Source organism: Tursiops truncatus, chromosome X (genome assembly GCF_011762595.2).
Source record: "Tursiops truncatus isolate mTurTru1 chromosome X, mTurTru1.mat.Y, whole genome shotgun sequence".
NCBI classification, from domain to species: domain Eukaryota; kingdom Metazoa; phylum Chordata; class Mammalia; order Artiodactyla; family Delphinidae; genus Tursiops; species Tursiops truncatus.
In genome coordinates this window covers 124,617,603-125,771,035 of record NC_047055.1, presented here as the reverse complement: position 1 = coordinate 125,771,035, position 1,153,433 = coordinate 124,617,603, and the positions used below count along the sequence as shown (strand labels likewise).

Sequence of the window (1,153,433 nt, the reverse complement as noted above, 5' to 3'; positions counted from 1 at the left end):
AAAAAAAAACAAACTACAGTGAATTTCCACATTATATATGCTTTAAAGCAAACCAAAACATTTATCTTGGTGCCAGTAATGCTCTGGAACCCAGATCCCGGAGCCACATCTCAACCAGGATATCTGTGTTCCATGAAAGTTCATATTATATTCAGTGGTTACATTTTAAATAAGAACAGTAATAAGAAAGACATTGTTAAATTGTTTCTGAAGATTTAGGAGAAACATGGATAGCAGACAGTGCAAATAGAATAAAATAATGCCAGGTATACTTTAAATATTTGCTACACAGTCCAAGCTTTCTGTTGGTTCTGCACTAGATGGCAATGTGTTTTCCTTTAGATAAGGTGTGGTGATTCTCTCAAATCAGTAACCTGCCTCTTCTGCTGCTCGGTATTAAAAATAGGTCAGTAATGACCCTCCTTTACAGATAATTCTTTATCATTGAAAATAGCTCTTCTGATTCCAGGCTTTCCATGTTCAGATGAACATGGAAACGTGTTCATTTCCATGTTCAGATGCTTTAAAACGTGACTGTAAAGAGACACTGTTCTACACGCAGTGAGTTAGGCGTCATTAGAATCATGCACGTCACAGAACGTCTGCGGACGCCTTTATTCATCTAATTATGATATTACCTGGAAGAAAGGGGGGTGTGTGTGTGTGCGCATGTGTGTGTGTGCGCACACGCGCAAATAGGTAATGATATCCTTTATTTGAAGGATGCTGTTCTTCATTTTATTGAAGTATAGTTGATTCACAATGTTAATTTCTGCTCTACAGCAAAGTGATTCAGTTATACACATATATACATTGTCTTTCTGCATTCTTTTCCATATGGTTTATCACAGGATATTGAATATAATTCCTTGTGCTATACAGTAGGTCCTTGTTGATTATCTATTTTACATATATTAGTGTGTATATTTTAATCCCAAACTCCCAGTCCATCCCTCCCCCAGCCCCCTCCCCGATGGCAACCACAAGTCTGTTCTCTATGTCTGTGAGTCTCTTCCTGCTTGGTAGATAAGTTCATTTGTGTCGTATTTTATATTCCACATATAAATGATATCATATGATATTTGTCTTTCTCTGACTTCACTTAGCATGATAACCTCTAGGTCCATCCATGTTTCTGCAAATGGCATTATTTCATTCTTTTTCATGGCTGAGTAGTGAAAAAGGCTATTCTTTTTTTTTTTTTTTTTTTTGGTTGCCTTGGCTCTTCGTTGCTGTGTGCGGGCTTTCTCTAGTTGTGACGAGCGGGGGCTACTCTTTGTTGCGGTGCACGGGCTTCTCATTGCAGTGGCTTCTCTTGTTGCTGAGCATGGGCTCTAGGCATGTGGGCTTCAGTAGTTGTGGCTCGTGGGTTCTAGAGCACAGGCTCAGTCGTTGTGGTTCATGGGTTCTAGAGCACAGGCTCAGTAGTTGTGGCGCATGGGCTCAGTAGTTGTGGCTCATGGGCTCTAGAGCGCAGGCTCACTAGTTTTGGCTCGTGGGTTCTGGAGCGCAGGCTCAGTAGTTGTGGCTCGCGGGCTCTCGAGCGCAGGCTCAGTAGTTGTGGCTCGTGGGTTCTAGAGTGCAGGCTCAGTAGTTGTGGCGCATGGGCTCAGTAGTTGTGGCTTGCGGGTTCTAGAGCACAGGCTCAGTAGTTGTGACATATGGGCTTAGTTGCTCCACAGCTTATGGGACCTTCCCGGACCAGGGTTTGAACCCATGCCCCCTGCATTGGCAGGTGGATTCTTAACCACTGTGCCACCAGGGAAGCCCAAGAATGCTATTATTATACATGGATTGTACTGTCCTGCAGAGTGACCACAATAGGAATAGATATTGCTGGGGTGCAGGCAGGCCACCCCAAAATGTGTCTCCCTGGCATACTGATTATTTTGAATTAAAGTTACTTAAGAAACAGCCGATGCAGGAGGGACATTCTGACCCTCCTCTCGGTCTCCCTGAAGCAGGAAATAAATCTCCCCCGTGAAAGGTTCCCTCTCTGCCTCTGGACACAGAAGGACATCCTTACGGCCAGAGACAGGGAGTTCAGGCTGAGAAGCCTGTTCTTTCTTTAACTGACTGCCTCAAGCCCGAACTCTGATTAGATTCTTCATTAACGAAACACCGGTGTTCTTTTGTCCTGTTCATTCCTCACAAATGTATTGTTACTTTGTGTAAAAAGTATAAAAGCCACCTGCTTTGGCCACTTCTTAGGTCCCATTTCTAGGAGACCTCTGTGCACACAAATTAAAATGTGCTTCTTTTTCTCCTGCTCAGCTGTCTTGTGTTAATTTTATTATTAGTCCAGCCACAAGGACTCAAGAGGGGTAGAAGGGGAAATCCCCCCTCCCCTACAATATTATAAGAGATTAAAGATAATAGACAACCATTTTCCTCAAGTTGTCTATAAACACGTCTCATCACATGATATTGACAGTCAGAGTCATTTATTCAGCACAACAAATATGTATAAAAGTGCTCTGTTCTGAAACAGCAAATATTTGCCTAAGAAATTCTAAGACTTAATGGTCATACACATAAAGTATTTAATTTCATCTATGCTCCTGACACATGGTTTAGGACCTTATTACACTTAATGGAATGTGGTTTTTTTTCTAACTGAAATTATATTCATAAAAAGAAAATCATTGTTTCAATTCTATTCTATTTGGCATTACTGTGTTGCAGTCAAGTAGAATTTTTGAAAGCGAAAGGATATAAAAATCGTCTTAAGGCAAAAGCAACTGAGAAAAGTAAATAAAAGGTCTTCTCATAGATACTAACAATTTTATCACATAAATGCATTAGGCACTTTGTTTTATTGGTCACAGAAAAGCAAGTGTTCACACTCTACACACACACACACACACACACACACACACACACACACACACAGTCACACATGAAGGTATCGGTTTCATTTACAAATGTAAACATCTTGTTCTTTCTGTGTCTGAAGGCTCATGTCTCACAATGTAATCCACACCTCATTTTCTGTTCACGAACCGGGCTGTTAGAGACCCCTGAGGACGGATGCCATGGCAGATGCCCCGGGTTGTATCTGTGGCCGGGGGTCTCCCAGACAGCCCTGAAGTCGCTCAGGTTCACCCTCTGGGCTTCAGCTGTGACCACCCCTCTGTCATCACCGACTGTGACAGCTCATAGCTTTGTGATGTGTGACCATTGGGCTGCTGGTCATTTTACCCTAATCAGGAGTTCCCACCTGGGCTGACACAAGCCTCACTTAACTGTGATCATGGATTCTGCTGGGGGAGAACTTTGGAAAAGATGCAGTCAGGTGGCTTGTCTCTGCAATGGCTACGTAAACAGGTCAAGGATAGAACAGCAGAGGCTGGAGAGTCTATGTACAAGATGTGAGTCTATGTACTCGGATGCCCAGCTCCTGGAGTGGGCTAACTCAACCAGCACTTAGTCAACAGGGTTGACCAGAACACCAAGATGTGCCTTACCATGTACCTCGGGCTTCTCATGGGATGGAGGCTGGCTACCAAAGATGCAGCATCCCATAAACGTGCGGTCCTCACAGCCAGGCGGAAGCTGCAGGGTCTTATATGGCTACACAGCATTACTTCTGCCCTACATGATGGATCCAGAAAGACACAGCCGTCCCTGAGTCAAGGGGAGGGGACCTGGCACCCTCATATTTGATATGGTGGGTGGCAAAGAATTTGTGGGCACTTCTTAAAGTTGCCACACACAGCTACACCCACTGGATGGCCCCTCCGTGGTTTGCTATCACAGTAAATCAAAGTACGGGTCAGCACTGCTGTAAAAAAAAAAGATTTCACAGCACTTCTCAAGGATCTTGAGGAATTCAAGAAAGAACTGTGAAAATCCATGGGAATTCTGGAGCACAGGTATTATCGATTACTCTAGGATGGCCAACCTCAGGTTTCCTGTTACCCAGTCCCTTGGAATCACAGGCGGTTCAGCAATTATACGCAAGAAAGCAGATAACAGACCGTGAACTGTGGTAGGTTTTGTCTTTAAGAGGAAGTAAAATGAGAATAACCATTGGCTCATTCAACACAAGTGCTTATTGTTAACCCTGAAGATGCATACTTCTTAAAGGAACATTTAGGGACATCTCTAAAGACGGGACTTTTTGAAATGCCTATATTTCCAGGACTACACAGTGCTAAATGAGATTCTTAAGATTCTTCACTTTCAGAACACACTACATAGATTGTAGTACCTCTACGTAGATTCTTTATTTAAAATTTATTTCATTGAAGTATAGCTTATTTACAATGTTGTGTTCATTTCTGCTGTACAGCAAAGTGATTCAGTTATACATACATAGATTCTTTTTCATATTCTTTTCTGCTATGGTTTATCATAGGATACTGAATATAATTCCCTGTGCTCTACAGTAGGACTTTGTTGTTTAGCCATCCTATATGTAATAGTTTGCATCTACTAATCCCAAACTCCCAATCCATCCCTCCTCCAACTCCCTCCCCCTTGGCAACCACAAGTCTGTTTCTGTTTCACAGATAAGGTTCATTTGTGTCATATTTTAGATTCCACATATAAGTGATATCATATGGTATTTGTCTTTCTCTTTCTGACTTACTACACTTACTATGATCATCTCTAGGTCCATCCATGTTGCTGCAAATGGCATTATTTCATTCTTTTTTATGGCTGAGTAATATTCTACTGTATATATGTACCACATCTTGTTTATCCATCCCTCTGTTGATGGACACTTAGGTTGTTTCCATGTCTTAGCTATTATGAGTAGTGCTGCTATGAACGCTGCGGTGCATGTATCTTTTTGGATTAGACTTTTGTCTTTACATATGCCCAGGAGTGCATCCCACACTTTAAATAGGTTGAGTTTTTAATACTTTGTACTTTCTTCTATGACCCATGGACCAAGCAGACCTATTTTTCCTAAATTGCCAAGTAGTCAAGGACTTCCAAGGTAATTGCTTTCATTGATTTTAACTTAATTCTGTTTGATCGAAGAATATACTCGATAGAACTCCAGGCTTTGAAAATGTGTTATGGTTTCTTTTATGGCCCAGAGGATGGCCGATCCTTCTGGGTGTTTCATGCACACCTGAGGAGAGGATGTGTTCTACACTTGGCGGGGGGGGGGGGGGGGTGAATGTTCTGCAGAGGTCACTTATTTCAAAGTGTTTGAGGGGGCAGCTCACATCACCTTTACTCTTAGCGATATTCTACTTGTTACACCACTTACTGAGAGGGCAGGGTCGAACTCTGAATCTGTAACTGCGGATTTAACTATTTTCAACTTTAGATCTCTCAGAATGGTGTTGCCTCTATTTTGATTCTCTGTTACTTGTGTATACACATCTGTAATACGTTTATATTTTCCTGATGATCTAACCCTTATTGTTAGGAAATGTCCTTTCTTTTTTTAAAAATTTTCTTTATTTATTTGGTTGCATCAGGTCTTAGTTGCGGCTCCCGGGCTCCTTAGTTGCAGCATGGGAACTCTTAGTTGTGGCATGCATGAGGGATCTAGTTCCGTGACCAGGGATCAAACCCAGGCCCCCTGCATTGGGAGCGTGGAGTCTTATCCACTGCACCACCAGGGAAGTCCCAGCCTCACTTATTTAAAGTTTAAGTAAGTGATCATGGTCATGTAATATTGAAGATGGCTGTGGACACTTATTTCTCAGCATCTTCCTCATGATAGATCCAAAGTGACAAGAGTTACTTCTGAATGAGTTTCAGAAAAAATGGGCAGGATGAAGATTGGGTACACTGTGACACGACCCTTCTCAGTAACACACAACATCATTGCTAAGCTTCCTGACAAACCTACAGGAGCAGGGTCCTTGCAGGAACCAGCCAAGGAGGTTTTCTGTACGAAGATGGTCCCATGACACAGCAGTAGGCTTGTGTGTGGGCACCGGGAAGGTGGAGAGAAGCATGGGACAGAGCTGGGGACCTCTTAGAAACCACAGCTTGAGAGTGGACACATTACATGCCGTCCTTCTGCAAGTGTCTACTGGGCATTTTTATAAACGTTGGTATAAAGTATTGAGGAAGCTTAGAAGACCCTTCCTTCTCCTGGGGAGCTTCCCATTCGTCTGGGAAAAGCAGGCAAACAAGTAAATACATGGCTATTAGGTCAGATGTCGATGAGTCGTGGCGCGCAAAATAAAACGGAGAAAACAGCTGCGACAGACTACAGGTTTGAAGGAGGACGCCTTAACATAATCGAAGGAACATTGCGCCACACAGAAAGAAGGGCAAGGGCAGACACCTTGGGATGACCATGCTTCTGCCACTGGAAGATTAAGTGTGTGTCCCGGGTGGAGGGCTACAGAGCCTGTGAGGTCATGGAGGGTCTGAGGACCCGGTCAGCTGTGACCTTACAAGATTTACATGCACTTTGGGGGAGAAGTTTTCCCTGGGAAGACTTTGGAATTTTCTAGCTGGTGGCTAACATCACAATATTTGTACCTCTTCAGTGGTCACGATGCTTGCTTTGTTTGCAATAATTTTGCACAGCAAACAAGTTGAAACAGAAGTGCTTTGAAAACAATTCAAAAGTCTAGAAAAGATCAGGGTTGGAGCCTTTGCAATTTAGCCTGTGCCAAAGCTGTTCATTAATACTTTATGGAGGGGCTTCCGTGGTGGCGCAGTGGTTGAGAGTCCGCCTGCCGATGCAGGGGACGCGGGTTCGTGCCCCGGTCCGGGAAGATCCCACATGCCGCGGAGCGGCTGGGCCCATGAGCCATGGCCGCTGACCCTGTGCATCCGGAGGCTGTGCCCTGCAGCAGGAGATGCCACAACAGTGAGAGGCCCGCGTACAGGAAACAAAAAAAAACAAAAAAAAAAAACAAAAAAAAACTTTATGGAGAAGGCAGGGGAAAAATTATTTTGCACAAATTATTGAAACCTCTGAGATATTTATTTTAAAAATAACAGGTGATTTTTTATTTCTTTCTCCCTTGCAGAAAAATAAACAACACTGTTCAACCAACTGCTCCCTCCTTGGAAACAACTGTCTTGGCCACTTACCATCTCTTACTTAAAGTATATTATAAACAGAAAGCCAACATGACATTTTTTTTTAATATCTTTATTAGAGTATAATTGCTTTACAATGGTGTGTTAGTTTCTGCTCTATAACAAAGTGAATCAGTTATACATATACATATGTTCCCATAGCTCTTCCCTCTTGCGTCTCCCTCCCTCCCACCCTCCCTATCCCACCCCTCTAGGTGGTCACAAAGCACGGAGCTGATCTCCCTGTGCTATGCGGCTGCTTCCCACTAGCTATCTATTTTACGTTTGGTAGTGTATATATGTCCATGCCACTGTCTCACTTTGTCACAGCTTACCCTTCTGCCTCCCTGTGTCCTCAAGTCCATTCTCTACGTCTGCGTCTTTATTTCTGTCCTGCCCTTAGGTTCTTCAGAACCTTTTTTTTTTTTTTTAGATTCCATATATATGTGTTAGGATACAGTATTTGTTTTACTCTTTCTGACTTACTTCACTCTGTATGACAGACTCTAGGTCCATCCACCTCACTACAAATAACTCAATTTCATTTCTTTTTATGGCTGAGTAATATTCCATTGTATATATGTGCCACATCTTCTTTATCCATTCATCTGTTGATGGACATTTAGGTTGCTTCCATGTCCTGGCTACTGTAAAGAGAGCTGCAATGAACATTTTGGTACATGACTCTTTCTGAATTATGGTTTTCTCAGGGCATATGCCCAGTAGTGGGATTGCTGGGTCATATGGTAGTTCTATTTTTAGTTTTCTAAGGAACCTCCATACTGTTCTCCATAGTGGCTGTACCAATTCACATTCCCACCAGCAGTGCAAGAGTGTTCCCTTTTCTCCACACCCTCTCCAGCATTTATTGTTTGCAGATTTTTTGATAATGGCCATTCTGACTGGTGTGAGATGATATCTCATTGTAGTTTTGATTTGTATTTCTCTAATGATTAGTGATGTTGAGCATCCTTTCATGTGTTTGTTGGCATATACCTTCTTTGGAGAAATGTCTACTTAGGTCTTCTGCCCATTTTTGGATTGGGTTATTTTTTTTGATATTGAGATGCATGAGCTGCTTGTAAATTTTGGAGATTAATCCTTTGTCAGTTGCTTCATTTGCAAATATTTTCTCCCATTCTGAGGGTTGTCTTTTCATCTTGTTTATGGTTTCCTTTGCTGTGCAAAAGCTTTTAAGTTTCATTAGATCCCATTTGTTAATTTTTGTTTTTATTTCCATTTCTCTAGGAGGTAGGTCAAAAAGGATCTTGATGTGATTAATGTCATAGAGTGTTCTGCCTATGTTTTCCTCTAAGAGGTTTATAGTGTCTGGCCTTACATTTAGGTCTTTAATCCTTAATCTTTAATTTTGACTCAACTTACCACTGGAACTTATTTATCTTTTCCATATAGATCCCTAGTCCATAAATGATAAGAACTGCTATTATACAAAGAAACTGAACATAGTCCCTGCTTCCTGGTATTCAATATTTAAAATATTCATGATTTGGGGCTTCCCTGGTGGCACAGTGGTTGGGGGTCCACCTGCCGATGCAGGGGACACGGGTTTGTGCCCCGGTCCGAGAGGATCCCACATGCTGAGGAGGGGCTGGGCCCGTGAGCCATGGCCGCTGAGCCTGCGTGTCTGGAGCCTGTGCTCCGCAACGGGAGAGGCCACAGCAGTGAGAGGCCCATGTGCCGGAAAAAAAAAAAAAAAAAAAATGCAACCTCACATACAAAGAAAGTGGAAAATAGAAAGTGGAAATAGAAGGTGGAAAACCTTCTCAAGGAAAGAGGATTTGAGAGGCTATTTGAATTACAATAAAAAGAGGGTTTTAATTTTTTTTTTTTAAGGAATCAACAGTAAGCGCACACAAGCATTTGGTGTGTTTACAAAGAAGTCTTAAGTGGCTGAGGAAGATGTACTGAATGACGTTTGCAAAGCCAACTCTTTTGAAGAGAACATCTTGTCTTGGGAGTATGACTTCAAGCAGCTGCCTCTTCCTGTGAATTCTCTGGTGCTGGCATTTTAGGGAGGCGACTTCATTGAAGATGTTTCAATGAAGACGTTTCCTACAGATTACTGATATGATCTATAGGTTTCAGGGAAAACTTGAGAAATTATGAAGACTTAGCTTCGCTGCCTTCCCTCTATTGAGTGTGACGCCAAAGATATGGACATGATTGCCCAGAAGAAGGGCTCTTATTTTCATGTATAGACACACAGGGATGGAAATGGTGGAAGCACTTCCTGATTGTGCGGAACTTTAATACTAAGACCTGCTGAGCCACCGCAAAACACACTCACGTGACCCTAACGCCCAAGACAAAAGGAGCAGTTCTACAGGTTTTTTAATTTCTTTTTCTCCTCATCAAATAGACTCAGCTCTAGTCTTGCCTTCAAAGATGATTTCAATCCACACTTTTACATCCTGCTGTGTATGGAAGTTTGCTATTGAGTCAGCAGGCATGTGCTCAGAGAAGAAAAAACGTTACTCTAATGGGAAGAAGGGCAAGGAAATAGACCTCAATAGGCATTTAATGGATAAATGGAACATTTCACACCGAAGTGGGAAAGTATGCACTCGATAGGTGCACAGGAGAAAAATCCTTGTGTAGGTTGGAAGCCAACAATCTCATCTCAGCCAACGCATTCCTAGAGTCATTTGTTACATGTACAACTGGTCGACCCTTTAACCACCCTTCCTTCCCTACAATGTGTTCTCCTGCTGCCAGCTGCATTTACTTAGTTGATTTCCACTCAACCTCAGCTTAAATACCACCACCCGTTATTCACTCATTACTCACCCTTGATGATTCTGCAGTACCCCTTTATAACACTTTGCACAGTTTTCACTGTGGCGATCTACACTGTGGATTGCTGTGAAGATGGCAAGTTCTCGGTCACCGTATTCTTCACTACATCCCTAAATGCTGCCCAGAGATGCAAGATCTGGATGACAGTTGTTTACGATGGACGTGACAGTCCAATAAACACCTCACCTAGCCTACCAGGCCTTTTTTCAAACTCACAGCAATACAGGAAAATCAGCGTCTTGCAGTGTGATTTACTGTCCTGGAACTCTTGCACACAACTGGTGAAAATCAGATGTGTTTCCTTTAAGCTTCCAAAAATCTGTCCTTCCTCACATTTACAGACAGACGTGGGACGTGTAATTTCTCTGGTGTTTTTGTTTTGCTTTGCTCAACCATAAGATGTGAATAGGTGAGACCCTCAAAGGGTGGATTAGTGAGAGCTTTCATACCAGTAAGGAGACATTTAAAATTTTCACTGTTTCTCTATGCATGCAAAAATACTCTGCTTGGTTCAACTTAAATTTTATACATAATACTTATAATCAACATGTTTATGTTTAATATTAAAGTATATTAAATATTATATAAAAGTATATATTATATTATTATATATTATAAAAGTATATGTAATATAATATATATTAAATATTTTATATATTTATATTAGAGACGTTTATTATGTTTAATATATATTTACTATATATATCTTATATTCGTTCTGTTTCTCTGGAGAACCCTAATACAAGCTTCATGAGCAATTATTAAAGAATGCCTTTTAGATTTGCAAACAATATTATGGGGTTTGAGAAACATGTATTTGCTATATTTGATTGTTGCTCTCTCTTCTGAATCATTTATTTGTTATACTGTTGATACTTATTTATTCCTCAATTAAAAAAGTGACTTTAGCACCTATTCCTCTCCAAATATGCCACGCTTCTCTCTCCTTCTCTTGCCAAATTCTTCAAGAGAGTTGTCTAGACAAGAGTACCCCTATCTCTCCTTTTCATGTCTCTCTGGAACGCACCTCAAAGCCAAGGGGAGGGTGGGGCTTATGGATGTCATACGGACAGGAGCCGACATGATGAGTGACCGGGATGCACCCACATTTCAACCATCTCCACACCGTGAAGTACGACGGATCACGTCAAGTTCTGACCTAATGACATGCCACATGCCACCTCTGAGAAGGAACTTGCAATGTCATTGTGGGGTTCGGTGCAAACTCCTGTTTCTCTCTTTGCCCCGAGAAAGGGCACTTCCCACAGAAAGAGCTATTTCTCCTCTGGTGTCCTGGAATGAGGAAACATGGAGCAGAGCCTTCCACGAGCTGCCGCGTGCATGGCCGGGAGGCTGAAATAAACACTGACCCGTGTCGACTACCACTGACGCTGGGTGCTGGGGCCACCAGCCAAGCGGGCTGAGGAAGACGTCTGGTATGTTCTCACACATCACGTGTCCACATACAGACTCCACCACGTGCCCCGAAACGACCCAAGGTCCATCTTCTGAGTGTCAGAAGCCTGCAGGCAGACATCTACATCTCTGGCTGTTCCTCCTCTCTCCCGATCTGTGCTCAATCTGCAAGCACCTGACGGAGGCTCTATTTCAAAGTGTTTGCAGAAACCAAACCTAAGTCATTACTAATACCAGGACCACCAGGAACAAATACCACCCTCTCATCCATTGCTCTGATTTCCAACAAGACCCCTGAGTGGTCTCACCCGGCTCCGCCGCTGTTAAGAAGTGAAATACAGAATCTGATTAAAGTTAAGGTTACAGCATGACCTTTCTCCACTCAAAACTCACCGGGGGCTTTCTGTTTTGCTAAGCGTTAGAGACCACATTTCAAAAATGCTTCTGTGTCTCCACAATTCTCCTGTCTGTATGTGACTTGCGAGGTACAGAGGGAAGCCCTGAGAATTTATGACCAATTGTTATTTAAACAGCTTATGCATTACCTCAGTATATACGGTAATTTTATTTATGCCTTACCCCAAAGTAACACCTGTGTTGTCAAGTTCATCTGTAATGTAAGGATAATAAGGGCCCTTATTTCAGAGGGTGGCTAAAAGAATCCCAAGAGATATGCCAAAAACATTTAGATCAAAGCTTAATATATATCCTCCCAGTAAGTTCAAAATATTTTCAAATTTCCAATTATTTTTTCTTGGATCCACCTTTTTTAAAATAATTCTTTCTAAATTCCAAATATATACGCATGTTCCAGTTCTCTTTTTACTTATGCTGTACTAAATTCAATGTTAAATGCATAATAACCTGTATGATTTTACTGTTGTGTCATTTGTGAGACTCCCTCAAAGTTTCAGCAAATAGAAAATTCTGGTTTGCTTTTTTAAAGTTCAAGCATTCTCCCATTGTTCTCCGAAATGTTTTAGACAGAATAATTAGTTAAACTTGATGAATCTTGTTTTCCAAATGTTTTATATCTTTTGTGATCGTTTATTGAAATGTTCTCTCAGTCCTGAAAGAAGCGTGTTGAACTCTCCCTCTCTAATTTTGAAATCATAGTTCTGTCGATGTCTGCTCCGGTGATTTCAGGATTTAGTGTTCCTCATATGCTCTTTTAGGATTGTTACACCTTCCTGGTGTGTTTCATCTTTTACTCTTCTCCACTGCTCCCTTTTTCCCCCCTTTCTTGCATTTTTTGCTAATTCTGTCTGATATTACTACAGTCATAACAGCTTACTTAAACTCAGTGTTTGCTGGGTTTTTATTAATTTTATCCTGAACGTGCACACAAGGTGTCTTGGTTCAGAGGTGGATCTCCTGTGAAGAATCTCACAGGAAATAGTAAGTGCATTCCTGGGGTTTGCCCCAGTCCTCACCCAGGGGGGATGCAATGAGAAACAAGTCAATTGTTCAAAGGAAAGAGCCTAACGCCCTGGTGGGGGGGGGGGGGGCAGGAAAAATGAGTTTTCTTTGTGTGGACAAGTCAAAGGGGAAGCTGTCCTCTGAAGGCGTGGCTCCTTCCTCCAGCCTTTGGAACGTAAATGAAACCTCCCCAGGAGCCTGAGACACCTGCCTTTTTTATCCCTACCAATGGCCATAAGGTCATGGGATCATTCCTCCTTGAAGTGTAAATACCCCAAGTGAATACCAGTCTTCTAGGGGCCTTGGGGCTTAACCAAAAGATAAGTCTGAGTTCTAACCAGTTATCTTCGGGGGAAATAAGAGAAGTTTTATTATCCTGTTGGATCAGAACAAGTATTTCCTTCATTAGAGAAACAAATGGCTACACACCTAACCCTTATGGCATGTGAAAATGTTTCCAGGATAAGTGAAAGGTAACATTTCCTAATTTTATATCATATATACTTCAGTGTCCCACTGACTGAAGCGTTTTTGTTTTGTTTTGTTTTCTTTAAAGAAACACTGAAAAAGCCAGAAAAGTTTTCTTTCTCCAAAATGATTTTTTTAGGATTTTCATGGTATATTCCTTTCCAGTGTGTTTGCATCTTTATATCCAAGAAGTATATCTGGTAAAGAACATACATTGTACATTTTTCACAGAGTCTGATTCTCTTTGTATGTTATATGGAGATGACAGTAAATTTTAAATAAGTTTATTACTGTATATGTATGTGCAAACATAGATGACAGATAAATTTAGGTAAATTATATACTATAATATAACATTTAATAGGATCTACCTACCTAGCTGGCTATTTGTCTATCTACATACAATTTCATTCTATCGATTTCAAGTTCTGTGTATTTCACCAAAATTAACAATTAAAAGAAGAAAAGGTATTAGACTTAGTAGTTACTCTCTCGGCAATCTTTTCACTCAAGCGACTGTATGACTTGTTGTCTTCCACTCATCAGATCTCTGCCCGGGTGCCCTGTGTTATGCTTCTATATAACCCTCATCAATCTCCTACACTGTGCGTTTATTTCTGTGTTTCCTGTCTCCCCTCCCGGAACAGAAGCTCGGTGGATCTGTACCTGTGTGGACCGCTGTTTTCTCTGCTGCAAGCCTAGAACAATGGCTTCCCCCAGCCTGGGCTCAACAGAGACCTGCTGAACCCTCAGCATTGGCACCTGTGAAAATACCCACTTTCTGGACAGTGTGCATGGGGTAAGTGCCTACTCTGCTCTCTGCTGTACTTTTGGAAACTGGAGCATAGTTTTTACAATGTTGCGTGAGCTTCGAGTGTAGAGCTAAGTGATTCAGTTATATATACACACATACTATACACTCTTCATACACATACACTCTTCATACACATACACTCTTCATACACATACACTCTTCATACATACATTTTTAACAATTTTCATTGCAGTGCAGTGGCTTTACAATGTTGTGATAGTTTCTGCTGTACAGCAAAGTGAATCAGCTCTACGTACACATCTATCCCGTCTTTTTTGGATTCCCTTCCCATTTAGGTCACCACAGAGCACTGAGTAGAGTTCCCTGTGCTATACGGCAGGTTCTCATACATACATATTCTTTTCCATGATAGGTTATTCCAAGACACTGAACATCTGCTGTACTTTTTAATAGTTATTTTTTAAAAATCTGAGACACCCATTCATTCCACAGACACTGAATTTGTCTCCTAACACAGTCACCAGATGGCTACAATTTAGGAAAGTTCATTAAGTGCTGTCCTTGAGTGCAGGTAACCTGCTAGGCAGGATTTGAGAGGAAGCTCTCATACGTTTCCAGCGTGACTTATTTGTGCTGAGAGTGGCTTTTTCCTCAAAGGCGGGACTAGCTAATATGGAACTGTAACTCAGGGACGGGGAGGGGGAAGCAATTCCACAGTCCATGGACAGTAAACATGGTGACAAACAACGGAGCTCGGAGCCATGGCCCCACAAGAACGCCATACCCGCCACATGGCAAAATAAATACACACACCGAGACGAAAATAAAGAACAAACAGACACTATGCACGTTAAAAGCAGTGCACGGATAATGGGGGAGACAGTGGTCCCTGCCCTTCCAGAGGGAAGCTGCCCCTCTGACGTTTGTACAAACTACGGGACTGTCTCCTCTAGTTGGGTCAATGCCTATTTTCATGATTGAAACGGGCCACATGCGTATCTTGAAGTTAGCACAGACAGTGGAGGTGTGACCAGGGTTTGCATTTTTCCCCACCTGCATGGATGGATCTGTGGGATTCTGGATGGCCCGAGGGGCGCACAGGAGGCTTGGGGAGGAGAGATTTCTGGAGAGAAAACTGCGTGGCAAGATGAAGACCCTTGCTCCTGATATCCCCATTTGGAGACCCGAGCCCGGCCCTTTCTGAGCCTGAAAACTTCTCCCTAACAATGCTAAAGTTGAGACTAAAACATAATAATAGCAATAATAATAATAACTATTATTAGAATATGAAGCAACGAGTAGGGGCTGCTTTGGCTACACCAGCAAATGCCTGAGATCCCCTTGGAATGAAACAGTGCACTGTGGTATCCACGTAATCAATTATCGGGGCATTTTTCTAGGACATGCATTCTCAGTGGTGGCAATACTGCCCCTAAAAGGGGCCCAAAAGGGATTCCTTGTGGGTTAAAAAGAATCACATTCTTGTATCTACAAAGCCCAGACACAAACAGTGTATGTAACCAGACAGACAGTTATTTCTGCTACTAAGATTTCATGGAGGTGGGGCTGGCTGAAGAAGAAAGATCTCAAAAGGCTCCTTGGAAAAAGGGGGTGTGACGGCTGTTTTATGGATGTGGATGTGCGTGTGAGTGTGTGAGTGTGTGAGAGTGTGTGTGTGTGTGTGTGTGTGTGTGTGTGTGTGTGTGTCCCTTTTGGGGCTTTATATACGTGTATCCAAATTTATCTGCCCCAAAGCCTAGCCATCTCCTCCGACTCACAATTACTCCGTTACCTGGGTCCATATGCACGTCTACTGAACATGTCTTCCACGGTCTCTGTGTATTTATATTGTCTTTTAATTATATTGTCTTTTAATTGGGTCCTCGTCCATTTCTACTCTGCTTGTAAAAGAGAAGGTGAGCCAGCCAATTACCAGCTGCACTGCAGTTCCTGCATTTGATAACAGAGTGTAAGCTATTTCAGGAATATCTCCATTTCTTCCTTTACCACTGATTTGGGTAGTCACACAAGCTTATAAATCGTGCTTTGTTCAGTAAAGTTAGATAATTTGTGCTGATGTGCAAAAGAGAAAGGAAGCTCCTGAGGGATGATGTCAGACAAAATTAAAAGAGAGGAACTAAAATTTCTGCAGAGAATTTTGCTTTCACCTTTCAGGAGAATGGAAAACCCTTTACGTCGCATCCAATAACCCAGAGAAGACCAGTGAGAATGGGCCATTCAAGGTTTATATGCATAATATTCATCTTAATGATGAAAATGACAGAGCAGCCTTCAACTTTTTTGTCAAGTAGCAAAAATAACGTAGAAGGAAACCACATATAAATCCCGAAGCCTGAGGGAGGGTCTGGCTTGCACGTTTGCAGGGAATTATCAGGATTATGTCGAAAAGCATGACTCCCTGAGTTATGGGGCTGAGAACGGGCTCTGGAGTTGTGGGATCAGGTCCACTCTAGGCCTCCAGGGAATGTCCTGGAGCCTTTGCTTAGGGGGAGGAGTCCCAGAAGCTCCACTGGCATCAACTCATGACAGGAAAGAGGGACACAGCAGCGGGAAGAGGATCCTGCCCTCGACCCCGACAGTCCCACCCAGGGGCTTGAAATCCTTCATGCGTAATTGGTGAGCGATGGTTCCCACTGTGCCTCAGAAGCTGTGGGCAGGTAGAGGACACGCAGTGCGCTCTGCCCTGAAAGGCTTACACACAGCGATGTTCAATCGCGACTAAATTTATTAGAGCTCTCAGAGCCCCAAGTACTACCCATGGAATGCTGGCTACACTGCAGGTGGTTTACTAAGAACTCGAATAAGAGAAGATGAAGAAACACGCTTCTGACCTTCATTGGTGAAAGGAGAGTGAGGGATACAGATTCACATGCTAATAACAATACTGGACATGAAATTCTACAATAATGTTATGGATGAGGTGGAAAGACGGCACCAGGAAGCTGGAGAGGGTGGGAACACGGGGAGTCTTGTTGGGAGCCAAGTTTTCGCCATTAGAAGATGGCCGACACCCTGCTTCTCTTCCTGATTTATGAGATAGAAGTTCGCGCCTAAAATGAAAGCCCGCGCACGCAGCACCAATGATGATTAGCCAAGTACTTCCCTCATTCTGAATCCCGCCCCCCTTTCTCTGCAGTGTATAAATACAGCTACCGCAGCAATAAAAGTTTGAGGCTTGATCAGGATTTTGTCTTGCCTCCATTCTTTCGCGTCTCCTGCCCTTCCCCCTTTTTTCAACCCCCACAGGTTCCTCCTCGGACTCACAAGGATTTGTCCTGCTGGTCGGGACTCCCGGGGACGCCCGGGGCCGTACACAGAGTCTGAAACATTACATGAGGAATGTGATGCACACAGGATGCTTTGAAGGGGGACTGGGATTTCTAAACAAAGAGCTCGGAAGAGGGACAAATACGGCCATCCTCAGAGGCACCCATTCATTTAAAAACCCAGGAAATAGCAAATAGCATCAGGGAGCTGGGATAGTACGTGTGGAGGTCACTGTAAAAGCAGAGATTTAGAAAAGAAATATTAGACTTCGTTCTGAAGACTCTTATATGCCCAACGACTCTCAGTTTCAACTTCGCCACAACAGAAATGGGTATCTATTGAGTTATGCAGAAGCAGTCAAATTCCACTTCTTTCTGATTAGGCTTCTCCTACGAACTCATGAAATATAAAAGAAACAAGGTTTGGATTCTCAAATTTAATTCTGAAGTTTCAGCTTCACCATATAGATCAATGGCAATGCCTTAAACTAAAAAAGAAAATTTTAGGAATTGTAGATCTTGGTGTCTGTCCGTCTGTCTCTCTCTCTCTCACATTTAAATTTTATGTTAAATTAGTAATAAATGTAAACACATAATTTGATCATTTCACCCTCAAAAGAACAGTTATTCCCATGGTAACATTTAAGTTTAAGCAGAAGAATCCAAATGTAAAGAAATGAAGCAGGAGGAATTATTTCAATCAAAGAAATATAGGGTATCCAAAAACATCAAAGAGTGCCAAGACGTCTCTTGTCAATAGGATTAAAACATATATTTACGTTGTAGGTGTAACTCATGTTCATCTTTATTATCTGTCATTTAAACCCAGATATGATGGCATTCAGAAATACAGCTTAGTATTTCAAAAAACGGCAGTAAAAAGAAAGACGGAAAGTGCAAAGAAGAAGTCTAGGAGGAAACAGAAGATTTGAAGGAAATATTTCTATCAGTATTAACACCAGGGCAAATTTACTGTCCAAAATAATGTTGAGAATAAAGGGTTGGATCCACCAGAGGGCAGAGAGCAGAAGCAAGAAGAACAACAATCCTGTAGCCTGTGGGATGAAAACCACGTTCACAGAAAGAGAGACAAAATGAAAAGGCAGAGGACCATGTACCAGATCAAGGAACAAGATAAAACCCCAGAAAAACAACTAAATGAAGTGGAGATAGGCAACCTTCCAGAAAAAGAATTCAGAATAATGATAGTGAAGATGACCTGGCACCTTGGAAAAAGAATGGAAGCAAAGATCAAGAAGATGCAAGAAATTTTAACAAACACCTAGAAGAATTAAAGAACAAACAGAGATGAACAATACAATAACTGAAATGAAAAATACACTAGAAGGAATCAATAGCAGAATAACTGAGGCAGAAGAACGGATAAGTGACCTGCAAGACAGAATGGTGGAATTCACTGCTGCAGAACAGAATAAAGAAAAAAGAATGAAAATAAATGAAGACAGCCTAAGAGATCTCTGGGACAACATTACACACACCAACATTCGCATTATAGGGGTCCCAGAAGGAGAAGCGAGAGAGAAAAGACCCGAGAAAATATTTGAACAGATTATAGTCAAAAACATCGCTAACATGAGAAAGGAAATAGCCACCCAAGTTCAGGAAGCGCAGAGAGTCCCAGACAGGATAAATCCAAGGAGAAACACACCAAGACACATAGTAATCAAATTGACAAAAATTAAATCCAAAGAAAAATTATTAAAAGCAACAAGGGAATAATGACAAATAACATACAAGGGAACTCCCATAAGGTTAACGGCTGATTTCTCAGCAAAAACTCTACAAGCCAGGAGGGAGTGGAACGATGTATTTACAGTGATGAAACGGAATAACCTATAACCAAGATTACTCTACCCGGCAAAGATCTCATTTGGATTTGACGGAGAAGTCAAAAGCTTTACAGACAAGCAAAAGCTAAGAGAATTCAGCACCACCAAACCAGCTTTACAACAAATGCTAAAGGAACTTCTCTAAGTGGGAAACACAAGAGAATAAAAGGACTGACAAAAGCAAATCCAAAACAATTAAGAAAATGGTAATAGAAACATACATATTGATAATTACCTTAAATGTGAATGGATTAAATGCTCCAAACAAAAGACACAGGCTCACTGAATGGATACAAAACAAGACCCATATATATGTTGTCTACAAGCGAGCCACTTCAGATCTAGGGACACATACAGACTGAAAGTGAGGGGATGGAAAAAAGATATTCCATGCAAATGGAAATCAAAAGAAAGCTGGAGCAGCAATACTCATATTAGATAAAACAGACTTTAAAATAAAGAATGTTACAAGAGACAAGGAAGGATACTACATAATGATCAAGGGATCAATCCAAGAAGAAGATATAACAATTTTAAATATATATGCACCCAACATAGGAGCACCGCAATACATAAGGCAAATGCTAACAGCTATAAAAGAGGAAATCGACAGTAACACAATAGTCGGGGACTTCAACACCTCACTTACACAAATGGACAGATCATCCAGACAGAAAATTAATAAGGAAACACAAGCTTTAAATGACACAGGAGACCAGATAGATTTAATTGATATTTATAGGACATTCCATCCAAAACCAGCAGATTATACTTTCTTCTCAAGCGCGCACGGAACATTCTCCAGGATAGATCACATCTTGGGTCACAAATCAAGACTTGGTAAATTTAATAAAACTGAAATCATATCAATCATCTTTTCCAACCACAACACTATGAGATCAGAAATAAATTACAGGGAAAAAAACGTTAAAAACACAAACACATGTAGGTTAAACAATACGGTACTAAATAACCAAGAGATCACTGAAGAAATCGAAGAGGAAATCAAAAAATACCTAGAGACAAATGACAATGAAAACACGACGATCCAAAACCTAGGGGATGCAGCAAAAGGAGTTCTAAGAGGGAAGTTTATAGCAACACAAGCCTACCTCAAGAAACAAGAAAAATCTCAAATAAATAATCTAACCTTACACCTAAAGGAACTAGAGAAAGAAGAAGAAACAAAACCCAAAGTTAGTAGACAGAAATAAATCATAAAGATCAGAGCAGAAATAAATGAAATAGAAACAAAGAAAACAATAGCAAAGATCAATAAAACTAAAAGCTGGTTCTTTGAGAAGATAAACAAAATTGGTAAACCTTCAGACAGACACATCAAGAAAAAGAGGGAGAGGACTCAATAAAATTAGAAATGAAAAAGGAGGGGTTACAGTGGACACTGCAGAAATACAAAGCATCCTGAGAGACTACTACAAGCAACTCTATGCCAATAATATGGACAACCTGGAAGAAATGGACAAATTCTTGGGAGGTACAGAGGTCCCCGATTGAGAACCAATATCCTACAAGCAGTTTTAGAAAACCATCCCAGATCTGGTCAAACCAAAGCTCCTGGGTAGGAACAGAGACATCTACATAGGGAATCAATACCCTACTGGATACTTAAAACAGGACAAGCTTTGGGAAGTGTTTGGGGAAGACTTTGTCACTGAAAAGTATGGTTTGAGATGAGAACCAATGACATCTCCTGGGGTGTTTGTTAGAAATGCGGGGTTCCAGGCTCAATACTAAACATGCTCCATCAGAACCAGCAGCACCAATAAAATTCTTTGGGGGGGGGGGTCACTGAGCATGTTCCCATTTGAAATGCACTGTGTAGAGAATGTCACCAGGATCAGATCTCAGAAAGTGGGCTTGTGGTTAATTATATCAGGGTAGATTCTAAGTACATTGGAACCTTGGTCAGGAATCCTTGAGGGAACCAGGTGTGTTTAGGGGCGAGGTTCAAAAGCTTCCCTGCATTATTTAGATAGGAGTTGTGAAATCTAAGACGTGAAAACAATGATCATAGAGAAAACAGGAAAACAAGACAGAAATTTATAAACTGGAAAAAGGAGGCTTCACAGTTACAGAAACCTGGACAAATTTGAGAAGGAAACCCAATGTTCCTTGCAGTACTAGTTACAATAGCCACGACACGGAAGCAACCTAAATGACCATCGACAGAGGAATGGATAAAGATGTGGTACAGGGACTTCCCTGGTGGTGCAGTGGTTAAGAAACTGCCTGCCAATGCAGGGAACATGGGTTCGAGCCCTGGTCTGGGAAGATCCCACAAGCCATGGAGCAACTAAGCCCGTGCGCCACAACTACTGAGCCTGTGCTCTAGAGCCCGCGTGCCACAACTACTGAGCCTGTGAGCCACAAATACTGAGCCCACGTGCCTCAACTACTGAAGCCCATGTGTCTAGAGCCCATGCTCCACAACAAGAGAAGCCACCGCAATGAGAAGCCTGCGCACCGCAACAAAGGGTAGCTCCCACTCGCCGCAACTAGAGAAAGCCCACGCGCAGCAACAAAGACCCAACACAGCCAAAAACTAATAATAAATTAAATTTAAAAAAGAAGATGTGGTACATATATACAATGCAATACTACTCAGCTATAAAAAAGAATGAAATAATGTCATTTGCAGCAACATGGATGGACCTAGAGATGATCACACTAAGTGAAGTAAGTCAGAGAAAGACAAGTATTATATGATACCACTTATATGTTGAGTCTAAAAAATAATACACATGAACTTATCTATGAAACAGAAACAGACTCACAGACATAGAGAACAGACCTGTGGTTCCCAAAGTAGGGGGTGGCGGCGGAGGGGGGAGAGGAAAGGAAGGATGGGAGGCTGGAGTTAGCAAATGTAAGCTTTTATACATAGAATGGATGAACAACAAGGTCCTACTGTAGAGCACAGGGAACTATATTCAATATCCTGTGATAAACCATCATGGAAAAGAATATATTAAAAAAGAATTTATATATATATATACAACCGAATCACTTTGCTGTACAGCAATAATTAACACAACACTGTACATCAACTATACTTCAATTAAAAAAAGAAAAGAAAACCTCCTATTCTGTAGCTTTCACAGTAGGAGATTAGATAGGAAAATGCAAACAGGAATATGTGAAGGAAAGAGAAAAAAATGATAGTGGGACCAAAAGAAAAGAGAAAACAAAGTAAAGAAAGATAATATTATTTACGAAACAGTGATGTCCCTTCTGAGAATAAAGGCAAGTGGCCATTGAAGATGTAGGCTGAAGTCTCCTTTCAGCCAAGCTCTCCTCAAAGGTCAGACACCAAATGAAGGAGGATTCTGAGGCTCTGATGTGTCCCTGGAGTAGCAAATACTTGAGTCAGCCCTCCGGGTGTTTTCACTCAGCTGAACTGGAAATCATAAAAGTACCATTGTTTTTTCATTGCCATGGTAAGAACAAAATTAACAAAATATATCTCCATGTGATACGTTGCTAGGAAAGAAAATAACACACATGGAAATGTGAGAAAAAAACAAAAAAATCAAAAGAACAAGCTGTTTGGCTGTTTCAATGTCCTTGAAAATAACCAGCTGTACAGAGATAGGAGGGCTGGACTCAATGAATAGACAGGTGTGTTGAAGATTAGATTGTTAAAAAGCTGTTTAGAATGTGGAGCAATGAAAATAAAGTGTTCATTATACTTTTCTTTGACAAGGTTGTTGAGCATTTACATGGTAAGTCCTTTAAGTAAAAAGGATGGAAGTGCCTGCTTTGGGGAGGAAGGAGGGGATAAATGCTTTGTGCTGATACGGTCAGCACACCAGAGGAACAGGTGACTTGCCCGGGATCTCTTAGGAAATCTAAAAACTGAAGAAGTTTGTCTACTGTCACCAAAGGAAAATGCAATAGGAGTTATTCTAGGAGATGGTTGTGATGGGTCGGTCTTTGGAACTGAAGTCTTACGTTATTTGTAAAGGAAGTCATATGACAGTCACGTTCTGTCCTTAACACTGTCCAAAACACAAGTAAGGAATGTGGAAAAACAAGCCAAAACAAAACAAAACCTGCTCCTGGGGAACGGACAGGAATACATAGACAAATGGATTTCTGATAAAGATACAAAGGAGAGTCAGTGGAAAAGAATAATCTTATGGACAAAAAAGTTGATGGAAAAATTGGATATCCATATGCAAAAAACAAAACAAAACTTCAACCCATTCATTCATTGCCCCATGTTTTAGAACTAACATAGAGTGATTCACAGACCTATGTGTAAGACCTAAATCAAGGAAAGGTCTAGAAGTAAACATGGGTGAAAACTCTTGTGACAAAACACTACACACATATCGATTAGAAAATACAGCACGGCATGATTATTCAGTGAAAACAATACTTTCATAACATTGAACATAAAGATATTTGCGTCTTTGAGGGATACCCTTGAGGGAAGTAGAAGAGAAACCACCTACTGGGGAAAAATATTTGCAAATCTTCTATGTGAAAAAGGACTTGTATCCAGAATATATTTATTTATTTAAATAAATTATTTATTTATTTAAATTTATTTATTTGTTTATTTAGTTCGGGCTGCATTGGGTCTTCATTACTGTGCACGGGCTTTCTCTAGTTGTGGCAAGTGGGTGCTACTCTTCGTTGAGGTGCGCGGGCTTCTCATTGAGGTGGCTTCTCTTGCTGCAGAGCACAGGCTCTAGGCACTCGGGCTTCAGTAGCTGCAGCACATGGACTCAGTACTTGCAGTGCATGTGCTTCAGTAGCTGTGGCATGCAGGTTCAGTAGTTGTGGTGCATGGGCTTAGTTGCTCCATGGCATGTGGGATCTTCCTGGACCAGGGCTCAAACCCATGTCCCCTGCATTGGCAAGCAGATTCTTAACTACTGAGTCTCTATGGAAGTCCCCAGAATATATTTAAAACCTCCAAACTTCATTATAAAGAAACAAACAAACTGGGGCTTCCCTGGTGGTCCAGTGGTAAAGAATCTGCCTTCCAATGCAGGGGACGTGGGTTTGATCCCTGATCGGGGAACTAAGATCCCACATGCCATGGGGCAACAAAGCCTGCACACACCACAACTACTGAGCCCACATGCCCTGGAGCCCAAGGGCCACAACTAGTGAGAGAAAATCCACACGCCACAACTAGAGAGAAGTACATGTCCCACAAGGAAGAGTCATGCACCACAATGAAAATGATCCCACATGCCTAAACAAAGATCCCATGAGCCGCAAGTAAGACCTGACACAGCCAAAAAAAAAAAAGAAAATAAATATGAAATAAATAAAAATTAAGAAAACAGAAACAAACAGCCCGATCAGTAATGAACAATGATGTGGAGAGACACGTACCAAAGAAAATATACAAATGGCAAGTAAACACATGAAAAGGTGTTCCACCTCTTTATTCAGGAAATGTAAATTAGAACTGTAACTGGATACCATTACATACTACTTAGAATGTCTGAAATGACCACACCAAGTAGTGGCAAGGATTTGGAGCAACTGAAATTCTCATCTACTGCTGACAGGAGTGTAAAATTAGAAAGGCACTTTGATCCAGTAATTCTGCTCCCAAGTGTCTACCCAGGAGATAAGACAGCTGAGTTCCTTACAAAGGTTTGTCCGTAAATATGCACCCATCACCATGTCAGTGGATAAAACTGGGATATACCCATATAACACTATGCAGGAGTAAATGGAAATGCAGTCTACAAGAGCAATATAGATAATTATTACAATAAATATGCTAAGTGAAAGACGCCAGAAATGCGCACACGTGCTCACACACACACACACACACACACACACACTCACACACACATACACACACACACACACACAGGTTCAATTTTTGAAAAATTCTAAAGAATACCAACTAATTGTGTCAGAAAACTGAGGAGTGGGTTCCCAAGACACGGTGGGGGATGGCAGAGAAGGGGCAGGAGAAAGGATGACCCAGGAGCCCAAGGATCATTTTGAACATGACATATATGTTATCATACTGACTGGGGAAAAGTTTACACAGCTATATTCATCCAAAGCTTATCAACTGTATGCTTGAAATATGTGAACGTTTGTTCTAGATCATTTATATCTCAGCAAAGATTTTAAAAACTCATCTTTCAGTTCCATATAGAGTTCGTTTCAGTTACAGAGGTCTAGTTCAATTTCTATAGTTTTATATCTCTAATCACAATCCACCCATTTAATTTTTTATTATTAACATGATCATCAGAGGGCTGGTCTCATCCTAAGAGCAAACTGTCCAAATGAGTGTTATTTGGAGAGTGGTTGCCCATGGTTTCTTTAATCTAGTTGGCCTGATGTGTGGACAGTTCAGGAGGATGGTTGAAAGAACATGGGCCTTAGTGTCAGGAGCTACACACACATAAGGCAAAAATCCCATAAACTGTAGTGAGATTAGGTTATACACTCAGGACAAAATGAAATTGTAGAGATGAAGTTGGGAGGGATCCTTGAGTGGGGTAGGAGGTGAGAATTTGTTCTTGTTAGAAATATTTTGTTAAATTTAAACATAACGATATAAATATAAAGAAGATGTAGTACGTACACACACACACACACACACACACACACACACACACACACACACACACACAAAATGGAATACTATGCAACCATCAAAAAGCTGAAATTTTGCCATTTGCAGCAACATGGATGGACTTGGAGGGTATTATGCTAAGTGAAATAAGTCAGACAAAGACAAATACTATATGGTATCACTTATATGTGGAATCTAAAAAATACAACTAGTGAATATAAGAGAAAAGAAGCAGACTCACAGATATAGCGAGCAAACTAGTGGTTACCCATGTGGAGCGGGAAGAGGGAAGGGGCAAAATAGTGGTAGGGGATTAAGAGGTACAAACCATTAGGTATAAAATAAGTGAGGTACAAGGATATATTGCACAACATAGGGAATATAGCCAATATTTATTATAACTATAAGTGGAGTATAATCTATAAAAAATATGAACCACAAATTATGGTACACCTGTAACTTACATAATATTGTACAGCAACTATACTTCAAATAAAAGATAAAAAAATAAACACAGACTCCTGTGAGGAATGCCTTGATAGCCGATGCATGGTATAGATGCCACGTATTAAGCTTGTTAAACCAGCGAACAGGAACATCTTTAGTTTCAGAAAATAAGCTTCAACAGACCTCTTCAGTGTTAAAGAAATAATATAGGAGTTGGGCATATGTGTCTTGGACTGCTCATCCCATTTGGAAACTCAGCATATAAAAGAAAATAAACCTTACCGTCCTTGAAATACTTCATAGGGACTGTGATTTCTCACTACAGGCCAAATGTCCGGATCCACTTAGGCTTCTCTTAAAACTCATCTCTTTATAAAAACAACAGATTGCCAGAAAAGCTCAACGGCCAACCAGGATACTGTAAGATGATTTATACGTAACCAAGGTCTTGTGATGAACAACTGTTCATCATGTGTTATGACAAGAGACGTATACTATAAAGAGTGGCACAAACTCACATTCTCTCCAACAACTGGGACACCCTCAGCTTCTCCAGAAGCAGGATTATGAGAACCAACAAGATGAAGATTCTGCTGCTGAGTCTTGTCTTTGGTCTGGTGTGTGCTGACCAGGAACCTCCATCTGAGGAAGCTCTCTCAAAGGTACCCAAAAGGAGCTGATCTGGGAGGAGGTCTTGGTTGTGCATGTGTGTGACAGACTCATGTTTACATGTCTGATCAGATTACATATATATATCTCTTGGTCCATGTATCTACATGAGGATAAAACAACCCTTCTGTCTTTCAGCTCTTTATATTTTTTTCATCTTATTTGTCTGCAAATAGCAAGGAAAAATGATATGCTATCATTTACATAGCGATGAACTGGCATCATCTTTAATGGCATTGTTTTCGCTATTTCAAGAAACTCTGAATTCTACCCTTTATGCTTGAGTAGGAATCATTATTTCATTTCATATTATTCTGCAAGGTAGGGGGTAGAACCCTACTTTGCTCAATAAGATTGAATTTCTTTGTCTTCTGAGGTAAAGCAGAAGCAAAGGTTATGCTGGGTACTGGTGAGAAAACAGTAAAGAGATTGACTAACATTTCTTATAGAAACTTTCCTTTTTAGATTACAGGAGAATGGCACACCATTCACATAGCATCCGATGACGTGGACAAGACACATGAAAATGGCCCATTAAGGGGTCATATCCATAGGACTGAATGCAGCAACAACTGCGAAACAACCTACATTACTTTTTATACCAAGTAAGTGGAATTTGCCTAAACGTAAAGCAACAAAACTATTGACTTTTCTTTTTTTTCTACCAAATATTTTTTATTTTTATTTATTTTTTGGATGGGAAGAAATATTTTTTTAACATCTTTATTGGATTATAATTGCTTCACAACGTTGTATTAGTTTCTGCTGTACAACAAAGTGAATCAGATGTATGTATACATATATCCCCATATCCCCTCCCTCTTGTGTCTCCCTCCCCCCCTCCCTATCCCACCCCTCTAGGTCGTCACAAAGCACCGAGCTGATCATGAGGTCCAAGCTCAAATTTGCAGTGAAAGGTCTCTGGATGATGTTGTCGAATTTGAGCCTGTCAATTCTATTCATAGAAGAGCATTTTTGGTTTGGTGTCATATCCTTAGAGCTCATCACAAACCCCCTCCCTGCAGCTCTGCCTGTAGCCTCTTCTTAGAGGCCATACTGGTTGAGCAGCTCGGTTGGAATTACGTCATTAATAATTCAGATGAAGGCAGTAAGGAAAGACTTGTCCTGAATGCCTGAAAGTTATGGCAATAGGATTCCCATCCGTAGGATCTGTGTGTTTGATTCTTCAGGTTTTGCATATATTGGAAAGAGATTATATACAGTTGCTTTCATGGTATACTTCAGTGTGAAGGGTTATACCCAGAAGATTATTCACCTGGCATCTTAGCGACAAGTCTCCATCAATAAATTAATACTTTCACGCAGTAAATGAACATTTATGGAATGTTTACTCTATTGGAGGCATTGTGTACATGTGGGAACAAAAAATGACAAATTAAAAAATATGTCTCACCTTACAGTTCAAAACTGAATCAAGGTCACAGACATCCATGTGCAAAAAATAACAAAAAGACTCACTGATAAAGGTCATACTGAAGTATTGATAAGTGAACGATTGTGCCAGTCATGGGAGTAGGAAACGGTTTGCACGGGGTGGTGTGTGTGGCATTTATTCACTGAACACTAAATGGAAGTTTAAACCAAGAATCAGAGAAACAGAAGAAGTGTGCAGAGAGGCATCGCGAATTCAGGGGACGTTGGATTTTCAGTGCGGTCACGTCCTATGTGTATGAAGTGGATTCCAGAACACCAACTGGAAACAAACCTCAGACTTTGTTCTGGAGAGTTTCCTATATCAAAAGTATTAATTTTATGTTTACTATGTAGGAAATCAGCACGGATGTAGGTTTTAAAATAAGAGAATCATAAAATTCATTTTCTAAGTATTAGTCCTCCAGGAACTCACATGGTAGGGACTGTACTCAGTAAAATAATTTTGGAAAATTTGAGCAATGGAAGAAGTAGGTATCGGGGTGACTGAAATCAACATTTTAAGAAAAATTTAGAGTATCAACAGTTTATTTTTCGAATTAAATGCTCAAGTTTGAATTTGTCCATCTGTAAAAATGGTGATGCCATTAAACCAAAGGACAGACTAACATATACGGTGGAGAAAAACAACTGTGACAAAGAATTAATAATAATAAACGTGGCTGTGAGGTATAAGTTTGAGATGTGGTTAACGAATTTATACACAGCTGATCTGTGCATGGCGTGTAAATATATATTTCCATTTCTTTCTATGTCTGTGTGTGTCTATCTCTGTCTGTATGTCTATCATTCATTGATATTCTATTTGAAGCTTCTTACTTAAATAAGTACTACCTGAATTCACACAAGTTGAACAACTTGCTTCAGGAGAGAGAAGACTTCAGAGTCTGTAGGAGCACCAACATTTATGGCAGAGGGATAGACATGGTCTTTGGAATGGAGACATAGGACAGAGTGGGACTGTTTAAAGGAATGGACCAGCAATCCTAAATGTGGGGCGTGGCTCTGTCCTCCCTCCCCGGATGGTACGTGGCCATGTCCGGAGATATTTCTGGTTTCACGTGGGAGCTGCTGTAATCTCCTGGGTAGACACCAGGGATACTGCTCCACACCCCACTGTGATCAGGACAGTCTCCCTTCCCCCAACAAAGAATTATCCTGCCAAAATGTCAATGGTGCTGTGGGTGACGAACCCTGTAACAGAACAAATAAAGCACCAAGTAGTGCGGCTCAATTAAATGAGCCTAAGATTAAAAACATCTATGATTTTTAGCAATTAAAATGCATTGTAACTATTGCAGTTCCTCAAGTGTTGAGGAATGGATGGGGAATCAGAAACGTCTTCTCTGTTTGTTTCTAAGGATTAATGGGATATGCCAAGAACACACAGCAATGGGAACAGGAAGAGAAAAAGATATTTACGGAACAGACTGTGAATGCGTGACCTTTTCAGAGGGGTGCATCTTCTCAAAACCACAGAATGTGTTCAAATGTACAGTCTTAGCTCCATCCAAGACATCTAGACGTCTGGATCTGTAAACAATTTTTTCTACTAATTACAAATGCAACCCCGAAAAAGACATTTAATTTTCCAAGCATTCATTTTGTTACACAACGTCAGGATAAGGTCCAAGTTCGGAATGTTGCTACTGACAGTATCTGAGAAAAAGTCCCAGAGCATTGATTTCATATGTTCCTCAGGCATGCGGAAGTTTTTAAAGCTATTTAAAATTATACCATCTCTTTCAAAATTTTTTGTATCTTTTATTTGACCAACATGATCAAATATGCTCTAACTAAAAAATTTCTTAAATATTAAAAGTTCTGTATTAACATGTTTAAGAAGTATAACCTGATTAATTTAAATCCAAAAGATAAGTATGAGAATAGTTAAAATAACAGCAAAAATTTGAAACTAATTTTTACATAATTTAAAAGCAACGGGGACATTGGGACAGACTTCTCTCTCTATAGTTTAAAATAACTGGAAATGATTATCAAATATCAATACTGTAATATTAAGTGATCAAATGTCTACATATTTGATTTTCCTGGAGAAAAATGTACAATGTAGCCTTCTAATCTTGGTCTGATGCGTATTTTTTCATTTTAAATGTGGATATGCAGCAACAGGATCTACTTAGGAATCATTACAGAGAATATATTTCCAACATTTTGCAATACCTTCATTTATACCTCTTTTATTACCTCTTATACTAGGAAATAACTGTGGTTATGTTATGCATAACTGTGTTACGCATTAACTTTTATTTTAATATGATTCATTTAAGTTTATAGAATTACTTTTTAATAATGGCTGTACTTGACAATTCGGTCACAAAATTCCTGAGAATGTAACACAATCATGTGTTCTTGTATGAGAGGGCTGCAGTCCACCACCAATCATATATCTACAAATTCTGCAATAAGCAACTTTGCTACTGTGCACAGACTGTTCAGTCTCAAGGACTGGAAATCTTTACCATCTTCAGAAGAAGGGTTGTGGAAGAAGCTTGCCTACTTCAGTAGCTCTCATAACTCATTATTGACCAGGGGGTTTTTGCACAAACTAACGCCTGTGGCCAGCGATTTGTTATGTAAGTAAATACTGAAACGTCTCCGGTCCATCACATTCGGGGTAACAAAAGGCATATTAATACATCTCTGGTCAAAAGTGCGTTAACTGGTTCTAACAACACACTATGAGAAATATCGGTGAGACAGAGATCATCGTTGAAGGAAAGACTGACCACAGCGTGTGAAAAAGAAAGCATGTCAATTTGAAAATGAAAAAAGTTACCTGTATTGAGGTTGGAATTTTTTTTTCTATCACTGTCTCGGGTAGAAATTATTTCCAACTGATTATTGTATCAAAGAACATGCTGGTAATCTGTGCTGAAAGCATCGATGAAAACAAGACCACACACCTGACTGAAGTAGTCGGTACATATTGCAGCTTATTCTATGCAAACTAAATATTCATATTATCTGTATTTTTATATTAAGGACAGAAGTGCATGTATACCTTATTTTGTATTAAGTACGCTGGAGCAGCAAGGTGCACATGGGAATTCAGACTTCATGCTGGCTGAGTCAGGGATGCTGAGAGGTTGTCTACGAAAAAAATGAAATGCATCCACCAGGGATTCTATCAAGTGGCTTCTTAAAGTATGATACACGCTTACTCTGGAGATCCGATAAAATATTCCAGGATGGTCCATGAGTTTCTGGCCAAATATCACACACTGGAGTAGCCAGGGCCTGACACCTAAGCGAGCCGAGATTTAAACTCCGCGTTCAGCAGAGTCACCAGTCTCCAGGCATCACTGCCTTCCTCTCAACCACAAATGCTTTATTTTTACAATCGTTAAAATAATGGTTGGGACTTGAACCCAATATTCTGCAAATAACCACTGCATCATACTGAATCCTTCAGATGCAATGTTCTCAGTCAACTCAATCATTCCGCCCTCTGGCCAACCACACGGGGCCACTGATAGATCCCGCTCAGCCTTTCCGATATTATATCCTCACTGGAGGCGCGTGGGGGTTGCAGTTTGTCTTGGACAATGACGAAGCGTGAGTTTTCTCCCCGATTAGCATGTGTGATGGGGTTAGTATGCTTTGCTGAAAAGTCCAAAGCATTTTTTTTCTCATTCACTTGATTAGGGTTCAGGAAAGCCAGGAAACAAATTCCAGAATGTAGACAAAACTCAAAAGGAACAGAGTTCGGAGGAATTCTGAGCTCTCAGGCCCTGCCATTATGTCCTCTGATGTACCTTTAGAGACTGTATCCAATGTGGGGCTTCTTTAGCTCACAGGTGAGTGGTCTGTAATTTTCTCAGTAGTTGTAAGAACAGGAAAGTGATAAAGTGTTCAATATTTGGACACTACCACATGGTACCATCTGAAGACCTGATCCACCTCCCTTGAAAAATGACCTGGTGAGGAGCATGGCGGGGCTGGGGGATGCGGTGGTGGTGATGGTGAGATTTATTAGACAGTATTAGACAGTTATGACCCAGGTCATACTTTATAAACTATGGAGGGTTCTAACGGACATCTCTTCTGCCTTATTTGCTATGGAATCCCGCCAAAGGAAGTAGTCTCAGTGAAGAAGAATTCAACAAGTTCGAGGAACTGACCAAAGACAAACGTGTCCCAACGGAAAACACAGAAGATGTCATTGCAACAGGTAAAGTCCCAGAGGCCAACGTGTGTCTGAGATGAAAACACACCACTGGGATACTCGATTCAAATTTCCTATTCTCACAGTCGTCTTTTATAAAGTCTGTTATGAAATGATCCTTTGAAATAGAGGAACTTCAATGATCATTTCCCCCCCATTCATGCTCTTTCCCAGACAACTGTCCTAACTAAGAACTGAGAACATCAGTTGGGTGGGTAGAAACATGATACATACACCTCCTGAGTTTTTTAGTAGGTTAAGGCTTTTTTCCTGGGGCTTACTGCTTTAAGAATGGGATACATACACAATGGAATACTACTCAGCCATAAGAAGAATGAAATCATGCCATTTGCAGCAACATGGATGGACGCAGACATTACCATACTAAGTGAAGTAAGTCATATAGAGAAAGGCAAATATCATATGATATCACTTCTATGTGGAATCTAAAAAAAGAGCTCAAGTGAACTTATCTAGAAAACAGAAACAGACTCACAGACACCGAAAACAAACTTATGGTTACCAAAGGGAAAAGGTGGCAGGAGGGATAAATTAGGAGTTTGGGATTAACCGATACACACTACTATATATAAAATACATAAACAACAAGGACCTACTGTAGAGCACAGAGAACTCTACTCCATATCTTGTAATAACTTATAATGGACAAGAATCTAAAAAAGTATATATTTGTATTCATATATGTATCACTGAATCACTTTGCTGTACATCTGAAACCAACACAACATTGTAAATCAACTGTATTTCCATAAAAATTAATTTAAAAAAAAAGAACGGCATAACAAAACAGTCCAACTTGCAAGGTGGCAAAGGCCAGGACTTCGATAAGTGTTTGGATTTAAATATTCAAAAGAATCACACTGATCTAGACTCTACAGTGGGATGCTGTGAGGACAAAGGGGGGAAATTCTGCGAGGCACTAAACTGTGAGATATAATTAACCTAGTGAATCCCAGTGTGAACGAATCATCTTGCAGCCACAACACGTTTTATAATTATAAATAAGATTCAGAGAAGCTGTAAGCATCTCAGACTTACACCGTATGTAATTTTCTCTGTCTTGGAGCCGTGAACACGTAACTTAGAAGCTCTCAGCATAAGACCCGATACAGGATCACTCACAACTAATTGCAGCTGGTGGAAGCGTTCTCTCCAACCCCACACAGGCACATGCATAGACGGAGCTCTGTGAAATGAGTCCTGTTGGAGAATTTTTCCACTGTTTCCCCCAGCAATCGCTTGTATTTTTTTCTTTCATACTCTAGCCAATATCATATTAAACATAATCAGCTCAACCACATTTTTAATTTTTTTCATGTTTGTAGAAGACAACGACCTAAGGCTATAAGCAGCATTAGCATCGCTAATGCATCAGAATTACCCGTATGAAGATAAGAACAGCCTTTCCCTTCACATCATGATTTCTCCTTTCCCAGGAAGTCATGATCCTGGACTCACGGCTTTCCTTCTGTGAATCGCCTATGCCCTTGTTGATGTTACTGGATTCCTAAACGGTTAAATACATCGATCAATATACCTATGAAGAAAGGGAGCGTACTTGCAATGCACAGAAAACTTGCACACAGCTCGGCAGAAAACCGAGTAAGCAAAGAACCAGGAGAGAATTCTGTTTAGGATGTGTAGCGTAAATCCTGGAAGTGTCTTGGTGAGAAGAGAAAATACATCACAGATGCTGCTTTTATAATGGGATATAAATCTCCCACCAGATGAAGCTTGAGAGGCGGGACTGGTTAGTCAGACTACTTCAAGAAAGAGCCTGTGCTTTCCTCACTAGAACCAGAAAACACCTCAGTGATTACGGGGTTGAGCTGCATTCGTGTGCTATGGGGGTGTGCGTGTCCCTAAGGATTCAGCAGAACGCAGTATAATATGACCGACACTGTAATTTAGAGGAAGCACCAGTTGATACCCTCTCACCGCACCTCATGTGCTGGTAGCTCTTTCCCGAAATGAGATAACTTCATTTTTCCTTAGAGTGTGATGATTAGTCATCAAAGACGAGAAAGCAGCTAAAATCTGATGAGGTTAAGCCATAGGGAGAGCGTCTAGTTAAGATGCAAAGCAAAGCCCTTGCACATGTGATGCACAAAGCCCGATTATGATTAGATTATGATTAGTCCAATGCTCTACAGAACCCCTCATGATCAGGGGACCATAGTACCAGGATACCTACATACAGTCAGGGTCGCTTCTTAGGTAGACAGAATTCCCAGTGACCTACTAGCAATGAACAAAATGCTTAGCATGTAGGAGATCATCATTTTCTTAACCGAAATCCACCAATGGATTTCCACCAATCCACCCGTGGGCTACACAAGCAGCTTCAGGTGACAAAAGCCCAAAGGCTGGTACAGGACTTCTGGAAGACTGAATGAGGAGCTCATAGAATTCTCTCCTCCAACAAGATAACTGTGAAACTCACAAAACTATGAACTTATCACAGACAACTATGTCAGGGTTCTGGAAATTAGTTAAGGGTGTACAACAAATACGAAAAATATTTACTCAAGAAAAAGTACTGAATGTTGGTTAAAAAGAACAGGGTCTGTGGTGTCTGACTCAGGGCTGCTGCTGTCCCGCCTTCTCTCCAAAGACCAGCAGCCTTGCTGCTGATGGAGTGCGCTGACTGATTTGCAGCTGTGCATAAAAATCCTGTATCAGGGGTGTTTTCAAAATCAACAGCAATTGATTGGTGGGAAATGATGGGAAAAAGAGCCTCATGGCTACCCGAAATGATCAGAGTGCTGGACCGGGCAAGAGACTAGGTGAAAAACGTTAAGGGAAATGGGAAAGATGAGACAGTCCTGGACCACTCTGGAAACCTCTGGCATGTTCCCGGGGATTTGGAAGGCTGTATGCACATGCAGGGCTGCAGCAGCGCCAGGAAAGACACAATAGGCGTTGGTTACCTACTTGCCCAGCGCTCCCTGTAAACCGCGTGCACTTTGAATGCATGTTGCAACCCACACGCGGGTCTCCTAGGGCAAGATGTTTGTGCCTTGTTGACTCAAGTTGTTCAAAGAAAACGGAACAATCAGTGGTTGACGACTAAGCTAGGCTGACTCAGGGCTAACCCCTAAGAAGCCAGCCTTAAAAATAAAAACAAGAATTTAAAAGAAAGGGGTGGGGGGTGGGGGAACTCCCTGGTGGTCCAGTGGTTAGGACTCAGCGCCTTCAGTGCTTTGGCCCGGGTTCAATCCCTGGTTGGGGAACGAAGATCCTGCAAGCCATCTGGCACAGCCAAAAAGAGAAAACAAAAAAGAAAAGAAAAGGAAACAAACTGAGCAGAGACATCAGTGGTTTCACACTGCAGGGAACAGAGACTCTATAAAACTATTACAGGCAGGTCACTAAACAAAAAACAAAGTTTCCTGAGCCCCTCATTCAAAAAAATGACAACAGTAAAACAAAAAAATGGAAGCAACGGAAATCCCAGAGAAAGTCAGAATTCAAATTTGTTACTCTATAATGATCTAAAATGTCCAATTTTTCAACAAAAAATCTATTAGATATAAAAACAAAGAGGCAAGGATAGTCCATAAATAGAAAATAATCTAATGGAAAGGCCCAGATATTGTCCTAGGAGAAAAATACTTAAAATCAGCTATTACTAATATTTTCAAATAAGAAAAGAAAAAGCTTTTTAAATAATGAGTATAATGACAGTAACACACCTCCAAAAAAGGCTTCTGATAAAGAGATCAAACTTCCTTTTAAAAAAGAAAGAAACTGAAAATCTGGAGTTGAAAGTTATAAAATAAATGAAAATTTTACTAGCATGACTAAGCGGCAGATTTGACCTGAAAGAAGAATGCAATCAGTGAATCAGAAGCTAGGTCAGTAGTTATGATCATGCTGAGGAAGAATAAGAATAAAAAATGAGGAAAAATGAACAGAGCCTCACAGACTTATGGAATTCCATTAAGAATATCAGCATATATCTAATGGAGTCGCAGAAAGGAAAGAGAGAGAAAAAGCACAAATTTAATTAGAAAATGTATTGGGTGAACACTTCCCAAATTCAATGAGAAAACAAACAACAAAAAACTAATCTCTACTCCCAAATGCTCAAGAAACTCCAAGTAGAACAAACATAAGGACATTCACATCTGGATACATCATAGGAAATTTTCCAAAAGCCAAAGATAAAGGGAACATCTTGAAATTGGCAAGAGAAAAATGACCCACCAAGTAAAGGAACCTCAAAATGACTGACAGCTTAGTGTTTATCAGATGTGATGGGGTCTAGAGAACAGTGGGATGGCATATTCAAAGTGCTAAAAGAGAGAAAAAAAGGCTACCCAGCAAAAACCCTGTATCCAACAGAACTATTCTTCAAACAAGGAGGCCAAATGAATGCCTTCAGAGATGAAGGCGTAGAGAATTGATGACTAGCATACTTACCTCAGAAGGTAGACTAAAAGAAGTCTACAGCTGAGCATGAACAAATAAAGACATACAGACTAGTCATAAAGGTTTCTATATAGGTAAGTATAAGAGAGAGAGTAAGTATGTATTATACAGACCTGTATCCAGGAGGAAATTAGTGTTATGTGTTGAAATATGTCCCCTCCCAAATTTCCTATGTTGAAGCCCTAATGCCCAATACACCAGAATGTGACCATATTTGGAGATGCAGTCTTTGAAGAGGTCATTAGGTATAATGAGGCCATTGGATGGGTCCTACTCCATCTTATAAGTGGTGTCCTTATAAGAGGAGGAAATTTAGATACACAAAGAGACACCAGGGATTCATGAGGACAGAGGAGAGGCCATGTAAGGACAGAGAGAGAAGGTCAAGCCAAAGAGAGACGCCTCGGAGGAAACCAGCCCTGCCAACACCTGGATCTTGGACTTAGAGCTTCCAGGACAGTGAGAAAATACTTTGTCATTTAAGTTGCCCAGTCGGTGGTAATTGTTATGGCAGCCCTAGCAAACTCATTCAATTTCCTATAATCATCTCAATACAGAAAGAAAAAGTAACTGGCAAAATTTAATATATTAATCATAAAAATTATTGGGAGGGCTTCCCTGGTGGCGCAGTGGTTGAGAGTCCGCCTGCCGATGCAGGGGACACGGGTTCATGCCCCAGTCCGGGAAGATCCCACATGCCGCGGAGCGTCTGGGCCCGTGAGCCATGGACACTGAGCCTGCGCGTCTGGAGCCTGTGCTCCCCAACGGGAGAAGCCACAACAGTGAGAGACCCACGTACCACAAAAAAAAAAAAAAATTCTCATAACTATAGATGCAAATACCCTCAGCATAATAATTACAAAAATTATATATCTGTGTGTATATATGTGTATTGATAGATTTATACATCATGACCAAAGAGGATGTATTTCAGGGATGCGAGGGTGATTAACATCCAAAATTCAATCAAAATAACCCATCAGATCAGCAGGCAGAAGAAAGTCATATAATCATATCACTGATGCAGAAAAAAAGGACTTAAAAAAAGTAAAAATTCATGAAAAAAACCCAGTAAACTATTAACAGAGGGGGAATTTTCAACTTGATAGTAACCATCTTTAAAATGTCTACATCTAACATCATATTCAATATTGAGAAAGTGCATGATTTTAGCCTAAGATCAGGAACAGGGCAAGGGTGTCCTATTCAACATCGTGCCAGAAACCTACCTAGAACAATATAATAAATCAAGGAAATAAAATGTTCACAATTTGAAAAGAAAGAAAGAAAGCTGTCCCTGTGTGCAGATGACATCACTGTTTAACTAGAAAATCCCAAAGACTTGACAAAATATTTGTAGAGCTAATAAAGGACTGCAGTCAGGTTGCAGGATATAAAATCCACATAAACAGCTCCCACGTGGGGGTGGGGTCAGCTAACTGAAGTCTGGAGAGGGAAATGTGAACCCAGCAGAACAAGCTACCATTCACGAATGCATCCAGCTCATTACAAACGCTGTTATCTTACAGCAAGAATTAAGACCGTGTCTGCAACGTGAACATGTGGCTCTGCCCATGAACCAGAACCAGACCATGCGCTGTCTGGTGAGGCCCCCTTTCTGGATCACAGACCTCTCCGCCTGTGTCCTCACACGGGGGAGGGGCTGGGGGCTCTCCGGGGGCTCATTTTAAGGGCACTAATCCCACTTATGGGGGGCACCCTCATGACTTCATCACCTCCCAAAGGCCCCCAACAGCATCACACTGGACTTGAGGATCCAACATGAGTTTTGGGGGGACGCAGACATTCAGACCATAGCAGAATGACCCCAGTAACCCAGCTCCAGGTTTTGTGCTGATGACAGGCCCGGGGCTCAGACCTCACTCAAGGGAGGAAGCGGGGTGAAGACTCTGATCAGTTATCGAGGGTGGTCTGATGTTGAGCCTGGGGAGCTGTCGTTCAACTGACTCAGCAGGAATCTTGCTAAAATCGGAAAATGAAAAGACAGACGCTGCAGCCCAGAGTCAGCGCCTGGAGCCCGACTAGAGTTTGGTCCGGGAGAGACTGTGACCCTCCTCTGCTCCAGCCCACTTGTCACACTGGTACAGGCTGTCCCTTCTCCACAGTGCTGGGCGGGTTGGGGGGGGGGCCCTCAGTGATCCTGGACACCCATTCCTGCCCCCAGAACTCCACAGGATCCCGTCGGGGGCGTGAGACAGGCAGACTTCGCAGAGATCTTGGGTTCACGTCTGTCACAATCACTCCATCACAATAACGCGAGTCACACGAATTGTTTGCCGTCCTCGTGCATACAGAGGTTGCCGACACTATGCTTCAGTCTGTTATGGGTATAGACTGATGTCCAAACAATGTACACACCTTAATACTTTATTGCTAAAACTTGCGAACCAGCACCTGAACTTTCTGCAACTCAGAGTAGTGAGACCACTCACCACAGATCAAATAATGAAAGTCTGAAATATGCCAAGAATGACTACCAGGTGAGAAAGTAAGGCAATGCCGTGGGAAAATGGGCACCAGAATTGCTCGACGCGTCGATCTGTGAAAAATGCAGTATCTGCAAAGCACAATACCGAGGTCACCCTCAACAAGCACTGACCAGGGGGTGCGCGCCCACCTGCCCAGCAGTGAGCACCAGGTCAGGTCAGGTCCAGCCGTCCTGACCCTAGAGCCTGGGGGCACCCCCCTCCTCAGCTGTCCCGGGACACTGCAGAGAACCCTATGCTCTGGGAGGATGGGGTCTACTTCTCTTCCTGGAAAAAAAAAATTCTTTCCCCAAAGGAGGCTTTCCTGGGGTGAGACCTCCCTGCCCCCGCCTTTCCACCTCTGGCTCGGGGGTCAGGAAACAAGGCACCGGGATCGGCCAGGAGGTGACAATGCAGGGCCCTGGACAGAGTCTGAGTGTCAGATGTGTCACCTGCATTTTCATTAGGATTAAGAAAAACAGGCTCCTTTGCGTTCCCTGCTGGATCCTAACTTCACACCTCACTGGCACTGATTTATTCTGATGTGATAACATCAGAGGCTGTACATCAAGTATTTCAGCCCATTTTTCTTCCCGTTTACAAAATAAATCTAGTTGCAAAGTTGTACTATAACTGAAGGGTCTATATTCAGGCATTTTTGCTCTGGAGCCTAAAGGGTAGTGTGGCCATGCAGTGTTAAGAAAAAGGAAGGAAGGGAGGGAGGAAGGGAGGGAGGGAGGGAGGGAGGGAGGGAGGGAGGGAGGGAGGGAGGGAGGAGGGAGAAAAAACAATCCTTTCCTTTCCTATAGATTCATGACTCAAAGTCACCCAGTTTTGGAAGGTGCAGCCTAAAGGGAATCACAAGAGGAAGGTGATTTCGCATCTCCCATTCTAAAGGGGCTTTGCTTCCAAGTGGTCACAGCAATGAAATCTAAGGGTCCTCGCTGCGGTCACCAAAAACCTCAGTCCTCAGTAGCTTGTTCTTAACAACACAACCAGATATAAGGATCAGGGACAAATGAGACCAAAACAAGACCAAAAAGCAGAGCCTGGCCTCTGCCCCAGCAACGAGGACCTCAGCAGCTGAAACCTTTTCTCTCATCTCCAAAACCCCGCCCGCTGGGCCGCCAGCCACGACCTGCATAGAACTGCAAAACAATCTAGAGCCAGGTGCGTTGGTGTAACAAGAATACTCACCCGAAGGCGTCTTCCTACACAAACCCGAAAGCCGCTTCTTCCTGGGAGACCAAGGCAAGCTCTGGCGCTCGGTGGCCCGTGGAGGGATCCGGGGCCGGTGCTGGAACCAAGGGACCCGCGGCCACCGCTGCTCACGCAGCAGCTCTCAGTGCCCCCCGGGGGCCACGACCCTCGGGCAAAGGTCCCTCTGGATTCCCTCCCGCTGGCTTCCCAATGGGTCACCAAACCAAGTTTGTTTGGCCCGACGCACAGCAAGCAGAGATGCTGCCCGTGTAAGCGAGGAGAGGGTCCCTTCGGGAGGCACCAGGCGAGGAGCGGGGAGGACAGGCATGCAGTGCGCCTGCGGGAAGGCTGGCCCGGAGGTTGATGGGTCAGGACGACGCCGCGGCGTGGCGTGAGCGCGGGCGGCGCACGCAGGGCGGGCACACGTGACGGGGGTCAGGCGCGGGAAGGCCCTCCTGCGCAGGCGGGACGAGGCTCCAGGCCCGGCACGTTCACGAGGCTCCGGCGGACATGCGCGCAGGCCCAGGGGCGGGGCCCTCGGTCCCATCCAGTCTCGCCCAGATAGACGCGGCTGAGACTAAAGAGTTCCCGGAAAGGAACTCCTGCAAACTGCGCCCTGTTGAGGTTCCGTGACTTTGATTAAAGAAGAAGGTTTTTAAAGCCATAATAAATAAATACATAAAATAAAGACTTATTAGTCCGCAGTGTGGATGGACGGCATTTTGTTTATCCGTTCATCCTTTGATGGGCTTTGGGGTTGTTTTAACCTTTTAGATACTGTAACCGGTGCCGCTGTGAAGGGTCGTGTGCAAGTACCTGTCTCAACACCTGTTTCAATTCCCTTGGATGTGTGCACAGGACTGGGCTTGGCTGCCATGGGTCTGGAAGGGGGAAATTTCGAGAATGCTTAATGTGACTTTTCTGGGGGAGAATGACGAAATGCCTTGGAACTTGAGGGAGGTGATAAGTGTAGAACATTGTGAATGTACAAAAAGGCACTGAATTTTACACATTAAAGTGATTAAAATTATGAAAAATAAATCCTTAAACAAGGTGTTATGTCTGGTTGCTGCTCCTAAATTAGACAAAACTTTTTTTTTTTTTTTTTGCGGTACACGGGCCTCTCTCTGTTGTGGCCTCTCCCGTTGCGGAGCACAGGCTCCGGACGCGCAGGCTCAGCGGCCATGGCTCACGGGCCCAGCCGCTCCGCGGTACGTGGGATCTCCCCGGACCGGGGCACGAACCTGTGTCCCCTACATCGGCAGGCGGACTCTCAACCACTGCGCCACCAGGGAAGCCCAAAACTCTTCATTTTAATAGGGGTTTAAGATCTAGTATAATATCTAGGCCAAAGATGATCAACAAATCCTGCGGGAAATATTGGGTGTATTTTCTATGCTCCAAACCATGGCATTGGTTTATGCTATTTATAGATGCTGTGTAACAGGGTAGGTATTTTATTTCGTGTACCAAGTTCACTGAGACTGGCTCTGAGAAGAGTTTGCCAATAGAGGCACTTGGAAAGACAGCTCATGTGTCCCTTCCTCGGTGTTTCTCCTGATAGAGCCTACAGAGTTCTGAAAAGGGAGGCTGCTCAGCTGTCAGGCCCTGCGGGTGCGGATGTAAACCAGTTCAGCCACTTTGGCAAATTCCTTCCTTCTTCTGTTAAATATCTAAGCGCCTCTCTTAACTCAGCAGTTGCCCTCCTAGGTATTTACCCAAGATGATTCAAGCCACTGTCCACAAACACACTTGTTCTTGAATGCCAGCTGCGGCCTCATCCGCCACAGCCCCAAACTGGAAATATCCCCGTACAGAGGATGGATCAGAAAGTGATGGTCTATTTGCACAATGGCGTTCTACTAAGCAATGAAATAGAGCAACCTACCCACAACTTCCTAAGACCCCTCGGAAAGAGAGTCTGTGCAGCAAAAGATGCCATGCGCTGCTATTAGAATACATGGAGCTGAGTCTCCCTTTTTAAATCCAAAATGTCCATTTCTGCCTTCTAATTTATCAGAGTGTTGAGTTCATTTATTTATTTATTTATTTATTTATTTATTTATTTATTTATTTTGCGGTACACAGGCCTCTCACTGCTGTGGCCTCTCCCTTTGCTGATAACAGGCTCCAGACGCGCAGGCTCAGCGGCCATGGCTCACGGGCCCAGCCGCTCCGCGGCATGTGGGATCTTCCCGCACCGGGACACGAACCCGCGTCCCCTGCATCAGCAGGCGGATGCTCAACCACTGCGCCACCAGGGAAGCCCAAGTTCGTTTATTTTTAATGAAGTTAATTGCATGGGTGGGTTTGAGTCTGGCGTTTTTCAGGTTTCTATTGGCCTGTTGATTCAGTTCTTCTGTCCCTTGGACTTCATTACCCTGTAGACACCAACCTCACCTGTATCAGGTTAGTCAAGTAATGTTTAAGGTTTTATTTTAATGTGTCTACTGTTGTTTATCTGTAGCTTTTAAAATGATGTTTGTGGTTGCAAATACACGTGTAATTTACCCAGTGTGTTCCCTTATTTCAAGAGACAATACCTGGCCAGACTTGGTGTGCTTTTGTTCATTCCTCAGTCACTTCAAAGAGTTGACTGTGTTTTGTTTACAGCTCTTATAGGTTGAATGAAACGTCTGATACGAGCTAAACTATCATCGCCACTTGAAAGATTGATTCCCCTTTAAAAAGCATTCAACGAGAGTCACTGAGAGGGAAAATGAAGACATGGTCATTTCTATGAACTGAGAAATCAATGATAAAATTCAACAGACATTTATGATTTTTTTTAAAACATGACTTTTAGCCAAGTAGTGATGGAAGAAACTTTCATTAATCTAATAAAGACTGTTGGCAAAAAATGTATTTTTTTAAATCACTGAAAAAGGATGGGGCCATATGCTATACATATGTATTGGAAAGGAAGATAAACACCCACATTTGTGCCTGAGGACAGACTACCCATCCTTTCATGTTTAATCCAAATACTTTCTTCTTCTTTATTTTTTGGTTCTTCGTGATGTGTTCATCCTTTGTATTCTTTATCTCCCTTAAAATATTTTATAATATAATTTTCTAGTTTCTTTTGTAAATAGGCTACACGCCCCTTGAGGTGAGTATGGTACTGCAGAATTCTTTGCTTAATAAAGTATTTCTCAGATAGAACAAATATTTCAAAACACATTATTTTGCGCAAGAAAAACAAGAACATTTTCAGTCATTAATTGGGGCAGAATAGAATTTGTCTTCTGTGTCACCTGTCATCACCATTGCTGCTGTCTCCTCATTAATCATATGGGGCTCCACCCCTGAATTCCCTTTTCTGAACCTATACCTATTGCCTGAACATCATTCTTTCAATTGCTCTGCTCTTAAAGTGGAAATCCGTAAAAACATTTTGAAATTTAGCATTCTGAACTATTTCATTGTTTGCTCCACATCAAATGCAAACTACTTAAAAAAAAAAATCCGGAGTTTCATTTAGGTGTCTATGTGCTATCTTATTCCCCAAATATATTTTGCCAGTAAAGTCTATGGGAACATGTGTCTCTTGTACTCTCCACAACTCTGAGCTCTCAGTGAATTTGTTTGCACCCAACGAAAATGACATCAAGAGCCGATGAAGGATAGGAGGCAATAGGTCACAGGAGAAATGCAGCCAAAAACAACAACACTTACTAAAGACAATGAAGCTCTGCTGATTTAAGTAGATACTATTGTGTGGACAAACGCTGATTCATGTGTTAATTATACAACCCCTTTTCCCTTGGGGTATAAGGGTGATGGGAAGAGACACTATTCAAAGTATTTGCAATATAAATGGACTTCTTATTGAATGAAAGCAAGGTTTCTACAGTTGTATTAAATATAATGATGACAGGGACTTCCCTGGTGGCGCAGTGGTTAAGAAACCGCCTGCCAATGCAGGGGACATGGGTTTGAGCCCTGGTCCAGGAAGATCCCACATGCTGCGGAGCAACTAAGCCCATGCGCCACAACTACTGAGCCTGCGCTCTAGAGCCTGCGAGCCACAGCTACTGAAGCCCACGTGCCACAACTGCTGAAGCCCGTGGGCCTAGAGCCCGTGCTCCACCACAAGAGAAGCCACCGCAGTGAGAAGCCCGTGCACCGTAATGAAGAGTAGCCCCCGCTCGCTGCAGCTAGAGAAAGCCGGTGTGCAGAAACCAAGACCCGAGCCAGCCAAAAAGAAACTAATTAATTAATTAATTTAAAAAATATATAGAATGATAGATACAGTGGTTATAAGAAGTTTGACCAGTGAGACAGACCATCAAAATAGTTTTAAGAATTTTAAGTGAAACGGTTGCAGTTCGAATAATGGAAGCAACCTTAGGCACCAGGGAGGAAATATGAACCATTAAAAAAAAAGTTGTCTTTAAAACCATTTTCAAGGATCTTTCTCGAGTTGACAATATATCAAATCCTGGAGAAGAGGTATCTACTGCAACTGGATTGAGCTTATATCAATGTGGATCAATGAACTCTCCCGGGTTACAGGGAGTTAAGAAGCTGTCAGGAAGGATTAGTCAAAGACTAAATGGTACTTCCTGTTTTAATAAGAAACAAGTGAATTAACATCTCCTCGCATAGTTACCGTGTATGCACGCGCGCGCGCGCGCGTGTGTGTGTGTGTGTGTGTATGAGATAAGAACACCTAACATCTACGCTCTAAACAAATGACAAGTATATGTGCAGTACTATTAATGATAGTCACCATGCTGTTCATTACGTCTTTCTTTAAATCATAGAAGCTGTTCTGGTAATTATAACTTTAAACAAAACTAGGCATCATTTTAATTTATGTCAGTTAAAGCTCTGAAACTGAATATTTGCTTATGTTGAGGAGTCAGCAAGTCCCAGGCATTTCCTTAACGATTGTTTGTCAGAACCTGTCATGTTGTTTCATGTACTGTGTCTTGACAACATGGGAGCCTACAGAATGAGTGTTCATGCAAAGATGATGACAGTTCATACAACAGTCTTAAAAGGGCTCCACAGAAGTCTCTTTGTGATCTGGGGGTGGGGTGGGAGGGTCTCTCAGTCTTGGAAACAAAGGGTTGGTAAGAGAATGACCTTGGATCGGGGTCCAAGACTGAGCAAAAATAATGTCTTATTGTTTCAGATAGCCCATTGGGAAGATCAGTAGAAATATATGATACTGTAATTATCTATAAATGCATGAGCAATTCTATTTTCACACGTTTATGAACTGTTTATGCTTTTGACACCCATGTGTTGAAGGATAGTCTTTGCATGTCTCAGGAAATTCATATTATCTCCTTAAACATTTGTGCTGAAGAAATATTTTCTGGTATGAGGCGAAGTGACCCATTTTGAAGTCAAGCTCCAGGAGACATTAGCCCTCTACAACAAATGAAAGGCATTTAATTACAAACTCTCCCCTTTAAACGTGTTCGGCTGTCTATTAGCAAATGTCTCCCTTTAGCTTCACTTTTTTCTTTTTTAAACCCCAGCCATTAACTGCTTGTCCAGTTGGAGAGCAGATGAGAGTCTGTCCAAATTCATTTGGCTGTCTCCTACAATTCAGGACCTTCTGTTAACTGTTCTGTAGGTGGCCTACTGGGAAAGCACTTCGACAATGAAATTAATAAAAGCTCCAACTCTATCATTCTTAGAGCAGCCACACTGACTCAGACCCCTTCAATGACCAGAATAAAAGAAATGGACAGGCTCTGTTTTTGATAATTTATTAGCTCCAGGGTGAACAATTTCTTTCCAGGGCCCTAAGAAAGAGAAAACCAACCAACCAACCAACCAACCAAGAACTAAAAAGAGAATAACCTAATATTTCAAATGTAAGCATTCTTGCTTTTTTTTTTTTCATGGAATCTAATTTTTAGTTATGTCTTAGTGTAGAAGCCATTCAGACATTATCTTTAAAGATTATCAAAAACAGAAGGAAACAAACATGTGTTAAACAAACTTCACTGAAACATACAAAATTGGCTTTTATGAGTGCCCTTTGCCTCTCTCTTATTCTCTTTGTAAGTGAATGCTGTTTCTTACGGCAGCTTCAAGTGTGAAAAATCAAACTTGTCTTTTTAATTAACTAAAATTTCCCTTTTCCTTCACTTTCTTTCTAAAATAAATCGAGACAATAGGTGAGAAAAATAAAGTCCATACTGAGTGAGTCAACTGCCAACTACAGAAGCCTAGTAAGTCTTTGTGCTAACTTTCAGCTGACTGGTACCTATTTGCAAATGTCATAATTTCCAGGAAAACATCATGGTCTACAAACCCCCGCTTCCTGGAATGAAAAAGAAAGTGGTATGAGGGAAGTTATTTTTGGATGACTGTCGGAACATTTTCTGCTTAAACGATTGAGTTAATAGTCTCCTATTTAAATACTCATTTTTCTGATAATCTAAGTGAAATGTTGAGAACGTATGAGAATGGCTCTCTCCATCATTTGTGTGGCTGGTGACCACACGGAGGAAAATTAAAAGGAAAAAATGACGTGTGTCTGCAGATATGCAAAATATACAATGCATACGTTCCTGTGTGGACATACATAGGTTATACACATAAGAATGTACATAAAACAACAACATACACAATGATATATATGATTACATACATATAAATGGGTGTCTGTACATATATACACATATATGTGTATATACACAAAGAAGTATACATACAACATATATGCACATATATATATCCCTGTCCAAAAGGATAAGAATTATAGGGTATATATAGTTTTTCATGAGTTTTATGTACGCATGTAAAACAGATTTAACATTTAAGGGTTTTTCTGATAACGATTATTTAAACATGTACCAAGATCTTCTTTATTTATTACTTCTCTATTCAGTCATTCAAGAAACATGTATTTATCAAATACTCTAAAAAAAAAAATGCCGTTTTCAAGGACAGTACCACAAAAGTGTGGTTTCTATATAAATGTATAACAGTTCTTGCATGGAGTCATCTAATTTTAAAATAAATGTTAAAATCCTGGAATTAAAGAAAAATTAATATGTTAAATATGTCCGTAGTGAATTAAGACATACAGTGCAATTCCAAATCCACAGAAAATTACTAAGCTGAGCTTAGAGTGGGAAATGTCAAATTTTGGATTCACTTGAGAGTAGAGTGGCTTCAGATGTAGCCATGAAGAGACATATTGGCTCCTGGTTAGTGCAGATGAGAGAAACCATGTTTGATAACTCTCCTGCATCCTAGTGTGTTTTCAAACACGCTAGCAGCTGGTTAACAAGCATAACCAGAATATATAAGAATTTGTTATCCTGTGATAAACCGTAATGGAAAAGAATAGGGAAAAGAATGTGTATATATATATGTACAACTGAATCGCATTGCTGTACAGCAGAAATTAACACAACATTGTAAATTAACTCTATCTGAGTAAAATGAATTTTTAAAAAAGAATCTATTATAAGCTGGAAAAATCTGGTTACATAGCTTAAGCTAGAACGTAGCCCAAACATGAGATTTGCTGTCCAAGCAGACTTCCAAAGTTTTCAACAATTTGAAATCATAGAGCATAACGGCCGTTTTAATTTTTTCTTCTGGGAATTAAATGTGTCCAGTAATAGACTCTCGTGTATGAACTGAGAAAAAGCAGAGGGAAGAATGCTAGCAGGACCAGACATGAGGAGATGTTGTCACTAGGTCAAAGGACAAGGGATGCCGTTTCCATGATGTTACTTATTTACATGCCATAAACGCTGCTAAAAGGTGACTAGAAGAACAGATACTATTAAAATTGTGTAGAGGGAGAGGGAAGGAAGGGTCACATATGCAAACAACATGTTCATCAACCATAGCAGGAAGGCATTACATTGTCCTTTTTGCTTTTAATGGTGACAAAACCGTATTAGTATTACTGAGACAAAGACCAGAAAAGCCGTGTGATTATGGAAACGATTCCATTTAGTTAGCCAGGAGGTTGGTGCAGAATGAACCTTTGTAAATAAATCTTTTACTTTACTGCTTTTAGCCGTGCCCAAGTTTTTTTTTTTTTTCTTTTCTTTAAATCACCTTTACCAAAACTGAACTAATTGAGTTTTAAGAATTTTAGCAAAGAGAAGGAAAGGGAGAGAGAGAGGAACTCAAGACTGTCAAATGAATTGCTGTACTGCTTTATAAATAGTACCTTGTAAGGGACGGTGCAAAGGAAGCGACCAGAAAGGAACAATTGGAACATAAAAATTGCAGTCAATTCTGATCCCAAAGACAGAGCACGGCCCCTATATCCTACTCTTGGCCAACCATGAATAATTAGATCATGTATCAAAAATTCTTAAAATCACATACAATAATGCAATAATCATGAATATGATTATGATTCATTTACTATAGTTAGGGAATGAAAGTGACCCAAGGATATTGTATTCTTATTGTATAAAAGAGTAAAACTGTGTATGGTTGGGTTTAAAATTTTAAATTGTTTGGATTTATCCATCAAGATCGATATATAAATAAACACTGCTCTAGATGTTTTTCAGTTCCTAAAAAAAAGAAATCATGCTTTTGAATGCAAATATATTTTTCTTATTTCCTGGAAATAAAGCCACAACATTGGGTTGTAAACTTCTACCAATATTCCTCGTACATATGAAGTCCTCATTTCTTACTCCCAATTCTTGGTTTAAAGTTAAGAGAGCCTATTCACAAAATGGCTAGAGACCATGCCTTATTTCCAGAGCACTAAAACAGAAGTTATTTTATATATCTTATGGGGAATCACTACTATAGCATCAATATCACATTTTAAATGGAATTTTTCCCTTTCCTCTCTTATGCATTCCAAAATAATATATACCTTTTTGACATAAACATAAAACTCAGGCAATTACAAAGAAAAAAAAGAAAAGTCTTTCCCAACTATAACATTTACAACCACCTGTAAAGACTTTGGTTATTTATCATCTCATTGCAGATACAGATTAGATAGATATGGATAGACATAGATGCAAACATAGATGGCGATAGTGATAGATACCTCAATTAAGGTTTCTACAGATACAGATTTGATGATCACAGTTTTACTCATGGAAACACACGCAGTGTAGACACACACAAAGATAAGTTATGGTAAGAAATTTATCTAATGATGACTTTGTCAGAAAGCGGTGTGGTAAAGAGCTTATTGAAAAAATATGTGAATGGCAGTCTCTATGACCTTGAGAACTGTAGTGGGTTTGAAAGTGGAAAAAACTGAAATTTGAGAGTCTATCAAGACCATCAGGGCTTCCCTGGTGGCACAGTGGTTGAGAGTCCGCCTGCCGATGCAGGGGACACGGGTTCGTGCCCCGGTCCGGGAAGATCCCACATGCCGCGGAGCGGCTGGGCCCGTGAGCTATGGTCGCTGAGACTGCACGTCTGGAGCCTGTGCTCCGCCATGGGAGAGGCCACAGCAGTGAAAGGCCCGCGTACCACACACACACACACACACACACACACACAAAAAGACCATCAGTGAAGCAGAGGATAAATGAAATATTAATCAATATTGGTCTTGACTATATAACAAACCTATAAGCCATAAATACATAAAGTTACGAAGTAATATTTTTTCAGTAATCTTAACAGAAATAGATCAACTTAATATTAAACTACAAAAATGGTAGTATTCTAATCCAGCTTGAAGTTGCCCTTGAGGAAACCTTAGCTGTCCCTACAATAGACTCTACCACTTACAAAGAGGCAAGTTTCTGCTTATGCATCTATATGCTCACATTAAATATGGGTTGAATAATTTCAGAACATATCTTAACGTCATGCTCTTTAAAAATCTTGGGAGGAAAAAAGAAAAAAAAAATATGGGGAGGTAGTTTCTTGAGAAGAATTTGTCCCACAAAGCTCTGAGCACCTAGATTGATTGCTTGTGGCTTAAAAGATTCTGGAAAACCAAGTTTTCGCAACAAACCAAAATTAGATACTCAGTACCATTGTAATATTATTTGCTTCTCAGTGACCAAGAAGTGGAAATGATTTCGTGTTTGAGAATTAATGGGACACAGATGAAAACAAAACTTAATTCAAGGAGGCGAGTCCTTTCACGATTTAATGGTATTCTTTAAATACCACTTTTAAAAAAGATACGCCTAGTATCATTAGAAGATTTTTTATTACCCTTTTCTAAATGTGAACATGACAAATTTTCTCCAGCCCAACTACTCTAAACTTGAGACATGATACACAAGACAAAAGACAAAATTAGAGATTGGTTTCCTGACTTGCATAAGCAAGGAAGCTATTAATAGATTTAAAGCTAAAGTACATTTAGAAATGTGACTGCAAAATGTGGTTACATGTTATGTTTCTGTTCTTTCATTTTTAATTCTCTACTGTCCTGCCTATTCTTTAGGAAGAATCATCTTCTCGTTGACTCTACAAAATTTGTCACCTATGGCAGATGTAAAAATGAAACATACTCATAATGAAAAGGAAAATAACTGTCCATTGACAGTTCTACATGGGGAAGTAGATAGCCATGAAATTTATCTCTGAAAAAAGCATCAAGTATACACTGGTAATATTTATAGGGACATAAACTGTTACAGATGTCTCACTTTGATTACCTTATCAGTATGCAAGCGGGGAGATGATTATGTTTGAAATTACAAGATAAGGCATTTATATTTGCTATACCAAGATGATGAGGCCAATTTCAGTGATAGAAGTTCAGGTTAATCAGAGGAAGGAAGGAGGCATGTTTAGCAGTCTTCAGTAAAAATCTAAATTTATCCTCACAAAGCAAGTATAATGTGAGTGGTTTCCAGTACATCAATTATGTACGCTTATTCCAATTCAGGTCCTGATCAGTACAAATGAGATAAATTTCTGTTACACGTATTTGATTTTTTCCTTCGCGTTATGCTGCAAAATTGGTGTGTATTCTTGGCTACCCTGTTGGCTAATTGTGGAATGTGGGCTGGATTCCGCATCCCCAAATAAGCTTTAAGTCCTGAGCTGAAGGCCGCATGGATTTCATTTCCTGTTTGATGCCCTGTTATTTCAGGGAACAGGGTAAACAGTGACCTTTCTGCTCCTTGATCAGCGTTCCATTCTGCCTGGATCAAGAGGACAGGAGGGCTTCCCTGGTGGCGCAGTGGTTGGGAGCCCGCCTGCCGATGCAGGGGACGCGGGTTCGTGCCCAGGTCCGGGAGGATCCCACGTGCCGTGGAGCGGCTGGGCCCGTGAGCCATGGCCGCTGAGCCTGCGCATCCGGAGCCTGTGCTCGGCAACGGGAGAGGCCACACCAGTGAGAGGCTCGCGTTTTTTAAAAAAAAAAAAAAAAAAAAAAAACAGGGCAGGAAACAGGGCTGCAGTGCCCATCTCTAGGGCAAGCAGGTGTGCACACAGTTGGGGAAGATGCTCCCTGGCAAGAGGTGAAGCATAGTCTCAGAAGGAGGGAGTACGTGTGTCCTGCAGCCACGTACGGAAGAGTTTTGCTGAGGACGTGAGTGTGTTGGTCCTGTCACCTCTCTTGGGTTCTTACACACAAGGCGCTTTCATCTTCCACATGTGCACCCCTGTGTGATCCAACAAGGCATCGACGAGCCGGTACACCGCGAGGAGTAAAGAAAAGCCACAGTGCAAAGCTTTCCAAACGGGGCTCCACGGAACCTGGTCTCCGAAGGTACATTGTGGGGAAAAGACGCTGCGGAAACGACATTCCCTATCTCACCCATGAAGAGTCACGCGGGGCAATGGATCTGGACGCCTGAGAGGAAATAACCAAGTCTCATAGGTTCCCAGACCTAGTTAATCGCAAAACACTGATTTGTTTTTCTAGTTACGCCTAGGAGCACCTGAAAACATTTTGAGAAACATGGCTTTAATATATTAAATTTTCAAAACTTGGAGTCCCTCACCGAAAACAGTGAGACAATTATGTAAATAACTTGACATATGTATACAACATTGTTTTGTATAAAAATAGATGTATATACAATTATTCAATCTGTGTTAACCTATTCATAGCGCAGGGAACTCTACTCAATACTCTGTCGTAACCTATATGGGAAAAGAATCTAAAAAAGAGTGGGTATATGTATGTATAACTGATTCACTTTGCTGTGAAACGGCAGAAAGTAACACAACATCGTACGTCAACCACGTGCTAATAACAATTAATTTTAAAAAGTCTGTGTTTATTTTTAATAGCAATACGTTCCTATGCAAAATAACTGCAGAACATCCGTAACGGCTGACAGAGTTTATGTGTCTGAGACAGCGGACGTTATAAAATATAGATATTTTATCAGCCGCTTTCTAACTACGTGGTGGATAAACGGAGTGAAGCAGGAACACTGAACACAAGATGCGTGCCACTTTAGAAATGCCTTCTCTTGATAATTGGAATGAAAATCTTTGAAGAGTAGACGGAGAGAGCAAAGATGAAATTGTTCCACTACGTTGTTAAAAGTGAATCAGAGGGACTTCCCTGCTGGTCCAGTGATTAAGACTCTGCGCTTCCACTGCCAGGGGCGCAGGTTTGATCCCTGGTCGGGGAACTGAGATCCCGCATGCCGCACGGTGAGGCCAAAAAAAAAAAAAAAGTGAAAAGTCAGTCAAATGCGATGCTCCTGTGCCTGAGACAGTAAGCTACTGTTTTATCACTAAAGACAGCACCCTCAGAACAACGTTTATTCTGTGTAGCCGTTCCAGGAGCTCTGCACCCTTCCCTGAGCATCCTCTACATGCCTCCACGCAGATGTTTTCTCACCACCGTAACCTGACGAAGACCCCGATAGAACCTTCAGCATGTTACAGGTAAACCCTTCACAACAGATACTTGGCATTTCCAGATGGTTACAGGTTACACTGCACAAGCTAACCACCCGTTTTTATATTCCAGCAGTCTGTCTCTGAGTGTTTTTATTATGTCAGAAATAATTTTTAGGAGATGGTTGAGTGGCCCGCATGTGAGGTCCGCATGGGTCACTGACTCATTCCTGAGTCCTTTACGCTGGCAAGAGATCACAGCTACGAGAAGTTGATGCCAGGGCGAGAGAACCCATATTAATTATCCTTCCTAAAGATCAATGGTTGTTTGGGGGTTTTTTTGCTGTTACATTTATTTGTTTGTTTGTTTATTTATTTATTGGCTGCGTTGGGTCTTCGTAGCTGTGTGCAGGCTTTCTCTAGTTGCGGCGAGCGGGGGCTACTCTTCCTTGCAGTGCGCGGGCTTCTCATTGCGGTGGCTTCTCTTGTTGCGGAGCACGGACTCTAGGCGCACGGGCTTCTGTAGTTGTGGCACGTGGGCTCAGCATTGGTGGCTCACGGGCTCTAGAGTGCAGGCTTGGTAGTTGTGGTGCACGGGCTTAGTTGCTCCACGGCATGTGGGATCTTCCCGGCCCAGGGCTCGAACCCCTGTCCCCTGCATTGGCAGGCGGATTCTTAAACACTGCGCCACCAGGGAAGTCCCAGATCAATAGTTTTCAGTTTATTAAGAAATGTAATCAGATTACGGTAACCACCGACAAGCAATTCGTTCCAAACATTGAGTTTTCAGCATGTAGGATGAACATAGGCAGGGACATTTTTAATATTTAATGCAGCATATGCTCATGGTTCTTCAGTTCATAATGTTTATGCAGACACTTGCACATGTAAATCGAGTATTTGCATGTTTTTAAAAATGTATGCCTATTAGTGAAAGTGATTGGCTTGGTCACCTATGTTTTCCTATGGCTGTTTGAATCATTCATCGAAATTTGTGAATTTAATCAATTGATATACTTTGTTTAGTGTCTACTCTATGCTTTGCATTAAGTAAAGGGGAGCAAGCTATGGCCATTTGGACTTAGTACATGGAAATATTAGCAAAAGTTTTCCCAGTTTTACTGTAGGAATTTGTATTCCCAAACTTCAAATCTGTAGCTGGTGGATTCCAAAGGACATGACCCTTTTCTCTCTCCCTCTCTCTCTTCCTCTCCCTCTGTCTCTCTCTCCTTTTTGTTTTGGTTTTGTTTTGCTTTGCATCTATTAGCTATTCATGTTACACAAACGTAAAGAGAAATGATCTTTTGATGTGCAGCATCTTCATTTCTTTCCGTTCTCCTTCACTTTTTTTGTTCCAACCTAGCTCGAAGGAAACACTTGAAGTGGTATCAGGAGAAAATAAAAGAAAATTGAGGGAGCAGAGAGACGTGGTGAAAAAATGGAGAATAGAAGCGAAGATACGTATTCCCTCTTTGCTATGGATTTTAGAGTTTGTGGATTTTAGAACTGCGTACTAAAGAGCTGTCTGAAATAGTAAACAGTATGCATTTCACTCCTTTATGGCTTGCTCCTATCAGCACCTTTATCCTTCAAGGTTGCCTTGTCATCGGAGTTTGACAAGCACATGGGGAGACCATGTTGCCATCACAGAGGCTGGGAGGTGATGGAGCAGAAATCCCTCCGAGCTAAAGAGTGCCCTGATGTCAGAGTGTCGGAGATGTCGGTCATTCTCTTGACGGGAGAATGTGGGAGCTCTGATTTGGATGTGAATATATGTATTTTGTGAAAAGTAAACATTTTATAAATGTAAGAAACAAAGGGATCTGGAGAGATGATAGTGCAGGTTTATGTTCCTGGACGCCTACTTTTTGCAGAGGAACTCGATGACTAAAGAGAGAGAGAGAGAGACAGAGAGAGACACACACACAGGAGACAAAGAGTGAGTCAGTCGGTCTGTGGACGACAGCTTGATCCGTGCCCATGAGCTGCAGCCTGTCAGCTGAGTTTCTGTTTGTGAAAAGCTGTCTATGGTTTTTAGACTGAGGACGTCACCACATTCACCTGAGACAACTGCTTGTATACTATATTATAGTATATCTAAGATATATTTTATACATAGATAATATAAATGTATTGCAATTATTGTAACTGTATTACATTAATACATTATGTATTACCTATTTATATATCTTTACTGTTTCTGCTCATCTGGTTGAACCCTGATGGATATATCCACCAATATTTCTCTCTATATCTATGCTGCATTTATCAATACATATATGATTGATATATTTACGTCCATTATATATACATCTCCCTATATATGCAGCATACACATAGAAAATACTAACACTAAAATATTAATCAATTGTGTGCAATAATGGAATAAGTTAAATAATAAATGTATAGCAATAAAATGTACCTGTTTCTTAAATGAGCTTATTCCAGTCTAAAATCTTATGAATGCATTATCATACAAGAAACTCTCTCCATTCATTTATTCTGACACTTTTTCATCAAGAACGCATGCCTGCCTAGTGTCTACAGCACTTTCAGAGACTCGACTGCAGCTACAATGAAGAAAATATTGACAATGTCCTCCACCATCATAAATGTATGTATAAAGAGGACCACGACGAGACAGTTATGAAAGACGCTGTAAGAACGTCAGAAAGACACATTTAAGGAAGCACAATAGTTAGATCAATTGATTCCAACTGAGATCATTGAAAAACGCGACCATCTTCACGGGCAATCACAATCTAAATGTTAAGGGAGAAAAGTCATAAAGGATACTTAAAAGATACTGCTATTAACTAACACTTGTCCTTTAAATGCCAAGTACCATGGTCTATTTCTCGTGAATAGTTCACTCTTATAAAAGTCACTATGATTCTCACGTTTGCAGGTAATGTCATAAAAGCCTAAGAAATTCACATAGTAGATAGCAGAGCCGAAGGTCATCTATGATGGGTGAGATTTATCGCCCACGCTCCTACGTTCACTCGCCCAGTAATTATGTCTGATTGTCCACTTTGCATGACGCCATATTTTCCTGCTCCAAGGGTGTGTGTGGGGAGCATCTGAGTGCGGCCCCAAATGGTAAAGACTAGTGTGTTGAGATTTTGCAGCACCAGTAGATCTGGGACAAATCACAGAGATCCCTGCATTTCACCGCCCAAGTGATTTGACTGCACTTGATTCTCTAAGGGGCGTCAAGCTGCCCGGACTCCATGTTTTTGTCAAGTGGAGTCATTAAAATCTCCCGGTTACGTGAGCCTCTTCTAAGGTTAGAAGAGGACCATTCTGAAGGAACAACCACACCGTTATTCTAATGGATGGCTTTCTGGAGAAGTAGCGATTATCAAGTCTGATTTGAGAAGAATTAGAACACTTAGTACAGTCACTGACACGGATAAAATACAGCAATATAATCTTAGGACAGCAGGTGAAAATGGATTTGAAGGTGAATTCCACAAAACCATCCAGGAAGAGATGATCACCATATTATATGCAATACATGCTGCAGACAGAGGGGTGTGTGTGCAATTTCCCAATGCGTTCATGAGCCTTCTGTAGGCTACAAAACGACAGCGTGTGACCAACCACCTCTTGTGAGGGAAAAGATTAGGAGGGGCAAGTTTTTTCTTAAAGAGTTTGTTTTCTCTAGGAAGATGCAGAAAAATAAGGTGGCTGTGAACATTAGAAATGGGCCTCTGAAACACGTTTCTTGTGTTCTGACATGGAATAGAAGAGAGCATAATTATTTGCTGATGAGAAAAATATATATACAGATGGGCTCATGATGAAAAAGAGATAAGAGGTCATCTTCATGGTGGAGAACAGAGAAGGCTATCAGGGAAGAAGTCCACTACCAAGTGGATGTGGGAAGTTTTGATAGAAGTGGTACACGTGGTCCATTATAACAGCAAGGGGTAAAGTCTGAGTGAAGATTGATGGAACTGGGACCACGAGAGGTCCCTTCCAAAGAGTTTCATTTTCTGAGTGCGGCACAAGGCGGTATCTTTAGGGACAGCACAGAGGGTAGAAAGGGTTTGAAGGGAGAGTAAGAGTCTTCATCTCAGAATGAGCTTGTTCACTCAAAAAGCATCCATGGACATTTCCAAAGCATGCGTTTGAGATCTGTGTTCCTGCCTTGGAGGTTAGATTCCCCTTCAATTGTGTGTTTTCTCTAGCGATGTTGACACATTCTGGGCAGGTCAAGGATTGGTTGAACGGCTGGCTGAACCAGAGATATGGTTTATTCAGGCCAGTCCTATAGAATAGGAAAGCCCTGCTCATGAGGGAGTGACTTTAATGGAGGACCTTCGCTTTTAGGCTAAGAAGGCAAACATAAATGAGCTGAAAAGAGAGAACCATTTGTAACAGCAAAGGATAGAGGTATCGGTAATATGTGGAAACGGTAATACATGGAAACGCTGCACCAAGTGCAGGGGAGTCGAACATCAAAATTCAACTTAAGAGCTGAATGTTGGGCTTCTCTGGTGGCGCAGTGGTTAAGAATCCACCTGCCAATGCAGAGGACAAGGGTTCAAGCCCTGGTCTGGGAAGATCCCACATGCCGCGGAGCAACTAAGCGCGTACGCCACAGCTACTGAGCCTGCGCTCTAGAGTCCATGAGCCACAACTACTGAGCCCGTGAGCCACAACTACTGAAGCCCACGTGCCTAGAGCCCGTGCTCTGCAACAAGAGAAGCCACCACAATGAGAAGCCCGTGCACCGCAACGAAGAGTAGCCCCTGCTCGTCGCAACTAGAGAAAGCCCGCATGCAGCAACGAAGACCCAACGCAACAACAACAAAAAAATTTAATTAATTAATTAATTAATTTTAGAAAAGAGCTGAATGGTGACCATACTTGTGAGTTGCAGAGCATTTCTTTTTCCCTTGCTTCACACACAGTAACATTAATCCTCATTTTGGGGTCTACCATTGCCTTTATTTATTTTTTAAAAAATATTTATTTAGTTTATTTTTTTTGGCTGTGTCGAGTGTTAGTTGTGGCACACGGTGTTTTCACTGCGGATCTTTCGTTCCGGCATGCGGGCTGTTCGTTGCGGCGCACAGGCTTCTCTCCAGTTGTGGTGTGCGGGTTTTCTCTCTCTAGTTGTGACGGGCAGGCTCCAGGGCACGTGGACTCTGTAGTTTGCAGCACGCGGGCTCTCTCGTTGAGGCGCGAGAGCTCAGTACTTGTGGTGCGAGGGCTCAGTTGCCCCGCGGCAGCACGTGAGATCTTAGTTCCCCGACCAGGGATCGAACCCACGTTCCCTGCATTGGGTTGCAGATTCTTTACCACTGGACCGCCAGGGAAGTCCCTTACCGTGGCCTTGAAGTGCAATTTTGCACCTCTAGTTATTTACAGCTATTTTGTGGGAAGTGTAGAAGAGCAGGAGACAGTAAATATACATTTTGAATATGTTAATATTCACTGTAAATCTTAATGTTCTTTCTACACAGAGGTGAAGGCAAGATGCTTTCTCTTTGGTGTCATGCTTGCAACGGTATTTTTCAATACGAAGTTGGCCCTTGAACTGCACGGTCTACTTGTCTGTGGGCTTTTTTTGGTTTGTTTTTCATTAAATGAGGACTGCATGACCCACAGTTGGTTGAATACAGGGATGCAGAACCAAAGATACAGAAGGCTGACTGTAAAGTTAAACGCGGATTTTCCACTGTGTAGAGGGTCCGAGTTTGTAACCCCCGTGTTGTTCAAGGGTCAACTTGAACTTGTTTGATTAGATATTTAGAAGCAATTTAAGAAATATTATGATCCCTGATAGAATATATAAATAGTAATGTCCACAGTTTAGAACTTTTCTCATGTTACAACATTCTATTTCTATTTCTATATACCCTACAGTATACTCACCAACAAAACTTTACTTTTCATCCATCACCATATAGGAGAACTCTTCAATAACCTTTAGATCAGGATACAACTGGACTCTAAAGAGTGGTGTTGACAAATTTCAAGAGTTTGGAAGGATAGATGTGGGGCAGAGGGGAGGGAATGTGCACAGCCTTGTTAAATAAATAAAAATTTCGTATTCAGTTTATTTTCTAGAAGCCAGAGAGGTTAGAGGGTGAGACACTGCTCCCATGGGAGAATGACATGAAATTTAAAAAAGGGCATCAAGACGTCAGCCAGATGGATTCGATAGAAGCGATGAGGCTGAGAGCTGTGGAGCAAAAGGCAGGGAGACCTACGGGGTGACAGTCAGGGGACCCATCATTAAATGTTTCCATAGAGATACAGAAGAAAGGGGAGGTGGGTCCTGGAGCAGGGTAGGGTCCCCACCTTGACCCACGGTGATGGAGAGAGGGCAAAAGCAAGGGGACCTGTGCACCTGGGATGGCCACGTGTGACTCCAGGAGCCTGAGTCCTCTGCATCCGTGATGATGGGGAGGTCGCATTTTAAGCGCCACATCCTATTTATTACTTTTTCTAATGAATCAGCGACTTTCCTCACTGGATGACATGACATAAAACCTGCACATGTACTCATTTTTATAAGAAACCAACAAGAATGACAACAATTTCTTATTCTTTTAAGCATTTCTTTTTTTCTTCTTCCAGTTTTATTGAGATGTAATTGCCACCCAGCACTGTGTAAGTGTCAGGTGCACAATGATTTGATTTACATGCAACATGAAACAATGACCACAATACGTTTAGTGAACATGTGTCCTCTCGTACAGACACAACATTAAAGAAATAAAAAAAAAGGTTTTTCCTCGTGATGAGAACCCTTAGGATATACTCGCTTAACTTTCATACACAACACACAGCAGTGTTAATTATATTCACCAAGCTGTACAGTCCGTCCCTAATCCTTATTTATCATATAATTGCGAGTTTGTATCTCTTGACCCACCTTCATCCACTTCCGCCTTCTCCCACCCTTCCCTGTGATCGCAAATCTGACCTCTTTTTCTATGAGTTTGTTTGCTTTTCAAGTATAATTGACCCACAACACTGCGTTCGTTCCTGTTACACAACACAATGATTTGATACTTCCATACATTTCAAAATGATCGCCACTGTACGTCTAGTTACCATCTGTCACCATACAAATATATTACATAATTATGGACTATGTTCCCCACGCTGTACATTTCATGCCCAAGACTCCTCTTTAATGAGTTTTTGTAGAGGACAAAGGGCTTCCAATTTATTTCACACAAGGGATTGTTTCCATAGTCTTGATACTTAAAAAACAACTATAAGCATTCTTTTTTCCCTTAAGCTCTTGTTTTTGCTTCAAGGTTATAATATTCATTTGAATCCTGAAAACATTAAATGAACATGTTATTGTGTATTTAAGATATTTCCAACGAGGCCAAATACAGTTGAAGCCACTACTTACAATTTGCATTTGCTCTGAATTTTAAATGCTAATTCATTCAGAAAAAGGTAGATCATTGAAATTCTCACAGTGTGTTTCTGTGTATGTTATCGACTGAGCTATGTGTTAGTTTGGGAACACACAGGGGCATGTGCACCCTACTTGTTTTTAAAGAGCCTTTTTGTGTAGGAATCGTGAGCAGTTTGCGGGCGTCTTGGGAGTGTCCTAACCCTTCTCTTGAGATTTATGTGTTTACGTAGTGCAAACCCTTATCTAGACGTCTCTGATATGACTAAAGGATGAGTGTACACAGTTTAACTTCCTTTACAGGATAATGGGGAGCCGTTCATAATCTCCGTGACAGTGGTATTTTGTCCACTCTGAGTCCCGATGTCTACACTGAGAATAATTCATCCGTGAAAGGACTGGATACAATGGGACGTACGAACACACCCTTGCTCTGACAGAAGCTTAGTCCATCTCCGTGCTTCCACGTGCCACCGCCCCTCACCCCCGTTTCCTACGGTGCTGATCTACTACCCTGGGGGAGTCTAATTGCTAGATGGGTTTCCAGGGGACAAACTATTAGCAATTTTCTGTATATTTCCCTCTCTCTATTTCTCTCTCTCTGTCTTTCACTCTCTCTATCTCACTATGCACTTAATCTCATACCTAGAGAAAAGAAATCATCTTTACGCTTTCTGATTCATTTCAAAATATTACAAACGTACGTTAACTTGCTTTTATCTCTCTTGCAGCGTGGAGGCTGATAGAATCATATATAAGATTCCTCTATTGAATCTGACATAGGAGCACAAGACCTAAAATTTTTCCTTCTCCAAACCTACATCAGTTCATCCACGACCAACTTTATTGATTTTTTTAGCACTTTCTGACGAAAAAGGAAAATGGCGCAGTCCTAGATTTCACTCTTTTTTTTGAGACAAAACACAAACTTTCTCAAAGAAAGTTCTCTAAATTGTAAAAGACAGATGTATCGTCTCTGAGCCTACTTATTAAATGAACCGACACGTCTGACACCCCACACCTGCCCCAGAAAAACAAGACTTAGTTCTGTGGCGTTTCCAGATAAGTTACTGGGCAATTTAAAAAGCTATCAGGCCAAACGCTTTTATCATAATTAATTGCAAATGAGAGAAGCCATCCATTTTTAAACCTTAGCTCATTTCCATACAGATCATATGCATATGCATGCAGAATATGTATTCTTTCTTTCCACTTCAAATTCTGTTCACTTATAGCAGAATATTTCTTCACTAAGCTAGAGTTTTTTCCTCAAAGTTGAGAATGATTCAATTAAAAATATGCTCTAGTCTTTACTAGAATAAGCTTTTGGAAAGCATCCTAAAATCATTCCTCCTTCTGCTAGGAAGGTAAAAAAATATGAAGCCAACACACACACACACACACACACACACACACACACCAAATCTAACAAGAAAAATGCTTTGGAAGAAACAAGTATTTTTATTACTTTTAACATTAGATTCAGTTTCTCTCCTTAGAAGTCATAAAAATTTTTTTTTCTTTTCAAATTGATTTTGCTTTAGAAAAGTATGGACTTCTGCATTTTCATGCCAAAAGAAAAAATCCTTGGTGAGTTCAGAATGGCATATGATACAAAATAATTATCTTGGACTTGGATTTGGAGAGAAAATGATGTTTCTATAAATACGATAATCCCCAACCCTGTAAATTGAGCACATTGAAGGTACCACCCCACTAGCTTCAGACATCCAATTTTGATTTGAGGAACTAAACTGCTAAAATAATTGTCACTTATTTCAATGAAAAATATTTGGTAGCTTTACAATTTTATTATTTTAATTTTCTGCTTACTTTTTCATGTTTGAGCTTCCAACTTAGACATTCTTCTTCTATTCTTGAGGACAATAATGCTTTAAAAAGTGCATTTTTCCTCCAAAATTCAAGTTGTTTTTGGCAGAAAGTTGGGTCTAAATAAACTATTAGACCATATCATGGAATAAAAACTCACTATATGGGGATCTTAGCTCTACCTAGTCAATATGAAGGATTATTATTTTCCAGACACCATGAAAAATAACTAATTCTCCAATACACTTTAGCTTTAAAATTATATATTCCATTAATGACTTGATGTGTTAACATAATTTGCTTCATAATAGCATCTTGGCCAAAGAAACTGATTTCAGAGCCATTTTTCTTTAAACATATGGAGAGATGTGTGCTGACTGCTTTCTCCAGGAAGCTTAAAATGAACTACTTTTCTTAACTGTGAGCATCAGAGTCTGATACCCAGTTTCAGCCAATAGTCATCTATTTATCACGGATATTACACTTACAGACGGAGATTAAATAAAAATAGTGTATGTTCCTGGTACACATTTTAAATAAATATTTTATTATGGCAAAGGAAAAGAGAAATATAAATTTGTGTTATATGTTTAACAAAAAAAATGTTCACCCAAATTACCATAGGTGAAAAAGAATGATTCGTTTTTATTTCATGAAATTAAATAGTGAATAATATAGTGGGAAGAAAATAAATATGTAAAGGTATGCATACACATTCGTCTTACATACACTGCAATATAATATATGACATTATAAATTGTACATATTTTAAAATATATATAATTTATAAATAACTGTAACTTATAATTTATTATATTTTATTTATATTATTAATTATATTAGATAATAACAGATATAATTATATATGCATTATTAGATTATATGTTGTATATGTTACAAATCAAATACGTGTTACATATAGTCTTATGTTATACATGCAATATATATATCTGAATATTATAACATATATAACATATATTTGTTAGAGATAATTTTTGTCTAGTCCTGCTGTTCATCCTTTTTATACAAAATTGATTGGTAACTAATAAAATAATAAAGCTGCAATTCAAAGAGCACAGTGAATTTACAGGATAGTAATTACTGAGGAGCATAAGCAACTGCTTTCTCTATTCATTTGTTACTAACATTAAAAATGATAACTGTAACCTTTGTACGGTCTACCTGCTCTTTCTGCCTGGAACACTGGCCCCATGGTTTTCTGCTTGGTCTCTTTATTCACTGATAATTCCCAGGTTCCTAGAATACTGTTCAGTATAGTAGCTGCTCAATAAATAGCCATTGAATGGATATATGTCAAAACGCCATTTTCCAAAATTGTGCTTGTGAATAAAGTAGAATAGAGAGCTTTTAAATCCACTCCACTGATGTTAAATTCAGTGAACTGAAGAAAAAGTCAAGTGGAAGAATCACCTGACTCTAGGTATTTCTCATTGTATTTCATCTGTGATGCATAAGGAGAGTGCCAACTTCTTCCTATTTTCCATGTGATTATCCATGTTATTTTGGTTACCCATTTAATAATAATATGTGTAGGATTTGCCTGTGTGTTGATTTATTAAACTTCACTTAATCCTGTGAGCACACTGATGGCCTCTGGTGTAGGTAAAATTGTGTAGTGATTCCATGTACAGGAAGCACCCACCCTGCTTCTGGATATGTAGACTGGTGTCTCACATTTTGAGGTTGCTGTCTTGCCTTTACTAACTAATCAGATATTTCTGTGTGAGCACAAACTACCTCTATGAAGAGTAAAATTAATTAAAGTGTATACAATATACTAATATACAGTGTAACACAATGTAATCTATATAACAACCCTCATTTCTAGGGCTCACTATTTGGTTCATTTTCAAAAGTTTTTATCGGGCTTCCCTGGTGGCGGAGTGGTTGAGAGTCCGCCTGCCGATGCAGGGCACACGGGTTCGTACCCCGGTCCGGGAAGATCCCACATGCCGCGGAGCGGCTGGGCCCGTGAGCCACGGCCGCTGAGCCTGCGCGTCCGGAGCCTGTGCTCCGCGACGGGAGAGGCCACAACAGTGAGAGGGTACGGCAAAAAAAAAAAAAAAAAAAAGTTTTTATCAATTCCCCCCAAATAAAATTCATACCTAGATTAAAAACAGTAAGATCTCATATAATGCTGTTTTCTGAGGAAGATTTATTTCCCAGGTCTAGAACTTTATAGAAAAGGTATTTATCCAATGAGTAAAGGAGGTCACATGTTACAAACTTCCAGTTATAAGATAAACACTGGGGATGTAACGTACAGCATGGTGACTGTAGTTAATAATACTGTATTGTATATGTGAAATTACTAACAGAGTAGATTTTATTGATAAAAGTTCTCATCACAACAAAATAGTTCGAAACTATGTGTGGTGGTGGATGTTAACTAGATTTATTCTGGTGATCAAATCACATTGTATACAAATATTGAAATCATAATATTATACACCTGAAATTAATATATTGTGATTGCCAACCATACCTCCATTAAAAATATATTTTAAAGAGTACTTATCTGAGAAAACTCCAAAGTACTAAGTGATATAACATGAACTATGAAATCACCTCCCTACCTCTTGGCTCACAAACCCCTAACCCATTTTTGCTGTGGAGATTCACTCTTTAAAGTTATTTTTTTGAAATGGTTCTGAAGAACCTAGGGGCAGGACGGGAATAAAGACGCAGATGTAGAGAATGGACTTGAGGACGCGGGGAGGGGGAAGGGTAAGCTGGGACGAAGTGAGAGAGTGGCATGGACATAGATACAGTACCCTGAGCAATCCTGACTCTGCCATTGCTATCGAGTTCTTGGGAATAATTCCGTGAATGTTTAAATACTTGATAGCAGACAGTCCCTGAGAGCATAGTATTCCCAAAAAAAGGGTGATATCGTCTCTGCCTGTCATCCACCTGAGGATGGAACTAGCATATGCAAATCAATCTCACACCGGGGATGAAACGGTGCTAGTATGAAGAGAAGCCTGTGGTGTTAGCGAGGAGACGGCAGTGAGCCCCTCTGCTTCAAGGAATTGCAATTAATTACATTTCACTATTTCCATGCCAACGCCGGGAAATTATGTAGCTCAACACGACGCCGAGTCCTTGAAATAATATTCTTTCCCTGGTAATGTTATTTTGGAAAAGAAAGTGAGATTTTGAGTTATTTTTAAAGGTAAGGATTACAGGAAAGTATTACAGGTTCATTTGTGTATATATATATTTATATATGTGTATGTGTATATTACACTCTGTAATACTTATTTTGAGACCATTTATTTTAACTGACACAGATGAACTTCATGAAACACAGGATGGACAGTCCCTACATAACTAAACATAACATGAAATTTCTGCAGGGATTCAACTTCTTACATTGCAGAATAAATATTTCATCCTTGATGTACAGGATACGTAAGCAGTTTTACTTAAATAGTACCCATTGCCAGGATAATAGAACAACAGGTCCTTACAGATTTCCTGGTAGGTGTGTGTCACTGTGTAACACAGTGATTACTGCCTGCTTGCAGAAAAAATAGCTATTGCTATTGTGTGACAAAACCCTTTGGTCAACTAAACCGTGTCTTCCTTCCCCTTGTACAGATCATGATGAATGCCTTGGGGTACAAACACATTCAACAATAGCATGTCTTTTGTGTGTCTGTACATGGTAAAGAAGCGAAAATTGCTACTACGTCTAAGAAGGAAGCATCCCTTCAGAGGATGGGACGTGTAAAAGCCTTTTCCCACCTGAACCTTATTAATGGGCACTGGTGAGAATGTTGCCGGTGCCGAGAGGTTCAACCCTGGAGTTCCTTCTCAGCTTAGGTGCCCCTCTACTGTCAGTGAACAAGCATGACCCCTCGGCGGCTGAGCTACGAGCCTGCCCACGAATAGCAGACAGTACAGACATACTGGTTCTGTCCACAGCTGGTTAAAAAACGCAGGTGTGCCAGTGACAGAGGCAGCGTCAGCCATCCAGAGAGAGTTAGGAAGCAAAGTCGCAACTTTCAACTCTCAAGTCTACCCTGTGACATTTACTGGACACTACTGAGAACATCCGTTTCCGTGTCATCTATTCGTCAAGGAGCGGCACATCCCACCATCTTAGATGAGCCAGGAGCAGGCAATGTGGAGTATTTTATTCCCCTCCTCTCCTCCCTCCCTCCCTCCCCTCCTATCTCTTCCTCCTTCCTTCCCTCCCTCCTTTCCTTCTTTATTTCTGACAGTGAGCTCACTGAATTGAACTGTCCAGCAGCTGATAGCAGAAGATCTAAAATCACTGTTAGATTACATCAAAATATGGGTTGGAGAAACGGAAATGGCTCATCTGGGGAGCTGCAGAAAATGAAAGAAACATAGAATTTTTTGGTGTTAACGTGATGCCAAAATATTACAGCAAGAACGAAAAGCACTCTTGTGATGGATCTTGCTGTGTCTTCTTGGTCTGCTATGTTTTAATTTCATGTGCTAGTGGATTTTATTTTCTTTATTAAAACACATCTAGGATTTGCTTTACAGCATTTCATGAAAATTAATCTAAGAGTGAACATTTGCATGCATTAATCTGGTTGCTTTAAATCATTTAATTTTAATTAGAAATTAAAACTGAAAAATTTATACTTCTTAACTCATTTACACGTAACAATAAAAACTCATGACATTTTTTCATTTATGACATATTGTTATGGAAATAACGACATTTTCTAAATTAAGAAAAAGTAGTAATAATATTGATATTATAGTTCACCTTGCAAATCTCTGTAATGTCTATCTTAATAGAAGGCAGTTAGATTCTTACCTCTGCTTCTGTGTTCAATCTATTGTAATGTCACATGGAACACAGCTTCTGGAAAACTCCAGTGACGGAATGAGGTCGCAAATGAAAAATAACATCTTTGTATAATTAAGAAAATAGAACTGAACACACAGCTGTCCTAGAAGTATCTGCGGGTGACCCAGGGCTCCCCAGAGCAAACAACTCACTTTGAGAATTACTGATCCACCTATCTATGTATCTATGTATGTATCTATCTATCTATCTATCATCTCAAAACCTAGCTATCTAGCTATCCATCTATCCTTCTGTTTACCCATCTATCTGTTCATCCATCCATCTACCTACATATTGATCTACCTATCTAGATCTATGTGGTTATTCAACTATCTATCCAAATCTAACGATCTATCAATCTGTCCATCTATCTGTCTACAAATCCAGCAATCTAGCCATCCAACCATTCATCCATCTGTCCATCCATCCATCCATCCATCCACCTGCATGCTGATATACCTATGTAGATCTACGTAGTTATCTAAGCATCTATCCTGACTTTTATATTTACATTTATGTTTATATTTAAATGTGTATTGACCCTAAAATTGAAAGGAACTTTTAGAAAATGAAATTCCAAAGGAATAATATAGAAAACCAGTATTAAACACATGGGCAAAATGATGCCTTTTATCACCAGAGTATGTTCTCAGAATTCTCTCCTCACCCTTATATATTTCTCTTGTAATCAGGAAGTTTCTGCAAAAGGTGGTGAGGAGATTTTCCTCAATTATCTCGACACTATTTTGGAGTTTTCTCTGAACATTCTGCTTACTTATAATGGGACAGCCTGTCTCTTCAGTGTAGACATGTCAAGTAAACAATTCCGTGTGCACATTAACCAGTCTAATTCTGAGCCCAGGAGGAAATGAGCATTGTGAATCTATTCCAGATTTATCTCCCTCAAAGTACGCATGTTACATTTCTTCTGTTATTTGCTCCTTCATCCTTTTGCCCCTAATTGTTCAGACCACTGTATTTTCCTTATAAATTTGGAGGAATTTCTTATATATCTAGGTATTATTTCCTTGGCTGTGAGATTAAACATAGTGAAAATGTTACACCCATTGATCAACACTTTTTAAAATATTTACCCATATTAATCCTATATTTTGATGGTAAAAATACTCACCAATTTTCTTATCTAATACTTTGCATTAAAAAAAATGCTCTACAACCCTAAACCAGTTAGATATTTTCCTGTATTTTCTTCTATTAATGTATAACCTTTATGTTTCACCTGTAGGTTTATCCATCTACAATCCGACATTGAATATGGACCCAGAGAAAGGTGCACTGTTATTTCTTACACAGAACTAGTTTCCAGTGTCATATACGGAATGCGCTGTCTTTTTTCATTGATCCATGACACCAACTGAACTGTATATTAAGTTTCCAAACAGTCATAGTTCTGCCAATTTCTGGACTGCTCTGTTAGTCTATTTCCAATCTTGGGAGCATCAACAAATTGTTTTTAATACTATACATGGCTTTGCAAATATTTACCTGGTAAGACAGCTCTGTTCATCCTTATTTTTCCATTTTGACTTAGCTATGTTGTTTTTTCTATCCTCCACATAAACTTTTGGGTACGTTAACGGAGCTTCTAAAGAACCAGTGGGAATTCTGACTGGTATTTCTCTGAGAGCATGATCAAATCTGGAGGAGAATTTATATTATTATATTTGTCATGCTTTCCGAGATCTTGATGATCATTTGTATGAGTCTGTTTTCCTTTGTTGAACTGTACGTGTTTAGATAAGTTAATTCTCAGATTTTTAATCCTTTTACAATTGATATTGCAATAAATATAATTTGCATTATACTTAGCCCTTCATTATTGAGGAGCAGAAAAACAGTATAAAATTTTTAAAGTTGATTTTGTAAATTAATCCTTTGTGTAGTATTCTTGCTGGGTTCTCGTTAAATTTGAGTCGTAGAGATACAGTATAATTTTTTGTCTTGTAGGAGATCACATCTTCTCTAATGGCCATTTTAACTCTTCCCTGACAATCTTTACTCAGCTAGTTTATTTTTCTTTCTTTCTACTGTTCACTAGGATTGGTAATATTATAATATACAGTAATAATTTTATATATGTGTGTATGGTAAGATAAGAATAGATACGAAATGTGTATGATGAATTACACATATATAAAACCCTCACACAGTGAATGCTCTTAACCATAAAAGCTATACTCATGCATATTTATGTCTTCATATGAACAAACCAGATCAGAATATAATTAATAATAATATGTAGGTAATCATATATATATATATATATATATATATATTTTTTTTTGGCAGTATGCGGGCCTCTCACTGTTGTGGCCTCTCTCGTTGCGCAGCACAGGCTCCGGACGCTCAGGCTCAGCGGCCATGGCTCACGGGCCCAGCCTCTCCGCGGCATGTGGGATCTTCCCGGACCGGGGCACGAACCCGCGTCCCCTGCATCGGCAGGCGGACTCCCAACCACTGCACCACCAGGGAAGCCCCGGTGATCATATTTTGATAGAGGCCTTGACACTCAAAGGAGAAATACCAGGAACCAAATATTATCTTTATCATCATAAAGATATATTTTTATTATTATAAAGAAAATAACTGATTCATATAACTACGTAAAAACCAATTTAAACACGTCTCCATGTCAAAAGACCCCAAATTAAACACAACACCAAATATGACAGTGTTGGGAATTTTTTCTGTTAAGGGCCAGGTGGTGCATATTTTAGAATTTGGGGGCCACATGTTTTCTTTAGCAACCAAACTCTGTGGTTATAGCTTATAAACAGTGGGAAGAGCGGTGTTCCAATGAAACATTTTACCAAAAAATGGGCCATAGTTACCCGCCCTTCACATAGAATGAAAAGCTTGTAATAAATACAATGACAATTCTGGGAAAATTTACAAGTGGGTCCACTATGAAAGTTGCAGAGGATACGATGGAAGTATATATGCATGCTCTTTGTACATGAATATTCTGTTCTTTGATAGAATAAATTCTATTTCTTTTATTCACAGGAATAACGAATTCACAGAACAATATTCATTTTCGCTTCCCAATATTTGGGGTGAGTGTTAGGGAACATGCACCTAGAGCTCTTATGTCACACACTCATTTTTTTTCCCCTTTTCCTGCCCTTTGCTTTTGGTTAGTGTTTAATTACCCTGATATGATCTGCCTAGGTTACCAAAAGCTAATCTGTTTAGTTTAGAGGGGTACTTTCAGCTTGGACATCAGAAAATCAGCGTCTCTATCATGGAAGCCGATTCAGCTTTTAATTGGTGTGCAGGCCCCAACGTGTAGGGTGAACGGAACTTCTTTTATGGAGACCAAGCTGAGGGGACTTCCATCCAAGATTTGCTACAAATTACAGGTGAGATGAAGGACCTGGGATTCAGACGAGCTCCTCGGAATGCGACTCTGGCCTGGATCACCACAGCCATGGAGTTTTGTAGGTTGGGTCTTTGCTACAACATTTCTTTTCCTCCACTTGTCTTTCTTTGACCTAAACTTCTGTTCACATGGTAAATCTGGCATTTGGTTACTACAAAATGAACATGTGAAGTGATAGTTTTACATAATCGTGAAGGAAGTGTTTTGTGATATCCCCTATATAAACCTGAATTCTGAGCCATTCAGCCCTGGCTGATGCCGCATCATTGGCCCGTGCTGTTTCTCCGTATATAGGGAGGGTCTCCCTGTAATATAAGCAGAGAGATTCCCATTACAAGAAATCACGAGAAAAGAGAAACCAGCACTTAGCTGACAGACACTGTCAAACTCTTTTCCCTCCAGACTTTAATCTGGTCTTTTAATATATATTTCACCAGGCTGGCGGGAGGTTAATCATATTTTCTTTGTTCTCTTTTAGAATAAAGTTAGGAAAACAAAGGAAGAGAAAGAAAAAAAGAATCAGAAGGTCTATCATTATTATCAGGATGTCTGATCCTGAAAAACGCAGGCAGCCGTACAGTTCCTTTTTTAAAGCTACAAGTATAGTAATTACTTCCAATCATTAATCAAACGGCATGATAGTAATTAGCATGATGTGAAAACTCAGCCCTTCCGTTTAACATTTATTTACTCTGCTTTTGGTGGTGGATGATTTAATTCCAACACGCTGCTCTCTGCTTATTACAGAATCCAATGTTTACCCCAAACTGTTATTTTCACAGAGATGGAAATGTTGCTCCACTCTGCACACTGATTTTTAATAAGGAAAATCTAAAGAGACCAGAGGGAAAGAAGAGAGGAAGGAAGGAAGGAAGGAAGGAAGGGAGGAAGGAAGGAAAAAAGGAAGGAAGGGAGGAAGAGAGGAAGGAAGGAAGGAGGGAAGGAAGGAGGGAAGGAAGGAAGGAAGAAAAAAGGAAGGAAGGGAGGAAGGGAGGAAGGAAGGAAGGAAGGAAGGAAAAAAGGAAGGAAGGGAGGAAGGAAGGAAGGAGGGAAGGAAGGAGGGAGGGAGGGAAAAATAGATAAGGTTTCAACTTGTTTTTAGAGAAAACAAATAGAAAAAAACAAAACAAAATTTCACCAAGGAGATTAGAAAAGATCCAAGAAGGTGGAAATGTGAAAAGTGCGCGGAATGGGAGACGCAAGATTTCTCTTCCCCTGTGCACCGTATTTATTTTCATGATCTGCATCTCGTCTATAACCCGACGGATCTGCATCTCGTCTATAACCCGAAACCCCACGGTTGTGATTTGCACATTTCACAGGACGTTGTCAGAGTATGTAGCACTGTAGTGCTTATCTCACCTAAAAAGAGGCACTTCTGCAATGTTGGACACACATACCTCATAAAGAGTGGCTTCAGCTGTTATCCCCAAAGACAGCTGTGAATCGTAGCAGGGCAAGAGGGTCAGATGTGCGACGGTCACTTGCAGACATTATTTGTTTTATTTTATTTTTCTGGCTGCTTTGGGTCTTCAGTGCTGCGTGCAGGCTTTCTGTAGTTGTGGTGAGCGGGGGCTACTCTAGTGATGGATCTAGAAATTGTTTTAGGCCCAGATGAAGAGCTGTAGCAAACTTTCTACCCTGATTTTCTTTCCAAGTCATAAACTTGTATGTAAACATAAAATGGCACATTGGATTAATTTTTAAAACAATGTGACATGAAGAATATTGGCAAGACTTAAAAACTATCAAAATTTGATGGAAAGAATTTACTAGTTAGAATTCTACCAGACTAAAAAAGTGGTTCCAGTCGCTGTTTCAAAAAAAATTATCCGGACAAGTTTATTCTTCCTGAAAGGGTTCAATACAGTAGAATATAAGGCAGGTAAAATTCATTAGTGGATAGGAATTGTCTGAAATATTTTACTTAAAAAAAAATCATCCAACTATTTAGACCAATAAACCTATGAAGACTGTATCTAGTTATACTAACTTTTTTTTTCTCCTTTATATCAGAGATAAAGAAGACGTGTTAAAAACATCATACAACGATATAAATATAATGAAGTTGCTTTCTTCCTTAATAATAACTGCTGTTTGGAGTAATCTTTGCCAAAGAAAGCCTAGCTACTAGATTCATGGTCGTTACTTCATAATTTAAAAAAATAATAAATTTTTATGGTTAAGGAATGGTTAAAAAAGATGTGATATATATACACAGTGGAATATTACTCGGCTATAAGAAAGAATGAAATTTTCCCATTGGCAACAACATGGATGGACTTGGAGGGTATCAGGCTGAGTGAAATAAGTCAGACAGAGAAAGACAAATACTCTATGATATCACTTACGTGTGGAATCTAAAAAATAACACAAACTAGCGAATATAACGGAGAAGAAACAGACTCACAGAGATGGAGAACAAACTAGTGGTTCCCAGTGGGGAGAGGGAAGGGGGGAGGGGCAAGATGGAGTACGGGATTAAGAGGCACAAACTGGGCTTCCCTGGTGGCACAGTGGTTAAGAGTCCGCCTGCCGATGCAGGGGACACGGGTTCGTGCCCCGGTCCGGGAAGATCCCACATGCTGCGGAGCGGCTGGGCCCGTGAGCCATGGCCGCTGAGCCTGCGTGTCCGGAGCCTGTGCTCCGCAACGGGAGAGGCCACAGCAGTGAGAGGCCCGCGTACAGCAAAAAAAAAAAAAAAAAGAGGCACAAACTATTATGTATAAAATAAGCTACAAGGATATATTGTACAACACAGGAAATGCAGCCAACATTTTATAATAACTACAAACCGAGTATAACCTATAAAAACATTGAACCACTATGTTGTACTCCTGCAACTTATATAATATTGTACATAAACTCTACATCAGTAAAAAGATGAAAAGTAATAATAATTTGTTCACTTCATTCTACCAGCAGGGCTGGATCTCTGAAGAAGATATATGGCGGATATCTAGTCTGTCCACTAAGGGGCAGAGATCTTTTATAGAGACGTTTTATAAACTTTTCAAGAAGCTGCATGATGTTCAGAGACAGAAAAGGTATGTGTTAGTTCTTCCTCACGAGAATATTTCTAACTCACTGACACTCAAGCTGTTATTAAGTAGGACGACCCTGCTGGCTTCCTCTGCCGGGGAAGAACTCACACAGACTGAGTGTTTAAAGCAAACGGCACAGAAGCAACACACACTTTCTTCTTTCCAGGGACGCGGGACGGGGTCGGGGAGATGAGGGAAGATGCTCAATGCCTTCAAAATCAATGGCACGAGGGAGACTGTGGGTTTTCTTAGGCCTCCATCCTCCTTGGCTTCCAGGATAAACTGAGAGGAGGGCTTCCGTCCCTCTCTTCTACCCATTCATCACTCAACGCCATTGAGAGCCAGACACCTGCTGAAGTAGATGACAGCGGCCAGGGCTTGGGGAGGATGGGATATGTGGTTTCCCTTTGATGGAGTCTGCGTGTGCGTGTCTGTGTGTCTGTGTGTGTGTTCATGGGCGCCGTCTCCTGCTGTTTGTGGGAAAACCATGACGAGGCTAAGATTGGATGCAGGCCATAGGGGATCAGCTGAAGAAAGCCTCTGTGCCTGTTTATATCTCAGCTCACTGCTCACGTCGGACCCAATACACCCACCAGGGTAGCAACGTTCACAGAATTTCGGTAACGAATTGACCATTTTCCAAATGGTCTTCAGTTCCGTTGACATAAGTTATGAGGCTATCAAGTCACAGATGATTGAATGTTTTATTTTGTATAATTAACAATTCTAATTTTTCTACAGTATGTCCAACAGTCTAGGTGGCTTCAAAAACAGCAAGAGTGACAACACAATTATGGCCAATTGGCTCTTTCAGATTTTAAGGGTCAGTATGTAATGGCCATCTGCCACTTCATTTTAGGCGTCCTGAACAAATATCTTACAGAAAGGAGCTTTGCTGACTGAGTAATGAATAAGCTTAATTATTTCGGGTATTAAGGGTATACTGAGCGCTTTTGTCAACTAAAAAATTAGCTGTCTGTGCACTGGCCTTATAAAATGGATTTCTGCTTGTACTGAATTAATTTAGACATTTAAGTGCTTAGCAAAAGGTACTAGTTTATTGAATGAGCTAAAGTCAGACCACGTTAAATAGGGCAGACAGTGGACATCTGTATACATTTGTGGAGAAAAATAAGTAATATCGAAAACATAATTTATTTTCAAACTTTATTTCTTAAAGTAGAAACTTATCTAAGAGCAATCAGCAAGTAATTGGGCATATACTTGAGTCAGAGCATAGCAAATAAAATTGATTAAGTATGGTTTGTCACTTGCTTAGTAATTTAAAGTGTATACCCTTCAATGATTCAATGAAGAGTAAATTTTAAAATGAACACTCAGGGGGTTTAAACATTATTAAAAGAAGTAGTTTTAAGTTGCATTTGTTTAAAATGTCTCTTACATTTCTCAGCAGCTGTGCAAATCCCATTATTATCATTACTTATAGCAGACTTATTTTGTACAATCAGGATATAAAAATGATTGGCCTTCTGCTCATTCAGACTGAAGTATTTCAGTCATGATCCAACTAAAACTCATTAATCTTTGCCAAGCACCACTATTTTCCTCCAACTATAGGATACGGGTGGGGAATGAAATGACTTCTAAGGCAACTTCCGTTTCCAGAATTCCTTGTTCTGCTAAAGCACAGGGGCATTCCTGTGCTTCAGGAAATGGATTTTCCCAATGCTGAGGTGACCTTGACTTAGATATTAAAATGCAGTGAAGACAGTCATCGATGTATTTATTCACTGTGTGAAAATGTGAATTGAAAGTACTTACTTAATCTAAACTGAACCACCTTAATGAATCAGAATTAAGTAAGGAGTATCCCTCGCAACGAAGCACATCGTCCTGTTTGTTCTTTTTCATCTGCTACCCAGCTTTCCTCCTTCCATCCACCGTGGCAAGTCTGCACAGCATGAGTTGCCGTCCCCATCGACTCAGGATGGTACCTGCTAGGTTTGGGGCAAGGAAACAGAAGCTGCTCTAGGTACTCCTAGGAAGAAGGGTTTCCCTGCGCTGAAACAGAAGCTTACACCCCTCACAAGGGAAGAGAGAAGCTCTTGATGAATAAAAACATGTGCAAAAACTAAATGAGATTCCAAAGGAAAACGTTCTAATAATCTGGACACAGGCTAGCTTAGAAGGCCCTGTGGTGAGAAAGCTTTGTTTCTCAGGGAGGAGGATGCTGTTGAAAATCTCTAGGTGTGGCTGCCCAGGCACCCAAGTTATTCTCTATGTGGGTTTGCAGTGTAATCATAGGATCATAAATGATTGCTATTCTGAATGGGAAGGACAGATAAACGCAGAAGTTTGATAGAAGATCTACCACATGTAATTAAAAAGCAGAACGAAATGTAAACAGGGAGTTTCAGAAGGCATAGGAAGAAGTTTGATTCTCAACCCACGCTGGTTATGGAAAAAAGCTATAAGTTATTATTATTATTTTTGTTGTTGTTGTTTGTTTGTTTTTGCGGGCCTCTCGCTGTTGTGGCCTCTCCCGTTGCGGAGCACAGGCTCCGGACGCGCAGGCCCAGCAGCCATGGCTCACGGGCCCAGCCGCTCCGCGGCACGCGGGATCCTCCCGGACTGGGGCACGAACCCACGCCCCCTGCATCGACAGGCGGACTCCCAACCACTGCGCCACCAGGGAAGCCCTGTAAGTTATCTTTTTAAAAACATGTTTTGTTCCTAAATCACATTGCCTGTGGAATAATATGAACATTTCTGAATAGAACAGCTAATTTTCACACATTAATTTTCCTTCCTTCCTCCCTCCCTTCCTTTTAAGAGAGCACGTGTTCTCACTAGGATCAAATCTGTTGAAGAAATCTGGGTGGGAAAAGCTATAAATGGAATCACCCAACTGGGAACAAACAAACAAACAAAAAACCATTGTCTAACACCAAACTGACTTAGGAATGTAACTCCACATACAGAAATAGCTGGGGGCTGTGGGTGTCTGAGCTTGGTTGAATCTCTGAGTAAAACTGAACTCCAAATATGGAAAGGTCAACCATGGTGCTAGAAAAAAATGATATAAATGTCTCTTTTTTGAACCACAAGGGCACATTTCTAAAACCGGCAGCTCCTTCACCAGAATGATAAATACATCTGAACATTGGCTTCAATGCCAGGAAAGAAAAGACAGTGATTTACTAATTTTCACCATCCTTGCTGTACTCAAACTTAATCACCTTTCTTCCACATTAAAAAAAAAAAAAATTCTTAGGGTCATCTCAGAATTTCAGTTCACTTTGGGAAAAGAGATTCTTGTGTGTGAAGCTGTAAGATATTAGTGCTGTAATATCACAAAGATATTAGTGCTGTAAAAATGAGTGGTTCTTTAAGGTCCAGGGCCAAAACTGCTGGCAAAGCTCCCTCTGTCTTCTTGGGTTCAAAAAAGCAAATCTTTGATACCTGCACCCCAAAGTTTGTTGCCGCACTATTTACAATAGCCAAGACATGGAAACAACCTAAATGTCCATTGACAGATGAATGGATAAAGAAGATGTGGTACATGGAATATTACGCAGCCATGAAAAAGACTGAAATAAAGCCATTTGCAGCAACATGGATGGACCTAGAAATGATCGTGCTCAGTGAAGTAAGTCAGACAGAGAAAGACAAATACCATACAATATCACTTATGTGTGGAATCTAACAAACATAACAAACTAGTGAATATAAGAAGAAAGAAGCAGACTCAGAGATAGGGAACAAACTAGTGGTACCGGAGGGGAGAGGGAAGCACGGAGGGTCAACGTAGGGGTAGGGGCGTAAGAGGTACAAATTATTTGGTATAAGTAAGCTACAAGGATGTATTGTACAGCACAAGGAATAGAGCCAATATTTTATAACTATCCCTGGAGTATAATTTTGAAAAACTGCGAACCACTATGTTGCACACCTGGAACTTATATAATATTGTACAGCAACCATACTGCAATGTTTAAAATAAATAAAAGATAAAAATTAGAAAAATAACTAAAAATTTAAAATGAAAAAAATTGTTTTTAAAAGCACATCTTTCATTGGAGGAGATCCACATGGCAGGAGAGAGCAGGGACAGTCCCTGCCGTCCCCAGGGTCTGACACCTTAACGGGCTGACGACGGGCTTGCCACCTGCTGCAAGCCAAGGAGACTTCTCTTCCATGAGGAACAAGGTGATTCTTCCCTGCAGTGTGAGCACTGATGACCCTTTTACGTTCCGAAAACTGCCTCTAAGCAGGTCTGGGAGAAATTGGTCAGGAGCCTAAGGTGGGCATTCTTCAAGGTCTGTGGTCTCACCGAGAAACGGTTTCCCTTGTAACAGAGACTGGTTTCCACTGGGGCTGCGTCTTTGCTTGGGATGCTCCTGCAGTGGGACGTGCCGGGTGCTGGCGATGAGACTGCATCTTGACTACTCAAGGCCGTTCGCAAGTCGTGGTGAATAAGAATGAAGTAGGGAAGACGCGCTGAGGAAGGTGACTTATATTACTCTTTACACAGCATCTCGGAAGCGAGACCCCCGGTGTGAGGGAAGTGGGAACACAGATGGCTAGAATGCCAATTTTTCCCCAAAGGCAAGTGGACGGGGGTCACGAGTGAGCCTTGGATGCCTAGGGGGTCCAGGCTGCATAGAGATGTCCTGCAACAACAATTCACTTCCGGTGAACTAGGCTTGTCCGCACGTTAAACGTTCTCTGCGTGGACAACACAGCCTTGTAGTCAAAGAAATCAAGCATTCCTAAAGGGTGAGTCCCTTTTCATTGCCTCAATTTAGGGAGGAGGATGAACGCTGCTCTGATACGGTTGGACAGTATGCCTAATGTAGTTTTAGGAATGGAAGCTTTTGATTCATGTGTTTGTCAGACAGCCAGAAAAAGCATTGCTGTATTCCTGTACCCTCCCAAAAAGCAAAACCAAGCAAAAAATCGTTGTTAGGAGGGCTTCACTGGTGGCGGAGGGTTAAGAACCTGCCTGCCAATGCAGGGGACACGGGTTCGAGCCCTGGTCCGGGAAGATCCCACATGCCATGGAGCAACTAAGCATGTGCGCCACAACTGCTGAGCCTGTGCTGTCGAGCCCGCCCATGGGCCACATCTACTGAGCCTGTGAATCACAACTACTGAGCCCGCGAGCCACAACTACTGAAGCCCATGCTCCTAGAGCCCGTGCTCCGCAACAAGAGAAACCACAGCAATGAGAAGCCCGCGTACCGCAATGAAGAACAGACCCCACTCACCGCAACTAGAGAAAGCCCGCGTGCAGCAACGAAGACCCAACACAGCCAAAAATAAGTAAATAAATAAATTAATGAAAAAAAAACTTTTTTAAAATCGTTGTTAGGAAATTTTGGACATGTGGCCTTTTCCATGCAAAAACTATCTAAATATCATATAATATCATTTGTATGTGGAATCTAAAAAAAAAAAATTTTACACAAATGAACCTATTTACAAAAGAGAAACAGGCTCACAGACAGAAAACAAACTTATGGTTAGCAAAGGGGAAAGGGGGCGGGGAGGGATAAATTAGGTGTTTGGGATTAACATACACACACTACCATATATAAAATAGATAACCAACAAGGACCTACTGCATAGCACAGGGAACTCTACTCAATATTCTGTAATAACATATATGGGAAAAAAATCTGAAAAGGAATAGATACATGTGTATGTATAAACGAATCACGGTGCTGTACACCCGAAACTAACACAACATTGTAAATCAACTATATTCCAATATAAACTAAAAACTTTTTAAGTAATAATAATAAAATAAAAATTTAAAAAGTAAATAAATAAGAAGTCAAACGAACCAAAAAGCCCATCTCCTCCTTCATGATAGATCATATGCATTTTATTTTAAACCTGAATGGAGAGAGTCATATCTCAAAAATACGGTAAAAGATACCCAGGTAAAAGTTAGTTCTGTGTGCCTACCCTTCACTACTCACACAGAACACTTCACTTCCGACACTTCTGGTCACCAGATGTGTGTGGGGGTGGGTTTCTCCCACTAAGCAGTTCTCCACCACAGCAGCTGGGTGTCCTGTAGTTCAAGGATGACGCTAGCCGGGGTTGGTGCGGAACCCACCGGTGACGGGCTCCGTCCCACAAGACAGCTGTCACCAGGGGCCAAACGCAAGACCCAGGTTGTCACCTGTGCTTCTGGTCGACCAGCTATAAATCGGAGTTCCCACCACTCCCTGCGTGGGTTTGATCATTTGCTAGAACAGCCTACAGGACTCAGGGAAACAGTTGCTTAGGTTTACAAGTTTATTACACAATAAGGGGTTTCATAAAGGATCCAGATGAACGGCCAGAGGAAGGGGTACCCAGGGTGAGGTGAGGAAGTGTCCCGAGTACAGGAACTTCTGTCCGCGAGGAGCTGGGGTGCACCACCCTCCCGACGTGTGGACCCGGTCACAAGCCTGGAAGCTCTCTGAACCCACTACTATCGGGATTTTTGTGAAGGTTTCACCAAGTTTCGAGTCAAAACTCAACCTCCAGCCCCTCCACCCTCTCTGGAGGTGGGGAGTTCCAAGCTTCTAATCTAGCCGTGGTCTCTCTGGTGACCAGTCCCCACGCAGGAGCCCACTGAGAGGCACCTCAATAGAACAAAAGACGTTTCTATCACCCAGGAAATTCCAAGGGATTTAGGAGGCTTGAGTCTGGGAAGGGAGCAAAAACCGGATATTAGAACAAAAGATGCTCCTAAGATATGACATAAATGAACTTATCTACGACACAGAAACAGACTCACAAGCATAGAGAATAGACCTGTGGTTGCCAAGGTGCGGGGTGGCAGCGGGGAGGGATGGATTGGGAGTTAGGATTAGCAGTTGCACACTATTATATATATAGGATGGATAAACAACAAGGTCCTACTGTAGAGCACAGAGAACTATATTCAATATCCTGGGATAAACCATAACAGAGGGGAATATAAAAAGGAAGCACGTCTCTATGTGTATAACTGGGTCACTTTGCTGTACAGCAGAGATAGGCACAGCATTGTAAATCAACTATCCTTCAATTAAAAAAAAATAAAAGAACCTCCTAGGAGCTTGTGCCGGGAACCTGGGGTGAGACCAATAAAATGTTTTCTATTATTTCACATGAGATATCTGAAGTCTTCTAAACTTTTTTTATACTCACTTAAGATTTTAAAATCCAGATGGAATAGTAATACCTTCAACACTCCCATTCAACTATGACACTAACCGCAGTTCGTGCATAACTACCTAATCATTCTCTTCCCAGGTTAAATAATAGCATTATGGACACGTGGTTTTCAAGTCACCAGAAGCTCCTACATTCTTATTTGTAACAGCACAAAGAACGTCTCTCTCTCTTAGATTGTCATTTCATTCATCCTAAAATCATATTTGAGGGAAAATACTAAGGCTGCGTGTAAATACTCCAAAGCAATTTGTAAGAAGTTACTACATCAGGGAAACAACCCTCATCACCAATACAAGAGCAGCAGAACTCTCCTTACTGCTTAATTGACTCAACTCCTAACCAAGTCAATATCGTCAAACCAATTATGCATAAGTACATAGATTGAAATAAAGTCATACGCCATATTGCTCGGATATAACCAATATTAGGTACATAATCTTCTAGGCTACCTCCAAATACCTAAATGATTAATGTTAGTCAACACTGCATGATGTGTAGTCCAGAGCTGCCTACCCACCACACACACACACACACACACACACACACACACACACTCATGATATTTATTAATACCTGCCACTTATATATATTTCAGAATTAAAAAAAAATCCTGCGTGCAAAGAGTCAGACATCAATTGCGCTTTGGTCTATAAAATAAAAAGTCATTTTTAAAAGTCAGTGAAAATATCAAATAATATTTTGGCGACACAAAGTGGAGTTTTGGCACACACAAACAGAGTAAACCGTTGAACAAAGACTGGAAATCACAGACAGAAGAATGACTCATCGTTTTTAAGAACAGCTGCTATTCACTTTCCTGCAACACCCAGGTTAATTAGAGTGCTCACCCATTTACATCAGGGATTCTCCGGCAACACTGTACATATATTACTACTCTAATTCTGAAGTTCTCACAATCTGTGAGACTGTGTTGACTGTGAGTATGTCTGTCTATAATGTACCAATCACTGACCATTATTCCAGGCACTCGAGAGCCATAACTGGAAATGATCATGGCAAACAGGGACTGGCTCAACACAAGCGGGGGGGGCCTCACACTTCACGAGTTAATCTAAGTGAAAAACTGGCTTGGCAGTTCTCTTTACAGCTTTTCTGACTATCATATCGAACACTCAAATGACTTAAATTATCGGTCTCAGCAGCACGTATACCCCTCAGCTTTTCCAGCGTGGGTTCACATGGCCTCTCTTCAGATGACTGGAGGGTGGAGACAACAATGAACAAAAGACCATGAACCTCCCCCCTAGTATTCCTGATTCTTATAATCTCTCTGCAAAACGCAAAGAGCAAGAAAGTAAATGCGGACTGTAAGACCAAAAAAAACCATAGCAACACCATTTTGGATTGAATTGCTGTCATCCTCCTCCCAACAAAAAAAAATCACGTGTTGAACCCCTAACTCCCAAGACCTCAGAATGGGACTGTATTAGCAGATGGGGTCTTTAAAAAGGTGATAAATGTAAGATGAAGTCATTAGGGTGGGTCCTGATCCCATAGGAGTGGGGTTCTTATAAGAAGAGGAGATTAGGACACAGACACACACAGAGGGACGACCACGGGAGGACACAGGGAGGAGACGGCCGTCTACATGCCCAGGAGAGAGGCCTCGGGAGGAACCAGCCCTGCCCACAGCTGGATCTCATAGTTCCTGCCTCCAAGACTGGGAGAAATAATGTCTGCTCTTTAAGCTGCCCTGTGTGTGGCGTTTTGTTATTGCAGCCCAAGGGCACTAATACACACACTATGAAGGAAAGCATTACTTTTATAACCATTTACAGTCAGTTCTCATTATTCATGGTTGTGATGCTCTATAAAGTTGCCCCAAATTAGTGAATACTGGACCACTGGTTCCAGGGGAACTCCAGGGTTAGGTTCCTGTGAACTTCTGGTCACCACATTTTCATCAATGAGTACCTAACCTTGTTTTACGTGTGTTTCTGTTTAAAGACACCTCAGTGAATCGGTATTGTTAATTCGACCACACCGAACTCACGGCCTATAACTCACACCTGAACAAAGCTTCTCTCTCACTCACGTATTTTCTCTGTGAAGCACATCACAGCCTTCTTGTGCTTAAGACAGTAGACAGCACCTCAGCCCTACGGTGGGGAGGGGCGCACTGTAAACAGGAAAATCACCACTCAAAAGCACAGGAACAGGAAATGCATGGCATTCAACAGACCACGAAAAGAACACTTTACAGGAAGAGGATTGACATGAGAAGACAGAGTAACTTTGTTCCACGTCACTTGGAAACTTGCATGACAAGTGACAAATTTCTCCCCGCTCAGCGAATGCCTAAGAATGACCTCAAAAGTCCAAGCACTGATTTCAGGTTACAGATAAATTTTAGCGAGCTGGTGAGTTTGCAACTATGGGTTCAGCAAATAATAAGGATTGAGCATAGATAGATAGGTATATATAAGAGGATGGACAGATGGATATAAATACAGAGGATGGATGGATGGATAGATAGATATGATAGATGATACACAGATGATATAGTTAGATAGATAGATAGGTATAAACAAGAGGATGGATGGACAGATAGACAGATAGATGGATATATAGATGATAGGTGATACATAGATGATAAAGATAGAGAGATAGACATAGATGATAAATAGATGGTAGATAGATGATAATCATGATAGATATACATATATAAAGAGTACACAGAGAAAATATATGTATAGAGGATACATATCTATGTCTCTATCTATCTGTATCTACATGTCTATACTGTAACTATAGCTATAGCTAAAATCTATCTCCATTGTTAAATAATTCTGAGGCCCAGTGATTAAAAAATGTGATACTAGATATTTAACTCCCTCTGAATATGGGAAATCACAACTTTGAAACTTTTGATTTCCAATTTTACCAAAATGACCCTGGATTTATTTTCACAATTTTCAGTTGAAATTTGGCTATTTTGGGTACAAATGGCTGGAAGAATGCACCTGGTAAAGACCTCCATTTGTGTGGAAAAGACAACCATAAAGGTAGTTTTGATTTGGGCGCGTTCTCACTACCTCGGCACACGTATGGGAGATTTGAGGATTTATTTTTTTTTTCTCCAGGATGCATTTCCATCAGCTAAATAGAATAATATTGCTATTTTGTGCATAAATGCCCAATCCAGAGAGTGACTTTATTGCACCTTAAGATGCAGTGATGCCCCTTTCAGCAACCATTCTCCCCCAATTCTCTGCAGAGGATAAATGCATGCATTAGCTGGGCACGCATTAGCTGGAGGACACTGTCATACGTAGAGAGGACTGCAGAGAGGAACCAGCACCCACTGGGGACTGGACAAACTAAATACATTCACATTAGCATGCACAGCCTTTCTCTCTCTGTCCATCATTCCCCGTTTGAACTGCATCACCACATCTGATTCACAATAATGCTCTGAGTTATTCTACTCCTGCCACAGAAGCTAATTGGGGAATTCCAAAATCCCTTGCCCTATTCATGTTTCCTTGCTTGCCACTGACCAACTTCCAAACGTTACTCTTTCCATAGAATTTTCACTCACTAAAAAAATGGACCTAGAGGGGTGGGATAGGGAGAATGAGACGGAGGCTCAAGGGGATACGGGGACATTCACTTTGTTGTGCAACAGAAACAGACACGGTATTGTGAAGCAATTATACTGCAATAAAGATCTATTAAAAAATGGAGAATCGGGAACTGATTACTCCATGTAATTTTCCAGATTCTGAGCAAAGGAGTTCAAAAGTAAGAGTTAGTCATGGTGGACAGCTGGCAGCTCTTAAAACCCTCTTTCATGAATATACAGGTGGCCATCAAATGGCAGCATCATTTAAGAAAAGAAAGGGGGACTTCCCTTGTGGTGCAGTGGCTAAGACTCCACGCTCCCAGCTCAGGGGGGCCCAGGTTCAATCCCCGGTCAGGGAACTAGATCCCTCATGCATGCTGCAACTAAGACTTCACATGCCGCAACTAAGGAGCCCACGAGCCACAACTAAGGAGCCCATGTGCCACAATTAGGGAGCCCACCTGCTGTAACTAAGACCCAGTGCAACCAAATAAATATGTTTTGAAAAAAGAAAAGAAAGGAAGGGAAGGGAAGGAAGGGAAAAGGAGGGGAGGGGAGGGGAGGGGAAAAAGGAAAGGAAAGGCAAATTTTTCAATAGCCCCAAACGATAAAAGATAGCTTTATATATTAGGTGAGCTAATCATGAAAACAGCAGAGTTTATTTCAGTAGCATAACTCAGAGAACTAAGTTTTGAAAAACCAGTCAGTAGTTTAAAAGCCATTTCCCAAATCCTAATATTTTACAAGTGGGCTTGTGCCCTAGTTTTTAATTGAAATGAAATTTTACTTGAGGCATTTATTATTCATTAGATTTCAGTCCTCATTCTAAATCACTGTAATGAGGAGGCAGGAGGGAACAGATATTTCCTATTATGTACTTTCATAGGACACGTTTAAACACCTTTCCCTTTACATTATTTAAAATATAGTAGCAAGAGCAATTTTGAAACACAATCCACCTGTTCTAGCAGCTACGCCACTGACATTTAAATTCGTTCAGGTTCTGCTGAAAGCGGGGCAGGAAAAGAATGAATCATGCCGTTCAGACTGTTCATTAGGGGCTGTCTGGCTGATGGGAAGGAGTGGATGGAAAATTGAGCCAATTCATCACAAGGGACAGTCGTGATACAACAGCAGAGGAGCAGAGGAGAACCCTCTAGTCCTGCATATGCTCGTGGGAAATGACCAAATGAGTTTGAGGAATCCTCAAGGCAAATGTGAATTCGGAAACTCATGGGAAAGCTGGAATAAGAGAAAATTAAACGAACAAATTGTCTTGGATTAGTGAAGGGGGTCAAAGGAGGAAAACTCGATATCTTAGGAGTTGGGGATTAACAGACACATACACATTACTAGATATAAACTAGATAAGCAACAAAGACCTACTGTAGAGCACAGGGAACTCTATTCAATATCTTGTAATAACCTATAATGGAAAAGAATCTGAAAATTATATATACAGGAGTATATATATATGTGTATATATACATATATATATAAAAAACTGAATCAGTTTGCTGTACACCTGAAACTAAGACTACATTGTAAATCAACTATAGTTCAATTAAAAGAAAAAAGAAAAAAAAAATTTGAGTGATGTTGCAGATAATACTGGGAATGTCCTCAGAATTTCTCAGCCTTGGCACTACTGCTATTTGCGGCCAGCTGCAACTTGGTCGCAGGGGGCTGTCCTGTGTATCGTGGGAAATTCATAGAAGCATGCGTGTCCTCCACATGCTAGATGTCAGAAGCTCCCCCTGCCCCAGTTATGACAGCCAAAAGCAACTCCAGGGGCTTCCCTGGTGGCGCAGTGGTTGAGAGTCCGCCTACCGATGCAGGGGACGCGGGTTCGTGCCCCGGTCCGGGAAGATCCCACATGCCGCGAAGCGGCTGGGCCCGCGAGCCATGACCGTTGAGTCTGAGCGTCCGGAGCCTGTGTTCCGCAACGGGAGAGGCCACAGCAGTGAGAGGCCCGCGTACTGCAGAAAAAAAAAACCCCAAAAACCAAAATAACCCCAACAACTCCAGCTCTCTCCTCAGGGGTAAAATTACCCAACTTGAGAACCACCATCAATTGAAAGATAAAGCACGGAGCTTGCAATCTATAGGATAGAAGACAATTCATAACTCTAGGTCACCAACAGTCTACTGTTCTATCTACACTACATATTCTGTGGGTCTATAGCCAGCATTATATATACTTGACAGTCCATGTGTATACAAATCTAATAGCATATTTCTTAATACAGCTAATCTAGAAGGAATTCCTGGTTATTTCCTTTGATATTCAAAGTCTTAAAGGATTGTCATTTCTGATGCAATGTTTATTCAATGCTTACCCAATTTTGTCTTCCTAATTTGTAGAGTATTCCATTAAAATGTGTCAAGAGGTCACCCATTTCTGCCCCCTGCCTCATATATTTTTACATATATATTGAGGCAATTTTTAAGTTTGTGGGCGAGAATATGGATATTTTTATCACAATACTCAATATTTGAGAAAAACTCTTGGTGACTTCTGAAGTGAGACCCGACATGGTCTATCCATTTTTATGGACGGAATTGTGTATTCTCCCCTTCCCCCAAATTGTTGAAGTTCTACCCCTCAGGACTTCAGAATGAGACTGTGATGGAAGTTGGGGGTCTGTAAAGAGGGGATGAAGGTAAAATGAGTTCATTAGGGTGGGTCGTGATCCCATAGGACTGGTGTCCTTATAAGAAGAGGAGATTAGGACACAGACACACACAGAGGGGCGACCACGTGAGGACACAGGGAGGAGATGGCCGTCTACACGCCCAGGAGAGAGGCCTCAGGAGGAACCGGCGCTGCCCATACCTGGATCTCAGATTCCAGCCTCTGGGACTGGGAGAGATATATGTCTGTTGTTTAAGCCATCCAATCTGTGGTATTTTGGTCTGGCCACCCAAGCAGACTAATAGACTAATATACTCATGTCCTGCATGACCAATGCTTTTTGATAAACTTGGCTTAAATTGGAATAAAACAAAAAACAGAATAGGACACTTTTTAACTGAAATATCTATTTCTTCACTCTCAATGATGCTTAAGGAATGAATAAAACACGAATAAAAATGATTATTGCTCAAGTTATGTTAAATTTAAATTTTTATATACATGAATTCATGATCCCAGTAGATACTTCAAAACACTTTTTATTCACAATCACAACTGTAATAGTATTCCCTCAGGTGATTATTGTATTTTTAAAGTAAAGTTGTTGCTGTTTCCTTAACACCCTTTATTAATCATATTTAGATTTGGTTCCTGTCTTTAGTTACTTTAGAATCCCGCTGACAGAATGCCAGACAATCATATTTCAACACTTTAATAAAAAAAGACTTAAGCTTGGGACTTCTCTGGTGGCACAGTGGTTAAGAATCTGCCTGCCAATGCAGGGGACACGGGTTCGAGCCCTGGTCCGGGAAGATCCCACATGCTGCGGAGCAATTAAGCCCCTGCGCTACAACTACTAAGTCTGCGCTCTAGAGCCCGCGAGCCACAACTACTGAGCCCACGCGCCACAACAACTGAGCCCGCGTGCCTAGAGCCCGTGCTCCGCAACAAGAGAAGCCACCACAATGAGAAGCCCACACACCGCAACGAAGAGTAGCCCCCGTTCACTGCAACTAGAGAAAGCCGGCACGCAGCAACAAAGACCCAACGCAGCCAAAAAAATCTTTTTTCAATTAAACAAAAAGGCTTTGACTAAATATTGAAATAAAACCTCCACTGACTTCAGCTCTTTCTGTGTTTATAAATTCTTCCCATAACCGGTTTAGAAAACAAATGTCTATAGGTGTTGTGCATTTCATTTATACACATCACTTGTTTGTCAAGGTCAGTAGATGAGTTTTCACCTTGAAACATGGAAATAAGTGTCCATTTAGACTTTGCTAGAGAAAGACGCTTACAGGCCCAGGAAAATAGGAAGATTTAAAGGGACTTAAAGGAATTCCCTGGTGATCCAGTGGTTACGACTCAGCACTTTCACTGCAGGGGGCACGGTTTCAATCCCTGATCGTGGAACTAAGATCCCACAAGCTGTGCAGTGTGGCCATTGGGTATGCATTTCTTTTTTTTTTTGCGGTACACAGGCCTCTCACTGTTGTGGCCTCTCCCGTTGCGGAGCACAGGCTCCAGACGCGCAGGCTCAGTGGCCATGGCTCCATGGCAGGTGGGATCTTCCCGGACCGGGGCACGAACCCGCGCCCCCTGCATCGGCACGCAGACCCTCAACCGCTGCGCCACCAGGGAAGCCCTGGCCTACCTTTAATACCTTCTCCACAATAACCTCTGATGAGCAATGTTTGGATGGTCACCTACTGTGGGCCAGCATTACAGTAAGCTCCTAAAACTTATTGTTGAACTTGAGTCGTCTTCACGCACCCTGGACCCTCAGGTAGCCTCTCATCCAAGCCCACATCATGGCCAAAAGCATGAAGAAATCTTCTTCTGGTTTGTTGACAGAGTCCAAAAGGCCCCGTGCAACAGCTACCCCAAGAAGCAGCAAATGTGTGATGTACACAGAGACTCCGGGTTCCTGCAGAATCATGGTACACTTCACATTATCAGTGGGAAAGTCACCCAACACAGGTTTGTAAAGTCATATCAGTGGGGATAAGGAAGTTGGAAAAGTAGTGATTGGTAAGGTGGAGAGTCACAATTAGTCTCAGGTGAGAGCAGTTCCGTGTATGGGCCGCTACACCGTCCATCAGTTCTTTACAAGGTGCATGAAAGTCACCTGGGCCTCTTGTTCCAACGTGGTTTTTTAACTCAGAACAGCTGAGGTGGAGCCTGCCTTTCTATCAAGCTCCCCTAGCATGCTGAAAGCCACCAGTCCTCAGACTACACTCTGCATAGCAAGCCCCTCGACCTCCTTGACGCAGGTTTCAAAAGGAAAGAAAGGAGTTGGCTTACTTGGATGTAATCATGCATGTAGGTGGCTCTAGAACCTTCCAACTAAGCTGCACGATCTTACCAGAAAAGTAATCATTCACAGAGGAAGGAAACCACACCAGCACTGAGTCTCAGAGCTTGAGGGAGATGGAGCCTGGGGGTGAGGGGTCTGGAAACACACACAGAAATCCAGAGAGGGAAAGAATGGGCGGCCGTCATAGAAACAGCAACAACTGTTCAACTGAGTAAACGATCCGTGTTTCCAGAGCAGAGAAGAAGGGAGCCGGGGGTCTGTGAAGTGGGGCCCAGACACGCCCGAACCACACAGCAGACTCACCGGCGCAGAAAAGGCAAACTTCCAAGTCTTAACAACAAGCAACGGCAAGAAATCGGCACAGGCAAACCAAAGACGCTAGAGTGAGCGCAGGGTCACACGTGACCAGAAGGCCACCCGGTGAATTCCCAGATGTGGGAAGTGAACTTACCTGCTTGTCTATAGCTTCCAGAAGGAGCGGAGCGAGGGAAATCCAGGCGTCCTAGTCTCAGAGGAAATGGCCGGTCCAGCGGGGAATCCAGGAAGGGATGAAGGACAGGAGATGGAAAACTCAGCCAAGGCTCAGGTCTGCTACGAACGCCAAAGCTGCCGTAAAGTGAGGACGTAAAATTGGGCGGTACTGACCCGCGTCCCCTGAATCGGCAGGCGGACTGTCAACCACTGCGCCGCCAGGGAAGCCCTCACAGGCAGCTCTTACAGGAATAGAGGAGGGACTTCCCTGGCGGTCCAGTGGTTAGGGCTCGGTGCTTTCACTGCTGAGGGTCCAGGTTCAGTCCGTGGTAGGGAACTAAGATCCCGCAAGCCAGGAAGCTTGGCCAAACAAACAAACAAACAAAAAAAGAAAAAAGAAAAAGAAACAATTATTCAAAAAAAAGGACAGAGGAACACTGACTACCACCGAATACATTGCATTAAAAATCACTATATTAGGCAGATAAGCGTCTAGACATATAAAAGAAGACTAAAAGCATGCTGTGTTTTATGTTGATAAATGAATTATAGATACTGTTACTACTTGAAATGTAAGACAGACCTTATGACGTGGAGAGCCTTAAATGGTCTCTCGTGTGTAAAAAGAATGAAACTGATTGCCATTTGTTGCTAGGGCCCCTACCCCACTGGGTCCTGCTGCATGAGTGGTTCTGAGCTTGCTTGTAGCCTAGGTGTTGCCACATCCCTTAGAACTGCGTAATTTCTGCATTCCTGGGCTTTATGTCCTAGTCCGTCACTTGAGTTGTGGCCATACTTTCCTTAGTTTCCTTATTGATCTGGCCAGCCTCCTTCCTGGCCCTCTCTTCAATCCATTCCCCATTTGAGCGAGACAGAGTGGTCCTTCTGAAGGTTGCGTCCCTTCCTGGTCCTCTGTGGCTCACCTGCGTTACCAGGATGACACCCAGGGCCACCATGAGCTGCCCACTTGTTCTCTGGCCTCGTCCCCTCTCCCCCCAGCCATTCCAAGCTTCCAGCATTTCCCAGAAGGCATTTTGCGCCTTCACATCTTCCCACAGCGCACTTCCTCTGCTAGGATGTTGTTCTCTTTTGTTCTTCAGAGTCAAAGTAAACATTAATCCCTTTTGAGAAGAGTTCTCTGATGCTTTCTGGAGAAACTCTAGGCTCCTGTAGCTCCTTAGGCGAACTTCTAGTATAGCTCTGTCAACTCAATGTATTGTCATGTTGTCTGCCCCACACTTATCGCTACACTGCAAGTATTTTGAAAGACGTTATGTTTTATTTGCGTCTTCAGTGTCTGAATAGAGCAGATGTCTAGCTCGTACTGGCTGAATTAATCTGTACACAGGCAGACTTTGGAGACGCTGCAGGTGTGGTTCCACAGCACTACAGTAAAGCAAATATGGCAATAAAGCGAGTCACAGGAACGTTTTGGTTTCACAGAGCCTATAAAAGTTATGTGTACCCTAGACTGTAGTCTATTGAGTGTACAATAGCATTATGTCTAAAAAAAGAATGCACACACCTGAATGAAAACTTACTTTATTGCTGAAAAATGCTCACCAACATCTAAACCTTCAGAGAGTGGCAATCTTTTGGCAGTGGTAGCATGAAAGACAACGGATCACTATATCAGATAGAATCCTAATAGAAAAGCTTGAAATACTGCGAGAATTGCCAAAACGAGACAGAGACACAAAGGGAGCAAATGCTCTTGGAAAATGGAGCCAATACACTCGTTCGATGCAGGGTTGCCCCAAACGTTCAATGTGTACAAAATGCCGTATCTGTGAAGAGTAATAAAGCAAACACAGCGAGAAAAGGTGCGCCTGTAATGAAAGCCGTCGCGTGTTGTTTTTGCTTTTTTTTTTTGTCTTACACTTGTGTTTATACTTAAAATAAAAGTTCTCAATATTTCTGTCAAACACATCACATTACACCACCACGTTAGTTTTCCTCAAGTTTGTTTCCCCCTCCGAGAAGATCTCTTTACAAGCCTGGGCAACAGATAGCACTTCCTTTCAGTGGGTCTCTTAAAAATACATCATGAGATGAACGGATAAAAGAATGGCACTGCGCAACTTCGTGGATCACTGAGGCTGTTTTACTAATTATGATCTTACATGATGTATCCTGGGGTTTCTTCTTCCTGTAAACAGGCTTTGCTGTTCACTAGCTCTTTAAAATGCCATCATCAAGCCCACTTATAACGACCGTCCTTTGCCACACCTGGCCTTGCGTCTCCCCCATGCTGCCAGCGGACTCTGCTGCAGTGAGCCTGCATCAGAATCAGCTGGAGGGCGTGCAGAACCACAGGCTGCAGGGCGCCAGCCCCGCAGTGTCTGACGGGTCGCTTAGGAGCAGGGCGGAGATCTTACGTTTCCTAACAGGTTCCCAGGTGACACAGATGCAGCTGTTATGGGACCTCCTTTGAGACGGGGCTCCACCAGCGTGCCTCGGGCTGCGTGCTGTTTGCCGGTTTTCACAGCTAGAGCCACTTAGCTCAGGCGCGTTGATCCTGCCCCATGCAGTTAGGAAGGAATACAGGCCTTTCATTGGGTCAGCACCGCCCAACTTTACGTCCTCACTTTACGGCAGCTTTGGCGTTCGTAGCAGACCTGAGCCTTGGCCGAGTTTTCCGTCTCCCGTCCTTCATCCCTGCCTGCATTCCTCGCTGGGCCCGCCATTTCCTCTGAGACTAGGACGCCTGGATTTCCCTCGCTCCGCTCCTTCTGGAAGCTGAAGACAAGCAGGTAAGTTCACGTCCCACATCTGGGAATTCACCGGGTGGCCTTCTGGTCACGTGTGACCCTGCGCTCACTCTAGCGTCTTTGGTTTGCCTGTGCCGATTTCTTGCCGTTGCTTGTTGTTAAGACTTGGAAGTTTGCCTTTTCTGCGCCGGTGAGTCTGCTGTGTGGTTCGGGCGTGTCTGGGCCCCACTTCACATACCCCCGGCTCCTTTCTTTTCTGCTCTTGAAACACGGATCGTTTACTCAGTTGAACAACAGTTGTTGCTGTTTCTATGACGGCCGCCCATTCTCTCCCTCTCTGGATTTCTGTGTGTGTTTCCAGACCCCTCACCCCCAGGCTCCATCTCCCTCAAGCTCTGAGACTCAGTGCTGGTGTGGTTTCCTTCCTCTGTGAATGATTACTTTTCTGGTAAGATCGTGCAGCTTAGGTGGAAGGTTCTAGAGCTACCTACATGCATGACTTACATCTAAGTAAGCCAACTCCATTCTTTCCTTTTGAAACCTGCGTCAAGGAGGTCGATGGGCTTGCTATGCAGAGTGTAGTCTGAGGACTGGTGGCTTTCAGCATGCTAGGGGAGCTTGATAGAAAGGCAGGCTCCACCTCAGCTGTTCTGAGTTAAAAAAGCACGTTGGAACAAGAGGCCCAGGTGACTTTCATGCACGTTGTAAAGAACTGATGGACGGTGTAGCGGCCCATACACGGAACTGCTCTCACCTGAGACTAATTGTGACTCTCCACCTTACCAATCACTACTTTTCCAACTTCCTTATCCCCACTGATATGACTTTACAAACCTGTGTTGGGTGACTTTCCCACTGATAATGTGAAGTGTACCATGATTCTGCAGGAACCCGGGGTCTCTGTGTACATCACACATTTGCTGCTTCTTGGGGTAGCTGTTGCACGGGGCCTTTTGGACTCTGTCAACAAACCAGAAGAAGATTTCTTCATGCTTTTGGCCATGATGTGGGCTTGGATGAGAGGCTACCTGAGGGTCCAGGGTGCGTGAAGACGACTCAAGCTCAACAATAAGTTTTAGGAGCTTACTGTAATGCTGGCCCACAGTAGGTGACCATCCAAACATTGCTCATCAGAAGTTATTGTGGAGAAGGTATTAAAGGTAGGCCAGGGCTTCCCTGGTGGCGCAGTGGTTGAGGGTCCGCCTGCTGATGCAGGGGGCATGGGTTCGTGCCCCGGTCCGGGAAGATCCCACATGCCGCGGAGCGGGTGGGCCCGTGAGCCATGGCCGCTGAACCTGTGCGTCTGGAGCCTGTGCTCCGCAGCGGGAGAGGCCACAACAGGGAGAGGCCTGCGTATCGCAAAAAAAAAAAAAAAAGGTAGGTCAGGCTGGGTGAACTAACTCCACCCCAGAGCTTCTGGTCTGGACAGTGAATGGCCTTGTTGCCAGAAACCCATCCCTGAAGAAGCAGTGCTGCAGGCAGTGCCTGAGTCCACAAGTCAGGTCCAACAATTGCAGGCAGGGGGTTCGTAAGACATATATGGCCTATGTCAGAGCCTCAGGCAAGGCTGCCCACGCTCAGGATAGGGCGACAACGCCCCGGAGCAGGAAACTTCCGTATAACCCTGGAAACCCGGGTGGACAGCAGTGCCATAGCAAAAACATGGGTTCTAGAATCCAAGCTGGGTTTGCATGACCCCGAGTAACCTTATCCTCCGATGGTCTCTTCCTAGGCGAAAGAAAACGCATGTCCACGGTCTAATAGAGAGCTCACGTAGTACGTGCTTAATTCAGTGGTGGTTACTCTTATGTTTGTTGTAGAGGGAATCATATTCTTATCGGAGCCTCTGGACCTCAGGGCTGCTCCAGGGTCTTTGAATTCTGACCCAGTTAGTTGGAGGGCTGGGTAGCTAGTGTAGTACCTCGTTTAGCGTCTGAGCAAAAGGAAGCATGCATGCTCAAAGCACACGTGCTTGGCAGGTATAGTGTTCACCGCGGTCAGAGTGTTTTCACGCCGACTGCGCAGCACTGAAATATCACTGGGAGGAGTGTGATCTTTCACTGATAGTCAGGAAGCCTGGACTCTACGCGTAGGCTGCTGTTGAGGTCTGTGGCTTGGGGCAAGTAGGGCTCTTACTCTGGACCTCAGCCTCTTCATCTGCATCTAGCAGAACTGAACTAGATGCCCCTGGCGACCACGGGCAATGCACATCCTGCCAAGTGATCTTCCTGATATGGAATGTAGTGGGATTTGTGTGTGTTGCCAGACGGAGCAGTGTAACCTTGGTGATTGTGTGTAGCCTCTGTAAGTGTGGCTGTTCAGACGTACATAAAATTCAAGGGCAGCCCACCTTAATACCCTTAGGGCTCTAGGCAATCAGTGACGTGGCGCTGTGGTGATGAGTGAGACGGACTGAGGTTGAAAGTCAGAGTTGAGTCTCATGCCTGCTTTCAACCTCCTGAAATTCTGGAACCGGTCCCTAAGATGTTAGTAGCAACTGGACTGAAAGGGACCTTGACTGTTTTTGAACAGAAATCATACAGATGAAAGTTAAATCTGAAAGCAGACTGAAGTGTTCGGTCTTTTTTATCATTACTTCTTAGATGTATAACAACATCCTTCTTTATGATTACTGAAGTATAGTTAGTTTACAGTGTTGGTTAGTTTCAACAAAGTGATTCAGTTCTACATATATATATATAATCTTTTTCAGATTCTTTTCCATTATAGGTTATTACAAGACGTTAAATATAGTTCCCTGTGCTCTACAGTAGGTCATTGTTGGTTATCGATTTTATATATAGTCGTGTGTATCTGCTAATCCCAAATTCCTAATTTATCTCTCCCTCCTCTTCCACTTTGATAAACATAAGTTTGTTTTCTATGTCTATGAGTCTATTTGAGGTTTGTAAGTAAGTTCATTTGTATTATTTTTTAGAATCCACATATAAGCGATACCATATGATATTTGTGTTTCTCTGGCTTACTTCACTTGGTAACGGATAATCTATAGGTCCATCCATGTTATTGCAAATGGCATTATTTCATTCTTTTTATGGCTGAGTAATATTCCATTATATATATATGTACCACATTTTCTTTATTCATCTGTCGATGGACACTTGTTTCCAATGAGAATAGTGCTGCTATGAAAACTGGGGTGCATGTATCTTTTTGAATTATAGTTTGGTCTGCATATATGCCCAGGACTGGGATTGCTGGATCATATGGTAATTCTGTTTTTAGTTTTTTAAAGAACCTCCATATTGTTCTCCATAGTGGCTGCACCAACTTACATTCCCCCCAACAGTGTAGGAGGGTTCCCTTGTCTCCACACCCTCTCCAGCATTTATTGTTTGTAGACTTTTTTTTTTACATCTTTATTGGAGTATAATTGCTTTACAATGGTGTATTAGTTTCTGCTTTATAACAAACTGAATCAGTTATACATATACATATGTTCCCATATCTCTTCTCACTTGTGTCTCCCTCCCTCCCACCCTCCCTATCCCACCCATCTAGGTGGTCACAGAGCACCGAGCTGATCTCCCTGTGCTATGCGGCTGCTTCCCACTAGCTATCTATTTTAGGTTTGGTAGTGTATGTATGTCCATGCCACTCTCTTGCTTTGTCACAGCTTACCCTTCCCCCTCCCCATATCCTTAAGTCCATTCTCTAGTAGGTCTGTGTCTTTATTCCTGTCTTACCCTTAGGTTCTTCATGACATTTTTTTTCCCCTTAAATTCCATATATATGTGTTAGCATACGGTATTTGTCTTTCTCTTTCTGACTTACTTCACTCTGTATGACAGACTCTAGGTCCATCCACCTCATTACAAATAGCTCAATTTCGTTTCTTTTTATGGTTGAGTAATACTCCATTGTATATATGTGCCACATCTTCTTTATCCATTCATCCGATGATGGACACTTAGGTTGTTTCCATCTCCGGGCTATTGTAAATAGAGCTGCAATGAACATTGTGGTACATGAGTCTTTTTGAATTATGGTTTTCTCAGGGTATATGCCCAGTAGTGGGATTGCTGGGTTATATGCTAGTTCTATTTGTAGTTTTTTAAGGACCCTCCATACTGTTCTCCATAGTGGCTGTATCAATTCACATTCCCACCAGCAGTGCAACAGTGTTCCCTTCTCTCCACACCCTCTCTAGTATTTATTGTTTCTAGATTTTTTAATGATGGCCATTATGACTGGTGTGACATGATATCTCATTGTAGTTTTGATTTGCAATTCTCTAATGATTAACGATGTTGAGTATTCTCTCATGTGTTTGTTGGCAGTCTGTATATCTTCTTTGGAGAACTGTCTATTTAGGTCTTCTGCCCATTTTTGGATTGGGTTGTTTGTTTTTTTGTTACTGAGCTGCATGAGCTGCTTGTAAATTTTGGAGATTAATCCTTTGTCAGTTGCTTCATTTGCAAATATTTTCTCCCATTCTGAGGGTTCTCTTTTGGTTTTGTTTAAGGTTTCCATTGCTGTGCAAAAGCTTTGAAGTTTCATTAGGTCCCATTTGTTTATTGTTGTTTTTATTTCCATTTCTCTAGGAGGTGGGCCAAAAAGGATTGTGCTGTGATTTATGTCGTAGAGTGTTCTGCCTATGTTTTCCTCTAAGAGTTTGATAGTGTCTGGCCTTACATTTAGGTCTTCAATCCGTTTTGAGCTTATTTTTGTGTATGGTGTTTGGGAGTGATCTAATCTCATACTTTTACATGTACCTGTCCAGTTTTCCCAGCACCACCTATTGAAGAGGCTGTCCTTTCTCCACTGTACATTCCTGCCTCCATTATCAAAGATCAGGTGACGATATGTGTATGGGTTTATCTCTGGGATTTCGCCCTGTTCCATTGATCTATCTTTCTGTGTTTGTGCCAGTACCATACTGTCTTGATTACTGTAGCTTTGTAGTGTAGTCTGAAGTCAGGGAGCCTGACTCCTCCAGCTACGTTTTTCTTTCTCAGGATTGCTTTGGCTATTCGGGGTCTTCTGTGTTTCCATACAAATTGTGAAATTTTTTGTTCTAGTTCTGTGAAAAATGCCAGTGGTAGTTTGATAGGGATTGCATTGAATCTGTAGATTGTTTTAGGTAGTAGAGTCATTTTAACAATGTTGATTCTTCTAATCCAATAACATGGTATGTCTCTCCATCTATTTGTATCATCTTTAATTTCTTTCATCAGCGTCTTATAATTTTCTTCATACAGGTCTTGTCTCCTTAGGTACGTTTATTCCTAGGTATTTTATTCTGTTTGTTGCAGTGGTAAATGGGAGTGTTTTCTTGATTTCACTTTCAGATTTTTCATCATTAGTGTATAGGAATGCCAGAGATTTCTGTGCATTAATTTTGTAACCTGCTAGTTTACCAACTTCATTGATTAGCTCTAGTAGTTTTCTGGTAGCATCTTTAGGATTCTCTATGTATAGTATCATGTCATCTGCAAACAGTGACAGCTTTACTTCTTTTCCGATTTGGATTCCTTTTATTTCCTTTTCTTCTCAGATTGCTGTGGCCAAAACTTCCAAAACTATGTTGAATAAGAGTGGTGAGAGTGGGCAACCTTGTCTTGTTCCTGATCTTAGTGGAAATGCTTTCAGTTTTTCACCATTGAGGACGATGTTGGCTGTGGGTTTGTCATATATGGCCGTTATTATGTTGAGGAAAGTTCCCTCTATGCCTACTTTCTGCAGGGTTTTTATCATAAGTGGGTGTTGAATTTTGTCAAAAGCTTTCTCTGCATCTATTGAGATGAACATATGGTTTTTCTCCTTCAATTTGTTAATATGGTGTATCACATTGATTGATTTACGTATATTGAAGAATCCTTGCATTCCTGGAATAAACCCAATTTGATCATGGTGTATGATCCTTTTAATGGGCTGTTGGATTCTGTTTGCTAGTATTTTGTTGAGGATTTTTGCATCTATGTTAATCAGTGATATTGGCCTGTAGTTTTCTTTCTTTGTGACATCCTTGTCTGGTTTTGGTATCAGGGTGATGGTGGCCTCATAGAATGAGTTTGGAAGTGTTCCTACCTCTGCTGTATTGTGGAAGAGTTTGAGAAGGATAGGTGTTAGCTCTTCTCTAAATGTTTGATAGAATTCGCCTGTGAAGCCATCTGGTCCTGGGCTTTTGTTTGTTGGAAGATTTATAATCACAGTTTCAATTTCAGTGCTTGTGATTGGTCTGTTCATATTTTCTGTTTCTTCCTGATTCAGTCTGGCAGGTTGTGCTTTTCTAAGAATTTGTCCATTTCTTCCAGGTTGTCCATTTTATTGGCATAGAGCTGCTTGTAGTAATCTCTCATGATCTTTTGTATTTCTGCAGTGTCAGTTGTTCTCCTTTTTCATTTCTAATTCTATTGATTTGAGTCTTCTCCCTTTTTTTCTTGATGAGTCTGGCTAATGGTTTATCAATTTTGTTTATCTTCTCAAAGAACCAGCTTTTAGTTTTATTGATCTTAGCTGTCGTTTCCTTCATTTCTTTTTCATTTATTTCTGATCTGTTTCTTATGATTTTTTTCCTTCTGCTAACTTTGGGCTCTTTTTGTTCTTCTTTCACTGATTGCTTTAGGTTCAAGATTAGGTTGTTTATTCGAGATGTTTCCTGTTTCTTAAGGTGGGCTTGTATTGTTATAAACTTCCCTCTTAGGACTGCTTTTGCTGCATCCCATAGGTTTTGGGTCATCGTGTCTCCATTGTCATTTGTTTCTAGCTATGTTTTCATTTCCTATTTGATTTCTTCAGTGATCACTTCGTTATTAAGTAGTGTATTGTTTAGCCTCCATGTATTTGTATTTTTTACAGATCTTTTCCTGTAATTGATATCTAGTCTCATGGCGTTGTGTTCAGAAAAGATACTTGATACAATTTCAGTTTTCTTAAATTTACCAAGGCTTGGTTTGTGACCCAAGATATGATCTATCCTGGAGAATGTTCCATGAGCACTTGAGAAAAGTGTGTATTCTGTTGTTTTTGGATGGAGTGTCCTATAAATATCAATAAAGTCCATCTTGTTTAATGTATCATTTAAAGCTTGTGTTTCCTTATTTATTTTCATTTTGGACGATCTGTCCATGGGTGAAAGTGGGGTGTTAAAGTCCCCTACTATGATTGTGTTACTGTCGATTTCCCCTTTTATGGCTGTTAGTATTTGTCTTATGTATTGAGGTGCTCCTATGTTGGGTGCATAAATATTTACATTTGTTATATCTTCTTCTTGGATCAATCCCTTGATCATTATGTAGTGTCCTTCTTTGTCTCTTCTAATAGTCTTTATTTTAAAGTCTATTTTGTCTTATATGAGAATTGCTACTCTGGCTTTCTTTTGGTTTCCATTTTCATGGAATATCTTTCTCCATCCCCTTACTTTCAGTCTGTATGTTTCTCTAGGTCTGAAGTGGGTCTCTTGTAGATAGCATATATATGGGTCTTGTTTTTATATCCATTCAGCCAGTCTGTGTCTTTTGGTGGGAGCATTTAGTCCATTTACATTTAAGGTAATTATCGATATGTATGTTCCTATTCCCATTTTCTTAATTGTTTTGGGTTTGTTATTTTAGGTCTTTTCTTTCTCTTGCTTTTCTTGCCTAGGGAACTTCCTTTAGCATTTGTTGTAAAGCTGGTTTGGTGGTGCTGAACGCTCTCAGCTTTTGCTTGTCTGTAAAGGTTTTAATTTCCCCATCAAATCTGAATGAGATCCTTGCTGGGTAGAGTAATCTTGGTTGCAGGTTTTTCTCCTTCATCACTTTAAATATGTCCTGCCACTCCCTTCTGGCTTGCAGAGTTTCTGCTGGAAGATCAGCTGTTAACCTTATAGGGATTCCCTTGTGTGTTATTTGTTGTTTTTCCCTTGCTGCTTTTAATATGTTTTCTTTGTATTTAATTTTTGACAGTTTGATTAATATGTGTCTTGGTGTATTTCTCCTTGGATTTATCCTGTATGGGACTCTCTGTGCTTCCTGGACTTGATTAAGTATTTCCTTTCCCATATTAGGGAAGTTTTCAACTATAATCTCTTCAAATATTTTCTCCGTCCCTTTCTTTTTCTCTTCTTCTTCTGGAACCCCTATAATTCGAATGTTGGTGCGTTTAATGTTGTCCCAGAGGTCTCTGAGACTATCCTCAGTTCTTTTCATTCTTTTTTCTTTATTCTGCTCTGTGGCAGTTATTTCCACTATTATATCTTCCAGGTCAGTTATCCGTTCTTCTGCCTCAGTTATTCTGCCATTGATCCCTTCTAGAGTATTTTTATTTTCATTTATTGTGTTGTTCATCGTTGCTTGTTTCCTCTTTAGTTCTTCTTGGTCCTTGTTAAATGTTTCTTGCATTTTCTCTATTCTATTTCCAAGATTTTGGATCATCTTTACTATCATTCTGAATTCTTTTTCAGGTAGACTGTCTATTTCCTCTTCATTTGTGAGGTCTGGTGGGTTTTTATCTTGCTCCTTCACCTGCTGTTTGTTTTTCTGTCTTCTCATTTTGCTTATCTTACTGTGTTTGGGGTCTCCTCTTTGCAGGCTGCAGGTTTGTAGTTCCCGGTGTTTCTGGTGTCTGTCCCCAGTGGCTAAAGTTGGTTCAGTGGGTTGTGTAGGCTTCCTGGTGGAGGGGACTAGTGCCTGTGTTCTGGTGGATGAGGCTGGATCTTGTCTTTTTGGTGGGCAGGTCCACGTCTGGTGGTGTCTGTGGACTTATTATGATTTTAGGCCGCCTCTGTGCTAATGGGTGGGGTTGTGTTCCTGTCTTGCTAGTTGTTTGGCATAGGGTGTCCAGCACTGTAGCTTGCTGGTCATTGCGTGAGGCTGGGTGTTGGTGTTGAGATGGAGATCTCTGGGCGATTTTCGCCGTTTGATATTATGTGGAGCTGGGAGGTCTCTTTTGGACCAGTGTCCTGAAGTTGGCTCTCCCACATCAAAGGCACAGCCCTGACTCCTGGCTGGAGCACCAAGACCCTTTCTCCCACACAGCTCAGAATAAAAGGGAGAAAAAGAAGAAAGAAAGGAAGGAAGGAAGGAGGGAGCGAGGGAGGGAAAGAAAGAAAGAAGATAAATTAAGTCATTAAAATAAAAAAACAATTATTAAGAAAAAAAATTTTTTTAAAGAAAAAAACAAAAATGGATGGATAGAACCCTAGGACAAATGGTGGAAGCAAAGCTATACAGACAAAATCTCACACAGAAGCATACACATACACACTCACAAAAAGAGGAAAAGGGGAAAAAATCCTAAATCTTGCTCTCATAGTCCACCTCCTCAATTTGGGATGATTCGTTGCCTATTCATGTATTCCACAGATGCAGGTACATCAGGTTGATTGTGGAGCTTTAATCCGCTGCTCCTGAGGCTGCTGGGAGAGATTTCCCTTTCTCTTCTTTGTTGTCACAGCTCCGGGGGCTCAGCTTTGGATTTGGCCCCGCCTCTGCGTGTAGGTCGCCAGAGGGTGTCTGTTCTTCGCTGAGACAGGACGGGTTAAAGCAGCCGCTGATTCAGGGGCTCTGGCTCACTCAGGCGGGGGGGGGAGGGAGGGGCACGGAGTATGGGGCGGGCCTGCGGCGGCAGAGGCCGGCAGGACGTTGCACCAGCCTGGGGCGCACCGTGCGTTCTCCCGGGGAAGTTGTCTCTGGATCCCAGGACCCTGGCAGTGGCGGGCTGCACAGGCTGCCCAGAAGGGGGGTGTGGAGAGTGACCTGTGCTCGCACACAGGCTTCTTGGTGGCGGCAGCAGCAGCCTTAGTGTCTCCCGCCCGTCTCTGGGGTCCGCGCTGTTAGCCTCGGCTCGCGCCTGTCTCTGGAGCTCCTTTAAGGGGCGCTCTTAATCCCCTCTCGTCGTGCACCAGGAAACAGAGGGAAGAAAAAGTCTCTTGCCTCTTCGGCAGGTCCAGACTTTTCCTGGACTCCCTCCCGGCCAGCCGTGGCGCACTAACCCTCTGCAGGCTGTGTTCACGCTGACAGCCGCAGTCCTCTCCCTGCGCTCCGACCGAAGCCCGAGCCTCAGCTCCCAGCCCCGCCCGCCCCGGCGGGGGAGCAGACAAGCCTCTCAGGCTGGTGAGTGCCGGTCGGCACCGATCCTCTGTGCGGGAATCTCCCCGCTTTGCCCTCCGCACTCCTGTTGCTGTGCTCTCCTCTGCGGCCCCGAAGCTCCCCTCCCCTCCGGCACCTGCAGTCTCCGCCCACGATGGGGCTTCTAGTGTGTGCACACCTTTCGTCCTTCAGGGCTCCTTCCCACTGGTCCAGGTACCATACCTATTCTTTCGTCTCTGTTTATTCTTTTTTCTTTTGCCCTACCCATGTACGTGGGGGGGTTGTTGCCTTTTGGGAGGTCTGAGGTCTTCTCCCAGCGTTCAGTAAGTGTTCTGTAGGAGTTGTTCCACGTGTAGATGTATTTCTGGTGTATCTGTGGAGAGGAAGGTGATCTCCGCGTCTTACTCTTCCGCCATCTTCCCCTCGTCCCCCCGCCCCCCCGTTTGTAGACTTTTTGGTGATGGCCATTCTGACTGGTGTGAGGTGATTGCTGATTGTAGTTTTGATTTGCATTTCGGTAATAATTATTGATGTTGACCATGTTTTCATTTGCCTGTTGGTCATCTGTATGTCTTCTTTGGAGAAATATGTTTAGGTCTTCTGCCTACTTTTTGATTGGGCTCTTTGGCTTTTTTTTTTTTTTTTTTTTGATATTGAGCTGTATGAGCTGTTTGTATATTTTGGAAATTAAGCCCTGGTCAGTTCCATAGTTTGCAAATACTTTCTCCCACTCTGTATGCTGTCTCTTTATGATTTCCTTTACTATGCAAAAGCTTTTAAGTTTAATTAGGTCTCATTTGTTTATTTTTGCTTTTTTTCCATTACTCTAGGAGATGGATCCAAATAAATACTGCTGCAATTTATGTCAAATACCTTATAGTTTTTGCAATACAGGTTGTTTGCCTCCTTAGGTAGATTTATTCCTAGGTACTTTATTCTTTTTTATGTGAATGGTAAATGGGATTGTTTCCTTAATTTTTCTCTCTGTTAGTTCATTCTTAGTGTACAGAAATGCTACAGATTTCTACATATTAATTTTGTATCCTGCAATTTTAATGAATTCATTTATGAGCTCTAGTAGTTTTTTGGTAGCATCTTTAGGAGATATAGATAGATAGATATAGATATAGATATTGTCTTGCTACTGAACTTGCCTTGCCTATGTGAGTAGCAGAATCCTATACCAAGGAAAGAAAACCAAATGTCGCCCAAGGACCAGGTGGAGGCCCTTCCATCCTCCTGAATTCCTGTGTTTTACCATGGATGCTACAGAGATGTTTTAATTTTTTCATTGAAGTATAGTTGATACACAATGTTGTGCTAATTTCTGCTGTACAGCAAAGTGACTCAGTTATATGCATATATACATTCTTTTTTATATTCTTTTCCACTGTGGTTTATCTCAGGAGACTGGATATAGTTCCCTGTGCTCTACAGTAGGACCTTGTTGTGTATCCATTCTAAATGTTATAGTTTGTATCTACTAACCCCAATCTCCCAGTCCATCCCTCTCTCTCCCCTGCTCCCCCTTGGTTACCACAAGTCTGTTCTCTATGTTCATGATTCTGTTTCTGTTTCATAGATAGGTTCATTTGTGCCATATTTTAGGTTCCACATATAAGTGATATCATATGATACTTGTCTTTCTCTTTCTGACTTACTTCAGTTAGTATGATAATCTCTAGTTGCATCCATGTTACTGCAAATGGCATTCTTTCATTCTTTTTTATGACTGAATTGTATTTCATTGTATATACATACCACATCTTCTTTATCCATTCATCTGTTGAGGGACATTAAGGTTGTTTCCATGGCTTGGCTATTGTGAATAGTGCTACTATGAACATTGAGGTGCATGTATCTTTTTGAATCATAGTTTTCTCTGAATATCTGCCCAGGAGTGGGATTGCTGAATCATATGGTAATTCTGTTTTTAGTTTGAGGAATCTCCATACTGTTCTCCATAGTGACTGCACCAACTTACATTCCGACCAACAGTGTAGGAGGGTTCCCTTTTCTCCACACCCTCTCCAGCATGTATTGTTTGTAGTCTTTTTAATGATGGTTAATCTGACCAGTGTAAGGTGGTACCTGATTGTAGTTTTGATTTGTATCTCTCTAATAATTAGTGATATTGAGCATCTTTTCATGTGCCTACTGGCCATCTGTCTTCTTTGGAGAAATGTCTGTTTAGGTCTTCTGCCCATTTTTCAATTGTGTTTATTTTTTGTTGTTGTTGAGTTATATGAGCTGTTTGTATAATTTGGAGATTAAACCCTTGTTAGTCACGTCATTTGCAAATACTTTCTTCGATTCGGTAGGTTGTCTTTTCATTTTTTGTGTGTTTGTTCATTTGTTTATGGTTTTCTTTGCTGTACAGAAGCTTGTAAGTTTGATTAGGTCCCATTTGTTTATTTTTGTTTTTAGTTCTATTGCCTTGGGAGAATGACCTAAGAAAATATTGGTATGATTTATGTTAGAGAATGTTTTGCCTGTGTTCTCTTCTAGGAGTTTTATGGTGTCATGTCTTATGTTTAAGTCTTTAATCCATTTTGAGTTTATTTTTGTGCATGTTGTGAGGGTGTGTTCTAACTTCATTGATTTACACGCAGCCGTCCAACTTTCCCAGTATCACTTGCTGAAGGGATTTTCTTTTTCCCATTGTATGTTCTTGCCTTCTTTGTCAAAGATTAGTTGACTGTAGGTGTGTGGGTTTATTTCTGGGCTCTCTGTTCTGTTCCATTGATCCGTATGTTTGTTTTTGTACCAAAACCACACTGTTTTGATTACTGTAACTTTGTAGTATTGCCTGAAGTCTGGGAGAGTTAGGTAGGCCTCCTGCTTTTTTTCCTCCTCAGGATCACTTTGGCAATTCTGGGTCTTTTATGTTTCTGTATAAATTTTGGATTATTTTAGTTCTGTGAAAGGGGACTTCCCTGGTGGAGCAGTGAATAAGACTCTGCGCTCCCAATGCAGGGGGCCCAGGTTCCATCCCTGGTCAGGGAACTAGATCCCACATGCATGCTGCAACTGAGAGTTTGCATGTCACAACTAAGGAGGCCGTGTGTCACAACTAAGGAGCCATGAGCCGCAACTAAGGAGCCTGCAGGCCGCAACTAAGCTGATAAGCCACAACTAAGGAGCCTGCCTGCGGCAATTAAGACCCGGTGCAACCTAAATAAATAAATATTTTTAAAAAATATCATGGGTAATTTGATAGGGATCTCAGTAACTCACTATAGAGATGTTTTGAGTGCTTCTCATGCTTGAGGTTGTGCATAGGAATCACCTTGATGGTGGAGTGCTTCCTCAACTTACCCCCTGGGCCCCATCCTCAGATTTTGTGCCCTGGGGTAAGGCCTGAGAATGTGCATTTCCAACAAGCTCCCAGGAGATTCAGATCTTGGCCTGTGGACCCAGTTTGAGTGCCACAGCAGTAGGCCGTTTGCAGTGTGTCGTTTTCTGTCGTCTAGTTCTCCAGCTTACGGTGGTATGACTGGGTTGTGGGTGGAGGGTGCACACAACCTAAGAGCTGAGAGCTGTGTTGTATTCGGGGCCCTTACTGAGGACTGGAGTTCAGGAGACAGCCTCTCAGATAGCTCTGAGGTTCTGTGCCAAGAAGGTAAGAAAGGAGCGGAGATATACAGAAGTTTTTGCTGGGGGCTGGGGGAGCACATGTAGTTTAACATCAGAAGGTTACTGCTAATCACACAAAGAAACAGACATCTCAAGTTAATGATTTTCGTGCTTCTCTATGTATGTGAAGATGCAAGAGTCTGGTTCACTGAAGTCATTCCTTTGATTTGTACCTCAGCTCTCTGGGGCCAGCATCCTGTTTTCTCCATCCTGAATCCCCTCGGGGGCACAGTCAGTGGGGCGGCTGAGGGCTTAATGGCTCCAACATCCTTTGTTTACTAAAGTGGCAGGTGACATTCTTTGTCCGCAGCGGCATCCTCTGTTTGTCAGTCAAAATACGTCTTCCTCTTCCTTCTCCTCCTAAGGTGAGGGAAGAAATGGCTAAGGTGACCCTCCTGCCAGCCTGGAGTGGGTTTATCCCTTACTCTGAAGGCCCCCTGGCCTGGATGCGCTTCTGGGTGAGGCAGTTTTGATCATGGAAAATAAAAAGGTTTCTTTATGCAGAGGTTGATCCTCTCGTCATACCCTGGAGGCTGGCTGAGAGCATCAACAGGCAACCCAGTCACCAGATGTTTGTTCGACGTGTGGTTCCCTTCCTCAGTCCTTTGGTTAGATCCCAAAGTCGAACATAAAAACTAAAGTGACAAATGTCAAACTTCACTGTCTTCCAGCCTGTTCTTACGGCTGGCTTCTTAACCCTGCTGGGCGCTGGTTCTGCCCTAGCGAGAGCTCCCGTGTAGCCTGGGAGGGAAGAGTATGGAATACTCCCTGGTGACGAACGTGCTCTTAAAGATTAAACCATGAATCCACGAAGCAGCCGCGCTAGAGACGCCTAGTGTTTATTCTAGAAGATTCCTCACTGTCACTTGGTCCTCCGAGCAGATTCCCAAAGCAGAACTTCTGGGTCTTAGACCAGGCGCCGCCTTGAATATGTTGACCTGGACTGCTTTCTTTCTCTTCCTGGCCCCTTTTTCTCTGCACATCAGGGTCCAATTCTCAGCCTGCGAGTTAGACTGCTTGTCTAAACCAAACAGATAGGAGATACTTGCTCCAGCTGACGTGGTAAAAGAAGGGGTGCAGGGTGATCTGCGCACAGGCTGTCCTGTAACTCTTGTCTAGCCTCATTGCCTTGGTCACAGGCCGATAGGGGCTAAGGGTCCCCATGCATAGGAGCAGCAGAAACCTCGAGGCCCTGTCTGCCTAGGACAGTGCATGACTAATTCAGATACCTACAGTGGCAAGTGATATAAAAAAGGGAAGTGGGCCAGGGGTGCCAGTAGGGAGGAGTGAGGACTGTAGTGAATGACAGAGCAGGTGGCTTGTCTCAAGGGGACGGCAGCTAAGGAGATCCAGCTGACTGTCACCATGGAAGCGCCTCACCTAGTGCTGATGGATCTTCTGACTTTTCAGAAGCCAGAACTCTAAGGGATTCGTCCTCACCCTGCGTGAGATAACAGATACCTTGAAAAGTGGTCAGATGTTTCCGATACCTCCTTAGGTTGAATTTGGCTCAAAATACCCTGTTCTGGCGTCTAGACTACAGCAAACTGGGCAAGGAATTCAGCTTTTTGGCTACTGATAACCATTTATCAACATAGATATATCTTGTATCGGTGGCTTTTGAACTTCCTCCCCAGACTGAGTTTATTTACGCATGAGGTAACAGATTCAACAACAGATATCTTAATGTTCACTAAAATAGGACTTGGGGTTCTGTTCCAAGTTTGGTGCAGAATTGGATTTAGATGTGTGTATTCTATACTAGGTTTTGTCCTTTCCTGCTTTTTTCCCTTTCCAACAATTACCTTAAAGACTTTAACCCAATGGTATGAATGGCATATGATATTAATACAAATCTGACATTTCTAATTTGAGGACTGAGAAATGAAGAGTGAACACCACTGGTCAAACAGCAATGAGTAAATCTAGTGAAGTGCTGTGACTCGACATTTTAGATGCTAATTTTCTCCCAAGATCATGTTGCAGCATTCTCCCAAAACACTTAGAGCAGAAGAATAAGGTAAGCACATGGCAAAAGACAGACATCAGTGGGATAGAAGACATATTTAAAAAAGGAAATCAGGGCTTCCCAGGTGGCGTAATGGTTGAGGGTCCGCCTGCCGATGCAGGACACACGGGTTCGTGCCCCGGTCCGGGAAGACCCCACGTGCCACGGAGCGGCTGGGCCCGTGAGCCATGCCCGCTGGGCCTGCGCATCTGGAGCCTGTGCTACGCAACGGGAGAGGCCACAGCAGTGAGAGGCCCGCGTACCGCAAAAAAAAAAAAAAAAACAAATGGAAATCATGCCCTCTCCACCCCGTTCCCACTGCTGTGGAACTCTGTAGTCTGGAGAGGAAAGAAGATAAGCACGTAGGTACATGCACAGGTGAAAACACTCAACGTGGAAGTCTCCAGGTTCCGCAGTAAAGTCGAGATAAAGCCAAATAAAGCCAGCAAGAAGCACAAGCAGGCTGGGGCCACCTGGATCTGTACGTTCTGACTGTCCCGATGCCATGTAAGCTGGGTGTTAAGGGATATACAGGATTGCCTATCTGATCTGGAAAGATAGCTGGTGGCCCTGAGCCTGCCTTGTCCTAGAATATTCCATAACTACATGTGACAGCTATACACTTCCGAAAGGCATCCTCACTCAACCACAGCCTTCTTTGAGCGTTTACCACTTCCCTAGACATCCGAGCTAGTGTATCCTTGCACTGGGGCACAGTAAGTCCCTGACACACGAACCTTCACGTTGCGACCTTTCAAAGCTGTGAATGTGCGTTCCCATACCCAGTCACGTAAGTTAGTTCACGTGCCTGGCGTGCACTGTCACGTGCATGCATCGTCTGCAAGTACTTGTGGTTTTGTGTACTTTACTGCATAGAATACAGTAGTACAGTATCTTTATAGATAGAATTGAATCCAGCAAGGAACCAGACCCTGTGCCATCAGCATCAGGGGTGAGTGAAACTGCAGCTCGCCCTCCATCTCCCACTGCTGACGACCCTTCAGCCCTACCATCTCCCACCTCCTCTCCCTCCTGAAAACAGTAACTCTCCTTGCCTGTTCCCTCGATGCCAGCCCCTGGATGCCCGCTGTTGGACTGGACTGCTGTGCTTTTCCAGGGACTGTAGTGTAAGCTTAAAAATGTTTTCTTTATTTTTTGTGCGTGTTTGTCTTTCATGTGTTATTTCTGTGAAAAGTATTACAAACCTATTACAGTACAGTTCTCTATAGCCGACTGTTAATGGGGTACCTAGGCTAACTTCGTTGGACTTACGAACAACATGCACTTAAAAGCACGCTCTCTGAGTGGAACTCGTCCGTGTGTAGGGGGACTTACTGTATCGGATTCCCCTTACTATCACAGCTCATCAGGCACTCGGTAGAGACTAATACTTTCTCTAAGATTGTATACTTTATCCTGTGCCGTGGCATCCTTTAACTGTCAGGTCCGTCATTCTTGTCTTCCAATTATTTTGGTTCTAAGGGCTTTTTAAACATGTCTTTCCTAACTAAAATCACCTGTCCCTTGTCATGCTAGAAGGTTCTATATCCTGTTCAAACAAATGTATATCACTTGCAGCTGGCTGGTCAGATGCAATGAATTCGTTGAAGACTAAAATATCCCTGCTGCTTTGCTAATCAGACTAACTGGAGTTTTTCTCTACAACCAAGCCATAGGTTTTGACTAGTATCATTTGGCAACATCAGTGTCGATCCATGGTCTGACGTTTAGCTACCTGTCTGCGTTCCTTGCTGCTCATTTACCCACGGCCCATCCCTCAGGGGGCAGAGCCCATCTGGTCAGATGTTGTTGGAGCCCCAGTATCTGAGAGCACAGCATCGTTGCCCAGCACTGCCATCTATTCCTTCTCTGTGTTGCTGGCCGTGCTGTCATACTCGTGACTGGGGTAGCTACCTTCCACCCTAGACAGTGGATCCAATAACTATTACATAAATGCTGTTTGATGTCCACAGCACCCTGTAGGCTACCACAGGATGGAGGGCAGATATCTGCCTCACACTTATAACCTCATGGTGGCCCCTCTTCTCGGCTGTTCTGTGACGACCAGGACCATCCTGGGGGACAGGAGTAAAGGGAAGTTAGAGCTATCTTATGCTCTCAAAATAACTATAAATTATTGTTCCTTAAAATTGGAAGAAGTCTTTGGCAGGTAGATGTGGGGCTTCAATTAAGCCTCCTATATATTTTCAGAACAAGTGGGAATATAAGCTAGAACAACATATGCGGAAAGTAATTTGGCAATCATCCTATTTAGTGATGTCTTTTTCAGGAATTTTTCCTAAGGGAAATGATGCTCGTATGAACGGAGGTATCCGGACATGACTGATTTTATTTGTACAGAGCATAGTAAGATGCAACAACCAAATAATTGTTTCTTGCGAGCCCGGAAGGAAGAAGTTAGGTCTCCTGACGCTCAGTTCTTGACAATTCTCATGCTTCTGCTGAACTGAAATACTCTTGGAAGGTCCATGTGGAAGCAGCATCAGACTCAACAGGAGAAGTGGAGATGGGTTGTGGCTGTATCACGAGATGTGCCGTGGACCTTCATCTTTCCCAACCCTCCTTCTCTGCCAGGAAGCTGACCTGGATTTATCAATGGGATCCTGTGACTTGTGGGTTCCCTGGGGGTTCAGCAGAGGAGATCGGACAGGCGTTCAAAGGGTGAAGGGAGTTTGAAGTTAGCGATTTGGTTCACTGGCTCCCTGCTTGCAAGATCAGGCTGGGCCAGCAGGGTCCTTCAACCGCTGGCCCTCTCAAGGGGGCGTTCTCTCCATAGTCCATTCTTTGTAGGTTGTTGGTAGACGATTCCTCTCTTGTCACTCATCTGTTTGGATGTCTCACAAGCAGGTAATAACGGCTCTTCTGTTCGGCTCTATCTTTTCAAGGATATTTGTATAGTTAACTACCGTTTGACAGCACGAAATGCTGGCGAGGATGTTGAAGCATAGGACCTCATTGGTGGGAGTGCAAAATGGTACAGCCCCTCTGGGGGACAACTGGGCAGTTTCGAAGTAAGCGTACTCTTACCATACGATCCGGCAGTAATACTCCTTGGTATTTCCCCAAAGGAGTTGAAAACTTCTGTGCACACAGAAGCTTGCATGTGGGTGTTTCTGGCATCTTATAATCATAAGTGCCCAAACTTGCAGGCAGCCAAGATGTCCTTCAGTAGGTGAACTGATTAATAAAATGCGGTACACCCAGATAACGGACTATTATTTGTCACTAAAAAAAAAGAAAAGAAAAAGAACCATCAAGCCGTGAAAGGATGTGGGAGAAACATAAACGCATTTTACTCAGTGAAAGAAGCTAGTATGAAAGAGCTACACTCTGTGTGATTCCAACTAGGCGAAATTCTGAAAAGGGGAAAACGATGGAGACGGAAAAAAGATCAGCCGTTGCCTGGGGTGGGAGAGGGATAAATAGATGAAGCGTAGGATTTTTCGTAGTGAAACTGCTGATACGCTGGGGGGTGCATGTCATTACATATTCAAACCCATAGGACGTAAAACACCAAAAGTGAACCCTAATGTAAACTGTGGACTTTGGGTGATGGTGATGTGTCCATGTAGGTCCATCAGTTTAACAAACGTACGACCCTGGGGGGGGACGGGTGTGGATAATGGGGCAAGCTGTGCATATGTAGGGGCAGTGGGTGTCTGGGAAATCTCTCCACCTTCTTCTCAATTATGCTGTGAACCTAAAACAGTTATGAAAGTCTTTAAACTCCACAAATATCTCTCATAACTTAATTATATCACATTTAAATACTGTCTTAAAAAGAACACACTGTGTCTTTAAGCCCAAAGTCTGGGCAAAGTGACCTACCTTATGACCTTTCCTCAAAAATTCAGCGTCTTCCTATAATCCAGCAATTTCCCTCCAAGTATTTACCCAAACTACGTGCAGTCGGAGACCTAGCAGGTATTTGTACACAAATGTTCATAGCATGATACACAGTAGCTAGAAGGGGGCAACACTGTAACTGTCCGTCCATGGATGAATGGAGAAAGAGCGTGTGTCGGTACTGTGCAATATGACCCAGCCTTAAAAAGGAAAAACTCTCACACGGGCTACAATATGAATGAGCCTTGAGGACATGGTGCTCAGGGATACAAACCAGACACAGAGGAACATTGTATGATACCATGTATACCATCTGCCTAGAGCAGGTAAATACGTGAGCGGAGTCGGGGCGGGGCGGGGGGAGGTGGAATGGGCAGAGTATCTAATGAGTATAGGGTTTCAGTTGTGCCTGATGAGCTCTGGGGATGGATGGTGGTGACGGTTGCCCAACAGTGTGAATGTACTTAAGGCCAGGGAGCTACTCTTCAAACAGTTTAAAGTGATAAAAAAAACATATATATTTTTTTACCACAATTAAAAAAAACCAGTGAGCTGCCCCTTGGGATCCAGAAGCCCGAGGGGTTGTCGCGGCTGCGTGTATTAGAAATAGCTACACTGCAAATGAAACACCCCCAGAAGGTGTGGGAGACATAGTGAGACTTAAAAATAGGTACCCAGGAAAGAAAAGGATGTATTTTCACATTGAAGTTTATCTAAAAAAAGAATTTCTATTAAAAAACAAAAGCTTCCTGCTTCGCTCTCCGTTAGGTGCTAAAAAGGTCACACTTAAAAGGAAAATGCCTCTTTAGCATTTTACTCCTTATCTGCCGGTTATAATTGCTGCTGCACCATTGCTTTTGCGCAGTTATTTATATGCCTGTGTATACAAGCGTATGTTATTATATGCGTATTTAATCTTATATGTTATTGAAGATTGTCTCACTTGCTGAAGTTTCACCAAACCTGTGGCCACTGACATAAAAAAACATGGCTTACTTTGCTAGTTATCCGAAAACAAATGTTACGGACACTCTGCATTTCTTTTTGTATTATAACACAAAGAAGGAAAGCCCGTTAGTTGAGTGCTGTAATGGTTAAGCTTCGGTGTTTGGGCAGATGCAGAGTTTCGTGGGTTGCCTGCTTCTCCATTGGGAGATTTTACCGGGGGAAGAAGGAGCCCATGAAGCCTCTTGAAAAGCCACCGTAACTACGGAGGTAGGTCTAGTATGTCTTAGTTTCCTGGGGATGCTGCAGGAAGTACCATAGGCCGAACATATTTAAAACCACACACGTGTCATCTCCCCGTTCTGGAGGCTGGAAATCTAAAATCAAGGTGCTGACAGGCCACCCTGCCTTCTGAAGTCTGAAAAGGAGACACCATCTTTGCCTCTTCGAGCTTTAGCTGGTTGTCAGTGTCCCCTGGAGTCCTGGCTTTCGTGCACACGTCACTGCAACCTCTGCCTTCCACTCACAAGGCAGTCGTCCCCCTGCGTCTTTGCATGGTCTTCCCTCTGCGTCCTTTTTTCCTTTTTTTCCCCACCGCGCCGCTTGCAAGCTCTTAGTTCCACAACGAGGAATCGAACCCAGGCCCTCGGCGGACACCGGTTACAGTGGATTAGGGTCCACCTTAGCGAGCTCATCTCACATTGATCTTACGCCCCCCAACCCCCCGTTCACCTCTGTTCATGACGATTACATCTGCTCAATAAGATGACATCCGTTTGGAAAGACCCTATTTCGAAAAAAGCTCACATTCCTAGATACCAGGGGGATTTGGACCCTCACATATCTTTTTGCAGGATGCGATTCAAGCCATAACACCACCCACTTGAGTTTGGATGGCAATGAATATAAAGGATTCAGGATCCCACTGTCTTAGAAGCAGTGACTGGATTCGGCCGTGGTGTGATGTTAATCCTGGCTGATCCCTGGGGGCATCACCTCACCATCACTCAGACCATCACCCACACAAGGAGTAGCACCGAAGGATAGCACGAAGCAGGTGCTCCCGCAGCTGCATGACCTGTCCGTGTGTCCTCACTCCAACCCCAGCCCTGTCAAACCCTGTCCTCATTTACAGATTTGATATTTTGCTCATCGTGGATTTCTTGGCACTCACTTTGCTCTCCACAAACATTGCCTTAAAATGTTATTCTGACTACTGAGTTTTCAGAAGCCCTTAAATTGTCCACCCCAAATAAGACCCCTATCCCCTCACCCTAGTCCTAGCCCCTACAAATGACTGTCCCATGTGTCCCCAGATATAAAATTCTAGCTCCCCCAATGCAGTAAAGTTCCCTGCGTGTCCGATTCTCCTAAAGCCATGCATCCTCTCAAGGCTCACATCTGTAGGCTGTTTCATACCCTCGGCAATTTATAACCTGCTTCCACACAAGCTGTATTATTTCAAATAGATATTAAAATAGGCATTTCAATAATTTAAGTGAGTATCTCAATAATTCATTGAGAGCCAGATCACTGATGCGGGGCAAAGTGGGAACTCAGACTTGGGTCCTCACATTCCGAGTTCATTTCTTTTCAGCTCAGCATATCCAGATTCTGCTACAACAAGAGGCGGGGATTTGGAGGTCAGCCAGGAGGGTATTTTGCTGTGCCTACCGGGGTTGGGTACTTGGCATTTCATCTTTAAGACTTGTATTCTTTCTCTCACGTTGATTACATGGGCTCACTTGATCACATCAGACTTGGGTCCTCACATTCTGAATTCATTTCTTTCCAGCTCAGCATCTCTAGCTGTCAACACAATTGAAAAGAGAGATAATGGATACTAATAGGCAACATGATGTAAAAGTTTGCTATGTGTCTGACAGATGCATCATCACAATTAGCTAATGAGAGAGAAACTTTCAGTTGTATGCTTTTTTACATGTTAGTTTTATTAAGGTATAGCTGATGTATTAGTTCCAGATGTACAATATAAGGGTTTGATATTTGTATGCACTGCAAAATGATCACGACAGTAAGTCTAGTTAACATTTGTCGCCATACGTGGTTCCAAAAAATTTTTTTAGTGAGAAATTTTAGCATCTCCTTTCCTAGCAATTTTCAAATATGCAGTACAGTATTAACAGTAGTGCCCATGCTGTGCATTGTACCCCCGTGACATTTCATAACCAAAAGCTTGCACCTTTTCACCCCCTTCATCCATTTCACCCTACCCCCAATCCCCTGCCTTTGACCACCATCAGTCTGTTCTCTGTATCTATAACCTTGGGGGTTTTTTGTCGTGTGTGTTTATTTGTTTTCTTTAGATTCCACAGAGTGAGATCATATAGTATCAATGTTTCTCTTTCTTTGACTTATTTTATTTAGCATAATTCTTTCATTCATGTTGTCACAAATGGCAAGATTTCATTATTTTTTATGACTAAATAATATTTCCCACCCCCATACACACACACACACACACACACACACACACCCCACATTTTCTGTATCCGTTCACCCACAGATGAACATTTAGGTTGCTTCCATATCTTGGCTATGGTAAATAATGCTGCAATGAACATAGAGGTGTGTATACCTTTTGAAGTGACTGTTTTTGTTTTCTTTGGATAAATAACCCAAAAGTGAAATTTTGATCAAAAGCTAGTTCTGTTTTTAAATTTTTGAGGAACCTCCTGTTTTCCATAGTGTCTGGACCAATTTACACTCGCACCAAGAGTGCACAAGGATTCCCATTTCTCTACATCCTGGAAAACACTTGTGACTTGTTGTCGTTTTGCTGACAGCCATTCTGACGGGAATGAGGTGATAACTCACTGTGGTTTTTATTTGCATATTCTTGATGATTATTGATTTTGAGCATCTTTTCAATGTACCTGTTGGCCATCTCTATGTCCTCTTTAAGAAAAACATCTATAAGATTCTCTGGCCAGTTTTAAATTGAATTATTTCTTTTTTCTTTCATGAATTCTTTATGTATTCTAGACATTAACCCATTATCAGCTATATAACTGGTAATGCATACTTTTCCTATTCATTAGATTGCCTTTTTGTTAATGGTTTCCTTTGCCGTGCAGAACATTTTTAGTTTAATGTCATCCCACTTGTTTTTATTTGTCTCTGTTGCCTTCGCTTTTGGTGTCAGATCAAAAAATCAAGATCAAGGCCTATGTCAGAAAGCTTACTGCCTATGTTTTCTTCTAGGGGTTTTATGGCTTCAGGTCTTATATTCAGATCTTTGATCCATGTTGACTTAAGTTTTGTGAGCGGTGTAAGATCGGGATCCAGCTTCATTCTTTTGCATGTGGCTGTCCAGATTTCCCACCACCATTTATTGAAGACACAGTGCTTTCCCCATTGTATATTCTTGGCATCTTTGTCATAAATTGACCATATATGTGTAGATTTCTGGCCTCTCTACTCTCTGCCATTGATCTATGTGTGTGTTTTTATACCAACAGCATATTATTTTCATTACTATCGCTTTGTAATGTAGTTTGAAATCAGGAAGCATGATGCCTCTTTTTTGTCAAGGTTGCATTGGCTACTCTGGTCTCTTGTGGTTCATAGAAATCTTACAGTTCTTGGTTCCATTTCTGTGGAAAAATGCCATTTGAATTTTGACGGAGACTGCATTGAATCTGTAGAGAGTTTTGGGTAGTAGAGACATTTTTGTAAACTAAATTTTTATAGTTGATTTACAATGTTATGTTAGTTTCAGATGTACAGCAAAGTGATTCAGATATACATATATATATACTCTTTTTCAGACTTTTTTTCCCCATATAGGTTATTTCAGAATACTGAGTAGAGTTCTCTGTTCTATACAGTAAGTCCTTGTTGATTATCTATTTTATAGATAGAAGTGTGTAAATGTGAATCCCAAACTCCTAATTTATCCCTCCCCCACTTTTCCCCTTTCATAACCATGTTTGTTTTTGAAGTCTGTGAGTCTGTTTCTGCTTCGTAAGTCCATTTGTATCATTTTTTTTTTTAGATTCCACGTATCAGTCATAACATATATTTGTCTTTCTCTATGTGACATACTTCAACTTAGTATGATAATCTCTAGGTCCATCCATGTTTCTGGAAATGGCATTCATTCTTTTTTGTCACTGAATAATATTCCAGTGTATATATGTGCCACATCTTCTTTATCCATTCATCTGTGGATGGACACTAAGGTTGCTTCCATATCCTGGCTATTGTAAATAGTGCTGCAATGAACATTGGGGTGCATGTATCTTTTAATTTTATTTTTTAACATCTTTATTGGAGTGTAATTGCTTTACACTGTTGTGTTAGTTGCTGCTGTATAACAAAGTGAATCACCTATATGTATACATATATCCCCATATCCCCTCCCTCTTGCGTCTCCCTCCCACCCTCCCTATCCCACCCCTCTAGGTGGTCACAAAGCACCAAGCTGATCTCCCTGTGCTATGCGGCTGCTTCCCACTAGCTATCTGTTTTACATTTGGTAGTGTATATATGTCCATGCTACTCTCTCACTTTGTCCCAGCTTACCCTTCCCCCTCCCCGTGTCCTCAAGTCCATTCTCTACGTCTGCGTCTTTATTCCTGTCCTGCCCCTGGTTCTTCAGAACCATTTTTTTTCTTTTTCTTAGATTCCATGTATATGTGTTAGCATACGGTACTTGTTTTTCTCTTTCTGACTTACTTCACTCTGTATGACAGACTCTAGGTCCCGCCACCTCACTACAAATAACTCAGTTTTGTTTCTTTCTATGGCTGAGTAATATTCCATTGTATATATGTGCCACATCTTCTTTATCCATTCATCTGTCGATGGACACTTAGGTTGTTTCCACGTTTGGCTATTGTAAATAGAGCTGCAGTGAACATTGTGGTACATGACTTTTTTGGAATTATGGTTTTCTAAGGGTATATGCCCAGTAGTGGGATTGCTGGGTCATATGGTAATTCTATTTTTAGTTTTTAAGGAACCTCCATACTGTTCTGTATAGTGGCTGTATCAACTTACATTCCCACCAACAGTGCAAGAGTGTTCCCTTTTCTCCACACCCTCTCCAGCATTTATTGTTTCTAGATTTTTTGATGATGGTCATTCTGACTGGTGTGAGGTGATACCACATTGTAGTTTTGATTTGCATTTCTCTAATGATGAGTGATGTTGAGCATCCTTTCATGTGTTTGTTGGCAATCTGTATATATTCTTTGGAGAAATATCTATTTAGGTCTTCTGCCCATTTTTGGATTGGGTTGTTTGATTTTGATATTGAGCTGCATGAGCTGCTTGTATATTTTGGAGATTAATCCTTGGCCAGTTGCTTCGTTTGCAAATGTTTTCTCCCATTCTGAGGGTTGTCTTTTCATCATGCAATTCTGATTTGCCCTTCTCTAATAATTAGCAACTTTGAGCACCTTTTCATGTGCTTTTTGGCCATCTGTATTTCTTCTTTGGAGGAATGTCTATGTAGATCTTCGGCTTTTTGATGGGGGTGTTTCTTTTTTTGATATTGAGCTGTATGAGCTGTGTGCATATTTTGGAGATTAATCTCTTGTCACTCACATCATTTGCAAATATTTTCTCCCATTCTGTGGGTTGGCTTTTCCTTTTGTCTATGGTTTCCTTTGCTGTGCAAAAGCTTTTAAGTTTAATTAGGTCCCGTTTGTTTGTTTTTGTTTTTATTTTCATTACTCTAGGAGGTGGATCCAAAAAGATTACAGCGGTTTATGCCAAAGAGTCTTCTGCCTATGTTTTCCACTAAGAGTTTTATAGTATCTGGTATTACATTTAGGTCTTTATTCCATTTTGAGTTTATTTTTATATATGGTGTTAGAGAATGCTGTAATTTTATTCTTTTACATGTAGCTGTCCAGTTTTCCCAGCACCCACTTACTGAAGAGACTGTCTTTTCTCCATGGTATATTCTTGCCTCCTGTGTTGTAGATTAATTGAACAGAGGTGCATGGGTTAATTTCCAGGTTTTGTATCCTGTGCCATTGATCTATATTTCTGTTTTTGTGCTAGTACCATACTGTCTTGATGACTATATCTTTGTAGTATAGTCTGAAGACAGGAAGCCTGATTCCTCCAGCTCCAGTTTTCTTTCTCAGGATTGCTTTGGCTTTTCAGGGTCTTTTGAGTTTCCAGTCATGTTTTAAATCTTTTTGTTTGAGTTCTGTGAAAAATGCCATTGGTAATTTGTTAGGGATTACAATGAATCTTTAGACTGTCTTGGGTAGTATAGTCACTTTAAGAATATTGATTCTTCCAGTCCAAGAACACGGTATATTTTTCCAACTCTTTGTGTCATCTTCAATTTCTTTCATCAGTGTCTTATACTTTTTGGAGTACAAGTCCTTTGCCTCCTTAAGTAGGTTTATTCCTAGGTATTTATATTCTTTTTAATGTGATGGTAAACGGGATTGCTTCTTTAATTCCTCTTTCTGATCTTTCTTTATTAGTGTAGAGAAATACAAGAGATTTCTGTGTATTAATTTTGTATCCTGAAATATTACCAAATTCATTGATGAGCTCTAGTACTTTCCTAATAGCGTCTTTAGGATTTTCTATGTATAGCATCATATCGTCTGCAAACAGTGACAGTTTTACTTCTTCTTTAACATTTTAGGTTCCTTTCATTTCTTTTCATTCTCTGATTGCCACAGGCTAGGATTTCCAAAATTATGTTGAATAAAAGTGTTGAGAGTGGATGCCCTCGTCTTGCTCCTGATCTTAGAGGGAATGCTGATAGCTTTTCACTGATGAGTATGATGCTGGCTGTGGGTTTGTCCTATATGGCCTTTATTATGTTGAGCTAGGTTCCCTCCATGTCCACTTTCTGGAGAGTTTTTATCATCACTGGGTGTTGAATTTTGTCAGAAGCTTTTTCTGCATCAATTGAGAAGATCATGGTTTTTATTCTTCAGTTTGTTAATGTGGTGTATCACACAGATTGATTTGCGGATATTGAAAAATCCTTGCATCCCTGGGATAAATCCCACTTGATCATGGTGTATGATCCTATTAATTTACTGTTAGATACGGTTTGCTAGTATTTTGTTGAGGATTTTTGAGTCTACGTTTATCCATGATATTGGCCCATAATTTTCTTTTTGTGTGGTATTGTTGTCTGGTTTTGGTATCAGGGTGATGGTGGCCTCATAAAATGAGTTAAGTTTATCTCGTCTAATGTGTCACTCAAGGCCTGTGCTTCCCTACTGATCTTCTGTCTGGATGATCTGTCCATTGATGTAAGTGGGCTGTTTAAGTCCCCACTGTTACTGTGATACTGTTGACTTCTCCATTTATGGCTGTTAGCATTTGCCTTATATACTGAGGTGCTCCTCTGCTGGGTGCGTATGTATTTATAATTGTTATAGCTTCTTCTTGGATTGGTCCCTTGATCATTCTGTGGTGTCCTTCTTTGTCTCATATAACAGTATTTTAAAGTCTGTTTTGTCTGATGTGAGTATTGATACTCTGGCTTTCTTTTGATTTCCATTTTTATGGAAAACCTTTTTCCATCCCCTCACTTTTAGTCTGTATGTGTCCCTAGGTCTGAAGTGGGTCTCTTGTAGACAGCATATATATGGGTCTTGTTTTTATATCCATTCAGCCAGTCTGTGTCTTTTGGTTGGAGCATTTAATCCATTTATGTTTAAGGTAATTATTGATACGTATGTCCTTACTGCCATTCTATTAATTGTTTTGGATTTGTTTTTGTAAGTCTTTTTTCTTCCCCTCCTCTTTACTTCCCTTGTGATTTGATGTCTATCTTTAGTGTTGTGTTTGGCTTGCTTTTGTGTTTGTGTGTGTGTGTGTGTGTGTGTGTGTGCGCGTGTGTGTATCACAGATTTTTGGTTTGCGGTTATTATGAGATTTTGACATAGCAGTCTATACATAAACAAGATTGTAGTAAGTTGCTGGTCTTTTAATTTCAAATGCATTTCCAATTCCCTGCACTTGTACTCTCCTCATGATTGCTGGATTTGATATCATATTTGTGTGTGGATGATATCTTACCTTTACTGTAAGTTTGCCTTTACCAGTGAGCTTTCCCATTTGTGATTTTCTTGTTTCTAGTTGTGGCCTTTTCTTTTCCACTTAGAGAAATTCCTTTAGCGTTTGTTGTAAAGTTGGTTTGGTGGTGCTGAATTCTCTTAGCTTTTGCTTGTCTATAAATCTTTCGATTCCTCCATCAAATCTGAACAAGAGCCTTGCTCGGTAAAGTATTCTTGGTTATAGATTTTCCCCTTTCATCACTTTAAATATATCATTCCACTCCCTTCTGAGGGAGAAACTCCCTGCAGAGTTTCTGCTGAAAAATCAGCTTATAACCTTATGGGGATTCCCTTGTACGTTATTTGTTGCTTTTCCCTTGTTGCTCTTAATATTTTCTCTATGTCTTTAAATTTTTGTCATTTTGATTAATATGCGTCCTGGTGTGTTCTTCCTTGGGTTTTACCCTGTATGGGACTCTCTGCACTTTCTGAACTTGAGTGAGTGCTTCCTTTCCCATGTTATAAAAGTTTTTGGCTATTATCTCTTCAAATATTTTTTCAGGCCCATTCTCTCTCTCTCTCTCTCATCTCCTTCTGGGACCCCTATAATGTGAATGTTGGTGCATGTTATGTTGTCCCAAAGGTCTCAGAGTGTCCTCACTTCTTTTCACTTCTGTTTCTTCATTCTGTTCTGCAGCAGTGATTTCCACCAATCTGTCTTCCAGCTCCCTTATCCGTTTTTCTGCCTCAGTAATTCTGCTATTGATCCCTTCTAGTGTATTTTTCATTTCACTTATTGCATTTTTCATCTGTGTCTCTTCTTCAAAGCTTATAGCTCTTTACTAAACATTTCTTGTATCCTCTTGGTCTTTGCCTGCAATTCTTTTTCCGAGATCTTGGATCATCTTTACTATCCTTACTCTGAATTCGTTTTCAGGAAGATTGCCTATCTCCACTTCACTTACTTGTTTTTCTTGGGTTTTATCTTGTTCCTTTCTCTGGGACATAGTTATCTGCCAACTCATGTTGTCTCACTTGCTGTGTTGGCAGTCTCCATTCCACAGGCAGCAGGATTGTAGTTCTTCTTGCTTCTGGTGTCTGCCCTCTGGTGGGTGAGGCTGGTCCAGGGGCTTGTGTAGGCTTCCTGGTAGGATGGACTGGTACCTGCACTCTGGTGGGTGGAGCTGGGTCTTGTCCCTCTGGTGGGCAGGGCTGTGTCAAGTGGTGTGTTTATAGGTGGCTATGGGGTCAGGATGACTCTAGGCAGCCTATCTGCTGATGGGTGGGGCTGTGTCCCCACCCTGTTGGTTGTTTAGCCTGAGGCATCCCAGCACTGGAGCCTGTAGGCTGTTCGATGAGGCCAGGTCTCAGTGCCAAAATGGTGACCTCTGGGAGAGGTCACGTCAAGGAATATCTCCTGGGGCCTCTGCTGCTAGTGACCTTGCCCCTACAGTGAGCCACAGCTGACCTCCGCCTCCCCAGGAGACCCTCTGAGACCCACAGGTAGGTCTAGCCCAGCCTCCTATGAAATCATTAATTTTCCCTGGGTCCCAGTGCACATGAAACCTTGTGTGCACCCTTTAAGAGTGGAGACTCTGTTTCCCCCAGTCCTGTGGAGCTCCTATAATCAAGCGCTGCTTGCCTTCAAAGCCAAATGCTCTGGGGGTTCCTACTCCTGATGCCAGAGCCCCAGGCTGGGGTGCCTGATGTGGGACTCAGAACTCTCCCTCCTGTGGGAGAACCTGTGCAATATAATGATTTTCCAGGTGGTGGACCACCCACCCATCAGGGATGGGATTTAATTATATCCCCAAAGTGCCCTTCCTACCGTCTCATTATGGCTTCTTCTTTGTCTTTGTATGTAGAATATCTTTCTCAGTAGTTTTTTTTTTTTTTTTTTGCGGTACACGGGCCTCTCACTGCTGTGGCCTCTCCCGTTGCGGAGCACAGGCTCCGGACGCGCAGGCTCAGCGGCCATGGCTCACGGGCCCAGCTGCTCCGCGGCATGTGGGATCTTCCCGGACCGGGGCACGAACCCGCGTCCCCTGCATCAGCAGGCGTACTCTCAGCCACTGCGCCACCAGGGGAGCCCTCGGTAGTCTTTTTTGTTGATGGTTGTTCAGCACTTAGTTGTGATTTTGCTGTTTTCATGACAGGAGGTGAGCTCAACTCCTACTCTGCCATCTTCTTTTTTCTTTCTTTGTGCTTTCTAGTTTCACTTGCTCACAGGGTACTGTGGGCAGTGGCCCTGCACCTGGCTCTGCAGACCAGTGTCCATAGTGTGAAATCTAAACATTTAAACACTATTGTTTCAATCCTTGGGCACAAAATATCCTTCCATTTATTTGGTATCTTCAGTTTCTTTCATCAGTGTCTCAGTTTTCAGCATACAAGTTTTTCACCTCCTTGGTTAAATGTATTCCTAGGTCTTTTGTTCTGTTTGATGCAATTGTGAATGGTATTGTTCTCTTAATTTCTCCTATAGCTTGTCATTAGTGTACAGAAACACAACATATTTTTGTATATTGATTTTGTATCCTGCAACTTCACTGAATTTGTTATAGTAGTTCTAACAGTTTTTTGGTGGAGTCTTTAGGGTTTTCTATATATAATATCATGTCATCTGCAAATAGTGACAGATGTCTTTTAGTTCTTTTTCTGGTCTGATTGCTGTGGCTAGGATTTATAATACTATACTAAATAAAAGTGAGAGTGGGCTTCCTTGTCTTTTCTTGATCTTAGGGGAAATGCTTTTAGCTTTTCACCACGGAGTATGATGTTACTTGTGGGCTTGTCATGTGCCCTTATTTATGTTGAGAGCTTTTATACCCACTTCGATACCCACTTTGTTGAGAGCTTTTATCCTAAATGGACACTGACAATTGAAAATTTTTTTCTCCACCTATTAAAATGATCATATGATTTTTATGCTTCATTTTGTTAATGTGCTATATCAAATTGATATGCAGATGTTGAACCATCCTTGCATCCTTGGAATAAATCCCACTTGATCATGATGTATGATCCTTTTAATGTATTCTTGAACCCAACTGGCTAATATTTTGTGGAGGATTTTTTTTAACAGTTATCATTTTTTAAATTGCTTTACAGTGTTGTTAGTTTGTGCTGTACAGTGAAGTGAATCAGCTATATATCTCTATCTCTATCTGTCTGTCTACATATATCTCCCCCCCTTGGACCTCCCTCAGCATCCCCCCCATCTAGGTCACCACAGAGCACTGAGCTGAGCTCCCTGTGCTATACAGCAGGTTCCCACTAGCTATTTTACACACGGTAATGTATTTATATCAAATCTAATCTCCCAAATCATCCTACCCTTCCCTTGCCCCCCCATGTCCACATGTCCACTCTCTACATCTGCATTTCTATGGCTGCCCTGCATATAGGTTCATCTGTACCGTTTTTCTAGGTACCACATACATGTGTTAATATACAATATTTGTTTTTCTCTTTCTGACTTACTTCACTCTCTATGACAAACTCTAGGTCCATCCACATCTCTACAAATGACCCAATTTCATTCCTTTTTTTGGCTGAGTAATATTCCATTATATATATGTACCACACCTTCTTTATCCATTCATCTGTTGATGGACATTTAGTTTGCTTCCACGTCCTGGCTATTGTAAATAGGGCTGCAGTGAACATTAGGGTGCATGTGTCTTTTTGAATTATGGTTTTCTCAGGGTATGTCCCATTAGTGGGATTGCTGGGTCATATGGTAATTCTATTTTTAGTTTTTAAGGAACCTCCATACTGTTCTGCATAGTGGCTGTATCAATTTACATTCCCATCAACAGTGCAAAAGGTTCCCTTTTCTCTACACCCTCTCCAGCATTCATTGATTGTAGACTTTTTGATGATGGCCATTCTGACCAGTATGAGATGATACCTCAATGTAGTTTTGATTTACATTTTTCTAATAATTAGTGATGTTGAACATCTTTTCATGTGCCTCTTGGCCATCTGTATGTCTTCTTTGGAGAAATGTGTATTTAGGTCTTCCACCCAGTTTTTTTTTTTTTTTTTTTTTTTGAGGTACGCGGGCCTCTCACCGCTGTGGCCCCGCCTGCCATGGAGCACAGGCTCCAGATGCACAGGCCCAGAGGCCATGGCTTACGGGCCCAGCCGCTCTGCGGCACGTGGGATCCCCCGGACCGGGTCATGAACCCGCGCCCCCTAGAATCGGCAGGCAGACTCCCAACCACTGCGCCACCAGGGAAGCCCCCACCCGTTTTTTCATTAGGTTTTTTTTTTTCCATATTGAGCTGCATAAGCTGTTTCTATATTTTGGAGATTAATCCTTTGCCCATTGCTTCATTTACAAATATTTTCTCCCATTCTGTGTGTTGTCTTTTTGTCTTGTTTATGGTTTCCTTTGCTGTGCAAAAGCTTTTAAGTATAATTAGGTCCCATTTGCTTATTTTTGTTTTTATTTTCATTACTCTAGGAGGTGGGTCATAAAAGATCTTGCTGTGATTTATGTCACAGTGTTTTTCCTATGTTTTTCTCTAAGAGTTTTATAGTGTCTGGCCTTACATTTAGGTCTTTAATCCATTTTGAGTTTATTTTGGTGTATGGTGTTAAGGAGTGTTCTAATTTCATTCTTTTACATGTACCTGTCCAGTTTTCCCAGCACCATTTATTGAAGAGGCTGTCTTTTCTCCATTGTATATTCTTGCCTCCTTTGTCATAGATTAGGTGACCGTAGGTGCATGGGTTTATCTCTGGACTTTCTCTCCTGTTCCATTGATCTATATTTCTGTTTTTCTGCCAGTACCATACTGTCTTGACTACTGTAGCTTTGTAGTATAGTCTGAAGTCAGGGAGCCTGATTTCTCCTGCTCCGTTTTTCTTTCTCAAGGTGGCTTTGGCTATTTGGGGTCTTTTGTGTTTCCATAAAAATTGTGAAATTTTTTTCCCAGTTCTTTGAAAATTGCCATTGGTAGTTTGGTAAGGATTGCATTGAATCTGTAGATTGCTTTGGATTGTATAGTCATTTTCACAGTATTGATTCTTCCAATCCAGGAGCATTTATATCTCTCCATCTCTTTGTGTCATCTTTGATTTCTTTCATCAGTACTTTATAGTTTCCCAAGTGCAGGTCTTTTGCCTCCTCATATAGGTTTATTCCTAGGTATTTTATTCTTTTTTGTTGCAATGGTAAATGGGATTGTTTCAGTAATTTCTCTTTCTGATCTTTCATTGTTTTTGTAAAATAATGGAAGAGATTTCTGTGCATTAGTTTTGTATCCTGCAAATTTACCAACTTCATTGATTAGTTCTAGTAGTTTTCTGGTGGCATCTTTAGGATTTTCTATGTATAGTATCATGTCATCTGCAAACAGTGACAGTTTTATTTCTTCTTTTCCAATTTGGATTTCTTTTATTTCTTTTTCTTCTCTGATTGCCATGGCTAGAACTTCCAAAAACATGTTGAATAATAGTGGCGAGAGTGGACATCCTTGTCTTGTTCCTGATCTTAGAGGAAATGCTTTCAGTTTTTCACCATTGAGAATGATGTTTGCTGTGGGATTGTCTTATATGACCTTTATTATGTTGAGGTAGGTTCCCTCCATGTCCACTTTCTGGAGAGTTTTTATCATAAATGGGTGTTGAATTTTGTCAAACGATTTTTCTGCATCTATTGAGTTGATATTATGGTTTTAATTCTTTAATTTGTTAATATGGTGTATCACATGGTTTGCTTTGTGCATACCGAAGAATCTTGGCATCCCTGGGATAAATCCCACTTGATCATGGTGTATGATCTTTTAATGTGTTGCTGGATTCTGTTGCTAGAATTTTGTTGAGGATTTTTGTGTCTATGTTCATCAGTGATATTGGTCTCTAATTTTCTTTTTTGTGTGTGTGATACCTTTGTCTCATTTTGGTATCAGGTGATGGTGGCCTAGTAGAATGAGTTTGGGATTGTTCCGCCCTTTGAAATGTTTTGGAAGAGTTTGAGAAGAATAGATGTTAACACTTCCCTGTTTAATAGTGTTTGGTTTTGAAGCCATCTGGTCCTGGACTTTTGTTTGTTGGAAGATTATTAATTACAGTTTCAATTTCATTACTTATGATTGGTCTGTTCATATTTTTTATTTCTTCCTGGTTCAGTCTTGGAATGTTATACCTTTCCAAGAATTTGTCCATTTCTTCCAAGCTGTCTATTTTATTGGCATATAGTTGCTTGTAGTAGTCTCTTATGATCCTTTGTATTTCTGTGATGTCAGTTGTAATTTCTCCTTCTTCATCTCTAATTTTATTGATTTGTGGCCTCTCCCTTTTTTTCTTGATGACTCAAGGTAAAGTTTTATCAATTTTGTTTATCTTCACAAAGAACCAACTTTTAGTTTTATTGATCTTTGCTATTGTTTTCTTCATTTCTATTTCATTTACTTCTGCTCTGATCTTTATGATTTCTTTCCTTCTACTAACTTCGGGTTTTCTTTGTTCTTCTTTTTTTTAGTTGCTTTAGGTGTAAGGTTAGATTGTTTGAGATTTTTCTTGTTTCTCGAGGTGAGCTTGATTGCTATACGCTTCCCTCTTAGAACTGCTTTTGCTACATCCCATAGGTTTTGGGTGGTTGTGTTCTCGTTGTCGTTTGTTTCTAGGTATTCTTTAAATTTCTTCTTTGATTTCTTCACTGATCTCTTGCTTATTCAGCAGCATACTCTTTAGCCTCCATGTGTTTTTGTTTTATAGTTTTTTTCCTGTAATTGATTTCTACTCTCATAGCATTATGTTCAGAAAAGATGCTTGATATGATTTCAATTTTCTTAAATTTTCCAAGGCTTGATTTGTGACCCAAGATGTGATATACCCTGGAGAAGTTTCCATGTGCACTTGAGATGAAAGTGTATTCTTCCACTTTCAGGTGGAATGTCCTGTAAATATGAATTAAATCTATCTTGTCTATTGTGTCATTTAAAGCTTGTGTTTCCTTATTTATTTTCTGTCTGGGTGATCTGTCCATTGCTGTAAGTTGGGTGTTAAAGTCCCCCACTATTATTGTGGGGGACCGTTGATATCCCCTTTTATGGCTCTTAGCATTTGTCTTATATATTGAGGTGCTCTTATTTTGGGTGAATAAATATTTATAAGTGTTATGTATTCTTCTTAGATTGATCCCTTGATCATTATGTAGTGTCCTTCCTTATCGATTGTGACAGTCTTTACTTTAAAGTCTGTTTTATCTGATATGAGTATTGCTACTCCAGCTTTCTTGTGATTTCTACCTTCATGAAATATCTTTTTCCATCCTCTGACTTTCAGTCTGTATGTGTCCCTAGGTCTGAAGTGAGTCTCTTGTAGACAGCGTGTATATGGGTCTTGGTTTTGTATCCATTTTGTGTCTTTTGGTTGGAACATTTAATCCATTTACATTCAAGGTGATTATCGATATGTATGTTCCCATTACCATTTTCTTAATTGTTTTGGGTTTGTTTTTGTGAGTCTTTTTCTTCTCTTGCATTTCCCACCTAGAGAAGTTCCTTTAGCATTTGTTGTAAAGCTGGTTTGGTGGTGCTGAATTCTCTTCGCTTTTGCGTGTCTGTAAAGCTTTTGATTTCTCCACTGAATCTGAATGAGATCCTTGCTGGGTAGAGTAATCTTGGTTGTAGGTTTTTCCCTTTCATCACTTTAAATATATCCTGCCAATATTACTCAGCCATAAACAGGAACAAACCTGAGTTACTTGTAATGAGGTGGATGGACCTAGAGTCTGTCATACAGAGTGAAGGAAGTCAGAAAGAGAAAAACAAATACTGTATGCTAACACATATAAATGGAATATTTAAAAAATGGTTCTGAAGAACTTAGGGGCAGCACAGGAATAAAGACACAGACGTAGAGAATGGACTTGAGGATATGGGGAGGGGGAAGGGTAAGCTGGGACAAAGTGAGAGAGTAACATTGACATATATACACTACCAAATGTAAAATAGCTAGTGGGAAGCAGCCGCATAGCACAGGGAAATCAGCTGGGTGCTTTGTGACCACCTAGAGTGGTGGGATAGGGAGCGTGGGAGGGAGATGCAAGAGGGAGGGGATATGGGGATATATGTATACATATAGCTGATTCAGTTTGTTGTACAGCAGAAACTAACACAACATTGTAAAGAAATTATACTCCAATAAAGATAATAAATAAATAAATACACACACACACACACACACACACACACACACACACATTTTTTTTTTTTTGCCAATCCCTTCTGGCCTGCAGAGTTTCTGCTGAAAAATCAGCTGATAACCTTATGGGGATTCCCTTGCATATTATTTGTTTCCTTTCCCTTTCTGCTTTTAATATTATCTCTTCGAATTTAGTTTTTGTTAGTTTGATTAATATGTATATTGGTGTGTTTCTCCTTGGGTTTATCCTGTATGGGACTCTCTGCACTTCCTGGACTTGGGTGACTATTTCCTTTCCCATGTTAGGGAAGTTTTCAACTATAATGTCTTCAGATATTTTCTCAGACCCTTTGTCTTTCTCTTCTTGTTCTGGGACCCATATAATTCGAGTGTTGGTGCGTTTGATGTTTTCCCAGAGGCCTCTGAGACTGTGCTCAGTTCTTTTCATTCGTTTTCCTTTATTCTGCTCCTTGGCAGTTATTTCCACCATTTTATCTTCCAGCTCACTTATCTGTTCTTATGCCTCGGTTATTCTGCTATTGATTCCTTCTAGTGTGTTTTTCATTCCAGTTATTGTGTTGTTCATCTCTGTTTGTTCTTTAGTTCTTCTAGATCTTCATTAAACATTTCTTGTATTTTCTTGATCCGTGCATCCATTCTATTTCCGAGATTTTGGATCATCTTTACTATCGTTACTCTGAATTCTTTTTCAGGTAGGTTGCCTATTCCCTCTTCATTTATTTGGTCTTGCAGGTTTTTGCCTTGCTCTTTCATCTGTAACATATTCTTTTGTCGTCTCATTTTTTTTGATGGGTTGAGATGTATTCCTGTCTTACTGGTTGTTTGGCCTGAGGCTTCCAGCAGTGGAGTTTGCAGGCAGTAGGAGAGAGCCGGGTTTTGGTGCCGAGATGAGGACCTCCGGGAGACCTCACTCTACTTAATAGACCCTGGGGTCTGAGGTTCTCTGTTATTCCAGCGGTTTGGACTTGGAGCTCTCACCACAGGAGCTCAGGCCCGACCCTCAGCCTGGGAACCAAGATCCTGCAAGCCACGCAGCATGGCAAAAGAAAAGAGGAAAGGGGGGCGGAGGGAATGAGCCAAAAGGAGCAGAACAATAACAAAGTATAAAGTACAGAATAAAATTAATAAAAGATTTATTAGAAATAAAATATAAATGAAACAACAAGGTAAAACAGAACCACAACCTAAAAAAGAAAGAAAAAAAAAAGCTGGAAAAGGCCTTGGCTATGGTGGTAGAGCTTAGGCTGGGGCGGAGCTTAGGCTGGGGCGGAGCTTAGGCTCCAGACACCCTGTGGCTGGGAAACAGAGCAGAGTGCAGAGTTCAGAGGTTAGGCCTTGGGCGGGGGTGCAGGGGCAGGGCTTAGGCTCAGCACAGCCAGAGGGTGGAGGATCAGGCCCGGGACCTCAGCAGGCTCCACGGGGCCCAAGTGGGCAGGGGAAACCCTGGCCACGTTCCCTTCTGATCCTCTGCTTTCCTGAGCATCTGGACCCTGTCCCCTTTGATCCCCTAATTGTGGGTGGGCCCCTCTGGGCTTGGGAACCCCTCCCCTCCCCGAGCCACCCCTCCAGGGCACTGGTCCCATCCCACCTCCATTTCCCCCCACCACACGTCCTACCCGGTCGCTGGGGGTTCCTCCTGTCCCCTTAGGTGTCTGTGGTCCCCCACTCGTGCCTGGTAGGTGCCCTAGTTGTGCGCAGACCCGAATTCCCCGTCCTCTTAGTCCGTCATCTTGACTCCACCCCCGCTTGTGGAGGATTTTTGTATCTAAATTCATCAGGGACATTGGCCCATAGTTTTATTTTCTTGTGGTGTCATGTCTGGTTTTGGTATCGGGGTAATACTGGCCTTGTAAGATGAGTTTGGAAGTGTTCCCTCCTCTTAAAGTTTTTGGAAGAGTTTTAGTAGGACTGGTATTAGTTCTTTGAATGTTTGGCAAATTAGCCAGGGAGCTATCTGGTCCTGAACTTTTCTTGGGAAGTTTTTGATTACTGATTCAATCAGGGAGAAACTTATATTCAGCTCAACCTATAAATGACAAAATGAAATGGAGAGTTTGTGACAGGTCAGACCTCACCCAGGTAACAAGGGGGCTCAGCTGGGTATAGACCTCAGTATTTAGGTTTCACCACCCACCTGAATGATCTGTTACCACACTGCCTGTTAACTGGATATTAAATCCATGAACAGCTTTCCCAGGTAAGAGAATTAGGAGGTGATGACATCACAGAGTTTGGTTTTGGCAAAGAAAACTAGGCTAGACAGAGAAAGTAGGGACAAAACAGATATAACCAAGTTAACCACCATTTTGCCTAGACCCAACCCATTTCCCATGCACTGAATCACTCCAAGAATGTCAGCATGTGATAGGCCTACAAGATCATGTTTTCGCTATTTTGGGCACTGTTTTCTTTGGCTTCTGTCTGTGTACCGTTACATATTTATGTCTTCCTTTTTCTACAGTAAGAACTGTGGCTTCCACAATTATTAATCTAATTAATTATCTGAATACTACAAAACCGTCAAATGAGTTTCCAAATGGGATTCTTGGTCCACGGTTTTTCCCAACAATTTTATATTTTTGATAAGCAAGCTATTGGTCTGCAAATTGTTTTAAACTTTTGCCCATATGGCAGACAGCATCAGCAATATTTTTTTTTCTTGGCCAAATGTTGATGCTGTTTCTATGTTAGGCAAATGCATCCTATGTGAAAAAGACAGTCTTATTAAATGCCATGTTCAATGCTTATTTCTTCCTTATGTGTTTTCATTATGAAAACGTCACTGACCAGTATTCTTCCTGAGATAACATTTCATACCTCATTCTGTTTCACAGAGATTGATCTCTGAGTTTAATATAAGGATTGGCGATAGGCTGCTAAGGCAAAGATAACATTGGAATGTAGAAATTTCTTCCAGGTAGGTTTTACTTGTGGCTACATAAAAATATATAATAAATTAAAAAAAAAAATCTTGGGTAGGGCCAAGATTTCTATCCTGTCCTTTACTGGAATAAATTTTTCTAGAATAGGAAAAATTACCACTATTTCATAGCTTTAGGGTTTATCTATTCATGCATTGTTTTGTGTGTGTGTGAACAAAACAATGTGAGGGTATAACAAAAGGGTATCTGAATATTTAAATCACTCGCATGTCTCAAGGGAACTAAGTTTTCAAAACTCCACACACATACACCCTGTGACCAACTGTATTTGTTCAGAATGTCCACAGCCATTTCTCCCATCCCCCGGCCCCTTCACAGAATGTGACTTTACCACTTGAAGCCTCCTCCCAGATAGAAGAGGGTCTATAATCCTCATCTTGAATCTGGGCAGAGTTATGAACAGAGAGGAAGTGATACTTTGTAATGCTGAGGCTGGATCCTAAAGGGTTGTACAATGCTACCCTGCTTTCCTTAGGTGGTTTGTTCTTGAGAAGCAGTTGCCATGCAGTGGGGAAGCCCAAGCAGCTACGTGGAGGTGCCATGTAGAGCTATTCTCAGAGCTCCAGAGAGGTCCTAGCTGACAGCATTCAGGGACAGACAAGGGCTAGAAAGAGACTAGCCTTCACTTCATTCTAGCTCCCAGCCTTTATAAATTCCCAGTTAAGGTCCCAAACATCATGAGCAGAGACCAGCCATGTTCAATAAATGCTCTCCGAATTCCTGACCCACAGAATCCATTCACATAATAAAATGATTGCTGTTTTACAAGATTAAATGAGGGGTTGTTAGTTACACAGCAATAGAACAGGAAAATACACCCCAAGGGAAAATTCAAGTGAAAACTGAGAAGATGAAATAAGGTAGCAAAAGTATTTCTTACTAGTATGTTAAAAACTGTTTTTTTGTTCTTAGCATATGCATTTTCATATACATAATTGTACCTAAACATTCCTAGACAGCATTTATATTTATAGGATAAATGGGAAAATCAGTTTTTTAAAGGGAGAGAAGATTTTAAAATATATATAAATAATTTCCATTTATGATATTCAAGTAGTATGGTTGGTGAGTAAAATGGCATTTCTCATTTCTAAAGCTTTTCCTCCTGTGATGTGAATATTCAGTATAACACTGAGTCACCTACCCTGTAACAAATTTTAAACATTATAAATGACATTTTCTAACCAGGAATGTTTCAAGCATAAGAAACTTTTTTTTTTTTTTAATGAGAACTACTAGGGAACTTATGTTTAAAAGTAGGTACTATCGTATGTCACCATTCAACAAAGCAAAAAGAAATTTTTCAGCTCTTGTTCCCACATTTTTACAAAACTATTTCTTCTGTAAATCAAGCTGCATGCCTACTGGCATAAGAACGTTTAATTAGAAAATAATGTATATTGCTGTCAAGTTTTGATTCAGTCACTACATTTTAACAACCCGCTAAATTAAGGTGGGTGACAGGAACAGTTGCTTCTTGGTCTTCAAACAAGCTAGCAAAATAGAACAAGCCTGAATTTCCACTAGTGAGGAAAATCTGAATGATCAATAAACATGAGGAGTCTAATTTACTAGTAATGAAATAAAACATTAAAATAGAATTTCACGGCCATTAAGTTAGCAAACATTTAAATATCTACTGGATGCAGTGTTGAGAAATTGTAGCAATGGGAACTTTATACACAGTTTTTGAGGAGCAATTTGGTATCGTTTAATAAAATGTAAAACCTCTTTTGTATGTTACTCAGCAAAATCTTTCAGTGAGAAAGCAAGAAATATTTAATCCCTGGGGGATTTTTTTTTTTTGACAGAGTCTGAGTTGGATCCCAAATTTTCTGCCTGCTGGCCATGTGATTTGAAAATGGAAATGACTTAGACGGAGCAAGTGGTGTACATAAGTAAATTCCAGTGTGTACTCTACTGCAGTGTCAAAGAATTGGCTAGATCTATGTGCAGAACAAAGAATAAAAAAAAATTGCAAAATATGCATCCATGAATGTACTTCTAATACATAATTTTAAAATATCCATATGTATTTTTCATATTTTCAGGGGCAATAGAAAAGTGTAGATTGGAAGACTCCGTGAGGATTTCATAAAGCAGTTAGACGACCACTATCTCTGCAGATAGAGGAAGCTGAATAGCATGGAGCCAACTTCAGATTTATCGATACTAATTTGACTTAATGGACAGAACCAAGCTACATTTGATCTTTTAAAAACTGTGAATGGTAGGCATATGGGTTTTTGAAAAACAATACAGTAGCAGTGCACAACTTACAAACATTTTCTGAATTAAAAACATCAAATGCACTATATAAAAACTTTGTTCTAACTGCTTTGATTTCCAGGATGTTCAGCTGCAAAATGAAATATTTCTAAATAAGTTGAAGAAACACTGTAAGGAAGCTGCTATCCTTGGGGACAAATGCAGTACTTGTATATCAATCAGTAATTTAAAAGTGTAGTATAAGTCCCTTTGAAATCTCAGATTCAGAAAATGTGTGTGTTGCTGCTGGTTTAGAAACTACCAAAACAGGACTGCCTACATACCAATATCATCACTGGTCAGAGCACTGCACTCACTTTCTGTAACTGTAAAACCTAAATGAGGTTTTGGTGGCTTCAGACACTGAAAGAGAGACGTGCGAAGTTAACATGAAAAGAGAATGAAAACTGCACCACAACCAATCTTACTCAATACAGTTATGTACGGGGCTTCCCTGGTGGCGCAGTGGTTGAGAGTCCGCCTGCCGATGCAGGGGACGCGGGTTCGTGCCCCGGTCCAGGAGGATCCCACATGCCGTGGAGCGGCTGGGCCCGTGAGCCATGGCCGCTGAGCCTGCGCGTCCGGAGCCTGTGCTCCGCAACGGGAGAGGCCGCAGCAGTGAGAGGCCCGCGTACTGCAAAAAAAAAAAAAAAAAAAAATTATGTACAAAGACAGAGATAAAATCTAAACCTGGCTGCATGCCATATTTAACATATTTGTATATATGGATCATGTGTTGATGTTTATTTCAGGCCTTAATTCATGTCACTTTTTTAAAATTTATTTTATTGAAGTATAGTTGACTTACAGTAGTGCCAATTTCTGCTGTACAACAAAGTGATTCGGATACACACACACACACACACACACACACACACATACATTCTTTTCATTATGGTTTACTATAGGATATTGAATGTAGTTCCCTGTGCTATACAGTAGGACCTTGTTGTTTATGCATTTTATATATAATAGTTTGCATCTGCTAATCTCAAACTCCCAATTCTTCCCTCCCCCACCCTCTCCCCGTTGGCAACCACGCGTTTATTCTCTATGTATATGAGGCTGTTTTGTAGATAAGTTCATTTAGGTCATGTATTAGATTCCCCATATAAGTGACATCATAGGGTATTTGTCTTTCTCTGTCTGATTTACTTCACTTAGTATGATAATCTCTAGGTCCATCCACGTTGCTGCAAATGGCATGATTTCATTCTTTTTTATGGCTGAGTAGTATTCCATTGTGTATATGTACCACATCTTCTTTATCCATTCATCTGTCAATAGACATTTAGGTTGTTTCCATGTCCTGGTTATTGTAAATAGTGCTGCTATGAACACTGGGGTGCATGTGTCTTTTCGAATTAGAGTTCTGTCCAGATATATGTCCAGGACTGGGATTACAGGATCATATAACAACTCTACTTCTAGTTTTTGGAGGAACCTCCATACTGTTTTCCATAGTGGGTGCACCAATTTACATTCCCACCAACAGTGTAGGGGGGTTTCCTTTTCTCCACACCCTCACCAGCATTTATTGTTTGTAGACTTTTTAATGATGGCCATTCTGACCTGTGTGAGGTGGTACCTCATTGTAGTTTTGATTTGCGTTTCTCTGATAATTAGTGATGATGAGCGTCTTTTCATGGGCCTGTTGGCCATCTGTGTGTCTTCTTTGGAGAAATATCTATTTAGGTCTTCTGCCCATGTTTTGATTGAGTTTTTTGTTTTTCTGATACTGAGTTATATGAGCTGTTTGTATATTTTGGAAATTAAGCCTTGTCAGTCACATCATTTGCAAATATTTTCTCCCAGTCCATAGGTCATCTTTTGGTTTTGTTTATGGTTTCCTTTGCTGTGCAAAACCTTATAAGTTTGATTAGGTCCCATTTGTTTACTTTTGCTTTTCTTTCTATTGGCTTGGGAGACTGACCTAAGAACACATTGGTACTATTTATGTCAGAGAATGTTTTGCATATGTTCTTTCCTAGGAGTTTTATGGTGTCATGTCATATTTAAGTCTTTAAGCTATTTGGAGTTTATTTTTGTGTATGGGATGAGGGTGTATTCTAACTTCATTGATTTCCATGAGGCTGTTTAACTTTCCCAAAACTGCTTGCTGAAGAGACTGTCTTTTCCACATTGTATATTCTTGCCTCTGTTGTCGAAGGTTAACTGACCGTAGGTCTGTGGGTTTATTTATGGGCTCCCTATCCTGTTTTATTGATCCACATGTCTGCTTTTGTGACAATTCCAAGCTGTTTTGCTTATGGTAGCTTTGTAGTATAATCTGAAGTCTGGGAGGGTTATGCCTCCTGCTTTGTTCTTTTTCCTCAGTATTGCTTTGGTAATTCTGGTTCCATATAAATTTTAGGATTTTTCTAGTTCTGTGAAAAATGTCACGGGTAATTTGATAGGGATCACATTAAATCTGTACATTACTTTGGGTAATATGGCCATTTTAACAAATATTAATTCTTCCAATCCAAGAGCATGGGATATCTTTCCATTTCTTCGAATCATCTTCAACTTCCTTTATTAATGTTTTATAGTTCTCAGCATGTAAGTCTTTCACCTCCTTGGTCAGGTTTATTCCTCAGTAATTTTTCTTTTTTTTTTTTTTTTTGGATGTGAGTTTAAAAGGGATTGGTTTTTAAAATTACATTTCTGATATTTCATTGCTAGTGTAAACAAATGCAACTGATTTCTGTATGTTAACCTTGTATCGTGCTACCTTGCTGAATTCATTTATCACTTACTGTAGTTTTTGTGTGGAGTCTTTAGGGTTTTCTATATAGACTATCATATCATCTGCATATAATGACAATTTTACCTCTTCCTTTTCAGTTTGGATACCATTTATTTCTTTTTCTGGTCTGATTGCTGTGGCTAGGACTTCCAATACTATGTTGAATAGAAGTGGTGAGAGTGGGCATTCTTCACTTGTTCCCGATTATAGTTAGAAGGGTTTCCTCTTTTCATCATTGAGTATTATGTTGGATGTGGGTTTATCAAAAATAGCTTTTATTATGCTGAGTTATGTTCCCTCTATACCCATTTTGGTAAGTTTTATTATGAATGGATGTTGAGTTTTATCAAATGCTTTTTCTGCATCTATTGAGAAGATCATGTGTGTTTTGTCTTTTCTTTTATTGATGTGGTGTATCACATTGATTTGCGTATGTTGAACCATCCTTGTGACCCTGGGATGACTCTAACTTGGTAATGGTGTATGATCTTTTTATATGTTGTGGGATTCAGTTTGATAATATTTTGTTGAGAATTTTTGCACCTATATTCATTAGAGATATTGGCCTGTAATTTTCTTTCTTGGTGATGTCTTTGGTTTTCATATCAGGGTGATGGTGGCTTCTTAGAATGTCTTTGAAAGTATTCCCTCCTCTTCAGTCTTTTGGAAGCATTTGAGAAGGATTGGTATAAATTCTTTGTATGTTTGGTAGAATTTGTCTGTGAACCTTCTGCTCCTGGACTTTTGTTTGTAGGGAGTTGTTTTTTGTTTGTTTTGTTTTCTTTTTTTCAGATTCTATTTCACTTCTAGTGGTCCATGTGTTCAAATATCTTTATCTTCTTGATTCAGTTTTGGTGGGCTGCAGTGTTTCTAGGGCTTGTCCATTTCTTCTAGGTTGTCCAATTTGTTCATAGTATTCTCTTATGGTTTTTGTATTTCTGTGGTATCCGTTGTGATTTCTGCTCTTCCATTTCTTACTTTGTTTTTTTGAATCCTCTCTCTTCTTGGAGAGCCTGGCCAGAAGTTTGTCAATTTTGTTTACCCTTTTAAAGAAGCAGTTCTTGATTTTATTCTATTGTTTTATTAATCTCTATTTATTTCCTCTCTGATCTTTATTTCCTTTCTTCTCCTATTTGTCCTTCTTTTTCTTATTCTTTTAGGTGGGAGGTTAGGTTGTTTGAGATTTTTCTTGTTTCTTGAAGAAGGCCTGTATCACTCTGAACTTCCCTCTAAGAACTGCTTTTGTTGCATCCCACAGATTTTGTATGGTTGTGTTTTCATTGTTATTTGTCTCAAGGTATTTTTAAATTTCCTCTTCGATTTCATTATTGACGCACTGGTTTTTTTAGTAGCATGTTGTTTAGTTTCCATGTAATCTTTTTTTTTCTCATTTCTTTTTCTGTGGTTGATTTCTAGTTCCATGCCTTTGTGGTCATAAAAGATGCTTGAAATAATTTCTATACTCTTAAATTTGTTGAGGCTTGTTTTGTGCCATAATATGTGGTCAGTCCTAGAGAATGTTCTACGTGCACTTGAAAAGAATGTGTATTCTGCTTTTTCTTTGGTGGGAGGGAATGTAACCTCCTGAAAATGTTAATTCTAACTGTTCCATTGTATCCTTTACGATCTCTGTTGCCTTACTGTTTTTCTGTCTAAATGTGTCCATTGATGTGAGTGGGGTATTAAAGTCTCCTACTACTATTGTATTCCTGTCAATTTCTCCCTTTATGTCTGTTAGTATTTATTTTATGTATTTGGGTGCTTCTATATTGGGTGCATATATGCTGAGAAGTGTAAAATCCTCTTCTTGTGGTGATCCTTTTATCATTATATAGCGTCCTTCTTTGTCTTTCTTTGTGGCCTTGGTTTTGAAGTCTATTTTGCCTGCTGTAAGTATTGATACCCCTGCTTTCTTGTCATTTCTGTTTGCATGAAATATCTTTTTCCATCCCCTCACTTTCAATCTTTGTGTGTCTTTTAACCTAAAGTGGGTCTCTTGTAGGCAGCATCTTGTAGGCTCTTATTTTTTATCCAATCTGCCACTCTGTGTCTTTTTATTGGAGCATTTGGTCCATTGACATTTAAGGTAATTATTGATAGATATGTATTTATTGCTGTTTTTAACCTTGTTTTCCCATTGAGTTTGTATTTCTTCTTTGTTCCTTTCTTTTTTCTTTTCTGGTTTGTTGATCTTCTTTTCTGTTATGCTTGTGTTCTCTTTTCGGTTTCTGTGAATCTATTGTATGTTTTTGATTTGTGGTTTCCCTGATTTTCAAGTGTGTTAACACCTTCCTATCCGCTTGCTTTAGACTGAGAGTCATATAGGCTCAAACACATTCTGGAAAAGAAAAATCTACATCTCTTACTCTCCTCCCCCACAGTTTATATGATTTTGATGTCCTCTTTTACATCTTCACATTCATCCTTTTGCTGTTCATGGTGGTTATCATTGCTTTCAGTGAAAAAAAAAAATTTTTTTTAATCCGTGCACTGGCTTATTTAAATGATTTACTTTCCCATTGTGATTTTCTCTTTCCTATAGCTTCTTGCTTTTTTTGTATTTAGAAAAAAACCTTTTAATATTTATTTGAGGATAGGTTTAGTATTGCTGTATTCTAGTTTTTGCTGGCCTGAGAAATTCTTTCTCTCTCCTTCTATTCTAAATGATAATCCTGGCTGGGTAGAGAATCCTAGGCTGCAGATTTTTCCCTTTCAGGATTTTGAATATATCTTACCATTCCTTCTGGCCTGCAGCATTTCTGTAGAGAAATCGGTTGATAGCCTCATGGGGGTTCCCTTGTAATGAACTCTGTTTTTCTCCTGCTGCCTTAAGAATACTCTGCCTTTAACTTTTGCCATTTTAATTACAGTATGTCTAAGTGTGTGTCTGTTTGGGTTCCTCTTGTTTGGGACCCTATGTACTTCTTAGACCTGGATATCTGTTTCCCTTTTTAGGTTTGGGAAATTTTCAGCCATAGTTTCTTCAAATACATTTTTTTTTTTTTTTTTTTTTTGCAGTACGCGGGCCTCTCACTGTTGTGGCCTCTCCCGTTGCAGAGCACAGGCTCCGGACGCGGAGGCTCAGCGGCCGTGGCTCACAGGCCCAGCCGCTCCGCGGCATGTGGGATCCTCCCGGACCGGGGCACGAACCTGTGTCCCCTGCATCGGCAGGCGGATCCTCAACCACTGCGCCACCAGGGAAGCCCCCAAATACATTTTTGATGCCCTTTTCTCTTTCTCCTCCTTCTGGAATTGGCACATTTTATATTACCCTATGGGTCTCTTATGTTGGTTTCTTTTTTTTTTTTTTCCCCCCTCATTTCACTGTCTGCTGTTCTGATTGGGTGATTTCCATTATTTTATCTTCCAGATCACTTGTTTGTTCTGCATCCTTCATTTTGCTATTTATTGCCTTTAGCTCAGCTTTCATCTCAGTAAATGTGTTTTCTGATTTTTCTTGGTTCCTCTCTAGTGTCTAGTTCCTTTTTACAGTAATTTGCATTTCTATCGATCGTTTCTTAATTCCTTCAGTATTTTCATTATCTGCTTTTTGCACTTGGTGTCTATTAGACGGAAGAAGTCTATTTCATCGTATGTTCTTTCAGGGGAATTCTCTTGATCTTTTAATTGGGAGTGCTTCCTCTTATCCTTCATTTTACTTATTTCTTCCACTCTATGAGTTTAGGAGAAACGAATATCTACTGTGGTCTTGGAGGGCTATTTTCATGTGGGAGCATCCCTGCGTTGCTTGCATGGGTTTAATATTTGGGTGCAAGGGCTATTTTCAGTCTGGATGCCTGACGCATCTTTTCTCACTGTGTGCTGGCCATTATCCCCTCGATAGGGGGTGTGAGTGGTGTTGTGGTGACCAGAGCCTGCACCAGATGTTGAGCAGGACCTCCTCTTTGTTCTGTGCTTGTCACTGCCCTGTTGGGGGTAGGGTCTGCTCACGAGGTGTTGGAGTAGAAGCCCCCAGATCTGTTTCTGAGCTGCAGTGTGAGGCAGGTGGGACTGGAGCATTTCCACTGGTAGAGGAGCCACTGAGTATTCCCCCACAGAGCTGTCCACCCACCAGGGAGTGTGCTCTGTGGTGTCACCCGTCACCCACTGTGTGGGCTCACAAAGTACACTATTGTTGGCACTGCCCTCAGCCCCGCCTCAATTGTGGGAATGCCAGCAATCGTCCCTGGTTTCCTCAGGTGTTGTGTTCACAAAGCCACCAGTACAGACCCATAGGCACAGATCCACTGAAGTGACGTACCAGGACCGCAGTAGTCGCACACCTGGACCCGCCGTGGGAGCTAAAGAAGCAGCCCAGACCCTGGCCCAGCCTCCATGCATCCACAAAGCCCACAGCTGCTAAGGCTGGACCTGTCCCAGCCAGGGGAGCATGCAGAGAGGTAGCACAGACCTTCTGTGCTGGTCCCGCCTGCTGCGAGCTGCCTGCTGCACTCTCCTCCGAGTCTCTGAAGCTCCCTTTCTTTCCCAGATGATCTCCGTGCCGGTGAAGGGGCTTCCCAGGATGAGGGAAGCTTTCCTCTTTCACAGCTCCCTCCTAGGGAGGCAGGTCCTGTCCTGGTTCCTTTTGTCCTACCCAGTTACATGGTGATCTTTCTTGCAACTTCGGTTATGTGAGATCTCCTGCCAGTCGTCAGTAGCTATTCTGTCAGAGCTCTTCCACATGGAGATGTGTCTTTGATGTATTTATCGGAGGAGGTGATCTCCACACCCTTCTGTTAAGCCATCTTGATTCATGTGTTGACATTTAAAATTTACATTTTAAAATTGGAGAATATTAACAGAACTGACGTTCGTATACATTTCTATGTTATTGATCTTATTCACGTCACAGGGTCTTTGCACAGAAAACGCACGCCTCGTCTACCCATCACATGGTATATTAAAAGCTGATTTATGGGCACTTTGGCGATTTCAATGTCTTTTTCTAACATTTTACTGAGTGTTGGAATTCTTGTTCTGCTCCAGGTTTTCCAATTTCTAGAATGGTCCTCCATCACATCCCCTTTCCCGTGATCAGCTCAGCTTATTTCTTAGTAAGCTGTCCCACCAGCCTCTCTTGAAAGAGATGGATACTCCTTAGAAATTCCTGGCTAACCTAGAAACTTCCTTGGAGAACCAGAAAACTAATTGGCAGGTACTGTCAAAAGAAATGTTCTGTAATCCTGCAGGGAATCAGAACATAATTCCTGTACTGACACTCATCAGGTCTGAACTCCTAAAGGAAAGAAAAAAAGTTGATGCCCCCTACGGACTGAGTTTTACACATCCATATGTTTTACCCTCGTCTGAAGCAAGAGGGAGATGCTGCAGTTGGCATAGAGATATATTACCCTGAATGCTCCTCTCTGCATCAAGGATTCATAGAACACTGCAGTATTTCTACTGAGCCAAAGTGACAAAAGTAGCAAGTGGCCAGATTCTGCAGTTGGAGGGCATGAAACATTCGTGTCCCTGGCAGTAACAATGGGTGGCTTTCTCAGGCCTGTTTTAAGGATAACAATTCTTGGAGAGTAGAGCCTGGAGCTATCAGAAACAGAAGTGACACATCACGACAGGTTTGGCGTTTTTCCCAATGAGGGAATTATTGGTCCAATGAGGACCATGAAGGTAGACGGATCCACAGTGGAGCTACCCGAGAACACCTCTTCATCGGGAACCCGCAGATTCAGAAAACACTGGCCTAAGGGTTATATCTGAAATTATTGTCAAACATTGTGGAAATACTTAGGAACCAGGAAGCTTTGAGAAATGTTTAAAACATGCTAAGTTCTTTTCGTGTACTTGGAATTGATAAGTACTCTTGATAGTGGATTCTCTACCTAAGCATATCCATGGGATAACTAGGGTCCAGGGGCCAAATCACATGTTTTTGTCAGTAAAGTTTTATTGGAACACAATCACACCCATTCATTTCTTTGTACCTTTTTCTTTAAAAGAGTCCACATATAAGTGATATCATGATATTTGTCTCTGGTTTACTTCTCTTAATATGATATTCTTTAAGTCCATCCATGTTGCTGCAAATGGCATTATTTCATTCTTTTTCATGTTTGAGTAATGTCCCATTGTATATATGCACCACATCTTCTTTATCCATCCATCTGTTGATGAACATTTAGATAGTTTACACATCTTAGCTATTGTAAATAGTGCTGCTGTGAACATCTGGGGTGCAGGTACTTTTTGAATTAGTTTTTAATTGAAATATAAACATTGATTGACAATCTGTCAGGTGTACACCAAGTGATTCAGTTTATATATATTGGGTTGGCCAAAAAGTGCCTTTGGTTTTTAAGTAAAAATAAAAGACACATTTTTCGTTTTCACCAAGAACTTTATTGAACATTGTATTCACCTTTTTGTTCCACTACCTTCTGCCATTTTTTAGGCAACTTCGTAATTCCATCTTCCCAAAACTTTTTGAGCAAAGAAGTGTTGCAGGTGCCTTTTACAGTCTCCCAGGAAATAGAAATATTTTCCATGAAGAGAATTTTGTAAAGACCGAAATAAATGGAAATCCGAAGATGCAATGTCTGGTGAATACGGTGGATGAATCAGAACTTCACAGCCAAGCTGTAACAGTTTTTGCCTCGTCATCAAAGAAACATGCGGTCTTGCGTTATCCTGATGGAAGATTATTATGCATTTTCTGTTGACTAATTCTGTATGCTTTTCATTGAGTGCTGCTTTCAGTTGGCCTAATTGGGAGCAGTACTTGTTGGAATTAATCGTTTGGTTTTCTGGGAGAAGCTCATAATAGAGGACTCCCTTCCAGTCCCACCATATATACAACATCACCTTCTTTGGATGAAGACCGGCCTTTGGTGTGGTTGGCGGTGGTTCATTTCACTTGCCCCACGATCTCTTCTGTTCCACATTATCATACAGTATCCACTTTTCATCCCCCATCACAATTTGTTTTAAAAATGGAACGTTTTCATTATGTTTAAGTAGAGAATTGCATGCGGAAATATGGTCAAGAAGGTTTTTTTCCACTTAACTTATGTGGAACCCAAACATCAACGCGATTCACACAACCAAGCTGGTGCAAATGACTTTCAGTGTTTGACTTGGATATTTTGAGTATGTCAGCTATCTTCCACGTGGTATAACGTTGACTGTTGTCAATCAATGTCTCGATTTGATCTCTATCAACTTCAACTGGTCTACCTGACCATGGAGCACCATTCAGTGAGAAATCGCCAAACTTCACAAACCACTCTTGACACGTTCCATCAGTCACAGCATCTTCTCCATACACTACAGAAATCTTTTTTTTTGCGTTTCAGTTGCGTTTTTACCTTGCTTAAAATAATAAAGCATAATTGGCTGAAAATGTTGCTTTTTCCCTTCCATTTTCAATATTAAGATGGCTACACAAAAATTCGCCCACTCTGATAAATCTTTTTTTAAATGCACGCTCATACAATTGATACAATTGTAGCTGTCACATACAATCTAACAAAATTGTTTCGAATGAGGTTAAAGACAACTAAGTGGTACTAGAGCCAGCTTACAGAGAAAAACGAATGAACGTCTTGGCCAACCCAGTATATACTGATATTCTGTTTCAGGTTCTTTTCCCCTAAAGGTTATTACAAGATATTGAATATAGTTCTCTGTGCTATAAAGTAGGTCCTGTTGTTTATTTTGTATATAGTAGTTTGGATCAGTTAATGTCAAACTCCTGATTTATCCCTCCCCCACCCCCTTCCCCCTTTGGTAACCGTAAGTTTGTTTTCTATGTCGGTGAGTCTGTTTCTGTTTCATAGGTAAATTCACTTGTGTCATATTTTAGATTCCACATATATTCCGAATCATGATATTTGTCTTTGTCTGGCTTACTTCACTTTGTATGATAATCTCTAGGTCCATCCATGTTGCTGCAAATGACATTATTTCATTTTTTGTAACGGCTGGGTAATATTCCATTGTATATATGTGCCACATCTTTATCCATTCATCTGTTGATGGACATTTAGGTTGCTTTCATATCTTGGCTATTGTGAATAGTGCTGCTATGAACGTTGGGGTGCATGTATCCTTTCAGACCATGCTTTTCTGTGGATAAATGCCCAGGAGTGGGATTGCTGGATCATATGGTAACTCTATTTTTAGTTTTTTAAGGAACCTCCATACTATTCTCCATAGTGGCTGCACCAATTTACTTTTCCACCAACAGTGTAGGAGGTTCCCTTTTCTCCTCACCTCTCCAGCATTTGTTCTTTGTAGAGTTTTTAATGATGGCCATTCTGAGTCGTGCGAGGTTGTATCTCATTGTAGTTTTGAGTTGCATTTCTCTAACAGTTATTGATGTTGAGCATCTTTTCATGTGCCTCTTGGCCATCTGTATGTCGTCTTTGGAGAAATATCTATTTAGGTCTTCTACCCATTTTTCAATTAGGTTTTTTTTTTTGGAAATTAATCCCTCATCTGTTGCATTGTTTGCAAATATTTTCTCCCATTTTGTAGGTTGTCGCTTTGTTTTGTTTACGGCACCCATTCATTTCTGTATTGGCTGCTTTTGTGCTGCAATGAGAGTTAATTGCAACATGATCTTTATGACTCAAAGCTGGAAATACTATTTGATCTTTTCCAGGAAAAATTTGACAGTCCTTTTCTCACTGTTAACAGTACTAAAATATAAATTTTTTTCCATCCTCTCTCAACTTGCCATAGCTTTAAAAATTCTGTTATTTAATGTTCTAATTAAAGAAATAAAATAGTCATTGGTATACTTTTACTTTTATATTGTGCCATGCTAGTTTTAAATTTGAATATCAGAGTATTTAGCTTGTATTGAGAGTCACTGGAATTACACAATTCAGATTTTTTGGGAGGTACCCTAAGACGTCGTTATGAGAACAGCGGAGCCACTGTATATTACTCAGTGGAGTTTATTTCACTTCTTGACATGCACGTGTTTGCTGTAGCAACACTCTCTAACTTCAGCTTACTGAGGAGTAAGGAAGGATGAAATGGAAACGAATTATGGGTTGCCTACTTCTTTCCTATGCCATCTCTCTTTTTTTTTTTTTTTTTGCGGTACGCGGGCCTCTCACTGTTGCGGCCCCTCCCGCCGCGGAGCACAGGCTCCGGACGCGCAGGCTCAGCGGCCATCGGCTCACGGGCCCAGCCGCTCCGCAGCCTGCACGATCTTCCCGGACCGGGGCATGAACCCGTGTCCCCTGCATCGGCAGGCGGACTCCCAACCACTGCGCCACCAGGGAAGCCCAAGGCATGAAATCTTACAAGACATACCACCCCCCTTCATTTCTGCCTTGAAGAGCTCCTTGGCTGCTCACACCACTATTTTTTCTATACAAATTTAAGAAACAGCTTATTGTATTCCACAAAACATGCTTTTCACAGTTTTATTTGAATTTAACTGAATCAGTGGGTTAAATAGGAGAGAACTGACATCTTTGACTCTTATACATATTTATGCCAACAAAATTGTTGCTGACACCATCAATGATATGCTTATCCCACATTTTCTCAGTGATTATTACTGTTGCAGCAAAGGAAATTGACGTTTGTAAGTTGATACTATATCTAACACCACCATTAAAATGCTCATATTGATTTGACCAGCTATCTGAAGGCTTCTGTGGGTTTTCTCTGTCTATTATCACATCACTGACATATGATACCTTTTCCTAGGCAGCACAGTGTGGAATAGAGGTGGTAACAGAAGACATCAGGGTACTTTTCCCATCCTAAACATCATATGAACATCATTTTCTGCAGATTTTCATAATGCCCTATCCCTTGTTAAGAGAGCTTCTTTGAATTCCAGTTTCATAAGAGATTTCGTCATAAATGTTTGTAGGATTTAGTTTTTTCCCCCTCTGTTGTTAAAAGCATCAATTCAGATGAGCATTTACCAATTGTGAGTGAATTACTATATTTTAACAAATATTCCAGCATTAAGGGGGATAGTGCGCTTTCCCGAAATGGGCATTGATCGATTATAATGCAAATTATTTTTATACAATCAACGTGTGTGTTAATTTTACATCTACCCTGATGAGTGAGAGTGGTCTGGAAGAAGCCATCTGATCACACTCTTCCCAAGTGATCCTGAATTTCACAGATTTTTGTCTCAATCCAGCATTGCAAAAACTCTCAGAACTCATAGCTGGGACAGACGTTAAAAAGCAACTCCCACCCTAAGGACCAGTGTCAAAGAATAAATAATTTCTAATAATTTCCCTCACCTTAAGTTTCCCTGATTCTTGATATATTTTTAAATTCAAATGGATGCGTGGTTATTATCATTATTGAATTAATGTATAATTTTGAAAAATCCATTTTGATGCCAAACATTTAACAGTGCAGGTTGGTTAACTTCAGTTATACTTCAAAGAACCCTTTAGATTATTTGTTTAAAGATACAGTACACAGGTAGGCTGTTGGTCAATGTTCAGCTAAACTTACAAGATTTTCTATTAAAAAATATTGTGTATCGTTTTGTTAACCTTTACTTCAGTGATTCCTTCTTGAAGAGTTAATATGTACTGTTTTAATCCTTACAGAGTCTGGAAGGATAGATGCAAGTGGTTTATCTTGTAGTTGGTAGGGTAGTTTTAGGCAAAGTATAGACTCCATATAATCTTTTTGAACTGCATTGAACAGAAAACGTTTCTTTTTTTTTAATGCCATTTTTCTAAAATTGAGGTATAGCTGTTTTACAATGTTGTGTTAGTTTCTACTATATGGCAAAGTGAAGTAGAGTTCCCTGTGCTATACAGCATGCTCTCATTAGTTACCTATTTCATACCCAGTAGTGTATAATGTCAATCCCAATCTCCCAATTTATCCCACCCCCTCCTTTCCCCCCTTGGTGTCCATATGTTTGTTCTCTATGTCTCAGTCTCTATTTCTGCCTTGCAAACTGGTTCATCTGTACCACTTTTTCTAGATTCCATATATATGCATTAATATATGATATTTGTTTTTCCCCTTCTGACTTACTTCACTCTGTATGACAGTCTCTAGGTCCATCCTCGTCTCTACAAATCACCCAATTTCATTCTTTTTTATGGCTGAATAATATTCCATTGTATATATGTGCCACATCTTCTTTATCCATTCATCTATCAATTGACATTTAGGTTGCTTCCATGCCCTGGCTATTGTAAACAGTGCTGCAGTGAACATTGGGGTGCATGTGTCTTTTTGAATTATGGTTTTCTCTGGGTATATGCCCAGTAGTAGGATTGCTGGATCATATGGTAATTCTATTTTTAGTTGTTTAAGGAACCTCCATAATGTTCTCCATAGTGCCTTTATCAATTTACTTTCCCACCAACAGTGCAAGAGCGTTCCCTTTTCTCCACACCCTCTCCAGCATTTGTTGTTTGTAGATTTTCTGATGATGTCCATTCTAACTGGTGTGATGTGATACCTCATTGTAGTTCTGATATGCATTTCTCTAATAATTAGTGATGTCGAGCAGCTTTTCATGTGCTTCTTGGCCATCTGTATGTCTTTTTTGGAGACATGTCTATTTAGGTCTTCTGCCCATTTTTTGATTGGGTTGTTTGTTTTTTGATATTGAGCTGCATGAGCTGTTTATATATTTTGGAGATTAATCCTTTGTCCATTGATTCATTTGCAGATATTTGCTCCCATCCTGAGGGAGCATTTCTGTGTGTGATTTGATACTGAACTCTGGGTCTTTCCAAATTAATGAGACTGCATGACTGTATATTACTTATGCTCCAGATAGTTTCTTATTTTCATCAGCAGTAGATATACAAAGATTGATTAATTGCTGTCTGTCACAGCGTTACATGGAGGGGAAAATGTGTATTTACGCACTCAAGCAAACCTACATTCTCCCATTTTCCTTCCTGTGCTTGGGCATGGTTCTTCCTCACACTGAAGTTTCTGGCAACTAATATTAATTCTTATGACCCACTGCTCACCTAGAGTAAACCGTGCCATTTAATTAAGGAAACTAAAATAATACTTACGAGAAAGTCATCAGGATGTAGAGAGAGAATATTTTAAAACCTTTCACTAAATTACAGAATTAACGGACTACACACACAATAATTCATTATCCATGTGAAGGTGGCAGAGCCCAGAGCAACGTAACATACTGAAATTAAATTTTTGGTGGAGTGAGTCAGAAATCTCATAGCTTTCATTTATGTAAGAAGACGTGTACACATATATAAATATAAACTTTATGTTTACATGTGTATGTAGATTTTCCTCGTAATTTGGTGATTCTGGTTTATTTTGTAGTCACAACAGCAATTTGTTTCCTTACGTCAGATACTTAAATGGTTTAAAATGTGTTCTTTTCAATTCCCTAGCAATTTTGAATAGTGAAAACAAACACGCAAACCTGAAACATGGGCTTTACGAAATAATTAGTCCAATGGGAAACCACAGAATACATTCTCAAGTCTTAATTACCTGTCACCTCTGGGATGTTTCAATTTAGTAAAGGTGTTAAATCACTAGATCTCAGTTTCCTCAATCACTACACAGATAAAATCACCAACCATACAAGGTTGTTTTTAGGATAAAAAGTGTAAGTGTTCTTTAAAAACTGACGTGAAGTATGAACCTCACTTTGGATATATATCACACAGTTTGATATTTAAGTGACGTGAACAGGAGATGGTAAATAGACAAGTATTTGCAATAGTGGTGAAAATCTATGGGACTGCAAAATTGTAGAAGTGCATCACTTCGCTACTTGCATAGTGACAGTAGAGCTTAATGCACAGAAATGTGGGCCGATCTCTGTAAGGACAGAATCACTGGACTCTAAGGTGACCTTGCCAGCATGGTCCGCTCTACCTGAGTAAGTGAAGGGAAACAGTCCATGCCTCACATTCGCAGACCTCACAGCAATGCATTAAAATGTTGGCAGTGGGGCTTCCCTGGTGGCGCAGTGGCTGAGAGTCCCCCTGCCGATGCAGGGGACGCGGGTTCGTGCCCCAGTTCGGGAAGATCCCACATGCCGCGGAGCGGCTGGGCCCGTGAGACTTGGCTGCTGATCCTGCGCATCCGGAGCCTATGCTCTGCAACGGGAGAGGCCACAACAGTGAGAGGCCCGTGTACCGCAAAAAAAAAAAAAAAAAAAAAAGTTGGCAGTGAAGTGCCTTTTCCTGCACAGAATCTATAATTTTGGGGCCCCAATAGCGCTGCAAAGCCATTTCCAAGAGGCGTTTTCAGGGTGAAAAGGAATAACGAGCCATCTAGGCAAATAAAGAGGGAGGAAAAATAATTCTCAGGCCTTGACATATCTCACTAAAATTTCTGGACACCACTCAAACACAAAATCCTATGTTTTTGGTGAAAAACATAGGTTTTTTTTTTTGAAACCTATGTATTTCGGGAAATAATACTATGATTACCAAGACTATCATCATGGCAGCATACCTACCTAAAACACTTAAAAGTATTAAATATTAGAGTTCTGTTGAGAATCAGCTGAGACAGATTATGATTCAAATTCATTAAAAAAATGGTGAAATCATGAAAGGATGCTCAACATCACTAATCATTAGAGAAATGTAAATCAAAACTACAGTGAGGTATCACCTCACACCAGTCAGAATGGCCATCATCAAAAAATCTACAAAAGAAAAAAAAAAAAGAAAAATCTACCAACAATAAATGCTGGAGAGGGTGTGGAGAAAAGGGAACCCTCTTGCACTGTTGGTGGGAATGTAAATTGATACAGCCACTATGGAGAACCGTATGGAGGTTCCTTAAAAAACTAAAGATACAGCTGCCATGTGACCCAGCAATCCCACTACTGGGCACATACCCTGAGAAAACCATAATTCAGAAAGACACAGGTAGCCCAATGTTCATTGCAGCACTATTTACAACAGCCAGGACATGGAAGCAACCTAAATGTCCATCGACAGATGAATGGATAAAGAAGATGTGGTACATATATACAATGGAATACTACTCAGCCATGCTAAGGAACTAAATTGAGATATTTGTAGTGAGGTGGATGGACCTAGAGTCTGTCATACAGAGTGAAGTAAGTCACAAAGAGAAAAATACTGTATGCTAATGCATATATATGGAATCTAAAGGAAAAAAAAGCTTCTGAAGAATGTAGGGGAAGGACAGGAATAAAGATACAGATGTAGAGAATGGACTTGAGGACATGGGGAGGGGGAAGGGTAAGCTGGGACGAAGTGAGAGTGGCATGGACATATACACACTACCAAATGTAAAACAGACAGCTAGTGGGAAGCAGCCGGATAGCACAAGAAGATCAGCTCAGTGCTTTGTGACCACCTGGAGGGGTGGGATAGGGAGGGTGGGAGAGAGATGCAAGAGGGAGGGGATATGGGGATATATGTATACGTATAGTTGATTCAGTTTGTTGTACAGCAGCAACTAACACAACAATGTAAAGCAATTATATTCCAATAAAGATGTTTTAAAAAAATCGTGAAAGTTCAATAGCTAGCATTATACAGGAACCTTGATACTTTTTTCCTTGAAGGTGAAAGAAAACAGTGCAACCTAGTACTTTGAACATGGACCAACTCAATTATCCTAACTGTTTAAATCTCTTGAGGATGTTCACTGACAAAAGAGTCTAAAAGTGATGGAATGTAGGGGAATATGAGTGTTTCAAAAGGTAATGAACAATAAATCTTACATAATGTTGTTAAACTAAATGTGCAAGGACAGAATAAATGGAACTTTCATAAAGGCCTAGAGAGGTAAAGAAGAGATTGGACAAGGAAACTATTTAGAGGTGGTACTTGTACAGTACATCTTATGCATTAAGAGGTGAATTGAGAAAGAATTGATAAACCACAATAAGGAACACAAATTTGAGGGCTGTGAATTCCCTATAGGACAAATTTTCATACTTGTTAATTATTTATTAAAAAAATTTATTTTATATTGGAATATAGTTGACTAATAATGTGTTAGTTTCAGTTGTACAGCAAAGTGATTCAGGTATATATATATCATTTCTTTTTCAGATTCTTTCCCCATTTAGTTTATTACAAAATATTGAGTATAGTTCCCTGTGCTATATACAGTAGGTCCTTCTTGTTTATTTTATATATAGTAGTGTGTATATGTTAATCACAAACTCCTAATTTATCCTTCTCCCCACCTTTTCCGTTTGGTAACCATAAGTTTGTCTTCTATGTCTGTGAATCTGTTTCTGTTTTGTAAACAAGTTCATTTTTTTAAGATTCCACATACAAGTGATATCATACGATGTTTTGTCTTTCTCTGACTTACTTCACTTAGTATGATAATCTCTAGGTCCAACCATGTTGCTGCAAATGGCATTACTTCATTCTTTTTTATGGCTGAGTAGTATTCTATTGTGTATATGTACCATTTTTTTTGATGCTTACTAACATTTTTTAAATTAATTTTTGAATGGAGTATTATTGATTTTGTAGATTAATCCTGTCAGTTGTATTGTTTGCAAATATTTTCTCCCATTCTGTGTGTTGTCTTTGCATTTTGTTGATGGTTTCCTTTGCTGTGCAAAAGCTTTTAAGTTTAATTAGGTCCCATTTGTTTATTTTTGTTTTTATTTTCATTACTCTAGGAAGTGGATCCAAAAAGATATTACTGCAGTTTATGTCAAAATGTGTTCTATGTTTTCCTCTAAAAGTTCTATAGTCTCTGGTCTTACATTTAGGTCTTTGATACATTTTGAGTTTATTTTTGTACATGGTGTTAGAGAATGTTCTAATTTCTTTTACATGTAGCTGTCCAGTTTTCCCAGCACCCCTTGTTGAAGAGACTGTCTTTTCTCCATTGTATATTCTTGTCTCCTTTGTCATAGATTAACTGATCATATGTGCATGGGTTTATCTCTGGACTTCCTATCCTGTTCCATTGATCTATATTTCTGTTTTTGTGCCAGTACCATACAGTCTTGATTACTGTGGCTTTGTAGTATAGTCTGAAGGCAGGGAGCCTGATTCCTCAAGCTCCTTTTTTTTTTTTTCTCAAGATTGCTTTGGCTATTTGGGGTCTTTTGTGTTTCCATACAAACTGTAAAACTTTTTGTTCTAGTTCTGTAAACAAAAAACAAACAAAAAAAATGCCACTGGCAATTTGATAGGGATTCCATTGAATCTGTAGATTGCCTTGGGTAGTATAGTCATTTTGACAATATTGTGTCTTCCAATTCAGGGACATGATATATCTTTCCATCTGTTAGTGTCATCTTCGATTTCTTTCATCACCGTCTTACAGTTTTCAGAATACAGGTCTTTTGCCTCCTTAGGTAGCTTTATTCCTAGGTATTTTATTCTTTTTGATTTGATGGTAAATGGGATTGTTTCCTTAATTTTTTTCCTGATCTTCCATTGTTCGGGATAGAAATACAAGAGATTCCTGTGTATTAATTTTGTCTTGCAACTTTACCAAATTCATTGATGAGCTCGAGTAGTTTTCTGGTAGCACCTTTAGGATTTTCTATGTGTAGTATCATGTCATCTGCAAACAGTGACAGTTTTACTTCTTTTCCAGTTTGAATTTTCTTTTTCTCCTCTAATTGCCATGGCTAGGAGTTCCAAAACTATGTTGAATAATAGTGGTGAGACGGGACATACTTGTCTTGATCCTGATCTTAGAGCAAATGCTTTCAGTGTTTCACCTTTGAGAATGATGTTTGCTGTGGGTTAGTCCTATATGGCCCTTATTATGTTGAGGTAGGTTCCATCCATGCCCATTTTCTGGAGAGCTTTTATCATAAATGGGTGTTGAATTTTGTCAAAAGCTTTCTCTGCATCTGTGGAGATGATCATATGATTTTTATTCTTCATTTTGTTATTGTGATGTATCACACTGATTGACTTGCAGACTGAAAAATCTCTGCATCCCTGGGATAAACCCACTTGATCATGGTGTATAATCCTTTTAATGTATTGCTGGATTTGGTTTGCTAGTATTTATTTATTTATTTATTTCTTGAGCAGAGAAATGTTTATTGCAAAACCATGAAAGGAGACAGGTGGCTCATGCCCTAAAAAAAGCCCAAGCTCCCTGACAGGGGTTTGTTTTTTTTTTCTTGATAGAGAAATGGTTTATTTATTTATTTATTTTTACAATGGTGTGTTAGTTTCTGCTTTCTAACAAAGTGAATCAGTTATACATATACATATGTTCCCATATCTCTTCCCTCTTGCGTCTCCCTCCCTCCCACCCTCCCTATCCCACCCCTCCAGGCGGTCACAAAGCACTGAGCTGATCTCCTTGTGCTATGGGGCTGCTTCCCACTAGCTAGCTACCTTACGTTTGGTAACGTATATATGTCCGTGCCTCTCTCTCGCTTTGTCACAGCTTACCCTTTCCCCTCCCCATATCCTCAAGTCCATTCTCTACTAGGTCTGTGTTTTTATTCCTGTCGTACCCCTAGGTTCTTCATGACATTTTTTCCCTTAAATTCCATATTATATGTGTTAGCATGCGGTATTTGTTTTTCTCTTTCTGACTTACTTCACTCTGTATGACAGACTCTAGGTCTATCCACCTCATTACAAACAGCTCAATTTCGTTTCTTTTTATGGCTGAGTAATATTCCATTGTATATATGTGCCACATCTTCTTTATCCATTTATCCAATGATGGACACTTAGGTTGTTTTCATCTCCTGGCTATTGTAAATAGAGCTGCAATGAACATTTTCGTACATGACTCTTTTTGAATTATGGTTTTCTCAGGGTATATGCCCAGTAGTGGGATTGCTGGGTCATATGGTAGCTCTATTTGTAGTTTTTTAAGGAACCTCCATAATGTTCTCCATAGCGGCTGTACCAATTCACATTCCCACCAGCAGTGCAAGAGTGTTCCCTTTTCTCCACACTCTCTCCAGCATTTATTGTTTCTAGATTTTTTGATGATGGCCATTCTGACTGGTGTGAGATGATACCTCATGGTAGTTTTGATTTACATTTCTCTAATGATTAATGATGTTGAGCATTCTTTCATGTGTTTGTTGGCAGCCTATATATCTTCTTTGGAGAAATGTCTATTCAGATCTTCTGCCCATTTTGGATTGGGTTGTTTTTTTGTTATTGAGCTGCATGAGCTGCTTATAAATTTTGGAGATTAATCCTTTGTCAGTTGCTTCATTTGCAAATATTTTCTCCCATTCTGAGGGTTGTGTTTTGGTCTTGTTTATGGTTTCCTTTGCTGTGCAAAAGCTTTGCAGTTTCATTAGGTCCCATTTGTTTATTTTTGTTTTTATTTCCATTTCTCCAGGAGGTGGGTCAAAAAGGATCTTGCTGTGATTTATGTCATAGAGTGTTCTGCCTATGTTTTCCTCTAAGAGTTTGATAGTTTCTGGCCTTACATTTAGGTCTTTAATCATTTTGAGCTTATTTTTGTGTATGGTGTTAGGGAGTGATCTAATCTCATACTTTTACATGTACCTGTCCAGTTTTCCCAGCACCACTTATTGAAGAGGCTGTCTTTTCTCAAGAATTGTATATTCTTGCCTCCTTTATCAAAAATAAGGTGACTATATCTGCATAGGTACATCTCTGGGCTTTCTATCCTGTTCCATTGATCTATCTTTCTGTTTTTGTGCCAGTACCATACTGTCTTGATTACTGTAGCTTTGTAGTATAGTCTGAAGTCAGGGAGTCTGATTCCTCCAGCTCCGTTTTTCATTCTCAAGATTGCTTTGGCTATTCGTGGTCTTTTGTGTTTCCATACAAATTGTGAAATGTTTTGTTCTAGTTCTGTGAAAAATGCCAGTGGTAGTTTGTCAGGGATTGCATTGAATCTGTAGATTGCTTTGAGTAGTAGAGTCATTTTCACAATGTTGATTCTTCCAATCCAAGAACACAGTACATCTCTCCATCTATTTGTATCATCTTTAATTTCTTTCATCAGTGTCTTATAATTTTCTGCATACAGGTCTTTTGTCTCCTCAGGTAGGTTTATTCCTAGATATTTTATTCTTTTTGTTGCAATAGTAAATGGGAGTGTTTTCTTGATTTCACTTTCAGATTTTTCATCATTAGTGTATAGGAATGCCAGAGATTTCTGTGCATTAATTTTGTATCCTGCTACTTTACCAAATTCATTGATTAGCTCTAGTAGTTTTCTGGTAGCATATTTAGGATTCTCTATGTGTATCATGTCATCTGCAAACAGTGACAGCTTTACTTCTGTTTTTCCAATTTGGATTCCTTTTATTTCCTTTTCTTCTCTGATTGCTGTGGCTAAAACTTCCAGAACTACGTTGAATAAGAGTGGTGAGAGTGGGCAACCTTGTCTTGTTCCTGATCTTAGTGGGAATGCTTTCAGTTTTTCACCATGGAGGATGATGTTGGCTGTGGGTTTGTCATATATGGACTTTATTATGTTGAGGGAAGTTCCCTCTATGCCTACTTTCTGCAGGGTTTTTATCATAAATGGGTGTTGAATTTTGTTGAAAGCTTTCTCTGCATCTATTGAGATGAACATATGGTTTTTCCCCTTCAATTTGTTAATATGGTGTATCATATTGATTGATTTGCAAATATTGAAGAATCCTTGCATTCCGGGAATAAACCCCACTTGATCATGGTGTATGATCCTTTTAATGTGCTGTTGGATTCTGTTTGCTAGTATTTTGTTGAGGAATTTTGCATCTACGTTCATCAGTGATATTGGCCTGTAGTTTTCTTTCTTTGTGCCATCCTTGTCTGATTTTGGTATGAAGGTGGTGGTGGCCTCATAGAATGAGTTTGGAAGTGTTCCTCCCTCTGCTATATTTTGGAAGAGTTTGAGAAGGAGAGGTATTAGCTCTTCTCTAAATGTTTGATAGAATTCACCTGTGAAGCCATCTGGTCCTGGGCTTTTGTTTGTTGGAAGATTTTTTTTTTTTTTGTGGTACGCAGGCCTCTCACTGTTGTGGCCTCTCCTGTTGTGGAGCAAAGGCTCCAGATGCGCAGTCTCAGCGGCCATGGCTCACAGGCCTAGCTGCTGCGGCATGTGGCATCTTCCCAGACCAGGGCACGAACCCATGTCCCCTGCATCGGCAGGCGGACACTCAACCACTGCGCCACCAGGGAAGCCCTGTTGGAAGATTTTTAATCACAGTTTCAATTTCAGTGCTTGTGATTGGTCTGTTCATATTTTCTATTTCTTCCTGATTCAGTCGTGGCAGGTTGTGCATTTCTAAGAATTTGTCCATTTCTTCCAGGTTGTCCATTTTATTGGCATAGAGTTGTTTGTAGTAATCTCTCATGATCTTTTGTATTTCTGCAGTGTCAGTTGTTACTTCTTCTTTTTCATTTCTAGTTCTATTGATTTGCGTTTTCTCCCTTTTTTTCTTCATGTGTCTGGCTAATGGTTTATCAATTTTGTGTATCTTCTCAAAGGACCAGCTTTTAGTTTTATTGATCGTTGCTATCATTTCCTTCATTTCTTTTTCATTTATTTCTGATCTGGTTTTTATGATTTGTTTCCTTCTGCTAACTTGGGTTTTTTTGTTGTTGTTGTTCTTCTTTCTCTAATTGCTTAAGGTGCAAGGTTGGGTATTTTATTCGAGATGTTTCTTGTTTCTTAAGGTAGGATTGTATTGCTATAAACTTCCCTCTTAGAACTGCTTTTGCTGCATCCCATAGGTTTTGGGTCATCATAGTCATTTGTTTCTAGGGTTTTTTTTTGATTTCCTCTTTATTTCTTCAGTGATCACTTCGTTATTATGTAGTGTATTGTTTAGCCTCCATGCATTGTATTTTTTACAGATCTTTTCCTGTAATTGATATCTAGTCTCATAGCGTTGTGGTCGGGAAAGATACTTGATACAATTTCAATTTTCTTAAATTTACCAAGGATTGATTGGTGACCCAAGATATGATCTGTCCTGGAGAATGTTCCATGAGCACTTGAGAAAAATGTGTATTCTATTGTTTTTGGATGGAATGTCCTATAAATAGCAATTTAAGTCCATCTTGTTTAATGTATCTTTTAAAGCTTGTGTTTCCTTATTTATTTTCATTTTGGATGATTTGTCCATTGGTGAAAGTGGGGTGTTAATGTCCCCTACTATGTATGTGTTACTGTTGATATCCCCTTTTATGGCTGTTAGTATTTTTCTTATGTACTGATGTGCTCCTATGTTGGGTGCATAAATATTTACAATTGTTATATCTTCTTCTTGGATAGATCTCTTGATTATTATGTATTGTCCTTCTTTGTCTCTTCTAATAGTCTTTATTTTAAAGTCTATTTTGTCTGATATGAGAATTGCTACTCAAGCATTCGTTTGGTTTCCATTTCCGTCAAATATCTTTTCCATCCCCTTACTTTCAGTCTGTATGTGTCTCTAGGTCTGAAGTGGGTCTCTTGTAGACAGCATATATATGGATCTTGTTTTTCTATCCATTCAGCCAGTCTGTGTCTTTTGGTGGGAGAATTTAGTCCATTTACATTTAAGGTAATTATTGATATGTATGTTCCTATTTCCATTTTCTAAATTGTTTTGGGTTTGTTATTGTAGGTCTTTTCCTTCTCTTGTGTTTCTTGCCTAGAGAAGTTCCTTTAGCATTTGTTGTAAAGCTGGTTTGGTGGTGCTGAACTCTCTCAGCTTTTGCTTGTCTGTAAAGGTTTTAATTTCTCCATCAAATCTGAATGAGATCCTTGCTGGGTAGAGTAATCTTGGTTGTAGGTTTTTCTCCTTCATCACTTTAAATATGTCCTGCCAGTCCTTTCTGGCTTGCAGAGTTTCTGCTGAAAGATCAGCTGTTAACCTTATGGGGATTCCCTTGTGTGTCATTTGTTGTTTTTCTCTTGCTGCTTTTAATATGCTTTCTTTGTATTTAGTTCTTGACAGTTTGATTAACATGTGTCTTGGCATATTGGATTTATCTTGATCGGACTCTCTGTGCTTCCTGGACTTCATTAACTATTTCCTTTCCCATATTAGGGAAGTTTTCAACTATAATCACTTCAAATATTTTCTCAGTCCCTTTCTTTTTCTCTTCTTCTGGGACCCCTATAATTCGAATGTTGGTGCGTTTAATGTTGTCCCAGAGGTCTCTGAGACTGTCCTCAGTTCTTTTCATTCTTTTTTTTTATTCTGCTCTGCAGTAGTTATTTCCACTATTTTATATTCCAGGTCACTTATCTGTTCTTCTGCCTCAGTTATTCTGCTACTGATTCCATCTAGAGTATTTTTCATTACATTTATTGTGTTGTTCATCATTGCTTGTTTCATCTTTATTTCTTCTAGGTCCTTGGTAAATGTTTCTTGCATTTTCTCTATTCTATTTCCAAGATTTTGGATCATCTTTACTGTCATAATTCTGAATTCTTTTTCAGGTAGACTGCCCATTTCCTCTTCATTTGTTAGGTCTGGTGGGTTTTTATCTTGCTTCTTCATCTGCTGTGTGTTTTCTGTCTGTCTTCTCATTTTGCTTAACTTACTGTGTTTGGGGTTTCCTTTTCGCAGGCTGCAGGTTCGTAGTTCCCGTTGTTTTTGATTCTGTCCCCAGTGGCTAAGTTTGGTTCAGTGGGTTTTGGAGGCTTCCTGGTGGAGGGGACTAGTGCCTGTGTTCTGGTGGATGAGGCTGGATCTTGTCTCTCTGGTGGGCAGGTCCACGTCTGGTTGTGTGTTTTGGGGTGTCTGGGGACTTATGATTTTAGACAGCCTCTCTGCTAATGGGTGGGGTTGTGTTCCTGTCCTGCTAGTTGTTTGGCATAGGATGTCCAGCACTGTAGCTTGCTGGTCATTGAGTGAAGCTGGGTGCTGGTGTTGAGATGGAGATCTCTGGGAGATTTTCGCCGGTTGATATTGTGTGGAGCTGGGAGGTCTCTTGTGGACCAGCGTCCTGAAGTTGGCTCTCCCATGTCAGAGGCACAGCACTGACTCCTGGCTGCAGCACCAAGAGCCTTTCATCCACATGGCTCAGAGTATAAGGGAGAAAAAGTAGAAAGAAAGAATTAGTAGAAATAGAAAGAAAGAAAAGAAAGGGAGGAAGGAAGGAAAGATGAAGTAAAATAAAATAAAGATAAAATATAATAGTTATTAAAATAAAAAATAATTTTTAAGCAAAAAATTAAAACAAAAAAACGGACGGAGAGAAACCCTAGGACAAATGATGGAAGCAAAGCTATACAGACAAACTCTCACACAGAAGCATACACACTCACAAAAAGAGGAAAAAATAATAAATCTTGCTCTCAAAGTCCACCTCCTCAATTTGGGATGATTCGTTGTCTATTCATGTATTCCACAGATGCAGGTACATCAAGTTGATTGTGGAGCTTTAATCCGCTGCTTCTGAGGCTGCTGGGAGAGATTTCCCTTTCTCTTCTTTGTTCTCACAGCTCCTGGGGTTCAGCTTTGGATTTGGCCACGCCTCTGCGTGTAGGTCGCCGGAGGGCATCTGTTCTTCGCTCAGACAGGAGGGGGTTAAAGGAGCTGCTGATTCGGGGGCTCCAGCTCACTCAGGCCGGGGGGAGGGAGGGGCACGGAGTGTGGGGCAAGCCTGCAGTGGCAGAGGCCGGCATGACTTTGCACCAGCCTGAGGCCCGCCGTGCGTTCTCCCAGGGAAGTTGTCCCTGGATCCCGGGACCCTGGCAGTGGCGGGCTGCACAGTCTCTCGGAAGAGGGTGTGGAGAGTGGCCTGTGCTCGCACACAGGCTTCTTGGTGGCGGCAGCAGCAGCCTTAGCGTCTCACGCCCGTCTCTGGAGCTTCTTTAAGCAGCGCTCTTAATCCCCTCTCCTCCTGCAACAAGAAACAAAGAGGGAAGAAAAGGTCTCTTGCCTCTTTGTTATCTCCAGACTTTCCCTGGACTCCCTCCTGGCTAGCCGCGGTGCACTAACCCCCTGCAGGCTGTGTTCACGCCGCCAACCCCAGTCCTCTCCCTGCGCTTCCACCGAAGCCCAAGCCTCAGCTCCCAGCCCCGCCCACCCCTGCGGGTGAGCAGACAAGCCTCTCCGGCTGGTGAGTGCCAGTCGGCACCGATCCTCTGGTGCGGGAATCTCCCTGCTTTGCCCTCTGTACCCATGTTGTTGCGCTCTCCTCCGCAGCCCAGAAGCTCCCCTGCTCTGCCACCCGCAGTCTCCGCCCGCGAAGGGGCTTCCAGTGTGTGGAAACCTTTCCTCCTTCACAGCTCCCTCCCACTGGTGCAGGTACCGTCCCTGTTCTTTTTTCTCTGTTTATTCTTTTTTCTTTTGCCCTACCCAAGTACATGGGGGGTTTCTTGCCTTTTGGGAGGTCTGAGGTCTTCTTCCACCATTCAGTAGGTGTTCTGTATGAGTTGTTCCACGTATAGATGTATTTCTGGTGTATCTGTGGGGAGGAAGGTGATATCCGCATCTTACTCTTCTGCCATCTTCCTCTATTGTCTCTCGGTTTGCTAGTATTTTGTTGAGGATTTTTGTGTCTGTGTTCAGTGATATTGGCCTGTGATTTTCTTTTTTGTGTGCCGTCATCTTTGTCTGGTTTTGGTATCAGGGTGATAGTAACCTCGTAGAATGAGCTTGGGAGTGTTCCTTCCTCTGTAATTTTTGGGAAGAGTTTCAGAAGGATAGATGTTAACTCTTCTCTAAATATTTGATAGAATTTGCCTGTGAAGCCATCTGATCCTGGACTTTTGTTTGTTGGGAGTTTTTAAATCGTAGTTTCAATTTCAGTACTTGTGATTGGTCTGTTCATATTTTCTATTTCGTCCTGGCTTAGTCGTGGAAGGTTGTACCTTTCTAAGAATTTGTCCATTTCTTCTAGGTTGTCCATTTCACTGGCATATAGTTTCTTGTAGTAGTCCCTTATGAGACTTTATATTTCTGTGCTGGTGTCTGTGGTAACTTGTTTTTCATGTCTAATTTTGTTGATTTGAGGCCTCTCCCTTTTTTTCTTGATGAGTCTGGCTAAAGATTTATCAATTTTATTTGTTTATCTTTTCCAAGAACCAGGTTTTGGTTTCATTGATCTTTTCTATTGTTTTCTTCATGTCTATTTCTGCTCTGATCTTTATGATTTCTTTCCTTCTATTAAGTTTGGGTTTCGTTTGTTCTTTCTCTAGTTCCTTTAGGTTTAGGTTGTTTCAGATGTTTCTTGGTTCCTGAGGTGGGACTATTGTTGTAAACTTTCCTCTTAGATCAGCTTTTACTGTCTCCCATAGGTTTTGTGCTGCATCCAGTAGGTTTTGGATCTTCGTGTTTTCGTTGTCATTTGTCTCTAGGTATTTTCTGATTTCCTCTTGGATTTCTGCAGTGATCCATTGGTTATTTAGTAGCATAATGTTTAGCCTCCAGGTGATTATTTTACCATTTTCTGCCAAGTATTACAGCTTGCTCCCTGGGTGGAGGAGGAAGACAGGCTTGCAAACAGAAGACTCTCAGAGTTAACAGTTCCCTAAAGCAAAATTATTAGGAAAATGCCAAAAAGAAAATTTCTACTATATGCTATTTAAAAAGAAATCCTCAAACAATGCATTTATCAAGAGAGATTATGTAAGAGACCCTGCTTTGCTAGGGATCTTTCCAGTTACTTTTCTTTTTTCCCCTTTCCTCTTACAGTCCCTGGTGGCAACCCCTCGATTCCTGGATCAGGTCCTCACATCTTCCCAGGGCTGCAGCCAGGCCCAGTCACCTACTGCAGCATTTGCTCCTAGACTTCCTGAAGGTTGCCAGGCTCCAAAGGTATGAAGGTAGTAATGATGCAAGAACAGAGGTCTTTAAATAAATGGATGATGGATGCTGAATGCTGCATTACAGAAAGTAACAAAGTACAATCTAAAGGTATTTCAAATGCATACAGACTTTGACTCCATCTTATTTAATTAAATGAGGTAACTCTTATTTAATGAGGTAACAATAAGAAAGTGTGTGTTTGTACAGATGTGTGTAAATCTATGCTTGTTTGTGGATGTATGTAGAGAGAAGGAAAGAAGTTTATACCTCTTTTAAGTATCTTGTATTATCGTCTATATCATTCGTGTATCTTGTCATCCATCCATCTCAACTTTTTTCATATATATTTCCATTTAACCATCATTTTTCTGTATCTCTTTCTTTCTTTTCTATCATCTGTCTTTCCTCCCTTCCATCCATCCATCTAACATTTACACACCCATATTCACTCACATACACACAATCTCTGAATGTTCAGAGATTGGGGATTTCCAGGTGAAAGGGGAGGAGAAAGAGTGAAAATCCAACGTCTTGGACGAGGGGAAGACGGCAGAACAGTAAGACGCGGAGATCACCTTCCTCCCCACAGATACACCAGAAATACATCTACACGTGGAACAACTCCTACAGAACACCTACTGAACGCTGGCAGAAGACCTCCCAAAAAGGCAAGAAATTTCCCACGTACCTGGATAGGGCAAAAGAAAAAAGAATAAACAGAGACAAAAGAATAGGGACGGGACCTGCACCAGTGGGAGGGAGCCATGAAGGAGAAAAGGTTTCCACACACTAGGAGCCCCTTCGCGGGCAGAGACTGCAGAGGGGTAGCTTCGGAGCAGCGGAGGAGAGCCCAGAAATGGGTGCGGGGGGCAAAGTGGAGACATTCCCGCATAGAGGATTGGTGCCGGCCAGCACTCAACAGCCCGAGAGGCTTGTCTGCTCACCCGCTGGGGCGGGTGGGGCTGGGAGCTGAGGCTCGGGCTTCAGTCGGAGCGCAGGGAGAGGACTGGTCTTGGCCGCGTGAACACAGCCTGCAGGGGGTTAGTGCGCCACGGCTGGCCAGGAGAGAGTCTGGGAAAAGTCTGGACCTGCCGAAGAGGCAAGAGACTTTTTCTTCCCTCTTTGAGGGGATTAAGAGCGCTGCTTAAACGAGCTCCAGAGACGGGCGTGGGCCGCGGCTAAAAGCGCAGACCCCAGAGACGGGCATGAGACGCTAAGGTTGCTGCTGCCGCCGCCACCAAGAAGCCTGTGTGCGAGCACAGGTCACTATCCACACCCCCCTTCCGGGGAGCCTGTGCAGCCCGCCAGGGTCCCGGGATCCAGGGACAACTCCCCCGGGAGAACGCATGGCGCACATCACGCTGCTGCAACGTCTCGCCGGCCTCTGCCGCCGCAGGCCTGCCTCTCCGTGCCCCCCCCGCCCCCCCGGCCTGAGTGAGCCAGAGGCCCCGAATCACTGGCTCCTTAACCCCATCCAGTCTGAGTGAAGAACAGACGCCCTCCGGCGACCTACACGCAGCGGCGGGGCCAAATCCAAAGCGGAGCCCCTGGGAGCTGTGCAAACAAAGAAGAGAAAGGGAAATCTCTCCCAGCAGCCTCAGAAGCAGCGGATTAAAGCTCCACAATCAACTTGATGTACTCGACATCTGTGGAATACATGAATAGACAACGAATCCCAAATTGAGGAAGTGGACTTTGAGAGCAAGATTTACGATTTTTTCCCCCTTTCCTCTTTTGCAGTGTGGATGATAGGCTCTTGGTGCTGCAGCCAGGAGTCAGTGCTGTGCCTCTGACATGGGAGAGCCAACTTCAGGACACTGGTCCACAAGAGACCTCCCAGCTCCACATAATATCAAACGGCGAAAAACTCCCAGAGATCTCCATCTCAACGCCAGCACCCAGCTTTACTCAACGACCAGCAAGCTACAGTGCTGGACATCCTATGCCAAACAACTAGCAAGACAGGAACACAACCCCACCCATTAGCAGAGAGGCTGCCTAAAATCATAAGTCCACAGGAACCCCATAACACACCACCAGACGTGGACCTGCCCACCAGACAGACAAGATCCAGCCTCATCCACCAGAAAGCCTACACAACCCACTGAACCAACCTTAGCCACTGGGGACAGACACCAAAAACAATGGGAACTACCAACCTGCAGGCTGCAAAAAGGAGACCCCAAACACAGTAAGATAAGCAAAATGAGATGACAGAAAAACACACAGCAGATGAAGGAGGAAGGTAAAAACCCACCAGACCTAACAAATGAAGAGGAAATAGGCAGTCTACCTGAAAAAGAATTCAGAATAATGATAGTAAAGATGATCCAAAATCTTGGAAATAAAATAGACAAAATGCAAGAAACATTGAACAAGGACCTAGCAGAACTAAAGATGAAACAAACTGATGAACAACACTAAAATACCCTAGATGGGATCAATAGCAGAATAACTGCCGCAGAAGAACAGATAAGTGACCTGGAAGATAAAATAGTGGAAATAACTACTGCAGAACAGAATAAAGAGAAAAGAATGAAAAGAACAGAGGACAGTCTCAGAGACTTCTGGGACAACATTAAACGCACCAACGTTCGAATTATAGAGGTTCCAGAAGAAGAAGAGAAAAAGAAAGGGACTGAAAATATTTGAAGAGATTAGAGTTGAAAACTTCCCTATTATGGGAAAGGAAATAGTTAGTTAATCAAGTCTAGGAAGCACAGAGAGTCCCATACAGGATAAATCCAAGGAGAAATACGCCAAGACACACATTAATCAAACTGTCAAAAATTAAATACAAAGAAAACATATTAAAAGCAGCAAGGGAAAAACAACAAATAACACAGAAGGGAATTCCCATAAGGTAAACAGCTGATCTTTCAGCAGAAATTCTGCAAGCCAGAAGGGACTGGCAGGACATATTCAAAGTGATGAAGGAGAAAAGCCTGCAACCAAGATTACTCTACCTAGTAAGGATCTCATTCAGATTTGTTAGAGAAATTAAAACCTTTACAGACAAGCGAAAGCTGAGCAAGTTCAGCACCACCAAACCAGCTTTACAACAAATGCTAAAGAAACTTCTCTAGGCAAAAAACACAAGAGAAGGAAAAGACCTACAATAACGAACCGAAAACAATTTAGCAAATGGGAATAGGAACATACATATCGATAATTACCTTAAATGTAAATGGACTAAATGCTCCCACCAAAAGACACAGATTGGCTGAATGGATACAAAAACAAGACCCATATATATGCTGTCTACAAGAGGCCCACTTCAGACCTAGAGACACATACAGACTGAAAGTGGGGGGATGGAAAAAGATATCCCATGCAAATGGAAACCAAAAGAAAGCTGGAGTAGTAATTCTCATATCAGAAGAGACAAAGAAGGACACTACATAATGATCAAGGGATCAATCCAAGAAAAAGATATAAAAATTGTAAATATTTATGCATCCAACATAGGAGCACCTCAATACATAAGGAAATTACTAACAGCCATTAAAGGGGAAATCAACAGTAACACATTCACAGTAGGGGACTTTCACCAATGGACAGATGATCCAAAATGAAAATAAATAAGGAAACACAAGCTTTAAATGATACACTAAACAAGATGGACTTGATATTTATAGAACACTCCATCCAAAAACAACAGAATACACTTTTTTCTCAAGTGCTCATGGAACATTCTCCAGGATAGATCATATCTTGGGTCACAAATCAAGCCTTGGCAAATTTAAGAAAATTGAAATTGTATCAAGTATCTTTTCCGACCACAATGCTATCAGACTAGCTATCAATTACAGGAAAATATCTGTAACAAATGCAAACACATGGAGGCTAAACAATACACTACTTAATAACGAAGTGATCACTGAAGAAATCAAAGAGGAAATCAAAAAATACCTAGAAACAAATGACAATGGAGATACGACGACCCAAATCCTATGGGATGCAGCAAAAGCAGTTCTAAGAGGAAAGTTTATAGCAATACAAGCCCACCTTAAGAAACAGGAAACATCTCGAATAAACAACCTAACCTTGCACCTAAAGCAATTAGAGAAAGAAGAACAAAAGCCCCCAAAGTTAGCAGAAGAAAAGAAATCATAAAAATGAGATCGAAATAAATGAAGGAAATGATAGCTAAGATCAATGAAACTAAAAGCTGGTTCTTTGAGAAGATAAAATTGATAAACCATTAGCCAGACTCATCAAGAAAAAAAGGGAGAAGACTCACATCACTAGAATTAGAAATGAAAAAGGAGAAGTAACAACTGACACTGCAGAAATACAAAAGATCATGAGAGATTACTACAAGCAACTCTATGCCAATAAAATGGACAACCTGGAAGAAATGGACAAATTCTTAGAAATGCACAGCCTGCCAAGATTGAATCAGGAAGAAATAGAAAATATGAACAGACCAATCACAAGCACTGAAATTGAAACTGTGATTAAAAATCTTCCAACAAACAAAAGCCCAGGACCAGATGGCTTCACAGGCGAATTCTATCAAACATTTAGAGAACAGCTAACACCTTTCCTTCTCAAACTCTTCCAAAATATAGCAGAGGGAGGAACACTCCCAAACTCATTCTACGAGGCCACCATCACCTGATATCAAAACCGGACAAGGATGGCACAAAGAAAGAAAACTACAGGCCAATATCACTGATGAACGTAGATGCAAAAATCCTCAACAAAATACTAGCAAACAGAATCCAACAGCACATTAAAAGGATCATACACCATGATCAAGTGCAGTTTATTCCAGGAATGCAAGGATTCTTCAGTATATGCAAATCAATCAATGTGATAAACCATATTAACAAATTGAAGGAGAAAAACCATATGATCATCTCAATAAATGCAGAGAAAGCTTTCGACAAAATTCAACACCCATTTATGATAAAAACCCTGCAGAAGGTAGGCAAAGAGGGAACTTTCCTCAACATAATAAAGGCCATATATGACAAACCCACAGCCAACATCGTCCTCAATGGTGAAAAACTGAAAGCATTTCCACTAAGATCAGGAACAAGACAAGGTTGCCCACTCTCACTACTCTTATTCAATGTAGTTTTGGAAGTTTCAGCCACAGCAATCTGAGAAGAAAAGGAAATAAAACGAATCCAAATCAGAAAAGAAGAAGTAAAGCTGTCACTGTTTGCAGATGACATGATACTATACATAGAGAATCCTAAAGATGCTACCAGAAGACTACTAGATCTAATCAATGAATTTGGTAAAGTAGCAGGATACAAAATTAATGCACAGAAATCACTGGCATTCCTATACACTAATGATGAAAAATCTGAAAGTGAAATCAAGAAAACACTCCCATTTACCATTGCAACAAAAAGAATAAAATATCGAGGAATAATCCTACCTAAGGAGATAAAAGACCTGTAAGCCAAAAATTATAAGACACTGATGAAAGAAATTAAAGATGATACAAATAGATGCAGAGATATACCATGTTCTTGGATTGGAAGAATCAACATTGTGAAAATGACTCTACTACCGAAAGCAATCTACAAATTCAATGCAATCCCTATCAGACTACCACTGGCATTTTTCACAGAACTGGAACAAAAAATTTCACAATTTGTATGGAAACACAAAAGACTCCGAATAGGTAAAGCAATCTTGAGAAAGAAAAACGGAGCTGGAGGAATCAGGCTCCCTGACTTCAGACTATACTACAAAGCTACAGTAATCAAGACAGTATGGTACTGGCACAAAAACAGAAATATAGATCAGTGGAACAGGATAGAAAGTCCAGGGGTAAACCCACACACATATGGTTACCTTATTTTTGATAAAGGAGGCAGGAATGTACAGTGGAGAAAGGACAGCCTCTTCAATAAATGGTGCTCGGAAAACTGGACAGGTACATGTAAAAGTATGAGATTAGACCACTCCCTAACACCATACACAAAACTAAGCTCAAAATGGATTAAGTACCTAAATATAAGGCCAGAAACTATCAAACTCTTAGAGGAAAACATAGGCGGAACACTCTAGGACATAAATCACAGCAAGATCCTTTTTGACCCACCTCCTAGAGAAATGGAAATAAAAAGAAGAATAAACAAATGGGACCTAATGAAACTTCAAAGCTTTTGCACAGCAAAGGAAACCATAAACAAGACCAAAAGAAAACCCTCAGAATGGGAGAAAATATTTGCAAATGAAGCAACTGACAAAGGATTAATCTCCAAAATTTATAAGCAGCTCATGCAGCTCAATAACAAATAAACAACCCAATCCAAAAATGGGCAGAAGACCTAAGTAGACATTTCTCCAAAGAAGATATAGAGACTGCCAAAAAACACATGAAAGAATGCTCAATATCATTAATCATTAGAGAAATGCAAATCAAAACTACAATGAGATGTCATCTCACACTAGTCAGAATGGCCATCATCAAAAAATCTAGAAACAGTAAATGCTGGAGAGGGTGTGGAGAAAAGGGAACCCTCTTGCACTGCTGGTGGGAATGTGAATTGGTTCAGCCACTATGGAGAACAGTATGGAGGTTCCTTAAAAAACTACAAATAGAACTACCATATGACCCAGCAATCCCACTACTGGGCATATACCCTGAGAAAACCATAATTCAAAAAGAGTCATGTACCAAAATGTTCATTGCAGCTCTATTTACAATAGCCAAGAGCCAACCTAAGTGCCCATCATCCGATGAATGGATAAAGAAGATGTGGCACATATATACAATGGAATATTAGTCATAGAAAGTAACGAAACTGAGCTATTTGTAATGAGGTGGATAGACCTATAGTCTGTCATACAGAGTGAAGTAAGTCAGAAAGAGAAAGACAAATACCGTATGCTAACACATATATATGGAATTTAAGAAATAAAAAATGTCAGGAAGAACCTAGGGGTAAGACAGGAATAAAGACACATACCTACTAGAGAATGGACTTGAGGATATATGGGGAGGGGGAAGGGTGACCTGTGACAAAGTGAGAGAGTGGCATGGACATATACACACTACCAATTGTAAAATAGATAGCTAGTGGGAAGCAGCCGCATAGCACAGGGACATCAGCTCGGTGCTTTGTGACTGCCTGGAGGGGTGGGATAGGGAGGGTGCGAGGGAGGGAGATGCAAGAGGGAAGAGATATGGGGACATATGTATATGTATAACTGATTCACTTTGTTATAAACCAGAAACTAACACACCATTGTAAAGCAATTATACCCCAATAAAGATGTTAAAAAAAAAACTTCCAAGGTCTTTTTCCTAGAAACTCCATCCCCAATACCTCTAGTTATATGTCTTTAAACATAACTGGGTGACATGGCTCTATGAGTCAGGGCAGATTGAGTGTTTGCTGTGGTTTGTTTTGTAAAGAAAGGGAAAAGTGGTGGGAAATATATTTTGTACAGCTATGCTTGCCAGATACTAATTTAGCTTATATAATTTTATTTACCCAGTTCCATCCAATATATCTACTACCACGTATTATTCAGGGTTTTTAAAAAATTATTTTCAAGTGGTCATAATGCTTACAGAAGTGCAGCCCTATGCCTTTACTGAAGGTTCTGTAATATCCCTCCTCCACTGAATTTCTAAAGCAAAGAGTTGGCTTTTTTTAGCGTAAGTCTAGGCTATATATTACAGAGCAATTTTCAGTAATTTTACTAATTTTCTGAAAGAAGCATGAGGCAAATGAACACATGCCTTCATTACCCAACCATTATTTCAGAGTATAAAGATTGTTTTCTTTAAAGATAAAATTATTGTAATTCTGAGACATGATGGAAAAACCCAGATGAAACCTATTTTCTGAACATAAAAAAGTCAAAACACTCAGAAAACTGAATTACTGAAGTGAAGGTAGTTTGATATTTTAGGTCAATAAAATGATGCCAACATCTTAATACATGAATTGATGAAAGCTGAAAGTACACTGAATTTTATAATGCACTGCATTACAAAACCCACGCTTAAATAATTGGGCCTTGGTCATTTTTTTTTTCTACTGAACGACTGCTTTCACTTCAATCTGTGCCTTTGTAAGAATTAATTTGATCTCTGGCTCAATAAAGCCATACGTTTTCAACACCTATCTTCAAACTTCAACTGCCAAGCTTTGTGTTTAGTGCATTGAGAAACACAGGAACAGTTACATCCCTGTATTTTAATGAGATTTTCTCCCCCTCCCCTATTTTTGGAGAATCACTTGCACAAGAGAAGAATTTTGTAGGAAAATATTCTACATAAACATGGACACAGGAGGCCAAAGATCACTGACTGGTGATCTTTGGTGATGGCTCTGGTAGACTTGACTACATTGGAATAACCAGTCAGGTTTTAATTTTCATTTCTTGTGAAAAGAAGGTGCCAGAAATAGATGGCTACATTTATTTGGCAACTCAAAGGATGTTCTTTTTCTGGTGTCCCAAATGTCTATGGCTTACTGACTCCAACATGGAAAGCTACAGATTGTAAATAAGCTTATATTTAATCCGTAGCAGGCGATCGCTGAGCAACTGTTGTCTTGACATTTTAAGATTAGTCAGTACTGAGGATTCCAATGATGGGTCCTTAGAGAGGAAATTAGGATAGAGAAATGGCCTTCAGTAAAGTTTTGTTGTTTTTGTAACCCCATTAAATTATCAACATCAACAGAGTACTATACAGGTTTACCCTATTGAACAAAATTCAAAAGTCATCATTCCTTGGATGGCTGACATATGGAAATGCTATGTCAACCTAAAATGTACAGCCACCTCTAGAAATGAACGAAGCTGAATTTCCCCCAAGCCCTGTTACCCGGGAAAGCAGTAGCGATTAAGAAATAGCTCACCCGTTTGTGTTCTGGGAAACTCCTTCCTCACGTGACTTGGTAAGACTACCCCCCGCCTTGTCTACCTATGTGACAGGGCCAGACACAGACTCTCCAGTTTCCTATCTGTCTGTCTCATAAACAATGCACTGAATTGTCCACACTTGCTGATCAAAACAAAATGCTTGTTAAAGTTTCAGTGTTTCTCCTTTCCGCCTCACCTTTAAAGAAAAAAAAAATTTTAATTCACGTTTATTGGAGTATAATTGCTTCATAATGCTGTCTTAGTGTCTGCTGTACGACAAAGTGAATCAACCATACACATACATACGTCCCCATAGACACAGGTCTTGTGGTTAGAGTTGTACCTACTGCAACAGTCTCTGTCCCACAGTTCAACATCCCCTCGCCTTTCAATAATTCCCAGGGAAAGAGTCCATCTCCTCCAATACGGCTCACTCAGCTGCACAGGAGAGTTTTCTCCACATCAGCTCTTTACCTAGCCCTCATGTGCACACACCATTTGGGCCTGAAGGGTTTAGAAGACGCCCAGCAGAATTCCAACTGCTTTATCACTTTCTTCTGATACCCAGACTATCTGTGCTTCGGCCTTAACGTGAAATTATAGGAACCTGATTTACCCACTACCGGAAACAACGCGACCAACAATAGCAGACAAAAAAATCTATGAAACCCTGCATCGCAAGACACAAAAAATCCCCTGAAAGCAAGAAAACAAGATTCTGCCTCGAGAGAACTTCAGGACAAGGAATGACAAGAGTGATAACTAGGCCATTGAATGATATAGACAACCTCTCTGCAGTGAGTGTAATACATAAGATAAAATTATAGCGAAAAATACATTGTTAGAAAAAGAGTAAAACAGCACATTGTTTTAAAGTTATTTAGGAAAAGAAGGGATGGGAAAAAAACAAAAGGAGGTTATGAGTGCAGGATTAGCCTGTGATGAAACAAATATGAAAATTTAATAACAATCGAAACAAACCAAGGGATTTTTCCAAAGTACAGATATAAGATGGTACATTATTTCTCAAGAAAAAAATAAAGCTCAATCTCAGTCACCATTAAGCACTAAACATATCTCAGAGATATATGCGTATATCCACATATACAACTGGTATACATACATATACACACGCCAGATGCTAAACCTATCTTAGTGATATATATTTTTATATAATCTATAAATTCTATATATATTTGTATATATGTGATATATAAATTCTATATATTCTATAATATATAAAATATATATCTGAATGTGTATATCTATATATAAATCATATATATAAATATACCTTAGTGACATGTGGTTCACCATCCCTTTTTAAATCTAGTTAAAACACAGAGAAGCCGACAGGAAAAATAATTCGTCAAAAAGAGCCAATAGCAAAAGCAAATTAAATCTCAACTGATGAAAATATGTCCATAAAAGATCCTATGACTTTGAATTACTTGAAATAGATAACGAGACAATTTTTAAACTTCACTTCCAAAACAAAGCACATATGGTGCACCTTAATTACATAATTTATTGGAAAATTAATTACACAATTTTGGCGTGTGACTAGAAGAAGGAAGAGGGATTTTAAAGGTGCTAATTTGTATTTTATTTTTTTTCAGCTGGTGTACAACAGAGTCTATCTCCAATGGTGAAAAAACAACCGACGGTATTTCGGCATACAGTAACCCCACGGAGGGTATTATTTAGACACCACTGTGTATTAAAATCGTGTGAGTTGCTCACGAGAAAGATTCCAAAGCCCTTCCTTCCAAGAGAGTCTGGAAAGAGGGTCTCCTGAAATGGAAATGGTGGTGTTCAAACACCTCAGATGGTTTTGATGGACTGGTCCTTTGCCTCATTTTGAGAAATATTGAAACAGTTGAACCAAAACCTTAATCACCAATTCAGTCATAGAAAGAGAAACAAATATGGGCACATGCCACCACCACCACTCACACACCAAAAGAGTATGTCGAGTAGAGCCGGCCAATAAAATAAGGCAGGTACCGTCCACTGAAAAACACAGATGAGGACAAGAGGAGATCATAAGATCAAGACTGTATTGGGCTTCCCGGGTGGTGCAGTGGTTGAGAGTCCACCTGCCGATGCAGGGGACACGGGTTCGTGCCCCGGTCCGGGAGGATCCCACATGCCGCGGAGCGGCTAGGCCCGTGAGCCAAAGACTGTATTAAAGCTTTCCACAGCATCACCAAACCAACTCTGTAACAAATCAACTCTTATGTACTCAATAGACACATGTAAGCTGAATCAGAAGAGTTGCTAAAGAAAGGGCAAAGACCATGGAAATATACACGTAAACAAAATTAGAACAAGCCCGGCAATGCTAATGGCAGGCACATTGGCATCGAAGACTTGTATCATTAGATAGACATTGTATGGATTATATTACTCAGCCATTAAACGAATGGGACAGTGCCATTTGCAGCAACGTGGATGGACCTAAAGAATATTATGCTTCGTGAAATGAGTCAGACAGAGAAAGGCAAACACTGTAGGATATCACTTATATGTGGAATCTGAAAACTACAAATCAATGTACATGCAAAACAAAAACAGACTCACAAATATAGAAAACAAACTAGTGGTTACCAGGGGGGAGAGGGAAGAGAAGCGTGGGGATAAATTAGGGGTATGGGATTAAGAGATACAAACTACCATACGTAAAACAGATAAGCAACAAGGATTCATTGTACAGCACAGGGAATGATACCCATTACCTTGTAATCACTATAATGGAAGATAATCTTCAAAAATACTGAATCACTTTGCTGGACACCTGAAAGTAGCACAATATTGTAAATCAACTCTACTTCAATAAAAAATTAAAATAAACGAAAGTGCAAAGCCATGAGTAGGCCATGTCTGGGTTAAATAAACACCAAACTACATAGAGCAAACCTTCCAAGGGACCCCATTATGGGTCACTCCTTTCATTCAAGTGATAACAGGTCACTCCTTTCATTACTATGATACCAGGTCCCCGTGTCTTAGAACACAGTGTCTGTCTGTACCTGCAGCAGAATAATTTGCTGAGCTATTTCCTGCTGCTTGTGTGTTTCCCCGATGGGCTTTCTGTCTTTTTCTCTGGTTTCTGGGGTCTTTATGCTGCCCTGAGAAGACACTTCCCGTTAGGATTTTGCCATCCTGAAGCCTGAACTCATCGGTAAAATGATGGGTAGTGAAGGGCACACGGGGAATGCGCAAGCACTTTTACAAGCCAAAGGGATTAAAAAGGTCTGGTGGTAAGACACAGCGGCCAAGTCCAGATGGTGGCCAAGCCATACCTTATAGGATAAGACCTAGAGGAAGCATGAGGCCCAGCGGAGATTCCTCTTCTCTAACCCTAACACCGACACAAAGAATCGGGAGAAATCGGGGGTGCCTGGAGAACAAGAGGCACGAGCTGCAATGGGAGCCTGGTGCCACTGTCCTGCAAAGCGTGCAGAAGTCCACAGCATGGAACAGTGACCGCAGAACGTGCCTTCCTCTGGAAAGTAGGATTGGGACGTTACAGGGAAGGCATTTTCTTTCTTCACTGATTAACTGATTATAACTTTGTAAAAAATATCAGGAGTGACGCTACCATTTCAATAAAAAGTAAAAAACAAAAAAATTAAAAAGGCTTTAAGTAAGTGCATTTCTACGTTGCTGCGTACATATCTGCGTACAGTTGCAAAGAATCCACGATGAAATTGTCGGAAATATAATTTGCTTGGTCAAGCCCTTAGGGAATTTGCCATGGTAACCCTCTCAGCATTAGGCTTTTTTTTTTTTTTTTTTTTAAACCAAAGCAACAATCCTTGAAGCAGGGCATTCTGAACATGATAAATGTTGTTCACCAGAGGTCAAGGATGTGATCACATCTAAAGACAAGAAAACAGTTACGCAGCTGCTGGCCCTTCACCCACCGAGGGGCAAAGGCTAAGTTCTCTCCGTTATTCCGAGAGACCTCACCAAAAGGGCAGCGACTGTCCATTTTTATTACATGTCATCAGGGCCTCTGTGGTCCAGGACAGAAGCACCGATTAAGAAGATGACTCTGGCTTCTCTGCAAGGGTGCCTTTTTGGGATCCGGCCAGCAGCCAACTGGGAGGGCCCAAGGAGGGTGTCTTTTGTAGACTGTGAACAACGTACCCCAAGCCTCCACACACATGAGTGCGTGTGAGCCTCACAACCGCAGACGTTACATTATCTCCTTTTTCATGTAAGAATACAGAGGCTGGAAAATCTTATGCCAACTTGCTGAAACCTTATAAATTCCAGGGATGAACGTGTGTCACAGGCAGAATGATCCCCACCCACTCCATTTCCCAAAGATGTCGCCATTCTCACCCTGGACTCTGTGGACACCCTACCTGACAGGACAAAATGGGTCCGGCAGATGTGATGAGGTTAAAGGCTTGAGATGGTGAAACTATGCTGGATGACCCAGGTGGACCGAGTGTCATCACAAGGGTCCTGTACAGTGTGGAGAAGCAGGAAGGCAGGTGAGTCAGACCATGAGATACAGCTTTGTGACAAAGACTTGACCAGCCATGGATGGCTTCAGAGACGGACGGGGGCCAAGGGACAGCTTGCACCGAGCCCAGTGAGACCCACGTGACACTTCTGACCGCCAGGGGAGTGAGAGTATCAGTGTGTTGTTTCAGCCCCTAGGATGGTAATACTTCGTTACAGCAGCCATAGGGAACTCATACAACTGGAAAAACAGGTGCACAGCCCATGCCAACTAATCAGAACATGGTGTCTCCAAGTGATAAACAGAGTAGAATGAAGCAATGCCTGAGGCGCCCTATGGGTCTGGGTAGGCAGGCGACTCTCAGTGTTTCTGCAGGACAGCGTCAAGGACCTCAGAACTGCCCAGAGAATGGAGCCATCACCACATCAAGCACGATCCCGGAATCCATACAACCGAGAACGGAGCCGTCCCCGTGCCAACTACGGTCTCGGAATCCATAGAACACCCTAATGCTAGACTAGGGTTTCTTTTCCACACTGGGAGTCCTGATGAAGGATTCTAGGGCAGGGTTGAGGTGGACCGGCAAACATCACTTGCTGAGAACCACGCCACTGTGATGGGATGTAGTCCCACTCCAGCGTTGTCAATTTGGTGGATTTTACTGTTAAAGTGAGAAGATGACTCCATGAAGCCATTTACTCCACCAAAGAAATGGTGGTCAGGCACACAACGGGATCCTGTTCAGTGACCAGACAAGGCAAGGACATTTAAAAAGGAAACTTACGTGCATACTACTAAGTGAAAGAAGGCATTCTAAATAATGGAAAAGAATCTGAAAAAGAATATACGTGGTTGCATATACTTATATATCTGTATATATGTCTATAAACACACACACATACATATTACTGAATCACTTTGCTGTACACCTGAAACATTGTGAATCAACCATACTTCAATTAGAAAAAAGGCAGTCTGAAAAGACTATACATTGTATGAGTCCATTTATATGACATCCTGGAATAGGCAGAACTAGAGAGAAGGTAAACAGGTCCGTGTTAACCAGGGTTTTGGGGCGGAGGAGTTTTGAATAGGTGAAGCATGGGGGATACTTTGAGGGTGGTGAAACTATTCTGTATGATACAGTAGTGGCAGATACGCGACCCTAGCCATTTGTCAAAAGTCACAGAACTGTAGAGCACAGAGACCGAAACTAAGGTACGCAAATTAAAACAATAACAAAAATATTGAGAATTTTACGGGCTCCCAGGATGAAACACGTATGCTGTGTCAAGAGAATTTAATGGTGTTACCAATGGGTGAAGTAACCTTCAGTGAGGTGTGTGGTTAGGGGCCGGTGCTCACCTAATATTTCTTTACGTATTGGTGGATCTGTAAGATGAAAGACAAAAGGACTTGCAGATAAGCAGTGAACTCTGCTTGACAAAACTGTTTCCCACAGGGGCATGGCTTAACAATTCTGATAGTGCCCTGCATGTACACTGGGGTTGACCCATCGGTATATGGACTGCAGGAGCCAGGTAGCAGATGAGCAATGAAGGAGGTGACAGTGGTCCACGTGGTGATGGATCAGAGCTGTGGACACTGCCATGCACTCGGGTTCTGCTTAATATACAAACCCATCCTCGCATAGAGCAATACTGAGAGACACGTGCAGAAACATGAGTCAGCACGCACACACACAGTCAGCCCTCCGTATCCGAGAGTTCATATCCTCAGATTCAACCAGCCATGGATCAAAGGTATTTGGGGGGTGAAAAAAATTCCAGAAAGTTCCAAAAAGCAAAATCTGAATGTGCCATAAGCCAGCAGCGACTTACATTGCATTTACAATTATTTACATGGTACTAGGTATTATAAGTAAGCTAGAGATGTCTTAAGGTATAGAAGAGGTTGTGCGTACACTATATGCAAACACTAAACTATTTTATATAAGGGCTTGAACATCCATGAATGTTCGTATCCCTGGGGGTCCTGCAACCAGTCCCCCACAGAGACCGAGGGAACCCCGCATATTTCCTTGCTCTGTCAGCTGACAAGTTCCTGGAGAAATGACACTCTAGGAGCAACAGGCCCATCTGCTGCCCAGAACTTGACTTCTAACCCCACCCTCCAGTAAAGGAACCAGGGCTCCTGGGAGAGACGGATGACTCTGGGAGTGGGACAAGAAATAGACAGGATGCCTGTAGCAACGTGTAGTTCAGGAAGAGTGCACACCCGCACACACCAAAAACACAAGGATGGTTATGTGAAAATTAGTACCACTACTCAGGAAAGCAATTTGGAAATAGCAAAGTTTCAGGCAAGAACACCCTATGACACAGAAATTCCATCTTAGGTATAATCACCAGATAAACATGCCTGTATAAGGAGGATGCTTGGGGATCATCATCTTTGTACTGTTTTTAAGAGAAAACGTTGCAGAAGAAGTAAGGTACTTTTACGAAGGATTGTGTAAATTACTGCTCTTAGTATCACGCAATGCTTTACAACAGTTGACGACACTGAAGCAGACCCATGTGTATCAGTGTAGTTGAGTGCACAATGTAAAATAATGCTGATCAGAATTCTATCATGACGGGTGATGCAGGTTTACTCAGTATATGAAAATACAGATGAATATATAGTAACTGCCAGCAAGCGCTTACCTCTGGGAACGATGGAAAACATGCAAAGGAAGGGTATTTGATTTATGTTTTGTTTCTCAAAGAAATGCTTTGAAAAATTTATAACAAAGCATCTCATTATCTAGTTGCTGGTCAGAGGAGCACTTTTACATTATTTTTAATTTTTTATATGGTTAAAATATTTTCTATGTTCCTTTGCAATTTTAAATGAATGAAAGAAACAAAATGAGCATAGGGTAAAGAGTGTATGGTGATGAATCAGAGGATAGGGCAGAGCTCTCAGTAAATACGTCTGCAAGAAGGGAAGCACAACAGTTGAGATTGGGTTTATTCTGCTTTAGGAGGTCGTGATTTGTAAATTGTCTGAAAGACTAGAAGGGTGAGTGAGTGAAAACAGATGCACGGAAGTTTGGGGCAAAGGTTCCATGCAGATAACTGTGAGGACAAGAAATTTGAGACAGGAGCTGATATGGATTGCTGCAAATACTGAAAGTGATCATGGAAAGCAGCATATCTGATGGTGTCTCCTGTGACCGTTGAGCTCATGGAATGCTTGCTGTACTTTAAAAATTTTATTTATTTTTGGCTGCGTTAGGTCTTCATTGCTCTGTGCGGGCTTTCTCTAGTTGTGGCGAGCGGGGGCTACTCTTCTTTGTGGTGCACAGGCTTCTCATTGCGGTGGCTTCTCTTGTTGCAGAGCACAGGCTCTAGGTGCAGGGGCTTCAGTAGTTGTGGCAGAAGGGCTCAGCAGTTGTGGCTCATGGGCTCTAGAGCGCTGGCTCGGTAGTTGTGGCACACAGGCTTAGTTGCTCCAGGGCATGTGGGATCTTCCCGGACCAGGGCTTGAACCCGTGTCCCCTGTATTGGCAGGCAGATTCTTCACCACTGCGCCAACAGGGAAGTCCCGAATGCTTGCAATATTAATGAGAGGTATGTTATCTAGTTTTTTCTTACAATGCAATACTCTGATTTTTTTTTTTTTTGTTAAAGGTTTTCTGTAAGAGTTTATGGGGAGAAACCATTTAAAGATGCTTAGAGCAGGTGATAAACTAAAGAGATGTGCTGTGAGAAAGGAGGGAAGAAGGAAGAAGGGCCACAGTTGAGTTTAAGAGTGTTCTGCTGACTAAGGACAAATCTGATGTGAGTTCATTTTGAGATTTGAATGAAGATCGTAGTGTAAGGTGGTGGCTGAACTCAAGCTGTGTTAAACTGCCTGAATGCCCTGCTTTATTGTTTGTGACTAGAGATACATCAGAAATATATCTACACGTGGAACAGCTCTTACAGAACAACTACTGAACGCTGGCAGAAGACCTCAGACCTCCCAAAAGGCAAGAAACCTCCCAAGTACCTGGGTAGGGCAAAAGAGAAAAGGAAAAAACAGAGACAAAAGAATAGGGATGGGACCTGCACCAGTGGGACGGAACCATGGAGGAGGAAAGGTATCCACACACTAGGAGCCCCTTCGCGGGCGGAGACTGCGGGAGGCGGAGTGGGGAGCTTCGGAGCCATGGAAGAGAGGGCAGCCACAGGGGTGCAGAGGGCAAAGCGGGGAGATTCCCGCACAGAGGATCGGTGCCGACCGGCACTCACCAGCCCGAGAGGCTTATCTGCTCACCCGCCAGGGCGGGCGGGGCTGGGAGCTGAGGCTCGGGCTTTGGTCAGAGCCCAGGGAGAGGACTGTGGTTGGTGGCGTGAACACAGCCTGAAGGCGGCTAGTGCGCCACGGCTGGCCGGGAGGGAGTCCGGGGAAAAATCTGGACGTGCCGAAGGGCAAGAGATTTTTTCTTCCCTCTTTGTTTCCTGGTGCGCGAGGAGAGGAGATTCAGAGCGCTGCTTAAAGGAGCTCCAGAGACGGGCACAAGCCGCAGCTAAAAGCGCGGTCCCCAGAGACGGGCATGAGAAGCTAAGGCTGCTGCTGCCGCCACCAAGAAGCCTGTGTGCGAGCACAGGTCACTATCCACACCCCTTTTCCGGGAGCCTGTGCAGCCCGCCACTGCCAGGGTCCCGGGATCCAGGGACAGCTTCCCCGGGAGAACGCACGGCGGGCCTCAGGCTGTTGCAAGTCATGCCGGCCTCTGTCGCCGCAGGCCCGCCCCGCACTCTGTGCCCCTCCCTCCCCCCCGGCCTGAGTGAGGCAGAGCCCCCGAATCAGCGGCTCTTTTAACCCTGTCCTGTCTGAGCGAAGAACAGACAACCTCCGGCGACCTAGACGCAGAGGCAGGGCCAAATCCAAAGCTGACCCCAGGAGCTGTGACAACCAAGAAGAGAGGGAAATCTCTCCCAGCAGCCTCAGGAGCAGCGGATTAAAGCTCCACAATCAACTTGATGCACCTGCAACTGTGGAATACCTGAATAGACAACGAATCATCCCAAATTGAGGAGGTGGACTTCGAGAGCAAGATTTATGATTTGTTTCCCCCTTTTCCTCTTTTTGTGAGTGTGTATGTGTATGCATCCGTGTGAGATTTTGTCTGTATAGCTTTGCTTCCACCATTTGTCCTAGGGTTCTATCCGTCCGTGTTTTTTTTTTTTTTTACTTAAAAATGTTTTTCTTATTTTTTTATTTTAATAACTTTATTTTATTTTACCTTACTTTATTTTCTTTTCTTTTATCCTCTTTATTTATTTCTTTCTACTTTTTCTCCCTATTATTCTGATCCGTGTGGATGAAAGGCTCTTGGTGCTGTGCCTCTGAGGTGGGAGAGCCAACTTCAGGACACTGGTCCACAAGAGACCTCCCAGCTCCACGTAATATCAAACGGCAAAAATCGCCCAGAGATCTCCATCTCAACACCAACACCCAGCTTCACTCAACAACCAGCAAGCTACAGTGCTGGACACCCTATGCCAAACAACTAGCAAGACAGGAACACAACCCCACCCATTAGCAGAGAGGCTGCCTAAAATCATAATAAGTCCACAGACACCCCGAAACATACCACCAGACGTGAACCTGCCCACTAGAGAGACAAGATCCAGCCTCATCCACCACAACACAGGCACTAGTCCCCTCCACCAGGAAGCCTACACAACCCACTGAACCCACCTTAGCCACTGGGGACAGACACCAAAAACAACGGGAACTATGAACCTGCAGCCTGCAAAAAGGAGACCCCAAACACAGTAAGATAAGCAAAATGAGAAGACGGAAAAACACACAGCAGGTGAGGGAGCAAGATAAAAACCCACCAGACCTAACAAATGAAGAGGAAGTAGGCAGTCTACCTGAAAAAGAATTCAGAGTAATGATAGTAAAGATGATCCAAAATCTTGAAAACAGAATGTAGAAAATACAAGAAATGTTTAACAAGGACCTAGAAGAACTAAAGATGAAACAAGCAATGATGAACAACACAATAAGTGAAATGAAAAATACTCTAGATGGGATCAATAGCAGAATAACTGAGGCAGAGGAACAGATAACTGACCTGGAAGATAAAATAGTGGAAATAACTACTGCAGAGCAGAATAAAAAAAAAGAATGAAAAGAACTGAGGACAGTCTCAGAGACCTCTGGGACAATATTAAACGCACCAACGTTCAAATTATAGGGGTTCCAGAAGAAGAAGAGAAAAAGAAAGGGACTGAGAAAATATTTGAAGAGATTATTGTTGAAAACTTCCCTAATATGGGAAAGGAAATAGTTAATCAAGTCCAGGAAGCACAGAGAGTCCCATACAGGATAAATCCAAGGAGAAACACGCCAAGACACATATTAAACTGTCAAAAATTAAACACAAAGAAAACATATTAAAAGCAGCAAGGGAAAAACAACAAATAACACAGAAGGGAATCCCCATAAGGTTAACAGCTGATCTTTCAGCAGAACCTCTGCAAGCCAGAAGGGACTGGCAGGACATATTTAAAGTGATGAAGGAGAAAAACCTACAACCAAGATTACTCTACCCAGCAAGGATCTCATTCAGATTTGATGGAGAAATTAAAACCTTTACAGACAAGCAAAAGCTGAGAGCGTTCAGCACCACCAAACCAGCTTTACAACAAATGCTGAAGGATCTTCTCTAGGCAAGAAACACAAGAGGAGGAAAAGACCTACAATAACAAACCCAAAACAATTTAGAAAATGGGAATAGACACATACATATCAATAATTACCTTAAATGTAAATGGATTAAATGCTCCAACCAAAAGACACAGACTGGCTGAATGGATACAAAAACAAGACCCATATATATGCTGTCTACAAGAGACCCATTTCAGACCTAGAGACACATGCAGACTGAAAGTGAGGGGATAGAAAAAGATATTCCATGCAAATGGAAACCAAAAGAAAGCTGGAGTAGTAATTCTCACATCAGACAAAATAGACTTTAAAATAAAGACTATTAGAAGAGACAAAGAAGGACACTACATAATGATCAAGGGATCAATCCAAGAAGAAGATATAACAATTGTAAATATTTATGCACCCAACATAGGAGCACCTCAATACATAAGGCAAATACTAACAGCCATAAAAGGGAAAATCGACAGTGACACATAGTAGGGGACTTTAACACCCCACTTTCACCAATGGACAGATTATCCAAAATGAAAATAAATAAGGAAACACAAGCTTTAAATGATACATTAAACAAGATGGACTTACTATTTATAGGACATTCCACCCAAAAACAACAGAATACACATTTTTTTCAACTGCTCATGGAACATTCTCCAGGATAGATCATATCTTGGGTCACAAACCAAGCCTTGGTAAATTTAAGAAAATTGAAATTGTATCGAGTATCTTTTCTGACCACAATGCTATGAGAGTAGATATCAATTACAGGAAAAGATCTGTAAAAACTACAAACACATGGAGGCTGAACAATACACTACTTAATAATGAACTGATCACTGAAGAAATCAAAGAGGAAATCAAAAAAAACCTAGAAACAAATGACAATGGAGACACGACAACCCAAAACCTATGGGATGCAGCAAAAGCAGTTCTAAGAGGGAAGTTTATAGCAATACAAGCCCACCCTAAGAAACAGGAAACATCTAGAATTAACAACCTAACCTTGCACCTAAACCAATTAGAGAAAGAAGAACAAAAAACCCCAAAGTTAGCAGAAGGAAAGAAATCGTAAAGATCAGATCAGAAATAAATGAAAAAGAAATGAGGGAAACGATAGCAAAGATCAATAACACTAAAAGCTGGTTCCTTGAGAAGGTAGACAAAATTGATAAACCATTAGCCAGACTCATCAAGAAAAAAAAGGGAGAAGACTCAAATCAATAGAATTAGAAATGAAAAAGGAGAAGTAACAATTGACACTGCAGAAATACAAAAGATCATGAGAGATTACTACAAGCAACTCTATGCCAATAAAATGGACAACCTGGAAGAAATGGACAAATTCTTAGAAATGCACAGCCTGCCAAGATTGAATCAGGAAGAAATAGAAAATATGAACAGACCAAACACAAGCACTGAAATTGAAACTGTGATTAAAAATCTTCCAACAAACAAAAGCCCAGGACCAGATGGCTTCACAGGCGAATTCTAACAAACATTTAGAACAGCTAACACCTTTCCTTCTCAAACTCTTCCAAAATATAGCAGAGGGAGGAACACTCCCAAACTCATTCTACGAGGCCACCATTACCCTGATACCAAAACCAGACAAGGATGTCACAAAGAAAGAAAACTACAGGCCAATATCACTGATGAACATAGATGCAAAAATCCTCAACAAAATACTAGCAAACAGAATCCAACAGCACATTAAAAGGATCATACACCATAATCAAGTGGGGTTTATTCCAAGAATGCAAGGATTCTTCAATATACGCAAATCAATCAATGTAATACACCATATTAACAAATTGAAGGAGAAAAACCATATGTTCATCTCAATAAATGCAGAGAAAGCTTTTGACGAAATTCAACACCCATTTTGATAAAACCCCTGCAGAAAGCAGGCATAGAGGGAACTTTCCTCAACATAATAAAGGCCATATATGACAAACCCACAGCCAACATCGTCCTCTATGGTGAAAAACTGAAAGCATTTCACTAAGATCAGGAAGAAGACAAGGTTGCCCACTCTCACCACTCTTATTCAACATAGTTTTGGAAGTTTTAGCCACAGCAATCAGAGAAGAAAAGGAAATAAAAGGAATCCAAATCGGAAAAGAAGAAGTAAAGCTGTCACTGTTTGCAGATGACATGATACTATACATAGACAATCCTAAAGATGCTACCAGAAAACTACTATAACTAATCAATGAAGTTGGTAAAGTAGCAGGATACAAAATTAATGCACAGAAATCTCTGGCATTCCTATATACTAATGATGAAAAATCTGAACGTGAAATCAAGAAAACACTCCCATTTACCACTGCAACAAAAAGAACAAAATATCTAGGAATAAACCTACCTAAGGAGACAAAAGACCTGTATGCAGAAAATTATAAGACACTGATGAAAGAAATTAAGGATGATACAAATAGATGGAGAGACATACCATGTTCTTGGTAGGGAAGAATCAACATTGTGAAAATGACTCTACTACCCAAAGCAGTCTACAGATTCAATGCAATCCCTATCAAACTACCACTGGCATTTTTCACACAACTAGAACAAAAAACTTCACAATTTGTATGGAAACACAAAAGACCCCGAATAGCCAAAGCAATCTTGAGAACTAAATACGTGGCTGGAGGAATCAGGCTCCCTGTCTTCAGACTATACTACAAAGCTACAGTACTTAAGACAGTATGGTAGTGGCACAAAAACAGAAAGATAGATCAATGGAATAGGATAGAAAGCCCAGAGATGTACCTATGCAGATATGGTCACCTTATCTTTGATGAAGGAGGCAGGAATGTACAGTGGGGAAAGGATAGCCTCTTCAATAAGTGGTGCTGGGAAAACTGGACAGGTAAAAGTATGAGATTAGATCACTCCCTAACACCATACACAAAAATAAGCTCAAAATGGATTAAAGACCTAAATGTAAGGCCAGAAACTATCAAACTCTTAGAGGAAAACATAGGCAGAACACTCTATGACATAAATCACAGCAAGATCCTTTTTGACCCACCTCCTAGAGAAATGGAAAGAAAAACAAAAATAAACAAATGGGAATTAATGAAACCGCAAAGCTTTTGCACAGCAAAGGAAACCATAAACAAGACCAAAAGAAAACCCTCAGAATGGGAGAAAATATTTGCAAATGAAGCAACTGACAAAGGATTAATCTCCAAAATTTACAAGCAGCTCATGCAGCTCAATAACAAAAAAACAAACAACTCAATCCAAAAATGGGCAGAAGACTGAAATAGACATTTCTCCAAAGAAGATATACAGACTGCCAACAAACACATGAAAGGATGCTCAACATCATTAATCATTAGAGAAATGCAAATGAAAACTACAATGAGATATCATCTCACACCAGTCAGAATGGCCATCATCAAAAAATCTAGAAACAGTAAATGCTGGAGAGGGTGTGGAGAAAAGGGAACCCTCTTGCACTGCTGGTGGGAATGTGAATTGGTTCAGCCACTATGGAGAACAGTATGGAGGTTCCTTAAAAAACTACAAATAGAACTACCATATGACCCAGCAATCCCACTACTGGGCATATACCCTGAGAAAACCATAATTCAAAAAGAGTCATATACCACAATGTTCATTGCAGCTCCTTTACAATAGCCAGGACATGGAAGCAACCTACGTGTCCATCGACAGATGAATGGATAAAGAAGATGTGGCACATATATACAATGGAATATTACTCAGCCATAAAAAGAAACAAAATTGAGTTATTTGTAATGAGGTGAATGGACCTAGAGTCTGTCATACAGAGTAAAGTCAGTCAGAAAGAGAAAGACAAATACCGTATGCTAACACATATATATTGAATTTAAGGGGAAAAAAATGTCATGAAGAACCTAGGGGTAAGACAGGAATAAAGACACAGACCTACTAGAGAATGGACTTGAGGATATGGAGAGGGGGAAGGGTAAGCTGTGACAAAGCGAGAGAGTGGCTTGGACATATATACACTACCAAACGTAAAATAGATAGCTAGTGGGAAGCAGCCACATAGCACAGGGAGATCAGCTCGGTGCTTTGTGACCACCTGGATGGGTGGGATAGGGAGGGTGGGAGGGAGGGAGACACAAGAGGGAAGAGATATGGGAACATATGTATATGTATAACTATTCACTTTCTTATAAAGCAGAAACTAACACTCCATTGTAAAGCAATTATTCTCCAATAAAGATGTAAAAAAAAAGTTTATGGGGAAATCTCAAAGAAATTAATTGCAGAAATTTTATCAGTTTTTTTTTTTAAACATGATGGTATAAAAATAAATTGTTATTGTGGGCAGAAGGGGGTAGTAATCATCTTTCAGCATCTTATACAATTATGTGTTCTCTGTTGTTTATTTTTAAGCAATACTTAAAATTTTCAACGTCTCTCGCAATAACGTCAATTTAAAGTTGTATGACGAATTGGCTTCCTCTATTTTCTGTATATTATGAGAGACGTATTGAATGCAATAGAGAAAATAATTAGCCCACAGCAAAATCTCACATGGGATTAGCTTTCATGAACTTGACAAAAATAACATATATTATCACTTAGATATCTCTTAATTAAATGGACTAATCTATTCTCCTCATGTACACTAGTAGATGCAATCTGTTCCAGTGGGCAAGAAAATTTATTTTTGTTATTATTGTTGCTATTTTTAAAAGCACATGTCTTAGACCTAGCATTGTTTCAAAGTATTAACTTGCTATTATACAGGGTAGTCCTCTACCCTGATATTAATAAGGTAAGATAGACATGAATGGTGATTACCAAGGACCAATGATTATCCTAAGGTCTTTACAATTATTACACTGTTTCATCATCAGAATAACCGTTCTGGAACCAGTATATTAAGAAAGAGTGGAATCTTTTCTTCACAAATGGAAAGTAGCTCAATATTAAATCTTCTTTAAGCCCCAGTTTTTACTCCTAGTTTCACTCTGGCCCAGGAAATCACTAAATATTTAACAATAAGTAATGTTTTTTCATCACTCAAAGCCTCAATTTCCTCATCTGTGAAATGGGGTAACAATGACACCTAGCTTAATGGGTTAATATGAGAAGTAGACAAGAATGCTGAGAGAATGCTCAGAACAATGAATTCGGTAAGGAGCCAAAGGGTAGCATCTACTAATTTTTTTTACCATTAATAATAATTTGTGGCTTAGTGAAATATTTTCAGTAGATGTATTTTCTATTTCTCTCTTTGTATAGGTTGGATGCGGTATTTGTTTTATCATCAAGGGTCAGAATCACTGGATGACTGCTTTCTGCATCTACTGTCATCCCAGGAGGAGTGGTCCATGATGATGCATGCTTGGAGCTGTCCATAGTAGGTGAGGATGTTGCAAAGTATCTATTTCCCTGTCATTCACCACACTTCAGCATTATTCTACACATTCTCCTTATATTAAATCACAAACTGTATTATAGGTTCACTGGCATACAACGATTTAATAAAGCCAACACACAAGAAAGCCGTAACAGTATCTGGGAAAACACAACAAAGCCAACCTACAAATACATAATGAAGCATTCTGTGCTTGGATTGCTGAACATTGTAATAAACCAATTTAAAAACTTCAGACTGGGGCTTCCCTGGTGGCGCAGTGGTTAAGAATCTGCCTGCCAATGTAGGGGACACGGGTTTGCGCCCTGGTCTGGGAAGATCCCACATGCTGCGGAGCAACTAAGCCTGTGTGCCACAACTACTGAGCCTGCGCTCTAGAGCCTGTGCGCCACAACTACTGAGCCCGCGTGCCACAACTACTGAAGCCTGCGCACCTAGAGCCCATGCTCCGCAACAAGAGAAGCCACCGCAATGAGAAGCCCACGCATCGCAACGAAGAGTAGCCCCCGCTCGCCACAACTAGAGAAAGCCCGCATGCAGCAATGAAGACCCAACACAGCCAAAAATAAAACAAAACAAAAAAACCTTCAGATTTGTCATGAGAAAGTTATCTGACTTCCCCATAAGCCATGGGTCACCTTTCAATCTACTTACCAATTATCTCAACAAAATTAAAACGAAGCAAGCTATATAATACTGTTAGAAATATTCCTATTTATATGTGTGTATGCATCATTAAAATTGTATGCACTTACATTTATATTTTTGCCTCGATCCAACTAGAAAGTCTACCATACACTTAGCTGTCAAATTATGGCATTTTCATAAAGGAAAACTATTATTGTAAAGACCCGTGGGACAAAACTGGTTATATTATCTTTATAATACTTGGTAATTTACTGTGACAGCAGGGATAGTAATAAAACTATATGATAGAGTGGAAAAGTCAGTCTAATAATGTACTGCCTTATAAGAAAATATAAAAAGGAGATGCGTGAGGTTCATGATTAAACTTGTTGGCGTGTCTATATGCAGTACCATGTTACTGTGTTTCTTTCACTAGATTATCATTAATTATTTGTAACACTGTGTAGTCCTTGTCTAGAATGAGGATGGTTAATATTATCATACATACAAAGACATGTTTCAGCATATTTTTTACTTGAGTCCTTCTCTCCTGTGTCCTGAATGGTTAGTATTTGGTTATGCTAATTGTTGACAATAACAATATTTAACTGCATATCTCAGCAGCAGTAATAAAAGAATATTTTAACGGACAGTGGTATGGATGGATCTGGTAACTGTATTAAATTTACAATGGAATCAAGACCTACAGTAACCATCTTTAGAAAAACCCCAAACTAGAACACATGTGTGAGTTTTACTACAGACCTAACCTAGCAAAATGTGAAAGCTTTACCTAAGTGTAACCCACAGACAATCTTTATTTTCACGTCTGCCCTGTGTCTAATGCACAGAAATATAATTAAATGCCGCAAATAATTTGATAAAAAATATTCTCAGACCATGAGAAAATGTCGGGGAAATCTGCAAACTGAGGTCTTTAGTGGGACCTACTTTTATTGCATCATTTCTTCTTTCTGTTTTAAATCTTTTCTTCTGAGGAGGTGGAGAATTTTGTAAATCTAAGTGTAAATGATAAGATATGTGAATTGTAAATTACAAGTAAGTGTAAATTATATCTGTATACGTGTGTGTATATATACAGACAGACAGACATATACATTAATATGTGTATATATACACGCACACTCACACACACACACGTACGCATATATACATCATATGTGTACGTATGCAAATGGCATAAGACATACCATCCTCTCTTAATCTGCCTTCTTGGTTGGTAATAAAAATGGTAATTATACTATTTATAGAATCAGACTGTGTGTCTCTGGTATGTAGCACCATAGACTCTTGACCTAACATCCCAGGAGTCCTTTTAACACCCATCGCAGTGATTTCGACAAGGACCACAGGAGGGAACAGATGTGTTGGGGCCAAGGGGACAAAGGTGAGCCAGCCCGATGAGCTTCAGACTGCTCTCCGCTAGCAGCTCCCGGGACAGTTTCTGGAAGCCTTTTGGAGCAAAATCAGCAGCTCCTGGTGCCAGCCGGTGGCAATTCACCTCTACGCAACATTTCTGAGGGATAGTGTTTCGGGCCAGTTTTGTCCCACAGAGAGCGGGTTCTGTGTTCTGCTCGAGAACATCACCAACGTGTCTTGAGTTTTTACCCATCATCTTGGTATTCAGTTCTGCTGCAAGATGAGGAAATCAGCTTACGGAATACCAAATTCCATGCAGTACAGGATTTAACTTTCCCTTCAACACGTATAGAAACAGGGAGGCTTCACTTTCCACGCCACTCTACGTATACTTCGCATCTTTGCCTATAAAACTATTCTGCTTCTTTTTTTTTTTTTTTTTACTTGGCTGTGTGGTGTATCTACTTATATGTAGAAGTAAACTGGATGGGTTTTCAGAAATAGATTCACAGACCTAGAAAACAAACTTTCGGCTAGCAGGAGAGGTGGTAGGAGAAAGAGGAATTAGGAGTTTGGGATTAGCATAGACCCACTACTATATATAAACTAGATAATCAACCAGGTCCTACTGTACAGCACAGGGAACCCTACTCAATATTCCATAATAACCCATATGGGAAAAGAAATCTGAAAAAGAATATATATATATACTGAATCACTGCTGTACACCTGAAACTAACACAATATTGTAAATTAACGATACCTCAATAAAAAAATAATAAATTGGATGGTTTTTGAAACACAAAGATAAAACTATATTGACATCTTTTATTAAAGTCTTGTGAATCCTAAAGTTAAAAAAAAAATGGGAAGAGATTTGATACGTGCCAAGGAAAAAAATCAGGCAGTTCTTGTATTCCAACCAAATCTGAGGGATCTATAATCATTCAGGGCTATGGGGAGGTCCTGAGAACAAAAACAACACAAGTTACTGGAGAAAATCTTCAGTGGACTTGAAGCAGTAAGACCCCGCTATAGCAGTAACTCCGTGAATTCAAAGTGGGGAATGCTGGTTATTTTTGTTTGCCTTGGCTGTACTGTGTTTCCAGGAGATTCTTAACTGCCATCCACGGACGCTTAGAATAATACAGAGATGCAAACAGGAGCAATTTTAGAGATTTAAGGACAATCAGAGCCACGTAACCATCCCGAGCTGAGGTGCTGGAGAGGACATTGCATTTTCCCATGCCCCCTGGGTCTGTCGGTGCGGGTGACAAAGGGACCTCAGACACCCAGCCCTCCTTAGTCAGCAGCACGCAATCGCGATTCTGCTCACGGCCCGAATTTTCCATATCCTGGTGTCTCAGCTGGTGCAGGAGCCTGACCTCAGGCTGGCCCCCCCAGTCACCTGCAAGCCGGTTCCCTGAAATATTCGGTGTCTGCCCTGTTGCCATGGCCACTCTCAGCCCATCCTCCAGCTTCAAAGCCCACGTCATCCGATTACCTCACTTTTGTGGGGAAGGAGGGCATTTTTCTCTACCCTTCTAGGTTCTTAAGATTAAAATCTAAGAATTAAATTGACATGGGACAGATGAACAGGCGAAAATCAAACCAAAGTTGAAAAACATGTATCCACAGGAGAGACCTGGAGACCCTGAGTCACGTGCCAAAATGATCAAAACCCGCACCTTAAATATCATCTTCAGCTATAGACAAAAAAAAAGAGGCTCTTGGGGTATTGGTTTGGGACCTCAAAGGGGAGGAGGGCGTTCCCATGGAGACGGAGAAGCCCACGTTTGTAAACAAGTGTTTGCTGGGCCTGCAGAGACAGTGGGACACGGAGTGGACTCATCTCCAGGCCCTGCTGAGTTTCCCCACCCCGCATGGTCCACATTCTTTGCAGACATGTCTGGTGATGCCCCATTCCAGGAACAAGCCCTCTATCTAAATTCTTTAGGCAACTAAGGGGAGGTAAAAAGAAAGACTTCCTGAATCTTCTGCTTTTTAAAATAATCATTCTAAAATAATCCTCACGTCAGACACACATTTTGGGGTGGACAATTTTGTTCCCATACACTTACATGCTCTTATCATCCATTTCATCATATTATTCTCTTTTCCTGACACCCAAATCCGTCCCTCTCGTTTCTCAACATTCTGCCTCTTGCTTTATTGTCATGGGCTCCAATTCTGCGGAGCTAATTCTTAATATTTATATATACATTCACCTGATCCTTTCACTACCCTTGCCCTTAGGTTCTCTGAAATCTTAACCTGCAATGATGCCTTTCCTCCACCTAACCTAAGTCCCTACACACGATGGTTTCCAATAAGCACCCGTCCTCCGTAAGTTCAAGGCTACAACTGCTTTCTCATCTTGAATCTCAACTGTTCCCGCTCACCACTAACTCCCCAATCCATTTCCAAAAACCATTCACTTCACCGGCTTCACCAATCCATCGAAGCTACTACATTTTCACTGAAACTCACCTTTCTTGACCCCGTTTCCCCACTAAAATCCAGTGGTAAGACACCGTCATCACTCCTAAACTTACTCCCTGAATCCCTGGCCTCTCTCTCATTTTATTACACTAGCTTCTACCCCCAGGTCTGATTAAATACAACTCCATCTACACCCCACTGGCCACCATGAACATAACCACCCCAACCACTGTGACTTTACATTTGTGATGGTAAATGCCATGTGGGGTGTCCAGGTTCCTCCAGTTTACTTCCGCAGTCTAGTAATCCTCCAACTGCCTCTGATAGATAATTTTGTACTTTCCTCTCCTAGAATCCTAAGACTTACCCCCTAAGACTTACCCCCTCAATCAGCTGAAGATTTTGCTTTGCGTTTCTTCAAGAACCTGGAAGCAGTGAGACCAAAGCATCCATGGGCTTCTACCTGCATCGCCACCGAGGTACCCACATCTGAAACCACATACTCTGAACGGTGACGGATGCTAGCCACCCTCCTCCTTTCCAAACACAACCCCTCCATCTGAGCAAGGATTCCCTCCCTCCTCGTGCTCTGAAGGATACAAATTCTGCACCAATTCCCAAGTGGGTTCCTCCCATCCACAAAAAAGCTGCCAGATTTCCCATCTTAGAAAAATATCTTGATCCCACTTCCCTGACCAACTCACATCCGCTCCTTCTTGCTGCCACGCACTGCGAAATTCCTCCAAAGGAATTGTTTCTACTCACACGCCTGGGACACCTGCACCAGCCCCTTCTGTCCTAAAGACAATCCAGGCAGGGTTTTGCAGCTTCCACTGTCTAGAAGTTATTCGTGTAAACCTCACTAATAACGTCATGGAGCTGAATCCAATTTTCAATTCTCAGTCTCCATCTCGCAAGAGTTCACCTCGTTTGCAACTTGGCCTTCGGGACGACGATGTCTTTATTCTCGTGTGACAGCTGCACTGGTTGCTTTTGATTTTTTCTCCCATGCCCACTGCTATTTCTCAGTGTCTTTTGTGATTTCCTTCTCTGTTCCCTGACCTCTTAATATTGTCAGGATCTAAGTCTCAGACTTCCGACATCTCTCTCTCTCTGGCAATCCCTCCTTGGGTGATCTCATACAGTGTCACGCCACGGAGTGCCATCTGTACACCACAGATTCAGTTTTTGTTTCCTCGGCTACAAACGTCTCTTCCAAAGCCCAGTCTCACATAACTAATAAATCTTGGGTTGCCCAAAAAGTGCGTTCGGGTTTGTCCGTAAGATCTTACGGAAAAACCGGATCGAACTTTTTAGCCAACCTAATAGTATTTTAAAACGATTACCTTCGGCGCTGTTTTCACTACCTCTGAAAAAATTCGCTATGTTGCATTTTCATCCTTTTTCAGTTCAAATATTTTCTAATGTCCACGTTTATTCACTGCTGGATAAATTAGTTAATGCGAATTTTCTCCATACCAAGTATGTAGGATGTTTTAGCTGTGCATGTGTGTGTTCAGAGAAAACAACTCTGCATGATTTTATTCCTTTGAAAGTTACTGAATCTTGCTTGATAATCCCGAATATGGTCTATTTTGGTGACTACGTCGTGCGCCTTCTAAAGGACGTGTATTCTAGAATTGTGGATGTAAGGCTTTAGAAAGGAGAATTACAAGTATTTGGTTAATAGGCTTTTACAATCGTACCTATTTATAACCTACTGATTTCACGTCTCTCCTTTACCGAGAGAGGGTTGTTAAGATCTCCAGCCGTGTTCACGAATTCCTCTCTGCTTTGTGTCTCTGCAGCTGAATTTCAAAGTGCACTTGTTAATTCAGAACTTGAGTAACGTCTGCTGTTGAGGAATAAAGAATGCTGCAGGTTCTGATATTTGAAAGAAGGGCAGTGGGGTGAGAAGAAAGAAAGGAGATTCTTTCTCCGCGGGGCTGGGGGGAAAGGGCCGCCCCCAAGCGAGCCTGCTTAGTGATGTCACCCGTCTTGCACAACTGATGTGTTATCAATGAATGTGTGTAAAATTGATGGCAACAAGCATGGCACGGTGTACACAGTCATTAAAAGTTACCTGCAACTATCTTCATACAGAGACTGCAAGGCCTGGGGTTCATTACATTCGGTGAACTTTTCCTCTGAATAGCCCTGAAAAGATTCAGAATTGTAACCAGGTCTTCCTTGAAATTCCTCCCATCTCAGGCTTCTGTAGATGTGTACCACCAAGTTTCTTCTCCTATATTTCTGTGCAGTCAGTTTCTCCAACCTTTGCCTTGTACTCCTCCAGCGAACGTGCCCTTTAAACACCGCCCCCCCATCTTTTCTGGAATCCCCATCACTAGGGTAACTGCTCTACTTAAATACATGGCTTCAGATTAAGTGTACAATTCTCTAAACCCAATCTTCTTTACGGTCATTTTTCTACATCTATCTGTTTAAGCACATCCAAAATACATTTCCTTGTCTAATAACTATATGTTTTTACAAGTGCTTGTATTTGTACTTGTATAGCAACAAGTACTATTATCCTTGTTGTTATTACATTTTGTGCAACCTCTTATAACTTGAATAACGTTTAAACTCCGGAGGGCAGAAGCCAGGGTTTCTCGTATACATGAGTCCCAGCATAGCGTGAGGGGCAGTTAGGGGTGAAATATTTTGGAGAAGCCCATGTATACAGAGCATGGTTCCCCTGAGGAACTTCCCTCAGGAGCAGTGCCTCGCTTCAGTAAACATTTTAGTGAGCATCTACAGCACATCTGCTGCTTCCCCACTTGCTGGGGGAAAGTGGTACTTGTAATCCGTTGGCAATCAGCCGACAAAATCAGTCTTTCTGTGACAACGCTCTAAGGAAGGCAAACCCCGTCACAGGGATGGAGAGAATGGAGAGGCCATTATTACTACTCATGGGGAGGGCAGAGAGTGCCTGGGGCAACGGGATGCTTGAGTTGGCGGCCACTCACTAAGGGATGGGTTTTTATTACGTCACCCTAACCTGTGACTAATTCGTCTAAGGGTGGTTCATGATATGAGCAGAAGCATACACGTGGGGAAGCCTAGTGGATCTGATGTACAAAGAGAAGCTGAAGAATGTGAAAAAGGCTGCCTTGCTTATTTTAGGATATTTGGTCCTGTCCAAAAGTTCCCTAAGACATTTGGTCCACACCAAAACGTCCTTGATATCTGGTCATATTTGGTCCCATCCAAAAGGTCCCTAAGACATTGGAGCCACACGAAAATGTCCTGATACCTCGTCATATTTCGTCCTGTCCAAAAGTTCCCTAAGACATTTGGTCCACACCAAAACGTCCTTGACGTTTGGTCCTGTCTAAAACCATTTGGCATGGACCAAATACGCTCATGGATGTTTTGGACAGGACCAAATATCAAGAATCGTTTAGAGTGAAACAAATGTCTTATGGACATTTTGGAAAGGAACAAACATCTGGTAACCGCCTTGGTTCCTGACCTTTTCCAGATCCCATTCCAATAATATGTATTTTCACTATGTGTGTTCACGTGTGTGTGTACACGTGTGTGTGTACACACATATATCCGTCACACATACTATCAATTAAGCACTGGATAGGTGTTGGCAAAGTAGTTCTGTAAACAAAAGGAATATATATATTATACACAATAAATTTTGAAATGTATAAATATATAATAAAAATGTGTGTGTGTGTGAACATACATCTATGTCCATGTACGTATCTTGTATGAGTTTCCTGTGGCTACTACAACATATTATCACAAAGTTGGTGGCTTAAAATTAGAGAAATGTCTAAAACAACAGAGATGTATTCCCTCATGGTTCTGGAGGACAGAGGTCAGAAATCAAGGTGTGGGCAGGGCCATGCTCCCGGCAGAGGCTCTGAGGGATGGTCCTTCCTGCCTCTTCCAGCTTCCGGGGGCTCCAGGCATCCCTGGGCTTCTGGTCGCCTCCCTCCCGTCTCTGCCTCTTCACAGGGCCCCTCTGTGTCTCTGTATCTACCGCTTCTCTCCCTTCTCTTTTAAGGATGCCGGTCAATGGATAGAGCCCCCTTTGACCCAGGGTCACTTCCTCTTACTTGTACCTGCCCACCACGTATCTATAAATGGACGCATACACATCCATCCCAATATTATGCATTAACCACTTGGACAGCTATTGGAGAAACCAGGCAATCCTAGAATGGATGCTGCAGCGGTTCAGAGCAATGAAATACGGAGGCAGAGGACGGAACACAGGTGTACAGAAAGGAGAAACAACTCTTTCCTGGAGAAGCAGCTCCTCCTGGGGAGGGGCCCACAGCTGGGGTTTCCCCACAATCGAGGTTGACTCTCCAACGGAGAGGGCTATCGTAAGCCAGAGAAAAAGCGTGGATTTTTGCCGCTGCCTATAGCTTCTGTGATGATGAATGGCTGCACCTTGTTCACTGAAGCAGAAATATTTGAGGCTGGTAACTACCAGCATTGACAGATCGTTCTGTAAATAATAGTGTCATATGAAATCATGGGCATGTGTTGGCATGCGTGTGTCCTGTATGTTGCGTGAAGTCCATACTCACATTCGATACCGTATTTATGGGAAGTGTGTGTGTGTGCGTTCTCTGTGCAGAAAAATGTGGCAATTTTTATCTACCTAAATCCCCAGAGTCTTATACTTCATGCTCTTGAAGCAGGGATAACTTGTTTATGCCGATAACTCTGTCTACATCTCAATTACTCAGGAACCCGTGCGGGGAGAGGGCAGCCAGTAAGAGGCTGCATCCAGCTAGAATCAGGTACTTTGTGACGACAGACTGCTCTCTATGTTAGTTATGATACCATGTAGCAAGCCTTCTGGACAGAGAAGTCTTATTATTTTTAATAATGAAACACCAAACCTCATCTCAGATGTCTCGGAGCCCGAGGGTTGCCATTTCTCCAGCAAGGCGCTATCAGAGTCGCAGAGCTGGAAACCAAGAAAACGTGCAGAAATTTGTAATAAAGAAAAGGCAGAAACAAAAATCACCAGAATTCTGATCTTGCTTTCACCTAACAAAATAGCAAAGCTCTCTCCCTCCCTCTCCCCGCCACACACACGACACAGCCAAAAGTAAACAGAAAAACTGGCAAATCCAAAATCTGCCTTAGATTTAAATAAATCTTTCTCTGAAGAGGTTTGACAAGCAGAAAAGTATTTAGAAAAGAGATGCAGATACAACTTAGAATGTGAAAAGGACGGTACTGATGTGCTTTTCCAGAACACTGCATACCCGGAACAATGTGCAAACTTACTGCACTAACCAGTACACACACTCTAACGCACAGCAACAAAATAAATATAAAATGATAACAAAACACCAGGGAAAAACAGATCATATGCTTGCATCATGAAACACACGCTTCTGAACGATTCAGGGGGTCCAAAGAAAAATATCATAGAAGTTGGAAAATATGCAGAATCCAAAGACACCGACAACATCATATACCAAGGCACATGAAGTGTGAGTAAAGGGGACTCATTTTAATTATTTAATTTCGCTATGACTCATTTTAACGAGGAAATATAAAAGACAAAAATAATTATAAGTTGGAAACCCCACATTAAATAGAAAGAAGGACTGAGAAGTAAACGCAGAGAAGAAAATAATCACACGGTCTGCAGTGGAATGCTAGAGAAAATCAACAGTATAGCAAATAAAATTTAAAATATTGGCATATGGGAACAGTAATATGGGAAAAGCACTGACAAGGCTGGTCAGGAAGAGAGAAAGAAAAGGAGAAACAGCCAACAGTATATTGAAACATGGGATAACATCTCAGACAGAGATTGAAGAAAATGATAATGGAATAAAATGTGTCATTTTACAGCCCACAGACTATTCATATAAATAATGAAACAGCCCAATACAGGCAAGAAGACACTAGTCCTGAAACTCTACTCATTAATGGCCCTCAATAATTAGCTACAATGTGTGACACTTTCCAGGGTGGTGACAGGAGAGGGGAGGGTAGTTGAAACACGCTGGTTCTAAATTGATAATAACTGAAGTTCAGCGGTGAGTATATTCATTATACTCTTCTGTCTACTTTGGTAAATGCTTAAACATCCACCTACTCCCCAAACGAACACCAGTCCCTGATTAATTTACAGGAACGTTTTTACCAGACTAACGCTATGAGGGGGCTTCTTTTTTTTTTTTTTTGCGGTACGCGGGCCCCTCGCTGCTGTGGCCTCTCCCGTTGCGGAGCACAGGCTCCGGACGCGCAGGCTCAGAGGCCATGGCTCACGGGCCCAGCCACTCCGCGGCACGTGGGATCCTCCCGGACCGGGGCACGAACCCGCGTCCCTTGCATCGGCAGGCGGACTCTCAACCACTGCACCACCACGGAAGCCCGAGGGGGCTTCTTTTACTTCATAAAGGATTAACTTCTCAACGTTCCGCAGGAATCAGAAGCATTCAGAGAAAAAGATAACCCTGCATCTATTCAATATTATATTTGAGAATGTACCTCCCGCCCAGAAAAGACTACAAAGTTCTGAGAGTTTTTAGAAAAAAAAAATGATTAATAGGTGACAGACTTACGACAGTCAACAAGCCAGAGAATCCACAAAATACTAAAATTAGGGGGAATGCTGCGTAGTACACAAACATGTCTCTGCCATCTACAAGAGGGAAAACGAATTTAATAACTCGTTATACTTACCATGTAAAATAGCACTGAAAATACTAAGTTACCAGGGATAAAGTCCATGCATGTGAGTCCAGAGTACCACTATTTATAATTGTTCCAAACTGGAAACAACCCAAATAGCTAGTGATTCTATTAATAGAAGGAATCAGTACATTGTAGGACATGAAGCCAATGAAGTATTATAGAGCCATGAAACCAGTCATGCAGAGCTGGAACCAACAGCATGAATAATCTTGAGAAATATTGAGTAAAAGGAGCCACAAAAAGCAAAGCTAACTGTATTGCTCCACTTTTATGAGGTCTGAGAACAGGCAGCGTTTACTGCAGGCAATTACGTGTGTAGAGGGTGAAGTGGGTAGTGACGACAGAGGCGTGTGAAAGACGTTTCTGCCGTCCTGTTCAAATTCTACCTACTGACCTGGAAGGTTACTACATGGGTGTGTTCTCTTTATGTTAACCTATCCAGTTGGTCACTTGGTTTTCATACTTTTCAGTATTTAGGTTATATGTCCATAAAAAGCTAAAGGCCACTTGGTCATATATTTATGAATGTCTGTTAACTATTCTACCTGCATATGAAAATTAATATTCGGGCTTCCCTGGTGGCGCAGAGGTTGAGAGTCCCCCTGCCGATGCAGGGGACGCGGGTTCATGCCCCGGTCCGGGAAGATCCCATGTGCTGCGGAGTGGCTGGCCGCTGAGCCTGCACGTCCGGAGCCTGTGCTCTGCAATGGGAGAGGCCACAACAGTGAGAAGCCCGCGTACCACCAAAAAAAAAAAAAAAAAAAAAAAAAAATTTTTCATTGAGCAAATTTTAAATGGTTATTAACAAATGGAAAAGAGTCATTGTAAATTAAGGTCTTGCCTGTCCTGCTGCTTCTCTGATTGGTAAAGATCTACTGGATTTGTAAATATGAAGAAGAAAAAAAAGAGAGAGAAAGCAAACTGCATTAAATGTTGACTAGCTGACCACTGCAGGGGTGGGCAAATGCAACTCCAGACAGATACAGATTTGATATAAGAAATCAATGACAGAGCTAAGACTGAAATACTACCATATTCATGTCAATGTGTCCATGGGTCATCAGCTGACAAATAACATAGGTGACAGACAGCATAGTGATTTTTGCAAGTAATGAAAAGGAACCATCAGGATCTGAATTTCTCAAGTGGGCAACAAGTTAAGATGACTTAAAAAGTATTAAATTTATATATTGTATGGCAGACTTTAGGAGGAAGAACCAAGAAAAAAATATATATATACATGTAGAACATTACCATAGATGTCCTTTGGATTTAGAGAGAGATGCTTGGGAAATTTTTTTTAAAAAAATTACAAATTCTCTCAAGACCATCAGTACTTCAAAGGTCAATATTTTGTTTAAACTTAAAATATCAGTATTTTCAGATATTTTCTTATCTAAATGAGATAAAATGCTACAGTCTTAGACTGTGCCTCATTCTCTTTAGCTATAAATTAGAAACTCCTACAATGAACTGAATTACATTTTCGAAACTGCACCAATTCTTAAAATGTGCAGAAAAGCGTACATCTACTCATCTGCTAATACTAGATTTAAAAGTTGAGTGTGTCGGTTCTTTAAGCATTGCCTGTGCTAAACGTTTATTGGCATTCTTTCTAAAGTCTTGGAATGAAACTTTGGACATATTTTCTTTCTCGAAGATAGATACCGCTTTTGCACGTTTATGATTTGAGAGAATAACTGGAAAGAGGGTCTGCTGCCCTCACGTGGGCTGTGATTACAGACGCCCACTGTCCCCATACGCAAGGACGCTCTTCCCAACTGGAACAAAAGCTGAACCATGTTTCATCCTTAGCTCCACAGCACACATTCGCCCCGCAGAGGCGGCGTAATTGGAGATATTCATCCCCAGGAAGTACCCTGGCTCAACACGTTGCCTTCACCTTCATACTCTCTCTCTCACACACACACACAGACACAGACACACACACACACACACACACAGACGTGTACCTATAACCCCCCCCCCCCCACACACACACACATTGCCATTAACAAATTGTGGGCACCCCTCTTTGGATGTGGTTATTCCTCTCTGAAGCTAAATTCACTTTTGTGTTTCTCTTCTAACCCAAATCTTCACTTGTCCTTTCTTTTCTCCTTCTTAAAAATAAACACGAGTTAAGTACTACTTACTAGAAAATTAAAGGAAGCTTCTTACAGGTTATTGTCATTATTATATGTAACTATTATACGACTTAGGGCATAGATCTTATTTCTGATTAAAAATATCTTTAAAAGTTCAATAAGGTCCCAACATGTGCAACGCACATGGCCTGACGCTATGAAGTCTATAAACATTCAAGCCAGATTCTATCAAGGGTAGTTCAATTTCAATACTTAAGGCAGGTGTACACATACGAAATATTTGGGGCAATAATTATTTCATAAGAACTAGACATCAACGTTGTAATAGATTTTTTTCTATTAGTAAGCGTTGGAGAAATATCAACTACTACATTAGACTCGGAGGAATGGAAGAGCGATACGTTTGCAATTGAGTTTTGTTGCCTGTGTGCTACTCTCTAAGATGGTTTCCAATTCTGTGGGAAAGGACTTCTTGATTTCTCTTCTCTCTTTGGTAGCTACAAGGTTTTAAAAGATGTGGTTACATTGGATCTCTAAGAAAAGACTGTCATCCAATAATCCTATTCAGCTCTAAACACTCTTACTTAAAATATCGTTTGTTTTGATTGCTACATGCTTTTTTCTTTCCAAATGGTTCATGTATTGTCTTTATTCTCATATTTTTACATTTTAGATTCAGGAGCTGTCTTATTTTTGTTGTTGTATTTCCACAATGCTTCATAGACTGTAAATACTCAATGAACGCTTTATCAAATATTTAATATTGATGATTAAAAGGAGAGATAAGAACTAGACATGGGAATATTGGGAAATCATTGTTTTTTAATGTAATAATCTATCAACTTTAACTAAATTGCATTTTAGCCCAGTCCACTGGGTTAGAGAGATTTCAATACCCTGAAATCACCCTTTTTACTACTACTGCTACTGCTACAAAAACATACACACACAGACACATCACATAAGAGCAGGGGTTTTGTATTCATTCCTGACTTTTCAAAGTCATTTAATAAAGCATAAACCAACTAATTACAGTTACTCATCACTTTAGTGAGTTCAACAAGAAAAAAAAAAAAACTAAAGCTTATAATAGATAAGACATAAAATTCCATTAGTCTCTACCCCAGAGGAACCAGGTAAAAAACACGCATAAAATAATTAGACACAATAATATCTAATTTCACCAATGGAAGTATTGGAAGGTATAACTGCCAAAATAAATGACACTCAAAAAGGTAAACTGATATCATCAAGGTATCAGAAGTGTGAAATGAATTAGCAATGTCTTGCTACTAAGAGTGTATCTGTCTAAAATTTAAACCGTCTGAAATTACCTTCAGAGGATACTGCTAAAGTGGTCTTGTGAGATGAAGTCTTTGGGTAGAAAACTGGCATTTCACCACCATTATTGAATTCACTAAGTTCCTAAATGCTGGAGCTCCAGTCCTGTGAGGGACTGTTGGACAGTATCCCTGAATATTTCTACTGAAGGCTGAGGTGTGTGTCTGGTTTTTGCAGGTGAGCTGCAGAGTACGTATTGACTTATCAGGGTGGCAAACATCACAGAGCAAAGTGGCCAGTTCTACAAAGGACACCTCAGCATGGCGTAGATGATCTTTTCATTTCCTTTTGCCTTAAATGCAACGTACAGCCAGGAGAAATGTGATGGGCGGGACATCGAAACTCCCATAGGAGGCATGGGATGACTGCCTGCTTCAGAATGATGCTGTCCGTGTGTTTTTATAAAGGGAATTTCAAGAGCCTTGCTAAAATAAGATGCCTGGGGACTTCCCTGGTGGTCCAGTGGTAAAGAATCCATCTTCCAATGCAGGGGTCACGGGTTCGTTCCCTGGTCAGGGAACTAAGATCCCACATGCCACGGGGCAACTAAGCCTGTGCGCCACAACTACTGAGCTCGCACACCTCAACTAGAGAGTCCGCCTCCCACAAATTACAGAGCCCACGCGCCCTGGAGCCCACGCGTCACAACTAGAAAGAAGCCCGTGCACCGCAACGAAAAGCCTGTGCCGTGAAGAAAGATCTCACATGCCTCAACAAAGACCCCACATGCCGTAACTAAGACCCGAGGCAGCCAGAAAAACAAATAAAATAAAATAAAAAAATAAAATAAATAAAAAATAAAATAAGATGCCTGTAGTGAGCTACACCATCTACTAAGTCAGAGATCCAAATGTGGATTAGCCCTTGCAGCTCAACCGATACTCACAAGTGAGGAATTCAATTGCCCCTCAGGACACAGTGACCCTCAAAATATCCTACACATCGTTGGAAACTTGGGGTGCCTGCCGTATCATGAAGCAAAACATGTCCTATGACTAATTTATCCGATTAAAAGCAGCACATTTACTTAATTCACAGCACTGAAACTTAACTTAGTGGAAGAAAGTCTAATTTTAAACTGCATTGACCTTTTTATTGTTTTCACCGTATTAAACAATTGGTTATTTCATCTAGCTGGGTCATCAAGCTATTTAAAAGTCTGCCATGTTGAAGCTAGAAAAAAGACACGAAAGTTGATGCCATCTCATCCAGCTGTGTCTTGAGTGGAGAAACTCTAGTGGATACAGTATCTTATCTTTATTCTCATTTGTGTTGGCATCACACACTAAGGACCTTCTGCATGTTTATTTCCATATTGTCTGGGTCCTAATCTCCTACCCCAAACCCTTCCCTCCCATCTTGTCTTCTTTCACAAGCCCCTGGGCTGTACTCAGGGAACTGCTCTCCCATGAGGAGCAGATTTCCCTGCACACGCTCCTTTTTCAAATAGATCTTCCATTGTTCTCCAATGTGTCTTACAACCCCTGCTCTCCCTCCTTCTTACTGAGGCAGAGAAAATGACAAATACAAAGCAATACAGAAGCCCTGTTTCCTTAGCATTCACATCTCTGCAAGTTTCATGGAGACCATCAGGTCTGGGACCACCTGCCATCTTCAAGCCATACCCATGGCCATGTGGTCAACTCACGGCAAACGGTGTCTTCTCAATTCCATGAACCCTGCACCTTTTCCTTCATTGCCTATGCAGGCTCCCCGTGAGCGTTTCAGAGAAATTGCCTTCTTTTCAAGAGTGGAAGGTTCATGCTAAGCAAAATATATCCTATCTTTTTCTAAGTACTTGTTTTCTATTTCTATTCTTTCCATGTGGTCTACTTTGCTGTTTGATATTTGGATTATTTTTTCTTTTCCCATTTTTCCTGTTATCTGTTCTGTATCACAGATGATCCTATAGCTTTTTTTTTTTTTTTTTTTTTTTTGGCCAAACATGCTTTAATTGAGGTCTGAATGTAAACAACAGACTTCCCCTTTTGCTAGACATCACAAGGATCTTAGAATTGTAAAATGCAGACATTCTCTTTCCAACGTATAAGCTGGTGCTGTCGTATACATTTAGGTAGATCTTGTACTTTCATTTCCGTAAGACATTCTTATTTTCAACTCATAACGACAGCGTTTGTTTCAATGTAGCTCCACATTTTACCCCTCTCAATAGTCTTCATTTCTCCTTGCGTCTCAGCCCTTTAATCTAAGATTATGCTCCTTCCTCTTGAGATTTGCCACTGTTATTAAATAACACTAAAAGCCTCATTGAGACCTTGCTGTCATCGTTAACGTAAATTCTAAGGCCATCTCTTTGACTTAAAATATCTTTATTTTGTCCTTGCTATTGAAGGATATATTTTCCAAATTTAGAAATCTAGGTTGACATTACTGCTCAGAAATCTGATGTCAGACTAATCATTATTCCTATGTTCATTTTTTTCTTAATCTTTTCCTACTTTTTAGGTCTTTTCTTTGCCTTGGTATTCTGAATTTAAAATCTGTAGTTTCTAGATCTCGGTTAGTTTCTACTTACCATGGTTGCATTTGTTCAGGCTTTTCAACTAAAAATTGGTGTCCTTAATCAATCTGGCAAAATCCTTAGCTGACATCTTTACAAAGATAGCTTCATCCCCCTCCCCATTGTTTCTCACTTTATCTCCTTGAGTAGGTAAGGTATATTTTAGATCTTTTCATTCCATTCTCCATATTCTGTAACCTCACTTTCTAGTTTTCCATCCTTTGTCATAACCAGGGTAACTTTTGAAATACCCAAGTATTTTCATGTCCTCCTTCTTTCATTTCTTTAAATATATTGAGCATAATTCTATTTTGCATATGATCCATATGAAACTCATGATAAAAGTAGATGACGGACACCAGCTAGCACCCCAGGAATCCGATGATAATAATAGCTAAGGACTTAACTATTTTAACCTGAATGCCAGCACATATTTGAACAAGGCAGAGAGAGTGAATTCGGGCTGCCAAGGCTCTTGTGCATTTGGCATCGTTCTGTTGCCAGAAATTAAAGTATCAGAATATATGCATGAAGACGAAGTCCTTCCACCTGCGTAACTATGGTCTGAACATGTAGCCAGCACACAGTGGTGGCTCTGCAGACACCTGTGTGATGAACATAAATAGCGGGGATTCCAGAGTGGAAGGTCAAACCTGAAGCCAACTCCTTCTACCTTTTCACTGTAACACGAGACCAATGGATGTCTGGAGACTCGGTCCAGCTCTCAGCTAAAGAAAATGGTGTATCCTTTGCTTGTTAGGAACAGAGAGTCCTTTCTGAAATGAGTGTGCATTTATATCCTGCTCACGCTGGCTCTGTTGACTCTAGGAGAAAGTGGATGAAGACAAATACCTTGGCAGAAGACAGAAGGATGCGTTTGCAGAAAAGAGGAACTCCAGGGGCTCAGTGCTTTTCCATTAGGCAGTCAATTACTGTGAGCACGCTGCACTGGTCCAGAGCCTTCCAAGTGTGTGCTGTGCTGAAGGGATCTGAGATCAGGGACCCAACTGCCCTCAGAGAAGTTTTTGATCTATTCTGAGCCACTTCAGACAAGCATGCCAAAAAAACAAAAACAAAAACCCACATCCATAATTTAGTACCATTTTAGGTGAATTCCACTATGCTGGGTTTTGAAAGTCGAAACTGCAGAATGGACGTATTTGGAATTGTGGAATACAATTCTTAGAAATGTGGGTTCACATGTGGTATAAATTTCTATTGCACATTTAAAAATTTAGTGGTGCTCCTTTTCAGAGATAAATATGCCATCTTGCAAGTGTGTTTAGTGCAGAGGTATACAGATGTAAAAATCAATGAAAATTAAATTTTAAAAGAAGAAATATCTTTTAGGCATATAAAGTGCTTTAAATCCACCTGTGTATGGCCAGTTAATTTATGACAAAGGGGTCAAGAACATACAATAAGGAAGGGACCCTCTATTCCATAATCAGTGTTGAGAAAACTGGTCAACCACATGCAAAAGAATGAAACTGGACCCCTATCTTACACCATACACAAACATTAACTCAGATGGATTAAAGATCTGAAACCACAAAACTCCCAGAGGAAAACATACACGGGAAGCTCCTTGACTTCAGACTTGGTGACAATTCTTCTGGATCTGACTCCAAAAGTAAAGGAAACCAAAGCAAAAAATAAATAACTGGGACTACATCAAACTAAAAATTTTCTGCACAGTAAAGGGCACAATCAACAAAATGAAAGGGTAACCTAATGAATGGCAGAAAATATATGCAAATCAAACATTTCATAATGGGTTACTATCCAAAACATATAAAGAACTCATATAACTCAATAGCAAAACCCAAACAATCCAATTAAAACACGGGCAGAGGATCTGAATGGACCTTTTTCCTAAGGAGATATACAGATGGCCTACAGGTACATGAAAAGATGTTCAACATCACTAATCATCAGGGAAATGTAAATCAAACCACAATTAGATAACACCGCATACCTGTCAGAATGGCCATCATCATTAAGTCTACAAACAATAAATGCTGGAGAGGGTGCAGAGAAAAGAAAACCCTCCTACACTGTTGCTGGGAAGGTACATTGGTGCAGCCACTAAGGAGAACAGTATGGAAGTTCCTTCAAAAACTGAAAAGAGAGCTACCATATGACCCAGCAATCCCACTCCTGGGCATATATCTAGAGAAAAAGCTAATTCAAAAAGACACATGCACCCCAATGTTCACTGCAGCACTATTGACAATAGCCAAGGTATGGAAGCAACTGAAATATCCATCAGCAGATGAATGGATACAGGAGATGTGGTTCATACATCCAATGGAAAAAAGAATGAAATGATGTCATTTGCAGCAACACGGATGGACCTAGAGATCATCATACTAAGTAAAGTAAGTCAGACAGAGAAAGACAAATATCATATGCTATCACTTCTATGTGGAATCTAAAATATGACACAAATGAACCTATTTACAAAAGAGAAACAGACTCACAGACATAGAAAACACACTTGTTACCAAAGGGGAAAGGTGGGAGGGATAAATTAGGAGTTTGGGATTAACAGATACACACTACTATATACAAAATAGATAATCAACAAGGACCTCCTGTATAGCACAGGGAACTCTCCTCAATAGTCTGTAGTAACCTATACGGGAAAAGAATCTGAAAAAGAATAGATATATGTATACATATAACTGAATCACTTTGCTGTATATCTGAAACTAACACAACATTGTAAATCAACTCTACTCCAATATAAAATAAAAAGTAAATTAAAAAATAATGATAAAGGTAAAAAAAACACCTCATAGATACAGAGAACACATTAGTGGTTGCCAGAGGTGGAGTCTGGGAGGGGGATGAATTGGTTGAAGGGGGTCAAAAGGTCCAAATTTCTAGTTACAAAATAAATAAGTCATGGGGATGTAATGTACAGCATGGCAACTATAGTTAATAATACTGTTAGCATATGTGAAAGCTGCTAAGAGAGGAGTTCTTAAAATTCCTCATCACCAGAAAAAAAAATGTGTAACTATGTATGCGGATGGATGTTAACTCTACTTACTGTGGTGATCATTTTGAAAAATATAGACTCATTATGTTGTACACCTGAAACTAATATACTGTCAATTATACCTCAATAAAATCTGCAAAAAAAGCAGTTTACATATATATATGTAAATTTACTTGGTGACAGAGCAAGAAACACATACATACACAGGATGAGAGTGAAGAAGACACATCAGGAGGAAACTTTCCTCACAGTCTTGAGAAAACAACAAACACATTAGACACAATATTTGTGGCTTTTTTTTTCTTGCAAAAGAAAATAACCAATTCCACAACTTCCCAGTGGGAAATACAGTCATCTGTTAGGAACTTAGGTTCATACCAGAACAAGTGATCAAATGATTAGATACAGCATATTGGGATCTTTTGAGTGTTCGAGCCCTAATAAAGTTAGACACCAGAAGTATGTAAATCACTTCACTAACAGATGCAGGATGATTTATTTTGTATTGTATATGCTTGGAGCTGAGTGCCTAATCATTCCATGATTAATAATCACCATGATTTTTGCAGGTGAAGTCATCAAGCACAATATATATTCTCAAATGGAACTATAGTCAATTGTCGACAGTCCATAAAAAGTGGACACCTATATAAACATTATCTTGAGGAATGTCCTTTGATGTTGCACTCTTCTGATTACTTACCATACAAGAGAGCATTTTACTTGCACAGTTTCTAGTTGTTCTGAGAAAGTATTTTCAGTCTAGGTGATGTGTATTCATTACTAATATGCTATGCAAACCAAGGGTCAAGACCAAGATGACCGAGCAGGGCTGCTGTGCGGCTCCAACACTGTGTTTTCCCTCGGCTATGATGCTGACTGCTCTGAAAGCACACCCCCAAGTCTCTTCTAAAATGGGTCACGGACGACTTATCAATTTTACCATCTACAGAGAAACATTCAATCATTTCATTTCTTGAGGTTTCTATAGCATGTTCTACCTTTGACAATCTCTGGATCCTTGAATCACCGTGATGCCTCTGCAGCGATCACTATCATATCCTCCTGTCCGCCCTTCTCGATTCTTCGCAATTCTGTATCCTCATGTCTCCATCCTCCTCTGCCTATGTAGCCATCACGCTCATTTTCTCCTGTCCGTCCTTCTTGATTCTTCAGAATTCTATATCCTTATGTCACCATTCTCCTCTGCCTCTGCCCACAACATCAGTAGATGTTGACGCTCAACCTTCCACTGCTCTATCTTATGTACCAGGTTTATGTTTCTCTAGGGAAAGTTCTTTCCCTCCATGGTTTCCATGGGCATTTCTATGCTGAAGTTCAGCCCTACCTGGGTCTATGTGCCCACCTGCCCAGCAGACATCCATCACCATCTGATAAACCAAAGTCAGCTCCAAATCCATCCACGTGTCTGCATTCAACTTTTCTTCTTCCACAGGTAATGTGTCACCTTTAATGAGTCTCCACTCAGGGAACAATGAAAAAGATTACCTCCTAAATCCTCAGGAAGTGAATGCATCCTCCAATATTTTACAGTGTCCTGTCAGCTTCCTTTATGAATCTCTCTCAAGTTCACCCTTTCAGTCCCATCACAAGGTACCTCTTAGTCAAGGCCGCCATCATTATTTTTGAGGATTCCTGAGATCATCTTGTTATTGGTTTCCCCACCTCCAGACTCTCTCATAAAGAACTAAACATGATCAACTGTTCAAAACTCTTCTATGTTGCCTGGTTTCCCTAAGAAAATAATCCACATGATTGAACACAGGGTTTATCGAACGCTACGTGTTTCCAACCACAATTTTCTAGACTCGTGGATTAATTTCCTACTTGCTGCTATAACAAGTCACCACGGTCCTGGTATCTTAACACCAGTGTATTATCTTAGAGTGATGCAGTTTGGCCATCTGACAGGCCTCACTGGGCTCAAAAGGAGGGATTTGCCAGAACTCAAATAGATTGCTTTCTGGAGTTACCACGACAGTATGTTTTCTTGGCTTTTGCAGCATCTAGAAGCCACCCCCATGCCTGAGTGTGTGCCCCCTTCAGCTTTCATGCCTGGGATTACACTCTACTCCCTGGATAATCCAGGGTAGTCTTTCCATCTCAAGTCAGCTGATCATCAACCCTAATTCCACCTGCAACCGTGTTTCTCCTTTGCCCTGTGACACGGCATAGCCACGGTTCTAGAGACGAGGATGTGTACGAGGGGTTGTTTCTGCCTGGTACACATCATGGTCTTTACCCCAGTAAAAGCAAACCCCTGACAACTGACCACTTTCTCCCCACCTCAGATGTGCTCACATCTGTTCTCTTTTCACCATGCCCCTTCCTGGCTACACACACATCTTACAATGATGCTTATTAACTCTGGTTCATTCGTCAGATCCCACTCAAGGTGTCAAGGTTTTGAAGTTCCCTCCCCTGTGATCACTTCTCTATGGTCATCCTTTAGAGTCGTCTTGGGTTCCCATTTGGGGGAATGTTTCTTACCGGGGGAGATCCTGAGGCAAATTCCTAATAACGGTCTCAAGGCTCCTGAGAGCACCACCTAAGCCATTTCATGCTATATGCAGCTGATGAGACTCTGTGACTGTCGTTCTACAAACAAGGTGATAGACAGTGTATGTGCAGAAAGGAGAACAGGTAAGGTATACAAACCTCACCTGAAAAGCATCTTTGTTTTTGTTTACATGTCTGCTACAGTGCAGGTACAAACCTGCCCCTCAGTGTCTCAAAGGCAGTAAGATAATTACGGTCAGACACCAGCATGGTCCCACTAGGACCTCCCAGAGAAGAGCGGTGTAACGCCTAAGAACACCTCTCCCGTGGTATATTAAACTAGTTGGCACACACGAAGGACAATTTTCTTTTGTCTACTTTCATGACCTATCAGACACTTGAGGTCTGGGGTCTGGAGTGATTTGAAAGTTTAGAATACCCTTCTCTAGCCATCGAGTGGAGAAGTGTCAAGATCTGGTGAATACCGGCAATGCATTTCATAGGCTAACTGAAGTGCTGTTTCAAAGTGGATGCTACTAAACATGAGAGTGCGTCTGGGAGAACAGGGAAAAGTTCCCATTTTGGTAGAGCCTGAAGCAAGCATTTTGTTCAGTAGCTTATTATTAATGTTAATATCTTCAGAACTTTCCCCTGAAGGCTTAAGCTTCTAGCCTGTATTCTGGGCACCGTTTTATCCCCAGAAATTGCACAGTTTTTGCTTTGCAGGAGGCATAAAAATATTTGTGGAAAGAAGGAAGGGGGGTGCGGAGAGAGGGATAAAAGAAGGGCGGTAAGGTTGAAGAGAGAAATACATACATCTGGGGCAAAGAGAAAAGAAGGACTCTGACCCAATCTATTCTGCCCAAACGTGAAAAATGGATTTTGAAAATGCACTGTTTTAAAACACAAGAGTGCTTGGATGAACAGGGTGGGTTCTCAGCTGGGGGCACTGCACTCTTGCTTGTCTACCCAGGTCATTTGGCAATGCCTGGGAACGTTTTTCACCGTCACCACGGGGGATGGGGGGACTGCCCCCAGCATCCAATGGGTAGAGGCCAAGGATGCTTTTTACCATCCTACAGTGCAAAGAACAGCCCTCCACAGAGAATGATCTCGTCCCAAGTGTCAACAGGGTCAATACTGGGAAACCCTGGAGTCATAACAAATTTTTGGTGAAAGCCGAACCGTTTTCTTTGGTGATTTGAGGCTTAAAGTGTATATTTAAAGCACATTTTAGACATCAGGCTTGATCCAAATACTATCAGCTGCTTCTTGCAGTATAGCTGTTTTCATTTCTGCAAAGTGTCAATGAGACAGAATATTTAGTTACTAGGAAGGCATGTATCATGTTTCTACAGCGTGAGCTGAGTTTTGTTATTGCTGTAGCTATTTAAACAAGATGTCAATGAGACATAATACTGAGTTTCTAGGTATAAGCGAATACTTAGCTTCCAGTAATGAATGGGCTAAGTGTGTTTCATAGAGAATAAACATAAATGTAAAAATCTTGAGGCTATGTGGCAGAAGGCTGCTTTTAAAATATTTCCATTTGTCTCTCCTCCCTACACGCAGCCTAATAAAACTCATTCTGAGAAAGAACCAGATTGTATGAGACACCACCTGTGAATGTGCGAGGCAACTCCCTGATTTGGTTGGCTAAACCCGCTTTTGTTCATTTAAACATTGGCGAGTAAGGCAGAACTTTCAGGACCCAAAGGAAACATGAGTAAGTCCACTTGTCCATCAAACGTGTGGTTGCTTCTCTCTTTCCTGTGTCCAACTGTGCTGCATTCTTGCTGTGTCAATGTTGCCACACCACCTTCCGCCCTTAGCTTGTGCGATTTCCTCCTTCTTCCTGTGTCCAAACAGGAGGAAACCTCCCAGCATGTGTGGACGTGGCCCAGAGTTTCCATTTTGCCTGTTTGTCTTCACTTCATTTTGTTTTGTTTGTCTGACCTTTTCAAGGCAGCTGAGAATGGCAGCGGTCTCGATGTCCGGTCCCCGCACCTCTTCAGGTAGATATGATCCTCTGGCTTGTCTCTGTTCCTTGGAATCAACACCAAGGAAGCATCTGCCCCAGGTCCCTGACGAGCCATTGTTGCAACAGGGGGATTTTTTTTTCCTGATAAAATAATGTTTACGTATGTTGATATGTCTAACTTGAGAATAATAGTTTTTTGTTTGTTTGTTTGTTTTGTGGTACGTGGGCCTCCCACCGCTGTGGCCTCTCCCGTTGCAGAGCACACGCTCTGGACGCGCAGGCTCAGCGGCCATGGCCCACGGGCCCAGCCGCTCCGCGGCATGTGGGATCCTCCCAGACCGGGGCACGAACCCACGTCCCCTGCATCGGCAGGCGGACTCTCAACCACTGCACCACCAGGGAAGCCTGAGAATAATAGTTTTTTTCTTTAATTTCCTACTTTATTATTTTTTTCCAAGTGAACATAATTAAATATATGCTGAGATTTGGTCTATGATGCTTCAGGTCTACAGTGAGGAACTCAACTGACTTTTTCCATGAACAGGGCTCCTGACTTGGCATGATGAAAGCTGCCATTGTTTCTATTTGTTTGAAATTTAGGCCCCTCCTTCACTTTTCTGTTCTTCTTTTTGTGGTCTGCTTTCCAAGGAATACACCAAAAATAAATGGGTCCAGATAATCAAATCAACGACAGAAAAAAAAAAAAAGGCTCTTGGAAACAATGCATGCGTATTTCTTCAAATTACAGCCAAGCAGTGTTCACGTTAAGGATGATTTGGGTAGGGAGACATTACTTTATATTTAAGTTTCTATACAGAATTGGACACACTGGGAAGGAGGCAGTCCTAATTTTCTTTAATCTCATTAGATGCCGCTCCTTCCTTACTGGAATAGTAAGAACATGAGGGGGGTCATCTCGTATCAATAGAACATGAACACACAAGTCAGAAGTGATTAACAAGGTAAGCTTTGTATCAGTGTTTGGGTTAAAAGAAGACACAGGGACATGAGTAAGACACAACTGGGATTTAGAAGATCATCAAGCCTTGAGGGGGCGCCTATGCCCCCCCCGAAACTGAACACCACCTGTCCCATTTCCAAACGTGCACTTTGCTATGTGCTTGGAAGAAGGAGTCGGTTGACCAAGGGACTTGGAACAGCGTTATTAAGGAAGAGAAAGACAGAGGCTAGATCCCACAGGGCGAAGTCGAAATTAACTTTAGAGTCGAGAAGAGGAAGAATAGCCAGGACGTGGAAGCAACCTAGGTGTCCATCGACAGACGAATGGAGAAAGAAGATGTGGTTCACATACACAATGGAATACTACTCAGCCCTAAAAAAGAATGAACTAATGCCATTTGCAGCAACATGGATGGACCCAGAGATGATCACACTACGTGAAGTCAGTCAGACAGAGAAAGACAAATACCATGTGATGTCACTTCTATGTGGCATCTAAAATATGGCACAAATGATCTATGTATGAAACAGAAACAGACTCACAGACATAGAGAACAGACTTGTGGTTGCCAAGGGGGAGGGGAGAGGGATGGACTGGGAGTTTGGGGTTAGTAGACGCATTTCCATTTAGGATGGATAAACAACAAGGTCCTACTGTAGAGCACAGGGAACTATATCCCGTCTCCTGGGATAAACCATAATGGAAAAGAATATGAAAAAGAATGCATATATGTGTATAAATGAGTCACTTTGCTGTACAGAAGAAATCAGGAAAACACTGTAAATCAACTATACTTCAGTTAAAAAAAAGAAAAGAAGATGAGGAAGAATGTTTCCGGCAACGGAACAGCTTCTGCAAAGGCTATGTTGTGAAGTCAGACTGCATTATCAGGGGATGATAAGAATTGCATGTCGTGATGAAAATGCAAATCTCCATTTGAAAGTGTACATTCGTTTGTATGTTAAACACTTTGCAAATGTCAGCGCTAAAGATTTCTCCAATGCAGACAAACTCTGAGGTATGGTCTTAGCGTCAATTTAAGGTAATTGGAGCAAAATAAATCACACGGGGTTTAGTGTTGCCTTACAAGTTTATGTCCTCAGGGGTTTCCGAATTTCTGTGGACTGTAGTCAGGTTATTTACCAAGAAACCAAGTAAACAACATGATACAGATGCTAGAAAATCCAAGAATCAAAATCATGACGCACATGCCTGATGACTATTGCCTTCCTCGATCTTTCCTACTTGTTTGCAATCTCTTTCTTTTTTCTCTTTAGCTCCTGTGACAGATTAATTAGGATGTTGTTGTCTTTACTCATAAAGCTTGTGAGTAGCACGGGCAAAAAAAAAAAATCAGGAAAGAAGTACAGACTTCCGGTTGCAAAATAAATGCATCACCGCGACATGAAATGCACAGTGTGGGGAATATAGCCAATAATTACATAATAGCTTTGCGTAGTGACAGAGTGTAACTAGACTTACAGTGATACAAAAAGAGGTATTATCTTGAGTGTTTTTACAGATACAACAAAATGGTGACAAATCAACTCAAGTCGTGATGTTCACCAATACAAAAGATGCGCAAGCTAGGATGCTGTGTAAGTCAGAAATATGAACGTGGAAGAATAAAGGGTATTAGCTTCCTCAACTATGGGGTGAAAGAATCTACCTAAAGTTAGGATGATTTCAGTTCTGAGCAACATTCATGCAAAGACTGGTATAAAAGGACTTCTGGGCTTCCCTGGTGGCGCAGTGGTTGAGAGTCCGGCTGCCGAGGCAGGGGACACGGGTTCGTGCCCCGGTCCGGGAAGATCCCACACGCCGCGGAGCGGCTGGGCCCGTGAGCCATGGCCGCTGAGCCTGCGCGTCTGGAGCCTGTGCTCCGCAGCGGGAGAGGCCACAGCAGTGAGAGGCCCGCGTACGGCAAAAACAAAACAAAACAAAAAAGGACTTCTTTAAGTCTACTACAATAAATAGATTTGGATCAATTCTACTTAAACACCCCTTCTTACAACAAAATGTTGGCTATACCTCACCCTTGATGTTTATATACCTAATGTGTGTGTATCTGTATACAACCCCATGTGTAACTACTTGCATGTTTGTTTTTATTAATAAGGGGAACTAATGATTAATTTTAATTTTTAGGGTTATCTGTATCCAAGAACATCACCATAGCTTTTCAGTGTTTTTGTCCCTTATATCTGTTTCAAGGGGCACCAAATGAACCACAGAATTGCTATACTTGTTCCTGAATTAATTAGCAGATGCAAATCTGTGACTTCCTGTTACCAAATCAACGCAAGAAAGAGTCTATTTTACGGGGCTCTTCCTGCCATACATACTGAAGCTTAAGGCAACCAGAGCTTTTGCTAAAAGAGCCCTAAAACCCCACATTATTTAGGGTACGTGTGAGGGTCAGGGTCTTATCGTGATTACAACTAGACTTTGTAAAACACATATGAAAAGTGTGTTTGTAACACATGCATAACTTTATTACAACTGCTTCTTGTTGGCCGATTAGCCACCCTAAAGCAACAAGTCTAAAAGCAAAATGTTACAACTCAGATGATTCCGTGTTATAAAACTGAAGTCTACGCAATGTACACATTTGAAATATTTGTCTTTCAATATTGGGTTCAACAGAAAAAAGGGGATGCTTAAACAACAACAAAAAAGGATGTTTCCCTGAAAGATACTTTAACACAGGGTTAAATCGAAAAATAACATTGATTTCATGGGAAACATCATTGCTATAGTTGATACCACTTTCTTGGTATTTCACAATGCTAACAAACCCACTGGATTCACTGAACAGTACCTTTTTTTCCTCTCTCAAATCCTAGTTATAAAGGTATTTAGTACACCCTACGCTGACTTCTCGTATGAAACATTAAGGAACTGACAGCTAATCATTGGTAAAGAATTTTATATTTCACTTCAAATCCAAAAGAGTGCTTGATACCAATTATGGAAGACAGCATAGATATTAAACAAGATATTAATAAAAACTAGGCATTAATGAAATGCGTGGTTAAATATTATCCCAAAGTATGGATCAAAATTTCAAAACATTCAACTGCAGTATACTTTAACTCTGCGTCCACCGCAAATATAGTCACATTTTGCAGTTCGGCATCTTAAAATCACTGGATTACACTCCAAGGAGTAAACTACATATTACAAACTAGAGTAAGGAATTTGGTGTGTGAATTCACAATACCTTAAGGAGTAAATACGTACGTCAGCATCTCATGGTGCACGTTCGTGTACATTAGAATGTTGTGAAAACCATGATGCAAAGACAAGCCAACACATTCAAAATGAGCCGTTACCAATAAGACGTGATAAACCTGGAAAAGAATCAGACTCTCCTTTACATGACCTGATGATTCAGGCTTGAAAAAATCTCAACGTGGCGGTTCTCAGGCGCCAACATTTTCATTTAGTCTCTCGAGGAGATGATGTTCAAAGGGGCCATGTTAAGAGATCACCTCGGGTGAGCATTTTGAGTTAATTCAGTTTTCAGGTTTCTTCATTTCCACACTTCAAGATGGAAGTCCTCCCCCAAAGAACTAATAGAAATGACGAAGTCCCACTCACTCGACTGATGGCCACTCCAAAGCAGAGTCGTTTCTCTTCGGCACAAGACCGTGCAGGGTGCTCCAGGGGCCCCAGGTTCAAGGGGAATTTATGGGACTCCCGTGGCTATCCTGATTGGAGCTGTAATTAATATAGAAATGCAGTGATAACTATTCCACACGGGCCCCGCATCGTTTCATTCTTACAGTCTGCCTGTGTTCTGAGCCTCTGAACGTCAAACTTTTGCTTTTCCTCAGTGCCTGAAGGGAGAGGGAGCAGGGTGGAGGAGGGCATCGTACTGATGCATAAAGCCGGCAGCACCTAAGGCCATGGCACGTGATCCTGCCTGCCAAGATGGAATTCATTTTCCTTCAGAGCTGGATCCAAAGTTCCGGGGTTCATACCCATTCACCCTCATCCTGTTTTATCAGCAGACCCTGTTTGGGGGAAACATGGATGTCAAAGAGAACCGCGTTTTTTGGCCTCACCCTGAGCCAATCTTTCCACATTACAGCATCCTGAAAGATGAGTTAATTGAAGTGCTGAATTCCCCACTGGGTTTGAGACTTCTCGCTTTTTTGTTGTTGTTGAACGTGATTTTGTTTTGAGGTCTATGGGTTACTGAGGTTTGGATGAGATTTGACAAGTCCCTTTGAAAACTTGCCCTGGATTTACACGTGGTAGGGAACACCTACAATGTGTGAAAGTTTTATACAACTGAAAGTGAGAATCATACTATATCTAAAGTTAACTCATCATGGCCATGAATACATGGGTGCTGACCACGAGCAACATGCTGGCCAGGAGTCTGGTTGTCCCACCCTCCTCCTGGGCGTGTTTCTAGCCCAGTTTATGATATCCGTAGCCCTGACAGAAGAGCCATTCTTGATATCTGGGCATCAGGACCTCAGCACACTCATTATTCCAAGCAAACACATCAAAGACACCGTGTCTGGCTGAAGGCAACCTTCCCTGGTTCATCTACGTCACTCAGATGAGGAATCACTTGCCCGTCTTGGGAATCTGCTTTCACGCTCTGTGTGCACATCCTGTTGACCTGAACAGGGAAAAGGTCCGCACTCCAATCCTACCCGCAATGCTCATTCTTCACGGGAGCCGGGTCTGCTCTTCCTCCTGCAGCTGCCTCCTTAACGGGAAATTCCGATTTATCGCAACAGCAACTCTTTCACAGGTTGCTTTGAGAATTACAGGCTCTACCGGTGAAGGACTTACAATGGTGGGTGGAATGTAGTAAGTATACAATGAACACTGGCAGTTACCATGGGATACAATCGTCCTGAAGTTGTAATTAATATTCATGAATTCCTGATATTAGTCATATAATCTGTTCTCATATAATCGTAAGTCATATGTTCATAAGAATATGTAATCATATACTCCTAAGAATATATAATCTTTTAAAAAAATTGTATTCATTTATTTATTTTTGGCTGTGTTGGGTCTTCGTTGCTGTGTGCGGGCTTTCTCTAGTTGCGGAGAGCAGGGGCTACTCTTTGTTGTGGTGCGCGGGCTTCTCATTGCGGTGGCTTCTCTTGTTGTGGCGCATGGGCTCTAGGCGCGCGGGCTCAGTAGTTGTGGCTCACGGGCTCTAGAGCGCAGGTTCAGTAGCTGTGGCGCACGGGCTTAGTTGCTCCGCGGCATGTGGGATCTTCCCAGACCAGGGCTCGAACCTGTGTCCCCTGCATTGGCGGGCGGATTCTTAACCAGTGTGCCAACAGGGAAGTCCCTACATAATCTTATATAATCATATAATCTCAGTATAAAACATCCCATATAAAATATTTCAGTCATATATTCATAAGAATATATAGTCATATTCATAAGAATATGTAACCATGCATTCATAAGAATATATAATCTTATGTAATCACATAATCTCAGTATAAACCATTTCCATATAAAATTTTCCAAAAGATGCTTAGCAACTACACCCCAATGAAAACGATTTATTTTAATTCCCCCCCCAAAAAATACTACCAACAAATATTACGTTTAATGATTTGAGAAGTCAAAATGCAGTGGTGAATATTTTTAAATACATACATATGTTAAGAAAGAAGAAAAAAAGAAGGTGCTTAGGAATTTCAGGATTCGAAAACGTTTAAAAGTGCCTTCTTTACATCCAGCATTCAGTACCCACTGTTCTGTGCTGTGTTCTGTTCTGTTCCTTACTGATGATTTGGTGTCTTTGCTGAAGGGGTGAGTAAATGATGGATAAATGATATAATTCTATCACCAAGCCCTATGGGAAGACTTCTTTCAACCCCAGGAAGAAGCTCTGAGTACCTCATGACACGGGCTACCTTCTACACCCTTCCCTTATTATGTATATTGTTTTATCATTGCAGGAAGTGGGGAGGGAAAGAACCTAATCTCCTTAATGTATACTAAAAAAAAAAAAAAAAAAAAACCTTTTAGAAAAGGAGGAGAAGTTCCCGGTTTCTTACCTATTAGCATATAAACAGACACCTCATTGAGTGAGATTGGAGATAATTTTTACAACCCAGTGTTCTATCTCTGTGTAGACAAGAGTTAACCAGGGCAGTTCTGAGACTGCTGGCCTTAGAAAGTTCTACAGTCAAGGCTGGTCCTTGGCTGCTACCTGGGAACTTGAGTTTCAGGTGGGTTCCCACGATCCCTTAACTGGTAAAGGTGGCTCACTTTGCCTAATGCTTTGTACAACAACATGGGCTCAAAGCCAGCTTTCCTTCTGGGAGTCTGCTGTTTGGTACATACTAAGCAGAGGGTACTTATGTGACCAGCCCCCAATAAAAACCTCAGGCACTGATTTCTAATGAGCTTCCCTGTTGGACAGTCATGTGTGCGCTCTCAAAATTTGATACTGGAGGGATTAAGCATGGCCACTGGGAGCGGACTCTAGGAAACGTGCACCTGGTGTTCTCTGGACTTCAGGAACGTCTTTTCCCTTTGCTGATTTTGCTTTGCATCCTTTTGCTGTGATAAATCATAGACTATATATGCTGAATCTTCCTAGTACATGATCCGACCAAGGGGCGGTCTTGGAGACCCCTGCCACAATTCCCCTTTGATTTATGAACTCACATTTTGAGGCAGGGACATCTCTCCCCTATGGTCACTGTATATGCGTCATCTCTTCACTTCTAAAGCTTCTCCCATAACACAAGTTCCAGTAAACTTTGCCCAGAAAGTCCTAATCAAGTTGAAACATGGATATTCTCTACAGTCTAATATTTGTTTTATGTGTACTTGAAATGATGTGTATTTTCTAACTGATGGGCATAGGTTTCTATTGGGTTGGCCAAAAAGACCGTTCGGGTTTTTCCATAAGATGTTACAGAAAACCCAAACGAACTTTTGGGCCAACCCAATATATATATATACCCATTAAATCAAACGCATTGTTTCTTTCAAAGCCTAAATTGATGTCTTTACTCCTTTTTTAAATTATTGATCGGAAATGACAAAAAGAGGTGCACTAAATCTAAAAATATGACTTTAATTTTTCCAGGTCTTCATACTAATTTTGCCGATTCCTGCGTCATCTATTTTAAGGTCCTTCAACATGAGATGGTTCGATTCATAGACTGTGTGAGAGAAAGCTGCGTGAGAAAATGCACCCTCACTTCCCTGGTTCCCTGACATGCGGGGTTATAGCAGCTTGCCTCTACAAAGGTGGCAAAAAACAATGAGACTCCAGGAAAACAAACATGCAAATCTGACGCTTGAAAAATTCTCCTACTCGTTCACGTGTAATCGTGTGCGAGCTACCCTGTCTACGTTTCCCCTACCCGCCTTTCCTGTCATCTTCTCGTTGGAATCAGGGCCCTAGTTTCAGTCCACATACCAGGAGAGGGGGTGACAGAAAGACATGAACTTCAGGAGGTAGGAACCCTGGATTGGGGGCTAGGAACAATGTGGATTCTGACTGCATATAAAGGTACCTGTTATCATTATTGGCAAGTTAGCTAGGTATAAAAATCATTTCATTATAACAGTGATTTTATAAAACAGAACGACAATTACCATAGTCAGTAAGACAAAAAAGGTGAAAAATAGATGCTAAAAAAGTATGTTGGGCAACTGTTAAAATTCAACTTCAGTAACTGCAGTGTTTTATCACAGAATAAGATCTACTAAGTCCAGTTTTTTGTCTTGGGTAAAAACACAGGCATGTCTCTCTCTTGGAACGAGCTTGCTGGTTTTTGGTTATTTCCCCCCCGCCAACAAAATTAACAGTATTTCTTCTACTTATTTCCTATTCACATCTAAGAAATCATCAATCCACTTTGAGTCAATTCTACACTCTGACTTATGCTCAAGTTTCCAGATTCTCGACATTTATAATACACATCATGGTGTTATTCATGCTGTGTGAATTTAAAAATAACAACAACAACACTGTTTCAATACATGTCACACACGAAAAAGAAAACTGTGAAGTGTTGATTACAGAATAGATTGAATCCAAAATAGGGTTTAATGAGTCAAAAACTTCAAACAACCCATTTGAAAGTTAATTATGGTGCCAAAAGCCCGTCTTCAGGCTCCTTTTATTAAATCTGTTTTTTGCTTTTTTTTTTTTTTTTTTTTTTTTTTTGCGGTACGCGGGTCTCTCACCGTTGTGGCCTCTCCCATTGCGGAGCACAGGCTCCGGACGCGCAGGCCCAGCGGCCATGGCTCACGGGCCCAGCCGCTCCGCGGCATGTGGGATCCTCCCGGACCGGGGCACGAACCCGCGTCCCCCGCATCGGCAGGCGGACTCTCAACCACTGCGCCACCAGGAAAGCCCTGTGTTTTGCTTTATGATGGAAAAATACAGGGCCCTTGAGGCATTCTTTGCAAAGTAATTACTTCTAAAGGGAAAAACTTCAACAATGTTGCAGTGACACGATTTGAATATCATACACATGCTTTGACCCTACATTGCTTTCCCTTTGACATTTTTATCATATAGGAAAGGAAAATGGATTTATCGGACTAGTGGAAACAAGCAGACTCAGATTATCAAAAAAAATTGTTGATGGCAGCTTTTCTAGAATTGTGAGAAGTGATAAACCCCTATTTCCTGCAACAACGAGGATATATCTGTAAAAAGTTGCTACTTCTCTATCGGGCTGAAGTGAGATCCGACCAAGATGTTGATAGCTACGTACTGCCTGTAGATGAGAGAGGGAGGTAAGTAAGGAATGTAATGGTTTGTAAGTAAGGAAGTAGGAATGTTACGGTTTGGAGAATCGGGTCAACAATCTTTCCTTCACGTGTGATAATTCTAGCAAGGCAAGGGTTCCGTGGGTGATACAGAGCAGACCTCGAAAAAGAGTTAGCTAGTTCATTCATCTTGTAGGAGCTGTACGATATAACTAGTGTCAACACTGACCAAGATTCCGTATGATAATCCCTAAGCTCCTCGTGTTCTGTACCTGTCTCAGCCCATATACGAGACATTTTCTCCAAAGTTTTCATTTAAAAAGTATAGTTCTGTTCCCAAAGCAACTGCTGAACCGGATCATCTTACCTAGCCGGTCTTGGGTGCCCCAAATCTCTGCCCTACATATAAATAGGAATCCAGGTAGGGGTGATGTATGCCCTTGCTTCAATACAGGCAGGAAGATTTAACTTAGGAACCCCCAACTAACTTGTAAACAAATGTAAGAGTAGGATTTCATGAGCTGTGCCGGGATGGATGGAGTCTGGAACTCCGCGTGTAGGAAAGAGAGTGGGTAGGGGGTGTCTGCAAGAGGGAACACAGTGCAAGAACGAAGGTGAAGCTTGGGAAATTCATGAAAACAGAGGGAGAGAGAGAGAGAGAGAGAGATCGCTCAATCGATCACTGGGGCGAGTGAAGTACTCCCTACTCAGAGTTATGCAGTGATCTAAGTCAAGCTTTAACCAATGCAACCGCATTTTGTATGATCAGGTGTGATATTTCTCCTACTATTAGTTACGACATCTCCTCCCACGATGGGTAGCGTCTTAAGGCCAGTGGCCAATTGGGGCACATGTGTAAATCTATCTCTATACACACTTCAATTTATTATGCTGAGAATGAGCTGTGAAGTAGAAAATCATTGCAGCGTTGCAGTTACGAACACTAGGCGATGCCCCCCGCCACCCCAAGTGCTGAACCGCAATGGATGGTCCAAGAGCGGCCTGGCCTAGGCCTGCTGTTTAGACAACGCGCGGAAACATACAGGGGCAGATGGGAAATGTCCTCCAAGGTATTTTGTTAAGGGGAAAGTAAGTTGCAGGGCAATAGGTACAGTGGGAAGAGATGAGAGTGGACTATGCAGATGAGATAGAAGGAGGACTTTTACTCTTCTGGTTTAAACGTGTTACAGGCAGGACACTGTTTGGTACTGGTTTTCAATAAAGAAGCATGCTGGGGAACCAGGTGACAGTGTGACATACTGTCTAGAGTTTTTCAGGGAAACCACTGGGTAGCAGCACAAACAAAGACCAGATTTACAGATCAGGAAAGTAAGCCAGGATCTGCACGCTAAGGGCTAAGCAGCATGATTACCTGTGAAAACAGGAGACTCTGAATCCCATTGGAATCTTCTAACACGACACCAAAATGTCCAGGATGCAATGTAACAGTCGCTTGCTACAGCAATAACCTGGAAACCACAGCTGGAAGGAGGGAAAGACGATCATGAGACACCAACACTGAGAGGGAATCGTCAGACAAGAATTTTAAAGCACCAAACATAAAAATTCTTCAGCAAGCAATTATATTCTACCAACAAATTAAAATATATATATATATATATAAAATTTAAGCAAAAATCAGAAAGTATTTAAGAAAGAACCAGATGTAAATTACAGAAACGAAAAATACAATAGCTGAAATAAAAGAAGGGAGGATGAACTAAAGGCTTTATCGTAGAGAAGAAAACCTAAAGACATTTGCTCCAGTAAAGGGAGATGACAGACTATGGAATTTCAGTCTCTACAAAGGAAGAGAGAGCAGTGACAGTGACAACTGTGTAAAAATAAAGATTCCTTCTTAGAACTTTTAAAAGCAATGATAACAGCAATGTATTGTGGTATTTATAACATGCAGCAGTAAAATTTACGGTAGCGATAATCGAAGGCGAGGACGGAAATGCCATGATATTGTGTGTGATCTTTTCTAGTACATGTAAGCGGTACACATCGCTTCAGGAGGGAAGGTTTACATTCAACCCTATAAATGATCCCAGTGAATGTAAAGGAGCTCAAGGCTGCCAACTAAAGGACAGATATTGTCACATTGCATAAAACATTCAGATTCAATTATATACTTCCTAAAGAAACCCGTGTGAAGTATGCAAGCATTAATAGGTTAAAAGGCGAAGGAAATACATAAACCCTGATCAGGTTAACAAAAGAAATATATAATGGATAAATCAATGTCAAAGTAAGTTTGATGCCAAAGAAAATTATCCTGAATAAAGAAGGTCATTCCATAATGACATACAGGTCCTTTCCTCAATAGCGTAGAACAATCCTCAAAATGTATACACTTAATTACAGGGCTTCACAGTACTTGAAGGAAAAGCTTAAAGAACTACAGGGAGAGACAGACAAATCCATAAACACAGTGGAAGTATTAATCCCCTTCCATCAATAGCTGATAGAACAAGGGGACAGAAGAGGAAAAATTTAAACAAACAAAAGGGCAGAAAGCACAGACTCCACCAAACGGACCTCATCTACCTTTAGAGAAGAGTCACCCAAAAAGAGCAGGACGTAGAGTTCATTCTGGGGAACTCAGCATTTGCCAATGTTGACTGTATCCTGCGCCCAAAGTATTTAAGTCATGAATAGGACGTTCTCGGACCACAGTAGAATCAATTTTGAAATCATGAACAGAAAGCCATCTGGAAAATCCCAAACCACTTGAAAATGAATAACACCCTCCTATGAGTCCACGAAAAAATCAAAAAGGAAACACATGTGTTTTGAACTGAGTGCCTTTAACAGCACACCATCCACCAATGCGTGAGATGCACAGAGAGCAGTTACCAGAGGCAAGCACCGAATTCCTGGACTGGAAAAGAAGAAAAATCTCAAATCAGTGCCCTCAGCTTCCAACGTGAAAAGATGAAAGAAAGGAACAAAGGAAGCAGGGGGAGAATAATAAAGGTCAAAGTGGAAGTCAATGAAACAGAAAACAGAAACGAAACACAAAACACATGAAACCAAAAGCTGGTTCTCTGAAAGTAACAGTAAAACTGGTAAACTTCTGGCAACAGTAATTACGACAGAAGACTCACTATGCTGATATTAGAAACAGAACGGCAATATCACGGCAACTGCTGCAGATGTTAAAAGCAAAATAAAGAAACACTAAAAAAACAAAACAAAAAAACAACTTTATGGCCCTAGCTTATCAGGGAAAATTTAGTCTTTACAATGAAATACGATTCTAACTTTAGGTCCTTAGATACCCTTCATCATGTTGAAATATTATATTACATACATATAGTACTACATACATATAATACACAGTGCTTACATATTTATAGTATGGGTTCCCTTGGACAATATTTTTTGAAGAATTTTGCAATTATGATTAGGAGAGATATTTTTCTGTAGTTTTTTTTTTCCCCCCAATTATACTACGTTTATACTACGGTCTGTTTTTGGTATTAGGGTATGTTTAGCCTTATAGAATGAGATTTAAAATGCTCCTTTTTCTTTCAGCTTATGAGACAATTTGTGTAGAATTAGTATTTTTTTTAATCTATTAAAAAATTTAGGGGACTTCCCTGGTGGCGTAGTGGTTAAGAATCCACCTGCCAATGCAGGGGACACGGGTTCGAGCCCTGGTCTGGGAAAATCCCACATGCTGTGGAGCAACTAAGCCCTTGCGCCACAACTACTGAGCCTGCGCTTTAGAGCCTGCGAGCCACAACTACTGAGCCCATGTGCCACCACTACTGAAGGCTGCATGCCTAGAGCCCGTGCTCTGCAACAAGAGAAGCCACCGCAATGAGAAGCCCGCGCACTGCAACAGAGTAGCCCCCGCTCACCGCAATTAGAGAAAGCCCGCACACAGCAATGAAGACACAATGCAGCCAAAATAAATAAATAAAATTAAAAAAAAAAAAGAAATTGATGTAAAGGAATAGCTATTTTTCTATGGACTTGTGTCTTTCCTTTAAAGGGATATGGACACATATTCTTTATAACAAACAGAATTCCATAGCAACTGCAAAAACTGGTAAGAATAATTTCATATAAGCATGTAATAAAGGAAAGATGTAATAATCACTTTATAATTACAATGCTATAAATGTTGCGACTTCTACTTACAGATAGGAGATGAAGCTGAATTATTAAAAAATACCTGTGTGTATGTATATTTGTATATATATATGTAACAGTTTATCATTTTTTCAAAACAAAGAAGAATACAAGCTGTATTTCTTTTCTGATTAATTAAATGATACTGTTACTGTGGAAAACTTGGAATATATAGGGTAAATATCAATGTAATTAACACAGTCATCTATTTCTTTTTGTAATATTCTAACAAAAATATTTTTCCTAAATAGAATAAGTATCTCTACTTGGAGCAAAACTACTGATCTTCACCAATATTTTGTTAAGTTATAATTTTGATTGAAATATGCTTGTAATCTTATTTGAAGTCAAAATTTCTGATTTAAAAATACAGGTTTTAAAAAATTAATTCATGTTTTGATCTTTGAAAATAACTTTCTAGTTTAGACTTCATCAAGGTCAATAATATATGTCAAACAAAGCAAAGAAAATAAAATTTATTCTAAAAGTTAACCAAAATCAAATTTACATATTTTAACAGAGATCATTTTTTGATTACATTTTAAAAGAAAAATAAAAGAGACGTGTATATTGGAACTAGTCAAAGTTCTGAAAATGTAGTCTGATTAATGTGGACTTGTTCTGTCTTTTTCTTCTTTTCCCCCTTAAAGAAAAAATATACACTAGCAAGGTATGTCCTTGGGAATCCCTGACAATTCATCTGTATTCTGTTCACAAAAACTTTAAGATCTGCTTCCAAAACTGAAAGCCTGTCAACAGGTTATGATTGTAAAAAATAGAAAACAAATATTTTTCAGAAATGTCTCAGACTTCCCTGGTGGTGCAGAGGTTAAGGATCCGCCTGCCAATGCTGGGGACACGGGTTCAAGCCCTGGTCTGGGAAGATCCCACGTGCCATGGAGCAACTAAGCCTGTGTGCCACAACTAGTGAGCCTGTGCTCTAGAGCCAGCGAGCCACAACTACTGAGCTCATGTGCCACAACTACTGAAGCCCACGCGCCTAGAGCCCGTGCTCTGCAACAAGAGAAGCCACCGCAATGAGAAGCCCGTGCACTGCAACGAAGAGTAGCCCCCACTCACCGCAACTAGAGAAAGCCTGCGTGCAGCAACAAAGACCCAGCACAGCCAAAAATAAATAAGTAGAAGACATGAAAAAAAAAAAGTCTCAAAATACATTACTATGAATTTGTGTGTTCAGGTAGAGCATAACAGTCAAAATACAAAAGAAAAAAAAAAAAAAAAAAGGACAACCACCTTTTTAGGTGCCCATTTTATTGGGTTGGCCAAAAAAGCTCGTTTGGGTTTTTCCATTAAGATGTTAACGGAAAATATATGCAAAACAAAAATAAATTAAATCGTGATTGCAAAACATGTGCCTAAAATCAAAAGGAAAAGAAAAAGATAAACTAATCTCAACTTTACTTGAAATCAATTGCAGTGCCTAAATAATACTCATTTCCCCCACTCATTATCCTTAGAGGAAATGAAATGCTGAGATGAGTTAAAACCTTAGGGACTCGAACAGAACTTACAAGTTTTCTAACACATGTCCTCTACCCAGGACGATGGCAGCTGCTGGGTGGCTGCTGCGTGTAACCCGGTCAAGGCTCACGGAAAGTCAAAAATAAAGCAAAATTCAACATGGAGCTTAGTGAACGCTCAGATGCAATATCGTTTACCAACCTTTCTGCATTTCATAAACAACCCAGACTATTTAAGCAATGCAGAAAAAGTAGACTTACAGGGCAATATGTGTAACACTCACTTCTATCAATTTGGCTTCTTTATATATATTTCCAAATAGTCCTAAACGAATGTGAACCCCGTCAACACTCTCCTTTCTTCCTTCCCTTCCCTTGTTACGTACATCAGGGTCATCAGTACCTACTCAGCTAAATACAAGTTGCGTGGAAGGGGCTTATTGATATGAGACCTGGAGGGAAACTGAAGGGTGGGAAAGGTTTCCTTCTTACTCTGGTCTCATCCTCCCTTAACGATCACACATCATCCTTTTGAGGAAGCCCCAACAGTTCTGAAGAACTTGTGTGTGAGCTGGAAAACAAGGATCTGTGTTCTAATTCTAGAGCAGGGTGTGGACAGATTAGCAAACAGGGGAAAGCTATAGATTTCAACCAAGCACTCCTGGCTGAAATAACAAAGTCCTCAACAGACAGGCAGCCCTGCCCTCAGGCTCTCTCCTGTATAATCTGGGGTCCACAGGAATCTTCCAGCACACTAGGACCAAGCAGGGTCACGGGACTCCAGAACAGAGGCAAAGGAGGGCTGCTAGATCAGATGAATGGAAGAGAGACCCTTGGAGTTGGCCACCATAATGGTACCCACGGCCAAGGTGCGTCAGACAGAAAAGACAATCAACGGCACCAGCTAGAATCACGAATTAAGGACAGTAGCAGAGCAAGGAGTTCCCAGATGGACGAAGGGTAATGCCAATGACCAGAAGGGCCCAACATGGTGCCCAGCGAACCCTCTCTCCCCTGCATCCAGGATTCCAAAGATGTCCTTCCTCCACATCTTTGGGGGAGAAGCAGAGGCTAGAAGGCTGAGAGTTTTGAGATTTCTTTCCGAGAAATTCTATCTAATAATAAGAAAAACTATTCAAATTATAGAGTGGAACTAAGATGTTAAACTGTGTCAAAGAGGTAGTTGATTTTCTTTTGTTTTTCTATTAACTAGCAGGTTGGGATTTGAAGAAAGGACAGATGATTCCAGACTAAATAAATGTCATTTTCCCTGTCCATCCAAGTGGCAGCGTAAATGAAATTTTTGAGCATATTATTATATTCTGTAGTGGAGATTATACATCGAAGCATTCACTCAAATGGACGGTCAAACATCCATGAGAGGAACTGTCTCATCTTTGCCGATCTTTTTTATATGTTGATGTGGGAATTACTATTCGAACAACGGAGCCGTGAATACTTGATTGTGGCAACGCAGGGAGAAAAGACCCCCAGAAGGTTGGGGTTGGTGGGATCATTCCAATGCCACAGCTTTATTCAGAAGAGGTGACCTTCCCCATCAACTGGGAGGAGTCACCATGGAGTACGATAGTATCCTGAGTCCTCCTGGGCCTTTCCAATACTGCTTCTCGCAATGCATGAGAAGTTTGTGTGACAACTAACTTCAATGCACAGGACCTTCGGTCCCACAGGGGGTTCATTTGCTAAAGGATCTGTATCCGACAGGGCCAACGAATTAAATGGTTCCCGCTGGCATTGATGAAGCACCCTGTGTGGGCGTTGTTAGTTTACTGGCAAAAAGAGAAGGAGCATCTAAATAAGAGAGAGGGTGTCTTGCTATCTCCATCAGCAAGGGACAGTGACCCCAGAAGAATCAAATTTTGCCATCGACGGATTGAAGGCATTGAGTCTTCTTCTTCTCTCTCTCTCTCTCCTTCAATGCTGAACCACATCTTTAGAGACACTCAATACCATACTCTGAGAACCTGTAGGTTATGGAAGTTCGTGAAGTATACTCGAAGGAGACAGAAAAAAAAAATTGCATCTCCAAGAATAACTTTATTCCAAGACACATAGTTCAAAATGTCATTCTTACACGAAACAGTTATATTATGATCAAAAGAAATGGATATGGATTTTACTGACACAAAGATAGGATGTCGAAGAGCTTTGCTTAAGGAGCAAAGCTTTGGGATACGGCTACTGGCTTTCCTTCCATTTTTCACCCTAATGTCTACTGTGCCCATAATTGTGAGATGCATCTGCTTGTTTGCAATTTATTGAGATAAAAATTATACACTGTGGGGCTTCCCTGGTGGCGCAGTGGTTGAAAGTCCGCCTGCCGATGCAGAGGATGCGGGTTCATGCCCCGGTACGGGAAGATCCCACATGCCGCAGAGCAGCTGAGCCCGTGAGCCTGCACGTCCGGAGCCTGTGCTCCGCAATGGGAGAGGCCACAAAAGGGAGAGGCCATAACAGTGAGAGGCCCGCGTACCACAAAAAAAAAAAAAAGAAAATTGCACACTGAAATGCACAGATGGGAAACAGGTGCTTAGATATTCTGATAATTCCATGAATTGGCCACCTTAAGGTGGAGAGTATTTTTATCACTAGAAAAAATTCTCCCATGTTCCTTTCAGGATTGAGGACCATGGCTCTGTGCTGTATTAACCACGGTTTGTTTTTTCTGCTTGGTGTTGAACTTCATACAAACCTAAGTTCAACACACAAATGTGCACTGATTTGTACCTGATTTCTTTCAGTCAACCTAATGTCAATAAGCGCCACCCACACTATTAACACATCAGTATTTGATTTTTCTTTTTTTTTTTTCCCCAGTGCGTAATATCCCATGGTATGAATACACTGCAATTTGCTTATTCATTCTCCTGGTGAGTTCTGTGTTTTTTTCAATATGTTTTCTGATCTCCTAAGTTGATTATACGGTTTCTCTTCTTCATTCTGGTAACGGAATTACAGAGACAAACATGGATTCATTTTCACGTGTTAAACCCACCTGACGTTTCTGGACACAAGGCACTTAGTCATGATGTTCTGTTCTTTTTGCATATGGCTGGATGTGATTTGTAAACTGGGCACCTGACTCAAGGCAATTCTCCCTGGGAACCTCGCTTTTAATTATTTCCAAGCAGCAGAGTACAGGTTAAACATAATCTAAAACTGACTTTACAAAAAGAAAGAAAGCGCATATTAGACAATGAAACTGAGTACGGAGGATGTAATTGTGTTATGAAACTATTCTTCACTACAAGAGCTCATTAATGTATCTTTAGCTCACGTACCTGATATTTTCTTGGTAAACTTCTTACGGGCTAAGGAATGAAATAAACAGCAGGAGACTTACCCTGAATCTTGAATTTAATGTGTGTCTACCCCTGTGCTCCAATCCATCTCATGTGAATCCCTTCTCTGTCCCTTACAGATATCCATAATATCTTGGGTCCAATATGCCAATTTGGGGTAACACCTCCGCCATGATTTATAATTACAATCTTACTCTACTTCTAAAGTTATCCAACAGCGTGAGCACCAAGAGGTAAGCATGTCGAGTCTACACTTCAGCTTTTTATTGGAAAGCTTTGTCCGAATATGTATGACTTGGTTCCTTCCCGTTCCGAACAGGTCCTGCCTAGCAACGACTCCCCATTTTTAGAAATATCTTCTTTGCAAAATCTCTCTACAGCTTTGACATACAGACAACCCAGCACTTTTGCATCTAAGAGTCAAATGTATGCAGGATCCTTCAACTCCTCTCTTCTCTGTAGTTTTTGAGTGTGTTGCCAAGAATCCTTCACACACAGATGATGTCTCAAGCGGTGACATGAATAATGGTTAAGTTCTGTTGAATGTGAAAATACATGATTTTGGCAATAAATTCAAGACTATTAATGCTTGGTCTATCTTCCCTCCCCTGCAAACTCTCTTTCTCCCTCTCTCTCTCTCTCTCTCACACACACACACACACACACACACACACACACACACACACACACACACACACACACACAATCCCCAAATTGACTAAACGTAGTGCAGAAGTACCATGACTGTACAGAACAGACCCTGAAAAGAGAAACTCCCAGGAACATGGAACCAAGCTCTTACCTAACTTTCATATAATGAGGATTTAGAATGAAACACATTTCCAAAATCAAGAGAGAAGAGCCGGTTGCCCCTGGGTGGGATGCATGATATTTCCTTATCCCCTTCTTTCTACACTGGATAGAATGTTTCGTTTCATTGAAGTCAAATGTTCTAAAGAGTGAGGTTGGCAGACTGAAGAGGGTGATGACAAAGTTCAGGGTGGAGGCACTCCTCAGTCCCTGAGGGTGACATTCAAAATAATATTGCTGTTCTGAGACTTCCTGGCGGTCCAGTGGTTAAGACTCTGTGCTTACACTGCAAGGGCCGTGGATTCAATCCCTAGTCAGGGAACTAAGATCCCACATGCCGTGCGGCATGGCCAAAAAATAGTAATAATAATAAATATTGCCGTTCTGTAAATTCTGTGGTCTCTTACCTTATTACTACACATGAGTGAGGGCTGTGAATCTCATGTTAGAACATTGGTTATGATGCTCCAACCGTAAACACATACATTTTAAATACCTACACTCATTCTAAAGTCACAGTGACTCAACTATAAGTATTCAAAATGTCCAAGTGCTAGCTACCAGTAAGAGCAACAGTATTAAAGGACTGATTCATCGAAAGTTGGCTATTTCTGATGTATCTTTCAGGATAGCCATTATCTGCCCTCTTTTTTCTAGATGTGTTTTTTCTTTGATAGGAAAATAATTTAAATGACACAAAAATAGCTTAATTGGCTCCAAGAGACAAAGCAAATGTGAATCAAAAGGACAAAAACACTGAAGTAAATTTTGCATTTCGTATTACATAGATCAAAGTCCACTGCCTGCGAGGACACGGGAAGGCTGAAGGGTAAGCTGGGACGAAGTGAGAGAGTGGCATGGACATATATACACTACCAAATGTAAAATAGATAGCTAGTGGGAAGCAGCCGCATAGCACAGGGAGATCAGCTCGGTGCTTTGTGATCGCCTGGAGGGGTGGGATAGGGAGGGTGGGAGGGAGGGAGGGAGACGCAAGAGGGAGGAGATGTGGGAATATATGCATACGTATAACTGATTCACTTTGTTATAAAGAGAAACTAACACACCATTGTAAAGCAATTATACTCCAATAAAGATGTTTAAAAAAAGGAAGAAAGAAATGCTTTATCACAGTGGTCTAGATGGCATTCAGAATGACATTGTGTTTAAAAGTATGGACATGAAGCCCATGAGTTAAAAAGATTTTCAGAAATTGGTCCTTTGAAGGTCAGAGTTTTAGGAAAGCCTTAACCAACTTAATTTGTTTATATTGCCTTTTTAAAGTATATGCAAGAGTCTTATATGGTAACTACATATTTAATTAAGTTGAAAAAAGCTCTTTCAGAACCTCAAATAATATGTGATAAAAGAGATTGTCTCATAGTTTAGTTGGCAGGATTTTTTTCTTTGTTCAGTTGCTTGTAAAATAGGATTGGTCATTAAAATGAATGATTAGATTAGAGGCAATAAAATATACAAATTATAATTAAAGAAAAAAAAACACAAGTCCGCTGCCTGTTATGGTTTTCATCTTTTAAAATAGATTTAAATAGCTCTACAAAACCTAAAGTGGTAAGTCTAAATCTAACAAGCATGCCATTCTAAATAAAATAACAACAATAGCAATAGTAGGAAGAAAGAAGGAGGAGGAAAAGAAGGAGAAAGTTCTAGCATGATATCAGGGAAAACAACAGGAACTCAAGTGGATTCTGCCAGGTTTGACGGTTAAGAGGATCTTTTATTATAAAGAATAAGAGAGGGAACTATGTTTGCGCCCCATGGCTGGAGTAATACCCTTCAGCAATTAAAGTTCATCTCTGTAATTAAATCAACAGGAGTAAGAATTGCCTCTTTGTGGAAAGGTCATACATCACTGCAAAAGGCGGAAATCTCAAGCTTACAGAAGAAATGCTAATTAATTGCCAAACCATTAGGTAGTTCTAACACTCTGCAGGCACACCTAAGAACTTAGAAAGATTCCGGCTAAGATTTTGAAGCCAACATTGACAGAACATAAGGGAACGTTATTTATCAATGAGAGGATTTGTTCTTTTTTTTTTTTTTTTTTTTTTTTGCGGTACGCGGGCCTCTCACTGTTGTGGCCCCTCCCTTTGCAGAGCACAGGCTCTGGACGCGCAGGCCCAGCGGCCATGGCTCATGGGCCCAGCCGCTCCGCGGCATGTGGGATCTTCCCGGACCGGGGCACGAACCCGCGTCCCCTGCATCAGCAGGCGGACTCAACCACAGCGCCACCAGGGAAGCCCCCGAAATCCTATACTCTTAATGTAAAATAGTTTATGGTGGGACTTCCCTGGCGGCGCAGTGGTTAAGAATCCACCTGCCAATGCAGGGAACACGGGTTCGAGCCCTGGGATGGGAAGATCCCACATGCTGCAGAGCAACTAAGCCCGTGTGCCACAACTACTGAGCCTGCGCTCTAGAGCCCACAAGCCGCAGCTACTGAGCCCACGCGCCACAACTACTGAAGCCCGCGCGCCTAGAGCCCGTGCTCTGAAACAAGAGAAGCCACCGCAATGAGAAGCCCACACACTGCAATGAAGAGTAGCCCCCGCTCGCCTCAGTTAGGCAAAGCCTGCGCAGCAATGAAGACCCAACGCAGCCAAAAATAAATAAATAAATTTAAAAAATAGATTATGGTAATAAGTTGTCAGTGTTACCTTTATTAGAAAATATTTCTGGTTATATATATTTTAACCCATCACCTAGGAAAAAATGGAAAGAAAAAACATAGTTTTCATCCTGAGACAAAGTTCCAGTGCACATTAGCCAAAATGCTACAACTGTTGAGATGTCTCAAGGTCAGTTGAAGAAATGAAGGATGTCAGCTTCAGGATATTAATAACATGAAATTATTTTAAAATGTGTACATCACTGTATGTTTTTAAAAAGAAAATATTTCCAAGTCAAGAATTAGGAACCTAACTATTGACGAGGAAGCTCCTACAGATGATTTAGGAAAGGTAAGAATAAAACAAAACCCTTCTTCCTTAGACACGGACAGATTCTCAGCTAAATGCTACACAAACAGAATGACAGCGAATGGCCGACTGTTTCATATCTACATATTCATATATATATGAATATATATATTTTTTTACATGAATTACAGGACTAAGTGGTTTTCCAAAGTAGGTACTCAGAATGTGGATTCCAGATGCTGCACAGGAGTATCTGCCCTTACAGAACTAATATCCGTGAAATTAAAGTGCTTATATTTTTATTTTCATTCCCAACCAAAGATTCACTCTTTTTCCACTGCACTGTAATGTCATAGTTTCTTTTTGTCGGTTATGTACTCACGACGAGGAATAAGCCAGTTAAGAGATCTTTAGGACGTTAATAAAAACAGTCCTCGGAATAACACAATTTTAACTCTGCTGATCTAAATTACTGAATTAAGTGGGAATAAAAAGTTAACTTAGTTTTTGGTGGCACTGCATTCAACCACGTGTGGCCCAGCTAAAGATGGACTTAGAATGTAATACAGGGTTACTGGGAGAGCAAAATATTTCTGGATGGCTTCCAAGCTCGACCTTCATGCTTTTTCACAGACCTCAATTCTGTCTTCCCTTTTCCTTTTCCACTTAGATGACTACACTCCAGCTATTAATTTCCTGGCAACACTGTGACCAAGCATTTCCTTTTGTATTCATCGCCCACATCAGGGCAAAGTACTTTTTTAGACGCCTATGGCCAACTTCCCTGCCCCCTGATTTCTCATCTATTTTCCTGGGATTTTGGAGGTAGGTTTTTATTTGCCGACACAGTTTTTATTCAGTTAGAAGCAATGAATCTTACAGAATAAAGAGCTTCTATACTAGCAACAAAGAATTACAATGTGTGATTTTAAAAAGACAGTTTGTATTAATTTTTCAAAAGACATACTTTAGTATCAAATATAGACCTTAGGTATGACATATACTTATGAATCAATATACGTAACTTCACACACAGTGTATGCGTGTGGCTATACCCGTATGTGCACGTGTATATATGAACATATGCATATGTATTTTATATGTGTATAAAGCATAGCTAACACATGACAAAATAGTTTTAAAAAATACGACATTGTACTGTACAATACTGAAAAAATTAAATATGCCAATAATTACACAATTGGCGTGTGTAAGAAGACCCTCCGTCATTAACATCTTTCTAAGCTCCACACGGGTGCAAATTCCCCACTGTTTTCTTTGTGAAGCTCAAAGGGAAATGCGTCTCAGACAGGGAACACTGGCTCCTTCCTAGACACTGTGTACATGTCCCTGTGTTTTTAAAAATGCCCATATCTACATGTTTCTTCCTTTAGTAGTTGAGGTGTATCCTGAAGCTTCTATAGAAGACCAACAGGCCAAGAACAGAAAACGACCTTCTGAGGAGGAATGAGACCAGAACTTGCCCTACTGTGTGCCAGGTGTCATAAAAGGTTCTAGGAAGAAAGACTATGGTAAGGAAACAGGGATTAAATACTGATTAATCACATGGGGAGATATGGAGTGAATCCACAAATCAATGTGATTCTTGTCTTCGCACAGTATGGGTATTTCAAAAAGCGGTGTAAGATGATTCCAATCCCTGGAGGCCTGTGCACTGGACCCCTGCGCCTACAGGCTCTTGCTCATGGGACTTTCTTCTCTGCAAGTGCTTTATGACTTTGGGCAAGTGCGTCAACCACCTGTCTTGCAATTGTTTTTTATGGGATTGTGGCGATGTCAGTCATGAACGGAGATTCTACCAGAGAACACATGCGTTTGTACCTGTCAGGTATGGGGGAACACACCAACTGGGGGATCGCCTTACAGTAATTTATATCTCAAAGTTCTAGAAACACAGTGCAAGTATCTGTTCTGGCTAACCATGCACTGCCTGGTGATTCAGAGTTTTCTAGGGTCCATCATCTTCGCCACTATTTGGGGCCGAGATTAGAGATAAACAACTTACTCTGCTATCTTTGGGTAGATGATACATTTCCAATTCACCCTCCCCACACAGTGCAACCCTTTATAAGCTCAAGTTGATGGGACTTTTGTATTAGAAACCCTTCATTGACTAAGCTTGGGATTTCATCATCTCTCCCTTGAACTTTCAACGGATGAAAAAAGCTCAGTTCTCCAGATCTGGGGACTGCACTTTAGTTGAATGTGAATGGAATGCTTAATTCTTGTGTTTTCTACTTTGAAATATTTAGCATGATTTTTTTTTTCTCTTTGGACCTGTGGGTTGAGAATTCATTATTCATTCCACAATCTGTGTTTGTTTTCAGCAGGCTGATGTATCAAGCACCAGGGTTTCTACTCAAGTCAATCTTTAAAAGTCAACAGAATGAAATCAAGATTTGACCCCCAATCTGGTTGCACTGAAACAACCGCCATGTATTCTACCACCTTCTAAATGTAACCATTTGTAACAGCATTATTGAGGTATCACTGCTATACAAAGAACTGCACACGTGTAATGTGTACAATTCAATGAGTTTGTACATAGACGCCTGTGGTACCATCGCCACCATCCGGGTAACAGACACATCTAACACATCGCAAAGTTTCCTTGTGCCCCTTTGGTTTAGTTTTGTGGTAAGAACACTCCCCATGAGATGTACATTTGTAAGAAATGCTGATGTGCACACCACCATCTTGTTAACTAGAGGTGTGTGCTGTACCCAAGATCTGTGGGACGTATTCATCCGGCGTAACTGAAGCTCTGCACCCTTTGAACGACCACCCCTCAAGCCCGCAGCCCCCAGACGTGGGCAACCACTACTGGACTCTCTGCTTCTGTGGGTGACCCTTTTAGAGTCCACGTATAAAGGAGATCGTGCGGCACCTGTGCTTCTCTTATCAGCGTATTTCACTGGGCATAATGTCTTCCAGCAACATTCATGTTGTCGCATATGGCAGGAGTTCCTTCTTTTTTGAGGCTGGATAGAATTTAAAACGTGTAATCCGTGTGAGTGTGTGTGTACGCGCACATGCTGGTCATTTGCCTCTTTGCTCTGAGAGCTGTCCTCACCCTCAGCTGGCTCCGTCTGCAGGCGCCAGGCTCTCCTGCCAACTGGCATCTTATTATCACCAACAGGAGGCTGAGATAGGGCACGGGAAGGAGAAAGGAGGTGAGAACCCAGATACTGCTTTGCATCTGCTCTTCAAGAAGCTATGCCATCTGCAGCTCTGTCCCCTGCACAGTCCCAACGCCTGGCACTTAGGTCCAGTACCCAGACTCCCTTGGGCGGCTCATGCCTGGAAAGGCTCCCCAACCCCAGTGGAGCTTTCCAGCTCTCTCAATCCATTGGCAAACAGCTTCCAACATGTAATTCTCCTCTTCAGCTAGCTGGTGTAGGTCCTGTTTTTCTGACTGGGTCATGAATGACATACTCTGTACTCTGAATTGCTATTTTAATTCATGTAACTTTACAGAGCTGCTCAGCCACTGGTAGAAATTCCTATTAGCCCCGGAATTAATTAGGCATAGAATGAAAAGGACCCATGGTATTCTGAGATTCTTCACCTCTTACCCATGATAACCATTTGTCCAGATCAATGACCTGTCAGTTTAGTAACTTCCCAGAGACAGTAGATCCTTTTGTGTAAATACTGAGCAACGTTAGTATCGCAAACTTATAACATCTGTATGTCTAGAACCGTTTCTCCCTAGGTTCAAGTCTCCACGCAACCAAACAGAAAAATTACAGTAACTTAAAAGCAATCCATTTTCATGCAAAAATGTGTATTACTGGCAGTTTAAGAACTACAAATTTTATTTAGGTGATCGTTTAACATGAGGGCTACTGTATTACCAAATATTAAGTAATGTTTTAAAACGTTCTAATTTTCTAGTTAATTCGTCATTTAAAGATGACGGCATTTAAAGAAAGATGGATTAAACTCATAGCTTAAGAACTGAAGTTTGATTAGATAATGAAAGTCAATTTCCCAACAATCATGAATTAATATCCTTAAGGAACTTATGCCAATACACAAAACAGAGTAGCATTTCAGGATGCCAAGTCCTATCTGCTGAACACTGCCACTTGTTTGTCAGTGAGAAAAGTAATCACATCTTTCTCTTTAGAGCGTCACAGATATTCAAGGGATGCTCTCAACTCCCTCTCACTTGGTTTTCTCTCTGTAGATGTCAGCAATGCTGATTTTTATGTCACGGAGCTTATCCCACTGCCTTGTACAAAGATCTTTTCTAATAACACCCGTTTAATAACACCCGTAAAAACCCTAGACCACAACGGGGAAGTCGCGTTGTTTAGTTTTTACACATGAATTCCATGAATTCTTCCAAAACGTGTATTTTGAATACACGTAATTGGCGTCATCGTCAGAGAGTTCTATTTTAAATGTTTAAGTGTTGAGGAATTCGTTTTGGTTCTGCAACTCCAGAGTGGTATTTAACACTATCATAAAAAAACCAAATCGCAACATAAATTTAGAGGATCGTGTTTCGTACACACGTCTCTGTCACATGCCTTACGGTTTACACACGAAGAGCATTAAAGCCGTTCGCAATAAATTTGCCTATGGGTTTTACGTCCCTCACGAGCTTGCAAAATATTTGTGAGCACATCCAATCTTAGTCACCTCTATGGAGCAAGAAAACTCGGCATCTAACCTTGTTCCATCCAAAGTTTCAGAGAGGAGCCCTGATGAACATGCAAAGAAGAGACAGACCTGGAAAATGAAGTATTCTGAGGGGGAGAACCCAGAAAGCTCATTCAGAAGAAATGTATCAGTCTGGAAGAAAGAAAATGCAACAGGTGTCATTCCTCAAAAATGTAATGCTAATGCTAAAACACTGGCTTTCGTAAGATAACACAATTTTGGATTCTAGCTGACATTTCTGGACAGTCCTTCTTGGGCCCCACTGTAGGATGCTCTCCCTGTGCCAGCTCTTAAACTTTCATTTTTTTCCTAGAACCGGTTTCTTTAAACCCACTCACTGGGCAGTTCAATTCAATCCTTTCAAGTATCGTCTAAAAATGGACAGCTCTCCTTTCTGGAAATCTTATGTGCTACACACCAGACACATAACTCTCTCCTTAAATCTATTATCTAGAATACTTAATAGATCTGCATCTTGCAGAGACAGCAAAAAGCTGGTCTGACAACGTCTCTCTTAATAAGTGATTCTACCCCATGGATATTTATTGTTATAAGTGATATGTTAGATTGGTTTCGCCACATTTTTTTTTGCTTTCAAGGGTTCGTCTCTGTTTTAATGAAGTCTTTTTTTCTTCTGAGTTGTGTGAACTAAACTCTTTTCCCTCTTCTGTCCCTCCTTCCCTTTAGACCAGTGGTCCCCATCCTTTTTGGCACCAGGGACCGGTTCTGTGGAAGACAATTTTTCCATGGACTGGTGAGGGGGGACGGTTTCAGGATGATTCAAGCACATGACATTTATTGTTCACTTTATTTCTATTATCATTACATAGTAATAGATAATGAAATAACTATACAAGTCACCATAATGCAGAATCACTGGGAGCCCTGAGCTTGTTTTCACTTGCCACTCACTGATAGGGTTTTGAGGTGAGTCTGCAAGCAACTGATTTATTATGGTCTCTGTGCAGTCAAACCTCTCTGCTAATGAGAATCTGTATTTGCAGCCGATCCCCAGCGCTAGCATCACTGCCTCAGCTCCACCTCAGATCACCAGGCATTAGATTCTCCTTGGGAGCGCGTTACCTAGATCCGTCTCATGGGCAGGTCACAGTAGGGTTTGTGCTCCTATGTTATATCCTTATGCTCTTTATCTGTCTCTTTCTCCTCTTTTCTGTTTTCTTTAATTTTATTTGCTTTGTTAAATTATCAGGTTGAGTCTCTTTCAGCTCACTTAGTAGTTAGTTTATAGATTCAAAACTGTACTCAATTTGTTGAAATGAAAAATAAAATAGCATCTCTTTCCTACTTCTTCTGAAGAATAAAGAAATTAACTTTTTTTATTGGAAAGTCTCATTTTAAACACTTTTCACATAAGTCTGCCTTTTTTTTTTTACATTATGTTATTTTTCTTTGGAGACAAAACAAATAAATCCCTTACTATACAGCTATAGCCTATAATAATTTAGTTTTAGGAAGCACTTCTATTATTTTATAATTGTAACATTAACTGACTGGGATATTAGTGTATTACCAAGATACACCAATATAGAGGTAACTCAAATTATTTAGGTTTTCAGGAAAAATAAACTGAAGACTTGCTTAAATGAGATTATGATGAGATCAAAATATGGCCAATAACAATTTATAAAACAGAATCATTACATATAACTAATTTTTACAAAAATGATCTGGGTAAATATATTATGTGAACTTTTACTTCTATAATAATTCACACTAAGTATTTTTAAAAAGAGAAAAATATTGAAGTACCATTTTCAGTTGTTTCTTATAAGCTACTAGCCAAGACCATTAAGCAAACTTATATTTGAATCATTTTTCTTTGTGACTTACAGGTTCACTCAGAAAACAAAGAATGAAATAACACAGTATGTGTATATATATGCATACATACTTGTTAAAAAGCCAAAACACTTAAAGTGTAAGGAATAAAATGTCTCTTCTAGAAATCTGAATTTTTCTTGTTTGCATATATATAAGCGTTGGTTAATCTCTTTAAGCCAATCAGAATAGGTGCTCAATTAAATTTTAAGGAAACCTATAATCTAATTCATTAGTTACCTTCTAAATTATTCAAAGTATAGCATTCTTTTTCTCAAAGAAGATTTCAAGGTAGTAAAGTGGAAAACTTTCTATCCAATTCCAAAGGAAGCTAGGATAACTCATTTTGATAAAAGAGCAGGTATCTATGAGAAAGGTTAATCAGTTAAAGAAACAAATACACGTAATTCAGCACCAATAAAAGTTCCTTTATGATTACTTTCTAAAGCTGCCATGTCAGTCTCTTCACCATTATAATAATGGCATTTATTTTCATGAGTTTTTATAAAGGGCTTAATGAACTTAAGATTTGAGGAATTATAAATATTGGTTTAATTGGCTATTAGAGACCCCTATTTTGAAAATTGTAATTTGAAAATTGTAACTGTATGTAATTTCTAAAGACATATGTTTCTCTTCTCTGATTTCTTTGGCCTCATTTCAAAAGTCTTGGCATGATCTTCATTTATAATTACTGAATTGTTTACTCACTGTCCTCGTCAAAGATCATTCCACTCCCGGGTATATATCCAAAAAAACCCAAACCACTATTTTGAAAAGATACATATACCCCTATGTTCATAGCAGTACTATTTACAATAGCCAAGACATGGAAGTAACCTAAGTGCCCATCAACAGGTGAATGGATAAAGAAGATGTGGTACCTATATACCATGGAATATTACTCAGCCATGAAAAAAAATGAAATAATGCCATTTGCAGCACTACAGATGGACTTGGAGGACATTATGCTTAGTGAAATAAGTCAGGCAGAGAAAGACAAATACTGTATGATAGCACTTATCCGTGGAATCTAAAAATCACAACAAACTAATGAATATAACAAAAAAGAAGCAGAATCATAAATACAGAGAACAACCTAGTGGTTACCAGCAGGGAGAGGGGAGGGGGGAGGGGTAATATAGGGGTAGGGGATTAAGAGGTACAAACCATTAGGTATAAAATAAGCTACAAGGATATACTGTACAACCCAGAGAACATAGCCAGTATTTTATAATAACTATAAATGAAGTATAACCTTTAAAGACTATGTAACACTATACTATATATATGTAACTTATATAATACTGTACAACAACTATACTTCAATTAAAATAAATAAAAATAATAGCTCGGTGGTGTTGGACTGAAAACAAAACAACAACAATAAAAAGATCATTCACTGAGGGCTTCCCTGGTGGTGCAGTGGTTGAGAGTCCGCCTGCCGATGCAGGGGACACGGGGTCGTGCCCCGGTCCGGGAAGATCCCACGTGCCAAGGAGCGGTTGGGCCCGTGAGCCATGGCCACTGGGCCTCTGCGCCCGGAGCCTGTGCTCCACAGCGGGAGAGGCCACAACAGTGAGAGGCCCGCATACCACACACACACACACAAAAGATCATTCACTGAATGTTCGACTTCGTTTTTCTTCTGTTCTAAGGATCCCCCGCCATGTGTAGGAACAGGTTTTTAGGGCCTAAAGGTTCTTCTGGATTGATTGCAAATCAAGATCATTCCATTTTGTAGACATTGATAATAATTAAAACCACAATGCGTAAACATGAAAACGAAGGCTTGCAGGGAAGTTGCAGGCTCTGAGGCTTTTAGGGTTGCAGAAACTTACGTTGGTGCGTGAGTGTGAATGCAGAGGTGGGGTTTTTTCAGTCTGCACACTTCATCCTTGCTGACTGCCCTATGTACCCCTGGTGTCTAAAAGCATTGCACCCTGTGAGCAACAGGAGTTCTAGGGACTCTATTCCGTGAAGACACCCAAGCGTGTTGTTCAACGTCTTCACTGCTGAGAAGTGTCTGGCTTGGAATTAAATACACAACAGAGGTTCAAAGCGGGGGGGTGTCAGTGTCTCTAAATGGTTAAGGTTGTACACAATGCTTGCGGTTATTGTTATTGAATGCCCTCCATAAGCATAATATTTTTCAAAATTTTGGTGGCTCTGAGTTAAACTTTACGATCAACAACGAGAAGCTGGAGGTCGTCGTGGATAAAAGTGCTCGCCGATGTCAACATCTATCTCATCGGTCCTTGTTCTCGGTCTTGGACTAGACCTTGTCTGAAAGGCTGAGTCCCTCAAGAGGAAACTGAGTGACTCTGTGACCTCACGGGTCAGACGTGGTGCCATCTACTGAGACATATGATGAGTGAATAAACGGTAGAAATGGGGTCATTAGGATAAAAAAGAGAAATAGGTGTGTGGTCCTAGGAAGAGAAAAGGAAGAAGGGAGCATTTGCTTGAACACAGGACGAAATGTGTTCCAGTAATGGTGATGAATAACAGCATGGTTTTGTTTTCTTCATTTGTTTTGTTTTTAGTGTGAAGATGCCTGTTTTATTGTTTTGTTATTAAGGTATAACTGATTTATAATGTTTCAGGTGTCCAGCAAAGTGATTCCGTTATATATACACATATATATTCTTTTTCAGATTCTTTTCCATTATAGGTTATTACAAGATATTGAAAATAGTTCCCTGTGCTCTACAGTAGGTACTTGTTGCTTATCTATTTTATATATAGGAGTATTTGCTAACCCCAAACTCCTAATTTATCCCTCCCCCATCATCCCCTTTGGTAACCATAAGTTTGTTTTTATGCCTGTGAATCTGCTTCTGTTTTGTAAATAAGTTCATTTGCATTATTTTTGTTTTCAGATTCCACATAGAAGAGATATCACATTATATTTTTCTTTCTCTGTCTGACTTACTTCACTTAGCATGATCATCTCTAGCACCATCCATGTTGCTGTAAATGGCATTGCTTCATTCTTTTCTATGGCTGCGTAATATTCCATTGTATATATGTACCACATCTTCTTTATCCATTCATCTGTCGATGGACATTTAGGTTACTTCTGTGTCCTGGCTATTGTAAATAGTGCTATAATGAACATTGGGGGTAAATGTATCTTTTTGAATCATGGTTTTCTCTGGATATATGCCCAGGAACAGGATTGCTAGATCATATGGTAGCTCTGTTTTTAGTTTCTTAAGCAATCTCTATACTGTTTTCCACAGTGGCTGCACCAACTTACATTCCCTCCAGCAGTGTAGGAGGGTTCCCTTTTCTCCACACCCTCTCCAGCATTTATTTTTTGTAGACTTTTTAAAGATGGCCATCCTGACTAGTGTGAGGTGGTACCTCACTGTAGTTTTGATTTGCATTTCTCTAATAATTAGTTATGTTGAGCATCTTTTCATGTGCCTCTTGGCCATCTGTGTGTCTTCTTTGGAGAAATGTCTATTTAAGTCTTCTGCCTATTTTTTTGATTGAGTTGTTTTTTGGTTACTGAGTTGTATGAGTTGTTTCTATATTTTGGAAATTAAACCCTTGTTGGTCACATCATTTGCAAATATTTTCTCCCAGTACATAAGTTGTCTTTATTTTGTTTACAGTTTCCTTTGCTGTGCAAAAGCTTGTAAGTTTGATTAGGTCCCATTTGTTTATTTGTGCTTTTAAGGAAATGTGCTTTTCAATCTTCCATAACTACCTTTAAGTTCACGAACTCCCTCTATTTCCTTTCATTACAACTGTCATCCTGAATGCTACTCACTTTTAATTAATGCTCCACACACTGAAAAGAATTCCAGGGTCCCTAATCTCTCAAAGTATAAAGTCTCCAGGTTTGCATTCATGACAAGTAAATGAACAGCTGGCTCTAGTGGGATGAAAGGCCCAGGAGGAGTGAATTGTAATAATAGCCTTATCTTTTGTGACTCTCTGAAAGTAGCATATTCAAGACTTGTGGAAAATATGATCAGACTACACAAGAATCTAAACTGGATTCTCCAATAGTCAATATTGCTCAAAGACCTTCGGGAATTTTTAAAAATTAGTTGCAGTTTTTTTTTTTTTTTCCCCCAGCAGAGAAGATCATTTTGGAGATAGTGAAAAAAGAAAACCATGTGACTTCCCTGGTGGCACAGTGGTTAAGAATCTGCCTGCCAATGCAGGGGACACGGGTTCGAGCCCTGGTCCGGGAAGATCCCACCTGCCGCAGAGCAACTAAGCCTGTGCACCACAACTACTGAGCCTGCGCTCTAGAGCCCGTGAGCCACAGCTACTGAAGCCCATGCACCTAGAGTCCATGCTCTGCAACAACAGAAGCCTCCGCAATGAGAAGCCCGCGCACCGCAACGAAGAGTAGCCCCCGCTCACCGCAACTAGACAAAGGCCATGCAGAGCAACAAAGACCCAATGCAGCCAAAAATTAATTAAAAAGCAAAACATTTTCAAGCTCCAAGCCCCGGTAAATTTATCTAGTATACGTGCATTAATTTTGTTACACTTATGGACAAAAGAAGGGAATCAAAATGAGTTTTTCATTGGAGTGCAGGGAGGACACACACACACGCACGCACACACACACACACACACACACACACAATTAAACAGCTTGGATCACCAAAGAGAGAGATATTTAAGCTCATCTCTGGAGCAACCCCAAAGCAGAAGTATCACTTCCACTGAAGGTTTTGAGTTTATTTTTTTTCTTACATTTTCAAGAAACCTTGAGGATGTGCTTCCCTGGCTTCACTTTCTGCTCTAGAGAGGTTCTCACCTCTAAGAATAAAGCTATTTAAATGTTCAAGATTCTCAGCAAGTTGCAATTGTTTGGACGCAGTGACTTTAAAGTTTACAAAAGGAGGAAATGTGAAAATGTCTTTTGCTAACTTGTGTCGACGACACCAACTTGAAAGCTAGTAACTCTGTTTTGTTTCCTGAACACAAAGTCCTGGGCTCCATGTTGTTCTTTAGGTCAAGATGAGAGTCGTCTTAACTTCAAATATTTCCCTCTCCTTCCTTTTCTTCTCAGAGATTCCAATGTTTGGTCCTCACTCCCCTTTCACCTTCTCATGACTTATTCATTCTTTTCTATGTGAATCTTTTATATTGTCCACACCTCCATCACCCACTGTATATTCCTCACTGGAAAACAGTATGCAGGCGCCTCAAAAAAATTAAAAATAGAACTACTGGGACTTCCCTGGTGGTCCAGTGGTAAAGAATCCACCTTCCAATGCAGAGGATGCAGGTTCCATCCCTGGTCAGGGAACTAAAATCCTACATGCCACAGGGCAACTAAGCCCGTGCGCCACAGCTATTGAGCTCACGCACCTCAACGAGAGAGCCCGCAAGCTGCAAAGTACAGAGCCCACGTGCCACAACTAGAGAGAAGCCTGCATGCCGGAACTAGAGAGAAACCTGAGCAGACCGCGTGCCACCATGAAAAGATCCCACACGTCTCAACAAAGATCCTGTGTGCCGCAACTAAGACCTGACACCGCCAAAGAAGAAAGAAGGGAAAAATAAATAAATATAAAAGAAATAGAGCTACCGAACAACACAGCAGTTTACTTCTGGGTATTTATCTGAAGGAAACAAAATTATCATGTCCAAGAGAATCTACATCCCTATGTTCATTGCAGCACTGCTCACAATAGCCAAGACGTGGAAACAACATACGTTTCCACCTACAGATGCATGGATAAAGAAAAAATTGGAATATTACTCAACCATTGAAACTAAGTGAACCTTGCCATTCATGAAAACATGGATTTACCTTGAGGGTCTTATGCTAAAGTGACGTAAGTTAGAGACAGACAAATACTGTAGGGTCGCACTTACCCATGGAATCAAAAAGCAAACAAACTCATGGAAAAAGACATCAGATTTATGGTTAGCAGAGACAGGGTGGGTGGTTGGCGAATTGAAGAAAGGTGGTGAAAAGATACAAAGTTTCAGTTATAAGATAAATAAGCAATGGAGAAATAATGTACAACATGATGACTATGACAAAGCTGTATGGCCTATTGGAGAGTTGCTAAGAGTAAATCCTAAAAGTTCTCATCACAAGGAAAAAACCATGTTTTTCTTTTTCTTTTCTTGTATCTCTGTGAGATGATGGATGTTCACGAAACTTACTGCAGTGATTTTTTCACAATATGTGTATCACTACACTGTACACCTTAAACTCGTACAGGACTCTATGTCAGTTATCGCTCACTAAAACTGGAAGAAAAGAAATTCATGCCATGTCCTGTAGCTTTCTTATTATCATACAGATAATATAACTAAAAATTCCAAGTTCTCTCTTACGCTGAGAGGACATATGCTGCATCTAATTTTTCCTATTTGTTTGTTTTTTAAATTTTCAAGTGACTGAGAAAAATCTCTTACTTGCTGGTTGAAAATAAAGACGATGGGTGGGATAAAAAAGCATATGCAGGAGCATGTCTGCAAACATATATCATCGAAACTGTGGTTTCAAATCCTCACATAAGCAGAAACATTCAAACATCTAACATTTCAAGTTGTAGAAAGTTTATGGCATGAAACCAAAACAAACAAGTCAAAAAATTGAAGGTTGGCTAAACAGTAATAAACACAGTAATTATGTACATTTTATATTGCATAATGCCAACCATTAATCTTTTTAAATCTTTTATAAGCTTTGATAAAGGAAATGAAATAATTCACAAAACTATTCAAATATAGAGAACACATTGCAATTCATTCTGATGTTGAAAGCAAAGATATCTGCATCTAATCTGTCCTACCACGACTATATTCTGTAACGTGGTCATGAAATAGTTTGATATTCTATCCAACCTACAGGAAGAAGTCCATAGACTTACCTATGGCTGGGGACATTTTTTAAGTCACTTTCACATAAATTAGTGATTCCTCAAATATTTTGTTGTTTCTAGATTTTTGGTTGTGCCACTCTTTGCCTTTCCCTCTGTGACCAACTTTTCTGTAAACAGATTCACCCAGTTGTAAACACAAAGTTACATGTATGTCTGAGAGACAGAGGGAATTAAAGAGAAATGAGTGATGAAATAAAAGTTGTTAGAAATCTATGGGGATGTTTACAGCTGAGAACATTTGTGCACAATGTCTTTCTCTTTATCGAATCCAATTAGCTCAGGATTCAAAATGTGTAACTTAATTACTGAATTTTGCAGGGGAGAAGTAAGCTTAAAGTATTTATGTTCAAAATTTAAATGAATTGAAAATACACTTGAGGGGACTTCTCTGGTGGTCCAGTGGATAAGGCTCTGCATTCCCAATGCAAGGGGCCTGGGTTCAATACCTGGTTGGGGAACTAGATCCTGCAGGCATGCTGCAACTAATAAGCCCATATGCTGCAACTAAAGATCCCACATGCCGCAACTAAGACCCAGTGCAGCCAAAATAAATAATTTTTTTTTTTAAAAAAAGAAAGAAAATACACCTGAGTCCAAAAAATTGAATATAATCATGTTGATAACTTCTGGTCATTATAATGGATTGAGATGATAGGGAGTATTCTGTTCTCATTTCAAACACAAACAAATACCGAAAAAAATATAACAAAATATATAGGTCATGAACTCAATATCAAGGAAGGAAATTCTGTAGTTGTTAGACATTCTGACAACTCCAAGACAGATGTGTAACAGTGTGCTGAAGCCAAGAGACCCATGGAAGAAATGGACAATTATTAGGTGTTAACAGGTAGAAGGTGAGACCTCACCACTACATGCAGAGTGAGTATAGCCAACCTGTCCCATGAGCATGGGAATGTTTGAATTCTTATTTGTTATTAGCATTGTTATTTTGCATTAAGTCTTGAGGTGTGAGAATTTTCCCTATTGATCAACCACAAGAAGACAGAAATTTTCAAAGACGTCTATTTGAAAGTAGCTGAGAGGTACCAAGACGGTCAGGATTTGAGTGACCAGTAGAGGTTAACTCATCCTCTGACACAAATTCAACCCTCAAGGTATTAATGACTCATCAATGGCATTGAAATAAGCACTGTCTGAGTCTGAGGACCAGAGGATAGCCAGTGACATTTACTGTGTAGCTGGAGGACAAAAACTGGACAGGAGAGCCTGCCTTGGAGCAGGGATCTGGTAAAAAAAAAAAAAAAAAGAAAAACAAAAAGAAAATCCCAAGCTTCATTCTGGGACCCTGATGAGCTGTATCATAAGACTAGAGATGAACCAAAAATAGATTAAAAAGTGGGTCTTGGTAAGGAATGAAAACTAGCCTTAAATCTGTCCATACGATGCAATTAGATCAAGCAAAAATAAACCCTCTTTGAAGGAAGATCACACCATCCCAAGGCGAATTCTGTTTCTGAAAATTATTTTAAACAATGCCAACATGAAAACAATGTACCAGAGATACAAGGGAACACTAACAAATGGCTGAAAACCAAGATAAATGTGGAGAGACAAAAAACAAAAAGAACAAAAAACTGCAACCAATCCAGGTATTATACATATCAGAATAGGAGTTTTAAATACCTGTGATTACCACTTTCACTAAGGTCAGTATCACCAGTAATAATACGTATCAAAATGATGAATCCCGTGATAGGACAGGCTGAAGATATAGCATCATTTCTGGAGTATTTTTGTCCAAAATGCATACCTGCAGTCTGTACAATCATAAGAAAACATCAGACAAACCAAAATTGAGGGAGATTTGACAAAATAACTGATCGATATTACTCAAAATGGTTAAGGTCATAAAAAACAAGGAAAGACTGGAGATTATTACAGACTGTAGGAGACTGAAAAGAAGGAAAAATTAAATGCATTTTGGGATCTTGTTTAGGAGTCTGGAATAGAAAAAGGACATGAGTGGAAAAATTGGTGAAATACAAATACATTTTGCAATTTAGTTAATAGTGTTGTACAAGGTTAATTTCTTGTGCTTGATAATTGTACTAAAGTTACCTAAAAAATTAAGAGAAGTGGGATGAGAGATGGAAACTCTATATTTTATAACTTTTCTTTTTTGTATTTCTATAAAGCTAAAACTGGTTTCTAATTGAAAAATTTAAACTAAAAAGCCTAACACCTTGGTCAAAAAAGTAAATATGACATTACATATCAAAAATAATCTGTGATTAGTATGTTCAAAAAACTCAGATGGTTAGTAATATCAACAGAGCAAAGGAAAACATAAAATATGGGTTAGAAATTCTAGAACTGAAAACAAAACTAATGAATAAAATTGACAGGACATCAGTTACAGCAGAAGACAGAAAGACAAAAGAAAGGAAACTTGAGGGAAAAAGAATGACATACAAGACACAGAAAAGTGATGCCACACACATGCAACTGGAGGTCCAGGATGGAAGAAAAACAAGAGGGGAGAATCAATATTTGAAAAGATAACCTCTAAGAACTTTTCCACACTGTTTCCTGGAATTAAGTGGAACTTAAGTCCAAGTCCAGGAAGCCATATGAACCCCAGGGAAGTTCAATATACATTAAAAAACACACAATAAAAAACAGGTTTAAAACAAAGACAAAGAACACCTAAAAGATATCACAGAAACAAATGACACCTTTAAAAGAAAATAATGACTTACATTAATTTATCCATAAGACTGTGAATTTCTGACTCAAAGATAGGAAGAAGAAAATGAAAAATATCTATAGATAAGTAACGCATGATGGAGTTTGGACCACAGATCCTAAGGAAAGCATGGGGTGGCATAAATAGTAGAGGAGATTTGAGTACCTCCACAGAAACAAACAAGCAAAAACCAACCACTTCATCTCACACCAAAAAAGGAATTGATCTGAATTTCTTTTAACATTTTATAACTTTTATGTTCAGTTGTAATGTCCTTTTTTATTTTTATTTTATATTCGAGTATAGTTGATTTACAGTGTCAGTTTCAGGCGTACAGCAAAGTGATTCAGTTGTACATAGACAAGTACCTATTCTTTTTCAAATTCTTTTCCCATTTAGGTTATTATAGAAGATTAAGCAGAGTTCCCTGTGCTCTACAGTAGGTCCTTGTGGGTTATCAATTTTAAACACGGTAGTGATCTGAATTTTAGATGTACACAGGAAAGCTTAACAATGATAACTTGGATGATATATTCTTGAAAAAGGATGTTATTTTCTTCAAAAAGGATTAAAGTTTTTTTTTTTTTTTAAGGAACACACTCAAGAAAGCTTTTTGCTATTCAAATGAGTAAGTTCATCGGGCGAGATGAAAAAAAAGTTATAGACATCTGCTTTATAACATGGTGCTTGTAGTTAAGAATACTGAACTTAAAATTTTGTGACGAGGGCAGATCTCATGTTTTTTGTTTTATTATTATTTTTTAACACACAACTTTACAGAAAAGGAAAGGAGTGATAAACTGAACCACTACTTTCAACATTTAAAATATCTGATCTTCCTCTAATTCGAAAAGATACACATATACGAAAAGGAAAGGAGTGATAAACTGAACCACTACTTTCAACATTTAAAATATCTGATCTTCCTCTAATTCGAAAAGATACACATATACCTGTGTTCCAAGCAGCACTGTGTACAATAGAAAAGACATGGAAGCAACCTAAATGTCCATCGACCGATGAATGGATAAGGAAGATGTGGTACATGTGTACAATGGAATATTACTCAGACTTAAAAAAGAACGGACATAATGCCATTTGCAGCCACATGGATGGACCTGGAGATGATCATACTAAGTGAAGTAAGAGACAGAGAAAGACAAATATCATATGATACCACTTATAAGTGGAATCAAAAAATTTATACAAATGAACTGATTTACAAAACAGAACCAGACTCACAGACACAGAAAACAAACTTATTGTTACCAAAGGGGAATGGAGGAGGGATAAATTAGCAGTTTGGAATACGCAGATACAAACTGTTATGTATAAAATAGGTAAACAACAAGGACCTACTGTATAGCACATGGAACTATATTCAATATCCTGTAATAAACCATAATGGGAAAGAATCTGAAAAATATATATACAATGAGTATATATATATATACAAATATATATATATATATAAAACTGAATCACTTTGCTGTACACCACAAACTAACACAACATTGTAAATCATGTATATTTCAATTTTCCAAAAAGAAAAAGGAAAAAAATGTTTGGTTTTCAATCCACACCATTAAATCATGAAAGTACCAGCTACTAAAAAGAGATATTTGCAATCATATTTAATATTAGATATTCCCAACAAAGTGCTCATATCCAGCATTTGTAAAACATTGTTTTGTACAAATTATAAAAAAGACAGACTACTTAATAAAAAATAAAATAGGCACTTCACTTAGTAAGATATTAAAATGCCATTCTTAGTCATCTGTGTAACATACATGAAAACCATATACAGGCTTCATCTCCCAGAGTAACTGAAATGAAAAAGACTGACCATCTCGGGCTTCCCTGGTGGTGCAGTGGTTGGGAGTCCGCCTGCCGATGCAGGGGACACGGGTTCGTGCCCGGGTCCGGGAAGATCCCACATGCCGTGGAGCGGCTGGGCCCGTGAGCCATGGCCTCTGAGCCTGCGCGTCCGGAGCCTGTGCTCCGCAACGGGAGAGGCCACAACAGTGAGAGGCCCGCGTACCGCAAAAAAAAAAAAAAACAGACTGACCATCTCAAGCACTGGCGATAATGATACGGAATAAATGGAATCTCTCCCATGCTGATGCTTTATATTGCAATTGGAAGAGTCACCTACAACTCTTTTAGCAGCATCAACAAAGTTGAAAATAAGCATATCCTATGACTCAGACATTCTATTCTTACACAGATAAAATTATAATAGTATAGGCAGATAGCTGTATATTATTCCTTTATGTTAGGATATTAAGTTGTCTATGTTTTATAGGTAAATATGTAAAACACATGCACATGTACAAACTTACTAGGATTGAAACTGCACTCATATTCTTTTTAAAGAAACATATCCTTTCCATAAAATCTACCTCCAGGTTAGCCAACAAAGAAATAATACCTTACAGAAAAATTATCTGACTTCCATGTCATTTAATTAGCATTGACCAATAATACAATAATGGTGAGAACTAACAAATTCAAACACATTTTCTCCCAGAGCTTCAAGGGGGGTACACCGGGGGGAAAGACAAAATAATTACAATTTAACTCCGAATGTACAATATATACAAATTTAGATCAAGCAGTGATTAAAAGGAAAAAATTGAAACATATGAATAGCTAAAGGGCAACAGTAATTTAAACAGGTGGAGAGCAGCATGTCCATTTCATAAATTACATCATTTAATAAAATTACTTCAAATTTATTTTATTATAATTGGATAGACGTAGCCTCACATTCTTAAAGGACACCCGCATGGGACAGGAGATGAAAAACACGATCTTTCAAAAATTCTATTTTCTTTAATCGTTAGAATATTAATAGAGCTGTTTGAAGACTGCAACTCTCATTTGAAACAGACCACATTAGACATTCATTCAACATTTCGAAGAACGTGTAAACAGATTAAGTAATGTCCACATTATAAGTGCAAAGATAATAACTCTAGTGTTCTAATGGTCACTGCTAAATCAAACACATGGCCCTTTGCCCCGAAAAGAGATGAAATGTTTAGTTATCAAGTTGGCAATGACTGTATTCAAGGGAATAGCAAATGACTTCTTTCTATGTAGCAACATTTTGCAATTTAGTTTTCAGGGATATTGGGTTTGCTTTATAATGCTCACCTTAGCAAGCGGCAATTATGTAAATGTCTGTGCTCGATGACTGTGCTCCTTCCATCACCCTTATTCTAAACAGAAATGACCAATAAAAGAAAAGCAAACATTTGAACCATTTCACTGACTCCAAGATGACTACTCTAGGGGCCAGTGGAGATGAGGAAAAGGCGATTAAGTTAACTATATACCCTGAGAAGTCATTTTAATATAAGCTTTCTCTGAAGAAATTAAGTTCACAGCATGAATTTGTAGATTCAATCCCCTGTCACCCACCTCCATTGTTTGGGGTCCTTTTCAGAATTTCCATAAAGGATGCTCTGCTGTAACACAGAGGCTCTAAGATTCTGTGGGTCAGACAGGATGGAGAGCCGTTGGTCTTTGATTTAACGACTTGGATTCTGAAATGGGCTTGCAGGGCAGGCTGAGAAGCGGCTCTCTAAAGGAGGTATTCCACCGCGCTGGCTTTTCCCATGTTGGTTTCTGACCACAAAGAAGAGTCAGCTTAACCACACTTTGAATGTTTCACATTCTTCTTACATTTCACCCACCTGAGATCTTTGTCTGCTGTGAAAAGTATGGAAATCAGCACCAAACTCGGGTTGAGGATGAAGCCATAGGAACCCTCGCTTATTGCTGCTGGGGATCCAAAATGGTGCAGTCACTTTGGAAGACAGTTAACCAGTTTCTTACCAAACTACACCTATTCTTACCATAAAGCCAATCAGTTGCACTGCTTCGTACGTATGCGAGAAGAGTTGAAAACGTAATGTCCTCACCAAACACCTGCACGCGGCTGTTGACAGCAGCTTTAGTCATAACGGCCAAACTCTGGAAGCAACCAAGACCTCTTTCAGGAGGTGATGGATAAATGAATGGTGGTCTATCCAAACAATGGAAAATTATTCAGCTCTAAAAAGAGACACGGTATCAAGCCAGGAAAAGATACGGAGGAACCTTAACTGCGTATTAGTAAGTGAAAGAAGCCAACCTAAAAAGGCTGCCTCCTGTGGGATTCCAACTCTACGACATCCTGGAAAAGACAAAACTATGGAGACAGTAAAAGGATGCCAAGACCTGGGGGAGGGAGGGATGTGCAGGCAGAGCACAGAGGACTTATAGGGCAGTGAAACTACTCTGTACGACATCATAATGATGGATACATGTCACTATACGCTTGTCCAAACCCATGGAATGTACAACACCAAGAGTGAACCCTAATGTAAACTGTGGCTTTGGGTGACGATGCTGTGCCCGTGTAGGTTCATCGATTGTGACAGATGCGCCACCTGGTGGCGATGTGGATCATGGGGGAGGCTGTCCACATGTGGGAGCAGGGTGTGCGTGGGAAATCTCTGCACCTTCCTCTCAATGTTGCTGTGAATCTAAAACTACTCTAAAAAATAAAGCCTGTTAATTAAAAATTTTTTCATGGGTAAATACTGATACAATCCTATCTGGTGCCCAGAGGGACAAATGAAATGAAACATGAGGAGCCCTAATATCTTTCGCTAGATGCTCACTCAATTACTTTGTGTTACAAAAAAACAAAAAGAAAAATCAACAACAACAACACCCCACACTTCTTGAGAAGGACACATTTGGCTGAAATAACCACCATACCCGTTATCAAATGAGCCATTTTACATTAAAAGACTAATGGAGAAATCCGAGTTGGTGGAACTCCCTGGAAAAGGGGGCCCGTCACCCCCTCCAGGTGTGCAGCTGCATGGCCTGTGGTGGAAGTTACGAAAACTTGAAATCAACAGAGTCCAAACTCAGCCTTAGAATCACCTGGAGAATTAAAACAAACACAAAACAAAACGACTCGGTTCACACAGCTGAGAGATACTGACTATGTCCCAGTTAGGGGCCTTTTCCAGGTGATCAGATGTGCTTTGGTGGAACCAGGTTAGGGCTTTGGGGGTCCCGGCTTGTGGCCCTTTTCTGGTCCAACAACTCTTCTGGGTTCAAGGCCCAGCACTTGACCTGGCAAGCCTTAGCGCAAGTGCAGAGTGTGGGCTTTGGGGAGGGTGCTGAGCCCCAGAACTAGGACTGCTCTCCGGCGAGCAGGACGCATCCGCATCTCCTGTGCTCCTGTCACCAGGGCCCGAGCCTTCCCACCATCTGGAAGGAGCCCAGGTCTCTCAGCAGAGAACCAGGACCTGTATGGAGCTCCCCTCTCTTCAGTTTGCAAACTGCAAACAATGACAGTTTTACTTCTTCTTTTCCGATTTGGATTCCTTTTATTTCTTTTTCTTCTCTGATTGCTGTGGGTAAAACTTACAAAACTATGTTGAATAAGAGTGGTGAGAGTGGGCAACCTTGTCTTCTTCCTGATCTTAGTGGAAATGCTTTCAGCTTTTCACCATTGAGAACGATGTTGGCTGTGGGTCTGTCATATACAGCCTTTATTATGTTGAGGAAAGTTCCCTCTATGCCTACTTTCTGGAGGGTTTTTAACATAAATGGTGTTGAATTTTGCCCAAAGCTTTCTGTGCATCTATTGAGATGACCATATGGTTTTTCTCCTTCAATTTGTTAATATGGTGTATCACATTGATTGATTTGCGTATATTGAAGAATCCTTGCATTCCTGGAATAAACCCCACTTGATCATGGTGTATGATCCTTTTAATGTGCTGTTGGATTCTGTTTGCTAGTATTTTGTTGAGAATTTTTGCATCTATCTTCATCAGTGATATTGGCCTGTAGTTTTCTTTTGTTGTGACATCCTTGTCTGGTTTTGGTATCAGGGTAATGGTGGCCTCGTAGAATGAGTTTGGGAGTGTTCCTCCCTCTGCTATATTTTGGAAGAGTTTGAGAAGGATAGGTGTTAGCTCTTCTCTAAATGTTTGATAGAATTCTCCTGTGAAGCCATCTGGTCCTGGGCTTTTGTTTGTTGGAAGATTTTTAGTCACAGTTTCAATTTCAGTGCTTGTGTTTGGTCTGTTCATATTTTCTATTTCTTCCTGATTCAATCTTGGCAGGCTGTGCATTTCTAAGAATTTGTCCATTTCTTCCAGGTTGTCCATTTTATTGGCATAGAGCTGCTTGTAGTAATCTCTCATGATCTTTTGTATTTCTGCAGTGTCAATTGTTACTTCTCCTTTTTCATTTCTAATTCTATTGATTTGAGTCTTCTCCCTTTTTTTCTTGATGAGTCTGGCTAATGGTTTATCAATTTTGTTTATCTTTTCAAAGAACGAGCTTTTAGTTTCATTGATCTTTTCTACTACTTTCTTCGTCTCTATTTCATTTATTTCTGCTCTGATCTTTATGATTTCTTTCCTTCTGACTTTGGGTTTTTTTGCTGTTGTTCTTTCTCTTTCTCTAATTGCTTTAGGTGTAAGGTTAGGTTGTTTATTTCAGATTTTTCTTGTGTCTTGAGGTAGGATTGTATTGCTATAAACTTCCCTCTTAGAACTGTTTTTGCTGCATCCCATAGGTTGTGGGTTTTTGTATTTTCATTGTCATTTCTCTCTAGGTATATTTTGATTTTTTCTTTGATTTCTTCAGTGATTTCTTGGTTATTTAGTAGTGTATTGTTTAGCCTCCATTTTTTGGGTATTTTTTACAGATTTTTTCCTGTAATTGCTATCTAGTCTCATAGCGCTGTAGTCGGAAAAGATACTTGATACAATTTCAATTTTCTTAAATTTACCAAGGCTTGATCTCTGATCCAAGATATGATCTATCCTGGAGAACGTGTAGTGGGGTTGGTGGGTCATATGGTAAGTTCAATATCAAAAAAACAAACAACCCAATCAAAAAATGGGTAGAAGACGTAAATAGACATTTCTCCAAAGAAGACATACAGATGGCCAAGAGGCACATGGAAAGATGCTCAACATCACTAATAATTAGAGCAATGCAAATCAAAACTTACAATGAGGTATCAGAATGGCCATCGTCAAAAAATCTACAAATAATAAATGCTGGAGAGGGTGTGGAGAAAAGGGAACCGTCTTGCACTGTTGGTGGGAATGTAATTGGTACAGCCACTATGGAGAACAATATGGAGGTTCCTTAAAAAATCTACATAGGGATGCTATTCCATCCCTTCAGAAAAGGAAGAGCATGGACCCATCTCTGATGGCTGACTTGCACTGACAGTGACTCAATGTAATTTCACAAATAATTGCAGCCACCTGAAAGAGAGAAGTGACTTTGTACTGTCATAATCTTGTCTCTTCCAGGTGCCAATCTCAGATATATTTAGCCCATCCTCAGAGATTCTACACAATGTTTTCATACACATACCAAGGTAGAGGAACGGTTCCATGGGGATTACAGGTTGCCATGCTTTTTTGTCCTAGTAGATTATAACCTCACTCATGGCAAGTAGCATGTCTTATCTATCTTGGTTTCCTCTTGTTTAGCTGAGTACCTGGCACCTATTAGAACACCCAACAAATGTTTACTAAGTAAATAATCAATTATGATCATATAAACCACAGGAATAGAGCCCAATGAGGAAATAGAAAGTAATCGATATTTAAATGTGGCTATAGGCCCTTTAGGTCTCATTTAATATTTTTTTATGTTCTACCATCATGATGTTTGTTACAGAAGATTAAACGTCCATCAACAGATGAATGGATAAAGAAGATGTGGTACATATATACAATGGAATACTATTCAGCCATAAAAAGGAATGAAATAATGCCATTTGCAGCAACATGGAGAGACCTAGAGATGATCATACTAAGTGAAATAAGTCAGAAAGAGAAAGACAAACATCATATGATATCAGTTATATGTGGGATCTAAAATACAACTCAAATGAACTTATTTACAAAACAGAAACAGACTCAGAGACACAGAAAATGAACTTATGGTTACCAAAGGGGAAATGGGGACAGAGCTAAATTAGGAATTTGGGATTAAGAGATCCCACACTACTAGATACAAAACAGATAAACAATAAGGTCCTATTGAATAACACAGGGAACTATACTCAATATCTTGTACTAATCTATAATGGAAAAGAATCTGTAAAAGAATATATATATACGTACATACATATATAGGTATATATAAACTGAATCACTTTTCTCTATACCTGAAACACTGTAAATCAACTATACTTCAATTTAAAAAATAGGATAATTAAGTTAAAACTTTTAAAATAAAGATAAAAATAAATGTGGCTACACATCCTTTTGGTCTCATTTAATATTTTTGTATTCTAACATCAAGATGTTTGCTACAGAAAATTATACAATGTGTTTCATCTTGTTCATTATATTTTCCTTCTCTGAAGCAATATGGATTCTTAGTCTGAGAAAAAAGTTCAAGGTTGATAACATTTTAGGTGGCAACAGTCATTAACATGGTGGTCAAATGCGTGACTTGCTTTTTATGGCGTGACCCATTGTGTCTCATCGGTTTTCTGAAAACATAGTAAATAACTGAATCTATTCAGAAATGACTTCTTTTCAGAGGGAGAGAATGTTTAAACAAAACTACTCCTGTCCTTTCAAAATCTATTTTTAAAGGAATTGTGCTGTACATAGATTTGAGAAATCCAGAAATATGTCATAAAGGGAAATAAATTTGGGGCTTGGTGATACAAGAAACTGTCCAGATACTTATCTGAATGCATTTCCAGCTTTTGAAATTTAGTCCAGGGACTTCCCTGGTGGGGCAGTGGTTAAGAATCCGCCTGCCAATGCAGGGGACACGGGTTCGATCCGTGGTTCGGGAAGATCCCACATGCCGCAGAGCAACTAAGCCTGTGCGCCGCAACTACTGAGCCTGAGCTCTACAGCCCGTGAGCCACAACTACTGAGCCTATGTGCCACAACTACTGAGGCTCGCACACCTAGAGCCTGTGCTTAGCAAAAAGAGAAGCCACTGCAATGAGAAGCCCGCGCACCGCAACAAAGAGCAGCCCCCGCTCGCCACAACTAGAGAAAGCCTGTGCTCAGCAAAAGACCCAACACAGCCAAAAATAAATTAATTAAAAAAAATTTTTAACGAAAAGAAATTTAGTCCAGATAAGTGTGAACAGTCTATTTATACTGTGAACAATGTTTTGTTTTGTCAGTGATACTTCATCCTGGACTGAGCTGCTCACTAGAAATTTGGGGACATCTATTATTAGTTTTGTACACCAATATCCTCCAGAAACAACTCTGGATTATTCTGTCCAGAACAATATCTTGAATATTGTTTTGGCTAGATGGCATTCACAGTGTGCATTTAGTATATTTATATATGCCTGTGGCAATTTAATGTTCATGAAATGTTTCATTGGTCTTCACATCCATATATATCCTGTGAAATAAGCAGAATGAGATATTCTTCAGATGTCCTTTTTTTTCAAATTTCTCATGTAATATACAGAATTGGATATTCACTGGTGGGTGATCATTATTAGGTAAGCTACTCCCTTTCTATTCTCCACTAATTATCCTTTTACAGTTAATGTTACCTGGAAAATACTGAAGGAATTTAGTACAAGTTGCTCCTCATTATCTTAGTATAACTGGTAACAATCAAAGACCACTCAATCTGCACCCTTTGAGAATATTAGCCTACTAACTACAAGTAAAATGTTTTTAAAAATGGAGAATTTCCCTGCAAAAATAAAAAACAAACTTATGGTTACCGGGGGGGGGGCGATAAATTAGGAGATTAGGATTCACATATATATCTATATCTATCTATCTATCTATATAACTAATAAGAACCTATTGTATAGCACAGGGAACTCTACTCAATACTCTGTAATGACCTATATGGGAAAAGAATCTTAAAAAGAGTGGATCTATGTATATGTATAACTGATACATTTTGCTGTACAGCAGAATCTAGCACAACATTGTAGATCAACGACACTCCAATAAAAATTTGTAGATCAACGACACTCCAATAACAGTTTAGATCAACTACACTCCAATAAAAATTTAAACCAAAAAAAATAAAAGGATGGATGAAAACAAATGTGTTTATCCTCATAACTGACATCATTTAAGTCACGTTAACTGTGTGTACATAGGCTTACCTGAGAGACGGCATTGTTGGCAGTTCCCCTGGTGTAAATGTCATTTAGAATGGTGAAACACGCTGCCGTTTACGCTCGAATTTGCAAAGCAACAGGAGAGTCTGTTTGGTGGAAACACAAAATGAAAATGATTTTCCAATGGTCTTCCCAGCATCTCTCTTAACCCTTTGACATTCATTCTTTCGATGTGAATTTCCAACATTAGATCACATTTCTAGTTCCTATCATTAACTGGTAATGAGAACTGCCAGGCGTCTCATTTTTTGATGATTTTGCACAGGATTCAAATAATTATCTAGTATCATTTTTAACATCTTAATAAAATTCTATTTTTTTGGCAAGACTTGAGATTGATTTATAATATGATATCGATGTTTAGAAACCTATCAGTCCTACAGAAGCCACTTGATAGAAACAGTTAAACGGATGGTCTGAGAGAGTTGATGTAATAAAGAAATATGATTAATTTCAGTAGGAAAAAATATTTCTCAGCAGCCAGTACACTAGGGAATTACTGAACAAAATGAGAAATCTCACATAACACGTAAACGCATACTTTTCATTCAAATTCCCAATAACACTATATACTAGTAATTACGATTCCAAATCAAAGTCTGAATGACAGATATATCTGAAAATCAGCTTTTGTGGACTTACTAGTTCCAATTCCAAGTAAAAATGGAATACTTATTTCAAATTTCAATTCCAATTTCAAAATCTGAGTAACCCAGTAATCAAGCAGTGATACACTTATTCACCCCAATTCTAAATAACACCAGTGCACTTACTGGATCAAATAACAATGCTAATTAAATATTCCAAATAATACTAGTGTGTTTATTTCAATTTCCAATTCAAATTTCAAAATCCAAATAACACAGAGAATCAATATGGGTACAGTTATTATTTTCAATTCCAAATAGCACTAGTGTACTTATTAACTTATATTCTGACCCTAATTTCTATTTCTATCTTAATTTATCCATAACAAACATTAATGCATTTGTCAGCATAAATTGAAAATAGTATTTCAGGTCTTGTTAATTCAAGTTCCAATTCAAGTTCTGAAATATAAATTGTACTGGTATCAAGCACTGCAACTATTATTAGTTCCAATTTTAAATAATAGTGGTATAATTATTACTTCTTATTTCAATTAAACTCTAGAGTCTAATATCTCATAACACGTACCATTGTACTTATTAGCTCAAATTCAAAATGACACTGATAAATGACTATGTTTCCTTTCATCTCTATTTCTAGTATTTCAATATCTCCTATAACAATCACTGGTACACATATTATTTCAAATAACTAGTAAGACGGTGGTCTTGTAATTCATCCAAATTTCAAAAAACACGTGCTTACATATTTAAATTACAAAAGTTTACTTCTGAGTTCAAATTCCAAATGAGACCGATTTACTTATTAATTCATATCTCAATTCCAATTCTAAAATGCAAATAAAACTGATAACAAGCTTCAATGCGCTTATCTCTTCAAATTTCAAATAACACTGATGTATTTATTCAACCCTATGTCCATATGCTAGTAACTTCCGTAATAACCTGAGGTTCACTTTGAACAGAAAGGCCATTTCCATAACAACCTGAGGTTCACTTTACACAGAAATGCCGTTTCAACTCCAAAGGGTAAATAAATTTGACCACAAGCATAGGTGCACTGATCAGGTTCAAATTTCAATTAACACTGGTGTGCTTATTAATTCATCTTCCAGTTGGAGTACCCAAATATCTCTAATGCCAAGCAAAGGCATACTTATTGGCTCAAATGGTAAATAACTTGAGAGGTCTTATAAATTCAAATTCCAATTCACTATCCCAAACCCAGGTCACAGTGATAACAATTATTGGTAAACTGATTTGTTCTAATTCCAAATAACCCCGGTATCAGTCCAAATTCCAATTAAAATTCCCAAATAAATAGATAACAAGTACTGGTGGACTTTTAGCTAATATTTTGAATAACACTGGTGTACCTAATAATATAAATTTTAACTTTTGGTTTAATTTTCATTTAGAATTCCAAATTTCAGAAATCTCAGACAATAATAACTAATATGCTTAGTAGTATAAAATTCCTCATAATATCATTTGTCTTATCAAATCAAATTCCAATTTAAATTCCCAAATTCAAATGATACCCATGACAAGAAGAGACACACTTTTGAGGTCCAATAGCAAGTAACACTGCTGTAATTATCAGTTCACATTTCAAGTAAAATTCCAATATACAAATTTCTCCAATAAGAAGCATTATTCCACCTATCTCTTCAAATTCCAAATAACATTAGTGTATAAATATTCAAATTTCAGATAACATTAGTTTACTTGTTAGATCAAGTTCAAAACGACAGTGGTTTATTTATTAATTTTGATAAATGTACTACTGCATTAATTAGCTAAAATTAAAAACGGCTATGCTTTATTTCAAATTCTAAATCAAATTCCACAAACCAAAAATTAAAAGGAATTAAAATAAAAAACACCAATGCACTTATTAGCTCAAATTCCAAATAACTTTGCTTTACTTATTGGTTCCAATTCCACACACAATTTTAAAATCTAAAAACATTTGACAACAAGCACTCGCTGTTGCACCTATTATTTCAAATTCTAATTAACACTGGCGCAAATTTCCTTGAACTTGCAACTGATATCCCAAAGACCTATAACCTAAGGTATACTTTTTCGCATTATTTACAAATAACACTGGCATATTTGTTGATTCGATTATCATGTCCATTTTAAATTTCAGATAATAGTCTGAAACTTCCAACTGAAATTTTCAGTTGAAATTTTCAAATCCAAGTCGTACCGTTAACAGGTACCAGTCCACTAATTATTTCTAAATGCAAATAACACTGGTGAATTATTCGCTCAAATTTAAATTCAAATTCCATGATCCAAATAAATCTGATAGCACATACTTGGCATTGACTGGCTCAAATTCTAAATAACACTGGTATACTTCGTGATTTAAATTCAGTCCGAATCAAATGTAAATTCACATTTCTAAATAACACTAGGACATCCATTCACTGAATTCCTAATTAAAATTCAAAAATTCAGATAAGACCATAACAAAGATCAGTACATGTATTAATTCCAATCCCAAACAACACCGGTTGGCTCATTAGCTTATACTTCAAATCAAGTTCCGCTATACAGATATCTCTGGTAAAAAGTTCTACTGCACTTATTAACTTGAATCCCAAATAACACTGATAAACTCCCTCAAATTTTCAAATAGCAATATTTTACCTTTCAATTCTAATCCTAAATAACACTGACGTACATATTAACTCAAATTATAATTCACTTTCCAAAACCCAAATAACTTTGATAGCAAATACTGGTAAACTTATTATTTGAAATTCTAATTATTTTTATTGGTTCAAAATTTTAAAACTAAATATCTCAAAATGTAATAAGTATACAAGTACTGGTACACTTAATAGCTGGAATGCCAGATTACAATGATTTACTTACTGATTGAAATTAAAAGGCACATTTACACTTCCAGATAATACCCATGCTCTTCTTTGATTAATTTCCAACAAACACAAATGTACTTCTTTCCAATACCAATTCAAGTAGAATACCACTCGTATGACAAGCTCTGGTGCATTTAGCTCAAATAACTCCTGTGTATTTATTTGTTCAAATTCAGATTCCAAAATATCTCCAGATAAGCACTGGGGCATTTACTAGTCTCAACAGCCATAACACTGACATACTTATGGTTAATAGACCCATTTACATTAGAAAATATATATAATGCTATTAATAGATATGGGTGTGTTTGTATGGCCATATTCAAAATAATAATGTTATAATTTCTATTCAAAATTTCTTTCAAATTTCTATGTCTAAACAACTCTGAAAATGAACACTGGTGTACTTATTAATTTCAATGCCAAATTTATAAACTCTATTGAATGTTAAAATATACTAAAATGTATAAAAAGATCTAAAAAGTTTGTACTTACTAATATTGTAATAATTATATTATTAATGATTGTACTTATCCCTTCTGACTCAATTCCAAATTCCAAATAACTCCAATAATAAATATTCCTGAACTTATGATTTGAATCCAAATTTCACATGCAGCACTTTGGCTGTATTATCTGTTCAACATTTTTATCCTTAAAATGTGTTTAATATTGCCTACTTCAACGGTATCTCTCCTGATTTCACACCAAGAGAAGGAAAAAATCAATTAGACTATGATCAGGACAACACATTCAGATTATTTTACTCTTGGGACTTCCCTGGGGGCACAGTGGTTAAGAATCCGCCTGCCAATGCAGGGAACACGGGTTCGAGCCCTGGTCCGGGAAGATCCCACGTGCCACGGAGCAACTAAGCCTGTGCACCACAACTACTGAGCCCACGCGCCACAACTACTGAAGCCCAGGCACCTAGAGCCCGTGCTCCGCAACAACGAGAAGCCACTGCAATGAGGAGTCCGCACACCATTCACTGCAACTAGAGAAGGCCCGCGTGAAGCAACAAAGACTCAATGCAGCCAAAAATAAATAAATAAAATGAATTTATTTTAAAAATTTATTTTACTCTAATGTTTGTTTTTTAATGAAATTCCAGCAATTCCACTCATAGGTATATATCTAGAAAAAATGAAAACACTAATTCAAAAAGATACATGAACCCCAATGTTCATAGCAGCACTACTTACAATAGCCAAGATATGGTAACCACCCAAGTGTCCATCAACAGAGGATTGGTAAAGAAGACATGGTATATATATACAATGGAATATCACTCAAACATAAAAAAAAAAAAAAGAAATTCTGTTATTTCTAGCAATGTGGATGGACCTAGAGATTATCGTATTAAGTGAAGTAAGTCAGACAGAGGAATACAACATGATATCACTTATATGTGGAATCTAAAATATGATACAAATGGACTTATTTACAAAACAGAAACAGACTCACAGACATAGAAAACAAACTAATGGTAACCAAAAGGGAAGGGGGGAGGGTGGGATAAATTAGGACTATGGGATGAACAGATACACACTACCATATATAAAGTAGATAAACAACAAGGATATATTGTACAGCACAGGGAATTGTAGCCATTATCTTGTAAGAACTTTTAATGGAGTAAAATCTGTAAAAATACTGAATCACTATGCTACACACCAGCAACTATTATAATAATGCGATTCATCTATAGTTCAATAGAAAAAGAAAGAAAAAAATCATTTTTTTACCTTATAGAAATTAAATGGTATTGCATTTATGCATAGCATTCATTATTATATATTGAATGGTTTTATTTATTAAAATATTAAGCACTGGCATTTATAACTCAATAATTAAATATTATCATTGATATTCAACACAATTAATATGTTAAATATATTAAATAATCAAACGTTACCCATGGGGTGGGATTATAGGGAAGAGTGTATTCCCAGGCCCGTCACTTTTCTGCATGATAATGTATGATGCCATTGAGCAAGGGCTCCGGTTTGCCGGGAAACAGTAACACAAAACACATCGCAAGGTGCAGATGCGATACACGTGACTTAGGGGATTTAGTGTTCCAGCACGACTTTGGAAAGGGCACAGCGTGATCTTTTCTTCCTAACTTCAATTTTCTCAGCACTGACCTGTCGCTAATCTTCCTCACACAGTGCTGCATCCCAGCTTTATTCGAATGACACATCGCTGAAAAAAGATAATTACTACGATAATGTTTTACAAGTAAGTACCACTTGAAAAAATTAGGTAACCGCTGTGTAGAGCTTGGTCGTCATCCCCCCCTTATATTCTTCTTCATAGTGAACACTTAGCTGATACTTTTAAGTTAAAGAAAAATGTGTGAAATACAGGTTGGATTACTCAGGGGGTGGTGAGGGTTAGAAAGAGCCAGAGCATGACTGGGTGACTTGAGAACACTCCTTCCTAAATGTAATTTTCTACTCCACTCTGCTGCTGGGAGGTTGGGTGAGTTCAAGCATGGACGCAAAGTCGTCTTGCTCTTGATTTCTTAGTGATGATATGGGAATAACTGTGACACTCACCTCCTGAAGTTGTGGTGTTTAAATGAATTAACATACACAAGACTTCAGTGAAATATGTGGAGAAGGTGTGGAGAAAAGGGAACCCTCCTGCACTGTTGGTGGGAATGTAAATTGATACAGCCACTATGGAGAACACTATGGAAGTTCCTTAACATACTAAAAATAGAAATACCATATGATCCAGCAATCCCACTAGTGGGCACATATCTGGAGAAAACTATACTTCGAAGAGATACATACACCCCAGTGTTCATTGCAGCACTATTTACAATAGCCAGGACATGGAAGCAACCTAAGCGTCCATCGACAGATGAATGGATAAAGAAAATGTGACACATATATACAATGGAATACTACTCAGCAATAAAAAAGAGTGAAATAATGCCATTTGGGGCAACACGGATGGACCTGGAGATGATCATACTAAGTGAAGTAAGTCAGACATAGAAAGACAAATATCATATGATATTACTTATATGTGGAATCTTTAAAAAATAACACAAATGAACTTACTTACATAACAGAAACACTCACAGGCTTAGAGAATGAACTTATGGTTACCAGGGGGAAAGGCTGGGGTGGAAAGGATAAATTAGGAGTTTGTGATTAACATATACACACTACTATATATAAAATAGATAACTAATAAGGACCTACTGTAGAGCATGGGGAAATCTAGTCAGTATTCTGTGATAACCTAAATGGGAAAAGAATTTGAAAAAAGAATAGATACATACATGTATATGGATAACTGAATCACTTTGCTGGACACTTGAAATTAGCACAACATTGTAAATCAACTAGACTCCAATATAAAATATTTTTTTTTTAAATATGACACCAAGTGAGGACACAACCAATGAAAGCTACCATATGAATTCTTAATAAAAACATTATATACAGATTACAGTGTTTATCTGTATATTATTTCCTGTGGCAGAAAGGTGCCTCATTAAAAAATGTTCTTCTGCATTGTTTCATTACAGTGAATAATGACCCCTCTTTGATTGGTTTCACATAAATACAGTTAGTACGCAAAATTCCTTCAAAATTAAATCCCTAATTATTCAATAATGGGAGCATCACGATCAAAACAACATAACACATACTTAGATCTTAAAACATAATTATTAAACTAATAAATTTTTGTGAATGTGTTTCTTAAGGATAAAATGATTTTAAGTGCTTACTGAAAAGGAAAGCAACTAAAAATAAGCTATTTCAGCAGCAAGAATTTTGCTTCTCTTAAGAAGTACGAAATACCAAAAATCTATGTGAAAAGATGAGAATCGACTTTAAGTATTTTATGACATAACAGATCATAGTTGGAGTTCTTATTTTAGTCCCACTCAACAGTAAAAGACATATACATATATTTTCCCCTCTAAGTTTCCTGAATTCATGTTCACACTGTGTGCAACACTTTAGATTACTGTCATCCTATAAAACTACTTTAACTTGCTCAACCTTATGTTTTATCACTGAAACCTCACAGAAGATCTTTCACTAATTCAAGGAAAAATGCTCTAAAAAAGTACACAACACTGTTAACTGTAGGCTCTATGAGGTACAGTAGATCTTTGGAACTTAGACATCTTGCATAACTCAAAGTTTGTACCCCCTTGACTGATATCTCCCTGTCCGCAACTCCCTTCCCCCAGCCCCTGGAAAACACAATTCTACTCTCAGCTTCTATGAGTTTGAGTATTCTAGATTCCTCATAAAACTGGTATCATGCACTGTGTGTCCTTCTTTGTCTGGCTTATTTCAGTAAATTGCTAAGGCAATAGATCCTATGTTAATTGTTCTTATCATAAAATAATAATAAAAATAGTAATAGTAATAATAATAATGCTGAGAGGAAACTTATGTAAGTGATGGAAATATTCATGGCGTAGATTGTGGGGGTAGTTTCGCAGGTATATACTTATCTACCAAGTCATCAAGTGATATATATTGAATACATACAGCTGTAGGTCAATCACATGTCAATAAAATGGTTCAAAAAAGTACTAAAGAAACTCCAAAGTGCTAAACAGGTATGTTTTAAACAAACACAAACCTCTCAATTATTTCTAATATTTCACCTTCATTCCTTAATTCTTTAAGTTTTCTTGTATAGACTGAAAAAAAGATATTGATAAAAACATACTGTGTTGCAGCTAGAGATGATCACACTAAATGAAGTCAGAAAGACACAGACAAATACCATATGCTATCACTTATACATGGAATCTAAAATATGACACAAATGAACCTATCTATGAAACAGAAACAAATTTGAGGGACACAGAGGACAGATCGGTGGTTGCCAAGGGGAGGTGGGTGGGAGAGGGTTGGATTGGGAGTCTGGGATTAGAAGAGGCAAACTGGCATATATAGGATGGATAAACAACAAGGTCCTACTGTAGAGCACAGGGAACTATATACAAACCATCATGGAAAAGAATACGAAAAAGAATGTGTACATATATATATATATATATATATATATATAACTGAGTCACTTTGCCATACAGCAGTAATTAACACAACATTGTAATTCAACTATACGTCAATAAAAAATAGATTAAAAAAACCCAAAAAGCATATTGTGTATATAAAGAAAAAAATCTTCACTAAAATATGAGAAAGTAACATTCGTCATTCTGTGTAGTTGCTCTACATATATACTATGCTATACATGCAGCATAAATACCTGCAGGTTTATTCCTATTTAGATACATTCAATCAGGAAAATATTACCCAAATATAATTGTAAGATTAAAATATTTCTATGCAGAGTTGAAAATTTAATCTAATTTGAAAAACAGGGATATTTCTTCCAGGTAAGATCATGAGTTATAGTCTCTTGAGTGGCAGTTTGGGCTAAAATTTAAAAATGAATTTAAAAAAGTACTGAATCTATGTTTGGAACTTCTCTGGGAAACAAACAAACAAAAAAAGTTTAAAATCATGGTAAATGAAATTATGTATCTAATTAGAGAAATTTTGACATCTTATTTGAAAGTCAATCACGGGTACTTGTAGAGAACAAACTAATCTAGAGGACAATTTTATTTATATGTATTTCTAATATGTTTTAAGTGTTCCCAGTTGCTTCCTTTTAACTTCTGTGATAACAACACACTCATATTGTATATAATTACTTAGAGTTAATTCCCTTCTATTTATAAGCAAATGAAGCTAATTTAAATTTAAAATACCACTTATAAGCTTTTCACTTGATTTAAATTAATAAAAATAATTGACCTGAAGGTTTATGAGATTATTATATCTGAAGCATTTCCTACTGAGGATCCCTACAGACATGATTTAACTACCATCGAGGACAGAGTGCTTCCAGGACTTCCCTGGCAGTCCAGTGGGTGAGACTCCCTGCTTCCAATGCAGGGGGCACAGGTTCGATCCCTGGCTGGAGAACTAAGATCTCACATGCCGTGAGGCATGGCAAAATAAATAAATAAATACTTATTAAATTATATTATATTAAAAAATAAAAAGCATGCATAGGACACAATGGTTCCAAGCAGATTAGGAAACTGAAATACTTCCATAAAGGATGCCTATTTACTGCTTGTTTTTCTTCTTCTTCTTTCGGTGAGGTTGCTCACTGGCTTATCAGAGTTGACGGGAACATCACACCACGATGTTTTCTTTTGTTCCCCTAGCAACTGAGCCATGCCTGCGACTCAGCAGAACCTCTATAAAGAGTTCCCTTACAAATGTTCCTGTTGCTTTCTTACATATCATGCTACAATACAAAAGCGGAATTAGACAACTCAGGAAGTAGTCAGGTTTTTGGCCAATATCCTCCTTTTTAAAAAAAGACAACAGTTTTGTGGATTCATTAAAAGCTTAATTTTAGCAGTTATTTATATTTTATTGATGAATTTAAAAAATCAATACTTTTGGGGGGTGGGGAGAGATAAATTAGGAGTATGGGATTAACACATACACACTACTATATATAAAATACAACAAAGGAACACTACTCAATATCTTTAATAAGCTAAATGGAAAAGAATATGAAAAAGAATAGGTACATGTACATGTATAACTGAATCACTTTGCTGTACACTTGAAACTAACACAACATTGTAAATTAACTATACTTCAATTTAAAAAATATTTTTGAAAACTCAGTACATATTTTAAAATAAAAGGCTGCTTTCTCTACAGCTGGCCATCGGATCCCGGATTTTCTGGATCCCATGATGCAGAGATCATGGGTCTTTACTGCATTAGGACTCACTCACAGAGGGGCAGTCACTTGAATGTTACGTAGGTTAAAATTTAGCTTAACTGTTTTTAGCCACAAATCCATTTCTTCACCTGTACTATAATCGTTGGCTTCCTTATTGCACGAGTTATAAAAAGATAAATAATTCCTTTATTGGAGAAATTAATTTTATATATGTCTATCTGTTATATCTATTATTTATCTATACAACCTAGTTATCTATTATCTATTCATATATTATCTAATCTATCATATAGCTATCCATTCTCTATTTATCTATCTATCTATCATCTATTAGCATTTACCAGATACGTATTTGGCTTTGGAGGAAAAGATACATGTTGCAAACCAACACCAAGAAATGGAGTTAAAAAGTGGTCCTTCTCACTGTGAAATCATCCCAATCGTACTGTTGCTGTTTTGGACTTGGGATTGGGTTCCTGCCTTTCTTGTCCATGGTCCATTCTTCTGCCTCAACTTCCATTCCCAGCAATGATGGTGGGGTTATTTCTCGCGTGTTCCTGTGCAGTCTTGCCTGTACACTGGCCAGATGGACACCGTCCCTACCTCCCTTGCATATCTGTCTCCTTCCCTGATGCCTCCACTTCTGCCTACTCTCAAAGCCCCGAGACAGTCACATGTTCCCTTTTAATGGAAAAATGTAGGCTTCCATATTCCACCTAAATTACCCTGCCTCATACTGTGTGTAGACATTGCTCCTGAACACTACACCTGTATCTTTATTAAAATTAAAATTAAAGCCTGAATTTACTCTAGTCTTCCACTCGGTCCGTCCTTCTTCATAATCGCTTTCCTTCCTTCATTTCTCTAACCAAACACTCAAATGTCTAATGACCAACTTAGAACTACTTCAGAGAACTCCCCCCAAAATGAAAATGGACATTCCTTTCTTTCTAAGGCTTCAATTTCCTTCTAGCACAGAGCTGCTTTAGGAAAAAAAAAAATGTAGTGATGTTTAATAAGAAGGATATATTAGAAAGGAAAAACAAATCAATACTTTTCCGACCTTATTAATTAAACACACACAAAAATACCAGCTGGCCCTCCTAAGAACATTTAATCTGAGACAACTGTCAGGACATCTTAGGGACCAACCAGTTCTGTATCTCTATAGAGACTCATGTAGCCTTGACACATTATAAATGAATCCCAGTCAGCATAAAGGGTCTTCAAGCTAACAAGTTTGTCTGGGAGCTACAAGGTTACCATTCAAAGCCCAGGAATTTAAAGTCCTTACAATTAATACCATCTTAAGATTTTTGGAGGGTTAACGTTTTTGCTGGTCAGTTCATAATTTAGGTCAAAGCTTGGCTATTACGTAAACCCTCTAAGGAGAGAACCGCATTGACCAAACAGCCATGAATAACACTGGCAGAGCGGTGATGAATGCTTCCCTTGCCAATTTCTACTTCCAGGGTTCCTTTGCTTTCCTAAGAAGAATAATAAAACATGTCATCCAACTTCACTAATTGGTATCATTGCTCCCAGCACTGTGATTCATGTCTGACTTTGAAAAGCTAGTGAAGTAAGGGGAGCTGGACTTGGGATTGAATTGTCAAAGAATTACCCACAAAAGCTTTCCAAACTCTTGCTGTTGTGAATTGCAGCATGTTTTATTAAACCTTCATTCAGACAAACCATTTCACACATTGTCTATATGTTCTACTCAATTTCTCTGCAACAATAACCATAAAAAGGTAAAAATAAAAAACACTTTCTTTAATACTTGAGGAGTATTGTCTTGGTTTGGAAAGGAGACAGAATGATGAATTGCTCATACTGACAAATGTCCGGCACTTGGTTGAAACTTTGCTATACGGCGAATATGACTAAGAACCATTTGTTTGGGGGGGATAACAGCTAGCTTTTGTTCAAAATAGCTTAGATCAGTGCAATCAAATGATGAAAGGTCTCTTCTTTATTATTTATTGTACATCTTTATTGGAGTACAATTGCTTTGCAATGTTGTGTTACTTTCTGCTGTATAACAAAGTGAATCAGCTATATGTGTACATATATCCCCATATCTCTTCCCTCTTGCATCTCCCTCCCTCCCACCCTCCCTATCCCACCCCTCTAGATGGTCACAAAGCACTGAGCTGATCTTCCTGTGCTATGCGGCTGCTTCCCACTAGCTATCTGTTTTACATTTGGTAGTGTATATATGTCCATGCCACTCCCTCACTTCGTCCCAGCTTACCCTTCCCCCTCCCCATGTGCTCAAGTCCATTCTCTATGCCTGCGTCTTTATTCCTGTCCTGCCACTAGGTTCATCAGAACGATTTTCTTTTTTAGATTCCATATATATGTGTTAGCATAGGCTATTTGTTTTCCTCTTTCTGACTTACTTCACTGGGTCTCTTCTTTATAACCCAACTATTTATTTATTCAGCACTGGGGTGGTGACAGAAACAAAATGTGTGTGTGTGTGTTTGTGTGTGTGTGCACATTCTGTTTTGTTTCACCTCCAACATAAAGAAGAAGGGATTAGATCCTGCATGGGTGACTAAACCAGAAAGGCTAAGAGATTTCTGAGTGGGTCCCAGATAAAGCAAAGGTATTCAATTCCAACTACAAGTGTTTGGATGGAAACAGTTAATCTTTCAGTATTTCCGCAGAATGAACTTACAATTTATTGTACATACCAGAACACGTGTGAGAGAGAAAGAATGTCTCTTACCTCTTTACTGAAATAGCCAGTATAAACCAGAGTTTTCCCATGGACATGGGACATGTGGGTACCCAAGCTTTGTATCCAGATTCTCAATTGTTAGAAGGTCATTTTGAGAACAGGAAGGGCAGCACTGGTCTATCTTCAAGAATGACGGATGAGTGAATGAATAAAGGCAAAAATGAAGGGAATGAAAACCAGTGTATTCTAATTATACATCTTAGGAGATAAAGTTCCACATGGTTTCATGGAAGACATGAATATCACAGATACGACGTTTATTCAGTTTGCAAATATATTCTACCCATGCTGGGTTCCATGTTCCTCCTCCTGGTATCTTTTCTGAGTGCATGTATTTCCCTGCTGAGGTCTGTCAGTGTAAACATGTGCTTATGCAGTCCACACTTTGAAATACATACTTCAGGGGTTACGGATTTCTCTACTGACAGGCAATCTCTTGCATCCCTTGGATTTTGTGGCTCCTTTGTGTGACCAGTGGAAACCTCGCTATTCGTCTACTTGCTATTCCTCTGTATGTGATCTGCTTTTCTCTCTCTGCTTGAAGTTGGGTTTCGTTGGGCTCAAGAAACCACACTGCCCTGTGCTTCTCAACAGCCATTCTGTCCCTACAAAGTGTGAAGCATCATCTCCTCCCTCAAGCATCACTTTGGAGTCCTAACAGGTTCAAGAGACCATAGCGGTAACACGTACCCAGATGGTTTCAGCATGTCTTATACTGTCCAATGTCAATCACAAACAAGCATGGCTTTACTTTGTCACCTGACCATAGGTTTCCTTCCATGAGGCCATGATGTGTGTTGAGGCCATGATGTGTGTTGAGGCCATGATGTGTGTTGAGGCCATGCAGGAGAGCACACCTTGGTATATGAATGATTTGCTCCTGCAAAACATGTGAGCCTGTAGCACCTGCTTGCTCTGAACTCCACACAGCCACTTCTCCTTGATGATGGAATGTTCTGGGCTCATTCCTTCATTGGGTTGCTGAATATCTAGTTTATTTTTAAAAAAATTTTATTGGAGTGCAGTTGATTTACAATGTTGTGTTAGTTTCAAGTGTACAGCAGTGATTCAGTTATATATATTCTTTTTCAGATTCTTTTCCATTATAAGTTATTATAGGGTATTGAGTAGAGTTCCCTGTGCTATACAGTAGGCCCTTGTTGTTTATCTGTTTTACACATCGTAGTGTGTATCTGTTAACCCCAAACTCCTAATTTATCCCTCCCGCCTCTCCACTTTGGTAACCGTAAGTGTTTTCCATGTCTGTGAGTCTGTTTCTGTTTTGTAAATAAGTTCATCTGTATGACTGTTTTAGATTCCACATATAAGCTATATCATGTATTTGTCTTTCTCTTTCTGAATTAAAGAATATCTACTTACTGATAGATATCATTCAAGATGCAAGATCACTGGACTCCAAGGGTAAGGGACACATTTTCTACGAGTTCTGTAAAAAGCAAGCAGCTTGATCCAAAATGGCAAGAGTTTGCAAGACGGCATGGCATTCCCTGTAGGAAATCTTGGGATTTCACTATAATTAGCTAGGCGGGGCTTTCCACGAATTCTATCAGCACCAAGACCTGTTACATACACTTCACGCAACAATCAATGTACTGGGTGACAAAATTTTCAGGAAAATGTTGTTAGCAGGTGAACCAGATGGGAAACCCTCACTTCTCCACTCACCACTCAAAGACAGCCAGCAGGTGGAGTATAGGTATTTATTTCAGTTCATTCTCATATCTAGGCACAATGAAGAATACGCTCTATTGTCATGGATAAGGCGATATTCCAGAGAGGATTCAGATCCCTGTTGTTTCAGGGGCAGTTATGAACTAAACTGTCTCCCCCCACCCCCCAAATTCATATGTTGAAGCCCTAACACCCAGTATCTTAAAATGTGATTGTGTTTGGAGATAGGACCTTTAAACATGTCATTAAGGTTAATGAGGTCTTTAGGGTGGGTCCTAATCCAATAGGACTGGTGTCCTTATAAGAAGAGGTGACGACACAGACACACGCACAGGGATCACCATCTGAGGACACAGGGAGGAGACGGCCATCTCCACGCCAAGGAGAAAGGCCTCAGGAGGAATCAGCTCTGCGGACACCTTCACCTCAGATTCCAGCCTCCACGACTGGGAGGAGAAAATGTCTGTTGCTAAGGCTCCTGGTCCATGGCCCTTTCTTATGTCAGCTCTAGCAACTAATACATAGATGGTATCACCCATGGCAAGCATTGGTCTTACATAAATCTGGAATACCGCTACATCTTAAGTTTCAGTTTCCCTTTGCATCAATGACGAAGACAAGGGTTATGAAATCGTGGGACAGTGAGAAAATCAAAATTGTAGAGATCTACCCTGAGGCACAGGAAGCTGTCAAGATGATAAAGATGTAAGTTGGCTCTGTTACCTGAGAGTCAGTGTCTCGAAGACCTCGTTGCTTATTGAGAGAGACAATAAACAAAAGGAAGAGAGGAAACAAATACATTTGGCAACACAATAGCTGTATTCTGTGGGCCAGGTGCCTGCATTTGGTTAATTTGTTTCTGAAGAGAGATAAGGAGAATGCATTGGAATGGCAGTAGCAATTGAAGGCACCCCCAGCTGAATTCCAGTCTAGATCACTGTCGCCTTTTACAAGCACCTGGATTCTGCAGAGATAAATACACACGTTAACAAACAAAAAGGGGCTTCCCTGGTGGTGCAGTGGTTAAGAGTCCGCCTGCCAATGCAGAGGACGCAGGTTCAAGCCCTGGTCCGGGAAGAGCCCACATGCCGCAGAGCAACAAAGCCCCGTGCGCCAGGCTCTGAGCCTGCGCTCTAGAGCCCGCGAGCCACAACTACTGAGCCCGACTGCCACAACTACTGAAGCCTGCGCGCCTAGAGCCCGTGCTCTGCAACAAAAGAAGCCACCGCAAAGAGAAGCCCGCGCACCACAACGAAGAGTAGCCCCGGCTCGCCGCAAGTAGAGAAAGCCTGCGCACAGCAACGAAGATCCCAACACAGCCAAAAATAAAATATAAAAAAAAAAAGTAAAAAGAACCACCACCTGTGGCTGAAAGTGTGGGCTGCCTCTCAAAACACTTATTATCTTCTTCCAGTTTCGTTTCCTGACGGAAAGACCAGAAAGTGACATCTGCATTTTTCTGGACAATCTTCCATGCAGTTCTTTCAATTCAATGCACTTGCATGAGTTATGAAAGCAGAGCTGACACAGGTGATAAGAGAGGCAGGTGTGAGGCTTCAATTGAACTGATTCAGATCGTAGCAGATGTGGTATGATTTGAACCCAGCATCGTGTAAAGTGTAGCAGGCAGATTCTTGACAACAGAAAGAATATCAGCTTCCTTGATAACCCCCATCTATCAAGTAATGTGGGGATCAACCCTGGGAGATCAATGATCCATTTCTTCAGCTCTCCTGATGATTATTTAAGCCATTAAATGCTCTTGTGAAGTCACTTTTGGACAACATGCATTCTTTCCTCTGCCGCTGAATGCTGACCAATGCAAGCATTAGTACCCATAGAGGTCGAAGGTAGGAGCCCATCAGAGAAAGGTGAGTATGGGATGGTTTATCACCCCAGGTGCGTTTCAAGGCAGTAGGCATCTCTCTACCACAACAGCATGGGACGCTGGAAACCCACAATACAAAATACACATTGAACTCAAGACCACAGGACTGCTTTGGTGGAATCTTTGGTGGGAAAGACAGCAAGATGGACAGACAGATTGGACTGCATGACAGAGCTAATGAGTGACAACTGAGGTCAAAGTTTAAGTCTTATCTCAGGGCATGGTGAGAGGAAGGGGGCACCTACTTCCAAAGAATCGCTCTTCTATTGAAGACACAGGCTGATTTAGGACAAAACGAAGAAGACTCGAGGCTGAAGCTTACTGAAATGGAATCTGGATTGACTTCCCGGCATCACACATCTTTTACGAACATTTTCCCAAACATTAGAAAATATCAGGATTTAGCACTGGAATGTGGACCTTCAGGTGGGACCAGAGGACTCTGGACACCCCCAAACTCCTCTGAGCCAGCAAATGACACCCCATCTCTGAAGCTGATGAAGTGGTTGTTTCTTTTCCTGAAGACCCTACAGTTTTCTCATCCAAAGTAGGTACCTGTTAGTAAGTTGCCACTTTTCCTTACTCTTTACACCTGAAAATGTACATTGCTTCCAATCTATAAGGAGCTCAGAAACACCCTGGACCATGCTGGCAAATACAGATCTCACTCAGAGGAGACACTCACGGCAAACAGATCACGTGTGTATCAAGAGACCATTCTGGAAAATGATACGTGGGGATGGACCTGGAGGTTGCTAGAAAATATTGACTTTTCATGACAGTGTACTCACGGATATGAGAGAATTATCCAGAGATGCTGGCTTCTAGCTTCTTCCTGGAGCAAAGGGGACTGTTTCTAACTGTTTAGTAAATCATTTGTGTAAAGTGCATTTAATTTTAGTGAATATCTAAATACACTCATGTAACATGAGAGAGCTGCATCATTTCCCATACAACTTGGGTTTCAAGATACCAGCCATGGAACACTACTCTTTGGATTAAGACACCTGGAAAGGTTGACTTTTTGGAGACGTCTAGATGTTTGCACATGGGAAGGACAAATTTTATTATAACTGTGGAAGGAGAAATCCAGGAAAAGTCATTAGTGCAAGCCTTGATGAAAATATTTCAACAGAAGAGCAGTGTGGTGACTTTTCTGATGAGTGAGGCGCTTGAGCATAGTATAGGGCTGATGGAGGAATTTCTTCTCATTATTCTTCACTGATCCAATTCTAAGAAGGTAGGAGAAGCTATGGCTGTTTGGGGCCCCCTTAAGGAAATAGAGGCTGCGTGAGTGGAGCTGTGGTTTATCTAAGTTTGGCTGGACGATTTGTGTCTAGCCAGAAAAGCCAGGATGGGTCACTAGGGGCAAAGTTCCTGCAAAGGTTATATGGTACGTAATTTTGGTCTCTCAGGGTCTCATATTGCAGAACTTGCAACAGATAAAGTGGAAAGTAAACCTAAAAATGGAAGAAGTTTCCCTGAATTGCAAAGTGATCATTAAACCATACAAAAGGCATCTTCCCACATAAGTGGTTGGAAATGGTATCACTTGAAATTCTACTTATATGAATTTTTGAAATTCCGGATGTAGCCTGTAGAAATCTAAATAGGCACGGTCTTCACTTTGAAAAGAACGATAAGTGAGCAACCCAGGTCCTTAAAATAAACCACAATACTGGCTTGCATGAAATCATGTTTTAAAGTGCAAAATGAAAACACATTAATTTTTCTCTTGCTTCCACGACTATTATAATTAATCTAAACATTTTTATACCAAATGAGTTCAGAAAGGTATAGATTCAATTCACATTTGATATTTCTAGCAATGTACAGGGAGGAATATTGTTTGCCTGAATCTGACCTTTTGTAGAATTGATTTTGCTTTAACAATTTATATTTACTAATATATCAGATTTAAAACATACTATTTGACTAATATAGGTGACCTGACAAGTTATTAATCTTCAGCAAACAACTGAATAATAATAATGGAAAACATATTGACACAGAGATCTTAAATGTGTATATGTTCTTGGTCTAGAACAGTCATATCTCAGTTAAAGAATACCACATCCAGGCAAAAGTTGGAAAAAAAAAATAAGATGATGCTGTATAATTTGGGGGTATGTGGGTGTAAATGATAAAATCTTCTTGCCCTTAGTAGAAAATTTTACAGATTGCCTGTGCTACAAAAACAGATTGGAAGACTAATTTTTTTTTTTTTTTGCGGTACGCGGGCCTCTCACTGCTGTGGCCTCTCCCGTTGCGGAGCACAGGCTCCGGACGCGCAGGCTCAGCGTCCATGGCTCATGGGACCAGCCGCTCCGCAGCATGTGGGATCTTCCCGGACCGGAGCACGAACCCGTGTCCCCTGCATCAGCAGGCGGACTCTCAACCACTGCGCCACCAGGGAAGCCCGGAAGACTCATTTTTAACTCTGTCATTTTCCTGTTCATCTTTACCTAATTTTCACAGTAATGCAGGGAAATAATATCCTCTAGTAAATAGGTCCTCTTTTCCTTCCATTTTTGATGCTGGTATTTATCTATATTCTACCACTGACAAAAGGATCCATTACCACAACATGAAAATAGGACACCATGAGATGATTTTCTCTTCATGAAGTTGATGGAAAAATAAAATATTGCTAATTATATAGACAGCATATACTTTTAGTATGAAATGAAACCAAAAATTACAGCTTATCATCCAGTTAATGAAAATCCAAAGGGGGGAAAAATGCTGAAAGTGATGCCTTGTAAATTTCAATCATTACCCAGTTGCTACCCTTCATTAGTAATGGCCTTTGACATGTGAGCAGAAAACCTTCTTTCATGCAATTTTAAATTGAGTTCTCCAGTAAAATGAATCCTGTATGTCACACATTACCATCAAATTAAAGCAACCTTCTTTTTTCTCGTGGTTCACACAAATCTGTTTGTCACTGGGTTGCCTTCGATGCTGAATTTGATATTATTGACATTTATTTCCCCAAATAAAGTAAACTCTCGTTATATAGTCACTTTAGGTAATGTTTAATTAAAAATCCTACTTATTTCAAATCATTTAAGATATTTAAGGTTTTAAAGTTAAGATGGGGTGAAGCCTATGTCAACTAGTTATTATGTGTTTTTAAGAAATGATAATTTTCTTACAAATAATAAATGCTGGAGGGAGTGTGAGGAAAAGGGAACCCACCAACACTGTTGGTGGGAATGTAAATTGGTGTAGTCACCATGGAGAACAGCATGGAGGTTCCTTAAAAAACTAAAAATAGAGCTACTATATGATCCTGAAATCCCACTCCTGGGCATGTATCTGGAGAAAACCATAATTTGAAAAGGTACATGCACTCCTATGTTCATAGCAGCACTATTCACAATAGCCCAGTCATGGACGCAACCTAAATGTCCACTGACAGATGAATGGATAAAGAAGATGTGGTACATATACACAATAGAATACTACTCAGCCATAAAAAGGAACGAAACTGGGTTATTTGTAGAGACGTGGATGGACCTACAGACTGTCATACAGAGTGAAGTAAGTCAGAAAGAGAAAAAGAAATACTGTATATTGATGCATATATGTGGAATCTAGAAAAATGGTATAGGTGATCTTATTTGCAAAGCAGAAATAGGGACACAGACGCAGAGAACAAATGTATGGATACCAAGGGGGGAAAAGGGGGTAGGTGGGATGAATTGGGAGATTGGGATTGACATATATACACTATTGATACTATGTATAAAATAGATAACTAATGAGAACCTACTGTATAGCACAGTAAACTCTACTCAGTGCTCTGTGGTGACCTAAATGGGAAGGAAATCCAAAAAAGAGGTAATATATGTATATGTATAGCTGAGTCACTTTGCTGTACAGTAGAAACTAACACAACATTGTAAAACAACTATACTCCAATAAAAATTAATTAAAAGAATAAAATGAAATAAAAATTGGGGGGAGATGGGTTTGTCAGTAGAACCTCCTCAAAGTATTTTCAGACCTCCAGAGAGCCCAACGTTCCATATAAATAGCTATATTCTTGCGCTGGGCAAGGTGGAGACCTTGGACCACCTCAGTCATCCTCACCTGGGAGCTTGCTGGCAATGCAGAATCAGCATAGGGCTGTCAAATCAGAATTTGCATTGTAACAGGATCCGCAGGGCATGTCTGTGTGCATTAGATCAGGGGTCCCCGTTCCCTGGCCCTTGGACCAGTACCAGCCTGTGTGGCCTGTTAGGAACTGGGCCACACAACAGGAGGTGAACGGCAGGTGAGCAAACGAAGCTTCATGTGTATTTGCAGCCGCTCCCCTAGGAGCGCGAACCCCACTGTGAACTGCACACGCGAGGGATCTAGATTGTGCGCTCCTTGTGAGAATCTAATGCCTGGTGATCTGAGGTGGAGCTGAGGCGGTGATGCTAGCGCTGGGGAGCGGCTGCAAATACAGATTCTCCTTAGCAGAGAGGTCTGACTGCACAGAGACCATAATAAATCAATGGCTTGCAGACTCATCTCAAAACCCTATCAGTGAGTGGCAAGTGAAAACAAGCTCGGGGCTCCCAGTGATGCTGCATTACTGTGAGCTGTATACTTATTTCATTGTCTATTACAATGTAACGATAATAGAAATAAAGTACACAATAAATGTAATGTGCTTGAATCATCCTGAAACCATCCCCCCTCACCAGTCCGTGGAAAAAGTGTCTTCTACAAAACTGGTCCGTGGCACCAAAAAGGTTGGGGACCACTGCATTAGATGTTGAGAAACTCTATTTCATACTACAATCCTTAAGTACCCACCTGATTAGCTGAATCACCTCTTCCTTCCAATGGAAGAGCTGGTTTATGCCTGGAGTAAAGTTGGATTACCAGAATAATTGCCTCTCTCTTCAACCTGAGTGGTATAAATCCTGCGGAGGTGCTCTGATTGGCTCAGGTGGGTTCAGGGGCTTCAGGTAGGAACACGAAATGTATTGATGTGCGATGAGTGGGGGCTGAGTGAAGTATCCAATCTTTCTCCTGGAGGGTGTTATAGAGTGAATTGTGTCCCAACTGAAAATTACATGTTGCAGTCCTGACACTCAGGAACTCAGAAGGGGCTGTAGTTGGAGATGGGGTCTTTAAAGAGGTAATTAAGGTAAAATGAGGTCATAGGGGTGGGTCCTAATCCAACTGGACTGGTGTCCTTATAAGAAGAGATTAGGACACAGAGGGACGACCCTGTGAGGACACAGGGAGGAGATGGCCATCTACACGCCCAGGAGAGAGGCCTCAGGAAGAACCAACCTGCCGAGACCCTGATCTCAGACTTTCAGCCCCAGGCTTTCTCTTTCCAGGACAGAGAGAATTTCTGTTATTTCAGCTGTCCAGTCTATGGTATTTTGTTATGGCAGTCCTCGCTGACTAATATAGAAGTAAAAATTAATAGAAATACGGGTCAGTTTCTATTCATGAGAGCAGTAATAACAAACTATCAGGTGCCTTTAGTGTGACCATGATTCTGAAAAGTATATTTACACGTGAGACATTATGTATCACTATAGAAAAACCACATACTAGCATACCGTTTTAACATTTTTAATGCTTTCGGGCTATCAGCAAGCTGTTTTGTGGTTTGCCAACATTACAATTGATGGCATATTCTGGTTTGAAAGCAATTATACTCCAATAAAGATGTTAAAAAAAAATAAAATAAATAGGATCTCTGTTACAAAAAAAAAAAAACACAAGAGCAAACTATTATCTACAACCTTATTATTACGGAAGCCATGTAGAGAAGGGCAGGGCTTTCGGCGGTGAGTGCAAATTTTATGGTGCTAAACTCCCATTTTTAGGTATTTAATTAGAGAGAAATGTATTGATGTATATTAATAAAAATGTAATTGGGGAGAGCTTGTAGAATGGTACGAAAAATACATCGTCCCACAAAAATAGCTGGTCACAGTGGAAAAGTTTGTAGAACTTTTATTTGGTCTCTTTGGGTATTTGTGGCCCCCCCGAATCCCCTAGAAAATAAAAGTAAATAAATAAGTATAACCCAAAGGTCTCACCTAGATAAGCTGAGTGATTTTATTCAATGGTGTGACTGTTCGTGCTTGAAATAATGATCAGGGAGACTATATTGCTGAGAGGCAAACATGCCCCTGCTCCTTCTCTTGCTGCTGGGTGTTAGAAGCAAATTATGTCTCCGCCTGGCAATGTCTTGTCTTACATGACTGCCAACTGGATTGAAGCCACATTTCTGACATATCCTCCGAGACAAACAGTTTCCCCAAACTGTGAAGGTCATGAGGTCAAACTCTGTTGTTAAAATTGCTAAGAGAGAAACAAGGAGGTCTTCTTCCAACCCCAGTTGGTGGGACAATTGGGGTAACACTGGATGTAAGCTCTCCGTGCCATGTTTTGAGAGATTAAAGATCCCTTGTGAGAAGACATACAGGTGGCCCATAGGCCATGAAAAGATGCTCAACAGCACTAATTATTAGAGACACGCGAATCAAAACTACGATGAGGTATCACCTTGCACTGGTCACAATGGCCATCATCAAAACGCCTACAAATAACAAATGCTGGAGAGGGTGTGGAGGAAAGGGACCCTCCTGCACTACTGGCGGGAATGTAAATTGGTGCAGCCACTATGGAGAACGGTATGGAGGTTCCTTTAAAAACTAAAAATATAGCTATCATATGATCCAGCAGTCCCACTCCTGGACATATATCCAGAGAAAACTGTAATTCAAAAAGACACAAGCACCCCTATGATTACAGCACCATTAGTTACAATAGCGCAGACACAGAAGCAACCTAAGCGTCCATTGAGAGATGAATGGATAAAGAAGATATGATAGGACTTCCCTGGTGGTGCAGTGGTTAAGAATCCGCCTGCCAATGCAGGGCACACGGGTTTGAGCCCAGGTCCGGGAAGATCCCACATGCTGAAGAGCAACTAAGCACATGCACCACAACTGCTGAGCCCGTGTGCCACAACTACTGAAGCCCATGCACCTAGAGCCCATGCTCTGCAACAAGAGAAGCCACTGCCATGAGAAGCCCGTGCACTGCAATGAAGAATAGCCCTCACTCGCCGCAACTAGAGAAAGCCCGTGCAAAGCAACGAAGACCCAACACAGCCAATAAATAAATAACTAATAATTAAAAAGAGAAGATATGATATATATACAATGGAATTGTACTCATCCATCAAAAAGAATGAAATAATGACATTCACAGCAACCTGGATGGATCTAGAGATTGTCATAGTGAGTGAAGTCAGAAAGAGAAAAACAAATACCACATGATATCACTTATATGTGGAATTTAATATATGACATCAATGAACTTACCTATGAAACAGAAACGACTCCCAGACACAGAGGACAGAATTGTGGTTGCCAAGGGGGAGAAGGGTTGGGGAAGGGATGGATTGGGAATTTGGGATTAACAGATGCAAACTATTATATATAAGATGGATAAACAACACGGTCCTACTGTAGAGCACAAGGAACTATATTCAGTATCCTGTAATAAACCATCATGAAAAAGAATATAAAAAATATATATGTATAACTGAATCTGTTTGTTGTAGAGCAGAAATTAACATAACATGGTAAATCTACTATTTTTCAATAAAAAAATATAAAAATATATTAAAAAATATAAAAAACTATTCCTTTGTGGAATAGTTTCCTGTTTGAAGGTGGATTTGAACCTGCACTGTTTCTCTTTAGGTGAAAACACAGTTTTGCAAGGGCACACATGGGATTCAGACTTCGCAACTGGAGAAGTCCAGGATGGACCGAGTGTGAGGTGTATCTTTACGGAAGTTGAGTGAGTGACGGCAGAAGAGTGCACTAGTACGTGAGGGGTAAGCCCATGTATCCTGTCGGGTTCCCATGGATCCAGTAACCCTTCCAGGAACATGGCTGCAGCCCCAGCTGATGCTTCTCCTCGTTTTCTTGGCAACACTTTTACTAACTGTTTGTCCTTGAGATAGGGGGTTGGGGAGCCCTTGTGGAGGGCTTTACAGGGTGGAAAATGACTGCTAATTACTATCTGTTTAGCCCAAGGCTGCAGGAAGACAGTTGGTCATCTTAACATTCCATGCATCTTTGTGGTTCTATTATAATTGCAGAAACTTTGTAACATGCAATTCTATAAAGCATCTACTATTCTATAGACTGGCGGGAGTTCAGTGGAAACAATGTTGAATTTACATTTGTTTATGTGATATGGCCACAGAGAAGAGAGCCGATGCATTCCATTCTTTAATATCTTCAAACAAGAATATAGTCTGAATTCTTAGCTACTACTGAAGCAAGTCTTGACTGACCGTGGGAGCAGGGCTCTTTGAAAGTGTATATAACTACTGACACTGTATTATTGTTTCTTATAGTTACTATTCTTTTTGTAAAAAACTTACTTTGTTGAAGTATAGTTGATTTACAATGTTGTATTGTTTCTGCTGTACATCAAAGTGGTTCACATATATGTGTGTGTGTGCCTGTGTGTGTGTGTGTGTGTGTATATATATATATATATATATATATATATTCTTTTCCATTATGGTTTATCATAGGGTATTGAATATAGTTCCCTGTGCTCTACAGTAGGACCTTGTTGTTTATCCAACCTATATATAATAGTTTGCATCTGCTAACCCCAAACTCCCAGTGGATCACTCCCTCACCTCCCCTTCCCCTTGGCTATCACAAGTCTGTTCTGTGTGACTATTTTTATGTCTGTTCTATGTCTGTGGTGACTATTTCTTTAGAAAATGACATCTCTGTGTCTCCTTTCCACATGGATTAAAGTAGATTTATGTTTGGGAGGGAAGACTGACAAAGACTTGAGATAATAATCACAGACATGCAATTTTAATTTATGCCATTGCCTGAAATATTCAATTCACTACGGGGTCAAGTTTCTTTCCCCGCCTTTGCCCCCGACTCCATATCATTTGGTTTGTCTTATTTTACAAAGGTAAGCATTTAAATTTAGCCCAAGAAATATTATTTGAATGTGTACTCTGTGTCTTCATTCATAGCCACAAAATGCAATGAAACATCTACATCTGTTTAGAGCATAAATTAATAACAATCATACCACTTCAAGTGACTTAGATATTTAACCTGATTTTTGTTCTACAAATCTGAGAGTCAATATTTATACCATTATTTAAACACATCCTGTCCAGCTTTACTCTACAAGAAAAATGGAGAGAAAGGGATTCAATGCATCTTACCAAAGCATACATTTTGATAGGTTAGAGTTTTAGTGTTTTATGTGTACAAAAATTAAGCGGCTTATTAGTGGTTTTGGTATCTGCCAATTATACGCACTCTTTACTGATAGTGTGTTATGTTTCCCAAGCATCCAGAGACACACCAGAATATGCTAAAGTTCAGGTAACCAAAAATCTTATTAATTCAAAATAAATGAAATGTACTTTGTTATAATTTCCTTACTTCTCAGATTTGCAAACTTTACCAAAGTGATATTTTTACGTAGGAAGTACAGTACAGTTTTGGAAAGGGCTTGGTAGAGCCATTATATTATAACATTATATTAGCTGGTAGATGGTGTTGTCTTAGCGGTGGTTATGCAGAGATCAACCCTTTACAGCAAAATAAAATTAAACTAGGCTTTCTCTTTCCATAAATGAATTCAGAATGCTTCTGTAACTATTTTCCATGAATTCCGTACACCAAAGTTAAAGGGATTAAAAAATCAAGTTAAACAGCTATGATCTGTATGGTTTAGAAGAGGATGTTAGTTAGTGATATTCTTTAAATACTAGACCAAAAAAATAATGCACATGAGATCAAATGAAGAACTCTGGGCTCCTACAGCTCACTTTGCAAGATCTTTAGTTTCCCTTGACACAGCACAGCAGGATAGCACTGGGAAGGTATGTTAATTTCAAACAAACACAACAACTACACTCTCCAGCCCATTGAGCACAAGGCCATTCAAGAGAGAATGCTTTGTATTCTTTTAGCAATTTAGAAAGGTTCTTTGCTCCTTGTTAAAACTCTCCTGAAAATGCTCTTGCAATATTTTTACTTCTTTTCAGCCACCCTGAACAAAACCTGAAAAGCTAGCATTTTTTTTTGCTAATTTTATGAACTTGATTTTAATTCTGGAATGTAAGGCATCTCCCGCATCCTTAGCCATCCTTAGCCCAACAGCATAACCTCATCACTTTTTCTAAGCCCAAGAATATACATAAGCATTAAGAAATGACCACTGATTAAAAAATTAAACATTATCAACCCATCAACAGCTGTTTCAGTAAGCATACATAACTGTTCACCAGCTGAAAACAAGTCCCCCTAAAACCAAGTTCCACTGCTGAGTTTATGATTAACCTCTCTATGCAATTTTTTTTTTTTTTTCTGTATGCGGGCCTCTCACTGTTGCGGCCTCTCCCGTTGCGGAGCACAGGCTCCGGACGAGCAGGCTCAGCGGCCATGGCTCACGGGCCCAGCCGCTCTGCGGCATGTGGGATCTTCCCGGACGGGGGCACGAACCCGCGTCCCCTGCATCGGCAGGCGGACTCCCAACCACTGAGCCACCAGGGAAGCCCCAAAATTTTATTCTCTCTCTTATCCCTCCCCACCCTGGATTGAGGAATATCAAAGAAAAGGGGGTACTGAAACCGAGCAGGGTCAGTACCGAGCAGGTACAGAGACCCTGCAGGGTCTTCCCTTGTACAGAAGCCCCTCTGTGTCCCCTGTTTCTTGTTTGTAGAAAAAGCCTTTAGTCCCTTAGGCCTCCCCTGAGTTCCAAAGAGATTCAGTCAGTTACTAAAGTGAGGGAATGCAGAAAGAAAGGAAAAGCAGTTAAACACAATAGCTTGAACAACAGTTAATCAGTAAGACAGAGTCCTAGTTCCTCCTTGAAGGATCTACAAAACAATCAGACACATATATTTTTTTAATTATCTGTATCCTTAATTATTTATGTTTTGCATGCTTGGGGAATTGTGTGAACATTCTCCATCATGGTAGAATATTTGTTTATTTCCCTTTGTAGTCCTGCCGTTTATTTTTTTTAAAATGAGCTTGTGCTCCTAGGTACGTACATTCTCTGGCATTCTGTAAAACATTTTACAACTGTATTATATAGTGGTATGTATACACAATGGAATATTATTCAGCCTTAAAAAAGAAGGAAATTCTGCTATAGGCTACAACATGGCTCAATGTGGAGGGCATTATGCTAACTGAAATAAGTCAGTCACTGAAGGCCAACCACTGCATGATTCCAACTTGAGCTGTTAGTCTGAAACTAAGACACCACCATCACCTCCCCCCACAAACCCAAGTGGAGGATGGTGACCACATCCTGACCACAAGCACAAAGAACCCAGACTGGTTGAAAACAAAAGGTTGACGATTAAGGTTCCTGAAACATCACCCTGTCACCTCACCACCCACCAATCAGAAGAAAGTCATGCTCCCTGAACCCCTCATCCCTAATTCGCCTTTGAAAACCCTTCCCTGAAAGCCTTTGAGGAGTTTGGGTCTTTTGAGCTTGAGCTGCCCATTCACCTTGCTTGGCCCCATGTTGGGAGCCTTGCAAATAAATGCTGGACTTTCCTTCACTACAAGCCTGAGTCAGTACATGGCTTTGCTGCACGCGGGTGAATGGACCCAAGTTTGGTTCCGTGACACAACCCATCATATTGTGGATGTCAAAAGATAAAGCCTTTGGGAAATCTTATACTTCATTACAGTAGAGCAGCAGGAAGTACATATGGCTGTGAAACAGGAGGGAAGGGGGCAGGGCACAACCTTTAAAACATGACACGGCCCGAGGACACGATGTAAATGGTTTGAACCAAATAGGTCCAAGATGGCGGACAAGTCAACTTCCACTAGACCTTGAGCCTCAGTATACCCTCACTGTAACACATCAGCACGCTAAATGACATGCCCACAGGTGCCATGACAGTTCCAAGGCCGACCATAAAATGTCAACAAGTGGGCGGTGGCCCAATTCCTGGAAATCCCCACCCTTTCTCCAAAGTAGCTAGAATACTCTTCCCACTCATTAGCCTATGAAATTACCCACTCCTATACAAACTGACAACCCCCATACCCTGGTGCCATTCTCGCCTTCTGAGATGGCCCACACTTCTTTCTGTGGAGTGTGTTTCTCTCTAAGTAAATCCACTTATCACCTATCACTTTTTCTCTCACAGAAGTCTTTCTGTGATGAGACGTCAAGAACCTGAGCTTCATTAAGTTCTGAGACCAGCTGTCTGATCTCAGTTAAAAGACCACAGCTTCAAGTCTCAATCTGGGTTTTGGCGAAGTTCAAGTCCTAGCCCGCGGGGCCAAGTCCCAATCTGAGTTGCACGGTTTCAGTTGTGTTGCAAAGTCAGTACAGGAATAAAGGATTTTGTACAAGATGGAGACTTGAAAGAAGGAAACGGTAGAAAAAGGTTACATGGATAAGCGAGCAGTCTCAGCTGGGTTTTGGAAAATCATGACCGTTTCAGCTGGAAGAGTGGAGGTGAAGTGAATCTAGGTGAGGCAGCCCTATGGAGCTGATTTGATCATTTTTGCAGAACATGAATGATGAGAGTCTATAATATGCGATTATGAGTGGAATGGAAGGCTTTCTTCCTTGGGAGCCATGAAAATTTTAACGAATCCACATATAAGAGAAAGGACATTTAGAGTAGCTCAGACAGTTATAATAAAATGAATTAGGTTTTATAGTCAAAATACCTAAAAAGTATTAAATTCTAATGGGTTTCCTGAAATCCTGATATGTTTTATGTGTATCACCTCAGTAGGATTTCATTTAAAACACAACTCTTTGCATTAGGAAATACTGAAACCAAGCAGGACCCTGTGGGGCTCCTGGGCACAAAAACCTTTCCGTGTCCCCAGTTTCTTATTTTCAGGATAAAGGCTTCAGCCTCCTAGACCTTCCCTGAGTTCCAAAGGGCAGATTCAAACAGGTGCTCATCAGGGAAGAGAGGGGATGCAGAGACAAGGGAGGAACAGTCAAGACACAATAGTGCAGGCTTGGGGCAGGGTCCTGGTTCTGCCTCAAGGGATATAAATAATGATATCTCTGAGTTCTTCTGCTGGAACCATGGCCCCCACCTGGGAGGGTGGAGGGGAGGATGGTAACTTCAGGCTGAGCTCAAGATTCCTGGAGAACCACCCTCACCAGCAACCAATCAGAAGAAGGTCACACACCCTGCAGCCCTCACCCCAAATTTTGCCTTTAAAAACTCCTCCCTGAGAAACATCAGAGAGTTCAGGGTTTTTGAGCACAAGCTTCCCATTCTCCTTGCTCGGCCCTGCTCCGAAGTCTGCCATTCCGGTATTGTTTGGCCTCACTGTGCGTAGGGCACACAAACTTCTATTCAGTAACAGTATTATTATGCCTATTTACCCAAGATTTTTAGTTCAGTAGCACAAGGGACGCTGTTCAACTGGATTTCAAAGTCCATTTCTGTTCATGTAGGAGTTGGAACACTTTACCACTGTCCTATATTTTCATCTGTCCAGCAAAACTTTGGCTTTGAAGATTCTCTGATCAGAGGGAAAATGGATTCAGCCCTAACAGAGGGTCTTGTGCTAATCCACAAGATAAATAGGAAAAGGAGATAGCAGTGGTATTGGACTAGAAAAAGTGGATATTAACCTTTCCAATGGGGGAAGACGAATTGGCCACTGACTAGATGCAGATATAAAAATCTCTCAGAGATAACTGAGTATTTCCTCCCACCTGTATGTATCCCATCTCATATAAATAGAAATCATATTCAACATTTGAATGTCACAGGATTACCCTTAAATCAAGATTAGATGTGAAAATAAAATCCACAGTAAAGAGACAGCTGTAAATTTTCTTCCAATGTGTCAGTGGTAGAAAGCTGATGGACACTGATAATTGAAAATATTTATATTTCATGAAGTAGAGAAGAGGAAATGACATTCTTTCGAGCTCTGACTTTTATTTTTATGTGTTTTATGTCTTTGTCTCTCTGGCTGCTCTCTTGGGAAACACCACAAAATGAACATTAAACACAGCGCATGGAATTTACACGTGAGACGCATATAAATGTGGGCTGTTGTGTCTAGAGAAGAGGGGATTTTTCTCAGGATGGTTCAGTGACTTGTGAAAGAAGAAAAGTGAGAATTGTACATTTCTAAAGACTACCGCATCAGTCCTATGAAGATAATTATTCTGCGAGTTAAATCTCAACCTACTAATCCTACTTCTTAGAGGTCAATGAATAAAAAGGAAATCAACGTATGAGTTGTTTGCCATGTGTCAGAAAATTATTATTACTACTAATAATTCTACTTCTGTAGAATCAAGCTAAGCATTTTGTTTTCACACTAGAAGTCGAAAAGTCAACCAGGAGGCTGGAAGTTCAAGGACAAGGTATGGTCAGAGCTGGTTCCTCCTGAGACCTCTTTACTGCCCATGTCAGTGGCTGTCTTCTCCCTGTGTCCTCACGTGGTCATCCCTCTGTGTGTCTGTGTCTTAATCTCCTCTTCTTATAAGGACATTAGTCTTATTGAGTTAGGACCCACCCACATGATCTCATTTTATCCCAATTACCCCTCTAAAGACCCCATCTCCAAGTAGAGTCAGATTCTGAGGTCCTGGGGGTTAGAACTTCAACACAGAAATTCTTGGGGGAGGGCGGATAATTCAGCCCATAACAGATACCTTGCTCTATTTTGCAAATCAGAAATGAATTTGGAAAACCTAAATGTCTTTTCCAGAATTGCACAAGAGGAAAATTAACATAGGATTATTCACTGCAGATCTATCATCCAAAGTCCCTGTTATTTCAATTTTCTGTGCTTAGTCATTTAGACACTTCGTAAATGTCACAAGGCTGTGTAACACCATAATATAATCAATGGTTTGACGGCAAAACAGACTGATGCATTTAAACTAAATTAGGAGGAAATATCACTAAAGACTTATTTCAGCGATTGCGGTATGCGGGCCTCTCACCGTTGTGGCCTCTCCCGTTCTGGAGCACAGGCTCCGGACACGCAGGCTCAGCGGCCATGGCTCACAGGCCCAGCCGCTCCGCGGCATGTGGGATCTTCCCGGACCGGGGCACGAACCCGTGTCCCCTGCGTCGGCAGGCGGACTCTCAACCACTGTGCCACCAGGGAAGCCCCAAAAAGTACAGTTTTAAAGCTGTCTAAATATGGTTGATATTCATCAAGGGTCTTCAAAAAATAATCTCTTGATACATGCTGATGCTTTAAACTTGAGCATGTAATTGTGCACACATGAACATACATTTTCTCTTGTGAATTATTCTATTGATGTACATAACAGAAGTAGAGAATTATCTTTGTAGATAATACTTTCAGAGAAACTGAGCAGTCTGTAGATACGTACAAGTTACATAGAAACAGATACAAACATACCTGATAGAACTGGGCCCCTTATTCAGAATAATAAGATAAATAAAACAGTGCCTTCATATAAGCCATTCAAACACATTGGTTAATAATATGTGAACGTTGATTAATAATTTTAAAATAATATAGCACTTTTTGAAATATAGGTCTTTTTTCCCCACTTTACATGAATGGAAGCTAATTATACATATTGTTTGACACCTTATTTGGGTAGAAAAAGACGTTCCATGTCAACTGATACAAATCTATCCCATTGTTTTGCCTTTCAAGTATCTCACTTCCTGATACACATTTATTTAATTAGGCAAGCTTACAGTGATGGGTAATTAAGTGGTTTCCAGTTTAGTGCAAATATTTATTTTTTTATTTGAAAAAATATTATAATATCATTGTACATACACATTTATGCCCATATAACCATCTATATACACAACCTTGGCATTATAACTGCTGATTTCAGGTTATATAAAACCAAATAAATTTAGTTTATTTTAGAGTTTTCTAAATTTCTTTCAAAAATTTTTATGAGCTAAGGTTCTTTCCAAGTCTATATGTGAATCCCTGACTTCCAGTCTCCTCCAAACTCGTGTTGACTTTGTATTATCATCAGGCTTATAAAACTGACCAAACTAAAAGAAGAAAATTTGTGTTTGTTTTAATTTTTGTTTAACTAAGAGAAAGGTTAATCAGTCATGTATATGTAACTAAACCCAAGTATAACTGGGTTTTGTTTGAAAGTATTCTCAGCTAAATATATAAATATGCATAGAAATATATGTTATATAATTTCTTTATACAGATGGAGATCAAGATTATTTATATATTACCAGCATACATTAAATATGCTTGGGCATTTTAGGGTTAAAATAGGACTAAGATTCAGCTAGGAAAACAATGTGATCAACAAAAATCAGATGGTGACATCTGTGAAAAGACAAAGGATGTGGAATTTCTTTAATCTCATCCTTCTTCAGAGCAGCAATTCCATAGAGTACTCAAAGTACAGGGTTCCGTGAAATATAACTATCTACGTACACAAGTTAGGACGATAGAATCCTTCAAGGCAGAATATATTCATCTTACCAACAATGTAAGACATCTAATCTTATCTATTGACACACACACACAAAATGTTATCCAAAGGAAAAAGCAAAATCCAAAGGGACTCAAATGATGGAGACAAAAGAATGGGCAAAATCCAATAACAGTGGCAAAAAAGAAAAAAAAACCCAACCAAAACCCACTTCTGTTGTCAATCTAGAGAGAAGGTTAATTTAGTGAAAAAATAAAACAAAACACTATCAAAAGAGAAAACAATGGGGGCTTCACTGGTGGCACAGTGGTTAAGAATCCGCCTGCCAATGCAGGGGACACGGGTTCGAGTCCTGGTCCAGGAAGATCCCACGTGCGGCGGAGTAACTAAGCCCGTGCACCATAACTACTGAGCCTGTGCTCTAGAGCCTGTGAACCACGACTACTGAGTCCGTGTGCCACAACTACTGAAGCCTGCGCACCTAGAGTCCGTGCTCCGCAACAAGAGAAGCCACTGCAATGAGAAGCCCGCACACCGCAACGAAGAGTAGCCTCCACTCGCCGCAACTAGAGAAAGCCCGTGCACAGCAACGAAGACCCAATGCAGCCAATAATGAATTTTAAAATAATTTAAAAAGAGAGAAAAGAATGACACTGCTAATTACCAAGAATACACTCCACCACGAAGCTTTAATTGTGCATGTTTCGGCACACAAATACCATAGCATGAGCTTCTATAAAACAAACACTACCGAAGATAAAAGAGAGTGGCAAATACTCTGTGATAACTGATCTCTGTCATCAACTGATATCACAGGTCTCTGGGATAACTGAGCATCCCTTGAAATATGACACAAATCATCAGCATAGGGATTCAAGCTTCTCTTTGTTCCCTGAAGTGTTTAAAAAAAATATGTATGAATAAAATGTGTTCTACTCAATCTATGATATATAAAGTCATCCAAATTAAAAAAGAAATAAAGACAATGGTTTATAAAATCTAAAAGGACCATATCTCTGCAATAACTGAATATCCCTTGAAATATGGTACACATCACCTGCATAGAGATCCACTTTTCTCTTTGTTCCATGAAAAGTTTAAAAAAAATTATATATGAATAAAATGTGCTCCTTTTTTGTGTTCTACTCAGTCTATAACATAAAAAGTAGACTAAATTTTTAAAAATTTACAGACAATGATTTATAAAACCTAAAAGGACCATATTCTACAATAACTGAACAGCCCTTGAAATACCATACAAATCATCAGTATAGAGATCCCAGTTTCTCTTTGCTCCATAAAAAGTTTTTAAAATTATATGAATAAAATGTTACTTTCTAAATATTTTAACTTTATACAAATTTGCTTTTGCTGTGTTTACCAAAATGCCTCTTTCATATTCCTGTGTTTTCCAAACTATCTTTTCTACAGCGGGATGTTTCTTATGTCTTTAGTCTATTTACCTGTTTTAAGTATCTTTCCAGGAAGCTCACTTTTTAATTCATGTATTTGTCTTTTCCTTCCCGCTGCTCCAAGGATCACATGTTATACTTATTTTAATACCGTGTTAGTTTTAACTGTGGTGTTTCTTCCTATAATATTTTTTTCCTAGGGTGTTTTCTTCATCTGATTTTTAACTTTTCTATATTTCTCTTCTCTTTGGGGATAGGAATTGACTGGGTTTCTGACACCAGACACTGTTAATCCTAGTCAGAAAACACTATGTCACGTAGACATGAAAGCTACATATTTCTACTTTTGAAGAATTTCACATTCTACTCAAGAGATGTCAGAATTGTGTCTCCTGGTGATCTTGTATCTGGGTTACTCTCCCAAAGCTCTCGTTGGCTGTTACGGCTACATCCTACAATCTTCTCATTCTTTCCTGTGTTTGGTTGTATTCATTGCTTTTCACGTTACTGCTTTCAGAGATAGCAATTATATATTAAATCCCACTGTTCCATTATAAAAGGTTCAGTTTCACTGCTGAAAGTGTCCTATCCAACTACTCCTGAGTAGTAGCTGCAAGGCTTTCTCTATTTTTTTTCCCTGTAGTATTTCCACCGTTTATACCATCGTCTCTTTTGTTACGTAGTGATCTTGCAATAGATTGTCATTACAGTCTGTCTCTTGTCATATTATTTTAGGTTCTCTGGAGCTCTCCTGTCAGCTGACAAAAGTTCTGGCTGCCACAGTGACGTGCCCTCACTACGGAATGGCCTTACTTTCATATTTCGAAGCAGGTGCTGATCATCATCTCAGTAAAGCATGGTAGGCTATTGATAGGCATTCGATCACCTGTATGTTTATACTAAAGCTCCTGAAAAAAATAGGGACATTATTCTTCCCCTAAAAATACATTGACAGGGCTTCCCGGGTGGTGCAGTGGTTGAGACTCCGCCTGCCAATGCAGGGGACACGGGTTCGAGCCCTGGTCTGGGAAATCCCACACGCCGCGGAGTAACTAAGGCCGTGTGCCACAACTACTGAGCCTGCGCTCGAGAGCCCACGAGCCACAACTACTGAGCCCATGTGCCACAACCACTGAAGCCCACACGGCTAGAGCCCATGCTCCGCATCAAGAGAAGCCACCGTAATGAGAAGCCCGTGCACCACAATGAAGAGTAGCCCCCACTCGCCGCAACTAGAGAAAGCCTGCACGCAGCAACGAAGACCCAACGCAGCCATAAATAAATTAATTAATTAATTAAAAAATAATACAATAAAATTTAAAATTCCTGAAATTCCTATAAATGACTATGGTTCCTGGTTTTTGTTCATTTCCCCATGCACAGAGAAAGTTATATTAGAGAACAAGATGATTAGTTATCTTCATCGACTTTCATCATTGATTTGGGTTGGAATTTTGGAGGAGTAAGGTTTCTGACTCTTTTCGCCTTTCGTATTCCAAATTTTCTAAAATGAAAGTACATCTCCTTCCAAAGGAAAAAGGGAGAGATTTATCAAGCAGAATTTTAGCAAACATTTCAACATTATTTTCTATTTCCAATCTTGCTTTATTCTTGCTATCTTTTGTAATATGTATATAGTTGGGGTGTTTTTGTTTTTGTTTTTTTTCTGATTCAAACATTGTCATTCCTTCATTAAAGCTAAGGAATAGAGAAAAACAGTGTTTGAGTTTAATCTCTACTTCTTTAAGGCTATCACAAGGGCTTTCCTATTTAATTAGTGTGATGATTTTGAAAATTTGATAGTATCTTCTTTTTATAGATGTGGACACAGGCTGCAAGATATTAATCTGGGTGCCCTACTGTATAGTGTTGGAGCTTGTATATATATTCATACCTGTCCAGGTACCAAGCTTGTATTATCTGATACATCCATACATGACACAATTTATTTGACTTCCTCTTGTCCTGAAAAGGGTAGAAATATTCCCAAATAGTCTCAGAATACTTGCAAATAACTTGAGGGGAAACTGCCATGAGAACAAAGTGTTCTAAGTATTTCTACAGGCTATAAAACACACAGCCTACACATATATCCCAAGAACTAGTACAATATTATATAAATTAGAGGTGTGCAATATAGCGACTCACAATTTTTAAACAGTAAACTCCATTTACAGTTATTATAAAATATTGGTTATATTCCCTGTGTTGTACAGTATATTTTTGTAGCTTATTTTACACCTAATAGTTTGTTGAAACAATTCTTAATGTTTTAGGCAAAGGATATTTTTGTCCTTTTGTCCTTCCTTCCGTGTTTCACTGATGAAGGTACTGTTGTGGGTTTGAAGAGCTTACCTTTAGAGGTCTGGACGGATAAGCTACCTTCCCTGTTTCACTGATGAAGGTACTGTTGTGGGTTTGAAGAGCTTACCTTTAGAGGTCTGGACGGATAAGCTAAGGTAGCTTTCACATACTCACCTAATTGTCCATGGACAAACTGAATGATAACTTAGATATACAAGTCTTGGGTTCACGATCAAGGCACATACTGCTAATTTGGCAACCCTTGACATTCTCTAATTTCTTTAAATTACATCATACAAAGGTAAAGGTGGGTAGTACTAAGGCTAGAGGAAACTGATATTTAAAATAATTTAGGTAGATGGGGCTATTAACAGCCATTCATAAAGAAGCAGGCTTTGTGACAAAAGGAACTTTAGTAACCCCATGACTATTCAATTTTGGGGAATGGTTTTTAAAGGAAAATTATATTAAAATTATATTTTGGTATATCTTTATAACTTAATAACCATTCACTTGAAATATCTCAAAACTCAGAAATACGGTACTATACTAGATCTCTCAACAAGAATTTAAATACTTAAAATATCATTGAGGGACTTCCCTGGCAGTCCAGGGGTTAAGACTCCACGCTTCCAATGCACGGGGTGCGGGATCTGGGTTTGATCCCTGCTTGGGGAACTAAGATCCCACGTGCCACACCACACGGCCCAAAATGAAAAGAAATAAGAATAAAATAAAATAAGATAATATAAAATATTATTGATAACAGAGGGGATGGAAAATTGCTTTTCAATTCTATTTTTTTTAGTAATATTTTGCTTTAAAAAAAAAATATCTCAGAATCTCTTTTAACCAGTTTCACAATGGTCATTAATGAACTTTTTCTTACTAAAACCTGAAGTCCATCCCTTACTGGCTTGATTCATCTGCAATTATTTACAAAGGTGGTTTCTACCTACTCTTAAATTCTCTCTTCCTGTGACTTCTGTGATATTTGCCCCCAGTATCTTCCTACCACTGTTTTTAAGGAAATATTTTTATTATTTTCAGTTTTGAATAATTTTAGATTTACTAAAAATAGTACAGATAAGCCCAATCTACCCTATACCCAGCTTCTGCTATTGTTAGTATCTTACATTAATCTGGGACATTTGTCAGAACGAACGAGCCACCTCTCGTGCTTTTTGCCTGTCTAATTCCTGTATTCTGTAAGGCCACCAAGATGCCCTTTCTAAAATCCAACGGGCATTATTGTAGTCTGATTTAAAAGCCTTCACTGACTCATCTATCACATCTTCTTTTTTTGTTTTTAATTGAAGTATTGTTGATTTACAATGTTATGTTAGGTTCAGGGTACAGCAAAGTGATTCAGATACACAGTTTTTTTTCAAAAGTTAAATAAGCATCTAAAAGGGATATTGTAATCAATGGAGTAACTACCGAAAAAAATAGAAATGTCTAAAAACAACAAACAGTTAAAGTACCAACAGTATACTAAAACACAGAAGAATGTGGAAAAGTAACAGAGAAAAAAAGAACAGATGGACCAAACAGAAAATAAATGTCAAAGCTGGCCCACTGAAATGCAACCGCATCAAACATTACATTGTATGAAAATAGACTAAATGCTCCAGTTAAAAGACAGATTGTCAGGCTGATAAAACAGCAAGACCCTGCTGTACGCTGTTTATTTTTAAATGCATTTAAGTCTAAAGACACAGATGGAAAAGCACTAAGGTGAAAACATGATCATACCAACAGATCGTAAGTGGCTCTTCCAATCTCCTACAAAGTTCATGTGAACACAAGGACTACTGTCAGAGATGAAGACGGTTCTTCTGGGGGGAAGAAAGGTGAGATGGGTGATCAGGGAGGCATTACGATTTTATATGTATATGGACCTGTTTACAGAGCTTCAAATTATATGAAGCAAAAAGGATACAACTGAAGGGAGGGAAAGAAGGAAAGAGAGAGAGAGAGAGATTCACACCCCACTTGGGATTTTAAGACCGCACTGTCAGAAACTGATAAAACAAGTCAAATTTCACAGGTGAGTTTCTGTTAAATGTTTGTGTGTGTGCTGTGTGTCCGGGTCCATTTACACTCACTCCATAAAATTCCAAGGTTCTCCTTTTCAGGGTTCTAACACTGTCTAAAAAAAAATCACTGGAATAAATATTTTCTTTGAAAGCTTGGTGTACTTTTTCCTGTAAAATCGTCTGGATAAGCTACTTCTTTTGAGTTGTTGGAAGTTCTTTTTTGTTTAAAGCCATTTTTTAAACCCTTTTTTATATTATTCCAAGAAAAGCAGTTACAGATTTTATGTCATTTTGGATCATTTTAACCAGTTTTCTTATCCCATAATAGGTATTTCTTGTAAATGTGCTGTTTGCTTACTACTGAACATGTTACTAAATTCGTTACATCTCTGTTTTCCCACTTGTCATTTCTTAAACTTCACTTGCGGCATTTTCCTTTTTTGTGTGTATGTAGTTTAATGAGAACATCTATCTTTTCTCCAAAAATCATGTTTGAGATTTACTAGGTCTGCATTATCTTTTCGATACCATTCCCCCCACCAACCCCGTTTTTATCTTTATGTTTTCTTCAGGGTTGGTTTGACTGTGATAATTTCATTATCAATTCACTACTTGTTATTCTTTGATCTCAAGGGTTGGAAGTACAGGAAAAAGCACAAAAAGTTTTTTAAAGTCTGGAAATTTCTCTGGAGGGAGCGTAGCAGAGGCAAAGGGCTATGGTTTCCACGTAGTGTTTGCTACTTGTTTTCTGGATTGAGGCTGTTCTCTCTGTGTTAGTAGTGTATCACTATGAACACCTGCATATCTGCTGAATACAGGGAACTCTCTTACACTGTGGGTGGCGATGTAAATTGGTGCAGCCACTATGGAAACAGTATGGAGGGTCCTTAAAAAACTAAAAATAGAACCACCATGTGACCCAGCAATCTCACTCCTGGGCATATATCCAGAGGAAATCATACTAAGAAAAGACACACGTACCCCAATGTTCACAGCAGCACTATTTATGAGAGTCAGGACATGGAAGCAACCTAAGTGCCCATAGGAAGATGAATGGATAAAGAAGATGTGGTACATATATACAATGGAATATTACTCAGCCCTAAAAAAGAATGAAATAATGCCATTGGCAGCAACATGGATAGACTCAGAGATTATCATACTAAGTGAAGTAAGTCAGAGAAAGACCAATATCATATGATATCACTTATATGTGGAACCTACGAAAATGATACAAATGAACTTATTTACAAAACAGAAACAGGCTCATGGACATAGAAAACAAACTTGTGGTTACCAAAGGGGAAAGAGTGAGGGATACATTGGAAGTTTGGGATTAACAGATACACACTACTGTATATAAAATAGATAACCAACAAGGACCTACTGCATAGCACAGGGAACTATATTCAGTACCTTGTAATAACCTATAAGAGAAAATAATCTGAAAAAAATATATATGTGTATAAATGAATCACTTCATTGTACACCTGAAACACAACGTTGTTAATCAACTATACTTCAATAAAACACAGCAAACAAACAAAACTAAAACTCAAGGTTCCTGCATTTGGTGCAAGAACTTTCAGCTCTGGAAGGATGTCCTATATCGGCATGGAAAAGTAGAAGCGACTTCAAGCCAGTTTAGTGTTCTAGGATACAGTGGTCCAGAATATACATCTCCTGACACAGAGAGAGGAAAATTATTATTCCCCCAAATAATACCACAAATGCAATCTAAGGGCTCCGAGGTCCCCACCCATGTTGGCTGTGAGGTCAGACGCGCCAATCGCAAGCTGCCATCTCATGGGGCTCATTTCCTCCCAAATGTCACATGACCAAACTGCCCATCTGGTGGAGACAATGGCTGGACCACTAGCATGGATCCCTAACCAGTCTGCAAGGCAAGCCAAGTCCACCAGCCACCTCGAAACATCTCTGCTCCATCACAACAGGAGGTACCTGCAGCTCCAGCAAACAACAGATAACCCTCGCCCCAACGCACGAGAAAACAGAAGCAGCAGTGATGGAGCGAATCCTAGCTTCCCAGGCAGTGGATACGGTGACAGAGTCAGCAAGTCCCTGACAATGTCGTATGAGAGCCATGAACCTCCAGCCCCAAAGCCTCTTGTAACAGCTTACGGCAGAAACCCCAGAAGGCAAGCAACCCTACAATTCAGATCCGTATGTGTATCTGGTGACTGTTCCTGTTATAGGAAGAAAACAAGGGACATCTCAGTAAGGAACTCTCTGCTCTCAAAGGCTGCAGATATGGGAAGCCCCAAGGTATCTTAATATCTGAAGGAGAAGACTATGTAATAAACCTAGTAGAATCCCCCATTTGGAATAAGTACTCAAGAAAGAGGTGAAGACGTAAAGGCAAGGCTGCTCAGAAGGTAGAGGGCTACCTAACCCTTAAAGAGTAGGGGAGCCGGGGGCTTCCCTGGTGGTGCAGTGGTTGAGAATCCGCCTGCCAACTCAGGGGTCATGGGTTCGATCCCTGGTCCGGGAAGATCCCACATGCCGCGGAGCAACTAAGCCCATGCGCCACAACTACTGAGCCTGCACTCTAGAGCCCGTGAGCCACAACTACTGAAGCCCGCGTGCCACAACTACTAGAGCCCGTGCCTAGAGCCCATGCTCTGCAACAAGAGAAGCCACCGTAGTGAGAAGCCCGGGCAGCACAATGAAGAGGAGCACCCGCTCACTGCAACTAGAGAAAGCCCGCGTGCAGCAACAAAGACCCAACGCAGACAAAAATAAAATAAATTAATTTAAAAAAAGTAAAAAAAGAGTAGGGGACCCAGACTAAAAGCTCCATGACGGGGCTGACATTTTATTTAGTTATTTATATATATATATTTTTACAAATACATATCTTTTTCTTACCACTGTTATCCCAGTGCTCTAAATGGTAGTGGCTTACCACAATGACTATTTGTTAAAAGACTGAATATTGTGTAAGTGAATAAAGAGCCTTCACTTACTCACAGACTCATAAAACCGTGGCGCTCATCCTTCAAACCTTAGCTGTCACGTCCCTCAAAATACTTGAAGACAATCCATTCACAGGAGACTCCCATTTCCTTTTCTGTCAAAATGAGTCTGAGTCATTGCTTGGTAATAGGTCTGACCTACACATTATGGTGGCCCATGATGATCTCAGATGTGTTGGGATTTCCTCAGAATATGACTATGAAGATACCTGATGCTGTATTCTGCCCATTCCTCTTGAATCTCTTCAGAGCTGGTTCATACACTCAAGTGATGACTCACACTCCATGCTTGACCCAGAGGTGGAGGGCAGAGGTCCTTTGTGTATTTTGTTGTCATTCTTAAAGAAGCTGATTTTTTTTGAGGGTTGTCAAAGAACATCCCTCTTACTCAAAGTAAATTTGCTTTCCTTTGACTCTGTTTTTCCCTTCCGTATGATGGGCATGCAGCTTCATCCTTGTAGATGATAACCCCCCATCAGACAACTGCAGGGACACACAATGGAAAACCCTGGCTGATCCTGACCACTCCTACCCACCCTGTTATGGACAGGACAAACTTCTCTCACATTTGAGCCATTCATGTCGGTTGTGTGTCTCTCTTTGTAATAGCCATTTCCCCTCTCTGCAAAGTGATGCTTCGACTCTCTACTCTCTACAGGATTTATTCCAATATCCTTAAAATAGCATACAAACACATTTCTAATCAAGAATATCCTATAGCATTTTCAATCTGCTCCATGCATCTTCTTCGGCCAATAATGTTTGAGCAGAGGGTCCTACTTGAGTTACAACCAGAAGCTTTGGACCTGCTGTGGGTCTTAGCCAGTTTCATGATCCTTCCGTCAGAAATAAGAAAGGCACGTTCCAGGTGGTGTTTGCTTCACATACCCTACCACAGAACGTGAGTAAAGTATAGCCCATCATTGACTAAGTCCCTAAAATTTGAGCATTAGGTGTTACTGCACCATTTTCTAGCAAAACTCATGTAAATGACTGAAAACAAAACAAGGTGAAATAACACCAAATAATGCTTCAATAATCAATCAGGAAGACATTTGTATTTTTCTTTTGAATTACATGACTGTCAGCTGTGGGCAGATACTTAGGATTTTCTTCTGCTTAGAAAATGACTTAATTTGTTCAAGTTCTCCAAAAGCATATCCCGAGGCCAAGACTCCTGGGCAAATGACTTGTTCAGGAAGTATTCCAAGCATAGAGAAGAAAGAGGAAGAAGCTGAGAGACAGGAAATTATAGACATTGTCTCATGGAACCTCTGGGCATATCCAGGTGTTCTCCATGTTTCTAACTGCTCTATAAAGAGAAGATATACACAGGAAGCAATTGCAAGAAGGGAATACAAACCAACCCTTGGCTTTTTATTTGACCTTGGGATTCAGAGACCAGTCGATAAGCTAGAAGTCAAGACAATCTGAGGGATGATGTCTCTCTGGTCCCCGGGTTACTCATGCCCCTTCGTTCACATCTCATATTGGGATGTGTGGAGAAGTTTGCAGAATTCTGAGAGGGCATCACCAGTGATTTCCTTCATTGTCTACCTGTTTCCCATGTTTAATAATCATTCAAAATGTTCCATTTGAAGTTGTGAGACGATGACTTAGGTTTTTCTAGTCAGATACTAACTTGAATCATAAAATACAGATGGTATTTTTTATTATAATTTTTAAGTTGATATGTTGTATTTTCATTTTTATTCAGTTGAAGAATTTTTTTTTCTTTTTTTTGACCGCTCGGCATATGGGATGTTAGTTCCCCAACCAGGGATTGAACCCGCACCTCCTGCAGCGGAAGCACAGAGTCTCAACCACTGGACAGCCAGGGAAACCCCCAGATGGTATTTTTGAACAACATCGTACGTTTCATTGCCCTGGGTGTCTTTCTTCTAAATATGGTGTGATATTGTCTTTCAAACGTAATATCGCTTTCACTCTGTGAAGGAATACCTAGTCCACGTTGACCACAGCACTCTCTGGAATGTTTACTGGTGTATCCTGAAAATCTATCACAACTAACAGATTGAATGGATGCAATAAACAGTATTATTCTCACAGGACTCTCTTCCTCAGAGTTATCTGAAATTCATGAGACTGATGTCTGCAGAATTTTGGTGGGTGCCCCCTTGCACAACTTAAAACTGAGTCAGTTTTTTCCATTATTAATTGAATGCCAGTGTATATAAAAAGAATCATTCTGGTTATTAGAATTCATTAGTATGAATGCTGTATAAAGCGCCAGAAACAGCTGGGTGAGAATTGCGTGTAGCCTTACCCTTGGAGTTGAAATGACTACATCTTGATTTGCTCAAATTGGTAATGAAAAACAAGCATATAATTGCCACAAAGGAACAGATTTCCTGTTTCCACAGTTTCATAGAAATATATGACTGACAGTTCTGAATTTAACTTTATGTATCCCAGCATTTGGAAGCATTGAAACTGAAAGCAATTTTCTACCCTCTCTTCCTTATTATTTTAATCAAATTACCTAAGCAATTCAGACAAAATATAATTCAGGGTTTGGAGTTATTCAAACCATCGTGCCAATGTTCCAAATTTAAGGGATTGCAAAGACAATTCGAACTTGAGAGTAAAACACTGATAAATTCTTAGGAGAGTCAAATAATGAATTGGATAGCGAAAATGTATGTATTATAGGTTGAGATCAATCAATGTATCTTTCTTTCTAGCTACACATGTAAACACTCACGCATGAACTTCCCAGTCCATAGTGCTCTGCTGTGTGTGCCTGTGTGTGCTTGCATGTGCATGAGACGACTGCTTGTGCATAAATCTTGGGAAGAAGGAATGTTTACGAAATTACAGAAATGGAAATCAGCATTTAAGTAACATCACTTCATCTAAACAACTAAAGCAAGCACCTGATTAGTCTAACTCAAAAGCACTCTCCTTTCTTTTGTGATTCTTTCTTATAAATATTATATGACACCGTCTAGGGATAAACAGAAATCAATTTAAAAGGGAAGAATAAACAACTGTCACATGTGAGTAACAGCCATAAGGATTCGGTTTCATCTCCTGGGTGATGCGTTCTTGGTTCTGTAGTTTGCTTTTCCTGCATGTTATGTCTCCGTGGGGAATACAATGGCCCCTGCCTATGTCAGTCACAGAAGGAAATAGAAATTATAATCCACTTATCTGCACAATGTCTTTAAAGTTTACCTGCAGTATTCTTTTCCAGCAACTTAATTCTATGAAAAGAACTTTGCGTGCAAAATCAAATTGACAAGTGATTCTCATTAGTATATATACTTATTCATGCTCTTGTGGTTGCTTTCACGATAAGGTTTTGGAACAAAAGGCACACACACAGAGTAAGCCTCCATAGGTAGACTGAAAGAAAGAACCATCATGGCGCTTAGCATCTTAAGGATTTTTTTAAATGCTCCAGTCACTTACATAGCTCATAAAAGAAATACAATATGTCTTCTTCAGGTGAAGTTTGGCTTATTTTCTCCTTGATGTTTTGTCAGAATGAACTAATTGTGATTTGCAACAAATATTCTTGATTTCTTTTGCAAATTCCAGAACGTGGCACGTGGAAGTTTCTCATACACATGTATGCAAATATATATGTATATCTTTGAATAGATCTCTACATACCTATACCACATATATCTATATGTACATGTAAATATACGTGGGTATAGAGGCATGTGCATAACTGGTAATGAACATATATGGAATACTGAATGCCACTTTGGCAAATAGCATTACGCCATTGGGGTGTATATAACGAGACTATTTCCGTGTCTGAGCATATGCTTATAGAAGCAGTGTTTGTTTATATGGTGATAAGAAATTCTACTGTCTGCAAAACTTCTTTATAGCAGATGATACTTTTCTGTTTGATCGCTTTAGGTATCCATCCTCTTGAGGGAGGGAATTTTAAAAACCTAGTAATTGCTATAAGAGGGAAATTGGATCCCTAAGGCGAACAGTATAATCGGACAACTTTGACGTAAAAATGCTTTGGTGTTTGGGGGTTTTATTTGGCCAGGGGTTGGTGGTGGGGGGACAGAGAAGCAAGTCCTGGGAGGTTCTTAATGACGTCAAGACAACACAGAGATGAAAAAGGTGAGATTAAAATGACCTTCTGCTTTTAGGCGCCAAGATCTAAACTACACGAAATTAAATTAAAACGCAGTAGTCCGCAGCTGGGCATTAGACCTTGGTTAAGTGGTTCTGAATAAAATGTATCAAAAAGATTGTACTTGACATCATTCTCTTTGGCATTCTTTCATTCTGACCAACCCAAGTACTCTTCTTTCTGCCCTTCCCTCTGTCCTCACACGTCTTCTAATTCTGTCTCCACTGCTTTATACACATACACATATCCAAATGCATTTATACATCCGTATGGGGCCATTTTCCAGTAAGTGTTTTAAATAAGAAAAGACAAGTTTTAGAAGCGTGTTCTTAGAGATACTGTTTGCTTAACACACATCAGCTTTCATTTTTATTATCATGGTGAAACGATTCACGACAGATAAAAATGTCTACTGTTTCTGGCAGAACATGGATGGTAAGAACCTTGTGGGAGGGGTAATTATTTTTCTGTGTTGCCTACTGAAAACCTAGTTTTAAAAATTTTTAAGAAATTCGGTTTTGCAAAGAATGTATATTGCCTTGAACTGCAGAGACCAATTTTCACGCCTAGCTATAGATTCAGCTACGTGTACATTATATATACATGTCAAAAAAAAGACACCACAACACACTTAGCCTATTATTTTAATTGATGTAACCCAAAATTTCAATCATGTTTTTTTATGTCATGAATTTTTTTTGAAATACATGTTTTTCAACGTCTCCAGCTAAATGCTAAGCTTATGTGCTTTGCGTTACAGCTCTTGTTGGCCGTTTTGATTCTGACATCCTGAACTTTCCTTGATACTGAATTCTTGTTCCTAATCGTATTTAATTAAGGTCTCCTGCCTGGCATTCTAATGAGATTCACCAACTTGACAAGCCTTTCCTGACATCGACATTCATTACATGACGGTGTTTAGTGAAGTCCTCTCTTCCATGCTTCCTCTTCAAAAAAAAAAAAGATAAAGAAGTCATAAAAGTAATGAAGAAAAGGAACATTAACCAGGGTCAACAGTGTTCTTTTTTTTTTTTTTCTTTTTTCTTTAAAATGTTACCATGACTTCACCAAAGGAGCCAGAGTGAAAATACAGCCAAAGGGCATCGTGTCTTTCAGGAACAAGAAGCTAATTGGTTATGACTCCAATTAAGCAGCCTCCAGTGCCCAGTTGAGGCTTTTCTCGTTGGAGAACAAACATAATAAAAACTTGTAACATTACAGCTTACACAAATGGTGAAGGTAAGTTCGTAGGATGGTTTCATTTTATAGAACAAGAAAAATCCTCAATTGAGACCCAGAGGAACTGAAAAACTGATTCAAGATCACTGAGCAAACAATTAGTTAACCGCAGGAATGCAATCAAAATTATTAATCTTGTTCTAATGCTTTTCTCCTCCCTCGCATTCCTTTTGACACAATGGTAGGACAGATTAGATTACCTGGAGTAATAATAATGACAATAAGTCCCACACAGTAATTGCTTCCTGGGTCAAGTTCTGCCCTCTGTTTGACATACTTTATTTTATTTACATTTCTTCAACAGTTCTGAGGCTGATATGATTATTCCCATTTGACAGAAGCAAACTGAGTTGGATAAAGATTAATGATTATCCCACAAACCTAGAGCTAGAAACTTTTAGGGGATGCAATAAGTAGAGGACTATTTCATTTAAAAGTGAGTATTTTTCCTAGTCATATATCCAGAAAAGATGAAAACTACAATTTGAAAAGATACATGAACCCCAATGTCCATTGCAGCACTATTTACAATAGCCAAGACATGGAAGCAACCTAAGCGTCCATCAACAGATGAAAGGATAAAGAAGATGCGGTACATATATACAATGGAATATTACTCAGCCATAGAAAAAGAACAAAATAATGCCATTTGCAGCAACATGGATGGACCTAGAGATGATCATACTAAGTGAAATAAGCCAGACAGAGAAAGACAAATACCACATGCTATAGCTTATATGTGGAATCTAAAATATGACACAAATGAACTTATCTACGAAACAGAAACAGACTCAGACATAGAAACAAACTTTGCTGTGCAACTTATGGTTACCAAAGAGGAAGGGGGAGGGATAAATTAGGAGTTTGGGATTAACAGATACACACAACTATATACAAAATAGACAAACAACAAGGACCTACTATATAGCACAGGGAATATACTCAATATTTTGTCATAACCTATAAGGGAAAAAAATCGGAGAAAAATAGATGTATATACGTATAACTGTATATGTATGTATATATGCATGTATATGTATGCATATACATAGATGTATATGTATGTATAACTTTGCTGTACAGCAGAAACTAACACAACATTGCAAATCAACTATACTCCAATGTTTTAAAGTATTTCATTTTTATAAATTCTAGCTAAAAAGTCCATAAAATACTCTGCAGACTTTCCGGAGGCAGATATTTTCTGTTGCCATTCTCTTTCATGGTAAGAGTTCCCACTTCCATCATCCTGTTGTTATTTTTACCCTTATGCACAAAAAATGATTCATTCTGGCCCTCAATCTGTTAACTAAATCCTAATGGAATTTTTTTTTCCCCTCCAAGTAACGTGTAAATCTTCATGTGCATATGTTAAAGACTCTTGGCTACTGAATACATCACGATATTCACGCTGGTAAACCTATCATCTCTTCAAAAATTAATGTAAATATAATATGGATAAACAATACTGTAGAGCACAGGGAGCTCTATTCAATATCCTGTGACAAACCATCACGGAAAAGAATATGAAAAAGAATGTATATATACGTATAACTGAGCCACTTTGCTGTACAGCAGAAATTAACACAACTTTGTCATTCAATTCTACTTCAATAAAATTTAGAAATAAAAATATGCAAAAAAAATTAATTTAAAGATACTGGATGAACTGGCTGACACGCATGCAGAACATGTTCATAGGGTAACTATTATATTCCAGTTTTGGATTCTACAGGGTGGATGGGAAGTCTGTTACGATGTAGGCTTATGGCTGCCAGGACTATGCTACTCACCATATCCTTATTGCCTGAAACTCATGTGTGAAAACAGGACTTTAAAATAGGACTTTTCGGCTATTTATTTTTACAGCTCCCTCCCTAAAGCCCAGTAACATATTTCTCTACAGTTTTAGACATAAGAATAAGGTGAAGTCATCTCAACAAAAAGATGTCCATCTAAGTGGGCAGTTTCTAGAGAAGGGCACTCACTGCACAGAGATGTGGACTGGGTCCACATTCCAGCACGTCAGGGGTCTGTAAAAATGATTCAATCTGTGCATATGATGTGAGACTTCACCCTGCCATTTGCCATTAGGGGTTCTGATATATGTTTGCAGATGCCTGCTTCAGGCTTGACGGTGGGTGGTTTCCCTCACTGTCACTTTGTTTTGATCACACAAAGCTGCAGGAACATGCACTGTTGAAGGATTAATGCCCATTGCAAGATTAACGCATTACAGATGCATTCACCTACGGACTTCTCTTGTGTTTCCCTTGGAAGGCAATAACATTATTTAAACATCTGCCGGAACATTACTTCCCCTGTGAACTGAGTGTTTTGCCCTAAAGTCTATTATTATGACCCTCGTTTTAAGGTAAATACATCATGGTGAATAGTTACCTGTACCCACAAGCCAAATCATGAATTATTACCTCAAATTTTATGCATTCGAATTTTTAAGTGAAAGCCCCTGGAAAAAGAAAAGTTTTTTCAGGATAGGAAAACTTCACCTCATTGACAAATAAACGGAATCTAAAAGCAATCAACTTTATATATAGTTTTAAAGTGAGTTCAGACAAATCAATTAACGTTGTTGATGCCTGCAGTTTATTTTTAATATTTTATGTAGTTACAATGAGAGAGATTAAAATGGACTTAATGTATTGGAGTTGGTTTAGATATAAAATGTATTTGAGGAAAAATGAGAACTTTCTAAATTGAGGGAAGATAAAGAAGACTGATTATAAAAAAAAAAAAGACTGGAATTCTATCATTTGCAGCAACGTGGATGGACCTAGAGAATATCATGCTTAGTGAAATAATTCAGAAAGACAAATACCGTATAATATCACTTATATGTGGAATCTGAAAAATAAACTGAATGTATATGCAAAACAGAAACAGATTCACAGATATAGAGGACAAACTAGTAGTTACCAGTGGGGAGAGGGAAGGAGAGGGGGCAAGATAGGGGGAGGGAATTAAGAGGTACAAACTACTACGTATAAAATAAATAAGCACTACACTGCATTGGGAATACAGTGCATACAACCAAAGACTTTCGTTGGCAGAACAGGACTCAGAGCTGTCACTAAACTAAGCTGTTCTGGTGGCACAACTTCAAAACACTTTATTAGACAATGCTGTCAAAAATCCCCTGGTTTTATTTGCTATCTCATTGCAACTCTTTTTCCTTAAAACTTTAATAGTTATAAAGTGACACATGTAGTTTAGAAAACTTTAAAAATTGTAAAACGTAAAGTACACATACACTCCCAGAGATACCTTTAACATTGTGCTGAATCTACTTTTTTTTTTTCCAGATGTGCAAAGCCACACACACACACACACAGACACACACACACAGAGTTGGTTTATTTTTCTTTTAGATAATTGAAATCAAAGCGTCATATGTTTTAATAAGATGTATATTAAAGAATATAATTTATATGCGAGGAAATGCACAAAACGTATGTTCTCCATGAGTTTATCGGATATGACTACCACCAAATCAAGGAACAGAACCTTAGCAGGACTTCAGAAGCCTACTTCCTGCTGAGTCCCCATAGAGATGTCTACGCTCTTCCAAAAGGCAACTTTTTTTTTTTTTCTGAGATTTAACACCAAAGGACTGATTCCTCAAGTTCTCTTTAACTGTGGCTTCCTCTGCTCAGCCTTTAGTTGGCGACACTCAGCTGTGATGTAGATCTATGTGTCGCAAGAGGTTATTCAATTTCATCCTTCAGACATTCCCTGACAGGAAGAGTCTCCATGTATTTACACATTCCGCTGTTAATGGACGTCTGGACTGTTCTGAGTTTTTTTTGTTTTGTTTTTTTTTGCGGGCGGACTCCCAACCGCTGCGCCACCAGGGAAGCCCCTGTTTCGAGTTTTTAACAATTACACATGCTATTAAAGATTCTTCAGCTCACACAACTCAACAACAAAAAAAACAAACAACCCAATCAAAAAACGGGCAGAAGACCTACATAGACATTTCTCCAAAGAAGACATACAGATGGCCAACAGGCACATGAAAAGATGCTCAACATCACCGATTATTAGAGAAATGCAAATCAAAACTACAATGAGGTATCACCTCACACCAGTCAGAACGGCCATCATTAAAAAGTCTACAAATAACAAATGCTAGAGAGGGTGTGGAGATAGAGGAACCCTCCTACACGGTTGGTAGGAATGTAAATTGGTACAGCCACTATGGAGAACACTATGGAGGTTCCTTAAAAAACTACAAATAGAGCTACCTATGATCCAGCAATCTCACTCCTGGCCATATTCCAGACAAAACTACAATTCGAAAAGATACACGCACCCCAATGTTCATAGAAGGACTATTTACAATAGCTAAGACATGGAACCAACCTAAGTGTCCATCAACGGATGACTGGATAAAGAAGAGGTAGTACATATACACAATGGAATACTACCCAGCCATAAAAGAGTGAAATAATGCCATCTGCAGCAACATGGACGCACCTAGAGACAATCACACTAAGTGAAGTAAGTCAGAGAATGACAAATATCATATAATAGCACTTATATGTAGAATCTAAAATATGACACACATGAACTTATCTATGAAACAAAAACAGACTCAGAGACATAGAGAACAGACTTGTGGTTGCCAAGGGGGATAGTGAGGGGGATGGGGGAGATAAATGAGACCGTTATTTTTCAAGAGTAATGTCTATGAAGTGTGGAACTCATTTATTTCTTTATTGCGCTCTGTAGGACATGAGACCCTGTCACATCACGAAGCACAGAACAGGGACTGGTCTTAGACTGGAGTCTTCTAGGATGAAGAGGAAGCTGTGGGGGTCACTATAAGGTGTAAACAGATCACCCCTCTTGGATACCTTTACTGTGCATTTAAACCCCTACTTTGATGTGTGTGTAAATCATGAATCAATACTTTGCTGCATCATTGATGGTAGAGTTAATATATTCCTATTAACCCAAGGTTGAAATATTTTAATACAAATCTGACTCTGTTCCTGTCATTATAAACACTAGTTTGACATTTCCAAATGCAGATCAAATATCTCTACCTCCATGACACTGCATCGCGTTTTGTTTTTCTCTCCCCAACGAAGGAATGCAGTCTGAATATTTAGCTCTTTAATTGGATTTATGTAACCTGGAAGTCTTTGAGTCCCAAACAATTCTGTTTTATCATACACCAATGATGTGTAGAGAAATACTGTGAACTCATCTAAAAGATATATGAAACACTGTATTCATCTCTGTTTATTTGCTGGGTGTAATCTGTTCAAAATTCACTCCGCATACAAATTCCCATAGTAACGTAATATTTTTTTAAGATGCACTGACCCATCAACTTGCAGGTTCTCAGTCATAAGCTGGCAGCTGTCCTTGAGGGAGCTAAAAATAAACCCCACATTCATGCAAAACATCTCCAAAGAAGCATATTCTGCTTTCACAAAATGTGTTTTTGAAACAGATGTTTCAATAATATCCTTCTTATCAAAATGCTTAACATTTGTCTTCATATGTTGGGTGCAGAGTAATTTTATGATACCAAACAGTATTGAAATTTCAAAGATTTTGTTGCTCTCATTCTGATATTGACCAACGTCAGTTTCCATTTTCTGTAGTGTATAGGGTCAATTTCAGAGACATTGTGAGACCATTCACGTTTGTCACTTTTGTTTCCCTAATTCCAATTTAGTTTCCTAATTCCAGCTAAGATACTGGGAATAAGATTTCAGTAGAACTACCCTTTGTAAGACCATCTCCATTTCAATAGATGAATACTTGACTGTAAGTAAGTTTCAAATTCCTAAACAGTAGGTCTCTAAAGGAAACATTTTGAGAATGTTGACTAGCTTGTCCTGGAGATATTGAGAAATAAACATTCTATGCAACCAGTTGTATCCTCTGATTATGTCATTGACATAATTGCCTGTCATCAGCTAGGGGATTAAAAGAAAACCACCCACAATGAAACAAAACCCTGAGGTCATTCTCATAGATCAGCCATCTGATAGAGGATCTATTGGTAGTTCAGGAAGCCTTTGAATAGAACTGACACCCAAGATGTTCTGAATGGATGCCTGTCACTCCATGGAAGTATCGTCTCAGCTAGAAAAACTCTGCCATGCTCCTTGCAAACTGGCTTAAAATCATAGGGGTGATCCCCTTTGGCAACCATAAGTTTGTTTTCTACATCTGTAGTTGGTGCGGGGTTGGGGGAGGAGAGATAAATTGGGAGTTTGGGATTAACGGGTACACTAATACATATAAAATAGATAGCCAGCAAGGTCTTACTTGTTGATAAGTAACACAGGGAACACAGGGAACTCTACTCAATGTTTTGTAATAACCTATAAGGGAAAAGAATATGAAAAAAATATGGATAACTGAATCACTTTGCTGTGTACACTTGAAACTAACACAACACTGTAAATGAACTATACTTCAATTTAAAAATGTTAACGTGGCCAAAAAAAGAAAAAAAAAAAAAACCCACACGGTCAAGAGTCCTATGGAGAAGCACAGTGTGGTTATTTTCTGGACTCTCCTGGGTACCTCAAATCCCCAGCGGGTGTGAACTTTCCATCTGCACAGGTGTAGAGCTGAATGACCGAACTCTGGAATGAGAAATGTTCCGTAACTTTATGTATGTAGTCATTTCATGAAAGTAAACTCACCTCCAGATTCTAGTGCAGAATTCTAAGAAAACCAGTGATGGACAGCGCTGGCATCTGAATGTAAACTGCTAGCCCCAAAGGTTGGGAGGGAAAGTACCGGGCTGTTATTCAGTCTCAAGTATTTGGGGGGGACCCTCCAGGAACTCATCTACTATGTCTCACCCAGAGAGGTGGCTATGACATAAATGAGTGTTTCTTTGCGGGGTGAGAGGAGGAGATGAGATGGTGGCATTGGGTACCCCAGGGGAGATTTGACAAGAACTGGGGACATTTTTAGTTATGGGAGCACTACTGACAGCTGGTAGGTAGAACCAGAGGTGTCCCCAGAAGTCCCAAAGTGCACAGGGCATCCCATAGCCACCACAAAGTGCCCTGCGCCAAATACCAATAGTGTCAAGGTTGAGAGTGTCTGCTCCGCACCCGTGTGTTCTTTCATATGGGAAGACTCTGTGCTTTCTATACCTCCCTCTAGTCTCGAAGACCATATGCCTTCATGCCAGGCTCCCCTGATTGAAAAACTGCCTTTCCACTTGGGATCCTGCCACCTCCCCTGGCGCCTTTGATCAATCTGTCAAATTACCATCGATTTCATGAGCATTTATAAAATTTTCCAACTTCACATGGTTCTTTAGCTCCTCTCATCCAACCTTTGCTCCCTTGGCTGGCTCCTGGGGAAACATTTAGACCCTAACAAAATGTCTTCCCTCCCTTCTGTTTCCTGCACGCCCATGTATTCCAAAGTGTTTCTCATCTATCCACCAGAACAAAATCCTTCACTGGAACCATGGACACATCTCTTTGACTACGAAGTCTACTCTGTAAAACAATTTTCTGAGGAAGACTGTACAACAACAAAGTACGGAGAGCAGTTTGCATTACAGTTAGTGGTACCACTCATCATTTTATTCTCTGATGGACAGTTTTCTATGTTTCATAAAGGTTTCATTGCAAATATTTGATATTTTGAAATAAACATATACCTAATTCCTTGTTCTCCCCTAAGCAATATTTCCTATCTGCATGGTACAAAATTCCCGATTAATCCTCCTACCTAGCTCATGTGAACACACAGTACTTTTTATTAATGATATTTCGGTAATAATATATGTATATTTTTACAACATAGTATCCAATAGGAACCTATGTACATTCATATTATGTTTGGCTGGCGTTATGAAAACCAGCAAGACTTTCAGTATCACTCTTATAACTGTATTTGCTGCCTCTATTCCTAGTGTGATTTATAATATGAGCATATATTTCTCCTAATCATTAGCTGTATGGATGTTCAGATGCGTGTCTTCCATTTCTCCAAAGAAGAAATACAAATGGTCAATAGGCACATGAAAAGATGCTCAATATCGCTAATTATTACAGAAATGCAAATCAAAATTCCAATGAGGTACCACCTCACATTGGTCAAAATGGCCATCATTAAACGTCTAGGGACTTCCCTGGTGGCGCAGTGGTTAAGGATGCACCTGCCAATGCAGGGGACACGGGTTCAAGCCCTGGTCCAGGAAGATCCCACATGCCACGGAGCAACTGAGCCCGTGTACCACAACTACGGAGCCTGCGCTCTACAGCCCTCAAGCCACAACTACTGAGCTCACATGCCACAACTACTGAAGCCCATGCACCTAGAGCCCATGCTCTGCAACAAGAGAAGCCACTGCAATCAGAAGCCCACGCACCGCAATGACGAGTAGCCCCCGCTCGCCGCAACTAAAGAAAGCCCACGTGCAGCAATGAAGACACAACGCAGACAAAAATAGATAAATAAAAGAAATAAATTTACAAAAAAAAGAAAGTGAAAAGCCAAGCCACATAGTTGGAGAAGAAAAACAGATAGCTAGCTGTCTGTTTATAGACAGACAGATATAGACAGATGACAAATTGGGATAAATGATAGATTAGATTATAGATAATAGATGATAGATTGATAAATGATTTAGAGAGACATGATAGATACAGATGATACGTGAGATAAAAGGTAGGTAGGTAGGTAGGTAAGTAGATAGATAGATACATAGATATAGATAGACAGATAAGCAGCTAAGAAAGTACATGTATGTACAAACTTCCGTTATTGGGGAAAGATGATATTCTTTGCTGTGGACCATATAATTGCCCCAAAAGTTTGCTTCTTCATAATGTTCAAAGGAATGATTCATTTATAAGGGTGTGCACCATTAATGATCTATTTAAGTACTTTCAAACTTTTTAAAGTATATCATGTATGCAGGAAACCACACAAAACGTATCACTATTGCTCATTTATTTATTTAAAAAAAAAACAAACCAAAGAGCCATGTAACCACAGCCTACGTCACGGAAGTGCACCCTTCTGGGAACCTCAAAGTTCACTCTGAGCCATTTCCCACGTAATCTTAGGCATTGGATTCCTTCTGCTCAATATCATGTTTGTGAGATTAATCCATGTTGGTGCCTATAACATTGGTTTGTGCATTTTCATTGCTGTCTTGAATTACACAGAACACAATTGATTCATCTATTCTATGGTGGTTGGACCATCCTCTCATTTGGGAGTGGCTATAGATAACACTGCACCATGCATTTAAAAAGTATCTCTTCCAGTACATGTATGCAAGCATTTTGGTGGATATATAACCATGCATAGAATTTCTAGATCCCATGATGTGGTAGACAGCAAAATGCATCCCGAAGATGTCCACATCCTAATCGCAAACGCCTGTGAATATGCTCTCCTACAAGTCACATCTCCTCTTTGACCCGGATCCCCCAGCCTTCCTCTTGTAAGGACACTGTGATTATATTGGCGTTCCCAGATAATTCAGGATCATTCAAGATGGAAAAAAACTAAAGCTCTTAACCAGCCTTTAAAATGTTTGCTCCAACCTACCCACAAATAACTACAGAAAAGCTATCTGTAGCCTATTTATACATCACTGGACTAATTAAGGGAAAGACTCAATTGTTAATTTTTTTTTTTTTGGACCCAGGTTTTATGAGTACTGAGTCTGTAACAAAATAAGTAAGGCAGGCATTCTTCTTCCAACAGTAGCTGCTTTCTAAAGTGGCCACTGCGCTGTACTCGACAGAAATTAGCTCTGTGCACTCAGCGTTCTGGCAGCATCCTCGGCTCTGAGGACCTCAGCAGACAAGTGGATATTTTCTTAATAATGCTTTGGGGAGCAGCAGATGTGGTTTTACAACCAGAGGGATGCAGATGTTTGCAAACACACTTCAGAAGAGGTTCTTCTTCTATCTAATTGCTAAAAACTAAGGGTGCCCCTACACTACTATAGACCCAGAAATATTTGAAAATACAATGTGTATCTATTATTTGAGTTCTAATAAAAGTGTTTACTTTTTACACTTGGTAAAGCCATGAGAATGTCTATGTTTATTTTCATTTTCTCAAACTGAAATCTGGGATGGGAAAATCACTCTTATTTCAAGGAGCAATGAATATAAACATCCAAGTATGGAATTCTCAGAAGGAAAAGCAAATTGTAAAGATTTCCCATTTGAATGGCTTATCACGTGGATCTATTGGTTTAGTAAGTTTATGACTTAGAAAGATTTGCAATGAATGTAACTATATATCATTTCACTATAAAAATCTGTTATATGACATTCCTTTCATACTGAGTGAATGTAAAAATGATTTAATATGATTATAACTTTAATACGCTAATTAATATCCTAGTATCTAAAAATACCTGGAAGTTTTTCTTCTACCCTTGTTGATATTCGTTCAGGAAAATGGCTGCAGGTCCCTTTTGGGGAAGAATAGGGGTAGTTTTGAGTTTTATCATATACTCATGAATTAGTTATAGGGTCTCTGCTCAAGAATATTCCTTCCTCAGCTAAACAGTTCTGCAGTGATGAATTGCTATGAGTCTGAACAGTAGATAAGGCTTTGTGATTCCTTATGATATTGATTTATGTTTTTACCAGGCAGATCCAGAAAATCCCCTCCCTCCTGTATATCACGCAGCCTCTATTAGGCTATTTCATTTTCTGAGGTCCAGTGATCAATTAGCCATTGTTAGAAACTCTGAATTCCAACATACCGTATCATGCTATCCTGCGGTACAGTTTACCCATTGTATCAGAAGATTAACTGCCCTCTATATTCCACCCATCCAGGATTCCTTGACTCAGACTAAGATCAAACACTGAACACAGCTCTGATCTTTCCAGAAAAAAATCCTAAAAGCAAAATCTGGCAAGAACAAACTGTTTTCAAGTAACTTAACTATGCCCGAGAACAACGTTCAAAACTATTTACAACTGAAACAAAAAGCAAACAAAACACGGTCAACCTAGAAATCTATACCAAGCAAAAATACTTTTTGCTTTCGAAAAATTTAAAAAATATACTTTTTTGGACGTACAAAATTTGAAGTATTTTGTCCCAAGCAGACCTACAGTATAAGAAATTTCAGGCAGAAAGGAAATTATACCAGATGGAAATATGGATTTAATCAAAGTAATTAAGAACTACAGTGAAAAGTACATGGGTAAATATAGTAGGTTATTTCATTTAATCTCTTTAACGGATCATTGGATATTTAAACAAAAATTAAAATGTAGTTTGTGGTTTACAGCATATGTAAACCTGAAATATATGAAAATATGGCACAAAAATCAGGAGAGGTGAAATTGAAGTTAATCATTCTGAGGAAAGAAAAGTAAATTTTTCCAAAGTTCCTATATTGTTTATGAAATAACGTAATAGCACTTGAAAGTAAATTGTGACAAGTTAAACCCTCACATTGTAAACACTAAATTAATGATTAACATGACAAAGAATTATAGCTAATATGATGACAAATGAGACACACGGGAATGAAAAAAATTTTTCAGCCAATCCAAAAGAATGAGGAAAAGGAGGGAACACTGAACAAAGAACAAATGGACAAACAGAAAACAAATACAGTGATCGTACATCTACTCCTGACCATGTAAAAAGCGTATTAGATGTAAATGATCTAAATACTCCCATTAGGGCTTCTCTGGTGGCGCAGTGGTTGAGAGTCCGCCTGCCGATGCGGGGGACACGGGTTCGTGCCCCGGTCCGGGAGGACCCCACATGCCGCAGAGCGGCTGGGCCCGTGAGCCATGGCCGCTGAGCCTGCGCGTCCGGAGCCTGTGCTCCGCAACGGGAGAGGCCGCAGCAGTGAGAGGCCCGCGTACCGCAAAAAACAAACAAACAAAAAAAACCTCCCATTAAAAGACATACAGAAAGCAAGACCTAACTTTATTCTGTCTACGACAAGCACATTAAATATACAGACACAAGGGTTAAGAGTAAAATGATGAAAAAATATATAACACACTGACATTAATCAAAATTGTGCTAACCTATCAATATTAGTATGAGATAAAATAGGTTTTAGAGCAACGGCTATTGCCCTAGATAAAGAAGGTCATTTTATAATAATAAAGAGTTCAATTCATGAAGAGAACATAAGATCCCTAAATGTTTATGCATCTAATAAGAGAACTTTAAAATACATGAAGAAAAAACTAATAGAATTGCAAAGAATTAGGGATTTCAATATCCCTCTTTAATAACTGATAAAATAGCTAGAAAATTAGTACATAGGTACAAGTAAACATATGGAAATTGTGAACACTGAAACCACTGTCATATATTTTTAGTTTATTTTAATGATAAAGCTGCCATTTCTGAGACATATTAATTAAACATTAAACTGTACATATTTAAAGCATATCATTTGATGTTTTGACATATGTATACACAGTGCAGCCAAACCCCCAAATTTTCGTAGGCCCCTCGGTAATTCCTCTTTTATGCCCTACCCACCCCCTTTCTAAATGACCTGTGATTCAAAGAGGTCATCACAAGGAAAACCACACACTACTGCAAACTGAACGGTAAAATAATGAAAGCATAATATTCACTTTGGAGGGACACAGGTAAGAAATTATTAGAAGTACATTTATATCTCTACATGCTCTTACTAGAAAAAATAGTTTAGTGTTCTCTATGCGACTTTCCATCTTATGAAGGTAGTAAAGTAAAAATATGTTGCATTAGAAAAAAAGGAAAGCATTAATAAAGAGGGAATTGACTATTCATTGTTCCTTGAGTCTTGGCAAAATATGACAAGGAAATGCAATGTATGTGGCAGGGTATCTGCTTATAATTATGTGGCAGAATTAAGGCAAAAATACAATACACACACACTAAAATATTTGCATTCCAACTATAGAGTCCTATCATTCTAAGTGACGAAAAATGATTCATCGAAGAAAGGACAGTGAACGAGTTCCCCCCAAAAGACTGAACAGTTGATATGTGTTTTGAAAGCCACAAGGAGATGGAAAAATAAGTAAATAAAAATAACTAGATAAAGCAGAAGGAAAGGGACTTTTGGAACATGAACCCGCCTCATTGGTTTTCGTTACTTTCGGGCTATAAGTGGCAGCCACAGGTTGCGAACTCTCTAAAATGGACACCAACAAATACCCAAAGATACGTGTCTACTTTCCTCATTTCCAAACCAACACACGTTCACATCTATATAACATTTAGCATCATCTAGCACTAGGAGGCATACTTTATTTTTCAGATAAGTTTAGAGTTGAAAAGTAGTTAAATCAGTTAAACACACACACACACACACACACACACACATTAGAATCTGCTTAATGGAACTGCCCATAAAATACGTGAAGCACATAAGCATGTTATTATTTTTTTAACTCATGTTTATTCCATTAGAGGCTTAAAGTATTTCTTTAGATGCCCGAGAAGGTGTACAAATACTCACCCTATTTCAACTCTATTACAGGCATAACAATACCATCTCCAATTATTTATATTACATCGACTTCTACATGTAACTACTGAAATGCACATACTGTAATCCCACAAAAACCTGAGACCTTAAGATGCTTTAAGGATAACGGTGGAAAAGAAATGTACTTCCCATTTTATCTTGTTTCACTCGTTTTCTCTCCCTAATCTCTAGGCTTTGAGTAAGGCTGCTTCATCTAGTTATTCAATCTTTATCAAACTGAGTTGTGCTCATAACAAAATTCACTTTGAGAATCCTGTTTCATTCGTGGTCTGGGGGCAGGCGGTGATTGGACTGAGGATCTGGGAGCTTTTCATCCGTTACAGTGACAGCTTGCTAGCTCTGTGCACAAATCCCTTTCTGTCAGAGCAAATCTATTCCCAGAGAACTGTGAACAGGAGGAGTCTGACTGCATATTTGTAACCTATTTCTTGAGGCACTTCTGACAACTTCAGCTTCATTCGAGAGGACCGCTGTCCATCCAAAATGAAGTTCCTTTATCATTTCTTACATGACAGACAGGGCTTCAATTTTCTTGGCCATTTTCCTTCAATGGCACATTTTGGAAGCTGAGATTTCAGTGATAATATTGACTGGTAAGAAATCATGCAATTTCTTTCTTTGTGGCATCTTTGTCTGGTTTGGGTATCAGGGTGATGGTGGCCTCGTAGAATGAGTTTGGGGGTGTTCCTCCCTCTGCTATATTTTGGAAGAGTCTGAGAAGGATAGGTGTTAGCTCTTCTCTAAATGTTTGATAGAATTTGCCTGTGAAGCCATCTGGTCCTGGGCTTTTGTTTGTTGGAAGATTTTTAATCACAGTCTCAATTTCAGTGCTTGTGATTGGTCTGTTCATATTTTCTATTTCTTCCTGGTTCAGCCTCGGAAGGTTGTGCTTTTCTAAGAGTTTGTCCATTTCTTCCAGGTTGTCCATTTTACTGGCATAGTTGCTTGTAGTAATCCGTAATACAGAGTGAAGTCAGTCAGAAAGAGAAAAACAAATACCGTATGCTAACACATATATATGGAATCTAAAAAAAAAGGTTCTGAAGAACCTAGGGGCAGGGCAGGAATAAAGACGCAGATGTAGAGAATGGACTTGAGGACACAGGGAGGGGGAAGGGGAAGCTGGGATGAAGTGAGAGTGGCATGGACATAGATACACTACCAAATGTAAAATAGCTAGTGGGAAGCAGCCGCATGGCACAGGGAGGTCAGCTCGGTGCTTTGTGACCACCTAGAGGGGTGGGACAGGGAGGGTGGGAGGGAGACGCAAGAGGGAGGAGATATGGGGATATACGTATATGTATAGCCGACTCACTTTGTTATACAGCAGAAACTAACACACCGTTGTAAAGCAATTATACTCCAATAAAGGTGTAAAAAAAAAAAAGAAAACATGCAAAAAGATCCTTCCAAATATAAAAAGAAAAACATTAAAGGATGTACTATGTCCCAAATACCACATGTTTTGACTTCTCTTACCATAAAAGGCATATCTGATGAGGGCAAAAATTTTCATTAAAAAGGGACAACCACACAGTGACAAGTCAAGTCATTCATTGCCCCAAAACATTCCTCCTCCTGTTCCTAGAGGTAAATACTTAATAAACTGTTCTCATCTGTCCTTCCATGAACACTGATAAATGAGCAACTCTGCGTGTTCACTAAGGAAAGTCTGCAATGCACAAGGAGATGCTAACTGGTGGTTCTACTCTGGGTAGGACGCTCAAGGTCTCCAAGGTTTGATTCTGCTCGCACCTTTTCTTTCCCTGCATCACCAGCCTTCCAGCGTGTCTTGTTCTCTGCCTGTACCATCTCAGCCACAGAGAGACACTCAAGCAGAGCACCCCTCCAGATTTGGGGCTGCCTGATTGTACAGCTCCCTCATGAGGTTCTAAGAAATCAGACCAGTGCCTTCTCGGCTTAGAAGAACCACCTTACTATTCTAAGCCACTAGTTCACCTGCCAGCAATTTGTACTCAGGCAAAAAGGTAGTCTCACCCCACGAATTCCCTGTTTGCTTAGAGACCATTATCTTGTCTGCCTGTTGGTCAATATCAGGAAACAGTTGTCTTGTGTATCTTGTCAATTTTAGAGTGGTTTACGGAAGAAGGGTCCCTCCACCATAGTTGAAAACCTGTTCTAGCTAATGTCTATTCCATTTTAAGGTTGGTGAACAGGAAGTATGAGTCTTCTGTTTCCAGAAATACTGCAATTGAGTTTCTTGGTGCAAACATGCAGGTTCAAAACACCTAAAATATTGCATACACCATGTATCAAATACATTGAAATGTATGTCTAAGAAGACAGAAATGTAAGGGAAATCCCTGAGGGGGAGAAAACCAGTAAGTATAAATTCAAATACGCAACCATGGGGAGACGTTTAATGCATCTAATGTTCCTGGCATAGTATCAATATTTGCTTCATGTTCTTTTTTGGTACGAGCTTGCTGTACATGAAATTGAATAACGGTCATGTCCTCAATGTTCATCATAGCGCTAATTTAGTTATATGGGGTCTTTAGTGTCTTATTTAAAGTTGCTAGACCTAAGTGTACTCCCAAATAAAGTTAATATCATGGTCTGCACTTTCACTTTCTAGGCATACAACTGATAATTGGCCATTTCCTTTATTTTCATCCCTTGTTTATAGATATCGTGTACTCAACAGATAGTCTTTTGATTTGTGTCATGTGTGTTTTCCTCTTAACCCAAGGTAAGACCCTTATGAATTATGACAAGATCCCAACAGCCGCGTGATGTCTTGGAAGTTCTCAGTCACTTGTAAGGACTTACCAAAGGACATTCTTCATTAGAAATCCTAGCTACATGCAGTTTTGTCCATTTAATCAGTATCTTAAGAACTAAAATATGCCATATTTTTAGGAGATACGTATTAGTTACGTGGCAAAATTTCCAAGATACCGTATTTCGGGGGCGGGGGGGGAATTTGGAGCTACACAGTGATAAACATGCTTCTGTGGAAAACATTTTAAAATCTATAACATGCTAATAATATTACTTTATGGAACACATCAAACTTTTTTGACCATAATACTGGTTTTGTTCTAATCTTTCAGAAGTATTTATAACAAAGGAATTGGAGGACACTTGATTATGCGTTGATGCCAGAACAATGAACCCAATATTTCTGAATTATTAAGTATTATCATATGATTAATTATATATCATATTCTATAATATAATAGTCATATTTTATATATTAATTATATCATATATAATTAATATTGATATATTACATATAATTATATACTCTATTATGTATAAAATTTTATATACTTGTATAATACATAATTATAAATTTATATATATAATTGTTATAATTTATATTAATATGTTATAATTATCAGTAATACAATAACTATATATTTTAATTGTTAATAACGAACAGAATTAACGTCTTCAGTCTCATTTCTCCCAGACTTAGAAATATTCCAATTCCTATAACTTTCAGGTGGGTGATATTTTCTAATTTTCTAATCTAAAAGAATGTAGAGGCCCTGGGCTTGATAATTATTATTTTTATTATTTCTTTAGTAACTTTTTTTCAAGTCTGTGAGAAAAGCTGTGCCCCTTTCCTGTCAGACCTGTCAATACATCAATCCTATATGCCATGCGTCATTTGTATTAAGTACTTTTAAATATTAAATATGCTATGAGACACAGCCCTCTATTTTTCTATTCATCTAAGTTCAATTCAAGGCCAAGTTCAATTCTATCTGGGACTCTCTCACCATGATTCTTTCCCTTCTTGGCAAACAGCGCATCATTCCTTCCCCTTACCTTGTAGTTCTCTTCACACCTAAAATAATCACCTGCAAACTCCATAATTTCCTGACTGTGTAGTTCAGAAGATAGAGGGGAATCACTTCAGGGAAACAAAAGAACACAGATTCAAGTGACTCTGAAATTGTCTTATACGCTCTCGGATGGAGACTTGCTTGCTCATCCAAGAGCTTAAGAACTCCAACGAAAGGGTCTTTAGAGAAACGCCATCCATGTTGCTAATTAGCCAGCGATCAAAGGATTCAACTCAAGCCATTTCAGATCATTTCTCTTCTGCCCGAAGGCACTGTAAACCAAGTTAGTTTTGAAAATAGAGCAAGTGGTTTTATTCTTAGCATGAAGTCAGATCTTTCTATAACCCATGATGTGTCGAGAGGAGACTAGAGCACAGGTGGCAGCTGTTTAGAAATACACCAGAGCGCTGATGAAAGGATGAAGCCCTGGAAGGTGATGGTCACTGCCTTTTATATGAGAGGGTAGGTCTCACGGAATGCCTTTATTGCAGGAAACCCTGCAGAGAGTGTCTGTGCTCTTTAAACACTTGGCAATCAATTAGGCTGGGCAGGATCCCTTCCTGGGCAAGCCTTCCTTTTTGCCAGCTTGCTTTGCAATTCTTTATCACAAGCTAAGCTCCCAGCATCCACGGAAAACACCGTTTCAAGCACAGCGGGCAACGTTGCTCTGATTTCCCCAACAGTGGCACCCGCCATTCATCCTAAATGAAATGCTTCTTTCTCTCTTTCATCAAATGTCACCAAATAAAATATCACATTTAAAAGTCATTCGTTCTAGAAAGGTACAAAATATTTTATTCCTATGAACCGTTGAAAGGGTGGAAAAGGCACTTTTTTTTTTTATTGGAATGCACGCAGGACCTTCTGACTTTTAAATCAGTTCAGAATGGCTCAAAATAGTAGCTAAATTGATCGTCTTCACAGCTCCTGGGCTCTGGGGGAAAATAAAAGAGGCTACGCATCAGCTAGGAATCAGAGAGTTTCGAATTTCCTGGTGGAGCACTGGTTGAGAATCCACATGCCAATGCAGGGGACATGGGTTCGAGCCCTGATCCGGGAAGGTCCCACATGACGCAGAGCAACTAAGCCTGTGCGCCACAACTACTGAGCCTGTGCTCTGGAGCCCACGAGCCACAACTACTGAGCCCACGTGACACAACTACTGAAGCCTGCGCGCCTAGAGCCCGTGCTCCGCAACAAGAGAAGCCACCGCAATGAGAAGCCCGTGCACCGCAATGAAGAGTAGCCCCTGCTCGCGGCAACAAGAGAAACACCGTGTGCAGCAACGAAGGCCCAACGCAGCCAAAAATAACTAAAAATGTATTTCAAAAATTAAAAAAAAAAAAGAAATAAGAGAGTTTATAAATTCATTACTAAGTTAACTCTGGCAGTTATGACGCTGTTGAGGAGTAAAGATACTGAAGACATCAGTAAGTTCTTTAGGAAATCTCTTCCTTGTCATCAGGCACCAGCCAGGCTTGAAAAGTCACCATCCGTAACTAATGGATTTGCTTGGCATGGTTGCTATTAGCGATCCTTGGAGATCGAGGGTAGAAGAGACAAACTGAATACTATTTCTAACTGGTAAAAATAAAAACGATTAAAAAAATAAAAATCGGGCTTCCCTGGTGGCACAGTGGTTGGGAGTCCGCCTGTCGATGCAGGGGACACGGGTTCGTGCCCCGGTCCGGGAGGATCCCACATGCCGCGGAGCGGCTGGGCCCGTGAGCCATGGCCGCTGGGCCTGCGCGTCCGGAGCCTGTGCTCCGCAACGGGAGAGGCCACAGCGGTGAGAGGCCCGTGTACCGCAAAAATAAATAAATAAAATAAACAAAAATCATGTCAAGTTGTATGTGTATTTACAATTGTCAATGCTTGCCCATTAAAGGAACCATGAATAACTGTGAACTTTTTTGAAACAACATGCCCAGCCTATGCTTCAGAAGGAGAAGAAATATTCTGTTCCTTTCAATCATTTTGGGGGAAAATGGAGAGTTTTCATTTTATTATAACATCCATCATACTCATTCTACCACACCTGAAATTTTACTTAACTTTGACACCTAATGAGTTACCAAAAATATTCACGGAGCTTGTCACTGACTAATTTGCTGCACAATCATAAATATGAGTATAGTTACTTGAACTTTAAAGAAAACTTCAATGACTATGTAAAAGAATGTTGTACCTTAAGGCAGAGAAACTATACAAGAAAACTGATGGATTCAGTTAGAGTTAATGACACACTAGAATCAAATTAGGAGTTTGGGACTAACGTATACACACTACTATATATAAAAGAGATAACCAACAAAGACCTACTGTAGACCACAGGGAACTCTACTCAATACTCTATAATAACCTATATGGGAAAAGAATCTGAAAAAGAACAGATACATGTATATGTATAACTGAATCACTCTGCGGTACACCTGCAACGAATACAACATTATACGTCAACTAAACTCCAATGTAAAAAAGAATCAGAAGAAGAATTCGTTTATAACTTTTTGTACCAAATAGCAAAAAGGCTCAATTTCATTTCTTGATATTAACAGAACACATACGAAACAGCATGGATCTAGGAATAAATGATAAATACGACAAGCTCTTGCCCATGAAAGTTCATTCAGTCACCACCTGCCATTCAAGATCACCTACTGTCCCTGTAAAACACATCTGATTACTTCCTGGCCACTTCAAAGTGCTGTCTGTGTAATAACTGTCATTTTCCTCCTTCCTTGTTTTACCATGAGATACATGTCAAATAGTACCTGCCTCTTTGAATCTCTTATAGACTCACCACCATGACTCACTTTGATGTGTTAGGGCAGCTGGTGTTTATCGAGTCTTTACTTATGGTACGTGTCCTTTTTCTCCACTCATGGGAGTTTCACTAGCAATGACGGGGGAAACTAAGTCCACCTTTCCTCAAGATACTTTCAACCAAGGAAGGGTAAGTATTCAACAACAGGACACAAATCCCAAGGCAACTTAACAGATGTTTGTGTGGACAGGTGCCATGTCCCCGGGGACTCAGAACATTTTTAAGCATTTCAGTGCAATTACTTAATGTTTGTGCACCTTAGACATTCGACATTATGTGACATCAATAATGTCTATTCTGAAGGCAACAGAGCATGTCTGATGATTTGCAAGGCTATTTTATCCAAAGATTTTATGTTACTGGGCATTTATTGACTTAACTGAAATTTCAGCTTGAAAGTACAGCGGTCCCTCAGTATCTGCAAGGGGGCTTGGTCCCAGGACCTCCAGCGATACCAAAAATCTCAGGACGCTCAAGTGCCTTATATAAAATGATGTAGTCTTTGCACATAACCTATGCATCCTATGCACATCCTCCTGTATACTTTAAATCATCTCTAAATTATTATACCACCTAATACAATGTAAATACTACGTAAATCATTGTAAATACAATGTCAACGCTCTCTACATTGTTGCCAGCACACTGCAAATTCTAGTTTGGCTTTTGGGAATTTTCTGGAATTTTTAAAAAATATTTTTAATCTACAGTTGGTTGACTCTGAGGCAACGAGCCCCAGGAGACAGAGGGCCGCTTGCATAAAGCTGTTAGAACAGTAGGTAAATGTCAGGTGCTCAGCGGAGCTGCACGGAGATGAACTACCAGTTATTGGAGTAGCCCACTGAGACCAAAAGGCACCAGTGAAATTAACAGTCGGACATTTAATCTCTTGCTGCGGTAGCAAAAGCAAGAGGCTAATTTGGAGAGACTGCCAGACTCCATATTCCATTTTTCCCCATGGAACGGCGCTGGGTGAGGGTCAGGTCGATCAGTATAGACCTGGGGTCTTGGGAGGTGGTCTCGCTACCCAGGCAGCCCCAAGCTCAGGGCTTCTGCTGTTTTATGGGCTCAGGTCTAGGGGGAGGGAAGGGCAGGGGAGCCATGATGGAAGAGGGCTGGGTGCTCAGTCAGAGTAGAGGAAGGGTCTTGGAGGACTCCGCTTCCTTCCAGAAGGGGGTCTCAGCAGAGGCACCCGGGAAAACCTCCACCAAGGTCCCCCAATGAGGAGGCCTTCAAAGGGGGTACCTGGGCCAGGAATGCAGCTATGCGTGAGGGTGCATGACAGCATGGCCCATCAGGGGGCTGAGTCCTTAACTATAACCCTTCAAAGACTGCCATGCACTGCCAGGCACCCAATCTGCTGTGCGGAGGGCAGTTTCCCCACCTGAGGGCTGCTAGGCAGAGCCTTCGTCACTGCCTACCATAGGGCCTGAAAAGCCACACATGGTTTATTAGCCAAGAGCCGGATTCCTGAGTCAGAGCACCTCACAGATCAGAAAAGAAACGTGGCTGCAGTGTCACAAGCAAGATGGAATATGTTGTGAGACTGAGGGCGGTCAGAGCACACTGAAGAAACCCGGGCAGATGGAAGAATAAAGCATAAGGAGGAACGCATACGCGCCGCATTATAGGGGCCCTTAACTTACATGACTTCAACTGTACTTGCCGGTCAGAGAGTGAACAACAAAGTAGAAAGATAAATAACTGCAAATATTTTCTCCAGTGGTGCAGATGAACTTATCTGCAAAGCAGAGACACAGACGTAGAGGACAAATGTACGGATACCAAGCGGGAAGCGGGGGGGATGAATGGGGAGACTGGGATTGACAGGTATACACTACTATGTATAAAATAGATAATTAATGAGAACCTACTGTAGAGCACAGGGAACTCTACTCAATGCTCTGTGGTGACCTAAATGGGAAGGAAATTCGAAAAAGAGTGGATATATGTATATGTATAACGGATTCACTTTGCTGCACAGGAGAAACGAACACAACATTGTAAAGCAACTCTACTCCAAGAGATTTTTTAAAAAAGATAAATAATTGAAAAGAGCTCCAACAGAAATTCCCCAAAGAAAGATGGCAGCTGTCTCCTCAGCTGACCTCAATTCCAGAAAGTCTTGGACACCATGAGACTCTCAAGACATAGAGTGAGACTGTCACGGTTGAAGCCATATGTGTTTCATAGAACATGGCACCGTGGAAAAAGAACTCTGCTTCCAGTGGACTGAAGGACAGATAGAAATTTTATGTTCACGTGGCGTTTCCTACTACAGGATTGTTCCACATCAGGGAAGATCCTGAAAGCGTTTTCAAGCACGTACGTGTCCATACACACTTTTCACATTGTTCCTTAGCTTGAGAAAAGCAACAGCTGCACACATACAGACTGCTGAAGAACAAGTTACAACAAGTATAGATGAATATCACTTTGGATCTGCGTGTAGAAATGATGCACTATACCATGAATTTGGAGTACGTCCACGTATCTGTTTGTCTTACTCACCCGTTACAGTTCTTTAATTTTCAACAGATGGTCATACGTTTCATATGATGTCATCTAAAAATTGAAAATGGATGCAATGTAGTTTCTTTCTGTGATCAATATTTCCTACTAGAAAATTAGATCCTTCTCTGGCAAGAATTGAAGTCTGCACTCCAAGTCTTGTATTTGAAAAGGAAAATACTGTAAATTGCATTTGAGGTGTACTCTATGGGTAAGTGGATATATTCTGTCATATTTTATTCCAACCCATTAAGGTATGATGAAACAATTTATTCTGGTAACAGGTATTTATATAAAGCAAATGGGACAGATGAGATGTATAATAAATTGTCATTATTTTTATTATTTCCTGATGGTGGTGATTCTTTCCTCAGACTTCATGTTTAACTCCCATGTGAATCATTTGAGGAGCGTATCCCTGTAAGAACCCCCTTCTTTGCTGGATCGACCTAACAGCCACATTTTCCCTCACTGAACCTATTTTTCAACTTGCTGGTTACTGGTATTCATGCCACTCTCCCCAGTCCAAACTGATAGCAAATCTCCTCAAAAGAAGAACTAAGGGACTTCCCTGGTGGCGCAGTGGTTAAGAACCCGCATGCCAATGCAGGGGATGCAGGTTCGAGCCCTGGTGTGGGAAGATCCCACATGCTGCGGAGCAACTAAGCCCATGAGCCACAACTACTGAGCCTGTGTGCCACAACTACTGAGCCCGCGTGCTGCAACTGCTGAAGCCTGCGCACCTAGAGCCAGGGCTCCACAACAAGAGAAGCCCGTGCACCGCAACGAAGAGTAGCCCCTACTTGTTGCAACTACAGAAAGCCCATGCACAGCAACGAAGACCCAACGCAGACAAAAATAAATTAATTAATTAAATAAAATTACTTAAAAAAAAAAGACGAACTAACCAGGAAGTGTAAAGAGATTCATGTAAGGAGACTGAAATGCATGTGCAGTACTACCTTAGGCCCAGCTGAAATGCATGTGCAGTATTACCTTAGGCCCAGCTCAAAACTCTCAGCATTCCCATTCATTATTTCATTCCCCCAAACCTGCCATTCCCAACCTTTTCTCTGGATTCTGTGTCTGATTACAATAGGCATCAGGTTTTAGATGGTTCTGAATCATTTTTAACTACAGCAATTTTGAAGATATTCATGGGAAATATAATGGCATCATATCTAATCACCTTTGACCAAAAGATATTACAGCACAGAGCTGGGTAAAGCCATTGAAAATAACCACTACGGAAGTTTCCATTGGGTTTCATATCAAATAATTTATTTCTATGAAGTTAAAACTTGAATAGATTTAGAATAAAAGTATTTCCCCTAAGAGAGGTTAATGATAAACAGGCTCAAAATGTTCAAAATATCGATACTATCTGATAAAATAAATCATAAGATATGCTAAAGTTCTGGTATGTTTTCTTTAAAAAAATTGTCAATAGCCATAAATTGTTTATCATTTTTCAAATAACAATATTCAGTAGATGCTGAATTTGCTTCAATAATTTATGTTTTAATTTTCCATAACTATTATGTTCTTCAAAATAAAATAGAAAACAGCATGCAAAAGAGATAGCAATTAAATTGTGCTAATTATTAATTACTTCTAAATAACTGCAAGCAATTCACTCTTGGGGGTATAAATACATTTGTGACCGTACACAATAAACTGTCAAAATATCTTGAAAAAAAGTCAGTTAGTGAATTATGTGTGAAATCCTTACTGTGCGCAATCTGAAATAAAGGTTATTGATTTAATGTTTTCTTAACCCACGTGGAAAAGTTTGGGATTTCCATCTTCATAAAAATCCCAGTAGACAATTCTACCAACTTTGCTCAGAAATGCAAATTAGTGTTCATTTCACTGAATATACACAGTTAAGACAATTTGTGAAACGTAAATAATATTTTTCCAGTTAACACCTGTCTTTTTTGGAATTAACATACATTGTTGAAAATACACTTCCAATAAGAATAGTCAATAGACTTAGATAATTTGAATCCTAAATATCAACAGCCTTAGATTTAATAATCTATTAAAAGGAGCTTTAAGACGGCGGAAGAGTAAGACGCGGAGATCACCTTCCTCTCCACAGATACACCAGAAATACATCTACACGTGGAACAACTCCTACAGAACACCTACTGAACGCTGACAGAAGACCGCAGGCCTCCCAAAAGGCAAGAACCCCCGCCACGTACCTGGGTTGGGCAAAAGAAAAAAGAATAAACAGAGACAAAAGAACAGGGATGGGACCTACACCAGTGGGAGGGGGCTGTGAAGGAGGAAAGATTTCCACACACTGGAAGCCCCTTCGCGGGCGGAGACTGCGGGAGGCGAAGGGGGAAAAGCTTCGGAGCCGCGGAGGAGAGCGCAGTCACAGGGGTGCGGAGGGCAAAGCAGGGAGATTCCCGCACAGAGGATCAGGGCCGACCGGCACTCACCAGCCCGAGAGGCTTGTCTGCTCACCCGCCGGGACGGGCGAGGCTGGGATTTGACGCTCGGGCTTCGGTCGGAGCGCAGGGAGAGGACAGGGGTTGGCGGCGTGAACACAGCCTGCAGGGGGTTAGTGCACCACGGCTGGCCGGGAGGGAGTCCACGGAAAAGTCTGGAGCTGCCGAAGAGGCAAGAGACTTTTTCTTCCCTCTTTGTTTCCTGGTGCGTGAGGAGAGGGGATTGAGAGCGCTGCTTAAAGGAGCTCCAGAGACGGGCGCGAGCCGCGGCTAAAAGTGCGGACCCCAGAGACGGGCACGAGATGCTAAGGCTGCTGCTGCCGCCACGAAGAAGCCTGTGTAAGAGCACAGGTCACTGTCCACACCCCCTTCCGGGGAGCCTGTGCAGCCCGCCACTGCCAGGGTCCCGGGATCCAGGGACAACTTCCCCGGGAGAACGCACGGTGTGCCTCAGGCTGGTGCAACGTCACGCCGCCCTCTGCCGCCGCAGGCTCGCCCCGCACTCCGTGCCCCTCCCTCCCCCCGGCCTGAGTGAGCCACAGCCCCCGAATCAGCGGCTCCTTTAACCCCGTCCTGTCTGAGCGAAGAACAGACGCCCTCACGCGACCTACACGCAGAGGCAGGGCCAAATCCAAAGCTGAACCCCGGGATTTGTGTGAACACAGAAGAGAAAGGGAAATCCCTCCCAGGAGCCTCAGGAGCAGCGGATTAAAGCTCCACAATCAACTTGATGTACCTGCATCTGTGGGAAACTTGAATAGACAAGGAATTATGCGAAAATTGAGGCCCTGGACTTTGGGAGCAACAATATATATATTTTTTTCACTTTTTCTTTTTTTATGAGGGTGTATCTGTATGCTTCTGTGTGTGATTTTTGTCTGTATAGTTTTGCTTTTACCATTTGCCCTAGGGTTCTGTCTGTCCCCTTTTTTTTTTAGTATAGTTTTTAGAACTTGTTATCATTGGTGGATTTGTTTTTTGGTTTGGTTGCTATCTTCTTTCTTTTTTTTATTATTTAAAAATTTTTTTTTAATAATTATTTTTTATTTTAATAACTTTATTTTATTTTATTTTACCTTCTTTCTTTCTTTCTTTTCTCCCTTTTATTCTGAGCTGTGTGGAGGACAGCCTTTGGTGCTCCAGCCAGTCGTCAGGGCTGTGCCTCTGACATGGGAGAGCCAAGTTCAGGACATCGGAGAGCCAAGTTCAGGACACTGGTCCACAAGAGACCTCCCAGCTCCACGTAATATCAAATGGTGAAAATCACCCAGAGATCTCCATCTCAACGCCAAGACCCAGCTCTACTCAATGACCAGTAAGCTATAGTGCTGGACACCCTATGCCAAACAACTAGCAAGACAGGAATACAACCCCATCCATTAGCACAGAGCTGCCTAAAATCAAAATAAGGCCACAGACACCCTAAAACACACCACCAGACATGGACCTGCCCACCAGAAAGACAAGATCCAGCCTCACCCACCAGAACACAGGTACTAGTCCCATCCACCAGGAAGCCTACACAACCCACTGAACCAACCTTAGCCAGTGGGGGCAGACACCAAAAACAAGAGGAAATACGAACCTGCAGCCTGCGAAAAGGAGACCCCAAACACAGTAAGTTAAGCAAAATGAGAAGACAGAGAAACACACAGCAGATAAAGGAGCAAGATAAAAACCCACCAGACCTAACAAGTGAAGAGGAAATAGGAAGTCTACCTGAAAAAGAATTCAGAGTAATGATAGTAAAGATGAGCCAAAATCTTGGAAATAAAATGGAGAACATAAAAGAAACGTTTTACAAGGACCTAGAAGAACTAAAGAGCAAACAAACAGTGATGAACAACACAATAAATGAAATTGAAAATTCTCTAGATGGGATCAGTAGCAGAATAACTGAGGCAGAAGAACAGATAAGTGACCTGGAAGATAAAATAGTGGAAATAACTACTGCAGAGCAGAATAAAGAAAAAAGAATGAAAAGAATTGAGGACAGTCTCAGAGACCTCTGGAACAACATTAAATGCACAAACATTCGAATTATAGGCATCCCAGGAGAAGAAAAAGAAAGGTACTGAGAAAATATTTGAAGATATTATAGTTGAAAAGTTCCCTAATATGGGAAAGGAAGTAGTTAATCAAGTCCAGGAAGCACATAGAGTCCCATACAGGATAATTCCAAGGACAAACATGCCAAGACACATATTAATCAAACAATCAAAAATTAAAAACAAAGAAAACATATTAAAAGCAGCAAGGGAAAAACAACAAATAACACACAAGGGAATCCCCATAAGGTTAACAGCTTTCAGCAGAAACTCTGCAAGCCAGAAGGGACTGGCAGGACATATTTAAAGTGATGAAAGGGAAAAAGCTACAACCAAGATTACTCTACCCAGCAAGGATCTCTATCAGATTTGATGGAGAAATTAAAACCTTTACAGACAAGCAAAAGCTAAGAGAAATCAGCACCACCAAACTAGCTTTACAACAAATGCTAAAGGAACTTCCCTAGGCAGGAAACACAAGAGAAGGAAAAGACCTACAATAACAAACCCAAAACAATTAAGAAAATGGTAATAGGAACATACATAACGATAATTACCTTAAATGTAAATGGATTAAATGCTCCAACCAAACGACATAGAATGGCTGAATGGATAAAAAAAACATGACCCATATATATGCTGTCTACAAGAGACCCACTTCAGACCTAGGGACACACACAGACTGAAAGTGAGGGGATGGAAAAGATATTCCATGCAAATGGACATCAAAAGAAAGCTGGAGCAGCAATTCTCATATCAGACAAAATAAACTTTAAAACAAAGATTATTACAAGAGACAAAGAAGGATACTACATAATGATCAAGGGATCGATCCAAGAAGAAGATATAACAATTGTAAATATTTATGCACCCAACATAGGAGCACCTCAGTACATAAGGCAAACACTAACAGCCATAAAAGGGGAAATCGACAGTAACACATTCATAGTAGGGGACTTTGACACCCCACTTTCACCAATGGACAGATCATCCAAAATGAAAATAAATAAGGAAACACAAGCTTTAAATGATACATTAAACAAGATGGACTTAATTGATATTTATAGGACATTCCATCCAAAAACAACAGAAGACACTTTCTTCTCAAGTGCTCATGGAACGTTCTCCAGGATAGATCATATCTTGGGTCACAAATCAGCCTTGGTAAATTTAAGAAAACTGAAATTGTATCAAGTATCTTTTCCGACCACAATGCTACGAGACTAGGTATCAATTACAGGAAGAAATCTGTAAAAAAATACAAACACATGGAGGTTAAACGATACACTACTTAATAACCAAGAGATCACTGAAGAAATCAAAGAGGAAATCAAAAAATACCTAGAAACAAATGACAATGAAAACACAACGACGCAAAACCTATGGGAGGCAGCAAAAGCAGTTCTAAGAGGGAAGTTTATACCAATACAATCCCACCTTAAGAAACAAGAAACATCTCAAATAAACATGCTAACCTTACACCTAAAGCAATTAGAGAAAAAGTAACAAAGAAACCCCAAAGATAGCAGAAGGAAATAAATCATAAAGATCAGATCAGCAATCAATGAAAAGGAAATGAAGGAAATGATAGCAGAGATTAATAAAACTAAAAGCTGGTTCTTTGAGAAGATAAACAACATTGATAAACCATTAGCCAGACTCATCAGGAAAAAAAGGGAGAAGACTCAAATCAATAGAATTAGAAATGAAAAAGGAGAGGTAAAAACTGACACTGCAGAAATACAAAGGATCATGGGAGATTACTACAAGCAACTCTACGCCAATAAAATGGACAACCTGGAGGAAATGGACAAATTCTTAGAAATGCAAAATCTTCTGAGACTGAACCAAGAAGAAATAGAAAATAGGAACAGACTGAACACAAGCAATGATATTGAAACTGTGATTAAAAATCTTCCAACAAACAAAAGCCCAGGACCAGATGGCTTCACAGGCGAATTCTATCAAACATTTGGAGAACAGCTAACACCTTTCCTTCTCAAACTCTTCCAAAATATAGCAGAGGGAGGAACAGTCCCAAACTCATTCTATGAGGCCACCTTCACCCTGATACGAAAACCAGACAAAGAGGTCACAAAGAAAGAAAACTACAGGCCAATATCACTGATGACCACAGATGCAGAAGTCCTCAACAAAATACTAGCAAACAGAATCCAACAGCACATTAAAAGGACCATACACCGTGATCAAGTGCAGTTTATCCCAGGAATGCAAGGATTCTTCAACATACGCAAATCAATCAATGTGATACACCATATCAACAAACTGAAGGAGAAAAACCATATGGTCATCTCAATAGATGCCGAGAAAGCTCTCGACAAAATTCAACACCCATTTTGATAAAACCCTGCAGAAAGTAGGCATAGAGGGAACTTACCTCAACATAATAAAGGCCATGGATGACAAACCCACAGCCAACATCGTCCTCAATGGTGAAACACTGAAAGCATTTCCACTAAGATCAGGAACAAGACAAGGTTGCCCACTCTCACCACTCTTATTCAACATAGTTTCGGAAGTTTTAGTCACAGCAATCAGAGAAGAAAAGGAATCCAAATCGGAAAAGAAGTAAAGCTGTCACTGTTTGCAGATTACATGATACTATACATAGAGAATCCTAAAGATGCTACCAGAAAACTACTAGAGCTAATCAATGGATTTTGTAAAGTAGCAGGATACAAAAGTAATGCACAGGAATCTCTTGCATTCCTATACACTGATGATGAAAAATCTGAAAGTGAAATTAAGAAAACACTCCCATTTGCCATTGCAACAAAAAGAATAAAATATCTAGGAATAAACCTACCTAAGGAGACAAAAGACCTGTATGCAGAAAATTATAAGACACTGATGAAAGATATTAAAGATGAAACAAACACATGGCGAGATATACCATGTTCTTGGATTGGAAGAATCAACATTGTGAAAATGACTATACTACCCAAAGCAATGTACAGATTCAATGCAATCCCTGTCAAACTACTACTGGCATTTTTCATAGAACTAGAACAAAAAATTGCACAATTTGTATGGAAACACAAAAGACCCCAAATAGCCAAAGCAATCTTAAGAAAAGCAGAGCTGGAGGAATCAGGCTCCCTGACTTCAGACTATATTACAGAGCTACAGTAATCAACATAGTATGGTACCGGCACAAAAACAGAAAGATAGACCAATGGAACAGGATAGAAAGCCCAGAGATAAGCCCATGCACATATGGTCACCTGATCTTTGACAAAGGAGGCAAGAATATAAAACCAATGCACATATGGTCACCTGATCCTTTACAAAGGAGGCAAGAATATACAGTGGAGAAAAGACAGCTTCTTCAATAAGTGGTGCTGAAAAAACTGGACAGCTACATGTAAAAGAATGAAATTAGAACACTCCCTAACACCATACACAAAAATAAACTCCAAATGGATCAAAGACCTAAATGTAAGGCCAGACACTATCAAACTCTTAGAGGAAAACATAGGCAGAACACTCTATGACATAAATCACAGCAAGATCCTTTTTGACCCACCTACTACAGAAATGGAAATAAAAACAAAAATAAACAAATGGGACCTAATGAAACTTCAAAGCTTTTGCACAGCAAAGGAAACCATAAACAAGATGAAAAGACAACCCTCAGAATGGGAGAAAATATTTGCAAATGAAGCAACTGACAAAGGATTAACCTCCAAAATTTGCAAACAGCTCATGAAGCTCAATAACAAACAAAAAACCCAATCCAAAAATGGGCAGAAGACCTAAATAGACATTTCTCCAAAGAAGATATACAGATTGCCAACAAACACATGAAAGAGTACTCAACATCATTAATCATTAGAGAAATGCAAATCAAAGCTACAATGAGATATCATCTCACACCAGTCAGAATGGCCCTCAACAAAAAATCTACAAACAATAAATGCTGGAGACCTTACGGAGAAAAGGAAATCCTCTTCCACTGTTGGTGGGAATGTAAATTGATACAGCCACTATGCAGAACAGTATGGAGGTTCCTTAAAAAACGAAAAATAGGACTACCATATGACCCAGCAATCTCTCTACTGGGCATATACCCTGAGAAAACAATAATTCAAAAAGAATCATGTACCACAATGTTCATTGCAGCTCCATTTACAATAGCCAGGACATGGAAGCAACCTAAGTGTCCATCAACAGATGAATGGATATAGAAGATGTGGCACATATATATATACAATGGAATATTACTCAGCCATAAAAGGAAACGAAATTGAGTTATTTGTAGTGAGGTGGATGGACCTAGAGTCTGTCATACGGAGTGCAGTAAGTCAGAAAGAGAAAACAAATACCGTATGCTAACACATATATATGGAATCTAAAAAGCAAACAAACAAAAATGTTCATGAAGAACCTAGGGGCAAGACGGAAATAAGGATCTACTAGAGAATGGACTTGAGGATACGGGGAGGGAGAAGGGTAAGCTGGGACAAAGTGAGACAGTGGCATGGACATATATACACTACCAAACGTAAAATAGATAGCTAGTGGGAAGCAGCTGCATAGCACAGGGAGATCAGCTCCGTGCTTTGTGACCACCTAGAAGGGTGGGATAGGGAGGGTGGGAGAGAGGGAGATGCAAGAGGGAGGAGATATGGGGATATATGTATATGTATATGTATAGCTGATTCACTTTGTTATAAAGCAGAAACTAACACACCATTGTAAAGCAATTATACTCCAATAAAGATGTGAAATAATAATAATAATCTTTAAAAAATCTGACTTTCCTCCTCCCCCCATTTCTTTTAATTTAGGGAGATAAAGTGATTTGTAAATTATTTTATGTTATTTCAATTCTCTGTAAACATTTATATGACTTTAATATGACTTTAATCTTTGGATCAATTTCAAATAAGTTTAATTATTTTAATATTTCATTTGTCCATGAAAATATACTGATATGTTAACTGAATATGGACTACTATTTTATAATTTGGCAATGTATAAATTTATACTTATAAAGATTTACCTTATGAAAGTACCATACACATATAAACTACATATTTATATTATTTTAATTTGCTAACTGCAGCATTATCCTCCTTTTTAAACCATATTAGGGACTTCCCTGGTGGCACAGTGGTTAAGAATCCGCCTGCCAATACAGGGGACATGGGTTCAAGCCCTGGTCCGGGAAGATCCCACATGCCATGGAGCAACGAAGCCCGTGCGCCACAACTACTGAGCCTGCGCTCTAGAGCCCACAAGCCACAACTACTGAGCTCACGTGCCTAGAACCCAGGCTCCGCAATAAGAGAAGCCATCGCAATAAGCCTGCACACCGCAACGAAGAGTAGTCCCTGCTCGCTACAACTAGAGAAAGGCTGCACGCAGCAACGAAGACCCAACGCAGACAAAAATTAATTAATTAATTTTTAAAAAATGAAAGCTGTAGAGTACATCTGAATGGTTTCTCAGATAAGTTAAGTATCTGGAACACTAATTAAAATACCTGCCTGGAAATGTGAGTTTGGTGCTTCCTGCTCGTTCCACCAAGAGACTGATTAAAAGTAAACTCATAGGAAGGTTGTGAGTTTTTTTAAGTGCTTGATGTTTCTGAGGATACCTGATGTCTCTAAATATACCTGGCGTGTGAATCTCAATGAGATGGCATGACTCCGCTGTCAGTGTGCTACTACCACGACTTTCTTTGTTTTTAAATATTTTTTTGTTAACCTCATAATCAGAATTATATTGTGGATATCAGAGTATATCTCAATGAAATGCGAAGGTCAACGTCATGATCCTAGCTGTGTTACTGTATAGCTAAGAGATTAAAAGATGGGGCGGGGGTGGGATGAATTGGGAGATTGGGATGGACATATATACACTACTATGTATGCAATAGGTACCTAATGAGAACCTGCTGTATAGCACAGGGAACTCTACTTCACTTCGCTGTACAGTAGAAACTAATACAGCATTGTAAAGCAACTATACCCCAATTAAAAAAAAGAGGATGTGTGGAAAAGGGTGGAAACAAAAAGAATCAGAATTCTGTGCTACGTGACAGGCTACCATCAAGTCCCATGTGATAGCTGAGGATGCTCTCACACGTTTCTGTGTTAAACATTCTCCTAATTTTTGTGACTCATATGCGTGAAGTATATGCACGACTACTTGTAGACCGTCTACAGCAAATCTGATCACATTCTGTCCCATAGTCAAGCTAATTAAAAGCCGACTATTTTATTCTATTTTAATCAATTATACTATTATACTTTCCACTCCCAGCAGCTACTCTATAGTTGTTGCTCTTTTATGCAAAGTTGTGTTTAGGTCATGGAATAACTTTCTGAAAGGTCTTAAGCTGATTGTATGTCTAGACATTTTTATTTGTGTAATTCTTATTAATTTCCCACATCCTAAAAGAAAAGCAAGAAATAGTTTTGACGAAACTATTTGAAGAAATCGTTTTCCACTTAATTGGAGCATTCTCAATAATGACCGAATACGTCTTGTGTATGCATGTGTCTATTTTTTGAGCAAGAAATGGATTCTTTGAAGGCTAAAATGCTGAGTCAACATGGTTATTCCTAAATTTGGTGAAAATAGTTAAAACACAAATGGGTGCACTGGAACAATTAAGACGCCCAAAGGTACTGAATATACAGATAGGCAGGTGTTGGAAAGACTTGAATCTATGATCATCACAGACTAGAAAGTAAATAGAAATTCAGTAATTACCTGACAGTGAAAAGTAGTGCTGTATGTGGCACGAAAAAGGGAAGATGTTAACAGACATTCTACTGTTACATAGCCCAAGGTTGAGATGGGTGATACTATCCTTTCAAAGTTGTTAGTTGAGAACAAATTGAAACTGCAGAGAATCTAAGCATAAGAGAGAATACAGAGTTCAGTTCGGCCAACCATTCCTCGAGAAAATTGATACTTTCAAGAAAATTCTCCCAAATGACTCAGCAACTTTTTCTCAAACAGCTTCTGGGAGGGAATTCTTACAACTTCCAGAGGTAAGCTCTCCATCACCGGGTAAGTCTGAACCTGGTCTGTGCAATTATCTCCTTCCTCTTACTTTCCCAGGAGATACGACTGCTAGAGAAATAATCTAATCATTTATGTGTAAACATGACTCAACTATTGGAAAACAGGGTACCATATCCCCACTTCACCAGACTGAATATCTCTACCTCAGACTATCTCACATATGAAATGACTTAGCTTCCTTGCTTTTTCCCATCTGATGGTCTGAACATTTGACCCAAACCCTTCTTCAACAATGGAACCCAGAACTAATGGCAATAATCCCGCTGTCATGTGACCAACCCTTGAAGGGCAAAGCTACAGGGGCAAAACACCGACCCGCCCCATTGTTCCTGGAGGTATAGCATGAACTAAGGAGGATTATTCTCAAGCCTTAAGGTCTAAGGGAATTTGCCCTGTTGGATTTCAGACTTGCTGGGGATTTGTCACTCCTCCCTTCTTTCCTATTTCTCCCTTTTGAAATGGGAATACCTACCTTATGTCTGTCCCACCACTGTAATTTGAAAGCTCGTAAAGTTAAATTTCACAGATTCACAGCTGGCAAGGAATTTGCCTCAGGGTGAATCCTAAATGTCATCTAAATCAGATGTAGATGGGACTTCAATTGAGTGGATGACATGTGAAAAGGACATAAATTTCGGGGATCCAGGGGTTGCATGCTTTCACCTGTAGGTCCCCACAAAACCCTTATGTTGAGACCTAACCGCCTCAGTGTGATGGTATTAGGAGGACGGGCCTTTGGGAGGTGATGAGGTCGTGAGTGTGGAGCCCTCATGGATGGGATTACTGTCTTTATAAAAGAGACCCCAGAGAGCCCCCTCCTATCTTCCCCCATGTGCAGACACGGCGAGAAGACACCTTCTATGAACCACGAGGCAGGTTCTACCAGACCCTGAACCTGCCACCGTCTTGATGGCGGACTTCCAGTCTCTAGAACTAAATTAAATTGCTGTTGTTTATGCAACAGCCCGTGGCATCTTGTTGTAGCAGCCTCAAGGAACTTAAAGGGTTATCCACATGTTCTGGTCCTCTGCACTCATTAACTGGAACACTGATCAATGCGCTTGTCCTCTGTTCACTATACACTCATGACCGACTCGAGGACCAAGACGCCCGACAGTCAACCTAAGACTTCAAGTCCTCTCTCACCCACACAGAAGCGTACACTTGTCTGAAGACATTTTGGGGAATGGAGAGCTTCTGGTTAGAAATGGAACCTACACACTTGGAGTTTACACTGCTCATTTTTAGCTTTCTACAAAGTGGTAGAAAGTGGTGGTTGTTTTTATAGATTTTTAACAGTTTTTAAGGGTATATAAGGTACCAAATAATGAATCACACACCACCTTGAATTTGGAGGTATTGGTATTTCTAAGGAAATTGTGCCTATTACAATGAGAAAAGCTATGTTCATTTTTAATAGTGATAAATGGTGATTTCTTTATATCTTGAATTTATAAATGCAATTAGATACTTTTAAGTTTTTAAGTTCATTTAACAGTAAGTTGGAGAAGACCTGTATAAAATACATAAAGGCTTCAGTGTGTTTTGTTTCAAGATGGAAATATATACTCTATAATCCTTAAGTAACTTGAATCTCAATGGGCATGAATGATGTGAGTCTATATTCGATCTTCCAAGCACCATAAATTATGTAAAGTTTTACAGAGAGTTTATTATAAGACAGTAAACCACTTAACACATGTTTCTTTCTTTGGAACAACTTATTTTTTTTAAATATCAAAAAAGAAAAAATTCCACCCATGGAAGGCCTGCAACGGTCTGTCATTTACAGCATGTCAAATCAATCAGAGCACAAGTGCTGTGCATATGAAAATGTTTCTAGAATCTGGTTCTAAAGTAAAATCTTTAGATGAAAATTCACATCCTGTAGAACTGCTGGCACCCTTATGAATTACAGTTATTGAATCCCACAGTCGTTCTTATAATTAAATCCCCATAATCAGTGTTGACTGAATGTCACTGCCCATATGTTAAGGTACAATTTTACTACATTAGTGAAACCGTCACAAAAATGTGAGAAAAATGTAAAACTTCCTAAACAGAAAACTTTCTACTCTTCCTAATAATGTGTAATACTTCATAACATGGAATTCCTCGTATTAAAACATGTTGTGGCGTTTTTCTGGCTCTAGAGAAAACTATGATATTGTTGGAGGCTTCCCTCCTATAAGGACAATGGTTTCGAATTTAACTCTGTATGTAATTTTGTAAAAATGCATTTTAAACATGTTGGGTTGAACCGGTATTACACAACGGAAACACTGTTTATTGCAGATTCAGCGAGAGCACTGAATTTACGTTCATTAAATGCAAATGGAATTCTGTGAGTATCCGTCAAAACCACCATGTTTCTGGAGGTGGATCAAGGTGGCGGAGTAGGAGGACCTAGGGCTCACCTTCCCCCACAAACACATTAAAAATACAAAAATACATCTACATGTGGAACAATTCTCACAGAAAACAAACTGGAAACTGGCAGAAGATCTCTTACACAACTATAGCTGCAAGAAAGATCCCACATGACTGGGTAGGATGAAGAAAAGGCATCAGGATGGGACTGGCGCCTTGGGAGGGATCTGTGAAGAAGGGATGGTCTTCATGGGTAAGCCCTTGCCCTGTGAAGCCCCTTGCTTGCTGGGAAGTCAACTGGGACAGATAGAGGGGCTGCAGGAGCCTGGACACTGCTTATGAGGAATGCACGCATGCTGGCTTGCTGGCCATCAGGGCAGAGAGAGAGACGGATGCTGACAGCTGTCTCACTGCCCTGCACTTCCCAGACCAAAATGCGCCATGTGGGGCTGCTAGTACACGCAGCAGCTAGGCACTGATACTCAGGAGTCTGGGTCCTGCGAGAGGACTCTGTCTAGCTGCATGGAGACGGCCTGGGCGGCCTGGGGTGGGGTCTGGCCCCCCTTGGACCCCAGTATCAGTGTTTGCACAGTGGGCAGCCAGCAGATTTTGTGAGCATGTGCACAGCAGGGGTGAGGCTGACCTCAGAGCCTACTATCAGTCCCTGCTGAGCAGGGGAGCCGCCCAGGGGTGGGTCCAGCAGCAGTGGACTTTGTTGGCATGTGCTCACCATGTGGCAGGTGGCACCAGGGAATCTCACGCGTCCAGCTGTCAGCCCCTGGGGAGGAGTACACAGCGATTCCTTTCCCGGTGGGAGCAGTCCGGTTCCACGCACGCGTACTGTAGCTTGCAGCCTGATCTGGGACAGACAGGTCCTGGGACAGCCCGACCACAGAGGCAGCCCAGGTCGTAGCTGGCACACCAATCACCTTGATTCCTGCAGCCTGATGCCTCAGCCCCCCAGCCCAGCCCAGCACCATAACTGGAATGCACACAAGGGAGAAATGGACATGACCTCGGGCTACTTTTGGACAGAACTGCAGATGCCTGCCCCGGGCAGTGGATAGGTTGCGGTGACCACACGGGCCTCACGGGCTTCTGTGCTCACCTCTTTGGGGACAGAGCACGCACTTAAGGGTAATGCATCCATTTTTTTGTCTTTGCTTTTTTTGTTTTCTTACTAGACTAAAATTGCTTTACAGTGTTGTGTTAGTCTCTGCTATACAATGAAGTGCATCAGCTCTATGTATACCTATATCCCCTCCCTCTTGGACCTCCCTCCCACCCCCCCATCCCACCGAGCTAGGTCGTCACAGAGCACTGAGCTGAGCTCCCTGTGCTCTACAGCAGGTGCCCACTAGCTACCTATGTTACACACGGTAGCGTATGTACGGGAAACCTAATCTCCCAATTTGTCCCACCCTCCCCTTACCCCCATGTCCACATGTCCATTCTCTATGTCTACGTCTCTATTCTTGCCCTACAAATAGGTTCATCTGTACCATTTTTCTAGATTCCACATATATGCATTAATATATATTTGTTTTTCTCTTTCTGACTTACTTCACTCTGTATGACATTCTCTAGGTCCATCTCTACAAATCTCTACAAATGACCCAATTTCATTCCCTTTTATGGCTCAGTAATACTCCATTGTACATATGTACCACATCTTTATCCACTCCTCTGTCGATGGGCACTTAGGTTGCTTCCATGACCTGGTTATTGTAATTAGTGCTGCAATGAACACTGGGGTGTATGTGTCTTTGGGAATTACGGTTTTCTCAGGGTATACGCCCAGTAGTGGGCTTGCTGGGTCATATGGTAATTCCATTTTGAGTTTTTTAAGGAACCCCCATACTGTTCTCTGTAGTGGCTCTATCAATTTACATTCCCACCAACGGTGAAGGGTAATGCAGCCTTATCAAACTTGACCTTCATGGCTTCTACTCCAAAAAGTAGGGATCATACTCCACCTGCGACAGGAAGGTAACAGCTACGGAGCACAGAGGCGGCCCCACCTAACATCCAGTGCAGGTTCTGGATATCACAACACCATCCACACTGCCTATCAAGGGGATAATGGGTAGCATACTCCGAGGAAAGATGTGGCTGTCATTCAGACCAAAAGCAGCCTTTGCACCAAAAGTATTGGACATAGTCTACACAGGAATGCTCGCACATAAAAACAGCCCTTCAAGACCACAGTAGATAATGGTTTTTCCTAGATTCATGGTGACAGAGAAAGTCAAGTAAAATGAAGGTGAAAAAGAGTAAGAGGAACCATTCCCAATTAAAATGAGAAATTCTCTGAAAGAACAAAAAGGAAACAGACTTCACCAGTATAAGCTCTGAGTTCAAAAAGGAGGTAATACAAATTTGAAAGGAATTAAGAAAGATTATCAATGGAAATGCACATCACTGTAACAAGGAACTAAACACTATAAAGAAGAACCAATCAAAATTAGACAACTCGATTGCCAAGGTAAAAGCCAATCTAGAAGCAATGAATAACAGACTGAATAATGCAGAAGAGTGAATAATTAATTTGGAAGATAGAATAATGGAAATCACCCAATCAGAGCAGCAGGCAGAAGATGAATAAAAAAAAAAAGTGAAAGCAAGAGATGAGATCTATGGGATAATATAAAGTGTGCCTACCTATGCATAATACAGGATCCAGAAGGAGGAGAAAGAGAGAAGGGGGTCAAAGATGTACTTGAAGAAACTGTGGCTGAAGACTTTCCAAAACTAAAGAAGGGAATAGATAACCATGTACAGGAAGCACAGAGGGTCCCAAACAAGAAGAACCCAAGCAGATCCACCTCAAGACATAGCATAATTAAAATGGCAAAAGTTAAACAGATTCTAAAGGCAGCAAGAGAAAAACAAAGAGTCAGTTACAAGGGAAACCCCTTAAAGCTGATTTCTCAGCTTTACAGAAACATTGCAGGCCAGAAGGGAGTGGCAAGACATACTCAGAACACTAAAAGGGAAAAACCTGCAACACAGGATACTTTACCCAGCAATATCATCATTTAGGATAGACGGAGTCTTGATAAAGAACTTCTCAGGCAAACAAAAACTAAAAGGATACAGCAATACTAAACCCAACCTAAAAGAAATATTGAAAGGTCATCTTAAATAGAAAAGCAGCAAGAATCTATAAGAAAGGGAAAAAAAACAATAGGAAAGGCAAATATATAAAAGAATTGAAGATCATTTAAATAAACTAGCACATAGATTAAAAACCAGTAAAAAATTTTGTAGAAGTGATTATAACAATTAACAGCAAAAGGATAAACATGAAGATGTAAAATAGGACATCAAAATCACAAAATGTGGGGAAGGGGAGTAAAAACCTGTAGATCTTTTAGAATATGTTTGAACTGATGACTATCTAAAGGAGGTAGGTAGAGTTACGAGTTAATGTCCTTGAAAACCAGGGTAACCACAAATCAAAAACACACAAGATTCACAAAAACCATAAAGACAGGAACTCAAGCATAATACAAAAGAAAACCATCAAACTACAAAAGGAAAAACAAAAAGAAGGGACAAAACTACAAAATCAACTAGAAAACAAGATTTAAAAATGGCAATAAATATATACTTATCAATAATTACTTTAAAGGTCAATGGACTAAATGCTCCAATCAAAATACAGAGAGGCAGATTGGATTAAGAAAGAACCCACAATATCCTTCCTAAAAGAGAATCCCTTTAGGGTGAAAGACACACATAGATTGAAAGTGAGGGAATGGAAAAGATATTTCATACAAACGGAAATGACAAGGAAGCGGGGGTCTCAATACTCATATTAAACAAAATAGACTTTAAAACAAAGTCTATAAAGAGAGACATGGACATTATATATAATGATAGGGATCAATACAAGAGAGGATATTACACTTGTTAACATATATGCAGCTAATACAGGAGCAAAAAATATATAAAAAATACTGACAGACATAAAGGGAGAAATCGACAGGAATACAGTAATAGGAGATTTTAACACCCCACTGACATCAATGGACAGATCTTCCAGACAGAAAAATCAGTAAGATGACAAAGAACCTAAATGACACAATAGACCAGTTGGTCTATTAACTGATTCCTACAGGACACTACATCCAAAAAACCCAGAATACACATTCTTTTCAAGCACACATGGAATATCCTCTAGGACAGACCACATACTTGGACACAAAACAAGCCTCAGCAAATTTAAGAGGATAGAAATTATTTCAAGCATCTTTTCTGACCACAGTGGTATGAAACTACTAATCAACCACAGAAAGATAAATAGGGAGGATAAAAAAACCAAAACAATCACATACAGACTAAACATGCTACTAAAAAACCAATGGGTCAATGATGAAATCAAAGAGGAAGTCGGAAAATACCTCAAGACAAACGACAACAAACACACTACCTTACAATATCTATGGGATGCAGCAAGAGCAGCTCCACCAGGAAAGCTCTTAGCAATACAGGCCTTCCTCAAGAGACAAGAAAAATCTCAAACAACTTAAACTACCACCTAAAAGAATTAGAAAAATGAACAAACAAAACCCCAAAATCAGTGGAAGGAAGGAAATAAATATCAGAGAGGAAAAAAAGGGATTAAAAAATAGGAAAGATCAATGAAACCAAGAGCTGTGGAGTATTTTTTTTTTTTTTTAAGATAGACAAGATGGACAAACCTCTAGCCAGGCTCAACAAGAAGGAGAGGACCCAAATAAAATAAGAAATGAATGAGGAGAAATAACAACTGATAGTACAGAAATACAAAAAATCATAAGAGAATACTATGAACGGTTTATATGCCAACTAATTAGAAACCTAGAAGAAACAGATAAATTTCTAGACACATACAGCCTGCCAAAGTCGACTAAAGAAGAAACAGATAATTTGAACAGACCAATCACTAGAAATGAAAAGGAATCAATAATAATAATAATAAAAACTGCCTGCAAACAAAAGCCCAGGACCAGATGGCTTCACGGGGAATTCTACCAAACATACAAAGAAGAACTTATATCTATCCTTTTCAAACTGTTCCAGAAGATTGAAGAGGAGGGTACGCTCTTAAAATCATTCTATGAAGCCACCATAATCCTAATACCAAAACCAGAAAAAGACACTACAGAAAAAAGTACAGGTCACAATCTTTGATGAATATAGATATAAAAATCTTCAACAAATACTGGCAAACCAAATCCAACGATACATAAAAAGTATCATACACCATGATCAAGTTGGACTCATTCCAGTGTTACAATGGTTCAACATATGCAAATCAACCACATGAACAAAAAAAGAGACAAAAATCGCATGATCATCTCAATAGATGTAGAAAAGGCATTTATAAAATTCAACACTCAACATTTGATAAAATTCAACATCCATTCATGAATACACACAAACAATCAAAAAAAACTTCTCACCAAAGTGGGAATAGAAGGAACATATCTCAACATAATACAAGTTATTTACAACAAACCCACAGCCAACATTATACTCAATGGTGAAAAGCTGAAAGCCTTCCCACTGTATTCAGGAACAACACAAGGATACCCACCCTCACCACTTCTGTTCAAGATAGTACTGGAAGTCCTAGACACAGTAATCAGACAAGAAAAAGAAATGAAGGGTATCCAAATTGGAAGGGAAGAGGTAAAACTGTCATTATGTGCAAATGACATGATACTCTACATAGAGAACCCTGAAGACTCCACACAAAAACTATTAGAATAAATGAATTCTGGAGGTAGAAGGATACAAGATTAATATACAGAAATCTGATTCATTTCTTTACACTAACAATAAAATAAAGAGAAAGTAAAAAACCCAATCCTGTTACAACTGTGTCAAAAAAATAAAAAATAAAAAAACCTAGGAATGAACTTAGGACATTAAAGACCCATATGCTGAAAACTACAGAACAGTGATATAGGAAACTGAAGATGATGCAAAGAAATGAAAAAATATTCCATGCTCTTTTATGGTAAGAGTACTGTTAAAATGGCCATACTACCTAAAGCAAACTACAGATTTGATGCAAGCCCTATCAAATTACCCAGGGCATTTTTCACAGAAATAAAACAAAAAATCCTAAAATTTATATGGAACCACAAAAGACCTAAAATTGCCAAAGCAATCGTGAAGAATAACAACAAAGCTGGAGGCATAACCCTCCCAGACTTTAGACAATACAACAAAGCTACAGTAATCAAAAGAGTGTGGTATTCGCACAAAAAAAGATGTATGGATCAATGAAACAGAATAGGGATCCAAGAAATAAAGACACACACCTACAGTCAAGTCATCTTCAAAAAAGGAGATAAGAATAGACAAAGGAGAAAAGACAGTCTCTTCAGCAAGTAGTGCAGGGAAAGCTAGACAGCTTCATTTAAATCAATGAAATTAGAACACTCCCTGACACCATGTACAAAAATAGACTCAAAAAGGTTTAAAGACCTAAATATAAGACATGACACCATAAAACTCACAGAAGAACATAGGTAAAACATTCTCTGACATAAAAATCGTAGCAGCATTTTCTTAGGTCAGTCTCTCAAGGCAAAAGAAATAAAAATAAACAAAGGAGATCTAATAAAACTTAAAAGCTTTTGCACAGCAAAGGAAATGATCAACAAAAAGACAACCTACAGAATGGGAGAAAATGTTTGCAAATGACACGACTGAAAAGGGGCTCATTTCCAAAATATACAAACAGCTCTTAAAACTCGGTACTGAAAAAAAAAAAAATGGGCCGAAGACCTAAATAGACATCTCTCCAAAGAGGACATACAGATGGCCAACAGGCACATGAAAAGGTGCTCAAAATTGCTAATTATTAGAGAAATGCAGATCAAAACTACAACGAGGTGTCACCTCACACATGTCAGAATAGCCATCATCAAAAAAGTCTACAATCAATGTTGGAGAGGATGTGGAGAAAAGGGAACCCTCCTACACTGTTGGTGGGAACGTAAATTGATACTGCCACTATGGAAACAGTATGGAGGTTCCTTAAAAAACTAAACATAGAACTACCATATGACCCAGCAATCCCACTACTGGGCATTTAACCAGCAAAGATGAAAACTGTAATTTGAAAGGATACATGCACCCCAATGTGCATAGCAGCACCGTTCACAATAGCCAAGACATGGAAACTAACCAAGTGAACATCAATAGATGAATAGATAAAGAAGATGTGGTACATATATACAATGGAATATTATGCAGCCATAAAAAAGAATAAAATATTGTCATTTGCAGCACCATGGGTGGACCTAGAGAATATCATACTAAGTGAAGTCAGACAGAGAAAGACAGATATTTTATGTTATCATTTATAGATAGAATCTAAAAAATAATACAAATGAGTCTGTATACAAAACCAAAATAGACTTACAGACATAGAAAACAAACTTATGGTTACCAGTGGGGAAATGGCAGGGGAGGGATAAATTAGGAGTTTGGGATTAACATAGACACACAATGATACCTAAAATAGATAATCAACAAAGACCTACTGTAGAGCACAGAGAATTATACTCAATGTCTTATAATAAACTATAATGGAAAAGAATCTGAGAAAATATGTAACTGAATCACTTTGCTGTACACCAGAATCAATACTGCAAATCAATTATAACTGAAAAAGAAAAAACAAGGAAAGTATGAACATCTAAGTGCATAAAACATTAAGAATAATGTCAACTTTATACCTAAAGTTTCTCTGTTTTGCATGTTCCAAAATATATATTGCATTTCCACATTATCCTAACTTAGGGAAGAGAATTTTATACCCAGTATGAATCACTAAATCACTTGTGACTCTTCGACTGAGTTAACAATATTCTAGTATTGCCAGGAGAATAATATAATAACACAGAAAATCCAATACCAGCATTGCAAAACCCCAGATAAAAACATGCAGTGTCAACCTTGCAAACTACAAACACGAGCTTGCCAAAAAAAAAAAAAAAAAAAAGCCAAGGTTTGCACAGTGGATAACTGAGGAGAACTGTATGTTATACCCATCCAATTAAAAAGCACAATACTACAAAGACAAAGTAACATTAAAAGCACATATTCTTGAACATCTGTGAAGAGATTAAAGTTATGGTGCTTATAACACTGGCATTGATAAAAATTTTAGTTAGGTGCTCACATGGTGTTGCTATGTTTAAAGTCTGAGATGAATTAGCTATATGTGGAGCTCCATCAAGTTACATGAAGTAATTTCTTTGTCTTAGCCCTCACCTTTGGAGGCAACTTAATTGTGAAACCAAAAGAAATCAAATATTATAGCTGTACATATACTGTATGTAATATAAATATATATACTATATTAACAATGTAAACAAGTTTTTAGATAATGTGAAATAATGGTTTCTTTTTGTATTTAGAGATACTTGTTTATTTATAATTTTTATTGGACTATAGTTGATGTACAATGTTGTGTTAGTTTCTGTTGTATAGCAAAGTGAATCAGTTATACATATATCCACTCTTTTTCAGATCCTATTCCCATATAGGTCATTACAGAGTACTGAGTAGAGTTCCCTGTGCTACACAGTAGGTCCTTATTAGTTATCTATTTTATATATAGTAGTGTGTATATGTCAATCCCAATCTCCCAATTTATCACTTCCCTCGCCCATGGTTTAGTAAGTGTTTAATTTTAGGTAAAAGAAGATTAACAAAATTTTAATATTTTACTAATGTCGTAATTATTGGGAAAACAGGAGTTTAATACACAGGCACAGTACATGATATTTGGATGATCTGATGAAAAAGCCTTTTGTGGCATGAGTTTCTGGATTCTTCAAGTCTTTTAAGAAGTAAATGCTTAAAATCTTGCCCATAGCTCTCCTAGAAAGGTTATCCTACCCATTCACTTTTCCTAAAAGCATTGTAAATCTTCTTTTACGTGAGTAACCTTGGGAGAAAAGGGTATGGGGAGATTAAGAGAGATACTTATGTGCAGAGGCATATATAGACTGCAATGTGAATACTGTTAGGATAAATTTTGAGGATTGTTAATGCTATGTACTTTGTGATTAGCGCACACCCTTCAATATAGATGTTTTAAAAGCAAACTATGAATTAAAGTTCAAGTGGCATCTGGAGAAATTCTCTGTAGTAACAGAAAGCCGCACATCAAGGTGCACCTAGAAGACAGAGTAAGGAAGAGAATTTCATGGGAGAGTTTTTGTGTTGTTGTTGTTTTTTTTACTTTAATTGAAGTATAGTTGATTTACAATGCTGTGCCAGTCTCTGCTGTACAAAAGTGATTCAGTTACACACACAGAGACATTCTTTTTTTATATTCTTTTCTATTATGGTTTATCAAAGGATATTGAATATAGTTCCCTGTGCTCTTACAGTAGGACCTTGTTGTGTATCCATTCTAAATGTAATAGTTTGCATCTACTAACCCCAAGCTCCCAGTGCATCCCTCTCTCCCCTGCTCCCCCTTGGTAACCACAAGTCTCTTCTCTACGTCTATGAGTCTGTTTCTGTTTCATAGATAGGTTCATTTGTGCCACATTTTAGATTCCATATATAAGTGATATCATATGGTGTTTGTCTTTCTCTTTCTGACTTACTTCACTCAGTATGACACTCTCTAGTTGCATCCACGTTGCTGCAAATGGCATTATTTCATTCTTTTTATGGCTGAGTAATATTCCATTGTGTATATGTACCACATCTTCTTTCTCCATCTGGCGATGGACACTTAGGTTGCTTCCATGTCTTGGCTATTGTGAATAGTGCTGCTATGAACATAGGGGTGCATGTGTCTTTTTGAATGAGAGGTTTATGATCTAGCAATTCCACTCCTGGGAATATACCTGGACCAAACTATACTTCATGGGAGAGTTTTGGGTGAGAAAGTTGAGCAACTTTCAGTGGCCCAGGGACATAGACGAAACTTTGTCTCAGGCAACCGCAGGTCAACAAAGTACTAAGGGATGCTTCTTGGAGGATGTTCTTGCAGTCCCCACATGTGGAAATAATATACCCTGGATGTTAGGAGCACAAGCTCCAAGATGGAATAATGGCTCTACCGCTGAGGAACTTTATCATCTTGGCCAAGCTATCAGTTTCTTATTGACCTTGTCTTTTTATCTGTAAATCTGGAATCTCAGATATGACCTCGTGGCTAGTATGGTGGCCTAGAGGAGATAATACAGGTAATATTCTGGGTGAAGATATATAAGATTTCCTTTGCAAATCTAAGTATATGTAGAGCTCTCTTTTCCTCCTACCTGGTCTGCATAGAGTCAGAGGAAGAAGGAGCAACACAGCATTTTTGGGTACTACCTTGTTCTTTAACTGTATTATTTTGCTTGGTTTGTTCAAAACTCACCACCATATAAAAGCTTCCACCACCCTTGTAGAGCTGCTGTGTAGACGCATCACATCCACGCTTTCTAAAGCAAAACAAGGAAATCAATGGCTGCATCTTCCTCAGCAGGAAGAGTCTACTGTCCCTGGAGGAATTTCACGAGGGGCTCATCCAAAATATTCAGTCCCACCAATGTACACCATGCATGAGGCACCGTATTGGATGTTGGGATGCAAAAGTGTATATGACATGAAGCACTGGGGGAAGGGTAGAAGTGACTTCTCTCTCAAGCTTCCTCTCCTTATGGATTTCCAGGCTTCTAAATGGTGATCAAATGCAATGGTAAGGAAGCCTACCTTGTAATTAACCCCCTGAGGAAAAGCGAGACCAGAGAAGGCATTAAAAGAATAAGAAGGCTCTGCTTTCACATTTGGTGAAGATAGAGTGTCCCTCTGATGCACATAACCAGAAAAAGCCAACGACAATGAGAAAAATCGTTCTGTCGAGTCGACCAGAGAGCGGAAGACAAAACTTGTATGACGGCGGACATGGATATTTACCAATAAATGAAAGTCTCTAGACGTAAGTATTAGGTTTTCATGAAGCAAAACAAATGACTATACATGTATCAGCTTTAAACAATTATCTTTCTGTCTCTGTGGTATAGAAGTTTGAGCACGTCACACCTGGGTCATAAGTAAGACTACAGTCTGGGGGTTGGTCAGGGCTGCCTTCTCTTTTGAAGGTTCTGCTGGGGAAGAACCCACTTCTGTAATACACTCAGTTTGTTGGAAGAACTCATTTCCTTATAGGTCTAGAACTTATGGCAGCTTGCTTCTTTAAAGCTAGCAACGGAGAGAGAGAGAAAGAAAAAGACAGGAAAGGAGGAGGGGGAGAGAGGAGACGAGAGACACGCTAACTAAAGTTTTAATAAGCCTGACACTTATAATCAATAAAACATGCAAAATGTAAGGGAATGTGACTATTTCTTAGAAGCAAGCTTCAAATTTAAGCAGATAAAAAAGGTAAATAGAAGGAACCGACTGGTGAATTGATTCCAATCACTTTGATAAAATCTTAATAGATGTAAATGATCCAATTTTTCCAACTGAAAAGCAGATGTTATCAGATTGGATTTAAAAATTGACATGCGCTGTCTACAAGGACTCCATATTAAATATGAACACCCATAATGGTTCACAGTTTAAAAACACGGGAAAATATTTTATCATGCAAACACAAAAACCAAGCTGCACGGGCTATATGGCAATCAGAACATGTGCACTTCAGAGCAAGAAAGAAGGCCAGGGATAAAGAAGGGTATTATGGGATGATAAAAGCATCAACTCACCAAAAATATAAAAATCCTTAAATTTTTATGCATCTCGCAACTGGGATTCTAATGCCTACAGCAAAATCTAACAGGTTGGAAAGAAGAAGTAAACAAATCCAAAATTATAATTGGAGATTTTAATACCACACTCTTCGAACTAGTCAGATAAAACAGACAAAATCTCAGTATTAATATGGCAGACCTAAATACCGTGAACCAGTATGACACAATTAGCATGTACAGACACAACATCCAACACAAGAATACATTGTTTCTGAGTAGAAATAAAATACTCAAATATAATTGATATTCTGGACTATAAAGCATCAGTAGATTTAAAGGATGGAATAACTGATATTCTGGATCATAAGACATCAGTAGATTTAAAGGATGGAAGATCATACAAGTATGTTTCCTGATGTAGGGATGTGAAAATTTTCCCTTTTTCCTTCTAGGTTTGTTGGCTGGTCTAAGAATTCAATTGCATAAGAGGGGCTTCCCTGGTGGTGCAGTGGTTGAGAGTCCGCCTGCCGACACAGGGGACACGGGCTCGTGCCCTGGTCCGGGAGGATCCCACATGCCGCGGAGCGGCTGGGCCCATGAGCCATGGCCGCTGAGCCTGCGCATCCGGAGCCTGTGCTCCGCAACGGGAGAGGCCACTACAGTGAGAGGCCCGCGTACCGCAAAAAATAAAATAAATTGCATAAGATAGGTTAATGGGAGAAAAACATTTAATTCTGTACATACAAGAGTCCCACAAAGACAGAAGACCCCACCCCCCCACACACACACCCAGGAAAAGTCGGTCAATTGAGGCATTATGTTACCCTGAGCTAAGAAACGGGATAGTGACTTGGGTCTTCAAAGGGGATGGTAACTCACAGCATAAGAAAAACAGATGTTTGGTTAAATAGAAGTTTGATCTGCCATGAAGAGAGATGTTTCAGATTAAAAGTTCTGTCTGGTACTGTCTGGTACAGATCTTTTTCTGGGAAAGGTTCCCTGCCTAAATTATTTTAGGCAGGTAAGGGACAGAGCAAAGTTCTTCCTGAGTTTTCTGGGTCTTAATTGCCTTCCGCTCGAAACAATCCACATGCCAAACTGGCACATTTAGAGTGGCATATTCTGCTCCCCTTCACTGACTACAATAGGACTTAATTAGAATAAAGCTGGAAACAAAATTTAACTGGAAACTAAAAAAAAAAATCTGGAAAAATTCTAATTACTTAGACATGAAGTAGCACATTTCAAAATAACCTACAAGTCAAGGATGAGTTGAGGAGGTAGTCACAATGGAAGCTAGAAGATGTTTATAATTGAATGAGAATGAAAACAAAATACATAAAAATTTGTGGGATGCAGCTAAGGCAGTGCTTGCAGGGAAATTCAAAGCATTAAAATGCTTACATTAGGAAACAATAAAGATTATGGATTGATAATTAAAACTTCCATCAAAACAAGAGAAGACTGAAATAAAGGGCAGAAACCAATGCACTTGAAGGGAAAAATAGAAAAAAAAATCATTAAAATGAAAAGCTGTGTTGCTGGAATAAACCACTAATTTAAATCTCCAGTCAGAGAGAGAAACAGACAAACAGAACAGAAATAACCACTAACAAAAATTAACCAATGGACATCACTAAAGATAGCATGCCATGGTATTAAGGAATGTTATGATCAACATTATACCAATATAGTAGATAACTTTGATGAAATTATCCAATACATACACCACCAATACTCACTCAAGAAGGAAAACATAACATAAATATCCCATATTTATTAGAGAAACTGAATTCATAGTTAAAATCACTCTAATAAAGAGAACTCCAGGCCCAGTTTGCTTTACTGGTACATTCTATCAAATATTTAATGACAAAGCATTGCAGTGCTACATTAGGAAAGAAGTAGAAAAGGAGGAATATTTTTCAGGTTATTCTAGGGAAGTCTAGATTGACATGGAAACAGAATGAGACAGAGATATCCTAAGAAAACAAATCCACACACCAATATGTCTCATGACCACAGATAGAAAAATTGTTCATGTATTACTAACTATAAATCCAGCCATACACACAAATGTCAATCCATCATGATTAAATGAAATTTATGCCAGGCATGTGAGAATAGCTCAACTTTGAAAATAGTAATAAAAAAACCTATTTGGGATTAACAGATACTATTATATATAAAACAGATAAGCAACAAGGACCTACTGTATGGCACAGGGAACTATGTTCAATATCTTGTAATAACTTATGGAAAAGAATCTGAAACAGTATATATATTCATATATATATATATAACTGAATCACTTTGCTGTATACCTGAAACATTGTAAATAAACTATACTTTAATTTTTAAAAGTTTACCTAAATTGGGAAGAAGGGGGGAAAGAAACCTAAAAAAGTATGATCATTTATAGAGAATCAGAGAAGGCATTTCAGAAAATACAACATCCAATCTTGATAAATATTCTCAAACTGGGAACATAAGAGGCCTTACTCAACCAAGAAAGAGTATCTAAGAAAAATCTATAGCCATATATGTATCTCACTGGTGAATGAATGACTGGATCCCTCCCCCGACCCCAATATCAGAAAACAAGCAAGGATACATTCTCTTATCAGAGATATTAGGGGTTTGGTTCCAGACCACTGCAATAATGTGAATATTGCAACAAACTGAGTTATATGCATTTTTTTGTTTCCCAGTGCATGTAAAAGTGACATTTACACTATACTGTAGTCTATTACGTGTACAATAGCATTATGTTGGGAAAATAAAAACACCTTCATTAAAAAATACTTTATTGCTAGAAAACGTTAACCATCATCTGACAATGCGGGGTTTCCACAAACTTTCAATGTGTAAAAACTACAGTATCTGCAGGGCTTCCCTGGTGGCGCAGTGTTAAGAATCTGCCTGCCAATTCAGGGGACATGGGTTTGAGCCCTGGTCTGGGAAGATCCCACATGCCATGGAGCAACAAAGCCCATGAGCCACAACTACTGAGCCTGTGCTCTAGAGCCCCCGTGCCGCAACTACTGAGCCTGCGTGCCGCAACTACTGAAGCCTGTGCACTTAGAGTCTGCGCTCCACAGCAAGAGAAGCCACCACAATGAGAAGCCCATACACTGCAATGACGAGTACCGCCCGCTCACCGTAACTACAGAAAGCCTATATGCAGCAATGAAGACCCAACGCAGCCAAAAATAAATAAAATAAATAAATTTATTTTAAAAATACAGTATCTGCAAAGCACAATAAAGTGAGACACAAAAAAAATGAGGTGTGCCTGTTTTGCAAGTTCTACCCAGTGCACTGAGCAAGAAAAAATGAAATAAAAAGGCATACAGAGAGATTGAAAGGAAGAACCATATCTGCCTTGCTTTGCAGATGACATTATTGCCTGCGAAGACAAGGCTAACTGACCTCAAATAAAATCTTCGAAAACTAATGAGTTTATCAATTAAACTGGCTAAATCTTTTGTGTGTGTGTGTGGTACGTGGGCCTCTCACTGTTGTGGCCTCTCCCGTTGCGGAGCACAGGCTCCGGACGCGCAGGCTCAGCGGCCACGGCTCACGGGCCCAGCCGCTCTGCGGCATGTGGGATCTTCCCGGACCGGGGCACGAACCCGCGTCCCCTGAATCGGCAGGCGGACTCTCAACCACTGCACCACCAGGGAAGCCCTGGCTACATCTTCATGTCTAAAATTCAGTTGTCTTTGTAGGGGAGGAACACTTTCTTTTCCTTCTAGGGTCTTTGGGTGGCATAATTAAATTGACATAAGACAGATTAACAGGAGAAAAGCAAATTTGATTTTGTACATCCAGGAGCTCATAAAAATATAAGACAAGTAACCAAGCAAAGCAGGAAGCTTTTATCTCTCTTAGACAAAGAAACAATAAATCTGTGAGGAAGTGGTAAGAGAAAGGAGTTTGGGCTTGAGGTAGTAAGTTAGTTTAAAAAAAAAAAAAAAGTAACAAGGTTTGTTTATACAGACTCCTTGTTCCTGAATTCTCTGTCTCTGGTGATAAGAATGTCTCTTTCTCCTGGTACAGGGAATGCACCTTTCACACAGGAGATTTATTTCCTGCTTTCAAGAGGACAAATGAGGGTCAGAGTATCCTTCTTGCACTGGCTGTTTCTTAAGTAACTTTAAAGTAAACAGTATGTCAAAATGGCATATTTGGAGGCAGCCTGCCCTGAACCCCATTACGTTTAAATATATTAACAATGAATGCCTGGAAATTAAAATTTAAGGAAAGCATTGATAATAGCACAAAGCCATAAGTGATTCAAGCATACAGCTAACAAAATGTGTGCAAGAGTGGTATGCTGAGAACAAAATATTGATGAGAGAAATCAGAGAGGAATATTGGTCAGACGACAGTTCTCTTCAAATTGATCTCTGATTTAACACAATCCCCAACAATTCACAGCAAAGGTTTTGGAGGAACTCACAGCTGTTCCTAAAATTCATAGGTGGAAGCAGTGAACCTAGACTCATCAGAAAAATTGGAACACAAAAGCTGGAAAACTCATACTACCTGATTTCATGACTTACTTTAAAAGTTTGGTATTCAAGAGAGTGGAGTATTGGCAAAAGCATAGGCACAGGTTTTTGAAACAGATTTGAGCATCAAGAAATAGATTCATATAGATTAATTATTTTTGATATGTGTCAAGGTAATAAATTACTTTTGATACCAGCATCGAGGGCATCAGGCTAATTCAAAAGAGATGACAGTTTTTCAACAATTGGTACTGGAATAATTGTACATCCATGTGCAAAAAAAAATACCCCTCCAAACATAATGCATTTCTCAGACCATACTAACATTTAACTTCATGTGTATTAGATTAAAATGGAAACCTTAAAAGGAACATTTTAGAAGGAAACTCAGGAGAAAATTGCTATGCTAACTAAGCAAACATCTTTTTTTAGAACACACACAAAATGATGAATTGTAAAAGATAAAAATGGAAATGTATCCAAAATGATCAGCTTTTTAAAGGACGCTGTAAATAAAAAGGCAAAGAAAAGTCACAGGCTGGGAGCAACTATTTGCAAAATATGTAGCTAATAAAGGACTTAAATACACAGTATAGAAACAATTCTCACAATACAATAATAAGGAAACATACAATTCCCCCCACATCTAATAACATATTGGAACAGACCCCACACCTAGAAGTTATTTGCACAGTCAATAAACAAAAGAAAAGAAATGCAGCATTAGAGATTTACAAGTTAAAACCCCATTAGCTTCCAAAGCACATCTTTTAGAATGTGAAGGAGGGTGAAAAATCCTGACAATGCCAAGTGTTGCTGAGGACAGGGTTGCAAACTGTAAGAGCCACTTGAAAAAGCAATTCGACAATTTCTTACATCATTTAACTTACGTTCACCATAGAACCAGCCATCCCACTGCAGAAATGCAACCGTGAGAAAAGAAACCATCTGTACACAGAGACCTGGACGTAGATGTTTCCATCAACTTTATTTATGATCAGAAAAATCTGGAAACAATCCAGAAGTCCATCAATGTATAAAAGGATAATCAGAATCTGGTGAAGGGGAGCAGAACATGCCACCCCAAAATATTCCTTGTTGGCGGAAGGGTTATCTTGAGCTGGTTATTTCTGAGAAACAGAAGACACAGGAGGAGCTTTGAAAACTGAGGAGAAGTTGCTCTATTGTAAGGACATTGACAAGAGGAATCTCCATGTGTAAGAGTGTTTCCTTCTCTGTACCAGGAAGACAAGGACGGCTCTAGATCTCTAGAAATTCTTATCACTAGAGACGGGAGAATTTAAATCTGTGTGAAAACCATATACCCTTCTTTTCTGTGCTTTTCCCCTGAACTGACTTCGCTCCCCCAACATCTTTCTTTAGTCTTTAGCTGAAGATGGTATTTAAGGTGATGCCTTGGACCATTTTGGAGAATTTTACTCAGTTTGCCTGGGTATGTCCCATGTATATATTTGAGATATACATGTTATTAAACTTCTGTTTTTCTCCTGGTAATTTGTCTTTTATTACGGGGTGAGGGTGTCTCAGCCAAGACCCTAGAAGGGTAGAGGGAAAGTTATTTGTTTTGCCTACAGGAATATATCCGTTCCATGAAATATTCTTGAGCAATATAGGAGCATACTACTGATTGGGTAACAACATAGATTAGTCTTAAAAGATTACGCTAAGTAAAAGAGGTTTTAAAAGCAAATATTGTATTATTTCTTTTATGTGACATTCTGGAGAAGGCAAAACTCTGGAAAGGAGAGAAAACATTAATGGTTGCCAGGGGCTGGGGTTGGAGGATTGGGTAATGATAATAGTTTTGACTGTAGTGGTGATTATGTGACCGTATACATTAAAATTCTTAGAAAAGCTCCATTAAAATGGGTGAATTTTACTGTACGTGTACAGTAAAATTTTACTTGAATAAATCTGTATGGAAAACCTATGAGATGCCTCAGGATGCCTCGGAAGCATTCCAAAGTTAGCTAGAAGTCAAAAGAACTTCAGTTAGAATTTGTCATTTGATGTCCATCGACAGATGAATGGATAAAGAAGATAGGGTACATGTATACAATGGAATATTACTCAGCCATCAAAAGAATGAAATAATGCCATTTGCAGCAACTTGGATGGACCCAGAGGTGATCATACTGTGTGAAGGAGGTCAGACAGAAAAAGACAAATATCATATGTTATCGCTTATATGTCGAATCTAAAAAATATGGTACAAATGAACTATTGACAAAACAGAAATAGACTCACAGATGTAGAAAACAAATTTACGGTTACCAAGGGGGAATGGTGGGGGAGGAATAAATTGGGAGAATGGGATTAACATACACACACTACTATATATAAAATAGATAACTAGTAAGAACCCACTGTATAGCACAAGGAACTTTACTCAGTACTCTGTAATGACCTCTATAGGAAAGGAATCTAAAAAAGACTGGATACATGTATATGTATAACTGATTCACTTTGTTGTACACCTGAAACTAACACAGCATTGTAAACCAACTATACTCCAATAAAAATTAATTTAAAAACGAATTTGTTATTTGGAAAGTTTGTCAAAAATACCAAAAATGTTTCAAAACACTTGGTCAAACAGGACCACATGTCACTGTGAAACAGTACTTACTCAATCAAAGTGACCATAAAAGATTTTGAAAGCAAGCACAGATTACTTAAAGGCCAAGAAACTCATACAATCTGTTGTCAAAAGCAGATCAACATTCTAAGAAAACTTTGTTCTCTTAACAGAGAAATCCAGTCCTGCACGAGCCTACTCTTAACAAAATCCATTTACCTAATTAAATTTAATCTAATCTTAGCCAATCCTTTTTCACAAACTTTCTACAACTTTCTGTATCCATATTATTTATCCACATTATTTTGTCCATTATTTTCTTTTCCACTCATGGCACAACCAGCTCTAGGTCAAAACTAGCCTTTTTATTTTTCCTTTAACAAAATGCATTCCCAGATCATATGAACCTGAAATTCATTCTGGCCAGTTTCTTTTATATTTCTGAGAATGTATATAAGCACTTAATTTCCTTTAAGCCAATTAAATAGAGTTCATTTACAACTTAATTCTGACAATACCACCCAGAGGTAAAGACATATCTATAATGAACACAGACATCCATCCATTCATACAGAGATCTCATAGTTTTCCTGCTAGAGTTCCTTCAGTCTCAAGAATCACAGATCATTAGATACAAGTTCCTGAGAACCCAGATAGATAATTTACATCTCAAAGGCACAGGGAGAGAAATGCAAGTTCCTCCTAGAAAACTAGCTTCCTTAAACTGCACATGCAAAGATCAGTTTTAGAATGTCCAGTTCCATCTCAGCTATTTTCAGGGCAAGACTTCCTTCAGTTCAGTTAGAATCAACAGCAATGATAGACAATGATACATATCGCTCATGTTCACATGCCTCACTTCTGGAGGAAAGTAAATCAGCATTCAAGTCAGGACACCCTAAGGAGGGTCAAAACCAGGAAGAGAGAACAGGATACGGACGCATGTACCAAGACACACACAACTACTGAGATAAATGCCACACCAATTCCAAAAGGTTCACTTTGACACAAGAGCATAAAAGCCTGTACATAAGGAAGTTCATACCATTTCTCTTCCCTTTTACAAAACAGTTGTAGTTGAAAGATGGTGTTATAATTTAGAGCCATTGTTCTACAGATCCAAGGAATACTAAGGCTATGCAGTGTTACAACAAAATATTTTCTTTCACTCATGGGAGCATAGCTGACAGTCTCCCAGTTTTGCAAAATACATCTTAGGGGAGTACAAGATGGAACAGAGCTCTGATTACCCATACTTAATTATTCACAGCAGGTGTTATCATATATCAAGTAAACAACAAACCAATTCAATGCAGAACAGTCTCTCAGGGTCACGGTTCCTTAGCCCCAGAAAGGGAGATTCCCAGCCAATGCCCTGTCGGTCAGAGATGGAGTGCTATGACCAAATTTGGGTTTAAGGCAGAGAGCCCTGAGCCATGCCCCAACAGAGATGAAGCCAAATGGCCAGGACTTAGTCCAAAAGGGAAAATCCCAACCAATGCTCTGCCACAGGCTACACCAACACGATAGGGAAGAAGACCCTGGCATCATCACACGTGAGCTATTACTTACCAAAGATACCTCAACCAGCTAAGGCAAGGACTGATGCATTCACAAAGATACACAAACACGGCCCCACAAACAACAGATCAGACCAGGTGTAGTCCAAAACTTCCATTCCCAGTCCCAGCTGGAGGCCGCCAAACAGATTGGCCCAGCTCTGGAAAGAGAATGGGTCCACAGCAGAGGAATTTCCAGTCTGCCCATGCTGGAGTGAGTCACCCCAGAATAAAACCGAAGGTGGACCATGGTCCAGTTTCTTCCCTACAGATAAGCCCATGCCGAGTGTAGCCAGCACCATCAGGGAGAGGCCCTCCAACTTCCTGGGAGCAAAATGAGCTCTGGTAGCTGCTGGAGATCCAGGGAAAGGACTGCCCCACGACTAGGGTCAACAGGTCATGGGCACGGACTCCCGGCTGGCTTGGCAAAATTGTTGTTGAACCCAAGCCTGTGTGCCTCACACACCGTGAGGCCAAACACCCTGAAATGTCAGAGTTTGGAGCCGAGAAAAGTTCATTGCAAGGGTTAAGCAAAGAGAACACGCAGCTTGTGCTCAAAAAGCCCGAACTCCCTGGTGGTTTTCAGGTTAGAGTTTTTATAAGCAACATTTGGGGGAAGGTCTAAAGGGTAAGTGACCTTTCACTGGGTGGTGGTGAGGTAACAGGGTGGTGTTCCAGGAAATCTCATCAGCCTTCTGCTTCCAATCAGTCTGGGGTCCAGGCTGATGTGGTTTTGCTCAGCCTGAATTTACCATCCCCGACCTGGCGGTGGGGTGGGGGGTTTAGTTCCTACAGAAGAGCTCAGGGATATACTTTTATGTATAATCCCTTGAGAAGGAACCAGGACCCTGCTTCACCCCTGTACTATTGTTTCCTGACTGCTCCTCCCTTGTCTCTGCATCCCCTCCCTTCCCTAATGAGTAGCTGGTTTGCATGTGCCCTTTGGAACTCAGGGAAGGTCTAGGAGACTGAAGCCTTTTTCCTACAAACAAGAAACAGGGGGCATGGGAAGGCTTTTGTACCCAGGAGGGCCCCCACAGGCTCCTCCTTAATTTCACTACAATGACTATACTTTTGATTTGATTAGTCCTAGCAATATAGACCTAGAGTCTGTCATACAGAGTGAAGTAAGTCACAAAGAGAAAGACAAATACCGTATGCTAACACATATATATGGAATTTAAGAAAAACAAATGTCATGAAAAACCTAGGGGTAAGACAGGAATAAAGACAGAGACCTACTAGCGAATGGGCTTGAGGATATGCTGAGGGGGAACGGTGAGCTGTGACAAAGCGAGAGAGTGGCATGGACATATATACACTACCAAACGTAAGGTAGATAGCTAGTGGGAAGCAGCCGCATAGCACAGGGAGATCTTCTCGGTGCTTTGTGACCTCCTGGAGGGGTGGGATAGGGAGGGTGGGAGGGAGGGAGACGCAAGAGGGAAGAGATATGGGAACATATGTATATGTACAACTGATTCACTTTGTTATAAAGCAGAAACTAACACTCCATTGTAAAGCAATTATACCCCAATAAAGATGTTAAAAAATATATATATATATACATATACATATATATATATTTTTACAGGAAGGGGACTTTTAAAAATTTTTTTAATTTTTTATTTATTTATTTTTTGGCCACATGGCATGTGGGATCTCAGTTCCCCAACTGGGGATCAAACTCATGCTCCCAGCAGTAAAAGCATGGAGTCTTAACCACTGGCCCGCCAGGGAAGTCCCCAGTCTTAGCAATACTGCCTATGGCTTCTTTATTATTTTGGTGCACTATGTTAATGGATGCAAAATATCTTTAATTTACTGTAACCTCTTATGTTCAAAATGAAGACTCTTATATTTGTATAGTATCTTACATCTGTTCTGTAAGGTGGGTAATTGCTTTGCTGCACCCTGCACACCTGCAAGCCCTGCACTTGCCCGGCCTTGAGACCAAACAAAGAGCCCAGGGTCAGCAACAGAGACGTCAGTGGTTTAAGAGATGGGGGAACTTTCGTGTCTGAAGCAAGGTCCTTGAGTGACACCCTCCTGTGTGCAGCAGACGACAAGCAGGACACGGCCATAATCTCGGCTACTTGGGGGAGAAGGAGGCTACCATATATAGAGGGAATTGACATCAGGTGGGCTCATCTGTTACCAGGGAAACCAGCGGGGGGGGGGGGGCAGGGGGCAGGGGGCAGGCAGGTAGGCAGTCACTAATTCAGCCCTATCATTAAGAACACTGGGTAGTCCTGTGAGTGAAGCAGGTGCTAGTCAAGCAGGGGGAGGTACAGAGAGCAAGACAACAGCCCTCTGGAACGGCCTGAGCATACAGTAGTGTTTATCATTTTACTATGATGGGAAAACTGAAATCCAAAGAAAGCAATCTGTGCCCACTCCGAGCTTCCAATAAATTAAAGCTACAACCACCTCCAAGTTATCTTATGAGCTGCGTTCTTTCCAACACACCACAGATCATTCATCCTTTGCATCTCTGAAAAGGCAGGTGCATCACGCGGTTAGACGACACACCTGTATTTTCAGGCAGGACCCAGAGGTGACGGTTCTGTCCATGATTGCTGACTGTGATTTTCTTGGAGGAAGCTAATGATGGAAGCTAATACTAATCAGAGCCATTTCCTCAAGATGAGAAATTAATCAACTAGACTCGCGCAAACAGGGAGGTGTTCAGTGGTGGTTATGTGGAGAAGGACGTGAAGCTTCTCGAGGGACATTAAAAATACACCCCAGGAGCTGCAGAAATGGGATGTGCCTTTTTCTCCCTTTCCTGCTTATCTTTGCAGAGCTCTGATGCATTTATACAACTCATTACGCTAAAGGCACTGAATTGCAATGATTTACATATGAAAGTGGAAGAGGCTGTATCAGGTACAATTGACTGTTTTCATATAAAAAGGTAAGCAGCAGACTGTGTTTATTCAATTCAATATATTTCCCCTGAAGAAATATGGAAGCAAACAGCCTACAGTGAACAGAATGAACACAGCTGCATAACCTGTTGTGAATACGAAGAAGATCCTGCTGAAATCAGTGACAGGCCAGCGCAAAATTCGTAAAACAAAGGACATTGCAAATGCTAGAATAAAGCTGAAAACTACTGAGTGTCACGCATTGCAATTATCTATGCAAGTTTCTCCATTGAGTGTAGATTCCTTGATGGAAGGTCTTTATTTTTTTCAACCCCAAGGCTCATGCACAGTAGATCTTTCATTAAACTGGTAAGAAAGCAAGAATGAATGAAGAACGAAAAGGAGAGAGGAAATAAAAGAAAGCAAGTTTAGAAGGACATCTGAGAGGACATCTGGCATTAATTAGGAGTTGAAGGGGCTGTGAAGGAGTCTTAGCAAAGAAGCATTTGCATTCTCGCTCGAAACACCAGTTGACTTGGTATTGGAGTGGGGAGGGTGGAGAAAGGAGCTGGAAATCAGTTGATCTCTCAGGAGGAGAGACACTATTTGACCTGATTTTGAATGAAAGAAAAATACCCTAACCCATGGTTGCAAGGGGTGGGTTTCAAACCCCCGGTCCTGGCATTTTTGCAGCAATTGGACATTGATAATTACAAGCAAGGTCAGAGGAGAATAACTACATTTTTCAGACTTGGACCAGTTTGGAGGATGGAGTGGGGTGGGAGAGATTTTAGGAAGAAAGACAAATCAGGAGTCCATTGCCCAAGGTCAATTTTGGCATCCTTGACATGTGTAGTTTTCATTTATGGAGATCCCAACTAAGGCAAGGTTTCCACGCAGCCCCATTTCCTAGCTCTAGAAACCCTCTGGGGTCTGGTCATTACCTTAAGTCTGCTCCATCCTTTCTGAAGCTCTGGGTCCATAGAGTTGAGACGCCTCAAAGAAGACTGCTGAGAGCAGCCATCATCCCAGCCTCCTAAGTCTCCCAGAAGGCAAACCTGAGATGGGGACCCTTGTGCAAAGACTGCCTGAGGAAGAACTCGCAGGAGAAGATGCTCAGGGAAGCCGGGCAGGGCAGGAGGAATCTGAAGCAAAGAGGTACTCCCACCTGTAGATGATCCCTTACCTGTTGCCACAGTTCTGAAACAAAGCTTGCCGGCCCCAACTGCAGAGTTTCTGATTCATTGGATATTCCTTGCCCAGGGGGTCTGCACATCGAAAACGACCACGTTGGAGTTTCAATTACATCATCAAATGAGTCCCACCCGGAGGGAACTCAGCGACGGATTCTATTCTGTGGGCTGTATTCATCAATCCCTGGGGCTCTATCCCATTCTTTTCTACAGATCCATGGTATCTTTGTAGGTCTGGTATGGCAGATAGGTCTATGGGGGCTTTGGGGGTTGAGTAAAATATTCTCTTCCTCTTTTTTTTTTAGACTTTTTATTTTATATTGGAGTATACTTGATTAACAATGTTGTTAGTTTCAGGTGTACATCAAAGTGATTCAGTTACACATAATCCAAAGGGATTATTTTGATTGTGGAGGGCCTTCTATATTTTAAGAAGAGTACAGGAATGTGGATATTATCATTGAGACAAAACTATACATTTTTGATTGAAAAGTGTTCTACACTTCAGGCAAATCAATTTGAACTTTAATTTTTTGGTCCCAACGTCCATTTGTGTTCAAACAAAATCTCAAATTATATAACCACTGAATTCTCCCATGATGAAGAAAACTTAAGGTGTTGATTTCAAGCACATAGAGGTAGGTGTTTTTTTTAGCCAGAATTAAATGTTTTAAGTCCTTGCATTGAGTACTGCCTCAGAGCAAGGGTTCGGATAGATAAAGCCTAGGGTTTATATCAAGATGGACATGAAAGGGCTTCGCTGGTGGTCCAGCAACTAATGCTCTGCCCTCCCAATGCAGGGGGCCCAGGTTCGATCCCTGGTCGGGGAACTAGATCCTGCATGCCTCAATGAAGACCCCACACGCCACAACTAAGACCCGGTGCAGCCAACTATATAAATAAGTATTTAAAAAAACAAAAGATGGACAGGCAGAGTCATTATCTCCAGGAGCTCAGAAGCCAGAGAGAAAATCACTTGCATTTCCAAATAAAGCAAGTCTAGGATGACTTCATCTTTGTGATCTGTGTTTTTCTTTCCCTTTCCAATCTCTCTGCTCCCTTCCCCCACCTACAACAGAAATATGACAACATACAAGAAACTGCATCTCCTGCATGCCATCTGCCACCAACCCAATACACACGTTAAATTCCTTGTGGAAGGTATTAATATCTAGATAGAGAGAATTTTGAGCTCTGCTGTTTCCCTAGGCAACTCTCCACACATCAGCGGTCCAGATATTTATCCGTAAGAGATACGCAGCACATCCACAGAAAATGTCTGATCAGCCCGCAAAGCGGCCAGTCCATTAACGACTCTGGCGCCGTGTTAATTGCTGCAGCGGTGTTTGCTGGGTTTCAACCAACCCCTTGGGAAATTTTCTAAGAACCAGACGAAAAAAGTAGGATTGGTTTTATCCACAGCCAATGTTTATGGACACGATTCAACTTTGCACCATCTTGTACCCCCTGAAGGGGTGCATGGTGCTTTTTCCACCTGGAGAGCTCTCCCCACGACTGCACAGAAAAAGATTGGGATTGCTTTTATTCACAGCCAATGTTTACAGACACGATTTAACCTTGAACCATCTTGTATCCCTGAAGGGATGCCTGGCACCTACAGAGTTCTCCCCCAAGACTGCAGAGATGGCCATAAGGGAGGTGCCAAGGCAAGGGAAAACGTATTTGGTGATGCTGCCCTAGCGGCGTGGTTATTGCAACATCACGCTTCAGTGGTTTGCTTTCCTTGCAACTGGCTCAAGATCTTCTGTGAGAAGAACCTTCAAGGCCGAGATGGTAAAGAGAGATAAGGAGTGTTTGCGTCATTTTTTTAAGAAAGACATGCTTTGGGGAGAAGTTGCATGGACTTGGACTATTAGCTCCTGTTGGGGATCAGGGAGGGTCACGCCCAAATATGCCTTCATGGCATACTGCTTATTTTGAATTAAAGTGCCTTATGAAATGGCCAATGTAAGACGGACACTCTGACCCTCCTCTCAGTCTCCCTAAAAGCAGGAAACACGGCTCCCCTGTGAAAGGTATCCTCCCTGCATCTACAGGTAAAAAGACACCCTTATCCCCAGAGACAGGGAGTTTGGGGTAAGAACCTTGTATAAAGAAACCCTGTTCTTTCTTTAACTGGCCCCCCCCCAAGCCCAAACTCGATTTAGATTCTCCACTATCTACGCACCCAAAACCCAAATTTCTTTGTCCTATCAATTCAAATTTATTTATTAATTATCCAATTTATTTCTTTGTGTAAAAAACTACCTGCTTTGGCCACTTCTTACGTCCCATTTCTAGGAGACCTCTGTGCGCATGCATTGAAACGTGTTTCTTTTGCTCCTGTTACTCTATCTTGGGTCATTTTTATTTTTAGTCCAGCCACAATAACTCACAAGGGGTAAAGGGAAATTTTCCCCTCCCTGACTCTCCTTTTAAATGTTATGTTGTTAGCTGTCTATTGAAAGGTTTGGACGTTTCATGCAATTATATTGTTCAAAAATTTCAGTATTCATCATTCTCATCACTTCTTCACTTTCAGAAAACTTCACTACGGCCCCATGGTCCACAGACACAACCTAAGGGAAGCATCAATATTCCTGTGCAAGAGGGACCTGAATCTTCATCACTCACCGCTGAGACATCTAGGACCTGAAGAAGCAAATTTGCTTATTGAGGAACTATTATTGCAGATTCTGGAAACCAAAGAGATCTCCTATAATTGGCTATTCCTCTGATGACTTCTTGAGTTTGAACAATTCCAGAATATTCTTGATGCTACAGGAAGCAGCACATCCATGGCACCACAGAGGCAATCCACAAAGGAAACAAACTATATTCCACCAGAGAAGCAGGTGGAAGATGTGAATGGCTCATTCAATCACTGCCCATACGTCAGTAATAGGAAATAAACGGCCTCAAAGTGCACACTTATGCAACAAGCCACAGGGCGAGGGATGCCCACAGAAGCTGGAGAAAGCAAGGACCAGATTTTCCCCTGGAGCATCCTGAAGGAACAAAACCCTGCCGACACCTTGACTGTAGCTCAGTGATACCCTTTATGGGCGTCTGGCATCCAGGACTGTAAGGGAATACGTTTCTTTTGTTTTAAAGTAAAAGAAAAGAAGACACGGGGGTAAGGGGAAGCTGGGACGAAGTGAGAGAGTGGCATGGACATATATACACTACCAAATGTAAAATGGATGGCTAGTGGGAAGCAGCTGCATAGCACAGGGAGATCAGCTTTGTGATGACCTAGAGGGGTGGGATAGGGAGACACAAGAGGGAGGAGATATGGGGATATATGTATGCATATAGCTGATTCACTTTGTTATACAGCAGCAACTAACACAACATTGTAAAGCAATTATACTCCAATAAAGATGGAAAAAAAAACCCCAAAACAAACTAACAGAATCACTTTGCTGTACACCTGAAATTAACACAACATCCTAAATCAACTACAGTCCAATACAAAATTAAATTTTTTAAAACAAGAACATACGGGGACTTCCCTGGTGGCGCAGTGGTTAAGAATCCGCCTGCCAACGCAGGGGACACAGGTTCGAGCCCTGGTCTGGGAAGATCTCACATGCCGTGGAGCAACTAAGCCCGTGCGCCACAACTACTGAGCCTGCGCTCTACAGCACACGAGCCACAACTACTGAGCCCGTGAGCCACAACTACTGAAGCCCGCACACCTAGAGCCCATGCTCCACAGCAAGAGAAGTCACCGCAATGAGAAGCCCACGCACGGCAATGAAGAGTAGCCCTCGCTCGCCGCAACTAGAGAAAGCCCGTGCGCAGCCACGAAGACCCAAGGCAGCCAAAAATAAAATAAATTGAAAAGAAAAGAAAGAAAAGAATAAAGCAATGCAAAGCAATTATACTCCAACAGATATGAAAAAGATAGGAGTCGATGCCATTTTCCTTACTCACTTTGAAGATTGTAAGGGTACGGGTGTGGCATGCTTGGTTTAACAATTTTCACAGTGATGGACAGGTCACTTGCTTGAAATTTTTAGCTGTAACAAGCAGTAAAAATAAAATCTGTATGTAATGTCAATCAAAGCAATTGCAATCCAACAGAAGTGGAATGTTAGCCATATATATAAGGTCAAACTTTCAAACAGCCGCATGAAAGAAAAAGAAAAGAATGGGAAAAATTAATTTTTAAAATATATTCGATTGAACCCAATATATATGATATAGTGGAATATGCAATCACTATAAGACATTGCGAATGAGATATTTTATGTTCTTTCTTTCCTACCAAGTCTCTGACATTCAGCGTGTTTTATTTATTTATTTTTATTGATTGTTAGTGGAGTATAGCTACTTCACATTGCTGTGTTAGTTTCTGCTGTACAGCAAAGTGAATCGGTCATACATATACATAGATCCCCTCTTTTTTGGATTTCCTTCCCATTTGGTCACCTCAGAGCACTGAGTAGAGTTCCCTGTGCTATACAGTAGTTTCTCATCAGTTATCTATTTTATATATAGTAATGTATATATGTATATAGCGTATATATGTACATATGTCAAACCCAATCTAAATTCTAGATTTTAGATTCAGAGCATGGCTGTGTTTGGAACGGACACATTTGCAGTGTTCATGGAAATACGTGCTCATAGGCTACTTTATTGCACCTTGCAGCTCTGTACTCCTCTGTGTGAACGTATATTCTATACACATACTGTGTACCCTCTGTTCACCGTAGAACACCTCTATCCCAGACGACAGAGTCTTAAAAATGGAAACTGAGAATCCCAGGGCAGGTATACTTTTAACACCGATATAACCCAGTGACTCTTAACATCCAGACACAGGCTAAGCACCCTGTAATCTTAGTGCTCATGGTATGTCCAGCTCATTTAAACACTCCAGAAACATAGGGTAGTATCTTTTGGGGGATAACTTTGGAGAAAGAATACTGCTGACTGTGATGAATAAGAATCCCCAGGTATAGAAGCACAGACCCAGTTCAGCACTTCATCTGAGACATGGGCTATTTGCTACGGCCAAAGGCTCTTAACAGCTTTTGCGTTCACTGTTAACTTAGGCATTAATAAATTGGTCATTAAGATGTTATTAAAAATTTACAAGGAGAGAATATCCCGTGGTTACAGACTCAGAGGAATCCTCAATCTCTACCACCAACCCCATGGCCAAGCTTTCCTCAGGTCTCCCGTGACCTTCAAGTAGTTTATAATTAATACTGGACAAGTCTTTCAGGTCACAGAATATCCCAGCTCACTTCAATCCAGGAAAGAGAAATGACCCGCCAACATGCTTCCTTATGGGCAGATATTAAAAGTGACTGGACTTCCCCTGACTGGAGAAAGTAAAATTAAGCCCTCCGGCTTCAAATGAGCAGAACTAATTATTTCACTGCAAGGGACATGAGAACATCCCAGAACCCTCATAAAAAGTCCACCCTATTTCACGTCTGCAAATGATGGCACGATTCTGCTAAAGAGGATGTTAAGGCTGATACTAAGTTCACTGAGCCACACTTTTCCTAAGAGTAGACACGATAGGACTGGATAATAGACTAGGCAAGCCCCGCAACTTATCAAACTTGAGGCAAACAGCAAAACACCTCTGATGGAGAGGATGCGTATCTGCAAGTATTGATACCAAGGCAAGGATGAAGCAATGTGTTCAAGGCGGTTCTCTTCCCAAACATCTGCATACCTGTGGGGAAGCTTTCTCGCTTTATTTTAATTTACCAATGAATATGCGTGTCCTGGTAGAAACTGCAAAACAGGAATGTGTCACTTAAAGAAGACAAGTTATCGACATAAGTCGGCAATTCTTGGTAGTAAAGACTGGTCCTTGGGAGACATGAAAATAGGGTTAATTGTGGAGGGAAGGTCAATATCCCTGTTGTATCAGTTTAAAGGGCAAAAAAATAGTGAGGGGGACCTTTGTGGGCTTGGGGACAGGAAGGGATTTGTTTGTGACAAAGGACTTCCTCCGTGGGGTTTCCTATGCAGATTTGCCTTGTCAAAGGTGAAACGTTGGAAACTTAAATCATTTGACGCATTTTTTATTTTTGTAAAAAAGTTACTGAGGAATAATTGACAAATGTAATTGTGTACAGTTAAAGTGTGTAATGTGATGGTTTGATACACATGTATATTGTGGAGTTATTACCAAGATCAAGATAATTAACATATCCATTACCTCACATAGTTAACGTTATACATTTTTTTATTTTTGGTGCTGAAAACAGTTAAGATCTACTCTCAGCTACTTTCAAGAGTAAATTCTGAGGACTGAACGCACAGCATGGTGACTATAGTTAATAACGAGGGATTATATACTTAATCATTTATTTGTTAAAAAAAAAAAGGGAATATCTCATAAAATACTTATAAATGCACTCTGAAAAGGAAAATAATACTTTTATACCAGAAAAAAAAAAAAAAAAAAACAGCCTTGCAAGGACAAGGGTGTAAATGTCCAAAAATTAAAAGAATATTTTAGTAAAGAAAATGAAAACTAAAAATGCATATGCTTCAAGCATCAAAAAAGCATTACACACGTTCACACACCAGTGTCACAAAGCTGAAGAGCTTGTTAAGAGAAATAATGAGAAAATGAGATAGCAGACTTTTACTCTTTTTCTTAGCTCTAGCAGATGCCTGTGATTTAAAAAAATTAAAAGCTGGATTGTTGCTTTAAAAAAATCAAAGATGGGGACTTCCCTGGTGGCACAGTGGTTAAGAATCTGCCTGCCAATGCAGGGGACACGGGTTTGATCCCTGGTCCGGGAAGATCCCACATGCTGCGGAGCAGCTAAGCCCATTAGCCACAACTACTGAGCCTGCGCTCTGGAGCCCAACGAGCCACAACTACTGAAGCCCACGTGCCCTAGAGCCCGTGTGCTGCAACTACTGAGCCTGTGTGCTGCAACTACTGAGGCCACAAGCCACAACTACTGAGCCTGTGTGCCACAACTACTGAGCCCACATGCCTAGAACCTGTGCTCCACAACAGGAGAAGCCGGCCACCACAATGAGAAGCCTGTGCACCGCAACAAAGAGTAGCCCCTGCCCGCTGCAACTAGAGAAAGCCTGCGTGCAGTAACGAAGACCCAACACAGCCAAAAATAAACAAATAAAAAATAAATTAATTTAAAAAATCAAAGATGGAAAGCCACATCTCAGTTCAAATAAGCCTTGAGCCACCGAAAATATGACGTCTGCACATCATTCACTCATTAGTACTATCTAAGCCAAACAACTAGTTAACTTAGATTTAATCAATGACACATTTGGAAAAATTTAAAGAGGATTTGGGCTGATGGTTATACAGTTTTTTTCAACAAATTGCTTGAAAATTAATAACGTGAGTTAAGAAGAAGAGTTAAACTATCTTACGAACAGTAAGAACCAAAGAAAGCTTAACTCAATCTCAAGGGCTGACTGGTCCGTTAATATTAAATTGTCTTTTACTTTCATAAACTGCCTTCTCAGTGAACCTCCTAAGAAATCTTCTAATGGTCTATACCTGTTACTTTCTGCTCTTGGAAGTAAACTGATAACAAGGAAATTCTTTATATTTCAGGTATCTTAATGTGTAATGTTCTCTTCCACACTGTCCAGATAAATTTGACTGTTTTAAGTCCCAGCGTTGATGTATTTTAAATTTTTATAGAGCACAACTCCTGTAACAGTAGATGATTTACGTAGCTTTCACACACAGTGGCCTTTTTTGAAACGTTGGGATAAGGAGAAAGTCATGTTTGAACCGCAGGGGAAACAAGCAAGAGTTTTCCCTCCCTTTTACACCTTGAGATTACAGGCTGGCATTTTTTAATTACCAATATAAGTGCGAATGATGTATTTTACAGTAATGTGTCTGGCAGGCTTTAGAAAAAGGAATTATTTAAACTAGATCATGGCCCCAATTTTGCATGTCCAGAGCTACACAATTTTCTCCTTCACAGAGGCTGTGTTTTAAATGTTTCCAGCTGAGTTTTCGCAGCTTGTGTTGCAGGATGAATTGTGCCTGGGTTCCGTTTATCAGAAGGTGTTAAAGAATGAGGAGAGAAAAAAAAAGTCACACAATCTCGGTCAGCTTCGTGTCCTACACACAGCAGAGACAGAACAGAAAGGCAGGTTGTTTTTTAAAAACAGGACGTGATTCTCCTATACATACTTATACTATGCTGCACTCTAAGTTCTCAAGAGTAAACACATGTGAACGTTTAGGAGTTGACTAGAAAGGCACTGTATGAATCTACCTAAAATCTTGGCCATTTTTACCTTTTGTACAGCAAGGGAGGTTTTAATTCCATTTGACTTCTGTTAGGCTGCACCCCGCCCGCCTGCAAGCCCTATACTTGCCTGGCCTGGAAACGGAAGAAAGAGCCTGGGGTCAGCAACAGAGACATCAGTGGTGTAACAGATGGTGGAACTTACGCATCTGAAGCAAGGTCCTGGAGTGACAACGGACCGTGTGTGGCAGATGACGGACAGGACATGGAAACAATCTTTGCTCCTCAGGGGGGGAAGGAGGCAACCATTTACAGGGGGATTGGAAAACTGGCTCAACAGTTACCAAGGAAACCAGCGGCTGGGGCAGGGGGCAAGCACAGAGGCAGTTACAGATTAAGCCCTATCATGAAAAGGATGTCAGTGAAGCAGCGTCTGGTCAAGCAGGGGATGGACAGAAAGATGACAACAGCCATCGCAAATGGGTTGACCATACACCCTCCCTTCTCAAATGGAAAAATGGGTTAAACTACATGGTTTGAGTCTCCTACCATGTACTCAATCAAACTAGATTATTAAGCATCAATCAACAGGAAATATGTATATTTAAGATCATATATACGTATCTATCTATCCGTCCTTCTATCTATCCATCCATCTCTCTACCTACCCATCTATCATTTATCTATGATCTATCATCTATCTATCGAGAGAGAGCATTGTGCTCATGAAATAATTTATTTATCTATCTATTGAGATACAGTTAACATACCACACTGTATTAGTTTCAAGTGTACAGCATCATGATCTGATCCAAGTATAGAAGCAAAATGATCGTCACAATGTGTTTCGTTAACATAAACCACTGCACATCGTTCTTCCCAGTGATGAGAACTTTTAAGATTTACTGTCTTAGCAACTTTTAAATATAAAAAAGTGTCGCTCCCACTTACACTGATGGACAGATCATCCAGACAGAAAATTAATAAGGAAACAGAAGCATTAAATGATACATTAGACCAGAGAGACTTAATTGATATTGATAGCACATTCTATCTGAAAGCAGCAAAATACACTTCTCAAATGCACACGGAACATTCTCCAAGACAGATCACATCTTGGGTCACAAATCAAGCCTTGGTAAATTTAAGAAAATTGAAATCATAGCAAGCATCTTTTCTGACCACAGTGATATAAGATTAGAAATCAATTACAGGAAAAAAACTGTAAAACACACAAACACATGGAGGCTAAACAATATGCTACTAAATAACCAAGAGATCACTGAAGAAATCAAAGAGGAAATCAAAAAATACCTAGAAACAAATGACAATGAAAACACGATGGGGCCTTCCCTGGTAGCACAGTGGTTAAGAATCCACCTGTCAATGCAGGGGACACGGGTTCGAGCCCTGGTCTGGGAAGATCCCACATGCTGTGGAACAACTGAGCCCATGTGCCACAACTACTGAGCCTGCCCTCTAGAGCCCGTGTGCCTAGAGCCCATGCTCTGCAACAAGAGAAGCCACTGCAATGAGAAGGCCACACACCACAACGAAGAGTAGGCCCCCCTCGCTGCAACTAGAGAAAGCCCACACACAGCAGCAAAGACCCAACACAGCCATAAATAAATAAATAAATTTATTTTTAAAAAAAGAAAACACAATGACCCAAAACCTATGGGATGCAGCAAAAGCAGTTCTAAGAGGGAAATGTATAGCAATTCAATCTCACCTCAAGAAACAAAAATCTCAAATAAACAATCTAACCTGACACCTAAAGCAACAAGAAAAAGAACAACAATAACAACAAAAAACCAAAACCCAAAGTTAGTAGAAGGAAAGAAATAAATATCAGAGCAGAAATAAATGAAATAGAAATGAAGAAAACAACAGCAAAGATCAATGAAACTAAAAGCTGGTTCTTTGAGAAGATAAACAAAATTGATAAACCTTTAGCCAGACTCATCAGGAAAAAAATGGAGAGGACTCAAATCAATAAGATTAGAAATGAAAAAGGAAAAGTTACAACTGACACCACAGAAATACAAAGGATGATAAGAGATGACTATAAGTAACTATATGCCAATAAAATGGACAACCTGGAAAAAATGGACAAGTTCTTAGAAATGTACAACCTTCCAAGACTGAAACAGGAAGAAATAGAAGATATGAACTGACCAATTATAAGTACTGAGATTCAATCTGTGATTTTAAATACTCCCAACAAACAAAAGTCCAGGACCAGATGGCTTCACAGGTGAATTCTATCAAACATTTAGAGAAATCTCTTGCATTCCTATACACTAACAACAAAAGATCAGAAAGAGAAATTCAGGGAAAAATCCCATTTACAATTGCAACTAAAAGAATAAAATACCTAGGAATAAATCTGCCTATGGAGGCAAAAGAACTGTACTCAGAAAACTGTAAGATGCTGATGAAAGAAATTAAAGATACAAATAGACGGAGAGATATATTATGTTCTCAGATTAGAAGAATCAATATTGTAAAAATTACTATACTACCCAAAGCAATCTACAGATTAAATGCAATGTCTATCAAATCACCCAGGGTATTTTTCAGAGAACTAGAACAGAAAATTTTACAATTTGTATGGAAACACAAAAGACCCCAAATAGCCAAAGCAATCTTGAGAAAGCAAAACGGAGCTGGAGGAATCAAGCTCTCTGACTTCAGAATATACTACAAAGCTATACTAATCAAGACAGTATGGTACTGGCACAAAACCAGAAATACACACCAATAGAAAAGGATAGAAAGCCCAGAGATAAAGCCATGCACATATGGTGACCTTATCTTTGATAAAGGAGGCAAGAATATACAATGGAGAAAAGACAGCCTCTTCAATAAATGGTGCTGGCAAAACTGGACAGCTACATATAAAAGAATGAAATTAAAACACTCCCTAACACCATACACAAAAATAAACTCCAAATGGATTAAAGACCTAAATTTAAAGCCAAAAGCTATAAAACTCTTAGAGGAAAACATAGGCAGAACACTCTAGGACATAATGCACACCAAGATCTTTTTTTGACCCACCTCCTAGACTAATGAAAATAAAAACAAAAATGGAACCTAATGAAACTTAAAAGCTTTTGCACAGCAAAGGAAACCATAAACAAGATGAAAAGACAACTCTCAGAATGAGAGAAAATATTTGCAAACGAAGCTACTGACAAAGGATTAATCTCCAAAATATAGAAGCAGCTCATGCAGCTCAATACCAAAAAAAACAAACAACCCAATCAAAAGATGGGTGGAAGACCTAAATAGACATTTCTCCAAAGAAGACATACAGATGGCCAACAAACGCATGAAAAGATGCTCAACATGACTAATTATTAGAGAAATGCAAATCAAAACTACAATGAGGTATCACCTCACACCTGTCATAATGACCATCATAAAAAATCTATAAACAGTAAATGCTGGAGAGGGTGTGGAGAAAAGGGAACCCTCTTGCACTGTTGGTAGGAATGTAAATTGATACAGCCACTATGGAGCACAGTATGGAGATTCCTTAAAAAACTAAAAATAGAATTACCATATGACCCAGCAATCCCACTACTGGGCATATACCCAGAGAAAACCATAATTCAAAAAGACACAGGTAGCCCAATGTTCATTGCAGCACTATTTACAACAGCCAGGACATGGAAGCAAACTAACTGTCCATCAACAGAGGAACAGATAAAGTAGATGTGGTATATATATACAATGGAATACTACTCAGCCATTAAAAGGAACAAAACTGGGTCATTTATAGAGACGTGGATGGACCTAGAGACTGTCATACAGAGTGAAGTAAGTCAGAAAGAGAAAAACAAATATCGTATATTAACGCATATATGTGGAATCTAGAAAAATGGTAAAGATGATCTTACTTGCAAAACAGAAATAGAGACACAGACATAGAGAACAATCGTATGTACACCAACGGGGGAAAAGGAGGGGGTGGGATGAACTGGGAGATTGGGATTGACATATATACACTATTGATACTATGTATAAAACAGATAACTCATGAGTACCTACTGAATAGCACAGGGAACTCAGTGCTCTGTGGTGACCTAAACGGGAAAGAAATCCAAAAAAGAGGGGATGTGTGTATACGTATAGCTGATTCACTTTGATGTAAGTAGAAAGTAACACAACATTGCAAAGCAACTATACTCCAATAAAAATTAATTATAAAAAATAAATTAAACAGTGTCATTAACTATAGTCACCATGCTGTACATTACACTCCAGGACTTATTTATAACTGGAAGTTTGTACCCTTGGGTCCCCTTCCCCGATTTTGCCTATCCCCCAACTCTGGCAACCACCAATCCCTTCTCTATATCTATGAGATGGATTTTTTGTTTGTTTGCTGGTTTGTTTTATAGATTTTACACATAGAACTGAAATCATAAAGTATTTTTCTTTTTCTGACTTATTTCCCTAAATGTAATGCCCTCAAGGTCCATCCATGTTGTTGAAAATAGCAGGATGTCCTTTTTTTTAATGGAAGAATAATATTCCAGTGTATACATACACCACATATTCCTTATCCATTCATCTGTCAAATGGATACTTTGATTGTTTCCGTATCTTGGGTATTGTAGATAATGCTGCAATGAACACAGGGGTTTAGATGTCTTTTTGAGATAGTGATTTTGTTTTTTTCAGATAACTACCCAGGAGTAGAATTGCTGGATCATATACTAGTTCTATTTTTAGTTTTTTGAGGAACCTCCACACTGTTTTCCATAGTAAAACATCTCATTTTAATTGATGTCTTACCTTGTAACCAACAGTCTAATCAGAGACTGACATGCATTACTTCGTTCAATCCTCGTACCATTCTGTGATGACACCGTTATCCCCATTTTATAGATAAGAAATTCAAGGGTCAGACAGCTGGGTGACTCTCTCTCCAAAGTGTCACAGTCCAGACCCTCTCCCCTTGAGTCCTCTGGGTTTAACTTCTGCACCACGCTTCCGAAAAGAAACATAAAATAAAAACAAGAGTCACCCACTGAGTGAAAAAGCTCTACCTCACACCTTAAGAAGTTGGTATGCTTCCCTGCTGTGACATTTTTGAAATGACAAAGTTATAGAGATGAAGAAGAGATGCATGGTCGTCAGAGGTGGGAGATCGTGGGAGCCTGAGAATGTGAAAGGGTAACACTAGGTAGATCTTTGTAGTGAGGGAATCATTCTGTATCTTTTTGTTTCAATTGAAGCAGAGTTGATTTATAGTATTGTGTTAGTTTCAGGTGTACAGAAAAGTGATGCAGATACGTATTTATATACATATCTATACACACACAGTTTTTTTCCAGATTGTTTTCTATTATAGGTTGTTACACGATATTGAATAGAGTTCCCTGTGCTCTGCAGTAGGGCCTTGTTGTCGATCTTTTTGATATATGGTTGCGTGTGTCTGTGTATCCCACATGCCTGTTCTGTAGAGGAGCTCGTTTCTGTCATTTTTTTAGATTCCACATGTAAGTGATATGCCTCCCTTCACTTCTGGCTTCTTGATCCATTTTCAAGTCCAGCAGCGCAGCACCTTTGAATCTCCCTTTTTGACTTCTTTGTGAGTCCTCACATCTTCTCTAGGACTGGAGCCCCCTGCCTCCCTTTCAAAAGGACCCTCGTGATGACTTTGGGCCCAGCTGGACCCCCGGGCGTCATCTCCCCACTTCTAGATCCTCAAGATAACGGGCATCATCTCCCCACTTCTAGATCCTCAAGATAACCACATCTGCAAAGTCCCTTTGACCATGTAAAGTAATGTATTCACAAGTTTGAAACGTTAGGGCATGGACATGTTGGGGGTGGGGGAGCATAATTCAGCTCCCTGGAGTAGTCAGACAAGATAGTACTAAAGAAATGAACTTGCTGTCACCTTGAATAATAAGAATTATGAAAGAAGCATGGCAGAGAAGGATGCCAGCCCCTGCCATGTAGTTATAGCTACAATGACAGGGGTGGGTACAGATCTCCATTTTCTGCTGCTTTATAACTTTTCAAAATATGTTTGTATCTTTCAATGTCGATACAATTTAGTCTCTATAGAATCCTACTGTGGATTCCCATGGAAAAGGAAGTATCAAGTGTCTGATACAGAAAATGGAGCAACCATACGTGGTCGCTTGTTTCAGAGTATTCTTGACTCGATTTGGAAACAGCTTTCCAAGTGCAACTGTATGCAAGTTCCCGGGCAGACAGGCAGCTTGCCAGCTAAAGGCAGAGACCCAGGTGTTGAAGCTGACACCTCAGCGTTAATAGCCTTTCAGGTAAGCTGTGTGGGACGCTGTGGTTTTCACGGAGCATGGAGGGATTCAGAAGACATCAGCTGCTGTCTTTTGCTTTTTTTTTTTTTTTTTAACAACCACTAAATAAAATGTGGCATTTATTTCAATTCAGTATATTGTTTAGCTCCCCATGCAGGCAGTCTCAAATGCATTTTCCACACTCAAAAACCTCCCACCTGCAGCCCGAGAGGCAGACATCCAAACACACCACCATAATTCAGTGAGAAGATTGAGGCATACGTAATAAACGACAGACATAAAGCCAGACAGGATAAATATTCAAGGCTGGCAGACCTCACGAGCCGTCCTCTCATCCTGAAGAATTATGTAATGCATTCAACTTTGCAGAGTGTTAGATTGATTTAGTTGACTATCAACTCCCACCAGGACACACCTTGGTTCTGTGACTTTGGCCTTAGGTTGTCTTCTATTTCACCTACTATTTTCCCGAATATGCTGGGTGACGACTCCTGCATGTTTGTGACCTAGAGCTGACTTACACACAAGGTAACGGTGCCTCTCAAACATAATGCGCACCCAGATCACTGATGAAATGCAGATTCTGATTTTATAGATCTGGGGCGGGGTCTCTTTCTACCCTGCTCCTGAGTGATCATAAAACTCATGCCATGGAGTAGCAAGTGGCTAGACAAACTGAAAAGAGACAACCATTTAAAACTGTGAAGCCAGATTTCTCTATAAGATTACGTGGAGAGGCGTTCTATGATGGAAATATGTATTCAAACATTCTGACTCTACAAAGTAGAAAACCTGGGATTTCAGATTCCTCCAAGGGTCCTAATGGTCGTAATGATATATAACAAATCCACTGTGAGAAAAAAGAAAAATCAAATTGTCTATCTCTCTTGCTCACGATCCATCCTTCCATCCAATCCTCAATCCTTCCATCTATCCAGCCATACGATCATTTATTCATCCATCCGTCTATCCAAAAATCCATCCATCTTATTATCCATCTATCCATCCATCCAGCCAGCCAATCATCAATCTTTCTATGCATCCATCCTTCCATCCAATCCTCAATCCTTCCACCTATCCATCCATACAATCATTTATTCATCCAACTATCAATCTATATATATGTGCATAAATGTTCAGTTGACCCTTGAACAAAGTGGGTTTCAACTGTGCGAATCCACTTATATGCAGATTATTTTCAATAGTAAATACGACAGTACTACATAATTTGCAATTTGTTGACTCCATGGATGTGGAACTGTGGATACAGAGAGCCAGCTACACATTATACGTGCATTTCTGACTGCACAGATGGTTGGCGCCCGTAACCCCCCATGTTGTGATATTCAAGGGTCAACCGTATTTATGAACACACACAAACAAGCCAGAGCAATGGCCCATAAATTATGATCTAAAGAAAAAAGTTACTTTCACCAAAGGACTGAGAGTGGGAAATGGAAGTAAACACAGTGACAGCGAAGGTTTTGTTAAAGAAAACATTAAGTGTGTATTTTAAATAGGGCTAGACAAACTGAAAAGAGACACTGCTGAAAACTGTGAGGCGAGATTTCTCTGTAAGAGTTCACGGAGAGGCATTCTAGGATGGGAATGTGTATTCAAACATTCTGACTCTACAGTGTGGAAAACTTGGGCTTTGAGATTCCTCCAAGGGTTGTATTGTGAATGGTAACAGATCCACTATGAGAAAAGAGGAAAATACAATCTCTCTCTCTCATCCATGCATTGAATCATCCATCCATCAACCCATCCATCCATCCGTCCGTCCGTCCATCCATCCAATCATGCATCTATTCATCTATCTATCCATCCATCTATCTACATATATATGCATACACGTACTTATGTATACACACACAAGCCAAAGCAACAGCCCATAAATTATATCCTAAGGACAAAAGTTAATTTTGTCAAGGGGTTGAGAATGAAAAATGCAAGTAAGATACCATAAGAGCAAAGGTTTTGTTAGAGAAAACTATTGGTGCTTGCACCAAAAATGTGTTTTAAACACAAGCTGGATAGCCCTTCACACTCAAAACACACACATGCCTCCCCCCTCACCAGTCCTAAAAGAAAGTTCGAGAAAATAGATGGCCTTTCGGGACTGGCCCTGGACACCTGTGAGATGCTTAGCCTTGGATTCTCAACAAGGAAGGGAGCTTAGAAACGGAAGTCCACATGGTTTGTGGCAACGCTTCTCCAAAGCAATTTCTCTGAATGCACAGAAAGCCAGACCTCTTGCAGGTTCCCACAGCCCACACAGAGGTCCCCAGTACTGCCTGGTATGGGAAGCAAATGCCTGCACTGTCAAATCCCAGCTCTATTTTCCCCCACGCTTGCTAATAACCATGGCAAGAAAGTACTCCTGGTGCCCTTCTTTTCATAATCTCATCTTTTATCTCTGGACATCTTCCCTTTGAATTCCTCGAGTCTTCTCCACTTTTCACATGTGTCTCGTTTCGGTATCAGAAATTTAAATGGTCTGTCAAACTTTATTTCTGTTACAGACATAACTTTAAAATAAGCTGGATGACACAAGTGGCCAAAATTCTTTTACCAACACTTCCTGAAAAAAATTAAACTGGGACTTTCCTGGCGATCCAGTGGTTAAGACTCCGTGCTTTCACTGCAGGGGGCACGGGGAAGTGAGATCCCGCATGCCACGTGGCATGGCAAAAAAAAAGAAAAGAAAAAAAAAAAAGAAAGAAAAAAATTAACCTGGTGAGATCAATATCCAGTTAACTGATCTCATACAAAACCTGACTTAGGGGGCTTCCCTGGTGGCGCAGTGGTTGAGAGTCCGCCTGCCGATGCAGGGGACACGGGTTCGTGCCCCGGTCCGGGAAGATCCCACACGCCGCGGAGCGGCTGGGCCCGTGAGCCATGGCCGCTGAGCCTGCGTGTCCGGAGCCTGTTGCTCCGCAACGGGAGAGGCCACAACAGTGAAAGGCCCGCGTACCGCAAAAAAAGACAAAGACAAAAACAAAACCTGACTTAGTGTTGCTCTTTCTACTAAAGTGTTTGAAATATAGAAAGCTCTGACAAAGTCTAGGAGGCATCGATCTAAATGCATCTCACTTTATGGAAAATGTGCAGTTGGTTTCCTAGATGCTTTACGGCAGTTACTGTAAACATGAAGCGCTGGGGCCCTGATCCCCAGCAGGTTTTGTGGATGGGTCTGCAGGGGCTAGATTCTAGGTGAGCAATCATCTCTGTTGCAAACAAATGTTCCCACCTGAAAAGGTTGAGACATATTTTTAGACATTTATTTAAAATTTCACATTATCACTCCATGTGTTCCCCAAGAGTATCTGAGTCTTCTGTCCATGGTATATTCAAATGTTGGCTCCAGTGGTGATCTTTGGTTATCAGGCTTATTTCCAAAGATTTTAAAAAAAATTAATTGAGGGTCAGATTGGACTATGGTATATTTTTGACATTCTAAATGCCCTACCTAATATCAAAGAAGAAAAAAAAAATCATACATATGTTAGAAAATGAAAGAGTACCCAAAAGATGTTTCTGACATTTTCCTCACTCAAAACATTGAAACACCTGATGTGTGTTTTCTAATCATAAACAAGTCATTTCCTTAGCATTCTCAGAACAGTCGATGTCTTCCTTTGCGTAAGAGTTTGAAGATTAATGTAAGCCTTTGAAATATAGCTGATGCTTAAACAGAGCTTAATTTAAAGAAGGCTTTTAAAAGATGGGAATTATTTTAGGGAATGGGGAGAAACGGAGACGTTCATGCCAGCCTTTGCTTAATAAGATGGGAGGGAATCTCCCGAGTCCTGTTGGTACCACTGGTAGGAACATGCTTTGTGAAGAGTGGTTTCACCAAGTCATTACTACTAACCCTACAGCTGCCAACGCCAGGACTACAGGTCTGGTATTAGCACTGCTTGTACTGAAAAGGGACTATCCTTTATACCAGGTGGCATCCTAACAATTTCTTTAGTCCTTACAACTATGCTATATTGTAGGTATTATTACGTCCCAATATAATGGATGAGTTGACCCCTTCTGGTGCTGCTGTAATGTGCGAATGTGTGCTCGTGGGTTTCTGTTTGCTCTATTTCTCTCCACTTGACATTTATCTGTTTCTTCTTCTTCTGTCTGTAGACTTCAAAAGCCAAAGTCAGATATTAAAAATGACAGCCTTATAGGGTGTGTTAACCCACTCTCAGCACTGTGTAAAGAGGCATCCCTGGGTCTGCTTCCCTGATTGCACCCAGACTGACACACTACCTCAGTTGCCAAAACTATGGTCCATGCCTTGGAGGGACTCATTTGTAGCTATTAAAATCATGGAATGGAAGAATTGTTAGTGACATGATAAAATTAGTGTGATATTTTAATTAAAAAATGCAGACTGTACATCTAAACGGAAATAAAATCCTTATTTTGAAAAGCAATAAAAACAGTAAGCATGTATTTGAAGATAAGAATAGTTTCCTAGGGATTTCCCTGGAGGCTCAGTGGTTAAGAATCTGAGTGTCAATGCAGGGGACACGGGTTTGAGCCCTGGTCCGGGAAGATCTCACATGACGCAGAGCAACTAAGCCCGGGCGCCACAACTACTGAGCCCACGCGCCACAACTACTGAATCCTGCCCGCCTACAGCCCGTGCTCCGCAACAAGAGAAGGCACCGCAATGAAAAGCTCGTGCACCGCAACGAAGAGTAGCCCCCGCTCGCCGCAACTACGGAAAGCCTGCGCACAGTAACAAAGACCCAATGCAGCCAAAAATAAATAAGTAAATAAATAAACATATATAAAAAATAAGTTTCCTAGTCTATGAGTTTTTCAAATTCCCTGAATATTTGACAACAAATATATTTTATGTTTATCACCTCCATATACTTGAACTTACGGATATTTCTTTTCATTGTATTGTTTTGTGTCTGATTTTCACTATCTGTTGTTGCGGGCAGAGGAATAAAATTACCAACTTCCCAAATTTCTCCATTTTAAATCACATAAATGAGTTAAAAATTTCTAATTTATCAAAAGATTTTTCAATATATTTATTTTTCAATGGTGCTTAGAAAGTCTGAGTTCCCTTTAAAAAGTATATCCATGAACAAGAAAATGAATGAATAAAGAATGTAAAAGGTAAAAGAAAGTATAAGAGTATCTTATTTGCTGGCTAAAGCAATCCCTTAATAACTGAGTGGTTCCTGAAAAAAATGAGTTATTCTTCAAAAATAGGACTGAAAACTGGTCTCTTGTGTCTATACAGCTTAGGTCTAATATCACTATCCATGAAAACAGTTTTCTTTACCTTCTTTATAAGCAATGTTTGAAACTTCACACTTCTTAGATGATTTTGCTAGAACTAAGTGATTTTGAAATTATGGTAGTTTTCAACTCGGATATCTAAATGAATTCCACTGGGAAATTTTCATTATACTTTTTTTTTTCTGCCTTTCTCATACATGACTACTTATTCCATGTGTTGCCACCAACAACTGAGTCCATTAACTTTAATGAAAAGGTTAATGAGTGCCCAAAGAGTATTATTAAAATTGTCCTTGTATTTATTCAGCCATGTCTATATATTAAATACATAAATCAGTATATTCTCAACTCAAAGTTTTTTTCTTGTCCTTCACACAAATTTTAGTATATTTTGACGAGTAATATGAAAAAGTAAGAGCAAACTGAGCCATATTTTTGGCATAATATGAGATATTCAAACTCAAATGGTTTATTTAGTTGGCTCTCATGATTTTTTTTTTTGATGCAGATAATAACTTTTTTTTTTTTTTTGGCGGTACGCGGGCCTCTCACTGCCGCGGCCTCTCCCGTTGCGGAGCACAGGCTCCGAACGCGCAGGCTCAGCGGCCACGGCTCACGGGCCCAGCCGCTCCGCGGCATGTGGGATCCTCCCGGACCGGGGCACGAACCCGTGTTCCCTGCATCGGCAGGCGGACTCCCAACCACTGCGCCACCAGGGAAGCCCAGATAATAACTTTTAAGAGTAGGAAAACCGTTTATCCCAAGCTGTCAATGTGCTGAACATTCTTGGGAAATGTTTGCATTGCTTATATCTATGAACATTATTATCTGATGGAATACTATAAATTTAGAAACATGCCCCTGCTACATGTTTAATATACAATTTAATATATTTTAATACATTTGTATCAATAATACATTTTAAATATGTTTTCAAGTTCTTACAGGACAGTGCATATTCAGGGGACACTTAATTTTGATATTACAAAGAGATCCCCGTTTCTATCTTTGACCTATTGCTATGAATCCACGCTCCTCTTTCCTGCAAATACTTTCCAATACTGATGATTGTATGTTAAAGCCTCCTTAGAATAAAAAAATGATGAAGGGTCAATAGAATTTTCTCGTTTTTGTCTTTGTTTGTTTTGTTTTCTTTTGGCTGCATTAGGTCTTCATTGCTGTGCGTGGGCTTTCTCTAGTTGTGGTGAGCGGGGGCTACTCTTCATTGCAGTGCACAGGCCTCTCACTGCAGTGGCTTCTCTTGTTGCGGAGCACGGGCTCTAGGCACATGGGCTTCAGAGTTGTGGCGTGCAGGCTCAGTAGCTGTGGCATGCAGGCTCTAGAGCACAGGCTCAGTAGTTGTGGCACACGGGCTTAGTTGCCCCGCGGCATGTGGGATCTTCCCGGACCAGGGCTTGAACTCGCATCCCCTGCATTGGCAGGCGGATTCTTAGCCACTGAGTCACCAGGGAAGTCCCCTCTCAGTTGTTTTTGTTTGCATTATCCAGATGAATTATTTTCAGTATGCCCATATTGACATGCGTTTGGTTAACATTATTTCAAAGTTACCAGGGAACAGTCTTTTTATAAAAATACGCATTTCATCTACGCGCATTGTTTCTTTTAACTAACAGTTTTTAATCTAATTTTATGTTGTTGTTGCTGGTTTTGGCTGGCCTATTATTACTCAGTAGTTTTGTAATATATTTTTGCCTTCATTTTCTTACTTCCCTAAGTTCTTTCATCTGTAACTGAAATAATTAAAGAACATGCAATGCTAGACATTTTCTTGATATACTTTTAAATAGGAATTGTAGATGTAAAAAAAAGGAAAGCAACACAGGAATTAATATTAACGATTTTCAGAGCAATGCATCTTCATATTTTCAAGCATTAGTAAACAGCCCATTTGCCGCTGAACTACCAGAAATACATATTTCAATTTCTCTTGAGAACCTCTCACTAGTTCTGTTGCAATTTAATTAAATAGCAATGTAGCACTGATTTCATGAATCTGTATATCAAAGCTCTCTAGAATATACTTGGAAGAGGATTTTTAAAGTAACTGTAACCCTGAAATGCTGGGGCGAATACGTCAGTATGCTTTCAAGTGAAACACATTTCTTGGAAGTGAATAACACAAAATTTCAATGACACCTATGATTCAGCCACTGACATTTTACAACAGTAATATCTCTTCCTGTTTCAAAACTGTGGATTTCAAAGCAATCCCCACCCAGAGGGTTATACAAGTGTGGGCTTTGACTTTAGCTGTGAGCTCCTGAAACTGTGCATAGTGCATAGGTTCCTAAAACCATAGACATCTTTCTGTCTACACTCTCTCATATTCTACATCTAATCTGTTAGATGAATCCTTTTGGCTAAACCTCTGAAATACTCTGAGGATCAGATACCACTGCTGACCAAACTCAACGGCATCGCCCTGAGGGCTGAGCCGCCATTTTTTCCCCCCAGGGATTTCTGCATCCTTGGTCTCCACCACTCGGGCACAAGTCCGAGACGCTTCCCAACACAGGTAAGCAGACGATAACCACCTTGCTCAATGCTTTGCAATAGCTCTCCAAGGTAGTCAGCGAAACAGACTTAAATATCTGGTACCCTGTCGCACTGAGTCTTCATCTTGTATTTCTCCTACCCTCCCTGCCTTCAAGTCAGAGGTTACCTGGGAGACACCTGCTCACTCCTGCCTTGGGGTCTCTGCATTGTTTGGTCCCCACATCTGTGTAGCTCCCTCCCTCACTCCTTCCAACTCTTCCTTCAAGAACCGTCATGGCCGTTTTGCTTTCCCTTTCTGCCTTTAGACCTTAGTGAAAATTTCAGCCCACAACTCCACACTTCTGCTCCGCAGCCTGCCTGCTCTACGTCAACTGTTTCAATAGCACTAGCTATTCTATTTTTCTAAAATAATTTTTAGTTTATTTACTATATTCTTCATTGACTCTTTTACTGATTGTAAGACCCCCAAGGGTAAGGATTTTTGTTTTGTTCATCACCGAAATATCTTCAGCGTCCTGTCTGGGACAACTCTGTATCAGAAAACAGATATGGACCATAGGATATCACTTATAGGTGGAATCTAAAATATGACACAAGTGAACCTACCTATGAAACAGAAACAGACTCACAGACAGAGAGAACAGACTGGTGGTTGCCAAGGGGGAGGGGGTTGGGGGAGGGATGGAGTGGGAGTTCGAGGTTAGCTAATGTTAACTATTATATATAGAATGGAAAAACAACAAGGTGCTGCTGCAGAGCACAGGGAACTATATTCAATAGCCTATGATACTCCATAGTGGAAAAGAATGTATGTTTGTATAACTGAATCACTTTGCTGTACAACAGAAATTAACACAACATTGTAAATCAACTACACTGCAGTTAAAAATTATAAATAAAAGAAAACAGGTATTAAATAAATAAAGCAGCAGCCCACCTGGACATTTCTTTATCAATAAATAAATGAAAATATGAACACAATTTCTACAATTTCTCTTTAAACTAACTTAATTCAATAGGGCATAGTACCCATAAGGGTGAACTGCAAAGTCTGTTTATTTTATCTCTCGGCATGCCACCTGATTACTAAAATAGTTATCGCCATTGATTGCATCCCTTGGCACCATTTTCTATCCTTATGAAAGAGTTTCGGGCATTGACTCTGGTAGAGCCTTTCTAGGGACCCCAGTTATTGAGTATGATGAATGCATTCCATGAAAACAAAAGATTGGGGCAAATGCAGAAACTCACCAGGACTTAGAGAAAGGCATAAAAACAAACAAGAGAATACGCTACAAAATGAGTGTTCATTTGAAAATGTATTAAAAAAAAAATCTGCCCATCAATATCTTGTAATAACCTATAATGGAAAAGAATCTGGAAAAGAATGATATATATACATATATATGCCTGTACACCTGAAACTAACACAACATTGTGGATTAACTATAGTTCAATCTAAAAAATGGTTTAAAAAATCTGCCCACAATCATTTTTATAAATTAAACGATTACGGGAAAAAAAGTTTCATGTGTCAGGAAAGATTCAATAAAAACCATCAGGCTTACTCATATCTTCAATATTTATTGAGCACCTACCGCACAGGTGTATGCAGTAGCCTAGGTGTAGTGAATAAAACAGGCATGCAACCCTCTTTGTTCCTCTTAAACATCCTTGACAGGGAACAACAGCACAGCAGGAGCTCGGAAATACTTCTGTGTCTTTGCTGCAAGCGTTTGCATCCTTCGGTTTGATAAAAGTTTGTGGATGCCTGTTATTTGCAGAGTACCAAGGCAGCCAACAAAGGTGGAAGGATAAATGACACATGATTTAGCCCCTGTTTACTAAGAGCCCTCCGTCTAATAAATGCACAAAGATTTGGAAGAAGGTAGGGACTTCTTTGGCAATTGGGTCGTGGTTATTGTTTTGTTATCTCTCTCTCTGCTCCCCGAGATAGTTTTATATTTCAGAGTTCACAGACATTACTGGAATCCACTATACCTCAGGCATATCTGTGTCTTTAGGGGTAGGAATGTAACCCACCCAGAAATGGGACATGGTGTGGAGGACGGTTATGATATAGACACAGGGTACCATTGGCATATAAGGAAAAATCTGGTAACTTCTTTTATAATTTTTACAATTTTTTATAACTTAAAGAATTATTTTGTTATTGACTTTAGGTAAATGCTCAGGTCATTAACTCTTTGGCAATACATTTGTAAGCAATATTATTTGCAAAGAAATTAACAGTGCAAATTACCTCTATGATAAACAAATTTGTGTGTATCCCCTTTATGTTATGGACCCTAGGATACTAATTCCCATTTGTGTCACTAAATTAAAATAATAACCGAGCTGACAAAGAAGGGTCAATGTTCACAGACTGGGTGGATGACTGCTAAATCAATTATGGAAAAATCTAAATGTAAACAAAAATAAATATCCAATGTGTAATAGCTACCTAAAGGTACCCACAGAAATGAGTAAGGAAGCAGAAGAAGGAGAGTTTTAAAGTGGAGACCATTTAAAGAAAAAAAATAATGACTTAAGATGGAACAAAATTACACTAGATGAAGGTGATATTTGGAACTTAAAATTTTCTGATTTTAGTTGACTTTTTTTTTTTTTGAGGAACAGCCAAGCTTGTAACCACAGGATGGAAATCCACAGGGCCAAATGCACAAGAGGAAACACCACGAAGAATTCACAGAAGCAGAAGTGAGACAGTCCTTGCACAAGGCTCACGCACGCAGGGATTCCAAAGCATGTTGGCCATTTTCTATCACATTCTTTCTGTCCTTTTTAATTGTTCTGTCATTGTTTGTAAGTGGAAAAATCACTTTTCCAAGAGTTCCAAGGGAATTCAAAAACTGGACAGTCATGTCCACGTATATGTGGAATCTAATACACAACAAACTAGTGAATAAAATAAAAAGAGAAGCAGACTCACAGATACAGAGAACAAACTAGTGGTGGCCAGGGGTGGGACGTGGGTATGGGGTGAGGGAGTGGGAGTTACAAACTACTGGGTGTAAGACAGGCTACAAGGATGGATTTTACAACATGGGGAATATAGCAAATATCTTGTAATAACTGTAGATGGAGGGCAACCTTCTAAAATTATATCAAAGATTAAAAAAATTTTTAAGGCTTCCCTGGTGGTGCAGTGGTTGAGAGTCCGCCTGCCGATGCAGGGGACACGGGTTCATGCCCTGGTCCAGGAAGATCCCACGTGCTGCGGAGCGGCTGGGCCCGTGAGCCATGGCTGCTGAGCCTGCGCATCTGGAGCCTGTGCTCCGCAATGGGAGAGGCCATAACAGTGAGAGGCCCGTGTACCGCAAAAAAAAAAAAAAAATTTTTTTTTTAAATAGGAACAAAAGAATTAATTCTAAATGTTAAGAGTCAATACTTAAACTATCTAGAACTCTTGGGAAATTTTTAAAAAATCAAAATTCTTATATTGGGTCTTATAATAAAATAGCTACCAGGCTACTCGTGGTCCTCAATGAAAATCCTCTACATTCATCTGTATGTTAATAAAATGAAGTACCTATGATGTACAAGGAAACTTCCTCTCGTGCTGTTTGATCTTAACAACTCGATCTAGTAAACAGCTCATAGAGACTCATCGGTAGGAATAGTATTATTGATCCTAGTTTTCTGCTGGGGATAATTAGATTAGCAAATCCAATTAAGTAGCTCCCATCAGAACTGCCAGCCTGGAAGAAAATCCGAACTCAGTTGTCCCGATTCTTACTCACCTGCATTGTGTTGAATATGACTTCACCCCCACAGCCAGTGTCACATAGGTTGCCAACAAATACTGGTCCTATGTAATGTTTGTAAATTAAGCGGGAAAATGTATAAACTTGAAGTTATTAGCACAATAATAACCTATTTCAAATAATTTCAAATATGAGGTGGCAAAGGTTTATCCCACATAAATTCTATGCCAAGTCAGTACCAAAAGTATTTTCATCATAAAGGCTTTTCTCTCCTTTCTGTGACATATAAAAGCATCATTGAGGGACAAGAAACGAGAAATTAGTCCGCAAGAGGAATGTTTTGCCAAAGCTACAACATCCATTGTAGGACAGATGTGTGACTGCCTCATGTAACATGATCAGAGTCACTCCTCTTAGTCCTAAATCCGCCGCATTCTAAAAATACATTACAAAACAGGCTGTCCTATTGAGGCCACATTCTTTGTTTCCTTTTGGATTGAATATTCTCCTTGTCTGTCGGCCACACAGGAAAAGCTGTATTCACAAAGCAAACAAGGATTCAACACAGTTATGTCAAAAGCATGGGTCAAGAAATGGTTTCCTTCTGCCTGTTTCCCCCTTAATAATGTTTAATTAATGTAACTGATCGTATTACTTATACATTAGATAAATATGTAATTAATTAGACTTGAATGACCCATGCTATAACACAGTTCTTATCTTTCATGATGCTGATGTAGACATAAAGATAACAGGTATACATTGCACAGGAATGGAGGCTAAATCGATCCCCGGGATTTTTTCTTGGGGTCTCAGTGCAAGGACAGTGCCCTACATTTGTAGGGGCTGCATTGAGCCAACGGTAGCTACTGATCTCACCACACACCTTCGATGGGGACAGATCCAGTGATACTTGCAACCAGGATCCACTGCCTGCCAGCAGGGATTTGTTTGATCACACGGAGCATGGCAGGCAAATCTGATCTCAGGTCCTCAAGTTTCCACTAATCCAGGCAGACGTCTGTGTTTTTTTTTTTCAATAAACTTTTGGTTTCAGACTCATTTTTAGATTTGCAGAAAAGGTACCATGACAGTGCAGTGTTCCCACGTATCACCTTCACCCAGCTTCCCCTAATATTAACATCTTGCATAAACATGGTTCTTCGGTCAAAGACTTAAATATAGGTAGCACACCATTAATAAGACTCCAGTTTTAATGGGTTCATGATATTTTCTTAAATATATAAAGATGTGCCAGGCACGTGTGATAGGCCAGGGAGGTGCTTTGTGTGTGTTTCCTTTTTTTAAAAATTTTTATTTTATTTAAGTATCGTTGATTTACAATATGTCATTTTCAGGTGTACAGCACAGTGATTCAGTTTTTTATACATATATATACATATATATGTGTGTGTGTGTGTATATATATATATATATATATATATATTTTTTTTTTTTGGATTCCTTTCCCTTATAGGTCATTACAAGATACTGAGTAGAGTTCCCTGTGCTCTACAGTAGGTCCTTGCTGATTATCTATTTTATACATAGTAGTGTGTATATGTTCATCCCAAACTCCTAGTTTATCCCCCCTCCTTTCCCCTCTCGTAACCATAAGTTTGTTTTCCAAGTCTGTGAGTCTGTGTTTTGTAAACAAGTTCATTTGTATCATTTTTTAAGATGCCACATACGAGTGATATCATATGGTATTTGTCTTTCTCTGTCTGACTTACGTCACTTAGTATGATCATCTCTAGGTCCATCCATGTTGCTGCAAATGGCATTATTTCATTCTTCTGTTTATGACTGAGTAGAATTCCACTGCATATATGAACCACATCTTCTTTATCCATTCCTGTCAGTGGACACTTGGGTTGCTTCCTTGTCTTGGCTGTTGTCAATATGTATTTTCTAAAGAAGTCCTCACAGTAACATATGCATATGCTGAATCTAAGATGCATAGGGTTAAGTTGTCTCAACACTGGGTGCCTTGCAATTGACCCCCAGGATTGTAAAGGAAGGACCATTTGATCAGAAGGATAAGTGAGTTTCATTCCTCTGCTGTACTGACCTTTTTGTGAGCAAAATATGTTTGCTGCTGAATCTATCCCTTGATCACTCTCATTCTGATTCAAGCTAATTATAGATTTCAGCCCTAAATAACTAACAAAAGTGCTTCATCCACCAAACCTCTCAAAATCGAGCAGTTGGATTTTAACAGTCCAGGCAAGAATACTTTCTAGGTAAACTTTAAAAGACAGAATGACTGAAATAATGCAACAATTTAAACCATCTCTTTAGGATCTGAATGCTTTAGTGTAAATAAATACCAACTCAAAGTAATTCTTAGTAAATGTAAGGTAGATGTTGACGGCTGTGCTTGGCAGTTGTATTATGAGTAGTGACAGGTTTCTTCAGGGAATTTTATAAATCCTAAACACACCACAAAAACAGCATTCACGGATTATCTATTGATAAAAATTTTTTTTAAAATGTCTATTTTATTGAACTCTATTTTGTAAAGGTGATGTTTCCCTTGGATAATAATTCAAGTTCAGAAGACAACGCTATTTATTTTTATGTATAAATACTACTTTTCTTATAACCAATTTGTGTAGATGCTTAACACAACACAAGAAGGCAGCTTTCTAAATGTCACTGGACAGTGACTGCATAGGAGTTTATTTGAGGGCAAATCTGTGGACCAACTCCTAAAACTGATAATTTTTAAACTACCAGATTTGCTTTCTTAAATCCCATCCACCAACTATTGGTTTAAACTTAAAAATTCATCATTTTAGGGACTCCCCTAGTGGCGCAGTGCTTAAGAATCCTCCTGCCAATGCAGGGCACACGGGTTCAAGCCCTGGTCCAGGAAGATCCACATGTGTGGAGCAACTAAGCCCGTGCACCACAACTACTGAGCCTGTACTCTAGAGCCCGTGAGCCACAACTACTGAGCCCACGTGCCACAACTACTGAAGCCCATGCACCACAACTACTGAAGCCCACACACCTAGAGCCTGTGCTCCACAACAAGAGAAGCCACAACAATGAGAAGCCTGCGCACCACAACAAAAAGTAGCCCCTGCTCACTGCAACTAGAGAAAGCCCGTGCGCAGCAACAAAGACCCAACACAGCCAAAAATAAATAAATGTAAATTTTCAAATATATAAATAAAATGTATATTTAAAAAAATCCTTCCCAAATGCAATCACACTTCATTATTCCTTGTTGTCAAAATGCACCTAAAATATCTCACGATTTGTCAGCCTGCCACTGCAGAGAAGTGACACATTTTGATAACCACACTGCGTGTGACAAGCACATGTTAAGATATTAGGTCTTCCTGTTCTTTCTTTCAGCCATTTCTCTTTTCAATAGGAGTTAATTTTCCGGTTCAGGTCGTGATGCCAGATTCTGGTTTGGTCCCCACGAGAAGTCTTTGGTCACATACAGAGAGCCACAAGTGGGCAACAGGCAAGGGACACAGTTTCTACCCACCTTAATAAGTGGAAAACCATGTCCCAGTTGCAGAAAACATACCTGGAGTTGTGGAGGTCCACAGACAGCAAGCATTTAGACCATCAGCGTTCTTTAGATTCGTAAAAACTAATAATAATAATAATGATTTTATCATAAACAAGCCTAGATCATCCTGGTTGCAACAGAGTTAGAAAATTTTTCTCTACCAATTGTTATACAAGGTTCTCATTTTTAAAAAGCTGTGCAACTAGGGAGATCAGCTCGATGCTTTGTGAAAACCTAGATGGGTGGGACAGGGAGGGTGGGACGGAGGCTCAAGATGGAGTGGATATGGGGATATAGGTATACATATAGCTGATTCACTCTGTTGTACAGCAGAAACTAATACAATATTGTAAAGCAATTATACTCCAATAAAGATATTTTTAAAAGATGTGCAATGTCATTAAATGATACATTTCAAAAATTGTCAGGGTCATTAAGAAAAATCAAATTGTTCAAGCACTGGTTTAAATATACCCAACAGGACAAGCTTCCAATTATAAGATAAATAAGTCCTGGGGATGTAATGCACAGCATGCATGGTAACTGTAGTTAATAATACTGTATTACATCTTTAAAAGTTGCTAAGAAAGTAGATCTTAAAAGTTCTCAGCACAAGAAAGATGAGACTGTAACTACAGGTGGTGATGGATGTTAACTAGACTTACTGTGGTGATCATTTCACAATACATACAAATACAGAACCATCATGTTGTACACCTGAAACTAATACAATGTTAATATGTCAAGTATATCTCAATAAAAATAAATAAAAAGTAAAAGAAATCTATTTCTCACTCTACTCATCTAATTCATTATTAATTTGGAAAATTTGATGTCCATACAAGATTATTAAGGCATGGTTATTGAGTTTATTAAAATATTCCTAAAAGGGTTAGAGTTATGTTTTAGAAATTTTACTACAGAAGGTAAGTATGACAAAATCAAATTCAAATTCAAGGGGAAATAAATGACTTGGGAATATAAAATGACTTTAAACAACAGATTAAACAATATAAGCAATCATCATTGTTAGTTAACAATTAAGCACTTTTGAATCAATACTTTGTTTTAAAGTGGATGCATGAATGTGAAAAAGAGTGGAAACGGGGCTTCTCAGTGGTTGAGAATCTGCTTGCTAATGCAGGGGACATGGGTTCGAGCCCTGGTCTGGGAAGATCCCACATGCCGCGGAGCAATTAGGCCTGTGAGCCACAACTACTGAGCCCGCGCGTCTGGAGCCTGTGCTCCACAACAAGAGGCCGCGATAGTGAGAGGCCCGCGCACCGCGATTCAGAGTGGCCCCCGCGTGCCACAACTAGAGAAAACCCACACACAGAAATGAAGACCCAACACAGCCAAAAATAAATAAGTAAATAAATAAAAAGCCAAGCATTTGAAGCCCTTAAAAAAAAAAAAGACTGGAAATGGAAAGCAGTAAAATTATTCATTTGTATTAAATGCCTTTTGAAGGAAGATTAAAGATGTCTCCTTGATTTTTTCCTTTATAAGAAGTTTCACTCTTTCACTTGTGATAATTAATCACAAATGTTAGTCATCTCCAATCCCCACGCTGTTATCCAGTCTCTGTCAAGTTTTTCTCACATTTGGAAATGAATTCTTTTTGTTGGGGCTTGTAATGAAGATCAATAGTTTAGATGCTGCTTAAATAGCTTTTAAAAATTCAAAGAACAAAGGACTATTTTTAAAACTTCAAAATTTTCATCATATTCTCTCTTGAGCCAACATCACGACCGTATTTCTTGCTTTCATGTCAACATCTAAATATTGTAAGGGAACTCACAATGACTCAGCATATTTTACTGGGTAAAAGCAAGGCTGAGACAGTTTGATTAAAAGCTTATAAGTGAAAACACCAACTATCTAGTTCTCATTGAGGATGACCTAGTTGGACTAATAACTAGACTTGAGTGTAGAACAAGTGATCTGGTTGGCTCTATAGGTTCTAAAGAATCCTAGACAAATGCCATCCAAGAATCATCAGCTCTAAAACATCCATGTATGATTAAACATTCCCCATAAAGTGGCATAGAGGGAGCATACCTCCACATGATGAAGGCCATATATGACAAACTCACAGCTAACATCATACTCAATGGTGAAAAACTGAAAGCACTTCCTTTCAGATCAGAAACTAGACAAGGATGCCCACTCTCAACATTTTTATTCAACATAGTTTTGGAAGTCCTAGCCACAGCAATCAGAGAAAAAGAAAAGGAATCCAGATTGGAAAGGAAGAAGTAAAACTGTCACTGTTTGCAGATGACATGATACTATACCTAGAAAATCCTAAAGATGTCACAAGAAAACTACTAGAGCTCATCAATGAATTAGGTAAAATTTCAGGATATGAAATTAATACACAAAAATCTGTTGCATTTCTATACCCTAACAAACTATCAGAAAGAGAAATGCAGGAAACCCATTTACCATCACATCAAAAAGAATAAAATACCTAGGAATAAACCTACCTAAGGAGGCAAAAGAGCTATACTTGGAAAACTATAAGACACTGATGAAATAAACTGAAGACAATACAAATGGAAAGATTTACTGTGTCTTTTAGGATTGGAAGAATCAATATTGGTAAAATGACTGTACTACTAAGGAAATATACAGGTTCAGTGTAATCCCTATCAAATTACCAATGGCATTTTTCATAGAACTAGAACAAATAATTTTAAAATTTGTATGGAAACACAAAGACCCTGAATAGCAAAAAACAGTCTTGAGAAAGAACGGAGATAGGGGAATCATACGCTCTAACTTTAGACTATACTTCAAAGCTACAGTAATGAAAACAGTATGGTACTGGTGCAAAAAACAGACACACAGATCAATGCAATAGTATAGAAAGTCCAGAAATGAACCCAAGAACTTATGGTCAATTAATCTACAACAAAGGAGGCAAGACTATACAATGGAGAAAAGACAGTTTCTTCAATAAGTGGTGCTGGGAAAACTGGACAGCTACATGTAAAAGAATGACATTAGGGCATTCTCTAATACCATATACAAAAACTAAAAATGGATTAAAGACCTATATATAAGATTGGATACTATAAAACTCCTAAAGGAAAATGTAGAATGCTCTTTGACATAAATCACAGCAATGTTGTTTTGATCCATCTGCAAAAGCACACAAAAGCAAAAATAAACAAATGGGGGCTTCCCTGATGGCGCAGTGGTTGAGAGACCGCCTGCCAATGCAGGGGATATGGGTTCGTGCCCCGGTCCGGGAAGATCCCACATGCCGCGGAGCGGCTGGGCCTGTGAGCCATGGCCGCTGAACCTGCGCGTCCGGAGCCTGTGCTCCGCAACGGGAGAGGGCACAACAGTGAGAGGCCCGCGTACTGCAAAATAAATAAATAAATAAAAATAAACAAATGGGACCTAATTAAACTTAAAAGGTTTTGCACAGCAAAGGAAATGATCAACAAAATGAAAACACAATCTACTGAATGGGAGAAAATATTTGCAAAGGATATGACCAATAAGGGATTAATATCCAACATATATAAACAGCACATACAACTCAACATCAAAAACAAAAAACCAAACCTGATTAAAAAATGGGCAGAAGAACTCAACAGACATTTTTCCGAAGGAGACATACAGACAGCCAACAGTTACATGAAAAGATGCTCAACATTGCTAATCATCAGGGAAGTATAACTCAAAACCACAATAAGATATCACATCACACCTGTCAATGGCCATCATCAAAAAGAACACAAATAACAAATGTTGGCAACGATGTGGAGAAAAAGGGAACCTCCTACACTATGGGTGGGAATGTAAATTGGTGCAGCCACTATGGAGAACACTATGGAGATTCCTCAAAAAACTAACAAAAGAACTACCATATGACCCAGAAATTCCACTCCTGGGTATATATGCAAAAAACCCAAAAACTCTAAGATACATGCACCCCAATGTTCGTAGCAGCATTATTTACAATATCCAAGATATAGAAGAAATCTAAGTGTCCATCCACAGAGGAATGCATAAAGAAGATATGGTATGTATTTGTGTATATACATATGTGTGTGTGTGTGTGTGTGTGTGTGTGTGTGTATAGTGTAATACTACTCAGCCATAAAAAAGAGTGAAACCTTGCCATTTGTAGCAACATGGATGGACTTGGAAGGCATTATGCTAAGTGACATAAGTCAGACAGAGACAGGCAAATACTGTATGCTATCACTTATAGGTGGAATCTGAAAAATACAAGAAACTAATGAATAAAACTAAAAAGAAACAGATACAGAGAACAAACTAGTGGTTACGAGTGGGGAGAGGTAAGTGGGGAGGGGCAACACAAGGGTCGGGGATTAAGACGTACAAACCATTAGGTAGAAAACAAGCTGTAAGAATATACTGTACAATACAGGGAATATAACCAATATTTTATAATAACTATAAATGGAATACAACCATTAAAAATTGTGAATCACTATATTGTACACCTGTAACATATAATATTGCACAGCAATTATACTTCAATTAAAAAATTGAGAAGCTTAGCACTGTGCTAGGTCCTAGCTATTTGGAAACAAATCATAATGTCTCAACACTGGCCAGCTTGAGGGTCCTTTCGAGGCCTTTGAGAATCCTCAATCATAGCATATGGGATCTGAAAAAATGAGAAATCGGATGTGGGTGGAATAAAAAAGATGAGGGCCAAACATCACCCTTATTGAAGATAAAAGCCCAGTTGTATTGTTCTGTTCTATTCCGTTCTGCTCCATACCATTCCATCCTAGTCTATCCCATTTTACCCTATCCTATTTTATTCTATATCTATGGACCAATGGGCTTTCCCATCCTGAACCCCATGACTACATGTACATATATACCTAGTTATATGTAACACAGCCAGGTTGAGTGGACACTGCCCTCCCCACCCGAGATGCCCATGCATGTAAAACATGTAGCAGAAAGGAGTATTGGGAAGGAGGCTGCATGACCCCTGATGGCCTTTGCAGAGGGTGGAGAGGGAGAGAGACAGAGACAGAGACAGAGACAGAAAGAGAGACAAGGTCAGGTTTTCAGCATCCAGCTACAATTCTCTAGAGAAAGCCCGCATGCAGCAACGAAGACCCAACACAGCCAATAAATAAATAAATAAAAATAAAGACCTTTAAAAAAAAGAAAAAAAGACTACCATACCCTATATCCTGATCCTACACTTACTAGTAGAATATTTTCCCTTAGAATTTTTGTCCGGTCTGTGCATTTCCATGAACACCTTCATGAAGACTGACAGTTACTTATGCTGTCCTACACACAGGCTCCTGGTATCCTCGTTGAATCCTAAAGACATGATTTTCATTCATAAATGTAGTAAACATCATAAACCTAGCATATCGATACGTGAGACAAATTATTCTTTACAACTGTATTAACTCACTTTATCATTCTTTCAATAATAAAACTCATTCATCACATCTCGTCCTGTTCACATATTTAATACATTTTGTTAGAAAACAACGTATCCGTTGTCAAAAGGCCATGCACATACTTTGAACAGGCACACACCCCAGGTATTTTGGGGTGTGAATGATAAGGCAGAGGTAATGAGGATTACTTTGAAGGGGCTTCCTTCTTGGTGTTCACTAGCGTGCCTCACTTAACTTTTCTTCTCATCGTTCTCTTAGCAGTCACTTAAGGGAGAATCCTGTCACGTGGTTTATCATCTTTCTTTAAAGCAGAGATCATTCTAAGATGCTCCATAAATCAGATCTCCGCAGAAAAACTGGAAGAGTAAAGGAAAAGACGTCCTTCTTTCCGTCAGCACGGGTTTCATGAACTCCTACTACATGGCCCTGCATTACAGCAATGGACCAAACGAAGCGACTGCATAGCAGTGTATCTCTGAATGGAACAGGACAGGCGATCACAGATAGACACCCGTGACGTGGTAGTTGCCAACGGCAAGAATAGAAAGGACTGGAACGCGCGTTCAGGGGGCTCATTTAGGTGCTCACTTAGGTTGTTCCAGTATTTCTGTCAACCACAGCGAAGTGTGAACTGTACTTCAGAGACGGAGGACCGTGGCTTGAATTTAAGATCTACCGATTTTCTTTTTTCTTTTCCTTGTGTGTGTGGAGGTGCGGGCGTGGGGAGAAACTGGCTACTTCAAACACGCCGTCAGTACCTGCTAAATGCCAAGACTCTGCTCAGTATCTGACGCATACTATTTAATCCTCATTACGACCATACTGCGTTACGCTGCATCGTGTCGAGAGTTCTGTGTTGAGTTGTGACCTCGTGCTGCGTTATTGGCATGGACGGAAGAGTGTCCCCAACCCCCACATTCATGTGCTGAAGCCCTAACCCCCACCGTGACTCCGTTTGGACATAAAGTCTTCGAGGACGTGATTATGGTAAAGTGAGGAGAGGCCACATGAGATCACAGCAAGACGTCCACCTGCGAGCTGAGCTGAGAAGCCTCACCAGAAACCAGCCCTGTGCACACACCATGATCTGAGATGTCTAGTTTCTGGAACTGGGAGAAAATTAATTTCTGTTCTTCAAGCCACCCATTCTGTGGTGTTTTGTTATGGCAGCCCTAGTAAGACCAATACGTTATGTTATCTTGCTGTGCTATACTATGGAATGGAATGTTACGCTTGCCACGTTGCCAGCGCAGAAACTGAAGTGCAGAGAGACTCAGGGATTCACCTTGAGGCACAGGGCAACGAAGAGTCAGGGTGGAAATGCCACCCGCAACAATCTAAAGACAAGGCAATCCTGTGCACACTCTCTCCTGCGGGCGTTACCACCCTGCGCAAAACACCTAACCTCTTAGAGTCACAGATCCATTATCAGCCAATGAGGGCTCTGATGTAGGTTACAGCCCTTTGGTCTGTGGTAGACATAACTCACTAGAGTCATGAGGGTATAATAATTACATTACTGTCTTTCAAAGACAACAATATTTAGGGTCATATAAAGAGCTCATTGGCACTTATGGAAACCACCCCAGTCTGTTCCTCTTGGGAAAGCCCTTCGTGTCTAGATGTTTACCCTCAATTGCTCAGCGTTGGGTCAAGATAAACCATGTTTTTGGAGCTAGGGTGTGCGGACACAGTCTGCGCGTCCAAAGTCTTGTCTATTACTCCCAGTACTCAAATGAATGGCATTGTGATTCTCGATCTACCTTGTTCCCAGTCAAAGGAAAGGAAAGTCAGACTATCTTTTTTTTTTTTTTCTTTTTTTTTTTGCGGTACGTGGGCCTCTCACTGCTGTGGCCTCTCCCGTTGCGGAGCACAGGCTCCGGACGCGCAGGCTCAGCAGCCATGGCTCACGGGCCCAGGCGCTCCGTGGCATGGGGAATCTTCCCGGACCGGGGCACGAACCTGTATCCCCTGCATCGGCAGGCGGACTCTCAACCACTGCGCCACCAGGGAAGCCCAGTCAGACTATCTTTGATGACTACTTCAAATTTCCTAATTATGTAAACCCTCACTGAAGACCAGACGTACTTATGTGGAATCAAATTTAAGAACTCATTAATCAATGTAAACTTTCAATCTCCTCTCCCCTTTTTCATGTTCTGCCTAAATCCAACCGCTGGAAGTGGAGAAACTTCCAAACCACTGACCATAAATAATAAAAACTGACAAAAGAGCATGAGCCCAAATACCTCTAAAGCTGTGTTAAATGAAGGCGAGCGAGTTCACGGACTGTCAGCTGATGTGTACATAAAAAGATGTGACGCTCTGAGGAAAAGGTGCTAAACAGAAAATGATATTTTGATTCAGGAATGGAATTCAAGGCTCATACTTTAAGATATACAATTTTTAAGTTACTTTAGGGGACTTCCCTGGTGGTGCAGTGGTTAAGAACCCACATGCCAATGCAGGGGACACGGGTTCGAGCCCTGGTCCAGGAAGATCCCACATGCCGCGGAGCAACCAAACCCATGCGCTGCAACTACTGAGCCCACGAGCCGCAACTACTGAGCCCATGTGCCACAACTACTGAGCCTGTGCTCTAGAGCCCGCGAGCCACAACTACTGGGCCCGCGTGCCACAACTACTGAAGCCTGCATGCCTAGAGCCTGTGCTCCACAACAAGAGAAGCCACCGCAATGAGAAGACCGTGCACCCCAACAAAGAGTAGCCCCCGCTCGCTGAAACTAGAGAAAGCCCGCGTGCAGCAATGAAGACCCAATGCAGCCAAAAATAAATAAATAAGTTACTTTAGATAAACATTAAGTGTGCTCAGAGATCCTTTTCAGGAGTGAAAACTCCCTAAGCTCTTCAACTACTTCTACTCTGGAGTACGAGTGATTTTTTTAATCACCACTGACACATTTTACGTATAGAATTTTTGCCGTTAAATATATATGCATATGTATATGTCATCATGTTGTTTTTTTTTTCTTTGCACTGCAACTGTCAGTGTTTCCTGGTGATCCTTCTTCTGCAGAGGCTACAACTTGACTCAGTGAGATTCTGGCTCTTTGCCAAAGGTTTTCAACACGGGTGCACCCACGGTCTGACAGCAAACAATTCATTTAGATGGAAATTTTCTCCATCCTTGCATCACAAGTGTCATGCGTTAAATTTTAGGTGACAAATGCAAAAACAGGTGCTTTAGAGTGTGACTTCCTAACAAGGGACCAGTTAAGAAGGATGCATGAAAAAAGTACATTACAGGTGAATTGGAAAATACTGGACTAATGTAACTATGGGCAAATCGTGTGCTTTGGTAGTTGATCGTTACTTTGGGAAATGTTGGAAAAACCAAGTCATTAATTACACTAAGGAAGAGACAGTTGGTGCAACCTTTCCCTGGCACCCAAGTCAAAAACAGGCTCAGCCAGAATGACGGCTCAAGAGGAATTCTCACTCACCCTCAGGGGAATCACGGCAATGTTTTGTGGTTACAACTAGGAAACCTATTCCAGGTCACCAGCAGCAAGAGTTTTCTCTGGAATAAAAACTGGTGGGTCTAACAATTGAGAAAGGTTAGGCCAGTCCCAACAGCATGATGGGGCTGCCTTTGTATCCTCATGTTTGTGATGCAAAAGCCACTCAACAGCCTTGCAGCCTCCAAGATAAATGTTTGCATTAAAAATTAGTCCCCAGGGAGCTTGTATGTCTCCTCCAATAATTCGGACTTGATTTTGCAGGTAATGCAATGTGACAAGGTAACGACCTGCCAAAACGAATCAAATCCAGTCAAAACTTGAAAGACAGTGTTTTCTAAGCCTGTTTGGGGAAAAAAAAAAAACCAAAACATACATCTCTTTACGGACTACCAGCATTGGCTATTAATGTTCTTGTGATAGATCTGAAATAAAAACCTAAAAATTATATAAATATCCAAGCAGTTCAGTAATATATACTAAATCTCTATTTTTTAATAGATATTATGTATTACTAAATCTCTCCATGTTATCTCTCTATATATTAGTGCTATATAAATATACCTCTATATATTACTAATACAGTAATAGTATATATTAGTGATGTAGTAAATTAGTAATATATTAATAAATATTACTATTAATTAGAATATAGTTACCATGTTATTAAATTTAATAGATTTAACATATTGTTACATTTAATATATTTAATGTATTATTAAAATATATTAATAATATTACTAAATTAGTAATATATTACTAAATCTCTCTCTACATAGAGATTTTGTAATATACAGAAATATACTTGAGAGAGAGGGAGAGAACTAGTGGGAGAAAAGAATTTCTAAACTGCACAAACATATATACATGAGTATATATATATATGATTATACATACGAGTATAAACATGCATGCACATATGTATACATAAAACAGTAGATAGGTAAGACACCTATATTATATATGACTCATATGGCAATATTAGGGTTCCCAGCTGTAACCCAAAAGAATTTGTTGCTTCCAGGACAGAAAGATAAAGGGAAGGAAGAATATATATACATTAAGGATGGGGGCCAAACATCACCCTTACTGAAGATAAAAGCCACGTTGTACCGTTCTTACTATAATAACAATACACACACATGACACATGTGTATATATGTGTGTCTGTAACACCCATGTATATATTTGTAATAAAAGTGTAGAACAGAAGTCAGGACGCAGATACAGACACGCATTAGAATACATAACGCAGTGTATCAGAGCAGAACTGGAAGACGTGGTTTTCTCCATTTTTAGAGGAGGGATTGGAAATGTAGCTTTTTAAACGTGCGACAAGTTGTTACAAAAACCGACAAGAATATAGCAAACACTTGTTTGTGGACCCCAAAACCCAGGATCTGTGCCAAAGAGCCCTTAATGCCCCCACCCCCGAAACCCCATATATATTTCAAGCACTTTTACTTTTAAAATTCTACATAGGAAATTCCCTTGTAAAAAACGGCACACCCTTCAAGGATGTCACAAATGGCAACTGGCCCTCAAGGCTGAGTTACGGCATCTTCCTAGACAGAGTCAGGGTAAATCCTGAGGCCATCAATACACTACACACTAACATGGGAAGTCTCCTGGATTACACAATGAAAAGCAGTAATCCATGCCGCCCTGTTTATCCAGCCTTCTCATCTACCTTGCTCAAGCACCTCTAATACTTTCCGACTTCACTTCAGGAGGAAACACGTTTTTCCTGCACCAGGAAAAACGGCAGTGAAGCTACGGAGGGAAAGGACCCGAGTACAGTTAAAGTTATCCATGCGAACAGAAACAAATACTTAAACTTTTCCCACGGACTGTCCGCGATCTGAAGAATTTTAGACGTGTTGGTACTGCTGCCTTGCTTCACAAGGCATTTACGAGCCATCACAATGGGCTGCAGATCACGATGGTTAGTGATGGCTTTAAAAATGTATGCTTGTTAAATACTCTATGTTACTACTTAAATGTGGAATCTAAAAATAAAACGGTGACTATAAGAAGACAGAAGCAGACTCACAGGTATAGAGAACAAATTAGCGGTGACCAGTCGGGAGAGGGAAAATAGGAGGGGCGGGATAGGGGGAGGGGATTAAGAGATACAAACTACCACGTTTAAAATAGGCTACAAGGATGTAGCGTACAACACAGGGAATACAGATGATACTTTACAGTAAATTTAAATGGAGTACAATCTACAAAAATTTTGAATCACTATGTTTTGCAACATTATGTAGGTTTCAGGTATATATAACTATCCTTTAATTTTAAAAAAATGTGGGTTTAGCCGAGTCACACCCATGCAATAAGGCAGGCAGACTGAGAAGCGAAAATGCTAACTTCAAACTCTAAATTATGTAGCAAGAGTATATTTTCTAGAAGTTACCACAAATCGAAAGTTGTTTGAAGAAAGGAGTGTCTGAAAACAAAACCCAAAAGGTTTAATGTATTGCTTGCGGAGCAAAAACGTAGCTGGGTCGGGGCTTCCCTGGTGGCGCAGTGGTTGAGAGTCCGCCTACCGATGCAGGGGGCGCGGGTTCGTGCCCCGGTCCGGGAGGATCCCGCGTGCCGCGGAGCGGCTGGGCCCGTGGGCCATGGCCGCTGGGCCTGCGCGTCCGGAGCTTGTGCTCCGCGGCGGGGAGGCGGCGGGGGGCGCAGCAGTGAGAGGCCCGCGTGCCGCAAAAAAAAAAAAAAAAACGTAGCCGGGTCTATAGAGTCAAGTGTGATTGAAGCTAGCGATCAGCTGCTCTTATCCTATATTTGGAAAGTTCTGGCAAACTTTCAACACGGCATTTTCATGGGATGATTAATGGAAACATGGTTTCTGGTGGGAGGCTGGTGGCTGATGGGCTTGCTTTCCAAAGTACAAGGCTCTGTGGTTTGGCAGGTTTCAGACGCATCATTCCTGATGCATAGGTGACACTGATGGATTGGGTCACTCGGAAACCAGTTCTGGTGTTTTATGTGGCTATGGAGGGGGAATAAGTCTTATTTTTTTTCCCCTTGAATTTGGAGCGTAAGACCTGTGCATCCTCATGCATGTCTCGTGCATGGCTGGGTACACTCTTATGTACTTTGTCTATTTTATCTGCCTCTCCTCTACCCACCATGTTTGTCAATTGTCTATGTTCTTTGATTGTCTACTACTTTTAGTTTGACCTCCACGCCTCAATCAAACCTGTGTGGTTCTGCTTTCAAAACTTTTCAAAGCCTGCCTTCTCCTTAGGAGCAATTTTCTTCACAAGGATTTCCAGGGGTCCCATGGTCCTCTGCATAACATTCAAAAGGTAATAGTCACAGAGACCTCTACCAAGGAAGGCAGATATCTGGTAACAGGAATAATACTGTCCAGACTCCTTACATGCGATAACTGATCACCTTCCTCTCTAGAAAATGTTTTGTTTGCCACTTTAAGATATGTAGGTTAAGATGCTCATGGTGTGAACAGATGCGAATTATAAGGAGCACTGTCATGTCTCCCAAAATCATATTCATTCTTACCTTTTCTGATCTCAGTTCTTACAATGGATGTGGGGAAAAAAAATCAACATGTTGGGATAAAACTTCTAAAAGGATACACAAGTACTTTTCAAACCTTGCATTAGGAAGATGAGAGTCATATGTTGATGTTTATAATCTGTACAGATTCATGAGAAGCTTGTGGTTTTCCATGTAGAAAACCAAACAAAAAAATGCCTTCAATCCTACACCAGAGACGGCTAGATTTTCCCCGATACCCATTTCACTTTTCCTCTTCAGTTAATGAACTGTGGTCTTTGTTCAGCCCTGGTCAGTAGGGCACAGACTGTATTTTTCAGCCCCTCTTGGGATTGGGTGTGTCCATGAGACCACACTGTGCACAACTGGATGTAAAGATGCGTTGTCTGAATAACGTCCAGGAAACTTTAAGGCAGAGAGGTGAGCACTTTACACTAGCCATTCCTTTCCTAACGGGAGGTTAAGAATTTACATTAAATCATGAAAAGACTCTGGACCTGCAACAAGGCAGAAAACCCCCTGATTTCTAATACCATCAATCACCATGCGAGTCCCAGAGCAATTATCTTCAAGCTACTTAAAGACTGACAGTCACTGTTCTTGGATGTTCAAGCCACTAAATTCATGGGATTTTGTTTTACACTACCAGTCCAAAACCTACGTGAAACTGAGCAGGGCCCTGTGGAGCTCCTGGGGACAAAAGCCTTCCTGTGTCCCCCGTTTCTTGATTACAGGAAATAGGCTTCATTCAGCCTCCACGACCTTCCCTGAATTCCAACGGGCAGATTCAAGCAGTTGCTAATCAGGGAAGGGAGGGGATGCAGAGACCAGGGAGGAACAGTCAAAAGAAACAATGGTGCAGCCTGGGGGCAGGTCCTGGTTTCCCCTCAAAGGATACATGTAACAATATATTTGAGCCGTTTTGCAGATACTGAAACCTCCACCAGGCAGGAGAAGGTAACTGCATGCTGCCCACCAGCACACAGACCTCAGACCGGTTGGAACCAGAAGGTTGATGATGCTGACTCCCGATGACCTCACCACCAACCAATCAGAAGAGTGTCCACGAGCTGATCGGCCGCCCTTTGAACCATGACTATAAAACTCCTCCCTAACGCCCTCCGGGTCAGGACACAAAGTTTTTGAGGGCATTAGCCCACTGTGGCCCCCTTTGCCTGGCAAATCAAGAAAGCTATTCTCTTCTACTTTACCCAAAACTCCTCTGAGATTTAATTCAATGTCGGGATACAGAGGCTGGATTCGGCATCATAAGCAACCCAAATCTTCTTTTAAATACAGTTTCTATCTTACAGTGGGGAAATGAATTCTGCCGTGTATCTCTCTTACAAATAAATTGATTCCGGCTTAGTCTTCAACATGGGATGTCCACATTGCATGATATAATAAACATAAGGCCTATTTATGTAAAGACCATCTTTAAAATTTTTTGGAATCTGAACATTTCATTATGGGAAGTGTTATTCTGAGAAATGAATGCAGAGGAGACACGTTTTATTTTCAGACACAAAATTTCAATTGTATGTACACTTTAACTTCTTGCTTCTGTAATTGATATTGGCTACGTCAACTCTTCAACTATTTGTCTATGACAGGTAGGTAAATGTTTTGGGATTTCATGCCAGTGTACAGTGAGGTATGCACAAAGAGATTTTCTTAATAAAAATGTGTTGTTGATGCAGTGCTAATCTAGTATATATTACGCTTTCTTACACATTCAAAAATGTTGCTTTTTGCCTGTTGGGTTTAACAATTTATCAATATAGATCACCTGGATTTAAATAGCAGCTTAAGATAGTGACATATACTTGAGGTACTTTAACAGATTCCAGGAAGCTTGAGATGTGTACAGCCCTTTATCAGAGGCCAGTAGGTGGGCACACAAATGATACCCAACTTTACAAACGTTTACAGCTAGTGGTAAGAATGCAGTAGCAAAGGAATGTCATCTGTGTGGCTTCAGAGAGAAGGTGATACATAAGCAGGTCTGGAAGCGTGAGTCCACAGTTGCCCAGCATTGAACTTCTCCAGCCAACTCTCTCTCTTGCAAGTGCTGACTACTACCTACTCTGATTCAAGTCCTTACTGACACGACCTCAATTGTGCTTATTTCTCCCTTTGTGTTTTGTTCTCTTGTTCATGAAGGGTAAGGAATGGGCCTCCCCAGGAAAGGGAAGAGAATGAAAAGATACAAAGAAGGACAGATACGGGGTGTCACTGAATGGGTGGTTAGTGCCTTTAGTGCCGATTCATGGAGTGTAAGACTATGTTAATTAACCAATGATGCAAGTGGTTGATGGTAAATGTTCCATTGTTGCTCAAGCAGGGGCTACTTCAAGGCATAACAAAGAGACTAAATGTGAGGGAATTTGCAGATGCCTCGTTCAACACAGCAAACTGAACTCTTTTTGTCCCCATAAACTCACCAGGCGGATTAAAGGAAAGTATGCATAAGAAGCAAAAATTCACAAGGAGGAGAGCAAATGACAGCATATTCAAGATTTCAGCAAAATAATGCAAACTGGAAGTCAGATGGGTACATGCAATGTGTCCAGATTAAGAGAAAGGGAGTAAAACCAGGAAATAGGACAAGTCTTGGCCCCAAACGCCAGGAATGCTAGTAATTGGTGGTGTAAGAGGTCTCTGAAGGTGGAATGCCAGGTGGGGATAAAGCAGGACTTGCTTGAAAAACTCAGTCTCCCAATCCCCATATTCCATCCCACAGAGCTAGAAAAATCACCTCCTACTGGACCTGGCAGTTGACCCACTGGAGATCATTTCTCTCCATGGGGCTCCATCCTTCCAACCACCAGCCATGGCTAGTGGGCAGCGGGTGAGTTTATACAGAAAACAAGGGAATTAAGGTAAAGTCTATACATCAAATGTTGAGATGCTCATCCCACTCTCCAGTGGATTCTAAAAATTGCTAATAGCACGGGTTACAACATTTCTCTCCAGGAAAACAGAGAGGAGAAAACAGAAGCGATACCGGCATTTACATGTCCCTGTTGTCCCCCATTTAAGGGTGAGCCCCACGTGTCGGCAAAACCTGTCCAGACACAGAGCTTCCATCTTTGTTTTAGTGCCTCCCTTGTACCTGTGAGAGGGCCGCTGAGGGTCACCCGGCATTCGAAGTGATACTCGATGCAGTGCAAGATAGACAAACAGAGGGAACTCGGGACAGTGGTTCTCAAAGTGTCCAAGTGTGGACCGGGGACATCTGGGGGTCCGCAAGGTCACGAGTCTTAATACTACGAGCTGATTTACTGCTGGCAGCTCTCTTTCTGAGAGTGTACATACGGTGGTGTTTACCACACGCTACACAGATTTACACCTCACGACACGCTAAATGCAGAGGGGACAGGAGACGCCGGCTGGGTCTAGTCTGGTTCGCTAGTCACGCAATAGAACTGCAAGAACCTCAGGTATTCCCTCTATTCTCACTGCGCTTTGGAAAACATCCTCCTTGAAAAAAGATGCGTCATCTTTTCTTTTTTAATGGCATTTGTTAGTTTAATGGCATTTGCGCTTTGGAAAACATCCTCCTTGAAAAAAGATGCGTCATCTTTTCTTTTTTAATGGCATTTGTTAGTTTAATGGCATTTGCTCTTTGGAAAACATCCTCCTTGAAAAAAGATGCGTCATCTTTTCTTTTTTAATGGCATTTGTTAGTTTAAACTGGATAAAAAAACATCTAAAGAAATTCTTATTTCTAATTTCTAATGTAACCCTCCTGCAAAAAAAAACCAAACACCTGTGTTTTTGTGCCCATAATTTCACACATGGATCAGAAAGGTGGACTGGCTCTGCAGCTGCCTGTTTCTGTTCCTCTAGGCTTGGTTTTTACATCCTTCCATTTTCTGGGGACAGGAGTTTTTTCCCACCTGATAGGGTGTGTTGTAAGAGACTGCCCTTACCTTATATTTAGTAATTTCCTGTGTGTGTTCACACATATATCCACATATACACACCATATATGTCATATATGGATATGTATACATATATCTACAGATATCGACAGATAAATAGATGAGAGGGAGGTGACTTATAGATAACAGTGTTGGGTTGAACCCCGCAGACCTGCGAGCCTTGTAATTGCCCAGCATGGGGACCGAGGAAAGAGCCCAGAGATGAGGACAGAGGCAGGGGATCTTAAGCAAAAGGTCTTGGGGCAACACCTCCACCATGTCCAGCAGACGACAAAGAGGACACGGCAATAACCTTTGCTACTCGGGGGAGAAGGAGGCTACCATTTATAGGGGAACTGACATCAGGTTGGCTCCTCTGTTACCAGGGAAACCAGCACCTGGATGAGGGGGCAATCACGTAGGCAGTTAGCAATTAAGTCCTATAATTTAGAGGACTGGTTAGTCCTGTGAACAAAGCAGTGACTGGTCCAGAGAGCAAGAGAGCAGCCGCCTTGAGCGGCCTGACCATAACCGCTCCCGCCACATACCCTGCACAACCCTTGCAATCTCGGTCCGCCTCTCTTCCGAGGTATCCCTGGGGTCAGGGGTGCAGAGGGGCACTGCAACCAAATACTGCAATTGCAACGCAGATGCCGGCAACTAGAGAGTATCAAGATTAAGCCAACTTCTCATGGGTCCAATTTTTCAGGAAAGTGCACAGCAGGACAACCAGGGCATCTCCCTGTAAACCCAGGGTCCAGACTCATTTCCCAGTGGGGCCATCACTGCCACACAGTCCGCCAACAGATTTCCTCTGCTCAGGCAAAGGACAAAATATAAGACATTTAACAGGCACAACACAGGGAGAATCATGACCATTAAGCAGATACAAGCAAGGACAGCCTTCTGAGATAACGCCAACTCCGCCTGTGTTTTTTGTCCCGTCCCGCAGTACCCGTCCACCCTCCATCCACATAGCTGGTGCCGAATACTAGAGAGATGGTCTAAGACACCACAGGGTTAACAGAAGGTTGCCTTTCTCCACTAGGGAACCTGGATTAATGACATTAGGAGTCCTCCATGGGGCTGGGTAAAGACAGGTGAAATCTCTAAGTCACGTTCTATCCTGTTTCCCACGGGGGGCGGCCACCCCAAACCACCGGGGACTTACCTGCCACGTCCAGGGCCATTTTGCAATGTACTCCCCCAGGGTAGGTCCACCGGCAAGGGCGAATGCGAGTTGCTGTGCTCACCGATAGTTGCAGCAGCGTTTCAGTCCTTTGGTGGTCAACAGTTGAACTCGGATGGTGTTGACTAGTTAGTTGTCTCTGGGTTAACATGGCGTAAGCACTGGGTCAATGGTCCCTGGGATGTATCCGCATGTTTGAGAGCAAGGTTTCCCATCTCATTGAAGTCATCCCTCCGTAGCCGGGCAGCCGCGGGATTTTAAGGAGGATAGAAAGGCAGGGGTTTGTCCTTTGTACCGGCCCATTCTTGACCTTTATGGCTACGAAAGTGGGTTGCTGTATCCCCACCCGTGTCCGTGGGGGTCCCATAGGTCACGCACAACTGTTGCGGAACCCAAAGAGTGGGGTTTTGCATTGCTAAATGAAGTGCGCCGGCCTTTTTTAATGTCTCCCACCCGATGCAATGCACTGTAGACAGCATACAGCTGGGCTCACATCCCGCCATCACCTTGCTCTGCCCGCTTCCACGGCTGGGACCAGCAGCCCAACAGTACTCTGGTTACTTGGCCATTGCCACAAGCGCCAACTTTCTGGGTAACCAGCCACATCCAAATCACAAGCCTGTCCCTGCGGGGATACCCCTAAAGCTTGTGTGGGATATCGTGAGCCAGGAGCACAGGGCTGCTACCTTCAAACTCCAGAGAGACTCTGAGGTTAAGACGGCGTCCTCAATATAGTGGGAAAGGTTCTTCTCATGGGGGTCAGCTGCCACAGGGCTACACAAGCTAGCAGGCGGCCTCGTTGGGATCACCCCCGTAATTTTCCATTCTCCGTCCTTATTTCCCGATGTCTCAGCACCTACCGGGGTTTCCTCCGCCTCCTGGCTGGCTCGTGAACTCGGGGGCTGCAGCCAGCAGGTTTGCAAAGCTTGTAGTTGCCCAGCCTGAAGACCAAAGAAAGAGCTGGGAGTCAGCAACAGAGACTCGATGGTTTAAGAGATGGGGGACCTTACACGTCTGAAGCAGGGTCCTAGAGCAACACGCGGCCATGCGCAGCAGTCTACAGACGAGCCACAACGCCATCTTCACTACCCAGGGGGCGGAGAAAGCTACCATTTATAGGGGGAGATATACGTCAGCTTGTCTCATCAGTTACCAGGGAAACCAGCGGCTGGGGCTGGGGGCAAGCCTGTAGGCAGTTACTAATTAAGCCCTATAATTAAGAGGATTGGAGAGTCCTGCGAGTGAAGCACTGACTGGTCAAGTGGGGGATGGACAGAAAGCAATGAGAACCGCCATCTGGAATGGTCTGACCACGCAGATAGACGTAAAATTTCCAGGCGGTCCAGTGGTTAGGACTTGGTGCTTTCACTGCAGGGGGCCCCGGTCCATTTCCTGGTCAGGGAACTAAGATCCCACAGGCCACGTAGTGTGGCCAAAAAAGAAAGAAAAGCAGAGAGACAAATAGGTAGATAGATAAATATATGATGGGTATGATTACCATCAGATTCTGTTTTCTCCCCCAAAACTTCTAGATAATTTGACACAAATGACTGTATTATAAGAATAATATAGTATGCCTTACAGCCTTTTTCCCCCCCAAATTGTCTCATGGATTACCTCATTTGAACCATCTGCTATTTTCTCCTTAACCAGTGACCTGCCTTCTATTGGGTGTCATCCATAACATTTGCAGGAACAGTGGTGCGAACGTAAATTAGACCAGCATCTTTCGGTCTGAAAGCACCACGTGTTCATTGTTTCCGAAGAGATGCATGTTAGGTCTCCACGTTGGAAAGAGTTCCCTCCACCTCAGAACTCGTCAGAACCTTTGTTTTCAAGTCATCTTTCCCCAGTGCTGTGTAATGTTTCAAAACCCAATCCTTTGACTCAAACCATGAGTTACCCTCCACCCCTACCTTTTTTTGTTTACGGTAGGTAATTTTCTCTCTAGCTCCCTGCAGGTGAATTCAGACCAGGAAGGAAATACGTTTTCAAGTTAGAAAGCACCATGTAATTTGAAACGTAGAATGGAGCAAATTCCAAGACGGAGACATTTGCCCAAAGGCACAAAGTAATTATTTTCCAGAGAGTGTGTCTGCTAACCCACAACTGCCAGATACATGGTGCTTTAATAAGACGTGCAATCGGGAAGGAAAACTAATACAAATACTTCTTTGTGCCGATTAACTCCAGCTGGGGTTGGCGGCCACACAACGCGACGTTCTACAAACGTAATGTAAACTCTTTTCAAAAAAGCAGGGCCCAGCGTCCTTCAACCTATTCTAATTCAGCCATGTGTTGCTTCCCCTCCGTGCTAAGGTTCTGTCTGTTTATGTTCAAGTTGATGGCAAAGCTGTGAACCACAGCTGGGAATCGGAATGTGACGCACTTTGCACAAAAGAGACTACAGACAAATAATGCAGTGGAGTTGACGGGAAGATAAACAGAGCAGGGGAAATTACATCCTTCTGTCATCTCGTAACAGAGCAGGACCTTATGGGGCCTTCCCAGGACAGAACCACCCCGACACAGGGCCTCCACCTGCCTCTTGTTTGTAGAAAAACTTTGGCCAAAGAACAAGTTCAATCAGAGAAGAAAAAGCAGAAGCAAAGGAAAGCAGTCAAACAAGGCGAAATAATAATACTTGAGCCATTACACGAAGTCAAGGACATTTAGCTCCTCCTCAAGGGCGACAGATCATATTCTGAGCCGTGAGCTGTTCTGTAGATACAGAAACCCCCAGCAGGTGGAAGACGTTAACTACATGATGACCATACTGTAGCCAGGGCATAAGCTGCCACATTTCCAAGAACTGGCCTCAAGGAGGTGGGAACAAACCGACCCTGGAACTGAAGATTAACTGTGCTTAAAGCAATCAAGATTACCCTGATCAGACCACAGCAGGGCCAATTTCAAGATGATGGTTGGAGTTGACGGCTCTGTTTCTGCCTGGAGCCCCTCCTCCAACATTGTTCTGTGTCCGCGTTTATTTCACGCTTTTCCTTTGATTCCTGATGTGACGCACCCTTTGTCATATGTTCTTGAACGTTTACATTTTTTTCCATGGATACATCCTTTCATATTTTAAAATTATTCTAGGAGTCTGAGTGTTCTATTAATTTTTCTTACAGACTTGAAGCACTTGGTTTTTAATTGAAGTATACTTGACTTACAAGGTTTCAGGTGAGTCACTTTGTATAATTGTATATATACAATTATATATATATATAATTTTTCAGATTCTTTTCCATTATAGGTTATTACAAGATATTGAATGTTGTTCCCTGCACCATTCAGTAGGTCCTTGTTGTTTATCTATTTTATATATAGTAGTGCGTGTATGTTAATCCCAAACTCCTAATTTATCACTCCTCTCCTTTCCCCTTTGGTAACCATAAACTTGTTTTCTATGTCTGTAAGTCTATTTCATAAATAAGTTCATTTGTATTATTTTTTAGATTCCTCATGTAAGGGATATCATATGATATTTGTTTTTCTCTGCCTGACTTACTTCATTTACTATGACCATCTCTAGTGGCATCCATGTTGCTGCAAATAGCATTATTTCATTCTTTTTTATGGCTGAGTAATATTCCATTGTGTGTGTGTGTGTGTGTGTGTGTGTGTGTGTGTGTGTATGTGTGTGTGTGTGTATTACATCTTCTTTAGCCATTCATGTGTCGATGGACATTTGGGTGAAGTACTCTTTCTTAAAATACTGAAATTGGTCCATCCCTCCTCCTATGTGTTGAAATGATAGAAGAGATAAGACCACCATTTCAGTTTTTGTTACTTTGCTTCCTTATGGCTTCTATATGATCAATAGAATCTTTGGTATCCAATATCATGATTTTATGATTCTCTGCTGTCATGTGAAATTTAGGAAGACCGTCCCACCGCCAAATCTAGAACATATTATCCCTCTTTTCTCCTAATAATTTTTTTTTGTTTTGGTTTTATTTCAGATTTGTAAGACTTTTTAAATCTTATTTGTGCAGGCGGGAATCTATCTTTATCACCGTCTCCCTCTTACATAGGCAAATATCCTAACACCAGTTAGGCAGATGACTCATTGATTTGATATAATCTTCTAATATACGATAAATGCCTTATACTCTTGGATCTGCCTTAGATTTAAAATAAGGTTTCTTAACGCTATATTTTTTTCTTTCTGTGTTTCAGTTATCTACTGTTTCTATTACAGTAGTAGAGAAGGATGCATTCATAGCTGGGGAAGGACTGTTTTCCCCCTTACTATCTCTTTCTCAAAATCTTTTTCTTAATCATCATAGCATATTTCTCAACCCCAAAATGTGAGACTTACTTTGGTAAATTATGCCCAAACTCCTGTCCTTTTGATGGACCCACATCCCGCTTTTAGAGTAATTTAAGATAGATGGGTATCTTTAGCACAGCATTTCTAAGTTATAAGAAAAGAATGCATTGGTTTGAAACAGTAAATAGCCCTAAAGCATGTGATAAGAGAACCTTATTTATACACCCAATATAAGGTTCTCGGGACCATGGTGTTTTCCTGAATTATCTGGAAGCCATGGAAGCCACAGGGTATTCTGATGATACATGGAAGCCGGATTTTGCATGAGCTGGTTTATCTCCGACCTAAACCTGTTAAGATTTAGTAACTGATCTTGCAAGGAAAGAACATTATGCATTAATTGACTTCTGAAGGCTTTTCATCTCAGTTCCCTCAGTTGAAAACAGCTGGTGTAGCAGGTGGCCGCGACGGTACACGCACGCAATGGTGGAAGTTATCAACTCAAAGTTTTCCGAAATAAAACAAATAACAGTAGATGCGACAGATCCTAACTACCGTGGTGTAGAGAAACCACTAAACATTATTAACAAGGCGTGCTGTAATGTAATTCCTTGGCTTTCTAAAAGTGACTTTGTCTTGGCGTCAGCGTCAGATTCACAATTAATCATTTTCTCTTCCACGTACCTAAGTAAACAAAACCACACTAATGCAGAACTATATGTAGAAAGCATGAATGATTTTAAGTTGCACGTGGCTGAAAACCAGGTTTCTGGATGTTTTCTCTGATCTAGTGCACTTTCACTCTCACTGGAAACAAAAAAAGTGTGCGTTGAATGATTAAACAACACATTTAGGCAATGGTGTGGTGTTCATCTAAAGCAAGGACTTCATTCATTCCTAGAAACTGCTCGATTTGGCGAGGTAATTACCTCTGGTCCCACATAGAAACATATTTCTCTGAAGTCAACACACACACACACACACACACACACACACACACACACACACGCACACACACACACACACACACGAGGAAAAAGCTCACAATTACATTGACAGTCTTCCAAAATGAACTTTCCTAATTGAATATTTCACTTTTGGGGATTAATAATATTGTCAATTATTCAGCCTCATTTTGATAAAGCGATGGTTAATGAATAGCCTACGTTTGCTTTATTGGCCAAAGCCTGTTTTCCAGAGGTCGAATTAAAGAAGGTCAGGAGACAGGAAACTCGATTTGTGGATAGTTTTAAAATATATTATAGTAAAAGTTGAGCAGAAGTTAACTTGTAATAACTTCTAAAGACCCTCAAAGAATGTAGGAACATGATCTTCCGTGCTCCGATCACTGAGGTCAGACTGATTCCAGGGACCATGTAGCTGGTCTCTTCTTTTTTTTAACATTTTTATCAGAGTATAATTGCTTTACGATGGTCTGTTTGTTTTTGCTTTATAACAAAATGAATCAGCTATACGTATACATATATCCCCATATCTCCTCCCTCTTGCATCTCCCTCCCACCCTCCCTATCCCACCCCTCTAGGTGGTCACAGAGCACCGAGCTGATCTCCCTGTGCTATGCGGCTGCTTCCCACTAGCTATCTATGTTACATTTGGTAGTGTATATATGTCCATGCCACTCTCTCACTTCGTCCCAGCTTACCCTTCCCCCCCATCCCGTGTCCTCAAGTCCATGCTCTAGTAGGTCTGTGTCTTTATTCCCGTCTTACCCCTAGGTTCTTCATGACCTTTTTTTTTTTTTTTAGATTCCATACATATGTGTTAGCATATGGTATTTGTTTTTCTCTTTCTGACTTACTTCACTCTGTATGACAGACTCTGTCTCTAAGGATATCCCTGTCATATCCCCCCTGATATCACCAGGTACTCATATGCTTGTCATCCACATGTTCACCTTCCAGACCCAATAAGTCCAAGGGTGCTTTCTGTCAACTAAAATAAGACACTCAACAACCAATGACAGTGATGAGCTTGGTCTTGGTCCTTTGTCTAGGGAACAATGATGCTATATCCGTCCCTCTCTAAGCACCCTCACAAACCTCTGTCACCTTCCCTTTCTAGTCTCTCATTCCCATTGTGTACTCCGTTGTACCTACAGGTCCTATTTTGGGATGGTAACATTAATTTTATTCTCTAGGCTTTTCTTTGTTTGTTTTCAAACTTGACCCAAATCTAATCTAAATTGAGGGATTCTCTCTAATAATTAGGACTGGCATGCTTTTTGTAAATTCTGGAATCATTATAGAATACAGTAGGGGAAATCACTGGGCTAGGTGAACAAGTGATTCTATCCAAACACAAGATGAAATGGTCTGGAAGGAAATGAAGTGGCCTCCTTTCTCCAGATCCATTTCAGAAACAGTCTAAACTGCACTCAGAGGAAACACCTGCAATGAAACCTTCCTAAAAGCCTCGGCCATCTCCTCCCACTGCCCTGGACTCCCGCCCGCCCCGGGCTGTGAATTCCCCCTCCACGGGCTAGGACAGCTGCCGCAGAGAAAGAAAGTCCATCTTCATCAAAACAGGCTTTGAAGCCCTTCTGCAGATAAACAGTCTTCATTTATGAACGACTTAATACTTTGATAAAAGAACACTTTGTTAAGTGGCTTGGCTTTTGAAAACAGCCCACACGGATATTTGCATGAGTCCTTCAAAGACTATCAGACAACATGAGGTGGCTAAAAATATTGTCCCAGGCTTCTGGTAAACCTACACAATCTATCCCTGCCAGGGATGGGAAAAGATTACCAAACCCTTTGGCTTGACTTAGCTTGTGTCAAAATAGAATTCTTCCTTTGCGAACCATCTGAATTTCATGTGTGTGACTGTATTCTTCATCCTTTAATAACTTATCCACATGAAGGCTCTTTTTGAAATTTTCAGTCGAAACTAGGAGACGAGTGAGAATGGGTAACTAGAAGAGTCAGTAACAGTAAACTATAAACTGAACTGGGTCCCTAAAACATTGTTTCCCCAGAAATGGTGGCTCTGGTGTATTCTTGTTTCAGAAAGGCAGTGAACATAAAGCACACCAGGAATAGTGTGTGAAAATCTCATTTGCACTTACAATGCCTGTGGGTCTTTTAAGCCTAAGCGATGGAACGAATAGCATCGATATTTTAGTGTATTGCACACATTATGTCAAATAGGAGGGGTGTTGCTTACTGTGTATCTGTAGGGGGTGGGGAATTTGTGAAATGCCACAGTGATTTTCAAGTTAAAAGAGAATTCACATCCAATGACCTAGTTCTTTCTTTTCTTCGGGAAATCCCAAGACACAAGCAATAACATACACATTAAAATGCAATCAGACATGAAGCAAAACAGGAACATTAAAAAAACCTAAGAGAAATAAGAAAACTATTAAGAGAAGTGGGCAAAAAAGTGAACATATCAATATCTATATCAATATCTATAAGTCTGATGTCACAACAATGAGGAGATGGAAATCAATCACATTCAAAATATAAAAATGAATGTTTTTAAATTCTCTTTATAGAACAGATTTGTGGCTGCCAATGGGGGAGGGGGGTGGGGGAGGGATAGATTGGGAGTCTGGGATTAGCAGACACAAACTAGTATATATAGGACAGATAAGCAACAAGGTCCTACCATATAGCACAGGGAAGTATAGTCAATATCCTGTGATAAACCATACTGGAAAAGAATATGAAAAAGAATATATATAACTGACACACTTTGCTCTACAACAGAAATTAACACAACACTGTAAATCAACTATACTTCAATCAAATTTTAAAACTAAAAATAGGGACTTCCCCAGCAGTCCAGTGGTTAAGACTGCGCTTCCAATGCACGGGATGCAGGTTCGAATCCTGGCTGGGGAACTAAGATCCCATGTGTCACGTGGCCAAAATAAATAAATAAAATAATTTTTAAAAAAATTCTCTTTATAAATATACATAGAAAAATGGGAGTGCTATAGAAAACTCCCATGTTTTAAATGAAAAGTCAGGAGTAAGAGGTGATATGACGCATCAATCATTGGCCAAAATGGACTAAGGAGGACCTTACACAATAGAATAGAAGACAGCTCTCAAGGAAGTAGCTATCAAGACACAGAGAATAGTGATCTTTGAGAGACTCAAGATGAACCAGTTGAAACCCTCAATTGCCTGGGCTTATTGTGTTCAGTGTTTCCAAGCCATGATCTAGGAAGGGGAATCTAGGCAGACCCCAGAAAACTTCTCTGAATCTTAGGAGACCAAGGCAGGTAGGTTCTCAGGACAGAGTACCAGGAAAGTGACGGTTTCACCCAGACAGAAGAAAGGAGATCTGCAAAGAATCCTCCCCATGTTGTCAGCTGAGTAAATATCAGTGCGTATATATAAGGAAACAATTACTCAAGCTTCTCAAAGCTGGGGAAAAACAAAAACCTAAAATTTCCCACAGATCACCCAGGACCAGGATCAGTTCCTGTTCCAACCATCCATCCTGGAAAACCTCATGAAGGTTGCATGGGATATTGGATAAGATGCCCATTAAGGGATAATTAGCTTCCACCTGACAACCAGTCTGGTCCAATCTAACAAATATTAACAGCAAGATGTAAAAATGTCAAGCTGTGTCCACATGATTTAAGTGTGTCCCGGAACAAATGTCAAAGATATCTATAAGAATACAAAAATATCCAGCATCCAACAAGGTCAAATGCACAATGGCCAGCATCCAATCAAAAATACTGCATAAGATACAATCACGTACAGAAACCAATTGTGTTTCCATACACTGGCTAAAGGAATCAAATCCAAAAAACCCTTTATCAAAAAACGAATACCTTTGACCATGGCATCAAAAATACAGAATATGTAGGGGCAAACTGAACAAAAGATTTTAAAGACCTGTACACTGTCAACCAAAAAAAGTGTTCCTGAGAAATGTACAGTGTTAAGAGTCAGAAAAATCAGTACTGTTAAGATGTCAACTATCTTCAGACTGATCTATATATTCAATTAAATGTCAATCAAGTCCCCAGCAGGCTTTTGGGTGGAAAATGACAAGCTGAATTTGAGATGCATATGGAAATGCAAAGGATGTAGCCTGATCACAATGACTTTGAAGAAAAAGAATGAAGTTGGAGAACACACATTACACGTATTACCTTATTTTAAAGCTACCATAATCAAGACGGTATGCCATCACCAACAACATAGACAAATAAACCAGTGGAACAGAATACAGTGTCCAGAAATACACACACATATGAACAACTGATTTCTGAAAAATTGTTCTAAGGTAATTCGGTGGAGAGAGGACGGTTTTTTAAACAAATAATACTGGAGCAGATATCCATATGCCAATCCTCCCCCCACCAAAAAACACCTGAGTGTATACCTTGCATTAAAAAATTAACTCAAAATGAAACATGGCTTGAATTTAAATTTGGATTTAAAACCTAAATCTATATAAGAGAAAGAAATGTGACCTAGGGTTAGCCAATGATTTCTTAGATATGACACCAAAATCACAATCCTTAAAAAAATTATAAACAGAACTTTAAAATTAATAGTACCTGCTCTTCAAAAGACACTGTTAAGAGAATCACAGTACAGCTTGGCCTGGCACCCTCACGGTGCGGCTTTTTACAGTCTGAACTCTGGGTCAGTCATGTGGCTGACAGGGTCTTGGTGCTCCGGCAGGGTGTCAGGCCTGTGCCTCTGAGGTGGGAGAGCCGAGTTCAGGACATGGGTCCACCAGAGACCTCCTGGCTCCACGGAATATCAAACGGCGAAAGCTCTCCCAGAGATCTCCATCCCAACATTACGACCCAGCTCCACTCAACAACCAGCAAGTTCCAGTGCTGGACACCCCATGCCAAACAACTAGCAAGGCGAGAACACAATCCCACCCATTAGCAGACAGACTGCCTAAAATCATAATAAGGTCACAGACACCCCAAAACACACCACCAGACGCGGTCTTGCACACCAGAAAGACAAGATCCAGCCTCATCCACCAGAACACAGGCAACAGCCCCCTCCACCAGGAAGCCTACACAACCTACTGAACCAACCTTACCCAGTGGGAGCAGACACCAAAAACAACAGGAACTACAAACCTGCAGCCTGTGAAAAGGAAACTTCAAAAACAGTAAGTTAAGCAAAATGAGAAGACAGAGAAACACATGGCAGATGAAGGAGCAAGCTAAAAACCCACTGGACCAAACACATGAAGAGGAAACAGGCAGTCTACCTGAAAAAGAATTCAGAGTAATGATAGTAAAGATGATCCAAAATCTTGGAAATAGAATGGAGAAAATACAAGAAACATTTAGCGAGGACCTAGAAGAACGAATGAGCAAATAAACAATGATGAACAACACAATAAATGAAATTAAAATTTCTCTAGAAGGAATCAAAAGCAAATAACTGAGGCAGAAGAATGGATAGCTGACCAGGAAGATAAAATACTGGAAATAACTACTGCAGAGCAGAATAAAGCAAAAAGAATGAAAAGAATCGAGGACACTCTCAGACACCTCTGGAACAACATTAAATGCACCAACATTCGAATTATAGGGGTCCCAGAAGAAGAAGAGAAAAAGAAAGGGACGGGGAAAATATTTGAAGAGATTATGGTTGAAAACTTCCCTAATATGGGAAAGGAAACAGTCAAGTCCAGGAAGTGCAGAGAGTCCCATACAGGATAAATCCAAGGACAAACACGTTGAGACACATATTAATCAAACTATCAAAAATTAAATATAAAGAAAAAATATTAAAAGCAGCAAGGGAAAAACAACAAATAACACACAAGGGAATCCCCATAAGGGTAACAGCTGATCTTTCAGCAGAAACTCTGCAAGTCAGAAGGGAGTGGCGAGAAATATTTAAAGTGATGAAAGGGAAAAACCTACAACCAGGACTACTCTACCCAGCAAGGATCTCATTCAGATTCAAAGGAGAAATTAAAACCTTTATAGACAAGCAAAAGCTAAGAGAATTCAGCACCACCAAACCAGCTTTACAACAAAAGCTAAAGGAACTTCTCTAGGCAGGAAACACAAGGGAAGGAAAAGACCAACAAAAACAAACCCAAAACAATTAGGAAAATGGTAACAGGAACATACATATTGATAATTACCTTAAATGTAAATGGATTAAATGCTCCAACCAAAAGACACAGACTGGCTGAATGGATAACAAAACAAGACCTGTATATATGCTGTCTACAAGACACCCACTTCAAAACTAGGGACACATACAGACTGAAAGTGAGGGATGGAAAAAGATATTCCATGCAAATGGAAATCAAAAGAAAGGTGGAACAGCAATTCTCACATCAGACAAAATAGACTTTAAAATAAAGACTATTACAAGAGACAAAGAAGGACACTGCATAATGATCAAGGGATCAGTAAAAGAAGAAGATAGAAGAATTGTAAATATTTATGCATGCAACATAGGAGCACCTCAATACATAAGGTAAATGCTAACAGCCATAAAAGGGGAAATCAACAGTAACACAATCATAATAGGGGACTTTCATTTTCACAAACGGACAGATCATCTAAAATGAAAATAAATAAGGAAACACAAGCTTTAAATGACATATTAAATAAGATGGACTTAACTGATATTTATAGGACATTCCATCCAAAAACAACAGAATACACTTTCTTCTCAAGTGCTCATGGAACATTCTCCAGGGTAGATCATATCTTGGGTCACAAATCAAGCCTTGGTAAATTTAAGAAAATTGAAATCGTATCAAGTATCTTTTCCAACCACAGCACGATGAGACTAGATATCAATTATAGGAAAAAACCTGTAAAAAATACAAAAAAAATTGGACGCCAAACAACACACTACTAAATAACCAAGAGATCACTGAAGAAATCAAAGATGAAATCAAAAAATACCTAGAGACAAATGACAATGAAAATACAAAAACCCAAAACCTACGGGATGCAGCAAAAGCTGTTCTTAGAGGGAAGTTTATAGCAATACAATCCTACTTCAAGAAACAAGAAAAATATGAAATAAACAACCTAACCTTTCACCTCAAGCAATTAGTGAAAGAAGAACAAAAAAACCCCAAAGTCATCAGAAGGAAAGAAATCATAAAGATCAGATCAGAAATAAATAAAAAAGAAATGAAGGAAATGATAGCAAAAATCAATAAAACTAAAAGCTGGTTCTTTGAGAAGATAAACAACATTGATAAACCATTAGCCAGACTCATCAAGAAAAAATGGGAGAAGACTCAAATCAATAGAATTAGAAATGAAAAAGGAGAAGTAACAACTGACACTGCAGAAATACAAAGGATAATGAGAGATTACTACAAGCAACTATATGCCAATAAAATGGACAACCTGGAAGAAATGGACAAACTCTTAGAAAAGCACTACCTTCCGAGACTGAACCTGGAAGAAATAGAAAATATAAAAATACCAATCACAAGCACTGAAATTGAGACTGTGATTAAAAATCTTCCAACAAACAAAAGCCCAGCACCAGATGGCTTCACAGGTGAATTCTATCAAATATTTAGAAAAGAGCTAATACCCATCCTTCTCAAACTCCTCCAAAATATAGCAGAGGGAGGAACACTCCCAAACTCATTCTACGAGGCCACCATCATCCTGACACCAAAACCAGACCAAGGTGTCACAAAGAAAGAAAACTACAGGCCAATATCACTGATGAACATAGATGCAAAAATCCTCAACAAAATACTAGCAAACAGAATCCAACAGCACATTAAAAGGATCATACACCATGATCAAGTGGGGTTTATCCCAGGAATGCAAGGACTCTGTAATATATGCAAATCAATCAATGTGATACACCATCTTAACAAATTGAAGGAGAAAAACCATATGATTATCTCAATAGATGCAGAAAAAGCTTTCAACAAAATTCAACACCCATTTACAATAAAAACCCTCCAGAAAGTAGGCATAGAGGGAGCTTACCTCAACATAATAAAGGCCATATAGGACAAACCAACAGGCAACATCATTCTCAGTGGTGAAAAACTGAAACCATTTCCTCTAAGATCAGGACCAAAACAAGGTTGCCCACTCTCACCACTGTTATTCAACATAGTTTTGGAAGTTTTAGCCACAGCAATCAGAGAAGAAAAAGAAATAAAAGGAATACAAATTGGAAAAGAAGAAGTAAAGCTGTCACTGTTTGCAAATGACATGATACTATACATAGAGAATCCTAAAGATGCTACCAGAAAACTACTGGAGCTAATCAATGAATTTGGTAAAGTAGCAGGATACAAAATTAATGCACAGAAATCTCTTGCATTCTTATACCATAATGATGAAAAGTCCGAAAGAGAAATTAAGGAAACACTCCCATTTACCACTGCAACAAAAAGAATAAAATATCTATGAATACCTATGAATAAACCTAGGTATGAGGAGGCAAAAGACCTGTATGCAGAAAACTATAAGACACTGATGAAAGAAATTAAAGATGATACAAACAGATGGAGAAATATACCATGTTCTTGGATTTGAAGAATCAACATTGTGAAAATGACTATACTACCCAAAGCAATCTACGGATTCAATGCAATCCCTATCACACAACCAATGACATTTTTCACAGAACTAGAACAAAAACTTTCACAATTTGTATGGAAACACAAAAGACCCCGAATAGCCAAAGCAATCTTGAGAAAGAAAAACGGAGCTGGAGGAATCAAGCTCCCAGATTTCAGACTATACTACGAAGCTACAGTAATCAAGACATTATGGAACTGGCACAAAAACAGAAATACAGATCAATGGAAAAGGATAGAAAGCCCAGAGATAAACCCACACACATATGGTCACCTTATTTATAATAAAGGAGGCAAGAATATACAATGAAGAAAACATATCCTCTTCAATAAATGGTGCTGGGAAAACTGGACAGGTACATGTAAAAGAATGAAATTAGAACACTCCCTAACACCATACACAAAAATAAACTCAAAATGGATTAAAGACCTAAATGTAAGACCCAACGCTACAAAACTCTTAGAGGAAAACACTCTAGGAGGCAGAACACTCTAGGACATAAATCACAGCAAGATCCTTTTTTGACCCACCTCCTAGACAAATGGAAATAAAAACAAAAATAACCTTATGAAACTTAAAAACTTTTGCACAGTAAAGGAAACCATAAACAAAATGAAAAGACAACCCTCAGAATGGGAGAAAATATTTGTAAATGAAGCAACTGACAAAGGATTAATCTCCAGAATTTACAAGCAGCTGATGCAGCTCAACATCAAAGAAAACAAACAAATTTCTTGGCAGAAGACCTAAATAGACATTTCTCCAAAGAAGATATACAGATTGCCAACAAACAGATGAAAGAATGCTCAACATCACTAATCATTAGAAAGATGCAAATCAAAACTACAATGAGATATCATCTCACACCGGTCAGAATGGCCACCATCAAAAAATCTAGAAACAATAAATGCTGGAGAGGGTGTGGAGAAAAGGGAACACTCTTGCACTGCTGGTGGGAATGTGAATTGGTAGAGCCACTATGGAGAACAGTATGGAGGTTCCTTAAAAAACTAAAAATAGAACTACCATATGACCCAGCAATCCCACTACTGGGCATATATCCAGAGGAAACCATAATTCAAGAAGATATATGCAGGGACTTCCCTGGTGGCGCAGTGAAGAATCTGCCTGTCAGTGCAGGGGGCATGGGTTCCATCCCTGGTCCAGGAAGATCCCACACGTCACGGAGCAACTAAGCCTGCGCACCGCAACTACTGAAGCCCACGTGCTCTAGGGCCCATGTGCTGCAATTACTGAGCCCGCGTTCTGCAACTACTGAAGCCCACGTGCCTAGAGCCCGAGCTCTGCAACAAGAGAAGCCACCGCAATGAGAAGCCTGCGCACCGCTTCAATTAAAAAAAAAGGCAAATGGAAACTGAAAAAAAGCCAAAAAAAGAAATACATAAAATGAATATTTAGTAAACTTATTTTTAAATTTTCTATTACAATATTATATTATTTTTATCACTGAAGTGAACATATACAAACAAACATCTTAAAAAACCACTGGACATGGAAATAAACAAAATATAAACTAAATCCCAGAATGTGTCTTTAAAGAGGCAAACTGCACTTAGAAGAGATGTGAAATTATGAGGAAATGAAGCCAAATAAACCGGATCAATATTTCCCCTGAGAAACATTGATTTTTAAGAAATGACAACCAGAGTGTTTTTCCTGACGACTTCAACAAATGAGCTTAAGTCACACCTGTTCTGGAAGGAGCCATCCAGGTGTGAAAAATTATTCCCACAGCTGATTTTGTGCGTGTACATATTCATTAGGCAGCTACTAATTTCTATATTGCACTGGGAATGAAGGAAGGAAGGAAGGAAGGAAGGGAGGAAGGGAGGAAGGAAGAAAAAAAAGTAATATGGGTTTTCATATTTTGAGGGTGCAGGTCCTGAACTTTGAATTGTATGGGCCTTGGAAGCAAAGGCTGATAAATGGCAAGATTAGACAGTGTCTGTGCACGAGTGTGTGTGTGTGTGTGTGTGTGTGTGTGTGTGTGTGTGTGTGTAGGAAGGAGGGGGTGTGGGTGAAGGTGGGAGTTGATTAGGAAAAGTGATAGTGGAGATTCTGCATCTGAGTTGAAAACAGTATCCACAAATTCCATTTTCAAAAAGAAAACCCCTTCTCTTGCTCTTATGTTAGTCTTTATGTTAAGCGTCTTTGTCTCTTTGGTTTGGCAGGCAGTCCTCATGAGGGGACGTAAAAATCCCAATGGCTTAGGGATTTTCCTCACAGTTGCCCCATGCCAACCAAAGGCAATAGACGAATCAGGAATAGGGTCACGGAATAGCAGAGAACGGAATCCGTCATTGTGACACCGTGCCAATTCTGTCCCTGCTCCCTGGGGGACGGCATCTGGGTCTGCAGCTCTAATTTTCACTTCTGCAGCAGATGTCTTGGCTATTAGGTAAACACAACACAAATCTATGATCTCTCTCACACGTCCGCCATGATTTCAGCTTTAGGCTCGTGGCATGCCCATAATGTGTTGGAAAAGCAGCGTAGGCTATGCAGCTCAGGATTCACATTGCTTTCCTAGCCGCACAGAGCCTGGTGACTGCAGCTTTGAAACTGCCGTGCTTCCTGCTGCCCTAGCTCCCCCACTACCTCCGGCAACAGCCCACGTCCCCGTGGATGCTCCCTGAATCTAGAAATGTCCCATCAGCGCCGTCTAGTCCAGAGGTTTGTGTTTTACTTGGATGAAATTCATCCACACCTGGAAGGACAGACAATGTCGCTCCTCTCCTCAACCCTCCCAAAATACTGTATCCACCCCAAGTATCTTTCATCAGTTGGCTTTCACATACTGATGAGTAATATTTGGACATTTTGAGCTTTCTCTTGCATCCCATGACAGTAAAACCCATAATCTAAGTGTGCCATTCTAGGAAGGGGGAATAAGAAAGCATTGGTGGCATGGGATGGAGACAAAATTCCTTTCTCCCACCAGACTAACGAGTCTGAAGTCTGGTGACATTTTTCAAAAAACAGCAGTTAATAAAGGACTGAGGTGAGGGAGTACAGTAAGTCCCCTACGTACGAGCCTTCAAGTTGCGAACTTTCCAAGATGCAGACGTGTCCCTGTGTGCCAGCTGTTGTGTGTACAACTATAATTTTCAAGGTACTGTACTGTAAGAATTAAAATATTTTCTTTATTTTTTGTGCTTGTATTTTATGTAGTATTTGTGTGAAAAGTGTTATAAACCTATTACAGAACAGTAGCTACACAGACCAGGGTGTTAGCTGGGTACTTAGGCTACCTTTGTCGGACTTACAAACAAACTGCACTTACGAACGCGCTCTCAGATCAGAACTCATTCATATGGAGGGGACTTACTGTAGTCATTTACTGAGTCCATAGGTCTTAAGTGTTCCTTAAAATAGTAATATCTCAACAACTGGAACACCTGTGCGATAGCCAGGCTGAGTGTACCAGAAAAACCTAGATTTTTCCTTCCAAAGATTCAGAACGGATCCACTGGTTTTAAATCTGGTGCCCAGTAGCGGGAACATAGCCAAAGTCAATTCACATACTGCCTTCCTTTGGTAAATCTCAATGTGAAATATTCTCTCCCCACTAGGATTTGAACATATCAGAGCTACTGTCCCCAATTTTTTCCGTCGTGATCTTTAAATCTACTGAGGTATTTCTTTCTTAAGATATCGTTTCTCCCAACATGGCTTCCTAAGTCCTCTGGGTAACATGTATCATGGACCCATTTATCTCACTGGCAAACCCTTGTACTTGTGTTAAAAACTCCTGAGCAAATCGCCATAAGGACACAGATGAGTCCCATAGGTAGATGGTAACTTGTGGGAAGAAATGATTTATTGTAATACATGCCTACTGATACATACAGGTATTTTCTTTTTCTTTTTTCAGACGGGTATTTTCTAATTATGTAAGTCAAAAGATTGTTATATATGCTTGCACTTCAAAAAAAGAGAAAAGATCTAGGAAAAGATAACTGTGTTCAAGCTATATGATCAACAAGATTAAACCCAAGGGAAACAAAAATCCACAATGTATGGTATCACAAGGAGCGAATCATTTTCATGCATATACAATGGGGCAAAGTTATACTAAACATATGCATTGCTTACTTACATTAAAGCTGCATCCCTTCTTACGAGCGAAGTAAATAAATCAATAAAGTATTTTTATACTAGATGCCACCTCAAGCAATTAATTTAGTGAGGTGATTGGATTGGCATAATTAGCGTACTGAGTTGAGTTACTGCTTTGTGTGACACCATCCTATCAACTAATAACCAAGGATTGGGAGAATGCTAATTTTCATATACAGACGGTAATAAGTTGGCCACTGAACTAAGATTAGAGTACCAGCTGCATCAGACCTTGAGAGGACAGAAATAAAGGAGACAGTATTGGCTTAAATTGAAAAAAAAAATCACTAGCTATGTAATGTCTCTCAGAGATAAGGGCTCAGGAGCTAACCAACATAAACGAGAGGAAAGTGGCCGAAGGAAACTTACCTGGTGAGTGATTGATTCCCATCGGTTCCTTGAGAGAGTGGAACAGATTTCCAGATTTCTCAGATTTCAGTGTCACATAATCCCTCTGGAAAGGTTCTTTAAATTGTAGTTTCTGGTGGCTCAAAAGCCATCGTTTTCAGCGATGGTTCTCAGGAACGTGGGCAAGCCACGTGGCTCGTGGACAGTATTTCTGAAGACTATTCGTAAGAGACAGAGAAAGAGAAAGAATGAAGGAGAAAATGATGGATTGATTCACAGTTGTATTTTAACATTTCATCAATTATAACTAATGAGAACCTGCTGTATAGACCAGGGAACTCTATTCAATGCGCTGCGGTGACCTAAATGGGAAGGAAATCCAAAAAAAGAGGGGATATATGGATACGTAGAGCTGATTCACTTCACTGTGCAGCAGAAACTAACACAACATTGTCAAGCAACTATACCCCAATTAAAGAAAAAAGATTATAACACAACTAAATTTTTGGACCAACTGCTTTTCTAAAAAATATTTAACTAAAAAGCTAGCAGATAAAAATTCTGAGTGGTTACTGATCTACTACATGGAAGACATGGTGAATTACATCTATTAGAGACCCAAAGGGGATTATACCGTATGCCCAGAAAATCTCCAATTGACCAGTTAGAATATTAAAGAGAAATAAGGTGAAAAATTTTTAAAGTGGTTTGCTAAAAATGTGATGTCATAAATATTTCCATAAGCTATAGACTTTTATACAAATGTTTGGAAACCATTTCTTGAAAACAGACTTCATTTTGAGTAATATTATAATAATTGGTAGTATTGGCTGGAACAAGAGGTTCTTTATATAATCAACTCAATGATTTAACCAAAAGGCATTTCTTAGAGGGACGTCGCTATCTTCTCTCAGAATAATTTTTTTTTATTATTATTTTTTCGGTACGCGGGCCTCTCACTGCTGTGGCCTCTCCCACTGCAGAGCAACAGGCTCCGGATGCGCAGGCTCAGCGGCCATGGCTCACGGGCCCAGCCGCTCCACGGCATGTGGGATCTTCCCAGACCGGGGCACGAACCCGTGTCCCCTGCATCGGCAGGCGGACCGTCAACCACTGCGCCACCAGGGAAGCTCCTCTCGGAATAATTTTTAATCATTGTTTTCTTCCTAATTTTTGTCTCCTCCCTTATTCCCAAGGAGACAGAGCTTGCATAACGGAAAGGCAGTTAAAATTTGTTTGAAAGACTCTACCGGATGAGTAAGTGAAGAGCAGGTTTCTAGGAAAAATAAATGAGTAGGGGGTGAGGAAAGAAAGGTCATTTCCATTCTATTTCATTCTCAAGTGATGCTGACAACAATTCGTGAACCACTCAGTCTATCGTCTTTGATCTTGAAGCAGTTTGTTGATTTTTAGATGACTAACACTTATTTGAAATGCATGAAAAATGGCCACTTATCTCTGAAAGATGTCTCCACTTTTTGTGTGTGAAATGTGATACTGTCCCTTGAAAATCAAGTCCATGGAACACACAAATTAAGTTATTTCTGAAATATGAAGCTAGACCCCAGAAACCAATAACCAGGCTATTGACTGCCCCAGCACCACGCCTTATAGAGACTTAATAAATGCCTTCCGGGGTCCACATAATAACACTTTATTGAATTTCAGGGGGGAAAAAAGATAGCCACCATTTTTCACTCTGCATTAAGCTGATGAATATGGAAATAATAAAACATATGATAATGCCACCACATTTAACTTTTCTTGCATGAAAAGGTCATCTTCTGAGCCTTTTTTTTTTTTTTTGCTAGATTCAAATAAAGTCTCTAGACATGCAAGATGGATATTTCAAAACTGACTATGAAAAAAAAACAAAGGGTACCCTCTCTAAGATAAAGGAAATCTTGCTGTTAGTCCAGCTGTGCTCCCATATATATTTTATAAATTGTCGTAATTCTTCAAATATCACCAGAGAGTGGCATTTGAAAAATGCATTATAAAGTAAGCATTTTCACTTTAGAAAAGATGTTGCAATATTTAGAATTATGAATGATCTGCCTTTTAAAAACAGAATTCATTCTATTTTTTGGAGCCATACTTTCCAGTGGAACTCTCTGCAGTGATGAAAATGTTCTATATCTGAGCTGTACAATATGGTAACCACCAGCCCTTCGTGGTTATAAATGGTCAGTGCCTACACTTACGTAGGAGAGTTAGTTTCAAAGAACGAGTTCCATACATGACATTCCACACATTTCATATAACCACGTGCAAATCCAGTTCTTAAAACATCCTTTAAAAGCATCTCTACACATTTCAATGTGTACTGCAAGAATTATACCTACATACTGGATTATTTCCAGAATTATATGAACACATGGGAGTTTTTCTTTTGCTCTCTTTGGTCATAATTCTGAGGGTTTTGTATCTCATTTCAACCATAGCGCTTTTGGACAGCATACGCTCTTTCATGATAAAATATCTGAAGAAAGAGTTTAAGGCTCCAATGATACAATAGCACTTCTCTTTGATGCTCGACCCCGAACTACAATGTTGCCTGAGATTAAAGAGTACATTATTGCTATTACTCTGATTATGATCACTGCGCTTTTTTTCTTGTCTTCTAAAGAAAAAAATAAAAGCATATATAGTGTTCAGTCTCAATATGTAAAACAGCTACTGTGTGTTCCCTCAGCACGTTTCTTTTTTCCCCAGTTTTACTGAGAAATAATTCATATATATATCACCGTAAGTTTAGGGCATATACCATGACGGGTCAAGTTTATGTATAGTGTCAAGTGATGACCACAGTAGGCTCCGCTAACACAGCTAATATAATAAGCGCATCGTTTTTTAACACACACGCTCTCTGCCTGGATCTAGAACAGGGTGGGAAAACTTTTTCTTTGTAAAACATCCAAATAATAATTATTCTAGGCTTTGCAGACCATAAGGGCTGTGCTGGAACTACTCAATTCTACTCCTTTAGTTCCCATACAGCCATAGAAATGAATCGTGGTTATTTTCTGATAAAGATTATTTTATAAATTAGTTGTTAGGTTGGACCTGATCCATGGCCATGGTTCACCCACACCTGATTCAACGTATCAAATTCAAACAAACTCAATGCTTCTGTGTCATTTTCTCATGGCCAGTATGGAATGTTGACCTCTTATTTTAAGGCATGTATTGAAACACAGGCACGTCCTCTTTCTTACTAATAACTATTTTCCCCAAACTCAAGCATGCAAGCAGTCAGCAGGCTTGCCGGCCTTGATGGACAAGGTCACCTCGCTTAGAACAAAGTGTTTAGGCGTCAGTCAAACTCCTGGAAGACCTCAGAGTTCTCTTCGAACTCTCCAAGGACAGTTTTGCAATATTCAACGATACTGCAGTTAATGTTGCTATAATTATCTGAGAATCTATCTGACTGGATCTTGCATGGGAGTAACTGCATTAAAACAGCACCTCCGTGTTTAGAAAAGAGAAGAATGGATTTATCTGTCGAAGCCTGAAGGAAATAATGATTCATTTCCGTTGAGCATTTAGAAGATGACAGTAGAAAACCTGCTACAGCCTACATCTGCTGGCACTATGTAGACTTCAAGGTTAGTGCAGTGCTGAGAGAGAGAGAGACAGAGACAGAGAGAGAGAGGGAGAAATATTCAAATAACCATGTCTTTATTTTCTGTAGTCTGATGCTTTGACATTTGGGGTTTTGCTGTCCATAAGGGACCTCATCTCCCAGGGCTAGTGACTTCCTAGAGACAGTAACTAGCCCCCAAGTGCATTTTTCAAATACAAACCAATCAGTCTAGGACCCACACCCCAATCTCCTCTATGGGGCTCCCATAATCTGGACCACCATCCACCTGCCCTCATCCCCCCCAGAGCAGGTACCAGACACCCAGGGACAGCCCCTGGGGTGCCAAGTCCTAACCACTGGACCACCAGGGAATTCCCACAAATTTTCCGTTAATACACTGCATTTCAAAACTATACACAAATTGGGCCTTCCCTGGTGGCGCAGTGGTTGAGAGTCCGCCTGCCGATGCAGGGGACACGGGTTCGTGCCCCGGTCCAGGAAGATCCCACAGCTGGCGGAGCAGCTGGGCCCGTGAGCCATGGTCGCTGAGTCTGCGCTTCCGAAGCCTGTGCTCCGCAGTGGGAGAGGCCACAACGGTGAGAGGCCCGCGTAACGCAAAAAACAAACAAACAAAAAAACTATACACAAATTATACAATATGTTATACATTATATTATGTATATTAGGTATATTTATATAATAGATACTATATAGTGTAAATACATGCGTGTTATAGATACATATAAAATACCATTAACATGTGTATATGCATTAATATATAGTATTTTATATGTATCTATAATACACGTATGTATTTATACTATACAGCATACATATACAATTATATATATTATATATTTATATACGATAGTATATATTTTTATATATTGGGATAGTGTATTATTTAAAACCAAAATTTATATATATATAACATATATACACACACGTATTTGTACACATATATATAGGGATAGTCTCTTATTTAAACCAAAATTTAAACGTATATAACATATATATGCACATATATAGGGACAGTATATATATTATTTAAACCAAAATTTATATATTATATATATATACATATGTGTATACATATATATAGGGCTAGTGTATTATTTAAACCAAAATTTATATATATAACATACACATATACACATAAATTTGTGTATATATATATATATATATATATATATATATATATATATATATATATAAACAAGTTAATGAATGCCAGACCTTCATTCAATAAATATTCATGGGCAACCAATTTGAACTAGACTCTGAATTTACTAACAGTCCTCTGTTCTTTGACATTTGTGACAATTAGTGAGACTGACTTTTTCACCATAAAGATTTCTGTTCCATGATAACCATATTGGTGGCCGTCAGATCCATCATTTCGAAATGAAATAGAAACAAAGATAATTATGGAGAATATTCAGAAGAAGTAACAAATGACACCGTTGACCCTGGTGGCCGTGCTGGAGCAGGTCTAAGTGTTTTGAGCTGTTGTGAAAACCCAAGTTATGTGGAAAATGGCTTTAATCTCCACAGGGATTTGCGATAGCAGCTTCTGCCTACAGAAGGATATCTCACACCCAAGAAAGGACCCCTGACGGTCCAACCTGTGCAGACATCAGTGAGTTACATTTTCAGAAGTAATTCCTACAGATGTGTTTTCCTTATTTTGACCCTTTCATTGTCCCTTTGTGCATAAATGTTACAGTACATACATATTTTCTTATCTTAGATAAAACTGAATTTCCCAAAGTAAGCATGATCCTTTGTAGGTTCTCACTTCCCTTCAACGGGACCTCCAAGCTTTTAAATCGAAGAGTCGTCTCAGCTGAGACCAGAAACAAAAGATCGAAATGATAATGCTTATTAAAAAGGCTTTGTCTCTGTTTATTATGCTGCTACCTTTGCTATGTTTTTAGTCCATGTTGTGTATTTTACTTATACTTTTTATTGCCCTATCTTCCATATTTTCAACAAGATCTCCCAATGAGATAAGCTTCTGGGTTTGACGTAATATCTGGAAACTTACACAGCCTTGTATGAACTGGGAAGAAAATGGACCAGCTTATTTGAAATATGGACCAAATAGAGTCTCTATAATAAGGTCTATATTTCCCTCTTAGCTCTGTCTATCGACTCAGAATATTATTCAGGTCTCATCAGGCTAAAGAAAATGACATGACACTTTTCTTCATATATTCAGCTTATCGGGATAATGTTATAATCTAAAACCAAGTTCAACATCTCCATCTTTGAGGGTTGTGCCACCACCTTGTTTCCAAGTGTCCCCAGGAGATGAAAATGCATCCATGTAAGGCTCAGAGGCACTATGAGGGGGAGGAAAATCACGGTCATAATTTGCACAATGCTATAATATGTTCACAGAAATGTATTCTGAACTTTAGAGGAGATAGGACAGGGAAACAGCTCGGTGAGACATCGCATGACTAGCAAGGACAGGAAAATAATTTTCCAACCTATTCATGAATGGGCATTGAGACACAGAAGATTTTAAGTACATTTGCACATGCAAAATTAAACTTTTATATTGGTTTATAGACAGACATATGAAAATCAGGAACATATATACATTCATTAATTCCACATGGCAAATGGAAATCTCTGCATCTGTTTCATTACTTTAGAATGACCTTGTCTTTTATCAATTAGGATGTGTTTTCTCAGAAATTATCCATGGTGTTTCCACAACAACCAAGCACGGTAGGGATGAATGGGATTTTTGACATTTGAGGCAAACGAGGAATGAAAACCCCAGGGCTCTGTAGCCCTGATCCACGCTCTTTCCTCCGTCCCATGTTGACTCTCTGTCTTGCCAGTTAAGGGGTAAATGGAGAGAAGAACTCAGAGATGGGAAAAGCAAAACAGCGAGACAGGCAGTAGATCACAGAAAGGAAATGCAAGACAAAGGTGTAACCGCAAGACATAGAGATACGGGAACAGACAGACACTGAAAGAGGGCGACGTGAGAGAGAAACATAAAAATAGACTCTGTTCCTCTCCTGTGGTTGCGACAGAACAAACTATCACAAACTGGGTGGCTCACAACCACGGAAATTCATTCTCTCACGGGTCTGGAGTTGAAGTCTGAACTCCAGGTGTCCTTGGGGCTGTGTTCTCACAGTATGGATGGAATCCTTCTGCCCCTGCCTACCAGCAGCCTCTGACCTTCCTTGGCTTGTAGCCGCCTTACTGCACTCTCTGGCTCTGTCATCACATGAATTTCACTGTGTGTCCCTCTTCCTACCTGGAAGTCTCCCCTCTGTGCATGTTAGTTTCTGTATTTCTTCTCTTCTTATAAAGACACCAGGCATATTGATTATGAGCTCACCCTATGCCCATATGACCTCATCTTAACTTACATCTTAATTACATCTGCAAAGACTATTTCCAAATAAGATCACAGTCACAGGGGGGAAAAAAACCCTAAAAATAGAGCTACGGTATGATCTGCAATCCCACTCCTGGGCATATATCCAGGGAAAACCATAATTCAAAACAATACATGCATCCCAATGTTCACAGCAGCACTCTACAATAGCCAAGACATGGAAGCAACCTAAATGTCCATCAACAGAGGAATGGATAAAGAAGATGTGGTACATGTATGCAAAGGAATATTACTCAGCCATAAAAAAGAATGAAATAATGCCATTTGTAGCAACCTGGGTGGACCTAGAGATTGTCATACTGAGTGAAATAAGTCAGAGAAAGACAAATATCATATGACATCGCTTATATGTGGAATCTAAAAAAATGGTACAAATGAACTTATTTACAAAACAGAAACGGAGTCACAGATGTAGAAAACAAATTTATGGTTACCAGGGGATGGGGGGGAGGGATAAATTAGGAGACTGGGATTGACATATACATACTACTATATATAAAATAGATAACTAGGGCTTCCCTGGTGGTGCAGCGGTTGAGAGTCCGCCTGCCGATGCAGGGGACACGGGTTCGTGCCCCGGTCCGGGAAGATCCCACATGCCGCGGAGTGGCTGGGCCCGTGAGCCATGGCCGCTGAGCCTGCGCGTCCGGAGCCTGTGCTCCGCAACGGGAGAGGCCACAACAGTGAGAGGCCCGCGTACCGCCGGAAAAAAAAAAAAAAAAAAAGAAAGATAGCTAATAAGAACCTGCTGTATAGCACAGGGAACTCTACTCAATACTCTGTAATGACCTATATGGGAAAAGAATCTAAAAAAGAGTGGATATATGTGTACGTGTAACTGATTCACTTTGCTGTACACCTGAAATTAACACAACATTGTAAATCAACTATACTCCAATATAAAGTAAAAAGTTTAAAAAAAAAGTCACAGTCACAGGTGCCAGTGTTGAGGACACCAACTTTATGGCGGCTGGAGGGGGGGGAACGACAATTCCACAGACAACATAGACGATGATTTTTAAAAGCTGTAGAAAGAGCAAGAGAAACAGATGCGAAAACCTGAGATGTTTGCATATAGTAAGCATGCAGAAAGTTCCACCCCCACTGGAAAGTTTGCAGGACAGCTCTGAAATCAAACATAATCAACGTCAAACAAAAAAAGAAAGACCATTCTCTCTACCTTGATGGTTAAAGTTGCTCGTGAAATGATCGTGTTATTTATTTTACTAAAACATTTAAAATGACATTGGTTTCTCTTCACCACACTTCTTCCCCTCTCTCTCTACCGTGGCTTATGTCAATTTAAATTGAGGGCCACTTTCCCACTCAAGACAAGGTATCCACTCTGCTGTTTGCTGCTTCTCGTCAACTGTGAACAGTGATTTTGCACACTTGATGCTGGATGGAGAGAGACATTCCTGCTAGCATTTCAAGAGCTCTGCAATATAGCTCAGGAATAATAGTTACACTCATTAGTAAGTTACACTGTCTATGATCAAGAAGGCAGGCATTTTAATTTTACCCCCCAGCACTTAGGAGAAAGGTAAATTTAGAACTTAGCACCGTATAAAATACACAATAAATGTGGGCACAAATAGGATCTGTGTGCACATCTCTTAAATTCAAGGATGTAGGAAATGAGTAAATTAAGGGAGAGGTTGGCGACCTGTATTTTTCTTTGAAGAGCTGAGAAAATATGCAAAAGGTGTAAACCAATGAATCCCAAATACGAAGAATCTTGACAAAAACCTCACAACTTTGGGGAAGTGTCTCTCGGCTCCCTAGAGCTGTAAGTCAGAGAAACTAGATGTTTCTACACATCAGAGGGATTTTTTTTTTTTTTTAAGTAGCGAGACCCCAGCAATGACAGCTTGACAATTGCAACAGCGGTTGGTGGTCAAGCATCGCCCCACAATCCCACCCACTCTCATAAGCCCTTCTGTGAGGACGGTCTGCTAACCCTCTGTATTGAACGGTTTTAAAATTTCCACTTCACCACCAGCAGAACAGATAAGCCGTTGGAGGGTGAATCAATTCTGATGACATAAAAACACTCGCTGCAGTCCTCAAATCCTTACCTACTTCTCAATGATAACTGCTGACCCCTAAAATGCATGGCAGGTCCAGGTCTCCGGTAAAAAACCAAATGCAGCAGAGAGAGAAGGGAAAAAATGCCAGAAGGCTGATGAAACCACCTGTTCATGTAGTAATGGAAGTCAAATTTCATATGGAATAAAGGGAGTGATGTTTGGGAGACGGACCTCAAATGAGTCCAGCAAAGAAACAAACAATATTCTAATTTTAATGCATACTTCCGTGTGTAATAATTATTTTATACTGTATTATAGCTATGTCTTTTTCTTGTACGGATTTCTTCTTGCACGAAGTGAGACGAAGGAGGTAAGTCATGAAGTGGAGGAAAAAAGAGTGACCTGTATTAGAGAAGGAAACTAGGGTGGTATTGTGGAAATGACTATCTTGATAGGGAAAAGAGATCTAGAATCTGCAATTAGATTCTAGGTGTATTTACGCGACACAACCCCAAATTTGGAAATCAGCAAAAACATCGGGCTACGCTGGCCACTGGAGGATCTTCCAAAGAACTGAAAGGAAATCTAGAAAATGGTTTCTTTTCAAACAATCCCTATGGGGAAAAAATATGCCACACTGAAATTTCCTTCCAGTATCTGTTTTGCCTCAGAGTCTAAATGTTACAATTACATATTCCGTTGCAGTTTGCCTATTTTAACAAGAGTATCTATCAAATGGCAAATTTCTGACAGAGTTTAGATATCACTACACAAACACCATCAAAAATGAAAGCACTCACTCAAATTCAAAACATGGAAAAACAATTTTTACAGGTTTACATGTCTTGGAAATCAATATGTTTTTCATAATTTGATTTTGTGGGCTATCAGCTAGGGAAGGTAGCCGCAGAGGGCAACAACCAACAACGTGCAAATTCCAAAGATGATGGATGCTTTGTTCCTACAACAGAACTTTTAAAAAATGTGGTTCCTGGAAAAGAAAATTGTAAAACATATTAAATAAAACGAAAAGGTCAGTTCTCCATAAATGAGTGGTGAGCAGTTTTATGGCTTCGGACATTTAATTTGACACCGCAATAATGTTCTATGAACTGAGGTTCTATACATTATGAGTCTTAAAGATGGTAAGATACTAGCAGACATCTATATTTGGGGTGCATCAAATGATTTCAGGTAAATGAACCCTCAACAGATCAAGTTTCTATTTATTCTCACAGAGTTTAAACCTTCCAATACAGGTGTGCCCACCTGCGTCCATCGTAAGGCTGAATTCTACAAGAATGTGATGTCAGAACTCTGGTCATGATGGTTGGATAACTGTCAAGGTTCTACTGAATTGGTCATTTCACAGAACGCCTTTCACACAAAAGTCCAGCTTGCGCATTTATAGTCAAGATGGAGGTCAAAAGTACTATAGCAAACTCTTCCATTTCTCATTAAGGAAAAAGAAATCTGATGATTTTTAGTATCAGAATTTATTTCAGGAAGAAGGAAACTGCCCTTTACAGGAAGGACTGCTTTATTTGAGCTTCTAAGGGAAGCATAAAAATATCGATAAGTAATACCACCTTTCATGTTTATAATGCTGTAGAACTTACGTAGAGCTTCCCATGCATTTTCTCTTTTTATTCTTGCAGTGAAAACAAAATTGAGAGGAGGATAAGCATTACTAACTAAATCAGTTTTATAGAGAAGGAAGTGTAGCCCCAAATCATTAAGTGACTTGTACAATATCTACCATCTAGAAAGCAGTAAATAGAATTAGAACTCAACTTTTCTTTTTCTTAATAAATTTATTTTTTATTTTATTTATTTTTGGCTGTGTTGGGTCTTTGTTGCTGCGCACAGGATTTCTCTAGTTGCAGCGAGTGGGGGCTACTCTTTGTTGCAGTGAGCGAGCGGGCTTCTCATTGCGGTGGCTTCTCTTGTTGTGGAGCATGGGCTCTCGGTGTGTGGGATTCAGTAGTTGTGGCACGCGGGCTCAGTAGTTGTGGCTCACGGACTCTAGAGCGCAGGCTCAGTAGTTGTGGCGCACGGGCTTAGTTGCTCCGCGGCATGTGGGATCCTCTCGGACCTGGGCTCCAACCCGTGTCCCCTGCACTGGCGGGCGGATTCTTAACCACTGCACCACCAGGGAAGCCCCTCAAGTTTTCTTAAACATTGGTTTTTTTCCTACTAATCTTTGGCCCCATGAATAAAACAAATTCTCAGGTGTATCTCCCATGTTGCACTAACTTTTTAGGCAGAAGTTCTGGATTTAAACCCCTGATCTGTCACCTACTATATGATGTTGGGTGGACATTTCCACCGGCAAGAGTTTATAACTTTGTGATGGTGCCATGGAGCTGCTGGAATCCTACATGTGGGCAAAATTGTCCTGGTGTATAAGACTAGGATGTGCCTCGCAGAATTTTGCTGGGACACAGAAATATATTCTGGTTCATGGCTGTTCCTTCTCCCCCAGACCACTGCTGTGCCTTGGATCTCCCAGAACCTCTAAGTGTGTGGATTGACAATAGTCATAGTATGAGACAATCACAACCACTGAAAGGACTGAGGAATGACTTGTGCCCTGAAGACTTGGATTTTCTACCTCAGGACTTTCCAAGTCTTGAAATAATGAAAGTTCTAACCATAAAGGTTGCATGTGAGACTCAGTAACTTGTAAGTATTATCACCCAAGTCTTTGTACCATTAACCGTTAGTCCCAGGAGCTTTTTCTAGGAGAGGAATCTCTCCTTTAGAATCAGGGGTGAGTTCCTTAATCAACTGAAGACGTTTGTCAAGCCACAGGACACACTTGCGTGGCTCCTTTTTCCCATCTGAGGGTGTGTCAGGGGGGCAGCATAGAAGAAATTTCACTGGGGAGGAGAAATTGGGGTACTTAAAAGAAATACCCAAGCCACCCAGTTCTCCTTCTTTTCTTCTGAGTGTGTAAGAGTAACTCCTGGTACTGATTGATCCCCACCAATGGATATTCTTTTAGAAGAGGGGTGACACAAGTTTTAGATGAATAGGTGTAACCCACCCAGGTTTGTTTGCCCAACGCACAGCAAGACAAACGCTGAGATGCTGGGTTTGCAGCAGAGAAAGCGTTTATTCACAAGACAGCCAAGCAAGGAGATGGGAGAACAAATCTCAGATCCACCTCCCTGAAGGGGAGGGGCTTGAGATATTTACAAGATGAAGAAGCAGGGTGGTCTTAGGTATGGGGAAAGGTGATTGGAGGTTAGGAAAAAGGTGAGGTAATTGGTGTTCTGTGCAGGACTATCTGAGTTACGTGTTTCTCATGGGATGCACGTTCAAAAATGGAGGCATTTTGGGGCTTCCCTGGTGGCGCAGTGGTTAAGAATGCATCTGCCAATGCAGGGGACATGGGTTCGAGCCCTGGTCCGGGAAGATCCCACATGCCATGGAGCAACCAAGCCCCTGCGCCACAACTACTGAGCCTGCGCTCTAGAGCCCGCGAGCCACAGCTACTGAGCCCATGCGCCACAACTACTGAAGCCCGCATGCCTAGAGCCCATGCTCTGCAACAAGAGAAGCCGCCGCAATGAGAAGCCCACGCACCGCAACGAAGAGTTGCCCCCGCTCGCTGCAACTAGAGAAAGCCCGCGCGCAGCAACGAAAACACAATGCAGCCCCCCCCAAAATGGAGGCATTTAGCTATACTACCCAAAAGCAATCTACAGACTTAATGTGCTTCTGATCAAATTACCCATGACATTTTTCAAAGAACTAGAACAAATAATCCTAAAATTTTTGTGGAACCATAAAAGATCCAGAATGGGCAAAGCAGTTCTGAAGAAAAAGAACAAAGCAGAAGGCAGAACCCCCCTGACTTCAGACAATACTACAAAGGTACAGGAATCAAAACAGCATGGTACTGGCACAAAAACAGACATACGGATACAAAGAGCAGAATATAGAGCCCAGAAACAAACCCACACACCTACAGTCAATTAATCTTCAACAACGGAGGCAAGAATACACAATGGGAAGAAGAGAGTCTCTTCAGCAAGTGGTGCTGGGAAAGTTGGACACCTGAATGTAAATCATACTAAGTGAAGTAAGTCTGAAAGAGGAAGACAAATACAATATGGTATCACTTATATGTGGAATCTAAAATATGACACAAATGAACTTATTTACAAAACAGACTCACAGACATAGAGAACAGACTTGTGGTTGCCAAGGGGGAGGAGTGTGGGAGGGATGGAGTGGGAGGTTGGGATGAGCAGATGCAAAGTATTATACAAAGGATGGATAAACAACAAGGTCCTACTGTAGAGCACAGGGAACTATATTCAATACCCTATGATAAACCATAATGGAAAAGAATATTTAAAAAAAAGAATGTTATATGAACCTATTTATTCTCTTCTTGTTTTCTCCCCCTCTCTGATTAACGAGCACGATCTATGCAGGTTGATTTCAGGTTTGTCTTAAAGCAGAATATAGGAATAGCTTCTTAAAAACAAAGACGATAGAACAATAGTAATAACACGGTTTCATTCCCTAGCTGTTTAAAAATGCAGTCACGTCCCAAAGAGCTCTTCTTTTCCTATTATTCCTTTTTTGCACTGACAGTCTCTTGGCCATTTTTCTACTTATTAGCACTTCCATCAGAAGGGAGAAAAGGGATGTGAAACCAAGATGTGTCAGTTTGAGACACAGAGTCTTATATTAGGCCCATCACTACCTCGGAATGCCTAGACAATTCCTGCTCCCCTGGGAGTGTTCAAAGCCACCAGCCCTACAAAATCCATGTCCCTACAAAACAGCAAAGCATTTCAGCATACAGGTCGCATCCTTCTTATTTTTCTGTGTGATTGTTGCATTGTGCACTTCACCCAAATAGAGGCGATGAGAGAATTATAACAGGTGGGTTAGATGCCAGAGTACTAGAAACCATTATTTGCTAATATGAAAATGGCCTTAAGAACACTAAGAAAATACACTGGTTTACTTCAAAGCCTAAATTTGAATATTAAGTAAACTTGTGGTTATTTTTCTTTCTTTTAGCTAATACTGACTGAAAATTCCAAAAGACACAATTCATATAAGCCAGGGTGAACTGATTCTTGCTTTGGATAACTTGTGCCGCTTTGATAGCCATTTCACGCCCTACTGAGTTAAATTATTAAAGAATCCCACACATGCCAGAACTTATAGTCTACCTAGAACTATCACACCTTAAAACTGACATCTAATATATGGTCAACTCATATTGGACAAGAGAGCCAAGAATACTCAATGGGGAAAAGACAGTCTCTTCTGTAAATTTTTCTGAAGAAACTGGGTATCCACATGAAAATGATGCAACTGGACCCCCATCTTACACCACCACTCACAAAAAAGTAACTTCACACAGGTTAAAACTTAAATGAAAGACCTGAAACCATATAACTCCTAGAACAAAACACAGGGGAGACACCCCTTGACATTGGTCTTGGCAATGATTTTTCTGGATGTGAAACCAAAAGCAACAAAATGAAAAATAAACAAGTGGGACTAAACCAAACTATCAACAGACCCACGGAAAGGTGAGGGACATCACTACATGCAAACATCAGGGAATGGACGCCACTAAATGGACATCAGGGAAATGCACACCAAAACCACATGAGATACCACATCACACCTGTTAGAATGGCCATGGTCAAAAAGACAAGCAATAACAAATGCTGGCAGGGATGCGGAGAAAAGGGAACCCTTGTATATTGTTGGTCAGAATGTAAATTGCTACAAGCATTATGGAAAACAGTATGGACTTTGCTCAGAAAACTAAATATATAATTACCATATAATGCAGCAGTATCAGTTCTGGGTATATAGCCAAAGGAAAAGGTTATACATATATTTACATTAGCCAAGATATATATTATATATGTATATGTGTACACATATATGTATATTGTATATGTGTATGTAATATATATGTTTATATAGAATATATATCTTGGCTACTATAAATAATATATATATATAAGTTAAAAAGAAGGAGTTCTTACCTTTTGTGACAACATGGGCTGAACTTGAGGGCATTATGCTAAGTGAAATAAGTCAGGCAGAGAAAGACAAATTCCGTATGATCTCACTTGTATGTGGAATCTGAAAAAACAACAAGAACAAACTCATAGTAACAGAGAGGAGAACGGTGGTTACCAGGGGCTGGGGGGGTGGAGAAAACGAGGAGATGTCAGTCAAAGGGTACAAACATTCAGTTACAAGATGAGTAAGTTCTCGGGTCTAATGTACAGCATGGTTACGTATAAATCCAGTAAACATACAGTTAACAATACTGTATCATCTACTTGAAAGTTGCTAAGAGAGCAGATTTTAAAAGTTCTCACCACACTTATTGTTATTATCATTTCACAGTATAAACAAATCATCAGACTGCACACCTTAAATGTACTCAACGTTATAAGTCAATTATATCTCAATAAAGCTGGAAAAAAAAAACAATAAAATAAAATGATAATTTAAAACAGGCATCTAATGTTTTTGTCCTAAATTCTTTTCTTACCCAAATTTGAATGTGATGTCTTAGAGTAGCTAATAAATGCATAAAGCCCAACTTTAAGAATCCTTGCTGTGAAAAGAGTCGATGTAGGGATTTTCTTTCAATCAGTTTATTTTACAAGTTTTTGTTAAATAACAAAGTAAGACGGTGATAAAATTCCAAGGAGCACGTAATTTCCTAAGGGCACCGCCTCAAACCCCAGTGCTTAGCCCTGTTCCAGGACACCCGGTGCATGTTTATTGAAAACGACCTGGCATGGAGACATTTTCCATTAGTGCTAATATGGGTAATCACACTTCTTCAGTAGAAAGTATTTTATACAGATATTGTGAAACAGTTGAAGGTCTCTATCATACTAGAAACCCAACCTATAAGTGGCCAAATTTACAACTGAGCTTGTCAGGAAAAAAAAAAAGAAAAAAAGCTGGATAGCAGCACCAAAACATTTGACTCAAATAGATGGTTTGCATTAATGGAATGAACCATTTCTACTTCATGTTCAACAAAAAAAGCTATATTTGAAACACTCTGGTATTCTTATAATTGTGCATATGGTTGGAAATTCCTGTCTAGGTCAAATACTGAGTAATTCAAACCTAGTAGGAGAAAGAGGAAAGAAATCAGAAGAAGTAACGTATTAGCATTTTACATTCAATAGGGTTCTGCTGGTGGAAAAACTTTCAAATTTAATGTTTTCCACTAAGTATCCCTGCTTCCTTCACACTTTTGGAAAACAATACTGGGCTTAAATTCCCAAAGTATACTTAAATTCCTCTGGTGTAGTTGCTAACAGAAATTCAGGCTATTTCCTCATACTCGTGTTGGGTATCCTTTGTGATATGGTCTATGCCTAGTGGGCATGAAATTTTAAATAGTAATGTTTCTGAATGCTGCAGCCAGGAGTGTTGGAACCATAAAGTTACTTTGAGTAACAGAGTTATATTATTCCAGAAACCAGTTCATCATGCTGAACAGTGCTGATGCTTGAAGGAAGCTTTCTAACCACACCTTGCATTTGCCAAGCAAAATCCAAAAGACAACAACAGCCCAAAGTACATAGATGCTGCAGGAATTACAGAGGAATTAATAGAGGGTAAAATTTTTAAAAGATACATGAGGATAGAGACTTCCCTGGCGGCACAGTGGTTAAGAATCCACCTGCCAATGCAGGGGACGTAGGTTCGAGCCCTGGTCCGGGAAGATCCCACATGACGCGGAGCAACTAAGCCCGTGCGCCACAACTACTGAGCCTGCACTCTGGAGCCCACGAGCCACAACTACTGAGCCCTCACGCACCACAGCTACTGAAGCCCATGCGCCCTAGAGCCCGTGATCCCCAACAAGAGAAGCCACTGCAATAAGAAGCCCGTGTAACACAACAAAGAGTACCCCCGCTCGCCACAACTAGAGAAAGCCCACACGCAGCAACGAAGACCCAACGTAGCCAAAAATAAATAAATATATATATCTTTAAAAAAAAGATACACGAGGATAAAAGTTAACAAAACTTCCTAGTATGGGTTCTTTGGTAAAGAAAAAATATGACAGATAAACTGTTCAACACGATCATCGTAAAAAAGGGCAGGGAGTCCAAATGTATAATGTAGGAAATGTGGAGACGAAATCTTAGCTATGAAGGAGGTCAAGGAATCAAAATCAACTTGTGTGGTCCAGTCCGTGCAAATGCGTTTGAAAACTTGAGTAAAATGGATGCCTCGCTGTACATCCATTTTTCTCCCCCCAGAAGAAACAGAAACTGGAAACTGACTAATTATATAATCCCAGAGAGGCCCAACTTCACTCCCTGTCTCGCCCATTCTCCCCCTCCAAGACGGCATTTCCAGATGGCTTCAGAAATTTCTTGTTTGAAAATAAGATTTACTTGCTAATATTTACCTTGCTTTAGGACACAGAAAAGGCGAAGCAGTTCCACGTTTGATTATGAAGCTAGCAAAGTACTGACAAAATCCAAGCGATATCAGACAAACGTTTTAAACAACTAGATACGTTTTAAACAACTAGCAAATAGAATCCAGCTGGTGTTTAAAGAAACATTCACTGTGATGACCTGAGGTTTATTTCAAGAAAAAAGGTAAATTCTTGTGTTAATTTATTAAACGTACAACTATCATCACCATGTATATGTAATTGCTATAAGTGATGAAAGGCGTTGACTAAATGTCACTAATTTTTCATTTAAAGAAAACCCCCAGCAAAATCGTAATAGCCATATCATATATAATGTTTATACTGATATATATACAACGTGAAGATATCTATCTTATTCATATACTTATTATGTATGGGATGGATGTTAGTTAATTGTACCTGCCACTTACTAACCTCAGTTTTCCTGTAATGTCCACATTTTGGTGGACATTACATAGAGTGAAATGTTCGTCAGAGCGAACCCAACTTTGTCAAATTTACATTTTTATGTCTCCAGCTCTACATAAGGGGCATGGAGTAATGGTAAAGGCAATAATAAATGAACTAAAAAATCAAAGTAATGGTAAAGGCAATAATAAACACGGATATTTCTACAATTGTGTGGACGTCAAGTACATCATCTGGACTTACGCTGGAAATACAGACACCATATTTATGATGGAAGTCTTTGACACCACATTATTTTAAATACGGAAAATGTGTCCTGCTTTCCTTCTAGGCCTCCAGAAATGTGGGTGATGGAGAGTTGGTTTTCTTCTCTCCCTCTGGGATTTTTCACCACGCATCCTCAAAAGGCAGCAAGGAGGAAACGCATTAATTAATACCATAGGGAAGTGCTCTCCCCTGCTCAGTAAACTGTGCAGTATTCTAGAAAAATGCATCTTAAGAGAGTTCCCAATTAAGATGGAACTTTTTTGACCCAAAGAAATGAAACAGAAATTATAAAGCCAGTGCAAGTTTGATTTATGGTACTCGGGGTTTAAGACCATTGACTCTGAGCCTCTGTGAATTTACTGCTATGGGGTAAAACGACCAGAACTGAATTTGCAAGAGAAAAAAAAGAAACAAATGTACTTTACTTTTTGTAGGAGTGAAATACACGACAGAAACATGAACAGAGACATTAATGTGCAAGTGACAGATACACTTCATTACTGCCCATACTTACCTATTTTATAAATGATGTGTTCTCAGTTGAAAAAGTGCAGTCGTACATAAAACAATTCTAAAGACTAAATAATGCTCCTGGTTCAAATTGATCTATGTTTCTGTCCAAGAATTCCATTAGAGAAAGATTAAGGGATTTTTCCACATAAAGTAGAAAATAAGAAATTAAAGTCTAAATAATTTCAGGGGAAAAAAAAATCAAACCTTCATATTAAGACACGATTCTGAATGAAATATGAACGAAACACATCTGTTTAGGTCTCTGCAAATGGCAAAAATAGCTCAGGAAGGCAAGATAAAGTCAACCTTTTACTGAGAAAGGATGAGGTGCAGAACCGGAAAAACTCCTGTATGGTTTCCAAAAACTCAATTCACAGCGACTCCTTTTTCATAGTTTCGCTGAAATCATTAAAAACAAAATAGGAAGAGCGATGTCTCTCGGCAACTGCCTTTCTTCATAGCTATGCCTTTAACACGAAGATCTCCGATTGAAAAGTAAAAACAGGCAAAGCCTTGTCAGTTCACATAATTGCTGACTTTTGCCTACATTTTAGAAAAAATACAGAGGAAAACCCACAGACACATTATTAACGGGGTGAATTGCTTTGGACATACATATTTTACATCCTGAAGTGTCTCAAATTGACCTCATTTGAAGAGGAATAAAGAACAAAAATAAAATACCTTCTTTCTCCTTTGCATTTAATTTTTTTGGTCTAACACATTTTGTTTTCACAGAAATGGATATGATAGGATTAACAAAAAGCAGTAGAGACAGCTGGTGATGCTGAGGTGGATTTTTTTTTAAAGAAAAAATTGTAAAACGCATGACAGAAAATAGAACAGAGTTCACTTTGAACCGTTGTGCCCTTACCCAGATACCTTATTATTCAGGAAACGTTCCCTCTTATATCCCGGCTACCCCTTGATATATTTGGACATGCTGAATATACTTATACTATCTGACTTATTTAACAGGATTGTGGGGTCATAGGACATTTTGAATGTTATTTTCTGAGATCTACTGGACCCCCGCAAAATCACGTTACTGAAATAATAGTTCCATAAAATTCTTTTGACTTTGACTAAAAACAGAACTACCATATGACCAGCAATCCCACTACTGGGCATAAACCCCGAGAAAACCATAATTCAAAAAGACACAGGTACGCCAATGTCCATTGAAGCACTATTTACAATAGCCAGGACATGGAAGCAAGCTAAATGTCCATCAGCAGAGGAATGGATAAAGAAGATGTGGCACATATATATATACCATGGAATATTACTCAGCCATAAAAAAGAATAAAATAATGCCATTTGCAGCAACATGGATGGACCTAGATTATCATATTAAGTGAAGTAAGTCAAAGACAAATACCATATGATATCACTTACATGTGGAATCTAAAATATGACACAAATGAAGTTATTTACAAATAACTATTTGTAAATAGTTTTTTATTTACAAATAGTTACATATTTACAAAATATGACACAAATGAAGTTATTTACAAAACAGAAACAGACTCACAGACATAGAAAACAAACTTATGGTTACCAAAGGGGAAAGTGATGGGGGATAAATTAGGAGTTTGGGATTAACATATACACACTACTATATATAAAATAGATCAACAACAAGGACCTACTGTATAGCATAGGGAACTATATTCAATATCTTGTAACAATCTATAATGGAAAAGGATCTGAATTTATATATGTGTGTGTGTGTGCGCATGTGTGTGTATCTGAATCACTTTGCTGTACACCTGAAACTAAAACATTGTAAATCAACTATACCTCAATAGGAAAGAAAGACAAGGAAAGGAAGGAAGGAAGGAAGTTCTTCCTTAAAGTGTCCAAGTAGGCACAGAATATACCGTATTGATAGCCAATTGAAAATTGTACTCAACAAGTTTTTCTCTGAGTCATTCTGATAATTTTTTTCCAAATTTGTTGCCTTTTGCTGACTATAAATTTGTCCTGCCTGGAGCTCTAGAACCTTATTACTATAAATATATTAATTTATATTAATCATTTATATATAATTCATTTATTCATATAAATAAAATTCCAATATAGAGAATTTTATTTATCTGCCTTGTTTTCACAAATGTTGTATTTTTGTTGGTGGCGTTGTTTGATCATTCTGGCATTTTGGTCTTTCATTATGTTAGCTTCTTACACATCCACTTTTTACACAAATAAAAGGAAATACTTTGAGTTTCAACCTGTGTAACCCACAAGATGAAGGACATTTATTACTATCAAGAGAAAGGGCATTTCCATCACCTCAGATTCTACAAGACAAAAGATAGGATAGTTATGGTTTCCATATCATTCAATCCAAGATATTTACAACTTCCCCTGTGATTCCTTATTTGACCCATGGATAATTCTGGATGGTCAATGACAACAACAACAAAAGATGTTACATCCCATTCATATTTTCATTCACTACATCCTGAAACATGTCACATTATATAAAATATATTCTTAAAATTTATTTCACCCATTTCAGTTTACTTTTTGAATGATGGCTGCAGGTAGAATATTTAAAATTATACACGTAACTCAGAGTTTTGGCTCACTTTACATTTCTCTTGAAATAGTCCTGGAAGAGGCCATTTACTTTAACGCAATTATAAATACTATAAAAATATGTCTACCATCTTGTTACTTGTTTTCAACTTGTCATACATTTTACTCTTCAGATTGGACCTATTTTAGCATTTCATTTTAGCTCCATTATTGGCTTTTTGTGCCTCTTTGTTTATTGATTTAGTTGTTATTTAATGGTTTACAATATTTTAACTTATTACCGGCAAATAATTTAATGGTTTACAATATTTTAACTTATTACCGGCAAATTTCAAATAATTTAATGGTTTACAATATTTTAACTTATTACCGGCAAATTTCAAATAATTTGTACCGCTTTATATATAATGTAAGAACCTCAAATTTTAAACATCCATATTCCCCTTTTAATTTGTACTATTTTTGTCTCACATTTTCCTTTTACATGTATTATATAACAGAATATTTTATACTATTTTGCTTTACATGATAAATTATGATTTACTGAATGAAAAGAGATAAAATTATTCTATATTTACCTGTATAATTACCATTTCTAACTGTCTTCATTCCTTATGTAGATATGTTTCTATCTGGTTTTACTTCTCTTCAAGATAAACTACAAGAAATCCTAATGAAGTTTCATTGCCTGCTGAGCTCTGAATTTTCTCAGCTTTTATTCATCTAAAAATATTTTCATTTTTCCTTTAGTTTTGAAGTATAATTTACAGATCTATTCCTATTTTCTATTTCTTCTTTCATCAGTTTTGGTAGTTTGTGTTTTCTAGGAATTTGCCCGTTTCATCTATGTGATGTAACATTTGGCATATAATTGTTCATAGCATTATCTTATAATCCATTTCATTTAGGTAAGTTTTCATGTCTGATTTTAGTAATTTGACTGCTATTTTTTCTTGGTCTGTCTAGGTAAAGATCTGTCAATTTTGTTGATCTTCTCAAAGAAACAACTCTTGGGTTCATTAATTCTCTGTATTGATTTTTGATCTTCTCTGTCATTTTTCTTTATTATTTCCTTCTGAAGGCTATTTTTACTAAATATTTAATTCTAGATAGATAGGCGCTTTTTCCTTTGAAGACATGGTTTCATTCCTAAGATCGCGAGTAAGAAAGGTTTGAGATTTCACACACCATGTTGGAGAATTGCAAAGCTCTGAAAGAATATTGCTAATGAAGACGTAGTGCTTAAACTCAACAATTACATACGCCGAAAGAAATAATTTTCTGAAGTTTATCCTAAGGTGCAATTCCTTGGTAACAACATCCCAGGGTATCCCACCACGAGACACGGATAGCAGGGGACACCCAGAAGAGGCTCAGTAGATCTTAGACAATTAGGAGAAAGTCATGACTGATGGGGCAAAGCACCATCTGCTTCCTCAGCTGCAAGTGAGTTACAGAATTTTCGCGATTCCTGAATAGTTAGTTGTAAAAAGGATTTTTAAAATCAGAAACTTAATTTCGAGTCTATCCCTTAGATATTATCTTATAAAGCTCTATTTCAAATTGGCTGGTCAATAGAATCTATGGTGCTTTTTAAACATCTTTATTGTTATCATTTACAAAGATTGAAATTCATCCGTTTTTTTTGTTTGTTTGTTTTTGCGGTACGCAGGCCTCTCACTGTTGTCGCCTCTCCCTTTGTGGGGCACAGGCTCCGGATGCGCAGGCTCAGCGAACATGGCTCACGGGCCCAGCCGCTCTGCGGCATGTGGGATCCTCCCGGACTGGGGCACGAACCCGTGTCCCCTGCATTGGCAGGCGGACTCTCAACCACTGCACCACAGGGGCCCCATCCATTTTAAGTGTATGTTTCAATGACTTTTAGCACACACAGGAACTGTGATAATTTAACTATTTAAAACGAATCCTTTATATAGCCATTATAAAGTTCTTTCCAAAAAAACTTCCCAAATTTTTTCATCAGTAGGTCTCTATATAGCGCAGGCTTCCTAAAATGTTGCACAAATGTTGATATGCAACATAGAAACGACAATTGCGTAGTCTTAGTATAAGGATAAGGATTAGTATAATAATTGGATATATTTTCTTCCAGGAGCAAACGAAAACGTAAAATGAAAACAGTATAAAATAACCCGTGCTAGCAGACATTTATGGAATGCTGCTTTTAGGGGAGCATGGTCTCACGAGCTCACAGGAGTGATTCTGTAATTACCCCCTCTCCGAAGGAGAGGACAGAGAAAGAGGAGACATAGAGAGAGATATCAGGAGAGGAAAAAGGACAAAGGGGAGAAGGAAAGCTTTGCCTGAATGAGGGTCCTGAGCCCCTCAGGGTGACAAAGGCAGACTTACCAAATGGCGATGCTGAAACAAGAGGTTTTGGTGGTCGCTTGGCACCCACGGACCAGGAAGCTGCATTTGGTGGTCCCGAAGGTGCCTGGATCCTCTCCTGGGGAAAAGACCCCATGGACATCCCATCTGGGGTGCCACAAAGTATGATACTGACCTGGGTCTTCAGTCTCTTAAATCCATAAAAACTGATGAGGTCACATAAGCATTTCAGGCAAGGCTTTACTGGGACTCGTGCTACAGCAGGAAGGAGTGAAAACAAGTAACAGGTGCCCTTGTACGCTCCCCGAGGTCGGCGGGCTGGTTCCTTAAATGGGGTGAGGACGGACTGATGGGTCGGGCCAGAGCGGTGGCTCAGGTGGACTGCCCACCCCCCTGGGTGGTGCTGTGTGCAGGGCTCATGCACAGGACCCCGCTTTTGCTTCCGGCCCCTGAGAAGAGGCAGTTGGTTTTAGCCCTTCTGTATCTTATTATTCCTGATTTGCCCCAGCTGTGCATGAAAGTAGTTATTTTTAGTTCCTCTTAGTTTCTTTGTATCTGTTGCTTGCAGAGACGTTTGCCCAGGTGCAAAGCACTGCAGCAAAGGCTCCCAGGGCCCAGTCCGTCTCACTTCGTGCTCATTTCCCCCATTTAATCCTCAAAGCAATCCTATGATGTAGGGATCCTACCTGCCCTCTCTACACCCCAGAAATAAAAGCTCTGGAAAGTCAGCTTCAGTGATTAATAAGCTCCTACCTAAAAACCTTAACACAATGAGTTCCTTGCTAATTCCAGGTTCATATAATCACATATTTGTGTAATGAGGACAAAAAAAGAGCTGTTTTCAAGTTGCTCGCTTTCATATTCAGAACGCTGAATTATTAGCATTTTAAGGTCCGTAATGAACATAATGTGTGCATCCGTATTTCAGAACATAATGTTACGTTCTCTGAAAACTTAGTTTTCAGAGAACGTAACATACAGTGATCACAATGCAACAAACTTTTATGAATTAAACACTGTGTCTCACGTGTGTGATTTCTGCTTTCAACATGTGTAATGCGTAGGGTTTGAACTTTTGCAAAAAACAACGTAATGATCGCTATCTATTGAATTAAAGTACACCGTCTTATGGCAAGCATGCGAGATGCCTCAGATATACCCAAATAGAATAAACTAAGGCGAAGGAATGAAAAGAGCAACACAGAGTATATATTGCTGTTCTCGTTTGCTTGACGTTAGGAAAAGTTGGTAACAGTGAATACTGTGTTTCACAGACACGTGAAGGTATCTTGCGCTCCCCGAAGTGTATGAAGGCATCATTCTGCTGTATGCACTTCACAGAGGCCATGATTGCAAAAGTCTTTGGGGATACAGGTGGGAAAGGCACCCCATAGTGTAGCCAAAGGAGTTAGCCAAATACCCTCAAAGTATTGTAATCCCCCTTCGCTGCCAAGTGGAGCTGTTGATGGTACCTCTCGGACTGGGTGTCAATTATTCTACCAAAGAAAACTGTAATAATGACTTTGGATTCCTGGGTAACTAAGAGTAGAAAGAAAAGGGGAGACAGTGGACAGATTCTAATCACATTTTCATGAGCCTAAGGTCAATACTCACTGTTTGGTGGAACAGAAAGCTACCCATTCTGAACGTGGTGCTGGCATCATTTACTAGGAAAACTTGGGTATCCCGGGCAAGAAGCCGTGCCCTAGTACGCAACGACCAAATACAAAGGATAAGGTGCAGTGCTCAGTTATCCCTGAATGCCCACCTCTCAGCCACCCCTTGCTCTACAAGTATGGAGCACATTGCTTTGGAGCTGCAACTCTAGAAAAATCTGCTGTGGTCTGGGGACACATTGGGAAACAAAGTTGCATAGTTGGTTAAACGTACTGAACCTCAGATGTCTCAGTGGTTTAAGCAGGAGGAATTGGTTTCGATTTCTAAACTATGATATGTGTCATATGTGCAACTTTCAATTTTTTGTTGATTTCTGCTCAGAAATTACATAAACTCTGGAGGTCACTTCCTAGAGTTCAGATTCACTGCTTTGCTTGGGTCAAAAGGGCGATCCTATATTCTGCAAATACACAAGAGTCTCTTAGTTATAATATTCACGAGTATCTTTGTTTCCTCTTGTCCCAAAGAAGACATATATCTAGAACAGTTCAAACGTTCATTGTTTGCACATGCCCCTTAAAAGAGTTTATTACAAACACACTATATCAGAGTTCATTTTCATGGTTAATCTTAATACTTATCAACACATTATATGGATTTGTTAGTACTGAAGACCTGATTGTACGATAAAATTAAAACTCAATGACAGGACTTTAAGATGATCTTTTCTAAAACTGCACGATTAAAACATCTCATTTTAATAAATGCAGGATTTTCATAACCACATTTGTAATAGGTACACATGTGGATATCAAACATTCAAACATAACTGAAAGATATTTTGAGCACAGGAAGGAACATTTTGGCTGATAATTTTTAAGATCTTTTTTTTTTCTGCAAAGGATTTAAAAACACCTAGTTCTAACCACACTTCTACGTTTAACACGCTAAAAAGCACACGGCGACCTTCAAAGAAGCTATTTGTAGTCGCATCCGAAGTATAGCAGAGAGTACAAAATTAAAATGTGAGATGTGAAAATATTGAGTAATTTGTCTCCCATGGTCCATCCTCTGAGGCATCAGGCTTCCTCATCACAGTTCTAAATTAGTGTCTTTATGTAACCAAGTCTGCATAGGAGGAAGGAGTAATTTAGTAACATACAAGAAATTCATCACTTCTCTCAGATAGCTTAGATCCAGTTATTAATTACCTCTCCTTCAGGGCATCCATTAGCATCAGGAAAGTGTGGAAAAGGTAACGCAGAGAAAAACAGTGAAAAATCTCTACCTGATAGATCCCAAATCAAGGTGTTTATCTAGGAAGGTCAGATACAGGTTCTTGGACAAAAGAGACGGAAATAAACCTTGGCTCTAATTGCTTCAGCCTCATGAGCTACATCCATCCAGCACAAAAGACGCAAGACAGGTTGCCCTAATGTCAAATCTAATGTAAGTTCAGCTGAGTTCAGTAAGCCCTCCTGGGACATCCAGTCTCAGTAAGGAAGCATATCTCACACTCTATCTTACGTATGAATCCCGGGGTTTCTCCAAACCGAACAGATGATGGTTCACAGATCTCGGATGGTGGGGCATAAGAACTCCATAAATTCATATCCAGTGCCACATTCTACCCAGGACACAAAATACCCCATTTATCTTTTGGGAAAAAGAGAGGAAAGAAGAAAACATGCACGTGGGACTTCCCTCGTGGTCCAGCAGTTAAGACTTCGCGTTCCCAATATAGGGGGCCTGGGTTCAACCCCTGGTCGGGGAACTAGATCCCACATGCCGCAACTAAAAGATCCCACACGCAGCAACGAAGATCCCGCGTGCCGAAACTAAGAGCCGGTACAACCAAATAAATAAATATTTTTAGAAAGCATGCACGTGTATTTACTGGGTCATCCTAGATGAGCTATTTCCGTCTCCCGAATTAAGTGCCTCTGTTTGATACTTTCTCTTAGATTTTTGTGTGTGTGTTGTTTGCATTTGTGTTTGCACGGTGACATACGAAGTTGTGTGTGACTCTGGGGCTGTTTACCTTTATATCTAATACAGATGTGAGTAGCTATTTTCCATTCACGTTATCCTATGTATTGACAGAGATTGGGTTTGTTGTATGCATGGCTGGATGTGACCACCCCTCAACATGGGATGTTTTCCAAATTGGCGTTTCTCACTAAGATGGTCCTACAAACCTAAACTGGATCTTAATTCAAACAAACCAAGTATAGAAAAGTCATTTAGGGAGATCAGGGAAATTTGGATATGAACAAGTGTTAGATGACTTTCAGAAACTATTCAGTGCTGGATAAGTTTCCTAGAGAAGGCTGTATTAATTCGCACACTCTGGGTGGCTGAAAAGGAGGAAAATATATCCTCTCACAGTCTGGAGGCCAGAGGTCTGAAGTTAAGGTGTCAGCAGGATTGGTTCCCCCTAGGGATGCTGAAGGAGGATGGGCCCCGTGCCTCTCTCCTAGCTTCTGGTGGTTTCCGGCAATTCTTGGTCTCCTTGTCTTGTGGCTTCATCACTCCAATCTCTGCCTCTGTCTTCACACTTTCTGCTCTGTGTGTCTTTTTTTCTCCTCTTTTTCTGTCTCTTAAAAGGACACTTGTCATTGGGTTTAGGACCCACTTGTCAATCCAGGAACATCTCATCTCGAGATACTTAACTTTATCACTTCTGCAAAGACCCTTTTCCCAAATAAGGTCACATTCATGACATGAGTTCCAGGTGGACACTATGGAAACAAGTCCAGATGTGATAGTGGCATCGTGTTTATTTATAACCTTCATATCTGTCAAAGCTGAGTGTTAAAGGGGTGACAGGTAAGAGTGTGCTCTCTGGAACTGGGTATAACAGACTTTCTTTATTTTTGGCCGTGCCGTGACACATGTGGGACCCCAGTTCCCTGACCAAGGATCGAACCCATGCCCCTTGCAGTGGAAGTGTGGAGTCTCAACCACTGGACCTCCAGGGAAGTCCCCAAAACAGACTTTTAACAAAGACAAACGTATAAAGCAGAAGCAGGGGAATGAATAACAAAGGTTGGCAAATATTTATATCGGCACATCCATGGTAAATATTAATATGGGACATCCAGGATAAGTCTGCAGGAATTCACTCTCTTCTTGGGCATGTGTTTGAGAGTTTCCATAATAAAAAAAGTTAGCATAAAAGTATTAAAGAGTAAGTCAGTTTCTCTGGGTCTCTCCTATGTATACATGTTATTAAACTTTGTTAGATTTTCTCCTGTTCAAAAAGAGCTTTAAAGAAAAGAATGGCATTAGCTTTTTTCAGGACCACCATGTCAAGATAAACCAAGGTAGGCGGAATGATTTGCTTTTATTCCTATGTGACAATATAATGTTAAACACACACACACACACACACACACACACACACACACACTCCAGTGGCATAATGAGGAGAGACCACTTAAGGGGAATGGGATGCCCCTTGGGGATGATGAAAATGCTTTGGAAGTAGCTAGTGGTAATAGTTGCAAGACATTGTGAATGTACCAATGCCACTGAATTGTATACTCTAAAATAGTTAATAGTTTGCTTTTATGTTATCTGAATTTTACTGCACTAAAAAAGAAAACATCCACCTCTATTTCAACAGTTAAAACACAGTAGCCTATACCATTTCCCCTACTAGCCCACCCCAAACCTGTCTACATGTATTCCATTTCTATTGCTTTTAGAGGTAGAGTGCAAGAGCATCTTAAATTTTTTAGATTTACACACACTCAATGAGCTGCATTAAAAGAAGAGTGTAATCAATATTTCATTCAAACAGCAACCAATGCAGTTCTTTTCCATCTCTGCCTGGTGACCTGCCACTGGCATTGCCAAGTTCTGAGCGCACCTGCAAATTTTTATGAGGCAAACGATGTATTGGAAGTGATTAGAGAAAACGTTCTTAAAAATCAGGTGTTCTCTCTACTTCAGGGAGTAAGGATGTCATAAAAATAAGCATGTTTCTGCTACCTCAGTGACTAGTGGGTACAAACAGAAGTGTAAGAAAACAATAATAAGCTAAATCCCATTTTGTTTTGCCTCCACCAGTTAAAGTTGGGCTGTTGGCAGATGGACAGAAACATGAAGACTGGTGATGGAGAAAAGTAGGTATCATCGCCAATCGGGTCTTCTTACCATGGTCAGAGAAGCAGACTGAAGCCTGTGTTACTTGTTTCTCCCTTTATACTCTCTTTTACCTTTTTTATTCCAAACAAACAACTTTTTATTGGAGTATCGTTGATTTACAATGTTGTGTTAGTTTCAGGTGGACAGCAAAGCGATTTAGTTACGTGTATATATTTGCAGCAACACGGATGGACCTAGAGATTATCATACTATGCGAAGTAAGACAAAGACAGACATCATACGATATCACTTATATGTGGAATCTAAAAAAATGATACAAATGAAGTTATTTACACGTCCTTTTATCTTTGATGTCAAGGACAGGGTGATGGCTGACATTTAAGGTTATGGGTAGACTGTGAACAGATTGGTATCCACCCCCAATGATTTGGAGGTTGATGGAATATTGAGGTCAGGATATTGTCCCAGATAAAGTGTGTGCATGCATGTTGAGGGGCATGGAGGGTGAATGATGTTGGGAATCTTCTATTCACACAGGCAGATATGCTTGTCACCCTCACCCTGCTGCCTGTCCAGAGAGGTCGAGTGGTATAGATTCCATCAATAGGGTCCCTGACTGTATGGTCTTGCTTGGCTTTGGCCAATGGGGAGCTCTGCCAAGGAGATCAGAGAGTGGGGTGAAGGGAACACGACTAGAGGGTATTTATTCTCCTGGCTTTCTCCCTATGGTGCTTCTTAGGATGGCAGGGTCTCTCAAGCAAAGGCAATTCTTCTCATGATCCTTTCTCCATGGGACCATCTCCTTTAGGTTCTGGTAACCTCCTTCCCCTTCTCCCAGTGGGCTTCTGAGCAGTAAAGATCTCCAGTATTATGATTACTTGCTGCTTCTTTGCAGTTCCCCTGTAACACAGCCGCTCTTTTGTACGGAGTCCTGGTGCATGGTAACTGGCATAATGGACCCCCAAAGATGTCACTTTCTAACCCCAGAGCCTGTGAATATGTTATGTTCCATTGCAAATATAAACTTTGATGATGTGACTAAAATTCTGGACCATAAAGTAGGAGGATTTTAATCACAAAGGCCCTTATAAGAGAGAGGCAGGAAGATAAGAGTCAAAGAGAAGATGGAAAGATGGAAAAAGAGGTGACGGAATGCCCGGCTTTGAAGACGGATGAACGGCCACATACCAGGTATGCAGGCCCCTCCAGAAGCTGGAAGAGGAAAGGAAATGGATTCTCCGCCAGAGCCTCCAGATGGAATGCAGCCCTGCCTAAAACTTGATTTTAGCTCAGAAAATTCCATTTCTGACCTCCAGAAGGACCACTTCTGACTGTAAGATAATAAATTTGTGTTATTTCAAGCCATCAACATTGTGTTCACTTTTTATAGGGAATGAATACACTGTGTAAATATCTTTTTTTAATTAATTAATTTATCTATTTATCTTTGGCTGCGTTGGGTCTTCGTTGCTGTGCATGGGCTTTCTCCAGTTGTGGCGAGTGGGGGCTACTCTGTTGCAGTGCGCGGGCTTCTCATTGTGGTGACTTCTCTTGGTGCGGAGCAGGGGCTCTAGGTGCGCGGGCTTCAGCAGGTGTGGCATGTGGGCTCAGTAGTTGTGGCCTGCAGGCTCTAGAGTGCAGTCTCAGTAGTTGTGGCACATGGGCTTAGTTGCTCCACATCACGTGGGATCTTCCCAGACCAGGGATCAAACTCGTGTCCCTACATTGTCAGGTGGATTCTTAACCATTGTGCCACCAGGGAAGTCCCTGTAAATATCTCTTTTAAATTATCCTAATTTGAGTGTCATCTGTTCTGAATTAGGACCCTGAACTGACTAGTAACTCATTGATAAAACCAGATAACATGGAAAGACAGGAATTTATTTTTTCCACTACTAGAAGCCTACCATGTACAGTGTCTGTAAATCATAAGAATCACCTCATTTAATGTTTGCTCTTTGCCCCCAAATTCATCATCCTGTGAGATGATGGGTGCCTTTGTGACAGTGTCATGACATGGTCATTGTCACATGCTGAACTGTTACCAAGGAGATGCTGAGATGGAGGTTGAGTAAGGTATTTGGGGGTCAAGGCAGAGGAAGCAGGACTCAGAAAGAGTCCTCCCAAGGGAGCTTGGGAAATGGTTTAACAAGGTGTCAGCCAATCCAGGTGAGCTCTGGGGTCTCTGAGATCTTGTGGAGAGGACTTGGGGAGGGGGGCCAGGATGATGAGACTCTTATGCCCCTGACATGGAAGGAGCATAACTTTCTGAGGTTACTCTCTGCAGAGGAGTCAACCATGAAGTTGCTGAAGCTGCAGAGTGTTGATAGCTCAGAAACAATAGTACTTCCCTAAAAAGGGCATCTAAACATTACCCATACCTGCTTAAAAAAGAAAGGACTCCCCCATACTAAAACTGCAATCCTAGCATAATAATGGTGATAATCAAAATGACTAATGCTCATATATAGCTCTTACTATGTGTTAAAGAAGAGGTGGGTAGGATCATTATCCTTAATTTTTACAGATGAGGAAACTGAGGCCCATAGACATTGAATCATGTGTCCAAGATCACAGAGCGAGTGACAAACTCAGGAAGGCTGACTCTAGACTCAATGGGCTTGACCACTACGCTATCCTGTCTCCGGGATGGAGTTCCCTTTGCTCTGTTGACACACCCAAGGGGAGGTGTCTTCATTTCATCCCATTGGTTTTATCTCTTCCAAATATGGTTCCAAACAAGAGTAGTCAAGATCATTATCTCTGGAGTCTGTCCTTGTCCCTCTTTTCTCTTTCCTTCCCTCTAAATTCTCGCCTGGGATCATGACACTCATTCTTACGACTTGAAAGGGACCAATATCCTGATGAGGCTCCCAAAATGTGTCTCTAAGCACATCAACTCTCCAGGGTACCAAACATATACAGCTCCTGTTCCTTCAGGGGCTGCCGACACCTAGAAATGTCGATGTCTGAAAATGAAATTTCTACAATCTCCTTGAAGTTGGTCCTCGTGAACTGCCTTATCCCTGGTGAATGGCCCCACTGTCCACAAAGCTGCTCAGTATCACTATGGGTCATCATTGATTCTTCCTTCTCCATCTTCCTACATTCAGATGACCATCGTTTCTCATGGAACCAACCTTTTGTTCCCCTATATTTTGAATCTCATGGCTCGTTTCCATCCCTGCTGCTTTGATGCAGGTTCTCATTACTCCACCCTGCATCCCTGGATGGTCTTAAATGTATCCCTCTGTCCAGTTTTTATCCCATCAGTTCTTCTCCACAGCAGCCACACAAACTCAAAAGGCAACTCTGATCATGGTACCCACATGATGGTAACTATCTCAGGGTCCCAGCCCCCGAAAATCTTCAGCAAGATGCTCTTTCAGGATTTGTCCCTTCCCTTCCTCTTCATCTCGTTTTCCTGCCAATTCTGCCAAGTCTCTTGTTGTACCACCTCTCAAACTGCGACTGTACTAAATTATTTGCATATCTTAGAGTGGGACATGTTGTATCTTGCCTTATACCCATGCTATTATTGTACATACAAAACACATGGGGGTCTTGAAAAAAATGTGGATTCTGACTCAAGAGGTCTGGCATAGAGTTGGGGCATCTGATTTCTAATGATCTCCTGAGGGATGCTGATGCTTGGTGTAGTGAGTCGAACAGTGTCCCCCCAAAAGATGTGTTGAAGTCCTAACCTTAGTGAATATGACCTTATTTGGAAATAGTGTCTTTGCACATGTAATCAAGTTAAGAAGAGGTTATACTGGGTCACAATGGGCCCTATATCCAATGACTAGTGTCCTTCTAAGGAGGGGAGATTTGGACACAGAAACACAGAGGGAAGAAGGCCAGGTGGAGATCAGGGTGATGTGTCTATAAGCCAAGGAATGCCAAAGATGCTGGAAATCACTAGACAATGGAAGAGGCAAGTAAGGAGTCCTCCTTAGAGACTTTGGAGGAGCTACGCAGTGCCAACATTTGGATTTCAGACTTCTGGACTCCAGAATGGCAAGAGAATACATTTCTGTTATTTTAAGGTCCCCAGTTTGTGATAATTTGTTACAGCAGCCTAGGGGACTTATGCACTGCTGGTCCTCTGGCCATACTGTGAGTATCAAGAATGTATACCTTGCTACGAAGAAGCTGGACTAAGGTTTTCCTTTAAACCCTCCACATCTGTGCCCTGGTTCCCAGGACACACCTGAGTGTTGGTTCCAGGAAAGACACACACTCTAGGAAATGTTTCCAGACACACTCCTGATGGCTTTCAGGAAAGCTTAGCAGCTGTCCGATTACTTCTGAGTATTTCCTATATGCAAGACTCTTGAAGTCAATGTCCTAGACATTCCCATCTTTTCGTGCACTGTCCTTAGCACAGGGCGTGACACACCATAGGCTCCCCAAGCCTTTCTGAATAAATTTATGTGTCTAGAAGCTCAATAAGAGGCACAGTTGATTTCTACAACTAAGGAAGAGTAAACCCTTTTCTCTCATGCACTGAAATGGTTAAAGAATCAGGGGGAAAAAAAGTACTACTAAATTTATGAAATCATTAGATGTCAGAGTATTTTGAATAGCGCTCCAATTATGGGATTTTAAATCGCATTCTAACCCTCTTCTTCCTGCAATAGTGTTAAAATCGTCCTTTGAGGTTGAGCGATATGGCTTTGTTATTTCTAAAATTCATCAGGCACTTAGGAACGTATTTATAAATACAGATTGCATCGTAGGATACTTACTGCATACAATAAGTAAGATGTCATCCACTTTCCATGCCTGGAGAGCTGAATGATCACTTGTGAAAGCAATCGCCCTTTGCATATTGCTTCTAGTAATCCCACCCATCAATCATTTTTTTTTCTTACTTCATCCGTACACCATGTTAAATGCAAATACAGATCACCTTCCCAATATCTATGAAAATTAAATCCCAACACGAATGAAAATTTACAGCCCCAGCTTATATAGAGCAATATTCCTGATAGTTAAAGCATTCCAACACAGTTAAATAAAGTTAAGTGAGAAGTCTAACTGGCTGCTTTAGTTCCGCCGTGCAGTCTTTATGGCTCTTACTCACTGTGTGAAGTAACAGTCACCAGGTGCCTGCCTTGGCTGTCTATGTATTTTGAGCTCAGAACTGGGAATGGCAGACAAAACCCTAATTCAGAAAGACACATGCACCCCTATGTTCATAGCAGCAGTATTTACAATAGCCAGCACACGGGAACAACGTAAGTGTCCATCGACAGATGAATGGATAAAGAAGATGTGGTAACTATGTACAATGGAATATTACTCAGCCATAAAAAAGGATGTAATGTTGCCATTTGCAGCAGCAGGGAAGGACCTAGAGATGATCATACTAAGTGAAGTAGGCCACACAGAAAGACAAATATCATATGATACCTCTTATATGTGGAATCTAAAATATGACACAAATGAACTCATCTACGAAACAGAAACAGACTCACAGACAGAGAGAACAGGCTTGTGGTTGCCAAGGGGGAGGGGAGGGGAGTGGAGGAGGGATGGATTGGGAGTTTGGGGTTAGCAGATGCAAGCTATTATATATAGAATGGATAAACAACAAGGTCCTATTGTAGAGCCCAGGGAACAATACTCAATATCCTGTGATAAAACATAATGGGAAAGAATCTGAAAAAGAATAGATATATGTATATATAACTGAATCACTTTGCTGTACAGCAGAAATTAACACAACATTGTAAATCAATTATACTTCAATAAAATAAATTAAACAAAAAAAGAACTGAGAATGGACCTGTAGGGGGAAAATAACAACCCTCAAAAACGTGCACATCCTAATGCGTGGAACCTGTGAATGGGTTACCTTACTGGGCAGAAGGGATTCTGCAGATGTGATTAAGGACCTTGAGATGCTGAGATGGTGCTGGATTATCCAGGTGGGTCCAATGTCATCACAAGGGTCTTTCTAAGAGGGAAGCAGAAGGGTCAGAGTCACAGAAGGACCTGCAAAGACAGAAGCCGAGGGAAGAGTGATGTGCTCTGAAGTTGAAAGCGGGGTCGGGAGCCACGGATTACAGGCACCTCTAGGATTACAGGCACCTCTAGAAGCCGCACAAGGTAAGAATATGGATTGTCCCCTAAAGCCTCCAGGAGGAATGCAGTTCTGTGGACACCTATATTTTAGCTTAGGGAGACCCCATTTTGCTTTGCTTTGTATTTTTGAAAGATTTTTATTTTTTTGGATGTGGACTATTTTTAAAGTCTTTATTGGACTTGTTACACTATTGCTTTTGTTTTATGTTTTGGTTTTTTTGGCTGCGAGGCATATGGGATCCTAGCTCCCTGGCCAGGGATCGAACCCACACCCCTGCATTGGGAGGCAAAATCTTAACCACTGGACCACCAGGGAAGTCCCCAGGGAGATCCCAGTTTGGACTTCTGACCTCCATGACAACATGATAAATTAGTGTTGTTTCAAGGTGCTACATTTGTAGCGATTTCTTACAGCAGCCCTGGGAAACTCAGGCAGACCAAACCCCAGATTGCCTTCATTTTGGTGGTTTTAATCTCCAGTGCAGATGTCAAGGATGACTTGGATGGCATGCATCACTCATCAGATGATACGAGAACATGCAAGAAAACAGTGAAATCTAACTGTCCCTTTAGTTTTGCAGTCATGTCTCTCTACACGGACTGAAAACCCCATCATCAGTGGGTAGGATGATGTGGAACCCAATTACTGTGTAAGGAAAAAGAAACACAGAGCATGAGAGAAAGGAAAGACCATTGCACGGTTCTGTCCAGATCTGAAGTCTCATGCAAGGAGAGATTCCCCTTTACCCTGTTGCCCATCATCCACTGACAAGCATCCTCTCATGCTGGAGAGACTGAGGTTGATTTGTGTCTTTCTCCTCAGAACGTGTTTGCAGAAGGCAGCATGAAGATTGATATCCCTTTATTTTAACCCAAGCAGCATAATCACAGCTTGACGACGTAGCCCCACCTAATCCTTTTCCTAACGCTTCTGTGCACCCCAAGGCAATTCAGCCCCTTGGCCACCTGCTTCGTTGTAATTATAGCTTTGATGAAGATAAAGCATGTTTGGATCTTTCTATTGAACAAGATATCATTATCCAGCCATGAAAGTATCACTCTCCCCAGAGCCAAAGGTCAGTGTACCTTGGGAGTGACGGATCTCTACTCCGCTCACTGTAGATGCTCACTCGGCCAATATTAAATATCTAGGAACCTTCTCGCTGACAATGGATGGTTTCTAATGGCAGGTGGATTGTCTCCTGAGAATAATGTGCAAGGTAGAAAAAGCACAGAGGTTGATTTTCTGCGCTCCAAAGTAACATACAGCAGGGGAAGGGATTATTCAGAAATTATCTAGCTCCACAAAATATGTACTTTTTCAATTACCGATGATAAATTCTTATATTTACAATGTCATCTCATAGCTCCTTTCACAACTGTCTGTGGGAAAGAAGCATTGCACTCAAGTTAAATAGCCTAACAATAAATCATGGTTTTAAATGATATGACCAAATATGACCATTATGTTCAGTAAGCAACATCTTGTTCTTTTCCTTAAAAGGGTAAACTGTATAAAAATAATGCGATTCTAAAAATATGAAGGCTGTACAATAAAGCACACTTATAAAATAATGTACCTTTTTGGTGATTTTTCTTTCTTTTTCTTTTTTTTTTTTTTTGCGGTACGCGGGCCTCTCACTGCTGTGGCCTCTCCCGTTGTGGAGCGCAGGCTCCGGACGCGCAGGCTCAGCGGCCATGGCTCACGGGCCCAGCCGCTCCGCGGCATGTGGGATCTTCCCGGACCAGGGCACGAACCCATGTGCCCTGCATCGTCAGGCGGACTCTCAACAACTGCATCACCAGGGAAGCCCGTGATTTTTCTTTTTTTAAAGGAGGGCATTGGGAAGAGGAAATCGGATTTTTGTTATGGAATTGGTGTAAGGTCACTGCATGACCCTGGCCACGTCAACAACTAGAGAAAAGATTCTCAGCTCTAAAATTCTAATATTCTCATTTGCAAAACAATGGCTTTGAAATTAAAATTGAAAAGTTCTGCTGTTTATGCAGAACTCAGTGGACCCACACACTGGACTGAAAAATATATATATTGTGTGAATACATTATACGTATATATACATATTTATAATGCCATTTTATATATAATACACATGTATTTATTTACGTATTTTCTGCACTCCAAAATAACATACAGCAGGGGGAGGGATTTTACATATTTACATATGTAAAATATTCAATCTATGCATGCATATTTATATCAAATATTAGCTTATTAATATATTATGTTAAAATTACATTCCTATTATATAGAGCAATATACAGTGCAACTTTATATTGCATATAGATATATACATATATATTCTTTAATTTCATTTGATTCTAATATTCATACAAGGCATTGTCATAGTGTCTTCCCATTTTGTAGATAAGGAACCTGAGGCCCAGAGAGTTGGGTGAACTTTCCATTGAGATGGAACTGAAAAGGCCAGAACTGGAATATAAATATGAGATAGCTGGGCTTCCCTGGTGGCGCAGTGGTTGAGAGTCCGCCTGCCGATGCAGGGGACACGGGTTTGTGCCCCGGTCCGGGAAGATCCCACATGCCGCGGAGCGGCTGGGCCCGTGAGCCATGGGCGCTAAGCCTGCGCGTCCGGAGCCTGTGCTCCGCAACGAGAGAGGCCACAACAGTGAGAGATCTGCGTACCGCAAAAAAAACCCCAAAAAACGAGATGGTAGCAGAGCAGCATCCTCTTTGATCAACCTGTCTCACTCATGTACAGGTGTCTTAATCTCACTCCAGACCTACAGAATCAGACTCCTGGGCAGGGCTGGGATCTATAATTTTAATGCATTTTACAAGTAATTCCTAAGTATCCCCCCAATCTGAGAATCGCTACTTTCCCAGTTAAATTGGTTACAAAGCCATTTTATGTTCTAAGGACTTTAGATGTTCAGTGACAATTTTGCAATGATATTTGCAGATCTTTTGGCTAATTATACACTATATTTTTCATAGAGAGATTTACAAAATGTGACTGTTAATCCTCTTAAAATCTCCACAGGGAAGATAAATGATGAGAAGTATATCACAGATTTGCCTTAATATATTTTTAAGGAAAGATAAAAACAGGAAAAGACATTGAAATTCTATATCAATTTGTATACAGGGAAGAACTTATTCTTAATCTGATGCAAAATTACTTGTTATTATATAGATCCAACATTTGCAGCAACATGGATGGACCTGGAGATTATCATACTAAGTGAAGTAAGCCAGACAGAGAAAGACAAATACCATATGATATCACTTATATGTGGAATCTAAAATATGATACAAATGAATTTATGGTTACCAAAGGGGAAAGTGACTTGTGGTTACGAAAGAGGAAAGTGAGGGGGGATAAATTAGGAGTTTGGGATTAACATATGCACACCACTACATATAAAATAGATAAACAACGAGGTCCTACTGTATAGCACAGGGAACTATATTCAATATCTGGTAATAATCTATAATGGAAAAGAATCTGAAATATATATATAACTGAATCACTGCTGTATATCTGAAACTAACACAACAATATAAATTAATTATACTTCAATAAAAAGTTGTTTGGGGGACCTATATTCAATATCCTGTAATAAACCATAATGGAAAAGACTATGAAAAAGGATCTATGTACATATAACTAAATCACTTTGCTGTACAGCAGTAATTAACACAACATTGTAATTCAACTATACTTCAATAAAAAATAAATTTTTAAAAAGTTGTTTGTTTGGGAAAAAACGTAACTGTGTTAGTTTCCTAGGGCTGCTTTAGCAACGTGCCACACACTGGGTGGCCAAAAAAAAAAAAAAAGAGAGAGAGAGAGAGAGAGAGAGAAAATACGACATATTCCCTCACAGTCCTGAAGACCCGAAGTCTGCAGTCAAGGTGCGGACGGGAAAGCACCCCCTCCAGAAGCTGTAAGGGGAGACCTTTCCTTGCTCCTCCGGCTTCGGAGGGTCCCTGGTAATCCTTGGCATTGTAGCTGCATCACCCCAATCTCTGCCTTCACATTTACATGGCTGTCTTCCCTCTGCAGGTCCACATTCAAATTCCCACTCCTCCTAAGGACATCAGCCATTGGAGTAGGGTCCACCCTGAGGCGATATAACCTCATCTTAACTCGATGCCATGTGCAAAGACCCTCTTTCCAAATAAGGTTGTGGAGGACCATGAACTTGGGGAGACATTGATCAATCCAACAGGTCGACCTTCAAGGTGAAAAATAATTACAGAACTTTTGCATCGTTGTAGAAAAGTTTGGGAAAATGGATGGTGGTACTTATTCTGTAGAGGTGACTGTTTTAGAAAACAGAGCTCCCCAGTTCTAGAGATACGCAGTAGAGCAGTCCCTGCAGTGAACAATGTTTTATTACACGCTGAAAATTTTGTTCAGAGTCGAAATCGAGTTAAATGATCTTATCATAAAAACGGGCAGGAGGAAACTTTTGGAGGTGATGGATGTTCATGGCCTTGGTTGTGCTAATGACTTCATGGGTCCCTACATATGTTCAAACCTATCAAATTGTATATACGTATTCAATATGTGCAGTTTTGGGTATATCAATGAGAACTCAATAAAGTGTTACAAAAAAAAAAAAAGAAAAGAAAACCAAGAAGAAAATGCATATGCTCATAGGTCAGAGGTGAAGCTATGATGGCATAGGTCAGGAACAGGGGTCCATGTGTGTACACTGGATTCCTATGAAGGTGGATGGAATGTGTTTTGGGGTTCATTTTCTGATTCTATGAACGGTTTTCTGGGTGTTCCACTGACCTTTCCATAAATCCGTTATTCTTCTCACATTCCTCTCCGCAGACGTTTTATTTTTTTTGATGGTATTTCTAGAAGGAAGGCACAGAAATCTATTACATCTTCCTTCCTGTAATCTTTTACGTAAGTGATCTTTTTCCTTCCTTTCTGCAGTGTGATAGCATCCTTCCTCTAAGTACAAACCGTGAAAGCATGTCACGGCCAAGTCACTTCCTTGAAGGTTTATTACATAACCAGTTGTACTGAAGTTGCGTAACTCTGCTAATCAACATACACCCCTGAAACAGGACTTAAGAGTAGAGCTACATCTTCCTGCTTACTATTTTCCTTTGCACACATTTGATCCGCCCGTCTAGATATATTCGGTGTAATTTGTTTTATCACGGTAACTAATTTGTTGTTCCCTAAGCCAGATGCACCCTGCCCTTACTGTCTACCTCACAAACTGATTCCCTTAAGTGTGAAATGGCAACGTCACATGAACAGCAAACTTTCACCAACGGCTCGGCATACCTTCTGATGGATGCTCTACACCCACCTCCAAGTCCAGCTTCTTCTGCTTCACTGACAGTAAGATTACCAGTGATTCACTTCTGAATACGGCAAACACTACCCTTCTCTATTTTCTACGAGAAAATTAATCCTACACAAAGTAAGCCTATCTGTCATGTGGCAAAGTGCTATTTCAATTTTGAACCAGAATTTTGTTTCAAAATGTAGTCCTTTGGAATCATGCTTTTTTCCCCTGATGGGAGGAAGAGACCACTGTAAGTGTTGATGGGAACGACTGCATGCAATGGTGCCAAGGAGGATGGTCTATAACATGGGACATCCTACATGCTTATCTGGTCCCATGTGTACAGCCCTGAGTTCAACTCCACAGGGATGAGTAGCCTGCAAGTGAGATCAGGTCAAAAATACCTCCCACTGCAGGTCTACGAGTATTAGATTTGCTCCAGAGGCTTAATCCGGCTCAGCAAGGACATTCATGCTCCAAGGACGATTGGGCAGATCACGCAAAGCCTGAAACCCTATTATCACCATCAGGAAATGTCAACATTTGCAGAGTTGGTAAGGACTCCAGGTGGAATATACACCCTTATCTACAAAAAGAAGGTGACATCCTGGAAAGACCGTGGGCTTCTGAAGGCTTATGACCTCCAGGGGCAGCCAGTTTCTTGGCTTAAAAAAAAGATACAGAATAATTTTTACTTCTTAAATCTATATCTTAGGTAATCACATCTGTATCAATGGTAATACATGCCTATTAAATGCACTATCATTTTTTAAATTCTTTTTTTTAAATTGAAGTATAGTTGATTTACTACATTGTGTTAGTTTCAGGTGTACAGCAGAGTGATTGTCATATATATATATATATATATATACTTTTTCAGATTCTTTTCCATTATGGTTTATTACGAGAATTTGAACATAGTTCCCCGTGCTATACAGTAGGTCCTTGTTTTTTTTGGTTTTTTTTACCTATTTTATGCATAGCAGTTTATATCTGCTAATCCCAAACTCTTAATTTATCCCTCTCCATCCCTTTGCCCTTTGGTAACCATGAGGTTATTTTCTATGTCTGTGAGTCTGTTTCTGTTTTGTAAATAAGTTCATTTGTATTATTTTTTTAGATACCACATATAACTAATATCATATGACATTTGTCTTTCTCTGTCTGACTTACTTCACTCAGTATGATAATCTCTAGGTCTATCCATGTTGCTGCAAATGGCATTATTTCATTCTTTGTATGGCTGAGTAATATTCCATTGTATACATGTACCACATCTTCTTTATCGATTCATCTGTCGATGGACACGTAGATTGCTTCCATGTCTTGGCAATTGTACATAGTGCTGCTGTGAACATTGGGTTACATGTATCTTTTCAAATTAGAGTCAAATACATGATCTTATGTTGTTAAACTATGTAGTGATCTAAGAGCAAAAGAAATGGATAGGTTTCCATCTCAACCATTCTGTTGACTATCCTCCTGACTTTGAACAATTTAATTTTTCTCTGCCTCAATTTCCTCACATATTAAAAGGGGAAGATGATTGGACATTTCTTACCATGTGACAAATAAATGGCATAATATGTATTGAATGCATTGAATCGTGTCTGCCATATTTTAAGCACACACATAACTTGTTTATTAATTTTACAGAGGAAACCTTAATGGTGACACCTTCCATCATTTGTCAGTTTTCTCAGGAAAAAAAAATAAAGGCTGCAGGGAAGGAGAGTACATTTTTGCTGTGGAGTCCCAGAGGATACCTTTGAGATCTTCAAAGGCAGATAAAAGAGAAAATATAGAACGCAATCAAATCACACTTGTTATCAATGGTTGTACTTGGAGGATGCAACTGGAGTCCCTGTTATGATCAAATAATGCAAACCCTTTTTATCATTAAATTTTTATTATGGATATAGTTCTCCCAAAGGGAAAAAATATCATTACAGAAGAAAGTATTACCATTTAATTATAAGATAAAAATCTAAATACATGATTTGGCAATAAGCTCACAGCAGTTGTTAAACATTAAAATGAAAATTTAAAAAAAGCACTGTTTCCAAATAATGATTATTTCCAAAGTATAGTTTTTTAGTTTGGGTGGTTTTTTTTTTTAATTGTCCTTTTGAGAGAATGATTAAACTGAATCATGTTCAATACTTTGCAATGTTTCAATAAGCAAATAGAATTTCCCCAAAGGGCACTTCTGGGACTAAATTGTTTGTTTATAATTTGTCCTCAAAATGTTTTTACAAAGGAAAGATACGTCCTATTTAATTTCCTATTTAAATGATTCTTGAATTCTTATGAAAATCGCATTATCCTGAATTTTTATTCTGGTATTCAGATGTGTACAGGCACAGGTATGCATACACAAACACTGGCCACTAAGTTAATTTTTAAACTATATTTGACTTTTATTTTAAACATCCTTTCACCGTTGGCTTTGAAGTTTCTTCGATACTCCCTCTCTTGTATGTCCATGTGGAGCAATCGTGCTACTTAAAATATTAATCATTTAGCAAATGGGAAAGAGACAAGGCATCAGAAAGTTAAGTTGTATAGTTAACACTAGTTATTTCTGTGGTGGTAGGATAATGCTGATTTTTTTTTCCTTTGTATGTTTTCTGCATTTCAAAAGTGTTCCTCCTTTAATTTACCTTTTAAAATAAAAGATCTATTTTTTTTCCCCTACAAGCTCTTTGTCTTCATCCGGTAGTTACAGGATTTCTGTCATATTATGATCATTTGGCATTAATGTACTTTTCCCCTTGAATTCTTTACAATATTAACTTATACTTCCACACACACAAAAAAAAATCAAGGGCAGTTTTTGAGCTAATGATTGAATATCCTGTATCAATTTACACAACTTTATTTTACATGTATCTAACAACCTGTTTTACCTAGAGTCTTGTTTGTCACAGTTCCATTCCATTTTTTTATGTTTATGGCATTTGATTTTATTTTTTTAACTTTTTATTTTGTATTGGAGTATACGTGATGAAGTGTTGTGTTAGTTGCAGGTGTACAGCAAAGTGATTCAGTTATCCATACACATGTATCTCTTCTTTTTCAAATTCTTTTCCCATTTAGGTTGTTACATAATTTTGACCAGAGTTCCCTATACAGTAGGTCCTCGTTGTCCATTACATTTTGTGAAATGCCCTCTCTCTTGCTTTTTCTAGAGTGTGCTTGGAGATATCTAACATAGAGTATAAACCGTCTTACCATGAAATTACAAGTCTTAATTAAAAGAAAAAAGTTTCTCTCACATACACCCTTTATTCAGGATATAGCTCTTCTGCTAGCATCACGGAGCCTTTGTCTCTTCCAACTTTATACTGGGAAGGTAGACAGAGAGAAAGAGAGAAAAGTGTCACTAAACGTTATAAATACGACAGAGAACCCGGTGCGAACACATCTGGGGAGAATTCAGAACAGGAAGCAAAACAAATGAGAAAATCGACACGGTTTTTGCTCACAGCAAACCCCAGCTTCATCTTGCAACTTAGAAGAAGGATTGCCATATTTTTCTCCAAGGGGACAGATTATCAGTGTTTTTGGCTCTGGGGGCCAGGTGATCACCTCTGAACTGGTAAGATAAAAGCAGACCTTGGCCACAGGCAACAGAATGGGGGTATCTGGGTTCCAGTAAAACTTTACAGAAACAGGTCCCAGGGCCTGAGTGCTGCGCATAGCTGCTCAACCTCTGCTATGGACGCCACCTAAGAAGAAGAGAAAACAGGCTTCTCACCATTCATGCAAAGCTGAGGCTTACATTAAAAACCACCACACAAAAAAAACAAACTGTGCAAAACTTCTCCAACCCTCCAGAGCAGGACACGGGGTGGTTCTTTACCCAGAGTATCTGCCACCCGTTTCTGCTTCTGCTTCTCTACGTACAGGGAGAGGGTGCAGATTCCGGGATGCTCGGTGCACAAGGGTGCAGAAAGCGATCAGCGGCACGGGGTAGAAGAATTTCACTCTGAATAGAACGATGCAAGTGCAGGCAGAGAAAAAGAACCCTGGGGGCCATGCATGCTGTGAATCTGGGAGTAGCTTTAAAAGAGTGTACTAAGTTCATCTCAGAAAACCACGGAAACAGAGTGAGCAGTAAGGAGGATAATGAACCAGCCCAGGAAGTCATTCGGGGAGTGGCGTTTGGAACAGCGAGGATGTGAGACTGTCCATGGCTACTCCCACGGTTAGAGCAGCTGTGAAGCCCTGAGGCTCAGGCACTGCCCTTCTCCAGCCTGTTCACGGCTATCACCTTACCCAAGATGAGTAAGGGAAAAGCACACACACAAATACAGAATAAGAGAATGGGAACTACACACAGGGCATGCACTCCAAGAACGTAAATCTAAAAATAGCCCATCCCATCAGAATAGGAAAAAGGAATCAAAAAAATGCATTAGAATCAGGATTTCACATGTCTAAATTAAACCCCAAATGTGGAGAATAAAATAGGACATTTCATTACTTTATTCAATAACTCTTTGGCAGCATCCACCGGGTGCCGCTTTACGTCCATGAGGGACCGGGAAGACAGTATATCAAATGAGGTACCCCACCCCTCCTGGGAGGGTGGGGGGCTTCCCGCCTAGTAAGGGAAGCACACAGGTAAGCAACTGGTCATGACCCAGGATTCTAAGGGAGCAGACAGATGAGGGAGACGAAGGGAGATTTCATTGGGGGGATAAAATGCTTTTGCTGAGACTTGACAGATGACACATCAGACAAAGCCAATCTCTGGGCAAGCAGAGAGTTTGTCGGGTCAAGGGTCCAATGATGGGGAACGTGATATGGATCCAGTTACCGGACTTTGTTGGCAAAATGAAGACTGTAAGAAATGAAGAAGAATCCATGTCATCAGATTTGGAGGTCCATGAAAGATAGTGTAACCTGATGGTGAAAGCCACGGTTAAAGCTGCGGCATGTTCAACAGCTGGTCCAGATAAGCGTCAATGAACTCTTCGATAAGCATCATTGACCTCTTGGATAAGGGTCCATGACTTCCTGGATAAGGGTCCATGACCTCCTGGATAAGGGTCCACGATCTCCTGGATAAGGGTCCATTTCTTCCTGGACCATGGTCCATGATCACCCGAAGTAAAGAGGATAAATGGTGAAGACTGAAATCCGTGTAGCCTGATAAATCAATTCATTGATATACATTGGAATACGTTCATTGGATACATCTTAGAAACATTTAACCATTTTTTACTCTGTTGAGCAATTGTGTACGTTGCAATTCTTATCCCATATAAATAGCATGTTTTAAATACTGTTATTCAATAGAAATGACTATACTTCCTAATTATCCAGATAGCAGCTCATTTCCTGTGGAATCCACCTCCAAGGTGTATTATTCGAAGAGAGCCTGTAACTAAGCAAGTGGGATGAAAGAAATCACAGAAACAGGTCAGGTTTTAAAAATTAAATTTTATCCTATGGTTTCAGGGAAGCTAAACTAGCAGAAAATGAAATCCCAGACCAAAAAAAAAAGAATTGGAAAATGAAGTTTTAGCCTCAGGGGAAATATCAGAAAATGACTAATGGGATGAAAAAAACACAGCTCAGATCGAGAGGGTGGGAAAAAATAAAGGAATGGAAATCACTGATCAAAAATGTATGACCGGGCTTCCCTGGTGGCGCAGTGGTTGAGAATCCGCCTGCCGACGCAGGGGACGCGGGTTCGTGCCCCGGTCCGGGAAGATCCCACATGCCGCGGAGCGGCTGGGTCCGTGAGCCATGGCCGCTGAGCCTGTGCTCCGCAACGAGAGAGGCCACAGCAGTGAGAGGCCCGCATACCACAAAAAAAAAAAAAAAAGAAAAAATGTATGACCTAGTCTTCAATAATGTATGATGTGTAAACACTAAACTCATGTGACCTGTGCATATGGTGGGGTTTTTTTTTTAAAAAAAAGAAAAGTCATGAAGGGTAAGAGGAAATAGGTAGTACAAAAGAAGTGATTGCATTTGCCAAGGAAGGTGATATGTTGGCTACATAGGTCAGACAAGGATAGTTCCTTTTATCACTGGGCTTCTGTCAGATGGTTCTGTTACTTGTGATTGAAGATGCTCTTTCCCCTAAGACTACTGGTCTCAACAAGGAACATATACATCCCCTTTCTCCTTAGAACTGCCTTGTTATCCCACCTGAGAACTGTTCAGGTTTCTTGGAACCTGGATTTCCGCAAGAAAATTTCGGTAAGAGTACCATAAACTCAGCCAAGTTATGGGTAGCTTTGGTCAAAGACAGCTAGAGCTTCCTGTGTCTTGATTTTCCTGGTGACTTCGTTGAATGTTTTGTATTCTTCAGACAACCAGGTGGGAAACATTTGGGAAAACTCTTCTAGTCATTAGGGCTAACCCTTCAAACAGCCCAGGGTGGGTTAGAAAGACTTGTGAACTACTGAATCTGATTGTTTTGGGTACAGTTTTGCATAGACCACTCATATTTCCTATCAGCTCTTCATATATTGCTACTCCTTCTTTGAGAGCCCAAATAGATATATTTCATACCATCTGTATTCATCTATTTTGCTTCTAACCTTCTGCTTGATGGTTGGACTATTTTTGTCTCTGTCCTCCATTCTCTGCAAATTCCTTCATGATAAGTTTCATGTTCTTCTCTTCTTTTCTTTTTTTACCATTCTATTCCAATTTCCTGAATCTTTCTTAGACACTTCTACACTATGTTTAATTCTCATTATCGAAGTATATATTTTAAAAATAAGATTTCTCGTTTTTCTTTCCAACATATCTGTTTGGCTCACTTTCAGATATATCATCTCGGTTTAATTCTGCCTTCTTCTGTATCTGTCTTTTTTTTAGATGAGCCTAAAATATTTTTAGCAATAAATCACTGTAATTATAGTAGTGACGATCACCTTGTATTTCGGAATAAGGGTACGTGATTACTCCAGTAAAGATCTTTCAAGAACTTCACTCAGCTCTGATTTTGTACCCCAAGCATAAAGCATGATTTCAAGTTGTGTGTGCAACATTTTTATTTTAGTGTCTGATGCTTTGGCTCATGGTTTATCACAGACTAGAATCTCTTTGTCTCATTTCTCTTCAAATCTTCATTTGCCTCTACTTTTCAGATGAAATGCTCACATCCCTAAGAATCTATACCCACCTCTTCCAAGGTTTAGTCGCTTCTTTTTTCCTTTTGTATATGTGGTATAAAATGTCTATCTTTTATAGACTTTATTTTTTTAATTATTATTTTAGTATTTATTTGGTTGCATTGAGTCTTAGCTGTGGCAGGCAGGCTCCTTAGTTGCAGCTTGCTGGATCCCCAGTTGTGGCACACAGGCTCCTTAGTTGTGGCATGTGAACACTTAGTTGTAGCATGCATGTGGGATCTAGTTCTCTGACCATGGATTGAACCCAGGCCCCCTGCACTGAGATCATGACGTCTTAACCACTGTGCCACCAGGGAAGTCCCAAAATGTCTATTTTTATAATTGATTTTAACTCATCACTTATATATGCCATCATCAATGTACATCAACCAATCAGGGGCAGGAACTACACAGGGGTTTTCTCCACTTGTCTTATAACACAGAACTTTCCACACAGTAGATACTCAAATGTTAGATGAATTGAATTGTAAGTTACATAAATTCTTTTTGAAAATGTTTATATATAATCTTAATCTTAGAGGATCTCAATATTTTGAGTCATAATAGGAAACAAAACAAAAAGAACACTATTTTTTGAGAGAAATCTAAATATTTCTTCATGTAAATACATAATTAAAACAGATTTAATTATATATATTCTGAAATTTTCATGTGGCAGAGACAAAGCTAGTACTTTCTGAGAAATTACAGGAAGGAAAAGTGGGAAATGAAGACTATAAAGTGAAAATAATTATTTCATGGAACGAAATGAATTCATTTCAAGAAACTAAACAACTGTATTGGACTTTTTAACACTTTATTCCGTCCTCACTTTATCTGACAGGATTGCCAGCAATGTGGGTTTTAAAACAAAGGTAGTTTTACTTAGAAATAAATATCACCTTGTGCCAAAAGAGAAAATGTGCATGACAGAAACAAAAGCAAAAATAAACAAGCGGGACCTAATCAAACTTCAAAGCTTTCGCACAGCAGAGGAAACCACCAACAAAACAAAGAGACAACCTACAGACTGGGAGAAAATATTTGCAAATGAAGCAACTGACAAAGGATTTATCTCCAACATATACTTGCAGGTCGTGCAGCTCAATATCAAAAAACCAAAAAACCCAATCCAAAAATGGGCAGAAGATCTAAATAGACATTTCTCCAAAGAAGACATACGGATGGCCAATAGGCACGTGAAAAGATGCCCAACATCACCAATTTTTTGAAAAAGGCAAATCAAAACCAAAATGAGGTATCACCTCATACCTGTTAGAATGGCCATCATCAAAAAGTCTACAAACAATAAATGCTGGAGAGGGTGTGGAGAAAAGGGAGCCCTCCTGCACTGTTGGTGGGAATGTAAATTGGTGCAGCCACTGTGGAGAACAGTATGGTGGCTTCTTAAAAAAACTACAAATACAGTTACCATATGATCCAGCAATTCCACTCCTGGGCATATACCCGGAGAAAACTAATTCAAAAACATGTGTGCACCCCAATGTTCATAGCAGCACTACTTACAGTAACCAGGACATGGAAGCAACCTAAGTGTCCATTGACACATGAGTAGATAAAGAAGATGTACATTTATACAGTGGAATATTACTCAGCCATAAAAAAGAATGAATTATTGCCATTGGCAGAAACATGAATGGACCTAGAGATTATCATACTGAGTGAAGTAAGTCACATAAAGATAAATATTATATGATACCACTTATATGTGGAATTTTAAAAATAATACAAATGAACTTATCTACCAAACAGAAACAGACTCACAGACATAGAAAACAAACTCTTGGTTACCAAAGGGGAAAGAAAGGGGGAGAAAAATTAGGAGTATGGGATTAACAGATACATACCACTATATATAAAATAAACAGTAAGGATTTACCATATAGCATAGGGAACTATATTCAATACCTTGTAATAACTTATTATGGAAAAGAATCTGAAATATATGTATATATATATATATATATAACTGAATCACTTTGCTGTACACCTAAAACTAACACAATATTGTAAATCAACTATACTTCAATTAAAAAAAAAGAGTGAACAAAAGGTACAGGGAATGGATATTATTCAAATTCAATCAAATACAGTTTCTAAATTATAAGGCAAGTACAATAAAGGACTAAAACTTAGCTGGCTATAATTAAAAGGCACATACTCTTCTAGGCACCATGAAAATATCCCCTTGAATCTACACATCAAATATGAGAGGGAGAGATTATTTTCTTCCATTTACTGTTGAACAACTGAGACAAAAACATACTGCATAGCACAGGGAGGTCAGCTCGGTGCTTTGCGACGACCTAGAGGGGTGGGATAGGGAGGGTGGGAGGGAGGCTCAAGAGGGAGGGGATATGGGGATGTATGTCTGCATGTGGCTGATTCACTTTGTTGTGTGACAAGGCTAGCACAGTACTGTGAAGCGGTTATACTCCAATAAAGATTAAAAAAAAAAAAAGGTACCCGGTAATTGCCCCAATCACACAACCAGTAAAGCGCAGAGCTTCTGCAAAAATCCAAGTCTTGCAAGCTATTATATATATAGGATGGATAAACAACAAAGTTGTACTGTACAGCAAAGGAACTATATTCAATACCTGGTGATAAACCATAACGGAAAAGAATACGAAAAAGAATATGTATGTATAACTGAATCATTTTGCTGTGCAGCAGAAATTAACACAACATTGTAAATCAACTCTACTTCAATAAATAAATTTTTAAAAAATCCAAGTCTTTTCCATATACTACACTGCACTCCCCCACCCTCCATCATCCCAAATTCTTTTTTTTTTAATTTTAGAATTTTATCTATTTTTTTATACAGCAGGTTCTTATTAGTTATCCATCTTATACATATTAGTGTATATATGTCAAGACTTGCCTCACGCACTGCATTGCTCTGGAGTTCTGATGTAGGGAGAAGTAATAAGACATAAAATTATTGGTTTCTGTTCATCTACTCTCTTTGTTTTCTTCTTTCCTCCCTTCCCTCTTTCCTTTCAACTTCCATAGTAATTGTTGATCCATAAGTCGCAATTCGAATTAATCCTACAGAGGATTAATATGTCAAGTATCTTCGTGATGATGCATCTCTTTTAATAGCAGAAAATACTTTCTTTCAAAATATACAAATATTACATAAGATATGTCCTCAAGAAACATCAGGGTTTTCTTTTTTTCAGGAAAGAAACAAAATACTACTTCCAATATGCATTTCTTATCATTGTTTATTCTGAATAAATAAATGTATATGTGTGTGCTTTTATAAATAAAAATGCTTTTATAAAACCAGATAGATAAGATATAATGTGCTTAAGGTCTAGAACATCAGGATGGTCCACACACACATATAAATTCTTGTTGTTGACATGAACTGAAAAACAAACAAAAATATGTAGCTATATAGGCTCCTTTTCTTGCACAGATAAAGTGGATTTTTCCAAAAACACCATCAAATCCGTTGTCTTAGGATGCCAAGCGGTTGCAGGACAAAAGGTTCTATTACTCCTTCTCTGCCTCTCTAATTTCATACCCCGTGTCATGATGTATTTATGTACAAATTGTCTAATTGTCACTAGATCATCTTCATACTTCAGTATGTAAATCTCCACGACAGAGTTCAAGGGAGGCCTTTCTGCCACAGACATGTGCTTTAGAGGTACTGCTTTCTACCCCGTCTCAAATATACTTTCCTTTTGTTCATAAAATGCTCACGAATTTCAAGGGCAGAAAATGACATTCAACTGTGTCAGGCAGAAAGGGCCCCAGCAAAGATGATTCTTTGCTCTTTGTGTTCATTTATGGCGTTTTAGGACATTGATCATGTAAATGTGTGCTTGCGGAATTTTAAGGTCTGATGTATCCTGTTGGAGGGGGAACGGAAAAATTTACTAATCAGACTCAGGTCATTACCTGCCTAACTTAAACTTGGATGATCATTTTTTTTTTTTTTAAATAATTGAAAGCTGATAGAGATCAGTGAAGGGAGATTTATAATAGGACACAGGGCTTCCCTGGTGGCGCAGTGGTTGGGAGTCCGCCTGCCGATGCAGGGGACGCGGGTTCGTGCCCCGGTCCGGGAAGATCCCACATGCCGCGGAGCGGCTAGGCCCCTGAGCCATGGCCGCTGAGCCTGTGCGTCCGAAGCCTGTGCTCCGCAACGGGAGAGACCACAACAGTGAGAGGCCCGAGTACCGCAAAAAAAAAAAAAAAAAAAAAGATATATAATAGGACACAAACTTCATTTTTAAGCCTCTGTCTGAGGGCACTGATAGAATCAAATACTTTTGCATTCTTTGAAGAACATAAATTGTTTCATAGCTGGCCGTTCCCTGGGACTTGGTTATTCACTGTCGGGGATCAAAGATAAGGACTGGGGTGTTCAGCTGAAATGAGAGGTGTGTACAGTGTTGATAAAAATCAGAGGCCCTTCTGATACTAATGGGCCCATCAAACAGCTCCCCAATACAAATAGCTTTCCCAGCTCTTTGGAATCAAGCAACTTCACTTTCTTAGAGGCGAAGGAATTGTCCTACCTGTCCTGCCTTCCAAGATGGGGCCAGCCTTCGGGGTATTATGCAGCTAGCTTTTCTGGGGCACAGGGGAGCTTTCCTTCAATACATCCCCTGGAAACAGCAAAGACTTTTAGGATTCCACTTTGGAATTCTGCCATCAGGTACTGCTCAGACCAGGGGAAAACTAAAGGAAACTCTTAATCTTTCATGCTTCTTCCCAATCTAGCATTTGTAATAGATATGAGTTTCAGGTGAAGTGGACGGGTATGGATTCCATACCCGATTCTAAATCGGTTTTGCTCACAGTAACATGTTCAGATTTGATTAATAATGAGATGACTTGAGTAGAGCACAGAGAACTCTTCTCAATATTATGTAACAACCTAAATGGGAAAAGAATTTGGAAAAGAATAGATACATGTATATGTATAACTGAATCACTTTGCTGTACATCTGAAACTATCACAACATTGTTAATCAGCTATACTCCAATATAAAATAAAAAGTTAAAAATATATATATATATATATATATATATATAAATTAATGAGATGACTTGTAAGGGAACATTGTTACATGTGGTCCACTCTGGCCCACAGTGCCCTTTACTAATCAACCCCGAGTATTTGGGAAAATGTTGGCATGTCCCTCCTAAAGAGTTATTAGCAAGTTTCCTTAGCATTCGTCCTAGTTACCCTAAGTCCTATGGAAATATTTGCTTTTGTTCTATATTTATTTTTCTGACTCAGACAATATATTAGCATTCCTCTGCTAAAATGAAAGATGGTATTCTTTGGGGAGTCTTGTAGCAACTTGAGAATAGATACAGATTTAGATGTCCATATACAAATATTAGGCTACACACACAGAGCTGCACACAAAACCTGGTATAAACCACTCAAAGCAAACCACAAACATTTACCCCCCACTCCGTCTCCATCAAAAGTCTCAACTCCTGTGCTTCCATCAACCACTCAACCCCATAGAAACAGGCCCACATCACTTACCTAAGGCAGAATCAGCACTATTTGCTTTGCTTCAGGACCTCAGCCTTGTCAACACGGACGGTTCACACATGTGGAGCTGGGGGGCCAGGAGCAATACAGCTGGAATCTGTGAGTTCCTGTAATTAGTCTTCATCCCTCAGAGGACAGTGGAGGAAATTACAGTAAGTGAGGTTTCCTAATTTTTCCAAAGTTGCAGAGTTCATCCCATTAATAAGAGGGCAAACTGAGACAGTGTACACCTACAATGAATATAATGTGATATGTCAGTTATCTCTCAAGTAAACCAAAAAAGAGCAAAGGTATTAAAATCTAGTTCTTAGCCTTCCAGCTCTCTCTCTCCACTCAGAAAAAAACTGACTGAGTTTCTCATGTGTGTGAGGTCTTTAGCTGAGTTCCATTGATGAATTAGGTGACTAAAATAGAACCAGTCCCTTTCCCAATGGTATTTGGGGAGACAGATGGTAAACAAGAAATTAAAAGGTCGTTTAAGTTCCATGGTAGGAAAAACACTGATTTCAGAGAGGGCTACATGCCCCTGTATGGCTTGAATGGATTGTAGGAGAAATTATAATGCATGACCACATATATTTATTCTAATCAGGGCACTAATCCTGTGTGAGGACCCCACCCTCATGAACTCATCTAAATCTAATCAGCTCCCCATGTCCAAACACCATCATAAGGGGGGTTAGCACCTCAGAATATGAATTTGGGGAAACACAGATATTCATCCAGATCATGTATGTAATGTACGTCTGTTCCTCAGAAAACTAAAAACAGAATTACCATATGACCCAACAATCCCACTCCTGGCCGTATATTGAGACAAATCTATAAACTGAAAAGATACACGCATCCCTACGTTCACTGCAGCACTATTTACAATAGCCCAAACATGAAAACCACCTAGGTGTCCATCGAGAGATGGATGGATAAAGAAGATGTGGTACATATATACAATGGAATACTACTCGGCCATAAAAAAGAATGAAATAATGCCATTTGCAGCAACATGGATGGACTTAGAGATGATCATATTAAGTGAAGTCAGTCAAAGAAATATATCATCTGATATCATTTATAGGTGGAATCTAAAATATGGCACAAATGAACTTATCTACAAAACAGAAACAGACTCACAGATGGCGAGAACAGGTTTGCGGTTGTCAAGGCGTGGCGGGGGGAGGGAGGGATGGATTGGGAGTCCGGGATTAGCAGACGTAAACTAGTATATATAGGATGGATAAACAATGAGGTCCTGCTATATAGCACAGGGAACTATATTCAATATCCTATGATAGGGGCTTCCCTGGTGGCACAGGGGTTAAGAATCCGCCTGCCAATGCAGGGGACACGGGTTCGAGCCCTGGTCCGGGAAGATCCCACATGCCGTGGAGCAACGAAGCCCGCGCGCCACAACTACTGAGCCTGCGCTCTAGAGCCCGTGAGTCACAACTACTGAGCCGCACACCTAGAACCCGTGCTCCGCAACAAAAGAAGCCACCGCCATGAGAAGCCCATGCACTACAACAAAGAGTAGCCCCTGCTCGCCACAACTAGAGAAAGCCCGCGTGCAGCGACGAAGACTCAACAGAGGCAAAAATAACTAACTAAATAAAATTTTTCTTTTAATTAAAAACAAGAAAAAAGAATGTCTCTGTGTGTATAACTGAGTCACTTTGCTGTACAGCAGAGACTGGCACAAGATTGTAAATCAATTAGACTTCAATAAAAAAATGTATGTCTAGATACATTGGATATATTTATTTATCATAAATATAACTATTTTATGCATAATATGCATTTATACTTAATACAAATATTTGTGTTTTATTTATATACATAAGTATATATGTATATGCAATACGTATAGATATACACATTGTATAAAACATATATGCACACATCACATACATATGTGTACCCTTGCACGTGTGCCATAATGAATCAAGCTTCATGCTCGCATGGGGCCACCTGGAATGCAGCTTTCTGAATTAGATGAGACAATTCCATTCTAACCCGATATACTGAGCATTTCCATCCTGCCCAAATGCATCAGACAGAAAGATGAAAAGAGCACTTTTGCTGATCCCGATGTGTTCACAATCTCCTGGGCAGAAAGAGCTTGTTCTGTATTGCCTGGACGTGCACATGGATGGACTTCTAGCAGAAAAAGGATGTCTGAGGTTAGGGACTGGGGCGGACCCAAAGTGCCCAGTTAAAATAAACCAGTATTTATTTACGAAGGCCCTGCTATGTACCAAGTGTTTTCTATGTTTCACCGCATTCTATAGTTTTTGTAGTCTTGGAGATATTACTATCCTGGTTTTAGTGGAAAGGAAAACACAGCACAGAGAATTGACGTAAAGTTGGGACTGGAGAACTGGTAAGTCGGGGCCTGATTAGAACGCAGCTGTGCTTGCCACCCACTGCCATCAGCTTCCCTCCACCAGTGGTTTGCAGCCTGTGCTCCTCTGAGCCTTGAGATTCCACAGAGGAGGGAGACCCAGGGACCGGGGAACAAAGCCCTTGATTTTTCTGTCACGTGCTTTTGGCTCAGCATGCAATCCAATTGGGAGAAGATCCCACTGCTACGTCTGCATTTGGAATCCACGTGGCTGCACCATATTAAGGTCTGAGAGGCACATCCCATACCCATCTGTACCCCGGCTTTCTGTGTCCTTTTAGAATCACTGGATCCATGCTATCTGTATAATCCAGCATTCTAGGTTTCATTTTATGAGGGTCCTTCTAATCTTCAGGGTCCCTGCTCAATGATTTATTATCGGTCGATAAGATGTGCTTTTGTTTCGAAACAAAATCAGGGACATAGAGAACAGACCTGAGGTTGCCAAGGGGGAGTCGGAGTAGTGGCAGGATAGACTGGAGGGATGGGTTGGGGGTCTGGGGTTAGCAGCTGCAAACTAGTACAGATAGGATGGATAAACAAGGTCCTATTGCAGAGCCCAGGGAATGATATTCAATATCCTGTGACAAACCATCATGGAAAAGAATATGTATATGTGTATATATCTATATTATCTATCTATCTATATATATATATACACACACACACACATATATATATCATGTATAACTGAGTCACATCGTAATTCAACTATACTTCAATAAAAAAATTTTTAAAAAGAAGGTATACTTGTCTCCCTTTTTCCTATAAAAACTAAGGCATGGTCCCAACTTAATGATCCAGGGGAAAAGATACATAAAAACAACTTAACCAAAGAACAGAACTGACACGAAGGGTCCTGCTGATGTGATGCGCTCTCGGTAACTGTCAGAGCCAGGCTAACCACCGGCCTCTGAATTTGTCTTAGCTGGTGGTTATCAGTAAGCACTGGACAGGTCTCCAAGGAAACCATGGTGTCTCCCCACAGCCACAGCATTCTCTTTCCCTACCCTCGCTTTGGAGGGTCTATTTTATAAACTCCGTATCTTCCATCCCCTCAAGGTAAGTGAAAGGCATCACTGATCTGTTTCATGTTCTAAAGCAGAAAGTTCTCCTGGGGTCAGGGGGCAGGACAGAAGACACTAAGATTTTCTTTCTTAATGATATATTTATGCAGCTCAGCTGTAAGAGCAGTATTTTTAAAACAGTCCTCATTTTCCCTAGCCAAGGGGTGTGATGTTGACTAAATCCAGTGGACCGGTGGCTTTTGAGGAGTGCCTCTGTCAACATCACTACCTAAAAATATCCTTTTCCTCCTTTATAAACTATTTTAGTCCTATTTCCACGACTCCTGCCCCCTGAACGCCAGTCTGGAAATCCTAGTGGCAGTGTGGCTAAGAACGTCGCCTGCCATACCAGCGAGCAAAGATGTTGCAGCCACCAAGCCCTCAGTCACTGCAGCCGCCCCCCTGAGGGCATTCAGGATGGAGAAAAACAGGATATTGGCCCCAGAGAACTAAGGTGCATATCAAAGGAATGATTTCAACGAGACCAGACTCTCGCATCTTCCCATACACAGAAATGCGCTCCATTCATGAACTTGAGATGTCTGCTTCTCTCTAGTTAATTTAACAGTGAACTTTTGATGTTGGCAGAAACCCCTACATATCCAGGCTCCTCCCCTACCTTTTTGGAGCAGTCCCTCAGAGCTATCTGAGACACTGCTTGCTGGGCTTAAGTCCTCAGAAACTCCGCCAAATACAACATAATTCTCAACTTTCAGGTTGTGCTTTTTTTTTATTTTTTCAGTTGAGAGCAGCAACTGTCTACATGGGGATCAGAAATGATTCCATGGACAAATGCATTTGAAATGTTTGCTAATCAGACTATGCTGATGGATTTTAGTTGTTTTTTTAAAAAGTTTTTTGGAGTATAGTTGATTTACGATGTTGTGTTAGTTTCAGGTGTACAGCAAAGTGAATCAGTTATACATATACATATATCCACTCTTTTTTTAGATTCTTTTCCCATATAGGCCATTACAGAGTATTGAGTAGAGTTCCCTGTGCTATACAGTAGGTCCTTATTAGTTATCTATTATATATATAGTAGTGTGTATACGTCAATCCCAATCTTCCAGTTTATCCCTCCCACCCCTTACCCCTTGGTAACCGTAAGTTTGTTTTCTACATCTGTAACTCTATTTCCATTTGTAGATAAGTTCATTTGTACCCTTACCATATGATCCAGCAATCTCACTCCTGGGCATATATCCGGAGGAAACCATAATTTGAAAAGGTACATGCACCCCAATGTTCATAGCAGCACTATTTACAATAGGCAAGACATGAAAGCAACTTAAATGTCGATCGACAGATGAATGGATAAAGAAGATGTGGTACATATGTACAATGGAATATTAACCATAAAAAAGAAAGAAAGAATGCCATTTGCAGTAACATGGATGGACCTAGAGATGATCATACTACGTGAAATCAGTCAAAGACAAATATCACATGATAGGACTCACATGTGGAATCTAAAAATTGGATTTTCGTTTTATAGAAAAAAGGTATGTACACATTTCCTTAGTTGTTCACTGTCGTGTATGAGGTAGGTTTTGAACACTGCATTTAATATCACTGATACACCTCCTTAGAAGAACTGTTTGCATGAATTAGAATCCATTCCCACCAGCTCCCCAGCGTGGAAAAACACGAACGTGAACGTGACAGCTACTAAAACAAACTGAAACAAAATGAAGGACAATGGATTTTTTTTCTTTAAAAATAATTTAACAGGGCTTCCCTGGTGGCGCAGTGGTTGAGAGTCCGCCTGCCGATGCAGGGGACGCGGGTTCGTGTCCCGGTCCGGGAGGATCCCACATGCCGCGGAGCGGCTGGGCCCATGAGCCACGGCCGCTGAGCCTGCGCGTCCGGAGCCTGTGCTCCGCAACGGGAGAGGCCACAACAGTGAGAGGCCTGCATACCGCAAAAAAATAAATTAAATAAATAAATAAATAATTTAACAGGATAATTCACTTTTACAGTCTTATTTGAATGGATTATCGAAATTCTCCCACCGAAGGCTGCTTGAATTGAACATGAATACGAGCAGTGTGTTTAGTGCTCTCTGCAAAGTGTACTGATTCAGTATGTGGGCAAATAAGTCCTCCTGTTCATGACCACAATCAAAGGATCATCAAAGTGTCTCCCTAGCATTATGTTTTGTTAGCTAGTACACAGAAGTACATGGTGTAATTAAAAGTCCCCTTTTTTTCTAGGACAGGAAGAGGAAGGAAGGGGAGAAAAAAACATGAGAGGCAGGAGGTAGGAAGTCAGGAGGGAAAACAAGAAAAATCTCTGGGAAGATATTTTTAATAACGGGAGAGAAACAAAAACAAAAACAGACATACCTGCACATTTGTGTCCAGATGTGGCATGATTCATTGGCCCTGGCTTTGGAAATGAGTTTCTGAGATGCGCTGACTGTTGTAATGGTCCCTTCCCTTGGGGCTACCGTGGACTCCACACTCCTAAGTCCACCTGCCCACAGGGAAGTGATTTCTTCTGTGTCTGCAAGTCTGAAAAACCACATACGGTTATCTTTAAAAAACACCTGAAATCGTTTTGTTGAATGAAGGGCAAGTTTTAAATTTACTCCAAATAATAATTCTATGATTAATTAATTCTAGCTAATTTCATGGCTTTTTGATCTTTAACTGATATTCCAAAATTATAACACTTATCAGTAGTAAACTTAAGTATGTTATATTTAACTATAAACATTTAACTATATACGTAATTATATATATAATCTATCAGTCATCTATCTATACGTCCATCTTATGTATCCATCCATCCATCTTATCTATCTTGTTTCTATCTATATATATATATCCATCTATCATCTATCAATCCATCTAATAATCTATCTATCCATCCATCATATCTATCTATCTATCTATATGCATACACATCAGCTATATAAAGAAAATTCACTCTCGAAATGACTGCCTATTTCTTCAGCATGCACGTGTCCCAGGAAAGATTTCCCCAAAATCTGCAGAGTGTTTGAAATATTCTGACCAAAACTACAGGGGATGTGGCACACCAGAAGCCATTTGGGGCACTCTGAGGGCCCCTCGAAGAACCCAACTGCCTTTGCAACCTGCATTGACATGGAGAGAGAGTCCCCTTCTGGTCAGGAGAGATGTGCTCATTTTAAGCCTCTCTGGGCAGAGAAAACCATCCAGGAGTTCTTCTAGGGGCCCTGAATCACAGGGTCTTACCAGGGAATAAGCTCTGAATTGCAGCTGCTGGTGACTGAGCTGATTCCTCTCCATCCCCTCCCTGCATCGAGGCTGCCTTAGGGAAAGCAGCAGCTGGATGTGTTTACGAGGCATCTGTAAATGATTCTCCCGGGCTAACACTAGCATGGCCCGCTATTCAGTAAATAAAATGCAATCTCTCCAGGCTGCGCCGGTTGCCTCGCAGGACTGATATCTACCTGGAGGCTAGCAGAGCTCTATCCAATTTTGACCATGAGGAATTATATTCCAGATTTGATTTGAAGCTGGAATACCATACTCTTGAAATAATGGCCTGGATGACCATAGTTTATGTTGTAACTCTATCTCCCGTTGTTAGAAATAAAATCTTTTTCTCAAAATAAAGATACAGTGGTATCAGATCAAATGTGGCAGAGAACAAAGAGAAATACGCTGGTCCAGGGACAGCGTCGAATGAGCACAGGAGGCCATGTAGAATCTAGAAATACAAAGAGCTTTCTCGCCGCAGAAATGTAGCAAGTCAGTTACTCTGGTTGTTTGTGGATCTTACAGAGGGAGATGACCCTGGATATTAAAACATGAACCAAGATGACTTCAACCCTCATTTACCTTCCCATTCAAGAGAGATCACTTCTGCATGGTGAATTAAATCAGGGGGCTGGGAGCTCAAATGTAATCATGTTTTGTGGACCTCAAGACCTCTTGCATAGAATCACAGCAAACAAAGGGTTCAGTTCAGACCCTGAAACTAATTACTGGACAGTCTCTCTGCAAAAACACCACCCTGCAGTTTCTGAATGTGAAAAAATGGGCACAGACTTCAGACCTGTGGATATTCATATGTTTTCACGTGCAACCATATGCTCCTTGCTGAGGTTTTCAATCCATTTTATGAGAGCACGCACACACACACATGCACACACACACATACACACACACTCACACACACATACACACACACACACACACACACACACACACACACACACGGTAATGAATGTCTCATATATTTCCTCCAATGAATTCTCGTTCTGTCCTGAAACAGGTACTTGTCTTTAGAAATAATCTTTGTATACCACTAGAATCTAAATAGGAAGAGATGATCAAGATAGTTATTTGTGGGAAATACTGTGTGTAATTCATTTTTAACTAAATATGTGCCCGTTGTCAGGTAGCAAAATGAACAGCTAATGAGTAGGGTGCTTTAGAATTTGCACAGTCCTTTGGCAGTGCTTATGTCCAGAATTAGTTTTCAAATGTGGATCCAAGTCACCTCCTATGTGTTACGAATCAGCCGTAAGTCCATGGGCGAGTTTCTTCCTCCTTCTAATGTCCCCTGTTCTAAGGTACAGACATGCTATGTAGATAAGAATTAACATGTGTAGAATATGTGATGTAAAATCTGGTGATGGAGCCTATTTGGATGATGAGGAGATGAGAAGGAAGAAGATACTGAAATACATTTGCTCTCTTGGGCAGAATTCCTGTGAGGCAGCACCTGATGCATGTGACTTATTCATAAAAGATTGTAAGCAAGACATTGCCAGGAGATTGATTCAATATGGCGGAGTAGAAGGACGTGCTCTCACTCCCTCTTGTGAGAGCACCGGAAACACAACTAACTACTGAACAGTCATCAACAGGAAGACACTGGAACTCACCAAAAAGATACCCCACAACCGAAGGCAAAGGAGAAGCCACAATGAGATGGTACGAGGGGTGCAATCACAGTAAAATCAAATCCCATAACTGCTGGGTGGGTGACTCACACACTGGAGAACACTTATACCACAGAAGTCCACCCACTGGAGTGAAGATTCTGAGCCCCACATCAGCCTTCCCAACCTGGGGGTCTGGCAACAGGAGGAGGAATTCCTAGAGAATCAGACTTTGAAGGCTAGTGGGAATTGATTGCAGGAATTTGACAGGACTGAGGGAAATAGAGACTCCACTCTTGGAGGGCACACACAAAGTAGTGTCTGCATCAGGACCCAGGGGAAGGAGCAATGACCCCAGGGGAGACTGAACCAGACCTACCTGCTAGTGGTGCAGGGTTTCCCGCAGAAGCAGGCGTGGGGACAAGGACACTGGCAGCAGAAGGACACTGGCAGCAGAAGGACACTGGCAGCAGAAGTTCTGGGAAGTACTCCTTGGCATGAGCCCTCCCAGAGTCCACCATTAGCCCCACTAAAGAGCTGGGGTAGGCTCCAGTGTTGGGTTTCCTCAGGCCAAACAACCAACAGGGACAGAACGCAGCCCCACCCATCAGCAGACAAGCAGATTAAAGTTTTACTGAGCTCTGCCCAGCAGAGCAACACCCAGCTCTACCCACCACCAGTCCCTCCCATCAGTAAACTTTGCACAAGCCTCTTAGATACCCTCATAAACCAGAGGGCAGACAGCAGAAGCAAGAAGAACTACAATCCTGCAGCCTGTGGAACAAAAACCACATTCACAGAAAGACAGACAAAATGAAAAGGCAGAGGGCTATGTAACAGATGAAGGAACAAGATAAAACCCCAGAAAAACAACTAAATGGACTGGAGATAGGCAACCTTCCAGAAAAAGAATTCAGAATAATGATAGTGAAGATGATCCAGGACCTCAGAAAAAGAATGGAGGCAAAGATTGAGAAGACGCAAGAAACGTTTAAGAAAGACCTAGAAGAAAAAACACTTAGAAGAATTAAAGAACAAACAGAGATGAACAATACAATAACTGAAATGAAAAATACACTAGAAGGAATCAATAGCAGAATAACTTAGGCAGAAGAATGGATAAGTGACCTGGAAGACAGAATGGTGGAATGCACTGCTGCAGGACACAATAAATAAAAAAGAATGAAAAGAAATGAAGACAGCCTAAGAGACCTCTGGGACAACATTAAATGCAACAACATTGGTATTATAGGGGTCGCAGAAGGAGAAGAGAGAGAGAAAGGACCTGAACAAATATTTGAATAGATTATAGTCGAAAACTTCCCTAACAAGGGAAAGGAAATAGCCACCCAAGTCGAGGAAGCACAGAGAGACCTAGGCAGGATAAACCCAAGGAGAAACATGCCAAGACACATAGTAATCAAACTGACAAAAATTAAAGACAAAGAAAAATTATTGAAAGCAGCAAGGGAAAAATGACAAATAACATACAAGGGAACTCCCATAAGGTTAACAGCTGATTTCTCAGCAGAAACTCAACAAGCCAGAAGGGAGTAGCATGACATATTTAAAGTGATGAAAGGGAAGAACCTACAACCAAGATTACTCTACCCAGCAAGTATCTCATTCAGATTCGATGGAGAAATCAAAAGCTTTACAGACAAGCAAAAGCTAAGAGAATTCAACACCACCAAACCAGCTCTACAAAAAAAGCTAAAGGGTCGTCTCTAAGTGGGAAACACAAGAGACGAAAAGGACCTACAAAAACAAACCCAAAACAATTAAGAAAATGGGCATAGGAACATACATATGGATAATTACCTTAAACTTGAATGGATTAAATGCTCCAACCAAAAGACACAGGCTTGCTGAATGGATACAAAAACAAGACCCATATGTATGCTGTCTGCAAGAGACCCACTTCAGACCTAGGGACACATACAGACTGAAAGTGAGGGGATGGAAAAAGATATTCCATGCAAATGGAAATCAAAAGAAAGCTGGAGTCGCAACACTCATATAAAATAAAATAGACTTTAAAATAAAGAATGTTACAAGGGACAAGGAAAAACACTACATAATGATCAAGGGATCGATCCAAGAAGAAGATATAACAATCATAAATATATAATGCACCCAACATAGGAGCACAACAATACATAAGGCAAATGCTAACAGCTATAAAAGAGGAAATCGACAGTAGCACAATAATAGTCAGGGACTTTAACACCTCACTTACACAAATGGACAGATCATCCAGACAGAAAATTAATTAAGGAAACACAAGCTTTAAATGACACAAGAGACCAGATAGATTTAATTGATATTTACAGGACATTCCATCCGAAACAGCAGATTACACTTTCTTCTCAAGAGCACATGGAACATTCTCCAGGATAGATCACATCTTGGGTCACAAATCAAGCCTCAGTAAATTTAAGAAAATTGAAACCATATCAAGCATCATTTCTGACCACAATGCTATGAGACAGGAATCAATTACAGGGAAAAAAACGTAAAAAACACAAACACATGGAGGCTAAACCAGACGTTACTAAATAACCAAAAGATCACTGAAGAAATCAAAGAGGAAATCAAAAAATACCTAGAGACAAATTACAAGGAAAACACGATGATCCATAACCTATGGGGTGCAGCAAAAGCAGTTCTAAGAGGGAAGTTTATAGCAATACAAGCCTACCTCAAGAAACAAGAAAAATCTCAAATAAACAATCTAACTTTACACCTAAAGGAACTAGAGAAAGAAGAACAAACAAAACCCAAAGTTAGTAGAAGGAAAGAAATCATAAAGATCAGAGCAGAAATAAATGAAAAGGAAATGAAGGACACATTAGCAAAGATCAATAAAACTAAAAGCTGGTTCTTTGAGAAGATAAACAAAATTGATAAACCATTAGCCACACGCATCAAGAAAAAGAGGGAGAGGACTCAAATCAATAAAATTAGAAATGAAAAAGGAGAAGTTACAACAGACACCGCAGAAATACAAAGCATCCTAAGAGACTACTACAAGCAACTCTATGCCAATAAAATGGACAACCTGGAAGAAATGGACAAAGTTTTAGAAAGGTATAACCTTCCAAGACTGAACTGGGAAGAAACAGAAAATATGAACAGACCAATCACAAGTAATGAAGTTGAAACTGTGATTAAAAATCTTCCAACAAACAAAAGTCCAGGACCAGACGGCTTCACAGGAGAATTCTAGCAAACATTTAGAGAAGAGCTAACACTCATCCTTCTCAAACTCTTCCAAAAACCTGCAGAGGAAGGAACACTCCCAAACTCATTCTATGGGGTGACCATCACCCTGTTACCAAAATCAGTTAAAGATACTACAAAAAAAGAAAATTACAGACCAATATCACCGATGGATATAGATGCAAAAATCCTCAACAAAATACTAGCAAACAGAATCCAACAACACACTGAAAGGATCATACACTATGATCAAATGGGATTTATCCCAGGGATGCAAGCATTTTTCAGTATACACAAGTCAATCAGTGTGGTACACCTTATTAACAAATTGAAGGAGAAAAACCACATGATCATCTCAATAGATGCAGAAAAAGCATTTGACAAAATTCAACATGCATTTATGATAAAAACTCCCCAGAAAGTGGGCATAGAGGGAACTTACCTCAACATAATAAAGGCCATATATGACAAACCCACAGCAAACATCATTCTCAATGGTGAAAAACTGAAAGCATTTCTTCTAAGATCAGGAAAAAGACAAGGATGTCCACTCTCGCCACTATTATTCAACATACCTTTGGAAGCTCCAGCCATGGCAATCAGAGAAGAAAAAGAAATAAAAGGAATACAAATTGGAAAAGAAGAAGTTAAACTGTCATGGTTTGCAGATGACATGATACTATACATAGAGAATCCTAAAGATGCCACCAGAGAACTACTAAAGCTAATCAACGAATTTGGTAAAGTTGCAGGATACAAAATTAATGCACAGAAATCTCTGGCATTCCTATACACGAAGGATGAAAAATCTGAAAGAGAAATTAAGGAAGCACTCCCATTTACCATTGCAACGAAAAGGATAAAATACCTAGGAATAAACCTACCTAGGGAGACAAAAGACCTGTCTGCAGAAAACTATAAGATACTGATGAAAGAAATTAAAGATGATACAAACAGATGGAGAGATATACCATGTTCTTGGATTGGAAGAATCAACATTGTGAAAATGACTATACTACCCAAAGCAATCTACAGATTCAATGCAATCCCTATCAAATTACCAATGGCATTTTTTACAGAACTAGAACAAAAAATCTTAAAATTTGTATGGAGACACAGAAGACCCCAAATAGCCAAAGTAGGCTTGAGGGGAAAAAACAGAGCTGGAGGAATCAGGCTCCCTGACTTCAGACTATACTACAAAGCTACAGTAATCAAGACAATATGATACTGGCACAAACACAGAAATATAGATGAATGGAACAGGATAGAAAGCCCAGAGATAAACCCATGCACTTATAGTCAACTAATCTATGACAAAGAAGGCAAGGATATATAATGGAGAAAAGACAGTCTCTTCAATAAGTGGTGCTAGGAAAACTGGACAGCTACATGTAAAGGAATGAAATTAGAACACTCCCTAACACCATACACAAAAATAAACTCAAAATGGATTAAAGACCTAAATGTAAGACCAGACACTATAAAACTCTTAGAGAAAAACATGGGAACAACACTCTTTGACATAAATCACAGCAAGATCTTTTTTGATCCACCTCCTAGAGTAATGGAAATAAAAACAAAAATAAATGGGACCTAATGAAATGTAAAAGCTTTTGCAAAGCAAAGGAAACTACAAAGAAGATGAAAAGACAACCCTGAGAACGGGAGAAAATATTTGCAAATGAAGCAACGGACCAAGGATTAATCTCCAAAATATATAAACAGCTCATGCAGCTCAATATTAGAAAAACAAAGAATCCAATCAAAAAATGGGCAGAAGACCTAAACAGACATTTCTCCAAGGAAGACATACAGATGGCCAAGAAGCACATGTAAAGTTGCTCAACATCACTAATTATTAGAGAAGTGAAAATCAAAACTACAATGAGGTATCACCTCACACCAGTTAGAATGGGCATCATCAGAAAATCTACAAACAACAAATGCTGGAGAGGGTGTGGAGAAAAGGGAACCCTCTTGCTCTGTTGGTGGGATGTAAATTGATACAGCCACTATGGAGAACAGTATGGAGGTTCCTTAAATAACTAAAAATAGAATTATCATATGACCCAGCAATCCCACTACTGGGCATATACCCAGAGAAAAGCATAATTCAAAAAGACATATGCACCCCAATGTTCATTGCAGCACTGTTTACAATAGCCAGGAGATGGAAGCAACCTAAGTGTCCATCAACAGATGAATGGATAAAGAAGATGTGGTACATATATACAATGGAATATTACTCAGCCATAAGAAGGAATGAAATTGAGTCATTTGTAGAGACATGGATGGATCTAGAGACTGTCATAGCAAGTGAAGTAAATCAGGAAAAGAAAAACAAATATCATATATTAACGCATAGATGTGGAACCTAGAAAATGGTACAGATGAACTGGTTTGCAGGGCAGAGACACAGATGTAGAGAACAAACGTATGGACACCAAGGGGGGAAAGTGGCGGGGGCGGGGGGATGGTGGTGGGATGAATTGGGAGATTGGGATTGACATGTATATACAAATATGTATAAAATGGTTAAGTAATAAGAACCTGCTGTAGAAAAAAATAAATAAAATGAAATTTTCAAAAAAAAAAAGACATTGCAGGGTAAGAAGTTAAGGCACACTGTAGCTTCAGCTGGAGTTCAGCTCCACCCTGATCCTACAGGGAGCTCTGGAGTGTGAAGAATGGGGATGCTCGTCAACAACCTATAATTCACTAAGCAGCCCCCAGAACCACGAATGATGCAGCCTCAGGTGCCAATAGCACCAAAGCTGGAACACTCTCGAAGGACATTTTTCTGGAGAAGAATGATGTTGTGTGTGATCAGCACACCGGGCAGCTGGTGATTACGTACAATGACCCCGTGAAGGGAATCCGGAGGGGTGACAGAAGTAGTGTCCACTAGCGTTGGTCTGTCTGTATTGGGCAACTATTTCAGAAGGGGAACCATTTTTACAATAGTTTCCAATAAATCTCAAGGTTGCAATTCTTTCAAAGTAATGAACTTACGTTCACACTCCATGAATGGCTTCTGAAGAGAGACAGTAAGGTGATGGTAACCCAGCATAGCCGGAAACTTCGTTTTGCCAAGGACTTGACCCCAACTGCAAAATTAATGGAAGTGCTGCAGGGAAGTTCGGAAGGAGCTGATGTACCTTGAGGAAGCAGTGACAAGTCACTGCTGTGAGGGGGTTTCTTTGCAGAGTCCGGATGGTTGTTCCCCTAGGGATTCCATTAACATAATTGAAGGGAGGATTTATTGTGTTCTGGTTAAGTGGAATGAAAGGGGCTAATTAGAAGCTGCCCTTCTTGGGACATTAATTTAATCTTGAAATTCTTAAGAGCAGAGAGGGGACAGGCTTAAATGTTATACACAATATACGTCTCCAGTTCTCTTGAAGAGAGGGACCGTGGCTTCAGTCCATCTGAATTAGTCATGAGTCCGTAGTATATTTTTATGCATTTAAGTAGTGAGACTATTTTCCGTTTTTCTCCATGATTGATACATCAGAAACATGACAAAACAAAGCAAAGAGTACCTATTTGGGAAATACGTGGATTTTCCAGAATGATATAACGTCTTGGTCTTTCTTCTGTGACTTTGAGAATACACAGTAGAATGTGCAGTAACACATTTTTCATATTAAAGGGTGTTCAGGTTAATCCCCCCGATCATTTGTGATTTCATTCATTTCTAAGCCAACATGTTAATTTTAAAAATATATGTATTAGGGGCTTCCCTGGTGGCGCAGTGGTTGAGAGTCCGGCTGCCGATGCAGGGGACGCGGGCTCATGCCCCGGTCCGGGAAGATCCCACATGCCGCGGAGCGGCTGGGCCTGTGAGCCATGGCCACTGAGCCTGCGCGTCCGGAGCCTGTGCTCCGCAATGGGAGAGGCCACAGCAGTGAGAGGCCCGTGTACCGCCAAAAAAAAAAAAAAAAAAAAATATATATATATATATATATATGTATTAAATATCTAATATAAAGTATATTAAAATTAAAAATATATTGATGGAGAAATCAAAAGCTTTACAGGCAAGCAAAAGCTAAGGGAATTCAGCACCACCACACCAGCTCTAAAACAAATGCTAAAGGAACTTCTCTAAGTGGAAAAGAAAAGGCTACAACTAGAAATAAGAAAATTATGAGTGGGAAAGTTCCCTGGTAAAAAATGATACAAATGAACTTATTCATAGAACAGAAACAGACTCAGACTTCAAAAACAAACTTACGGTTACCAAAGGGGAAATATGGGTGGGAGAGATAAATTGGGAGCTTGGGCCTAACATATACACACTACTATATATAAAATAGATAAACAACAGGGACCTGCTGTACAGCACAGGGAACTCTACTCAATATTCTGCAATAACCTATATGGCTAAAGAATCTGAAAAAGCATGAGTATATATAAATATATATATATGTATATATATCTGAATCACTTTGCTGTATACCCGAAACTAACACATTGTAAATCAACTATACTCCAATAAAATAAATTTTTAAAAAATGTACATAAAAGCTAAATTGTCCCCTGCTTCTTAAAAGGAAATATTTTTGCAGAAACACATCCACTTTATTAAACAAATAAAATCGGAACTAGTCTTCTTGACTCACGTTCAAGAGGAAAAAAGAAAGAAATCAGCATTAGATAGCATACCCAGCAAGAGGGAGACTCTTCTAGAAAAGTATTGATGCAAACCAAGAAAAAAATTGCTTCCAATTTTATCATTTTCTGAAATGATAAGAATCAGATTGCTTGTGTCTCTACACAGATGACCCGGCTTCTCTCAGAAGTCTAGCTATAATATGTTGAGTTATGCTATCTTCTTGCTAGGATGGGCTACTTTAGAAAAATTTCAGAGCAGCAGGGATGCACAAAAAGTGATGTCATAGGGTTGCAGAAAAAATAATAATTTAGAAGAACTAACAGGAAAAGGATCAGACATAGGTGATGCTGAAAGATGTACGTTGAGGGGAAGTTCTGTGAAAAGAAGGAGTGAAAAAAACACCTAAGGAATGAATTGTTAAAGTATTAAGTCTTCCTGAGATAAGCAACATTTTGATTTTAACAGGTGAATTTTAACTCCCTAGTAGCTGAAAATAACCTATGTTCTTGACTCAGGTTTCGATGTAATCATATTTCTGCGTTTGTACTTAAGAAGTGTTATCGAGTGTGACCGGCGTTTAGGGTAGCATATAAATAAAGTAAATAAATGGTCATGCTACCTTCGGGGATGGGTTTGGGCCCTGGCTCCCGGATGGCAGGCCTAAAAAGATGACCTCATCAGTCAATCAGCTGCACTTTATCAGGTATGGGGGTGAGAGGGAGGGAGCTTTGGGACGCAAACACCGTAAGGAAATTCAGCGGAGACCTCCACATCCAACAGAGCATGCTTGCCGTGAACTTTCCTGGTCTTCAGAATTGCTGTAGAGTTTAAATGGTCATCACACCTGTGATTGAAGAGAATAAGATCAAAACGAAAGGAGTTAGCACAGACATAGAGAGCAGACTGGTGATTGCCAAGGGGGAGAGAGTTGGGGGAGGGACAGAGTGGGAGTCTGGGATTAGCAGATGCAAACTAGTATATGTAGGATGGATAAACAACAAGGTCCTGCTGCAGAGCACAGGGAGCTGTATCCAGTCTCCTGGGATAAACCGTCATAGAAAAGAATATTTTAAAAAATGTATATATGTGTATAAATGAGTCACTTTGCTTCAATAAAGAAAAAAATGTATGTATCTGTCATGTATCTCTATGCTCAGTTAGGGGCAGTGCTTAAAATTTGGTTTTTTTAAAAATATTTTTTAAAATTTATTTCTTCTTTTTTTTTTTTTTTGGCTGCGTTGGGTCTTCATTGCTGCACACGGTCTTTCTCTAGTTGTGGCGAGCGGGGGCTACTCTGTTGCGGTGCGCGGGCTTCTCATTGCAGTGGCTTCTCTTGTTGCAGAGCACAGGCTGTAGGCACGTGGGCTCCAGCAGTTGTGGCATGTGGGCTCAGTAGTTGTGGCTGGCAGGCTCTAGAGTGCAGGCTCAGTGGTTGTGGTGCACAGGCTTAGTTGCTCCGTGGCATTTGGGATCTTCCCGGACCAGGGATAGAGCCCTTGTCCCCTGCATTGGCACCACCAGGGAAGCCCCTAAAATTTGTTATATAAATGTGTGAACAAGTAAATGAATGGTTAAAAGAGTATACAGCAGCGGAGGGCACTTTAAAAAGCTCTGTTCAGGGATGCATTTTCAAATCTTTGCCAGTCCGGTGCCTTGGCCACAGAGTAATAGCTACACTTTACTGAAGAGCTACATTGTAGCAAGCATTTTAGCTTCATTAAGTCAAATTCTCACAACAGCCCCCCAAAATTGGTGGAGTTTAGTCCATTGGCCAAGAACCCACAGCTAGTAAGTGTCAGCATTCGACTTGGAACCCAAGACTAACAGGCTGTTAAATGTGGGGGATTATAATTCATCCCTGTTTCTTTGGGGAGATAACCCAGAAAAGAATTTATATAAAAATAGATTCCTACATCCTCAAATCATCATCTCCACATATGAGGAAACCCTAAGTCAGCTCTAAGGAATCGATGGGCATTTTTCTTTTCTTCCAATCCCAGCACCTCTTCTGACCGACATTTTTATGACCTTGTTATTACAGGTTACCTTTTGTGCGATAAAACTAGATGGGTATTTAAAAGTATAGGCGTTTAAAGGTCCAACTCTCTTTTCTCAACAGTAAACAGTAATGCCTTTCATGACAGTAGCGACAAGGAGATTAATTAGCCTGCATTTGTAAAATACTTTGTGCTTCCGGCGCCGGATTCATTTCCTTTGGTGTGTTTCCAGTGGAGAGCAGAAAAAATGATGAACTCTGGGAACAATGCCTGGAATATTATTAAATTACCCTTGTCCTGTGCACTGATTTGCAACCTGTGGGACTTCAGACCTTCAGAGCATTTGTGTTCCAGTGATATTCCCAAACTTCCACCATTGTATCTGTTTCCCTCCGATTTAAAATGTCCATTGGTGTTAAAGTAAAAGGTTTCTTTAAAATATGGCATGAGCTGTAATCACCGTGATGGCTCCGTGTGCTTCTGAGTAAATTCAGGAACTCACACAGGACATAATAAATGAAGCTGGAAGTTAAAATTATGATATCTGAAGTTATTCCATTTGTATTTTTAAGAGGGTGGTTATCATTTATTTCACATTTACCTAATTTTGTCATTATTCATTGGATTCTTTCATCTCACCCTTATTTTGTTGGACTTTATTTCCTATTAGAGGCACTGGAATCATGAAATAATTCACACCACAGGTAATAATGAGAAGTTAATATGCTCCAAAAAACTATATTTCTTCGGAAGTTATACCCAAAGATATATACTATGTGCCACCAGCCAACAAAGTAGGAAAACTATTTTCCTCCAGACACACAAAACACAACTTTGACTAGCTATTGGAGTTTCATGGTAAAACAAAACAAAACAAACAAAACAAAAACAGCCCAGTGGGTTCCATACCACTGTTAAAATGCACCATGGTTGCTCCGGTTTTTAGGGTGTTTTCTTTTTCTCATCTTATTTCACTGTGAGCACATTACACTAACATGAATAATTTAATATGTGGTTAACAGATTTATATAGGAAACTGAAGATCTCTGTTTACACACGAAGTATCTCAGAGGGATTCAATGAAAACCTGAATAATTGAAGTTTTTAAAATTAAAATTCCATTGATCGGTCTGAGCTTGAGTTCTTATAGAAAAAGTAGGATACATGCTTGTTTCTTTACCTTTATTTCTTTACCTTTATTTCAAAGTCATGAGTGGATTCTCAAGTATTTTCTAAAAATGATCAGTGTGGCTATTTTTAGCATTATCATGAACTCATACATGCAATAAAATTTGTATTTTAATACATTAAAACTGCTATCCTTACTAATGGTCAGAGTGTGTCATCTTTAGCCAGTGGGAGCCCATTCAAGTTGGCTCTAGGATCCTTCTGACACCGTCCTAGAAGTCTTAGACAGTTTTGCTTTCTAGTGACTGCGCAATTCGTGAAGGAAATTCTCCTTTATAGATCAATTCCAAGTGAAAAGTTAAGAAAGATGGGCATAAGGAAAGTATCCTTATTTTTCAGCCCCTTATGAACAAAGGGATCTCGGCAATGATCATCAAGGTCTTGCAACATCCCCCCAAAGAGAGACGACCATGCCTTTTGTTGATCCTGGTGGAAGAACTCAGTACCATTAATGAAGCAGTCTTGCCAAATTCAAGCTAGTCTTGAAACTGATCAACATTCTAGACCCTGCCATGTAGTTGCAACATGGGTTCAGCCTACCTGATGGGAAGCTCTGGGGCTAGAATGGCCAATCAGAGTTCTCCCAAATTGAAGTAAGTGGCTACCTGCTTTTATCCCTACACCAACCAATCATGGATCAAGGTCCACCCCTTGGGGAGAGGTACAGATTGGAGGGTAGGCAATGCCTTGCAGTCTAGGGTAGTTCTCAGGAAGGGAGTCTAGGAGCCGCCAGCAGCCAAAATTTCCAGCAAAGAAGGATGAGTATGCCACTCTGAAGACGGGATGCGTCAGGAGCAGAGCATGGCCTCTCCCACCAGTCCAGAGTAAGTTCTCCATATCGAGCTCTCCCAAGTCTTTGAGATTTTCCTTGATAAATCTCATTGCCAATCACTCCCTGGCAACCATTCCAGGCCAATTTAAGGATATTCTGAAAGCCACATGTATAGTGTGTAAGAGGAGAAGTCCAAGGGAATATCAATGAAAGCAAAGAAAACGTGAGCTTGCGGAGTGGTTTTTCAGGTTCATAGGCTTTGCAGTAGAGTCTAAGTTAATAGTTACCTCTTCTCTTGTGTATCTCCAGTCTGATACGACTCTGATTTTTCTTTCTTACCTTTAATCTGGACGGTTTTCAACTGTGCACCATCTTTTGCCCTTCATCACCCTCCAGGTATCCGTGACCAGGAAGGCAAAGTTGACTGTGAAAATACTAAAGAAAAAGTGAATATTATTGTCATTGTATGTTAAGTTACAATATACAACCTTATGTTTCTAGACCCACGATCCTGTAACTGTACTCTAAGCTGTTCAAAATAGTGGCAATATACGTTTCCAAAAACATATTTTTAATGGAATTTCATTCTTTTGTTAATATAAACATAGACATTGTCAAAAAATCCATATTGCACCAAAAAGCCCAAAGGAAAAAAAATAACCTGCCTACCTAAAGATAACTACTCTTTTTTTTAAAAAGAGATATCTATTCTTAACATTTTGTTTTATATACTGCCAATCATTCTCTGCAGGTAGAAATACATACTATAGGATGTTTTACCATAATATTTACATGCTGTACACATTTTTTGAAATAAGCATTTTTTCAATTGGTACTATAAACAATTTCCCCTTTGCTATGAAAGATTTTTCTGTCCAACCATAGTAATTGATGGAATATATATATATGGATATATTACAAATAATTTATCCAGCAATCTATTGCTATCTATTTAGAAAGTTGAAGTATCCTTTTTATAAGCTATAAAAGGTGGTGGGGTTGGTGGTGAATATTCTCATTAAAAACCTTCACACTCTCTCCATTTCCTAAAGGAAATTCCTAAAATCAATATATCATCCCTTTTTTTTTAAATTTTTTAATTTTTTGTTTTTTTCCTTTTTTTTTTAAATGAAAAAATTACGTTGATAATTCTTCCAGAAAGGGCAACAACAAATCTCACCAAACCTGAACTGGGATAGAGAGCTCTCATCTACAAGTCTTAGGGAAATAGATGCTTAAAAAATTGTGAGGTATTAGCAAACGCACCAGATTTTGATTATTTTGAATGACAGCAATAGATATTATTTTCTTTTATTATTTCATGGATGTTTGGAGAAAATTAATATGTAAAAATGGATGTAAGGCGTTCACAGTCTAATTTTCCTGTGAACGTCTAAAAGGTTAAAGACCACTTACTATGTACGAGTTTGTCTGTAACAGGAAATTAACTACTCGTACAATTAAGGCCTCTGCTTGGAGTTCTCCATCTGACTTTGAAGCGCTAATAAGACAAAATTACCCAAATCCAGGAAAGGAATTAAGAAATGTAAAATGTTAATTAAATGCAGAAACAGAATTAATAAGAAAACCAATGTGAAATGGAAATTAAACAAGGGGAAATAAATACATATATATCTGTTTAGACAGCAGGAAAAAAGAATCCAAGAGAAGTACAGAATTAAAAATAGATCTTTAAAAGGTCTCCGAGTGATTTGCCCACCTTTAATAGATTCAGTGATGGTTTCTGAGAAAGTAAATAAGTGTCCAATTTCAATAATCTGTGGATGTTTCCTTCACAAAACCAAAGTCCCATGATCACATCTAATTGAAACAGAAAATCAATTTATTTTAAGATGTCATTGAAATGTCTTTTTTGGACGGAATTTGGTAGCTAGGATTATGGAATAATCCTTAACTTCCTTTCCAAGAAGGGGAATCATAATTCAAATTAAACAGAAGAAGAGTGGCAAGTTCTATTATAGAGGCAAGATCTACTACATTAACTTCTCAAGGAAATCTAATCCCTGATAACAGTTCCATAAACTCTCCAGGCAATTTGGGTTTTGACAAAAATTCAGTGGTTTAGGGATCCTTCCAAATTGGCAATGGGCACTGCAGAGAAATGGCACTTACTGAGGGTTTCCTGATAATTATCTTGTGTTACCACCTTTACTCCTTTTAACCCAAATCTGTTTTTAACATTCTGGGTTGTTCTTTTTTTTTTATTATTAGTGCTTTTAACACATGGTGAGCAGGAAGAAAATGCAATTACATTTTCCTACTACCATATATTTCTGATGAAAAATGTTATTGAAGAGGACGATGGATTATGTTTTTTATATTGAACATTTGATAATGTTACTAAGATCCAACCCGGGATGACAGAGCTGTATCAATATTTCTTAATAAACGTTGTGTCTTTTCAATATGTACTTGTTTTAATTTTTACTTTGATTTTGTTTTAATTTTTACTTTGATTTACTACGTTTTGACTTTTAATACTTAAGTGTTTGTTAACACTTTAAATATGATTTCCTGATGAAAAAATCATATGTCAGGAAATCATATTTAAAGTATGAAATTTTGCTGTTTCCCTTGTTCTTCGAGGTCATTGGATATGTGTGTGAGACAGCTGCCTCACCTCAAGAATTTGTGTTCTCTGTTTATTTTGTCCTATTTTTTCTTCTTTCCCTTTGAGATGCCAGTTACAGGTGTGGTTACTGCTTCACAGGTAATGGTACTGTAAGCACACCTAGTAATCAAAGTGGAAAAGGATTATAATTAATGAGATTGATGAAGCTGGGTTCAAGAAAATATTTCAGAAAAAAAAAGAGATTTAGAGAGTCAGTGGTATAAACCTTGTGTTTTTTTGGATGCATCTGAGTAACTATATCCCAGACACAAGCTCTATAGCCCAGATGAGTAGAGGGTGAGTGGACAATTCAGATACATATAAGTAAATACATATTTATATTTATATATAAACATTATATGTAATACATATAGCAATAGCAATGGGATATCTATATAGATATGGTGTCTATGTAGCAGTGATATCTATCTATCTTAGAGCAATTATATATACATATATGTTATATGTATACATGTACAAATATATACAAATATATGTGTATATTTATTTATTATTATTTTTAAAAATAAATAAATAAATAATTTTTCGCTGTGTTGGTCTTCGTTGCTGCGTGCAGACTTTCTCTAGTTGCAGCGAGCGGGGGCTACTCTTCCTTGTGGTGCATGGGCTTCTCACTGCAGTGGCTTCTCTTGTTGTGGAGCACAGGCTCTAGGCACGCGGGCTTCAGTAGTTGTGGCGCGCGGGCTCAGCAGTTGTGGCGTGCAGGTTCAGTAGCTGTGGCACACGGGCTTAGTTGTTCCACGGCATGTGGGATCTTCCCAGACCAGGGCTCGACCCGTGTCCCCTGCACTGGCAGGCAGATTCTTAACCACTGCACCACCACGGAAATCCCTATCTGTATATTTATAATGTATATTTGTATATGTGTGTGTATGTATATATATATATTTCATCATGACATCATGATGTGTTTCCTTCAGAAAGTATAAATATATAAGTATAATCCATTTTTTATTCTCAAATGGTATATATATATTCCTTTTCCTATTGAATCCATCCATTTGAAGCCCTCTCAGTGAGCGTAGGAATACTCTATCTTCTTAAGGATCATGAACAGATCTGTCCATCTGAGACAGAAAAGAGGTGTAGTCTGAAGGATGTCCTGTGGATTCATCATCTTGGGCCATTCGGGGACATAGCCTGGAGAGGTGGGAATAATATGGGTTCATTGGAAGCTGTCACTCTCTAGGGAAGGTCGTGATGGAGTCAGGGTATAGTGTACATCCACGCTTTCTAAAGTGTATTATGACTCAGAACACTCATGTAATGAGATTCTCTGGGGGAAGAAGGTGAGCGTAGGTTCTGGGGTCAAATAAGATTTACAGATTTGCAGTATACATTAGAATATTAAAATCTCCTGAATATCCTGCAATGAAAGATCCTGCTTTTCCAGCACCCACACACTTATGTAAATTGAATTTTCTCCTCCCTACTAAAAATGGGCATAACTTTTGGAGAAATACAGTTAGAAAATGAAAAAACTACTGAACAGTAATTATTTTTATTATTGAGAATAAAAATACAACACAACCTTTGTCTTCAGTGTTCTCATCTGTACATTAAGTCGGCTGGATAAAACAGTTTCTAAGATTCCTTTCACATTGGAAGATTTATATCTGATGACAATAATTACCTGATTTGACTCTAATTATTTTTTCTGCAACATAACAGTCCTTTGCCTCACTTTATCTTTTTTCCATTATGCAGATTTGTTTTTGATAATAGGATGTGTTATCTGGAAATACCTGTATATTATATACAATATATCCTTTTTCCATATGGCCTTACCATCCTCCAATTTAGTAAGAACACAATGAAACGCATCCTTTAGAATATCTTCAGTTGAATTTTGAAATCTATCCATTAATGCTAATTTTTCCAGCTGCAATTCATACATCATGAACACACTCATATATAGAGGGGTCTTGAAAAGATGCAAGACTTTGAAATCTCCCATCCTTCTGGAAGTTGCCAAAAGAACATTGTCTTTAGTTTCAAATTTGCTTCTCTCCTGGAAAAAGAAAACTGCTGACAAAATGAAAGTCTAATTAACTCTCAGGTTTGTAGGAGACATGTGTGAAATTTTAAAAAATGTGAAAGGTGGCACTTTTCTGTCTTCATTTATAACATGTCCTGTCATCCACCTGCAAGGTTAGTCATTTCTAAACGTCTCACCTGGAAAATGCACGTCGGCTGTCACAAAAGTAGGCAATGATGCTCAAGGTCATTGTAAGTGGAAGGAGTGGATGAAGTTGAAAATGCTTCTTACAAAAATGCAGAAAACAACTGGTTCTACCACATTCTTTAGTCCATTGCAAGCAACTTCATTTAGATTGGTGTAATATGCAGCTGAACTCCAAAGCAATCTAGCAATCGCAGTGTTTCTAAAAGGTTTGGACAAACATTTAAGGAAAGATATCAGAGGCAGCTATCCATTACAGGAAAGCATTAATATCCCAGATCTATATGCAAGTGGTGTATCGTCTGATCTAGCAAGATTGACGGTTTAATACCAAGGGGTGAAGAAGGAGTGGTGATGAGATCAGGATCTCAAAGGGGTACCTGCATTACCAAGTTCATCACAGCCCTATTCACAATAGCCAAGACGTGGAAACAACCGAAGTGTCTGTGGATGGATGGATGGATAAAGCAAAGATGAGATAGATACGTTGATTGATAGGTAGATACAAAGATAGATAAGATAGATAGTAGATAGATAGATAAGATAGACACTTAGAAACATAGATAGATATAGATGATAGACAGATAATAGATAGACACACACACAATGGAATATTATTGGGTCTTTAAAAATAAGTAAATCCTGACATTTCTGACAACATTGAGGGACCATGAGAACATTATGCTAAGTGAAATAAGCCAGATACAGAAAAACAAATACTGCATGATCTCACTTACATGTGGAATCTAAAAAAAAATTGAGCCACAGAGAGAAGCAGAAAGTATAATGGTGGTTTCCAGGGGCTGGGGGCTGGTAGAAATGGGAAGATACTGGTCAAGGGATAAAAAGTTCCAGTTATGCAAGAGAAATATGTTCTAGCAATCTCATGTACAGCATGGTGGCTGTAATTAATAATACTTCACTGTGTACTTGAAATTTACCAAAAGAGTAGATCTCCAGGGTTTTACCACACATGAAAACATCGTAACTAAGTGAGGTGATGGATACATTAATTAGCTTGATTGTGGTAATCATTTCAAATGGATACGTATCTCAGATCATCATGTTGTACACATTAAACACATAGAATTTTTATTTGTCAGTTATACCTCCATGAAGCTAGAAAAACAAAAGAAATGGTAAATTGCACCAGACTATACTAGCAGGATATGTTTGTCACAGAGTTACATCCAAATCAATACAGTGGGAGATTAATGACAAAGTACTCACACTCTGTCTTTTTTTTTTTTTTTAAATATATTTATTTATTTATGGCTGCGTTGGGTCTTCGTTGCTGTGCGCGGGCTTTCTCTAGTTGCGGCGAGCGGGGGCTACTCTTCGTTGTGGTGCGTGGGCTTCTCATTGCGGTGGCTTCTCTTGTTGCACAGCACAGGCTCTAGGCGCGCGGGCTTCAGTAGTTGTGGCGCGCAGGCTTAGTTGCTCCGCAGCATGTGGGATCTTCCTGGACCAGCGCTCGAACCCACGTCCCCTGCATTGGCAAGATCCTTAACCACTGCGTCACCACGGAAGTCCCCACACTCTGTCTTAAAAGTTGTATAAAGAAAAGTCCTGGCAAGCAGAACACATGGTATTTTCTAGAATTATCCGGAGTTCCAGGTGTGATCGTTTGCCTTCTTTAAAGGCATCAGGAAGCATCAGTTCCATAGTTTGGATGTTCCATTAACTTCCAGAATGACGTCAGCAAACTCATGAAGCTCTAGGGGTCTCAGTATCGTAAGTATAATTTACCAGTTCCTCCATCAAACTGTGAGTCCTGCTTTAGAGTACGTAAACCCTAGAGCGTCATCTCACCCAGATTTACTATTCTCGTGGACATCTGATATGAAAAACACTGAGTCCCAGTGGAATTATTTGATGAAAGCAGACCTAGTATCCCAACGTTCATCTTCCAACTTTGAATCCTAGGCTCCTTCTGAAACGGCATTCTACCTCTGAGCTTCCATATTTTGTGTAATACATCCTTCTCTTGTAGAAATCCCCCTTTCCCTTTCCATCAGTTCACGTGTTCATGTTTAGATCCATGGAAGGGTTGGGTCAATGCCCCTGCCTTGGACTTTTCTCTGTCTCATGCTTGACTCAGAACCGTTCACTCAGTGACTTCAACCTAATCCTCTGTGATGTCCCCTTATCCATCCATCTCTCAGAACGTAAGTGTATGTTTGACTCTCGTTGATCAGCGAATATTTTATCATCCAAGTTACATGAGAAAGTGCTTATGGAAGATTCCATGATCTGTTCCATTTTTTCCACTTCCTTGCCATGAATTGTATATCTACAACCTTGTCATGTAAGGGTGAAAAAAAGGCCAGCACTGGTAGAATTATCCTTGAGTTCCAGTGGTATGCCACTGCCACCTCTCGCCTGGGCTCCAGGAGGAATACAGAAAGGACATACTGGAAACAAACTACAAACTTGACCCTAGTTACAGGCTGGAGCAGAGTGGATCAGACTAGCCCATGTCGACCATCCTTTTCAGAATTCAGAAGTGAGGTCAGGTTGAAAAACTGATAGCAAAGGTGACAAATAGAGTGGCCATAAATGTTTTTGGAAGTAATTTACACATATTTTCAAGGAGTGGCCTTTACTCTTAGTACCTTGCATAGAATATCAACCTGCACTTTTGCCCTAACAAGTGGCCACTTCAAGGCAAGAGAGCACATCAGTGACCAGGATCTACAAGTGCGTTTCCAGGAAATCTTACGAGCGAAATTAATGCATGTGTAATCTATCTCAAGTCTTCTTAATGCGCCAGTGTGTGTCAACCATTTTAGCTTTGGCCTTTATAAAAATCAGGTCTTAGAAAAGAGAAAAGGCTTATGCATTCTCCGTGTCACAGGCAGTAAATTGATGTAAGTAGCTTACCTAATGGGAATACTTTTCATGATTTCAGAATTGGGGCCAGCAATGGCTGTCATACTAATGTTCCATTTTCCTTCTATTACTTGCCAGCTGTTGCTTTTAAGTTCTTAAAGAAAACATTACTAGGTAGTCTGAAACATTACCTGAGAAAGCAAGTATTAGACTATAGCATCCCCTCCTCAATTTTCCTTGGACTTAATCCCCTTTTCCAAAAGACTGCTCTTAAGACAGAGGCTAATCTCTCCCTGGATCCACCGTCCATGTAAGTCCATCTTTAATTAGGCAAAGTCTTCCAGTCAATGACTCAGTCCTTTAATCTACTTCGGAAGGCGAGATCTGTCAATGTGAGAAAGAAAAATAGGATTTCTCCAAACGTATCAAAGGAATATCTAATTTAACTCATTGACCATTTAAATCATCCAAACCATGCATTTCTGAATGGCATGAGCTTCTCTTTTTCAAGAGGATATGAAAACGGTCCTTGAAAAATCTGCAAAAGAATGATTTACCAACCTGCATTCCAAGGATGTTTGGATAGCTATGTCACAACTTTAAGAAATATTCTCCTCAGACAGAAAGAAGGCACCTATCCCAGGACCAGCAAGAAGTTAGCGATGTATAATGTTCAGTTGAACATCAACCTGGGCATACAATGCTTCAGCTACTAGTCTATGAATAAGACCAAAATGGGCACCAAAGTCCAGCTTGATTTCTCTATTACATGGGTACTACTCAGAATCCACTGAAAATCATACTTCACTGTTAACTTACTACTTGCTAACAACTGAAAGAGTAATTAGGGCATAAAGCAGACCAGCTCATGTGTGAGAGCTAAGGGTCATTTTTGAGGACCAACTGTCAGCTCTTCAACAGATTTAAATTATCCACCTGAATGATTTCACTCTAAATCATGTATTAACTACAAGGACAACATCACTGATAAGATTGCCCTTTGAATGGAAACTTGCAAACCAAAAAATCGTATTTGGGGACTAGTAGGGATATACGTTTCACACCAGGGAGAGGTTAGAATAAACAGGGAAATCTGGGATGAACCAGAGCATGGAAATGAGGTAGGGAGTACAGAAGTGAAAGGTATGAGTTGGTCAAGAATACCAGCTGGTCTAAGGGGGTACACAGCCTGGTAGATTGATTATAATCTTGGTCATGCTTTTTCATCCTTTTCTGTATCCGTGTCCTTTCAATATATATTCCTTCTATAAGGAGGTGGAGTCTATTTCCCCTTCTATCTCCTGAATCTTTGCTGTTCCTTGTTCCATCCAGGCCATCGTACATAAGGAATCCCTCAAGCAACTGCGAGCCAGCCTCCAGGAGGAAAGTGTCTGATGTGGACTGGCCAAAGCCAGGAGGCAACTCAGCCCAGCCTAGAACTGGAAGAACCAGGAAGATGAACGCTCCCTGAAGGAATCACTCAAAGAAAGGGCAAACTAAATGATAATCGTTGATGTTTTAACAGCAGCAGGTTAAGAAACACCACCGATGGACGTTTGGCTAGGCAAATTTCATCAAACAAGGAAGAGTATTAGGCAATGGTTGTGTTAAAATAAAAGTATAAAGTATCGAGAATTCAGTTAGGAATGTCAGAAAGTGGGCGACTGCATGGAGGAGACATCAGTTCAACCTCCGGTCTTGGGAAAATGTCTTTTTCACTTTCACAGTGTCTGAGCCAGGAGGGCACTGTTTCTACCTGCTCCTCAATAGAAAGGATCGTAGACACTGTAATTCCCAAGAGATTCTTCTTCAAGAGAAAATTCTTAATACCTTTATCTTCACTCTACACATGCATCCTTCAATTTATAAAGTCAAATATGCCACCTGCCATCACTGTAAAAATATAATTGTTTGGACATTTTAATAACGTGAGGTTACAAAGGACTGAATGCTTTCCTAAGATAGGAATTTTGAATAAAACCTATTAATGTAACTTTATAGAGACTTGAATGAGCAGGGATGACAAAATAGTCTGGGAAATGGAAGGGTCTATGGTGGGAAACTTGAGCCTCTTTCTTCTGTATTGCTCAGTCATATAATACTACAAACGAAGGGAAAGGTTTCCATTATTGGACCTTCAATATCCATTTGTTGGACCTTACCTAATGTCGTAAATATAAAAGACTTCACGGTACATTCACAGGTATGAATTTATGTATAAGTACATAACCATGTGTGTGAGTGTGCCCCAAAGGGACTGTGCATTTCCCACTAACTCCTTTTTTTTAATTAATTTTTTTGGAGTATAGTTGTTTTACAATGTTGTGTTAGTTTCTGCTGTACAGTAAAGTGAATCACTTATCCGTATACATGTATCCCTTCTTTTTTAGAATTCTTTCCCATTTAGGTCACCACCGAGCATTGAGTAGAGTTCCCTGTGCTATACAGAAGGTTCTCATTAGTGACCTATTTTATACACAGTAGTGTATATATGTCAATCCCAATCTCCCAGTTCACCCCACCCCCCTTCCCCCCTTGGTAACCATAAGTTTGCTCTCTACACCTGTGACTCTATGACTGCTTTGCAGATAAGTTCATCTGTACCATTTTTCTAGATTCCACATATAAACAATATTATACGATATTTGTTTTTCTCTTTCTGACGTACTTCACTCTGTATGACAGTCTCTAGGTCTATCCACGTCTCCCCACTAACTTTTTTTTTAAGTTCTTAATTTTATTTATTTATTTATTTATTTTTGGCTGCATTGGGTCTTCGTTGCTGTGCGTGGGCTTTCTCTAGTTGCGGCGAGCGGGGCCTACGCCTCATTGCGGTGTGCGGGGTTCTCACTGCGGTGGCTTCTTGCTGCAGAGCACAGGCTCTAGGCTCACGGGCCTCAGTAGCTGTGGCACACAGGCTCAGTAGTTGTGGATCACGGGCTGTAGAGCGCAGGCTCAGTAGTTGTGGCACACGGGCTTAGTTGCTCCACGGCACGTGGGATCTTCCCGGACCAGGGCTCAAACCCGTGTCCCCTGCGTTGGCAGCTGGATTCTTAACCACTGCGCCACCAGCGAAATCCTTCCCCGCTAACTCCTAACAGCAGGTTTTTGCTACACATACTTATCTGGGGCAGAGCAAGAGAGTTGCTATATATCCTCTACGAGGCATTCAGGCTCACGCAGGTACTATGTAGCCACATTCCAAAGGCAGGAGTATGGGATGAAACCTAACAGAAATTCTCCGAAGCATCCCTGGTCTTCACACACTGTGAAGCAACTGTCCTCTAAAGGCTGTAGGAAGAGTCTCAGTACAGAGAGAGGTCTCTCCAAAACAGAAATATAGGGGAAGGACTAGGAAACAAAGGGAAAGGAAACAAAGGGGAAACCCTTAGCAAACCGAAAAGCTGGCTGATGCTGGGCCGTAAACAAGAGAGACCACCCATGGAATGAAATCATGCCAGTGCTCCGCTGTAATTGACACTGAAAAGAAAGCCTGGAGCATGCTTTCAAAATGCTTGAAGCCATTAGTAAATTAAATCCAACCAAAGCTTCAAAAAGCATAAATTTAGCTAAACTAGAGGTCAAATTGGCATGGCCCCATACTCCAAGGGATTGATAGAAAGAAAAAAAAAAAAGGTGTGTTTTTTCCCTGGAGTAAAAGATTATGTATTTCACACTCTACTATTCTTTTATACAAAATAACTGATATGCAAAATAAAGATCACGAGACATCCAAAGAAATAAAAATGGGTAACTTGTGCTGAAAAGAGAAAATAGTCAATGAAAACAGACACACTGATGGTCCAGATGTTAAAGTTATCAGACAGGGTATTTAAAATAGCTAAGATAGAAAGAGAGAGAAAGAGAGGTAGGGGGAGATGATAGATGGATGGATGGATAGATAGATAGATAGACAGATAGATAGATGGAACTAATATAGAAGACAAACAGAAGAATGAAAATAGACAAGCAGGAAAATAAACAAATAGGGCCTAATCAAATTTAAAAGCTTTTGCACAGCAAAGGAAACCACAAATAAAAAGAAATGACAATCTATCATTTGGGAGAAAAAATTTGCAAACAATGAGACCAAGAAGGGCTTAATTTTGAAAATATACAAACAATTCATACAGCTCAATATCAAAAAACCCAAACAACCCAATCCAAAAATGGGCAGAAGACCTAAATAGACATTTCTCCAAAGAAGACATACAGATGGCCAAAAGGGTAATGAAATGAGGCTCAACACTGCTAACCATTAGAGAAATGCAAATTAAAACTACAATGAGTTACCACATCACACCAGTCAGAGTGGCCATCATCAAAAAATCTACAAATAATAAATGCTGGAGAGGGTGTGGAGAAAAGGGAACCCTCTTGCACTGTTGGTGGGCATGTAAATTGATACAGCCACTATGGAGAACAGTATGAAGCTTCCTCAAAAAAGTAAAAATAAGCCTTCCCTGGTGGTGCAGTGGTTAAGAAACCGCCTGCCAATGCAGGGGACACGGGTTTGAGCCCTGGTCTGGGAAGATCCCACATGCCATGGAGCAACGAAGCCCGTGCGCCACAACTACTGAGCCTGTACTCTAGAGCCCACAAGCCACAACTACTGAGCCCGCACACCTAGAGCCCACGCTCCGCAACAAGAGAAGCCACCGCAATGAGAAGCCTGCACACTGCTACAAAGAGTAGCCCCCGCTCGCCGCAACTAGAGAAAGCCTGCGCGCAGCAACGAAGACCCAATGCAGCCATAAATAAATTAATTAAGTAAAAAAAAAAACTAAACTAAAAATTTAGTTATTAAAACTAAAGTTACCATATGATACAGCAATTCCACTCCTGGACATATACCTGGAAAAGATGAAAACATTAATTTGAAAAGATACATGCACCCCTATGTTCATAGCAGCACTATTTACAACAGCCAAGACATGAAAGCAACCTAAATGTCCATTGACATATGAATGCATAAAGAAGACGTGGTGTGTGTGTGTGTGTGTGTGTGTGTGTGTGTGTGTGTGTGTGTGTGTGTATATAATGGAATACTACTCAGCCATAAAAAAGAATGAAATAATGACATTTGCAGCAACATGGATGGACCTGGAGATTACCATATTAAGTGAAATAAGTCAGACAGAGAAAGACAAGTATTATATGATATCACTTATATGTGGACTCTAAAAAAAGGATACAAATGAACTTATTTGCAAAACAGAAATAGACTCACAGACATAGAACACAAACTTATGGTTACCAAAGGGCAAGAGTGGGGAGGGATAAATTAGGAGTTTGAATTAGCAGATACACACCACTATATATAAAATAGATAAACAAGGGAATTCTCTTGTGGTCCAGTGGTTAGGACATGGTGCTTTCACTGCTGAGGGCCCAGGTTCAATACTTAGTCAGGGAACTAAGATTCCAGAAGCTGCATGGCATGGGCAAAACAAAAAAAATAAAGAGAAACAATAAGGATTTACCATATAGCACAGGGAACTATGTTCAATATCTTATAATAACCTATAATGAAAAAAGAATCTGAAAATGGATGTATATACATATAGTAAATCAACTATATTTCAGTTTTTTAAAAAAGTAGGTATTTTGGTAAAGATTTGGAAATTATAAAAAGGCACCAAAAAGAAATACTGGAAATTAAAAACTATGGTATGGAAGATGACATATTCACTGGATTCACTCCACAGGAGACTGGAATAGCAAAAGAAAAAGTATATGTACCTTTGACATAGACCAGAAAAGTATCCAAACTGGTCAACAAAAACTTTAAATAAAAGAGTGGAAAACAAACCAAATAGAGCATCTGACATCTGATGGACAACATCGAATGCTAAAACATATGTATAATTGGTATTTCAGAAAGAGACGAGACATGAGAAGGGGCAGAATAAATACTTGAAAGCAAAATGGCCAAAAAATTTCTAAAGTTGATAAAATACATCACCCAAATAAGGCAAGAAGCTTGACAATCACCAAGCAGAATAAATTACATAGAAAACTATACTGGCTACTGCATAGTCACACTGTTGAAAATCAAAGATAAACCTCAAAGCAGCCAGAGAATAAAGACACATTATATTCAGGGAAACAATGAGAACAATGCAATGTAACAATTCCATTTATACAAGGGAGCCTGGAAGACAAAAGAATAAAAACTATAAATTGCTCTCTTACAGACTTGCAATAAAAAAGATGTTAATGATGGAGGTTTGAAATGTAGGAAATGCTGTTCTAAATGGAAAAAAAGGAAAAATGCTGTTCTAAATGGAAAAAAAGGAAAAAAGAAATTCACATTTAGTAGCACAGACCAAACAAATATTCAGTAAAAATATGGAGGATTTGAACTATGTGATCAATAAAATATAACTAATTGACATTCTTGTAACAGTACATCCAGGAACTTTATTTTTTTCTTAAACATCTTTATTGGAGTATAATTGCTTTACAATGTTGTGTCAGTTGCTGCTGTATAACAAAGTAAATCAGCTATATGTATACATATATTCCCATATCCCCTCCCTCTTGCATCTCCCTCCCACTCTCCCTATCCCACCCCTCTAAGGTGGTCACAAAGCACCGAGGTGATCTCCCTGTGCCATGCAGCTGCTTCCCACTAGCTATCTATTTTACATTTGGTAGTGTATATATGTCCATGCCTCTCTCTCACTTCGTCCCAGCTTACCCTTCCCCCTCCCCGTGTCCTCAAGTCCATTCTCTACGTCTGCGTCTTTTTCCTGTCCTGCCCCTAGTTTCCACAGAACTATTGTTTTTTTTTAGATTCCATATATATGTGTTAGTATACGGTATTTATTTTTCTCTTTCTGACTTACTTCACTCTGTATGACAGACTCTAGGTCCATCCACCTCACTACAAATAACTCAGTTTCGTTTCTTTTTATGGCTGAGTAATATTCCATTGTATATATGTGCCACATCTTCTTTATCCATTCATCTGTTGATGGACACTTAAGTTGCTTCCATGTCCTGGCTATTGTAGATAGAGCTGCAATGAACATTGTGGTACATGACTCTTTTGAATTACGGTTTTCTCAGGGTATATGTCCAGTAGTGGGATTCCTGGGTCGTATGGTAGTTCTATTTTTAGTTTTTTGAGGAACCTCCATAGTGGCTGTATCAATTTACATTCCCACCAACAGTGCAAGAGGGTTCCCTTTTCTCCACACCGTCTCCAGCATTTATTGTTTGTAGATTTTTTGATGATTCCATTCTGACTGCTGTGAGGTGATACCTCATTGTAGTTTTGATTTGCATTTCTTAATGATTAGTGATGTTGAGCATCCTTTCATGTGTTTGTTGGCCACCTGTATATCTTCTTTGGAGAAATGTTTATTTAGGTCTTCTGCTCACTTTTTGGATTGGGTTGTTTGTTTTTTTGATATTAAGCTGCATGCCCTGCTTGTATATTTTGGAGATTAATCCTTTGTCACATGCTTTCCTTGCAAATATTTTCTCCCATTCTGAGGGTTGTCTTTTCGATGGTTTAGAATATATATTGCTTTTCAAGGGCACCTGGGCATTTGCTAGCATGATGTTCTATGCCTTACTATAAACCTCAAAAACCATTAAAGGGTTGCAATCATATTAAGTATTTTTGCTGACTAAAAGGATATTACATTTTATATCAGTTGCAATTAAATATGTAGAAAATGTCCAAGGCACTTTAACAAAGCAAGAGGTATCTCTGTGTATTTTGTCTCTGTGTGTGTGAGAGAGAGAGACAAAGAGAAACAGAGAAAGTTCATATATTAGGAACTTAAGACAATATTTTTTAAAACCCAGAGAATGAATACAAAATGACAAGAAAGTTAGAAAATGTTGACATCTGAAGATGAAAAGACCACATATCAATATGTGTGTGATGGAGCTAAACTGTACTTGGACTTAAAGAAAAGCATAAAACCAGTAAAGTAAGATTTGACATTAACAAACTAAAAAAGAAGAGCATGCAAAAATAAATAAATAAAATAAAATAAAATAAAATAAAAAAGAAGAGCAAAATGAAGCCAAAGTTGAAGAAACTAAATAATACAAACAAATGTAGAAATTAATATTTTAGAAAACATGCAATATAGAGATATCAAGATCATTAAATGTTTTCTTCTGAAAATTTAATACAATTGATAAATGTTTATGAAGAGTGATCAGGAAAAACACAGAAAACACATATTACTAATGCCAGAAATGGTAAAGAGATAAAAGATGTGAAAATGATGATTAGGGCACACCATGAATAACTTTATGGTAATGAATGCAAAAACTTAGATAAAAATAAACATTTCCTAAAAATATCACCATTTATCAAAACTGACATAAGGAGAAATAAAATTCAAACAGATGTATAACTACCAAATTAGTCTGAAACATAATAATTTTAAAATACCATAAAAAACTTCCTTCAAGCCAATAGAGTTACTGGTAAATTCTCTAAAATATTTAAAGGAGATATGACACTAATACCACATAAACACTTTTGAAAAATAACATGAACACTTTTCCTCTTGTTCTAAACGTCAGCATTACCTTGATACCAAACCTGATAAAATGAATAACTAGCAACAATACAGAACAGTAAGTTCATGAATCTGTTGGCAAGAATGCCCAATAAAATCTTAGGCAGTTGAATCCAGCAACATTTTAAAAATTTGTTATATTAGGACATTGAAAAATGAGAACAAAGGGAAGATTTACACCGTCTGACATCAAGAGATACTATAATATTACTTTCAGTATAGTAACACTGTAATAGTGAGATGGATAAGTATACCACAGGAAGAAATAGAATATTTAGGAACAGACTCAAGCATATATAAACATTTTCAATAAACGATATTGGAAAAGAGAACCTAGATTTCTACCTCACAACAGCTAATAATTAATTCTAGATGTGATATATACCTGAATTTAAAAGAAAGACTCTGGAAGAGAATACAGAAGAATTTCACTTTACCCATAGTGTAGCAAGATTTCTTGGACAGGACAGAAAAACAACCAACCATAAAAGACCAAACGGAAAAATTATATTCGATCAAATTGATCATTTCTTCTTACCACAGAGACCACTGTGAAAATACTTAGGCTAACCATAGACTGATAAAAATTAGACATAATATATATAAAATATTATATATATATAATATAAACTCCTACAAACAAGCAATAAAGGGTAAAAAATGCAATAAAATGGTTAAGGACTAAAACGTGTAATTCACAATTCAATACAGAAAAATTACCAATAACCATATGAAAATTTACTCAACATTAAATTCAAACCATATCTACCAGAATAGTCTAAATTATGAAGACTGATGATTCCATGTTGGTGACTACTGTGGAGCAACTGGAATTTTCTTGCTTTGCTGAAGGAGTACAAAATTAGACAACCTCTTTGGAAAACTATTATTTTTTTACAAAGTTAAAAGTGTGTCAATCCTACAACTCAACAAGTCCCAGTAACATGAAGAAATATGTCCATGCAAAGATATGTGCACGGATGTTTCTAGAACGTATATTTGTAACAGCCCAAACCTGGAAACAACCCACATGTCCAACATTTGGAGAAAAGTTAAACAGTCTATTTGTCCAAGCCAGTACTAACGTGCAATAAAAATGCATGATCTGTTGATACACACAACACCATGATGAATCTCAGAAATGTTGTATTGAGTTTAAAATAAATGACAAAACATATAATGTTATCTAATTAATAAAAAGTATAAGAATGGGGAAAACTTTTCCAGAGCGACAGAAGCTAGGTTCTGGTGGGGAGTAAATTGATGGGGAATGGTCGTATACAGGGACTTTCTAGAATTATAGAAATATTCTGTGCATATATCAGGTGATTATGATATAAACACATAAATTGACAAAAAGTCCAACTGAGCACTGAAAATCAGTGCATTTTCTGGGTGTCAAAAGGCATCTCAATAAAAATGCGTTTTTGAATCCAACATTCAATACCTTTTATGGTTTTTAATTTAATATTTTTAAATTATTATTATTATTATTTTTTGGCCACGCCTTGCATCTGGTGGGATCTTAGGTCCCAGGCCAGGGCTCGAAACCCGGGACCACGGCAGTGAAAGCACCGAGTCCTAACCACTGGACCACCAGGGAAGTCCCCTAACGTTCAATACCTTTTGATAAAACCTGAAAGCAAATTACCTCTTTCAAACACAAGGCAATGAAAGAAAAAAGGTTTAATACCTAGTACAAATTCTATTTAAGAACCAAAGGTAAATGGAGTGTAACTACTGTGATGTATCTGAGATTTCAGAATGAGAAATAGCTCGCAAATAGGAAAAAAAAAAAAAAAAAAAAATCCAGTCGGAATCCTACCAATATCTTTGGGGAAGTTTCCATGCTTCATTGGTTTATATTTTTCTTCAAATGATTCATAAAACACACTCTTTTACCTATTGGCATGATCTGCTGTGTTTTAGGAGTTAAAAAAAAACAATAAAGATGACTACGGTCTTTATGGGTCAACCCACAGCCAAAAGATGGATGGAATTACTGGGAATTGGTGGGAAGGAGTTTAGCTCCAGAATTCAAATTCTATTAGATTATATCGCACTTTTATTCAAGCAATGTCAGCCTCGTATATTTCATTTGATTCTAATTTGATGCTAAAAGAAGCCACAGGACTTAAATTGTTTCTTGTTGAATTTGTGACGACAACTATGATATCACTAATGACTTCTGAGTAAGCTGGGTGTTTAGACTCCAGGGAGAATGGATCCCTGACCTCTTTCCAAGTGCAGGCTGTAGCTGGTATAAATAACAGACCTATGTACCTGCGGCAGACAAAAATGGAACTGCAGTCCTAGTTACAAACGTCAGAGAAAAATCTATTGAGACAAGCGGCAGGGGGCAACACAAAGATCATTAAGTTAAAAGGGTATGTCACACTCCTCACCCCACATGGCTTTGCTGAGAATGTGTCGCAAAGCATTTTGGTCTCATTTGGAAGCCTTGAAGGTTTCCGATTTAGCATGTACTGAGAGTTTAAGGGGAAAAAAATCCACCTCCATGAATTTTCATGCAATGAGTAGGCTTAAAAACTGAACCCCTACAGATTTAACCCATCATATCACAGAATCCTCCAATTTAAGATGCTTTCAGGAGACCCACAATGTTATGTAATAGTTTCTAAGGAGTTGAAAGTTTCACGTTTTTCTCCCCCAATAATTACACAATTAAGATATCTACAAAATGGAAAGATAGTATTTTTCTAGGCTCTCACGACGTTGTAGGTATGGACAGAAAATTGTCCCCTGTCATATAAGTAAACAAAGGATGTTGCAGCCACCAAGCCCTCAGCCACTGCAGCCGCCCCCAGCTGTGCACCCTGAGGGGATTCAGGATGGAGAAAAGCAGGGTACTGGCCCTCAATAGGTAAGGTGCGTATCAAAGGAATGATTTCAACGAGACCACACTCTTGCATCTTCCCATACATAGAAAGTGCTAAATTCATTAGCTTGAGATGTCTGGTTTTTCTTTAAATAACAGTAATCTTTTCAAACTCTCAAGGTAATAGGCTCTACACTGTTTCTTGTCTCCCAATCAGCTTCACGCAAAGGCAGAAGTGAACTGCCTGCCTCTTTTGCCCATGGTCAAAGGAAAGTAAGGAAGAGAATATGACATCTCTCTTTGGTTGTGAGTTTTCTTGCGTATACTCTCTATATGTCTGTCCTCACTGCTTTTCAATTAAGTACCATTATTGTGCTTGTTGCAAAAATAAAAATGCTTGCACTAAAAAAACAAGACAAAAAAAAAAAAACAAAAACACCCCCCAAAACAGTACTCTTTTAATGTTCCAAGTACCTAGTTGCAAAAATTCCTATATATCCTGGTTCCTCCCAGGTTTAAGTCCTCAGGATGCCTGCCTAATAAAACATAATTCTCAACTTTTAGGTTGTGCATTTTCTTCAGGCGACATAGGTAAGATATTCAAATTAGATTAGCAATTGAGTCATGCCATGCATTTCGATATGTATGAGGCACTCTATGACATTTCATTATGTCATACATTTCCAGGTGTATCGTTACTGGTGTCCATGTCAAGAATCGGCAAATCACCTCTTCCTGTGCCAGAGCGCGTGCAGTTCTCAGTGAATTTTAAGAGAGAAAAATAGATTTTTGTAGCATCATTAAGAAAATAAACCACCAGATTTTTTTATACCAGTCTATTATATATGTCCTGTTAAGTTAGTGGATGAAGCAAATAAAGACATTTTGTACCACCGTTTGATCAGTTCTGTTCACTGAGATTTACTTTAAGAATGAGTTTTGGGCTTCCCTGGTGGCGCAGTGGTTGAGAGTCCGCCTGCCAATGCAGGGGACACGGGTTCGTCCCCCGGTCCGGGAAGATCTCACATGCCACGGAGCGAGCCATGGCCGCTGAGCCTGTGCACCCGGAGCCTGTGCTCCGCAGTGGGAGAGGCCACAGCAGTGAGAGGCCCACGTACCGCAAAAAAAAAAAAAAAAAAAAGAATGAGTTTTATAGTTCAAACAGTAAAATTTAAAATCTCTCCTCCATCTTTCTGCAGGAATGTGTCATTTTTAATCGTTCATCACTGAACCCTTCCACCCAAGCCAGTTTTCCAAAATCTAACCATTGTGAAGGGAAACACTTCTTAAAAACTAGGTTATAATTTAATATCTTCTTTAAATACTCAGAGCCATTTAAATGAGTGTTTCCCAAATTGTATTGTCGGGCACACTAATCCCACTGGGTGTGATTTGATACCTGAAATATCTTGCATAACACCTATTAAAACCCTGTGGAATTGCTGCTTCCATAGATACATTTTAGCAGATGCTAACTTATTATCTTTAAAAAATAATGGAATTTCAAGAAGATACAATATATGCACAATAGAACGCATACATCTTAAGTATGCAGCTTCATGAATTAGGACAAACAGATGTATCCATGGACGCATCAACAGAATAAAATATAAAATATTTCCATCATCCCAGGAAGGTTCTTCCTGGCCACTTCCAAAAAATTTTATATCTCAAGATAAGCATGGCTTAGTCTCACCTGATCTTGAACTTTGTAGAATCACCCAGTAGGTATTCTTTTATATCTGCCTTCTTTCATGGAACAAAATGTTTCTGATGGACGTTTAGGCTTCCTTCCAGTTTAATTTCATGTATTCTTGATAACTCGGCATCACAATCATGGAGATCATTGACCGTATGGTGTGCTGGTCAACTCTAAGAAGGATACATTTAAGTATTGCTTTTGTACCATCATGCTAATCCAACTAACTGAAACTGAATTATCTAACTGTATCTGATTTTAATACGGTGAGAAGCTATAATACAAAGCAACTCAAGGAAGTGGACACAATATCAAAACGGTCCAAAGTAAAGTGGAACCCAGTTAAAACTACTTACAATAGACATGTTATCTATTGGTTCAATACTCTTAAACAGAACTTGGTAGACAGTCTAAAATGCAACATCAACACGACAAAAAGACAGCCCATCACTCTGGTACCCACCAGGAACCAAAGAAAGAATCCACTGGTATCAGATTCTACCTAAGATTTCTACCTAAGAAACATCCAGCTTTAGAAAATTCTGTTTGAGCATTCAGAATTGTACATTATTCTTATAACAACTTCATGACAACTAAGGTCATGAAAACTTCTTATGCCTGGAAATCATTTTCCTTAAAGCACAGGGATTCAGTAAATGCTGGTAAGATGTCATTTCCATTGTGAATCTTTGCTGGTAGTTTTCCCTTTAAGTTCTTCTTTCTCTCAAATTAAGAAAGGCAGCTTGGGGCTTCCCTGGTGGCACAGTGGTTGAGAATCTGCCTGCTAATGCAAGGGACACGGGTTCGAGCCCTGGTCTGGGAAGATCCCACATGCTGCGGAGCAACTAGGCCCGTGAGCCACAACTACTGAGCCTGCGGGTCTGGAGCCTGTGCTCCTCAACAAGAGAGGCCGCAACAGTGAGAGGCCCGCGCACCGCGATGAAGAGTGGTCCCCGCTCACCGCAACCAGAGAAAGCCCTCGCACAGAAACGAAGACCCAACACAGCCAAAACTGAATAAATAAATAAATTTATTTAAAAAAAAAAGAAAGGCAGCTTGTTCCTCTGAGGATAATTCACTTTCTGAAGGAGGCATTCTTAACCACCGATCCATATATGAGTTGAAAATCCCGGAAATTGTGTTATGTGCAAAGGCACATATGCGCATTTTTCTGGTCAAGGTCAATCATTTTGATCAGATACTCGTAGGTGTTTGTGACTCAAAGGACGCTAATAATTGCTGCTTAAATAATGATATCTTATCTAACCTTGCCGATACCTTCAGAAATGTCAGAAAAAAATAATTGCTTATAATTCGGGGAACCACGAAGTTCTTAAATTAAAGAACGGTGATTCCTGTTTTCAAATGGCAGCAAAAATTTTTGTAAAAGCAAAGTTTTCATCTTCTGATAAATCCTTTCAAGGTTCAGACTGTTCAAAAACTAAGTAGAAAAATTAAAGAAAACAAAAAACGCTTGCCAATTTTTGAATCCATGCAATTGCACAACTGTGGTTTCATACTTTCTAATCACAAAGATGTACAAAGTGCATTCATATGTGATTTACATCGGGACAGAGTAGAAAAGTTGTACTCATAGATGTCCTTTTAGGAAAGCATAGAATAGTTTCATTAATATTATAGTATCATACTTGGCAGGGGGTATTAAAATATTTTTCAGTTTAATTTTATTTCTAAGAGCTGGTTTACTCTGTCAGTCCACTGACTTAGGATGAAGATGGTTACATTTCTATCTGGTCTTTGCAAAAATAACAAGTGAGAACATTTGGGATTACAGATCTTATTTAAAGAACTGTATCACTTGAAGCTGAAATTAAATATGTTAATGGTTTATTTTACACAAATCAAAGTTGCATAAATAATTCCATATTAACATATGTACAAGTAATTTGCTCTTATTGACCCTGACGGGCTTATCAACTCTCATAAATGTTGAACCACTTATTGGACACATACACAGTTTTTTTTTTTAAATCATGAAAGCGTAAGAAGTCTTTGATTGAATTCAATCTGGGGTGAAGGAAACCACAATATTAAAATTGCATTTTAAAATTTCCTGACTAGAAAAAAAAATAATTTGAAAACAGGGATAACCCTGAATCCTTTGGTCACACAAGCCCCAGGGCCAAAATAATGGGTTGATTTCGCTAGAACAAACGGTACTTATTTAGATGCTCCTGAAGCATTCCAAATGTTTAAGAAACTACATGCAACATGTACTTCGGAGGAGCCAAGTCTCATTTGTAACCAAAAGCGGGGGAAAAGAAAGGATAAGCCATCTCATTCTGGAGTAACAAGCTTCTTCTGATATGACCACGCTTATGTCTGTAGCCTTACCTAGCTCCCTTCTGGAGCAACTAACTTCTGTCTCAGCCATGCCAGTAGGCCAAGGCACACAACTTCATTCTTGAAAAGAATGTCATACGGATGGGCTCCCTTCTCCTTGTGAATTCACTGTCATTCTTCAAAACACACTTCAGGTTTCTTTCTTTTTTTTTTTTTTTTTTGCGGTACGCGGGCCTCTCACTGTTGTGGCCTCTCCCGTTGCGGAGCACAGGCTCCAGACGCGCAGGCTCAGCGGCCACGGCGCACGGGCTTAGCTGCTCCGCGGCATGTGGCATCTTCCCGGACCGGGGCACGAACCCGTGTGCCCTGCATCGGCAGGCGGACTCCTAACCACTGCGCCACCAGGGAAGCCCCACTTTAGGTTTCTCACTCCATTAGCTGTGCCCTGATCCCCTCTACTATCCCACTCCAAGCTTGGTTAGACGACATTTCTGTGTAGTCCATTCACACCCAGATGCACATAAATGACAGTATTTTCTATTTTGTATTTCAACTCTTTGTTGGCTCCTAACCTTTACATCGTATATGGCTTGAAGGCGGTCCCTGTGTTTTTCATCCTTACATACATGGTGCTCAACACAATGTCTGGCCATATACTGTTTTCCACCATGAGTTTAGAAAATGAACAATAACTTCATTGATATCTTCCTTTTATAGTTTAAGAACATTGAGGATACTTAATTTCTTTGAAATTTATTTTGTTTTTGGAAAAGCTGTTTCTGTTAATCAAATCCATATTTATTGACTGTGAGAATTTTACCTGCATTAATAATCCTTGAAATAAAATGACCCTAAGCTGAATGGGTTTTTTTGAAATATTGATAATTTGAGTTGTAACAATATCTGAATTATAAATTAGATGCTTTCTTAAAAATATATTAAGAAATTGAATTGTTTTAAGGAAAGACCTAATTGTGGACAATTTTTTAAAACTTTTTCTTCCTTTCTTTGCTCCTACCCCACTCACTCTGTCTTGTGGTTTCTTATATTCAAGTGAATTTACCCCATTGTCTTATTTTCCATTCCATAGATTTGCATCCTCTATCAGGTTCTTGATACTTGAATTTCCAATTATTGCATAAATGCTTTCACTTATCTCTCTGCATTTTGTCTCACTTTCCTTTAGTTCATCTCAAAATATGTATTCCTTTCTACGCAACACTCCAATGTTTAAGAGCTTCAATTAGTCCTCATTATAAAATTCCTTCCTTTCAAGACTCCCAGCAATCTGGACTCCAGGAACTTGTCTCAACTTACAACCCAGATTACACATAACTCCATTAATGGAACTTGTACAGACTGCAGTGCCTTTGGCTGAAACAAAAATTACCAGTTCAAATTGGCTCTGAGTATTAGAACTATATATTATCTCGCAAAGTGTTACATGTCAAATCAGGGGAGCTCCCGAGTGACAAATCCAGAGACCCAACGATATTTGCAAAGATTCACACTCCTTCCATCTTTCCATTCTGTCAGCTCGATCCTCAAGCTAGTTTCTTTCTTTTCTCAAGATGACGGTCGCAATCTTACACATCATACCACATACCATAGAAGAATACAACACATCCACAGTACACACAATAATGTCCGGTGGCAGAAGAGAGGCTATTTCCTCATACTTTTCCCCCAAACCCCCAATACAAGTTATTCAAACTTTTCACTGGTTTCACTCCCTAACTCATTTCAAGAGAGAGTAATGAGACCTCTGAAAATGGCTCACACCAAGAATAATGACCCTTGGATCCAAGGATAGGGTCATGAATTTTTGAGACACTTCAGGTTGGGTTCATAGTTAAGAAATACCAGAATTATGAAAAATATCTTTCACCTGCCTGTTCAGAGTCATTGCTTATTCTTCCCTCTCCCTTGAGGCTAAACTGTGTGGATAAAATCACTAGCCTCCTGTGAAAGCTAGAAGACAGGTTGGTAATTCCAATGGGATTCTTGATTCTGAATCCCTCAAGTGGCCTTAGCATGGTTTTTCAGAAGGTCACATCACAGCTTGACCCACCCAATGAATAACTTCTCTCTTTCTTTAACTCCTTGGGCTGAGAGATGCTGACAGCTCCACCACTGCTAGCCCTGGGTTCCTGCACTAATTTCTATATCTCTGAATATAATTCAGTTTAATGACCCAGTTACTTACTATTTAAATGAATCTTCTGAGCTGCTTACATCACTACCTATAACTTAGATATGGCATTTGGCTAGGTGTTACAGAAAGAAATATTGCTGTCCATATAAGGAAAATGTTAAAAAGCATTAAGAGATTCTAACATTCAATAAAAAATACCCATTAGAACCTAAAATGTAGAGCAAATGGAACTAGAAATAAATAAAGGGTAATAATTATGCTAGGGTAAATTCCCAGTCAAATAAGTCAAGTTGTAATGCTACAGTTAGGAAATTAAAAATGCAGACAACCCTATTCGGTGAGTAAATTAAGATTAACTTTAGGGATTTAAAAAGACACCAAGTGTATACACTGTACATTTACAACCCATACAACGAAATCTGAATACTACTGTCAAGGGAAAACTTATAAAATGTAGCCAAACAATTGATTTCAAGGCTTAAACTAATGTAAACTAACATGTTCATATAGCCAAAACTTGAGTAGTTTTTGGATCAAAAGGTCTAAGAGCACTGATAGGATATAAATACTGGCTGAGGGGGTTAGTGGTAAGTGATTTGGGAGGGTTTGAGAGAAAAATCACTTTTTAAGGGCAAAGGCATGAGGAATGATTTCGAGGATATGTCTTGTTCTTTTCTCTATTTTTACAATATTTTAGAGACTAGCTTAATGGTTGTACTTGACTTGATTGGACCCAGCTGTGGTTATACATATGGACAAATAGTAGAAAACAGCTGGAATTTATGTAACATGATAAATCTGAACTATTTCCAGGGCCATTAAATGCTGTGTTAATCAGATGAATGTGAAAGGGGTCTTTGAGACATTGTGTTGTGTTTAGGTAAAACTTAAATCTTCCTTTCTTCAATGTAACTTCTGAAATTCTGGGTTCAAAAAAAAAATCACTCTGTCCAATAAATTAAATTATTAATTTCTCAAGACTTTGTCCCTCAGAGCAAAATTCTGTTAGACCAAAAATTACCACCACGTTTTGGACTACAGCATTTGACAAGCACCAATCAAAGTAAAACACTGGAAATGCGTGTTATCTGGAGAGCAACTGGCAATCTTTTTTTTTTCTTTCTTTTTTAATGGTGAGATAGTAAATGTTTTTGGATTTACGTGCAAACTACTCAACTTTGCCATCTTTGTGAGAAGGTGGCCATAAATAATATGTAACCAGATGGGTATAGCTGAGTTCTGATAAAACTTTATTTATAAAAACAGTTGGTAGATTGGATTTGGCCCATGGGTCTTAGTTTGCATACCCCCCCCCAACTAAAAGAGATGTAAAAAATTACAATCCCAACATCATTTTGTTTTTATAACTTCTGAAGGTGGAACAGGGATTGATTGCTTTGTTGATAAAAAGTGTGGGAACGCCAGTCCTACTGACTAGAAAAGAGTGTAAAGTATTTCAAAGGAAGCTTTAATATTTTCATCAACGTCCAGATAGTCTATGCTGACTCTTCCTAATTTCTAAAAAAACAAAAGAAAACCGTTCAATTCTCACTAAATTGCATTCCAAAATCATCAGGGGTTAAGACTTAACTTGGAATTCCATTTGAAGACATTCCAGTGATGAGTTTCAAGGGTGCATAACAAAGTTGATGTTATTTTACATACCAGAGAATGTTTTTTCTTTTTCTTTCTGGAACCATCCCTCCACCCTTTGGGATTCTACTGGCTTCTATCTAGTTACAATATTTAATTAGGAATCTTTTCCCCCTTCTCACCAAGGGTTGAGCAAATGACCTGGCTGGGTCAAGAGACTGATGCCTAACATGTTTCATCCATTAAATAGGTGATTGATTAGGCATGCCTGAGCACAGACTGACTTAATTCCACCAACCAAAGAGGAGCAAACTCAGAAACACGTGTGACAACAGCACTAATCATTAGATAAATGCAAATCAATGAGGTATCACCTCACACCAGTCAGAATGGCCATCATCAAAAAATCTACAAACAATAAATGCTGGAGAGGGTGTGGAGAAAAGGGAACCCTCTTGCACTGTTGGAGGGAATGTAAATTGATACAGCCACTTTGGAGAACAGTATGGAGGTTCCTTAAAAAACTAAGAATAGAACTACCATACGACCCAGCAATCCCACTCCTGGGCATATACCCTGAGAAAACCATAATTCAAAAAGAGTCATGTACCACAATGTTCACTGCAGCTCTATTTACAATAGCCAGGACATGGAAGCAACCTAAGTGTCCATCGACAGATGAATGGATAAAGAAGATGTGGCACATGTATACAATGGAATATTACTCAGCCATAAAAAGAAACGAAATTGAGTTATTTGTAGTGAGGTGGATGGACCTAGAGTCTGTCATACAGAGTGAAGTAAGTCAGAAACAGAAAAACAAATACCGCATGCTGACACATATATATGGAATCTACAAAAAAGAAAAGTTCTTAGGAACCTAGGGGCAGGACAGGAATAAAGATGCAGACGTAGAGAATGGACTTGAGGACGGGGGAGGGGGAAGGGTAAGCTGGGACGAAGTGAGAGAGTGGCATGGACATAAGTACACTACCAAATGTAAAATAGGTAGCTAGTGGGAAGCAGCCGCATAGCACAGGGAGATCAGCTCGGTGCTCTGTGTCCACCTAGAGGGGTGAGATAGGGAGGGTGGGAGGGAGATGCAAGAGGGAGGGGATATGGGAATATGTGTATACGTATAGCTGATTCACTTTGTTATACTGCAGAAACTAACACAACATTGTAAAGTAATCATACTCCAATAAAGATGTTTTAAAAAAAAGAAAAAAAGAAAAGTGTGAGCTGCAGGTCAAGCAGTTCAGGGCTCCCCTGAACGCCTTCCACAGGAGGTAAATTGACATTGCATGTGGGGAAAAGGGCTGTTACTAGGGTAGACACAGGAGAGATGAGTGCAACTTCCATTGAAGTTAAAGAGTTTGATTTTATACAAATTTGAGGTAACATCAAAGCATTCACATGGCAATGTATTTTAGGCAGTAGGATGGGCACAGGACTGAAATTCGAGAGGATGCTGAACATTTCAGATGGAATCTTAGGCACCTGCTGTTTTGTAAAGTGAGTAGAGCTGAGTCATGTTGGAGACATTCCTGGGGATGTTATTGCATCTGAGGTAGTGAATGCCTGTGATAGATTGTCAAAACCAAGGCCAAAACAAAGGACACCCCACAGTCGGGGCCTTTTCTTGCATAATAAAACTATTAAAATTATAGAGAACTTCTGTTTTTCCATGAAAACGTATGGATGCAACACATAATTTGAAGGACAAATGAAAACTCGCATCTATTTTTGAGATTGTCCTCATTCCTTTGCTTTAAAAAAATAATCTTGATTCAGGCTTGGATGTTAGTCCAGGTACGTGGAGAAGCAGACAGGACAGAGTTCAATGTGCAAAAGATGTATTAGAAGGATGCTTCTGAGAGAACACGGGGAGGGAGTCAGGAGGGACTGGGGGAACCGGTTCTCTACTTGAGAACCTAAGAGACTATTAGCCTAGAGCTGCAGTAAAACATTGATAATGGCAACTAGAGATTATCATACCAAGTGAAGTAAGTCAAAAAGAGAAAGACAAATACCATATGATATCACATATATGGAATCTAAAATATGAAACAAATGAACTTATCTACGGAACTGAAACAGACTCACAGACATAGAGAACAGACTTGTGGTTGCCAAGGGGGAGAGGGAAGGGGAGGGATAGACTGGGAGTTTGGGGTTAGTAGATGTAAACTATTATATATAGGATGGATAAACAACAAGGTCCTACTGTAGAGCACAGGGAGCTATATTCAATATCCTGTGATAAACCACAATGGAAAAGAATATAAAAAGGTATACATGCATATAACTGAGTCACTTTGCTGTACAGCAGAGATTAACACAACATTGTAAATCAAACATACTTCAATAAAAAATATTTATATTGATATACAGATTTGTGAGGTGAATAGGTTTAAATGACCCCCACTATCTTAGTCCATTCAGGATGCTATAACAGAATACCCTAGACTGAGTAGCTTATAAGCAACAGAAATTTCTTTCTTATAGTTCTGGGGACTGGAAACCCAAGACCAGGCCTCCAACAGATTTTGTGTCTGGTGAGGCCCCTCTCCCTCTTTCATGGATACCATCTTCTCGCTGTGTCCTCACACAGTAGAAGGTATGAGGGGGCTCTCTGGGATGTCTTTTACAAGGGCACTAATCCCATCATGAGGGTGCCACCTTCATGACCTCATCACCTTCCAAAGAACCTACGTCCTTTGCCATTCATTCTATGGCATCCAAGGAGCATCCTCATTGATAGTGTTGTAATAATTTCATTATATATCAACACTGTATATAATATCCCCTTTGGCAAGAAGGAGTGACATCCTTATAACCTAAATCGTGAATATGTCCAAAGAAATTGCTTCTTTCTCTGGCGATGATTTCCTCAGACTTTGAGCTGTTCATTTGATGCCTGTTGTATTTTTCAGCATGAATATATGATAGGACAGCAACATTCTAAGTCACTGAGGCTTTTTCATGCTTGGATCAACACTGACTATTTCTCTGTCTAGCTAAAGAGAAACTTTATTTATTTATTTATGGCTGCATTGGGTCTTCATTGCTGCACACGGGCTTTCCCTAGTTGCAGTGAGCAGGGGCAACTCTTCATTGAGGTGTGTGGGCCCCTCACTGCAGTGGCCTCTCTTGTTGCGAAGCACAGGTTCTAGGCATGTGGGCTTCAGTAGTTGTGGCTCACAGGCTCAGAAGTTGTGGCTCATGGGCTCCAGAACGCAGGCTCTGCTGTTGTGGCGCACGGGCTTAGCTGCTCCGTGGCATGTGGGATCTTCCCGGACCAGGGCCCGAACCCATGTCCGCTGCATTGGCAGGCGGAGTGCCAACCAGTGCACCACCAGGGAAGCCCCGAGAAACTTTTTTGATTTGTCATTTAATCTGAAATTTATACTTGAACTGAAATTGGCATAATTCATAGTTATCTTCTAACTGTGGATTTTGTGGTATGTACCATTTCTGGTTACTCCCGTATCCTATAAATATAATTCTGGAATTTAAAAAATCTGCCATAATTTAAGATTAGTTGTTAGTATAATAAAGACAATATTAAGGTCGTATTAGGTATTAAGAGGGTATTAAGTAAATGAACAGATCTGAACAGATCTGTTCCCAACTCAGCCTTTGCATATATATATAAACTCTTAGTTTGCTGTTTCATCATTGGGAAGAAAAGGAGGTTTAAGTCACTCTAAATTCTGGTATTCGAATGAATATTCAACACAGATGTGAATGCAGTATTGTCCATAGGACTCAAAATATACTCATTAAGGTCATCCACCTTGAAGCCTGAAACAATAACTAAGTAATAAGGAAATGAATTACCACTGTAAATAGAGCAACAATTTTGAGGTGCCGTAGATGTGAATATCAATCTCAAATTGGTCCTATAACTTTAGGACACAGACCATCTCTCTGAATATTTATGATCTCAGATGTATGAAAAAGTTAATAATCCCAATATGATAAGATAGTGAGGACTAGATATAAAACAGAAGGAAAGTTTCAGGCATGTAATCGATGCCTGTTAAGATGCTTTTCTTGTTTTTATTGAGAAGATGAAATCATGACCTCATCATGACTCTGGTTTACTTGAGTGGAATTGTGGACTTCAAAGGAAAATACGGCATTATCATAAACATCTTTTCAACATGTGAAGGAACTGAACGGTTCTGGAGGGCATGCACAGCATCAATGATTCCTTGAGGCTGTTCCTTAGAAATATAAATGAAAACCAATTTGTTCACTGAAAACCATGGACAGATACTGATAATAATGACTGTATTTCCTCAACATGTTGAAGAAAGAATGTGATATTTCCCAGACTGTTATGTCATTGCACTTGGACTTTGTGCATGTTAGATTGTATCATTATACACTCATAAGCCTCCATCCACAAGTAACAAGAGTGGAAAATACATCTTCTTACTTTTATTTTTCATTGCAGATGCTTCTGGTTAGCCCCATAGATGAAGAAGAGTCTAGCGTGGCCCAGGCTGGGCAAGGCATTGGGACAAGACATGGTACACGAGGCACCTGAACTCTTAGAGAACCAGACAGAATAGTTAGAGTTGATTTGCAAGTCAGTGGTAACCTCTCTGATAACCCAACAGACTTCCTTTACATTTCATTATATAAATATGAAAATAATCTACAGAAAAACAACACCACCCTTCAGTTTTCTGTGGACAAACCTCAGCTCATGAGCATCTGCACAACCATAAAACCCTTTTGATGGTAATGAAGAACATAGAAGATGACATATATTATCCCCAGCTGATAGGCACTCTTCATTATATGATTTGGTAGAAATGTAACCTTCTAAATAGAAATTTTAAAACTTTGACATTTCAGTAGACTGCAACGAACTATATACATGGTCAAGATGGAATGATGTTCATATTCACTATGTAGGAACATAGAAGTGGCACTGAGATAGCTGCATGGCTAAAACTGACATGAAATTTACATTAATTAAAAGAGTGAATAATCACTTTAATAAAATGCGTAAGAAAAGTGTGCCACAGAATAATCACAGGACACGGATGTTAGAGAAAGTGTCACTCTAACACTTATTTTTAACGTGAATTATCTCAGAACTGGGATGTCTGGTTATAGTCTTACAAAGGACTGAAACGTCACTGAAAATTTTACATGAAGAAGGATAAACAATGTTCCTTTCAAGAACATTGTGGTTAAGTAGCATTTCTCATTTTCTTGCAGTGATTTGTAAATGTTTTTCTATCTTCATTACCATAGGTATTCTCTTCTACGTTTTTAGTAACTGTTAAAAATGGGAGGGCTTTGGGACTTCCCTGGCGGTCCAGTGGTTAAGACTCTGTGCTTCCACTGCAGGGGGTGCAGCTTCCATCCCTGGTCAGGAAGCTTAGCTCCCACATGCCGCACAGCGCAACCAAAAAAAGAAAAAGAAAAACGGGAGGGCGTTGTTTGCATTGGTATTATTAATAGTAAATTTCACAAAGTGTTAAATATTTTGAAACAATCGCAAAGATTTTATCTGGAGAGGATGATATTCACATCTACGGCACCTCAAAATTGTTGCTCTATTTACAGTGGTAATTCATTTCCTTATTACTTAGTTATTGTTTCAGGCTTCAAGGTGGATGACCTTAATGAGTATATTTTGAGTCCTATGGAAAATACTGCATTCACATCTGTGTTGAATATTCATTCGAATACCAGAATTTAGAGTGACTTAAGCCTCCTTTTCTTCCCAATGATGAAACAGCAAACTAAGAGTTTATATATATATGCAAAGGCTGAGTTGGGAACAGATCTGTTCAGATCTGTTCATTTACTTAATACCCTCTTAATACCTAATATGTACGACCTTAATATTGTCTTTATTATACTAACAACTAATCTTAAATTATGGCAGATTTTTTTAAATTCCAGAATTATATTTATAAGATACGGGAGTAACCAGAAATGGTACATACCACAAAATCCACAGTTAGAAGATAACTATGAATTATGCCAATTTCAGTTCAAGCTTATAAATTTACCATCTTTCATAGCATTTTATATAGAGGTATGGTTACCAGTCTTCCGATTCTGAATTATATACGTGTGGTTTGGACTCCATCATTTTCATATGCTCTTTGGTTACCTTCTTGGCTTCTGGAGCTACTCCCATAGTAGATGCCAGGCTAAGAAGCAGATGAAAACTGGGAACATCTTTCATCTCTTGTTCAATTACAAACCTCAGCCAGATAGTATCGAGCTGGCGGGTCGAGGAAGTTCCCCATGGGAGACTCATTCTAAAAGAGTGCCTGATGGAAGTAGAGTCACTGATGTAGAAAACAATCTTATGGTTACCAGGAGATAAGGGCAGGGGGAGATTGGGATTGACATATACATGCTACTATATATATAAAATAGATAACTAATAATAACCTGTTGTATAGCACAGGGAACTCTACTCAATAGTCTGTAATGACCTATATGGGAAGAGAACCTTAAAAAAAAGAGTGGATATATGTATATGTATAACTGATTCTCTTTGCTGTACACCTGAAACTAACATTACATTGTAAATCAACTATACTCCAATAAAAATTAAAAAAAAAAAAAAAAAAGAGTCCCTGATGATCCCCAAGTATTGGTGTTCACATCTTTGTGAACATTAAGTGTTGAATGTGCCATTGATTTCCCAGTAATAGGATGTCACTTTTGTGATTAATGCATAAAAGATCTGACTTCTATCTTGTGTGACTCTATCACCTTCTTGACTTATAGGCATTGATGAAATATGCAGCTATGTTTGAGGAGGTCCAAGTGACAAGGAAATTAGGGTGGCCTCTGGCCAACTGTTATGGATTGAATGTCTGTGTCCCCTCCAAAATTCATACGTTGAAGCCGTAAGCCCTAATGTGATGGTATTTGAGGTGGAGCCTTTGGGAAATAATTAGGTCTAAACCTAATATGAGGTTGAGGCCACCATGATGGGTTATTACCCTTATAAGAAGAGAGACCCAAAGCACTCTCTCTCTCTCCCCGCCACCCCCTCTCTCAATGCACACAAAGAAGAGATCATGAGAGCACACAGAGAAATGGTAACCAGCTGCATGTCAAGATAAGAGGACAAAGAATGAAACCTTACTTTGATGACACCTTGACCTTGGGCTTCCCAGTCTCCAGAACAGTGAGAAATAAGTGTCTATTGTTTAAGCCCCTCAGGTCTACGGTATTTTGTTAAGGTAGACTGAGTAGTCTATGACACCAGTTGAGACCCTCCATCCAACAGCTCATGAGCAACTGAATTCTTCCCATAGCTTGACTGAGCTTGACAATGGACCCTTCCCCAGTCAACCCTTCAGAGGAGACCTCAGTCATGGCCACCACTCTGATGGCAGTCTCGTGAGGGACCCTAAGACAGGTGACCCAGCTAAGCCATCCCTGGACTCCTAACTCACAGAAACTGTGGGATAATACTTGTGCTGTCTTTTGTCACACATATGTTGCAATTTGTGATACAGCAAGAGATAACAACTCACAAGGATGCACGAGAGCAGAGAGAATCATGGGTTTCGGGTAGAAGGATGATAGTGGCAGGTGTTTTGGGAAAATAAAGTCTATCAGGTAACTATCCAAGGTGGTAAATCAGAAGTGGGGAATGGGTTCCAAGAATCAAAAACATGTCTCATCATTGGCTCCAACATCTGAGTCTCGACCATTTTCTCTTGCATCTCTCTCTTACTTGGTTCATTATCCACAATCCTGACACAAGCAAACCCCCGAATTCAAAGTATCTTGTATGCCAGTGCAGCCTTGCTGAATTCCTGTAGTCACTCGCGTCATTCCCTTGAACCTTTGGTTCTGGAGCTCCTTTCCAAAGTTGGGGGGGGAAATCAAGATAGTTTTGGTGCTGGAAAAAAACACTGGGTCCCTACCCCTGGGTTTGGAAGATAGGTCACATCAAGGAAGCAGCTAGAGCGGGCTAGGTTGGCGTAACTGCTACTATTGCTGGAAAAGAACTTCTCTAGAGTTCAAATCAATCAATCACAATCTTCATCTGATAAAATTATTGTTAATTAGGTCTTTTCAATCAACAAGAGGCATCATTCATTTGCGAGGCTGTGAATACATTCTGGAACAAACTTATGCAAACAGTGATTTTGTTCCTTGAATCAGACGTACTCTGGTCGGGGATAGCACTAAATAAAACATTAGATATCTTCCTTCCTTCCTTTGATGTTGTAAGTCTCTTGTTCATCATTGCAATAACAAGCTCAAAGCACTCACTACATGAAAATCATATAGAACTCAATTACAACAAGCAGGCGTAACTCGGTTTAGCCCAGCAAATAGCAAGGGAGACACTGTTCTCATTTATATTTCAGTGGCATCTATCTGTGGAGACTACAAATGTCATCGCTGGCATTTAGCATGAGGATAAGAAGAGATATTAAGGGTGTAGAAGAGAGCGGTTTCTTTCAGCTATGGCAAAAGGCAGAATGAGGAAGGTTGGTCTTACATTTCAACACAAATTAGTTAAGCTGGATTTCATTGAAAACTTAGCATTCGGAAGGGTGGCCACGTTCTAGGAATCTTCATACGGCAGAGACAACTATAACTCTTTCCTTTCCAATTCTACACCAATAAAAACAATGAAAGAGGCATCATTCATGACTCATTAATATAAATAGATGTTGAGCGATAAGTTAACTTCTCTAGCACAGGGTTCCAGATTGCAGAGTGTAAACCTAGCGTAGCAGAAACAAAAGTCAGCTTACATTGCGAACAGTTAGTTGAGTGAAATTGCTAAATGGGTCAAGTCGATACACGTGACAGAAAGATGATGGGGAGTTAGAAAACAATAGGAGAAATTAATTCATATGAGAATTTTTTCCCGGTAATTCTGCAACTTAGCAGAGGGCTAATAAGGAGGCAGTTTCTCATAAAAGGATGATTTGTTAATGACATAAGGTCAGACTTATGGGTCTTGTCCATCAGTGCAGGGGGTTGGGGAAATGGTTTCTTTGGAGTTACACCCTAGCAGCAAACAATGAGATAAAAAATACTGTTCTACAAACGTATGGACACCAAGGGGGGGAAAGCGGTGGGGGGGTGGGGATGGTGGTGGGATGAATTGGGCGATTGGGATTGACATGGATACACTGATGTGTATAAAATTGATGACTAATAAGAACCTGCTGTATAAAAAAAATTAAATAAAATTCAAGACTTAAAAAAAAAAATACTGTTCTAAAGTTACTAAGTTAAAGGAATCAGCCCATGGCCGTGATAATACAATAAAAGCATTTTAGAATACATTATTTTCTTGCGAGCATGCATTATTCTATGGTAAAATCACAGCTTGCACTGTTGGGTTCTCTCCAAGCCAAAACTACATCAAACTATGGCATGTATTGATAACTCTGCTTTCCAGTCCACCCATGATCCAAAAGTCAGGCCAGTGTCCAACTTAAAAAAAAAACAAACGTATTTGATTTACGAATGAACGTAGTAGTCAGGATTGGAGATGGCTATCCAGCTATATTTTACAAACATCTTTCAGGTGTTCATATTTTATCACCATGCCCATTGCTTTATCTTTATTCCATCCACTCCAATCAGTTTGTTCTCCCACCAAAACTACCTTTAAAGTAGTTAAAGGTACCTTTAAAGTAGTTAAAGTTACCTTTAAAGTAGTTAAAGACTTTAAACTTTAAAGGTAGATTCATTCAGCAATCAAAAGACAAATAGCCCAATTTTTAAAGAAAATAAAGGAATCGAATAGATTTTGCTCTAAAGGAGAGATAAAAATGGCTACTAAACATATAACAAGATGCTCAATGTCATTAGGAAAATGCATTGAAATGAGATATCACTTCAAACCCACAGTGGCTAAAATTTATTTTTTAAAAAAGATGATGTGTTGAGAGGATGTAGAGGAATCAGAAAACCCTGATAACAGTGCTGGTGGGAATGTAAAATGGGGTAGAGCTGCTGCAGAAAGCAATTCGGCAACTTCCTCAGAACGTTAAATCCTCCTTCTTCCCCTCCTAACTGAACACTGTGCTTCTTTAGAAATGACTTCTAGATGGCCAAAAAGCACATGAAAAGATGCTCAACATCGCTGACTATTAGAGAAATGCAAATCAAAACTGCAGTGAGGGGCTTCCCTGGTGGCGCAGTGGTTGAGAGTCCGCCTGCGGATGCAGGGGACATGGGTTCGAGCCCCGGTCCGGGAAGATCCCACATGCCGCGGAGCGGCTGGGCCCGTGAGCCATGGCCGCTGACCCTCGCGTCCGGAGCCTGTGCTCCGCAACGGGAGAGGCCACAACAGTGAGAGGCCCGCGTACCTCAAAAAAAAAAAAAAAAATAACTGCAGTGAGGTAGCACCTCATACCGGTCAGAACGGCCATCATCAAAAAGTCTACAAAACAATAAATGCTGGAGAGGGTGTGGAGAAAAGGGAACCCTCTTGCACTGGTGGTGGGAATGTAAGTTGGTACAGCCACTATGGAGAACAGGATGGAGTTTCCTCAAAAACTAAAAGTAGAGCTACCATATGACCCAGCAATCCCACTTCCGGGCGTATATCCAGACAAAACTATAATCCGAAAAGATCCATGCACCCCTGCATTCGTGGCAGCACTATTTACAATAGCCAAGACACGGATCCTAAATGCCCATCAGCAGATGAATGGATAAAGAAGATGTGGTACATATATACAATGGAATATACTCAGCCATAAAAAGAATGAAATAATGCCATTTGCAGCAACAAGGATGGACCTAGAGACTGTCATAGTGAGTAAACTAAGTCAGACAGAGAAAGACAAATACCATAAGATATCACTTATTTGTGCATCTAAAAACTGATACAAATGAACTTATTTACAAAACAGAAACAGACTCACAGACATAGAAAACAAACTTACGGTTACAAAAGGGGAGGGGGGACGGATAAATTAGGAGTTTGGGATTAACATATACACACTACTATATATAAAAGAGATAACCAACAAGGACCTACTGTATAGCACAGGGAACTGTACTCAATACTCTACAATAACCTATATGGGAAAAGAATCTGAAAAAGAATAGATACATGTATATGTATAACTGAATCACTTTGCTGTACATCTGCAACTAATACAACATTATACGTCAACTATAGTCCAATGTAAATAAAATAAAAATTTAATTTAAAAAATTTAATAAAGCAGAAATGATTTCTAGGCACCTCTGTCTTGGGTATAAGCATCTATTCCCAGATTAGATACCATATACTGTTGACATCTGCCAATTTCACCTCTTCGCTGAGCTCTGGTGTCAAACCCTTGATGTAGGTCCTCAAATATCTCATGGGTTCTCGTATTTTTCATGTCCAGAAAAGGCATTTTGATTTCTTCCCTGGAGTTCTTTCCTCCTTTCCTAATGACAAGAAGTCATACTCAGTTTTTTTTTTTTCCAATGAGTAGACTTTTGGCTTCTTCCATATCTGCCCTTGCCTATCCAAGGGCAAGCCCATGGGCTCCTATGCCCACAACAAACACAGAAGCCATCGTTTCTCTTCTGTATTATTTCATGTAAGCCACCTCTTTTCCCCCTCCCCTCCTTGGCTTGAAACGGATCTCAAAACCCGCCTTGGCCTCCCCACTCCGCGTCCGGCCTCTGCCAAGTTTCATGGAGTTCTGTTGATGTAAGCTTCATGTCACTGTTCTGCTAAAACCAGTCATTTCCCTGTGAATTGCCAGCAATCTACCCATCTCTCACCAGAACCACAGGTCATAGATTTCACTCCCACTCACATTTCCAGCCTCACCTTTTAACCCAGCTATTCCAGCCCTCCAAATCTTCCAGCCCTCCAAATCTTCCAAATCTTCCTTCAGTCCTTATAAAGGTTCTGACCTGTCAATCTATCCCCTTCTATCTACACCTCCAAATCTTCCAGCCCTCCAAATCTTCCTTCAGTCCTTATAAAGGTTCTGACCTGTCAATCTATCCCCTTCTATCTACACCTTTCCTCCCTCCTATCCCTAAACATTTGCACGATGGGGTCTTTCTCATCCTGCAGGATTCAGCTCTGATCAGGCTATCTCTCTTTCCAGGCATCTCCTGTCTGAGGATGCACCCCACACACCTATTTTATTCCATCATCAGGTCCTGTACAATTCAGATCACAGTTTGAAACCCAATCCAGAAATGGGCAGGAGACCTAAATAGACATTTCTCCAAAGAAGACATACAGATTGCCAACAAACACATGAAAGGATGCTCAACATCATTAATCATTAGAGAAATGCAAATCAAAACTACAATGAGGTATCACCTCACAGCAGTCAGAATGGCCATCATCAAAAAATCTACAAACAATAAATGCTGGAGAGGGTGTGGAGAAAAGGGAACCCTCTTGCACTGTTGGTGGGAATGTAAATTGATACAGCCACTATGGAGAACAGTATGGAGGTTCCTCAAAAAACTACAAATAGAACTACCATAAGACCCAGCAATCCCACTACTGGGCATATACCCCGAGAAAACCGTAATTCAAAAAGAGTCATGTACCACAATGTTCACTGCAGCTCTATTTACAATAGCCAGGACATGGAAGCAACCTAAGTGTCCATCGACAGATGAATGGATAAAGAAGATGTGGCAAATATATATAATGGAATATTACTCAGCCATAAAAAGAAACGAAATTGAGCTATTTGTAGTGAGGTGGATGGACCTAGAGTCTGTCATACAGAGTGAAGTAAGTCAGAAAGAGAAAAACAAATACTGTATGCCAACACATATATATGGAATCTAAAAAAAAAAAAAAATAGTTCTGAAGAACCAAGGGGCAGGACAGGAATAAAGATGCAGACGTAGAGAATGGACTTGAGGACACGGGGAGGGGGAAGGGTAAGCTGGCGTGAAGTGAGAGAATGGCATGGACATATATACACTACCAAATGTAAAATAGATAGCTAGTGGGAAGCAGCCGCATAGCACAGGGAGATCAGCTCGGTGCTTTGTGACCACCTAGAGGGGTGGGATAGGGAGGGTGGGAGGGAGATGCAAGAGGGAGGAGATATGGGGATATATGTATATGTATAGCCGACTCACTTTGTTATACAGCAGAAACTAACACACCATTGTAAAGCAATTATACTCCAATAAAGATGTTAAAAAAAAAATAACAAAACACAGTTTGAAACTTCAGCTGTTTCCTGATTCATATTATTTATCTTCTCAGCTAAACTGTAAGCTCTGCTTCTACTTGAAACCGAGTGTGTCCCAGAAGCATGCAGGAAATCAGACACATAAAAATCACTCAGTAAAGATCCCTGGAATAGACCAATTTTAAGAAAGAGCTTTTGGACTCAAATCACTTAGCACTTTGGGACATAAGTTCTCCTCACCTGTGCAAATAAGAACATCTCCTAAGGGATACTGAGTGTCAATATATTCTAATACAGAACAGAATTATTTTAGTAGCGCCATGCAATAAACTTCATGATAAAATATAATTTCAAATGAAATTTCCAATGAGAAACGTAGAAACTAGGCATTAGAGCTTTTACAGAATATGACCTGTATGATGCAAAGCCCACACGTCCCAACTGAGGGAGTTACATCACATAATTCACTTCTTTCAAGAACCATAGTTGAGAATGATATATTTGTGTGTATTCCTCTGCCCATCCTTTTGAAATGATTACCATCTTTTCCTAGATCCGATTTTACAAGAACCAAATACAATAATAATTCTCCAATTTGTATCTGAAGCAGTGGAAATTTCTCCAACTGAGATGTCACAAATTCCCACTGTAGTATTTTGGAGATTTTTTTTTTTTTAATTTTCAGACGATGTAGCGTGAATCCAAGGATATTAACTCAATAGATGTTCATAGACGCTTGTCGAAAGCTCTAGTTCGCTGCTGATTGATAGTGAAGTCTAGGTTGGGATTTTGCTTCTGTTTCTTCTGGGAGATTGAGTGAAAAAAGTGGTCATTGAGCTGGAAGGGAGTCTACAAGACCAGAGGATCTTCCTCTTTCAAATAAGTTTGACTGTCATGAGGCTACATAGGAAGGATGGTGATGAGTGCTTTAACAGAGGTTTTGGGAACACTGGTGGGGAGCCTGGTCCCCTGGGTTGCATTTCAGGTCAACAGGGCACTGCCTATGTCACACCATTGACCGTCCTTCCCTGACTTTTTCTCAAGATTTTGCTGTCAGTCCTGACACAGAGCAGATGGCGCCACCTACTGGGCTACTCTTGTGGTTTCGTGGACCACGTTTCATTTCATCTGTGTTTTTCTCTCTGTTAAAATGTATAGTTTTTCTGATGATACTGCTCCTACACATGCACTGGAAAAAGAAGGAAACCTAAAGATATTTATAATATTCCTATGATTTATATGTCATGATTTACCATAGGAAGGAAGAAATGGAGAATATACGTCAGGTATCCAAGGTTAAACAGCTAGTCAGTGTGGGAACTGGGATGGGAATCAGTGTGGTTTGAGACCAAGTTCTCTCACTTCTCACAAAATATTGTGTTACAAGGAGAGGAGAAGGTAATGGATGAGAAAATCCTGTCTAATGTTCTTCTAGTGACACCTTTGCAAACGACCCTGGTCAGCTTCATAGAAAGAACTTTTAATGGCTTAGTAAAACATATGGATGGATAGATAGAAAGATAGATAGATAGATAAAGATAGATTGACAAATAGATATAAAGATGATAGGTAGATGATAGATCGATAGATGATTGATACAGGACTTTATTAGAGAATAAAGATAGGTAAGATAGGGCTTCCCTGGTGGCGCAGTGGTTGAGAGTCCGCCTGCCGATGCAGGGGACACGGGTTCGTGCCCCGGTCCGGGAAGATCCCACATGCCGCGGAGCGGCTGGGCCCATGAGCCATGGCCGCTGGGCCTGCGCGTCCGGAGCCTGTGCTCCGCAACGGGAGAGGCCACAACAGTGAGAGGCCCGCATACCACAAAAAAAAAAAAAGATAAGATAGAGATGGATACATGATAGATTAGATAGATATTGATAGATATAGAGATATAAAATTTAGATTTATAAATATATAATATACATTTATTTATATTTACATATTTCCATACATACAAACATAAATAGTATATATTTACCATCTACCGTATATATTTTACACACACACACGTCCTTAGCCCTACATCATATAGTGTGTGTGTTTGAGTACCTCCTTAAAATCTAGTAAAAATATTTTCTAAAGCCGGAAGCAGAAGCTGGCCTCCAAAAGACATATCAATCCAACTGGATTGAGGAAAAGCGACCTCGGTACTATCACCTTTTTACATTTGCAAGTAATGGCTTTTCTGTTGCTGGGACAATAACGTGCTTATGAAGGCTTTGCCCCATTGGGTGTCGACTTACGCCTAAGCTGGTGCTGTCTGTCTTTCACAGAGGCATATAGCGACATTATCAAGACCCCTAGTGCCCACACGATGCTCACATGAAAAGACCAAGCTCACGTCCCAACAATCTTCTTTTGTCTTAGGACTGCCGGTTTAAATGACGCTGAAATGAACGATACAGATTGTGCTTATCTAAAGATCATTCATCAACTAGTCCAAGAAAAGTAAAGATTTATGTTCAAGTATTGGACGGAGCATTTAGAAGAGTAAATCTGAAAAAGTATATAATTGGTGTGTTTCAAAAGAAAAGGTTGAATCCACTATACCCCAATAAAAGTGAAAAAAACGTCTCTAGGCCCTATAGACATTTTTTCCCCACCAACAGTTGAGTGTGTGTATATATATATATGCTGCACATATGTATGTAATACATGTAATATTTATTATATACTACATCTTTATATATAGGATATATTATATATGCACATAGTATATATTATATATATTTTTGTATTATATATATAGCCATCACAGATAATAAAATTATATATATATTTTTAATAGCTAGTATAATACTAGAATATATACACCTATATATGTGCATATATACACATCTTTTATAATGTCTCACAAAAGTCTCTTGATGAAAGAAGTGAAGGTGCGTATATAAATTATAAGTGTATCATACATATTACACTTACTACTACACATGGATATATATTAAGACTTCCTACTGATCAAGAAACATGAGGAACATTTTCCAATAACTTTTTGTTCCGTAAAAATCTTGGAAGATTGCCAAGGTCAACGTCATCCCTTCTCTTTAACCACCCCTCACACACCAAAGAGACTGTTAGCATTTACACATCCTAACATAGTGTGTGTGTAGAGATGTGTGATAACCATGGGCGGACGTGTGAGTGCTTTCTTTTTACCATTCACATCTGCTTCCTTTAAGATCAGAAGCATCATGTCTGAGACACACCCCGCCTACTAAATATACCTTTCCCTTCATTTTCTCTCCTCCCGTAAATACCAGTTGAGTATTATTTTCAAAATATTCTCTTTTGCCTTATGCTGTGTCTGCACCGTCTCCTAAGAGATAAACAAAGCATGTTCTTTTCTTTCTCATGTATCCCCCCAGGACCTAGTTGTGTCTGAGCTGTAACGATGCCAGATGGATAAAGAGAAAACAAAACACGAATGATGCCAGGTTGTTAAGCAGAGTTCCTAGAAGTCAGCAGGATAGAGTGGCATCTTTCTCCGACTATTCCCTGGGAACAAACTTGAAAGAGAATTAGATTACCCAGGACCCTTTGAGATTTGTATGCATTTATAACGAATTCTCAAATCTGCCATCTTGTTTTATCTTTAACTGGACCCTGAGGTGCAAACCCTGTCCCTTTGTAGCAGATAAACACATAGAAATTAAGTAACCTGTCTAAGGGAGCTTGACCTTCACTTGGCCAGTGAGGACAAAGCTCTAGCCCCTCTGATTTTGGTCCCTGGCTCCTGGGTGCTTCCCTATTATTTTGACGCATGCCTTGCAGGTTAACATAACAGAATTCCTTAGCAGGAAGCTCCACGTCTTTCCCTTGGGAGGTTGAATGCAGACTGTTTATACAGGAAGATGGGTTTTATTTTACTCGTCAATGTATCTCCTGTGATCATTCACTGAAAATTAAAAAAAATGTATGTTCTCACATAGAGAACAGACTTGTGGTTGCCAAAGGGGACGGGGGTAGGGAGAGGGGTGGATTGGGAGTTCGGGGTTAGTAGATGCCAACTATTACATTTAGAATGGATAAACAACAAGGTCCTGCTGTAGAGCACAGGGAACTATATTCCATATCCTGTGATAAACTATAATGGAAAAGAATATAAAACAAGAATGTCTCTATGTGCATAACTGAGTCACTTTGCTGTGCAGCAGAGGTTGGCGCCATATGGTAAAACAGGTATACTTCAATAAAAAAAGGAAAAAAAAAGGGAAAAAAATGTCCTCAAATTGCTTCCTGTATTTGCGATTCTGCAAGAATGTGCCTGGCCACTGACTTTTCTGCACACATATCTTAAGAAACTCAGATGAGACCACTGTTGGCATCATCATCTATTCCCACGAAGATGAGCGCAGCCTTTGGGCTCATCTCAGGCTGGAAAGTAGTTTCCACCAATAGCTTGATGCTAACTACGGCGTCAATAAGAGGCTGCAGTGAACTACATTTTTCTCTCTTTTTTTCCCTGGTTGGCTCATTAGAGATCATACTGTCCTCACCATCTCTGCAAAGGAGACAGGCTAGCAGCTGGCTTTAGAATGAAAAGGGGCATCACGGAAAGAGACATTCTGCATATATTCTACGGAGAAACTTATATTATTTCAACACCTGACCCTTGGTACTATATCTTCTTTGCAATAGGCTAGCCACAAATACGTGGTTTTTGAAAATTAAAATACAAGAGGGGTCCGTTCAGGTCACAAAATGCATTCGATTGTCTCTTGGACACACTTCTTTTCACAGTGCTGTGGACAGACGTCCTTTTCTATAAATTAAGGGTCCTTTCCAATCTGATTCACCTGGCTGGGAGAAGCAGCCTTGCCACCCCAAGCTGGACTTGCTATTGGAAACTGCAGGCAGGAGCCACCTTGCTTCCGTGTCACTTTGACGCACCATTGGTCTGATGCAGCCATCATTAAAATTTTAGGCTAACACAGAATAGGGTTCACGACAAATTTACAAGTACGCCTCCTGGAAAACTCCCTTCGGAAGCGATCCTGTTATGGTGGCACAAAAGAAAATAAAAAGGAAGATACTATCTAAATAGGATGTCTTGCACGACGGAAAAAAATGCTGGAAAGCACAGAGACTAGAAATACAGGTTTGGGTTTTGTGGAACTAGAATATTCAGTGAGAAAAAAATCCCCTTAAGATATTCAAAAGAAAGAGTGCCACATTCATTGAAAAGACAAAGGACCACTGTTATCCACTTATTTCTGATTTCCTCTCTTAGATATCCATCATCGGAACTCATGATATCCTTAATAAAGTGCTTAAACATCATGCAACAGGGATAAAGTCTATAGGTAAGGGAGGAGTTGGGAAATCTATGAACATCAAAAACAAAGAATTTTTGTCTGTATAAGGATGGTGTATCTTTGGTTTGTGACATTATTACAAGGAAAAGAGACCCGTCCGATTAGGGTTGTCATAGATACGCAAACTGCAGCTGAAGGGGACATTTCAATCAGAAATGCTCTCTCTTCAGAATCTTCTCTCTCTGCTTTGCCCCAGCTTTTCCTCCCTGGGTTACCAGTTTTCTAGCACATCTTGCACTGGCTTGATCTGGCAATGGTCCTAATGTAACACGGCTGAATCTCTTTGCCTTCCTGTATTTCAAACACGCCCACTCTGTGTTCCGTGTATGTCCTTCTTGTGAGAGGCTCTCTGTGATCTGGTCATCATCTTTGTTGTTATTATTAATCATTCTTATTTTGTAATGGAGACGTTGAGCTTTGCTTACTGAGAAAGTCACAGGCTATACCAATGAAGGGAGAGGAAATGGGGGTAAAGAAATTAACATTTTATAGTCATTAAAGCTGAGAAAACAAGCACCCTGCACACACACACACACACACACACACACACACACACACACACACACAATGCATGATCTGCCTCTCTATTAAAGGAAATAAGAGAAGTAACTTAAAACATGCATGAAATTGAACTGCTGTCCTAAATTATATTGAATTCAAGACAGTTGATATAGCATGTAACTGTAGGGAATTCAGTAAGGGGTCCGCCCATCTAGGATGAAGAAAGGTAGCACAGCTCAAATCATACACTATTTGCTACAGGATTACCGTGGTCTTTATATTAATCATATGGTGTATTATATAATGAAAGTCAATTTCTGGTGCTTCTTCATAGAAATATTGCATTATGTGGTTCCAACATTTCTCTCAATGTAAGTGAGCAATAAAGCATGTTATGGTAAATGAAAGAATTAAATATAGGGTACCCCAAATGTAAAACTGATAGCTAGTGGGAAGCAGCCGCATAGCACAGGGAGATCAGCTCGGTGATTTGTGACCACCTAGAGGGGTGGGATAGGGAGGGTGGGAGGGAGATGCAAGAGGGAGGAGATATGGGGATATATGTACACGTATAGCTGATTCACTTTGTTATACAGCAGCAACTAACACACCATTGTAAAGCAATTATACGCCAATAAAGATGCTAAACAGGTATACAAGGTACCCCATGACTTTTTGGTATAGACAAGAAACCATCCATTTTAGGAATCTTGGCCCCCAAGTGGACACTCTTTCTACTAAATTATTTTTGCTATAAATCTAGGAGCTCAAAGCTCCTATGACGAGAAAGGTACATGCAACATTTGATTTTCATGCCCCATGGCTGAACGTGACATTTCCTCCGATTGCGGACACTAAACACCCATAAAGATGGCATAATTTTGAAGTTGCACGCCATTGCTTCAGCATCGGAGGAGTCAAAACTGTCCATTTCTCTCATTAGCCTAATGGTGGAATAATATTTCCGGGGACTATTTTGCACAATAACTGTCATCCGCCACATTTTTTTATAAAGGGAATTTTCATGTGTTTTGCTAGCACCCGCAGATCAGTCAATGCTCACATACTTTTGCATATCATCTCTGCAGACATGATATAAATTGTTATTTTCCCTGGTCAGCCTGAAAATTAATTCAAAAGATAGAACTTTAGCTCTCCACATTACATAATATCTTATAGAAGCCCCCAAACTGACAAAGAGACACATCCTAAAACGTCAGTGTGTGCCTTATTTCTGCCGGTATGTAGAATACATTTAAATGTGATCGAAGAGCAATTTGGAAAAACAGGGTGAAATCTTTATTTGATGGGTAGCATTTAGGTCTATAATAAAAATGGGGCTCAAGGTTGTCAAAGGTGACCATAGGTCCTGTTAAATTCTTTTTCTATTAGAAACATGACAGCTCATAGAAACATGAGTTGCAGATGTAGGGTGGGAAAAACACTGCATAAAAATAGAGGAGAGATATTAAAGGTGGCATTATACTTCCTAAATGACAACATTAAACAAAAGTAGGCTTTTTGTGTGTTTGTTTGTTTAATTTTTACAGAACCTGGGGTCTGCTCTCTCTTGGGGTCTGCATGCTCTTCCAAAGATGTGAAGACCACCGAAGGAGTTTTGCAACAGAACCGTGGGACTGGAGACTGCAGCCGCATCAGATAACGAAGATTTCTGACACTGTGTAAGTCTGGGGAAATGGGTTCCTCCTGCGATCCCATGTGGATGGGTCAGTGCATTGGGACTCATGAGGTTATCATAACAGACACTTCACAAAGCACATGCTGAGGCCACATGGGCAGGTGGCCGGCCCACGAACGTCTTGGGCTGTGAACAGGTTTCTCCCTGCTTTCACATCTTTCCAAAGCTGTTTGTTTTTTGCGGTACGCGGGCCCCTCACTGCTGTGGCCCCTTCGTTGCGGAGCACAGGCTCCGGACGCGCAGGCTCGGCGGCCATGGCTCACGGGCCCAGCCGCTCCGAGGCATGTGGGATCTTCCCGGACCGGGGCACGAACCCGTGTCCCCTGCATCGGTAGGCGGACTCTCAACCACCACGCCACCAGGGTGTCCCCAAAGCTGGTTTTATAAGGCATTTGGCCAACATGTTGCAGCCAGCACGCCTTCCTCTCCTATGTTATAAATTATTTACACTGTTTCCCCATGTAACTCTATCTCCGTAGATTTTCTAACCTTCCTATGCCGAGTTTCACGTTCTATATTTACCCACTGAGGTGAGAGGAAGGCACCGCTGGCGTTTTAAAATGTTATTTCAGCAAAAAGGAGATTCCAAATGTTTAACGACCCCAAATCGTAACTAAAACAGTAGGTGAAATCGATAAATTGTGCTTTTAAATCAACCGACGTTCTAGAAAATTCGATCAGCGCACTGAAGGTGCCCAGAGTGCGTGTACCAGTGTGGGTGACCGGTGGGGTGGGTGTGCGACCGTAGGTGTACCTTAAAAGCATTTTAAAATTCAAGGCTATCCGTTTTCTCGAGGCATAGAAAGATGAGAGTGATTTTTTTTCCCCTTCTTTTAGATTTTTCAGAATCCTTACACGAGACATATCTTTTTCTGTACTGACGAGGAACAGAGCAAAGCTACCTGGTGTCAGACCCTGGTTATTTTATTTCCTTACTGCGACTTTGAGGAAGTCTTTGAACCTCCTGGGTTTCACTGCTCCCTTTGGTAACATGAAAGCCTCTACTCTAGGAGGGTGGTATAAAGATGAAGTGACTTAGTACATCTAACTTACTTAGAACAGCACGTTTTGATTATCATTTGAAAGTTTTAAAATTCAAAACAAGTATGGGTAGATCTTGAAGATACTGTGGATAGGGTCCCAGACCACCGCAGTAAGGCAAGTATCAAAATAAAGCGAGTTACAAGAGTTTTTCTGGGTTTCCCAGTGCATGTAAAAGTGATGTTTACACTATACTCTAGTCTATTAAGTGTGCAATAGCATTACGTCTAAAAAAATATATATATATATACAGGCCTTAAATTTAAAATATTGCTAAAAACTTCTCACCATCCTCTGAGCCTTCAGCAAGTCATAGCAGTAACACCAAAGATCACTGATCACACACACCATCGCAAATATAATAATGAAGACGTTTGAAATATTTCGAGAGTTATCAAAATGTGACACAGACCCCAAGGGAGCAAATGCAGTTGGAAAAACGACACTGATAGAGTTACAGACTGTCTATAGACTCATAGACAGTGATAGGCAGGGTCGCCGCAAACCCTCAATTTGTGCAATAAAATGAGGTCTGCCTGTAATTGCTCTTTAAACCGTTGACCCAATAATTTAAAACATCTCTAAGCACTTTCGCTGTAAGAGTTTCTCTGTAAGTGGTGCATATCCTCCGGAAGTGTTAAATATTTTGGCTGTCATTATAATTTGGAAAAAGTAATTTCAACATTGTCTATGTAACAGCTAAAATAATACCTAAACAACCCCTAAGATAAACCCTGACAATACCTAAAATTCAATAATACGGAATGCCTTGAGATATCTGTTTTCAAGCTGTGTTCATAAACAAATCGTAAAGATTTGACAGATGTTACCACTGAAGGGTAATAATGCTTCTAATATTTGGAATGAGGCACCATCTAAATTCCCAGTTTTATGGGACATTTTTTAGGGCTGTATTTCGGGGCTCCAGAAATTCATCTCCCCATTTCCCTCCTACATCAGTGGAAACACCCAAGTGCACAGTTCTCTAGTGGTCCCTGGGACGAAGCGCTTAGAATAATTTTCCTTTCTGGGCTTCTCCCGGCTGAACCCCGTGGACATTCTCCTGTTCCCAGCAGCTCTCAGTCCCATCCTATTAGAAGCTAATGACCTTAGGAACTAGTCTGAAGACCTCCCTTTCAGCTAAATGTGGAAGAGCCCTCAATCTCCCCTGCTTTCCCTAAAGCTCTTGCCTTGAGAAAACACAGTTATTTGTGGGTTTTGCAAGTATTTGGGCTGATAGTCACCTTATAGAAAGGTAGACATGTAAAAGACTGTTCTCTATATATCCATTTCTTTTTAAAAAATTTATTTACTTATTTAGTTTTGGCTGCGTTGGGTCTTCGTTGCTACATGCGGGGTTTCTCTAGTTGCGGCGAGCGGGGGCTGCTCTTCGTTGTGGAGCACGGGCTCTAGGCGCACGGGCTTCAGTAGTTGTGGCATATGGGCTCAGTAGTTGTGGCTCGTGGGCTCTAGAGCGCAGCCTCAGTAGTTGCGGCACATGGGCTTAGTCGCTCCGCGGCATGTGGGATCTTCCCGGACCAGGGCTCGAACCCGTGTTCCCTGCATTGGCAGGTGGATTCTTAACCGCTGCACTACCAGGGGAGCCCCTATATATCCATTTCTTTAAATAAGATAATAAGAACCTGCAGAGAAAGTACCACTTTCCTCCCTTAGCAGAATCTAATTTTTAATTTTTTTTCTAATCAGGCAGCCCAGAAAAGGGGAGGTGATGAATACATTTGGAGGAAGTTGTGGGAAAGAAAAAACACCTCTGCCATCTGACTGCTAGTAACTAGCCTGATAATGGCTAAGTGGGGTGGGCCCCACTGCATAAAAATAATTTGAGGTACCAGGAGATAAAAGTCGTCCGCAAGCATGTGGGGATAAGATGGAAACAAGGACAGTGCGCAACCACGAAAAATGACCCAGATGACTCACCACCCTTGCGTGTAAGTTACTCAACTCCACCAAGATGGGCTTGGTCATCTCTGATGGTGGTGCTTTATCACTTCTGGAACATGCAACTCTAAAACTATTCCATCTATCTATCCATCTATCTATCTATCTATCTACCTACCTACCTACCTACCAATCCCATCTTTCTTCCTCTCTCTTCCTTCCTTCCTTCCCTTCCACCCCTCCCTCCTTCTTTCTTTCCATCTATCTATCCATCTACCTATCATCTATCTCAACTATCATCTATTTATATCTACCTACCTACCTACTCACATCTATCATCTCTACCAGCTATCTGTGTGTTATGTATCCACCCATCCATATCTGTCTCTATCATAAACCATTATCCATCTAGCATTCATCTATCTGTTTATCTATCTACAATCTCTGTATCTGTATCCATCCGTTCATCCAACTGTTCATCCTTTATATCTGTCCATCAATCATCTATTCAATCTATCTATCTATCTATCTATCTATCTATCTATCTATCTATCTATCTATCTATCTATCTGCTTTTTGGGTTTATCATTCCTACTGTGTCCCCACCTCCCCTGACAGGATGATAGTAATTCATTTATCAAACAGGCTGCTCTATCTGCTTTCTCAGCTGCTTTCACCGCACCCAGCGCCATCCCACCACATTCACACCATCCCCACAACTGCTTCTGGAGGGAACACTCTCGAATCTTGCTCCCCAAAAGAGTTGGGGATAACTGGGAACCAGAAACACTGGCATCATTCTGCAGGCTTGTTGGAGATGCAGAGACTCCAGCCCACGCAATCCCTGCTGGATCAGAACCCGCCCTGTAGCCTGATGTCAGCACATCCTTGGAACAACGTTTGAGAAGCACTGATAAAAATCGCAAATATGGGCTTCCCTGGTGGCGCAGTGGTTGAGAGTCCGCCTGCCGATGCAGGGGACGCGGGTTCGTGCCCCAGTCCGGGAAGATCCCACATGCCGCGGAGCGGCTGGGCCCGTGAGCCATGGCCGCTGAGCCTGCGCGTCCGGAACCTGTGCTCCGCAACGGGAGAGACTGCAACAGTGAGAGGCCCGCGTACCACAAAAAACAAACAAACAAAAAAACGCAAATATGCTCACACCACTTTGGCGCCATCTTTTACCGTCTGCTGCTTGAATTCAGGACAAGGTGCACACGGCATGCCTTGTGACTTGAGGCATGTTATCAGCTGGATGCTACTCCCCTCCTTCCCCACACCTTTCCCGGTGACACCTTCTATTTTTCAGCTAGGACAGAAAAAAGCCATAGTTCCCCAAACTCGCCGAGTCTTCTCACTTTGAGGGTGTGAGTTCTGCCCTCCCGAAGCATCCGCCATCATTGGTTTGTCTCCGTGGATGCCCACATACTTGGAGGGATGTGGTTTGGGGTAGCTTCCTACAGAGCACTGCCCACCCCTTGCAGACGAGGTTAAGGGTCTGTGTCTAGACTCCCACTGGCACCCTGGGTACCATCTCCAGCACCTCCTGCTGCTTCCTAGCTGTACTTCCCTGCTCTCCGCTTGGAGTCCTAGGATGGAGAGAGCTTCTTCTTTCATTTTTAACAGAAGCCCCAGCACAAAGCTGGGGTGATGGAGAAGCTTGGTAAACATTTGCAGAAAGAATAGATGAATGAATGAATGCATACGTTTTTACCATTCGTTGAGTTATTCAGAATGGCCATTCAGAATGCATCAAATGGTGAAAAAAGGAATGACTCCCCTATTTCAAAAACTGGCCAGAGATCTAATTTTAAATCCACGAAAATGGCTTTTCCATTAAATAGATATGACATATGTTTATGTATTCATGAAATATTATTTACATATTTATAAAATAGTTACTTATTTACTTATATGTAAACACATATTTTGTATTAGATAATATAACTGGTATACACTAGAGTTATAATACGTATATATAACATGATATATATACATATCTGCAATATACGTGTAATATAAAATGTATGTTTTAAATATATAAAATATATTACATATTATATCACACATATGGTATGATATTATATTATTTTATATACAAATGTATGTTTCATATAGTATAGCTATTATATATGTATATAAATATAAAAATATAATTATACTTTATAAATATATTTGTTTATTAAAATTCAATTGTAAATACACAATATATTAAAATATTTATTTGTATGTAATATATAAATGTGTATGTATATGTGTATATATGTGTGTGTATATATATCCTGTGTACGTCACATTCAGCAAACGACCTCAGCCCAACATGTAAAAAAAAATTCAGAGTTCGAATACAGCAGTCACAGTCTTTGCTGTTTTCCTTTACCTGAAAATTAGCTAATATTATCATGACATTCATGAACTTGAGTTAGAAATTTTTGCTGCATCCTTCATTGGCGAAGAGTTTGGGCTCTGAACACACGATCTTCCTTTGAATCTGAGTTCTGCTGCTGCCTTGTAGCTTAATGTTTCTGATTCTCAACATCTTCAGTTCTAAAATAGAAGTAATACAGGTGCCTGCCCCTTAGGGCTATCGTGACTGTTAAGATAAGGAATGACCAGGTGCATGTGAGGACTGGACAAGTTAGGTCGCATCAGCATGGTAGTAATTTTCTGCCTCTCCAGTTGTATTCAAATGAATTTCTTGCTGTCAGAGATTTACTCAAATAAGGCTACTAGAAAGATTTAAGGCATGACAACAAACACAACTCAAAACCCAGCAACATAAGAAGCAGCAGTGGCTTCCATTTCAGGAAACATCCTCTTGTTATGAGTTTCACCAACCAGAGTGCCTTTCTCCAATGTCAGGCCAGAAGAAAATCCCTAGCGGGGACACAAAACCTGTTCATGAGGACGAACCACAAGAAACTGATCTATTACCAACTGAGTGTGCCGTTTATCATCTACGTCAGATGTATCGCTTAGTTTTTAAAGTGAAAAAGACATCTAAAGAAGGAAAAATAAATAAATAGGATAGGCCACCTACAAAAAAAGAATGGACGCGTAATTATTTGCACAAAGCATTAGAAAATACTGTGATATTTTATTATTAAAAATGCTGCTGAAAAGTTTATACATATGTGTCCAGCCATATATATCTTCTATCATTACTTAAGGCAAAATCAAAAACAAAATCGCAAAATAATAATCCAAGAAACCATTAAACCCTGCGTGCCAGTGAAGGTCAAGAATAAAAGCCTAGGAAAGTTTTTTTCTAACTTATGTCTTTTTTTTCTTTTTTTTCCTCTTTTTTATAGATAGCAAGTATATTTTATTCTCATAGAACTCTATGAAGATTCTATAACTTCTTTCCATGTAGAAATATCATTTAAGGTGTATTAAATTGCTTTTGATCATAATCCTTTGTAAAAGCTAAAGTTATTCACTTAACAAGAACTCTTTTTTTTTTTTTTCCTTATCCAAATGTCACAAGCCTGATACATTACTGTGCATATTGCTAGCAGAAGACAATTGGAAATACTACACAAATACTGGAATTCACATTACAAACATACCGGACCCACATCGGTGCCAAGCATCACGTCCTTTGTAGTTTCCTGGAGAGCCTATTCGTCGTAGCTTAGCTGGGGTAATACACAGCTTGCAGAAATGGCCTGACAATAGCTTTCAAAAATGATGAACAAAAATCGTACCCATGACACCTCTCGCTGCAGGAGTGATGTTTCACTCTTTGCGAAGTTGGGGTTATATTTCACATATGTATACACAGAGAATCACTCTTAAATTTAAACCAAGATGAACAACAGAATTTATTGGACGATCTGTATGCATTCTTAAAAGAACTCTCTTTTTCTAGGGGGGGCCATTTTCAAACACTTTGATAGACATTGCTACAGATTTAGTTCAGGGGTTCAATAATTAAAGATTATACAAAGAGACAAGGAATTTGGACTATCTTTGTGGAGAATGTCCACCTTGGCAAAGACGTATAGTGCTGGGTTTCCATGAGAACCATGCCCAGAGACATCTTCAAATATCTTTGGCTACTATTTCCTGGTGTCGCAATAACTTTTGAAAGACAAAACATAAAGTCACCATGGTTACTATTCTTTTTCCTTCCACTTTAGGACACTTGCAAAAGATTCCTTAAGGAAAATTAAAAGGACGATGAGAAAATGACAAAGTGTCAGAGGGACAAACTTCTCATCCCTGTCTCGCCAATTTAAAATGACTGAATATTTCTGTGTGTTATCTTGACAGTGAAGCCATCCTAACTTCCCGGAAAACCCATGCAAAACACTTTGAATGTTCTATCCTTTTGTTTGTTTTCTCTCTGTAATACTCCTGGATCAGTGACTGATACACAAATCCACAAATGGTAATAGTTTCAGACAAGCATATGTTTTATCCCATAAATGATATAAAAAATAAAAATCCCTGCTTACTGATAAATAAGGGACTTACTGCTTAAACAGAAAGGAAAGACACATGCCCTCTTTCAATCTGATTAGCTAAGCTGAGCAGGTATTTCATCAGCCAAACCCTTCTGCAGCTGCTCGGGAGTACAGAGCTGTATTGACTCAGCAGAGCTTGGCCCTACCAAAGACAAGCTTTCTTTTCCTTTTTGGCAGGACCCTGGGATGGGAAGCAACTCTTCCTCAACAGATTCAAAGAACCAGAACTACAGAACGAGACTTGTATTCTGTTTCTCCCCCGCGGTCACTCTGCATGTGCGTGCGTGTTTCGAATTCAACAAGCTTTAAATAGGCTCCACGCTGGGGATCCATCCTGGGGTTGCAACTTCATGAAGCCTTAACACACAAAAATAAAAGTCTTCCTAAAAATAACGGTCTCCTAAGAATGCTGTCGCATGCACTTTCCAGCCCAAGAAGGGGAGAGAGAGCCTAGTCGAACAGACGGTCTAGGTCCGCTGTGTGACAATCACATCCTCCTACAAATGAAACACGTTAGAAAACCCCATGTCTGTTGGCCACAAGGAATTAAGAAGAAAATCCTCCTTTGTCCTGGAGGAGACAGAGGTGATATGACTAATGTATATATCGATTTATATACATACAGACCACAATGGAAAGCACAATCTTGCTAAAAGCTCTTTCAAACTGAAAACACCAATAAAAGCTTTTTTTGTTGTTGTTTTTGTTTCTGTTTTTCTCTCGGTGTGTGTTTGTTTAAACGCACGGCTATATACATTTTTTTATTTTTATTTTTACAAAGTTTCTTAAATAGAGTTCAGGCTGGCAAAACATCTCTTTGCACAGAACTCTACGTATGTAACTGCATAGTCAGTTCTTTTATTTTAATAATAAAATTCTACTTTTCCTTCTCTCTGGATTACACCTCCATATGCTGGGTAAAAGCCCATAGATTCTTTCTTCACTTAAGTAGAGCCATCTGTCGTATGGCACAAAAAGAACTTTTATTTATTTATTTCAATTGTAATTAAAAAAAAAAAGTGTCCTCGGCCGAGTTTCAGAAGTTTCAGCTTCTGTGGTCACACTGGAAACATCCAGGTCCTTGAAACTTCGATGTCCTAGTTGCACTAAAGTTTGCCGGATGGTGGAGATCTTAAAGCAGTATTGTAACAGCAATGTATACGTTTCACATTTCGTAGGGTCAGAAGTTGATCTCATTGTACTGGGAGATGCCAATGGAAAGGGTCTGCAAGGACACAGTGGCTGCCCTTTTGCTTTTTGTTTTGTTTTGTTTTGTCTTAAGCCAAACATTCCCTGTTTGCAGATGTTGCTTCTTTCTTTCTCTCTTCGATGTGGCTGAGGGGAGGCGCAAAGGGAGGGGAAGAAGACGGCAAAGCTATACTCTAGTGGTTGAATGCCCGTGGGGTAAATTTGTACTGTTTTGTCCTCCACTGAAGGTATTGAACGTGTGCAAAGGCTGCATCCCCGTCAGTGTGTTGGGAATCATAGTGATGGTATTTGGTGTCATAAGTGGGATGTCATCGGGGGACCTGCGCAGCGTGAGGGTGTAGTCTGGAGGGCAGGTGAGCCTCAGCGTGTCGTGAGCCTGCAGGGACTCACACTCGTGATCATGCTCCAGCTGTTTCATCTGCAGGGACATGATCTCTTCGTTCTGGATGTGAGCGATGTCATTTGTGGTATTTCTCTGGGGACTGGGGCGCCTGTGTGTCTCATGGCGCCTCTTGTCCTTCTTATAGTACAGCGCTGCGAACGCCAAGATGTTAAGGAAGAGTAAGGATGCCCCCACGGCAATGGTGACGCTCAACTCAGTGGAATAATCCCGTTTGGTTTCGATGAGGACGGTGGTGTCCTCAGGCCCCGTTTTATGAGGGTCCTTGGAGTGTTTGGGGTTGTTGGCGGGAGTGATCGCCGGGCGTTTGGTCGTGGGCCATATCTTGGCAGGAGATCGCCGAGTTCCGTAGGGAAAGGAGGTCATGTCCGGAGGAGGAACCTTTGTGGTTGTGGACACATACTGGAATATCTCATTCAGGTTGTGCAAGTGAGGCACGAGTTCCAACCAGAAAGCCACTTTTGTGGCTCGGTAATGGTCCCTCACTCTGGGTTTCAAGCCAATATGCAGATAGAGCTGGTCTTTGGGGTTATACTTGGACCAGGCCACTTCCTCAAAGCGATTGGGTTTTGTGTGAATGAACTTGGTGTCCTGAGGAACGGGCTGATTAGGATCACTGGGGACAGAAGGGAGAAAAAAAGAGAAAGGTCACACTCTTCCACATTTCCCAAGTAAATTTTAATCACATACAATGAAATTACAACCAGATAATCTCATGTGTTTATTGATATGCACAAAGTACTCAAGTAGCAACAAATACATGGTGTTTCAATCCCGACGCGCTACCATCTTGCCTTTTCTTTAAAATCCCCTTACCTTCATTTTAAAATAATTCCTGATGGCAGTATGATAGCATTTTCATAACACTCCTACATTTTTTAAATGCATCCAATCATCTTCCATGATAAAGAAGGAAACCAAAAATGTGTCTTGCATTTCAAGTTTAACTACTTTTGAGTCAGAAATCTCAACCAGGGTGATTTGCCCCCAAGAGGGCATCTGGTAACATCTGGAGATGTTTTCCTGTTGTTATTAGTGAAGGGTGGTGCCATGAATGGGTAGATGCCAGGGTGACTGTTAAATATGCTCCAGGGCACAGGACAGCCCCTCCACAGCAGACAAGTACCTGGTCCCAGGTGTCAGTAGCATTGAGGCTGAGAAATCCTGAGTTAGAGGCTATGGTCCAAGATTTGTGCCATTCTCTTTCTTCCTCCAGAATTGCTTCTTAGGTAAATGAATAGATACTGTGGTTACAACTAAAATGCATGTTAAAAATCAAATAAAAACTGGCTTTTGTAATTACAAGATGTTAATAAATAGAATTATGCATCAATTGTTCGCTCTCTCTCAGAAGGAGAAATATGTATGTACTTGGAAACCTTCTGAAGACTGAGTCACGTAAAGATCACACAACATTCCGTTGATTTAAGAAGTTTGGTCAGACGGTGCTTTTAGATATGCAGAGTTAAGGATTTCAGGAAAAGTACCACACGATGCAAGAAATTGAGGGTTTTTTTAATAGATTTCAAGTGTGCATGGCAACTATGAACCTAAGAAGTCTCCTATGATTTACATAAGTGGACACAGGCAGAAGGAGAATCACCAAAATGGAAAGATTCTCCACAAAACATGGTACTTGAAACATCTTTGCAACTAACTCTTTTAAGATAACAGACAACCTCCCCCCGCCCCGCAAAGATATCATATTCTCATTTCTTCCATTTGTTTTAGGCTTGGTAAAGTGAGCTGTAAAACAGGTTTCATCTTAATGTGTACTGGTTTGGAAAATTTGAGATCATGCATGATATCATGCCACCTAGTTGACATTGAACATTCAGACATGATGTGCAGACCCAGTTTGCTTAGATCTATTACTCCAGGTGCTCTAGCTTCCATTTTCCACCTAACACTTTTATGAAGCTGCCTTCAGCCACTGCCTGTTTGCTCATGTATCAGAAGGCTGGGGAACCAGAAGGTCCCACTGGAAGACCTAAAGGCTACAGACATTCCCAAGTAGCGTGCAGGATGCGAACGATGCACTTGACCAACAGATGCATCTGCCAAAGGAAGGACTTTAGCCCTCAGCCTGAGGCTGTCAAAATCATTTCCATACATCAAGTTCTGCATCTCTCCCTCTTTACAAGCTGTGAAATCTTGAGCAAATCCTTAAGCCTCTCTTAGCCTCATCTTCCTCATCTATAAAGTGGATAAGAATACTGGGATGGAAAGGAAGTGAGAAAGGTTAAATAATAACTACAATATTCCTGGCATGTAGTAAGAGCTCAATAAATAGTATCCCTCTGCAATGCATAAATTAGAATACCTACAAATTGCTAGCGACAGAGGACTATAAATAACATCCTGTATACAGCCACAGAATATACCTAATACTATACATTCTACTTAGTATATGCTACATAAACGTATACTGTATACCAGTATACATGGTACACTAATATACTAGATACAGTGTATGCTGCATAACAATATACTGTATATATGGTACACTGTTAATTATATATAGTATATACTGTCTGTGTACATCATAGCATACATGGTACAGTATATACTGTATATAGTATATGCTATATCAAAGTATACTACACACTGTGTATAGTATATACCACTGTGTACCACAGTATACATGGTACACTGTATACTGTATATAGTATACATTGTATAAAAGTATACTATGTATTTCATAGCATATATGGTACACTATATACTGTACGTAGTATATGCTGTATCAAAGTATACTGTATACCAGTATACATGGTACACTAATATAGTGTATGCTGCATGACAATATACTGTGTATATGGTACACTGTTAATTATATATAGTATATACTGTTTAAAAGTATACTGTGTACATCATAGCATACATGGTACAGTATATACTGTATATAGTATATGCTCTATCAAAGTATACTATACACTGTGTATAGTATATACCACTGTATACCACAGTATATATGGTACACTGTATACTGTATATAGTATACATTGTATAAAAGTGTACTATGTATATCATAGCATATATGGTACACTATATACTGTATATAGTATATGCTGTATCAAAGTATACTGTATACCGCAGTGCATACGTTATATTATACACTGGGTACAGTATATACTGTATAAAAGTATACTGTATACAACAGTACATACTGCATACTATATACACACACAGACATATATATATATATATATATATATAGATGCATAGGTATATATATGATCGTAGATATGATTACATATGTGGTATGCAGGACAAAGAAATTTTACCACATAACTGAGTACACACTGACTGCTGTGCTCTTATTAGTGAGATGATAAAATATAAAAAATTGTAGGTCTTAATACTATGAGCTTTCTTATTTATGTGTTCATTTATAAACATTTATATACTTTAAAATAATCTGCTTTTAATTCATTTTTATATTCTTACATGTTTTCAAAAACTGTTGGATTTAATATAGCACCTCATGTTTTTTTATTTGAGTCTTCTGAAATACATTGTTGGAAAATTCCTATTTAACTGGAATCTGTCATGGAGAAATTTGTCATCGATTTTTATCGTTCTAAAAGCAACGAAAGGGAGCGAGGATTCCTACTATGTTCGCATTGATCTGATTTCACGGAATTGGTTCTTTTAGTTGTACTGACCTTTTACTGAAGAGAGGGCATCCAGGAAAGAGAGTGTCTTTTCATGTAGGATATTTGTCGATTTTTTTATGGAATTCGGTGTACATTTGAAAGGTAAGGAAACACATTTATTTTGTTCTCAGAGAATAGAGGATTTTGAAAATCCGGTAAGTATGCTTTAGGCCGATACAACCTATCAAAGTTCTGGGAGATGCACAGTCAGAAGCCTGAAACCAAGATAAACTCACGGCGCTTATGAAGGCTCATCATTTCCCCTTGTCAAACACCCCAAAGACAGTAAGATCTCTATGTGGGATACCACTGCCTTGTTGTTTAGACTTTGCTTCAGCACATGGCGTCTTCTAATTCCAATGAGTAAAGTTCAAGATGATAATGATTAAGGAGAGAATGAAACAGACACACCTTCTTTCTCTAGTAAAAACCTCAACACCTACCCATACTCCTCGTCACCTAAACATACATTTTCACCTGTCATATTTCGTTTGCGATATCATCTTAGAAGTGGAGGCTAAATGCGTCTTCAAGGTCTTGTGGTTCATCTTATTTGTGAGAGATGGGCAACACGATTCCTTTAAAAATATCAGTGAACCCTCTGATATGCTCCTTTGGATGGTATAAGGTTTTCCTTACCCCTAAAACAATGCCATGGTTGACCATTTGTCCCTAGACCTCTAAGACGAAAACTACCCCCTGCACCAAGAAGTATGTGTTCAGTCCGTCCTATACAACCGGTAGAGGTGTTCCTTCACTGAGCTTAAAATACTTTGGGGCAATAAACGTCACTTTCAAAACCAGGCTTTGACTGCAACTCTATCTAGCCCATCTTTCCTGTCTGTTTCCTGATTTTTTGCAAAGATTGAGCAAAAGTTGAAATATAAATCAATCACAAGATATGAGCAAAATCAAAAGTAGAGATGGAATCTGAAAACCAATGAAAAATACGTCGTCCCACCCACTCGACCTATACAACTGTATTTCGACATATTGGAATATATATGTTGCTCTTCTTACATAATATATATTGGCTTATCGGCCAACAGCCTTCCCATCTCTGAATTCCAAGAGCCTCCGAGGCCTTCCATACAGAATGGTAAAGGTACTGTTCACAGCCATATCTTCTGTAGAGACCCTAATTCAACCCATTTTATCCACCTCTCCTCACACAGAACCCAAATTGCATTGGTCCTTGATCAATGGGCACCTGATTTCTACTGAGTGGCCAGGACCAACGCCTTCCCACCTATTCCCAAAGAGGTTGGATGTGACAAAGAGTTTAAATCTGTGTAATCATTCATAAACTTTGGGATTAGTTTTAATTTTTCCCAGACATAACTTCTCATTTATCAAAACTCTCCAAGTAGCCTTATTTCTAGCCTAATACTTAATGTCCTGGCTTCACTGTCCTTTCCCAGCGCTGTTTTGGGTTAGTCTTCTCACCTGGATTATTGAAACAGTCTCCTAGCAACGTCCTTCCATCCTTCTATCCTTCCTTCCTTCCTTCCATGCCTACCACACACACCATCCCCACATTATGTTTTCTCTGCTTAACAACAACAAAAACTTTGCATACCAGATATATCTACACTTAAGCCTACATGTAAGGTCAGAACGGTTAGCTTTGGTCATACAAAAGAAGCCCCAGTGTTCACCTCATCTCAGCAAACGTATGAATAGTCAGGATCATCGGGGAGGGGCAGCAGATGTGAAGTTCCACCCAGCGATCACGGCAAAGCGTGTTCTGACACAACATAATCCTTTCTTCTCAGCCATGTGTTGTGATTAGACGTACGACAGGATACTCTTATAACCAAACTCCTGTCTCTGTAGTGCTTACAGGGAGCAGTGGATGGCGCTCAAGTGTATTCCATCATATTCTGTGGGTCACTGCCTGAGTATGGGTTCTGGAGAACAGAGTCAAGCATCTCACCTCACACTGTGACATCAGGGATGGTTTATCCTATGCTCTTCCCTTGCTGGCATCAAATAAGGTATGAGACCCTTGATGACATGAGAGATGGTTTACTCCCATGCTGTTCCATTACTGGCACCATACTGCCTCATTCTCCTCAGCTGGACCACTTTGGCAGCCCCCTAGGGACAAAGAAATCCTCCACCACACAGGGCTGATCATGCCACTACCCTGTTTAAAATCAATCAATGAATAACTAGCAACCACCTCATGAGCCATATCATCTATTGGCGAACACCTAAATCACTAGACTTTGCTCAATCCCCCATTTTCTGTTAAACCACAAGCTACTGAAATGTGATCCTCCTGACTTACATTTGAAATGGCACACTGCATTGCAGGTTAGGGGAGGTTCTGAGTAACTTCCTTAGAAGATGATTTGAGGGTTTCCCTGGTGGCGCAGTCTTTAAGAATCCGCCTGCCAATGCAGGGGACACGGGTTCGAGCCCTGGTCTGGGAAGATCCCACATGCCACGGAGCAACTAAACCCGTGAGCCACAACTACTGAGCCCGCGCACTAGAACCCGCGAGCCACAACTACTGAGCCCACGTGCCACAATTACCAAAGCCCATGCGCCTAGAGCCCGTGCTCTGCAACAAGAGAAGCCACTGCAATGAGAAGCCCGTGCACTGCAACGAAGAGTAGCCCCTGCTCGCCGCAACTAGAGAAAGCCCGCGTGGAGCAACAAAGACCTAACATGGCCAAAAATAAATAAAATTAATTAAAAAAAAAGAAAAAAGAAGATTTGAGTCATTCCAACGACCTTTCTAATGTGTTGTGAAAACTCATTGCATTAATATCCCCAAGTACGATTTCAGCTATGCTCCACATGGACCACAGAAATAAAAATAGCTCCTGCTTGGATAAAATCCAGATTTTTCAGACTGACATCCGAGGCCATCCATTAGCGATATCCTGTTCCCACAGTGAGATCTCTACCTGGACTCTGGTCAGATGACGGCTATTCCTCCAAGCCAAGTCCTTATTCCTTCCCCATCCGCTACTTTAGCATCTTTATGAAATCCAAAAGTATCCTAAACACGCACCACTAGTGGCCACAGGAGTATACTGGGCCAGGGATTAAGCCCAGGCTATCTGACATCTCCACCACTGTGTTCCCCAAATGAGGGGCGTGAACCACAGGCAGTAAGCGAAGTGATTTTAGGAATATAGAGTTATGGAATTAAAAAGCACTCAACATCTTAAAAACCATTTTAAAGAACACTCAACATTTTCAATCCTCACTTAGTCGTTGACAGGTCCTGGTGACCTATAGGTTTGGTGCTAGCATTTCTCTACCATCTCATGACATTAATTTCCTTTAATTTTTCTTTGTTTTTTTTTTTAACAACAAGAGAAAATCCATCTCAGAGCCTTTGGCAGGCAAGCACAGCTAATGAGAATTTAATGGCTTTATTTGGATTTTGTAGTTTTCTTTAATGGTTCAATTAAATTGATGATGAATGATCCTAGCTTTCCATTTAAGAAAATCATATAAAATTGATTCCCAAAACACGTGAGATAAAAAGAAAGTAGATGGCTTTAACAAAAGTAAGTCATGATCTGTGTTTAGATGTTATGGAATTAATGATGGGTTTGGATGGTGATGTAGTCGATAGGCATGGCCATGGTGTGGGAAACGCTCCTGTGAGTGTTTTTGCTTCAAAAGAAGGCAACACTTTGCAAGGGCAGGCATTACCTGTCTGAGTTCTATGACACAATTGGGCATTGGTCCTGCCTTTAAAAGGGGTTATGCATTGAACTGTTTCCCTCTCAAATTAATATACACTGAAGTCCTAACACCCAGGACCTCACAGTGTGATCTTATTGGAAATAGGGTCATTGCAGATGTAGTCAGTCAAGTTAAGATGAGGTTGTAGTGGAATTCCCTGGTGGTCCAGTGGTTAGGACTCTGTGCTTCCACTGCAGGGGGCACTGGTTCGATCCCTGGTTGGGGAACTAAGATCCCGCAAGCCGCACGGCCCGGCCAAAAAATAAAAATTAAAAAAAAAAGATGAGGTCATACTGGAGCAGGATGGACTCTTAAACCAATATGATTGGTGCCCTTATAAGAGGATGGTCAAAATAAAAAAGAACAAAATAATGCCATTTGCAGCAACATGGATGCAACTAGAGATTATCATACTAGGTAGAATAAGTCAGAAAGAGAAAGACAAATACCATATGATATCACTTATGTGTAGAACCTAAAATATGATACAAATGAACTTACCTACGAAACAGAAACAGAGTCACAGACAGAGAGAACAGACTTGTAGTTGCCACGGGGGAGGGGAGTGAGGGAGGGATGGATCGGGAGTTTGGGATTAGCAGATGCAAACTACTATACATAGGATGGATAAACAATAAGGACCTACTGTACAGCACAGGGAGCTATACTCAATAGCCTGTGATAAACCGTTATGGAAAAGAATATGAAAAAGAATGTATATGTGTCTATAACTGAATCACTTCACTGTAGAGCAGAAATTAACACAAGATTGTAAATGAACTATACTTCAATAAAGATAAAAAAGAAGAAGATGGCCATATAAAGACAGACGTGTTGGGAGAGTGCCACGGTATGACAGACACAGAGCTTGGAGAGATGCAGCTACAAGTCAGGCAACACCAAACACTGCCAGCAAAGCACCAGGAGCTATGAAGCAGCATGGAAACATTCCCCTATGGGTGTCAGAGAGAACTCAGCCCTGCGGACACCTGCATGGTGGACTTCTAGCCTCCACAACTGTGAAATACACTTCTGTTGTTTTAAGCTACATCATTTTTGGTACTTTGTGGCAGCAGCCCTAGGAATCTAATAAACAGGGGTTACTTAAAAACACTTGCTGACTTAACCTCAATCACCTCCTTGTCGAAAAAAGAACCTTTTGGGGACAGACAAGCATCTCTCCCCGGCACGGCTGTACCGTCTCCGTTTCCCACTGTTTTTCTTAGGTCAAACTTGTAAGATGGGACAGTCCAAAGTGGGTATTGGTACAACATGTTTTCCACTCAAGAAATGTGCCACACTTTTCCTAAGACTGCAAAACCATGAAACCACTTCCCACCAGAGTATCTGGAATCATTGTAAAGAATGATACCTGCTGACCCCCTACACATCCCCGGCATCCCCACTTCCTCTCATGAGAGCTACAAGAGGCTCAGGCACTGCAGGGCTGCTGCAGTATGGGGGGGCCTAATTCCACCCCCCAGCGGCCCACAGGAAGATTCTCCATCCTCCAGAGCCGGGAGGACCTTCACTGTAAATTCGGTACGAGAAGCTCAAGGTTAATGACAGAAGCGCAGGCAGGCAGAACAGAATGCTACCTCATTAATTTCCGCAATTAGGTTATTCGACAAGAGCAAATGAAAAGATGCTCTGATATGTGTAGCTCCTTAAGATGCTGGGGAGTCTTTTCTTTCGTTGTCTGCAGAGAATCTGCTCGGTGGAATACGGGTGGACCCTGTTATATATGTAACGCCTGTATACTTCCTACTTTATTTAGCCAATGAGATTTCTATATGTGTCTATAGATGGATATACAGCTAAATATACACACATGTATGAAATGTATATTAATGAAATAAACACGTGTCAATATTTATATATAAACAAAATAAATATATTTTGTGTGCATATGCATATATAGAAAATAAATCTCACAACAATGGAGAAATCCTATGCACGTACATAGATACACACGCACACATATATCTAACATACACACACACGGGATTTCTCTACAGTTATGAGATTAGGAGTTATTACATGTGCATATACATATAGAATATATATACTATATACACATACAGTATTCCTATATATTTATTATGAGATTTATTTCATTCCTTGCTATGCATTCCATCTGGCACATGTATTTTGATAACCCTATTATCGACCAGACAAGACAAGGTCCTACCTAGATTTGAAACTCCAGATCAGTTGCCCATAGAATAGGCAAATATATCGACATCTGACCCCAGTAGCAAGTGTAGAATTTTCAATATGCATCTAGCGCCTTAGCGAAAATCTGACTTGATAGAAAACAATTCAGGGGTAGAGAAAAAATGAGGTCTCCCTAGATGTTGGGGGGAAAAATGACTACTTCTGTTACTGTGTGTGGATGCCTGCACGCCGCAGTCTAGCCAGTCGTGGGAACCACACTTACGCGGAGGAACCAGACAAACAATACCCTGATGGGGAGAAGAACATACCCGGTTTTGGCGAAGTTCGTCCAGTATGTCATGACCACCGCGCTGAGCATGACATCATTCTTGGAGAAGTTGCAGCTGAAGAGCTCGGTAGGGCCAATCATGGGGATCCCAAAGACATAGGGGACTTCGTCGCCGTGGGCTGAGTCCGCCCAGCTGGGCTTCATCTCGCTTTGGCAGTGGTGGTAGAAGGCGTAGAAGTAGGTGGGTGAGCCGTACTGTGCGTGCAGGTCCGCGGTGGCCACGGCGGGGGCCACCCACTGGTGGTCGGTGAACAGAGCCACCAAGGTTTTCCGCCGCGTCTCGGGGTTCTCCTTATCTGCCCAGTCCGTGTACATGAACTTGATGGTCTCCCGCAAGGTGTCCTTCCCCTCCGGGTAGCCGTAAAGGTTGTCCACGAAGTTGGACACCAAGAAGTCAAAATCGTTGGGCGTCACACCATCCTCGTTATCCACGACGCCGTCCACGAACTTCAGCCCCTCCCCCTGGTTGACCCCGAGCATGATGTCATAGTTAAGGAATTCCCCCTGCTCCATCAGGATCTGAGGGTCGTCGGGGATGACATCCCCGTCAATGACAGGCCCGAAGGAGATGTGGTACGTGGCTGGGGTGATGGTCTGCTGAATGAGCTCTTTGTAGTTCTTATTCCGAAGGCATTCCACCATATCCGTGGTATCCAGCATGTTGCAGCCGACTTTATCTGCCAATATCCGAGTGTACTTGGCAGGCTGGTAGTTCACGGCCCAGCTGGACAGGGCGGTCCCGCTCTGGATGATGGCCTTCTGGAAGAGACCTGCAGGTGCAAAATTGTGGACATGCAAATGAAAACCCGCAGGACAGAAAAGCAGCTTTTACTCGGCAAAGAAGGCTCTGATTGTCTCTCGGGCATGTGAATTTCTGGATACTGCAGCATTCAGCGCACTCGGCATCTCTTCCTCTCATTTCTATCTCGTCTTCCCCCTCCCCCACCTGCTGGACAGTGGTCTTATAGGATGCTCTCAGACACACACACGCGCACACACACACACACACACACACACACACACACAGAGTTTAGAAAACGAAACTGCGTTTACACTTTAGCTGCAGTGCTAAAAACACAACCTCTTTCTCCTTCCCCAATTTTGTGTAATATTAGTGTCTCCACCCCCAGAATGCGTAAATGAAGAGTCTCAGAGTCATCACAACCCCCCAGCCTCTAAAAATAGGCTTTGTGGCCATAAGAGGTCAAAGGCTGTTTCCCCTTACTGGCAAAACCAGGTACCACTTTATTAGAGGGGGAAGAGCCACTGAAATTGGTTTCAGAGTATAAATTCTGGAATGCATTTTTATTTCCACGCTCCATAGACCGAAGGTGCTAAAAACATGCAATTAAAATGAATTCATTAAATTAGCTATTCCTAAAGAAATCTCCCCTTGCATGCCCCGCTAAAATGTATCTTTTTTTCCCCCAAAAATCATTAATTTCAAAGTTGCATCCACTCAGAGCCCAGACTTTTGTACAATTCGTTCTGCCACATTTTAAACGTGTCTGCTTGGTGAGAAACTGGGAAAATCTTGGGCTGTTTCATGAGTAAAATTCTGTGTAGCTTAAAATTTCCTATCTGATCAGTCTAGTATGTGGATGTCCAGAAGTAAATAAGTCTATTTTTTTTTTTTTTTTTTGCGGTAAGCGGGCCTCTCACTGTTGTGGCCTTTCCCGTTGCGGAGCTCAGGCTCAGCGGCCATGGCTCATGGGCCCAGCCGCTCCGCAGCATGTGGGATCTTCCGGGACCGGGGCACAAACCCGTGTCCCCTGCATCGGCAGGCGGACTCTCAACCACTGCGCCACCAGGGAAGCCCCAAAAGTCTATTTTTAACTGCTCCAGTATGAGACGGAAGGCCATAAGATCATGGTGTTCTATTCCTTATCTCTTCCTGCCGCTTCCTTGAACTCCAGCATGATCTAGCTCTGACGCCTCGTAAGTCACTGGGAGAATAAAAGCATTCAGCGGGGAGTCCAGAAATCCGTGCCCTGTCGATGTTTAAGGCCATACAAGCAATCAGGGATGAAGGAAACATGACTGCAATCAGGAGGATGGGATTCTAAAGACTAGAGGATTGCCTGCCGATGACACACAAGAATGAGCTGCTTAAAACGATCTGGCTTTGCCCGACACACGTCATCTAGCTCCCTTGGGGCCAATTTCCCAACGTTTACCATTCCGTTGGAAATGTACTGACTTGTGTGTCTGGCTCTCAAGGTGAATGTTTTAAAGCACCTTAAGGAAATGATGTCCATATTGGATCTATTAAAAGATTCATAAATGAAGACAACCAGAATTAGAAAAATGTTGCTGGAAGTTACACATTTTCTCTCTGTGTCATAACTGTTGGCCGTGACTGAGGTAGCCATGTATATGTATGTGTATATGTGTGTGTGTGTGTGTGTGTGTGTGTGTGTGTGCATGCGTGTGTGTGTGTGTATGTATGTTTTGGTAGGCAAGTAATACAACCTGGGATAAAACTTGAAAAATTAAAGAAAAAGTCACCTATAATTCATACTATAAAATAGGAGATGCTTTAATATTTTTAGTATCATTCCTTCCTGGTGCTTTCCCTCCCTTTGGTCTGTTGTGTATAACTGTGTCCCATATCTGCATAGTATACTGATGTCATAATTAAGGAACTCCCCCCTGCTCCATCAGGATCTGAGAGTTGCTTGGAATGGCATCCCTGTCCATGACGGGGTCAAAAGGGAATGTGGTACCCGGCCAAGGTGATGGTTTGCTGAATGAGCTCTTCATATCATGCCTCCCAGGTTAATGCATATCTTAAGCACAATTCTTAAAACAAATTATTGTTCCTTCGAGTAAATGCACGTGTCACTCACAATGTTCTTGCCTTTCTGGTCTTGTAGCTTTTCCTTTCATTCTTTGCTATGAGAATGCTGTGGTAAAAAACTCCATGAAAACACCTTTTTCCCCATGTGTATGTTGACTTCATTAAGTTATATCACGACAAGTGAAATTCCTAAGGCCAACAGTCTGGGTGTGTTCATTAATTCTTGATTCTATTGCTGGGTTGATTTTAGAGAGCTACTTTGCAGAAATGATGCAAAGCATCGCCATATTCATTTCTGATCTATTGATCTAAGGAATTAACACTCTTCCCCCATTAGTTTTGGCTGACATGTGCTTGATTACTGCTAGAGTTGGTCCTGACTATTGTAAAGGGAGAATCATGATTATATCCATCGAGAAATGGGAAAATACAGGTATTTTCTAAAACGCTATAGGAATCGTTATCACTAATGATCTAATTTACTCACTTTTTCCTTTTTTAATAAAGGGTTAATACAAACATAAGCTTTTCATTCTACCTCTCCTCAGCCATTACGAAATAAAGAATCAAGAAATTCAGACTTCACACGACTTAAAAATCATCGTCAATCATATCTTGCTAATGAAGCAATCAGAAAGAGTCAGCAACTTGTCCATGATAGTGTAGGAAGAGAGGAAAAAAATGGGATGCTGTCATACGGCACGATGATACTTCCTTTTTTTTTTTTTTAACATGTTTAGGGTACTTTAAAGAAAGATAATATAAGACTCTTTAAAGAAAAATAATTCCTTTAAAGTTTCAGGTGCTTTTCATAAAAATGGTTCAAATAGATGTGGTAAATCCTTAAACCAACCAATGACACAGAAGGGAACATAACACGACCTTGACGATTTAGACTGTTATTATGAATATTCACTTGTACTTGCCAAAGTGCCCCAGGGCTGCATTTTCTTGTTTTGTTTTTATTTTTGTTCCATTTTTGAAGGCAGAGCCAGGAAGTTATTAAGGTGCCTCCAGGCCCACTGCCCCCAATTTCTGTTGATTTTTCTTTTAAAAATCTCTCATCTGATATTGCTGGGAACTTCCATCACCAATGGACCAGAGGGCATCAACCTGAATTAGTTTGCATCAAAGACGTGACTTTATAACCATATGGCTACAAGCTTTGTTGATCACGAAATCTAAAAATCTGTAACCACCGTCCACATACTGATTCCCTTTCCTATTTCTTCTCCCAAGATGAAAATTGTAGTTAATAAAATTTAAAGTTGTCCAAATAAACTCAGACAGGCAAAAGCAGGGTGTAGGCATTTCTAAAGAAGTCATTTGCCTCCAATTATTGTAAGCAACACTCTTTGCCAGAAGTCTAAGTGAGAAAAGTACATCGTTAAGATAGTTAATGATACTGTATTGCGTACTTAAAAGTGGCTAGGAGAGGAGATCTTAAAATTCTCATCAGAAGGAAAAAAATTTGTAACTAAATGGTGACAGGTGTTCACTGGACTTCCCGTGGTGATCGTTTTGCACTGTATACCAATAGCGAACGGTTATGTTGTACACCTGAAACTGGTCTAATGGTGTATGTCAATCATACCTCAATTTAAAAACATCAGAAAGCAAGCTGAGTTAAGAGAAGAGCATGAGCACGCATGTCATTTGGGGGATTTTCTGTGGAGGTTTCAATAGAGACTATGGCCACCCTGTATGCGCCTTGAATAAGAATTCAATATGGGTTCATTTCTGGGTCCCAGGGTTCCCTGCGCACTGTGGGGATGCTTTTCTTACCTTCTGAATAGTGAGACAAGGTCAAGAGGCTGACACAAGAAGCACCCGCGCCGGAGCCGAAGATGGTCACTCTCTTGGGATCCCCACCGAAGGTCCCGACATTCTCCTCAATCCAACGTAATGCTTGGATCTGATCCAGGAGCCCGTAGTTGCCTTTGGCCGCCTGGTCGCCGGTACTTAAAAACCCTGCGAAAGAACACAGGATATTTGGGGTTGTCACCTACAAAATATATGTCAACATCACTGCTATTGGAAAGACATTCCATGGTTTACTTTGTTCATTCTTTACTTTTCCTTCCTATAAATGAGAAGCAACAGTGTAGCACCTTTTCCACGGCAGAAAGGAGTATATTATGTAAATAAGAGTTACAATGGTTTTTGTTTCTTCTGACACTATAATAAAGTGTCTCATCTGGGGGTTTGTATGGGGTTAACATATAAGGCGAAATGAATCTAAAATATTTACAATACACGACAATATCAGAAACCTATACACTTTACTAGATTTAAGTTATCACTCCTGTGTCTATGTTGGTTTTCCTTGGGAAAACAAAAAAGACTCCTAAAAGAAGTTTTTCAGGGCAAAACAGTGTGTGTGTTGGCATCTGTGTATAAGACTGTGTGCACTGTATATAAAACCAGTATAGGTTTGCTTTTCTCCATTGAATTCCTCAATAATATTTTCATTTAACTCCTTTTAATGCTTAAATTTCAAAGTAAATTATACCCATCATGTCATGCCACACTTAAATCGTTTAGGATGCATCTCTATTTTTCTATATAAGGAAGATATCACAGTTACATGCAGAAACTTATAATTCTTTAATTTCAGCCAAAAGCCAGTGCATATTCAAATCTCCCCAACTGTCCCCGAAATAGCATGGGCTGGTACATTTCATTTTAAAAAATAGGAGGATTCTGTAAATTAAGCAATTAGATCTCACTCAAGGCATCAGATTCTAAATTCTTCCTTTTTCAAAAGCTGCAAATAAGGCAATACGGGCATTTAATTGTGGCAAAGTGATCAGTTTTCGAAATCTATCTCATTCCCTGTTCCTCTCACACTGCAAAAAGATCTTGACCTGGAAATTCTGTCTTCCTCTGATGTTTGAAGGCATTTGTGTGGAAGAGACACTCTCCCACTCAGATTCAAAACTATGAATATTTTATAAAGCATCCTCCAAGCTTAAATACCTGCACAAACTTTAACCCAACTTTATGTCCAAATCTGTCTTGAATAAGCCTTCTGGGGAAAAAAAAAAAGTCATAAAAAGTTTTTTTTTTTCCCCCACTTCCCATTCCTACGTGCCCCTACACCAGATCCCCAATTATGATATTTTCCCTTTCTGCATCATGTCTTTATTCCAAGGGTCATGACGTTCACCCGTTTCAACGAATGCTTATTCAATCACCATGGAAAGCAGCCGTGGTGTTTCTATGAAGACAGACTGATCCAAGCCCTAAAATAACAGAAATGAGAACCGATGCCTTCAAACACATCCCTGAGCAAAGCTGACAGCAATTCAAGCGGCCCTCGGAGTACCAGCTTCCCAAAACCTAAAACAAAATCATAAAGGATGAGATCTTACACCTACTGCGGAGAATGAGGCTTCCCTTCCAGAGCCTGCCTGAGTACCTGTGGGAAACGGGGGATGGGAGCCAGGAGGGGAGTAGAAATGGTCTGGTTCAAAAGAAAGCGGCCAGAAGAGTGATTGTTGCTGTTATGCTAAAATCACAATAATCGGGACTCACGGTGGCCTAGCCCTACAGGTAGATGCAAGATGACAACTGCCAGGTTGTACACTTAGGGCACATCGCACAAACCCACTCCCCTCCTAGGTTCCTGGGGATGGATGTGAGATTAGCTATGATGAGAGGCGGTGTTCAGATGTTTCCAGGCCCTCCTTGTTTAATGAGCAATTACTAATTAGTGTTTCATGCCCGTGAATGTTATGCGGCCTCCACATTCATCCCTCTTATGTTTTACATTCTTTCTCATAAAATGAATCATGCCCTGCTTGGGAGAAAAGCCTCTTTCACCCAACTTTATGGACGGAACGGGCTTATAATGGCAGCCTGGGTGCCGTGTAAGAACCGTAAGACAAGCCTCTCTTCCCGCATTCAGGAAAGAGGTGGTTCATTTCTAAAGGCTCCAGGAATTTTCTGGCAGAACTGTTCTGTTTTTAACTCATCCCTCCTCTGCCCACCTCCCTCCTACTCTCTGCTCTCACGGAATGACCTAGTCGGTTACTGTTTATGGGGAGGATTTACAACAGATGGTAAGTCGCGAGGCTTTATGAAATCAGAGCCCCTCCGTCCCCAGGAATACATGACTTGTAAAACCTCTCCAACGGCGGGCTCATTAATCTTCCGTACCCTGGCAAATCTGACTTCTCCTAAGAGCAGCCCATGGAAAGCCTTGATCTTGGCAATTCTGCTCGCCTTTCAAAAGTCCTGAGGGAAACAGCTCTCCATGTGTCTCTGAACTTGAGCAAAGGAACGTGCGTTTTTTGGAAGCTGGTGTTTCCATAGCGTCTGCCGTGGAATCTTCATTTATTGCAACATCCAGGGATTGCTTTTTTTTTTTTTTTTTTTTTTTGGTTCTTTTTAAAAATTGAAATGACAAGCAGGTCAGAGTCCCCACTGCAGGGACAGAATGAATGCAAGTCATTTTATGTTCCCTATGACAGCATATTCCTTTCCATTTCTGACTGTCAAAACACGGTGTTCGATATAACCCAGACAGAGGATGTGTGTGGGTTTCCTAGCGTGGGACTGTATGAACAACAACATGATAGCAGCGCATCAACTGGGAAACAAACACACACATTACCAAACATCGAGCATCCGCAGAAGTCAGTTTCCCAGATGAGCAGATAACTTTCTTTGACTGGCTGACGCCAGTGATTTTAAACAAACAGCTCCTTTCATGGACAAACATTCTTGGACCCCAAATCCTCTCAGCATTTCAGCTGACGAAACATTGGTTTTTGAGATTTACTGTCTCTGAACTGAAGCTTGTAAAGCAGTAAGCCGTTACCACTCCCCACACACAACTGAACAACGAAAGAGACGCACAAAGGAGACCATTTGAATTCACACAGATTAATGACGAGATTGATGCTGAGTTTCATTCAAAGTAGTGGAAGGAACAAAATCACACACAAATACACGGGATGTGCTGAGTGGCTGTGCGGTTATTTTAAAACTTGGTTCATGGAAAAGATGCTTAAAAACCCCAAATCCCATTTCCCACCTGCAGGTTGAATGAAATGAATATAACGTACGCTGTATTTGGTCTTAATATTGCTCTAGAATAGAAAGTTTCAGGGTTTTAACATAGCTAAACATGATCTAAATGGTTCTCGTTCATCTGAATTGCAGGGGATTAGGGGAATGATTCCGGGCCACGTGGTTTTCCGTCCACTTCAGGTCAACAGTGAGAAACCCAGAGGGGTCAGATGTGCCTGGATTTTGGTTCGTTTTAACATGACTTTAACGCCACAAAGGACTTTATCTCTTAGGAAATAATTCATTACATAAGCACAGTAGGCATTTTTTGGATGACCATTACACAGACAATAATTACTAAGTGAATACAGAAAAATATCTTTTATGTTTTCAGGGTATGTATTCACCTGTAAGTCGCAGAATTAATCTAGGGTCTCAACTATATTTCTAAAAGAATTCTATGTATGCGTGCATATATATGTATACGTTTGCATAATGACCTATTTTGATTATTTGGTTCCTTTGCAGTAGCAGGAGCATTTGCAAAATACAGCAAATCACTAGCCTTTATTATATCAGAATCCCTCCCTCATATTTGTATATATATGTGTGCAGATATATATATATATATACACACACACACATACACACAAATATATATACATACACACATATATGTGTGTGTGTATTTGAGTGTGCGTGTGTCTTTGAGAGAGTGTGTGTGTGTATTCGTACACACAATATTTAATTTAATGGAGTAAAAGCAAATGTTTAAATGAAATTGTTTCAATGAGAAGAGACAGGATTTACTTTAGGTCACACAAATGAGCCCAAACAGAAACCTGTGTCATGAGAATTACAGCAGAGGTAGAAATGTGAAAAACAGGCCAATAAATGCACATCTATACTCTTGGATGTTTACAGGAAATTACCCCCTGGGTACGTTTATTACAAGGTGAAAGGGAAGTTTTCTTATTGGAAAACCATTTATGACTTAACAAAAGGGCACAGATTCTAAAGGATAGGATGAGAGGGAAGGGGGGGTATACATTCAAACTCTGCAGGCGTGGTAGGCAAAGCTAATTGAAATCGTGTCTGTTTTTAGTTTTCATTCTACTTAAAAATGACACGAGTCATAACTGATGCTGCTTCTATGGTATCTCATCATCAGCTCAGTATCACACAGAGCTATCTCCAACGTCAGCAGAATAAATCGAACACGCTTATGAAGGACCCATGATTTCTACAGCACAGGTTTCCAAACCTGGGGCCCATGATGTTATTAGTGGGATTCCCTGTGCTGTTTTCATAAAGTATATTCTATCCCCACAGAATGATTTAGAATGAGGCTGCACAGAGGTCTTAAAGTACTTTAGTTGAAATTATATGGATTCATAAAACTAAAACCAGTTATATTCTGGAAACAAAATACAAAGTGATAAACAGTCTGTTTATTACACAACGCCAATGAAAAGGTGAAGATAATTGGTAAACGTGTTTCATGATGATGAAAATTTGGCAACAGCCAGTCTGGAACCAAACCCCCTTTGAACCAACTTTAGATTCTTTTTGGTTCAAAACCTCATCCTTGGGGCTTCCCTGGTGGCGCAGTGGTTGAGAGTCCGCCTGCCGATGCAGGGGACATGGGTTCGTGCCCCGGTCCGGGAAGATCCCACATGCCGCGGAGCGGCTGGGCCCGTGGGTCATGGCCGCTGAGCCTGCGCGTCCGGAGCCTGTGCTCCGCAACGGGAGAGGCCACAACAGTGAGAGGCCCGTGTACCACAAAAAAACAAAATAATGATAATAAAAAAATAACCTGATCCTTGATCATTTCTCCAGATTTGTTGATGACTCAAGCTCTACTGGCTCCCAGATCCTTTTGGTCTGATTTCTTGAATAGCTCACATACCTCCTCACTCCTGGGATTCTGCACCTGCAGTGTCCGAGATAAGAGCTCCAGTTCATTGCCTCAACCTTGCTGCTTCCAGTGCACTTCTACAGTATCAATCTAATCATGGCGCTCCCCAACGCATACAAATTGACAAAACTCATGAAAATGGAAATCTGAACCCCTTTGACCCACCAGTTCTATTTCCATAAATGCTTTTTCTATAAAACATCTCTATCTGGAGGTACAGAAATAAGTCATGCAGGGATCTACAAAAAGAAATAGTCATGTAGGAATCCAATCAATTCTTATTGATTATAATTTTGAAAATAAGGATGACAGGAATCTCAACGTCCATGAATAGGAGATCTGTTGCAGGAATTCTGTTGGCTGAATCCATATCATGGGAGGCTCTTTGTGTGTATAACATGATACAGAGTATTTAAATGTGTAAACACAGAACCACATCCGAGTTCTCTTCACAGAAAACCGTGAGGTGCTGAATACTGGGTCTTATGATCCGATTTTTATGAACATCATCAAATGGGTGTGTGAACTACAAACTCCGAAAGGAAATCAAGCAGTTCATAGCATTTCTCTATAGGAAGGCAGCTTCAGGGGATTTTCACACTTAATTTTAAATGTGTGTGCTTTTTCTTCCAACTTGTAACTGCTTTTTTAGCAATCACACACACACACACACACAGCAAGCTCGTTTTAAAGTCAAATGCATTAGTGGGATATCCAGGGCCATTCCCTGCGGTCCCATCTCTACATCTCTGGACATGCTGTACACACGCCCTTTAGCCTACAAATCTACCACATTACACGTAACTGCCCCCTGGGATATGCCCGGCCTTTCTATCTCTCTTTGTCTTTGTATATTCACTCTTCTCCATCTCTTCCTAGGATGTTCTTTACAGGACTGCTGGGATCCTGAAAGATGTCTTCCTCCTGTAGATGTGGCTTCACATCCAACCCCACTATTTGCCCATGGGGTACAGTGCCACCCGGAGAGCAGCTCTGTCACCTCCCTGGTCCAACCCCTTAGGCAGGAATCACCTGCAGATACAGGCACTGCCATTTTCTCTCTTTCCCTCCACCAATGCGGGTCCCTTTTCAACATTTTCCTAAGGGTCTCAATTCTCTCAAGTCAGTAAATTGCTTTAAGTGAGCTTCTATGATAGAACTGACCACTCTATAGGAAGGGTATCTGCCCGCAGGTCCGTAGCCCGGTTATTGCTTGTACTGGAATCAGTCAAGTCAGCCTCGGATTTGAGTCTACAGGAAAGCCTCGGGCATATTACGCAAGATTTCAGAGCCCTTTTCATTTTGCTTATGGTTTCCTTTACCGTGCAAAAACTTGCAAGTTTGATAACTTACAGAATGGGAGAAAATATTGGCAAATGATGTGACTGACAAGGAGCTTAATTTCCAAGGTAAACAAACAGCTCATACAACTCAACAACAACAAAAAACAAACACCCAGTCAAAAAATGGGCAGCAGACCTAAACAGACATTTGTCCAAAGAAGACATACAGATGGCCAAGAAGCACATGAAAAGGTGTTCAACATCACTAATCATTAGAGAAATACAAATCAAAACTACAATGAGGTATCACCTCACACCAGTCAGAATGGCCATCATCAAAAAGTCTAAAACAATAAATGCTGGAGAGGGTGTGGAGAAAAGGGAACCCTCCTGCACTGTTGGCGGGAATGTAAGTTGGTGCAGCCACTGTGGAAAACAGTATGGACGTTCCTCAGAAAACTAAAGACAGAGCTACCATATGATCCAGCAATCCCACTCCTGGACATATATCCAGACAAAACCATAATTCAAAAAGATACATGCACCCCAATGTTCACTGCAGCACTATTTACAATAGCCAAGAGATGGAAGCAACCTAAGTGTCCATCGACAGATGAATGGATAAAGAAGATGAGGTACATGTATACAACGGGATACTACTACTCAGCCATAAAGAAGAAGGAAATAATGCCATTTGAAACATCATGGACGGACCTAGAGATGATCATACTAAGTGAAGTAAGTCAGACAGAGAAAGACAAATACCATATGATATCATTTATTTGTGGAATCTAAAATATGACACAAATGAATATATTTACAAAACAGAAACAGACTCACAGACACAGAGAACAGACTTGTGGTTGCCAAGGGGGAGGGGGTGGGGGAGGGATGGATTGGGAGTTTGGGGTTAGCAGATGCAAACTAGTATATATAGGATGGATAAACAACAAGGTCCTACTGTACAGCACAGGGAACTATATTCAATACCCTGTGATAAACCATCATGGAAAAGAATATGAAAAAGAATGTCTATGTGTGTATAACTGAATCGTTTTGCTGTGCAGCAGAAATTAACACACTGTAAATCAACTATTCTTCAATAAAAAATATTGAAAAAAAAATAAAAGATCTCAAAGCTTCATTCTTCTCAGCTGTGGAATGGAGAAGAGCAAGTGTCCAGCACATAACATAGCTTGGGGAACTAACTGCACTGTGTCTGATGGACAGTGTGTGTTTAAAAATGGTCACCAGCTAGGCTGATTTCCTTGATACGAGAAACACTGCCATTTATTTCTGTTTCACCTACATATAGCAAGTGAGGAGAGGCGTCTGTTGATAGATAAAATGGGTCCGTAGGGAACATGGATTACTGGTCTACTTAGACTTTGTCTTTAAGATTATGCAGATGATCAACCTCACGTGCTCTCTGACTGCAAATGTGGCTGGTGAATAATTGTGCGTGAAGGTGACAGATATTTCTTTACAGTCTGTTTATTGAGTTTTAATGAGGTGCTTAAAGTCTAAAGAGAAAGGCAATGCAAAATATATATCGCGGGTTTATTCATGCTGGGAAAATTATGGAGTTGCTTATTCAAACAACATTTATGATATACCACAATGACCCAAGTAATGTGCTGAAAGCTGAGGGACGATGATACACTAGAGTGGATTTCCATACATACTTTAAAAACTTACACAAAATCTTTTTTTCCATTTGTGAGCTTCCATTTGTTTTTAATAAGAATATTTTAAAACCTATTAGGATTGAAAGTCATACTTTCTGCCAACACAATATATTTATGAAACATACATAAGATATATATTTCGTACCTATATGGTATTCAGGGCACTGTAAATTGCATTTAAGAAAAAGAAGATGACATACACCTCTATGGGACAAATGTGAAACATGATTTGGATAATTCCTCTTAAAGTGAACAAATTTAAAGTAGGCTCTTCTGTTCTATCCTCAATTGCAAAACAAGCATGATGGTAGTGGGGTTTCCTAGTATTTACTGTTGGATATCGTCTGTGGGCAGACAAGAATTAACCAGATTTGTTCTCATTTATCCATAACATGATCACAACAACTGAATGTAATAAGAAACCACACATTCATTTTCATCTCTAACAAACGTCAGCGATGTCTACTAACTCACATAACGTTTTCTGTGTCCAGAAATATTCCCAAGCTTTCCAACGCTGGTTTTCTCTGGGAAACTTGGAAGATGATTAAGAAGACTGTTTGTTGATGGTTTCCTTTGCTGGGCAAAAGTCTGCTTAGGTCCCATTTGTTTACTTTTGTTTTTATTTCTATTGCCTTGGGAGAATGGATAAAGAAGATGTGGTATAGATATACAATGGAATACTACTCACCCATATAAAAGAATGAAATAATGCCACTTAAAGCAACATGGATGGACCTAGAGATGATCATACTGAGTGAAATAAGTCAGACAAAGACAAATATCATATGATATCACTTATATGTGGAATGTAGAAAAACGGATACAAAAGCATTTATTTACAAAACAGAAATAAACTCACAAACATACATGACAAACTTATAGTTACCAAAGGGGAAAGGGGGGTGGAGATAAATTAGGGGTTTGGGATTAACATACACACACTATTATATATAAAATAGATAAACAACAGGTCCTACTGTATAGCACAGGGAACTCTACTCAATGCCTTGTAATAACCTATAATGGAAAAGAATACGAAAAACATGTATGTGACTGAATCACTTTGCTGTACACCTGAAACTAATACAACATTGTAGAAAAAAAAAGAAGACTGTTTTAATTAAGAAAACCACTGGGACGATCTTAGAGGATATAACACATTAGCAACAAGTGAATAGAATGACCTATAAAAGAGCTAAAATCCCAATAGAATGTTTAGTTTCAGTTCGGAAAGGTTATTGAAGAAAGAAGATGATATTTCCCAGCGATGAGTGTGTATCTACCATCCATGTATCACACACGAAAACTGTCCCTTTAGTTGAATGCTTTGACCATGCTCTTTGCCTTGTTCTCAGTTACTATATATTATAACTCTCCTAATATCAGTGTTTTGGGGACATTTCTGCTATTTTTCTTTCCAAGGATGGCTGGGTCACATGCCCATGACTCTCAAACTCCTGTTGTCCTTGACCACAATGCATACTTGGGACGCCTCTTCTAAGCCCCATTAAAGTACCTTTTCTTCTTACAAGACCCCAAACGGTAGCTAATTTTGAAACGGAATGCTTTCAAATTGGAAGAGGATTTCACCAAGTGCTTGAGATGAGATTTTGCAATTCTGTGTCCACGAAACAGGACAGACTTTCGATTTGTGAGCAGTTACAAAATCCCACTGTCTCTCTTACTGTACGAATATTTATTGTTATAACTGCCATTGTCATTTTTGATAACTCCTTCCTAGGGGCACACGGAGATGCAGGCAAGGCTTTACTGAGAAATTTGGATGTTAGGAATTAAGCCTCCTCCCTGAAAGAAGTAACATAACAAAAAACACTAAATGGGTCACAGAACAACACCGATATGGGCAAATTCATCTCAAGAAGAAGATAACTCTCTGTTCTTACAGATTAGATGTTAAACAACTCTAACTGTGCCACTTTTCTATTTAAGAACTTTTTATACCTCACAAACTTGTGCTTCAACAAAGCAGTTCTCCAGAGTCAAAAACGTCAACTCTCTCATACACAGAAGGCACAAAGAGCCACCTTTGGTCCATTAAATATTGACCATGACCCTTGGGTTCAACAAATGATCATTTACCTTGCAGTGGCCGAAAAGCAGAACCAGAACTGGAGTCGACAGTGGGAAAAGTACAGATTTTAAGATAATGAAAATGTAATAAAGATTAAATATTAACAAGCACATGGGGTTAACTGACAGTTCATTCAACAGAACTTCATGGGTGTCTGGAATATTCCAGGCACTGCTTGGCCTTATGGTGAAGAGAAAGCCACCATTTATGAAGGGGATAAAACTAGATCTTTGACCACCTGAAACTCATATTCTACTGTGTGTAGATAGAACATAAATAAAAACTAAATAATGTGTGTAGTATGAGTCTCCTATTGCTGCTGTAACAAATTGCCACCAACCTAGTGGTTTAATACACACACGTCTTTTTTTATTATCTTCTTTCTTAAATTTATTTTTCATTTTAAAATATGATTTTTAATTATTTTTTGGCCGCGCCACGTGGGATCTTAGTTCCCCGACCAGGGATCAAACCTGTGCCCCCTGCAGTGGAAGCGTGCAGTCTTAACTGCTGGACCATCAGGGAACTCCCTACACACATATTTCTTATCTTACAGTTTTGGAGGTCAGAAGTCTAAAATGCTTCTGGAGGGATATTTTCTCGCTGAAGCTTAATGGAGAAAATGTTTCCTCTCCTTTCGTTTTTTCTAGATTCAAGAGTGTTGGCAGTCACAATATAAGGGGCAGAGTCTCTGGTCAGGGAGGTCACTGCAGACTTTGGAATGTTATTTTTAATGTCACCTGTGAACCTGCCAGCCTCGGCAAGAAAAAAGGGCATGGAACCTTCCCTCACCGCCTCCTCTTTTATCAGCAACCCTATAACTGCTCTTCATGAAGAGGCAGGAAGAAAAGGGAAAAGTTCTCTCTACCCAGACACAAAAATCCTGGAACCGAGCATGTCTCTCTCTCTTTCCTTTTTGCTTCATCTGCCAGAAGTTGTGACCAATTTTATGCTCAACTCAAGTACCAGGAAGTCTCTGTTCCTTTTGCGTCTCTAGATGGAATCTGGACTCTCATTTTTGGGAAAAAAATGCATGGGGTACTATATTCTGATGTTGCCTCCTCAAACAGTCCTTAAATTGAGTGAAATCAAGTGAACATACACACATATGTGTGTGTGTATCCCTATACATTTTGATGTTCTAATCATTTCTAAGTGTACAATTCAATGGGATTAATTACATTCACAATGATGTTCAACCACCACCACTGCCTTTCTGCAAAACTTTTCATCATCCCAAAGAGAAACTCTCTAACTATGAGGCAGTAGGTCCCACGGAGTCACGTGTCCATAAGATGTGTTACCTACACAGTGGGCTAAGGCTGCTTCAGTAGGTGTGATATCTCTATTAATGACCAATGCCACCCCCTACCATTCCCACCTGCAATGATGGAATGGATCTTTTTGTTCCCCTCAAATTCATATGTTGAAATCTTAACCCCCAATATGATGGTATTAAGTGGTAGGGTCTTTGGGAGATGATGGTCGTGAGGTTGGAGCCCCCATGAATGGGATTTACGCCCTTATAAAAGACACCCCAGAGAACTAGCCATGCGAGGATACGACTTCAAGAAGTCGGCAGTCTGCACCCGGATAGAGGGTCCTCCCTCGCCCCCAGAACTCAACCACTCTGGAATCCACATTTTCCGGCCTCCAGAACTATGGGAAATACATGTCTCTTGTTTATAAGTCACCCAGTCTGTGGTATTTTATTATAGCAGCAAATCAGTCTGAGACACCACTACCGGCTGAAACCCAGCAGGACCTTGTGGGACCTGCCCAGGGACAGATCCCTCCCTGATATCCCCTGCCTCTTATTTGCAAAAAAGCGTTAGCCTCCTAGGCCTTCAAAGAGCAACTTTAATCAGAGAAGTGAGAAAATATAGAAACAAAGGAAAACAGTCAAGCAAGACAAAAAAATAATAATAGTTTAGCCATTACACAAAGTCAAGGACCTTTGGTTCCTCAAGGACTACAGATCATATTCTGAGCCACGTCCTTTGAGCTGTTTTGCAGATACTGAAACCTCCACCAGGCGGAAGAAGTTAACTGCATGATGCCACCAGCACGCAGACCCCAGACCCGCTGGAACCAGAGGGTTGACGATTGAGATTTCTGAAACATCACCCTGTTACCTCACTGTCAACCAATCAGAGAATTGTGCACAAGCTGATCACATACTCTGCAACCCACACTTCTAATGCTGCCTTTAAAAAGCCTTCTCTATTTACAATAGCCAGGACATGGAAGCAACCTAAATGTCCATCAGCGGAGGAGTGGATAAAGAAGATGTGGTGCATACATACAATGGAATATTACTCAGTCATAAAAAGGAACGAAATAGTGTCATTGGCGGAGACGTGGACGGACCTAGAGACTGTTATACAGAGTGAAGTAAGTCAGAAAGAGAAAAACAAATATCGTATAATATTGCTTATATGTGGAACCTAGAAAAATGGTACAGACCAACTTATCTGCAAAGCAGAAATAGAGACAGAGACGTAGGGAACAAACTTATGGATACTAAGGGAGGGGGGAAGGGGGGCAGGATGAATTGGGAGATTGGACTGATTCTATATACACTACTATGTATAAAACAGATAACTAATGAGAACCTACTGTAGAGCACAGGGAGCTCTACTCAATGCTCTGTGGTGACCTCAATGGGAAGGGAATCTAAAAAGGAGGGGCTATATGTATATGTACAGCTGATTCACTTTGCTATACAGTAGAAACTAACATAACATTGTAAAGCAACTATACTCCAGTAAAAATTGATAAAAAGAAAGCCTTGTCTAAAATCCACCAGGGAGTTCAGGTCTTTTGAGCATGAGATGCCCATCCTTGCTTGGCACCTGCAACAAACAATGTACTTTCCTTCACCGCAACCTGGTGTCAGTAGACGGGCTTTACTGCATGTCAGGCAAGTGGACTCAATTTTGGTTCCGTAACACGCCCTTGCTGGCTAAGAGATCTGAACATCCATTTCTCCAATGAAGAGTCCTTCAAAACGTCCACCGTAGCACTCAACTTGTCCGACCCCTTCACATTATTTTGTTGTTACTGTGGACGTTGTTTTGTAATCTACATTTACGTAAGTCAAGCAACTGTGAAATGCGTTTACTTTAAGAGAGAAAACAGCAAATGATGGAAAACGGAATACTTTTCGTCTAATTATCCAAGATTGGTTTAAAAAGCAACTACTATTCCCCAACCTAGTGAGGTCTTGGGTCAGCCAAGATGCTTCTCTATCCACAGCAATTTGCTGAATGTGGAATCATGGCGGCTAATTTTCAAAAGCATGACACTGAAATGTGGCACAATGTTCAGTTTCCAAGAAAGATCCCATTATGTCGATCCCATTACATTTTTTTCCCATAGCTACATTCTACACTCTTACACACTGAAATGCTTTCAAGGGAAGGAATAAAATCGAAAAAAAAATTTAATTGACCATCACGTTTAAATAGAAACTTCAAATAACGCCTAACATTTTTACCCAAAACACCTTATAATTAACAAATTCATTTTATTTGTGTTTCTTTCAATTACCAATATTTCTGGCTTCTTGAGTTAGGTCTGTGGGTAAACCCTCATATTATTTTAAAAGCCTAGGGTAACACCAAACAGTTGATTAATAATGAGTTATTTTTATAAGAAAACTAGCTGATTCTCATCTAGATTTTCTGTAATCACCCTCCTTGCCCTGGCTCCGTATTGGGTACCTGGTAAACTGGGTTAAATGATTTTTCTTCTCTACCCTCCCTGCCCGTGTTAAACATCTAGAGATCTTTTAAGAAATGCTCGTGCCTAATCCCCAGTGGTAGAGATTTTTTAAAATTAATTTTTATTGGAGTGTAGTTGCTTTACAATGTTGTGTTAGTTTCTACTGTACAGCACAATGAATCAGCTCTATGTATACATACATCCCCTCTTTTTGGATTTCCTTCCCATTTAGGTCACCACAGAGCACTGAGTAGAGTTCCCTGTGCTCTACAGTAGGTTCTTATTAGTTATCTATTTTATACATAGTATCAATAGTGTATACGTGTCAATCCCAATCTCCCAATTCATCCCACCCCCTTCCTTGGTATCTATACATTTGTTCTCTGTGTCTGTATTTCTGTTTTGCAAATAAGATCACCTGTACCATTCTTCTAGATTCCACATATATGCGTTAATAGACGATAACCGTTCTTCTCTTTCTGACTTACTTCACTCTGTATGACAGTCTCTAGGGCCATCCACGTCTCTACAAATAACCCAGCTTCGCTCCTTTTTATGGGTGAGTAATATTCCGTTATGTATATGTACCACATCCTCTTAATCCATTCCTCTGCTGATGGACATTTAGGTTGGTTTCAGGTCCTGGCTATTGTAAATACTGCTGCTATGTCTGACTGACTACACTTAGCATGATCATCTCTAGGTCCACCCATGTTGCTGCAAATGGCATGATTTCATTCTTTTTTATGGCTGAATAGTATTCCACTGTATATATGTAGCACATCTTCTTTGTCCATTCATCTGTCGATGGACACTTAGGTTGCTTCCACGTCTAGCCAAGACCAATGGCCTTATTTTTTAATTACCTTAAGGGTTCTTGACGATTGCTGGTGACTAATGCCAACTTTTATTTAAAAAATATCTACTGAGTTTTTCAAGTGATATTTTACAACCCCTTGGTGACGATCTTCTAGATCTGTGACTTCATTTGGGGTTTCACAAACTGGTGATTGCCTCTTGCCCTGATTTCCTCTGCATTCATTATCTGGAAATCCGGGCTCACTCATCGATTTCTGCAGCTACTCTGAAATTCAGGAGGTATAGGGAGAGTGGAGGGCGCAGCGCGCTTCTGTGTGTACATTTACTGGTGTTCAGAGAAAGTGGTTGTGCTCTGGCAATACGAACGAGTTGTTCTGTTTGGAAGACTATTTTTTTAGAGCACTTTTATGTTCACCGCAAAACTGAGAGGAAGGTACAGAGATTTTTTCAGATACCCTCTGCCCTTCCCCCAGCCTCCCTCTTTGTCAATATCCCCACTAAATGATGCATTTGTTACAATCGATGAACCTCTGTGGACATGTCATTATCACCCAGATCCCATGGTTTACATTAGGGGTCAGTCTCTGTGTTGTACATTCTATGGGTGTGACAAATGTATAAAGACAGGGATCTGCCATTACAGTATCGTACAATGCAGTCTCAGCGCCCTAAAAATCCTCTGTGCTCTGCCTGTTCACTGCTCCTTCCCCCCAACCCTTGTCAACTACTGTTCTTTTTACTGTCTCTATAGTTTTTCCTTTTCCAGAAGTCCACAGAATTACAAATCTACAATATGCATCCTTATCAGAACTGGCTCTTTCACTTGGTCACAGGCATTTAAGGTCCCTCCATGTCTTTGCATGGCTTGGTAGTTCATTTCTTTTTATTGCTGAGTAATAGTCCATTGTCCGGATGGACCAGTTTCTTTATCCATTCACCTACTGAAGAGCATTTTGTTTGCTTCCGAGTTTTGGCAATTATGAATCAATCTGCTAGAAACATTCCTCAGAAGGTTTTTGGATGACATATCTTCATCTCCTTTGGGTAAATACCAAAGAGCATGATTGCTAGACCTCTTATACCATTAGTTTTATAAGAAACCACAAAATGGTCTTCCAAAGTGGCTGCACCATGATGCCTTCCAATCAGCAATGAATCAAAGTTCCTGCTGATCCAAAATCTTGGAAATAGAACAGACAAAATGCAAGAAACATTTAACAAGGACCTAGAAGAACTAAAGATGAAACAAACAACGATGAACACCACAATAAATGAAATTAAAAATATTCTAGATGGGATTAATAGCAGAATAACTGAGGCAGAAGAACAGATAAGCGACCTGGAAGATAAAACAGTGGAAATAACTACTGCAGAGCAGAATAAAGAAAAAAGAATGAAAAGAACTGAGGAGAGTCTCAGAGACCTCTGGGACAACATTAAACGCACCAACATTTGAATTATAGGGGTTCCAGAAGAAGAAGAGAAAAAGAAAGGGACTGGGAAAATATTTGAAGAGATTATAGTTGAAAACTTCCCTAATATGGGAAAAGAAATAGGTAATCAAGTCCAGGAAGCAGAGAGTCCCATAAAGGATAAATCCAAGGAGAAACACGCCAAGACACATATTAATCAAACTGTCAAAAATTAAATACAAAGAAAACATATTCAAAGCAGCAAGGGAAAAACAACAAATAACACACAAGGGAATCCCCATAAGGTTAACAGCTGATCTTTCAGCAGAAACTCTGCAAGCCAGAAGGGACTGGCAGGACATATTTAAAGTGATGAAGGAGAAAAACCTACAACCAAGATTACTCTACCCAGCAAGGATCTCATTCAGATTTGATGGAGAAATTAAAACCTTTACAGACAAGCAAAAGCTGAGAGAGTTCAGCACCACCAAACCAGCTTTACAACAAATGCTAAAGGAACTTCTCTAGGCAAGAAACACAAGAGAAGGAAAAGACCTACAATAACGAACCCAAAACAATTTAGCAAATGGGAATAGGAACATACATATCGATAATTACCTTAAATGTAAATGGACTAAATGTTCCCACCAAAAGACACAGATTGGCTGACTGGATACAAAAACAAGACCCATATATTTGCTGTCTACAAGAGACCCATTTCAGACCTAGAGACACATACAGACTGAAAGTAAGGGGATGGAAAATGATATTTCATGCAAATGGAAACCAAAAGAAAGCTGGAGTAGCAATTCGCATATCAGACAAAATAGACTTTAAAATAAAGAATATTAGAAGAGACAAAGAAGGACACTACATAATGATCATGGGATCAATCCAAGAAGAAGATATAACAATTGTAAATATTTATACACCCAACATAGGAGCACCTCAATACATAAGGCAAATACTAACAGCCATAAAAGGGGAAATCGACAGTAACACATTCATAGTAGGGGACTTTGACACCCCACTTTCACCAATGGACAGATCATCCAAAATGAAAATAAATAAGGAAACACAAGCTTTAAATGATACATTAAACAAGATGTACTTAATTGATATTTATAGGACATTCCATCCAAAAACAACAGAATACACATTTTTCTCAAGTGCTCATGGAACATTCTCCAGGATAGATCATATCTTGGGTCACAAATCAAACCTTGGTAAATTTAAGAAAATGGAAATTGTATCAATTATCTTTTCTGACCACAATGCTATGAGACTAGATATCAATTATACGAAAAGATCTGCAAAAAATACAAACACATGGAGGCTAAACAGTACACTACTTAATAACGAAGTGATCACGGAAGAAATCAAAGAGGAAATTAAAAAATACCTAGAAACTAATGACAATGGAGACACGACGACCCAAAACCTACGGGACGCAGCAAAAGCAGTTCTAAGAGGGAAGTTTATAGCAGTACAATTCTACCTTAAGAAACAGGAAACACCTCGAATAAACAACCTAACCTTGCACCTAAAGCAATTAGAGAAAGAAAAAAAACACCCCAAAGTTAGCAGAAGGAAAGAAATCATAAAGATCAGATCAGAAATAAATGACAAAGAAATGAAGGAAACAATAGCAAAGATCAATAAAACTAAAAGCTGGTTCTTTGAGAATATAAACAAAATTGATAAACCATTAGCCAGACTCATCAAGAAAAAAAGGGAGAAGACTCAAATCAATAGAATTAGAAATGAAAAAGGAGAAGTAACAACTAACGCTGCAGAAATACAAAAGACCATGAGAGATTACTACAAGCAACTCTATGCCAATAAAATGGAAAACCTGCAAGAAATGGACAAATTCTTAGAAATGAACAACCTGCCAAGACTGAATCAGGAAGAAATAGAAAATATGAACAGACCAATCACAAACACCGAAATTGAAACTGTGATATAAAATCTTCCAACAAACAAAAGCCCAGGACCAGATGGCTTCACAGGCGAATTCTATCAAACATTTAGAGAAGAGCTAACACCTATCCTTCTCAAACTCTTCCAAAATATAGCAGAGGGAGGAACACTCCCAAACTCATTCTACAAGGCCACCATCACCCTGATACCAAAACCAGACAAGGATGTCACAAAGAAAGAAGACTACAGGCCAATATCACTGATGAACACAGATGCAAAAATCCTCAACAAAATACTAGCAAACAGAATCCAACAGCACATTAAAAGGATCATATACCATGATCAAGTGGGGTTTATTCCAGGAATGCAAGGATTCTTCAACATATGCAAATCAATCAATGTGATACACCATATCAACAAACTGAAGGAGAAAAACCATATGGTCATCTCAATAGACGCAGAGAAAGCTTTCGACAAAATTCAACACCCATTTATGATAAAAACCCTGCAGAAAGTAGGCATAGAGGGAACTTTCCTCAACATGATAAAGGCCATATATGACAAACCCACAGCCAACATCGTCCTCAATGGTGAAACACTGAAAGCATTTCCACTAAGATCAGGAACAAGACAAGGTTGCCCACTCTCACCACTCTTATTCAACATAGTTTTCGAAGTTTAAGCCACAGCAATCAGAGAAGAAAAGGAAATAAAAGGAATCCAAATTGGAAAAGAAGAAGTAAAGCTGTCACTGTTTGCAGATGACATGATACTATACATAGAGAATCCTAAAGATGCTACCAGAAAACTACTAGAGCTAATCAATGAATTTGGTAAAGTAGCAGGATACAAAATTAATGCACAGAAATCTCTGGCATGCCTATACACTAATGATGAAAAATATGAAAGTGAAATCAAGAAAACACTCCCATTTACCACTGCAACAAAAAGAATAAAATATCTAGGAATAAACCTACCTAAGGAGACAAAAGACCTGTATGCAGAAAATTATAAGACACTGATGAAAGACATTAAAGATGATACAAATAGATGGAGAGATATACCATGTTCTTGGATTGGAAGAATCAACATTGTGAAAATCACTCTACTACCCAAAGCAATCTATAGATTCAATGCAATCCCTATCAAACTACCACTGGCATTTTTCATAGAACTGGAACAAAAAACTTCACAATTTGTATGGAAACATAAAAGACCCCGAAATGCCAAAGCAATCTTGAGAACGAAAGAAGGAACTGGAGGAATCAGGCTCCCTGACTTCAGACTATACTACAAAGCTACAGTAATCAAGACAGTATGGTACTGGCACAAAAACAGAAAGATGGATCAATGGAACAGGATAGAAATCCCAGAGATAAACCCACGCACATATGGTCACCTTATCTTTGATAAAGGAGGCAGGAATGTACAGTGGAGAAAGGACAGCCTCTTCAATAAGTGGTGCTGGGAAAACTGGGCAGGTACATGTAAAAGCATGAGATTAGAACACTCCCTAACACCATACACAAAAATAAGCTCAAAATGGATTAAAGACCTAAATGTAAGGCCAGAAACTATCAAACTCTTAGAGGAAAACATAGGCAGAACACCCTATGACATAAATCACAGCAAGATCCTTTTTGACCCACCTCCTAGAGAAATGGAAATAAAAACAAAAATAAACAAATGGGACCTAATGAAACTTCAAAGCTTTTGCACAGCAAAGGAAACCATAATCAAGACCAAAAGACAACCCTCAGAATGGGAGAAAATATTTGCAAATGAAGCAACTGACAAAGGATTAATTTCCAAAATTTACAAGCAGCTCATGCAGCTCAATAACAAAAATACAAACAACCCAATACAAAAATGGGCAGAAGACCTAAACAGATATTTCTCCAAAGAAGATATACAGACTGCCAACAAACACATGAAAGAATGCTCAACATCATTAATCATTAGAGAAATGCAAATCAAAACTACAATGAGATATCATCACCAGTCAGAATGGCCATCATCAAAAAATCTAGAAACAATAAATGCTGGAGAGGGTGTGGAGAAAAGGGAACACTCTTGCACTGCTGGTGGGAATGTGAATTGGTTCAGCCACTATGGAGAACAGTATGGAGGTTCCTTAAAAAACTACAAATAGAAGTACCATATGACCCAGCAATCCCACTACTGGGCATATACCCTGAAAAAACCATAATTCAAAAAGACTCATGTACGAAAATGTTCACTGCAGCTCTATTTACAATAGCCAGGAGATGGAAACAACCTAAGTGTCCATCATTGGATGAATGGATAAAGAAGATGTGGCACATATATACAATGGAATATTACTCAGCTATAAAAAGAAACGAAATTGAGTTATTTGTAGTGAGGTGGGTGGTCCTAGAGTCTGTCATACAGAGTGAAGTAAGTCAGAAAGAGAAAGACAAATACTGTACGCTAACACATATATATGGAATCTAAGGAAAAAAAAATGTCATGAAGAACCTAGGGGTAAGACGGGAATAAAGACACAGACCACTAGAGAATGAACTTGAGGATGTGGGGAGGGGGAAGGGTAAGCTGTGACGAAGTGAGAGAGTGGCATGGACATATATACACTACCAAATGTAAAATAGATAGCTAGTCGGAAGCAGCCGCATAGCACAGGGAGATCAGCTCGGGGCTTTGTGACCACTTGGATGGGTGGGTTAGGGAGGATGGGAGGGAGGAAGACGCAGAGGGAGGAGATATGGGAACATATGTGTATGTATAACTGATGCACTTTTTTATAAAGCATAAACTAAGACACCATTGTAAAGCAATTATACTCCAATAAAGATGTAAAAAAAAAAAGAACGTATATATGTGTATAACTGAGTCACTTTGCTATATAGGAGAAATTAGCACAACACTGTACATCAACTACACTTCAATTTAAAAAAATATTACCAGAAAACTACTAGAGCTAATCAATGAATTTGGCAAAGTAGCAGGATACAAAATTAATGCCCTCCTCCAGATGATACCATCTGAATCTGACATTTGTCTTTGGGAGTCTACGTCTAGACACTTGTATGAGGTCTATGGGATCGAGCTGTGAAGGAACCACCTCTGTAAAGAAGAAATATTCGACAATCCAGGAATACTGGTTTCATCTAGATGGCAAGATAAAAAGAATTTGCTGCAAACATACTGGTCACCTTTTCAATTGCCCTACCGCCTCCTTTGCTGTATTTTCTGATGTATTCCAAGGTCCTTGGTCCTACTGTTTTACCTTTTCCTTTTCCTATTTTGGCAAATTTCTTCAAACTTCCAGCTCAATGACCTACCCATCATGAGGGGCTACACACTCATTTCAGGAAATGCTCCATCATTCCAATCCAAACTCAAGGGATGTTATATTTTTTTGCCCTTTCATATGGAAAGAAGTTACATATTTCCCCACAAACCAATGGTTTCCTATAGTTGTTATTTTTTTTGGGGGGGTGGCAAGCAGGGAAGGAGACAGAACGGGACAAGTATGCCCTCTAGAGTTCAGCACAAGCCGTTTGTTAAAAAAATCATGGCATTTTGCTAAGTGAAATAAGTCAGACAAAGACAAGTACTGTATGGTATCACTTATATACGGAATCTAAAAAATACAACAAACTAGTGAATATAACAAATAAGAAGCAAACACAGATATAGAGAACAAGCTAGCGATTACCAGGGGGGAGAGGGAAGGGGAGAGGGTTAAGGTAGGGGTAGGGAATTAAGAGGTACAGACTATTAGGGATAAAATAAGCTGTAAGGATGTACTGTACAGCATGGGGACCACAGGCAATATTTCACAATAACTATAAATGGAGAAAAACTATTAAAATTGTGAATCACTATATTGCACACCTGTAACACACAACATTGCAGAACAACTATACTTCAGTAAAGAAAAATCATAGGGCCATCAAAAATATACCAGCTGATTTTAACATAGGCTCCCTTGATTGTCAAAACTGCATAACTGTCATTACAAATAAATAAACAGGTTTGTATCTGTACTCATAGCTATGATATGTGAAATTCTAGACCTGAGCATTTAGAAACCATCCATGGCATGGTGGGATTCCTTTGAGAAACAGATCAAAGCCCTCTAGGAAGTTTTTGACAAGTGAATAAATAATAAGGATGCACAGTTCACTTTCTGGGTAATCTTCTACGCTATGTGTATTAACTAACTGCAACCCATTAGGTCTACAGGCATGAAAGGAGCTCCCTGCCAGGGAAACATTTCATCATGTTTCACTCCATGCTACTCAAAACTCCTTGGGGAGAAGGGTGCAGATTTGTTTGGAGGGTTTTGGCTCCTTCCTTTAATAGACACAAGACAGGAAAAATCATGATAAAATAAGAAGACATTTCTCCTCCTTGTGAGATATTGAATAGCATGGGATGATGCTTTCTCCCCAAAAGTCTACTTTTGAGGAGTGACAGAAGTTAAGACAAAGCATGAATTGGCTGAAAGAGTAATACAATAACAACAAAGTCAGCAACGTGTAAGCCACCCTGGAGAGAAAAGAGGTTGGTGATACCCTATGAATGGCGGGTGGGATTGGGTGCAATTTCTGGCAGAGAGAAGACACTGTAACAGAAAGAGGTCAGGTGGGAGGAAGGTCTGAGGCTGACTCCTGTCTCGCCCCATCGATGCTGTGAGCTAACCCCTGTCTAATTCCTCGTCCCTTCTCCTCTTCCCCACATGACAAAGAAACCTTGAACAGCAATCAGGTAGTGGGACCCTGTGAGGACAGAGAAAAGCTGGGCTGGATTGAGAAACTTATTAAAAACAGGAAGGTCCACCAGCCACTTACGGCCACGTGTGGGTGTGTCCTCTTTTACGTCCTACCCATCTGCACTCCCAGGGCTGGTGGAAAGCAAGCAACTGAAGCTGCCTTTTCCCGGCACTGCTTTTCCCAGAGAGTTTAAAGCTAAATTTTGAATGAGAAGCTCTCCCCAATAGGTATTTACTTCACCAAAGGGATCATCAATCATTTATTGTATGTTAAACTCTTTAAAGAAACACACAAAATAGATAACTAATATGAACCTGCACAGGGAACTCCACTCAATACTCTGTTAGGGCCTATACAGGAAAAGAATCTAAAAAAAAGAGTGGATATACATATATTTATAACTGATTCACTTTGCTGTACACCTGAAACGAATCTCACATTGTAAATCAACTCTACTCCAGTAAAAATTAAAAAAAAAAAAAGAAACACGCAGACTTGGACCTGGCCTCAGGTCTCAGCAAATCTACAATTACAGCATGCAGTAATGGTTGGGTTTATTCCCCTAAAGGGAATTTAATGTTAAAGGCAAAAATATAACTATAAACACGAATATTGAAGCAGTTACCAAACACAGACACTCACACACACACACACACACACACACACACACACACACACACACGGTCTACAGAGAAATGTCTTCTACATGAGACATAATTATAGGAACAGACCAATGTAGAAATCTCAGTAGACTAAATAAATACATTCGGTTATATTACTGCGTTATGATTACTGCATGAACAGGTTAAAGAGAAAGCAAAGATAATCTTAAGAGATGAAGAAAATGCCTCAGTGAAACAGATTTATGAATTTACAAACATCTTATCAAATTAAGAAAGAGAAATAAACATTGCTTAATCTGAAAAAGGTCACTGATCAATATCCTACTCCAAATACTGCACATAATGATACAACATTAGAAGCTTTTCCCCAAAAGACAGAAGTCAAAGATACCCAGTCTCATTTCTATTCAACCTTATATTCAGATGCCCTAGTCAGCTCTGTAAGAAAAACAAACAAGAAGTGTGATACAAAATGAAGATTCTCTATATTATTACAATATTATAGAGATATAATGTTCTCTAATACATATGAAGTGCAACAATTTAAAAATTATTAAGACTGATGATAACATATGACAATGTATCTAGAGTATTAACATACGAAAGCCAATATTATTTTTATGTATCACTAACAGAGTTTCGGGGAAAAATATTATTTTAAGATGTCATTGCCAAAGTTAGAAAATATTGATATAAAAGAAACTATACAGCTTTGGAAGCTCTAAATGGAGAAACTATAAAACTACTTGTTAAAATTTTTGGTCGAAAAACTTTATTTAAAAATTGTCCAAGGGCTTCCCTGGTGGTGCAGTGGTTGAGAGTCCGCCTGCCGATGCAAGGGATACGGGTTCGTGCCCCGGTCCGGGAAGATCCCACATGCCGCGGAGCAGCTGGGCCTGTGAGCCATGGCCGCTGAGCCTGCGCGTCCAGAGCCTGTGCTCTGCAGCGGGAGAGGCCACGGCAGTGAGAGGCCCGCGTACCGCAAAAAAAAAAAAAAATTGTCCAAAATTTTTCAAAGCTCATGGAAATGTACACTGAAAAATCAGTGGATTTTGTATGGAAATGAAACCTTGAAAAAGATACAGAAGTTTACAGTCACAAGATTAGAAAAGCAAAATAAAACTTAGACAATACCTAGTCTACTGAAGATAAAGAACAATGGAAACTCATATACTGTTCTTGGGTGGACAAATGTGCCCAACAATTTAAAGAGTTTTTGACATTTAAAATATGCAAATATAATACAGCACATACAGTAAATCGATTTCTCCATAAAGACATTTCTACAGTATTTCAACAAGAGGTATGCACGAAATATTATAGTTGCCCTGTTTACAAAAGTACAATCTGGAATAAATTTCCGGTTTCAGAAAACGAGTGAAATATATGAGGAGGTAAGTCTATGAGGGAATTCTGTGTCATCAGTGAGCATAAGTGAGCAACAGCTTCAACCATCACCCTGGCTGAACACCAGAAACATGGCATTCCATGAAAAATGCCAGGTGAAGACTAATATACAATGATCCAATTTATCAAAAACAGTCTACACTTTGCAGATGAATAGGGTCATGCTGGTAGTGACGATTTTGTGTAAGTAAAACGTAGCAATAGAAGGAAATGATAAACAAGATTCAGACAGGTTATTACTCTCCTAGTAGGGCCAAAGGGATACAGTTTAGAAGGGGAAAGGGAGGTATCCAAAAATCTTCACTGAGTTCTAAGTTTATTTTAGGTGGTGTGTACAAAGATGTTTGTTTAATTATTCATGCCCATGGATGAAACCTTCTCTAATAATAGAAAAGAAAAAAAAAGATTAAAATTGTCTTCAAAAGCTGGTTCCAGGACTCCATGAAGCAGCTAGAGGTATTTAAAAAAAAAAAAAAGATAAATCCTTTTTGTATTGCAGGTCAAATTCAGCAGTGCAACAATCAGTATAATCACCAACCTTAAATTTTCTCATCCAGAGAAGCCAGTGGCTTTAAGTTTAAACAATGGTTTATCTGGAATGAAGAAAATGATGTTCTAATTCTTCCCTGTCTTCTGGCAAATGCTGTCTCTCAGTAACTAGAAAAAGGGAATCTTCATTAAGTCTCAATTAGTATTTATGAAGGCATTCAGTACAACTTTTTAGAAAAACTAATGTTCTACCATTCTCAGTTGACACGTCTGGAGAATTTATTACTTATTATAAATTTTACCAGCGGTTTCCAGACACAGCTGAACACCTGGGATGTTTGTGCAAGAAAGTCCCAGACTAAACCTCCTGGAGATTCTGACCTATTGACTGGGCTCCTGGAATTGGCAAATAAGAAGTATTCAGATGGCAAGAATAGTTAAGACAGATGATACACCTTCTAAGAGGATTCTGTTGTGTATGCAGAACTATCTTAATAAAGGCATAACTTTATTATTATTTTGATGCAGAGAAGCAAAACTCATCTTAGGGAGAGAAGGGACTTAACACTGTATTCTTGCCTAAATCATGGTGGCAGAGGGTGACTTCCAAAAGAAGAATAGATCATATATATGCTTCAGCAAATCGGCCAGTTTGATGAGTTGAAACATCCAGAAAAAAATCTCCCGTGGTAGGATGCCCGAAAGGTAGTTATCAAAAGGGCCAGGAGATATTCCACCTGAAAGGTTTATCTTCCCATTATTATGATAAAATGTTCTCAGTTTCTCCTCAAATCCTAAGTTAAACCTAATAAATACCAAGTGACACACACACACAGATGAGTGGATTTCTGTATAAACTGAGAAGTAGTTGAGTTTTTCATGCGGGTACCCAAAGTGGAAAATAAACCATCCATATATAGAAGTAGAGAAAATTGGCTCCAGAAATAAACATGTTATTTCTGGAGCCCCCATCCATGCTCTGTAAGAAATTGGCAGAAATGTCTGGTCAGGGGTTCAGACTTCAATGTAGAGTGAAGCTTGGATTTGAGTGAGTGTTAACTATGTCCACTACAAAAATGTCCATTCTGCTGGGCCAGGCATCTCGGTCACTTGTGCTCCTGGCTGTATCCAGGTCGTACCTCTGGGACTCAATAAATATTTGTTGAAAGAATGGATTTTCAGGGATGTGAACATCCACAACTATCTCTCCATCACACAATTACACAAGTATGTAATTGGGAAGATCACAGGTGAAGCCATGTCGATTTCACCTTGAATTCTGTACCAACAGAGGTTGACCATGAACCTTTGTTTTTTTTTGTTTTTTTTTTTTTTGCGGTACGCGGGCCTCTCACTGTTGTGGCCTCTCCCGTTGCGGAGCACAGGCTCCAGACGCGCAGACTCAGCGGCCATGGCTCACGGGCCCAGCCACTCCACGGCATGGGGGATCCTCCCGGACTGGGGCATGAACCCGTGTCCCCTGCATCAGCAGGCGGACTCCCAACCACTGTGCCACGAGGGAAGCCCCGACCATGAACATTTAACACCTGGTTCTCTAGTGGTTGAACCTTTTTCCAAAACTGCACGTGAGAGTCTGTCCGAGTCTGTGGTATCTGTAGGGCTGCAAGTCTGCAAATCCCATATCCACCCTCCAGGACCCAGACACTCATCTGCCCATGTCAGGGTTAGGGATGGGTTCGGGGTTCAGATGTGTGGTTTTTGGGTCAGGGTTGGGGTTCAAGTTTGGGTTTGGGTTAAGATTCAGGTGAGAAGAAGGTTTTCAGAACAGGTTTGGATTTCTGTACAGGTTAATGGTTCAAAGTCAAGAGTCAAGGGGGAGAAGGTAAAGGGTTGAATATCAAATGTCCAGGCTTAGGATATGTTTTGAATATGGATTCAGGTTCAGATTAGGGCAAGGCTAGATCTGTGTTTGGATGATGAGTTAGGGTCAGAGGTCAGTGTTAATATCAAAGAATGGTCTTTTGCGTTCCGGGCAGAGGTTAAAGGTCATGACTAGGATCAAAGGCCATGGGGTCAGTCTCTCTTTGAAGGTTGGGTTTGGTGTTTGACTCAAAGGTCAGTTGTCAAGGGTTTTGGCCATGGGTCAAGGGTCAATTCAAAGGTTTACATTAAAGTTAGGGGTTTGGTTTGGTTTTGGGTTTTTGTGCAGGTTTGGATTCATGATCAAGTCTGGGTAGAATCAGGATTCATAATCAGCTTCCATTTAGGGTTTGGCTGAGGGCTTAGCTTTAGGTCCACATTCACTGTTTGGGGTCATGGGTCAACTCAAAGGTCAGGAATCAAGGGTTCAATGTCCTGAGCTGGTGAGGGTTGGTGTTAGGTTTCAAGTTCAGATGTGGGTTCTGGTCAAGTTTCAGTGTTCAGATCAGGGGTCAAGAGTCAAAGGTCAAATTTCCAATGGGAGGAGTTAGAGTTAAGTGTCAAAGGTTAGAGGTCGGGTCAATAACCTGCATTTAGTTTAGGGGGAGTTTTCACATATGAGTTTGGATTTTTGCAGATGCAAATTCAAACTCAGTATATTTTTTATTGTGGTAAAATATCTATAGCAGAAAATCTGCCATTTTAACCGTTTTAAAGGTACAATTCAGTGGCAGTAAATACTTTCACAATGTTGGGCACTATCACCCCTAACTACTTCTAGAACTTTCCATCACCCTCAACACAAACTCAATATATTTTACCTTTCTGCATGTCTATGTAATGGCACGTGTGCCTACATTCTGTCTAGATATATAAACAAGATGTACAAGTGAGTATATGTGAGTATCGATACATATGTACAGGCACACATGCATACACAACTGATTTGTTCACTCAGTCGTTTGTTCATTTACGGACAGGATGCAATGCTAATAAATGACCTTTTCTGTACTCAAAGACATCATTTGGGTTTCAAGTGCTCTGCTAACATAAACTGGTCATAGGTCAATGGGAAGAGAAATTTATAATTCATAAATTTATAAATGCATTTTCAGTGTCCTGGTATCAGGATTTATCTGAAAATATGTAGAAGGATGTTTCTAAGTGCCTTTTAGGTCCTTTGCTAAAGACCGCCTCGTTCGGCCCTTATTTCTAGCGGGCAGGATGTTTCCAAACCTCTGAAGTCCTCCCAGGAAACTTCTGTTCCGGGATTCCAGGGGTGTCACAACGTAAATGTTCCAGCTTGGTTTAGTGCTACAGCACATGCAGGAAGGCAGCAGCAACGGGAGCGGGCAGGTCAAGGAACTCCGGGGAGCTGCAGGACTTGAGAGGAAATTTGCAAAACACTGCACCCAGAGGAAGGGAAAGTTCGGAAATACTTTATGTAAGTGTGTAAATATGTGGAAGGAATAGTGCCAAAATATTTACAATAGGAATATTGTGAAAAATCTGACCACCGCGATGGGTTATTCATGCGTGTGCGTGTGCACGCACACACACACACACACTCACACACACAATCTCTGTAGCTCCCAATGGCCTGGTCTAGGAAGAGGCTCAATCTGCTCTTAGCTACAAATAGGTCAGAACATCCTTATGTCATCAAGTCAACTGGCTAAATTACTATATTTACAGAACATCCCTTTCCTGATACCGCTTCTGCTCCAAAAATAAACCAAAAAAACCTTACTTTTAAAAATAACCTTTCCCCTACCATGCTTAATTATCATATGCTTGATCTCTTTCCATATTTCAGGCTCATACAAATATGCATCGGTTGTTAAGTTTTCCCCTTTTCCGTGCTAATTAGGATTTTCAGTCATAATGATGCAAGTGATAAGGATGCCCTGTGGTCTGCTCAGTTCCCAGTGACGTTCCAAAATTAAAATAACACGAGGAAAAAAAAAAATGTCAGAAGAAACATCTAAAATAGTTGGCTTGACTTAGCAACACGAAGCATATAGGATGTGGTATATCGGCAAAGCCCTCCTATTTTTAAGTACCTGGAGGCTCTCTCTGCTTAGATGCTGACTTTTTCAAGTCTTCCCTGGACACCTGCATTTGCTGCCCTGGTAAGATAGCTCTGAAGGCCACAGATGGAAGAGAACGAGCCAGTATGTGGGGAAAAAATCCAAAATGTCACCTCATCACTTTCCCTGGCTCAGCCAGCTGCAGGGCGCCGAGACCACACTGCTGCAGTGTTAAATGCACCAAAATACGTTGTTTCTCATACATTTCTTCTATTCCAGGCTGCATTTCGTGTAAGAAAAATAACTTTTTCTTATACTCATTTGTGGAAATGAAGTCATACTTTTCAGGGATTCAATCAGCCCCTATAACTTTATTTTAAATTTATTTGACTCTCTTATACCAGGGGCAGATTTAAAAGTCACTTCCATATCTTATAACCACATTTTTATTAAAATGTCTATTTTAGGCTAATTCTTTTTTTGGGGGGAGGGTATAATTGCTTTACAATGGTGTGTTAGTTTCTGCTTTATAACAAAGTGAATCAGTTATACATATACATATGTTCCCATATCTCTTAATTGAACCGCAATTTGAGAGGACTGAGGGCTAAATAGATGAGTCAAACCCTTTCTTAGAGTTTGTCTTCAATTTACTGTCTTGTAAGAAGCTAATTTTGTTGCCTTTAGTAAAATGGCTTCACAGCTCTTGTACTGTTAATAAACGGGACGAAATGGTAGAATCATATCCTTGTGAAGATTTGGTGCTGCAGAGTTTTTCCATTAACGTTCAAGAGACGACGAGGAATATATAACACAGTGGCAGTGCTTGGTTCTATGTTCTAGGAAAAACAATTTTTTGTAGAGCTGAGCAAAATGAGATCTGCAATCAGAAATTACTTTAAAGTACCTTTCTTCCGTGACTCCATTATAAGCTACCCTGGCCCTGGAGAAGCTGTTAAAACGTAAGGACTAGATCTCTAAATCGACAAAGCCAGGCTCTTACTTGCAAAGTCTGAGATGGCACAAGGCGATGGAAATCTCAGATCCAAAGATAAAATGTTGGTCTGGATGTTACGCTAACATGTATTATTAGTCATGAGAGGTGAAGAAAGACCATTTCCCACCCAGAGCTCCATTTCCTAAGAAATTGCATCAAATGTACCAGAATAACCTAAGAACCCAAACCGGCAGAGGAAATATAAGGAAAAACAAATATCAGAGAACTTGGGTAGGTCGGATAGAATTTTACAATTAGCTGTCCTTACAGAGCTGTCTCAGGTTGCAAAATGACTGTGAATAAAATAGGTAAGTGTACAGATGCAAGATAACGGGGCACTGACTCTGAGTTGCAGCGAGGAAACACGGTAAATATTAACAGCACAGACATCTGGGGCAGAGACTGAGAAAAAAGGCAGTGCCACTGTCTTCCTAAGAACAGACGACTTCCAAAGAACAGAGTGATCTCCCAAGGGCTTGCCTTGTTCTTTGATGTGACTGCAAGCTGATTAAAAATGCAAAGGTTACCAAATGGCTGACTGATGAAAATGTAGCCACCTTTGGATTCACTGCTGAGAACTGATGAGGGAGAAGCTGTAACCTGGGATGACCCAAAGGAAAAGAGGAAACAAGGTGGGAATTCAAGGACCCTCCGTTACCAAGTCGCTTCAAGATGAGGTGAAAAGCGTCCCCTAAACAGAAATATTTAAATCATCACCACCATATCGTTGGAGTCAGTTGATTTCAGGGAGCAGAATTTTGAGAAAAAGACAGTAAAGAGACCACAAAGTTAAGGGGTGAAAAGGATTTTTGAGTCTTTTAAATAAGAAGGCAGAAACAATTGGGATGGTGTCCAGTCACAACAGAAAAGCATGGAGAACAACTGTCCCGTGACTGTAGGCAGTGCCCCCTGAGAATTATTATTTCGACTGGGTCAATGCATAAAAATATGGCGGTACTTTCCTCAGTTGGGCTCTTCTCGGAGATCCCTCAGAGTGAGAAGCGTCTAGGCTAGTCTGGTGGGTGCCCTAAGTCAGGGCCAAGGGCATTTCAAGCAATGTCAACATTTGTTTATATAGGGGAACGTGGTAAGCAGAACCGTAAAGACGCCCTCCCAAGACTCTTGCCCTCCTCCCCCGGTTATTCAATCAAACATGAATCTAGGGGCTGTTGTGAAGGGTCTCTGCAAATGTGATTAAGGGCACTAGGCAGTTGATAAGCAAACTACCCTGGCATATCTAAGTGGGTCCAATGCAATTACATGACTTTTAAAAGCAGGAGACAGAGGTAGGACCATCCGTCAGAGTGATGCCAGGGAAGATGGGCAAGGACAGAAGAGGCAGAAGGGCCGTCAGAGTGATTCAAACCATTCGATGCCGCCATTGTGGCTTCGGAGAAAGAGGAAGGGGTCCAGGATGTAGGAAATGGTGAGGTCCTCAAGAAACTGAGAAAGACCCTCGGCCAGAAGCCGTCAAGGAAATGCGCGTCTTAACCACAGGAAACGGAATTCAGCCAACAAGCCAGATGTTCCTGGAAGTCGATTTGTCCCACAGCGTCACAAGTAAGGAACCCAGCCCAGGGCACACACTGATTTAAGCTTGGTGGCGCTTAACGTAGAGAAACCAGCCAACCACTGGTGCTTCTGGTCTACAGAACTGGGAGATAACAAATGCTTGTTGTTTGAAGCCATGGAGTGTGGGGCTCTTTGTCACAGCAGCCCTAGGAAATGGATACAGGGAGATGCAAGCAGAGTTGAGCCCAAAGATGACCTTGAAGTTGCAAAGGATGGGATTTGGAGAAACAAATGTGGAAATGCTCAGAAATATATATCCATGGAGTCTGAGACTCTCAGTACCCAGTGGGTGATGACTTTTCCTTCAAAGGTAGAGAATTTAAACATATAGGATTATCAATTCTTACTAAGTCACTATGCCTTCCCAGTCAGATATAACACGAATATTGGCAGCTTGCCATAATTGTTGAGGGATAGAACTGTCTCATTACCAGATGCCTAACTGGTAATCCCCAGATAATACCCACAGGGACTCAAACAGGACAGGGGGATTTGAGAAGAAAATGCATTTGTAGGCAACTTCTCTGACAATAAAGGTTATAAACGCATTGATTCCTTATCTTCTCTACTTGACGGAGGTGACCCAGAAGTTCAATGAGGAAACCCACCTAGTTTGAGGGCACCCCACCTTCAACATCACCCCCCTAGTCTTGAGTGAACAAGAGGAGTTCAGACCATCTGATTTGCCTGTGAAATCTGTTTTGTTCCAAGCCCAAGAGTCATTCGTTGTCAGTCTAACCGAGAGAGGAGGCTTCCCTAACTTCTGCAGAATGCTCAGAGGGATAACGTTCCGAAACCCTTGAGACAATTAGATATTCTTTGCTGTGAACGAACCAGTGGGCTGCTTCATGTTCTCATTTTGCAGCTGACCTCACCCCGCCACCCAAGAGGACCCTGACGGTGCCCCGTTCACGTCAAGACACAAAGGAGCAAAGCACATCCGTTAGAAAGAGACTCACATCAATGGATCACCCCAACCTTGAACCCCCTCTGGTCTGAAAGAAGAAAGGGACCAAAGGAGAAACGCTACTGGAGCTCTATTTGAGGGTTATTTTTAGTAGGATTAGAGCAAAGAGCACGCAAAGCACAATCAATTTGGAGCCAGAAGACAGATGTCAGATCCTTAGTTTTGTTGATTCCCAGGTGAGAATTCCTGGCAGGTTATGAAACGTTCTTTTGTCACATGAAATACGAAGGTAATAATAATACCTTTATGTGGAGGAATAGTTGAGGGAACCAATAAGACAGCAATGTTGGAATATGAACCAAACTGGTACAAACACTCATGTTCCATTCTAAATGTAGGAGGACTAATTATTTTGGAAAACCGGGTTGAAGGCGATGCTAATCGCACATCAAGCATTTGATGTGATCGGCAAAATCCCTATTAGAGGCAGATTTGAGTAACTACCGGGCATCTCTTTTCACTGTCCAACATGCAGGAGTCAGAGTAAGTAACGATAAATGCCACGTCGAGGGCAAAGGGAAACTCATAAAGAGCGTGGCAATGCGGTGAGAAGACCAGTGTAGCAGTCAACGGTTTATAGACAAGACTGGAGGCGGCAGTGAGACCGATGGGTTAGGTCAGCAAGAATCCTTACAAGAAACCACTCTGAGGAAGGACCACTACGAAGGCGCTGGAAACAGCAGATGCACGGCGTGACTCAAGCTCCCAGAATAAAAGAGAAGGGCATCTGCTTCGGAAAGGGAAAGAGCCGTATGATTCATTTTGCCAAAGGTCTCAGCAGAAGGAGGTAGGCTGCCCGAATGCCTTGTTGCTCTGCCTGGAGCGAGCCGGTTTGGAAGGGAGTTCTGAGAGGGTGAAGAGGTATTTAACGTTACCACGCAAGAGCATACACACAGAAATGTACGGTTGCAGGGTCATGGCACTCTTGATGAATCAGGAAAGCTGTGTCCTCAGGGAATTTCGTGGAAGATTCTGGAAAGTACCTCACCCCATATCCAGCTCTGTGCTCCAAAGAGAAACTGCAGGAGCACATGGGCAAAATATTACTTGTGAATAACATACAACCAAAGGTTCATTTCTTCCCATGATCATTTTTTAAATTGGGCATGAACCACGTAAGGTAAAAATCAGTTCCTAGCTGTACTCTGTACTCATCCATATTGTCCTCCATCATCAATCCTCAACCTTGCCATCACTGACCTTTGGAGATGGGCAATTTCTTGTCAAGGGGGGCTGTCTTGGGCAATATACGATGTTTAGTTGCATCCCTGGCCTCTATCCTCGAAATGTCAGTAAGTATCTCCTCTTCCATCTATAGCTGTGGCAACCTGTAATGTCTGCAGATACTGACACACTTCCCTGGTTGGGAACCACTGCCTAGACAATTAGACACCTGTTTATCTACTTTAATCCTTTTAAATTATTTTTCAAAAATGTACTCATCCTTTTTGTAAGCACTGAATACCATGAGATAACCCCGATTTTTTTTTTACAGTATCTGAGCATGTCCTAAAATAAAACTAAGAGATCATGACAGTATTGTGTATAGAGGATTAAATCAGTAAGTAGAGCTTCTATGGTTGATAAAGAATTCAACCAGGACCAGGAAGCACAGCAACGCAGTAAGACATGAGGAGACAGAAAGACTGAGTGACTTGTAAGCATGAAAAAAAATCATTTGAAATTTAGGAGAGTATCTCTAAGGCTAAACGAAAGCATATATATATATATATATATATATATATATATATATATATATATATATATATATCTCATTCAGGATTAGGCAAGGATTCAGAGGGATACGGGAAAGATTCCAAAGTGTTCCAGGTCTGAGGTACATGAAAATTCTTAAATACTTGTTAGGCAGAGAGAGACCAAAAAGAATTTGAAGAGTCTTTTTCAACTTTACAAGAACATCAGGAATAGTTGGGAATGAATTGAACAAAAGAGTTAAGTACACAGATGCATGCAAACTCATGAAAAACTTGAAGACAGGAAACTTGAAATCCTTTAGAGAAACAGAAGGAGCTTCAAGTGATTGTTAGACCCTGGGGATGGCTTGATATTTGGGACAGAGGATGTGTTCCTTGTGGGGGAAGAAGATACATTATGTGGATATAATGACATTTTGATGGAGTAATTATTTTGCAGAAGTTAACAGTATTTCATATATATCTATGTATATATACACACACATATATATAATACAAATTCCATATCATTTACAAACACACGTGTGTATGTGCTTGAGATGGTCAAATAGGAAAGTAATACACATTTATGAAAAGAAATACACTTTCTGCAAGAAGACATAGATGCCCTTTCTTTACATATGTCTCATCCTTCAAATGCAGATGTTTTTCTAGACTAATTTAAGCCGGAAAATGGAAATACGTATCTGTAAGTAGACAATGAGATAAATATGTAACTTAAATACTTGTTAGGCAGGGGGAGACCAAAAAGAATTTGAAGAGTATTTTTCAACTTTACCAGAACATTCAGAAATAGTTGGGAATGAATAGAACAAAAGAGTAAGTAGACAGACACACAGTAATAAAAATGAAGGAAAACTAGTTGGAAATTCACTTTGAACTGAAAGACGGCTAGAACCTGCATATTCTATAAATTGTTACTTTCTGTGGGAATATGTTTTGCAAAATTCATAATGTAAAAATCAATCTCTATATGACTCAAACAATGGAAAAGGCATGGATTATAAGTCAAAATAAAAATGGTGTTGGGACTTCCCTGGTGGTGCAGTGGGTAAACATCCGTGTTCCCAATGCAGGGGGCCCAGGTTCGATCCCTGCTCGGGGAACTGGATCCCCCTTGCGTGCGGCAACTGCGAGTTCTCGTGCCGCAGCTAACATGCGGAACGGCCTAAATAAATAAATATTTTTTAAAAAAACTGGTGTTGACAATTTACATGTAAGCATAAGAAAAAGAAGTAAAAAGCATCTATTATTATAATTGCATCCCTGACCTTTTGCTATACAATGGAAATTATATTAGACTGAGGTTATAAATAACATATACCTCTGAAATTCATGTTCACTACTATGGTCCTTAGGAACGATTAATGATAAATATGTTCATTGGGAAGCCATCTTTCTATTTTAAAAGACAAATATTTTATGTGACATGGTAAGATGCTAAAAGCTTTTTTTTTTTTCCTGTAGGAGTCTGAATAAGTGAGTCTTTCATAGGGTTCTTTTGATTCAACCCACTTTGCCAGTCTCCAATTCCCCTCCCTTCCCTTCAAGCCCTTTACCTTTGCGGCTTCTATCAACCATCCAGTCCCAAAGCCGACACCATATGTTTTTGTTTTATGTGTTTGTTACAAGAGCTTCTCACTTCTGGTCTCCTCTTTTTTTTTTTTTTTCTGGTTTAGCTCATGCTGTGTAAAAAACCAGCCCAAAATGGGAAGGTTAAAACAATAGCTTGTGATTTCTCTCTCACGATTCTGTGGATTGACTGGGCCAAACTGGAAAGTTCTCTCTTGAGATCTCTTGGGTTCTAGTCAGCTAGAAGTTAGGGATGGAATCCTTTAGGGGCTCAGTAGGTGGCTTGCCCGTGACGGTGCAGTTGCATGGTGGGCAACTGACGTTGGCTGTCAACTGAGCATGCAAGCTGAGGTTACTGACAGGGGTAAGTATTCTGGTGTCAGGGTTCCAAGAAGGTTGGTCCCAAGAGCCAGTGTGCCAAGTGGTCTGAGCAGAAACCACACGGCTTCTTACGACCCAGCCCTGGAAGTCTCAGCACTTTGCTACAAGAACCTTCTATTGGTGAATAAAGCCACTGAGGCCAGCAGAAGATGCAAAGACTCCATCTCTAAGATGGAAAAACAGCTGAGTATGAGTATTTTTGTCAATTTCTATCTATCACACCCAGTGTGTGAAATCCGTTTAATCCCATGGGGTGTTGCCAATTGATGGTTAGTAGGGGCTATAAGCAGAGTGCCACCTCGAGAAGAATTCGCCTCTTGACTCAGATAAACTAAATGCTACGATCAAACAGAGATCTCTGCCGGGAGCAAGAAGGACCAGTGTATCCACTGAAGACCCCGAATTATTCTAAAGTCATCCCTTTATACACAGGAAACTTGAGGTTTAGCACAGATGAGTGTCTGGCCTTCCAACTGCCCAAAGGCATACATTACACATCAAATCATACCTAGGGTGCCGATCAAGAATAAAACTCAAGCTCCATCAAGTAAATCATGTGTGTTCCAACCTATTCACTAGCCATAAAGTTCAGCCACATCGCTGTTTAAATATTGTAGATTCATTTCTATAGCAGTAATGAGGATATAGATGGAATTTGACATTCGTTCATCGTTTTTAAAAATATAGAGACAACAACAGTATACATTTGCACCCTCTGTTTCACCTGCAGATGTCATTTTTCATATACAAATTCAACACCGTTGAGGGAGTATTGGATCTGCTATGTTTTGAGCCCCCTTCTAGGCGTGGCAGTTGGCTGGGTAGTGAACAGCGCAGGCACAGCGCACATTAACATGGAGCTCACAACCAAGAACGGAAGCCAGATACACACTAGAGACCAAAAGCATCACCGTAGACGTGAAGTCAAAGTACAGGGCAGTGGAGATTTAGTCTAGAAAACCTAGAGTGAAGAGAAGGAAGGGGCAATGGTGTGGGAAGAGACAAAACAGCTGAGCGAGGAGGAGACCGTTTTGAGTCTTCAAAACCACGTGGAGGAATGAGTGTCCAATTGTAGCACTGATCTAAAGATACAGATGAGTTTTGATCACGCACTGCTTGAGACGTTACGTGGTGTTTCTAGGAGGCAATGGACGTGATGGGGCAGCAGTGGAGGGCTAATAACCATTCGGGATTGTGTGTGGCTGACCGTTAAAGGAGAAGGGATGATTAATGATGGCGGAAATGTTCCGACTCTCCTTCTGTGATTTCGGAGATGGCAGCCGTAACCACGTGTGGCTATGGAGTCCTTGCAATGTGGCTTGCACAAATTGGCATGCACTGTAAAATACACACTGGATACCACATGCAAACTATCTCATTAATAGTTTTGTCTCTACTACATGTTAAGTTACCATTTTGGAACCTCTGGGATAAACTAAAGGAAGTCTTAAAATTAATCCTACTGGTTTCTTTTTACTCTCTTTAATGTTGCTACTGGAAAATGTAAAATGATGCATGTAGTTCATAGGACATATCTATGGGACATTGCTACTCCAGAGAAAATTTGTGTTTCTGAGATGTCTTGGTTTTCTAAGGCTTGCATAGAACGTAGACCTACAGGGTGCTGGAGTGAACCATGAACCATGGAAGTGACTGGTATGTGTTCTGACCTGCCTTCGCTCTAGCAAAACGCTTCTTTCATTCTCAGATAGGAGGATGGAGAAAGGACAGCCCCACCCAAGGTGAGTGTAAGAAGGTTCAGACTGAGAGTGGTCCTTATACGTCCTTTTCCTTGTGTTTCTATTCACTGCACATCAGAATAATCTCTGAGAATCATAATTAACCTTCAGTAATTAGCATTCCCCTATGTCCAAAATAATATGTTTATTTCTTCCTTGATTGTGAATGTTACAATGACTCACAGTGTTTTGCACTAATTATTCTTTCACAAGAAGACGCTCTCTCACTTCATAGGGGTACCAGCTGCCCCAAATTCTTCGGCACCAGGAATGTTATATTTATTTACAGCTCAATAAAACAAGAACGTCCAAAGGGGGGGGAAAAAAAAAAGATGTGAGAGCGTAAGTGACATCCACAGAAACAAACAAAACACAAGAACTTCCAGTCCAAAACTGCACCAGAATCTGACCCCTTTCCTCTCCTTTTTCTATTCCAGAATCCCAAAGAAGCTATTTGATTCATTTTTCTAACATTTGAGCAATCTGGCAACTGATTAGAAGGACCATGACAATTAGAAACAGAAAGCATCTTATCTGTCCTACCTTGTAGGCAGAAAGGCATTGAACTTAGGACAAACTAAGCCCCACCCTCCTTAGTCTGTCTGTTGGGAGAATAGGGTGTGAGGAACACATGATTCGAGGTGTTTGTGGAATCCTCCATTCCTTCCCAGCATTTCCTGCAACAAAGTCCAACCTCGCTACTTCTCCAAATGCTTCAAGATGGGGCTCCTCAAGCGCTGTCCGTGGAGTGGGATGAAGCTTGAGGGTTAACTTCTGGATTTAGCAAGTGAAAGCCCAACGGTGGACTTGGCCAGAGGAATTGGATGGAGTGGTGGGGTATATATACTAATTGGAGTGGATTCAAGAGAGGATAGGAGAGGACTTGAGATAGTGAACGGGGAGAACTCTTCCAGGAGACTGACGCTACAGGCACAAAGATATGGGGCCACAGCAGGAGACCAAAGTGTGGTTAAGTATTTGCAAATGGGATGAATATGAGAATGCTTATGTGTTGCCAGGTATGTCTGGTAGGATAGGAAGAAGGAGAAGATGTAGGCACGGTGGAGGCATAGTGGCAGCAAGGTTCTTGAGTGGGTATAAGAAGGATGGCGTTTCCAACATAAGATGGTCTATGTCTGGGTCTCTTTTCCTCTATGCATTGTCTATTTTTATACTGGGTTGTTGTTAGATCTCTTTTTGAGTTGACCTGTGCATTTGTATGATCATATATGCCAGACAATGAGTTATACTTTACTGTAAGTCATTCCAAGTTCTCTGAAAAGTATAAAATACACGTGGTAACAAGGTGTATCAAAGATCTCTGTTAAGTGCATTGGCCTCTATTGGTGAAGTTGATTAAAGCCATCTATTTTAAGGAATGGGCTCCTGCCCCTGAGTGGGGTGGCAGGCTGGAAACTCAGGCAGGAGTTGCTACTATAGATTTGAGGCAGAATTCCTTCTCTTCTGGGAAACCTCAGGTTTTGTAATTAAGGCTTCAACTGATTAGATGAGGCTCACCCACATTATGGCAGGTGACCTGCTTTACTGAAATCAACTGCTTTTAGATATTAACCACACCCACAAGATGATCTACACAGCAACACCTACATGACTGTTTGATTAAATAACTAGGTACTGTAGTCTAACCGAGGTGTCCCATACAATTAATTGAGCATCCCGTACAGGGGACAAATTAAAATTCTGTTATTGGAACTTCCCTGGTGGTTCAGTGGTTAAGAATCCATCTTGCGACGCAGGGGACGCCGGTTCGATCCCTGGTCAGGGAACTAAGATCCCACATGCCGCGGGGCAACTGAAACCACGTGTCACAACTAGAGAGCCCGCCAGCTGCAACGACAGAGCTCACGTGCAATGGAGCCCGTGCGCCACAACTAGACAGGAGACCACGCTTCTCTCAACAAATTGGGCTGTGGAGAGTTTCTGGTGGATCCTGGCCACACGTGCTCAGCTGAATGAAGTCATAATTTATGCCTGTATCCCAGAGCTCGAAGAAGAGGACACCACTGGCGTTTTGATTCCAGGCAATGCAGACAGCTGTTGTGAAAACCCAAATTCTGAACTCCATTTCCCCTCAATTATCTGGGAGGTTTAGAGAGAAAAAATCGATACTTAGGAAGACCGCGGGATATTTGGGGGAATAGAAAGGGCTGAAGAATCAGCCCATGGTATAGGCAATTCCCAGCTAAATTCCTCCCCTCTACCCATTACCATTCTCCTCAATTGAGAGTGGATTTGTAAAAGAAATAGCAGCTGTCTGTGCCTAACTCAGAATCCAGCACTTCAAAGGGCCTTGGGATCATTTGTGTCCTCTCCTTTATCTCTTCTCCTGTTTTTAATTTTTTCACTTCTCAACACTTGTAAAGATCACAACGAGAGATCCAGCTTCAAAGAACATTACCACAGCTAGTATCTTCAGATCCCCACCAGAAGTCGGTCGCGCTGTTTCTTAGGTATCTTGTCAGTGATTGTTTTGAGCATGAAAACGCAGGAACGTAAGATAAGTCACAGACGCTGTCATCAATTTTGATAAACTGATTAATTCAATCCAGTACTCGAAAAACATAAAACTGTCCTGAAACAAAGTCTACAGACTTGCAAAGGTGCACTGGGCTTTGCAGCATCTGAAGGGCACCCTACCACGATCGGCTTCTCATCACGCAAACCTTATCACCCAGCAGCACCTCAGGGTTTCACTCAAAGTAACTGGATTGTGGGAAAACAATCCACTTTATTGTCCTTTATTTTTTTTTATCAGTAATTGATAGAGGCATTGTTCACTGATTTTAGCCACAGCCAGGTTACAGAATCAACGAATCCGGTCACCAGTGAAAATTTCAAACCCCCATCTTGTACAAATGGATATTGAAAGCTTCAGTTTCAGCTAAGACATATCTAATCACAAAAGGAAATATATTCTTTAGGAAGTAAAGTATTTGCTGAGCCAGTAGAAAAGGATGGTAATTTCTAGGCACAAAGGGAAGAAAAAAAAAATTTAGGCTTGGGCTTAATATCTCAGAGGAAACAGGGGTCTCCGTAACCAGTCCAGTCAAATAAAAAAAGTCCCCGGGGGAAGAACCAAAAAAGCGTTCTGAAATAATAATGTAACCTAATGTGATAGAGAATAGCCAAAGAGTGACAGAAAGATATTCCATCAGAACATTTAAAAATGTTTTGAAAGTATTGTTCTTTCAGAAATGCATGTTATGACATTAACGTGCCAAAAATAACTCTCGTTCCCAGTAAGACCAAATTTAAAAAGTTGAAGTATTTCAGTATTTCTTAAATTAAAGCAAAAAGGAATATAAAGTAAAACGACGGGGTCGGGGGGGTGGGGAGAGACGGGGAGAGAGAGAGGGGAGAGGGGGGCAGGTGGATAGAGAGGAAAACATACAGAGAGAGTAACAGAGGCAGACAGAGATGGAGACAAAACAGAGAGAAATCATTCATTTCTAAGGGACGTCTCGGGACCGGTTTCTCAAACCTCCACAAGCATCCTTCCAGAACCCTGGTGTTTAACAAAGGCCACTTAATGATAAAAGTCCAACACAGTCTATAACCGCCTGCCTTTGAATGTGCACATAAGTAAAATATTAACATGTGCTAATTTATGAGTCCCTCTGTTTGGAATGGACCCTGCTTTCAAGTGTTGCTTCCAATGTCCATTTTTAGCATCATAATTGCAGGGAGAAACCGACGGTTCTGGATTTATTTATTTTTTCACACAACAAGGGTTCAGTCACTCTCACATTTAACATATATGATGTGAGGATATCGCCCTGGCATTGACACGATCGGGACCAAAGCCCTCCCAGTAAATGTTTATTTATTTAGGAAGAAAATGAGTCATGATGTGAAGTATTCATTCAAACACCCTTAATTCCACCCCTCACCCCCGTTACCTCCCACGTATATATCCAAACAGCCATGGGTCAGCGCTGCCTGATTTCCAGGTCCCGTGAGTGAACCAAACAGAGCAAGGTAGTGGCGAGGTACAATCGAAGATATTGCAAAGATTTCAGGATTCTGTGAATTTCACTGGAGCCCTGGGATCACCAGGGGAGCTGATGACAAACAGAGACGTGGATGGGTCACAAGTCACATCTGAAAAACAACCCGTGTCCACTCCAGTGATCAAACAGCACTGGTCCCTCTGTGTTGTCTAAGAGTTTTCACATAGTTTCATGAGTAACTTAACTTTTCCCAAAGAGGAGACGGGGCTTAATTCCATGGAGTTTCATCTTCCCAAGAGCATTTAAGACCAACTTTTCCCCCATGTTGGAGGGAAATAAAATATTGGTCCTTTTTTTTTTTTAAGTGAGTTTCTTTTAAATGGTCTTTTCCTGGTATTTACTAGCATTGGGTGATAACTGTTTCATACATTTAATATAATAACACTTTTTTCCTTCTCTCCCACAAGGAAAAGCTTCTATCAAACCAGTCTTGTATACGACATCTCATGAATGTGTGAAATGCAGTCAGATGATAACTGCTGAGAAACCCCCTCAAACTCAGGGTCTGCTGATAGTGGAGGGTACAGAGCAGTGAGGGCAAAAGTTGAAAGTTTCTACAAGAGGATAAATGCATTTGATTTATCAATCAGATGGGTAATAATAATTCCAGAACTTTTACAGACTTCTGGACAAAAGACTACACTATTAATTGTATTAGAATGAGTTTAAATAGGTTTTATCTTCCCTAAAATCAGTGTTATTGTCTATCTGTCTACCCCCTCATCCATCATCCATCCATCCATCCAACCATCCAGTCATCAATCCTTTCATCCATCTACACAACCACCCAATTCATCCATCCACCCACCCATCCACCCACCCATCCCCCATCCACCTACACACTCACACCTCCCCATTCATCCATCCATCCACCCACCCATCCACCCACACATCCATCCACTCATCCTTTCATCCATCCATCCTTCCATCCATCCATCTAGCCACCTACCCACCCTCCTATTCACCTACCCATCCATCCATCTATCCACCCACCCACCCACGCATTCATCCACTCATCCACCCATCCATCTACCCATATTTCTTTCCATCTATCATTAAATAGAGGCAGTAGAGATTCAGGAAGAAAATGCAGAATGACTAGAGCTACGGAATGATTAACATTGCACCCTCCCGTCCTCCTGTTTCAGCGTCATTAAGTGGTTAAAGAGGTATTTTTTGCTACCTGGGGTCTAAGGAGCAATGCTAAGACCATGGACTCTATACGGCTCTGACAGGTGATACCGAACGCGTGACACCTCGTTAGCACAGTCTTACACATGGTTTTCCAACGTAATGAGGCCTCCTAAATTTGTAATGGAACAAAAGTATTTGTATCATTTGGCCTCACATCGAATACTCCTGTCTTATCTGTTCCCTACATTATCCCTCCCCATAATTTTATCACCCATCTCACTCCCTCATGATTTATTTAAGATTTGCCTGCAGCAAATGCATGCACCGTTTCCCTATACAGAAAGAGATTGTGGAAAGTCAAGAAGCACAGTATAGTGCAATTTTATGGAGCCTGGCTGAGTTTCATGCTGTTTAGCTCCTGGGACAGCCCCGGGTCAAACCGTAAAGTCAAAGATGCAAAAAGCTCCCTAAGCGAATTTGTTTTATGCAAATTCCTAGATTCATTTTGATAGGTAACGGGAACTCCCCCAAACGAAGGAGGTGATGGTAAGTTATTCTTCCCCTCCTGTAAGTCTTGAACCCAAATCAGTCATACATACAGTCATTTAGTAGATGCTGTAGCAGAGACACAGAACAGTTGATGTGAATTGGCCTATGAACCTTCAAGAGGTCCAACCTCTACCTTGTAGCTCCTTTAACTCCCACCTCTCTGAGGACAGCCCAAGGGGTGGTCCTTTAACTCTACAGGCATCAGGAAATGAGGAATTTTCCTTAGTCAGTGGATTTGCACAGCACTAGTGGGGCTTCAAGCCATGGGTGCAGGACCATGTCAAAGCTGCAGACAGCTCTGGATTTATATACCTTGATCATGCAAGTGGGGAGATGGTCTCTAAAATATTTCAGCCAATCCATCTACCTTGCATATTTTTAATCCCACCAGTGAGAGTGCATCCGTACATTTATCCCGACTTAACAAGCAATTCATTTCACGAATACAATGCATTTCTGATAAGCTGATTACAAGCAGTAGAGCTGAAGAACTAGGGTGTGAATTTTCTTTCTTTTTTTTTTTTTTTGTGGTACGCGGGCCTCTCACTGTTGCAGCCTCTCCCACTGCGGAGCACAGGCTCCGGACGTGCAGGCTCAGTGGCCATGGCTCACGGGCCCAGCCGCTCCGCGGCGCGTGGGATCTTCTCGGACCGGGGCACGAACCTGCATCCCCCGCATCGGCAGGCGGACTCTCAACCACTGCGCCACCAGGGAAGCCCTGGGGTGTGAATTTTCTGATGCAGGGCTAGCTGATCACCCCTGGAGTGTGGACATGCCATTAAAATAACTGTACCCTCCTTAAAATAATTAGCACACGGATAAAACCGTACTGTCTATGCTGTTTTTTGTTTTATTACCTCAACTTTCCTTTCAACTGTAACAGATACCCTGAGTTTCACATCATACAAACTACAAGGCATAAGGCAAGGCTGTAAAAACAAAATGGTCAGATCCCCTTTGAAAGCCTAAATATGAAATATTTTAGGGGTTTGGGGCTCAAGACCCTCAAGGAATGTTTTTGTTAGTTTCTCCGTGGTTTGCTTCTTTCATTATGATTTACGTGGCTACTCCAGGCACTGCCAACCTTGCATGAGAAAGATTAGTCTACATTTTATCAGTAACGAAAAGCGTTACCTATGGAGACCTGAGTTAATGGGCCCTGTATGTCCAATTTATTCCAGCGATGTTGTAACGTGTCACTGACACTGTGAGAGGGTTAGGTCTAAATCAGATTATTTACAGAATTCTCACGAAGTACCAAAGTATAAAGGGAGGGGTTTCATTGCAACGTTGTCCATAAATGCCCTCACACAAGGGATCAAACAAGGTGTTAAAAACAAGACAACAGGTCCAAAATGGAGTCACTGATGCTCGCCAGGTCACCCAATCAAGACTGAATTACAGTCTTGGCTCTGCCAGCAATGGAATCTTAAACCATTCAATCAGCACTAGTTAGGGAATTCGCCTGACAGACTCCTAACATATTTTAAAGGCAAGTAACCTTGCAGTAACCAACCCACTTCGTTGCCCAGTGTAACTTCCTTGCTCCGCTGCTTCTGGACATAAAAGCCGTTTCTTTTCTATAGCTTCTCAGAGCTCCTTTCTGTCTGCGTGATTGGATGTTGCCCGATGTGTACCAGTTTTTGCTCAAATGAACTCAGAATGTTAATATGACTCAGTCTATCTCTTAATACAGACAAGCAGTTAAATAAACGATACATTCAGTTCAATGTTTCTGCAGTGGTTTAAAAATGATTTATTTCTGTAAACTTCCATAAGATGTGGATTTTAGCGAATAAAGCACGTGGCACGGTAGTATGAATAATATGATCCCAATTTTGTGAAAAGACACTAAAAGCAAAGCTGGGTATAAATGCAGCTCTGTGTGTGTGTGTGTGTGTGTGTGTGTGTGAGAGAGAGAGAGAGAGAGAGAGTGTGTGTGTGTGTGAGACAGAGAGAGAGAGTGTGTGTGTGTGTGTGTGTGTGTGTGTGTGGTGGTACAACAGTTGTGTCAAGAAAGAAGTGGATATATATACAGAAAGTACTGGTGGAGGAATTTCACTGTGTACATTACAGTGATGGAGGAATTTCACTGTGTACCTTTCTGTATTGTTTAAACATGCTTAGGACTGAATATATTTTAAAGGGATATTTTAAAGAACATCACCAAACAATGCCATAATGGAAGTGAGAAATAATGAGCTACGGGGAAGGCCAAAGGATGCCTCGTTTGGATGGAGAAGGGAGAATTTATCTTGATTGTGCTGTTGTCTCTTATACATCATAGTAAAGTAATGTAAACTACGTGTGACAGGCTTAAGTTACTATCTCTTCTATGGCGCACATTAATCAGTAACCTTGCAAAGACATGATTTTTAAAGTAACGACAAAATCGAGGGGGATTTCAGGTAAAAGAGTCTCTCAGGTGGGGAAGTTTTTGGAAATCAGTGCATATTCATTGCAAAAAAAAAAAAAAAAAGATGTCATTTCTTGTCCTCTCTAGCCAGCATGCCATCTGAGCCTGGTCATAGGGTCCAACCATTAGTTCATAATGACTATAAATGTTCTACCCGGTTAGTTGAATTTACATTTGACTGCGGCGTTTTCCATAACTTACAATATCATTTTAAAACTATTTTCTTCTGAAAATGCTTACTATTTTCACACTGATAACAGACTTTAGACTTCAGGAGGGCGATTTTATGGTACAAATGTACAGTAACACGGTAGAGTCTTCTTTGCGAAAATAAGTTAAATTTTTGGATAATGATTTTTGTAACGAGATGTTAGGTTTCAGAATCTCACAAATGCTTTGGTAGCCATGTAGTAATGTAACGCAATAATGGCAAGGAAAAGCTTCTGGAGCTCTCCGTCGAAACCCATTGTTACTCCGTTAATAGAATCTTTTGACTTTTAAAGCAGTTCTTATTACGGTAAATTATGTAATGCCTTCAGAATTTCACCTTTGTTCTCAATAGGGATAGACATGCCTTCATACCTGCTAAATTCTTGAAGTTGATATTCGCATGCACAGAAAACCTAGCAGAGGCTAGATGGTTATCAACATCTATATTTTAATACCATATCCCTTTAAGCTGTAAAAATGAGGAGGTTAGCTTGTTTTATACTAGGTTCCATGACATTTTCTAGAATATTCAATGCCATAAAAGTCAGCACAGCCATTTATATAAGACACGGGAGTTGAAACAGAAAAAGCTAATTCTGATTTACTAAAATGTCAACGTCAATTTGAAATCCTGTGAAGCTTGGGAAAGAAGTTCTTTGCCATGGATACCGGAAACCGTGAGTCATGTCACACTTTAACCACGTTTCTACATTTTTGTGAACCTCTGAGGTACCCTGAGGCGGATTTGTCACCTGAACGTCTTACAACATAAAATAGGCGTTGAACCGCTCAAAGGAGGTGTTTAAGGATAGGCTTATGTCAACTACGGATACGTGAGCAGGCATGCGTCACCTCTCTAAGACATGGGATACGCCAAACAAAGAGGAACTTGGAAGATCCAGCCTCATTTTACTCAGCGCCACCTTCTCCTGCTTCCCCTTCTGCTCCACGTCAAGTTTCTCCGTTTCCATGTTCATGTGAATCAAAAACTCAATTTATCTTGAGTTCTTAGGGGGAGGGGCCTCCAAACAATGAGATGAATAGAGACTGCTTCTCCAAATCGGCCAATAAAATAATCCGTACTATTTCACATCAATATTTATATATTCTATGTTTCCACAGAAAGAGGAAACGGAGATTCAAATGGATTATAATAACGCCTAATACTGGGATTCTCTACTCAGAGATATGCAAATTGGATGGGTCATTCCATGTTATCACCTTATAAGGCAGGTAGGACCAGAGTCACTGCACTTGAGAAGGGGCAGAATGGGCCACCCCCAAGATGTGTTCTGGGGCATATGGATTGCTTTGAGCTGATTATTTTGAGAAACAGGAGATGCTGAAGGTCTGAAAACAGAGTAGAAGTTACTCTTTTGTAAGAGACGTTTACATTTATAAGGGAAACCTCGATTTGTAAGGGTGTTTCCCCCTCTGTACCAAGAAGGGAAGGATGCTTCTAGATCACAAGAAACTCTCATCAGTGAGGAAGGCACTTGAATCTGCTTAACCTTACACTTACTCACTTTAATTTTCCTGGTCACCTCCCCCAAACTGGCCTCTCCCAGCATCTGCCTTTTGCTGAAGATGGTATTTAAGCCTCAATTCTAAGCCACCTCCACAGAGTTACTCACTTCTCGTGAGCATCTTCCATGTAAACATAAGGCACACGTGTTCAACACCTTCTGGTTGATTTTCTCCTATTAATATGTATTTGGTTACAAGGGTCCCAGCCAAGAACCTAGAAGGTTAGAGGAAATACGTTCTTTCCACACTCATTTTAAGACTCAAGAGACCAAGTTCTGATATATTGGGTGACTTTCCCAAGCTCACATAAAGTCAGAGATGAGACTTCCAGAGAAGTCAAAGCCACACGTTGCCCAATACATTGTAACATAATTAAATATGACTCCATACATTCCTTTTCTGAATAAAGGATAACATAGCAAAAGTAAAAGTGGTCGAACCAAAAGCATACTTGAGTGCATTTTAATAAAAACAGTAGAAGAGTGAATGGATTTCCATAGCTTCCTTATGACATCTCCTTAGCTCTATAATAAATATCTCAAAGACAAAAATAAGATAAATGTTATCTTAAGAGCAATACAAGTAAGTGCCTTTAATAGAGTGTTCAGGAAATACCATCTACACTGGCAGAGGTGGGCAGCGTACCCAGTTCTGAATAACTTGTCAACGATGCAAAAATAAATGAGAGGAAATCCCTTCCCTGGAGGAATGCTTGATTTAGACGGCTGTTAGCACATTTGGGTGATGGACTTATCCAACATAAATCATTCAAATATAATGCAAAGTTACTAACGTAAGTCATTATACGGGATGCAGAGAATGGCATAATTTAGTCTTAGGTAGTCTAAAAGGATTACGAATAAAATAAGAATGGGCTGCCGTCCAAAGAGTGACAGAAGGAGAAAGGGAAGCAAGCTTGAACTGGCAAATTAATTTCTCCAAAGAACACAGTCCAGCCACTGGATTTCGTTTTAGATGTGGGTCTTTCGTACGAAAACGTAAGTTAACACGTGTAGCTACATTAATTCTATGCAACTTCAAAAAGAAGACAGGATTCTCTAGATAAGACTTGCCATAATAATAGCTAAATTTGACAAAAATGTGAGAATTTCCCCATTACCCTTATGAAATGATCTAATATACACAGAACATCAAATAGGTCTCAATCAATTACAGGCAGCTACGTTATATGGACCATAAGGGTACGACATACATATGCTGAACTGAAGCAAGAGCTGGGCAGGGATTAGTTGAAATGCCTTCTAACAACATCCTATGTAATTGCCACAGACTGAACGTTTGTGTCCCACGTAAAATTCATATACCAAAACCTACTCCCCCGAGGGAGGGCAGAATATATGACTCCAAGATACACCACTTTGGCATATGAATTATTTTGAGGTGAACACAATCAAGGACCAGCAGAATCAGGAGAAAGAGAAGCTTATCTTCCCTTTAACTGCCTAAAAGAATTTGGACAGGGCAGGAGCCCTATACCAGGACAGTGATATTAGCAGAGGTCTTTTATGTTTGTTTTAAACTGGCTTGCCCAGGCAGAAGGCTCTTATTTTATTTATTCATTATTATTGGAGCATAGTTGCTTTACAATGTTTAGTTTCTGCTGTACAGCAAAGTGAATCAGTTATACGTATACATATACCACTCCTTTTTAGATTTCCTTCCCATTTAGGTCACAGAGGTAACTTTTATATCAGAACGGCTTATTGGCACGGCATGGCAAACATCTGTTCAGCAAACGTTTGTCCTTCTCACCTTCCTGTGAATTGCATTCCTCCCCTCTGAAGCCCCCTTCTGCTTCCCCCTTTCTTCTTAGCTCAGGATGGCATAGAAGGCCCAGTTACCTGACTGCCTTTGGGTCTCCTGTCTTTAGGGCTTCCATATGTACATAATTTTTCTCCTGTTAATCTGTCTTATGTCAATATAATTATTAGATCAGCCGAAGAACCTAGAGGAAGGGAGGAAACAGTTTTCCTTTCCTATTCCACCAATCTGTTAGGATCAGGAAGTGAGGTCTTTGGGAGGTAATCAGGTCATGATGGTGGAGACCGAAGGATGGGGTTAGTGCCCTTATAAAAGAGGCCCCAGAGAGCTCCTTCATGTCTTCCACCATGAGGACACAGGGAGAACCAGGAAGTGGTCCTCACCAAACACCAAGTCTGTGGGCACCTTGAACTTGGTTTTCCAGCCTCCAGGACCATGTGAAATAAATTTGTGTTGTTCATAAGTCACCCAGTCTGTGGTATTATTATAGCAGGCTGAGCAGACTAAAACACTAATTGAATGGTTTATGAGAGAGAAAAAGGAATGAGAACAGTGCTGGGCAAACTTGATGATTCATACTCATCATAGGACAAGACCACGCAAGCATCACACGTCAAACTTCTAACCTCTACGTCTACCTTGTCTTATTTTTTTAATATATATTATTTTTAAATTATTTATTACTTTTGGCTGCGTCAGGTCTGAGTTGCGGCACGTGGGATCTCCGTTGAGGCACGTGGGATCTTTTGTTGTGGGGTACAGGCTCTTCGCTGTGGTCTGCAGGCTTCTCTCTAGTTGAGGCACGCGGGTCTTCTCTTCTCTAGTTGTGGTGCGCAGGCTCCAGGGCACATGGGCTCTCGAGTTGTGGCATGCCGGCTCCAGAGCACGTGGGCTCTGTAGTTGGCAGCACGAAGGCTCTCTAGTTGAGGGACGCGAGCTCAGTAGTTGTGGCACATGGGCTCAGTTGACCCGTGGCATGTGGGATCTTAGTTCCCTGACCAGGGATCGAACCCATGTCCCCTGCATTGTAAGGCGGATTCTGTACCATTGGACCACCAGGGAAGTCCCTACCTTGTCTTATCGAAGGTTACCCTAAAAGCAGCATGTGAGAAAAGCACCAGAGTGCAAGTGGTTTATTTGGTTGGGGTTAAAGTCCGTAAAAGGAGCACGCATGAGTGTGCTTCCAATGTGGCCAACTGGAGCTCAGTTCCTGTGGAGAACCTCTGAGGAGCTCTGTAGAACACACCTCAGAACCGTCCCACTAGGGACTTCCCTGGCCGTCCAGTGGTTAAGACTCTGCACTTTCACTGCAGTGGGCCTGGGCTCAGTCCCTGCTCAGGGAACCAAGATCCCACATGCCATGTGGTGTGGCCAAAAAAAAAAAAAAGGTAAAAAGGAAAAAAAGAATCGTCCCACTCTCTGACAGGAGACTGAGTGAGGCATTTCTCTACCCGAGCCACCCCTCAACCCTGCTGGCATTATTTCAGCTGCATTGCTGGGTTGTTCCTGCATGTGCTGTGGTCCTCAACAGCTTCACAGCAAGCACTGCAAAGAAAACCACCAAGGGCCCCCCCTTTTTTGGCGGGGGGGCGGTGGGGACAGAATGATAATGAAATGCAGTGTTTGGAACTGTCCACTGGCTGGTGCCGAAATCAGGGCAGCAGGAGATGAGTGATACAACATCACGCTTGCCAGCCACACTGCTTCTCTGATCGGGATATTTGCATTACGAAAGTGACAACAAGGACACAAGGACAAGGTAAGCCACTGACCCAATGTGGAACTTTTCGTGAAGAAACCTCATTTCAAACGAAATGTTCTACAACTCCATGTAGCAATGACCCTCGCTAAACAAACCTGTATTTTTGATGACTTAGACGTTTTACAGTGTCACTCAATTTGAATGACAGGAAAAATTACGTGTGTGTCGCCCAAACCCCACAAAAAATCCAAGAAGCAGGTCTGAGTACCAGTATCGCTAGGCCAGATTTACCATCTTTTTCAGTTAATAAAATGTAATGCCTCATGGGCGGCAAGGGGCCCTGGGGGGGGATGTGTCCCAGGCTAAAGAAAAACAAGCCACATGCTGGGATCCTTCCAAATGTTACTGATCCTTGATCCGCCTCTCCAGAGAAACTGAAAAGGTACGGCTTTGCCATCTTCTTCGTAGTGGTTAAACGACAACAGCAACAAGGCGTCTGGCGCCATGTGCTCACTGGCGTTCTCGAAAGGGTAAATTGTGGTGTACTGTTATTGCTCTTTTAATATGCTGTCACATAAAATACTACAGGCAGTTGGGAAAGTAAAGAAGCAGATTTGAGCACGGGTAAGAGGCTGAGTCATGCATCAGCCTAACTTAAATATTAGGAAACACTTAGAAAATTAATCATTTCGATTTTCTACTGATGCGGCTTAACGTGTCGCGGCATCCTTGGTGGCTTCTTTACAAAGCTGATCTATTCCTGTGCCTCACAGGTCATGAAAACTCACGGAGAGAGTATGCTCTGTTGGACAATGTGTAAATGCTGTGCTTAGAGCCTAAGTGGAATAGCCAATAAGGACTCTATACTTTAGAATCCTGAATAGGGGTGATGCGCCACATACCCCAATGGTCAGTTATCATTAACAAACAAATACACTTCAGACCAAATAGATACAGCCAAACGTCCACAGGCTTTTATGTCCTATTCAAATATACTCTGCAAAGATGCTTTCGTGTGATGTCCAAGAAGATACAAGTAGGACAGCAATATATAAAATGTTAAGTTTGAAATGACCCCTTTAAGATGGCTTCAGCGGCTAGAGCAGAAGGTCCAGCATTTAGTAAAATGCCAAGGTGCCACTGAATTCCCAGAATGCAAATTCAGGTCATTCGGGAAATTAGCCATGGCACAAAACTGGAAATCAGAAGGGCTTGCTGGGAAACTTGATGCCCTAAAACTTGCAGGGAGAAGGGAACCATGTAATGAAAGCTACACCTGAAACTGGATGAAAACTCTGCGGGATCATTTCCATTTTTACTATTCCCATAAAACACAGTGCCACTACACATTTCTTGTCATAACCCTAAACACGGTAGGCTGATGGCTGCAAAGGCAATAAAGATCCCTACCAAACCGGGGCGAAATTCAGTCTGCTGCATAAGAAAAAATTCAAGACGACTTCAGCTGACAGAATGAGGCCACTTTGTCACGGGGGAGAAAGTACTGGGTATTCACCACTGACGTAGGGTAAGCTGGATGCCATAGGGGGCCATGCATTTATTACTTCTAGTGGCTTGATCCAAGATGAAATATGAATTTCTATGGCAAAATGTATTGAGGATTTATTTTAAAATATTATAAATATTATAAAATAATAAAATATTATTTTATTATTATAATATAATAATATATAATATAATATAATAATTTATTATTATAAAATTAAAAATTATAAATATTATAAAACGGATGACTCTCAGGAGAACGTTTTCGAAACATTCCCTGCCCAGTTCATTTTGAAAAGACCACCTATCTAAAAGCACTACCGTGCTTCATCGGGGAAGCCCTGGGTAACGTAGGATAGAAGAAAGATGTTGGTTTTCCCTCTGCGTCCCGGTCCCTGTCTGGATTTTCCTGTATTTGTTTCTGTAGCAGCACATGAGAGCGCCCTGATAAAATCAAGAGACCTAGAGCTACAGAAAGCTCAAGGAATTCAGAACATAAAATAAAATACAAACCGAGTCACTCCGCTTCCTTTCGCCTTCTGGGCAGGAAGCCTCCTTGTCACTCAGTGTTGCTCAAGGGAGTTGAATCTCAGGAGCTGGGAAATCAGTTCTAAGAAAGGGTTATTTTTATCTGCAGCAGCAGCACGGTGCCTGACACACCTGGGGGAGAAGCAGACCAGACGGGCTCTCTGTTCTGCAAACCTCAGAAACACTCAAAGAAAAGCACGTGGTGGACACCCAGGAAAGATGGTACCCTAACCTCTGTACCCGTCAGCCCCGAAGCATCAAGCCCCTCCTACTTCCTCCGATTCCCCGGGGAGTGAATGACGTGTGATTTGCTAATGAGTCAACCCTGCATCCATCATACCACGTCGCCTTTCCCCTCTTTATGGACTTAACTCCTAGAAGTCCTGAAATTGACGGCCCTGAAAACTGATTTCCAACCTGGGTTGGACGTCAAGGAGTATTTCATCCCGTGCTTGCCTCCCGAGTGCAAAAGAATCCATTTACGGATACGCCTCCACATCTGACTGTGACCTGAGTCTTTGAGAGGAGAAGCCACAAGCTAAGCGGCTGATCAATAGATATATTGTTTTCAATGAAGGAATCAATGAATCATGCTAAAAGGAAACAGCAAAATCCCTCAGGCGGTATTTTTATTCCGACTCTCAGTTCACTGCGCCCTACCGTCCCAGACATTTCATTCTTTTCTGAAAGGGACCGGAATGGGAACTGACACTCTAAATGGACGTTTGGATAGAAAATAAGCTTAGTGGGAAATTTATCTTTCTCCCCACTTCCTCCATCAAAGCACATGCTTTGAACGTGGCTTTGCGTATTTGCAACCTTCTTCCACATCCTGTTATCTGCTCTGTCTTGTTTGTACCAGCTGGATCTGGGAGTGTCATCTTTGATTGCGATGACGTTCAGGACACGATACCCCCAGGCATGGTACCTCTGTACAGTGAATATTTTAAGGTGAAGAGTTTGAGAAAAACACAGAAGCAGGAAGGTCACTCAGACCTCCCCCTTTTTCCCTGAAACAGGTCATAACACCCTCACGGGAGAGGGGCCTTCCCTGTACCAGGAGGAAGAAGCATCCTTATCTCCAAGACAAGGGGACACGAGAAGCAGCCTAACAGGCCTTGCTAAGTTTCCGCCAGTTTCCCTCACTCGCCTCACACTCCTTAACCTACCATATCCCACCACGACGGTCCATTCTTCATCAAACCTGGCATGAAGTCCTCAGGTCTGTTTCTCTGGTTCCTCATTTCCTTAAGAAGGCTCCCGGGTCATGTAAAACACATACTAACTCGATCGTATGCTTTTCTACTTTTATTCTTGTCTTCGGCAGTTTAATTTTCAGACCCCAGGCAATCAAGGAAAACTTCTTCCTACGACTTTGAGGATGTGTAAATACAGCTTATCTAAAATTTCAACTTATCTGAAAGAGAATAAACTCAGATGAATGCATTGAAGCTTCTGACTAATCAAAATCATTCCCAAAGAGCTAATTAAATCTGAGTTCCAAACCTCCAACAGAACGGTTTGTGAGGTTTTTTTTTTAAAGGTGCATTTTTCAATCTATTATATATAGAATGGATAAACAACAAGGATGTATTGTATCACACAGAGAACTATATTCAATATTGATATAGTTGAATATGATATATTCAACTATATCAAGTTGAATATAGTTGAATATGATAAACCATAATGGAAAAGAGTATGAAAAAGAATACACACACACACACACACACACATATACACACAACTGAATCACTTTGCTATACAGCAGAAATTAACACACTGTAAATAAACTGTATTTCAAAAAAAAAAAGGTGAAAGCTCTATTCATACTAAACACACAAACACAAATAAAAGTGCATTTTAAAAAAAATTGGCCAGACACTGTAAAACTCTTAGAGGAAAACATAGGCAGAACACCCTATGACATAAATCACAGCAAGATCCTTTTTGACCCACCTCCTAGAGAAATGGAAATAAAAACAAAAATAAACAAACGGGACCTAATGAAACTTAAAAGCTTTTGCACAGCAAAGGAAACCATAAACAAGAAGAAAAGACAACCCGCAGGATGGGAGAAAATTATTTGCAAATGAAGCAACCGACAAAGGATTAATCTACAAAATATACAAGCAGCTCATGCAGATCAATATCAAAAAAACAAACAGCCCAATCCAAAAATGGGCAGAAGAACTAAATAGACATTTTTCCAAAGAAGATATACAGATTGCCAGCAAACACATGAAAGAATGCTCAACATCGTTAATCATTAGAGAAATGCAAATCAAAAGTACAATGAGGTATCACCTCACATCGGTCAGAATGGCCATCATCAAAAAATCTACAAACAATAAATGCTGGAGACAGTGTGGAGAAAAGGGAACACTCTTCCACTGCTGGTGGGAATGTGAATTGACACAGCCACTATGGAGAACAGTATGGAGGTTCCTTAAAAAACTAAGAATAGAACTACCATACGACCCAGCAATCCCACTACTGGGCATATACCCTGAGAAAACCAGAATTCAAAAAGAGTCATGTACCACAATGTTCATTGCAGCTCTATTTACAGTAGCCAGGACATGGAAGCAACCTAAGTGTCCATCGACAGATGAATGGATAAAGAAGATGTGGCACATATATACAATGGAATGTTACTCAGACATAAAAAGAAACGAAATTGAGTTATTTGTAGTGAGGTGGATGGTCCTAGAGTCTGTCATACAGAGTGAAGTAAGTCAGAAAGAGAAAAACAAATACCGTATGCTAACACATATATATGGAATCTAAAAAAAAATCGTTCTGAAGAACCTAGGGGCAGGACAGGAATAAAGATGCAGACGTAGAGAATGGACTTGGTGACAGGGGGAGGGGGAAGGGTAAGCTGGGACGAAGTGAGAGAGTGGCATGGACATATATACACTACCAAATGTAAAACAGATAGCCAGTGGGAAGCAGCCGCATAGCACAGGGAGATCAGCTCGGTGCTTTTTGACCACCTAGACGGGTGGGATAGGGAGGGTGGGAGGGAGACGCAAGAGGCAGGAGATATGGGGAGGTATGTATATGTATAGCTGATTCACTTTGTTATAAAGTAGAAACTAACACACCATCGTAAAGCAATTACACTCCAATAAAGATATTTTAAATTTTTTATTTATTTATTTTTATTTTTGGATGCGTTGGATCTCTGTTGCTGTGCGCGGGCTTTCTCTAGTTGTGGCAGGTGGGGGCTACTCTTCGTTGCGCTGCGCGGACTTCTCATTGCGGTGGTTTCTCTTGTTGCGGAGCACAGGCTCTAGGCACGCGGGCTCAGTAGTTGTGGCGCAAGGGCTTCGTTGCTCCGCGGCATGTGGGATCTTCCTGGACCAGGTCTCGAATCCGTGTCCCCTGCACGGGCAGGCGGATTCTTAACCTCTGCACCACCAGGGAAGTCCCCAAAGGTGCATTTTTAATGGTAAGTTTTCTGGCCCTTTTATGATCCAGCCCCTCAGATTCAGAGGGACTTAGAGGACACACAGGAACTGCCATTTCTGATGCAGCAGGATCACCACCTGGGGCCGTGCCAATAGGATCCTCATCCGTTTAACCCCCAGTGCTGTCCAAGCCTTCATGGACTTTTCCTCTCAACAAGCTCTACCCACCTCTTCCTTCCAGAACTAGCATGGACCCTGGTACCAGCTCAGTGGAAACACAGAGTGCTTACAATGATTAGAATGACTGAGGAAGGAAATGAACAGCTATCGTGAAGTCCTAGCCAGGTAACAATAACTAAACTCTAGAAGCTTTACTTCCTACTGGTCACAAGCACAGTCTTTCTCCAGGAGCCAAAGCATTTCCCGTGAGAGCCTCCACCACGTTCGTTCCTGGTTTCCTACGAGGTCTTTTACCTACAGTGCCTTATTATCGATACCCATCTTATTATGCGCCTCAAGCAGTTCATTAAAATCCTGTCTCTTCTTTAGATATTTCTTTCTTCTCCTCTGGCTCTAAGAAGGAACACTCCTTCAGCTCTACCTTAAGAAATGCACTCTTCTTTACCGACCACATTGAAGTACTCTGAGTGACATATTTACATGGAATAATGTGTGTCTCTTACCTACCCAGAAGCCTCTGCTTTCCACTGCAGCTTTTCACCTTTAGAAGGCAGGACCATACCTTAAGTCAATTTTTAATCGATATAATTGGCAATAATGAGGAACCATGATGACGGGGACTTAAAGAATCTTAGAAGGCCAAAGAACCACAGACCTAGTGCAATTCGAACCTTCTTCCAAAATGAGAATCTGCTTTGCACCATCTTGGCCACTGTGTCCTTCTCTGTGTCCTGGGTAAGCCCATCCCATGGCTAGAGAGCTGAATTATAAGAAAATAATTGATAGTTATTAGAAATAACTAATAATTACTGGAAACAAAGTCATTATTAGAAATAAAATTTCTATTACTAGAAATAATCATGGGAGACCCCGCAGGCCAGGCAGAGGTTTAGTTTAACCTTCCAAGTAACGGGCAAACCATTCATCATTCTGTCTCTCACCAAGTGCCCCAAATCACCGGTGCCGAGACATTCTGACCCCATCAGGCGCCAGATCAGAGCTCCTCAGCAGATCAATGCTACAGTTTTTCGGGTGAATAATTCCAGGGCTGGAGAACTGCATCTTCTTCCTAGGCACCCTGCACGGGACCAGCCCCAGGACAGGTCTCTACCCCACACCCCAACAGTGCCTGTTTCCACGCTTGGTAGACCAGCTGCTGAGGTTCCCCCCGTGTTTCGGGCGCTCAGAAAAACCACGATTCCTGTGCACTGAGTCTTAACGAAAGCCTTGAAGATGTGCTTGCCGTGACCAGCAACGATTTTCTTTAGCTACAGGAAGCCTGCAGTCCTGGATGTGAATCATCTCCTCCTCTCTGACTTTGAAACTGTTCCTAACACAAGGGTCAAGTCATGACGGATCCGAGGATGATGGACTTAATTTCTCCTTCCCAGAAATGCTTTCGGAAGATAGATGCTCATTCAGCCAAGAAGAAGGGCGTGGGCAGTGATGTCAACCCTTGAGTCCTATCAGTCACAATTGCTTCAATGACACTCTCCTTTTTGCAACGGGATGACACACTTCTGTAATCAACTTCAGCTCAGCTGCCCGAATCATGTGGGTGTGATTCACACAGCAACAGAGACAATGGACTCTGGGGAAATTACGTTTGACAGAATTGGGATTTAAATGCAGCCGCCCTGCTATGCTGCTTCCTCAGTATTTCCTGTCCCGCGTCAGAGAGGTGAAACTATTAGCTGAATCATAAACTGTGTCCTGAAAGCAAAGACCATTCTTCGTAGGAAGAAAAAGGGAAGCAGGACATGACTTTAAGAGTGCAACTTTAACGTTGTTTTATTTCCATGTTCATCTTTCTGGCCAGATGCATGAACATTCTTAAAGGCAATGAATTGATTTTTGCTCTGAGAGCAATTTGAAACATCTTTTAGGGAATGGTAATCTGGTAATCTATAGCACTGTGCTGTCTCAATAAACACTATCTAGTGAATGATAAAACTGTTTAGTACACAGAAGTAATATAAAATTTAACACCCCAGACTCAGATTGGTGTGTGTGTGTGTGTGTGTGTGTGTGTGTGTGTGGACAGGGGACAGGGGTATGGGTGTGTCCACAATGTCTCATCCCATTGACTTGATTCACTACAAAGTCCTCAGACTTGAAACGCAAATGCAAGCCAGCAAGCCAGGAGAAAATAACTTGGAACGTGTACCCCACTTATCATATTGATTTAACTAAGGAAAACAACCCCCCAATCTAGTTACTCTGTGCCTTCCCACACTCCTTCTGGAGTTTTGCATTTACTCATGAAAATTGGTATTTTGAGAATGATTCCTTAGGGTTATATCCTTCTTATACTAAGAAAGAAAAGATTTGTCACTAAAATCCAAAAAAAAAAAAAGTCTACTACGCATCTAAACAATAATCCCTTACTAAACATATGAAAGGACCATACCAAAGTATTAAAATGAATGTAACATTAATAACTACTGTAGGAGTTAGTCAACTGTATCCACGACCTGTTCTGGGAAAACGTGAATACATGACCCATGTCAATTAAGAGATCGACATACACATGAAAGGATGTTGTACCAAATAGAAATGGAAGGACCGAAGGAAACCTTGGTCGGCGTAGGTAGTAACACCCACGGTTGGCTGTCCCAGGGGAATGGTGAGAAACCTAGAAAGCCTCACTTCTGTGTGGGAGAGTGCTGTGTTATCTCGCCTCAGGTAACCGTATCAACAAGTGTTTCCAAATCCCTGCTGTTATTTGTGTCAGCATCCATGTACTGTCTGTCACCGTCACTGCCACATAGGAGGAAAGGTAAGTGGAGGAAAAGAAAACTCTGCCAGAAGGGAAGGGTCTTGAAGAGGACACGTGGCTGGGGAGTGACCTTGCGAAGAAGACAGGATTTGTGCAGGGTTGTACCGACACGTGACAAGAGGGACGGTTTTAATCCCTACGGCAACCAGCAGCTATAGCTGGGAGAAACAAGGAGTAAGAGAAACCTACACGTGAAGTCCAAAATTGAGTTGTAGCCTCAGTGCTATGCTTGTAACTGATAATGTTGCTCAGATTATCAAACTAAATATTTCTGAACCTCAGTTTCCGTCTCTAAAATTAGAACACATCTCAAAGGAATATGACAAGGAGCACATCAAACACTGTTGGTTGAAAACCCTTAGAAAAGTGTAAAACTGAACACCAATATGAGGCACAAATTTTTTATGTCCCACATACCAAAGGGACATAAAATGATTTTTACTTAGTTCTATGTAAAATAGGAATTTATAGGAAAGCCAGCTATAGGAAAGCCAATACCTGAGACAACAGATCATTACAATTCAAACATGATAAGGTTTCAAATATATAAAGAGCTCTCACAAACCAATAAGAGAAAATTCACTTACAATATGGAAAATAAGCAAAGGTATAGATAGTGAACAGATAATGATACCTAAATGTAGCTTGAACACATGGACAGATTCTCAGATTATCATGCTAAGTAAAATAAGTCAGACAGAGAGAGAAAAATATGATATCACTTGTATGGGGAATCTAAAAAAAAACATGATACAAATGAACTTATTTACAAATAGAGACAGACTCACAGACACAGAAAACAAACATATGGTTACCAAAGGGGATAGCATGGGGCAGGGATAAATTAGGAGTTTGGGATTAGCAGATACAAACTACTGTATGTAAAACAGGAAAACAACAAGGACCTACTGTATAGCCCAGGGAACTATATTCAATATCCTGTAATAACCTATAAGGGAAAATAATCTGGAAAACTATATATATATACACACACACACACACACACACACACACACACACACACAAATATTCTGAATCAGTTTGCTGTAACCTAAACCTAATACAACACTGTAAATCAACTATACTTCAATAAAAAGTTGTTTGTTTTGAAAAAAAAATTATTATTGTTCTATTGGATAGACCAGGGGTTGGTAACTACAGTCCACAACCCAAATATGGCTTGCCACCTGCTTTTGTAAATAAAGATATATTTGAACAGAGGCATATGTGTTCACTGACAAGTCATCTATGATGTTATCACACCATAATGGCAGGGTAGTTATGACAGGAACCATATAGCTCACATGTCTAAAATATTTACTATATGGCCTTTTACCTGAAGTGTGCTGACCTGCTATGGACACAAATTACATGTTTTATAATACTCCCTCGGCAAGAACTTGGTTGAGATGTATTTTCATAGACCATGGTTAGAAGCTACATTGGTTAAACCTCTTAAATTCAATATTCCAGTATGTGTATAAATTTAAAATAGATACGAAATCCAAATCCTACTCAAAGATGCATGAATTCTGTTTCTATCGCACCATGACTTAGAGCACCAAGAGTTTGGAGAGAACCTAAAAGTCTAACCATGGCAGGCTGGTCTGTGAATTACCCTATGCCCATATACTGGGCAGTCATGGAACATTTCTGAAAATGAGGCAGGTTCTTATGTGTCAAAATAGGCAAACTCAATTTTACGCTACTCAGCGGAAAAGGCAAAATGTAAAGGATGGTGTAGTGCACTGGCATTTAAGTGCTATTTATGCAGACTTATCTTGGGAAGGAGATCCTCTGGACAAAAAAACAGTGGTGTTTTCTCTGAGAACTGCATGAAAGATGTGCTGGAGGGCTGGCAGATCCAGGCGTATCTCATTTTATTGCTCTTTGCTTTATTGTGCCGTGCAGATACTGCATTTTTTTAAAAAACAAATTGAAGGTTTGGGGCGACCTTGCATCGAGAAAGTCTACCGGCACCACTTTTCCAACAGCGCTGGCTCACTTCCTGTCTTGGCGTCACATATTGGTAATTCTTGCAATATTTCAAATTTTGTCATTTTTTTTTTTATAATGAAAAACCTTTATTTTATGTGATTACCTAACTCACCAGAAAGTGTTTTGTACACAGTGTTTATGTATTTTGGGGTAAAATTACTTTCTAATTTTCTTGCTTATTCTATCCTTTATCACCTTTAAATGACACTAAATTTGAAGCTGGATATTAGATTTTTAAATTTTTATTGAGGTACAGTTGCTGTACAATATTATATAAGTTTCAGCTGTACAACACAGTGATTTGGAATTTTTAAAGGTTATACTCCAGTTATAGTTAGTAAAAACTACTGGCTATATTCCCCATGTTGTACAATATATCCTTGTAGCTTGTTTTATACCCAATAGTTTGTGCTTCCTACTCCCCTACTCCTGTCTTGCCCCTCCGCCCTTCCCTCTACTCACTGGTGGTTACCTTTAGTTACCATTAGTTTGTTCTCTGTATCTGTGAGTCTGCTTCTTCTGCTACATTCACTAGTTTGTTTTATTTTTTAAATTCCACACACACGTAGAATATTCTTTCAATATTTGAAACGCTGTCATTATTACTGTATTTGTTATGGTGTCTGTGATCAGTGATTTGTGATGTTACTGCTATGACTCTCTGAAGGCTCAGGTGATGGTTTACATTTCTTGGCAATTAAGTATTTTCAAATTAACGTACAAACATTATTTTTTTAGACATTATGCTATTGCACACTTAACAGACTGTAGTATGATGTAAACACTACTTTTATATGCACTAAGAAACCAAAAACTTCAAGTGACACGCTTTACTGCAGTCTGAATATGCATTAGCTCCTAGGTGTGCCTGTGTTTCCCTGTATGCCTTCTGTTATATTGGATTTTTAACCACAGGTACAACGAACTTTTCAGAAATAAAAACAAACACCTGGTGCACTGGATGAAAAGTCGTTCAGTTTTGGATTTCTGAAGCACATTTGTGGATGCAATGGAAGAAATGGTCCATAAAAAGAAAGACAAGTGAGGGTTGCATCTTAAGTCCTGAAATGAGTAACGGGAGGAGACATAAGAGCCAGTGAGGATTCAGGGAAAGCAGGAAAGGGGGAAAGAGGAAATTTAAAGAGAAAATGAACCCATGAGTTTCATTTCATACTGACTGACTTAATGATAAATTAAAAATTCTTCTGCAGGATTATCAAGGATCAAGAATTAAAGCAATTAAGTTGTGCAGGTACCAATTCAAATTCACCAAAGTAGAAAAGGTGTGTGTTTGGGGAGAACACCACCCTTCCAACTAAATCCCTTGAAATATAGCAAGGATATTGTACAAAGAAGACTTACTATAGTTTAATAAAACATGCAGGTGCAACTGTCCTTCTACATGGCCATCTTGGGCAGAATTCATATTCCACAATTGTTCAGAGAGACTATCATATAACTTGCTTGACAAAAGAGTGTTGTATGTTAAAAGACAAAGCCTGCTAGTTTCTATTCCTTAGCTGAAACTTCGTATTTTGTATCTCATTTTTTATTTTAGGACAAGGCTCTAAGGGAAGCGACAACGGCCTCCCAGCCGCAGAATCCCTCCCTCTTTATTGACCCCGTAACTGAAATGTTCCTTTTGGGAAGGTCTGTTGGCCAAGAAAGGAGGCATTGTCAATTGAAAACTTCGGTAAACAGAAAGCAACATCTATGGATTACCATGGCATTTCAAAGCAAGGGCATCTTCTTGTAGATATCCACCCTGAGTTAGTAATGACAATGTTTCCAAGAAACATACAGTCTACTTTTAGGATGTTACATTTGAAACTGCAAACACATGACTGTATCCCTTAGGTAGACACAAAGTGACTTTATGTTGCCTAATTACCAAAGGGCACCATATTGAGTCTGGAAGATCAAACCTGTAAAGGCAGAGGTAGGGACCTTCTAGCAAAATGAGAAAACACAAGAAAAATACAAAGGTTCTTCATGCTTCCCATCCTGTGAAAACATATGCCAGAGAAAACACATGTGGTAATGGAACCTCTCATTACAAGTATGCTTCTCTCCTGCTGTGAAATTACGCATTTTGGGAGAAGGAGTAATATACACTGATGATTTTTACCCTTTGGTTAATGTGTCTTGTTTTTTTTTTTTGGCTGAGTTGGGTTTTCATTGCTGCATGCGGGCTTTCTCTACTTGCAGTGTGTGGGCTTCTCATTGCGGTGGCTTCTCTTGTTGCAGAGCACAGGCTCTAGGCACGTGGCCTTCAGTAGTTGTGGCTCGCAGGCTTCAGTAGTTGTGGCTCATGGGCTCTAGAGCGCAGGCTCAGTAGTTGTGGCGCATGGGCTTAGTTGTTCCACGGCATGTGGGATCTTCCCAGACCAGGGCTTGAGCCTGTGTCCCCTGCATTGGCAGGCATATTCTTAACCATTGTGCCACTGGGGAAGCCCCCGGCTAATGTGTTTTTCTGCTCTCTTGTTGCTCAGAAAAGAAACCAATCCCCTTTCATGGCTTAGCTGCTTATATCGTTGCATTTGAAAGTGAACAGAGCACTTCCAACCCCAACATTCTTTACTTTGGACCTCACAAATGGTTTTGCTTCTGAAGATCTCTGCATTAGTATGTTGAAAGTACTTCATTCTAAGTCTCCATCGCCTTTTCAGAAAGATAAAGAGTACAATCTGTCTATGCCCCTTGGTTCTCAGCTTTATCTATAGAAACATGCCCTATGATAGCAGGTTCTGATCATGTGTTTTTCTCAGGATGATAAAAGAAAGATGAACAATTTCATAGAATTATTGAAATTTTCCCATCTGCCTGTGGCATTCAAATGTTCTTTTTTAATGTGTCCAAGAGCACTGCCTCACATCTTTCTTGTGAATATGAATGTTAGTAAACACATTTTAAGGCAGATCCACATTTCTTTTCTCAAAATTAGTCTCATGTAGGGGAACATTAAATTCACATGAACGTACGAACTAAAGAGAAAGGCCCAACACTTTTCCATAGATCCATTTCTGTTCCAATATGCAACATAAGTAGGGAAGCAAAATTGCCTTTTATAAGGTAAATAATTTAATTTATTCTCTGCTTAATTACATAGATTATACAGAAAAGAATGAGATGAAAATAAAATTGTCTCACTATTGATTAATTTCTAGACATTCCAGACTTCATGGTGAGAGTGACGATCAGGGAGAAATAAAGAAATATTGGCCAATTTTATACCTCAATAAAGCTGAAGAAAAAAAGAAAAACTGGCAGAGATACAAAAATGTATCCACTACATATTAGGTAGGATTTTTTTTTTTTTGCGGTACGCGGGCCTCTCACTGTTGTGGCCTCTCCCGTTGCGGAGCACAGGCTCCGGACGCACAGGCTCAGCGGCCATGGCTCACGGGCCCAGCCGCTCCGCGGCATGTGGGATCTTCCCGGACCGGGGCACGAACCCGTGTCCGCTGCATTGGCAGGCGGACTCTCAACCACTGCGCCACCAGGGAAGCCCTAGGTAGGATTTTTAACTGAAAAATTTAACAAATATTCCTAGATAAATAAATAATTTCAAAATAATCTAGATGCCCCTGAACTAAGAAACATTTTGTAAGAGATTCCTGAAAATCACCTGCTTTGTGCCATATTTTTATCCTTCAAAGATTTTAAACTGTTCAACTTCTGAATCTATTTCACTTAAACCATTCTCAGTAAACACTTGCAACTGGACTTTTCAAAAGAAATTCAATAAAAAAAGTCATATGATCAAGTATACTAGCAACATTATGCTATATTTTAATTTTTTGCATGATTTAAAGATGGTACTAAAATATAAAATTTAAAGCTAAAAATTAACTGCATTATTCAGATTTAGTATTTAAAATGTTTATCTACATTTTAGTAGACTCTCTTTATGTTATTTTAATAGTTCACATTATACAATTTTAGGATAGAAATAACCATTCAACTCGTTCATTCAGTTTTCAATGCACTGACCTTGCACGTATTTTGCCAGATTTATCACTATATAGTTTGCATATTCATATAACAAATTACCTTTCTGTGATGGGTTGGAAATAAAAAAACAACCAAAAACAAAACAAAAAAAGACTTATCCATCACAGATAGTTGAAAACTGTTATGCTATGAAATTTTCTTGAGAAATAGTAACATTTTGAAATGTCTCCATTTCTAAAGTATTTGTTAACATTCTGATAACATCTTATGTTGCTCTTGTTTCTGCTTTTCGTTGAAAACCTGATAAAAGTTCAACCCTTGCTCCCCTGAGCTAGTTTACAAGTTTCATGTTTCACATGTTGGTGTGTGTTCATTTGCTGTGTGTGTTTCACTAATTTGAATTGAAATTCACTGCTATTAAAACATACTCCATCAACAGATCAATGGATAAAGAAGATGTGATACATATATACAATGGAATACTACTCAGCCATAAAAAAGAATGAAATAATGTCATTTGCAGCAATGTGGATGGATCTAGAGACTATCATATTAAGTGAACAGAGACACATATCCTATGCTATCACTTATATGTGGAATCTAAAAATAATACAAATGAATTTATTTACAAAACAGAAACAGACTCACAGACATAGAAAACAAACTTATGGTTACCAAAGGGGAAAAGACAGGGGGTGGGATAAATTAGGAGTTTGAGATTAACAGATACTCTAAGGTAACAGATACCTTAACTACTATATAGAAAATGATAAGCTACAAGGACTTACTCTATAGCACAAGGAACTATATTCAAATCCCTTAATAAACCATAATAGAAAAGAATCTGAAAAAGGATGGATATATATGTATAACTGAATCACTCTGATGTACACCTGAAACGGACACAATATTGTAAATCAACTATACTTCAATTAAAAAAATTTTTTTTAAACCCTCAATACTGAAAAATTTGGAAGTTGTTCTGCATTCCAAATAAGGCAACTAAATTGTGAAAGGATTCCCAGCAGAGTCAAATATTGAAAATCATCAAGATAAAAGCCTAATTTGCATTCCTCGAAAAATATATTATTGTTAATATCCCGATAAATTTTAATTTTTGGCATAAAATACACCCTTATTCTTTTATACTGTGCCTGGATTTCAAACATAAATTCACTGCTATGGGACTGATCAGTAGATCTACAATCACAAAACCATTATTTGTTGATTATTTAATATATACAAGGAAGCTTGCTAGGTCCTGGGATATACATTGTCTCACTATTTCTCATACTAACTCTGCAAATTAGCTCTTGTTATTGCCATATGACAGATTTAATACACACACACTCACGAACAGCTGGTAATTACTCTGCCATTAATCTTTAAGGTCAATGATCTTACATAAAATTATGCAAATATGAATGAGAGCGTTTTGATGGGAAAAATTTAAATACCTGAATTTTAAATGAAACACTGGCTTCAGTAATTTCTATTTAAAACACCCATGACTTTATATCTAAAATGGCTCTTCATCACGCATTTTAAAAGATCAAACACTCTCAAATAAACCAACGGAGTCAAACTCTTAGTTCCCAGGAAACACTCAAATATTGACTGAAAAGTAGAAAGAAACTTGTGAAAAACTCAGAGTATGACTCAGTGTTTCACGGAGAGACGTTAATGAAAATATCCTCTCATGCATAACTCTAGCAGTAACATAAATCCTGATTAAAATCCAACGTGCATGCGCTGTCTTGTTAAATGATGATTAACTGTCTGAAATTTCTTCGAAGTTTGAGTTGTTAGGAATGAGACTGGCTATTCAATGCCTGTAAAATAAAGTAGTCATACTCTGAATTCTGAACTACTCAAGAGAATATAGCTCTAATACAGTGTTTTGCATTGTCTCTATAAATTGGTATCTCCTACCTTCTCATTTATGTTAAAATTAGAATAAATCAGACATCTACATTAAGTAGCAACAGACTTGGGAATTCAAACCAACCCCCCTTTTGAGAGCAAATTAGAATGTGCATGATCAAAAAAATATTTTGAGAAATTTCAAAGCTAAAATCGTACTTGGAGATTTATAGCACCAACAGTGATGAGAAAGTGACGATCCAGGTAGGTAGACCAGTAGGACAGCCCACACACAAAGCAGCTTTGCCCTAAAGAATTCTCCATTCTGGAAGAAAACATTGTGTAAGGGGGCAAGGGTCAAAGCCCAGCCTCTGTAGAAAGTGTGCAATCTGATAAACTCCTCCCTAATATCCTCCTCCCTCAAGTATGAGACAAATGCAAACTCAGAATTGCAGGGGCTTGCAACCCACCTCCACAACATCTAGAAAATTGAGAGAACAGCAGGTCTTCATGGATGAAAGATCCTAGAATTTTAATGTCCACAGGTCATCTGCCCTGGAGGAAGAAACCACTAACCTATATCAATTGATCACTATTAACATTCTCTTTTCAAATACCATGTCAAGTTCACAAAGATGACCAAGCACATAAAGAAAGAAAGAAGCAGAAGTAACAGTCACTAAAATGACGACTCTCTGCAAATAATTAAGATAGTGTAATTATCAGGCTTATATGATAATCCAGTTTTTAAAAACAATGTTTACAGAACTAAAAAACTCTGCAGGGAGTGAGAAATGATTCAAAAGTTGGGTAAAAGGTATCTTAAAAGACCAAGTGGACTTTGCTGGTGGCCCAGTGGTTAAGAATCCGCCTGCTAATGCAGGGGACACGGGTTCAATCCCTGGTCCGGGAAGATGCCACATGCCGCGGAGCAACTAAGCCCATGCGCCACAACTACTGAGCCTGTGCTCTAGATCCTGTGAGCCACAAATACTGAGCCCGTGTGCCACAATTACTGAAGCCCACGCACCACAACTACTGAAGCCCACGCACCTAGAGCCCACGCTCCGCAACCAGAGAAGCCACCACAATGAGAGGCCTATGCACCACAATGAAGAGTAGCCCCTGTTCGCTGCAACTTTAGAGAAAGCCTGCGTGCAGCAACGAAGACCCGATGCAGCCAAAAATAAATAAATAAATAAATTAAAAAAATAATAAGACCAAGTGGAAATTCTAGATCAGAGTATCAGAAGAATGAAAAAAAATTTAAGAACTAATGGATCAGCTTAAGAGAAGATCAGCTAAAGCTGAAGAGAAAATGAGTGAACTTGAGGAAAGGTGAGAAGAAATTATCCAGAATGTGTCACAGAAAGATTTTCAAAAGATACAGAATATAGAAAAGACAGTTAGAAACAGGGAAAGCAAAATGAGAATTTCTAAGATACTCAAAATCACAATACTTTGCACATGAAGGTATCAGACAGTGAGATCGACAACCAAGAAAGAGAAACAGACCCAGGAGCAATTGAGATAAAGGAAATATGACATGCCGAATTTAAGATAACTAGGAAAATACACTCAAGAAAATATAAAATTGAGAACTTCAAAAACGTGGAAATTAGAAGGAGGAATCAAATTCTAGAAGGGAAAAAATACGTAACAAAATTATAAATTTGGTGCACTGGTTGGACGACACATTAGATACAGAATGAAAGACAATTAGTGAAATAAAGGTCTGGAGAACAAGTAATGCAGAATGAAGCTTGAAACTAAAATCAGATGACAAACAAACGAAGGATAAAAATGGAGTCACAGAGATAAAGTCTAAGAGATGTGCAATTAGATTACCAATAGGAGAAAAGAAAAAAAAAACATAGCAGCAATATTTGAAGAGGTAATGACCAAGAATTCTCAGAACTTGAGTAAAACACCACTCCAAAAGCTGAGATGATTAACGAATTCTAATTAGATAAATTAAAAGAATACCATACCTAGCTGCATCATAGTAAACCTGCAGAAACTCGAAGGCAGACGTTCCTGAGACTTAGATCTAGAGAATGTATCATTTTTAAAGGAGTAACTTTTAAACTAACAGCTAAATTCTCTATAGCAACAATGGAACCCAGAGACTAGCTGAATGATTTTTCTGATGGCCAAAAGGGCATAATTGCAAATTAAAATTCAGCAAGGATATTCTTCAAGAAGAGGGTATGAAAAAGATATTTTTAAGCAAGCTAACTGAGATTTTCAACAGCTCCCATGCCCTGAAAACCTATTTTACATCATCATTATATGTTTTTAAAGAGAATGCTCACAGATCAAGTTAGCGGCACAAGAGGTAATGAAGAACAAAGTGATATAACTGGGGAAATCAAAATTAATGTTGACTAAATTAAACACATGTCCTATAAGATTCCTAAAAAACTCACAAAATCAAATGGGAGTTATAACAGGTAAATTAGATGAATATGGCATTAAAATATAGTAATTGTGTAGTATTTTCAGAGCAGTAACAATTGTATTAATTCAAGTTAGTGATTATATTAAGGATCCATGCTGTAATTTCTAACATTCTCCACTAAAAGGAAACAGGAAAAGTATATTTTATCTCCCCACAGAGTGGGGAAGGCAGGGAGCAAGAAAATGGAATAATTAAAAAGGAATAAAAACCAAGTAATTTACAAGAAAGCAAGACAGGAGAAAAAAAGTGTCCTAGTAAAAGCAGAAATTTGGGACAGAAGATTTAAACACAAATATATCGAAAGTTAAATGTGAATATAAGTGGATCTACGGTTAGGCACAAAATAAAAGTCTGTAAAATAGATTAGAAAATCCATACCATCCTGGGAAAACTTGATGAGCTTATTCTAGTAACTGATGGAACACGCAAATTATCAATAAAATTACAGTATATGTTGACAAAATAAACAACTTGAGTCATTATGTATGTAGACTACTGCAAATCACTCCTGCAAAATAAACACCTTCCTCAAGGATACAAAACACATTCCCAAGAAATAAAATCTCAAAATGTACCTTGAGAAAAATACATATATTTGGAAATTAAAGAATTCTCTCAGAAAATTCCTAGGTCAAAGGAAAATCAATGAGAGAAATTACAAAATATTTTATGTGAACGAAAAAATATCACTTACTTAATTTGTAAGTGTAAGAAATGCTAAATGGCTAGTGCATTTCTTGAGCCAAGTTTAAGGTACATATGAACAGATTAGAAATTGAGGATATTTGAAAATTAATAAAATAGGCTCCTATTTCAAGAAGATAATAAAACAACAGTACGATTAATGAGATGGAAATAATAAAGATAAGAACAGTAATTAATGAGTTAAATCAACATACAGTAGACTGAAGAAAAAACAGAAGTTGGTTCATTGGAGAGTGTAATGAAAGAGCTAAACTGATGAGTTATACCAATAAAGTGGGAAGGCATGCATATTTTGGGAATAAAAAAAGAATACAACACCACTATATGGTTGCAGACACAAAAAGATAAAATTATTAACTTATGTATTTTGATAACTTTGAAAACTTAAAAGAAATGGAAAAACTTCTAGAAAACATATCACACAGAGTAATCTACAGATTTAATGTGATACCTATCAAATTACCCATGACATTTTTCACAGAACTAGAATAATCCTAAAATTTATATGGGACCATAAAAGACCCAGAATTACCAAAGGAATCCTGAGGAAAAAGAACAAAGCTGGAGGCATAACCCTCCAAGACTTCAGACTATACTACAAAGCTACAGTAAACAAAACAGCATGGAATTGGCACAAAAGCAGACACATAGATCAATGGGACAGAACAGAAAGCCCAGAAATAAACCCACACACTTATGGTCAATTAATCTATGACAAAGGAGGCAAGAATATACAATGGAGAAAAGACAGTCTCTTCAGTAAGTGGTGCTGGGAGAACCGGACGGCTACATGTAAAAGGATGAAATTAGAACATTCTTTAATACCACACACAAAAGTAAATTCAAAATGGATTAAAGACATAAATGTAACACCTGATACTCTAAAATTCCTAGAGGAAAACATAAGCAGAACACTCTTTGATATAAATCACAGCAACAATTTTTTTGAATCCATCTCCTAGAGAAATGGAAATAAAACAAAAATAAACAAATGGGACCTAATTAAACTTAAAAGCTTTTACACAGCAAAGGGAACCATAAACAATGAAAAAACCTACGGACTGGGAGAAAATATTTGCAAATGATGCAACCGATAAGGGATTAATTTCCAAAATGTACAAATAACTCATACAGCTTAATATCAAAAAAAAAAAAAGAAAAAACACCAACCCAATCAAAAAATAGGCAGAAGACCTAAACAGACATTTCTCCAAAGAAGACATCCAGAAGGCCAACAGGCACATGAAAAGATGCCCAACATCGCAAATTATTAGAGAAATGCAAATCAAAACTACAACGAGGTATCACCTCACACTAGTCAGAATGGCCATCATTAAAAAGTCTACAAATAATAAATGCTGGAGAAGGTGTGGAGAAAAGAGAACCCTCCTGCACTGTTGGTGGGAATATAAGTTGTACAGCCACTATGGAGAACAGTATGGAAGTTCCTTAAAAAAACTGAAAAATAGAGTTACCATAGGATCCAGCAATCCCACTCCTGGACATCCATCCAGAAACTCTAATTTGAAAAGATTCATGCACCCCAAGGTTCACAGCAGCACTATTTACAACAGCCAAGACATGGAAGCAACTTAAGTGTCCATCAACAGATGAATGGATACAGAAGGTGTGTGTACACACACACACACACACACACACAATGGAATACTGCTCAGCCATAAAAAAGAATGAAATAATGCCATTTGTAGCAACATGGATGGACCTAGAGATGATCACACTAAGTGAAGTAAGTTAAAGACAAAATATCATATGGTATCACCCAAATGTGGAATCGAATTAAAATGACATAAACTTATTTACAAAATAGAAACAGACTCACAGTTTTCGAAAACAAACTTATGGTTACCAAAGGGGAAACGCGGAGGGGAGGGATAAATTTGCAGCTTGGGATGAAAATATACACACTACCATATATGAAATAGATAATTAACAAGGACCTACTGTATAGCACAGGGAACTATACTCAATATTCTGTAATAACCTATATGGGAAAATAGTCCGAAAAAGAATGAAAGTATGTGTATGTATAACTAAATCGCTTTGCTCTACAGCAGAAACTAACACAACACTGTAATTCTACTATACTTCAATAAACATTTAAAAAGAAAATCGATAAGAAAAAGGTTGATAACCCAATAGAAAAACTGAAAAAAGGACACTTCACCAAACAGGAAATAAAATGGCGGGTCAATATATGGAAATGCCCCAACCTCAGGAAACCATAAATAAAAACACAGTGAGTTTCCATGTACACTCACTAGATTTGAAAAAGAAAATAAAATTCTGAGAGTGACAAATGTTGGTGCAGATTTCACATTGCTGGTGAAAACATTTATTCCCATGTGGAAAACAGCTCATTCTTATCTAATCTCGAAGCGAAGATTTAAATGAGCAATTCCGTAATGGGTACGTACCTCAGAAGACCCACTCACATAAGAACTGAGGATGCATTTCAAAGAACTGTTAAAACAGTAACGACTGTAATAGCCAAGTCTGGAAATAATACACTCATCTATTAACAATAAAATGGACAAACGCCTTCTGATATAGTCAGGCGATGGAATACTACAGAGGAATTAAAATGAAGGAAATAAGCCTACATAAAACAATACACAGGGACTTTAAAAACACGATCGTGCATAAAGGTAACACATCAGAAAAGAACAGAAAGTTCCATTTATTTAAAGTCCCCAAACATGTCAAGTTTAATTTATGTGATTTGGGGATACCTATATTGGTGGGAAAAATATGAAGGACGGAAGAAAGTGATTTGCATGAAAGTCAGAATAATGGTTCCCACCTGGGTGGGGAAGGCATGAAGACCGGAAGAGAGCAGACACCACTTTCTGTTGCTTGGCAGGGTTAATGGTCATGGGGATATTCGCTTTAAGTTTTTACACCGCACAGAATATTGATGCTTATGAGCTTTTCTGTGTGTTCTGCTTCAGAGTTGTTTTCTTTTTAAAGGAGCGTAAATTGAGCTGCAGCATAAACGTTGACCAATTTACCTTCTATATCGGTGTGTTCCTCCATTATTGGTACCTTCTGATGGGTGCCTTTAAATGGTCCATCTTGCCATGGAAGAAGATACCGTTAGAAACATGGTCACATCACTTGAGAGCCACTCATGCTAACGGGGAACACTGACAGTGGCAACTCTGTCCTCTTCTTCCAGTTACTCAGGAATGGTGTGTGGAAAGCTCCCACCCTGAGTCCCCTCAGGCATCTCTAAGTTGGCACATTTTCCTACAAGACCAGCAGCTGGTTGAGAGCCCTGAGTCTATTCATTCCCAGATGTCCAACTCCAACATAAACTGAACTATCTATACGTCCCATGTGTATACTGATATCGGTAGCATGGCCTGAGACTTATGGGAAAGTTATTTTTTCTGACTGCATGTCTGCATGTGTGACAATTTATTAGTAGTCTCAAAAAAGTCTACAGCAATGACTACCGTATCTTTAGAAATGTATCTAGCCACATGAGATATGCAGAGTTATTTCTACGGAAATGATGTTATAAAGTTTTTAATTATTCAAAGACTTAAAAAAATTATTATTTTTGGCCGTGCTGCATGGCTTGCGGGATCTTAGCTCCCCAACCAGGGACTGAACCCGTGCCCTCAGCAGTGAAAGCATACGGTCCTAACCACTGCAGCCCCGGCGAAGTCTCTCAAAGACATTTTTTAAAAAAATGACCTAGTTCCATAGAAAACTCATTACCTAGGTTTTAACACGGACCAGGTACCATGATGGGTTATTGGCAACTGTGTAACTGGCCAAAATTAGGTTGAAGGTACATGAAAAAGGAACCACTTCATTAAAAAGACCTTTAAAGGTCAGGCTGCAAAATGAGCTTTCTAAAAATAAGCATGGTGCAAATCACAGCTCCAGATGAATGCCCTCACTCAGAATAGTCCATTTGGGAAGGTGTATGGGTGGCACTTAGGTGGCTCAAAGCATTTTGATTCGCTCTTTTCAATGTGCCTTAAGAGCTAGTTGAATCAAGCTAACATTTATTTATAGCTGTACCTTGTTTTTGAACTAAAATTGCATCATACAATTCTATTTCAATGGAAATAGAATTGATCGTACTCAACAGAACCTTGGCTGTTTCCAAATATAAACCCCTCCTTCAGGATTAAGAGCTGCCTCATAGCAAGATACTGAAAATAAATTACCACGGGCTTTCAAGCAATCTAAAGCGAGCAGAAACACAACAGGTTCCAGCAATCTTATTTAATTGCAATTAGAGTGTTGCCTCTGAAGTGACTCATTTGTATATAATCGTGCCCCTTTGGGGTACAGAGTTTCTGATATGCCTGCTACATTATATCAGCCTAATTATGTAATAATCAATGCTTATAAACCTTCAATATTTTACTATGATTTATTAAAATATTTATCGACTAACATTGTCTTCAGTAGGTGAATGGATGAATAAACTGTGGTCCATCCAGACAATGGAATATTATTCGTTGCTAAAAAGAAATGAGCTAACAAGCTAGAAAAAAGACATGAAGGAACCTTAAATGTATATTCCTAAGTGCAGGAAGCCAACCTGAAAAGGCTGCATACTGCATGATTCTAACTATATGACATTCTACAAAGGGCAAAACTGTGCAGACAGTAAACGGATCAGTGGTTGCCAAGGGTTAGGGGGTAGAGAGGCATGAACAGGTGAGCAAAGAGGGATTTTAGGGCAGTGAAACCACGCTGTATGATACTATAACGATGGATACATTGTCCAAACTCATAGAACGCACACCACCAAGAATGAGCCCCAGGGTAAACTATAAGCCTTCGGTGGTGATGATGCGTCGTTGTAGGTTCCCCGTCGGTCAAGAATGTGCTTCTCTGGCAGGGGATGTGGCTGGTGCGGGAAGCTGTGCATGTGAGGGGACAGGGGTTTTAGGGGAACTCTCTGTGCCTTCCTCTCAGCTTTGTTCTAAACCTAAAAATGCTCTTAACAAGTAAAGCCCTTAAAAACAGACACACGAGTAAACAACTGAACACCAGACTTTGGAGGAAATGGAGACTCAAGTAATCCCTGAAAAAAATATTGCACATTATATGAGAATAAGAGAAAATGGTGCATCTATAAAACAAACTGTGATGACACACATACACACAAAATCCCTAAAATGTTCTTAAAATATTTAAATGTAAGAAACAGCATTTTATTTTATTTAAAAATTATGATTTTTAAAAATTTATTTATTTTAATTTTTAAAATTTTAAAAATTTTCTTGGTTGGCTGTTGCATGGCATGTGGGATCTTAGCTCCCTGACCAGGGATCTAATCGGCACCCTTTGCATTGGAAGCATGGAGTCTTAACCGATGGACCACCAGGGAAGTCCCCCCAAATTTTATGATTTTTCAATTAAAAATATACACTAGCTGAAATTGAAAATTAAACAGAAAATTAACTTCCTAGGAAGTAATGCAAAAAACAAAGATGATAAAATATGTGAGATAGGAAATAATTAAGTAGTCTAAATATCCGACTTCTCGAATTTGGGAGATTTTTCAAAGACAAGAGTATGAAAACAGAAGGGAAGAAACTGCTAAGAAAAAAAAAATTAAAAAACCAGAACATTTCCCAGTACCACAGGAAATGAGCCTCCAAATGGTTTAAAAAATGAAAAAGTCATGCCTAGCCATGCCACACTGAAATTTCTTGATACTAGAAGGTTAAGCCCAAGATCACACATGTTTCAAAAAAGAAAAACTAAACAAATTAAAATAATAGTTTATGAACAAAGCAAGAGAAGCAGAATCAGAATTATATATAAAAGCAGCGCAAGACAAATGGACACATTCATTCTGGCTTCTGTGTACTTGCTATTCCAACCATTTTTTTTTTTTTTTTTTTTTTTTTTTTGTGGTACGTGGGCCTCTCACTGCTGTGGCCTCTCCCGTTGCGGAGCACAGGCTCGGGACGCGTAGGCTCAGCGGCCATGGCTCACGGGTCCAGCCACTCCACGGCATGTGGGATCTTCCCGGACCGGGGCACGAACCCGCGTCCCCTGCATCGGCAGGCGGACTCGCAACCACTGCGCCACCAGGGAAGCCCCAACCATTTTTTAATTGAAGTATAGTTGCTGTACAATATTATATAAGTCACAGGTGTACAACATAGTGACTCACAATTTTAAAGGTTATACTCCATTTATAGTTATTATAAAATACTGGCTATATTCCCTGTGCTGTACAATATAACTTTGTAGCTTGTTTATTTTATACATAGTAGTTTGTACCTCTAAATCCCCTCCCCCATCTTGTCCCTCACTCCTTCCCCTCTCCCCACTGGGAACCAATAGTTTGTTCTCTGTATCTGTGAGTCTGCTTCTTCTCTGTTATATTCACTAGTTTGTGGTATTTCTCAGATTCCACACATAAATATCATACAGTATTTGTCTTTCTCTGTCTGACTTCACTAAGTATAATGCCCTCCAAGTCCATCCATGTTACTGCAAATGGCAAAAAACGCTAATTCGAAAACACACATGCACCCCTATGTTCATAGCAGCACTATTTACAGTAGCCAAGACATGGAAGCAACCTAAATGTCCATCAACAGATGAATGGATAAAGAAGATGTGGGGTGTGTGTGTTCATATATATATACACACATACATATACATAATGGAATATTACTCGGCCACAAAAAATAATCAAATAATGCCATTTGCAGCGACATGGATGGACCTAGAGATTATCATACTAAGTGAAGTGAGTCAGACAGCGAAAGACAAATACCATTTGATATCACTTATACGTGGAATCTAAAAAAATGACACAAATGAACCTATATCTACAGAAAAGAAACAGACTCAAAGACATAGGAAACAAACTTATGGTTACCAAAGGGGAAAGATGGGGGGGAGGGATACATTAGGAGTCTGGGATTAACAGATACAGTATAAAAGAATTCTGCCACTTACATAACCGTAAAAGATGCAGATTCTAATTTGAAACGATACCTGCACCCCTTTGTTCAAAGCAGCACCATTTAGAATAGCCAAGACGTGGAAACAACCCAAGTGCCCGTCGACAGATGAATGGATAAAGAAGATGTGGTACATTCACACAGTGGAATACTACTTAGTCGTAAAAAAGGATGAAATTCAACCATTTATTTTATTTTTATTTTTTTTAAATTTTTTTTTAAAATTTATTTTTTATTATTATTATTATTTTTGCAGTACGCGGGCCTCTCACTGTTGTGGCCTCTCCCGTTGCGGAGCACAGGCTCCAGACACGCAGGCTCAGCGGCCATGGCTCACGGGCCCAGCCGCTCCGCGGCATGTGGGATCTTCCCGGACCGGGGCACAACCCCGCGTCCCCTGCATCGGCAGGCGGACTCTCAACCACTGCGCCACCAGGGAAGCCCCATTTATTCTTTTGTTCAACAAATCTTTGCTGAAGTCCTGCAAGGTTCCAAGGATTGATTTAGATGCTGAGGATGGGGCTGAATCCAAACTGATCAAGTTGTGGGTCGCAGACGATAAGCATGTCAACACACAAACATGCAGCACGCTGAGTCTGCTAGGTGCAGGGTAAGGGAGGGGAGCCTTCAGCCAACGAGGCACCCGTGGCTGGGTGAGTTACAATTAGCTACACCTCCAGCAGGGAACGCAGCTCCACAGGTGCATGGCTTATGGAGCATTTCTAGGGCTGAATGTCAGGCTCTTTTGTTCCCCTGGCCTCCTGCCTTTGCACAGTGCACAAACTGTACAACCAAAGATGCTCACAGGTGGCCTGTGTGCACACTTTTTAAAATTTGGAATTGCAACAAGAGCGACCTTACTTGGGTTATAGCCTAGTTTGCCTACCACCGAAACAGCAAAGCTGAGTGGGCTGGCACTGAAGAACACAAACGCATCGACCATCTTCTCCCTGTGAGGCTGTCACCTGTGAGATTGGCTGGCATCCAGATTCTATAGGAAAGTCAGAAGCAAGTGGAAATGGTTCTTTATGCGTTGGTTTATTTTGCCAGGGATTAGGAGACATCGTTCTTTGCAGGGACCGCCTCCTGTCTGCTTTCCTCACGGCTTAATCAATGAAGACGTGCTGGAATCTTGCATCTCAGAGGCCAGAAAAGTGAGGGGAGAGTGGAGGAGTTTCTCCCTACCTCGGATGTCCTCCTGGTTTCTAAAAGGAGAGGCCGACCTGCATCCCTAAGGTGCCGGCAGCTGACAGCCATGCTGGGAGTTTCCACGGGCTAGCGTGTTCTCTGTGAACACGATGGAAATAGGTGAAGTCTAGAAACCTGCTAGAAAATAAGATCTCTTCCTTGGGATGCAGTATTCAGACAAAGACGAGAGATGCTATCCATCCATGCTAATAACAAGAAACAAGTGCACGATGCCAGCCATCAGTGAGAAATCCTTACAAGACAGGGGAACATCGACAGTGGCTTGATAAGGCCAATGAGTTATAACTGAATTCGATGATGAAGACACTAGTCATTGCACGTCCAATGAGAAGACAGGCTTCTTGCTGCTTCATTTTACCTTCGCTTTCAGGCTTGCCATCTGATACTGTTTAACGAACAGAGGAAGGTAAAGAGAAATTTAATAAATCTTGATGCGCCGGATTGTCTGACAACAGATGGACTGCCTCCAGAGACAGAGGTTTGTGTGTAAGGGATCCTCATACAAGCCTTTTCCCATTACCTAGGTTTCAGCTGAAGTCCCAGAGCTGGAAACACAGAGCTATTAATAGAAGAACACTTCCAGAGTGGCCACTCCTGCTCAGGCACTCCTGTCAACTGCACTGATGCCTATAATCTGCTTATCTTTGGCTCTGGACCTCACGAGGCTTAGAGAAACAAACAAAGGTTTTCAAGGCACAGAAAGACTCACTTGCGCAAGATCACAGATAGAGCCACAAGTGCCCAAGCTGGGAGTCCTTAACCAGGGAGCGTGGCTTCAAAATCTGTGCTCTTGGTTCCTGAACCTTCAACGCCGTCCCCAAGTAGCAGCTTAATGGACACCCCCATATGCATCCTCATATTGTAAACCGAGCTTCCTCAACACTAGTGACACTAGGGCAGGGCTGACTCTTTACGCTTGGGGGCTGTTCTGCGAATCGAGGGATGATAGCAGCATCCTTGGTCCCTACCCTTTCTACATGCCATGACCGACACCTAGTTGTGACAATCACAAATCTCTCCAGACAAAGCAAAACGTCTCTTTGGAGGCAAACGTGTCCCCAGTGAGACCTAATGGCTTAGAATAACTGTCTCATAAATGAGTAAGACAGGGCTTCCCTGGTGGCGCAGTGGTTGAGAGTCCACCTGCCGATGCAGGGGACACGGGTTCGTGCCCCGGTCTGGGAAGATCCCACATGCCGCGGAGCGGCTGGGCCCGTGAGCCATGGCCGCTGAGCCTGCGCGTCCGGAGCCTGTGCTCCGCAACGGGAGAGGCCACAACAGTGAGAGGCCCGCATACTGCAAAAAAAAAAAATAAAAAAATAAATGAGTAAGACAATACTTTGGCTTGGAGGGTGTCGGCACCGCTGACATCTTGAAGCAGGTAAGTCTGTAGGTGGAGCTTCCGTGTACATTGCAGAAAACTGAACATCACGCCTCACCTCCACCATCCGGAGATGCCTGTACCACTCTCTGCTCTCATAGTGACAACGGGAAATGTTTTCTTTTGTTGTTCACCGCTGCAGGGGTGGAGTGGGTGGGCACAACTGCCATGGTGGAGAACCACGGTTCTTAATCAAGGAGACGGTCCAAAGATGCAACACCTGCTAAGAGACTTGAGTCTGGCTCTGCCGTCCTAAGTCATCAGCCTTGTTCCGGTCTTACCAGGCAGAGAAAACAATATGGTGGAGATTGAAGGTGCCAGAGAGTTTGCAGAGAGAGGGCCTTTGGGAGCTGTGATGGTGATGGACCTCCTAGGTAGAAGTGTTCTGTGGTCAAATAGAAAGAGGACTACTTCTAGAAACCAGGTAAGTGCAAGAGACTAGATCCACCATGGATGTGAGAGTTCAAGACAAGAGATTTAGCGCAAGTCAAAAAAAGTGCAGTGGGTAGGACCCACCACCAGACCTTGGAAACAAGAAACGCCTTTTGGACACCTGCCCTTCCCAGAAGACAGCGGCATCAGATTTTAACTCCACTGGCTGTGTCAGAGTTTGCTTTTTTTCTCTTATTCCTTGTCTACTGTTGATGAGAAAAGGGGCCAACGTGACTCTCCTTTCTTATGGAATGGTTCTCCTGTCTGGGGTTGGCCCAAGAAAACAGAGTGAAAAAGCGTTACACTGCAGGAGACACTGCCACAGACTGAACTGGACAATTACCATCTGTGGAGTGGCCAGGACTGCTACGCCTCTTGCCAGGTATTTCAGACAAAAATGAGGAAGAAGTACACAGAGTGGATTGAAATGCAAGCTGTAGAAAGAATAAAATTGCTTCCCATTTCTGCTATACTGAATAGCACCTTCCTGGAACCCATTAGTGGAAATCTACCCACAGGAGGTTGGAGAGTTAAGGAACTACTAACAGGATATTTAACCCAGATACCTACCAAGCTTTGAGGGCTGGAGTAAGACAATCCGTGGGGTCCCCTGAACATCTTGTTTTGTTTTGAACTGTCTTTTTAATATAACAGTGGTAAAGATCACATATCCGCCAACCATGACCAACCTGGTGGGTGCATTCTGTCGTTTGCCATGGAGAACCCTGCCAGCAGACCTACCCCTGAGCCCTAGTAATAGAAGGATGATGTCATGTATCCCGGGTCCCTTCTCTGAACGCATGGCAAATCCACGGGGAGGGACCATGAGAGCGTCGGCTCAGTGGGAAGAGCCTCTGACCTCCCGGCCATGCCCTGTAGAATGCAGTGGCCCCAACGGGACTTGCAGACCATTCTGACCTGTCTGCAACATGAAAACCATGACGCAGGAGCTGCAATGTCCTGATGTCGGCTCCACCCAATATTTGGATATTTTATAGCTCTTTTAATAATCCTTTTTGATACTGTTCCTTTGCCCCTGTTCCTCCAATGAATAGGTACATATTTTTAATAATCCCTCTCAATTTCATTGCGTTTTTACAAGGCCTTCTCCACCTCGCTTGGTAAACTGAAGTAAATCCCTTGGTGAAGTGCATGACTCCTATTTAACAGAGAAGAACATGCCATGAACGTACTGGTCTCTTCTCTGCTTGAGGAACCTTGTGTGCAAAACTGCTTCCGGGCTTCCCTGGTAGCGCAGTGGTTAACAAACCGCCTGCCAATGCAGGGGACACGGGTTCGAGCCCTGGTCCGGGAAGATCCCACATGCCGTGGAGCAACTAAGCCCGTGCGCCACAACTACTGAGCCTGCACTCTAGAGCCCGGGAGCCACAACTACTGAGCCCATGTGCCACAACTCGTGAAGCCCACGTGATGCAATTACTGAAGCCCGCAAGCCACAACTACTGAGCTCGCATGCCACAACTACTGAAGCCCACGCGCCTAGAGCCCGTGCTCCACAACAAGAAGCCACCGCAATGAGAAGCCCGCGCACCGCAGTGAAGAACAGCCGCCACTCGCTGCAACTAGAGAAAGCCCGCACGCAGCAACGATGACCCAACAAGCCAATAAATAAATTAATTAATTAAATAAATCTATTTTAAAAAACCTGTTTCTGGGTGTAGAAGGCAGTCTGATACTATAAAAGAAGAGTGGGGTGCAGGAACAAACAGATGAATCCGGGAGAAATCGGAGAGGTGGAAGGTTTGGGTGGCAACCCTCTGGAAGAGCCTCAATCAAAGCATGCTGATTATGTCTGACATTTTTCACCTTTGATGCAAAAAAAAAAAAATGTAGTGCAGTGGCTAATGCATTTTGCAGAGCGGAAATGGAGGCCTTTTGTGAGGAGCTGGAGAGATCTGACCTCATCCTGGCAAGACGCTGACCGACCGCAAGACTTGGCCGGAGTTTAGGAACTACGGGTGGACTGGGCTTTGTTTCCTGGTTAGATGCCGGCGGGGGAACCAGTCGACAAATGAACTGATGCTGAGGACAAGGCAGGGACACAAAGTTTAGCGGCCGCGATGGCAGACTTCTGGGGACCTCCACGTAAAACACCAAAGAGGAGCGACTTCAAAGAAGCTACATTATTCATTGCTCCGTTGTCCCTGACCTGAATTCCTGAAAAGTTAGGTGTAATTACTTACCCTATGATTGAGGAAGCAGATGGAAGAGAAAAAAAAAAAAAAAAAAGGAGGAGTCCATCCGGATGTGAAAAGATGAGGGAAAAAAAACCCCGAATGAGATTCTATTGTCTATCGTGGAGCCCAAGGCTAATATGTTAGTGTCAGATTGAATTTTTGATGAAATCGCTTTTAAAAAATTCTCCCTACATCTACTGACTCAATTCCATCTGAACATAAAGCAGGACAGGGATAGAGGAAGTTCAGAGGGTCAGAGAATGAGATGATAAATGATTAATGGCACAGTATCGTTGGAAGGCGGTCGAATAAAATGCTTTTGCTTTTCTCTTTCCTAATCCTGTCCCCACCCCACCTCCTCCTTCCCTATGTGATTTAAATAAAGCAAAGTTCTTAGGCAACTAATGTTAACTGTACGCATAGTGCAATGCTTATAGTGGGGCTCTGTTTAAAAAATAAAATAAGGCCTGTGGGATTTTACAAAAAAAGTGATTCATTGAGCAGGGGCTAGCATCGGCTAAGGGCTGAGATATAGGGTGCGGCTAAAATGAAAATGAAACATTGCATTCTTTTGACAGCAAGAGCCCTGCTGGGTCCCCCAACACCTGTACCAACATCCATCCTCATGGCTTCTTTTCTGAGACCTTGATCTCTAGCTCATAATCCCAGAAGAGGTCAGTGGGCACCAGCTGTATGAACAAATCCAGGCAGGCAGCACCACCCATACAGCTATATTTCTGTGAAGGAACACTTTGTCTTGTATTTCAACTTTTTATAAGCCTGGAACAGGTTTCTTTAGAACATGTCACAGGGAGAGACAGCTAAAGGTATCCTGTCACCAACAAAGAACGGCTCTGCCATCACAGCAATGCCACAGATGCTTCTGAAAGGATTCCCTCAAGAGGGGGACCCAGTTGACTCATTCAAGACAGCGCCTCTGCGGATATAAAGAAAAGATCAAAATGAAATCAACAAAGCTCATCTGATGTCTAAAGGTCTTCCGGAAGCTCAGTTCTTGAGCCTGAAGTCCAGGGAGCCCCCTTAAGGTAAGACTGTGGTTTTGACAACTGTGATTATAGCCTCTCTTCCATCCTTGTCTCTGGGGTGTTTTTCTTTGCTGCTGAGTTTGATTTCAGCCCCTTTTCTGTCCACCTGGGTCACTGAAGTCCTGGAAGATTAACAGAGGGCAAAGGATCTAATCCCACAGAGCCCACGGCTGCAGGAAGCAATTCAGGAGATAATGAAAAACCATTGCTTTGAAGCTGGGTCCGAGGTCATGAGGGATATTCACAAGTTCAGGGGCACCGTCCAAGGAACAGAATTGTGTGGACCTGCCCTTCAGAGATACCAATAAGAACCCGTGGCTCTTTTTTTTTTTTATGCAAAGTGAGGCAGTACATTGGAAGAACACAGATAAGTAAAATAATGTCCTCTTAAACACAGAGTGTGTTTCTAGAAAAGCCCTAAAGGAAATACTGTGTAATATGATCATGCGGTCACCATTAGCCCAGTTTGTTGATCCTACAAAAGTCATGTGGGACTGGAAAGTCCCTTTCTTTCAGTTTCCACTTTTTGGGGGGAGGGGGAGGGAGAGGGTTGTGTTAAAATAACAGAGCCAGACTCTGTGAAAATTATATATATATGTATAATATATAATATATAAAATACACATGCAAGGCATATGTATTACTTATACATATATTTATATGTTATATAAAATGTTATATAACATATTTATGTTATAAAAAATGTTATATAACATATATTTATATGTTATATAAAATGTATGTGTATATATAGAGAGATATCAGTATATACATTCTATTTGTAACAAAATATTATATATATTTTATATATGCATATATAAAAAGGCTTGGGGAATTTTATATATATTTATATATACACAACTTAGAAAAAATATATACATGCATGTATATGCTATGTATTTATATGTATACATGTGTATATATATTTATGCATATTTAGCATGTATATGTTTATATAGCATATCTACAGCATATATGTATACACATTCATGTGTGCTTATGTGTGTTTATGTGCGTGTGTGTATATGTTTCCAAGTCTTCTGCCTGAGCAAGTGTTTTCTCCACAATCGCCTGAGACCCCCTAACATCTGCCGCCTATTCTTTATCTGTTAACCAAAAGGACATCCCCGCACAAAACTATTATTTTCTTTTCCTGCAGGCGGCTCTTGGAAGTTCTCCTATGCAATGGGGACATGAGAGGTTAGTCTGTGGGAACAGAAGAGCAACGAAGGGCTCTGAGCTGGGGACCAGGTGTGGCTGTCAGGGCATCACCCCACTGGCCCAGCGGAGGACAGACACGAGAGGGATGCTTCTGGAGAACAGCAAGGACCCAGCTAGGGGGATGTTGGGAACGGACCACGAATGGGAAGGTGGTCGAGGGAACCAGCGGAGAGAAGGGCAGGCAGGGCAGGGAGCAGCGGAGGGGACCGGATGAACGCCCAGCCCAATGTCGGCACTTGGGAGTGCTCTCCCAAAGGGTACGTGTGGGGCTTTTTAAAGTATTGCATTTTTCTAATTACAGAGAATTTCAAAGAAGGATAAAAGCTAAATATTAACTCTCACCCAGAGATATCATCTATAGAGCTTGCAGTCTTTTTTTTACACATATATGTTATTTAAAACTATGAAATCGAGAGAGATAAAGGGGGATAAATAGAGAGGGATAAGTTAGGGTAAATTAGGAGTTTGGGATTAACATACACACACTACTATATGTAAAACACATAATCAACAAGGACCTACTGTATAGCACAGGGACCTCTACTCAATATTTTGTAATAACCTATAATGAAAAAGAACCTGAAAAAGAATATACATACACACGCTCGCACACACACATATATATATATGTATATCCGAATCACTGTGCTGTACACCTGAAACTAACACAACACTGTAAATCAACTGTACTTCAATAAAAAATATATATATTTAAATAAATAAATACTTTAAAAACTATGAAATCATTATTTCAATTTTTTTTTTTAAATTTGGAAGTCTATTTTGAAACTTTTCTTTTGCTTTTCTGGCTTGGAAGCCTTTCCCCAATTAAAGATTAATTGAAATGCCCTTTATCTTACAGGAAAATATAAATTAAATGGAATCAAGAAAAAGTAAAATAACCTGGAAAGGTTTGGGAGTCGGGGGAGAGAATGGGATTAAAAAAAAGTTATCAAAGAACCACCTAGAATAAAGTCTTATAAATCTAGACCAGTTGGGACAAGTGACCTCTTTCAAAGTGTAAAACGAGAAATGGCTTCCGTGCTGTATGATCTGCTCAGATCACTAAGAGGAAGGAGAGCTTCAGCCACACGTGAACTTCACTTCCATCTGACAGCTACTGACCAGGTATATGATTTGGGCACGTGGCGTATCCCAGCTGAACATCTGTAAAATACGGCTAATAATCACTAGCATTTATTTAGCCTTTCCATGCGGCAGGCGTTTTCACTAGCAGCTTCTGATTCACTCACAAAGAATCAGAGGAGGGACTTCCCTGGGGGTCCAGTGGTAAAGAATCTGCCTTCCAATGCAGGGGGCACGGGTTCGATCCCTGGTCAGGGAACTAAGATCCCGCATGCCACGGGGCAACTAAGCCCGTGGGCCGCAACTGCTGAGCTCGTGCCGCCTCAACGAGAGAGCCCGCGTGCCGCAAACTACAGAGCCCACGCGCCCCGGAGCCTGTGCGCCACAACTAGAGAGAGAAAACCCGCACGCCACGACTGGAGAGACGCCCCCGCGCCGCAACAAAGATCCCGTGTGCCGCAACGAAGACCTGATGCAGCCACAAATAAATAAAATAAATAAATAATTTAAAAATAATCAGAGGAGTTCTCTGATCATCTCCACTTTGCAGGAGACAGTGAGGCCCAGAGAGGTTAAGTCAACTGCTCAGCATCACACAGATCATGGGGCCATAATATGGCGCTAATTTCACCACAGGTAAAGGCATAAAGCAGGGGAGATGCACTTTCCAGCTGCCTTAATCTACCTTTGCTGAACACTACATCTTGAAGCTCTCTGCATCTCTTCTGATATTTCACAAACACTCAGCATACGCAACTTGCTTGTGCATCTTCTCACGTCCCCTAGAGTCATTTCAAGAACACTTTTATTCAGACACATCTCTCCGCACTGGCACCATTTGTAAAGAACCCTTGGCTGACACTCTCCCAAGATACGAAAGTGATTCTGTGTCATGTTTGTATCATGTTTTGTATCATGTGTCAGCAACCTATGAAAATGCTTCTGTATCAAACATATGTTAAAATGTTTGGAGAAGATGCTGAAACATTTTCTCCAGATTTTTTTCCCTGACGATTCAGGCGTACAATGAAAGCATATTGGATTTTTCTTCCAAGAGCTACGATGGCACATTTTAAATTGCCATGGTTCCATTTTAATAAAGTGCAAGCACCTATATCCCTGTGAGGTAGATCCTGTTGAAAAATCTGTTCAATTTGCCTACTCGGTGCTACAGAAATTACTGCACGTCTCTGCCCTCTGTTCACAAACATTCTCCCTTTTATGGGCAAGGCTTCTCAGCAGCTTTTTCTAGCAGTGAGCTTTAAAGCAAACAGAAATCCAGCTAGGCCCCAGGATGCAGCGGACCCAGCCCTGAGTTCTCCCACTGATCTTTCCTGGTTAATCAGGTGTGGTTGGTTCTGCAAGAGAAGAAATACATATATATGTCTTTCTACTCGTTGCCCACTACTGCTATCTGCCTGCCAGCCCTGCTTGCAACTTGAACACCCCTGTGCTTTTGTAAACACTCCCAGCTGTGGTTTAAAGGCCAGAGGATTAATTATCAACCTAAAGAAACCGAAGTATAAAGTTCTGTATCTAAAAATCTTAAATCAGTCCATCAGCTTCTTTCCCAACCTGGTCCTCTTAAAATCTTTCAACAGAACTACCGTACGATCCGGCAATTCCACTCCTGGATAGACATCTGAAAAAAAAATGCAAATGCTGACTGGAAAAGATACACACACCCCAATGTTCACAGCAGCACTATTTACAATAGCCAAGATAAGGAAGCAACCTAAATGTCCACTGACGGATGGATAAAGAAGATGTGGTACATATATACAGTGGAATATTACTCAGCCATAAAAAAGAATGAAATCCTGCCATGTACAGCAACATGAATAGACCTAGAGATGATCCTACTAAGTGAAGTAAATCAGACAGATACTGTATGTTATCACTAATATGTGGAATCTAAAAACTAATACCAATGAATGTATACGTAAAACAGTCTGTATAGAGAACAGACTGGTGGTTACCAGTGGGGAGCGGTTGGGGAAGAGGTGGGAGGGGATGTATGGAATTGAGAGGTACTACCTATTAAGTATAAAATGCATGGGCTTCAGGGATACATTGTACAACACAGGGAAATGTGGCCATTATTTTGCGGTGAATTTAAACAGAGCACAACCTATAAAAATGTTGAATGGTTATGTTGTACACCTGAAACTAATACAATGTTGTAAATCAAGTATATTTCAGTTTAAAAAGAAAAATAAATAAATAGAAAGTTATTGCGTTTCTTGAAACCTTATCAAAAATGAGCTTTATTCATTCATCAGAAACAAGAAAACATAGGCTTCATTTGCTAGATAAACTAAAAGTTTCTTTGTATATACTTGCTGGATCTCAAAAACTAGAAACACACACATTAGAAAACTGATGTTGAACTTGTGACAATTCACGGCTTTACAACTGCAAATAAATTGCAGGCTATCTTTTGCCCGTATTTTCCTTTTGCATTTCATCTCGTTCTTTAAACTCAAGAAGCAATGCAGGTGAACGAATGTTCTCTTGGGGCTTTCAGCTACACAGTTTGTCTCTGCACGTTGCATTCCTGTTGCCAGCTCTTGGTGAATTTCAGACCCTTCTCCCCAGTACGGCTCACAAGTTATATAGTTCCAATTGGAAGGAAACAAGAAATGGGGGTCACAGGTTGCTCTATGGAATTCAGCTATATAGCAGAAAAAACTATTGTTTGGCAGTTAACTGGGTACCATTGACTTTCGAAGACTTAACCACAATTACTCAGATCAGAGAAAAAGATTGTTCAGTGTGGACGGGTGTTAACCAGCTAAAGAAAATATAACAATTCAACTAAAATTCAGACATTGGTGTTGACCATCCCCACCCAAGCAAGGTCTATGGGAGAGGCTGTCTGGGCTCTACAAGGAATTCTGCTGTACTAGACATTCTCTCAACCCTAGAATAGACACAGCACCTGCGACCAGCCACAGAGGTGTCTCCCTGCATGTGAGCGACACGACTCTCTTTTGGCCAGCTTCCTGAAATGCTAAAGAACAGTCTGATTAAGACTGCATTCCTCTAGAGAAGGTACTGACCGTACAGGAGGTCTCATTTCTGCAAATAACACGTTGACACTCAGGTTCCTAAAGGAAATCTGCAGGTTAATAGCCAAGATGCCACTGGACAGTCTTCGCTGAGACTTCGGCACTGCTTCCTGAGTATTTGGTTCATTTTATTATTGGTTTTACCCGAGAAACAGCACAGCTGCCCGACACCTGGCCTCTCGCCAGATGTTACCACCTAAACCGGAGCACTGCTGACAACCAGCGTGGCTGGTACAGCCAGGCTGTGCTGCTCTCCTCGGGAACATCAGGCACGTCGTGGGACCGCTACATCATGCTAAACCACAGAGTGACATTCATTGCTTCTTTGTAATGAGAGCATCTTCCTCCATCTGACTTTTCCTCTCTTTAGATAACCTGTCATAGAATTACCCGTACTTTCTTTTTCTTTCTTTCTTTTTTTTTTTTGCGGTATGCGGGCCTCTCACTGTTGTGGCCTCTCCCGTTGCGGAGCACAGGCTCCGGAAGCGCAGGCTCGGCGGCCATGGCTCACGGGCCCAGCCGCTCCGCGGCACGTGGGATCCTCCCGGACCAGGGCATGAACCCGTGTCCCCTGCATCGGCAGGCGGACTCTCAACCACTGCGCCACCAGGGAAGCCCACCCCTACTTTCTAATAGTCTGCAAGCCAAAGCCACATCCAGCTTCCTTCCATCATTCCTGAAATCGCTTAACACAAGCCCACGTCCTTTAAGTCCTTCCTAATCCCCTCTTACTAAATACCGCCTATGGTTTTCATTCTCTCTTGTTGAAAAGTCAGTGGACCCAATTTTGTTCAGGTAGAAGTGTATCTAGTGGTATCTGTTTAAGAGCAGGGATACACCACCTGGGAAAATAAAGAGAACAGTAATGCCTCATGGGATCTTTTTATTTATTTTTTAATTTTTATTGGAGTATTGATGATTCACAATTTCATGTTAGTTTCTGCTGTACAACAAAGCAACTCTGTTATACATATACATGTACCCACTCTTTTTTAGATTCTTTCCCCACATAGGTCGTTACAGAGTATTGAGTTCCCTGTGCTATAGGGTAGGTCCTTATTAGTTATCTATTTTATATATAGTAGTGTGTATATGTCAGTCCCAACTCCCAATTTACCCCTACCCCAACCCTGGGAACCATGAGCTTGTTTTCTACATCTGTGACTCTATTTCTGTTTTGTAGATAAGTTCATTTGTACCCTTTTTTTTTTAAAGATTTCACATATAAGCGATATCCTATCATATTTGTCTTTCTGTCTGACTTACTTCACTCAGTCTGACTTCACTTACTTCACTCTGTCTCACTTACTTCACTTCACTTACTTACTTCACTCAGTCTGACCATCTCTAGGTCCATCCATGTTGCTGCAAATGGCATGATTTCACGCCAGCACTGGGATCTTTGTAAGAATGAAGTATGATAATACACGCAAATGTTGGGGAAAGTTCTTGGAAGTTCTTGAAAGTTACAAAGTGGATGATGAGGATGGTATTACCCTTATTAGAGCAGTAATAGAGCATGAGTGCTAATTACATGCACTAATTAGAGCATCTTTCATTGGAGAAAGATGTTAGCCAGTTTTTGCATCCCCAAGTCCAATCAACGCTGTGCCTGGGACAAGAGAACATTTATGTGTCTGCAGAGACACAGGGTTTTCATAAACAGCTGTCAACTCACCCCACATCGTGCACCTTGCTGAGGACATCTCACTCAGCTTTCTCTAACTGGTATTAAGCTTCCTCTCATATTTGGGCCCTTAACTGAATCAGAATGTGTGGCCTCCGTGGCCCAGAACTTCACCATCAACACTGCAGAGGATACTATGCTACTGTTAACATTAATACACAATGGGCACCTCTACATCCTCCAGGACCTCTGTGGTTTTAAGCCCAATGGTCTGACTAATTAGGAAAGCGATATAAAAACACTGACATTTTAGAATTTTTTTACCTAAAAAAGATCCAGATGGATATCAACCACTGAGGCAACAAATCTTAAGGGTTATCCACGTCGCTCTGGAACTGGATCCTGTAATAGGGAGGAACAACACTGACCCCATATTAGACCTGTTCCTTTTCCTTTGGTGCTTTGTCGCCTGTGCTTAGTCACACTGGCTCTGCACCTTTTGTAAACGAATGTTGCCTCTAGCCTGAGACATACAGGAGAGCCATTCTCAGGGCTCTGACCTTCTAAAGGTGTTACTTTAAAGGTGTAAAGTTCCATTCATATACAGATAAAAAGTTGCAGAGCAGAGAATACCATGTGTCTCGTCGGAGGTTTACAGGACCATCTTTACCTGACCTGACCTATGTGGAGAGCTGCAAGAGCAAAGGATTCCAGCACCAAGAAGTCTGCAACAACTAACCATGCCCCTCCCTCACCTTGCCTTTAAAAATGCTTTGCTGAAACCCTTCGGGAAGTTTAGGGTTTTGGGGCACGAGCCACCGGTCTCCTTGCATGGCCATGCGATAAACCTTGCTCCACTCCAGACTCTGATGTTTCACTTTGTTTGGTGTCACTGGGCATGAGGCACAGAAACTTGCGGTCAGTAACACTTCCAACCATATCTCCGAAGATGACTAGCCAGGTGGTCGGCAAGGATGCGCTCAAGTCCTCTGAGCCTTGCTGTACTTTTGGCAGAGGGAAGAAAGTAGCATCTTTTCTTTATTTTGGTCTTGCGTAACGAATGGGGCATCACAAGCAGAGAGCTTTACAATAGGATTGAGGGAAAGAGTAGGAGCTGTCATTATAACGATTACTCTTAGCGTTATATGCGTTATATAGTGTTATAACGATTACTCTCAGTGTTATATGGTGACGAAATCCCCAAGGCAGGAGATTTTCCTATTTAAATATGTATCATAACCTCCAAGAAAACATCAAAAGAGATAAACCCTTTTTCCTAAATCATTTAAGCATAACAGCAAGAGTCATCCTAAGGAGGTTGGTTTAATCTGGCTGTTACAGAATATAAATTCTAATGTTCTAATGTACTGATTCGGAATATACTTAAATATTGAAACTTGATATAAAAAGCTTTTATATCAAGAATTCTGTAATAGTTATTGATACGTGGAAGTTTTGGGGCCTTTTGCTTTAATCTTTTTGCAATTCACTGGAATCTTTCTCTAAAAAATAGATACACAGTTTGGAAATTCTTTTTTATTACTGTGTTATTTTTAGTAAATCATGTTAGTAAGAGTAGGATTTTTTTCATTCTTATCTATGTAACCAAACACCTCTAATAATGAGGCAGGCTGGGACCTGGGACCCTTTATAGGAGGGCTTGCACCTGGACAACTGTCTCCTCAAGCAATAGATACAAAGAAACTATAAGGGACTAAAAATAACTGCATGCCTGTGCAGTTGGGGCTAATTATGGACAACAAGATACAAAAAGACAAAAAACCCAATGGCCACTTTTGAGAAGCTGGGAGCAAATCCAGGGTCCCGGGCACGATCCCTGCAAAGGGCACCACCAAGGGGGTGGGCAGTCCACCTAAGCCACCCTCTGGATCCACCCTCCCTACCCTCACCCCATATAAGGAACCGACCAGCTCATTTCCCCCCCATTACGTTCTCTCCCTCATGCTGCAGCAGGAGCCCCAGTAAGCCTTCCCTGAATTCCTCGTCTGACCTCTTATCAATTTCTATTGATTAAATAGACCAAAACCCCAGATCATTATCAATAAAATTTGTTTATGGCCAATAAACAGTATAGTCAGCAAAATTTCTTCGTTCTGACTGTTTCTTCTCTTTAGGTCAGACAGACAATTTCTAAGACCAAAGATCAATTCTACTTTGGAATACAGTGTGGTAACTACACACATATATTCTTCACGCCCCTTCACAGGTATTCCACGAGTTTATGTGATGGATGGGACACATGGGTTGCGTCTGAAGAGCTAACGGTCACAACTTGGCAGCCATCACACCTTTATTACTTATTAAGTGCTGACTCGTATCATATGTAAGGACACCTCAGAGGCGGTCTGATCTAGGGAAATCGCCTGTCACAGCAAGCCAGGATCTTACCTATGAAATGACTTACACATGAATCCCCGTACTTCTGAGCCAAAAAATGTCCTAAACCTTGCTTTTTAACCCCAGCAAGATTTATGTTACAAACATAAATCAGCAAGAGCCTTTAGCCATGCAGACGTTACCCAGTGAACTGTATAAACCAAATGAAATGGAGAGAAAAGAAAGCAGAGCCTACAGTTAATACAGAACCAGCAGACATACGCGGGGCTCACTTAACATAGTTCACTTAAGAAACGGCATAATTTACCATTTGCAGCAACATGGATGGACCTAGAGATGATCATGAAATAAGTGAAATAAGTCTGACAGAGACAAATATCATATGATATTGCTTATATGTGGAATCTAAAATATGACATAAATGAGCTTATTTACGAAACAGAAACAGACTCATAGGTGTAGAAAACAAACTTACGGTTACCAAAGGAGAAACGGGGAAAGGGATAAATTAGGAGTTTGGGATTAACAGATACACACTACTATATATAAAACAGGTAAACAGCAAGGACCTACTGTATAGCACAGGGAGTATATTCAATCTTTTGTAATAAACCATAATGGAAAAGAATATGAAAAAGAATATATATATACACACACACATACACATATATAGTTATATATATGTATATATATATGTATGTATATATAACTGAAGCACTGTGCTGTACACCTGAAACTAACACAACATTGTAAATCAACTCTACTTCATTAAAACGTAAATAAATTTTAAAAAAGAAAGGCATACTTTAAAATTGCTTTTTATTATGTTTAGAAAGCAGCAGGCAACATTCATGAAGAGAGAGTCCCAAAGTTCTTACAGAAAATTGCTGATTCACGGATCACAATCATAGTTTTGAGAAGATTTTCACCTGCAGAATGAGAGACCCGAGGAAAGGCAGGGCGGCCGGGTGCACATCTGAGAACACTGAAGGGAAAAGCATTGCATTCGACGGTAAAAAACCCCACCCCAAACCATTCTCGGAACCAGGTAGAATGACCTGATCCTGGAAGCTGTCTGAGAGTCTTGGCTTTTAAATATGAAACCCACTGCCTGTATGTTGAGGTAAACACCAAGTCCTGCCAGAGCCCTTGGGAAGGCAAACTGGTTACTAATTCAACTTAGGACGAGCCAAAACCCTATGAACAAAATGAAGGACAAATCCAAGATGCAATACATTAGGTTCTATTTTCTTAGAGTAGAAGCTGTTTGATTTTCTTTTTTGTGTTTTTAATCTTATTTTAAAGCAAAGGGAAATTTCACACCATGGACACTCACTTAAAGGATGTGGGACATACAAAATTAATTGGTTAAGGAACTTGAAGGAACTACTAGGAACTGTCTATTTGCTGCATTGAGCTGGAAGTGCCCTAAAATCAGGGAGCACCTGCCATCAGTTGCCTGTTTCTAACCAGCCTGGCACGTGCGTGATATGAACTCAACAGGAATTTGTGTTAAATGCATGAATGGAGACTTAAAAAATTAAATATTCTTTTAAACCCAGACTACTGTCTTGCACACCAAAAGTATATACACAAAAACACCTTTATTGACAATGAACTGCTGTCTTTCTTTTGGATTCGTATTCACTCAAAATGCAAATACACTTACATTATAAAATTGATGGATGGCTTCCCTGGTGGCGCAGTGGTTGAGAGTCCGCCTGCCTATGCAGGGGACACGGGTTCCTGCCCCGGTCCGGGAGGATCCCACATGTCGCGGAGCAGCTGGGCCCGTGAGCCATGGCCGCTGAGTCTGCGCGTCTGGAGCCTGTGCTCCGCAACGGGAGAGGCCACAACAGTGAGAAGCCCGTGTACCGCCAAAAAAAAAAAAAAAAAAAAAAAAAAAAAAAAAAAAAAAAAATTGATGGAATAAAAAGATAACACTTGTTACAATGGGCTACATGTTTCTCAAACTGGATACTGTCTATTTATATGAGACCAAAAGTATCCCTAGGCAAAAAGAGAGGGCAGGATTTTAGGCACATCTACTCCTAGAAATACTACAAGGTACACTGAGGAAATGAAACCAGCAGTGTTTCATTTGATGTGAAGGGTGGGACAGGAAATGGAAGACAGGGCAGAGGGGGCAAAGATACGCTTTTCTTTTTGTGTCACTCAACATCAAGCCAATTTATTTGTTCTTTCTGGTTCAGCAGGGTTTGGATTTTTTTTTTTTTTTTTTTTTTTTGCGGTACTTGGGCCTCTCACTGCTGTGGCCTCTCCCGTTGCGGAGCACAGGCTCCAGACGCACAGGCCCAGCGGCCATGGCTCATGGGCCCAGCCGCTCCGCGGCATGTGGGATCTTCACGGACCGGGTCACGAACCCGTGTCCCCTGCATCGGCAGGCGGGCTCTCAACCCCTGTGCCACCAGGGAAGCCCAGGGTTTGGGTTTTTAAAAGAGGAATCTCGGGTTACCAAAGGGAAAAGGTGAGGGGGAAGGATAAATTAGGAGTTCGGGATTAACATATACACACCACTATATATAAAATAGATAATCAACAAGGACCTACTGTATACACAGGGAACTCTACTCAATATTCCATAATAACCTATAATGGAAAAGAACCTGAAAAACAATGGGTATATGTATACGTATAACTGAATCACTGTGCTGTACACCTGAAACTAACACAATATTGGAAATCAACTATACTCCAATATAAAATAAAAATTAAAGTAAAAAACAAAACAGGAATCTCTTGGAGCCAATGAGGTACGTGGCTTACACACTCAGGGGTGTCTTCCCCCATTCTTTTGGGTTCCACCACCTTTTACACGAAAAAACACACCCTTTTTAGATATTAGACAACCGTGATGGTCATTTTCTGCACAGATTTCAGTGTTTCATGTCCCTGAAGATTTAGAGAATACAGCTGTTTATGGCTGACTGTAGCCAGACAGGAAGAAGGTCAAGACGAAGTATCAGGATGTAACTAGATGTTTCAGGATTTATACTAGATGCTGCCACAGTCCGGTCAATATTGCAATTGGACAAATATGGCATTTGGATCAAGGGTGTCAAGTTTCCAGAACCACTCAATGTCCCAAAGCCCGAAATAACAACTGAGCATTCTTTTAAAATTACATTTTACTTTCGAACTACCTAAACGTTTAAAAACTTTTTAAAAAACAATTCCTTCGCAAGAATTATACTGGAAACTTTAAGAAGAAGCTATGATGGAGATCCCGTAAAGATGTACACACCCGCGTTCTCTCACAATGTGATGTATCCATATTTTGATGTGCTGCATTTATGACTAAAATGAGTCCCCCGCCCCCCAAAAAAATGGTCAGATGATATTGAGACATTTCTTGGACCTTTAAGGTCATGTTAACAAATGGTTGAAGTCACATGGCATACCCATTATGTGAGTGCCCAGAGTCCTAGGTGTTACAAAGGCATTTGAGATGGTGCACCTCTAAGCAGTGTGCCCTGTCTTCATGAACAGGGTAGCATTTATGGTCTGACGTGGAGCCCTCATGACACAGCTCTTGGTCATCTTAGCACCCAGCCCCGGCCAGTTCTTCTGGGAAAGGTCCTTGCCTGGTTCTCAAGCCCACAGGTTAATAAGGATAAGAAAATGACAGGTTTAAGGGATGGGAATAGGGCCACCCTTCGATCTCTCATTGTAGTGTGGGGAAAGAAAAGTGAAGGAAGATTTCCAGTGGTTGGAGAAGCAACAGAAAATAAGCACCAACTCTAAACACCCAATAACAATTTTACTAATGAAAATCATCTTTTCACTAAGAGTCCCAAATTTTACTACAACCCAAGCAAAAGTAAATAACATGTCGGCATTTGGCTCAAAGCCTGAATAATTTGGGGGTTATGAAGAATACATTAAGAAATGGTAGAAAACCACACCAAAATGGGATCTCAAAAGACTTAATCATTCTGAAAACATATTCACCTTCCCAAATGAATTTTATTTGAACCCTGTCCTATTTTATTCACCTCTTTTTAGTATGGGGCTTAAGCATGCCTTTGTAACTAGAAATCATACGGCATTAAAAAATAACTAGCAAATTTAATTTCCCTTCTCTTTGTTAAGTCACCATTTTAACAGGTTACAATACAAGCAGAAATGAATGACCACTGACTACCAAAAAGATGAGTTGAAATTCTTTCCCTTAAAGAATATTCCTTATTTTTTAAATAATCACTAAGGATGCCGCTGCATTTCTTTTCTTCAGAAACAGCAACAAGTATTCCAGTGGTATATATTGGTTAATATTTAAAATCACTACTTTAGCAACTGGTTTTGTCATTTCTGAAGGAATTCAAGTGGGAGGTGAACAGTGGTAAATGCAAATCCTAAGTGGTTAATTTTCTCCTCAAACCCTGAATGATTTACATTTATATGGACTCTAAGCATTACCTAAATTAAAACTATACTTGCTAACAAAACAGTGGAGGCAAATGCAAAATGAAACATGCAGATATGAGCCCAAGATCCGTGTAACTACTATGCTTATAACGTGTACTTGCTGAATGGATACATACAACATTCTCTCTTTTCCATAAGTTTGCAGTTTTAAGGAAATTTCTTAAAATGAGGTCTTTACCTGGTCAAAAGCATAGAATTAGCAATTCAAGTTTGCTCTGAATTCAAGTTGAGACATTGGGGTGTAAAAGGTCAAGTTCGGGGCTTCCCTGGTGGCGCAGTGGTTGAGAGTCCGCCTGCCGATGCAGGGGACATGGGTTCGTGTCCCGGTCTGGGAGGATCCCACATGCTGGGAGCGCCTGGGCCCGTGAGCCATGGCCGCTGAGCCTGCGCGTCCGGAGCCTGTGCTCCGCAACGGGAGAGGCCGCCACAGCGAGAGGCCCGCGTACCCAAAAAAAAAAAAAAAAAAAAAAAAAAAGGTCAAGTTCGGCCCCGTAATAAAATGTGGTGTGCGCTGCCATGTCCTGTTGGTTTGCTGTTTGGTTTGCTTATACGTTCCTTTTAAGAACTGGCTGCAGACTGGGCTCCTTTTACACAGCTTTATAGAGGGGAGCTCAATGAGGCATGGGCCAGCTTCGAACTTTTTGTCTTGTACTGAGGTGAGATTTACGTAACACAGAATTAACCATTTGAGTGCGTACGACGCAGTAGACACCAGAGGTCCCTATTTCAGCTGGATTCAACCCTGACCTCAGGCAGTCTCATCTGCCCTCTGCTAACAAAACAGACACCTCTGTGTCATAAGTCTCCACCTGTACTTTTCTTCTATTACTTCTCTTGTTACATTTTAACTTTCATGGCGATTTGGACTTGAGACTCAAAGTCTAAGTGGATCCCATACCTAGTTATTCCAAGGGGACAGAGAATCAATCAGTGAACGAAATATTGCTAAACGTGGATAAGGAACTGCAATTTCATGTCTTGGTTCAGTAAGATGAATCCATGAGCACTAATGCCAGGTGGAAGTAAGGCAGGTGTCACCTTACCTGTCATGTACACGTAAGTGACTCAACTGGCAAGCGCCAGTGTGCTGCAGTGTGGAATGCTAACATCAGGAAATACTTCTCTGCTGGTTGGTGAAATGCTGCTGCCCGGAGCCCTGAAAAAGGTTTCCTGCTTGCTGCCCCGATAAGACCACCCCCCATCTCCTCCACGATCCAGAAACCCCAAATGGTAACTCCTGGCTCACTAAGTCAGGACTCTGATACAGAGCCTACCATCCGAAAGAACTGACTGATGGGCTGGTAGGTTGGTGAGTCTACTGTCTTCTGCATTAAATATTTTGATCCTACTTTTTAGGTACGATGTACATCACAGAACTCTTTACTACATCGGTTTAGTGATTACTGATTTTGAGTTGCTATGATCTTTATTTCCCACAGAAGGATAGGAGAGTTCCCACATTTGAACTTCAAACAGATGGCCTCAGGATAAATGATAAAAGGCTAATGCTGCTAACTTTACACCATTGATATCTTCCAAAGTTAACAGACAGAAATCCCACTGCAAATTCAAGAAATACTAAATTCCAATGACTAATAATACATGTTTACAGTTCCACCTCTATCTTCAAATGTTTCATGTTCTCTACATTTATACGTGTGCCAAAACTTTTATTTCCCAATCGCAGACCTTAAAAGTTCTCATACCAGAAAAGAAAATGTAACTATGAGGTGATAGGTGTTAACTAAACTGATTGTATTAAACATTTTGCAACATAGACAAATACCAAATTGTCCTGTTATACACCTAAAAGGAATATAATGTTACTTGCCGATTATATCTCAATAAAACTAGAAAATAACTCTCTCAGAGTAAAGAGGCTCTCCATGTAAATTAATTGAGGAAGGAAGATTGATGAATTGGGCCAGTCGTATCAGACACTACCAGCAATCTTGCCCACACTACCCTCTTATATTGAAACCAATCATCTGGCCAATCTGGAGAAAAGAAGAGTATAATTGTTGGCCAAAAGGAAAGGAAGTTTATTTCCATTCCAATGAATCTCTCCCAACAACCACCATCCCTATTTCAGGAATACATATCTTTGCTTCGCAAGTAGGATTCTCTGGAAGTATCCTAGGAAATTTTCTTTTAAAATCTAAAGTTAATTTCCTTATAATGGACAGTTTTATTTTCACTGGCCAAAGAATCTGCTGGTAAAGCAATACGATGAGGTCACCTTTCAGAAAAAACATCACCCCTCTGCGAGCAGTGGGCTAAGGTCTCATGGGGTTTAGGCATCTTTGTTCCCCATCTTGTCCTGTTATCCATCCTCTAAGTTGGACCTCAGCAGAGTGCAGGTCCCACCACCACTGAGGGTCACGCCGGCATCTGTGAATCAGAGAGCGAGGGTACCAAATTCTTCCACAATACCTGGTTAAGTCTCTGTACAAGAAACAATCATCACTCACCAGCAGTGTCTAAAACCAGAAAAGAGTGTTCAGTGATCTCTTTGAATTAACAGGGAGCGAGCGTGAAAACCAAAAGTAAATAACACCACCTCCCAAACCCTGGACTCCAGCAAACCAAAGCTTCTCTAAAGGGCGGTGTGTGAAGCCACTGAATTTGAAAAGTAACGGCGAGGCGTTAGAAGAAGGTCGCTCATTTTTTGAAAAGTCCAGGAGTCACTTTAAAACTTGAGATGTATTTAAAATCCCTTCTTAAAAACCCACATGAATCCAAAAAAAAAAAAAAAAAAAAAACCCACATGAATCTTCTTTGTTAACTTTTAGGAACCTCCACTTAGAGATGGCTTGTGCCCACTTTGCAACTCCCAGGTAGGGCATCGAGGAGCATTTGCAATTGGATTTCGTGAGAGGGAAAATGTGGAGAGAAGACAGCACAGCAGCAGTTTCTGCTTTATATTTACAGCTTCGTAATTGAAGAAGAAAACGTGAGATACGGCCCTATGCATGGCTGGGACAAAGGCATATGTTCTGTAGCCAATGAGGAAAAATGCTTTTGCTTCTTTTAAAACTAGTAGGGAAGTTCTAAAGGTTCAGAATGATCATAATTATCTGAAATACCCATGCAAAGAGTTGAAGAAAAAAAAATCTCTGTTAGACACCTCTACTGTTTTGGTTTGTTTTTATAACTGTCAAAATCTGATAAAAATATAAAGATATGCAGATTTAGGGCTTCCCTGGTGGCGCAGTGGTTGAGAGTCCACCTGCCGATGCAGGGGACGCGGGTTCGTGCCCCGGTCCGGGAAGATCCCACATGCCGCGGAGCGGCTGGGCCCGTGAGCCATGGCCGCTGAGCCTGCGCGTCCGGAGCCTGTGCTCCGCAACGGGAGAGGCCACGACAGTGAGAGGTCCGCGTACCGCAAAAAAAAAAAAAAAAAAAAAAAAAAAAAAAAGATATGCAGATTTAAAATACTGTTTAAAACCTTCAGTTTTCATTCAAGGTCAAATGCACACCACCAGCAAAACTGTCTCCATTCAAGCTAACCTACATGGAATGAAAATAAATCCTCCGGTGATGACACTAGCATCAGTACACGTTTCGAGGAAAATGAAACCTTTAGTATTTGCGAAAAAGCAACAGCTGCAGAAGTGGAAATAAGCACGATTTCCATAAAATTAGGATGTTGGATGTTGACAGCTAGGAGTTCACTCATTCTGCAATTAAAAAAAAAAAAATGTTGACGTTAATATACTCTCTCTCCTTTGTGACTGAGATTTCATTTCGCAATGTGAAGGCCAGAACACTGCCAGGAGAAATCATCCAGAAGATGTTTATTATCTGGTAAACTCTCAGTAGAGACAAAGACAATGTGAGCTATGACCTCAGCCGGCAAGGAGCTAAGAAATCGGTGACAGGAAGTAAACACCGTGCACATGAAGAAACAAACCCATACAGAACGGAGTGTGGATTTTTCGGTACAAGACGAGAATGCCGTCGTGCGCCTTCGCTCTCAGAGAAGGGAAGTACAAATCAGGTAAGTGGTTCTCAACCGGGTTCATGCTTCCCACCCACTCCGCACCAGGGGACTCTTGGCAACACCTGGAGCCATTTTTGGTTGTCATGACTGTGGGCTGTGAGGTGTTACTGGCATTCTAGAGGGCAGAGGGCAGGGATGCTGTTCACATCCCACAGTGAACAACAGAAACCCTCCACCAAGAAGAGAAACCCATTCTCAGTGTCAGTCGTGCAGAGGTCCAGAAACCATGAAATCGACAATAGGCTTAGAATTCGAGGTCATTTCTTTCCCCAGAACCAGAAGTTAAACAAACAGACAAACAAAATCCTCAAAAGTACTAGCAAACAAAGTCCAGCAGCAGGTCAAGTGGATTATACACCGTGACCAAGTGGGGATTTACTGCAGGATGAAAGGGCAGTTTAATAGTCAGAAATTGATTAATGTAATAGAGCAAGAGAAAAAAGAACAAAAACCACATGACAGTGCTTTAAAAAATTAACTCAGGGGCTTCCCTGGTGGCGCAGTGGTTGAGAGTCCGCCTGCCGATGCAGGGGACACGGGTTCGTGCCCCGGTCCGGGAAGATCCCACATGCCGCGGAGCGGCTGGGCCCGTGAGCCATGGCCGCTGAGCCTGTGCGTCCGGAGCCTGTGCTCCGCAACGGGAGAGGCCACAACAGTGAGAGGCCCGTGTACCAAAAAAAAAAAAAAAAAATTAACTCAAAAGGGATCTGGTCTAAAACAAGATCTAAAACTGTATAACTCTTAGAAAAAAAATATAGGAATAAAGTGGTGAGCGCTTAGGTCAGGTGAAGACTTCGTAGAAGCAACGCAAAGAGCAAAGGCAGAAAGAGAAAAGAGATACACTGAACTTCATCGAAATGAAAAACATGTGTGTTTCAAAGGGCACCATCCCAAAAGTGGGAAGAAAACAAAATGAGAGGAAATATTTGCAAGTCCTGTATCTGCTAAGGAACATGTATCCAGAACACGCCACTTTAAAAAAACAAGCAAACAAACATAAAAACCCTCTTAACTCAATACTGAAAAGGTAAATACCCCACTCAAACACGGGGAAAGAATACGAGTACACATTTCTCCAGGGAAGATATACGAATGGCCAATACTCACACGAGAAGGTACTCAATGTCATTAGCCATCAGGGAAATGCACATCAAAAATGGTACCACTTTACACCCACTAGGAGGGCTGTAGTCAAAAAGACAGACAAGAACCGGTGTTGGTAAGGGCGTGGAGAAATTAGAACCCTCATGCTGGTGGGAATGTAAAATAGTGCAGCCACTTTTCTAGAAAAGAATTTGCAAGTTACTTAGCTGATTAAACAGCTTTATCATACGACCCAGCAATGTTACTCCTAGGTTTGTACCCAAGAGAAGCGAATACATATATCCCCACAAAAAACTTGTACGTGGATGTTCATGGCATTGTATTCATAATCTCCAAAAAGTGGATACAAACCAAATACAAATCAGAAGACAAATGGATAAAGAAAACATGTATATCCATGCAATGGAATAAATATTTGGCCATAAATAATAACCAAGTACTGATATATGCTACCACGTGGATGGATGTCGAAAACATCATGTTCAGTGAAAGACGTCAGACACAAAAGAGCACACAGCATGTGACTCCCTTTGTATGAAATGCCCAGGAAAGGCAGATCCACAGGGAGAGAGTAGATTAATGGTTGCCTAAGTCCTTGGAGACTGAGAAGAATAAATATTGGGTTTCTCCTTGGAGTGATGAAAACATTCAAAAATTAGGGGGTGGTGATGGTGGTACAACTTTGTGAATATACTAAAGGCCATGGAACTGTACACGTTCAATGCACAACATGGTATATAAACCATTTTAAATAAAGGACACAGACAGTGAAAGGTGGGAGTGGAGACGAACCAGTGGGCCATTTACAAGAAGATGAAGAAAAACGAGGATGCAGCAAAGGCCACTGAAAGAATTCGGACTGTCCTACAAAAGGCTAACAATGTATGAGTGGTCCTCAGGAGAACCGTGCTGGTGAACACTATGATTGAAGTCGAGGAAGTTAACTAACTAGAGATAAAGGGGGGAGAAACAGATAAATACGACTCAAATAAATATAACTAAAAAAGTGGATAGCATGGGGAAAAAAGAAATGTAGAAATGGATAAGGCCATTTGCACAAGATTCTTTTTTGGACAGATGTGAACTCTTATGCCTGGTTTAACAAAGAAGTATTACAGGAAAAGATGGGTGACATTTCTACATGGTATTATAAGTTTATGTTATAAAGAAGGGACAAGAGGATATATATATATATGTATATCCACATATATCTCTCTCTATATATCATATATATACCTATCTCTATCTCTATAATATATATACACCTATCTCTACGGGTGTCTTTATATAATATATACCTACCTCTCTCTATATATCTAAATATTATATATATATATATACACCTATCTCTCTATATCAATATCTATCTATCTATCTATCTATCTGTCATATGCCAACTGAGCCTCTAAACCATTACTGGGATATATTAGTAAAGATGTAGCAGCCACTCTGAGAGACAGAAAACATTTCTCAATCCAAACTGGAAACAATTCTTTATTCCAAAATTGTTTTCCCAACTCCGGTACAAATCTTGGGTGTCTTTGGTAGAATTCGTAGTGTTTCTCTGGGAGATGATCTCATACCTCTGTCTAGAGTGAAATGTGTACCTTTATAATAATGCATGTATTCAAGCCACCTGTTGATGACTAGACCCACTGCACAGGACACAGCCTTTTCCCCCATAATATCAGAGTCTAGAATAAAAGCCTCTGTACTGAATACAACAAAAACCAGGGCCTGCAGTCTCAAATAATTAAAGGGATCAAGAGTCTCGCAATTGATTTATTTGCATGAAGACCCCAGCTCAACCCTGTCTAATGGCTGTCATGTCAGAGGAATGTTGCATCTACCATTCTAAAATAGTTCTGATTTTTTTATACTGAGAATTGTACACTTCTTTCCAAAGAGCTATTATTATTATTTTTTTTAATCAAAGGAAAAGCTGCCCTACCCATTAGATGGGACTTACCCAATCCATATGTTACTAAGTAATCTTATTTGAAAAATACATTTTACATTGTTAAATGCACGGTGTATCTGCCGTGTCTGCGTTACGTTTTGATCCCTCAGACATTCACTTTGAGCCTTATGTCCCCAAGGATTTATTTTCATGAAGCCCATGACTGATTGATGTATGACTGGACAATACTAGGAGAGTTATATTAGAACAGAATATGCCCTTTTGCGGTATCACCGCCGTGGTGAGTGTGGACATGTGCATATTCACTCCACGCTTCCTGTAAAACGTGCAATGCATACTTTCAGGGGAAAAAAAAGAAAAATGATGTGCAGGCCACGATTTGTACAGTCCTGGAGTGTTTCAGCCTCTGTGGTCTTTAAAACTCCCACTCTGATTGCCTTTTAGAGATTTTTCAATGATCTGACTTGGAAGGATTAATTCCTTGAATACATCTAGGGAAGGAAGAAAAGGTACATAGGAAGAATGCAGGTATTTCTCTTTCAGGCATTGTTTTAAAACCATTTATCTGATGGAATGACTGGTCCCACATCAAGTGCCTGGCCTCTGTCCCCCATTTTCTCACACTTCTCCCAAACTTCCTGTACTTTTCCACTTTATCTTTTCCCTCAGTGCAATACTTCATCCTTCCTGTCTACCCATTTAGCTTCTTACAGCATTCTTCCATCCCTAAATAATGTGCAGTTTCTCTCTGAGGATGGATAAAGGAAGCTTCTCCCGGTCACAAATCTGATCGGGGGATATCTGAGCAGAGAGGGAAGAGGATGGACTTAGGGGGTAGCATGGAGATCCTTGAAAGGAAAGACGATATTTTTTTCTTTATAGATGAACTTTTTTTTTTTAATAGATGAACTTTTGACTTGATAAGGAAGATGTGTTCCATGAGTGATTTAAAAGAAAATCCAACCCAATCAAAAAATGGGCAGAAGACCTAAACAGACATTTCTCCAAAGAAGACATACAGATGGCCAAAAAGCACATGAAAAGATGCTCAACATCACTAATTATCAGAGAAATGTAAATCAAAACTACAATGAGGTAGCACCTCACACCAGTTAGAATGGACATCACCAAAAAGTCTACAAACAACAAATGCTGCAGAGGGTGTGGAGAAAAGGGAACTCTCCTGCACCATTGGTGGGAATGTGAATTGGTTCAGCCACTATGGAGAACTGTATGGAGGTTCCTCAGAAAACTAAAAATAGAGCTACCATACGATCCAGCAATCCCACTCGTCAGCATACATCTGGAGAAAACCATAATTCAAAAAGATACCTGCACCCCAATGTTCACAGCAGCACTATTGACAATGGCCAAGACATGGAAACAACCTACATGTCCATCGACAGATGAATGGATAAGAAGTTGTGGTGTGTATACACACACACACACACACACACACACACACACACACAAAATGGGATAGTGCTCAGCCATAAAAAAGAGTGAAATAATGCCACTTGCAGCGACATGGATGGACCTAGAGACTGTCATACTGAGTGAAGTGAGTCAGACACAGGAAGACAATATCATATGACGTCACTTATATGTGGAATCTAAAAACATGGTACGAATGAACTTATTAGCAAAACAGAAATAAGAGTAACAAATGTAGAAAACAAACTTATGGTTACTGGGGGATTGGGGCGGAGGGATAAATTGGGACATTGGGATTGACATATACACACTACTATATATAAAATAGATAACAGACCTACTGAATAGCACAGGGAACTCTACTCAATACTCTGTAATGACCTATATGGGAATAAAATCTAAAAAAGAGTGGATATATGTGTATGTATAACTGATTCACTTTGCTGTACAGCAGAAACTAACACAACATTGTAAATCAACTAGACTCCAATAAAAATTAATTAAAAAAAGAGAAAATCTGTAGTAAAAGATAAAAACAAAGAAAAGAAAAAGAAGAAAGGATTTTTAGGGGGAAAAAAATGGTGAAAGTACCAAATAGTAAACATCTTTAACTCCCAAGTGAAAGAGAAATATAAATCGGAAATTGACATTTTTCAGCAGCGGTACCTAAGGCATGTTAGAACCACTAAACACCCCTGATGTAAACTGCTTGCGCACACCTGGAATTCAGATCCCAGGTCTCTGAAGGCAGGTATCAAGCCCCTCCTCCAGTGATTCCGGACCCCCTTTATGAACGGAATCTGACGTGGAACAGCAATGTATCAAACAGGTAAGGGTGAAACTGCTCTGGCTGACGTCAAAGGGCTTCCTCCCAATGCCAGCCCACCCACCTTCCATTTCAATGGAGACTAAGACCCCACAAAGGGGACCAGAATGCCACGTGGCCAAGCCATTACCACATGCATAGAGCTCAAGTCATGTGCCTTTCATTCAAATGCTCTTCCTGCTGTGTGTTTATTTCAAAACCATTTCCATCTTACCTTTAAAGTTATGACACCCGTGAACGAAAGTAGTCTTACGCAATTAATAACCTTAAAGAGAAAGGCAACTTCAGAAACACCATTACACAACCTTCCCTGAGATAAAAACTTTGAGGGTAGCTACACTTCTTGAAAAATGAGTAGGTCTTTCTGATGCTTTTTTAATCCTTTGAAAAAGTCAGTTATATAAGCCTATGGACAACATTTCAAAAGACTGTAAGATACCTGTCAGGTGAGAAATCCACTGAAGTTGAAACAGCAGGGAAGGGGACAGGGCAGAACCTCTAAAAGAATGACATAGCCCTTGAGGATTTGCCATAAACTGACTAGAATCAATTAGGTCCAAGATGGTGCAAGATTTGACTTCCACTGGACCTTGAGCCTCATTGAATGCCCACTGTAATGCAATAGCATCTAAATGACATACCTATGGGCGCCAGGACAGTTCCAAGGCCAACGCAAAGGGCCAAAAAGTGGGTGGTGGCCCGATTCCTGGAAATCTCCACCCCCTCCCCAAAAAACTTGGAATAATACTCCCACCCATTAGCCTATGAAACTACCCAGCCCATAAAAAGTAACCACCCCATACTTCATGGCCTCTTGCCTTCTGAGATGGCCCGCACTCTGTCTGTGCAGTGCGTTTCTCCCAAGGCTGCTCTCGCCTTTTGAGACAGACCGCATTCTGTCTATGGAATGTGTATCTTTCTAAATAAATCCACTTCTTACCTATCACTTTGTCTCTCACTGAATTCTTTCTGCACTGAGACATAAAGAACCTGAGCTCCATTCAGTGCTGAGACCAGGTGTGGGATCTCAATCAAAAGACAGTGGGTTCAAGTCCCAATGTGGGTTCCGGCTGAGTTTGAGTCCCGGTCCACAGGTTCAAGTCCCAAAGTGGGTTGTGCGGTTTCAAAGTCATTCTTTGGGTCAATTGTCTTAATTCCATTGATTGGCCACAGACAGCAACAAGGCAACAGAATGGGCGTAAGAGGTTAGACACCTGACTCGCTGATACAGCCTTAGATCTACTGTGTCTGAGAGCTCTGATTTCACAGATGCCATCGTTGGGGCCAATACCACATCACCATGCACCATAGTAGACCATCAATGATGATTTGATGAAAATGCATCAGGGATGAAGGACCCACTTTAAGGAACATAAAAATACAGCGTAAGCATCGAATCGCAATTTTGTATCTAGATCAACCATAGGCACATCTGACGTTTTGTGCGATTAGAGAAGCTGGATCTGATATAAAGATTTGCACTGTTTCCTACGGCAGTTCACCTAATTAATACTGTTAGACCAGGGCTCCAATCCCCGCTCTAATCCCTACAACCTGTACCACTGTGAGTCCGTCCCATCACCTCTGAGCCTTTGTTTCCCCAAAAGTAAGATAAGGGAATCCTTCCAAGGGAGAGTATGAGGATTAAATGAAGGGGCAGCTACAATGTCCAGTGATGGCCACACCGCAGGCTGTCCATGAGTTTCGTGCCGAGGCATATAGATAAGATTGTTTCAAAGCAAAATAGTTTAAAGCCTGAATGAGGCATCAAATCATAGGATAACCAAAAAAGTAATACCCTTTCAGCTAAACTAAAATCAGCATTTGAATGGAGGTCTAATTAACCAACTGAAGATGCAAATTAGAGACCATTAATGAAGGAAAGCAGAAGTAAGAGCCACCCATAAATAAATCCCAGGCATTTCCATCGCTAAGCCTCAGCGAGGAGGTTCCTCTTATATAGCAATGGTCTTTGAACAATCACCATGAAAAAAAATAGAGGCAGATGTGATAGAACTCAACTTTTAGCTGTGTATGCTTTCCTAATGACAAAGGTATACAGAAGGACGCATAGGAAATATGCTTTAAAAAGAGATCTCCTTTGAAAATAAATGGACCACCAGTTTGTTCATTAGATCTTGTGTGGGTATGAATAATTACTTCATAGCTGTGATGGTACATCCCAATTTGCCTGGAATAATCCCAGTTTATTAAGAGCATTATTAACAATTTTCAAAGTGTCCTGGATTAGATAATAAATTACATGCTCAATGGCTAGGAAGGTTGTGTGACGCAGTTCTGATTAAAGAAAATATTCATTGTTCAAAGAGCACGTGCGAAGATCCTGTCATCTGTGTCTTATTACGAGCGTCTTATCATCGCTTTTGTTTAATTAAGGTGGTTCCGTTTAGAAGTCAGTATTTGACAGACATTACCGTTTGGGCCAGTCGCGATTTTTTCCAGTGGACCAACAGTCATGTTAATAAGATGTCCAAGGCTATTAATAACACTGGAAATGATCACCTGTCTGGGTTTACTGGTTCCTAGTGCTGGGCTATGAAACTTCACGTACATAAACCCATAGGATGTTTATATGGTATGTACAATAACCTTGCCACAGAGAGAATGGGACCACCTTTTAGAGAGACTCCGAAAAACTCAGCTGACCTTCTCAATGTCACACCACAGACACCAAGCAGTTCGTTCTTATCTCATTATAAAAATCTACGTTCTTTCCACGCCAGCCTCCTGCTTCCCTCTGACCATCACCCATCTTCCTAAACCTTTCTTTTGGGTAGGAAAACAGCATTTGTTACTCTGGAAAAGAACGGTAATCCTCTCAAACAATGCTTTTCCATTCCTTGGGCAGAGAAACAGCATGTATGCATTTCTTACTTTTGAAAAAAAAACCTCCAACACTATTTCGACATTTTGGTAAAAACATCGATTCCTATCAGAGTGCTAGTGAGTGGTACTAGGGATGTCCTGCAAGCAAAAAGTAAATGGCCAGCGCACAGTTTTCCAGAGGATGGTAGCCCGTGCAAGGTCCCTGATAACAATATACCAAGTCCCAGTTAAAACATCTCTATCGCCCTGTAGAATCAGCAAAGCTGGCACACTGCGCTCCATCAGATAAAAGGGGGTCTGTGGTGCACAGCTTCACACTAACTCATTCGTGGAATGTAAATAGACTGGCTTGGAGATGCTAAACTGCTTCTTTTATTTCCAGGCCACAACTCTCACAGCCCTCTGTTATCTTACCAAGATTTTTTCTTTTTCATGCTCAGCAGCAAAAGGTAAAATTAAAATTGTTCAATGAGAAAAGTTCTAAAAGCAAGCTATTTTTTTCTTCTTTTCTTAAAATAAAAGAATAAAGGTGTGTATAATTCCCACAGTACTTTTCTAGATTGACAAATGGGCCAAATAGATAAGAGATCACTGTGTTAAGCTGCTTAATACCAGTTTGGCGTTCAACGGGGGGAGAAAATCGATTTCTTTTGAAATCTAACCTTTTAAGTCACATCACCACCGTGTTGTGCAGGCAGGAGGACGCTTTGTTATTCCACTGAAGCAAGGACTCACCCAAGCCCATTGCTTTGTTCAGAAAGCAACGCCCAGAGCTGGTGATGCTACCGAGGGACGCCCACACTGCCCTCTTTGAAAGGGCTGCTAGCAGCAAGCCCTGGTCCGTGGCTTCCTTTGCCCACCTCTTCCTTAGAATGGACCTTTTGTAAAACATCAAGAAACAACATTTCCGGTTTCAAACACCAGTAGCCAAGTCAACTAGCCAGAGGCTTCTGAAAAACATTCAGAGAGGCATGCCACCCTTGCTGTGCAACACGAACAGAAATCATCCCACAAAGGTCTGGCTCCTGGCACCGACGAGAAAAGAAAAGGAAATCAAGAAGGCTCTAGACTCTGAGGCTTTTTGTTGTGTTTCATCCTAAAAACCTCACATTTCCAGTACTTTATCGATGCTCCCAAATGCCCAACTTTGCAAACATCTGTGGGCGATGTGCATTTCTAAATTAGAAGGTCATCTGCAACTCATCCCCTTACTCCGGGGTCTTCTATAGGTGAATGTGTTCAGTAGTGAATGAAATACAATGCTCAAAACAAAAGTAAAACCTCAAGTTGAAAATAAAATATTCTTAGTGATACTTGCCTGTTTGGAGAAAACATTTCAGCCCTGTTTCTTATTTGAAACAGGTCCGTTGGTCCATTTTATTTTTCATAGCTTTTACCATAACCATCCTGTGACATACAGATCTCATTCTCATAGCCACCCTGCTGTAAACAATTTTCTGCATCCTCTCAATGCATTTTTGCCTTGAAAACGAACGTTGTTACACAGGCTAGGAATATTATTCATGAACTGATCGAGAGCGGGCTAAACCACAGAAGAAGGTAAGCTTCGAAATAGTAACTTCAAAATAGGTTATTTATTTTTCCAACCCCCAGTTGGGGAAAAACGAAGTTAACACCGAAACAACGGAGAGCTGCTCTTGAATTCCTACGCACTTGGCCAATGTCCTTTCATCATAAATCATAAAATTTACATAAAATGAAAAACCATCAAATTACAAAATTCAAATAGGAGTATTCCATCTCACGTAAATACAACAGCCATGCGACTCTTCAAGATACAACAGACACAGACAACGCATTAAGCAATTAAGTAAAAGATTTTCCGACAAACGATTAACTGATTAACACACCTACAAAACCACAAAAGAAAGCTAATGTCTGTGGCCGTTATCTACCATTACCAAGTTATCACCTATTACCAAATGCGTTATCAGACACGTCTCCAAACTGTGTTCATTCCACAGGGTTATGTCGGCTAAGCCCACAGAAAGAAAAGTGCTTTCAATAAAGTATCATGTTCATCTGATCACCTTGGAGGCTGCATTTGTTTGAGGCGGATCCTAGGAAATGAAATTCCTGGATTAAAAAGTGCAAACTTTGAAAAACAACAACAACAACAACAAAAAACAGACGGCGCTGCGTGAACGTTAAGGGACAAATATATCTTGCAGCATGAAGTGAGTTCTGTGTAGTAGAGATTTCTAGGAATTAGAGTAACACGGTTACTCTATCAACGAGCCCCAAACCGAAAGCAGAACTTCCTCATGGCCTCCTGTGCGGTGACCAGAGAGACGGAATCACTCACCTAGAATCCCCAGGCGGTAGTTAACTGTGATCACGATGACATTGCCGTAGCTTGCGAGAATACTGCCGTCAATCATGTTGCCTGTGCCCTCCATGTAAGACCCGCCATGGATGTACACCATTACTGGCTTCTTACTGTTCTGATCATGGATGTCTGGAAAAAAAAGCCAAGTAAGGAAACACAATAAAACATCATGCTGATGAACGGATGCTAAGTCAAGGGCAAAGGACGTGGGGGACTTTTCCTAGTTTAGATTGGAATCCATCGCATGGCCCCTTTTTAAATTAGGTACGTTCTTGGTAAGATGGCCTAAGGAAAATGGTCCATGTTGTTATATTTTCTACTCATAGAAATGATGCAGGCATTGGAAGGAACGTGTGTGCAGGTGTAGGTTTCTGTATGTGTGTACAACACTAAATACGCAAGGATGGAGATGAAATACATCTTCCCTAAAGAGTGCTCAAACCCTACAAGGGCATCTATTACAAAATATATTTTTATCATCTAAGTAAGTGTGAAACCAACGTCAAAATGATAATTTATTTTTACTGTAACTTCTATCTTCAGTCAAAGAGGAGCTTATAGATTCATTTTCAACTTAACGAGAACATAAAACTAGTCATGAAACTGTAAGCTCTCAATACAGGGCCCATGATGACAAAAAACAAATAAATGGTTAAAAATGATCAACAGGACAGAAATGTGTAAAAACAAAACAAAATGTCCAAGCAAGTGTTTTTTCTCTAATTTACTGATTGCAGTAATATCCCAACTTAAGTGACAAAAAAAAGAGAGAGAGAGAGAGAGAGAGGAGAGCTGGGATAAAAATGGCACAAGATTCCAACCTCAAGATGAAAGTGTGGCAACGCTACATATTTTTACAGGGAATATAAACTCCCATCGTGCTTTGCAACCAGAGCACCCAGAGTCATTATTATTTTATTTAACAATGATGTGAAAAGCCTATTTTGCAATGTTCTGTGACAACAGAAGTTTGGAGACCATATGTCTATTTGTAGAGCCTACTTTCTGAAAAGTTGTGATGAAATAACTAGTTTGGTGGAAATCATTCCTTGGGCTTTTTTACCTTGAATGCTGAAGAATCCTGACCTTGATTCTGATGATTTCTGGATATTTATGTATTGCATATACATATATGTGTGTGTGTCATTTAAATATCTGTATGTCAGAAGAAAACCAAATGTATCCATGTACACTTATTTTCATTTTTTCTTAAATAAAAACTTTTTTTCCCTAATTCATGGAGACACTTTTGAACTATCAGAAAGGAATTTTAAGGAAAGAAACCACCCTTTGGATGGTGACTGCATATAAAATGAATTACGATCATGATCTCAGAACAGGCTCCTGGGCGCCACCACAGGGCATCCCGAAGGCAAAAGAAACCCAGTGGTCACAGTCAAGTGCAGAAAAAAGTGTCAAGCTGCCCCTGTGTCTGCAGATATTTAATCTGTCGCAGAACACTATTTTCTCCTGTAAAACTTAAATAGGGGGCTTCCCTGGTGGCGCAGTGGTGAGAGTCCGCCTGCCGATGCAGGGGACACGGGTTCGTGCCCCGGTCCGGGAAGATCCCACATGCCGCGGAGCGGCTGGGCCCGTGAGCCATGGCCGCTGAGCCTGCGCGTCCGGAGCCTGTGCTCCGCAGCGGGAGAGGCCACAACAGTGAGAGGCCCGCGTACCGCAAAAAAAAAAAACAAAAAAACTTAAATAGGAAGTAAAAATCATTTTTTAATCCTTCACTCATCATATGCTATGTGGAATTTTTAAATAAATCACCGTCCCTACAGGGGTCTGGCGTTTTACACTATCCACCCCTCTCTCTGGACTCTGATTTGCTGTGTTAGCCCTTATTTATGTTCCCATTCTGCAGTAGGCGGCACGCTGCTCCACTGTGAGAAAGGAAGAAGTTGAGGTTTTGAGGGCTGCTTTACGGGGTTCCCTCACAGAAAACGTTAGGTTAACGGCTCCTACCTCCAAGACACAAAGAACAAGGTTCTCATGAGGTTGAGAAAGAAATAACCAGATGCCAGATTTGTGCAAAGTGAAGAAAATGATCATAGTTTCTTGGTATTAAAGGAAAACTAGACGGAAAAAACTAGAAGGAAAATTACTGTTAACAGTAATAAAGGTTGACTGGTGAGCACTGGGAAAACAGATCCTAACGGTCAAAAGGGAATAATACGCTGAAAAGCCAGAAAAAAAGCAAGATGCAAACTAACACCCGTAGTTGGCTATACAGGGATACGGATAAAACTACAGGTGTCCTGAGGCCTCATAAAGGAGAAGCTAGCTGCGGATTCAGGTGCAGGTATGATACTCCAAGGCCAGCAGAAGAACTTTCTTAGAGGGTTATTAGAAGCAGGGAGAACCCTATGAACGCAGGTTAAAAAAAAAAATTAACGAACAGTAGTGTTGAGAGAACCGCGGGCATGAGAAAGCAACATAGGCAAAACCTCTTTTCTCGTAGAGCCACTGATTCATGAAAAAACTCCAAGAGGGCAGGAAAACCAAGCAAGTGACGCAAAGGGACTTTGAAGGCAGTTTTGCTTCCCAGCAAGGAGAGCTCCCCACTGCACTTTAAACTGCCTTTCAGCCAGAGGACCATGGGCCCACCGAGGGCCTTCAACGTTTTAAGGTAAAGAAACGGAGATCCATGCATTTTGCTACTCAGATGGGAAAAACGTGTTTTCACCCAGCCTACACAGCCTTAGAGCCAGCAAAGGCTGACTTGAAACATGTTTTGTTTCTTTTCTTCTAAACCATTTATTCTGCTGAAGGAAGCGGATACAACGTGCTAAGGATGGTTTAGATGTCATGTTAGCTTCCATCTTTAAAAAAAAAATCACTTTACTTGTGGAGTATAATCTGTCAAACAATTTGAGCTCCTTCAAGAAGAAACTCTCCACAACATTTTTGGGGAAAAATGTTCTTAAAGCAGCTGTGGTGTGAAGACAAAGATGCATAGAGCTAACTTTTTGAAAAATTTCAGTTCCATCCCCCCTTTTTTTCTCTTTAAAGCTGATAAAAGGCAGTTCTGAGAGAAACAACTTCTCTTTAAGACACTTTTTCATGTATTTTACTGTGAGCCAGAGAAGATTCTTTGAAGGCCCCATTTTGGAATCAGTATGTTTGGGGAAAAAAAGAAACACTAAAAACAAACAAAAACAGAAATGCCAGCCCCCTGAAAAGTTCTACTGAGCTGTCTCACCGTCCACAGAAGAAATTAAGAAGACCAAAGCTCCAAAATACAAAATTATAAAATAACATTCGGAAGGAAGAAAAGAAAGCACACATGCATGTTTTAAAATTTCACTTTCTCTTCTTGTGACCAAGCCAAAAAAAAAAAAAAGAAAAAGAAAAAGAGTTTCCTTGTAAATTGCATTTTGTTACTCACTTCATACTGAGAAACATTTATACATGTTCTCCCAGGTGATTTGCAGTCATCTACACGGTCATTGGGATTAAAAATGACAGTGGTTTCCAAACAAGAAGAAAATAAAGCACACAAAAGTGTACTCACTTCAGGTAAGGGAGGAAAAACAGGTTGAAATGAAAAAAAGAAGAAAAAAAAAAGAACGAAGGATATAAAATCATGCACCAAGGTCGAGCTTTGAAAAAAAACAAAAAATACCTTCATCTTCACCACGGTCATTACTGGTTATATCATCAGCGTTTTTCTTTGTGTTGGCTCCTGGTGTCATATTGAGAAGGAAAATAAAGGGAAAAAAGAGAATTCAAAAACAACAGGTTTGCAAAAAAGTCAGAAGAAAGAGAGATACTACCCCAGTAAAAGAAAAAAAAATAATGTCATACAAAAAGTTGAAATCTGTTACATTTGGATTTCAAAAACATGAAATAGGGAGATGCAAAATGCATATGAACATAAATATGTCAAGAAGAACAAATTCAAAGTGTTACTTGCAAAAAATGTTAGATACTCTGTGAAAATGCAGTTTGGGGGTTAAAATGATACTACTGCAAAAAAAAAACTAATGTGAGTTGAAAAAAAAAGAAAATTATTTTAAAAAGGGTTTCCCACATTTTATAAAGAAATGCATATGAAGTATTCAAATGTTCCTCTAGTTTTAACATGTTATAATCTAGATAAATTTTTGAAATATCACTGATACAGTTTGCTTAGGAAATTCCATAATGTAAGAAGAAACACATTTAAACAATAAACATGAAAGAACTTTAATCAAAATATCTTAAAACCAACATTAGTTTCATGCATAAGAACTTAAAAGCACAACACTTACAATAAAAATCAGAAATGTCGCTACTTTATTTAAATCATGAAGACTCACCTATCCCCAGTAGCTAGAGAACACTGCACGTTATTTATTCCTTTTGTCAACTGTAAACAAACTACCACTTTCAATAAGTATTTCTGAAGTCAAGATATAACAGTATAAATAATTTTTTTCTGTGTTTGAAACACTTATTAGATATTGCTTGAATGTTATTGCTATTTGTATAAATAAATAAATGAAGTCACCTACCTGGATGACCTGAAACATAAACCGCCTTGAAATTTCCATGTAGGCAAAATGAACAGAGGGTCCCTTAACCACGCCAAAAAAAAAAAAATGGAAAAAAGGTAAAAAACAAAACTCTCCTATGCTCTCCGTATGCAGTGTGCCATTTTGGTTTTTCTATTTTCCAGATACAAGAAGCTAAAACATTCAATACCACTTGAGGTGTTTAATTAGCTCAACTGCCTTCTTTCTATAGACAGGCATAGCCCACAGGTATGCCTATGGCAGTTCTGGATACCTCAAATTGTGGCCATCAATTAAAATGGTCTTTGCCTTCCTCCACGGATACATGGGTTAAGGGAGAGGAAAATTTAGTCACTATCACCCACAACACTTGTAGCTGGAAAGCCTCCGTCAGTTCTACATACCTCAGAGGGGCTTAAACATATTTTGAAACCAAGATCTGACGTTGCTGGTTTTATAGCTCAATACGGGTTAATTATGGTCAATTTCATGTGGATAAACAAGTACAAGCAGTGATGGTAGGTGGAAACCTGATCCCTCGTGTTTGTTGATTTTTGAGATTTAAATTTTCCCACCGTAGACAATTTCAAGTTACCAATCTAATCTAAAGTCATTGACAAGAGCTTGGAAAAGAAATGCCCAAGACCCTTTGAAACTCAAGCCTACTACCAGTTTCACATCATCTACTTGAAAGAAGAATGAAGTCTTCTAGGAGACCACCTGTTTTCCTTACAGCACGTTCAAGTCCCATCTTTTAGAAAGTACCGTGACACAAACGTGTCTGCCTATTATAGTCATCAGCTTAACATGGAAATCAATTCACGTCCAAGAATTCCACTGTGCTGAAAGAACTTAAAACAAACTAAAAAAAAAAACAAAAAAAAAAAACTCTTCAAATTAGCTCCATTGTCTTTTGGGCTGTTTTGGTCAGAGTTTATCAATAGAAAACTGATTTCAAAGCTATCTCATGGGCTGAATTTATGGCAGAAACATGTTAAGAAGCGTATAAGAAATGCCCTTCTCAGAGAAACACGCTACACGGATGACAGAACTAAAATCCTTCTCATTTCTGAAAAACATTTCAATTTTTTGAAGATTTTCTAAGTTTGTAGAGAAACAGGTCACCTCTTTCATTAAAAAAGAGAAGACACTAGAAAAATGAAGGTGTAGTCAAAACACATGCAATGGATTAGGGGAGAGAAAATGTTGTCTGACGAAGCTGATTCCCTCCCAGAAAATGTGTCCCTTTAAAAAGTTTGACCGGGGCTTCCCTGGTGGTGCAGTGGTTGAGAGTCTGCCTGCCGATGCAGGGGACACGGGTTCGTGCCCCGGTCCGGGAAGATGCCACATGCCGCGGAGCGGCTGGGCCCGTGAGCCATGGCCGCTGAGCCTGCGCGTCCGGAGCCTGTGCTCCGCAACGGGAGAGGCCACAACAGTGAGAGGCCCGCGTACCGCAAAAAAAAAAAAATAAAAAAGTTTGACCAACTCTGCTGAGCACCAGCCTTCCCACAGCAGTCGGCATTAAGAAAGGTCTTTAATTAGGACTCCCTACCTGGACTTTGCCTTTCCCACGAGCCTGTCCTAATATCCCTGCCTTCTTCTGGATTTTCTTCTTATAAAACTCTTCTGTCTTCCCAGCTGCAGCTGGACTCAGGCGCATGATCGCTGGACTGGCTCAAACCCAAACAAAGGCCATTCTGCAAGGTCTGGGGTGAGTTAAATGCCAGAGCTCTTTCCCAAGACCCAATTCTCAATGTCCTCAGGCTCACCATCAATGCGTGAAATTTGAGTCATCTGAAATTCTCCCCAGGGCAGGAGGAGAGGCAGTATTCAAGACTTCCCTCCAAAGATGGAGGAAGACGTTCTGAAGACTGACAATGCTTTGAAAATTGGTATAACCTAGATACATCACTGATTAAATGCTAATCCAGGGTAGTCTCTTTGACTCTTTACCAAATTCCTTTGTTCAACCAAGTGTGATTTTTAAGGGCTCTACTGAGGTATAATTTTTAATCATAAAATCAACTCATCAAGGTGTAAAGTTCAAGGAGTGTTTTTTGAGTCAATGTCTGGAGTGGTGCAAGCATCAGCGTAATCCGATTTTAGAATATTTCCTTCACCCCAAAATGACTGCTGGTGCCCAACTGCCGGCATTTGATGTTCCTAACCTCAGTCTCACTTAGTCAACGAGTGACTTAGTCTAGATTTGCCATTTCTGTGCATTTCCCATAAATAAATTCATAGAGTGTGTAGTCTTTTGTGTCTTGCTTCGTTCACTCAGTATAATGTTCTCAAAGTCCATCCGTGTTGTAGCATGCATCAGTATTTCCTTCCTATTACTCATACAGATGAATAATAGTCTACTGCATGGCTACACCGCATCTTGTTTATCCACTCATCTGCTGACTGACACGCCGTTTGTCTTATTTCCACTTGGTGGCCAGTATGAATAACGCTGCTATGAACATTTATATGCAATATTTTTTACGGATGTATATCTTCCTGGGTGTATATCAAGGAGTGGAATTGCTATGTCACTTGGCGCATTTATGTTTAGTACTTTAAGAAACTGACAGACTGTTTTCCAAATCAGCTGCCTCACTGTATATTCCCATCAGCAGTATATGCAGGTTCCACTTTCTCCACCTCCTACCCAAGACGTGTTATTATCTGTTTGATTATATGCATCCTAACAGGTGTCAGACGGTGCCTCACTGTGGTTTTAATTTGCATTTCGCTAATGACTTAATCACGTCAAGGATCTTCTCCTGTACTACCTTCTTTGGCGGGATGTCTATTCAAATATTTTCCCCGTTTTTTAAATTGGGTTCTTTGTTCCTTATTCTTGAACTGTAATTATATTTTTTAAAGACAGGTCTTTTGCCAGCAAGATGATGTGCAAATCTTTTCTCCTGGTCTGTGTCTTCTCTTTTGATTTTCTCAGTGGTGTTTTTTGAAGTGCAAAATTTTTTAATTCTGATGAAGTCTAACTTACCGACTGGTTTTTTTTTAAAGCTTGTGTTTTTGATATCACATCTAAGAAATTCCACCTAGTGAAAGGCCCTGAAGATTTCATGTTTTTTCCTAGATGTTTAAAAATTTTACTTCCTATATCTTTCATTTATTTTGAGTCAATGTTGGCATATGATACGAGGGAAGGTTTGAAATGCATCCTTTATTCAATTGTCTCAGCACCACGTACTAAAGACACTCTTTCCTCAGTGAATTGCTGGGACACTACTCTTGAGAGTCAATTGCATATACACATGAGGGTTTATTTCTGGACTCTTTAATTATATCCCCTTCTATATTTCTATTTTTTAATACTTATTTAATTTATTTATTTAATTTATTTATCTGGTCGCACCTGGTCTTAGTTGCAGCTGGCGGGCTCCTTAGTTGTGGCATGTGAACTGTTAGTTTCGGCATGTGGGATCTAGTTCCCTGACCAGGGATGGAACCCGGGCCCTCTGCATTGGGAGCTTGGAGTCTTAACCACTGTACCACCAAGGGAAGTCCCCCCTTCTATATTTCTATCCACATGAGTACCCTACTGTCCGAGCTTTAGAGTACGTTTTGAAACAGGGAAAGGCAAGTCCTCCAACTTTCTTCTGCTTTTTCAAGATCGTTTGGTTTTTCTAGGTGCTCCGCCACTCCAGGCAAACGTTCCAATGAGCTTGTCAACGGAAGCAAAAAACACCTGCTGAGATTTTGATGGAAATTATTTGCCAAACTACAATTTTAAATTAATTTTATAGAGCAGAGTCTAACCCAGAAACATAATTAGATATCGCCTTTAATGTTCTTTGTATATTGAATTTCCCACGCTTTTGTTCTTTTTTCCGTAAGCTGCTGCAATATTTGTTCTCTCAATTATAACTAATTAAATGGCCTAAAAACCAACTGAGTTCTCTTGAGTATCTCATTTAGTTACAATCATGAACTATGTAAACACAGGTGTTGGAGGACACAGGGAAAAAGATTCTGCTGTCATTTATTCCAGAGTAAACCCACCCCGCGGCTGCTGAAAAGGCATTTCAAAGTCCAGACAGGCCATGAGTTTTCTCCTGGTCCCCAAAAGACCAGAACAATATTCCTTTACATCTAATAGTTAGCATCTCCAGCAAACCTCAGTGGGGAAATGGCTCTAAATATTAAAGGGAATACTGAAATAACTTCAAACAAATATATTCCATTATTAAAATTTAAATATGATTTTATAAATAAAAGATCTCAATGTCCCAAGTCCTGAAGGATGTCCATGGTTTTTTTATACCTGTTCTTCTGATGTTCCCTTTTAGTGCTTTATCTACATCATTTTCAAAACTCAAACTATTTAAAACAGTACTTTGTATCATAAATGTAATAGGAACCCTTTGTAGACAATTCGGAAAACGTAGACCAACCAGAGTCAATGAGAAAATAAAAGTCTATGGAAGGGGCTTCCCTGGTGGCGCAGTGGTTGAGAATCTGCCTGCTAATGCGGGGACACGGGTTCGAGCCCTCGTCTGGGAGGATCCCACATGCCGCGCAACAACTAGGCCTAGGCCCGTGAGCCACAGCTACCGAGCGTGCGCGTCTGGAGCCTGTGCTCCGCAACGGGGGACCGCGACTGTGAGAGGCCCGCGCACCGCGATGAAGAAAGGCCCCCGCTCGCTGCCAACTGGAGAAAGCCCTCGCACAGAAACGAAGACCCAACACAGCCAAAAATAAATAAATAAATTTAAATTAAAAAAAAAAAAGTGCTCCAATAGCCTAAAGGAGTTATTTATTAAAAAAAAAAAGTCTATGGAAAACTTCTAGATGCTGCAGTTAACATTCTGAGGCAGGAAACTAATTTTATAAATGTTCTTTTTAACATACATTAAGTTATAGCACCATCAAAGTATGCAAATCATAAAATAAAGTCACCAATGGTGTTATGTGATCACGTTATCTACTCAATATAAAGAAATGACAGAACCCCCCCAAAACCTTTCCAATTATTGCTCTTCATGTAAGATATCCTATTAAAATGTATTTATCAGCTCATATTTATTATTATTATTTTTTGGTCCCTTCCAAGGGCAAATTCCAAGTCCTTCTTAATCTTGTTATCTCAAGGAAACATGTTAAAAAGAGCCCGTCTGGCTAAATGCATTGTTTTCCATACAGAGGAAGTTGTATACTGGGGTATGGGAGAGAGAAATGCTTTCTTGGCCATCACAGATGTGACGGATTAGTTAGTCACTGGGCCACAGAGGACTACTTCTTTAACGTAACCAATCCTGGTAGGAGACCAGCAAGCAATTACGATACCCTGGGCTCACTCCAGCAATGAACTGGATGGGACCTGCCCCACCTCAAGCTGTCCTCATTAGTTTATTCACTGGTACACCCATTCCTCCTGCAAACATGTACTGACACTTCAAGTACGCTGGCCCCGGCCAGGGGAGGAGAGGCAGCTGAGGCAGACACACCCATCCTGAAGGAGGTCACTCCTATCGGAGATCGACTTGCACAGGATGACTCCGGATGGGGCCGATGAATGTCTTCATTCATTTACTCTCTTGGTTGGGAGTTGTCTATGATGGGAAGGTGCTTGCTTGCTGAGGACGTGGTGGGTACCAATAAGTAAGCATGCATGGGTGAGCTAGGGTGAGGGCTCCCTTTCTATAAGCAAAGGAGGTGGGCTGCTCTGAGTGGGAGGGGAAGGGGAACAGGGGCAATCAAGACCCCAGGAGAGGGAAGCAGGGCAGGAACCCCACTGGGATACCTCTTCTCTCACCCCTGCACCTTGATGATGGGCTGTAACAGAGATAAACACTTGTGGATGGAGAACGTCGCCTGCCGTATCAGTAAACAAAGGATGCTGCAGCCATCAGGCCCTCAGCCACTGGCATCCAGATGGGATTCAGGATGGAGACAAGTTGGAAACTCGCCCAAGACAGTTAATGGGATATCAAAGGAATGACTTCAGTCAGCCCAGACTCTTGCATCTTCCCATACATAGAAAAATGCTAAATCCATTAACTTGAGATGTCTGGTTTTCATTCATTAACAGTCATCTTTTGATGCTCTGACTACCTGGTCTTTGTTGCAAAAACTCCTATACATCCAGGTTCCTCCCCCACCTCTCTGGGGCAGCCCCTCAGAGCTATCTGAGTTGCTGTGTCCCACACTTAAGTTCTCAGAAAGTCTGCCAAAGAAAACGTAATTCTCAACTTTTAGGTTGTGCGTTTTTTTCAGTCCACACTCTCCACACATAAATCATAACATAGGCTCTAACCTCCACGTTCACATTAATTAGCACAGTGAATCTCAAAGGCAACATGAAACATTTTATCTGTGGGTCCATCCAATGTATGTGCCGCTTGAAAACTTGGCACCTACAGAAAAGTTCAACTTCTGCACTTGAAGAAATCAGCATAGCTGACCTACTCCTTCATGTTTGCTTCTCCCTGAAATCAGAATATCTAAACAAGACCAAGTTACATGACTAACAAAAATATGTGTACATCTGGGAAGCTTGTCTAATGGAACCTTCAATAAAGTGATTCCCTGAAACCAGCATTTGGAATGATTTATCTCTTTTTTTTTTTTATACATGCCATGGCAATGCAGGAAGGTCACGTTTGTGATCAGCCCTGAAGGCCACTCTTTCATAACGTGGGGGAGGGGTTTTGGTGACCAGAAAGCCTTAGAAAAAACAACACCTACAAGGGGAGTGTATGGAAACTTATTGCCCTGAAGTCAGCAGCAGAGTTATACTTTGAAAAAAAAAGTTCAGAAAGCTATCTCTGAATGTGAAGATCTCTGCCCCAGAATATATAAAGAGATAGAGAATCACTGAGTTATAGGATGTAGTTGATTGGCAAAAGTTCCCCAATTTTACAATCCTCCCTGTGATTTTGTGAGTTTGTGTTCCCACCATTTGGATCTTGAAAGGTTTTATGATTTGTTTTCCCAACAGAAAAAAATGATGATGGACCAGTTCCAAGCCTGGGACCCCAAGGTCCCCATACCTGTGGAGTTCATAGTCCACGTGTGTCATTCAAGCACAGAGGAGCATCCTTGTTGAGAAGGACCTTGCCCAGTGGGCACCTGTGACCTGCAAGCTGATCCCAGACACAAGAACCTCCCAGCTGAGGACACTCAAGATTTCCAACCCAAAGCACCATGGACTAAATAAAGGATGATTTAAAAAGCTGAGATTTGGTATACAAACAGCTCATACAACTCAATAACAAAAAACCAAAAAACCCAATGGAAAAATGGGCAGAAGACCTAAATACACTTTTCTCCAAAGAAGACATACAGATGGCCAACAGATGCTCTGAAAAAGAAACAAGGGCTTTTTCTACTCGGGAAAATCTGCATCAGGCAACACAAAGCAAATATTTATTTAAGAAGAATCTTTCTAGAAATACAAATAGACAATAGGCACATGAAAAGATACTCAACATCACTAATTATTAGAAAAACACAAATCAAAACTACAGTGAGGTATCACCACACACCAATCAGAATGGCCATGACCAAAATGTCTACAAACAATAAATGCTGGAGAGGGTGTGGAGAAAAGGGAACCCTCCTACACTGTTGGTGGGAATGGAAATTGGTGCAGACACTATGGAAAACTGTCTGGAAGTTCCTCAACAAACTAACCGTAGAGCTACCATATGATCCAGCCATCCCACTCCTGGGCAAATATCTGTAGAAAACTCTAATTCGAAAAGATACATGCCCCCCCAGTGTTCAAGGCAGCACTATTTACAATAGCCAGGACATGGAAGCAACCTAATTGTCCATCAACAGAGGAATGGATAAAGAAAATGTAGTACATGTATACAGTGGAATATTACTCAGCCATAAAAAAGAAGAAAATAATGCCATTTCCAGCAACATGGATGGACCAAGAGACTGCCATACTAAGTGAAGTCAGAGAAAGACAAATATTGTATAATATCATTTATATGTGGAATCTAAAAAATACTACAAGTGAATCTGTATGCCAAACAGAAACAGACTCACAGACACAGAAAACAAACTTATGGTTACCAAAGGGAGAAGGGGATAGGGATAAACTAGGAGTACGGGGCCAACAGATACAAGCTGCTATACATAAAACAGAAAAGCAACAAGGATTTACTTTATAACACAGGGAACTATATTCAATATCTTGTAATAACCTATAATAGAAAATCATCTAAAAAATATAGATGTTTATATATATATATACTATAGCTGAATCACTTTTCTGTATACCTGAAACTAACACAATATTGTAAATCAACTACACTTTAAAAGAAGAAAAGGAAAAAGAGAATTCTGCCGCGTAATTTACCTTGGATTGTCATTGCAGGAAAATTAAAGGCGCATTTTTGTGATTACAGTAAAAATGGGTCTAATTCTTTCTAACATTCTGGCACTGCAAAATGACTCCCTGCAATAACGGAAAGTAAGAGCAGTGGGTTCTTTTTTTGGGTGGGGTATGTTTTCTTTCTCTCTGACTGGCTTTGGAAGCAGACGGAGAAAAATATGAATAATAATTTTCCTTTCTTGTTTAGCTGGAATTAGGAGGCACTGATTTCACACTTTGCCTGGTAGGAATCAAAATAAATCTAAAACTTTATAGGTGTCTGATGTATGTCTATTCTTCTTATTAAAATCTCAGGGCACTGCACAGACTTCCATAAGGTTTTTTTTTTTTTTTTTTTTGGCTGCATTGGGTCTTCGTTGTGGTGCACGGTCTTCTCATTGTGGTGGCTTCTCTTGCTGCAGAGCACGGGCTGTAGGAGCACGGGCTTCAGTAGTTGTGGCACGTGGGCTCAGTACTTGTGGCGCACGGGCTTAGTTGCTCCGCGGCATGTGGGATCTTCCTGGATCAGGGCTCGAGCCTGTGTGCCCTGCATTGGCAGGCTGATTCCCAACCACTGCGCCACCAGGGAAGCCCCCATAAGCAGTTTTTGTTATGAACTGTGCTACTGAAATATTTCTGCTCACAGGAATGATAGACAGATCCAATTAGATTTACATCAATCTCCCCCAAGTTTATTAGCACTTTTACCTGATAGAATGTATTCCCCCAACAGTCTCTGTGAGTTTGAGATTAAATGACAATGTATTTAAAACTGGAACTAATTTAGTATTGAATTATGCTTGACTTTTTTATGCATCTTTATTCAGAAAACGCGTGTTGAAAATGAAATTGGCTTTGGTTTGCCCTGAGACCCCTCTTGAAATATAGTTGTACTAAAAAAAAAACAAAACAATAAACCTGTGTGTGTGTGTGTGTGTGTGTGTGTGTGTGTGTGAGAGAGAGAGAGAGAGAGAGAGAGAGAGAGAGAGAGAGAGAAAGAAAGAGAGAGAGAGAGAGAGAGAGAGAGGGAGAGAGGGAGGGAGGGAGGGAGGGAGAGGGCGGGAGGGAGGGAGGGAGGGAGGGAGGGAGGGAGGGAGGGAGAGAGATTACACACACACATTCTTACCAAGAGAGTCTGGAAGATTTTCAGTGGTTTTCCTAGTGTTAACTGTGATCAAAAGCTTCTTTATGTAGCCAGAACACACACCACTGATAATGGGTGAAAGCTCTATGTGAGTTTTTGGTGTGGAGGGCAAGAATTATGAGGAACTGGAACCTTCAGCTTATTCTCCTTTTTCTGTCTAGGTAAAAGAATAAACTGAAAAAGATAGATACATAAGTATGTATAACTGAATCACTTCGCTATATGCATGAAACTGACACAACATTGTAAATCAGCTGTACTTCAACAAAATAAATAAATAAAATAAAAGAATAAACTGTCTGCCTCAAAAGTGGCTTGTCTATCTTGACCAGGCAAATCACTCAAGCTGTCTTTGGCTTTCCTTGACTCTGCATCTAACATGGGGACCTAGCAGGCAATCATGTCCTCAGAATCAAATGAAGTCTAGATTTGTACAAAATCATCCCACTCTTCAATGCTTGACCCTGTGGAGCCAGAAGATGCAAATGATATGACCCCAGTTAAAGGCCCCAAGAAATATATACACTTTTAAGAATCACAAAGTCACTGAAGAGTCTGGAATGTATGATCGTTATTACTTCAGATAAGGACTACGGCCACTTCATCCACTTTTGAACTTAGCTGACTGGCCACCATAGAGCTGTCCCTTGTTCTGCTCAGTTAGAAACTAAAGGATGTACTGATATAAACAACAGAGATGTCAACCAGAAAACAAACTTAAGGGAAATGACTCTCAACCCTTTTCTTTTTCTTTTTTTTTTTGGCTGCGTTGGGTCTTCACAGCTGCACGCGGGCTTTCTCTAGTTGCGGCGAGCGGGGGCTACTCTTTGTTGTGGTGCGCGGGTTTCTCATTGCGGTGGCTTCTCCTGTGGAGCACGGGCTCTAGGTGCACGGGCTTCAGTAGTTGTGGCACGTGGGCTCAGTAGTTGTGGCACATGGGCTTAGTTGCTCTGCAGCATGTGGGACCTTCCCGGACCAGGGCTCGAACCCATGTCCCCTGCGATGGCAGGAGGATTCTTTGCCACTGCACCACCAGAGCACTCATTCACATTCACACACACACACACACACACTCAGCCGGGTGTACACGCAGACTGGCACACAGCCTCCTAACGCCCCAACATACACCTCCATCAAAGAGGTCGTTTTAGATCAGAAATGTGTCTGGTTCCCCAGCATGCTTGGTATTTGTAAACCAAAGCCAATGTGACGGTTTTCCCTTAAAAGTACATGCCTCTTTTTCCTATTAACACCCTAATTTTGTTTCTGTGTTATAGAAAATTAACATTCCTGTACTTGGTACTAACTACCGTGAGACTAGAGTGGAATAAAAAAAATGGGAACATCAACACAGAATATGAAGTACCCAAATACTTATGGTGACTAAGCAAAACACTACCAGGATTACACCCTAAAATAATGAAGACTAGGAAAACATTATACTCTTTCCTTTAATCCAATCGTCAGGAACTTTCTGAAGGGGGAGCTTAAAAGATTCACTTAACCAGAAATACCTTGCCTAAGAATCTACTGGTTCCCTGGTAAGATGTGAACGCTGCCTTGCGCACAGCCAGCGATTCGTAAGTGCTGGTTCATATGAGTGCCAGGTGGTGTTGTTTTAACGGCTCCCCAAGTATTTACTGCATGTTTCTGCCTCCCAGATTCTCTTACTAGATTCTGAGGCTGTGAACCATCTAAATCTCCCTCCTGGGACTCACCGTCTAACTTTGAAAACCTCAGAACACCCAGTGCAAGTGGCAGCAGCTGTATGGCATGTACCCCAGGGTCTACTCTACAGGAGGAAACCACCCCTCGATTCACGTGTTCCAGCAATGTTTCGTGGGTGTCCCTGAGGACACTATGTCTTGCATGACAATTACATGGGTGTGTCACTTATATGCCCCACAGTCCCCAAGGATGGCAGGTGTATATAGACTCTTTCCTGTGTAACCAAAACCACTTAGCAGAGGAAGACCCTGATCAGGGAGGCGCCAACACAGTGCTGTGTTAGCGTTAAGCGAATCATGATCACTTGTTTTCTATATGACTCAAGGCTGATGACATGGAAGGCAAGATGTTTTTTTAAGCAAAATCCCATTTGGATTTTAAATGCAAGATATTTTCAAAGTATTTTCATGGATATCGTACATTGGGATGCTCAAAGTGTCCTTGGGAATTACAGACGAAGGTCTGTGATCTGCACTTTTTGCTTTCTTTTTTTTTTTTTCTCATAAACTTAGATTTTAGGGGAGTTTCACATGTCAAGAAAGATTGTAAAGACAGTAGAGAGAGCTGCCATATACCTCATACCTCTCTTATTAACATCTGGTCCATGTGTGATAATGAGTGAGCCAATACTGAAATATTATAATTAACTGAAGTCCATACTTTATTGAGGTTTCCTTCCTTTTTACCAAATATCCTTTATTATTTTTTTTCTGTCACAGGACCCTACATTCTATTTTAGTCATTATGTCTCCTTAGGTTCTTCTTGGCTGTGAAGTCTGAAGTCAGCTTCAGACTTTTCTTGTTTCTTCTGACCTGGACACTTTTGAAGAGCTCTCACCAGGTGTTTTGTAGAATATCTCACAATTGGTGTTTGCTTTTTTTTTTTCCTTGACGTTTTTCATGACAAGACTGGGGTTGTGAATTTGGGGAAGGAAGCCTGGAGGTCAAGTGTCCTCATCGCATCGTATCAAGGGTGCATGTTCTCAATATGACTTATCACTGTGAATGTTGACCTTCATCACCTGGCCAAAGTCACATCTGTCAGGTTTCTCCATCATGAAGTGACTCGTTTTTTGATACTGAGCTGCATGAGCTGCCTGTATATTTTGGAGATTAATCCTTTGTCAGTAGCTTCATTTGCAAATATTTTCTCCCATTCTGAGGGCTGTCTTCTCGTCTTGTTTATGGTTTCCTTTGCTGTGCAAAAGCTTTGAAGTTTCATTAGGTCCCATTTGTTTATTTTTGTTTCTATTTCCATTTCTCTAGGAGGTGGGTCAAAAAGGATCTTGCCTGTGATTTAGTGTCCATGGACAGATGACTGGATAAAGAAGATGTGGCACAAAAATACAATGGAATATTACTCAGCCATAAAAAGAAACGAAATTGAGCCATGTGTAGTGAGGTAGATGGACCTAGAGTCTGTCATACAGAGTGAAGTAAGTCAGAAAGAGAAAGACAAATACCGTATGCTAACACATACATACGGAATCTAAAAAAAGATGGTCATGAAGAACCTAGGGGCAGGACAGGAATAAAGACGCAGACGTAGAGAATGGACTTGCGGACATGGGGAGGGGGAAGGGTAAGCTGGGACGAAGTGAAAGAGTGGCACTGACATGTATACACTACCAAATGTAAAATAGATAGCTAGTGGGAAGCAGCCACATAGCACAGGGAGATCAGCTCGGTGCTTTGTGACCACCTGGAGGGGTGGGAGAGGGAGGGTGGGAAGGAGATGCAAGAGGGAGGGGATATGGGGATACGTGTATACGTAAAGCTGATTCACTTTGTTATACAGCAGCAAGGAACACACCATTGTAAAGCAATTATACTCCAATAAAGATGTTTTAAATAAATAAAGCGACTCTTTTCTCCTCCTTGAATTTTAGAATCTCTGAAAGGCAGTCAGCTTGCACAGTCAAACCCAAGAGGCAGAGATTCATGCTCCAGCGCCTTGAGGAAGAGGATCTCCATAAATCATTCGGAATGCTTCTGCACGGGAGGGGTGTCTTCTCTCCCCAGTGGTAGGGAGAATCATGCCACCCTTTCCTCAAGAGATCCACGCCCTAACCCCCAGAACCTGATGATATGATATGATACACAGCAATAGGGAATTCAATTTGCAGATGCCCTTAAGGATGATAAGGAAATTTCCTGGATTATCCCAATGGAATCCCAAGAGTCCTTTAGAGTGCAAGGTGAAGGCAGAAGACAATCAGAGTTAGAGAGAGACTGGAAAATGCTAAACTGTTTGGTGGGTTTTATTGTTGTTGTTTGTTTTGTTTTGTTTTTTGCAGATTAAGGAGGGCGCCTTGAGCCAAGGAATGCAGGTGGCCTCCATAAATTTAAACAAAAAAAATTATCAAGAGATGAGTTTTCCCCTAGATCCTCTAAAGGAACTCAATCCCGCCTACACCTTGATTTTAGCCCAGTGAGACCCATTTGGACTTTTTTTTTTTTTTTTTTTTTTTGCAGTACAGGGGCCTCTCACTGTTGTGGCCTCTCCCGTTGCGAAGCACAGGCTCCGGACGCGCAGGCTCAGCAGCCATGGCTCACCGGCCCAGCCGCTCCGCGGCATGTGGGATCTTCCCGGACCGGGGCATGAACCCATGTCTCCTGCATCGGCAGGCGGACTCTCAACCACTGCGCCACCAGGGAAGCCCGAAGGTTTTTTTTTAATAAATTTATTTATTTATATATTTATTTTATTTTTGGCTGCTTTGGGTCTTCGTTGCTGTGCGCGGGCTTTCTCTATTGCAGCAAGTGGGGTCTACTCTTCGTTGCAGTGCACGGGCTTCTCACTGCGGTGGCTTCTCTTGTTGCAGAGCACGGGCTCTACGCGCACGGGCTTCAGTAGTTGCGGCACGCGGGCTCAGTAGCTGTGGCTCCGGGCTCTAGAGCGCAGGCTCAGTAGTTGTCGCACACGGGCTTACTTGCTCCGTGGCATGTGGGATCTTCCCGGACCAGGGCTCAAACCCGTGTCCCTTGAATTGGCAGGCGGATTCTTAACCACTGCGCCACCAGGACAGTCCCCCGTTTAGCCTTTTGACCTTGAAAACTCTAAGATAAATTTGTGTCATTATAAGCCAGTAACAGTGTGGTCATTTGTTACAGCAGCAATGGGAAACTCACATTTCCTGTTTATTTTTTCAGTGATTTAGGACCGTATGGGATTGTAGGTATGTATGTATGGGATTGTATGTCTTTTACTACAACAGTACTTAATTTTGTTCCTCAAATTGTTCTAGCTTTGGCCAGTCAGAATGCTTTCACCTGGTTTCTGTAGCCCTTCAATATACCCCCGTCGCTGTGGGTGTTTTCTTTGTTTTTTAAGCACTGCCTTGCTTCCTGGCACGATAAGATGCTTCAGGACCATCTTGTATCTTTTCTGCCCCATTTCTAGAATCAGACGTTTCTCCAAGGAGTTCCAGATCCTTCTATGTGACATCTTTATTTTGTAGGTCAAGAAGGTGAAGGAGATCAAATGAGGATGACTTGCCTAAAAGATGCTACGACTATTTGGTGACGCAGCTAATATTTACATAACAGGCTTTACATATATAGCTGGGTCTACGATACATGCTAGCCAGTTACAGAGTGAAAATTACCACATGGCGCTCCTTACCCACACCGTACTGGTCCTCCTATTGCTACGACGGTTATTTCAGTAGGACGCTATGGTTAACTAAATTGCCATGTTGGCTTAATACATGCAGGGCACTGGTCCATATACTTTGTAACCATATGCAAACTTGTCAGCAACTATTGTTGCCCCAACCATAGAGAAGAGACAACTGTACCCCAAAACAGATACGTAAGTTGGTCCAGGAAATCAACTCGCCACAGCCTGGGGATTCAAACCCAGAACTCAAACACATCCTGGCAAGGCAACGTCACCATTTAGCAAAGAGTGAAAAGCATTGTATGCAAGGTGGTAGGTTAGTCCGTGACAAAGCAATTTCTGTTTTGCTCCCCCAAATACTGGGTTGGCCAAAACCCGAACGAACTTTTTTGGCCAGCCCAGTAAATTATGACTCACAGATGAAAAAGCCAATGATGACATCCACTGGTCTAGTAAAGAAAATGAAAACTATATCTAAATAACTATGTAGATGAAGGACAACTCTTGTTCTGGGAAAGGCAAGAACCAGATGTCGGAATTTGAGTTTCAAAGGAGGGATGGGGAGGAAAGAGTACATGCAAAGAGACCCTTTTGACTAGAGGTAGAACTCTTAATTATCAGAATATGCTTTATCAAGGAAAGCCCATTCTTTAGGCGAGATTGTGGCACTGAACTTGAAAAAAGAACGCTTGTGTTTTGAATACAGTCCTAGTTGGTACCCATAAAGAGATTCCTAAGCTCTTCAAGCCACTGCCCCCAAGGACTCAGCATCTACATAAACAGTAGATCACAAAATGTGACCCAGCTTTATTAAACACAGTCCGATAATCTCTGATTTATTTCAGTTTTAATATTCTTATATATTTACATTAGCATGATAATTAGCATGATATTGCTTCAGAAAACAGTACTGGGTGGGGACTGCAGGATGGGATTTTCTTTAATACAAATTAATCCCATAGGCTTAATGACTCTAAGCCAATCCATCCCTTCTATTGTAAGTCCATAAAGCATTTGCTTCAGGCCAAGACGTAAGCTTACTAACTCCCTACGTATTTACAGATTTACGCTAAATGAGTTTCGTTTTCGAAAGCATGATATTTTGAGAGCCACAGACGAAGTCATTGCGAGCCGAATGATTTCATTTCTTTGGTAATTATATGCAATTTCAGGTATTTATGAAAATCTCTCCAGGTTATGGATTTTGGTTATTACTATTCTTACTTATTCAATTGAAGAAATAGGGAATGACTAAGTCCAGCTCAAAATATTTAACAGCATGACGTGAGTCAATAAGAAGATGGTAAATAGTGTTAAAATATATTCAGTTGCCATCCTTCACCAAGAAAAGCCATTCTCGCTCCCATGATTACATCTGCTTGCCGGTCAATATCCCAACCAGCTTTCACGATTTGGATGAAACTTCTCTGCAGGAACCTCTCTAAAGAAGTGACTTCCTAGGGACTTCCCTGGTGGTACAGCGGTTAACACTCTATGCTTTCACTGCAGGGGGCACGGGTTCGATCCCTGGTCGGGGAACTAAGATCCCACATGCCATGCAGAGCACGGTCCAAAAAAAAAAAAGGAAGTGACTTCCTGATATGGTGCCCAGGTAGCATCCTCAGATGCAAATTCCCCAACTTAAACACTCATGAAAACAAATAAGAAGATCTGAACGTCACAGCAAATCCACAACGGCAGAAAATCCAAGGCTGCTTCTGGTGGGTTTTCTAGGAACCCATTAACGACACTGCAGAGAATTCAGTCTACTGCTCAGGAATCTTCTGATGGCATTAGGACACTGGGAATCATTCTATAAACCTTACAGGAAATCAATCAGTGAATCACTGAAATCTCCTCTCCCCCTGAATTCAGCCACCTATCACAAAGAATAGTGCGTGTACAAACCGCAAAACTGGGGAGATGTGCTCCTACCTCAGGGGGTTGACTGGTCATTATTTCAGGAAACCTCACTGCAACATCTGTATATGTATACCTTCAAATTAAACAAATTTTACATCAACCAAAACAAACAGCAAAGAGGTAGGGCTGGTGCATGGAAACGGCCAGCTGCTCACTGCTGCAGTGTTGGACAATTCAGGAAAAGTCTTAGATGTCCAGTGAAGTTTTTCACACACTCAGCAAGTACAGAGTATTTGAATGTTAACACGTACTGAGATTGTCTTAGTAAGGGACCACACTGCCTGGAGATGAATATCACACTAGAAATTTGAGAAGGAGTCAGACAGATCAACAATTGCAAAGGGTCTGCATTTCTAAGGAACCCCCAGGTACGTGTGCAGGTGCTCTGGGACCACCCCCACTGAATGACGAGGACAGCTGGACCCTTGGCAAAGGAAAGGACCGTTCACATCTATATCCCTTCTGTTGGCAGACACCTTATCTGGGTAAATCCTGACTTACTCCAAGAGGAAAGAGAAAAAATGAAAGACAGTACGTGTTTTGTGCGGAAATAAAAGCAGCGCGGAACAAAAGATAACCACAGCCTTTGGAAGATTCCATGGGAACATTCAGATAACCGCTTGCAGTTTTTCACGGAGCAAAATAAGATGCAGTTTCCTTGGTTCAGAGGCATGAAAAGGGACCAGTCTGAGATAGAAAGAAAAGGCTGAGGTGATAAAGGCTGATGGGAAGGAATAGCAAGTGGAGTGAAGGAATTAAAATCCACTCTTTGGGAGGAAAAAGGTGCAGATGTGTACCTTAGATCTGAATACAGGGAAATGGACACCAATATACAATATACAGGAACCACATCGGCGTTCCCTCAGGTGTAAAGACCTTCAGAGTCTCCAAACACAGAAGATCCCGTTGGATTTTTCCTTCTCTACCCAAAACGTTAACACAAATGGCAACAATGAACTAGAAAGTTAACCTCACACATGGTGATGTCCTCTGGCGACCAGTTTGATAAACAACACAAAATGTTAAATTGAACAAAAAAGAAAGAAAAGTATGTTGTAATCCAGTAAAGAGTTAGGGTTACTCTACAAATGTTGAAGACCAGATCCACAGGAAGAAACGTAATACTTCGCTTGCTGTCAACAGTGGAAGGAGAAAAGTCAAACGCTAAGCAATGGAATACGGTCAAATGAGAAAAAAGTATTTGCAGGATGGCAAACAGCATTTGATACAATTAATATTTAATGAAAGGATCAGAGGGTCGGCAATATCTATTTTGACAGGGAATCCTTTTTTAATCCAGTTAGTAAGGAGCTGATGTAACATTGCAGGGAACAGGCTTTGGGAAAGGCTGAATTTTCTGAAAATATTAAAGAGGAAGAATGATTCCTGCCTAAGATTATCTAACCAGAGAAAAACAGTTTAGATCATCAACTAAGTAAGTTAGAAGGGATGACTTCTTAGTTCTAACTGGATGAATACAATACACAAAATCAACTTCTATACATATGAATATTAACATGTTTAGAAAGAAATACTTTTCGTAGTAATAATAAACCATCTAGTAATAACCTTAAGACGTATATAACACACTGTATAAAATATACAAAATTATGAGAGATATAAAAGAAGACTTGTACACATGTGGAAGCATTCAGTGGCAGAAACTGAGTAACAATATTAATATGTTTTCAAAGTAACTCATTAGTGACAAAATTTGGGGGTAACTGAACAAAATTATTCTAACGTTGATTCTAACAAAACTTGCAAGTGTGAATAATTTTGGCTCAAATGAGGTATAAGGTTTTGCTGCTCCCATTATATTATTTATTGTACTACTACTAACGTTACAATGAGTATGATAAAGTCTTTCTTTTCAAAAAGTACCATTAACTAAATATTTGAAAAGAGGGAAATATAAAAACTTCATCGTAAGATAAAATTAATTCTGGATTAATTAAATATTTATTATGTAAAAAGACAATGAGCATGTTTGTGAGACGATAACGTTTAGGTTCGTATTCTGAGCTGAAATACATTTACTAATAAAGAGAGGCAGCACTTGGTAATAATGATGTTTGTGTTACATATATGCACAAAAATGATTACGTAGCTTTTACAGTGACATTCTTTGAAAGCGGCCATGAGTGTACACACACGCACACACACTTATAGAATGTATATACACATACATATATAGGCATATACTTTTATCATGTACTAAAAATTATACAGGAATACCTTGTTTTATTGCACTTCACTTTTTTGTGCTTTGCACATACGGCATTTTTCACGACTTGAAGGTTTCGGGCAACCCTGCACCAAGCAAGTCTGTTGCACCAGTTTTCCAACAGCATTTGGTCACTTTGTGTCTCTGTGTCACACGTCGGTAATCTGTTATGGGGATCCGTGATCAGTGATCTTTGATGTAGCTATTGTAATTGTTTGGGCATTTTTTAGCAATAAGTTATTTGTAAGGTCTGTACATTTTTTTAGACATAAAACTACTGCACACCTAATAGACCACACTATAGTGTAAACAGCACTTTTCTATGCACTGAAAAACCAAAAAACTTGAGTGACTTGCTTTACTGCATCATTCATTTTGTTGTGGTGGTCTGGAACCAAACCCACAATATCTCCGAGGTCCGCCTGCATATTTATAGGTATACAAACCTATGTGTACGTGTATATATATAAATATATATTATTTAAACATAAATGATAGGGACTTCCCTGGAAGTGCAGTCTTGAAGAATCTGCCTGCCAAAGCAGGGTTCACGGGTTCGAGCCCTAGTCCGGGAAGATCCCACATGTCGCGGAGCAACTAAGCCCGTGCGCCACAACTACTGAGCCTGCACTCTACAGCTCGCAAGCCAAAACTGCTGAGCCCGTGCGCCACAACTACTGAAGCCCGCGCGCCTAGAGCCCGTGCTCCGCAACAACAGCAGCCACCGCAATGGGAAGCCCGCACACCGCAACAAAGCATAGCCCCCGCTCGCCACAACTAGAGAACAGCCCGCACAGTAACTAAGGCCCAACGCAGCAAAAAATTAATTAACTAATTTTAAAAAATAAAATAAATAAAAATAAATGATAAAAGCAAATGTTTATAAAATGTATATACATTTAAATAAATAATTGAGTCACTCGGGAAGTACGTCTATAACCATATATATTTGTGCACACACATACATATGTATACATATATATTTAAATAAAGATTAGTATCACTTAGGGAATATACATATTTATATATATTTAAATTTAAAAAATATATATATGGTCAGAAAAGGAAGGGACTCAAAGAAGAAATGATTTTGAGTGTTAGTAAGTCAGGAAGACGCAAAAGGAATCAACCCGTAAAGAACATAAAACATCAGAGGGAGGATGCAGAAGGAAGACCCAGATCTGTGTGGAATTAAAATAAAGACTAAAGACCATATTCCTGAGATTAACAGCCCCGTCCTTTCCAGAATAATACATGAAAAGAGGTAGACGCGGAGACCTAGCCTGGTAACGTTCTTCAAAATTAGTGACGCAAAGAAAACCGAACAGAATGACAAGGGTCCCAGAGAAGAGCACGAACAGCCTCCGTGCGACGGCAGCCATCTTTGGAGGCGTCCGTCTCGACTGCACGTCCCCGCATCCCAGTCGAGGTGGGCCACGTCAAAGGCTATGCTGGCCCTCCCTGCCCCACTCCCACCCCCGCACTTCTGGCTGTGATGTGAGGGTCAGGCGTGCAGACACCCTGGGATACTCATTTTCCCAAAGGAGCCGGCCAGTCAGAAACACGCAGAGAGTCATGTGGGTACAGGTGCCATGAGGAAGCATCAGACTCAGGACGGGCAGAGAGCATTCTAGGTGGTGTTGGCCCACCCATCCCTGGTTCTTGGTCCTGTGACACTCTTCATGGACCCCCATCTTGCGCTCCAATGCACTTCTATATTCTTCATACAATCTGGGGTCTGTCTGTCTGCTTGTGATAAGCTCCCCCAAATGTCTTTAGGACCATGACAAACACGAAAAGAAAAATCTCTCTCACCTTAGAATTCTCTGGAATAGTTAATGGCGTCAGATCTATCATATTTTGGCAGAAGAACCCTTGGCAAGCTGTCCTGCGAGAAAGTATTTTCTGAGATGCAAGTGTGAAGAAACTATATCCTTCCTGAGGGCATCTTGTAAAATTCATATGAAGAAATGTTCCAGTAATGGAACACACTGAGGAGAATGAAACTCCATCGCGCTCAAGAATTCAAGGAGAATCAAGTCAGAATTAAGGTTAAGGATGGGGAAATCATGACAGAGAAGTACTGAAAATTATGCACAGAAGAATCATCGTTCTAGATGTCTTATGAAACAATGTAAGAATGTCAAATAAACATTATTTGCAAAAAAGAATATTTTAGCTAATAATGTAATAAGAAACCATGTATAAAAATCACGTGTAGGGCTTCCCTGGTGGCGCAGTGGTTGAGAGTCCGCCTGCCGATGCAGGGGACACGGGTTCGTGCCCCGGTCCGGAAAGATCCCACATGCTGCAGAGCGGCTGGGCCCGTGAGCCGTGGCCGCTGAGCCTGCGCGTCTGGAGCCTGTGCTCCGCAACGGGAGAGGCCACAACAGTGAGAGGCCCGCGTACCGCAAAAAAATAAAATAAAATAAAAAAAGGGAAGACCAAAAGAAAAGTGGGAAAAAAAAAAAGGTTTCAGAAAAGCGGCAGGAGAGTCTGATGCAAGATGAGAGAAGAGGGTTTGGGTAGCATCAGACCATGGGCAATGCTTGGTCACTGCAGTGAGCTCCGAAGCATCCCCCAATCTCATATCCACCTAGACTCAGAGCGTGACCTCCTTGTTAGGTATGGTCTTTGCAGATGGAATTAGTGAAGGATCTGGAAGTGAGGTCACCCCAGATTCAGAGTGGCCCTAAATCCAGTGATGGGGTCCTTCTAAGGAGAGGCGAGGCCAGTGGGAGACACACAGAGAGGAAGATGGAGAGAAGATGAAGGTAGATCAGGATGTGCAGCAGCTACAAGCCCAGGACCACCAAGAATTACTGGCAGCTGGGAGAGAGGCTGGACCAGAAGGAACCAACCCTACAGACAGCTCGATATGGGACTCGTGGGCTCCTCAGCTGTGACAGAATACATTGCCGTCACATTAAGTCACCAAGTTGGTGCTCATTTGCTGTAGAAGTCCCAGGAAACGAACATGCCAGGCATTTAACAACAGTGAGGTGAACGTCCCTTAAGGCATCCCCTAAGGAGTCCTGCCCTCCTGCAGTCCCAGCTGCGTGGATATGAGCTGGGTCTGCAAAGATAGTGCAAGAGCCATCCCTGGAGTAGGGACATTACCTGGGAAATGGGATGGCCTGCCATGTGCTCGATGAGGGCATGCTGGATCGGATCCTTTCCCAACCAACTGGAGCAGGAGAGTCTCCTGCTGGCCTTGAAGAAGCAAGCAGTGGTGTAGGAAAGGGGCTTCGAGCAGCCCTCCGTGACAGCCCGCAAGAAAGGGGGCCCTTCATCCCACAACTACAAGGAACTGGATCCTTCCAACACGTGAGCGAGCTTGGGGGAGCAGCACGGGCTCCAGAAAGGAGGGCAGCCCAGCTGACACCTCGACGGCATCTCTGTGTCACCCTGAGCAGAGGACCCAGCTAAGAGGCGCCCAGCTTCCTGGGCCACAGGAACCATGAGAGAATTTGTGGACGTTGTTCTAAGCTACCGCGTTGGTGGCCTTCGTTTAAGTGGATGGCGTCTTTTTTTCACCTGTTCTCTCTGACTGCACGTCTCAACTTGTAGGAGGAATCTGTTGAGCCAACCCCATGCATTCCCTCAATTTCCAGGTAATGGGAGTTCTCTTACAGACCCAAGGACGGCACAACTTGAAGGAGTGCCAGGGGGCACCAGCCAGCCATCTGGAGCCCAGCCGTGTGCTGGGGCATTTGGCCTGCCTGTCAGCTGCCCTCCTGCAGCCTGGAAGCGGCCCCAGAGCAAGCATCCCCGTCTGTTCAGAGCACACCCCATGGGGCGCCTCCAATGTCCATGGGCCAAAGAGTGATGTGCGTGTTTCTTGATGGGAACTAAAGAACACTGCATACTCCACGATCCAGCCACCGCTTCTAAATGCATACCAGATCAGGGGCATAGCCACTGTGCTATGTGCAGTGATTTCTGAGCAAAGGCATAAATCCCATATGAGCCACTGACATATTAAACTATAACACGGCTGAAACACGGAAGGCATCACTGGACCCTGTCTGAGTTTATCAGCATTCAAGCACCTGGCCCCCCCTGCCCAAGGCGCTATCCTCACCCAGACACCCACCCACCCCAGAGTCCACGTGAGATTAACTGTCAAGGCTGGAAAGCCTGAGACTGAGGTTGAGAAAGGAAAGAAAGGTCCCAGGAGCCTGCATGTCCCGTCATGCGCCAAGCCCCCTGTGCCCTTCTGGTCTATAAACACAGAAATCTGGCCTAACATGGGAGGCTTAAGTAAGGATGCCTCCGGAGGTACATAGAGCAATCACTCGGCGAGAAGCGAGCATTCTCGCTTACAGCATGAATTCAAAGGGAACACAAATCATTCACTTAGCAGCCTGTGAGCAATTTGGGAAGACGGTGTGTCTCCACTTGCCGTTCATGCAGCAGACTGGAACTCCAGAAGCCTGCTGGCTCGGGGCACTGCAGAGCTGCTGCAAGCCTCCCCAGCCAAACACAAGGGGAGCCAGGCCAGTGGGTTCCCTGCCGCTCAGACGGCACCGAATCATCATGCCAGTGAAGGGGAAAAGAGGTTGTTTACTTTTAAAGGTCTGATCCCTGTATTTACAGGTGTACGACTCTACGCTTCCATCGGGAGAGAGGGCAACTTCTCAGACGTACAGCATAATCCCATTGCCCTGAAGATCATTTAGAAAACACCACCCAATTTTCCAACGGCATCTCGTAAACATAATCCAAACGAACTCTGGCCTCTGACCAAAGAATCTGTCCGTGCCTGGCACCAGGCTTTACTGAAGAGGCGTTCCCCCAAAATGGCAAAGCTAAATAAGCCATTTAACCCAGAAATATTCCATTTCGGTTGGATGCTTTCACTGCAATTAAAACGATGCATCAGGATATAATGGCTCCAGGCACCAGGCAGTACCATGCATGTTTTACGTTTCACCTGGAACGCTGCCGTTTCTTTTATCGTTAGTCTAGGTGGACCACCTTTGTATTAAAATGCAATCTGCAAAGGGAAAAATGATCTATATTAAGGGACGCGCAGAAGTTACTAAAAATCAATAGATCCCATGCACCGTTGGCATTAGTTAGGAAGTAACTAACGATTATTTTCAAATAAAATAATTTTAGCTGCCATTTGTTCAAAAGGGGGTTAATACAGCAATTTTAATGTTTGTCCCTCAATTAGAACATCACATATGTTTTGGAGGAATAACAAGGTAAGCTGCATTCTGAATTTCATCACGTTGAACCCATAGATCAAAAACCATTCTTCCAGGGCTTCCCTGGTGGCGCAGTGGTTGAGAGTCCGCCTGCCGATGCAGGGGACACGGGTTCGTGCCCCGGGCCGGGAAGATCTCACATGCCGCGGAGCAGCTGGGCCCGTGAGCCATGGCCGCTGAGCCTGCATGTCCGGAGCCTGTGCTCCGCAACGGGAGAGGCCACAGCAGTGAGTAAGAGGCCCGTGTACCGCAAAAAAAAAACCCACAAAGAAAGACAAAAAAACCCATTCTTCCAGCCACCCTTTTAGAATTCCTGGATGGGGGCAAAGGTACACATTTGGAAACAGCAGTGAAAGAGGCGTTGCACTTTGAGTGTGGATCTCCATGTTGATTCCACGCCTGATAAAACTGCAAGGCTTGCCTTCCTCTGCAGGCTTCTGTGGTTCTCCCATGACATCAACCGAACATTTTCAGTTTGCCAAGAGGCATCGGTCCACATCATTCAGGTGTGGGAAGGGTCAGCTGTTCTGCTGTTAAGGCAGACACACGCTACGACAGAGGGCTGGTGGCCAGTAGCTACCCTCGCTGAGCAGGAAAAAACTCTTCACTGCCTACAGCTCTTGAGCACAAGGCATTTCGCCTTTCCTGCCCTGCCATCCTGGGTCCAAATCCAGCCAAATGGAACTATTCCTTTGCCCACCTGACTGGTCCAGTACTGTTTGAAAGGATGAGAGTGCCGACGCAAACAGCCTGCTGCCAACCTTCTGCTTCTCACATGCCAACAAGATCATGAATGAAGGATGCAGTCGTTTTGTTATTCATAACCTATCCCTAGTTTACTAAACCCAAACGAAGCATTTTTATTCCATCAGTAAAGAGCTACAGTTTTAAGTGGTCAAACTCGTGCTGTGGAAAGATGGGTAAGTGAGACATGGGAAGAAGCTTAGCCTAAGAGATTGAAAATGAAGCAAACTTCAATGTCACGCAAGTGTCTTTTTAAATTTTTATGGAAATACAGCTGATTTACAATGTTGTGTTCGTTTCTGGTGTACTTTTAGCAAAGGGAACTCAATATCATGTCAAAACCTATAATGGAAAAGAATATAAAAAGGAATACACACACACACATATATATATAACATATGTATAAAATATACACATATATATATATGTATATATAACTGAATCACTTTGCTGTACATCATGTGAGTTTTTTGATTTGTTCTCTGCGGGCTGAAGGATGAAGAGTCAACCTCCCTGTCAGAATGGTGGAGCCATATGTATTAACTGGACAGAGAAATGATTACGTGTGATGTGCACTATTGCTTTGAAACCAAACAATCAGGGAGAGATGACTGGCCATGAGCCAACAATGCATGAACATCTTTTCAGCGACATATTATGAGCTGACAGGCTGAGCAAAACAGAGCAGATTGGGACCAGTCCACTGTGAAGATAAATTCTATTAATGAGTCTAACATGCACTGCTTTGGATACAAAGTCACAAAATATTTCATACGTCTCCAAGGAAAGGAAGCTATTGACAAAAATCAGCAGAAGGAGACGCACACCCTGTAAATCCAAGCAAATGTCAACGGTAATTGGATCGGCCCAGAAAGCAACACATTCCTTAGCTACTGGGGAGTGGCTTCAGGGACGCTGTGAATATTTTTAACGATACAGATTTAATGAAGTGAAGCAGCAAAGGAAAACAGAAACAACAGGACAAGACACTTAGCATTATCAATGGTGCTGGCTTAAAACTTTCAGGTCATGTGAATAAATGGAAGATGTCTTCCCAGGGTCATAGTGGAAAACATGAAGTACGCCAGAAAGCAGGTGCATAACGTTGATTAAGTAAGGTGCATGTGTAGTGGGTTTTTGCCTAGACCAAGCAGCGGTGCTTTGCCAGCTTTGGAAAAAGGGCTCCAGGAACCCAGTCAAAGGAAAACGGGTTCGGTTGGCTGTCGAGAGAGAGTTTGATTCTGCAGAATCAGGTTCAAGGAGTGAGGGCTGCATGGGGTCACGGGATAACCAATGATTCTCAAGCATACCAAGGTCAACATGCCTAGACAGACACCCAGAAGAAAGATAGAGTCGAGATGAAAACCACTAAGAGATTCCAAATTATTTAGAATAAGAATTAGTAAATGCCATGTTAACTGTTCATCAAGCAGATGAAATTACAAAGTGCCTAGATGGATGCATGGACAGATTAGATAGAAAAATAAATAAGTGGATAGATAGGTAGGTAGATAGAAGAATGGATGGGTGGGTGGGTGGATGGATGGACGGACAGACAGATGATAGAGATAGAGAAATAGAGATATCTTTTTCATATTTAAAGTTCAATAAAATGCACAGGTATATATAAGAATCACAGACTTTATGACCATGGGATCACTGCTACCGACCATCAGGCTAATTTAACTTCACGCATCTCCATGTACGCTCAACGTTCTAATTGTAAAATAATCTACTTAACTTTTTCTGTAATTAATTACATGACGTTACCTAACAGAAGATGTTACATAAATTGACAGAACTATTAACAACCACCACCAAAGAAGACTTTACTTGCAAATAAAAGAATGAAGAGTGACAGGCAAAAAAGAAAAAAAAAAAGGCCTCCAGAAGAGTCAAAAGCAACTCACCGACACCACACTCTAAGATTTTAGTCAGACAAGTTCAAGTTCTTACCTAAAAAGCTCCCAATGTAATCGGTCTGATCAACTTACCATCACAAGATAAAACTTGCATATATGGGGTAATGAACATTTCAAATTTTGAAATGCCACAAAAAGAGGTTATAGACACATGGAAACTGTCCAGTGGAACACAGAATCCTAGGGTATGGGGCAGGATTTCAAGTGTTACAGTCGCAAGGAAGAGAAAAAGGGGCCTTTCATTTCCTAAAAGTGAACTATTACGTTAAAAGTATGTGTATGTGTATATACACACATACATACATGTAATCATTGAAGCACTGGCAGCTTGGGTATGGGATAAATTACAGCTTTCACCTCTAAGACAAATGTTTAACAGTTGCCATTTGCTGTAGACAATTTTGATATCCACATACACAAAATACTATGTAATGTGTTCAACGTATTCAACTGTATGACTGAAGAAAATATATGATACAAATGAATTTACTTAGAAACAGAAACAGACTCACAGACATAGAAAACAAACTTATGGTAAAAAGGGGAAATAAGGGGAGGGATAAATTAGGAGTTTGGGATTAGCAGGGACACACTAGTATACATAAAATAGATAAGCAACAAGGTCCTACTGTATAGCACAGAGAAGTATATTCAATATCTTGTAATAACTTATAATGGAAAAGAATCTGAAAAAGGATATATGTGTGTGTGTGTGTATAACTGAATCACTTTGCTGTACACCCGAAACTAACACAACACTGTAAACCAACTATACTTCAATTTAAAAAATAAAAAGAGGGTTTCCCTGGTGGTGCAGTGGCTGAGAGTCCGCCTGCCGATGCAGGGGACACGGGTTCGTGCCCGGTCTGGGAAGATCCCACATGCCCCGGGGCGGTTGGGCCCCTGAGCCATGGCCGCTGAGCCTGTGTGTCCAGAGCCTGTGCTCCGCAACGGGAGAGGCCACGACAGTGAGAGGCCCATGTACCGCAAAAAAAAAAAATAAATAAATAAATAAAAAGAAAATTAAAAAAAGAAAATGAATATACTCCTAAATTTACTACAAACAGATCATTAAAAACGCCATGAAAATTATTTACCTGAGCAAAAAACAAAAGCAAAGGAATATGGAACAAAATAGTTACAGTATTTTGTTAAAATCCTGTTACTGAATTGCCTACTTGTGTTTTTTGCAGGTTTATAAAAATGACCCATTCATTATTAGAAATTTTTATTTTTAGTACATGAGACACGAAAGGAGTATTATGTTTTCTCTTTTAGGAAAAGGCCTATTAAATTAACAGTTATTTTAAAAATAAAAAACTGACACTGGGCAATTGATACAAGTGTTTACTTGTAATTAAAAATCACTGAACATGGGACTTCCTTGTTGGTGCAGTGGTTAAGAATCCACCTGCCAACGCAAGGGACATGGGTTCGAGCCCTGGTCCGGGAAGATCCCACATCCTGTGGAGCAACTAAGCCCGTGCGCCACAACTACTGAGGCTGCACTCTAGAGTCCGCGAGCTACAACTACTGAGCCCGTGAGCCACAACTACTGAGCCTGCACTCTAGAGTCCGCGAGCTACAACTACTGAGCCCGTGAGCCACAACTACTGAAGCCCACGTGCCTAGAGCCCGTGCTCTGCAACAAAAGAAGCCACCGCAGTGAGAGGCCCACGCACTGCAATGAAGAGTAGCCCCCGCTCGCTGCAACTAGAGAAAGCCCGCGTGCAGCAACAAAGACCCAACACAGCCAAAAATAAACATAACTAAATAAATTTATTTTTAAAAATCACTGAACATGATTTTAAACACACAAGGAAAATTATGAGCACTGTACTTTTTATGTCAGCTATTTTGTCCATCTGAAGTCTGTGCCAACCGCATAACCTGCTTAAAAATAATAAAAGACAATTGAGAATATACAACCACACGTGCTATGGATTTAATATGATGGATGTGTCTATTTCTAGTAAAGGATGAATCATTAAAGATTTAGTATGAGTGTAATTCCTAAATCCCTGACCTTTGCTCTATTGAAATATTAATCATGGAAATATGGAGAAGAAAACACGGAGTTCGTATGAGATTACTGATCTAAGTGAATTACATTTTGGAATTGGCACGAAAATATGCACAGGACCACAGTACTTCAGTACACAGGACTTAAGAATGGAGTCGGGCAATTTTCAGAAAAGCAGTGAATATGCTTTGGTTTTGCTGGTAGCTCTACTTCACCTACCAGAGAAACGGAAATTCATGACCCATGTGTTTATCTATGAATGAATCTCTCCATTTACGGCATGGAGCAATTCTCTGGTAAAGGAAGAGAAACTAAGAAACAACTATTTATGGGAAGCATATGAAACTCAGCTAACACTGGTTAGACGGTAACAATGCAAGAGAAACACAGAACACCCCCTGACAATTTCAGCCCACGTGAATATTTTCTTCAATTTTCCATTATTGTCTAAAAACCACCATCAGCACCTTAAACTATCTGTGTCACCTTCTTCTCTAATTAGGTACCCCGCACACGCTTGGTGGTTAATTATACATTCTCTTATTCCCTTAATTGAAGCCTTGTTGGTTTTCCCCACGAGACTTTACGTTTCTCGTGAACCGCATGGAAATCTATGCCCCTTTAATAAGCCAGTGCCTCACCTGCCCAGCACGATATATTTTCAACAAACAGTTTGGGCTAAATAATAATTCACTGTCACAACACTCAATGAGTTGTGACGAAGGCCAACTTCGGCTGAGACACCAAGATAAGATCTGGACCAAAAATGATGAGAACTTAAGCCGGCCCCTTCTTTACTGAGAACATACATTTTCTGCTCCTTTCTGTCTCCACAATGTATGGCACAAGGACTCTTTCCTGAGTCAAGGCATTTCAACCAATCACCTACTAGTTTAGCAGTCACCTAACTGATGACATAGCTGCCTTTATCACAGTACTCTGGGGCACAAATTGAACCCATGACAAATTCCTTCCACTGGTGTGCAGAAACAGCTGTGGCCACTCTCTCTAATTAGGGAAAATACAAAAGTGCATCCTCATCCCTTTCTCTTGTTTATTGCTTTCATTCCAAGAATCTACATGGTTCACATTTTAGGGCAAACCCCGAAAGGCGTTCCAACTTACACATGGAGAATTATATGGGAAAAAGGCAACCTAGTAACTCTTTCCAAAGTCCTGTGCAAACTGGCAAATACATTTGTTTCGTTCTTTTGTCATTTCCAAGATGGGAAGAGCGATAGCCGATCATTCCTTCTTCCAGTTATAGAGGCATAAACTTGCATAAACCCCAATTCCCACACATCACTCTCTCAAATGTTGATTTTTGCTTGGCAAAACCCTAAACCTAGTGAAATCCAACTTTCCATCCAGTGCACACCTACACCTTTGCTGGTAAGCAAAAATGAAGGAAAATGTAGACCCAGGATGGCTGGTCTCACTTTTAATTGCTGACCAAACATCTGCAGTAGGTTCAACCAGGAGATCATACTAAATTTCCCTAATAAATTTCTTTTCAAGTTCCCCTAGATCACTAACACCTGCTTCCTGCGTCCTCCAATCTCTGATGCCCCTGGTCCCATCTTCATGGCTGGTGTATGAGCTTCCTTCCAACTATAATGAAAAAATTACAATGATTTGAAGAAAATATCCATACATCTCCATCAACCCATTTGCCCACATACCAGTAACTACCACAGCTGCAGTGCCTACCTCCTTTCACTATAGGGAAGAGTGGGGTCACCATCTAAGGCTAAGTATCACACGACCAATCCCATCAACTCTTGTCAATCCAACAACAAAACACCTCTCTTGCTATATGACGGCTGTATTCCTCTTGTGTTATTGTTATACTGTGTTATTTTTCAAAGTGCTTTCTAACTCTCTGGGTGGGAATATACACCCCCATCTGCTTGATGGCAGGGGTGGCCATGCCTTGCAGTGTCTCTCCCTGGGAAGAGTGTTTACTGCCTCACCTCAGTGACATCAAATATAGTTATTTGATTTGCTTTGGTCAACGAATAGAATTTAGGAGTGTTACTTCTAAGGAAAAACCTTCAGAACTCTGATGTGGTTCCACCATGTTTTCCTCCCCCTTTGCCATAAAGTCTGAAATGTGTCTGCTCCCTCGGCCTGTGTCCTAGAATAATGACACGGAGAAAAGCCACAACCAATCCCTAGAGAACATGTAACATGAGAGAGAAATAACTTGGCGGTCACATGTCACTGACATTTTAGGGATATCTGTTAACGCAGCATAACTTATACCAAACAGATTGATAAAAGATGTTGTTAGATCATTCCGACAGCCCGCAGACATGCTGTGAGACCTTCCAAGTTGAAAGAAATACAATCATTTTCTCCTGGGTCCGTATATCCCTCCAAGGACTGCCTAGTTCTCTACTCCCTTATAGAAAATCTCCTCAAAATTGCTGTCTTCACACCCTGACTCCAAGTTCACTGCTTGGATTCTCTATTAAACCTGTTACAACCAGGCTTCTGTACCTAATCGTCTGCCAAATTTTCTATAGCTCCAGGAAAAGTTACCAGTAGCCTCTGGTTTGCTATGTTAGTGAACTTTTTTTTCATTCCTCTATGTCCAGAACTCTCCCAGCGACCTCATTCAGTCTTGTGACTTTAAATACCGTCTATGTTGGGACTTGGATGGCGGGCCAGTGGTTAGGGCTTGGCGCTCTCATTGCCGTGGCTCCGGACTGGGGAACTAAGATCCCACAAGCCACACAGTGCAGTCAAAAAAGGAAGAAATACCATCTATGTTGACTAGTCCAACATTCTTCTCTTTACACAGATCTCTCCCTTGAGCCGCAGACTCTGACATCCCCCTGCCTGTGGGATGTCTCTTCTCTGACGTCCCATATACGTTTTCAACTTGAACTTCCAAACCCTACCGAATTCCCAAGATTCTCTCCACCAGATCTTTCTCCAATTTCATTCGTGGGGATCTTGTGCTTGGATCAAAAACATTGGGAGTCCTTTCCTTCCCCCACATTCCACATGCAAATCATTTGCAAATCTTACTTTTTAAAAATCCAACAACTTTTCTTCCCAATCTCCACCGCTCCCATCACAAACATGCAGTCATAATTTCTCATGTTGACCCCGGTGTTCACCTTCCAACCTATCTCCTGCATTCTGTTCTTGCCCCTCCAGGCTAGTCCCAACAAGGCAGCTAAAGTGGTCCCTGAATCCACACCTCCCCTTATCATTCCTCTGCTCAGTCCCTCTAAGTGTTCTCCTTTGGTTCTCAGAATTAAAACCAAAGCTCTTCATGGCCTCATTCCACTTTGATCCCCGTCTTTCACCCTGGTGTTCCCCGATGCAACAGAAATGCTCCCACCCCAGGGCCTTTGCACTGGCTGTTTCTTCTGCGTGGAACACCCTTCATGTACATCATCCCGGCTTCCTTCCTCACCTCCTTCAATTTTTTACTCTCAGTCTTCCTTCTCACCGAGGTGTATGTTGACCACCCTATTTAAAAATGCACTTTCCAGTGCAATCCTAATCTACTTTGTCCTCTTCTATCCTTTTCACAGCACTCGTCACGTCCCCCAAATAATACCTAACGTATTTAATCCTTAAGTTTATTTTCCATCCTCCGCACAGAATATAAACTTCACAAGGCAGACAATTTTGTCTATTGTGCACATTGATGCATCTGCAATGCTTAGAACAATACCTGACATACGGTAAGCACTAAAATATTAGCTGAAAGAATCGATAGTAAAAACCAATTATTATAAGACAGTATACTGTGAATATTGTTTGGGGAATCATACACTGCTATACCAATGTGTAAAGCATAAAAATGAAGGTTTAAAAATTTTAGAGACCAATTTATTTGAAGAGTCAAATTTTCACATTAGTTGAGAGATAATCATTGAAGGACAATTCAAGAAAAGGTACAGATGTGCTTCACCAAATATAGAAATACTTGAGAAGTCCTTCCAAGGTTACTGAAGCCTGACTCAGACGGCTGCTTCCAGGCCTGCAGGTGGCTTTGACGTACTATGCTCACGTGGCTTCTTGTTTTTGTCACAGGTGAACCTGTAGTTTCTTTTATTTCTTCCCTATTTCTGTCCTATTTTTAGATATCATCAGTGAATCTATTATATTCCTTCAGAGTAGACATCTAACAAGTTGCTGAACTGTATCCATTCTCTGGTTTTCTGACAGTTGTTCCTTTATTTCTGTCACCTCTACCCCATGCTGTGCCTACCTACCCCCAACTCCTCCCTCCAGAAGTGTGAAGAGTCCTAAAAGGCTCTTGAAAAGCAGGATTCACATTTGCCAAGATTTGATCAACCAACGTGTTCTCTGCTCTCCTGCAGATCGGTAGTGAAGCTTTCCTGGGAAAGGTGTTTCAATGATTATGAAGCCAACCTCTGACTTTCACAGGAGGGCAAATGTCCGCATCGCCTCTGAAATACAGGAACCTCTGCTATGCCTCACCGTTTCTGGGACAAACGTTCTAACTTTCTCCTGGGAGGCATTCCACTCCAGGAAACACATGTAGAGTCATCTCACCTTGACACCAGGTAGGGAGGGGCATGCTCCAAGCTTGATAGACACCATGACTGGGGAGAGAGAGGTGGCATCTTTAGGTGAGGTGTGTGTCCATTTGTGTTTGTGGGGACATATGCGGAAACAGGGCCCAATGGTGTAACCAACAAGAGATGCTAGGGTGTGGAGATGAAGCAGGCAGAAATACCCAGGGCAATCAAAAGATGGATGAAAAGTACCAAGACACAAATGGATCAGCAAAGAGGAAAACATCGTAATTGCTTCCAGTTAAAAGCCACTATGTTTTAATTCAAAACTTTATGAAAGGGGGACCTTGAAGATGGCGGAAGAGTAAGACGCGGAGATCACCTTCCTCCCCACAGATACACCAGAAACACATCTACACGTGGAACAACTCCTACAGAACACCTACTGAACGCTGGCAGAAGACCTCAGACCTCCCAAAAGGCAAGAAACTCCCCACGTACCTGGGTAGGGCAAAAGAAAAAAGAAAAAACACAGACAAAAGAATAGGGACGGGACCTGCACCAGTGGGAGGGAGCTGTGAAGGAGGAAAGGTTTCCAAACACTAGAAGCCCCTTCGCGGGCGGAGACTGCGGGAGGCAGAGTGGGGAGCTTCGGGGCCGCGGAGGAGAGCACAGCAACAGGGGTGCGGAGGGCAAAGCGGGGAGATTCCCGCACAGAGGATCGGTGCCGACCGGCACTCACCAGCCCGAGAGGCTTGTCTGCTCACCCGCCGGGGCGGGCGGGGCTGCGAGCTGAGGCTCGGGGCTTCGGTCGGATCGCAGGTAGAGGACTGGGGTTGGCGGCTTGAACATAGCCTGAAGGGGTTAGTGCACCACGGCTGGCCGGGAGGGAGTCCGGGGAAGAGTCTGCACCTGCCGAAGAGGCAAGAGACTTCTTCTTCCCTCTTTGTTTCCTGGTGCGCGAGGAGAGGGGATTAAGAGCGCTGCTTAAAGGAGCTCCAGAGACGGGCGCGAGCCGCGGCTAAAAGTGCGGAACCCAGAGACGGGCATGAGACGCTAGGGCTGCTGCTGCCGCCGCCAAGAAGCCTGTGTGCGAGCACAGGTCACTACCCACAACCCCCTTCCGGGGAGCCTGTGCAGCCCGCCACTGCCAGGGTCCCGGGATCCAGGGACAACTCCCCCGGGAGAACGCACGGCGGGCCTCAGGCTGGTGCAAGGTCACGCCGGCCGCTGCCGCCGCAGGCCCGCCCCGCACTCCGTGCCCCTCCCGCCCCGCCGGCCTGAGTGCGCCACAGCCCCCGAATCAGCGGCTCTTTTAACCCCGTCCTGTCTGAGAGAAGAACAGACGCCCTCCGCCGACCTACACGCAGAGGCGGGGCCAAATCCCCTGGGAGCTGTGAGAACAAAGAAGAGAAAGGGAAATCTCTCCCAGCAGCCTCAGAAGCAGCGGATGAAAGCTCCACAATCAACTTGATACACCCTGCATCTGTGGAATACATGAATAGACAAGGAATGATCCCAAATTGAGGAGGTGGACGTTAGGAGCAAGATCTATGATTTTTTCCCCTTTTCTTCTTTTTGTGAATGTGCATGTGTATGCTTCTGTGTGAGATATTGTCTGTATAGCTTTGCTTCCACTATTCGTCCTAGGGTTCTATCCGTCCATGGTTTTAAAAAATTTTTTTTTCTTAATAATTAATTTTAATAACGTTATTATACTTTACCTTCGTTCTTTCTTTCCTTCCTCCCTTCCCTCCTTTAGACAACGAATCATCCCAAATTGAGGAGGTGGTCTCTGAGAGCAAGATTTATGATTTTTCCCCCTTTACCTCTTTTAGTGAGGGTGTATGTGTATGCTTCTGTGTAAGATTTTGTCTGTATAGCTTTGCTTCCAACATTTGTCCTAAGGTTCTATCCGTCCCTTTTTTTTTTTCTAAATAAGTATTTTTTAATTCAATCACTTTATTATACTTTATTTTATTTTCACTGTATCTTCTTTCTGTCTTTTTTCCTTCTTTTCTTCCTTCCTTCCTCCCTCTCTCCCTCCTTTCTTTCCTTCTTGCCTTCTTTCCTTGCTTCTTTCTTTCTTTCTTCCTTCCTTCCTTCCTTCCCTCCTTTCCTTCTTTCTTTCCTCATACTTCTACTAATTCCCTCTACTTTTTCTCCCTTTTATTCTGAGCCGTGTGGATGAAAGGCTCTTGGTGCTCCAGCCAGGAGTCAGGGCTCTGCCTCTGAGGTAGGAGAGCCAACTTCAGGACACTGGTCCACAAGAGACCTCCCAGCTCCACATAATATCAACCGGCGAAAATCTCCCAGAGACCTCCATCTTAACACCAGCACCCAGCTTCACTCAACGAACAGCAAGCCACAGTGCTGGACAACCTATGTCAAACAACTAGCAAAACAGGAACACAACCCCACCCATTAGCAGAGAGGCTGCCTAAAATCATAATAAGTCCACAGACACCCCAAAACATACCACCAGACGTGAACCTGCCCACTAGAGAGACAAGATCCAGCCTCATCCACCACAACACAGGCACTAGTCCCCTCCACCAGGAAGCCTACACAACCCACTGAACCAACCTTAGCCACTGAAGAGAGACATCAAAAACAGCGGGAACTACGAACCTGCAGCCTGCAAAAAGGAGACCCCAAACACAGTAAGATAAGCAAAATGAGAAGACAGAAAAACACACAGCAGATGAAGGAGCAAGATAAAAACCCACCAGACCTAACAAATGAAGAGGAAATAGGCAGTCTACCTGAAAAGGAATTCAGAATAATGATAGTAAGGATGATCCGAAATCTTGGAAATAGAATGGACAAAATGCAAGAAACAGTTAACAAGGACCTAGAAGAAATAAAGATGAAACAAGCAACGATGAACAACACAATAAATGACATTAAAAGTGCTCTAGATGGGATCAATAGCAGGATAACTGAGGCAGAAATACGGATAAGTGACCTGGAAGATAAAATAGTGGAAATAACTACTGCAGAGCAGAATAAAGAAAAAAGAATGAAAAGAACTGACGACACTCTCAGAGACCTCTGGGACAACATTAAACGCACCAACATTCGAATTATAGGGGTTCCAGAAGAAGAAGAGAAAAAGAAAGGGACTGGGAAAATATTTGAAGAGATTATAGTTGAAAACTTCCCTAATATGGGAAAGGAAATAGTTAATCAAGTCCAGGAAGCACAGAGAGTCCCATACAGGATAAATACAAGGAGAAATACACCAAGACACATATTAATCAAACTATCAAAAATTAAATACAAAGAAAGCATATTAAAAGCAGCAAGGGAAAAACAACAAATAACACACAAGGGAATCCCCATAAGGTTAACAGCTGATCTCTCAGCAGAAACCCTACAAGCCAGAAGGGAGTGGCAGGACATACTGAAAGTGATGAAGGAGAAAAACCTGCAACCAAGATTACTCTACCCAGCAAGGATCTCATTCAGATTTGATGGAGAAATTAAAACCTTTACAGACAAGCAAAAGCTGAGAGAGTTCAGCACCACCAAACCAGCTTTACAACAAATGCTAAAGGAACTTCTCTAGACAAGAAACACAAGAGAAGGAAAAGACCTATAATAACGAACCCAAAACAATTTAGAAAATGGGAATAGGAACATACATATCGATAATTACCTTAAATGGAAATGGACTAAATGCTCCCACCAAAAGACACAGATTGGCTGAATGGATACAAAAACAAGACCCTTATATATGCTGTCTACAAGAGACCCACTTCAGACCTAGAGACACATACAGACTGCAAGTAAGGGGATGGAAAAAGATATTCCATGCAAATGGAAACCAAAAGAAAGCTGGAGTAGCAATTCTCATATCAGACAAAATAGACTTTAAAATAAGGACTATTAAAAGAGACAAAGAAGGACACTACATAATGATCAAGGGATCGATCCAAGAAGAAGATATGACAATTGTAAATATTTATGCACCCAACATAGGAGCACCTCAATACATAAGGCAAATACTAACAGCCATAAAAGGGGAAATCGACAGTAACACATTCATAGTAGGGGACTTTAACACCCCACTTTCACCCATGGACAGATCATCCAAAATGAAAATAAATAAGGAATCATAAGCTTTAAATGAGACATTAAACAAGATGGACTTAATTGATATTTATAGGACACTCCATCCAAAAACAACAGAATACACATTTTTCTCAAGTGCTCATGGAACATTCTCCAGGATAGATCATATCTTGGGTCACAAATCAAGCCTTGGTAAATTTAAGAAAATTGAAATTGTATCAAGTATCTTTTCTGACCACAACGCCATGAGACTAGATATCAATTACAGGAAAAGATCTGTAAAAAATACAAACACACGGAGGCTAAACAATACACTACTTAATAATGAAGTGATCACTGAAGAAATCAAAGAGGAAATAAAAAAATACCTAGAAACTAATGACAATGGAGACACGATGACCCAAAACCTACGGGACGCAGCAAAAGCAGTTCTAAGAGGGAAGTTTATAGCAATACAAGCCCACCTTAAGAAGCAGGAAACATCTCGAATAAACAACCTAACCTTGCACCTCAAGCAATTAGAGAAAGAAGAACAAAAAAACCCCAAAGCTAGCAGAAGGAAAGAAATCATAAAAATCAGATCAGAAATAAATGAAAAAGAAATGAAGGAAACAATAGCAAAGATCAATAAAACTAAAAGCTGGTTCTTTGAAAAGATAAACAAAATAGATAAACCACTAGCCAGACTCATCAAGAAAAAAAGGGAGAAGACTCAAATCAATAGAATTAGAAATGAAAAAGGAGAAGTAACAACTGACACTGCAGAAATAAAAAAGATCATGAGAGATTACTACAAGCAACTCTATGCCAATAAAATGGACAACCTGGAAGAAATGGAAAAATTCTTAGAAATGCACAACCTGCCAAGACTGAATCAGGAAGAAATAGAAAATATGAACAGACCAATCACAAGCACTGAAATTGAGACTGTGATTAAAAATCTTCCAACAAACAAAAGCCCAGGACCAGATGGCTTCACAGGCAAATTCTATCAAACATTTAGAGAACAGCTAACACCTATCCTTGTCAAACTCTTCCAAAATATAGCAGAGGAAGGAACACTCCCAAATTCCTTCTACGAGGCCACCATCACCTTGATACCAAAACCAGACAAGGATGTCACAAAGAAAGAAAACTACAGCGCATACCACTGATGAACGTAGATGCAAAAATCCTCAACAAAATACTAGCAAACAGAATCCAACAGCACATTAAAAGGATCATACACCATGATCAAGTGGGGTTTATTCCAGCAATGCAAGGATTCTTCAATATACAAATCTATCAATGTGAGAAACCATATTAACAAATTGAAGGAGAAAAACCATATGATCATCTCAATGGATGCAAAGAAAGCTTTTGACAAAATTCAACACCCATTTATGATAAAAACCCTGCAGAAAGTAGGCATAGAGGGAACTTTCCTCAACATAATAAAGGCCATATATGACAAGCCCACAGCCAACATCGTCCTCAATGGTGAAAAACTGAAAGCATTTCCACTAAGATCAGGAACAAGACAAGGTTGCCCGCTCTCACCACTGTTATTCAACATAGTTTTGGAAGTTTTAGCCACAGCAATCAGAGCAGAAAAGGAAATAAAAGGAATCCAAATCGGAAAAGAAGAAGTAAAGCTGTCACTGTTTGCAGATGACATGATACTATACATAGAGAATCCTAAAGATGCTACCAGAAAACTACTAGATCTAATCAATGAATCTGGTAAAGTAGCAGGATACAAAATTAATGCACAGAAATCTCTGGCATTCCTATACACTAATGATGAAAAATCTGAAAGTGAAATCAAGAAAACACTCCCATTTACCATTGCAACAAAAAGAATAAAATATCTAGGAATAAACCTACCTAAGGAGACAAAAGACCTGTATGCAGAAAATTATAAGACACTGATGAAAGAAATTAAAGATGATACAAATAGATGGAGAGATATACCATGTTCTTGGATTGGAAGAATCAACATTGTGAAAATGACTCTACTACCCAAAGCAATCTATAGATTCAATGCAATCCCTATCAAACTACCACTGGCATTTTTCACAGAACTAGAACAAAAAATTTTGCAATTTGTATGGAAACACAAAAGATCCCGAATAGCCAAAGCAATCTTGAGAACAAAAAAAGGAGCTGGAGGAATCAGGCTCCCTGACTTCAGACTATACTACAAAGCTACAGTAATCAAGACAGTATGGTACTGGCACAAAAACAGAAATATAGATCAATGGAACAGGATAGAAAGCCCAGAGATAAACCCACGCACATATGGACACCTTATCTTTGATAATGGTGGCAGGAATGTACAGTGGAAAAAGGACAGCCTCTTCAATAAGTGGTGATGGGAAAACTGGACAGCTACATGTAAAAGTATGAGATTAGATCACTCCCTAACACCATACACAAAAATAAGCTCAAAATGGATTAAAGACCTATATGTAAGGCCAGAAACTATCAAACTCTTAGAGGAAAACATAGGCAGAACACTCTAGGACATAAATGACAGCAAGATCCTTTCTGACCCACCTCCTAGAGTAATGGAAATAAAAACAAAAATAAACAAATGGGACCCAATGAAACTTCACAGCTTTTGCACAGCAAAGGAAACCATAATCAAGACCAAAAGACAACCCTCAGAATGGGAGAAAATATTTGCAAATGAAGCAACTGACAAAGGATTAATCTCTAAAATTTACAAGCAGCTCATGCAGCTCAATAACAAAAAAACAAACAACCCAATCCAAAAATGGGCAGAAGACCTAAATAGACATTTCTCCAAAGAAGATATACAGACTGCCAACAAACACATGAAAGAATGCTCAACATCATTAATCATTAGAGAAATGCAAATCAAAACTACAATGAGATATCATCTCACACCACTCAGAATGGCCATCATCAAAAAATCTAGAAACAATAAATGCTCGAGAGGGTGTGGAGAAAAGGGAACACTCTTGCACTGCTGGTGGGAATGTGAATTGGTTCAGCCACTATGGAGAACAGTATGGAGGTTCCTTAAAAAACTACAAATAGAAGTACCATATGACCCAGCAATCCCACTACTGGGCATATACCCTGAGAAAACCAAAATTCAAAAAGAGTCATGTACCAAAATGTTCATTGCAGCTCTATTTACAATAGCCCGGAGATGGAAACAACCTAAGTGCCCATCATCGGATGAATGGATAAAGAAGATGTGGCACATATATACAATGGAATATTACTCAGCCATAAAAAGAAACGAAATTGAGCTATTTGTACTGAGGTGGATAGACCTAGAGTTTGTCATACAGAGTGAAGTAAGTCAGAAAGAGAGAGACAAATACCGTATGCTAACACATATATATGGAATTTAAGAATAAAAAATGTCATGAAGAACCTAGGGATAAGACAGGAATAAAGACGCAGACCTACTGAAGAACGGACTTGAGGATATGGGGAGGGGGAAGGGTGAGCTGTGACAGGGCGAGAGAGAGTCATGGACATATACACACTAACAAACATAGTAAGGTAGATAGCTAGTGGGAAGCAGCCGCATGGCACAGGGATATTGGCTCGGTGCTTTGTGCCAGCCTGGAGGGGTGGGATAGGGAGGGTGGGAGGGAGGGATACGCAAGAGGGAAGACATATGGGAACATATGTATATGTATAACTGATTCACTTTGTTATAAAGCAGAAACTAACAGACCATTGTAAAGCAATTATACCCCAATAAAGATGTTTAAAAAAACACAAAACTTTATGAAATACACAAAAGTAAAAAAGAAAGGACAACAGGGCACTGAATTGCACACAATGATCACTTTTTTCTTTGGCCACAGCACATGGCTTGCGGGATCTTAGTTCCCTGACCAGGGATTGAACCCAGGCCCCTCAGCAGTGAAAGTGCCAAGTCCTAAACCCCTGGAACTGCCAGGAATTCCCAATGATCACTTGTATCATATTTTATCATCCAAGTTTTTGGGGGGGAGGGTGGAAGATTCAGACACGGTTTCCTCTTTAAAGCTGATTTCCATATATAATCTCTGGAAATTCTGCGTTGGTGCCCGAAAAATAGAATCTGTTCTTTCTTAAAAAAAAAAAAAAAAATCTCTCCATCCAAATCACATAAGACAGGTCAGAAAACGTGGCCTCGATGATTTGGTGCCTAAATATTTATCTTGCACTTCTTGACACGCCAAGATTATTTTTCTGTTGTTGTCAAGGATGCTTTTCAAATAATTACATTTCTAACTTTAAAATGTCAACAACTGCAAAAAACAACAAAATAAAACATGCCAAATTTTTTCGCCATCCAATTTGATTATATGTTCACCGAGGAAATAGAGTACATGGTCTCAAATTATAATCATAATCTTAAAATGGATTATTAAGTATACTACTCATTTTTTAAATGACACTATCTGTACCAGGTTTAATATTTAATGTCATGACAGATAAGAGGTTTTAGTAAAGTATCTGGGGTTTTAGTAAAGAGAAGAGGTTTTAGTAAAGTATCTGTGTTTTAATATGGCGCAGAATTAGGCGTGATGTTCTCCATTCACACCCAGGGTTGCTCTAGTCAACAGTGCAACTTAATTCTTCTTCCTCAGTGATTACCTTTCCTTATGGACTTCCTCTACTTTTGAGATGCTCACTGTTCTATCATTTTTGTCATTTGCAATTCTTTTCTTTTCTTCCTCTGTCGATCTTCTGGCCATAACTTTAATGTCACTCTCAGACCCTACCGATTTATCTCCACTTTCCCCTCCGCATCCCCTCTTCAGATCCTTGGTGGTCTTCCCACATGGGTCTACCCTGTTAACAGTCACTTTCACTGTTGAAATACTAGTCAAGACCATAAACAAGCAAATGCATACAATTTTGCTTAAGTAGAAATCTCAGGGGACATGTAATTTGACAACCATCCCACACATCAGCCCGACAGTTCTCAGTGTTCATCCTTAAGTGGACATGGCCTTCTGGTGAGTTTCAACTTCCCTGGTTCATGTCGACAGTTTGCAATAACCCTGTGGTCCTCATACCCTTCAGAGATGCCCATTCTCTTCCCATCTTCTCTTTTTTCTCATCTTTACATTCCTGCTTTGATTGTTCCTTCTCTTCCCTCTTACCTTTTCACCACTATTATTGTCATATTATGGTTTTCTCCTGGCACCTTGACCCCAGAGAGACCACACACATATACATACACACACACACACACACACGCTTATAATAAAAGGTTTGTCTTTGTAGATCCCTTCATTCCAGTGTTACACGCAGATTGACTCACTGGAGTCAACTTCCATTGCAATGTCGTGTGTCCCTTCACAATCCAGTGACACTCCAGGTCCTGGCGTATCTCTGAGCACATGCCTGGGTAGACTAGCTCCCCACAATCCAGTGACGCCGTATCAGAGACCTCTGCCCTCTCCTTTCACACGGGCAACAGATGGAGGACTTGAGATGATGTGCATTTCATGTTATTATTTTTTCTCACTTTCATGAAGTCTAACTCATCCTGTTTGCAAAAAAATTAACACAGATGGCACACACGTTCATGCTGGAATCACTCATTTAAATGAACACTGCAGTGACAGTCCGCTTCCATGTTCTGCTAGATTCTGTTCTTCTCCAAAGCTAAAGAGAGGAGAAATGATCTGTCTTCTGGTTCCATTTATTTTGCTTAAAAACTAAAACAAAAGCAATATCCTGTTTCAAATCCCCCATAATCCATCCACATATTCATGGCATTCTGCCCTCTCTCTGATCCGTATTTTGAAATCCAGTCTCTTTGTGTTTACCATACAGTTGATGTTAGCACATAAAATCTCATCTCTGAGGAAAGCTCACAGTCACAGTCAAGAAGTATTACACAGCGTGTATTGGAAAGCCCAAAGGACTTTTATAAAAGAAAAAGGAGACATTTTTTTTAACCTGATGAGAAGGCCAGTGAGAGATGTTTATGGATCGGCTGGTCAACTATGCCTATAGGAGCCCAGGTCATCTCTCTCTTGCTTGTGACACCGTCATGTTTGGTGTTGAGTCTTACCCTGTCTTCACGCTTGCAGCTCCTGATGTAAGATGACCCTGCAGGTCACCTACATCCAGGTAAGGGGAAGGGAGGTAGTTGATGCAAGATGTCTGTGTCCCTTTTATTAGAAGAAAGGAAGCTTCCTGAGAAATAGCCCCCAGAAGAGTCCACAGGTGTCTCCTTGGCCCCACGCATCTCTGATGCTCCCCCCGCCACAGCGTATGCAGGTCGAGAGAGTGTATTGGGCCAGCCAACCAAGACGTGTCTAGTTCTAAGGACTGTTTCGCTCCAAATGGAAAATGCCACCGTAATGCCCAAATGTCACTGAACTAAGATTGGATCATTGTTCCAATTCATCCCATCCTTCATCTGAAAGCAACAATGTAAATGAATGCTCCATCGCGAAGAATGAAGTCAAATGACACAGATGTATCTAACATGCAGTAGGGAAGGGTATCCTGCTTAAGTGCTACGCGAGCTGTAAAAGAATTAAACGGAGAGCTCTGGTGCTGAGCCTTGAAGGGACAAGACTTACGAAAGCAAAAAGTTGAATAAAAATTAAATAACCACAAAGATCCAGACCAGAAAATAATATTATGAAAGTGCTAACAACTGTGAAAAGAAATTGCTGTTACAAAGAAAGGTGACCTATTGCTAATTAATATCAGTACTATTTTCTTGTAGATTTCAAGCTTCCAAGATTAATGTTCCAGAAAGTAACACTGAAAATTTAAGTGAAGCACCAACAGTTTAAAAAAATCACCTGGGAATATATCAAATAATCCAGTAGCTCATTCAGAAAGAGAATGTATAAACCATCTTTAATCATTTTAGAGAAGACGACATCCGTTACGTGGATGTGATTTGCGGTCGTAACAAGACATGCCCTTTGGGGAGGTGAGAAGCTTCATTGTGAAAATTTATAATAATTTTATCGTGTATCATACTGAAAGGCAAAATGGAGGGAAACTTCCTGGATGCCTAACATAAGATAACTGAGGTAACGGACCAGAACTGTCGTTTCCATTGACGGAAAATCATGATGCAGGAATGAAACAGGCATGAATCTAATACAATAAAAAGCCACTACGATCATCAAGAAGCTCAAACTTAATACTCATTAAGTTTTTTCCCCCTAAGCGCCTGAGACCGCACTATTTGTTAAAATGAGACAATGCCCCCATTCTTGAGATGTTTCCAGATGAACAGGGCACGTAAATAGCAGAAACCACTATTTACAGTTTATATATTTACTATATATGCATATATACATGTACACATGTCTGTATAACCGAATCACCTGGCTGCACAGCACAAATTAACACAACACTGTAAATGCACCACACTTGCATTTAAAGAATGAAAAAGCCAAGAGCGGGACTTCCCTGGTGGCACAGTGGTTAACAATCCGCCTGCCAAGGCAGGGGACATGGGTTCGAGCCCTGTTCCAGGAAGATCCCACATGCCACAGAGCAACTAAGCCTGTGCACCACTACTGAGCCTGCGCTCTAGAGCCCACGAGCCACAACTACTGAAGCCCGCGTGCCTAGAGCCCATGCTCTTGCAACAAGAGAAGCCACTGCAATGAGAAGCCCGTGCACCGCGACAAAGAGTAGCCCCCGCTCGCCGCAAATAAAGCCAGCGCGCAGCAATGAAGACCCAACACAGCCAAAAAAAATAAATTAAATAAATACATTTATTAAAAATAAATAAATAAATAAAAGCCAAGAGCTGTAGCCAAGTGTTGGTATTCGTGGTCTTTTGGGATCGCTGGTGGTGGAGGGAGGGGAAAATATGCCCCGTTAAGACTAGCTTAAGCTGAAAATTAAAGCCTTTGTAACAACAGTGACATGTTCTAGAATAACATCTAAAAGCAGTGAAGCCGAAGTTGTCCCATAATGAGAACTGTCCTTACTGCGAGGAAGAGGTGCACTGAAGATGCAGCCAAGTTACATGTTTGCAGGTTCGCTCTTCTCCCCGCTATGGCGATGGGACAGGAGGGAACCCCTCGTCAGATGGATATCGTCCTAATTCTGGACACAGCCAGCCTCTGTGCACCTTCTTATACAGCATGACGTCACTTACATGTATTGTGCGCTTCACGTGGCTGGTGACATATTGCAATGTCTGTTGAAATCCTGCCCGAACTCTGCCACAAGCAAGATCTGAATTTGAACAGGGACAAGACTTCCTGCCCCACATCATCGATGGACATACTTGGAGACTGCTGTTAAGCCTGGCTGCTTGAGAGCATAAAAGCAGCACCCAGGGCGCCTCTGGAGCAGCCCAAGGATAGGCTTGTCAACGTGACATCTCCATTATAAATTCAGCACCACGAGAGCCGATGACTCCTCAACAGACTGCAAAAACACCCACAGCAAATGCATGTCCTTTTGTTCCCCCCTTTTCCCCATGAGCAGAGACAAGTACTAGGGTCCAACGGACGGTGTGGAGGGCTTACGTGTCCTCTCGTTTTCAGGGGCCGCGACAGGAAGCTGGACATAGATTTCCCTGATGTGTGAGGGAGCTCTGGCTGCCTGCATAACCTAGATGTCAGGGATATTTATCTTCGGCTTGGCTTTGTCTTTTCCCTTTAAAACAAACGGAACGAATTAAGACCACAGGTGTGAGATTCTGAGCAGCGACTAGGAGCCGTCCAACTGTTCCATTTCTAGGGGACTCCTCCATTTTTCTAGCCTTCGTTAGCTTTACAAGTTATGTCCAGTTATCTGCTAATTCGAGCCGCTCCTCCTGACATGAGTATGTGTGTTCGCTTCCCCTTAGCATCTGCCTTTGCCCCTCCCTCCCGCTTGCTGAGGTCACGTTGAGTCCACCTCTGGAATCATCCTTGTGCGTATTAGCTCTTCCCCGCAGAGCTTATACTCTAGCAGAGGAAGCAGAGAAAAGAGCTTCCTTTCACGGCTGCCTTTTTATCCTTTGTTACTCGTGCCTAATTCCTCACTGAACTTCTGCCCTAAGATCTTAAAGTGAGGTCTCCAACCCCCTCTCCTCCACCTTGGTCCGTGCTACTCAGTGTTGACAGAGCCACCGTTCCAGAAACTAGGGCCAGTCACACCTGCAGCCCCAATTAGCCCCAAACTCTTTACTCTCACATTCAGTGTACTCTGGATCATTCTATCTATTAGATAGTGTCTATCTAATCAAATCTAGCCCCAGGTTCACATTCTGCTCCATCCTGGAACATACTCCACGTTCGACAACAAAGACCCCTTGGTTCTTCTCAAATTCCGTCTCACGCTTTCTTCTTCTGCCACTGTCCCACAGTTCTGCTAGAAACCAGTTAAAACAGCACCTTTTTATCACTTCTTTCCTAGGGCTACAATCTAAACAGCGCTAAGCCTCCCCTGTATCCCCACAGCACGAGTCCAGCTCATCCCCTTGCCCAATCCTAGAGTTAGTGACGTCCGTATCTTATCTCCCTGACAGTAGAAAGTGAGTTTTTTACTTTCTTCCCCAGTGGCACCCACTGCACTGCTTTGTACAGGTTTGGAACTCAATAAATATTAGCTGTTGGAATGAATTAATGCCTCGTATAGAATGACAACAATAGCACCAAACTCATATATTTCAAAACTAGTACAAATTAGAATTAGACTTAAGACTGTTGGTGGACATCGTTCCCGATGGTAAAGTTTTACCCAGAGGACCTATGCCATCTTTGCTAAAGCTGTGTTACTGTGTACAAACGAGAACAGCATGGAGGCTCACGAGAGAAAATTTATTGTGCCTCACAGTATCTTATGCTTTGAAGAAGAAAGATGAGTAATACATGCTCTCTACCCTCATGATTACAGCAGAGGAGGAAAACACACAAGGATGAGATGAACCAGGGGTGGTTATGAGACAGTATATAAGAAGCTGTGTCATCCATTAGGAAAGAGTAAAACGAAGAGACAGAGGAAAACATTTTCAAAGTGTGGGGTGAAAGAAGACCAAGAAAGAATATTGCAAGAGGTCAAGGTTGAGCTGAGTTTAAAAAGTGATTACTGGGGAAGCACTAAAGGGTTTCTCCAGAAGCGAACAGGCATCAGAGAGGAAACTAACTGTGAAGCCAGGACGCTGTGACAGGGACTCTGCTCGGTGTTCTTGAATGCCCACTGAGGATCTTCGTGGGTTCATCCAAGGCCACTGGGATGCCAGCCGACGTACAAGGACACAGGAGACGAAGCTGAGCTGGTCAGCAGAGCTGCAGCAGGCATCTGGGAGCTGTTCACTCACAGGTGACAACGCAGATGCAAAGAGCCAAGATCTCTACAAGGTCCGCATCCATGGGGCTTAGCTTCTCCCTAGCATAGAAACCCCAGATTTCACAGGAGCCAAGACTGCCTACAGGTACCCCATGAGCAGAGACTCCAGGACCCCATAGGGAACCTGACAGTTACAGAAGGCAATGCCCTCGGAGAAGTCTGAGGTTGTGGCATCCCCTGTGAATTCTGTTCTTTATGCTTCCTCCCGGTCCAGATGTAATTCATGGTATGGCAAGTGGCCAAGATCATTGTTGCCATGCCCTTAATCTGGTGCAAAGGAAAACAGAACTAGACAGTCTAATGAAGGCCGGATTCTCATGCAACAGAATGAAGGTCCTGTCATCATTTTACCGCAGATACAATGCATGTCTGAGCCCATGCATCATCACAGCGATGGCAGACAGTAGGGACAAGTATCACAATTATACAGATGAAGAAACTGAGAATCAGAGAGAGGAAGGTATCAGCCCCTGGCCATGCAGGAAAAAGCAGTGATATCAGGAATCGGGAATGAAACCTAGGTCTGTGCGATGACAGAGCTCTTATTCATATTGGTTCACGGAGAACCAACAGCAAAGGTACAGAGGAAAGATGCTCAGGAAAAAGTGTGATAGCAAAGGGACTTCTAGTAGCTACAGAATCATTTCTGGAGAGCTTGCTGCATGCCTGGCACTGGACTGACACACCTAGCGGTCCATAACCGTTCAGGCAAGATTGTCAAGGAAGCAAGGAATGCAACGCAAATGCAACGCCTTTGGAAGTTACTGAGAAAGATGCACTTGAGTTGACACGTCTACCCTGACCAATGTGGAGACAGAGACCTTCACAGAGAAGGTTGCCTCTGTTAAGAATGTTGAAAAAAGGGGTCCAAGGTCCAGTGGATGCTGCCCTGGTCCTCACAGACTTGCTCAGCAGGGATGTAGACAGAATTTGATGCTATAAAGAGCAGGGAAGCACTAAAGTGTTTCCAGTGGGAAGGAAAGGGACCACGCCTGCATCTTGTAAAGATAACTAGGTGAGTCACTGAAGATGGAGGTTCCAGAGAGGGAGACGTGGCAATCACATAGAAGGAAGGCGATGGGAACCTGAGCGGGAGCAGCAGAAGAATACAGGGAGGAGAGAGAAGAACTGAGGGCATGGGCTTCCCTGGTGGCGCAGTGGGTGAGAGTCCGCCTGCCGACGCAGGGGACACGGGTTCGTGCCCCGGTCCGGGAAGATGCCACATGCCGCGGAGTGGCTGGGCCCATGAGCTATGGCCGCTGAGCCTGCGCGTCCGGAGCCTGTGCTCCGCAACAGGAGAGGCCACAACAGTGAGAGGCCCGCATACCGCAAAAAAAAAAAAAAAAAAAAAAAAGAACTGAGGTCACTCTAGGAGCAACCTGTAACTCCAGTGGTTTTCATTCTCTCATGGAATGGTTCCTCAAGCCAGAAACATGAAATCTTCCTAGATGTACTTCCTTCCTTCCCTCCCAATGCTCATGATTAAAATCAGTCTCCAAGACACACCAGCTCTACCTGCAGAAATCTCTGCATGAGTCTAATTCCAATAGGATATCCAATAGGATACCATGGTATCCAATAGGATAGGTATCCAATAGGATACCACGATATCTACACTACAGACTGAAAGGTTGGTTTAGCATGAGTGTCTGGGGGAAGCAAGAACAGATCCTGCTTACCCTTTATAAACTATCACAAGGGGAATTAATGTTTAGCATCACAGGTCTCTTACAATGTAAATACAGTGCAACAAAAATGGCTCAATAAATAGCCCCATAACCTGGTGTTACATCAATCCTATCAAACTCAGCCATGACTGTTCGGACTTCCCTGGTGGTCCAGTGGTTAGGACTCAGTGCTTTCGCTGTCCTGGGCCCGGGTTCAATCCCTGGTCGGGAACTAAGATTCCACAAGCCGCGAGGCGTAACCAAAAAACAAAAATAAAAAGTCAGCCATGATTGCAACAACTCCGAACACATACATGATTCCAAAATAGACTAAAAGGGCTTAATGCAGTATCACTTAGGAAGACAGAGCTTGTGAGTGAATTTGGCAATTTTTCTGGTGGTTCCGATGTACTGTTTTAGAGTTTCACGGAAGCAAGTGTCTTACATATGTAGAATGGTCCAGTTCTGCTCATTTCTTAGCAGCTGAGCTTGGTCGATCAACGATGGAATAAACGCTCTGGGGCCAGAGCTGGGACCCTCTCTTCACCAACTCACAGATGAATTCCACGTGAAACTTTACCACGCAATACAGTCTTCCATGTGATTTGAGGAAAGTTGCAGGCGGAAATGCTGGGTGTATTCAACCACACTCATTATTTCACCACTGACATAAAATACCAATCAATTAGACTAACGCTACTGGTCTTCCTTATTTGCTCGACACAGGAAAACTGGGAGAAAGGAAGTCCCTTAGGCTAATGCTCTTTGCTTCTTTATGTTGTTGCTTCTCGGTGTTTAGCATTTATTCCGAAGGGATGCCGAAAACAACTGAGGGACTATTTTTTGCATCACCTGTGATCAGAACCTGAAAGAACAAAGTCCTAAAAATATTTTCATACTACCAATATGTTCTTTCCTTAAAATTCTAAATTTAACATTTTTTTTACCTTTCTCCTTTCCCTTCCACCTACCTCTTAAATATAAAAAGTGATGTACCACCTGCCATGCCTGACATTTGCACCGATGTGTGTTTGAAAATGTTTATGGTCAAATGTTGGTAACTAACGCCTAGAGAGAAATTTATATAATGTGGTTCAATATGTTTTTATATGATCTTATTTCATAATTCACTTTAGCAACAATATTATTATTACATTCTGAAATTTTACAGTTTCATACACCAATATCACCTCATTCCTCCTTAAAATGTTATCTAATCAACTTTTTTTCCTAGCATAAAATAGGAATTGCCCTTTATTGTTTTTCTCATGCACCTTCTTCTTATTTCAGAAAAACTGAGCTAATTATCCAACCACCAACCCACTCAACCAAAATGGAAATTAATATCGAAGTCTGGCTTAAGAAAAGACAAGAAATTGTAGGAAGACACTTCTTCACTGCATTTTTCTTTGCTTTTGGCAAATTGTAAGATACGCTTAGTCTTAGCCCATCACCAGCTTTGGAAACTGCAAATGGGATTTACAGCAATGCACCTTTTCTAATCCCAAGAGCACAGAGAAAGTAGCGTTCTCCGTAGAGTGACCCTGAACTCTTAACCGTCAAGTTTATTAAACTTCAGCAAACTGGCAAGGCTCTTTCACATGGTGAAAAGACTAACGTGTGGCCCAGAATCTCTGTCTGGGATATATGTGCCCTGCTCTTTGCATTGCTATATTTTTGTGCTTCACCCATCACCATAAATTCCCCATCTTCATAGAGACCTTCCCTGGTCAGGCAATCTTAAGTATCCCCATCACTCACGTAAGTTACTCTCTCAGTTCCCTCATCACGGCTCTTATCACAAGATGAAATGTGTTTTTCTTCAAATTTTCGTCTTTAATTTAAGTATAGTTGATCTACAATGTGTTAGTTTCAGGGGTACAGCAAAGTGATTCAGTTACATATATGTATGTGTATGTGTGTGTGTGTGTGTGTGTGTGTGTGTGTGTGTGTATACACTTTTTCATATTCCTTTCCATTATGGTTTATTATAAGATAGTGACTATAGTTCCCGGTGCTATAGAGTAGAACCTTGTTATTTACCCATTCTACATGTAATAGTTTGCATCTGCTAACCCCAAACTCCTAATTTATCCCTCCTTCACCCCCTTTCCCCTTTGGGAACAATAAGTTTGTTTTCTATGTCTGGGAGTCTGTTCTGGTTTGTATTGGGTTGGCCAAAAAGTTCGTTTGGGTTCTTCTGTAAGATGTTATGGAAAAACCCAAAGGAACTTTTTGGCCAACCCAATAAGTAAGTTCACTTGTGTCATATTTTAGATTCCACATATAAGTGATATCATATGATATTTGTCTTTGCTGACTTACTTCACTCAGTATGACCATCTCTAGGTCCATCCATGTGGCTGCAAATGGCATTATTTCATTCTTTTTTATGGCTGAGTAATATTCCATTGTATATATGGACCACATCTTTATCCGTTCCTCTGCCGATGGACATTTAGGTTGCTTCCATGTCACGGCTACTGTGAATAGTGCTGCTATGAACATTGGGGTGTACGTATCTCTTCAAATTATCATTTTTTTCTGCGTATATGTCCAGGAGCGGGATTGCTGGATCATATGGTAGCTCTGTCTTTAGTTTTTGAAAGAATCTCCATACTGTTCTCCACAGTGGCTGCACCAATTTAAATTCCTACCAACAGTATGGGAGGGTTTCCTTTTCTCCACACCCTCTCCAGCATTTGTTATCTGTAGACTTTTTAATGATGGCCATCCTGACCGGTGTGAGGTGATACCTCATTGTAGTTTTGATTTGCATTTCTCTAATGATTAGTGATGTTGAGCATCTTTTCATGTGCCTTTTGGCCATCTGTGTCTTCTTTGGAGAAATGTCTATTTAGGTCTTCTGCCCATTTTTGGATTGGGTTGGTTGGTTGGTTCAGTAAGTGGAGGGGCTCCAAAAGGTTCGTTTAACCTGCTCCCATCATCAGTGTTGTCTCCAAGGTACTCTTCTCCTGGTCCTTCTCCACTAACTTCTGATCTCTTGTGACTTCTAGCATCTCACCACTGAGTATGTCCATCCTTGCCATGTTGGTTGTGACAGGGGATGAAGGGAAAGGCTTGTTTCCATGACTACAAAGCATTGCAACTCTAACTACATTCTCATAACAAAGTATCATCCCCGATGTTCGCTGTGTTATCCAATGATCCCAGCCACTGAGACGAGATTCACCATTTCCTAATTAATAACAAACTACAAGTACAGTACGGAGAATTTTTAAATTACACTGAAACCATTCAGGAGTGTTCGTCTATTGCTCCCTTAGAAATGGTTTGGGGGCAGCTGAACGAGGTAATTAAATGGTGGACATGCCCTTGTAAAGAAAATTGAGGTGTGCTCTGTTCTTTTATCCTGGTTGCAGGTACGATGCTAACTGTATGTGCACAGTAGCCAGAGAGTTTAGCTGTAAAAGCTGTTAGTCCCAGCCCTACTCTGAAGACTGCTGAGTCATTTCCTTGCCCTAATTTTCCGTTTCCATGTCTATAAAATGTAGTCAATAAATAATCTCATTTTCTGGCCCTACTATGAAAATTCAGATAAGGTTGCCTTTCATTGTCTACTCAAAAGCCAACTAGCAGAGACGCACATCCTAACTTCCTTATTTAATCTAGCTCCACCTTAAGCCCTGCCAACCCCCATCCTTCCTTAATAATCACAAGAGTCCCTTATGACCACCTGACCCACTTTATAGTCCTGAGTCTACCTTTTCAAGTTCATTTCCCCACAACAGAACATGCAAGGCAGGACAGCAGGGAGCCACTGGAGCTAAGGCCAGCTCTGTCCTCAGTGTTGGGCACACAGTTGCAATTAAATAAACCCTTGTTTCATATGAGAATAAATATCCTAACGCACTTAATCGTATCTGGCACATAGTAAACAATCAATGTGAGTTGCATTTATGTGTCTAAAACACCAAGGAGACCACTGGCATCATTCTCTACGTCATCTCTGTCACACAAAGGGAAAAGGGAACTTATTGTAAAATTCACAGCTTCAAGGAATGCTTACCACTATCCTATGATGTCTTATTCTCCCGGTTTTCCGGGGAGTTGCATTAATTCACCCAGGATCGCACAGGGGAGATTTCAAACAAGATCCACCTGACTCAAATGTACTCTTTCCTCAGGGTGAAAAGGCTCTCTGTTCTAGGCCATCTTCTCTACAATGAGTTGGGTGAAGCAGATATATCCCCATGTCATCTTGAGGAGCTATCTACTTATTTAGGAGGGGAGATGATGCAAATGTATGAAAAATAGAGTATGAGTCCTGTGAACATGAAAATATTTGAGTTTTAGGTCCAAGCAAATGTCAGTTCCATACAGTTCAATCTCATGTGTACCAAGAAGGAAGTCTTATGATTCAAGTGAGTGGTCCTGACATTCAGAACCCAAGTCAGAGATTCTTCATCTTTCCTGGGTCACAGACTTTTTTGAGGAGACATTCCTTTCAAGGGAAAATACATTCTCACTTACTGAAGTGCTGTAAGTGTTATGGGGGGGGGGGGCTTCTTAGGCCCCCTGGGGATCCATGGGGCTTAGCTGACAACATCTCGTTCCAAGGATGCAAAATTATCTTCGGTTTGACTGAAAGGTGATATAGAAAAGGTTCATGGTGTCAGACTTCTAGGACTAAGTGGAAATTTGAAACCTAAATGAACACAGTAAGAGGTACAAAGTACCACATGTAAAACAAGTCACGGGGATGTAACATACAGCACAGGGAATATGGTCAATAATGTTCTAAGAACTTTGTATGGTGTGTAATCTATAAAAAATATCAAATTACTGTGTTGTACACCTGAAACTACCATCATATTGCAATTCAACTATACTTTAATAAAAATAAATAAATAAAAGTAGCACATCTTTCTTTTCTGATCTAAATGTCTTCTCAAGGGGTTGGCGTGTTTACTGATAGCCATTCAGGCCATAGAGAATAGAAGCAAACTCTCTATTATTTGGAAGGAATATATATTTAGCCTGGAAATTCTCCCTAGGAAAATAACAACCACGGTGCCTTTCTTTAGAAAACAAATTGACCTAGTTGATACAAGATTATAGTATTTAATGTCATACTGAAGCCTTGATAAACAATTGTCCGAGCGTTTCAAATCTCGCAGACAGAAAAAGTGACTGTGCAGTAGATGGACAGATGGGAAGATCTTGGGCAAGGATTTCAGATCAGAGGCTTGTCCATAATACTTCCCTCCCCGGCTACCAACTACTCGTCTATCTATAGGTAGGATCCACATCTTTATGATAAGGTTTAGACTACAGGATCTCTAGAGATGATTGGAAATCACAGTCTACAGTCAGGGGTGCAGAGATCTGCATCACTTTTAAGATAATCAACTCACAAGAAGCCTGTTACACAGTTGGTGGGAATGTTAAGTTGGTGCAGCCACTGTGGAGAACAGGATGGAGGTTCCTTCCAAAACTAAGAATAGAACTACCACATGATCCAGCAATCCCACTCCTGGGCATGTATCTGGAGAAGACCATAATTTGAAAAGATACATGCACCCCTATCTTCACAGCAGCTCTACTTACAACAGCCAAGATGTGGAAGCAACCAAAATGTCCATCGACAGATGAATGGATAAAGAAGATGTGGTACATATATACACTGGAATATTACTCAGCCATGAAAAAGAATGAAGTAATGCCATTTGCAGCAACATGGTTGCACCTAGAGATGATCATACTAAGTGAAGTAAGTCAGACAGAGAAGCACAAATATCATATGATATCACTTGTATATGGAATCTAAAGTATGATACAAATGAACTTATATACAAAAGAGAAACAGACCCACAAAACACAGAAAACAAACATGGTTACCGAAGGGAAAGTGGGGGGGGAAGAGATAAATTAGGAGTTTGGGATTAACAGATCACACTACTATTTATAAAAGAGATAAGCAACAAAGACCTTCTGTATGGCACAGGGAACTATACTCAATATTTTGTAATAACCTAGAAGGGAAGAGAGTCTGAAAAAAATAGCTATTTATGTACGTATAACTGAAACACTTTGCTGTACACCTGAAACTAACAAAACATTGTAAATCAACTATAGTTCAATTTAAAAAAAAGAAGGCAGATAAAAGGTGGTCAAAAAAAAAAAAGGATATATGTAAGAGTCACCACCAAAGCAAAAAGTCACCTGACATTACAGTATGAAATAACAGGAAGTTGTGAATGTAACAGTAATTCTCTTTACCCAACGCCTACACGCACACTTTCACAAGCGACATGTATGTTGTCTGCAATTATTTTCCTTTTTGCTAGATTATATTTGTTCTGATGGCCCTTACTGAAATGCAATTAGGTGTCTGTTCAGTCTAATAAAAACATTTAGCTTGCTAAAAAAAAGTCATCTGATACAGTAAAAAAAAAAAAAAACAGACCAATTAATATGGTAAATATACTCTGCATTTAGACTGTTAGAATACAAGTTTTTAATTTTTATTTTATGTATTGGGTTGGCCAAAACCCAAATGAACATTTTGGCCAACCGAATACCATTCTACTTAAACAGTGTGGTTATCAGGTTTTCTTTGCTAACAGAAACAAAATACAAGGTGGGGAGAGCAGCAAACAAGACAGCTGGTCTACCTCATGGTGGAAAGGTGGCTAATGCTACCTCCAAACTCCATGGACCACTTGATACTGTTCCCTGTGGGGGAAGGTTCCAGAATCACTCCAGGTTGGTAAAGTCCAGGCATCAGGGTGCGAAGGTATGTCTGGGCAAGACCTTCCTCCCAGTCAGCTGGCCTGCTGGACAGTGTGGTCCCGACAAGAGGAAAGGATTTGCTGCCCTGGGGAAGGAGGCTGAGAAACATGCCAGAGGCAAACCACTCAGTGAAAAGCACAATGTCAAGGGCACAAAAGGACAGCGGGTCTGGAAGGCATGACGCCATCTCCTTAGAGCAAATAGTTTCCTTTCATCATTAACTCCACCTCCTGCCCATGTTCTAGAAACCAGAAACCCAAAACGTGGAACAAATCCCAAGAGAAATCAAATGCGAGGTGATGCAAGAGAAATGAGGAAATGTTACTTTCCAACATTTGGACTGTGCTCCCAACAGGCATTATTCTTATTGAAGACTGAGAAGAAAAACCAGGAGACCCCCTACGTTCCTTCACCTCTGCTATGATGCGTAAAGGCTTGCACGATTCATGTCTCATGCTCTTAAATTCTCAACACTTCCCACAAATAAGTATTTTAATAATTCACTGAATTATTTTCCAAACTAACTCCACACACACACACCCTCTTTTTTGACCTGAACTCACCCGAGGGGATCCTATGGTTCTAACATTCTGTCATTTGGCAAAAAAAAATGAACTCTCTCAGGCATTTGTCAATCCAGATATTACTTGCTAAGAAATATTTAAGATAAATGAGCTAAGTATCAGAAACACAAAGATACATCAACACACACACACACGCACACACACACACACACACACAAAACCCCTTTATCTCTCTGTCTCCAAAAAAAAAAATTCTCTCTCTCTCTCTCCTGCCTCTCTCTCCTTCGCTCTCCCTCCCTCCCTCTTCTCTCTCCAAAAAAAGAAAAGAAATGAACAGGAAAAAACCTTTTTACTGGATTTAATAAATGACTGGGAGCTTCCCAGATGGAGAGTGGGGTGAGGACATCTGAGTACAGCTCAGCCAAAGGAAGGCTGAGGGCGTACGGGAGGCTGGGGGCGTACAGGAGAGCAGGGTGTGCTCAGGGGCCTGTGAGCTGTTTGCTCCGAAAAACAAGAGCACAGGGTAGATGGGAGAAAGTGGAGGGAACCCAACTGGAAATGGGAGACACGGGCATATCTTAAAGCTCCTTCTGTCTTGTGCAAGGGTTCTCCCAGGTGGTAAACAGGGAGCCACTGGAGAGATTCAGTCGTGATTTGCCTCCAGTTAGGAAATGAAGTCATTGGCTCTGGGAAGCTGGAAGACGCTTATGATGGGAGCATGGAGGATGGACTGGAGGGGCAGGAGTGACAAATTAAGAAGCCACCCAACTGAGATAATGAAAACTAGAAGAACATCAGTCCCCGTGGGCATCGAGCAGGGAGCACGTATTCAGGGATCTTTCCCAGGGTAGAGATGATGGGATAGCGAAGGCCATTTACATGAGAAGTAAAACACAACTGAGTTCATATCCTGGACATGTTGATAGACAGACCAACCTGAGGGTGCAGAGACGAATAGGTTTTAGGGGAAAATAATCTGTCAAACATATGGACATGTTGAGTTTGGAGGGTCTATGGAACCTTCCAAGAGAGGCTTCTAAGAGCATTGAAGGATGCAAACACTGGAAATGAAGTTGGTAGTCTGGGTTGCAAATAGAGACAAGAATCGTTCACACAGAGGTGGCAGCTGAAGCTACGTGGATGGAAGGAATCACTCAGAGATGAAAGATCAAGAGGAGAACGGAGACAAGAACAGAATCTGGGCGAGGCCAATATTTACGAATAAAAGCATAAGAAAGTGAAGGACCTCTCAAAATTGTGGAAGAGAAATAGAAGCAGACTGACAGACATAGAGAACAGACTTGTGCTTACCAAGGGGGAGGGGTTAGGAGGGAAGGATTGGGAGTTTGGGATTAGCAGATGCAAACCAGTATATACAGGATGGATAAACAAGGTCCTACTGTAGAGCACAGGGAACTCTATTCAATATCCTGTGATAAACCTCAGTGGAAAAGAATATAAAAAAGAATATATACATGTATAACTGAGTCATTCTGCTGTAGAGCAGAAATTAACATAGCACTGTAAATCAACTATAATTCAATAAAATAAGTTAAAAAAAAGAATTGCGGAATAGAATCAGAACATAGCGATACTATGAAAACCAAGGAGGGAAGACAGGGCAAAAGTGATAAGTGCCCATAAAAATGAGATTTTTAAGACCATGACTAAGGCGTCGTCACAGGGTTTGGCAGTGTAAACTTTCCTGGTCATGCTGCAATCAGATTATTCAGCACGAGATGGGGGAGGGGAGCCAGTTTGGAGGAAATGGAAGAGGAAGAATGAAGTGAAAATTGTGATTTCAAAGAACATGAGTATTAATGGAAGGAGAAAGATATGTCATCATGTAAAATGGTGCAGCCACTATGGGAAACAGTATGGAAGTTCATCAAAAAACTGAAAAGAGAGCTACTATGTGATCCAGGAATTCCACTTCTGGCATTTGTCCAAAGAAAATGAAAACACTAATTCAGAAGGATATCTGCACCCCTATATTCACTGCAGCACTATTTACAATAGCCAGGACATGGAAGCAACCTAAATGTCCATCCACAGAGAAATGGATAAAGAAGATGTGGTACATATATACAATGGAATATTACTCAGCCATAAAAAAAGAATGAAATCATGCCATTTGCAGCAACACAGATGGACCTAGAGATGATCATACTAAGTGAAGTAAGTCAGAAAGAGAAAGACAAATACCATATGATATCACTCATATATGGAATCTAATTTTAAAAATGATACAAATGAACTTATGTACAAAACTGAAACAGACTCGCAGATCTCAAAATCGAATTTATGGTTATCAAAGGGGAAACATGGGGAAGTGATAAACTGAGAGACTGGGATTGACACACACACACACACACACACACACACACACTACTATATATAAAATAGATAACCAATAAGAACCTACTGTATAGCACAGGGAACTCTACTCGGTACTCTGTAATGATCTTTATGGGAAAAGAATCTAAAAAAGAGTGGATATACGTGTATGTATAACTGAGTCATTTGCTGTACACCTGAAACGAACACAACATTGCAAGTCAACGATACTCCAATAAAAAGTAAAAAAAAAAAAAAAAAAAGAATTCGCAGTAGAACTTGGACTTCAGTGATGATCTCCAGGGCTATGATAAAGACAGCTCAGATGCAATGTTGGGGAAGTGGTTAGGAACAGAAAGGGGAGAAGTTTGAGGAATGATAACGTCCGAATTAGGACGTGGGAGATGGCTGAAATCTTCCAAACCGAGATCAAGAAGCTTATATGTGTCCATCCTTTCTAGTTCCTTTGAGTCAATGTTGATTTCACAGACAGAACACCAATGTTTCAACATCCCTATTAGGGACTTCCCTGGTGGTCCAGTGGTTAAGACTCCGCGCTCCCAACGCAGGGGGCCCGGGTTTGATCCCTGGTTGGGGAACTAGATCCCGCCTGCCACAACTAAAGACGCTGCAGGCTGCAATTAAGACCTGGTGCAGCCAAATAAATAAATAAATATTAAAAAAAAAAAAACATCCCTGTTAAAGGACAGAGGGACCCTCATCCTTTAGTTGTATGATGAAAGCACCCTTGCTCCAACTATTTATGTTATAGGCGGAGTTTCGGGCATTTATTGTTATCTGAGGTTCCCCTAGCCAGAGTTCACGCTGCATTATTCCAAGTCTGGACAGAGACTCTGTTAACACAGGCTCGGGGAATGCTTCCCAACGTTTTCAATACGGTCTCTGAAGATGCTCCTAGCTTGCTGGACCACTGAAGCACGTGGCGCCTGGCACAGAGCAGGGCCTGAAACATGCTCTGGTCGATGATGTGGATCAAGGCAGACTTCAGAAAGCTAGCGATGATGATTTACGGTGCCCTTTCTCAGGGGTGACGGACAGCTCAGGACCACTCTTCTTTAAACGATCTGAGCCAGGCAAAGGGCAGGGTCAAGGAGCAGCCCACACACTGCAAGGTTAACCTGGAAGAGGGTGAGGGTAGCCTGGGGGGGTTTAGAAGACCCAAGCACTCGGCTTGGCCGTGCTCTGCCATTTCTTAGCTCCAGTGTCTTCATTCTTTTTAACTTTTTACTTTATAGCGGAGTAGAGTTGATTAACAATGTTTTGTTAGTTTCAGGTGTGCAGCAAAGTGATTCAGTTATACATAGACATGTATCTATCCTTTCCCTTTTAGTTGTCTGGGTTGTTACATGGGTTCCTGGATGTGACACAGATTCACACGGGCTATTTCACAGCAGCGCTGTAAAAAGCAAGCCAGGAAACTCACAAAAGCACTAAAAAATCTTAACTAGTATTGTTACCACCTCTATTACTATTACTTGTTGGAGGGTGGAGTATGTTTCCACAAAGCTCAGAGGGAATCTGTCCAACAGACTGGATGCTGCTGGAATTATCAGAAGCATGCAGATGTGCGCCAACTCCCTAGGTCTGGGAAAGACAAACTGACGTAGAAGTTAAAGAGTGGCTTGGGGGAGGCCGGGGAAATAAGGTTTACGGAAGCAAGAAAATGTTTTCATGTGTAATGGCTGCTTTCAGGATATGAAATATCATTTTTGAAAGCTAAGATGTTATAAATTATGTAGTACATTGCTCATTTCTCCAAGGACTGAGCCAAAAGAAGCAATGAATAATAGGAAACGTTATAATAAAACAGAACTACGTGCAAGCCATAGGGTCCCCTGAGTTGATCCCCTGAAATGACGAACCACAGGAAAACTTCTGGGAACTTCTGAGATCCCTTGCCCAAACCTCAAAATCAGAGTGATGGATACAATCCATCAATCTTTCTCCGTACTGTTAAGGGGTTGGTCTCCTTTATTGCAACGTATGGCTTCCCTCACGCACAGAAACTCTGACTAAATTGATCTGGGCAGGTATTATCCCATCAGCTGTGTCCAAATCCTAACCTGTGTTATTCTTCTCTGACCTATTAAAATACCTGCTGTGTCCATGGGTTCTCACACACACATAGATCTGCAGAGCTTTCAGTATGATCTTAAAAATATTCACATTTGTTGTGAAGAATTCAGAAAGTGCACAGGCGTAGGAATAGCTACAGTTTTCACTTTCTCTGCCAATCTCTACCTCTCCCCAGTGCAGAATACCTTACTCCACTTCACAGAGGTAAACACCGTTAAGGCGCTTCTGGGCTCTTCTCTAGGCAGTGACACGCACAAACATAGTCACGCATGGAACATTTTAAATATGCATGTGTACCTCCATGCACGTGCATGAATTTTGATGTATCTTCATATTTTGCTTTGTTTCTTCCCTTTCAAGTGAAAACTAGTTTACAAGTGTACACAGTCATTCATTTACTCATTCCCTGATTGAGAAAGATTTCAGTCTCAATAGACACTGAGGTCCATGCATGCTACAGACTGAATATCTGTGTCCCCTCAAACTTCGTTATGTTGAAATCTAATCCCCAGTGTGATGGTATTTGGAGGTGAGGTTTTTGGAAGGTCATCAGGTCATGAGGGAGGAGCCCCCACGAATGGAATTAGTGCCCTTAAAAAAGAGATCCCAGAGAGCCCCCTCACCCCCTCCACCATGTGAGGACACAGTGAGAAAATGGTCTCTGTGAACCAGGAATCAGGTTCTCACCATATACCAGATCTGTTGGCACCTTGATCTTGGACTTCCAGCCTCCAGAACTGTGAGACATAAATGTCTGTTGTTTATAAACCGCCCCCCCGTCTGTGGTATTTTTGTTACAGCAGCTCAAATGAATGAACACAGTGAATCTTTGCACTTAATTATATAGGATAGATTCCTGGGAGAGAATTGCTGGAGAGAAAAGTAATCTCTTTTTAAATTTTAATATATAATACCCAATTTCCTTCAAAGTTCTCCATCAGTCCATCCACCCAACTAGCAAAGTGTGAGAATGCTCATTTGACCACGCCCACAGATAAATGAATTTAGCTTTGCCATTAAGCTAGACAAAAGTATACCAGCATAAAGTAAAATAAAACAAAATTGATTTGCCTTTTTCTTTAAATATGAATGTGTTCGGGCATTTCTACTGATGAGTTTTAGACGTTTTACTTCTTCAACTATGAGCTTCCTAATAGCTCTGACAGAGTCAACTCGCAAGCTATTCCTCTATATATTTTTGGTGTTATTTAATTTCCTGCTTTTATTCTCAACTTGCTGTTCTTATCTACACACAACTTCCATACCTTCCCGGTAGCATTTCTCTGTCTACAATTCACAGTGGGGCAGGTATTTTGCACAAGCCAAAATTTGCAAATCCAGGAGAGGGGAAAGGTGAAACATGGCCAGAAATGCCAACTAAAGCAGTTTCGTTTTCTATGTGACATCTGTCATTGCTCCACGCATGGAACGTTTTAAATTGCACATCCGACCTTTTTAACAATAGCAGCAAATGCCAAGAGGAAATGTTACTGTCTTCACTTTATCCTGATGCCCTTGCAGATGCCATTTTTCACGGTCCACAGCTAGAGTTTATGATAAGACCATCAAGGTGCCTGAAACCAGCCATCGAAATGTGAACAGTTTTCCATCAAGGGGAACGGGAGGCACACGTACGGCACCGTGTCGGGGAGCGTGCCTGCCTTCCTCTGCTTTTATTCAGGAACGGTGCTGCATGATACCACACAACTTGATCCGTGATAAAAAGGAAATCAGCTCTCAATATGCTGTTACGTACTATAAGCCAAGCAAATCCCTCTATGGCCATTTTAAGAACAGAACTATTTTATGCTATTAGGTGACTAAAGAGGGCTTGTGTAAGTCTTTCATCAAGGACCCTTAGGGATTTAAAACTGGAAAGGAAAAAATAATCTTCCACTTTCTCCATCCAAGCACCAAAGCTACTATTTTATATGGAGCTTTTTAAGCAAAGTAATGATAGATGCTGTTGAGTTTTGAATATGTTTGATGATAATATAAAAATATACTGACATTGAATATAATGCCAGGTTCACATAGATAATGATTTTAAATTAACGAACACAGCTCTTTACAAACAATGGGAGAAGAATTCACATCATACAATGAAGAAAAGGAATACGTCTGGTCACTTACATTTGGGTACACTTAACAAGGAAAGAAAAATAATTTAACTGTAAAAATTGTTGTGATTTAAGAATTAATGACCTAAGGTGCCTCTCAATTATTTGAACTACATTTTTTTAAGGAGAAGAGATGTCTGGTTATATGGATTTGGTCTTAAAGTAATTTAACGATACTGTGTAATAATCTAAATGGGATAAGAATTTGAAAAAGAATAGATACATGTATATGTATAACTGAATCACTTTGCTGTACACCTGAAACTAACACAACATTGTTAATCAACGATACTCCAATATAAAATAAAAATTAAACAAAAGATAAAAAGCCCTGAGTATAAAATAAATAAATAAAATAATCTATTTTTTTTGAAATATTGAAAAAATAAACTAACATGGACATGCATTCTAAACTGTGAATTTTCATGTGAAATTAAGGAAAACACAACTATTTAAAAATTTTTAAGTTTTCTAGGAAAACACACCTTGACAATCATTTTTTTTCCAAAACGTTTATCCATTATTTCTTTCATGTACTTTAACTTTCAGTTCATGGAGCTAAAGCATCAGTGTAGGCACTGAGATTTTGTTTTGTTATAAACTGACCATGAAATGCAACCATCTTTTTTTTTTTTTTTGCGGTACGCGGGCCTCTCACTGTTGTGGCCTCTCCCGATGCGGAGCACAGGCTCCGGACGCGCAGGCTCAGCGGCCATGGCTCATGGGCCCAGCCGCTCCGCGGCATGTGGGATCTTCCTGGACCGGGGCACGAACCCCCATCCCCTGCACCGGCAGGCGGACTCTCAACCACTGCGCCACCAGGGAAGCCCCTGAAATGCAACCATCTTGATGATGACAACAATTATTGCAACGTCAAGAATCCCAGGGATGGAAATTCTCAAAGATGATCATTATTCAGCATAAAGAAATAAGCCATTCTTTTGGTAACTGGCAGGACAGGACCCTAAGATCTGTTTGGATGCTTCTTAGTAGCCAATCAAGTGAAAGGTTTAAATTGCTGCTTTCCAGAAGAAATAAACTAAAGAGATATCACCTTACAGAAGTAAGCCATGTACAGCATGTATCAAGTCATGCCACAGATCCTTCAAATTAACAGGAGCATCTGTCATGATACTGACCCGTAAAAGTCCAGGAAACATGAATTTTACATCTAAAATGTTTCACCTATCTTCATTTCCTCATGTATCAGAGGAAGAAGGTCAGCACCTCATATGACATGAAAGGGCAGCACCATCTTGCCCAAACCTACTTTCCCATTGGGGATCCACCAGCCTCCCACTGCCCAGAACTATGTGGCACCCTGGGTTTGCTCATGCCCAGCATGGGAACTTCACCCCGTTTATTTGTTTGCACTCTGTTCTTTCCACTGAACCCTTCTTTCACTGGCCCATCAAAACCTGATTCAGCCATCAAATCTGAGAAGATAACGTACAGAGCCTCCTGTCTGTCTCCACAACTCTTGTTACACGGATTCACACGCGACGTATAACGCAACATCTCATTCACGAGACGATCTCAGCCTCAGAACTGTCTCGATCTGTCTTACGACCAAACTCTCTGCCCTACACCACGCCTGGTACCTAGAATGCGATGCATACACGTCTGCTGCCTTGGCTTTGTTTTATCACAGAAGTTAGATGTGAGATCAAAGGAAAGTAAAACTACCAAACCATCTTTCGGTTATGATCAAAATGCTTTGCTTATACAGGGAAGAAGTAAATAAATCATTTCCTCCAAGAGTATAATTGAGGGAACTTCTCCTTTTGAAATGTTCACTGGGTGACAATGATTAAGTCACACGGCATCGGGGTTCATCCTACCTGAGACACTGATGTAACCCATGGCAACGCCATGCACACATCACGGGGCATTAGTGATGGAGACGGACAGCTGTTTGGCTTTACCATCCAACCAGTCCAGGGGATCACTCCGCTCACCATGAAAAATGTGCTGTATCTCCTTTATCCTAGTTCCAATATCACATTTTCAAAGCTTGCACTGAGTTCTTTCGGTTGTGTCCTCACAAATACAGTAGCACAGCAGTAAAATTTATACAACCCAAAACATGCATGTTTCTGTACTATGTTTTATGATTTTCTATTAACTGTTACCCCCTTAGGTATTTTATCTTAAATTAGTATTTATCATTTATATTATTATGTGACATTTGTATATTATATAGTTATATTATTTGTTATACATACTATGCTTATTGTTGATATTATCCTACTTAAAATATTACTGAGTAATATTTTGCAATGAGAGGACGCCTGTCATCATGGAAAAAGTTTTCAATTTCGTATAATCATCAAAGTTTGCCAAGGTCCCTAAATCATTAGCACTTCCCTGATTTTCCTTTCAAATACGTATCATTCCTATGAGCATTACGAAGATTTTCATAATATGTATTTATTTCTTTATTTGTCATATATACATTAACTATTATTGATGTTACCATATTTACATCATTATTCCTTGAGTAATATATTGCACCAAGCATGACTCTGAGAGGACGCTTGCCCTAAAGGCAATAGCTTCTGAAATCATAAATCACGAGGTTGCATGTGGTAGATAACAATGATTTTTTTTAATTTATTTTTTTTAATTGAAGTACAGTTGATTTACAATATTTTAATTTCTGGTGTATGGTGTACAGCAAATGATTCATATATATATTTTTTCTTTTTCATACTCTTTTTCATTACGGTTTATTACAGGATATTGAATATAGTTTCCTGTGCTCTACAGTAGGGCCTTGTTGTTCATCTATTTTATACACAGTAGTGTGCATCTGCTAATTCCAAATTCCTAATTTATCCCTCCCTCACCCCTGTTCACCTTTGGTAACCATAAGTTTGTTTTCTATGCCTGTGAGTCTGTTTCCGTTTCAAAAATAAGTTCATTTGTGTCATATTTTAGATTCCACATACAAGAGATATCACATGGTATTTGCCTTTCTCTGTCTGACTTACTTCACTTAGTATTGATCATCTCTAGGTCCATCCATGTTGCTGCAAATGGCATTATTTCATTCATTTTTATGGCTGAGTAGTATGCCATTGTATATATGTACCACATCTTCTATAGCCATTCATCTGTTGATGGACATTTAAGTTGCTTCCATGTCCTGGCTACTGTAAATAGTGCTGCTATGAACATAGGGGGTGCATGTATCTTTTCAAGTTATAGTTTTCTTCAGATATATGCTCAGAAGTGGGATTGCTGGATCATATGGTAGCTCTATCTTTAGTTTTTTGAGCAACTTTCACACTGTTCTCCATAGTGGCTGCACAAATTCACATTCCCACCAACAGTGCAGGAAGGTTCCCTTTTCTCCACACCCCCTGCAGCATTTATTGTTTGTAGACTTTTTGATGATGGCCATTCTGACTGGTGTGAGGTGATGCCTCACGGTGGTTTTGATTTGCATTTCTCTGATAATTAGCGATGTTGAGCATCTTCTCGTGTGTCTGCTGGCCACCTGGATGTCTTCTCTGAAGAAATGTCTATTTAGGTCTTCTGGCTATTTTTTTGACTGAGTGGTTTGTTTTTTGATATTGAGCTGCATGAGCTCTTTGTATATTTTAGAAATTAATCCCTTGTTGGACTCATCTCTCCCAGTCTGTAGCTTGTCTTTTCATTTTGTTGATGGTGTCCTTTGCGGTGCAAAAGCTTCTAATTTGATTAGGTCCCATTTGTTTATTTTGGCTTTTATTTCTATTACCTTGGGAGACTGACCTAAGAAAACATTGGTACGATTTAAGGACAATGCTCTTTAAATCTCAGTTCAGATAGGAATGTAGAAAAGGAACACTTTTGATGTGAACCTCTACTTGTGTCTGTTGTAATCGTCCAATGTTTTCCATCTGAGTTTCCCGTGCTAGGAGGTGGTCTAGACAGAAACAAAGGGGAAGTTCAACCTAACTTTCCATTCCCTTTCCCAAAGTCTAAGTAAGTCACTAACACCTTTCAGATTTCCTTCCAAAATGTCTCTTAAATGACTCCATCCGCTTCCCTTCTTGGCTGTTCTGGTCCAGGTGAGCAGCTCCTCTCTGCACTAAGGTCATCTCTCCTGGAGACACGAAGCTGGAACATGTTCTAACCTAATTTTAGTTTATACTTTGTCAATATTTCTAACAATCTTAGGGTTGAGCTAAACTTTTAGTGTTTGGTCTTCCCATATTCCACTGTTACTATAAAAATCAATAGATAGGTAGGTAGATAGATAAATAGGCAGATAGATTCCACTATTAATATCGATTATATATTCCACCATTAATATATTTAGAGAAAAGCTCATTAAAATTATTTTCATCTTAAGAAGTCCAAGAAGCTACCAGAAATAATAGAGTATAAGGGCAGCATCACACACCTGAGATGAAAAAATCAGTGAACAATTACAATGCCATATCTTTACCATCCTATTTACTTTTGCCCATGTTTTTTCTCTTATCACGGCCTCATTTTAAGAGATGTAAAAGTAGTTAATATAATTAGATTAAGGTGCACGCTCATTCCCATAAAACACCAAGTTTATGCTGCTATAGGAGGGGATATAAAGATAGCAATACAATTTCCTCTTTTTGCCATCAGTGGTGGAAGTAAGATTTTAAGATTCAATCAAAGAGCATCTCTAGAAACTTTGTAAAAATACCAACATCTGATAATCTTACAAGTTTAAAGTGAGTGAAATATCTAAAGCAGGGTGTTTATAATATATGGTGTATTTCAGAGCAGGGGCTTTCAAACAGGGATGAGTTCGCCCCATGGGGGATATCTGACAATAAGTGGAGACGTTATTGGTTTTCATAACTTAAGGTGGGGGTACTATGGGGATCTAGTGGTAGAAGGCAGGGACAGTGCTAAACATCCTATGATGCACAAGTAGCCCCTCCCCCCATAATAAAGAACTAGCCAGGGAAAAATGTCAGTAGTGCCAAGGCTGAGAAATCTAGTATTACTGGGAGGAGGTGGAGGGAGGGAGGGAGGAAAAGGGAGGAAGGAAGGGGGGAAGGAGGGAAGGAAGGGGGGAAGGAAGGGAAGGAGGGAAGGAAGGAAGGAAGGAAGGAGGGAAGGGAAGGAAGGAAGGAAGGAGGGAAGGGAGGGAAGGAAGGAAGGAAGGAAGGGGGAAGGAGGGAAGGGAAAAAGCAGGGAAGGAAGGGAAGGAGGGAAGGAAGGAAGGAAGGAAGGAAGGAAGGAGGGAAGGGAGGGAAGGAAGGAAGGAAGGAAGGAAGGGGAAGGAGGGAAGGGAAAAAGGAAGGAAAGAAGGAGGGAAGGGGGAAGGAGGGAAGGAAAGAAAGAAGGAGGGAAGGACAGAAGGAGGGAAGGAAGGGAAGGAAGGAAGGAAGGAGGGAGGGAGGAAGGAAGGAAGGAAGGAAAGAGGGAAGGAAGGAAGGAAGGAAAGAGGGAAGGAAGGAAGGAAGGAAAGAGGGAAGGAAGGAAGGAAGGAAAGAGGGAAGGAAGGAAGGAAGTTGGGAAGGAGGGAGGGAGAGAAGGAAGGAACAGATGGAGAGAGGATGGGGAAATGGAGGGAGAGAAGAAGAGGACAAACGAGTTGGTATTATGATAGTCTAATATGTGTAATAAACAGATCATTTATTCCTAAAAGTAACACTGAAAACCAGAAATTTTCATCTCCATTTTACTGTGAGGACATTAATACCTTGTGAGATCAATGACTTGCCCCAAGTGTTGCCGGTTCCAAGATTCTCCTACCTCAAGACATTCTATTTACATAAAGTCAAGAATGAGAGTCAGTGACTTGACATCCTCACTGTTGTAAGACTCGTTCTTATGTCTCTTGTCTTTATGTGCCAAAACACAGAACCCTCACAAAAAGAATATACATTTTCATATATGGACAGAAAAATCTGGTTTCTAAAAATGACCCTTCTTTACAGGATATTAAAGGAGATGCTGCTAACGGTGGAATATCTGCTCCTAGAACTTAGGCATTATGCAAAATCAATACTGGATGAGTTTTATCCACACACACAAAAATGGAATTACCCTTTTAATGCTATTTTTCTTCTCAACCGCCTATTTGAGATTAATATTCATCATTACAACATGGAGCTCTGTTCCTGCCAACTGCTTATTAGCACAAAATCCCTTCTCATGAAACCTATCCTCTTATGGACCCGTATTACAGGTAACAGACAGTCCAATTTTGTTTGAAAAAAAAAATAAGTGGCTCATAGGGTAAGAGCTTATGAGAACTGGTTTTCACACCTGGCTAGGATAAATATCATTATTTCTCCCTCCCTCTCTCCCTTTCTTTCTTCCTTCCTCCCTCTCTTCCTTCCCTCCCTCTCTCCCTCTCTATCTCTTTCTTGATATGGTGAAACTTTCTGAAAAGCTTCCACTTACATCATCAGCAGATAAAAGCTTCCACTTACATCATCAGCAGAGGTTCCAAGAGAACCTCCCTCTGTAGAACAACTGCACCTGGGTAAGACACGTTGTTAGTGAATTTCCAGGCTTTCTCACATAAGGGAAATATCCAAAGTTGACCTCCCCGATATATGATGCCCCAACAGCATGGGCTAAAGAATACTTGAGTGTCCTGAATAACGAGAAAACTGGAAAGGGGGATTTGCCATGAGAGAGCAGGTCCATGGTTGCACTGACATCAGGGCATGGGAGCAGGCTCCTGAGGGTAGTCAAGTCAGTAAGATGGGAAGGGGGGGGCCTTCTAGTAAGGTGGAGAAGGTGGATCCTCAAACAGGCTCACATCTCACCCTCGAGCTCCCATCAGAAGGACTAGCAAACCTGTTTGGGGAAAGAATCACCAATGGAGTCCTGCAAGTTCCCATACATTAAGAGCAAACAAACATGGACTCACAATCAGAGACCACTGAGCACAAGAGCACTGAGACTTTCAAAGTACCGTATATAAACTATCAACAGCTATGCAGGAAATGTTTAAGGCAATAAAGGATGGAATGTAAGAAGATAAGCAAGATGTAGGAAATTACTGGGAAAGACAAGATTTGAAAAACGACCACGTGGAAATGAAACAAGTGGAAACTACAACTGTTGAAATAAACACCAATCAATGGACTAGTCAAAGAGAAGACCAGACACAGCAGAAAAGAGAATAAATGGAAGATAAATCTGAGAAAATTTTACAAAACACAGCAGAGATATGGAAATTAACAATATGAAAGTGAAATTAGGGGACACGTGTGAAAGTGAGAATGCGTATGATATATGAAGTTCCAGAGCGAGAAAATAGAAAGAACGGAGAAGAGACATTATTTCAACGTTCCTTCAATGCCTAGGTGAGTATTTAGAAAGTTCTGGTTTTATATATATATATGTGTATGTATACATATACCCACATATATACATATATGTGTATTATTTTATATATATATATATAAAGTACACACATGTGTGCATTTAATAACTTGAATAAGTTGAACTATACTTCGCAAAGTAGATACTTCCTATCATTCATTTATACATACACATCCCAGCACTGAAAGGGGTGACCTTAGTGTGTTTTATAGTTCACAAATAACAGAAATACCCCATTGAGAAGTTAAAGCCAATAACGAAAGAATAAAATACTCTTTTTTTATGACCATCCATTTTTTCACCCTAGTCGTAAATAAACATCAAACACGTTCCAATGTTCTTACGTGAAAGTTACCAAAGTTTACAGTTCTTGTTCTAATCAATATTCTACTGACTGTGCACCATACAAAGTGATTCAAGGCACGGTCTCATTCACCGTCAGCATAACCCTCAGAGAAGGCAGGATTCTCTTCTCATTTTACAAATACCACAACTGAGACACCAACAGGTGAAACAGGTTTTTCCAGAGTCACATAACATGTAAGTTTTGCTAAAGAATATTTTATTTTTATCATCGCTCTACCTCCAAGTGTTAGAAGTGAAGTAGGGCATCTAAGGGAAGAGAGTTCAAAGTCACCGCCGAATTTCAGGCAGCTTTATCTCAAAGCTGTAGGGACCCAGTGCTGCTTCCACCAGACCTAAAATTAGAATGACCCCATATACCCAAGTTTGTTTGGGATAGAGGCACTCCCCGTGTCACAGGGCTTTCAGTGTTAAAGATGGGAAAGTCTTACACAAACCATGATAAGTAAGTCGCCCTCCTGGAGATTTCCATCGTAGGCATGGAGGGGATGCTACAGGGTATGCGTTTCATCTCAAATATGCCTGATAATGGGTGAAGCAAACATCCTGTAGGACATTTACAAAGAAGATCCCAGGGAATCGATCTCAGGATTAGATAGCTTAAGTCATTAAGTCATTTCTCTTTGTGGTCAGGGACTTGAAGACATAAATTTGGCAAGGGGTCAACAGGCAGTCTCACGGTGGAAATGGAAATCAGTACAACCTCTGTGGATACAAATTTGGCAATATCTACAGAGATGTAAAATGCCGTTCCAGGTCTAGGATTTTCCCACAAAAATATATAAATGCTACTGGGTTCATTGTCATGGTTTGTGATAACAAGAAAAGTTAGTGAGGAGTACACTGTCACGGTTTGCAAAATTAATTTTTTAAACGTATCAAAAAGTCAATGTCCAGTAGTAAGGTGAAGGAACCTTACCAGGGACTGTGGAAGAACCCTCAGCTGTGCGTGTCTGTGTTGAAGTGTGAGGGAAGGCGCGGCTAGGGAGCCTGAAGTTCCCAAGTCAGGGTGTGTACTTCCAGGATGCAACCTGAGGTGGACCACGTGTAAAGGCATAGAGTGTTCATGAAAAAAGTTGCATCCAATTAAACAAAAAGAACAGGTAATGGCTTCAAATTTTCAGTAGAGTGTTACTTCCTAGGATATGTTTGCCCTACTAGAACATCCAAAACGGCCCAGTGTTCCACGTTTATGAGGTTTAGTTGTTACATTCTACTAAAAAAGTAGCTAAGGCTTTAAGGGTGTGTGTGTGTATGTGTGTGTGTGTGATTAAGGTAATGTTGACAAGTGCATAAACGTAGGCTCTGAATTCCAGGTCTGAGTACACAGTACTCAGGCTTCACACTCTCCAATGATAATGTTCTACTCTGGAGAATACACGTCACTCTCTACTCTTGAAGCAGGTTTTTAGATGAGTGTGAGGATAACAATGCCATTGGAAAGTAACAGGTTCAGTATGCAATGTCTCAATGCAGTGCACAAATCCGTGCCTGTTAAACTCATCAGTGGCACTCCACCTTTCAAGCAATGGCCACCTTAAAGAAGATGCAGCCTTTCCACAATCCTCATTGCTTCAAGACTAAAAGAGTTGTTTTCTGGTTTTTGTTTTTAATATGAAGTGTTATTGTCTGGTTTCTGTAAAGAAGAGATTTTTACCTTCTGAGAGGATGTCACATAATTGCAATGACTATCAATAATTATTCAAAGAAATTCATGATCATGTAGGGTTTTAGACCAATTCTACCGACGTGTGCTAAGGAATAATAACAGAATTCAATAGGTTATTGGTGCTCCATGTGTCAGAGGACAAAATACTGCCCTCTCAGCTGACAGGAGACATTTCTGGTTGTTACAACTGGGGGGGTAGAGTAGGTGTGGGCAGCAGCATCTAGTAGGCAGGGGTCATGGATACTGCTAAGCAACGTGCAACGCTCAGGACAGCCCCCTGCAAATGTCAACAGCACCCATGTTGATAAGCCCTGCATTTGGGAAAGAAATAGGTGGAAAAATCCCAACGGCCCCTGGCCTGGCTGCACACCTCCCCTGTGTGTAGCATCTGTATCTGGCCGTGGAATCTCCAATGTCCAATGATTTGGCGTTTCAGATAGACATCTGGAAATATTCCTCACCATGAAGCTAATTATTCATTACACAAGTGAAAAAATAAAATACAACTGTCTTATATATACAAGACAACAATCATGTCTTCCAGCCCAGGAAGAAGCTAAGTTTCACAGATAAATCCAGACTGCAGGGGACATATCTAGTTGACTCCAAATGGGATGCTGCTTCTAAAAGTTCACCCTAGTCAGGGTTTGAAGAGCAGAGAGGTCAACCAGCTGTGAATCTAACACAGTCAAAGCCTGTCAAAGGGCAAGTCCTTCAATCTCCCTCACACTCTGTTTTTTTTTGTAATATATATTTATTATTTTTTTGGCTGCATCAGGTCTTAGTTGTGGCACGCGGGATCTTTCGTTGTGGCACGGGGGCTCTTCTTTGCGGTGCGCGGGCTTCTCTCTAGTTGTGGCGCGTGGGCTTAGCTGACCCATGGCATGTGGGATCTTAGTTCCCTGACCAGGGATCAAACTGGCATCCCCTGCATTGCAAGACGGATTCTTAACCACTAGCCCACCAAGGAAGTCCCTCCCTCACACTCTTTTTTGTGTTGTCACGGTCCATTAACATGGGTACCTCCCTTCTCATCCAGACACACGGCCTGCATATCAGAGCCAGCCTCTCCCAGGGATTAGCAGCCGAGCTGGAGTTGGAAAATGGAAACAATAATCGCATTATTTGAAATCACTGGCATCAAAAATCCACCCTGGAATGTCCCCTGAGTCAATGTCAACCTTTACCGTGTCATGCCCAGAATTCACCTTTAGAATATGCATCTTTTAAAAAACATTAATGCCGGTAAGTTATCTCCCAGTACAAGGATTGAATGGACAATGCAATCGGCCTTCTGTTTTGAAAAGGAAAGCTCACGTGTCCCAAGACTCCGCAAATGCCTCTCGTAGAAGAATGGACAATGTAAGTCATTATGTGAGGAATTTAAGGTCAAAGATGTTAATCTGCTGAGAGCCTCTGTCTGTCTGACACCAAAATCTCCTGGACAGAAGCAAGAACATACCATACAACCACGAGAGTGTCATCTTACCAAAAAGAAAACGTTTCAGAAATGGTTGGCTAAAACCAACCAGTTCTGACCCAGAAAAAGGAGGTTTCCGAATCAAGTTATAAATAAAATTAATCCCTGAACTCATATGTTCTACTAGTTATGTAAATACACAAGAATGCTTTCCTTATTCCCGAGAAGCTGGATTCCTATAAAGGATGGAAAGATTCTGTCTGATCACTGGGATCTGAGCTGTAAGTGTATTAACTAGACCTCGTGTGAGTCACTCACCTCACACACGGTTACCTCATCTATTAATGACGGATTCACGCCATCCACCTGCTATGAAGCGAGTAATACCATTGAAACAGTTATGTGGCAGTTGGGATATTGAAAAGTTCTATAAAAATGTGACCAAAGATGGTATAACTGAATGAATTTATAAAATGCTGATTTCAAAGACACTTGTCCTTTTAGTCTATGGAGCTGTATAATACAGGGCTACAGAAGATATAGCATAGATTTTAAGATGTATTCACTTCAAGAAAGGATGATTGTGAAAAGACAGCCTATGGACTGGGAGAAAATATTTGCAAACGATGCAGCTGACAAACAGCTCATACAACTCAACATCAAAAAAAAAAAAACAACCAAACAACTCAATCGAAAAATGGGCCTAAGACCTAAATAGACATTTCTCTAAAGAAGACAGATGGACAAGGGGCACATGAAAAGATGCTCAACATCACTAATTATTAGAGACATGCAAATCAAAACTACAGTGAGGTATCACCTCACACCAGTCAGGATGGCCATCATCAAAAAATCTACAAACAACGAATGCTGGAGAGGGTGTGGAGAAAAGGGAACCCTCCTGCACTGTTGGTGGGAACGTAAATTGATACAACCACTATGGAGAACAGTACTGGATGTTCCTTAAAAAACTACAAATAGAGTTACCATATGATCTAGCAATCCCACTCTTGGGCATACATCCGGAAAAGACAAAAACCCTAATTTGAAAAGATACATGCACCCCAGTGTTCGCTGCAGCACTATTTACAATAGCCAAGACATGGAGGCAACCTAAATGTCCACTGACAGATGAATGGATAAAGAAGATGTGGTACATATATACAATGGAATATTAGTCAGCCATAAAAAAGAATGAAATACTGCCATGTTCAGCAACATGGATGGACCTAGAGATGATCATACTGAGTGAAGTAAGTCAGACAGAGAAAGACAAATATCATATGATATGACTTATATGTGGAATCTGAAAAATAATACAAATGAACTTATTTACAAAACAGAAACAGACTCACAGACATAGAAAAAAACCTTATGGTTACCAAAGGGGAAAGGGGGTGGGGGATGGATACATTAGGGATTTGGGATTAACAGATACACATCACTATATATTTATAAAATAGATAAACAACAAGGTCCTACTATGTAGCACAGAGAACTATATTCAGTACCTTGTAATAATGTATAATGGAAAAGAATCTGAAAAAGATACATATATATACACGCACATATATATAAATCACATACATACATATATAAACGAATCCCTTTGCTGTACACCTGAAACTAACACAACATTGTAAATTGACTCTACGTGAATGAAAAATGTTTCTTTTGAAATTATTGGTCTCAGTGTAGAAGGAAAGACAAAAGGCTCAAGATATCAGGGGTTAAGGATGAGCTAGGTGGAGAGACAAAGAATAATAGTCAACTAAAAGCCATGAAAAGATTATTCTACATGGTAGAAATCTGGGAAAGTATAGAAATTATTCAATATTATAAAAAAATAAAATCTATACAAACGGGGGGTACAGTGAATTTGGCCCTTTGCTATAAAAACCAAAATAAGATGTATAAGACTGGTTTCAATAAGGATTGTTAAAGTTTGAATACATGACTGTTACTTGGGGATTAATATTTCAGAAGAGACAAATTCAGTAATAATATTAGTATATTAGTTCATCCAATTTTACATCATTTTCAGATATAAAATTTAAGATGTATTATTAGTTTAATTTTACTTTCAACAGGAATATGATGACGGTTTATACATGTCTCAGAATTGCAGTCTTATTGTGTGGATACATTTTGACATAGCAATAGATTTAACAAAAATGGGCAAGATTTATACATTGAAAATGACAGATTTCCTCAAAATAATTAAGAAGATTCAAATAAACACAGCGCTAAAGCATGTTAATGAATTGGAAGGCTCAACAGTCTTAAAAGTTGTCAAATTATTTAGAGCCATCACCATTTTAATTAAAAATCCCCAAATCCCATTTCTTTGTTAAAAATAATGTACATTCTTTAAACCTATATGGTCTTACACAATTTTTGCTAAACTTATTTCCGATATTTTATCCTTTCGGTTGCTGTGATTAATAGTTTATTGTAAATTTCATTTTCCAATGGTTTTTTGTTGAATACAGAAATCAAAATGTGTGTGCCTCTTTCATCCTGAGATCTTGCTAAAATCACTTCGTGTTTCAGCTGTTTGTAAATGCCTCAGGAGTCTCTCTATAAACCAACACGTCATCTGCACGTAAAGCTGACTGCACTTATGTAATTCCCAACTGCATACAGGTAATTCTTTTTTTTTCTTTAACCTTACTGCCCTGGTGAAGTCCTCTGATTCACTGTCAGAGAGCAGTGGAGAGAGTGGATATCCCTGCCCTGTTCCAGATCTTAAGAGGAGAACAATGAATAGCCTATAATTATGTTTTTGTTGGTTACTCTCTTGAAAATGCTTAGTGTTCCAAAACGTAAGCTATGGGACAAATCAAATCTAACAAGCAAGTCTTAATGGTGTTGCTGTGATTGTGAACAACTGGGATTCTGCAGATTCCACCGCCCTCATCCCAACCAGCTAGCCTCTCTATGTTGACCCTAGAGCAAAAACTTAAGGAACCCCCAAAATGAGAGACGTGGTTTAACAAGATGGGGGAAGAGGTAGTGAGAAGCTAAAAATGAAGAGAAACACAGTCAACTCTGAGCTTTTGCCACAGATGTGTCCCACGACCTTCACGTACTCTAAGAGGATGACTTTATCACGGATACTCTCAATTTGAAAAAAAATCCACGTCACGCGTCAGTTCAGAAAGGCACTCACACACGACAGCTTAGCAATCACATACAAGTCTAATCAGCTCAACCTCAGGCTTCAAAAACATGACAGAAGTCCTCAAATCAGAACTCTTAGCAAGATGCCACCTGAAGAATTAACATCTAGCATTCCAAACACGTGACTGACAAGGTTAGATTGTTTGCCATCTGCCTTTGGAATGGAAAAAAAAAGAAAAAGGAAACACTTCCACAGTGAGGACTCAATCACTCTGACCTAAAAATGTGAAGAAAAGAAACCAATGGAAAGCTAGGAAAGCACCAGGCATGAGGATGAAATTACGTGCATTTGAGACTCATGAATCCGGCCCAGCAAAGGTCTTCTGAGAATACCAACTCCCTGACACAGGCAGCATTTCCTAGCTGCCTCTATATCCCCAAGGCTTTTCATTGGGTTAGATGGTAGTAGACACACAACAAAAAATGTTGATCCAAAGATTGACTATTACAGGAAAGAGGACAGGAGTTCAAAGAATCATGTCTGTGCCCTCCACTATTAATGGCAGGCAAAATTCAAACATCTGACCCCTCCCTGCTTTCCTACTTTCCCCTCTTGCCCAGCTCCACCTTTGCCCTTGTACCACACCTGTACTCTCAGATCCTGGATTATGCCAGCCCCTCTCTGACCCCGGGGTCTTTGTACATGCCAGTCTGTCTGCCACCAAGACCTTCCTGCCCTAATGACCCACCGCGATCCTTTAGTCTCCCTCTTTTTCTCATTATCAACGTGTGTCCTGTTCACCAGACCCCTGAAATGAGCCCCACCAGCACCGAATACTTATTAAAGTTTGTAATTATCCTTGTGGGTAATTAGTTGATTATTTTTCTAGAGTAGAGTAGAGTCTAAACTAGAGTAGAGTCTCTTAGCCTCCCTTGGCGCTACGGACCTTGGGAGTCAGATAGTTGTCACTTTTAAAAAAAAGTTTATTGAAGTACAGTTGATTTACAATGCTGTGTTAATTTCTGCTGTAGAGCAGAGATTTCATTGTACATATATATATATTCTTTTTTTATATTCTTTTCCATGATGCTTTATCATAGGATATTGACTATAATTCCCAGAGCTCTACAGTAGGACCCCGTTTATCCATCCTGTACATACTAGTTTGCATCTGCTAACCCCAAACTCCCAATCCTTCCCTCCCCCACTGCCATCCCCCTTGGCAACCACCAGTCTGTTCTCTATGTCTGTGAGTCTGTTTCTGTTTTGTAAGTTCATTTGTGTCATATTTTAGACTCCACATAGAAGTGATATCCTATGGCGTTTGTCTTTCTCTGTCTGACTTCCTTCACTTAGTATGATCATCTCTAGGTCCATCCACGTTGCTGCAAATGGCATTCTTTCATTCTTTTTTATGCGTGAGTAGTATTCCACTGTATATATGCACCACACCTTCTTTATGGGTTGGATCATTCTTTCTTGTGGGAACTGTCTGGTAGCTTGAAGGATGTGAAGAGGCATCTTTGGCTTCTACCCACTAGACGCCAGTAGTGAACTAGATGGCAATGCAAACTGTCTCAAGACATTGCCAAGCGTCCCCTGGGGGCAAAATCACCCCTGGTAATCTAAGGTACAAGCGACATTAAATTAGAAACTATGTCTGTTTTGTTCAACGTTCTATTCTCAGAGTGCAGCGCCACAGGGAACACATAGGAGGCGCTCATGACATTTTGGTGGGCAAAGGAATCAATCGGAAGTGACCGTGGGTTAATTTCAGATCTGGTTATAGCTGGTGGAATATTCTGGGACAGACAACTCACAGAAGCAAGTTTCATCAATTTTTACCAAAGTCTGCGCACTGAGTGGCTCTGAAGGATATACAAAAACGCACAAAAGCCTGGCTCGTCTCCTCCCATAACTTCTGTGGTTGCCACAATGATTCTGTTCCTCCTTCCGCTCTACCTGGTTCCTGATCACTCTCCCTGATGGCAGAACACATCTGCTCATTCCCTCGAGCACTCCATGCCATGAACCCATCACCAGGCATCCGCCTCTCAAAGGAGATGGGGGTAAGAAGTCCCCTGCCCACTGTGACATCATGCAGAACGACCGACATCATCATGTCTTGTGCAAAGCAAGTGCTCAATCAGTATCTGTAGCCCTGGATTGAACTGAATAAATCAGCAGTGCTTAGACTTCCACACGAAGGAAGTCAAGGATGCTGGAAAAATGATCAGGGGACCGTGGGATGCAGTCGATATGAAGGGAAGAGAGTTGTCTCTGCTTACTTGTTGGGAAGAAATTCCTGCTTCGTCAGACTCTCTGAGCTTTGTTTTTGTCACCTTTGAAGTCAGGTGAAGGCCTTCCACACCTCGTTCGCTGCGTGCTGGGCAAAATCTCTGTGAACGGCTCGTGCTTTGGTTTTATAAAAACAAAGCCAGGATCTTCAAGTAATCAGCTGTAATCATCTGGAAGGATGGAGTGTTAAAAAAATACAGCATAATGTACAGATGCACATAAAAGTCAATGGGAGTTCAGTGGAGGGAGACCTATCTCTACCCAGGAGCAGCTGGCAAAGGCATCTTACAGAGGAGTTATCTGCCATCAGTCTTTTGTTTTTTTTTTTAATTTGCGTTCTTTGTCTTTTTTGTATTGTTGACTAGTAAGAGTGCTTTATTTATTTAAAATTTATTTATTTATTTTTTGGCTGCGTTGGGTCTTTGTTCCTGGGTGCGGGCTTTCTCTAGTTGCGGCGAGTGGGGGCTACTCTCCGTTGCTGTGCATGAGTTTCTCATTGCTGTGGCTTCTCTTGTTGCAGAGCACGGGCTCCAGGTGCGCAGGCTTCAGCAGTTGTGGCACGTGGGCTCAGCAGTTGTGGCTCGCGGGCTCTAGAGCGCAGCCTCAGTAGTTGTGGCACACTGGCTTAGTTGCTCTGCAGCATGTGGGATCTTCCTGGACCAGGGCTCGAACCCGTGTCTCCTGCCTTGGCAGGCGGATTCTTAACCACTGCGCCACCAGGAAGTCCTGCCATCAGTCTTAACGTGTGGGAACGAGATACTGGAAAGCAGGGAGGGGAATCAAGGTAGAGGAACATCAGCCAGACCACAGCGATGACAATATCCTGATTCATTTATCCATTCGTGCACTCCACACGTATTCATTAAGCAATTCATATGGACGAGGAACCACAAGTACGGTACTGAAGGAGAAAACAAAACCCTATTGCCTTGGAGTGTAGATTCTGGGGAGGACTGGCAGAGAGGACACACACATACAGTAAAGTGCTCGCTCTCAGAAAAGATGAACGCCTTCCTCCTGGTCCTACTCCACATCATCCCCATGACTGACATGTTTACACCTGACACAGACTAGAGACTGAGTGTATTTCAGAAGACAAGGGACTTGTAGGAGCCCCAGGCAGCAGGCAAATTGTGTCAACCAGCGGGGGCATTTGAAAGGAAGAGGGGCAGACAGCTAAGTGAGAAAAAAAGAAAAAGAAAAGCAAAGATCAGCAGAGCTTTTAAAAGGGAAGGCTGATGTGGCTGACACAGGGCCCTCATGTGACGTGTGCCACGGTAATCTTATTTTCACATCAAATATTCGGGGATGGATAGATAGATAGATAGATAGATATGATAGAGATGATGGATGGATGGATGGATGGATAGACACAAAGATAGATGACAGACAGATACATAGATAGATACCTAGATAGACAGATACATAGATAGATGGATAGATACAAAGATAGATAGACATGATGGATAGATGATAGATAGAGATGAGAGAGATGATGGATGGATGGATGGGTGGATAGATACATAGATGATAGACAGATACCTAGATACATAGATAGATGCATAGATAGATGGATAGATACAAAGATAGACATGACGGATAGATGATAGATAGATAGAGATGACAGAGATGATGGACGGATTGATAGATACACACAGACGTATGTATGCCTGTGTTTGCAGATGAGATCATATATACGCAAATATAGAATCCTGTATATACACATGTATACATATAGCATACATGTAAACATACATATATACATGCATATATGCATATACAGGATCATATATACGTGTATGTATATAGTGTTACTAGGTTACTTAACAAAGCCCTGTAACTCATGTGCTCATCTAAATTTACAGTACATGTATAAAGACTCATTCACGTGCAGAAAGGCTACTTATGAGACAGACAGGGCCAAGATATTCAACCAATTCTGTAAGTAAATACTTTGATCATCAGCAAGTCCCTCAGCTGACATCACGTAAGGGTCTGACTTGCTGTCTGAGGAAGCTGAAGACTTTCTGTTTGGGGAAATTATTAAGGTTTGAAAAGACAAGAGAGCACTTCCCGGAAGTATGCTAGGCTCAGCTCCAGGGGGTACGAGTCGGGTGTTCCGAGGCCCCTTCCTTTGGAGGCTTTCTGATACTAAACCCAAGGGAGTAGCTATTCATTGAGGCGAATGTTAAGGTTTACTTACTTTGGTGACACACATAAAATACTTATCGACACAAAACAAAGGAAAACAAAATGACATCGCGAAGCTCATGGGGTCGCCCGCTCTACGAGGTCGGGTGATTTGCCCGCTGTCTCCCTCTCTCCCTGGAGGACGCCGTGGACTCTAATGGATCCCTCCCTCCAGTTCCTGAGAGTTGGTACAGATTCCAACTTTCCCTCACACTTCTTCGAGGCTGAAAATCCAGCTTAGGGTAACTGGTATCCAAGATAAACGCTTCCCCCAAAAGGGTCAGGACGCTTAGGCGAAAATAAAAGTGGTTACACGTCATTCCGGATGGTCTGAGACTCAGGAAGCAGGGAGAGTTCACGAGCCCAACGTCACTGCCTGCAACGTCTGCCCAGCTGTCTTACAGTGGACAGAACCATCCGTGCCAGGTCTAACACTGCACTGATGCAGAATGAGAGCACCGTCACCAGGACGGACAGGTGGTCCGCCATCGGGACATAGGGCTTTCCTGCAGGATACAGTTACAGAAGGCCACCTGCTAAGTGCTTCTTCTCACTACAGCTCAACACCTGTGAAACTGGATTTCAAGACATGAAGGCTTAGGGGTGGGGGAGGGAAGGACTGGGAGTTTGAGGTTAGTAGGTGCAAACTAGTATATAGAGAACAAATACACCACAAGGTCCTACTGTAGAGCACAGGGAATGCTATTCGATATCCTGGGATAAACCATCATGGAAAAGAATATGAACAAGAATGTATATATGTGCAACTGAATCACCCTGCTGTAGAGCAGAAACTAACACAACATTGTGAATCAACTATACTTCAATAAAATAAATTTTTTTAAAAATGTGAACACTTAATACGTCACTATTTTATTTCAAAGTGTTATCGAATTTTCATTTTAAACATTAATACGTTACAGTCCAGCACTGCAGGGGAATCCACACTATCTCTGCAGGATGTGAACTGTCAGGGTGTTTCTACCCAAACCGTAAGGTTGGTCTACTACACTTATTCCAGAACTGTGTGCCTATCAGAAAACAATAGTTATGGACTGTATCTGTGTAAGGGGTGTGTGTGTGTGTGTGTGTGTGAGGGATGCCTTTGTGTCTGAGTGGAATGGGTGTAGGACCGCTCTGTGTACATGCACGTGGGAATGTGTGTACGTGTTTATGAGTGCTGTGTGTGTGTGTGTGTGTATATACATTCCTACTCACTTTAAAACCTATTCAGTGTTTTTCAGATACTACATAGATCTCCACTTTAGATTCCGAAACGTGTAGCATTTATCCTAAAATTCACTTCCTCCGCAAACTATTATAATTGCACATTTATTTTCTATGTATTCATAACCAGCTTAAATGCATTCTTGGAATCGCAAGTACCTACACATTTCTAGAAATACAGCGAAGAAACCTTAGGTTTCCAAATGAGTAAAGAGAACCTACTGCGTAGCTGTGAAAGCTGTTAGCTTTCTTTGTAATGTTCCGTAAAGGCTTCAGACAGTATTACATACGGAGAAATATATTGTTCGCTACATTCACAGGTGGGTCATCTCTAACTACATGTGCCCCTGAGCTAGCCTGGGAGGGTTACATCTGAGCGTATTCATCACGTGTCTGCTTCCTTCCTCCTCTTCTCTCTCACTTACATCCTGCAGGTGTTTCTGAGAAAAATACCCACAGGAATGCCTTCAGGACCTGGTTTTCTCCTGGGGATGTTCACACGATGAGACTAGTGTTAGGACAAGAAGAGAGAAAGAATGCACGGTTAAAGGGAGAGCGATGACAGACCATCTGGAGACACCCAGAGTTCCCATCACCCCTGGTTCTCTACCTATTTCCAGGGGGCACGCACTGTCATTGGTAGGTAGACAGTTGTGAGCCAACATGGCGGGCAAGGTACAAAAAACAACTTATACGGGGATGGAAGCGGGATCAATGACCCTCACGCACCGATCCAAACGGAACCAACGGATCTAGTGGGTGAATCGAAAAGGGTAGGCACGAAACACAACCGTTAGACATCTGTGCTTCCTGAGCTGGAGCAATAATGCACATGAGTGGGAACAGAAATTGGATTAACAAAACCAAATCACTTTAGAGCATTTAATCAACGTTAGTTTACAAATATCTGCAAGTGTCTACCTCCGTTTTACAGGAACTTAACTAATAGCCTCACATGTGTGCGTCTATCCATATACGGCTTAGAATATGGAATAAAATGTTTAAGCTGATGTGATTTAAGGAAGTCAAACCACAGCCAAAAACAGTGGCTTCAAAGAAGTCTTGCGTTAAGACTGTAGATTAGCGTGTTTTAAATAGACTAATGGCCTAAAGATCCTCTGTGCTCCCCTTAGTTATGCCCCCCCCCCACCCGGTGAAATCCCTGGCATCCACTGATCTTTTTACTCTCTTCATAGTTTTGCCTTTTCAGACTGGCTTCTTTTACTCAGTGAAGCTCGCTTCTTGTGAGCAAAGAATAATATCCCACTATGTGAATGTACCACAGTTTATTTACCCATTCACCTACTGAAGGACATCCTGGTTGCTTCAAAGTTTTGGCAATTACGAACAAGGCTGCTATAAGCATTGGTGGGTGGGTTTTTGTGTGGACCTAAGTTTTCAACTTATTTGAATAAAGGCGAGAGAGTGGCATGGACATATATACACTACCAAACGTAAATAGATAGCTAGTGGGAAGCAGCCGCATAGCACAGGGAGATCAGCTCGTGCTTTGTGTCCACCTAGAGGGGTGGGATAGGGAGGGTGGGAGGGAGACGCAAGAGGGAAGAGATATGGGAACATATGTATATGGATAGCTGATTCTCTTTGTTATACAGCAGAAACTAACACACCATTGTAAAGCAATGATACTCCAATAAATAATTTAAAACACAATGACTTTCGAATCCTCTTATTTTTAGCTTATCTGTGCCGTTTCGTTTCAGATGTGCCTTTTGTAAACATCATATAACTTGGCATTTTTAAAAGCCAGTTTGTGGAGAGACAGATAATGAAGCAAATATAGCAAAATATTAATCGTAGAATCTAGGTAGTATGTATATGAGTGTATACTGTATAATTCTTTCCATTTCTCTGTATGTCTGAAAAGCTTCATGAGAAATGTTGGGGGGAAAAAATGAAAAAACAAAAAAATTGAAATAAATAAATATTGTATGTGAACAGATGTAAGTGGGTCCAACACTCCTTGGTGCTTAGACAGTATCATCTCACCTGTCTTATTAAGTAAATTATTACTTTCTTAATCAACGCGAATGGGGAAATTACCATCTTGCTCTAACTGCCGTGGAATCCCAGAACCATCCCTTGGATATCCTTCCCAACAATGAAGCGGGAGCTTAATTTACAAAGTGAACTCCCGTGAAGACTCATCCCACACCTTTCTCCACAAGGAAATGTCATTACGTTGATGGGTGCCATGTCTATTTTTAAGCTTGCAAAACGTTCTACAAACACCGCCCAGACATTAGTCCTCAGAACTCAGGGAGGGAGACACATTACTTGGCACCTTTTGGAAATCAGCAAATACGACTTCTTACTGCAGCTACTGCATGATTTCCAGGCTCTGTGGCCTCTTTCTGCACATCTTATGTCCACCTGATCACTGACCACCAAGACGCAGGACCTGGTACCTCAGGTCCACCACCGGTGATCTAAAACCTTGAGGATGAAGATGCTTTGGGGGGAAAAGGAGGGAATTTAGAAGTTTTCACTTTTTTCATGCAGAATTGCAACAGCCCTAGAGGAACCTGGAACCTCATCCCGTAATCAAATTCATTACTAATTCCACAGCCAACTATCTAAATGTCCACCAGAAGTTGGAAAATAAAGACCGTTAATTGACATCTGTCAGGTCGGTTTTGCCCCAAATGAGTTATAAGATCATTTTCACGTTTTGAACGGGTTTTGATCTCAAATTGTGCACAAGGGACTCAGGAGGTATATATCTCTTGATCTCCAGGGGCCAGTCCTCAGAAAGCAGGCAAAGTAAGCACCCCAGAACATCCCATTTAGAAAAAGCGCTTTAGGTTAGGATCATCGAAGTTGGTTTAACACCTTGACAGCGGAAAGCCGTGCACACTGCATGGGATCTGTTATGATGGATATGAATAATTAATTAGGCCATATGAACTTTCTCCAGTCATGCTGTAAACATACACAGAGGTGGGAAGCAGCAGTGGTCAGGGGCACAGTTATCCCTGTCTCAACACTTCCTGCATCTGAGTCCCTGAACAGAACATAGGACCATTCTGAGCCTCAACTTCACCTCTGCAAAGGACAAGACACACGGAGCAGAGGACCCCAAACCACGGGTTAATCGTTCAAATAGACGGAAATGAGTGATCCCCAACTTCCCCAGGTTGTAAGTGTACCGAACACAGTAAGCCCTGGAGCAATGGTAGCTGATGTTGCTATTGTTGTTACAGTAATATTTTCATTACTCTCTGTGATTAAGTTTTTAGCAGCATCCAGAAAACTAGATGTGGAATCAGAAGACCAGGGCTTAAATAAATGCTGGAATGGGTGTGAAGAAAAGGGAACCTTTGTACACTGTGGGTGGGAATGTAAATCGGTGCAGCCACTATGGAGAACAGTATGGAGGGTCCTTAAAAGTCTAAAAATAGAGCTGCCACATGATCCAGCAATCCCACTCCTGGGTGTATATCCAGAAAAGATGAAAACGCTAATTCGAAAAGATACATGCGCCACAATGTTCACAGCAGCACTCTTTACAACAGCCAAGACATGGAAGCAACTTAAGTGTCCACTGACAGATGAATGGATAAAGAAGATGTGGTACATACATGCGATGGAATATTACTCAGCCATAAAAAAGGAACGAATTAATGCCATTTGCAGCAACATGGATGGACCTAGAGATTATCATACTGAGTGAAGTAAGTCCTAAAGAGAAAGACAAATACCATGTGATATCACTTATATGTGGAATCTATAAAAAGGATACAGATGAACTTATTTACAAAACAGAAGCAGACTCACAGACATGGAAAACAAACTCACGGTCAGCAAAGAGATAAATTAGGAGTATGGGATTAACAGATACACACCACTAAAACAGATAAACAATAAGGATTTACTGTATACCACAGGGAACTATATTCAATGTCTTGTAATAATCTATAATGGAATAGAGCCTTAAAAAAATATAATATAACTGAATCACTATGCTATACACCTGAAACTAAAACAACACTGTAAATCAACTATACTTCAATTAAAAAAAAAAAAGAAGAAGACCAGGGTTTTACATCCCATCACATCTCGTTTCCATGCTGCCCACTGGGAAATCGATTTCCCTAAGACCATCTCCTCCTATGTCAGCACCAACGGACTCAAAAGAGCCTTGTTTACTTGCCCTGAAAGTCAGTTCATCGGGGCCCCGATTCCTTCGAGAGACGGTGACAAGCAACGGGAACAGAAAACGCGTTTCCTGGCGTTTCTGAGGACGTGCGAAACATCCAATCTTCAGGCAGAACTTTCATTTCTCTTTAAGACAAACTGGAAATTAGAACACCTTGAAAGGAAGGAGTTTATCTAAGGCTGGGCTTGCTTGGTTACTATTTTTGGCCATATACTCAAGTCACTCCTTCAAAGTGAGGCTGTCTCTCGTTTCTGTCAAGGGATCTGCTCAAACACTGGAAGCTTTTTTGATTTTTTTTTTCGTTTTATTGGAGTACAGTCGATTAACAATGTTGCATTAGTTTCAGGTGGACAGCAAGGTGATTCGGTGATCCACAGACATGTAGCCATTCTTTTTCTCATAGAGGCTTTTTGGATCTTCTCACTGTCTAAAACATGGAGCCGCTCTGGCGACTGCCCAGGGCCAGAGGCACTGCTTCCCTAACCAGAGGCTATGGCGACAGATCAAAGAATCGCCGCTGAAAACACGTGCAGACGCCCAGAAGAAACTGAAGAATTCCTGGAAGTCACTGTGGCTCGGACGACCTAAATTCTGAAGTGTGGATTTACCGTTTACCCTCTCCTGACTCACACAGGGGCCCACGGGTCTAAGGACAAGTCAGTGATAGGCCTGAACTCAACGCAAAGCATCTTTACGGTGAGCTTGAATTCGACACAAAGAATCTATTAGACTTCGATACATCTGAGCCTCACTCCACCACAGCAAGCACTTCTGGCTTCACTGGAGACGTGCACTGGTTACCTCCTGGCCACCTGGCTTTTTTCAGCCATTCTTGTGGTAACCGAGGCTGCCCAGGCTTCAGCCAGCTTTCTGGAGCTGCAAGTTCAGCTCGCACCTGCAAACCTGTCTCTCTCTTCACGCCCTGAGGTTTCTCTGATGACTCCCAGGGAACCCCTGTGGAAACCTACTTCCACTGCCCAACAGGCTTGGGGGAGATCACCCCCAGTGGACTCACGAGAGAGGAAAGTTGTTGAGGAAACGGTCACTCCATTTTTCCCCTGGGAAGGTCCTTCAGGCCGCTGGGTCCCTCATTGCTACGCTTGACATGTTATTCACAATGAACTCGTACAACATTTTCCCCTAGGCTTCTGCTTTTAGGGGAACCTGGGCTAAGAACATACTCTTCAAGTCAGCATTTTCTGTATTGCCATGAAAATAAAAAATCAAGAAGGACTGGATTTCCGAAGTGACAGCCACGTAGCCACGTCAAACACCCAAGTCTCATTTTGAATTGAACTTCCAGGCAAATCCAGTTTTCACTAAAATGTAAGTGTCCGTTCACTTCTTGTGGAACCTGCACTGGGAGTCATTGTTTCACAAAAAGATTGTTAGCGCGTGCGTGCAAAATAGGATTCCGCTCCTGGTTATATATCCAAAAAAACCAAAAACACTAACTCGAAAAGAAACATGCATCCCAATGTTCATAGCAGCAGTAGTTCCAATAGCCAAGACATGGAAACAACCTAAATGTCCATTGACAGATGAATGGATAAAGAAATGTGGTGCATATATACAGTGGAATATTACTCAGCCATAAAAAGGAACGAAATAATGCCATTTGCAGCAACATGGATGGACCTAGAGATGATCATACTGAGTGAAGTAAGCCAGATGGAGAAAGACAAATACCGCATGATATCACTTATCTGTGGTATCTAAAAAATACAATAAACTAGTGCATACAATGAAAAAGAAGCAGACTCACAGAGATGGAGAAAAACGAGTAGTTACCCGTGGGGAGAGGAAAGGAGGGAGGGGCCAGATAGCGGCAGGGAGAAAAAAATAGTTATTATGGGATTATATGAAATCATGCGTGAAACCTCTGAAAACTGTAAAGCACTCTAGAATTTAAAGAATCTTTAATTCAATTAAAAAGAAACAGAAAAAATAAATTAAAACAAAAGAGCAGAGGAAACATAATGCTTAGATGGAGAAATCCCTTTTCCAGACCATCCGAGGTACTGACTGCAGAATTTCGTGTGTGTGTGTTTATTGCGTGGTACTCCCTTCCCTTCTCAACTCTCAGGTTTTGGCCAAAATTGTTCTTCCTCTAGGAAGCCCTGCAGGCTGTCTCCAAGATCAGCTCAGATGTGGCTACTAGCTGCTCCCAAGCAGATCGTTGTTTTAAAAGCAGCATGAGACCAACCTCGTTTTAAACTAGTATTTATTTGTCTCTCTTCCCTTCTATCAAGAACTCTAACACCCGATGCAACACACTGACAATGTTATAGACCTTCTAAAATCAAGTTAACACCTGGCTGCATACTGTACGTGTGGCCCAAAGCACTGACTCACATAAAAGATGGGCGTTATGTAAGGGTGAAGCCAACAGAAGGAAAGCAAGAAGTACATAGAGGATGGGGTTAGACAGGACACGACCCAACTTTCGCAATGATGGGAAGTATCAACAGGTTTTCCTGTATTAGTTGTCTGGCTAATCCGAATGAACAAAAAGAAGGTAGGAAGTGATTCATCGATTCATTCTTAAGTCTCCTGATCTCTAACTTTTGGGCCCATCAATTATAAACCCAGACTCTCGATAGTGGCAAACATCAGATGTGCGTTGATGACACGGGCGCTTTGGGTTTATTCTCTAAGCAGTCTGGGTGAAAAATGATGCCAAAACCGCCCCCCCCCCAAGCAAAAAAGAGGTAGAGTGTACCAACACCGTAGCTAAATCTACTGTCTATTTCTCTTTTGAAAGGAATGTTCTATTTTGTGACTGTGAACCTTTTCCGGATCCGTTGGTAACAGGTCTCCTAAAGAGACTAGCAACACCCCAAAGGGAAGGTTTCAGAACCAAGCCAGGTAAGATCCCAGCACCCGCTGATGGGTAGACGTGTCCTGGGTCTGGCCACTCAAGCAGCAGAGAAAACACTTTTCTGAAGCAGAAAAGGAAAACTCCCAGGTTCCACTCCACCACATGCAGGGCTGTGGATGTCTATACTCTCTTCGGCCAAGCCACATGGAAAGGGAAACGTGCGGCCCCAAGGAGGAGACCACGAGCCACTGGGGAATGACAGCAACATCTCTATTAGCAGACAGGTGTGTTGCTGAGATGGATGGCACTGCCAGAAGCTTCGCTTACAGGTGAAGAGCAAATCTCGGGTTAGAGGGAGCTGGAAGGATGCAGTGTGGACAACAGTTTCCAGAGTGCCCTGGCATGGAAAGGCATCCGCAGCGCTCTCCCCTGCCGGCCGAGGTCCCTCTGCCCTCACACCCCCCACGCAAGAGAATCCTGCCCACCAACAGTGAAGGCTCACAAGGAAGGATGCTGGGGACCCTCGCATGTGTACAGCTGAGCTATCAGAGCCCTGGGAGTCTGTGAGTCCCCCATAACTGGGCTCCCACCTTACTAGCAGGTACCTCCGGCAGGTTGGTACTTCCTAATGTGCTGCTCTAGACACAGGGAACCTTCATTCCTGAAATACATTTAACTGTAGAACCCTGAAGTAGCGAAGCAGCAGTGAAAAGCATCATCTTCAAAGCCCGGGTTCTACAGAGGTAAGAAGAGTCAGAAGTAGCAGTCTCACTACGAGAAGCACATCTGGGCAAAAATGGTGGCAAGAAAGAATGAAAGAAATGCTGATCTCGGTCTTGGAGGTGCTCCTAATGTCTAGCAAAGAGAAAGAGGTTGCGTGTGCCTTTGGGAGTCATGGTTCCCAAATCTTCGAGGGTCTCCTGTTGGGTGTAATTCTGAATAAAGACGTTGCAGGGATTGGGAATGGAAGTGAAAGGGAAAGTGGGAGCGGAAATACAGGTTTCCTCCACTCTCTAAAAGTAGAGCTCGCCTATGGAACCTTCCAGAAGCCGAAACGGCATAAAGCCAAGAAGCAAGGTCCTCAGGACACACCTTGCTCAGGGATGCACACGAGAAACCGAAGTAAAGCACAGACGTTCACAGACACAGTTCAAGGTTACGGCGGCCAGATGCTGGGATACAGAGACGCTGAGTGTGTTCCCGGGGAAAGTGCTCGGCGGCGCCCCCTGGCTGCTGGGGAGCACGCTGCCTCTTTGCGCACGCTGAATGCCATTTTTGCTTTTCGCCCTTTCTCTTCAAAAATGAAAATCCTCCTCGAATTTCTTTAGGTTAGTGAAAACAGGTTCTGGTGTAGGTCTTCCGTAAAAACACGGTGGTGTAAAGTGAACTTTCAAAAGCGGGGAGGCGGGCTGGTCCCTGTACTTATTCCACTTAACAAAGCCAAGCACCTCACGATACCCAAGAGACGGGTAAAGCCCTAAAAAGGTCGAGATGCACATCCCGGGGCCATTCCCAACTGTTATTTTGTGATTTACAAAGTGCTGTTGATTTCCTCATGCGGCTGTGTTGCAGGGAAAGAAAAAATATCTGAAAGCGCACTCAAGTCCAAGACACCCCTCACCTAATGTATGCCATTAGATCTGGAATTCATCATAGATAAAATATCATGTGCTGGGGACCTGTAGAACTCTGACCACATCTAAACTATGACACAAATGAACTTACTGTATGAAACAGACTCAGAGACAGGGAACAGACTTGTGGTTGACAAGGGGGAGGGGGGTGGAGGACAGATGCAGTGGGAGTTTGGGGTTAGCAGATGCAAACTGTTGCAAATAGGATGGATAAGCAACAAGGTCCTACTGTACAGCACAGGGTGCTATATTCAATATCCTATGATAAACCATAATGGACGAGAAAAAAATATACATATATAAAAAATTTTCGTTTCCAGATTATTTCCTAAAACCTGCTCTAGATAAATAACACAATACTGGATTATAACCCCAGTATAAAATAAATATTCATTGGGTCCACCTTTGCAAAAGTAAATGATTGAATAAATAAATGGGGGAAAACGGACACATCTCTCAGGCAGCAGAACTTCAAATGATTTAGCTCATGTGAAGATACTCTGTCCTCGAGGAGAGAGAGCATTAAGTCCCATTCCTGAAGTGTGGAGCGCACACTACCGCCTTCTTTCCAAAGAGGACAGCAGGCGAAGGGGGAAAAGTCCCTTCGTAGTAGAGAACCTGAGGAACATGACCTCAGCCAGGTGATCAAGGTCACACCATCAGTGATAAGTCGCGTTGAGGACAGTATACCCCTTTGATGCGATGTGACCAGAAGGGCAGTGCACCTCTGTGGGCTTCCTCTGCAGACCCACAGCCCCAGTCTAAGCATGAGGAAAACATCACACAAACCCTGATGGAAGGACATGGTACAGGATACCCGATCGGTCCTCCTCGAAACTGTCAAGGTCACAAAAGACAAGCAAAGGAGAGACTGTCACAGCCGAGAGCTGTCTAAGGAGCTATAAAGGCTAAATGTATTATGGGATCCTTGAACAGAACCACATAAACGATGAAAACTGAAGCAACCTGAAAAAATGTGTGAACTTCACTCAGTAACACTGTATAAACACAGATTCCTTAGTTGTACCAAATGTACCTTAGTACTAGAAGATGTTAATAATAAGGGAGTCCAGGGTGGTATATGGAAACTCTGTGTGTCCACAACAACTTTGTAAATCTAAAACTAGAATTAAAAGTTTAGTTTAAAAACAATTTTTGACAATATTTTCTCAGGAGTGTAATTCTTTCATAATTTGTTTTCTCAGGAAAGTAATTCACATACCTAAAAACTGAAAAGAAATATATTTCAATTTTATATTTCAATTTATATATAACATTTCTTTAAATTTTAAACTTGAATATTTTAGTAGAAAAGAAGAATCTAAAAATAGAAAGTAGTGGAAAAAAGTATTTATAAAGGAAATCGGCAGTTCAGGTTTTTAAACTTACTAAGTATTACAGGAAAAAAAACCTAGAGGAATTTACAACTTTGCAATAAATCCCAAATTCTGAAAGAATAAAAAAGACCCACATTTATAGCATCTAGCATCATCAGGGTCCTTTTGAACACCCTGGCTCTGACCAGGTCACTAAGGGTTACTTAATTCAGGTTGGGACATGCTTGGTTCTCAAAAAATACCTATGATACGACTTACAGATAGACTTGAAGACTCCCCTCAGATCTGAGCTATTGCAGATTTTCACAGAATTAGAGCTGCTTCTCTTAAACCTATGAATGTTTAGGTGGTCAGCACTTTCATATTCCCTCGGTTTCTTCTCCCCTGTTTCACAATCTAAAGCTTCAGAGACTTTATTTTGTTTTGTTTTTGTTTTTTCGGTTCGCGGGCCTCTCACTGTTGTGGCCTCTCCCGTTGCGGAGCACAGGCTCCGGACGCGCAGGCTCAGAGGCCATTGCTCATGCGCCCAGCCGCTCCGCGGCATGTGGGATCTTCCCGGACTGGGGCACGAACCCGTGTCCCCTGCATCGGCAGGAGGACTCTCAAACACTGCGCCACCAGGGAAGCCCAAGCTTCAGAGACTTTAAACTGCTTTTGACAAGAAGCCTGTAGTATCAGCAGGATATGCGTCGCTTTTGTTTATTTATTGAATATACATTTACTGATGGAATTAATTATTGAGACAAATCCCAACGCTCAGCTCTTGTTTATAACCTGAGGCAAAAGCATCCTGTTGACCCGTTCCCACCTGGGTCATTACCAGATGCTGCTGACTTAAGTTAAGCCACATCCTCCCATGTTCCCTGACATACGCCATCGGTGTTACAACCACGTTAAACCTCTAATGTAATGGAAAGCTCTTAACAAGAGCTAGCCTCTGTAAAATCTCTTCCTATCCGATTTGGCAATCTCGCAATCTCTCTCTCTCACACACACACACCCACACACACACACACACTCCAAAATCTGATGACCTGAACTACTGAAGTTGAATTCTTCTGTTCGTTATTGACTTTTCTGGTTTGTTACTGTAGTGTCAGGGAAACGAAATATCAAATCACAGAATATTTTCCTTCATACATACAATTACTAAAATGAAGATACTTGGTACGGTTGTCAGTGCTGACTGCAGATGGACAACGTATTGGTGAATCTGTGAATTACTTTATCCTACAGGAAGTTCAGTAAACATCCTGCCCACGTTCTAAATGTCTGCCTTCTCAGAAAGCACCACCTTCATCTTGCAAACCACACAAACCCTGCTGACAAACTGCTACATGACATGTTCTCTCCTTCATTCCATCCAGAAAAACAATCCCTAACAGAAATACACACCAGTCACCATGTCTACAACTGCTGCCATCTACAACCTAGCTGTGAAGATCAACCCATTTTCTAAAGTGGGTCTTCATCTCTAAGTGGCTTCCGGGAAGAAAAAAAAAATTGAGGGATAAGGACCCTGTGATGAAAGAGTGTGCTCTTTTATGAGCGAGCGGCGGAGAGGACCGTTTAATAATTCAGCAACAGGTACTCCAGGACACGCTCATTACTAGGAGTGGAGGTGGGGCTGGGAGCAAAAGGGATGAATTTCACATGGTTGCAGCAGTACAAAGGAGAACAAAATCATCCCACGCCGGGTCTTGAAAATAGAGGCTGTGGCACGTGTCCTTTTCTTTTGATAAAAAGCTGGAAAGGGAATCTGCGTTCAGTGCGTGCATTTCTCTAACAAAGCTTATGGAACGCCTGTGCTATTTCAGGTGAAGCTGGGCGAAAACACGCCTATGTTTTCAGGGGCTTTGAGTCTCCTTGGACAAAAAGACAAGTCAACCCAAGACCTAGCATCCCAGTGATCGAGTGGGAGCTGGAACAGTGAATACTAGAAAGAAGGATTCAAGAATAGGGACGTGCAGAGACCCAAAAAAAGCACAGAGATGGATGGTCCCCGTAGCGAGAGAAATGCCTGGAGAAGTGGGGAGGCTAGGAGGCCAAGGAAGGCATTTTGGAATTCGTCAGAACGTTTCCAGGCAACACTCAGAATCGCCCCGGCATCAGGCACGTCTGACCACGCGACCTCCCCGCCCCAAGGCATGCCACCTGCGTGAGATGTCCAGTGGCTTCCTGTAAGCTGTTAGGATGTAGAACAGGGTCTACAGTAGGGTGGTCCCACCATCCCGTACAGTTTTACCTTGTCTGTTTGCTCGTTGAGTTAGGGTTATTCTTACACAAGTAATAAAGAAGTTGATAAACACTATGAAAGAACAGAAGTTGGATTCACACACTCACTCTCATTCAACAAATATTTATCAAGCCTTACTAAAGGCCAAGTTATCCAGATTCTGGGGCTGTGAGTTCTACAATTAGCACACTTCATGGTTCTAGCTGTGTGTGTGTTTAAACATTATAACGGTGGTTTAATGGACTAAATGCATTTGTTTCTTAGTACCTTTTGATGTAATTGTGTGGCGCTGGCTTTTCCACATAACAACATCATGACTTTTCTGTTATTCTACGAGGACATTTCTACCCCAACAACTGCACTAACGTATCGGTTTAACAGCATCAGTCAGTCACTCTGAGAGGCTCACCTGCATTCCATACCTTCCAATCCTACCCCTTCCTGAAAGTGCGCCATTGGCCACAATGTGGATGGGCCTAGAGGGTATCAGGCTTAGTGAAATAAGTCAGAGAAAGCAAATACTCTGTTATCATTTCTATGTGGAATCTAAAAAATAAAACAAACAAAGGTATGTGTCAAAACAGAAAAAGACTCACAGAGAACAAATTAGTGGTTACCAGTAGGCAGGGGGAAGGGAAGGGAGTAAGATAGGTGTAGGGGACTAAGAGATACAAACTACTCTGTATAAAATAGATACAAAAATGGATTATAGGGCTTCCCCGGTGGCGCAGTGGTTGAGAGTCCGCCTGCCGATGCAGGGGACACGGGTTCATGCCCCGGTCCGGGAAGATCCCACGTGCCGTGGAGCGGCTGGGCCCGTGAGCCATGGCCGCTCAGCCTGCGCGTCCGGAGCCTGTGCTCCGCAATGGGAGAGGCCACAGCAGTGAGAGGCCCCCGTACCACAAAAAAAAAAAAAAAAAAAGAATGGATTATACAACATAGGGAATCTAGTCAATATTTTCTAATAATTTAAATGGAAAGTAAACTACAAAAGTATTGAGTCATTAAATTGTACACCTGGAAATAATGTAATATTGTAACTCAACTCTACGCCAATATAAATAATTAAATAAATACATAAGTAACCGATACGAAAAGAAGAATCCTAGCCTTTCCCCTCCCCTACCTGCCTCGAGTCTGCCCACATCTTGGTTAGGTTTCCTGATCCATCCTTCTGGACGGCTCTCAAAGCATCACCTGTTGCTGGTTCCATCCAGCTCCTGCCTCCCCGGCACCTGAGTAGGAGGGTGCGGCTGGAGAAAGACCTCATCTCAAGGCACGTTCCGGAGCCTGTCACCGTGCGCTCCATCAACCCATCTCCTAGAGGACTATTCTACACCCTCTTCGCCAGCTCCTCCGCAGCCTCAGTCTCCGCTGAAGCTCTGAGAAAGCAGAAGCAGTCAGAAGAACATCGCTCCAATCTCCTGCCAGCCCAGCCTCCTGCATCTCGGCCAAGCGGCCCCTCCCCTCCCAGGCATGCGCAGAAAGCTGCCTTCTTTCCGAGCGCCCCACTCCGTGGGAGCACGCAACCCATCGAACTCAGTGACGTCACCCTGCAGTGGTCTCTTTCATCCTGTATCCTAACCTCCTCTCTTGACTCGATCACACAAACGTGCTCTAGCCTCTTCCACCTTTGAAAATCTCCCCTCCTCCAACCCACCTTCCCTACAGCTACTGATGGGCCCATCTCTCTGCTGCCATTTACGGCACAATCGCTTGAACGGATTGCTTTCAGTTTCTGTTCTCTATTCTTTGCTCACCCCTTCAAGGACACTTTAGCCCTGACAAATCGATGACATAGCGCCTGCCAGGTCACCACGACCTCCAAGCAACAGGCTCAGTGGTCAGTCATTCCTGCCCCTCAAACCATTATACTCATCAGCAACACTCAGCACAGTCAATCCTTTTTTTTTCCCCCTAAAACACCGCAGGCATCGCATCCTCGCATGCCTGCAGAACCTCCCCAGAGGAGGGGCGCGAGGTCTGAGCACCTGACGTGCGTGGACACGGCACACCCCACACCGAAGCAGAAGCTTGAAGGATGCTTGCACGTTTCCCCTCTGCCACAGGGGCAGTTTCCTGGATTTGGGCGGTTCCCCCAGCTCGGATTCTGGAATGAAGACAAGGTGCAATGGGGGGAGGGCTGACACCAACCCATCGCTGGGGTGGCATCAACAGAAAGGAAATAAACCACCCATACTGCAAATAACTGGGCTGTTGGTTTGGGGTTAGTGCAGTTGGACTCCATGTGTCTCTTTCTCTTTCCCTCTCTCCCCCTTCCTCTTCTTCCTTTCTTCTCTTCCTCTTTCCTTTTCTTTGGCCACACTTGCTTCTCTAAACTCATTTCTCTTGAAAATATGATTCGGCCTCGTAACGTTAAATCCCACCTACTTTCTGACGTCTCCTCAATGAGCATCTCCAGCCTATGCCTCCTGCTTCCCGTCCACACTCCTACAGCCAGGTACCAATCAGACACCTCTTGTGGTTGTCCTTAATTTGCACACAGTCAGTCCCCTTATTTCTACACTGCTCCTCCTACGATGTCCCTGCCCTTAGGAAATGCCAACCCCATCCTTTCAGATACTCTGGACAGAGGACCTAGCGTCAGCCTTGAGTTGTCTCTCATTTCACATCCACCATCAGTCTCTTGGTTCTGCCTTGGAAACGCTCCCAGAATCCGAGCACTTCACCTGGCAGCTCCCTACACCTCCATCATCTCTTGACTGCATTATGACAAGGTCCACCTAAGTGGTCTCCCGACGTGTGCCCACACCTCCTGAGAGCTCATTTTCCAACCAGAACTCACAGAGCTCCAAGAAAAATGGAAGTCATAGCTTGTCCCTCCTGTGCTCAGAGATCGGCCGAGGCTTCCCATCCGCACCACTGGAAAACTAAAGCCCTTTCAATGGCTTGCACGGTCGTGCACGGTCTGACGGCAGGCGTCTGTCTACTGTCATCTCCACTGCCCCGCCTTCATCCTGCAGCTCCAGCCACATGGTCCCCGCGATAGTCCTTGAACACATCATGGTCGGCACCTCTTCAGGGACTGTGCACATGCTGTTCCCTACTTCCAGCAAGCTCTTCCCTCACTTCCTTCAGACCTCTCGGGCTGGCTTCCGCCAACCTCTGCGCTTAAAGCAACAACGCGTCAGCCCATTCGTGTCATGCCGCCTCCTTTAATCTGCATTATTTTCCTCCACAGCATGAATCGCTATTGAAAACACTAGATATTCTTTTCTTTATTCATTTAAATTCCCTAAAGGGGAAAGACACTGTCCACTGTAGTCTACTATTTTACTGTCTAGGAAAGTGCCACGCTCATAGTAGGTGCTCAATAAATACTTGGTGAATGATTAACTGAACGTCTATGCTTAGGAATAAAGTAGCTCACAGACGGAAGATATAGGAAGATAGGGATCTTAATCATACTCAGTGTCTACTTGGATAATTATATATTTATACACGTTAGGTCTCGATGAAAATATCAACAGAAATGTTGTACTCAGTGAAGTGAGCTGGTGGATATGAAAATGTTTGAGTCAATACTTGGTGTTGAATTACTGATTTTTTTTTTTTTTTTTAGTGCGAGACAGCCATATGAGAAAAACATAAATTCAGAGATATTTTCACAAGAAATACAAGAGTCAGGTAAGAATTAAGGAGAAAAAAATCAGGCCACACACATTCAACCTGAGTGTTGGGAACACATAAGGGAGTGGTGGGGAGTGTGGCTATGTGGCAAAGGGAACGCTGCCTCTGAAGGAAACACTCCCTCCTCATCCCCAGTCAACCACTGGCCCAGAGTTGCCAAACCTTACATAGTTTCGACACATGTCGTAAAGGTGGATTTTTTTTTTTTTTTGGCAAAAATTTTCAGCATCTACACATGGCCAGAAATTTTAATTCTGTACACTGCTTTTTCAGGGCTTGCAAAGTTATGAAAATGTGACCTCTGTAAGATACGATCAAGGCACCGTTATACAGATCTGCCTCAACTTATGATGGGGTTACATCCCAATCAACCCACTGTAAGCTGAAAACGTCAGAAGTCGAAAATGCATTGAATACACCTAAGCTGCCCGACATCATAGCTTAGACCAGCCTACCTTAAATGCGTCCACAACACCACATGAGCCTACATTTGGGAAAATCAACCAACACAGAGCCCACTTTACAAGAAAGTGTTCACTATCTCATGTAATTCATGGCATACTGTGCTGAAAGTGGAAAACCGGATGCTTGGATGGGTCTAGAAGGGTTGTCAGTGTATCTCTTGTTTACCCTCATGACCACATGGCTCACAGCTCACCACCAATGCCCAGCAACGCGAGAGAGCACCAGACCGCATAGTGATAGTCTGGGAAAACCCAACATGCAAACTGTGATTTCTACTGAATGCGGATCACTTTCACACTATCAGAAAGTCCAAAATTTTTTTTGCAAACTATGGTTTCTACTGAATAAGGATCGCTTTCACACCACCAGAAACTCCAAAATTTTTTGCATGTTCAACCATTGTCACATCGGGACCGTCTGTATTTATGTTACCGTTGGTAGTGCTTGCATATGTACTATGAGGAGAGCGACACTCCAGAAACAGCCCTAAGGGAAGAGGAGAGCAGTTAATTAATCCCCAGGAAAAAAAAATATATATATGCATTGTATCCTGTTACTGATTTGCAAAGTTGCTACCTAAGCTTCCCTATACAGAACAGAGGCAGGAATCAACATCTAGAGTACAAACGGGCATCTCCGAGCAGGGCAGAGAAAGGCCAGTCCACAAAAAGATGGGCACTTTGAATGCAAACACTGTTTTAGTTGCCTTCACTCACCCAGCCCCCAGCACAATGCCTGGCACTTACTTGGAGCACAAGAAAACAATCTGAGAGTCAGTTGAGTGAAAGAACAGTATGGGAGCAGGTGAGTTCCTTAGTAGCGCAGTCATCGTAAGGCTCATCGTTGCTAATAAAATTAGTAACTTCTGGCAGATGCAAACTAGTATATATACGATGGATAAACGACAAGAACCTACTGCATAGCACAGGGAAGTATATGCAATATCCTGTGATAAACCATCATGGACAAGAATATGAAAAAGAATGTATATATATGCATAACTGAGTCACTTGGCTGTACAGCAAAATTAACACAACACTGGAAATCAACTATACTTCAATCAAATTTTTAAAAAAATTAGTAACGGCTGGCATTAATTAAAAACCTCCCATGAGTCAGGCGCTGTGCTACGAATTTGCACACATTATCTCAGGAATCCTTACAAAAGCCCTGTGAGGTAGGCACAATTTTTAGCTTCCCTTTACCATCAGATAACTGAGGTTTTCAGAAGGCATCTCACCTGCTGAATGCCGGGCCTCAGGAGAGCAAGGGTATTCAAAATCGGACTCCCTCACTGCATTTCCCCTGCACATTTTCTTTTTTTTTTTTTTGGCTGCGTCGGGTCTTAGTTGTGGCAGGTGGAATCTAAGTTGTGGTGCGTGGGCTTCTCTCTAGCTGTGGCGTGCGGGCTCCAGAGTGTGTGGGCTCTGTAGTTTGCGGCACGCGGGCTCTCCAGTTGAGGCGTGCAGGCTCAGTAGTTGCGGCGCGCGGGCTTAGTTGCCCCGCGGCACGTGGAATCTTAGTTCCCCTGACCAGGGATCGAACCCACGTCCCCTGCATTGGAAGGCGGATTCTTTACCACTGGACCACTAGGGAAGTCCCTCTTTATTCTATGTCAAGTGGGACGCTGGTGAGCTTATTGATCAGATTTGGGGGCACAGATCACGTTGGGAAGGGCGGTGAGCGCTTGTACGAAAGCAAAGAAGAAGAAAGAAAACAAGTACAAGGCAGGCATGAGAATGACAAATCCGCAATTGTCTGACGCCACGTAACACATGCCCAAGGAACTTCAGGGAATACAGTTGGTCCTGCAGGCATCACTCACAGTAAATAATATCTATGATGAGAAACCTCAGTCAACAAGACTGGGTCTTCTATCTTCTCACTTCTCGCTAAGGAAGCATGAATGTGTCTTTCAATGAATTACAAAAAGCTTCATCCAAAGTCTTTACATTCCAGGGAAAATCCTGTTTAAAGGGCTAAGGCCTCTAAAAACATAGCTAACTGAAATAAAAAGCGTATTACCCTACGGGTTTCAGGTAGGAGAAATCTTACTGTAAAGCACCGCCTGGGTTTCAACGTATAATATTCTAGAATATTCAAAATGCTTTCTGGGGTGATTATCTTACGACGAAAGCCCACTGCGTTGTTTGTCGCAATTCAGGTCTTTGAGATGGTCATCAGGTCATTAAGTGCAGGACATGCAGACACCAATAGTAGGGCAACGATAAAACACAACCTGACATAACACAGGCATGTCAGGTTCCAATGCAATGAAAACTGTTGGCAATCCAAAAGCCCCAGACTTTTGTAGGTCTGTTGGCCCACAAGTTTTTTTTTTAAGACATCTGGAAACTGCTTCTTTTTATTTACAGAAAGCGCAAAACCACTCTTCAAAACCCCTTCAGTCACAGAATTTTCCACTCCATCTTCTGAACAAAGCACCTCAATTCCTTTCTCTGTTTCTGTGACCCAACTCGTTACCTCTTCTGAGATCACTACCAAAATTGAGAAACGCTTGGAGAAATAAACAGCAGTTGCGTTCTGTGGTGAGACGAAGGTGGTGCCTAGGACTTGAGCCGCCCAAGATGGGCATGATGGGCGAGCTTCTGGATGGTGTGTTCATCCTTCCCTCTCGCTGGGTGTAGGGGTCATGGCTTTTCCTCTCATCAGGACCCTGAATCAGGAAATTCATGGGGCAGACCTGGGAAGACCAAAGGTCCCAAGGTTCCCGGGCACTCGGCAGACATCTGGTTTCCCACTGGAGTTGTAACCGAGCAGGACCCTACAAGGCCTTCCCAGAATAGACCCCCGCCTGTGTCCTTCGCCTGCCTTTTGTCCGTAGAAAAACTTTAGTCAAAAGAATACATTTAATCCGAGAAGTGAGAAGATGCAGAAAGACAGGAAAACGGTCAAGCAACACAAAAGAGTAATACTTTAGCCATTCAGCAAAGTCAAGGACCTTTAGTTCTTCCTCAGGGTTACAGATCATATTCCGAGCCACGTCCTTTGAGCTGTTATGCAGATACTGAAACCTCCACTGGGCGGGAGAAGTTAACCGCGTGCTGCCCACCAGCACACAGACCACAGACCGGTTGGAACCAGAAGGTTGATGATGCTGACTCCCGATGACCTCACCACCAACCAATCAGAAGAGTGTCCACAAGCTGACCACGCCCCGCTCCTTGAAGACTGTAAGACTTCTCACAACACCCTCCAGGGCGGGACACACAGTCTTGAGGGCGTTAGTCCACTGTGGCCCCCTTTGCCCGGAAAGGCAATAAAACTATGTCTTTGTACTTCACCCAAAGCGCTGTCTCCGAGATGTAATCCGCCCCGATGGCAATTAAAGCAACAGGCTAGTGAAACACCGAAGCATTCTCTCCCCACGCCCTCCATGCAGCAGGCTGCATATTTACGACTCAACTTTGTGGGTTTCTCAGAGAAGAACCTGCCTGGAGAGGGGAGAGGGGAGATGGCAGAAAAGGGTACAAAGTCCTCGGTTCAGGAGCCAGAACAAGGATTCCAGAGGCCCTCCTAGGGGGACCCCTCTCCCTTCTCCAATATACCCAGAGGCAGTAAATCGAGAGCAGGGCTTTTCAGCAGTCAGTGTATATAAATTACCCACCAAGGTACCTGCTAGCCTCAAGGAAATACATGAGAAACGCATAGGAAATACTGTGGAGCCCGTCAGGAGCCCAAACATGACAAAGAAATAGAATCATCTATTTATTAGAAAGACGGATGACTGGAATAAATATAAGGCATTCACTAAAAGTATATTAAATACCCGCCCAGTGAATGGCAACAGAAACAGGAACAGTGATGAAGGGGGTCAAAAGAGACACCGGGCAAGGAAAGTAAGATGGTTGAACTGAAAATTTCAAAGAACTGGCTGAAATGAAAGAATTCAGCGAAATCAGCCAGCGAATACATGCGTGAGCCAAAAGATAGTTATTTTCCCAGAAGACATCTGGGATGGAGAAACGGGAAAAAAAATCCCTTATATGCCAAGATATGGAAGACAAATACACACATCATCTAAGAGGACATTCATAGAAAGACAGCAACACAGATTAAAAGGCCGAGAGGAATTCTATTAGAAATAATGGCCAACACTCAACTGTACACTTTTTAAATGATTAAAGTGACTCATTTTATGTTTACATGAATTTTACCTCAATGAAGAAAAAGACAAAAAAAAAAAATAAGAAAAGGAATAACAGGCTGAGACTTTCCAAGCAGTAAAGAAAAATGTGTAAGGCTTAGGATTGAAAACACGCAAGTTAAAGAACGAGCTTATTTTTAAAATAAAACTGAAAAATCAACTCCTGGACAATTACCATGATTTTTAGTAACATTAAGGACACACGAAACATGTTTCAAGCTTCCAGTGAGAAAAACAGCAAATAACGTGCAAATGAAGGGAAATCACAGTAATACGGGCTTTTTCACACCAACGCAGGATAGAAACAGCAGCACAGGATCTAAGTGGAGTATTACTTTCTACAAGTTAAAGGGAGAGGAAGGAAGCCTAGGATTTTAAATCCAGTGAAAGCATCTTTTAAATGAAAAGGAAAACAAAATTTGCAAAAGTCTTATAAAATTTACTGCCTTAAGCCCTCTTGAAAATACTCTTGGAACGATTTATTTCTGCAAAGAGAGACATGGGTCCAGAACAAAGCATTATAATAAAGGTAAACATAGAGCATTAGCAGCCTCAGAAAACAGTCACTTAGAGCCAAAATTCCCTTAGCACCCAGCATGGTTGGGGGTGCAGGGGGATTGAGGAGAGACATGCAAAGAACATGGTAAGTCTGTATCTTGTTCTGGGGAAAATTATGAATACTGAAATGTTTGATAGGTAATACTAAGAATAGTTATAGGTCTTAGGTTAAAATCTAATTGTACACTACAACTTTCAAGTAAGGAGAGGAAAACTTGATGAATCCACCCTATAAGACGACAGAGGAAAAAAACAGTATAACAATGAAGTTAGCAATAGAAACTCAGAGTTGTACAATGCACGTTAGGAAAAGCAAAGGAAAAAAATGAAAATCGGGCAAGCGTGGTAAACAGACTATACAAAAAAATGACATGAATTATAAGCTCTAGAAGAACTGTCACTGCAAAATATAAGTGGGATAAACTGATACATTAAGATTACAAGCAGTTTTATCAACCTATTGTTGACAGCAGATATATTTAAAACCGAGGGCCACGTAAACGAGATAGAAGAGACTAAAAAGATAGAGTATGAGGTAAGTTCACTGAAAAAATATCTGGGATGCAAATTTAATATCAGATAAAAAATCATAAATGTCATGATGGCATATTAAATGCTGGGGAAGGAGCAGATGAGAGAAAAGATGTAAATGACATACTTATGTAAGTCCCTCATAATAAAGCCTGAAACTGTGTAGAAAAGTAAATAATATATGTTATACATGTATATGAAGTATATGTAAGGTATATTATTAAATAACATATTTATATATTATTTAAATATTATATATTTTGATAAATATTATAATTATACATAGTTATATATGTAATCTATAATCTATCTATATAGTATATAATACATAATTTAATTATACATTTATAGATATTACATTTAATATATTATTATAGATTACATATAACATATATTAGTATACATTATTATAATGTTATTGTATATTAATGTATAATGTTATTATATAATACGTAACATTTAAGATAAAAGAAATGTAAGAAAAATAAAATATCACAAGAAATTAAAAGAGCACCTTCTTGGAACCGATCAACTTAGGAGAGAAAACGTTATCTGATAGATATATACGGAAATCTACGCCCCTCAAAACACACACACAGACACGTATTTGTAAATATGCATCTGCATGTGTATAGCACGGTGTATGCGAGTACGTGTGTATGTGTGTGGCTTTCAAGCACACACAGAATGCTTAAAAAATGTTCCACTCATAAGTCATACTTTAAAAAAGCAGCATGATACACCAATATATTCTTTGACCATAATTCAATAGAATTAGAAACCAATAGTTTAAAACATCCCATAAAAGTGTTAGGACAGGGCTTCCCTGGTGGCGCAGTGGTTGAGAGTCCGCCTACCGATGCAGGGGACACGGGTTTGTGGTCCGGTCTGGGAAGATCCCACATGCCACGGAGGGGCTGGGCCCGTGAGCCATGGCCACTGAGCCTGCGCGTCCGGAGCCTGTGCTCCGCAACGGGAGAGGCCACAACAGTGAGAGGCCCGTGTACCACAAAAAAAAAAAAAAAAGTGTTAGGACATTAAATATGTCTGTGTGTACACCTTTAAGGTAAAGTAAAGATACAAAATACTCGTCATTCAATGATAATTCAGGCATCAACTATAAATATTTGACAGGTCTAAAGAAATGCTTACAGGGATAATTAAAAGTTCAAATACATTTACAAGATAACAAGAAAGATTGGAAATAAATGAGCCATGGAGGCAAATAAAAAACTAGAATGACAGGAAAACAATAAACACCAAGTGAATAACAAAATCATGTCTGACAGAGATGAGTAGGAATCTGTGAAATAGGGAACAAGAAAGCAGTTGAGTTAATTATGAAAATGAAACGTAATTTATTGAAAAGCTTCATAATATAAGTGAACATCTGGTAACACTATTCGAGGAAAACCAAGAAATAATGAAAATAAATGAACGAAGGGGGAAATCAGTGTAAGTAATCCTAAATAAAGTAAAAATACAAACAAAGAAAACTTTAATAATACAAGCAATCCTGCAAGAAAACCTAAATTTAAATAGATGTTTGAGAACATACGAATAAAACTTACACACCAATAGATTTAAATAAACTAGCTAAGGACTATTAATAACATGAAGTAAATAAAAACAATCTCCCACATAAAACTCACCAGTCAACATAATGTTCAGGCAATTTCTAGTATATGCCTTTCTACTGACACGTTGTTCAGAAAATATAAAATGAAATGAAGCAGCCAATATTTTCGTAAGATTAGTTTAACTTAGGTATCGAAAGCAAACAAGGACTGTGCGAGATCAGAAAACCAAGTCTAGAAAGTGTGGATGAAAAATGTCGCCTGCCAGAGCAGTAAACGCAGGGTACTGTAGTCATGGAGCCCTCAGCCACTGCAGCACAGCCCCGCTCCCCACCCCCAACCAAGCTGAGCCCTGAGGGGACTCAGGATGGGAAAGAACAAGATGCTCCCCAGGTAGCTGAGGTGCAGTTCAAAGGAATGCTTTCAATGAGCCCAGACGCTTGCCTCACCCCAAACACAGAAAAGCGCTAAATTCATTAACTGGAGGTGTCTGGTTTTCTTTAATGAACAGGAATCTTTTGATATTCCAATTACGTGAATTTTGTTGCAAAAACTCTGCATCCAGGCTCTTCCCCAACCTCTTTGGAGCAGTCCCTCAGAGCTACCTGAGACACTGTCTCCGGGGCTTGAAGTCCTCAGAAAATCCACCGAATAAAACAAAACACAACTCTTAACTTTTAGGTTGGGCATTGTTTTTTCAGTCAACAAAATCAAATCAAATTCAAATAATATTATAAATCAAATTCACTTATGAATGTACTGATGTAAACATCCTAAGTGAAATATTAACAAACCAAATTTAAGAGAGTACTGGCCATTTTTTTAAAGTTTGCATTATGATCAAAATGGGGTTGTTTCCAAAATGCACTAATACAAAATAAATATATTATTAAATCAGGTGAATAGAGAAAAAAGAAAAGAGAGAAATCATGTAATCAACGGCAGAGATGCCAAGATGTGTTTACAACATTCACTACCTATTTATACTTAAAAAAAAAAAAAAACTTTCTACTTAGTAGAAAACTGGAAATCAAAGGTAATTTCTTTTATCTGATAACAGCCATTTGTAAAACATCTCTAGCCAAAATCACATTTATTTATCAAAAAGTGTTAGACTCATTTCCTATAAAATCATGAACAGGGATATAAGTTTGCACTAATGTAGTTCAATACAACACTGGGTGTCCAGGGTCAATGTAATGACACAAGGAATAAAGGCAACAAAAGTATAAATATTCAAAAGGAAGGGAGAAAATGGTCGTTATTTGTGGATAGTTTGATCACTGTTTTGGAAATCACGCACTTTAATAGGTAAGGCACTACAAATAGTAGACAATCTAAAAAGATTGCTCAATATACAATCAACGTACCACAAGTCAAGACATTCTTTTATACCAGGAGCAGGAAATGACATAGAAAATAAGGTAGTATTTACCAAGAAAATAAACTGCCTAACATATAATTTTAACAGAGCTAAAGTTAGAATTCAATCAGTAGTGAACTATGCCAGTTTATGGCTGGGACGACATGAATTTGGAAAGGTATCTGTTCTTCTTAAACTAATCTTTCAATTCAATACAGCTCACAACAAAGACAGCAGAAGTTTGCAGAATTCGACACATTGATTTTCAACTGTATGTGAAAGAATAAACATCTTACAAAGAGGAAAGAGAACATTCAAGAAGAAAAAATAGATTATTCTATGTGATTCACATCTTGCTCTACTGCAGGAACTGACTGATGGATGGGACCAAATACCAAACCCATAGGTTGCCCTATGTATTTGTGGTGGACGTTAGTTTTTATTGGGTTAGTTTTGGCAGGCTCTTTGTTTTGAAATTTATTCTCTCTCAGCTCCACAGGGAATCACTCTTGCCTCTGGCCTCGGCAGATAACGAGCAAGCAATCTGGAGGGCAGAAGGAGAGAGTACCCTGTATATGCAAGACCTCCTGGCAGGTATGCCTAGCACAACCTCCATGGGTATTTGTAACTCCACATAAGGGCTCCCTACTATAGCTATTTCAGGGTTACTGCATGACCCTGTGCTGGTTTCCCTATATCCTGCCCCCAATCTTTTAATATACTTCTTTGTATGTGGGTCATCTTTCCCTATCAGGACCCAGGCTGACACCACAAATCACTGGGAAGGGATACACTGTTTACCTTATATGTTGAAAACATTGGTTCACGATTTGGAGGAAAATAACCCTGGATCCCTACCTCACACCATCCATACAAATAAATTCTGTTTAGATTAAAAATGCATGGATTGGGGGGAGGAATTGGGAGATTGGGATTGACACATATACACTATTGATACTATGTATAAAATAGATAACTAATGAGAACATACTGTATAACACAGGGAACTCTCTACTTAATGCTCTGAGGTGACCTAAATGGGAAGGAAATCCAAAAAAGAGGGGATATATGTATATGTATAGGTGATTCATTTTGCTGTACAGTAGAAACTAACACAACATTGTAAAGCAACTATATACACCAATAAAAATTAATATAAAAAAAGGCTAGGACAAACCCTAACACTCCTAGAAAATTATGCAGGAAAACAATTTTGTGATTTTTGGGGAGATCATGATTTCTTCAATACGTCCTGCTTCGAAAAAAGGTAAGGGAGAAAAAACATGTCAAGGGTTCGTCACTAAATCGAAACTATTCATCTTTGTTTCAACAAAGGGCATCAGAAATAGGGGTCATGATGGGAGGGAAGTGGGGGAAGAGATTTGTACTGGAGAAAATTACTGACGGTTGACCTTTTAAACCAGACCATGCTCACCTGTGCGCCTGGCGCCCTGTATGTCTCAGCTGGAGAACCAAGACATGGGTTCATGAAGGCAGGTGTGGCCGGAAGGATACAAGCCGCCTGGCAGGCTCCTCCTATCCCTGGCAGCCTCTCCTCTCTACACCACTGTAAATATTCTCGATACATACTGTGCCACCCTGTCATCGTTTTCTATTCTTGTCATAATAAGAAATAAAACTGAGAAGCCCTGGAGTAGATTATACAGGGGAACTTAAAAAGACTGCAAGTGCAATAGAAAATAATACTATTAAGATGCTTTTACGAAACAATCCACTCTGAATATTTCCCCATCACTACATATTATCCTATAATGCAATTTTAATGGCTTGTATTCCATGCTTATATTGTATCTATAATTACATAACAAATTCTAGACTGTTAAAAACTGTTGCATCCATTTTATTTTTCCTTTTGCTATCCTAAGTGCTTGGCAATGAAAATCCCTTATACCAGCGTGTTTCTGCACATGTCCAATGACCTCCCGAGAATAAAACTCCTTGTCGTGCAATGTATCCCTGGCACACATTCCTAACATTTGCTACCTATTGCCATGCTTTCTCCCAGGAAGATTATGACAACGCGCAAACCCTCCGGCACTGCGTGTGTAGGCATTTCACCCTGTCCGCAGCTCATGGGGTCTTACGGGATGGAAGAGGAAATGATTCCGTGAAGTACAACAGCTGCAGAGAAAACTGAAGTCCTCCTTCCACACACAAAAAGAAAACACGGGTCTGATATTTATGCAGAAACTTATGTCCATTTAACAGATAACTAGCATCAGTTATACTCTGCATGCCTCAGTCATTAGCAACTTCAAAGACTTATAGGGATGAATACAACCCTTGCCTGTTGGTAGAGTACTACTTGTTGGTTTAGAAGGGAAGCAGGTCACCTAATGAAAACAGGAAAGAACAATTCAAAGGGCAGATAACCTCCTACACAGACAGGAGGTAGCTTTGAGGTCAGAGAGGCAGAGAAGGCATTTTGGAAAGAAGCTTAGTTGAATCCATTTATTGACGTGTGATGTTGCCTGTCTACATCTACAAGCTACACAGACAAACGGGCATCCCTAAGTATACTTGTGCCTCCCAAGCATTCCATTCACAGGTAGCAGACTGCTTTTTAGCAAGGTCTTTACCTTGTCCTTATTTTTTGCAGCGTTTCTCTCTTTCCATTAAATGATAACAGATGGCAAGTGTAGGAGTTGCATCTCTGTGCCTGAAAGAGACTGCCTGTTTCCTGGGTCTCCATCAAGGGTGGGTGAAAAACTGAAGAAATCTGTCTGTGCGGAGTACGTTGTGGCAAACGTGTATGCTAACATTTCAAGATCCAATGAAAGAGTTCCCTCCCCCCCCAAAAAAACCCCACAAAGCAAATATAAAACAAAATCATACACAAACACCCAAGACTGACAATTTTTCAATACTAAAATGTTTAAAAAGTCCTATTTGGGGAAGGAACCTAAGTGTCCATCAACACTTGAATGGATGAATAAGATGTGGTCGGTATACAATGGAATATTACTCAGCCATAAAAAACGGTAAAATAATGCCACTTGCAGCAACATGGACGGACCTGGAGATAGTAAGTCAGACAAAGACAAATATTATACGATATCACTCATGTGAAATCTAAAAACATGATACAAATGAACTTATTTACAAAGCAGAAATATACTCATAGACATAGAAAACGGTACAGAGGTTCCTCAGAAAACTAAAAATAGAATTATCATATAATGCAGCAATCCTACTCCTGGGCATATATCCAGACAAAACTCTGCACCCCTAGGTTCACAGCAGCACTGTTTACAATGGCCAAGATACAGAAGCAAACTAAATGTCCATCGACAGAGGAATGGATAAAGAAGATGTGGTACATAAACACAATGGAATACTACTCAGCCATAAAAAAGAATAAAATAATGCCACTTGCAGCAACATGGATGGACCTAGAGATGATCATACTAAGAGAAGTAAGTCAGACAGAGAAAGACAAATATTATATGATATCACTTCTACATGGGATCTAAAATATAATACAAATGAGTCTATATACAAAACAGAAACAGACTCACAGACATAGAAAACAAATGTATGGTTATCAAAGGGGGGAGGGATAAATTAGGACTTTGGGATTAACAGAGACACACCACTATATATAAAATAGATAAACAACAAGGACCTACTGTATAGCATGGGGAATTCTACTCAGTATCTTGTAATAGCCTATAATGGAGAGGAATGTGAAAAAAGTATACACACACACACACACACACACACACACACACACAGCTTTATATATATATAAAGCTGAATCACTTTGCTGTACACCTGAAACTAACACACTATTGTAAATCAACTATACTTCAATTTAAAAAAAACTATTTGGGGCTTCCCTGGTGGTGCAGTGGTTGAGAGTCCGCCTGCCGACGCAGGGGACATGGGTTCGTGCCCCGGTCCGGGAGGATCCCACATGCCGCGGAGCGGCTGGGCCCGTGAGCCATGGCCGCTGAGCCTGCGCGTCCGGAGCCTGTGCTCCGCGACGGGAGAGGCCACAACGGTGAGAGGCCCGCGTACCGCAAAAAAAAAAAAAAACAACCTATTTGACTATCAGATGTATGGTATTCAATTTCTATACCAATTGTGAAAAAAGCTTCCTAATCTTTACAATGTTCCCCACGCCACACTTGCTTCTAGAAATGTCCATCTTACAACTGGATTTTGCCTCAGTCGCTCATACAACAGTGTCATTATATCTTACCATATTGAAATTCCACAAGAAACCTTCTGAAATGGAGAAAAGTACTCAGTGCGAATTCCCTATTGCTGCTGTCGTTAAAGGCCAGACGCTTACCTAAAGCAGACGTGCTTTTGCAACCAAGCTTTCTTTTCATTTTTCAGAGTCTGTGCCTCAGCTTTTTCCCACTAAACTCTGCTGCTGGTGGCATTAATTCTGCTTCACGCACGCCTAATAAATCACTGCAGCTCCACTCTCCTGGCTCTTCTGTAAATCTGGCAACAATGATGTTAATTGTGCATGAAAAATATATTAAAACTGTAAATCATCGCTATTTTCAAGCAGGATGCGAGTAACAAATTTAAAGTAACAAATCAATCCGTCTTCCCTTTGTCCGTATTTGGCCAGAGGCCATTATATTAAAAGCACAAAACCACAGGCTGTCTTTCATCAATTAGGCCTTACTGTTCGCTTCTGAATCTAATCAAGAACAATATAAAATGTACCACCAATCCCATGGTAATGACCACTGACTAATTTCGTTAATGGTGGTGGGAGATTCTCTTTGTATGGTGCATTCTCTGGAGTATTCTGATATGGGGACATTTTTGTACCAGTTGTCTACAAAAGGGCCAAAGTATTTCTTTTTGATGTTTCCTGCTAGCTATAATCATGGCACAGAGGAAGGAGCTCTTGGGTATTTCTCTATCACTTCCTAATGGCAGCAGCTGAATTCTACTTTGCGTTCCAGGCAATAGGAAATAGATTATTTGTTCTACCAAGGATGAAAGATTGATCTTTTATTTTTAAATGTACCTATAGGTATTCCCTTCGAATCTTGCTACACCGCTCGATATAGACAGCAGCACAAAAAAAATTTTTATAACCTAACTTGGGGAGCAGAAGCAACCACAGATAATATCTACCAATAGACTTTTCTCTGCCAAAATTAAAAATAAAAAGTAATTGAGACAACAGTCTCCTATTTTTCTTGTATGCGCTCTCTCCTCCTCTAAATGCTCCATGTCTGGATAAAGAAGGTCGGCAAACTAATCATCAGATAAATTAACCCATCCGTCAGCTTGCTGGATGGGCGATCTAATCCATCCTCACTTCTCTGATGGTCCTTGGAAACGAGGTGCCACAATGGAAACAAGTCAGTCTTTCATGGTCAGAAACTCAGGCACGAGGCCAAGTCAACGACGGGACAGATCACCTCTGCAGAATACATCAAATGACACCATCGAGATGTCAGCTGAGGCCAAGATGAACGAGTGAACAAAGAACAGGCCGACTGAGTAATTAATCTCCAAATGCAGATCAGAGTCTGTCATCTGACTGCTTAAAAACGTTCCTTCATGGGACTCTGGCTGTCAACAAGACAATGCCCAAAGAGGACAAAGGAGACCATACGTGAAACACGCCTGCTGTAGTGCCCGGCACTTGCGCACGTGGTCAGGCAACATTGGGCTCTCTCTCCCCTTCACTGCCCCGCTGGAAATCTACTGCAAGTTGGCTGCAATCTGCCTCTGCGGGGATTTATCTGACGGATCACACTGTTCTCTGTCTCCAGCGTTTCCCAAGCCCTCCAGCAGGTGGGCACCAGGGAGACCCCTGAACGTGCACACTGCACAGGACAGCCGCTCACGACAGAGGATGTCAGCAGTGCTGAGGCTGAGAAGGGCCAATGGCGGGACAAACAGTGGCTGAACGCTGAGATCATCATCACTTTGCCACCACTAACGTTTTAGGAATGTATTCCATGAGGAATATGCACTTGCTAAAAATACTAGACCTACATATATATACTCTGCACACGTAGGTTTCTTTGATGCTGTTGTTCAGTGTTCTGCGATGAAGTTACATGAAGAATTGTTGCAAAGATGACAAGAATGCGTTCCACCAAGAGCAGAGTGAGGTCTCGCTCCTATATTCCACACTGAGATGGTCTCACCTTACTGATGCGGCCCCCGTGCAGAGGGCTGCGGACGAAATGGGAGACATATATTTATACAGTCATATCTCCTGTGCACCACACGTTAACCCGGGTACAGAGGACGTAGAGATCTCTAAAATGCGAAAGAACAGTGCCCGTTGAATATCCTCTTATCCTCATAGCAACCCCGTATCCAACACACCAGCCCTGGGTTCACTCCTAAAGCTTGCACGTCAAAGTCTGACATCTATTATTTAATCATCTAATCATTTAGAACCTAAAGATGATATTACTGACTGAGCCGTGGATTATGCATGTTAGAGGTCATGGGAAAATGACAGAATGGGTCTGTAACCTGTCCATGGTGTGTCTCAGGACATGCAGCTACCCATGCCTGAGGCAGGTTCTGAACACAGACCTCAGCTCCTTGTTCCTTCACGGTCAAGGAGTTCTAAGGAGACCCTTCTGTGTCAACTGTCAGCAGTGGGTGTGTCCCCAGCTACCACCTTCCATTTTCCATAGCTTCCGTGCATCACCTGCTAAGTTCCGGATTTGCTGGTGCCAGGGCAGGCATGTGCTGGTTAGGCTCCCTGGCTGGGTGTGCTAGCCACAGAAGGGCCCCGATGGACTCCAAAAAGATCCATGCTATAGAGCCTGGATGCAGAAGCTGTAGTCCAAAAGGAAGAAGAATTCAAGACAGACTGGTTCTGCTCTCTGTACTCGACTCTGGTTATAGCCAACTTGCTCCCGTACTTTATATATTATTCGTAAGCGTGTACTTACATGCAATAAATGAAAGCAGGCTACAGTACTTCATTCCATGAATAGCTCATAAATTACCTCTCACCTGTTTTATTTATCTTTTATTTCCCCTATCACAAATGTAAATTCTTAGCCATAAATCTCTAGGCGCATTTAAAAAAATTATTTTGTTAAAATGGATTGCTTGAGGCAGAGCTACTGGTTCAAAAGTTATGGACATTTTTATTCTTTTCACACAACCTGCTATGGTTGCTTTTCCAAAAAACATGCTTTTGCATATACCAATTTAGAAAAATGCCTACCAAGAAAAGTCATGCATACACCATAAAACTCTTAAAAGAGAACACAGGCAAAACATTCTCTGACATAAATCATAGCAATGATTTCTTGTATCAGTCTCCCAAGACAAAAGTAATAAGAGCATAAATGAACAAACGGGACCTAAACAAACTTAAAAGCTTTTGCACAGCAAAGGAAATCATCAACAAAACAAAAAGACAACCTACGGAATGGGGGAAAATATTTGCAAACAATGCAACCAGCAAGGGGTTAATGTCCGAAATATACAAACAGCTCACACAACTCAATATCAAAAAAAAAAAAAACAGTAAAAAAAAAAAAAAAAATGGGCAGAAGACCCAAGTAAACATTTTTCCAAAGGAGACATACAGATGGCCAACAAGCACATGAAAAGATGCTCAACACTGCTAATTATTAGAGAAATGCAAATCAAAACTGCAATGAGGTACTACCTCACACTGGTCAGAATGGCCAAAAAGTCTACAAATAATAAATGCTGGAGCGGGTGTGGAGAAAAGGGAATCCTCCTACACTGTTGGTGAGAATGTAAATTGATGCAGCCACTGTGGAAAACTAAAAAACTAAAAATAGAACTACCATATGATCCAGCAATCCCACTCCTGGGCTTATATACAGAAAAGAGGAAAACTCTAGTTCGAAAAGATATATGTACCCCATGTCCATAGCAGCACTTTTTACAACAGCCAAGACATGGAAACAACCCAAGTGCTCATCAACAGACAATTGGTTTAAGAGATGTGATATATACACACAAACGCTGAAATATTACTTGGGCAGCAAGAAGAATGAAATATTGCCATTGGCAGCAACATAGATGGACCTAGAAATGATCATACTAAGTGTCGTAAGTCAGACAGAGAAAGACAGATATTATACGACATCAATTATACGTGGAATCTAAAAAAATTGTACAAATGCACTTACAAAACATAAACAGACTCAGACATGGAAAACGAACTTACGGTTACCAACGGGGAAAGGTGAGAGGGACAAATTAGGAGCTTGGGATTAACAGATACAAACTACTACACATAAAATAGATAAACAACAAGGACCTATTGTATAGCACAGGGAACTATATTCAACAACAAGGACCTATTGTACAGCACAGGGAACTATACTCAACATCTTGTAATAACCTATAATGGAAAAGAATCTGAAATATATAAAACGGAATCACTTTGCTGTATACCTGAAAGTAACACAATATCGTAAATCAACAAAAAAAGTCATGCATACACATTACTTTGGGCATAGAATATTGTTTTATTACATCTTTGCTGATATTATAGGTGAAACTGTGTTTTCTTTTATTAAATCACATTTAATTACTCTTAAGAAAATTACATAGGCAAGAGTCAGACAGACTTAAAGCCAAATTCTGGTTTTTTCCTTTTACAAACTGGCCAACTTAGATAAAGTATGAACCACCCCCGGCTTCACTTTCCTCATTTGTGACATGGTATTTTGGAGCGCTATTAGGTGTCCTCACTGATAGAGGATGCCCAAGTTTTAAAGCAAAGTGTCTGCTATACAAGCTCACTCACTGAATGCCACCTACTATCATCTTCATTACCATCACCATCATCAACACCCTCCTCACCTCTCTCACTGTCATTATCATGTCCATCACCACAGTCATCATCACCATGACCACCACCACAATTATCAACACAAAAGCATCATCTTCATTGCCGTCATCAACACCACCATCAGTAGCATGAAAATTATGACCGTCACTATCATCAGCATCATCACTACCACCATCATTATCACCATCAACCTCTTCACTGCCATCATCACCATCATGGTATCATCATCTCCGTCACCCTCATCTCGTCATCATCACCATCACCATCTTCACTGCTATCAATAACACCATCATCAGTATCATCAAAATTATGATCATCACCATCATCACCACCATCATCATCACCATCATGGTATCATCATCTCCGTCACCCTCATCTCATCATCATCACCACCACCATCATCATCGTTATCATCACCATTATCTTTCTCATTGCTCTCAAACTCAGCATCATCACCAGCATCACTACCACCAGGATCATCTATTATTATTACTACTACTACGATTATTATCTATATTTATTCATCTATGGGTTGGTTGTTCACTTTGGTCACTGGGATGTTAGTCTTTTATTTAAACGCATTTGATTTTAAAGATCTACCCAAATAAACCCTTGTTGCATGTCCATTAATTAAACTGCCTACAGATACAGTTTACAGCTAGATCCCCTAGGAGGTCACTTCAAAAAGCTACCCTAGGGTAGGCTATTTGGACCATGGTTTCCTAATTATCTCATCGTTTTTTCCTATTTTATTCCTAATGGCAGAAAGGAGTATTTGTTTACACTTGGTTTAGAAATGTGTCAGGTCGAATTTTCCGAGGTCCTTTCTGTGCCTATTATTCATACAATTTCACATATCACGAAACATATGATATTCAAGTAGTGATATAACAGGACTATTATTATTATATATAAACACATCTTGTTCATGACTATTATAGAAAAGATCTTTGTCAGCATCACCTTTGGGGTCATTACAATGCATATTCTTGGGGCCCATCTGTCATCATCGTCTTCAGGGTCATTAAAATGCAGATTCCTGGGGCCCACTCCGCCAAGTTAGTGAGCCAGTGGGGGCCTGGATGAAGCCCAGGAATCTGCGTGTGAAAAACTTCCTGGTTAGTTTGGGAACAACTGCTCTGTAGCATGAACCTCTGGACTCTGTCCTGCATGTCTGTGTATTAACTAGGAGATTCCCAAATGACTTCATGAAGGTATTTCTTTACCTCAAAGGTCAGCAAACTTTTTCTATAAAGGACAAGATAATACGTACTTTAGATTTTCAACCTATATGGCCTGTTTTGCAGTTATTCAACCCTGCCACTGTAGTGTGACAGCAGCCACAGAAAATGGGCCAATTATTGGGTGACGTTTTTTGCCAAGAGAGGCAGTAGCAGCCTCTGAGTTATACTGTCCACTCCTGCTTCACGTTTTCTGCAAGGCAGTGAGGCCCTCTTTTAGCGCGATACTTGTCCTTGCTGGGCTTCTCAATTTTCGTAAGAGCACATCTGTCGATATTCTCGGTAGCCCAGTTGATGACAGAGCACGTTGTCGTGCAACTAACTGATCACAGGAGCTGCACTTCGCGTGCTTGAGCAAAGACTTCCAATTCACTCACCCGGTCTTTTAAACAATGCTCAGCTCAGAGAATCGATATGACCATCAGCCTCTGGGCTCCATCCTTGAACACGTGATTCATGCTCCGCACAGCCATTCGGTCAATCACTTGTCCTTCCGATTCCTCCTTAGCGTATTCTGACTCTGTGAGTCTGGGTGGGACCACATTCAGCAAAGTGGCCTGACAGTTAGAAGCTGCCCAATAAGTAATTCACTGAATGCATGAATCCAAGGAAAAACTGTGTATGTGTTAATGTCAGGGCTCGTAGAGTAGGAAATGTTAACAAACAAAGCCACAGAAAGTCAGTGGTGTAAGGTTACTAGTGGTCCCTCCTTGGATTTACAGAGCTGCAGGACAGAAGACCAGGTTTGACCACCATCCTGCCTTGGATTTACAGAGCTGCAGGACAGAAGACCAGGTCTGACCACCATCCTGCCTTGGATTTACAGAGCTGCAGGACAGAAGACCAGGTTTGACCACCATCCTGCCTTGGATTTACAGAGCTGCAGGACAGAAGACCAGGTCTGACCACCATCCTGCCTTGGATTTACAGAGCTGCAGGACAGAAGACCAGGTCTGACCACCATCCTGCCTTGGATTTACAGAGCTGCAGGACAGAAGACCAGGTCTGACCACCATCCTGCCTTGGATTTACAGAGCTGCAGGACAGAAGACCAGGTTTGACCACCATCCTGAGGAGCCGCCCACCTCAAACCCTCACAAGAAAAGCTCAATGGCCAGCAAGCAGCAGCAGGGTATGACCTCCTGTGCTCCTTGCAGAATCCCCTAATAGAGAACGGAGGAAATGAACTCACTTGTCAACCAATTTCCCAACAGCCGCCCCCCACCCCCCACTGCAACTTTTCCCGTTAAAGGCTTAGGCTGAAATTCGTTCAAATACAAGTTCACTTTCCGCCAGGTCAACTCCCTAAATTGGCTGATCCTTCAGCAAATCCAACCCTTTCGCTGGAATTTTTTTTTTTTTTTTTTTTTGGCTGCACCAAGAGGCCTGCGGGATCTTAGTCTCCCGACCAAGGACTGAACCCGTGCCTCCAGCAGTGAAAGCGCACAGTGCCAACCACTGGACCACCAGGGAAGTCCCTAGCTGGAACTCTTAAAATAAATGGTGGGCAGATCAGGTTCCACCCTGTCCTAACCCGTCTGCCCCATGTCAGGTCAAGTTTTCCACCTGGAGTTACAGCGTACGTTACCCCGGATTCTGCCATCAGCAAACACATTCCAGACCCAGAAGTGTCTCTGGAGTGTGATGCCCGATGTGGGTCATGTCTCAACTTCCTCCTCGGCTGGATGCTCCTGTCACTTTATATTTATGTAACCAAGAGGTCCAGATACTTACAAAACAGCAGTTAACGCCTCATAAGCGAGGTTTCTCATTTTCAAATCTCTAGGTCCTTCTTTTGGCTGAAAAGAAACCAGTCTAGGGAAGGCTTTGCCACCCAAGCTCACTTCCTATCCCATTACGCCACGCTCCTCTTTCTTGTCTGATTACTATCCCGAGTATGAGGAATAACAACGAACATCAATGAGTTCTGCTTGCTCAGCATTTGATTTCCCTTTGGAGAACCGTCTTTTCTGAATCTCCCCTAAGCTAATTTCCTGCTGGACTCACCCATCCCTCTTCCCCATCCAGAAATGTCTACCTAACCCAGGCCATGCCAATCCAAGGGACTCTTGCCTCTAGATATGGAAATTGGTTCAAAGTTGGCCTGTGACCCAAGCTGGGTCAAAAAAAAATCATCCCCAGGCCAATACGCTTCTCTGAGTTCAATGGGGACGTCACAGGGAAACTCCGGTAACCATTTTTTGCCACCAAATGAAGAGAGCCTCTCTGAGGAGAAAGTCAACATAGAGAAAGAAAGATGGACCCAACCTTTCCGGTGACTAATGGCAATGATTCAGATCCGAGAGCACCATCTCTGAAGCTACAACCACTGCTAGAACTCTCAGTGCATAGACCCAACGAATCCCTTTTTCCCCTTAAGTGAACTGAACTTGAATTTACCTCACTTGCCATCTAAACATTTCTAAGTAATAACCAGTTTGATGAGCTCAAAATCCACATCCCTCCAACCAGTGGGACTTGAGTTATAATTTGGCCAAGTTTTGAAATCCATTTATTTTACCTATCACGTTTGCACCCATTATTGAATGCTTCATAAAAAAGGAGCACACACCTAAATGGTTTACAGCCATCTATTTTTTTTTATCACAGTTTCTGTGAGTCCAGGTACAGCTTCACTGGGTTCTCTGTTTCAGCATCTCTCATGAGGCTTCAAACGAAGGCGTTGGCCAGAGCTGGGGTCTCTTCTGAAATCCGAGTGACTGGGCAAGATCAGATTGCAAGCTCATGGTTGGATTCAGTTCTTTGCAGCCTGTTGAACTGAGGGCTTCAGTTCCTTGCTGGCTGTCGAGCAGACGCAGCCTTCCGTTTCCTTCCATGGGGACCTTTCCAACATGGCAGTTTATTCCAACAAAGCATGAAAACCAAAAAGGCAACAGAAATGATCTGCTACTAAGACATAAATTCCAAGCCAGTGCAATGTAATCACGGCACTGACATCCTATCCCCTCCATCATGTCCCATTGGTTACAGGGAAGTCCTATGTCCTGCCCACCCTCAAGTAGAGGGAACTCCACAAGGGCATGACTACCAGGACACCGGGGTAACGCGAGGCCTTGCTGAGTCAGTCCACCACACACGTCTACACCAAGTGGTGGTGATGCCTGGAACTTTCCAGGGAAAGATGAGAACACTTAGGGCCTGACAGATATGGACTGAGATGCCTCAGAGGGAAGAGCTGGGCCTGCTGATGGCCTGAAGTTGATTCTCAAAGAAGAGAAGGAAGTATAGGATGCAGTAGTAGGATGAGTCTTTCCTCAGGAACGAGAGTTCAGTAGAAGGATGTCAAGTTCATTTTCTGGATCATTAGTGCATAGAATCTTCCATGTGGAAAACCACTGGGATGGGAAGCCAAGATGTTCTTCACTGGTGAGGAGAGGGGGAGAAGACATCCAGGAGACCACGAGGGTGTCAGGAGAGCTTCCCAAAGACAGAGACGGTTTTAGGAACCGTGAACGTGGACGACAGCTGTTCTAGCTTCTTCTGGCCGAGACAGGAGGTAAAGACAGAAAACAAAAAGTCCACGTTGTATTAAGATTGCTAGCACTATTGGGACAAATGACTGCCAACTGGGTGGCTTAAATCAACAGAAATTTAAAGGTCACACTGTTCTGCAGGACAGACATCCAATATTAAGGAGTCAACAGGGTTGGTTCCCTCTGTAGGCTCTCAGGGAGACTCTGTTCCTTGCCTGTGTCTCAGCTCTGAGTTTTTGGTGTTTTTCATCAATCCTTGGTGGGTTTGGGCTTGGAGGTGCATCTCTCCAATCTCTGCATCTCTGCCTCCATCTTCCCGTGGTCTCCTCCCTGGGAATCTCTGCTGTCTTCATTCTGTTCTCCTCTTCCCCCCTCTACTCCCTCTTCCTTCTCCTCCTCCTTTTTCTCCTCCTTCTTCCAATTTAAGCACTCAATACCTATTTATTAAATTCACCATTTGGTCACAGTGCAGCTGTGCACACCTGTGCTAAGATTCTAAGATCCAGTCTCTTGCTTTTAAGAGCCTTTTTCCCAAGAGAGACAAGAAGGACAAAGTGTTCTTGGTGATGTGTTTGACTATCTTTCCTAGGAAGGAAAGATTTAGTTTCTTTCTGACACGTTGAGGAAAACTCCACTTGGATTCCACGGGCGAAGCTTCAGAGAGAAGGTCTGGCTTCCTGGAAGTTTGTGTTTTCTTTTTATGGAGTCCTAGACATGAAAGAAGTGAGACTTACAGCGCTCTTTTTCTTCTTCTCCCACTCCCAGTACCCACCTCTGGTAACCATCAATCTGTTCTCAGTAACTATGAGCTTGGCTTTTTTGTTTTTTGTGGGTTTTTTTGGGGGGGGGGGGGTTAGATGTCACATATAAGTGAAAAATACAGTATTTGTCTTTGTCTGACTTACTTCACTTAGCATAATGCCATTGAGATCTGTCCACATTGTTGCAAATGGCAGGGTTTCCTTCTTTTAATGGCTGAATAATATTCCACTGTATATATATCACATCTTCTTTCTCCACTCATCCATCAATGAGCACTAGACTGTTTCCATATCTTGGCTATTGTAAATAGTGCTGCAATGAACATGGGAGTGCAGATATCTTTCCAAGTTAGTATTTTTGCTTTCTTTGGATAAATACCCAGAAGTCGGTTTGCTGGATCATATGGGAGTTCTATTTTATTTTTTTGAGGAACCTCCATACTGTTCTCCATAGTGGCTGCACCAATTTACATTCCCACCAACAGTGCAGGAGGGCTCCCTTGTCTCCACACTCTCGCCAACACTTTTGTCTTTTCAATAGTAGCCATTCTAACAGGTGTGAAGCGATATCTCGTAGTTCTGATTTGCATTTCCTTGATGAGTAATGATGTTGAGCATCTTTTCAAGTACCTGTTGGCCATCTGTAGGTCTTCTTCAGAAAAGGTCTATTCAGATCTTCTGCCCATTTTTAAATTGAACTTTTTTTTTTTTTTTTTTTTTTTTTAACAAATATGGTGTCTTGAAAGGACACCAGTCATAAGGACACCAGTCTTAATAAGGACACCGGTCGTAATAGATTTAGGGTCCTGGCTAATACAGTATGACCTCATCTTACCTTGATTACATTTGCAAAAGCCCTATTTTCAAATAAGGTGACATTCATAAGTACTGGGGGGGGGTGGTTAGAACTTCAACATATCTTTTGGCGGGGGACACAATTCTACCCATAACTCAGGTCAACTCAGAACCTGTGACAAGAGAAAAGTCTGAAGACTACATACCCATGGCATAGTCTGTAAAAGTCTTTAAAAGATTCCGACTGGTATTCTGCAGTCTTAGAATAACCATTTCATATCTCACAAACCCCCAAATTCCTCACAGCACCTTCTCATAGCTTATCTAATTTAAATCATGACCACAGCAATAATAAAAACAACTACACAATCTTCATTTGAAGAAAATGCTAGAGGAAGTTCATTTCCGCCTAAGTCTAGAGAAAGGCATATGAGATGTTGAACTCTTTTCCAACCTGTGAACTTTAATTAACTTCTTGGAAATGATTCTACCTCCACTAAATCAAATTATAGATGATTGCGTTTATTTTTTTAATTTATTAATTAATTTATTTTTGGCTGCGTTGGGTCTTTGTTGCTGCACGTGGGCTTTCTCTAGTTGCGGCGAGCGGGGGCTACTCTTCGTTGCGGTGTGTGGGCTTCTCATTGCGGTGGCTTCTCTTGTTGAGGAGCACGGGCTCTGGGCGCGCGGGCTTCAGTAGTTGTGGCATGTGGGCTCAGTAGTTGTGGCTCGCAGGCTCTAGAGTACAGGCTCAGTAGTTGTGGTGTCCAGGCTTAGGTGCTCTGCGGCATGTGGGATCTTCCCGGACCAGGACTCGAACCCATGTCCCCTGTGCTGGCAGGCAGACTCCCAACCACTGCACCACCAAGGAAGCCCAAGACGACTGCATTTAAAATCAGGCAACCTATGGCGTTTCCCAAACTAGGAACCCATTACTGTGTTGGTCATTCCGTCACAATTTTCCACCTCTTTCCTTTGTAACACCTCTGGGACTTTGTATTTCAGGGAAACATGCAGTAAAGAGATTTTGGCTGGGCTGCAGCTGGTAATTCTTGTGCAGGCAACGTCCTGTGAGAAAATCCAAGCCTCAGCTGCAAATTTCTTCATCCTGGCACATGTGATCCGTTTGCTGTAGGAAGCAGAGGGATCGTATTTTCTTTCATGTTCTAACTCGTACTGTAAAATATATTATTGTTTTCTAAAAAAAATTATGAAAACATTCAGTTTCAGGTTCAATATACATGAGCCAAGAGCTGAAGGCATTTGCCAAAGAAAAAAACTAACATGAACTCCAGGTATATACAACACATATCATGATTTGAGAGCAAATGCTTGCCTATGGGTTGACATCGGCAATAATTCTTGGTACCAAGACATCCACCTAAGAGTAAGACACTCAATTGATACGCTCTCCACAGTTGGCTAGGGAAGAGGATGAGAGGGTCCTAAAGGCATCTGCAGGAGGAAATGAAGCCTGCTGAGGATGCTTGCATGAGACAAGGTGGAACACAATATCTTGTCTTCAAAGATTTCCAAAGCAAGAGGCTGGGAGAGGAAGGAATCCAGTTGGCTTTGCTTTAGCTCTGTTGGTAGAGATGGCACATGGATAGATCACCAGCCCTTTCCAACGGTGAAAGGAACTCCCTTACAAACCTGCAAACGTCTTCATCGGCCAGCTCCAAAAAGGGCTGCATGTCCAGGAACTGTCCGTCGTCCATTTGATCCATACATTCAAGTAGATGGTTCATTAAGTTCACAAATGCTTTCAAAGGTTTACAGTCTCCTGGGGGTGTAGCCTTGTAAAATGATTGGAGTGAAGCTCTAGGAATACGGAAGAGGATGTTTCACCTCTGCTTACGACTTCAGGGGGTTAATGACCAGAGGAACACTGCATTGAGAAAGTCCGGGTGAAATGGGTCCCACAGCTCCTTCTACGTGGAAGATTTCACAATTCTGTGATTTATGTGCTAGTTGATGCCATCACTCACCCCCAGGTAATATGATGATTGGGTAGTAGGATATTCAATGTACCACAATCCCTTTCTTTGCAAAAAATGCATGAGATGCAAACATCCTTGTACAACGTGCTGCAGTGGAATCTGATCTCATCATCTGATTTAAACTCAGAAGGAAATATCTAATCTAAGCTAATATGTTTTTACCAGTGTAATTTTCTTAGGGAAGATACAGTTTTCTAAGGTTTAATACTCTATTTTTAAATCTAAACTACTTTTTTAAAACACACAAAATGTTATAGCAATATCACATTAGTTATCCGGAGGTACACATCATAAAATATAGAGTTATGAAAGTATTTCACTAGGTAAAAATCTGGGGGGAGCAGTAAAGCTTTGAATGATTTTTAAAAAAAATTCCAGGCGATAAGTACATCTGAATTTGGTAAGAAAGAACCTCGTGTTCTTTGATTTAACCTTACTGCACAGTCTGTTGAGAAGAAGGATATGCATTAGCATTCCTTTGGATGGAATTCCATTTATGAATCCTCCAATGTCGAAAATATAACAATGCAAATGCAAAGTGAGTACTCTGCGTGTTAAACTATACCATCAAAGCACCTTCCTATAGTTCTGTCATGATTTTATCCCTCCCTCTTTCCCCATTTTATACTTTTTATGTCTTGGTCCATCTAGAGAAGCAACAAATAAGCTTCATTTGGGGGGATTCAGAAAGCCCTTCTTCATTCCACAACACAGGAGTATATGCCTTGGATATCCATCTCAAGATTGGTGGAAACCTTTCCATCATGGCTCCTCAATGGAAAACATAAATTTCAAACTGCTTTCTTTTTTCTTTTTCTTTTCGTGGAAACGTAAAGCATTCCCTGCTTGAATTCACTGTGCCAACTGATCCGTTTCTGAAACTTTAGTTTTTGTTCGGACTCATTTACTTTCCCATCAAAGGGCTTACATTTCTTTACGTCACCTCTTGGACTTACCCAAAGCCCTGCATATGTTAAATGCAAATAGTGATTTATCAATATTTTTCAATGAATCACCTAAAAAAGGCTGTAAAGAGAATAAGGAATGGAGGAGAGACAAAAACACACAAAAGAATCAGAGTTGGGACCTGGAGATCCATGGACTATCTGGCTGGGGTTAGAACTACAGTGTACACATGGGAAGTGTAGATAGGGTAGATGGGATGTCAGGTGAATATGCTCATTTTTTGATGGAATGATGGATTATGTCATGTCATAAAACAGATAGAACAGAACATTGCTCAAAGCATACATTTTAAAGAAAACTGATAGCAGTGTTTCGGAACATGTAATTTTCAGATTGTGTCAAAACCAACTACAAAAGCTCCTTTGCTTGAGACAAATCAATGTCTTTCAGTGTTCCTCTCTTTCTGATGGGAACACACACTCTTCCCCAGGGCAAACTTGACTACTGTACACACAACCACATTCACAACGGATGAGAGAGCATCTTGATTAAGGTAAACTTCAGAGGGCTTGGAATTCAGAGAGGAAGGCAGAGTCTCATCATCTCCATGTGCTTTTTGGCTTTTTCCAGAAAATTGTAACACACTGGATCTTAAAGGAATCACGGATGTTTTTTCCTGTGGGCTTTCTTCCAACATCCTACACACAAACACAGCCACGCAGACACACATACACACCCCACAAACTATATACCAATGTCAGTCATCACCACTCAAAATAATCAGACATGTGAAATCTAACAAGAAAAATTCTTTTCATTTTTTTTTCTCTGTTTCCAGTTGTGGAAACTCACTTCGCCAAGCCTAAACAGAATATTCGATTGAATTAATAAGACAGAGACTACCGTGTCTCTCGTCTTCATTTTGTCTTAACAAGTGGTTAGCACATGAACAGATCACTCTTTTTCAGACTCTCTCTCTGCCTCGGTTGCCTGTGAGTTCCTGGATGATGTGTAGGTCTGATTTATTTACGCAGGGCTGCTGAAGACAGCCTGGTTTAGGAAAACCAAACAACAGACTAGATAGACAGGAACCTACTCCCCACCTGGGCACTCAAGGAACTTCAGGGTTCGAATGACAGATACTGTAATGAGATGAACACTGAATCACCCGAACATTAAAGTTATAAGAACAGACTAATTTTTTTCTTTTATAATCATTTCTTACACAGGAGCTTACTCCAAAATCACTATAACCCTAATATTCACAGGAAGTACAGTACTATTATTATTTATAACTGAGGTCACTCAATGTTAAAAAGGTTGAAGGCTTTGCCAACACAGTATGCAAAAGAAACAACAGGGTCCAAACCAGCAGTGTCTTTGGCAACAAATGACGCTATTACATGTCCTGGGGGCGCGACTGCACGAGTAAATAAGGAGGAGATTTCTGGACACTGACACATACTCGAGCAGACTAACTGCACCTCAACTTTCTATCTTGAACAGTTTGTTTGCAAAGTTTATAGTACGCATGCATAGCAAAGGGGGTTTTTAATACATCCTAAGTCATTTGGACTTGTTCTAATTGTGAAAAAACTTACAAATTGCTAACGGAATTGAGTTAAAACTCATGTTTTCGAAAAGGACAAGTGTAAGGGAAAATTCTCTTCTTTAGAGAACAGTTTTTCTGAATTCCTCTAACAAGGCGCACTGACCAAATAGCATTATTCATAATATACATAATTTCTAAACCCACCACGGGATTATTTTTCTGTTGGTGAATCTCTTAAGCTGGGAGAGAAACACATGTTGTCAGAAATCTACTCTAGTTTAACCATGTTCACAAAATACTAAATTCTTTTCAATTAATCCTTGTCAGGGAGATACTTATTAAATAATCTTTCCTAATTATCTTCACTTCCAAGCCACGGTCTACACAGCATCAAAAATCCCCCGACAGATGAAAATGGGAATCATTTAATGATTTTCACATAGCTGCCCGCTGATGTGGACTGGCTAAAACATCTTTCTCACTGTGTTAACTTGGTCAGCTTTTAGTTTTTGCCACTAAAACCAAACTTTGCCACTCTGCCTCCAACCGAACTAGACTTTGCCACTCTGCATACAACCGAACTATTTGTGACGTGATGAAAAGAGAAAAGCAATTAATGTTTCCGTTATCTCACAGAAAAAAATAGTGCTATTGTCGGTGGATGTTCTCAGATCCTCTTCCAAGAAATGAATTTTAATGCTTTCTTGATGATTAATTTCTGTACTTCAAACAGGATGCTAAAAAATCCGTTTGACAGCTCAGGCTAAAAAAGATAAAGCTTAGGAATAAAGCAGAACAAGATAATACTCTGCTCTTTAAAAAAAAAATGCCATTCCGGAAATAATGCCATTTGCAGCGACATGGTTGGAGCGACAGATTATCATACTAAGTAAGTCAGACAGAGACAAATATGATATCACTTATATGTGGAATCTAAAATACTACACAAATGACCTTATCTACAAAACAGAAACAGACTCACAGACAGAGAGGACAGACTTGTGGTGGCCAAGGGGGAGCGGGATGGAGGAGGGATGGTCTGGGAGTTTGGGATTAGCAGATGCAAGCTATCATATATAGAATGGATAAACAACAAGGTCCCACTTTAGAGCACAGGGAACTATATTCAGTATCCTGTGATAAACCAAATGGAAATGAATATGAAAAAGAATATGTATGTATAACTGAGTCACTTTGCTGTACGGCAGAAATTAACACAACATTGTAAATCAACTATACCTTCTATTTTAAAAATGCCACTCCTCAAAATTCCCTTTTGTTAAAGCCATACTGCGAACTGTCAGAAGTGATGGATGCTTGGTCCTGTTTCTTAAGCTGACCCCTCCAATACTACAGTAATTACTTATGTTAGAGACAATACACATGTATTATGTACTGGACATTATATGAGACCAATATGCATATGCAAATTAGCTGAAAAGTTCTGGTTCTCTTTTCTACTATTACCTGTGCTCCACTAACATCAGATTACAGAGTCGTTATAGGTACAAGATACTAGACAAAGCACTTCATATGGATTAATACCTTAAATCTCCCAGCTCATCTTTATTTTACACGCAAGGAAACTGAGGCATGTACTAGCCAAGGAACTTGTCCATAATCACTCAACTGGTAAGGGAACAGGCTGGCATTTGCCCCCTGGCAGGCAAGTTCCTGACCAATCCTCCAAGCTGAGCTGAAGGAGTGAACCGAATTGACACTAGAAAGGGTACAGAAAACGTGTCTGCACCCCTCATGTTCATAGGGGTCCATAGGTTGTTTCCAAGCAATGGAAACAACCTAAGTGTCCTTCTATGCGTGGACAGGTAAAGAATTTGTGGTGTAGTTACACAATGAAATATCACTGAGCCATAAAAAAGGAAATTCCTGCTGTTTGTGGTAACGTGGATGGACCCTGATGGCATCATGCTAAGTGACATTAGGAAATGGCAAACACTGTATTCACTCCTATGTGGACTCTACACAAAAAACACATGATATCACTTATACGTAGAATCTCAAAAAAATATTACAAATGAACTTATTTACAAAACAGAAACAGAGTCACAGATGTAGAAAACAAACTCATGGTTACCAACAAGGGGGAAACTGGGGGAGGGGTAAATTGGGAGACTGGGATTGACATATACACAACTATATATAAAACAGATAACTAATAAGGACCTGCTGTAGAGCCCAGGGAACTCTACTCAATCCTCTGTAATGGCCTCTATGGGAAAAGAATCTAAAAAAGAGTGGCTCTATGTATATGGATAACTGATTCACTCTGCTGTACACCTGAAATTAACACAACATTGTAAGTCAGCTGTACTCCAATAAAAAATTGATTGAAAAAATAAACAAAAAACAAAACCACCCAACTCGTAGAAAAAGAGATCAGATTTGTTGCAGCCAAAGGTGGGGGTAGAGGAATGGGGGATTGAATGAAGGTGGTTGAAAGGTACAAACACCAGTTCCACGACAAGTAAGTACTAGGGGTATAATGTACAGTGCTGATGACTCTAGTCACCACTGCTCTATGAGATACAGCAAAGCTGCAAAGAAAGTAAATCCTAAGACTTCTCATCATGAGGAAAAAACTTTTCCTTTTTTTTCTTTTTCCCGTACCTGTACGAGAGGACGTATGTTAGCTGAAACTACTGTGATCGTTTCACGATATGCGGAAACCATACCATCATGCTGTCCCCCTTAAACGTGTACAGCAATAGATGTCAACTATATCTCAATAAAACCGGGGGGCGGGTAAGAATTAACTGACGTTCTGTCAAATAAATTCATCAATAAATTATTTTTTAAAAGGATAGAGAATCACTTTCCCCATAACAGATCAGATCTTGAGGTCTAGAGGGAAGGAATGGGGAGCCCAAAAGATTTTGCTAACGCAAAAGAAGACATTTAGAGGTACCGCTGCCATCGTGAGGGACATTTTGCAGAGACAGATGAGAAAAGACGACCATTTGGATGTTTTGCTCTATGCCATTCACTGACACCTACTCTGGACATCTGTTTTAGATGCCTGGGAAATCTTAAATACCCGTTCATTATGTTCCTGTGTAAAATCAGTGAATCTTTTGAATATGACATTTAGTAAGAGTTGCCATAAATCTGTTCTAAAACGAGGAACCAAAAGTTGGGTGTCTACTTTCTACAGGTTAAACCTCAAATCTGCAAAATATCCACCCACCAACGGGAACCAACTTTGTCTCCTTGATATGTATAAGGGAAAGCGGCAAATGTTAACCACCCACTGTTAAAATGAGTGTGGGGGTTGTTTGTTTTTTAACCAGTTATTCTGGAGGTTGAAAGGGTAACAAACGAATTAGCATCTCAGAATGGGCAGCAACTCGGAAAGCTCAGAACAACTCTTCAGTGCTGTGTATGTTGCTTTCAATTAGGGTATTTATATTAAAGGCTGGCAAAACTCTATGAGTTTCCGTTGCCGCTGGGACAAATTGGCACCAGTGTTGCGGCTTCGAGTGGCAGATATTCAGGATCTTAGAGTTCTGAAGGTCAGAGTTCCACTGGGCTAAAACTGAGGGGTGGGCAGGGCTGTGCTTCTCTCTGGGGCTCAAGGAGAGAACCCATCTCTTGTCTTTTCCAGCTTCGACAGGCTTCAGGGTTCCTCAACTCTTGGTTCCGCCTTGTCCTCAAAGGCAGCAATGACCACTGTGCCTTTTTTCCATTGTTTCCCTCTGGCCCTCATCACCTTTTCTGCTTCCTTATTCGCAACAGAGCATCTTTGTTATTAAATATGGACCCACCCAGATAAACCAGAATATATTCCCTGCATCTTAAAGTCAATGGATAAACAAATACCATAACAATAGGGACAGAGTAAAGGGACAAAGTAGGTAATTAAATAGTTAATCCCACTAGGGGATTGTACGTAAAGGAAAAAGTATGGGAGACCCTGTAAGTTAATGATCACTCAAGAAAGCAGGCGTGCTGAGCCACAAAGCCAGGCAGCCTTATTAGCAACAAAACCATGCGACAGAAGAGCAAGACGTGCCCCAAAACAATAAAAAAAAAATGGTGGCATGAGACCCACATCCTGCCCAGTGAGCTAAGTTAATGACCCCTAGGACATGCTCTCTGCACACATAAAAAGCAATAATTTATGAAACGGTGACATTTCAAAGTGAAAGACCCTCACTGTACTGAGGCCTGAAATAATTCTTCCATGTGCCATGACAGTCCCAGCTTGACCATGTGGGGGACAAGAAAACTCCCCTGCCTGATGTGGTGGACAAGCTAAGGACGGAAGCCTGACGTCTACCCAAGAATGAGGAAGAGGGTGGTCTTCTCCCCCTCCCCACTTTTCCTTTGATTATAAAACTGCAGCCCAGGGATTCCCTGCTGGCGCAGTGGTTGAGAATCCACCTGCCAATGCAGGGGATACGGGTTCGTGCCCAAATCCGGGAAGATCCCACATGCCGCGGAGCGGCTGGGCCCGTAAGCCATGGCCGCTGAACCTGTGCGTCCGGAGCCTGTGCTCCGCAACGAGAGAGGCCACAACAGTGAGAAGCCCGCGTACCACCAAAAAAAAAAAAAAAAAAACTGCAGCCCACTAAGTTCTCAGTGGCTCACGGCACCCTCTCACCTACCTGCTTGTAAGCCTCACAAGTATCCTATTCTAATAAATCACTTCTTATCTATCACTTTGCCTCTCACTGAATTCCTTTTTTTTCTTTTTAATATTTATTTATTTATTTGGCAGTGCTGGGTCTTAGTTGTAGAATGCAGGACCTAGTTCCCTGACCAGGGATTGAACCCGGGCTCCCTGCATTGGGAGCACAGACTCTTAACCACTAGACCACCAGGGAAGTCCCTTGCTGAATTCTTTCTGCACTGAGACATATAGAACCGGAGCTCCTCAGAGCCCGCCCGAAAATGTCACCTAGCGGTTTCAATTCCATCAGCAACCTTCATCCCCTTGGCCCTGTAAGGTAACATATTCAAAGGTTCCAGGGATTAGGACGTGCCCTTCTTTGGAGGAGGCGTTGTTCTGCCTACAACAAGTCTCTGTGTGTCTCTCGAAATTAAGCATGCTTGTCTCTGTGGCCATGCCAACATGTGAAGCCTGACTAGCCCAGGACAGGAACTCAGAACTATCATGGGTAGGGAAGTCAGATGGCCACACCATTGGATGAATGCATCACGACAAATCTAAAACAAATACTGGAGTACCAGAGTGGAATATTGAATTCCAAATAGCCAATACGGCTGTGCACACACTTAATGAAATGCACTGTTATGAATTAAGATATGCCCTAAAGCAAGGTCTTTGGAGAAATCAGCATGACGCCATCATTTCCATGTGTTATTGTACAAGTGGGGTTTATTCATTTAGCAATAACCAATAATTAAACATCTAATCCTCCATGTTGATTCACAAATGGATGCAAATCATCTATTTTTAAACCCTCAAAACTCCTGACCCAATAGGCTGTGATTTTCTGTTTCTGCAAACACACGGGCATATAGCTTCCCTCACCAGCAAAATTCCATTATGTATCTATCGTAGGGAGATCAAATTTACCTATTCAGCCCCTATTAGATTTCTGACTCTCCCGCCAAGATGCTGTGAGATATCGTGTGCCAGAGTGCTCTAAAAAGCCCAGAGGAATCAACAGGTAGCAGTGCCTTTATTCTTAAATTTAGATTGCTTCTCTAGGAGGCAGCTTTTTTCGCGTTTCTAGTCCCAAATTCCTATTCAATCCTGAACCACAAAGAAACGGCCGAATCGTTTATGGGGTCAGTCCACACAACTGCACATCTATGGGTCTGTCATCAGGGAAGCTACTGATTTGTCTTCCTGGGCGGTGTAACTGTACCCCGACCTCTCAGAAGCAGGCATTCTATTTGAAGTGCATCCCTTGTTTGGAAGGTGAACGCTATAAAGTCACTGGTTCAGAGACACCAGCATATCAAATTTATGATGAAAGCAATTTTATTTTATTTTTTTTAAAGGTTTTTTGTTTGATGTGGACCATTTTTAAACATCTCTATTGAATTTGTTCCAATATTGCTTCTGTTTTATGTTTGTTTGTTTGGTTTTCTTTTTTGGCCATGAGGCACGTGGGATCACAGCTCCCCGACCAGGGATCAAACCGCACCCCCTGCGTTGGAAGCAAAGTCTTAACCACTGGCCCGCCAGGGAAGTCCCATGAAAGCAATTTGAATCCTTTACCCTGTTTTGTTTCCACCACCCTGTCTTTGCTTCTTTTTATTCCTTTCTTTGAATAGTTCATGATAAGAAAGACCATGACCCACGTGGCTTTGAACTGAGAACTCTAATTGGTTTGGGTGGGGTTATCCATCCTCTTACATACGCACCAAGCAGCTACTGAGCACTAGGGCAGCTCAGCACAGGGCACGGAAGTAAGGCGTCCAGTGTCAGTTTAACCCCTTGAACCCTATTCAAGACCTAGACTTTACAAGGTAATTGTGAGATCTGTCACCACAGTGACAATAGCCACATGCCAGACGCTACTAACATAATGAAGCTGAACCCTTTCACTTTCTCTGGGCATTCCTTGTCATCTCCCTAACAGACTGCCCCCATCCCGGTTTCTCGAGAAAGGTGCCCACGCCACCTCTTTGCATCTGCACGGAGAAAGAACGATATGGCAGATGCAATCCGACTTTGGGTATCACTGAATAATGTCATCATTTATGGCAGACTTTCAGCCAAAGCTCACTGACAAACATCTCCCAAGGATTAAAGGTAAAAAAAGGAAAAGAAATGTCTGCATGAAAGTTACCAAGGACAAGGACACACTTCAGTTTCTACAGTAGACAGTGGTGGCTATGATTCCTCTCAATTACTTTTTTTTAGGTTCTAGGAAGATTTCATTCTATGTTTTTCCTTCTCCTTGTATAAAAAAGAGCACATGCAAACAAGCAATGAGAAACGGACGTGCATTGTAGACTAATTTGAGTCTGGTTGGTCTTTAGCAAACATTTTAATTTAAGGTCTACTTGAACAAGGAGATATCCAAGTTTTACTAGTATTGGATTAAGTTAATATATGGAACATGATTGTTTTCACAGATTTTCAGTGTTGTGTTCTCCAAAAGAAAAGGGGCATTTTGTTCAAGCAAGAAAATCATTTTTCTAACGTAGTTAGAATCATCTGACGACACACATTTGCCATTTGACTGCAGTGAATATTGGCAGGAAATAAAGTCCAAATGTATATCAACAACATGGATTCTGAACAATCAAGTCCAATTGTTTTATCAAATATCCCTTGCTTGTGTATTTAAAACAATCAGTGGCTCCCTTTAAGACTCAAAAAGTGCTAATATCTTAAGGCATTAGAGCCAAAGGAACCATTTCTTGTATAATTTTCAGGTGCTCACTCCAGCACGCAAATGTTCTTAATTCTATTAGTTTCTCTAGATCCACTCCTTTACAGATGATTCAGGTATAACATAGAACACTATATGCTCAGACTGGTAATCACCTGCAAATCAAGACGACAGCAATGCTAAAAAGGCAATATATGGAAAGAATTAAGTCATTAATTATGATACTTTCCATCGATTAGACACTGCGTAAATTCAAGTCGAATAAGTGGTTACTGAGATAACTGAATATGAAAAAAAAAAGAATGGTTATAGAAAATACCACGCACAGGACATTATACAACCCTCTTGGCAAATCTGAGGCTGAGCGAGCAGGTGTTTTCTGTTTAGAATAAGTACTTACCATCCTCCGTGGGCACATAGATATTCAAATAAAGGCAGTCTTCATTCTGATCTTGAACGTAGGTCATCAGAGTATCCAGATTGGCAGTAAACCAGATGGGCAGCATGTCATGCAAGAGAGACCGCTCATCCAGGTGCTGGGGGCACACGGCAGCAAACTGAGTGGCGTTCCGAACCCCAGTCCACGAGGAGGGGGGTTCCGGGGGCTGAAACCGCCTTTCCCCAGTAGGAGGCGAGGCATAAGGGACCCCCAAGTATTGCTCCACTGGACCCAAAATCTCATTGGGCAGCGGTGTTCTCAAGCCCCTGATTTTGCCGTAATTGGTGTTGACCACAGGATACTGCGCCTGGCTGTCGATGAGCGTGAACTTGATGGCCAGGGCAGTGATCCACAGCAGGACGTTGGAGTTCACCATGACACAGACCGGGGTGAAGACCAGCGGAAGCCATAACAGTCCCTGGGGTCTCGACATGGTTCACCACCACATCCGCGGGCGTCCGTGCGATGCAACTCCAAGCAAAGCAAGCCGTGAAGGGAGCCTGCAGAGAGAGACGGCTTTCCAGGGACCAAGACCCTGGAGAGGGGAAGGGCTCGCTAGGAAGCCTCTTCGATGGGTCATAGACAGAGCCCGAGCTTAACAACAAACCCGGCGGTTTTCTCAGCAGCCCATTACAGGACAGCAGCCCTCTCTTAATCCTGGTGCCGAATTCCAGCCCGTGCGAGGCTCCAAGGAAGCGGTGACCATCCAACACCTCCCCGGGGCAGCGATCACTTAGGAGACCTCCAAGGCAGAGCGGTCAGCCTAATGGGAGAAAAAAGCAGACAAGGCTAAGGAAGGCAAGACCACTGCCACCAGTGGCGTTTGCTGCGTCTTCCATGCAACCCTCAACATCACGCGAGGAAATCTCATTCACCGATGCATCTGTAGAGCGGCATCTGCGGGCAGTAGAATTTCGCCAGACAACCGCTTGTCTTAATTTCTACAGTGAGTCCCATCAGCAAGAACGATGCCAGTACTCCGGAAACATTCAAGTCTTTGTTCAATGAACAAACACACTGCACAGATAACTGTACTGATGTCTCCTAATTGCACTATTATTGATAATATTAGCCCAGCAATGGATAGGCACTCCCAAAACACTGTTTCTCAGATGTTTAAGAAAACTGTCACTTTATACATAAAATAAACAAGGACCTACTGTATAGCACAGGGAACTATACTCGGTATTTTGTAATAACCTATATGGGAAAAGAATGGATATAGGTATATGTTTAACTGAATCACTGTGCTGTACACCTGAAACTCAACATTGTAAATCAACTATACTCCAATATAAAGTAAATATATTTTCTCCCATTCTGAGGGTTCCCTTTTCGTCTTGTTTATGGTTTCCTTTGCTGTGCAAATCCTTTTAAGTTTAATTAGGTCCCATTTGTTTATTTTTGTTTTTATTTTCATTACCCTAGGAGGTGGGTCAAAAAAGGTATCACTGTGATTTATGTCAAAGAGTGCTGCAAAGCAGAAATAGAGACACAGATGTAGAGAACAAACGTATGGATACCAAGTGGGGAAGGAGGGTGGGATGAACTGGGAGATTGGGATTGACATATATACGCTACTATGCATAAAATAGCTAACTAATGAGAACCTACTGTATAGCACAGGGAACTCTACTCAATGCTCTGTGGTGACCTAAATGGGAAGGAAATCCAAAAAAGAGGGGACATATGGATACGTAGAGCTGATTCACTTTGCTGTACAGTAGAAACTGTAATACAACACTGTAAAGCAACTGTACCCCAATAAAATTTTTAGCGGTACACGGGCCTCCCAATGCCGTGGCCTCTCCCGTTGCGGAGCACAGGCTCCGGACGCGCAGGCTCAGCGGCCATGGCTCATGGGCCCAGCCGCTCCGCGGCATGTGGGATCTTCCCGGACCGGGGCACGAACCCGTGTCCCCTGCATCGGCAGGCGGACTCTCAACCACCGCGCCACCAGGGAAGCCCAAATTTTTAAATAAATTCATACATACATACATACACTAATAAATACATAAATAAATGTAAAAAAAAAAACTGTCACTTTTTCCTAAGGTATTATGAGTGGAGCTCTAAAAGTTTTCCAAGACGGGTAAAGGGAAGTGTGCAACCAGACCAGACTGGTTTCATGCCAGGTGGGTATTTACCAGCGAACATAAAGGGAGCAACATGCAGTGGAAAGAGCATCGACACCGGATATTCATCCTCCTCGGGCTACGCAGGGGCACGTGTCTGTAGGCTCCAGACATCATCGCCCTGAATCTCAGCTTCCTTGTAAGAAACTGAACAAGATGCTGCATCTCAAGTACGTGCCGTACTGCTTGTCACATCAAGACACCATTCATAATTAAGAGTGTGGATACAGCAATCCCGATCTTCATGTAAAGCACTGCATGCCTTCAAGGGTAAACCCTGCAGCCTATTTAAGAACCTTCTGGTACATCTGAGTCATCTTCCTACTGAGTCTGGGAGGAGTTAACTTTTAAAGAGTGACCTCCTTGGGAATTCCCTGGCAGTCCAGTGGTTAGGACTCCGGCGCTCTCACTGCCAGGGCCGCGGGTTCAATCCCTGGTCGGGGAACTGAGACCTGCAAGCCACGAGGCACCCCCAAAATAAAGAAAACAAAAAGGACCGCCTCAATTTGTCCCTACGGGATCACACGACGACTCTCCCCAGATAAACCACTGCGCGCAGGACATTCAAGACTGTCGCACGTGAGTACCACAAATGATGCATTAGAGACAGAAAACACTTCATGAGGTGTTGCAGGGCCTCTACCTTTCTTTTAATCAACATTTTTTTACTGAAGTACAGTTGATGTACAACGTTGTATTGATTTCTGCTGTCCAGCAGAGTGATTCTGTTATACGTACACATCGTTTTTTTATATATTCTTTTCCATGATGGTTTATCATAGGATACTGAATATAGTTCTCTGTGATACACAGTAGGACCTTGGTGTTTATCCATCCTATACATAAAAGCTCACATCTGCTAACCCCGAACTCTCCCTCCATCCCTCCCCCAACCCCTCCCCCTTGGCAACCACCAGTCTGTTCAGTACAGGACTCTACCTTTAAATACAGCATTCTTCAGCTGAAAATAGACAGATGTGCTTCTAAGGACACAGATTATTCTGGGTTATTCAGAGTCTTTCTCGGCTAGAATGTAATTATGCATTTCATTTCAGGGAATGGTTGAGTAGAAGATGTCAAACAGATAATTTATTTTCTAATGAAACATATCTGAGCCAGACCTATCACGGAGCTAGAATACGTCTGGGGGAAATATTGTCATCCGTGACATCCTGGGCCAAGTTAATCAGAGTTGGATGAAAATGCACTACAACACGGGATGGTAGCATTGAGACTGAAAATTCGCATCACACCCAATGGCTGATTTATGTGTTTGCTTTTATCTTTGTACTGGAGACAACATTTGGATTTCTGCCACAGCATGATCCAATTGCTGAATAATTAAGAGACAGACAGAAAACGTGAAAGAGGTGCTGACTTGTCTGAAATCTTGTGCTCCTGAAAGCCCTTCTGCTTTACAACCAGCATCAGTACTTCCTTCTCAAGCCTTCCTCATGGTCATAGGAGATGCCAGTAATTTCTGATTCTGATAGACCTGGGTCCCCAAATGCTACCTCTCTGTTAGCTGGAGAAGTGAGTCAACCTCTCTGAGCTTTAAGTAGATGGCATGTCATGCCTCCTTTGTGGGGCTGGGCTGAGCCACAAGGGAGCAAAGGGGCAGGGCAGAGAAAAGGTCTCCTCAACACCCACGAAGTGCTGGGATTTTGAACACAGACCTGCTCAAAACACTCCCGGGTACAGAGACAACATGCACTGAAGGCAGCCCAGGGCTGGCACGAAGCAGGTATAGAGCGAGTACTTTAAACTCTTTGAGCCTCTCTTTACTTATGTGTTTCTAACTCTCTGGGAATTAACTGAGCTGGTCCACACAAGGCATCACATAGTCCCTGGAGCACAGAATTCCATAAAGGTAGAATTCAGTTGGCGGATTTGTCCCAGGACTTACACCGTGAATGCCTTGAGGAAGCCTGGTCCACTCCATCATTTTTCCAGCTCCATGTGGAAGACAGCACCTCTATGTCACATATTTGTTAAGACTGAGCAAGTGAGGGCACACGTACACTTCCTGCTTCACCTGTGTGATCAAGCCTACCTCCCCACAAGGTTCTGAGGGCCAGAGAGAGACCATGAACCAGCCGGACCTAAGAGAAGGGGAATGGCGGGGGGGGGGGCGGGTATCTGGACACTCATGAAGCCCAGGCTAGGCATTCAAAGTAATCATACGTTCCGAGCCATCCTATTTCCCGATGCTCTGGAATTTGGCACTTTGCACACATGGAATCCCACCAATGCCGAGCACTGTTGCACAGACTCTGCACTGCTGACATCTGGGACCACACTGCTCTTTGTGGTGAGGGCCACCCTGAGCCCTGTAGGGTGTGTAGTAGCACCTCTGGTCTCTACGCACCCGAGGCTGGTAGCACCCGCCTCTCATTTTTAACAATCAAAAATGTCTCCAGACATTGCTAAGTGACCTCTGGAGGCAAGATCATCTCAAGGTAAGAACCACGGGTATAAATCATCAAATATGGGATCATGGTGGCCACGTAAATGACTGAGCACCTGTGGGTACATTTGAAAATTATCAAATTATTTATGTTTGTGTGTGTATATATATGTGTGTGTGTGTCACATTCAAATATTTGGCAACTGTAAAAGTTTTAGCAATGAAGGTTTAAAAAATAAACCTATTTTAAACATGCATCCTCATTTAAAAATCATTATAAGTTTATTTTGGGGAGGACCAAAAAAAGACTTCTCAGGTAAACGTCACACTGAAAATAAGTTTACAAGGAGTGAAATGCTGTTATAGCTACACGTAATATATATGCACAGTTGGGATACGTATAATACACGTTTATAAATATGTTATCTATTTTCTCTATAATATGTATTCATATACTTTCAAATTTTTCCGAAATAAAAACAAGATACTACAGGGCTTCCCTGGTGGCACAGTGGTTGAGAGTCCGCCTGCCGGTGCAGGGGACGCGGGTTCGTGCCCCGGTCCGGGAAGATCCCACATGCCGCGGAGCGGCTGGGCCCGCGAGCCATGGCCGCTGAGCCTGCGCGTCCGGAGCCTGTGCTCCGCAACGGGAGAGGCCACAGCAGTGAGAGGCCCACGTACCGCAAAAAACAAAACAAAAAAAACAACAAAAAAAAACCCAAGATACTACAAAGGAAATTCCTGAAGAAAAAATTTTAATGAGAAAAATGAGAACAAAAACTGTAACTTCACTGCATACATACAACTGGGGAGTTAGGAAGGCCTTGATAGCATGTTCTCCCAGCAAAAGTTGCACACAGACTAATTTCTCAGAGTGGCATTTCGACTTGATTTATAACTTGATTAGGTAGTTTCGAATGATCTCTACAGGACAGTCGTTCTGTATGAGGCTGTAATTAAGACTTGGCTCCAGCTACTCAGGCAAGCTAAACTATAAATGAGTCAAAATAAAAACTGCAATAAATTTCTTTCCAAAGTGCAGATCACTCAAATTGAGATTGGTTTAATTTTACAATATATATTTAATTTAGGTGAGCCCTGATCAAATTTATCTTGGTGTTTTGGCCTTCCAAGGAATAAAATCATGTCTCCTGGGTGTTCACGGCCTCACCTTTCTGTGGCTGCGAGATACATTACAAGACAGAACTCTGTGGATGCATCTTCCAAGAAAAAAAAAAAAAAAAGAAAAGAGAAGGAAGGAAAAAAACATGAGAGGATTAACGAAGTGGCACAGCCCTCCCCTGATGTGACTCTCAGCTCCATCGAAGGTCTGGGACGTGCTATCTGCTACCAATAGTCTGCTGACCCCAAGAGGCACTTGGAAGATTCACTTTCATCTCACATCCCAAAGCATCAGGAAACCAAGAACAATAGATGCTGGTAAAATTAATGAGCTTGTACAACAATCCTGCCACACTGTTTCCTCGAAAGTCTGCAATAGCCATTCCCCAAACTACAACCTGTAGACCTCCCCAGTTTCATTTTTTCTTTTGTTTTTGGTGAGGACACCAACATTTCATGGTACCCAAGTGGGGTATGGTTCATCTTTTATCCTACAACACAGATGTCTACCGTGAGGTGGCCCAGGGCACCTGTTATCTACGTGAACAACCTCGACATTCTGCACATGGGCTGACAACACACACGCGTGCACGCACACACACACACACACACACACACAATCCCTATTCGAGATTCCCTGATGCTGGCAATCAGCCAGTTATTTTGTGTATTTTTTGTGTATTTTTTAATCTGCTGGCTTTGATGTTATCTCCCAGATGGGCACAGTCACCATCTACTGTGTCTTTTGTCAAATCTTCTAGCTCTCTGCACATCTATCCCTGTACTTCCTTTCAGTTCTAAAAACCAGATCCCATCAAAATCCACCCTTTTGAACCAAGAAGTTTAGATGTAAATAATTACAGAATGAAGATGCCATATGTACTATCTTCAAGGCTGCCGTATGCCCAGTGGGGGCTTCAAAGCATCAACTCCATCACCTCCGTCACCATTTCTGTTCTCACACTGAAGTTTAATGGCTCAGGAAAACAACAGGGCCACAGTCGTAGGAACTGGAGTTTGCAACCAGAGCCAGAACCCAGACTAAACCCAGGAAAAAGAGTTAATGGCTTATATGTGGTCCAGTCAAGACACTGGACAGACTGGGCATATATCTGGACAAAATTATAATTCAAAAAGATAGATGCACCCCTATGTTCACAGCATCACTAGTTACAAGACATGGAAACAACCTAAATGTCCATCAACAGAGGAACGAATAAAGAAGATGTGGTACATATATACAATGGAATATTACTCAGCCACAGAAAAGAACAAAATAATGCCATTTGCAGCAACATGGATGGACAGAGAGATTGTCATACTAAAGTGAAGTAAGACAGAGAAAGACAAATACCATATGATATCACTTACATGTGGAATTTAAATATGACACAAACGAACTTACCTATGAAACAGAAACAGACTCACAGACATAGAGAACAGTCTGGTGGTTCTCCAGGCCAAGGGGGAGGGGTTTGGGGGAGGGATGGATAGAGAGTTTGGAGTTAGCAGATGCAAACTATTATATATAGGATGGATAAACAACAAGGGAACTATATTCAATATCCTGTGGTAAACCATAACGGAAAATATAAAAAAGAATGTATACATATGTATAACTACATCACTTTGCTGCATAGAAGAAATTAACATTGTAAATCAACTATACTTCAATTAAAAAAGGATTGATTGGATAGAAAGATACACCAAGGATATGTAGGCCAGAGATATGATCAGGAATAAAACATGGATGTTTTTTCTAGAGCAATGATGTGGACAACAGAATCTACAGTGGTCACCGAAATAAAACACCAACACTTAGTCATAGATCAGTAAGTATTTCATAAAGATCACTATTCTAAGTTACTGGGACATAGCGGGAGATGAGACGGAATTCCTGCCCACTTGAAGATTATACTCTCATGAAAGTGTCCCTAAAAGCGGTGCTTTTTTCCTTATTCATTGTGTGTACATCTAAAGCAAGCACAGGGACTGGCATGTATTAAAAGCTCATTAAATGCTTGACTTTCTGTGTCTAATTCAACTGATACCTAACCTGATTTCCAAATCCAAATCAAATGTTCATAGAAGCAACACTACTCACGACAGCCAAGACATGGAAGCAACCTAAATGTCAACAGACGAATGGATAAAGAAGATGTGGTACATATTATACCATGGAATACTACTCAGCCATCACGAAGAATGAAATCATGCCATTTGCAGCAACAACTAGAGATCATCAAACCAAGTGAAGTCAGTCGGTCAGAGACAAATATCACACAATATCTATCACTTATATGTGGACTCTAAAAAAACATGATACGAATGAATTTACATACAAAAGAGAAATAGACCCACAGACAGAAAACACACTTATAGTTACCAAAGGGGAAGGAAGGGAGGGATAAACTAGGAGTTTGGGATTAACAGATACACACTTCTATATATAAAATAAATAAACAACTAGGTCCTACTGTACAGCACAGGGAACTCTGCTCAATATTTTGTAATAACCTATCAGAGAAAAGAATGTGAAACAGTATATATATACGTATATGTGTGTGTGTGTGTCTGTGTGTGTGTGTGTGTGTGTGTCTGTGTGTGTGTGTGTGTGTATGTATATATATATAAAACTCACTTTTCTGTACACCTGAAACTAACACAACATTGTAAATCAACTATACTTCAATAAAAAATAAATTTCAAAAAAATCTATTTTGATCACTGTAGCCCTAGGGCAAGGAAAAATGTTCAACACTTAACAGAAAATTTAATAAACACATGTTTAATTTTTTTAAAACTATCTATTACCAAACATGATTCCCAAATCTAAATCAAGTAATTTGCAAATATGTCCAGGGTTTGTGTGGAGCTCTCTCACCAAACTCAAGTCACAGATCATCAAGGTCAAACTGTCATGCCTTCGAGACATCTGGTCTCCGAAAAATCTCATTTCTGTGCTCCTCTAACTGTCTCCATGCTTTTGTTCCACAGTTCAATAATTAGTACCATCCTTTTTCTAGTTATTTAGGTAAATGCAAGGCCACCTGTGGTGGCTCTCTTTCCAAGATTCCACATACACTAAGTCCTCACATCTGCTGAGGGTCTTAACACAGGACCAGAGACGTGGTTACCGGTAACCTCACTGGTTACTGGTCAAAGAGAGGAGAGATCACAAAGGGTTAGCGAAAATGCAGAAGCCCAACGGCACCAAATGTTGAGCACGGATGTTGAGCCCTTCCCACGCCACGCCGGTGACAAGTAGTGTGGCCACACAGGAAACAAATTTGTGTCACGGAGGAAAGTCGAGCGTGCAGAAGACTTTGGTGCAGATCAGCGTACACACACATATATACACAAACTATATAGTTAAATCGTTTCTATCTGTCCCATAGAGCTTCTTGAATATTCATGTTGGGAAACAGACATTTCCATTTGCAGCCGTAGTCATAGTAAGAAAAGAACAGGAAGAACCCAGACATTCACGAAGAGGTGAATGGATAAATGCTGGCATATTAAAACAGAATACTACACACAGTGAAACATAAAAAACGGATCTGTAAGTTAAAACCGATAAACCCCCAAATAAAAAGCAAGTCACAGAAGAATACATATGGTGTGATGTTACTGATACGATGTTACATAAAACTAAACAGTACATTACTTAGAGCTGTATTTGTACTGAAATACAAAAAACAGGAAGGGCATGATTAAAACCACATTCTGGGACAGTTAACTCCTATCCAGGGTCACAACTCACAATACAAAGATATTGGCAACGTTCTATTTTCTAGTAGGGCCGTATGTATATTTGTTTAGCTTCTATGTGGGTGTGTATATATTTCCATGTAGTGCACATTCTATGAGCATCGTTATTTCACAGTGCAAATTTCCATCAAGAGATGCATGTCTATATAGGTTTGCCCTCACTTTATTTTCCCAAGCACTTAAAAAAATATCTGAGGGGGCTTCCCTGGTGGCGCAGTGGTTGAGAGTCTGCCTGCCGATGCAGGGGACGCGGGTTCGTGCCCCGGTCCGGGAAGATCCCACATGCCGCAGAGCGGCTGGGCCTGTGAGCCATGGCCGCTGGGCCTGCGCGTCCGGAGCCTGTGCTCCGCAACGGGAGAGGCCACAGCAGTGAGAGGCCCGTGTACTGCCAAAAAAAAAAAAAAAGAAAAAAATCTGAAATTTTAAATGAAAATATCTGAAATTTTAAAAGGGAAGGAAAAAGATCAATGCCAAGGTTACATGCCAAGCCCAAGGCAATGGGCCATCTGCCCACACAATCCATAAAAAGCAGCAGTGGCTGACAGCACCGCTAAAACTAGAGTCAGGTCACCTAAGACGCTACTGCCTAGGTCGCTAACTAGCCAGGCGACCTCTGACCCATCACTCAGCGCCCAGAGCTGCAGCTCCCTGGACCGCGCCATGAAGACCTGGAGGACGTGCCCTCTGCTGTGGCCTTCAGCCTGAGGATCCTCGGGAACCACAGACGGCTATCCTCAAAACTGAGTGTACGTGAAACAGGGAAGCGGTGGGAACAGAAAGTTCTCCAATGAGGCAGAAAGCCATAGTTCAGGGGAGATCACTGGCACTGCAGAGTACGGGAAGATGCGCGGTGTCAGCAGCAGATAAAACAGGCTTACAACCTTATTTCTAAAAAATGTACTCTTCAGGACCACAAAACCTCTACGGGCAGGATAAAAATGTCACTAGATTTACATTCACCTGAATTCTACACCCACATTCATAATGAATATTAATTCCCCGATATTCATGGATTCCCTGTACTCACTATCCTATACAAAGAATCCATCGCCGCCTTCTCATATCTGACCATACGGGGTTATTTTGCAAGAGTTCGTACTGGAAATTATGCATACATACATATAACTATATGTATAGAGTTTTAAAATATACACATATCTACATCTAAGCTAATAATATAATATGATGCACGTGTGTGTGTGTGTGTGTGTGTGTGTATGTGTGTCTCTCTCTCTCCAAACCAACCCACTGAGGTATCAAGTTCCTTTTGTTCAGGTCCTATGCCTTCTCCATTCTTTGTAAATCTCTCCGGCACCTTGTGCAAGGCCCTTCACGTTGTACATGATCAATAAAACATATTATACGTGATGCCGATTACCCATTGCTAGATAGTTTGGTCTAAGCGTGCGCAGTCTGAAAAACAGGCTCAAATACACACCACTGGGCATCGCAACATCTACTCATCCGCTGTTAAACATCTGGAAGGAGTACGGGCAAGGGTTAGGGATGTGCCTTCTGCACTTGCGCTGCCTAGAATTCAACGCCGTCAGCAACCACTGAAGGCTGGAAACCATCGATGCCTCCACATTCCTACCTATAAAATGGGCACAGCATAGGATGTAAGTTAAATATCTGGAAGGAGTATGGGCAAGGATTAGGGACGTGCCTTCTGGACTTGGGCTGCCTAGACTTCAACGCCGTCAGCAACCACTGAAGGCTGGAAACCATCGATGCCTCCACATTCCTACCTATAAAATGGGCACAGCATAGGATGTAAGTTAAATATCTGGAAGGAGTATGGGCAAGGATTAGGGACGTGCCTTCTGGACTTGGGCTGCCTAGACTTCAACGCCGTCAGCAACCACTGAAGGCTGGAAACCATCGATGCCTCCACATTCCTACCTATAAAATGGGCACAGCATAGGATGTAAGTTAAATATCTGGAAGGAGTACAGGCAAGGGTTAGGGACGTGCCTTCTGGACTTGGGCTGCCTAGAATTCAACGCCGTCAGCAACCACTGAAGGCTGGAAACCATCGATGCCTCCACATTCCTACCTATAAAATGGGCACAGCATAGGATGTAACTTAAGGATATTACTGCACGTAGGTATAGGGGCATATATGTGTGTGTGAATACATACACCACATAGGCATATGTACGTGTACGTAAATATATATACATGTGCAACAAGAAGTGTTCCCCAAAGAAACGAGAGCTAATTATAACTACTTCCTGAGGTTTTACTCAATGCTTCCACCGTGACCCACTTTGATCAATATGACGATACGTAATCAAACTCCCATCTGAATACAGTCTACATTCCAGAGGATGAGGTCAAGGCTGTAATTTAAATCACTACAATTAAGCAAATGCGTGCTCCACTTCTTCCCAGCCCCTCCTTCTGTGGGACTGTGGGCTTCTGCAGGTTGGAATTTGGAATGGAGTGTCTAAGAGACGCACTGAAACTTCTAGATACGTAGAGAGAACTGGCCCCAAGGGCTTCTGTCAGATGGTAACAGAGGAGTGAAGGACTGAAACTCAAGAATGTGAATACAAACCTACAAAGATTTACAGACAGTGGGAAAGATGTACCAGGAAGGAACACACATTATTTCAGAGCCAATTCACATTCATTGCTAGACGATGAGCAACTGAAAGGCAAAGACCACAGATGATTAACAGTTAAACTTGGGAAAGCGAAGGTCCTCAGCAAAGGTTATTCAATCAAAAGGAAGAGACAAGATACTGAAGGAAGCCATAAGGAACCTGGACAAGAAAGGCAGAAAAATGGCAAGTCAGCATCCACGATGCTCTCCTTAGCTGATTTCCTGTGGGTACCATAGTAAACCCCCTACCAGCGACTCCATTCGTACCCCCAACATAAACCTCCTGTGGGCCCCATGCTTTAGCCCCTATGGTTTTTGCCCGTATGAGTTTCATCGTGAAGACAGAGTGTCTTGGGTTTGCCCTTTGACACAAGAATGAAAAGTGTTATTCTGTGGCACTTTACCAGTTTCAGTCAATTTTGATGGAACCTAACTTTAAAAACTGAGGTACAGATCCATTTCCGAGGATCTATTTGTGAGATCTCTGCAAGGAAAGTAAGGAGTCCCAGATGTTAAGCACTCTATTTTTTTTCTGCTTATTATATCTCTTTTAGTCATTTTTTAAATTGAAGTATAGCTGATTTACAATGTTGTGTTAATTACTGTTGTATAGCAAAGTGATTCATTTATGCATATATATATGTTCTTTTTTTATATTCTTTTCCATTATGGTTTATCATTTATGGTTTACTGAATATACTTATCTGTGCTATACAGTAGAACCTTGTTGTTTATCCATCCTATATGTAATTGCTTACATCTATCTGCTAACCCCAAATTCCCACTCCATCCCTCCCCCAACCCCTCCCCCTTGGCAACCACCAGTCTGTTCTCTATGTCTGTGATTCTGTTTCTGTTTCATAGATAGGTTCATGTGAAGCACTCTTAATACCATTCACTATAAAAGGCGTTCCCAGAGTTGTATAACAGGGGCTGAAGTGATCTTGATCAACAAAAGGAGGTATTTATGACAAGAAGTTGAGTGAGTTCCCCTGCAAAGGAAAGCTACTCGTGTGAGCAAAAAAGGGGAGTCTATTTATAGACAGCCCAGTTTGACCTGGGGTTAGTACCTTAGATGTGGTGGGACCTCACCCAGTCAGACGGGGGGCCTGCCGATCGATGGCTGAACACCTGGACACTTTGGGGTTAGTCTGGATGAGAAGAACCGAGTCTTCCCAAAGGAGACAACGATCAAGAACCATTTCAGGTGATAATGATAAGTGTGTGTCTTTGAGTCTGTAACAAGTAGCTTTGAAATGACTGCTTATAGCCTCTACCGATGAACTGTAGAGTGTCCAGCAACAGAGAGTGTCTTCTGCATGTTTCCTGAGACACCATCCATGACTCAAGGACTGGCTCAAGCTTATATAGACCCCAGCTGGAGTGTCCCACTTTTCCTCTGAAGCCTGTATCCTATTTGCCTAACGCATACTTCTTCTTATGGGGAAGGCTGTTTCATCGTATGTGGAAGACCCTGCATCTTGGAAATCACTATTTTCAGTGTGGTGCTCACTGTGACAGGTGGAATTCTTCTCTCCTGTGTTTCTGATGGTGTCGAGTCACTTCAAGTGATGAAAGCTGATGTGCTTATACACCGTAGGACTCTGGGCGATTAAACAATCCTGTTCCCACACACTGTACTCGCCAAGCACAACTCTATCTAAGCTCCCAGAAGAGGCGGGTTTGTTTTCTGTCTTGACCACCACCATCTCCACCCATTCCCCAGCACGTTTCCTCTGTCTTCCTCAAACAGGAAGATTCATGTGTGAAAACCAACCCTTTTCCCAGGGGTTGAGACACTCCAGAGAGGTTTCCCGTCTTAGCATCAGAAACTACCTGAGTTGAGACCTTCCATCTCTAGGAATTGACTGGGTCATCCAAGATGTGGAATGTAGGCGAGGGCTCTTCTTCCCTGAAAACCTTTGTGTCTCACATTAGTGTAGAGAGGGAGGAGATGAAGGAAGGAAAGAGATGCAAAAGGAAGGAGAGAATTCACAAAGGGAGGAAAGGATAAGAAGTCTGTAGTCAAGAGACAGATTCAGGGTCAAGGTTCAAAGGCATCTCCTCGTTAATCCCCCAAAGCCTTACAAGCATTATAACAAAAGTACAATTCGTGCAAATGAAATGTATGGCGCCAATAAATGCAGTAAATAGCGTTCAACTATCACTGCCCCGGACACCTTTACTTTTTAAAGAAAAATGAGGGAAGATTCGAATCCACTAGATTCCTTACTTTATCTTCACATGCAAACACTCTCACACGGTACCCTCTCTACTGGAGCCTAATTACTCTCTCATCCCCAGCCTCTGGCAAAATTCCTACCTACACGTGCAGGTTTCAAAAAGAAAAGCTGAATAAAGTAAATTTTTAAATCCTTTCCTCTACGCAGTTCCAAATTCAGAGTTTCTCTACCCAGAGTCCCTGATTCCCATGCCCACCCAGGTGCCCCTGAAGAGAAGCCAGGGGTTCTATAAACTAGAACAGATGAGAGAGATTACATCTTTGTTTTCAGTAAATGTGAACTGAAATTTAGGCTTTGCTTCTTATGAATGTAGGTGTAACAGACACACACACACACACACTCAGTAACAGGAGAAGTCCCTGTAACTTTCCCCCAACAGAAGTCACATATTTTCTTATCAAATTAATGCTATGGCAGATATCACAAAATGCTGTCTATAGTCACCACTACTTTCCAGTTGTGACAATTATCAACCTCTTAACTAGATCTGGTTACTTAATACACAAAAAGGAAGCACATAAAATACTATGACACATTTTACAATCCAGCAAACCCACTCCTGGGCATATATCCAGAGAAAACTCTAATTCAAAAAGATACATGCAGGGACTTCCTTGGTGGTCCAGGGGTTAAAACTCCGTGCTCCCAGTGCAGGGGGCCCGGGTTCAATCCCTGGCCAGGGAACTAGATCCCACGGGCTGCAACTAAAACAAGATCCCACCTCAATGAAGATCCCGCATGCAACTAAGACCCAGCAGTCAAATAAATAAATATTAAAAAAAGATACAGGCACCCCAATGTTCATAGCAGCTCTATGCACAACAGCCAAGACATGGAAGCAACCTAAGTGTCCACTGACGGAGGAATGGATAAAGAAGATGTGGTACATATATACAATGGAATATTACTCAGCCATGAAAAAGAATGAAATAACGCCATTTGCAGCAACATGGATGGACCTAGGGATGATCATACTGAGTGAAATAAGTCAGACAGAGAAAGAGAAATACCATATGATGTCACTTATATGTGGAATCTAAAAAAATGATAAAATGAACTTATTTACAAAACAGAAACAGACTCACAGACACAGAAAACAAACTTATGGCTATCAAAGGGGAAAGGGGGGAAAATAAATTAGGAGTTTGGGATTAGCATATACAAACTACTGTATATAAAACAGATAAACAAGGTCCTACTATAGAGCACAGGAAACTATATTCAATATCCTGTAATAGACCATAATGGAAAAGAATATGAAAAATAACGTATATATATGTATAACTGAGTCACTTTGCTGTACAGCAGAAAATAACACAAGGTTGCAAATCGGCTATACTTCAATAATAAAACACTATGGCACATTTAAAGAATATCTTGATAACTACGTCAATAAAACTGGTTTCCTTTTAAGGTTATTTATCTTATGACTTAAAATACTATTTTCAGAAAGGGTGTATATTTTTCCCCAAACTGACAAAGGGATCACACACACACACACACCCCGAGTAGGCATGGTTAAGATCCCTTGACTAATTGCCAAACTACTGATACCGCCTGCATCTCCAGCTACCCTGAACTGGTTATAGGAGGGCTTTCTGCTGGTGGATACGGTACACGTGGTTGAGTGAATAAAGACCACACGCTCAGCAATCTTGCAACAAGGCTTTTCTGGCTTTTCTGCCCTCCCTTCGGAAGAAGTGCCCTGAGCGTAAGTCCCCTGTGAGAAGGCATGACACCTCCGCCTGAAGGTCTTGCCTTGCTGTGGTCACACCTGTCCAGGTCAGGGAAGTCTTCCTGGGCATCCCTCCCCACAGACCTTTGCTGGAACCTGACACCACCCCAGTCTGGCTTCCCTAGTGGTCAAAGCTATGCCCACAACAAGTGACTGATAGGAATACTGGGACCAGGAATTCACCCTTTATCTACACCACTTGTATACGGAAGAGGCAGGGATCAGCTCCAAGGCCGGGGCACCCCTTCACCTCTGGAATGATTCCAGCAAAGGCAGGGTCCTTCTCTCTTTCTGAACCAAAGCCGCTTAAATTTTAAACCTAAAACTTGAGAATAAAGGAACGTTGAAAACTCACACGTCTTTCTAATCCTAGATACATAGAACACGATAGCTAATGTGAGTTTACATTTGAAATACCACCAGTGGATGGAGGAAGGGAAAGAGTCAGAAGAAGAGAAGTTAATTAATTTGCCACTGGACTCAAACCGGTCAGAGCGGCCATCATCAAAAAGTCTACAAACAACAAATGCTGGAGAGGGTGTGGAGAAAAGGGAACCTCCTACACTGTTGGTGGGAATGTAAATTGGTGCAGTCACTGTGGAAAACAGTATGGAGGTTCCTTAAAAAACTAGAGTTTCCATATGATCCAGCAGTCCCACTCCTGGGCATATACCCTGAGAAAACCATAATTCAAAAAGACACATGCGCCCCAATGTTCACTGCAGTGCTATTTACAACAGCCAAGACACGGAAGCAACCTATGTGTCTACTGACAGATGAATGGATAAAGAAGATGTGGTACATATACACAATGGAATATTACTCAGCCATAAAAAAACAAACAAAACAATGCCATCTGCAGCAACATGGATGGACCTAGAGATTATCATACTAAGTGAAGCCAGACAGAGAAAGATAAATATCTTATGATATCACTTATATGTGGAATCTAAAACAAGGGTACAGATGAACTTATCTACAGAACAGAAATAGAGTCACAGATGTAGAAAAAAATCTTATGGTTACTGGGGAAAAACGGGGGGAAGAATAAATTGGGAGACTGGGATTGAAATATACACACCACTGTATATAAAATAGATAGTTGATAAGGACCTACTGTAGAGCACAGGGAACTCTACTCAATACTCTGTCATGACCTATATGGGAAAAGGATCTAAAAAAGAGTGGATCTATGTATATGGATAACTGATTCACTTTGCTGTACACCTGAAACTGACAACACTGTAAATCAACTATACTCCCATTAAAAAAAAATTTGCCATCGGACGCTGGGTCACCAGAGTCTGAACTCATGAAAGCCACCGAGAAGAAATCCAGGGATGAACAGCATTGATGGCGGCGTGCGTAAACCCACTGCTTCTCTATGTGTCCCACCTATTCCCTACGGTCCATTTCTAAGACAAAGGATGCGGGAAGACTCAATGTTACGTAAGCTCCAAAGTGTTTAACAAATGACAAAATCCTGAAACTCCAAAAAGGTAAGTCTATCCCTTCTGACTTACAACCTGTACCACCTCCCTTCTGCATCTGAAAACTCTCTGTTGCTTTTCTTCAGTGTACATGTGGGAAGAGTTCTTTCTTCCCTTCACCTCTTTCTGTACAGAGAAGGATATAAAAAGGTTGATTTTTTTTTCCCACTACAATAATCAGATGCCCCAGGTTTTTTTTCTGCGATGAATGCTTTCCTTGGCTATTTTCAGACCTCCTATTAAGAGCTATTCTCTCATTCTGGCCTACTCCTCTTAACCCAATTAAACCCAATTAAATCCTCTGCCTTGATGGTTCTATTTCCCCTACGTTTAATTATCCTTTAACTAGTCTCTGTTACTGCATGTTCTTTTCCACTGGCCCACCCCTCACGGTATCACGAAGAGGACGTGATACACACACGTGTAAAACCTTGATGTTCAACTTTCATGTGGCAAATTCCCGAGTGGAAAGTTACCAACAGCCAGGGTGCCATTTGAAGACTAAAGTCCTCTGCAGCTTCAAATATTGGAGGAGCACAGGCTGATTGCGTCAAAGAGGTTTTAAAACGACCACATGCAAAACAACTGGCCTCTGTTAAGAATGTCCTTTGAGTTAATTAGGTGATTAGGAAAACACTGAATTTATGGCAGCTCAGATAACTGCCTTCAATAGGTATTAACAAATAAACTTCACGTGTGTACCTGTGTATGTGTGTACGTGTGTACGTGTGTACGTGTGTGTGTGTGTGTGTGTGTGTGTGTGTGTGTGGCTGCTTTCCCCGAGATTTTTACAGACTAGATTAAAATGAGAAGCCTCCTTCTGAGGAGGCCCATTTTGATGCTTAATTTTACTCACAAATTAAGAGCTTTTAAAAATATACTCAAGAACATCAGAAATTCATTAGCTTTAAGGATATTCTAAGAGTAAAGTTAGGAAGCCCGAACTCTTCAAAACAGGTAAAGGAAAATCAGAAGAGGCAGGATGGAGACAGAGCCCTGCACCCAAGGAGAACCGTCTCCTGGAAAGAGGCTGGTTTTCCAGATCATAGGACGGGACCTCAAGGCAGGAGGGAACACAGATGTCTGTAACCGAAGACCAAGTACATAAGTTCTAGTGACATTCATCACTTAAGAGACTCGAGGATTAGATCATACCACAAAGCCAGCTCTAACTGTCAGCACTGCACGGATTTCGTGAGTGGGCTTCTCCTGGGATAAAAGGGACTTTTCAAAAATAAACACTTCGGGCATTTCCCTGGCGGTCTAGTGGTCAAGAAAGACTGCGCTCCCAATGCAGGGGGCAAGGGTTCGTTGGATCCCTGGTCGGGGAACTAAGATCCCGCATGCCACGTGCTGCAGCCAAAAAATAAAATAAAATAAAAAATAAACACTTTGGTGAGCCCCTGGCTTCTCAGCTAATAATACAGAGACCTACACCCCACCTGATATTTATCGCGTATAAAGTGCATCGAAGAAACGTAGGCTACACTAGCTGCAAAAGATAAAGTGTGCTATTCATAATGGCCAGTGCTGACTGGTAGAAAACACTCCTCACTGTAGAAGCTCGGGTAAGGCCAGATTATACTGAAAGGAATTCTGGCTTCCACGCACCCATGCTCGACCACTGAACACATTTCTAGGGCCAGTCATGATGTCCCTCACTCCCGAGTGAAAGGGCCTCATGGAATCAGACCAGCGCAACGCAAGGAGCTCCTCCAAGGAGCCACTTAGGATGACCGACTGGCCGGGAAACACGAACTGAGATCATTGTATTTAATTCAACTTCATGCGCCATTCCAGAAACAGGACAAAGTGGAACAATTAAATCGCAACGGTGCCATTTGAACCAGCCCAGTGGGCTTCCTGTAGGACAGACAAAGTGCTCCACAACGAGAACACTCTATGACTTCGGTTTAAAAAAAAAAAAAAAGAAAACAACCAGAGAAATGAAAGGCTTTTTGAGAGAAGCATTAGGTCATTTTTCAGCAATGCCTGCCTTTCTATAAAGAACACGTCCGATAATAAGGGATAAAAAACAACTGAGTAATGAAGTTTGCTCAGGTTATATCCTCATTTTATCCTTTAAGGGAAAGAGCCTTACCTCGGTGAAGGGAACCGTGGATGTGATTTTTAAAGAGGCAGGAATCTGTGTGACTGTAGGTCCCTGGTTCTCAAAGGTGACTGTTCATTAGAATCCTCGGGGAGAAGTGAAAAATGCCACCACTCAGGCTGCGCTCCAGACCCACTCTGTCGGCATCTCTGGGCTGGGGGCGGGTCGAGGCACAGGTGTTGGCATTTATCAAATCCTCCAGCTGATTCTAATGGGTCGCCCGATTGGCCAAATGATGCTTTAGAAAAGGGTATCCACCTACACACCCTGGGAAATTTGGGTCTTGTTTTATTTTATTTTTCCTTTAGAAAAATTTCCTTTCAACAAAGAAAGACTGGTATGCTGTCTTCAAAGCCCAACTATAAGTATTATTTCAGCAGCAACAAAAACATCAAACAGCAAATTCCTCCCCCAAGGTCCACCCCCTCCCCCATCACCATGGCTACCTCAGGAGGGGAAAGATTTTCAGGTGTCGCAGCTTTACTTCTTAAACTATGCTCCATCCTAGTTCTGAACAGTTTGCTCCTTTTTCTTGACAAGTCTTTTTTAGATCCTATCTAGAGATGATCCATCCTATTTGCCTCTAAATTTCCCAATACAGTTCCAACACTTTTGCTTATCTCATTTTCTAGTACTAACATCATTGTAACCGTGCAGTTAATGGTCACTCTTGAACCGAGCTCTGTACTCGGACAGAATCTTCCTTTTTGAATCACCTGTTTTAACTGGAGACAATAACAGCCTCAGTTTCACTTTCATACTTTCTGGGAATCTACTGTCCATTTTTCTAAATGCTCCCACAGAACGCACGCTCATCTCAAGGACCGTCTCCACGGGATCAAATGCTTCATTTCCTTTTGGTTTATTTTTTTCCTAGATGTCTCTCGGGAGCATCCTTTTGTGTCCCAGTCTCCGCCCGGAATGCACTGGGGACTCAACTCCTCTGGCTATTCTCTGTGAAGTCCATTGTTTCTTGGAAACCATTTCCATCCATTATGTATTCTGCTATTTGAAGGAACACATTATCACACGGCCTTCTGAGAAAAAAGTCATGAAAAGTCGATCTTTGGAGACCACGCACGAGTTCAAATTCTAGACTCTGACCTCACATGGATAGATCGGTTCAGAGTGGAGTTCTAGGTGGGAAATCAGTTCTATCTAGGGTTGTGGAAGTTTCTGTCGTTGAATCTTTGGGAAAGACTTTGAAGGGCCTGTGGCATTCTAACTATTGATTATTCGGGGGGTTTTCTCTTTTTCTACTTGCCCTTCCAACGGCTCTGAGGATCCCAGGCTCTTAGGATCTTCTCTGTGTAGCAGCTGTTCTGAAATTTCACAGCAGTGTGCTTCGGGCATGAATTTCGTTTCATTCTCACGCTGGGCATCCAATGTGCCATGTAAGTGTGAAAGCTTAGATCGTTCAAGGATGGGGGTAAAATGCAAATTATTTATAAGTCTTTTCTGCCCCTTTTATTCTTTGTCACCCTTTACTGGAAACACTGTTTGGGTGAGGAATTCCTAGATTGAGACTTAATTTTCTTTCTTTCCTTTTTTTTCCATCAGGTTTTACCCATAGGAAATATCTTCATATTTACGTCTGGATCCATTTTTTTTTAAATTTGGCTATTATGTTACTTTTTCATAGGATTCCCACTTTTTTAAAGGATTGGTATTTTAGTATATCTCCCACAAGTTATAGATGAGAGGGTTTTTTTTCTTTTTTCACGTTTCTAGTTGCTGCTGTGTATGTTTCCTCCAGATAACATTTTTCCATTTTTCATTTTTTTTAAGACTCCCTTATTGGAAGCTACCCTAAAATATCTAGGACGTAAGGCTATCTTTTCTCATTGACAAATAGCTCTGTGTCAGTAGGCTGTGGTCCTCAGCAGGTGGACTTCTATACAGTGAAAAAGCAAGTTACTCAAATGGCTTTCAAGTGCTATTTATGGAATTCTTTTCACTGCTCACTCAGTTTCCCCATAAAAAGGTGCCTCTCATACGTGTTTGGACAAGTCTAGTGGCTTTCAACTTGGGAGGGAAGTAGGGTGCAGTAGGATACCACTTGCCACTGGGATGCAGAATGTATGTAATTCCCTAATTGTTCTGTCTGGAGACTGAGTCCTCACTCCACTAATTCTGAAGTCCCTGGGTCCGTCTCTCTTGCATTCAACTCCTCCAAATAAACATCTTCTATGTCCTTGGCAGTAGGGGGGAAAACAGTACTTTGCCACATGGATGGAAACCTCTGGTCTAACAGAACATCAACTGAGCTTAGAGTTTTAAAAGAGGCTAAAAAATGCTTGTGTTCAATCTAACTTGGATTAAAAAAAATACGTGTGTTCAATCCAAATTCTGTACCATCCAAGGAAGTCATTTATTTTTCTCACTCTGAGAAAAATGCCACTAGACAAGGACCTGGATTTAATATAAACGGCATATAAATGGCAGGGTGGCATAAAATTAGGTAGTATTAACAAATTAGTGAATAAAACAGAAAGGAAGCAGACTCACAGATATAGAGAATAACCTAGTGGTTCCCAGTGGGGAGAGGGGAGATGGGAGGGGAGATATGGGAGGAGGGCGGTAAGAGGAACAAACTCTTAGGTATAAAATAAGCTACAAGGATATATTGCACAACACGTGGAATATACCCTAAGTTTTATAATAACTATAAATGGAGTATAACCTTGAAAATTGTGAATCATTATGCTGTACACCTGTAACTTACATAATATTGTACAGCAACTATACTTCAATAAAAAACAAATTAGGTGGTATTACACCACCTTGAAGCAGGGAGAATGCACTCCATGAAACAGAATTCATTACATTGAATTAAATGCTTTCCAAAGTCACTGAATAAATAGCTTGATGTCATGTTTTTCATGTACATATCAAATCCTAAAGCATTTAATTTCTTTTCTTCATTTTTATCTGGCAAAGATGCCTCTAAGAAAAAAGAAAAAAAAAAAAAAAGGGAATTCCCTGGCAGTCCAGTGGTTAAGACTTCGTGCTTTCACTGCAGGGGACGCAGGTTTGACCCCTGGTCTGGGAACTAAGATCCCACGTGCCGCATGGCCAAACAAAATTTTAAAAAGGATTAAAACAATTTTTAAATAAGTAAGAAAATAGGACATCTGCAGAAACATGGATGGACCTAGAGATGGTCATACTGAGTGAAGTAAGTCAGCTAGAGAAAGAAAAATAACATATGATATAGCTTCTATATGGAATCTTAAAAAGAGGGTACAAATGAATGAACTTATTTACAAAACAGAAATAGAGTCACAGATGTAGAATACAAACTTATGGTCACCAAAGGAGGGGGAGGGATAAATCGGGAGATCGGGATGGACATACACACTACTATATATAAAACAGATAACTAATAAGGACCTACTGCAGAGCACAGGAGCTCTACTCAATACTCTGCAATGGCCTATATGGGAAAATAATTAAAAAAAAATAAAAGAGTGGATATATGTACATATAACTGAATCACTTTGCTGTATACCTGATATTAACCAAACATTGTAAATCAACTATACTCTGATAAAAATATGTTTTTTAAATGGCGAAAATAAAACCAACCTCAAAAAAAGTAAGAAATAGGACTAAAAGTGAAAATTTACACAGAAAAATTATCTGGAAGCAGGAATGAGGGTAGGTATATTAGATGCTCATCAAAATACATTTGGCAACATTGAGCTCTGACGTTTCCTCAGTGAATTTCCTCACGTTCCGCCATCTTTGTCATCCAATCAATTCAAGATCAGAAGCTGTATCCTCTCCTGTTCATTTTACTTCTAAAGGGTTCATAACGGCCATGAGTGTTTGCACTCAGCCCAGGGGTCTTTAATCAAAATTGAGTCAGCATAAACATAGAGAACAGATTTGTGGTTGCCAAGGGGTGGGGGGAGGGGGAGGGAAGGATTGGGAGTTTGGGGTGAGCAGATGCAAACTAGTATATATAGGATGGATACACAACAAGGTCCTACTGTAGAGCACAGGGAACCATATCCAATCTCCTGGGATAAACCATCATGGAAAATAATATGAAAAAGAATATATATGTGTATATATTTGCTGGACAGCAGAGATTGGCCCAACGCTGTAAATCAACTATACTTCCATAAATTTTTTTTTTTAAATTGAGTCAGAACCTCATTTGTATCTCTAGAAAATACAATATTCAGGGACTTCCCTGGTGGCGCAGTGGTTAAGAATCCACCTGCCAATGCATGGGACACGGGTTTGAGTCCTGGTCCGGGAGATCCCACATGCCACGGAGCAACTAAGCCCGTGAACCACAACTACTGAGCCTGTGCTCTAGAGCCCATGCGCCACAACTACTGAGCCCGCGTGCCACAGCTACTGAAGCCTGCAAGTCTAGAGCCCGTGCTCCGCAACAAGAGAAGCCACTGCGACAAGAAGCCCGTGCACCTCAACGCAGGGTAGCCCCCGCTCACTGCAGCTAAAGAAAGCCCGCGTGCAGCAACAAAGACCCAACGCAGCCAAAAATAAATAAATAAATTTATATATTAAAAAAAAAAAAAGGCACTTGGAATAGGTGCTAGCACAGAGGAAGAGCTATGTAATTGTTAGCCTCTGCTATGACTGATAACCCAAAGAGAGAAGGCCAAACTCAGGAGGCAGAATGCTAGGGTGGCAAAGCCCAAGGGGAAATGATGATATGGGGGCAAACACTTACTTAAATAAATATGATTCATTTAAATAAATACCCTATTTGGAACCTTCCTGCAGTGCTGGTGGGAATGTAAGTTGGTGCAGCCACTATGGAGAGCAGTATGGAGGTTCCTCAGAAAACTAAAAATAGAGCTACCATATGACCCAGCAATCCCACTCCTGGGCATATATCCAGACAAAACTCTAATTCAAAAAGATACATGCACCCCAATGTTCATAGCAGCACTATTTACAATAGCCAAGACATGGAAACAACCTAAATGTCCACTGACAGATGAATGGATAAAGAAGATGTGGTACAAATGTACCATGGAATATTACTCAGCCACGAAAAGGAATGAAATAATGCCATTTACAGCAACATGGATGGACCTAGAGATCATCAATACTAAGTGAAGCAAGTCAGACATAGAAAAATAAATACCATATGACATTGCTTATATGTGGAATCTAAAATACAACACAAATGAACCTACCTATGAAACAGAAACAGACTCATGGACATAGAGAACAGACTTGTGGTTGCCAAGGGGGAGGGGCGTGGGAGCAGGATAGACTGGGAGTCTGGGGTTAGCAGATGCAAACTGGTATATATAGGAAGGATAAACAGCAAGGTCCTACTGTAGAGCACAGGGAACTATATGCAACATCCTGTGATAAACCATAATGGAAAAGAATATAAAAAAGAATGTATGTAAGTGTATAACAGAGTCACTTTGCTGTATAGCAGTAGTTAACACAACATTGTAATTCAACTATACTTCAATAAAAATAAATTAAAAAGATAATACTCTGTTTATCATCACTTTTGATGACACAAGCATAATACCTTGATGTGTGGTCAAGATCTATGAATAATTCTAGTCAATGGTCAAATCACAGCAGACAACGCAGGCAGGATCATATCCTTTGAACACGAAAACATTGCTGGTTGATGGGAGGAACTCCAGAACTTTGTAGAGAACACCAGGAGGCATCTTGTAAATTTCATACACCCAGAATTTAAAAGGGGGGAAGATGACTGAGGCTGACAGAATTCAGAGGGTTTCATGGAGACAGGTAAGTCTTAGCTGTCTCCCTATGTGTTCTCACATATTACTGCGGATTCTGTGCCCACCGGCAATAAAGCACGGATGCCCATCGTTTGGTCGCACAAATGCAGAAAACTTGTGACTCCAAAAATAATGGCTGGGGTACGGATGAGGATACGTTACCAGAATTCCATGTTGTAAACATCTTAAGAAGGGCAGTTAGCCCATCTTGCTTATGTGACATAACTTAGCGTGATTAAATGGGGTCGTGTTTACCGACTGAGTTCTGATACTTGACGAAGTATCACAACATGTTTTACTGTGAGTACAGGTGGATTCCTATCTGCATTAATATATCGATTTTGCCACTCTCAACTCCCTGTGGGAAGGCACCATCTCCTACGATCCTTCTGTACACAATGGAGAAGATAATCACCGGAAATGAGCCCACGGTGACTTTTTTCCAGCAACCATTTCAAGCCCTTACACCTCAGGATGTACTCGTGGAAAATGGACAAGATATGCCATCCTAACCTGTTGCTAGAACCCAATAAAACCATGACCATGGAGGCAAGTTTGAAAAGTGTCAAGCAACACATGCACGCAAAATTATTCTAGTGGGCACTGACTCATTTATTTGAAATAGAGTATTGCAACGTAGTGGTGGCCACCATCAGAACCATGGTGCACATGATTCCACGTCATGCTTGGAGTCCAAACGAGCTTGGGAAGAAAACACTCCTTCGATGACTTTTTCTAAAAAAAAGGGTAAAATATAGAAATGCGAAGCATATATTCATCTTTGTAGGTGTGTGGTGCGGTGGTGTGTGTGCGCACACCACGCACACGTGTGCGACAATAGTTTACTAACGCAGGGAAAACGGCGGAAAGCTGAATTCCATGGGACTGGCAACGACAGAAAGTCAACTCAATCTTTTGAAGTCCTGAGCTAAGAAAGCTCCCACAGACTAACAACTAAAAGACACCAAACCACTGATTATAGCATGACAAGGGAAAAAGGCAGATTTTGTTCACCAAGGTTACGAAACGTTAATAAACTCAAGGGTAACGGATAAGGCTTCAGGTCATGTCATCTTACCATCAAGGTCATTCCAGACACATGGGACTGGAGTATCCTGTGAGTGTCCAGGGCTCAGAGTAACTCACTTTTTAAAACCATGACAGTAGGCTAAAATTTAGAATGTTGCTACTTGCATAAATTTTGTGGCATTCCAATACGAGGAGAGCAATCTCGTGGTGTGCATGAGGGGCACCTTGGTCTGATAAGTGGATGAGGGTGCTCTGACTGTAATGTCCCAGTGCGATCAGTGCTGGGTTCACACCCTATTACACGGCTGTCACTGATGGCAGGTTTATCCATCATGACCACTGGGCACTTGAAGCCCGACCTCTCAGATCCGTCAGCTGGAGGGAGCAACTACGTCTCTCTCAGGACTAAAAAGCAATTGCAAATCACAGAGATGCGAGCAAAGCTCGGGTTCATGTCGTGGGCAGAAAAGAAGACGGAGAAAGAGGTGGCTTGTTCTTGCCGTACAGGGTTGGGATACGGTCTCCCTTTGATCCTTTCTTCCTTCCCAGAGACATTTCCTTACTACTCCCTGTCATCTAATCGTTACCATGCTGAAGGCAGCTACCTTTTTTTTAAAAAAATAAATGTATTTATTTAATTTATTTATTTTTGGCTGCGTTGCGTCTTCGTTGCTGCACGCGGGCTTTCTCTAGTTGCGGCGAGCGGGGGCTACTCTTCATTGCGGTGCACGGGCTTCTCATTGCGGTGGCTTCTCTTGTTGCGGAGCACGGGCTCTAGGCACGCGGGCTTCAGTAGTTGTGGCTCGCAGGCTCTAGAGCGCAGGCTCAGTAGTCGTGGCGCACGGGCTTAGTTGCTGTGCGGCATGTGGGATCTTCCCGGATCAGGGCTCGAACCCATGTCCCCCGCACTGGCAGGCGGATTCTCAACCACTGCACCACCAGGGAAGCCCGGCAGCTACCTTTTTAAGAGTACATAGGAAATGACTGATAAGTTAATGTCCAGACACTAAGAGTCCTTCAAGTTTTAAGTAAATTTAGCTCCTTTTGTCTTAGAAAATTAAATGTGTAGCTTTAATTCCAATCCTGGCTCCACCACTGTGTGCTGTGTGCCCTTGGGCAAGTTGATTAACGTCTCTGGGCCTCAACTCCCTTATCTGTAAAATGGGAATAATAATAATAATAATACGTAGCTCAAAAAAAAATGTGTACCTTTAGGAAATAAGTTCAGTTTAGAAATTAAAACAAGAGCCCTTCGAGAGAACAAAAGGACTAATTGAATTTCCACATGGGAGAGGCCTCAACTAAACCTTCCTTTATAAAACTACACCAGGGACTTCCCAAGTAGCGCAGCGGTTAAAAATCTGCCTGCCAATGCAGGGGACACGGGTTCGAGCCCTGGTCCGGGAAGATCCCACATGCCACGGAGCAAGTAAGCCCGTGTGCCACAACTACTGAGCCTGCACTCTAGAGCCCTCGAGCCACAACTACTGAGCCCGTGAGCCACAACTACTGAAGCCCGCGTGCCTAGAACCCATGCTCCGCAACAAGAGAAGCCACCGCTCACAGCAACTAGAGAAAGTCCGCGTGCAGCAATGAAGACCCAACACAGCCAAAAATAATAATAATAATAAATAAATAAGTTTATAAACAAACAAAAAACTACACCAGGATACAAATTAAGATAAACGTGTTCCAATGTAATGTGTCCGTTTATTATCATTAACATCGGACGTGTCTGTTTACTATTTATAAAAAGAAGGTTAGCAGCAGAACTGGGTTAAGAAAAAAAATCTTTGCCTAGGCCATTCCTCAAAAAAGTTAGTGCTCATAGCTGCAATAACTCCAGTTAAGCAATTCTCCACATGACCTTCAGAAGGTCTAAACTGCTGACAGCATTTTTTTTTTTTTAAAGTTCACTTTCATCTCTCGATGGTATTTTGAAAATATTACTCTTTAGTATCTTCCCTGGAGCAGAGTCCTACCCGTACGCACAAGGTTATCCGTTCATTTCCACCACCCTGGCCGACATTTTTCTTTAAGTAAAGTGAAGGCAAAGCATTCTTGGAGGAAATCACGATTGCATTAGGAGACACCAATATTTTGCCTCATTCCCTTGGCGTGACAGCAACAATCATTCTCTGTGCTCAGGACGGAACATAATTCTCACCTCCCTTGGGCATCGATAGCGCTCAGGAATATGAGGACCAACACGTGCAGAATGAGGCGCGCTCAGGCCATCCGGAACCCGCCCTCTTCTGACAACTCCGCATAGACTTGCTCAGTTTTAGCAGGAGGAACAAAGAACTCTCAAGATGATCGTGACTTCTTCAATAATCTGTTATAATTTACACAGATACACGTACTACGGAAACAATACAAATACATAAAAGTATAAGAGACTGAGGGCAGCGCAGTGAGATTACCTCTAAACACAGTCTTCGTCGCTACTAGTTTATCATGACATTAATTTGATCAATAATTTTTCACTGTGTAGGGGACACTGTGTCAGATGAGGTGAGGGTTACAGCAATATAAAATATTTCCAATACTTAGATTTTGAGTCTAGGAGAGAAGTGAGACATTAAAGAGGCAGGGGGACCCCATTATCACGGAGATGCTCTCTTCAGTAATGGATTTTAGGGGAGGAGCGAGGCTTCCCTGAGAAGTGATGTCCAGGTGCAAATGGAATCAGAAGGTTGAAATGAATTTTTCCAGCTGCAAGAATGGTCAGCTGAGGGGGGAAAGGGGGGGCATCCCTGCAAGAGACATGGAGGTCTGAAATGGAACAGGGCTGGGTCTGGAAGGTTCTGAATGGTATGACATGCCTGGGACAGAGTGTATGTGGAGGGATGTCAGAGATGGGGTAGAGAGGGGAGCCTGAGGTCAAAGGCCCCCAGTCTTTGTTCACACACGTGAGGCTCTCGTACACACAGCCTCCATCAAGGGCAGAGGGCGAGATTCCAAAGGGACAGGAGCAAAGAAGAAGGAAGGGGCGTAGGGAATAAAGGAAGTGAAGAGGATGCTAGCAAGGGGGAAAACGAGAAACAAGAATGTTGTCAAAGACGTGGAGGAGAGGGGACTTCCCCGGCGGTCCAGTGGTTAGGACTCCGAGCTTCCACTGCAGGGGACGCTGTAGGTTCGATCCCTGCCCGGGGAGTTAAGATCCCACATGTCGCATGGCACAGCCAAAAAAAAAAAAAAGAGAGAGAGAGAGAGATGGAGGAGAGAGCATGCCAATGAAGGAGATGGATGGCGTAGAGGTCCCTGAAGGTGACAGGTGACATGTATCTCCTGGCGCTCACAGGATCATAGCCTTCTAAGTGTGGCGGGTGGAACAATGCCCTCCAAAGTCATCTGATTCTGACTTCCCAGAATCCCTGAGAACATACAACCTTCCCTGGCAGAGAACTTTACATGGACTGTGCAGATGGGATTAAATTAAGGGTCTTGACATGGGGAGATGCCCCCGGGTTACCTGGACAAGCCCAGTGGAATTACAAGGTCCTTCAGAGGAGGGGGCAGGGGTCAGAGTCAGAGAAGGAGATGTGAGAACTGAAGCAGAGAGAGGTGCTGATGGGATGTGGGACCATGAACCAAGGTACGCTACAAATGAGAGAAGGCAACACAATGGATCCTCCCCTACACCTTCCAGAAGGAACCAACCCTGCTGACACTGGTCTTTGCCCCAGACATCTGACCTCCAGAACTGAATTTGTTAACAATGTGTCCTGTGTGTCAAACCATTAAGTTTGAGATCACCAGTTACAGTGGCAGTAGGAAATCAATAGATTGCAAAGAGTGGAAAGTGAGGAAAATGCATTTTGACTTCTTCGTCCTTCAAGAAGACTGGCTGAGAAAAATACAGCAGATGTAGCGGTGAGGCTTCAGGAGGGTGGCCTTTCAGATGTGAAAGACTGACACTGCATCTCCCAATAGAGGGGCCCTTAGAAAGAACTTGATCAGAAAGATTCTCAACTGGCAGCTAGCGGAAAACATTTCTGAGAAAGTCTACACCACCAGAGCTTTACAGTGGTCTCCCTAAGTCCTGAAACATCACATCATTTTGATGTTTCTTGCCAAAGCAGTTTAGCCATTTCAACATGAAAAAGGATTGATTCCAAATTATCCTGAAGATAGAAGATCAATTCATTGATCTTCAGCTGTGCAGACACAAGACGGCGCCACTGTGGAAAATGACTTCCACTGCTGTCTCTGTACTTTGAAAGGCAATGCAATGAAATGGACTTTATCCTCAAATCACTTCAATTCTGGTCAGATATCCCTGGATCCTCGCTCATCCTGTGCTACTTGACTCCCTTCAAAAAAAATGTTAAATGGTTCACGTCACATCATTTCAGAGACGGGTTCAAAGACTTCACCACTGAAATGGTAATGATTTAAAAATATCCAAGGAGATTAAGCTACAGGAAACAACGGTCAATACTGGGATTGGTTTCAGTAAAATGCTCCAACGACAATCTGACATTTCCAAGCATAAAATAACAAATGACCACGATTCCACGTTCAGCCTCAATCTACCCTCATTCATGGCTTTTTGAGCAAGCACTTGGTTTAAATATTTTAAAAATATAACTTACAATATCAAAAGGATTAAATTAGTTGAGATTTTTAATTAACTATGGATTATAAAAGTCTCCATGTTAATACCAGCCACAAAAGAGACCAAAGGACCACCTGTTAGGAAATTTAAACTCCGTAGCTGATGTATTTCCCAGTTTACCCTCATGATGAACCTGCAAGTTTGGGAAGGTGAGAAATTAATCAGGACACGTATCCAGGACGCAGAGCGCTCATCGGACACCATTTGCGTATTACCTTGCCAGATTTTGTTAACCTTCTTCCCAGAACGGCATCATTTGAACAAGCCAGTCAATTACCATTAAAAGGACAATTGAAAGACTAACCATTCCCCAAGGAAGGCTTATATTCTCTAAGTAATTGAGAAGAAAATATATCAGCTAAAAATCATAGTCTATTTCGAAGACTTAATTACAGATAAGTCAATGCTAAATAATTTATATTCTTCCATGCATATTAACCAGACCAGAACAAATAGCAGGAAAAAAAAAATATCTAGAATCAACACTCCACTGCTTCCAAGTTATCACCCGCAGAAAGATGTCACGAGCCACGGCATATATTTTCTTCTCCACCCAGATTCACAAAATGCAAGGAGTGAAATAATACCGATTCATCCCTGGGTGAAAAGAAGATGTCTGGTTTCCTAACGCATAACTAACATGGGCCGGAATGACTTTGTTTTCTCCATCTGATATGAAAGGGTCTCAGAAGGATTTTCTGCACGATGGAAAAGAGCCTCATCCACTCAGAGGCTGGGCAGCTCTGGACCAATGTGCAGGGAAACGTCTTGCACGGGACAGGACCTTGTGTAGTTGGATAAAGCTGGCATGACGCAGGCTGAGGGCACAGGAGGGGGTAAGAGGACCAGGCCAAGGTCACTTGCCCACTTGCACTCCTCAGCCCGAGCTAGACCTTATGGCTACTGGTTTCCAGGAAGCACCTGTCCCTGTTAAACTACAGTGTGAAGCATGCTGACCTGCATTTATCCAGCATTTACTGAGAACCTTCTACATGCCTTGTGCTGTGACAGGAACAAAGAAGACTGAACTTTCTCTACTTAAATTTCCAATCGCCTGCCAAGAAAGAGCCTGGGAAGGTTCACGTAAGGGAACGGGACCATGTCTCCAGTCCCATGAGCTAACAGTTCTCATGTAGATTATGTTACATGCTGCCTCACTGAAGTCCTACGTGTTCTATGTTCCCCAATGCCCCACATCATGCTGAAATAAATATGTAGGAACACAACGGAAAATCTTATTTCAGCAGTCATCGTGGAAAGGGAAAAGAAGTAGGGCATATTAAAGGCGTGTGCTTAGGCAAACGATCCTTAATCATCTACAACAAAAATATACTGTGTTAATATTTACTACAGGTCCACAGCACGCCCAAGTGTGTGACATTCAACTGCCTACCAGAGAAAGACAAAACAATTCCATTCCCTCTTGATATTAATTACCCACTTCAAGGAAGCGTGCCGAGTCAGAATTACCTGGCTTGCCAATGCTCTCACACACACACACAGATGGAATCAGTGAACTCCCTGGTTTTAACGGTATGGAATGCACTTCATTAAAAAGTTGAGCAAGGGACTTCCCTGGTTGCACGGTGGTTAAGAATCCGCCTGCCAGTGCAGGGGACACGGGTTCAAGCCCTCATCCGGGAAGATCCCACATGCCGCGGAGCATCTAAGCCCGTGTGCCGCAACTACTGAGCCTGTGCTCTAGAGCCCGCGCGTCACAACTACTGAGCCCACACGCCACAACTACTGAAGCCTGCGCGCCTAGAGCCCGTGCTCCACGACAAGAGAAGCCACCACAGTGAGAAGCCCGCACACCGCAACGAAGACCAAACACAGCCAAAAATAAATAAATAAAATAAATATTTATTAAAAAAAAAAAGTTGAGTGAAGCAAAATTTAAAAAATCACAATAATTGCTTGTGCTTAAGCAAGCATTCCCTTCCTCTAGATCACGAAACACATGAACAAAGGCATGGCAAAACCGGTCAAGATGGTTCCCCATGGTCAAGGCGCCTAGTTATGAACCTCAGCCTAAAGGATCGGAGAGCCACGCGAAGCTATCACTACAACAGCCAGAGGCGACCCACGCTAATCAGTGTGGCTGCGCCACGTACGCTTTCTTGTGGATGGCCCTGGGTTCTCCCCCTGGTGCATATACAGTCGGTTCACATGTAAACTTTCAGGGAGCTCCCAGACCCTAGGGACGCATGCGTCCCAGATTCCCGATTCCAAACACCTGCTGTACGAGACGGTAGCGGTGCATTCACAGAACTCCTAACATGAAAGCAGGTATCTACAGTATTGATAATGTGTTATATGTTAATATTTGTGAGCAATTTGCGGATCCAAAATAATCACCGTGAACTACCCTCCCGACTCCCCGGAGAATCCGATCGTGGCCTTGAGCACGGATCAGCAAACTCACTGTGAAGGGTCAAGGGACGTAAAGGGTCAAGTGATGGCCAGGCCGTCTCTACTGCCGCCATTCAATTCCGGCACTGTTGTATACAAGGCGCTACTCCTAAAAACGGAGTCACCCACAGGCCACAGCTGGCTCACCTTAGCCGAGGTCATGTTCCATGGTCACGTACTCAAGACTGAGTTTATTGATCGCCTCCAAAAGCCAAACAAAATTAGCTTATGCATAAAAAAAAAACTTATAGGGACTTCCCCGGCGGTCCAACGGTTAAGGCTCCACGCTTGCACTGCAGGGGGTGAGGGTTTGATCCCTAATTGGGCAACTAAGAACCAGCATGCCACATGGCATGGCCAAAAAAAAAAACAATTATAAATAGTGTAAGATGATCCCTTTAATGATACATTTGCCCCTTTTTTCCAGTCTAACATATACCTTTTCGGCAGAAAGGAAGCATTAAACTAGGAAAAAAATAGGCAGTGTAGTATTGGTACGAGGTAATATTACGGGTTTGGATAATAGTTAAGAAGAAAAGGATCAAGGAGGCCCCCAAATAATTTCTATTTATATTAGTTTATTGTTATATTTGTAAAATATTTATATTATACATAATTATATATTACCTATATTATATTTATATATATATTTTTTTGCGGTACGCGGGCCTTTCACTGTTGTGGCCTCTCCCGTTGCGGAGCACAGGCTCCGGACGCGCAGGCTCAGCGCCCATGGCTCACGGGCCCAGCCGCTCCACGGCACGTGGGATCTTCCCGGACCGGGGCACAAACCTGTGTCCCCTGCATCGGCAGGCGGACTCTCAACCGCTGCACCACCAGGGAAGCCCTATACTATTTAACATTATTATTTTTAGCATTGTATTTAAGTCTATAACTCAGTTACTATACCAAATTGATTTACATAACTAATCTGTGTCCCTCGGAATCACAAAATGTTTTAATAAAAGATTCATTTGGACAATGTGTGTCCAGAACTAAGTAGCATATAAACAAACTCCCTCAATGTTCGAACGTATTAGCCCCTGGCATAACCCTGAATGTCAGGATCTTCAATAGACTAGCAAATTCAGTCCAAACATCAAATGCCAAACATCCAAATTCTGGTTCATCCCTCAATCCCTTCACTTAGAAATGAAAATCATGGTTCCAGGAGTGCCTTGAAAGGCATTGTTCTTGGTTGTCAGTTTCGAACTGAACTAAGCCATCTTTGGGAAAAAATTAAGGAATGTCTAACATCAGTTCACCAATAGCATCCCCGATGACCACGAAAATCCATTGCAAAGCATTTCCTTTAACAGGGTTACAAAACCAGAAAGGGTTCAGTCAGCGGTGTATGCAAAATTAGATCCAACGGGCATACGTTGAAACATTCAAGTATTCAGTAGGCTTAATGAATGCTTTCTGCTTCCTAGACAGATGTTTTTCTTCATTTATAACCACAAATTCTCCATAGTGAAAAGGGAATAAATGCATACATCTCTATTATTTAAACATGTCAGAAGCCTGACCATCGAAAACATGCTAATGAGCAACAAACCTGGATAACAACAGAAATGTCCTGATTCACAGGTCTTTGTGTTTCCCCACGGAACCCTGTACCCCTTGTAAGTGACAATCAGTCCAGTTAAAGAGTCACAGAGGGCCAGAAAAAGAAACGAAATTGAGTTATTTGTAGTGAGGTGGATGGACCTAGAGTCTGTCATACAGAGTGAAGTAAGTCAGAAAGAGAAAGACAAATACCATATGCTAACACATATGTATGAAATTTAAGAAAAAAAATGTCATGAAGAACCCAGGGGTAAGACAGGAATAAAGACACAGACCTACTAGAGAATGGAGTTGAGTATATGCGGAGAGGGAAGGGTGAGCTGGGACAAAGCGAGAGAGAGGCATGGACATATATACACTACCAAACGTAAGGTAGATAGCTAGTGGGAAGCAGCCGCATGGCACAGGGAGATCAGCTCGGTGCTTTGTGACCACCTAGAGGGGTGGGATAGGGAGGGTGGGAGGGAGATGCAAGAGGGAGGGGATATGGGGATAGATGTATATGTATAACTGATTCATTTTGTTATAAAGCAGAAACTAACACACCATTGTAAAGCAATTATACTCCAATAAAGATGAAAAAAAAAAAAAGAACCTAGGGGTAAGACAGGAATAAAGACACAGACCTACTAGAGAATGGACCTGAGGATATGGGGAGCGGGAAAAATAAAAAAAATAAAGAGTCACAGAGATTTTAGTTGTCACTTGGGGTCTTGAGGTTTCTGGGAAAGGAAAGCTCAAAGTTTTGTCTTTAGTTTTTCAGCGAAGCCATCCTTAGGAGACAATAAAGTTCCAAATAGCATCACCACTCATCAAGCCCAGCCCAGAACTGGCGCTCCAAAGGGCTGCCCTTACCAGAGACGCAGTCAGACTCTAGCACAGAAGCACAGCTGGAGAAACACCCAGTGCTTTCAGATGCAGAGTATGGACACCAAGGGGGGGAAAGCGGGGAGGGGGGTGGTGGTGGGATGAATTGGGAGGTTGGGATTGACATATATATGCTAATATGTATAAAATAGATAACTAGGGCTTCCCTGGTGGCGCAGTGGTTTGGAATCTGCCTGCCAATGCAGGGGACACGGGTTCGAGCCCTGGTCCGGGAAGATCCCACATGCCACGGAGCAACTAGGCCCGTGAGCCACAATTACTGAGCCTGCGCATCTGGACCCTGTGCTCTGCAGCAAGAGAGGCCGCGACAGTGAGAGGCCCGCGCACCACGATGAGGATTGGCCCCCGCTTGCCGCAACTAGAGAAAGGCCTCGCACAGAAACGAAGACCCAACACAGCCATAAATAAATAAAATAAAAATTAAAAAAAAAATAGATAACTAATGAGAACCTGCTGTATAAAAACTAAATTAATAAAATTAAAAAAAAAAACCAATAAGGAGTCTTCCCCAGTTCATAAGTTCTCATTTCCTTCCCCCTGTGGTGTGCTTTATATCACGTTCCCTTCGGGTTTCATAATCCAAGCTGTCATGTTCGGAGCTGTGCTGTCTACAGCTCTGAGTCTGATGTCAGACACGTTATGACCACTTCTCCTCAGAACCAGGATCGGCTGGTTACGTTACACTGACTGCTCCTTGCACGGCAGCTCCTGAAATGGTTACAATCGAGGCTGCATAGTAGGCTTGTTGCTCGAAAGGCTGGTGGTGCGACAAGAGAGACAAATACTTGGGCAACTTCGTGCCTTGGTTATACATTAATGCTCCTCTAGATTGAAAGAAGAAAATGACAATGAAAAACCAAAAAGGGGGTTTCGAAATTCAGAAGACAAAGGGATTGACATAATGTGCTCTTACGGATTGCTGAACTGTATATGCTCATCTGTTTCATCTTCCAAATTTGCATGGTAACCACAGAAAGCGGGACAGTAGTAGTCTTTCTTTATTCATTACAAATTACCTTTGGGGAAAAAAAACCTAGCACTTTTTTAATAGCAGGAAATAGGAAAAGGAGTTTGGAGATCTAGTTTTTAGAAATAGGAGTTCAATGAAGGACGTGACCTTGACAATCTTTTAGAATCCAGGAAAGGTGCAGAAGTTTGTCACAGAGTAAGAATAGGGAAATTAGGTGGTTAACTGTAAAGAGATACTCAAAAGCCACTGGTGGTCTAAATTCCGAAAAATGTTTAGAAGTTACGGCACTCAGAATGGTAAGAAAGTAGGTAAACAGCAAGTATTTAATCCATGTCATCATATAAATGGCTCAGCAGGGCTTGAATTGACAGCTGAGCCATGAAAAGTCTTTACCATTTACTTGAAATATATTAAAACACATCCTTTCTGAAATTTAAATGGGGGGAAAGGGTCCCAATTTTGACTTGTAAAATATCTTCATTAACGTACGCTCACACACATAGATCGTCAAAGTATTCTACCCATTTCCCCTTCCTTGGGCTGTGCTCTATTTCTGGCTTTCAGAGAAAGAGAAGGATCCCGTGGCCTCAGTGGGCCCGCAGCCTACATTAGAAGCACGTCTGATATTTTGGGTCGCACTCTTCAGGGGCTACACACAAAAGCGATAAAATGAAATGCTGAGGCCATTCAAAGGCCCCAGTGGCTTGAGAGGCTTACTGTAGAAGAAAGTGGGTTTTCAGTGGCCAGTAGGGATGAGGGTGAATTTCAGAAGGAGGGCTGACTTTCTTGTCGCATCAATGAGATATACTCTGCACTGTGGCTATTTGGAGAAACAAATAATTCTTATTCTAAATTCACAAAGCATGCCAGTACGTATACTCCCAATGAGCTTGAAATCTCTGCTTTGTACTTCGGTGAATTTCAAATACATTATTTTTAAAAAGAGAACAATTTTTACCACCAAAGGAATCTGAAAGCACTGCCAGGTTTGAATTAACCAGGCTGTAAACGCATCCACGAAATAAGCCAGCGGAGACCAATGATTATGTTTTTCATACTTACCATGACATTGTCTTTCTAAGAAGATGCTCTTAAAAATGCCACCGTGGAAATCCACTTGATTTCTTTTCCATCTCAGCACATTTTTCCCTGTAAAAATAAAACAGAGAGAGAAAGACAGAGACAGAGAGAGAGACAGACAGACAGAGAGAGAGACAGAGAGAGAGAAATACACTCAGTGAAAGAGCTGGCGCCATTGTTTCAAAACCCTTGTTACATTCCTTCTAAGCTTTCTTTTGGGTAATTATAAAAACTAGCTAGTAGTGTCATAAAGTAATTCTTAACTGATTCCCTAACAATCCAAGCAACTAGTCAAGAAAGGGCACCGACACAGTTATGGCAAACTGTAGATTCTATATCCAACCAGTTGAGTCCACAGGCAATTAGAGAATTCAGAATAAAGCGAGACAGCTGGAGGTCGCCAATCTACGTCTCACCTGCTTTCACCCGGCCACCATTAAGTTTTCGTCCAAGATGAATAATCAGTTTAGTCCGTGCCTACGTTCGATGTAGTTTATTTAAATTAAGAATTTAAAATCCCTGCACAATTTAATTTGCGAAAGCCGCTCACTGTGTTAGATGGTGTTTGTTTGCAAGAACTGATCCTCAGCCTGCAGAGACTTTTTTTTCCCCCCTTACAGCAGTGGGTCAGATGGACAAGATCCACGCTGCCTCGTTCTCTCGGCTCTCATCCGACAGAACGAGGCTCTAACTGACCAGTACTCATATTAGTACCAAGCACGTAAAGTCTTTGAGTTTCATGGCTAATGAGTCAGCCCATTATTAAGTTGTAGGAAGGTAGGGTCATAGTCTGATTATGGTTTTGATAGAACATGTAGTTACTATTTCATAAATACTGTGTTTTAAAAAATTTTTATTGGTGTGTATAGTTGCTTTACAATGTTGCGTTAGTTTCTGCTGTACAGCAAAGTGAATCAGCTATACGTATACCTCTATGCCCTCTCTTTTAGATTTCCTTCCCATTTAGGTCACCACAGAGCACTAAGTAGAGTTCCCTGTGCTCTACAGTAAATATTGTTGGTTAAAATACATCTGTGGAAATGACTTCACACGCACCCACAATCTTAACTGCATTCATTGTTCCTGACCCTTCTACAGCGGCGCAGGGTACGTAGCATAGCATGTATTTTGCATTTAGGAAAACTGATATTCAGACGTTAGCTCACACGACACGTTGAAGCCATAAGGCAGAGTCAGACCTACGTCTATCCTGCGTTCAAAGACCACACGCTTTTCACAGAATCAAGCCGCCTCCTCGTCCAAATAGAATCGGAATTGTTATAACAGGTAACATGTATATGGTGTGTCACCCTTTAACATACCGTTTTATACATGGACTCTCTACTTATATATTGATTTATTTGGCTACACAGCATGGCTTGCGGGATCGTAGTTCCCGGATCAAGGATGGCACCCAGGGCCCCCAGCAGTGAAAGCGCTGAGTCCTAACCACTGGACCGCCAGGTAATTCCCATACAGACTCTTTTTAATCTTCTCAGTGAGCACAAGAGCGAGCGTTATCTCCATTGTTTTAAAAAAGCGAAATCCGGGAGGTATTAGCGAACTGGCCAAGATCACACAGAGCTCTCAAGAGTGGGGTAGGGCTCAAAGCAGGTAGGTCGGCGATCAGCCCACGTCGTCTCAGGTGGAGCCACTAATATCTTTTCTCTTCCCCACGCTCAGTCCCCAGGCTGTGGGAATCTACACCTGACGCAGTTTTCATCAGGGACAAAAAGGTTATTTGGTATCAGGACCAAAGACAGCCTCACTGCATGAGTGATGCATACAGCAAACACGTAAATTAGCTATTCTAACACTGCATGATTAATATCCCAACTTCGAAATCGGCTCTGTTTCTGTTTCACTTCATCAGAGGTCATATTTGGTTCACACCCACAGGTAATTGTCAAATTCACAGCTGCAAAGTTAACTAGGTGTGTGTCAGGAGAGGTCTACAGAAATTAGCGAGTTATGTCTGGTAGATGACTCTTTTCTGCCTTGGGACAGTGTTGAGAAACATGTATTTGAATTATTATCTTAGGGTGAGTTTTCCTTTGCCTCTTGGCTTGCTGGATTTCGTGTATGTGGTTTTTAGGTGCACAAGGGAGAGAGAAACATTCAGTAACTAGTATGTGCATGAGTTTCCTTTTTTTTTTTTTTTTTTTTTTTTTGCAAATCTGATACTGATGGAACAAAATATTCACATCCTGTAGGGTTTAATTCACATGTCAGGAATGATTCCATCCACCCTGCTTGCCTATCTCACCAACTCCACTTCTCTCACTGGGCCCTGGTCACTACCATCAACCCAGATTCCGGAACCCAGCAGGACCCTAGGGGTCCTTCCCGGGACAGAGACCCCTCCCCCACATCTCCTGCTGCAGCTCCTCTCTGAAGTGCCTAGTGTATCTCATGCCTATTTCCTGAGTTTTTTCAGATGCTAAAAACCACCACATGGAAGAAATTAACTATCTGATGACCACTAGCACACAGCCCCCAGACCAACCGGCGCCCCTGTGACACTGCCCTGTGACCTCATCATCAACTAGTCGGAGAACTGTGCAGGAGCTGAACACACACACCCTGGGATGCCCCTCCCTCACCGGGCCTTTAAAAATGGGTTGCCAAAAGTTGTGGGTTTTTTGGAGAGAAGCCACCTGGCTCCTTTCATGGCCCTGCAGTAAACCTCTGTCTGCTCCAAACTCCGAAGTTTCGGTTTGTTTGGCCTCACTGTGCATAGGGCAGACGAATCTGTGTTTGGTAACAATTCTACTATTTTTCCTGCTATGCAAGGCGAAATACATTCTAATTTTTTTTTTATTATTATTTCTTCTCGAAGGATAGCCCCACATGTGTGAATTTACAACATAACATTCTCCCAGACGGCTTTTGCTAGTAGAAACCTCCAAACACCAAAGGGTCAGAGAAGGGCAATGACCATTTATTACGCCCGCCTATTACGGCATTTTGCTGCTCATGACTCTGTTATCTAAGCAGAACGCTGATCGCTAACATTGACCTATGTTCAAGTAATCACGTGTTCATTTTTCTCATTTGTTTTCTGCTACATGATTCATGGGGGTCCATGAGGTAATAATAAGCTTTGCTTCATGTATCGGAAGCTAAGTTATAAGATAGAGTCGTGTGGCTAATAAGATATTTCAAAGGTTAAAGGCTCCGTTCTCTAGATTAAAACACTATTGATGTTACCAGTAAATCTGGGCTGGATGACCTACTACAGAAGTCCTGAAGACAGATAAATATGATGACAGACAGCTGATTATTCGGAACTTAATAAGAAATTACATTTTATGATTTGTCTTCATGTGAAACTACACCCTACCGTATACAGACCATTTGTGAAGACTTACGCTATACTTAGTATGTTATCGACTCATCTATAAAAGCTTCTTGTAAAAACAAATATTGCCTGAGATGACAGATATTAAATACTCAAGGCAAACCAATATTTATGAGTTACCAATATATTAGCAAGCATTACCATAAATATCCTATGTTATTTTATTGGAATTTTACCATACAGAGAATACACTAGTCAAAGCATACAGACCTTTGGCGGAATATCGGACGTAGAAGCTAAGAATGATCTATTCCACGCTACGACAATGTTTCAAAGAAACCTCTCCGTATAAGTTCACCTTTACAACTAAAGACTTGGGGTTTCATAGAGACACTCACAGCCATTCCAATTCGCCCTGGGTAGGAGGTCAAACAGATACCTAGAACATAAGGTGAAAGTGTATAAATATTTTCATAAAGGAGGACACTGACGGAGTTAGGACTCTTCAATAGGTTACGAATATGATTTTATTCTCTGGTACCTAAATAATGTACAGTAAACTCTGTCTAGAAATCCTAAGATATTTCACTTCGCGAATGTGCGTTGAACACAGGCTGTGCACAAGGTATGAGGATAGAAAAGAAATTCCAGAGATGAATGTGGCACAGTCCTTGTTCTCAAGGAGCTTGCAGTCTCCTGGCGGAAAACGTCTTCAAGGCGAGGACTTAGATATAATTGCAGGAGCTCCGGTATCCAGAGATAAAGGAATAGAGAGGGCCATGCTCAGAAGAGGTAGCAGCTCTGGGAAACTCTTAGCATATGGCATGGAAGATGGCTTTGAAGGAGGAGAGAGAGGAGGCCCACGTTTGTCATGGGGAAAGAAGGAGATGGTAGCTACACTAGACTCTCCAGGGTCCTCACGAAGTCTGTGCCAGGATTACACCTAAGGGGTCCCAAGGTTTCGACAGCACTCATGACCAGGGTCTGCATCTAGCCCTGCACACACATACACGAAAATCTAAACTTCTTTTTAAAACCTAAAGATATTTCAGAGGTATTTTAACTTAAAAAAAAAAATAAAACTACTATCATTCATCATTTATTTAGTTGTCTTTTGAGTCACAATGACCTGCTAAGTTTCTAAAAGAAAAATGGGAGAAATAAGTTTAATTTTGATAGACGTTCTTGAGTAGCTAAAAAAATAAAATAAAATGCACGCTCAGATGGGAAGAGGACTTATCGGTAGGTTTTTAGCAGGGTTGTCCTGGATATGTCTAGAGTATATATAAATGTTCCAATTAATATAAATCACTTGAACTTGCACCCAAATTTATCTAACCCAGACTTTATCTTTCTCTCAAACAGAACAATCTTCCAAACCACATTCATTTTTGAGAAGATGCATATTTAATAAAACATCTGTTTTCTGTCTTGGATTTGCTCCCAATTTTATGCAATGCTCAAATTGTTTAATTTTTAGCATTAGGAAAATCCGGGGGGTGGAGAAAAACAGAGAAAAATTTTCCTCAGAAGTTAAAGTGAGTAACTGAAAATACAGATAATCAACTTTACACAGTTCTACTCCTCCCGAATCACCCCAGAATTCGGATGAACTCTCAAGAAATTCATTTCCTGTCCACGTTTCTAATTTTGATGCAAATCTTTACAACAAAATTAAAAAGTACTAATGTCATCATCCAGTGAACAGTGGAAACAAACAGCGCCACAGAGTATATTTACAGCTTTCATGTAAGACTTAACTAGTCAAAGTCCAAAATCCTGAACATTCCTAAAATGTATGCCTCGAAATTTTCTAGGCATGGACTAGAATGGGAAACTTTTCTATGACACTGTCTTTAAAAGAAAAAAATACAGAAAAAAAATGTGTACAAATTCTAGGGATGTGGATACTGGCGAAGATTTTAAAAGATAAATAGGCATTTAGAAACAAATCACGTACGTACGTTGAACGACCCATATATTTCAGTAAATCATGCTAGCCTATAACCAACCTGAACCATCAAGGAAGAGCCCATCTTCCCGTAGATGAAAGACCAGCTCCTCCGACCACAAACTGATTCAATAATCAAAGGTGTTCTCTCAGTCTCTCTGCCTTGGCTACATGTCTCAAAAAACTGTGATGCCTCGGGTGCTAACACTTGCTAACACGCAAGATTTGATATTCTCATTCCCTCAATGAATATTTATAGACTGCCTCACAACTGCTCATTTCTTCAACAAATACCCAATGAGTACCCCATCTAGGCTGGACTCATGAAACACACGTTTTAAGGAAAAGCCGAAAAACATTTAAACACACACCACGCGTGGTCAAAAAGGAAAAATGCAGTCGAGTGTGGGTGAGCACAGAGAAGGAAGTAAACAGCAGATGAAATAGGAAAAGGACAGAGCATGCAGCCCACTCGGAGTGGGAAGAGGGCAGGGGGAGTGGCACAGGCCGTGTCCTAATTTGCTTAGTTGGAAACCGAACGACAACTGGTAGACCAGCAGCGCAGTCGTCAGAGAACACTGCAGGGTGGAGCTTGCAGGTAGGTAGGAAGCTCATTCTGTGCAAAGCCAGACAGGTCACTGCAAGGAATCTGGAGTGAATGCTAAGCATAATAGGAAGCCATTCTTTGTGAAATATTTTAGGCTGACAAGGAGGAACATAAGGTCAAAGATAAATGATCTGAAAAGCCTGCCCCTAGTGGCTGTGTGCCTCTATTTTAAGGCACATTCGATGCTTCATTAACTTATTTTGCAAACATCTCTAGAGGCAGGTACTCTCGTATAACCCTCTTAACAGAGGAGAAAACAGAAACGTGAAAATATCAGCTACTGCAATTCACACAGCTAGGAAGTATCAGGTGGTCTGGCTCCTCTGGTGGAAACTGGTGAGTACCAGAGAGGACTGCCAATAATGCGTGTCAAAGTGAGTGAGTGGAGGGCTTCCCTGGTGGCGCAGTGGTTGAGAGTCCGCCTGCCGACGCAGAGGACAGAGGTTCGTGCCCCAGTCCGGGAGGATCCCATGTGCCGCGGAGCGGCCGGGCCCCTGAGCCATGGCCGCTGCGCCTGCGCGTCCGGAGCCTGTGCTCCGCAACGGGAGAGGCCACAACAGTGAGAGGCCCGTGTACCGCAAAAAAAAAAAAAAAAGTGAGTGAGTGGAACAGAATCGTGGCCCCATGTGATAGACAAAGGGTGGTTATGTGTGAAATAGTGGAAAATATACGTACAAGTCCTGCCCCCTGTTCTAGCACGGAGCTCCTAAGACCCTTGTAATTTCCCAAGTGACAAGAACACTAGCAGCATCTTTTGTTCTACTATTTGGTCTTTGCCTCTGGTTCCTGACTCAGAGCTCCTAAGTCCCTTGGAATTTCCTGGGCGACAGGAGTGTGTTTTGTTCTAATGAGATGACTCCTGGTGGGGTCCTGGGTGGCTTCAGGATGGGGGCTGAGCACCACGGAGTCCAAGCCATAGTGAGAAGCCCGGAACTTTCGGCCTCACCGTCCACACTCTGGACAGGGAGATGGGCTGCAGGCTGAGTCCATGATCGGTAAAGCCCACGTGACGAAGCGTCCATGAAAATCCCCAGAGTTCAGGGAGCTTCCTACTTGGGGAACACATCCCCACGCGGAGAGGCTGGTGCACCCCAACTCCGCGAGGACAGGAGCTCCTGCCGTCAGGCTCCTTCCACAGCTGGCTTTCTGGATCTCTTCATCTGGCCGTTCATCTGTATCCTGTGTCCTAGCCTTTATTATGAAATAACCGGGAAAGCGTTAAGGAAACGTTTCCCTGAGCGCCGTGAACTGTTCCAGCGAACGATGGAATCCAAGGAGGAAGTTATGAGACTCTCCGAGGTATAGCCAAGTGAGAGGAAAGTTGTGGGTAAGCTGGGGACCCACTGCCTGCACTTGGCTTCTGAAGTGTGGGTAGCGGGGGGCCATCCTGTGAGTCCTTCATCTGTGGAGTCTGTACGAACTCCATATTAGTGTCAGACTGAATTGAATCACAGGACACCCAGCTGGTGTCACAGAGAAGAGCTTGGTGTGCGGGGACCCGTGGGGGAGGGGGGAACACCACACGCATCTGTTGTCAGAAGTATTGTCGACTCTATGAGTAAAAGAATCTCAGGAGAGTTTTCCCCAAGCAGTATGGGAGAGGGGAATACAAGAGCAAAAGGTAGAGACGTGGCGGTCTCCGGGGTGGAAGGCACTGTTAACCAGGAGTAGGTCCAAACCTATGCGGGATGGTCTGGAAGCTGGAACTTAAGGAGCAACGTGAACTGAAGAACTCAGAAAAGCTAAGTAAAGGAATGGAGAGGCAGGAGAAGAAAGCCAGAGAGGAGAGTTCTGGAATGCAAGGAAGGATGAAGTCCCTTAGCGGAGGGTCAACGAACACATCAGAGGCTACAGAGAAACTCCAAGGAGGAAGAGGGCTTGTTGAGTGGTCAGCCCCTCCAGAGGGCAACTGATGGGGTCCAGGTGTGCTGTCTGAAAAGAAAGCAGAAGGGATGTGAGGGTAAATAAAGAAATGTTTCTTCTTAAGAGTCCCTTCAGGGCATATGTGTCAGGGCACCAACAGGATTTTGGAAAGACGATTAGAGCCGCTGAGAAGGTCTTGATAATGAAAATGTCAGACCAGTTTCAAAAGGAAAAGACTATCAAGAGAATAGGTAGGATTAGGGACTTTCCTGGGGGTCCAGTGGTTGACTCTGCACTTCCACTGCAGGGGGCGTGGGTTCGATCCCCGGTCAGGGAACTAAGATCCCACGTGCCGCAGAGCGTGGCCAAAAAAAAAAAAGAAAAAGAAAAAGAGAGAGGGAGAGAATAGGTAGGATTAAAAAATGATCATCTGGGACTTCCCTGGTGGCACAGTGGTTAAGAATCAGCCTGCCAATGCACGGGACACGAGTTCGAGCCCTGGTCCGGGAAGATCCCACACGGCACGGGGCAACTAAGCCCATGAGCCACAACTACTGAGCCTACGCTCTAGAGCCTGTAAGCTACAACGACTGAGCCCGCGCACCTAGAGCCCGTGCTCCGCAACAAGAGAAGCCACCGCAATGAGAAGCCCGCGCACCGCAACGAACAGTAGCCCCCGCTCGCTGCAACTAGAGAAAGCCCGCGTGCAGCAACGAAGACCCAACGCAGCCAAAAATAAATTTATTTAAAATAAATAAATAATGATTATCTTTTACAGTCTATCCATTTCATTCTAATCACCAAAAAACAGCACGTTCCCCATCAGTGTCATCGACGTGAGGATATTGCATCTGACAACGATGAGCTCCTCCTTGGCTTCGAGCCTTCTCTCTTCCCTTTGTTAAAGTACCTAAAATATCACCCCAACTTCCGACAGTTACTTCCTTGGCTTGTTCTCTGTCCAACAGGAGGCCAGGTCCCGTCAACACCATATTCCCAGCGCCTCTGGGGAATGTGAAAGCTTCTCCGCTTCCGCAGTGTCTGCCATCATTCCATCTTAATGTACATTATTAGCCTGATGTCTTCAATGTCTACCTACACTGCTCCCTGCCTCAATCATATTCACCAGCACCAAGGTGGCGTTCCATAAATGATTCCACGCTGCTGAAGCCCTGACAGGGCTCTCCACAGCCTACAGAAGAACATCCATTGGCTTGACCATTGGGTTCCACCACCTACAATGCTCTGATTTCAGTTTAATTGTCTGTACCCAACAACAGGCACTTGAAAGCGCGCTCAGCCCATCCCTGCACTCAACACTTGCTGCGTCCACGTGTTCACCCACTGTCCCCTTTGCCCTTCTGAAAAACTCCTCTCCATCCTCTGAGATGCAGCTCACAAGCTGTCTCCTTTGGAAAAGCTTTGGTGCTAGCCAAGCTCCCAAGGTGTATCAACACCCTCCCGTTGACCCCTTCCCCAATGTACCTGGTCTGGACTGTGTGACCGGTAGCATGCGGCAGAAGGGATAATGTGTCTTTTCCAAGGCCAAGGTATCAAAGACTACGGCGGGTCCTAGGATTCCTCTCAGCCACTCCGTCTTACCCTCCCTTCTCTCACTGCCCAGAAAGCCACTGCCAGTGCCGTGTGACCAGCCCTAAGGTGAGGTCCACAGGACAGCTAACTGAAGCCCTCTGCTGATGGTCACACACGTGAGGCTCTCTTATGCCTTCAAAGAACTGCATCCCTGGTCCGCAAGTGGACGGCAGCATCCTGAGAGGCCCTGCATCAGAACCACCCAGCTATGAACCTGTTGAATCCCTGACTTACAGAAAATGTATGAGATAAGACACACTGGCAGTCTGGGGTCATTCTTCAAGCGGCAATAGGCAAATACGGAACTGTCCTACGTGACACCAGTTTCCTAGTGGAAGATAAGATTCTATACTCCCAAGGTCTGTGTGCTTTCCCTTCTCACAGCATGTAGGATGTGCCTGCCTTGTGGTGTAGGTGTTTTCAAGGATTATTTTGTCTTCTCTACTAAGAACGTGATCTTGCTGGGATCAGGTCAGGGGTTGAATTTTATCAGTGTTTCTATGTTCTCTGGTATCTAGCACAGTGACCTTCTCCAAATAAGATGTGAACACATGGCTATCCGATGAATGAATGGATGGATGAATGAATGGTGAGAAATGAAAGGTGAGAAACTCTATTCAGTTTCTCACTCTCTGAAGGAGGAAGAGCTCCACACAGCCCAGAATGACCAGAACTTTAAGACAGAAAGTGCTCTCGGGTCCCTGCAACGGGAAACAATCACTGTCTTCAAGCTCCTCTACTGTATTGAATTACGAGCCAAGCATTTGGAGGCCACGGAGGAATAAATAACGTCTAGCCTCTGATGAGGTTTTATGGTGGTCATTATTAATCCTTACACCCCTCACGGTCCACAGCACACGGCAGACGTCCAATAAATATGCGTGGGCTTGAACGGTCCAGGGACCTGAGAACGTAAAGATAACCTGTAAATCCAGAGCGAGCCTGAATGCCAAAAGCCAACGAGGAGACCCAGAGATTTTAATGCCACCTTCCGAACAGGAAAGACCAACGTGGGAGGTGGCCGTCAAAAATCAAACAGGATGTCTGTGGACACGCAACCCGAAAGGACTGGAAGGCAGCGGTCCTCACCGTGTGACCCCTGCACCAGCAGCAGCAAGTTCACGTGGGAACATATTGGCTCCCACCTTTGATCTGGCGACTCGGAAACTCAGATGCGTGGATCGCAGGGGTCTGTGTTCAAGAAGCCTCCCAGGGGCTACTGGTGCTGAATTTGGAGAAACCCTGCATTCCATCATCTGCTCCAAAGGCAATAAAGATTTAAGACTTGAAGCCTTCTTCCAGGAATAATCTGAAATCAGATTAGGAAATGGATGGGAATTGATCCCCAGGCCACGGACCTAAGGACACAGCAATCAGGCAAAACCAGGAGACCAGAAGCCAACTCTTTCATCCACATCACTTAGGTTTTTTCAGCACCTGCTCTGAACCCTACCTGCTTCTGTCCCTCAAGTCTTCCCCTCTCCCACCATCCCTTCAAGACCCTCCCAGTTGGTGGTCTCAGTTCCTTCCGAAGACGTCCCGCGAACCAGACCTAAGGCAGCATCCCCCACCAGGGACCTTCCCGTTCTCCTGGCTCTGTACACACTGACTCTGCTACCTTCATTAGAGGAATGATGTCACCTGCACGTATGTCATCACCTGAGAAGCGTCATGCTCCTCCAACAGACCACGTTATCCGTGACGGAGCTGGTGTCTCCCTCTTACCTACCGACCACCACGGAAAGTCCAGAGCCTGCCAGGCATCAGACACTCAGTGCCCCGGGTATTAAACATACGATCGTGCTTCTAAAGGTTCTGACATTCATGCCCATTGGGAGGTTTTTAAAGCTCCCGTCCAGCCACTTTATAAAGGTCAAGAAATACCTCCTCGGGGAGAAGAGAAGAGAGGCCTGAATAACTGGACAGTATGTCACTCCGTGCACACAAGCAGGGGAAAGACAAAGTGCTTGCTCTCTCGCTTAGCTGTTTACAAAGCAAAGCTACAAGCGGAAGATATACTGAGGCAAACGGACGTGGGACCCTGTATTTCCCCAGCACCAGACACAGCGGAAAAAGAGGCGAAGACGAAATACGACGAATCGTCCCTCCCTCCAGTTTCAGTTTTAGTGCCATTTCGATTTTCTAACGTGAGTGCCACCCTATGCTTCACGATCCAGGCTTTGGACGGGTCACGTGTCACTCAGAGGTCCATCCCTCTGAATTCGCTTTATTTTTTTCCCTTTTATTTATTTATTTGCTCTGTATTTTTTAAATTTTATTTTATTGGAGTATACCTGATTTACAATGTGTGTTACTTTCAGGGGTACAGCGAAGTGAATCAGTTATACATAGACATGTATCTATTCTTTTTCAGATTCTGTTCTCCTATAGGTTATGACAGAGTATTGAGTAGAGTTCCCTGTGCTACACAGTAGGTCCTTATTAGTTATCTATTTTATACGGAGTAGTGTGTATATGCCAATATGCATTTGTTTTAAATGACACAATTCTGAGTTGCAAACCCCCTCCCCTCCCAGTTTGCCTCTGACGTTTCACCAGGTCACAAAGAAGTTTCCTGAGAAAACTCCCTGACGCCTGGGGGCTCTCTAATTATGGTGTAAAATGAGCTGTATTCACATCAAGAGGCTTAATTACAATGACCATGGCTCTCGATTCAGGTGGAATTCGAATGGCAAAGGACATGGAGATGGGCCCCACCCACTCACTTTACAGTTGAGGGGCAGGAACTTGTTTCCCTTCCAAGAACTGTGATTAAAAAAGGGGATCCCATGCTGTCTCAGCAGGTGTGATGCTGTGAGAGGATGCGGCAGCATCCTTAAAATCTGGATGAAATGGAGGTGATCGTGGGAGACAAGTATCCCCCCGCACCCAACCCCCCGACTGGAGGAATGTATCGGAGAGACAAGACCAGGCTGAAAATAGGCACAAAGCTGGCTGAGGGGTCTGCACTTCTCAGCTCTACCCCAACGGGCTGCGGCAGTTTGGATAAATCCTACAGAGAGCTTTGCATGCTGGTGTATGAGATTCCTCAGGCTGCTGTAACTAAGGGCCACAGGCTTGATGGTTTAAAACAACAGGAATTTATTCTAGAAGCCAGAAGTCCTAAATCAAGGTGTCCCAGGGTCTCCCGCCTTTTTGAAGGCTCCCGGGGAGGGTCCCTCCTGGTCTGTTCTAGATTCAGGTGGCTGCTGGCCATCCTTGGTGTTCCTTGGCATGTAGCTGGGTCCCTCCAGTCTCTGCTTCAGCGCTCACGTAGCCGTCTTCTCCCCCTGTGACCCTGCCTTCACTCTGGCTCCCACCACGCGTGCCTGTGTCCTCTCGCAGCAGTTTTCCCTCTTAAAGGACCCCAGTCGTATTGGATCAGAGCCCACTTCGACGACCTCATCTTCGTTACATCTGCAAAGACTGTACTTTCAAGCTCACATTCTGAGGTGCTCAGGGTTAGCAATGCATCACATCTCTTGGAGAAACACAGTTCAACCCACCATACTGGGTTTATTTGTAAAATGAGATGGTCGGGCTCATGAATTTTTGGCTTTAGTTTCTAAGTGTTAAACCTGAAAAGAAATTCATGAACACTGCTCTAGTTCTCTCTTTCTCTCTCCTCCTCTCCTTCCCTCCCTCCCTCCCTCCCTCCCTCCCCGCACCGCACCTCCCGCACACATTTTGAATTGTGGAATAGGAACACTCTGATGACTGGCTGGATGTATTTACCTTCAACCAGGTACTTACTGTATTTTTTATACAAAACCCACCTTCTACACGTTTGCATGAAGCCAGAATGTGTGCTCTCTGCAGAATTCACATCCACACATGTATCCACGAGAAATGTCAGGATAACTGTCACCAGATTGCACGTGGGAACCACATACGTACAGGCATCAAAAGCTCTTTGCAATAAGTGCATAATAAATTCACTTGTCCTTGTCTCGTTGTACTTTCCTGGAGCCCAGCTTCTTCACCTCTTTCCTTGTGGAGCAGACACTTATTTTAAGTCTGTTCCATTGATTAATTTGAACATGGTAGTAGACATGGCATCAACATCTCAACCATATAACCCAGTCTTAAAAATGCAGACAGGGAAAAGTAAAACATTTCTATTTAGGAACTATGAAATGAATACAATGAAATACTATTCATTGTAGCAAACATAAATACTGAAGAAATGTGTAAGGAAGAAAGAACAGCCTACATCTCCACAATCTAATTTTACAGAATCAAACTCTTAGTCATTAGTTAGGGTACCTCATCCATTCTTTCAGGAACAATCATGGAGTTGATATCAGCAGTTTAAATGAAGCAAGGCATCTGAATAAAAATCGCTGTTTTTGCATAATCCTTTTATCATAAAAAATGTAGACGGTGCTCATTTATTATTGAAATTTAAAACAATAATACAAAGCAACCTATTATGCAGTCATTTATGACAAATCTTACACTGCCTTCTTTGGGGTGAGTGATATTAACTCTGAGTCTCTAATGTTAACAATACATTTCTCAAAAACACAATCTTCCATACAAATCCATCCTGTATTCACTCATAGAATATTAACTCTTCTTATGTCGAAGGATCTAATTTTAATCCATCAATGCAACAGTTCAGAAAACATAACACCATTTTCAAGGAGTCTGAAATTCTCTGCACCGAACGTTTCTACCGTTTCCACTGATGTCAATAACTTCTCAATAACGGACAGCGCTCACCAACTTGTGCTCATCTATAGAACTGCAAATCACATTCCGGGCGTCAAGCGTTCACATACTGTCTCCCCATCTACTGAGCTTTCCAACTGCAATGCGATTTTGCCCAATTTTAGATAAGCTAGCTGCATTTATCTCGGCCCTTTGCTCTGAAAGATACCTATCGAGGATTTTTCTGTTCTTGTTTTCTGTTTTTATTTGCTCGAAAGCTCTCCCTTACATAAATCAATTCCGTCTTCCTCTGTGATAAAGTGCACGATAATCACTATCCCCAAACATCACCCTCATTACAGCCGACACAATTCACAAAGTCGACTCTGTATGAGAAAAGAGCTTCCAAAATAATACGGTTACTACCTCTCACGGGGAATAGTTTGCCCAAGTGTTCTGATCACACCCAGCACACATATGGGCTAACAGAATCCCAAAGACAATGAAATTCCCTGTGTAAAAACTCATTTTACAACAGAGGTCCTTCACTCTGATGCATTTTTACCCCCAGGGGACGGATGTGTCACTGACACCTCGAGGCTTGAGGGACACGACTAAGCATGTGACAAGGCACAGGCCAGCCACCTACAAAAACGAATTAGCCACCCCAGTATCAAGAGCACCCAGGTGCGTACATCTTTCATAAGAAAGGTGTATTCTGCCATATCTGAGTAAATCAAATCACATTTTAAATATCACACGGCACCTACTAGATGGCAAAATTCTCTAAAGCATCCTTCTGCAATAGACTCCAATGATCTTCTACCAACGGTGGTTTAACATCCCTAATCTATGTTATGGGAACTTGGGTTTATGAAGCGTGTGCGTGTGCGCACACACACACACACACACACACACACAAACGTACAAATATGTGTAGGGCATATCTTGCTGTTTCTGGCAAGACCATTTTTTAGAAAGGTTGATATGTCATTCATTTTATTTTGCTCTATAAGTTAAATATCTAGTATCATTTTTCTCAAATATGCAGTCTTTTACCGAAAGGGTCTATGCCATTGCGCTAAAGGATGAAATAAACTTAGAAACAAAGAGCACAACGGTAGTTGCCAGGGGCTGGGGGGTTGAGGAAGTGGGAAGATGGTGGTCAAAAGACACAAACTTCCAGTTAGAAGATGAATAAGTCCTGGGGTCTAACGTACGGCATGGTGGTTCTAGTTAACAATAATGTCTTAGACATTTGAAAACTGTTGAGAGTAGATCTTCAGTGTTCTCACCACAACAAAAGACGTGGTAATCATATAGCACGACCAGGGTGTTAGCTAATGCTAGGGCGGTAATTATTTTACAATATGTAAGTGTATCAGACCATCACATAGTACACCTTCCACTTACGTTATGTATCAATTATATCTCAATAAAACGGTGGGGGGAATAAGGATGAAACAAACCAAGAGTGATGCGAGACCATCTTGGTCAGACACCTGCGCCTAAACTGTCTTAATCTGGGGCATAACTATGGCAGCATGAGAATGATGTCCAACTATAATTGTGTAGATTAGGTTGCTACTGCTTAGTCTTTATTTTTGTAAATGTGATACGTAACACGGACTTCGATCAAACTGATATAACTCCGTTAAGTATGAGTTGGCAAAGGGGAAAAAATTGCAGGGGGGTGTGTGTGTGTGCGCCTGTGTAATGATGGAACAAAGGTTACCCTCCCCCTCTCTCCATCTTTGCCTGTCCTCAGTACTATGGGTACCAGATTAAATGAGGTCCAGTAAGCCCAGAGGGCACACACACACACCTGGCCATATTTACACAGCTTTCCTTCTGGGGACAGCACAGCCTCACGTAAGGCAGGCTTCCTCCCTAAGGAGCTGGTAAGCTAAGACCAAGTGTTACGGAAAACACTCAGGTTCTTTTAAAAATAACTTGAGTACTCCATTTTGCTGAATCTATAACCTACTTTCATAGAGAGTAAAAAGAAAGAGCAGTTCCTTCAGGAAGAATTTGCATGAAAATGATGGAGAGGGACACAAGCTCATGAAAAGAAACTCGAAAGATAAATCAACCTACTGCGATGCACAGACCTCGGGTGAGCTAGCAAACTAGTAAGAAAAAAAAAAATCATCTTTGACTTTTACGACTTGATGGTGATACTGAGGAATTGTTGATAATTTTAGGAGTGGTAAAGATACAACGGCTATGTGGGAAGAAATTACTTCTTTTATTTTAAAGCAATATACTGACATCGTGAGATGAATTACACAGTGCCATAATGAGAAGGGGGGAAAAGGATGGGCTTAAATAGGAACGCTTAGGTTAGGCATTCATAATTGTTAAGGGTGAGTGATGGGTACATGGGATTCATTATTCCATTTCCTTTCCTTTATTTCTTGCAAGTACTTGAAATCTTCCACATTAAAAGATTCCATAAGATTTCAAGAACACACAAAAGTTTTTTCTTAAAAAAAAGACAAAAGAAAAAATGTTTACGAATCAAAACAATATACACGAATCTACAAAATAAGTAATGCCCCTTTGATGAAGAATGTGGGATTGATATAGATGGCTTTGAAAATAAGTTATAGGTGCAAAACTATATAAACCTGTCAAAAAATAAGGAAACTGCATATAAATCAATGAAGTTAGAACACTCACTCACACCATACACAAAAATAAACTTAAAATGGCTTAAAGACTTAAATTTAAGACATGACACCATAAAACTCCCAGGAAAAAAAAAACATAGGCACAACATTCTCTGACATAAACATAAACTGTAGCGATGTTTTCTCTGGTCAGTCTCCGAAATCAAAATAAATAAAAGCAACAATAAACAAATGGAAACTAATCACACTTCAAAGCTTTTGCACAGCAAAGGAAACCACAGACAAAATGAAACGGCAACCTACAGAACTGGAGAAAACATCTGCAAATGATGTGACTGACAAGAGCTTATTTTCCGAGATAAACAGCTCATACAACTCAATAACAGAAAAACAAACAACCCAATCAAAAAACGGGCAGAAGATCTAAACAAACTTTTCTCCACAGAAGACATACAGATGGCCAACAGGCACACGAAAAGATGCTCGACATCGTTAATTATTAAAGAAACGCAAATGAAAACCACAATGAGATACCACCTCACACAGGTCAGAATGGCCTTCATCAAAAAGTGTACAAAATGCTGGAGAGGGTGTGGAGAAAAGGGAACCCACCTACACGACTGGTGGGGCTGTAAACTGGTGCAGCCACTATGGAGAACAGTATGGAGGGTCCTTAAAAAACTGAAAATACAGCTACCAAATGATCCTGCAATCTCACTCCCGGGCATATATCCGGAAGTGACATACACCCTCATTCGAAATGATACATGCACCCCAATGTTCATAGCAGCACTATTTATAATAGCCAAGACATGGCAGCAACCTAAGTGTCCATCAACAGATGAATGGATAAAGAAGATGTGGTACATATATACAATGGAATACTACTCAGCCATAAAAAAGAATGAAATCGTGCCACTTGCAGTAACGTGGACGGACCTAGAGATGATCATACTAAGTGAAGTAAGTCAGACAGAGACACACAAATATTATATGACATCACTTACACGTGGAATCTAAAAAGCTGTACAAATGAATTTACATACAAACCAGAAACAGACTCACAGACATAGAAAACAAACTTATGAGTTACCAAAGGGGAAAGTGGGGGGACAGATAAATTAGCAGTATGGAATTAAGCAGATACAAACCACTATACGTAAAATAAACAACAAGGACCTACTATAGCACAGGGAACTATATTCAATATTTGTAATAACCTATAATGGAAGAGAAAATAAATGATTTAAGACATAACCTCCTGAGATAATTAATCATGAAAAATAATACTTATGAAGATTTGCGCCAATCCTAAAGAGGCTTTTGCTACAATATTTTGGGAAATGTAAAGTTCAGAGTGGCATAGATATATTGGGTTGGCCAAAAAGTTCGTTTGGGTTTTTCCATATCATCTTACGGCCAACCCAATAGATATATAGTATGTGCCTAAATAAAGATATGGATAGAGATAGAAATATGGATGTAATTCAGACATAAATACAGGTAGGAACAACATGATATAAGTAACAGTTACAGACATGATATGGTTATGATATAGATTGATATAGATGATACAGATACATAGATACTGATGGAATATACATGCATATATATACACATGTATTTATACACACATACAAAGATGTACATATAGACAGATAACTAAAATATTAAAATATTCAGATAATTAAAATATTAAAATGTATGAAAAATTCTGAGAGAAATTACACAAGTTGTTTAGTGTTTAACCACTGGTTTATGGAATGAAGATTGATGTTTACATTTTTTTCCCCCAAACTTCTATATTCCTATAACACTCTTCATCCCTTCTTCGTAAAGAAAATCACACTGTCCTTAAAATCTCCTTGAAAAGGCTACAGTGTGCTTTGATGACTTATTCATAAAATGGACCCACAGAATTCAAAAGAGAAGGCTTCTGAAGATACCCTTAAGCGATAACCACCTGTGTGCATATTAAAATTTTATATTAAAACCCACACCATAGTGTTAAGAGGATGAGATCACTTTTTAAAATATCGATCATGGTGAAAAGACGGCCACGCGCCTATGGGCATTTCGGAACCTAACCTCCACGGGGTGCCAGTGGAAATCTGGTCCGGAATATGTTCCCTCAGCTTTATGCCTTTTGACAGAAAAATATTCGGACGAGCTGTGAGAAGACGTGAACCCCAGGCCACTCTGAAGCTGCAGAAAGGGCGCCTTGCTTGCTGCCCAGGAGGGCTACAGGTTAATGCAATGAGGGACCGTGCAAAACACTGTGGACTCTGCCAGTCCGCTGGGGTTTCCAGATGGAAGGCGGCCGTCCTGTAAGCTGAATAGCCCCCAGTCCAGCGGGCTGAGCAGAGCTGACCCACACAAGCGAGAGCCTCAAGCAAACAGCAGAGTCACGTTTGCTGTCCCAGATCTTCCAAGAATAGAATCCTCCTTCCACGTCCAAACCCTGGATGGGAGTTTTCCTCTAGTCCTTCTACAACGGAGCATCACTTAGCAACTATCAAAATGAAAAGACTCTTAGGTGTCCAAGCGATAGCAACAAAGTACAGTAAGTAACCAACAGAGTAACAGCAACACAGTACTGGATTGTAATCCTACGATGTAGTTAGTATCCCAAGTATACCATGAATATCCATGAGTCCCGACAGATATAAAGGAATGAGTTAATGAATCAATAAATGAATGAGGGAGAAGGGACAGATCTCCCTTTCAGAGGAATTCTAAATACCTGACGTCAATACTCCATCATCCAAGACATGCAGCTGAATCGCCCCACCTCCCCACCTTGAGGCACTTTAAATGACTGGCTTCCGAAGAACAGACTATGAAAAGGTGAGGGGGGTGGTGTGAGTCCACAGTGGAAAAACCCACTACCTCGGCCAGGGGATCAAGTTCAACATCAACATGTTGAGAGGCTGTGCCCTTGACAGGATGAGAAAGGCAGCTGACTTTTGCGGGTTCCCTCCTCCAGAAATGTACCCCAGCCTAAAACATCACACAAACTGCAACTGGGAGACTTCCTACATAATATCGCAAAACTATTAAAATCATGGAAAACAAGGTCACAGAACAGAGGAGAAGAGGGAAACATGACGGCTAAATGCACCGTGTTGTGCTGGAGGCGATTCCACGACAAAAAGGGAGCATTCGGTCAAAACTGGTGAAAATCCCATCAAGTCTGGGGCTTACTTAAAAGTATTGTGCCAGCGCTGGTTCCTTAGTTCCAACAGATGTCCCGTGGTAAAAGAAGACATTAAGAGGATATGGGGTACACAGGCACTCTCTGTACTTTCTTTACAGGCTGTTTTGTACATCTAGAACTATTTTTAATTAAGCTTATTTTTAAAAATGAAAACAGTACAGGCATACCTCAGAGACACTGCAGGTTCAGTTCTAGACCATTTGTGTAAAGCAGGTCACACAAATGTTTTGGTTTCCCAGGGCATATAAAAGTGATACTTATACTACACTGTAGTCTATTGAGTGTGAGACAGCATTATGTCTTTAAAAATAATGTACAGACCTTAATTTTAAAATAACTTACTGCTAAAAGATGCTCTCCATCCTCTGAGCCTTCAGCGAGCCATAGCAGTAACATCAAAGATCATGGGTCATGGATACCATCACACATACAGTCAGTCATAATGACAAAGTCTGGAATACTGTGTGAATTACCAAAGTATGACACAGAGACACAAAGTAAAAAAATGCTGTTGGAAAAATTGTACCGAGAGACTTGCCCGACACAGGGTTGCCACAAACCTTCAATTTGTAAAAAAAAAAAAACAAAAAAAAAAACCCCACAGTATCTGTGAAGTACAATGAAACCAGGTCTGCCTGTATTGCAAAACTGTCCTAAAGAAAATAGGTTTCTATTTTGTGAAATTCATCAACATGGAAGAATCGGAGTGAGCATTATAATCTCAGTGAGGCTGGGACGCTAACTTCCTACCCTGAAATGTTCTGTCCAATGGAAAAATCAGCTTGTTTCATCCTGCAGAATCAAAACCCCATATAAGCAATAACAACATAGTTAAAATTTTTAAAAAATGCTTCTTACTGAAGTGAGAAAGGATTCATCTCAAGTGTGTTTACTTTAAAGCATCAATGGAAAAACAGCGGGTCTCAGACACAGAGATCTTTACGTAACCCTAGCTCTGTGCTCAGGTTCTTAGGTGGGTAAGAGTAAAAGAGCATAAAAGGGCCATGACAAAGCAGGTGCACAAAGGTGTGACACTAACACTCCAGGCTTCTTGGACGCACATTACAACAAACCGTTATCCAAACATACGGGGGGTCATGGGGACCTCCGTGGTGGTCCAATGGTTAAGAATCGGTCTTGCAATGCAGGCGACACCGGTTCGATCCCCGGTCGGGGAACTAAGATCCCACATGCCGGGGCAACTACTGAACCTGCGCACTGCAACAAATGAGCCTGTGCGCTCTGGAGCCCCAGTGCCACCACTAGAGAGAAGCCCACGCGGTGCAACGAAAAGCCCACGTGCCACAACTAAGACCCAAGGCAGCCAAAAAATAAATAAATAAATATTTAAAGAGAAAAAACAAAAACATGGGGGTCAGGAGGGGACCATGTTGATGCATAAGGTAGAATAGTATGTTCATGGTAAGTCAGCATCCCCTTATCCCAATGCCTGTTTCCCTTTGGATCAGCCCTCGGATACAGGTGAATCCTCATAAAAATACACATTCTACCGAGTCACCTCCCTACTGGAGAGTCAACAATGGCCCTGGAAACTCCTCAAGGTGAAATGACACAGACCAGCCCCTGTGAGTTGACTGACCTTCCTGTTCTGCCTTCTCTCCCTCCATGCAGAGGAAGACCCCTATGTTCACCAGAAAGAGGGGCTCCTGGTGCTCTGTGCCTCTAGGACCCTTTGGCTGTCTTTAAAATTTAGGGGATGGTAGATGTTTCTTTCCTCTTGAGTCTATCTCAACGGACTAGAAAGACATGAACAGAGAAGTAGAATCCACTAGCGTTTGCAGAGATGAAAGATACAAAGTTTTCATCTTGGACAAAACACTATGGGGAGGGACTTCCCTGGTGGCCCAGTGGTTAAGAATCCGCCTGCCAATGCAGCAGACATGGGTTCGAGCCCTGGTCCGGGAAGATCCCACATCCCATGGAGCAACTAAGCCCGTGTGCCACAACTACTGAGCCTGCGCTCTAGAGCCCACAAGCCACAACTACTGAGCCCATGAGCCACAACTACTGAGCCCACATGCCACAACTACTGAAGCCCACGTGCCTAGAGCCCACGCACCGCAATGAAGAGCAGCCCCCCGCTCGCAGCAACTAGAGAAAGCCCATGCGCAGTAACAAAGACCCAATGCCACCAAAAACAAACCAAAAAACAAACAACAACAAGAAAATCCTATGGGGAGAGAGGAGACAGCATCCCTAAAAAAGTTTCATCCCTTCCTACAAATGTGTGAAACATGGCAAGGTGTAATTAACAAGTGCAATTAACTAACGTTTCAAAAAACGGCAGAGGCATTGGGTTCTTACAGATAATCAAGAATCAAGAGACAAGGAGGATCAGAGGCAGCTAAGCTGCTTTCATAGTAACTCAGAAAAAAAAACAAAAAAAACACACCTGCGTTTCAAGTAACAAGTTTTGCTTTCAATTTTGGAGGGTTTTTTCCCCGTGTCCTCCCCTAGTTCTTTTCGTCAGAGATTTCTCTTTTTCCATCGCTGTGGCACAAAATAGAGAAAAGTAGGTTTGAAAATGATTGTGTGCTTTGCTTGATTAACGTTTTTGATGATGTCTCTGATTTCATATGCTTCTCATAAAACTGGCAAAAATACAGATATCAAATCCTGAACTTTCAGGTATTTAATCTTCATTTCCAGAATAGTGTTTAAAAGTACTGTCCAGCTGTGTGGTTTGGGGATAAATCACTGGACCTCTGTGTGACTCAGTTTCCTTCTGTGTAAATGAATGAATACAAATGATTATTCAGTTTCTTTCAAATCCTCATAACCTGTGATTCTAAGGTATTTTCTTATTTTATCACAAATAGCCCAACCAACTATACTTTTTATATTTACTATAGGCAAGTCCATCATGGTCTAAGCTCATTTTTATATTCCTGGAATTAAAGGTGGATAAAAAGGCATACTTTCCTAGAATTATTGCATCTTCCATCTCCCCACCCCATAAGCTGTAATAGCCCCCCCAAAAATGTATAGTATCTGCTTGAATACTGTTTTGTTTTTTTTTTGCAGTACGCGGGCCTCTCACCGTTGTGGCCTCTCCCATTGCGGAGCACAGGCTCCGGACGCGCAGGCTCAGCGGCCATGGCTCACGGGCCCAGCCGCTCCGTGGCATGTGGGATCTTCCCGGACTGGGGCACAAACCCGTGTCCCATGCATCGGCAGGCGGACTCTCAACCGCTGCGCCATCAGAGAAGGCCTTGAATACTGTTTTTAATTTGAAGAGAGGATTTGTTTTTCCTGATGAGTAGGTTTGTAAGGATATCAGACCAGAGGAGGAACAGCAAGGAGGGGAAACAGCTGTGTTTCATCTGACCTGCTCCGGTGAGAATCCCAGCACCACTGAGACCCAGAGGGAGCCACCTGCTCCCCTACCCTGGCAGTGACATCCGCAGCAACATGTGGGTAATTCCCTCTGAAGAAAGGCCACCCTCAAGGGAAACCGGAAGAAGTAAGGACCATCGCTTGGGAATAGATAGTTGTTTCAACACCAGTAAATCGGGGATGCCCACCTAGGTGTGACTCAACTCCCCTGGGCTCAGCTCCACGCTTCAGGGATGCCCTTAGGCCCCATTAGACGCTGTGGGTTTTAAGACTGGGCTGTGCAAGGAACACCAAAGATGACAGGCATCCACCAGAAGCTAGGAAAGAAGCCCAGAACAGATTCTCCGTCACAGGCTCATAAGGACCCAACCCTGTGGACACTTTGATCTCAGACTTCTGGCCTCCAAAACCCTAAGACCATACATTTCTGTTGTCTAAGCCAGTCTGTGGTATTTTGTTACAACAATCCTGGCAAATGAATACAAACACTGTGTTCTTTTTTTTTTTTTTTTTTTTTGCGGTATGTGGGCCCCTCACTGTTCTGGCCTCTCCCGTTGCGGAGCACAGGCTCCGGACGCGCAGGCTCAGCGGCCACGGCTCACGGGCCCAGCCGCTCCCGGCATGTGGGATCCTCCCAGACCGGGACACGAACCCATGTCCCCTGCATCGGCAGGCGGACTCTCAACCACTGCGCCACCAGGGAAGCCCCAACACTGTGTTCTTTAATTCTTGAACCTGATAAAAATGTTAATCGCATTTGGGGCATTTTCAAAAGGAGGTTTATCTCCAAAGCAATTTCAATACCCTTCTTTCATTTTACCTTCATAAGACCCTATTAAATAAATAGATACTAACATTCCAGTGTTAAAAAAAAAAAAAAAAGACTGGGTTGTGATTTCTCTAAATTAACAGCATACAGGGGGGAGGGGAGGGGAGATACAGTTCACAGTGAAATATAATTTTTCAAATTCCTTCCCCTTTCACTTTTTTCTTCCTTCAGTGACATTTAAAGAGAGAAAAGGTAAATACACATCTTGGAATGATTTAGCAATAGAAATGTTAACAGTCAAGTTCTGTCAATACAAATAATGCATTTGGATTTTTCTGCTGATTCTGTTATGGTATTGCACAGTGCAGAGAAACTATTGTCTTTTTATTTAAATCTTCAGGAAGACATGTGCCACGATAAAAAGTTAGCTATTAATATTTATACATATGTCAATATATATGTATGTGTTTATATAATTTATATGTGTCAATTATATATAGACATACATCTACTGATTTAATCCGGTCACATCTAAATGAACAAGAAATTTGCTGGCTCTACAAATGGCCAACATGTATCCTGGTATTTTATACATATATTCATAGAACTGAGTAATCTCTTATCAATTTGGATGTGATCAGATTAAACACCCCAAAACCTGTGAAATTAAGACACATGCTTACTGATGTTATTTTAATATAATTTTGATAAATTTTAACAGCTGATTCTTGTTATTCATCAAAGGGAGACTTTTCAATCAATATAATCATCACATAAATTCGTGGACATCACTTTATCTGTGAAATTGTTTTAGCAGAATCATCACGAAACACCTCCACTCAAATCCGAAGCGAAGCAACGTGTAAAGTACGCGTTTCTCCCCATAATATGCTGCTGTTTCCATGATTTCCACCATGAACCAAAATTGTCCGAAGACGCGTACTGAGATGGGATTTTTCCCGGGATAGGCATTAAGACTCTCCTCCACTGTCGTATTTTTATAACAGCTCTATTGTGACGCATCTACAACTCACCTACCTATCACCCTTTCACTGAGGCTGGTTGGTTTTATGTTCTTAACACACTCACATTTCTTCCCCATTCTGTGTTGCCATCATAGCTTCTCTGTCTGATAACTTCGTCTTCTCATTTTAACTACTATTTAACTTTGTGTAACTGTTACTTTTCCCTGACCCTCGTATTCAGGGAGAAGTCTTTTCTCCTGCCTGGCCTGCTGGGTGACATCACAGCTGCTAACCCTCAGCTCTGTGCTAAGAGGCAAAGGTCAATCCGTAAGGAAGGTTTGTGCCTTGTGTTCTGTATTTGGTTTTTGTTTTCAAAATGTCCTCTCCTTTCCCATGGTTCTGGTTCTCCAGGAGTACCTGTTCCAAATAATTTTCTGTACTGTGATCTGAACTATTCCAGCGTAAGCTTGGCTCGCGGGTAATGATACAAGATGTAAACGCAGACAGACCCAGCCTGCTAGCTAAGGGCTGGGGTACGGGTACCATCCCGGGCATCCACGAGGACATGTAGCCTTCTTTTCCCCGAAGCCCCTGGTTAATCCTCTGATCCTTCACCAAATCATCTCTTTGCTAATTAACCCTAGTAGCCTGTGCTGTTGAAGAAGCTAAAAATTTGAAGGTATGTCATCTCCCGCTGAAAATTATAAAATTCCCTACCTTCTCGATATTTCAGCTGTATGGCCCTACTGATCTTGCCTTCAACTACTTAAAAAAGATTTGAATTAAGTTGTTATTTTCCTTAACACTGGATACAGAACATGAGAAATTCAACACACACCCAATACAACACACTGACACACAGACACACACACACCCTCCAGAGACAGAAAACTTCTTTGTTGTTAACTTTGAGTCTGTTTCCTGTCTTGTCGTGCCCACCCATCCCCCACACACTATTTTTCCTGGGGGGCTTTGTCACATGGATAGTACATGAAAGATAAACAACCTGGTCTTCTTCATCTACCCCATGTCTCAGCCCTCAATCAATGCTGGATAAGTGAATGAAACAAACAAACAAAAATACCAGTCAGTTCATTTTTCCAGATTCCCTTGGCAATTTAAACACTTTCAAGTAATCTTAGATCCCCTTACCTCTGTGTCAGTAAGATGTCATGGAAGCCTGCTATGTGATTCCAGTTAGGTAATTTGGGTAACACTTGTTCCAAAGAATCTCAAATTATGCTATGTCTCCTGAATCCATCAGTGTGAGGCTCTTCGAGTCCTTAATGTGTCTGTTTTCCATGTAGAAGTCAAGACAGGGGTATGACAGGTATTAGAGAGGCTCCCAATTATTTGATCTGGGAGCCTCTCTAAAAGAAAATCACTTAATGAAGATGTGGTATATATGCATAATGGAATACTACTCAGCTATAAAAAAGAACGAAATAATGCCATCTGCAGCCACATGAATGGACCTAGAGATTACCAAACTAAGTGAAATAAGTCAGAAAGAGAAAGACAAATATACAATATCACTCTGTGGAATCTAAAATAATACAAATGAACTTATTTACAAAACAGAAACAGACTCACAGACATAGAGAACAGATTTGTGGTTGCCAAGGGGGAGGGGGGCTGGGGGAGGGAAAGACTGGGAGTTTGGGATTAACAGAGGCAAACTATTATATATGGGATGGATAAACAACAAGGTCTGGGCTTCCCTGGTGGCACAGTGGTTGAGAGTCCGCCTGCCGATGCAGGGGACACAGGTTCGTGTCCCGGTCCAGGAAGATCCCACATGCCACGGAGTGGCTGGGCCCGTGAGCCATGGCCGCTGAGCCTGCGCGTCCGGAGCCTGTGCTCCACAACTGTAGAATGGGAGAGGCCACAACAGTGAGAGGCCCACATACCGCAAAAAGAAAACAAACAAACAACAACAAAGAAACAACAAGGTCTTACTGTATAGCACAGGGAACTATACTCAATATCCTGTGATAAACTGTAATGGAAAAGAATACGAAAAAGATTGAATATATACGTTTAACAGAATCGCTTTGCTGTACAGCAGAAATTAACACAACGTTGTAAATCAACTATACTTCAGTAAAATAAATTTTAAAAACAGACAATCCCTGATTTGGGAGCTCCTGACAAAGACCTTAACTAGCTGAAAAATAGATTATACGAAGGGTGGTGGAGTTTGAGAACATTATCTGTGATTTGACAATCTTTGAGACTCCAGTACATCAGAATTCATGATATTTTTCATTATCACAAAAAAGCTGAAATGTCTAACTTGCTTATTGAGTTTTATAACGACCATAGAATACAGTCATTAATTAATGAGGCTAGATCCACTACCTTATGTTTAAAAAAAATATTTGATGGGCCCTCAATTCTCTGTTGAATCAAAGTAATCTGTTTAAATATGTATTCGCTCACACAATTTACTTAAAATGAAAATTAATGTTTCACAAATATACGGTTTGACAACTTTTAAAAATATAAGCAGCTAAACAAATAGGGCATGTGAAGAATTCTATTAAGTTGTCCTGGAAAATCTTCTTTGCCATTTCATTTTTCTATTCTTTCCTGACTGATGGAAAGAATTATTCTCTATCTAGTTACCTTCATTGGTCCTTTAATGCTTTAAGGACCTCTGAGTTCTCATCAGTCAGCAAACAGAAGAAAGTGAGGGGGGAGGGGGGAAGGGGGAGGGAGGGAGAGGAAGAGGGAGGGGGAGAAAGGAAGGGGGAGGGGGAGAGAGGAAGGGGGAGGGGGAGAGAGGAAGGGGGAGGGGGAGAGAGGAAGGGGAGGGGGAGAGAGGAAGGGGAGGGGGAGAAGGGGGAGGGAGGGGGAGGCGGGGAGAGATTAAAGAAGGAAAAGTCCATAATACGTCCCAGAAAACAGGAAGGGGTGATACACACGTGAACTAAATATCTTAACAACTTATTTATGAACATTCACACACAGGCAAGGATTTTTAAGGCAGCATATGCCTAAATCATCTCAACATTACCAGGGCTAAATTTCCTTCCAGGCTTGCAACTTGGACATGCTCAAGAAAAGTGATGAATGAAAGAAGGAACAGGAGTCAGAAGCTAGTTTCCAGAAAAAGGATGCGTATACCTCAGTCACTGAATTTCTTTCTTGCCAAGGCTAAGGAGCTCCATTCCCGAGCCTACCACATTGATTTCCCATCTTGAGCAAGGCCACACGAGACACCTAGCCCACAGGATCTAGCCCACAGATGCTCAGATGGAGAGGCACGGCAGCCACCACCACCAAGCCGTGCCCGTGGCGGGCAGCACTGATTTACTGTGGCGTCTGTCCTGCTGAGATAGATTCTCGGGTCTTGTGTTCTAGGGGCAGAAGACGCCTATCCGTCCAGGCAGGAAAGATACAGGGCTTGACTTGATACGTATGTTCCCACTGACATGAGGTTGCTTACTAATTATGTTTCAGTGAGGGCTTGAATATGCTTGTTACCATAGTAACATTAATAACGCCTCAACTTCACTTGAAGGCGAAGAGGTAGTTTCTGTGGACCATTAAATGTAGATTCTGGGGACCAGCCTGGAAGTGGTCTTACCAGATGTGACACAGTTTCTTCTGGAAGATGCACATCGAACTATCTATTCATCCATCTATATATATAGTCTCTACTTGTATTAATTTTTTTTTTTTTTTTTTTTGCGGTACGCGGGCCTCTCACCGTTGTGGCCTCTCCCGTTGCGGAGCACAGGCTCCGGACGCGCAGGCTCAGCGGCCATGGCTCACGGGCCCAGCCGCTCCGCGGCATGTGGGATCTTCCCGGACCGGGGCACGAACCCGCGTCCCCTGCATCGGCAGGCGGACTCTCAACCACTGCGCCAGCAGGGAAGCCCTGATTTTATGTATATACATTTAGTTCTTATGTAAGTTAAATATGTATATACATTATGTAATACACAATAATATTTATATAACACACTGCATGGCTAAATGAATTATTTTCATTATCTGCATAAAGGCTCTCCAATGAATTTTAAGATAAAGCATGTCTTGGGACTTCCCTGGTGGCACAGTGGTTACGACTAGGCACTCCCAATGCAGGGGGCCCGGGTTCCATCCCTGGAACTAGATCCTGCATGCTGCAACTAAAAAAAAAAAAAGAGAGAGATCCCGCATGTGACAACGAAAGATCACGCCACAACGAAGATCCTGCACATAAGACCCGACCCAGCCAAATAAATAAATAAATAGATAGATAAATATTTTTTATAAAAAATAATAAAGTAAAATAAAGCACGTTTTGATGAGTCTGTGATCAATTATATAAATTGTATGCAAATACAAATATATAAAACACATAGTGTATACTATATATAGATAACCAACAAGGACCTACAGTATAGCACAGGGAACTAGACTCAATATTTTGTAATAACTTGTAAGGGAAAAGAATCTGAAAAAGTGTATATCTATATCTATCTATCTATATATATATATATATATGAATCAGTTTGCTGTACACTTGAAACTAACACAACATTGTAAATCAACTAAACTTCAACTTAAAAAATGCATCGTGTATACACATAATTATATAAATATAGAAATACAACATAGTAATAATTATATACATACATATTTAAATGAAATTTAGCTAGTTTAGAGGATGAAGTCTTTCTAGATATGATCTGACAATAAAACGACCCTACGCAAGAAATAGCTTTGTGATGTTGTGGCTCTAACTGTCCTGAGACCACTTGGGTCCACACGCCAGCCTACTGACATGTCAGGGACCTACGCCTGTTTGCAGTCTACGTGCAATCCTAGTTCCAAAGAACCTGAGCCCGTGGGCAAAGTGACAACCCAGGAGAGGAAATCCTCTGGGCTCAATTCACGGCTGCCGTGGCCTTCCTGTGAGCTGGGGTGTGTCCGTGCTTCTCGGTAGGTGCACCGTGGATGAGTGCTGCATGTGAAACTGGCATGCAAAGGGAGTGCGGGAAGGCAGGGACCCCAAACCACAAAGAGACTATTATGAACTTCTCAACTTTGGGGACTTCCAGCTTCTCGGTGTTCACGGCAAGTGAACTCTGGGTTCGTCTGCTGTGCTGATACGATGCTTCTTCGACTGCGCCAGGAGCTTTTGATGGCGACAGCCTCTCCACAGAGCCCTTACCTACCAAGAGACACCAAGGCGTGCATCTCCTACCAGGCAGATAAAAGGGCTATTTAGTTTCGCCTTTTTAAAAAAAGAGTGTCCAGTGTGATCCTTGCAAACATTGTCAATGTCTCCATCCCAGTATGTAACCTGGAGGAGTATGGATGGACATAAAAGGGCAGCGTGTTATCACTCCTACCATATAGGTTATTTCACCCTGGACCTTACGATGATACCTTGTAAGAATCTCCTACTCACATCAGAAGAGAAAGCTTCAGGGAAAGTTAGAGAAAGCAGATGCTTGCCCCTCAACATGCACTCTCAAATCATTTAGGCCTCAGTATCCTGTCATAAACCATCGTGGAGAAGAACATGAAAAAGAATATGCCTACATATGTATAACTGAAGCGTTGTGCTGTACACACGAAACTAACGCAACACTGTAAACTAATGTCTTCCCCCTCCAATGAGGAGTCTTTTCAGGTCCGTCTCAGGTAACTTACATCATGAATTTTCTAGTATCACTTATGTTCGGTGAATGACAGAGAGAAGAAATGGAAAATGACAAAGACAAAAATCTCATTTTCCATTTTGGTACTTTGTTTTTTTGTTTTGATCTAATGCGTTGCCGTGGCTGAGAAAAAACATTTGATGCAAGAAATTGCTCTTGGTTATGCGGGTGCATGCAGGCATACCTATGTGTATAAATATAAACAGACACACACAGACACGCTTCCCTTCTTACCACATGCCTTTAGGCCACGAGGGAGTATGCACCCGCGTGAGAAAAGCAGTTAACAGTGACATACTTTATATGCTTGAAAAAACGTGTTTCCTCAGACTCACAGATACAGAGAGAACAAACGAGTAACCAGTGCAGAAAGAGAAGGGGGAGGGGCAAGATAGGGATAGGGGATTAAGAGGTACAAACTACCCTCCTGCGCCTTCGGTGGGAATGTAAATTGGTGCAGCTACTATGGAGAACAGTGCGGAGGCCCCTCAGAAAACTAAAAATAGAGTTACTATGTGAGCCTGCAATCCCACTCCTGGGCATACATCCAGAAAAGACAAAAACTCTAATTCAAAAAGATACATGCACCCCAATGTTCACAGCAGCACTATTTACAATAGCCAACACATGCAAGCAACCTAAATGTCCATCGACAGATGAACGGATAAAGAAGATGGGGTACATGTATACAATGGAATATTACTCAGCCATAAAAAGAATGAAATCATGCCATTTGCGGCAACATGGATGGACCTAGAGATGATCATACTAAGTAAGTCAGACAGAGAAAGACAAATATCATATGATATCACTTACATGTGGAATCTAAAAAAAGGATACAAACAAACTTATTTACAAAACAGAAACAGACTCACATAGAATACAAACAGAATACACTTTGCTGTATACCTAAAACTAACACAACACTGTAAATCAACTACCCTTCAATTAAAAAGAGGTACAAACCACTATGTATAAGACACATAAGCCACAAGGATACATTGTACAGCACAGGGAACTACAGTCATTATTTCAAAATACCTTTTGATGGAGTATAATCTGTAAAAATATGGAATCACTATGCTGTCCACCTGAAACTAATAGAATTATGTAAATCAACTTAAACTTTTTAAAAATGAGTTCAGCGCTGCCCACCACCTGGCCCATTCACAGAGGGTACTCGAGTAGGAAAAAACTGAAAACACTATAGGCACTCCATCTCAGTGGGTTCTGGTCTCCACATACACACCTCCCCAATGCCCCCGCACACCCCCATCCCCATTGGTTGTTTCTGAGACCGCGGTTTGACACTGCGGGCTGAGTAGCTAAAGCTGGCGGACCGTCAAGGTCACATAATCCACGTCCCTGCCACGGGTCTAAACCAAACACTGGTGATGTTGATAGATGAAACCCGGAAACTGACACCATGTGCAAATCCCATCACCGCTGTAAGAACACAACCAAAGAGATCTTTTCCATGCCTCGCAAACATAAACAGCGACTCACGGTTAATACACCTCTCATCACTGCCCATCACAGCTTCTTTCACTTTCTTTTTTTTTTTTTTAAGGATCCAAAAGCTTAACCAACGTTCTTTTTCATGTAGAAACATCGGAGGTGAAATTCCCCATTTCAAAGAAGTGCACTTGGCAAAATACGACTTCTGCCCCCAACACCGCCCCACCCCCCCCGGAAAAAAAGATCCAACCAGCCAGACAAAAGCAAAAACGGTTACCAAAGGGGAAAGCGGTGGGGGGGATAAATTAGGAGTTTGGGATTAGATACACACCACTATATATATATATAAAATAGATCAACAATGAGAACCTCCTGTAGAGCACAGGGAACTACACTCAGTGTTTTGTAATAACCTATACGGGAAGAGAATCTGAAAAAAGAATATACACATATATATGTATAACTGAATCACTTCGCTGTACGCCTGAAACACAACAACTATACTCCAATTTAAAAAAAAAATGAGAGATGAGTTGGGATGAGGGTGGATGCCTGCAGAAACCCAAGAGAGTCCATTTCACAGAACGAAAGAGTAGAATGGGGGTTGTCAGGGGGAAATGGCGAGTTACGAATCAAAGGTCATAAAGTTTAGATAAAGCAAGATGAGTATCTTCTAGATCTTCTGCACAATATTGGACCTACAGTCCACAGGACTATACTGTGCACTTAAACACGTGTTTACGTGCACAGTAGAGTGGATTCTCGTGTCACACGTTTTTACCACAAAGCAATAAAATAAAAAAACATACCCTTGGGATGATGACTTTGCGATGGAAGGACGACTTCATCATCCAATCAGGGATTAGCCTCTGGAAACCAAAATGATCACCGATATCAACACAGCAAAACAAGAAGGTCCAGTTGCCATCCAAAAAAGAGCGCTCTGTTACCTTGGTAAATCACTATTCATACCACACACATTTTAAATAAGACCACCAAACAAAACTCTGGGTTCTTTCCCTTCATTTCCAAAGAGCTGCGAAAGCACATGTCATTTCCTTAATACCATCCTGAAATAAAGATCTGCCTCCAGTGAGGCCCTGTAGGGTTTATTCTTCCTCACTTCTTCCCTAACACGGTTACTCTTTTCTCCTCTGGAATCAATTCAACAAAACCTCACCTTACTGTACATTTCACGTTTGTTGGGGTCTGGTTCATGTTCGGTCAGGCACCCCTTCTGGGAGGTGCAGGGGGGCCGGGGGCTGGTGCAGAGAAGATGCTCATTCTGGAAACTGGCCCATTTCCACAGGCAGGTGGCGCTCAGGGGTTCCACACACACCTGGGGCAGGTGATCTCAACAGTGAATGTCTGAAGTCTGAAATCAGAGCCCTAAGTGGCCTGGCTATTCTCCACTCATGTGCTGATTTCATGAGTCCTTTATTTCCTTTTTGTGTCGTATACCCACTGCAGAATCAATCCTTCTCAGAGGTATTTGTTCAAAGCCTATAAATGGCCAACCTCAAACTTCTAGGCGGTCCCACTGTTTTTTTCTCCCTTATTCATTTGTCCTACTCTGCCCGCCCCCAAGAAAAAGGAGGAAGGGTTTCCCATCCCGCCACTCACGGAGCACAGAACAGAAGAGGCTTTGAAAGGCCAAATGTAGGTTGTTTAGAGAAAAATGACAAAACTGGAAAATATTCATGGCGTGAATGGCCCATGAATGGTTTGCAGCCCACAACAGATGACCTAATTGCCTAGAACCACGTGGGCTCAATTTTGAGATTTTTCACTGTCTCCCCTTATCCGGCCCAAAGCGGAATATCTGGTTTGAAACTGGTAGCTGACAAGTTTAAGAAATCAGCTGCCACTACATCCAAGGCCTAGTCTGTCTTCGAATTTTTTAACATAATTAAGCGGAAAATGAAGTGTCTCTTCTGAAAAGATACAGTATCCAGGATATATTTTTTTTTAATTGGGCAACTGACTTAAACTAAACCCTGAGCGTATTTTTCTCATTTGGGAATAAATGTATACTCTTAAGCATCAAGAGCATTATAGAAAGTATACGGTTGTGGTTGATATATTAAAACTCCGTTCCTTGCCCTTGACTTTCACATACAAAAATCAGCTCTCAGCGGGTTTGGAATTTAAGTATATTTTAACCAGAGAAGCCTGTCATCAGGGTGACGGCATTAAAGGACTTTAAATATTTTCATACGGTGGCTTCACTGGAATCACATCAATTCTGTCAACAGGTTGTATTGTTGACAATACCTAGCTGTGCAATAAAGGTTTAGAATCTGGAGTACCAATTAAAACGGAAGAACAGTAAAGCCACGCCAGACTCTGTGCACTTGAATATTTACTTTTGTGAGAACCCTCTCTGGGTTTTTTTGTTGTGGTCCAGGCATCAAAGCACAATATTCTAAAGAGTTCTTAAAGAGACGCTTGCACATTCTGAAAGCAATGTAATGTGTATAGAGAGGAAACACTCTCATCTTTGTACAGAGACCAAGAAGCTTTCCACAAATTACTACAAAGGAAAAAAACATGAAAAGGCCAAGTTCAGAAATAAAGAAAACCCCCACATACTTACTGCGGGTCTACATTCCAGGCCCCAGAAAGAGAACTTTTATATTGCCCAGGTCTATTCACTTGTAAATTTCAGAGCGTGGCAATACCTGCTCTATCTACCTTATGTAGCAAATCGTCACTTATCAAGTATCATATCTATTTTTAGATTTGGGTATAAATTAGCTGGGTTTAGGGCCAAATGTACATTCAGCACTCTTTTTATTTAGGGGAAAAAAAAATACAAAGGAAAGCAACAATTCTTCCACCAAAGAAAAACGTGTCAAAACACCTTGAAAACAGCATCAAAGCACAGCCATTAGTATGAAAATGCAATTATCATTAACTCCCTGCTCGAAATCATTCTGGTTTCCAAAAAATTAAACCTGTCATTTTAATCCAGTAATTTAAAACTGATGAAGTAATTTTCCACTTGCTACTTATTGGCCCTCATGATTTTCTTACATGTCAAGGAAAATATTCTTTAAAATTGCCAAATATATATCTCTATATATAGAGAGATAGATATAGTATAGATATATAGATATATCTCCAAGTACATTTCTTTGGGTAATAGAATATTGAAGTTTTAATCTAGAAAAAAAATAAATATTTGCAGAGGCCTCGGTGAGATTCTTATGTTCTTACTTTAGGGATGCATTTTTAAAATCTGGAATTAAGGGATGAATGCAGCCATGTGCCAAAACACCCACCACCCCCTACACACACACACACACACACACACACACACACACACACACACACACACACACACACACACACACACCCTTCTGCTGCATCTACACGAGGAAATCTACCCTGAGGATTTTCAAGGCTGGCTGTTAACCTCTTTCCAAAGCCCACTAAAGGCAACTAAAGGCATGAAAAATTCCCCAGCCCCTCAATCTGCCCCCAGAAGGATGCAGATTTCTGTGCCACAGGACCCTTTCTCCGGGCTCTCTCATTCTCTAGGAAAAACGCTAAGCATCGCCATTCAAACTACGCCGTTCTCTTAGCACCTGAGGTTGCTTTGTTCTGATGCAAAGTCAGGTCTTGAAGCCCCGGTTAATTTCTAGCTGAAGTATATACCTACCAACGATGCCTTATGCACGCACTCCTACGTTGCCTGCAGAACCCTACACAAACTGGAAATTCTGCTCCCTCAGGATAACTAAGTCTCCCCAAACTTTCTTTTCTTTTTTCTTTCTTTCTTCCTCTGCGTCCCGTCCCTTCAATCGTGCTAAAGGCTGACTCCGAAAAGGAGCTAGCTCGTACCACCTCGCATCACAAAATGCGTTAAACGCAGCGCGCTCAGGATGTGGAAGCCGGGTCAGCCAGGGGACCCCTTCAGACAGCCTAGGCTATGAGCACAGAAAGCCGTTTCCCCGCAACTGAACAAGTAGGAAAAAAAAGAAATCAAAGGAAGAATCCACACTACCACCTTGTGGATTCCGCTCGCAAGAACAGTACCTGCTGAGTTCGATACCCGCCACCGGACACACCTCACCCCAAATCTCCCAAGTTGGGTCCACATGACGGAGGGCGAGCCGCGGGCCCGGCTCACGGCAGGCGCGCGCGCGCTCTCGGCTTCACTCCTGACGCGCGCTCCCAGCGCGGGCGCGAGCCGCCTTCCTCGGCCCCCCGACGCGGCCTCCTGCACCCCGCCCCCCTCCCGCCGGCTCGAGAGAGCGGCCTCATGGCTCCAAAAATAGATGAAAAGAGGCCCACACCTGCTGGTCGGTTCAGAGAAGGGAGTCACACCAGAGGAAAACCCGCAGCCAAAAAAAAACACCCACAAAAAAACAAAACAGAAAAGGGAGAGGGGCGGGAGGGAGGCAGAAGAGGTCCTCCGGCCGCCCCTCGCCCTCCGAGGGGGACTTCCGTTCCCAGGGCGGCCCCGGCCAGGCCCCGAGGGTGCGCGGGGGGACCCCCGGCTCCCGCCCTCGCCGCTTCGGGGAGAAAGGATGCTGTGTCTGGCGGCGGGCAGGCTCCGGAATGGTGGGCCGGGCCCAGGGATGCGCGGGGCCCCGGGCCCGGATCCGGGGGCGCACCACTCGGGGGGGCCGCCCGGGAGGGCCGGGCGGAGAAATCCAACCTACCGGTTCTCGGAGGGACGAAGAAGCCGGGGGAGGGGAGGGGAGGGGTGCGGTCGGGGACGGGCGGGGAAAGAGGGGGCGTCTGGGAGACTGAAGGGTGCCCGCGCGCCCTGAAGAGGCGGCGGGCTTCCCGGAGAGCCAGAGCGGGAGGGAGGGAACACTCGTGGGCTGGGGTCGGGGTGCAGCCGGGACCTCGGCCTCTCCTCCGGCCGCCGCCGGCCCGCGACCCCCGCACCGTCTGCGGCCGAGCGGTACGCCGGTTCGGCCCGCTGGAGCGGGACGGGGGTCAGGCCGAGCCGCGCGGGAAAGGGCAGGGGGCGGCGGCGGGGCTCCGGATGAAATCGGCTGGGAAAGCGTGGGAGGCGGGCGGGATCTGAAGCGCGGGACGGCTGCGAGCTTTGGGAGACGGCGGGGGCGGGGGGAATGGAGCGAGGGAGCGGGGAGGGTTGTCTGTTACGTGGCCCAAGGCGCTGCGGGTGGTCCGCACCTCCGAACCGAGTCCCCGGACCTCCTCCCCCCGCCTCCGGCGAGAGGACCGGCCCGCCGTGCTTCCCGCGGGCTCTCCTCCCGGATCGAGGGTTCTCCGTGGGCACCGACGGGGGTCCGCATCCCCGGAGACCCCGGCTAGGACGCCCAGCGCCGGTCCCCGCAGATACCAACTTTTGTGGTCCTCGGGGAGAAGCGGGCAGCTCGGGGACGGCGCTCGGGCGGCAGCTGCGTGCCCCGCGCAGACGTGCAGGCCAGACCCAAAGGCTCCCGAAGCAGCAACGCCACCAACCGCCCTCACTCCTCCTCGCGCCCTCCATCTCCCGCCGCTTGCCTTCCCACAGCCCACACGCACGGGTGAAGGGCGGATGGCAGTGGGAGGGCAGGTGGCCCGCTCCCCAGCTTTGCAGAAACGGCGCTAAGCTATTTCGTCTTCACCCGGGGTCTCCAGCGCGCCCGGGTCGCTCCCCAGCAAAGCCCAACCAGCCCCTCATCAATCACGTGCGTTATTTCGTGCATCACACAAGCCGTCATCTTATCCAAGGCCAGCAGAGGAAGGAGGGGGGGAAAAATCGCTTAATGCAAACCCAGCCAAGCCTGTTTTCCTTTTTTCTCTCTGGTTAACCCAAAAAAATGCACCCCGGGAGGTGGTAGCTGACAGTTTCCTTAAAGAAGAAGGAGGAGAAAAAAGCCCGTGATGGCTCACAGTTTCCAGAAGTGCTCCTGGCTTCCCCGCCAGTCCTGCTTTGCAGACATCTGGCACTTCGCTCGTTCTCTCCCTGTACTGCAGATGTATTTTTTTTCCTCCTGTGTCTGCCACACTCTTCTGTTTATTTGTATGTAACAGAGCGCTATTTTGTAAACACCTCACACACGGCCCCAGAGCCGTTCAGATAGCTGATTGCAGCAAAACGCTTCCCAACCACGGTGGTCCCAATTTTTTTAAGTCGTAAGAAAAAAATGTACTGTTTCTGTAGAGATGTGCACGAAGCTTGCACAGGACACGCCGTACATATATGTCCACACTCCCACCCACACCTAAGAAACGGAGCGACCGATGGAAGAAAAAGTGCTATGCAAATTTTCAAAATTTAAAAAAAAAAATTTTTTTTTTAAATGTCGGATGAAGTGGAGCGCAAACGTTAGCAGTCGGGCTTATCATCTTTTGCTGGCAAGCACACGAGTCAAAACGTTAAATAGGCTTAAAAAAAAACCCCACAGACACATCTTAAAACGGCACCTACCTTAGCCGTGGAAAAGCTGCATCGGCTGTAAGTGTTCTTTTTATGCATCCAGATTTTTCCAGGGACCGAGGCTATGATTCAGGAGGATGTACTAAGTCCAAGCGCCTTGGCTTTCTCGAATCTCAACTGGATTTGCTCCCCCGAAGAAACGCGAGGACCACCGACACTGCCGTGTTGTTTCTATCCTAGTCTGATGGGGAAGAAGAAACAGGAACACAGCCGGAGAAGGAAGGGCAGCGTTACGTCTGAATAAGAGCTCTGTATGTAGAGACAGAGACCCGTCTGCAAGAAAAAGAGAGATTGAAGCGAGAGGTCCTGATGGTTCCCAGCTCCCCCCTCTGCTATTGGACCAAACTGAATGAAATTTACAAAGCCAGCAGCCAATAGATCCCCGCGGTCGGCCCCATCGCTACAGAAACCACATCCACGGCTACAAGCGCATGCAAAGAGCAGCTAATCCCAGTGCAAACCAGCTGGAACAGAGAGATTCTGGTGCCGCCGGGGTGGTGGAACAGGTGAGCACGCGTCTCACTGGGCCACCGTGCCAGAGCGCACGGGAAAGCTTCCCTGCCCTCTCCAGATACCCTTCGGAGACACCACACACGGTGCCGTATTTGCAAACACCATTAACCCTTTAAGGCTATGCTATCCAAGGGTGAGTGTCAGCCGTGCAAGCTCTTCCCCGGGGGTCAGGCTGACAACTGTGTTACTGTTTCTGGATGGTATTCGGCTTGTACTGGGAAACAGTGATAGATAGATAGATAGATAAATTGGCAAAATTAGAATGAAGACCTGTAAAGGACAGAACCTCTTTTATGCCCAGGTGATGGGTTAATACCTTTTGGGGTTTTTTTTTTTTTTTTTTTTTTGGCTGCGTTGGGTCTTCGTTGCCGTGCGTGGGCTTCTCAATGTGGTGGTTTCTCTTGTTGCCGAGCACAGGCTCTAGCCGCATGGGCTTCAGTAGTTGTGGCTCGTGGGCTCTAGAGCACAGGCTCGGTAGTTGTGGTGCACGGGCTTAGCTGCTCTGCAGCATGTGGGATCTTCCCGGACCAGGGCTCGAACCCCTGTCCCCTGAACTGGCAGGCAGATTCTTAACCGCTGCACCACCGGGGAAGCTCCTGTTTGTTTCTTATACAGTAGTGGTTTTGATGAATAAAATACTGAAGAAGTTTCTAGCATCTGCGAGTTGTATTGAAATACCCCTCTTCACTTTCGGGATCCAGGATTTCATCTTTTCCAGCCAACTCAGAATTTGGTGATAGGACCTGGTATTTATCACTGGGTTCGAGGTAGCTGGCTGTCAGTTGCGTTGATGTCCGAAGCTCCTCTCTCATAAATCAGGGAAGGCTATAGAGTGCTGTGGCAGTCTGAACACAGCTTCTCCAACTAGACTGCTTGGGTTCAAGTGGCATATGACCTTCGCTGTGTGTTTAAATACTTCGTCTGGGTTTCCGCCTCTGTAACGTGGAGAAGACAAGTAATCACCTTGCGATATCCTTGTGATGTGACATGTGATACAGGACTAGGCATGCGAGAAGCTCCAAATAAATGTCTGCTTTTCTTAACCTTATTTCACAGGCCTAGGGACTTACTTCCTGAAGGAAAAACATAATGTCTTCTATCCATAGGACATCCTCACAATTGCTTCTGCATTTAGGCAGCGAACTCAGGCATCCAACCTGCTGTCATTATTTGGTGTGATGGCACAACTAGGGATTCCTCAGGAGTTTTAAGAGAAGGGCTCTTGTGGAACATAGCCAATAGTGGGGAAGGTGATCAACACTGATTTAGGAGACCTAGCTTCCGACCAAGTGTCTGAACCCTGCTAGCTTTAACCTGTTGGAAAGTCCGTTAGGTTCTGTGAACCTTAGGGAATAGATCCTTTAAACAGTGATTGAAATAGCTCTCTGTGGTTCCTTGGGACAAATAAATGAGATAATAGGCACGAAAACATGCATCACCAAAAAGATGTCTATATATATCATACATAAGGTACAGAGAGAATGCTATTTTCATCACTGATATATATATACAAAATAGATATATAATCTAATAATAGAAGAAACATACATATGTTTTATATAAATATATATTTTTCTTCTATTATTTAATAATTATTGAAGATCCAATAACATAATAGTATCGCTAATAAGTATAGTTTTTCCCCCAAATTAGTAACACACATAACTGTAGACACAAAAATATATAGACATATATATACATGTATAGACATCTATTCTTCCCAAAGTAGGGTTTAGAAGCAGAGACTTGAGTTAAACACAATAACTTAGAGCAGGCCAGAAAGTCACTGGCTTTACTGAGAAAGTGTGAATTCACTGATTTATTTATAAATTTATCAAGTATCTCTTGAGCACAGGCATAATCCTAAGCACTAAGAATGCATTTGTGAGTAACACACATCCACGTATTTTTGAAGAAGCATGCAGTCTAGTGGATAAGGGAGCCAACAGCATAAGAAAAGAATCATCACCAGAAGGTGTGAAAATACCTATGATGTATGAATTCACAGGCATCCATGCAGATGGAAATGATGGAGAAAACAGTGTCCGGAGAAAGAGTGCTCTCAGCAGAGAAGGAACCGTAGCAGAGAAGAACAAACCTGACTCCCTGTCCAATCTATTCCATTAGCTCTAACCTTTGTGCTCTGCTGTCTGTGTTTAGTCAGACTGGCGCTGCACCTTTTGTAGAAGAAAGCTGCCCAGAGCCTGAAATATACACGACAGCATTTTCAAGGCTCTGCCTCCCAGGCTTGACCATTAAAGGCATAATACAAAGTTGCAGAACAGAAAAAAACAATTGTGGGTTGTTCCCTGGCGGTCCACTGGTTAGGGCTCAGCGCTTTCACTACCGTGGCCTGGGTTCAATCCCTGGTTATGGAACTGAGATTCCCACAAGCGGTGGCGGAAGGAAGGAAGGGAGGGAGGGAGGGAGGGAGGGAGGGAGGGAGGGAGGGAGGGAGGGAGGAACAATTGTTGAAGTTTTCTTGGAACATTGTATTGGGACCACAACCCGCCAATACCTCCTCCTGTTTTAGTGATAAAGAAGCCTGGATTCTATTCTAACTCCGGTCAGATGGTGCTTTGGGACGCTTCTCAGTCTCCTGGCTTCCCGAATAAAGTCCTTACTCGTTGCCCCAACACTTCCTCTCTAGATTCATTGGCCTGTCGTGCGGTGAGCAGTGCAAGCTTGGAATGGGTGACAGAATGGTAAATAAACATGCGTCAGGTGCAGAAGTTGGGGGGGAAACGTGGATACAGCATGGATAAACTGTATGTGGGGATCTGGAATACACAGGGTTTGGTATGGGCAGGGTAGAGAGTGTGAAAAGAAGAGAAGACGAGAGGGTGAAGAATTCTTCTGAGACCTATTTATGGAGGGTCTTGAATACCATGCTGAATGGCTGGAATTTAGCCAGCAGGCAGTGGGGCACCAATAACATATGTTAAGCAGCAGGTAGGGGAGGAATCATTAGATTTATATTTTAGGGCAACTGCTCTGGTGGCAATGAGAAGAAGGGGCCACAGGAGCAGAAGACAGAAAGCAAAGGTACACTTTCTGAGGGTGCTGCAAGGACGGATCCTAGAGAAATGAAGTCCTGAGTAAGAGGGAGAGAGACAGACAGACAGAAAGAGAGAGAGGGAGGGAGGGAGGGAGGGAGGGAAGAAAGAGAAAGAAAGAAGGAGAAAGAAAGAAAAGAAAGGAAGAAAGAAAAAGAAAGAAAGAGGAAGGAAGGAAGGAAGAATGAGCCTGTTGAGATTTTTTAAAAGTACTTAAAGAGCCAGAGTATTATTTTAAGAAAAAGTGAACGTATACTTTTGTGAGTTTATAATTTCCCCTAATCCCGACTTCCTCACGTAACGCCAGGAAAAGCAAGAACCCAACTTAACCATTGGGAGAACAGATTGTACGATAATACAACAACAACAACAACAAAGTTATACAGTTTTAAATCCGGGGTTCTTGGAAGAGAGAATTCTTCATGTTTCCATTTGAAATCTAATTATGGAGTATGGCGAGTTGGGGAGACATGTCATAAAAAGGTATTAACAATAGAGTCCAGAGAAGGACCCACTGCTATAGGGCTGGATTTGATTCATAAGAACAGGAAGCAGCCTGAGAAATAATCTATAAAGTACCATAGCTCCCTCTGATGAGTGCAGCAACCTTGAACGATTCTAACCTACATTCTGATAGAACGTTCGTGTTCCCATGGGCCTGACGTGTTCAACCCTAAACGCGATACTGCCTAAGCCAGGTAGATGATCAGGCAATACTAACGCAGATTGGCTCTGTTAGTACGATGGGAAAAATAAAATACAACTATGATTAGGTAGGATAATAAACACTAGTGCAATACTAATATATACTATTTGGTCTTACCACACGCTGTTGGAGATACAAATATGAATGACCTGTAAGGTGCTTAAAATCTAAGGCGGTGATAAAGCAGGCTCTTCGATTACTAAAATACAAGGTAGGACATGGTCTGTGCCATCTTAGAAGCATATGAGAGGCATAGCAGGCTTCCTGGAGGGACGAGGAGAAAATTCTTCAGCGATAAACAAGGTTTTCATGGGGAACTGGAGAGCAGAGGTGGGGAATCCCTCCAAATGAACCAAGTCTGGGAAAAAAAAAAAAAAAAGACATGGAGCGGGTAGGGGCTCTGAAAGTTGAAGGTACCTAACTGTGAGCCAGGTGTCTTGTTTAGCTAGCCTCAGTCCATCTTACTTTATACTCCAAAGTTCCCGAGAAACCTTGTCCTTCCAATGATACAAAGTAGACTTCAGACCAGTTGACCTTGAATTATCGTGAATTCCAGGTTAATGTCAATCACTTAAATGAGGTTTTCACATACTAGTTTACTAGTATGTACCTTTTCATACATGTAAATATCATTATAGAAATTTAGTTAGAAGAGACACAGAGATGGACCCCATTGGTTTTGTGGGTGAAGTGTTTTCTAAGCTTTAACGAGAGATGTTCAAGTTTATATTTTCCAACAAGAAGGTTGTACATTCCCCTAATTCAATTTTTGCACGTGAGAAATGAAAAAAAGAAATCCTCTTGGGCCGGAGTCTGCTCCCAGGCCCTACCATGCCCTTGTCCTTCTGACTGTTATTTTAAACCCCCCAAAACACCATTAATTATGTAAGACGCATATACTGTGTGGCAATATGCTCTGACTTTCCATCTGATTTTTAAAAATCCTTTGCTAGTTATTATTTCATCTCTGGACATGATTAGCCGAAATGACTTTTAAATGGCCCTGGTTTTTTAAAAAAGGGTTCAAGCTCCTGAATTTCAGTACATTCATTGCGGCTGAGAAACCCATTAGCTACTGCTTTTGTATGAAAACCAAGGACACTGAATCCCAGTAAGTGGCCCCAAATAGAGTTTGTTTATTTATTTATGGCTGTGTTGGGTCTCGTTGCTGCACGTGGGCTTTCTCTAGTTGTGGCGAGCGGGGGCTACTCTTCCTTGTGGTGCGCAGGCTTCTCATTTCGGTGGCTTCTCTTGTTGCGGAGCACAGGCTCTAGGTGCCTGGGCTTCAGTAGCTGTGGCACGCGGGCTCAGTGGTTGTGGCTTGCGGGCTGTAGAGCACAGGCTCAGTAGTTGTGGCACACGGGCTTAGTTGCTCCACGGCATGTGGGATCTTCCCAGACCAGGGTTCAAACCCATGTCCCCGGCATTGGCAGGCAGATTCTTCACCACTGCGCCACCAGGGAAGTCCCCTAGAGTTCTTTCCCCCCCCCCCCCCCCCCCCCGGTACGCAGGCCTCTCACTGTTGTGGCCTCTCCCGTTGCGGAGCACAGGCTCCGGACGCGCAGGCTCAGCGGCCACGGCTCAGGGGCCCAGCCGCTCCGCGACATGTGGGATCTTTCCAGACCAGGGCACGGATCCGTGTCCCCTGCATCGGCAGGTGGGCTCTCACTGCGCCACCAGGGAAGCCCCTAGAGTTCATTTTTCAAATGAACTTGCAGCAACTTTCCCACTGTTATTGCCTAAGTCTTTATAAACTTCTTATTCCCGGGGTACTTATATATATAAGTATATACACTTATATATACACACACACACGCACACACACCCCAATACACACACACACATATATATTCAGGCATACATACATACATATACAAGTGTATATATATAATACATAAGTATATATAATAGAGAGGGATTATATATTATATGTAAGGTTATATAATATATATATTTGTATATTATAGTTTATAATTTTTAATATATTTATATAATGTAAATGGTTCTATATAATACATATAATATACAGGCACACCTCCGAGATGCTGTGGGTTTAGTTCCAGACCACCACAACACAGTGAATTTCTAAATAAAGTCAACAGGTTGTTTTGGTTTCCCAGTGCATATAAAAGTGACGTTTAGAGTTGCCTGTAGTCTATTAAGTGTACGATAGCATTATGTCTTTAAAAATGTCCATACTTCAGTTAAAAAATACTTTATTCTAAAAAATGATAACTATCATCTGAGCCTTCAGCGAGTCATAATAGCAACACTAAAGATCATGTGGGTCACAGACACCAAAACAAATAAAATCATAATGCGACACAGAGACACGAAGTGAGAAAATACTGTGGGAAAAATGGCCCCGATAGACATGCTTGCAGCTCGGTTGCCACCAACTTTCAATTTGTAAAAAAACAAAACAAAACAAAACAATATCTGTGAAGTACAATGAAGCAAAGTGCAATAAAATGAGGTACGTTTGTATAGCATTATATATGACACATACAGGGTTTTATATATACATATGTTATGTATAATCCCTCTCTATAATATGTAAATATATATATGTCATATATATATATATAAATACATTATAGAGATGTTTATATTCCCAGAATCATTGATTGATTCCTGATTCTGTCCTTGTATGCTTGTTCTGTGTGTACACACGACCTCACTTCCTACTTTATACCTTATACTTCAGGTAGTCTATATCTAAAAAGAAAGGAGTTTACTACTGTAGGGACAAAATAAGAACTGGCAAAGATGTGCTTTGTTTATCGATGCAAAGAACCTTCTGTCTTATTAATGACCTGTACCAGCTATACCAGTAGGGAAATAGAACTTCTCTGGTGAACAGAACATGGTTTATAATTTCAGTTTAAATAAGATGAGGTTGACCAAAATATTGTTAGCACCATTACTCTCTTGTATCCTTTCAAACTCAAGGTTTATTTTGGAATCTTTTCTTTAAAATCATCATTTCGATTTTTTTTTATCCTTCCTTGAGAGGAGAGGGCAAGTATTGCCAATTGTGCTTTGCATGTGACATGCAAACATATGTGGATTTGCATACATGTGGAACTAGAGCAGGAAGAAGATGTATATTAATACGAATGGACTAGTTTTGAATAGAGATCAACTTCTGTTCTAAGGCACTGGTACAAGAGTAATAAGATAATGTTTTCCTGGAATAGTCATGAATGACCCAAATTACACAGAAAACGGTCACACCTGTGTAATATCTTCATATCAAGAAACTGACGTAAAATATGGCACAAAGGAACCCATCTACAAAACAGTAACAGACTCACAGACATAGAGAACAGACTTGTGGTTGCCATGCGGGAAGGGGAAGGTGGAGGGATGGATTGGGAGTTTGGGATAAGCAGATGCAAACTAGTATACAGAGAATGGATAAACAACAAGGTCCTACTGTATAGCACAGGGAACCATATTCAATATCCTGTGATAAACCATCATGGAAAAGAATACGAAAAAGAATGTATATCTATACATATAACGAGTCACTTTGCTGTACGGCAGAAATTACAACACTGTAAACCAACTGTACTTCAATTTAAAAAAAAAAGGAAAGAAACTGATGGTATCTTTTGGCCAAAACTTGGTGAAGAACTCAAATCCTCAGTCCAGCAGCCTGTGAGAAACTGAATCCCACCAACCACCATGGGATAGAGGAAATGGATTCTTCCCCACTCGAGTTTTCTGCTGAGACTCCAGCCCCAGCTGACACCTGGATTGCAGCCTATGAACATCTTGTGGCAGAGGACCCAGCCAAGCTATGCTCCAGCTGTAGCCACTGTGTGTCCCAGCCTCGACATCTGATAATTTGTTACGCTGTGACAGACAGCTCATGTTACTTAAACACATAGGTATGTCTGCATGGATGCATGGATGTATATGCATGTGGAGGGCTGTAAACAAGCTGTAGCAATCAGGATCGTAAAAGAATGTTGATCAGGTCGAACCAAGAGGCTAAAGATTTTACAGTTTGCAGATGGTTGGGAGAGCTCTTCGAGAGACACCATAGATGAATGAACCAGAGGAAGAAGTACATCATCTGTTCACGACGGCTGACAAAAGGTATCAACTTAGGAAGAGGCGGAACTTGACAACCAAATCTGTACCTCCTGCATCCAGCAAAATAGATTTTCTGTGCTCTGGCTGAGAATTGTTTAACGCTCATCAACACCCTTGATGGTTGCACAATTTGTCACATCAGGGAATGATTAGGGAACCCATCCTCTATATGGTCAGCTCTGTGCTAGCCAGGACGTGAGAGTCCCGGAGATACTACGCAATTCGAAAGGATTTATAATTTCTTGATATAATCACTCATTCCCTCCACATCCTCCTGCAGAAAAATTCATCATTCCACCTCCCCTCATTTCAAAGTATGTTGACCTTCTGACAGCACTTAAACCACCTACTCCCGGTGGCACACAGAGGGTGTGTGTGTGTCTGTGTCTGTGTATGTGCATGCATCTTGTCCACTGGACTGTAGGCTGCATTTAGATATCTATCCCTAATGCCTCACTTTAAAAATGTTTGCTATTTTTTCGAGTTACCATATGATCCAGCAATCCCACTCCTGGGCATATATCCAAAAAAGACAAAAACTGTAACTAGAAAAGATACACATACCCAAATGTTTATAGCAGCACTATTTACAATAGCCAAGACATGGAAGCAACCTAAGTGTCCATCAAGAGATGAATGGATAAAGAAAATGTGGTGCATATATACAACGGAATATTACTCAGCCATAAAAAGAATGAAATAATGCCATTTGCAGCAACATGGATGGACCTAGAGATGATCATACTAAGTGAAGTAAGTCAGACAAAGAAAGACAGATATCATATGATATCATTTATCTGTGAAATCTAAAAAATTATACAAACTTATTTATAAAACAGAAATAGAAAACATCACAGACATAGAAAACGAACTTATGGTTACCAAAGGGGAAAGAGGGGGAGAGATGACTTAGGAGTTTGGGATTAGCATATATAAACTACTATACATAAAATAAACAACAAGGTCCTACTGCATAGCAACAGGGAACTAAATTCAATATCTTATAATAAGCTATGATGGAAAATAATCTGAAAAAATATATATAACTGAATTACTCTGCTGTACATCTGAAAGTAACACAACACTGTAAATCAACTATACTTCAGTTAAAGAAAAGGTGTGTTGGTTTTAATATAACAAAATGAAATGTAACAAAAGTTGAATTTTGTTTCCTCTTTTTCAGTTCACTTTCATCTCATAAATTGGGCAGATTCATCCAAAAACATCAGTGGAAATTTACTGGGAAGGATAGATGTTACCTTGTCTTCCTACATCTCATTCCTAAGGGTTGAGATTTCCACCTTGGGTAGACCACAATTAAGTCATTTGCCAATGTGATCTAATCCCGTCTTACAGTCATGAGCCTTCTGATGTAAAGTCACATGACTTTACTAATAACATGAAAGGGCTGAAGTCCCAGATCCACACAATCCCCTTGCCCACTGCATTGCCATTTTCTAGTCACGCTCGAACATAGCTAGCATGATTAAGGATTATAAACAAGCCCTCTCTGTTAGCAATTGGGGATCAAGAGTCTTTAATGGGGGCACCTAGCACACGGGTTGCAAGACTACAGAGGAATATATTTATTCCAAGTTGACCAATTTAAATAAAATAAGAATTACTTATAGATCATATTTTTTGTTATAAATTTATTATTATTTTTTTATTTTACTTTTGGCTGTGTTGGGTCTCCGTTGCTGCACGCAGGCTTTCTCTGGTTGCGGCGAGCGGGGGCTATTCTTGGTTGCGGTGCGCGGGCTTCTCATTGCGGTGGCTTCTCTTCTTGTAGAGCACAGGCTCTAGGCGTGCAGGCTTCAGTAGTTGTGGCACGTGGGCTCAGTAGTTGTGGCTCGCGGGCTCTAGAGCGCAGGCTCAGTAGTCGTGGCACATGGGCTTAGTTGCTCCGTGGCATGTGGGATGTTCCCGGGCTAGGGCTCGAACCCCTGTCCCCTGCATTGGCAGGCGGATTCTTAACCACTGGGCCACCAGGGAAGCCCTAGATCATATTTTTTAATTCACATGAAAAGTGTGTTTCATAGTACTAAGGACAAATAATCTTTCCCTCACTCTCTCTCTTGGTCTCTCTTGCTTCTCCCCCTCTTCTCTCTCTCTCTCTCTCTCTCTCTCTCTCTCTCTCTCTCTCTCTCTCTCTCTCACACACACACACACACACACACACACACACACTTTTTTTAAGACCAGGCAGCAGGAAGCAGGGATTAGATCTTCGAGCAAGTTCTCCTGTTTCTTTCAGGGACCTCACAGGTCCTCCAGGCTTCAGGATGCATGTTGTTTCTCCCTTGAGAAGCCCTGGACAGCCTCAGACCTCAGCCTCTCTCAGACCCATCCATTTGTCCATGGGCACTTGGGGCTGCCCCTTCCAGGACAGCCTTCCCTTGGCCAGTCTCCAGGCCCCTGCAGCCACCCTCCCAAGCCTATAACGGTGGGGGAGGATGAGACTCAGAGGTTGAGGGGTCCCCAGCCTGAGATGCTTTTGGCCATAAACAATCACTGTGGGACCTCCCTCACGGTGCAGTGGTTAAGAATCCACCTGCCAATGCAGGGGACACGGATTTGAGCCCTGGGGTGGGAAGATCCCACATGCCATGGAGCAACCAAGTCCGTACACCACAACTACAGAACCTGTGCTCTAGAGCCCGCGAGCCACAACTACTGAGCCCACGTGCCACAACTACCGAAACCTGCGCGCCTAGAGCCCGCGTTCTGCAACAAGAGAAGCCACTGCAATGAGAAGCCCGCGCACCGCAACGGAGAGTAGCCCCCGCTCGCCGCAACTAGAGAAAGCCTGCACACAGCAACGAAGACCCAATGCAGCCAAAAATAAATTAATAAATAAAAATTAAAAAAATAAAAATAGTAAACATTTAAAGAAAAAGAAATGGGAAATGACAGTGACAAATAGGAATGGAAATTACAAGATCTGCATTCTCAACAGGGGTGGTATGTGTCACTTTCAAGGGGGTAAAAACTTGTTCTTAAGGGGCAATAAAAATCTTACTCTTTGAATATATATATATATATATGTATATACACTCAGTTATATATATGTATATTTATATATACACTCAGAATAAGACATATATATATATATATTCCATATATATGGATATATATGGATATATATTCCATAAGCAAATGTAGAGAATATCTGTGATCCATGGTATTAAAATAACATGGGGATGGGAAATTTGGAGAACACGTTTACAAATTCTCCCTAGGGGTAATGGGTGGATAATTAACAATAGCTTGATCAATACTGCTACAAGGCATCGAATCTATGAGAGAAGGGACAAATTATATATTAGTTTCTTCAAACAGCATCAGTAGCCACTCGCCAAAGTAAAGGAAGAAGAATTTATTAGTGTGTACGAGCTCCACACACTGCAAGACACTTGAATGAGTTCCAAAAGTGGTATGAAGGCACGGTCCTCAAGACACGCTAATTTATACACATGGAAAACACACATGTGAAGCATGACATCACGCTGAAAAATATTTAACCATCGGGTTTCTGGGAAACCTGATATATCGATGATTTCCATGGTGAAATACTTGGATCTTGGCCAGTTTCCTATATGAACACGAAGTCCCAGAGCTTGGAAATTGGAAGATGTTCAGGGGTGTTTAATGATAGAGAATTTCCACCATGAAGCTACAGTAGGCTTAATAACCTCAAGAGCATGGAGAAGACCAAAATGCAGTAAAATAATTAGTCACTGATGAGTTTCAGGCATTTATTAGCATTTTAAATAATGTATTTAATTTTAAGATTATATAATTAAGTTTTTAATGGAGGGCTACCTTTATCAACCGCGTTTCAAAATTCCTAAAGAGTGAGCCATTGGTGATCTCAAGCCAGAATGAACTGAGTCAGCCACACCTGCAGAGAATCAGGAGATGGTGTCCTTCATTGTATAGGATGTCCTTCGAGAACTTAAAAATTAATTAATTGATGCATCAGCTGTTCAAATTAATAGAAGGGTTCCAATTCTATTCCCTTCTGTCCTATCCATAACTACCTTTTGTGGACTTGAACTCCTCTTTTGCTGAGTTTCTTTGGGTTTTGATGGTTTTTCACAAACTGACCTTGTTCCAGGTAGTTTTATTATTATGTTATGTAAAATGTTCACATGAACGTGACTGGTCTTGTGTAAATCCTTTTAATCTGATATCTGTGTCCTTTCAGTATGGATCCAGAACTTTTTTTTTAAGCAACCATTCTTTCCAGTAATTGAGTTTTCATATTTAAAAAGACAGTCTCTTTAGCAAGTGGTGCTGGGAAAGTTGGATAGTCACATGTAGATCAATGAAGTTAGAACACGCCCTCACTCCATAAACAGAAATAAACTCAAAATGGCCTAAAGACTTTAATATTAAGACATGACACCATAAAGTTCCTAGAAGAGAGAGAGCATAGGCAAAACATTCTCTGATATAAATCATACCAATGTTTTCTTAGGTCAGTCTTCCAAGACGACAGAAATAAAAACAAAAATAAACAAATGAGGCCTAATCAAACTTACAAACTTTTGCATAGCAAAGGAAAGCAGAGACAAAATGAAAATGCAACCTACAGAATGGGAGAAAATATTTGCAAATGATGCAACCAACAAGGGATTATTTTCCAAAATAAACAGCTCATACAACTCAGCAGCAATAAAACAAACAACCCGATCGAAAAATGGGCAGAAGACCTAAGTAGACATTTCTCCAAAGAAGACATACAGATGGCCAAGAGGCACATGAAAAGATGCTCAACGTTGCTAATTATTGCAGAAATGCAAATCAAAACTACAATGAGGAATCTCCTCACACAAGTCAGAATGGCCATCATCAAAAAGTCTACAAATAACAAACCCTGGAGAGGGTGTGGAGAAAAGGGAGCCCTCCTACACTGCTGGTGGGAATGCATATTGGTGCAAACACTATGGAGAACAGGATGGAGGTTCCTCAAAAAACTAAAAATAGAGGTAACACATGATCAATCTCACTCCTGGGCATATATCCAGACAAAGCTTTAACTCAAATAAATACATTCACCCCTATGTTCATAGCAGCACTATTTACAATAGCTAAGACACAGAAACAACCTAAATGTCCATCAACAGATGAATGGATAAAGAAGATGTGGTACATACATACAATGCAATATTACTCAGCCATAAAAAAAGAATGAAATAATGCCATTTGCAGCAACATGGATGCAACTAGAGATGATCATACTAAGTGAAGTAAGTCAGAAAGAGAAAGACAAATACCATACGATAAAACGTATGTGGAATCTAAAATATGACACAAATGAACCTGTCTCCGAAGGGGAAATGGACTCACAGACATAGAGAACAGACGTATGATTGCCAAGCGGAGGGGGATGGGGGGAGACTGGCGCTAGTAGATGTAAGCTATTATATATAGAATTATAGATCTATGGATAAACAACAAGGTCCTACTCTATAGCACAGGGAACCACATTCAATACTCTGTGATATACCATCATGGAAAAGAATATTTTAAAAAGTATGTGTATATATATGTATAACCAAATCATTTTGCTGTAGAGCAGTAATTACCACAGTGTAAGTCAAGTATACTTCAATTTATAAAGTTAGTAACTCTGCAAAATGAAACTTCACCAAACCTACCATGTGAACATGCACACTTAGATTTAAATAAAAATGCAGATTTGGTTATAATGTGATTGGAGATTGTTTCTTGTCTCCCCTTGAGACCCCCCAATTCTCCAAAGGAGATGGGGTCAAATTCTTTTGATTTGGAGGATGGGAGTGAGGATGATATGGGTGAGGGAGCAACTGAGGCACGGGATTTTATTAACAGGTTTAAGGAAAAGGTATTATTGGTTGCATTGGTAGTTCAATGCATTCGATGCTATCATCCTATAATTTATAGACTGCACTGCTTCTTTTTAAGGATAATGTCTGAAGATTTTATAAGAACCTACTTTAGAAGTTTTATATTTCGACCCAATGGACAAAATGCAAGTGATAATTGTTCTAGGCATACAAAAGCTCCCTGCGTATTGAAGATTCCAGAAACAGCTCCTTACTCCAGTGAAACAACCCAGAATGAGAACGCTGACCTGCCTCTCTCCAACTGGGGATGAATCAGGCATGGTTACAGCAGATATTCGGACTCAGCTGGAGTCATCACGAGAAGATTCTACATCTGTCAGTCTAACTCGAGGGATGTCCCTGGTGGTGCAGTGGTTAAGAACCCGCCTGCCAAAGCAGGGGACAGGGGTTTGAGCCCTGGTCCGGGAAGATCCCACATGCCGCGGAGCAACTAAGCCCATGCACCACAACTACTGAGGCTGCGTGCTGCAACTACTGAAGCCCGTGCACCTAGAGCCCGTGCTCCACAACAAGAGAAGCCACTGCAATAAGAAGCCCGCGCACGGCAAAGAAGAGTAGCTCCCACTCGCTGCAACTAGAGAAAGCCCGCGCACAGCAACGAAGACCCAACTCAGCCAAAAATAAAAAAAATAATAAATAAAAACAAAATCTAACTTGAGGGTTGGCGAACTTTTCATTTTTAATCATAAGCCAATGATATTAAATGATAATTAAAGAACACAAAATTAAGTTTTTTTTCCGTGAGACTATGGAGGTTTGTTTTGTTGATGGAGAGGAATTGAAACATGTATCTCACACTTTAAAGGGATTAATAATGACAACACAGAATTTCAGTTGATTTTAGTAAAATCTTTTACACCATTCAGTTCTTACAATATCTCCCTCTTTCTCTTACTGAAGTAGACATTTCAGTAAAAGTAATGTCGTGATTGAATCTGAACATTTGCAATTAATGATTATTTCATTGCATGAGTGGAAAAAAAAAAAAGACAGGCAGGAAACAACTGGTGAACTCAACTATAGGAATGTGCTAAATTTGATTTCTTCCATTCAGTGATACGGAGGATAAAATGCAGGAGGCTTTCCCCGAGAAGACCAAGACTGTTACGCAGATTGCAACGCTCTACTTCTACAAGGTCATTCATATTTACTTTCATATTTCATAGAGTGTCACTAGAAATGTTCTGTTGGTCAAGTCTGATGTTTTAAAAACACAGAAAGACACAGATGTAGAGAACAAACATATGGACACCAACGGGAGAAAGCAGGGGATGGGGGCGTGGGGTGGTGGTGGGATGAATTGGGAGATTGGGATTGACATATATACACCAATATGTATAAAACTGATAACTAATAAGAACTGCTGTATAAAAAAATAAAATAAAATTCAAAAAAAAACACTTACGGAAACGATGTGACTTTTTTTTTTTTAATTTTTTGCGGTACGCGGGCCGCTCACTGTTGTGGTCTCTCCCGTTGCGGAGCACAGGCTCCGGACGCGCAGGCTCAGCGGCCATGGCTCACGGGCCCAGCCGCTCCGCGGCATGTGGGATCTTCCCGGACCGCGGCGCGAACCCGTGTCCCCTGCACCGGCAGGCGGACCCTCAACCACTGCGCCACCAGGGAAGCCCTACATTTTTTAAAAAGCTGTGCAAAGCCCTTGGTCTTTCAATGGGGGATATTTCTGGGAAGGCAAATAACTGAGACCAAAGATCTTTCCGCTGCCTTTAATGGCAAGCTTATTATTTCTTTAACTGTGTTCTCCTTTACCTGTGATTCACGGTGCGCGGTTAGCCATTTTACTGGGGATGAACATCAGAGAGCTACAGTTAAGCTACCAATGTGTTTAAAACAAAAAATGTGCTGGAGGCTATTTTGTCTCTATTTCCACAACAATGTAGAACCGCAGTGAAATATATGTCTGTATGGTGCTAAAGTCAATGAGCTTACCGCAGCACTTTGTGTGTGTTAAGAATAGGTAGGTAATGTGCATTGTATGTGTTTATTTCAGGGTGTGGATAACCTTTGTGTAACAGCAATCTTCCACCAGAAGAATCAGTCACGGAATACTTCCACTGCTTCCCAAATGTTTGCGCCCTTAACCATCTTGACATAATGAGCTTCTTACTGTTGTCAAATTGGTTCCCTCTTGGCAACATTGCCTTTGCAGCAGACTTGAAGTTACAGAAGTGACCTCAAATGCACGTGGGAACCAAAAGATTCTCCCCGTCTGCACTGGTTGTTACCACATGGATGGAGTTGGCTACATGTGCCCTGGGAACTGGAACACTACCCGTTTGACAAATACAAGGACTCGGCATTTAGCTGAGAAAAACAGTTTTCTGAAACCTACACAGCCGCCAGGAACCCAGCTTCATTTTAACGTTTGTAAATCTCACTGGAGGTGGCGGCCACATTGCTCTGTGCACTTTCATGACGCCTCTTCCTATCGAGATACACAAACATATAACTTATTATAACCATTTGGAAGAGTGTCTTCCCTTGGGATTTGGAAAATAAGGAGGAGAGGACAAATGATCTCTTATAGTCCCATCTCACACTCAAGAGTCTTCTGGCTAAACCATGGGTTGAAAGACTGAAGTGTTTAATCCCCAAACAAATCCATACACAGCCCAAGGAAACACTGCCCTGAAAGACAGTATTGGGGATTTATCTTAGAAAACCTGAAGCCAAAGACAGTCGATTCTGTTTCCGGGTAAGTCAGAGCTTACCCAAAGCTGAAATTAAGGTGTTTTTTGTTTTGTTTTGTTTTGTTTGTTTTTTAAAAAAGTGGACTGGCTGTCCTAATAGGTCTTCAGTGATCTGGATGGAAGATACACTCAAGTTGTTTGGGTAGACCTTGAAATTGCATAACCAATTTGGTCTGGCCGTTAAGTCAGTTTTGATTTGGTCTGGGCATTAAGAAAAGCTTCAACCAATCTGAATGATTTAACAAAAAACAAACAAAATAAACTTTTAAACTCAGTGTTGTGCACCATTTACAAAAAGTTTTGCTTTCAAGACTATAGAAAAAATAATAAACCACATTAAAGCTTTTTCCCCCAGAAACTCAAATATGAAGAATGATGTGAAGAACTCAATTTAAGAACGTTTTTCTCCACTTGGATGCCATGGGATTTCCCACCCTACATTTATGCTTTTCTTCCTCCCATTTCATTCTTTAAAAAATTTAGAGACGGGCTTCCCTGGTGGTGCAGTGGTTGAGAGTCCGCCTGCCGATGCAGGGGACGTGGGTTCGTGCCCCGGTCCGGGAAGATCCCACATGCCGTGGAGCGGCTGGGCCCGTGAGCCATGGCCACTGAGCCTGCGCGTCTGGAGCCTGTGCTCCGCAACGGGAGAGGCCACAGCAGTGAGAGGCCCGCATACCACAAAATAAATAAATAAATAAAAATAAAATAAAATAAAAAATTTAGAGACAAAAATAGAAGAAACCTCTACCCATAGTTACACTGGGCCTTAAACACTGAAGTCATTTATTTAAACAAGGATTATCGCTGTTAGGCTAGATAAGACTATTGCATGCATCCCCTGTTCTAAATGCACTACCTGTTTCACTCTGCGGACAAAGCATCCAGCATGAAAAATGGACAACCCGATACCTCTTCATTCTCCGTGGGGCATCGCGTTGAACATAGTTAACATGCACTTCCCGGAAGGATGGGTTTGCTCTATGCCATGAATTCCAACATAAACCGTCAGGATCACCATAGTTACCTGCAGCAGTAGACTCAGTGATGTGTGTGCCTAAAATATCTAGGAAAGTTGACTGTGGGGTTGGGCAGATTTTTTTTCAGCCAAGAGATAAAAGGGTAATGAAAAAAATTTTTAATAAAAAAATTACAATAATTTAAAACAAAAACATCAAGCGAGACTGGCGTCATAAACTTTCAAAGTCATGGATTTATGCTCAAACGATCTGTCTGCTGATCATGAGAAAGAGGGTGCTTGCAATCTGCAGTTGTTTCTGAGGCCAAGGATGGGGAAAGCAGAAGTTTCTAGGGCAAATCTGGTTCCTTTAAGCACCCCTTTATTAACTGACATCAACCTCTGAATTGAAGATTGAGTGCTGACCAGAGCACGGCAGAATGATTTTCACCTTGGGGGCAATCCCGTAGTGGCAACTAAAACTTGCGAATGATACCGTATCCATTAATTACTCATAAAAGTCAGAATGAAGGACAGTCAATATAGTCAAACTCCATTTCTCTCTGGGGGTGCTTTTAGCAATGATTGGAAGACATTTCCTCATTCGAGGATCGAAGAATCGTATCCGAGCCACATCCTTTCCGTAGACTCTGCATTTGCAGGAAACAGCACAGAGAGCAAAGATGGTCTCTCTTTACGTGCCTTTGGCTTTTCTGCTGAAAAATCCACAGAACTGGGCAAGAGGGGTATTACTATCATCATGTCATTTCACACAGGAGTTGTTGCTTGAAGGTGCACCATAAACGTGTGTGAATTAGGTCTCAAATCCTGTTTTTCTGATTGTACCACAGAAATGCTGTTCCTCTTGAGGCTGTAAAATGTTTTAAATGTTATTTAAAAAATCAGCCAGCAGTGATCTTCACATACCGGGTGTCGAGAATCATAGCAAAGGAGAACCTTATTCTTAAAAAGAAGGTTTGGAAAACAACGGTCCCTGGCAAAGTTTAACATCTACCTGTATCTGTATGGCTACAAGCTTGGAAAGGATTGTACGTTTTTGATGGTGAAGAATAAACATAAGAATCTTTACTGACCCACGAAAATCATATGAAATTTTAATTCTGGCGTCCACCAATAAAGCTTTATGGGCACACGGCCATGCCCGCCCATGCTTCTCTGTGCTGCGTGGATGCCTTCATGCTGCCCTGGAAATTGGGAAGTTGCAAGAGACCAGAAAAGTCTAAAAGAGTCACGATTCCTGCCTTCACAATCCAGCTTTAGGGAAATACCTTGAAATAAATACCTCCTCGGGTGTGAAGGTTGCTATCTCTGGGCCGGACCTGGAAAGAGAAAGACACAAGAAAGCAAAAAATCAAGTGTCCTCCATCACTGAAGGATCTGGGGTTTCCAAGGACAGGTCAGAGGGCGAGTGCCGGGAAAAGATACGTCAGGGACGAGAGTCGGGGTGGGGAAGTAGCTTGGGAGGATGCTGGAGCGGAACATCCATCCAAGTAGAAGGAGGCGGACGGTGTAGAAGTTCATGGTCAGCATGAAATTCCTGAGTTGCCAAGGACAACCAAAGATTGTTAAGATCAGAGCTTCCAATATTTATTTCATAGGAATTGGTCCTGATGTCCTCTCTCCTCAATGCCCTACACTTCCCATGGTCTTGGAAGACACCTTCCATTGGAAGGTCTTGTCGACTGGAAAAAAAAGGCACAACCTAAAATTTGAGAATTATGGTTTATTTGGCGGACTTCCTGAGGTCTTAAGCCCGAGACGCAGCCTCTCAAACAGTTCTGAGGGACTGCCCCTAAGAGGTGAGGGGGGAGCCAGGATATACAGGAGTTTTTGCAACAAAAACCAGGTAGAACATCACAAGATTACTGTTGATTAAAGAAACCAGGCATCTCGAGGAAATGGATTTAGCATTTTTCTCTGTATGGGAAGATGCAAGAGGTTGGGCGCACTGAAATCAGTCCTCTGATACGCACCTCAGTTATCTTGGGCCAGGAGCCTGTTTTTCTCCATCCCGAGTCCCCTCACGGTGCCCAGTCTGGGGCAGCTACGGTGGTTGATGGCTCGATGGCTGCAACATCCTTTGTTACTGACAGGGCAGGCGCCGGTTTTTGTCCACAGTCTGAAGTTACTGAGGGAGGGGCTGTGCGTGACAAGGAAGCCATGGCAAGTGCAGCTCCAGCCCCAAGCACTGACTGCTCCGAGTCTGCAAGGCCCCGCGGCCCTATGAGAATGGTGGTGGGCCGCCAAGGCAGAAGATGGGATGAGCTCCCTGATCCCTCCAGAGGCGCCTCAAAAGACAGGAGGATCTAGGGGCAGGCTTGCCGGTGACGCCCAGTTACATTCTGCGGTTACAAAGTGGAAAATACTCAGGTACGTGGCCTGCATAATGGCAATTATCCAATTATTAACTTGAATTTGACCTCTTCTCTTAGCTATTAAATGTTCGGAGCACCTACGCCTGCATCACTCTCCAAATATATTTTTGGATACAGAAAGGAGATAGGAAAATAATCATGTTTTCCAAAAGTACCAAATGGATTCTGAAGAAAATCTAATTTCAGAGAAAATAATTAAATGAATGCTGTTTTCTCTTTAATTGCTTCACACTTACAATCAAGTGTGCTTGGGTTAATACTTTTCGACTTCTAATTGAATTTTCACTGTTCCTTTTTTTGTTTGTTTGTTGTTTTTGCGGTACGCGGGCCTCTCACTCTTGTGGCCTCTCCCGTTGCGGAGCACAGGCTCCGGACGCACAGGCTCAGTGGCCATGGCTCACGGGCCCAGCCGCTCCGCGGCATGTGGGATCTTCCCCGACCGGGGCACGAACCCGTGTCCCCTGCATCGGCAGGCGGACTCTCAACGACTGCGCCACCAGGGAAGCCCACAGTTCCTTTTATTATAAGATGAGGTTATAAGGAAACGTGCTGACTTTTCAGGTACCATATGGTTTCTCTAGACTATTAGGCAATGTTTGAGGGGCCCAAAAGATGTTTCTAAGACTAATGCTTGTTTTGAAAAGGAAGATTCTACAGGTAAACTTGTGAGAAGCAAAGCAATGAAGAGCAAATGCTTCTATCGGAGAAGAAAATGAATCAATAATCCAAGTAGTGACAACTGGGCAGCCCTGTTTCCCTATGATTTCGAAGTCCAGAGCCCAGGGAAACACAACAGGCTGACCATGCTATGCTATACTCAACACAGATAAACATGTTTCAGAAACTATGATCCAACCTGTGGAAAATCAGAATTTATGAGAAAACCTGAATAATTTTAGGTCTGTATGAACAGTAACAGTAGGTAGTCGCTATAATTGCCCTGAGAAATGTGTGAATTTAAGTTTCCAGAAGGCTTGTCCTCAAACCAAGAATTTACAATCATTCTGTCATGTTTCCTAATAATGTCTCAAACACTTTTTTCTCCATTCCATCTTCCATCCAGTGCGCCCTGCATGTGTTCATATGTAGCAGTGGCACTATGATATAGTTAGATTCTGTATATATTTTCCACTTTTTTTTTTTTTTTTGGGCCACATTGCACAGGTTGCAGGATCGTAGTTCCCCCACCAGGGACTGAACCTGGGTCCCTGGAAGTGGAAGCACGGAGTCCTAACCATTGGACCACCAGGGAATTCTCTATTTTACACTTCCTGATTGTTGATATTTAATATAATTGCACAATGGATAGTAAACGATGTCTTGATGGTTTCGATTCTTTGGATTTTTTTTTTTTTTGAGCTGTCTTTTGTAGCACATGATTCAGATCAGCACAGGTTAAATTTTGTAAATGATTCAGATGCCTTGCAAAAATAATACGTAACGTCTTTTTTGGTTATATATATATTTCACTATCTTTGGGGGAATCTATCAATTAGATTAAGCTTCTTAATTACAACCTTCCAGGTTTTATCCTTGCTTTGTTTTTGTTTCCTTTCGCAATACTTGAGATGCATTTAATTCTCCCACTAAAGATATGTTTTAAAAATACCTTTGGGGGATTCTGTCATTTTAAGCTTTATGTGCGTCAAGACCGCTGTCACCGTTAGAAAGCAAGTTTGAGATTACCGTGGTTTTTAGTAGGATGATTTTCAGACTATGTGATATCCCTAAACTCTATTCCCTGCTTTTGGTTTCAAGTCAATTGTATGTCAGTTTCATTTTGGTTATTTTTTTTCCGGGTGTGAGATTTCCATTTCTATCATTTTCAAACTCTTTTTGTCATTTTGTTATAGGTATGTCACCAGTAAATCATTTAGAGATGCGTTATTATTTTATTTAGTTAGTTTTAATCCAAGCAGAGTATGTGTGCCTCTTACTATGTTGAAGAGGTTTAAGCTTTTATATCTATGGTGATGACTGACGTAATTGTACATATTCCTACTATTTCAAATTGGGTTTTCGTGTTTCACCCTGCCCTTTATCTGGCTTTTTAAAATTTTTATTGGAGTATAGTTGCTTTACAATATTGTGCTAGTTTCTATGGTACAGCAAAGTGAATCAGCTATACGTATACATATGTCCCCTCTTTTTTGGATTTCCTTCCCATTTAGGTCACCACAGAGCACTGAGAAAGTTCCCTGTGCTATACAGTAGGCTCTCATTAGTTATCTATTTTAGACGAAACTGGGTCACTTGTAGAGACGTGGATGGACCTAGAGACTGTCATACAGAGGGAAGTCAGAAAAAGAAAAACAAATATCATATATTAATGCATATATGTGGAATCTAAAAAAAATTCGTACAGATGATCTTATTTATAAACCAGAAATAGAGACACAGACATAGAGAGCAAATGTATGGATACCAAGGGGGAAGGGGGGTGGGTGGGATGAACTGGGAGACTGGGATTGACAGATATACACTATTTTTATTTTTATTTTTTGCGGTACGCGGGCCTCTCACTGCTGTGGCCTCTCCCGTTGCGGAGCACAGGCTCCGGACACGCAGGCTCAGCGGCCATGGCTCACGGGCCCAGCCGCTCTGCGGCATGCGGGATCTTCCCGGACCGGGGCACGAACCCGCGTCCCCGGCATTGGCAGGCGGACTCTCAACCACCGCGCCACCAGGGAAGCCCAGATATACACTATTGATACCATGTATCTGGCTTCATTTTATCTGTCTTCTTGACGTCTGGTGATTTTCTTCAGTGTTGGCTTGGTTTCCTTACTTTTTCCTACTTGTTGTTTTAAATATTCAGATTTCCAATCTCTTAATGAACTTCAAAGCTCGTAAGTATGAAGATCCTCTTTCTGCAGCAGACAAGGGCGGCAACATACTCCACCGAGTCAGATACCTACCCCCGCCCCCATTCCTTATTCATATTATTTAGCATTTCTACTCCAGCTTAGATATTAGTATAAAAAAAATTATTTTGGGCTGCGCCACCCAGCATGTGAAACCTCAGCTCCCTGACCAGGGACTGAACACGCACCCCCTACACTGGAAGCATGGAGTCTTAACCACTGGACTGCCAGGGAAGTTCTTTTTTTTTAATATATATAAAATTTAAATATTGTATTACAACTGTTTTTGCAAATTAATACATATTTATTTATAGATTTATCACTACGGCTCATAGTGGTCTTTCCTTATCTTTCACATTGAATCCAGTATTTCCTATCATGTTTATTACTCTGGGCTAAAGTATATCTTTTCATAGTGTCTTCATAAAGGATCTTTGCGTAAAACATTTTTTAGAGTCATTTATGCATGAAGAGTATCTCTATTTCTTTTATTCACTGTTACATTATCGATGGTTGTGACTGGAGTTTTATATTCTCAGATTTTGTGCACACACATTTCCAATACACTGGCTATTTCTAAGGTGACCCAATGATCCCGGCTTCCTGCTGTTCATAACTTTGTGTGATCTCCTTCCATAGAGTGTCGGTGGTCAAGGAGATTTGTTTCTAGACATGGAAAATTTTAAGGGAGATTACAGACAGTTCCACATTAACTGACTTTGAGTTCATCTACAGGAAGGTTATCATGGGTGGGTCTGACTTTATCCCATGGAAGGTTTTAAAGGAGAGAATGGGTCCTCCCTAAGAGAAAGGCTCTCCCCGTGGGTTGGTGAAGTTGAAGACATACTGGAGATGTCTTGGGCTCCACCTGTGCTGGACAGATTGTAAGAAGACCCCCAGTGACCCCCCATCTTCTGGTCTACCTTCTTGTACATGTCCCTGTGCTTGGGCGTGCCCAGGATCTCAGGATGTGACTTCCCTCTTTCCTGATGCTACATCACACTCCATCTTGCTAGCAGACGCTCTTAGAGACATTCTCTTGCTGACGCTGAAGAACCAGGGGGTCATGATGCTGGGCCCACACGGTGAGCTAATGAGTCTGGCCTCTAGGATATGGGCGTGGCCTCTGCCTGAGAGTCAGAAATGGCCAGAGCGTTCAGTTCTACAGCCACAAGGAAAGTTAACTGGGTCCTTCTCCTCTTGAACCTCCAGATGAGAACACAGCCGACCAAAGGCTTGATCGCTCCCTTGTGAGACCCTGAACGCCACACTCACCCAAGCTGTGCCCACATTCCTGACCCGTGGAAACTGTGAGATGATGGATGATTTAATTTAATAAATGCTTTAAGCTGCTATGTTTTGGGATGACTGTCACACAATTAGCAATAGTTAAGGAGTCCATGAATGATCCCATTACAACGTCCGTGAAGCAGAGAGTGGAAGACCTTGGTTCTGAATCCAAACAGCCTTTGCTTCTCTCTGACTTATTCTGCTCCATCTATCAACTGGGATGAATAACAGCCCCTCCACCCTAGAGTCATTATACAGATAGTGTTGATTTTTAGAGCCCTGCCCGAGGGACCTAGGGCATATATTTAATAAAGCTATCATTATCATTTCATTGTGCTGATTATTATTCCAGGAACTGAACATGCAGAGTGCTTAACGTTGCTCCACTAGTATTTTTTCTACTTCTTAGATCAAACAGGAATCTTACTCAGACAGGAAGGGCTTCCCTGAAGAGCCATGCTTTCAGAACATGGGACCCTCTCTGGGTTATGTGATAGGTTTAAATATCAGGTCTCTACTCATCCAAGGTCTCTGTAATTACGTGCCTTTTACACTCACCCCCAAACTTCAACAATCTATTGATGTTTGAAGTGAGCACATTGATTTTCTCTCTCTCTTATATTACAATGCCAACGGCTTTTAATAAATGAGCGGGAGGCCTTTATGTGAACTAACACAAGTCCCCTTGATGGGGCAGCTATTAAGATAGCAGCCAGACAGATAAGCAGAATCATTGCTAAGGCTCTGGCATTGAAACTCTGGTCATCTAGGCTTGTAAATGCTTTGACCGTGACCCCCGACCAAAATCTAAAATACAATGCTCTCCTCTAATTATGCAACTCTTAACGTCATAAATTTTTAAAAATTCTAATTGCTTGTGCATGACTAGCCTTTGTTTTATTTATGAAAATTTCTTATGTTCCCAAGTTACTTGATTTTATAAAAGGAAATCTTCAACTTTCCTTATGTAAATTAGTACAGCCACTGTGGCAAACAGTATGGAGACTTCTCAAAAAACTAAAAATAGAGCTACCATATGACCCAGCAATTCTATTCCTGGGTATATATCCGAAACACACAAAAACACTAATTTTATTTTATTATTATTATTTTTTTTGGTCACACCACGTGGCTTGTGGGATCTTAGTTCCCCAACGAGAGATTGAGCCCACGCCTTCAGCAGTGAAAGTGCAGTCCTAACCACTGGATTGCCAGCGAACTCCCCTAAAACACTAATTTTAAAAGATACATGCACCCCCGTATTCACAGCAGAATTAGTTACAATTGCCAAGACATGGAAGCAACCTAAGTGTCCATCAACAGATGAATGGATAAAGAAGATGTGGTACATATATACAATGGAATATTACTCAGCCATGAAAAAGAATGAAATAATGCCACTTGCAGCAACACAGATGGACTTGGACGGTATTATGCTAAGTGAAATAAGTCAGACAGAGAAACATAAATACTGTATGATCTCACTTACATGTGGAATCTAAAAAATACAACAAACTAGTGAATGTAACAAAAAAGAAGCAGACTCACAGATACAGAGAATGAAGCAGTGATTACCAGGGGGAAGGGGGAAGGGGGAGGGACAAAATACGGGTGGGGGATTGAAAGGTACAAATTATTAGGTATAAAATAAGCTACAAGGATACATTGTACAACATGGGGAATATAGCCAATATCTTATAATAGCTATAAATGGAGTATAACCTTTAAAAATTGTGAAACAGCATATCATATACATGTACTTATATAATAAGAAGAAAGAAAGAAAAAGAAAGAAAAGAAAGAAAGAAAGAGAGAGAAAGGGGAAGGAAGGAAGAAGGAAGGAAGGAAAGAAAGAAAGAAAAGAAAGAAAGGGAGAGAGAGAGAAAGGGAAAGGAAGGAAGGAAGAAAGGAAAAAAAAATCATGCTATGTTGTGTCTGGGGCTAGGACTTTCTCTTTAGCTCTCAGCCACTGTTTAATTCTAAACATGGGACTATTTTTTTACATTTTGAATTTTTATTTAATTTTAATTTTTATTAGCTGCACCGCATGGCTTGCACGATCTTAGTTTCCTGACCAGGGATTGAACCCATGCCCCCTGCAGTGGACCACCGGAGAAGTCCCTACACCTGAGACTATTTAAAAAAAAATACTGATATGTATGACCTCTGCCTTACCTTTTTTTTTCTAGACACAGGCCGACTCTTTCTTGTGACTATAAAGATATAATAATTCCTAGGGTGCCTTATGCTTTCACTCAAACTGGATCCTAATCATTTTGGAAACAGTCATGGCCCCAGAAGGGAGAAAAAGAGTCATTTGAAAGTTGACGGCTTTTTTTTTCTCTCCCTGAATTGATGGAGCCTTAACTTCTCATTTGATGGAGAACAGCTCAACCTCTGGAAAAACAGACATGCTTTCTTGCATGCAAGTGTTTAAACACAAGGACGCCTGGGTTCTTCTGGGTTCACTGAGAAGGAGATTCCAAGATGCACCCTTGCAGAAGCAGACAAGACGTGACTCAACTGGAAAGGATTGTTTCAGGAGAAAAACCCGTGTGAGGGAAGATGGCAGAGGATCTGGGTAAGGCTGGGAGACCCAGCAGAGCTGAACGCAAAGTCTGACTTTTAGCAGAAGAGAGAGGAAGGGGGTAGGAAGATTGGGAAAGGCGGTCTCGGGGTCTTGAAGCCAAAGGTGATCATCAGAGGAGTCTTTTGTCTCCCCAGAACTGTCCTGCCTGACACACTCGGGCATTAGGGGGCAATTAGTCTGGGGGAAGTATGGCCACCATACAAACGAGGTGATGGCTTTCGGAGCACAGCCGCTGGAGCCCCTGGCAACCACACTCTCTGCAGTGGAGGACCTGAGAACCACATTTTTATAGCTCTTCAAGGGGCATTTAGTCGCAGAGTTTCTCCTGGACCCACAGCACCTGATTCCAGAGCGTGGAATTGCAATGCAGGTGCACCCAGGAAGCTGATTCCTTTTTTCTTCTTTTTTTCTGTATTGTCAGCCTCAACTGCTTTAACATCAAGTTTTGTGTAGTGTCCCAGCTTAAAATTTGCTGAGCTGTGGGAACTGGAAGGTCCAGCATGTGTCCAGGCTTGGTATAGTGGCGGCCCTAAGGATGCCTGGCCTGACAGGGCGGCAGGAGGGGCCCATACAGAAGCTGAAGGCTGACCACTCAGCTGCCCTGCTGGCAGGGGCTGGGGGAGACGGGGCCAGACCTCTGGGGCTGGGTGCCTACTCTTTGCAGATGGCTGGCTTTGGGAGACATGCAGTACCATGCCGGACTTCCTGCCGGACCCTCACGTGTGAGTCTCCTGGTTATATTTTGTTTTATACTCTCCTTTTTCCCAGTAGGGGAAACTCACATACATCCATTGAAACGGCCTCATTTATTCTCTAAGATTGTGTCTACCAGAAATAATAAAATCTCACTGGGAATGCACATTCAAATTCTTATCTAAAGAGCATGGTTTTCTTCTAGAGACTGCTGCTCTATTTTGTGAACTTCCCCACAGCTGGGCAGTGGGGTCCGTGTCAACCTTTCACATTTAGGTTTTGCTCTAATATAATTTCTCCAGGGAGGTCCAGCATGTTTTTCTTGAAATTTCTTGAGCTTAGCCTCATCCGCGATTCAGATGTTCTGCCCACGACCAAGGAAATCGATTTCTCCTTCTTCATTGTCAGCCATAGATGTTCTGGAGTGGTACCACAGTCCTGGTTGAAATGTATCCTCTCTCAGTTCTGGAAGCTAGAAGTCTGAGATCTAGGTGTGGGCAGGGTTGGTTCCTTCCAGGGCTGTGCCAGAGAACCTGTTCCATGCCCTTCCCCTAGATTCTCGTGGCCTACTGGCAATCTTTGGTATTCCGTGGCTTGTAGAAACATCACCCCGATATCTGCCATCAGTCACACTGCATTCTTCCTGTGTCTGTGTCCAAATTTGTTCTTTGCATAAGGACAGCAGTCCTATTGGACTAAGCCCATCCTAATGACTTCATCCAAATTTAAATACACCTTCACTGACCCTATCTCTAAGTAAGGTCACTTTCTGAGGGACCTGGAGTTAGTCAGGTGTTCAAGTATGAGTTTTCAGTGTTAACCCACAACTCCAGTGAATCAGACATAACTCACCATTTCAGGACCCGACTTCAGCCATGACTGGGTTGCCCAGGGATGCTCAAAACTTGGCAAAAGAGCGGCTCGATTCCATGACAAAAGCTGGCTCAACTTTTGAAAGAAGCATCCTGCTTCCGCCTTGCCAAGCTGTCAGATTTCCTGAATTACACAGCACAACCTCCGAAATTCACTTGGTATCTAGAAATTACCCCAAGTCTGGCTGATCAAAGAAGCTGTGCTGAATGCCAAAGGTAATGAGTTCAAATTTGCACCGTTGTATTATCCACCTTGGGAACTCTTCACTTTTGAACGTAGCATGACCATATAGATGTCAAGTCCTTTATTTTCTGCACATTCCTCACGTGTGTTCTTAACAATTACAGCCTGTCTCCTCAGCACCAGTATTGACAATTGCTGGCACTCGAGAATATTTTAGGTTTGTCCTGCTTCCTGGCAGAATTTTTAGAACCTGGATCAAAACCTGCAAGGCTAAGAACTCACGATTTTCCCTTAGTAGTTATTTAACCCAAGTTTCATGGTCCATATTTACTACTAATGATTCCTTGTGTATCTATAAGCATAAAACACAGGTTTAAAAGTGTGCTCAGTAATTAAGTCAGTAGTTATATAACCGTGTGTGTGGACGTGGCAAATTTTAACCCAGGCCTCAAAATGTAGGTTTCTTATGTAAAAGGTAGAGGTTAGGATGGGTAATCTTAAGAACTGGACGTTTCCAAGATATTTCATACCTTCAAGGAAAGGGTGAGATTTTCTTTGTCCAGAGATGAACTCATGATTTATCTGTCTCATACATGGACCTGCATGTGAAGCAGCATTTAATTTTAAATTACTACTTCAGCAAGAGGGATGCAAATGAGCAGAGTCCACCTACAGAATCCAGCAAGTCTCTTCTGTAGACTGCCATAGAAAGCCCATGGCTATTTTATTAAAATGGAACCCAGTATGGCATTGTGTTAATGGAAGGAATTCAAGAGCATTTAACTGGCGATTTTAACTGACAGAGCACAAACGGGAAAATTAAAAGTCCAAGAATACACAGTTATATAAGCAAGAATTAAACATTCTTGGAGAGCAGATTCAGTTACTGTTCTCTAGAGGCTGATACAAATTTCTCTTCTAAGCTTCTGGAAATAGTGTAGGTTAGTATACAGTACACACGTGAACGTGCGCGCACACACACACACACACACACACACACACACACAGGCAATCTTTTTCATGGCTGCCTAATATTCCATTTATGAATGACTGTCATTGGACTTCCATCAATGGTCATTTTAGTGTTTTTCTGCACTATTACAAAACAGTTCTGTAGTGTATGCACCCTAAAACATAGATCTCTCTGTCACATGGGTGTGTGTATTTCTGAGTGCGTCCCTAGAAGTGGAAGGAGATGCTGAGTCACAGGCCATGTGCATTTTATTAAATTTTATTTTTATTGGGGTACAGTTGTTTTACAAGGTTGTGTTAGTTTCTACTGTACAGCGAAGAGGAGTTCCCTGCGCTATAGAGCAGGTTCTCATTAGTTATCTATTTTATACATATTAGTGTATACATGTCAATCCCAATCTCCCAGTTCATCCCAGCACCACCACCCACCCCCACCTTGCCTCCCTTGGTGTCCATACATTTGTTCTCTACATCTGTGTCTCTATTTCTGCCTTGCAAACTGGTTCATATGTACCATTTTTCTAGATTCCACATATATGTGTTAATATACGATATTTTTCTCTTTCTGACTCACTTCACTCTCCGCATGACAGTCTCTAGGTTCATCCACGTCTCTACAAATGACCCAGTTTCATTCCTTTCTATGGCTGAGTAATACTACATTATACATATGTACCACATCTTCTTTATCCATTCATCTGTCGATGGACAATTAGGTTGCTTCCATGTCCTGGCTATTGTAAATAGTGCTGCAATGAACATTGTGGTACATGACTCTTTTTGAATTATGGTTTTCTCAGGGTATATGCCCAGTAGTGGGATTGCTGGGTCATATGGTAGTTCTATTTTTAGTTTTTTAAGGAACCTCCATACTGTTCTCTATAGTGGCTGTATCAATTTACATTCCCAACAACAGTGCAAGAGGGTTCCCTTTCTCCACACCCTCTCCAGCATTTTAAAAATTTTATTTATTTATTTTTGGCTGCGTTGGGTCTTTGTTGCTGTGAGTGGGCTTTCTCTAGTTGCAGTGAGTTGGGGCTACTCTTTGTGTGGTGCGCGGGCTTCTCATCGCGGTGGCTTCTCTTGTTGGGAGCATGGGCTCTAGGCACGCAGGCTTCGGTAGTTCCAGCACATGGGCTCAGCAGTTGTGGCACATGGGCTCAGTAGTTGTGGCTCGCAGGCTCTAGAGCACAGGCTGAGGAGTTGTGGCGGACGGGCTTAGTTGCTCCACGGCATGTGGCATCTTCCCGGACCAAGGATCGAACCCATGTCCCCTGCATTGGCAGGTGGATTCTTAACCACTGTGCCACCAGGGAAGTCCTGCAGCATTTATTGTTAGTAGATTCTTTGATGACGGCCCTTCTAACTGGTGTGAGGTGCTACCTCACTGTAGTTTTGATTTGCATTTCTCTAATAGTTAGTGATGTTGAGCAGCTTTTCATGTGCGTCTCAGGCATCTGTATGTCCTCTTTGGAGAGATGTCAACTTAGGTCTTCTGTTCATTGTGCCGTTTGTTTTTTAAGGGTGAATCTTCTTTGCCAAATTTCCCTCTCAAGGGGCTGATTCACACTTTTACACACTTATTATCAAAACATCTCCTAGGTGTTATCAATTTTTTAGTTATCTATTGGAAGGTTAAAAATATGGGTTCCCACCCACGTTTGGATTTGCATTTCTTCCCTTATGAGGGAAAAAGAGAATTTTTTCACTTATTTAAATTTATGTGTATTTCTGTTCTTCTCAAACTCTCTGTTCAGGCTTTGTTGTTTGTGGTTAATATTCTGGACATATTTTAAGTATGGCAGCCCACAGTCTGTTATATAGTTTAATGGTTAGTGTTATGTGTTGCATTAGTCTGCTAGGGTTGTCATAACAAAGTACTCCAGACCAAGTGGCTTAAACAACAGACATTTATTTCTCTCCATCCCGGAGGCTGGAAGTCTGAGATCCAGGTGTGGGCAGGGCTGGTTCCTCCTGAAGCCTCTCTCCTGGGCGTGTAGATGGCTGTCTTCTCCCTGTGTCCGTCTGTGTCCTAATCTCCTCTTCTTTTAAGGACACCAGTCCTGTTGTATCACGATCCACCCCAGTGGCCTCATTTACCTTCACCCCCCTCTTTAAAGACCCCATCTCCTAATACAGCCACATTCTGAGCTTCTGGGGCTTAGGGCTTCAGCCTGTGAATTTGGCGGGGGTGGGCACAATTCATCACATCACACGTTAGCTGGGTTAGGCTATAGTTCCCAGTAGTCTAATCAAACACTAGTTTATATGTTGTTGTGAAGGTATTTGATCGATGTGGTTAACAACCAGAATCAGTAGACTTTAAGAAAAGCAGAGTGGCGGTGGGGGGGGGGGATAAATTGGGAGATTAGGATTGACACATACACACTACTATATATAAACTAGATAATTAATAAGGACCTAGTATATAGCACAGGGAACTCTACTCAGTACTCTGTAATGGCCTGTATGGGAAAAGAATCTAAAAAAGAGTGGATATATGTATATGTATAAATGATTCACTTTGCTGTACACCTGAAACTAACACTACGTTGTAAAGCAACTATACGCCAACATAAACCTTTTTAAAAAGGTGCAGGAAAAGCAGATTACCCTTGACAATGGAAGGGTTTCTTTCCTGGTCAGCTGAAAAGCCTTAAAATCAGAAGTGAGATTTCCCACAGAAGAAGATATCCTGTCTCAAGACTAAAACATCAGCTCCTGCCTAACTTTGCAGCCTGCCTTACCAATTTTGAATGTCACAGCACCCGCAAACGTGGGAGCCAATCCCTTGAAATAAATCCTAGGTGTGATCTATAAAATAAAAAGTGTATATAACGTATAATAGATAATATACTTTTGTGTTTATAATATAAATATACGTGATATGTATATACATCTTTAGATAGATAAATAAGAGTTATCTCCTACATATATATAAACCACATATTATATGATATAAGATACGGATCAAGGTGTTTTGGGGGTTGGTTCCTTCTGGGGGCTGGGAAGAAGGACCAGTCCCAGACCTCTGTTGTGGGCTTGTTTTTGGTTTTATTTTCTTAATATATTTATTTATTTACCTATTTATTTATTTTTGGCTGTGTTGGGTCTTCATTGCTGGGCGGGCTTTCTCTAGTTGCAGCGAGCGAGGCTACTCTTCGTTGCGGCGCGCGGGCTTCTCATTGCAGTGGCTTCTCTTGTTGCAGAGCACGGGCTCTAGGCGCACGGGCTTCAGTAGTTGTGGCGCACAGGCTTAGTTGCTCCACGGCATGTGGGATCTTCCTGGACCAGGGCTCGAAACCATGTCCCCTGCACTGGCAAGTGGATTCTTAACCCCTGCACCACCAGGGAAGCCCTGTGCATGTTTAATATATAGAACTTAATGACATGTGGAGATCGTGTCTACTCCCATGAAACCATCGCCAGAATCTCTGCCATAAATGCAGCTATCACCTCCAAAAATTTCCTCCCATTCTATTTATTACTACTATTTTTTGTGTGTGATAACATTGAACATAAGATTTATCCTTGGGCTTCCCTGGTGGCGCAATGGTTGAGAGTCCGCCTGCCGATGCAGGGGACACGGGTTCATGCCCCGGTCCGGGAAGATCCCCCATGCCACAGAATGGCTGGGCCCGTGAGCCATGGCCGCTGAGCCTGCGCGTCCGGAGCCTGTGCTCCGCAACAGGAGAGGCCGCAACAGTGAGAGGCCCGCGTACCGCAAAAAAAAAAAAAAAAAAAAAAAATTTATCCTTTCAGTACATTTTTAAGTCTATAACACAGTATTGTTAGCTATAGGCTCTATGCTGTACAGTAGATGTCTAGGACTTAATTCGTCATGTATATGACCAAAACTCGGTATCCTTTGAACCCTCCTACACTGTTGGTGGGAAAGTAAGTTGGTGCAGCCGCTGTGGAGAACAGTATGGAGGTTCCTCAGAAGACTAAAAATAGAGCTACCATATGATCCAGCAATCCCAGTCCTGGGCATATGTCCAGAAAAGACAAAAAGTCTAATTCAAAAAGATACATGCATCCCAATGTTCACAGCAGCTCTATTTACAACAGCCAAGACATGGAAGCAACCTAAGTGCCCATCGACAGATGAATGGATATAGAAGATGTGGTACATATATACAATGGGATATTACTCAGCCACAAAAAGGAATGAAATAATGCCATTTGCAGGGACATGGATGGACCTAGAGATGATCGTACTAAGTGAAGTAAGTCAGAAAGAGAAAGACAAACACCATATGATATCACTTATATGTAGAATCTAAAATACAACACAAATGAACTTATCTACAAGAGAGAAACAGACTCACAGACATAGAGCACAGACCTGTGGTTGCCCGGGGGAGAGGCGTGGGGGAGGGGAGGACTGGAAGTCGGCCTCTGGACAGAAGTCTGCCCTCCTCCCTGGGTGCTGACATTGCAAACAGAGCAGACTTTCCTTTCTACCAGCCTTGCCTCTTTACTGGCTTTGGAGCAGCGGGCAGCCAGACCCCACTTTCGGTAACAAAGAGAACAGTTTGACAGCCGCTCAGCATTCTCTGAGCCCCTTGGGTGCAGGCAGATGTCTGCAGGTGTGCGCGTTGCTTCTTTCAGGACGTATGAGCACAAAATCTGCACGCCCAGAGAAAGGAGGAACTTTGTCTGGGATTCCCCGCCCTACTGAGTAACAGGGCTTTGGTCTCTGGAATCAGAGCAGTGCAATGCTCACCATGAAAACACTTTGGGAGTCTCCCCGTGTCCTGTTCAGCGGTTACCATCTGCCTGTGGCTGTCCCCGCTTGGCATCTCTACCACGAAACTCACTTCTTCTTGTAACGTGCCCCTCACCATCCCCATCAGTGGAATTAATGTTTCCGTAATATTAGGAAACATAGAGCTTGGTGGTCACGGTAATGTCTTTTCCTGCAACATCCTAAACGGAACGGTGGCCACGGAACAACTGTGTTGATTAGCTCCTGCCTGCTGGTCTCCAACGCAAGCAGGCTTTGGGAGAACAAGAACACCCGGAGGACAAAGGGCAACAGGAAACTGCACTGATATTTATCGATTCTCCACCTTATCTGGAGAAGAGTGAATAAAAGGCAGGTACCGGAACTGCTCAATACGGGGATACTAGTTGAGCATGGCTGCAAGAAAAGACAGAGGACCCCAAACTGGTGACGAGAAACCCTTCTGTAAACTCCTGGCAGCCTGAATCAGCACACCGCTCCCCCTTCTTTCAGCGACTCCTAAGCTCGGAAATAAGAGGTGAAAACGACATGACTTTTGCTCTGCCTTGTCAGCCATGACATGTTACAGCAAGGCTGACCCTCCGCCAGGCTCCTTTTGTCGATGCAGGGGAAGCAACCCCACTGCTGGGAAAGCTCAGCGGGTTACTAGGAAGCTAGATGCACGTTATTAATTCCTGCCTCAGTTATTTTTCACACCACGGAAATGATTCTAAAAATAACCTGGAGAATTATGTAACTCTCTTTGCCATTATACTCTTGCTTCCCTGATTTTTTTTTTTTCTTTTTAAATGAACTTCTAGACGGATCCAGCATGGGCTGCTTTCGCTAGAAGCAATATAAAAGATGTTTATTTCAGTGGACCCTTCTTCTTCATGAAGTTCTAGAGCTGCACTGCTCCTGGGACTTATGACTTAATCTCTGCAGTCTTGGCTGTGCCGTTGAAGCAGTGGGTTAAGTTGTAAAATGAGTGTTTTAACATCTAGTGCTCTAACAGTGAGATGTAAATGTTTTCACTGCCTTTCTACAGCCCAGATTCTCCAAGAAAGTAAAACAGGAGAGAGACGGTGAGCTCATCATTTTGAGGATGTGATAGACCAGGCTGGGTTCACAGAAGAGGACAGACTGCAGGGGGAAAGCCCCCAAGCTAATGGCGTTGGAGAATTTTGGAGGGATTGACATCTTCTAAGTCTACCCTTCGATACCCACTGGTATGAAATCCAGCCTTCGGGGGCACTGTACAGCTTGGAAGTCAAGATTAACCTTCCCTCGCCATGGTTCACCTTGTTTCAAAAAGGTTTTCTTCCATTCCTTTTTAATGAAAGGAAAGTACTCAAAGGCATCTTATTACGACAAGGAAGTCTCAAATTGCCATTCAAATATACTCCGAGGTACCTGGTACTGTGGATTTAAGTCATTGATGGAACCAGAATGGGCTGGAAAAACAACTAGAAGCCCCCAGGAGTGCCTTGAGAGCTCCAAACAAGATAATTTACCTTCTTTATTTTTCGGAGATGGAGCACGTTGAATCCATTGTGCATTCCTTTTAAACTCTACGTGAAATGCTCTAGTGAACACAGGATTTTAGTGAGTAGAGAGCTGATCTATGATTTCTGTGTTTGCTCAGTTTTACTTATCATTGGAATTAAATCATTCAATGGAATCTATTCAGTTTGGTGAGAATCGAAAACAGGTGGCAGTAAAAACACGTGCCATGTTTGAAATCTGTTTTTTCTAATGCTTTAGAGCTTCAGGGTCCCTAAATAGATCTTGTGGAGTGTTTTTTCTTTCTTTCTTTAATTCCCATCTGTATTTAGTGTTTGTTTTTAAAGTAAATTCATTGAGGGCAGAATTCTACCTTCTTTCATCCATAAAAAAAATAGATTATTCTCATTTTCCTTCTTGAGTGAACCATGATAGCAATTGAATTAAGTTGACCCAGGTACACATACTTCATCCAAAGTTCAGTTTAAGGGATTAGATGAAAGCGGGTATGTTGTACTTACCAGTAAAATGGGCAAAAAATCTCTTAGAAGTATCATCTTAAAGAGCATATATTCCAAAGTGATGTGAATGTGAAAAGACACTGAATATCGATGAAAAATTTGGCCGCACTGACTCAGAGCAAAAGCTGCGAACATATGCAAACCATCTGCTTTCAATTCTTCCTCTAAGTTTAGGAAGATAGGGTTTTTGCTATCAAATTCCTATTCATCTTATAACTAGGAATGATACTTAGATTAATGTAGCATCCTGGCCAACTCTGCTCTGACCTTTACCAGGTATGCTGCAGAATTCCGTTGCTGATACACAATAAAATCAAAGGGAAATGTTAAGGGTCAGAACAATCGAAACTCTTTGAAGAATTATGGCCAATTTTCTATTTTTTTTTTAATCCACAGAGTCTATTACCATGCTTGGCCCAAATGATGTTCTCAATATACAGTCGAACCTTGAACAACATGAGTTTGAACTATGCAAGCCCACTTATACATGGATTTTTTTTTCAACAGTGAATACTACAGTTCTAAGTAATCCGAGGTTGGTTGAATCCCAGGATGCAACCGGGGACACAGGGACCCAACTGTATGTTACAGGTAGACTTTTTACTGTGCAGAGGGTCACTGCCCCTAAGCCCCATGTTGTTCGAGGGTCAACTGTGTCGTTATTGGGTTGATGACTGAATGAATGACTCCAAGTTACACTGCACCTTGCAATTTGCGAGACCACTAGCCATCGAGATAGAGACATGAAGAGTTCTCTCCCTCTACTGAAAACCCCTCATAGCAGGGAACTTACCATTTGTTGCCCTTCTGCAGGAGAGTAATAAAAATAATAAGAAAAACAATAGGATGCCTGGAATAGAATGCCCCAGATTCATCTTGTTTTCCAGAGAACCATAATTGCTACAGTTAATTAATACTGCTCCTTAAGAAAAGGGAGCCCTCCTGCATTGTTGGTGGGAATGTAAACTGGTGCAGCCACTATGGAGAACAGTATGGAGGGTCCTTAAAAAACTAAAAATAGAGCTACCATACGACCCAGCAATCCCACTCCTGTGCATATATCCAGAGAAAACCATAATCCAAAAGGATACACGCACCCCTATGTTTACTGCAGTGCTATTCACGATAGCCAAGACATGGAAGCAACCTAAATGTCCACTGACAGAGGAATGGATAAAGAAGATGTGGTACAAATATATATATATATATATATATATATATATATATATATATATATATATATATATATATATATATATATATAAAATGGAATACTACGCAGCCATAAAAAAGAATGAAATAATGCCATTTGCAGCAACATGGATGGACCTAGAGATTGTCATACTGAGTGAAGTCAGTCAGATAAAGACAAATATCATATGATATCACTCATATGTGGAATCTAATTTGAAAAAAAGATACAAATGAACTTATTTACAGAACAGAAATAGACTTACAGATATCAAAAACTTAATGTTACCAAAGGGGAAACACTGGGGGGAGGGATAAATCAGGAGCTTGGGATGAAAACATACACAAACACACATACACATACACACACACACACACACACACACTCACACACACTACTATATATAAGATAGATAACCAACAAGGACCTACTGTATAGCACAGGGAACTCTACTCAATATTCTGTAATAACCTATATGTGAAAATAATCTTAAAAAAGCGTTGATATATGTATACATATAACTGAATCACTTTGCTGTACACCTGAAACTAACACAACATTGTAAATCAACGACACTGCAATAAAATTAAAATTTTAAAAAAGTCAGAGATCCACCATAGAACACTGGGCCTAGAACTAACAACACTGTGTTGTACATTTAATTTGCTAAGAGAATAGATCTCATGTTAAGTGTTCTTAGACAATAAATAAAAATACATATATTTTTAAAAATGCTGCTCCTTAATACTTCTGGGAAGAAAGAAAGGGAGTGAAATCACCTTGATCAAGCTCCTAGGATATGGAGAACAACCTCCAGTGCTTTCAGAGGTGCCTGCCCACTGCCTACTCTGGGTAATCGCCTCTCCGTGACGTATGATTATCTGCACTGTTCAAATAAGGAATTGGAGACTGAAGAAGGTTAACTGTGCTGGTAGTTTCAAGCAGTTGATAAATGGAAGCACTGGGGTTCTAACCCTTATCTTCCACGCCCAGGTCAAGAGCTGTTCCCTCTTCACTGATATCTACTGAATGAACATGAATTAGTTCATGCTACACTTGTCTTCACTTTAGAGATTTCTCTGGCGTCAGAAAGCATTTAGAAACAAGACGACGCCCTTTGCAGAATGCAAAGCAATTCGTTTCCAGCCCACGACTTCTCCCTTCTTTGCTCCTTGAAGGCATCCTTGCCATTCAAGACATCGTTAGTATACTGTGTTCAGGGTCCACACTGAACTGAGCTGGTGGCAGTAAGCAAAGGGCTCTCCCTTCTCTGAAAGAGATTGTGACTTAGCCGAACGTAATGTGTATGCCTGATGTCACAGTTTCTGCAGGTCAGGAGTTCAGGCACAGATGAATCCTCTTGGTAGAGGTGGGCGAGGCTTCCGTACAGGTGCTGGGCTGGGCTGAGCTCTCATGTGGAGGACTGACTGGGGAAGAATCCATTCCAAGCTCAGGCAGGTCACTGTAAGATTCTGTTGCCTAGTGGCTGTTGGTTTGAGAGGCCACCATCTTGCTGGTTATCACCCAGAAGCCACCTGTTTTTCTGGGCCATCCTCAGCTCACATGGCCTCCCAGCATGACCATCGACTTCTTCAGCGTCAGCAACAGAGAAAGTCTCTAGAGGGAGTCTGCTAGAAAGATGCAGTTTTATGTTGTATAAACACAGGAGTGACATCATAAGCCTGGGTGCACTGGCAGATACAAGGATACAAAGGCCGGAAGTCAAGAAGTCAAGGATTATTGGGGTGGTTTCCTTAAAGTCTGTCCAGCATAGGAGGTTGACCAAAAAAGTTATCAGTCTGCTTGTCATTATATACATTTGCCCAAACCCATAGACTCTACAGCACCAAGAGTGAACCCTAATGAAACCTACAGACTCTGGGTGATGATGATACGTCAGGGTAGGTTCATCCGTTGTAACAAATGCCCCACTCTGCTGGGGGATGTTCATCATTAATCTCCCAAGTCTGACTTTCAATTCTTCCATCATCTGGCCTTGACCTACATTTCCAAGCTCTCAGCGTTGGGTGCAACACTTCTTTCCTTTCCCACACAAGTCCTGCATCACTTCATGTCTTGCCTCTCCTTCCTTGTTCATGGGGCTGTCCAGTGTCAGGTCAGTGGGTATGCATCCTGGCCCTGTCGCTGTCACTGACTGGTTGTGTCTGGTGGATACCCGTTTCGGTTCCATCTAGTTTATCCCAGCAACTACAGCTGTTTCTCTTTGGGGGACCAACTGTTTTCTGCCCTTCAGCTCAACATTTCTGATAGACTTGAGTCCAACTCATGCTCCACAGTGGAACTTATAACCTAGATTTTAGTCAACCAGGAGGTTATACTTCCTGACCACGGAGACTGGTTCACAGATCATCACGTGACCCACAGTGAAGACGACTCCATGAGAATTTGATGGGACATGCTGAGATACAGATCCTTAGTCAAGTGTGAAAAGATATAGCCCTTGATGCTACTGGTAACCAGAACATTAACACTTCGCTGTTTAAGAAGAATTTTAAAAATACTATTATTTAAATACCCTAATACATATGTATCCTGTTTATTTATATATCTATATTTATGCATGCATTGTACAGAGATCACATATCTGGATTATTTATACATTTTAAATATGTAAAAACATATTTAGGTACACGTTTCCCTGTATCATCTGACACTCCAGTACCATGTGTTCCCAAAGAGCAGGATTCTCAGTCAATGGTTACTTTTTGATAGAGTTGTCATCCGTGTACAGTGATGCCGATGCGGTTTTTAAAATATCTTACTGATTATTGCCCTTATTATTTTGTTTTTAAAAGGGTAGAAAAGGGAGCCATGAAGGTGTTAGTATTATAACATGAAGTACAGGGAAGTTCCTGGTGGTCCAGTGGTGAGGACTCAGCGCTTTCATTGCCGTGGCCCAGGTTCAATGCCTGGTTGGGGAATGAAGATCCCGCAAGACACGCAGCAGAGCCAAAAAAAAAAAAAAAAAAAAAAAAAGACGTACATGTTTCAAAAAGTTAATGAGATTGAAGACCAATGTGAACATCATTCAGTGAGATAAAAAAATGGAATCTCCAGCTTTTGGGACTCAGATTTGCCAATGGTGTGCGCCATTCTGACGGAAATGAACACCAAAAAACCAGAGAAGTGTGAAACGCTGGTCTACTGTTATTGGTGATTTTGCCTAAAATAAATATTTCAGTGTTCATTTTTTGTTTTACGGACCTACAGTTCTCTTTTCAGCGTGGAGTTTGTTATCTGATTTTCTCACGTTCAAATGTTGTGTGGGACTTCCCTGGTGGTCCAGTGGTTAAGACTCTGTGCTCCCAATGCATGGGGCCGGGGTTCGATCCCTGGTCAGTGGACTGGATCCTGCATGCAAGCCACAACTAAGAGTTCGCACGCTGTAATTAAAGATCCCGCATGCAGCAATGAAGATCCCGCATGCTGCAACTAAGACCTGGCACAGACAAATAAATAAATAAATAGAAAAAAAAAACCCAGAAAAAACAAACGTTGTGTTAATTTTTAGGAACATTTTGTGTAAGAAAGGAAAAGCTGCCTACGTGACTTAAAATCATCCTCACATTATGCATGACACATACTCTACTCGGCTACTAGCACATGCCTGGGATTTTAAGAGAATGCATTTTATGATGTCCATGCCCTACCAAAAAAAATGTCCTGGCAAAGAATGCTACCTAAGTTTTTTCTATGTTGGGGGACTTCCATGTGTTTTTTAAAACAGTAGCATTTTCCTGTTATTTTTCCCTTGTTCCCATTAATTCTTTTCTGCAGGAGGCTGAAGGATCTAAGCTGTCTTTAATTCTTTGTCACAGTAATGGTTGCCTCTTTTGACGTTATCAGTGTGAAGTATTACCAAGAAATAAAAAGCTCCTCTTCAGGACAGACAAAGCAGCAGGGAAGTAGTTTTTTTTCTTTCTTTCTAATGTTTGTCACGTTGTGAAACCCACTTTGGTTGGATACAGGTCCATCCTGAATTCCTCCATTTAAAGTAAATTCAGGGCTTCCCTGGTGGCGCAGTGGTTGAGAGTCCGCCTGCCGATGCAGGGGACACTGGTTCGTGCCCCGGTCCGGGAGGATCCCACATGCCACGGAGCGGCTGGGCCCGTGAGCCATGGCCGCTGAGCCTGCGCGTCCGGAGCCTGTGCTCCGCAACGGGAGAGGCCACAATAGTGAGAGGCCCGCATAGCACAAAAAAATAAATAAATAAATAAAATAAGTTCAGTCAGACTTGTGGTTGCCAAGGGGGAGGGGGTGGGGGAGGGATGGACTGGAAATGTGGGATTAGCAGATGCAAACTATTATAAACAGGATGGATAAACAACAAGGTCCTCCTGCACAGCCCAGGGAACTCCATTCAATATCCTCTGATAAATCATAATGGAAAAGAAGATGAAAAAGAATATACGTGCCACATCTTCTTTATCCGTTCCTCTTTCGACGGACACTTACTTAGGTTGCTTCCATGTCTTGGCTATTGTAAATACGGCTGCAATGAACATTGTGGTACATGACTCTTTTCGAATTACGGTTTTCTCAAGGTATATGCCCAGTAGTGGGATTGCTGGGTCATATGGTAGTTCTATTTTTAGTTTTTCAGAAACTAACACAGTATTGTGAAGCAATTATATTCCAGTAATGATGTATGGGAAAAAAAGAAAGAAAAAGAATATCTATAACGGAGTCGCTTCACTGTATAGCAGGAATTAACACTGTAAAACAACTATACTTCAATAAATAGATTAAAAAATAAAAGGGAGATTCAATCAACGACATGGCTCAGAAGGCCAGTGCTCTAACAGACTTTTACTCTGAAACAAGAGAAGAGGTCCACAGATGGTAGCCAACAAGCTAAATGTAGCCCACTGCTTGTTTTCCATATAGGAGCTCAGCCTACTGAATAAGACAGACACGTAAGAGTCGCCATATGACCCAGCGATCCCACTTCTGGGCATATATCTGGACGAAACTATAATTCAAAGAGATACATGCACCCCAATGTTCATAGCAGCACTACTGACAACAGCCAAGATATGGAAACAACCTAATGTCCATCGACAGACGAATGGATAAAGAAGATGTGGTATATACACAATGGAATACTACTCAGCCATAAAAGAGAATGAAATAGCCATTTGCAGGGACATGGATGGACCTAGAGGTTATGCTACTAAGTGAAGTAAGTCAGATGGAAAAGGACAAATACCATATGGTATCACTTACATGTGGTATCCAAAATATGACACAAATGAACCTATCTACTAAACAGAAACAGACTCACAGACATAGAGACCAGACTAGTGGTTGCCATGGGGGAGGGGAGTGGGGGAGGAATGGAGTGGGAGTTTGGGGTTAGCAGATGCAAACTAGTATATATAGAATGGATAAACGTCAAGGTCCTACTATATAGCACAGGGAACTGTATTCAATATCCTGTGATAAATTGTAATGGAAAAGAATATGAAAAAGAATATATACATAACTGAGTCACTCTGCTGTACAGCAGAAAGTAATACAACATATTGTAAATCAACTATACTTCAATCAAAAAATAAATTTAAAAATAAAGTTCAATCTACTAACCACCTCCTTATGCATATTCTTGTTAAATTATTTAGCCGTTTGCTTTTTTATAAAAATTGCCTAAAATAAACACCTTGCCCTTTATCAGTATTGCCATCCTCAGACTCCTTAAGTTAAAACAAAAAGTATTCTACTCAGGAGGAAATGGGTCTGCTGTAGTCCTGCACATTTCAATGAAATTTCTCTGTATATTTCAGGATTCAGAAGCCACATTTTACCTTTTCAAGGCCAGTAGATTTTCTGCAATGGAGTTCCTGCACCCCCGAAGGTTTTCTCAGAGAGGCAATGGGGTATTAAGATTGGTGCCAAGCACAATGGCTAGCAAAGGATCCCATATCATATGACTTCTCATCCCACTTGATTTAAGACAGGCTCCATAACAAGCACATCTAGATGCAGAAGTAGTACACTCCGTCCTTCCATCACAGGCTCTGTCATTTCCACGTTCCAATTAAGTATATCAAGGAACTCTGAGACATACAGATGACGCACACGAAAGGATGCTCAACATCACTAAATCATTAGAGAAATGCAAATCAAAACCACAATGAGGTATCACCTCACACCGGTGTGAATGGCCATCAACAGAAAATCTACAAACAATAAATGCTGGAGAGGGTGGAGAGAAAAGGGAACCCTCTTGCACCACTGGTGGGAATGTAAATTGATACAGCCACTATGGAGAACAGTATGGAGGGTCCTTAAAAAACTAAAAATAGAACTACCATACGACCCAGCAATCCCACTACTAGGCATATAGCCAGAGAAAACCATTATTCAGAAAGACACACACACCCCAATGTTCATTGCAGCCCTATTTACAATAGCCAGGACATGGAAGCAAACTAAATGTCCATCAACAGATGAATGGATAAAGAAGGTGTGGTACATATATATAATGGAATATTACTCAGCCATAAAAAGAAATGAAATTGGGTCATTGTCTGTCATACAGAGTGAAGTAAGTCAGAAAAACAAATATCGTATATTAATGCATATATGTGGAATCTAGAAAAATGGTACAGATGAACCTATTTGCAGGGCAGGAATAGAAAGGCAGACATAGAGAACGGACGTGTGGACACAGAGAGGGAAGGGGAGGGTGGGATGCATTGGGTGATTAGATTTGACTACCATGTGTAATACACTACCATGTGTAAAACAGATAGCTAGTGGGAACCTGCGCAGGGAGCCCAGCTTCGTGTTCTGTGATAGTCTAGTGGGACTGGATGGAGGGGTGGGCGGAGGGAGGTCCAGGAGGGAGGGGATGTGTGTATTCGTGTGGCTAATTCACTTCGCTGTGCAGCAGAAACTAACACAACGTTGTAAAGCACTTATACTCCAATAAAAAATAAAAATTAACAAAAAAGGAACTCTGAGCTCGTGGGTGGTGTCAGCAGCTCAGAAAGCCTTCATTCAGCACAAGTGCACATGTGCGTTCTGTGCATCGCAATACAGTAAGTCCCTTACGTAGGAACCTTCAAGTTGCGAACTTTCAAAGATGCGAATGTGCATCTGGTTCCAGCAAGGAACCAGAACCTGTTCCAGCAACGTCAGGAGTGAGTGACATTGCAGCTCGCCCTCCATCTACTATTGCTGACGATCCTTCAGCTCTACCATCTCCCACCTCCTCTCCCTCCTCCAGTCAGTAACTCTTCTTGCCTGTTCCCTCGATGCCAGCCCCTGGATGCCATCTGTTGGACTGGACTGCTGTGCTTTTCCAGGTACTGTGCTGTGAGATAAATGTTTTCTTTATTGTGTTTGTTTTTTATGTGTTATTTGTATGAAAAGTATTATAAACCTGTTACCGTACAGTACTACATAGCCCATGGTGTTAGCTGGGTACCTAGGCTAACGTTGCTGGACTTACAAACGCTCTCTTGGAACGGAACTCGTTCGTATGTAGAGGACATACTGTACACCCTCCAAACTCATCATGAGATACAGCAGCACCTGCTCCCTAGTTTAACATCCCCCCCGCCAAACTCTACTTCGGATTTTCCCACTCAAAATTTTGTGCAAGTGTAACAGTTGTTCCACTGGAGAAAACTGCCTGGTTGTAAAAACCCTTCAACTTTATCCATCTGTTATCATTGCAGCTTTTCTTCAACGAATCATCAAAAGAGAAAAGTGTCCCAGGGGATAGTACTGGCATAAAATAGCAGATAGCCAAGTAGATAAAATTTTAATCAAAGCTTTTTGGGCTTAGATGGGAAAATAAAATGTAAATCACTGAAAGGTTAACTTTAAAAAATTTAGATGTAAACTGCTCTCTTCAGAGGCCGTCCATATTTAATTTTTATGTTTTATAAAATAGAACCATGTTTTAGTTAGTTGTACAAACACAGGTTAAAACAATCTTCTTGAATCGCCATATTCAAATTCATTGGGCTTGCTGATTCTGCATTTACAGACTTCTAAACCCCTAGTTTCTTGGCACAAAGAGGAAGCATGGACTTTTTTTTAGAGGGAATTTTCTGGACATAGCTGAAAACTCTGGAACATGTTATGCACTTTGAGTGAATCTCTACGGGGCAGGCCTTACGATTTTTAAAAAAATATATTATTAACTTTTATTGGAGTATAGTTGCTTTACAATGTTGTGTTAGTTTCTACTGTACAGGTCTTACAGTTTTAAGGGTAGCAAGCTTTGACTCTCTTTTCTTTAACTTGCGATATGAAAATAGTTTTCACAACTGAGAATGTTCTTTCCAAGCTACATGCACGCACCTAACATACCTACACTGAAAAAAAGACCCCCAATAAACATCAACACGTAAGTATCTGCGCTGCAGAAGCTGGTTAGGTGCTGAGTGTCGTCATTGGCTTTTCCTGGGAGCACAGCAAGACCATCTGCTAAAGAGACCCGCATTACTTTGCTTGTAACCTTGATGTTCAAAATCCGGTCCGTGGGCTGTAACATCAGCACCGTCTGGGAGCTCATTTTAAACAAAGCAGATTCTCAACCTCATCTTCCACGTGCTCAGAGTTTTCATCACAACAAAACCCTCCCTGCGATTCGTGCGCACGTTATCTTACGAGAAGCCGCATGTAGAGGAAAACGGACAACGGACGTCTCTGCATCCAAGGGAGAGTCAGCGTTGGCAGGGGTGAGTCACTGAGAGATGGAATTCTTTGATACAACAACTACAATTAATCACACTCACCAATACCTGGTGGAAGTCATACTGTCACGTGACTCCTCAATTCTATACCTGTGTTGGGACGAAGAAGCCTGGGCTTCCGGTGCTTCCTTAGTGAAGGATCTAAGCAGAGCTGGGGCTTGGGGTGGTCGGTTAATGACGTTACAAGGTTTGATTTACAGGCTTCTCAACCAAATTCCCCTGTCTCTGGGGATAAGGGTGTCCTTCTATCTCCAAAAGGTGGGGGGCGGGCACCTTTCACTGGGGAGATGTCTCTCCTGCTTCAGGGAGACCGAGAGAAGGGTCAGCGTGTCCCCCTTGTATCGGCCATTTCTTAAGTAACTTTAATTAAAAATAATCCGTATGCCATGGAGGCACATTTTGGGGGTGGCCTGCCCTGGGCTCCAACACCTGTAATCGTCTTACTGTTTTATGCAGAAAAACCCACATTTACCCACACACAAGATCCCGCCCCCTTCCCCTGCCCATCTCGGTTCACCTGGCGTTGTGTCTTGATGCCTGACTATCATCCCCACCTACCTTCTCCGAGAGCACAGAAGAGCAACAGGCAACTCTTCTGCAAGCTCCAGAACACGGCATTTGTGTCTCTCAGATTCAGAAAGGATGGGGCATTCAGAGCCCAGAAGGGAGGCGTCCTTTCTGAAGGTCTTATCAGGGCTCATCCACAGAGTCTCAAAGTCAACACAAATCAGCTTGGCGAGACAGAATTTAACCTTTCCCCAATTTTTATTTTAGGGAGCAGGCAGGAAGCCACCTGCTCTAAGTCAGCAGTCTCCATCACTTTTGACCTAGGGAACCACTTTACCTTCTTAAAAATGATTAAGGACCTCAAACACCACCTTTAATGTCTGTTATATTTATCGATATTTCCCAAAGTAGAAGTGAAAACCTAGACACGTTAAAAAATATTTACTTATTAGTCTATTAACTTTACATATAATATAATGAACCCTCTGTATGCTGACATAAATTACATTTTTCATTAAAAATGACGATATTTTAAGAAATAGTGATTAGGGCCCCACTGCTTTGTGTTTGTGCAAATCTCCCAAGTGAGCTTGGGAAAAGACAGCTGGAGCCTATCTGCTTCTGCATTCAATCTGTTATAATATCACATGGCATGCAGCCTCTGGAAAACTTTACTGTCAACTCACGAGGGAATGAGCGGGGAGAAAAGGCAACAGTGTCTGAGAGTTATTACGAAAAGTGTTTGGTCCCAAGGACCCCTCGAAAGGGTCTCGTAGACGTTCAGGGTTTCCTGATCGCGGTATGGAAAACATGTGCTTTAACTGGTTGAATGGTGGCTCTCGCAGAGACCAGGATCAGCTCCGTCATTTTCAGGGATCAGGGCAAAATGAAAATGGGGAGCCCGTGGATCAAACATCATCATGCATTTCAAGACGGCGACAGGAGAGCGTGAAACCAAGTGGGGAGCCTTCTAAGAATGGGTCCTATGCAAATGAAGCTAGACCACGTAAAGATGGAAATAAATTGTATTTTGCCCTGTAACGGCGGGGTTGAAGAGAGCTGGGTTTGAGACAACTTCAGGACACCACAAGATTCAAATGCGTCTGGGGCTGAGGGCTCTTATTATGTGCTTAGGCAGGAATCGGGAGGCTGGATGGCTTTCTCCTGGCTTCTGTTTTGCCTTCGGCTTTCGGCTTCCCTACACTCCTTCCCCTCATAGAGGGGATATCTCCATGCTCTTCGTTTTCTTCCAGTATTCCATCGATGTTGCGTGATAACAGATGCTAAGCTCATGGCAGGGATGGGCAGGGTGAGGGGAAGGTGTAGTGCTCTGTCTTCGTCATCCAGCCTCACACTTAGGCAGGTCCTATGCTCACAAAGTTTGCACCTGAGACATTCTCAGCATCCCTGGCTTCCTTTCCATGGCAGCCCATGGATGTCTGGGCTTCACCTGGCATTGATGTTTGGTCTTGGGTGGGACAGAGTTGATGCCCTATACCTGAAGGTAGCAGAGCTCTGCTTGTTATCAACACAGGATCCTCGACTGGATGAGAGGGTCTGTCTGCTCTCTTGACCGGGCTAAAAAACGGTTTTTGCCTGGGCTCTGCGGGTGACAGGTTTTGCTGCACCTTCTATCAGTGGTTTAATATTTTTCTTCCTAGGAGGAGTGCAGGAAGCCTGTGGTGTCCGTGCCTTTCCCCAGGCAGCTGTTGGGTATTTCCTTCAAGCCTGCGGCACTGAGGTGAGCTCTCTCACCTCTCCCACACTGCCTCTAACCTTTCTCATGAGGAAACAACAGGACCAGCTGAGATTCTCTAAGCGCCAATTCCCCTTGTGTTCGGGGTCCAGAGGACACCGGCAAAATTGAAAGGTACATTCATGACTTTCATTAAGATATAAACTAAGCAAGTGCTTATTCGTGAACGAGGGAATTAGTAAGACATACAATTGTGTTGTACCTGTGTACATCTACTGTGCGATAAAGAATGCTGCAATGAATTTCCAAATGGATGTCAAATTGACCACCTGCTTGCGTTCGTGGGCTGCTGTGTGGCTTAGCCAAGCCGGCACATCAGAAGAAAAAACATCGCACTGGCGAATATTACATGGTGAGAAGCATTTGCATTCCACTGGACATAATTTACATTGCTTTGGGCAGGAATTATTTGCACGGCTATCAATTTGCTATAATGTAGAGGGTTGTAAATAGCCTGGTCAAAGGCCAACAAAGGAATAAAGGACCAAGATGAACGAGGCAGTTTGGACATTCATGACATTTCAAATGGCTGCACTATTCTGCATTCTCACTACCAGTGAACAAGCGTTCCTGTTGCTTCACACCCTCACCAACACTTGGTGTTGTCTGTGTCGCAGATTTTGGCCATTCGAATAGGTGTGTAACGGTGTCTTACCCTTGTTTTAATTTCCACTTCTCTGATGACAGATGGTACGGAGCATCTTTTCATTAAATCCCTTGTTTCTTTTATTGCAGGCAGACAGGTTAGCTGGTACCCAAAGCCATGTTATTCTTAGGTTACAGTTAGAAATAAAATGGGACCCAGAGGCTTACTTAGCTCTCTCAAGGTTGCAATTTTGTTCGCAGCAGACAAGGTGTTAAAACTCAAAATACTTTCTCATCTCTCATCTTTCTGTTCTTTCTGATTGCAGAACCTTGCCCTTCATATTAAAGAAAACATTTAAAAATGGATCTAAGTCACCTGTAGAAGAAAATATCATATCCATATGGGTGTTTTATTTCCTTTAATTCAAGATAAAATACAGCAGGGTCAACATACGAAGTTGCTATTTCTGGCAAACTCTTTTGTGTAACGTCTGAGTTATTTGGACAATTATCTCCAATGTTCTATCCTACTGTTTTTATGCACATAGAGTTTAATCTCCAGTTGTTTGCCTCGTCCTCTGTACTGGGGAAACTCATTCCGTTTAGCTTATTTCCACTAATTGGCTGACTGACATTTTCTTCAAGGGATGACTCAAACCTGAAGTAGTACTTTGTTGTTGCTTCAGGTTCTTCCTTCGTTTTGCTTTATCATGGCATTGTAGGGCCTGTGTAGATACAGAGCGAAGTTGTTTACTTTTATTAAAATTTTTATTTTATTTTTTGGCCGTGCCCCGTGGCATGTGGGATCTCAGCTCCCCGACCAGGGATCGAACCCACGCCCCCTGCATCGGAAGCGTGGAGTCTTAACCACTGGACCGCCAGGGAAGTCTATACGAAGGGAATTTGAAAGAGCAAAGATAAAATGATGGGAGGCCATCCACATGCACTTACCACACACACTCGCTTTTTACTGAGCACACACGAAGGTGCCCCAAAGACACGGAATATACGCCCATCTTGATATGCCTGGCTAATTACTGCTCTGCCTTTGTCTTGACTCACAAGTAGGTGCCGTCATCTCTCACTCCACACTATGTCCAAGTCATACCAATTTTTCTCTAAGAAAGTGATGAGCAACTTCATTTCCTATATATAGTCAAGAGTGCACAGAGGATACTGACGTGGTATGTGTTTGTGACCTGATGGGGAATACATAATGAACCCTGAGCTCTAGCCACGACTTGGCCGAGATCCCAATACTGTTAGCCTCCTGAGATTTTTTTTTAAGTACTTATTCCTTTAATTAACTAATTATTTATGTCAGGTCTTAGTTGCGGCAGGCAGGATCTTCACTGAGGTGTTCAGACTTCTCTCTAGCTGTGGTGCACGGGCTCCAGAGCACGTGGGCTCAGTAGTTGCGGCGCTCAGGCTTAGTTGCCCTGTGGCACGTGGGATCTTAGTTCCCCAGCCAGGGATCGAAGCCGCGTCCCCTGCACTGGAAGGCGGATTCTTAACCACTGGACCACCAGGGAAGTCCCAGCGTCCTGAGATATTTAGAGTAATTAAATGAGTGACACGCATACAGCGCGTTATTCAATAAGGAGTATTATAGTTATTTTCAGGAATTCATGAACCCAATGAACATATGCTTTTAAAAATCATCCAATGGTTTCAGGGGGAAAAAAAAGATGGGAGAAAAGAACTAGATGTGATTTGAAGCCAGCATTTGTTTTGCTCCCTTGCCGTGCGATGCCTTAAATGGTGACAGGATAATTCATCGTGAGTACTAGCAATTAACTAAAGGTCTATTACTAAAATGGTCGATGGTTCTATCCACTGATTTTCAATCTCGGTGACTACCATGCTCACGGCCCTGTCTACAATCCCCTGTTTGAAGGACCTGCTATGAAGAGTGTCCTTTTAATGCCCTGAATACTGTTGATTGGACCAGAGGAGGGAATCTGACCAAAGAGTAAAAGAGAGTTCGGATACCTTAGATGTGGAATGGTGTGCAGGGGCGAGACAGGCGAGTAATATGCTCCTTTCGGACATCTCAACTAGGTAACTCTTTGAAAATGAGATCTGGAAGAATGACAGCTGGGTCTGTAAGAATGCAGAAGGAACATGAGGTCGGAAAGGGATCATGGCATGCAACACAGTGAGGACGCCCAGGCTTAGGACTTAGTAGGAGAGGTTAAGAGGTAGACCGTAGGGGGAAGGAGAAGAGGAAAAAAGTGAAGGAACTGGTAACCAGGGAAGAAAGGACCAGACACGAGACACAAGCATAGGGGCCGTCAGTGTCAAAAGGAAGAAAGAACTGGGCAGGCGTGCATGCAGTTAGCCCAGTGACAACCTGACAACGAGGTACAATGTCTTTTTTCTTTTTTTTAAATAAATTTATTTATTTCTGGCTGCATTGTGTCTTTGTTGCAGTGTGCAGGCTTTCTCTAGTTGTGGCGAGCGGGGCCTACTCTTCGTTGCGGTGCGTGGGCTTCACATTGTGGTGGCTTTTCTTGTTGTGGAGCATGGGCTCTAGCTGCGCGGGCTTCAGTAGTTGCAGCACGCGGGCTCAGTAGTTGTGGCTCATGGGCTCTAGAGTGCAGGCTCTGTAGTTGTGGCACGCAGGCTTAGTTGCTCCACGGCATGTGGGATGTTCCTGGACCAGGGCTCTAACCCATGTCCCCTGCACTGGCAGGCAGATTCTTTTTTTTTTAAATTTATTTTAACATCTTTATTGGAGTTTAATTGCTTTACAATGGTGTGCTAGTTTCTGCTTTGTAACAAAGTGAATCAGCTATACATATACATATGTTCCCATATCTCTTCCCTCTTGCGTCTCCTTCCCTCCCACCCTCCCTATCCCACCCCTCTAGGTGGTCACAGAGCACCAAGCTGATCTCCCTGTGCTATGCAGCTGCTTCCCACTAGCTATCTATTTTACATTTGGTAGTGTATATATGTCCATGCCACTCTCTCACTTCGTCCCAGCTTACCCTTCCCCCTCCCCGTGTCCTCAAGTCCATTCTCTAGTAGATCTGTGTCTTTAGTCCCATCTCTTGCCCCTAGGTTCTTCAGAACCATTTTTTTTTCTAGATTCCATATATATGTGTTAGCATACAGTATTTGTTTTTCCCTTTCTCACTTACTTTACTCTGTATGACAGACTCTAGGTCCATGCACCTCACTACAAATAACTCAATTTCGTTTCTTTTTATGGCTGAGTAATATTCCATTGTATATATGTGCCACATCTTCTTTACCCATTCATCTGTTGATGGACACTTAGGTTGCTTCCACGTCCTGGCTATTGTAAATAGAGCTGCAATGAACATTGTGGTACATGACCACTTTTGAATTATGGTTTTCTCAGGGTATATGCCCAGTAGTGGGATGGCTGGGTCATATGGGAATTCTATTCTTAGTTTTTTAAGGAACCTCCATACTGTTCTCCATAGTGGCTGTATCAATTTACATTCCTACCAACAGTGCAAGAGGGTTCCCTTTTCTCCACACACTCTCCAGCATTTACTGTTTATAGATTTTTTATGATGGTCATTCTGACCGGTGTGAGGTGATACCTCATTGTAGTTTTTTTTGTTGTTGTTGTTGTTTTTTGCAGTACGCGGGCCTCTCACTGTTGTGGCCTCTCCCGTTGCGGAGCACAGGGCTGCAGACGCGCAGGCTCAGCGGCCATGGCTCACGGGCCCAGCCACTCCGCGGCATGTGGGATCTTCCCAGGCCGGGGCACGATCCCGTGTCCCCTGCATCGGCAGGCGGACTCTCAACCACTGCGCCACCAGGGAAGCCCTCACTGTAGTTTTGATTTGCATTTCTCTTATGATCAGTGATGTTGAGCATCCTTTCATGTGTTTGCTGGCAATCTGTATATCTTCTTTGGAGAAATGTCTATTTAGGTCTTCTGCCCATTTTTGGATTGGGTTGTTTGTTTTTTTGATATTGAGCTGCATGAGCTGCTTGTGAATTTTGGAGATTAAGCCTTTGTCAGGTGCTTCGCTTCCAAATATTTTCTCCCATCCTGCGGGTTGTCTTTTTGCCTTGTTTATGGTTTCCTTTGCTGTGCAAAAGCTTTGAAGTTTCATTAGGTCCCATTTATTTTTGTTTTTATTTCAATTGCTCTAGGAGGTGGGTCATAGAGGATCTTGCTGTCATTTATGTCCTAGAGTGTTCTGGCAGGCAGATTCTTAACCACTGCGCCACCAGGGAAGTCCCTCCAATTTCCCTTCTAGGCATGAACACCTTGAGAGTAAAATGATCTTTATTTCGACGGCCGTTTGAGTAAACATCTATTAGCTGCTGATAAATGAAACATAAATAAATCAAATATTAAAGTTCAATTTTCCTGTATTAAATTAACACAGTCTAAATGTGGAAAGCTTTACATTTCAGATAATTAAGAACGGGGCGGGGGGGGAAACATCATAGTAAGTTCCGTGATATAAAATTACTATTAAGTCATGCCTATTTTTCATCCCACAATTTTTTCAAGGCATGTTTTGATATTCTGTCATCTTTATATCAAACTGAATTTATTTAATACTTAATATAGTATATGACAGTTTCTAAATTTGTATATGCCTTTCAGTCTTTATTTTTGATATATAACAACCCACTGAGTTGATATGATATGATTTATTTGAACATGTACCAACAGTCGACATTTAAATTACTGACCTTTTTGCACCCTCACTTTGTTTTATTTTCACAGATGAACTACAAGTACACATGACACCACACAACCATTTTCCTTAAAGGCTCTGCATTATTTTTAAATAATCTTTTGGCATTTGTTGTGGAAAAACCTTGAGGATAATCTATTTTTTCCTTCCGTTTTTTAGGTCATGTATATTTCCTGCTCGAATGCATACAGGTTATTCTTGCCCTTTCCTTCAATTCCTGGTGAGCCTTCTGAGTCACCAAACTCAATTATTTTCTCAGCTTAGAAAAATGTCTTCTATGATGTGTTCAATATTTCCCTGTCTTCCATTGGTCTTTATTTTCCTAAGTTCCAAGTATATTAATTGGAGTTTAAAGTAAGGTTCTGGAGGACACTTTAGCCTCAAGAAATCAAATAAATTCCTCTCATTTCACTAAAAAAAAAAAACATCCATTTCCTTTGCATTCATGTACAGCGTCTCAAATTACCTTCCAAAGTACCAAGTTGATCTCTCCAAGTTTCGCTGTTTCTTTTTACCCATTGCAAGCGAATCTTCATCTTGGTAGAGCGTTTCTGAATTCCACAAACTCTCTCTCTACATCCTCATGCTATTCATCCGTCTCAGCCTATCGCTTCCTTGCCTGTTGCTTTTTTTATTCCTCATAAGCAATCTGATTCTATATTTAGCACCTCAGAGCAGTCATTCTCCAACAATCTCTGTTCTTGTCACTCCAATCCATTCACTAAGAACGCTTCCTTGCATCCCTCTGAGAACTGCAACCCTTCCTTCACGTGCGGAGTTTTGTCCTAATCCCCGTGCAATTCTCCGACCCCAACCGTTGACTCTTTCACCTGTTTATGTCTCCAGGTTCACCTCCTGGAGCCCTTTGCCTCTCACTTCACACTTTAGGTATTCTCAACTACTCGAACTTAGAAAGCACACCGGTCATTTACAAGAACATCTTCCTCACAAACGTGAGGACCTCAAAGACAGCGGCAGGACCTTCCTCACTGGTACATCCTTCATATCCAGCTCTTACTGGTTGCTCAAAAACCTCATTAAATCCATGAATGAATGGACACATGAATGAGAGCAGGAACTCACACTTACACTGTTACCATATACTGGTCAGGATTCTAAGCCCTACAACCAATAAGGAGGGTAATGCAATTGGGACCGCCAATTCGGAAGCGCTGGAGCCAGTGCATAAACTCACGGCGTCTGAGAGGTTTTTGCTAAAGGCATGACAATAATATTTCAAGACTCACACAATTATGGACGGAAATAATCTAAGTATTCATCGATGGAAGAATGGGTAAAGAAAATGTAAATACACACACACACGCACACAGGAATATGATTCAGTGTCAGAAACAAGAAATCATTTGCGACAACATGGATGGACTTGGAGGGCATTACACTAAGTGAAATAAGTCAGAGAAAGACAATTACTGTGTGATCTCTCTTATATATAGAATCTAAACAAAACAAAACAACAAACTCATAGATACAGGGAACAGACTGGTGGTTTCAGGGAGTGGGGAGTGCATGATGGGTGAAGGGGGTCAAAAGGTACAAACTTTCAGTTGTAAAATAAACTAGTCCTGCTGGGAGAAAATATTTGCAAACGATGTGATCAACAAGGGCTTAGTTTCCAAAATATACAAACAGCTCCTACAACTTAACAACAGAAAAATGAACAACGCAATCCAAAAATGGACATAAGACCTAAACAGACATCTCTCCACACAAGACATACATGGCCAAGAGGCACATGAAAAGACGCTCAACATTGCTAATTATTAGAGAAATGCAAATCAAAACTACAATGAGGTATCACCTCACACCGGTCAGAATGGCCATCATCAAACTGTCTACAAACAATAAATGCTGCAGAGGGTGTGGAGAAAAGGGAGCCTCCTGCTCTGTTGGTGGGAGTGTAAATTGGTGCAGACACTATGGAGAGTTCTATTTTTAGTTTTTGGAGGTTCTTCAAAAAACTAAAAATAGAATTACCATATGATCCAGCAATCCCACTCCTGGGCATATATCCAGAGAAAAACATGGTTTGAAAAGATACGTGCCCCTCAATGTTCATTGCAGCACTATTTACAATAGCCAGGACATGGAAATAACCTAAATGTCCATCGACAGATAAATGGATAAGGAAGATGTGGTACATATATACGATGGAATACTACTCAGCCATAAAAATGAACAAATAACGCCATTTGCAGCAACATGGATGGACCTAGAGATGACCATACTAAGTGAAGTAAGTCAGACAGAGAAAGACAAATATATGGTATCACTTCTACGTGGAATCTAAAATATGACACAAATGAACTTATCACAAAACAGAAACAGGCCATTTCCAACCATTATTTTACGATTGATAAAGTGTCACTGATTTCCTTATTCAGTTGTGTTTCAGGAAAAGTAAAAATATATAAGAGAGATTTTGAAGATTCACTCAAGTCCAAGATACCCCTAACCTAATGTATGCCATTAGGTCTTAATTCATCATAGATAAAATATCATATACTGGGGATTTGTAGAAATCTAACCACATCTAAAATATGACACCAATGAACTTATCTATGACACAGAGACAGACTCACAGACATAGAGAACAGACTTGTGGTTGCCAAGGGGGAGAGGGGTGGGGGAGGGGTCGACTGGGAATTTGGGATGAGCAGATGCAAACTAGTATATATAGGATGGATAGACAACAAGGACCTACTGTAGAGCACAGGGAGCTATATCCAATATCCTGTGATAAACCATCATGGAAAAGAATATGAAAAATTATATATATGTATAACCAAGTCACTTTGCTGTACAGCAGAAATTACCACAACATTGTACATCAACTCTACTTCAATAAAATAAATTTTAAAACGTTATAAAAAGTAAAATAAACTAGTCCTGGAGATACAGTGTACAGCATGGTGACTACAGTTATCAAGACTATTATATATTTGAAAGTTGCTAAGATGGTAGACGGTAAAAGTTCTCATCGCAAGAAAAAAAATCTGTAACTGTGTGGTGACGGATGTTAACTAGACTTCCGGTGGTAACAATGTCACAATATATACACATATCAAATTATTATGCTGGACACCTGAAATGAATATGACGTTATATGTCAATTATACCTCGCTTTGAAACAAAAAGAAAAAGAAGAAACCAAGCCTTTGACATCTTGAACTTCTGGCTTCCAGAATTATGAGAAAATGAATATCTATTGGTTAAGCCGGAAAAGGAAAGTAAAGCAAGGTCCCTTCCACCCAAAGCTTTGGTCCACACTAGCCGTCTGGGTCACTCTTTCCTCTTCCCTCATCCGCCAGGCCCATCCTTATTCTTTCTCTTTACAGATGCATCATCCCTCACAAGAAGCCTTTCCTACTGTCCTAGGGGGATGTGCCCTGACACCCGTTAGGTGTTCCTCAAATGTGTTCTGGGGTTCTCTCCATATGAACCAGCAGAATGCCCCCAGTATAGTTTAAGCTCTACAAAGGCAGGAAAAATACGTCTTGTTCATCAGTCTGTTTACACGGTCGAGAGCATTATCTCACTGCATCTTAAGCAAGGATGATTCACCACCTCTCTTGCAGCCATTAAATATTTACGAACGTCTCCTCTGAGTGAGGGAAGAGCTTGAGTGAGGTAAAAGCCATAAAAGCCTGATGTCTGCAGAGAGTGGATCAGCTCTGAGCCTCGTCATTGGCAGGTTTGCTCTCAAAATCCAATTAGCATCACGAAAGTACCCGATGCAACTTCTAAGAATAGGTTTGAAACGAATCAGCATTTTTGAACCAAGTTTCAGGATGCCAGGCGAGGAGACACCTCTACTTCCTGAGGCGTTGGTGTCTGTCAGAAGCTTCTCAAATACGGTCCATTTACATCTTCAGAAATAATTTGTAATGGAGATATGCATAGTTCCATTTTGAAAATAATGAAAGCGAACAAGAGAGGTCACCCAGCTACTGCTACGTCCACCAGGTTTCGACTACCCTTGCTCTGAGTTACTTGGTGCTGTTTTAATTATTTAAGGTTGAAACCCAGATTTTGCACCTCCTTGAAAAGCTGGGGCTGCACTTTTTTAGGAGCTTTCCTTGATTTCGACCACTGTGTTTGCCTTACTGTCTCCCCACTGGGCTCCACATCCTTCCAGGTTGTGACTGGTCTGAGAGCATTTCCCCTCAGAAGAGAGTTGAGAGTCACCTCTCCCTGTCTCCGTTCATTGTGGAGGAGAACATCCTTTCCAAAGGCTTCTTCTTCTGCATGGAATGGTACCCACCTGGCTTCTAACACCACCCGCCCCTCTAAGAATTACCGTGTGCAAACATAGAAGTCTTCAACTCAGCCATGACATTTTTAGTTAAATTCACATGGAGTAAATGATCATCTTTCCAGTCAATGACTATGATGCCATAAAACAAGTTTTCCCCTTCAGTATTCCCTACATGTTACACTCTAGTCCATCTTTATCACGACTAAATAGAAACATGGAGATCATCTACTGTGAGGTGGAAACTGTTTTCTCCATGAACTTGGTGCTCATAGAGAATTCTAGAAACAAGACTTGCAATGACTCTGGTCATATATTTGCACTCGTGTGGAGGGGTAATGCAGCAGCCATAGTCAACTGGAGAGACAACACGGCTGCTGATGTAAAACCAATGTCGTTGTGCAGGTGACTGGCCAGGACACTCCATCTCTCATGGTAGAAATGCTGTTCACTTGATACCAGCTTCGGGTGGAGCTCTGTGACCTCTGTCTTACTTCCCCTGATTCCTCATCCTTTCTCAGTTAATCTTGATATTTGGACCAGACCCTCTCACCCCTTACTCTTTCGGAGTTGACTTACTGACTGGCAAAGTCTGGTAATGCCAGAGTCTCAAAAAATATATATATATATATGTATATCCTTGAAAATTCTTTCCTCAACAGCAGTTCTGTACTTTAAAAATATTTACTAACAATTAGTGCTATTAGTTTTGAATCAATAATCTATAAAAAATGTACTGAGCTAAAGATCTTACCACTTAGTTCTTTCCTGATCTACAGACAAAACTGATCTGCTAGATATGATCCATTTAACGTGAGGAAAAGGAAATGTTTCCCAAGAGACACCAAAGGACTTGGAACAAAGAAAGTTAGCACATGAATCCTTTCCTTTAGTACAGTACAGCTCCCAGCCTAAGCATTCAGTAAACACAGTCACTGTCATGCTTTACATGTTTTCCTTTTTAAAATTTACACATTTGACACTGTCTAGATAACGTTGGTTTCCAAAACACATTCACTGGAAGTGGTGTTGGCAAGAAAATAGACAAGGTCATCTGAGTTATCTTTCCTATTACTCAACCCTGAGATTCACTCCAATAAAAAGAGGGTGTAAGCTCCCAGAAACTTGGCTTGTGCCAGGAATCTACACTTCTGATAGCACTATTTTTAATGAGTCCTTGGGTTTATGCAAAATTGATGTGCTTACACATTTTGGTCAACAAGCATTTATTGAAGTTTCTGGCCAAAGGTGGTTGAGTAAAGACTCTCCTTCCTTAAAATTTCCATAAAGAAAATAAATAATGAAAAATAGAGGGAAAAAAATAACTTTTCTCTGTCCCTCTGTTTTTATAATAACCTTTCTCTTTAATATATGAAAATTTCCACAGACCCCCATCATAATGAGTCATGCTTGCAGACTGAACATGAAACCTGGATTTCCAAAAATTAAAAAAAAAAAAAAAAAGATGGGTCCCTTGTTCTTGGAGAAGGAAACACAGAAAAGCTAAGAAAATTCTCCAGGGTCCTACTGCTGGCAAGAGAGTTCATCAGAAAGCCTGATGCTAGCAAGAAGGTGGGGAGACGGGAATAAGGAAATAAACCACCAAAGAGATGAAAGCCACCTTAGAAGGAAAAAAGAACAAACAAGACTCATACAACCAAAACAACATTAAGATTCTTTCTTGTGCAGAACGACCAACCCTCATTCTTTCATTTATTTCTGCAGCTCCACCAATTTGCCTGTTGTTTCATTTCTACCTTGCCTGTCTTGAGCCTTTGAGAGACCACATTTTCTTTATTTGCTTTCGTGGTGACTAAGAATATTAATGCTTGACGTTATTGTAGAATGACTATCGAACACAATACATCGGAGAAAGAAATAAAATATGTACCTATTATAAAAGAGGAGGTGAAGTCATTATTTTTTGATGGGTTAGTTTTATAACAAAAACCTAGGAGAATCCACCAGAAAATAAAAATGAAGATATTAAGACATTAAAGGAACATGGTTATTTATGACATTAACACAGAAATTCAATATTTTCCCCAGATATGAGTAATAATATGTTAGGGAATAAACTGACAGGAAGATAACTCACATTACCAAATAAGCACAAAAATAAAGGACCTCAAAATTAACTTAACAAGCCATGTACAGTATATAGACAGAAAAATGCTGAAACATTATTGACACATATAAATAAGAATTAAATAAGTGGAAAAACATGTTATTTTTCCTTGACTCAGTATTGTAAAGATGTCAATCTCCTTAAATTAATTTGTAAATTGAAGGTGATCTCAATAGAAATGCCAACAGGATTACTTTGAAACTAGAAAAGCTAATTCTCAGACTAATGAGGAAGGACCAGCCCCTCGAGATATTCAGACGTATTATAAAGCTACATCTATTAGACCTACTTGATGTTGGTACAGGAATATACGCAGAGGGCAACAGACAGGACAGCGGCCATAAGTAGACTGACATACGAAGTGGAATTTAGTATATGTCAAAGAGAACATCCTAAATCAGTGAGGAAGAGAGTACATTTAACGAATAATAGTGGGACAGTGATGTGGCCATCAAGGGAAAATACATATATGTGCACATGTACATACATATATATGAGTATATATGTTTATTAAACTATATTTGTTACTATATATAGTAACTATATACTATATATACACAGACTATATACTAAATAGTATCTGTGTGTAGATAGATAGACAGATAGATAGATGATAGATATTTTCATTTCCATTTATTTACCTATGGCTTATTTTATTCCTTATATAAATTTAAATATGAGGGTAGAAATTCTAGAAGGGAACAGGGCTCATCTTACAAGTACAGTGCTGAAGTGGAGACAACTTTCAAAGCAAGACATAAAACTGGGCGCCATATTGACTTATTGATTTAGCCACTCTAAACTTACAATCTGTGCATTCAAAAATAAGCTATACTGACATTAAAAGACAGATTTTTAACAAGACATATCTCTTTGCCTAGTCATACAGGATCTGAGGACAAAGATGCTTCTCTTTGTTCATTTAGTTATTTAGTATCGTCAAAAGCCCTCGGCACAGCACGCTGAATAAACAATCACTCTATACACATTTAATCATCAATTCATTGTGCTGATCAGAACTCCGTACTCTCAAATAGGAAATTTTTTCTCCAAATCCAAGCAGGAAGGAATTGGTTCACTTATCCTAAGAAAGTAAAAGCAGCTGAAGTTCCCAGAATTTGTGCTCTGTCTCAGCTTAATATAAGCTGTGGGATACAAGAGGAAAAATAAAACACCGAGAACTGAATCAATTATCAAAAGGGATCCAAGCTACAGAACTCTTTGATTTCCGCAGGCTTTTGCTTTTGGTGGTTTTTTTTGGTAACACCTTTATTGAGATATAATTCATGTACCACACAATTCACCCATTTAAAGTACAAATCAATGATCTCTAGTACATCAGAAGAATTGCTCAATCATCACAGTAACTTTTAGAATATTTTCATCATCTGAAAAAGAAAACCTATACACTTTGGCTGCAACTCCTCATTACACCTCTTCCCAACCCTAGGCAACCACTAATATACTTAACATGCCCATCGATTTCCCTATTCTAGACATTTCATATAAATAGAATCCCACCATATGTGGTCTTTTGTGACCAGCTTCTTCATTTAGCATAATGCTTTGAAGAAACATCCAAACGGTAGCATGAATTAATTCTTCATTTCTTTTTACGGCTGAATAATATTCCACTGCACGGAGAGACCACACTTGTTTAACTATTTATCCATTGACGGACATGTGAGTCCTTCAGCTTTGTTCTTCTTTTTGAAGAATGCTTTGTCTATCCTGGTCCCTTCCAAGTCCGTATACATTTTAGAATCAACTTTTCCCATTACTGATATGGACCCCTGAGATTCTGATGGGGATTTCACTGAATCTGTAGATCACTTTGGTGAGTGCTGCTTATCGTAACTATATAAAGTCTTCCAATCACGAACACAGATGTCTTTCCACTTACTGGGGTCTTCCTGACTTTCCTTCAGCAATGTTTTGTAGTTTTCAGAGTGTAAGTTGTACATTTTTCGTATAATTTATTCCTAGGCACTTATATTATTTTCAATGCTATCATAAATGGGAATTGTTTTCTTCATTTTATGTTTCATTGAAAATGTACAGAAATTTGATCGAGTTTTTATGTTGATCTTATATCCACAGAATTTTCCATATACAGGATCATGACATCTTCAAATAAAAATCATCTTACTTCTTCCTTTCCTAGTCTGCATGCCTTTCATATTATTTTCTCCTTTAACTGCCCTGGCTGTAATGTCCAGCACAACGTTGAACAGAAGTGGCAAAAAAACCCCTGTCATGTTTCCAACCCTCGAGGGAAAGAAGCCAGAATTTCACCATTAAGTAAATAGCTCTTGTTTTTTGGACATGTCCTGCAGAGATTTTTCTACACATGTAAGAAGAGTACTCAAATCGTGTTAATGGTCTGTGTTCAAATTCTGACATATATACAACCACTCACTCTTACAAAATATAGCCACTGTGCTACTATTTAGCAAATGATCTTAAACTTGTGTTAATAAACTGCAAATTCCCAAAGAGCATTAAGAGAATTTGACATTTACCAAAATTCAAATTCCATTTTAATGCTTCCCCCAAACTAAAAAAAATTAAAAAATAACAACAGACATAAGATTGACCCCATGATATTCAAATTCTAATCATGGTATAGCAATACTAACAGCATTATTGGTAATCTTGAAAATTACTGAAAATAGGTTACGAAAAATGTATTTTTAAATTATACTAAGTGGCTTAATTCACTTATCTGTTTCAGTTGAAAAACAATAATGCTATCTTACAAACATAAAGCGCTTTTTTACAAAGTACTTTATAACCATTATCTCATTTTAATGCTCAGTTTTTTGTTTGTTTTTGTTTTGTTTTTTTGCGGTACGCGGGCCTCTCACTGTTGTGGCCTCTCCCGTTGCGGAGCACAGGCTCCAGACGCGCAGGCTCAGCGGCCATGGCTCACGGGCCCAGCCACTCCGCGGCATGTGGGATCTTCCCGGACCGGGGCACGAACCCGTGTCCCCTGCATCGGCAGGCGGACTCTCAACCACTGTGCCACCAGGGAAGCCCTTAACTCTCAGTTTAAAAAAAAAATATTTTATTGAAGTCTAGTTGATTTATAATGTTAATTTCTGCTGCACAGCAAACTGACTCAGTTATACATATGCATACATTCTTTTTCATATTCTTTTCCATGATGGTTTATCACAGGATACTGCATATAGTTCCCTGTGCTGTACAGTAGGGTCTTGTTGTTGACCCATTCTAAACATAACAGTTTGCATCTGTGAAGCCCACACTCCCAGTCCACCCCTCCCCGACACCCCTCCTTGGTAACCACAAGTCTGTTCTCTGTGTCTGTGTTAACTCTCAATTTTGACAGTAGTACAGCACTGTTCATTTGAGGAATGAGGAAACTGTGTTTCACAGACATCTATTAGCTAATGTAAAGGATAGTGTTTTAGTGGTGAAGTTTGTCCTAGAAATTAACTTTCCTCACCCCCTTCCCAGAGTTCTCATCTCCACTCAGTGCTCCCGCACTTGACCTGGTGTTGGCAGAACTGCCTGTCAACCTTACCACCACCTGTAGTTTTCATCAGAGAGCAAAAAGGGGAGAAGTTGAATCTGTTATATAAAAAAAATTAAAAGCTCAGGAATTCAAAAGAGCATTCAACGGAAAATAAAAACTGTATTTAAAAGTATGATTATGGGCTGTTGGCACTAATTAATATTAATTTATTTTTACTATTCAGGTGCTTAGCTGGGGTGAGTTAATTGATGTAGGATGCCAGTTCAAAACTTTTTTAAACACAAATTTTAGGTTAAAAAACGCTCCAGGGCTTCCCTGGTGGCACAGTGGTTGAGAGTCCGCCTGCCGATGCAGGGGACACGGGTTCGTGCCCCGGTCCGGGAAGATCCCACATGCCGCGGAGCTGCTGGGCCCGTGAGCCATGGCCACTGAGCATGCGCGTCCGGAGCCTGTGCTCCGCGAAGGGAGAGGCCACAACAGTGAGAGGCCTGCGTACCGCAAAAAAACAAAACAAAACAAAACAAAAACGCTCCAATTTCCAGGATGGAAACTATTTTCTCAACAGCTGGAGATCAACTATTTTCTCAACAGCTGGAAATCAACAATCCATAATTAAATCAATTTAAAAATGTTTAAAGAGACAGAAACGAACTCTAGCGAGAATTCAATATATAGTTCTGTCTTTAGTTTCAAGACCTCTAGATAATACTAAATAACTCGAAGATATTAAAAAAAGAGGTTTTTTTCCCTGAGAATTTTCCTTGTAAAGAAGGCATTTCACAAGTTACCATGAGCTATGAAGTGAAAATGATCCACTCAGTAATAAAGCGGGTTGACAAGATGAACTGTTATTCATCGTGATGGAAGCATTTTCAGATTAGGGCCAGGAGGCATTTTTGAAAGCGACACTGCTTGTGAACATGAAAGTAAGGACACCTGCTTGTTAACGGAAAGGTAAAGGATGACCCTGCAAATCTGCTGACAATCCTTTAAGTCTGATTTGTCCCAAACACTTTTGCTTATGCCTGTAGCATTATCATAGCCAGATGCCTTCCTGCTACCTAGCCAGCCACATGGGGCAAATTCTCCTCTCAGGCACCATGGAAATGGCCAAAGAACTGGTGCAGCGCTTGGGGACCTGGTACTGCAACTATCAGAAGCACCAGTGACAGCCCAAGAGCTACCTGTTTGCACTGAAATCGTACACACATCCTGCAACCTACACATGCATAATCACATATTAGCTTGGACTTGCTGACGGCAACACACGGTTTTGTTTGGAAAATACCGTCAGAAGAGGGCATGAGTCACATCTGGGTTGTGTTTTGGGTTTCCAGACAGCAATCTGAGTGAGTCTGAGAAATAAATGGGGAAGTTGGCAAATATGCTAGTTCATTATTCTGCAGGTCTTTTCCTGTGGTTTATACCTTGGCATACCTAAGTCATGCTAGGGTTAGCTTAGGGAAAGATTACAGGATGCTTTGGTCAGGATTCTCCAGAGAAACAGAACCAATTTCACATATATACACATATAATTCTCTGCTATACGTAGCTATATACGCAATTAATACACACTATATTAGCATTAAATACTGGTGTCATCCAGGGGAAATAAGCATATCTAAGGGCTTCTGATGGGAGGCAAGTTGTTACAAACTTTCCGGAAGGAAATACACAGCAAAGGCTTTAAGCAAATGAATATCCTTTGACCCAGCAATTCCATTCCAAGAAATACATCTTAAGCAAACAATCGCTGATGTGGGCAAAGATTTAATTGTATGTTCCTTCACGTTCTATTTATTAACAGTGAAGCGATGGTCAGAAGCTGAACGCCCCAAATGAAGAACTGTTAAAATAAAAATGAGTTGAACTTCAAGGCACCTGTTTAATGAAGGTGTTTCAGGACAGCTAATGACGTAGACCAAAGGTTCAGTATATGAATTAACAAAATAAGTGAAAACTATTGGCTGGATACAAATATAGAGATACAGAGATACAGACACAGATACATTTACCCCTGTAGGGGTAACTAAAAGAATATATACCCAACAGGTAACAGTGGCACAATTACAGCTAATATAACTTTCTTCTTTGCATATTCTGTGTGTATCAAATATATTATTAAACAAAAAAACAGTAACTTTACGGTGGAGAAACCTAACATACCACCTCAGCCAGGTTATGAAGTTTAACAGCAATTGTGATATCATGTTGATAGACTGTACCCTTCCTAGGATGTGATGAAAACTATAGCTGCCTTTCTTCCAAACCTTACAACCCTGATTATAACATGAGAAAAATCCCAACTGAGTGACATCCTACAAAATACCTGAGAAGTCCTTCTCCAAATGTCAAGGTCATCTGAGGAACTGTCACAGGCAAGAGGAGCCTAAGGTGACCGAGGACTGAATGGAATGAGGTGTCCCGGACAGGATGCTAGAACAGACAAGGGATGTTTGGTAAAAAGGAAATAGGAATAACGTACGGACTTGAGTTAATGATCATGTATCCAGATCAGACCATAAGTTCTGAGGAGTGTACACCACCTTTCCATATGGAGATGAACTTTGTGAAGGAGGGGGACTCCTTCAGAGTCTGTTTTCTAGTGGTAAAGGGTCTTCCGGCTTCAATCTCTTCACCTACATATTCCCACTGCCATGACGGATGGCACAAGGGACGGTACCATTTGAAATGAAGATCCTTCTGGGAATCCAATATAAACATCTTTGATGAGCCTCCAGTCTGGAGTGGTCAAATCCTTGACCAGCCTCCATCCATAAACACAGTTTCTATGAACTTTCTTCCATTTCTGTGCCCCCATGGATGTCTAACACCAGCCATGGGAGGAAAAGAGTGGTTTCTACTTCCTGTATCCTACAATGATCATTTTCTACAACAGGTCGCAGCCCAGGTGAGCTGACACCTGTCCTGAACCTTCTGCTGGGCTGGACAGGACCAAGGCTGAGAGGCCTCTCTCATCTCTCAGTTGGAGCTAGTCCCAGCCCACAGTGATGTCATGGTGCTATAGCCCTGCCCGTCTGTGATGTCAGCGGTTTCCAGGAGATGGGCCATGATGCTCACAATTAGGAGGAGGCCACCTTGATTCATCTACAGTGTTGACAAGCAACAGTGGTCCAGCTGCTTGAAGCACATTGCTGAAAAGCTTTCCTCCCAGAACGATGTCGATTTGTACTCCGATTAGCAACAGCGCTCAGAGCTCTCCTTCTTCCTTTTCTCCTTCCTCTCCTCCTCCTTCCCCTTCCCCTGCCCCACGCCTTCTTCCCCTTCCCCTTATTCTTCTTATTCTTCCTTAAACTGAATTTTTTAAACTGCCTCTTAATATATTTTGATTATTCCTTTTTTGTTTAGATGGTCTGAGAGCTCCATCTTCCTGGAGCAGGTTTTTCTGGTTATCCAGGAGACTGGGGCTGGGGGTGCAGCCAACATAGCAGGTATGGGCTCCGGGCAGCCCAGGCAGAGGGGTACAGGAATAGATGGGACAGGGAAGGCTTGGTAGGAAAGCGGAGAGAAGGCAATCAGCTGTTAATGGGCAAAATATCAGAGTATGTTTCAGGGGAACGGACTGCAATCCTTACACCTTAATGATATCTTCAGATCAGCCAATCGTGGGGCTCAGCTTTGCCTCCTTACCCTGCGGGGACTGAAAAGTCACCTCTGGTTTCGGCTCTACGACCAAGTTCACAAAGATGCCAGGGACTGGTCCTGTCCAAGAGGGAGCTAAACCATTATTAAGTCAAAAAGGCCATGTAACGGCATTCTCACGGGATTTGGATTATCTGCTCAGTACCTGTACCTTCGGGCATGATTACGTGGGAGATGATGGAGCAGAACCAGGAAGGATATCATGAGACATGGTGGGATGAGTGAATCGTGGCTGGTGTGTTCTTTCAACGAAAAATGGATTCTTAAATCTTCTGTTCAGCCGTTCCTCTGTTAGGAGGTGAGGATACATCAAAGGATCAGGAGAGATGGGAGGTAAAAGAAAAGAGGAGAAAGTGAAGCACGGTGTGGAAATGATACAGGGGAAGTAGGAGCAGGGTGGTCGGGTCTGGAAGAAAGTAGAAAGTGCTTAGCTCTGATAGGGAGGGCAGAAGAATTCATACATGACTGAACGATGGGGCTGACTCTTGGTGAATAACATTCTTTCAAGTGCCAAGGTTGGGGAAGAGGTTTTGTGGTCCATCTGAAGAATCAAACTCACCACCCATAAAGCTTGAGAGTAGGATTCACATAGAGGTTGTAGGGCTTGAAGGTCAACCAGTAGGTCAGGTCAGATCAGAAAGGACAGACTATAAGATACTGAAGAATTTAAGTGATGTCTTGCAGGTAATGGAGAATTTAAGTGTATTACCCATGATGATTGGAATTATTAAGATTCTGGCAAAAATGTGGAGATTAAGAAGGAGGCGAGACTGGACAGAAGCTGAATATTAAAACTGCACCAGTAGAGGAAAAGTCAACAGTGTGAGAACTTTATATTTAACTGATAGCATGCCCGGCAGGTCGGGCTCCCTGAAAAATAGCACAGCTTTGAACAGGTTTACAGCCATATCTCAGAGACAGCGTGGGTTCAGTTCTAGAGCACTGCAGTAAAGCAAGTCACACAGATTTTTTGTTTCTCAGTGCATATAAAAGTTACGTTTGCACTAGACTGTAGTCTATTAAGTGTGCTATAGCATTATGCCTAAAAAAAGTATACACTTTAATTTTAAAATGTTATTTATATATATACACACACATACAGTAGAATATCACTCAGCCATAAAAAAGAATGAAATAATGCAATTTCCAGCAACACGAATGGACCCAGAGATTAATCACACTAAATGAAGTCAGACAGAGAAAGACCAGTACCGTATGATATCACTTATATGTGGAATCTAAAATATGATATAAATGAACTCATTTACAAAACAAAAATAGACTCAGAGAAGACAAACTTATGGTTATCAAAGGGGAAAAGGGGGGAGGGATAATTTAGGAGTTTACGATTAAAATATACACACTACTATATATAAAATAAACAACAAAAGGACCTTCTGTATAGCACAGGGAACTATATTTAATACCTTGTTATAACCTATAATGGAAAAGAATCTAAAAGAGAATAGATATGTATGAATCTGTATAGCTGAATCACTTTGCTGTACACCTGAAACACATTATAAATTAACTATATTTCAATAAAAATTTTTTTAAAATGCTTTATTGCTAAAAAATGCTCACCATCTTCTGAGCCTTCAGCAAGTCATAGTAGTAACTATGTAGTAACTCTCAAAGCTCACTGATCACAGATACCACAGCAAATGTAGTCATGATGAAGAAGTTTCACATATTGTTAAAATTACCAAAATGTGACACAGAGGCATGAAGTGAGCAAATGTTGTTGGAAAAATGGCCCCCATGGACTTGCTTGAGGCAGGGTTGCCACAAACCTGCCATTTGTAAAAAGTGCAGTATCTGTGAAGGACAATAAAATGAGCTCTGCCTGTATTAGCAAAAATAAATAAAGATAGGCAATTTAGCATTCATTTAAGAACGTTAAAGACAGATGAGAACAAATAGAAAGAATTAATATAAATAATGTAAGTTACTGAATTAGAGAAGAGGAAAACGTATTTTTATAAAATCATGCTATGGGACTTCCCTGGTGGTCCAGTGGTAAAGAATCCACCTTCCAATACAGGGGATGCAGGTTCTCTCCCTGGTCGGGGAACTAAGATCCCACGTGCCACAACTACTGAGCTCACGGGCCTCAACTAGAGAGAAGTCCGCCTGCCGCAAACTACAGAGCCCATGTGCTCTGGAACCCACGAGCGACAACTACAGAGCCCACACACCCTGGAGCCTGCATGCCACAACAAGTAAGAGAAAACCCACATGCCACAACTAGAGAGAAGCCTGTGTGTCGCAATGAAGATCCCACGTGCCGCAACAAAGATCCCGTGTGCCGCAACTAAGACCCGATGCCACCAAATAAATAAATAAATATTTTTAAAAATTAAAAAAAAAATCATGTTAGATATGATTTTTTTGAACATTTAAAAAATTTTTTATTGAAGTAGAGTTGATTTACCATGTTGTGTTAGTTTCAGGTATACAGCAAAGTGGTTCAGATATTCTCTTTCAGATTCTTTTCCATTCTAGGTTATTACAAGATATTGAATATACTTCCCTGTGCTATACAGTACGTTCCTGTTGTTTATTTTATATATAGTGTGTATCTGCTAATTCCAAACTCCTAATTTATCCCTCCCCCCCAGTTTCACCTTTGGTAAACATAGGTTTGTTTTCTATGTGAGTCTATTTCTGTTTTATAAATAAGTTCATTTGTATCATTTTTAGATTCCACATAAACGTGATATTATGTGATATTGTCTTTCTCTGGCTGACTTACTTCACTTAGTATGACAATCTCTAGGTCCATCTATGTTGCTGCAAAAGGTTATATGTGACAAACTCACAGCTAACATCCTGCTCAATGGTGAAAAACTGAAAACATTTCCTGTAAGATCGGAACAAGACAAGGATGCCTACTCTTGCCACTTTTATTCAACATAGTTTTGGAAGTCCTAGCAATCAGAGGAGAAAAAGAAATAAAAGGAATCCAAACTGGAATGTAAGAATTAAAACTGTCAGTGTTTGCAGAGGATATGATACTCAGAAAATCCTAAAGGCACCACCAGAAAACTACTAGAGCTCATCAAGAAATTTGGTAAAGTTGCAGGATACAAAATTAATGCAGAGAAATCTGCTACATTTCTATACACTAAAAACAAAATATCAGAAAGGGTAATTAAGGAAACAATCCCATTTATCATCACATCAAAAAGAATAAAATACCTAGGAATAAACCTACCTAAGGAGGCAAAAGATCTGTACTTTAAAAACTACAAGACACTGATGTAAGAAATTGAAGATGACACAAAACAGATGCAAAGATATACCATGTTCTTGGATTGGAAGAATAAATATTGTTAACATGACCAAACTACCCAAGGCAATCTACAGATTCAATGTAATCCTTATCAAATCACCAATGGCATTTTTCACAGAACTAGAACAAGTAATTTTACAATTTGTATAGAAACACAAAGGACCCCAAATAGCCAAAACAATCTTGAGAAAGAAGACTAGAGCTGGAGGAATCAGGTTCCCTCACTTCAGACTATACTACAAAGCTACAGTCATCAGAACAGTATGGTAGTGGCACAAAAACAGACACATAAGGTACGACTTTCTAGGGAACAAATGACAGAATATAATGTCAGATATATAACTATAAAATATTTGTTTTTAAACTTAACAGATATCCAAAAAGAGGGAAGAAAATTATATATCAAATAGAGAAATTAAAACACTTCCCAAAGATCTTTCACATATTATAGAACATTTGGAAATGAGGATGAATTGGGGTGTTATTTTTGCTGAACAATAAATTATCAAAATTGACTCAAGAAGACCGATGATTTAGACCAATGACTCCAAAAGGAACTGAGAAGGCTGTCAGAGAATCATGTCATAATATATAATGAGTTGTTTAAAATTTTGAAGAAGCACAGGATTCCTATGTGTTTATAAATTTCCAAGAATAGAGAAAGTAATAATACCATTAAAAGAACAATGTCATTACCAAACATGGTTTAATTCAGGACTGCAAGGCAGGTCAATATTCCAAAATCCAAATATATAGCTCAATGTATAAATGACACATGGCAGAAAGAGTAAGCAGTTTCCTTTACAAATTAGATAACATTAATAAATTTGATAAAATTCAATATCCATACCTAATAATTCTTAATAAAATAGCAAGAGAAGGAAACTTCCTAACATGATTTCAAAAAATACTTATTTCAAAAGTATAGTCATGTTAAAGGTGAAACACCAGACATTTTCCCTTAATGTCAATCAGTGATATGACAAGCATTCTCACTCTGTTTTTGTTTACAATTTTTCTTCAGAAAATGATAATGGGACACATCTGATAGGAGAAGCAAAATCACTGATATATGAAGATGGTCTAATACTTAACCAAAAGGCTCAACTTAAAATAGTCAAAATGATATATGTTCATGATGAAGCCCAGTGATAAAAGAGTTCATTGTTAAAAAAATGTTACTGTTAACTATTATAAAACAGAAAATCAATGTTTGCTTATGTTCAACCCCTAATCAGTTAGGAAACATAATGTTAAAATGTTACAATAGCTACAAATAGAGAGAGGAACAAAATTAATAAGTTTCGGGATCTATATGAAGAAAGATGGATTCCTAACTCAGGGGGAAGACCAAAAAAAATAAAGACCTGACTGAATAAAAATCCCTGACTAGATAGGGAGAGATAGCTCCTGCAGGTCTAGGAAGGTCTTAATATTAAAAAGATGAATTCCACTGAAAGCAAATTAATGCAAATTCATTCAAATTATCAAAGTACTAACTTGAAGAAATGTTTTAAAATCCACTTGGATGAATACGTTTTATAGATTATTCAAGAAATTTTTGAAAAATTAAGCAAGGAGACACGTTTAAGACATTAAGATATTTTGTCAAATTAAAACAATATATAGGGACTTTGCTGGTGGTCCAGTGGGTAAGACTCCGTACTCCCAATGCAAGGGGTCTGGGTCAGGGAACTAGATCCCGCATACATGCTGCAACTAAGAAGCCCGCGTGCCACAACTAAGGAGTCTGCATGCCGCAACTAGGAAGTCCACATGCCACAACTAAAAGATCCCTCATGCTGCAACTAAGACCCGGCACAGCCAAAATAAATAAATTAAATAAATTTAAAAAAATATGTAGAAAACTACTTGAGTGTCAAGGAGAGGGGATATTTATTGCCTATATACGCTTGCACAGATATATAACAGAATACTCTGTACTCATCCAATAATGACAGAGCTCTAAACTGACATGGAGGGTCAGAATATATTAAGTGAGGAAAACAGGGAAAGGCACAGTAGGTACAGTGTGATCCGGTTTTGATTAAAAATACATATACACAAGTGAAGTAAGTCAGAGAAAGATAAATATCATAAGCTATCACTTATATGTGGAATCTAAAATATGACACAAATGAACTTAGTTACAATACAGAAACAGACTCATAGACATAGAAAGCAAACTTACGGCTTCCAAAGGGAAAAGGTGGAGGGGAGGGATAAATTAGGAGCTTGGGATTAGCAGACACAAACTACTATGTATGTATAAAATAGGTAAACAACAAGGTCCTACTGTAAAGCACAGGGAAGTATATTCAATATCTTGCAATAACCTAGAACGGAAAAACGTCTGGAAAAGTGTGTGTGTGTGTGTGTGTGTGTGTGTATGCGTATATATATACACACATATATATATGTGTGTGTATATATATATATATATATAAAAAACTGAAACACTCTGTGTACACCACATACTAACATGATATTATAAATCATATAAAATATGTTAAAAATTATATAAATTAAAAATAAGAATGAAGCAAATTATAGGCAGTCTCTTCTCAACAGGCTCTTTTCTACCCAAAATAGAAGTCAAATGAGGTAAGAGCTGACAGCTAATTCTGCCAACTAGTTCTTTCATGGATCTATAGAACACCATTTATCAGGAGAGAAGCCAGCAAAAATGAATTAATGAGATAATGTGAAGCAAACAAACCCACTTGCTCTTTGCCAAAGCCTGCCATTCCTACTAGAATCTGTTGGGAAAGGGATGAGATTACAGACATGGCCCTATTTCATTCTTTCCTAAGACTGGCTGGTTATGTTTCAGTTTGTGGCAGGCAGGAAACTGGGGACCCCAAAGACACTTGCGCCCTGATCCCTAGAATGTGTGAATATGTTACTTTACATGGCAGAAGAGACTTTGCATTTATTTTTGAGACTTTGCAATTCTGATTAAGTTCAGGATCTTGAGTTGGAGAGATTACCTTGGGTTATATTGGTGTCCCCAGCGTGACCACAGGGATCTTATAAAGAGAAGAGGGGGGCAAGGGGGTGATTCAGAGTGAGAAGGAATCCAAGTGCTGTTGCTGGTTATGAAAATGAAGCAAGGTCCCCCTGAGCCAAAGAATGGGGGCACCTTTTAGAAGCTGGGAAAGACAGCAGTAACTTCTCCCTTAGAGCCTCCGAAAGGAATAAAATTTTGCCAACGCCTTGATTTTTAGCCTGGCGAGACCCATGTCAGAATCTCGACCTCCAGAAATGTAAGATAATAAAGTTGTGTTGTTCTAAGCCAGTAAATTCATGAACCGTTTCTATCCGCCTATGAGAAAACTCCCCTTTCTGTAAAGGAACGAAACTCTAGAAATCAGTCCGGATCAGGGTGGACCACTGCCACATATCCAGATATATGGCATCGGGCATGGACTCATCAGTCTTGTTCTGCGGGACAATTTTTTGGATACAACCCCTGCTGTGAATTCCCTGGGGCCAAGAGATGTAAAGAATTGATTGTCCTTCAGGGTACCTTGAATCATATCGGATTTCTTCATTGAAAATGGAATATTTTAATACCAAAAGTGGTATGTTAGAAGGGGCAACATCAATTCATTTTAAGATGTAATCAAATCTTAAGCAGCATTTTTTTCTTAAATGGTTACAAATCCTCTGAAGATTTTTCTATGAGCTCCTCCTTCGATAGAAAGCCTCAGCTATAAATTTATGTATTTCTAAAGCAACGGAAGGTTTCTCTTTATACTGAAGCCATTTCTCTTCCTTTTTTTTTCTTTATTTTCTTCTACAGCACACATAGGTATGTATTTATAATTTGTATCATACAAGAACAAGAAGAGGAAAATTGAGAACTTCGAATTGGTAATTAATTCCTGCATTCACACACCAACACACAAAAAAGGTAAGAACGTTCTAAGTAACCAATTGGAGATGCTATGATATAAAACAGTAGTTCTCAAACTGTGGTCTCTACATCAGCAATATGAAAATGGTCCTGGCAACTTGTCATAAAAGCAAATTCTCAGATTCCATCGCAGGCTTACTGAATAGAAGCCACAGAATTAAGATGTAGAAGGAACCCTGGCTGTTATGCAGGATAGCGTGATTCCTTGAAAGATAGGCTCAAACACATCATCCACGGTTTAGGTGGCGTCATGCCATTCAATTGAAAATTAGTACCACGTCTTTGATTTTCAAATCTTACATATACTTGCATCCCCCAAATGGGAACCATACTAGAATCTCATTTCTCTTTACCCTTTAAGAAGAAAAAATACATATTTTAAAAATTTATACATCACAGGTTATTTGCCCTTTGTGATCCTTTATGAAAACTAAAGGATAATTAATTAATGAATACCATCCTCAATCCAATTACCATTACACAGACTTGAATATTATCACCACTTTTTAAAGAAGTATCACTTTTTTTCCCACCTTGTGTTTACTGCCAACTGCTTGCAAAATACCATAGAAATTATGGGACTCATGGAAGCATTATTACATTTTCAAAGAAAACAAATGAGGAACTTCCATCTTTACAAAGGCATTTTTAGAGTTATCTTTAAATTTAAATCACCAACAGATTATGGAAGCAGCCTGGATTTCATATGTGTTTATTCTTAATCTATTATCTTGTTTCTAAATATCATTGTGGTTTGTGAATTTGCTTTGTCTTTTATAAAGCACATTTTTTTCTTCCCCTTTGCTTTTTCTATGGCCAATCTGTTGCTTTCTTCTTAAGCCTTCAGCTGTTAATTTGATTTGTGTCAAAATAACCTTACCTCATAATTCAGGTCTCAACGTGGCTTGGGCTCTGAATTAACAGAAGCATTGCTCAATTTCCATTTCACTTTGGGGTGTTGGAATGTAACTAAAGAGTGTTTGAAAATCAAACATGTTTTGTGACAATTTCTTTTAAACCCTAGTCTTGAAAATTCTGCATGGGGATAGGTAGATAAATTGGCTTCTTAATTGAAGAAAACAGGTACACATTTTACCATGAATTACAAACAAAGCTTTGCAATGCACATCTAAATCAGCTGTAGAAGAAGTGAAGAATGTCCAAACTATTCATCACAACCCCATATCCTTTATTGTGAAGTCACTGAGAAACAGTTTAAAACATTCATAAAAGCAGTGCCACCCTACACTGGCAAATAAATATGTCTTGAAGATACTACTTATGATATAATTTACTCACCATACCCCTCACTTAAAAAGAAATACATTGGGACTTCCCTGGTGGCAAAGTGGTTAGGACTCTGCACTCCCAATGCAGGGGGACCAGGTTCAATCCCTGGTCAGGGAACTAGATCCCCCATGCATGCCACAACTGAGAGTTTGCATGCCACAACTAAGGAGCCGGCAAGCTGCAACTGAGAAGCCTGCCAGCCACAACTAAGACCCGCACAAATAAATAATAAGATACATAAAATTTAAAAAGAAAAGAAACAGGGCTTCCCTGATGGCGCAGTGGTTGAGAGTCCGCCTGCCGATGTGGGGGGACACGGGTTCGTGCCCCGGTCTGGGGGGATCCCACATGCCGCAGAGCGGCTGGGCCCGTGAGCCATGGCCGCTGAGCCTGCGCGTCTGGAGCCTGTGCTCCGCAGCGGAAGAGGCCACGGCAGTGAGAGGCCCGCGTACTGCAAAAAAAAAAAAAAAGAAGAAAAGAAACACACTTAAGGAACTTATGAACCCACGGTCTTTAAGGTTTTGCTATTAAGAAGTACGCCTCTTGGACCAGTAGCATTGTCATTGCCTGGGAGCCTGTAAGAGCTGCAGAACCTTAGGATGCCTCTTCCATCTATTATAGAATCTGCATCTGGATAAGTTTCCCAGGTGACTCATGTGCCCATTAAAATTTGAGAAGCACCTCTTTAAGGGAAACTATTTTCTGAAACACTGAAGATTTGGGGATTCCACTCTTAAACATCTGACTAGCTATTCTGGTCTTGTAGGAACTGTCGTGCATATTAAAGCATCATCAATCTTTGGTGTTAGGACACATGAGACGCGTGTCAGAGATGAGAGACCAACTCTGGACTTAAAGTTGCCACAACAATTAAAAAAAAAAGAAAAAAGGAAAAGAAAGGGATTTGCCTTTCTGAGTCCCATCCAAGCGACTCCCCTTTTTGGAAATATGAGGCGCTGAGCTGTCACCTTCCACCTTTGGCTACTTCCTGATCCAAAGACATGGACATCCCTATTTATTTTTTTCCTCTTATTTTTTAAGAAATGCAGAAAGATAAAAATCTTTAAAGACAGTCACTCTCATTATCTAATTTCTGGCTCTTTTAAACAAATCTATAATTCATGATTGCGTTCATTTTGCCATGTGTTTACTTTTAAAGGAGTAGGAAGAAAATCCTATTCTTTGTTGTTTCTTGAAGAATACAAACCAATGAATCTAAAGAATATTATCTAGCGTGAAAAAAATTCATTCTTCAGACACTCAAAAGCGTTTCTCTTTTCGTCACTTATCAAACTAAAGCATCCCAGCGCTATCTCCAGGGGCAATCGTTTCTCTTTCGAAATCGTGGAAGAATAAACCCACCCCGGTGCGTGCTTTCATTCGATGTGTGGGCTTAACAAGAGTCTCAAGACGCATGGCAATGAAAGGAAGGTATTTACTCTCACTGCCGGGGCAGGATGCTTATGTATATGTTGACTGTGACTCCTACTTTTTTTCTATTCCTAAAAATCAATCGGGCTGCTATCACAGAAGCACACCGCATACAGACTGCATGTAACTTTGTTACAGAGCTTCGATATAAGATACACCTAGAGATGGTATCAATATCAACAATATATTGATAGATATTATATAATCATATAGATATATCTATAGATATGTAGATTCGCACACTGATGGATATATATAGGATACAGAAAGATATAGATATTACATATATTCCATATAAATACTGGGTTGGCCAAAAGGTTTGTTCGGGTTTTTCCTTAAGATGTTATGGAAAAACCTGAACAAACTTTCTGGCCAACCTTATATATATAGGGCATATCCTTCTATCTATATACCATATATATTCTCCATATTTTATATCTACATCATATATATATACACACACACACACATATAGATCTCCCTATCCAATATATCCTATAGATACAGATACACTGATTCTACATATAAGCTGTACTTCTCTCCAAGCCGTCACAGGCGTTGTAGTTACACACAGTTAGAGGGATTTGTTCCAGAGCTTTGCTGACACCCCTGCAGGGCTGGGAGAGCTGCTGCCATGAGGCTGTTGTCTCCGCGTCCGATGCTTCCAGCTGGAGCCGGAAGCCCACAGGGCAGCAGTCAGGAAGGGAAGAGGAGCCCCAGGTGGGAGGGATGGGAAGCAGGCTGAGCCCACAAGCGCTAGTGGAACCACTCAAGAGTGGACCGACGCTGGTCATGATTGCCGCCTCGACCCTGGCGATGAGGGCTTCCTGCAGAACGCGGGGCCCCTCCCCAGGGAGCTGACAGACATCCACGCCTGACCTGTGACTTGGAGAAGCTGCGGGGGGAGCCGGAGAAAGTGGAGGACTTGCAGACCCAGCTGCTGCTTCACACCAACACGGTGAGTCAGTAGATCAGAGACAATGGGGGTGACCCGCAAAATGGCGGCTGCTTCCCTCGCACCCTCCTGATTCCCTCCCCCCACCCCCAAGGATGATCTCCTTTGTGGTGATTCATACAGGAGAGGGATTTCTGGGAAATGCCACTGAGCAAAGTCAAGATGACACATTACAAAGGCAAGCCTGCCTTCTCCTGTTTCTCTGAGCTCATGTAGCATTCAATAACCAGCACCTTGCCTCTTGAGACTGGAGACTCAGAACTTACATAAACCCAAACTTCCTGCTGCAAGAACACCGACCTTTCAGAATACAGACAAGAGAAAATGCCCAAGTAAGTGTCCTCCTATAGCACCCTGTTTTCCCAACCCATGTGTCCAGTTCTTTCTGATCACCTGAGGTAGTACCTTGCACTCATGTCTCCTCTAAATCCATAAGTATCCTACATCTGGATGTTGTTGTTTTATAACCACTGAATTGGAATTATAAAGATGTTATGGAGATGGCAGGATGAAGCTTTACATGCAAAAGGATTCAAGGCAGAAAGTGACTGGGTAACTCTGGGACAAGAATCTGAACGAACAGATACATGTACATGTATAACTGAATCACCTCGTTGTATGCCTGAAACTAACACAACACTGTTAATCAACTATAGTCCAGTATAAAATAAAAAGTTAAAAAAATAAATTAAATAAATAAAAATAAGTTAAAAAATAAATAAAAAAAAAAGAAAGTGACTGGGTAATTAAAATGCTACCCCTAGTTCTTCCCACATTTGGATTATACCATCACGGTTGGGAAACCTCACTATTCTGTCCTGCCCTCCTGGGAAACACATGAAATACACTCAGTTTCAACTGCTATACATTGAATTTCAAACAGCAAATCTTAGAGGATGTGCTCTCCTGAATCCACCAAATGTTGGAGTTTCTGGACACTAACCTGATTCTTCCATCAGATCATTTAACATTTCCCTTTTAAGTACATGTTCATCCTTTTTCCACACAAACACAAAAAAACCCTTTCCTTTTTTCTTTTGTTAGAGAGTAGCTGGAGGGTTGGTGATTAGTCTATGTATTTAGTAGCAAGTATCATTAGAATTCTGAATTAAAAATAAGATTAATGATTTAATTTCAGGCTTGTCGAGATGACTCATTTAAAAAAAATACGGATGTGATATAATGCGATAAAAGATGTAAGCATAATTTATTGATAAAACCATTACGACCGGAATGAGAGAGCTATTTGTCTACATAATGGTTCCTGAAACCACAGACAGTACTCTCCCATTATATCGCTGCAGCATTTGTAATTCCGTTTTGGATTTACCTTGTTTTGTTTTTAACAACCATATGTGGTACTTATGAAGTGGCAGCCACTGGTCCAAATGTCTTACAAACAGCGCTCACAGTTGCCTTACAAGGCAGTTTTACTGCTACTCCTACACTACGCATAAGAAAATGCAGGCGTGGAGAGCTTTGGGAAGTTCCCCAGGGGAACACAGCAGGTGAGTCTGGGAGCCATGATACAAACCCACAGATTCTGGACCCTGAGTCTACAACAGCCTCCTAACCCTGCCTCCACATTCCTTCTCTAAAACCAAGGGAAACTGGGCCTGAAGACAGTAGCAAATACATCATTGCATCTGGGAAAGTAGCCAGGTGGCAATACTATTGGTGTCAAAAATGCTCTCAAATACAGAAAGTCAATAATCCTCATAGCCAGATCAAATGTTACAGAGATCTTCTCCTAACGAGGAATGATATTACTTGGGGTGTAGAAAGTTAAGACTTCTACTTCTTGGAGAGTTACTTTCCCAACAGAAACAAAAAGTAAAGCAGTGGCTTTCAGGACACTGGATATCAACGAATGGGTAACAGTGATTCCAGAAAGATGGGGAATCAATGAGATGAGCGCTCTGATGGTGAAGCTGCTGCAGTGAGAGGGATTCTAGGTCGTGGTGCAAGGAGGAGATCCAGGCAGAACCCAGCAGACGCCGTGATTTGAGGGGACGGACCCGAGAGTTTAGAGAGAACGAGGCAATGAGAGTTGCCAGGATAGAGTTTGCAGGAGAAGCGAGAGCTGCACAGAGAACCCCAAAGGATTGCAGGGTCCCCCCGCCGGGTATTTAGCAGATGACTGACGAGCGAACACATATGACTAACACATTGCATGCACAGGACCCACGGATGGGGATATGCCCCTCCAAAAGGACTCGGCAGAACGCTGCTCAGTGCTCACAGAGGACCACGAATACTGCCTGTCCCCATCCGCTGGAAGGAAAAAAATCCCGCAAACCATAAGACATTGCAGAGTGCTGAGGAAGGTGCAGCCTTGGTAAGAAGGAAATCATTCACCATAGCCTGAGCACTGCTCAGGGTCTGCCTGCCAAACATGCCAAGCAAGACTTGAAGAGCTCAATCTCCCTCCAGATAGCTTAACTACAGCCCAGCATAAAACCGAACATTTTTATAGGAATAATAATTACTCAACTCCAAAGCGGTAAAATCTACAATGTTCTATCAACACATTCAAACATTTGAGAATTTGAAGTATAGCAACAGAAGCTATCCAAAATGAAAAACAGCTGGCCCTTGAACAACCTGAGTGGGAACTGTTTGGGGGCCACTTATAAGGGGATTTTTTTTTCAATAAATAGTACAGTGCTACATGATGTTCGGTGGATTGAATCAGCAGATGCAGAACAATGGAGATGGACAGCCAATTATAAAGTTCTAGGGGGTTACCCAGGAGTCAGTGCCCCTAACCCTCAAGTTCTTTAAAGGTCAACTGTACATAGACAGAAAAAAAAGCATAAAGTAACTGTAGTACAGCATCAAGTATCCTTATATATTGGTGTCTGGAATACACAAAGGGAAGAGAAGAGGACTGAAAAATCATTTGAATAAATAATGACCAGAAAATTTCAAAACTTAAAAAAAGCTAGAAGCCTATATAGATCCAAGAATCTCAACAAACTCTGAGTGCAAGAAACGAGAAAAATGTTACCAAGACACATGAACAAATTGCTCAAAACCAGTGACAAAGTCTTCACAAGCACCAGAGGAAAGAAGCATGTTTTGTATAAAGGATAAAGATCAGAACAACTTTAGACTTCTTAAATATGTAACAAACATATCTAAGGTACTAAAAAACCACAACAAAACCAGTCACGTACAGTTCTACACCCAGCAAAAATAGCTTTAAGTCAAACAACGGTGGAGAAAAGACATATATATAAATCCAGAAAGAATTCATGACCAGCAGACCAGCACTACAATAAATGTCCAAAGAATTCCTTCAGGCATAAGAAAAACGATATTAGATGGACATCTGCATTTACATAAAAGAGTGAAGAACACAACAGTAGCTCCTTGCTAAACCTATACTTTTTTTCTTATTTAAATATCTTTAAAAATAACTGATGGTTTACATAATTCAAAAAGACACATGCCTCCCAACATTCACTGCAGCGCTATTTACAATAGCCAGGTCATGGAAGCAACCTAAGTGTCCACTGACAGATGAATGGATATATGGAATATATGGATAAATATTCCATATATACAATGGAATATTACTCAGCCCTAAAAAGGAATGAAATTGCGTCATTTGTAGAGACGTGGATGGACCTAGAGACTGTCATACAGAGTGAAGTAAGTCAGAAAGAGGAAAACGAATATCGTATATTAATACATATATGTGGAATCTTGTAAAATGGTACAGATGAACCAGTTTGCAAAGCAGAAATAGAGACACAGATGTAGAGAACAAATGTACGGACACCAAGGGGGGAAAGGGGGGGTGGGATGAATTGGAAGATTGGGATGGACATATATACACTAATATGTATAAAACAGGTAACTAATGAGAACCTGCTGTAGAGCACAGGGAACTCCACTTCGCGGTACAGCAGAAACACCACACAGGTAAACAACTATACCCCAGTTTTTAAAAAATGATGGTTTAAACCAAAATGATAGGAATGTACTGTGAAGTTCATAATGCATGTAAAACTGAAACATGACAACAATACTATACGCTGCCGTATACGACGGGAAAGAGGAAAAGATACTGTTGTACAAAACTGGACAGAGCACAGAACAGGAGACTACAGACCAATATTCCTCATACACATAGAGTCAGAAGTTCTAAATGCATGTTTAGCAAACTGTATTAAAACAGGGTACAAAGGATAATATATCGTGACCAAGGAGGATCATTTCAAAAATGTGTGTTTTAACATTCAAAATCAATGTCTATTAACTAGTTAAAAAAGAAAAAAAGATCATCTTAATATTTTCAAAAAAATTTGCTGAAATTCAAAATGTAGTCCTAATTTTTTTAATTATGCTCAAAAAAAAGAAGGGCGGGCGGGCTTCCCTGGTGGCGCAGTGGTTGAGAGTCCGCCTGCCGATGCAGGGGACACGGGTTCGTGCCCCGGTCCGGGAAGATCCCACATGCCGCGCAGCGGCTGGGCCCGTGAGCCATGGCCGCTGAGCCTGCGCGTCCGGAGCCTGTGCTCCGCAACGGGAGAGACCACAACAGTGAGAGGCCCGCATACTGCAAAAAAATAAATAAATAAAAGAAGAAGGGCAAGTGCTCCACACAATAAAAGGCATCTACATAAAACATACAACTAATAGCGTTCTTAATGGTGGATTCTTCGCCCATAAAATCAGAAACAAGCCAACTATGTTTGCTCTCAACACTTTTTTTTTTTTTTTGGATTCCCAGTTTTAATTTTTTTAAGATGTTCAGGTCCAGTGAGTAACGTTTCACCAAAAGGAAACAGTCTTTTCTGAGTCTTAACTGACCGAAACAGAAGAAGCACAGGGAAGGGGATCTATGGGGACAAAATATGCAAGAAGATGTGAAGAGGTTCTGTTACCTGGCTAAGCACTGCCCTGATAAGCTACAGGGGAGAACTGATGAGGTCATGGGAGGGAAAAAAAATCTTACTAATAATTCCGAAGCTGTCAGCACAGAGACTGTCACTACCATATACAGAGAAAGTATGCAGACATGATATAGTAATTTCTGGGTGAATGACCAGACCACATAGCTCTGGGTATTCTAAAACGTGAAGGCAACTGTTGTCACAGCATTCTTGAAGTGAAAACTCATGGGATGTTGCCCTGTTCGGGTGGTGTTAACAGAGGATGAAACGGGAATAACAACTCCAGAAAGTCCCCCATGGTCCGAATGACGGCAGCGCCTGTGAAATTTTCCAGTCTATGGCTCAGCCATGGGGTCGTTGTATTGAACCTTTGTTTTGAAAGCATCCAGCCTTGGATGTGAAATGATGGATCTCCTTAGATTTTAAGCCCCCGACACTTTATTCTATTAATACATATTCATTTTCCTTTTCTCCCTCCAGTAGCATTTTCTCATCAATCCCGGCTGAAGTCACAGCTGTGAAAGCCCTTTATCCGTTACTGTTCATCTCTACACGATTCTGTGCATCCTTACAAAATTATGAAATTATTGAAGACTGAGTCTGAACCTTCTGTTTGGTGTTTTTGTTTTAACATCTTTATTGGAGTATAATTGCTTTACATTGTTGGGTTAGTTGCTACTGTATAACAAAGTGAATCAGCTATACATATACATATATCCCCATATCCCCTCCCTCTTGCATCTCCCCCAACCCTCCCCATCCCACACCTCTAGATGGTCACAAAGCACTGAGCTGTTGTCCCTGAGACACATCACTTTTCTGTCTGGATAATCTGTCCATTGGTATAAGTGGAGTGTTAAAGTCCCCTACTATGACTGTGTTACTATCGATTTCCCCTTTTATGGCTGTTAGCATTTGCCTATGTATTGAGGCGCTCCTATGTTGGGTGCATATATATTTACAACTGTTATACCTTCTTCTTTGATTGATCCCTTGATCATTATGTAGTGTCCTTCTCTGTCTCTTGTAATAGTCTTTATTTTAAAGTCTGTTTTGTCTGATATGAGAATTGCTGCTCCAGCTTTGATTTCCATTTGCATGCAATATCTTTTTCCATCCCCTCACTTTCAGTCTGTATGCATCCCTAGGTCTGAAGTGGGTCTCGTGTAGACAGCATATATACGGATTTTGTTTTTATATCCATTCAGCCAGTCTGTCTTTTAGTTGGAGCATTTAATCCATTTACATTTAAGGTAATTATCGATACGTATGTTCTTATTACCATTTTCTTAATTGTTTTGGGTTTGTTATTGTAGGTCTTTTGCTCCTCTTGTGTTTCCTGCCTAGAGAAGTTCCTTTAGCGTTTTTTGTAAAGCTGGTTTGGTGGTGCTGAATTCTCTTAGCTTTTGCTTGTCTGTAAAGGTTTTAATTTTTCTGTCAAATGTTAATGACATCTTTGCTGGGTAGAGTAATCTTGGTTGTAGGTTTTTCTCTTTCATCGCTTTAAATACGTCCTGCCAGTCCCTTCTGGCTTGCAGAGTTTCTGCTGAAAGATCAGCTGTTAACCTTATGGGGATTCCCTTGTGTGTTATTTGTTGCTTTTCCCTTGCTGCTTTTAATATTTGTTCTTTGTATTTAATTTTTGATAGTTTGATTAATATGTGTCTTGGTGTGTTTCTCCTTGGATTTATCCTGTATTGGACTCTCTGCACCTCCTAGACCTGATTAACTATTTCCTTTCCCATATTAGGGAAGTTTTCAACTATAATCTCTTCAAATATTTTCTCAGTCCCTTTCTTTTTCTCTTCTTCTTCTGGGACCCGTATAATGCGAATGTTGGTATGTTTAATGTTGTCCCAGAGGTCTCTGAGGCTGTCCTCAGTTCTTTTCATTCTTTTTTCTTTATTCTGCTCTGCAGTAGTTATTTCCACTATTTTATCTTCCAGGTCACTTATCTGTTCTTCTGCATCAGTTATTCTGCTATTGATCCCATCTAGAGAATTTTTAATTTCATTTATTGTGTTGTTCATCACTGTTTGTTTGCTCTTTAGTTCTTCTAGGTCCTTGTTAAACGTTTCTTGTATTTTCTCCATTCTATTTCCAAGATTTTGGATCATCTTTACTATCATTCTTCTGAATTCTTTTTCAGGTAGACTGCCTATTTCCTCTTCATTTGTTTGGTCTGGTTGGTTTTTACTTTGCTCCTTCATCTGCTGTGTATTTCTGTCTTCTCATTTTGCTTAACTTACTGTGTTTGGGCTCTCCTTTTCTCAGGCTGCAGGTTCATAGTTCCCATTGTTTTTGGTGTCTGCCCCAAGTGGGTAAGGTTGGTTCAGTGGTTTGTGTAGGCTTCCTGGTGGAAGGAACTAGTGCCTGTGTTCTGGTGGATGAGGCTGGATCTTATCTTTCTGGTGGGCGGGGCCGCATCTGGTGGTGTGTTCTGAGGTGTCTGTGAACTTATTATGATTTTAGGCCGCCTCTCTGCTAATGGGTGGGGTTGTGGTCCTGTCTTGCTAGCTGTTGGCATGGGGTGTCCAGCCCTGGAGCTTGCTGGTTGTTTGGTGGAGCTGGGTCTTAGCGTTGAGTCAGAGATCCCTGGGAGAGCTCTTGCCAACTGATATTACGAGGGGCTGGGAGGTCTCTGGTGGTCCAATGTCCTGAACTCGGCCCTCCCACCTCCGAGACTCAGGCCTGACACCCAGCTGGAGCACCAAGACCTTGCCGGCCACACGGCTGTACAGAATGCCCCATCAGGTCACCTCAGGATGTGATCCAACTACATATCTGGCCAGCCACTGAAGTATCAAGAAGTCATCGGTGCCCTTGAAACAACGTGTCCACTGTCCAAGAACAGGACCGGAGGGACTGCACTTGATGCCTGCTCTCCAAGGAGGCCAGTCTTTTTTTTTTCCTTTGTGCTTAGTGTAGTTTCACTTGCTCATAGGGTGCCGAGTGCAGAGGCCTTGCACCTTGCACTCTTCAGACCAGGGTTTCTCGTGTGAAATGGCTGCGTCTGACACTTCGGCTCAGCAGACAGTGTGCGGAAGCACTCTCAGCCCTTCTATTCACCAATGCACTGAAGATTCTACCCAGTAAAACAAGGAAGAAAAGTTTTTAAACCTCCAGATTGGAAAGGAAGAACTAAAACTGCATTTGCAGATGACATGATCATCTGTGTAGAAAATCCAATGGTATATACACAACTACTAGAACTATTATGTGCATTTAGCATGGTTGTAAGATAAAAGATCAATACCTAAATTATATTTCTATATACTAGCAATGAACACTCAAAAACTGAAATGAAAAATACAACCTCAGTTACAACAGCATCAAATGTATGAAATACTTTGGGATAATTCGGACAAAGGTGTGCAAGACCTGTGTACTGAAAATTTCAGAAAAATTGCTGAGAGAATTTGAAGAACACCTAAAGAAATGAAAAGGTTACTCTGTTCATGGGTTGGAACATTCTGTATTGCCAAGATGTCAGCTCTCCCCAGATCAATCTATAGATTCAACACAATCCTAGTCAAAATCTCAGCAGGATATCTTTTTGTCAAAATTGGTAAACTTATTCTAAAACTTGTATGTAAATTTAAAGAACCTAGAGTAACTAAAAACAAAACAAAAAAACTTGACAAAGAAGAACCAATTTGGAGGTCTCTCACTACCTGGTTTCAAGACTTATTCAAGCTATAAAAACCAGGACAGAATAATATTGGCATTAAGACAGAGAAACAAATCAACAGAACAGGTACTTGAGGAAAAGACGTGCACATATATGGCAAACTTCCCTTCTATACACACACGCACACGCACACACACACACAGAGTCAACACGTGAGGTCATCGGGAGCAGGGGTTTGGGGCGCACACCACTAGATCATCTTTCAGCTCCCATGTAGACTCAATGACCAATACTGTTTCCAGCTAAGCCTTCATTCCTTCTCGGCAAAGAATATGATGTGGCCATTTCTACCTGAGGACAAAACCAATCCACTGTCTTGGATGTTGACCAGCCCAGATGTCATTTTACGGGTGAGAAAACAGGTCACTGGTAATTGGGGATCATCAGAGGTTGATTCAGAACAAGAAATCCGTCCCTTAATTCCAATCCAGTGTCCTGTAGATGACGGGCCAGAGGACAGAATAACTCAAAACCCAGTAGGACAGGTGCAAAATATGGTGCAGATAAATAGAAACAGCTAAATTGTCCAAAATTAGCCTGGTACCATGGGACACTTTTATTTGACCTACCTTTAAATTTGCTGGCTTAAGACATTTATGATCTAATAAGCACCTTTAACAAGAATGAAACTAGGAAGGCTAATCGTATTTTTTCTGAAAAAAATACCCAACTGAAAATGTGCTCTTTCATATTCTTATTGGTTTATCCTACTATCTAAGCAATTTTCCAATTCTGTAAGTCATAAGCGTAAAAAGATTAGCTTGTTTTTATAAATGTATTTTTCCTTATTGGGTACATGCCATCAATATGTTCTAAAATGATGTGTCTAGGGACTTCCCTGGTGGTGCAGTGGTTAAGACTCTGCGCTTCCACTGCACGTGGTGGGTACAGGTTCAATCCCTAGTTGGGGAAGTAAGATCCCACATGCTGTGCAGCATGACCCCCAATTTTTTTTAAAAATGACGTGTCTAGATCAAATACAATTAATATCATTCTATAAAAGAAATTAAGATATATTTATAAAATGAAAATACAGCCATTCTATGGCTTCCCTGGTGGCACGGTGGTTAAGAATCCGGCTGCCCATGCAGGGAACATGGGTTTGAGCCCTGGTCCAGGAAGATCCCACATGCCATGGAGCAACTGAGCCCATGCACCACAACTACTGAGCCCACGTGCTGCAACTACTGAGCCCGTGTGCTGCAACTACTGAAGCCCACTCACCTAGAGCCCGTACTCCACAACAAGTGAAGCCACCGCAATGAGAAGCTCGCGCGCCGCAATGAAGAGTAGTCCCCACTCGCCGCAACCAGAGAAAGCCCGTGTGCAGCAACATAGACCCAACTCGGCCAAAAATAAATAAATGAATTAGTTAAATTAATTTTTAAAAAAAGAAGGTATGGCCATTCTATATGTTAATGACAATTCATTAATGATATACATCCATTTGTAATATTTTCAGAATAAAATTCAGTCTCAATTTTTTTTACAGTAAAGAAAACTGAAAAGACTAGGAAGTAGTACAAAATAGGCATCCTGGTTTTTTAGGGTCTGCTTTTTTAAAACCCTAAAATATTTTCCTGTTCCTTATAAATCTCTTTAAATAAAAAGAAAATATTTTGGGGTTTGATCAGTGGCACTCCATTAGTCAGGATTTTACTGCATTTACGCATTCCTAATCATTGTCAACAGAAAATTTATCAGAAAGCTTTTAATGATCCATTGACTGGGACAATTAAAAATAAGAATGAAAGCATCTTAATTGCAAAGGAATTTTCAAAATTATTTACTAACAATTCGTGATCAATTTTACCTATGGTGATAAACTAATGAGAGCTTTTAAGAGAGTACATTTTACAGCGAAAACCATACTCTACATCTCTCTTACACATTTAAAAATTCTCGTGAAATATCTGTTCTAGACATATGGGCTACTTGGAGACAGAATGTTTGGCTAAATATGTACTTCTTCTTCATTACAGTTCAGATGAGGTTATTACTTGATATAATACATATAAATTGGCAACAGGGGACGACATGAGACGGCACGTCCTTCCTCCTGAGATTAACTGAACGTTAAGTTACCTTTTGGTTTGACAGTGGAATAGAGTATCAGCAAGCCTTCTAATTCTCTATCATGTCTTCGTTTGTTTCTAAGAGACAATCCTAAAACATTTCCACCTAAAGCCCTAATGCTCATTCTGTTCAATGACAGAGGAGAAAATTTAACAGCCTGTGTCATTAGTAATTAAGAAATCAAGGTACTGCTGTTCCTTTGTACAGTGCAAATATAGAACACGGATGTGTATTCCCGTGAATGTATACAAATGCATTCAGAGGGACGTCAGTGGACTGAAGAGTGCTTGGGTGGGCTGATGCCTCTGAAGTTTTTTTTTTAAGCTTCCAAGTTCAACAGCGGTTTTGGACCTAAAGGGTCCCAGCAATTCTGATTGTTTTCATTACAAAAGCATGTTTTATCCAATCATCATGGAAAGCAACATGGAGGCTCCTCAGAAAACCTAAAAATATATGTACTATATGATCCAGCAATTCCACTACTCGGGAATATACCCAAAGGAAATGAAAACAGTTACTTCCAAGAGATCTATGCACTTCCCTGTTCACTGCAGCATTATTCACAGTAGCCAAGATATGGAAACAACCCAACTGCCCATCAGCAGATGAATAAAGAAAGAAGATCCTGTATATATAAACTATGGGATGTTATTCAGTCAAGAGAAAAGAAGATATCCTGCCATTTGTGACAACACAGGTGGTCTTCAAGTACATTATGCTTAGTGAGATACGTCAGACAGAGAAAGACAAGTATGGTATGAGTAATCTTATACGTGGGATCTAAAAATGTCAGACTCGTAAAACATCAGAGAGTACAATGGCAGCTCTCGGGGGATGGGGTTGGGGGATAAGATCGATGTTCTTTAAGGTTACGAACCTGCAATGAGCAGTCAATAAGCCACAGAGATTTAATGTTCAGTATAATAAACATAGACAACAGTACTGTATTATAATTATGTAACGTGATAAATATCACTACAGTGGCAATCACAGTACATTATATAAATGTATCAAAGCAACAAGTTGTACACTTTAAATGTACACAATGTTTTACGTCAAATATATTCAATAAAAAAAATGCTGTGAAGAAAAAAGAAAGCACGTTTTTATACTGAAAAGTAAGATCTATGAGGGGGGTGGAGTTACACTGGATATTAGAATATACAAAAGCTTTATAATGATGATGATGTTGAAATGGCACAAAAAAACAAAGAATGGAATAGAATGGAGGAGAAAATAAGAGAAATAGACCCAAGGATATACAGAAATCTACTATTGGATGAAGCCAGATCTCAAATCATTTGGGGAATAATGGATGTTTTAATGAATGGCTATATTGTAAATGTCTGCAGCCATTTGAGAGAAGATAAAAATTAGATTCATTCCTTACACCATACCCAAGAATGAATCCCCAGTGGACCCAAGATCTAAATGTTAAAAAGAAATGAAACCACAAAAGTACTAGAAGAAAAAGTGGGAAAATTCTTTTCTGAGCTGGGTGCAGGGAAATGGCTTTCTTAACAATGATGCAAAGCCCAGATTTAATAAAAGAAGGGATTGATAAATTTGACTACATCAAAAAAAAAACAACCTTCACATGGTATAAAATTCCATAAATAAAATCAAAAACAAAGACGAATGAGGAGAAAATATTTTCACTATTTATTACAGATAAAGGACTAACACTCCTAATATACTAAGATATTGAAGAGCAAAAATAAAACAAATGGGGCAAAATATCACGGTAGATAAATCTGGACAGAAGGTATGCTGATTGTAGCATTCTCACAACTTTCGACTAATGTCAAGCTACAAAAAAAAGAAGGCTTCTTTTAAAAAAAATTATGGTTTCCCTAGGAATAGTTTGTTCTTAGCACACAGTACACACTCAACAAATGTGTCTTAAATCAGTATCGTAAAATGAATAAAACTTATATAGAATTTAGATTTATATAAAATTGAGTTGGAATGTACATATCATAAACTGGTCTTCAATAATGATTCCATTTAATTTTTTAAAGCTTGTGTTTATAAAGGAATGTCTATTTGCATATTATCATATGGATGAGAATCAGAGCTAAGAGTCCTTGTAGTCTCAAGTTATCCTTTACATGTTAGTAACTGTCAGAGTCTCCGATGTTCTGACGAGGGGATGGACTGACGAGGGAATGGACTGAGGTCTGAACTCCCCGTAGGGAGTGAAGACCCAGCCGTGACTGGAGTCCCTTTTACTGCACGTTACTTTCCCAAGTTTCCCATGACACTTCATATCTAAGGAGCCATCAGGAGTATGTCAGCATCAATTACACACAAAGACGACGGAAGCGCTGTCTCACCAACAACCATCAGCATCATCACTGAACGTCCTAGTTTACGGTCTTAATTGGTCATCACCAGAGGCTTTGCCCATCACTGTAGCCACCCTTCAACTGGGTCCTCTTTCCCTTTTGCCATCATCACTTTAGTAAAATACGGGTGAATATGATGAAACTTACCCAGGCAGCCAGGAACTTCTCAAGGCTTGGTAGAACTAGAGGTGCATGGGGAAAGAACTGCAGTGTTTGTGGGTAACACCAAGGCTTTCTAAAGAAAGAGAGAAAGCAAGAGAGAAACAAACGGGAGTTAGAACTATTCATGGAAGAGGGAGAAAGGACAAAAAGAGAGAGAAACTGGAATTTAGTCACATGGAAACATTCTATAATTATCAGTCATATATCACCCAGAATCCATTCAGAGATGCACAATGAATAAAGTAAGATAACTTCATTGTCTCGCTTCTTAAACACTCTCTTATCAAATATTACTTTGGAAACACCCAGCATCTCCTTTTCAAGACTTCTGCAGCTGTGACATTCCTTCTCTGATAAGCATTAGGGGAGTGGAGTAAGATTCTTTGTTGCCTAGTTTTATACGTTTTAGCTAAAAACCACAGCAGACAACTTGGAGTTTTACATATTTGGATCTTCTCCTCAAATGCTGGACATGCTTTGTCTTTGGAGAAGCGTCATCTTCCAGAAAAAGAGAGGCTTAAAGGCCAACCCATGGAACTGCCGACACCTGGAATTCTGGCTGCGAGCCGGGGCATGCGGAGGAGTTTGCCAGACCGGGGCGGGGGGGGGGGGGAGCTCAATGACCACACTGGGGTTCTGTGGAAATACTGTTGTCTTGGAATTTCCTGGGATCAGGATGTGCTGGCGAGTTCTGCTACTTCTACTTTTCTGCTTGTAGTGAGAATTTTCATCAGCTGTTCACATCTCCTGTCTTCATTTGACAGCACTGTTGTTTCCTTGGATTTTTCTTCCTGTTCTCGGCATCTTGTGAACACAGCTTCTAGATCTAGATCACTTTCTACGGTGACTGTTCTAAAATGTGGTCTTTTCAATGGATGACGGTGGTGGGGTGGTAGCATTTGGGAAGGGGAATCAATTTTCCCTCCTTGTTCCGTTTTCCCCTAGATGGCCATGCCTTTAAGGGAACGTTAGTTTGATTATCTCCCCAAGGCAAGGCTGCTCTGCAGCTGCGACACCTGCACTCCTTTCTCTGAAGCCTGTTCCCTCTCATCACGTTTTGGGGGCCACAAAGACCCATGCTCAGTACTAGGGTGCTTATAATTTTTATGATGTATATAATGTTTATGTAAAACCTTTATTTTATAATTTACATAGCATTCATATAAAATGTAAAATCTTTGTTTTGTAATTTATATCATATTCACACAAAATGGAATGGTTATAATGTATGCCTTACTGTTTATAACTACGTTGTGGGTTTTCAATCCACATTATGGACTGAAGAATTTTAATGGGAGTGGAAGTAACACACTCTCAAATTCCAAATTCTTTGACAGAACTGTGAATTTTCTTTTCATTTCAGAGTCAATAAAACCTCTCATCTTATTGAAAACTGAAGCTAGTAGGGTACAGTGCTTGGGAATCAATACAATTCATTTTTGATTCAAAATGAAAAGTGAAAAACAAACATCGGTGAATTCCGGCATGAGATTATGAGCGTGCAATCGCAGAGCTTATTAGCTAAGAAGAGCAAGAAATTTAATAAATAAAATGAGAATGATTTATTATCATCCATCCTTTGGGAGAAGTGTGGAAGTAAGAAACGTATAAAAAAAATAGGCAAATGTGAAGGGACTTCAAAGAAACAGCAGCCAACTCCACAGCTGTGCTACCGTAACAATGTACACAGCATAATACAAGAGACGCAGAATCGGTATTTTTCACGTGAGACATTCCACTAATATTTGAGTTCCAATATTTTGACAACTGCCAGTGTTGGCAGGTGCCTATAAAACTAGAATAAATGTTGTCGTAATACGTTGTTGAAATTTTACATTTATTTTTTCACAAACGGGAATTATGTTTTGGTGTTTTCCGAACAGACAGACAAATGTTCACCATCCGAAGAACGAAGACACGGCTATGCTACAGAGAGTACTGACCTGGAAGACACGACAGCAACTCCAACCACTGAGGCTCTTTGCCTTAATACCTCTGGCTCGTCCAGTGAACAGTACACAGATCAATGGTCCTGCCTGATCACCTCCCCATCATAAGCTTCACATGCTGACTCTTCTTGCTCTCACCTACCTTCCCTACTCAAATAGATTCCCGCGTATCTGAATTCTAAAATGCATTCCTAGTTCACGTACCCAGGGCGTTCTATAATAAAATCAATAACCCTCAGACGCACATACATCTATAGTAAGTATCGTACCCAGCACAGCCAATCTGTACCATCCTTGATAAATAACAAGTGCTGGCTTAGTATTCAAGAAAAAAAGCAGGTACGTTTCTATGATTGCACCTCTTAACATTGTAGAGAACTCTTCACCTCTAGAATATGACTTCACGGAAGAATCCCTGACCAATCTCTCAGGTGCTATTTTGTCGCCACGTCTGCTCTGCAGCAGGGGGTGCAAACTGAGAGGCATCTACCCCCGGTTGTAACCGTGAAAGTCACTCTCAGGAGAATATTCAGTTTTCGGGAAAATAAATGTGGAAGATACAGACACTGGAAAAACGACCAACATTTACTTTAAGCTGCAACTGCTCTTATTCTGCAAGAAGTCATTTATGTGAAAGAGCCCTGTAGCTTTCCCACATTTCCAGGAATTATTCTTCGCTGAGACAACTCCCTCAGAGGCTGGGGAAGTTTGCTTTTATCGCACCTCCCTACAAGCATCAGCTCAACAAAATAATTTCTACAGGTCACATGAAGTATGTTCTTAGCCTAAGTGAATGAGAGCTCATTACATTGTAAGATGATTTCAATAATCTGTAAGGCCCCTTGGGTTAAATGGCCATGCCCAGCTATGTTGTAGATTTGGGGGCGAATAAATTATTTGGGGGGAAAATGGAGTTGTCATGGGAACCAATGGCTTGAAATAATATCAATATAGTCCCGCCTAGCCTGCACATGAAGGTCAAATAGAGATTTAGTTCAGGGATTCTCTGCTCAGAGCAGTAACAGGAATTGACAGAACCACATGTAAGTGGAAGAACCCAAAATCAGGAGGATGAAGATGTGGTCCTATTCCTACTTCTGTTATTTCTTACAGGAAAAAAAAAAATCCCATTTTTCAGATAAGCCAACTCATTTTGTAACTCCACACCCTCCCCACTTAATTATTTCTCCTCCAACTTTCCCATCTTCTTCCAGTGCCACTCAAGCCCCTGCCCCAACAATTTCCTCTGGAGCTCAGTTTTTAAATATCACCCCTCCATCCAGACGCTGCTAACCTACTCCAGGGATGCCTAGATGCTCCTTCCTTTTGATCTGTCCTGTTTTATTGTGTCCACTGCACTGCCTTTTATTTTAATTTTACATCTCTGCCATTCTGGGTATGTGTGTGTGTATGAGGAACATTTATTTATGCAGTAAGACGACATACAAAAGAAAACAAGAAAAGGATGAACACAGGATTGAGGACAGCCGCTTCCCTGGATAGAGGAAGAGAAGGAGGTGGGGTGGGGAACCAGATAACAGCATGTAGGTTATTTTTAAGGTTCCGTTTTTGTGTGGTTGCCTCTTTGACGACTATAAACACACAAAGAAATACATGAGCCATTTCTAGACTAATGATGAGACTGGTCGTGAGTCAAGACTCATGTTTCCATATGTTTTTGGAACTGAGGTCCAAAAAACAGAAGGTGTTACATTTACGTCATCTTTATGTATTTTCTACTTTCCCATTGGGCAAAGCTCTTCGAAGATATATGACAAAATTCTTAGTTCCTGTGTTAATGTGGGCTAACACTGCATTTCCTCATCTGTCAAATGGGCAAAATCACAGTATCTAGTTCATAAAGATGTTGTAAGGATTAAATATATTAGTAGAGGAGACGGTTCTAGAGAAAGACCTGACACAGAGTGGACACTGAAGTAAAGTTAGCTCTTGTTCATGGGATTATTAAATGAATTCTGTTCCTGTCGTCATTTAACCCGAATTCTGGCGGGAGACGCGCATCTACTTTGGCTCAGGGGTCCTGGAATGTCAAAGTTACATGTGGTACCATTCTCTTGGTCTCTCTTTCCTTGACGGTCACGACATGTCAGCTGTAGCTCCAGCCATGTCTCCATCGCAGGCAGGAAGAAGGGAAAAGGAGAGAATAAAAGGGAGAAGTCAGCTAAATCCAGTTCAGGTCAAGGCACCCTTGTGGAAGCCAAAGCAATGATACCACCTAGCTTCAAGGGAAGATACACCATGCAGTCCTCTTCTACTGGGAGACATTACCACTCAGAACAAAGTAAGAGGACCACTCAGTTTGAGAGAAAGGACAATGAACGTTGGGCAGGCCACTTTCAAGAGCTCCCCGACTTCCACTCCTATCTAACCAGGCTCGTTTTATCCTGTCCAGCCCCACTGAAGAGAAGTTATAGACCAACTAAGCTTTGTTCTCTTCACCTGCAATGAAGACCATGTCTTCTACAGCAAGCACTAGGTTGTGTTATTGGTAGAACTATAAAATTCTACCAAAATGCTCTGGTAGAACTATAAAATTATGGACATGTTCTGTTGTACTCAGCATTTACGTAAGTCCCAACTTATTCTGCAACTGAGCTTCCTTGACACCCAACTTACAGTCCATGCCTGTCTGTCGTTTTTCCCTTGAGGGCTTGTCAGAGAATGTGGACAGTCTTTGAATATGCCAAAGTCAGAAACCTCCTAATCTGCAGCCTCAAGGATTGGGATTTTATGGGCAAAATTTCATTTCCAAGAATATCTATTCTGCCTGAGTAATTTTCTGTGGAGAATCTCAAGCTACAGAAACATAGTGTATCAATTGATCGTTTGCCTAAAATCAAGTGGAAACACTCAAAGTTCCCCCTTGTATGAGTATGAGTGACTCTGCAAAGTGTCTGAATTGTACCTAATATCAAAATGTGAACTGTTTTTTTTTTTTTTTTGCGGTACGCGGGTCTCTCACTGTTGTGGCCTCTCCCGCTGCGGAGCACAGGCTCCGGACGCGCAGGCTCAGCGGCCATGGCTCACGGGCCCAGCCGCTCTGCAGCATGTGGGATCTTCCCGGACCGGGGCACGAACCTGTGTCCCCTGCATTGGCAGGCGGACTCTCAACCACTGCGCCACCAGGAAAGCCCTGTGAACTGTTTCAAATCAATTCTTCCATCGTAGTCAGAATTATGTCCGACTAATGGATTTCCACGAGAATTCTAGGAATTAATAATTTAACCTACAAAATCACTTTTACATACCACTTTTTAAATTTTAAATTTCACTTAATGTTAAAATGAGTGAGACATCCAGATAATTCAAAACCCATGAATGTTTCTTTTGATATTTCATGCTCATACTTTTGTTTTCTCCAGGTAAGATTTTTATGCACCCATCCAGTGTTTCCTTTATGCAAATGAAAGATGAATATATAATCCTTTTAACCCCTTTCCAACACAAAAGTTACTTTTCTACATACATTAATTTGCACCATATTTTTTCACCTACTATATCCTAAAGAATTTTTATATACTTAGCAGGATTTTACCTGCTAGTTTTCAAAGTTTTTAATCTGTCCAGTCCTACTCCGCTGAAAATCATTTACCCTGCACATCAACATCCATGGCTTTACCTGCCCTGGGCATGTACTTTGCATTTCTTTCACCTAAAACAGGTTTCGTTACCCTTAAAGACCAACAAAGCTAGGCTATGCATTGCCTCTTACTACCTTCAGAAAGTTTTGCAAGAGATAAACTCCATGAGCACTTAAAAGCCAATCTGAAACATACCTGGTCGTAGTCCCAAATCTAAGATGCATTCCAAACAACAAGAACAATATGATTTCAAGGCTCTCTGACATTAGAGAATCACAAGCCAAAATTTATGTCTGCAACACTCAAGATCCGAAATCAACAATCTCAAGAATATTCAAGGTGCCATTGCATCAATTTTTCCCTGGGAAAGGTGACAGGGTAACAGAAGATTGATTTTCTTCTACCAATTCAGCATAAAACTGAAAAAACAAACAAAGGTCATCAGGGAGCTCTAGGGTACGTGTTGATCGTTCTGGAAAGTTTAAGGAAGCAATAAGTCATGACTGACTATTATAAAATCACGGCATTGGAGACACATATTTTCTTGCTCATGTATTCCAGAATTCCAAAACCAGGACACGTTCCTGAAAACTGGAAGGTGATAGTTTTATGACAAAAGGACTCACTGTTTACACACCAGGCAGGGAGGATGTAGAACTCATTTCTGGAAGGGTCTAGAACAGATGGAGAGTATAAGTAGGCATAGAAGGACCGTGATAAAATCAGAGAGCATGAATCACAAGGAACGTAGAAAAACAGTGATGATTTATATGTCTATCTACAGACACAACATTACATAGGATGTTTGCTTCATCTAAGCAACAGTCTTTACACCACTGTCCAAGATGGAGCGCCCGATGTCTTGTGTAGTTGGTCTGAACTAGTACCCTGTGTACTAGGTTCTCATCCAAGGTGTTCATTTCCCTTCAAAGACTGGAGACCCCTCTGTCCCCATCACTGGACCAGGGCTGTGGCTTTGCCTATATTCTTGGCAGTAGGTTGGTAAACAGCTCATCTCAGAACTCGGCCAACCTTGGTAGTCCAAGCAAGTACGGCTGGACCAAGGGAGGCAGCTAATGGATGCAATGAGCCTGTAGGTGAGAATGTGGATTCAGAAGGTACAGCTGCCCCAGTCACGGAATCATCCCCAGGAGAAAGAGTTTATTGGGGACAGGATGCTGGAAATTGGTATAAATAGTTTATCGGAGAAAGATAATGGAAGGATTTGATATAGTGTATTGGGGACAGGATGATGGAAGTTGGTACAAAGAGTTTATTGAGACTAGTGTGATGGAAGATGGTGCAAATATTTTTTAGGTACAGGGCAAAGGAAGTTACTATAATTTGTATAAAACATTTTATTGGGAGTAGGATGAAGGAAATTGATATAGTTTACTGGGGACAGGACGATGGGTGTGGTGCACATATTAATTTCTTAGAGATCTCACCCATGTTTGCTTCTACAGCTAACGCTTGTTCCTAGTAGCTTGTCCCCTTGTGCGTTTTGTAATTTGGGTTTGTGTACTTATGCTAACGTGTGCTTTATCTGTGAGAAGCTTTCTGCTCATTTTGAGCATACATCCATCTAAGGAAGAGTCACTTTCTAGGTGCCAGGCACCCTGTGTCCTCACAACACTAGGGCATTTTAAGGTAATCATGTTATTATTGTCTTGGGTCTTCTTAAATCATGCAAGGAATGTAAGGTCTAACCTCCCAAACTCTGCAACAACAGTTCTATAGTTACAAAGTCTTGGAGGAAACATTTTTCCAACCTGGATTTCAGATCAGAAGAGTAATTTTCTTCTTCTTCTTTTTTTAAATATTTATTTATTTATTATTTATTTGGTTGTGCCGGGTCTTAGTTGTGGCAGGTGGCCTCCTTAGTTGAAGCTCGAGGGCTCCTTAGTTGCAGCATGCGGGCTCCTTAGTTGTGGCATGCAAACTCTTAGTTGCAGCATGCATGTGGGATCTAGTCCCCTGATCAGGGATCGAACCCAGGCCCCCTGCATTGGGAGCACAGAGTCTTAACCACTGCGCCACCAGGGAAGTCCCCTGCGTATATTTTCTTCTTACTTCCTTGTTTTAGCAGGTGGGTTTTTCTTTTCTAGTGCAATGTTTGACTGGCAGAAGAGCCTTCTGAGTTCCTGGCTGCAAAAGGGGATCTCAATTTCTACTCCATCCTTGGTATAAGACCAAGGTCTTGTGTATTCCCTTTGTTACAAGTGGAAATGTCTAATCCCCTCAAAGAAGTTTTGAGTCCTCTGAACACTCTTATTCCCTGTCCTGTTACATTTCTCTCCCTGGCAATTAATTACTTCCACTTCCTTATAATCTGCTGTGTTTTTTTTTTAAACATCTTTATTGGAGTATAATTGCTTTACAGTGATGTGTTAGTTTCTGTTTTATAACAAAGTGATCAGTTATACATATACATATGTTCCCATATCTCCTCCCTCTTGCGTCTCCCTCCCTCCCACCCTCCCTATCCCACCCCTCTAGGTGGTCACAAAGCACCGAGCTGATCTCCCTGTGCTATGTGGCTGCTGTGTGTTTTAAAGAACGTTTGCCACGCCTTACCCAGAATTTTTATGTATTCTCCAGTGGGAATGTTGCTTTGGTAGAAACAGTCTGCCATATCGGTAGCAACGAAAATCCTACACTTCTTCCTGTCCGTGCATCCTGCCTTTACTTCTCCTCCTCACGTTCTTGAGTGAAGGACGCCAGCGGCCTCCCAATGAACTTCACTGACTACAGACTTTTTCTTATTTCTGTCTACTGGCAATGACCTCTGACCTGAATTTTATTGAAGTTTTATTGACGTGCCAATACCCTGCTCCAAACCTTATTATGCTCTTCCATTGTCCAATTATAGAACCAAATTTTGAGATGTCTATTTCAGTTTTTATGACTCTACCTGGACAAACTCATGTTGACTGCGTCTCCATGACTGGGCTCTTTTTTCATCCGTCTGATTTAAGGGAGGTCTCTCAAAACATTCCCTTCTCGTTCTCAGTGCCGTTGGTCATTTTATCCTTTTCTTCGGTGAAACAACTTCTCTCCTTCTTTATTTCGGAGGTAAATCCAAATCATTCTGCGGGTCCACCCTTGTTTATGAGGCTTTTCACTCATCAAGGTAGCTCTGATCCCAATAATACCCTGAAGCATTTCTTGTAATTGCTCCGAAGGAACAGGTAAACACTGAGACTTTTACTGTTCCTTGTTTTATGGGCATTTACCTCATGCCCCCAATTAGTTTTAATTGTAACAAAGATTTTAAACAATGGTCCGTTCATCACAAAGTGCCTATCCGAACATTCATTGTACTTAACAGAAGAGCCACAGAAGGCATGCTTGAAGAATGGTCTATGTAAAGTAGTTGTAAACTAATGTCTAATTATCTCTTTTTCTGAGAATGGAGAACACGGCATTTCTTCAATTAATTAGGATACTGCCTGCTAGGGTTGGGCACCACTGAGTTCACAGTAGACCCATCGCTTAACATGCAGCATGGTGGGCGGGGGAGGTAAAGCATTCTCCATGCTCCCGGATCTTTAGGTCCATTCTTCTCTCCAAGACCATGAGCTCGTCCAGCAGATGCACCGTGTCTCCATGTGCTGTATCCTAAACAGAAGCAGATGACACCGTATCCAAGCTAAACTTCTCTGCCATTTGGTGCCATTGAAGAAAATGTCCAAATAAACGGGGAACAGCAAATCCTTGATGTTTCGGAAATCTAGAAGGTAGCTGGGCTACTTCTCTTTCAATTAATCCTCATTAAGTTAATTCTTCAGAATGGGCTTGATGAGAACTTGGGCAGGAGACGCTGTGGGATTTTTTTTTTTCTGATGAGTAATTAGAGTTCACTCTTCCCTGATGCTGAAAGACAGTGGATCCACACACTTCAAGGATCATGAAACACAGAACAGTATCCACATCCTATATTGCAACTTATGGATTCTAAAGAAGACTCATTTGGGTTGATGGAGGGCAAAAAGGAATTACTTAAGCTGATGAGAACCAAAGAATAGGAAAAAAACGTAAGCAATCTATATTCCTTCAGGAAGGTGAATATACATAACTAACAAAGTTCCCTGGTTCTATTCCCTAAAACAGAGCCAAGAAAATAATGCATGATTTGACTTTTATAACAAGAAGTTATTTAATCCATGCCATTTCTCAGAATCTCTTTGGTCTAAAGGTTACCAACTTCTACCAGCAGAAATCGAAGATCATATTTGCTTCTCAGCAAGACAGACTGTGCAACACCAAGATGCTGAAATATCACCATTTTGGTAGGTTGGGTGCATTGGGGACCCTAGGAGAACACAGAGGAAGAAAATGATTGATCTTAACACACTGTTGGTGGGCGAGGTTGCAATCCCAGTGGCATGTGAGGCAAGCAGACATGGTAACCACAGACGTCATGAATAGCCCCGTGCAGGAAAGTGGCATGGCCATTGTTTGCAGGGGACTCCAGGAAGTTTCTTTTGTTGGAGCAAAACTGTTTTTCAATATTGAAGGCAAAAGACATCTCTGGTAACGAAAACCCTTTCAATCAACGCTTAGTAAATGTGAAGGAGATGGACTCACGTACCGAGTCAAAGAAAAGAAGAATGTTCTAGGTTGGAGGAACATTTCAATGACGTCAAGAACAAAACAAATTTCATGAAAGAGGAGTAAAGTATGCCTGTCTTGTTAAAGGCAGGACTTAAAAAAAAAATTAAATCTCTCACTACAAGGCAATTTTCCTAAAACCTCTCCACATGGGTCTACCTAAATTTTGAGAAGAGTTGTTCTAAACCTTAAGAGACAAAAATCTCCCACGTATAGACAGTACTGTACATATTGCTTGCATATTGTTACATAACAAATATTTGAAATACACCTCTTATTCTCACATTGATATATTAATTCATATTAATAACTAATGATAACGATATTGATGGCTAACTTTAAATAGTGTTTACTAGGTGTCAGGCACAAATGTTTTACACACAAAATAGTAACTCACTAAATTCTCAAAAGCTCTAAGAGGTAAGTCGTTTTTTATCATCATTCTATGGATCAGGAAACTGAGGCACAAAGGTAAAGGAATTGCCCAAGACGGCAAAGGTTATAAATGATGACATATGAAACCACCACTCTTACTCATTATGCTGTAACTTATTATTTAATAATAACAGTAAATTCCCTAATTACAGTATAAACAAGAAATAAATGGAAAGTAATATGTGATAATACAGTACGTATTTTCACCATATGACATAGTGAAGCGGTCCAAAGCTTTGGGGGTTAAACTGCTTGTGTCAGTGACTCAACTACCATGAGCAGTGTTGGAATTCTTCTAAAATTGTTAACGACTCTTGGTAAGTTTCCAAACTACAATTCTCCCTCTAATTACTTGGCAGCTGTGCTCTTGGAAAATTCAGTGCCTATTGTAACTGTGCAAAAAAAAAAAAAAAAATACGCCTTGAATCTAGATATAAAATGCAGTTAGGTTCTAGGTTCAGATAATTACGGAGAGCTTTTTTATGTAAACAGATACTTAGAGGGATATTTCAAAGTTGTGCGGGAAATGGTACAATTCTTTTTTGCCTTTTTTAAATTACGTTCTGTTTCAATGTTATGGACACTGCAGAACGTTTTATCGTTCCTGGCTGCCGCCTGCTAAATGACAGTAGTGACACTAAATTATCGTAACAACAGTAGTAACAATAAAATGCCGTAACCGTCTTTGAAGAGCTACCGTCCTCAGGAATCGATGGGTAGAATTCAGGATGGCCTGAACTCTGCAGTTCTAGGCAAAACGTTGAGTGTTGCTGCATTCTTCTTGGGGAGCTATCAGTAACTTTCAGCAAATTCTCAAATCGTAATTAACATCTATTCCCCCAAAAGTTAAGAACCGTTGATCTTGGGTACTCCACGATATTCTACTTTTTCCAGTCCCTTTTCCATCTGGTAACCATTCTTTCCGGTTTGCAGAGGACACTCTGCAAGTTAAAAACTTGCATGATTTTGACTGTTGCCTCAGCATCCTTCTCAATTTAACATCCATCATAGACTTTGTTTTTTCTTTTTTTTTTGGCCGCACCGTGGCATGTGGGATCTTGAGTTTCCTGACCAGGGACTGAACCCACACTCTCTGCAGTGGAAGCACGGAGTCTTCGCCGCCGGACCACCGCGGAAGTCTCTAGTACAGACTTCTCATTTCCAGGAAACGATGCCAAACACTGCCCATAGCTGCATTAAAATGAGCTATAGGACAGCGGGGGTTGAGCACCACCCTGAAGTTCCCAGATTCTGCCGTGGCTTTTCTGCTGGTTCTACGTGCAATACAGAGGTGATCTGCAGAGTCATCGCTTAAACATACCGTTACATTTGAGGGGCAAGCTGCAGAACCTCTTTCCCCAACCCTTTCCAGGTGCAAAGTCATGAGCATCTCCTTTGAAGGGCAGTATGCAGGGTCCTGGCTAATAATGCAACTTGTGTTGGGGCAGAAGCTGGTGCTGTGGACTCTTTCTGGTCTCCAATGATGGTGTCCAGTAGTACTGGCTACTTGGTATACCAGTTGAGCCATGGCTGCTGCCAGGACCCAGACTATACGTGAAGCCATCAGGGCCAGGTTCAGGGTAGCAACAGGACATTATCGCGAATATGGCAAATGTGTGCTGGAGAAAGGAAGGCTCAACAGTACTGTCTTAGTGCATACAAATATTCTGTGAATTCCTGTGATGGGAGTTTCGCCATTAATGCTATAGTATAAATCCGCTGTTATTTATTTGTGTTTGCCCATTCTGATAGATACGTACTGTCCATTTCACGGTTAGGGTCTTCAGCTACCTGTCCAGATTTTGTCGCTGCATTCAGTGGGGGTTACTACGTACTGTTCCCATGTGTTACAGGCGAAATGAAGTCATTAGGGTGGGCCCTGATCCCACAGGACTAGTGTCCTTATAAGGAGAGGAGATTAGGACACAGATACACAAGGAGGGATGACCATGTGAGGACACAGGGAGGAGACGGCCATCTACACACCAAGGAGAGAGGCCTCAGAGGGACCAGCCCTGCCCACACCTTGTTCTTAGACATTCAACCTCCAGATCGTGAGAAAATAGATTTCTATTTTATTAAGCCACCCAGTTTGTGGTACTTTATTATGGCAACCCAAGCAGGCTAATCCACCATTTTATTGAGAACTAAAATGATAGAAACATATATATGTGTGTGTGTGTGTGTGTGTGTGTGTGTGTATATATATATATATATACACACACACATATATATATAATTTATTTTTCCTTGTGATGAGGACCCTTAGAATTACTCTCTGTTAAGAAATATTTTTAATGATATGTGTGTGAGCAGAAATCCTTTTTAAGAGACTATATAGCTCCATCAATTCAATAAAATTTATTTCGCGGTCAATAATTTTTTAAACAATTAATCATCAAATTTATAAATTTATGCTTTTGTTTTTGTGTCCCCATTTCTCTCAAGAGACCTAGCGGAATGGTGAAATTATATAGTCACCTTATTCAAATTCCTGTGAACCCAGACACTCCCGAATTCTCATTCCTTTCCTCCTCATTTCTCTCCTTTAAACGGTTCGTCGTTTACAGAGAATATCAAACACCATTCTCTGACAGTCCCCTCGTGGGCGGCCTTCCCATAATGGCATTAACCATCGATTAAAATCTTAAAACGTGGCCTTAATGTTTCACAATATTAACAGAGTCTTTAATCCCTTCTGGAAAGTTAAATCCGTATTTCTTCCTGGTGGACTGTGTGACAGCTATCGAACCAGCTCCCCAGTAGCCAGGCTCCTGGGGTTCCTCCCCGGGCATCCCTGTGGGTCCTGTCAACCCTAATAAATGAATCCCGGCTGAGAGGGATGAATCATACGACCAACTGGAAGACGGTTTTGGGTGGACGGTGACCTGTTTACACACTGTTCCCTCCCAGGGTCGATGGAGGAAGGTACTCAACACAAAGGAGTGAAATTTCAGAGTTGTGATCCGCAGTAGGATTCTGTGCATGGAGACTTTGAAGGAGAGATCACAGCTACCCTAGAGAGAGTTTCCCTCGTGCAGCGACCATTCACGTCCACCCTAAAACGTGCTGGGGTGGGAGCCCGAGGAAGGCTGGAGGCCAGGACCTGGGGCAAGGAGACGATCTCCAAACCATCTATGTGACCTTGGGTAATGCCTTGAGCATCAGAGCCTTGGTTTCATCGACTTGTCTGTAAAAAGAATTATAGACACCCTACCTATGTCCTAGTGTCAGAATGAAATAAAGACGTAGGCATAAAAGTGTTAAGTCCATTATGGAACATTATACAGTGATAAAGCTGAAAGACTCCCTCCTAATAATAATTACTAAATGATGACTTTTTGAGAATGGAAGCGGGGTGTTCTAAATTCTGCCTTGTCCTTTACGTCTGGGATCCAGTATTATTATCGTACATTTTTCATGCATTCTCATGGTGATTGCGTTAGTCCTCCTCTGTAACTGTTAATATGCGGGCAGGCTTCCAAACTCCTCCAAATGCATGCGTTTAGGATAACCATAAATCAACAGATTTTTACTGAAATAATGAGTTCTAATTATGAATATGAAATGGATTAAAAGACAAGACATGTCTACCCAGCAGTTGACCAGATTAGTGAAAAAAATAGAACCTTATGGATACTCATTCTCATGATTTATTGCAAGGATACATAAATCTGTGCTCTAGAGTCTGAACTATATATTTTGCACTTGATTTATAAAACCTGCTAATAAATCCAGTTCGGCTTCTCATTGAGAAATCATTATTCTAAGCGTCAACTCCAGCTAAGTACGGGGACTTATAAGCCTGGAAGATACATGCACAAAAGGAACCCCAGGGTTTGAAACTGGACCCATGAATCTTGAAAAAAAAAAAAACAATAAACTTTTTTAAACAAATCCTTACCTTACAGTTGGGATATAAGCGAAAGATTCAGAAACCATGACCTTAAATATATACAACGATGGCCAGCATAAGCCATCCCCTAATCTGAACTGAACACGGGAGAATTTCCGAGTGGCAAGTATTAGGAATCACAGCGGGAGAAGTATTATTTTAAATGAACGTTTAAAGAGATGTCTACTTGCAGGAGTCAGTAGGGGGGTCGATGCTGTTTTGACCCCTTGCCCACATCTTCACAGGGCAGATGGAGATCTCTTCCAGCCGTTGGAACTGGGTGCTATTAACAGGTCACAGCTGCTCTCCTCTGTAGAGCACTGCCCTTGGTGGAGAATAAGTTGCCCTGCCTGGAAAGTTGCCCCCTACCTACCCACCCTGAAGACCCCACAGCCAAAGACCTCCTGGCGTGGGGGCTACAAACGGTGGTCCTTCTCGCTTCAAAGCCGGATGGTACAATCTGTGCTCCAGGGGCCCTGCCCCCATGACATCAGACGAAGGCTCTATCTTACCAGAGGCTGCTCCTTTCTCTTTTCTCTGCACCTTCCTTGCTGGTTTTTCCCTCAGTGAATCAATGGCACTCAAATTCCTGTCTCAGGTTCTTCTTCTAGGGAACCCAACCAAAGACTCCAGCTATTTCCAATGATTCTTTACACGCGTACTGCCATTCCAGTTCACCTGGATAACCAACACCCATTTAAGATAAGCGAGATCACCTTTCAAGTTGCAACAAATTCTTTCTTTTCTAGTGAAGCTCCTCGGTCAGAGTCTCAGCATCTGAACGTATCAAAAGGATCTTCTTGTTTTCCCATTTTGCGATTGCTCATACAAAATTCAGACGTGACTGTAAGTGCGATTATTATCCTAAAAAGGGATATTGATGTTTCATTTGGTTTCAGTAAATGAAGCGAAGTCTTGGTCATTTGAGCTTTACGTATCGGTGTCTGTTTTTTTTTTTTTTTTTTTTTTTGCGGTACGCGGGCCTCTCACTGTTGTGGCCTCTCCCGTTGCAGAGCCCAGGCTCCGGATGCACAGGCTCAGCGGCCATGGCTCACGGGCCCAGCCGCTCCGCGGCATGTGGGACCCTCCCGGACCGGGGCACGAACCCGAGTCCCCTGCATCGGCAGGCGGACTCTCAACCACTGCGCCACCAGGGAAGCCCTCAGTGTCTGTTTTAAGAAGGGTGAAGACATCTCCACCTGAAGAAGAGGCTGCAATGCGACACGGGCTTTCTGACTGCCAAAGCCCCTGTTCCCCATCACAACTTGGAAGCATCATTAAGAAGGTACATTAAGAGCACAACACGTTCTGAAATGAGCGCACAGCACTTTGGTCGCTAGCAAAACATTTCCCGTTACTTGGCCAGTGATGATGAATGTAGCTGTGGATGAGGATGCTAACAATGGGGCTTAAAATATTCACGACATCAACAACGTTCCATACAGGAGCTACTTAAACAGATCCAAGGCTACTGGTGACTCTCTTTGGCGATGAACTTAGAGGCATCTAACGTTTTTCCTTTGCAACATCTGTATCCCTAGCAAGAGAAACAAGATCTACAGAGCACCTTCTGTCATCCTCTTTTGGCTCTGAGGTGCACGTGCACCTATTATACAGAGATTTGCTTCCGTACATATAAGAGCAGGAATGGATGTTGAATCTACAGGGTGAGGATGAATCTTGAAGGCTAAGTTCAACATGGCGGATTTCTGTGGACATCTGTATCCTCTTGAGGCGCCGTCTTGCTCTTGGGGAGAAGTGGAAACCAGTGGTGACTTCTGACAGCACATGCTGGCTGGGGGAGGATCTCTGGACCACACTGCCTAGAATCAAAACACTGCTTGCACTCAGCACCTCTTACTTGGTACGGATGCCTCTCTGGGCATCGGTGCTCACTGTAAAAACGGGTGTTAAGAGTAACTTCTGGCTCATGGCTGTTGTAAAGATTAAATTGTGAAGTTGGCAAATGTAGCGTACTTAGAAAGCTACGTGATGTGAAACACTCTAAATTCTGTGCAAAAATAGTAATCAGTATACTAATTATTATATATGCATTATTGTGTACTATATTCCATATACATGTACACTTATACATATTACATGTAATTATACCTTATATATTATAATTATAAACATACTATGTAATTATAAATTATATAGCATGTTATATATTGTAACTATACATTATATGTAACATAATATATAATTACAATATAATTAGCAATTTGTTAATATACAATATAAAATATATACAATATAGTAACATAATATATGAAATATAAAATAATATAAAGTATATAATAAATGTACGTATATAAAAAGAGGCAAAGAAGAGATATATAGACATATGTGTACCTGTGCGTTGTATGTATATAAACAGTACATGCAGTTAACAAGTCTCTTGCATTCTTCGTTTTCAAACAATGATGACCTGACAAGGGCCTGTATGAGCTGGTACCATTTCTAGGCTCCTTGTCACAGGACATCTGTGTTCTCCTCTCACACATACTCCCTGAAACATCCAATTTTATACTCCTTTACACTGTATGAAGCATTAGATATGTTCATCACTCCACTGTCAAGATTACTCTACTCAGAGAAAGGAAGAGAAAGTCCAGACTAGAACATGTGATCGTGGGAAAGAAGTGACTTAGTAAGAATAGAAAGATACCATGGACAAGGATGTAGGTTTGTTAAATTCATGGATAATGGATACTTACACTCCTGTAACTGATGCTAGGAATGAAATCAGTGCAACTCAACTGCCACGACCGAATCTCTTTATCTAAGTACATGAGCATATGCCCACGTGTCTGAACATATGTCCAAGATTCCCAGGGGCCTTAGTCCTTAAAAAAAAAACTTTACATTTTCAAATGGGAAGATCTCTACTATTTATTGCTTGATAGAGTGTTTGCTGATATATAAAAATGACATTTAAACAGAAAAAAACCATGAAATGAATGAAACAGGAAAATAGGGAATTATTAATTGGATATTTCTCATTGCAGTTGAAACTTAGGAGAAACTATGTCACACGAGGAAAATAATGCATGCAATTTTCCTCCTGTCCTAAAAATATGGTTTTGAAAAGATAACTTGAGCTGTTTGATATTTCTGGAATGTAGCCTTGTATGTGCAGGGAGGGGGTGAAAAGAGTTCTGACGTGGGTGGAGGAAAGAATGGTGTGATCAGTTTTGCCATAACTCCTTCATGCCTTATTTACTTATTTATTTATTTGGTTGCACCGGGTCTTAGTGACGGCAGCCAGGCTCCTTAGTTGTGGCTCACCAGCTCCTTGGTTGTGGCATGTGGGCTCCTTAGTTGCAGCTGGCGGGCTCCTTAGTTGTGACATGCGAACTCTTAGTTGTGGCATGCATATGGGATCTAGTTCCCTAACCAGGGATCGAACCCAGGCCCCCTGCATTGGGAGCACGGAGTCTTAAACACTGTGCCACCAGGAAGTCCCTCATGCCTTCTTTATGTTGGTTTTTAAAACATAATAGCACATTAGAGAAGTATTGTATTTTGAAGTCCCCTGTGTACCTGCCCTCAATTTCATTTCCCTTCTTCTCTTCCCAGCAAACTCAATTTGGTTTTCACAGTGTCCTGGATCCCTGAATTGTCTTATCATTCTAATACATATGTGTCTACCTTTCTATCAGTATTTATCTATTCATTTTTGTTTCTTTCTTTCCTTCCATGTATCTATCCACCTACCATCTATCTAATCTATCATCTATTTATATCTATCTATCCATCCATCCATCTCTCCTTCCTTCTTTCCTTCCTTCCTCCCTTCCATATATCTACCCATCTATCTATCATCTATCTCAATCATCTATCTCATCTATCATCTAGTTCTTTTTTTTTTTGCGCTACGCGGGCCTCTCACTGCCATGGCCTCTCTCGTTGCAGAGCACAGGCTCCGGACGCAAAGGCTCAGCTGCTATGGCTCACGGGCCCAGCCGCCCCGCGGCATGTGGGATCCTCCCGGACCGGGGCACAAACCCGCATCCCCTGCACCGGCAGGCGGACTCTCAACCACTGCGCCACCAGGGAAGCCCCTATCGTCTAGTTCTATCTATCTGATCTACCTACCTACCTACATCTATCCATCCATCATGTACATGTCTATCCAACCACCTTCCTTCCTTCCTTCTCTTTTCTTTCTTCCTGTTTCTCTCCTTCCCTATATCTATCCATCTACCTGTCATCTATCTATCATCTATCTCAATCATCTATCTCATCTCTCATCTATATGTCTCAACATACCTACCTACATCTATCCATCATCTATCTATCTACCACCTATCTATTCATTTTTAAAACGTAAGCAAATGGTATCATGCTGAAGGTCACTTCTTTTATTCATCATTCAACTTGAGACTCATTAAACTGATACCTATAACTACAGTTTATTTATTTTACTTATAATTATTCCATCATGGGTAGTTTCTAATTTTTCATTATGACGAGCAAGTTACTGTGAACATTCTTGTCCATACTCTGTGCACATGACCTGAGCTTCTGTGGAGTAGACAGCTGGCTGGAGAGCTGAGTGCATCTTCAACTCAACTGATGCTTCGAGAAGTCTTCCCAAAGTGGTTTGGTCAGTCCACACGCCCTGTAACAGTATGGAGATCCATTTCTGCTTCACGATTTCCTCGGTGCTTGAGACTATCTGACTTAAATTTCTGCCCAACTTGAGGGAGTCTTATTCATGTTTTAACTTGAGTTTCCCTGTCCATAGTAATGCACATGGAATGTTCCTGCCATTCAGGTTTTTGTCTTCTGAGTGCTATGCATTTCCTGTTTTCTGTGGAGGTTTTTTCCCTCTTCTTTTTGATCTGTCGTTATCTGTGCGTGCGTGTACTTTTATAAACTCTTACAAACACGTATATTAATTTACTGTCATTTTAAGCTTTAGGTATGTGAAGACTGTCGTCAGCATTAGAATGCAAGTTTCACCAGATTATTATGGATTTTTAGCGGGATGTTTTTAGGATGATGGGATGTCCCTAGCCTCTATTCCCTGCTTTGGTCTTCAAGTCAATTGTGTGTCACAGACATGTAATATACGTATATTCTTATATATATGAGTGTATTATAATATATCCTTGACAGTCATCATAAACATTTGGGGTGAACAGTCTTCACAGATTCTTGGCTTTTCTCTTTGTTGATGGTAGATTTTATTTTTAGAACTATGAATCATCTGCATATTCAAATTAACCAATTAAAATAATTGGTTCTTTCTGTGTCTTAAGTTCAGGAAAGACTATCCCTTCACGATGCCGTTAAACTCTAGCTGTTTCATATCTTTCCTACATAGCATGCCTAGTAAGGCTTTTCCTATGACATGAGGACAAAAATGGGACGACCGTTTAAGAAGATGCCGACATTAAGAGCACGTTATGCCGTTGCTCTGGACTGAGCGCATGTGGCTATTACTGGAAGCAACTGCTCCAGAAACACCAAGCTCACCATGATCACATTACACAGATAGATCAGGGTATGTTTCCAAAGTACTTTTAAATCGTTTGTATTTGTTATTACCCTGTGCCCTAGTTTTTTTAATTGGAAAGCATTCCCTCTCAGTACTGAATTCCTCATCAAATCCCCAGACTACACTGTGACATCCATCCCCACCTTTTTTTTTTTTTTTTTTACAGGAAGTAGACACCATTTGAAGGAGGAATGTGTGCATCTTAATTACGTTGTTCATCTTTGCACAACTAGGAACCCATCACTGGATTTTAGAAAAATAAATTCTCCCCAACCTTGTTCTAAAGGTTTCTAAATTGGGGTTATTGTAGTCTATAATTCTATGCCTTGTGAAACAAGCTTTACAAAATTCCCTTGGCTAACCTTGAGTAATAAGACAGTCACAAAAGGACACAGTGGTATGATTCCATTTATACGAGGTGCCAAAAATAGTCAAAATCATAGAGGCAGAAAGTAGAACGGTGGGTGCCGGGGCCTGGGAGGGAGAATGGGGAGGTAGTGTTTCATGGGGCCCGAGTTTCAGTTGAGTGAGATGAGAGTTCTGGAGATGGATGGTGGGGATGCTTGCACAACAGTGGGAATGTACTTAATGCCACCGAACCGTACACTTCAAAACAGTTACAATGGTTAACTTGTATGTTAGGTGTATTTTACCGCAATTTGAAATATTTTAACTCCCTTTAAAACTGATCAGCGCACTCTCATTGTACAAAGATAGCATAGGTGAGCAAAAGAAGAAATGATATCGCCTGAAGAAGTGATTTCCATTGGTCATTCCAGCATCCTCATGGTTTATGTTGGTCAAGTTTGTACGGGTCACACACAAAGAAGCAGGCCCTCGCTAAGATATTTTCCAAGAGCGTTTTCCTTACTGAAATATATTGCCCTGTAACACTGTGAACACTTAAGGTGTACAACATGTTCTTTTGATATATTTCTGTACTGTAATATGGTCGCCATTGTAACAATAGTTAGCACCTTCATCACATCCCATAATGATCATGTCTTTTCAAGATATTTTCTATGGAATAGTTACAGTGCTGCTATTTCAAGAAGTACAGACCAGGTAATGGGAATCGAGTCATTTGTGTGCTAATTTCTAAAAGCAGGAGTTGGAGAAAAGATAGGCATCATAGCGATGGTTACACCTGGCCAGAATCTTAGAGCTCTTCCGGTCCAATTTCAAACTCCTGGGTGTGGAGTAGAGGGGAAAACAGGTTAACAACCATACGAAGATCGCTGGTGGGTGAAGAGGCCGGAGATCCGGATCTTCCGACCTTGGGGTTAAAACTTGCTCCACCTTCAACGTCCAGAAACCAGTGATGCGTCTTCTGCCATGACCTTTACTGATCTCCCGTCTCCTGGCACTTTGATGAGATGACACTGGACATCTCGCCCATTATTTTTCTCTATAACATCAATTTTGAGGTTCTGCAGGGCAACTGTTTCCTGACCTACTTTTTCTTTTCTTTGATACTCAATACTTAATTTGACGATGTCGACTGTCTGACACATGAGGATGATTTCTGCAAGAAAAGTTTGGGCGTGCTTTGCTTGGGGCTTCCAAAAAATGCACAGGAGTGTCTGTGATATAAGATGTACCTGTTCAGCAATCTTTAAAACCTGCTACTCGGTAGAGGATCATCAATGCCAATCAGGGAAAGTCTAGCGTTCACACTGGAAACCTGGCCACACATCTTTTATCCTTGAAACTCCTTCTGAGGATTACGTGGTATTGTATATTGCTTGTTGTTTTTCTCTAAATCCTGTCTTGTCGAGGGCAATGTCAAGAAGACAGTGCACGGGGCTGCTTGGACATCATGCCCGTGCCAGCTGATCCCACAAATCATGTGCCTTTTATGAACATCTCAGACAAAAGATGATTCTGTCCTCATTGAGTTTAATCAAATCGGTTCCCACCCCAAAGCTCCCAATGGAAAAGCACTTAGAATGATAGTTGGGAGGCGGGGAGGCGGCTGAATCACACAAGGTAACGCAAGTGAAATGATTCCATAAGCTTTAACACGTGGCTTTCAGTGACTGTGATTATGGATGCTATCATTACAATTAAAATCACTACTAATGACATATTTTAGACCATTTTTGATACTTTAAAAATAGGTCTTAGCAAACTACAACCAGTGTGCCAAATCTGGCCAGCTGCTTGTATCTGTGTGTTTTAAGGGTTGGTGAGTTAAGAATGGTCTGAACATTTCCAAATGGTTACTTTTTTTTTTTTTTTTTTTTTTGCAGTATGTGGGTCTCACACTGTCGTGGCCTCTCCCATTGTGGAGCACAGGCTCCGGACGCGCAGGCTCAGCGGCCATGGCTCACGGGCCCAGCCGCTCCGCGGCATGTGGGATCCTCCCGGACCGGGGCACGAACCCGCGTCCCCTGCATCGGCAGGCGGACTCTCAACCACTGCGCCACCAGGGAAGCCCCAAATGGTTACATTTTAAATGGTTGTATATATGCCTGTGTTAATTGCCTCAACTTTGCATCTTGGTTCACCAAGTTGAATGTCTAAAATATTTACTTTTAAAATATTTAGGATTTTAAAATACTAAAATATTTACTTTAAGAAGAAGTTTGCAGAACACTGCCTTACATTTATACATATTTAATTCAAAATGGGCATCAAAGGATATTCTACAGAACCTGCAAGGAGCGGGATGAATATTACACCCAGGTCAAATATTATTTTGAGGGCTTCCCTGGTGGCGCAGTGGTTGAGAGTCCACCTGCCGATGCAGGGAACACGGGTTTGTGCCCCAGTCCGGGAAGATCCCACGTGCTGCGGAGCGGCTGGGCCCGTGAGCCATGGCCGCTGAGCCTGCGCATCTGGAGCCTATGCTCCGCAACGGGAGAGGCCACAACAGTGAGAGGCCCGCGTACAGCAAAAAAAAATAAAAATAAAAAAATAAAATAAAGTATTATTTTGAGCGTTTGTACAGTAGGGCCCATGTCATTGAAGGATTACAAAAGAAATCCCCAAATATGTGAACGTGCTTTTTCTCTAGAGTCTATAAAACACATTTTGTAACTTAAAGAGTTTCACTTTTGTTCTGCTCCAGAGATAATTTCTCAAATAATTACTAGTAAAGTGGTTTAGCTGCAGAGAAGTTAATCTTCTGGAGGAAACCATCTGTCATTCTCCTAATACTATTTACACAATTCTTATTAAGGTATCAGCCTAATAACTTTCCCCCTTTTTTTTTTTTTTTTTGCCTCTAAGCATTTATTTATTTTTTTGCATTCAGAATCTTTATTTAAAAAATACGGAACGCTTCACGAATTTGTGTGTCATCCTTGCGCAGGGGCCATGCTAATCTCCTCTGTATCCTTCCAATTTTAGCATATGCACTGCCGAAGTGAGCACCTAATAACTTTCTAAACAGGGTGACGGGTAACGGGAGGACGATTTCTAATCACGCAGGAGCCGTCTGCGTCCCCTGTGCGCTTTAAAGCACAGCTACGCATTCCTCAGAGTGCTTGCCGAGAAAGTTCCCTCTATTTCGGGGGCTCTGATTTTCAAACATTCACAGATGTCTGTTGCCGAAACATCTTCCCTCACCCAACACTTTAACCCCCTGAGAGAGTGTGCACAGACAATCATGAAAGGGTTTAAGCAAGACATCATTTCTAGAAAAGACACATATGTTTGGCTTCTAGGTAACACATGTGGCCAGTCTGAACTGAAATCTGTACGAACAGAGACTCCATGAAAGTTCATCACCCACAAAATTCTTTACTCCTTTGTACAGAACTGCTGCTTTACTGAACGTTAACAGCATTTTGATCTGAACTGATAATTGTTTCTATAGCGGTTGTTTATTCCAGGTATACTATGTCTTAGCACTGTGCTCTACATGCAGACATAACAACAACAACAAAACACCCCCACAAACAACCCAATCAAAATATGGGCAGAAGACCTAAATAGACATTTCTCCAAAGAAGAGATACAGATGGCCAAGAAGCACATGAAAGATGCTCAACATCGCTAATTATTAGAGAAATGCAAATCAAAACTACAACGAGGTAGCACCTCACACTGGTCAGAATGGCCATCGTTAAAAAGTCTACAAATAACAAATGCTGGAGAGGGTGTGGAGAAAAGGGAGCCCTCTTGCACTGTTGGTGGGAATGTAAGTTGGTGCAGCCACTATGGAGAACAGCATGGAGGTTCCTTAAAAAAAGTAAAAATAGAGCTACCATATGATCCAGCAATCCCACTCCTGGGCATATATCTGGAGAAAACCATGATTCAGAAAGATCCATGCGCCCCTATATTCACAGCAGCACTATTCACAATAGCCGAAACATGGAAGCAACCTAAATGTCCATCAACAGGTGAATGGATAAAGAAGCTGTGGTACATACATACAATGGAATATTACTCAGCCATAAAAAATGAAATATTGCCATTTGCAACAACATGGATGGACCTAGAGATGATCATACTAAGTGAAGCAAGTCAGAAAGAGAAAGACAAATGCCATAGGATATCACTTATATGTGGAAGCCAAAATAGGACACAAATGAACATATCTATGAAACAGAAACAGAATCACAGACATAGAGAACAGACTTCTGGTTGCCAAGGGGGTTGTGGGGTAGGGGAGGGAAGGACTGGGAGTTTGGGGTTAGTAGATGCAAACTATTCCATATACAATGGATAAGCAACAAGGTCCTACTGTAGAGCACAGGGAACTATATTCATTATCCTGTGATAAACCCTAATGGAAAAGAATATGAAAAAGAATATATATAACTGAGTCACTTTGCTTTACAGCAGTAATTAACACAACATTGTAAATCAACTATACTTCAATGAAAAAAAAAGAAATGTAAATGCAGACATGTAATTTCAGGGCTCACAGGAACCCCTATGATATAATGAGCGTCGTGTAATAGGAAGAGGTCCGTGTGAGAAGACCAAATTCTGTTTATCCGTTACTATCTGTGCCCCTATATGAGTCTGCTCATCTGTAAAGGAGAAAGTAAGAAAGAGGTGATGGTGGTACTAAAAATACCACGTAGTTTAAAGCCTAGACAAGTGCTGGAGGAATAAAAGGCACCGATGTATATAGGAAAGCCTTAAAGCTGGAGAAGGAGAAAGTGAAGGAGGTCTGAAAACCTACACAGAAGGGTGTGTCGGGAAGTGCAGCCCAGCTCAGCTCAGATGACACAGTCCAAACCACCCCGATGGGGACTGGATGCTCAGACGGTGAATCTGACGTGTCAGCCTGACGGGGCCACAGGTGCCCAGACAGCTGGTTAGACATTAACTCTGGCTGTGTCTGGGCAGGTGTTTCTGGAAGAGGTTAGCATGGGAATCAGTGGATGAGGTACAGCAGACGCCCTGACTCTAGTGTGGGTGGGTGTCACCCAATCCCTGGAGAGTCTGCGTGGAACCAAAGGCAGAGGAAGGTTGACTTTGCTCTCTTCCCAACTGCGTGAGCCGGGACGTCCGTCTTCTCCTGCACTGGGAGTTACAGCAACAATGTTCCTGGTTCTCTGGCCCTGGGGCACACCCATCTCTGGCTTCTGTCTAACCAAGTCACTGTCACTTCCCCAAAGATGCCCCGTGCTTCGTCACCTCCAGCCCCACCACTCCACTTTTAATCCCTGCATCAACTCCCCTATATATTCTGCCTCACCTTATGAAATCTCAAGGCTCCCCCATCCTTCAGAAAACCAGAAGTCCCATCCTGAAACGAAAGCTGTCCCCCTTCAAAGCATAAGAGGTCAGTCACCCATCCAAATCTTCATAAACGCTGTTAAAGTAATGAGCTCAGGGCTTTTGTATGCAACACCCAACACAGGATTTGAACTTTTACCTGCATCGTCCTTGAGCCTTTTAGTGTGTGTTCATCTCATCCTCGTGTGCTCCTTGCAGGTTCCTGCGTGGCAGGGTCCCTGGGTTCTGCTTCCTTGTACACCCCACCCTCTGCAAAGCCTTCCGCAGCTGAAAGGTACACAGTACGTGCCTGTCAACGGGCTGATTCATGTTGTGATGGATAAGACCCATTCCCTGGTAACCATTTAAGGGCGCTGAATCTCTCCTACTGTTAGCAGCCATTCAATAATAATACCCAATCAGCAGAGATCAGAATCTCACCCCTGGTATAAACATTTCTCTAAACGGCACTGTTTCTAGGTCTGCATGGCAGGCTCCTTAAGACAGGACCACCCAAAACTCAAGGGCACACAACGTGTGCCCTGAGTGTTAATTTTGTTTCGCTGCCGTGCTTTTCAGTAAAGCCTGTATTCTCACGTCTTGCTACTGCTGCAGGGCCCGAGAAATACCTCCCTTGGATGGGACGGCGATTTCCATGTTAGGCTGGGGCAACTGAACCGAGGGCAAGGTCATGGCCTGAACGCACTGTCTCATAAGAATTACAGAGTGGCTGTCAGCCTGGGCCTCCCACGTGTGAGAGGTGGTACTGAGCCACGGGGACCCACTTGGAGTTCCACAGACAGGGCATCCCCTCTCTTCCTACTCTGCTTGCGTACCTGCATCTCCATCCATTGGGAGCATCCCCCATGCACCTGTGCCCTTGTCCACCAGGCGTGAACTCAGATGCACCTGCTCCACGGATTCTGAGACAGGGCTGGGGAATGTCATACAGATTAATCCAATAGAAAAGGCTTATATATTGCAGGTTGTCACCCCTCCTGAGGCTTTTTAACGCCACTGGTTCCCCGTCATTTTCTTGTCGCTGTTGCTGCTTCCTTTTCAGTAACATTCACTTTTTGGAAGAGACCCACACACCTCTGTACCGGGTGGTGCACGTGGCAACGTATGTCATCATTTTACTTACACCCACCAGCCCTAATTTCGGGACCCCCTTAGCAGCCTGCTTCATCCTTAAGCCGTATGCGATGTGGCCAACTCTGCATTCCCTCTGTATTTATCAACCTATTTTACTTTTAACAATTTTAATTTTTAAACATGGCTGATTAGCCTTTTAAGATAATGGTGGATGTAATGGTGTGTAACTGAACATAAAGGTTAGAATATTTCCTTTCCAGTCCTCCCACCCACCCCCCCACCCGCCGGCCCCCAGGCTCCTTCTGGATGCATCAGTTATTCGGTAAGATTTCTTTTAGCTTCCGGCTTCCAAAGAAATGCCTATGGAAAGCAGAAATGGTGCCTGAGCAGAAACATCTAAAAAATTATTTTGGCATCTCACTAAATACCTAGAAATTGGGTCTAATCTAAAAATAATTCGGTCATAGTTTTTCTTTCTATCCTTTTGAGACCCCATCATTCTATAATCTTGAAGCCATGCTCACCAATAACAAAAGGAGTATTCTTTTTGGTGCCATTGTTCGGTCTGCTGAAATCATCCGTTTATTCAATCCATGTCTCAGGAATTACGCAGTGGTGGAAAGCAGCTACGATTTGGAGGCATGGTGTCTATTAAAAATTAAGCAAGCGTTCGCCCCTCTTGGTCACCAGTGACCTTTTTGTATCTAATCTTTTTCTCGGCACCTGTTAGCAGAGCAGACTCTCTTCACTTAACCACTCAAGGCTTTCCAGAAAAACCAGCTTGCCGTGGCCAAACTTCAATAGAACCCAGGCTGCTAGGAAAGCCCAGGGAGATCTGGGCTTCGTGCATTTCGGGCAAAGCTCTTACAGTGCACAGGTGCACACAAAGATGCTCCAAAGGGGGGCTTTCCTGAAGCTTGAAATTAACAACAAGCTCAGGAAAATTAACTGGTCACTCGACATTTAAGAAGAGATCTCGTGCAGATACCGATCTGTCAGCTGGTCTCCTTCAGAAAGTTATTGATCCAGCAGTTGTTTATTGATTTTTACACCACCCTGCTCTTAAAAAAGAAAAAAAAAACCCTGCAACTAACTTACTTTATCTCATATGCGAATAATACAATTGTAAGAAAAAGCAGGATGCTTCCCAGAATTCAAATCCTTCGCATTTGTCTTAGCGTTTCTTTGCTTTACAGTTGTGAAGGAAGCCTAGCTTACCTAGGAGAGGGGTCTGCACGTAGGGCTGCAGCCTCCCTCTGCCGTAGGTTTGGGATATGTACCACATGCAACAGACACAGAATTATGAAAACGGAACCCTGGGCTGTCAAACTGCATCACATCCATGGTGCTCTTGTACGTGCCTTACGAGTAATGCCTCTTCTTACCTTTCTCTGCTGCGCACAGAATTCTTATGTGGGATTCCCCACAAATACAAGTCTCAAGGGACTACAGGAAGTGGCAGTCTTTCCCAGAGGCAATCTGGAGTACTCCAATAGTGGTGCAGTTGCATTGGGTGGAGCTACCAACCTCAAGCCCCTGAACACATCTGCCCCAAGGCCAAGGGCCTCCCGTGGTCCTCTGTCCTCAAAACTGTGGCAGCCCATTGCCCCTGGAAACCCTGTTGGTGTCCAGACTTCACAACGGGGGGGTCTGCCTACTCTGGGGATCTTCTCCTGTTGGGAGGAGACGAATGGTCTGGTGAGCATGGAAGGTTTCCAACCGTCTCCACCAAGAGGAGCAAACACTAATAGGCACGTGCGCGTGAGAAGGCGTTCACCGAGACCGGCACGCGCGCATCCGAAGGGGCCCTCCTAGGCCGCAGAGCAAGATGCCTGATGAGATTTAAGAGAGTCCAGGAGGAGGCAGGGGTGACGGGATGCTGGGGAGGGTGGGAGTCCCCCGCCGTAATCAGAAATGTGCGAATGACATTTAAGCCCATGAAGGGTCCAGGGATCAAAGGGGCGACAGAAGCAAGGCCCGCGAGCAGGATTTGGGGTGCCAGATGTTTCCATCCAGCTTCAGGGCGGGGAGAAGTGGGGAGGGCACCCAACCCTACAGCCTTTTACGAACGCTAACGAACCTCAGTGGCACGGAGGACGAAGGGCTTCGGTAGCATCCCCCATCTTCCTCTTTAAAGGGGAGGACTGAGGACCACACAGCTCATCATCTCTGAAAGAGAAAGGAATTCCACGTTCAAGATGTAAATCAAAACCCCTTTAATCCCATTCATTCGCTCCTCTATGCAGAGGACCCTAGCTCTGGAAGCATTTTCACAGCCACTCCCCCCAAGCCCCCGCCCGGCACAGAGCAGACAGCGCATCATCGTTGCACCTCCGATCCCTACTGATGGGGGGGGGGCGTGGTTTACGGAGCACGTGCGTAAATGCGCGAATAGCAGCGCATCTTTCAGGGATGCGCAGACACAGAAGGCCGCGCCCGGGAGCAGAGGCGCCTGGGCTTCAAGGATCACGTTTGGCGAAGTGATGTGCTGTGCTGTGCTGTCCGGCGTTTGAAGGATCCTGAACCGCTTTACTTTCAAGGCAGAGGAGAGCGTGCAGCTTTCCAGGCCTCCCTGCGAGCAGGGGGATCCTCGGGCTTTCAGACCTCTTCCTCCTTTTCCTGGCCAAGAACGCCCCGTGGGATCCTTTGAACGCCCTGCCGGTTGCAAAGTGCCCTCGTTTTCATGGATGCCCTTGAATGAGCCCATTCACGGAAGCTTTCCCACAGCCCGGAAAGCCATCTGGGCGCGCCCGCTCGGGTTTCGCGCGTCTTGGTGCCAGAAAGAGAAGAGGCACAGGCCTCTGCTTGGCTCCTGAAAGCATTCCTGGGCTGGTGCGTCATGGGTGTGAGAAACCGCCTGAGAGGCTCGGAGGGAAGGCTGTCCCCCCGAAACAGTCCCCGAACCCACTCTGAAACGAAGCTTCTTGGAAGAACCTTACAGGATGGGGAAAGCAAGTCTTTCAGAGACTTAACACTGTTTATCAAAGTGGTGTTTATAAACAAGGGAAATGAACGGCAACTTGTCAACACCCTATTTCTTCTGCAATTTTATGTCCCAAAATATTGATGGAAGGGGTAGGGCTTTGCTTGCATAAACAAGGCCACCTAGTAGAAAATGTAACGCCTAGACTCTTCCCGAATTATCTCTGTGTTTATAAAGTCATGGGGGACAGACGGGGGGGTGGGGGTGAAGGGAGCCTGGCATTTAAAGCTTATTGTCACCATTAGGAGGGAAAACAGGTTATTCATTCTTTCATTCATACAAATGTAAGGTGTCTGGCTGTGCTTAGCAGCTAAGGGGGAACCCAGCAGTAACTGGGCACCCCTCCCCAGGGGACTTTGACAATGTCTAGAGACAGTTTCCACTGTCTGAACGGGAAGGTGGTCGCTGGCTTCTAGGGAGTGGAGGCCAGGGATGCTGCTGAACATCTTACAGTGCCCAGGACAGCCCCCCAAGGAAACTGGCATCCGACCCGGAAAGTCAGTAGTGCCGAGGTGGAGACACCCTGACGCTGAGTAAGGAGGAAACAGCCATCTCAGCCTTTAGGAGTCACTTTGGCAGGTGTCTTCGTGATATCAAAACTCAGTTCTTCCTGTCTGGTGAGAACTGTGTGCACCATGCAAAGGAAGGATTATCCAAATATCCCTCATATGCAGATCAGAGATGCAACAGGTATGTTTCAGTGGCTAAAATGTGGCTAAGTATGCAAGGTTAGAGAAACTGCATTTTCCACCTTAATCCTATCTGGATCCCACCCCCTGCCCCCCCAGGGCAGAGCCAGCTGGACCAAAACCCAAGCCCCTGAGACTAACGCATGTTTTGTCTTTGTTATTCTGTTTGCTCCATCCGACCAAACTCCCTGTCTTCCTGTCATGTTCCTGTGGTTTGCAGGGTACAAATATCCCCTGCTTGTTCTCGTGGTTGCTTTTGGTGTAACGTCTTTCCGAACCTGTACGGGTTCAGCCGATACACGACACATTAAATATTGTGATTCTACTGGTACCCTCTCCTCTTCCAAAAGTGCACCTCTACCTTCTTCATCTATTTCTAAATTTCTTGTCTCTGTCTGTATAAGGCGTCCCCCCTCATCCTTTTCCCCATATATTTCTCTCCTAATCAGTGGTAGATAGCGTGTCTCCTTTTAAAACTCATAGACAATCTGAACACTACATAGGAAACCACATTTCTACATCATCCTGATTTCTGAATCCTGCAGGGCTGGGAGCTTTAATTGCTCTCTGCGCTGCATCGCTTCCTGCCTATTCCTACATATCAAGGATTAACCCGTTGACGTGTCATCTGAGGCCACGTGAGATCTGGAAAACATGCGTGTGTCAGTCTTGACGGCTTTTTACCTCTCGCTGAACGTTCTCTGTTGAACTGAGGCTGTCTGAGGATCTCACACATCAACAGTTCTTAGCTCTCTGCTCGTATTCTTACCCACAGAATGAGCTCCTCGCTTCCCTCTCTCTACCCAGATGCTACACAGCTTTGAGTTCCAACCCAAGGCCACGGCTTCCTTCTAGTTCTAGCACCTGTGTGGCCCCGGATGATCACAGAATCTCAGAGCTGGAAAAGGATCTTGGGTGTGATCTGCTGCTATTCTTTCATTCAGTGGGTGAAAGAAAAGGAAGCAAGAGGATGTTAGCACGTTGTCAAATATCAGGCCCTAGTACTGGCAGCTTTTGTCCCGAGCTTATTTGTGGCTGCCCTGTCAGAAGGCGGGGACGGTGTCACATCCATCTTCACCTGAAGCTACATCTCACTGTGCTGAGCACGTGACGGGTGCGCATCAGTCAGGTGCAGCGTGCTTTCTGTGTATGTGCTTCAGTCTTCTATGCATGCTTCTACCAGAGGAACTCACCCTACAAACCCCATGCCAGGCAAATGTTCAGAGGGATTTGGAAATAAGCGGTGAAGTTAGCCATCAAAAGTCAAATTCAAAGCGGGGATGCAAAAGAATTCTCTTTCAGACTATTGCTTCTTTGTCTTGGTGGGCAGATTCATTTCTCCTGCCGTGGAAACTGCATTCGTTTGCATCAACTCTTGGTTACTTCCCAGAGGCAAACAGCTGGAGGCCACTGTCACCCTGGGATATACTTGCTTAAAAGTGTGCATCCCGTTTACAACCCCTCCCACATGATTCCCTTTTCCCCAAACCCAGCTACTTGCCATTTTTTTCCTTCTTCTGACACTCATTACTTAATTCCATGAATGTGTTGAGTCATGACTTCTGTTCTATTTCTAGAGAGTCGAGCCTCCCTCTTGCCTAAGAGTTATTCTCTTAAGTAACACATGAGTTTTGACACATTATATGTTTTTCTCAAAGAGAATAGAGAGTTTGTGACTCAGGTGCGTTCATTCTGGTGTAATAAAATCAGTATCTTGTTTTCTAGCTCTTATGTTATTCTGATATTCAGGGCTGCTGCAAGCGCATGTGGGAACTGGTTTTAGGGTATACGCGTTATTTCATCCAGAAATTTTAAAATATTCTTTATCTTCTTTAGGGACCACGGTCTCAGCTGCCGCTCTGCTCAGCTCAGCGTCCGGCTGCCTTGGATCCCCATCTCACATACTATAGACCTTGAGGAGCCAGAAAAAGGAGGTACGGGAATTTTCTCTTTGCTCTCCTTCTGGATAGCTCAACCACGCTCCTCTGAGAGCCTCAAGACAGAACTGAGCTTTCAACAACCACCCCAATGGAGAACGAGGCGTCCGCTGTGCTCATTTGTTATTCTAGAAATCTACCTTGAGGTTATGCAATTTACAATGCTTTTCAGGAGGAGGAAAACCACCCGAAGCATTAACATTTGTAGCCAAACCTCAGCTTGGAAGAAGTGGCCCACAAAGATGCAATCATCCCCAGCAGCTAAGCTTTGCCCTCACCTGTCCTCCAAGCCGCTCACATAGTAAGTTAAAATGCATGACTCGTAACCTCCCTGCAAACAGTTCCACCCGGGAGATACACTGCTGCTGCCACTCCCCTTAAGCTGTTAAGAGAAAAGTGCCTAGGTCGGCCATTTATAAAAATACCAACAAATAGAATTAATACAGAATCAGCCAGGAATCTGTGTCCCTCCTGAGCCATGCTTTAGGGAAGATATACCTCTCTCTAGTTTTTACCCTTTTGTCTACGCAAACTCAATTCCTCTAACACGTACTCACGAACCATGTCTTATACATGTTTTCTATCCCGTTACTGTGTGTGTGTTTTACACCCAAGAAAAGTATCATTTAATTTCCAGGTAAAGTATGAGAGAAACTAAAACGATGAAGAGAAAGACCGTGGCATGACTGCAACCAATCCTGCTAACTTAGCCCCCAGTTTAACATAGTACTACTACCGGGCTTCCCTGGTGGCGCGGTGGTTGAGAGTCCGCCTGCCGATGCAGGGGACGTGGGTTCGTGCCCCGGTCCGGGAGGATCCCACATGCCGCGGAGCGGCTGGGCCCGTGAGCCATGGCCGCTGAGCCTGCGCGTCCGGAGCCTGTGCTCCGCAGTGGGAGGGGCCCCAGCAGTGAGAGGCCCGCGTACCGCAAAAAAAAAAAAAAAAAGAAAGAAAGAAAATAGTACTACTACTACTACTATTTGAATATGTACTTTCATAAGTACCTAAGCTGTGTCATTGCTTGAGCACGGGCTATCTATTTTTCGCAGGGTGATAGGTCAAGTTTAACTGCCTGTTAGTAGACAGTCTCTTAGCTCCTGTTCCATACAGGAAATACTATACCCTGTTGTCAGAATTTTCCTTTTACCTATTCCACTTGTGGACCGGACTCAGGAAGCTCAACAACTATTGCAAACCACACAGAAATGCAAGAGTCTGCAATCCCAAAGAATTCCAACCTAAGACAGGCAGGGTTTGTTCTGGTCAAGGCAATAGTGAATTAATTGTGGTCTTACCTATTCTTTGCCTGGAAAAGAAGACACCAAACCCAGCTGCGTGAATGACCTATGTCCCTGTTATCATGCAAACCATGGAACTAAAAAGGTGCTGGTGACACGGCCAGCACATATTATTTCTAGCAAACACACACAACTGGACTCTAAAAAATGTACTTACATCATCACTGTGGAATTAGATATGGCTGAACGGGGTTTTCAACTATGATGCAGAACAGAGGGAATTCTGAATAAGTACATTCCTACTACAATATACTCACCCTAAGATGAAAGAAACGAACCCCCATAATTCGTGAACACTGTGCTTAGTAAAGTTCCTTTGAAAATATATGGAACACAAGCATTCATAGGGAACAGAAGTGCATAAATAAGTACATGATATTTTATACTGAGAGTAACTGCTTTTCAAAATTTTCTCTGTATTTATTTTACATTGGAGCAATTTAAGACGCTTTATGAGAGATTCACTCTATAGAATAGAGAACTATATTCAATATCTTGTAATAACCTATATTAGAAAATAATCTTTAAAAATATCAATATATGTATAACTGAATCAGTTTGCTGTACCCCTGAAGCTAACACAATATTATAAATCAACTACAACTTCAATTTTTAAAAAAGATAATTTATAAGAGGAACATAATAATAGGTTAATAAATTTGTATTGACTCAAAAATTAATAAACAGATATATTAAAGTTGGTTATTTTGGAAAATATGATCATATATTTTCCTTAAAATTCACAAATTGATCAAATTCCAGTAACAAGATTTACCTACAATTACTACATTTGCTATTATTATTTAATATCTAATTAGTGTTAAGAAAAATAACCTAGGAAAGTCATATATGTTCTTTCTAGAAATAAATAATTGCTAAAACAGAGTAAGTTTCCCCAATCTAAATATAAAAGGGGGCAAGTTGAAAGGTTAAAATCCAGTTTTCTACTTCCAACAAAAAGTGAAAGGCTCATTCACAAAGAAAGAACACTGCAGGCCAATATCACTGATGAACACAGATGCAAAAATCCTCAACAAAATACTAGCAAACAGAATCCAAAAGCACATTAAAAGGATCATACGCCATAATCAAGTGGGGTTTATCCCAGGAATGCAAGGATTCTTCAATATACGCAAAACAATCAACGTGATACACCATATTAACAAACTGAAGGAGAAAAACCATATGGTCATCTCAATAGATGCAGAGAAAACTTTCGACAAAATTCAACACGAATTTATGACAAAAACCCTCCAGAAAGTAGGCATAGAGGGAACCTACCTCAACATAATAAAGACCATATATGACAAACCGACAGCCAACATCGTTCTCAATGGTGAAAAACTGAAACCATTTCCCCTAAGATCAGGAATAAGACAAGGTTGTCCACTCTCAATACTATTATTCAACATAGTTTTGGAAGTTTAAACCACAGCAATCAGAGAAGAAAAAGAAATAAAAGGAATCCAAATCGGAAAAGAAGAAGTAAAGCTGTCACTGTTTGCAGATGCCATGATACTATACACAGAGAATCCTAAAGATGCTACCAGAAAACTACTAGAGCTAATGAATGAATTTGGTAAAGTAGCAGGATACAAAATTAATGCACAGAAATCTCTTGCATGCCTATACATTAATGATGAAAAATATGAAAGAGAAATTAAGGAAACACTCCCATTTACCACTGCAACAAAAAGAATAAAATACCTAGGAATAAACCTACCTAAGGAGACAAAAGACCTGTATGCAGAAAATTATAAGACACTGATGAAAGAAATTAAAGATGATACAAAAAGATGGAGAGATATACCATGTTCTTGGGTTGGAAGAATCAACATTGAGAAAATGACTCTACTACCCAAAGCAATCTACAGATTCAATGCAATCCCTATCAAACTACCACTGGCATCTTTCACAATTTGTATGGAAATTTCACAATTTGTATGGAAACACAGAAGACCCTGAATAGCCAAAGCAACCTTGAGAAAGAAAAACGGAGCTGGAGGGATCAGGCTCCCAGACTTCAGACTATACTACAAAGCTACAGTAATCAAGAGAGTATGGTACTGGCACAAAAACAGGAATATAGATCAATGGAACAGGATAGAAAGCCCAGAGATAAACCCACGTACATATGGTCACCTTATCTTTGATAAAGGAGGCAAGAATATATAATGGAGAAAAGACAGCCTCTTCATTAAATGGTGCTGGGAAAACTGGACAGCTACATGTAAAAGAATGAAATTAGAACACTCTCTAACACCATACACAAAAATAAACTCAAAATGGATTAAAGACCTAAATGTAAGGCCAGACACTATATAAAACTCTTAAAGGAAAACATAGGCAGAACACTCTATGACATAAATCACAGCAAGATCCTTTTTGACCCACCTCCTGGAGAAATGGAAATAAAAACAAAAATAAACAGATGAGACCTAATGTAACTTAAAAGCTTTTGCACAGCAAAGGAAACCATAAACAAGACCAAAAGACAACCCTCAGAATGGGAGAAAATATTTGCAAATGAAGCAACTGACAAAGGATTAATCTCCAAAATTTACAAGCAGCTCATGCAGCTCAATATCAAAAAACCAAACAACCCAATCCAAAAATGGGCAGAAGACCTAAATAGACATTTCTCCAAAGAAGATATACAGACTGCCAGCAAACACATGAAAGGATGCTCAACATCATTAATCATTAGGGAAATGCAAATCAAAACTACAATGAGGTATCACCTCACACCTGTCCGAACGTCCCTCATCAGAAAGTCTACAAACAATAAATGCTGGAGAGGGTGTGGAGAAAAGGGAACCCTCTTGCACTGCTGGTGGGAATGTAAATTGATACAGCCACTATGGAGACCAGTATTGAGGTTCCTTAAAAAACTAAAAACAGAACTACCATACGACCCAGCAATCCCACTACTGGGCATATACCTTGAGAAAACCATAATTCAGAAAGAGACACGTAACTCAATGTTCACTGCAGCACTATTTACAATAGTCAGGACATTGAAGCAACCTAAGTGTCCATCGACAGATAAATGGATAAAGAAGATGTGGCACATGTATACAATGGAATAGTACTCAGCCATAAAAAGAAACGAAACTGAGTTTTTTGTAGAGAGGTGGATGGACCTAGAGTCTGTCATAGAGAGTGAAGTAAGTCAGAAAGAGAAAAACAAATACCATATGCTAACACATATATATGGAATCTAAAAAAAAAAAATGGTTCTGAGGAACCTAGGGGCAGAGCAGGAATAAAGACACAGACATAGAGAACGGACTTGAGGACATGGGGAGGGGGAAGGGTAAGCTGGGACGAAGTGAGAGAGTGGCATGGACATCAATGCACTGCCCAAATGTAAACCAGATAGCTAATGGGAAGCAGCTGCATAGCACAGGGAGATCAGCTCGGTACTTTGTGACCCCCTAGAGGGGTGGGATAGTGAGGGTGGGAGGGAGACGCAAGAGGGAGGGGATATGGGGATATATGTATATGTATAGCTGAATCACTTTGTTATAAAGCAAAAACTAACACACCATTGTAAAGCAATTATACTCCAATAAAGATGTTAAAAAAATTGAATGGCTCAAAATTAAAAAAAGCATGAGGCCTCCTACATAATAGAATATGTGAGTCCTGAAGTTAAAGCAGAAAAACAAAATAAGTGGAAATAATTACGGATTTGGGGCTACATCTCTTTCATATCTTCATTCTCTGAGGAGCAAATGAAATAGGATTATCATTGAATAATATCAGTCAATTAATTAAAGATCCAGAATCCAAATGACAAAAGTTTAGAAAGATGAATACCAGTGCTGTCTATTTATAATTACCCTGGAGCACTTTTTAAAAAATTATTTAAAGTAGCTAAGCTCCCTGTAATTCCTGTGGGTAATCTAAGAACAGATTAATTTTTCAATTATAAATATAAACGTCTGTGTCAGGAAAAAAACAACTTTATAGTTTATGTTTTTCTTCTTTATTTAGGGTTGATTATAAGTCTATTTCTTTTTTTTAATAAATTCATTTATTTTTATTTTTGGCTGCATTGGGTCTTTGCTGCTGCACGCGGGCTTTCTCTGGTTGCGGTGAGCGAGGGTTACTCTTGGTTGCGGCGCGTGGGTTTCTCATTGCAGTGGCTTCTCTTCTTGCGGATCACAGGCTCTAGGTGCGCGGGCTTCAGTAGCTGTGGCACGTGGTCTCAGTAGTTGTGGCTCGCGAGCTCTAGAGCGCAGGCTCAGTAGTTGTGGCACACGGGCTTAGTTGCTCCGCGGCATGTGGGATCTTCTCAGACCAGGGCTCAAACCTGTGTCCCCTGCACTAGCAGGCGGATTCTTAACCACTGCGCCACGGGGGAAGCCCCTAGAAGTCTATTTCTATCTTGAGAATATTAATGCTTTTATTTTTTAAACATGGCCAACTGAATTGAATCTTACATGTTCTAAGATGACGTGTCAATGGAAATAAGACATGGTATTTTTGTTTGTTTGTTTTTTGGCTGCACTGCATGGCATGTGGGATCTTAGTTCCCCAACCAGGGATCAAACCTGTGCCCCCTGCACTGTTAGCACAAAGTTCTAACCACTGGACCAGCAGGGAATTCCCATGGTATCTTTAAAGTACAGGTTCCAAAAGCCTCGGCGTTTTGCCAAACATAGTACCAAAAAGAACATGCTCAAAGCCATTATCAACACGGAGCTAAATGTCAGAGAGGCTGAACATGGTAAGAAGGGGATTAACGCGTTTGGTCTGTCTAACAAGTAGGTAGGACAGCAAACATCCTTCAACACCAGCACCCATGTAACAAGACTTATTAAGGACAGCAAGGGCTGCGTGAGGAGAAAGCAGCATGTGTGCACTACAGGAAGAAAATTTCATGCCCACAGATGCCTCCCTGCTGGACAGCACAGAAGGCTGAACACAGGTGAGACGGAGGCTGCCATAAAGTTGGCTGCTGGTAGAAAAGGAAGAAGAAAACAAAATGGGCAAGTGCCCAGAGTATATAGGTGATGCCCTTGAATTCTGCTGATTCCAGAGGACTGACATGGTTGGGTCCCTCCAACATCAGGAACTAAAAAAGCAACCCTGAGCCATTTCAGATGAGCTACGCTCAGGAGGGCTCTTTATAAAGTTGATTGTTCTGACATCTGTGATTCCTAAGACCCCAGGGACCGGGGGAAATTTAAGCTTGCCATTCCCATGGTTACCTCCGTCAGAAAAGCGTATGTTCCAGTCCCCGAGCATTAAAACTGGGCACTAACCTCCTACTTGATGACAACTGCCCTACCTTAGCCCATGACAAAACCATGACAATGTCATCGACACTCGCTTTCTGCTAAGGCAGGTGAGAGGTCCTCCGTACTGATCCCTTTAGAGAATTTCTGTAGAGTCATTCTCAATGTGTGTGGCATCACACTGGCTGCTGGGACACACTTTTTGTTACTGGGCAGCTCTGAAGAGCCCTCAAGTCTTGGACATCAACAGAATACCAACAGAACACAGACCAATCAGAGCCTTGATAAACGCCCAGGTGTTCTTAAGTGGCAATGGAGCTTACCCCACACTAACACGGGTCTGGTCTTACACTGAAAGGTAATTTGGACACGACTGGTCAACGGAACGCGTGATTCTTACACGAAGCTACCCTGCCTGAGATTAGTGATTACAAAGGAACAAAATTACTTCTTGTGAAAAATCCTACAAATCTGCCTATTTGATGTGGGATCACCTAGCACCAGACTCTGTAGGCCATGTGAAAATATAGGCCCCGCGTTGCCAGGTCTTCCAATTTTTAAGAGAAGCATAAAATCAAATTATAAAATCAAAATTTAACCAATTTTAAATGCTAATAAATTACATTTATACAGATAGCAGTTGTCATCAGGGAAAAATGGGTGAAGGGTACATAGTATCTCTCTACTTTTTCTTGCAGCTGCATGTGAACTTATGATTATTTCAAAAAAAAAAAAGAAGAAAAGCTTACATTAAGAAAAACAACAAAATACGCCAAGACACATATTAATCAAACTGTCAAAAATTAAATAAAGAAAACATATTAAAAGCAGCAAGGGAAAAATAACACACAAGGGAATCTCCATAAGGTTAACAGCTGATCTCTCAGCAGAAACCCTACAAGCCAGAAGGGAGTGGCAGGACATACTGAAAGTGATGAAGGAGAAAAACCTGCAGCCAAGACTACTCTACCCAGCAAGGATCTCATTCAGATTTGATGGAGAAATTAAAACCTTCACAGACAAGCAAAAGCTGAGAGAGTTCAACACCACCAAACCAGCTTTACAACAAATGCTAAAGGAACTTCTCTAGGCAAGAAACACAAGAGAAGGAAAAGGCCTACAATAAAGAAACCAAAACAATTTAGAAAATGGGAATAGGAACATACATATCGATAATTACCTTAAATGTAAATGGACTAAATGCTCCCACCGAAAGACACAGACTGCCTGAATGGATACAAAAACAAGACCCATATATATGCTGTCTACAAGAGACCCAACTTCAGACCTAGAGACACATACAGACTGCAAGTAAGGGGATGGAAAAAGATATTCCATGCAAATGGAAACCAAAAGAAAGCTGGAGTAGCAATTCTCATATCAGACAAAATAGACTTTAAAATAAGGACTATTAAAAGAGACAAAGAAGGACACTACATAAAGATCAAGAGATCTATCCAAGAAGAAGACATAACAATTGTAAATATTTATGCACCCAACATAGGAGCACCTCAATACATAAGGCAAATACTAACAGCCATAAAAGGGGAAATAGACAGTAACACATTCATAGTAGGGGACTTTGACACCCCACTTTCACCAATGGACAGATCATCCAAAATGAAAATAAATAAGGAAACACAAGCTTTAAATGATACATTAAACAAGATGGACTTAATTGATATTTATAGAACACTCCATCCAAAAACAACAGAATACACATTTTTTTCAACTGCTCATGGAACATTCTCCAGGAGAGATCATATCTTGGGTCACAAATCAAGCCTTGGTAAATTTAAGAAAATTGAAATTGTATCAAGTATCTTTTCCAACCACAACGCCATGAGACCAGATATGAATTACAGGAAACGATCTGTAAAAAATACAAACACATGGAGGCTAAACAATACACTACTTAATAATGAAGTGATCACTGAAGAAATCAAAGAGGAAATAAAAAAATACCTAGAAAGAAATGACAATGGAGACACGACGACCCAAAACTTATGGGATGCAGCAAAAGCAGTTCTAAGAGGGAAGTTTATAGCAATACAAGCCCACCTTAAGAAACAGGAAACATCTCGAATAAACAACCTAACCTTGCACCTCAAGCAATTAGAGAGAGAAGAACAAAAAAAACCCAAAGCTAGCAGAAGGAAAGAGATCATAAAAATCATATCAGAAATAAATGAAAAAGAAATGAAGGAAACAACAAAGATCAATAAAACTAAAAGCTGGTTCTTTAAGAAGATAAACAAAATTGATAAACCATTAGCCAGACTCATCAAGATAAAAAGGGAGAAGACTCAAATCAATAGAATTAGAAATGAAAAAGGAGAAGTAACAACTGACACTGCAGAAATACAAAAGATCATGAGAGATTACTACAAGCAACTCTAGGCCAATAAAATGGACAACCTGGAAGAAATGGACAAATTTTTAGAAATGCACAACCTGCCAAGACTGAATCAGGAAGAAATAGAAAATATGAACAGACCAATCACAAGCACTGAAATTGAAACTATGATTAAAAATCTTCCAACAGGGGCTTCCCTGGTGGTGCAGTGGTTGAGAGTCTGCCTGCCGATGCAGGGGACGTGGGTTCGTGCCCCGGTCCGGGAAGATCCCACATGCCGCGGAGCGGCTCGGCCCATGAGCCATGGCCACTGAGCCTGTGCGTCCGGAGACTGTGCTCCACAACGGGAGAGGCCACAACAGTGAGAGGCCCGCGTATCGCAAAAAAAAAAATCTTCCAACAAACAAAAGCCCAGGACCAGATGGCTTCACAGGCGAATTCTATCAAACATTTAGAGAAGAGCTATCACCTATCCTTCTCAAATTCTTCCAAACTATAGCAGAGGGAGGAACACTCCCAAATTCATTCTACGAGGCCACCACCACTTTAATACCAAAACCAGACAAGGATGTCACAAAGAAAGAAAACTACAGGCCAATATCACTGATGAACATAGATGCAAAAATCCTCAACAAAATACTAGCAAACAGAATCCAACAGCACATTAAAAGGATCATACACCATGATCAAGTGGGGTTTATTCCAGGAATGCAAGGATTCTTCAATATACGCAAATCAATCAATGTGATAAACCATATTAACAAATTGAAGGAGAAAAGCCATATAATCATCTAAATAGATGCAGAGAAAGCTTTTGACAAAATTCAACACCATTTATGATAAAAACCCTGCAGAAAGTAGGCATAGAGGGAACTTTCCTCAACATAATAAAGGCCATATATGACAAACCGACAGCCAACATCATCCTCAATGGTGAAAAACTGAAAGCATTTCCACTAAGATCATGAACAAGACAAGGTTGCCCACTCTCACCACTCTTATTCAATATAGTTTTGGAAGTTTTAGCCACAGCAATCAGAGAAGAAAAGGAAATAAAAGGAATCCAAATCGGAAAAGAAGAAGTAAAGCTGTCACTGTTTGCAGATGACATGATACTATACACAGAGAATCCTAAAGATGCTACCAGAAAACTACTAGAACTAATCAATGAATGTGGTAAAGTTGCAGGATACAAAATTAATGCAGAGAAATCTCTTGCATTCCTATACACGAATGATGAAAAATCTGAAAGTGAAATCAAGAAAACACTCCCATTTACCACTGCAACAAAAAGAATAAAATATCCAGGAATAAACCTACCTAAGGAGACGAAAGACCTGTATGCAGAAAATTATAAGACAGTGATGAAAGAAATTAAAGATGATACAAATAGATGGAGAGATATACCATGTTCTTGGATTGGAAGAATCAACATTGTGAAAATCACTCTACTACCCAAAGCAATCTACAGATTCAATGCAATCCCTATCAAACTACCACTGGCATTTTTCACAGAACTAGAACAAAAAATTTCACAATTTGTATAGAAACACAAAAGACCCCGAAATGCCAAAACAATCTTGAGAACGAAAAACGGAGCTGGAGGAATCAGGCTCCCTGACTTCAGACTATACTACAAAGCTACAGTAATCAAGATAGTATGGTACTGGCACAAAAACAGAAAGATAGATCAATGGAACAGGATAGAAAGCCCAGAGATAAACCCACGCACATATGGTCACCTTATCTTTGATAAAGGAGGCAGGAATGTACAGTGGAGAAAAGACAGCCTCTTCAATAAGTGGTGCTGGGAAAACTGGACAGGTACATCTAAAAGTATGAGATTAGGTCACTCCCTAACACCATACACAAAAATAAGCTCACAATGGATTAAAGACCTAGATGTAAGGCCAGAAACTATCAAATCTTAGAGGAAAACATAGGCAGAACACTCTAGGACATAAATCACAGCAAGATCCTTTTTGACCCACCTCCTAGAGATATGGAAATAAAAACAAAAATAAACAAATGGGACCTAAGGAAACTTCATAGCTTTTGCACAGCAAAGGAAACCATAAACAAGACCAAAGGACAACCCTCAGAATGGGAGAAAATATTTGCAAATGTAGCAACTGACAAAGGATTAATCTCCAAAATTTATAAGCAGCTCATGCAGCTCAATAACAAAAAAACAAACAACGCAATCCAAAAATGGGCAGATGACCTAAAGAGACATTTCTCCAAAGAAGATATACAGACTGCCAACAAACACATGAAAGAATGCTCAACATCATTAATCATTAGGGAAATGCAAATCAAAACTACAAAGAGATATCACCTCACACCAGTCAGAATGACCATCATCAAAAAATCTAGAAACAATAAATGCTGGAGAGGGTGTGGAGAAAAGGGAACACTCTTTCACTGCTGGTGGGAATGTGAATTGGTACAGCCACTGTGGAGAACAGTATTGAGGTTCCTTAAAAATCTAAAAACAGAACTACCATACGACCCAGCAATCCCACTACTGGGCATATACCCTGAGAAAACCAAAATTCAAAAAGAGTCATGTACCAAAATGTTCACTGCAGCTCTATTTACAATAGCCCAGAGATGGAAACAACCTAAGTGCCCATCATCAGATGAATGGATAAAGAAGATGTGGCACATATATAGAATGGAATATTACTCAGCCATAAAAATAAATGAAACTGAGCTATTTGTAATGAGGTGGATAGACCTAGAGTCTGTCATACAGAGTGAAGTAAGTCAGAAAGAGAAAGACAAATACCGTATGCTAACACATATATATGAATTTAAGGAAAAAAATGTCATGAAGAACCTAGGGGTAAGACAGGAATAAAGACACAGATCTACTGGAGAACGGACTTGAGGATATGAGGAGGGGGAAGGGTGAGGTGTGACAAAGCGAGAGAGAGGCATGGACATATATACACTACCAAACGTAAGGTAGATAGCTAGTGGGAAGCAGCCGCATAGCAAGGGATATCAGCTCGGTGCTTTGTGACCACCTGGAGGGGTGGGATAGGGAGGGTAGGAGGGTGGGAGACGCAAGAGGGAAGAGATACGGGAACATGTGTATATGTATAACTGATTCACTTTGTTATAAAGCAGAAACTAACACTCCACTGTAAAGCAATTATACCCCAATAAAGATGTTAAAAAAAAAATAGAACTGAATCCTACTGAATCTTCAAAATTATATTGAAAAATTTTGCATACACCCAACCTCAGAAGGAAAAACAGAAATTACAAATTTCTTTGAGAGTCAAGAAAAGTACAATACAAGAACGTTTATTCAATAAGACTTTAGATGAAGCTTTCAAAAGTGAATAAATCCAATTAAAGCTTTTTTTGTTTTGTAAAAAAAAAAAAAAAGAAAGAAAGAAAAAGAACAACAACGACAAAATACTGTGAAAAACACCTCAACACTGTTAGCTGGGAACTCTGTAATCTCTGATGTATAAAATGATGGCTCTGGCTGAACTGCCATGATATGACTGTTCTCTTTTTTGTGGTTACTGTTGCCATACATTTGTTCTGGCAAATAACTGACCTCATGAAAGGTTTTACCTTTAAATTTGGCAAAAAGCATCTTATATTTGTAATGTATACCCATGATTCACTGAATGATAAAGTGTGTGGGTCTTGGAATTCCCTACTGGTTTCCAAGGAGGCATGTCCTTTGACACTCTGTAATAGTGTTTTTTTAACAAAAATATGGATTTGAGTACAAAAATGAACTCAGGCTGTGTAGGTAGAAGCTATAAGGGACTCTTACCCAAGGTTCAAAAATGCTTGTCCAGGGCTTCCCTGGTGGCGCAGTGGTTGAGAGTCCGCCTGCCGATGCAGGGGACACGGGTTCGTGCCCCGGTCCGGGAAGATCCCACATGCCGCAGAGCGGCTGGGCCCATGACCCATGGCCGCTGAGCCTGCGCGTCCGGAGCCTGTGCTCCGCAACGGGAGAGGCCACAACAGTGAGAGGCCCGCGTACTTCATAAAAAAAAAAAAAAAAAAAAAAAAAAAGCTTGTCCAAAGCTAACTGTAAAACAAATTAAAATTATATTTGAATTATAGACTTTGTGCATCATAACGCAGAATTTGGGAATCCACTTTCCCACGCAAGTCTAAACTTTGTTTCCTGCGGTGTTTATGTAATTTTCACATTTAATAAATTTGGCTGGTCTCTCTGAGGAGCTTCTGGCATCGCTATTTTTTGAGATACATTTTTGACTTTCTAAGTTTGCTCGTAAATGTGTGGAGGATTCCAGAGTTCTGCTGATTTGGATCCTGAAGTGTGTATATACCTTCATTTGCAAATGTAGCAACTGACAAAACTGCTGATTTGGATCCTGAAGGTGTACATATCTTCATTTGTACATGAGAATAGCAGTTTTATCAGTTCACTTAGTTATGATTAAGGTCCGGGCCATCAGTTCCTATTAGCCAAAATCTAAAATGTGATAACACCAGTGAAAATGGCCATCATGAAAACACTCTACAAATAGCAAATGCTGGAGAGGGTGTGGAGAAAAGGGCACCCTCCTACACTGCTGGTGGGAATGCACATTGGTATAGCCACTATGGAAAACATACATGTAGGTTCCTCAAAAAACTAAATATAGCTGCCATATGATCCTGTAATCCCACTCCTGGGTATATATCCAGAGAAAACCATAATTCAAAAAGATGCATGTGTTGGTGGGAATGTAAACTGATACAGCCACTGTGGAGAACAGTATGGAGGTTCCTTAAAAAACTACAAATAGAACTACCATACGACCCAGCAATCCCACTACTGGGCATATACCCTGAGAAAACCATAATTCAAAGAGTCATGTACCAAAATGTTCATTGCAGCTCTATTTACAGTAGCCAGGACATGGAAGCAACCTAAGTGTCCATCATCGGATGAATGGATGAAGAAGATGTGGCACATATATACAACGGAATATTACTCAGCCATAAAAAGAAATGAAATTGAGATATTTGTAGTGAGGTGGATGGACCTAGAGTCTGTCATACAGAGTGAAGTAAGTCAGAAAGAGAAAAACAAATACCGTATGCTAATACATATATATATGGAATCTAAGGAAAAAAATAGGTCATGAAGAACCTAGGTGTAAGATGGGAATAAAGACTCAAACCTACTAGAGAATGGACTTGAGGTTATGGGGAGGGGGAAGGGTAAGCTGTGACAAAGTGAGAGAGTGGCATGGACATATATACACTACCAAACATAAAATAGATTGCTAGTGGGAAGCAGCCACATAGCACAGGGAGATCAGCTCAATGCTTTGTGACCACCTAGAGGGGTGGGATAGGGAGGGTGGGAGGGAGGGAGATGCAAGAGATATGGGAACATATGTATATGTATAACTGATTCACTTTGTTATAAAGCAGAAATTAACACACCATTGTAAAGCAATTATACTCCAATAAAGATGTTAGAAAAAAAAAAGATGCATGTACCCCAATGTTCACTGCAGCACTATTTACAAGAGCCAAGACATGGAAGCAACCTAAGTGTCTATCAACAGATGAATGGATAAAGAAGATGTGGTACATATATACAATGGAATACTACTCAGCCATAAAAAAGAATGAAATAATGCCATTTGCAGGGACATGGACGGACCTAGAGATTATCATCGTGATGATCATACTAAGGGAAGTAAGTCAGAAAGAGAAAGACAAACACCATATGATGTCACTTATATGTGGAAGCTAAAAAAAATGGCACAAATGAGCTAATCTACAAAACAGAAACAGACTCACAGACCTAGAGAACAGACTTCTGGTTGTCAGCAGTGGCGTGGTTGGGGAGAGACAGATTGGGAGTTTGGGATTAGCAGATGCAAACTATTACATACAGAATGGATAAAAAACAAGGTCCTACTGTAGAGCACAGGGAACTCTATTCAATATCCTATGATAAACCATAATGGAAAATATGAAAGAATGTGTGTGTGCCTATGTACATATATAGACACACACACATTACATATATATGTATAACTGAATTACTTTGCTATACAGCAGAAACTAACACAACACTGTAAATCAACTACACTTCATGTTTAATGTGACTATATACAGTAAAAAGCACAGGAGACTGACTATCGGAAGACGTCGTTTGGGAACCGGCAGTAACACTGCTTCACGGGTTAAGGTAAACTTGGGGAAGAGAAATAACACCTAATGCTCACTGGGCACGTACTGCACCAGGCTCTCTGTTAATTACTTTTATCGGCTCATCTAATTCTTTCTTCAATCCTGAGAGGGAAAGCTGTGTCCTATATTTTCTCTCAGGGAGAAGATGAAGAAATTGTGATTCAGATGGGTTAACTGGCTTTCCTAGAGAGACTCTTCTGTGTAGCTGGAACTGACTCCAAAGTTATGCTGTCAAATGCTCCAAAAAGCTGCCTAAAAAATTGTTGCAGTTATTTCTTCATCTCCTTCTCTGTTAAAACAAAAACAAAAACCTTTTACCTCCTTGCACAAAGTGTTTGGGATCCAGGGATATTTAAGAAGATACGGTAAACTTCAAATCACTATAACAATATGAGGCGTTACGTTTATCATTTTAAACGTACAGGCAATTTTTTCGTTTATGTTGGAAAATGTGTCTGGTCAAAGAACCAGGACTGGATCTCTTTTCGGAACACACTTCCTGGTGGATAACTAATAATTCCACCCAGAAAAGTAAAATGGGAGGCTGGGAAAATCTGATATGCACACAGAGGGTATTTCTGTTGATCAGAGCTCCTGGCTGTAGGGCACACAATACTGTGCCGAATGTAACGCGAAAAACATACATGTTTAAGTGCAGTTTACTCAGTCTTCCCAAACTTTCCTGGCAAGGGGGATTATTTTTTTATGGAATACTAATTTGTTAAGGCTGCTATAACAAAGGACCACAGACTGGGCGGCTTCAACAACAGACATTTATGTCTCCCAGTCCTGGAGGCAGGAAGTATGAGATCCAGGTGTCAGCAGGGCTGGTTCCTCCCGAGGCCTCTCTCCTGGGAGTGTAGACGGCCGTCTCCTCCCTGTGTCCTCACGTGGTCGTCCCTCTGTGCGTGTCTGTGTCCTGACCTCCTCTTCTTATAAGGACACCAGTCCTATGGGATCAGGACCCACCCTAATGACCTCATTTTACCTTAATGACCTCTTGAAAGACCCTGGCTCCAAACATAGTCATATTCTGAGGTCCTGATGAGGACTTCGACATGTATTTGCGGGGGTGGGCACGATGCAGCCCATCCGTAGCAAATACCCACTAACACTCTTCAGAACAGTAATCCTGAGGACACACTGCACATGCAGGTGTTGAAGACAGTCAAGACTTCCTTGAAGTGGCTCTGAAAATGGTCTGCAGGGATTTGCATTAAGCACAGTGTTTGCTCCACCATCCAAAGCCATCAGTTCCTCTTGGACGTAACTGCCAAGAACATTAATAAGAACACTTAGGGGTTCCCATAGCGTTCCCTTATCGAGTTGGCGTACCTGTTCTTAAAAATTTATTCTCTAACAAACAGACCCTTCAAACAGATCTTCCGTTTCATGTAAAATAAGAATCTACCATCCAAATATTCACAGCAATGCCGGCACTTTGCCTGTTAACTCAGGATCACAAAACGTCTCCAGCATACTCCTCGGCCCGTTTGGTCAGCCCTTGGGATTATAACTCGAAAGATCGTTAAGTCCCGAGTTCCCTGGGACTATCGGAGGGAGAGAGATGCTTGGAGATGTGCTCTGAATCATGCACCCCTATTAAAGCAATTATTGGATCAACTATAAAGTCAGCTGGATAAACTCGGAAAGGGAAAATCCTCTTAACTTCCCTTCGCCTGTAATGAGTTCACGTGCCTTCTCTCCTGGAGATCACATTTACCTGACAGAATCATGTCGAGAGCTGGCCAAGCTTGAAATTACTGAATGGAAACGTCTCATTTTGAAAGTCCACAAGACTGATTCTCCACAAAGCCTTTCTGTGGGAAATAACACGCCGTCATTCAGAAATTAATGGTGACAACAGCTGTCCGTATCACTTCGCCAGGCTACCTACTGGTGGGCTTTTGTGGTGTGTGTGCCAGTGAGTAGCAGATAAGGTGGAGGGAGATTAGAACCCTTTCAGTAAACCGTAGGAAGCTCTTGACAAGACGAACCCTTTTGTACTTGCAAGGGTTAATGAAAGCAAGTTAAGGAATGTCAACTTGTCTCTGCGTTCGTAAGAGCAAAAGAGAAAGTTGAAATTATTCCTTGTGGTCCAGCAAGGGATGGAGAAGAAGTGCTTTGCACCTGCTCACCTTGGGCAACCTCCAGCAGGAGAGTGTGCAGGATGCCACTTTCAAGTGAGGTCTTTAAAACTGCACGGAACACCTGAATCTCTTGCCTTCTTAATGGACCTAAGACATTACCCTTTCCAGGAGAACCTGGATTTTCAAACCGTTTTCTCTTTGTTTCCCAAAGAACAGGCTTACTCTATCACCAGTTAAGTGGAGAATCAAGAGTGCTTTTCTTTTATTTCGTAATGCTTTTTACTGACACACTGATGCAAGAACCTGAACTCCACTATTTAGTCATGCTTTCGCTATAAGTTTAAGCTGGGGGTCCAGCCTCAGATGCGTCCAGTATCAGGAAAGCAAACACATTTTAGACAAAATTATCATGTATCATGGAAAACGCCGGGAATTTAGTGTTCCGTTTTCTGGAGAATGTAATTAAGATTGCATTATATTTCTGAAATAGTTTTTTGTTTTTGTTTTTGCAGTACGCGGGCCTCTCACTGCTATGGCCTCTCCTGTTGCGGAGCACAGGCTCCGGATGCACAGGCCCAGCGACCACGGCTCACGGGCCCAGCCGCTCCACGCATGTGGGATCCTCCTGGACCGGGGCACGAACCCGTGTCCCCTGCATCAGCAGGGGGCCTCCCAACCACTGCACCACCAGGGAAGCTCTCTGAAATCGTTGAATGTAAAATTTCTCGAATCACTCAATAAGCCTCTACCATTTGTTTGAACCCACTGTATAGGTCTGTCGTTTGTTTACCCTATCTGAACTGATATGTAGGATTTTGTATGTCGGAAAATACAGTTAAGGCAAATAGTTCCTTGTGCATACTTGAAAGACTATTTTCTTGCATGTAGGTGATCTGAAGCAGTGCAGAATATACGAAAACTACAGGCTGCCTTAAGTGTCATAAAACTGGCCACACACCAAATGCATCCAGTATTCACCGAATCAAAGGTACGTTTTATTTACTTGCCTCCAAAGGTAACCAAAGGTACGTTTTATTTATTTATGTTTCTTTTTAATTAATCTGTATCTGTGACAAATTTTAAAGCGGAATGTGACTTGAGCACTACATTTCCATTGACGAAACTTGCTCTGAGCTACTTAATATAAAACGTACCACCTTGAAAAGTAACACGCGATGTTAGCGATAATATTTACATTGCTCAAATCTGTAACATTGGAAATGTCTTCTCCATCTTTTGTTCTCCAATCTACTCTTCTTGTTTGTGACATGACATCAAAAGTTAGGAGAATTCGACCTTTTCCTTTTCTAGGCAGTAGGTTTTCTCTTCATCTTCGAAGCGCGCTCTCTCTCAGATGCATCCTTTGTTATTTTTATTCTCATTCATTTATTCATATATCCATCCAGTTGTCGAGCCATTCATCCATCCATTTAGGTAGCATTTAAGCACTATCTTTGGGATGGGGAATTTTACGTACCGGATAAACCCAATCGTTCAAGAACAGTGCTGACGTTTTTTGTTTTTTGGTTTTTTTTTTTGCGGTACGTGGGCCTCTCACTGCTGTGGCCTCTCCCGTTGCGGAGCACAGGCTCCGGACGCGCAGGCTCAGCGGCCATGGCTCACGGGCCCAGCCGCTCCGCGGCTTGTGGGATCTTCCCGGACCGGGGCACGAACCCGCGTCCCCTGCATCGGCAGGCGGACTCTCAACCACTACGCCACCAGGGAAGCCCAGTGCTGACGTTCTGAGCACTGGGAATTAAGTAGTTAAAAGCAAAACAGACTAGAGGACACATCCCAACTGAGTGTATCAATCAAAACCACATGCTGTCCAATACGGGACTGCTATTGCAGGCTCTATGTGGTTGCCTTTAGACTGTTGTCTTAACGTCATTTGGCTTCAGAGTAAAGATGGCTTTCATGTACCTTTAGAAGGTCAGTGATGCCGGGTGATGGTGAAATGGGGGCAGCCCCTGCACCACAGAGAGACCGTCCCAGAAATCTTCTACAGTCAAAGGGTAAGACAGCATTCTGTGCGTCGAGAGGACCAGATGCTTCTGTGGGTGCTCTGTACTGGGTGAAACACGCTCCGGGAAAGTAAGAAAAACAGGAGCAAATGCAACTCGGCCAGAAGGTGAAAAAGACCTCGAGTCATTGACTATGTGAGAACCCTGCTCAGGCGCGGAGCAGTCGCGAGAACTTGGATAAGCCTTGGATCCCTTCCACTCTCCTCAGTTTTCTCAGCTGTAAAACGAGAACTGGGCTGGGGTGTGGGGTGAGCTGGAATAAGAAAGTACAACAAGGGCACTGGAAGCTGTGATGATTCTGTACCTCGATCTCAGCGTGGTTTGAATGAATACCTTGTCAGACATGAGAATCTGCTGGGACAAACAGTGTTGGCCATTCTTCTTCGTTGGCGTGTATGAGACAGACTGTGTTTGGTTATCTCAATACCATATATACCACAACGTGTCATGCCGTCACCTTGTTTCAGAATCTCTTGCAGTAACAAGGTCTTCTCTGTTTCAGTAACAACACACATTTAAAATTGCTTACCCTTTCCTCAGTTTCTCAAAGTTTGACATTCAAGTTGGTCACAATAGCGCACAGCGTGGTTTCCATGGAGACTGAAATCTTTCTTTTCTTCCCATGTTTCCGTACAATTAACCACAATGCAGGTCAAAGAGCACAGAGAGCGTTATCTGTGGAGCGCAGCAGGTTTATTGGGGTCTCTCTTACCACAATTCCAAATGTGTCTTTTAGGATCTTCCTGGGAAAGTGGCATGTGTTGGTTATGCAGTGCTATCCAGACGTACCCTCACCTTCGATCTTGCTAGATGCTGAATACAATCAATGAAGCGCTGGCTGAAATCTGAACTTAGAACACAGCCCATCAAATGATGGCTTCTTATGGCTAAACAATGCAGAGACCTGTTATTGTAAATTCTAATAATTCTACTTTGAAAAACTCTAATAGCTCTAAATGAAAAGTCACTGAAGATTATTATCAGAGATGCGGGCCAGGCTTTTATTTCTGGCAATAAAACTAGACTTGGATTTAGAAGAATGAGGTCCTACCTGTGTCACTAACTATATTTATAACTTCTAGCAGGTCACCTGAAATCTTTCACTTTCACATTTCTCATCTTTAAAATAAGGAAATTGCATTAAACCTCTCTATCAGTGACTCTTATCCTGAGATTTTTTTAAGCCTATGGTTTGGACACTTTTATTTGCAAATGAAATTGAAGAGATAAAATTCATGGTAGAAACTGCATTGACTGCACGGTGTTCTATTGTTTTTCGATCATTTGCCTTAAAATGCCTCTTTATAAGCAGCAGTAATATATTTATGTATGAAAATTCACTTTACTTGCCACCTCATGTGGAAAGGTAGCATTTTAAGGCCCGTGTCAGAAATCTAGAAGTATCCATAAGGGATATATTCCAAATATAATTTTGAAATCTGTAACAGAAGTTCCTTATTTATCATAAAACATATTAGGAATAACTTTTCTCTGGTGATGGATGGAGACAAGGTCTGTGGCTTTCCCGTGTGGTAGGCAGAATAACGCCTGGCTCCAAAGATGCTCACGTATTAATGCCAGTACCCGTGACAATGTTCCCTCACACGACAAAGGGGAATTTAGGTGACAGATGGAATTAAAATTGCTCATCAGCTGACCTTGAAATAGGGAGATTCTCCTGGCTTATCCAAGTGGACTCAAGAGAAGCCTAAAGGTCTTTAAAAGTGGAAGAGGGAACTTCCCTGGTGGTCCAGTGGTTAGGACTCAGCGCTGTCACTGCCCGGGCCTGGCTTCAATCCCTGGTCGGGTAGCTAAGGTCCCACAGGCTGTGTGGTGGCCCGGGGTAGCAGGTGGGGTGGGGAGTGGACGAGGGAAGCAGAAGAGGTCAGAGTGGTGCAGTGTGAGGACTCCAACTGTGGTTGCTGGCCTGGAAGATGAAGGACGGACGGGACCACAAGTCAAGGAATGCAGGCAGCCTCTAGGTACCGGAAAGGGCAAAACACACATTCTCCCCTACAGCCTCTGGAAAGAAGGAAGCCTTGCCCACACCTTGCTACGAGCCTACTGAGACCATGCTGGACCTCTAACCTACAGAACAGTGAGATAATGAATGATGGCTATTTTAAGCCATCACGCGAGTGTCAAGGTATCTGAGCAGCCATGAAGAACGAATACACCAAGCAAATGTGCATGCTTCTGACGGACTGGCCAGCTCCGAACCCAGTTCCTCAGGACAATGTTCTTGGTCTACAATCCTGTTAGTCTCCTGCCACGTCCCTCCCCCCAACAGACAGACAGACACACACACACACACACTTCAAAGGGAGACTTTTGCCCGCATCAACCTAAATCGTGCCTAACCCTGTCTTCTCCAGAATAAGCACAGGGAACTCGACTCAGTACTCTATAATAACCACCAGGGAAAAGAACCTGAAAAAGAATGGATACATGTATATGTATACGTGATTCACTCTGCTGTACATCTGAAATGAATGCAACACTGTCAATCAACTAGACTCCCATAAAATTAAAAAATATGTATCATTCTTTCTTGATGCGTATCTTTTGTGGAAAGGGCTTGTGTCTGAAGACAGAGACTGGAGACTTTCTTGAGTTCCTGAAAATGTGCCTGTTGGGCTATGAACGTGTGTACCGTTGGCAGGGCTGATCTTCGTGGTGACTCAATCACCTGACAGCCAAGGTACTGGGCTGATATTAGGTCCAAGATTCTCCAGAGATGATGTAAAATGGAGAAAACAGATGCTAAACATGGCTCCTGCACTTACCTGAGAGTCGCCAAGCTAAGTTAGCCTAGGTCAGGTGAGAAAAAAAAAAGGAAGACTATGGGTTTCACCATAGTTAATCTAATACAAAGGAACATGTTCTGTTCACTACCGTCAGCACTGCGGACAGATTTCGCAAACACTTAATTCGTAAATGAGCATTCTGGAAATCGACAGTTTTCACTAATTTGGACTGAGCTTCTCCATCACTTAGCCCCAAGTCATTAATATCATATTGCCACTAATTGGCTACAATACTAATCAGCCTGAGGTCAATTATACACATAATAGAACTCACATGAACATTCTACTCATTATTGGGAATCAAATCCTCATCTTCATTGATGATAACTAGTGACAACATGCATACTAATTGGGATATGCAACACTGAGATGAAGGGGGTAGGTAATCCCATCCTTTATTTTTAAAGCAATCTCTTTTACCACCTTCTAGATTTAAACTCCGTGACTGCGGAGGCTATCTTTTGCTTGCTTTGGTGTCTTTCAAAATGCCTACCCAGTGTCTTGGTTAGCCGTGCAAATATTTAAATGGAATGAATCAAAAGCACATGTGGTCCTTTCTGAGTAGAAACAGGATGAGAAAACAAATAAAAAATAATGCAGGCAGGTACTTTCTGATGGGAGGGGGCAGAGGCAGAGAGGGGACATTGGGGATATATGCTAAAGACTAAGAATGAATAACAAAGATGTATTCTACACCTAATTTGATTCCATTCAGTGCGATGACAAAGAAAGATCCAAGTTTTGCTTATTAAGGAGCTTGGCATCTCCAGGTATCCTTGACATGTGTTTGTCCAATGGGAAGACTTAGGAAAGAAGACCTGGTATCCTGGTATCCTGAGTGCTCAGGTAAAGAATCCTGCTGCCTCCAAATCTGATTCATATGTAATATTAGGTCCTCATCTGGATTAGGGTAGCTAAAATTACTAACTTAATTTTAATACAAAGGCAGACCTTGGAGATATTGCAGGTTCGATTCCAGACCACGGGCAATAAAGGAATATTTCAATATAGCAACTCACACAAATGTTTTGGTCTCCCAGTGCATATAAAAGTTATGTTTAAACTAGACTGTAGTCTATTAAATGTGTAATAGTATTATGTCTAAAAAAAAAAACAATGAACGTACCTTAATATAAAAATACTTTACTGCTTGAAAAAATGCCAGAACAATTACAATCGTAAGAGCGAAGATCACGGATCACGTTATCACCATAACAAATGCAAGTGATGAAAAATTTTGAAATATGGCGAGAATTATCAAAATGTGGCACAGAGACGTGAAGTGAGCAAACGGCACCAGCAGACTGACTTAGCACAAACCTTCAATTTGTAAAAAACACAGTATCTGCAAAGTGCGATAAAATGAGGTCTGCCTGTGTTCAAAAGTCATGGCTTTGATTCTGAGAACAAATAAGCAATGAAGATTTTTAAGGTAAAGAGTTGAAATCGCAATCATTAGGTTATATTCTATTTAATGAGACTTTTAGATGCAGTGTATTTAATTATGTGAAAATGAACATCGAAAAAAGAGACTTGAAAGGAAATGTGCCAAACAATATTTGGCACTTATTTTAAGAACTTCAGGAGTCATGAGTGATTGTGTTTTCTGCCTTTTTTTTTCTTTTCAGCACCCTTCTAAAGTAACGTGTTGGCCTCTCTCGTTGCGGAGCACAGGCTCCGGACGCGCAGGGTCAGTAGCCATGGCTCACGGACCCAGCCGCTCCACGACTTGTGGGATCTTCCCGGACCGGGGCACGGGCCCGTGTCCCGTGCATCGGCAGGCGGACTCTCAACCACTGCGCCACCAGGGAAACCCTGAATTCCCCCTCTTGTTTCCCCTTTTTCAGAGTGTGTGCTGGTCCTTCTGTCTCCTTGTCCTCCTCTCCCCACCTCTCTCCCCGCTCTCTTCCTCTTGCTTCTTTCGTGGATACCATATCCCAAGCAGTAGAAACTAGATTGCTACTAAATTTTAAAGGAAAATTCCAAGTAGCTGAAGCCATTCCAGTGAAGGATTATGAAAACGATTACATATGAAATGGTCCCCGGGGTCCTACTGGTAAAAGGAATGGTTCTTCGTCACCTCTCCCCTCGCCCTATCCACCCTCCAGCCTGCCCTGGAAAGACATTAGAAATAAAGTAAACAGTAAAGACTAAAACAAAAAAAAAAAAAAAAAAAAAAAAAAAAATAAAGTAACGGGTACTGTTTGTCAAAAGAAAATAATAATTTTAAAAATTTACAAAATGTATTTTACAATTTTGAGTATGCAATTTAAATAATCCATGTCACCATATGAAGGACTAGTTCAACAATGTTACTTGCTCAGCTTTAACAAATATTCCACAACTTTCCAGGACACATAAAAAACTTTGATATTGACCCAAATATCCATATTTAATGAGACAGATACACTTTTCCTTCCAAATATCTATGGCCTCTCATTTAACCCACTAGTAACTAATGCGGCTTTCTGGGAACTTGTATAGGACTTAATTTATGTTCACAAAAACTGGCCATAAGAGAAAAAGTGAAATTCAGATCATCACACATATTGAAAACAAACACTTTGTAAGCACTTGGATTAACTGAATTCAACTTAAAAAGAAAACGAGCACTTTGACTAAAAGCATATAATTGTATGTATTTAAATCATTATGCACTTATTTGGGTTAAAGGAAGGTGTCATAAGGTCAAATTCAATATGAATATCAAGAAGCATTGTAACAATTCACCATCTCCAAGTATTTTCTCAGTTCCTTCCCTTCTTTCTCAATGAAAACACTGGTGATGAGCTGAGGAATCTTACCTGCATGAGTGTACATCTCACACACACACCACAGGAACTAATGTAAAAGGAAGCAAGAAGTTTTCACCTACCACATGTTCTCTTGGAAAGTTTTATCAGATAAATGGATTGAGCAATTTTTCTAATGATAATTATCTTTTTTCAAATATTTACCATCCAGATATGTTGTTTCTTTATAGCATGGCTTGCTCTGAAAGCCATCACTGATAATTCCAAGATTCTCCAGAGATGATGTAAAATGGAGAAAACAGATGCTAAATATGGCTCCTGCACTTACTATGTGATATTTAAGCTTCTCCAGGGCAAGCATCTCTCTGGTTTATTTTCTGCTGTATCCACAGCAACTAGAGCAGAGCCTGGAATATAGTTCAAGAAAAACGTACTGAATGGACAAATAACTGGAGCTATCCAATAATACTTTCTGCAGTTAGGGAAATGTTCCACATCAGTGCTACCCAAAATGGTAGCCACTACAATTTTCACAGAACTAGAACAAATAATTTTAAAATTTACATGGAAACACAAAAGACCCCAAATAGCCAGCAAAGCAATCTTGAGAAAGAAAAACAGAGCTGGAGGAATCAAGCTCTCTGACCTCAGACTATACTGCAAAGCTACAGTCATCAAAACAGTATGGTACTGGCACAAAAACAGAAACAGATCAATGAACAGCACAGAAAGCCCAGAATAAATCCACACACTTATGGCCAATTAATATATGACAAAGGAGGTAAGACTACACAATAGAGTAAAGACAGTCTCTTCAATAAGTGGTGCTGGGAAAACTGGACAGCTACATGTAAAGAATGAAATTAGAACATACTCTAGAACACTATATACAAAAATAAACTCAAAATAGATTTAACCCAAATGTCGACCAGATACTATAAAGCTCCTGGAGGAAAACATAGGTAGAACACACTTTGAAATAAGTCACAGCAATATTTTTTTGGATCTGTCTCCTACAATAATGGAAATAAAAGCAAAAATAAACAAATGGGACCTAATTAAACTTAAAAGTTTTTGCACAGCAAAGGAAACCACTGACAAAATGAAAAGACAACCTACTGAATGGGAGAAAAGATTTGCAAATGATATGACTGATAAGGGGTTAATATCCAACATATATAAACACCTCATACAACTCATCATCAAAAAAATAAATAAATAAACAATCGGATTTTAAAATGGGCAGAAAAACTGAATAGACATTTTTCCAAAGAGGAACTGCAGATGGCCAACAGGCACATGAAAAGATGCTAATCATCAGGGAAGTGCAAATCAAAATTACAATGAGATACCACCTTATACCTGTCAAAATGGCTATGATCAAAAGGAACACAAAATAACAAATGTTGGCGAAGGTGTGGAGAAAAGGGAACCCTCGTACACTGTAAGTGGGAATGTAAAATGGTGCAGCCACTATGGAAAACAGTATGGCGGTTTCTCAAAAATCTAAAAACAGACATAGCATATGACCCAGCAATTTCACTCCTGGATGTAAATATGAAAGAAACAAAAACATTAATTTTTTTTTTTTTTTGCAGTACGCGGGCCTCTCACTGTTGTGGCCTCTCCCGTTGCGGAGCACAGGCTCCGGACGCACAGGCTCAGCGGCCATGGCTCACGGGTCCAGCCGCTCCGCGGCACGTGGGATCTTCCCAGACCGGGGCATGAACCCGTGTCCCCTGCATCGGCAGGCAGACTCTCAACCACTGCACCACCAAGGGAAGCCCCAAAAACACTAATTTGAAAAGATACATGCACCCCAACATTCATAGCAGCATTATTCACAATAGACAAGATATGGAAGCAACTTAAGTGTCCACCAACAGATGAATGTACACACGCCTGCACATACACACACACACACAGTGGAATACTACTCAACCATAAAAAAGAATGAAATATTGCCATTTGCAGCAATACAGCTGGACTTGGAGAGTATTATGCTAAGTGAAATAAGTCAGAGAAAGACAAATACTGTATGATATCACTTATATGTGGAATCTAAAAAATAAAACCAACCAGAGAATATAACAAAAAAGAAGCAGACTCACAGAACAAAATAGTGGTTACCAGTGGAGAGAGGGAATGGGGAGGGGTAATAAAGGGATAAGGAATTAAGAGGTACAAACTCTTAGGTATAAAACAAGCTATAAGGATGTACTGTACACTGCAGGGAATATAGCCAATATCCTACAATAAGTATAAATGGAGTATAACCTTTAAAAATTGTTAATCACTATATTGTACAACTGTAACTTATATAATATTGTACATCAACTATACTTCAATAAAAAAATTAAAACAGAAAATTCTAATCATAAAAAAGCCAATATGGGGCTTCCCAGGTGGCGCAGTGGTTGAGAGTCCGCCTGCTGATGCAGGGGACACGGGTCCGTGCCCCGGTCCGGGAAGATCCCATGTGCCGCGGAGCGGCTGGGTCCGTGAGCCATGGCCGCTGAGCCTGTGCGTCCGGAGCCTGTGCTCTGCAATGGGAGAGGCCACAATGGTGAGAGGCCCGCGTACCGCAAAAACAAACAAACAAACAAAAAACAATATGGTAGCCACTAGTCATATGTGGCTATTGAGCCCTTTAAATGCAGCAGATGTAAGTGAGGAACAGTTTTTTAATCAAAGAAAATGTAAATGGCCACATGCAGCTAGTGGTTACCAAAATGGCCAGGACACGGCTAGGTGTTTACACTGGTATTTTTAATACAGGAATGAAATGTTTCTTTTCTCTTCCAGTGACTAGTCTATGTGCATTTAATTATCTCATAGGAACACTTACCAGAAAACGCTAGTAAAGGAAAAACCAAATCTTACTTTAATACGATTCATTAATGGTGTTTGTTACCACACAGAAATTTCGATGAATCCATGTTTCTTTGGTGACATATTTATACTGCCATAGTTAGAAAGATCATCTCACTCCAAGATTATAAATTCTCCCATCCTTCCTTCTAGTACACTTCATGGTTTAATTGTTTATATTTAAATCACTGATCTATTTGGAATTTATCCTTGTGTATGCTCTGGGACATAAGATCATTTTTAATTTTCCCATGTGACTAGCCTAACATCCCAACACATTATTCAAATTTATCTGTTTCCGTTGATTGATGTGCTAGCTATTGGCGTCCAAAATTCCTAAAGGCATTTTGGCCTATATCTGAACTGTCAAATCTGTTCCACTGGTCTGCCTCTGTGTCTGTTTGACAACATCATGTTTTATCATTGAGACTTTATAATATACTACAATTCTACTTTAAAGGCTTTTAATCATCCTCACTGTTCCTATTTTTCAAAAGTTTTCTAGTTATTCTTCTTTGTTAGTTTTTCCATATGTTCTCCTAATTGGTTTTTGTTTCTCTATGTGAAAGTCATTTATTTTTATACATCATTTTGTATCCCACACTGAATTGCCAAACGGCAGGCTAGGAAGACAACACTGCCATTCGTATCACAAGCAAAGGGCTGAACTCAGTCCCCAACCTAGGAAGTGATAATTACAAGACTGACAACCAGTAGATGGCAAAGGATATGAACCGACAGTTCACAGAAGAAATAAGGGAATAAGATGGATTTTGAAGAAGAGAAGGGATGCTTGTTAAAATAATAAAATTATTAAATAAGCAAGTATAAGTACTGTAAGATGCTGTTTTCAATCTGTCAGAGGTGGGTGAAGGAAACAAGAGTACATCAAGGGTCCATCAGTTCCCCCAGCAGGATGGCTGTCTTTCTTATTTTACCTGCACCCAACTTCCCAGAGCAACATATGTGATAAACAGCTGCACATACATCTCAAGAAGAACATTCTGTGTGCAATTACAAGTGCTTGGAGGCTGGCTTCTCAGCTGTGGACACCTCAGCGCCTTTAGAAGGCCGTTTCTGGGGAAGGAACACCACCTTGAGACCACTTTTGCTGGGACACATCCCATGGTCCTATCCCTTGATGCCGTTTCTCTCTCTTTGATGGAGAAAAGAGAACCAAGCCTGCTGCATGTGGAAAATCTGGATGTCTCTTAGCCATTTATCACCTCCAAAGCAACAGCAAATGTTTTCTTGTCTCATTGCTGCCAGTGCATGGAGCTCACAGGAGCGGCTAAGTGTGGCAATAAAGAGGAGAGACCAGGCTGGAAGAAAGGAGACCATTTGAAATTGTGTCGCCATCAGGTAGAGAAGCTGAGTACTTGGGAGAGAGGGGCGGGATGACTGGCAAAAGAGGACCCTGCTTTTGCCCATCCAGAGTGTACACAAATAGTAATAACAACAACAATAAACAGGTAAGATAAACGGGTGGGGGAGCATGATCATGATACCCCCAAGATCTCATGGACGTTGACTGTGGCTTTGATTTGATAGAGAAGTCACATTTAAAATGCAGAGACCCAAGCCATAGTAACAAGTTCACCAGACCTGCACTCTCCAATACGGCGGCCAGTCATCCCAAGAGGCAATGAAGCATGTGAAATGCGGTGAGTCTGAACTGAGGTGGGTTGTAAGGACCAAATGCGTACTGATTCCAAAGTCAGTGAAATATCTGCTCAATACACTTTTAATACTGATTACCTGTGGGGAGATGATAATACTTTGGATACACTGGGTTAAGTAAAGTATGCTGTTAAAATCATTGTCACCCATCTTACCTACATTTTTTTAGTATGGCTACTAGAAAATTTAAAATGACACATGTGACTTGTATTACATTTCCACTGGACAGATATCGTATGATATTGCTTATATGCAGAATCAAAAAAAAAAGGATATAACTGAACTTATTTACAAAACAGAAACAGACTCACAGATGTAGAGAATGAACTTACAGTTAGCAGGGTGAAAGGGTGGGGGGGAGGGATAGACTGGGAGTTTGGGATTGACATGTCCACACTGCTATATTTAAAGAGGATAACCAACAAGGACCTACTATACAGCACAGGGAACTCTGTTCCATATTATGTAACAATCTAAATGGGAAAAGAATTTGAAAAAGAATAGATGCGGGCTTCCCTGGTGGCGCAGTGGTTGGGGGTCCGCCTGCCGATGCAGGGCACACGGGTTCGTGCCTCGGTCCGGGAGGATCCCACATGCTGCGGAGCGGCTGGGCCCGTGAGCCATGGCCGCTGAGCCTGTGCTTCCGGAGCCTGTGCTCCGCAGCGGGAGAGGCCACAGCAGTGAGAGGCCCGCGTACCACACAAAAAAAGAATATACGCGTGTATACATAAAAGTGAGTCACTTTGCTGTACACCTGAAACTAACACAACATTGTTAATCACCTGTAGTCCAATATAAAATAAAAAGTTATAAAAATAAAATCAATGCCATTTTATTTAATTTTTTTTTTTAGTATGGCTACTAGAAAATTTAAGATTACACATATGACCTGCATTACATTTCCATTGGACAGCACCATTCAACGTGACCCACATTGATGAATTCACTTCTCTCTTCAGCTCAGTTACTCCTGGCTTTGCCCCAGCAGGCAACTCTGTCTCATTTGGGGCAGGAAGATGGTGTGGGTCCCCTTGGGTGTTCATGGACGCATCCCTAACTGTACCCCCTGAGCACTCCCTCTCCAGTGTGCTTCCTGTGCCCCCCGTGTCTCTCTAAAGCCCTGACTTTGTTCCCTTCATAACAGAAGTGTTCTCCTGAAGTCATTAGACTTATACCTTTCCTGAATCATGTGCTTTACCCCCTTTCCATATATCTCCCTTCTGCTCCCTACTCTGTGTCCAACATGCTTTCACCCATTACAGAACTGTCCCATCTTGGAGTGAGAAAGGAGGTGTTCTAACATCCCTCCTCCCTTTTCTCAGTTCAGAAGACTTGATCTCTCTCAAGACAAACTGATCCCCCCCAGAAAAACTTCCTTCTAAAACCTTTTTCGTGGGAGTGGATGGAACACCTGAAAGATGTTGGGTGCAGGACTGGGATTAAAACCTGGCTTTCTAGAACCTTCTTCTCAAGTCCATTCTACTCCTAATCTACCTCAGGTGTGCGTCTACTTTATAAGAGTGGTGAGGACAGAGCCGTGACTCCTGCTGGGACATCCAGGGCCAAGCTCTGGCAGTCTTCCTGACACTGGCCAACTCTTCAAACAGCTACAAGGCCTTTCCAAACGAGTCGGGGGCACGACTTTGTAAGTAAATTGAATGTTGGTAAGACATCAGAGTTCGTAAAATTCCCAGAATATATTTTAAGCATTTCTCAAAAAAAAAAAACAAAACCGTTTTTTCCTGGGAGAGAGAGATTTGGTCACTACACCGTGACATGTTGCCAGCTTTATACTTTTATCAATGTTGGCCTCACTCCAACCAGATCTTCTTTCCATAAATAAAATTTTATCTGAAGCACAGCAGTTATTGTAACATGTTGGCAGAACTGTCATGGACTGTTTTATTTTAAGGAGACTTTAGAATACAATTTTTTACATCTGGTAAACCTACAATGGTGGGAAATGACAGTTTTTGACATCTCAACATCTCTATCCACCCATTTGACCCTCTGCTTGGCCAGACACGACCAACGGGAGTGTTTTAATCTCCTGTTGAAATGTAGATCTTAATTTAAATGTTCCATCCAGAAGGGACCTGTCTGAAGTAGAAACTTATTGTGAGACTTTGGTTTCTAAACACCCATCTTTAAAACATAATTAGGGGGCACACATGGCAGAGCTCTGAGGAAGCAGTTACCTGCCAAGGGTATCAGAGCAGACATTCTAAAACTTTGTAAATCACAGTTAAAATCATCAATCACAACACATCTCCTCCTTGTCAGATGTCTTCATCAGCTCAGGCTGTCATAACAAAGTACCACAGACTGAGGGCTTAAACAACAGATATTTGTTTTTCACAGTTCTGGAGACTGGAAGTCCAAGATCATCGTGTGGGCAGGTTTAGTTCCCAGTGAGGCACTCTTCCTGGTTTGTACAGCTGCATTCTTGCTGTGTCCTCACGTAGTAGGGAGAGAAAGCACTCTGGTCTCTTCCTCTTCTTATAAGGACACTAATCCCATCACGGGGACCCCACCCTCATGACTTAAAGCTAATTAAATCCCAAAGGTCGCACCTCCAAATACCATTTACTGGGGATTAGGACTTCAACATATGAATCTTGGGGAGGGAGACACAAACATTCAGTCCATTAAACCAGGAAAAGTGAGTGAAGACAGAGCATGTCTTAGTTTTTTTTTAATTCACTCTTTGGAAGTCTGAATAATGCTCCCCACCCCCGCGACAAATATGCCCATGTCCTTTTCCCCAGAGTCTGAAAATATGTCACCTTACATAGCAAACGGGACTTTGGAGATGGGATTAAGTTAAAAATCTCAGGATAGGGAGATTTTCCTGGAATGTGCAGGTGGATCTTTATAAAAGGGATGCATAGGGGTCGGAGAAGAGGTCATGGTTGGAATGATTCAGGTCCATGAGCGCAGGAATGCCAGCACATGAGATACACCAACAGGAACAGGTGTATGCAAAATCTTCTAAAGCAAAGGCCTCAACTAGGAATGGAGTGCTCATTATGGGTAGATGTGGGAAGAACAGAATATAAAGTAGAATTAAGAAGTAAAGGAGAAACTGGTTTTAGGAAGACTGACAGTCTAGATGGACAGCATGGAAAAAGCAAATAGAAGGAAGGTAGTGGTTAAAGAAATTCAGACAGAGGAATTAGTACTTGATGCTGGCAGGTCTTTAAGTGTCAATGATAATCAGTTCTATATCCACTAAATATAAGCATAACACACAGAAACCACATAGCGCAGTATCAGTGTAATTCAAAATAACTGACTGTCCACGCACAGAGAGACGGCACTGCTGGCGTGAGCGCATGCTGTGAGGTTATGATGTGAACCTCCAGGAAAAGCAGGAGTACCTGGAAAAGACCTTAGCACCAGATCTGCTGAGAGGCACCTTTTTACCACGAGGGCTTCCTTAGGCTGCACCTCCTGAATATCTGTTTCTCTCCTCTGGAGTGATGTGCCCTTTGGGGTAACTCGGGGGAATCTGATCCTTTTACATCTTGGCATTTCATTCATCAGCAGTGAGGTCTTCAGCAGTTTGTGTCTTGGTCAGAATCCCCGACCTTCTCTACTCCCATGCAAGGCTATTTTTGCTTCCGGCCTTATTCTTAATCATTCTTGCTGTGTCAGAGATTTATTTTTTTATTATTTTTTTACTGTTAATGACCATTATTTACTGGGAAGTTGATCTCTGCAGTATTAAATATCTTTTTTTTAAATTGGAGTATAGTTGCTTTACAATGTTGTGTTTGTTTCAGGTGTACAGCAAAGTGAATCAGATATATATATACATATCTTTTGTAGATTCTTTTCCCCTATAGGTTATTACAGAATATTGATTAGAGTTCCCTGTGCTATACAGTAGGTCCTTGTTAGTTATCTGTTTTATATATAGCAGTGTGTATATGTTAATCATACAGAGATTTATACAGTAGAAGGCTAGCAGTTGTTTAATAAGGACTCTTCAAAGGGGGCAGGGGAGAACACTGATTTGCAGTGTTTGCCAGTTTCTGTGGTGTCACTACTCCCACTGTGGCTGATTTCAAGCTACTACTGCGATGTGGCTGAGTGGGGAGATGGGAAGAGATGGACCCCGTTGTTTCGTGGGGACCACCCATAGTAAAGCAATGCCAGGTATCACTGATTGAAATCAAACCACATAGGACCTCTTAGGAAGGCTACCTCTAAACACATGGAAATCTGAGGAGACTCCATCACCTATTGTATAACAGCAAGAAACTTGTAACTGTGAGGTTCTACACTGGGTATCTCAGTATACAGCTTGGACACACACAAAAAATGCAATGCACACGGCAGAGAATCATGCTGCTGGGTTTCAAATCTGGTAGTATACACCCACCAGCACTGATGCGCATGAGATTTACAGCTTTTCTCATGCCAAGAAGGAGCTGGCGCTTGTCATCAGACACGTGAAGAGGAGAGGAATGTGGAAATACTGACAGCCTTATAGCAGTCTACTAAAATTAGAGCCACGCTCCAGGCAAAAGACAGATAATTCATGCATCAGAGTTAATCCGACTCAGGTCTCACTCAACAGACCAGGGCATCCATGAACAACAAACAGGCTTGAAACACTTAGACCTCTTATCCTTTAGGGAAAAATCTGGCTTCCAGGTAAACATTTATATGTGTTTTGAAAAGGCAGAAAGTCATGCTTCTATTACTTCAAAGGTATTTTCAGGTGACTTTAAAAAACCTTAAGAAAGATGTCAAGGAGTTGGATTATTCCTTCATTTTGTTGGTTTTAGAGATAGTGGTTATTTGGCTAAATATATTTCTATGTGGGGACATTACAACAAACACACATCAGTGACAGAAAGCAGCCTGGGTGAGTTCAGGGCAGGGAACATGGTGTTTTTACGAAGTTACCCCGTGCAGTGGAGACGGTGGATTCTGGCGGTTGAGTGCCCCAGCACTTCAGTGCAGTTCCTAGACATACACTTGTTTCTTTGCAACGTTAGAAATGTTTTCTTTCCCTCCCAAGCACACACCATTCTTTGTATTCTGTACTGAAGATCAAGAACCAAACACTTTGCTCTTATGTCCCTCCCACGGCGTACTTTTAAATGAAGTTGGTCTCTGGCTATTCTACGTATTGTAATCCTCTGAGTTTAGTTTCCCCAACCATAGAGCCTACAGCTTACCAACATACTGTCAGGTGCTGCTGAATGCTTGGAAGCCAGAGCCATCATCTTACTCGGCATGTGGATCTTCTGCCTAAGATAAGTGATTAGGTCTGTAAGCTTTTATAGCAACTTGTGAGACTTTTCTTAGGAAATCATGGTGAACTTTTTTTCTTTGTTCATTTTCAAATAATATGAAATGATGGGAATTAAAAAGTAGAATTTTAGACCTAGGATGTCTTGAAATGAGGTTTTCTTTGTTTGTTTGTTTTTTGCGTTACGCAGGCCTCTCACTGTTGTGGCCTCTCCCGTTGCGGAGCACAGGCTCCGGACGCGCAGGCTCAGCGGCCATGGCTCACGGGCCCAGCCGCTCCACGGCATGTGGGATCTTCCCGGACCGGGGCACGAACCCGTGTCCCCTGCATCGGCAGGCGGCCTCTCAACCACTGCGCCACCAGGGAAGCCCCGAAATGAGGTTTTTAAGACCAAGATACAAATAGGTGTTATAAAGGGTATATAACCAGTGTCTTAAGTCAGGTTTTCTGGAAGAAGGATTCTTGTGCATGTGAATTTTTGAGGGAGAACTCTCAGGGTGAGGGCAGGACAGCAGAAGAGGCAGGGGGTGAGGGAAGCCAAGGTAGACATGGTCCAATGTGGAAGTGATGGTCCCAGGTGGACATGTACTTCAACCGGATCCCACAGGGAGGTCTGGGGCATGACCTGCATCTCACAGTTAGGACCATGATCTTAGTCTGCTGTGCTGCTGTCACAGAATACCACAGCCATAGCCTGGGGGGCTATAAACCAAGATGTTTATTTCTCACAGTTCTGGAGGCTGAAAGTCCAAGATCAAGTCATTGGTAGATTCAGTGTCTGGTGAGAGTTTGCTTCCTGGTTCACAGACAGCATCTTCTCCCTGTGTCCTCACATGGTGGGAGGGGTGAGGGAGCTCTCTGGGGTCTCATTTATAAAGACACTAATGACATTCATGAAGGACCCACCCTCATGACCAAATCACCTCCCAAAGACTCCACCTCCTAATACCATCCCACTGTCAATTAAGTTTTAGCATATGAATTTGGGGGGACACAAGCATTCAGTCTATAGCATCCACCTTGATGCAAAAGTACAACCTTCTGTTCCCCAGGTTCAACCTGTCATTGGCTGCAGGCAGCAGACGTTGGTGGGCTGAGCAAAACCTCCACAATGAGATGATGTTTGCAAAGGATTTTCATAGCAAAGAAAACTGGTTATGATGTATATGAAGGAAGAGTATACAATAGTATACAATCTTACCCAGGCACAAAAATATGGTGAACCCAGAGGAGACAGAAATACACCAAAGTGTTATTAGTGACTGTCTCTGGAAGGCACATGACTGTCATTGTCTATAATTTTCTGTGTTTCCAATGTTTTCACAGCGGATCTTGTACAGTGAATAAGAACACACACTCAAGATGTGTTCAAAACCTTGCACAACAACACAACTAAGGTCTGACTTACCAACCTTTAGAAAAGGGGTTGGCAAACCATGACCCATGGACCAAATCCTGCCCACTGCCTGCTGTTATAAATAAAGCTTTACTGGGACACAGACATGCCCATTCATTGGTACCATCCATGGCTGCTTTCATGTGGCTGCAGAGCTGAGCGGCCACAAATGAAGGCCATGAGGCCTCGCCAACTCCTGCTTTACATCACGATTCCTCATCTGTAAAATGGGATAACAATCCTTATCTCACAGAATTCCTGAATGGTTTCAAAGAGAAAATGTAAGTCAAGAGCTAACTCTACAGATGGCCAAGAGGCATGTGAAAAGACGCTCAACATCACTAATTATTAGAGAAATTCAAATCAAAGCTACAACGAGGTACCACCTCACACTGGTCACAATGGCCATCATCAAAAAGTCTACAAATAACAAATGATGCAGAGGGTGTGGAGAAAAGGGAACCTCCTACACTGTGAGTGGGAATGTAAGTTGGTGCAGCCACTATGGAGAACAATATGGAGGTTCCTCAAAAAACTAAAAACAGAGCTACTATATGATCTTGCAATCCCACTCCTGGGCATATATCCAGAAAAGATGAAAACTCTAATCTGAAAAGATACACGCATCCCTATGTGCATAGCAGCAGTACTCACAATAGCCAAGACATGGAGACAACGTAAATATCCATCAACAGATGAAGGGATAAAGAAGATGTGGTGCATATACACATATATATATTATAATAAATATAATATATATTTATTTATACACACACACACACACACAATGGAATATTACTCAGCCATAAAAAAGAAAGAAATATTGCCATCTGCAGCAACATGGAAGGACCTAGAGATTATCACACTAAGTGAAGTAACCCAGACAGAGAAAGACAAATACCATATGATATCAATTATACGTGGAATCTAAAATATGACACAAATGAACTTATTTACAAAACAGAAATAGATTCAATGACACAGAAACAACCTTATGGTCACCAAAGGGGAAATGGGGTGGGGGGGGAAAATTAGGAGTTTGGGTTTAACATATACACACCACCATATATCAAATAAACAACAAGATCCTATAGTATAGCACAGGGAACTACATTCAACATCTTGTAATATCCTATAGTGGAAGAGAATCGGAAAAAAGTGTGTGTGTGTATATATATATATATATATATATATATACACACACACATATATATACACAAATAAATATATACACACACACATATATTTATATATGTGTGTGTGTAACTGAATCACTTTGCTGGATATCTGAAACATTGTAAATCAACTATACTTCAATTTAAACCTGCTGCATAAAAAAGTTTAAAAATAAATAAATAAAATTCTAAAATTAAAGAAAAACCCAAACTACACTTCAATTTAAAAAAAGAGCTAACTCTACTTTCCCTGTGTGGCGGTCACATCTCTCTCTGCCACTATTTTCTAACAGAAGCACAGCTAGTCCTCGCGCCCTCTTATTACGAAGACTAAAATGACCCCCAGAGAACAACAGTGAATCACTTACGTCCCCGTTCATCTCCAGAGGCCTGTGGAACCAGACACACATCTGACTCTCATACAGCACCTTTTCAATCGATTCATGACCCCCATGTACTAAGTGGATTATTTATTTGCATGTGTACCCAAGGCTCCCTCTGGAAACATACAAAGTTGCTTATATAGGTTCATTAAATCTTGATATCATTTTATCTTTCATATAGGACTGATCTGCTCAAGGATTTTTTTCATCATTTGTGGACAATGTGGTTTTTAAGGTAAATCCTACCAAGTGATTGTGCTAACAATGTATGAATGTGTTTCTTCTATATATTGTAAACAGATATAACTTTTTGTGAGCATATTTATGTAGGAATCTTTTGCTAGAAGAAAGAATGTAAAGCACACCAGAATTCACTACTTGCGTTCCTAAAGGGGAGGGGGGAAGGGTGAGCTGTGACAAAGCGAGAGAGAGGCATGGACATATATACACTACCAAACGTAAGGTAGGTAGCTAGTGGGAAGCAGCCGCATAGCACAGGGAGATCAGCTCGGTGCTCTGTGACCGCCTGGAGGGATGGGATAGGGAGGGTGGGAGGGAGGGAGGGAGACGCAAGAGGGAGGAGATATGGGAACATATGTATATGTAAAACTGATTCACTTTGTTATACAGCAGAAACTAACACACCATTGTAAAGCAATCATACCCCAATAAAGATGTTAAAAGAAAAAAAAAAAAAAGAAGGTACAGTATCATGCTTGGGGATTCTGTTACATAATGCTGTCCTGGAGAGCAAAGGCCATCTGTAACAGACATTTCATTCAGCTGTTCCTACTATAATCACTGGTCCCATACATGTAGGCATGAAAATAAAAAAATCAATGCGGCTGAATGAAGTATATTTCCTATGTCTTTATTTTTCACATAAAAATTTCTTCTGGGGAACCTTAAGTATGAAACGCAGGTGGTTCTAAAACTATATGAAAAGGTGCCTCTCAATGTTGTTCCCATTTCTGTTCCTCCAACAAGCTGTTATCTTCTCAAATAACTGAGCATCTCAGGAATGGTAAGTTATAATGGCTTAGGATGTACCAGAAGAAGGGCAGACCAGAGTTACGATGCATTCGGACATGGACGGCAGGTCACATTTGGAAACTGGGTGCCCATCTGTAAACCATGACTCCTGGAGGCAAGGCACCCCCTAAGAAATCTGTCAGTGAGACAGTCCCTGTATTGAATGAGCATAATATTTTTTGTAGAAGATATAAATGTTTTCAGCAAATACCTACAGTACTGGGAATAGGTGATACCTTCAATGAGTTCTATGACCATGACTGGGTATTTCTTATCTTACCAGGTCCTTTACTAGAAAGAGAAGCAGAATACCCCCATTCACTCTCTTCTGCTTGATATTACAAATTGTCTACATTAAAAGACTTCAAAATTAGAAAAGTAACCAATAAATAATTGAAGAACTTCTCTCCTTGGTATAGGGGGAGAGGCTGGGCTTTCGCATCAGCCAACCAGATGTGAGTACCATATTGGACATTGTTTTACCCTCCTGCCCCTGAAGTTAGAGGTGGGAAGAAAACTTAAGACCACAAGCCATACTGGTGAGCTGGGTGAACGGTTTACAGCAGCCTACTGTCCACACACTGAGAATATCTTGGACTCTTCCATGTCTCAGCCATCCACTGGGTGAGTGATGGAGCTGCGGTGCCAGGTTAATGGTGAAAGATGGTATGGACCTGCCACAGCACAGGCATCTCAACTGAATTCAACTCAGCAAATAAGTATGGCATACCCATTACGTGCCAAGCTATGAGTTAGACACTACGGGGTATTCGAAGATGGCCAGACACTGACTCTGTCCTTAAGATGCTTATAAGGTTGGTGGGCGGGGGGAGCGGAAGAACCAGGGTTATAAGGAAACCCAGAAAAAGCTTCCAAATGACTATCCTTAAAGTCCGGTGGCGAGTCAATGAGGAACCATCCAGGAAGAGTGTGTATCACAGAGGGAACTGAATAGAGGAGATTTGTAACACAGGAGATCTTGAGGGATGGTGAGGAAACTCAAGAGACTAGTAATAAGAGAAAGCCGCTACCGCCCTGAAGCTGGAGGGTCAAAGGTGAGGAGCGATGGGGGGGATCCCAGTGGAGGCTACAGCCATGGAAGGCGCAGGATTTTGAGTCATGGGGAGATACACCAGAACGGTGAGAAATACACTGGATTCCCCCCTGCTCCCCTCAGCCAACCTCCCGTTGGTGTCATGTAGGAGGAAGCCCGGTGCCATGGATCCTGGGAAACACTGCCTGCAGGGTTCAACCTCCCTGTGATGTGCAACAGAGCAGGGAAATGCAGAGGAGGGGAGCTGGGGCAAAGAACCCCAAGGCACACAGAGATGCACAGTGACGGACAAATACAGCACGATGGAGATGCAGTCAGCGGAGCTGGACAAAATGCGAAAAAGGCTTCCAGGATTCTAGACTGTGGAGAGCTTTGTGTCCTTTACGACATCAGCGCAGAAATACTTCATATATTGTAAGGAAATCAGAAGTACCTATAACGTGTTTGCAAAGAAGAGATACAGATGGGCAAAAGGCACATGAAAAGAGGCTCAACATCACTAATCATTAGAGAAATGCAAATCAAAACCACAATGAGATATCATCTCACACCTGTCAGAATGGCCATCATCAAAAAGAACACAAATGACAAATGCTGGAGAGGGTGTGGAGAAAAGGGACCCCCCCCGCCACCCCCTGCACTGTTGGTGGGAATGTAAATTGGTACAGCCGCTATGGAAAACAGTAAGGAGGTTCCTCAAAAAAACTAAAAACAGAGCTGCCACGTGGCCCAGCAATTCCTCTCCTGGGTATATATCTGGAAACAAATGAAAACACTAATCAGAAAAGATACATGAATTCCAGTGCTCATTGCAGCACTATTGACAACAGCCAAGACATGGAAACTACCTAAATGTCCATCAACAGATGAATGGATAAAGAAGATGTGATTATATATAAATACATATATACAGTACATATATATACACACAGAACGGATTATTACTCAGCTATTAAAAAGAATGAAACTTTGCCTTTTGCAGCAACATGGATGGACTTGGAGGGTATTAGACTAAGTGAAGTCAGTCAGAGAGAGACAGTGTACGATATCACTTATACTTGGAATCTAAAAAATACAACAAACTAGTGAATATAAACGACAACAACAAAAAGCAGCAGACTCGCAGATATAGAGAACAAACTAGTGGTTACCAGTGGGGAGAGGGGAGGGAAGAGGGCGAGATGGGGAAGGGGAATAAAAGGTACAAACTCTTAGGTATAAAATAAGCTACAAGGATATACTGTCCAACACTGGGAATACAGCCAATATTGTGTAATAACTATAAACGGAATATAACCTTTAAAAGTTGTGAATTACTACACTGTACACTTGTAACATATATTATTAATACTGTATATCAACTATACTTCAATTAAAAAACCCAAAAACCAAACAAGAAAACAAAAAGTACCTATCAATATATTTTATCTGAATCCAGGACCTAGGAAAACAAACATCCAGCACACGTCTTAAGGACCATCCTCAATCGGAGGTAAGTTTACCATCTAAAATGTTTACCACTTGCTTTCCCTGCTCTTGTCTTTGGCCTCAGGTCACTGTCAAATGTCATTCATCCTGATACAGGAAAAGATATACAAAGTTGAACCGGATAAAGAGCACCCTGGTTGGTTTTATCTGCCATCTAGTCGAGTTACTTAGGTTCTAGGCTGCATCTAGACTGTTGCGTTTAGGTCTCTATAATTTTTCCAGCTGGAGGAGATCTATTTTAAGTAACAATCATAATAATTTAGCTTGGTCTCATGCTGTTTTCCTTATCGGCATGACTCAACACGTTCCACGTTATTTCCATCAGCTGAAAAACATCTTGACAAGAAAAACTTGTGTGTATTCTAACTTTCTCTGGAAAGGGCTGGATAGTAAATATTTTTGGCTTTGCAGGACATACAGTCTGTGTTAGAATTACTCAACTGGGCCATTATGGTGTGCAAGCGGCCATAGATGATATATAAAGAAATGAGCATGGCTGTGTTCCAATAAAACTTTATGTACAAAAACAGGCTGCAGGCTACAGTTTGATGACCACTCATCTAGATGTTATTAATTAAGTGCCTATACATATGCAGGTGTATCTGTGTGCAAATATCCAAGAGCTAGTCTTACTCTAATAAAAAATAAAAAGGAAAGTAAGGTCGTCCATGTTGACTTTTAATAAAATCACTAGTGTTAAAAGAAGATCTTTTCCATGGACTTCCAAGGCTGCCCTCCAAGATTAAATGTCTAATGGGTCATTCTTTAATTCGTTTTGTTGCTTTATGATGTTGATTCTTTATGTTAAACACATACATTTTACAACGATATCCGTCAGTCGTAACAATGAGTAAGACTATGCTCGTTTTACACATTGGAAACTAAGACTTAAAGAGAGCGACTGATTTAAAAATCCATTGTTATTAAGGGTGAAAATTCGAATCTGGAATAAGATCCACAGACAAAGTTTCTGTGCCTCCTATAAAAATACTCATAAGGCTAATTTTGTGACGCATATTAAGCATTTCATGAGAAAAACAATTTAAGATCTCTTCCCTTACTTCATAATATTTAATAATAAAAGAAGAGATGGAAACAGATGTCATTCCACTTACAAGTATCCTTAATCTGGACAGTGGGACACCAAATGCCAGGACGGATATGTAGGAAATTCATCACTCATTCGGTTTCCACTTTGGGGAAAATTAAGTAGATACCTGAACTCCGGCAGCACTGATTTGACATCCCATCCACGCCAACTCCATTACCTGGCGTTTCTGTTGGAGAATTATGTGCTCAGGAAAGCTGATACGACGAGCTGTGTTTCACCACTTAGCAAGATCCAACACTCAGTTCAACGAGCTGAAATTAACTACCTCTCCCCAGCTGGTGAAGAAGCAAGCTTCCCAGACCATTTCTACAATAGTGAAGTGAATTAATTTGTTTCCACACTCAGAGGAATCTGTCTCTCTACCCACCCAGGGCTTCCTTAAACTGCAACTAGATTCTCTCTCCTCCCTTGACTAGTTTTTAACTTAAAGAAACAATGTAGCTTGAGGGCAAATGAGGCGGGGGGGATGATTTATCCAAGGAAGAGGTGAAAACCAGCACTGTCTCAGATATCGTCGGAATTACTGAACAATTTGCCATCTGGGTGTGGAAGAAGAGAAAAGATGCATTTCTTGGCTTTCAATGATTTAAGAACTTTTTAAAGGAAGTTGCCAAAAGACATTGTAAACGCTCTAATGTGTTCTACTTTAAGAATCTGGGTCTTGGAATTGATAAAGGAGATGACAGATTGACATTTCACTTTACACAATTTGAAAATTGATGAGGCATAATTTACTGGGTTGATGTTTAATCAATTTGAAAAAATCAATGGATGCAAGAAAACATAATTATCGAGCTCCTTCCCTCATACTGTTGTGCAAAATATAAAGGTAGGTGCTCCTTATTCTTCTAAGGAGGAGGGATGGGAATGATGTTTTGTACCCAGAGTTTTTGCTTTTTTTAATGTGTATTGTTTCATTTACATCCACAGCAATCTCAGAAGGCTGGTGTCGTGATCCACTTCTTAGAGGAGAGAAACTGGAGAAGAAGCCGCATGACCACACGGTTGAGCTATGATTCAGAATCCGGCTTGCCTGACTCGAGAACCTGTGTGCGCTGCATGATGTCACGTGGCTTCGTGGTGGAGAGGAAAATGCACGTGTGTGCTTGTGGGAATGTATGCAGAAAGTGCGCACACACATGCACACACATGCATGGCCGCCAAGCACAGGAGATGGGCAGCTGCACTGGCTGTGGCAGTATTCCCATCTGAGCTGGCTCTCAGAGCGGATGCAGAGGCATCAACACAGAAGCCAGTCACCTAAGTTATGAGAAGCGGAATACTAGTATTTGATGGTACTAACGCACGGGGTCGGGAAACTCACAGAACATGGAAGCTTTGATCTGACCAGTTTGGCTGGAGCCAAGATCTGTCTTGAGATACAGAGGTTTGAGTCTACAAGGGGACAGGGATTTGAATCTTCAGCATAAAGGACACTGGGCTTTAGATAAACATAGTATTGGGAGGAATTATCAAACTCACATCCTTGAAAGTCTCCTTAAGATCTCATCAGAGTATATTTCAGCCCACCGAAAATTTTACTTTTGTGCAAAATTATCCCTTCATGATGGCATTAGCAGAGAAAGATCCATTCTGTAACGGCTAAATTTCAGAACCTACGAAAGAAAAAGCCGTATTTTAGAGAGTGGAGGGGGCTTTGTACTATTTGATGAAAAAGTCTTAGCTAGACCCACATGAAGAAAAATTCCAGTCTAAATATATGGAAACAATTCCAACATGGAAACTAACTGTGGGAATCACAAGGCTTACAGAAAGTGGGAGAACTGATTCCAAGAGCAAAACAATGGGCTTCTGCCTTAGGAAAAGATTCCATCCTGGAAAGGTCATTCCATCCTCTGTCATCAACTTGCTATAACTGATGTAGGATGAAGACCTACGGCTTAGAGATCAAAAGCTAATTCCGATCCCGTGACTTGAAAAATAGAGTTCTTCTTGAAAAATATGAAGATGCTGAAACCCATCTTGGCTATCTGATTCTCGAGTGAAGGTGACCTTCAATTAGGAATGCAAAACTCCACTGCCCGAGTGCCATCAGAAAATAAAACAATACAGAAGAAAAAGAATCCCAGACACTACCACCTGAATAACAGATATGACTGAACAAGGACTGCCGAGCCCACTGTATCCACCCATTCGACATTTTTACCGAGAGGAAATCTTCAACGAAAAGAAGACTTAAAATTATGACATGCTGAAGGCTGTGACACTAGAAATGACCTTTAGAAAGAATGTATTTTCTCTTTCGCAATCTCTTTTATAATTCAGCCAACGTTATCTCCAGTCCAGAGGATGTTTTAATGTGTGACTTAAATAAGTGCTCGATAACCTGAGTCAAAAATTGGTTGTGAAAATAAAGGCAGGATGAGAAGTATTTAGGAAGAAGGTAACACATCACACAAATTTTTATAACTTTAAACTTGTAGGAACTTCTGCATGTTTAGTATGTATTTACAGGCAAGTCTAGACACAACTGGGAAACATTTCTGTTTTTTTCAAGGATGGAAACAGAAAGCTACAGATGTTATACTGGCAATTATCTGAATTTAACCTATGTGCCTCAGTAATAAAGCTACAATATAGATTGTTGATGAAAAGACTTTAACTGCTTACTAGTTTTCTGATGTTGTCTTATTTAAAAATTTATTTTATTGAAGTATAGTTGATTTACAATGTTGTGTTAGTTTCTGCCGTACAGCAAAGGGATGCAGTTATGCATATATATATTCTTCTTCATTCTGGTTTATCACAGGATATTGAATATAGTTCCCTGTGCTATACAACAGGACCTTGCTGTCTATCCATCCTATATATAGTAGTTTGCATCTGCTAACCCCAAACTGCCACTCCTTCCCTACCCCACTCCCCTCCCCCTTGGCAACCACAAGTCTGTTCTCTATGTCTGTGAGTCTGTTTCTCTTTCTTAGATAAGCTCATTGGGTCATATTTTAGATTTCACATATAAGTGATATTATATGATATTTGTCTTTCTCTGTCTGACTTGCTGCACTTAGTTTGATCATCTCTAGGTCCATCCATGTTCCTACAAATGGTATTATTTCATTCTTTTTTTATGGCTGAGTAATATTCCGTACCCATTCATCTGTCAAAGGGCACTTGGGTTGTTTCCATGTCTTGGCTGTTGTAAACGGTGCTGCTAAGAACATAGGGGTGCATGTATCTTTTTAAATTATATCAATAGTTTTGTCCAGATATATGCCCAGGAGTGGGACTGCTGGATCATATGACACTGATGTTGTCTTTCTTTGTTTTGTGAATATTGTGAATGGATCCCCAGATTTTGCTTGCCCAACGTTCAAGGTTTTGACAGCCGTATGGGCACATTATTAAAGGTATGTATGACTATATCATCATTCACATGAGGATATTAGGGTCTGAACTTAAGTGCTTGATTCTGAAAGCCAAGCATGCTCTCTCCTCTTTCACCACAACTCCTTTCAACATAACATGCATACTCTCTGTGAATGCTACAGATGCTAAAATGTCCCAGCATAAGTGCTTGACCTTGTAAAAAGGGATGAGCCTGTACCGGGTCCAAGATTTCATCCATGGAGTGGGCTGGGCTTTAGATGGTCATTATTATTAAATCCTTACAGCCACCCTGTAAGGTGAAACAAGTCAGCAACCTTCCAAGAAACTTGTCTGACTTCAGGTTGGTCTATAAGAGAAGTCCCATTTTGCCTCATACTATGTATTTTGAAAACTTCTGAAAGGTGTGGTCAAGTGCCGTGTAGGTCTTACAGAAAACTGTAGCAATTCGGGGCAAGAGAAGCTGCCTGAAGACCTGAGATGTCTAATACTGAGATACACGTTGAGTTGATCTCCACTCATGGCTAAACTGATGCCCTAAATTTTTTACGTTTCAATGAGAAAATGTTGTCTCTGGTTCCAGAGTCAGTTAGAGGCCAATGTGTGATTTAATTAAAATATCTTGTATGTCTTTTCCTTTCTTTACATTTCTTGAGAAACAGAATGATAGAACAAGTCACCGCGTACAAGCCTAACTTCCCAGTATCTCTGTCCCCACTTGAGTGTACACACATCTTCAAAGAGAATCTCGTAGAACAAATGTGGAAACAGACATTATCTGACTCCTGGCATGATTTTCTCAAAATTCCCTATGTAGGACTCTTGCCAAAAAGCTTAACCTGAGTCTACTCATGAGAAGGAAGCAACGAGACAAATCCAGGTGGAGAAGCAGTCTATAGAACAGCCATGAACATGGACTCTGCAAGCCGGTCAAGTTTTTAGAAACACACCAAAAATCGCAGAGGGGCAATCTGGATTTATATAGTGCCAAGTGCCAAGCATAATTATTAACTGAAGCTTGGGTTTCTATATAAGTATATCCAAGTTATTTACGTATATGTGCTCTGTATCATATGTATGAGATTTTTTGATAAATGGAAATTTCAAATTTTAGATATTATTGTATCCATTTTAAATGTCTTGGATGTGATCATGGTATTATGATTACATCGGAGAATGCCTTTGTTCTTAGGAGATGCACACCAAAGTATTTATCAGTAAAATGTCAGTACGTGCAAACGATTCAGAAGGCTCTGAATATACATACACACATATATACGTATATAACTCATATATGTGCATTATATATGTATTTTATGTATATTTTATATATAGATATACGTATGAGAGGATGCGTAAGCAGAAATAGAAGGGAGAAAGTAAATGTGGGAAAATGGTAAATATTAGTAGCGACTCAAGGAAGTATATGCACGTGTTCATTGTTTTATCACTGCAACTTATCCATAGTTTTGAAGTTTTTCAAAATAAAAATGTGGTGGGGGTAATGAAATGAAGATCTGACACTCACAGAGAAAAGCCTAAGTAAAAGTTAATAAGTGCTTTTCATAGCAGCTGTTCTCTACACTTTGTACTTTGCTTACACCATATGGTCCACATATTTTAATATAACTGCAATTGTTTTCAGAGGTAGCAACGCATTACTCTTCTGTCTTCAATGGTGATTTTTTTTTTTAGCTCTGATGTGGCTTCTGATCTGGGAAACATTTATTCTGAGGCAACGCCTGTGAATATGGCGGGTAATCAAAATGGCAGCAGAACTTGGTAGGGAGAGAAGGGAAAGAGAGTTGGAAAATTAAACCAAGCCTGTGAGTTCTGGTATAATTCAGAGACTCATGGTCATGGGACATTGAACAAGTAATTGGATCCCTGTGCTTCAGTCTCCTTATATGCCTGGTAGTGAGTTGACACAGTGCATGTACAAGTGTGTTACAATGGTTAAGTTCGAGATAAGTAATGGGGCTCCTAAGTGTCACAGAGATGATGGGTAAACCAAACATTAGCAAACTGGGAAATACTGTCTTTGTTAGGGTCTAGACTTTTTTCTTCTTCCAGTTTTATTGATATATAATTGACACACGGCACCGTGTAAGTTTCAGGTGTATGGCATAATGGTTTGACTTACACGCATCATGAACTGATTATCATCATAAGTTTAGTGAACGTCTCTCATCGCATATAAATACAAAATTAAAGAAACAGATGTTTTTTCCTTGTGATGAAAACTCTTAGGATTTGCTCTCTTCACAACTTTCATATACAACACACAGCAGCATTCATTATATTTACCATGCTGTACATTATATCCCTAGTACTTATTTATCTTTTAAGTGGAAGTTTGTACATCTGAAGCAATTAAACTGATTGTTTTGGGTATGCCATGTGTTGTCTTTTAAAAACAATTTATACCAAAGGAATTTTGAAAATAGTGGGGTAATGACAACACTGACAAATTACACTTGGATTCATGGGTTGGGTCCATTATTTTAAAAGAGTTCCATTAAGTGATTCATCATGCATTTATGTAGAATTACACTTGTATGAACATATGCACTTAGGTTCACAGTGATAAAAGCTTCAAGCATATGTGTGTGGGTTTATCTCTGGGCTTTCTATCCTGTTCCATTGATCTACATTTCTGTTTTAGTGCCAGTGCCATACTGTCTTGATTACTGTAGCTTTGCAGTATAGTCTGATGTCAGGGAGCCTGATTCTTCCAGCTCCATCTTTCGTTCTCAAGATTGCTTTGGCTACTTGGGGTCTTTTGTGTTTCCACACAAATTGTGAAATTTTTTGTTCTAGTTCTGTGAAAAATGCCAGTGGTAGTTTGACAGGGATTGCACTGAATCTGTAGATATCTTTGGGTAGTAGAGTCATTTTCACAATGTTGATTCTTCCAATCCAAGAACATGTTATAACTCTCCATCTATTTGTATCATCTTTAATTTCTTTTATCAGTGTCTTATAATTTTCTGCATACATGTCTTTTGCCTCCTTAGGTACGTTTGGAACAGGATAGAAAGCCCAAAGATAAACCCACGCACATATGGTCACCTTATCTTTGATAAAGGAGGCAAGAATATACAGTGGAGAAAAGACAGCCTCTTCAATAAGTGGTGCTGGGAAAATTGGACAGGTACATGTAAAAGTATGAAATTAGAACACTCCCTAACACCGTACACAAAAATAAACTCAAAATAGATTAAAGACCTAAATGTAAGGCCTGAAACTATCAAACTCTTAGAGGAAAACATAGGCAGAACACTCTATGACATAAATCACAGCAAGATCCTTTTTGACCCACCTCCTAGAGAAATGGAAATAAAAACAAAAATAAACAAATGGGACCTAAGGAAACTTCAAAGCTTTTGCACAGCAAAGGAAACCATAAACAAGACCAAAATACAACCCTCAGAATGGGAGAAAATATTTGCAAATGAAGCAACTGACAAAGGATTAATCTCCAAGATTTACAAGCAGCTCATGCAGCTCAATAACAAAAAAACAAACAACCCAATCCAAAAATGGGCAGAAGACCTAAATAGACATTTCTCCAAAGAAGATACACAGATTGCCAACAAACACATGAAAGAATGCTCAACATCATTAATCATTAGGGAAATGCAAATCAAAACTACAATGAGATATCATCTCACACCGGTCAGAATGGCCATCATCAAAAAATCTAGAAACAATAAATGCTGGAGAGGGTGTGGAGAAAAGGAAACACTCTTGCACTGCTGGTGGGAATGTAAATTGATACAGCCACTACGGAGAACAGTATGGAGGGTCCTTAAAAAACTAAAAATAGAGCTACCAAACGACCCAGCAATCCCACTACTGGGCATATACCCTGAGAAAACCATAATTCAGAAAGAGTCATATACCACAGTGTTCACTGCAGCTCTATTTACAATAGCCAGGACATGGAAGCAACCTAAGTGTCCATCATCGGATGAATGGATAAAGATGTGGCACATATATACAATGGGATATACTCAGCCATAAAAAGAAATGAAATTGAGATATCTGTAGTGAGGTGGATGGACCTAGAGTCTGTCATACAGAGTGAAGTAAGTCAGAAAGAGAAAAACAAATGCTAACACACATATATAAGGAATCTAAGAAAAAAAAAAAAAGGTCATGAAGAACCTAGGAGTAAGACAGGAATAAAGACACAGACCTACTAGAGAAAGGACTTGAGGATATGGGAAGGGGGAAGGGTAAGCTGTGACAAAGTGAGAGAGTGGCATGGACATACATACACTACCAAACGTAAAATAAACAGCTAGTGGGAAGCAGCCGCATAGCACAGGAAGATCAGCTGGGTGGTTTGTGACCACCTAGAGGGGTGGGACAGGGAGGGTGGGCGGAGGGAGACGCAAGAGGGAAGAGATATGGGAACGTGTGTATGTGTATAGCTGATTCACTTTGTTATAGAGCAGAAACTAACACACCATTGTAAAGCAATTATACTCCAATAAAGATGTTAAAATAAATAAATAAATTTTAAAAAAAAAGCTTCAAGCAATTTCCTAGAAGTTGCCAAGCAGTGGGATATTCATGAAGTGAAGTGGGGTGAAACTGAATAAGAGTAAATAGTGATTCATTAGGGGTATAACAGTGGATACATTTGGGCAGATGATGAGATTTTACAGAGAAAATAAGTATATGGAAACTGTTTGGGGAATCGGCAGGCTATCCAAGTAAGAAGTCTGCAGAAAATCCCCTTTAGGGCGATAATACCACTTTCATAGTCATTAATTAGCTGCTTTTCTAAGGGTAGTTCTTCCATAATCATCAATAATCCCTCTTGGTTCAAATACCCTTGAACCTTAAGACTTAGCTTTTAGTTTTTTGAAATCAGATTAGAAGACGGGGTTAGCAGACATAAGCTATCAAACAACAAGGACCTACTGTATAACATACAGAACTATACTCAATATCCTACAATAGACTAGACCATAATGGAAAAGAATAGGAAAAAAAAGAATGTGTGTGTGTGTGTGTGTGTGTATCTGAGTCACTTTGCTGTACAGCAGAAGTTAACACAACATTGTAAATCAACTACACTTCAATTAAAAAAAAGAACAGAAGTACAAAATATAGCCACACTCTTCCCAATATGTAGTTGACTTGGTTATTTTCAAAATCATTTTTCCACACCCATAAATATCTATGAAGCAGAAACAGTATACTTTATTAATTTCTCCTTCTTCCCTATTTTATTTCACCCAATCTGACTTCTGTATGCAATGCTCTCCAAATTCCGTGCTTGGTATCTGATTCTCTTTTAACCACCCATGTCCAGAGAACCCCCTTCCCGCCATGGCCGGGATGTTACTTTCCCTGAGTGAGATCCCATGGACCCACGTGAAGAACTCATAAATAGGCAGCTGACCTGAACATCTCCGGGGCTTTCAAGTCACCCACCTACTCTGGGTTTTCCTGAGACTGACGGGGAACCGCGGCAGGAAAACCAGGCATAGCACATTCAGGTCAGCAGGGAGAAATTTCTACCAAATCAAGACACTGTCAAAGATGGATGCCCATCCACTGACGAATGGGTGAACACTATGGTGTGTCCGTGCAACGGAATATTATTTGGCCATAAAAAGCAATGAAGTACTCATACATACTACCACAGGGATGGACTTTGAAAACATTATTCTGAGTGAAAGAAGTCAATCATAAAAGGACAGAACAGTACGATGCCATTTACATGAAATGTCTCGACTGCGCAAATCCCTATAGACACAGAGAGCAGACCGGTAGTTGCCTAGGGCTGAGGTGCATGGGGAAACGAGCCCCGGAACTGAGGGAGGCACACTGTCTTCTTGGCAGGTCACGAAAATGTTCTAAAATTGATGGCAATGGTGGTGGCACAACTCTGTATATATTCTAGAAGCCATCAGACTCTATACTTTGAATGGGTGAATTGTATGACTAGTGAATTGTATCTCAATAAAGTTGTTACCATAAAAAATATATAGAAAGCAGCCTTTGAGGCAATGTAAGCAGAACACTGAAAGGAGAAATTGGTGATGTTACTCAGTCTCTGATTTTTTATTTCTGAAGCCAATGACTTGATGTGCTAACACCTGCAAGATACACACCTGCAAAGCTTATAAAAGATGTTTATGGTGAGACATAAATGTCCACTGCTCTGCGGGGACTCTGGGTCGTCCACGCTCTAACTGCTACCCCAAGCAGAGCTGAACAATCCCGTTTATTGTCTCGGACAACTGTACACGAGAAGCAGGGGCACTGCTGCCCCGGGAAAGCTGTCTAACACGGATGGTGTGCGTCTTCCTTGATTTTTCCCATGCTACAAAATGAATCCATTTCACATGCTGAATATGTAAAACAGGAAATTCAGTTTTTTGTCAATGCATTTATTTTTCAGTCTCAATTTATAACAGTTTGCTTAACAAAATTAGTCAATGAAAAGGGATTTTGGTGGGACAAATGTAGACATTAGCAGATCGAGCAACGGTGACAGGCGCAATCTTATTGCAACATTAGTTTTCACAAATTTGAATTAAATGCTCCCAGGACAGCGGAAATACCCTCCTAAAACAAGAGACCTTGGGAACAAGTTGGAAGAACGCTGTTCTAATTGGCGCATTTGCCATTTACTTTTGAGTACCTCCATTTCAGTTTCCTTTTCTTTAAAAATGAGTCTGCTTCTGGTGTGCTGACCTCATTTTTAAACTCCAACACTCCCTCTCTCTCTCTCTCTTTCTCTCTCTCTCTCTCTATATATATATTATATAGTCAAAGGGTCCTTTCCTGAGAGATGAAATAAAATATATATATACATATGTGCTTATATATTATACGTGTGTGTATATATTTTCTTATTTCATCGCTCAGGAATGGACCATTTGACCATAAAGCATAGAACAGAAAATTTTATAAAACATGATTTTTTGCTATCAGTAACCATACTCTTCATTTTAGCTGTAGAATTTTGTATCGAAAATTGGATTTATTCACACAGAATCAAAATGAACCCATCAATCGTGCTTCATTTGACTACCATGAATTATACACCCCCTCTATACACACACACACACACACACACACACACACATGTTCACGTGTAACTTTTTTTATTGGTCAAAGTTTTTCAGAATCTCTGAATTTTCCCTTCTCTGTGCACAGAACTTGCAGAAAGCATCTCTTGGGTCTCAGTTTTCTTCTCCCTCCTACTGTCACTCCCCTCCCTCTAGCTGTCTCCTTTGTTTTCTAAGGTTATACAGGAGACTCCTAAACGGTCCTGTTTTGGGGACTTCCCTGGCGGTCCAGTGGTTAAGACTCCGCGCTGCCACTGCAGGGGGCCCGGGTTTGATCCCTGGCCGTGGAACTAAGATGCCGCGTGCCACGTGCCACAGCCAAAAAAAAAAAAAAAAGAAAGAAAATCAATTGTATTTCTAAATGGTCTAATTTCCAGTCCTGCCTGATCGAGCCCACCCTACCTTCCAGGGTCAAGCAAAGAAGCTCTTCTGAGACACGCACTTCACCGGGTCACGTATTAGCTGAGACACCTTGCTCACTTTCCCGTTCTTTATATCTGGGGACCAACACCCACCCCTGCAACTGGCCAGTTCTACTCCAATTATGTAATCCCAGCCCTCTGAGAACCACTGTCCTGCTCACACTGTTTTCATTTTTCTTGAGCTTTTTCCCCTGCTCCGAGACGTTTTCCCTGGGAGTGGTGGGGTTTCCATTCCTGATTGGGAGTAAAAAAACAAAACAAAACAAACAAAAAAGAACAAATCCCACCTAAATGCAAAGCTTGACTTTCAGCTGTTTCAGGAAGATTTTCCCATCATCCCACCGTCTCCCTCTACAGAAAACTCCATCCTGCATGGCCACCGTGCCCATTAGATATCTGCTATGTGGTGTTTTACAGTTAGTTGTCTTTCCAGTTGACCTTTGGAAAGGTGAATTTCCATCCTGTCCTATGTGAAAGATCCCCGACCAGTGATGCTTTTCATATGTTATTTGCACTCCTTTTATTCATGCACAGAGTATGTGCTACGCCCACACCTGTCAATGTGACGGTGTAAACAGAGCTATCCCAGAGCTGAGTAAGAGGAAACGTTCACATAACTTTGGCGTCCTTGCAATGAAAGAAAGCACGTTTGGGCACAAGACTAACATCACATTCAGGGAGGCCTAATTCCTCTGCAATTCCTTATGTGACAAAAGGGGAGTCAAGTACCAAAACAGTGGCCTCATATGACATTTTTTTCTCCGTGTTGCACTGATATGTGAAAGTGTTTTCATTCAGTGCTGCCAGGGATCTCTGGGGAGTATTCCTTTTCTGTGCCTCCGCAGCAAATTTTCTTTTTTGAAAAAAAAAAAAAAAATTTATTTGTTTACTTTCGGCTGCGTTGGGTCTTCGTTGCTGCGCGCAGGCTTTCTCTAGTTGCGGCGAGTGGGGGCTACTCTTCCTTGTGGTGCGCGGGCTTCTCGTTACGGTGGCTTCTCTTGCAGAGCGTGGGCTCTAGGTGCGTGGGCTTCAGTAGTTGTGGCATGCGGGCTCAGTAGTTGTGGCTCCCGGGCTGTAGAGCGCAGGCTCAGTAGTTGTGGCGCACGGGCTTAGTTGCTCTGCGGCATGTGGGATCTTCCCACACCACGGCTCAAACCCGTGTCCCCTGCATTGGCAGGCAGATTCTTCACCACTGTGCCACCAGGGAAGTCCCCTCCATAGCAAATTAACACAAACTTAGCACCCTGAAAGGACAGCCACGTATTAGCTTGCAGTGTCTGTGGGTGAGATTTCCTGGACTAACGTGGCTCAGCTGGTCCTCTCCTTTGAGTTTCACAAGAATACAAAGTGCAGGCAGGGCTCTGTTCTCTGTGGAAGCTCTTGCTGGGGACGCATTTCCAGACTCATTCGGGCAACGGGAGGAACATAGTTGTACGAATGAGGCTGTTTCCCGGCAGGGTTCTCAGCTTCTAGGTGAGCTGAGAACGGACCGCATAATACAAGATATTGTATTTGGAGGTCAGCTGATTAAATCTTATCTCCATCTGCAAGGTCCCTTCTCAGCAGTGTCTAGGTTAGTATTTAAGTGAATCACGAGGAAACATGACTCTTGAACACACGTCTTTTTAAGTTATGCAAAGATGGATACAGCTAAACCATCTCTAGAGACTCGAGAAAGCCAAAATTAAACCATGGATGGCATGCGAACAGAAGCCACAACCAAGATGGGGCACGTTGATCAGAAGAGTTGGGCCATGCGACCTCAGACTGAGAAGAAATGCACATCGATGGCCGTCTCCTCCAAGCTGGAGGGGGAAATACAGACAGCAGTTTGAGACAGTGGTTGCATCTGTATCCCCAGCTGTTCAACTCTTCTTGAGGCATATCAAACTTCACGCCATGTGATATGTTCTCTTATCTTCCAGTGTTTTCCTTTGCTTTTCTCTCCACCTGGGCTGTCCTTTCTCTTGAGATGTTCGTGGCGATCTCCAACTCACTCTTCCAAACCGAGGTGGTCCTCCCTTTTCCAAGTCCCCTTTGCTGGTCCTCTGTGGGCAGAGTGAGCCCCATCATCTGCAGTGTCACCCTGCCAGGAGATCCCCACTGCTTTTACATGTAACATGTGCGCTGGCCCTTTGTGCCTGCCTCTCTCCCCTATGTGACTGTAGCTCCCTTCTCTTTATTTCCATATAGATTTTCACTGTTTTCTGAGATATGGGAGTCACTAAATCGGTATTTGTAGAATGACGTGTTATTATTATCCATGAGGGAGCAGGCTGGTGATAATCGTGCTGCTGAACCACAGTGAAGAGCACGTGTCATTATTATGTTGGACCTTCAGTGGTCTCATAATAAACCAAAAGTTTAACCCATTTCTTTAGGGATAAACGATTTCGTGGGTAACAATAGCAGAAAAATACAATTTAATTTAAATATTTATGGTATATTAATGAGCTAAGTCTAAGTAGGCAGAAGAGGAATGCTGGAGAAAGCCACAAGTTGACTCCAGGGGGAAATAAAAACCAGCTTGTGCTCTGCAGAGTTGCAGCTAATTTGCTGTAACAAATACAATCACTTGGTGACAACTCCAGGAACAAAGGATACTGCCACTGGAGTCTTAGACCTTTAAGAGCTGAGGAGATTACAATACACTCGACCACGGAGGCTGTGCGGGGAAATCAGATTTTAGAAACTCTCCCTGTAGTCAACTCAGGTCGTTTTGGATCAGGTCTTTGACACAACGAGTATTTTACCCAGAAGAGGTGCTTACCACTGCACAAAAGCATTTTAAGTACCTTCACATCCGCTTTATATATTGGCCTTTGGTCCCCTTTGTACCTGCTTAAAGTATGAGGAGGAAACATCCATGATTTCAGCACTAGAGCAGTCAAGAGCTTGCCTACTCATTAGTTAGTTTAAGGGCTCCACCAACTGTGGGTACCAGGTACGATTACTGTTGAAGGATAAAGATTATATAGGTGCGTGTTTATTTTCTGCCGATGCTATAAGAAATTACAGCAAACTCAGTAGCTTATAGCAAGCCCCACAGCTTTTTTGAAAATTTATTTTATTGAAGTATAGTTGACTTCCAATGTTGTGTTAGTTACTGCTATACAGCAAAGTGACTCAGTTATACATGTATACATTCTTGTTCATCTTCTTTCCCATTACGGTTTATCACAGGATATTGAATATAGTTCCTTGTGCTGTACAGTACGACCTTGTTGTTTATCCATCCTATATATAATAGCTTGCATCTGCTAATCCCAAACTCCCAGACCATCCCTCCCCCGCCTTGACAATCACAAGCCTGTTCTCTCTGTGAGTCTGTGTCTGTTTCATAGATATGTTCACTGGTGTCATATTTTTGATTCTACCTGTGATATCATATGGTATTTGTCTTTCTCTGTTTGGCTTACTTGACTTAGTACGATAATCTCTCTGTCCATCCATGTTGCTGCACATGGCATTATTTTGTTCTTTTTTATGGCTGAGTAGTATTCCAGTGTGTGTGTGTGTGTGTGTGTGTGTGTGTGTGTGTGTGTGTGTCGCATTTTCTTTATCCATTCATCTGCCAATGGAGACTGAGGTTGTGTCCATGTCTTGTAAGCCCCATTTCTTATCTCACAGTTCTGTAACCACGAAGGACAGCTGGTTCAACTGGGTTCCCTGCTCTGGGATCACTGGAAGCTGAAATCAAGGTGGTAGCCAGATCGGCTTCTTATCTGGAGGTTCTGGGGGAAAATTCGTTTTGAAGCTCAGGCAGGTCGTTGGCTAAATGCATGTCCTTGTGTGGAACTGAGGTCGCCCTTTCCTCACTGGCTGTCAGCCTAGAGTTGTTCTCCAGCTCTGGACCCATCCCACCCACCACCCACCCCCATTCCTTGGCTCATAACCCGTGTCCTCCATCTCCAAAGCCAGCCGCCGCTGACCTACCCAGTGTGCTCCATGCTTCAAATCTCCCTGCCTTTTCTTCTTTTCTTCTGCTGCATTTCTCTGAACACAGCCAGGAGTGGTTCTCACTAGACTGAGCTACTCAGACAGTCTAGGATAATCAGTCCATCTCAAGGTCCATGGTCTTTCTTTCACCTACGAAGACCTCTTTGCCGCAGAATTCATTTGCCAGAGTATGACAAATGGAGTGGCTTAAACAAGAGAAATGTGTTGTCTCACAGTCCTAGAGGCTGGAAGTCCAAGTTCAAGGCCTCACTCCTTGGCGTGTAGACGGCCCTCTCCCCCCTGTGTCCTCACACGGTCATCCCTCTGTGTGTGTCTGTGTCCTAATTTCCTCTTGTTATAAGGACACTAGTCCTGTGGGATCAGGACCCACCCTAGTGACCTCATTGTACCTTAGTTCCCTCTCGAAAGACCCCATCTCCAAACACAGTCACATTCTGAGGTCCTGGGGGTGAGAATTTCAACCTGTGAATTTGATGGGCTGTGGGGACACGGTTGAGATGACAATAGCCCATGGAACATAACATACCCAGAGGTCCCATGGATTAAGATGTGGACACTGGTGGCAGTGGGGTAATATCCAGCCTCCCACAGAGCTGAACGCTTGACAACCAGCAAACAATTAGGTATATAGTGAGAGGTAAGACCTAAGAATTCCTGACATGGTTCTGAAAATAACAGTACAAGTTTTCACGGACAGCTTCATGATACACAAGACGACCCTGTGGTTCTGGACCTCCTAACGGAAGGGCGCCCCGACATTTACGTGGGCTAACTTGCCAGTTCGGCACTGGCTCATAATGGAACCGGTCAACTATGACCTTGGATATCTTGATATACATAAAAACCCCTTTGTGTCATTATGTTTAGTTTTAAATAATCTAAGTTTCACGTTATTATTCAGGTTGATACCATCTGGTAAAGAGATCCCTGTGTCCGATACAGCAGCTCTAGCTAGCTGGGACAATTTAAGCTAAAATGGGGATTCGCTACCATTAAAGGCTGAAATTCAGTTCCTCAGAGGTACCCAGGCACCTTTCAAGAGCTCCAGAGCACGTGTGCCCGGTGGCTTTAACCCTGGGCAACAGATATAGAACATTTCCAGCACCACAGTCAGTCCTGTTGGACGGCCCTTGTCTAGACAGTAATATTATGATTTTTTCATGATGTGATTCCCTCAAGGTTATGTAACGTGATTAAGGGTATTACAATCCATATGTTGATATATTAGGGCAATATTTATGATGACTAATTTACACAAAGGAATAATTATCTACTAAATACAGACTAAAGAGACGAAGGCTGCCATTTATGTTGAGGACGCCAGCCAATAAGGAAAGGTAATTGCCGAAGATAGATGTGTCTGTCTCCTGCATCTGGTTCCATGTCCTGACAGATCTCCAGAAACGTCAGGCCGGGTTTCATCACTGATAATGGATTATGCCACGCAGACTCCCAAGCTCTTGGTTTCCAGGTGACTGCTTTCAGACGTGATCTTCCTTGAAAACAAAGTTCAAATAAGAGCTGGCAAACTGTGAAAATCACCTCCCGATGCAGACACAGGCAGGGCTTTCAATAAAGAGAAAAAACTTTCCTTCAGAGCACGTTAGCACAGTCTCGGGCTTTTACTATTTACTCGGTGGCCAAGAGCTGCGAACCACCATGGAAGCCCTTCAATTTCATTTATGTACAGACACCTCTAAATGCTTAAATACATTGTTTGTTTGAATTCACATACCCAACAGAGGCTTTAGAACAATTTTTAAAGTTGGACACCTCTTTAAAACAAAGGACGTTTTTGCACAAGTCCTAGTGGTAATGTGTGGATTTGCCTTGGATATCCAGACATTTGAATTACTTGAGCATAAACACAGCAGTGGGGCTCAGAGCAGAGGCTGTTTGTATTGATCTATGCAATGTTGGCAGCTTATGGTCTGATAAACATCTGTGTGCCTGGATGTTTGGTGAACTCACTGCTGGTATTTATAAAGTATGGGTACCGTCCAAACGTACAGGCGTGTACCTAGCTCTCTGGATGCACTCACCCTACATGCACAAACCTGGAGGAGAGGGATCTTCTGCTCCATCTGAATGGGAAGTCCTGGTCCATCGTGATTCTGCCAGCCTCCCTTACTAGACAAATAGAGCACTGAAGCATCTTACCCAACTCCAGATTCTCTCAACACCAGGAGATCCTTGACTCTACAAACGCAAGCCCAAGTAAGTTACCCCTCTGTTTCCAGAGGTGGAGAACAAAGCTCCAAGGACCGCAGATCCTAACACCACTGTCTCTCTGTTGCGTGGTGTTCAGTAAACCATCTAACTACTCTGAGCATCTGATAAAAACTATAGGTACAAACACCTATCACGCAGGGTCCTTGGAAGTACTAGACAATGAGAATAAAGCACCAAGGATGCCTGCTCAGAACATACTATGACCCATGGCAGGGGTCAAAGGACATTCTCTGTCAAACACCAGAAAGTAAATATTTTAGGCTTTGCGGGCCATTCGATTTCTGCTGTCGTGTACTCCGCTCTGCTATTGCAGTGTTGATGCAGCTACAGACATCCCGTCCACAAATAGCTACAGCTGTGTTTGCCTTCTGGGGGGTCCAAAGCGAAGTTCTGTGGTGATCATCTGGAATCAAGACTAGAGCTTCCCTGGTGGCGCAGCGGTTGAGAGTCCGCCTGCCGATGCAAGGAACGCGGGTTCATGTCCCGGTCCGGGAGGATCCCACATGCCGCGGAGCGGCTGGGCCCGTGAGCCATGGCCGCTGAGCCTGCGCGTCCGGAGCCTGTGCTCTGCAACGGGAGAGGCCACGACAGTGAGAGGCCCGTGTACCGCAAAAAAAAAAAAAAAAAAAACTAAATCCCGGAATGTCTTTGGTCCGCAGATCATGCGCATTCCTTGTACACGCCACACGGAAAGAATCCTTCCAGGATACGTACGATGACGGTGACTTAGTAACATCCTCGACACGATGACAATAATGACCGGGACAATGCTGACTAAGCTCTTGATACTTGCCAGACGTGTAATCTTCCCAACACGACGAAGGAGATGTAAGAGCATCTCCATTTTACAAGTTCACGAAATGAGAGCGGGACAGAGGTGGTCCGTGGACGTGCTGAGTGGTCATGTCAAGAGCCCAAAGCACTGAAGCCCTTGCACAACGCTGCGGGTTAGTCAACCCTGGCTCGGACTAAACTGCCTGGCGTGGGGACAGACATCGGGCACAGGAGCGTCGTAACCTCTCATCAAACGTACTTCCTGGTCCTTCACTCACGGCCATGTGATCTTGGACAGGAACTTTATTATCCGGTGTCTCTATTTCTTTACCGTAAAAGTGACAATGAAGTAACGGTATGTACCTCGTAGGGCTAGACGTGAACAAGTTGATTTTCTAAACGCTCATAAAAATCACTGCCCATGGTCAGTGCTTATAAATATTAGCTACTAGAAGGTGGTTGGATGCATGTGTCTGCAGCTTGGTGAGAAGCAAGGACCAGGGATCTAAATTTGGTTGTCAGCCCAGAGAGGTGCTATGTAAGGCCATTAGCCTGGGTGATAACTCCTCTGGTAAAGGTGTAAATAGTTTCTCCGTTCGTTTAAAAAAAAAAAGAAAGAAAAAAATGGAAGAGTGACTCTATGGGAAAAAGGAGAAACATGAGGCTTAAACCATAAAGCTGGGGCACAGAGAATCAAGCCTTTTCCAGCGGAATGTCTTGTCTGGGAATGGAATGCTCTCTCTCCACGGCTACCTCATTTAATGTGTGTGAACCATGGTCCTTCTCCCTAGTATATGGGTTTCCTAAGGCTCCTGTCACAAATTACTGCAAAATCAAGGTGTGGGCAGGGTTGGTTCCTCTTGGCGGCTCTGGGGGAGAATCTGTACCACGTTTCTCCCCCAGCTTCTGGTGGCTGCTGTCCATCTCTGATGTTCCTTGGCTCGTAGGTGCATCAATGCAACCTCTGTCTCCAGCTCCACGTGGCCTTCTCCTCTCTGCCTCTGTATCCAAAAATCTCCCTCTAATTTCTCTTATGAAGATACTACTCATTGGACTAAGGACCGACCCTACCCAGTATGATTTCACCTTAATTACATCTGCAAAGACCCTACTTCCCCAAAAGGATATATTTGCAGGTACCAGAGGTTAGGACTTGAACATTTTGGTTGGGGGGCCGGTGTGGGGGGGACACAATTCAACCAGTGCACCTGGTAATCACCAGCTGAGATCATGTTTCTAGAAAACATGAACAAATGGTATAAACATGAACCCTAAATCTGTAACATCAAGCCCCACTTTATCACCAAGTGAACATTATCACAGCTGGGACTGGAAGGTCTAGTCCTTGGCAGTTAAGTGAAGAAGACAGGCGAGAGCTAAGATGTGGAGTTAGACCTTCTCATACTGGAGGGCCAGGTAGGTGCAGACCCGGCTGCCTGCCTGGCTGGGAGGAAATGGGAGGTGTGGAGAAGAGGATCATTCATCAGTATCACCAAAGAGCACAGGAGGGCAGCCAGTGGACACAGTGCGTGCTGGGCGTTAGCAGGGCCACAGGCAATGGTCCATGTCCAAGACCCAAACTTGGCTGTCATGAGTAAAATGGAAACATCAAGGCAGGACCCCTGTCTTGATGGGTCCAGGATTCTAAGGAAAGCAGAGAGGGCTCGGGCAAAGGTAGTGGTCGCTGGGCTTGGAGCACAGGTGGGGACCCTGTCTTGGGCCAAAAGCCAGTTATCAAAGCAGGAACGGTAGTCACAAAGGATGACAAGACTGAGTTAGAAGGTGACGTCTTTCAAATCTTTCTACCTAAAGTGGAAACTGAAGAACAAGGTGATGAGAAGGAAAAGTAACGAACAATTGAACGTGCAAAGTCAAGGGCAGCCACATGGCAGGGCTAAGTGTTGGAGAGACTGGGGATAAATCTGGCTTTGCAAGTCTTCCTTTTATCACCAAAAGCCCCTGGGAAAGTCTTCTCTGGAGCTTTCCTGACATTCTGAGAAAGAGTCAGAAGACCATGACCCGCCCTTTGTCTTGGGCCCTTGAATATCAATATCCTGGTGGCAACCTGCAAATCAGTGTGGAAAATAAGGGCACAGCATAAATTCTTGAAAGCAACGCTCTAAAAATAAAATGCAATGGAAACTCATGTTTTAAACATGGACGGCTCTGGCACCACGGCAGCCCTTTGATATAGATGCTTTGCTGTAGGCTGAATTAATTAATTAATTTGCATCAGGCCTCCAAACTCAAAGTGCTTCTTTCTAAACTCATATGCATTTCCACAAACAAGTCTGTGAAACAGAAGGCAAAGTAGGACAGCAAGCCCCGCCTTGTTTAGAATCTGCTAGATGGCTTCAGTTCGGCAATCCGTACACCAAATCTTTTGACACAGTGGACTTTAATGCTTCATTGAAACATTTATTTGTCACTGGGAGGGATCCAGAATCCAGTACTGAATACCCCTTTAAGATATTTATTTTATGCTGTGGATACACTTGACGTATGGTGGTGCAGAAATTTCTTTTCGACTTTGTTGTACGACAAATGTGTGGATGTTCAAGGTCATTGTGATGAGTTCTCACTGATGAGAATGTGGATTTTTATTCAAAGTTTTATTCTTTATACTACGCCAGATGCTCATGATATGGAGACGAATATTACCGAAACCCTTATCTTCAAGAGGCTTAAAGACAGAGATGGGAAACACACTAAGAAATATTTACACAGTATGGTTTAGACCAGGGATCTGCAGGCTGTGGCCTGCAGGCCACATTCAGCCTGCAACCTGTTTTGTATGGCCTGTAAGGTAAGAATTTTTGAAACTAAAACCTGGTTCTTTGAGAAGATAATGTTGATAAACTTTTAGCCAGCCTCATCAAGAAAAAAAGGGAAAGGGCCCAAATCAATAAAATCAGACATGAAAACGGAAAAGTTACAACTGACACCACAGAAATATAAAGGATCATAAGAGACTACTATGAACAACTATATACCAAAAAATGGACAATCTAGAAGAAATGGAAGAATTCTTAGAAAGGTACAATCTCCCAAAACTGAACCAGGAAGAATCAGAAAATATGAACAGACCAATTAACAGTAACGAAATTGAATCAATAATTTATTTTTCATTTTTTTAGCAGCACTGCACAGCTTGCAGGATCTTAGTCCCACCAACCAGGGATTGAAACTGTGCCCCCTGCAGTGGAAGCACAGAGTCCAAACCACTGGACCGCCGGGAAGTCCCAAGAATCAGTAATTTAAAAACTTGCAAGAAACAAAAGTCCAGGACCAGATGGCTTCACAGATGAATTCTACCAAACATTTAAAGAATTAACACCTATCCATCTCAAAGTATTCCAAAAAATTGCACGGCAGGGAACTCTACTGAACTCATTCTATGAGGCCAGCATCAGCCTGATACCAAAACCAGACAATGATATCACAAAAAAAGAAAATTACACGGCAATATCACTGATAAACATAGATGCAAAAATCCTCAACAAAATATTAGCAAACCAAATCCAACAGTACATTAAAAGAATCATACACCATGATCAAGTGGGATTTATCCCAGGGATGCAAGGATTTTTCTGTATCTCCACACCAATCAATGTGATACACCACATTAATAAATTGAAGAATAACCATATAATCATCTCAATAGATGCAGAAGAAGCTTTTGATTAAATTCAGCATCCATTTACAATAAAACCTCTCCTTCTGGAGAGGGAATATAACTCAACATAATAAAGGACATGTATGACAAACCTACAGCCAGCATCATACTCAACGATGAAAAGCTGGAAGCATTTCCTGTAACATGAGGTACAAGACAAGGATGCCCACTATTGCCACTATTACTCAACATAGTTTTGGAAGTTCTAGCCATAGCAATCAGAGAAGAAAAAGAAATAAAATTAATCCAAATTGGAAAGGAAGAAGTAAAACTGTCACTGTTTGCAGATGACATGATACTGTACACAGAAAATCCTCAAGATGTTACCAGAAAACTACTAGAACTCATAAATGAATTCAGTAAAGTTGCAGGAGACAAAATTAATGCACAGAAATCTGTTGCATTTCTATAGATTAACAACGAACTATCAGAAAGAGAAACATCACATCAAAAAGAATAATGTACCTAGGAATAAACCTACCTAAGGAGGTAAAAGACTCGTACTTAAAATATTTTTAATAGTTTGAAAAAGACTGAAAGAAAAATAGTTTTGTGACATGTGAAAATTATATGAAACTCTACTCTCACGACACAATCTGCAATCATAATCTGGTATTTACTCAAAGGCGTTGAAAACTTAAGTCCACGCACACACACACAAAACTGTACATGGATGTTTATAGCAAATTTATTCATAATTGCCAAAACATGAAAGCAATCCAGATGTCCTTCAGTAGATGAATGGATAAATTGGAACATCCAGACAATGGAATATTACTCAGCACTAAAAAGAAACGAGCCATCAGGCCATGAAAAGACATGGAGGAATCTAAATGCATAGTATCAGGAAGTGAAAGAAAATCTCAAAAGGCTGCACAATGTATATGATTCCAACTCCATGACATTCTGGAAAAGGCAAAACTATGGAGACAGGGAAAGACCAGTGACTGTCAGGGGCTGCAGGGGAGGGATGAACAGGTGGGGCACAGGAGATTTTTAGGGCAGTGAAACTACTCTGCATGATGTTATAAGGCTGGATACATGTGATCCTACACTTGTCCAAACCCACAGAATAAATGACACCAAGAATGAACCCTAATGTAAACTACGGGCTTTGGGTGATGATGTGTCAATGAAGGTTCATTAATTCTAACAAATGTACCATCTGATGGGAGATGCTGATAATGGGGGAGGCTGTGCACGTGTGACGGCAGGGGGTGTACAAAAAACCTCTACACCTTCCATTCAATTCTGCTGTGACTCTAAACACTCTCTGAAAAGTGGCTATTAAAAAACTGTATGATCGGGGCTTCCCTGGTGGCATGGTGGTTAAGACTCCGCCTGCAAACACAGGGGACATGGGTTCGAGCCCTGGTCTGGGAAGATCCCACATGCCGCGGAGCAACTAAGCCTGTGAGCCACAACTACTGAGCCCGTGTGCCGCCACTACTGAGCCTGCACTCTAGAGCCCATGAGCCACAACCAGTGAGCCCACATGCCTCAACTACTGAAGCCTGCACGCCTAGAGCCCGTGCTCCACAACAAGAGAAGCCACCGCAATGAGAAGCCCTCACACCACAACGAAGAGTAGCCCCCACTCACCACAACTAGAGAAAGCCCACACACAGCAACGAAGACCCAACACAGCCAAAAATAAATAAATAAAATACTTGTAAAAACAAAACAAAAACTGTATGATCCATCCATATCTCTGCAAATGACCTAATTTCTTTCCTTTTTTATAGCTGAGTAATATTCCATTGTATATATGGACTTACAGACTGTCATACAGAGTGAAGTAAGTCAGAAGGAGAAAAACAAATATCATATATTAATGCATATATGTGGAGTCTAGAAAAATGGTATAGATGATCTGATCTGCAAAGCAGAAATAGAGACACAGACGTAAAGAACAAATGTATGGATACCAAGGAGGAAAGGGGTGGGTGGGATGAATTGGGAGACTGGGATTGACAGATATACATGATCGATACTATGTATAAAATAGATAACTAATGAGAACCTACCGTATAGCACAGGGAACTCTACTCAGTGCTCTGTGGTGACCTAAATGGGAAGGAAATCCAAAAAAGAGGGATATACGTGTACGTATAGCTGATTCACTTTGCTGTACAGTAGAAACACAACACTGTAAAGCAACTGTACGCCAATAAAAATTAAGAGAAAAACTATATGAAACTCAAATATCAGTGTCTGTAAATAAAGTTTAATTGGGATATAATCACAGTGATTCACTTACACATCAGCTGCGGCTGCTTTTGAGCTACACTGGCAGAGTCAAGCATCTGACACAGAAACCACACGACCTGCAAAGTTAAAGAACTGTAATAGATGTAGTACACCTGCAGATGTCTCTCTGTCAACTTGCACACCTAAGTACAAGTCACTGGTCCAACTGTCTCTAGAATAGATCTGTCTGTTAGGAAGGCTCACACCAGAGACTTAAAAAAATGAGTAAGTTCCTTATGCCAAATGGTAATGAAAATGTTTCAAGGAAGCTGAAAGGCACACCTACGTTCCCCTCTTGGAGGCGTGAGCAGTTAAAAGGCATCCAACTGGATGTCAAGCACTGCAGCATCTGCTTGTCCACAAGGCAGGACCAAGACGTGCAACCCGACTGCAGAGAAACATACTGGGCTTCTCCATGGTCCAATGCAGAAAAAATATATTGAACCACAAATAATGGATGACTAGATTCTCTACGCTGCTCCCAAAGATGACGCATGATGGTTTGATTCCCCAGGGGGAGTTACTTATGGGTGCACAGCTAATCAGGGCCTCAGGACCAGGGCCTCGCTGCCTGCTCCTTGCTCAGGTGGCCAAATTTCTTTCTAGATGAGAAATGCATGTGCCAAGAAGCATAAAGCGCACAGGTGTGAAAGGGACCTTGCTACACTGGCTCTCTTGGAGGAAATCCTCGGGGGGCCCAGCTCAGTCCTCCACATGTCCTTGACTTTGGGTGCAAGTGCTTACATGGCTCTGTAGTAAGGGACTGGCAGGCACCATCAAGGGGGAGGCATTTCCTTCTGGGACTTTGACAAAAACAGGAATGACCTTAATTTGACATTTATAAACCACAGCAACTGGCTACCAACGGCTTAGTCACGGAAGTCAGCTCGGCAGAGGTCAACTAAATGGACCACACCAAACGGACATGTTTTGGAGACAGAAGGGATGCCGCTTCGCCCAAAATTTGTGTATCCTTACATCCAGGGCGAACGTCTTTGCAAAGGAGAGGCACGTTTTAGAACACAACACAACTTCAGCAGGTAGTTACTGCAATTGGCTGGGAGGAGAAAGCAAGGAATTGGAAGCAAATGCTTTCTACTTAAAAAAAAAAAAAAAAAAATCCAGCCCCTCCCAAATGCCCTTGTATCATATTGAGACGAGGTGAAATTTATATTTTGATTATGTGAATGCTCCCCAAAATGGGACGCCACTGTTATCCATAAGCTACAAGAGCTCTGTCTTATCTCCCTTACTGAACAGGCAAAGCAAAAGTGCAAACGTGATTTTGGTTCATGTATTTTTCTTTAATGACTAAGGCAAAATGGGGGGAAATGTGTGGTAATAATGTAGCAGCCTCCTGCGAGTTTCTGCCCCGCGGGAGGCCTGTGGTTCACAGGCGGCCTTCCTCTCTCTCTTTCCCTGCAGCAGTTCTTCCTGCTATGCTGCCCGTCTCCCTGCCCACTCTGTGCTTTCGTCCCTGCTGGGTTCCTGCAGCTCCTCTGCGTACGTACGGTCATTGCTTTACTCAGGAGCCACACAAACGGTATACCCTGCGTTAGTGGGTAAAGCAGTTACATTCCTAATCAAATAAAACGAATGAGCTCAGGAAACAGACTAGATAATTTCTTGTTAAGAGCAAGCATCCCTTTGAAAAAGACCATAACATGTCTCCAGTTTTGTATGCCAAATGGGTCTCTGAATGAGTCTAACCCATTTAGCTATTTTTCTAAAAGTGACAGGTAATGCTTCTCCAAATAATTCAGTTTATGGGGGGTGGGGAAAGCAACGTAAATCATCTGAACAAGTGTATCAGGTATCAAGCATATGCCTTCAGACCTGCTGGAATGTTCACATCCAAAGCATATTCCTGTTTTCTCGGAAGGAGACCTGGAGATGTGGTATTCATTCAGTCAGTTTTAGCACTGTTCACCTGCAAGGTTGAAATCAATTTTTCATCCTTTGTGTAAGCTGTATTAAGTTTCTCCTCCAAATACCAAATATGTTTCAACAAGCCTTGCACAATGAAATCATAATGCCTATAAATCCTCTTCTCTAAGGAGGTACTGGGATTTCACCTGCTCTTCAGTTTAAAATTTGCGGGCCATCTCCATTAGAGATGAGTTACTCTAAATAGGACCCAGGCAGTTCATCCGTTGCCATTAAACAGGGGTCAACTATATACCGCGCTGGCCTGCAGAAGTGCAGATCTTCATACTGACAACTAAACTCTGCTAAATCTACTCTGCAGAGTGTTGATGCCGTACGTGTTCCTCAGTGCACAGAGCCACCTGTAATATTTTCAAGGGTTTCATTAATACCACCTTGGAATATCTGTCTGAATGTCAGAGACACGAAATCAGAACACTATGAGAAGACCCATTTCTACAGGCACACGTGGGTAGGAGGTAATACTTCATTCCTACAGCGAACATTCCAATTGCTTTCTCTGGAATTTATGCTTTATTTGCTGGTGAGGAAATGCCTCTTTAACTATATTTAAATGGAGGCTGCATGAATATTTAAAATGATGGTACCAGCCAAAGGAACATTTTCCTCATGGAATGAGCAACAGAGAAATTCTCCACTCTGCTTTCTCGGTAGGGTGTCAAAAGCCGTAAGCCCCTTCCTTGAAACGCTGGTATTCAACATGCTAGTTGTTAAAATAAATAGATGGGGAATAAATAGCCTAATCCTAGTTTTTTATACGACTGCATTAAAGAGACTATTAGATAGACCCACCAAATATAGAAAGCTATCACCTAAACACTGAAACAAATTTAGCAGAATAACCACGATGATGACCAGCCTACCTAAACACTGAAACAAATTTAGCAGAATAACCACGATGATGACCAGCCTACTCTTGGAATTTTTATGTGCTGCAACCTCACAACCCCCATGCCAAAGGACTGCAACAATTATCTCTGCTTTGCAAATAAGGAACTGAGCCATAGAGGTGTCAAATAACTGCTTGGAATTCAAACATAAGTAAGGCAAGGAAATGGGTTATGAACCCAGGTGTGCCTAGTGGGCATGAACTCCTAACCATACCCCAAACTGTAGAGCATGACAACATTAGGGATTTCATAAAAATAACTGTGGCAAACATTTAACAAGTACCTGCTGTATACAAAAACACAGGGGAAAAGATTGTGCATCTATGAGCAAGACAGAAACCCTCCCCTTTTTTTTTTGCTTTTTAATATTTATTTATTTATTTGGTTGTGCTGGGTCTTAGTTGTGGCAGGCGGGCTCCTCAGCTGCAGCACATGGGCTCCTTAGTTGTGGCATGCGAACTCTTAGTTGCGGCATGCATGTGGGATCCAATTCCCCGACCAGGGATCAAACCCGGGCCCCCTGCATTGGGAGCGTGGAGTCTTAACCCCTGCGCCACCAAGGAAGTCCCAAGACAGAACCCCTTTGAAAGCTTATGATGCATGGGAGAGAGAAATGAAATCAAATACTTGTAGAATACAAGTTTGGTCAATAAGAAAATACATGTAATTTAACTAGGATATACATTCTCTAAGGATTACCTTTAACTATTTTTTGTGTTTGTTTTAAATGAGACTATCATAATCCTGCATCTATAATATCAATGAAATTTTTATACTTCTATTTCACTGTATATAAAGTTTAATTACAAAGGGCTCTTTAAATTCATAGGTGACAAATCTTATCCTAACTTACAATTCCTCTCTCTTGTATTAAGATCTGGGATTAAAGCCATTACAAAAACAAAACAAAAGCAAAACCAAAAAAAAACCTCTCCAGAATCGGTCAGCATCTCTCTTGGGCACTTTTCTGAAGTTTACACAGCTGCCAATCAACTCTACTAATAGATATTTTAGCATCAGAAAGAAAACTGGACAAAGAGTCCGAAGATGGGGAAAAATACTTAATTTACTACTTGTAGTATTTTAATAAAAATATTACTTGACTCCCATTTGATCGATCTGCAAACAGAAATTATAGTCTCTTAGCCTTTAGTTCACAGGATACACATAATCAAAGGCAGCATTTGTGAAAGTAACCTGCTAATTATAGACAAATTGACACATGAAATTAACCATCACACTGAGGATGAAGCTTTTATTTCACACACCTGTGTGTCCCCTTACGGGGAGCCTACAACCTGGAAAAAAACAACTGGCCAACAAACGTTTTCTGAATCAGTGAATACATTTCAGCATTCTCCTTCTCTAAGAAGCTTCTCTTGAAGCCTCCGATGCTTCAAGATTTTTCTCCAACGCAAAAGCACTGTACCTACCTCACGCTGAATCTTAATATACTGTAGTTATTCCTGCCCTGCCACTAGGTTCATCCGTACTGTTGCTTTAGATTCCATATATATGTGTTAGCATACGGTATTTGTTTTTCTCTTTCTGACTTACTTCACTCTGTATGACAGACTCTAGGTCTATCCACCTCACTACAAATAACTCAATTTCGTTTCTTTTTATGGCTGAGTACTATTCCATTGTATATATGTGCCACATCTTCTTTATCCATTCATCTGTCGATGGACATTTAGGTTGTTTCCACATCCTGGCTATCGTAAATAGTGTCGCAATGAACATTGCAGTACACGTATCTTTTTGAATTATGTTTTAAAGACGCAGACATAGAGAACGGACTTGAGGACATGGGGTGGGGGGGAAGGGTAAGCTGGGACGACGTGAGAGAGTGGCATGGACATAGATACACTACCAAATGTAAAACAGATAGCTAGTGGGAAGCAGCCGCATAGCACAGGGAGATCAGCTCGGTGCTTTGTGACCACCTAGAGGGGTGGGATAGGGAGGGTAGGAGGGAGATGCAAGAGGGAGGGGATATGGGGATACATGTATACATATAGCTGATTCACTTTGCTATAGAGCAGAAACTAACACAACATTGTAAAGCAACTATACTCCAATAAAGATATAAAAAAACAAAAATACAATTTAAAAAATCACGGAAAAAAATATAAATTGTAGCTAGTCATCACTTCACTCCCATTTCTTGCTTGTTTGTCAGTCTCAACTTGTACATCAATTTTACTGACAACGTCTTGCAGACAGAAATTAAGAGCCATGACATTCACATCCAGTAAGGGAACCCAGGGAAAGACGGGGTACCCAGTGAAGGCTGCACCGATGTTGATGCTGACGCTGATGCTGGCAGTGATGCCGCTGGTTATGACGAGATGGATGAGGCTGACCACCACCAAGCAGTCACCCTACATTCAAAACCAAAGCTGATGGGCTTCCCTGGTGGCGCAGTGGTTGAGAGTCTGCCTACCGATGCAGGGGACACGGGTTCGTGCCCCGGTCCGGGAAGATTCCACGTCCCACGGAGCGGCTGGGCCCGTGAGCCGTGGCCGCTGAGCCTGCGCGTCCGGAGCCTGTGCTCCGCAACGGGAGAGCCCACAACAGTGAGAGGCCCGCGTACCGCAAAAAAAAAAAAACCCAAAGCTGAGCTCACCGACTGGCTGACTTCTTTACCAGAGATGGGCTCGCCTATTGAGGTCTGTTTCTAAGCATGGTGGGGGGAAAGTCATCATGACCAATTCCAATTTTCTCAATTTCTGGAACAACAAGAGTTGGACTGTTTGATCACCATCAGATAGTGTCCTGGTTGGAGCTTAAGCACCACATAGAAAAAGCCACCTAAGCATTGCCACACACATCTGGAACTAGTGTATAAAAGGAGATTCAAACACTGTAGTTTTAAAAATGCCATTTATGTTGCTGGCCTCCACGGTGTAAAGTATTGATAAGTAGTATTTTTATTGGTCCTGCTCTTTCGTCTTTAGCCAGGAACTGAGTTAGGGAGAGTTAGTGGTCCTACCGTAACGGTGGTAGAATATGGATATTATCATTTTACCCGACTTCTTGCTGCTCATATGTCACTAAATACTGTAGCTACATATTTAACCATTCATCGGTACACAGAGGTTCAACGATTGCACAATGACAAGCTTCTACCCCACTGCTCCTGATTTTTTTAAACACAGAATTAAAGGGAGAAATCTTTAGGGTGGATAACCACGGAAGGATGTAATAGTAGGTCAGAAACAGATTAAATGTCATTAGAACCAAATGTTACTAGAGGCAAAATCCTTCACGATGATGGAATAATTTTAGAAAAACAAACCCGGTAGTATGCACTCGTTTGAGATTAAAGGTATGAATGGGTAAGTGTAGGGATTTGTGACCAATATAACCAGCACTATTACAAATTTACAGGAGGTAACAAGTTACTTTCAAAAACTGCAAGGTTGAGTGTGAATCTGGGGAAGAATGTAATTATTAGCTATTCTGCAAAATATACTATCTCTGCAAATAAAACACAATGTTACTCACGTTCTATCTTTAGTCCTCCATGTCTGCACTTGCTATGGGGTAATGATTACTGAAGGCTGGCTTGACTTATCTTTCACCCCCTCATTTAAGTCTGACCCATCTTTTCCTCTTCCTTCACTTTCGCTTCCTGCTTTGTTCCATCTGTAAGGTGGAAGGACCCTTCACATAAGAGAGGCTGCAGCTTCTATTACACAGAGGGATGCCCCATCTGAGTACCTCAGATTTCTTCAATTGGAAAATAAACCTTTTCTTCTGTTTTCTAAAGTAACTGAGGAGTTTTCCAGAAAACCCCATGGATAAGGCAATGCCTGAAGGCTTGTGGTGAAAAACTGAAACAGGAAAAAAAGTTTGTTTGCGTTTTTCCGTAAGATGTTTCGGAAAAGTCCAAACGAACTTTTTGGCCAACCCAATATATAGGATGGATAAACAACAAGGTCCTACTGTATAGCACAGGGAACTATATTCAATATCCTGTGATAACCAGCATGGAAAAGAATATGAAAAAGAATATATATGTGTATAACTGAATCAGTTTACAGCAAAAATTAAGACAACATTGTAAATCAACTATACTTCATTAAAATAAATTTCAAAAAAAGATCTGTTCCATCATATTTCTCTGTCTCAATCCCCATGCCCCCCTTGCTCTGGTACAATTCTGGGGTTTGTCCTCTAGGACCACGACAGGTGGCTGTACAGATTCATCTTCCCCTTGTCTTACCCTGAATCGCTCATTTTCAGCCTTTACGATCAGGCCCAACACAGCCACTCACACCCAGCTTCTTAAGAGCATGCTCTGCTTACAGCCTTAACATCTAGTTTCCCACTTCTGTTAAACCAAAGGAGACCGCCGTTATTTCTTTCCCTACACATGGAGTGCACTCCCATCAGCCCCAGAATCTCTGATAGACTTACTTCTCTGGCATGTAATGTATCACCCTCTGCTTCTCTTGTATCTAACAAGTCTTCAACTTCGTAGAAGTCCAGCTCAAGAATTTCACATCAGTGTGGCCAGTTAAGACCCTACTGAACCAACAAGTGTCCAGATAACAAGAATAAATGCCAATGAACTACCTGAAGTTAGACAAGGATAAATATAAGCACGCTGATTCTGGAGAGGAGTTGGCACTTGGAATAAACAAACCCCAAGATGAGATTTCCATTCTTGCAAATTTTAGCCTAAGAGCATGTCACAATGAACACGTCAGCTAAAATTCTAATAGAAAGCCCACCACTGTTCTGGTCAAAAGAAATAGGAGAATATTCTAATTTCATTCTTAGAACATTCTCTAACACCATATACAAGAATAAACTCAAAATGGATTAAAGACCTAAAAGTAAGACCGGATACTATAAAACTCCTAGAGGAAAACATAGGCAGGACACTTTTTGACATAAATTGCAGCAGTGTTTTTTTGGATCTGTCTCCTAAAGTAAAGGAAATAAAAGCAAAAATAAACAAGTGGGACTTAAACTTAAAAGCTTTTGCACAGCAAAGGAAACCATCGATAAAATGAAAAGACAACCTACTCAATGTGAGAAAAAGTTTGGAAATGATATGACTGATAAGTGATTCAACATATATAAACAGCTCACACAACTCAACATCAAAATAACAAACAACCCAATTAAAAAATGGGTGGGGGCTTCCCTGGTGGCACAGTGGTTGGGAGTCCGCCTGCCAATGCAGGGGACGCTGGTTCGTGCCCTGGGCTGGGAGGATCCCACGTGCCGCGGAGCGGCTGGGCCCATGGGCCATGGCCGCTGAACCTGCGCATCTGGAGACTGTGCTCCGCAACGGGAGAGGCCACAGCGGTGAGAGGCCCGCGTACCACAAAAAAAAAAAAATGGGGGAAGACCTGAAAAGACATTTTTTGAAAGAGGACATGCAGATGGCCAACGGGCACATGAAAAGATGCACAACATCACTAATCATCAGGAAAATGCAAGTGAAAACCACAATCAGATATCATCTCACACCTGTCAGAATGGTTATCATCAAAAAGTACACAAATAACAAATGTTGGTGAGGGTGTGGAGAAAAGGGAACCCTCGTACACTCTTGCCAGGGATGTAAACTGATGCAACCACTATGCAGAACAGTATGGAGGTTTCTCAAAAAACTAAAAATGGAACTACCATACGACCCAGCAATCCCACTACTGGGTATATATATCTGAAAAAAACAAAAGCACAAATTCTAAAAGATACATGCACGCCAAAGTTCATAACAGCACTATTTACAATTTATATATATAACACAGTGGAATATCACTCAGCCATAAAAAGACTGAAAATTTCCACTTGCAGCAACATGGATGGACGTGGAAGACATTATGCTAAGTGAAATAAGTCAGAGAAACAAATACTGTATCACTTATATGTGGAATCTAAAAAATGCAACAAACTATTAAATGTAACAGAAAAGAAGCAGACTTACAGATACAGGGAACAAACTAGTGGTTACCAGTAGGGAGAGGGAAGGAGGGAGGGGCAGGATAGGGGGAGGGGAGTAAGAGGTACAAACCATTAGGTATAAAATAAGCTAAAAGGGTATATTGTATTGCACTCAGAATATGCCAATATTTTATAATAACTTTAAGTGAAGTAATAATTTTAAAAACCGTGAATCGCTATATTGTACACCAGCAACTTATAGAATATTGTACAACAAGTATACTTCAAACATATTGTAGGGAAAAACAGAAATAGGAGAATGAAACTTTGAGGTAGTGGAACAAGCTCAAATTCTACATGCTGTTCCAAGCCTTCCTTCAAAATTCTGCTTGCTTCCCTAAAATTCACACCCCAGGACTGCACTGCTCTTCAGCACACAGCCCTTGCCATTCTGTGGTTATGCAACTTCCTAAGGTTGTGTGTCAACCTAAGGAGGACAAGATAACACCTTGTTTCATTCTTTTTCTACTACATAACATCCTCTATCTGCTGCATTCTCTGTAAGTATGTACTGATACACATCAGAGGCTTTACCCTACCCTGGAACTGGACAATTATTACATCACCAATTCATAACGTAACTAAAGAATACACAGTTCATTTAAAAAAAAAATACCACAACAGTGTCCACAAAACTTTCAGGATCGGAGGCAAGTTAAAACATTTGTTAAAACCATAAACGTTTTCTAAAATGGATAATCTGCATATTTGAGACCAAAAGTAAAATTTTCTGGATGGGAAACCATGAAGCCTTGTAAACATATGTAGAGTCCTTTCCTCTGAAGTCTATGTGGCCCCTGACACTTTGGGAAAAGCAGAGACAGCACACATGGAAACTTCACCTTTGAGTTACAATTGAATCTAGTCACCGTGTTAAAACGCAGGCTTTTTCAACTCTCTCATCATCTTGGAACCAAGCTGTATTTTTCCATGAACTTATCGTGACTCATGGGGATCAACTGAATGTGCCTGTGTGGTCCATATAAAACCAAACTACCCCTCGGAAAGAGGGGCTCACACGTCTAGTGTTCCAGGCAGAACTGAGAATCATGATTCATAATTTTATCAGCAAACACAAAGGCCAGGTGGATAATTATGAAGGCTAAAACTCTGTGAGGAGTTCTAAGGTTAGTTTCACGCTTTGGAGTTATTTTTCCTGTAAAGAGCGCACGCTGGTGTGTATTTTGGTATTCATTCACGATAGCCCTGTACTAGAACATTTCTCCTAAGTCTTTATTGTTCTCTCTCGTTTCTTTCTCAGTGATCTTACACAACTCTCTGCAACACGACTTATGCCTCTGAGTTTATTATTAATAACGCTAAGAAGGTGCTTTGCATCTTCACATTAAGCTATTTTCCACTGTGGACTGTATTTATAAGCCTTGATCTTCGAAGGTTCTCAAAGACAGGAGACCTTGTTTCGCAATTTTATATTTCAAGATATTTACCCCAAGTGCCTGATATAGTTGAACCATCAACCTATTCATCAACTGCAACATTCCTTTTTTTCAAATATCAAATAATTTCCTTTAAACATCATTCATGTTTTTAATGGAGGGCCATTGTTCCTGTAGGTCAGATTCTAGGGAAAATTTAGCAAGTCTATAATTTATAAAGGAAGAAAGAAAAAAGAAATCCACTGCTCACAATTAAAAACAACAAAAAAGTGCCTTTCAATAAAAAGCTGGAAGCATTACGTTTTCCCAATTGCCCTTGTGTCCTTCCATGGCCATCACATTACTGTGATGAGTCTTGGAAATGAATAACTACCTGTATTATACTATCCTTTTATTTTAGGGATGGACAATATCCTCAAGCTAACTGGTTTTCTTGGACTTTGATTATCTGCCACCATAAGCGAAGAGCTCTGCCTTGCTTAGAGCAAAGGCTCAGCATCAGACCCCCATCTTTGTACAGAAGACCCGGTCCTCCAACATGATTGGCAGCTGTACTATATCTGGGCATCGAGTCCTGTCTGCTCTCTCTGTACAGTGAAACATGCACCCCTGTCTCCAAATCTGCTGTAGACTGCATGTTTGTGTTCTTCCAAAATTCATGTTGAAATCTAACCCTCAATGAGATGGTATTAGGAGGTGGGGTCTTCGGGGGTGATAAGGTCATGAGGGTGGAGCCCATATGAATGGGATTAGTGTCTTCATAAAAGAAACCCCAGAGAGCTCCCTCACCCCTTCCAGCACATGAGGACACAGTGAGAAGACAGCTGTCTGTGAACCAGGAGAAGGGATCTCACCAGACACTGAACCTGCCTTAGTCTTGACCTTGGATTTCCAACCTCCAGAACTGAGAAAAATACTTGTATGTCTTTTATAACCCACCCAGCCTATGGTATTTTGGTAGAGCAGCTCGAAAGGACTAAGACAGAACCTGATGCCATTTCCACTGCTTATCCAGAGATGGTTACAACCAGACACCCTGTCCTCCCTGCAAGCACTGAAGGCCCTCACTCTGTGTGGGCAAGGATGGATTTTTGGAGATCAACACCGGTTGCTCACCTGGGTTCTATATGCTCCCCAATCACTGCAATTTGATCTGATTACAGGAAACTTGCATTGACAATACCGCTTCCTAATCTCTCTTTCCCTCCCTCTCTCTCTCTCTCTCTCTCCCTTTCTCTTTCTCTCTCTCTCTCTAGCGCGCGCGCGCACACACACACACACACACACACACACACACACACACACACACACACACACACACACACACACACACACACAGTCTAGGGGAAACAGCAAGGGTATCCCCTTTTGTTTAATCTCCTGTCTGTCTATAGGGCAGACCTCCCATGAACATTTCCACACAAAGCTCCTCTTGGCTTGCAGGTTCTTCCCCCTGGCAGGAGGAAACTCTTTTAAGCAGCATGTACTTCACAGAACAATGCTGTTCACTGGCCAACTCATGTGGTTAGTCCTTGATGATAACACCTCCCATGAATGAAGACATGCCAGATGCTACACTAAATATTTTACGTGTTTAACCCTATTTGTTCGTAACATCCATATTGTGGGCATTTCTATCTTTTTTTTCCTCTCATTTTACAGTTGAATGCATTGAGTTTTAGAGAGGATAAATGGCTATCTCAAAATGATACAGCTAAAAAACTGAGCTGGTATCTGACATTTGTGTTCTAAATGGTCCTGTATCCCTCTCACCTAGAGAGTCCCTGCGACTTAAACCTGTGATATTCTGATTAACAAGTTAAGCTGTTCACTGACAAGGATATTTTGATTATTTCTGAAAAAAAAATACCTTTTATGGGCACAGTCATTGCAGTTTTATGCTACCCAGTGTACATATCTAAATAATTCAGGAAAGATCCCAGGTGAATTGTGAAATTCCCTCCCTTTGTTTTTATTTCAGTCATTCTTTGAGCGTACCACTGCAAGGCTTTGCATGTACTTCAATGAGACGCTATAGATCAACTCACTCAAGCTTCCTATATTGTGTACTTCCCAGAAAATGGTATTTTCCCCATCTTCGTAAATCTAAATGAAGCCTCCTTTTGAACTTTAGTGATTCTTTCTTAATTGACCATCGTTGGTTAATAAATTCACTGTTTGAGAAGAGTGGATAGTTCAGTAATATTCAAAACATTCTCAAGTCATCATTATGAAGCAATGATGTTGGTGTTATCTTTATGGCAAAAACAGTTACGTGTCCATGGCAACACTACACCGCCTCTTACACTAGATTTTGAATGTTGATTTATATGGAAGAGAAAATCGTATTATGTTTATTTTTTCATTTCACGTTGAATTCATCTTTTAACTAGTCACCATTTAATGTGAGCCACATAAACTAATTTTTCTCCCATAGGCATATAATATTAACAAGACTGACTACTAAAAATGTATAATACCGTACAACCAATTTTGTATTTTCTAGTTATGCTATTCTCATAAAAAATTTTCTTATGCTAGGTCAACGTAAACTATTGATTGGACTCTTTGTTGAACTATATGTAGAAATTTACACTGTTTTCATATTTTTAACTTTCCCTTAGAAGTTATTTATGTTATGAAATTAGACACTGCTAATACATTTTATTGACTCCATTTAAATTTACCCAGAGAAGAATGCATTTACCTATAAACTTACTCTCTTTGAAGATGGAAAAATACAGAGGTACTATACTGAATGGGATTTAGGAATCATATTGCACTGAAAATAAGTATCAGCTAAGCTTTCACTTTTGAAGTGAAAATGTTCCTTAAGGTTTAGAGTTTCAAAAATATCCCAAATTTTAGAGTGGAGAGAGTTTTTGAGGGAAAGAAGAACTGTGAGAAAAACCCTGAAAACATTTTAAACAGAAATACTTTCAATATTACCTAATGTTTCTAGCCAATAATAAAGGAGTAAACATTTTTAATCTTATGTCAAGAGTTTGGGGATGACCTTTTATGGAAATATGCAGCCATTGGTATACCCTTGAAGCAATGTACTTGATTAATAGAGTTAAATGAGATATACAATGAAACAAGCAAAAGATGGTTTGTAGGGATTCTTGTGGCTCCAATTCTGAGAGAGGCATCGCCAGGGTCAACTCTGCTAAAGAACTAAAGCGTTTGCAGGACACCACTTCCGCACCTTGCGCTGAGTAGCATCACTTTATTATATCACACCCAATCCAGACAGCAGAGACGGTGCAAGAGCATTATATGCAATTTAAGGTCACAAGAGTTTGCCCACATCCTGCTGCTCTGCTGCTTCTTAACACCTACATACGTGGCACTGATTAGTTCCCTGAAAACACTGAAATACCGTTTTTCTCCTTTGTAAAGTACACGTATAACTGGACAAAATAGATGTGAAAATAATATTTTTGGTGAACTGTACTCTACATTTCGCATACCCAAAACCTGGGTCAACGGTGCAGTGAACAGGAAGAAACATCCCTGACGCTTTGAGAAAAAAATCTCTAGAGGGAGGGTAAGCTCATGTCTGATCAACAGCATCTTAGACACCAAGCAAAGTTCCGGTCCAAGTCTACTCCTGAGGAATGAAGCAATGAGCACCGAATTTCCCCAGAAAACATTCCCTATGTCTCCACTGTCACCAGGAATAAGGCAGGAGCTCATGCAGTGAACAGCTGTGGTACCTGGCAGCTCACCTCACAGCATTATGGGAAATGCTCAGACTTAACCCTATTCGTACCCCAAAAGGAGCTGTTGTTATTGAGACCCTATGAGGGATCCCCTCAGACAGCAGGAATTGTCTTGTCTTACAGTATGTACACGAGTGAGTCTCTGCACAAGCTTCAGAGGACCTCCAGGAATCCTAAGCACTAAGGAAGAGCTGTTTAGCATGACAGTAAAGGGCTGCCCCGCAGAAACCAAGAACTGTAGGCTGCTCTCCTTAATAGAGCAACACAGGGGAAACGGCATCCTGGAGTTCGGTTATGGTCAGAAAAAGACACTTCGAGACATTTTGTGAGAAAGCAAGTTTGCTGTTAAAAGGGTAAGATGGAGCCCCAAACTCGGCTCCTATCGACATGTATAAATGCGCTATCGACCACAAATTTATCAAAAATCTTAACTTCGCTGCAATCTTTCTTGCCTGGCTGGAACATCTCCTATCATGAGGAACTGCATGGTTTTGCCTTCTCATGTGAAAACAGACAACTTTTGGGGTCGTCGTACCAACACGATATCCTTCCCGTTTGGTAAAGGCAATAATAGAGGGTATGACGTCTCTATCCTCACATGACACGTTATCCCAAAATGTAGTGGCTTGAGACAACTCACGTGGATTATCTCACAGCTTCTGTGGTCAGGAATCTCGGCCCAGCCTAGCTGGGTCTTCGGACCACAATCATCTGAAGGCTGGACGAGGGAAGGACCCACTTTCCAGCTCATGCAGTTGCTGGTAGGATTCAACTCTTCTCCGTTTCTCAGACTGAGGGCCGCAGTTCTTTTATGACTGTCGGGCAGAGGTTTCCTTCAGTTCCTTGACTCGTGGGCTTCGCACACATGTCAATGTGTATCATCAAAGTCTTCAAGCCAAGAAAACAACAGAAGTAGTCTACTACCAAGGTGGACGTCACATACTACTTTTAGGACCTCATCACCTCCGAGTATCCTATTCATTAGAAGGAAGTCTTCAGGCCCCAGGCACACACAAAGGGGAGGAATTACACAAGGGCATGAACACCAAGGAAGTGGGGATCGCCAGAGCCATCCTAGAAGCAGCGCACAGACCTGCCCCATGGGACTGACAAGAGTATTCGAACAGATAATCAATGGAAAACACTTAGCACTGGGTAGATAACAATCAATGCATTGATGCTCTATGCGGGACCCACATCCTTTGCATTTTGAGTTCTTTCTCAGTGTTTCGGATGGGGTTCTAAGCAAAGTTACAAGAAAATATATTGGGAAGTCATTTCCAATACTTACTTCATCCCCTCAAATGGAATAATACTCACCATGGCAATCAGATTTTCTTACATCTATTTATAGAGTGTTGGCTTAAAAGGATAACAAAATGAAATAAAGCAAAAAAAAAAATTCTATGTCTGTTTAGCTCACAGGAATGATAAATCCATACCAAACAGTGTACACTTAGAGATAAATTCCAGTAATGGATGACAGACAAGCATATCTACTATACAGTTGTTTACTGCATGTAATTTCAAATTGGAGTCATCATTAGGTTTTCAAAAAGTTTGTAAGAAAGTACATGGTCACAGTAGAGAATACTGAAATGGTTCATGATGCAAACAGAAGTCTGCAACATCAAGAAAAACACATCTTGCTTTTTTAACAGCTTTATGCAACTGTAATTCTGAGACCATACAATTCACCCACATAAAGTAATGTACTTCTAGTGGTGGTTTTCAGTGTATTCACAGACGTCTGCTACCATTATCAGAATCAATTTCAGTCAATTTACATTTTAACATACAATCCCCTAGCCATTTTGTCTAGGCGTTAACATACATTTTTATAACCTGAATTTGCACTTAATATGTAGTGAACATTCCCCATGTCCATAAATATTCTTCAGGTGCATGCTTCGTAACAGCTACACAGTCGCTGAAGAAAAAAATCTTATTTCTCTTGACGGTCTACGTTCTGACAGACACTTCTTTGAGTAACGGATTTTGTCATTTCATTTTCACAATAATCTTATGAAGTGCTTACTATTCTTTACAGAGAACTCAGGATCACAGAGAAGGTTAAGGTTCTTGGCTACAGTTGTCAACATGGTGAGTAGAGGAGAGATGTTCTCACCGAAGTGATTTGACTCCACTTTCTTCACACGATATAGTATCATATGGGTGGCTAAGCCAATGGTGTTGAAAATTTAATTGGTTTCAAATTTTGAGATATTTTAACTGTATCAGCTGCCTGATGGTGCATAAAAACATACCCCCCCCCCAAATGAGCAACTGAAGCAATAATTTATCTCATAGATTCTGTAGGTCAAAAATCTCGGAGTACCTTAACTGGGTCTTCTGGCTTAGGAATTCCTACAAGGCTGCAATTAAATGTCACCTGGGGCTGGGGTCTTATCAAAGACTAGATGGGAAGGATCCACTTCCAAGCTTGCTGACATAGTATCAGCAGGGTTCAGGTCCTCACGGGCTGTGGGACAGATGTGGCATTTCTTCTACATGTGACCTTCTCCACGGGACAGCTCCAAATATTGCAGCTGGCTTCCCTCAGGGCAAGCAAAGCAGACATGATGCCCAAGATGGAATCCTAGTCTCAGAAGTGACCTCCCATTATTTTGCTGTATTCTTGGTATTAGAAGAAGTGACTTGACATAGCCGAAACTGAAGGTAGGTGACAAGGTGAGGGTAGGAATATTAGGAGGTGGGGATCATCTGGGGCCATCTTGGATGACGCCTATCACAACAACTAATGCACATTTGTAAATACATACATACATATATATATATATATATATATACACACATACATGTGCACATGTGATTATTAAGGAACAGAAGCAGCCAGCTAAGGGGGGTGTGTGTGTGTGTGTGATTAAGATGCATTGACAAAATGACTACAGAGGGCAGAGAGGTAGCCTCTGCACACTCACTTAATCCCCTTTCTTAATGCCACCCAGATTTTTATTTCCATATCCATCTCTTATCCACATAGCCCATATACCCCAATAGAGCATGAACCTACTCACACCATGGCTGTGGTGTGCCTCAGCTTGAAGCTATCAGCACATGTAGGGCACATGACCCAAATGGTCCAATCAGAGCTTATCTTGAGACTCTAGCTTCTTAGGCATAGATAGGAGCACTTCCTCTCTTCTGTGGACACAGTGGTGTTTGGTGTGATGGCTGGATTGCAACAGCCATTTGGTACTATAAAACAGAGCAGCCTGAGAATGAAGCCAACCCTCAGAGCAAGACAAAGCCAAAGGGGTCTCAACAAAAATGGAACACAAGCTTCTGGATAAGCCAGCCTTGAAAACTGCACTACAACTGAATTCAAGTTCTACGTAACAATACATCAATACATCAATCTTTTTGAAAGCCAGTTTGAGTAATTTTTCAATATAAATTGAAAAATTTGCCGTCCAAAATCATCTAAATAAGGAATAATGTCTACAGAAGCCGTCTGCTACAATTCACACAACTAAAATGTTGGGTGAGCTGAGCCACTGACAAAAAGACGCAGAGAGAGAACTCTTCTATTCTAGGTTGGGACGTCAATTAGCACTAATGTGCACTTATAAAACACTAGTTAAATCACCACCAATTATTTCTTGGGACTCAGCTTCTGTGCCCATCAAGGCTTAGGGGACCTGGGAGGAAACATTCAGGGGGTGTGGGAGTGAATTCGCTACTTCCTGCAGGTCTCAGAAATGCCTAGAAGCAAGAGATAAGGTTATACTGAAACAGGACCACGTGAAATCAGAGTGGGGGAAACGCAGCTTTTCTAAGAGACACTTTGATGCCTATGGAATAAGTATTCAACGTGCAAAGGGCAACTCCATTCTCAACGTTATGAGACCAAAAATAGTCATCTTTATCTCCTGTCTCCCTCTCACATTCTTCAGTTAAGGTCAAAACTTATCCGTAAACTGACCACTTCTCACCACCTCTCCATCCCAACCTGGTCCTAGCCTCCATCAAATCTTCCCCAGTTTACTGCGGTCACCTCCCTAACAAGGGTCCCTGCATTGACCTGCCACCTGACAGTCTATTCCCAACTCAGCGGCAGGTTAATTCTTTTAAAATGTAAGTCCATAATGAATCATTAATTTCATTAAATCCCTTGAATGGCCTCCATCTCGCTCAAGCTACAAGTTAAATTCCTTACGATGGCGCTGAAAGCCCTACTTGGCGTGGAATCCTGGTACTTTTCCAGTCTTGTCTCCACCTGCTGACTTCACTCCCCCTATTCAGCTGTAATATCCCCCGTGCTGTTTTCTAAACACACTAACTACACGCTCGCTCTCTGCACTTGAGCTTGGGGTCCTTTTACCTGAAATGCCAGCTCCCAGGTATCTGCGTGATTTCCTCACGGGATCCGCGTGATAAACCGTGCCCTCACAGGGTTGGTCATGGGGTTATTCTGGATACGTATCACAAGTTCTGTATAATGGCACCTATAAATCTTTATAGTTATAAGTCCATGATATGGCTGTGGGATTACGAAGGCTCCCCCTGAACATGGGACAGATATACTCTATATTATTTTATGGTTTTGAGAAAAAATTTTATATTGAAGTACAGTTGATTTAAAATGTGTTAGTTCCAGGTGTACAGCAAAGTGATTTGGTTATACACATGTGTGTATATACATGTATATATACGTATATGTATATGTATATATACCTTTCAGATTCTCATCCCTTACGGGTTATTACGAAGTATTGAGTATAGTTCCCTGTGCTACACAGCAGGCCCTTGTTCATTATCTAGTTTATATATAGTAGGGTGTATAATGTTTACTTGAAATATGAAGAAATATTTCGGACATGCAAAATACACACCAGCTTGTTTTGTATGAAAGATTCACTAACATTGTAAACTAAGCTGGAGAGCTTTTGCCCTTGTTACATTTCTAAAAAATTGATTAAAACTAAGGGTTTGCTCTTTATACATCTTCTGACAAGATTCACCTGTAAAACGGGGCATGGTGCTTCTTAGAAGGGGTAGAGTCTGTTTCTGACGGCTAATTCAACACAATGCTGTTCCTGGTCACCATGACCAAGGTAGTCAGGGACTTGTCTCTATTTCTAGAACATCATGGGAAGTAAAGAGAGAAAGAGGCGTGCTACTGCTGGAAGAAGTCATATTCTACAGTTCAGTGAGCAGTATCACATTTGCAGTTCGATAGCGCGCAATATATTGAGTTACCCACGAGACAGGTGGATTGGAGGACCAAAGTTAGCCGCAACTGTTTGCCCGCGGGGATGTCTTCTGAATAGTCCCTGTTTGTCCTAAGAGGCCAGTTCTCTAGACCAGAGTTTCCTTGGAGTAAAAATGGGTATTTGGACAGAACTCCACTTCCCAATTGATGCCTGTTATCCTAACACAATTCGAAGTAGCATCCATTTTCACTCTCAAAATCATCCTCCTTTGTTTGATCAGCTACGTATCATACGGGTACCTTAGAACTGGATGGCTTCTAGAGTTCTCTTCATATGTAAATATGAGAAATTATCTTTAATGTTCCTTCCAACTAACTTCATGTGTGCAGTAAAAAATTTCACATTGTGTAAATCATTAATGATTAACAAACACCATTAGTTTCCTCTTCAGGAAGTTTCAGGCAGTGGATTACAAAGTGATTGAAATTTCATGTGTAAAATTTCTACATTAAGTAGGTTTGAAGTGATTTTATAATTGTATAATTTTAACTTTCTACAAAAATTGTGTTCAGTAAATAGGACACTTATTTATTGCATATCATTTTACAGAAGATGAAAGGTAAAAATATTAAAATGTCTGGCACCAGACAAGAAGACTGATAATCTATTCTTTTTTTTTTTCTTTAGATTTTTTTTGATGTGGACCATTTTTAAAAGTCTTTATTGAATTTGTTACAATATTGCTTCTGCTTTATGTTTTGGATTTTTGGCCACACTGCGAGGTGTGTGGGATCGTAGCTCCCCAACCAGGGATCAAACCCGCACCCACTGCGCTGGAAGGCAAAGTCTTAACCACTAGACCTCCAGGGAAGTCCCAAGAGTGATAACCTATTCTTGATTCTAAAAGCACTACATTGCTTCTGAAACCAAAGAGACCATGACAAAAATGACTTCCTTTGTAAAATCATGTTGAATTCCCTGAATAAGACTAACACAGTAGCAAACAAATGATCACTTTTGAATATTTTCCTGAAACATACCAAAAGAAAGTCTCCTCGTCTTCCTAACTTTGAGAGAAATAACCATGCAGCTAAAGGAGGTTCTTCTACCCAAATTTTCTCTTTTCCCTGCATTCTCTTTCACTCCTTGGCCTTCCCTAATGGAATCCATTTCAAATATGCATCTGGGGACTTCCCTGGTGGTCCACTGGTTAAGACTCCATGCTGCCAATGCAGGGGGCCCGGGTTTGAACCCTGGTTAGGGAACTAGGTGCCACATGCCGCAACTAAGAGTTCACAGGCCGCAACTAAGGAGCCCGCGTGCCACAACTCAGGAGCCTGCACAACTAAATAAATAAATATTCTAAATAAATAAAATACGCATCTGTTATTTTAAAATATTAGTGTTGTCATTCCTGGGGTCACGAAGTGACAGGTAACAGGAAGACAAAAGATTTGTTTGCGGGGAGCCTGAACCAAGATGGTGGAGCAGAAGGACATGCTCTCACGCCCTCTTGAGAGAACACCAGAATCACAACCAGCTGCTGGACAGTCATCAACAGGAAGACACTGGAACTCACCAGAAAAGATACCCCACATCCAAAGACAAAGGAGAAGCCACAATGAGACGGTAGGAGGGGCGCAATCACAGCAAAATCAAATCCTATAACTGCTGGGTGGGTGACTCACAAACTGGAGAACAAACACTTACACCACAGAAGTCCACCCACTGGAGTGAAGGTCCTGAGCCCCACGTCAGGCTTCCCAACCTGGGAGTCCAGCAACGGGAGGAGGAATTCCTAGAGAATCAGACTTTGAAGGCTAGTGGAAATTGACTGCAGGACTTTGACAGGACTGGGGGAAACAGAGACTCCACTCTTGGAGGGCACACACAAGGTAGTGTGCGCATCGGGACCCAGGGGAAGGAGCAGTGACCCCATAGGAGACTGAACCAGACCTACCTGCTAGTGTTGGAGGGTCTCCTGCAGAGGAGGGGAGTGGCTGTGTCTCACCAGGGGACAAGGACACTGGCAGCAGAAGTTCTGGGAAGTACTCCTTGGCATGAGCCCTCCCAGAGTCTGTCACTAGCCCCACCAAAGAGCCCAGATAGGCTCCAGTGTTGGGTTGCCTCAGGCCAAACAACCAACAGGGAGGGAACCCAGCCCCACCCGTCAACAGTCAAGTGGATTAAAGTTTTACTGAGCTCTGCCCAGCAGAGCAACACCCAGCTCTACCCACCACCAGTCCCTCCCATCAAGCCTCTTAGACAGCCTCATCCACCCGAGGGCAGAGACCAGAAGCAAGAAGAACTACAATCCTGCAGCCTGTGGAACAAAAACCACATTCACAGAAAGACAGACAAGATGAAAAGGCAGAGGGCTATGTACCAGATGAAGGAACAAGATAAAACCCCAGAAAAACAAGTAAATGAAGTGGAGATAGGCAACCTTCCAGAAAAAGAATTCAGAATAATGACAGTGAAAATGATCCAGGACCTCAGAAAAACAATGGAGGCAAAGATTGAGAAGATGCAAGAAATGTTTAACAAAGACCTAGAAGAATTAAACAACAAACACACACAGATGAACAATACAATAACTGAAATGAAAACTACACTAGAAGGAATCAATAGCAGAATAACTGAGGCAGAAGAACGGATAAGTGACCTGGAAGACAGAATGGTGGAATTCACTGCTGCAGAACAGAATAAAGAAAAAAGAATGAAAATAAATGAAGACAGCCTAAGAGACCTCTGGGACAACATTAAACGCAACAACATTCGCATTATAGGGGTCCCAGAAGGAGAAGAGAGAGAGAAAGGACCCGAAAAAATACTTGAAGAGATTATAGTCAAAAACTTCCCTAACGTAGGAAAGGAAATAGCCATCCAAGTCCAGGAAATGCAGCGAGTCCCAGGCAGGATCAACCCAAGGAGAAACATGCCGAGACACATAGTAATCAAATTGGCAAAAAGTAAAGACAGAGAAAAATTATTGAAAGCAGCAAGGGAAAAACGACAAATAACATACAAGGGAACTCCCATAAGGTTAACAGCTGATTTCTTAGCAGAAACTCTACAAGCCAGAAGGGAGTGGCATGATACACTTAAAGTGATGAAAGGGAAGAACCTACAACCAAGATTACTCTACCCAGCAAGCATCTCATTCAGATTCGATGGAGAAATCAAAAGCTTTACACACAAGCAAAAGCTAAGAGAATTCAGCACCACCAACCAGCTCTACAACAAATGTTAAAGGAACTTCTCTAAGTGGTAAACACTAGAGAAGAAAAGGACCTACAAAAACAAACCCAAAACAATTAAGAAAATGGTCATAGGAACATACATATGGATAATTACCTTAAACACGAAAGGATTAAATGCTCCAACCAAAAGACACAGGCTTGCTGAGTAGATACAAAAACAAGACCCATATATATGCTGTCTACAAGAGACCCACTTCAGACCTAGGGACACATACAGACTGAAGGTGAGGAGATGGAAAAAGATATTCCATGCAAATGGAAATCAAAAGAAAGATGGAGTAGCTATACTCATATCAGATAAAATAAACTTTAAAATAAAGAATGTTACAAGAGACAAGGAAGGACACTACATAATGATCAAGGGATTAATCCAAGAAGAAGATATAACAATTATAAATATATATGCATCCAACATAGGAGCACCTCAATACATAAGGCAACTGCTAACAGCTGTAAAAGAGGAAATCGAAAGTAACACAATAGTGGGGGACTTTAACACCTCACGTACACCAATGGACAGATCATCCAAAATGAAAATAAATAAGGAAACAGAAGCTTTAAATGACACAACAGACCAGATAGATTTAACTGATATTTATAGGACATTCCATCCAAAAACAGCAGATTTCACTTTCTTCTCAAGTGCACATGAAACATTCTCCAGTACAGATCACATCTTGGGTCACAAATCAAACCTCAGTAAATTTAAGAAAACTGAAATCATATCAAGCATCTTTTCTGACCACAAGGCTATGAGATTAGAAATGAATTACAGGGGAAAAAACGTAAAACACACAAACACATGGAGGCTAAACACTACGTTACTAAATAACCAAAAGATCACTGAAGAAATCAAAGAGGAAATCAAAAAATACCTAGAGACAAATGAGAATGAAAACACGACGATCCAAAACCTACGGGATGCAGCAAAAGCAGTTCTAAGCAGGAAGTTTATAGCTATACAAGCCTACCTCAAGAAACAAGAAAAATCTCAAATACCTGATCTAACCTTACACCTAAAGGAACTAGAGAAAGAAGAACAAACAAAACCCAAAGTTAGCAGAAGGAAAGAAATCATAAAGATCAGAGTGGAAATAAATGAAATAGAAACAAAGAAAACAATAGCAAAGATCAATAAAACTAAAAGCTGGTTCTCTGAGAAGATAAACAAAATTGATAAACCATTAGCCAGACACATCAAGAAAAAGAGGGAAAGGACTCAAATCAATAAAATTAGAAATGGAAAAGGAGAAGTTACAACAGCCACCACAGAAATACAAAGCATCCTAAGAACTACTACAAGCAACCCTATGCCAATAAAGTGGACCACCAGGAAGAAATGGACAAATTCTTAGAAAGGTATAACCTTGCAAGACTGAACCACGAAGAAATAGAAAATATAACAGACCAATCACAAGTAATGAAACTGAAACTGTGATTAAAAATCTTCCAACAGGGCTTCCCTGGTGGCGCAGTGGTTGGGAGTCTGCCTGTCGATGCAGGGGATGTGGGTTTGTGCCCCAGTCCGGGAGGATCCCACATGCCATGGAGCAGCTAGGCCTGTGAGCCATGGCCGCAGAGCCTTCGCGTCTGGAGCCTGTGCTCCACAACAGGAGAGGCCACAACAGTGAGAGGCCTGCAAACCCCCCCCCAAAAAAAAAAATCTTCCAGCAAACAAAAGTCCAGGACCAGATGGCTCCACAGGTGAATTCTATCAAACATTTAGAGAAGAGCTAACACCCATCCTTCTCAAACTTCCAAAAAATTGCAGAGGAAGCAACACTCTCAAACTCATTCGATGATGAGGCCACCATCACCCTGATACCAAAACCAGACAAAGATACTATAAAAAAAGAAAATTACAGACCAGTATCACTGATGAATATAGATGCACAAATTCTCAACAAAATACTAGCAAACAGAATCCAATAACACATTAAAAGGATCATACACCATGATCAAATTGGATTTATCCCAGGGATGCAAGGATTCTTCAATATACACAAAACAATATGATACACCATATTAACAAACTGAAGAATAAAAACCATATGGCCATCTCAATAGATGCAGAAAAAGCTTTTGACAAAACTCAACACCCATTTATGATAAAAACTCTCCAGAAAGTGGTCACAGAGGGAACCTACCTCAACATAATAAAGGCCATATACGACAAACTCACAGCAAACATCATTCTCAATGGTGAAAAACTGAAAGCATTTCCTCGAAGATCAGGAACAAGACAAGGATGTCCACTCTCACCACTGTTATTCAACATAGTTTTGGAAGTCCTAGCTTCGGCAATCAGAGAAGAAAAAGAAATAAAAGGAATACAAATCGGAAAAGAAGAAGTAAAACTGTTACTGTTTGCAGATGACATGATACTATACGTAGAGAATCCTAAAGATGCCACCAGAAAACTACTAGAGCTAATCAATGAATCTGGTAAAGTTTCAGGATACAAAATTAATGCACAGAAATCTCTTGCATTCCTATACACTAATGATGAAAAATCTGAAAGAGAAATTAAGGAAACACTCCCATTTACCACTGCAATAAAAAGAATAAAATACCTAGAAATAAACTTACCTAGGGAGACAAAAGACCTGTATGCAGAAAATTATAAGACAATGATGAAAGAAATTAAAGATGATGCCAACAGATGGAGAGATACACCATGTTCTTGGATTGCAAGAATCAATACTGTGAAAATGACTATACTACCCAAAGCAATCTATAGGGTCATTGCAATCCCTATTAAATTACCAATGGCATTTCTTATGGAACTAGAACAAAACATCTTAAATTTTGTATGGAGACACAAAAGACCCTGAATAGCCAAAGCAGTCTTGAGGGAAAAAAAATGGAGCTGGAGGAATCAGACTCCCTGACTTTGGACTATGCTACAAAGCTACAGTAATCAAGACAATATGGTACTGGCACAAAAATAGAAATACAGATCAATGGAACAAGACAGAAAGCCCAGAGATAAACCCACGCACCTATGGTCAACTAATCTATGACAAAGGAGGCAAGGATATAAAACGGAGAAAAGACAGTCTCTTCAAGTGATTCTGGGAAAACTGGACAGCTGCATATAAAAGAATGAAATTAGAACACTCCCTAACACTGTACACAAAAATAAACTCAAAATGGATTAGAGACCTAAATGTAAGACCAGGCAGTATAAAACTCTTAGAGGAAAACAAAGGAAGCACACTCTCTGACATAAATCACAGCAAGATCTTTTTTGATCCACCTCCTACAATAATGGAAATAAAAACAAAAATAAACAAATGGGACCTAATGAAACTTCAAAGCTTTTGTACAGCAAAGGAAACCATAAACAAGACGGAAAGACAACCCTCAGAATGGGAGAAAATATTTGCTAACGAATCAATGGACAAAGGATTAATCTCCAAAATATATAAACAGCTCATGCAGCTCAATATGAAAGAAACAAACAACCCAACCCAAAATGGGCAAAAGACCTAAACGGACATTTCTCCAAAGAAGACATACAGATGGCCAAGAAGCACATGAAAAGCTGCTCAACATCACTAATTATTAGAGAAATGCAAATCAAAACTACAGTGAGGTATAACCTCACACCAGTTAGAATGGGCATCATCAGAAAATCTACAAACAACAAATGCTGGAGAGGGTGTGGAGAAAAGGGAACCCTCTTGCACTGTTGGTGGGAATGTAAACTGATACAGCCACTATGGAGAACAGTATGGAGGTTCCTTAAACAACGAAAAATAGAATTACCATATGATCCAGCAATCCCACTACTGGGCATATACCCAGATAAAACCACAATTCAAAAAGACACATGCACCCCAATGTTCATTGCAGCACTATTTATAATAGCCAGGTCATGGAAGCAACCTAAATGCCCATCGACAGACAAATGGATAAAGAGGATGTGGTACATATATACAATGGAATGTTACTCAGCCATAAAAAAGAATGAAATTGGGTCATTTGTTGAGACGTGGATGGATCTAGAGACTGATATACAGAGTGAAGTAAGTCAGAAAGAGAAAAACAAATATCATATATTAACGCATATATGTGGAACCTAGAAAAATTGCGCAGATGAATCGGTTTGCAGGGCAGAAATTGAGACACAGATGTAGAGAACAGACTTATGGACACCAAGGAGGAAAAGCTGCGGGGGGGCGGGTGGTGGAATGAACTGGGAGATTGGGACTGACACGTACACACTGATGTGTATAAAACAGATGACTAATAAGAACCTGCTGTATAAGAAAAAATAGAAAACACTTATTCATTTGGTTTATAGACAAGTGTGCAATTAAAAAAAACACACACACTACTGTTACCTTGAAAAAAAATAAAACAAATATCTGAATCCTGAAAAAAAAAGAACAAAAGATTCATTTGCGGGACTTCCCTGGCAGTCCAGTGTTAAGACTCCATGCTTCCACTGCAGGGTGCATGGGTTTGATCCCTGGTTGGGAAATAAGATCCTGCATGCCACGTGGTGTAGACAAAAAAAGAGAAATAAATAAATAAATATTTTTTTTAAAAGCCTTATCTTTAAAAAAAAAGATCTGTCTGCATTTGAAATTCAGCATGGGCTATCGTTCAGTAAGAGCTACCATCATTGTAATAATATATCTTGTGGGCAATCAACCAGGAGTAGGCTTTCCGTTCTTTAAAAATCCCAGGGGTCCCATCCCAAACGCAACGAGGGACACTCAGGCTACAAAAGAGATAAGGAGCGTCAAAGCTAATTTGTAAAATTGGGTGCTCTGTGAAACTCTGCTCGAGACGCTACTTCTTGCTCTGATGAAAACCTGTATTTTATGGATTGGGTGGACTGTCCTTTGCCTCAAAGGCTATTGGTAAGAAGTCACATTGCTCCACTTAATTCACACTCCTGTGAGATACCCTGGGCTGGATGGTACTGGGTACTGGATATATCAATAGACACGTTCTAGGAGATGCAGAGCATGGATGGCTCTGCCCTACTGTGCCCTTCTCTGGATGGTCAGAACAACAGCATCTCATTACATTACCAGCTGTGACTGTTACTTGGTCTCTTTAAATGAGGTCACTTACTCACCGTACTGTAACATGCCATTCAGACGTGCTCAAGCGTCCCATCTCAAAAAAAGTGCCCCTAATGGTCAAAAGCAAAGAGGCCTGCTGCTGAGAAAGCATTGCCATGGTTTACAGATCAGGCCATGACTCAATTCTAGTCACCTTGTCTGCGGTCACACCCAGATGAACAGTAATACCTGGCTGTCCTCGATCCCAATGGTGTTGTAAACTCTGCCTGCGAAGCGAGTGATTTGAGTTTACATTTGAAAAACTGCATTTTCATCCTAGATTTTACAGGAATAAATGGCAATGTCACCAGCCCTAGATTCTTCCTGGAACCATGACGTTTAGCAGTTTTTTGGCCCCAAAGGCTTATTTCTTACATCACTCCAAGTATCAGAGTCCAACTTTGCTGCTAAGATGTAGGTTCTGGGAAGTACATCAAGGATCAGTCAGATCGCAGTCGCCTGCAACTACTAAAGGATTTTATTTGAAAGAAAACCTTATAGCTCTGAGAGAGTATGAATTCAAACTCAGAGGAGAGACGTCATAAAGAAGAACAACAACTCTCCCAAGGATTGGGCCCAGGGTGTTAAAATTGATGTCACCTGGTCAAAGAGAGGGTGTGGATTTTAAAGCAATTTGTCAATGAGGAAAATTACCTGTCTCTTCTTTTCAGGGTCTGCTTTAGAAACAGCTTCAATGTAGGAATCAAGCCCACTGATTTTGGCTCCCCTGAAACCCCAACTGTTTCTTGTCAGAATGCCCATCATCAAAAAGTCTATAAATAGCAAACGTTAGGGAGGGTATGGAGAAAAGGCAGCCCTCCTACACTGTTGGTAGAAATGTAGATTGGTGCAGCCACTATGGAGAACAGTATGGAGGTTCTTTCAAAAACTAAAAGTAGAGCTACCATATGACCCAGTAATCCCACTCCTGGGTATATATCCAGAAAAGACAAAAACTCTAATTAGAAAAGACACATGCACCCCAATGTTCATTGCAGCACTGTTTACAATAGCCAGGACATGGAAGCAACCTAAGCGTCCATCGACAGATGAATGGATAAAGAAAATGTGGCACATATATACAATGGAATATTACTCAGCCATTAAAAAGAATGAAATAATGCCATTCGTGACAACATGGATGGACTTTGAGGGCATTATGCTAAGTGAAACCAGGCAGACAGAGAAAGACAAACACTGTATGATCTCACTTATATGCGGAATCTAAACAAAACAAAAAAAAACAACAAACTAGTCAATATAACAAAAGAGAAGCAGACTCACAAATATAAAGAACTAATGGTGACCAGTGGGGAGAGGGAAGGAGTGAGGGGCAAATTTGGGGTGGGGGAGGAAGAGGTATGAACTACTAGGTATAAAATAAGCTATAAGGATGTATTGTACAACATGGGGAATATAGTCAACATTTTATAATAACTATAAATGGAGAATAACCTTTAAAAACTGCACATCACTATCTTGTACACCTACGACTTACGTAACAGTACAGCAAGTATACTTCAATTAGAATAAAAATAAAAGAGAAAAACAAACCTCAAATGTTTTTGCACTCAAATAGCCCTATATTTTCCAGGGATCAAGTCCATTGTCACTTCATTCATGAAGATGTTCCCGATTTTCCTATTTCGAAGTCAACTTTTTTCTCTAAAATCCAATATTGTGCTATTCCCCTTAAATTGCATGTTTTATACTCTACCTTGAATTATTATTTATCTGTGGGTTTGTTTTTTAACATTAACTATGCCACCATCCTGTTCCACGTTTTATTCCAAAGCTCTTAGGATAGAGTCCTGCAAGCAATACATGGAAAGACAAACAGCTGTTTGATGAATTAATAATTTGCTTCAATGAACCTTCAAATATAAATTTGGAGCAACCTGTAATTATCACCAAGTTTCTCATATATTACCAGGCCATATAAATAACTGAAAATGTCTACATCACAAAGAGTTTCTGCTATAGCATCATCCAAGAACTCTACTTCCCTCCAATTATGAAAATGGGTACCTCAGGTCAAACCCTCCCCTGCCCTCACTAGAAAATTCATGTCTCTCGGTTTCTAACCCTGCACATCAATAAGGACTCTGCTTGAAGCAACAGGTGGTCGCATTAATCCATTCACAAGGCTTGCCGCTCTGAAATTATTTGCAAAATTACTCGTGAAATGTAGGCTGCTTCCTCGCAGAAGGCATTAATCCAAGCAAAAGTCTTTGTCTAATACAACTAATTATCCTTAAGACTAAAGGATAAGCAAACAGTTCATGAATTTGCTAACTGTTTTTCCATTCTTTGGACCTTTATATGGTCTTTACTTGTTAAAGATACTGTAATTAAGGGGGAAAAAAGAACCGCTAACTTCCACTATTTCTTTTACTTTTCTCTGCTTTGTCCTTTTTTCTACAAGTCAACAGAGCATATGAAAAAGAAAAAAAAAAAACTAGAACATAATTTTGTTCAATGAAAAAAGGTATTTGTAGTTTTTAAATTGACACACAGTATATGTTCACTTATACATCACGTGGTTACGGAAAAGCAAGCGCTAAGGTGATGATGACGACCTGATCGTTGAAGGGGTCTTGAGAGATCTACAGGCCAGGAGGATGCACAGAGAAGTGATGTGGATGCTCTGATAAAATGGGATGGTGGCAGAATGGGGATAAGCGCAGGAAGCTTTCTGTCGACGCACACAAGCATCTCCCACACTAAACACGGGCAAGAAAGGGGCAGCTAAGGCATGACAACAGGGTGAACGCGGCTTCTAGGAAGGAAGAAGGGGAGCGGGAGAGCTGGTGTTGGCAGACCTCCGTCCAAGAGAAGAGCTTATGTAAAACCTCAGAAGCAGAACAAGATAGCACATTAATAATCATTAATGGGACTTCCCTGGTGGTCCAGTGGTAAAGAATCCGCCTTCCAATGCAGGGGACGTGGGTTCGATCCCTGGTCAGGGAACAAAGATCCCACGTGCTGTGGAGCAACTAAGCCCACGCGCCACAACTACTGAGCTCATACGCCTCAACAAAAGAGCCCGCATGCCGCAAACTACAGAGCCTATGCACTCCGGACCCCACATGCCACAACTACAGAGCCCACGTGCCCTGGAACCCACACGCCACAACTAGAGAGAAGCCTGGGAGCCAAAACGAAGAGCCTGTGATGCAATGAAAGATCTCGCATGCCTCAACGAAGACCCCGCGTGCCACAACTAAGACTCGATGCAGCCAAAATAAATAAACTAATATTTTTTTTATTTTTATTTTTTGTGGTACGCGGGCCTCTCACCATTGTGGCCTCTCCCGTTGCAGAGCACAGGCTCCAGACGCACAGGCTCAGCCGCTCCGCGGCATGTGGGATCCTCCCGGACTGGGGCACGAACCCGTGTACCCTGCATCAACAGGCGGACTCTCAACAACTGCGCCTCCAGGGAAGCCCTAAACTAATATTTTTTAAAATAATAATAATCGTTAATCATGACACCTAGCAGGACCCTGTGGGGTTCCTGGGCACAAAAGGTTTTCTGTGTCCCCCTGTGTCTTGATTACAGGAAATAGGCTTCATTCAGCCCCAATGACCTTCCCTGAGTTCCAAGGGGCAGGTTCAAACAGATGCTAATCAGGGAAGGGAGGGGATGCAGAGACAAGGGAGGAACAGTCAAAAGAAACAATGGTGCAGCCTGGGGGCAGGTCCTGGTTTCACAGAGGGCTGTGAATTTCCCACAACAAGCTGGAAGGGTCCTTCTTCGCATCCATCTGACATCCAACCCACAACCAGGTGGATGTTTTAGGATCTGCCCTAACACTCTAGCCCAGGTAGCTGCTGCTCATTTCCCTGTGATGCATTCGGTTTTACTTTTGAGCGGCCAATCCAATGAGGCAACAGTCAACAGCTATAGTCAAATGCGGCTCCTGAAAGGACATCCCAGGGTCTCCCTGCTGCCCTATATTTTTTTTTTTTTTTTTTTTTGCGGTACGCGGGCCTCTCACTGTTGTGGGCTCTCCCGTTGCGGAGCACAGGCTCCGGACGCGCAGGCTCAGCGGCCATGGCTCACGGGCCCAGCCGCTCCGTGGCACGTGGGATCTTCCCGGACCGGGGCACGAACCTGTGTCCCCTGCATCGGCAGGCAGACTCTCAACCACTGCGCCACCAGGGAAGCCCCCCTGCTGCCCTATTAATGGTCCCTTTTCTGTCTGTGTCTTATTCAACCCACCATCATCTTAGCTTGACTTCTTTGGCCTTGCCATCACATTGCATGGTTTTAAATATAGCAGTTCCCCCCAAATATCTTTGAGCATCTCATGTCGGATGAATAACTGGCCTATGAAAACGAGCGCAGCCCCAACAGAACTCCTGGTTCCCTCCAACACAAACTCGGTATCTTGCCAATCTTTCCTACAGAGTGCATGGCACATCCAACCAGCAAAATAACCCAAAGTCAAGCGCTGTCTCAGCGTCCCTTCCCAAACGTGCTCACGTGCCCGACTGCTACCATTTCTGTCCACGCTGCCATGACGTCTAAGGGGGTTCCTGGAGGATCACAGCAGGACTATTTGCAAGCAGTTGCAAGAGCGGTCTGTATCAAACTGTTATTGACCCCGTGATTAAGAGGGCTTCCCACAGAAGACAGGAGAGCATCCAAGCTCCATACTGGCGTCTGGGAGGACTGCATGACCTGCTCCCTTCCTACCTTTCCCATTAGGACTAACCCCCTTCCCCTTGTTTGCTGTGATCCAGCAAACACCCACCTCCTTCTGCTCTTCCCTCAAACAAAACTCATGCCTCCCTCAGGGCATCTAGTGCTCTGTCTACTGGCTAAAGGTCCAGCTCCTAGTTCCTCGGATGGCTCCTACTTCGAGCTCGGTGTCACATACAGCCTTCTAAGAGCTCTCGATCTAAAGGACCTCCCTCATCCACCTCATCTTGCCTCACCCAGTTTTATTTTCTTTAACCACACTCAGAATGTCCAAAAGAGCCTGTTCATTGATTTGTTTGCTCCTGTATTGCTAGACCTCCCCTCCCCCACCCACCAGACAAGATAAGATCCATGTAAGATAAGATCATTTAAACTATTAGATCCATGGAAGATAAGATCATTTAAACTATTAGATCCATGGAAGATAAGATCCATGGAAGCAGAGACACCTCCCTCTGTTTGCTCATTGCTGTATCCCATTACCTAGAGTGATGCCTGGACTTAGAAGGCATGAGATGAATATTTGCTGAATTAATTATTTGCTTTGCCAAAAACCGTCTTCAAGTGTCTCGGCACCCATGCATAAGCATTATGCATTTATCTCAATAAATAGACAGCCCAGGATGATCAGACTGAACCATCAATTGAATGCGGACTGAGACACCACTGATACGTTAGGGGTGTAGAGAAAGTGGTGTTTGATTCTTGGGTATTCTCTTATTAGGTAGCCTCTTGTCTGACCCATCCTCATAGTGGAGCCCAAATCCTACGGGTGCTACCTTTATTGATAAGTTGTTTAATCTAAGTTGCAACAGTCCCCCCAGATTAAATTGCATTTATTTCAAGATCCTAGAAACAGTGCATAGTGCTTCATCAGAACACAACTTTTTACCCACAGGGTGTTATCTGAACCTGCATCACAGAAATTGGTCCTAGGTGACTCCACAACACAGAGATCCGATCGTGCAAAGGGGCAAAACTCATAATGATTTTACTTCCTGGGTCCGAAGTTATTGGGGTCTTACATTTACTTAAGCTGTTAGAGCAATTCCTTTGTGGTGGAAATGAACCCACTTGCAATTTTATAAAAATGAACATTTCATTTCATGACATGCTCTCTAATCTCTTTCCAGGACCACCATTCTCCCGATGCTGGAAGCTGAACAGCCCTGGTGTGATAACCTGATTTATGCAGAGCGGTGGGTCCCCCTGCCCCATCTCCCACACAGCAGAGAACCTCAGCCTGGAGGTGGTTCGATAACTAATTTAACCTCAAACCTAATTCTTTTAATGATGTATCCGTCACAGCCCCTTAAAATGCCCGCGTCAAATGCAAAGGCTTGGATTTAATGAACGTATACAGCCTTCCTTTTACCTTAATGAACCACCATATAAATGGACTGCATACTTATGAATAGACATAAATTTCAGGTCCAATTTTCTCTATCCATGAGAAATAAAGCCCAGTAAATTACAGAGTTATCGACCCATTGAGATATGTGATATTCTCTTCCCATGATGGGATTGGGTTGGAGAAGGAAAGATAGGAGAAAAAGAAGAAAGAGAAAAGAAAATTAATATTCCTAAGAACCTATGTTGGTACTTGGAAAGGTGAGATGATTTCTACAGAGATCTGCTTGGTTTTGAATGCATTCCCCCTTTTGTTCCCCAGTATGCCATGCTGCCGCTTTCCAGAGGTGGTCAACGCCAATGAGTATAGAAAAGAACTGAATGCTCATAGGGTCGGGGAGCAGGAAGATCTGGGTTCTGGACCCAGGTGTGTTCCCTGAGTGGTTCTGGGTAAGAATCCAAATTTTGAGGACCCAGGGTTTTGCCCTTATTGACGTAGGCCTTTGATCAGGACGGTCTCAGATGTTAAACTTCAATTCCCATGAACCAGAGAGTCTCAAAGCTATTTGCTCTTGATTTCTGGGAGTCAGAACATCATGTTCGGTGTGAAAGGACAACTAAGATGGTCTGCTCTGGTTGTTACTTCATAAAGATGGATACTGTCAGAGTAACAGCAATAATGCCACAGAAAGACAGCTAAGAGTACACAGACCTCACTGTGATGGAGCACATGTTAATTCACTGAAGTAAACATGCCAAAACTTAAGGGTTTGTTTAAAAAAACGAAAGTTTCTCTCTTGGATGAAGATATCATACTTGGAGTTTAGGAACTAGGAGAATATTTATTTATTCATGTAGTTTAATTTATGTCAGTTTAGTTAAGATGAAGAAAAGGGGGAAATGGAGAGGATTTACGTTCATGTCCTGGACTAAATATACAATTGTATGGTCCCTGCTTGTGTGTGAACAGGAAGGGATGAAATACCTCCTCTTCTGTCAAAGTAAAGCAACATGGGGGTCTCAAAAAGAGACAGAATAGGGGGGCAGGGACGTTGAATAAGTGTGTATTTTAGCCTGAAAATTCTGGTTAATGAGACATTTAGGCAGAGCTAAGCTAAACTTAGCAGAGCTAAGCTAAACTCTGAAGCTGTGGATAGATTTTGCTTTCATTAATTTATTACTTTTTTCCTTCACCAATGACTCTTTTTTTCTTCAATGATCAGAACAGTTTAAATGATAAATTCAGATAATACAGACAAGTATCAAGAAGATTCCAAAAGTCATCTAAAATAAGCAAACTCAACATCTAGACAATACCATCTCTACATGCATATACACACCAAACGTAGGTAAGTCGATCAAATGCATTGAATCCGTTTTTAAATGAGGTATGCCATATATGCTTAGGAGAAAAGATATGCCTTTCACAGAAGAACCTAAAGTGGAGTTAAGTTCAAAATACTGATATTCAGAAAGATATTTCTTCTACTGTACAGTCTTCTCATGAAAAAAAAAATCTTTAAAAAGGTTGGAGATACTGTTTTTGTTAATGTCATGTTTTAGCTTTATGGGCAACAACTGACTTCCCCCTACGAAAGATGAAGGACTTTCTACAAATACTTTCCTGGTATCTTCTCTCTCCTCAGCTTTCCAATTTTGTTAATTTTAGTGTCATTTTGAAAAGGGCAAGTTTTGTAATAATCCAATTCAGTTGGTTTTCAAAATTCTCTCCATAATTTTACCTTGGAACTATATTAGGATGGATTCAGTACATACCAGCACCCCTTTTGATAAAGTCTCAATTTCAGAATTATTTTCCCATCATTTGTTTAAATGGTTTCATTCTTCAGTAGGTTTTTTTTTAAGATATTTTTCTTTGATGTGGTCCATTTTTTAAAATCTTTATTGAATTTGTTACAAGTCTTTATTGAATTTGTTACAATATTGCTTCTGTTTTATGTTTTGTTTTTTTGGCCACGAGGCATGTGGGATCTTAGCTCCTTGACCAAGGATCAAACCCGCACCCCCTGGGTTGGAAGGCAAAGTCTTCACCACTGGACCACCAGGAAGTCCCTTCAGTAGAGTTTTTAAAGATAATGTCACGGTTACTGTCAGATGTCCTTTACAGACCAAGGACCATTCTGAAGACCACATTCTTTCAAACGATATCCATTGCTCCATTACACTCAGACATCGAACGTCTCCATGAAAACGTCCAAGGCCAACCTGTTTTTCTCTATGTTATGTAGGACTTATTTTTCTCTCCAAATGACTCTATGGTTCTCTCTTTATTTTTCCCATTTGGCAACATCACTAGGCTAGGTTTTGGTGAGAGGTTCAGTGTGTAACAACTGTTCCTAAACTAACTTTTGACGACTAGATTCAAGTGTCCCTTTATTTCAAGAAATTTCTCTTCTATCACATCTTTTTTTTGGACGACTTTATATTTCATTCTTAAAAAAAAAACCACAAAACTTTATTTTTTACATTTTTTACACAATTTTTAAAGGTTACACTCCTATTACAGTTATTACAAAATATTGGTTGTATTTCCTGTGTTGTACAGTACGTCCTTATAGCCTGTCTTACATCCGATAGCTTGTATCTCCCATTCCCCCACCCCTAAGTTGCCCTCCCCTCCCTCCCCACTGGGAACCACTAGTTTGTTCTCTATATCTGTGAGTCTGCTCTTTTTGTTACATTCACTAGTTTGTTGTATTTTTTAGATTCCACATGTAAGTGGTATCATATGATACTTGTCTTTCTCCATCTGACTTACTTCACTTAGTATGATAATCTCTAGGTCCATACATGTTGCTGCAAATGACATTATTTCCTTCTTTATTTTATGGCTGAGAAATATTACATTGTGTATATATACCACATCTTCTTTATCCATTCATCTGATGATGGACACTTAGGTGGCTTCCATATCTTGGCTCTTATAAATAATGCTGCTATGAACACTGGGGTACATGCATCTTTTCAAATTACTGTGTTTGGGTTTTCTGGATAAATAGCAAGGCATGGAATTGCTGGGTTATATGGTAGTTCTACTTTTAGTTTTTGAATGGAATTTTTCTTCTGTTCTCACCTTCAGGCACACCACTTATGTACACATTATACCCGCTTTGTCTCTCATTGCAATTGTCCTCCTGATTCTGAACATCTTTATCCTTTTTCATTTTGAGTGACTGAGTCAAACCTATCCTCTGCGCTGCAGTATTTTAGTCTTTTTAAGTCTATTTTATGATATTCCAAATGGCTTTTTCAACCTTCGTAATTCTTATTTTTCCTCTTTCATTTCTTTCACTAGCTTTAGCAACTTCATTTACATACTCCTCTATTGTTCTGTAATTTTTTTGGAGACATTTTCCATCTTTCAATGCATTTTAAAAGAGAAATCATGTATTGAAAATTTGTTGCAGACGATGAAGAAGTAATTGTCTGAAATCATTTCCTTAAGTTTATCGTTCATTTCCTTTTTGGTTATTTATATTGCTTGTTCCCTTGTGTGACCCCGTCTCACCTGCTTTCTTTGCAGTTTAGACAATTTTCTGTTGGCTCCCCTTTCATTTGGTCTTACCTTAGAATAGGTAATTAGCAATGCAAAGGGTCTGCCTTGCAACTTTGGTTCACTTTGTCCTTTAAACTCCCTCTTTTCTGGGTTCGTGCCCCGGTCTGGGAAGATCCCACATGCCGCGGAGCGGCTAGGCCCGTAAACCATGGCCACTGAGCCTGCACATCCGGAACCTGTGCTCCGCAACGGGAGAGGCCACAAAAGTGAGAGGCCCGTGTACCGCAAAAACAAAAAACAAACAAAATAAACTCAAATTAAATGGGCTTCCCTGATGGCGCAGTGGTTGAGAGTCCGCCTGCCGATGCAGGGGACACGGGTTCGTGCCCCAGTCCAGGAAGATCCCACAGGCCGCAGAGCAGCTGGGCCCGTGAGCCATGGCCGCTGAGCCTGCGCGTCCGGAGCCTGTGCTCCGCAACGGGAGAGGCCACAACAGTGAGAGGCCTGCGTACGGCAAAGAAAAAAAAAAAAAACAAAAAAAAAACTCCCTCTTTCCAAGTCAGTTCTTTGCCATTGGGAGCAGGTCTCTTTCAAGATTCAAGAGTTCAGGGAGGGCTTCCCTGGTGGCGCAGTGGTTGAGAGTCCGCCTGCTGATGCAGGGGACACGGGTTCGTGCCCCGGTCCAGGAAGATCCCACATGCCGCGGAGCGGCTGGGCCCGTGGGCCATGGCCGCTGGGCCTGCGCGTCCGGAGCCTGTGCTCCGCAATGGGAAAGGCCACAGCGGTGGGAGGCCCGCGTACCGCAAAAAAAAAAAAAGAGTTCAGGGAGCTGGTACAGATGATAGGGAGACTTTATCCCATAGTCAGTAGATACAGTTGTAAACTTAAAGTCAAGGATGCAATCATCTCAACTTGCTTCACCTCAGACAGCACATAGAGGTAGGAATCTAAGATCCATGGAAACGATGGGAGTGACAGCTTTTTAAAAATGGAAATGCTTTCCTCGTTTTTATTTCCATCAACATAATTGCATCCTGAGCCTGTCCTAAGCTTGTCTCTGCTAGGAGGAGGTGGAGGGAAGTTTACAGTCAGATTTCAGTGTTGAAAATAGGATTTTGCAGCAAGTGATACAGTCCTGACAGACAGGCTTTGTTGAGAGGAAGGATTTACATATGCCCATTTGCATTCCTCTCTAATTCAGGTCTCTGACACTTTTTTTTTCTAGGAGCTATTGATTCTGATGGAGGACAGACTGTCAGTATCTCTGTCTCCTGGCTAGACTGCACACTTAGCCAGGAAGCAGTTTGTCTGCTGGCCTGGAGTTCTCATTTCTTGGTTTCTTTGAAGACAAGGTTTTCTTCCATTTACTTTTTGAGAAAGGGATGTAAGTAAAACAAAAAATGCCTTTATCATATTTAACACGAGTAGTGGATTTTTTAATTTAAATGATTCATCTTACAAGAAAGTCTGTAAACGCTTGGCTTTTCACACCTAATGATCATTTTAAAGTGGTTCCTACATTTCCACCAGAGATATTCACAAGTGCCCACTACACGTCTGTGACTGTCCTGAATGTGTGTCAGTGAATAAAAGAGCATGGTTACTACCTTCTTATACCAGCGTAGTTTGAATTCATCTTCTCCACAACTCCCAAGATCCCTTATTTCTAGCAGAATTAGCTTTGTAAGCCAATTGGCCATGCTGCACACAAAATACCTTTCCTCGTGTGAAACAGAATTGATTCCTCCTTGAAGTTAAATAAGCAAATCTATATTTGAGGAGTGCCAGCTACGTTCAATACCCCTCTCTCTCTTCTTCGATCCAATCCAGATTCATTTCCAAGTTACTGTCCTTTCTCATTTTATATCTGAGATTATATATATACATATAATTTTCAAATCATTTCTCTACATAGTTGATTCTATTGCATGGAGTTCTTCGTTTATATTTCTCATGTATATTTAGAATGTATGTTAGCATTAAGCATGCTTGGCATTCAGCACTGAGTTTAAAGTGAATCAGATATTCAATAAATATTGATGGACGTTCCACAGTTTGGGGGAAGTCTGGATGCCCAATTTGCAAGAAGGAAAGAGCCACTTTCCAGACACATTATTTTTTCCAATTTAAGGTCTTAACTGACATGATTAGTCTAGAATATAGTAATTAAGATTTGTTTGCTTTAGTTAATAGTCATGAAAGCACCAATGTTTCTGTTAGAAAATTAAGCAATTAAGATGACTATTGCTCATTACGGATGGCAATATAAATGCTTATTTCCAAGGGGGAAGAGTTCTAAATATTTCATCACAGTGCCTAATCATTTAATTGGGAATCTTGCCTACTGATAAATGACGCTTAAATCATGCAGATATAAACACACTGCATTGTTTGGAAAATTGCATCAATGTTGAATTTGAGCTTTTTTAAAAATTTATTTTATTTATTTTTTAATTTTGGCTGCATTGGGTCTTCGTTCCTGCGTGCAGGCTTTCTCTAGTTGCGGCGAGAGGGGTCTACTCTTCATTGCTGTGTGTGGGACTCTCATCGCGGTGGCTTCTTATTGTGGAGAATGGGCTCTAGGCGTGCGGGCTTCAATAGTTGCGTTGCGTGGGCTCGGTAGTCATGGCACGAGGGCTCAGTTGTGGGTCACGGGCTCTAGAGCACAGGCTCAGTAGTTGTGGCGCACGGGCTTAGTTGCTCCGCAGCACGTGGGATCGTCCCGTACCAGGGCTCAAACTCATGTCCCTTGCACTGGCAGGCGGATTCCTAACCACTGCGCCACCAGGGAAGCCCCGAATTTCAGCTTTTAAATGGAAAGAAAGTATTCTAACTAAAGAAAATGACTATTCTCTAAATTCCTCAGGCATGTCTAAAAATACCGAGAAAATGAAAGAGCATGTTGTTATTAGGGATGAGTTAGGTCTGGCATAGACTCAGGAAAGGAAAAGAATACAATTTAAAAACAATCATAACTCCATTATTTGGAATTTATCCTAAAGAAATAATCAGATTTATGAAAAGACTTGTGTATAAGGATGTTTACTATAATTTTACTGATAGTAGTGAAAATCGGAAACAAGTGCAAATGCTCAACAAAATGAAATTAGCTGAATAAATTCTGTGGTACTAATCAGCCACTAACAGTCAGATTAAAATACGTATCACATTGGCAGTTTTTTAAAGTACAGCATTTTATTTTTAAAGCAGGATGCAAAATTATATATACAGTATGATCCTAAATTTGTAAACATTTCCTAAGATGTATATATCACATATCACATTTAAATATACATTATAGGGACTTCGCTGGTGGTCCAGTGGTAAAGAATCTGCCTTGCAACGCAGGGGATGCAGGTTCGATCCCTGGTCAGGGAACTAAGATCCCACATGCCGTGGGTCAACTAAGCCCATGTGCCACAACTAGAGACGAGAAAATCCGCTGCCACTACTAGAGAGAAGCCTGCGCACCACAAGTGCCCATGCGCTGCAACGAAAGATCCCACGTGCCACAACTAAGACCTGACACTGCCAAAAAAATAAAACTAATAAATAAGTAAATAAGTCAATAAATATAAGCATTCTTGGCCAGCTCCGGTCTCCTATCTCAGGCTGGCACAGCTGCTTGTGCAAGAGGAAGACACACTAAAAAGGAAAAAAGAAAACAAGGTGCAATATGGAGTATGCTAGAGTACGTCCGAAAGAGAAAAGTCCTAAGGATAAACAGAAGCAGAGCATGGGAAGTGGGAATGATGTGTTGGACCGTGGAGGGAAAGCCTTGGAAAGTTCCCTGAGAAGGTATGTGTGGAGTAAAGATCCAGAGGGAGGTCGTGAAAGACAGAGAAAAGAGAAACAGCAGAAAAGAGAAACTAGGAGCGGGGAACACACCTAGTGCCCAAGAGAAGTATGGCGCCTGAGAAGGATGGGAAGCCTTCTGCCGTTTAGAGCAAATGAGTAAAATTATCTGACACACATGTTCCCAGGATCACTGACCACACAGTGCCGCCAAGAGAAAGCTCCCACTGCACGTGCCAACCTGCCCCACTGGTCTTTCAGAGCTGCCCAATATTTGGTACATGCGCCAGCATTTTCCAAGTTACTCCCATTTCCCCAAATCCACTTTGTCCTTGACTACACAGTACCTCTGGGCATCCTGGTTCCTCTGGTGCAAAAGTTGTGGTTTCCACTCTTTGATTAGCCAGTTCCGACTTGGGCACTGAAACCGCCAATTAGTGTTGTACTCTTTGTCATGACACGAATTGGTTTTTATTTTAGCATCTTTTTACTTCTCTGCCTCTCATCTCAGACGGTGAGTGTTTTGAGGACAAGAACTCTTCTCAGAAGAACTCATGGTCATCCACGAATTAAAAGGAAGAGTATTTGCAGAAGACCGCAGAAATCCCAAAACCAAATTTGGAAAATGGCAAATAGAGTGCTCAATAGGAAAAAGAACAGATCACTGGAAACAGACACCCAGAAAGGGGAGATGGTAGATGGAGGCCCCTTGTTAATTTCGCAAGTGGAACAGACATTTCTCTGTCACCATATTAGTTTATCCTCCTATTATCCCTCCACAGACCTGGTCCAAACTGCATGCATCAGGAGTCTTAAGGATGGGAAATTTGGTAGGAAAGAGGGTTGTGCGAGAACCTTAGGATAACTGGGTTTCTCAGAGATGTTTTTACTGGACAGATTTTTGAGGGCTTTGAGGGGCTTTTGATTTTGAATATATAAGGTTTGTCAACAGGAAGGTAGCTCTTTCTCCTTATTACTTGGACCACTTCATGCCTTCTCCTTGGACAACAGTCTTAGCTCATGAGACCCCGAGACCTGAGGATGTAACTCCGAGGAGACAGGGTCCACTTTCCCTGTTCAAAGTCGCAATCCTAAAGAGGAAACTGTCTGTGAATTTTCATCCAGTTCAGCAGAAGTGGAGGCTCTGATGATGATACATGGCAGAAATGAGGACAGTGCATTGGGCTGAGGCTCCCTTATCCTTTGTCATTTTTAAAAAAATAATTTATATTTATATTTTTGGCTGCACTGGGTCCTCGTTGCTGCACACGGGCTTTCTCTAGTTGTGGCGAGTGGGGGCTACTCTTCGTTGCAGTGCATGGGCTTCTCATTGTGGTGGCTTCTCTTGCTGTGGAGCACAGGCTCTAGGCGTGCGGGCTTCATTAGTTGTGGCATGTGTGCTCAGTAGCTGCGGCTCGTGGGCTCTAGAGCACAGGCTCAGTAGTTGTGGTGCACGGGCTTAGTTGCTCTGCGGCATGTGGGATCTTCCCGGACCAGGGCTCGAACCCACGTCCCCTGCCTTGGCAGGCAGATTCTGAACCACTGCACCACCAGGGAAGTCCCACTCTTTGTCATTTTTAACATGACATGGCAGACAGTTCAGGACACTGAAGAATCACAAAACATAAAGAAATATCAAGCTTGTTTACCATGCAATTCCTCCACAGAGGCTTCCATTTACGGATTATGGGGGTCCAGCTGATCTCTAAATTAAGAGGTGGTCCAACAAGATGATGGACAATTTGAGAAGGGTCTTAGTGTACACACTGATTTTTATTCTATTAAGAAAACACTGCACAACATAACTGAATTAAAAGTAGTAATTTTTAAGGTGTTCATTATGAATACCAATTTGATTGGGTTTTTTTTTTCCAGATATCAATTCACGGGGAGTGGAGTTAAATTTATACAGGGACTTGTACATTCTCACGAATTAAGTCTGCTTCAGAATCAGAATTTTTGAGATGCACCGAGGGGAAACAAATGGGGGGATCTATGCTAGGTAGTACTCCTGATAAACTTTCACTTAAAAATGCCCATGTTATAATTCATCGTTCTCTCAAAGGTTTCCTTTTACTGACAAGTAGGTTCAGATTTTTTTTTAATGTATTTGGATTTAAATAAATTCACTCAGTAAGTTCATACTCCATGGTATACACAAGAGTCCTCTGGCATTCATGAAAAATAAAAGTATTGTAGAACACATTAAAAAATAAAGTGGATATTGAAAATGAAAGGAAAGTTATGGTTTGCTCAGTGGTCTCCAAGTACTTCGTTTAATCAAATGTTTAATACTGGTAATCTCCCCTACTCTCTCATCCCACAAGACTGTTCATTTTGCTGGTTCTGGGCTCCACTTTTAATCAGTTCGGGCACTCAGTACATGCACTCAGGGAAATAATTTCCCTATTTCTATTTTCTCCTACTGCAGCAAAAGAGGAAATGTTTCCATTTCTAGAAGTTATTTGAGATGACTTCCAGTGAAGTGGATTGTGTAGATGTATGGAAAGTAGCATGAGTGTATTTTCCAGGGCAAGATCGTTCTCAATAAACACTCACATTTCCCCCTTGTTTTACAATTTTCAAAACCATTTCACATACATTATCTCATGATGAGATTCAATCCAAAGAGAAAATTAACTGGAAATACAGTTATTTCTATGATTTGAGCAACTCTGTTATTTTTGTGCATTTCTCTGTACCAGTGAACACACAGGGTAGAAATATAAGTAAACAATTTACAAATATTTTAAAATGCCATTTACAAAACAAACAAAGACACTTTGACTGAATGTCCATATTTCCGTGTTACGAAGCAGAATTTTCATATTATTTTTGGTATTCAAGATACACAAATTGTCTCTATCTTGACGTATAGAGATTATATATATAGTTATGCATAGAAATTATACATGTAAATATATTCTAATTTAATTTTTAAAATAAGGAGCAAAATTCTTGAAACGAATCTGAAGAATAATGAAGGGATAGACTTGTGACTAGATATATACATACATACATGTATATATAATGTTTTATTGGAGAAAAATTAGAAAAAATTCTGATTAAACAGTTTTCCAAAAAATTCAGCCAATATTCCACATTAGAGATAAGAACTGTAAATCTTACTTGAAGTTTTAGTTTCCCGGTCACTGAACAATATGTTTGATTGTATCTGTGTTTATCATCAGATATAGTACTCTCTTATATGGCAGAAATGGACAGAACATTGTAAATCAACTCTACTCCAATAAAATAAATTTTTTAAAAAAGCACAAGGTGATACCATCACACATGTGAATTTAAGATACGGGTTATTTAATTAACCCATCTATCCTGGGGAAGGAAGCTATGCTGCTGCTTTGCTACTGTAAACCTCCTTGGGATTATGTATTTCCCCATTTGTGCTATTTTCCTTTGGGTTACATTTCTAAAATTATGTCTACAGAGACAAATTTAAGACTTTTTAAAGGCGTTTCATTATATAATTCCAAATGGCCTCCCAGAAAGGTTACATAAAATTATTCAAAGTGTCCAAGAGTACTACTCTTTACCACATAACACCACCCACATTTTCTATTGTTTCTTGTAATATGTTAATCTCGTCGTGGAAAATTGGCACAGTGTTTAACTCTAAGCATTGTTTGTTTATTAGCGAATTTAAATATAAGACATGAAACACCACAAAACTCCAAGAAGAGAACATAGCCAAAACATTCTCTGACATAAATTGTACCAATGTTTTCTTAGGTCAGTCTCCCAAGGCAATAGAAATAAAAGCAAAAATAAACAAATGGGACCGTGTCAAATTTACAAGCTTTTGTATAGCCAAGGAAACCATCAACAAAAGACAACCTAGGGACTGGGAGAAAATATTCACAAACAACGCAACCGACAAGGGCTTAATCTGCAAAACACACGAACAGTTCACCCAACTCAGCAACAAAAAAACAAGCAACCCAATCAGAAAATGAGAAGACCTGTATAAATATTTCTCCACAGATGAAATACAGGTGCCCAACAGGCACATGAAAAGATGCTCAACATTGCCAATTACTGGAGAAATGCACATCGAAACCACAGTGAGGTTATCACCCCACACCAGTCAGAATGGCCGTCAACAGAAAGTCTACAAATAACAAATGCTGAAGAAGGTCTGGAGAAAAGGGAGCCCTCCTACACCGCTGGCAGGTATGTAAACTGGTGCAGCCACTATGGAGAACAGTATGGAGGTTCCTTAAAAATACCAAAGATAGAGCTACTATATGATCCAGCAATCCCACTCCTGGTTATATATCCGGAAAAGATGAAAACTCTAATTAGAAAAGATACATGCGCCCCAATGTTCATTGCAGCACTATTTACAATAGCCAAGACATGGAAGCAACCTAAATGTCTATCGACAGATGAACAGATAAAGAAGATGCAGTGGGGGGCTTCCCTGGTGGCGCAGTGGTTGAGAGTCCGCCTGCCGATGCAGGGGACGTGGGTTCGTACCCCAGTCCGGGAGGATCCTGCACGCTGCGGAGTGGCTGGGCCCGTGGGCCATGGCCGCTGAGCCTGCGCGTCCGGAGCCTGTGTGCGTCCGGAGCCTGTGCTCCACAACGGGAGAGGCCACAGCAGTGAGAGGCCCGTGTACCGCAAAAAAAAAAAAGAAGATGCAGTGTGTGTATATATATACACGCGCACACGCACACACACACGCGCGCGCACACACACACACACACACACACACACACAATGGAATAGTACTCACCCCTTAAAAAGAATGAAACAATGCCATTTGCAGCAACGCAGATGGACCTAGAGATTATCATAGTAAGTGAAGTATGTTAGACAAAGATAAATACCATCTGATATCGCTTATATGTGGAATCTAAATATGGCACAAATGAGCTTATCTACAGAAAGACTCACAGACATAAAGAACAGACTTGTGGTTGCCAGTGTGGGGGGTGTGGGCGACGGATAAATTAGGAGTTTGGGATGAGCAGATGCAAACTATCATATATAGAAGGGATAAACAACAAGGTCCTACTGTATGGCACAGGGAACTATATTGAATATCCCATGATAAACCATAATGGAAAAGAATATGAAAAAGAACATATATATACATATATATACGTATATATATGTATGTGTATATATATATATAAAACTGAGTCACCTTGCTGTACAGCAGAAATTAACAGAACATTGTAAATCAACTCTACTCCAATAAAATAAATTTTAAAAAAAGCACCAGGTGATACCATCACACTCATGTGAATTTCAAAGTTTACACAGACTCACAATAGTGAGTGCTGCTAGGATGTGAAATGGTGGTACCCAAAGGAACTTTTTGGTGATGATAAAAGCTTCTATCTGTGCTGCCAAATATTGGGGCCACATGCAGCCACTGAGCACTTGAAACTTGGTTACTGGGACTGAGGAACTAAATTTTAAATTTTATTTCATAGTCATTAAATTTAAATGACCACATGTGGCTGGTGGCTACCATACTGGATAGCACAGATACAGAACATTAGGGGAATGCTGGGGGGAAGGGTGTAAATTAATACCAGCTCTTTGAAACATGTACATACAGTTGAACATACATATCCCTTAAGAGGCGTCAGTTTCACTTTTAGGGATATATGCAAAATTGTGCTCGCCAGCGTTATTTATAAGAGCCGCAAATGGGAAACACATCGAATGGTGTCAAAGGTAGATTCGATCAATAAATGATAGTATTTTTTGTATCATGGAACACCACATGTCACTGAAGATAAACTAACCACCACTAAGCACAACAGCACTGGTGGATCTCACAAATGTAACGTGAAGCATTAGAAGTCAGATGCAGCAGAGTATTCTATGATTCTAGTTTTATAAATATTAAAAGGAGCCTAAAGTAATCTGTGGCATGAAAAGTCATGATTGGGAGAAGTGGGCAGGGGACGAGTTGTTGGGAGAATCTTCTTGCAATGGTCAACTTTTTGACCAAGGAGATGCAGACACAAATTATTCACTTGTGATAACTCAAGCTTCGTATGAATGATCTGTGCACTTTTCAGTTATATACGCTCTATTTTCATATAGACGGTGAACACAAAGCAGAGAATGACATATCAGCAACATACTAATGACATATAAGATTATACCATAGTGTCAGAAGATGTGAACATCAACACGTAAAGTTGTAAAAAAAAAAAAAAAAAGTAGGGACCCCTTCCCTAATTTGTCTTAGGTACACACAAAAGTGGTATAGTAGATCTTTAGAGTGCTGTTTGACTAAGTGTAACATAAAAATTGTTAAGTGGTAAGAAAACATTATGTTATTGGTTTGACTGGCAATGTTCTCTTTCAGAGAACCAGATAAAAGTGGCGTGTCATACGACCAAGCTTCTTTGGGTTCAAGGAAATGCAGTATCTAATTTTTGAGGTTTCCTAAAGCAACATAAGACACCTCCACAGAGTGGGCACCATACTACAGGATGGGTCATAAACCCATCGTAAATCAAATGCTACTCCCATCGAGGGGAGATCAGAAGTGAAGGAGATGGGAAGCAGAAGAGGTGACCAAGGAGGCCCGCAGTAAGCAGTGGTTCCCAAAGGGAATTTCATGGGTATGTAAATAGGAATAAGAAGGGAACTTTCCTCGTTCATTCCATCAAAACTCCAGGGAAGTTTCTCTGTCTCCTTTTGTCACTCCTAATGAATCATGGCAACTAAATTAACTATTTTGCCCAAGGGGTGTCTTTGCCTATGGGTGGGTAAAGACAAAGACAGATATTTAGCAAAAAAAAAAAAAAATTGTTATTGAAAACTAGACTTACATGTGCCTTGGTAATTCATTCAGAATAGCCCTTTTAGGTTGTCACATATCTGAAAATACAACAATGATTTACTGAACACATTCACCCCGTGTCAAGTGCAATCCGAACTCCAAGTTTATATTTTAAATGTTGGTAGGTTTGGATTGTAGAAACCAGGAATGCCCATAGACTGTTTCACCTGAATTCACGATGCTTTTGTTTTATTTATCCTCAAGTCAACTGGACTATCTTTGACAAGCTCGGCATCATGGAATATATTGTGTAAAGACCTCTCGAATCTTGAGTCAGTGTCTTTTACGATAATTACAATGTCCGAGGAGTTTTCAGAACCGGAAGGCATTCGGTGATATTTTAGCCTTGTTATTTCCATTCTTCTTCTGACAAGAACTTCACCGTATGAAAAGCACCATTGTTTTTGAATTCCATCATGATCAGCAATGAAAATGGAACCCAAAGAACGCGTAAACTTTATCATGCTCTTTTCTCCCCTGACCTTTCCCAACTTCTGCTCAATTTGATGTAAACAAAGGCGGGCATTCATGATCATATATTATCAGAAATTTTATTCTGTGAACAGCAAAAGCAAACATACCCTTCTAGACATTTGCACTGGAACACTGGCAGGGGTCTCTCAGGATGAATTTATACTTCCAATTAGATGCGTGATTTTGTTCACGTCTTCATCCCCAACTCCACCCCGGTGCGGCCCAGTGTCCACGGAAAAGCTGATGGCATCTTGGAGTGTCTGACTGAACCAGAGGCAATCCCTGTAATCTTGCTATTGTTCACCTCAGGAGTTGGGTGTGTTATGTGATTCTTGCTAATCAGATGAGGGACGTCTTCTGCAAGGGTCACAGGAGAGTGTCCTCCTAACTAGCAGAGACGCACAGAAGAGATGTTCTCTTTGCTGCTACATCACATCTCTCTGTCCTGAAGCCAAGCCTGTAACTCCGAAGCTGAAGACAGCCAACTCCCAAGACTGCAGAGCAGGAAGACAGAAAACACCTGGATTCCCGATGACCTCACTGTGTGGGTTGATTCTCTCACCTGATGTCCACCTTACCCCTGGGCTTCCTGAGAACTAAAATCTGGACCTACCTGACCAGCTTATCAGACCCAGTGTCTGGCAGGTGGATGGAAACAAAATGAGGGCAGTTTATCATAGCTGACCAAATACAGTACCTATCCCTCACTATGCTGAAATTGAAATGAAACATTTATTTCCTAATACACTTGACCTGTTTATCTCTTAAAATACTTTTAAATAATGGGAAGGAAATTCAAGCAAGTAACAGATATTGTATGCTAAGTCCACAGATGCCCACAAAGCCCACCGATGCCCATTTGATTAGCTCTATGACCTTAAAGGATGAGATTCCCTCCACTTTGTTGAGAAGCAAACCAGGCTGGCTAAACCAAAAGAAGATGTGCCCAGCTGAGAAGCAAGGCAGAACCAATTTTTAGAAAAGCAAATGCTTCTCTAAGATGTACTGGTTTGTATCTGACAGAATATCTATGAAACTTTTTTCGTTCAGTCTTGGCCGAACCCTTTAAACAAATTAATTTGACCAAAGAAGCAGCTTTTTTTCCCCTAAATGAAGAATGTGTCCCCGAAGATGAACAAGACAGGAAATGAGTAGCTAAAACTGTTTCTAAAGGAGAGTTCATTCATTTCACATAATTCTGGGGTAACTATCGTATCCACGGTACTGTGTGAGGTCCCAGGAAATCACAGATGACAAGCCCCAGATTCTGCCATCGGTGGAGACAGCAGGGGTTCCTGTGCAGAGAATAGAGAGCTCGTGCACACGCGAACATCTGTGCACACGCACGCTGATTATGTGGGGCCACAGAGGTATCCTGCAGCGCGAAAACCAGATGACAGGCCAGGGTCAAGTCGGCAGAGTTTGGCAAGTCCAGAACTAGCCTGTTTTGACTTCCTCAGCTGACCGGTGTATTCACAGCCTCTCTGTCTGCTATGGACTCAATGTTTGAGCCTCCACATTAAGTCACTAACCTCCCAATGTGAACATGTTAAAATCAAGGACACTTGCCAAACAACCAAATAGGCAAAAACACGGTTCAAGGCCTAGAGAAGATGGAGAGATGATTTCTAGCTGGGGTGATTGGGGAGGTTGATTTGAGGGCAGTGTGGGCTGGGTTTCTTCCCACCAGGAGGAACATATAAAGCAAACAGGGTTGTAGAAGTTGGACCTCTTCCATCGGGCGGGTCCTTCCAAAAGTGTGTTCCACTTAATAGAGACCTTAGAATCCTTCCATGTTCAAAGCGTCTTGCATTGACAGCACTCGGTACGACGTACCCTTCTTTGAATGATCGAAGGCACACCAGTTCATTCAAGGCTCTGAGAAGTCCTGCAGATGGTGATCTAGAATTTCCCAACAGAATTTCTCAAATGCGTAACGAGTCATGAAAACGAGTCTTGGGAACGACCTTGTCATTATGGTGAACCTGGCAATGACTGTGGGCAGGAACGTGATAATCTGGGAGAGCTGAAATTGTGGGGAGCTAGACTCAGGGAATTAGGTGCCTGGGGGATAACTCAAGATTGGCCAAAAGAAAACACCCAAAAAACAAACAAAAACTAAACAGTGCTCAGTTTGCTGCTGCTTTTCTCACTGTAACTTAGTAGATAACAATCCCAGAGGTTCAACAGACTTTGCATAAGTGTGAAATTGCCAGAAGTAGAAACACAGTACAGACCAAATTAAAATAATTTCTATTTCATTTAGATGTGGCTGGCCTAACTACAAGACCCACTTAAAAAAAATCATATTTACTTAAAATTTGTCCGACAGTATTTAAAGATAAAGACACACATTAGCAACAGTTTCTAGAGCTGGCCGAGAGCCTAGCCCGCTAAAGCATGACCACACACTCCACAAATTTCTACGCCAACAGGAGTTGCCACCCTAGTCTCAAAATTCTATGGAGATGGTGTCCTTTGTTGGGTTTGAACTCTGCTTCGGTCTCGCATAAATCTTTGACTTGGGGAAGATTACTGATCTCACAACCAAAGCCAATAAGAGCGAACAAAATTGAGGTGGGCTTATTAAACCAGGAACAAAAGAAGGATCCTCACAATAGATATGATTATTGGAAATTCTGCACAATAAATGAAACACAGAGTGGAAAGAAGAGGCACAAATATTGGAAATGACAAGGCAAAGTTGGATTTATTTACAGATGCTATGACAGCCCGCCTCGCCAAAGCATACGGGTCCGCTCTTAGAAGGTTAGGCACATTGATGAGTCCCGAACTATTTTAATCTGTTTCCTCTGTCAAACGTAAGTAAAAAACACTGAAGCTCCTGAGGCAACAGGACACAGAACATAAACCCAGAGATGCACTCCGTGGGAGATCGTTTCCACCAGCCCCAACTCATGTTCATTATATCAGGAACCACCCTTCACCTGCGGCCCCTCCTCGGTCAGCAGGACAGGTGAAGGAATTTGTCCTTTTTTCTAACAGCCTTGGAAAACCACGGAGGGTTGAAGCAGGTACGGACATGATCTAATTGCTGCTTCAGACAATGCTCCGACTATAGAGAGAAGGTTGGCTTATGGGGAAAAGGCCAAGAGCAGAGAGGCCAGCCAGGAGGAGGTGTTTGCTCCAAAGGAGTAGAAAATAATAATAATTATTATTATTAAAGGAAAACTGTTTCTCTATTCACAGCACTTCCGACACCCAACGTGTGGGTCTTCCACACCGAGCAGGTCTCCAGTTCTCCTGGGACACCAGCTGGGTGCCGTCCACTTCAATTCAACTCTGATAGGAGCCCGGGGGCGCGCAGACCTCACGGGGTAAAGACTCGGTGCCCCAGGACGGCTCCCACGTCAACCCCAAGCGCAGGGACTGGGTCCCCAGGCCGCCCACACTTGTGTCCGACAAGGCTACACACGGAGGGTCCCCGTGACGCCCTCCTCAGAGAACGCAGGCAACACGTGGCTGACTCACCCGTTTATCAGAAAGGGACGAACAGCCAAAGAGAGCGGTGGAGGGCGAGGCCCGGGGGGGCCCCGAGCGCCGGAGCGCCTGTCTCCGTGGAGCTTGGGGGTCGTCACTCTGCCAACGTGCGGACGGGTTGCCCAACCCGGAAGCGCTCGGAACTCCTCAACGTAGAGACTTTACGGGGCTGCAGCCAGGAACGACTGTCGAAAGCCTCGCGCAACGTGAGCCGCTCGAGCCCCGCCCCCTCCGCGCTCCGTGGCGCCTGGGGGCGGGGCTGGACGGGCCCACCCTCTCGTCACGTGGTTGATTCCTCCGGGCAACCGGCCCGCACCTCGCAGGGCTACGCCTCAGCGCAGACTCGGGCGCGGCGCGGTTCGTTCCGAGGGTCGCAGGATGCTCCTCTGGCCTGCGTGACTCAGGAAGCTCCTAGGGTTTCGGGAGCTCTGCGCCAGGAGCCAGGAGGTCACCGTGCATTAGGATGCGCCCTAAATCCAATAATAAGGGTCCTTATGATAAGAAAAGAAGACACGGAAGAGGAGCCCCATGAAGACGGAGGCAGAGACGGGAGGGATGCGACCACAAGCCCAGGGACGCCTGGAGCCCCCAGAAGCTGGAAGAGGCAGGAGGGACCCTCCCCTGGAACCTCTGCAGGGAGCGCGGCCCTGCCCACACCTGGATCTCAGAGGTGTGGTCTCCAGGACTAGGGGAGGATAAATGTTTGTTGTTTAGAGCCACCTGGTTTTTGGTAATTTTTTGTACAGGTAATTTTTTCCTGTACTAGGAAATTAGTACAGACCTGTAGTATATACGGAATGTCTTTTACGCCATACCTTACCTCTTTCAGGGGTACTTACTTTTTAACTTTTAGTTCCAGTTATTTTATAAAAGACTCGGTAATCAAGTGAAGGGTGGAAATTCAGATAGCACCATGCAGGTAGGGAGAGTTTTGTTTGGAAGAGCGAGCCTTTGTCAGCACACCGAAATGCCGCTACTTAGGAGAGGAGAGAGGTCCTCCTGACACCTCCGCCTGACCCCTTGGTTCACAAGCACAGGTTACAGGTGAGCTGCATGTACAGCTACAAGAACCACCTGTGGGTGATTAAACTTGCCAGATGCCTGGGATGTCCATGTAGCTAGTCCTCTAATGCATGCCTCTCATGTCTGTATTCCTAGTTCATTTTCAAATAAGGTAAGAGGGATTTTTAAATTAATTTTAATAAAGGGAGAAATAACCTCTACTACACAATTCTAAGAAGACATAACGGGTGTGATGGGAACATCAGCAGCGGTGCCTACACCGATGTCATTCTTTTCTTCAATTCATGGTTATCAAAGCCAGAGTGAAAATATTGTAAAATGCCGAGACGTGGATAATTAAACAATACAGATTTTGAGAAGGAGAACACCTTGATGGAATGAATCATTATGAATCAGCAGATTGAAGTATAGAATTATTTGAACTATTGAATGTAACGATTGAGTTAAAATGGGAGAAATATATTGTAGGAAGTGGTTCTCAAGATGGGGTGCCTGGACCGGAAGCCTATCAGCTGCACCTGGGAACTTGTTAGAAATGCAAATTCTTGGGTGTCACCCCAGACTTGCTGACTCAGACCCTCAGGGGAGCCCAGCCTGCTCTTTTCTAACAAGCCTTCCTGGGGGGCCCATGCCACCCTCTGCTAATATGTGGCTAGAACGGAGTCATTTACCCTTCTATCTCTGCAAGCAGTGCTCCAGAGAATACGACCATGGTAGAAAAACAACAGGACATTGCCCCTTAAGAGAAGCAAACATATAACCTTCAAACGGTTTATTAAAGAGACTGGCAATTTGGAAATCTGCCTTTTGTTCTGAATCCTTAGTCACACAGATGAAGCATGTACTTGAAAGGCTGGCAGAGCAATCTGGCCGCTGATAATTTAATTGGGCTGCTACCTGGTAGAGAGCAGTTTGCTGCATGAGGGTCCCCAGGGTGATGGCTGCCTGGAGGGCGGGCGGGGGGAGGGAACCGGGAATCAGCGGTGATGGTCTCCCAGCCAGAAGCACATGGGAGCAGAGTTGCCTCTATTAGGCTGCTTATCCCCTGACCTCCAGGAAAAGTCATTAGTGGCCCCAGAGGAGCAGACCAGCTTGTTTCCAGAGCCACGTCCTGGGAGCTGCGCCTGCCCAGCAAATATCTGGATGACTAGAGGGGGATAGACAATTCCAGAGAGACGATGAAAAGCGTATTACCCGTTCTCTCCACAGGAAAGAGTGATATCTATCAGTGGGTTCCATGTCCCAGTTTCACAATCTTATTTAGGTTTCAAAAGTGCTTCGCAGACCCAGCTGTGTGGGTTACATAAAACCTGCTGGGCTTCTTACCGGTGACAGGCATAGCACATGTCAAAAAGCATGCACGTGAAATTAAATTATCTCTTTGATAATGACAGGATTGCAAGCAGAGAACGAAACTTGTTTTCTCATTCGGTTATGCCAGAAAGGCTCCATTCCACTGAGCTGTCTCTCCCCCTTTCTCATGTGGAAATCATACGGAATATTTGCATGTGTGTGTGTAGGGAGTGCTTTGAACGGTCATATAACAGCAAGCAAATGGAAGTTACATTGACTTCTCCGAGTGTGAGAGAGAACTGAAGATAGGCAAGAAGCTGCTGGGTCAATTCCAGGTAACTGAAATTCAAAAGTGAATTCTTTCCTTTGACTTAATTATGATACAGGACAAAGTGAGGAGAAGCTTGGAAATCTTGAATATTGACATTCAGTTTAAAAACTAATGAAATTATGTGTTTCACAAATCTATAAACAACATAGATATAGCATCTCTCTTTCTCTGTCTCTCTCTCTCACACACACACCTTACGTCCTTAATTTATATACATACAGATGACCGATACTAGGGCTCTGAGTATGGTATTTATAATGTAATACATGTGATTTTGACTATTCTCGACATTCTTTTTCGGAAAAGGGACATAAATTGGAAATACATTACATTTATACATCCATATACACTCTTCAAATATGCAATCAAAATGAGACTATTTCCTGTGAGACTAAAAATAATAAAACTGTATGTAATTCGAGAGGTGGGGAAGAATCTTAAAATGAACATTAAAACATAATAAAAATACAGATAGAGTCTATCCCAGAACGCCCGCATTGCTCTCCCAGAATACGGTTTCAAAGAACGATGAGAGAAGATGCTTTAGAGAGAGAGTATAATGATTTTAGAAACGAAAGCAATTCCCAGGATAGGTCTTTCAGGGGAAGGAGCTGGAATTGTACCTTAAGCAAAGTTTCACTGTCCTGTTGGTCTCTGGGGCATCCCTGGGGTGGACTAGACCTGCCCTACCTGGTTAGAAGGAGCTCATACAGAATCTGTCTAAGACCTACGTCAACTGATGGAGGAAACGCAAAACATGTACACAGTGGGATCTTTGTACTTTCTCCATAGATTAGGTGTCACTTCTTGTAGTTGATGGCTCTTTCTACCTTTTGAATTCTGGGTGCATTTTTTAAGCACCAAGAGAATGTTTAATCTATTCTTAGAATTCAATGGCCACAACAAAAACCGTATATCAAAACACCACAGCTACCATCATATTCAGCAATGAAAAAGTGAAAGCTTTTCCTCTAAGATGCAGTACAAAGCAAGGAGGCCAACTCTCACCACTTCTCTTCAACAGAGCACTGGAAATCCAAGCCAGAGCCATGATGCAAGGAAAAGAAATAAAGGGCATCCAAATTGGAAAGGAAGAAGTAAAATTATCA

The 1,153,433-nt window shown here is 41.0% G+C and overlaps 1 protein-coding gene, 4 long non-coding RNA genes and 1 other non-coding gene across 13 annotated transcripts; 2 read left to right on the top strand and 4 right to left on the bottom strand.

Moving 5' to 3' along the window:
- Positions 1–92,609: 92,609 nt before the first annotated feature.
- On the top strand, positions 92,610–174,581 carry LOC117310321 (uncharacterized). Its single transcript, XR_004524494.2, has 3 exons — positions 92,610–92,737; positions 162,863–162,985; positions 173,446–174,581. It is a non-coding gene; the product is annotated as an uncharacterized lncRNA (long non-coding RNA).
- A 292,214-nt stretch (positions 174,582–466,795) lies between these two features.
- Positions 466,796–470,807, top strand: LOC141277667 (uncharacterized). Its single transcript, XR_012329425.1, has 3 exons — positions 466,796–466,873; positions 467,994–468,039; positions 470,674–470,807. It is a non-coding gene; the product is annotated as an uncharacterized lncRNA (long non-coding RNA).
- Positions 470,808–478,114: 7,307 nt separating this feature from the next.
- LOC117310330 (uncharacterized) lies at positions 478,115–510,763 on the bottom strand. The gene is made up of 6 exons (XR_004524500.2): positions 510,662–510,763; positions 509,281–509,376; positions 505,604–505,828; positions 494,608–494,775; positions 488,786–489,024; positions 478,115–481,252 (listed from the first exon to the last, which is right to left on the bottom strand). It is a non-coding gene; the product is annotated as an uncharacterized lncRNA (long non-coding RNA).
- A 52,404-nt stretch (positions 510,764–563,167) lies between these two features.
- On the bottom strand, positions 563,168–908,330 carry LOC117310287 (neuroligin-4, X-linked-like). Of its 8 annotated transcripts, XM_033849539.2 has the most exons (10): positions 908,018–908,330; positions 873,165–873,333; positions 869,576–869,662; positions 860,221–860,415; positions 831,609–832,410; positions 696,042–696,101; positions 692,390–692,542; positions 579,908–580,093; positions 575,303–576,092; positions 563,168–566,062 (listed from the first exon to the last, which is right to left on the bottom strand). In XM_033849539.2, exons 5-10 carry the CDS (start codon positions 832,078–832,080, stop codon positions 565,213–565,215), a joined length of 2,511 nt encoding a protein of 836 aa, XP_033705430.1. In that variant the 5' UTR covers positions 832,081–832,410; positions 860,221–860,415; positions 869,576–869,662; positions 873,165–873,333; positions 908,018–908,330; the 3' UTR covers positions 563,168–565,212. The 8 variants fall into 8 exon arrangements, with proteins under 8 accessions (XP_033705430.1, XP_033705428.1, XP_033705425.1 ...); XM_033849537.2 differs by lacking the exons at positions 860,221–860,415; positions 873,165–873,333 and adding an exon at positions 902,430–902,489; XM_033849534.2 differs by lacking the exon at positions 860,221–860,415.
- Positions 908,331–908,866: 536 nt separating this feature from the next.
- Positions 908,867–1,149,917, bottom strand: LOC117310137 (uncharacterized). The gene is made up of 5 exons (XR_004524382.2): positions 1,149,669–1,149,917; positions 1,028,541–1,028,629; positions 1,025,526–1,025,653; positions 999,665–999,752; positions 908,867–909,474 (listed from the first exon to the last, which is right to left on the bottom strand). It is a non-coding gene; the product is annotated as an uncharacterized lncRNA (long non-coding RNA).
- Positions 1,022,955–1,023,059, bottom strand: LOC117310509 (U6 spliceosomal RNA). The gene has a single exon (XR_004524653.1). It is a non-coding gene; the product is annotated as a U6 spliceosomal RNA (small nuclear RNA).
- Positions 1,149,918–1,153,433: the final 3,516 nt, after the last annotated feature.

Bases quoted from the DNA above. Each gene is read 5' to 3' on its own strand.
- LOC117310287 (XM_033849537.2), bottom strand. From the start codon at position 832,080: ATGTCGAGACCCCAGGGACTGTTATGGCTTCCGCTGGTCTTCACCCCG. The intron at 696,102-831,608 runs GTAAGTACTTAT...ATATGACACCAG, and splicing joins CTATGTGCCCACGGAGGATG to GAGCCAACACAAAGAAAAAC. The intron at 580,094-692,389 runs GTGAGTGATTCC...GTTCTTTCGCAG, and splicing joins CTACCGCCTGGGGATTCTAG to GGTTTTTAAGTACCGGCGAC.